Source organism: Pleurodeles waltl, chromosome 4_2, assembly GCF_031143425.1.
Source record: "Pleurodeles waltl isolate 20211129_DDA chromosome 4_2, aPleWal1.hap1.20221129, whole genome shotgun sequence".
Classification (NCBI taxonomy): domain Eukaryota; kingdom Metazoa; phylum Chordata; class Amphibia; order Caudata; family Salamandridae; genus Pleurodeles; species Pleurodeles waltl.
The window spans coordinates 737,403,680-738,557,112 of record NC_090443.1 but is presented as its reverse complement, the minus strand read 5'-3'; the positions used below and the strand labels follow the sequence as shown (position 1 = coordinate 738,557,112).

The following is a 1,153,433-nucleotide window of genomic DNA, read 5'->3' as shown; positions in this document are numbered from 1 at the left end:
TCCAGGAACGCATTATTCTGTTGGACTTGAGTTGCCATTCCCTGGATGGCATTCACAATGGTCGACTAACCCGTAGAGATCAATCTCAGGGGGTTAATAGCCTCCTCACTGAGGGCAGCAGGGCTGACAATGGGCAGGGGCAGAGGTGCCTGCGGCAAAGGAAATGCCCACCTCCTTGGGTAAGCAGGCAATGTCCAACTGGGTGGGGAGCTATAGGGAGGGCGGGGGTAGTAAGGGGGTCGCGGACTTAGACAGTGCTTGAGTGGTCCCAGATGTGTCTTGGACCACCAGGGAGTGTCCACTGGAGGATGATTCCAAAGATGAAGAACTGGATCCTGTTTTCCCCGTGGCACTCCCCTCACCCTTTGGGCCACTGGGTCCCTGAGTGTCGGTGGTATCATGACTTCGGGCCCCATGGCCAGCAGCTTCCCAACTCGGCTGTGCCTCTGCGGCCTTCCGGACACAGCGTCTCAGGTCCTCCCACCACTTCCTACAGTGGGTGCTCTGCTGGGTCTGCACTTGCTTGGCGATGGCATGCTACAGTCCTGAATTTTGATTGCCTTTGACCTGCATGGATGATACAGACAAAATGAGAAAGTCATGTCCGCATGCACCATACCAACACAAGTGGTCCTATCGCCCGACACATCTTGTTTGGGGTCAAGGGCAACAAGTTTTTATGTTTACTTTGTCCTTGGGACAAGTAGGCCCAACCCCCTGCAGCACAAACCCTTTGGCTGCATGTTTACAGAGAGTTGAACTCTCTGCAGTTGAGGTAATGTGTTTCCAAAAGATAATGCTATTCGAACTTGTATTTATGGTTCATTATTTGAAAGCCTTCATTATTAGGGTGCGTGCTGTAAATAAATGTTTTAAGGTCACACTTCACTACTGACGTTGGTTCCAGTACAAAAAAAAAAAAACGTGTACACACATGTTTGAAAAGTTTAGGCTAAGAGGCTAAGTATAATGCTCCCAGAATGCTCTCTGATTATATGCAAATGAAGTGTCATTTAGTAAAATGTGTTGATGCATGCTAGTATTTCCCAAAAATATTTCTAATGGAAAATCAGTGTAACCATTTTCAACATGATTATGGGAAGCATGAAAATAAACAAACACTGACAAAGCCAACTAATCTGACATATTTTTATAAGTCTTTTAGTTTCATCAATGCGTGTCTTGTTTTGACATGGCTTTTGTAACACTTTATTGTTGTGGGAGCTACCAGGCCCTCAACATTGTAACAAACATTGGCAAAACCCCCCCAAAAAGTTTTTGAACTCTTAAAGCACACGTTGCCACCAGCGGCATAACAAAGGCCCCGCAGCCGCCCTCCAGGGGGCCCCGTCAGCACAGCACCTGCCCTGAGTGACTCTGGAGAGGGGGCTCCTCCATGTTCTTTGCAAAGGGGCACCCTCCAGTTTCGTTACGTCACTGATTGCCACTGTAGTTCCTGACACTGAACAAAACTACTTTGTGTGGCAATATGCTCCTTGTGGAATGCGATCACTCACAGTAAAGCCAGCCGAAAGAGAGAGAAATAGAAGTTTAATAAAAACAAAATGTCTTTGTTAACACCAGACCTAATTAGGGACCAAGACCCACATGTAGGTAGCTTTTTGCATGTCGCAAACAGTGACTTTCGCTGTTTGCGACGTGCAAAAAGCACACTGCGATGCACAAACCTAGTTTTGCGATTCAGTAACCTGGTTACCGAATCACAAAACGGGTTTGCGACTCGCAATTAGTAAGGGGTGTTCCCTTCCTAATTGCAACTCGCAGTGCAATGTAGGATTGTTTTGTGACCGCGAACGCGGGCGCAAACCAATCGCAGTTTGCACCCATTTCAAATGGGTGCTAACACTTTCGCAAAAGGGAAGGGATCCCCATGGGACCCCTTTCCCATTGTGAATGTCACTGTAAACATTTTTTCAGAGCAAGCAGTGGTCCTGTGGACCACTGCCTGCTCTGAAAAAATGAAACGAAAACGTTTCATTTTTCGTTCTTGTTATGCATCTCGTTTTCCTTTAAGGAAAAGGGGCTGCATTACAAAAAAAACTGCTTTATTGAAAAGCAGTCACAGACATGGTGGTCTGCTGTCTCCAGCAGGCCACCATTCGTGAGGGGGTCGCAAATTGCGACCCACCTCATGATTATTCATGATGTGGGCATTTGCGAAGCCCTTGCGAATCACAGATGGTGTCAAGGACACCATCCTACATTCGGATTTGCGACTCGCAATTTGCAGGTCACACATCTGAACCTACCTACTTGTGGCCCCAAATTCTTAAAGAAAGTCACAAAAGTGCACCCATGGTATATGTCGTACCCCTATAAAATATTTGTGAACTGTATTTTAGCGTGGGTAAATACGATGTGTAGATTTGCTCATTTGAAAATCTATTGAGCATTTGCAAGTTCATTTTCCCTCCAGCCACTTTCTTCCCAACCCTGGAAGAAGTTCTAATTCTGCCATTGTCAGGAGTAAATGTCCAACCTTTCTTATTATGGGAAAATATTAGAGAGAAGCTGGTAAAAATCTTTAAAACATGCAGGTTAGTAGGTTTGCAGACTCAAAGGCATTCCAGCCCTGGAACTATTGCTTACTGCTTCCTCCAGCCCCAGTATGCAGATCTGCAGAAAGGTGGCAAAATAAGGAAATTGCTACAGTAGGGATTGAAACTCCAAGTATTCAAGCCCTACTATGGTAGTAGCCCTGGCATAATCAGAGAGGCTATTAATTGCTGCCATAATTTGTCGCCACACTACATGGTACCAAAGGGACAAGTAGATCTTTTTACAGGACAAGTAGATTTGAGAAGCAACCTGTCCCCTGGACAAGTAGATATTTTAATAAATTCCACACCCCTGAACATTCTCTTCCTCTCAGTTCAAACTCCTTCCCAATTTTCCATCTGTAGCCAGCCCATGTGTGAAGTGGAGCCGCCCATACAACATGCATGATCAGTACCAGGTATTGACTAGACACATATGACCAGGCCACATAATTGTCCATAACATGGCATGTCTCCATTAACATTTCTCACACCATTATTGTTGAACATACTGCAATCTATGATGTGTATAGAAGAAATTAGATTGCACACTACCTACCATGTACCACTACTGTATGTCTGGCTATGCACATGTACACGTCCATACACCCACACATGATTGCCCAAACCTTCACTGCTGCATATTTCATGTACACCATCATACACTCCACCTTTCACACATTGGCATACATTGGACTCACTGGCTCCTCTGGTACACCATATAGCTGTTCATACAGGGGTAGGACCTCATCCACAAGCTGCCCAGCTCTTCTGGAGTGGGGGCTGGGGCCCTATCACATGCATGACGTGGCATGATAGCTCCCAGAGGCAGTACACAGCAGCAGTGGAGATCTTGCTGGCAGCAATGTCAGGAGTCAAGTGAGGGGTTCTGCAGAAGATGGCTGTCACGTCCACCTTGAACATGACCGTCATCGCCGGCGGGCGTCACCATTGGCCCAAGTCCGCCAAAGGCAGCAATGTGTTCCAATGGAAATGTTCACCGTGGTTGTAACCGCCTACCGCCATGACGACATCTGCCAGCAGAGTTAGGTCACTTCCTCATGTCCAGTACAGTAGGTCAGGCAGCTGCCATTTTGAGGCAATTATATGTATTGGAGAGTAATGTAAGGTGCATCATTTACTATAAACTATATAATGCAAACCCATATTATGTGCTGCTTTCATGTTTAGTAGTCTCAATGTGCATGTGTTTAGTAAAAGCTGTCTAAAAGAGGTATGGCTGGTAATGGAAATGAAAATCTATTATCAACATCCTATTTGCGACGTAAATGCAGTATAAGTGCAACAAAGATGTTTCACATGTAAACTAGGTTGTACTATCAAACACTGCCAGTCACATATACATGCATGTAAAGTACTTTTGAGGGTTCAGGGAATCTGCATCAAAGGGAACTGACATAGAATGCATCGCAATATGCTGTACATCAAAAGTCATATGTTTCATCTGACATAATATGGAGTATGTGTGACTTGTATATGAACATATTCATTATGTGGACATTTTAGAATACACTGACAATCTGTTTCTATCCCACATAGTTACCCTGGCATGAGGAGAGGAAGACAACCTCCAGTGTACCGGCCATAGTAGACCTGCAGATCATGGAGGAGAGACACATAATACATATATATCGCCTGGATAGGCATACAATCATGGACCTATGTCATCAGTTGGAGCCAGATCGGATGCCTGCCATTCGCAATCCCAATAGCATACCTCCCATCGTTCAATTAATGTCAGTGCTACACTTCCTGGCCACTGGGTCCTTTCAGAATACAGTGCCACTAACTGCAGGGATGTCTCAGCCCATGTTTAGTCTGGTTTTGAAGGCTGTACTGTCTGCATGTTTGAAACACCTAGACAGCTACATCAGATTTTCCCAACATGCAGATTTGGCCTATGCGAAGGCAGCGTATTATGCTTTCGGACACGTTCCACATGTGGTTGGAGCTATAGATGGCACCCATGTAGCCTTGGCCCCCCCAGTGCCAATGAACAAATATATAGGAACAGGAAAAACTACCACTCCATCAACGTCCAAGTGATGTTTTTGGCAGACAGTACATTTCACAAGTAAGTTCAAAATATCCAGGATCAGTCCATGATTCCTTCATCATGCAGAACAGCGATATCCCGCTGCTGATGACACAACTCTACCTAAAGAGGGCCTGACTGGTTGGTAAGTCACATATGACGTGTGTCATGCTTTCACAAATGTGCATGTCCAAAATATATGTTTGTGTTGTTATACCTATTCCTTACAGATGACTCTGGCTATCCAAACTGTCCTTGGTTATTGACAGCAGTGAGGTACCCAACCACGCCAGGGGAGATCTGCTTCAATGAGGCCCACGGAAGGACAAGGCTTGTCATGGAGTGGACCTTTGGGGTCCTAAAGGCAAGATTTTGCAGGCCAGACAAATCTGGAGGAGCCCTTCTCTACTCACCCAACAAGGTATGTCAAATTATGCATGTCTGGTGCATGCTCCACAACCTTGCCCTGAGACATTATATACCATTCATACCAGATGAGCGGGAACCAGCAGAACCTGTGGGTGGAAATGCAGATTTGCCAGGTGAGGATGAGCCTGATGAAGATGAAGCTGGAGGCATCAGAGCAGATCTCATCAATCAGTACTTAAACTGACTAAAAGTATGTGATGTGTTCTTAAAAGTGAGATTCCATTTAGTAGTCTTTAATTGATGTCTGGCATATCACCTCCTATTTACCATCATTTGTGAGGTCTTATTTTGCTCCAATGCCAATGACTCAGGTATGCATGCAGATTGTTAGTTGGCATTCTGTACTGAACAGTGTGGGAGACAGTGTCATGATTTCTTACTGCACATGCAAAGTGACACTTGTACAACTGACTTGTCAGAATAGATGTATGTTTCCAATGATGTCATATCCCTTATCTTTGACAACCACAGAATTGCTGAGTTTCTATTTGGCTCATCCTCAATGGTAAATTACAGACTGTGTCAGAGGCAGATGGGATTTGCAGGCAGACATGAGAGGTGGACATAGATGAAACCAGATACTGAATCGGATGAGTATATGGAGTGTCACTTATATGGCCAGACTGTCATGTCACTGGGATGGAAGTGTGTTTTTCCTACAAGAATACCAGTATGTTACTGGAGGTGGTCAAATGGTCCCATGTGTGTGTCCATGTGTGTCTGATACATGTGAAAATGTTGAACCAGAGCTTCTACCATCATAATGGTGTCTGTTGTATGTGACCTACCTTGTAGCTGTCATTGTGTTGATACTTTGCAGACCAATGTGCATGTCTCTGAGGACTAGGTGAGTGGTAAGCCTACAGGTACCTGACCATGGTAAGTGAAAGGGTTCCAGGACTGGGGACATCAGTACGGAGCTCTGTCTGTATCATGGGGTATGATTATTAGGAAGCTAAAGTGTAGGCATGTGATAAGGCTTTACCTGGTGATACAAAGGACCAATCTGTTTGCCTCCTGGCTAGTAGAAAGACTGACATGTCCCTAACGTCTGTATCCTGTGGGTTATTAGTGTATGACACCTAAACTGACATTCTGAAGTCACCAGCAGGACTACTCTATCTATTGATTGCAAATCTACTAAAACGTGTGGAGATGTACAATACTGCTGAGTTGGGTCATATCTATGTTACAATCCCAATGAAATGAGTCTCCTGGTAATATAGTACACATGTGTTGCCCATAACAAATGTTGTACAATACAGTGGGACATATTGGGACAAAATGTCATACATGACAGATGTACATGGTTGATACATGACACTTACACAGTACCTGTGTTTAAGTAGTATTTAGTGGGGAGTGCAAAACTAAATGTGTGAATGGTTCAGTCACGGTAAATGAAATCATCAGGGTAGCTGCTACACCATTTGGAAACACAAGTAAAATGGAGTTAGGTATCAGAACAGTCAACAGCGTGTATCTGTGGCACACAAGGGGCAACAATCAGGAGAGGTTCACTTCCTGGCAGTGGATTTGATAGTGCTGATGTCCCTCAGCGCCCCAGCAATGGAAGTCAGGAGGGCATTTTGTGTTTGCCACTGCTGCATGGCCTCCTGGTGGTTGTCCCTCTGCAGCTGTTGGATTTCCCCCATCATGGTGAGTACCTGGCCCATCATGCCTTGGGAATTTTGGTAGGCACCCAAGACCCAAGTATTGTCCCTTTGACTCCTCTTCCTCTAGCCCACTCCATCCTTCCCACACACCTTAGCCCCATGTTCCTGTGCCCCCTCCCAGTGGTGGCAGGTCTATCACTGTCAGGGGTGACAAGAGGAGAGTCAGGTACCTGTACTGAGGGGCACACAATGGAAGAAACAGTCCTTGGGACACAGGTTTGGAGGCAAATGGTTGCCTGTAATGTAGATGCAACGGGGCTGAGAGGAGTCAATGTTGGCAGGGTGAGACTGACAGGTATTGACTTACCAGGTGTCCCTGATGGACCAGCTTCATTGTCAGTGTCCAAACATCCATGGGTGTTGTCCTCACTGGGGCCTTCATCCAGAGGGGTTGTGACAGTTTCTGGTATCCTCTCCATGGTGACAGTGGCAAGGTTAACTGTGGGAGAAGTGGAACACATATTTGCTGTAAGTGATACAACAAGTTATGTTTATGTTTGAGTAGTAGAAATGTTGTGTGAAATGCGCACACTGCTTTAACATGATTTCCAGAAGTGACAATGACAGCTGCTAACAATTCTCAGTTAGGACTAAACGTGACTCTGGTATTTCAATACCATACACCATGCTCATGGATGTTAAACTATGTTGGTAGTTATATGACTGCTGATACCCTCTTATGTTGTCTGACTAATGACATGGGTGATAACCTTTTTTGCAAGTGTATGGCATGATACATGGCACTAAAAGCTGAACAATGCACAATAGTATCAGGGTAGGGACACAGTATAGGAGTATGCAATTGACATTGAACTGTACTGTATGTGCATCCACTTTGCCATCTAGATTTCCTCCCCTGGTGAGTAAATTTCAATCTTCTGAATCTTTTTTCTAAGGGCAGTTTGATTGGGCACTCAGCTGTAGCTGTGTTTTGCTTGTAATGGTAGGGGGAGTGGGCCATTGCATTACTGTCATTGCCATAAACTGTTCACAGTGGAACATTCATGATGGGTTACATTGGTTGTTAGTTTCACATGCAGGACATCTCAAATTTAGTGCACTATTCTGGTTTTCTTTATGGTGGAATATTGCCTTCTGGGAGTTGTAGTTCTATCAGTTCCCAGGACTTAACATGCCATCCCCAACGGCTGTGGACCCAGGTGAGTCTAGTGGACATGTGGCATGGCAGGGAGGGGTATTTGTACATTTGGCACAGAGGGGTGGTGGGTTGTTTGGGAATTGAGGTGGGGAAAGGTGGTGAGGAAGCATGCAAGACAAATCATTTGGGTGACATGAATGTTGTAGTGACTTACCTAACTCCACTCCCCCAGGTATTCCTGTCAGGCCCTCAGGATGTAGAATGTTGAAGACCTTCTTCCAAGATGTGAAAATAAGGGGGGAGGAGGTAGGAGTCCACCACCAGTCTTGAGTACCGACAGCTGGTGCCTAGATGCCATGGAACGTACCTTCCCCCTGAGGTCGTTCCACCTATTCCTGATGTTCTCCCCTGTGTGTGGATAGTTGCCTACAGAATTGACCCTGTCGACTATTCTTTGCCACAACACTATTTTCCTGGCTATTGATGTTTTCTTGACCAGTTTTCTGAAAAGGTGTGGCACTACCCTGACAATTTCGTCCACCATCACCCTCAACTCATCATCTGTGAAACGTAGGTGTTTTTGTGGGGACATGGTAGTAGTGGTTAAGAAGGGGCAGTAGTATAAAAAAAGGTGGAAGGAAACAGTGATGAGGTGTAGGTGCTTTGATTTGAGTGGGTGACAGTTGTGTATTGTGTGTGATAGTGACTTGTGTGTTGTGTATGTTGTGCTGGTGTGGGGTGTATGCGTGGTGAAATGTCTAACGGTGGCAATTTTTTTTTTTGCTAAATCTAGAATAGTTATTCCTTCTCTGTGGCTGTGAGTGGCGTTCTGTTTGCAAAGGATTGTGGGTTGTGTAGGGGTGTGTTTTATAGTGCAGTGTGTTGAGTGTGTGGATGTGTGTCAGGTGTGGGGTATTCAAACTATCCAATGTGGTGTGGTGTTCTGTGTGGTGTGAGTTGAGACCGCCAAGGTTCATTCCGCCAATGGTTTTCCGCCATGGTAGAACCACTGTTGTGATTTGTGGATCGTAATCGGCTGGTGGTGGCACCGCCTCTTTTCCGTCCTCCAGTGTCCTGACAGTTTTGTCTTTTTTGTAGTTTTTTGGCGGACTTCACAGTGTGACTCTTAATACGCAGTCAGATTAATGCCAACATGGTGGTCTTTTGGCCACTGCAGCGGTCTTCACAAAAGACCTCCAAACTCGTAATGACCCCCAAGTAGGTTTATGATAAATCTCAGTGAAACTAGGGAATTCAATTCCACTTTTGAACTGCTATTAACATTAGATATAGAATACCTGTACACCAACATACCCCAGAAAGAGAATATTGAGATTATTGAAAGGATTCCTAACACAGGCTTTACTCTGCTACAAAGTCCTGAATGAATTCTTAATAGTGATTATAACTATTGCACTGACATCAAATTACTTAGTTTACAACAATAAATATTGTCAACAATGCCAACAAACATAAATGGATGCCAGTTTTGCTCCCAAACTGGCAAATTTATATGTGGATGCTTTTGATAAAAAATGTGTGCTCAATGACAACAATCCATATTAAGCATCCATAAAATGCTGAAAGAGATACATAGACGATATTTTCACAGTCTGGACTGATTCAAAAGTGAAACTGGAAATGTTTGTTGAATATTTGAACCAGGCTGTTCGGACAAAATATTGAGTTAAAAATATCGAGGTATTTAATATCATGACACAGGAATATTGTGTACAAAAATATTGTTGCTAAAAATATAGATTTTTAAAGGTAAAACATTTTGTTTTTTTCTTTATCTGATTAAATAATATTTGAATTGGATATGTTTTATATTGTTTGTGTAATTGTTGTTAATGTTTTTAAATATAGTTTGTAAGTTTAAGTTATTTATATTTTTAATGTAACTGTAAAATAGTAATTTATATTGTCATAGCGGGTTGTGAAATTGGTAGAGGTTAAGGGTTGGAAGTTAATTAAGTATAATTCATTTATATATTTTTATAATTAATATTAATTATTTATTCAATTATTAGGTATGTAAATTGGATTTGTAGAGCTATAGGGTGGGAAGTTAATTGAATCCTACTTGATTATTAATTATTGATAAATTATTAATGAATTGTTAACTAATTATGTACATTGTGTGATTCATATAATGTTTTAATTTATATTTTAGGTGCATGTTGTTGGGCTTGTAGGGGTTTAAGGTGGAAAGTTAATTAAATAATTAAATATTGATACATAATTAATTATTTACTTGTTAAATAATTATGTACATTGTGTAATAACCTTTCAATGTACATTTTATGAGTGGGTTATGGGGTTTGTAGGGGCATAGGGTGGGAAGTTAATTAGATAATTGTTTAATTATACATTATTTATTATTAATTCATTGTTAATTAATTATGCAAATTGTGTAATTATTATAAACATTTTTCAAGGTAAATCAGCTTTGTTAAAATCAAAATATATATGGGTCTCATAATAACAATACAAGATATCTGTCACAACGATAATTATATAAATTTAAAAGGAATTGTAAAAGCTGTTTAACCTTTTAAAGTATAAAATGAAGGAAAACAATAAAAACGGAACAAGACCAATGAAAATAAGAAAGATACAATGGGTATTAAAAAGCTAGAAGCAGTGATATTCAGTAAAGCATAAAGTTGAGCTAAAATTAAATTCAATTAAAATCAAACAGAGAAAACAAACAATTCATGGTGGCTTAAAATTCTCTGATAATGTACAATTAGTAGAATTGTAAGCAACAGCATTAAGATAATCAGTCAAAGGTAGCCAATACAGATCTCTATTGATGGAGGGGCAGCATAAAGAGGTAAAAGCAATATCTAGTCTATGGTAGTGGCAAGCATTATGCCACCAAGCCTAATAGCAAATGTTGGATGAATTTTTCCAATTAAGAGTAATTTGCTGAAAGGCTAAAGCTAGCATGAGATCCAACAACTTTAAATTATCATAATTTGAAACAATGTCAGCAGAGAGGCTACCTAGAAAAAGCACTGAGGGAGTTATTTGGGATCGCAAATGAAAAATGGAAGTAAGCTGACATCAGACTTTTCTCCAGAAAGTGACAGTGGGAGGACATTCAAAGAGGATATGCATATGGTCTCCCTTTGGGCTATCGCAGGACCAACAATTTGAAGTTGAGGATACAGAAAATGTAACTATAGTAGAGGGAGTAAAATAAAGTATGTGGTAAAGAAAGAAAAGTGACTGTGTGATAGAAGCTGATCTAGATATTCTATAAGATCTATGCCATATCTTATTCCAGAAGGGAATAGTCCAGGTACATCCTAAATCCAATTCCCATTGACTTCAATTTTAGATTTAGGCCGTGTCAAAACAGGAGAATGAAAAAGTTTATAAATATTTGATGCCTTAGGAAATGAGGTAAGAAAGGAGGACAAAGAAAAGGGTAATTCCGAAGAAGAAGGAAGGGAAGGCAAGAAAAAAAGTATATCAAGAATAATATTAAAAAGAAGAAGATATTTAGGCATAAATGAATTAGGACAATGAAATAGAAGTTGGAATTGGGAAAATGAAAGTGGAGTTTCTTTGGAAAATAAATCTTTGACCCACGCTATATTTCTTTGTCTCCAGGATTTCCAAAATAAAGGTTTTTTATTGATAGTGATGAGACGATTATGCCAAATAGGGCAGTTCAGAAAAGAGGAATACGTGATGGTTGGAGATAAATAGTGAGAATGCAGAAGAGCACAAGTATGTTTAAGAAGTGGGGAGGAGATAAGCGAGATATTATAAGAAAAGGATACCACCTCACGAGGAGAAAAAGGTAGAAGAAAAGCACATTCACTATCCAACCATAAGGGAGTCACAAAGCTTGACAAAGATATCCACCTAGAAGCTTGACGCAAACAAAAGGATTTGTGATACAGTCTGAAATCAGGAAAATTGTCTCCCCCCTCCTGTTTAGAATGACGAAGGTGACTAAGAGAAATTAGAACATTGGAATCGTGGCAGCTCCATTGAAAACAATGGAGTGCTCCGGGCTTTTACTGGCCGGTAAAAGCCCGGAGCGCCAACATTCCAATCTTCTTTGTTCACAGCAACAGCTGTGAACAAAGCCTCACGGAGCCTGAGGGGATTTTAATCCCCTCAGGTTCTGTGAAGCCTTTGTTTTATTTATGAGAACATTCTGCCCTCTAATGGCAGAATGTTCTACTAGCCTTAGAACCCGCCGTAGCGGGCTCTACTGGCTATTAAAGGCCCTCTCCCTTGTTAAAGGCCCGAGCCGCTTTAACGTGGGAGCGGGCCTTTAATAGCCTTTAGAGCCCGCTACGGCGGGTTCTAAGGCTATATTCTAGATTTCTTATTGCTTTAAAGGAATTTAGACAATCTGGAGTCCAGTTGTTTAAAAAAAGTAACAGGCAGAGGAATTGGAGTCATGGATAGGATATACCAAATGTTAGGAGAAATCATCATTTTGATAGAGTCAAGGCGACCCCACCAAGATAAAAATAAGGGATTCCATAACAAAAGGGATCTATCAACCTTTTCTAAAGCATCAGAGATATTTGTGTCAATGGACTTTTTAATGGAAAAGGGGAACCAAATACCTAAATATTTAATCTTGGAAGAATTCCAATGAAAGCTAGTAATATCGAACGATGATCTAAAACAAAATTTTGTTAGAGGAAGAATTTCAGTTTTATCCGAATTTATCTTATAACCTGAAATCAAAGAAAAGTCTTCTATCTCCCGAAGTAGAGATGGAATCGAAAGTTCAAGGTTTGAAATATATAAAAGTATGTCATCTGCATATTCTCACCATATTAGAAACCCTCAATTTTAATGTTATTTCTAATACAGGATAGAAAAGGCTCTAGAGTTAGAATAAATAGGAGTGGAGAGAGCTGACACCCTTGACGAACGCCTCAACTTAATACAAAGTATGTGGACAATTTCCCATTCGTCAATATCAATGCCATTGGGGATTGATAAGGCAAAGAGATAAATGAAATGAAATGAGGCCCTAAACCATGCCAGGCTAAAGTTTTTAATAGAAAAGACCAGTCTAACCGATCAATCGCTTTCTCAGCATCTATGGAAATTGCTGCTAAGTAGTACAAAGAGAGGGAGCTTTGCTGAGTACATTGAAGAATGTTCTAGAGTTGTCAGAAGCAAGTCTACCTTTGACAAAACCAGTTTGTTCCTTACTTATCAGCACAGGTAAAAGGGGATCAAGACGTAAGGATAACATGGGTGTTGTCCTCACTGGGGCCTTCATCCAGAGGGGTTGTGACAGTTTCTGGTATCCTCTCCATGGTGACAGTGGCAAGGTTAACTGTGGGAGAAGTGGAACACATATTTGCTGTAAGTGATACAACAAGTTATGTTTATGTTTGAGTAGTAGAAATGTTGTGTGAAATGCGCACACTGCTTTAACATGATTTCCAGAAGTGACAATGACAGCTGCTAACAATTCTCAGTTAGGACTAAACGTGACTCTGGTATTTCAATACCATACACCATGCTCATGGATGTTAAACTATGTTGGTAGTTATATGACTGCTGATACCCTCTTATGTTGTCTGACTAATGACATGGGTGATAACCTTTTTTGCAAGTGTATGGCATGATACATGGCACTAAAAGCTGAACAATGCACAATAGTATCAGGGTAGGAAACAGTATAGGAGTATGCAATTGACATTGAACTGTACTGTATGTGCATCCACTTTGCCATCTAGATTTCCTCCCCTGGTGAGTAAATTTCAATCTTCTGAATCTTTTTTCTAAGGGCAGTTTGATTGGGCACTCAGCTGTAGCTGTGTTTTGCTTGTAATGGTAGGGGGAGTGGGCCATTGCATTACTGTCATTGCCATAAACTGTTCACAGTGGAACATTCATGATGGGTTACATTGGTTGTTAGTTTCACATGCAGGACATCTCAAATTTAGTGCACTATTCTGGTTTTCTTTATGGTGGAATATTGCCTTCTGGGAGTTGTAGTTCTATCAGTTCCCAGGACTTAACATGCCATCCCCAACGTCTGTGGACCCAGGTGAGTCTAATGGACATGTGGCATGGCAGGGAGGGGTATTTGTACATTTGGCACAGAGGGGTGGTGGGTTGTTTGGGAATTGAGGTGGGGAAAGGTGGTGAGGAAGCATGCAAGACAAATCATTTGGGTGACATGAATGTTGTAGTGACTTACCTAACTCCACTCCCCCAGGTATTCCTGTCAGGCCCTCAGGATGTAGAATGTTGAAGACCTTCTTCCAAGATGTGAAAATAAGGGGGGAGGAGGTAGGAGTCCACCACCAGTCTTGAGTACCGACAGCTGGTGCCTAGATGCCATGGAACGTACCTTCCCCCTGAGGTCGTTCCACCTGTTCCTGATGTTCTCCCCTGTGTGTGGATAGCTGCCTACAGAATTGACCCTGTCGACTATTCTTTGCCACAACACTATTTTCCTGGCTATTGATGTTTTCTTGACCAGTTTTCTGAAAAGGTGTGGCACTACCCTGACAATTTCGTCCACCATCACCCTCAACTCATCATCTGTGAAACGTAGGTGTTTTTGTGGGGACATGGTAGTAGTGGTTAAGAAGGGGCAGTAGTATAAAAAAAGGTGGAAGGAAACAGTGATGAGGTGTAGGTGCTGTGATTTGAGTGGGTGACAGTTGTGTATTGTGTGTGATAGTGACTTGTGTGTTGTGTATGTTGTGCTGGTGTGGGGTGTATGCGTGGTGAAATGTCTAACGGTGGCAATTTTTTTTTTTGCTAAATCTAGAATAGTTATTCCTTCTCTGTGGCTGTGAGTGGCGTTCTGTTTGCAAAGGATTGTGGGTTGTGTAGGGGTGTGTTTTATAGTGCAGTGTGTTGAGTGTGTGGATGTGTGTCAGGTGTGGGGTATTCAAACTATCCAATGTGGTGTGGTGTTCTGTGTGGTGTGAGTTGAGACCGCCAAGGTTCATTCCGCCAATGGTTTTCCGCCATGGTAGAACCACTGTTGTGATTTGTGGATCGTAATCGGCTGGTGGTGGCACCGCCTCTTTTCCGTCCTCCAGTGTCCTGACAGTTTTGTCTTTTTTGTAGTCTTTTGGCGGACTTCACAGTGTGACTCTTAATACGCAGTCAGATTAATGCCAACATGGTGGTCTTTTGGCCACTGCAGCGGTCTTCACAAAAGACCTCCAAACTCGTAATGACCCCCAAGTAGGTTTATGATAAATCTCAGTGAAACTAGGGAATTCAATTCCACTTTTGAACTGCTATTAACATTAGATATAGAATACCTGTACACCAACATACCCCAGAAAGAGAATATTGAGATTATTGAAAGGATTCCTAACACAGGCTTTACTCTGCTACAAAGTCCTGAATGAATTCTTAATAGTGATTATAACTATTGCACTGACATCAAATTACTTAGTTTACAACAATAAATATTGTCAACAATGCCAACAAACATAAATGGATGCCAGTTTTGCTCCCAAACTGGCAAATTTATATGTGGATGCTTTTGATAAAAAATGTGTGCTCAATGACAACAATCCATATTAAGCATCCATAAAATGCTGAAAGAGATACATAGACGATATTTTCACAGTCTGGACTGATTCAAAAGTGAAACTGGAAATGTTTGTTGAATATTTGAACCAGGCTGTTCGGACAAAATATTGAGTTAAAAATATCGAGGTATTTAATATCATGACACAGGAATATTGTGTACAAAAATATTGTTGCTAAAAATATAGATTTTTAAAGGTAAAACATTTTGTTTTTTTCTTTATCTGATTAAATAATACTTGAATTGGATATGTTTTATATTGTTTGTGTAATTGTTGTTAATGTTTTTAAATATAGTTTGTAAGTTTAAGTTATTTATATTTTTAATGTAACTGTAAAATAGTAATTTATATTGTCATAGCGGGTTGTGAAATTGGTAGAGGTTAAGGGTTGGAAGTTAATTAAGTATAATTCATTTATATATTTTTATAATTAATATTAATTATTTATTCAATTATTAGGTATGTAAATTGGATTTGTAGAGCTATAGGGTGGGAAGTTAATTGAATCCTACTTGATTATTAATTATTGATAAATTATTAATGAATTGTTAACTAATTATGTACATTGTGTGATTCATATAATGTTTTAATTTATATTTTAGGTGCATGTTGTTGGGCTTGTAGGGGTTTAAGGTGGAAAGTTAATTAAATAATTAAATATTGATACATAATTAATTATTTACTTGTTAAATAATTATGTACATTGTGTAATAACCTTTCAATGTACATTTTATGAGTGGGTTATGGGGTTTGTAGGGGCATAGGGTGGGAAGTTAATTAGATAATTGTTTAATTATACATTATTTATTATTAATTCATTGTTAATTAATTATGCAAATTGTGTAATTATTATAAACATTTTTCAAGGTAAATCAGCTTTGTTAAAATCAAATATATATGGGTCTCATAATAACAATACAAGATATCTGTCACAACGATAATTATATAAATTTAAAAGGAATTGTAAAAGCTGTTTAACCTTTTAAAGTATAAAATGAAGGAAAACAATAAAAACGGAACAAGACCAATGAAAATAAGAAAGATACAATGGGTATTAAAAAGCTAGAAGCAGTGATATTCAGTAAAGCATAAAGTTGAGCTAAAATTAAATTCAATTAAAATCAAACAGAGAAAACAAACAATTCATGGTGGCTTAAAATTCTCTGATAATGTACAATTAGTAGAATTGTAAGCAACAGCATTAAGATAATCAGTCAAAGGTAGCCAATACAGATCTCTATTGATGGAGGGGCAGCATAAAGAGGTAAAAGCAATATCTAGTCTATGGTAGTGGCAAGCATTATGCCACCAAGCCTAATAGCAAATGTTGGATGAATTTTTCCAATTAAGAGTAATTTGCTGAAAGGCTAAAGCTAGCATGAGATCCAACAACTTTAAATTATCATAATTTGAAACAATGTCAGCAGAGAGGCTACCTAGAAAAAGCACTGAGGGAGTTATTTGGGATCGCAAATGAAAAATGGAAGTAAGCTGACATCAGACTTTTCTCCAGAAAGTGACAGTGGGAGGACATTCAAAGAGGATATGCATATGGTCTCCCTTTGGGCTATCGCAGGACCAACAATTTGAAGTTGAGGATACAGAAAATGTAACTATAGTAGAGGGAGTAAAATAAAGTATGTGGTAAAGAAAGAAAAGTGACTGTGTGATAGAAGCTGATCTAGATATTCTATAAGATCTATGCCATATCTTATTCCAGAAGGGAATAGTCCAGGTACATCCTAAATCCAATTCCCATTGACTTCAATTTTAGATTTAGGCCGTGTCAAAACAGGAGAATGAAAAAGTTTATAAATATTTGATGCCTTAGGAAATGAGGTAAGAAAGGAGGACAAAGAAAAGGGTAATTCCGAAGAAGAAGGAAGGGAAGGCAAGAAAAAAAGTATATCAAGAATAATATTAAAAAGAAGAAGATATTTAGGCATAAATGAATTAGGACAATGAAATAGAAGTTGGAATTGGGAAAATGAAAGTGGAGTTTCTTTGGAAAATAAATCTTTGACCCACGCTATATTTCTTTGTCTCCAGGATTTCCAAAATAAAGGTTTTTTATTGATAGTGATGAGACGATTATGCCAAATAGGGCAGTTCAGAAAAGAGGAATACGTGATGGTTGGAGATAAATAGTGAGAATGCAGAAGAGCACAAGTATGTTTAAGAAGTGGGGAGGAGATAAGCGAGATATTATAAGAAAAGGATACCACCTCACGAGGAGAAAAAGGTAGAAGAAAAGCACATTCACTATCCAACCATAAGGGAGTCACAAAGCTCGACAAAGATATCCACCTAGAAGCTTGACGCAAACAAAAGGATTTGTGATACAGTCTGAAATCAGGAAAATTGTCTCCCCCCTCCTGTTTAGAATGACGAAGGTGACTAAGAGAAATTAGAACATTGGAATCGTGGCAGCTCCATTGAAAACAATGGAGTGCTCCGGGCTTTTACTGGCCGGTAAAAGCCCGGAGCGCCAACATTCCAATCTTCTTTGTTCACAGCAACAGCTGTGAACAAAGCCTCACGGAGCCTGAGGGGATTTTAATCCCCTCAGGTTCTGTGAAGCCTTTGTTTTATTTATGAGAACATTCTGCCCTCTAATGGCAGAATGTTCTACTAGCCTTAGAACCCGCCGTAGCGGGCTCTACTGGCTATTAAAGGCCCTCTCCCTTGTTAAAGGCCCGAGCCGCTTTAACGTGGGAGCGGGCCTTTAATAGCCTTTAGAGCCCGCTACGGCGGGTTCTAAGGCTATATTCTAGATTTCTTATTGCTTTAAAGGAATTTAGACAATCTGGAGTCCAGTTGTTTAAAAAAAGTAACAGGCAGAGGAATTGGAGTCATGGATAGGATATACCAAATGTTAGGAGAAATCATCATTTTGATAGAGTCAAGGCGACCCCACCAAGATAAAAATAAGGGATTCCATAACAAAAGGGATCTATCAACCTTTTCTAAAGCATCAGAGATATTTGTGTCAATGGACTTTTTAATGGAAAAGGGGAACCAAATACCTAAATATTTAATCTTGGAAGAATTCCAATGAAAGCTAGTAATATCGAACGATGATCTAAAACAAAATTTTGTTAGAGGAAGAATTTCAGTTTTATCCGAATTTATCTTATAACCTGAAATCAAAGAAAAGTCTTCTATCTCCCGAAGTAGAGATGGAATCGAAAGTTCAAGGTTTGAAATATATAAAAGTATGTCATCTGCATATTCTCACCATATTAGAAACCCTCAATTTTAATGTTATTTCTAATACAGGATAGAAAAGGCTCTAGAGTTAGAATAAATAGGAGTGGAGAGAGCTGACACCCTTGACGAACGCCTCAACTTAATACAAAGTATGTGGACAATTTCCCATTCGTCAATATCAATGCCATTGGGGATTGATAAGGCAAAGAGATAAATGAAATGAAATGAGGCCCTAAACCATGCCAGGCTAAAGTTTTTAATAGAAAAGACCAGTCTAACCGATCAATCGCTTTCTCAGCATCTATGGAAATTGCTGCTAAGTAGTACAAAGAGAGGGAGCTTTGCTGAGTACATTGAAGAATGTTCTAGAGTTGTCAGAAGCAAGTCTACCTTTGACAAAACCAGTTTGTTCCTTACTTATCAGCACAGGTAAAAGGGGATCAAGACGTAAGGATAACAATTTAGCAAATATTTTATAATCTGTATTGAGCAGAGAAATTGGCCTATAATTTTTACAGAAAGTATGATCCTTACCTTCCTTTGGAATTAAACAAATTGAAGCTTCTTGAAATGTTCCCCCTGTACAGCCAGATCCCGTGAAGAATTGAAAAAGCTGTAAAAGTTTGGGAAGTAAAATGTCAGAAAAATGTAGAAAAAAATCCACTGTGAGTCCATCCAGACCAGGAGTTTTACCTTTTTTAAGAGACTGAAAGGCTTTAAAAATTTCTGACGAAGAAATATCTACTTCAAGTGAAGAAACATCAATTAGAGTCTTATTAGGGTTTGACATTTTCTTTAAATAATCATCAATCTGTAAGGAGGTCGGGACTGACTCAGGAGTATAAAGTGTCTGGTAATAATTGACATATTCAGCTAAGATATCATCATCTTTAAAAAGGGACTCACCAGTATCTGTAATTATAGACTTCACTGTGTGGTGTTGCTTTCGTACTTTTAAATAATTAGCCAGTAGTTTCCCCGATCTATTTTAACCTTTATAATAGCGGGCGCTACTATGTAGAAGAAAAGAGGAGGCATTATCCATCGAGATTTTGTTAAATTGCAATTTTGCTTGAATAAATTCTTGTAGATTAAAATTAGAAGAGGAAGAAAAATATTGATGTTCTAAATGTTTAATTTTGAGAAGTAGAGTTTGATGATGTGCATTAAAAGTTTTCTTTTTATTAGAGACAACATTTATTATATGTCCACGAGCCGCAGCCTTAAACGAATCCCATAACTATTGTGGGGAATCATGAGAGTCATCGTTTAAATCGGAAAGAATCCTCTGCAAAGGCAACAAAGGATGTGGAAAATTTAGAATCAAGCAACAATGAATTATGAAATCTCCACCTATTGGATTTGGGATGCACCGGGAGCAAATCAAAATCTATGATGACTGGAGCATGATCAGATATTACCATAGGTTCAATGGAGGAATTAATAAGATTTTGGGAAAGTGATTTTGAAACAAAAATATGGTCAAGTCTAGAAAAGGAGCCATGTGGTGGAGAATAAAACGAGAAATCCTTACTATCAGGATTACAGGTTCTCCATGAATCAATTAAATGACATTGTGAGAGAATTGCCTTAAATTGTTTATGCATTTTATGAGGAGAACATTTAATTACAGATTGCCTATCTATAAAAGGATCAATAATTCGATTGCAATCCCCTCCAAGAAGAAAAAATTCATCATTATAATGCAAATATTGTTTAGTAACATTAGGCCAGAAAAGATAATCTGAGTGATTAGGACCATAAATATTACCAATAATCATTATAACCCCATTAATACTTAGCTTCACAAAGAGCCATCTACCATCGGAATCTTGCGAAATAACATTAACTGATAATTTTTTATGGCAGAGCACAATTACACTATTTTTCTTTGTAGATGTAGGAGAAGTAAAAACATTGCCCACCCAACATCTTTTAAGTTTCAGTGTTTCAGAATCCGTCAAATGGGTCTCTTGTAAAAGAACCAAGTCTGGATTATATTTAGTTAAATGGATAGAATTCTCTACCTTTTTATTGGGTTAAAAAATCCTTTGACATTCCAAGCAATAACTCTGAATTTTACGTCACATAACCATATATATATATATATATATATATACACGAAAGGTCTTGTGCCATAAATAACTGAAAATACATATACGGGAAACAAGAAAAGCAGAGAGAGAGAGAAGAGTAAAGGGGAAACAACAAGAAAAAAGATGGAAAATATTCAAGAAAAAAGAAGAGACAGTACATGTCAAATAAAGACAACTGCAAAAACATACCTGAGATGAATGGACAATGGGACAGGGGTGGTGAAAGCACAGACTGAAGATGGCACAGCAAGGAAACGGAACACCTCAACGGACAAATGATACGAGCTAGAATAATGATTTATAGAACACCAGGAACCTGTGGAAAGAAAATAGTACATTAACAAAAAGGACCTATAGTCACATCAATATAATATATAATATAATGTATAAACTGCATATGAAGGGCAAAACAAGCTCCCAAGTCACAAAGCTGTGGATGGAGTTCCAAAAATTCTTTCCTTCTGTTTGCTGTAGCTTTGGACATGTCCTGTGAGATTAAGATTTTACTTCCTTGCCAAGCAATTTGTTTTTTGGCTTTCGCAGCATTAAGAACTCTCAATAGATCGGTAAATTCAAGAAAGAAAATAATCACGCCTCTTGGTTTAGATATGGAGGAATGCGGAGGACGATGACCAATGGGGTGTGCCCTTTGGATGTTAAAATTCTGTAGAAGATGGTCGGTCCACTAACTTTGGAAAGAATGAAGCAAAAAGGGAAGTTGGGTAACTCCCTTCAAGACCCTCTGGTAATCCATAAAGACGAAGATTATTGCGTCTGTTTCTGTTTTCCAAATCCTCCGCAAGTGTCTTCAAAGTTGCCGCTTCCTACTCCAAACTAGTAATTTTATGTGTTTCATCTTGCACTTCGCTGACTCTTTCCTCCAAAACAGAGACTCTCACTTCCATTTGAGACCACTTAGTATCAAGATTTTGCATCTGAGAATTAGTTTCTTCAATAAAAGGACGCAATGCACGTATTTCGTCAAGCACAAGTTCAAGAGAGATCAGTGAGGGAGATTTTACTGGTGAAGGTGGATCTTATTTGACCCGCTGTTTAAATAAGCATATGTTTATATGTATTTTTATTTTATTTAAGTATATTTAATTTGCATTACATTGCTGTTACATGTTAATATTACTATTTTAAACTATATATATCTTAAAAAACAATATTTTTGAATACATATTTAGATATCGGTGTAAAACAATATGTTTTTTTCACTATTTTTGTACTTATCATTATGTAAGTAGGAAAACAATATTTTTGACACAATATTTTTGTATCAAAATATTTAGGGTTTCAATATTTTGTCAGTGAACCCTGAACCACACCCAGGATAACCTCAAGTTCGCTTACAATTGCAACTATGGTGGCATGCTATTTCTAAATCTGTAGATCAATCATAATGACATCCAACTGGTCATGTTTCTTTATCACAAGCCAAAGAGAGTAGCATACTTTTATAATATCAAAGCTTTCATCCGTGATATAAGAAAGTACCCCATTTAGACATGTACACTCCCATTTTTTGCTCTCTGATACTGAGGTTTTTCGACTGAGGTGCACTGGGTTCCTGCTAAACAGGACCCTAGTGCCAGTGCTCTTTCCCTAAAAGAATGTAAAGTCCCTTGTAAATGGTACCCCTAGCACCTAGTGCCTGATTAATATGGAGGGACCCTAAGGACTACAGCATGTATTATGCCTGTGATATCTTGTTTGATTACTAGATGTTGCAAGTGAACAGGGAAGCCATCTTAAGGTATGTACTGGACACTCGTCATTATGAGTTCCCCAGCTACTTAAACACTTCACTGAAACCTATGGTGTTGGAATCAAACACCTCGTCTTAATAAATCCAGACTGATGCCAGTCTTGGACTTATAATGATGTGCACCCAGAGGGTACCTTAGAGGTGCCCCCTGAAACCTACTAGTCCTGTAGTGTGCTAGCTGACCGATATTGACCGGCCTGCCACCACCGACTTGTTTCTGCCCCCCTGGAGGTGAGAGCCTGCACTTTCAGGGGTCAGAAACAATGCCTACTCCAGAGGAAGGTGTTATCACTTCAACCAGCAGGATGGCTAGTGAATCTGTATACCAAGGCCAGGGACTTCAAAGTCCCTACCACCTTTGGTATGTGACCCCGGCTTCCCCCAGACCTAGAAGTTGCCACCCCCTACCCTTAGGCTCATATGGCACCAGGACAGGTAGGAAATTAGTTATTCAGTAGGCGTGTCCCCTCTCTGGGCTTGTCACACCCTTAAGGTGGGCTACCCGAAGTGGACACTCGAGGGAAGGTTCCACCATTTTGTTTTTGGTGGACCTAGGAATTCTTAGACAGGGTTATACCCACTTCCCACAGGAAGTGGTCATATAGGAGGTGTAAACACTCCAGGGGTAAGTAGCCCATTGGCTACTATCCTACGTTCCCTAAAGTCCCCTAAATTAAGTATTAAGGTGGCTCACTGACACCAGGAACTAAGATTTGTCTGATCCAAGAAGAAGAGGATAAAAAAGAGCCAAGAAAGCGAGAACTGTGAACTGTTGGTAGACATTTGGCATGAAACCCTGCCTTCTTCCCTGCTCTTGTCCCGACAATTGTGACTTCCTGACTAATCCTGCAGCTGTCTATCCTACAAAAGCCTTGTATGGCCTCCAGCACTTCACCAAGTCATCAGCATCTCCCTTGGAGTGGAGGAGCCACTTCTCTGCATCTTGCAGACACCAACTGCATTGAACAGTTCTTTGTTCTGCTGACCATCAGGTCCACCGACACAGCAACCACCCAGGAAGAGGTCACCAAGCTCTAGCAGGGCCAACCCATCTCCCCACCAAGTGAGAAGCCTCCAGGACCTACCGGAGCTGAACTGCACTACTGCCCTGGGTACCAGACCACTTGCAACTGCCAACGCTTGTTTCAGTCCAGACCGGACTCCAACCCTGCAACCAGCCATCGAGGATGTCAGCATTGTGGTAAACTGGCACTCTGTTGCAGTAAACCCCCCCCACTTCTTGTAGGGAAGTGACCTCTGCCCAGTGGAAGTTGTCAATTATTGGGTGTAGCCACCCTAACGTAGATGACCTATTGGCCACAACCAGTTTCCCCCTAAATGGCCCACTAAATACAGTACTTAGTGGACATCCTTTGACCAAGAAATCAGATTTGATGGACAGAAGAAGACCAGCAACAAGAAGATCCCAAGGCACAAGAACTGTGGACCTGCTGCACAAAATAAAGGTGCCAAACCCTCCCTTCTGCACCTTGGACCTGACACTCGTCGCTGAGGAGCTGCTGGACAACTGGAAAAACTCTAAAGAACCCAAGAGGAACTCCAGGCTTCGCAATTCACCAGAGAGAGAACTCCCTCCAGAGTGGAGGTACCACTCTAAATCCACAAGGAACCAACAAGCTAGTGAGGTCCACTTCACTGACCGGTTGCTAACTTGGGAACCAGATGCCACAGCCAGACCAAACTTCACATCAAAGACCACGAGGACAAACTCTGTCAGTGTGGCAAGTTTGGTGGCACTTCACACCCCAGACCCTGAACCACACCAATACCCTGGGTATTGGTCATCTGACTGCGGACCTCCTGAACAACAGCCCACCTGGGACTGTAAAAGGACCTGGAGAAAGCCCCAGTTGAGGGACTTCAGAAACAACCTGTACCTCCCACCAGAGAGCTCCTGTTGTCCTGCAATCAACCCCTGAACTGACCTACCTCCTGATTCTAAGGGCATCTTTACGCACAGCTCTTGGATCACAAACTTTCTCTGCACCCGGTCGCCCTGTGGCTTGCATCGAAGAACCAGCTGTGTGCTAAGGATCCCCCACCCTTTGCAATCTCAACACTCCAAGGGGACCCCCAGGATCCATTCTTAAAATCAACTGTGCAGACCTTTTCCCAGTGGTCCCCCGCAGTGGCCAAAGACTAGCTCCAGAGACCTTTTCCTGCTGCTCCCGTCGAAACCGGGACCCAACTGAACTTCTGCAGATGACCCAAAGTGGCCATTGACGACCTTTACCAACCTGCAAAAGGAGAACTTGGTAACTGCTCTGCTTGATTTTATATGTATTTTTAAAGGTGCTCCACCATTGATTACTATGGTGCATAATTACACACAAAAAGACAATTTTTATTAAACTTCAAAATTTCATATCTCACAAAGTACTTAACTAAATTTGATGATATTGGTCTTAAAATGTTAATAGAAATCTGAAGTATTTTTTATAAATTTGTCTTGAGTTATTCCTTTGAGTTTGTGAGTTGCAATATTGATACTGTGAGTACAACAAATGTTTTGCACTTCTCCAAGATTGGCCTAACTGCTTTACCAAGCTACTATAAAAATCAGAGCATTAGGTGGTCTAGTTTGTACCTCTGTATACCAATAGTGGTTGCCTGGACCACCAGCACAGTGTGCCTAGCTTTGCACACTACAAAGAGGGCCAGCCTCCAACAAGCATCGCAGAGGGCATCCCTCAGAGTGACACCTCTGCCCTGTTCTGCCCCTCCTTGGCATGTCTCCCAAAGAACTGTGGGCACCTTGATGCAGGAGCACCAATGACAAAGACCCACTGCACCCGAGCTCCCCATCCTGGGTTCACGACAACCAACGGTGTCCCCTTTCCCCCACTGGCCGTACCCCCTGTTGGAAGCTCCTGGACTTGTCACCAAGTCCCCCCCTTACAGTCTTTTTCTAGGTGGCCCCCTCGTTGCCAACTGTGCAAGGTACCCAAATCTACCAGCATCACTGCACCCAAATGACCCAGGGCAGGTAAAACTATACTGCTGGTGTTCCTAGTGACCTTGCCCCCCTAGAATTCTTTGACCTTTAGGGGATCCCTGAGAACTGACTATGAGGATTCCCTTGCAGTAAAAGGACTTCTAAGCCACTACCACGTAAACGTGCATTTGAGTAAAAGTGTTACTTACTTGCCAAATCAATACAACTGCAACAGTACTTATCTTCTTTGAGGTTTTCTGGTGTTGAAACATTATATGAACAAAGTATCTATTTTCTAAAGATTGGTCTTGAGTTTTTTCTTGAGTGTGTGTTGCATTTAATGACTGTGTATTCAACAAATGCTTAGCACTACCCTCCAGTAGGCCTAACTGCTCGCTCACACTACCACTTGGGATTATTATGTTTACCCCTGTAAACCAATAAGGGCTGTCTGTACTATCTGCATAGTGTACCCCTACATTTGGTACACTGCATAGATAGCCAGCTTCCTACAATGGTAGTTCAGTAATGGGATGGAAGACTTTGCATTTGCTGATACCACCCTGTCAATAGATGTTTCCATGAAATCTGAACTGTTAGGGCCTTTTGCTTAGTCCACCATTAGAACTGTACTGGAGATTTAAAAAGTCTGTTAGAAACATTTTCAATCTTGTTTTTATAGACTTCTAAAAAGGTCCCACATACTTTAAAACATGTCTGGCAGAGAAGAGAGTACACAAACTCAAACTGTCCACTTACCTACAACGTACCATGCAGCACTTAAGGAAGCCCTGTAAGGCCAACACAATTAAAAGTGGCTCAAACCCTACAAGGACACAGCTCCAAGAGCTACTTGCAGGCTTCGAAGCCACCCACATAACTGAGGATCATGACACCACCCCAGAGGGTGAGGTGGACAGTGACCACGAAATTTCTCTACAACATGATAGGGAATGTGATGAGGTACCCCCTCACGTCTGCCCTAAGACTGTACCTGGAGTGCTTCCTCCAACTGGGGGTAGGTCAGGTCACTCAAGGCACAGAGAAGAGCTAGAGGATGAAGTTGTAATTCTTGAGAGACTAGCCAGAAGTTCTGCCCTTGAAGCCAAAATATTGGATATAGGAAAGGAAAAAGCGGAGATGGGTCTAGAACCCCTAAGTGGGAGCAGCAAAACAACTAGGTAGGGAGAAAAAATGTTTGATCCCAAAATCTTCAAAGGCATTGTCCAAAAATATGTTGAGGATGATGAGATCACAAAATGGTTTACAGTCTTTGAGAGGACTTGTAAAATGAGAAAGGTTCACCAGAGGCACGGGGCTCTCTACTTTGGGAGTTCTCAGGCAAATGCAGGTGTAGCTTCCTGACACTGAATGAGGAAGAAGCTGAGTCCTATGACCTTATGAAGGATACTCTGATTGAGGGCTTTGGACTCAGTACTAATGAGTACAGAATTAAGTTCAGGGACACTTACAAAACCTCAAGTCAGTCCTGGGTAGATTTTGTAGACTTTTCAGTTAAAAAACTAGGAGGCTGGTGAAAGGTAGTAAGGTGCATGATTATGAAAGGCTTTGTTAGGCCAATGGACACCAAACTGGGGATTCTTCCTTTCACTGAAAACACCCCCTCTAGTGCACCTCCAGCTACTGCTGGGGTGGTGAGTCTCCAGATTTGATCCTTGCTATACTCTGAACAGGTCAGAGAACACACTGAAGTCACTTAAATCTCAGAGGGTGGGATGAATGTAGCTTCCTGGCTGTCTGGCCCAGAACCCTGGAGAAGTACAGCCAAACGCCACATATCATTGGGGTTGAAGTGAAAGCACTGAGTGATATAGGTGCAAGTGTCGCTATGGTGACTGAAAAAAACGATATCCCCAAACCAGTACATAACTGGACAAATTATCCAGTTATCAACACTAATAACATTGTCAAGGTTCATCCCATGGCTATGGTGATCTTGGAATGGGGAGGGGTTACTCTGGCCAAAAGAAGGTGGTCATGTCCTTTGCATTTCCAGCAGAATGCCTACTAGAGAATGATCTGGAGACCTCAGCATGGGCTGAAGTAGGGATGAAAACTCATGCAGCGATGCTGGGAATACCTGAATGGGTGTGCGTAAAAACCAGAGCACAGAGCAAAGCCTAGGATGAAAAAGAGGTGTTGGAGCCTGGAATATTAGCCCAGTCCTCCAAGAGAAAAAGGCAAGAACTCTGAGAAACCAAGGGTCTGATTTATACTTTTTTAGCATCGCATTTGCAATTATATTTTGTGCTTGCGCCACTTTTGCGTAATCAAATTACGCATATGCGGTGCTACAAAAGTATAAATCAGGTCCCAACTTCTTTGGCGACATAAGCTCGGCCCCCTCTCCTCAGGAAGAAGACCTGTCAGGCCTTGAGGGAACAGAGCCCCAGGAACTTGGGCCCTACGTTATAGAGCTCCTAGGCCCAGGAGAACCCTCTATGGAAGATCTTTGCCAGGGACAGTGAACCTGTTGCACTCTTGAAAGCCTGAGACAGTAAGCTGCTGCCCAGGAAAAGAGAGATGTCAGTGGCTCCCACAGGACCTATTGGAAGGATTGTTAGAGGCAGCTCATTCGGTTGGCTTAAGCGTGAGCCCAGCCAGGCGTAGTGAGCTACTCTTGTACAGAGTGGTCAGACATACCTACTAAACACCCTGTGGTCACCCTCTGGTAGCTTGGCACAGAGCAGCCAGGCTTATCTCAGAGGCAATGTGTGAAGCAACAGCAAAGCACTTTCCCACAACACCCCGCCGGAACAAGCCCAAAAAGAGACTTCACACGGGTTCTATGTATGGAAAACTTGTATTCAACACACACATGATCAACACAGTTTGACTACAATGTGATCTCAGTCTAAAGGTCAATGAGCTCACAACGCACAATAATAGACAATGTAAACCTGGGCGTGAATCTCAATGAAGCAAACACATAATAATAGGCACCACTGTGTTGGACATCAATTACTGTATGTATATTGGAGAAAATGCTCATTCTGTCCCTACATCGACATAAGATGCCCACCCACTGTCAGCACTAGGCCCACCCTCATGTTCCCCCACAATAACTGTAAAACGTGTAATTCAGGGTGTGCCCCGGGGCTGGCAGTAGCAGCAAAAATGTATATCACAGTACTCACACTCTCCTACCCAGACCCACGGCCTCAGCCGCACTAATAAAATGTTACGTCAACCTTAGGACCTCCCTTGCAGAACCCAAGTACCCAGCAACACCATGGTGGTGACCCAGCATTCACTCGTTCTCACTTGAACTCACTCTCTCACATCCTCTCCATGCCTAGGCACGGGACTGGGAATCAGTTGGCACAGGTGTGCATGCACGCACTCTCACATGAACTCACTTCCGGCACCCTAATGCGGTGCCCTGATAACGAGAAAGTGGATGCCATCTGCTTCCAAACACCCTGGGTCCTAATCTACCTTCCACCTACCGCCCAATACTCTAGTCAACCTCACCCCACCGCAACCCACAGAGTATGGTACTTTCTCGAGCACTTAATCGCTGCCGACTACGTCATAACCCCCCAGGTGTCAGGGTTAAGGTGGGGGACAGGAAAAACATCAGCCAGCAGACAAACAAGGTGGAGACATTCAGCCTTCAAATAGGAGGTTCACTCAGAGGCCTGCAAAACACAGGGGGATGGCCACCGGGAACAGCCGACAGACCCGGAGGCACCCAGCTCCGCCAGACAGTCAGATGTTGCAAAACTGTAACCAAGTTCCGCACCTCCAGTATGGAGAGGTGCTGTTAGATTGGGTGTCTCAATCAGCCCTAGACAGCTCAGATTGTACACAACAAGTTACCAGGTCTGTGCCTCCGGACTGGGGATACCCTGTCTGGTGCCTGGGAAATTCCAAGGACCCTGCCAAACAGGTTCGATCCGAGGTAGAAAGTGCTCAGTGCTGTGTCCCGCAAAAAAAGGACACTAGTCAGGGATGCAATGACTTGGGATTCCCTGATGGCACAAGGTTGCTCCGACCAACTCCTGGTTTTTGTACCCCTCTGGATTGAGGTACTCTGCTTAGTATATTATGACCTTAGCCGTACTGGACCCTCACTCTGGACATACACACTAGATGCAAGTTCTGTTTTGTAGTACTTGGCCAAGTACTGCATTCCTCAGGTTATACCCACACCTCTGAGGGTTCCAACCTATGAATGGATGCAGCACACTATGAGCATGCAGCCGAGGGTCACACAAAAGAAATGCTTCCCACTCGACCTCTGCAAAGCCACAGCAGGGTCTCGCAATAGTGATCTGTTCACTTCACAAGCCGTCTTGGGATGCAGTGGTCCTCAATTTGGATGGCCACACACCAGTCATGCACGTGGTACTGTGCTACCCCGCACCTGATGTGACTGGCCTTCTAAACTTTTTCCTTAGGCCACATTAACACTTTTCCTTCCAGGTGGAATCCGGCAGAGTATACGCGCAACAGAGGGCACCTCTCTCTGGATATTACCCATTACATTGTAAGTCCCTCTCTGGAAATCTTTGATGTCCCTGAGACCTCTTCCAAGAACAGGAGGCAAGCCAACCTCCCCTTGGAGAGTCACTTTCCGGGTGCCACACAGCAGCAGGCAATCAGCCATAGGCCAGTCTCTAATGTGGTGCGCGGATCTCCTCCTCGGACAGATATTCTCTGGGGCACCTAAATTCCTCTGACAGCGCGGCGACATGGTCCAGCCACACTGGTCCTGCGTATCCGTAGGTGGTACTCTAAGTTGCATGCTAGATAAATGCTTTGAAGTTAGGGGTGGTTCAAAGGGTATACCTTTGAACCACAGATGTCACCCCTAAATTTCCTCTCTGTCTGCCCTGGGATCCTGGAGTGCAGATCTGTATCGTTTTTGGTGCAAGATTCTGACTCCCGGACCACTGGATAGAACACCATCTATCTGACCAGGTCCCAAATGGCAGAGATCTGTCATGCTGGATGCACAAGTTTTATAGCGCCAGAACCAGTTCCGACCTAGAAATGGCCACTTCCCTGAAATGGCACTTCTCAGGCAGTGATGACAAAACTACTGTGAACAATGGTGCAGGTTTGTCATCCTGAGTTCAACAAAACCAAACAGTATGAGGTCGCTCCCTTGCATTCTAATATTGCAACTGGACTTAACAAGCCTCGGCTTCCCATATCACCGTATGGATAGAGCAACTCTCACGGCTAGTGTGAACACACATGGGTGTTCAGCACTTTCCAGGCACGCATGCCCCGGGTTCACGCACCCCCCTGCTAAAGCAGGTGACACTTAGGTTCAACCATCAACATGGTGCTTGTGTGCCCTGGGTTAGCCTGAGCCCACAGGCTCTGTTCCTTTTAGGAAATACACAGGCGTATATATATATATATATATATGCGCACTATGGTCACTACAGCCATGCCTGTCCCCTTATAGGAACCACTCCACCCAGCTGTGACCATATATGCCCGAGGTTAGAGAGGCTAACCCCCATCCATACCTGGCGCTGGCAGGGTACTCTAATTCCACACCCTGTTATCAGTGCCAGTCTCTATTCGTATGGATGGCGTGTGCGCTTTCATTCTGCATTGCCAGAGAGTCATATGGTTCCCCGACACAGTTTAGGCATCTGCCAGGCCACTGCCCCGGCCCTCCTTGTATAGGGAGTCCCCATGTGTACTGAGGCATGGGTGAATGCCTCACTGGGGTCAACCCCGGGCCAGCAGAGCCTGGTGCACCATACGTAGTCTAGCACAGTCTACGCATTCGGGGGCCACCCGCACTTGCCCCTCCCTCCTGCCCATATAGGGGGTCAAGGCCCATGGCCTAAAACCATGTATCAGGGAACCAACTCCCCACCTGGGGTCCCAGCTGGCTTCCCTCTGGCAGGGGGTCCCAACTTCTAGGTGACCTTCCCTACCCAAGCACATTCTTTGGGATGCACTAGTCTAGCTCTATATCCTCCTCGGACCACTCTATATGGGTCCTCTGGGGACAGGGTAGGGCCCACTCAGGGTGAGCCCCCTTCAAAGGGTCCCCACCCTGGGAGCAGGTGTCTGCTGACAACACAGGCCTACTCAATCAGGCCTTGGACGTGGCTAAGTGGGTTGCCAATCGGGGCAACATAGGTGCCCGTACTTATCCTGGCAGCCAGGGTGACCCACCCCCCCCCCCAGGTATCTAATACACCTTTCCTACGGGGCTAACCAGGGTACTGGGGTGTGGTGCCCTCCATGTCCTTCCCCCACCTCTTTCTACTACAGGTAGAGTGGGAAATTCACTTCCCCTCGTCAGACAGCAGGGAAGTATGCAGACTTGTAAGGCCCATCACAGGGGTACAGCATAGACAGAGAAAAAAAAGTGAAAAGTTTCAGGATTTTTTCCTAAGGAGAGCCATGTCCAACAAGGATGATCTCTTTCACACTGAGGCTAGAGACCCTAAACCTGGTGACACTAGGAGAGAGGTAGTGTATCAGCAGTAAATGGAGTTCTTACTCACATTGGCCCATGACATTCCCTTAGCTAGGCATCTTGGCCAGACTAAGACTTGGAGTAGATTAGTTAACCACATCTACTGGACAGATACGTCCCAGAAAGTGAAGGGGTTTTGCAACTCCGGTGTCACCTGTCACACCAGTGGCAAGACAGGTGGCAAGCCAAAGGCTACTTCCATTGGTTGGGGTTCCCTCTGAAAAGGTAGGGGTTGACATTGTTGGCCCCCTTGACCTTCAAACAGCACCAGGGAATATATTTATACTGGTGGTAGTGGGTCATGCCACCAGGTATCCTGAGGCAATTCCTCTAAGGACTTCCAATGCACCTGCAGTTGCCAGAGCCCTTACCCTTATCTTTACTTGGGTGGGCTTCCCTAAGGAGGTGGTTTCAGACAGAGGTACAAACTTCATGTCTGCTTACCTAAAAACAATGTGGAAGGAATGTGGTGTGACCCCTATAAGTTTCACAACCCCATTCCACCCACAAACAAATGGTTTAGTTGAAAGATTAAAAAAAAGCATGAAAGGTATGATCATTGGGATCCCTGAAAAACTCAGAAGGAAATGGGATTTCCTTTTGCAATGCCTGCTTTTTGCCTACAGAGAGGTGCCACAAAAGGGAGTGGGCTTTAGTCCCTTTGACCTTTTGTTTGGCTATCCTGTGAGGAGACCACTAATTCTAATGAGGGAATGCTGGGGGATGCCTCTTAAAGAGCCAAGACAGGACATAGTGGAGTATGTGCTTGGCCTAGTGTCCAGGATGGCTGAGTACATGGAAAAAGCCAACAAAAACCTTGAGGCAAGGCGAGAGGTCCAGAAGAAATGTTTTGACCAAAAGGTTGCACTGGTGGAGTACCAACCAAGGCAGAAGGTATGGGAGTTGGAGCCTGTGGCTCCCAGTGCCCTCCAGGACAAGTGGAGTGGACCCTAACCCAATACTTGTAAGAAATGGAGAGGTCACCTATCTGGTGGACCTTGGTAATCCCAGGAGCCCTCACAGCCCTCTATATGAACTGCCTTAAATCCTATTATGACAGCGTTGATGTGACCATACTGATGGTCACTGATGAAGGCCAGCAAGAAGAGAATGAACTTCTCTCTGACCTCTCCTACAACCCTGTAAATGGGTCTGTCGAGGGAGTTGTCTTCTTAGACACCCTCACTGCCCAACAGCAAGCTGACTGCAGGCAAGTCCTGAGGCAGTATGCTGAGTTCTTTTCTTTGACCCCCAGTCAGGCTACCTGGTGTACCCATGATGTGCACTGGACACTGGAGACGGCACGCCTGTCAAGAACAAAATCCACAGAGTGTCTGATCAAATCAGAAAAAGCATCAGATCTGAAGTAAGTAAGATGCTGGAACTTGGGATGAGTGATCTTAGGGCCTGATATAGAGCTTAGTGGTAATGGTCCCACTGTTGGTGTTCTGAATGAAAAAACGTCTGCTGCCTTGGCTGTCCGCCCATCCGATTTGGATGCTGTCGGTCTAATGTGTGAAAGCCTGCCCGAGTCCGGCTGACTCGGCCAAGGATAGTGGCTGACAGCGGGACTCCACCCACCTTTACCACTGTGCAGATGTGGATGTGCCTCACTGCTAAGCCATCTGTGGCAGTCCAACCTGTCCACCTGATGTTTGGGGCTACTTACCCTTTAAAGCCTCCAAATTGACTGTTTAGATGGCTCCTTAACACCAGCAACTGAGATTTGTTTGACTCAAGAAGAAAAGAATAAAGAAGAGCCAAGTAAGCGAAAACTGTGGACTGCTGGTAGACTTTTGGAGTGAAACCCTGTCTGCTTACCTGCTCTTGTCATGATAATCATGTCATCCCACCTCATCCAGCAGCTGTGCATCCTCCAAAAGCCTCAGAGGCCCTCCAGCACTTCACAAAGTCATCAGCATCTCCCTTGGAGTGGAGGACCCACTTCTCTGCATTCTGCAGCTACCAACTGCAATGACCCATTCTTTGTTCTGCTGACCACTGGGTCCACTGATGCAGCAGCTGCCTAGGAAGAGGTCACCAAGCTCCAGCAGGGCCAGCCCATCTCCCCACCAAGTGGGACCTACCGGAGCTGAACTGCACCACTGCCTGGGATACTAGACCTCTTGCAGCTACCAACACTTGTTTCAGTCCAGACTAGACTCCAACACCGTAACCAGTGACCAGCCATCGAGGGACATCAGCACCGCAGAGGCTATCCCTGAGAGAGACACCCCTGCCGTGTTCTGCCCCTTTTTTCCAGGTCTCCTAAAGAACAGTGGGCACCTTGTCGCAGGAGCACCAATGACAAAGACCCACTGCATATGAGCTCCTCGGCCTGGGTTCACAACAACTAATGGTGTCCCCTTGCTTCCAGGACCCGATCCAACCGAGTCCCCTGTTGGGGCCTCCCAGACTTGTCCCCAAGACCCCCTTTGTAGTCTTTTTCTAGGTGGCCCCCCTTGTTGCCAACTGTGCAGTGTGCAAGGCACTCAACGCAACCAGCACCACTGCACCTGGTCACGCAACCAGCACCACTGCACTTGGTCACCCAGGGCAGGTAAAACTGTACTGCTGGTGTTCCTAGTGACCTCACCCCCCTAGCACTCTTCAACCTACAGGAGGCCCCTGAAAAAACTGACTATAAGGACCCCCTTGCAATAAAAGTACTTCTAAGTACCACATGAAAGCACATTTGAGTAAAAGTACTATTTACTTGCTAAATCGATACAACTGCAACAGTACTTATTTTCTTTGAATTTTTCTGGTATTGAAACATTATATAAAAAAAGTAACTATTTTTTCTAAATATGGGTCTCAAGTTCCTTCTTGAGTGTGTGTCCCGTTTATTGACTCTGTGTTCAACAAATGCTTAGCACTAACCGCTGATAAGCCTAACTGCTTGCCCACGCTACCACAAAAAAGAGCTTTTAGGATTATTACTTTTACCCCTGTAAACCAATAAGGGTCACCTGTACTATCTGCATAGTGTACCCGTACAGTTGGTACACTGCATAGGTAGCCAGCTTCCAACACGTGTGCACTGAGGGATGTCCCACTATATGGCCCATTCATCAGATTACACCGCAACTGCATTCACAAAGAAGACTATTTTAGGGAAGCCAATATACTACTCACCCTATTGATAGAAACAGGGTACAGATAATGTGTATGCAAAGTAGTGATGAAGAAAGCTTGGTTCTGCCCCAGAAAAGAGCTCTTACAATCTAGGGATACGCAATCTTCATACAAACTAGTATGTGTCACCACATTTTGTCCCCATACTAACAATTTTTTCAAATAGTTGAAGAAGCATGAGCACATCCTTATGGCTCTTTTGACTAGCATCTTGATGCTCATTGGTTATATCAAACATTCCTAAGGTGATGTTGGAAATTCCAGCTTAAGATACAGTATGAAAGGACTGCCACTTGACCACTTTTCAGAAGCGGTCCTTCGCCCCAGATTATCGCAAGCAAGACACTGCCAGAACATCCTGCCTGCCAGAGATGCTGCTGCATTTCACTTACTACTGAAAGCTGATGATGAACCTGGCACGAGCTGATGTTGAGTGCATGTTTGCTGCAGGGAACATGGCTTCCCTGACTCCTGATATTTATAGTGTTCTGCTATAATAAGGTATGCAGTGCATGCATTCTCCGTAAGAAAATCTAGGTGCAAGTTATTCTACTCCACGCTCTCATTGAATATAGCATAGAAGGGGTTTTTAGATGCAATTTAAACCATGGTAGAAATGTTCATTTTATTCTTGTTGTTCACAGCATGCATTTGTGCTGTTTTAATCGTATTCTGTGTGTGGTTATTTTAGATGTGCTGAGCAATAGAGTGAGCTTGTTGAAATAAACATGCTTTTTAGTTAACGTGTCATTTTCTTTGCACAGTTTGTATGTGTGGTATTGAGGAGAAAGGAAAAGGTTTGTTCCTAATCACCACGGTGTCCCTGGATCCCTGTTGAGGGAGTGCTAGTAACTCAAAATAATTGATGCCACTTCACCCATGTATTGGGGGGGTTCTGCGGGGTTACAAAAATTTGTCTTTCACATTCAAGCATTGGTAGATTGAACTAAGTTCACTTGTGTCAATCATGGATGGGAAACCAAACCCTGCAGAATTGAGCCAGAGACTCAGTTTATGCAACATTGGTGTCTGACGCACTTGGCCTTGATGTTTTGGGAACCCTTGAGTAGTTTATTTTTTATATTCCCAAATGCATGAACCTTTATTACGTCATTACAGAGATGTCCATAGTAATCATGGTAACCTCCTCCAGAGAATAAGGGAGCATCTATTGCCGTAGGTTTGTCAAGCTTGACTTTAAAAAAAGTTATTACTCATTCTCTGACCTCTGACCAATAAAGGTATTATGTGGGCAGTCATCATCCCAACTCCTTGGTACTCGCTGAGTTGGTAAAGGTTTGAAATTACACAGTCACCTTATATAGGAGAGTTGCACAGTTTGTACTAAGTACTATGAACTCTAGACCTACTTTCACAGACTATTAACACTATCATGGGGAAAGTGTCCGCATCTGGGTTGCATGCAAGACCAACCAGTTAGAAGTGATTTATCCATTCACAACACCTCAAGCGAAACATAAAATACTGACTATGGGGGTCATTCTGACTCCCGCCGGCGGCGGTAACCGCACGCCCGGCGGGAGCCGGCGAATGACCGCACCGCGGTCAAATGACCGCGGCGGTCATTCTGAGTTTCCCGCTGGGCTGGCGGGTGACCGCCAGAAGGCCGCCCGCCCGCCCAGCGAGAAACCCCCTTCCACGAGGATGCCGGCTCCGAATGGAGCCGGCGGAGTGGAAGGGGTGCGACGGGTGCAGTTGCACCCGTCGCGATTTTCAGTGTCTGCGTGGCAGACACTGAAAATCTATGTGGGGCCCTGTTAGGGGGCCCCTGCAGTGCCCATGCCAATGGCATGGGCACTGCAGGGGCCCCCAGGGGCCCCACGACACCCGTTCCCTCCCGCCAGCCAGGTTCTGGCGGTGAACACCGCCAGAACCAGGCTGGCGGGAAGGGGGTCGGAATCCCTGGGGCAGCGGGAAACCGGCGGGACACCGCCGGTTTCCCGTTTCTGACCGCGGCGGTGCCCATGGAAGCACCGCCAGCCTGTTGGCGGTGCGTCCGCGGTCGATGGCCCTGGCGGTCCATGACCGCCAGGGTCAGAATGACCCCCTATGTGTCTCCGGCTAGAGATGGTGCAATCGGAAGAGGAATGTAACACTTGGGGAAGGATATTTGCATGCATTTACACCAGCATGCACGGCGTGTCTTCCTTTGAAGTTCTCCATGAGGTACTGAAACAAGTATAGAACAAGCACCGAGCTGTGCCAGCTCTGGACTTAGGAATGAAATTAATGGAAAACATTTCTTCAGTTTCTTCCATCATCCTGAGTAATATTTTTTTTTTAAACCTTTATTCTTCATTTTTATATGAAATAACATTGCAGCAGTAAGAACAATAGTCACAGTATACAGACAAGGTAACAGTTCTCCTCATTGCAATAGACAGCCTCATACAATGTCCACGGGGAGAGCAACAAGCTTATGTCACAGTGGGATAGAGACACACCCACGCACCACCTGGGAGTCCCATCCACGAAGGGCTAGTGTTTGGAGCCATCACTATCACCACTAGTCTGATCAGATTCTGGGGCCAAGAACCTGTCACCCAGATCTCACCATACGAGGATATTGTACTCCATTTTATCATCTTGTCTCCTAAGATTCATATGAATCTCTTCTGCTAACGACCATTGAGTCACGTCCCTATACTAGTGGTCTGTCTCCAGGGCGTGCTTTCCCATCAAGGTGATGGCCTACCTGTGCGTAGCAAGGACCAGTGCCTACTGCAAAAATTTAATATGCCATCTTGCTAATTTTCGGCCTCCTGATACCCCCGAATAAACAGCACTGTGGTGTTACCATTGTCCATAATGATGTAACTCCTGTGAGTTCATCTACCACCCAGATCCAAAAGCCCTGCACTGCTCAACAGCCAAATGAAGGAAGTCGGCGCCCTGAGTTCCACAATGAGGGCAGTTGTCAAATCTAGCATGTGATATCCACTGAACAGTCATGGGAGTCAGGTAAGTGCATTGCAATAAATATTATAATGCACCAGCTTAAAGTGGGTATTGCATGATAATGACTGTGTGAGTGCCCAAATGTAAGCCAAATCCTCAACTTCTATGGGTGCCCCCAGGTCTACCTCCTACAGGACCCACAATTGGCCGCCCTCCACATACGCTCTTAAAGCTTTATATAACAATTATATCAAATGCCTACTCAACCCGTAGGACAGTAGGGTCCCCAAAGTGTCAGTGTTGGCCATGTCTGCCAAGGCAGCATAGTGCAGAAAGTGTCCCGACCCCGGCGCAAACTCCGACCATGCATCCGCAAATGATCAAAGGACATAAATTTGTCATTGGGGTACAAGTCCCCAACAGCTCTAAGCCCCCCTTCCTCTATGCCTGAAAGTACAAATTTTCAGCCATCTGTCAGACTGGTCCCAGTATCCTTACCGGCAACTCCCAGTGAAAACTGGTGTGTTTCAACACTGCTGTAACTAGCTTTTGCCAAATTTGCTCCATCTACTGTACCACGTGTAGCACCCTCTGTCTCTATCACCTGTAGCAGAGTCTCGATCCTCAGCAGTGGTTTCCTCAAGTCTAGGAAATCCCAGACCTTCCAGGAAAATCTTGTAATGGTCTGGTGCAATCCGAGGGTCCACTCCGTACACTCGCTCCAGATGACCCCAAAATGCGGACACAATGCCCACCTTGGTCATCACACTGGTGCTATCAGGGATCACCAGACGTGTCATTGGGGACTGCGCATGCTCTCTGCACAGGATCCAAGCCAGCAGCCTGAATAACTTGTCTCCCTCCCTATGCACCCGCTACCTGTATTGCTTCAAAGTGTATTAATCTAGATGGTCCCATATATCGCTTATGGACCTATGCACCTCAGTTATCTCCCTACATGAGTCGGGGCTAGTCTGGTCACTTACCTGCAACACACCCAGGTCCACCTCTCTCGTCCTAAGCTCTGTCTGAAGTTCACACCGTACCCTGCAAGTCAGACCCATACATGTTCCCCGTAGCACAGCCTTAAGTGCCTCCCATTTCATGGCAGTATGAGCCGTGGTTCCCCAATTGATATCCAGATAGTCCTTCAGATATCGCTTCCCTCCCTACCTTAAGAATGTCCGCTGTCAGTCTCCATGCTGCCCCTCTCTGCACAGCCCCTCCCCCCACATTTCAATGTACAGCAGACCAAGGAGTGATCTGAGAGGAACTTAGCTCGGTGCCTCAACGCCATTCCCTCTGCCACCAGAACCCAACCCACCTAGATCTCATCCAGTTTGCTGTATGTGTTGCTAATGGCATGTATATGCCCACTGCATGGTATGAAGTGTACGCCACATAGCCACTAGACCCAGGTTATCCATAACCCCTTTAAGCGCTGCAGTCATGTGGGATTTGGTGTCCTGCCTTGGAGGCTCCCTATCAAGAAACCTGTCAAGTACACAATTAAAGTCTGATAACCATGCAGGGGCGTGGCCAAGATGGCGGCGTGCTAGGACGCGTCTCGTCCGAGCTCTGCCGCCCTGGCTCTTGGGAATGCCGCTTGGTCTGCCAGGGGTGTCGCATTGAGGCCCCCCAGGAACTCCGACGGCCGCTGTGACCTGCGCGCTGCCGCCTGAGGGCTTCGGCGCGGAACGAGCGGCCTCCAGCCGGAGGGCGTCAGCTGCGAGCAGAGGTGCGGCCCGAGGCGCGGCGCGGCCGGGGCCGCTGCGTGGGCCAGTGAGCAGATTCTCCTCCCCAGAGCTCGTCTGCCCTCGCGCTCGTGGGTGGGGCCCCGAGGAGCCCGGCGCTCTACTTTTTTTTTTTGTGGGCATTTTGGTGCCCTTCACATCCTGGAGGGCGCGGTGGACCCCTGGCCCAGGACTTGATGGGCTGGGGGTGTGGAGGAGTTCTCCCCCGTGCTGGCGCCGCCTGGGGCTGGAGGCGGGCTCCCTCTTCTTGAAGTGCTTCGCAGCGGGAAGCGGAGAGGCCTGAGATCCTGAGTGAGGACGGGGGAGGCCATTATATCGCCATGGAGACATCCTGCGCCCCTTGTGACAGCAGGTGAGCGTGGGCCCGGGTGGACGCCGTGGCTTGGAACGTGTCCACAGGGGGCTGCATACGAGTAGAGGCCTCGACTAGGAGACGCCCGAGCTCGCCAGGGGAGCGGGCTTGGCATACGAGGGCAGAGGATCTGAGAGCTACGTGAAGCAGGAAGCGCTTTCTGGGCGCAAACCCCAAGTATAGGGGTTGGCGTGCATTCCTGAGCCCGTCGCTGCTGGTGGAGGTGCTGTGGTCACGTGGAGGGCTGATCTGGCGACCCGCGTCTGGGCCCGCGTAATATGGCGGCGGCTAAGACTAAGCGAGAACGGTCAGTGAAAGACATGTTGGCGAGTGCTCGTTTGCCTACGAGTGGCATGGCTGAAGACCCACCGGCGACAAGACCTTCTGACACTCGTCTGGAGATAGACTCGGATGGTAATTCGCCGGTCACGAAGGGTTTTTTGACATCCCTTTTTGATTCACTTCGTAGCGATATACAGGATCTGCGACGGGACATATCCCAGGAGGTGAAGGAGTTGAGATGAGAGGTGTCCTCCCTGGGAGAGCGTGTCTCGCAGTTGGAGGAGGGAGAGATTCCTTGTGGTGAGGAACTAGCGGGCCTTCAGCAGGAGGTGGTCCGCCTCCGAGAGCAGCAAGACCATCTCCAACTAACAGTCGAGGATCTGGAAAATCGCTCGAGAAGACAAAACATCCGCATCAGGGGGGCCCTGGTGGGGGTGGAGAAGGAGGACATTGGGGACTATGTGAGGGGTTTAGTTTGTTCTCTGCTGGGCCCGGATGAGACGCAGGAGATTGCCCTGGATAGGGTGCATCGGGTCGGCCGAGCCGGCGGCCCTGGGGACCGTCCCCCGGACATTCTGGCCTGTCTCCATGACTTTGTCCTCAAGGAGCGGATCTTGCAGCGAGCCCGCACTCTTCAAAAGGTCCTCTTTAGAGGACATGAACTTCAACTATTCCATGACCTCTCTGTGCGCACGTTGCAGAGGAGAAGAGAATTTAAACCGATCACAGAACACCTACGCGCGCACAACGTCGCTTATTTTTGGGGTCCCCATTCCGCATGGTCTTTCGCTGGGAGGAGCAGTTTCGGCAGGTGACATCCATCGTGGAGGCGGCCCGGATCCTGGGCTTGGAGGATGAATCCCAAGGGTCGAGTGAGAGGCCGGCCTTGTCGGGGTGGCCAGCCCCGGTGGCGACGAAAGGAGAAGAGGCGGAGGCCGTGGCGTCCATCCCCCTCTGAGCTGAGATCGGAGAGGGAGTCCGCTCTGAGTAGTGTGGCAGCTGGAACTTCGGCGTAGAGAAGAGTGCCCGGAAGTGTCCTGCTTGGTGACTGACCTTGCTGTGAACGGCATGTCGGCCGTTGGAAGGGGTCGGGGCGGCGGGGGTGATAGGCGTGGATTATCACATATGACTGATTCTACTGCCCTTTGGAAACCTTGCCTCAGGAAGAAAGAAGCGCGAGGACTCATATATTTTGTGCACCTGTTGTGCGTGTTGGTTACTTGTTGTTGGGTTTCCTGGCGGGATTGGCATCTACATGGAGTTTATCCCAGGGCTTGTGGACACAGGTAGGGTGGATATGGCACCAGGGCCTCCCTCTGCCACTTTATCCTCTTCTTTGTTTCCAACTCTTAATTTAGTCCATGCTTTTAAATGTATGAGCTTGAACGTCCGCGGGCTCAATTACCCTACTAAGAGGTTGGCCGTCCTGTCCGCCCTAGAGAGGTAAGTCTGTCATATATGTTTGCTTCAGGAGACACATCTTGTTCCGAAAGATATCTACCGTATGCGCTCTAGGTGGTTCCCTAGGCAGTTCTGGTCCTCGGTTACAACAAAGCATGCGGGGGTGGCGATTCTTCTGGCACGCTCATTCCCGGGCGAGGTGGTGTCCAAGCTCCATGAGATACCGGGGAGGCTTCTGGCCATGCGACTGAGGTTGGGGGGCTTTTCTTTCACCATTGCCTCTTTGTATGCACCTAACTCTCAGCAGGAAGCTTTTCTAAAACAAGCCTTGACCCTGCTGCTGCAATCTCCAGATGGTGCTATTCTGGTTGGGGGAGATTTCAACCTAGTGATGGATGGGGGGCTGGATCGTTCGGGCCATAGGTGGGGGCAGACGGGGTCCATAACTGAGGCTGGCAGTCATTGGCTGAATGAATGTGGCTTGGTGGACGTGTGGCGTAGGGTTCATCCCACGTTAAGAGATTATTCCTTTTACTCGGCAGCGACTAAGACATACGCTCGCCTAGACCTCTTCTTGGCTTCGCAGGAACTTCTTCCCCGGATTAGGGACCCACTGATCGAGCCTCGGTCTCTTTCGGACCACGCCCCGGTTACTGTGGTCGTTCACACGAACACCGAAAGAGTGAGTGCGGCGGGCTGGCGGTTTAGGGACTCAATGCTCCAGAATGATGCAACAGTGCAAGAGATCCGGAAGGTTATAATAGACTATCTCGATCGGAATGACGATGGGTCCACTAGCGAGGCAACGCTGTGGGAGGCACTGAAGGCGGTCGTTAGGGGGAAGGTGATGTCGCTCTCGGCTAGAGATAATAGGGCAAGGAGACTCCTCAGAGCGGAACTGGAGCGGCGGGTGATTGAGCTGGAGCGCTCACATAAACGCACTGGAGCCCCGAGGGTCTGGCGCGAGTTGGAGAAAGAAAGGAAACAGCTGAGAGCGCTGGATTGGGACAGGGCAGAATATGCGGTGGTGCGCCTCAAACACAACTACTATGTGGGTAGTAATAAATGTGGGAAACTTCTGGCGCATAGGCTGCGAGCACAGCGAATGGCGTCATTGATACAAATGGTCCGCTCCCCCTCGGGGGCTGAGGCACGCACAAGTGACCAAATAGCGGACGCCTTTGCAATGTTCTCTAAGGCTTTATATCAGGCGGAGGAGTCTGATTCTTCTTCTCCAGAGAGCTTTCTGGAGGGTGTCACAATTGCGCCTATGCCGGAGGGAGATTCGGTCTCCCTGGAGCAACCTATAAGGGCGGAAGAGGTTATATCAGCAATTTTGCGCTTGCAGTCCGAGAGGTCGCCTGGGCCGGACGGCTTCTCTGCACTTTTTTATAAGACCTTCTGCACGGAACTCGTTCCACTCTTGGTGCGACTTTTTAACTCCTTTCGACGCACGGGGACCATTACACCTAGCATGCTTGATGCCACCATTGTAGTGATCCCGAAGCCGGGGAAGGACCCCGTAGATTTTGCTTCATACAGGCCGATCTCGCTCCTAAATATTGACGCTAAGCTGTTCACTGGCGTACTGGCGCACCGTCTAAACTACTATATGCCTGGCTTGGTTGATCCGGATCAAGCGGGTTTTATACCGCGTAGACAGTGTAGCGATAATACCAAACGACTGCTCCATCTATTAGACAAAACGGAACGCTCTAGAAGGGAGGCACTTTTCCTGTCTGTCGATGCTGAAAAGGCGTTTGACAGGGTTCACTGGCCGTATCTGTTTAAGGTGCTAGAGCATTTCGGGTTGGGCCCTGGATTCATGGCCTGGATTCGATGCATCTACCAAGCACCTTGTGCGGCGGTACGGGTTAACGGGACGCTTTCTTTGCCTTTTTCGGTTCAAAGAGGAACACGGCAGGGGTGCCCCCTCTCACCCCTTTTGTTTGCTTTATATATGGAACCGTTGGCTCAGCGGCTCCGTGATGACCCTCGGATTGAGGGCCTCCGATTCGGGGGAGATAAAAATCTCATGTTACTGTACGCGGATGATGTGATCCTTACCATGGCCAACCCCGCGACCTCGCTCCCTGCGCTAATGCATGTGCTTGAGGATTTTGGACGGGTCTCGGGTTTTCGAATCAACATGCTAAAGTCGCAAGCGATGAACAGGTTTATTAGCGCTGAACACGAAAGGGATCTGAGGGACCGCTTCCCCTTTATCTGGTCTTCCTCAAAGCTCCCATATTTGGGAGTGGAGTTGGGCCCGACAGTTGCCCGTACGGCGTCGTTGAATTATGAGGAGCTGACACAGGAGGTTCAGCGCGATCTGGAGAGTTGGGGAGGCTTAAACTGTCCTGGTTGGGCCGGGTGGCGGCCGTCAAGATGACTATCCTGCCAAGAGTGTTGTATGTTTTTCAGGCACTCCCAGTGGAACCCCCGCCGCGAACAATTGCAGTCCTTCAGACGGCGGTTCTAAGATTTATATGGGAGGGGAAGGCGGCGAGGCTACCGCGACGACTGATGTATTGCCCTAAGCGGGAGGGGGGACTGGCTGTTCCTTGTCTCCTGCGATACTTTCATGCCGCACAACTGCGTTTCCGACTGGAATGGAACCGCCCGTCCTCCGAGAAGCACTGGTGTTTCATGGACCAGGCGGTGGCGGGCTCACATATTTGGAAAGAGCCCTGGTTGAGGCGCCGTCATATAGCCTGCGCGTTATATGTGTCCCCGGTCACGGAAGTGTCGATGCGAATATGGGACCGTTTGGCCGGACGCGTGGGCCTGATGACCTTTCCATCTCCAATGACCACTCTGGGGGCGAATCCTGACTTCGGGCCGGGTCTTCAGGTTGAGGCGCTTCGTCATTGGTACGCGGGGGTTGTAAAAGGGTTGGCTGTTTCTTTGATGAACAGGGTGTGATTCCCTTTGACCAGATGAGGGAGACATACGGCCTGGCAGAGGCGGACAGGATGATGTATTATCAGATCCGACACTGGGCCCTGTCGCCTGCCAATAGACCATCAATAGATAGGCCCTTAACACCATTCGAAAAATGGATTATAATAAAAAAAAGATGACAAGCGATTGATCTCCGAGCTTTATGCTCTCCTGCGAGGAGGGGCCCGACCGCCCAAAACTAAGGGTCAGCCGAGATGGGAGAGGGAGCTGGAGAGAGAGCTCTCGGAGGAGGAGTGGGAGAGTATCTTTTACAGAACACATCACACTGCCTAAAACACAGCAGGAACAGAGTCATCTTATAAGGTGGCGTCCTACTGGTACTATACCCCAGCAAGGATTCATATCTGGGATCCTGTTAAGTCAGACTTGTGCTGGAGAGGGTGCGGAATTTCCGGTTTGCTTGCACATCTCCTATGGCATTGCCCTAAGCTCCATCGGTATTGGGAAAGTATTTTGGACACTCTTGACTCAGCCTTTTACACTCAGGTACCTAGATTTCCTGCATTGTTGGGTTTACCCAATGAGCTTACCTTCCCTTTGAGGTCAATGAAAGGTAGACAGATGGCCTTAGCATTAAATGCAGCTACTCAGTTGTTGCTGAGTATGTGGGGGTCTGACTAGATTCCGTCGCTAACACTATGGCATCATAAGCTATGGTTCATTCTCGCCATGGAAAAGCTTACTCTGTCCTTTTTGCAGAATGGGGATGAGTTTAAGGAATTGTGGCGACCATTCTTGCAGATATTGTCGATGGAGTTCACGGCTCTGATGTGTCCAACTTATTTGAGGGTTCTCAAGTTGATTTATAGTGGGAAGGGGTGGGCTGCATTTATTTGTGTCCGGAGCCATGACTATGCAGACCCAAGTCCTGGGGATGTAAAATACTGCTGCGACCATGTAGGCCTACAGAGGGGAAACTGTGTTTGATGTTCTTTTCTTTTTACTTTTTTCTTACTACTTAGGTTTTCTTTGCCTTACTGCTTTACATAGAACACATTGTATGCTGTGGCATTGGTCTCATTTTGTAGTGTTATATATACAATGTTTACATTGAAATATATTAATAAACACATTTGATCCATAAAGTCTGATAACCAGAAAATGGGAGTGTCTACCTCCTGTACCACCAAGTCCTGCATTGCTAGAAAAAACATATATACTTGAGGCATATGTGTACAGACACCTGCCTCCCGTCTAGAGCACCCTGCAGCAGCACATACCTGCCCTCTACATCGGCCTTGGCATACGTTAAACAGAACGGTGTATCTGAACCCCCCAAATCAGTACCCACCTGATGTACGTGGAGTAGGAGAAGTGAAAAACCTGACTCCGCCATTTCCAGGCCAGGCGTGTGGCCCCAGCATCGTCCAGATGGGCCTCTTGCAAAAAATCAATGCTAATCCCATGATGCTTCAGAAAGGTGAGTACCCTGTATCTTTTTGTGTAGGAGGCTAACCCTCTGACATTCAAAGTTAGCAGCCTGTAGTCACCCACCATCATCAGAACATAAAGGCCCTCATTATGACATTGGCGGTAAAGCCTATTTACCGCCTCGGTGACGGCCGCCAACATACCATCGCCATATAATGACACACACACACTAAACCGACAGAATACTGCCACAAACACATATACGCCAGACCAAAGTTTAGTGGTAAAGTGTTGGTATGAACACCCATACCGTTACACCAACAAAACACTGCCCACAACATTCTGACCCACAAATCACCACATTCTGACCCACGGACATTCAATGGCGGTAAACCATTGGCTGTACACACCGGCAAGGTCAGAAGGGCCACTCAAATACAAAACAACACAACATTGGTCAAAACTAAAATCACACACCTGACACTGATGCACACACCACACCCACCCACCCACAGCACCATAAAACCCACACCCACATTACCCATAACCCTTTCCGAACACGAAAAATAGCCAAGAGATGCCACGCAAATCACAGCAACAACTACACACACCACAAATACCCATCCATCCCCTCATGCACCCCACACCCCACCACATTATTCAACACCCATTGCACAACACACACCACACAACACCCATGTCCCCACAAAGGCATCCCCTTTCACAGGTGAGGAGTTGCAAGTCATGGTGCAGCAAATATTAAGGGTAGAGCCACAGCTGTTTGGAGCATAATACAGCAAATCTCCATTGCCAGGAAGATAGAGCTATTGCGGAGAATCGTGGACAGGGTGAACGCCATGGTACAGCATCCAAGAACAAGGGACGACCTCAGGAAGAGGTGGAACAACCTACGGGGAAGGTACATTCCATGGCAGCAAGGCACCAGCTCGCCATCCAGAGTACCGGCGGTGGGCACCCACTTCCTCTCCCACAGCTGACAGCATGCGAGGAGCAAGTCTTGGCCATACTGCATCCAGAGGGACTCACTGGAGTAGCCAGAGGACTGGACACTGGTGAGTCAATATTTATCTACTATCCCCCCACATACCTGCATGCCCTCACACTGAAACTCATCATTCCACTCCATCCCACACAGTGCACCACCACAATTGATTAACCTTAATGCTAAGCCCTGCATTCCATACCCAATGCATGAACATCCCTCAGTATCCAACACCACAGCAGCCACCCAACGTCCCCACACCTCTGTCCCCAGGACATGTCAATCAGCAGTGTGCCCACCTGAAGAGGGACCCCAGTCCACACCTCACAGCCAAGACAATCAGGGTCCTGTGGTCAGTGGCAGTGGGCACACCGTTCAGGAGACACAGGCACAGGGGGACAGGGACAACAGAGGACAGCTGTGCGCCAGGGTGAGGAAAGGCCCAGGGAACCAACTGTCCAGGAGGCACTCACCAATATCCTGGGGGCTTACCAACAATCCCAGGACAAGATGGGTCAGATGTTAAACATCATGCAGGAGAACCAGCGGCTGCAGGAGGTACACCACTAGGAGATCAGGAACGATTTGCAGGCCCTCAACACCACCATGGTCTCCATAGCAGGGGTGCTGGCTGATATGGCCAACATCATGAGGGACTACACAGCACACCAGTGAGTCCCTTCCACTAGCCAGTCAACTGAACAGCCCTCCACATCTGCTGCAGCTAGTGGACAGGAGGCTCTGCCACAGGACCCACAGGCCACCAGCACCCCTCCCCCGCAGAAGGTGAACCACCCCGCAAACGGTCCCTGCAACACAGACAGATGCCAGAGACACTTGCCAAGACCAAGACCACCGCCAGGAAATGAGACCCTTCTGAATGTCTCCCTTGTGTTCCACTCTGTCACCTTGTCCACGTTGAACTGCCATTGCTCCCCTTCCTATGGCCCCTTGGACACTGGACCTGTGCTACAAACAAGCTGGACCTATACCCTGGACTTACCTCTATCATCACCCCTGTTCCATTGCACCATTACTTCTATATATTTCACTACAATTAACACCCTTGAACACAACTTGAGTGATAGTGCTTAATGTGATGAAAATGTGCAATATTATTAACAATTTCATCTTGTGCAACTGTCCTGAACTTTGTGATTGCATACAAATAATGGCCTGTAGCTGTCTGTAGTCATCACATCAGTACACAGTTGTAACCACATCAACATCTACAAAATGAGAAGGCATAGGTGACAGTCAGTTGAGATGCAAGGAAAGTGACTTCCATCATGCTACAGCCACACTGAAAAGATAAATATTCAGAGTAATGGTCCGTTCCATTGTCTTACCTGTGTGTCATTGGAAGTACTGCCATATGACTGATATCCTGTTGTCCACATCCTCATCCTCTGCCTCCTCATCCTCACTGTCCTGAGTGTCCACTGCTGCCACAGGAGCATTTTCACCCTCCTCCTCCTGCAGATAGGGCACATGTCATCTGATGGCCAGGTTGTGCAAAATGCAGCATACAACAACTCTAGCAGACCTTCTCAGGGGAGTAGCAGAAGGATCCACCTCTCAGATGAACCTAGCCTTCAGGGGACCGAAGTTTCACTCAATTATCCTCTTGGGTTTCCCCTAAGCATCATTATACCTATTCTCAGCCTCTGTCCTGGCATTCCTCACAGGGGTCAAGAGCCACAAAAGGTTTGGGGAGCCAGAGCCACCTGCAAGAATTGAGGTACAAACATTAGCCTTGCACAATGGTATGGGGATGACTCCTGAAGGCATACACAGACATGCATTGGATGGGGACTCAGGCTCACCTATTAGCCACACCCTGTGCCTCTGTAGTTGTGCCATCACATTTGGAATGCTGCTATTCCTCAAAACGAAGGAGTCATGCACCGACCCAGGATACTTGGCAGTGACGTGGGAGATGTACTGGTCAGCCAGGCACACCATTTGCACATTGAGTGACTGGAAACTCTTCCGATTTCTGAACACCTGTTCATTGTGACGGGGGTACAAATGCAATATGTGTTCCGTCAATGGCCCCAATAATATTTGGAATATGTCCCATTGCATAGAATCCAGCCTTCACAGTGGCCAAATCTTCCACTTGGGGGAAAGCAATGTAGCTGCACATGGGTTTTAGCAAGGCAGACAAAACCGTTGCCAGCACTATTGAGAGCATTGGCTGTGACATTCCTGCTGCCAAGCCCACTGTCACTTGAAAAGTTGCCAGGAAATGGAGCACAGATAGAACTTGCACAAGAGGGCGGATCTCAGTGGGATGACGGATAGCTGATATCAGATCAGGCCGCAATTGAGCATACCGCTCTCTGACTGTCGCCCTGTCCAGTCTATAGGTGAGTATTATGTGCCTGTCCTCCAGTGTAGCCAAGTCCACAAGGGGTCTGTACACAGGGTCTTGCCTCCTCCTCCTCCTATTCCTCCGCAGTGGTAGGTACCTAAGGGACACAGGAGTGAGAAGGGAGTAGCAAACTGAACAATTGAACCACCACCTCAGTGTAACTAAGCTTGTATGTAATTGGACAATGTAAATTATAATGTATGTCCAATTGACAGCAATGATGCAGTTTTCGATTTCAGAATGTTGACCACCACCATAAAATGGTGACCACCTGTCCTGTATGTATGGATAGGTGGAAGTGATGTAACTCCGCCGGCGTTGGGCGTCATGGCGGAAGGCGGTCTTGCACCACTGTGCTACTCCTCATTTACTTACATGGGGCTCTATGGAGTACAGTGTCCAATGAGGATCACTGGCGACGGTGACAGTGTACACCACCGCAGATGTGACTGCCATTTTCTGTCTATAACCTCACTTGATTCCTGACTTTTCACAGGACAACACCTCCACTTCATGTGTTGCTGTGACCTGAGTCTGGAACCTACAGTGGCCTGTGTGACAGGGGAAATGGCCCCTGCCTTCACTTCAGAGGAGTTGTAGCACCTGGTGGATGGGGTCCCACCCCTGTATGGACAGCTGTATGGGCCTCCAGACCAACAGGTGAGTACACCATGGGGACGATGCATGAGACAAGGTTGAATGGAGATGTGTGTGCTGGCAGTGTGTATTTTGGGCGGGGGGTATGTCTGGTGGTAGTTTATATGCAGGGCTCCGGGTGATGTGTGTGCCATTTGAGGGGAAATGGTATTTGTGGGCCATATGTGTGACAGGCTGGATTGTATGGTTATTGGTGTCCTCCTGTCTGTATTTCCTCTGCTGGTCAGCGCCCATCAGAAGAAGGGATTGTGGCGTGCAATCGCCAAAGAGGTGCGGACCCTGAGGGTCTATAGCAGGTGGTGCACTCACTGCAGGAAAAGGTGGGAGGACCTGAGACGCTGTACTTGGAAGACCGCAGAGGCCCAGCTGGGGATGGCCTCCCAATGAGGGAGGGGTGCCCGGCGGAACCTGACCCACTTGATGGCCCCCATACTGGCGGTGGCCTACCCAGAGCTGGATGGGTGCTTGAGGGCAGCACAGCAGCCACAAGGGGGTGAGTACAGTGTGTGTAACAACCATCTTTGTTGCCTGGCATGTGATCCTGGTGGTGGGTTTCAGTTAGTGGGTGCCCCTTGTCTTATCCAGGTGATTAGTTGACACCTGTTCGGTATAAGTCAATAAAGACACTCAATGAAGGACAACACTCCAATTATGAATACAATTTAGCTTTACTAGAATTTCAGGGAAATGCATGAATTTAGCACTTCAACAATGACAGAATAAAAATAGCAATAAAGAGCATCCATATATATATATGAGTACACTACAAAGAGCATCTATGTATATATATGAGCAAAGAGTTCATTGACAGATATAAGCTTGGAATAACTGTATACCAAAATGTGTTACACTACGATGTTCAGGAAGTAAAATATAAACGAGTTGAATACTTCAGATAAGCTTTGATTTGCTGCACACCAAAATGCATGTTTCAATTACTGCAGCAGGCTCACACTACGATGTTCAGAAAGCAAAATATAAACGAGCTGAATTCTTCAGATTAGCTTTGCTTAACTGCATACCAAAATGTATGTTTCAATTACTGCAGCAGGCTCACACTACGATGTTAAGAACGCAAAATATAAACAAGCTGAATACTTCAGATTATAAACACAGTGCAAGCATAATAATCAATCATAATAATAGAGCAGAGAAACAAAGGCCTTTCATCCCTGGGTAGAACCTAACTTAGTCCACAAAATGCTGGGAAGCCCTCTACCGCCCGCTTGGACCTCTCTCTCCCTCGAGCGTCACGGTCTCTGAACAGCACAACAGGGAGGCAGTGCTGGGTCTGAAGATGACAGTTTTCACAACTCCATCTGCGAGCTTCAATTCCCTCACCCGCCTTTCAGTGCTTATGTAACCTGAAGCTTGGATTCTATCCCCTTCCAGCATTTTCTAGCTATGTTATCAGCACATGTCTCTTGGCTGCTCTGCCATTCCCTGGCCATTGTTTTCATTCCATCTTTTACTGTGGTCTCGTTCTCAAGGTTGAGACTGAATCTCCTTCACAACCTGTTTCTTACACATGCAGCTGTGAATAAGTTTATCAACGGAATGTCATATAAAAAAAACAAGCTTGAAAGCGAACATCGTGAACTTTTCCACGTTGCTCTGGCTTCAGCAGGCATCACGCTCATCTACACTGTTCTAGCTAATTAACCCTTTGCGTCACAATGTCTTCCGCACATTTCCCTATACTGATCACCCCTTAATGACAGCTCAGACATTGCTGGTGGTCCAGCTCAGGGTTAATGGGTGTATGGCAAAATCTTGTTAACCAGCTAGGTGGCATTCCATGTCAGACAGGGCTTAGTAGGTCCTAGGAGGGGTGCAGATAGCAGTGGTTGGCTCTCATCTTGCTGTGGTACCTAGCCAATTGAATGCCAGTGTGGTGCACAGTGCTCAATCCTGACCCCTGTGTCTGATGGTAAGGTGTATGCCATCTGTGGTGTTGGTGCTGTAATTGACCCAATGCTCCCTATCTCTCCCCCCCCTATTTTCTTCTGTCATCCTGTCCATGTGTGCATTAGCATGATCTGGCAGAGGAGCAGGGGCACGGACGACTCAGGGAGCTGCATCTCACGGGACCCAGAAGGCAGAGTCTACCGACGCAGAGGGGACAAGTGGGACGGAGGGCGAGGGGAGCACCCCGGCAGAGACAGAAGGTGACAACACTGACTGATTCCTCCTCAGATGGAAGCTTCCTGGTGGTGGCGGACACCTCTGGAACCACCCCAGCTACAGCTACAGCCACCACCCCGAGTTGCCTGTGCTCATTCACCCTGGAGGGTGGGCATCTCCTTCGCCCCAGGCACCTCAAGCCCTGCCCCAGTGAGCCCTGCTGCCCTCAGTGAGGAGGCTATTGACCTCCTGAGATCCATCTCTGTAGGGCAGTCAACCATTGTGAATGCCAACCAGGGGCTGGCATCCCAGATGCAGCAATGCAATGCCTACCTGAAGGGTTGGTGGCCCTACTGAGATCTTTTCAGGCTCTGGCCTCTCTGATGGCAGCCAATGTCTCTGTTCCTACCGTCCCCCCTCCAACTAGCACTTCCCAGTCTCCTCAGCCCCAACCCATCCCATGCACACATACAGACAAGCATGCACACAAAACATCACATAAGAGTGGCACAGACAAACCCAGGCAGCACACTTCAGGCCACAAGCACTTACACAAACAACAGACAATTGCACATACAACAACTGCACTGTCTCCTCCTCCTCCTCTCTCACAGTCACATCCGCACTCATACCTGCATGCACTGCATCAACAGCCACCACTACCATCACCACATCATGCAGCACACACACCTCACTTGCAGACACCACATTCTCTTTGTCCCCTCCCACCCTGTCTGCCCCATTCTAAGAGCCACAAATGCTCCCACTCAGACTCCCAGCAGCCGTCCACCTTACATACACACACTGTCCAGTAGACGTACACCTCCTACAACCACTCCCTCTACCTCCGCTCCCATCCCTCCTCCCACATCCCGCCCTAATGTCCCTAAAAAGCTTTTCTTTGCCCAACTTGACCTCTTCCCTCCCACTCCAACTCCCCATCCTGCCCATAAGAGCAGGGTCCCAACGACACAGCCCAGCACCTCAGCCAAACAGCCTGCCACTGCTCCCACCAATAAATCAGCTGCTGGTACAAGGAGCCCTCTCCTCCAACAGGGGCAGCCAAGGAGCCCCCCTCCACCAGCAGAGGGCAGGGATCCCTCTCCTCCAGCAGAGGCAGCCAAGGAGCCCTCTCCACCAGCAGGGGGCATGTAGGCCACCCTCCAGGGACTATTGGGCAAGGAGCCCCCTCCAGAACCAGTGGGCATGTTATTCACTTCAGAGACTGTGGCCTTTCCACTCCCCTCCAGAGACAATTGGGCAAGAAGTCCCCTCCAGAACCAGTAGGCATGTTACCCACTTCAGAGACTGTGGCCTTACACTCCCCAACAGAGACAATTGGGCAAGGAGCCCCCTCCAGAACCAGTTGGCATGTTACCCACTTCAGCTGAGGTGCCCCCCCACCATCCCTTACCCCTGAGGTGCATACCCATTCCCAACATGATGCCCATGAACTGTGGAGTGCGGATAATGTCAGGAGTCAAGTTGGGCATTGGGCTTTGCCCTGTGGCCGTGTGGCCCTTTTGTACTTTGGACTGGCCATTGACCCAATCTGGACATTGACACCTGCATTTACATTTAATTTTACATTATGGTGGCTGTTGGCAGCAAATTTCAGTGTTCGTACATTCTAATTGTTGTCCTTGCATTATTTTAACGTGACATTCGTTTTACTCTGCAGCTGGTTCTGTGTATGGTGTTTATGTGAATGGTGTGTGTTGTGCATGCGTGTGTCACTATCCTTTTCCTCCCTCCCTTGTGTGCTAGGCGGCTGTACTCACCGTCGTTGTCTTCATAGGCGTTGGTGTTCCAGGATGGCCATGGAGTGGTAGAGCTTCAGGAAGACTTGGGGCCTGATTACAACTTTGGAGGAGGGTGTTAATCCGTCCCAAATGTGACGGATATACCACCCGCCGTATTACGAGTCCATTATATCCTATGGAACTCTTAATACGGTGGGCAGGATATCCGTCACATTTGGGACGGATTAACACCCTCCTCCAAAGTTGTAATCAGGCCCTTGGAGTTCCAGTTCCATGGCAGCGGTGGAATCCTCTGTGTCCCTGATGGTGAGTCTTTCGTCTTCTGTGAAGTGTTTTCGCAAGGCTTTTGATGGAATTGGTACTTGCCCAGAAATCCTAGCGGTTTGCTATGTCATAATATGGTGGGCAGGACCTTGATTTCCGCCTGGCTGGTCAGTGGTGTTTACGCCCTGGCGGTTGGTGTGGTACATTGGCTGTCTATGGGAGGTATCACCGCCATGGGCATAATTTGGCAGTAATTACCGCCAGCCTGTTGGTGGTATTACCGCCACTTTAACAGTCACTGCCAATGTCATAATGAGCACCAAAGTCTTTAGGTGCCCCACCGTCCCCCACCGCACTGTGTTCAAACCCAACCACTGCACAAACATTAGCAAAAACAAACAAATATGAACAAATAACCTCCCTCCCAAAACAAAGTGCAACATAATGACTATAGATGCCCACCAATTGCATGTGCCAGACCTGCACAGCATCCCAACTCATCCAAAAGGGAGAAGCCAATACAACCGGCTCTCCATCCAGCTACTCAACTCTGTTTGAATCCCCTGGGCCCCAGCAGGGGGATCCAGACCCCGTCCCAATGGCCGTAGCCCAGTATTATCTCACCTCAGGTAGTGTTCCAGCCCATGCCCCCCTTTACACCAACATAGTAGGCCAGCCCAACCCTCAGTGAGCCCCAACTGTTAGTCTTCATGCAGCACTATCAATCATTCACCCAGGGACATTGGCAACATATAGCTCATAAGTACCGTCCACATGAACAAGGAACAGTCAAAAGCAGTCAGTTCAACTCCCCATCTCTGAAGCATTCAGAATATTAGGTACAAAGTCTGAAACAGGGTCCAGCCCTCCAGTCTCAGTTCCTGTCTCAGGGGGAGGAGTTCTGTCTCCCAGGCATACCCCATGGCCTCCTCGATATCCACCTGCATGTCGCCATCCTCCTGAATTGTCCCTCACTGAGAGTCTAAGGGACCAACATCCCAGTGTTGTGTAGCCATTTTAGTTATAGCTCCATGCACGTTATTTTAACACACTAGGCTGCTGTGCACTTTAACCTAGATATATTTTATTCGGCTTCGCATTGTTATTTTTACAATAACCATTTTTACGGTCTTGTTTTATTTTCATCTTTCTAACTGTGTTTGCTTAGCCCAGCACTGTGTTCTCAAACATGACATTCTTGATCACTCTGTGCTTCATTCAAGGCTACAGTTTGGTACATTGCCGGTGAACGTGGTAGAAGTTTAGTCTCCAACATTCGTATAAAATACACATCGTTACGTAGGGACATTTTCTCAGAACATCAGCTGTGTTATTATAAAAACACTTCCTAGTCCCATGACACATTAGAGGGAGATTCCAGCCAGGGAACCACAACTGTATGCTGATTGCTGAATGTTTTGCTACAGTTGTTAACGCAGACTACAGGCTTTTGCTCAGGTATGAGGGTTGATGTCTTCCCGGGGGAACCTGAAAGGCAGAATTAGAGCTTAACATGCTGTGCTCCGATTATGACTTAGATAGGAAATAATCCATCGATCATAGTGATAATATGATGGCGTTATTTTTATGCTTCACTCTTTTCATCACCATTTTAATACTGTCATGTTGTGTCATCCTGGTTATTGCAGCTCACGCTTTGCTATCTAAGATGCAGTTGTTTTATTAAACCCATTATTAAAACACATACTGCCTCTGTTTGTCGTTTATATATGAGACTGAAGTATAAATGAGAGAACCGGATACGACCTGAGTGACCACGACTTCCCTGAGAAGCCTAATATGTCATGCTCTCGGCTGCCTAATCATCACTATCACCTGGTAGAGATGAGGCACTGCTAGTTAGCTGGAGCAAAACCTGGATGTACAGCGACAGGTGTCACCCGCAGTGGGTTAGACTTAGTCTCCCACGACGTGGACGATCCTGCTGCTCAAAATCCAGTAGTCTCACTGAGAGCCTACGCAACACCAGAGGTCCCCTCTGGAGCGTTGTGTCTGGGGCCTCGGTGAGGCTGAGACACAGTGTTCCCTGTGTGCCCCCACTGGGACAGAGAACCACAGTCTTGTCCCAGAACTACAGTCACTCCCATACATCTTAGAGGTGGTCAAAGTAGTATGCCATCACCTGTGAGATGACCTTCAGTTTACAGTAATACAGGAGCATGTGCCTGAGTTGTAGTGCACACAGCTTTTGCTTTACACTCACGAATTATTTTCGTTGCTCCTGCACCTTTTTGGTATAGTCCAGTTAGATGGCGATTGTATAGTTATCAAAGAGGGGCACTGTCTGTTCACAGGTATCATGGAGGATATAGCCTCTATTGCGATAATTCAGGATTCTGGCAATGATCGACCTCATCCTCGATGGGGCCCCCAGTGGCGGGGGAGCATCAGAGGCCTGCAGCCAGAGTTCCCTCCACATCTAATTCTCAAGGACTACCTCCAATGATGTCCCCTCCGATCTGTACGGGAACCCCAGCACAGGAATGTTACTCTGTCGGCAGCAACCCTCAGCATCCTCCACCCAGTGTTTAAGCTCACTAGAGACGATGGACATTTGAGCTATCTGACACTTGAGGGCTGCAACTTCTCCATGCAACACCTCAATGTTACCTTCAGCTGTTGTGACTTTATCCTCTACTTTCCTCAGATCAGCTCGAAGATGATTAACTTCTATGGAAACACTCTCTATCTTGTGCTCAAGTGCTGTCCGAGAGCCAAGTATGGCTGTCAGTAGCTTGGCTCACGTCAGCTCTTGACTCCTTTCTGGGAATCCCTCTGAGTTGTTGGCCCCTCCCTGGTGTGTGATACTCTGGGGTTGTTGGTGCTGTGTTAAGCACTGAGTCATAGTGTTCACAGGGGGCAAATGCACCGGCCTGTTTTTGCCCATAGTCTCTTTACGGGAATGCAAAAGCAAGCTCATTCCAGTGTGAGTAGAAGCAGCTGGGGCCTATTTCACCTCAGGGCACATCTACAGCCCCCCGTCACGTACCTGCTAGTTGCCAACTAAATGCACACCACCCAGGGTGTGCAGTTTGGCCCCCTTGCAGCCTCCAATCGTGGGTCACAGCAAGCGATCCACTCCGAGTCTTCTACCAGCAATCTGGGTGCCTCTGCTCCTGCCACTCAACAGCAACAACCACACTATGCCACCTACCAGCTGCGTAAGCGCTGTCCTGTTGCCCAGGGATGTGCAACCAGTTGAGGTGCTCAGTGGCAGCACTGTGTCTCTTCCTAGGACCGATGTTGCTAGCCCAGGTCCTTTGTTGGCATCCCCTCTGGCTGATGCAGCTCCTGGCTAGGCCTCAGAATCTCTCCCCAGCTCACCTAGATGGTAGTCCCAGGATAGCTCCCCTCAGGTGTCAGCAACTGTCCCCTGCATATAGCTCACACGTGTCAAGAGGGGGCTCCCTCTCCCAGAGTGTCTTCCGGCCAGCAGCCTCCCTCTGCGGCCGACCAATCATTCATCCTATGAGAGCACAGTGGGTCGTTTAATGTGGCGATGCACCCTGTATGCAGCACAGCCTTTGCCACTCACCCTCCTCAACGGGCAAACAAAGGAATGATTTGGGGCCTCCAGCCGCGATCACAGGCCAGACAGTTGCTCCTGTGACGATGCACACTGGTGGCAGCTCAGTCTCCACAGCTCACCACTCTCAGCAGGTACCTCAACTTCTGACGCCTTAGTGTCCCTCATGGGGCCCCTCCAATACTGACAGGAGGGCTGGTCAGCAGGTCCACTCAGTCGCGTGCATGGCCCCCGCAACTCGGCACTCCACCCGGGAAGCCCAACTCCAGTCGTCGCCAGACATCTCAGGGCTCCGGAGGCCCCGCTCCTCCACCCACCAGCTGCACCTCATAGTATGGCTGTTTCTCTGGGGGTCCTTTAGGCTGGCTAGTTGTGGTTTAGGTGAAAGATTTTCAAAGGAATAACATAGGCCAACCGGGAGATTGGAGGCTCATGTCCTGTTGACCATGTTGGTTGGCCACACCCCCCATCCTGAGCAACATTAAAGGAACAGCTTTGGTTCTGGTCATACACCACAGATTGTGAACTGGAACTACCAAAAATATTTGCAGATGTTTACCCCTCTTTGGGTCGTGATACCCTAGGTTCCCAAGCAGTGGTCCCACGGCCATTCATAAAAAAATGAAAAAAAGTTTCAAAAAACTTTATTCAAAAGCAATCATAGACATGGTGGTCTGCTGACCTCAGCAGAGCACAATCCCTGTGATGGCAGGCATTCCTAATAGGTCATAAACTGCGACCTACCTCACTAATATTCATGAGATAGGTCATTTGTAACTCACTAGGAATCACAAGTATGAAACAAAGGGTTTCATACATAAGGGATACCGATTTCCAAATAGTGTTTCAGAAAAAAATACTATTTGGAAATTGCTATTTGTATTCTTTGTACATATGGCCCTTAATTTTACATTGGTCCTATGTTTGGACCACTCTAGAAGTGTTTTTACTCATCACATGGCTAGCAACAATGATCACTGTGGTACTGCAACTAAATGAACATTACATTCCTGAAAGAACAATTGCACAAACTGTGTTTCATGAACTACAGCCACATTGTTCATCTCACTGAGCTCAAAGAAATCTCTCTGTTGCAAATATCACAGCTTACCCTGTGCCTGAGGGCATAGCTTGTGAAGAGGTTACATTATGGGACTTACTGAGACATTGCAATTGTACCTCATGTTTTAAATGTTTCCATGAATGGTATTGTCATTTCTGGTTCTATTTCAGATGAATGGGATACAGAGACTGTAAATCACATGATGTCTGATTTACAGACGCGTGCTACTTTGAACAATGAAGATCCTAATTTGAATTTGGTCAATTATAATGAAATGTATTGATGTCATCTCTATGCACACTACTACATACATAGAATTAGTTATCCTAGGGAAGTATACACCTACACACAATTGGAGCATCCACCTCCTAGTAGTGACCCTAATTTCCTAAAGACATTTCCTTACTTCCAGAGTGATGACAGGTCACATCCCTCAGTTTATATTTTTACAAAAACCACACCGACACCAGAATATTCTAATCACCACTAAAAAGCTGATCTATTCAAATTAATTCAGTCAGAACCTGTCCATCCAAGGTTTTGAGTATTAGAAAGAAAATGTTGATGAGAAAAGTATTTGGGGGAACAAAATGTTGGCAGATTTAATACAAAGAGGCTTTATTTTGGACATGCTTTACACCTAAAGAAGGGATTTCTTGAATAAAACCACCCAGCAGATTACCTGCCTGGGATTTGGTAAAATGAAAAAACTAAAAAAATAAACTTCTATACCAAAAGTTAATTTAATAATTGACAATTTCAAAGTAACATTTCTGAGTCAGATATGAATGAAATGATCCAAAATGGAACATATTTTTCTACCAATGTGCAAGCTGAAGGTTTAGACCAATGGACCTATGATCCTTATACCTGCATGTATTGTTATCTCTCCAACACCACTGGCCTTAAAGCTAATCAACTTACTCCACAATACAGCACAAAAACACCTGTAATAATCACCCATATAGTGTGGGCAAACTGTGCTAACTCTTGTTAGCATATTCTAGTCTTTCAGCTGTGAAAGAAGTCTTGAGGTTATTTGAGCATTTACACAGGCACATTATTTAGCCTTGTGTCTCAGGCCTGTGCCCTCCTATCTAGTTACATGTAATTTTTATTCCTTTCATTATTTTAGCAAAGCATTTTTGTTTTTTATAACCAATTTTATTTCGTTTGAAAGTAAAACATGACAGTGAGTACATAACAACATGATTGGTTGAAGCAGATCGGTACAATTCTTGCAGTTTATAACACTCTCCTCTTCCCAAACCAAAACAAAATTACACTGCTCAACAATTCAACCCATGGTGGGCCTGCCATTTCCTCCAGATTTTCTCGTGTTTACAAGGGCAGACACGTGCCTCATAGATCGGCTTTTCTAGTTGAGAGCACCAGTCAACTCCGGCTCGCCATTTCAAAATCGACGGCACCACCAGGCTTCTCCATGGTTGTGCAATGTCTCTTTTGGCCACTAGGCACGCGACCCCCACAAATATTCGATCAGCTCTTCACCCACCCCCAAGCACTCCCAGGCTACGTGCAATAGATGTGCCTCTAGAGGACCACATCTCAAGCAGCCAGGAGAGGTTGCTGGGCATATGCGTTGTAGTCACAGTGGAAACAGGTATGTCATGTGGAAGTAATTTATCTGCACCATCCTCAAACTTGAGGATATAGCCAGTACCCTAGATGCGAGATACACCTCCCTCCAATCGTTTTCATCCAGTTATCCCTCCTAGGTTGTCCACGTGTCCCACAGCTTGGCAAAGCCATCTGGTATGTTAGTAAGCAATGAGTGATACATTTGGGTAATGGCACCCTTCCCCACTTGTCCCATTAGAAGTTTCACCTCAAGAGGGCTATGATCAGGGAGGGACAAGTCGGGCAGGAGGTGAGCCCGGAGGGCGTGGCACATCTGGAGAAAGCGGAAAAATTGGGTGTTGGCCAAGGCATAGTGATCTTTCAGCTGCTGGAAAGACATCAAACAGTCGCCAATACATACATCCCCCAGGTAGGTAATCCCAGTGTTATCCCATTGCCTAAAGCCCTCCAAAGGTGACACCTGCTGCAACCACGTGCCCTGCCACAGTGGCGTCAGCCTAGTAAAGCGCCTATCCCAGCCCGTAGCAAAGCTTCATTTTAATGGAGATGTTTTTCATTCTTTTATCAGCTGCCCTTCCACACAGAATTTATTATTCATTTGTTTTGCACAACATTCTCATCCTGTGCTCAACCCAAAGCTGTACACAATATTTAGCAGGTATTGCTGGGCCAAAGAGTACATTGTCTACCCTACACAAAAAAATAAGTTTTGTCACATCAGGGCAGTTCTTAGAATAACAGATATGTTATTATAAAACATAACACTGCCCCCAGCAGGGTAGAGTGGACATTCTAGTCAGCTTGCCATCTCATGCTGCACATCGTTGCAGTTTCTGCAGAAACCTTTTAGTTCCTGTTCGTCTACAAGGGAGGACTCACAGCAGACTAACAGACCTCTTCTTCACCTCCGAAAGCAGGTATGGAGGTTGGGCATCCTTCCCGGGACCAGAAGGGGGGATTAGGGCTACAATTTCTATTTGCTCTCATGTAGAAACTTATTAGTGTAGGTAGGGATATTCGGGATACTATTCTGACAATATGGTAGGACACGTCTTATGTTTCATTTTCCTGGTCACTGCTGTGATAACACTGTGTTTCTTTATCCTCATAATTGCAATTCATGCCTTTTTACATAGAACGCAGTTGCTTCAATAAAACATATTTTGAACCAAGATCCAGCTTCTGTCACTCTTTGCATGTTTGAGACTTGTATAACTGAGAGAAAGGGGTTCCCGGAGGAGTCTGAGTGTCATGCGATAGGCTACCACAAATCATTCTTACCTTTGGTATTGGTGAGATGCTGCTAGCTACCAGGAAGGGTTAGGCCTACAGCTGTCATGCTGTGTGGGATCAGACTCAGTTCCCTATACTCTGTGGTGCTGCTGCTCAAGATCCAGCAGTCTCATTACTATAATGGGATTCTATGACATGGCGCATCCAATGTTGGTTAGTCACCCATTTCACGGATCTCTCAAGTATCTCTGTCTCATTTCATGCAATGGCACCCTAACTACCTTATATAGAGATGTCTGTGGTATTAGGGAATATCCTCTTCAGCTAGATAGGTAGTACTTATTTGATGCTGTAGGTTGGTCAAGCTTGAACTATTAAAAGGAATCCCCAGTTGGTGTTTTCTATCTCTGAACAAGTAAATTCCACTTCAAAAAATGGCGGACCAAAACAGGGTCGTAATTGCAGTAAACATGAAACTCCCTCTCACAACACATCTATTAAATAATGGCCTCACAGATGATGGAGGAGGGGTTACATTTGTCGTTGGGCTCACGATGCATACAGAACATAAATTTTTCATTCTTGGGTCACTTTTCCAGCAGCAGAAGGGCATACACAAACATTTCATCACTACATTCCAGCAAATGCACCCGCACCATACAGACCATATGCATACTTAGAAATACCACTATCTTATCAAGAACAACATAATTGGCTTGATGGTGCCCTACCCCACGTTACACAAAATGTTAGACTAGGTTCTTTAAGTTTTGACAGACCTACATGGCTAGAATTGGCTGCCTATACACCACATCCCAATATAGGTACAATGGCAGTAGCAGATGTACGCGGCCTATACACTAATTTAGTAGAGATATATAGACGATTAATATAATTTGTGATGTGGATTTTGAATACTGCCCTAGCAAGGGCTGCTCCAGTGCAACTACATGTATACCCACATTGGGTAAAGTACCCACAAAACATGAAGAGATTCAGTTTTGGTTAGCACAACAAATTAGTGCATTTGAAGCAGTATTTCCTCACACGAGAGTGAAAGATAAACAGAATTCTCACAATGTGCTTGCGATTTGGAATGGTTCCCTCAGTGGACAACTGTTCCACTTGGGGTGCAGTACTGGCTGCACTCTACACTACTGAACACGGTGCAGTGACACTTGCAAATCTTCCAGAAGTGTTAAAACATATTCAATATGAATATGGGGCTGCCCCGGTCCTAGATCTGGGGATGCAATTAATGGGCAATTTTGCAACAGTATCCTTGATCATATCAAGTAATATTAAAGGGGAAGCAGTAGTGTTGGCAGTATGCCAGAGGCTCTGGGCTGTTCCTGTACAGGATCAGGAGCACGAGCTGGCAAAGGTTACCGCTGAAACCTATTCAAGTATAGTTCAGGATAATCTGGGGACGAGCCACGTAAACCAAAACTACAAAGTAAGGCCCATATTTATACTTTTTGACGCAAACCAGCACCGGCGCTGGTTTGCGTCAAAAGATTTACCGCCGGCTAGCGCCATTCCTACACGTGATGCGGGCACCATCGGGCTGGTCAGAGTAAAAAACAAATGACTCAAACCAAGCAGCGCTGGCGTAGGGGAAAATGGGTGTTGTGCTTCAAAAAATGGTGCATGTCAGGTTTGAGTAAAAAATCATGGCTCAAACATGGTGCCATTTTTTGACGCACAACCCCCATTGAAATGACTCCTGTCATAGCAAAGACAGGAGTCATGCCCCCTTGCCCAATGGCCATGCCCAGGGGACATATGTCCCCTGGGCATGGCCATTGCGCACAGTGGCATGTAGGGGGGCCCGAAGTAGCCCCACCTATGCCACTTTAAAAAATAAAAAAATAATACTTACCTCAACTTACCTGTACTTACCTGGGATGGGCCCCCCATCCATGGGTGTCCTCCTGGGGTGGGCGAGGGTGTCCCTGTGGGCAGGGAAGGGCACCTCTGGACTGCTTCCATGGTCTGAGCCCATGGAAGTGAGCCCACAGGTCCCTTAACGCCTGCCCCCCCAGGCGTTAAAAAACAGCACACATCAGGCTGTGCGCCGTTTTTTAAGGCCCGCACCCTCCTGTGCGTCACAGGCCTTAAAGTCATTTTTTGCACGGGAACGCCTACTTTGCATGTCATTAACGTAAGGCGGTTTCCCGCATCCAAACAATTATGCACCCAGAGGTTTTTTGACGTCCGCGGGGTCGGGCGTCATAGTTTAAATATGTGCCAAGGTTTGCGTCGAATGTGCGTCAAAATGTTTTACGCACATTCGGCGCAAACAGAGTATAAATATGCCCCTAAATCCAATAAGGATTCTACCAAGCAAGCAACAGAGGATTCTAAAAAACGCAGGGATAAACAAAAACAAAATAAAGATGATACAAAACACAGAGGAGAATCTCCGCGCTCGGAGACCTCAGAGAAACGCTACAATTTGAGAAATAGAGATAGTTGAAAAACTCCTGATAGATACCATTATATTGATACACGCCAATCTTGTTCCTTTCAGGACTCACTGGATAAACACAGTGAGAGAGCCAGGTGTTTCAAACAACAAAACAAGTATGTGAAACGAAGAAAAGATTCACAATGCTCATCTGAACTTTCCATAAAAAAGGAAGAGAAACCTTCAGAACAGAAAATATAATTGAAAAAGAAAAAAGTGGCAGCAAATTCAGCTAGAAATGCCACACACATAATAAGAGTACTGAAGAACAGGACGTGGGCACTGAATCTGCTAGACAGTGCTGCAGAGGTCACAATAGGTCGCTGGAATCTTCAAGAGCTTCTGGAGGTTACAGCAACTAATGACTTTTTGGAAGTCGAAACAGCGGACATGCAAGTCTCCTCTCCAGAGAGTGCTTACAAAATGAAAATACAAATTGAGGGAAACATAAAGCGCTTAATTAAAGTTATATTCAGGAAAAAAACTGACGTTATTTTATAAAATCCTATTGGCAGAAAAAGATTGGCCATAGAAGTTGTCCATAAGCTCCCACTAGGGGAAAATGTCATTATGCCATCTTTCTTGGTCCTAGTTCCTGAAGAACTAAGACAGGCCTTCACAGTAGATTGAGCATTGGCACAAGCCATAGCAGTGTATCGCAACCATGTAGGATGGGACAAAGACTCTCCCTACCACATAATACCGGTAAGATCAACACCATTTCCACAACCACAATACCCAATCAAACATGAGGTTAAAGCACCAGTGATGGAAATACTCACACAACTTGAGTACCAGGGTGTGATAGAACCCTGTATATCACTAATGAACAACCATTTCTTCCCCATAGCTAAGCCAGACCATTCATATATAATAGTCTTAGACTACAGACATTTAAACAGTCACACACGCACATTTGCGATACAAAATGCACACAGCACTCTTCAACGATTTAGTGCACAAAAAATACAAAAAAACTTTGATATTTCCAATTTTTTTTCCAGCCAAAATATAGTGCCTGAAAGCAGGGATTTGACTGCCTTCAGTGCAAAAGGCTTGTAAAGGATTTTTTTTTGACTCCCACAAGGGTATAACAACAGTCCTGGATTGTTCTCAGCACATGTAACATCCATATTACATGACATTGACCCTGAGGCGTTGTCCTATGTAGATGACATCTACCTAACAGATGATGACCTGGTCAACACCTATGACAGGTGGACAACACTGTGGTGGGTTTCACTGAAAGACTATGTTAGAAATGGGGTCTCTGGTTGGCAGCCAGTTTGCACTCTGTCCAAGCGGACCCCCACTCCAGTCAGGGCAATGGTGACACAAACTCAAAATAACCCCTGCTCACCCCCTTGGTAGCTTAGCACAAGCAGTCAAGCTTATCTCAGAAGCAATGTGCAAAGTATTTGTACCAACACACACAGTAATACAGTCAAAATACTACAAAATGGACACCACACCAGTTTAGAAAAATAGGTAATATTTATCTAAATCAAACAAGACCAAAACGACAAAAATCCAACACACACAAGTCAAAATATTAATTTTCAAAAGAATAAGAGTCTTACTCCATAGGAAACAATGGAAATGTTGATTTTCCACAAAGTACTTGTTTGCTTAAAAAATAAAGCTGCACAGGCGAGCGTGCTTTGGAAAAGTCGGCGATGCATCGATTCCTTACTCGCAAGTGAGGCAGAGGGTCGTTTCTTCTCCGGTCGGGTCAGCAATGCATCTTTTTTCTCCCTCGCAAGAGAGTGCTGCGTCAATTTCCTTACAGGGCACCTCAGATCCATTCAGGTTCACGATGACTTTGACGCCCAGGGACGATGCCTGAGAAATCCAGTCGCACAGTGTTAGAAAACCATACTGCTTGGGGTTTGCGTGGTTATCAGCAGCCGCAAGTGGATGTTGCGTCATTTCTCAAGCCTTGATGCGTCGATTTCAGTCACAAAGCAGGTGTTGCATTGTTTATCAGCCGTGTTGCAGATGATGTGTCCAAAATTGCACCGCAGGGCGTTCTGTGCGTGGATTTCAGCTCTTGTTCTGCCAACTTCACCTTTCAAGGGCCCAGGGAGTGGATAGGGCACCACTTGGCAGGGCAGGAGTCTCAGCAGAGAGTCCAGGTGCTGGCAGAGAAAGTCTTTGATGGCCATGAGACTTCAAAACAGGAGGCAAGCTCAGTTCAAGCCCTTGTAGATTCTTCTTCAAGTAGGAATGCACAACAAAGTGCAGTCATCCCCTTTCACAGGGAGAAGCAGCAACTGCAGGATAGCCCAACAAAACACAGTCATGCGGTGTGGTCCGGCTACGGGAATGGTGGCTGCCTGAAAGCCGAGCTCCGCAGCCTGGTGTGTCCCTTGGGGTGGTGGCGGAGCTGGTGTGACTTCGGGGGAGCCCCCCTTCTCTCCTCACCCCCCTGACCAATGGGGGCCAGATCAGCCGACCGGGGAGCCCCTTCGAAGGGCCTATAATGAGACGTCGGAGCCTGTGGCCTGCAGAGTAGGTGGCAGCCGCGGGTTCAATTTGCTTAGAAATGGGATGGAGCCTCAGCAGCGCGCAGCGAGGACCCACTGGGGCAGACCCGCGTTCGACTGCCACGCCACTCAGGTTGAGGGCGGCATCAGTGGCCCAACACGAGGGCAGCAACAGGGGACAGAATTTAGAGGAGCAGGTAGCCAGCAGTGACCAGAGAGAGAGGTCCCGCACTTGGCTGGCGCACCATATCAGGCAAAGGCAGAGCCTGCGGCACGCCACGTGGACAGCAACCGTGGGCTCGGTCAAGAAGAGCATAGAACCGCGGCAGTGTGCAGCGGTGACTTGAAGGCGGGGTCTCGTATGCGGCTGCCGCACCATGCAGGATGACGCTGGAAGCCGACGTCTGCAACGAGGGCAGCTACCACGGGCTCAATTAAGAAGAGTGCAGAGCCTCAGTGCCACGCAGCGGCGACCTGGGGGAGAGGTCTCTCGTGCAGCTGCCGCACCGTTCAGGACGAGGGTGGAGTCTGCGACCGACAATAAGGGGAACAGACGCAGGCCTGCTTTGATTTGATTTCATTCCACTTGCACCTCAGATCCAGGGGCACCTTGGCAGGACGCACCACCGGAGACATGGAGAGGAGGTCTTAAGCCGGGCTGTTGCAATTTCCGAATCTTAAGCCGGAGGCAGAACCCGCAACTTCCACGGTAAGGTACAGCCACGGGCCTGATTTCTTCCACTCATCGCTGCGAGGACTGAGGGCTGCGCTCCCATAGTTTAGAGCAACATGCAGGCGTTCTGAGTCAGTTACGGTTTCTGCCCCTCTCAAAACCTTGCCGCGACCAGTGTCAGTTGGGATCCTCCAGGGCCCTGAGCGCTGACAGCGACAGCGAATGCGGGGTGAGTTGCCCTGGAGGGATCTAGATAGTGGCTTTAGGGACCCTTTGGAGAGCTTGGCGGATCACCTATGTCAAGATACCTACCCCAGAGTAGTGTATCCCTGCGCCCTGTTCCTACCCTGCACTGTGGTCTGCCACGCTGACCTTTGTTGGTCTCTGGGAGAACCAAGAGTGACTGTTCACGCCCCATGAATATATCTCCATTACTGTCCTTTGGATCAATAGCCTCTTTATCCAGATTCTGGGTCCAGTGCATACAGTCTCCCCGCTGTACAGGTGACCCTCTGCTCCGTTGGGACACGCTATCCAACCCTCTAAAGGTGGGACATGCATGACTGGGTGGCACGGCTGGGCACAGCAACAGAGGACAAGCTGAGACGCTTACTCAGCACTCGGACTCTGCCACAGTAATTGCTGCCCCTATGATATTGGGCCTCTGGTTTTGTGCTCTACCTGCTCTTTTCGCAATCTTTCTTCTCCCCACTTTGAGGAGATGTCCCCTGGCAAACCGTCTGGCAAATCGTCTTGCAAAGCTACACGCCAGATCCTCTTCTTAGAAGCTGTTTCGCAACTGCGACCAATGTCCTCATCCACCGTCCCTCCCGATCCCAATTCCATGGACGCCCTGGTGAACCCCTGCCCACACACTGCCATGGAGCATATCCTGCAGGAAATCTCTGCAGTAGGCCGCCACAAGGAAGCAATGGACTCGAAGATCATGGACCTATCAGCAGACTCCAAGTCAATTCAGGCAGACATTGCAAGCTTTCAGGCCAAAATCACATATCTGGTTCATCGCCTGCACACTGTCGAAAGCACGGTAGCAACCCTCCTGGATAACGAACCAGAACTGCAATTCCCAGACACAAAATCACGGATCTAGAGGATCAGAGCACTAGAGACAATGTACGCTTTTTTGGTTTTCCCAAAAAAAACAGAGGGCACAGACCTGAGGGTCTTCCTTCAAGACTTCATCCCTGCCCTCACGGGCCTTACTTTTTCCCCCATTCTGGAATTCCAATGAGCCCATAGGATTGGTCCCCTCCATAAGCATGCTGCCGAGAGACCCCACCCCATAATTGCCTGTTTTCTACGCCATGAACAGCTGTTGACTGCGAGGGCACACAGCCCATACCGACACGACGGCCAGGAGATCGGTATTGCTGCGCGCTTCTCCAGAGTGACAAATGAGAAAAGGAAGGCATTCCTTGCACTCAGACCTCAATTGTGACATCTGAACATCAAATTTGGACTCTTCGGGCCGGCCAAAATGTGTGTAACGATGGATGGTAAATCCAGGGACTTCTTCGAACCTACGTATTTGCGCTCTTTTTGGGATAGCCTCTCCGCCCAACCTATGGATCAGGAATCTTTGGTCCTTACGACAAACCTACCCTTGCCACGTGACTCTGTTCTACACACGGAAGCTGATCCTAGCAACATCCACATTCATTCTGCAACGCAAAAAAGGGACAGATTCCTAGACAGCCCTCTGAGATCTCAGGATGGGAGAGATATGGACCTCCAGGCAGTGGCAGACATTACCCAGGGGCCGCTCAGAGACAAATCACAGTCCCCTTTGAAGCCCTCGCCCCCTGTTGACTGATTCGCTAGCATGTCTCTTGGGGATGCCTGCCGGACCTTCTACTACCCACCACCAAGTACCCAGAATGACCATCGGTTAAGCGCTAAGTACCACTCATGTTTATCTATGCTACTGTTATAGTATATCATTGTTACCTTTGTTCTTCTTATTGTTGTTGTTATTGATGCTGTAGCCATAACACTAGTTCGGTTGGGGTCGTTCCCCCATTATTCCACCTTTGGGCACTCTCATACCCAGTACATATTAGTAATAGTGGGTCCACCAATTTATCTCACACACCCCACTGTTTATTATTGCATCATAGCACTGCCCCATATCCGTATTATGCAATTTTATGATTCAGGCCCTGCTCTACTTAGCAAGAGGGAGGAAAAAAAAAAAGAAAAAATGCCAAAAAACAAAAACTAAAATAAAAGTAAAAACACAAACCAAACAAAAAACAAGAAACAGTATCAGGAACTGAACATATCAAAGCAAAACAAGACGGTATTCCTCACCCCGCCTCCTCTGCTGGGCTATATAACTCGTTGTTATACCAGGCTGGCGGCCACTTGGCGCTCCTCCTTCCCCCCCACCCCATCCCTCCTACATTCCCGGTAATCTATTTAGAGGCCTCTGCTGCTCACCTTGTCCACCATCACTGTGAATTTCTAAGTGCACCTCCGCTTCCTAGGGTGCACCCTACGATACCCTTCCTTTTTCACTTTTGTCCGGGTATGCTATATGCTACATTATTATCACCAAGACCAATGGGCCCGCCTGTGCATGACTCAGGATCCCTCCCTTTAGCCCCTCCCCTTCACTCTGGTTATGATGAGTCCTAGTTTTCTTCCCTTCGGCTCTCTGCTCCTTCCCTCCCTCCTCGGACGCGACCGGCTGCAGGTCTCACAGGATTAGACCCACGATTTTACAGAGCTAAGGGCCAGATGTAGCAATTTCCGATTTTGCGAATTGGAAATTGCGAGTCGGTGCGACTCGCAATTTCCGATTCGCTAAATCGGATGCAGTACGGTGTCTCAGACACCGACAGTGAGTCGCTATGGCGTCGCAAAGACCCACCTCATTAATATTAATGAGGTGGGTCGCATTTTGCGACCCCATAGCGAGTCCCTGCACTCACAGTGATGGTGGCCAGCTGAAGTCAGCAGACCTCCATGCCTGTGACTGCTTTTTAAATAAAGCAGTTTTTTTATTTATTTTGCAGCCCGTTTTCCTTAAAGGAAAACGAGTTGCAAAATAAAAAAAATAACAAAACCTTTGGGTTTCGGTTTTTCAGAGCAGGCAGTGGTCCATTGGACCACTGCCTGCTCTGAAAAACCCTTATTGGCAACATTCACAAAGGTGAAGGGGTCCCATGGAGACCCCTTCCCTTTTGCGAATGGGTTACCACCAGTGTGACACTGGTGGTAACTGCGAATTGCTTTGCGACCGCATTCGCGGTCACAAAGCAATTTAGCATAGCGATGCGAGTCGCAAATAGGAAGGGAACACCCCTTCCTATTTGCGAGTTGCATTCACAATTTGCGAGTCGGTACCGACTCGCAAATTGTGAATGTGCATCGCAAAAGGCTTTTTGCATGGCGCAAACTGCGATTTTCGCAGTTTGCACCTTGCAAAAAGCTTTCTACATCTGGCCCTAAGCTCCCACGAGATATCCCACTCAATCCTGCTACGAACCTGGACTACTTTCTCATCTCTCTCTCTGAGCCTCGTATCTCTCTTCCGTTCGTTTCTCTCTCTCTCTCCTTTTCTTTGCCTCCTTCTTCCCTCCCTTCCCCACCTTCCCCCTCTTTTCTTACTCTTCTCTTCTTCTCTGCTTGGTTCTATGCTCCTGAGTGTGACCATGGCTCCCCCCCTCCTGCCCTCCCTTCCCCTCACGCTCTTTCTATCTTATACCCCACCTAGACATAGATAGCTCAAATAGTCACACCGCACTCCATAGACCTGAAAGTACCAGTCATGTCCCTACAGACCCATGTGGCAGTTCCGGGCATGGGGACTGCCCTCCCATTGACGACAGTATCATGGAACGTTCATGGCCTCACGCATTATATCAAAAGAAAGAAGGTCCTATCTTACTTACAATTCAAGCATACAGATATTGCCCTCTTGCAAGAAACACACGGCGAGACTGGGTGGGTCGGGTGTTCTATATTGGCAGTCCACATCGAGAGGCTCCGGCTTCACGCATAAATGCAAGGTCGCAATTTTAATCCACTGCTCCTTACAATGCAAGGTGGTCAAATCATGGTCCAACCCGGAGGGTCAATACATCCTTACCAAACTCAAACTCAGGGGCCATACAATCTCAACAGGGAAAAGGGCCGTAACATTGACAGCGGCTCCAAATGGAGTCGCCACCAATGTTGGTGTTCGGCGGGTGCAACAGCACCCGTCGCGCAGATCACTGCCCGACCTGCACGATGGGGCACTGCACGGGGGCCCCTGCACTGCCCATGCCAAGCGCCAGCTGGACTACTTTCTTATCTCTCATAAACTGGTTCCCATGGTTAGGGACTCCCAGATCCAGGAAGCACCACTATCCGATCATACCACGGTGCTCTTAGAACTTGCAGTAAAAGTTAGTTTCTTCCCCTCAGGTTTTCTGGGCTGCGGCAAAGGCAACAAACAGAGGGCAACTTATGAAAGATGCTGTTCTCGCAACGCCCGGAGTCACTCCCGTCGAAGCGACCTGGAGGAAATAATAGTAACATGCACTCTTGTGAATGCATTGCGACCCCCTCCCCAGCCGGGAGCCTTGAAATGGCGAAAATGGAACTTAATGCCCTGTATACCTTCCAGGTGGAATACGCACTACAAAGGATGAAGGGCAGACATTATGAGCAGGGGAAAAGGCAGGATGATTGTTAGCAGCCCAACTACGCCAGCAAGAGCCAGCGCTTGCCATTCCTGCCGTACGAAATACTGATGGTATGCTCCTCTCGCACCCGCAGGACACAGCCGGAACATTTGGGCGCTTCTACCAGACTCTTTACACCCCTAAAACTGCAACGGATCACGATCTTCTAGCTGCATTCTTTGAGTAGGCCCGAATACCCAGTCTCACGGCAGAGGGAAGGGGGCTACTAGAAGGGGAGATCAGCAAAGAAGAGAATATGCAGGCCAATTCCAACTTACCCTACCATAAGGCCCCTGAGGAGGATGGTTTTCCCGCTGAATTTTACAAATGGAAAACGGTGGACTCCCTGTATGAAGGTACTTCCGGGGCACAGAAGGGACAGGCTCTTTGAACCCTCTCTCTAATAGGGCATCCTTAGCGGCCCTCCCAAAGCCCAGGAAAGATCCTTTACTATGTGGCAGCTACTGTCGCATTTCCCTCCTCAATGGAGATGTCAAGATATTGGCTGGTGTCTTGGCGGCCTGTCTCAAAAAAGTTATTCTGTCCCTTATTCATCACATGCAAGTAGGATTCGTACACGGGCAATCATCTAGGAATCACCTCCGTACTCTAGCACATACGCTTTGGACTATTAGAGTCTCCAGAGAAAAGGCAGTGGCTATCTCCCTTTATGCTGAGAAAGCCTTTGATAGAATAGAATGGTGCAATCTCTTCGAAACCTTAAAACGTTTCGCCTAGGGGATAGCTTTATTAAAAAAAGTCAGCTGGCTGTATGACTCACACACAGCGCAGGTCAATTGCAGGGGTTTCCTCTCCGATGCGCTCTCCATTAACCAAGGGACGTGACAAGGTTGTCCATTATCGCTGCTGCTATTCCTTCTACTTGTCGAACCCTTGGCAGCGTTCATACGTAGATCCCCATCCATAGCCAGCGTTGCCATTCTGGGTGGCCGCTCCATGATCTACTTATATGCCGATGACATACTACTTACGCTCACAGACCTCACTCACTCCCTCCCAGCACTACGAGCTATCCTGACGGAATTTGAAGCACTATCGGAATATAAAATCAACTGGGACAAAAGTGAAGCCCTACCTCTAACCCAGGTGGCTATGAATGCAGCTATAACGGCCTTCCCCGTTTCATGGAAACAATCGTGCCTCAAATATCTGGAAATTCTCATCAACAGTGGCTTGGACCAGATGGTACAGGATAACCTAGAACCCCTGTTCACCCAACGGGATTTTACAAAATGGTCCCAACTGAGACTCTCCGTTTGGGGGAGGGTACAGGTCGCCCGGATGATAACTTTGCCACAATACACATACGTCCTTGGGATGTTACCACTGCTGGTACCTTAACCAATGCTCAGGAAAGTAGATGCATGCATACATAAATTTGTATGGGGCTCTATGCTGCCACGGCTTTCCAAAGCCACACTCATCGCTCAGAGGGAATGCCGAGGCCTGGGAGTGACTTTTGTGGAACAACATGCACTGTCGCTACATCTGTCTCAGTTGACCTCACTGCTCCCGGGCACGCCAGATCCACCCCTGTGGGTACAGATGGAACCCACAATCTCGGGTATGTCAAGAGGCCTAGATGTGCTTTACGGTGTCAAAGCTTCCACATCCCAACCCACCCACCCAGTGATGCAGGCCATGCTACATTCATGGCGTTGGGCTCACCGTCTTCTAGGAGTGGACCCTCAGATTCACACTCATGCGCCACTCATGGGCAATGCCGGCTTATTGATAGGTGGAAAGGTGGTTGACAGGGAGGGCTGGCGGACTCAGGGCATTCTAACTATTGACCAAATCCTTGATAACAGGCTACTAAAGACGTTTCCAGCGCTGGTCAAATTCGGGCTCCCTAGTCACTATTTTTGGCAATATCAACAGCTCTTACACTGTCTTTGTAGCCGCATGGGGACTCGCCTGTGGACTCTGCACCTCTCAGCGGTGCTTGACTATCTACGAACCTAGGGCTCTTTTTGTGGAGTGATGTCGGGCCTGCACAAGCTACTGAACCAACACTTAGGCCCTGATTTAGAACATGGCGAGATGCCCCGCCTACAACTGTGCTGACGGTCGACGGAAGACTGCCAGTGGTGGCGGCAGGCATCCCGCCATATTCTGCCGCCTGGAACCTCACCGATATTGATGGCGGGTAGGGCCGCCATGCTGGCGGTCAGTGGCAGGGGTGGATGCTGCTCCACCCTCACCGCCACGTCATCCAGACACCAACACGCCTATAATGATGCAGTCATAGGCGTGGTGGTGTATGGAGAGGGGGCGATGCCGGAGGAGCAGCATCCTAGAAGCCCGTTCCCTCCCAGAGCAGCACTACGGAACAGGTAAGTGCTGCCCGAAAGGGAAGGGGGGGTAGGGGGTTGTGTGTTGAGTGTGTGAGTGCATGTATGGGGGTGTGCCTGTGTATGTGAAGGGGGGATGTGTGTCTGCGTGTATGACTGCGTGTGTGTATGTCTATGTATGTGTGCATGTGTATGTGGGGGTTGGGAAAGGGGAGGCCTAAACGGAGGTGGTGCGGTGGGGGATGGTGACGGGGGTTGTGAAGGGCCTACAGGGTTGTCGGGTGGGAGGAGAAGTGAGGGGAGGATTTTGGGGTTCGATGTGGGGAGGCATCTAGGGGCTTGGGGGGCATATGGGGGTTGTGGTAGGGGGGGGCCTACCGGTCACATACTGGTGAAAGGAATGAGTATTCCTGTCATCAGCATGCTTTCCGCCAGGGATTACCTGGCGTGGTATCTCACCACGAAATCCCTGGTGGAAATGGGATCATTATCCCACCGGCAGTCTGGGCTCCACCGCCGGGTCGAAAGTGGCTACCGTCTGCCCGGCAGTTGATTCTGGCCTGGCGATGGGTAGTAGTGAAATGGCTGCTTTGCAGCCAGTTCACTACTGTTATCTTTATGTGGCGGTCTGCACCGCCATGCCGTTGTCGGTAATTACTGCCACCGCCGGCGAAGAGGTCATTACCGCCAGCATCAAAATGACCACCTTAATCTCTCTTTCCCTTCTGGTTTCCCTCAAGACTAAATGGCAAACACATTTACGGGTAGAATATGATATGGAAGAGTGGACTGCTCTGTTGGAGACCCGGGAACGAGGCGTCCGAGAAGCACAAATCTCTTTAAAACCTTGCACGACTCCTACTGGATGCCCCACAAGCTTAGGTAAGTCAGACTATTGCCCCATGCACAATGCTGGCACTGCCCCCACCCACGCTGTGACTTATTACATATACTATGTGAATGTCCAAATATTCAACCGTACTGGGAGGCAGTTGGGGTCACACTGAGGGAAGTATTGCCATTACCGCCTTCTCTCCCAACATCCTTGCTTCTCCTGCATGATACTGACGATGCTGGGGGTATGTCCCGCACACAACTCCGCTTCCTATATACGGTGCTGACCACGGCTAAGCTTTGAATTCTACGACATTGGCGGGCAGCGACACCCCCCTCCCATAATGAATAGCTGTCGTCAATGTTCCAAACTGCTGTCCCATGAACGCATTATTTATGCCATAGAGGACCGGACGGAGGTGTTTCTACAAACATGGGCCCCCTTCCTCCGGCTTACGGATCACTGAACCTCCCGTCCACTATCCCTCTCCTTCTCTCCCTCTCTCCCTCCACCCCCATTTCATGCCTCCCACGGTCGAGCTCTCTCCCTCGCTTTCCCTCCCTTTCCTACTCCCTCCCTTTCTCTCTCCCTCTTTCCCTCCTTCCCCTCCTGCTCTCTCACTCCTCCCTTTTCATCCTTCCTCTCTTCCTCACTCCATTCTTTCCCTTCTCTCTTATCCCTCGCTTTCTGATTCTTCAGCTCACTTCCCTTCCTTTCCTCTCTACTTCTCCATATATACCCCCTTCTTCTCTCTCCTTTATACATCTCTTTCTTCCTCAAACCTTCCCCTCTCCTACTTTTTCTCTCCCATTCTTTCCTCTCCAAAACGAATTATAATCCTCACCTTAATCCACTTTACATCTGTTGCATGACCTTTTATTTACCCGCCACAACAGGGTGTGAGTTCTCACAGGTAACTACTGTCCTTTTGACGCATCTGCCCCCTTCTCCATACTGTCGCAGCTCGCCGCTATCCTCACTCACTATAGGTTCTAGACCTATCAGGGTCGCCCCATTATAATGGAATAACAGACCCGTACCCTTGAGACCGCTATAGATATGAGCCCTGGCGCTGAGCCCCACCTTATACCCCTGATTATGTCCGGTATTGACATTATATAGATCCCTGCCCTTTCTTTCTCTAGATGATAGTGCATAGAGACTGGAACCACAGTCATATGCTCTAAGGCTCCCGTTAGTCAAATTTGTTATACGTAAGGCATGGTATTATGCTGCTGTGGTTCAGGCGATTACGATTGTTGAAATGCTGGGTATACTGTACTGAAGGAGAAAGCTCATTGTGTTCCTTTGCATTGTCAATGCCATGCATGATGTTCTTTCCCTGTTTATAATCCCCAATAAAGAATTATGAAACAAAGCACAGTCCCAGGCAGGGGCAATACTTCTCCTCAGCTCTTCAGCTCTTCTCCTTGGCAGAGGTTCCTCTTGGTTGACGAAGTGATTCAAAAATCTGTGGTTTTGAGTCCACTGCTTATATTCCTTTCTGCTTTTGAAGATGGTAAACTTCAAAGAAAGGCTCAGTTGTTCACAAGATCCTGCCTTGCTCAGGTCTGGCTCCAGACTCACACCTCAGGAGTTGGAGACTGCATTGTGCGAGGGCAGGCACAGCCCATTCAGGTGTAAGTGGCCCCTCCTCGCTCCACTCTAGCTCAGATCGCCCATCAGGATAAGCAGGCTACACCCCAGCTCCCTTTGTGTCACTGACTAGAGGGGATTCACAAACAGCTCAACTGTCAGTCTGACCCAGACAGGGAATCCACAAACAGGCAGAGTCACAGAATGGTTAAAGCAAGAAAATGCCTTCCTAAAAGTGGCACTTTCAAACTAACAACCTAAAAAGCAGCTTCACTAACAGATGTATTTTTAAATTGTGAGTTCAGAGACACCAAACTCAAAATTACTAGCTGCTCTCAAAGGGAATCTACTCTTTAAGAATACTTAAAGGCAGTCCCCATGTTAACCCAAAAGAGAGATAGGCCTTGCAACAGTGAAAAACAAATTTGGCAGTATTTCACTGATAGGACATGTAAAAGACATCAGTACATGTCCCACCTTTAACATACACTGCACCCTCCCCATGGGGCTACCTATGGCCTACCTTAGGGGTGGCTTACATGTATAAAAAGTGAAGGTTTGGGTCTGGCAAGTGGGTACACATGCCAGGTCGAATTGGCAGTGCCAGTCTGCACACGCAGACACTGCAGGCGCAGGTCTGAGACATGTTTACCGGGCTACTCATGTGGGTGGCACAACCAGTGCTGCAGGCCCACAGTCCGTGGGTACCTCTAGTGTACTTTACTAGGGACTTACTAGTAAATCAAATATGCCAATCAGGGAAAAGCCAATTACATATACACTTTACACAGGAGCACTTGCACTTTAGCACTGGTCAGCAGTGGTAAAGTGCCCAGAGTACCAAAAATAGATTCCAGCACACAGTCAAAAGATGGGAAGCAGAGGCAAAAAAGACAGGGGAGACCATGCCAAGGATGCCAGGTCTAACAGGCTACAAATTCAACCTCAAGAAAACAAAAATTGCCTTTCCCAGTGTCCTGTTTTTGGGATACAAGCTATCAGATGAAGGAAGGAGTCTGGCACCCCACTTTCCAGAAACGTGTGTGCAATTACAACCACCAAACACTATCAAAAAGCTGCAATCATTATTGGGCTTTTTCAATTTTGGCAGAACATACATTCCAGATTATGCACAACGCATAAAACCACTTTCACTTGATATGTCCAGATTTTTCAAGTAAATACTGAACAGTTGGACACACATGAATTCTTAGAGCATTACAACAGGACATGCTTGAAGCAAAACACTTACACACATGTGCTAAAACAAACTTGTTCATCAGTGTAATCATTAGTGCCACTGGGTTCACTGATGTAACATTAAATAAAGGTAATACTCTTCCTATAGCATACAAATCACATTTCTATTCAACAGCTGAACAACACTTTGCTCCCACTGAGACAATTCTGACTGCTGTTCAGTTTGCTGTCATAAAAGACGGCCCTCTAGCCCAGAGGAAACAAATTGTTGTTGCTGTGATCCCAATACCGCCCTTACAGACTGTGACAAAAGCCAGCGTTCCAAACACAAGAGCATTACATCCATGTTGGATTCAATGGGCCACCTCTCTGACTGCCAATGATGTTGATTATATTTTTAATCCAAAACTCCAGATCCAAGAGTTCCTTCAATATGAACTTTAATACCCAACACCTACAAATATGTTGCCTCTTGATCAATATAAAATGATAATATACCCTGATGGTTCAGCATAACCAGCAGTAGGCACAAAACAACAATACTACGCCGCTTGTGAGGCTGTGAATGAATTCATGAGGAATGGCAAGTTCCACCCCCCTAAACCGCATACTCGCAGACCTAAGTGCACTGCACTGCACAACTGGCAGAGCTTAAGGCTCTATTATTGGCATGGGGACACACAGATTCTGGTCTCCTAACACTGATTGTTTGTGATTCTAATTATTGCGTCTAGTCCTTTTATGAATTTCTATATTACTGGTGCCATAATGGGTTCAGAGATTTAAAAGGAAAACATGAACTTCTGTGGGGAAGGTAGCAGATCTAAAAGAAACACTACCAAATACACATGGAGTACATACAATGGGCTATCAATGTGTAGGAATACATGTTGCAGGAAACACTTTGGCTGATGAAGCAGCTAAGTCAATAGTAGCCACGGTTTCTGTTGCTGTGATTACTCGTTCCAAGAAGAGGTTAAATGATCAAATACTGGCTGCTGTGAAAGCTTTCACTTACAACAAACCCTCGCCAAAGGCATATCCCGCCCAAAATGTTGCATTCATAACAATACCAGGGGTGGGTGATCATGTGATTCCCAACCAAGATCAAAGATTAGATTTAATAAATGCAGCACATGAAGGGGTTGCTTCTGCCCATGCAGGTATGAAGGCTACAATAAAATTATTGCAGAAATGTTAATGGTGGCCAAGTCTATACAAATAGCCCAAACATTATGGCCCTCATTCTAAGTCTGGCGGGCGGCGGTAGCCGCCCGCCATGCGGGAACCGCCATTTGGCCGCTACGCGGCCAAAATAGCACTTCTGGCATTCCAACCTTCCCGCTGGGCCGGCGGGCGCTAACCATGTTAGCGCCCGCCGGCCCAGCGGGAAGGAGGCCTGCAACACAGAAGCCGGCTCCGAATGGAGCCGGCGGTGTTGCGGGCGTGCGACGGGTGCAGTTGCACCCGTCGCGCTTTTCACTGTCTGCTAAGCAGACAGTGAAAAGCTTCATGGGGCCCTGTTAGGGGGCCCCAGGACACCCGTTACCGCCAGCCTCTTCCTGGCGGTGAAAACCGCCAGAAACAGGCTGGCGGTAAGGGGGTCAGAATCCAAGCAGCGCTACCATGGCGGATTCGCCCAGCCGGGGGAAAAACGGCGGGAAACCGCCGGCCCCGGTTTTCTGACCGCGGCTTTACCGCTGCAGTCAGAATTGGCTTGGAAGCACCGCCAGCCTGTTGGCGGTGCTTCCGTCATTCGCGACCCTGGCGGTCATAGACCGCCAGGGTCAGAATGACCGCCTATGTCCTTTGTTGTGACATCTATCAACAATTAAGCAAGTCCACCGTTAAACACCCACCGCAGACATCCCTCTTATTTACCATCAAATCACTACAATGTGTGTACCTGGACCATTGTGGTCCCCTAACGCCTGTTGGTGCACACAAATACATCTTCTGCTGTTGATTGTTGCTCCAGATTTCTATGGGGCTGACGCTCAAACTGTTATTTAAGATTTGCACGTCTTTATCGGGACATATGCAGTTGCGGCTTTCCATTCAGACCAGGGCCCTGCCTTTGTCTCCAGGGCATTCAGGGACACCATGGCAACAATGGGGGTCCAACTGTATTTCTTGTCTCTTTATCATCCCAAGGGAAATGCTATTGTGGAGTCGAAGAACCGATACTTAAAGCAATCCTTAACTAGAGTATTAGGTTCAACTCGTAGATTGCTTAACCACCTGTATAGAGTCCCGGAAGCACTTAATAATCTGCACAGAAGGTCCTTGGCAGGGTGCACCCTATATAAGGTTATTTTTGGCATTCATATGTATGTCCCAGATCTTGATGGCTCTGGCGCAGGGGTGGTAGACACAACTTTTGGCATAAATGAACATGTCACTGTCTCACAGGAATTATAACAGTTCAGTGATTAAAACTCATATGCATGTGCTGCCACCTTGGGAATGAGGGATTCACCAACATCATCTATTGGCTGGATTCCAAAAGTTGAGGATCTAGTTTGTGAAAAGGTTGCTGTGAAGAATAAATTTGGCCAATCATATTGAGCACCTGTTCCAGTCCTGAGAATGCACTGTACCAGACTGTCAATCTACCACCTCTGTCTGGTTCCAAAGAAAAACATTCTTTGTTTCAATTGAAAATGTCAAGTTACACCATGTGGCCAGTCAATGAGGACCCCTGAGCAGTTCCTGAACCCCCCTCACTGCTAATCAGGATTTACCTCTCCAAAATGTAACCTATAGTGTTGAGACTTTCTGAGCTTGGGGGCGTAAAATGAACTTTCATTAGTACCTGTCTTTACATCTATGACAAAAAATGTCCGAAGTTCTGAACAATATTACTCAAATTCAACACAAACGGATGGATTCATTTATTACGAACCACCAAGGGATACATCTGCTAGTTCTCCTTCTCCAACACCGGCTCCAGTGTTTGCACAAACTGCTTCTGGATATTTTGCCGACATCAACGATTCCTTTTCATACTCTTCAGGATCTTCAGCTACGCCTATATCAAGAGCACGTAAGCTATTCAGTTGGCTTAAAACTAACTATCTGATTCATCCATGGAATTATCTTTGGGTACTGTTAACTGTCCTTGCTTCTTTGGATTGGTTTTGTCATTGTTTTGTTTCTGCTGATACATGGTCATTATCTTCCTGAATGCTCTGAATGAGCTTTTGAAGCCTCACCTGTCCTCACATAAGAGCCACAGAGTCTTGTCTCTAGTAAGCATTTCAGCTATACAGATTCCTGATGCGATTGTTTGGGATAAAGTATCATTTGATATATTTGGGCCGACGGAAATGATTCAAATTATATATGTATTCAAAGTTACACCTGGGGTGGTTTCTGATGATTGGGATTTGAAAACAGTTGAGTCTATGCTTTCTTAGCTTGAATATTATACTGTATTTGAAAGTGAAGATGTTTACCAAGCAACAGCAAATTATGGGGAAATGTTCTGTTACCATCATTACAGACACCATTGTATACATAAAGGCAGCACCCTGAAAAATGTCTACAATTACACACAATGGGAACATTGTCCAGCTCAACCAGTGGGGAGTTCTAGAACTTATGTAGAAAAGTTTGCATATTTTTCTGTGTATGATGTCACAAATGGTGTGTCTTATAAATTTAAATTGCCCCCTATGAATTTTCAGGATGTCCTATTCTGATTCCTTTGTTTCCTAGTTAGCTATTAAAGGTTATAAATATTGGTTGAATGTCAATTGACTTAAAGAGTGTGTGGGGAACTAGAAATTGGCAAATACAGGGGTGGGAAGCTTTGTTTAAAGCATGCCTTATTCCATTGCAAATTAAATTCTTAAATGAAACTGTGCAACAAACAAGTTATTTAGGCTTAGCAAAAATTAAGGAATTGAATGTGCCCATTATTCTGTCACCAGCTAAATTTGACAACTGGTGAAAGATTTTAAATATTAGTGAAGAGTAGCTCAACGGGTGGGTCCGAAATTGAACATTTAACTCACAACTTTCAGGTCCAAACGGATGGTTATTGTGGCCAGTGGACACAAATGATTGTCATGTGCAGTTTGTAAATTCCACAGAGGGTTTTAGAGCGAGCCGACCAGATGTTACATATCATCACAACACTTCAATACTGTCACTACATATATTGTGGGCAAATTATGTCAACAATGGTTTAAATCTACAACATTAACAGGCGTTAAAGAACGCCTTACCGTCCTGTCAGAAAACACAGACTTACAAGATTTCTAGTTAGGTCCAAGAAAACCTCTCACAAAGTGTTTCTTATACGCAATATATAACTAAATAGGGAAACTTTCACAAAAAGAAGCCGCCACCCGGTTAAGGCAAATAGATCTGGAAAACCTACAGAAAGTTCTAGCTGTTGTAGATAATGGTAGGAACACTTTATTCAACTGCATTTGCACCCTAAATAACATTGTTTCATCTGCAATTACCATCATACAAAATTCATGTAAATTTTACAACATAGACAAAGTCAGCTTAGGTCCATTATGCAGTGTTGGATGTTACAAGTTCTGAAAACTTGCTGCCCTGGCAACATGTCAGCTCCAGGGAATTGTTTGCCGAGTTTAACCTGATGCGACAGCAACAAATAGTGGCTAAGAAAGAAGCAACATATATTTTGTTAAACATCAAAAAGTTATATAAGTTGACTTTCACTGTGGTGGAGATACCATTTGCAGTTTGGTTAATACACGGGGTTATTAATCTGCCCATTTCAACACTTCAATTCACTTCGTGTTTCAAGCACATTCCTGTTGGAAGATTATTTTTTTGAGTTGCAGTTGATTATTGAAGACAAACCAAGTACATTAGCTCCAACACAAACTGCAATATAGGACAATAATCAGAACAAGTGGTAAGCAAAGTACCTTGAGTGAGAAGGAAAGTAACGGGAAGGGGACGGGCAGTAAATGACTAATGTGTGGAGAAATGTGGCGAGGAAAAAAGAAATCGTAAAGGATTAAGGCACAATGATGGGAAAGAGGAGCACCTTGCAAGGTTCATCCTTGGAGGTGGTGGGGGGGGAGTCATAGGGAACCTAAATGGCGTGGCTGGATAGGCTTTGCATACATGATTATTGGGGAGGGTGAGACCGGAGAGAACCAGTGGGGGTGGGAGTCATGGTAAGGGGGAAATAAACAACAGTGGCCCAGTTAACTGATAGCAGGAAGTTTGATGAGATGAAGGCAGGATGAGGAAGGAGGATCTGTGGGCTCTGTGATTGCATGGGGGTAGAACGTAGATGAGAAAGATGCGGGCAGGGTCTCCAGGTGTGGGTCCAGTGGGGGGGAGGAGAGGCGAAGGGCCCGGGGGGAGGTGGCAGGGAAGGGAGAGGGAGAGAAGAGGGGAAAAGGAGGGGAGGAAGGAGTGGTGCAGTGGGGGGGGAACCAAGGAATAGGTGGGGGCTTGTGTAGGGGGAGGGAGTCAGGATAGGAGTGAGTAAGGTGAAATGTCAGCCATGATGTTCATTTGTGGAGGGGTACAGGCCATCAAGTGTCCGTAGGGCCATCCCGGCTAAAGGGTGCCCATGTCTATTGGAACAACACTAATTGATCCTGTAGATGGTAAATGATGCGTTCATGGGCTTCCGTCTGGACCATTGCTGCTGTCCATTCTTCTGGCAATAGCAACATGGGAGAGCGCCAATGTCGGAGTATGCAAATCTTGGCAGTCACGAGGGCCGTGTGTAAGAGGCAAACCTGGGGTACCTTTTGTATTGTGTAGGAGGATCAGAGAGTGAGAGAAAGGTTCCTTAAGCGTCACAGAGGCACCCAGGCTGTCGCCAATTGACATCCAAAAGGGCCAGACCGAGGGGCATTCGCATAGGATATGGGTGAGGTCACAACGCTTAGCTGGGCATCGCCAACAATTCTCATGTGGCAACATGCCTACCCTATGGAGTTTCACTGATGTCAGTGCCACTCATGAAGGGTTTTGAAAAAGCAGAACTTCAGGCAGGCTTCCTGTGTGCCCCTGTCCAGAGCTTCCATAATATCCGACCAGTCTTTTTCCTCAATTTCTATCCGCAGTTGGGATTGCCATTTAGTGCAGAGGGCGTCAGTGAGAGGTTGCAAGACATAGAGGCCTGACATTACTCTCCCCCACCCTGGAAACGGACCCAGGTCCTCAGCTAGGACAACACGGGCGAGACCGGGTGGGTCCAAGGGCAGGGTCCCATACCGCGTCATAGGCAGTGCGACAGTCGAAGGTGTCATCACGCCTGGTGTGGAGGGAGGCCAAATTCTTCTTAAAGGCTTCTGAATTGTTTCAGATCACCATCAGCGAGGATCTGGTCCAGTCTATGGATGCCCGCCATGGGCCATTTTGTCCAGTTTAGGGTCTTTCCATCTATGCGTTGGCGGTTGTTGCCCCGGAAGGAGGTCGGCAAGTAAAGATAGGGGTATATGCAGAGAAGGCGATAGGCCTATTGAAAGATTTGAAGCTAGGAGATAGTTACATCCATGAGGTGTGAGAGCTACCGTTTACGTACAAATGTTTTAATGGCACGAAGGAGGTCATTCTTAGCAGAAGTGAATGAATGTGAGACATCTGTAAGTCATTCAATGATTTGTAAACAGCTGTCCTTGCACAGAGCATGTAATGCTTCAGCTGTGAATTTTGCCTGTTATCTGAAGAGGGTCCCTGTTCCTTTGATTTGTCCGGTATTCCAGGTGCTCTCGAATGGGAGTTATGTGATGCTGAACAAAATCAGCTGTTGTGGTATGCAAGCCAGAACTGCCTATGTAGTTTTGGTCTCCCAAATTGTTACATGTCGTGGAAATGTACTCCCCCCCTACAAGCAAGAGATAAAAGTAGCAGAAATCTGGCCTCATATTGCTACTTCAAATGTGAATTTTGAAAAGCTGAGCAGACTAAAGGCTCTTTTGTTTCAAAAGCACTTGGTGCTTACATCTGTCCGCAAGACCTATGCTCTCCAAGTGGTGAGGTCATCTGCAGAGATGCAGTCCCTTTTAAATACAAACTTTCCAAGACATTTCAGTGTACTCATATGTCAAATTTGTAATGCGTCTAATACCGCTGAGATTGTATACTTCTTTAAGGCTGTTGGCTCTGGTTTTGTCAGCACCTTCTCTCCTATATTTGGAATAATACCTTCAGCCATATACTCTATTTTTTCGAGTGTCTTTGGGGGATTCCCTGTTACCTTGACGTTAATTGGCAGCATTTTGCTGTTGCTACTTTTCATTTTCAATGGCTACCATAACTCAGCAAGGAGGACTGATGGCACTCCAACCAGCCCAACTGTGTTGTTACCGCATGGTGCAGTATTTTGGAGCATCACTCCTGGAAGAACTGGAGTCCAACTGGTTTTTGTCATTCAGACCAGTTCTGAACTGCGTGCAGCCCTTCTTGTGTTGCTTGTGGCGCCCATTCGAACATGCACCAGACACACTGTCTCACCATGCAGCTCATACCTCTCTTTGGATGCTCGTCTGTTGATGTTCTCGATGAGAGTTCATTACCAGACATGCACATTGAGATTGTGATTACTACGGGAAGATACCTATGAGTTAGGTAGACAGAAAGGTTAGGCCGACAGCTGTTACATGGTGTGTGAAAATACTCAGTCCCCCCATACACTGTGCTGCTGCCGTCCAAAATCCAGCAGTCTCATTTCTATAATGGGAGTCTACAACAGAACACTGATACTTAATTAAAGAAAACATTAGGTTTTCTGACTTCCTTCTGGGACCACATCCCACTAGAAATAAAAGATACATAGCAACGCAAATATATGCCAATTATAATGAATAAATCCTTTAAAAAAGAAGCAAGCTGTAGGGAGAAATAGGCAAATAAATCAAGAACACCTGCAAACAGTTTTTAAAGTTATTGACAATAGTGCACAGGCTCTCCAGGAAAATGTATTCATTAATTCACATTCTATACTCAAATGAGATTTAGGTCTGTTATAGTACGGCCAGAGATTTTACACAAATAAATTGGGCTTTACAAACATTCAGATTAGGCTTTGTGCCTTGGCAACTTCTAAACAAAACAGCCATTTCCAAACTTTATAACTTGCCCCAAATACAGACAAAAATGTCTAAAAAGAATCCACATATATGCTGATGAGTATTGATCAAGTGAAAGAAGCACCATTTTCAGTTAGCTACCATCCACAATTACCTGGCTAATATATGGCATTATTTCCCTACCATCACAACTTTTCGTTTTCATGACTGCCAGAAATACAAATCGTTAGGCTGGTACGCAACAATGAACAATTCACATCTCTTCCATTTGTGGAAATTTCCATTTCCTTACATGTGCTTCATGACATCCCTGTGTTTATTACTACACCCAGATGTAGAAACATGTTAGGACACTCCCTTCTGTGTGATACCATTTCCTTGCATGGATTGTGTAGTTCTTTGATGCCAGGGTTAAGTCACTCCCACTACAGCCATCCCCATACACCATGGACTACTGTACAATGGCTCCTATTTAGTACTGAGTAATATAACTTGCTGTGGCTTGAAACCAGGATAACCCAATCTGGTTTCTAAAATAATGTAGTGCTATGGAAGGACCTAGTACCCACCACCTCAATATGTAATCAAAAATGTCCATTGGCCTCGTACAGATATGAGAGGCATGCGTTTTGAGAAAATTAGCAAATTAGTTGCAATATTATTACAAAAATAAATCCCTCTACTTCTGCGGCAGAAACGTATAAGCTGCAGACAGCCAGAACTGCTTTGATGCGTCTATTACACACCAAAACCAGACTCACTTTGCCGACATCCTGCATATGATTTTTAATTAATCAACAACAACTGGCACTCTGTCTCTTTTTAAGAACATTAGATCTGGGGCCTGATTTAGAACTCAGCGGATGGGTTACTCTGCCACAACTGTGATGGATATCTCATCCGCCAAAATCTAAATCCTTCAGGACATAATGGGATTTAGATTTCAGCGTACAGGATATCCATCACTGTTTTGATGGCGTACCCTGTCCACAAAGTTCTAAATCAAGCCCCTGGTCTGGTGGCTGGATCTAAGCAGTATGTGGACCAATACCATAATTTTTTCCTTGTTCTCCAGTCGCTTTAGAGAATTTCCAACCAGTCTATTGCTCATCGGCTGTGGTATTGTCCATCTTTCTAAGGAAATCAGTAACATGGAATACAACTATCCAGCTGAACAAAGATGCAAAGAGACCCTAGCACATTATCTGGGACATGCTTGGCTTTCTGAACTTAGCGACAGCGGATGCTAGCCTCTCGCAAAATACACACTGTACAAGTGAAACCCCTGTTCTGGTGCAAAAACTGTCCAGCGGAAATGATCTTGAATCTACATCTAGAGCAACCTCCAGTGGCTTTCCTAGATGTGGAAATGTTGCTGCAACTGTTGCAGTCACAGCAGAGACAATGCCAAGCAATGCATTTGTCCCTACCACAAAATGCAATGATAGATTAACCACACCAGTGACACTCTTTGACAAGTTGCTCAATGACTGGCTTGAATCGCTGTTAAAGGACAAGCCTCCAAATGCAATACTCCCACCATCACTGAATGATTTGGAAATGCAACTGATGGCTGGTCGATCCCTTGTGTGAGCTAATGGCAAAAAGCACATATTAACTGATTTTCACAACAACCACACATATGCTGTTTGTGCACCTGATGAAGCTGACGTCCTCAGAAGAGGAATGAAACAACAGTTTGTCCACAGAAACTGTGTCGAAAACCTGAAACTTTCTCAATCAACTATTTTTATTTCTACGTTTCCTTTTTAAAGCCACATGATATTTAATTGGCTTATTCAGTATCATCTCTGATCAGTTTCATAGCCAACATGCACCCCTCTTAAGCTAACCTACTGCTTTTATAATTAATGTGTTTCATGCTTTTTTATTTATTCTAAACATTTAAGGTTTTATTGCTTGAAACATGCAAGGTTTGAAGGTATAAATTCATGCATAGCTTATTGCATTTATTATGTAATTATTCTTTCATGAAGGTATATTTATTTATACTGATTTTATGCTTTAAATATATTCACTGAAAATAAATAGAGGTTAAAGTAACATTATAGTAAGGTGATATGTTCAGCAACTTTGTAACGTTTTGAACTCTAAAAAACGCAGAAATTTACCAGTTATAGTTATCTCAAGTAACTATGATTCATGCCTTTTGGTAACTATAACTCACGTCCTCACCATGCACTGCTAATTACCCCATATATTGCATCACTCATTACATCTTCTATGACATCATTGATAGTATCACTGCAACATTTGCAAAGAAATTATTGATGAGAAAACTGTACATGGTGGGGCGCGAGTAACTATGACTCGTGCCCTAAGGTAACTATGACTTCCATGACTTCCACCCTTGTCATGCACAGTTTTCACATCAATAATTTCATTGTAAATGTTGCAGTGATATTACCAATGATTCCATAGGAAATGTAACGAGTGATGTAAAATGTGGGGTGATTAGCAGTGCATGGCGAGGGCGTGAGTTATAGTTACCTTATGGCATGAATCATAGTTATTTGGGAGAGCTACAAATGGTGAATTTCTGTGGTTTTTAGAGTTTAAAACATTACGTTGTTACCTAACGTTTCACCTAACTATAACGTTACTTTAACTTTTTGTTTTTTTTTCAGTGAATTTCTAAGTCTTTTTTAACAAAACGTTATAATGTATTATCATACATAAATCCAACTCCTGCCACTCAGGGTCTTTGGCTCTGTGTAGCAGGGGGTTGGCTGTAGGGCCTGGCCTGTGACTAGGCCCTCTGACCAACCCATAAATGTTCCCTCCGGGTGGGAGCAAACACAGATTTCCTGGCCTGCATGCTCCCTTCCGTTAAAAATAACATCAGGCCCTGGGGAATGTGGAACTTGGGGGCCAAAAACAGCCTTGTGGGGGGGGGGTCACACACCCCCCTCCCTTATTTTCTTGCCTCAGCCCTGGGGACTGGGGTCTCCGGGGCCTTTCTGAGGCAAATAAAACCATTATTTCGTCCACCCCAGGGGTCTTCAGTTAACAAACCCAGGCTTGTTTTTTTTTTTGCTGGGAAGTCACAGATCCTCTGCGAATTCATGGCAAATTTTTTAAAAACACATTTGGCCCTAAGTGCGATCTCTCCTGGATCCATCCCCCATGTGTAGAGAGTCAGGGTATCCCTACCCTGCCCTCTTATGTCTTTTTTTGCCTTTTTAGGACTCCGTCTGAGTTCTGAGTACTAAGATGGTCGCCACCACTTTCTGGTTGAAGTGGTGGGAGCCAATCAGATCTCAGTAGGAGATCTGTTGGATCAGCAGAGGCTTCATGTACTTAGATATACAAATTGTTTCTTAGCATTCACACCATCCGCACCCACCATCACCACCACCGACACCACCAACAACACCACAACCCCCCACACCAACCAAAATCACACATGGACCCCTTCCGACGACAAAGAAACCGAAAAAAACATGAACTCAATCCACTCAGGCTCCCTCAGAGACCACTGCCCCCACCACATTTTAATTCGTAATCAACAGCTCCTTCGATGCCGCAACCTTCCCAGACACCTGGAAGCACGCCGAAGTCACCGCACTCCTCAAAAAACCCAAAGCAGACCCAGAAGACCTCACGAACTACCACCCCATTTCTCTTCTCCCCTTCCCCGCCAAGGTCGCTGAGAAGATAGTGAACGCCCGTCTGTCTCACTTCCTAGAGGAAAACAACGCACACAACGCCTTCCAGTCTGGATTTCACAAGAACCACAGCACTGAGACCACGCTCATTGCCTGTACTGACGACATCAGAAACAGAGTTGACAAGGGCGAGACCATCGCACTCATCCTCCTGGACCTTTCCACAGCCTTCGACACTGTTTGCCACCAAATCCTCTGCGCATGCCTTTTCGACGCAGGAATCCGATACAAGGCCCTGGACTGGCTCACCTCCTTCCTCGCCGAAAGAACCCAGAAAGTCTGCCTCCCTCCCTTCCAGTCCCCAGCAACCAAGATCATCTGCTGGGTCCCCCAAGGGACCTACCTCAGCCCTACCCTCTTCAACATTTACATGGCCCGCTCGCCCACATCCTCCGCCCCCACAGAATCACCATCATCTCGTACACAGACGACACCCAGCTCGTCATCTCCCTCACCAGGAACCCTTCCACCGCCAAGACAAACCTCCACGACGGACTCCTCGACACCACCAAATGGATGAGAGCAAGCCGCCTCAAACTCAACTCCAACAAAACAGAAATCACCATCTTCGGACCCAACAAGACAGTATGGGACGACTCCTGGTGGCCCACCGCCCTAGGACCACCCCCAACACCCTCCACCCACACACGCAACCTTGGCATCATCTTAAACTCATCTCTCGCCATGGCCCAGCAAATCAACACCATATCTTCCTCCTGTTTCAACACCCTTCGCATGCTATGGAAGACCTTCAAATGGATTCCCATAGAAACCAGAAAAACCGTCACCCATGCACTCATCAGCAGCAGATTAGACTACGGAAACACCCTCTATGCAGGTACCACAGCCAAGCTTCAGCAGAAACTCCAACGAATCCAGAATGCAGCTGCACGTCTCATCCTCAACCTCCCACGCCACGAACATATCTCCGCTCACCTCAGATCCCTTCACTGGCTACCCATCAGCAAAAGGATCATCTGCAAAGTCCTCATCCATGCCCACAAATCCCTCCACAACACTGGACTAGCCTACCTCAACGAACAAGTGAACTTCCACGCACCCACTCGACTCCTCCGCTCTGCTGACCTCGTCCTCGCCACAGTCCCCTGCATCCAACGCACCACCTCCGAATGCAGATCCTTCTCCTACCTCGCCTCCAAGACCTGGAACTTCCACCCCACCAACCTACGCAAGACCCAGGACCTCCTGACATTCAGAAAGCACCTCAAGACATGGCTTTTTGAGCAGTAATCGGCAACCCCCCTCTTTCCTCCCCCCCACAGCGCCTTGAGATCCTACCGTGTGAGTAGCGCGCTTAATACATTTTTTGATTGATTGATTGATTAGTGAATCAAAAACTACTGAACAAAACTCAAAAAGCACTCTTTCTGGACCAGGATCTAGCTTTCTGCCAAATTTGGTGTAAATCCGTTTAGCAGTTTGGGCTGTAGCTGTGTCTAAAGTTCCTATGGAAAAATGAATGGGGAAAACATGTTTTGGGACCCCCCATTTTTCTCGTTCCCCGCTGGAAGGATCACCGCTGCTAAGCAGCTCCCTCTCTGTGACAGCAATGCTGGCTCCCGCAGGAGGCGGGGAGTCAGCTGGGACTGTTGGGGCCTTCAGGCTCCACCACGGTCCCCAACATTGAGACTAGCTGCCCAAGATCACATAGCTGGGGCCTGTGGGATTAGGTCCATGGGGCCGAGATAGGTCTGGGGGGAGGCTTTGGGTCTCCTCCCTATCAAAAAAATAAATTAGTTCAGGCCTCATGGGAGGGGGTCCTTGGGGCCGAGATCGACTGGAAAGTGGGACCTGCGCGGCCCTCTCCCACTAAAAAAAAATAAGGTTTAGGCCAGGGGATGGGGTCCCGGGAGAGAGATCGGCCTGGGGAAGTTTTCCCTGCATGTTTTCTATACAGCCCCAGGGTGGGCCAGGTACTGGGTGCATTGATTTATATATGAGTGGGGGCCTCCTGCCCCCGCCACAGCCCCTGGGACCGCCACCTGCCTGGGCACAAACGCTAACGTAATACGGGGGGCGCTAGGCAACCACTTCCCTGGGGCAATTTCGTAATTGGGTGCCAATGCAGCCTCCCTCCCCCCAAAAAATAATAAATAATTAGGCCGTGCCCGGGGGATGGGGTCCCCGGGGCCAAGAATGGCCTGGTGAGGGAGGCCACACGACCCTGTCCCCTGAAATAAAATATATATAATTAGGCCAAGCCTCAGGGCATGGGGTTCCCGGGGATGAGATCGGCCCGAGGGGGGAGCTGTGCGGGGTTGGGTTGTTTAAGGAGTTGGCCACAGGGACTGGCCTCATTAAGGTCATGCGCAGCGCAGTGATGCCATGTGGCCAACCCCCCTGAGCATGGCCAGAGGCTGTGCACAGTACAGGGTTGGTTTGTTACAGGGCCTGGCTATAGGCCATGCTCTGTGGCCAACTGCCGCTGCTCACTGCTGAAGGCTGTGCACATTGGTGGTTGGATTAAAGTATATAAAAAATGTAGAAATACAGTGAAATAGAATTAAATATACCTTAGAAATTTACTGAAAAAAACAAAAGTTACAGGGAAGGTATAGTTAGGTTCTGAATTTACTCATGCAAAACCATAGAACCATAAAAAAATCAGTAGTTATAGTTAGAGTTTTTGTAAGTAACTATAAATCGCTCCCTAGGGTAACTATCACTCGCAGCCTCACCAAGCACTGCTAATTACCAAAGATATTACAGCAATTATGACAACTTCGATAATGTCCTTAAAACTATAAATGAAACATCAGCAGTCCAATTTTTGAAGATAAAGTTGTGCATGGCGGGGCGTGAGATATTGCTACCTTAAGGCACGAGTTATTGTTATTTGAAATAACTATAACTATAACTGCTGAATTTCTATGGTTTTCTACGAGTAAATTCTGAACCTAACTATAATGTCCCTTTAACATTTGCTTTTTTCACTGATTATTATATATATATATATATATATATAAACAAAAGCATTGCCTACTCGCGATCAATACCGGCGCCACATAGACAACGTACCACGGCTCAACTCAAATCCAGACAGTGTATTTATTTTAATGCATGTATCAGCAAAATTGCCTGATGTGTTTTGGAGCCTTCGCTCCTTGCTCACAGGTTCAAGTAAATCCAAATCGTTTCCTCCTCAATAACATTATAAAATAAACTTGAATTAAACAACTGACATCAATGACAGACAAACAAATGCTCTCATAGTGTTGAAAAACATGTCGGCCATATTGGAACATTGCAAATTCTATTGTAGATTCAACAAAACAAATATATATGCACTGTAGGTTCACTTGCTCATGCTCACTAAATCCTTAACACAATACAATTCTTTATGGAATGGATAAAGATAATCAATATTAATGAGGAAAATTATTCTTATCATCAGAAAAACAATTATTGATGTGCTTCATATTAACCTACGTTACACCAACCCTAATCAATCCAATGTGGCTAAATAGCCTACAATATTTTTAAACACAGATACGAATATATTATTCATAAATTGATCATCTTGATACAATTTCATTGCTCAATTCCAAAGTTGTAATTCTCTTTCACAATATGCTGAGAAAAAACAGTTTCCTACTTCAAAATTACTCTTTGAATCCAATGTGTTGAAACTCCCACAGGCCAAACTAGGGTTCAGTTATAATAGCTCTCCTGTATTCAAATGCTTCAATCCCAGCTTCATCTTCACCCTATTGTGAATAAAACATGTAATCAAAAAAATCATATTCAAACTCAAAAATGAAAAATAAAAAAGTCACATTTCTTATCTTCTATTACTACTTGATACCTAAACTATGAAAATAAATATTTCTTAGCACCTGAAATCCTGATTGCCATTAAAATTCAACCTAAGTGCACTGATAATTCTTCATCTAGATTCAACCCTCCTGGGTGAAGAGTTCTATATTTAATAATGAGTTTAGATTCCAATCTCCTTAATTCCTGCTCCCTATTACCTAATCTTATAGTAATGGAGATACTATCCAAAACACAGAACTTCAACAAATTGGTATTTTTTTGATAGTACAAAGCAAAATGTCTAGCAATTGGATACTGTTTATCTTTATTTATTATAGCTCTCATGTGTTCAAGCACTCGTTTTGTAGCTTTATGAATTGTGATGCCAATGTAGTATTTCTCACATGGACAGCCTAATGCATAAATGCTAAACTCCGAATTAATAGTCAGTTGTTTTTTAATCATATATGGTCTTATTTGTTTTGATAGCCGTATTTCAGTACAACTACTGCTATATTTACAAGCTTTGCATGCACCACATGTGAAAAAACCTTGTATAGATGTTTGTCTATCAATTTGTATAGATTGTACGAAACTATCACAAAGTTTATCCTTCAATGAGGTGCATCTTCTAAAGGTCATCTGCGGTTTCTCTCCAATAAATTTGCCTAGGTGTTCTTAATATATCCCAATACTTATTTAAACTAAGTCTCACTTCCCAAGCTTGATGATGGAAAGTTTAATAAATGTTACAGATTGAATCTCATTGCTTGTTTCTGCTACTTATGGAATCAGCAGTTTTTCATGAGCAATTGTCATGACCTTATTACATGCACTCTCATTGACTTTATGTGAGTAACCTCTCAAGGAATCTATTCCTCATGATCTCTATTTCATGTAAAAAAACAGTTTCCGCAGTACAGTTCCTTTTTGCTCTGAGCAATTCACCATATGGAATACTTTGTATGAGGTCCTTAGGATGACAGCTCTTCGCATGAAGTAAACTGTTTCCTGCTATTTTTTTGTGAAACAGAGAGCTTACTAGCTTAGAACCTTGGACTTCCACCCTCAAATCAAGAAACTCAATATTAGATGAATGTATATGAGCTGTAAATTTCAAATTCAATTGACTATCGTCAGTTGCTTAACAAAGTCGGAAGCCTGAATCTCACTACCTTTCCAAATGCAGAAAATATTGTCTATTGTCTATATAGTGAACCCAGAGGACGGCGTGTTCGTCAAACTGATGGATGTTGTACACTATATGCTCCTCCCACCAGCCCAAGTAAAGACCTGCATAGCCCATCGCCGTCCCCTGTGTCTGCCTGTCAAAAATGAAAAAATTGTTGGTCAAACAGGTATGCATCATTTGTAAAAGCATCTCAGTATGCTGTAAAAAAGATATTGACCTAGCTCTCAAAAAATGTTTACTCGCTTTGATACCTAAATCATGTGGTATACAAGTGTATATGCTCTCAACATCTAAACAAAGTAATAAATACTGTTTCTCCCATACAATACCATTGATTCTTTTCAAGAAATCACTTGTATCCTTAATATAGGATGACAGGGATTGTACAAATGGTCAAAGAAAAAAAATCCACTTACTTTGAAGTGTTTTCTAACATACTGCCTTTAGATTAGACAATAGGTCTCCCAGGTGGATTTATTAGATCTTTGTGAAATTTTCGCCTCAAATATAGTACAGGTAATTTGGAAAAATCCCACCTCAGAAAGAGATATTTATCTTTCTCAATTAACCCCTTATACTTCCAGGCACTCAACTTATCTAAATATTTCTTATTTGCTATTAAAGATTTATGTTTTGTTGTTACCTCATATTGGTTAGTATCATTAAGTTGTCTTAGCCCCTCATGTAGATATTTTACTAAGGGCCAAATCGCTACATTACCTCGTTTGTCCGATTGTTTTATAACAATGTTCTTATTACTTTTCAACTCATTAATAGCTTCTAGTTGTTTCCTCTTTAGATTCATGTGCCCATCTTTCATTTTATTCTCAATTCTGTGAAATTCCTTTACCATGCACTTTTCAAATGTATCAATAGGTCCATGCATTATTTGGGGGCAAAAGGTAGATTTAGGCCTAAAAATCATTGAACCCAATCCAAAATGGGCAAACAAGCCTAAACATGATATTTCATAAAGCAATAATATGCAAATATAGCAGCAGAATACCAGATGGATGATACCTAGTTCAGATATGGGAGCCCACACAAGGAACAACATAAGATCAGACCAGAATGGTCTCAGCCCATTTGAGATGAGAGGATCTTGCCCTTAAAAAATGTCTGCACGCTTCGAGCCCATTAGCATGTCTGATGCTGGTATACAAACTGTTGACATCAAGAGTAATGAGTAAGTAGTCATCCTCCCAGGAAATGTCATAGATCCTGCAGAGAAAGTCCTTACTGTCCTGAATATATGAAGGAAGGTAAACAAAATATGGTAATAAATAGAAATCAATATATTTGGGAGTATTTTCTAACAAAGACTCCCTGGATGACACAATAGGTCTACCACGAGGATTGTTGGGGTTTTAATGAATTTTGGGTAAGCGGTAGAGGACAGAGACTGTGGGAAACAATTTGTTTAAGAACTGGAGCCCCTGATCTCTCCAATCAATCAGAAATTCATGAAAATTTCATCTTCGATACCTCAACTTCACTTTTAGAAACTGATCCATAGCAATCCTTATCACTCAGTTGCTTTAAACCCTCCTTGACATAAAGTTCTGTGGAGAGCACCACAACATTGGCCCCTTGTCAGGTGGCCGGACAACAATGCTGCAGTCTTCTCCAAGATTCCTAATAGCTAGCCTCTCACCTTTGTTCAAATTATCATATTTCCAACTGCTCTGCATAGCAAATTTCTTATAGTCACAAATTACCAAGGATTCAAAAGTGTCAATAGCATCATGAGCTAAAACAGGATTGAAGATTGACTTGGGCTTGAAATCGCTCGGTTCACTGCAGCCCAGGTCAATCCCCATGCCATCTAGATTCAAGAATTTATCTCCAGTGTTATCACTCTATGGGTCCAGATCAACAAAAGTGAACAATAAATCGACATCGTCAATGTTTAAATTACTCTTTCACTAACTCAGTCGGAGTGTTGTTTTTTCTTTGCAGGCAAACCACTTATGTAATTTGAGTTTTCTGATAAAATGGACAAATCTATCCTGATATGAGGATAATTAGATTAATTCACTGGGTAAAATGACACACCTAATTTCAAAACCTTTGTTTCAATCTCTAATAATGTATGCTTAGGCTGATTTACTACATTGATAAGTGTAACATTCATCGTCCAGACTTCTGGCCCCTTGTAGTTATTCCCATGGGGGCTCCTGCTGTTGCTCTGACCTCCTGGTTTGTTTGTTGTGCACCCTCTGCTTCCTCCTCCTCTTCCTCTTCATTGTTCCCTTCCCCTGCACAGGTCCTTTTCCCAATTCTGGTATGTCCTTTCTTGTTGTAGCATGCAAAGTTTCTCCCTTAAATTTCCCAGTTTTGATGAGCTAAATTCCGGCTGTTCTTTCTGAAACATCACTCTCGCTGTACTCATTTAGAGACCTGGCAGCTTACAACTGATTTTCACTCACAAAGTTAATATATATATATATATGACAAGCACACACACGTGATGCCGAAGCTCCAAGTTCTATAACGATGGTCCAAGCACAGATCCCGCCCAAATAATCCACAGTATATTGCGAGTATTGATACGGCTGAACACCGCAGAGGTTGCAACAATAATTTATTGCTAAATTATTGTCGCAACCTCTGCTGTGTTCAGGTGTGTCTATACACACAAGATACTATGGAAAAGGACTGTCAATGAAACAAGAATATATATAAATATATATATATTGATATATATATATATTCCCATTTCATTGACAGTCCTCTTACATTGATACAGCCGCATCATTTGTCCCAAAGTAATGGCTCCACGGCATTGGACACCAGACACAGGAAGCAGCGGGTTATCAGTGATCAAAACGCTTTTAATATAAATAACTCACACCTAGCCACATGAGAATGCCAACACGTTTTGGAAAATGCCTTCATCTGTACAAACACTTCTACCATTTCTATGACCTTAAAAGGCAGTCCCTCCTTTACGTCACTAGCCCTTTGTCACAGATGTTTAACTGTTACACTGCACATTCACTTCCCTGAATGAGCACCATCTTGAGAGAGTACACATTTCACATTTCAACAATGATGTTGCCATATTCCTCCTTCATTTATACTCCAAGCTACATGTAAATGTTCAAAATACTTATTCAATTCACATATCATAATAATCTTTAACATTAAATTCATCTTTGTGCAAAGTGCACAATGCTTAGGTATACAATGTTGTTCAATGGATTAACAGAGACAGTGTTCCTAACATATAAATAGCCCTAAAACATATAAAAATTCTCTGAACTGCTTATTCAAATCTCATGCCGTCGTGTCAAGCATCTGATTTATAATAAAGTACTCTACTCGGTGCTCTAATGTCCAATATATTCACTGTAGGCTCAGCTCCCTGAATGCGTGCCATCCTGGAAGAGCAATTAATAGGGTATTCAACAACAGATAGATATGTCAGAGCTCATCATATGCCTGTATATATGCCGCTTTTTAACAATCAGAAATTATAGAGATCCTTATCCAAATCTTGTATCATTCTAATAGACATTACATTCAAATTTGAATATGGTGCACAGTGCTAACAGATATATTAACTTTCACAGATGATAGATAATGAAATCAGTTTCAATCTAAATGTAGTAATAGCTGTAAAATCACCTACTTCAAGACTTGGTCAGTTCTCCAATTTTTAAAAGTTGTTTTAAACAAAATTTATCAAGGATATAGGTGGTCATTACAACCCTGCCGGTCGGTGTTAAAGCGGCGGTAAGACCGCCAACAGGCCGGCGGTAAAAAAAATGGAATTACGACCGTGGCGGAAACCGCCAACATAGACAGCCACTTTAACACTCCGACCGCCACGGCGGTACAAACAAACAGCGCGGCGGTCACCGCCAAGAGACAGGCGGAGGACAATGTACTGCCCACAGAATTACAACCTACCAATCCGCCACCTTTTCCGGGGCGGATTCACCGTGAACAAAAACACGGCGGAAACAGGACTTCGAAGGGAAAACGCTCACCTCTGCACACCCCACGAGGAACCAGGACGCCATGGAACCAGAGCTCCACATTTTTCTAGCCTTTATCTTCTTGCTCCTCTACCAGGAGCACGAACGCCGGCGCCGAAGACCACGGTGAGTACTGCACCTACGCACAGGGGAGGGGGGAGGGAAAAAACAGTGACACACACACGCAGCACGCAACACCCCCACCCCCACTCTCACCCGCAACAACACACACACTAATACAGCATGATACATTACAGTTACACCCCCCAAACTCCCTGGAAGAATGCAAAGACAAAAGGAAATGAGGTGACCGATTGTAATATAATCAAATTCAGTATTCAAAAAATATACATATACTATTTACAAATATATTCACTAATAATATTAGTCCAAGGTATTCCACCATTAAAGTCCGTGGACCACTGGGCCCAAAATGCATGGGCGAGGCCCACACAAGATACCCGAACAAGACGGAGAGAACACTGCAGGGGCATCAGATAGAAATAAAACAGGCACTTCAGGGGGAAGGGAAAGGAGGGGCACCTCAGCCGGTTGAGTGCACAATACCAAATCCACGAGGGGGCCCCATGCCCACTGTTCAATCCTGGGGAGTGCAAAGCCACAGTCTCTCAAGTCTCTACAGTGGGTGGTTTGCCCACTGTTCAATCCTGGGGAGTGCAAAGCCACAATCTCTCAAGTCTCTACAGTGGGTGGTTTGCCCACTGTTCAATCCTGGGGAGTGCAAAGTCACAGTCTCTCAAGTCTCTACAGTGGGTCGGTTGCCCACTGTTCAATCCTGGGGAGTGCAAAGCCACAGTCTCTCAAGTCTCAACAGTGGGTGGGTTGCCCACCGCTTCATCCTGGGGAGTGCAATGCCACAGTCTGTCAAGTGGATAACATTCTCCACTGACTCTGGAGGGGGCCTTGTGCCCAGAGTGCTTCATCCTGCCAAGGACTGAGGTAGTGGATGTCTTTCTCCACGGGTTCTGGAGGGGGCCTTGTGCCCAGAGTGCTTCATCCTGCCAAGGACTGAGGTAGTGGATGTAACTCTCCACTGGTTCTGGAGGGGGCCTTGTGCCCAGAGTGCTTCATCCTGCCAAGGACTGAGGTAGTGGATGTCTTCCTCAACGGGTTCTGGAGGGGGCCTTGTGCCCAGAGTGCTTCATCCTGCCAAGGACTGAGGTAATGGATGTAACTCACCACGGGTTCTCGAGGGGGCCTTGTGTCCAGAGTGCTTCATCCTGCCAAGGACTGAGGTAGTGGATGTAACTCTCCACTGGTCCTGGAGGGGGTCTTGTGCCCAGAGTGCTTCATCCTGCCAAGGACTGAGGTAGTGGGTGTAACTCTCCACTGGTTCTGGAGGGGGCCTTGTGCCCAGAGTGCTTCATCCTGCCAAGGACTGAGGTAGTGGATGTCTTTCTCCACGGGTTCTGGAGGGGGTCTTGTGCCCAGAGTGCTTCATCCTGCCAAGGACTAAGGTAGTGGATGTAACTCTCCACTGGTTCTGGAGGGGGCCTTGTGCCCAGAGTGCTTCATCCTGCTCGTGGCGGCCTCAGTAGCGTCAGAGCTTTTGGCGCTCATGGGCCTGCGGTGCTTGTTGCAGCGGTGTCCTTGGCAGCGGTGCTTGTTGCGGCAGTGTCCTTGGCAGCGGTGCTTGTGGCGGCGGTGCCTCTGGCGGCGGTGTCCTTGGCAGCGGTGCTTGTGTCGGCAGTGTCCTTGGCAGCGGTGCTTGTTGCGGCAGTATCCTTTGCAGCAGTGCTTGTGGCGGCGGTGTCCTTCGCAGCGGTGCTTGTGGTGGCGGTGTCCTTGGCAGCAGTGCTTGTGGCGGCAGTGTCTTTGGCAGCAGTTCAGCTGCTGGCGGTCCTGTCTGGGCCAGCGGGGTTGCTGCTGGCCGGCTCCTTGGAAGCGGGGCTGCTGCTGGCGGTCCTGTCTTGGGCAGTGGGACTGCTGGCGGTCGGCTCCTTGGCAGCGGGGCTGCTGCTGGCGGTCAGCTCCTGGGCAGCGGGGCTGATGGCGCTCTTCTCCGCCGTACTGATCTTCCCAGACTTGCCGGTTTTCTTGTGCCCCTTCCCCACCTTGGAAGGTGTTGCAGCTGACTCCAGACACCCACCTGTACCCCTGGGAGCGACTTTGGTGGCTGGTGTCTTCCCCCTCTCCCGCCGGGCACTGGCCAACTTTTGATGCTTGACAGGTGGGGGGCTGTCCGTGCTGTGGCTCCTTGCCACACTGCCTGCCCTGCTGCCTGGTGCACTCCATAATCCGGTGACTACTGGCACCACTGGTCCCGCCGATGTTGTGGCCGAGGTGCTAGGTTGGGACCTGGAGAGTCGGGCCCTAGGAGACTGACAGGGTGGGGGAGGTGAGGGAAAGAGGTCAAGGCTGGCCAGGAAAAGTTTCTTAGGAACACTGGGACGGGTAGATGGAGGGGGTTTGGGAGTGGAGGAAGAGGTAGTGGTCGTAGGAGGTGTACGTTTGGTGACTTTGGGTGAAGGTGCATGGGCTGGAGGCTGTCGTGAGGTGGATGGCTGTTGGGTGCGTGTGTGGCTGCGTTTGTGTACCTTGGGAGGTGGGTTCACAGACACACTGGGAGAGGACACAGGGGATGTGTGAATGGTAGTGGGGGTGGTGACTGCACGTGAGCAGGGTGTGGTGGTGGGTGTGCTGGTGATGGTCGTAGTTGCTGAAGATGTAGTGCATGCAGGTGTGAGTAGTGACGAGACTGGGAGGGATGATGGAGACAAGGAGGAGGGGGACACAGTGGAGGCAATGGATGTTGGTATGTCTGCATGTGTGTGATGCTTGCGTGAGTACCTGTGGGATGTGTGGTGCTTATGTTTGCCTGAGCTTCCTTTGTGTGTTGAGGTGTGTGCATGCTGGTCTGATGGTGTGCTTGGGATAGGCTGAGGTACAGGGGTGTGGGTCTGGGTGGAGGAAGTTGGAGGGGGGAGGCTAGAGACAGGGACAATGGCTGCCATCAGTGGTGAGGCCAGAGTCTGAAAAGCTCGCTGAAGTGCTGCCTGACCAGAATGAATGCCCTCCAGGAATGCATTGGTTTGTTGCAACTGCCTCTCTACATCCTGGATCGCATTTAAAATGGTAGACTGCCCAACAGTGAGGGACGTGAGGAAGTCAATGGCCTTCTCACTGAGGGCAGCAGGGGTGACTGGGGCAGGGCCTGAGGAGCCTGGGGCGAAGGTGATGCCCACCCTCCTGGGTGAGCGGGCACGGGGCAAAGGCTGAGGGGCTGCTGGGAGGGCGGTTCTGGAGGGGGTGGTGGCGGTGGTACCTGTAGATGCGGGGGCACAGATGGGCCCGCCACCGCAGGGGAGCTCCCATCAGAGGACAAGTCCGTATCACTGGTGTCAGCTCCTGTCCCCGCCGTGGAGCTCCCCTCGCCCTCCGTCCCACTGGTGAAATCGGAGTCCATAGTCTCGCCCTCCAGGGCCATGTGGGATGCAGCTCCCTCCTGCTCCGGTGCAACTGCTCCTCCGCCTGATGATGCTAATGCACAAAAGTACAGGAAGACCACAAAAATGGGGGGGGGAGAAGACAGAATAAAGATATGTTGAGTGCATGCATTACCGCTACCGTTGGTGGACAGAACAGCCACAGAAGCCCCCTGCACTACGCCGTGCACTTGGGGTCCACTAGTCAATCCCTGGGACATAGCCTACAAGGCTATGGCTGATATCTGCACACATGGATGTCATAGGAGCCTGACTAGGTGTAGTTGGCACTGTACCCAGGTGGGGCGGAGTGCCACAGGGTCTGCCTGAAAAAGGGGACTTAACTAGCCCACTCGCCCTGGCCTAGGGGAACCCACAGCCCACATCCCCCACCCAGACACCTCCACTGCGCGCTAAATCAGCAGAATGAGAGTGTACTCACCCCCTTGTTGCTGCTGTGATGCCCTCAAGCGCCCATCCAACTCCGGATACGCCACCGCCAGGATCATGAACATCAGGGGGGTCATGGTGCGACGGGCACCCCTCCACCGTCTTCTTGCTCCAGCGGTGAATGTCCTCCCATCTTTTCCGGCAGTGGGTGCTCCGTCTGTGGTAGAGCCCCAGGGTCCGGACGTCCTTGGCGATGGCACGCCAAACATCCTTCTTCTGGTGGGCGCTGACCTACAGGAATTGTACTGGGGAAAAAGAAAAGTTATTACCAACTGCACCGTCACAGTCATTGGCCCGCATCCCTACCCTTGCCATGTGGCACATGCACTCACCGTCGTTTCATGCACGCCTCATTCCCCCCCACCTATCTTTCATCCACCCCACTCCACACAGGCATTGCCCATACAGCATGCTCCCAGTGTACTTACCTGTTTGTCTGGAGGACCTGGAGACCCCATCCACGAGTTTCTCCAACTCCTCCGTGCTGAAGGCAGGGGCCCTTTCCCCAGACGCACAAGCCATTGTCTCTTCCAGACTGAGGTCACAGCAGCACTTGCAGTGTAGGTCCTCTCCTGTCGAAGATCAGCTATTGAGTGATTGAACAGATAGAAAATGGCGGTCACGTCCGCGGCGGTGCGTACCGTCACCACCAGCGTATATCGTCATTGGCTCCATGAACCCATAGTGTCCAATGTTAACCAATGCAGAATTGCGCCGCGGTCTTCGACTGCCTACTGCGATGGTGTACAACGCCAGCGCAGTTACCTCATATCCCATTATCCCACTTTACAGGTCAGGCAGCCGCCATTTCAGGGGCCCACATGGCTTTATTTTTAACTGCGTCACACATACCTAGGCCTTGGCTCAACACTCATACAGACAAATTTCGGGTTATGAATATTTTTTTGAGTAAGCTGTGTTTACGTACCTCTGAGTTGGTTGACTCTGTGCTCGCTGTTGTCCTCCATAGGCACCATCCACTGGGACATGTGAGGAGATGGCGGCATCCTCCGGTGTACAGACCGCTGGTGGACCTGTCGACAATGGAGGAAAGACATGTAATCATCACCTACAGGCTTGATCGTGCCACAATCCTGGAACTGTGTGCCCAGTTGGAGCCAGACCTGATGTCATCTATCCGCCATCCCTCAGGGTTCCCCCTCAAGTGCAGGTGCTGTCAGTACTCCATTTCCTTGCAAGTGGCTCATTTCAAACTACAGTGACCATAGCATCAGGGATATCCCAGCCTATGTTTTCCAATGTGTTGTCCAGAGTGTTGTCTGCCCTGCTGAAACACATGCGGAGCTACATCGGTTTCCCTCAGGTGGAGGATTTGCCTACAGTGAAAGGTGACTTCTTTGCCCTGGGACATATCCCCAACATCATAGGTGCCATTGATGGGACACATGTGGCCTTGGCCCCCTCCGCAGGAGTGAACAGGTGTACAGAAACAGGAAGAGTTACCATTCGATGAATGTGCAGATAGTGTGTTTGGCAGACCAGTACATCTCCCATGTTAATGCCAAATTCCCTGGCTCAGTGCATGACGATTACATCCTGCGGAATAGCAGCATCCCTTATGTGATGGGTCAACTCCAGAGGCACCGTGTGTGGCTACTAGTTGAGCACCTGGAACCAATTCAGTGGGAATAGTTGTCTGGGTCTGAGATATCCCTAAGAGTTAGTGTGTGTCTAACAGTTGTCCCTCGCCATTTGCAGGTGACTCTGGTTACGCCAACCTGTCATGGCTACTGACCCCAGTGAGGAATCCCAGGACAAGGGCAGAGGAATGCTACAATGAGGCCCATGGGCGAACTAGGAGGATTATAGAGCGGACCTTCGGCCTCCTGAAGGCCAGGTTCCGGTGCCTCCATATGACAGGTGGTTCCCTTTTCTACTCACCAAAGAAGGTGTGCCAGATCATCGTGGCCTGCTGTATGCTTCACAACTTGGCTTTGCGACGACAGGTGCCTTTTCTGCAGGAGGATAGTCCAGATGGAGGTGTTGTGGCAGCTGTGGAGCCTGTGGACAGTGAAGACGAGGAAGCAGAAGAAGAGGACATCGACAACAGGAACTCTGTGGTCCTGCAATACTTCCAGTGAGACACAGGTAAGAAGACAAACCTGCCTACTACATGTACTTTAACACTACTACCTCTCTACTGTCTTTACTTTTCACCCAGTGTATGGTACATGAGTTGTCACTTTCTCTTACGATTTCACAGATGTGGGTCCCACTGTATGACATCTGCTTTGTTTCCTCATGGACTAGAGCTGTGTGACATAGGTATGTTGACATTACCATTGAAAGAGCATTTTGTCACTGTAATCGCTAATACACTAATTCGAAATCACAGACAGACTCCAGATTGTTTTGTGCTTTAAGGGTGTTTATTTAAGTGCTCAATATTGGAGGGGGTTATTAAATGGTGAGGGGTGATGGTGGAGGAATATCCATGGTAGAGTGCAAGCTATTAGTGTAAGGAAATGGCTCCCTGTTGCAGTTACCCCCCACTTTTTGCCTGATACTGATGCTGACTTGACTGAGAAGTGTGCTGGGAACCTGCTAACCAGGCCCCAGCACCAGTGTTCTTTCACCTAAAATGTACCATTGTCTCCACAATTGGCCCAACCCTGGCACCCAGGTAAGTCCCTTGTAACTGGTACCCCTGGTACCAAGGGCCCTGATGCCAGGGAAGGTCTCTAAGGGCTGCAGCATGTCTTATGCCACCCTAGGGACCCCTCACTCAGCACATACACACTGCTTGCCAGCTTGTGTGCTGGTGGGGAGAAAATGACTAATTCGACATGGCACTCCCCTCAGGGTGCCATGCCAACCTTGCACTGCCTATGGCATAGGTAAGTCACCCCTCGAGCAGGCCTTACAGCCCTAAGGCAGGGTGCACTATACCACAGGTGAGGGCATAGGCGCATGAGCACTATGCCCCTACAGTGTCTAAGCAAAACCTTAGACATTGTAAGTGCAGGGTAGCCATAAGAGTATATGGTCTGGGAGTCTGCCAAAAACGAACTCCACAGCTCCATAATGGCTACACTGAATACTGGGAAGTTTGGTATCAAACTTCTCAGAATAATAAACCCACACTGATGCCAGTGTTGGATTTATAAAAAAAAATGCACACAGAGGGCATCTTAGAGATGCCCCCTGTATTTTACCCAATTGTTCAGTGCAGGACTGACTGGTCTGTGCCAGCCTGCTGCTGAGAGACGAGTTTCTGACCCCATGTGGTGAGAGCCTTTGTGCTCTCTGAGGACAGAAACAAAGCCTGCTCTGGGTGGAGGTGCTTCACACCTCCCCCCTGCTGAACTGTAACACCTAGCAGTGAGCCTCAAAGGCTCAGGCTTCGTGTTACAATGCCCCAGGGCACTCCAGCTAGTGGAGATGCCCGCCCCCTGGACACAGCCCCCACTTTTGGCGGCAAGTCCAGGGGAGATAATGAGAAAAACAAGGAGGAGTCACCCACCAGTCAGGACAGCCCCTAAGGTGTCCTGAGCTGAGGTGACCCCTGCCTTTAGAAATCCTCCATCTTGATTTTGGAGGATTCTCCCAATAGGAATAGAGATGTGCCCCCCTCCCCTCAGGGAGGAGGCACAAAGAGGGTGTAGCCCCCCTCAAGGACAGTAGCCATTGGCTACTGCCCTCCCAGACCTAAACACACCCCTAAATTCAGTATTTAGGGGCTCCCCAGAACCTAGGAAACTAGATTCCTGCAACCTAAGACGAAGAAGGACTGCTGAGCTGAAAAACCTGCAGAGAAGACGGAGACACCAACTGCTTTGGCCCCAGCACTACCGGCCTGTCTCCCCACTTCAAGAGAACTGCTACAGTGACGCGTTCCACAGGGTCCAGCGACCTCTGAAGCCTCAGAGGACTACCCTGCATCTAAAAGGACCAAGAACTCCAGAGGACAGAGGCTCTGTTCCACAAAGACTGCAACTTTGCAACAAAGAAGCAACTTTGGAAAACAACACGTTTCCCGACGGAAGCGTGAGACTTGGCACTCTGCACCCGACGCCCCTGGCTCGACTTGTGGAGAACCAACACTACAGGGAGGACTCCCCGGCGACTGCGAGCCCGTGAGTAGCCAGAGTTGACCCCCCTGAGACCCACAGCGACGCCTGCAGAGGGAATCCAGAGGCTCCCCCTGACCGTGACTGCCTGCTTCTAAGAACCCGACGCCTGGTAAGGACACTGCACCCGCAGCCCCCAGGACCTGAAGGATCTGACCTCCAGTGCAGGAGCGACCCCCAGGTGGCCCTCTCCCTTGCCCAGGTGGTGGCTACCCCGAGTAGCCCCCCCCCCCTTGCCTGCCTGCATCGCTGAAGAGACCCCTAGGTCTCCCATTGAACTGCATTGCAAACCCGACGCCTGTTTGCACATGGCACCCGGCCGCCCCCGTGCCACTGAGGGTGTACATATTGTGCTGACTTGTGTCCCCCCGTGCCCTACAAAACCCCCCTGGTCTGCCCTCCGAAGCCGCGGGTACTTACCTGCTGGCAGACTGGAACCGGGGAACCCCCTTCTCCATTGAAGCCTATGCGTTTTGGGCACCACTTTGACCTCTGCACCTGACCGGCCCTGAGCTGCTGGTGTGGTAACTTTGGGGTTGCCCTGAACCTCCAACGGTGGGCTACCTTGGACCCAACTTTGAACCCTGTAGGTGGTTTACTTACCTGCAAATCTAACAAACACTTACCTCCCCCAGGAACTGTTGAAAATTGCACTGTGTCTAGTTTTAAAATAGCTTATTGCCATTTGTGTGAAAACTGTATATGCTATTTTGCTAATTCAAAGTTCCTAAAGTTCCTAAGTGAAATACCTTTCATTTAAAGTATTGTTTGTAAATCTTGAACCTGTGGTTCTTAAAATAAACTAAGAAAATATATTTTTCTATATAAAAACCTACTGGCCTGGAATTGTCTTTGAGTGTGTGTTCCCCATTTATTGCCTGTGTGTATAAAACAAATGCTTAACACTACCCTCTGATAAGCCTACTGCTCGACCACACTACCACAAAATAGAGCATTAGAATTATCTCTTTTTGCCACTATCTTACCTCTAAGGGGAACCCTTGGACTCTGTGCATGCTATTTCTTACTTTGAAATAGAGCATACAGAGCCAACTTCCTACATTGGTGGATCAGCGGTGGGGTACAAGACTTTGCATTTGCTGGACTACTCAGCCAATACCTGATCACATGACTAAATTCCCAAAATTGTCATTAGAAACTGATTTTTGAAATTTGAGCTATTTTTCAAAATTTTTAAAAGTCCTGCTAGGGCCTTGTGTTAGTCCCTGCTAGCATCTCTTTTAGAATTTAAAAGTTTTTGTAAAAGTTTGAATTAAGTTCTAGAGATAGTTTTAGATTCTTAAAAATTATTCCAACTTTTAGAAACATAGGTGGTCATTACAACCCTGGCGGACGGTGTTAAAGCTGCGGTAATACCGCAAACAGGCCGGCGGAAAAAAGAAGGGAATTATGACTGTGGCGGAAACCGCCAACATAGACAGCCACTTTAACACTCCGACCGCCACGGCAGTACAGACAAGCAGCGCGGCGGTCACTGCCAACAGACAGGCGGAAGACAAAGTACCGCCCACACTATTACAACCCACCAATCTGCCACCTTTTTCCGGGGCGGATTCACCGTGGATAAAAACACGGCGGAAACAGCTTTTGCAATGAGAAAACGCTCACTTTAACACACTCCACGAGGAAGGAGGGCAGCATGGAGCCGGAACTCCAAATACTCCCTGCGCTTGTCTACCTGCTCCTCTACGAACACCAGCAACGGCGGCGCCGAAGACAACGGTGAATACTGCACCTACGACATAGGGGAGGGGGGAGGCAAAAGTCACGGACATACACATGCAACACCCCCACTCTCAACCCAACCCTCACACACTACAACACACACACCAATGCATTTCCAAACATCACAGTAACAACCCCCAACCCCCCGGAAGAATGCAAAGACAAAACCAAATTACTTGAACCATTGTAATGTATCCAAATACAGTAAGCTCATATATACAGAAATATATACACATTCCAAATATATACATCACGATTAGTAGTGCAGGTATGCACAATTCAATGTTCGTGGCCCACAATGCATGGGCGAGGCCCACACTAGATACCTGTCCACAAAAGGAGAGAACACTGCAGGGGCATCAGATAGAAATACAACAGGCACCTCAGGGGGAAGGGAAGGGGGGGCACCTCAGCCGGATTACAGCACCACGCCAGATCCACGACGGGGCTCCATGCCCATTGATGTATCCTGGGGAGTGCAAAGCCACAGTCTCTCAAGTCTCTACAGTGGGTGGGTTGCCCACTGTACCATCCTGGGGAGTGCAAAGCCACAGTCTCTCAAGTCTCTACAGTGGGTGGATTGCCCACTGTACCATCCTGGGAAGTGCAAAGCCACTGTCTCTCAAGTGGATAACAGTCTCCACTGGTTCTGGAGGGTGACTGGTGCCCAGAGTGCTTCATCCTGTGAAGGATTCAGGTAGTGGATGCAGTTCTCCACTGGTTCTGGAGGGGGACTGGTGCCCAGAGTGCTTCGTCCTGTGAAGAATTCAGGTAGTGGATGCAGTTCTCCACTGGTTCTGGAGGGGGACTGGTGCCCAGAGTGCATCACGCTCCCCGTAACGGTCCCAGTTCCGTCACTGTCCCAGCTGCACATGGGCTAACGATGCTTGCCATGGCGGTCTTTGCGCTGTTCAGCGGTGCTTGCCATGGCGGTCTTTGCCCTGTTCAGCGGTGCTTTGCCATGGCGGTCTTTGCCCTGTTCAGCGGTGCTTGACTTTGCAGTTTCTGACCTGTTCAGCGGTGCTTGCCATGGCGGTCTTTGCCCTGTTCAGCGGTGCTTGCCACGGCGGTCTTTGCCCTGTTCAGCGGTGCTTGACTTTGCAGTTTCTGACCTGTGCAGCGGTGCTTGCCATGGCGGTCTTTGCCCTGTTCAACGGTGCTTGACTTTGCAGTTTCTGACCTGTGCAGCGGTGCTTGCCATGGCGGTCTTTGCCCTGTTCAGCGGTGCTTGACTTTGCAGTTTCTGACCTGTGCAGCGGTGTGTGGCATGACGGTCCCTCAGTGCCCAGCGGGGCTGTGGCTGCTGGGGCCCTCCAGGGCACTGACGCTGGCGGTGGTCTCCGGACCGGTGACGATAGTGCTGCCCTCCTGGGCACTGACTCTGGCGGTGGTCTCCGGACCAGTGACGATAGTGCTGCCCTCCAGGGCACTGACTCTGGCGGTGGTCTCCGGACCAGTGACGATAGTGCTGCCCTCCTGGGCACTGACTCTGGCGGTGGTCTCCGGACCAGTGACGATAGTGCTGCCCTCCTGGGCACTGACTCTGGCGGTGGTCTCCGGACCAGTGACGATGGGGCTGGCGGTGGCATCCTGGCCAGCGGGGTGGATGGCGGCCTTCTCCGCCGTGCTGCTCTTACCAGACTTTGGAGACTTCTTCTGCCCCTTCACCACCTTGGGAGGAGTCACAGCTGACTCGGCACTCCCCCCGGGACCCTTGTGAGCGGCTTTGCCCTCTCCCGTCGGGCACTGTCTAACTTCTGGTGCTTTACAGGGGGTGGACTGGCAGTGCTTTGGCTCCGTGTCACACTGGCTGCCCTGGTGCCCGGTGCACTCCACATACCTCTAACACGCACTACTGGAACCAGATTTTTTTTGGCTGAGGTGCTAGTACGGGACATATGAATTGGAGGGGGGGGGAAAGAGGTCAACGTTGCTCAGGAAAAGTTTCTGACGAACACTGGGATGGGTAGCTGGAGGGGGTCTGGGAGTGGAGGAAGAGGAGGTGGTTGTAGGAGGTGTAACTTTAGATGATTTGCATGCAGGTGCATGTTCTGGAGGCTGTCATGAGGTGGATGGGTGTTGGGTGTGTGGGTGCCCGTGTTTGTGTACTTTGGGAGGGGGCGTCACAGACACACTGGGAGAGGACACAGAGGACGTGTAAATGGTAGTGGGGGTGGTGAGTGCAGGTGAGCGGGGTGTGGTGCTGGGTGTTCTGGTGCGAGGCCTAGTGGATGTAGATGTAGTGCATGCAGGTGAGAGTGTAGACGACACTGGGAGGGAGGAGGGAGACGACGAGGAGTGGGACACAGTGGAGGCAGTGGATGTTGCTGTGTCTGTATGTGGGTGATGCTTGTGTGAGTGCCTGTGGGATGTGTGGTGCCTATGTTTGCCAGAGCCACTTTTGTGTGTTGAGGTGTGTGCATGCTGGTCTGATGGTGTGCTTGGGATAGGCTGGGGTACAGGGGATTGGGTCTGGGTGGAGGAAGTTGGAGGGGGGAGGCTAGAGACAGGGACAATGGCTGCCATCAGTGCTGAGGCCAGAGATTGCAGGGTTCGATGAAGGGCAGCCTGACCAGAATGAATGCCCTCCAGGAATGCATTACTGTGTTGCAACTCCCTTTCAACACCCTGGATGGCATTCACAATGGTAGACTGCCCAACAGTGAGTGACCTGAGGAGGTCAATGGCCTTCTCAATGAGGGCAGCAGGGGTGACAGGGGCAGGGGCTGAGGTGCCTGGGGCGAAGGTGATGCCCACCCTCCTGGGTGAGCGGGCACGGAGCAAAGGCTGAGGGGCTGCTATGAGGGCGGTGCTGGTAGGGGGGTGGCGGCTGTACCTGTAGAAGTGGGGGTCACAGATGGTGCCGCCACCACAAGGGAGCTCCCGTCGGAGGACGAGTCTGAGTCGCTGTGTGCTGATCCGGTGACCTGTACTTGGCACTCTACAGAGGTGGGGTGGAGTGGCGCATGGCCTGCATTCTGGAGGGGCCTAGCCTACGGAACTCGCCCTGGCCTAGGGAAACCCACAGCCCTCCTCCCCCACCCAGACCCCTCCACTGCACGCAAAGTCATCAGAATGTGAGTGTACTCACCCCCTTGTGTCTGCTGTGATGCCCTCAAGTGCCCATCCAACTCAGGGTAGGCCACCGCCAGGATCCGGAACATCAGGGGGGTCATGGTGCGACGGGCACCCCTCCCACGTTGGGAGGCCATCCCCAGCTGAGCCTCCGCCGTCTTCTTGCTCCAGCGGCGAATGTCCTCCCATCTTTTACGGCAGTGGGTGCTCCGTCTCTGGTGGACCCCCAGGGTCCGGACTTCCTTGGCGATGGCACGCCAAATATCCTTCTTCTGGTGGGCGCTGACCTACATGACATGTACAGGGGAAGAAGAGAAGTCATTAGCAACAGCACCGTCGAAGTGAGTAGCCCCCATCCCTGCCCATGCCATGTGGCGCATGCATTCACACTCCTTCATGCTCGCATAACTCTGCCCCCTTCCTACTTACATCCAGCCCTCTCCACCCAGGCATAGCCCATACAACTTGCACCCTATGTACTCACCTGTTGGTCTGGAGGACCGTAGAGTAGCATGTACTGGGGGAGGACCCAGTCCACGAACTTCTCCAACTCCTGTGCAGTGAAGGCAGGGGTCCTTTCCCCCGACGCACGTGCCATTGTCTCTTCCAGACCGAGGTCACAGCAGCACTTGCAGTGTAGGTCCTCTCCTGTCGAAGATATCGAGTGATTGAACAGATAGAAAATGAAGGTCACATCCGCGGCGGTGACGTCCGCGGCGGTGCGTATCATCACCACCGGCGCACTTCGTCATTGGCTCCTGGGACCCATAGGGTCCAATGTTAACCTATGCAGCATTGCGCCGCGGTCTTCGACCGCCTACCGCGACGGTGTACAACGCCAGCGCAGTTACCTCACATCCAATTGTCCCACTTTAGAGGTCAGGCAGCCGCCACTTCACGGGCCCACATGGCTTCATTTACAACTGCGTCACACATACCTAGGCCTGGACTCAACACACTTACAGACAACTTTTTGGATTATGTTTCGTGTACTGTGTAGCTGTGGGTACATACCTCTGAGTTGCTTGACTCTGTGGTCGCTGTTGTCCTTCCTAGGTACCGTCAGCTGGGACATGTGAGGAGGTGGCGGAATCCTCCGGTGTACCGACCGCTGGTGGACCTGTTGACAATGGAGGAGCGACATTTAATCATCACCTACAGGTTTGACCGTGCCACAATCCAGGAACTGTGTACCCAGTTGGAGCCAGATCTGATATCACCAATCCGCCATCCCACAGGAATCCCCCCTCAAGTGCAGGTGCTGTCAGTACTCCATTTCCTTGCAAGTGGGTCATTTCAAACAACAGTGGCCATGGCATCAGGGATGTCCCAGCCTATGTTTTCCAACGTGTTGTCCAGAGTGTTGTCTGCCCTGCTGAAACACGTGAGGAGCTACATCGTTTTCCCTCAGGTGGAGGATTTGGCTACAGTTAAAGGTGACTTCTATGCCCTGGGACATATCCCTAACATCATAGGTGCCATTGATGGGACCCATGTGGCTTTGGTCCCCCCCCCACAGGAGTGAACAGGTGTACAGGAACCAGAAGAGTTATCATTCGATGAATGTACAGATGGTATGTTTGGCAGACCAGTACATCTCGCAGGTAAATGCTATGTTCCCTAGCTCAGTGCATGACGCCTACATCCTGTGGAATAGCAGCATTCCTTATGTGATGGGTCAACTCCAGAGGCACCGTGTGTGGCTATTAGGGGACTCTGGTTACCCCAACCTGTCATGGCTATTGACCCCAGTGAGGAATCCCAGGACCAGGGCAGAGGAACGCTACAATGAGGCCCATGGGTGGACTAGGAGGGTGATCGAACGCACCTTCGGCCTCCTGAAGGCCAGGTTCAGGTGCCTCCATATGACAGGTGGTTCCCTATTCTACTCACCAAAGAAGGTGTGCCACATCATCATCGCCTGCTCTATGCTTCACAATCTTGCTTTGCGACGCCAGGTGCCTTTTCTGCAGGAGGATGGTCCAGATGACGGTGTTGTGCCAGCTGTGGAGCCTGTGGACAGTGATGAGGAGGAAGCAGAGGAAGAAGACATTGATAACAGGGACTCTGTCATACAGCAATATTTCCAGTGACACACAGGTGAGAACAATTTTTTTACTATTACATTTACTTTCACACTTCTACCTCTATCCTGTCTGTCAATTTGAAGTAGTATATGCTAACTGAGTTGTACATTTCTCTTAAGGTTTCACAGGTGTGGTTACCAACGTGTGTCATCTGCTTGCATCCTTCACGGGCTTGTGATGTGTGACATAGGTATGTTGACATTACATTTTCGAACGGATTTTGTCATTGTCATAGATAATACACATTTTCATAATCACAGACTGACTCCAGATTGTTTTGTGGTTCAAGGGTGTTTATTGAAGTGCTATTTATTGGAGGTGATGGCAAAATGGTGATGGGTGATGGTGGAGGAATGTCCACGGCAGAGTCCAGTCTATTAGTCTCACAGGTGCACTGCCCACATGGGCATAGGAAGTGGAGCTGGAACAGTTCCAATCTGGACAGGGTAACAAAGTGGGACAGTGGGATGACAATCAGGGTGGTCTAATTTCCTGGCTGGGGTCTTGCCATCTTGCTCTGTCCTGTTCCTGGATCTCAGGGACCGCTTGCGGGGTGGTTCTCCGTCTGCAGGGGGTGGGGTGCTGGTGTGCTGGTCCCGTGGCGGGGCGTCCTGTCCACTAGCGCCGGCGGAGGTGGTGGGCAGTTCATCGTCCAGGCTAGTGTCAGGGGCCCCTTGGAGTGCCACGATGTCCCTCATGGTCTTCTGTATGTCCTTCAGCACCCCTACGATGGTGCCCAGGGCGGAGCTGATGGTTCTGAGCTCCTCCCTGAACCCCAAATACAGTTCCTCCTGCATGCGCTGGGTCTCCTGAAACTTTGCCAGGACCATCGCCTTCGTCTCCTGGGAGTGGTGGTATGCTCCCATGATGGAGGAGAGGGCCTCGTGGAGAGTGGGTTCCCTAGGCCTGTCTGCCCCCTGTCGCACAGCAGCCTTCCCAGTTCCCCTGTGTTTCTGTGCCTCCGTCCCCAGGACCGTGTGCCCACTGCCACTGCCCCCAGGTCTCTGTTGTTGTTGGGGTGGTGGGTTATCCTGGGTTCCCTGTAGTGGTGGACACACAGCTGATTGACGTGTCCTGGGAACGGATGTATGGGCCCGCTGGGTGGGTGCTGTGCTGGTGTTACCAGAGGGTGGAAGGTCAGTGTTGGGCTGTGCCTGTGCGAGGGGAACCGACTGTCTCGAGGCCCACGATGGTCCGGGCTAGTCATCTAGATCCAGTTGGCCAGAGCTGCTGTCATCACTGTGGGCCTCTTCTGTGGGTGGGGTAGAGATGTCTGGACCCTCCTGTCTGGTGACGTTAGGTAGTGGTCCTGCAGGGGTATAAAAGCATGATTATTGCATCTGTGTGTGTCATGGTGTGCAATGGGTGGGTGAGCGTGTACCCCAGTGCTAGCATTCCTGTGTGGGGGCTTGTGTGATGATGGTTGGGGGGGTGTTATGGGTATGTGCCGTGGGATTGCTTTAGTGATGGGTGTCCATGCTTTGTTGTGTCATGCAGGGCTTGGTGTTGGGATGGGTGGTTTGTGTTATTAGTACATTAGTGAGGAGTTGGAGTGATAGGGGAGGGGGTGAGGGTGGGGGTGTGTGATAGCATGCAGGTAGGGTGGGGATATGATAGTTAAGATTTGACTTACCAGTGTCCATTCCTCCACCGACTCCTCCAAGGCCCTCTGGATGCATAATGGTCAAGACCTGCTCCTCCCATGTTGTTAGTTGTGGGGGAGGAGGTGGGGGTCTGCCGCCAGTTCGCTGAATCGCAATGTTGTGCTTGGAGACCACGGAACGCACCTTCCCCCGTAGGTCGTTCCACTTCTTCCTGATGTCCTCCCGATTTCTTGGGTGCTGTCCCACTGCGTTGACCCTGTCGACGATTCTTCGCCATAGCTCCATCTTCCTAGCTATAGAGGTGTGCTGCATCTGTGATCCAAAAAGCTGTGTCTCTACCCGTACGATTTCCTCCACCATAACCCTGAGCTCCTCCTCCGAAAACCTGGGGTGTCTTTGGCGTGCCATGTGGTGGTGTAGGTGATGTGTGGGGTGGTGTATGTGGTGATAAGTGTGGTGATGTGTAGTGGTGTGTGGTGTTTTGTGCGTGGATGTTGTGTGGGTGATGGTGTTGTGTGCCTCTTTATGGTGGGGTTGTCTATTGCTGTGCTCTCCCTGTCGCCTTTGTCTCTATTTTTTGGTCGTAGGGGTTTATGGGTGATGTGGGTGTGTGTTTTATATTGTGTTGGGTGTGTGGGAGTGGTGTGTGTATGTGAATCAGGTGTGTGTATTTTGAATTGTCCAATGTGGCGGTGTTTTGTAGAAGTGTGTGTATTTTGAGCGCGGCGGTGTGTACCGCGAATGGAATACCGCGGTTGAAAGACCGCCACGTGGATTCGTGTGTCGTAATAGCATGGGCGTGTTTCTGTTGGCGTGACGGTGGAGGATTTGTTTTCGCCAGTTAATCACTGACCTTTGGTGTGGCGGAGTTGTGTGGGTGTCTGAATTTCGGCGGATTCCGAGATGTGGGTCATAATAGCTGTGGCGGAATTCCGCAGCCGCGGCGGTGTATTGGCGGTCTTCTGCACGGCGGCAAGCGGCTTTTACTGCCGATGTTGTAATGACCCCCATAATGTCTAATGCAGAAGAGATAGTGATGGAACTCAACCTCACCCCTTACCTGCATCTTAGGATGTCAGAGTTAAGGTCTCTTTGCAAAATCAAAAAGATTAAAACTGGTTGAAACCCTACCAAAGTACAGCTCCAGGAGCTTTTGGCAGAGTTTGCTAAAAACAATCCCTCTGAGGATACCTTCCCAGAGGGGGAAGCTAGTGATGTGGAGGATTTCCCACCTGCAGTCCTAGTTAGGGAGACCAGGGTCCCTCAAACCCTGTCTCCACAAGTGATAGTCAGAGATGCTGCTTCTCTCACAGGAGAGTCCTGCAACTCTGGAAGCATTGAGGGCAGCCTCAATGAAGAGGACCTCCTGCTAGCCAGGATGGCCAAAAGATTGGCTTTAGAGAGACAGCTCCTACCCATAGAAAGGGAAAGACAAGAGATGGGTTTTGGTCCCATCAATTGTGGCAGCAATTCAAATAGGGTCAGAGATACTCCTGACATGCTAAAAATACCCAAAGGGATTGTAACTAAATATGAAGATGGTGATGACATCACCAAATGGTTCGCAGCTTTTGAGAGGGCTTGTGCAACCAGAAAAGTAAACAGATCTCACTGGGGTGCTCTCCTTTGGGAAATGTTCACTGGAAAGTGTAGGGATAGACTCCTCACACTCTCTGGAAAAGATGCAGAATCCTATGACCTCATGAAGGCTACCCTCATTGAGGGCTTTGGATTCTCCACTGAAGAGTGCAGGATTAGGTTCAGGGGGGCTCAAAAATCCTCAAGCCAGACCTGGGTTGATTTTGTTGACTACTCAGTGAAAACACTGGATGGTTGGGTAACTGGAAATGAAGTGCATGACTATGTTGGGCTTTATAATTTGTTTATGAAAGAACACATTTTAAGTAACAGCTTCAATGAAAAGTTGCATCAGTATCTGGTAGACCTAGGTCCAATTTCTCCCCAAGAATTGGGAAAGAAGGCAGACCACTGGGTCAAGACTAGGGTAACCAAAACTTCCACTGGGGGTGACCAAAAGAAAGGGGTTGCAAAGCCTCTCCAGGAGAAAGTGGGTGACACTAGAAATAAAGAAAAAGAGTCCTCTGTAGGCCCCCAAAAACCAGACCAGGTGGGCGGGCCCCAAGACACAACCCAAAACAAAGGTGGGTACCAGGGTAAGAACTGGGATGCCACTAAGGCATGGTGCCAAAACTGTAGACAGACAGGGCACCACACCACTTCTTGTCCCAAAAACAAACCCCCTAGCAAAATCCCAGGGGTGATCAGTGTAGCCATTGGGGATGACTCCTCAGATGAGGAGGTCTTCATAGCATTCAACTGGAAAAAGGGCCCAACAGGTGAGTTAGAGATTCCAGAGGGAAGTAGACACTTCCACCACCTACTGGTGCATGGAATCCCAGCCACTGCCCTGAGAGACACTTGTGCCAGCCACATTGTTCATGACAGGCTGGTGTTCTCAAACCAGTATATCCCAGGTGAAAACTGCCAGAGTAAGAGTTAGCCCAGACAGGGTCCCTGATAGGCCTGTGGCTTTTGTGCCCATAGAAGTGGGTGGGACTTTTAGCTGGAGAAGGGTGGTAGTCAGTACAGACCTCCCCCTTGATTGTCTCCTTGGAAATTACTACCCAGAGGTTAGTCAGAGCCCAAGAGAGGAACTGGTTCAGTGCCAGTCCTCTCCCAAGGATTCTGGAGGTCCTGCCCCTGCAGTAACTGCAAGCAGGCCCCAGAAGAAAAAGAAAAGAAAACAGTGTAGGAAGGGTGGACAACCTTTAGCCAAGGTTCCAGCAAGCCAAGGAGATTCTGCTCCAGTAGGGGTGAACTCCAAAAGTGGCACTGGTAAAGTCCAACCTGGCCCACAAGAGGTCCTGGCTAGTCAGGCAACTGTTAAGCCTGAGTGGGTGGCTCCTCAGCTAACATAAGAAAGAGTGGAAGAAGGGTATTTACTACAAGATGTAGTAACCCCCCACTCTAATACAGCAGACAGGCACCCTGAACCCAAAGAAGCCTGTAACTTAGCCCCATCCCTTGTAGGTGAAGAGCTAAAGGTGTGGTTCTGGGCACTGACAGCTGTCAGTGGCCTCTGCTGGGTGTTAGCCTTTATGGCTGCACTATCCTTGGCATGGTGGTCGGACCCCATGCCACATAGCAAGTTAGACCCCCTGACTCTGTTGGTCATGGTGGGGTTACTCCAACTCTGGTTAACCTCTTTGGGTAAGCTAGGGGTGACCCTGTCTAAGATAAGATTAGCACAGGTGGATACCTCTAACCCCAAAATAGAGAGAATGGGTGAAGACATTAAAGGCACAGACAAGAGACAATTCAGACTAGGTCCCATCACTGTGGAAGTGAGGGAATGACCTGAACAGGAGGATGTAAGGCAGAGTAGGCCCTGCAACAAACCAGCCTATTTCCTCTACTCTTCCTAGTCTGACAGACTAGGAAGACTCTCCCAGCTTTGGCTGAGTCTCCTGGCCTGTGGGCTGGGGGGGGGGGGGGGGGGTTGTGTAAGGAAATGGCTCCCTGTTGCAGTTACCCTCCACTTTTTGCCTGATACTGATGCTGACTTGACTGAGAAGTGTGCTGGGACCCTGCTAACCAGGCCCCAGCACCAGTCTTCTTTCACCTAAAATGTACCATTGTCTCCACAATTGGCACAACCCTGGCACCCAGGTAAGTCCCTTGTAACTGGTACCCCTGGTACCAAGGGCCCTGATGCCAGGGAAGGTCTCTAAGGGCTGCAGCATGTCTTATGCCACCCTAGGGACCCCTCACTCACCACATACACACTGCTTGCCAGCTTGTGTGTGCTGATGGGGAGAAAATGACTAAGTCGACATGGCACTCCCCTCAGGGTGCCATGCCAACCTCGCACTGCCTATGGCATAGGTAAGTCACCCTTCTAGCAGGCCTTACAGCCCTAAGGCAGGGTGCACTATACCACAGGTGAGGGCATAGGTGCATGAGCACTATGCCCCTACAGTTTCTAAGCAAAACCTTAGACATTGTAAGTGCAGGGTAGCCATAAGAGTATATGGTCTGGGAGTCTGTCAAAAACGAACTCCACAGCTCCATAATGGCTACACTGAATACTGGGAAGTTTGGTATCAAACTTCTCAGAATAATAAACCCAAACTGATGCCAGTGTTGGATTTATAAAAAACATGCACACAGAGGGCATCTTAGAGATGCCCCCTGTATTTTACCCAATTGTTCAGTGCAGGACTGACTGCTCTGTGCCAGCCTGCTGCTGAGAGACGAGTTTCTGACCCCATGTGGCGAGAGCCTTTGTGCTCTCTGAGGACAGAAACAAAGCCTGCTCTGGGTGGAGGTGCTTCACACCTCCCCCCTGCAGGAACTGTAACACCTAGCAGTGAGCCTCAAAGGCTCAGGCTTCGTGTTACAATGCCCCAGGGCACTCCAGCTAGTGGAGATGCCCGCCCCCTGGACACAGCCCCCACTTTTGGCGGCAAGTCCAGGGGAGATAATGAGAAAAACAAGGAGGAGTCACCCACCAGTCAGGACAGCCCCTAAGGTGTCCTGAGCTGAGGTGACCCCTGCCTTTAGAAATCCTCCATCTTGATTTTGGAGAATTCCCCCAATAGGAATAGGGATGTGCCCCCCTCCCCTCAGGGAGGAGGCACAAAGAGGGTGTAGCCCCCCTCAAAGACAGTAGCCATTGGCTACTGCCCTCCCAGACCTAAACACACCCCTAAATTCAGTATTTAGGGGCTCCCCAGACCCTAGGAAACTAGATTCCTGCAACCTAAGACGAAGAAGGACTGCTGAGCTGAAAAACCTGCAGAGAAGACGGAGACACCAACTGCTTTGGCCCCAGCACTACCGGCCTGTCTCCCCACTTCAAGAGAACTGCTACAGTGACGCGTTCCACAGGGTCCAGCGACCTCTGAAGCCTCAGAGGACTACCCTGCATCTAAAAGGACCAAGAACTCCCGAGGACAGCGGCTCTGTTCCACAAAGACTGCAACTTTGTAACAAAGAAGCAACTTTGGAAAACAACACGTTTCCCGCCGGAAGCGTGAGACTTGGCACTCTGCACCCGACGCCCCTGGCTCGACTTGTGGAGAACCAACACTACAGGGAGGACTCCCCGGCGACTGCGAGCCCATGAGTAGCCAGAGTTGACCCCCCTGAGCCCCCACAGCGACGCCTGCAGAGGGAATCCAGAGGCTCCCCCTGTCCGCGACTACCTGCTTCTAAGAACCCGACGCCTGGTAAGGACACTGCACCCGCAGCCCCCAGGACCTGAAGGATCCGACCTCCAGTGCAGGAGCGACCCCCAGGTGGCCCTCTCCCTTGCCCAAGTGGTGGCTACCCCGAGGAGCCCCCCCCCTTGCCTGCCTGCATCACTGAAGAGACCCCTAGGTCTCCCATTGAACTACATTGCAAACCCGACGCCTGTTTGCATACTGCACCCGGCCGCCCCTGTGCCGCTGAGGGTGTACTTTTTGTGCTGACTTTTAAAGTAAAAACACAAGTTTATTAGTTAATTAAAACCATAAAACTTTCCTTCCACATAAACATTTAACAGAACAATTTTAGTGCAAAAAGGCAATTACAGTTCTTTAGCTTAAGGTGAAGTGGTTAGTGAGTTTTTCTTCTATATAAAGATTTTAAGAAAGGAACGTACTAGTGCTTTAGGTATTAATAATGGGACAACAGAACAATCTTATTGTGGGTAAAATAAATACAACGGCAGATAAAATCCTGTGTTTAAAATGAAAAGCTATATGAAATATCCTTCCCCCGAGATATTTAAGGAGAACAGTAGCAGACAAATGAGGCATTGGTAAAAATAGGACAAAGTGGGAAGAGGCCTTCTATCAGTTTTATCTACCCCTACTTACGTCTGATTGTTGAAACCGGACTTTATTACGACACGAGCTAAGCAACCCTGTGGACTACATAGGGGCCTTCCCCTCTTTAGCATGTTCAAAAGCGGGTTATAGGAATTTCGCTATTGTTTCCGCCCTCCCTCTATCTGGTCATTTCGAGAGGTTGTGGTTTTATGAGTGAAAATTTCCATAAATTTAACCAGCCTAATGTTCAATATTGTATTTTGAGGGTTAAAAGCTGCAATTAGTGCTTGTCTGCAGGATCTAATTCTTAAGCTGTTAAATTCTTTTTTCAGCAAGAGTCTCCTTTCGGCCGCCAGGGCTGGACAAATGAAGACCACGTGCATCAAGTTTTCATCTGCTAGATGGCAGAGACGGCACTCCTGTGAGTCTACTTGCCGCTCCTTCTTCCATTTTGACAAGAGGTCTAAAGTAGGGACTTCACCCAGCCTAAGTCTGAGAAAGGATTGCTTGATTTTCCGTGAGTACGAGCCCGCCATAAGTGGTGATTCTTTAAATGTTTTGTAGGAATTAAGGATCAACCAACTATGCTCCCTTTTGGTCAGTGAGATCTTATCTTCTAGCCAGCTCTGTAATTTACTCACTTTATTCACTGCTTTGTTGAAAATGGGGATGGGTAGGGACCTGTTCCATACCTCATCTAATTTCAAAAGACTCTTACTTTCTTCTAGATATTTTATGTAGTTTGTTTGTGCTGACTTGTGTCCCTCCCAGTGCCTTACAAAACCCCCCTGGTCTGCCCTCCGAAGACGCGGGTACTTACCTGCTGGCAGACTGGAACCGGGGCACCCCCTTCTCCATTGAAGCCTATGCGTTTTGGGCACCACTTTGACCTCTGCACCTGACCGGCCCTGAGCTGCTGGTGTGGTAACTTTGGGGTTGCTCTGAACCCCCAGCGGTGGGCTACCTTGGACCCAACTTTGAACCCTATAGGTGGTTTACTTACCTGCAAATCTAACAAACACTTACCTCCCCCAGGAACTGTTGAAAATTGCAGTGTCTAGTTTTAAAATAGCTTATTGCCATTTTTGTGAAAACTGTATATGCTATTTTGCTAATTCAAAGTTCCTAAAGTTCCTAAGTGAAATACCTTTCATTTAAAGTATTGTTTGTAAATCTTGAACCTGTGGTTTTTAAAATAAACTAAGAAAAGATATTTTTCTAGGACCCCTACCCAACGTCACCGGACAGGAGGGTCCAAACATATCCACACCACCAACAGAAGAGGCCCACAGTGATGACAGCAGCTCTGTCCAACTGGATCTAGATGACCAGCCCGGCCCATCGGGGACCTCGGACAGTCGGTTCCCCTCACACAGTCACAGGCCACTACAGAGCTTCCCCCCTCTGGAATCACCAGCACAGCACCCTCCCAGCGGGCCCATACGTCTGTCCCCAGGACACGTCAATCAGCAGTGCGTCCACCACTACAGGGAACCCAGGCTAACCCACCACCCCAACAACAACAGGGACCTGGGGGCAGTGGTAGTGGGCACACGGTCCAGGGGACGGAGGCCCAGGAACACAGGGGAACTGGGAGGGCTGCTGTGCGACAGGGGGAGGACAGGCCAAGGGAACCCACTCTCCACGAGGCCCTCTCCAAAATCATGGGAGCCTACCACCACTCCCTGGTGACGATGGCAATGGTACTGGCCAAGTTTCAGGAGACCCAGCACCTGCAGGAGGAACAGTATTTGGGCTTCAGGGAGGAACTCAGAGCCATCAATTCCACCCTGGGCACCATCGTAGGGGTGCTGAAGGAAGTACTCAACACCAGGAGGGACACTGTGGCACAACAAGGGGCCCCCGACAGTAGCCTGGACGATGAACTGCCCACCACCTCCGCCAGCGCTAGTGGACAGGAGGCACCGCCACTGGACCACCACACCAGCACCCCACCCCCGCAGAGGGAGAACCACCCCGCAAATGGTCCCTGAAATCCAGGACAAAGACAGAGAACGATGCCAAGACCCCTGCCAAGAAATGAGACCACCCTGAATGTCATCTTTCTGTCCCACTTTGTCACCATGTCCATCCTCAAACTGCCTCAGCTCCACTTCCTATGCCCATTTGGGCAATGCACCTGTGAGACTAATAGACTGGACTCTGCCATGGACATTCCTCCACCATCACCCCTCACCATTTTACAACCCCATCCAATATTGAGAACTTAAATAAACACCCTTGAGGCACAAAACAATCTGGAGTCAGTCTGTGATTTCGAAATAGTGTATTAGCAATTACAGTGTCAAAATGCTCTTTCAAATGTAATGTCAACATACCTATGTCACACAGCTCTAGTCCACGAGGAAACAAAGCAGATGTCACACAGTGGGACCCAGATCTGTGAAATCGTAAGGGAAAGTGACAACTCAGTGACCATAGACTGGCTGAAAACGACAGACAGTAGAGAGGTAGTCGTGTTAAAGTACATGAAGTAGGCAGGTTTGTATTTTTACCTGTGTCTCACTGGAAATATTGCAGGATCACAGAGTTCCTGTTGTCGATGTCCTCTTCTTCTGCTTCCTCGTCTTCACTGTTTACAGGCTCCACAGCTGCAACAACACCGCCATCTGGACCATCCTCCTGCAGAAAAGGCACCTGTCGTCGCAAAGCTAAGTTGTGAAGCATACAGCGGGCCACGATGATCTGGCACACCTTTGGTGAGTAGAATAGGGATCCACCTGTCATATGGAGGCACCTGAACCTGGCCTTCAGGAGGCCGAAGGTCCGCTCTATTATCCGCCGCGTTCACCCATGGGCCTCATTGTAGAGTTCCTCTGCCCTTGTCCTGGGATTCCTCACTGGGGTCAGTAGCCATGACAGGTTGAGGTAACCAGAGTCACCTGCAAATGGCGAGGGACAACTGTTAGACACGCACTAACCTGTAGGGACATCCCCAGACCCAGACAACCATTCCCACTGACTTGCTTCCAGGTACTCACCTAATAGCCACACACAGTGCCTCTGGAGTTCACCCATCAAATAAGGGTTGCTGCTATTCCGCAGGATGTAAGCGTCATGCACTGAGCCTGGGAACTTGGCATTAACCTGGGAGATGTACTGGTCTGCCAAACACACCATCTGCACATTCATGGAATGATAACTCTTCCGGTTTCTGTACACCTGTTTACTCCTGCGGAGGGTACCAAAGCCACATGGGTGCCATCAATGGCACCTATGACGTTGGGGATATGTCCCAGGGCATAGAAGTCTCCTTTCACTGTAGGCAAATCCTCCACCTGAGGGAAAACGATGTAGCTCTGCATGTGTTTCAGCATGGCAGACAACACTCTGGACAAAACGTTGGAAAACATAGGCTGGGACATCCCTGATGCTATGGCCACTGTTGTTTGAAATGACCCACTTGCAAGGAAAAGGAGTACTGACAGCACCTGCACTTGAGGGGGGATTCCTGTGGGATGGCGGATAGCTGACATCAGGTCTGGCTCCAGCTGGGCACACAGTTCCAGGATTGTGGCACGGTCAAGCCTGTAGGTGATGATCACATGTCTTTCCTCCATTGTCGACAGGTCCACCAGCGGTCTGTACACCGGAGGATGCCGCCATCTCCTCACATGTCCCAGCGGACGGTGCCTATGATGGACAACAGCGAGCACAGAGTCAACCAACTCAGAGGTACGTACCCACAGCTTCCACAGAACACGAATCATAATCCGATATTTGGCCTGTATGAGTGTTGAGGCAAGGCCCAGGTATGTGTGAGGCAGTTACAAATTAAGCCATGGGGGCCCCTGAAATGGCGACTGCCTGACCTGTAAAGTGGGACAATGGGATGTGAGGTAACTGCGCTGGCATTGTACACCGTCGCAGTAGGCGGTCGTAGACCGCGGCGCAATGCTGCATTGGTTAACATTGGACCCTATGGGTCCCAGGAGCCAATGACGATGTACGCTGGCGGTTTTCTATCTGTTCAATCACTCGATACCTGATCTTCGACAGGAGAGGGCCTACACTGCAAGTGCTGCTGTGACCTCAGTCTGAAAGAGACAATGGCTCGTGCGTCTGGGGAAAGGGCCCCTGCCTTCACTTCTGAGGAGTTGGAGAAACTCGTGGATAGGGTCCTCCCCCAGTGCACGCTACTCTACCGTCCTCCAGACAAACAGGTAAATACACTGGGAGCATGCTGTATGGGCTATGCCTGTGTGGAGTGGGGTGGATGAACGATGGGTGGGGGAGACTGAGGCGTGCATGAGACGACGGTGAGTTCATGTGCATCATGGCAAGGGTAGGGATGGGGGCCAATGACTGTGACGGTGCATTTGGTAATAACTTTTCTTTTCCCCCTGTACAATTCATGTAGGTCAGCGCCCACCAGAAAAAAGATATTTGGCGTGCCATCACCAAGGACGTCCGGACCCTGGGGCTCTACCACAGACGGAGCACCCACTGCCGTAAGAGATGGGAGGACATTCGCCGCTGAAGCAAGAAGACGTCGGAGGCCCAGCTGGGGATGGCCTCCCAACGTGGGAGGGGTGCCCGTCGCACCATGACCCCCCTGATGTTCAGGATCCTGGGGGTGGCGTATCCAGAGTTGGATGGGCGCTTGAGGGCATCACAGCAGCCACAAGGGGGTGAGTACACTCTCATTCTGCTGATTTTGCGCGCAGTGGAGGTGTCTGGGTGGGGGAGGTGGGCTGTGGGTTTCCCTAGGCCAGGGCGAGTGTGCTACTTAGGTCCCCTTGTTCTGGCAGACCCTGTGGCACCCCAAACCCACCTGTGTACAGTGCCAAGTACACCTAGTCAGGCTCCTGTGTCATCCATGTGTGCAGATGTCGTCCATAGCCTCATAGGCCATGTCCCAGGGATTGAACAGTGGAGCCCAAGTCCGCGGCGTAGTGCAGGGGGCTTCTGTGTCTGTCGTGTGCACCAACGGTAGTGGTAATGCATGCACTCAACATGTCTTTCTTCTGTCGTCCCCCCTCTTTTTGTGGTCTCCCTGTTCTTGTGTGCATTAGCATCATCAGGCGGAGGAGCAGTGGCACCGGAGCAGGAGGGCGCTGCATCCCACATGGCCCTGGAGGGCGACACTACAGACTCGGAGTTCACCAGTGGGACGGAGGGCGAGGGGAGCTCCACGGCGGGGACAGGAGCTGACACCAGTGACACAGACTCGTCCTCTGATGGGAGCTCCCTTGTGGTGGCGGCAACATCTGTGCCCCCCGCATCTACAGTTACAGCCGCCACCCCCCTACCAGCACCACCCTCCCAGCAGCCCCTCAGCATTTGCCCCGTGCCCGCTCACCCAGGAGGGTGGGCATCACCTTTGCCCCAGGCACCTTAGCCCCTGCCCCAGTCACCCCTGCTGCCCTCAGTGAGGAGGCCATTGACCTCCTCAGGTCCCTCACTGTTGGGCAGTCTACCATTTTGAATGCCATCCAGGGTGTAGAAAGGCAGTTGCAACAAACAAATGCATTCCTGGAGGGCATTCATTCTGCTCAGGCGGCCCTTCAGTGAGCTTTTCAGACTCTGGCCTCAGCACTGATGGCAGCTATTGTCCCTGTCTCTAGCCTCCCCCCTCCAACTTACTCCACCCAAACCCAATCTCCTCTACCTCAGCCTATCCCAAGCACACCTTCAGACCAGCATGCACACACGTCAACACACAAGGGAAGCTCTGGCAAACATAAGCACCACATATCCCACAGGCACTCACGCAAGCATCACACACATGCAGACACACCAACATCCACTGCCTCCACTGTGTCCCCCTCCTCCTCATCTCCCTCCTCTCTCCCTATCTCGTCTACACTCACACCTGCATGCACTATGTCTACAGCCACTACTTCCATCACCAGCACACCCACCACCACACCGCGCTCACGTGCAGCCACCACCCCCACTGCCATTCACACTTCCCGTGTGTCCTCTCCCAGTGTGTCTGTGATGCCCCCTCCCAAGATACACAAACGCAGGCACACACCCACCCAACAGCCATCCACCTCACGACAGCCTCCAGCGCATGCACCTTCACCCAAAGTCACCAAACGAACACCTCCTACAACCACAACCTCTTCCTCCACTCCCAACCCCCCTCCAGCTACACATCCCAGTGTTCCCCAAAAACTTTTCCTGTCCAACCTTGACCTCTTTCCCACACCTCCCCCACCCCGTCTGTCTCCTAGGGCCCGACTCTCCAGGTCCCAACCTAGCACCTCAGCCACAACATCTCCGGGACAAGTGGTGCCTGTAGTCACCGGAATCTGGAGTGCACCGGCCACCAGGGCAGCCAGTGTGGCACGGAGCCACAGCATGGACAGTCCCCCACCTGTCAAGCATCAAAAGTTGGCCAGTGCCCGGCGGGAGAGGGGGAAGACTCCAGCCACCAAAGCCGCTCCCAGGGGTACAGGTGGGAGTGTGGATTCAGCTGCGACACCTTCCAAGGTGGGGAAGGGCAACAAGAAAGTCAGCAAGTCTGGGAAGAGCAGCACGGCGGAGAAGACCGCCATCATCCCCGCTGCCCAGGAGGCGACCGCCACCAGCCCTGCTGCCCAGGAGGTGACCGCCATCATCCCCGCTGCCCAGAGGGCCACCGCCAGCACCAGCCCTGCTGCCTAGGAGGCGACAGCCATCATCCCTGCTGCCCACCGGGCCACCGCCAGCACCAGCCCTGCTGCCCAGGAGGGGACCGCCACCAGCCCTGCTGCCCAGGAGGCCACCGCCACCAGCCCTGCTGCCCAGGAGACGACCGCCATAATCCCCGCTGCCCAGGAGGCCACCGCCAGCAGCAGTCCTGCTGCCCACGAGGCGACTGCCACCAGCCCTGCTGCCCAGGAGGCCACCGCCATCATCTCCGCTGCCCAGGAGGCCACCGCCAGCACCAGCCCTGCTGCCCAGGAGGCGACTGCCACCAGCACTGCTACCCAGGAGGCCAATGCCACCAGCACAGCTGCCCAGGAGGCCTCCGCCAGCACCAGCCCCGCTGGTCCAGACAGGACCGCCAGCACCAGCCCCGCTAGGCCAGACAGGAGCGCCAGCACCTGCCCCGCTGGGCCAGACAGGACCACCAGCACCAGCCCCGCTGGGCCAGACAGGACCGCCAGCACCAGCCCCTCTGGGCCAGACAGGACCGCCAGCACCAGCCCCGCTGGGCCATGAAGGACCGCCAGCACCAGTTCCACTGGGCCAGACAGGACCGCCAGCACCAGCCCCGCCAGCAGCTGAGTCACTGCAAAAGACCCAGCCGCAACAAGCACCGCTGAACAGGGCACGCCACCACAAGCACAGCTAAACAGGGCACCGCCGTCACAAGCACCGCTGAACAGGGCACCGCTGCAACAAACACCGCTGAACAGGGCACCGCCGGCACAAGCACCGCTGAACAGGGCACCGCCACAACAAACACCGCTGAACAAGGCACCACCTCCACAAGCACTGCTGAACAGGGCACCGCCGCCACTAGCACCGCTGGCCCATGAGTGCCAAGGACACTGACGCTACTGAGTCCATGACGAGCAGGATGAAGCACTCTGGGCACAAAGCCCCCTCCAGAACCAGTGGAGATTTACATCCACTATCTGTGTCCTTGGCAGGATGAAGCACTCTGGGCACAAAGCCCCCTCCAGAACCAGTGGAGTATCACATCCACTACCTCTGTCCTTGGCAGGATGAAGCACTCTGGGCACAAAGCCCCCTCCAGAACCAGTGGATATTCACATCCACTACCTCTGTCCTTGGCAGCATGAAGCACTCTGGGCACAAAGCCCCCTCCAGAACTAGTGGAGATTTACATACACTATCTCTGTCCTTGGCAGGATGAAGCACTCTGGGCACAAAGCCCCCTCCAGAACCAGTGGAGATTCACATCCACTTGAGAGACTGTGGCTTTTCACTCCCCAGGATGGAACAGTGGGCAAACCACCCACTGTAGAGACTTGAGAGACTGTGGCTTTGCACTCCCCAGGATGGAACAGTGGGCATGTGGCCCCCTCGTGGATTTGGTGTCGTGCACTCAACTGGCTGAGGTGCCCCCACTTTTCCTTCCCCCTGAGGTGCCCGTTTTATTGCTATCTGATGTCCCTGCAGTGTTCTCTCCGTCATGTTTGGGGATTGAGTGTGGGCCTCACCCATATCGTGTGGGCCCAGTGTTCCACGGACTTCAATGGAGCACTACCTGGACTACTATTCTTGGTGTATTTTTTGTTTATAGTGTATATATATATTTTTGCGTACTGGATTTTAATATATTACAATGGTTACACTAATTTCCTTTTGTCTTTGCATTCTTCCGGGGGTGTTGGGGGGTGTAACTGTAATGTATCATGCTGTATTAGTGTGTGTGTTGTCGTGGGTGAGGGTGGGGGTGGGGATGATGCGTGTTGCGTGTGTGTGTCCCTGTTTTTTGCCTCCCCTGTGTCGTAGGTGCTGTACTCACCGTGGTCTTCGCCGCCGGCGTTCGTGCTCCTAGTAGAGGAGCAAGAAGATAAGGGCTGGCAGGATCTGGAGCTCGGGTTCCATGGCGTCCTGATTCCTCGTGGGGTGTGTAGAGGTGAGCGTTTTCCCTTCAAAGTCCTGTTTCTGCCGTGTTTTTGTTCACGGGGAATCCGCCCCGGAAAAGGTGGTGGATTGGTAGGTTGTGATACTGTGGGCAGTACATTGTCCTCTGCCTGTCTGTTGGCGGTGACCGCCGAGCTGTTTGTTTGTACCGCCGTGGCGGTCAGAGTGTTAAAGTGGCTGTCTTTGTTGGCAGTTTCCGCCACGGTCGTGATTCCATTTTCTTTTTCGCCGGCCTGTTTGCGGTTTTACCGCCGCTTTAAAACCAACCGCCAGGGTTGTAATGACCACCATCATAAGATGTCATCCTCTACATACATTACGGCATCTTATATTACCAATGGTCTCTTAATAGGTCAACTAATCAAGTACCTCCCTCAACAGATGCCACCAAATCTGATTGTTGACAAATCATTGGAGAATACAAAGCAGTATATGCAGTTCCTAATACCCACTTAAGATGTTGGGGGGAAGGTGATCTATCTATTTGGACTCTTAAACACACCAATTTCTGAAATAAACCATAAAAAAACATTGAACCCAATCCAAAATGGGCAAACAAGCCTAAACATGATATTTCATAAAGCGATAATATGCAAATATAGCAGCGGAATACCAGATGGATAATACCTAGTTCAGATATGGGATAGACACAAAGAAACAACATAAGATCAGACCAGAATGGTCTCAGCCCATTTGAGCACATACGATCTCACTGGCATAATAGTGTCTATATAGGAACATGCAGTTTTGCATCCAAATTGTGTCCCCACGGTCTTTCTGTCCCCAACAAAGAAATCATGTTTGATTCAACTTTCCGTAACTCCAATACACGATTCCCTCTTCAAGGGTCTAGTTTTATATGTTCGATGCCAAAGAAAGTTAAACTGCTGGGGTTCACTTCATGAACATCCCAAAAATGTTTGACAATCAGATAAGCTCTATCATGATTTTTGATGGCCCACAAGTGTTGTAGGAAGCAAAACATAAGCTTAAAAATAGTGCTCCCTACATATCTCCTTTGACTCCTCACTGGAGTACTTATATGACCAAGTCAGTTTCACATGTGATTCTGTCACGAATGGCACACAATCTCCCCTCTAAGGTTTCATATGTCTGTGTATTAATCCCATACTGGCAGACCTTGCAATGTCCACACCACCAAAAACCCAAGCTTTTTTTGGCCAACCAAGTAGATTTGTCATCCTCTACAAACATACTGTTTGGTAAGATTGATTTAGCCTTACAAAAAGTAATCTGAGGGTGCGGGCCAATTTTCTGATTAATATGTTCATCATGTGATAAAATGTGCCAGTTATGGGTAAGGATAGTTCTAAGCTGTTGGTGTTCTTGATTGTAGTCCATAAAAAAATCTGACTGGGACAGTTCAGTGGATTGTTCACTTGCACTCTTTTTGTCACCATCCAGAAGGCTGTCCTTTTCCTTGGTTATGACCATTATATAAGCATCACTAAGAACTTTAAGGGGGTACCCTCATTCCTGGAACCTTTTCATCATCATGGTGTCTTCTTTTTCAAACAACTTTTCACTGGAGCAGATCTTGTGCACTCTCAGCAGTTGGCTACAAGGTATTCTGCATTTGAGCAACTTAGGGTGTCCACTATTTCCATGTCGGTTGGAGTTACAGGCTATAGGTTTACGAAAAAATTGGGTGTCAAGTTTATCTTTGCTCACTGTTAGGTGAACATCATGAAAATTGTTATGAGTTTTGCTCCAACTTGCCGACCATTGTATGTTTAAATGCTTATCATTTAGCAGCTGAACAAATTCTTGTAATAAACTCTCCTCTCCATCCCAAATTATGAACAAGTCATCAATAAAGCACACACATAGCACTACTTTTTCCATGTAGTGTATGTGTCTGTCAGCCCATGCCACCTCTTTTCCCACAAGCCTATGCATAGGATGGCGCAAAGGAAGCCCCCATAGCAGTTCCTTGCTTCTGGAGAAAATATTTATTGTTAAGCAGAAATACATTGTGGGTTAAGCAGAACCATAGCATAGATATAAGCATCTCCGTATGTTACATGTGTTCAGTGGGTTGGATTCTCAGGAAATAATGGCACGCCTGCAAGCCATAATCATGTTTAATGGAAGTATAAAGAGAGGTTACATCTAGAATGACCATAATATATTTATTCTACCAACAGATGCCATTGATCTTACATAGAAAATCATTGATTTATGGTAGATATGAAGATAATTCAGTTACATATGGGAAAAATAAATCAAGGAACCTAGATGTGTTTTCTAAGAGTGAATCCGTTATGCTCACCATAGGTCTCCTAGGAGGATTCCACTTATCTTTGTGTATCTTAGGAAGAAAATATTTAATGGGAATCTTAGGATGATCAATCTTGAGGTACGAGTATTCCTCAAATTCCAGTAGCCCCTGATTAGGCCACTCTCCAAAAATAGTGTGATATTGTTTGAGATTGTCACCAATTGGATTTCTTTCTAATCTTTCATAATGGTTCCAGTTATGTAACTGTTTATGGGCTTCTCTAATGTATTGTGCAGTGTCCATAATAACAATATTGCTGCCCTTATCTCAGGGCTTGATAATAATAGATTTATTGTTCCTCAATGCATTTATCTCACACTAGTCCTTCGAAGTGAAGTTGCCCTTCCTGTTCCTCCTGGAGAACACTCATAATCTATTGATGTCTTCTACCACCAATTCATGGAAAACATCTATCAGGTTTCCACTGGGTAGTTCAGGATTGAATCCACTAATGGGTCTTAATTTGCTGTCACCTCATATATCAGTAGAGAAGTCAACTGATTCCAAATGAGAGGTAGCCGTACCATCCCGCTCTGTTGATAGTTCCTTTCCTTCTGTATTCAAGGCATCCAACTCATGCATGGCCAATAGTTTGGGGATATCTCCACTCGTGAACCCTGACTATATCATTTAATTCGTCCTCTGCTTCTCCCCCACATGGGGAGTTTTGGTGACATAATATTTACAGAGCTTGAGTTTCCTCACCAACCTATATGTTTCAATGCGAAGGTTCACAAAAATGGATTGTTGGTGGGGCAGAAACTAGGGCCAAGGTTCAGGATTCCTTCTTGGTCATGGGTCAGTTTATTTTAGAAATATTCACCCCTTGTGTTGGAGTCTACCACCTTCATCTTAGAATGTCCTAAGCCTTGGCACCTTTCTCTTTTTCTTTTCCCTTGACCCCTCCTTGTCTTGTGCCACCTCGTCCCCAACCTGTTCCTCGAGTTTGTTGCGGAGTGGCCATTCTCATTATTCCCATTTCCCCTTGAAAATCCAGCTTTTCTCTTGTAGCTTCATCGACTGAAGATAATGGATCCAAGCTCACCTCAGTGTCACTAGGTGCAATATTTACTTGTCCTGTGGCATTCATGATCTATTTCACTCTTAGGGCATCATCATTTTTTCCAAATGTATGGATCCTTCCATACTCATAATCTAACTTTTCCTTATTAAAATTATGTGCCTTGCATGTTCTTGTCTCCTCTTCTTGTTTCAATACAAGTTCTTCCATCTTTGCTAACATCCCCTTTACCTCCTCTTGATGTTGCACTGGTTCCAATGCCTTCATAAGCTCCTCAATAACCTTAGTCTGTTTTCCTGTTTTCCTATGTGACGCTGTGCATGTATAATCAGGGTTCCCATTAAGTTCACTGAACACTATATATATATATATATATATATATATATATATATATATATATATATATTCTCCACAAGCAGTCCACTCAAGGCGCACTCCTCTCGTCGGTGCTCACATCAGAGAAGGACCATTTCCCTATAATTAATCACCACACAAATTTGACACTGTGAGTGTTGCGTCATTGACTTTGTGTCAAATTTGTGTGGTGATATATATATATATATATATATATAACCTGCTTTATAGTTAGGACCTACTTTCCATAGGAAGAGTGTTTTTTTTTGCCAATAACTTAGGCGCAGCTTGACGAATCTTCACAACATTTTCAAAACTGATACGACAGTCGGTTCAGTTGCTGTCTTTGAAGTTTCTGGTGATCCATCAAGCGGGGGCGAGAAAATGGGGGGGTTCCAAAACACATTTTCCACATGCATTTTCCTAAAGGGTCTTTAGACATGCCTACATCCTGAACTGCTGAACAGAATTACACTGAATTTGGCAGAAAAGTTAGATCTTGGTGCACATATTGTGCTTTTTGTGATTTGGTGTAAATCTGTCCAGTAGTTTTTGGGATATTAAAGGTAAAAAATATAGATATCTAGGGATGCAGATCCTTCATGGGTCCAACTGTCCCCGTGCTGATACCTGATTGGCTGGCAACACTTCAACAAGGAAGTGTTGCCAGGCATTTTGGAACTCGTGCCCGTCCTCGAGCGGTAGCTGTTTGCTTTTGCTTGGTGGGAATTGTGACAGCTCCCACCAAACAAAAGCAAACACTCCACTTGCAGCACACAGGAACTGCTAAAATGCTGCCACTTGCTGAAAGTGCAGATTTCATCTCTTTCCTTGCCCACTGTCATGCGGGCAAGGAAAAAGATTAAATAATTACTTTCACAATCATGTAACTGCTATTGAAAGCAGTTCTCTGTGTGCTGGAGTAAAGCTGGCTCCCGCAGGAGGTGAGGAGCCAGCTGGGACTGCGGGGCCTTGAGACTCCGCCCCCCAGTTCCATCCATGAAAAACAAAACAGAAGCACATGCTTCTGAAAAGTACAAAACATTCATGTGTGTTTGATATGCTGTTCCACCCAGTAAAATTATCTAATGAAGACGCTCTCGGAACAAAAACAATGACAAAGTTACAGACACACAACTTCACTGGAGACATTACCTCAATGTCCTTTAGACAGCTGCTGTGTAGGAGATACCCTATACATATAGCCAATGAAGTTGCACTTTCTAATTAGCCATTAAAAAAGTACTCCAGTTGAATAGCCATTCTGCAGAAAACAGTGGCCTCTTCTTGCATAAATACGCAGGGCAGAATTCATTCTGGCACAATGTTGTTTTCACAGAAATAAAACATCAATGGAGAACATTTACAGATATAAACGAAGTAGGTACTCAAATTGAAGCTCTACTTCTCTAAAGTACTAATCATCCAAATTTCTTGCACATGGTAAAGGCAAAGCAAGTGTTTTTTTCTCTGCACTTTGACCTTTAAACATTATCTGTAAACCTTGATGGACGTGTTTGCATCCCTGCAGTGCATGGCCAAAGGCTGTGTGTGGCACTGGGGTTGGGTGGTTACAGGGGGTTGGCCGCAGGGCCTGACCACAGTCCAGACCCTGCAGCCAACCCCTCGTGCACATGGCTGAAGGCCATACATGGCGCAAGGTTGGATGGTTATAGGGGTTGGCCGCGCATGGCCTTCAGCCATGTGTGGCAGTGTTTGGATTATCATATAGTAATTACAATTACTTTGGATTAAAAAATAACATAGAAATTCATTTTAAAAAGCAAAGGTTACAGGGACGTTATCACTAGGCTCACATTTTAAACATACAAAACCATAGAAATTCAGCTGTTATAGTTAGTTATTTCGAGTAATTATAACTTGTGCCCTAAGGTAACTATGACTCGTGCCCTCGTCATGCACTGCTAATCTCTCCACATATTACAACACTCATAACATCTTTGATAATATCATTGATAAGATCAATGTAATATTTGCAGTAAAGTTATTGAAGAGAATACTGTGCATGGCAGGGGCACAAGTTATAGTCATCTTAGGGCACAAGTTATAGTTACTTGAAATTACTCTAACTCTGAGAGCATGGATTTCCCTATAAATCCCCATATAGCTCTCCGCCCATATGATGTCACATTTCAGACGTACATGCCAGGTATGACATAAATACCTAAGGCCAAACTCCATTTTCTGTATTTTTGAAACATCATCAACGTGTCTGCCTTTGATGCAGATGTCATCTGTTCTTATCCTTCCAAGAACTGGGAAAGTGTTAAGTCATTTAGATATAGACATCAAAAAGACACATGATTTGACATCAGACTGTAACTTGTGCACTGTTATCTCAATTTCAAGGTCACACTAAGAGCAGTAGCCAAAACTGTGTAGTCTGAATTATCATATTTGTATCTTATTTGTTTGAAATAATTAATCTTAGCTAGCATCTTGATGCTCACTGGTTATATCGAACATTCTTAAGGCCATGATGTAAGCTCCATCTTAGATAAAATACAGTATAAAAGGACTGCCACTTGACCACTTGTCAGGAAAGGTACTTTGCCCAGATTATTGCGAGCAAGATACTAATAAAAGAGCCACACTGAGAGAGATGCTGCTGTATCACATTTTCTACTGAAAGCTGATATCGGGCCTGAGTCGGGGAGGAGCTGATGCTGAATGCATGTATGCCTTTCACCCATCAGTGGGAAGGCAAACCTTGTAGAGCTGAGACAGAGACTCAGTTTCACACATATATGTGGGAAAACATAAAAAAAAAAAAGGCAAAAATTGGACAACATTGCAGATGTATCAGAGATAAAGTATTTAATGCCTCACACTTCATGGATGGAAATCACTGTGTGTGATATAAGATTGCAGGTAATTGATGTTGCAATACCTCTCACATATTCTACAAAGACATGAGTGCAAATCGAGTGACAGATGTAACTCCACCACAGAAAAACTAAACATCTCAGAAGAATGGCAGAGTTACATATCCTTGACTGATGGATAAATGTTGGAGCCGTGGTTCTCAACGTTTATGCTGTCTAAAGTTTATGAACACCATAAATATAATAGTCTTACTTGATCAGTGGCGCTGAGCTGAAAAGGACCACCCAGTAAAATAAGCTGTATATTCTCATTATTATATAAAAATGCATGATGTTAAGCCACGCAACGCGTTTTTGAAATTGTTTATTCTTGCTTGAACTTATTGTTCTACTGTTTGCTCTGTTTTGGATAACTCACTATTAGGAACCTATGAGTATTTTCTTGGGAACTGTCATTTTTTACTTACATTGAACATTAATATGAACCTATTCAATCACATTTTTGGGAGTTTATAGTTGAGTATAGAGTGGGCAGTAGATTTAATTTACCCCAGGTATGTAAATTATAATTGCCAAAACTAACCTTTGTTGCCAGTGTTTCTGTAGGAGCAGATGAACGTACGCAGTGCCCACCTATGTTCACATGCGAGGAATAATCATTCACATTGCGGTGTTTCCACAGGCGGACAAGGGGTTAGGGGTAGAAGAGAGATTGCCTCTGTCTTTTTTTAATCTGTTTTTATTTTAATCATTACAGCATTCCAACTGATGCTATCTGTTCTTTCCCTGGTACAATTTTATAACGAAAACAATATTTTACATTTTAGGTCATGTGTTCCATCCAAAATATTGGTCAGCCAATCATAGAGACCAAAAATGTAAGGTAAGAAGCAGTTGCTGTGGAGATAGCAACTTCTAACACAGACAGTTCTAACAATAGGATACCTTTGTCAACATTTCTACATTTGTTGTCACTCCAAGTTATGTTGTTCTAGTGTCTTACTTTCTGAAGGAAAAGATATTCATGTAAATGTTATGCACAAATAGTTTATATCATACTTATTCTCACAAATCTCCATACTAAAGCCTATTCACAAAGAAGCAAGTTTCAGATTAGTTTAGCAGTTTTGAGATGCCAATGCAGGTCAAGCAGTTAAAAATGAATAACATAATATAGCTTTCTTTGTTAGCACAGGAAGTTTGAGTCATGCAAATGCCATGCAAAATTATGATAGAAACACTTCTTCTGAGTTGAAGCTATTTTGGAATTTGTTAACATTAGCAAGCAAGCAAGTCAAGCAAATACGGGTCATGCAACGTTTAGAAAGGAAAGTGCATGCTTAAAATGCAGCTTTTGGTTAGGCGTAGATTTCACTCATATGGGTTGTTATAAATGGGGTCTTTGGTTGGCAGTCAGGTTACCCCCTGTCCAAGCAAGGACCCTCACTCTAGTCAGGGTAAGTCACACACAATCTAAATTACCCTGTGCCCACCCTCTGGTAGCTTGGCACTGAGCAGTCAGACTTAACTTAGAAGGCAATGTGTAAAGTATTTGTGCAACAAATCATACGATAACACCATATAGCACCACACAAATACACCACACAGTGTTTAGAAAAATATATAATATTTATCTGGATATTTTCAGGTCAAAACGATCAAAGATGCAATAAGTAAATGTAGAGATATCACTGAAAAACTGAAAAGTGATATAAAGTGTCTTAAGTCTCTTTAAAGCAAACAAAGTCTCTTTCAAGCACAGGGTACCTGGTTCGCGTGAAAAATCGCCGCAAAGGGCCGCAGAAGAGGAGAAGCGTGGAAACAAAGGGGTGGGCGTCGATTTCTCGGGCCGCACACAGCGATGCGTCATTTAGTTTCCACGCAGGGACAGCTGCGCATCGATTTTCGTTGCTCGGTCGTGGATCCTCTTCGGGTTGCAGGGTTTTCAGATGCCCCGGGGTCTGTGCGTGGAATCCTCAGCTTCGGGAGCGAAGTCACAAGTGCTGTGTCGGGCTGCGTTGTCCCAGGTCGGCTGTGGGTCGATCCGGTGGGCCATGCGTCGAAGTTCCGGTTGCAACGCAGGCGCCACGTCGATCTTCTCCTTGCGAAGTCATGCTGCGTGGTTCCGGTTCGGCATGCAGTGAATTTCTCACCACGGGGCAGGCTGTGCGTCGGTCTTAGCAGACTGTGTGTCGAATTTTCACCACGCAAGGAGTCCAGTTGCAAGAGTGAAGTATTTTTGGTCTTAAGACTTCAGGGAACAGGAGGCAAGCTCTATCCAAGCCCTTGGAGAGCACTTCTTCACCACAGCCTTAGAGCACCAAGGCAGCAGGGCAACAGCAAGGCAGCAGTCCTTCACAGAAAGCAGTCAGGTGAGTCCTTTGTGCAGCCAGGCAGTTCTTTTTGGCAGGATGCAAGTTCTGGTTACAAGTTTCTTCTCCAGGAAGTGTCTGAGTTGTAAGGGGCAGAGGCCCTGTTTATATACCCAAATGTGCCTTTGAAGTGGGGGAGACTTCAAAGAGTGGCTTAGAAGTGCACCAGGTCCCCTTTCAGTTCAATCCTGTCTGCCAGGGTCCCAGGAGAGCAGGCCCTCCACCCTCCCAGCCCAGGAAGACCCATTTAAAATGCAGATGTATGCAAGTGAGACTGAGTATCCTGTGTTTGGAGTGAATGCACAAGGAGCTGTCAACTAAACCCAGCCAGACGTGGATAGGAAGGCACAGAAAGATTTAAGTGCAGAGAAATGCTCACTTTCTAAAAGTGGCATTTCTAAAATAGTAATATTAAATCCAACTTCACCAGTCAGCAGGATTTTATATCACCATTCTGGCCATACTAAATATGACCTTCCTACTCCTTTCAGATCCGCAGCTACCACTCAAACAATGTATGAGGTCAGCCTCAATGTTAGCCTATGAAGGGAGCAGGCCTCACAGTTGTGTAAAAACGAATTTAGAAGTTTTACACTACCAGGACATGTAAACTACATAGGAACAAGTCCTGCCTTTTGCCTACGGAGCACACTGCCCTAAGGGTTACCTAGGGCATACCTTAGGGGTGTCTTATATGTAGAGAAAGGGGAGTTTTAGGCTTGGTTAGCACTTTTAAATGCTAAGTCGAATTGGCAGTGAACCTGCACACACAGCCTTGCAATGCAGGCCTGAGACAAGGTAAAGGGGCTACTTAAGTGGGTGGCACAATCAGTGCTGCAGGCCTACTAGTAGCATTTAATTTACCGGCCCTGGGGACACATAGTGCACTGTACTAGGGACTTATAAGTAAATTAAATAGTCCAATTGGGTAAGATCCAATGTTACCATGTTTAAAGGGAGAGAGCATATGCACTTTAGCACTGGTTAGCAGTGGTAAAGTGCACAGAGTCTAAAAACCAGCAAAAACAGCATCCAAAAAGTGGAGGGAGGCAGGCAAAAAGTTAGGGGTGACCACCCTAAGGCTGTCAGGTCTAACATGTGCCCCCCCCAGCTGAAAGTGGGGAGAGCTACCCAACCTCCTGGGAGCTCTCATCACTAAGGCGGAAGTATCTGGAGAGACCATCAGCGTTGTCAATCCCCGGGCGATGCTCCACCGTAAAGTCCATCCCCTGGAGGGAAATGGACCACCTCAAGAGTTTAGGATTCTCACCCATCATCTGCATGAGCCATCTGTCTGAACCCGGAAATGAGTTTTCAAACAGGTATGGTCTCAGCTTCTTCAGTGCCCAAACAACAGCAAATGCTTCTCTCTCGATAGCACTCCACCTCTGTTCCCGTGGCAATAGCCTTCTGCTAATAAAGGCTACTGGTTGGTCTGAGCCCTCCTCATTTAGCTGTGCTGGAATAGCCCCTATGCCATGCTCTGAAGCATCTGTCTGCACAATAAATTCCTGGGAGTAGTCAGGGGCCTTGAGGATGGGGGCTATAGACATGGCTTCCTTCAGAGAATCAAAGGCTTTCTGACAAGCCTCTGTCCAATTCACCAACCTAGGTTGCTCTTTGGAAGTGAGTTCTGTCAAGGGTGACACACTGATACTATAGCCCTTGACAAATCTACGGTAGTATCCAGTGAGGCCTAAAAAGGCTCTTACTTCAGTCTGTGTTCTAGGTGGTTGCCAGGCCTTAATGGTTTCAATATTGGCCTGGAGTGGCTGCACCTTGCCACCACCTATAGGTGTCCCAAGTACACCACGGAACCCTGCCCAATCTGGCACTTACTAGCCTTGATGGTCAGACCTGCCTGTTGCAGAGCCTGAAGCACCTCCTTGAGGTAGAGCAGGTGTTCCTCCCAGCTGGAACTGTAGACAGCTATGTCGTCTAGGTAGGTTGCGTAGTAGGCATCCTTGCCAGCTAGGACCCCGTTAACCAACCGTTGGAAGGTAGCGGGGGCATTTTTCAACCCGAAGGTTTTCACCCGGAACTGGTAATGGCCATCAGGTGTGGAAAATGCAGATCTCTCTTTAGCCCCCCCAGTCAGGGCGATCTGCTAGTACCCTGATGTAAGATCAAACGTACTTAGGAACTTGGCAGCACCTAGCTTGTCAACGAGCTCATCAGCTCGGGGATGGGGTGAGCGTCAGTCCGTGTGACTGAGTTGAGACCCCAGTAGTCCACGCAGAACTGGAGTTCTGGCTTTGCACCGGGGGCAGCAGCCTTAGGAACCAGCACCACATGGCTGGCCCAGGGACTTCTGGATTTCTCAATAACCCCTAAAGTAAAATCTTGGAGACCTCCTCCTTGATGCAGGCCTGCACCTTATCAGACAACCTGTACATTTTGTTCTTCACAGGGGGACTGTCACCTGTGTCAATGTCATGGACACATAAGTGGGTCAGTCCAGTAGTAAGGGAGAACAGGGAAGAGAACGGATCTAACAGCTCATAGCAGTCTCCTCTCTGGTTTAGAGTCAGAGAGAATGACACCCTCCACTGACCCATCACCTTCTTTGGCAGAGAGGAGGTCGGGGAGAGGTTCACTCTCCTCTTCCATGCCCTCACCTGTGACCAGGAGCATACTGATCTCAGACCTCTCAAAGTGAAGTTTGAGCCTGTTGTGATGGAGGACTGTCGTAGGGTGGCTTAGTAAGTACAGCAGGCTTCACGTTTTCTGTGGATACCTATATTTTATTGTTCAATTACAGAGTGGTTTTTGTGGACTTTGTTTCTTGGCAGGTAGGAATATAGGCCCTCATTCTGACCCTGGCAGTCGGTGATAAAGCGGCGGCCAAGCCGCCAACAGGCCGGCGGTCTAAAATATGCAATTCTGACCCTGGCGGGAACCGCCAACACAGCCCGCCAACTTAACACTCCGCCCGCCACAGCGGTACAAACAAACAGCGCGGCGGTTCCCGCCAACAGCCAGGCGGCAGACAATGTACCGCCCACCCTATTACGACCCACCAATCTGCCACCTTTTCCGGGGCGGGAGCACCGCCGATAAGAACACGGCGGAAACAGACTACGAACGGGAAAACGCTCACCTCTACGCACTCCACGCGAGATTCCGGCAGTATGGAACCAGAGTTGCAGGTCATCCCCGCACTCCTATTCCTGCTCATATACCAGGAGCACGCCCGGCGGCGCGGAAGACATCGGTGAGTACTGCACCTACGACACAGGGGAGGGAAAAGATTACCGGCACACACCCACCCACCCACACCCACTACAACACACACATCAATGCATTCCCACAGATCACTGTCACAACCCACAAACCACCCCCCTCCGAAATAATGCAAAGACCAAAAGAAGAGATCATAAACGGGCAGATATATTGAAATATGTACACCAGTAATCCCAATAAATAAATAAACTATGTACAAAATATATACAGCTACTAAATGTAGTCCAACCACTGTCCGTGGATCACAGGGGTCCTGTGCAAAGGGGCAAGGCCCAGTCCCACGACAAGAACTCCACGGAGAGAACACTGCAGGGGCATCAGAAAGAAAATAGGACAGGCACCTCAGGGGGAAGGGAAGGGGGGGCACCTCAGCCACTTGAGTACACGACGCCAGATCCACGAGGGGACTCCATGACCACTGGGCCATCCTGGGGAGAGCAAAGCCACAGTCCAAACAGTCCATACAGTGGGTGGCCTGCCCACTGGGCCATCCTGGGGAGAGCAAAGCCACAGTCCATACAGTCCATACAGTGGGTGGCCTGCCCACTGGGCCATCCTGGGGAGAGCAAAGCCACAGTCCAAACAGTCCATACAGTGGGTGGCCTGCCCACTGGGCCATCCTGGGGAGAGCAAAGCCACAGTCCATACAGTCCATACAGTGGGTGGCCTGCCCACTGGGCCATCCTGGGGAGAGCAAAGCCACAGTCCAAACAGTCCATACAGTGGGTGGCCTGCCCACTGGGCCATCCTGGGGAGAGCAAAGCCACAGTCCAAACAGTCCATACAGTGGGTGGCCTGCCCACTGGGCCATCCTGGGGAGAGCAAAGCCACAGTCCATACAGTCCATACAGTGGGTGGCCTGCCCACTGGGCCATCCTGGGGAGAGCAAAGCCACAGTCCAAACAGTCCATACAGTGGGTGGCCTGCCCACTGGGCCATCCTGGGGAGAGCAAAGCCACAGTCCAAACAGTCCATACAGTGGGTGGCCTGCCCACTGGGCCATCCTGGGGAGAGCAATGCCACAGTCCATACAGTCCATACAGTAGGTGGCCTGCCCACTGGGCCATCCTGGGGAGAGCAAAGCCACAGTCCAAACAGTCCATACAGTGGGTGGCCTGCCCACTGGGCCATCCTGGGGAGAGCAAAGCCACAGTCCATACAGTCCATAACAGACCCCACTGCCACTGGAGGAGGCAAGTTGGCCAGAGGACATCCTGCAGCCCTGCCCGAGATAGATCCTGCCCTGCCACGTCTTCCAAAGGGCCAGCGGTTCTTGCCTTGAAGGGCCCAGTTCAGCGGTTCCTGAGACGGCGGGGCCCAGTTCAGCGGTTCTTGAGACGGCGGGGCCCAGCGGAGCGGTGCGTGAGACGGCGGGGCCCAGCGGAGCGGTTCTTGAGACGGCGGGGCCCAGCGGAGCGGTTCTTGAGACGGCGGGGCCCAGTTCAGCGCTCCTTGCCTTGAAGGGCCCAGTTCAGCGGTTCTTGAGACGGCGGGGCCCAGTTCAGCGGTCCTTGCCCTGAAGGGCCCAGTTCAGCGGTTCTTGAGACGGCGGGGCCCAGTTCAGCGGTCCTTGCCCTGAAGGGCCCAGTTCAGCGGTTCTTGAGACGGCGGGGCCCAGTTCAGCGCTCCTTGCCTTGAAGGGCCCAGTTCAGCGGTTCTTGAGACGGCGGGCCCAGTTCAGCGGTCCTTGCCTTGAAGGGCCCAGTTCAGCGGTTCTTGAGACGGCGGCCGGTCTATGGCCAACTGCTAATTGCCTGGTGGTGCCCTCCTGGGCAGCGGGGATGGTGCTCCTTCACTGCCCACCTGGGCTGTGGGTGGTGGGGCCCTCCTGGCCAGCTGGGCTGGGTCCTCCCTGGGCAGCGGCTATGGGGGTGGTGGGCTCTCCCGGGGCAGCTGTGCCGGTTCCTCCCGGGGCAGCGGCTATGGGGGTTGTGGGCTCCTCCTGGGCAGCAGGCCTGCTGCCTGACCTCTCCGACTTGCTGCCCTTGCCCTCCTTAGTCGTGGGCCTGTGTCCCTTTCCTCCCTTTGGAGCTGTGGCTGGTGACTGTCTCTGGGTGGTGTCCGGGGGGGATGTAGAAGGCGGGCTCCTGCGGAGCCCCTTCCGCCTTCTGCTCCTCTTCCCAGGGGGTGGGCTGGCTGTCCCCTTGCTGCTGGGCGAAGATCCAGACATGCGGGCTGGCGGGCTCCAATACCCCTGCACCCTTGTCAAGGGGGCTGCAGGGCTGGTGGGGTAACAGGGGCAGGGCCTGAGGTGCCTGGGCGAAGGAGATGCCCGGCTTCCTGGCAGAGCGGGCACGGGGCGAACGCTTAGGGGCTGCTGGGAGGGTGGAGATGGTGCGCTGGGTGGCGGCTGTACCTGTAATGGCGGGGGGCACGGATGGTGCCACCCCCGCAAGGGAGCCCCCTTCCGAGGACGTGTCCGTGTCGCTGCAGGGTCCAGTCGTCCCCGTCGTGGAGCTCCCCTCGCCCTCCGTCTCACTGGTCCAGTCTGACTCTGTGGCATGGCCCTCCTGGGCCATGTGAGATGCAGCTCCCTCCTGCCCCGATGCCACTTCTCCTCCGCCTGATGATGCTGATGCACACAAGCACAGAAAGACAAACAAAAAGGGGGGGGGGAGAGAGAAATAAAGGGATATTGAGTACATGGATCTCCGGTACAGTTAGCGGACATGACAGACACAGATGCCCCCTGCACTAAGTTGCGCACTTGGGGTCCGCTACGCATTCCGTGGAACATGCCCTACACGCCTAGAGTTGACAACTGCACCCATGGATGACACGGCCCAGGGATGGCTGTACTGACAAACTACTGAGGGTGGTGGCTGGGGACACAGGGGCTTACGGGGGTGCCCAGCCTACAGATATCGCCCTGGCCTAGGGGGACCCCCAGCCCTCCTCCCCCAACCAGACACCTCCACTGCGCGACAACAGAGTAGATAATGCTTGTACTCACCCCCTTGTGTCTGCTGTGCTGCCCTCACGCGCCCATCCAATTCAGGGTAGGCCACCGCCAGGATCCGGAACATCAGGGGGCTCAATTGACGGCAGGCACCCCGCCTACGTTGGGAGGCCATCCCCAGCAGAGACTCGGCGGTCTTCTTGGTCCCGCGGAGGATGTCCTCCCACCTCTTGCGGCAGTGGGTGCCCCGTCGATGGTTGACCCCCAGGGTCCGGACTTCCTTGGCGATGGCACGCCAAATCCCGATCTTCTCATGGGCGCGGACCTATGTGACACGTACAGGGAGGGAGAAATACCACGTTCAAGTTTGTCAGCATTTTCCTTTCCAGTGGCCCAACGCCCCCCATCCCCGCCAGGCCCCCCGCCATGCCCCCGCCAGGCCCAACATGCCCCCCATCCCCGCCAGGCCCCCCGCGAGGACCCCCGCCAGGCCCAACATGCCCCCCATCCCCGCCAGGCCCCCCGCCATGCCCCCCGCCAGACCCAACATGCCCCCCATCCCCGCCAGGCCCCCCGCCATGCCCCCGCCAGACCCAACATGCCCCCCATCCCCGCCAGGCCCCCCGCCATGCCCCCGCCAGGCCCAACATGCCCCCCATCCCCGCCAGGCCCCCCGCCAGGCCCAACATGCCCCCCATCCCCGCCAGGCCCCCCGCCATGCCCCCGGCCAGACCCAACATGCCCCCCATCCCCGCCAGGCCCCCCGCCATGCCCCCCGCCAGACCCAACATGCCCCCCATCCCCGCCAGGCCCCCCGCCATGCCCCCCGCCAGGCCCAACATGCCCCCCATCCCCGCCAGGCCCCCCGCCAGGCCCCCAAGCCAGCCCGTGGCCCCAAATCCAGATTGAATTAAACTCACTTGTTGGTCTGGAGGACCGTAGAGTAGCGCATACTGTGGGAGGACCCCATCCACAAGTTTCTCCAACTCCTCTCCAGTGAAGGCAGGGGCCCTTTCCCCAGGCGTAGCAGCCATTGTCCCTTCCAGACCGAGGTCACAGCAACACTTGCAGTATAGGTCCTCTCCTGTGAAAGTTCAAGTCGCAAGTGGATAAGTAGATAGAAAATGGCGGTCACGTCCGCGGCGGTGCGTACCGCGGCGGTGCGTCCCGCCACCGCTGGCGCCCTTCGCCATTGGCTCCTGAAACCCATAGGCTTCAATGTTAACCAATGCGGCTTGGCGCCGCGGTCTTGGCCCGCCGCCCGCCGCGGTGTGCCACGCCAGCGCATTGACCTCACATCCCATTGTCACACTTCACAGGTCAGGCAGCCGCCATTTCCAGGGCCCACATGGCTCAATTTCAACTGCGTCACACAGGCCTAGGCCTTGCATAGCCACTCAGACACGCCATTCACTGCATAGAGAATCGTTTACTGTGCTAGCTGTGAGTACGTACCTGTGGGTTGCTTGACTGTGTGCTCCATGTTGTCCTTCCTAGGCACCGCCCGCTGGGTTGGGTGAGGAGACGGATGAATCCTCCCGTGTACCGACCGCTGGTGGACCTGTCGACAATGGAAGAACGCCACATTATCCTGACCTACCGTCTTAACCGTGCCACTATCCATGAACTGTGTGCCCAGCTGGAGCCCGACTTGATGTCCCCCATCCGCCAACCCACAGGGATTCCCCCTCTGGTGCAGGTCATGTCAGTACTCCATTTCTTGGCAAGTGGGTCATTTCAGACAACCGTGGGAATTGCTTCTGGGATGTCTCAGCCCATGTTTTCGAAGGTGTTATCCAGAGTGTTGTCTGCCCTGATGAAATCCGTGAGGAGCTACATCATTTTCCCTGAGGTGGGCGAATTGGCTACAGTGAAGGGTGATTTCTACGCCCTTGGACATATTCCCAACGTAATTGGTGCCATTGATGGGACCCATGTGGCTTTGGTTCCCCCAAGAGACAGGGAGCAGGTGTACAGGAACAGAAAAAATTACCATTCAATGAACATCCAGGTGGTGTGTTTGGCTGACCAGTACATCTCGCATGTAAATGCCAAATTCCCAGGGTCAGTGCATGACGCCTACATCCTCAGGAATAGCAGCATCCCTTACGTGATGGAACAGCTACAGAGACACCGTGTATGGCTAGTGGGGGACTCTGGGTACCCCAACCTGTCGTGGCTACTGACCCCAGTAAGGAATCCCCGGACCAGGGCAGAGGAACGGTACAATGAGGCCCATGGGCGTACTAGGAGGGTGATCGAACGCACCTTTGGCCTCCTAAAGGCCAAAGGTTTAGGTGCCTGCATATGACAGGTGGATCCCTAATGTACTCACCTAAGAAGGTGTGTCACATCATCGTGGCCTGCTGCATGCTTCACAACCTGGCTTTGCGCCGCCAGGTGCCTTTCCTGCAGGAGGATGGTCGAGACGGTGGTGTTGTGGCAGCGGTGGAACCTGAGGAGAGTGACGAGGAGGAAGACGACGGGGCTGAAACAGACAACAGGGACAGAATCATTGAACAGTACTTCCAATAGGACACAGGTAACATTTCTAAGATAATTTAGTAAATGTTAACTACTCTCCTGCATCTCTGCTGCCTGTCTATTTGCCCCAGTGTATGATGACTGAGTTTTGGCTTTTCCCTCCCTATTTCAGATCTGGGGTCCCCACTATGAGTCCTGTGCTTCGTTTCCCCATGGACTACAGCTTTGTGGCAGCTGTTTGTTGACTTCACCATGTACAAGGACATATTTGCACTGTCATATCAATTACAATATATTGAAATCACAGCCAGACTCCAGATATTTTGGTGCAAAATAGGTGTTTATTGAAGTGCTCAAAATGGGATGGGTGGTTTCAAGTGGGTGGGGGCTATGGTGAAGGAATGTCCATGGCAGAGTCCAGAGTAACAGTCACACAGGTGCATTGTCCAGAGGCCTGTGGAGAGATGGAGCATGGGCAGTTCAAGGATGGACAGGGTGACAATGTGGGACAGTGGGATGACATCAGGTGGTATCCATTGCTGGCGGGGGTCTTGACATCCTACTCTGTCTTCTTGCGAGATCTCAGGGCCCTCTTGCGGGGTGGTTCTTCTCCTGCAGGAGGTGGGGGTCTGGTGGGCTGCTGCTGTGCGGGGGCCTCCTGTCCACTAGCGCCGGCAGAGGTGGTTGGCTGTTCTTGGTCCAGGCTAGTGGCAGGGGCCCTTGGGTGTTGTTGAGTGTCCGCCCTGGTGTTTACGAGGTCCTGCAGCAGCCCTACCATGGTAACCAGGGTGGTGTTGATGGCTCTGATGTCCTCCCTGTACCCCCGATAGTGTTCCTCCTGCAGTGCCTGGATCTCCTGGAACCGGGCCAGTACCGTCGCCATCGTCTCCTGGGAGCGGTTGTATGCTCCCATGATGGTGGTGAGGACCTCGTGGAGAGTGGGTTCCCTGGGCCTCTCCTCCCCCCCCTGTCGCACAGCTGCCCTCCGAGTTCCCCTGTTTCCCTGGGCCTCTGCCCCCTGGCCGGTGTGCCCACTACCACTGCCCCCAGGTCCCTGTTGTTGTTGGGGTGGTGGGTTATCCTGGGTGCCCTGTAGTGGTAGACACACCGCAGATTGACGCGCCCTGGAGACAGAGGCATGGGCCCGCTGGGTGGGAGCTGTGCTGGTGTTCCCAGAGGGGTTAGGGTCTGTAGTGGCCTGGGCCTGTGTGAGGGGAACCGACTGTCCAGAGGTCCCCGATGGTCCGGGCTGGTCATCGGTGTCCAGGTCGACAGAGCTGCTGTCATCGCTGACGGCCTCTTGGGTGGGGGGTGTGGAGAATTCTGGCCCCTCCGCCGCGGTGTGTTGACGGTCGGGTCCTGCAGGGGTATAGAGGTATGGTTATAGTTTCAATGAGTGGCATATGGGTGTATCTGTGGGTTCTCGTGTCCCCAAGTGCTGGCATTCGTGTGTGGGGGCTTTGGTGAGGGTGGCTTGTGGGGGGGATGTGTATATGCATTGGGCATGCTTTGGTGATGGGTGTCCATGCTTAGTGGACGCATGCAGGCCTAGGTTTTGGGATGTGTGGGTTGTGATGGTGAGACATTGGCGGGGAATAGGTGTGCTGGGGGTGGGGGTGAGGATGGTGGTGGGGGTGAGGATGGTGGTGGGGTGAGGGTGGGGGTGAGGATGGGGGTGGGGGTGAGGGTGGGGTTCGAGGATGGGGGTGAGGGTTGGGGTCTGATTTGGCATGCAGGTGGGGGGGAAGCAGTATTGAAGCTTCAACTTACCAGTATCCATTCCTCCGCCGACTCCTGCGAGGCCGTCAGGATGCAGGATGTTCAAGACTTCCTCCTCCCATGATGTGAATTGTGGGGGTTGAGGTGGGGGTCCTCCGCCAGTCTTCTGCACGGCAATGTTGTGCCTGGATACCATGGAACGCACCTTCCCCCGTAGGTCGTTCCATCGCTTCCTGATGTCTTCCCGATTTCTGGGGTGCTGTCCCACTGCGTTCACCCTGTCGACAATCCTCTGCCATAGCTCCGTCCTCCGGGCAATGCTGGTGTATTGTATCTGTGTGCCGAACAGCTGGGGCTCTACCCGAACGATTTCCTCCACCATGACCCTGAGTTCTTCGTCTGTGAAGCGGGGTTGTCTTTGGGGTGCCATGGGCTGGTGTGTATGATGTGTGGGGTGGAGTATGTGTATTTAAGTGAGTTGAGTGTGGTGGTGTGTGTTGTTTTGTGTGTGGATAGTGTGTGGGTGATGGTGTTGAGTGGCTGTGGCTGTTATTTTTTGGATGCTGGTGTCTCGCTCTTGCCTTCTTTACGAATTTTTTAGCGTAGGGGTTTGTGGGTGATGTGGGTGTGTGTTTTATATTGTATTGTGTGTGTGGGAGTGGTGTGTGTATGTGTATCAGGTGTGTGGGATTCAAATCGTCCAATGTGGCTGAGTTTTGTTCGTTTGTGTGTATTCTGACCGCGCCGGTGTGTCCCGCCAATGGAATACCGCGTTTGAATGACCGCCGCGTGGATTCGTGGGTCGTAATGGCATGGGTGTATTTCTGTTGGCGTGACGGTGGAGGTTTTGTCACCTCCACCTTTCCGCCGACCGCTGGTCTGGCGGTCTGTTGTGGCGGTCGGATTTTCTGAGGTTTGCCTTCTGCAGGTCAGAATGACCGTGGCGGGTTTCCGCGACCGCGGCGGGATTATGGAGGATTTCTGACCGGCGGTAGGCGCCTTTTACCGCCGAGGTCAGAATGACCACCATAGTTGTTTGCTCGTAGTATTGTTCTCTCATATGAATGTTAATTTTGTCTTCTTCTTTCTCTTCCTCTTCAATAGGCCTCTCGGGAAGCATGTGGGGACAGAAGAAGAGGTACGGTAAGTGACTGGTTCACGTCTTTTCTCTCTCTCTCTCCATTCTCTGCCTATACTTCTTTTCTTCAGTCTAATGTCTCACTTATTTTCTTCAGTTTAATGTCTCACTTATTTTCTTTTTCCTCTCTGTTGTTCTTTGGCTCTTATCTCTTCCTTTTCTCCTGGGCGTTCCTATGTTTTTGCTATCCCTGTCCTGCTCTTCTTCTCTGACCTGGTTTCTGTTAGGCACTTGCTATCTCCTTCGCTTTCTGCCCTTGTATGCTTGTGTGGCCTATTATTTCATCACCTTCTGTCTTTTGTTCCTTTTCTCATATATCTCGCTGTCTCCTTCTTTCTTTCTTATGTTCTCGACTGTGCTGGTTTTACCTCCCCCCTTTACCCTTTCCTATCACTAGCCCCACCCCGCTCGTGCCCGTGTTTTCCGTGCCCCAAACCCCCTTTTCTCCCACCCACCCCTTCCCCGTTACCCAGTGTTGCGTTTCGTACCTGACTTTGCCACGCTTCTCCTGAAGCGTGGCAGGTCCTAGGCGAGTGCTCCCCGGGGCCAGCAGTCTTTATCCAGGGGTCGGGATCGCAAGGTTAATGGCTCCTCCAAACCGTCTTCTTCTCTGTAACGCCGGAAACCTCCCGCTGTGGCTTCTTTGTGTTCTCCTCCCTTTCCTGTCGTCCCTTCGTCAGTCGGCTCCTCTGTTCTCCTCCTCTGGAACGGCTTCCTCGGCATTACTCCTACAGTCCTTATAACGGCCCCTCCTTCCTGCAGACACTGCAGGAAACCAATAGGGAGGCCGGCTCTGCGGGGTGCGTCCGGGACGCCATGGGCAGAGTCAGCACAAGTTGTAGACATGTGCAGGTAGGCACAGTCCGGCCCGTCACAGACACTCCCCCTAGAGAGCGGCTGTCGGTGACGCTCGGGAGCCGGGTGGCGGGACAGGTAATCTGCATTCAGCATGAGGCGACCTGAGGAGTGGAGGACCTGGAATGAAAAGGGTTGCAAAGAGAGAAACCATCTTAGAACCCTAACGTTTGTATCCTTGTTTCGAGCGAGCCAAGTGAGAGGTGCATGATCCGTAAGTAGAGTGAAAGTTCACCCACTGAGATAATAGTGCAAAGACTCAATAGACCACTTAATGGCCAAGCATTCCTTCTCAATGGTGGGGTAGTGTGTTTCCCGTGGGAGTAATTTCCTACTGATGTACAATACAGGGTGGATAGAGCCATCTGCTTGGTTTTGCGAGAGCACCGCCCCTAGTCCCACATCAGATGCATCAGTCTGTGAGAAGAAAGGGTTATGGAAGTTTGGACAGCATAATACCGGGTCGGTGGTTAAGGCCTTTTTGAGAAGAAAAAAACTATGAAGGGCCGGTCCGGAAAAAGAGGAGAATGTTTTAGGAGAAGTGTTTTTAAGTAGATTGGTTAGAGGTTCAGCTACTGTAGAGAATTGTGGGATGAACCTTCTGTAGTATCCCACAAGACCGAGAAAGGCACGTACTTCTTTTTTTGATTTAGGAACTGGGATTTGTTGAATGGCTTCTACCTTCTCTATTTGTGGACGGACTAACCCCTGTCCCAAGACATACCCTAAATATCGGATGGATGTAAATCCTAGTCTACATTTCTCGGGGTTAGCTGTTAACTGGGCTTCCCTCAACGCTTGTAGAATAGCCCTTAAGTGATGGAGATGATCAGTCCATGTCTTGCTATACATCACTATGTCATCGAGATAGGCGGCAGCGTATGACTGGTGTGGACGTAGGACCGTATCCATCAGTCTTTGGAAGGTGGCGGGGGCTCCGTGTAAGCCAAAGGGTAGAACAGTAAATTGGTACAACCCGGAGGGGGCCGTGAAGGCGGTCCTTTCCTTGTCTTCTTGTTTTACCGGTATCTGCCAATATCCCTTCGTTACGTCTAAGGTTGACATTTACCTGGCTTGCCCTAACCTTCCTAACAGTTCGTCAATCCGAGGCATTGGGTATGCGTCAAAATAGGTTAGTTCATTTACTCTTCGATAGTCCACACAAAACCGAGTACTCCCATCTGGTTTTGGGACTAAAACAACAGGAGAACACCATGGGCTGATGGATGGTTCTATGATTCCCGCTTTCAACATATTTTGGACTTCTTGTTCTATTAGGGCTTTCTTAGCCTCAGGGATACGGTAGGGTCTTTGTCGTGATATAGACTCGTTCTTGGTGCGTATGATGTGTTCAGCTAATGGGGTATGTCCGGGTTGCTTGGAGAACACATTTTTATAAGTATTTCAGACCTGTAAGAGGGTTATTGTTTGTGTCTCTGGGAGGGTGGTATCGATCTGAGGTCTGGACTCTTCTTGGTTAGTTGGGAGGGAGTGGTACGGGATATCCTCGCTGTTATCAGTAGTGATATGTTGGATTGCTTGGGCCCTAACGGGTTCTTGCCATTTTTTAAGTAAGTTTATGTGATATATCTGCTCCCTACCGTGACCATGAGGGAGAGCTAATTTATAAGTCGTGGGGTTGATTTGTTCTATCACTTCGTACGGTTCCTGCCACTGTGCTAACAATTTATTCTCACTGTTGGGAAGGAGAACCAGTGCTTTATCTCCAACGTTTAGAGTACGAAGTACGCTTCTAGTGTCGTACCCCTTCTTCTGTTTTTCTTGGGCTTCTCGAAGACAGGAGTGGGCCTTTTCCCAGACCTGATGTAGGTTCTCCCTTAAATCTTTGGTATATGTAAAGAGATCTTTTGTCTCATCATCCGTCTCTTCCCAATGCTCGGCTATCATTTCGAGCAGAGTTCGGGGTGGCCGACCGAATAGGAGTTCGAACGGACTATGTCCTAGGGACGATTGAATATGGGTACGTATCGCGTACAATACCAGGGGTAATTTTTTTCCCAATCTGTGCCATCATCTGCAATGCTCTTCCGGAGTAAGGATTTAATAGTCCTATTATATCGTTCCACAAGACCATTGGTTTGTGGATAATACACTGATGTTCTGATTTGTTTTATCCCCAAAGTCTTACTTACTTCCCCCATAAGGCGGGACATAAAAGGGGTGCCTTGGTCGGTTAAGATCTCTTTAGGAAAACCTACTCTTGAAAAGAACTCTATCATTGCTTGAGCTATTACTTTCGTGTGCATGCTGGGGAGGGGAATAGCCTCGGGATAACGGGTCGCGTAATCAACTAGTACGAGAACGTACTATTTACCTCGACTGGATGGGTTGAGAGGGCCGATGATATCCATGCCTACCCGGGAAAAAGGGGTCTCTATAATCGGGAGCGGCTGTAACGGAGCCGGGGGTTGTGAAGTGGGATTATACAATTGGCATTTCGGGCAGTTTGAACAATACCTGCGTATATCCCCGAAAACCCTGGGCCAGTAGAATCTCCGGAGTATTGCCTCCTCGGTCTTCTCTCTACCTAGATGCCCTTCCCCTTGGACCCCATGAGCCAACTGTAGGACTTGTTGTCGGTGACTACTAGGAACTAGTAATTGTTTCTATCTACCATCAGTAGAGTGAGGAAGTCTATACAAGGGTTGGTTCTGAATGAGAAATTTCGGTCCCACCGCATGATCCTCGTCCTGTAAGGCCTGTTGCCATGCATTCTTTAAGGAAGGATCGTCCCTCTGGTTATGTCGGAGATCTCCGGCTATAGTGTATACCTTGCCTATGGCTTCTGGAGTCGTCTTGCTCTTTTCCCCGTCTTTTATCCGGTACTGTTGTCGTTGTAACCTTTTCTGTCTTTTGCTTAGGTGCATTCTAGGTTGCTGACTACCCTTCTCCCCTGCGTCATAGGGTACTTCTTTCCACCACATTTTCATAACATGTTCATGTCCTGCTTTAGTCAGTAAGAGGGAAAAGGCTGCATAGTCAGTCCCTATGATGATATCCTCTTCTAGGTGGGGTAGCACCCCCACCTTAAGTGTTTCTTGTTCTCCCATCCATTGAAAGGAGATGACCGCCACCGGATAGTATTTCTGGTCCCCATGAACACAGGCAATCAATACTTGGGCCTGGGGTATTTCTTGACCAGATTCCACCAATTCCTGACGTATAACACTCTGACTGCAACCTGAGTCCACCAAGGCACCTTTTCACTTCCATTGAGAAGAATAGGGAGGGTATATGTAGGTTTGGCTTCCCCAGCCCAAAATACCCTTCCTTTTGTGATTCCTATTTCCATTGGTTCTTCCATTTCCTTTCTCTGTGGGCAATACCGTGCTACGTGCCCCCACTCTGAGCAGTGATAATACTGAGGCCCTGTTGTACGGAAAGGTGATTGCAGAGGATCATGTCAGGATCGTGGGTCCCTGAGGGTCTTAGGGTGGCTCCCTTTCCTACACTGGGACATACAGGAGAGGGGATTGGGATCCTGCTGGGAATTGCTCTAAAATCGGGACTCCGATGAAAAGCGCAAGCTAGCTCTATGGCTGTCTTGTTGCTCAGTCCGGGGTGTTGGCGAACCCAATTACGGGTAGTGTTAGGTAGGGCATCTAAAAATTGTTCTAATACAACCACATCAAACGTCTCTTCTCGGGTCTTCTCGGTGGGATGCAACCATCGGCCTGCAGCATGTTGTACCCTGTAATATAACATATGCGGATTCTCCTGTGGTATCCACTTCATGTGGCGGAATTTGGACTGATAACTTTCGCAATCAAGTCCCACTCTCTCTAGGATGGTCTTCTTTATTTCTCGATATGGAAGCGTACCTGAAGGATTGATGGCTTAGTAAGTTGCTTGCAGTTGTCCCGTCAGTAGTGGGGCAATATACTGACCCCACTTATCCTCTGGCCAATTAGCCGAGCTCGCCACTCTTTCAAAGTTAAGGAAAAACGAATCTGGATCTTCCTGTTCCTGATATGTTTGTAAGACACTACTTGGTACATTAGGATGTACCTTCGTGTGAGCTATTGTTTCCGTTAACTTTCCGAGGGCTGTTTCATGGACTAGTTGGTTGTTAGCGATGATTGTGGCTTGGCTCTTAAGGGCTGTTTGTAGGGCCTCGCGTTCTTCTCGAGGGTCTTTCATCTGTTGTATCCACATTAATTGGAGGTGTCATTGTCCTTCCGCTAATGGCGCTATAACATCTGCCATTGTGGGTTTTTCTTCCATACTGGTGATGTTTGGGGTTCAAATCCCACTTCTGACACCACTTTGTCGTAGGGTGGCTAAGTAAGTACACCAGGCTTCACGTTTTCTGTGGATACATATATTTTATTGTTCAATTATAGAGTGGTTTTTGTGGACTTTGTTTCTTGGCAGGTAGGAATATAGTTGTTTGCTCGTAGTATTGTTCTATCGTCTGAATGTTAATTTTGTCTTCTTCTTTCTCTTCCTCTTCAATAGGCCTCTCGGGAAGCATGTGGGGACAGAAGAAGAGGTACCGAAGTGACTGGTTCACGTGTTTTCTCTCTCTCTCCCCCTTCTCTGCCTATACTTCTTTTCTTCAGTCTAATGTCTCACTTCTTTTCTTCAGTTTAATGTCTCACTTCTTTTCTTCCGTTTAATGTCTCACTTCTTTTCTTTTTCCTCTCTATTGTTCTTTGGCTCTTATCTCTTCCTTTTCTCCTGGGCGTTCCTATGTTTTTGCTATCCCTGTCCTGCTCTTCTTCTCTGACCTGGTTTCTGTTAGGCACTTGCTATCTCCTTCGCTTTCTGCCCTTGTATGCTTGTGTGGCCTATTATTTCATCACCTTCTGTCTTTTGTTCCTTTTCTCATATCTCTCGCTGTCTCCTTCTTTCTTTCTTATGTTCTCGACTGTGCTGGTTTTACCTCCCCCCTTTACCCTTTCCTATCACTAGCCCCACCCCGCTCGTGCCCGTGTTTTCCGTGCACTAAATCCCCTTTTCTCCCGCCCCCCTCCCCTTCCCCTTTACCCAGTGTTGCGTTTCGTACCTGACTTTGCCACGCTTCTCCTGAAGCGTGGCAGGTCCTAGGCAAGTGCTCCCCGGGGCCAGCAGTCTTTATCCAGGGGTCGGGATCGCGAGGGTATCGGCTCCTCCGAACCGTCTTTTTCTCTGTAACGCCGGAAACCTCCCGCTGTGGCTTCTTCGTGTTCTCCTCCCGTTACTGTCGTCCCTTCATCGGTCGGCTCTGTTCTCCTCTGGAACGGCTTCCTCGGCATTACTCCTACAGTCCTTATAACGGCCCCCCCTTCCCGCGGACACTGCAGGGAACCAATAGGGAGGCCGGCTCTGCGGGGTGCGTCCGGGACGCCATGGGCAGAGTCAGCACAAGTTGTAGACATGTGCACGTCGGCACAGTCCGGCCCGTCACAAGGACCCTTAGGGGTTGCCTAGGGGTCTTGAGGTCCACTAGGTAAGTGGCCTCTCCTTTATGCTCCTTGATCTCAAATGGGCCAGCTCTACTGGCTCCATCACCCAAATCTTGTCTCCAGGTGAGAACTCAACCAGAGTGGTCTTCCGGTCATACCACTCCTTCATCACCTCTTGACTGGCCTCGAGGTTACTTTAGGCGTGCTTTCAGAAGCTTTCGGTTTGGTTGCGGAGGGCCAGCATGTAGCTGACCACATCCTGGGGAGGTGTCTTGGGAGCTCTCTCCCAGCCCTCTTTAACTATGCTCAGTGGTCCCCTGATGGGGTGACCATAGAGAAGATCAAAGGGGCTGAACCCCAACCCTTTCTGGGGCACCCTCCTCTAGGCAAACAACAGGCATGGTAAGAGGACGTCCCACTTACGCCTCATGGGTTCAGTCAAGCCATTAATCATGACCTTCAGGGGTTTGTTGAATCTCTTAACAAGCCCATTGGATTGAGGATGATAAGGTGTGGTAAACCGGTAGGTCACTCCACACTCATCCCACATGGACTTCGTGTATGCAGACATGAAGTTTGTGCCCCTGTCAGACACAACTTCCTTAGGGAATCCCACATGGGTAAATATTCCCAACCGGGCTCTGGTCACCACCAGTGCAGTCACTGTTCTCAGTGGGATTGCCTGTGGATAGCGGGTGGCATGGTCCACCAAAACCAGGATACACCTGTTGCCCAATGCAGTTTTGGGGTCCAAGGGACCAACAATGTCAATGCCCACCCTTTCAAAGTGGGTTCCAATGACGGGGAGTGGGAGCAGGGGAGCTTTAAGCTTTTTTCCTGTCTTCCCACTAGCCTGGCAGGTGGGGCAAGCTCTGCAGAAATTATCTGAGGCTAACCTCATTCTAGGCCAATGGAAGTGGGTGACAAGCCTGTCAAAGGTCTTTTCTTGGCCCAGATATGCTTCCAGGGGAATGTCGTGAGCCAGACACAGTAGGAAGGCCCGGTAACACTGGGGGAACCACCAGCACACGTGCTGCCCCAGGACCTGAAACCTTAGGCTCACTGTAAAGGAGATCATTCTCCCAGTAAATATGTTGATTGCCAGAGGCGTCACCTGCTGCTTGGGCTGTTGCCTCAGACCCTCAAGGGTGGGGCATTCCTTTTGCACCTTGCAGAATTCTACCCTGGTTGGTCCACCCTCGACTTGCCAGCCAGCAAGTTCAGGCAGGTTACCCAGGTCAGCTATGTCCTCCCCAGTTGGCTCAGGGGCCTCCTCCTCCTCAGGGGCCCCATCCACCACCGTGGGAACATCTGAGGTGGGTTTCCCGTGCCTCTTGCCCTTCCTCTTTGAAGCTGTCTGGGCCATTGTTTCAGGCTCCACACGCTCTTAACTCCCTTCCCGGGCGGCCATGGACCGTGTGGTCATGCAGACCCACTCAGGCAAACCTAACATCTCCAGGTGGGATCTGAGCTCTACCTCCTTCCAGGCAGTATGCTCAAGATCCTTGCCTAACAGACAATCTACAGGCATGGCAGGACCCACAGCTACTTTCAGAGAACCAGAGACCCCCCCACTCAAAGGGAACCAGAGCCACCGGTAGGTGACTCTCGCGATTGTCAGCGACTATGATCTGGTGGAATGTATTAGGGACCATCTGCTCTGATGTCACCAGCTGACTCTTGACTGTAATCATACTGGCTCCTGTGTCACACAGAGCCTCCACACTTTGCCCACCTCCTACCCCACAACTAACAACATGGGAGGAGCAGGTCTTGGCGATTCTGCATCCTGAGGGCCTCGCAGGAGTAGGTGGAGGAATGGGCTCTGGTAAGTCAAATCTTAATTATTACATCCCCCACCCTACCTGCATGCCAGCACATACCCCCACCCTCACCCCAGCACCCCAACTCCTCACATATGTCCCAACATCACAAACGAACACCCATCACTAAAGCATGCCCACTGCACATACCCATACAACCCCCTAAACCATCATCACACAAGGTCCCACACAGGAATGCAAGCACTGGGGTACACAGTCACCCACCCATTGCCCACCATGCCACACACAGATTTAATAACCATCCTTTTATACCCCTGCAGGACCCCTACCCAATGTCACCGGACAGGAGGGTCCACACATGTCCACACCACCAACAGAAGAGGCCCACAGTGATGACAGCAGCTCTGTCCAACTGGATCTACATGACCAGCCTGGCCCATCGGGGACCTCGGGACAGTCGGTTCCCCTCACCCAGTCACAGGCCACCACAGACCTTCCCCCCTCTGGAAACACCAGCACAGCACCCACCCAGCGGGCCCATACCTCCATCCCCAGGACACGTTAATCAGCTGTGTGTCCACCACTACAGGGAACCCAGGCTAACCCACCACCCCAACAACAACAGGGACCTGGGGGCAGTGGCAGTGGACACACGGTCCAGGGAACGGAGGCCCAGGAACACAGGGGAATTGGGAGGGCTGCTGTGCGACAGGGGGCGGACAGGCCAAGGGAACCCACTCTCCACGAGGCCCTCTCCTCCATCATGGGAGCCTACCACCACTCCCAGGAGACGATGGCAACAGTACTGGCCAAGTTTCAGGAGACCCAGTGCCTGCAGGAGGAACAGTATATGGGCTTCAGGGAGGAACTCAGAACCATCAGATCCACCCTGGGCACCATCGTAGGGGTGCTGAAGGAAGTACTCAACACCAGGAGGGACACTGTGGCACTAAAGGGGCCCCTGACACTAGCATGGACGATGAACTGACCACCACCTCCACCGGCGCTAGTGGACAGGACGCCCCGCCACAGGACCATCCCACCAGCACCCCACCCCCTGCAGAGGGAGAACCACCCCGCAAACGGTCCCTGAGATCCAGGAACAAGACAGAGCACGGTGCCAAGACCCCCGCCAAGAAATGAGACCACCCTGATTGTCATCCTACTGTCCCACTTTGCCACCCTGCCCATACTTAAACTGCCCCAGCTCCACTTCCTATGCCCATATGGGCAATGCACCTGTGAGACTAATAGACTGGACTCTGCCATGGACATTCCTCCGCCATCACCCCTCACCATTTCACTACCCCCTCCAATATTGAGCACTTAAATAAACACACCTAAAGCACAAAACAATCTGGAGTCTGTCTGTGATTTCGAAATAGTGTATTAACAATTACAGTGACAAAATGCTCTTTCAATTGTAATGTCAACATACCTATGTCACACAGCTCTAGTCCACGAGGAATCTAAGCAGATGTCACACAGCGGGACCCACATCTGTGAAAACGTAAGGGAAAGTGACAACTCAGTGACCATACACTGGGTGAAAACGACAGACAGTAGAGAGGTAGTAGTGTTAAAGTACATGTAGTAGGCAGGTCTGTACTCTTACCTGTGTCTCACTGAAAATATTGCTGGATCACTGAGTCCCTGTTGTTCATGTCTTCTTCCTCTGCTTCCTCGTCTTCACTGTCCACAGGCTACACAGCTGCCACAACACCACCATCTGGACCATCCTCCTGCAGAAAAGGCACCTGTCGTCGAAAAGCCAAGTTGTGAAGCATACAGCAGGCCACGATGATCTGGCACACCTTCTTTGGTGAGTAGAATAGGGATCCACCTGTCATATGGAGGCACCTGAACCTGGCCTTCAGGAGGCCGAAGGTCCGCTCGATCACCCTCCTAGTTCGCCCATGGGCCTCATTGTAGCGTTCCTCTGCCCTTGTCCTGGGATTCCTCACTGGGGTCAGTAGCCATGACAGGTTGGGGGTAACCAGAGTCACCTGCAAATGGCGAGGGACAACTGTTAGACACGCACTAACCTGGAGGGATATCCCCAGACCCAGACAACCATTCCCACTGACTTGCTTCCAGGTGCTCACCTAATAGCCACACACGGTGCCTCTGGAGGTGACCCATCACATAAGGGATGCTGCTATTCCGCAGGATGTAGGCGTCATGCACTGAGCCAGGGAACATGGCATTCACATGGGAGATGTACTGGTCTGCCAAACATACCATTTGTACATTCATCGAATGATAACTCTTCCTGTTTCTGTACACCTGTTCACTCCTGTGGGTGGGGACCAAAGCCACATGGTTCCCATCAATGGCACCTATGATGTTGGGGATGTGTCCCAGGGCATAGAAATCACCTTTCACTGTAGGCAAATCCGCCACCTGAGGAAAAACGATGTAGCTCCGCATGTGTTTCAGAAGGGCAGACAACACTCCGGGCAATACGTTGGAAAACATAGGCTGGGACATCCCTGATGCTATGGCCACTGTTGTTTGAAAAGACCCACTTGCAAGGAAATGGAGCACTGACAGCACCTGCACTTGAGGGGAGATTCCTGTGGAATGGCAGATTGCTGACATCAGGTCTGGCTCCAACTGTGTACACAGTTCCTGGATTGTGGCACGGTCAAGCCTGTATGTGATAATCACATGTCGCTCCTCCATTGTCAACAGGTCCACCAACGGTCGGTACACCAGAGGATGCCGCCATCTCCTCACATGTCCCAGCAGATGGTGCCTATGAAGGACAACAGCGAGCACAGAGTCAAACAACTCAGAGGTACGTACCCACAGTTTACACAGAACACCATTCATACACAAAAGATGTCCTGTATGTGTGTAGAGTGTAGGCCTAGGTATGTGTGACGCAGTTGCAAATGAAGCCATGTGGTCCCCTGAAATGGCGGCTGCCTGACCTGTAAAGTGGGACAATGGGATGTGAGGTAACTGCGCTGGCGTTGTACACCGTCGCTGTAGGCGGTCGAAGACAGCGGCGCAATGCTGCATTGGTTAACATTGGCCCCTATGGGTCCCAGGAGCCAATGACGATGTACGCCGGCGGTGACGGTACGCACCGCCGCAGACGTGACCGCCATTTTCTATCTGTTCAACCACTTGATATGTGATCTTCGACAGGAGAGGACCTACACTGCAAGTGCTGCTGTGACCTCGGTCTCCCCAGTCACCCCTGCTGCCCTCAGTGAAGAGGCCATTGACCTCCTCAGGTCCCTCACTGTTGGGCAGTCTACCATTTTGAATGCCATCCAGGGTGTAGAGAGGCAGTTGCAACAAACTAATGCATTCCTGGAGGGCATTCATTCTGTTCAGGCGGCCCTTCAGCAAGCTTTTCAGACTCTGGCCTCAGCTGATGGCAGCCATTGTCCCCATCTCTAGCCTCCCCCTCCAACTTCCTCCACCCAGACCCAATCCCCTCTACCTCAGCCTATCCCAAGCACACCTACAGACCAGCATGCACACACCTCAAAACACAAGGGAAGCTCTGGAAAACATAAGCACCACACTTCCCACAGGCACTCACGCAAGCATCACACACATGCAGACACACCAACATCCACTGCCTCCACTGTGTCCCCCTCCTCCTCGTCTCCCTCCTCCCTCCCAGTCTCGTCTACACTCACACCTGCATGCACTACCTCTACAGCCACTACGTCCCTCTCCAGCACACCCACCACCACACCCCGCTCACGTGCAGTCACCACCCCCACTACAATTCACACGTCCCCTGTGTCCTCTCCCAGTGTGTCTGTGACGCCCCCTCCCAAGATACACAAACGCAGGCACACACCCACCCAACAGCCATCCACCTCACGACAGCCTCCAGTGCATGCACCTTCACCCAAAGTCACCAAACGTACACCTCCTACAACCACCACCTCTTCCTCCACTCTCAAACCCCCTCCAGCTACCCGTCCCAGTGTGTCCCAAAAACTTTTCCTGTCCACCCTTGACCTCTTTCCCACACCTCCCCCACCCCGTCCATCTCTTAGGTCCCGAACTAGCACCTCAGCCACAACATCTCCGGGACAAGTGGTGCCTGTAGTCACCGGAATCTGGAGTGCACCGGCCACCAGGGCAGCCAGTGTGGCACGGAGCCACAGCACAGACAGTCCCCCACCTGTGAAGCATCAGAAGTTGGCCAGTGCCAGGCGGGAGAGGGGGAAGACTCCAGCCACCAAAGCCGCTCCCAGGGCTCCCGGTGGGAGTGTGGAGTCAGCTGTGACACCTTTCAAGGTGGGAAAGGGCCACAAGAAACCCGGCAAGTCTCGGAAGAGCAGCACGGCGGAGAAGACCGCCATCATCCCTGCTGCCCAGGAGGCCACCTCCAGCACAAGCCCAGCTGCCCAGGACAGGACTGCCAGCACTAGCCCACCTGCCCAGGAGGGGCCCGCCAGCACCAGCCCAGCTGCCTAGGAGGCCACTGGCACCACCAGCCCAGCTGCCCAGGAGGCCACCGCCACCACCAGCCCAGCTGCCCAGGAGGCCACCGCCACCACGAGCCCAGCTGCCCAGGAGGCCACCGCCAACACCAGTCCACCTGCCCAGGAGGCCACCGCCAGCACCAGCCCAGCTGCCCATGAGGCCACCGCCAGCACCAGCCCAGCTGCCCAGGAGGCCACCGCCAGCACCAGCCCACCTGCCCAGGAGGCCACCACCAGCACCAGCCCACCTGCCCAGGAGGCCATCGCCAGCACTAGCCCCGCTGGGCCATGAAGGACCGCCAGCAAAAGCCCCGCTGGGCCATGAAGGACCGCCAGCAAAAGCCCTGCTGGGCCATGAAGGACCGCCAGCAAATGCCCCGCTGGGCCATGAAGGACCGCCAGGAAAAGCCCTGCTGGGCCATGAAGAACCGCCAGCAAATGCCCCGCTGGGCCATGAAGGACCGCCAGCAGCTGAGACCCTGCAATGGAGACCGCCATCTCAAGTACTGCTGAACAGGGCACCGCATCTCAAGCACCGCTGAACAGGGCACCGTCATCTCAAGCACCGATGAACAGGGCACTGCCATCTCAAGTACCGCTGAACAGGGCACCGCCATCTCAAGCACTGCTGGCCCATGAGCGGTAAGGCCACAGACGCAACTGAGTCCGTCACGGGGTGAATGATGCACTCTGGGCACCATGCCCCCTCCAGAACCAGTGGAGACTGTCATTCACTACCTCTGTCCTTAGCAGGATGAAGCACTCTGGGCACCATGCCCCCTCCAGAACCAGTGGAGACTGTCATCCACTACCTCTGTCCTTAGCAGGATGAAGCACTCTGGGCACCATGCCCCCTCCAGAACCAGTGGAGACTGTTATCCACTTGTGAGACTGTGGCTTTGCACTCCCCAGGATTGAACAGTGGGCAAATCACCCACTGTAGAGACTTGAGAGACTGTGGCTTTGCACTCCCCAGGATTGAACAGTGGGCAAACCACCCACTGTAGAGACTTGAGAGACTGTGGCTTTGCACTTCCCAGGATTGAACAGTGGGCAACCCACCCACTGTAGAGACTTGAGAGACTGTGGCTTTGCACTCCCCAGGATTGAACAGTGGGCAACCCACCCACTGTAGAGGCTTGAGAGACTGTGGCTTTGCACTCCCCAGGATTGAACAGTGGGCAAACCACCCACTGTAGAGACTTGAGAGACTGTGACTTAGCACTCCCCAGGATTGAACAGTGGGCAACCCACCCACTGTAGAGACTTGAGAGACTGTGGCTTAGCACCCCCCAGGATGGAACAATGGGCATGTGGCCCCCCTCGTGGATTTGGCGTCATGCACTGAAGCGGCTGAGGTGCCCCCCTCTTTCCCTCCCCCTGAGGTGCCTGTTTAGTTGCTCTATAATGCCCTTGCAGTGTTCTCTCAGTCATGGTCGGGGATCTAGTGTGGTCCTCGCCCATACCGTGTGGTCCCAGTGTTCCACGGACTTTCTTAGAGCACTACCTGGACTACTATGCTTGGTATATATTATGTACATGGTGTATATATATATTTCTACTTGCTTTTAATATATTACAATGGTTACACTTGTTTTCTATTGTCTTTGCATTCTTCCGGGGGCTTTGGGGGGTGTAACTGTGATGTATTGATATGCATTAGTGTGTGTGTTGTAGTGGGTGAGGGTGGGGGTGTTGCGTGTGTGTCTCCCTGCTTTTTGCCTCCCCCCTCCCCTGTGTCGTAGGTGCAGTACTCACCGTGGTCTTCGCCGCCAGCGTTCGTGCTCCTGGTAGAGGAGCAGGAAGACTATTGCAGGAAGAATTTGGAGTTCCGGGTCCATGGTGTCCTCGTTCCTCGTGGGGTGTGTAGAGGTGAGCTCCTGTTTCCGCCGTGTTTTTATCTGCGGTGAATCCGCCCAGGAAAAGGTGGCGGATTGGCCTGTCATAATAGTGTGGGCGGGACATTGTCTCCGGCCTGTCTGTTGGCGGTGACCGCCGCGCTGTTTGTTTGTACCGCCGTGACGGTCGGAGTGTTAAAGTGGCTGTCTTTGTTGGCGGTTTCCGCCATGGTCGTAATTGCAATTTTTTTACCGCCGGCCTGTTGGCGGTCTTACCGCCGCTTTAACACCGGCCGCCAGGGTTGTAATGACCACCTAGGTGTAGGAAAGTACCATCTTGCCTGGCATGTTACCCCCTTTTTCACTGTATGTATGTTTGTTTTTGCCCATGTGTCACTGGGATACTGCCAGGCAGGACCCCAGTGCTCATAATGTATGCCCTGTATGTGTTCCCTGTGTGGTGTCTAACTGTATCACTGAGGCTCTGCTAACCAGAACCTCAGTTTTTATGCTCTCCCTGCTTTCTAAAATTGTCACTATAGGCTAGTGACTAATTTTACCAATTCTCATTGGCACACTGGTACACCCATATAATTCCCTTGTATAGGTACTTAGGTACCCAGGGTATTGGGGTTCCAGGAGATCCCTATGGGCTGCAGCATTTCTTTTGCCACCCATAGGGAGCTCAGACAATTCTTACACAGGACTGCCACTGCAGCCTGAGTAAAATAACGTCCACGTTATTTCACAGCCATTATTCACTGCACATAAGTAACTTATAAGTCACCTATATGTCTAGCCCTCACTTAGTGAAGGTTAGGTGCCAAGTTACTTAGTGTGTGGGCACCCTGGCACTAGCCAAGGTGCCCCCACATTGTTCAGGGCAAATTCCCCGAACTTTGTGAGTGCGGTGACACCATTAAATGCTTACACTGCACATAGGTCACTACTTATGTGTAGCGTCACAATGGTAACTCCGAACATGGCCATGTAACATATCTAAGATCATGGAATTGTCACCCCAATACCATTGTGGTACTGGGGGGACAATTCCATGATCCCCCGGGTCTCTAGCACAGAACCCGGGTACTGCCAAACTGCCTTTCCGGGGTCTCCAGTGCAGCTGCTGCCAAACCCGCAGACAGGTTTCTGCCCTCCTGGGGTCTGGGCAACCCAGTCCCAGGAAGGCAGAACAAAGGATTTCCTCTGAGAGAGGGTGTTACACCCTGTCCCTTTGGAAATAGGTGTGAAGGGCTGGGGAGGAGTAGCCTCTGGAAATGCTTTGATGGGCACAGATGGTGCCCATCTCTGCATTAGCCAGTCTACACCGGTTCAGGGATCCCCCAGCCCTGCTCTGGTGCGAAACTGGACAAAGGAAAGGGGAGTGACCACTCCCCTGACCTGCACCTCCCAGGGGAGGTGCCCAGAGCTCCTCCAGTGTGTCCCAGACCTCTGCCATCTTGGATTCAGAGGTGTTGGGGCACAATGGACTGCTCTGAGTGGCCAGTGCCAGCAGGTGACACCAGAGACCCCTCCTGATAGGTGCTTACCTCTCTTGGTAGCCAAACCTCCTTTCTTGGTAGCCAAACCTCCTTTTCTGGCTATTTAGGGTCTCTCCTCTGGGCTATTCCTCAGATAACGAATGCAAGAGCTCTCCAGAGTTCCTCTGCACTTTCCTCTTTGACTTCTGCCAAGGATCGACCGCTGACTGCTCCAGGACGCCTGCAAAACCGCAACAAAGTAGCAAGATGACTACCAGCAACATTGTAGCGCCTCATCGTGCCAGCTTTCTCAACTGTTTCCTGGTGGTGCATGCTCTGAGGGCTGTCTGCCTACACCCTGCACTGGAAGCCAAGAAGAAATCTCCTGTGGGTCGACGGAATCTTCCCCCTGCCAACGCAGGCACCAAACTTCTGCATCACCGGTCCTCTGGATCACCTCTCATCCTGACAAGCATGGTCCCGTGTCTCCCACAGTCCAGTGGCCCTTCTGTCCAAATTTGGTGGAGGTAAGTCCTTGCCTTCCCACGCCAGACAGCAAACCTGTGTACTGCGTGATTTGCAGCTGCTCCGGCTTCTGTGCACTTCTCCAAGGATTCCTTTGTGCACAGCCTAGCCTGGGTCCCCAGCACTCCGTCCTGCAGTGCCTAACCTGCTGAGTTGGACTCCGACGTCGTGGGACCCTCCTTTTGTGACTCTGAGTTCACAGATCTTCTAAGTGCCTGCTCCAGTACTTCTGTGGGTGCTGCCTACTTCTGCAGGGGGCTCCCTGAGTTGCTGAGCGCCCCCCGTCTCCTCCTCCAAGGGGCGACATCCTGGTCCTTCCTGGTCCCCAGCAGCACACAAAAACCTCCACTGCGACTCTTGCAGCTAGCAAGGCTTGTTTGCGGTATTTCTGCCTGGAAACACTCCTGCAACATCCAGCATGCCGTGGGACATCTTCCATCCAAAGGAGAAGTTCCTAGCCCTTTTCGTTGTTGCATAATCTTTGACTTCTTCCACCCAGAGGCAGCCCTTTTGCACCTTCATCTGGGGTTTCCTGGGCTACTGCCCCCCTGGACACTATCCCGACTCTTGGACTTGGTCCCCTTCCTTTACAGGTCCTCAAGTCCAGGAATCCGTCTTCAGTGTTTTGCTGGTGCTTGTGGTTCTTGCAGAATCCCCTATCACGACTATTGTGTCTTTCTGGGGTAGTAGGGTAACTTTACTCCTACTTTTCAGGGTCTTGGGGTGGGGTATTTTGGACACCCTTACTGTTTTCTCACAGTCCCAGCGACCCTCTACAATCTCCCATAGGTCTGGGGTCCATTCGTGATTCGCATTCCACTTTTGGAGTATATGGTTTGTGTTGCCCCTAGACCTATGTTTGCCTATTGAATCCTATTGTGATTCTACATTGTTTGCACTACTTTTCTTACTGTTACATACCTGTTTTGGGTTTGTGTACATGTAACTTGTGTATATTACTTACCTCCTAAGTGAGGGTATTCTCTGAGATACTTTTGGCATATTGTCACTAAAATAAAGTACCTTTATTTTTAGTAACTCTTAGTATTGTGTTTTCTTATGATATTGTGCTATATGATATAAGTGGTATAGTAGGAGCTTTGCATGTCTCCTAGTTCAGCCTAAGCTGCTTTGCCATAGCTACCTCTAACAGCCTAAGCTGCTAGAAACACCTCTATTCTGCTAATAAGGGATAACTGGACCTGGCACAAGGTGAAGGTACCACAAGGTACCCACTATAAGCCAGGCCAGCCTCCTACACTAGGGAAACCTCTGCCTGCCCCCCAAAGCTAACTGGGACTGTCCCCGCCCCACGAGCGCTACACTAGCCAACCCAGGTATCTGTCCAGTAGTGGACTGTGCCCTCTTGGGGCACTGGGAGTTGCCCTTAGAGTGTCCATGCTGGTAGCACTCTAAGCATTTGGGGATGATGTTCTGTCAAAATACCCTGGCTTCTTCCCAAATCTAGAAGAGGAATGGTTATCACCCCCCCTTGGGAATTCTTTTGAGGGCCTTTTGAGAACTCCTTATCTTTAAGTTTTTCTCCCCCCTCTTTCTTCTGTTGGGAACCCTGACCACCTTTATGGGTGTCCCCCACAGATGCCTTCTTGGACACTCTGGTGCTAACACAGAGGTCTGCCTTCTCAGCAAGCTTCCTGGGATCAGTCAGCTTACTATCTACCAAGTGCTGGTGCAACTCTGTAAAAGAAATACTGAGCATATGCTCTCTCAGAATCAAGTCGTATAACCCTTTGTAATCATCTACTTTGCTGCCCTGCACCCATCCATCCAGTGCCTTGTTGGAGAAATCATAACAATACACCCAAGTTTGTTTTGAAAGTTTGGTGCTGTCCCTGAACCTCTAATGGTATTTCTCAGGGGTCAGCCCAAGCTTAGCCAGTAAAGCGGCTTTCATGTGTGGGTAGTCATTTCTATTCTGTGGAGCAAGTGTAAGAAGTGTATCCCTCCCCACTGCTGGTACATAAAACCACATGGCCACCCCCCAGTGTTCCTCAGAGGTCAAATGGGCCCTTAGTGCAACTTCATAGGCAGCTAGCCACTTGTCAAAGTCATCTCCCACCACAAAACTTGGCACCACATTCTTGGGTATACGAATATTTTTCTCTCCAACAGGTCCTGAATGTATGCTGCCACTATCACTGCTGGACTCAGACTGTCCCGCCTTGATCTCCAGCTCCTTGAGACTCAGTTTATGAGCCAACAAAAGTTTTTTCTCAGCCAAGGCTCTCTCAGCTGCAGCTTCAGCTCTCTCAACCTCGATCTGTTTGGCTGCTCTTGCAGCCTCAGCTTGCTTGGCTTCTCTCTCTGCTCTCCTTGCCTCCTGTTGAGTCTCAATTTTTAGCCTTGCCATTTGCAAATGAAACTCTCTCTTCTCTCTCCTTTCCTCTGTGGTCAGGCCTTGATCATAGACACTGCTCCCTGGTTTGGCAGGGGGCACAGTTGCAGTGGTAACATCCACTGATGGCAAAAAATCCTCTGGGGAGCCATCTTCTGGTTCCTCCTCCTCAGCACCCTCCTCTGAATGGGCTTCTGCCCAGGCCCTCAGCGCCATTTGAAATTCCTCCTTTCTGGAGGCGCCTTGGGTGGGTACTCCCATATCCCTGCAGAACCCCTTCAGCTGTTTGACAGTATATGTCGTCCACAGGGCCAGGTCAAAATCTCCTGCTTGTGACCCAGCCTGAGGCATGTTGAGTGAGGATTTTGGTCAAATAATTGACAGGAAAAACGAAATTGCAAAAAAGAGATAAAAATCAAGTTGACCCTCAACTGTGAGTAGGTAGTGAAGTACTTAGCTACTGTATGTCACTGCACAAATACAAGTCCTATCCTCACTGCTGATCACCAATGTTAGAAATGGGGTCTTTGGTTGGCAGTCAGGTTACCTCCTGTCCAAGCAATCCAAATTATCCTGTGCCCACCCTCTGGTGGCTTGGCACTGAGCAGTCAGGCTTAACTTAGAAGGTAATGCGTAAAGCATTTGTGCAATAAATCACACAATAACACCATATAGCACCACAAAAATACACCACACAGTGTTTAGAAAAATATATAATATTTATCTGGATATTTGCAGGTCAAAACGATCAAAGATGCAATAGGTAAATGTAGAGATATCACTGAAAAGTGATATAAAGTGTCTTAAGTCTTTTTAAAGCAAACAAAGTCTCTTTTAAGCACAAAGTACCTGGTTCGTGTGAAAAATCTCTGCAAAGGGCCGCAGAGGAGGAGAAGAGAGAAAACAAAGGGGTGTGCGTCGATTTCTCGGCCCGCACACGGTGATGCGTTGTTTAGTTTCCACGCAGGGACGGCTGTGCATCGATTTCCGGTGCTAGGTCGTGGATCCTCTTCGGGTTGCGGGGTTTTCAGACGCCCCGGGGTCTGTGCGTGGAATCCTGGGCTTGCGGAGCGAAGTCACAAGCGCTGCATCTATCTGGTGGGCATTGCATGGAATTTTCTCCCGCACGGCAGGCGCTGCTTCGATTCCCCTTTGGAAGTCAGGCTGCGTCGTCCCAGGTCGGCTGTGCGTCGATCCGGTGGGCTGTGCATCGAAGTTCTGGTCGCAACGCAGGCGCTGCATTGATCTTCTCCTTGCGAAGTCGCGCTGCATCATTTCGGTTCGGCGTGCAGAGAATTTCTCACCGCAGGGCAGGCTGTGCGTCGGTTTTAGCAGGCTGTGCGACGAATATTCGCCACACTGGGAGTCCAGTTGCAAGTGTGAAATCTTTTTGGTCCTGAGACTTCAAGGAACAGGAGGCAAGCTCTATTCAAGCCCTTGGAGAGCACTTCTTCACCACAGCCAGAGAGCAGCAAGGCAGCAGGGCAACAGCAAGGCAGCAGTCCTTCACAGAAAGCAGTCAGGTGAGTCCTTTGTGCAGCCAGGCAGTTCTTCTTGGCAGAATGCAGGTTCTGGTTACAAGTTTCTTCTGCAGGAAGTGTCTTGAGTTGTAAGGGGCAGAGGCCCTGTTTATATACCCAAATTTGCCTTTGAAGTGAGGGAGACTTCAAAGAGTGGCTTAGAAGTGCACCAGGTCCCCTTTCAGTTCAATCCTGTCAGCCAGGGTCCCAGTATGGGGTCTGGCAGTCCTTTGTGTGAGAGCAGGCCCTCCACCCTCCCAGCCCAGGAACACCCATTCAAAATGCAGATGTATGCAAGTGAGGCTGAGTATCCTGTGTTTGGGGTGTGCCTGAGTGAATGCACAAAGAGCTGTCAACTAAATCCAGCCAGACGTGAATTGTAAGGCACAGAAAGATTTAAGTGCAGAGAAATGCTCACTTTCTAAAAGTGGCATTTCTAAAATAGTAATATTAAATCCAACTTCACCAGTCAGCAGGATTTTATATCACCATTCTGGCCATACTAAATATGACCTTCCTACTCCTTTCAGATCAGCAGCTACCATTCAAACAATGTATGAGGGCAGCCCCAATGTTAGCCTATGAAGGGAGCAGGACTCACAGCAGTGTAAAAACAGATTTAGGAGTTTTACACTACCAGGACATGTAAACTACATAGGTACAAACAAGTCCTGCCTTTTGCCTACATGCCCTATGGGTTATCTAGGGCATAACTTAGGGGTGTCTTATATGTAGAGAAAGGGGAGTTTTAGGCTTGGCAAGTACTTTTAAATGCCAGGTCGAATTGGCAGTGAAACTGCACACACAGGCCTTGTAATGGCAGGCCTGAAACACAATCAGTGCTGCAGGTCCACTAGTTGCATTTAATCTACCGGCCCTGGGCACACATAGTGCACTCTACTAGGGACTTATAAGTAAATTAAATAGTCCAATTGGGTAAGATCCAATGTTACCATGTTTAAAGGGAGAGAGCATATGCACTTTAGCACTGGTTAGCAGTGGTAAAGTGCGCAGTCTAAAACCCAGCAAAAACAGTGTCCAAAAGTGGAGGGAGGCAGGCAAAATGTTAGGGGTGACCACCCTAAGGCTTTCAGGTCTAACACAGGTCATTCATTAAATGGATTTTATTTTTAATGAAATCTCTAGCATTGCCAAGCATACAAAACTATAAACCATTTCTACTCATCACACTTTCTCTTCAAAACTGAACATGTACTTCACTTAGTAAACAGTTTCTGAATACAGGACAGAAGTTCAGAAATGTCATGGTAAACTCATACAAGAGCAATGTAGTGTCTAACCTTTGCCTTTTCCCAATCCAATTAGCAACGTATATTGAGGTCCAAAATGTAGGACAACTGGTTAATCCAATTATGTCATCATGATGTCACTTCGACTTGGGGTGACTACCTCACTCCATGTCATCATGGGCAGCGTTACCAAGGCTGGACTTTTAAGCTACAAATCATTGCTATTGGGTGTGTTGGCATAATTAGTTTAATGGACGAAAATCCAAGATTACAATCCCCACCTGCATTAGATTGAAATCAAATTAAAGACAGAACTGGAAACCACATCAGTGATCATGTACGATAGGTGGAAACCCTACTTCTACTACTCTAGGTATTTTGATAAAGTGCATACATCCCAACACTCCTGCTTTATGTGGGAGACTCCAAATTTAAAGAACCAAATATATTTTTATATTAGCATTTTCCTGCTTGCATTTTTTCCAAGTAGAAGTAAGTCTATAGTGACATCGAGTTCCTGCGATTTTTTCCTAACTATACCTCTCATTATTCCCAACGCATACTTGTCAACTCACCTTCATTTGGAGGATAACAGTGACACCCTCTTTTCACTTACATTCATCTACTTGGCAAAAAAATATCATCAGGTTACCCTGTTTTTCAAATGATATCACCCTCCAAATGCTTCTCATTCTCTCTTCGTGTTAATAGGATTGCCTCGCTCCCATTAACTACTGACCTCACCAGTGCTGGGGAGTCAACTGGTTGATAAATATGCAAATCTTGACATGTATGCAATCAATATTGTTGGAATTGGAGCTTGACCTCTTTCTAACCTTAAATACATATCTCAAATTTTACATTTATTTTGTATTTATTATTTTATACATAACAACAAATACATTTCACACTAGTCACAACATCCCTTTAACACCCCCAGTCACCCCGTAATCGGGTACAGTATGATCAGAATAATCACAGGACTGATGTTCACCTCATCACCTCCTACCCTTCACCACCCTTCCACGTTTCCCTAGGTTCATATCCTTTGTGTGTATGGGCTATTGGACCAATCAATCCGATGCTTCTTACTTGTATCAATAATGTGTGTATCTGTTCTCACCCCCCCAACCCGCTCCTGCATCCCATCCTTCCCAGATCCTTTCAAATTTCCACTAGCACCCTCTTCTTTTGTATTCTTCCTTTTCCATAATTTTACAATACTCCATCCCTGGCTTCCATGTCTGGTGGCTAGGTGGAATCCCAGAACCCCGTTTCTGAGTGATGTCCCACTTTGCCACCTACAGCTTAAATTCATCAACAGCTTCTGATAACATGAGTAGTCTGCCGGGTCCCAGATACTCAGCAACATCGGTCTTGGGTGTAGTTCCAGGAGTAACCCTGTAGCCTCCTCCAAAGAGCCCCTAACTGCCTCCCAGTAGTCTCATACGTGGGGGCAGCTCCGGAGTGTGTGCATAAGTGTGCTTCTGACCACATCCTTTGAGGAAAATTGCATTGCCTGCCCTGCCTATCCTGTAGAACTGGGTGTGTGTATACTAAGCTTGGTGTATGATCTTAAATTGGAGTAGGCAGAAACTTGCTTTTGTTGCCACCACCACCAGAAACTCTAGAGGCTCTGTCCAGCCATCCTCATCTATTTCTCCCAGGTCTTGGGCCAGATGTATCAAAGGGCTTCACCCATTCTGTGTCAATGGGAAAATGCTTTGGTACATATGGCCCTTTGTTCCCAGTTGTCTCACAGTCTCAACAGAAGGGGTTCTGTATGTGTTATCACAGTGATAAACCCCCCACCTCTAGTAGTCTTCCTCCCAGTGGGGAGTCCTCCTGTGTCTCCTCTTCCAGAGATAGACATTCTCTGAGGGCATGTCTTAATTGGCCATATATGTAAGAAGCACTGTTGTCACACAGGAACAGCGTCCTCTCTGAGGCACTATTACACCTCCTCGAACTGAGGTTCATATTGATCCAATTGTATAAATCATTTTCATAAACTTTCACCAAAGATGATGGTCTCATTACTTTTATTTAAATTCTGAACCACATTTAATGTCATGTATCTATCTCCCTTCTTAGTGGACAAAAATATTTACAATGAGCACATTAACACTTGAGATCCCGGTGCATTTTGGGCCTTTGCCCTTCTTCAGGGGGAGCTTTTGTCTAAAGAAAATAAAAAAATCTAATCTTCAATGAAGGGAGAGTTCCTAGGATATCATGAGGAAAATTATACACAAACAATGTCTCTGTTATTTATTAGTGATAAATACCAACGGTGAAAAGGTAATCAAAAGATATCCAGCGCCAGACTTCTGCAAGCAGACGTGATGCGCAACGTGTCAAAGCATGCTGGATTGTGATAAACCATGGTACCCCAACGGTGCGTAACACGGCACACAATTCATCATCATATAGCCATCATGCGTTATAAACATGCTCGTTTGTAGTAAATTATGGTACACTAGTGGTGAGTGTTGCGGCAAGCACCTCATCGTGTTCAGTGAACATGCATACGAATCATAAAGCAAGTATTGCATGTGCTTTTATGGTTAAGCAACCCCACAGGGGTACTCGAGGTCACAATGGTTAAAAGTGCTGAAGCGTGCTCAGTAGCGCCCTTGATCAGAGGGAGATACCCTTCACGCACATTTAAAGGATATCAAGTGATTACTATTTGACAATAATTTAAGGTGTGCTCTGCCACTATTTCTTAAATATTGTTAACTGGCCATATCCCTGCCACTGTGTCTATGACATCTGATATTCCTTCCTTTAGAAGGCGAAGGGAACAACCCTGTTTTCATCACATAAGTTAGCCAGTGTGGACAGGCCAATAGTGTCCTGTCCCTGAAAGCCCGGCAGTGCCCCACTGGGCGCAACCTGGAGCTCTCCCTCAATGGCGTCCCCGGGGTCAGCCTGCCGTCCTATCCCATCTCTCTGGTCAATGTTTTCGATATTTCTACCACCATCCCTATTACCAGGCTAGCCTCGGGCAGCAGCCTGCCCCCGTATGGACCATGCAGTTAGTTAGCTCATATCCTCCATTCCTATCCTGTCCTGACGGAATGCCAGGCCCTCCCATTCCGTGTATGCCCAGTCATTAACTACGCTCACTTGTCCTGCTTCAAAATATTTCCTGACATTAGGGAGGGCTATGCCTCCTTCTTTCTTTGATCTCTGCAAGCCCCTCAGTGCAATACAGGGCTGTCTCTCCGCCGACAGCAGAGTCCGCACAAGTGCATCCACCCTAATAAAAAAACTGTCCAGAATCCTATATGGGCTGTTTTGGAGGACGTACAATAACCTGGGGAGTGCCACCATTTTACACATTGCTGCCATCCCTAGTAGCAAGAGCAGCAATGCCTGCCAGTGTTTCATGTCCTGCTCCAGTCTCTTCATCTGAGATCCTAGGTCCAGAGTCTTGGTGTAGGAAGCTGGCTCTCTATATGGTGCACTAACAAGAAGTACACCTTGCAGAGAGTCCAGTGGATCTCCAATTGAATTGAGCAGTTAGGCTTATCAGAGGGTAGTGCTAAGCATTTGTTGTACTAACAGATTCAATAAATGAGGCACACACTCAAAGAGTAAATCCAAGACCAATTTAGAAAAAAAACACTTATTTTTATATATACTTCAAACCCAAGAACTTTGTTATAAGGTAAGTATATTTTCAAGCATAAATACCTTTTAGTTTAAAAAATCGACACAGTACAATTTCAGAGTTCTTCACGCTGTGACGCTGTAATGTCGACGAGCCAATCGTGCTGATTGCGGTGCGGACGCTGATCGGGCTGCTCTCTTCCCCCGCCCGCCTGCTGCTTGTCTGCTTGCTGCTACGCTTGATCCCTTTGTCCCCCTGTCTTTGCTCCTATTTCTGTGCCCCCACCTACAGCCTGCCATGAGGGTTGCTGGTGACCCGGCGGCCCGGAGTGGCTCGGCTTTGGTGGGTTGGCAGCAGCTACCAGGCACGACGGCACAAAGAGGTGCTGCATGATTGTCCTGCGGCTCAGTTTTGGGACCACACAGCAGAGCGCTATACAAGGCGCCACGCAAGGTGGGCACCGCGCCACTGAGGCCCATTGAAGCCCTTCGAGGATCACATTCAAGGAGGCAGTACGTGAGAGCCAGGAGGTGGAACTGGGGGAACTAGTGGAAACGGGATCTGGAGCTGGGAGCGGAGTGGGGCTCTGAGGTGAGGCGCATTGATAAAAGTTGCTGATAAACATGCTCCTCTGGCTGCTGGCCTCTCCTTTCCCGTGCTTCTGTATTATCTTGGTCGAATGGAGTGAACACCAAAGACGGACCTCTTGTCATTCCTGTATTTATATCTACTCTCGCCCTTACTTCGCTCCTTCCACTCTTATTGGTAGTGCTGGCAAATTCCTTGCAACACATAACCATTATAGGGCAAAGGACAAAGGACGGAGGACGAGGAGACAATGGCTGTAGCTGGGGCTAAGGTTGGTTGGTTTAAGGCAGGCTCAGAGCCCCAGATTGTAGGGCACGGTGGAAGCAGGCGGCTCAAGTCTGGTGCGGCTTGCTTTGCTCTGCTATCTTGTTCGCCTACCACCACCTTGTCTCTCCTGTCTCCTGGCTTTTCAGACTCTCAGCGAGATATAAAGGCCAAGGACTAAGGAGTAAGAGCTGCAAGAGCTGCAAGAGCTATAGGAATTACAAAAAGAAATCAAACAAGGAAACAAGGAGAGTAAAATAAGTAAAGCAAAGAAGTTAGCATAAGAGACAATGGAGCGACAGATCTCAAAAACTAACAAATTAATAAAATAAAACAAAAAGTTCTGAGAATCCCCAAAGGATCCCCAAAAGTCATGATCTTCCAACATGTATGGAACAAGAGGAATATTAAAGAGGGACAAGGAAGCCCTAGCACACAAAAGAAACTCTTTACGTATTAAACGGGAATCTGGGCAGGAACTAGAGCAGGAGCCTGGAATTGTGCCCCTAACTCCAGTAAAGCCTGCAAAACATATAGAGGCAATTGTAAGGGGGTCCATATCAAGAAGCCTGGGTGATGGGATGAGGATGTGGAGGCGGTTGCCGGGGTGTCCAGTCTGAAACTCTTCCTGCCAACACGTGCTGATACTGATGATACTAATGGCGTCGTGGCCATTGGAAAAAATGGACAGGGTGAAATTGATGATACTGAAAGCGTAATAAAGCCCGGGAGAAAAACTGAGGGAAAAAATACAAGTCCAGGGAACCTCACAAATGTATCCAATAGACAACAACAGGCTATAAAGGTGCCCCTGGAGCTGGATGGAAATAAGGATATCAGACAATTCACCAAGCACTGCATAGTCAGCAACTAAATGCTCACCTGCTCCCAAAAGATAAGCACACTTGCCGGGCAAACACCATAACAAACTATAATAACTATCTTAACTCGAGTGCTGATCGGTTGCAGGTGCAGCATACCATGTCCTCTGTTGCCCCCAAGCAGTTGCAGGGTTAAAATGGTGAGGTTAAGTCAGAGGGGTCGAACTAGAGCAATTAGGGGCCCGACAGCTAGAAATACCCTCACCGCCACCATTTCAATCAATGCATAACTTTTCAATCAAGGGGCGCTTCCCAGAAGTAAAAGCACTATCTCCACAGGAAGTGGCAGCCTTAGGAGATCTATTACCAGGAGAACAAACCAAGAGCCAGGGACATCACAGGAATTATCCCCGGGCTCAACCAGGATCACAAGAACTCGAGAATATTATTCAATTAACTCAATCAGAAAGTACCCAAATTGACACAGCAGCAGCTCAAAATATAAATGCGAAAGGGCTCAAACTAGACCAGTCATTAAATGTGCAGTATTTAAAGCCTCCAAAGTCACAGTCCTCTCCCACAGTCCTAGTGGGCAAAGGACCTTGGATCATTCAGTTTGGAGCTTTCCTCATTTGACAACTTTGCCATTGGTAAAGTAGATCCCCAATTGGATAGTATAACATCGGGACAAACTACTTGGATGGTAAAACTTTAAAGGAGAATAGGGATGAGGAGGAGAAGCAATCAGAAGGTTACACAAATAATGATCAAAATGGGCAAAGTCAAAAGAAGAACGAAAAAGACCTTCCTCTAGACCAACCTATACTCAGCATCATGAAGATCATGGGCCAGATGTAGGAAATTCCAGCTTTGCGACTCGCAAATTGCGAGTCGCAAAGCCGGATGCAGGATGGTGTCCCTGACACAATCTGCGAGTCGCAAGGGGGTCGCAAAGGCCCACCTCATTAATATTAATGAGGTGGGTCGCAATTTGCGACCCCCTTGCGAGTCGCAGCACTTACAGGGATGGTGGCCTGCTGGAGACAGCAGACCACCATGTCTGTGACTGCTTTTAAATAAATCAGTTTTTTGTTTTTTGTAATGCAGCCCGTTTTCCTTAAAGGAAAATGAAATGCATTACAAACGAAAAAATGAAACGTGTCAGTTTCATTTTTTCAGAGCAGGCAGTGGTCCATAGAACCACCGCCTGCTCTGAAAAAATGTTTTCACGGTCATTCACAAAGGGGAAGGGGTCTCATGGGGACCCCTTCCCTTTTGCGAATGGGTTACCACCAGTGTGACACTGGTGGTAACTGCGAATCGTGATGTGGCTTTTGCGCCTCGCAAACAGCGATTTTCGCTGTTTGCGAGGCGCAAAAGCCTTGCTACATCTGGGCCCTGTGTGTAAAATTGGACTCAATTGCAAACGCGCTCAAGGCCCAGTCTCTCAAACTTGATAGCCAACTTGAGCTGACCAGGCAATTCACAGCATCGATAATGACCGTGGATCATAGAATGGCTCTGGTGGAGGGCGCCGTAAGGGAAAACTTAAGACTAGAGTCCATTGCTGAATCTGAAGATAGGCAAACGTGGCCCACTGATGGAGAAATTATTGGAAGTCCAGAAGGTCATTAAAGATATAATCGAGGAGTGTAGACTTAGGCTCTCATTACAACCCTGGCGATAAATGCGCTTACCGCCGTGCAGAAGACCGGCAACATACCGCTGCGCCCGCGGAATTCCATACAGCTATTACGACCCACAGCTCGGAATCAGCCATAATACAGACACCCACACAAGTCCGCCACATCAAAGGTCAGTGATAAACTGGTGATAACAAAACCGACACCATCACACCAACAGGAATACGCCCACACTATCACGATCCACGAATCCATGCGGCGGTCTTTCAACGCGGTATTCCATTGGCGGTACACACCTCCGCGCTCAAAATACACACACATTTACAAAACACAACCACATTGGACAATTCGAAATACACACACCTGATACACATACACACACCACACCCACACACCCAATCCAATAGAAAACACACACCCACATCACCCACAAACCCTTATTACCAGAATTCTGATACCACGCCAGAGAGAGACACCACCATAAACAATACCAGCATCCACAGACACACAACACCATCACTTACACAACATCCACGCACCTCAAACAACACACAACAACACATTCCCTCAAACATCACAACACACATTACCTCACACATCACCCACACCACATCATGGCACCTCAACGACACCCCAGGTTCTCTGAGGAGGAGCTCAGGGTCATGGTGGAGGAAATCATCCGGGGAGAGCCACAGCTATTCGGATCACAGGTGCAGCACACCTCCATTGCAAGGAAGATGGAGCTATGGCGCAGAATTGTCGACAGGGTCAACGCAGTGGGACAACACCCCAGAACACGGGATGACATCAGGAAGAGGTAGAAGGTGCGTTCCGTGGTCTCCAGACACCAGATTGCTGTACAGAGGACTGGAGGTGGACCCCCACCTCCTCACCCACAACTAATAACATGGGAGGAGCAGGTCTTGGCAATACTGCATCCTTAGGGCCTCGCAGGAGTAGCAGGAGGACTCGACTCTGGTAAGTCAAATCTTTACTATAATATCCCCCACCCTACCTGCATGCCATCACATACTCCCACCCTCACCCTCATCCCCATCACACCAACAACTCACACATGCCCCACTATCACAACCTACCCATCCCAACACCAAGCCCTCCATGCAACACCAAAGCTTGGACACCCATCACCAAAGCATGTCCACTACAGATACCCACACAGACCCCAACCCAAATATCACACAAGGACCAAGACAAGAATGCAAGCACTGGAGTACAGGGTCACTTACCCATTGCACACAATGGCACACACAGAAGCAATAATCATGCCTTTACACCCCTGCAGGACCCCAATCCAACGTCACTGGACAGGAGGTACCAGACATGTCCAGTTCACCCACAGAAGAGACCCACAGTGATGACAGCAGCTCTGCACAACTGGATCAAGATGACCAGCCCGGCCCATCAGGGACCTCGGGCAGTCGGTTCCCCTGACACTGGCACAAGCCACCACAGAGCCTCCCCCTCAGGAAACACCAGCACAGCACCCACCCAGCGGGCCCATCCCTCTGTCCCCAGGACACGTCAATCAGCAGTGTGTCCACCACTACAGGGAACCCAGGTAAACCCATCAACCCAAGAAAATCAGGGACCTGGGCGCAGTGGGCACATGGTTCAGGGGACAGAGGCTCAGGAAAACAGGGAAACTGGGAGGACTGCTGTGCGACAGGGGGAGGACAGGCCCAGGGAACCCACTCTCCACGAGGCCCTCTCCAACATCATGGGAGCTTACCATCATTCCCAGGAGACAATGGCAACGGTACTGGCCAAGTTTCAGGACACCCAGCGGCTGCAGGAGGAACACTATCTGGGGATCAGGGAGGACCTGAAGTCCATTAACAACACTCTGGTCACCATTGTAGGGGTGCTGCAAGACCTTGTCAACACCAGGAGGGACACTGTGGCACAACAAGGGGCCCCTGACACTAGCCTGGACGATGAACAGCCCTCCACCTCCGCCGGCGCTAGTGGACAGGAGGCACCGCCACAGGAACACGACACCAGCACCCCACCCCCTGCAGATGGAGAACCACCCCGCAAACGTCCCTGAGATCCAGGAACAAGACAGAGAACATTGCCAAGACCTCTGCCAGGAAATGAGATGCCCCTGAATGTCACCCTTCTGTCCCACTTTGTCACCCTGTCCATCCTTCAACTGCCATTGCTCCACTTCCTATGCCCCTTTGGGCAATGCACCTGTGAAACGAATAGACTGGACTCTGCCATGGACATTCCTCCACCATCACCCCTGGCCATTTTACAACCCCCACCACCTATTTGCACAGAAAAAACACACTTCAATCATAAAACAATCTGGAGTCAGTCTGTGCTTTCACAAACGTGTAATTCCAATAACTATGGAATATAGCAATGTCAATTTAATTGTTCACATACTGATGTAACACAGCTGTAGGGCCGGAGGAAATATAGCAGAGTGCACAAAATGGGACCCACATCTATGAAATGGAAAGGCAAAGTGACAAGTCAGGGTCCATACACTGAGTGAAAATGACAGACTTATGCTAGCTTCAACTATAGTATGAGATGTGGGAGGCAGTGACATCTTCTTACCCGTGTCTCACTGGAAGTATTGCATGATTATGTTGTTCTGTTGTCGATATCCTCTTCTTCTGCCTCCTCTTCTTCACTGTCCACAGGCTCCACAGCTGCCACAAGACCACCAGCTGGACCATCCTCCTGCAGAAAAGGCACCTGCCGACGCAAAGCCAGCTTGTGCAGCATACAGCAGACCACGATGATCTGGCACACCTTCTTTGGTGAGTAGTAGAGAGAACCACCTGTCATATGGAGGCACCGGAACCTGGCCTTCAGGAGGCCGAAGGTGCGTTCAATCACTCTCCTAGTTCGCCCATGTGCCTCATTGTAGCGTTCCTCTGCCCTTGTCCTGGGATTTCTCACTGGGGTCAGTATCCATGACAGGTTGGGGTAACCAGAGTCACCTGCAAATATCAAGGGACAACTGTTAGACACACACTGACCCGTAGGGACAACCCCTTATCCAGACAACTATTCACACTGTATAGGGTCCTTGTCCTCAACTATTAGCCACACGCGGTGCCTCACATAAGGGATGCTGCTATTCCTCAGAATGTAAGTGTCATGCACAGTACCAGGAAATTTGGCATTCACATGGGCGATGTACTGGTCGGCCAAACACACCATCTGCACATTCATAGAATGGTAGCTCTTCCGGTTTCTGTACACCTGTTCACTCCTGCGGGGGGTACCTAGGCCACATGTGTCCCATCAATGGCACCTATGATGTTGGGGATATGTCCCAGGGCACAGAAGTCACCTTTCACTGTGGGCAAATCCTCCACCTGAGGGAACACGATGTAGCTGCGCATGTGTTTCAGCAGGGCAGACAAAACTCTGGACAACACGTTAGAGAACATTGGCTGGGACATCCCTGATGCAATGGCCACTGTAGTTTGAAAGGAACCACTTGCCAGGGAATGGAGTACTGACAGGACCTGCACTAGAGGGGGGATTCCTGTGGGATGGCGGATAGCTAACATCAGGTCTGGCTCCAACTGAGCACACAGTTCATGGATTGTTGCACGATCAAGTCTGTAGGTGACTATTACGTGTCGCTCTTCCATTGTCGACTGGTCCACCAGCGGTCTGTACACCGGAGGATGCCGCCATCTCATCACCTGCCCCAGCAGACGTGCCCTATGGAGGGGAACAGCGAGCAGAGAGTCATCCAACACCGAGGTATCACAACATGTCATTTGCACACATTTATTAATCCGCAATGTGCCTGTTACTGTGTATATTCAAGGCTTACATTGGTGTGACGCAGTTAATATTAATGCCATGTGGCCCCGTGAAATGGCGGCTGCCTGACCTCTAAGGTGGGACAAGGGGATATGAGGTAACTGCGCTGGCGTTGTACACCGTCGCAGTAGGCGGTCAAAGACCGTGGCGCAATCCTGCATTGGTTAACATTGGGCCCTATGGGTCCGAGGAGCCAATGACGATATACGCCGGTGGCGACGGTACGCACCGCCGCGGACGTGACCACCATTTTCTGTCTGTTCAATCACTTGATACCTGACCTTCAACAGGAGAGGACCTACACTGCAAGTGCTGCTGTGACCTCAGTCTGGAAGCAACGATGGCTCATAAGTCTGGGGAAAGAGCCCCTGCCTTCACTTTGGAGGAGTTGGAGAAACTAGTGAATGGGGTCCTCCCCCAGTACACACAACTGTACGGTCCGCCAGACAAACAGGTGAGTACACTGTGAGCATGCTGCATGGGCAATGCCTGTTTGGAGTGGTGTGGATGGAAGATAAATGGGGGGTCGGACTGAGGCCTGCATGGGCAAGGGTGGGAATGTGGGCCATTGAGTATGATGGTCCGGACGGGTAAAGATTTTCCTTTTCCCCTGTACTATTCCTCTAGGTCAGCGCCCACCAGAAGAAGGCTATTTGGTGTGCCATCGCCAAGGACGTCCGGACCCTGGGGGTCCACCACAGATGGAGCACCCACTGTCGGAAAAGATGGGAGGACCTTCGCCGCTGGAGCAAGAAGACGGTGGAGGCCCAGCTGGGGATGGCCTCTCAACGTGGGAGGGGTGCCCGTCGCACCATGATCCCCCTGTTGTTCCGGATCCTGGCGGTGGCGGATCTGGAGTTGTATGGGCGCTTGAGGGCATCACAGCAGCCACAAGGGGTGAGTACACTCTCATTCACCTGACTCTGCGCGCATTACGAGGTATCTGGGTGGGGGAGGTGGGCAGTGGGTTCCCCTAGGCCAGGGCGATCTTGGTAGGCAAGGTCCCTTGTGAGGCAGGGTCAGTGGCCCCCCAACCCCACTAGTGGTTAGTGCCTTCTACACCTAGTCAGGCTCCTGTGACTTCCATGTGTGCAGCAATCGGGCGTAGGCCTTGTACCCCATGGGCATGTGATTAATCTAGGAACTATAAGTGCATGGCGTAGTGCAGAGGGCTGCTGTGTCTGTAGTGTCCGCCAACTGTAGTGGGGTTGCAAGCACTGAACATGTCTTTCTTCTGTCCCCCCCCTTTTTGTGGTCTCCCTGTTCTTGTGTGCAATAGCATCATCAGGAGGAGGAGCATTGGCACCTGAGCAGGAGGGAGCTGCATCCCACTTGGCCCTGGAGGGCAAACAACGGAATCTGAAGCCACCAGTGGGACGGAGGGCGAGGGTAGCTCCACGCCGGGGACAGGAGCAGACAGCAGTGACAGCGACTCCTCCTCTGATGGGAGCTCCCTTGTGGTGGCGGGCCCCTCTGTGCCCGCCACATCAACAGGTACAGCTGCCACCCCCCCTACCAGCACTGCCCTCCCAGAAGCCCCTCAGTGTGTGTCCCGTACCCGCTCACCCAGGAAGGTGGGCATCTCCTTCGCCCCAGGCACCTCAGGCCCTGCCCCAGTCAGCCCTGCTGCCCTCAGTGAGGAGGCTATTGACCTCCTGAGATCCCTCACAGTTGGGCAGTCTACCATTCTGAATGCCATCCAGGGTGTTGAGAGGCATTTGCAACAAACAAATGCATACATGGAAGGCATTCATTCTGGCCAGGCAGCCCAACAGAAAGCATTTCAGGCTCTGGCCTCAGCACTAATAGCAGCCATTGTCCCTGTGTCCAGCCTCCCCCTCCAACTTCCTCCACCCAGACCCAATCCCCTGTACTTCAGCCTATCCCAAGCACACCATCAGACCAGCATGCACACACCTCAACACACAAGGGTGGCTCAGGCAAACATAAGCACCACACATTCCACAGGCACTCACACAAGCATCATACCCATGCATACATACCAACATCCACTGCCTCCACTGTGTCCCCCTCCTCCACGTCTCCCTCCTCCCTCCCAGTCTCGTCTCCACTCACACCTGTATGCACTACATCCTCAGCCACTACCTCCATCATCAGCACGCCCATCACCACACACCGCTAACGTGCACTCACCACCCCCACTACCATTCACACATCTCCTGTGTCCTCTCCCAGTGTGTCTGTGAGCCCTCCTCCCAAAGTACACAAACGCAGGCACACACCCACCCAACAGCCATCCACCTCACAACAGCCTCCAGCCCATGCACCTTCACCCAAATTCAGCAGACGTACACCTCCTACAACCACTACCTCTACCTCCACTCCCAAACCCCCTCCATCTACCTGTCCCAGTGTGTCTAAAAAACGTTTCCTGGCTAATATTGACCTCTTCCCTACACCTCCCCCCCGTCCTTCCCCTAGGGCCAGTTTTTCCAGGTCCCAGCCCAGCACCTCAGCCACCACATCCCCAGGCACAGTGGTGCCAGAAACTGCAGGGTCATGGAGTGCGCCAACCATCAGGGCTGCCAGTGTGCCACGGAGCGAGGGCAAGGACATTCCGCCACCTGCCAAGGTGAAAAAGGTGCCCACATCCCAGAGGGAGAAGCCGAAAACACCTGCCATCAAGGGGTCAGGGAAAACAAAAGGGGATAGTGGCAAGACAGCTGCGCCACCATCAAAGGTGGGGAAGGGCCAAAAACTGAAGGGCAGGTCAGGAAAGGGCATGGTAGCACCGACTGAGGGTCCAGTGTCACACCTTCTGTCCACGTCGACACCAACCTGTACGGCGGCGAACACCACCACCTGCACCGCCACCTGCACCGCCACAGACCCTGCCGCCAGCACTGCCGCCACAGACCCCGCAGCCAGCACCGCCGCCACAGACCCCGCAGCCAGCACTGCCGCCACAGACTCCGCAGCCAGGACAGCACCGCTGCGACTGCCACCGCCGCAAGCACCACCAGCGGCCCCCTGACATCCTCAGCCAGTGGCACCACCGCAGACATGGCTACCATCCCCAGTGGTCAGTCGTCCGAGGCTGGTGGTGAGTTCCAGGACCCTGGGCAGCTTCCATGAAGCATCACTGTCATCACAGTTGTCACCTGGAATGTGAAGCCGCAGAAGTGTGGGGTATGTCGCGCCCTCCATGGCGTGTCATGCTACCTGTACCTCGGCAATCTCGTGGCGCACACACCTAGGTGAGGGAATTGTACTGGCCACACTGCACATGGAGCACTCTGGGCACCAGACCCCCTCCGAAACCAGTGGAGAAAGGCATCCACTACCTCAGTCCTTGGCAGGATGAAGAACTCTGGGCACAAAGCCCCCTCCAGAACCAGTGGAGTATCTCATCCACTACCTCAGTCCTTGGCAGGATGAAGCACTCTGGGCACAAAGCCCCCTCCAGAACCAGTGGAGACTATTATCCACTTTAGAGACTGTGGCTTTGCACTCCCCAGGATAAAGCAGTGGGCAAACCACCCACTGAAAAGACTTGAGAGACTGTGGCATTGCACTCCCCAGGATAAAGCAGTGGGCAAACCACCCACTGGACAGATTTGAGAGACTGTGGCTTTGCACTCCCCAGGATAAAGCAGTGGGCAAACCACCCACTGAAAAGACTTGAGAGACTGAGGCATTGCACTCCCCAGGATACATCAATGGGCATGGAACCCCCTTGTGGAGCAGTGGCGTTGTGCGTTCATCAGGCTGAGGTGCCCCCCCTCCCCATGAGGAGCCTGTATATTTTCTATATGATGCCCCTCCAGTGTTCTCTCTGTTTGGAGTCAGGTATCATGTGTGGGCCTCACCCATGCATTTTGGGCCTAGTGGTCCACGGACAATGATTGGTGCACTATCCGGACTTGTGTAGTTGGTGTACATATTTGTATATACTGGATTTTGACTTTTGACTAATGGATTTTTATTGATTACAATCGTTACAATCATTTCCTTTTGTCCTTGCGTTCTTCCAGGGGAGGTGGGTGTATATGTAATGTTGCAGCATGTATTTGTGTGTATGGTGTTGTGGGTGAGGGTGGGGGTGTGGGTGTTGCGTGTGTGTGTCACTCTCTTTTCCCTCCTTCCTCCCATGTGTTGTAGGTGCAGTACTCACCGTGGTCGTCGCCGCCGTCGTTCGAGCCCCTGATAGAGGAGCAGGAAGACCATCACCGGCAGGATCTGCAATTCGGGCTCCATGGGGTCCTGGTTCCTCGTGGGGTGTGGAGAGGTGAGTGTTTTCCCTTCTGTGTACTGTTTCCGACATGTTTTTATTCGCGTTGGTTCTGCCCAGGAAAAGGTGGCGGATAGCCGTGCTGTGATAGGGTGGGCGGTACATTGTCTCCCGCCAGTCTATTGGCGGTGTCCACCGTGCTGTTTGTTTGTACCGCCGTGGCGGTTGGAGTGTTAAAGTGGCTGTCTATGTTGGCGGTTTCCGCCATAGTCGTAATCCCAATTTTTTCCCCTCCGGCCTGTTGGCGGTATTACCGCCGCTTTAACACTGACCGTCAGGGTTGTAATGAGGGCCTTAATCTTAAAAACCTGCCCACGCCTGGCCCTGAGTTTAAAGAAAAAGCACCAAGAAAGCCAATGAACAGCCCAGCTTTATTACCCTTAGGACATGTAGATGAAATGATGAAGGGTGACACCATTTATACTGAAATCCGTTGTCATTTATTCCAGTTAAGGATCAAATAAAACACCCCATCCAACACAAGCCTTCTCTCTCTCAGCTTCCTCACCAACTGCCAGATCCCTTGGTTACCATCACCAGGATCTCCTAGTGACAGTTGGCAGGTTCCGTAAGCAAGTTCTATATACAGAATGCCACATATCTCCCTCCTTTCATTAACAAAAGAAGACATGAAATATAACAACAATGAAGAGTATCTGACTACAAATGAGAACTTTTTTTACATGAAAACACCTACAATAAGGAAACATAAGCACTAAACAAAGTCATATAAAATTTTAGGTCGCTTGATAATTCTTAAAGACTTCCTTGGTGAAAAATGATCGTCAACAAAACCATGTTTTCCCTCTATTTCATCACTTACAGATTTACCTTCCCCACAAGCAGACTTCACTTTGACCACTCTTCCAACATTCCATACTTTGTGATCCTCAGTTCTTACAGCATTACCCAGAACTTTCTTAACTACAAGTGATCTAGAGAATTTTGAATGTTCTTTTGAAAGACCAAAACGGGGATTCTTTACCTTGACAAGATCACCTACTTGAATCACCACTTTCTTGACTGCTCTGCGCTTATCAAATCTAAACTTTCAGTCAGAATTTTTTTTTGATTCTCTTAAACATTTCAACCTATCATTACATACAGTTTCAGATTTCGATCCCACCTTGTCATTAACCCATGAAGGACACACCAATGTGTTTGGTTTTCTCCTTCTGAACAACTCAAAAGGTGAAATGCCTGTAACAGAATGAGGGGTCAACCGATAAATCCTGATTTTACATGACACTTCCTCTTTCCAACATTTATTATTAGCCAAAGCCAATTGAATAGTTTCTTTTAACACTCTATTTAACCTCTCTACCATTCCATTGGTTTCAGGATGATAAAGAGAAGTTTTCTTATGTTTAATGGCTCTTTCACTCAAGAAGCGTTCTATGTCTTGTGAGACCAATTGTACACCATTGTCAGTCAGAATAGATGAAGGAAACCCTTCTCTATCGAAAATATCATTAAGAAAACTTACTACATCGCGTGTCTCAACAGAGGTAGTGATTTTGAATTCGGGCCACCTTGAATACATATTCATTAATACAATAATATATTTATCAGAGCCCGAATATCTAATCGGACCCAAAATGTCCAACGAAATTTCTTGCCATGGTTCTTTTGGTAGCTCCCTCACTTTCATGGGTTGAGTTCTACAAGTTAAAGTCTTGTCCGCATTGGAACACTCCACACACTCCCTAACACATCTTTCAATTGACAAGTCCATACCTGGCCACCAATACATGAGTCTTAACCTCTCTTTTGTTTTGGAAATACCAGGATGACTCTCATGAGCCATGGAAATTAATTCATCTCTCAACTTCTCTGGAGGAATAAGCCCCGTTCCTCTTAATAAGAAATCACCATGAGTTGATAATTCATCTCTGACTCTCCAAAAGCCGCATAACTGTTGATCATTCTTCTCAGTACCATCCCAACCACCTCTGACTTTGTTAATAACTTTCTGTACAACTTCATCTCCTGATAACTCCAATATCCAGTCATTTTCCTTAATTATACCATCCCTGATCATGCACACATCAAAGTCGTCTCCATAATCCATGGAGATATCTTCAGACTCCACATTGTCATTTACCAACCTCGAACAACAGTCTGCAAGGTTGTTTTCAATCCCAGGTATGTACTGAACACCAAACGTAAATTCCTGCAAGGCTACTACCCATTTTCTGATTCTACCAGAAACAGCATCTAACCCTTTTTTTTCAAAGATTTGTTTTAATGGTTTATGGTCCGTTCTTACCATGAAATTGCTACCCCAAACAAATTTCCTTAGTTTGTTCACCGCCCAAAATACAGCCAACGCCTCCTTTTCGATAACAGAATAGTTTAACTCTGCCCCTTTCAAGGACCTTGATAAAAAAAGTATTGTCCTTTCAACACCACCATGTATTTGTATCAAGACAGCCCCAAGACCTTTGATGCTAGCATCCAACATTATTACTGTATGCTGTCCCGGTTCAAAACTATTTAAGCTAGCAGCAGATTTCAAACTATGCTTTAATGAGACAAACTCCTTTTCACACTCATCACTCCAGTCAAAAGTGATACCTTTCTTCACTAACTCTCTCATACAAGCAGTCTTATCAGCAAAATGATCCACAAATTTACTGTAGAATTCAGCCATGCCAAGAAATCTCACTACCTCATCTTTTGAGGAAGGGCTGGAAAAATTAATAATGGTATCAACCAAATCTTTTTTGGGTTCAATACCCTTGGAAGAAATTTTATGACCAAGATAATCAATTTCATGAAGATTAAATTTGCATTTTCCCGCCTTTAAGGTCAAACCTCTCTTTTCAAGTCTCTGGAGGACTCGGCGTACTCTTTCATTGTGTTCTTTCTCATCCCTACCATATACAAGAATGTCATCTTGGTATACTTTGATACCTTGCAGTCCTCCTAGCAGTCTTTCCATGGCACGTTGAAAAACAGCTGCAGCCGAAGCCAGGCCGAACCGCGTGGGTTCGTATCCCATACTCGTCGCCAATGAAATGATGAAGGGTGACACCATTTATACTGAAATCCGTTGTCATTTATTCCAGTTAAGGATCAAATAAAACACCCCATCCAACACAAGCCTTCTCTCTCTCAGCTTCCTCACCAACTGCCAGATCCCTTGGTTACCATCACCAGGATCTCCTAGTGACAGTTGCCAGGTTCCGTAAGCAAGTTCTATATACAGAATGCCACACAAGACTGCCCAGAAACCGGCGGTTGTACTGGTGATACAATAGATGAGCTGAGTGGAATCTTCACACCAGCAACTGAAGCTTCAAGTGCCGACGGAAAGAAGGCCCAGAGAATAATGTTTCAATTAAAGGGGAAAGCCAAAACCAAGGGGAAAAAAGCAAAGGGGAGTTAAAAAGGCACAGCAAAAAAGCTAAAAAAAATGTGACATGGCAATCAAGGGCAGCAGGGCAACATAAAAAAATAGTGCAATCTCAAAAGGAACATGTCGCTCGTCAACAGAATGTAGATCAAACATCTTGGTAGATAGCCCAGGAAAAATATCTGAAAAAGACAACAACTTTCTGAATTAAAAATCCAGGTTTGCTGTGCGATAAAAGCTGCTCCCTTCACTCTCATATAAATTGTGTACCCATGGGATACAGGGGAAGTCTAGCATCCAAATTAGAAAATACAAACAGGAAGAGGATGGAAACGGATCTGGCAACTGACCAGGTGATAACCTGGGTAAGTGAGGAATCACCAAATGGAAAGCTTAAACAGAGCTCAGAGATATTAAATCCAACGCAATACCGTACTAGAGATACACACTCCAAATGCGGGCTGTCACTAAAATAGAACACCCAGCCCAAGTACACTATTCTAGCATAGGAGGAAATCGTAACGATACCCAACAACAAAAACCCTGCCCCATTACTGAGTGTAACAAATGCTAAGATAAAAACTAGGATGTCCAAGTGTATTGAATCTGAGGACATAGAGCAGAGTTTAAAAACAGCCATCCATGAGAAAATTGATGATGATCTTATATCCCCTGCTCCCTCTCTTTCCCTCAAAAAAAATATCATCACCAGGCCTGACCAGATGAACATTGCAGCCAGATGAGGCCTTTTCAACAGCTGAATGATAGTGGTCGGCCTGCACCCCAATGGCCTGCACTTGATATGAAAAGTAAAGTACAAGATAAACTCTGGCACTAAAGAAGCCAGATACAAGAAGGCTGTAAGCATACTGAGATGCACCCCGGAAGAAATAAAGACCAGGAAGTTATGATCATATTTACCCCTGAGTACTCTTCAAGAGGGAGTCAAGACATATTAAATAGGAGTAACATCTTATGCCTTGTCAACTTCTTGCCTGGCTTGCATAATGTAACAACTAATGACTTGCTTTTGGTTAGATTTATACAAAGGAAAGGGTTGAATAGCGGAGAATCTTCAGAAACAATCTGGGCTTCCCCACGGATAGCTAATGATATCTCAAATCAGTCCAGTTTGATGAAGACTTGGGGCATAACAACCAATACCCCGCAAAAGGAATTGTATCCATCTATATTTCTTGAAAATGCACAAACAAAAAATCTGCAAAGTAAGAACGATCCTAATGATAACTTCGGCTTGGTATTGCAGGGAGCAATTAGTTCCAATCGACAACTCCCCAGATGGTCAAATCTGTGTAACATGAGCTACTGTCTATCAGTCAACATTCCAAGGAACAACTCCTGTTCACTACCTCAGCTGCAAGTACAAAAGTCACTGACAGAACAGCAGCAGAGAAGCTTGTAGTAGAAATTTACTTTTCCAAAAAAAAGGATGAAATAAGATCATGATTAAAAATCTTAAATTGGAATATCACAGGCCTATAGGTCAAGACTGAGGATAAGGATTGGATAGAACTTATCAAACAACAAGATGTTCGTTGCTTCCAGGAAACGTGGGGGTCATTCTGACCCCGGCGGTCTCAGACCGCCGGGGCCAGGGTCGGCGGGAGCACCGCCGACAGACAGGCGGTGCCCCGCAGGGCATTCTGACCGTGGCGCTTTGGCCGCGGTCAGTGCAGGAAAACCGGCGGTCTCCCGCCGGTTTTCCGCTGCCCGTCAGAATCCTCCAAGGCGGCGCAGCATGCTGCGCCGCCTTGGGGATTCTGACACCCTCTACCGCCATCCTGTTCCTGGCGGTTCGCCCGCCAGGAACAGGATGGCGGTAGGGGGTGTCGCGGGGCCCCTGGGGGCCCCTGCAGTGCCCATGCCAATGGCATGGGCACTGCAGGGGCCCCCGTAAGAGGGCCCCGCTTGTATTTCACTGTCTGCATAGCAGACAGTGAAATACGCGACGGGTGCAGTAGCACCCGTCGCACCTTCCCACTCCGCCGGCTCGATTACGAGCCGGCTTCATGGTGGGAAGGTCGTTTTCCCCTGGGCTGGCGGGCGGCCTTTTGAAGGCCGCCCGCCAGACCAGGGGAAAACTCAAAATACCCGCCGCGGTCTTCCGACCGCGGTACGGTATTTTGACGGCTCCCGCCGGGCGCGCGGTGACCGCGCCCGGCGGGAGTCAGAATGACCCCCATGGTCTGTTAACGCCATCGACTTTGATGGCTACTCTATCTTTCATTTACCAGCAATTAAACAACACAAAGGCAGGCCTACAGGGGGTTTGACTATTTGGGTTAGAACATCATTACTCAAAAATTCAGTAGCAACCCACACTGTATTAAGTAACAACATTCATAAAATAACAGTGAAACATGAGGCGTGGACACTTGAAATTGTGAATATGTATTTTGCACCTATTAGCTGGGTCCAAGTTAAGCCAGGAGTCCGGTTGCTCAAACAGTATATCCTAACGAGAAGAACTGGAGATCAGTTGAAATTATCGACTGGATCCATGGCCGGACACCCTTTCTAGTCTTGTAACAATTTCCTATTAATATGTGGCGACTTTAACACAAAACTGCATCCTGTACTAGGGGATGAGCTAAAAGCAGAAGAAGATAGTGTTTGGAATATCCCAAACCACCCCATGGAATGATGCTGAGGTTCAAAGAAAGGAGAACACATTTTTGAAGCTTTAATTGAAGGTGGAATTTTCACTCTAAATGGAAGAACTAAATCAGATAAATTGTGGAAACCTACCTTTTGAGCTGGAAATAGGCAAAGTATCATCGATTAAATGGCGATAAACATCAAAGCTTGGCATTATATCATAGACAGTAAAGTTATGGATAGGATTGAAAGCGATCATGATCTGCTCCTAATGGAGATGGTCCATCCTGATACAGGCTCTTGAAAACCTAAAGGAAATCGGCCAACAATCACCTTGAGGCCAAATAGGAAAAACATTGTAGTGGCCGCTGAGTGTGATCCTTACATCTATACCTGTAGTGAAACCTGGTCTGCATCATTCTCCACGATTTTAGAACTATCTGGCAATGAGGTTTCCCTTTTGTTGCAAAAATGTATTGATCTCCTAGTACAAACATCAATGGAAAGAGATAAGAATGTCAAAAACATTCCACCTGACAATCAAGGGTGGTTTGATGAAGAATGGTTAAAATTAAAAAAGCTACTATCACAAGCCCCAAAGCATCAGCACTTAAGCAATATCAACGAGCAACAATTCTTAGACTGTACGCAACAATACAAGAAACTATTAAAATATGAAAATAAGATATTTCCACACAACATCTGGAGAGTCCTTCTAGATGCAATCTCTGCGGGAAATTAAAAATAATTTTTTGGAAATAATCAGGTGGGGAGTGGAGGCCCTCCCAAAAATTTGGAATTTAACATTAATCCACAACTCTGTGTTGATCAGTGTACAACTCTGTGCCAAGGAGAAGACAAGATTACATCAGAAGACACTACTGATTTAATAGGTCATAAGCAAGTGTTAGAAGGGAGCAATTATAACTCAAGCGAGATAATTTAGTTATCAAAGAACTGTGCGATAATGACTCAGCAGCCCAAGGTGCCTGAACATGAAACAACTGATCAGATAGTTTCCACCAATACACTTTCGATCAAACCCAGATATATAGTTCATGTTACGCCTGTGTTATAGTGTTGGTGCATGAATTTAGCGAGAAAGAAGTTGTGCAAGCCATCCTTTCACCAATACCGCATAAGGCAGCAGAACCAGATAGAATTATAGAATTCCATCAGACGTCCATTTCAACTACCTAGCTTTATGGCTACCAGTTCTCATTCCCTTATACTACAGTATTTGGTTTCTTGAAGAAATTCCGCCATCATGGAGAAAATCAATAATTGTCCTAATACATAAAAAAGGACCACAGAACATGGTGTGTAATTACAGGGCAATTTCACTGCTTGACAGTGTCGGAACAATTTTTGCCAAATTGATACAATCTCACCCAGACCTGTGGATAGAAGAAGGAGATCTACTATCATCATACCAAGCTGGTTAGAAGGGGCCAAAGTACAATAGATCAACTCTTTAAGATGAACTTAATCTGTTCCATATATGTCTCCTTAAAAGATTCCTCGCTGTACTTGGTATTTGTTAATCTTCAAACAGCATTCGATATTGTGGATCACTGTAGGAAAATGCCACTGTTGGCATGGTTACCCCCTAACTTTTTGGCTTTTGTTGATGCTAGTTATGATTGAAAGTGTGCTGGGACCCTGCTAACCAGACCACAGTACTAGTATTCTTTCCCTAAAACTGTACCTTTGTCCCCACAATGGACACAGCCCTGGCACACAGATAAGTCCCTTGTAAATGCTACCCCTGGTACCAACGGCCCTGTAGACAGGGAAGGTCTCTAAGGGCTGTAGCATGTATAATGCCACTCAGCAAATGCACACTGCCTCACAGCTTGTGCGTGCTGGTGGGGAGAAAAATGCTAAGTCGACATGGCACTCCTCTGAGGGTGCCATGCCCACAACCCACTGCCTGTGGCATAGATAAGTCACCCCTCTAGCAGGCCTTACAGCCCTAAGGCAGGGTGCACTATACCTCAGGAGAGGGCCTAGCTGCATGAGCACTATGCCCCTACAGTGTCAAAGCCAATTCTTAGACATAGTAAGTACAGGGTAGCCATAAGAGTACATGGTCTGGGAGTCTGTCAAACACAAACTCCACATTTCCATAATGGCTACACTGAATACTGGGAATTTTGTATCAAACTTCTCAGCACAATAAATCCACACTGATGCCAGTGTGATATTTATTGAGACAAGCACTTAGAGGGCATCTTAGAGATGCCCCCTGCATGCTAGCCCAACTGCTAATGCTAGGCTGACCAGTCTCTGCCAGCCTGCCACTTCCAGACTAGTTTCTGGCCACATGGGGTGAGTGCTTTTGTGCGCTCTGTGACCAGGAACAAAGCCTGTCCTGGGTGGAGGTGCTTCACACCTCCCCCAGCAGGAACAGTAACACCTGGCGGTGAGCCTCAAAGGCTCAAGCCTGGTGTTACAGCACCCCAGGGCACTCCAGCTACTGGAGATGCTCGCCCTGGACACAGCCCCCACTTTTGGTGTCAAGTCTGGAGGTGATAATGAGGAAAACAAGGAGGAGTCACCCTCTAGCCAGAACAGCCCCTAAGGTGTCCTGAGCTGAGATGACCCCTTCCTTAGAAAATCCTCCATCTTGCTTTGGAGGATTTCCCACAGTAGGTTTAGGGATGTGCCCCCGTTTCCAAAGGGAGGAGGCACAAGGAGGGTGTAGCCACCATCAGGGACAGTAGCCATTGGCTACTGCCCTCAAGCCCTAAACACACCCCTAAATTTAGTATTTAGGGGTGACCCTGAACCCAGGAAAACAGATTTCCTGACGACCTAAACAAGGAGAAGGACTGCTGACCTGAAAGCCCTGCAGAGAAGACGGAGACGACAACTGACTTGGCCCCATCCCTGCTGGTCTGTCTCCAGATGCAATGAACCTACCACAGAGAAGCATCCAGCGGGACCAGCGACTTCTGCCGACTCAGAGGACTGCCCTGCAACTCAAAGTACCAAGAAACTCCCGTGGACATCGGCTCTGTCCAAACAAACAAGAAGAAACCATCTTTAAAGGGACTCCCACCTCACTCCTGAAGCGTGAGTCCCCAACACTCTGCACCCAATGCCCCTGGCTCGTGTCCAGGGAAACCAACACTGCAGCGAGGACCCCCAGGCGACTCCCACGACGTGGACACCCTGAGACAACCTCCCTGCACCCATAGCACCGACGCCTGTAGAGAGAATCCAGAGAATCCCCATGACCGCGACTGCCTGGTAACAAAGAACCCGAAGCCTGGAAGAAGCACTGCACCCGCAGCCCCCAGGCCCGAGAAGAACCAACTACTGGTGCAGGAGTGACCAGCAGGCGGCCCTCATCTTTGTCCAGTCAGTGGCTGGCCCGAGAAGCCCCCTGTGTCCTGCCTGCATCGCCAGAGTGACCCCCGGGTCCCTCAATTGAAACCAATACAAAACCCATCACCTACTTTGCACACTGCACCCGGCCGCCCCTGTGCTGCTGAGGGTGTATTTTGTGTGCCTGTTTGGGACCCCCCTAGTGCTCTACAAAACCCCCCTGGTCTGCTCCCCGAGGACGCAGATACTAACCTGCTAGCAGACCTCAACCAGAGCACCCCTAGTCTCCATAGGCGCCTATGCTATTTGGGCCCCTCTTTGACCTCTGCACCTGACCAGACCTGTGTTGCTGGTGTAGGAAGTTGGCTCTGTATGTACTATTTCAAAGTAAGAAATAGCATGCACAGAGTCCAAGAGTTCCCCTTAGAGGTAAGATAGTGGCAAAAAGAGATAATTCTAATGCTCTATTTTGTGGTAGTGTGGTCGAGCAGTAGGCTTATCAGAGGGTAGTGTTAAGCATTTGTTGTACACACACAGGCAATAAATGAGGAACACACACTCAAAGACAGTTCCAGGCCAATAGGTTTTTATATAGAAAAATATATTTTCTTAGTTTATTTTAAGAACCACCGGTTCAAGATTTACAAACAATACTTTAAATGAAAGGTATTTCACTTAGGAACTTTAGGAACTTTGAATTAGCAAAATAGCATATACAGTTTTCACACAAATGGCAATAAGCTATTTTAAAACTGGACACTGCAATTTTCAACAGTTCCTGGGGGAGGTAAGTGTTTGTTAGTTTTGCAGGTAAGTAAACCACCTACAGGGTTCAAAGTTGGGTCCAAGGTAGCCCACCGTTGGGGGTTCAGGGCAACCCCAACGTTACCCCACCAGCAGCTCAGGGCCGGTCAGGTGCAGAGGTCAAAGTGGTGCCCAAAACGCATAGGCTTCAATGGAGAAGGGGGTGCCCCGGTTCCAGTCTGCCAGCAGGTAAGTACCCGCGTCTTCGGAGGGCAGACCAGGGGGGTTTTGTAGGGCACCGGGGGGGACACAAGTCAGCACAAAAAGTACACCCTCAGCGGCACGGGGGCGGCCGGGTGCAGTGTGCAAACAGGCGTCGGGTTTGCAATGTAATCCAATAGGAGACCTAGGGGTCTCTTCAGTGATGCAGGCAGGCAAGAGGGGGGCTCCTCGGGGTAGCCACCACCTGGGCAAGGGAGAGGGCCACCTGGGGGTCGCTCCTGCACTGGAGGTCGGATCCTTCAGGTCCTGGGGGCTGTGGGTTCAGTGTCCTTACCAGGCGTCGGGTCTTTGAAGCAGGCAGTCGCGGTAAGGGGGAGCCTCTGGATTGCCTCTGCAGGCGTCGCTGTGGGGGTCAGGGGGGTCAACTCTGGCTACTCATGGGCTCGCAGTCGCCAGGGAGTCCTCCCTGTAGTGTTTGTTCTCCACAAGTTGAGCCGGGGGCGTCGGGTGCAGAGTGCAAAGTCTCACGCTTCCGGCGGGAAACGTGTGTTCTTTCAAAGTTGCTTCTTTGTTGCAAAGATGCTTCTTTCTTGGAGCAGAGCCGCTGTCCTCAGGAATTCTTGGTCCTTTTAGATGCAGGTTAGTCCTCTGAGGCTTCAGAGGTCGCTGGACCCTGTTGTGCGCGTCGCTGGGGCAGTTCTTTTGAAGTGGGGAGACAGGCCGGTAGAGCTGGGGCCAAAGCAGTTGGTGTCTCTGTCTTCTCTGCAGGTTTTTCAGCTCAGCAGTCCTTCTTTGTCTTAGTTTGCAGGAATCTAGTTTCCTAGGTTCTGGGGGCCCCTAAATACTCAATTTAGGGGGGTGTTTAGGTCTGGGAGGGCAGTAGCAAATGGCTACTGTCCTTGAGGGTGGCTACACCCTCTTTGTGCCTCCTCCCTGAGGGGAGGGGGGCACATCCCTATTCCTATTGGGGGAATCCTCCACAATCAAGATGGAGGATTTCTAAAGGCAGGGGTCACCTCAGCTCAGGACACCTTAGGGGCTGTCCTGACTGGTGGGTGACTCCTCCTTGTTTTTCTCATTATCTCCTCTGCACTTGCCGCCAAAAGTGGGGGATGTGTCCAGGGGGCGGGCATCTCCACTATCTGGAGTGCCCTGGGGCATTGTAACACAAAGCCTGAGCCTTTGAGGCTCACTGTTAGGTGTTACAGTTCCTGCAGGGGAGGAGGTATAAAGCACCTCCACCCAGAGCAGGCTTTTGTTTCTGTCCTCGGAGAGCACAAAGGCCCTCACCACATGGGGTCAGAAAATCGTCTCTCAGCAGCAGGCTGGCACAGACCAGTCAGTCCTGCACTGAACAATTGGGTAAAATACAGGGGGCTCTCTAAGATGCCCTCTGTGTGCATTTTTTAATAAATCCAACACTGGCATCAGTGTGGGTTTATGATTCTGAGAAGTTTGATACCAAACTTCCCAGTATTCAGTGTAGCCATTATGGAGCTGTAGAGTTTGTCTTTGACAGACTCCCAGACCATATACTCTTATGGCTACCCTGCACTTACAATGTCTAAGGTTTTGCTTAGACACTGTAGGGGCATAGTGCTCATGCACCTATGCCCTCACCTGTGGTATAGTGCACCCTGCCTTAGGGCTGTAAGGCCTGTTAGTGGGGTGACTTACCTATGCCATAGGCAGTGTGAGGTTGGCATGGCACCCTGAGGGGAGTGCCATGTCGACTTAGTCATTTTCTCCCCACCAGCACACACAAGCTGGCAAGCAGTGTTTCTGTGCTGAGTGAGGGGTTCCTAGGGTGGCATAAGACATGCTGCAGCCCTTAGAGACCTTCCCTGGCATCAGGGCCCTTGGTACCAGGGGTACCAGTTACAAGGGACTTACCTGGGTGCCAGAGTTGTGCCAATTGTGGAGACAATGGTACATTTTAGGTGAAAGAACACTGGTGCTGGGGCCTGGTTAGCAGGGTCCCAGCACACTTCTCAGTCAAGTCAGCATCAGTATCAGGCAAAAAGTGGGGGGTAATTGCAACAGGGAGCCATTTCCTTACAGCTGGTGATGGGTGTTTGGGGTTGACTTGAACCTCCAATGGTGGGCTGCCTGTGCCCCGGAGACTGAACTTGTAAGTGCTTTACTTACCTGCTAAACTAACTTGTACTTAACCTCCCCCAGGCACTGTTGAATTTTACACTGTCCGCTTTTAAAATAGCTTATTGCCAGTTCTATATTTACCTATGCCAAGTACCATACAATTTATGTATTTACTTGAATTCTGAATTTTGTGGTTCTAAAATAAATTAAGAAAATAATATTTTTCTAAATGAAAACCTGGAGTTAAGTCTTTGAGTGTGTGTTCCCATTTATTGCCTGTGTGTGCACAACAAATGCTTAACACTACCCTTTGATAAGCTACTTCTCGACCACACTACCAGAAATAGAGCATTAGTATTATCTATAATTGCCACTATCCGACTCTAAGGGGAACCCTTGGACTCTGTGCACCACATCTCTCACTTTGAGATAGTATATACAGAGCCAACTTCCTACATTGGTGGATCAGCGGTGGGGTCTAAGACTTTGCATTTGCTGGACTACTCATCCAACACCTGATCACACAACACAATTCCAAAAGTTGTCATTAGAAACTGATTTTATAATTTTTTACTATTTTTCTAAAATTTTAAAAGTCCTGCTAGGGCCTTGGGTAAGTCCCTGTTAGCATTTCCTTTTTACGTTTAAAAGTTTGTAAAAGTTAGGATTTAAGTACTAGAAGTAGTTTTTAGTTTCTTAAAAAGTAATCCTAACTTTTAGAGTCATAATTAGTATTACAGATGAGATGGTGATGGAACTCAACCTCACCCCTTACCTGCATCTAAGGATGTCAGAGTTAAGGTCTCTCTATAAGATAAAAACTGGGTCCAACCCTCCGAAGGCCAAGCTCCACGAGCTCTTGGCAGAGTTTACAAGGGACCACCCGTCTGAGATTGAGGATTCTCCCTCAGATGGGGCAATTAGTGAACGGGAGGATGAACTCACCTCTCCTGTCCTAGCTAGGGAAAACAGGACTCCTATAACCCTGTCTCCACAAATCATAGTCAGAGAGCCTGGTTATTCCACAGGGGCCTCCAGTACCTCTGTAAGCATTGAGGGCAGCCTCAGTGAAGAGGACACCCTCCTGGCAAGGTTCACCAAGAGATTAGCTTTGGAGAAGCAGCTCCTAGCTATAGAAATGGAAAGAAAAGAAATGGTTTTAACACCCATAAATGGTGGCAGCAATTTATGGATCAAATCTGTTTATTGTTTTGAACGTATAAACATACAAAATACAGCACATCGCAGGACAGTAGATGAAATGTATCACCGCAGCATAGCTCCAGATCTACAGATAGGAGTCCCCCCAATAAATCCCTAAACCCTGCCCAAAGGGACACCGCCGCCAGCCTCCTCCTTGCGATCCAGTGAGCAGGCGGGGAACGCCCAATAGTCTTTCCCCTCCAGAGTCCGAGTCGTCCTCCTATCTCTCCACACCTCTACCCCTCCCCCCCACCCAGTCTCAGCCCTCCGAAATATCTCTCCACCCAGCACTCCGACCAAAGCTCAAGTCAGCCTCAAAACCCTCAAATAAGCCGGACATGTCAACTCTGTATATTCTGCAGATAGGATCCGAAGGAATGGCTTCCATAATACACCCAAGTCTCCCATCCGCTGCTGAGAGGCCAGGGTGAGTTTCTCCATGGCGATAATAAACCACAGCTTCTGCAGCCACGCGACACGCGTTGGAACCCTATCTGTACCCCACCCAGCTAGAATCAGCTGCAACTCTGCGTTGAGTGCCAGGCCATCTGTCTCCCTTTTAGCGATCTCAAGGGAAAAGCAAGGGGATTGGGCAGCCCCAGCAAGATGTACGATGGGAATCTAGGGATCTTAGTCTGGAACGCTGCATCAATATCATCTATAATGCTCTCCCAGTAACGATGGAGCTTGGGACAATGCCAGAGTAAGTGCACAAGTGTGCCTCCACACCCCCTCCAGCAGAGGCCAGACTTAACAGGGTCCCATGCGTGTATCCGTGCTGGAGTGTAATACGAGTAAGTGGCCACTTTATATGATGTCTCCGTCCCTGCTGCATCATGTGTGGTGCACTCTATAGAATATACTATCCCACTCCTCATCCGAAAATTCCCTCTCCAGCTCCCTCTCCCACCTCAACTGTCCCCTAGACTTAGGCGGGCGCTTCTCCCCCTGCAAAGGCTGATAAAGTTCTGAAATGACTCTTTTATCATCCTTCTTTAGCATCAGCCATTTTTTCGAATGGCGTAAGAGGTCTATCTATTAATGCTCTGTTAGCCGGCAGCAGAGCCCAGTGCCGTATATGATAATACATCAGCCTATCCGCCTCTGACAAGCCATACGCCTCCCTCATCTGGTCAAAGGACAACACCCCTTGTTCATCAAAGAGGCTTCCTACCCTCCTGCATCCCCCCTCGTACCAGCGTCTCAGGCCTTCCAGGTTGAGCCCAGACTCGAAGTCAGGATTCGCGCCTATGCGGGTCATCGGAGACGGAAAAGACATCAGTCCCGATCGGCAGGCCATCGCGTCACATATGCATAAAGTTGCTCCCGTGATCGGGGAAGAATAAAAGTCCTCCTGCCCTGTGCCGACATCGAAGCCAAGGCTCCTTCCATATATGAGAGCCCGCCACCGCCTGATCCATAAAGCACCAGTGTTTCTCGGTGAGTGGGAGACTCCACTCTAAGAGAAAGCGCAGCTGCGTCGCCTGAAAATATCGCAGAAGACAGGGAATCGCCAGCCCCCCCACTCTTAGGGCGGTATAAAACCTGTCGCGGGAGACCCGCCGGTCGACCCTCCCATACAAACCTCAGAACCGCTGATTGAAGAGTGACTATCGTCCGAGGAGGTGGAGTCAGCAGGAGCGCCTGAAACACATAAAGAATACGCGGCAAGATTTTCATCTTCACCGCCGCCACCCTGCCCAGCCAGGACAGCTTGTGACTCCCCCACGACTCCAGGTCCCGCTGCACTTCATGAACCAACTTCGTATAATTCAAGCTCGCCGTCTTTGCAGCAGATGTCGCCAACTCAACCCCTAGATAGGGAAGGCGCGAAGACGACCAAAGAAAGGGGTATCTAGCTCTCAAGTCTTCCTCATGATCCGAGCTTACCGACAAACTAAGGACCTGAGACTTCTGCATGTTCACCCGAAATCCCAAAGCCTGGCCAAAGTCAGCTATTATCTCCGTAAGCGCAGGCAGCGAAGTCGCGGGCTCTGCCAGGGTGAGGATCACATCATCTGCATACAGGGTAATGAGATGGTGGTCTCCGCCGAATTTCACACCGGAAACCAAGGGGCAATCCCGCAAACGCTGCGCCAGGGGCTCCATGTATAGCGCAAACAAAAGGGGAGAGAGCGGGCATCCCTGCCTAGTCCCGCACCTGACCGGGAACGGCAGGGAAAGCACACAATTAACTTGAACCGCCGCCCTGGGTGACCGATAGGCACATCGGATCCAGGACCAAAAACCGGGGCCTAGTCCGAAACGCTCCAGTATCTGAAAAAGATATGGCTAATGAACCCTATCGAACGCCTTTTCGACATCAATAGAGAGGAAAAGCGCCTCCCTACGGGATCGAACTATTTTATCTAACAAATGCAGAAGCCGCTTTGTGTTATCGCTACACTGTCGGTTTGGTATAAAACCTGACTGATCCAGATCAATAAGACCCGGCATATAAAGATTAAGGCGGTAAGCAAGAATTCCAGTGAATAGCTTGGCATCTATATTCAGGAGCGAAATCGGCCCATATGAAGCGCACTCCTCTGGGTCTTTGCCCGGCTTATGTATAACTGCAATGGTAGCATCCAACATACTAGGCGCCAGGGCTCCCAACGTCCGAAAAGAATAGAAAAGCTGCACCAAAAGCAGAGCGAGTTCCGCACAGAAAGTCTTATAGAATAGAGCCGTAAACCCATCAGGGCCAGGAGACTTCCCAGCTTTTAGGCGAGAAATCGCCGATATAACCTCTTCCAACCTTATCGGCTGGTCCAGCAGGAACGCCTCCCTCTCCCCAAGAGGAGTGATTGCTATGCCTTCCAAAAAAGAATCCAGGGCCGCATTGTCCCGCTCATCCGCCGCGTATAGCCCCCAGTAGAACTCTGCAAATGCCTCTGCAATCTGGTCACTCGTACACGCCTCCTTTCCGGAAGGGGAACGGATCAATTTTATCACCGATGCCACGTGTTGAGCTCGCAACCGATGCGCCAAGATCTTTCCGCACCTATTGCTCCCAATGTAGTATTTATGCTTAAGTCGCACTACTGCATACTCCGCCCAATCCCAGCCTAGCCGTTTCAGCTGTTGCCTCACCTTCTCTAACTCCTGCCTGATTCTAGGCGCACCAGTAGATTTATGGGAACGCTCCAGTACAGCCACCCTCTGCTCCAACTCCTCCCTTATCTCTCTCCTTGCCTTATTATCTCTCGCGGAGAGTGCCATCACCTCGCCCCGCACTACTGCCTTCAGAGCCTCCCACACAGTCTCCAAAGAAGTGCTGCCATCGTCATTAAAGCTAAGGTAGTCCGTGATCGCGCACCGGAGCGACTCCACCACTTTCTCACTCTGGAGCAAAGAATCCCTAAAGCGCCAGCTCGGAGTACCCACCCGGCCCACCCCCACGGTAACCTCTACAGTAATCGGAGCATGATTAGTCAGGGCTCTAGGTTCAATCGTGGCCTCCCTGACCCGGGACATGAATTCTTGTGAGGCCAGAAATAGATCGAGCCGTGCATAAGTCTTGGTCGCCGCTGAGTAGAAGGAGTAATCCCAGAGCATGGGATGCGACTTCCTCCACACATCTTCCAGCCCACATTCAACCAGCCACTGACGCCCCGCCTCCAATAGTGCCCCCGCCTGCCCAAAGCATTGACCCGAGCGGTCGAGTTCGTTATCCATCACCAAATTAAAATCTCCTCCTACCAAAATGGCGCTATCTGGCGAGCTAAGTATCGGGGAAACCGCCTGTCTCAGAAAGGCCTCCTGCTGGGCATTCGGAGCATAAAGGGAAGCAATAGTGAAGGAGAAGGCCCCAAGTCTTATTCTAATAGCCAGAAACCTGCCTTGCACTTCGTGTACTTTCCCCACTATCTCCCCAGCAAAGGTCCTCGAAAGCAATATTGCCACCCCCGCGTGCTTCGTAGCTGCTGAAGACCAAAATTGCCTAGGGAACCACCTTGAGCGTATGCGAAATGTGTCTTTATGCAATAAGTGTGTCTCTTGCAATGAACAGATATGACTCCCGGATTTCTCTAGACCCGGCAGAATCGCTAACCGCTTGGTGGGACTGTTAAGCCCACGGACATTCAAACTTAGACATTTAACTGTCATACCACGCAGAGAGAAGATTGCTCAGGGTGGGAGGAGTTCCACGGAGGGACCAAGACCCAGAACAGCATCTCAGCCGCTCCAAATCACATGGCCAAACCGCTATGACCCCTAATGACCAGACTCGCAGGGAAGCATACCAACATATAACCATAACGCACAACAGGTGTTCATAACAAAAAAGTCCTCTCATACACATCCCAAAGAGGAAAAAGTCTCAGCAGGGTCGTAGAACCACACAAGTGCGTCCACTAAGTCCATTGACCCCGCCGCCCAGGCCCCTCTCAAATGGCCATATGCCTGCGATAAGCGATCCATAGTCATCCAACGGCTCCCCACCGCTCCTCACTTAGGCACTTGTCCCAGCTGCCACGCTGCTCACTGCCGATTGACGTTCCAAGATCTGCTCTGACGCAGTAGGGCGCTGCTGTTTCCTCCTTCTCTCCTTCCTCTGCCAGCACGTGCGATCCCCGCCGACCAGGCCCAGTTTCGATCCCGAATCCTGGATATCCCCCTCCAATCCCAGGATCCGGCTTGCCTCCGATATTGACTTCACCTGGCGCAGCTGATCCTCCCAACGGAAAACGAGACGGAATGGGTGACCCCACGAGTAGGACACAGCATGTGCATGCAAATGCTCTGTAATAGGTTTAAACTCACGTTGCCGTTTCAAAGTCCGAACTGAAAGGTCCTGGTATAATTGGAGCTGATGTCCTTTAAAGTGGACCTGCGGGAGATTGTGTGCCCGTTGCAATATGCTTTCTTTCAGCCCAAAATTGTTGACACATGCCAGAATATCCGGCAGGCGATCCCCGGTTCCATCAGAGCGGCCCACGCGATGGACTCTATCCAGGGTGATCTCCCGGGACTCCTCTAGGTCAAGGACCGAGCGGAACAGCGCCACCACAAAGTCTCCAATGTCCTCCTTCTCAGCCCCGATCGGCACCCCTCTAATGCGGATATTATGTCTGCGCAACCGGTTCTCCAGGTCCTCCACCGTCATCTGAAGGAGATCCTGCTGCTCCCGCAAGCGTATAACCTCCTGTTGCAGATCCGCCACCTCCTCGCCGCGGGCAGTTTCCCCTTCCTCTACCTGTGCCATCCGCTCACCCAAGGATGTAAGCTCCACCTGCAACTCCTTCACTTCTTGAGATATGTCTTTGCGGAGTTCCTGCAGGTCGCTCCGGAGCGATTCGAACAAGGAGGTAAGGAAGCCCTTCGTGACTGGGGCTGCTTTGTCCTCTACCATCTACCTCCTTGTCTCAGGGGACCTCGCGGTCGGCGGCTCCTCGGGGGCCCCTCCCGGCACCGGGCGCCCCCTGGTCAGCATATCTCTTACCGTCCGGTCCCGCTTGGGCTTGGAGGCCGCCATCACTTCTGCCCACTTACTGCAAATGCTCAAGTTACTCAACCGGGCCTCTTCGCGTCGTCACCGGGGGCGTGTCCTCCTGGCCTCACACCCCCACCAGCAGCCGCCGGCCTTTCCGCCGCAGGGCAATCCGTGGGCCTCCTCCGCAACACCGCTCACTTGTGCTGAATTAAGGCCACCGTGGGCCGCCCGCACCGCCGACCAGCGGCCCAGACCCACTGTGTCGCCGCAGGTTCATCTGCCTTAGTGCCAGGCGGCACAAGAGCGCCCCAGCCCGCTCACCGTTTCCTCCAGCGTTCCTCTGTAAAGGACCAAGCAAGGCGGGAACAGCCATCTCCCAGGCCCCGGCTCCTAACCGGGCCCCCGCCGTGGGCCCCGTCTCACTGTAAGGGCATAGCCCCCTCCAAGGGCGCCGCCGTGCCTCCGTGCCCAGCCAGCAGGCCGCCGGGCCCCAGGCCCACCACGCGGCACCAACCGTGGCTCTCCACACCTGCCGGCCGCAGGCGCTGGCCCAGGACGCGTGGCTCCGTGCCCACGGCGGTCCCAACCGCAGATGCCCCTGGCTCTCTCGGAGCCCCCGATGCCCCACCACACCAGACGTCCCTGCAGAGCACCGCGGGTCAGCAAATTCCTTGATCGCAGACGATTTCCAAGGCCCGGGCGGTGGAGCTCGGACCAACGTGTCCGCTCACGCCGCCATCTTGGCAGGCAGCAATTTAAATACGGTCATAAAGAATACTGACATCCTAAAAATCCCCAAAGGGATTGCAATTAAATATGAAGAAGGTGATGACATCACCAAATGGTTCACAGCTTTTGAGAGGGCTTGTGCAACCAGAAAACTAAGCAGATCTCACTGGGGAGCTCTCCTTTGGGAAATGTTCACTGGAGAGTGTAGGGATAGACTCCTCACACTCTCTGGTAAGGATGCAGAATCCTATGACCTCATGAAGGCCATGACCCTGATTGAGGGCATTGGATTCTCAACTGAGGAGTATAGGATTAGATTCAGGGGGGCTCACAAAACCTCCAGCCAGACCAGGGTTGATTTTGTTGTCTTCTTAGTCAAAACACTAGATGGTTGGATAACTGTCAGTAGAGTAAGTGATTATGATGGGCTGTATAATTTATTTATGAAAGAACATCTGTTAAGTAATTGCTTCAATGACAAACTGCATCAACATCTGGTAGACCTAGGTCCAATTTCTCCCCAAGAATTGGGAAAGAAGGCAGACCACTGCGTCAAGACAAGGGTGACCAAGACTTCCACAGGGGGTGACCAAAAGAAAGTGGTCACAAAGCCTCCCCAGGGGAAGGGTGGTGAGACATCCAAGGACAAAAACAAACAGTCTTCACAAGGGTCCCAAAAACCTGCTCAGGAGGGTGGGCCCGAGCCTCTTCACAGTCCACAAATGGGTATAAGGGTAAAACCTTGATCCCAAGAAGGCCTGGTGTCACAACTGTTGACAGCATGGACACCAAACTGGAGATAAGGCCTGTCCCAAGAAAGTCCCACAACTTATCCTCCAGTTAGCACTGGAATAGCCAGTCTGCAGGTGGGATCGACAGTGTGCCCAGAGCAAATCAGGGTTCACACTGAAGCCACTTTAGTCTCACAGGGTGGTGTGGATTTAGCCACACTAGTTGCCTGGCCGCCTAACATGCAAAAATATGCAGCTCTTGATAAATGGGAATAAGGTAGAAGTCCTGAGGGATACAGGTGCCAGTGTCACCATGGTGACAGACAAACTGGTTTCCCCAGGACAGTACCTTGCTGGACTGACATATCCAGTCACCAATGCTGACAATTAAACTAAAGTCTATCCCATGGCAATGGTTACTTTAGAATGGTGAGGGGTTACTGGCCTGAAACAGGTGGTAGCCTCCTCTGCAATTCAGGTAGTGTGTTTGCTAGGCAATGATCTGGAGTCCCCAGCATGGACTGAGGTAGAGCTCAAGACCCATGCAGCCATGCTGAGTATCCCTGAACTGGTGTGTGTTAAGGCAAGAGCACAAAGCAGAGCACAGGGTGAAAAAGAAGTCTGGAATAATGGTCCAACCTTCCAAGAGAAAAGGAAAGAAGACTGGGGGGGCCAGCTTCTACATAGCAAAATAAACAGGTCCTCTCTTCTCAGGAAGATGTCCTATCCCCTGAGGACACTGAGTCCATGGAGCTAGAGCCTTATCAGATAGACCTCTTAGGCCCGGGGGACCCTCAAGGGAACAGCTGTACCAGGGACAAAAGACTTGTCCCACTCTTGAAGGTCTAAGACAGCAAGCAGCAGAGCAAGAAAATGGAAGTGTCAGTGGATCCCACAGGGTCTATTGGGAGGATGGACTCCTTTACACTGAGGCAAGAGATCCCAAACCTGGTGCCACTAGGAGAGTCGTAGTGCCTCAGGAGTTTAGAGAGTTCATCCTCACCTTAGCCCATGACACTCCCCTTGCTGTGTATTTGGGACAAACCAAGACTTAGGAGAGATTAGTCAACCATTCCTATTAGCCCAATATGTCCCAGAAGGTAAGGTAGTTTTGCTGCTCCTGTGTCACCTGTCAAGCAAGTGGCAAGATAGGTGGCCATCCAAAAGGCCCCCCTCATTCAACTTCCAGTGGTGGGGTTCTCCTTTGAGAGGTTTGGTGTGGACCTAGTGGGTCCAATTGAAACTCCCACAGCAGCAGGGAACTAATATATACTGGTAGTAGTGGATCAGGCTACCGGGTACCCTGAGGCAATTCCCCTTAGGTCGACTACTGCCCCTGCAGTAGCCTAAGCACTCTTAGGTATCTTTACCAGAGTGGGTTTTCCTAAGGAGGTGGTTTCTGACAGAGGTACCAACTTCATGTCAGCTTACCTAAAACATATGTGGAATGAGTGTGGGGTGACAAATTCACCACACCACACCATCCACAAACCAATGGTCTTGTAGAGAGATTTAACAAGACATTGAAGGACATGATCATGGGGCTCCCTGAAAAACTCAAAAGGAGATGGGATGTCCTCCTGCCATGTCTGCTTTTCGCCTACAGAGAGGTGCCACAGAAGGGATTAGGGTTTTCCCCCTTTGAGCTTCTGTTTGGCCATCCTGTAAGGGGACCACTGGCACTTGTAAAAGAAGGCTGGAAGAGACCTCTCCATGAGCCTAAACAATATGTAGTGGACTATGTGCTAGGCTTCCGCTCCAGGATGGCAGAGTACATAGAAAAGGCAAGCAAAAACCTTGAGGCCAGCCAACAACTCCAGAAGTTGTGGTATGACCAAAAGGCTGCAATTGTTGAATTTCAGCCAGGGCAGAAAGTCTGGGTTTTGGAGCCTGTGGCTCCTAGGGCACTCCAGGACAGATGGAGTGGTCCTTACCCAGTGCTAGAAAAGAAGAGTCAGGTCACTTACTTAGTGGATCTCGGCACTAGGAGGACACCAAAGAGGGTGATCCATGTTAACCGCCTTAAACTCTACAATGACAGGGCAGACATAACCATGTTGATGGTTACTGATGAGGATCAGGAAGCAGAGAGTGAACCTCTCCCTGACCTCCTCTCAACTGACCCTAACGATGGCTCAGTGGATGGAGTTGTCTACTCAGACACCCTTGCTGTCCAACAGTTTGCTGAGCTCTTTTCTTTGACCCCTGGTCAGACACACTTTTGTACCCATGATGTGGACACAGGAGACAGTTTACCTGTCAAGAATACAATATTCAGATAGTCTGACCACGTCAAGGAAAGCATTAAAGTGGAAGTCGATAAAATGCTGGAATTGGGAGTGATAGAGCACTCTGACAGTCCTTGGGCTAGCCCAGTGGTCTTGGTCCCCAAACCTCACACCAAGGATGGAAAGAGAGAGATGAGGTTTTGTGTGGACTACAGATGGCTCAACTCTGTCATCAAGACAGATGCTCCACCCCATACCAAGGGCAGATGAATTAATTGACAAATTAGGTGTAGCCAAATTCTTAAGTACCTTTGACTTGACAGCAGGATACTGTCAAATCAAAATGGCACCTGGAGCAAAAGAAAAGGCAGCATTCTCAACACCTGATGGGCATTATCAGTTTATTGTTATGCCCTTTGGCTCAAAGAATGCTCCTACCACCTTTCAAAGGTTGGTGAATCAAGTCCTTGCTGGCTTGGAGTCCTTTAGTGCAACATATCTTGGTGATATTGCTGTCTTTAGCTCCAACTGGCAGGATCACCTGGTCGACCTGAAAAAGGGTTTGCAGGCCCTGCAAGCAGCAGGCCTCTCTATGAAGGCATCCAAATGTCAGACAGGGCAGGGTACAGTGGTTTACTTGGGACACCTTGTAGGTGGAGGCCAAGTGCAGCCATTACAACCCAAGATCCAGACAATTATGGACTGGGAATTCCTTCGCTTGACTGGTTACTATAGGAGTTTTGTGAAGGGATATGGATCCATAGTGACTCCCCTCACAGAACTTATCTCCAGGAAAATGCCCAAAAAGGTTAACTGGACCTTGGACTGTCAAAAGGCCTTTGACACCCTGAAAGAAGCTATGTTCTCAGCACCAGTTTTGAAAGCTCCGGATTATTCTAAGCAATTCATTGTGCAGACTGATGCCTTTGAACATGGGATAGGAGCAGTCCTATCCCAAACCAATGATGATGGCCTTCACCAGCCTGTTGCTTTTATCAGCAGGAGGTTACTCCCCAGGGAGCAGCACTGGAGTGCCATTTTGAGGGAGGCCTTTGCTGTGGTTTGGTCATTGAAGAAGTCGAGACCATACCTGTTTGGTACTCACTTCATAGTTCAAACTGACCACAGACCTCTCAGATGGCTCATGCAGATGAAAGGAGAGAACCCTAAACTGTTGAGGTGGCCCATATCCCTACAGGGAATGCACTTTGTAATAGAACACAGACCTGGGACTGCCCATCTCAATGCAGATGGCCTTTCCAGGTTCTTCCACTTAGAAAATAAAGACTCTCTTGGGAAAGGTTAGTTTCATCCTCTTTCGTTTTGGGGAGGGGGGATTGTGTAGGAAAATGCCACTGTGGGCATGGTTACCCCCTAACATTTTGCCTTTTGTTGATGCTAGTTGTAGGAAGTTGGCTCTGTATGTACTATTTCAAAGTAAGAAATAGCATGCACAGAGTCCAAGGGTTACCCTTAGAGGTAAGATAGTGGCAAAAAGAGATAATTCTATTGCTCTATTTTGTGGTAGTGTGGTCGAGCAGTAGGCTTATCAGAGGGTAGTCTTAAGCATTTGTTGTACACACACAGGCAATAAATGAGGAACACACACTCAAAGACAATTGCAGGCCAATAGGTTTTTATATAGAAAAATATATTTTCTTAGTTTATTTTAAGAACCACAGATTCAAGATTTACAAGTAATACTTTAAATGAAAGGTATTTCACTCAGGTATCTTAGGAACTTTGAATCAACACAATATCATGTACAGTTTTAGCAAAAATGGCAATAAGCTATTTTAAAACTAGACACTGCAATTTTCAACAGTTCCTGGGGGAAGGTTAGTTTTGCAGGTAAGTAAAACACCTACAGGGGTCAAAGTTGGGTCCAAGGTAGCCCACCGTTGGGGGTTCAGGGCAACCCCAAAGTTACCACACCAGCAGCTCAGGGCCGGCCAGGTGCAGAGGTCAAAGTGGTGCCCAAAACGCATAGGCTTCAATGGAGAAGGGGGTGCCCTGGTTCCAGTCTGCCAGCAGGTAAGTACCCGCGACTTCGGAGGGCAGACCAGGGGGGTTTTGTAGGGCACCAAGTCAGCACAAAAAGTACACCCTCAGTGGCACGGGGGCGGACGGGTGCAGAGTGCAAACAGGCGTCGGGTTTGCAATAGGTTTCAATGGGAGACCCAGGGATCTTTTCAGTGAAGAAGGCAGGCAAGTGGGGGGCTTCTCAGGGTAGCCACCACCTGGGCAAGGGAGAGGGCCACCTGGGGGTCGCTCCTGCACTGGAAGTCGGATCCTTCAGGTCCTGGGGGCTGCGGGTGCAGTGTCTTTACCAGGCGTCAGGTTCTTGGAAGCAGGCAGTCGCGGTCAGGGGGAGGCTCTGGATTCCCTCTGCAGGTGTCACTGGGGGGGCTCAGTGGGCTCAACTCTGGCTACTCACATGGTCGCAGTCGCCGGGGAATCCTCCCTGTAGTGTTGTTTCTCCGCAGGTCGAGCCGGGGGCGTCGGTGCAGAGTGGAAAGTCTCATGCTTCCAGCGGGAAACGTGGAGTCCTTTTAAAGTTGTTTCTTTGTTGCAAGTTTTGGTTTCTTTGGAACACGGCTGCTGTCCTCAGGAGTTCTTGGTCCTTTTAGATGCAGGGTAGTCCTCTGATGCTTCAGAGGTCGCTGGACCCTGGGGAGCGTGTTGCTGTTGCAGTTTCTCTCGAAGTGGGGAGACAGACCAGTAGGGCTGGGGCCAAAGCAGTTGGTGTCTCCGTCTTCTCTGCAGGGCTTCAGGTCAGCAGTCCTTCTTCATCTTAGGTTGCAGGAATCTAGTTTCCTAGGTTCTGGGGAGCCCCTAAATACTGAATTTAGGGGTGTGTTTAGGTCTGGGAAGGCAGTAGCCAATGGCTACTATCCTTGAGGGTGGCTACACCCTCCTTGTGCCTCCTCCCTGAGGGGAGGGGGGCACATCCCTATTCCTATTGGGGGAATCCTCCAAAATCAAGATGGAGGATTTCTAAAGGCAGGGGTCACCTCAGCTCAGGACACCTTAGTGGCTGTCCTGACTGGTGGGTGACTCCTCCTTGTTTTTCTCATTATCTCCTCTGGACTTGCCGCCAAAAGTGGGGGCTGTGTCCAGGGGGCAGGCATCTCCACTAGCTGGAGTGCCTTGGGGCATTGTAACACGAAGCCTGACCCTTTGAGGCTCACTGCTAGGTGTTACAGTCCCTGCAGGGGGAAGGTGTGAAGCACCTCCACCCAGAGCAGGCTTTTGTTTCTGTCCTCAGAGAGCACAAAGGCCCTCACCACATGGGGTCAGAAACTCGTCTCTCAGCAGCAGGTTGGCACAGACCGGTCAGTCCTGCACTGAACAATTGGGTAAAATACAGGGGGCATCTCTAAGATGCCCTCTGTGTGCATTTTTTAATAAATCCAACACTGGAATCAGTGTGGGTTTATTATTCTGAGAAGTTTGATACCAAACTTCCCAGTATTCAGTGTAGCCATTATGGAGCTGTGGAGTTTGTTTTTGACAAACTCTCAGACCATATACTTAATATGGCCACAACTGTACTTACAATGTCTAAGAATAGACTTAGACACTGTAGGGGCATATTGCTCATGCAGCTATGCCCTCACCTGTGGTATAGTGCACCCTGCCTTAGGGCTGTAAGGCCTGCTAGAGGGGTGACTTACCTATGCCACAGGCAGTATTTTGTGTGCATGGCATCCTGAGGGGGATGCCATGTCAACTTTGCCTTTTTCTCCCCACCAACACACACAATCTGCAAGGGCAGTGTGCATGTGTTAGGTGAGTGGTCCCTTAGGGTGGCACAACATATGCTGCAGCCCTTAGGGACCTTCCCTGGCACAGGGCCCTTGGTACCACTGGTACCTTTTATAACGGACTTATCTGTGTGCCAGGGGTGTGCCAATTGTGGAAACAATGGTACATTTTAGGTGAAAGAACACTGGTGCTGGGGCCTGGTTAGCAGGGTCCCAGCACACTTCTCAGTCAAGTCAGCATCAGTATCAAGCAAAAAGTGGGGGGTAATTGCAACAGGGAGCCATTTCCTTACAGTAATTATGATTGGAAGTATGCTGGGAACCTGCTAACCAGGCCCCAGCACCAGTGTTCTTTCCCTAAAAACTGTACCTTTGTCTCACAATTGGCTCTGCCCTGGCACACAGATAAGTCCCTTGTAAATGGTACCCCTGGTACCCTGGGCCCTGTGGCCAGGGAAGGTCTCTAAGGGCTGCAGCATGTATTATGCCACCCTGGGGACCCCTCACTGAGCACATGCACACTGCCTCACAGCTTGTGTGTGCTGGTGGGGAGAAAAAGACTACGTAGACATGGCACTCCCCTCAGGGTGCCATGCCCATAACCCACTGCCTGTGGCATAGATAAGTCACCCCTCTAGCAGGCCTTACAGCCCTAAGGAAGGGTCCACTATACCACAGGGTATAACTTTGTGAGCACTATGCCCCTACAGTGTCTAAGCCAATTCTTAGAGATTGCAAGTGCAGGGTAGCCACAAGAGTATATGGTCTGGGAGTTTGTCAAACACGAACTCCACAGTTCCATAATGGCTACCCTGAATACTGGGACGTTTGGTATCAAACGTCTTAGCACAATAAATCCACACTGATGCCAGTGTGAGATTTATTGAGAAATGCACTCAGACGGCATTGTAGAGATGCCCCCTGCATGCCAGCCTAACTGCTAGTGCTAGGCTGACTGGTCTCTCCCAGCCTGCCACTTCCAGACTAGTTTCTGGCCACATGGGGTGAGTGCCTTTGTGCACTCTGTGACCAGGAACAAAGCCTGTCTTGGGTGGAGGTGGTTCACACCTTCCCCTGCAGGAGCTGTAACACCTGGCGGTGAGCCTCAAAGGCTCAAGCCTGGTGTTACAGCGCCCCAGGGCACTCCAGCTAGTGGAGATGCCCGCCCCCAGGACACAGTCCCCACTTTTGGTGGCAAGTCCGGAGGCGATAATGAGAAAAACAGGGAGGAGTCACCCTCCAGCCAGGACAGCCCCTAAGGTGTCCTGAGCTGAGGTGACCCCCTTCCTTAGAAAATCCTCCATCTTGCTTTGGAGGATTTCCCCCAATAGGATTAGGGATGTGTCCCCTCCCCAAAAGGAGGAGGCACATGGAGGGTGTAGCCACCCTCAGGGACAGTAGACATTGGCTACTACCCTCCAGCCCTAAGCACACCCCTATATTTAGTATTTAGGGGCGACCCTGAACTCAGAAAAACAGATTTCCTGATGACCTAAACAAGAAGAAGGACTGCTGACCTGAAAGCCCCGCAGAGAAAACAGAGACGACAATTGACTTGGCCCCAGACCTACCGGCCTGTCTCCAGACTCAAAGAACCTGCCACAGCGAGGCATCCAGCGGGACCAGCGACCTCTGCCAACTCAGAGGACTGCCCTGCAACTCAAAGGACCAAGAAACTCCAGTGGACAGCGGTTATATCCAAACAACCATGAAGAACCCATCTTTAAAGGGACTCCCACCTCACTCCTAAATCGTGAGTCCTAACACTCTCCACCCGACGCCCCCAGCTCGTGTCCAGAGAAACCAACACCTGCAGCGAGGACCCCAAGGTGACTCCCACGATGTGGACACCCTGAGACGACCTCCCTGTACCCCCACGGCGATGCGTGCAGAGAGAATCCAGAGGTTCCCCCTGACCACGACTGCCTGGTAACAAAGAACCCGACGCCTGGAAGAAGCACTGCACCCACAGTCCCCAGGCCCGAGAAGAACCAACTACTGGTGCAGGAGTGACCAGCAGGCGGCCCTAATCTATGCCCAGTCTGTGGCTGGCCCGAGAAGCCCCCCTGTGCCCTGCCTCCATCGCCAAAGTGACCCTCGGGTCCCTCCATTGAAACCAATACAAAACCTGACACCCACTTTGCACACTGCACCCAGCCGCCCCTGTGCCACTGAGGGTGTATTTTGTGTGCCTGTTTGAGACTCCCCCAGTGCTCTACAAACCCCCCCCCTGGTCTGCTCCCCGAGGACGCAGGTACTTACCTGCTAGCAGACTGGAACCGGAGCACCCCTAGTCTCCATAGGCACCTATGTTATTTGGGCCCATCTTTGACCGCTGCACCTGACCGGCCCTGTGTTGCTGGTGATGGGTGTTTAGGGTTGACTTGAACCCCCAACGGTGGGCTGCCTATGCCCCAAAGACTGAACTTGTAAGTGCTTTACTTACCTGCTGAACTAACTTGTACTTACCTCCCCCAGGAACTGTTGAATTTTGCAGTGTCCACTTTTAAAATAGCTTAATGCCATTTTCTGCTAAACTGTGCACATTACTGTTTTGATTCAAAGTTTTATATTTACCTATGCCAAGTACCTTACAATTTATGTATTTACTTGAATTCTGAATCTTGTGGTTCTAAAATAAACGAACAAAATAATATTTTTCTTTATAAAAAACTATTGGCCTGGAGTTAAGTCTTTGAACGTGTGTTCCCATTTATTGCCTGTGTGTGCACAACAAATGCTTAACACTACCCTCTGATAAGCTACTTCTCGACCACACTACCAGAAATAGAGCATTAGTATTATCTATAATTGCCACTATCCGACTCTAAGGGGAACCCTTGGACTCTGTGCACCATATCTCTCACTTTGAGATAGTATATACAGAGCCAACTTCCTACATTGGTGGATCAGAGGTGGGGTCTAAGACTTTGCATTTGCTGGACTACTCATCCAACACCTGATCACACGACACAATTCCAAAAGTTGTCATTAGAAACTGATTTTAGAATTTTTTACTATTTTTCTAAAATTTTAAAAGTCCTGCTAGGGCCTTGGGTAAGTCCCTGTTAGCATTTCCTTTTTACGTTTAAAAGTTTGTAAAAGTTAGGATTTAAGTACTAGAAGTAGTTTTTAGTTTCTTAAAAAGTAATCCCAACTTTTAGAGTCATAATTAGTATTACAGATGGGATGGTGATGGAACTCAACCTCACCCCTTACCTGCATCTAAGGATGTCAGAGCTAAGGTCTCTCTGTAAGATAAAAACTGGGTCCAACCCTCCGAAGGCCAAGCTCCACGAGCTCTTGGCAGAGTTTACAAGGGACCACCCGTCTGAGATTGAGGATTCTCCCTCAGATGGGGCAATTAGTGAACGGGAGGATGAACTCACCTCTCCTGTCCTAGCTAGGGAAAACAGGACTCCTAGAACCCTGTCTCCACAAATCATAGTCAGAGAGCCTGGTTATTCCACAGGGGCCTCCAGTACCTCTGTAAGCATTGAGGGCAGCCTCAGTGAAGAGGACACCCTTCTAGCAAGGATCACCAAGAGATTAGCTTTGGAGAAGCAGCTCCTAGCTATAGAAATGGAAAGAAGAGAAATGGGTTTAACACCCATAAATGGTGGCAGCAATTTATGGATCAAATCTGTTTATTGTTTTGAACGTATAAACATACAAAATACAGCACATCGCAGGACAGTAGATGAAATGTATCACCGCAGCATAGCTCCAGATCTACAGATAGGAGTCCCCCCAATAAATCCCTAAACCCTGCCCAAAGGGACCCCGCCGCCAGCCTCCTCCTTGCGATCCAGTGAGCAGGCGGGGAACGCCCAATAGTCTTTCAGGCTGCGAGTCCCGCATATGAGAAACCAAACAAACATAGAAATAACAACACACCAACAATGCTTCCCCTCCAGAGTCCGAGTCGTCCTCCTATCTCTCCACACCTCTACCCCTCCCCCCCACCCAGTCTCAGCCCTCCGAAATATCTCTCCACCCAGCACTCCGACCAAAGCTCAAGTCAGCCTCAAAACCCTCAAATAAGCCGGACATGTCAACTCTGTATATTCTGCAGATAGGATCCGAAGGAATGGCTTCCATAATACACCCAAGTCTCCCATCCGCTGCTGAGAGGCCAGGGTGAGTTTCTCCATGGCGATAATAAACCACAGCTTCTACAGCCACGCGACACGCGTCGGAACCCTATTGTACCCCACCCAGCTAGAATCAGCTGCAACGCCGCGTTGAGTGCCAGGCCATCTGTCTCCCTTTTAGCGATCTCAAGGGAAAAGCAAGGGGATTGGGCAGCCCCAGCAAGATGTACGATGGGAATCTAGGGATCTTAGTCTGGAACGCTCTAATGCTCTCCCAGTAACGATGGAGCTTGGGACAATGCCAGAGTAAGTGCACAAGTGTGCCTCCACACCCCCTCCAGCAGAGGCCAGACTTAACAGGGTCCCATGCGTGTATCCGTGCTGGAGTGTAATACGAGTAAGAGGCCACTTTATATGATGTCTCCGTCCCTGCTGCATCATAGGCTGTGTGGTGCACTCTATACAATATACTATCCCACTCCTCATCCGAAAATTCCCTCTCCAGCTCCCTCTCCCACCTCAACTGTCCCCTAGACTTAGGCGGGCGCTTCTCCCCCTGCAGAAGCTGATAAAGTTCTGAAATGACTCTTTTATCATCCTTCTTTAGCAACAGCCATTTTTTTGAATGGCGTAAGAGGTCTATCTATTAATGCTCTGTTAGCCGGCAGCAGAGCCCAGTGCCGTATATGATAATGCATCAGCCTATCCGCCTCCGACAAGCCATACGCCTCCCTCATCTGGTCAAAGGACAACACCCCTTGTTCATCAAAGAGGCTTCCTACCCTCCTGCATCCCCCCTCGTACCAGCGTCTCAGGCCTTCCAGGTTGAGCCCAGGCTCGAAGTCAGGATTCGCGCCTATGCGGGTCATCGGAGACGGAAAAGACATCAGTCCCGATCGGCAGGCCACCGCGTCACATATGCATAAAGTTGCTCCCGTGATCGGGGAAGAATAAAAGTCCTCCTGCCCTGTGCCGACGTCGAAGCCAAGGCTCCTTCCATATATGAGAGCTTGCCACCGCCTGATCCATAAAGCACCAGTGTTTCTCGGTGAGTGGGCGACTCCACTCTAAGAGAAAGCGCAGCTGCATCGCCTGAAAATATCACAGAAGACAGGGAATCGCCAGTCCCCCCACTCTTAGGGCGGTATAAAACCCGTCGCGGGAGACCCGCCGGTCGACCCTCCCATACAAATCTCAGAACCACTGATTGAAGAGTGACTATCGTCCGAGGAGGTGGAGTCAGCAGGAGCGCCTGAAACACATAAAGAATACGCGGCAAGATTGTCATCTTCACCGCCGCCACCCTGCCCAGCCAGGACAGCTTGTGACTCCCCCACGACTCCAGGTCGCGCTGCACTTCACGAACCAACTTCGTATAATTCAAGCTTGCCGTCTTTGCAGCAGATGTCGCCAACTCAACCCCTAGATAGGGAAGGCGCGAAGACGACCAAAGAAAGGGGTATCTAGCTCTCAAGTCTTCCTCATGATCCGAGCTTACCGACAAACTAAGGACCTGAGACTTCTGCATGTTCACCCGAAATCCCGAAGCCTGGCCAAACTCAGCTATTATTTCCATAAGCGCAGGCAGCGCAGTCGCTGGCTCTTCCAGGGTGAGGATCACATCATCTGCATACAGGGTAATGAGATGGTGGTCTCCGCCGAATTTCACACCGGAAACCAAGGGGCAATCCAGCAAACGCTGCGCCGGGGGCTCCATGTATAGCGCAAACAAAAGGGGAGAGACCGGGCATCCCTGCCTAGTCCCGCACCTGACCGGGAACGGCAGGGAAAGCACACAATTAACTCGAACGGCCGCCCTGGGTGACCGATAGGCACATCGGATCCAGGACCAAAAACCGGGGCCTAGTCCGAAACGCTCCAGTACCTGAAAAAGATATGGCTAATGAACCCCATCGTACGCCTTTTCGACATCAGTAGAGAGGAAAAGCGCCTCCCTACGGGATCGATCTATTTTATCTAACAAATGCAGAAGCCGCTTTGTGTTATCACTACACTGTCGGTTTGGTATAAAACCTGACTGATCCGGATCAATAAGACCCGGCATACAAAGATTAAGGCGGTAAGCAAGAATTCCAGTGAATAGCTTGGCATCTATATTCAGGAGCGAAATCGGCCTATATGAAGCGCACTCCTCTGGGTCTTTGCCCGGCTTATGTATAACTGCAATGGTAGCATCCAACATACTAGGCGCCAGGGCTCCCAACGTCCGAAAAGAATAGAAAAGCTGCACCAAAAGCAGAGCGAGTTCCGCACAGAAAGTCTTATAGAATAGAGCCGTAAACCCATCAGGGCCAGGAGACTTCCCAGCTTTTAGGCGAGAAATCGCCGATATAACCTCTTCCAACCTTATCGGCTGGTCCAGCAGGAACGCCTCCCTCTCCCCAAGAGGAGTGATTGCTATGCCTTCCAAAAAAGAATCCAGGGCCGCATTGTCCCGCTCATCCGCCGCGTATAGCCCCCAGTAGAACTCTGCAAATGCCTCTGCAATCTGGTCACTCGTACACGCCTCCTTTCCGGAAGGGGAACGGATCAATTTTATCACCGATGCCACGTGTTGAGCTCGCAACCGATGCGCCAAGATCTTTCCGCACCTATTGCTCCCAATGTAGTATTTATGCTTAAGTCGCACTACTGCATACTCCGCCCAATCCCAGCCTAGCCGTTTCAGCTGTTGCCTCACCTTCTCTAACTCCTGCCTGATTCTAGGCGCACCAGTAGATTTATGGGAACGCTCCAGTACAGCCACCCTCTGCTCCAACTCCTCCCTTATCTCTCTCCTTGCCTTATTATCTCTCGCGGAGAGTGCCATCACCTCGCCCCGCACTACTGCCTTCAGAGCCTCCAACACAGTCTCCAAAGAAGTGCTGCCATCGTCATTAAAGCTAAGGTAGTCCGTGATCGCGCACCGGAGCGACTCCACCACTTTCTCACTCTGGAGCAAAGAATCCCTAAAGCGCCAGCTCGGAGTACCCACCCGGCCCACCCCCACGGTAACCTCTACAGTAATCGGAGCATGATCAGTCAGGGCTCTAGGTTCAATCGTGGCCTCCCTGACCCGGGACATGAATTCTTGTGAGGCCAGAAATATATTGATCCGTGCATAAGTCTTGGTCGCCGCCGAGTAGAAGGAGTAATCCCAGAGCATGGGATGCGACTTCCTCCACACATCTTCCAGCCCACATTCAACCAGCCACTGACGCCCCGCCTCCGATAGTGCCCCCGCCTGCCCAAAGCGTTGACCCGAGCGGTCGAGCTCGTTATCCATCACCAAATTAAAATCTCCTCCTACCAAAATGGCGCTATCTGGTGAGCTAAGTATCGGGGAAACCGCCTGTCTCAGAAAGGCCTCCTGCTGGGCATTCGGAGCATAAAGGGAAGCAATAGTGAAGGAGAAGGCCCCAAGTCTTATTCTAATAGCCAGAAACCTGCCTTGCACTTCGTGTACTTCCCCACTATCTCCCCAGCAAAGGTCCTCGAAAGCAATATTGCCACCCCTGCGTGCTTCGTAGCTGCTGAAGACCAAAATTGCCTAGGGAACCACCTTGAGCGTATGCGAAATGTGTCTTTATGCAATAAGTGTGTCTCTTGCAATGAACAGATATGACTCCCGGATTTCTCTAGACCCAACAGAATCACTAACCGCTTAGTGGGACTGTTAAGCCCACGGACATTCAAACTTAGACATTTAACTGTCATACCACGCAGAGAGAAGATTGCTCAGGGTGGGAGGAGTTCCACGGAGGGACCAAGACCCAGAACAGCATCTCAGCCGCTCCAAATCACATGGCCAAACCGCTATGACCCCTAATGACCAGACTCGCAGGGAAGCATACCAACATATAACCATAACGCACAACAGGTGTTCATAACAAAAAAGTCCTCTCATACACATCCCAAAGAGGAAAAAGTCTCAGCAGGGTCGTAGAACCACACAAGTGCGTCCACTAAGTCCATTGACCCCGCCACCCAGGCCCCTCTCAAATGGCCATATGCCTGCGATAAGCGATCCATAGTCATCCAGCGGCTCCCCACCGCCCCTCACTTAGGCACTTGTCCCAGCTGCCACGCTGCTCACTGCCGATTGACGTTCCAAGATCTGCTCTGACGCAGTAGGGCGCTGCTGTTTCCTCCTTCTCTCCTTCCTCCGCCAGCGCGTGCGATCCCCGCCGACCGGGCCCAGTTTCGAACCCGAATCCTGGATATCCCCCTCCAAGCCCAGGATCCGGCTTGCCTCCGATATTGACTTCACCTGGCGCAGCTGATCCTCCCAACGGAAAACTAGGCGGAATGGGTGACCCCACGAGTAGGACACAGCATGTGCACGCAAATGCTCTGTAATAGGTTTAAACTCACTTTGCCGTTGCAAAGTCCAAACTGAAAGGTCCTGGTATAATTGGAGCTGATGTCCTTTAAAGTGGACCTGCGGGAGATTGTGTGCCCGTTGCAATATGCTTTCTTTCAGCCCAAAATTGTGTACACATGGCAGAATATCCGACGGGCGATCCCCGGTTCCGTCAGAGCGGCCCACGCGATGGACTCTATCCAGGGTGATCTCCCGGGACTCCTCTAGGTCAAGGACCGAGCGGAACAGCGCCACCACAAAGTCTCCAATGTCCTCCTTCTCAGCCCCGATCAGCACCCCTCTAATGCGGATATTATGTCTGCGCAACCGGTTCTCCAGGTCCTCCACCGTCATCTGAAGGAGATCCTGCTGCTCCCGCAAGCGTATAACCTCCTGTTGCAGATCCGCCACCTCCTCGCCGCAGGCAGTTTCCCCTTCCTCTACCTGTGCCATCCGCTCACCCAAGGATGTAAGCTCCACCTGCAACTCCTTCACTTCTTGAGATATGTCTTTGCGGAGTTCCTGCAGGTCACTCCGGAGCGATTCGAACAAGGAGGTAAGGAAGCCCTTCGTGACTGGGGCTGCTTCGTCCTCTACCATCTCCCTCCTTGTCTCAGGGGACCTCGCAGTCGGCGGCTCCTCGGGGGCCCCTCCCGGCACCGGGCACCCCCTGGTCAGCATATCTCTTACCGTCCGGTCCCGCTTGGGCTTGGAGGCCGCCATCACTTCTACCCACTTACTGCAAATGCTCAAGTTACTCAACCGGGCCTCTTTGCGTCGTCACCGGGGGCGTGTCCTCCTGGCCTCACACCCCCACCAGCAGCCGCCGACCTTTCCGCCGCAGGGCAATCCATGGGCCTCCTCCGCAACACCGCTCACTTGTGCTGAATTAAGGCCACCGTGGGCCACCCGCACCGCCGACCAGCGGCCCAGACCCACTGTGTCGCCACAGGTTCCTCTGCCTTAGCGCCAGGCAGCACAAGAGCGCCCCAGCCCGCTCACCGTTTCCTCCAGCGTTCCTCTGTAAAGGACCAAGCAAGGCAGGCACAGCCATCTCCCAGGCCCCGGCTCCTCACCGGGGCCCCATCGTGGGCCCCATCTCACTGTAAGGGCGTAGCCCCCTCCAAGGGCGCCGCCGTGCCTCCGTGCCCAGCCAGCAGGCTGCCGAGCCCCAGGCCCACCACGCGGCACCAACCGCGGCTCTCCACGCCTGCCAGCCGCAGGCGCTGGCCCAGGACGCGTGGCTCCGTGCCCACGGCGGTCCCAACCGCAGATGCCCCCGGCTCTCTCGGAGCCCCCGATGCCCCACCACACCAGGCGTCCATCTTGGCCGGCAACAATTTAAATACGGTCTTAAAGAATACTGACATCCTAAAAATCCCCAAAGGGATTGCAATTAAATATGAAGAAGGTGATGACATCACCAAATGGTTCACAGCTTTTGAGAGGGCTTGTGCAACCAGAAAACTAAGCAGATCTCACTGGGGAGCTCTCCTTTGGGAAATGTTCACTGGAGAGTGTAGGGATAGACTCCTCACACTCTCTGGTAAGGATGCAGAATCCTATGACCTCATGAAGGCCATGACCCTGATTGAGGGCATTGGATTCTCAACTGAGGAGTATAGGATTAGATTCAGGGGGGCTCACAAAACCTCGAGCCAGACCTGGGTTGATTTTGTTGACTTCTCAGTCAAAACACTAGATGGTTGGATAACTGTCAGTAGAGTAAGTGATTATGATGGGCTGTATAATTTATTTATGAAAGAACATCTGTTAAGTAATTGCTTCAATGACAAACTGCATCAACATCTGGTAGACCTAGGTCCAATTTCTCCCCAAGAATTGGGAAAGAAGGCAGACCACTGCGTCAAGACAAGGGTGACCAAGACTTCCACAGGGGGTGACCAAAAGAAAGTGGTCACAAAGCCTCCCCAGGGGAAGGGTGGTGAGACATCCAAGGACAAAAACAAACAGTCTTCACAAGGGTCCCAAAAACCTGCTCAGGAGGGTGGGCCCGAGCCTCTTCACAGTCCACAAATGGGTATAAGGGTAAAACCTTGATCCCAAGAAGGCCTGGTGTCACAACTGTTGACAGCATGGACACCAAAATGGAGATAAGGCCTGTCCCAAGAAAGTCCCACAACTTATCCTCCAGTTAGCACTGGAATAGCCAGTCTGCAGGTTGGATCGACAGTGTGCCCAGAGCAAATCAGGGTTCACACTGAAGCTACTTTAGTCTCACAGGGTGGTGTGGATTTAGCCACACTAGTTGCCTGGCCGCCTAACATGCAAAAATACAGGCAGCAGCTCTTGATAAATGGGAATAAGGTAGAAGTCCTGAGGGATACAGGTGCCAGTGTCACCATGGTGACAGACAAACTGGTTTCCCCAGGACAGTACCTTGCTGGACTGACATATCCAGTCACCAATGCTGACAATTAAACTAAAGTCTATCCCATGGCAATGGTGACTTTAGAATGGTGAGGGGTTACTGGCCTGAAACAGGTGGTAGCCTCCTCTGCAATTCAGGTAGTGTGTTTGCTATGCAATGATCTGGAGTCCCCAGCATGGGCTGAGGTAGAGCTCAAGACCCATGCAGCCATGCTGGGTATCCCTGAACTGGTGTGTGTTAAGACAAGAGCACAAAGCAGAGCACAGGGTGAAAAAGAAGTCTGGAATAATGGTCCAACCTTCCAAGAGAAAAGGAAAGAAGACTGGGGGGCCAGCTTCTACACAGCAAAAGAAACGGGTCCTCTCTTCTCAGGAAGATGTCCTATCCCCTGAGGACACTGAGTCCATGGAGCTAGAGCCTTATCAGATAGACCTCTTAGGCCCGGGGGACCCTCAAGGGAACAGCTGTACCAGGGACAAAAGACTTGTCCCACTCTTGAAGGTCTAAGACAGCAAGCAGCAGAGCAAGAAAATGGAAGTGTCAGTGGATCCCACAGGGTCTATTGGGAGGATGGACTCCTTTACACTGAGGCAAGAGATCCCAAACCTGGTGCCACTAGGAGAGTCATAGTGCCTCTGGAGTTTAGAGAGTTCATCCTCACCTTAGCCCATGACACTCCCCTTGCTGTGCATTTGGGACAAACCAAGACTTAGGAGAGATTAGTCAACCATTCCTATTAGCCCAATATGTCCCAGAAGGTAAGGGAGTTTTACAGCTCCTGTGTCACCTGTCAAGCAAGTGGCAAGATAGGTGGCCATCCAAAAGGCCCCCCTCATTCAACTTCCAGTGGTGGGGGTCTCCTTTGAGAGGGTTGGTGTGGACCTAGTGGGTCCAATTGAAACTCCCACAGCAGCAGGGAACTAATATATACTGGTAGTAGTGGATCAGGCTACCGGCTGCCCTGAGGCAATTCCCCTTAGGTCGACTACTGCCCCTGCAGTAGCCTAAGCACTCTTAGGTATCTTTACCAGAGTGGGTGTTCCTAAAGAGGTGGTTTCTGACAGAGGTACCAACTTCATGTCAGCTTACCTAAAACATATGTGGAATGAGTGTGGGGTGACAAATTCACCACACCACACCATCCACAAACCAATGGTCTTGTAGAGAGATTTAACAAGACATTGAAGGACATGATCATGGGGCTCCCTGAAAAACTCAAAAGGAGATGGGATGTCCTCCTGCCATGTCTGCTTTTCGCCTACAGAGAGGTGCCACAGAAGGGAATAGGGTTTTCCCCCTTTGAGCTTCTGTTTGGCCATCCTGTAAGGGGAGCACTGGCACTTGTAAAAGAAGGCTGGAAGAGACCTCTCCATGAGCCTAAACAATATGTAGTGGACTATGTGCTAGGCTTCCTCTCCAGGATGGCAGAGTACATAGAAAAGGCAAGCAAAAACCTTGAGGCCAGCCAACAACTCCAGAAGTTGTGGTATGACCAAAAGGCTGCAATTGTTGAAATTCAGCCAGGGCAGAAAGTCTGGGTTTTGGAGCCTGTGGCTCCTAGGGCACTCCAGGACAGATGGAGTGGTCCTTACCCAGTGCTAGAAAAGAAGAGTCAGGTCACTTACTTAGTGGATCTCGGCACTAGGAGGACACCAAAGGGGGTGATCCATGTTAACCGCCTTAAACTCTACAATGACAGGGCAGACATAACCATGTTGATGGTTACAGATGAGGATCAGGAAGCAGAGAGTGAACCTCTCCCTGACCTCCTCTCAACTGACCCTAACGATGGCTCAGTGGATGGAGTTGTCTACTCAGACACCCTTGCTGTCCAACAGTTTGCTGAGCTCTTTTCTTTGACCCCTGGTCAGACACACTTTTGTACCCATGATGTGGACACAGGAGACAGTTTACCTGTCAAAAATACAATATTCAGATAGTCTGACCAAGTCAAGGAAAGCATTAAAGTGGAAGTCGATAAAATGCTGGAATTGGGAGTGATAGAGCACTCTGACAGTCCTTGGGCTAGCCCAGTGGTCTTGGTCCCCAAACCTCACACCAAGGATGGAAAGAGAGAGATGAGGTTTTGTGTGGACTACAGATGGCTCAACTCTGTCATCAAGACAGATGCTCCACCCCATACCAAGGGCAGATGAATTAATTGACAAATTAGGTGTAGCCAAATTCTTAAGTACCTTTGACTTGACAGCAGGATACTGTCAAATCAAAATGGCACCTGGAGCAAAAGAAAAGGCAGCATTCTCAACACCTGATGGGCATTATCAGTTTACTGTTATGCCCTTTGGCTCAAAGAATGCTCCTACCACCTTTCAAAGGTTGGTGAATCAAGTCCTTGCTGGCTTGGAGTCCTTTAGTGCAACATATCTTGGTGATATTGCTGTCTTTAGCTCCAACTGGCAGGATCACCTGGTCGACCTGAAAAAGGGTTTGCAGGCCCTGCAAGCAGCAGGCCTCTCTATGAAGGCATCCAAATGTCAGACAGGGCAGGGTACAGTGGTTTACTTGGGACACCTTGTAGGTGGAGGCCAAGTGCAGCCATTACAGCCCAAGATCCAGACAATTCTGGACTGGGAAGCTTCAAAAACCTGACTCAAGTCAGGGCATTCCTTCGCTTGACTGGTTACTATAGGAGTTTTGTGAAGGGATATGGATCCATAGTGACTCCCCTCACAGAACTTATCTCCATAAAAATGCCCAAAAAGGTTAACTGGACCTTGGACTGTCAAAAGGCCTTTGACACCCTGAAAGAAGCTATGTTCTCAGCACCAGTTTTGAAAGCTCCGGATTATTCTAAGCAATTCATTGTGTAGACTGATGCCTTTGAACATGGGATAGGAGCAGTCCTATCCCAAACCAATGATGATGGCCTTGACCAGCCTGTTCCTTTTATCAGCAGGAGGTTACTCCCCAGGGAGCAGCACTGGAGTGCCATTGAGAGGGAGTCCTTTGCTGTGGTTTGGTCATTGAAGAAGTTGAGACCATACCTGTTTGGTACTCACTTCATAGTTCAAACTGACCACAGACCTCTCAGATGGCTCATGCAGATGAAAGGAGAGAACCCTAAACTGTTGAGGTTGCCCATATCCCTACATGGAATGCACTTTGTAATAGAACACAGACCTGGGACTGCCCATCTCAATGCAGATGGCCTTTCCAGGTTCTTCCACTTAGAAAATAAAGACTCTCTTGGGAAAGGTTAGTTTCATCCTCTTTCGTTTTGGGGGAGGGGGGATTGTGTAGGAAAATGCCACTGTGGGCATGGTTACCCCCTAACATTTTGCCTTTTGTTGATGCTAGTTGTAGGAAGTTGGCTCTGTATGTACTATTTCAAAGTAAGAAATAGCATGCAAAGAGTCCAAGGGTTACCCTTAGAGGTAAGATAGTGGCAAAAAGAGATAATTCTATTGCTCTATTTTGTGGTAGTGTGGTCGAGCAGTAGGCTTATCAGAGGGTAGTCTTAAGCATTTGTTGTACACACACAGGCAATAAATGAGGAACACACACTCAAAGACAATTGCAGGCCAAAGGTTTTTATATAGAAAAATATATTTTCTTAGTTTATTTTAAGAACCACAGATTCAAGATTTACAAGTAATACTTTAAATGAAAGGTATTTCACTCAGGTATCTTAGGAACTTTGAATCAACACAATATCATGTACAGTTTTAGCAAAAATGGCAATAAGCTATTTTAAAACTAGACACTGCAATTTTCAACAGTTCCTGGGGGAAGTAAGTATTGGTTAGTTTTACAGGTAAGTAAAACACCTACAGGGGTCAAAGTTGGGTCCAAGGTAGCCCACCGTTGGGGGTTCAGGGCAACCCCAAAGTTACCACACCAGCAGCTCAGGGCCGGCCAGGTGCAGAGGTCAAAGTGGTGCCCAAAACACATAGGCTTCAATGGAGAAGGGGGTGCCCTGGTTCCAGTCTGCCAGCAGGTAAGTACCCGCGACTTCGGAGGGCAGACCAGGAGGGTTTTGTAGGGCACCAAGTCAGCACAAAAAGTACACCCTCAGCGGCACGGGGGCGGACGGGTGCAGAGTGCAAACAGGCGTCGGGTTTGCATTCGGTTTCAATGGGAGACCCAGGGATCTTTTCAGCGAAGCAGGCAGGCAAGGGGGGGGCTTCTCGGGGTAGCCACCACCTGGGCAAGGGAGAGGGCCACCTGGGGGTCGCTCCTGCACTGGAGGTCGGATCCTTCAGGTCCTGGGGGCTGGGGGTTCAGTGTCTTTACCAGGCATCAGGTTCTTGGAAGCAGGCAGTCGCGGTCAGGGGGAGGCTCTGGATTCCCTCTGCAGGTGTCACTGGGGGGGCTCAGGGGGCTCAATTCTGGTTACTCACATGGTCGCAGTCACCGGGAAGTCCTCCCTGTAGTGTTGTTTCTCCGCAGGTCGAGCCGGGGGCGTCGGTGCAGAGTGGAAAGTGTCATGCTTCCAGCAGGAAACGTGGAGTCCTTTTAAAGTTGTTTCTTTGTTGCAAGTTTTGGTTTCTTTGGAACAGGGCTGCTGTCCTCGGGAGTTCTTGGTCCTTTTAGATGCAGGGTAGTCCTCTGATGCTTCAGAGGTCGCTGGACCCTGGGGACCGTGTTGCTGTTGCAGTTTCTCTCGAAGTGGGGAGACAGACCAGTAGGGCTGGGGCCAAAGCAGTTGGTGTCTCCGTCTTCTCTGCAGGGCTTCAGGTCAGCAGTCCTTCTTCGTCTTAGGTTGCAGGAATCTAGTTTCCTAGGTTCTGGGGAGCCCCTAAATACTGAATTTAGGGGTGTGTTTAGGTCTGGGAAGGCAGTAGCCAATGGCTACTGTCCTTGAGGGTGGCTACACCCTCCTTATGCCTCCTCCCTGAGGGGAGGGGGGCACATCCCTATTCCTATTGGGGGAATCCTCCAAAATAAAGATGGAGGATTTCTAAAGGCAGGGGTCACCTCAGCTCAGGACACCTTAGTGGCTGTCCTGACTGGTGGGTGACTCCTCCTTGTTTTTCTCATTATCTCCTCTGGACTTGCCGCCAAAAGTGGGGGCTGTGTCCAGGGGGCGGGCATCTCCACTAGCTGGAGTGCCCTGGGGCATTGTAACACGAAGCCTGACCCTTTGAGGCTCACTGCTAGGTGTTACAGTCCCTGCAGGGGGGAGGTGTGAAGCATCTCCACCCAGAGCAGGCTTTTGTTTCTGTCCTCAGAGAGCACAAAGGCACTCACCACATGGGGTCAGAAACTCGTCTCTCAGCAGCAGGCTGGCACAGACCAGTCAGTCCTGCACTGAACAATTGGGTAAAATACAGGGGGCATCTCTAAGATGCCCTCTGTGTGCATTTTTTAATAAATCCAACACTGGAATCAGTGTGGGTTTATTATTCTGAGAAGTTTGATACCAAACTTCCCAGTATTCAGTGTAGCCATTATGGAGCTGTGGAGCTCGTTTTTGACAAACTCTCAGACCATATACTTAATATGGCCACAACTGTACTTACAATGTCTAAGAATAGACTTAGACACTGTAGGGGCATATTGCTCATGCAGCTATGCCCTCACCTGTGGTATAGTGCACCCTGCCTTAGGGCTGTATGGCCTGCTAGAGGGGTGACTTACCTATGCCACAGGCAGTATTTTGTGTGCATGGCATCCTGAGGGGGATGCCATGTCAACTTTGCCTTTTTCTCCCCACCAACACACACAATCTGCAAGGGCAGTGTGCATGTGTTAGGTGAGTGGTCCCTTAGGGTGGCACAACATATGCTGCAGCCCTTAGGGACCTTCCCTGGTCACAGGGCCCTTGGTACCACTGGTACCTTTTATAAGGGACTTATCTGTGTGCCAGGGGTGTGCCAATTGTGGAAACAATGGTACATTTTAGGTGAAAGAACACTGGTGCTGGGGCCTGGTTAGCAGGGTCCCAGCACACTTCTCAGTCAAGTCAGCATGCTAACCAGGCCCCAGCACCAGTGTTCTTTCCCTAAAAACTGTACCTTTGTCTCACAATTGGCTCGGCCCTGGCACACAGATAAGTCCCTTGTAAATGGTACCCAGGGCCCTGTGGCCAGGGAAGGTCTCTAAGGGCTGCAGCATGTATTATGCCACCCTGGGGACCCCTCACTGAGCACATGCACACTGCCTCACAGCTTGTGTGTGCTGGTGGGGAGAAAAAGACTACGTAGACATGGCACTCCCCTCAGGGTGCCATGCCCACAACCCACTGCCTGTGGCATAGATAAGTCACCCCTCTAGCAGGCCTTACAGCCCTAAGGAAGGGTCCACTATACCACAGGGTATAACTTTGTGAGCACTATGCCCCTACAGTGTCTAAGCCAATTCTTAGAGATTGCAAGTGCAGGGTAGCCACAAGAGTATATGGTCTGGGAGTTTGTCAAACACGAACTCCACAGTTCCATAATGGCTACCCTGAATACTGGGACGTTTGGTATCAAACGTCTTAGCACAATAAATCCACACTGATGCCAGTGTGAGATTTATTGAGAAATGCACTCAGAGGGCATTGTAGAGATGCCTCCTGCATGCCAGCCTAACTGCTAGTGCTAGGCTGACTGGTCTCTCCCAGCCTGCCACTTCCAGACTAGTTTCTGGCCACATGGGGTGAGTGCCTTTGTGCACTCTGTGACCAGGAACAAAGCCTGTCTTGGGTGGAGGTGGTTCACACCTTCCCCTGCAGGAGCTGTAACACCTGGTGGTGAGCCTCAAAGGCTCAAGCCTGGTGTTACAGAGCCCCAGGGCACTTCAGCTAGTGGAGATGCCCGCCCCCAGGACACAGCCCCCACTTTTGGTGGCAAGTCCGGAGGCGATAATGAGAAAAACAGGGAGGAGTCACCCTCCAGCCAGGACAGCCCCTAAGGTGTCCTGAGCTGAGGTGACCCCTTCCTTAGAAAATCCTCCATCTTGCTTTGGAGGATTTCCCCCAATAGGATTAGGGATGTGTCCCCTCCCCAAAAGGAGGAGGCACATGGAGGGTGTAGCCACCCTCAGGGACAGTAGACATTGGCTACTACCCTCCAGCCCTAAGCACACTCCTATATTTAGTATTTAGGGGCGACCCTGAACTCAGGAAAACAGATTTCCTGATGACCTAAACAAGAAGAAGGACTGCTGACCTGAAAGCCCCGCAGAGAAACAGAGACGACAATTGACTTGGCCCCAGACCTACCGGCCTGTCTCCAGACTCAAAGAACCTGCCACAGCGAGGCATCCAGCGGGACCAGCGACCTCTGCCAACTCAGAGGACTGCCCTGCAACTCAAAGGACCAAGAAACTCCAGTGGACAGCGGTTATATCCAAACAACCATGAAGAACCCATCTTTAAAGGGACTCCTACCTCACTCCTCAATCGTGAGTCCTAACACTCTGCACCAGACGCCCCCAGCTCGTGTCCAGAGAAACCAACACCTGCAGCGAGGACCCCAAGGTGACTCCCACGATGTGGACACCCTGAGACGACCTCCCTGCACCCCCACGCCGATGCGTGCAGAGAGAATCCAGAGGATCCCCCTGACCACGACTGCCTGGTAACAAAGAACCCGACACCTGGAAGAAGCACTGCACCCACAGTCCCCAGGCCCGAGAAGAACCAACTACCAGTGCAGGCGTGACCAGCAGGCGGCCCTAATCTATGCCCAGTCTGTGGCTGGCCCGAGAAGCCCCCCTGTGCCCTGCCTCCATCGCCAAAGTGACCCCCGGGTCCCTCCATTGAAACCAATACAAAACCTGACACCCACTTTGCACACTGCACCCAGCCGCCCCTGTGCCACTGAGGGTGTATTTTGTGTGCCTGTTTGAGACTCCCCCAGTGCTCTACAAACCCCCCCCCTGGTCTGCTCCCCGAGGACGCAGGTACTTACCTGCTAGCAGACTGGAACCGGAGCACCCCTAGTCTCCATAGGCACCTATGTTATTTGGGCCCATCTTTGACCTCTGCACCTGACCGGCCCTGTGTTTCTGGTGATGGGTGTTTAGGGTTGACTTGAACCCCCAACAGTGGGCTGCCTATGCCCCAAAGACTGAACTTGTAAGTGCTTTACTTACCTGCTGAACTAACTTGTACTTACCTCCCCCAGGAACTGTTGAATTTTGCAGTGTCCACTTTTAAAATAGCTTAATGCATTTTCTGCTAAACTGTGCACATTACTGTTATGATTCAAAGTTTTATATTTACCTATGCCGAGTACCTTACAATTCATTAATTTACTTGAATTCTGAATCTTGTGGTTCTAAAATAAACAAAGAAAATAATATTTTTCTTTATAAAAAACTATTGGCCTGGAGTTAAGTCTTTGAATGTGTGTTTCGATTTATTCTCTGTGTGTGTACAACAAATGCTTAACACTACCCTCTGATAAGCCTACCAGAAAAGGGTGCACAAGAAGAGTCCCTGCTTAGTCGAAGACTGCAGGTGTGCACCCTAGGAAGATGCTAGCAGGTTCCTGCATGATGCAAAAGATGTCCCACGGCATCAAGATTGGTGCAGACAAGATTTCCTGTCGGAAGTCGCCAACAAGCCTTGGCTACGACAAAAATGTGTTTTTCATCAATATGGCACTGGATGGACCCAGGAGGGACATGGGGGCCTCAACTCTGTGTGAGGAAGAAGAGGGGGCTCTCAGCACTTTAGAGAACCCTCAGGATGCCAGCCAGCACCCCCAGGAGTCGCAGGATCCGGGTTCAAAGAAGGTGCAAAATGCGGTTGATGCAGCACAACAAAAGAAGGTCCCACGCCGCCAGAGAACAATTCAGTGAGTTGAGCATCACAGGATGGAGTGCTGGGTACCTGGGCCAGGCTGTGCATGAAGGAATTTTGCAAAGAGTGCACAGAGGCCTCAGGAGGCGAAGAAGACACCTTACACAGTGGTACTGTCGTTCTCGGGGAAGGGAAGGTCTTACCTCCTCCAAATTGCATCAGCATGACCTCATGACAGTCTATGTCAATGATGTCCACTCTCTGTGTCCTTAGGAGCATGCTCGTCGTTGTGAGAGGAGTCCCAGGGTACCGGTCGTCGTCTTGGAAGGTGCCTGCTTGAGCAGGGGAGTGACTCCGTCACTCCACAGGAGATTTCTTTGGTTCTTCTGGTGCAGGAAGAAGACAGGGAGTCCCCAGCACGTGCACACTGTGGAAACTGTTGCAGTGCCTGACTTGGAGCTGAGGTTGCTGAAGAATAGTGTCTCTTGTAGACTCTTTGTTGCAGTTACAGCGTTTCTTGGAGCAGGCTGCGGTTGATCCGAGGTCAGAGGAGTCTGAAGTTGTTGCAGAGGATTCTTGAAGGAAACTAGCAAGCAGAATCTGAAGAGAGCCCACAGGAGAGACCCTAAATAGCAGTGAGAGGGGGATTGGCTACCTTATCAGGTATGGACCTATCAGGAGGGGTCTCTGACTTCACCTGCTGGCACTGGTCGCTCAGAGCCCTCCAGCGTGCCCCCACACCTTGCAAAGCAAGATAGCTGAAGTCTGGGACACACTGGAGGAGCTCTGGGCACCACCCCTGGGGTGGTGATGGACAGGGGAGTGGTCACTCCCCTTTCCTTTGTCCAGTTTCCCACCAGAGCAGGGGAGAAGGGGTCCCTGAACCGGTGTAGACTGGTTTATGGAAGGAGGGCACCATCTGTGCCCTTCAAAGCATTTCCAGATGGTGGGGGAGGCTACCCCTCCCCAGCCTGTAACACCTATTTCCAAAGGGAGAGGGGGTAACACCTTGCTCTCACAGGAAATGCTTTGTTCTGCCTTCCTGGGACTGGGCTGCCCAGACCCCAGGAGGGCAGAACCCTGTCTGTGAGGCGGCAGCAGTTGTAGCTGCACTGCAAGCCTGAGAGAGCTGGTTTGGCAGTACTGGGGGTCCATGGTGGAGCCCCCAGGATGCATGGAATTGCCTCCCCAATACCAGATTTGGAATGGGGGGACAATTTCATGATCTTAGACATGTTACATGGCCTTATTCAGAGTTACCATTGTGAAGCTACATATAGGTATTGACCTATATGTAGTGCACATGTGTAATGGCGTCCGCGCACTCACAAATTCCGGGGAAATGGCCCTGGACTATGTGGGGGCACCTTTGCTAGTGCAAGGATGCCCTCACACTTAGTAACTTTGCACCTAACCTTCAGCAAGTGAAGGTTAGACATATAGGTGACTTATAAGTTACTTAAGTGCAGTGAAAATGGCTGTGAAATAGTGTGTGAACTTTTTCACGCAGGCTGCAGTGGCAGTCCTGTGTAAGGGTTTGTCTGAGCTCCCTATGGGTGGCAAAAGAAATGCTGCAGCCCATATGGATCTCCTGGAACCCCAATGCACTGGGTACCTAGGTACCATATACTAGGGACTTATAAGGGGGGTCCAGTGTGCTAATTGAAATTGGTAAATGTAGTCACTGGCCTACAGTGACAAATGTAAAAGCAGAGAGAGCATAAGCACTGAGGTTCTGATTAGCAGAGCCTCAGTGACACAGTTAGGCACTACACAGGCATAGACATTAGGCCACAAACTATGAGCACTGGGGTCCTGGCTAGCAGGATCCCAGTGAGGCAGGCAAAACACACTGACATATAGATTTTTATCTATGAGCACTGGGGTCCTGGCTAGCAGGATCCCAGTGACACAGCAAAAACACACTGACACACACTCACAGGCCAAACGTGGGGGTAACCATGCTAGAAAGAGGCTACTTTCTCACAAGTATTATCTATTATTGCCACTATCAACCTCTAAGGTGAACTTTTGGACTCTGTGCACACTATCTCTCACTTTGAGATAGTGTATACAGAGGCAACTTCCTCCAATACTATGAAACCTTCTGACAGAAATGGGTATCCAAGAAAAGATCCTAAGGCTGCTAATTTTACTACACACAGGAAACACCACAAGGGTCAGATGTAGTATGAGAAATAATTATACGCGGAGATTCCAATCCAACGAGGTGTTAAACAAGGGTGTGTCTTCCTCCCAATTCTATTCAAATGCTACATAAATGAAGTGGGTGAAAACTGAAGAATTTAAAACTAGCTAATGAAAGCATACCTATATTGCTTTTTGCAGATGATGTTGTGTTGGCAAGAACCGACATATCATTGCATTGTCTATTAAAGGGTTTTGAGTCCTTTCGTGCCTCAAGGAATTTGACGATAAATGCAGGTAAAACAAAATTTATGATTCTTAATCTAAAACAGAAGCTGCGAGGAACCTTCAAGGCTAGTAACAGGCCTCTGGCCCGAGTAACGTCCTATGATTACTTGGGGTGTCGGGTGGATGACAAATTGGCCTGGAACCTGCAGGCATATAAAAGCATTATCTCCTTGGCCCAACAAGCTGGTGCTGTACTACGATTTGCAAAATCCACGGGGAACCACTATGTGAGATCTGCATTGCTGGGCTTATAAAATGAAAGCAAGGGCTGCTGCATTGTATGATGCGGAGATCTAGGGCCAGATGTATCAAGGTTTTTTGCATTTGCAAACAATGCGAATGCAAAAAGCCAGTTCAGAATGTATGAAAGACATTCTGAACGCAATTTTAAGGAATCGCTAAAATAGCGATTCCTTAAAATTGCGACCCTGTTTAGAGAGTCGCAAATTGCGACTCTCTAAATAAGAAATCGCAAATAAGGATTCCTTATTTGCGATTTCTTAGCATATGTATGAAGCCATTCCTAAATGTGATTTGGGCATTTAAGAATCGCTATTTACCACAAGGTCGAACCTGGTGGTAACCATGTGCAAAATGTAAAAATGCATTTAAAATGCATTTTTAAATTGTACATGTAAAGCACACATGCCCTTTTGGCATGTGTGCACCTTACATGTCCCAAATATTTTTTTGGGGTGCAGCAGAGGGGGCCTTAGGCCCCAGCACCCTGGGGTTCTGCATTTCCAAAATTATGATTTTGGGTTAAGAAATCGCAATTTTGGAAACGCAAATAATTCGCAGATATGGGCCAACAGACCCATAGGTGCAAATGGGTCCGGTATCGCCATTTACGATTTTTAAGAAATCGCTATTTCCAAATCGCAAAAGGCCTTGATGATACATCTAGCCCCTAGTGATTTAAATAGATCCCAGCAATACAAATAAACAAAATTAAATTGATATGACGCTTGCTCTGCATGGGCCGTGGTACACCAATGGACGTAATAAGAATGGACTTGCAAATAGGAAAAATCAAAGACTATAGAGCATTGGCACCAATAAGATACTGGTTCCGTATCTGGTCCAAGGAGGAACTAAAATCATACAAAGGTGCAATGACTGACATCATGAATCTACAAAATTATTTAAAGTTGCCTTGGTTCAATCATGTTTCAACTACTCTGGCCACCATAGGCTTAGGAGAACTTTGGTCCCACGTGGAAACAATTACGAAAGTCAGTCTTGCTGCAGTCATAAAGGCATATTGGGAACATAAGATTCTGAGGAATTTTTATTTATCTGGTTCTCTGTTTAAGTGCTCCCTTTTATTTAACCAAGAACTTAAACCAACCACTTTTATTGACAGTATTTACCCTGAGGCAAAAAGATCGCTCTACTTTAAATTTCGTATGGGCATGCTACCGGTGATCTCAGTGACCAAAAAATGGTACCCTTCTCTGGCAGGGAGGCTTGCCTGCTGTCCTTGCCCCTTTGGTGGCCTAGAAACATTAGTTCATTTTCTTCTATAATGCCACTTTACAATCCAATTTCGTAAACTGTATTTGCGGCCACTTTTTAAAAAGTATGGTGTCAGGAAATGCAAGGAAGCTGGAACCTTGTGCATGCATTCTGACAATAAAGACATTGTGATGACTGTTTCAGCATACATCTCAGAGGCATGAGATTAAGATCATTAATTCATCTACAGCTCTCAGCATCTTTATAATTGTTACGTTAACATACTGCTAGTATTATCATGCTAATATATTTCTAGCATAGCTGTACACCACAGGTGCTTATCTTTTTGTGGAAGTGGTGCAGGATGAGGCATATTTTAATAGTACTATCTCGATCTTGACCTAATAGGTGATTTTGTTGCCCTTCATTCACGGAGCAATTACTGGAGGCAAGGTTGAAGTAGATCTGATAGGGGAAGTATTTTAGGATGCTAGTACTTTTGGGGTTTCCTTACATAGTTTTGCCTGATCAGTTTTAGGACAATTACATCCAACTGAAGCCTTATCAAATTTGTATTGAGCTGATTAGTGCTCTTCATGATAAAGTAATGGTGTGGTTAGTATTAGCTATATTCTGTAAAGTTTATACATGACTATTTTAGGTGTTTTAGCGCTGTGTGATGGCGCATACGAATGAACTGATTGTTAATGATAGTATTTTTATTGATAAAATACTATTTTATCATGTGACCTTTAATGTATTATGAAGTGATGTTTTTAACTTGTAAATTGTGAATTTGTTGTGGCCAAATAAGCTGACAACAATAAAGAAAGATACAGAGTTCTTTAATGTTAAGCTTTGGGAGGAAAACACAGTCAGCAAACAAGCACTTATTGATGACTCACTGGACCAATCTTGTAGACTTAAGGTGAGTACTAGGCAAGGGTCAGGACCACACAAACAGGTCACTCTGGGCAGCACTGGGCGGCTGCATGCAGAGATGCAGTACGCGTCAGGTGCCCAGTGTATTTCATTAGGGATTGGTCTCCGTAGATTTAGGATGCACGCTCCAGCTGGGGGGCCAGTCGGGGACAACCAACAGGTAAGTTGCAAATGTGGGGTGCTTGGGGACCTAGGTGCCCCTTTGGTTATCTTCTCCAATGCGTAAGGACCATGAAGGCAGGGGTGTCCTTTGGCATCGTTTTTCCTTGTCCTGGAGCACTCGCTGTTGGGGGGGTCCTTTTGTCTGAGGCTGCACGCGTTGTCGTGGAGTCCAGGAAGGGTGAAACCACAGTGGACTTGAGCTCATGACGGCTGGGATACATCGTTGACACCAGGGGTCTTCTTCAACTCAAGCCAGCGGCGGCGGGTGCAGTGGTTGCTTTAAGTGTAGGGTCCTCCCACTGTAGCAGCTGCAGAAGAGTGGGGGCTGTGTGCAGAGGCTGCAGGCGACTTCAGGGAGTCCAGAAAGGGTGAAACACGAAGGACTCGGACTCTGGATAGCTGGAGGATCTTACTGGCACCAGGGGTCCACTCCCACTCGGGCCAGTGACAGTGGGTGCAGTGGTGTCTTCAAGTGTCAGGTCTTTGCAGTTCTGGTGGCTGCAGAGTCCTTTCTTTGGAGTTGGTTAGAGTACAGGTCTGCTGATCATGGGAGACCTGAGTCTTTTTCAAAGGCAGGCAGTCCTCTCAGTTTTCTGGAGGTTCAGCTGCAGGATGAGGCATCTTTTGCTGCAGAGTCCGTTGAGGAGTGCAGACATGTCAGCGGGGTTGGTACCAGGTCAGATGCTCCTTCTTCTCCTCTTCCATTGGTGCGTCTCTTCTTTGCCCTTTTCTTCTTAGGTCATCAGGATCTGAATTCTAGGGTTCAGGGGTGCCACCTAAATATTCAACTTAGGGGTGTTATAGGTAGTGCCAGGTGGTAACTAATGGGCTGACCACCTTTAGGGTGACTACACCCTTTCTTTGACCAAATCTGCTGGGAAGTGGGCATAACCCTAACCCTAGTGGCTTAATTCCTTCCAAACAAAGATGGAGGAATTTAAAAAGTGGTGCCCACTTCAGCTCATCCACTTTAAGGGTGGGACTGGCATGAAGTGGGCAACTTCCTAATCTGCCTAATTTTCCCCCACAAGTAGGGTCAGGACAGGGGGTCAGTCATCTCTGCCATCTGGAGAGACCCGAGTAGCATTACAAAGGCAGCTAGGCCTTTGAAGCTTCCTGCCCTGGAAAGTCCATCCTGCCTTGAAGAGGTGCTAGTACCCCCACGTAGTGCAGACTTTTGTCTCTGGCCCTCGAGAGCACTGGCTCGCACCTTGGGGGCCTTAAACGTGTCTAAAGTGGCTGAACTGGTCAGGACCAGCCAGTCAACACACCAGTAGCTGGCGGGTTTTCAGGGGGAACCTGTAAAGTGCCCTCTTGGTGCCTTTATTAATAAGCCCCTCACTCGAATCAGTGAGGGTTGATTAATCTGAGATGTTTGATACCAAACATCCCTGGGTTCAGAGAAGCCATCATGTAGCTGAGAAATTTGTAGTGACCAGTGTCCAGCACATGTATTTAAAATGGCTTTCCTTTTCACTTACTATGTCTAAGGATTGACAGAGACATAGCATGGGTATATCTGCTCATGCACATATGCCCTCACATGTCTCCTGATGCACCCTGCCATAGGAGTGACTTACACCTGGCACATGCAGTGGTAGGAGACCTGGCACAGAGGTGTGCGACAGGTCGTGTTTTCAATCTTACCTGCACCAACATATGCATTCTGCAGTGGCAGCACTGTCTGGGTTTGGTGAGGGGTCCCTGGGGGTGGCACAACTGATGCTGCAGCCCTAAGGGACCTTCCTTAGTACCCCAGGCCTTAGGTACCATGGGTCCCATTTACTAGGGACTTACAGAGGGAGCTAAAGATTTTGCCAATTGGGAAAATGACCTGTGCAGTTTTAGGGGAATGAGATCTGGCACAGGGGACCTGGTTAGCAGCAACCCAGCGCACTTTCAGTCGAAATTACATCAGATACCAGGCAAAACGTGGGGGCTAACCATGCTAAAGATGGTGCTCTCCTACCCTTGGTGATCCATATTCCCATATATATGAACAGTGCTGTCTCAACCTGCAACAACAAATGGAGCACCTCTCCTTGATTCCAGTCTCCCATTGAGCACAGTAATGACTTATCCCAATTTATGGCATTCCAGAATGATCCCCAAAACATGTGGAAAATATCCCATAACCTTTCTAGTGTCTTGCCCATGTTTGTCAGATATAATAAGATGTCATCAGCATATAAAGATATTCATTCATCACTTCCATCGCTCCCCTGCCAGCTCCAAACCTGCACATCTATCCAGACCCATTCTGCCAATACTTCTATTGTCAGTGCAAACAACATTGGTGAAAGTGGTCACCCTTGGCGCATGCCCCTCTGCACTCTGAATTCCCGAGATGTGTGCATATTGACCCGCACACTGACCTTCAGCCTGTAGTCTTGTATGTGGACGACACCCAGCTGGTATTTTCATTATCGACCAACTCCAGCACCAATTGCGAGTTACTTTGTCCCTGCCTGCAGGCAGTGTTAGGATGGAAGTCTGAATTTAAGCTTAAACTTAATGAAGGCAAGACTGAAGTAATAATACTAGGATACAACCCTCTACTAGGGCCTACCCCGCTATCCTAGATTCCTTGGAGGATCTGCCCTCTCCTAAGGAATATATTAAGAGCCTAGGAGTCTGGCTGGATCCTCGACTCACTCCGAACTATCATTTCAATAAGATCTCCTCTATTTGTTTTGGTCTATTTAGGCTCCTGAGGAAGGTCTTTAAAATTCTTCCTTTCATTGCAAAGAGATGTATTATTCAGGCTTTTATTATCTCTCGGCTGGATTATGGCAATGCATTGTATCTTGGTTCCCCTAAATATGTGATAAAAAAGCTTCAGGTGGTGAAGAGTGCCTGTGCCCGTCTTCCTTTAGACATACCGAGACCTAAATCAACCAAATCGTCTATCTCCTCTCTCCACTGGCTTCCGGTGGAACAGCGCATAAAGTTTAAAACCTTGTGTTGCGTCCACAGGTGATTATACAATACAGGTCCTCCTCTTTTAAGGACTGTAGCCTCTTCCCATGAGCCCGTTAGACAGCTCAAGTCTTCGTCGGCAGCCCTAGCCTCAATCCCCAGAGTAAGAAAGTCTAAATAAGGTGGAACGTCCTTGGCTTACCTTGGAGCCAAATTGTGGAATTCTCTTCTTCTTGGTCTTTGCCTTACCAGTCATAAACTTACTTTTCGGCGAGTGCTAAAAACCTGGCTATTCAGAGCATAACCCTCAGACTTTGTCCTTCACGTCTGTGATTAGCACTGGGAGGCCTCCCGGTAGCTATGTACTCTACAAGAACCTATAAAATAACATAACATCTTGGCCTGCACTCCTAAGAGGTATGTTCATTCCACTGAGTCAAAGGCCTTATTCGCATCCAGTGCGGCAATATTTGTCCTGCTGGCAAAGCCCCTATAGCCGCAAGGTTGTTGTGCAGCTGGCTTAGGTTCAGCTTTATGAGTGGCCTGGTATAAGTCTGTTCTGATCTGGGTGTAGCAGCTCTCATACCACCACAATTCGCTAGGAGTTTGGCCAGGATCTTAACATCTGCATTCAGCAGCAATATGGGCATGCATGATTCACATTTATCTCTGGGCTTCCCCGCTTTCAAGATAAACACCGCTGTCGCTGAGCGAATATCTTCTGGCAGTTTGCCTTCCTGGAACACCCTCACGAAGGCCGCGAGCAGAGGGGCTGCCATTCATCTGTTCAGTTTTCAGAACAATTCAGCCGGGAATCCATTTGGTCCCGGTGCCTTGCCCGATTTAATTTGACTCATGGCTGCGAATACCTCCTCCGCAGTGATGTCCACATCCAGTTCTCCGGAACACTGCCTACCCAACCATTACATGGAGCAATTACTTATAAAGGCTAGTACCTCCCGATCAGGGGCTTGGAAGTTTGTGTTATAAAAGATTTCCAGGTGTCTGTCAAATTCCTCTGCTATTTCCCTACTCCCTCTCACCATGGCCCCCTGAGTCTACCCTTACTTCTTTTATTGACATTCTGTCACTTTCTCTTCTTGTGACCCATGCCAGCAATGTATCAGTCTTATCCCCTCTTTCATAGATCCTTTTCTGTTTTGGCAGGTAGGATGTTTTAGCCTCATGATTACCTAATGCTTGTTTTTTGGCCCTTTTTAGGTCCCAAACCATTTTTCAGTGAGGGGTGGGGTCCCTGCATGATTCCTGCTCTAGCTGGGACAGTTCCCTTTCTAATGTATCCAGCCTATCGTAACTTTCCCTCTTGTCCCCAATTTCACCACTTATGATGACACCTCTGATAGTGGCCTTGTCTGCCTCCCATTTTACAACAGGGCTCTGCACTGAGGTTTTATTTTCCTTAAAATAATGTTTGGAGGCTTCACCTAAACATTTAACCTCCTGCTGATTGGATGGTCTTCATGTTTCTATCTTCCCCATCCATATGGTTTCCATTTATTAGTGGACAGTGTCCCTCGCAATGGCACGTGGTCACTTATTCCTTGTGCTAGTTATTCAGCCTTGCAAAATCTACAGAGTGAGTTACTCATAGTAAAATAATAGTAGAGTCTCGAGTGCATGTTGTGTGCCCCAGAGTAAAATAAGTACTCCTTTTTGGCTTTGTGTAGGGCCCTCCAGATGTCGCACAGCCCCAATGCTTTTACGAATCCCTCTAACATCCGTTTAGTTGCCTCCTCTTCTACCCTCAAGCTCATTCTATCCAAATGTGTAACAATTGCCGCGTTAAAGTCTTCACACACCACTATCAGTGCTGAGGAGGCTTCCAATAGTACAGTCCCTGCTTTTTGCAGTGTGGTGGAATGGAGCGAGAGGGGCATAAATACTAATCAGCAGTATAGTCTTTTCCTTGTGTTCCCCTGGGATCGCTGTGTACCACCCAAATATGTCTGTCTTTGTGCGAAGTATGTGGAACGGGAGGGTCTTCCTAATAAGGATCACCATCCCTCTCGAGCCAGAGGTGTATTGTGGGTGTTTTCCCAGCCTGTCTCAGCCCCTCGGTAAAACTGCCATGCTGCCCATCAACAAGATGTGCCTCTTTCAGATAACATTACCACAGAGGCCCAGCTAAAAGAACTACCACAGGATGGATAGGAAAAAGGATTTTCCGGTTAGAAAAGCCCTCACCCACCGGGTTACCCCTTGGTGGCATGCTTCATCATTGGGCTTCTTCCAGTTCACCTAACTAATGTGGTGTCATAAGATGATACCTATTGTATCGGGTCAGACCCAAGGGAGGGGATCATTAGGTACAGAGCGGGAGTTTTGCTTTGAGAAAAGTGTGACTACAAGCACACACGCCCTCCCGAAGGAGCTATAATATGAGAGTCCAAATACGACTGAGTATTAATGATGGACACCATAAATGATAGGTATCATCTTATGACACCACATTAGTTAGGTGAATTGCACTATATCACTGAGCATGTGTTATTTATGCTTTCATTAGAGGTAGTCAAACTAGGAGTGGCACCAGGGAGTCCACCTTAGTCCTGAAGAGGAGCCTAGGGGTATGGCTCCGAAACATGTAGACTAGGAAGTTAGGTACATTACATCCCTCACTTTCGCAGCCCCTTTTTAATCATACCGCCTACAAGAGATCTATTAAATCATTGGACTTACTAGGAAACAGGTATTTTTAACTCGCCCAAGACCCCACCACTCCTCTCCTTCCTGTGATTCACATTGACAAGACTACATCAGTGCTCCCTTGTATCCCGTAGGTCGTACCACGCCCGCTAGCGGAACAGGAAGAAACACAATAATGAAGCATGCCCTCTTCCTCTGAAATTAGGGATCTTCATCTGTTGTTACTAAGGATATAGCTGCATTGTTTGATCTCTGCAACCACCTTCTCTTGTGCTGCCTTTATCTGTTCTTTGGTTGGGGAAGTCACAACATTCTTCCTGTTGCTGCGTCGCAGCGGCTTCCAGCTTTCATAATTTCTTTCACCTGATGGTGGGCCCAACCACAATCTGCATTGTTTAAGCTCCAACCCTGCTTCCTGTGCCATCGCCAAGGACTGGGTCTTTTCCTCCAGCCCTACCCATAGGTTTCCTGGGTATAGGAGTGCAAACTTGAGGTCAAGCTGTTGCAGCACCCTCTTGACTGGCACAAACATTCCTCTTTGTCAGGTTTCTATCATCCAGGTATAGATTTTCTTCCTGTCCATCAATCATCTAGGGGCCATGTTTCCTTGCTGCTTGGAGACTGACAACCCTGTCCCTAAAGTTCATTAGTCGTGCTATGATCAGGCATGGGCCTACTCCAGGTGTTGGCATGTATGCTGGAATTCTATGTGCCCGTTCTACTGAGAAGAACTTGGAGTGTTTCCCCTGCAGAACTACCTTGTCCAACCACTCTTCCACAAATAGTTCCATGTTCAGGCCCTCTGATTTTTACGGCACTCCCACCAGCCTTCCATTATGGCAGCGAGATCTACCCTCTGCTTCGTCCAGCCCATTCACCAGTGACTCCTTGACTCAGTCTGTTAGCTTTCTGTGGTCGTCTACCAGCAGACCCACTTCTCCCACAGTCGCGACAACAGTTGCACAATGGTTGATATAAATGTTGTCAATGAGGAGCTATTGTTCCCATTTTCAGGGAGATTAGCCCCTGCAACAACTGCCCTGGCATCTGGGGGGGTCTCTTTCACGTTGTGTGGTCAAACCATTGTCACATTGGTGTTCTGTTCAGTGTCACCTTTCTGCTTGAGTGTGTCAGCTCCGTTATCAGGGTAAGTTGATTGATCTACACCAGCCCAGCTCTCTGTGCACATCACTGTTGTACCTCAGTGAGAATTCTGCTAGTCTTCCTGGTTCTCGCACCATTCAGGCCCCAGCTTTCTCACTCTTTGCTGTGGTGACCTGTGAGTGCCTCTTCTGAGAAACTTTCTCTATTGGATGGGCACTCAGTGCACCTCTTTCAGTACTGCGACAGTGCAGTCATGCCTACCGTCCCCAGGTATCTCTCATTGAGGGTGGTGAGGTGTGTCCATAGCCTGTTTCCTGGGCTCTCAGCACGTGCACCCAGCTGATAGTGTTCACTGATCCAAGTAATCTGTTGCTTCCACTCCCTGCTAGGGTTTACACCTTCGACAGCAGCTCTGTGGGTCCCTGGCCACCTGCTATCACAGTTTTACTTCCTTAGTCCGTTCCCTCCTAGGTGGATGTTGTCCACTCATACACTGCCTCCCCGTCCCTCCACAGCAGGGATGTCAGATAAAGGTAGCTCCAGGCAATCTTTCTACCCATCATCTGGTTCTCTACTGCCTTCGGGCCTTTGGCAACCCCAGTGGGCCCTGACGATTCTGTGTTATGCCCAGGGCCCTGAGGCAGTCCCAATTACCTCTACTGTCTTTACGCTCCCCTCAGGAAGGAGCAGACAGCGTCTCTTAACTTGCGGTCACAGATGCAAGTTCATTTTTATTAAAGACACGGAGGCGAGTATTATGTTTTTCTTTCTTTGCTTAAATTTCATAGCAGCAGTCAAGATAAACAAAAACTACAACTCAAAAGTGGCGAAGGAAATAAGCCAATGGGAAGAAAACGTAGTACAAGAGCATTAACCAATCAGTATGACATACACTCTATTATGACGTCACTTGACTGCGAACAGCCCTCTTTTCTTGCTTGAGAAGTCAAACAGAATGAAATAGATGGCAAGTATCTCTACACAATTGATATGTAACCTGGACTCCTCTAAAGACTATGTACCTCCAGTCGATATTGGACCACAACGGGCCCCCCAACCTGTGTGGCTTGCATCTGATTCTAATACAAGTTCTGGGGCTGATGCGAAGATAGTTCTGCCTTTCCAGGCATCTAAATGGTCTATTCACCACTGGAGTTCCGTGCGAGAATCGAGATCTAGAGGAATAGTGGCTGAATACGATTGGCCCTTTCTTAAAAGTTGGATTTTTAGCCTTTGTAACACCCAATAATGAAGAGAGCCTGGAAATATAGCATGGATAGAGGAAGAGAGGAGACCTACTACTCGAGCTAGAGATCTGAGAGAAATCACAGAGCTGCGTAGGATCTGAAGAATTTCTGATTTTATGGATTTTACTTTTGCTGAAGGAAGATGAAAGGTGGCAGAAACCAATTTTATTTAGAAACCCAAGAATTTTATTAGTTGACTTGGAGACAGTGAGGATAAGAGAGAGCATGACAGCGTCACATGAGAAAGAAGGGATCGAGGAGACTGGCTGATTTTAAGACTGTCATCTAGATCAGTTATGAGCCTTACTCTTTGAGCTCTGAGGAAAGCTACCGCTGTTTTTATTAACTTGGTGAAGCACCATGGAACTGACGAGAGACCGATGGGCAGAGAGGTAAAGTGAAAGTGTTGGTCTAGCCACTGAAATTGTAGTAATTTCCTGAAATCTGGATGAATCAAAACGACAAGGTATGCATCTTATAGGTCCAAACGAACCATCCAATCGTGTTGAAGCAGTGTCTCTGAGATGAAGAATCGATTCCATTTTGAAATGTCGATAGACTACAAAATGGTTGAAACAGTTGAGATTGATTACTGGATGCTTTTGTTCTTCTTTTGAACTAAGAAAATGGAGCTGGTGAAGCCTGATAGGTCGGGCTGAGTAATAGCAATTGCTTGTTTCTGTACCTCCAAAGAAATGTGATCGGACATTTCTGTTGAAAATCGTGGAAGCAGAGGTAGACATGACTGGACAGGATTTGAATAAAGCTCAATAGCATAACCCTGTACTATATTTAATACCCAAGGGTCTGAGGTGATGGACTACCATTTTGGGAGAAAAAAACCAAGACAGCACCCTACAGGAGGAAGGCCAGAAGTTAGACTTACCTGTTTGATTGGAGAACCTGGAGCTCTTAAAACCTCTGTTATGGAAGCCTCTCAGTCTTTGCGGGTAAAACTGCGGCTTGCCTTCCTGATAGGGTGCGTGGTAGGATCCTCAGGAACCTTGGTTGGAATAACCATGGCCGGCAAAGCGGTTCCTGCCTCTGCCAGCCCTGGCAAAAACCCGTTGGGAGAACATTTTCTTCAAGGACAGTTAAGCCTTGTCCAAAGAAGCAAAACTGGAAACATATTTGCTTAGCTCTTTAAAGAACGAGTCCCCAAAGAGCAAACCCTCTATTTTGAGAGCCAGATCCACTGTTGCAAGGTTCACCAATTTGTGATCCAATTTGAGTAAAAGACCTTTTCTCCATTCATGCGTTAACGCAGAGTTAGCATTGCCAAGAAGGCAAACTGGCTGCTTAACCCAAGCGAAAGTTCTTCTGGGTCAATAATACTGTCATCTAATCTGGCAGACTCTGCAAGATCAAAAATGCGCGTAAGGGTGCCAACCACACCTAAATGTTTGTCCTGATGAGAGGACCATGCTTTATCCACCCCTTTGTGAGGATCCTTACCAAATTTGTTAAAAAAAGGTTAGGAGAGCTGGATCAATAGAGGGGGTAATCGAGACCTTTTGGGAAAGAGCGGGCTAAGGGCATTCCGATCTTAACTTGGCCCTAGTCTGTTTGTCAAGGAGACAACTTAGTCTGGAAGTTACATACTCCTCCACATGATCTGCAGCTACCCACTCTGTGGAATTTGGGTGGAGAATATGGGTTGGATTGAACATCGGTACCCGTTCAGAATCCATGACGGGTTAGGTCTAGAAGCCTCTAGTGGGGATAATTTGGGTTTCTTGATAGGAGAAAGAGATACTGAATATCCATTATCCTTGTCAGATAGATCATTATCTGAATCCATATCAGCCAAGTCGTCATCTGTATCAGGGATGGAAGATATGATAATAGAGGATATGATATGTTTCGATTATGTCCTGCATTTTAAAGACAATTTTTGTTTCTTCTGAGCTTTATCCTCCTTTGCAGGAGCCCTGTGAGGAGCCACGTCCTCTGCCTCATGTGAGGAAACCCCACTAACCACTAGCGCCACCTTGTACTGTTTTTTGGGCTGATTAATTGCTGAAGGGCGCTTTCTACTTTCCCTCGCAGACTGGGCTGAAATCGTCTTAGTCATCATATAAAAAAAAGAAACTTCTACATTTTTTGACAATTTTTGCTTGGATGTGGAAATCGCCTGCTGTACAGAGGCTTGAATTAAAGCACTCAACTGCTCCTTAATTGTATTCACCTCCTTAGGGCCATCCTGTAGCAAGGGAGAGCTGTCAATCTCCATAATTATGTGAGAAAATGAAACCAGCAATTGATTGTGATGGAAAGGGTTAAATTGAATGGGAAGGCTTTTCAGATACAAAACCCGAGAAATAAGCAGCGAGGCTCAGAGAAGACGGAAGCAATGCCCCTCCGTCTGAAAGAATCTTATAGACACAACAAACGGCAGTTTGGGCAGCGAAAAAACAGTACCGATGCTCCTCAGATGCGGGCCAAAATGGCAACAGCAACTTGAGGAGAGTTGAAACTGTGTCAAAGCGAGCACGAGGAAAAGCGCTCACGAAGCATGCAGCGACGTGTCGTCTATGAATGAAAACGCTAACAACTCGTCGTGCCACCAAACCAAGATAAGGAAATACAGTAAATAATATCAGAAAACATTAAGATATTGAAGAGCAACAATGAGAAAAGTACTTAACTTGACTGCCAGCAGCAAGAAAAGAGGGCTGTTCTGTCATACATACTAGGAAAATCTACATTGTCTTCCGGTCCCTTTGCGTGCTTTCTTTCAACCTTCCAGGTACTGCACTTCTGCTTTGTATGGCTCTGCCTGTCTGTCCTTGCTGCTCCATACCCCACTTGTGTAAGGCCACAGGCCATGGCATTGGGCGGTCCATGCCTGCTACTTTATTTTCCCCCACTGTGTCCCTTTGAGTACCAGCTGGCCCGCACAGTCCAGGCACAATCCTGCCTCCTCTGAGGGCTCTTTGTGGTCCAAAAGGGGGCCTGGGTGGGTTGCCCCATAGCTCTGCAGTTGTTACCCTTCGTCCGGAGGCTTTGGGCACTTAATGGCAGAACTCCATCACGTGGGTTCCCGTAGTAGTTGTTGGGCAGATGCCATTTTGTCCTACTGTCTCCAGCCAGTGTTGTGATCAGTATCGCTGGTTCTGTGCTGTCTACGGGGGCCCCAATGTTGCAGGGGGCAATGTTACAGGATGTGTGTTCCCTGTTACGGTGTCCAAAAGCTGTATAGGTCAAAATATCTGGCTCTAGGGCCTTCAGTGGGCGCGGGAACTCTGATCCGTACATCCTACTGCATTGCCAGTTGGGCCACACACCCACATACCTCACAATTTTAATTACATCTTTTTCTCTCCTAGCGCTCTTTTTCGTGCAAATTTGGGGACCACAAAGCATTATTGAATGGATAGAGTTTCACAACTGACCTTGGTCAACAAAACAAAACTTTCAATGATATGTGAACCACTATAGGCTTCACAAGAAAGATTAATAGTAAAGTTTTTAAACAAATGTTTATTAAAGGTTAATGGTTTATAGAAATCAAAATCACGTTAGCATCAATTAATAATCAAAATGTGTATGCTTCGATTAGTATTCAATTAAAAATAGATCAAATCTTAAATTCAGATAAACCAGCATGGGGTCGCCTCAAAAGGGAAAGACAATGAATATCAGTTCTCTTTCAGAGGGAGCACTCTAAATCCCCTATTCTGTTCTGCTCTAAACTGCATTGAATAACTAAACTATCTGTAACAGGAAAAGATACACATACCAAGCTGTACTCTGCAGCTGTCTTCTGAAGGTTTTCATTAAAACATTCCATGAATATCACAATGAAAAAAAGGCATTTCTTCACACGGAAAAGAATCAAAACAACATTGCATTCGATAATTAGTAGTCCAGCTTCATCTAGGAATAAAATGTTCACCTCACAAAACAAAGATGGCAAGAATGTAGATTTTCCTAGTAAATTTATGAAGGAAAGTCTTAATTTTATTAAAGACACGGAGGCGAGTATTATGGTTTTCTTTTCTTGTTTATTTTAACAGCAGCTGCAGTCAAGAACTACAATTTCCATGAGGGAACGAAAAATTGGCCAATGGGAACAAACAAGTAGTCACAGTAATACACCAATCACCAACAGGGTGACCCTATAATACGTATCTTGACTGAGAGCAGCCCTGTTTTCTTATGCGAGCTTAAAAGGTAATAAACAGTGGAATAATAGAACAACATATACATAATGCCATGAACACTGACAAAAGTTCTTGAATAACAGTCAAAAGTCCAGAGATAGAACGTGGAAGATCTTGAACCCTGGGATCCTGAAACTTGGAATCGAACGCTGCAAGTAAGGCGGGTACCAGAAACGTGGCGGTAAACGTGGAAATCCTTAATAGGAAGTTTGTGGAGTCATTGAAGATGCTGCTAGGAGGGAACAAAAATAATAAGCATTAGAATTTGTAGAGGTGGGATAATACTTGCCTCTGTATCTATAATAAAATTAAGACTTTCCTTCATAAATTTACTAGGGAAATCTACATTTTATGACAAGACCGGAGGCTCCTATTATGCTATTTTAAAGCAAATCAATAACATCTAGAACAGGTTTGCAATAAAACACTCTGAACACATTATCATTAGACCAGTCAGCCGATCTGAGAATGTCCTCCAGACAGGAGCCAGCCCAAAAAGCTTTGGAAGCCATAGCTCCCCTAGCGGAATGGGCCCCAAAAGCGAATGTATCAATACCTGCCAAATTCATAATCCATCTGACCCAACGAGCTAGAGTAGGAGAGGATACAGGATTGAAAGGTTTCCTGAAAGATATCAGGAGTTGGGACGCGGAAGAAGTTCTCAAATCGGCTGTCTGATGCTCATAGACCTTTAAACACTGGCCAGCGCATAATTTACGGTGGTCTGGGAAATAAGGATAAAAGACTGAGGAAAGACCAGTTTTTGTACGTCTGTGAACATTGAATAGAACACCTGTTGGGGTAAAATAATGTGCTGTAATGTCTAGTGCTCTAACATTAGAAAGACGTTTAAAAGAAACAAGGCATAACAACATGGTCAGCTTGGCCGATAATTTTTTGAGAGGTAGCAACTCATTGTCTGGCCAAGATGAAAACAAATTAAAGACAACATTTACATCCCATATTGAACTGTATTTAGGCTTAGGAGGATTAGAAAACGTTACTCCCTTTAATAGGCGACACACTAAAGGATTCTCTCCAATTGATTTTCCGTGGCTGTAAATGTGTGAAGAAGATATAGCAGACCTATATGAATTAATAGTACGATAAGTCTTACCTTTGCCAGCTTCTGCTGCAAGAAAATTGACTATGAAAGTTACATCTGCTGTAACAGGATAAATGTGTTTTCCCAAACACCAGCTATGCCAGAGAGACCAAGCTGATCTATACACCTTTTTTGTTCCTGGAGTCCAGGAAAGGTCGATGAGGTTTAAAGCCTCTGTCGAAATAGAAGGGAAAGAGTGTGATTCCCCGATATTTTCCATACAGAAAGGGTTAGGAGATTGTCTAGGATGAGGGGGTGAGGAAGACCGAGGGGACTGGAGAGTAGATCCGGAAAGGAGGGGATAAGAAACAGGGGTTCGATTGATAGTTCCAGAAGAGTGGGAAACCACACTTGAGACTGCCAAAAGGGAGCAAGGAGGACCAATGTAGCTTGTTGACGATGAACCTGCGCTAACAGACGTGCAATCATTATGAAAGGAGGGAAGGCATAGTTGAGGGAGGTTGACCAATCCTGAGAAACAGCATCGAAGGCTAATGCCGAGGGATCCAGGCGCCAGCTGAAAAACTGTGGAAGTTGCGCGTTGAGGCGGGAAGCGAAAAGATCTACACGAAAAGGCCCCCATCTGCGGAAGATGGATTGGAAGATGTTGTGATGAAGTTTCCAGTCGCTTGAGTCTCGAAAATGACAAGATTGCCAATCTGCTGCCGTATTGAGATCGCCTGGTAAGTATTCTGCTTGGACTGAAATTTTGTTTTGAAGACAAAAATCCCCAAACCCTTTTGCTAATTCCGCTAAAGGTTTGGACTTTGTTCCTCCTAAATGGTTTATGTAACGAACCGCTGAAATATTGTCCTTTCTGAGCAGAACTGAACAACAAACTCTGTCTCTTGCAAGACTTTTGATTGCAAAGGACCCGGCAAGCATCTCTAAACAATTTAGGTGCAACTTGGACTCCTCTAGAGACCATGTGCCTCCAGTCGAGATTGGACCACACCGGGCTCCCCAACCCAGCAGACTTGCATCTGATTCTAATACAAGATCTGGGGCTGATGCGAAGGTAGTCCTGCCGTTCCAAGCGTCTAAATGGTCTTTCCACCATTGCAGCTCTGTACGTGAGTCCTTATCTAGGGTAACGGGATCCAAATAAACCAACCCTCTTTGAAGATGACGAATCTTTAGTCTTTAGAGAGCTCGATAATGTAATGGGCCTGGAAAGATGGCCTGACTTGAAGAGGATAGAAGGCCTACTATTCTTGCTACGGATCTGATGGAAAGGCGAGAACTGCGTAAAGTCTGAAGAATTTCTGACTTGATAGACTTTATTTTTGCTGATGGAAGAAGAAGTATGGCAGACACGGAATCCACTAGGAAACCTAAGAACTCAGTTCTTTGGACTGGAATCAGGGAAGATTTCTCGTCGTTGATAATGAAGCCTGGATCTGAGAGAAGCGAAGAGGTTAAATGAACGTGATAGAGAAGAGTAGAGTGATTTTGGTTCATAAGGAGGATGTCATCTAGGTAGATAATTAGTCTGACTCCCTGAGCTCTGAGGGAGGCTACCACTGGTTTCATAAGTTTTGTGAAACACCAAGGGGTGGAAGATAGGCCGAAAGGAAGGGACAAAAAATTATATATTTGACCGTGCCATTGGAACTGCAAAAACTTTCTTGAAGTTGGATGCATAGGCACAGTGAGATAAGCATCCTGGAGATGTAAACGAACCATCCAATCGCCTTGAAGAAGAGAGTCTCTGAGATGTAAGATGGTTTCCATCTTGAAGTGACGGTAAACTACAAATTGGTTGAAGAATTTGAGATTGATCACAGGACGCATCTTCTTGTTTTTCTTTTGGACTAGAAAAACTGAACTGACAAATCCCGAAGGATCGAGAGAACAAGGGACGATAGCTTGCTTTTGGAGAAGTGATTGAATTTCCATGGAAATCATGTTTTCCATTTAAGACGAGAACTGGGGCGGATGAGGGAAGTTTGCCTGAAAAGGCTCTGAGTAAAGCTCTATAGTGTAACCCTGAACTGTGTTCAAAACCCAAGGGTCTGCTGTGAGGGACTGTCATTTTGGAAGGAACAAAGCAAGGAGCCCTCCCACCGGAATAGTAATGGAATGACTTACCGGATTGGGAAGAGAAACTTGAGCATCTGTTGCCCCTGCTCCTGAATCCTCGGTTCTTCTGGGGGTAAAACTGAGGTTTGTGTTCCTGGTAAGAGCTGGCGTAGGCACCACGGGAACCTTGGTTACTGTACGATCTGCCGGCAAAGCGGTTCCTGCTTCTGCCGGCCCCGGAGAAAACCCGACTGGAATACACCTTTTTTAAAGATTGTTGGGCTTTGCCCAGAGAAGCGAATGTGGCCACGTATTTACTGAGTTCTTTAATGAACGAGTCTCCAAATAGGCAACCTTCCGCTTTGACCCCCGGGTCTGAGGTTGCCAAACTGACGAGCTTAGGATCCAGCTTAAGAAACAATCCTTTCCTACGTTCGTGGTTTATAGCGCAATTAGTGTTTCCTAATAAGCAAACGGCCTGTTGCACCCACAAAGATAATTCAACAGGATCAAGGACGGCATTATCCAAACGGGCTGCTTCTGCCATATCAAAAATACAGGCCAAGGGGCCCACCACATCCAAAACCTTATCCTGGCAGGTAGACCAGGCCTTGTCCACTCCTTTTCGAGGGTCCTTTCCGAATTTGGAAAAAAAGGTAATGAGGGAAGTGTCTATAATAGGAGTAGTTGTAATCTTTGAAGGAAGGGAAGGACGGGGACACTCTGACCTGAGCTTTGACCTGACCTGTTTGTCAAGGGGGGAATGTAATCTGGAGGTCAGATATTCTGCCACATGATCCGCAGGTAACCACTCGGTAGAGAGTGGGTGCTGAATGTCGTTGTGATCAAACATGGGTTCACCCTCAGTGTCAAAAACTCTGCTTGCTTTAGAACCCAAAAGGGCTTGCTTTTTCGCTTTTTTAGGAGGAGGAGAAGACGAGACAGAGTCTCTGTTATCTTTGTCGGAAAAATCTGAATCCGGGTAATTATCATGCGCATCATCAGTGTCCAAAATCTTTGAAATGACTATGGGCGTAATGTGTTTTGTTTTGGATGCGCATTTTTTTTAAAGATTGTTTTGACAGTATCCCCTCCCTTAAGGGATGCTTTTGAGGAACCGCGTCCTCTGCCTTGTGTGAGGAATCCTCACCACTCAAAAGCGTTGTTTTATTATTCTTTAAAATTCCCCAACACTTTCTGCTTTCCCCCGCAGAGTGGGCCAACATCGTCTTGGACATTAATTGTACAACTGAATTTTCTAATGTCTTAGATAATTTATCAATAGAAGTAGAGACTGCTTGTTCCACTGAAGATTGAATAAAATCATTAAGATTTTCTTTAATCATTTCTTCCTTCTCCGTGGCAGCATGAGAAAATGAGGAACTATCCATAATCAAGGAGTATTTATAGCTAAAAAACTGAATAAAGCAGAGAGTGGTAATGATAGCGTTAAATTTGCCTCGGGCAGCCGGAGAGGGACTAAACTCCGCATATGGGAGGGGAAAAGGCACCAGGAAATGAATGGAGAGCGATAGGCAGCACAGCAGAAGCCAATGGAAGGTCCGGCTGATGAAAACCAGAGCCGGCAGCCAGAAGAAGCAGGAAACTTCTTTGTTGAGGTGAGGAGCTCAAAAGCAAACACAGACTCTTCACCGCGATCGCCGAAGTAAAATGGCGGTAGCGCTGAAGAGCAAGCAGAAAACAAACGTTTAACGGAGCGCGCGCGCGGTGGGAAAAAATGCGGCTACAAGCTGACTCAGAAGGGGAAACGAAGTGTGATGATATAACGCGCGTAGACACACGGAAACAAGCGAGTAACTGCCAATAAACTATAAACAATGGAAATAATTTACAATATAGTGAATGAAAAAAATACGTATCTTGACTGCGAGCAGCAACAAAAGAGGGCTGTTCTCAGTCAAGATAGGTAGGGTCACCCTGTTGGTGATTGGTGTATTATTGTGACTACTTTGTTTCCATTGGCCAATTTTTCGTTGCCTAATGGGAATTGTAGTTCTTGACTGCAGCTGCTGTTACAATAAACAAGAAAAGAAAAGCATAATAGGAGCCTCCGTCTTGTCATAAAATTTGCCATTTTAAAATGCAGGCCAACATAACCATAGCCGATGTAAACGTAAATGAACATAGGTTTTCTCTACAAATATCATTTGCAGGTCTATACGTTAATAATGAACTGTTAAGGCAAAGCATTTAATAAAAAACTTTCCAATCTTTGAATCTCTTTTTGTCATATTTAGCCTGCAGAGTTTGTCAAAGCATAAATTTAAACCTTTCAACCAATGCCTTTTAAAAGAAAGGTCATCATCACAACACGAGTTTGAGACATATGAAAACGGCCCGGTTTTCGTCGAGATATTTGTCCAATAAGGAATAAATCTGTAATTAAATGAGAGCAGTGTGTGGAACAGAAACAGGGGAGAACAATCAGAAACACCAAACATGGCTGCCAAGTGTTCCCACGGCGGTGCCCTTTAAGGTCTGTGCTCATGCGCACCATGCTTTCTCGTCTGACGTCGCCAATCTGACTGTAGCAGCAGCTGGATCCAGTACCAGTTTTGAGGCCGAGCGGAGAAGGGTTGTGTACCTCTGCTCCTTACCGGGACAAGCGAGGACAGCGTCGGTCGCTGGAGCTCGCAGTCACACGTCTTCCACTCGCCTGTTAGGCGGCCTCGCCGAGAGCCGGATGGGATTTTAGGTTTGATCCCCTAGCATCTGCCTGACACATCTCCAAGGTAGGCGCTCCCTGCTTTTTACCCAGGGTAAACATTGCTGGGGGAATCTGGTGCTGTCTACCACCCATGGGGAGGGAGGTCAAGATGGACCCTGAACCCTGAGATGCTGCAGGCTTGTGAGGGGCCCCTGGCTTTTCCCTGGGAGAATGGCAAAGAAGGTTGTATCGGAATTACCCTCCTGCTCTCAGCTTCCCTCGCTAGCAAGCAAACTTCCTGCTGAGAGGCTGAGCTGTGCAAACCCAGCCTGGGAAGTGAATAGTGGGTGTGCTGAGGAAGGACCAGACTGTGACTGCTCAAGCCCTCTCCAGTTGATAAACAGCACGAACCTGCCAATTCAGTGCGACTAGATGGACCTGCCTCTCTAATTAATTCTTCTACTTTTATTTTCTCTTTTCGTTCATTATTAATTGTGGTTTTGTCGTTCTCGAAACCTATGCATCTTTTCTTCTTCGCAATGACTATAAGAGTTATCTTCCCCGCGTCAAGTCTCAGAGGTCTGACAGGACTTTAGCAGGAATCCCGATCCTAGGGAAATGATTTCCCTATTGCTGATTGTGACCACCCCGATAGCAACATTACATTATCCTGCAACATAACATTAATATTTACTTCAGTAGACCCACCTAAAACTGCACGCCAGCCCCTAAATATTATATCCTAATTTGATGCAATGGGAGATCATTTATGACTTGGACAAATTGTGTAATGGATGACCGTAACCTTTTTTGTTTGTGAAACAACCTGAACAATCCGACAGTTACAGTGATTGTTAGGCAAATAAGAGAAGCTTGTTGGTGCGGAGAATGGTGCGTTTGCTTAAGACACTGATGAGCTTTGTTTGACACACAGCAATCTTAATAAGGTTTCTTTTTTTCTCTCAAAATATTGCACAGGTCTCTTTCATTTTTTGTGTATAGAGATGTGTAGAATACATACCTTCCATTTTGCGGTGTAATTGCCTTCTGTAGAAATATCCATAAGCTTATCAGTGCGATCAGTTATGTTATACCAAATGTGGCTAGTCCGTCGGTTGCGAAATGTAATTGCGGGTGTGGGCAAATTACAGTTTTCATAGAAAATAAAATGTGTAGAAAGATGGTGCTTGATGTAGGTAGGCAACATGCGTTCTCTTACCTTCTTCCTGTGGTTTGGGATAGCATTTCTGCAATCGGTTTACATTGTATGTAATCACATATTGATTCCTTTTCAGTTTGATATTTGTGGACACTGAAAAAAGTGTGATGTGGAGGTGAGCTTTTCCTCCCCACTAACTTTGTTCACTGAACAAGTGCCACATCCCTGTGCGATTTAATGCTGTGCTTTAAACTTTGTATTATAATAACGCACGCCATGCAAAAATTACTAGAGTGGCTAAATCGTAACCAGAATTTCTTTTGGCTCTAAACACTTTGTATCGAATGGTTAAAATAAAGGGCAAGAACAGGATTTCCTCTAAGGTGAATTGGATGTCGTGTAGTATATCACAGTACTTGATGTATTCATCACAAAAATAATTACATTTGCTGAAGCCGAAGAGTGAAATATTTTAATGTCTCTGAAATGTAGGTAATACGCTGTAACGCTCAATAAGTACTCCATATAGCCTTAGGGTAGTTAAAATTAAATCGGGGCCAAGGTTTGAGGCAGGGCATCTGATAAAGAATGCTTGGTCTTCCAGTTTGAGTATCGGTCACTGGGGATTTCAGGAAGACGACCGTGTTAGCTGTGATTTAAGTGCTGGGGGAGGGGTGCCCCTTAGGCTTGAACCATTGTCCCAGCTCGAAGGCCTCTCTTGAAACATTAGTTAAAACAAAGCTTGGGGGAACCCCGTTTAATTGGTTGAAAATATAGGCAGAACGTGTTGCTGAAAGCATGTACCACGTTTTTTAATTGAAAATTGATTTGCTAGGTGCAACACATGCTACACAGTTACACTCATATTTACTTTACTTAATTTGTCAATTTATGTTCTCTTACGTATATAAACAACTGGAGTTACAACATGTACGTTTCATGGTATGGTATGAATTGGGACTCCATGGGCTCGAAAATAATGTACCCTAACGTGGCTCTGTTAGCTTCGGTAATTTAATTTAGCACCTTATAGGAACGTGCAGTGTGGATGGTATTTAAACTGATTGATTTAGGGAGGTCCTGCCCCTCCTACTGAACTGAAGAGTGATTGTATATGTAAATGTAGCCTTGTGTGTGTTTACATGGATTGGGGACACGGTTTTGAGACTTCTAGCAGACAGCCGATGGCGACTTTATTTATCTATTGATGTCACTTACGTGTACCATAGCCAAAGTTTATCGAAATGTGGAAAAGATGAATTCTGAAACGGAACAAAGTGCCCAAGTTTTATATAGTACCTTTAGCAAATGCCGTTCATTTTCGTTTCGTGTATCCATATTTGGAATACTAATTTATAGACCTATCTGGGGCATTTTGTGGTAATGGCTGGTCCAGTATTACAGTATTCTGTTAAAAGAAAAAAGGGCTCAACCCAGTCACCCTAGTATTAGGGCAGTACAATTGATAAAGAGAACAATGGTCCCTAAGTGGAAAGTGTCACCCTCAACTTCCTTGGTAAACATATATAACCATCGGAGTGTTTGGTTTTGGCAAAGAAGATCACTTTTATAAATTAATTAAAAAAAAATATATATTTATTTGTTTATTTATATTTTATAAGAAGGAAAAAACAAAGTAAAACTTATTTTTTTAGACATTATACGGTAATGAGGTCCTCTCAACAATACAAAGGTGCAGTGAAAGTGAGATGGGTGAGTTTCAATTGCGCAAGTACTAAACAAGAAAACATATTTACAAAGATTGTGACTGGAGTGGATACACTTGTTAAATTACACTCTGAAACAGAGTAACATGTTCCAAATCCAATTAAAACTATTCCACTGGTATTATGTCAAAGTTTCAATCCCATAAAAATTACTTATAAAGGTTCCTCATCAGGATGAAGAGAGACAATTGGAAGCACCCAAGAGTAGAGGTACTCCTGTGTCTGAGTGGTGTTGAGGGGCAGAGTGTCATGGAGTGTTGTGGAGCGGAGTGTCATAGGGTAGACTGTCATAGAGTGGAGTAAAGTGTCATAGAGTGGAGTAGCATGGAGTGTCATGGAATGGAGTGGCCTAGAGTGGAGTGTCGTGGGGTAGCGTAGGTTGCAGTATAATGTGGGGAAGTGGAGTGGCATAGAATGGGGTGGTGGAGGGGGCTGGAGTATGTGTGGTGTGGTAGCGCACTGCCATTACAGACAACACATTTCCAATTGAAATCGCCATTAAATTTGCACAGACCTACAGCTTTACCTAGTGGATTTATTAGTTTTGATCGTATTAAAGTATTTTTCAACCACAGTTCAGAATTAGAACAAAATGTACTTAATTTGTGCCTACCTTTTTTCCACAGTTCATTTACAGACATTTAAATTGTGTTGTGGGCTAGAAAAAAGCCTTTCCTTTCACTCCCCCACACTGAGAGATCAACCCTCCCAATTCTAAGTCAGAGAAAGAACAGTAAACACCAAATTCCTTCAGAAGACAAAGCCTAGCATTTTACCTCTGTCTTTAAATGCTCAGCAAATGTGAAAAGAGAGGAACACAATTTAAAGGACTGTTTACAGAAGATAGTAGTGTAAGGAAATGTGGGTTACAAACCACAGATCCAATGGTAAGAAGTGGGCAGAATGCATTTCTAGGTCAGCTTTCAAAATGCCCCCAAGAAGTCTCTGCAAAATAGACCTGTGCAAGATGAGACTTCCCCCTACCACATATGTCATTTGAATAGGAATTTGCCTGGCTCCTTCCAACCTCAATTTGAGGAAAGAGCTGAAGATAACTTTCTTCAAATATCATTCCATATCTGTGTAATTCCAGATCATCACAATACCATTTCATCTGCCACTAGATATATACCCTACTCCCCTTCCCTTCCTTTGCCTAATAGCCCGCTCCCCTCACGACTCCAAATGCTCCACATCTCTGTATATGTATGCCTGAAAGGATGTTTGGATCCGAATAGGGAAAATTAACCCACAAAGTGTTTGGAGCACTGTACAAAGCAGGGAAACATTTGAGAAGTGGTTGAAAGGGTTTGCCTTCAAAGGACAGCTCCAAAATGCTCCCCTGTTTTGTACAGTGCTATGATGCTTTGTTGCTTGACTTGTGCTATTCAGATTCACACACATACTTACAGACATACATATCAAGAGACATGAGGGGTGTTTTGGCTACCCATTTCACAATTCTGATAATTTACAGAAGGTGTTTGGTTTTACAAGGACACCTTAGCAGGCAGCCCATAGTAATTATGGGAAATGTTAGTTGTATTCTAGAGGTATTGAAAATCCCTTGTTTACTGCGTGAGATGTCAAATCACTGACTCCAATCTCCTTTTCATTATAGATCTACAATTTTTGGAAGGGATTTCAGTCTTGTGGTATTTTTTGTTTTCATACCTGTATGTCTGCTGAGCTGTATTTTTAGAAGACCTGGGGCTGCATTACAGCTATAGCACACTGTCCCACACACCAGTCTGCCTTCAGTAGATGTGGTGACCTAGCCTCCATTTCAGAGGAGAGCAGAGATCTACCTACAGTAGAGTACAGTGACAGACTGCATCAGCCTTTAGGGGATGCCTTGCAGGTTCATGGGATCCCCTCAAAAAAGGCACCCTGTGGGTGCAGTGACTGTGCGCCACCTCTTTGTTGCACAGTCATTGCAGTGCTTGATGTCCTTTTAGCCTCAGTGTCCACGATATGGAACAATCAGAAAGGCAAATGATTCCTTAGTTTGCATAGAGCCTTGCCCCATAAAATCTAAATGTGCTGTGGCGTGATGCCTGTAACAGGAGGGGCTGCACCAGCATCTGTTGTCCTTCACTACTGTACCGCAGGGCACAAAAAGCAGCTGGGACTGTCTCTTGTGCCCCTGTGGCACTGTGTGTAGTATGGCCTCTGGCGTTCAATTTGAAGTTGTTTGCTCAATAATGTAAATGGCAAGATACTGCTTCACAGATCCTTTACGACAGCAGCGTGTTCACAGTAATAAGATTGTTAGTGAACAAAAAAACTTCTACTAAGAGCACATTGAAAATTGTTCGAATCTTTTGAGAGCAGTGGGTGCTGATGCTCAGTCATCATTCATACTTTCTCAAGAAGTGAAGCAACTGGACACCTATTTTGTACCTGAAAGTAACCTGGACCTTAACTATCAATAATTCCGTTCTGTATTCCATTTTAGATTTTATTAATAGTATGTATACCATATACTTAATTATTAGGCTTTCACCGTTATCCCTTTTAATACAAGGGTTTGCTGTGTCATCACTTGTGTGTTTTTTTTTTTTTTTTTTTTTTAACGTTCAGTACAGCATCAAAAATGGTGTCAGCCCACTTCGTCCACTGGGACTGATGGCTTTTTGCTCTTTCACAAGGATTGCTTTGACACTTAAAATTATTTTGTCAGTGCTAGGGACAACTATGGCAATATGTGTTTTTGAGACTAAAAAATTGTTTGGCTTTAGGCCAGTGTTTTTTTTTTTTTGTATTTTTATTTTTAAATATTGTTGATGGCCTGACAGCTCATTCAACAATAACAGTTGACAAAACAAACATTGAAAAAGCTAAAAGGCTTTCAGCCAACGCCAGACCAACTGTTTTTACCAGTGCTCGTTATTTTAAAGTTGTTTGTGCTAGGAGTGACGTCCCTCTGATTTGAAGTGCTTATCAAGTGTTTGGCGTCTGCAGTTTCTACTCATTAGCCAGAATAGCTGATAGATTTCCCAGGGACGTATGGGAGAATGCTGGTTTAAGAGTTAGATCAAGATCATGTGTCCCAGCATTGGTGTCCATCCCAAACATTTCAAAAGCCAGGGATTCGAATTTACTGACTCTATATATATAATCCAAGCGTGTCCTGTTATTCTTCCTGTGCTTGCCTGACGAGGTGGGTGCTCAAACAGTGGGCACAGGACCTATTCTAATTATGCTTCACATAAGATTCAAACGATGGCACTCCATGCAGTTTGCTGTCCTTTATTTATGTCAGGAATTCCATATCAATTCAAAACCTCAAGGAATCGCAGGTTTAGGGCGACGCATTTCAACCATCACGGTCTTCCTCCTGGCCCTCCAAGTGTTCAAGTTATGTGACCCATCTTACTCTTTAAATAACCACTAGTCTAATTAATAGACATAGAAGAAATCTCTCTTTTTTTTTTTTTTTTTCTTTCCTTTTTCTTTGTGTCCCATATGCATTGCTCCTCTATATGAATTATACATTTCTAATTACCTAATTCATCTATTCATCTCTGATGGGCATCATTGCCCCTCCCAACCTCAAAATTAACCTATAGAACAATACGTCATTATTTATACCGTTCCTTGTCTCCCTTTTAGGAGGAGTCACCACATGACTTCACTAACTGAATTAAAACTATAAAACTAAAAAACTACCAATTTGTATAACACTAATCCAATTCTCCCTTTACTGGATATTGTGCACTCATCCAATATGGACATGAAGTTCTTCATCCTTGTTCAATCCCCACGGGAAACGACAATTCAATCGAATAATGTATTCTGATTCCATCTTCCTCAATTGTTTCTCTCTGTCGCCCCCCCCCCGATGGTACCCACTACCCTATCAATCCCAAAGAATCTCATCTCATCTAATTTCCCATCATGTACTAAGTTACAATGGCGCGCCACTGGATATGTAGTATCCTTATTCACTGTCGCTCTCCAATGTTATAAGATACGTTTTTTTAAGAGGGAAAATTGTACTGCCAACATACTGCAACCCACAAGGGCATTCAATGACATAAATGGCAAAATCTGAGGTACAGGTGATAAATTTCTTAATATTCTCCTTCTTTCCCGTCGGTAAAATATACTGTTTCCGATTACTACTATGTCTGCATGCTTTGCATTTGGAACATTTGTAGAACCCCAATTGTGTGTCTAGAAAGGTTCCCTTCTTTTTCTGTACAAAACTGTGTACCAGAATATCTCGCATGGAACTACTTTTTCTGTATGTTATCAGTGGTAGGGGACTGACTAACTGGCCAATCACTTTATCAGCTTTAATTAAATGCCAATATTTGGTCATAATCTTCTTAACCTCCAATGAATATGCATTAAAAGTTGTCACAAATCTCGGGGGACCAGGGTCAGTCTCTTTCTTTTTCGGGACTAAAAGTTTCTCTCTATGAACCTTCCCTGCCTTACGGCATGCCTGCCTCACAATATTGCATGAGTATCCCCTGGATTTGAACCTCTGTATCATTATACCTCGTTCCCTGTCATAACTTTGCCGTGTACTACAATTTCTCTTTGCTTTAAGCAATTCTCCATAGGGAATGCTCCATTTAACACAGGGTGGGTGGTGACTTGCGGCACGTAGGATACTGTTACCGGCTGTGGTTTTCCTGAATAGCCTAGTATGTAGGGTGCCATCTTCTACACTGACCTCTACATCTAAGAATTCCATATTCTGGCTGTGTATTTTATATGAAAACTGTAAATTCAAATCATTATTTGGGAAGGCACTCAAAAAATCATGTAACAGTAATTCTGGACCGTCCCAAATCATAAAAATATCATTGATGTATCGTGTCCAAAAAATGATATGTTGGAACCATTTCAAGTTCCCATCTGCCATTACCCATTGTGTTTCCCACCACCCCATAAACAAACAGGCATAACTTGGAGCAAAGCAGCTCCCCATTGCAGTCCCGGTAGTTTGTTTATACCACTGATCCTCAAATATAAAAAAATTGTTCTCCAAACAAAACCTCAACATATTCTAAAGACTCTCAGAATGTTCCAAAAGTCTAATAGGTTTGTTTCCGAAAAAATGTCTGCATGCTCGAATTCCCTTCTCATGTGGGATGCATGTATACAGTGATACCACATCCATGGTCACCATGATATAATTCGTTTGCCATGGTATGTCCTGTATTTTGGTCAAAAAATCCATAGTATCCCTACAATACGAACTTAGATTCAAAACATACGGACTTAGGAAGTGATCTAAATAGATTGAAGCATTCTCTAAGAGACTGCCTCTTGCTGACACAATAGGTCGCCTAGGAGGGTTATCAAGATCCTTATGTATCTTTGGTAACAGATAAAAGCAAGGTGCCACTGGTTTCCGTACCAATAAAAATCTATGCTCATCCTCAGAAAGCAGGCTTCTGCTGACACTGTCAGACAAAAAATAATGAAACCTATTTATAGATTGTCGGTATGCTGAATCAGTAGATATCTCATAACAAGTAAATTCTAGCAGTTGTCTCTTGACTTCTTTCTGGTATTTACAAAGGTCCAATAAGACAACATTACCCCCCTTGTCTGCTGGTTTGATGACAAAGGATGATGCTTTCTTGAGGGACAGTAATGATGTCCTTTGACCTGGGGTTAAATTCTGCGCAAAAACATTGTTTGTTCTCTTCCACCGTCTAAATAAATCCTATGTTACCGCTTCATGAAAAGCATCAAGGTTGTCATGTGGTAAGATTGGGTTAAATTTGGATTTAGCTTTGAACCCACTGCCACTGGTACTATCTGTATGTAAACCCAGGTCACCTAATAACTCAAAATCAGTTGTCCATGTTTTTGACCTATTTCTAATTCTCTTAAAGCAGCTAGCCCTGCTATATCTCCAACCATTAAACATGAGGTACCATCTGTATTGCCCACTTTCTCTGTCTGTATAGTGCCTGCATCTTTCATTTGAGCAACAATTTTCATCAACTTCAATTTCCTGATTAACAGAAACATGTCAATTCGTGAGTAAGATGGGTCACATGACTTGAACACTTGGAGGGCCAGGAGGAAGACCGTGATGGTTGAAACGCGTCACCCTAAACCTGTGATTCCTTGAGGTTTTGAATTGATATGGAATTCATGACATAAATAAAGGACAGCAAACTGCATGGAGTGCCGTCGTTTGAATCTTATGTGAAGCGCATATATATATATATATATATATATATATATATATATATATGTATGTATTTTTTTTTAATGTAATAAAATGTTCTAAAATGTTCCTGATGAGGGATTCCCTAATCGTGCGAATTTCTGGTGAAGTAGTTGCTGGACTTCTACTAAAATTATACAACCTCCTAAAATGTGTGTCCCCTTGCCTTCGGTAGATTATGATAGCTTTGCTTGCTTGCTTTTAATTCTGTTTGTGAATATCATTGTTGATAGTTAAGGAGCCTTCAGTCTCTGCTTCTTCAGGCTGAAGAAACAAATGAGTAGAGTCTCTTTGGTATTCTATCATTGGTTACCTCAACATGTCTGTATTTGCTCAAATCTTATGTCAATTTGTATCTCCACAATTCCCTTCCCCTCTCCAGTACATCTTGGACTCCCCTTGCTATACAGATCGAAAATCTCACTATGTGACTGAAGCTGCCAGGCTAGCTCTGTGGGTGTAGATGGAAGCAGAACTAAGCAAAACTGAGGCCCTGTCCTGCTGTTCCATTCCTACACCAAGTCTCTGTTCTTCGCATCTTATAGCTAGTGGACATTCTTTCAGATGGCAAGATGCTGATTAGGGTTCCTTTATTGTGGATCGATGCAAATGGAGCCTAGCTGCCTTTCTCAAATCCTTTACTCCTGTACTGTTCTCCACATCACACTGTAGATGTTTGATGAGTTGATTGTAGTTTTACGCCCTAGGAAGGTTGTTGGATTCAGTCTTTACAAATGTATTTCACTATTCTTTCATTATGCAACTCCTTATGGAACAAATTTCTTTTTTCTGCTGTACAATCTTCTATATTTTAAGAGTTGATCACTGAGAAGTTTGCTTACTCAAACTCCAAGGTTTGACCACTGTCAGGAAAACTGAAGTTGATAGCTGAAAGTCAAAGAGCTTGTGGGTGTCAGGCAGTCACAACTCAGTGTACTTACTATTCAGGCTCTTGCTTACCTATTGCTGTACTTAATTTATATATTGGATTCTAACCTTGCCAATACATACCTCTGCAGCAAACCATGATTTAACCCATCTCCTCCCTCTCGTACAGACTGTGTGTGATCTTGGGCATTTCCAGTACTAAGAACTGCCATGATTAAGCCTCCTCATGTTAAACTCCTCTGTGCATGCTATTCATTTTTTTTAGTTAGGGTGGAATAAGGCACATAAGCTGTGCTGATATTATAACAGGAGCTGGCTGCCTTGGACCAATGACAGACAAGGGACTGATGGAATTTGATGTTGATAACAGTAATTTCAAGTTCATTGCAGAGTGTGCTTACAGAGCGCAGTACGTGTGCACTATTTCTAAGATTGCTCATAGACAGTAATTTCAATTTGATTGCAGAGTGTGGTTAGAGCGCAGTACGTGTGCACTATTTCTAAGCTACACAACTCCTCGCTAGTACTCAGTGGCAGTCTAGCTCATACCATTGAATCATGAGGCTGATCCTTCTGTGGATCCTTGCTTGAGCATCCTTTGCAGTGCTTCAAAAGCTCTAGGCCTAGAAACAAATGCTTGCTGTACTTATTTGAAATATATTTTTACTTCTGTGATGTCCTTTCTCTACCTGTTCCCTCTGCATGAAGGCCATCATTGTTTAAATATTAGGAGGAGGAGAGCAAGCATGTGTGACTTGAAGAGTAGACATTAGTTGTTGTCAAAGAGGTTAGTTTTGTTCCAGTTTGACCTTAGTGGCTTAAAGTAGAGCCCTAATCTATTTTTTTTTTTAACTGCCAGATTTCTAAGGCTGAACGTGTGAAGTCAATAATGGAGGTCTTCAAGACAGAGTAACATTAAATACCTTTTATCAGTTTGTTCTCTAGTACAGCTAAAACCAACATGTTTCATGACTTTAAAATTTTAAGGACTCTTCATCAGGGCGTGAAGAATATTTTTTTGGTTACATAAAGAAATATATAATTACGAAAATGGACCATTAACAAATTGATTACTAATGGTTAAGGAAGGAGAAGACCTATGCAAAAAATATAAAGAAAACTTATTTAAATTAAAACACTTCTATAAATGACTCATAAAAACAATTCCAAGTGTAACAAATACACATGTGGAAATACAAGTATTACAATTTATGTGTAAACCAATGTAATATGAGTTTGATACTGTCAACAAAGATTACAATATGTGGCCAGTAAATTGTGTCACCCGTTGTTGCAATAGTCTGAAAATGTGGCCTGTAGTTATGTTCTTTTGGTATGTCACATAATTAACTGTATCATTAACACACATCTTATGTGGACACAAAATTGGTTTATCATAGTTGTGAATTAAATCTAATTTTAAATGAACAGGTTTTTAAGTAATGGGCCAGCAGTGCCTTGAGATATTTCAGCAGTGATCTACAGGTTTGTTATAGGAATTACTGGACGTGTTACGAGTAAATAGATGAAAGGATGGTTAGTACACAATGAGACTGCTAACTAAATTGTGAATTAGTGGACAACATAATGAACCCTAACAACTTGTAAGAAACAGTCTTTTGCATAGTGCAGCTTAACTGGGTCATCCAAAGACCAGGCATGAGTAGTAGTTTTGTTAAACAAAAGTTGGAGTAGAGAAAATATAATGATCCCCATGCAATTAAGTGATAATTATAAATGCATATAAAGAAATAAGACATAATGGATACATTCTGATTGTCGACAGTGGCAATGAGTTAGGTGAGAAATGGTGAGATTTAGTGTACAGGAGAACGTTTCAATGGGCTTTAGATAAAGTGACAATTTAACTGTTTAAATGCAATAGGAATCCAGGAAGACAATTTAAAACCCATTTGTTAGATTCTGTTGAATTATGGGGGGAATGTAATAGATAAGAGTGGTAATCTGAATGTGGTGCTAAATGACACCAGTAGGTGGAGATGGAGGTCCCCTACTACTGTAGGTGTCACTTGAACCACTGCATGATTTTCTGAAGTAATCAAGGAACAGTTTGGCACAATGCGGAGGAGTTACAAATAGTGTCTTGGAGGATACCTGAAAAGTACACAAATAGTAGACAAGGCAAAACATTTTTTAGAAATGATGGACTGGAATGGAGCAAAGATTCAAGAGATGGCAGTGTTAAGTTGGGGAAGAGGTTTGATGGACTTATTTGAGATTCAAGGCTTGCACAGCATAACTGGCAGTAATTTAGTAGTCTCTGCCAAATGGCAATATTGCAGATCGATTTTGCCAAGGCTCCATCTTGCCTCTCATATGCACGTTGCGTATGTATGTGGTGATCTGGAATAAGTAAGAGTTCTATGTTAGATATAGTGTTCCAAAATTCTTGCTGTAGGTTAGTGTCTCTCAAACAGCGGCAAAACTGTATAAAATGATTTGAAAATTAATTTAGAGGAGAACAGGTTAAAAGAGAAAAAAAGAAAAATATTGGGGTTATAATTTCGTTTCTCATCCAAAGGGGAAAATGTATTGTGAAAGAGAGAAGAAAATAAACAAGCATTTTCAATGCAACGGGTCTCGCATTAGGTAGAGCTGTTAGCATTGTAAAGCAAAAAAAAAAAACACTATGTAAAATGCAGCGCCATCGTGCTGCGTGGAAAATAAACAGATAAAGCAGCCCAGACTCCAGGCTGAAAAAAATCGAGCCTTGTATGTTTTTGGTACTTCACCGGTGCTGTGTAAGTGGGCTAAACACTGGAAATGGCATGACGTATGTATGCCTTTCACAAATGAAAGCAAGCGGATTTTAAAAGGCAAGCCCACGAACCAATGTAAGTGACTGACGTGGCATGGGTATGGTTTGAAGCCCAAACAGAGATTGCAGAATGGACGGAGCACTTTGTGCTCGCCCATAAAAATCAAAGGTCTGATGTTTCAAACTACGGATAAATGGATTAGAGCCTTGTTGTTCAGCGATGAGCCACTATGGAATGTGATCTTGACCAAGAAACAAAGCTATATCATGGACAAAGTGTCCTAAACATACTAGTGTTTTTTAATAGTGTCTCAATATTGAGCATGTATTTTTCAGTTAATACAGTGTTATCCAAATTAATGGAACAACAGCAAAAGAGGTGGAGCCTAACTAATGACATTCAGCAGAAAACAATAAAACTAAGGAATGTAGTGAAAGATTGGGTGTATGCACCCAAATAGAATTAATGTGATAGATGAATAATAAAAATGACTAGGTGTTCATTTGTGGGTGTTGAACCCTAGAAGATCGAATAATTGCCTTACGGTCACGTGCCTGGTGCTACTAGGCAAAGGTGATAGAGTCTAAATAATGTGGGCTGAATAGGCTATGGACTACAAGTGATATTACTGTTGTAGTGATGTGATTCTGTAACACAGTTGCAATCTCCATAAAGTTATTAAATTTAGGATCCTATACAGTTATTATAAGAGTACATAAGGTAAATGTAACTGGTGGTGGATCAGTTGCAGTTCTGTTCTAAGATAAAGGAGCTATCTGAGAAATAGGACATTAAGAATGTTAAGATTGTTATTAGGAACAGCAAGGATATATCACTGTTATTATATTTGTGGACTCAGATTGATGAAATGATATAAATAATTATTAAGGATCTAGAAAATTAGATAGAATATGGAGTTCATCATCTATGCTAAACCCATAGATAGATAGATGATTTTTAAACTTGTAAATCCAAAAGTCTTCTGTATTTCTCCACCGTTGCGCTCTGTCACCACCACATCCGTGTTTTTTTATGGTGTACATGGCTATCAATTTAATATGATCGATTTCATATTTAGAGTCTGAAATGTGTATACACATGGGTATTGTCCATCAAACTTCCTAAATTCTCTGAGGCGTTCCTTCAAACGTTCTTTAAAAACTCTTTTGCTGAATCCACATGGATATAAACATAAGTGATAATAATTTAAATTCAGTATGTGGTGTTGCAATTTGAAGCAAAGTGATGATGTAAATACAGCATGTGATTTTTGCAATTTGAAAAGCCACTGATGGGCTACTTATGTTGTTTCAGTACATCCCTAAAAGGAGTGTTGCTTATCTAGTGTCAGGGCAGCAGTGACGGTTACAATAGTTATGCTCCTGATTGGAGATTTAGAATATTTAAAAGTATCACTCGGGCACAAAGAAGTATTTAGAGGCGTTACCTTTCTGAAATTTATAGCTGGTTTGTCAGTAATATGTTTGGATTCATCTTTGTCTAAGCTACAGGTAGCTGACGAAGAGTCTGAATGATTTTGGATACTTAGGATCGCCAACCTCGGGTGCACATATCATGTAGCGGCTCTTTGTAGAGTTTGTAGACCTCAGTAGCCCAATAGAGTACAGTTAAGAATCTGCCTGGTTCAACTCTGCTAAAGAATTTGCGCTCACAAGGCATCCAAAGCATTTCATTCTAATTAGAAGGAGAAAATAATCGTTTTCCTGTCCTGCATTTATGTTATTGATAACCTTCTTTTTTTATTTGTATTGCAGTTCATCATATGGCATATGCTTTGTTTCATATGCATATTTATTCTAAAACCAATATCTAGGACTCCACCACTTTGTTTTTACTTTTTGATTTTTTTCCTCCTCTAAAGATAGGAGAAGGGCATTTTTGGAGTAGTTTTGCTTTATTTCCACATTATAAGTTGTTTGTCACATAGTCTTCTAAATAACATTAGAGGTCAGACCATGTAATGCATTTTTAGTGTCCCTTAGATGGTTTGTGTCTTTTTTAAACCGGACATTAGCCAAATTATTTTGATTTTCTAAAACTATTTATATAATAATATATGTACTACCATCAGCCAAATGTCTGTTATTATGACATTCATGTTTCACTTCAACCCACTGCATCAGACAGCATATAGCATGCAGCAGTGGGTCAGCCCACTTCAGATTTTGGCTAATGTCACTGTGAGTAACAGAATTATGCCATTTCCCAAGGAAAGTCTGTTTTTCTTTCTTGGATTGCTGATGGTTTCACATCTTTGCCATCAATACTTTTCTGCAAAAGCCATGATTTAAAAAGAAAAAAAAAGTAATAAGCATTGTCAAAGGCTGGCAGCCAATGCAGACCTGTTGGCTTTGCCAATGCAAGTGCCATTTCGAATAAAGTGACTAAAGTACCAGGAAGTTAGTTCCCCACTGCTAACTCAAAAAGACTAAGGTGGTCATTACAACCCTGGCGGTCGGTGTTAAAGAGGCAGTAAAACCGGCAACAGGGCAGTGGTTAAAAAAAAAAAAATGGAATCACGACTGTGGCGGAAACCGCCAACATAGACAGCCACCTTAACACTCCGACCGCCACGGCGGTACAAACAAACACCGTGGCGGTAACCGGCAACAGACAGGCGGAACACAATGTACCCCCCACAGTATAACAACAGGCGAATCCGCCACCTTTTCCGGGGCGGATTCACCGCGAAGAAAAACACGGCGGAAACAGGAATTGGAAGAGAAAACGCACACCTCTACACACCCCACGAGGAACCAGGACGCCATGGAACCGGAACTCCAGATTCTCCCTGCCTTTGTCTTCCTGCTCCTCCACCAGGAGCACGAACGCCAGCGGCGATGACCACAGTGAGTACTGCACCTACGACACAGGGGAGGGGGAAGGGAAAAAGAGTGGCACACACACGCAACACCCCCACCCACACCCCCACCTTCACCCACTACAACACACACACTAATACATATTGATACATTACAGTTACACCCCCCCCAACCCCCCGGAAGAATGCAAATACAAAAGGAAACGATTTGAACATTTGTAATCTATTATAATCCAGCACTCAAAAATATATATACACTACAAACAAATATATACACAAAGAATACAAGTCCAGGTATTACACCATTAAAGTCCGTGGACCACTGGGCCCAAAATACATGGGCTAGGCCCACACTCAATACCCAATCAAAATGGAGAGAACACTGCAGGAGCATCAGATAGAAATAAAACAGGCACCTCAGGGGGAAGGGAAGGGAGGGCACCTCAGCTGGATGAGTGCACAACGCCAGATCCACGAGGGGGCTCAATGCCCACTGCTGTATCCTGGGGAGTGCAAAGCCACAGTCTCACAAGTCTCTCCAGTGGGTGGGTTGGCCACTGCTTTATCCTGGGGAGTGCAAGGCCACAGTCTCTCAAGTCTTTCCAGTGGGTGGGTTGCCCACTGCTTTATCCTGGGGAGTGCAAAGCCACAGTCTCACAAGCCTCTTCAGTGCGTGGTTTACCCACTGCTTTATCCTGGGGAGTGCAAAGCCACAGTCTCTCAAGTGGATAACAGTCTCCACTGGTTCTGGAGGGGGCTTTGTGCCCAGAGTGCTTCGTCCTGCCAAGGACAGAGGTAGTGGATGTCTTTCTCCACTGGTTCTGGAGGGGGCTTTGTGTCCAGAGTGCTTCATCCTGCCAAGGACTGAGGTAGTGGATGTCTTTCTCCACTGGTTCTGGAGGGGGCTTTGTGCCCAGAGTGCTTCATCCTGCCAAGGACAGAGGTAGTATGTCTTTCTCCACTGGTTCTGGAGGGGGCTTTGTGCCCAGAGTGCTTCATCATGCCAAGGACAGAGGTAGTGGATGTCTTTCTCCACTGGTTCTGGAGGGGGCTTTGTGCCCAGAGTGCTACAACCTGCTCGAGGCGGGCTCAGTAGCGTCTGAGCTTTCTGTGCTCATTGGCCTGCGGTGCTGGTGGCGGCGGTGTCCTTGGCAGCGGTGCTGGTGGCGGCGGTGTCCTTGGCAGCGGTGCTGGTGGCGGCGGTGTCCTGTGAAGTGGTGCTAGTGGCGGCGGTGTCCTTGGCAGCGGTGCTGGTGGCGGTCTTGTCCGCCGTGCAGGTTTGCGGCGACTTGACTTTCTTTCTGTGCCCCTTCACCACCTTGGATGGTGGTGCAGCTGTCTTCCCACTCCCAATTATACTCCTGGGAGAGCCTTTAGTGCCAGATGTGTTGCCTTTCTCCCGCTGGGCAGTGGCCATCTTTTTATGCTTCTGAGGTGGGGGAGTGTCCGTGGTCTGGCTCCTTGGCACACTGGCTGTCCTGCTGCTTGGCGCACTCCTGAAGCCGGTTACTGCTGGCACCACTGTTCCTGGTGATGTGGTGGCTGAGGTGCTGGGTTGGGACCTGGAAATGCGGGCCCTAGGGGACTGAAGGGGTGGGGGACACACTGGGACGGATAGATGGAGGGGGTTCGGGAGTGGAGGAAGAGGTAGTGGGTGTAGGAGGTGTTGGTTTGCTGACTTTGGGTGAAGGTGCATGGGCTGGAGGCTGTCGTGAGGTGGATGTCTGTTGGGTGGGTGTGTGGCTGCGTTTGTGTACCTTGGGAGGTGGACTCACAGACACACTGGGAGAGGACACGGGATGTGTGAATGGTAGTGGGGTGGTGAGTGCACATGAACGGGGTGTGGTGATGGGTGTGCTGGTGATGGACGTAGTGGCTGAAGATGTAGTGCATGCAGGTGTGAGTGGAGACGAGACAGGGAGGGAGGAGGGAGACGAGGAGGAGGGGGACACAGTAGAGGCAGTGGATGTTTGTATGTGTACATGGGTATGATGCTTGCGTGAGTGCCTGTGGGATGTGTGGTGCTTATGTTTGCCAGAGCTTCCCTTGTGTGTTGAGGTGTGTGCATGCTGGTCTGATGATGTGCTTGGGATAGGCTGAGGTACAGGGGATTGGGGCTGGGTGGAGGAAGTTGGAGGGGGGAGGCTGGACACAAGGACAATGGCTGCCATCAGTGCTGAGGCCAGAGTCTGAAAAGCTCGCTGTTGGGCTGCCTGACCAGAATGAATGCCCTCCAGGTACGCATTGGTCTGTTGCAACTGCCTCTCTACACCCCTGATGGCATTCAAAATGGTAGACTGCCCAACAGTGAGGGATCTGACGAGGTCAATGGCCTCCTCACTGAGGGCAGCAGGGCTGACTGGGGCAGGGGCTGAGGTGCCTGGGGCGAAGGAGATGCCCACCGTCCTGGGTGAGCTGCCACAGGGCACACGCTGAGGGGCTGCTGGGAGGGCGGTGCTGGTAGGGGGGTGGCAGCTGTACCTGTAGATGCGGGGGGCACAGAGGGGCCCGCCACAGCAAGGGAGCTCCCATCAGAGGAGGAGTCTGTGTCGCTGGTCTCAGCCCCCGTCCCCGCTGTGGGGCTCCCCTCGCCCTCTGTCCCACTGGTGGCTTCAAGACTCCATTGTGTCGCCCCCCCAGGGACATGTGGGATGCAGCTCCCTCCTGCTCCGGTGGCACAGCTCATCCGCCAGATGATGCTAATGCACACAAGAACAGGGAGACCACAAAAAGGGGGGGGGACACAGAAGAAAGATGTTCAGTGCATGCAATACCGCTACCGTTGACACTACAAACACAGAAGCCCCCTGCACTACGCCGTGCACTTTGAGTACCCTAATTAATCACAGGGACATGGGTTACAAGGCCTATGCCCGATTGCTGCACACATGGAAGTCACAGGAGCCTGACTAGGTGTAGTTGCCTCTGAACACAGTTGGTGGGGGGGGGGGGTGCCACATGGCTTGCCTTACGAAGGGACCTTGCCTACTAAACACGCCCTGGCCTAGGGGAACCCACAGCCCACCTCCCCCACCCAGACACCTCCAATGCGCGCTGAATCAGCTGAATGAGAGTGTACTCACCCCCTTGTGGCTGCTGTGATGCCCTCCAGCGCCCATCCAACTCCGGCTACGCCACCACCAGGATCCGGAACATCAGGGGGGTCATGGTGCGACAGGCACCCCTCCCACATTGGGAGGCCATCCCCAGCTGGGCCTCCGCCATCTTCTTGCTCCAGCGGCGAATGTCCTCCCATCTTTTCCGGCAGTGGGTGCTCAGTCTGTGGTGGACCCCCAGGGTCCGGACTTCCTTGGCGATGGCACGCCAAACATCCTTCTTCTGGTGGGCGCTGACCTACAGGAATAGTACAGGGGAAAAGGAGAAGATATAACCGTCCGCACCGTCAGTCATTGGCCCGCATCCCTACCCTTGCCATGACGCACATCCACTTACTGTCGTTTCATGCACGCCTCATTCTCCCCCCCCCCCCCCCTCCATCTTCCCTCCACACCACTCCACACAGGCATTGCCCATACAGCATGCTCACCGTGTACTTACCTGTTTGTCTGGAGGACCGTAGAGTAGCGTGTACTGGGGTAGGACCCCATCCACTAGTTTCTCCAACTCCTCCATGCTGAAGGCAGGGGCCCTTTCCCCAGACACATGAGCCATTGTCTCTTCCAGACTGAGGTTACAGCAGCACTTGCAGTGTAGGTCCTCTCCTGTCGAAGATCAGGTATCAAGTGAGGGAACAGAGAGAAAATGGCAGTCACGTCCGCAGCGGTGCGTACCGTCACTGCCGGCGTACATCGTCATTGGCTCCTGGGACCCATAGGGTCCACTGTTAACCAATGCAGGATTGCGCCGCAGTCTTTGACTGCCTACAGTGACGGTGTACAACGCCGGTGCAGTTACCTCATATCCCCTTGTCCCACATTACAGGTCAGGCAGCCGCCATTTCAGGGAGCCACCTGGCATTAATTTTAAATGCGTCACACATATCTAAGCCTTGCATACACAATAAGACAGGTGTATATAGCGGATTTAAAAATTTGTGGAATAAAGTTGTGTTTTCGTACCTCAGTGACTCTCTGCTCGCTGTTCTCCTCCATAGAGCACGTCCGCTGGGGCAGGTGAGGAGATGGCGGCATCCTCCGGTGTACAGACCGCTGGTGGACCTGTTGACAATGGAACAGCGACATGTAATTGTCACCTACAGACTGGACCGTGCCACAGTCCATGAACTTTGTGCCCAGTTGGAGCCAGACTTGATGTCAGCTATCCGCCATCCCACAGGAATCCCCCCCCCCCCCTCTAGTGCAGGTCCTGTCAGTACTCCATTTCCTGGCAAGTGGGTCTTTTCAGAAGACAGTGGCCATAGCATCAGGGATGTCCCAGCCTATGTTCTCCAACGTGTTGTCCAGAGTGTTGTCTACCCTGCTGAAACGCATGCGCAGCTACATCGTTTTTTCCTCCGGTGGAGGATTTTCCTACAGTTAAAGGTGACTTCTATGCCCTGGGACATATCCCCAACATCATTGGTGCCATTGATGGGACATGTGTCCTTGGCCACCCCCTGCCCCCCCGGCAGGAGTGAACAGGTGTACAGAAACCCGGAAGAGTTACCATTCGATGAATGTGCAGATGGTGTGTTTGGCCGACCAGTACATCTCTCATGTGAATGCCAAGTTTCCTGGCTCAGTGCATGATGCTAACATTCTGAGGAATAGTAGGATCCCTTATGTGATGGGGCAACTCCAGAGGCACCGTGTGTGGCTATTAGGTGAGGACATGGACCCTATACAGTGTGACTAGGTGTCTGGGCCTGGGGATATCCCTAAGAGTTAGTGTGTCTCTAACAGATTTCCCTCGACATTTGCAGGTGACTCTGGTTACCCCAACCTGTCATGGCTACTGACCCCAGTGAGGAATCCCAGGACAAGGGCAGAGGAACGCTACAATGAGGCCCATGGGCGAACTAGGAGGGTATATAGAGAGATAGAGAGGCCCTTTGGCCTCCTGAAGGCCTGGTTCAGGTACCTCCATCGGACAGGTGTTTCCCTATTCTACTCACCAAAGAAGGTGTGCCAGATCATCGTGGCGTGCTGTATGCTTCACAACTTGGCTTTGCGACGACAGGTGCCTTTTCTGCAGGAGGATGGTCCAGATGGAAGTCTTGTGGCAGCTGTGGAGCCTGTGGACCGTGAAGACGAGGAAGCAGAAGAAGAGGATATCGACAACAGAAACATGGTGATTCATCAATACTTCCAGTGAGACACAGGTAAGAAGACATCACTGCCTGCTACATCTGATACCCTTGTTCTACCTCTCATCTGTCTGTCACTTTCACCCAGTGTATGGACCCTGAGTTGTCACTTTCCCTTTCAATTTCACAGATGTGGGTCCCACTGTGTGACATCTGCTTTGTTTCCTCATGGACTAGTGCTGTGTCACATAGGTATGTTGACAATACAATGGATATAGCAGTTTTCCACAGTTATTGCAAATACACATTTTCGAAAGCACAGACTGACTGCAGATAGTTTTGTGATTTAAGGGTGTTTACTTAAGTGCTAAATAGTGGAGGGGGTTGTAAAATGGTCAGGGGTGATGGTGGAGGAATGTTCATGGCAGAGTCCAGTCTATTAGTCTCACAGGTGCATTGTCCAAAGGGGCATAGGAAGTGGAGCTGGGGCAGTTTAAGGATAGACAGGGTGACAAAGTGGGACAGAAGGATGACAATCAGGGTGGTCTCATTTCTTTGGCGGGGGTCTTGGCATTGTTCTCTGACTTTGTCCTGGATCTCAGGGACCGCTTGCGGGGTGGTTCTCCCTCTGCAGGGGGTGGGGTGCTGGTGTGGTGGTCCTGTGGCAGTGCCTTCTGTCCACTAGCGCCGGCGGAGGTGGTGGGCAGTTCATCATCCAGGCTAGTGTCCGGGGCCCCTTGTTGTGCCACAGTGTCCCTCCTGGTGTTGACGAGTTCCTTCAGCACCCCTACAATGGCGCCCAGGGTGGTATTGATGGATTTGAGTTCCTCCCTGAACCCCAAATACTGTTCCTCCTCCAGCCGCTAGGTCTCCTGATACTTGGCCAGTACCGTTGCCATCGTCTCCTGGGAATGGTGGTAGGCTCCCATGATGTTGGAGAGGGCCTCGTGGAGAGTGGATTCCCTGGGCCTGTCCTCCCCCCCCCCGTCGCACAGCAGCCCTCCCAGTTCCCCTGTGTTCCTATGCCTCTGTCCCCTGAACTGTGTGCCCACTGCCACTGCCCCCAGGTCCCTGGTGTTGTTGGGGTGGTGGGTTAGCCTGGGTTCCCTGTAGTGGTGGACACACTGCTGATTGACTTGTCCTGGGGACAGAGGTATGGGCCCGCTGGGAGGGTGCTGTGCTGGTGTTTCCAGAGGGGGGAGGCTCTGTTGTGGCTTGTGCCAGTGTGCGGGGAACCAACTGTCCTGAGGTGCCGGGCTGGTCATCTAGATCCAGTTGGACAGAGCTGCTGTCATCACTGTGGGCCTCTTCTGCGGGTGGAGTGGACATGTCTGGAACCTCCTGTCCGGTGACGTTGGGTAGGGGTCCTGCTGGGGTGTAAAGGCATGATTATTGCATCTGTGTGTGCCATGGTGTGCAATAGGTGAGTGACCCTGTACCCAGTGCTTGCATTCTTGTGTAGGACCGTGAGCGAAATGTTTAGGGGTGTGTGTGGGTATGTGCAGTGGCCATGCATTGGTGATGGGTGTCCATGCTTTGTTTTTGCATGCAGGGCTTGGTGTTGGGATGTGTGGTTTGTGATAGTGGGACATGTGTGAGGAGTTGGAGTGATGGGGGTGAGGACGAGGGTGGGGGTATGTGATAGCATGCAGGTAGGGTGGGGGATGAAGTATTTAAAGATTTGCCTTACCAGAGTCCATTCCTCCAGCTACTCTTGCAAGGCCCTCAGGATGCAGTATAGCCAAGACCTCCTCCTCCCATGTTGTTAGTTCTGGGGGAGGAGGTGGGGGTCCGCCGCCAGTCCTCTGAACTGCAATCTGTTTTCTTGAGACCATGGAACGTACCTTCCCCCTCAGGTCGTTCCTCCTCTTCCTGATGTCCTCCTGTGTTCTTGGGTGCTGTCCCACTGCGTTGACACTGTCCACGATTCTGCGCCATAGCTCCATCTTCCTAGCTATGGTGGTGTGCTGCACCTGTGATCCGAATAGCTGTGGCTCTACCCGGATGATTTCCTCCACCATGACCCTGAGCTCCTCCTCAGAAAACCTGGGGTGTCTTTGCGGTGCCATGGGGTGCCATGGGGTGGTGTGGGTGATGTGTGGGGTGGGGTGGGATGTGTTGTGATGTGTGGGGTGATGTTTAGGGGTGTGTGGTGTTTTGTGTGAGTGATGGTGTTGAGTGCCTGTGGATACTAGTTTGTAGATGGTGGTGTCTCTCTCTGGCCTTCAGTTGCACTTGTGGTTGTAAGGGTTTGTGGGTAATGTGGGTTTGTGTTTTATATTGTATTGGGTGTGTGGGACTGGTGTGCGTATGTGTATCAGGTGTGTGTATTTGTAATTGTCCAATGTGGTTGTGTTTTGTAAGTGTGTGTGTATTTTGAGCGCGGTGGTGTGTACCGCCAATGGAATACCGCGGTTGAAAGACCGCCTCGTGGGTCGTGATAGTGTGGGCGTATTCCTGTTGGCGTGACGGTGGAGGTTTTGTTTTTGCCAGTTTATCACTGACCTTTGGTGTGGCGGACTTGTGTGGGTGTCTGGATTTTGGTGGATTCCGGCAGAATTCCGCAGCGGTGTGTTGGCGGTCTTCTGCATGGCGGTAAGCGGCATTTACCGCCAATGTTGTAATGACCCCCTAAATCTTGCTCATCTGCCAGGGTCACAGTTTCTCATTTGTAACTATGTTCCTATTAATTTTAACCCTGCAAAACCTACAGTTACCAGGACCTTTCTACTGGGTGTACATTTGTACTTTTAATGTTTTAAATCATGTCTGCGACCGCGCATGCTCTCTTGTTTGAGAGAGCTATTTGTATACAACAAGTAGCCCACATTGTCACTCTTATTTGCTTCCTTCTAATTGGCCAGTGTGTGTTAGTTTGACTTCCTCTTCTTTTGACTGGAGCGTGGACCAAGTACTGAGTACTTCAGCTTGAAAGATGTCCCTCTGTTGAACTCTCTGTGGTTGGCATACTACTTTTAGATTTTCATCCACAATGTCATCCTTGTTGGAACTGTTGCCACTTGTAGCTATGTTTACTATGCCACATGCACTTCAAAGCTGTCCTTTTCTCCTCTGCAATGAACGTTTATTGTGACAACAGATTGAATCTGCTTTTATGGTGAAAATAAATGTTATTTCCTCCCAAATGTATTTTCACTAAGACATGAGTGCAATTGCTTTCCTTATGCGTTAGGATTGTTTTACCAAATGCCATATTTTTATTTCTTTTTCACACATGGGGAGATTCATTGGTTTGCTCAAAATCGCAGGTATGTTGTACCAAGACCTCACAAGCATTGGCAAAGCCAATAGGTCTTGCTTGTGAGTCTTTTGGCTCTGGCATGCCTTTCGTTCAAGCTCTACATCATGGGCAGGACAGATTTTAGCAATGCTTTTTAGCCGTGCTGTACAGCAAAACTGCTGGAACAAATAATAAAAAATAACTATACTGCATTAAGCTCTAATGCACTTAACAAAAGCGCATGAGTCATAGCAGCATCATAGCACTTTTTAAAATTAGTTTTAGCTGCACTTCAAAGCATCCATGCTGTTGTACAGTATAACACACTGCCAAAGCTAATATCTTATATAGGTGAGACCGATTGGCTTTGCAGGGCTTCTTCTTGCTACAGTGCTCCCCACACAGTACTCTATGAAATTGTTGTATTTCGCTTCACAGGAGAACTCATGATCAGTGGTAAACTGTTTTTAGAACACCATTCCAATCACAGACCTCATGAGTTAAGGTGTTTGAGTGGCAATAATATTTGAGGACTTGTTTAGGTGCATCATGCTCCTATAATGTTTGTCAAATGGTGTTGAAATAACCTGTCATTTTCACCTAGGCTTCCTCTAAGCTGATATTACTTTATTGTTTCATATAAATCTCCGCTTGTTGTCATAGTTAACTTCCAGAAGGAATAGGGTTGTTTAATATGGTTGTTCTGTGGCAGGGAATACTTTACATGGAGCCCCCTGCTGGAGGTTTGTGTTCAAGTTGGTCTCCTGCATGCATGCAGTTCCTGGGATGAACCTCAAGCTTGACTCTGTGCATGTTGAGCTAGATGTTTACATTACAAAGCTCTGAAATTTACATATTACCCTGTTAGTGATCAGCTTTATACCAAAGGCCGTTTTGTTTCCAGTTTGTATAGCCTTTATTTGGAACACCACGTCCAAGTGTAGCCTGGATATATTTTTTTTTAAGAAACCAGTTGTGTCCAACACCATAAGTTCAATTTCATGTTTTCAGATTTCACATTATAAAGTCCCTGTAAACTTATTAAAATTCACTCTCAATCCCACAAATATTTGCCACCTTAAAGATAAGTGATGAATAGCCTTGACTTTAACTCTACAACCAGCTCTTTTTTGCAGATAAAGGGAGCACCACTTTAATCTTTAGAGCTATTTATTGTGTTAATTTTAGAATAGATTTACAGGAAATATGACGATGTTACTACCAAATAAGCCACAGAAGTTCAAATGCTTGTATACATTTGACTTGAGTTAGTGTGTTCTTAAACTAAAGATTGTCTAACTTCATGTCCTCTTCACCTTAAAAAGGTACAGGGATATTTACTGGGGGGTGTTCTGAGAGAAAGACATAAAGAATGACGTGTTTTGAGTTTAAAGGTGATAGAGGGAAGTTAAAGTTTACCATGGTAGATTTCTTCCACCAAAAGGTTCTCACTTAGGTTGCACCATGAAGGTCCACATTGTACTGAGAGAGGACTGGGCCCAGTTAGTGCTAACTTGAGAAACACTGGTATTGGAGAATGGCTTGTTTGAGACACTATACAGAGGAAAGAGTTCTTCTTCGAAGGCGAGAAAATCTCGTAGTTCTCATCTTTCAAAGAGGAGATAGGAATTGCTAGAAATGTAAAAAAAAGAGCTGGCCTCTTTATCTTCTCTGTATCAGTGAGTGAGCAGCACAACTTAAAAAGGAGTTTGCTAGGAAACCACACATCTTTGTTTAAGCTGCGGATGCACAATTGTTGTTCTTGTTGGAATAGGTTAAAATAGATAAAATTTTAGGGTGATCGATCCTTAATATTGAACTGCGATGCTAACTTGTTTGGGGCTCTGTTTTGTCTCATTGGTGATGATGTGATAGAATGTGATGATAATGGGTTCTTCTCACAAGAAGTAATTTCAGATAAATTTTTATTTTCATCCAGCTTTAAAGGTATTTGAGTATTTCTATTTCACGAGGATTATTCTGATTTTCACTACCTATGGTAGTGAAGTTTTTTCCAATCTTTGGTGCTTTTCTTTGCTGTTGGGGAACCATATGGTGTGCAGTTTTCTACTTTGAAAACTGCAAGTTAGGAAAACTTAACTGAATTATTTTGAGGGGCATTTGAATAGAGATGTGACTGGCAGGTGTTTATCACTGTACAAGAGTCATAGGTTTGACCCCCTTACCAAGTGTCAAAGTTTGACTTGTCTACTCTGCAAACTTGGTTGGCTTCAAGTGTCCCATTTTTCTTCATTCAGCAAAGAAAAGAAAACTACTATTTAGATGCATCTCCAGTTGACCATATTATGTCACTTAAAGTTTTTCTGATTCTTTGCTTGGTGCAGGATGTAACTTTGTATTTTTTCTCAGTGTAATGTAAGACCTACTTATTTCCCCAATAATGTAATCGGCTCAGCAGGTTTGCAATCGATTTCTGGTTTAAATTTCCATCGCAAGCCATGCATGTCCTTTCCAAGTCGTCTGGTCTTTCTCGGAGCTGCGGTTGAGTGCCCCATTGCTGTTTGAATCATCTCTTCTTGTTGAACTATCTTATAATGAGTTTAAATGTGTTTCTTTTAAAAATCTGAATTCCATCTTGGTTTCTTAGCACAGCAGAAGAGGAGCATGATATCAATGTGTGACGTGCATGTCAGCCACAGGCAATATTTTTGAAGCTCTAAGGGAATGCATCCCATTTTGTGTTAGTTAAGAGACAAACCGGATGCAAAGACACAAAGTCCTAACTCTCATGGTTGGGAATGGGGATGAGGGGCTCCTTTGTGTTTCTTCTGCTGTTTATTGCATTTGAAGTGGAAAATCAATTTCCTGCAGCTTTTATCCTATGATGTTAGATTATGTTTATGCTTTTGTTATGTCGGCTAGACACAATGTATTTTTCAGGCCTATTTCTATTTCTGAGCCTTTGCTTTAAAACAAGTCTTTTCTTTGTTCCAAGGCAAAAGCAAGCTTTGATCAGGCACTATCCCTTTTCTCTTGGGGCTGCCTTTTCTGTACTCTACTGTTAGATATTGTTCTTCCAGTAGGTTTTGATTCAAATAGGGACGGCCTGTCGTGGTGGTCATTCTGATTGGGTTATTTTCAGATGTTTGTCTTCACTGCTCTGTTAGGTCCTTGATTATCATTTCAAATGGTGCTCACTGGTGGCAACCTTATAGGTTATCCCGCTGGAAATTATTTAAAGAAATCCTATATATTAATTTAAAAAAACGGTGTGCTTGAAATTAAGCCACATACACTGTCCCCTTAATGATCACATGCCTTATACCACATAGAAATAGAAATGTAGTTTGTCCAAAGGGGACCTTGATGCTGTATCAACAAAGGATGATCTCTTTATGAGTGGGAGGACTATAATTTGTCAACGTTTTTCATGGATACTCTTGTCTAATGCAGCAGTTTGTTTTGCTAGGTATGGGAATACAGGCTGATGCCATTGTTTTTGCAATGTTTATCATTTTATCACATGCCTGCCACCATTATTCTATGCCACGTCTCTACATACTTTTATATTGTTATGTTAAAAGTGTTTGTGCAACAGTTTTAATCAGCATCTGCAACCAAAGACTTAACATGTATGTTAAGTCACAGGTATGTTAAGTCTTGGTTATTGACTACTGAAACCATGCCAAATGTTTATGATATCCACATAAGTTAAAACAAATTATATCCAGGTGATATAAAAACACTCATTGTTTCAGTTTTTCCAGAAAGCCTGGTGTTACAGCCCCTTTGATGACCAATTGTGGGCAGAGTTGTGTATAATGTTGTACAGTTCTTCAAATCTACAAAACAAATCATGCAATCTCTACAGAGGACCTAATTATTTATCAGCACTAGCTAAAGATTCTGAACAGACAGAGATCATTTTGAATGAGCACAACTTTTTAATACAATCAAGAAGGCAGGATGTCACATCCTTTTCACTTGCAGCTGAGTAAGTCATGATACTGCCTCTCAATAGCCAATGCAAATACATCTGGGGGGTGGGACTGGCATAACTAGGTTGAAGCTATTCTGCAGTTCTGTAAGTATTGGCATCCTTCCTATGGCCTTGGTTATTGTGATTGGTCCATGGTAGTGGTTTTGTTGCTTCTGCTGGGTCAAGATCTGGATTGCAGCAAAGATCAAGTCAAAAGCTCTTAAAACCATTTTATAGAACAATATGCTTGCAATGTGGTGCAAATACATGAGAAGCAAAACTTGATACAAACTATGCTGAGGCTGTGTTAACATTCTTGAATCTGGCAAGACATCAAAAGATATTGAATAAATTATGAAGCAATCATGCCAAATAATACTCAGTGGATCTGATGTTATTTATAAGGAAGGTCTTTGTTTTGAAGAGTTGTTAAATATATATTGATCTGTATGTTACTCTACAAAAACAATGACATTTAATTACAAATGTCTATATCCTTCTGTGGTTGGTAAACAGCAGCTGTCCAAGATCTTTTTTCTGTTATCTGAGCTGATTTTGTTACATTTTTTGACTACTTTGCAGAAAAAGTGTTTGTTCAAATACTGTTGACAGAGGCCGCAACAAAAAACCTCGACCTTCTGTGCTTTGCTAATGTATCCAGATAGGATGAAATGTGCCTTTTTTGTGAAATGTGCTTCTGATAGTTTGGTTTGATAGGTTGAATGTGTTATAATCACACACCTGGCTTTTTGAAGATTTCTGTTGAAAATTTAAAGGAAGACTTTGTATTGCAGAGACCCCTTTACTGCGTATCTGTGTACTTACCATGTGCTGTCTCTTTTATCAGAACCATTGTTGTAGCACAAACAGGCAGGAGTACATTTCAGTAATTTTACATAATGACGTGTACAGATATTTTTTTTTGTGAGTGATTATGTCTATATGTAAAGACAGGCTAAAGCAATACAAGGGCATTGGGGTTACTAGTCACAACTGTGGTGGTTGAGGCCATTTATTACTGATATCTGAGGCCCTATCTATTATGGATCCTGAGCAGCTGAGCCAAGTACCCCTTCTGCACTTGACTCCCATTGGTTACTGTGGTCGAGGGGAGAGATTTAGATTTGGGTCAGTAAGCAGGAATCTTAGTGCAAACAGTACGCACAATAAAACAGTGTCCAGTCAAATACTTGCTTTTGTTAAAAAAAAGTATTTTATTTCTAACTCTACACTTGCAAAAGTGTATGACATTCATAAGCAACAACACAGACCCCCTTGAGATCTCCGATTTAGTAGCTCACAGGCAAATCCCTGGCCAACCCTCCTTCGTGTAATATGTTTGAGGTTATTCCCCATTCACTGGTGGTGGCAGTCAGATTATTCTCAGTACTGGGCCATACGCAAGAGTTCTCCTTTGACTCTTAAGGATTTCAGTCGGGTGCCACAGCATCTGTAAGCAGCAAATCCCCCAGGGTCCACTTGCCCATAACCCCTTTCACAGCATGGAGCATGGAGCTCATGCTCACTATTGAGCAGCACTGCTGGGGAGTCCTTACTTGCCGAAATACTCACAGAGAAGGGGTAATTTGGCTTTACATGCTGAGAAGAGGGGGAGACTCCTTTCTTCTATCCCAATTGAAGCCCAGAGAGGGTTCAACGTTGAGCGTCTTCAGCAGTCCTTCGGTCACTTAAGTGAAGTCCCCTCTCAGTATGGGTCCAGCCTGTATAACCTAGATTAGCCACTCCTCTGAGTAAAAACCTGAATCCTTTGGCATGTTGGTACTGGCAGTCCCTCCTGGCATACGGGGTTGCCACTGTACATGGAAAACACGGGTGCTGACATTCTTGTTGCAGACACCCATGCCAAGGCGGTCCTGGGTCCCAGCGATTCAGCAGTAGTATTGCCACCGGTGGCCCCCTGTGGCATACAGGGTAACCACAGTGTGACTATATGGGTTGCTTCTTTTGAAGTGAACATGTCTCCTTTTCTTCTTTAACTCATGAAAGATTGTCTGTCACAGCAGGCAAGACCCCAGAGTTGCTTGTCCCACAACACAATTCATGGGAGTGACCAAAGTTTGCACCTGGATGTCAAGCACAGTTATATGTGCATCATAATGTTAATTCAAGACCACCAGCCGTACTTTTTATGGTTTCTGTCTGTTCAAATGAAATGGCCATTTGAATTGAAGATGTGTTATCTATAATGGCAGTGTGCTACCACATCATGCATACTCCACTTTACCCCACTCCATGCCACTGAACTTTACTCTGTACCACTCCTCTTTATTCCAATCCACACTGCGTCACTGCACTCTACACCACGTTACTCTGTGCCTCTCTGCCCTACTCTAGCGCAGTGCACTCTACTATGCCCCTTTGCACACTTGCTACTGCACTCTACACCAATTCACTCTATTCTTTATCACTCCACTGTATGCCAGCCGCATCACTGGTTATATGACATTACAACGCGGCCCAAAACCACGTAAGCCTTTATCACTTATTTCCTACCAAGCATTGTTTTGCCACACACCTCTTTACCATGCATGCCTTTACCTCGCATGGAAAGTTTATTTAAGGTAAGAATTATTAAGTGGTGGGTCTGTGTGTGTGTGTGTGTGTGTGTATATGTGTATGTATGTGTGTGTATATATATATATATATATATATATATATATATATATATATAATGTTATATAGCGTGAACATGACCAGACTGGGTATCAGAATGCTGTACAAAAAGCAGTCTTGCCATACATAGAAAGGTAATAAGCGATAACAAATTAAGAAGGAATAGCAATGAACAACACAAATAAAATATATCAATCGGCAAGGAGAGCCATGATCAGGAAAGTCCACAGTCAAGAATGTATAAGCAAGGACCAAACAAATCTAATACGTCAGTCAACAAGGCAACTCCAGGGTCTGAGATAATCCACCAGAAGATAGACACGTTGAGAGACCTCAAGACTCCTGATAAAGGGATTTGTGCATCAGAAGCTTTTTTACTTCTTTTTTGAAGGAGGTAGTCAAGGGGTTTGTTCTGATTTCAGGATGTAGTGCTTTCCATAATCTTGGGGCAAGGCCAGAAAAGGAGCATTTGTTAGATTTTTCTTTTTGTTGAATTTCTGAGGTTTTAACAATGGGGAGTTTGTGCTTCCTAATGAGCAACTACCCTGGTGAGTTTGAGTGTTTTGGCCAGGTAGACAGGAGTGTAATGGTGAAGGGCCTTGTGGGTCACGCAGACAATCTTCAGTTGGATTCTTGCTTCAAACAGGAGCCACTTTAGATGTTTTAAGACTGGAGTAATGTGGTCAATTGTTCTGGAGCCTGTTATACGTCTGTCAGCTGAGTTCAAAGTAGCTATTGGCTAGGCCAGCTTTACTTTGGGTAAGCTTGCAAGAGTAGCACTCCTGTAATCTAATAGTGAGATGACTAGGAATTTTACTGCTAGCTTAAAGTCATCAGGGGGCGAGAAGGGTTTAATTTTCCTTAGAGTGATCAGTTGTTGATTGGCTCCCCTGGTGGTTGCACTGATATGATTTTGCATAGTCATGTATTTTTCCAAAGATATACGTAAAGATTGAGTAAAGTCAGTAATATGGGAGGAGCAATTTGAACCATTCTTCAGGTGGGGCAAATTTGATTGTGGGGATCGATCAGAAGGAATTCCGTTTTCAGGGTGTTGAGCATGAGGGGATTACGGGTCAGCCATGGGTTTTCAGTGGGGTGCAGTTAAGCTTTTTGATATCCTCAGGTGAAAAGATTTTCAGGTCAAGTTGTGTATCATCTGCATACATATGGTAATTTATGTTTGAGAGCCTCAAACTTTCGGTAAGATGTTACATGTGCAGATTGAATAACATGGGTGAGAGCGTGGAACCTTGAGGAACTCCAGTTACTGGTGTGATGTCCTATAGGGTTTGGTTAACTTTGATTCTCTGAGCTCTGTTTTGGAGAAATGAAGCACACAAATTTAAAACTGAACCAGAGAGCCCTATCCTGTATTCACGGAGGTTAATCAAGCTGTCATGTTTAACCGTATCAAACGCTGAAGAGAGATCAAGAAGTATAAGTAGACAAGGTTTGTTCTGATCTAGCAGCCTTAGTGCATTATCAACAATGTGTGGCAGAGCTGTTTCATTTCTATGCAGAGATCTGATACCAGATTGGAAAATAGTCAAGGAGTTGAAATTGTTCAATATGGTTGCGATGTACACATTTCTCAAGAAGCTTTGCCAGAGTCAGGATGTTGGAAATTGGATGGAAATTGTTGGGGTCTGACTGGTCTACACTTGTTTTTGTTCAAAATTGGGGTGACCTGTTCAATCTTAGGCAATCTGGGATCGTGCTCTGAGAGGGAGATGCACTGACAATCTTTGTTCATAGGGGGAGTAAAGAAGAACGGAGGTCTTTGGTGAGCTTGGCAGGCACAGGATCATCAAAGTGGTTGTAGGGTTTTATTGATGTGATCGTTGTGAGTAAGTTGGCTTCGGTAGGGATTTTGAAGGAAAACCAGGAAGCCTTATTTTTTTATACAATAGTGTGCAGGAGGGGATCTATCAGGGAGCTGCACTGTGAGAAGTTTGGGCTGGTCATGACTGAGCAGAGGGTTAGAGACAAGTTGCAGTTTGTGTTTAATCTTCCTTGCCTTATTGATGAAGTGGGCGGAAAACTCATCTCTGTGTGGCAACATCCCAATATCTAGAGAGAGGTGGGTAGCATGTGAAGTTGCTTGTTGTTTGATTTCACATAATTTTCTGGGTCTGTTTTTGGCATTGTGCAGTTGCTCACTAAAGTATTCAGCTTTTGACCTATGATTGAGTTTGTTGTAGGAGCATCTAATCGATCTCAGTTGCTTGAGATGGAAGCTGGATGGAGAGATTCTCCATAGTCTTTCTGTAAGTCTGAGATTGCTCAATACATCATTTAGGTTGCCCTTGAACTAGGGTTTGGACTTTCTGCTGTTTTTATTCTTTTAAGGTGTTTTGGAGCAATCAGATCTGGTATGTCTGCCATTGATTTTGGCAACATTCATGTTCAGTAAGATTATTCACATTAGTCATGTTTGAAGGGTGGTAGGATGTTCATGGTCAAAGAAGCTAGTTTGTCAGTATTAATATTTTTTGGTCTCTTGACCATTGTCTTGGTCTAAGAGGTTTGCCCTCTCTAGACAGTAACTTTTCCAGAATGAGAAAGGAGATAAGGTAGTGTTCTGACCAGTCACAGGGGGTGATGGGTTCAAGTTGTATGATGTTTTCCTTAGCGATGATCAGATCTAGTGTCGAACCCCTATAGTGTGTTGGGCCATTGCATGACTGAGTAAGGTTGAGGTCCGTAAGAAAGGCCTTAAAGGTATTCAGAATGGAGTTATTAGAATTGTTCCAGTAATTCGGGGTGGGGGTTGATACAACGTATGAAGTTTGCATTCAAGCTCATCATTGCTCCATATTTCAATACCTAGGTATTCAAAGGAGGTCAGTGGTATAGTTTGTGAATGTTTTAAGGTGAGCTTTGAACAGTAGGTGCATGCTATCCCACCTCCAGTTCTATCTGATCTTTCTAGTCTGATGATGTCATAGTTGGATGGTACTAGAATGTCTAAAATGGGCATACAGGAGTCATTGAGCCAGGTTTCAGTTAGGATAAGGAGATCAAATTCTTGTGTAAGAATGAGATCTGGGATGTCGTCTGCAAATGAGAAGAATAGATCTGAGATGGGATTTAGTAACTAATGTTTCTTGGTGCGGAATGGGGACTCGTAGTAGATTATGCTTGTTCATGGTTCTATAATTGAGATTGAGTTCACTGAATGGGTTGATGGGATTAGTCTGGATGGTTACTGGCATAAGTGACGTGTCCATTTGCAAAGTGTTATATGATAGCAAAATGGAGTGAATGTCATCATCAGAAAGGTGATCTGTGACTCTCTGGGGTCTGGAGGCAGGATTGCAGTAGGGTCGGGATCTCACAAGCAAGTTTGATTACTTCTCAGTGATCGATGTGTCATGACAGGTGGAGTTAGATTGTCTTCTTAAGGTTGGAGAGCCTGCATGTTGTGGATGCCAGCACGGGAAGTGGTCAGTGACCAGCAGAGGCACAAGATAGTCCTCTCCCCCGTCCTTCCTGCCTCAGCATCGCACCAAGGTGCCGTACGGGACAACAAAAGGGGAGGGAGCACTCCCTGGAGGAATAAATCGAGTGGAGGACCGGCAGAACAAACAGCCAGAAGGAGCAACCAGCAACATCAAGCAGGGTTCATCCTTGGTCATCCGGTAGCATGCCAGTCTGCAGTCCAAAACAGAAGGGAAAGGAACTGCCCCTTGAGTTACCAGTCGAGTGGAGGGAGGTCAGAACACACAGCCAGAAGGGATGCACCATACACCGGCAGCCAGCAGTATCAAGCCAGGTTCATCTTTGGGCGGCCAAGGCAGCAAAAGTTATCGAGGTACCCTAAATAGGTGTGCATGTATGTAGATCAGGCAGCTGGTGTCCGAGGCAGCAAGATTGCATCAGTCTTCCTTCATGGGTGCAGTTCGAGTCGCTTCAGTCCAGAGAAGTACCCTCCAGAATCAATGCTGAGAGCATTGATCAAAATTCACCAAAATAGAACTAAATAGCATTTGTTTCTTGTTGCAATGCTAACCAGCAGATGGGTGGATGGGGGTGGTGTAGTGTGGTGACTGATTAATGGAGGGAGATCATCCTGAGAAATTAGGTTTTGGTTTTGCAATAGTATTGTGTCCTAATCCGGGGATATGGAGCGTGTGCAAATGTGGTGTGCTTCCTCATAGCAGAGGGCAGTCCCTTTTGCTGTCTTCCATTTACGTATTGCACCTTGCCATGCTGCTAGTGGTGGAGAGGAGCAGGCCCTCCATTGAAGCGTAAGCGTTCTCTTGGTCAGTAAAAGGCCAGACCAGCAAACTGTGTGCATACAGTGTGTTTATTTTTGTATTTAAAAGTACAGAAGGCACAAGCTTACCATGTAAAGATCTTCATGAGTTTGGTGACCACGCAAAGTGTTGTATGTATGCCTTGCCAATAGGTAATGCAGGAGTTGCAGGATCACAACATGTAGCGGCGGTCCGCATCTCCCGTATTACAGCGGGGACCTTGTAAGTCCGCCGTAGGAAAGTATCAGTTGAGTTATACAGGGGTAAAAAATGTGTGGTGAAGGATATGGAATTGGATGATTTTGAACCTGGCATTTCCTGAGACAGTGTGGAGTAAAAGACAGTGTCTGGATCTATTCCATATCGTTTAGTGTCCTCCCCATGTTATCTTCCCACTTAATGAGGAAGTGTCCTTAGGAGATTTGGGTGGTGCTCTGCATCGCCCCATAGAGTCACGTGATCAGATGGCCACCATCTGCCATAGTGTGAGGAGTGCTTGAAGAACAGCGAGTTGTTTTATAGTGGTTCTCCCCCCCATACAGATGGGGCTCCTTGAATGTACCGGTCTGGACGGCAGGCTCTTGTTGTTTAGGTCTCAGAGAGACAATCCATGGCTATGCCTCTAATGACCATAGAACTGTGCCTCTGGATCAGTGAGTTCTCCCCTGACTTGGCTCAGGGCTCAAACCCTCTAAGAAGGAATTGACCTGATTGGGGTTGCACATTATGCATCCACAGCGATCAAGGCCGAAAGGAGGAGTCTGCACCGGTTACAACCCTCAGCAGTCCCTCTGTATGTGCAGGTCTCTCCTCCCAGTGGAAGGGTGGTCAATTAAGAGCAGTTCCACTAGTTCTCTGTTATTACGCTGTAGGGTACCCGGGATGGTGGTCTTTAATGGGGTGTCTGCCCTGCCTCCCCCTCTCTATATATGGAATTGTGGGCACTAGGATGGGGTCCGCACTGCTCCCTTAGGTGGTGTTGCAGGGGGTTTCTGTAGGCCTTGTGCCTACACTCCTGGGGATGCTGGCTGTCCCTGCCTTTTTCCTACTTGCGTCAGGTGTATGTCCATCATCTAGATCTCCAAACAGGGTCTCAGAGAGATGTTCCTTCCCTTTGCGCTGTTGTTGGTGCTTCCCATTTGAAAATCAACTCTAGATGTCCCTCTGTCCTTGTGTCTGCTTCCTGTTAATTGAGGTGGGCCCTTGAGCTGCTCGGGTGGCTCGAAGCAGGCCAAGAAGAAGTGGTGTTGGGAGTTTGGGAGGGGGGGATCCAAGGCTTCCCTTCTTTTGGAATCGGAATCCTTGTGAGCACATCCCTTCCCTTCCACCCCCGCTTCCTATGTGCCCCACATGGCCTGCTGCAAGAGGGGGACCATGCTCACAGGGGGTGGTGGGGTTGCGCACCTCTACCCCTCTCCTTGGGCACTGCCCATGGTCCGATGTCCGCTGGGCCTATGAGGCGGGCCTGGCCTCAGGGATGTTCAGGGGAGGTCCTTTCACACACTGCGTGGCTCACTGTCTCTCACCAAGTCAGGGCCAGCAGGTTCACAGTTTTCCCCTGGGGAGAGACAGAAATGTGGGCTTTGCGGCGGAGCTCCAGCCACAGTTCTCACTTTGTCTTTTCTCCTTGTGAACACTGCGACAGATGGGAATCATATAAGGGCCGCGATCAGAGGACTGGTGCTCTTACCTAGTGGCAGGCCACCCTCATGCCAGTCGCTCCTCCCTCCTAGCAGGGACTCTGCCAGATCAGGGCTTTTCCACACCAAATGATGTCTTGCTGTGTGCAGCACCATGTGGGGGAAGGGGGGCGTATGGCGCCACTCACTGACTGCTGTTAATTGTGCAGTGCGGCCCTTGGCTCGGGGGAGATGAGGGACAGGCCTGGCCACACACTGTGTGGCTCACCGTCTCTTACTGCCTTCTGGTGACTCAAGGCCCGCCGGTTCACAGTTTGCCCTGAGTGGGGGGGAGGGCAACAGGGGGGAGACCGAAAGTTGGCCAATGTAGCAGTGCTCCGGTACCAGATCCCACAATGGCTGCAATCTGAGGGCTGCCACTCTCACCTTGCAGCAGTCCACCCTTGCGTTGCCCTCTCCTCCCTCCAAGCAGGGTTTGTGTCAGATCAGGGCTTTACTGCACAAAGAATTCTCTTGCCATTTGTTTCACTGTGCCTTATCTCAGCAGGCACATCTCCCCCCACCATCAGAATGTAGGATTCATTTGGGGTGCGCAGCGGAGCTCTTCACAGAGCATAGACCTCGCTGCCATCTTGGCCACGCCCCCTGCTGTAACATTCTTAAGTTCAAATTGGACTTGTTCTGTGTTCCTTGATGGTTGAGTTAGTTTGCTGTATGAATGGGTTACTGTCTGCCTCCACTTTTGAAGATGAAGAGGCGTTGTATTGATGGCTAAGTCCTACACATGTCTTCTTTTTTGAAGGCTGCCCTCTTAAAAGCTTAACATAGCATTTTTTATTTTATTTTTAAACTCTTTTTATTGGATTATCAACAGGGGCATACCAAATCCAGCGAAAGTATACAGAACTACACTTTACATCAGCACCAGTGTTGAGGAAAAATAACAGTAGGCCCCCAAACCCCCCCAGACACTTAAACATATTCTTAAGCATATCTATAATAATTGGTCCCTTTCCCCCATCATATGGGTTCCAGTCCCACTGCCCTGCAATGGTCCATATTTTACAGTCCACATCTAACTCCAGTGGATCCATAGTCCATACATCCCTATACATGTAATGAATGATAAGCTATGCAGGAGCCCGAGAACCTCCCAAACGTCTTTGGGCAGCCTCTGTTTGCATAGGTTACCTTTTCTGTCACCATAAGTCCATCCATCCCTCTTCTCCATGTGTCCACCATGGGGGCCTAACTCTGATTCCCCCTCAGACTGGCGACATCCCTCTTAGCCACCACTAACTCAAGGTTACAGAATATGAGCTTGGTGCGGATCAAGTCAACATTGTTGGGGATTCCTAGTAGAAAGAAAAAAAAGTACCAATTTGCCCCTGACATCGGAGACAGTTCGGGTGTTGCGCCCTCCTCATAGAATGCAGACGCTGCCTGTCATAGTAAACCCTATGAAGGCTCTTGAACTGGATTAGTGGCAACCTTGACCTAATGGCTACTTCTTGTGGAAACATCAGTGCTGCTTCCCAGTCTATGTCCTCTAGTTCACCTGTGTCATCCACCCACTACTATGTAGTCTGCAAAGTGTATCCGGCATATTATTGTTAATGGTCCTGTACACCATAGAGACGGCTTAAATATTTAACTGTTCCGTCAACAACCTGCCTTCCGGTGGAGCATATTCCGGTATTCCCTCCCTCTGTCAGCCCTCCAGGCATATCTCAATCGAGCATAGTAAAAGAACTGCAACTTATTGAGGCCATATGCGCCCCGTAATGACTCAAAGGGCATGAGAGCTCCCCATTTCTAACACATCTCCTAGTTTGGAAATTCCAATGCGATCCCACACCTCAAAGCCGGTCAATTTACAGATCTTCAGCAGCCAGCATCCTGCCCACAGGTGGGCCTGTGCATCCATCCCAGCACCCTGGTGACCCTGGCGCACACCCTCCCCAAGAGCCACTCCGGGCAGCGGGTAGGAGCTGCCTCACTCCCCCACCTCCATTTAAATACTGGCGCTTGATTTTTCCCTTCCCACTGTATTCTTTCCAACCGAAAACTAGGGTGGTCTCCAGGGGCATACATCCACTTATTGACATTAATCAGGTGCGCCGCCCAATAGTATGCCTCTACATCTGGCATGGACTGGCTCCCACTATATTGATTACGCTGCTGCGATTTAAGTGCAATTCGCGGGGTTTCTTCTCCCACAGAAAATGCTGTACGTCTTGTGCCAGGGGCCCAGAATGAATTCTAGTAGGATCCGGTAATATGTATTTTGTAAGACATACAGCAACTTTGGTAGAGGGATCATCTTAAACATAGCCATCTGACTGTTAAAGTAAGTAGGAGCCTCCCTTCCATCCCCCCCATGCTCCATATCAGCCTGGCAGATCCCAGTCACCCTCCTCAAGTTTCGAGCATAGCAAAGGTCCGTCTTATGTGTCATGAATATATCAAGATATTTAAATCCCTCACTCGAATATTTTAATTGACTTGGGAAGGAGTGGACAACTGTTTCCTCCTGTGGGGCTACAACACCAATTTATCCCAGTTAATCTGGTACCCAGAATAACTCCCATACTCTGCAAATACCTGAAAGAGTCTTGGTAGGGAATCTAGGGGTTTTTGCCACATATAGAAGTATATCATCAGTGTATAGGAAAATCCGGTCCTCCTCCACCTCCTCCTCTTTCAGCCTGAATCCACGTAACTCGGGGTGGACACGGATCCTACACACCAGGGATTCTGTTGTGAGTGTAAATAACAAGGAGGACAAGGGACAACCCTGTCTAGTGCTCCTTTCAATAGAAAACTCTGATGAAAGGGTCCCATTGACCCTAACCACTGCCACCGGATTACAATAGAGCAGCCTTACCCACTCCCGATATCTAGGGCCCTCCCCCAAATCTCTCCAAGGTACCCTCTAAGAAGTGCCAAAGCACCACATCAAATGCTTTTTCAGCATCCAGAGCCAAAAATGTGTAGAACTGGTAGTTGCAGGGCGGCATGTATTCAATTATGTGTGCGCCTCAAATTATATCACGTGGATCGTCCTGGCATGAAGCCGGATTTGGTCCCTATGAACTAGAGGAGTGATAACACCCTGGAGGCGCGTCACTAAAACTGTGGCCAACACTTTCACCTCTACATTAAGGAGGGAGGGAAATCGGTTTATATGATGCACAAGACGCTTTAGGCCGTCCTTCTTTATGGATTACCACTATTTCCGCTTTCTACAGGTACGGAGGGATTGCGTCTTGGCTTCTCGCCTCCAGGAATATACTAAGGAGATGGGGGGGGGGGGGGGTAAGATCTCCAAGCCTCTTGAAATGCTCCTCTGGGAACCCATTAGGGCCCAGGGCTTTGCCTTATCGCAGCCCTGTCATGGCTGTTGTAATCTCCTCCGAGTTGATGTCCCCATCTAAAGCCGCCTGGGCCTCTGCATCTAAGACTGGGACCACTATATCTTGTAGGTATTCCCTAATCCAGTGTGGATCCTGTAACTGGAGGGCCTGGTATAAAGCCTGATAGTAGCCAGCGAAGGCCTCTGCGATTTCTTTATTCAAGGAAACCCTAACTCCCTCTGGGGTAACAACCTCATCTACCCACCTCGCTTTATTTTCCCTCCTACCCACCCAAGCCTTGAGTTTCCCTACTTTATCAACTGTTTCATATAGCCTGTGTTGGACGTTGCGCAGCTGAGTTCTTCTCTCCCTCTCTGCCGTTTCCTTATACCCAGCCCTGACTAGCTCCAATTGGCGAAGGGCAGGAGGGGCTCTAACAAGTCCCAAGGTCTCCTCTAACTCCAGGATTTGCCGCTCATAGTTTTCCAGCGTTTCCGACGCCTTATTTCTCTTCCGTGCCACTAAGTTCTGAGCACTATCCTGGATCACTGTCTTGTATGCCTCCCAGAGCACCACAGGGGATTCAACCGACTCTACGTTTTCCGGAAATATAGTTCAGTGTTCAGCTTGGAGCCCATGTGCCACCTCGTGGTGCTGCAGGGCCCAGGCCCTAGCTTCCATCTCCGGGATCCCCCGCCTTGGCTCCCAACCCGCACCATTAGAGGAGAATGGTCTGACAAACCCTGGGCCCGGTAATCTGCCTTATGGACAGTCCCCACTTCCCCCAGTAGGGGTGATAATATAGTCTAATCTAGAAAAGACCATATGGGCCCCAGAAAAGTAGGAGCATTTCCTGTCGGGATGGGCATGTCGCCACAGGTCAGACAGTCCAAGTGATGCTGCAAAGCGATACAATAGAGTATGTGTGCCAGCTCCCCCCTACACCCCAGAGCGATCCTGCTCCGTCTCCATTACATCATTAAAATCACCCCCAACCACATGGATCGGGGAGTCTGCCTCCAATAGAATCTTTGCAAGCTTCTCCAGCAAGGGAGCCTGGAGTCTGGGTGGGGCAATAGCGCTTACAAACAATACTTCCTGTCTGCCTCAAAGTCCACGTACGCCAGGGTATCTACCCGCTGGGTCTGTCCACTGTCTTGTGAGATGAAATGCAGAGGGGGGACTTGCGGATCAATATCGCCACTCCCCTGGAACCAGAAGTATAGCGTGTGTGTGCCAGCGTAACATATGCTCCTCTACTCAGGAATTTACACCTTGTGCCCTTATGGTGTGTCTGCTGCAAAAAAACCTCTGGGTGTAGTCTCTTTATTTAGTGAGACACCAAACCACTTTTGACCCTATCCCCAAGTCCATTTACATTCCATGATAGGATAGAAAAGGGCAGAGGGTCTACCTGGGGAGGCCCCAAATCACTTGCGGGGTCATTATAGTCAAAGAAGAAGTATTCTAAGTGAGGAGAGGACCTCCCATGTAGGACTCCTGAGCACATGGTCGGGACACCTAGATACCAGTAGTTCGTGAGGAGAGACCTATGAGGCACGTGTCTGCTTGTTTTTGTTGACTATGGATAAGCCACAAAGAACAACCCCCCCTCAAAACAAACTTCCACCCCACCTCCCACAACCCCCTGCGAGTACTAACCCCCATACACCAACTTGGCAGGAGTCTAGAGGTTTGTAGCCCCCCTTCCCACACCTTTAATTCAGAACTGCAACTCACGGGTCGCCTCAGAGAAGAACAAGGCTCCCTGACTCGGCCCTGTTATGTATGGAGAACACTCCAACACCACCCCTTTTTTGTGTGTGTGTGTATGTAAAAGCAGCCAATCCACTCTCCTCCGGCCCCTTATCACAGTGCTGCCTCCACAGTCCTGTCGCCCCCCCTCAGCCCTGAGGACACCTGCCTTGGTTTCTAGTTGATTGATTACCGCCACCAACGGATGAGGAGACCCAGACATCATCCCAGTGTCTGCACCCGGGCCTGTACCCTCTATGCCCGGGGCTGAGGTCTCTCTTCTGGATGACCGTGGCCTGACTTTCCTCAGAGTCGGATGAAGCCGTTCCACCATTTGTCGATCGCCTCATTCTCCACGCTGTGTCTCCATCTCCTCTTTGTCTTCTCCGGCCCCTTCTCTTGGGACGAGACCAGTCCCTTGATCCTGTGTCCTGCTATCCTTGAGCCTGCAGCCCGCCCCCTGACTACTCCTCCCAGACAGTTGAGGGCGCTCCTCCAGCCACCCCCGGTTTTCTTCTGGGGACTGGAAGAATATTTTCCCCTGGAACATGACTTAGTTTGGCTGGGAAGAGGAGCATGTATTATAATTGGAGGCAGCTGAGCTTAGCCTAAACTAAGTCAAATGTGCAATGTTGTCTCTGGACCTCTCTGGTGTAGTCAGGAAAGATGAGAATTTTTTAATTTTCATGACAAACTTCTCACAGTTTACGAACTTCTGTTAAAATCATATCCTAGTTTTGGAAGTTTAAGAAATGGGCAATCATTGGCCTGGGAGGCGTTCCAAGGAGGGTGCACCTCCTAAAGCCCGATGGGCACGTTCAATCACAAAACAGGTCAAGAACTTCTCTGGCGGAAAGACTTGTCGTAGCCAGGTATCCAGAAACCGCCCCGCATTTGCATCTTCGGTTCTTTCCGTGAAAGCCATAAATCTCAAATTGTTCCTGAGGGCCCGATTTTCTGCATCTCCCAGCTGCCACATGATATCCTTGTTAAGGACCATAGTCTCTGCCATTTCCTTACGGAGGTCCTGGACTGTAGCTTCATGATCTGATATCCGCGTCTCTACTGAGGTGACCCGTTCTGCCACATTCCGGTGGTCTTGGCGCAAGAGGGAGACCTCTGAGCGTACCTCTCCCACACGTCCCTCCAGGGTCTCGCTGGAGGACTGAATTGCTGACAGAAGGGCATCATTGTCGGGCACCACCGGAGGCTCCAGGGCCGGCAACAGTGGAATCACCACCCTCGTATAGCAGTCCATACGTCCCTGTCTAGGCGGCTTGGGTTCCTGGTCTCTTGCCATATTTAAATTTACAGCTCACCACCTCCTTTCAAAACACTGGGGTTCGTCCACTCAGACCTGTCCCAAGGCCCTCTCCTTCACTCCAGCCACACTCTGCCTCCTCTGGTCCTGCCCCTCCTTGTCGGACCAGTCCAGAGTCTCAGACCTCAGAGCCACTGCGGTGCCTGGCCTGTCTGCGCCATGCCGCACCCCACTGCCCCACCACTCCAGTAAGGTTGGGTGGGGCGGGTCCACAGCCTCGCCGGAGCAGCATAGAGAAGAAGGGTGGGGGGGCCTTACACCTCACCTCGCCGCCACCACCAACCCCGCAGGCCCTCACCGGGAGCGTCCGTCTCCCTCCTCACACTTCTCCCAGGGGGGGGTGGGGGGGGTGCCTCAGCAAGCAGCCCGACCAGAGGCCTCCCCCTCCCTCCCTCTGGCACAATTTCACCGGCGAACCCGGGGCGGCGTCTGTCTCACCTACTGCGATTTTTCTCGCAGTGTGTCCTACACCGGGAACATCTGTCTCTCCCGCCCTCCTCCAGCCCTGCCCCTCCTCGTCTGATGATCCCGGGGTGGGGGGAGAAGGGGAGGGTGCTAGCAGGCTTTCACCACCTGGGAGACCCTTCCGATTATCTACCGGGCCTCAACATGTGTCTTCCACTCTGTGCAGCAACAGGGGTGCCTCAGGCTGCCCGGACGGCTGACCCTGTCTGGCCCGACGGGACCGGCCCGGCTGTCACCACCTGCACTGTTTCTGCGGTGGTTCATCAGCATCTCACCGCTGTCCCGGGGCCCAGACTGGGAGGCATGTGGATGTTACAACAGGATTTCTCTGAGGCCGGGACCGAGCCCGTTCAAGGAATGCCCGTCTTTGGTGCCATCTTGGCTCTGCAACCCCCCCCCCCCCACCCCACACCCCCCCAGCCCCCAAGGGAGAACGTTCTTAAAAGTAAATATGCACTTATTTGACCTACATGCTGTGTGTTACTTTTTTATTATTTTATTAAATTCAGGAGAGCAAAGCAGAAGGTGATTTAGTAGATGTTTCTCCTGACCAGGAGGCAAATGTGGCTTTTAATGGAGGCAGGATTGAGGGATCTTTGGGAGTCTTGTCCCAAGATGCCATCAAAAAAGGAGCTGAAAAAGCTTTATTGGGCTTGGACATCACAAACTGACACCCACACAGCTGCAAGATCCACTCTGTCAAGGGAGTTCCTCGACTTTAAATGTACTAGTGTCTGTGGATCCATATTGGGATATTATATTTGTCCTGACGGACAGGAAATTTATATTTCCTATTTGGGATTGGCATGTTCCCTCTGAGGATTTTTACTTGTAAATGGACACCTAATGATCCTATACAGTGCCCAGCTTGTAATAATGCTGAAGAAACTACTGTTTATGTTCTTTTTGGTTGCCTGGCATATGATTGTGCCCGAAAGGTATGGTGTAGGAAGCTGGCCTGGTGTGTGGTGGGTACCCTAAGGTTCTTTCACCTTATACCAGGTCCAGGTATCCCCTTTTCGTGTAGTGTGGGCAATGTCTAGAAGACAGGATCTCAAGAGGTAGCTGTGGATGAGCAGCCAAGGCTTTTCTAGGAGATATGCAAAGCAATACCACTGTAGTCACACACACCAAAAAGTACTAGAGAGGCAATCCTCCAATAGGAGGAAGGTAACACACTAACTATATACACTAGTTATCAGCAATAGGCATAGAAAGTGATAGAAAGCAGTGCAAATGCAGTTAGACAATAGTGACCCTAGGGGGAGCCAAAACCATATACTTTAAAAAAATGGAATGCGAACACAGGACCCCCACCTAGGTAAGTGGAATGTGTAGAGGGGAACTGGGGCCACATGGAAACCCCAAAGGTAAGTATCACAGTGCCTCATAGTGACCAGGAAGAAAGGCGCAAGTTACTGGATTTTCCCCAAACCACCCAAAAGGAAGGAAAAGAAGAAAATGCAACACCCAGACAAGACTGCGAGAAACCAGCTGTGGATTCCTGGAGAGGAAGATGTGTGGAAGAAGGGGACCAAGTCCAGAAGTCAAACAAGAGTCCAGGAGGAGTAGGAGCTACCACCCACCCAGCTGTGGATACAGGAGTTGGTCGATGGTGAGACAAAGACGGTCAGGAATGCAGCCCTGGAGCACTTGAAGAGTTCCTGGAGGATGCAGTCGATATCCCACCCCAGATTGAAGATTGCAGTCAGTCAGTGGCGTGGAAAAGCCACCAACAAGCCTTGGCAAAGGAAGAAGTCGCGGTAAAGCAAATGTGGAGCTGCTGGGGACCAGCAAGGTCCAGGAGGACGCTACCCGCGAGGGGAGTCCTGGGGGGGACCCACATCAAGGCAGACTCTCCAAAGAAGAAGAGAGACACCCCACAGGAGACCCACTGGACGAGGAACCAGGAGTCCGAGGAGCCCACACAGCACAACTGGAGAAGGATCCCACGCAGCAGGAGAAGCATGCAGAGGGCTGTTCATTGGAGGAAGTAGTGCTGGGGGCTGGGGCTACACGGAGCGTGAAGATCCCTTGGAGAAGATGCAAACAAGCCTTGGTAGCTGCAAGAGATGCAGTACACAGGGGTACTGCCCTTTGTGGGAAGGCATGGGCTTACTTCTAACAAAGTTGGACAGCTGGCAGAGAGGACCAAGAGGACTATTCCGGACCACCACCACCCGTGATACAGGATGCATGCAGCTCAAGATGAGAGAAGATCCATGCAGCCGGTCGTTGTTGTAATTGGGCCTGCGGATGCAGGGGAGTGACCCCTTCACTCCAAGGTAGATTCCTTCTTCCTTCTTGTGCAGGCTGGAGACTTGCTGCCTCAGAGATGGCAGAACCCAGGGACCCTCTGGAGGAGCTCTGGGCACCACCCCTGGGTGGTGATGGACAAGGGACTGGTCACTCCCCCTTCTATTGTCCAGTTTCACCCCAGAGCAGGGACTGAAGGTCCTTGAACCAATGTAGACTGGTTTGTGCACTGAGGACACCAAATGTGCCCTTCAGAGCATACCAGTGGCTTGGGGAGGCTACCCCTCCCAAGCCATGTAACACCTATTTCCAAGGGTGACCTCGGGAATGTGTGATGCGGAGCAACATGAAGACACTGGTTTTTGCACCTGTTTTGTGCGTGTTCTTAAGCCTTGTATCAGTGTCACGTTACCATTTTGGCATAGGGAGTTACAATAAGCTGACGGGTGTAGTTTGCATTTATTAGCGGCGGAAGCAAGTTCTATAACCGGTGCAATTAGCACTTATTCTCTGGCCTAAAGAGTCCGTAAGTGTTTACTACCTCCCACTTGCTTCTTTGTACCTTGGACACTGTCAGCAATGTTTGGTGTTTTATGGAGGTACAGTTTCCTCGCCAGCGTTATGGCTTCCTCCGTAGCTGTGCCGTTGATACTTTCCTCACCTGTCTACAAATACGCAGATAAAACAATAAATTCGTCAAAGGATGAGCGTTGGTGAGTAAAAGGAAGACACCAATAAAAGGCAAACCTAAAACAATGCCACCTACTGTTTCCTGTAGTGCAGAGTATTTATATTCTCCGTTTAAACACTTGAAAAGACGTGCTGTCTGTCTCTGAGGTGAAAACTAGGGGTGGGTGAAATTGGGATTTTTTTTTTTCCCCCCATGAAAATGCACAATTGTTTTAATGAAAATGATTAATATTACAAGAAAACCCATGGGTAATCGATTGAAAGTTGTTTGTCGCAGGAAATACCTGCACATTATTTTTTGATAGAGATTCTAAAATCATAAAGTGGCATTTAGCACAGCCCATAAGAGACATTAACAAACTTCGCAAAAAAACATAAACTGAAGAAAACAAATTAACGCCGAATACGTGACACTCAGTACCCTAGATGTACTCAAGTTAAAATGCCTAGATTCAGTGAAAGCAACTTGACTGAGCAAGCCTTCCTCATTCAGAAGAAAATGGTCCCGCGATGGTATCTTAAAAAACAAAAAAAACTGGCGTGGAAATCCCAGGCCTCGTAGAATGTTCTAGGCTCTTTGACTAGAGTTGATCGGCGAGTAATCCTTCCTTGGCGTCTGGTGCAGTTTACTGGGGTGCGTCGGGTGGGTGAAGCCGAACGGCGAGCCAGCAGTAGCCTTTGAGCATCAGTGACCTGCTCTAGCTAAAGTTTAATTTCTCACGTTCGTGGAAGCCCTGCGTCGACGGCATTCCTCAAATGCGAGCATGTAGTAACAGAGCGAGCGAATGCCCCGAGGCCCGTAGCAGACGGAAGTACAGTTCTCGGCCTTTACTTGTAATAAAACCCTTCTCTTTCCACAACTGCTTCCCGCACCTACCCGTTCAGGTTACATTTGAGTGACTTCATGCTTAATACTGCAAACATAATCGCTTCCGGGTACTGTGATGCTGGTGCTCTCCGTACACTCTAGCGGCCAAAGTGGAATGGCAACAAAAGCCACGAACTTTGGGTTACTATGTATTGGTTGACAATAGTGTAGCTCTGTAAATAATTTGTGAAACCCTTGATCAGATAGTGTCCTAGACTTATTTCTGTGGGAGAGCGTTTTTTCCGTGTTTGTTTTTAACCACATATCTTATTGTTTAATTAATGTCTTCATCACTCGCCCACGGGGGGGGTCTCACGTTTGTTTCTTCTTACTATGTGTAGTATACCTGCTAAAAAAATGCTTTCAGTTTGTTGACAGCAAGCATTAAACACTCCCCTTGGAATATAGCCCCATCAATTTAAAGGACAACAATTGTTATGAGATGTATTTGGTAATGTGGAGCAGTCTTAAAAAAAAAACACCCAAATCGCTTTAGAAGTATCCTCCTTAATTCAATTAAAATAGTTTGAGCTCTAACTGATGAGTGGCTGCAGGCTCCATCCACGTTGATAGACAACGATGCTTCGCTAAGGATCTTAAAAGCTGTTCTTGAATACATCCGAGAGCTTGAAATAAGCACATAAAAGAAGATATTCTGAAAATGTAGTCTAATTGGTGAGCAGTCCGCCTGAATGATGACTGGCAGGCATACTTACGGCTGACCTACTGTTTAGCCACAACGGTTTCAGCTCTATTCCCGAATAACGTGATGTCTGATTATTAGTTGCCTTCTGTTAATTATACGTCCTCTCCCCACAGAAACTCATATACAGTTGGTCAAAATAGCTTATGGAGGAATGAGATTTGACAGCCAAAAGAACATACACTCTTGCCTGCTCCTAGCCCAGGGATGTTGCCAGCCTTGAATGTGTGACCAAACCTAAAGTTGACAAAGAGAGATTCAGAATTTCGGAAAGTTTATTGTGATTTCCGCCCTACTCCCAATTAAGTCTAACGGCAGAGGGGATAGCCACTAGGAATAGTAACTTGACAGACGGGCTGTTGTCTGGTACATCTTCCAGAGAGTATTCAAAAAGGGAGATGGTAGAACCTTGCATACCATTGTCAGAAGGTAATATGTGGGGACAGAAATACCGGGCCATAGACCTAGCTAGCTCAAAGGATATTGGAACTTGGGCAGCATAGATCTGACTCACCTATCCCTGACTAGGACTTTGTTTATTTAAAAAAAAAAAACCCACAAAGGCAATTGTTGCAAAATGGATCTTTAAAGTTCCTACATAAGGTCTCCTGTATGAATTCTAGAGCAATAGTGTTTCAAAATTGAAAAGTTCTAGATCATCAAGATAAAAATAACTTCCAGTGACTTGAATAGTATTTTTTATTAAGGCCGTAGCCGGAGGGCCATGGATACCTCCCTTGGTAATTAGCTATTCATAAGTTGCAATGGGAGAACCAGCCACTAGATAAGGGAGGGAAATATACCACAAGTTTAACATCTGGAGCAGAAATCAACATTTGTAGCAGAAGTCGAATCTATAGCTTCTGCTCCACTAGGAAGTTCAAGGCACTATTGCTTCCACGTTTCAATATAATTGAGGCCTGCAGAGTAAAGGAAGGGAACAGAAAGAAAGCATTCTTAGCTACTATAAAGACGGTTCTACAGGAGAGGAGGCCAATACTTTTCTTATAATTATCATGAGGTACATTTTCAGCAATGGGTGACACACTTGAGGTGATCCATCTGGACATTCTGTATCACTAGGTTAGATGCCTGCACAAAGCTGTGATATAATTCCCACTGAAAAAAGGTTATTTGCTTCCAAATATCTGGATCACGTATATCCTACTCTACAGGTTGTCCGTCACGAACAGGACTGTGAGCGCTCTGTAAGACAGTCTGAGAACACTGGACTACCATTGAAAATTGTTGATTATATTCAGTTCCTTGAGTGTGCTGCCTCCGCTACTGACCACAGGGTCCCAAAAGGCCCCAGGTGCAATCTGTATCCTTTCACATTGATGTTCATATTCACTAGCAGTCATGGGAGTGGTCCATGTTCGTAATTTTTTGCAGGTTAGTAGATGTTAGAGTACCTCTCTCTGGATCATCAATGGTGACTATTATTGAAACACAATAGTCCAGATCTAAGTCCTTGAAAATACTGCACCTGGTGCTGCAGGTCCACTCTGTTCGTAGAATGACGGTTGCATAGTAATTCATGTTTCCGTGCACCTCCAGCCATTGATGATCAGGTATCAGAGTAAAAGCAAGTGATTTCAAAGATAATACCAGAGTTTCTTGATCTGAGGTTGGCACTAAACGAGGCTCCACTTTCTGTTGAGCTGATGATTATCAAAACAATCCTACAATGAATATTTTTTTCCTAAACGCATGATAAACATACCCTTATTGCATGGAAGTGGTATTGGTTTTGCTCTTGTTTGTCGAATTGTAGTGTGAGCATTGGGGAACCAGATGGCAGTGGTTGTGGCAGCGGCCATCTTGGAATTTCTCTTTGCTTACTTTTGCACACTGGGTCTAAATGAATTTGACAGCCATCTTTGAATAGTATAGCAATCATTTTACAAAATTAAATGGTTGTACCATTCCAAAATATCCATCCCTTTGAATGTAAACCTAACATAATGTCCATCTTGGAAGTATCCTGAATAAGATTCCAAGATGTCAGCTGTCTGCTATTGATTTTGCAGTACTTGTGCGGCAGTTGTACAAGCATTGGCAAAACCAGAAGCAGGCAGGCAGAGTAACTAGGGTCAAGGAAGGCAGAGGGAGACAGATGTGGAAGAAGGGGGAGACTATGACTTAAAGCTGCAGCAGTGCTTGGGTGGTTCAGTTAATAGGCGGTAGGTTTTTTTTTTAATGATTCAGAGCTAATGCAGGGGGCAGGAGATCATGAGTAAGTTTGGGGAATTAGGGGTGCAGAGAGAGAGATGGAGAGAGAGAGAGAGAGGCACACCAACACACGAGGAGAAAGAGGAAGGAGAAAAGAGGGAATGCACACCCTTCAAGAGCTAAAGCTTAAATGCCACAGAAATATGCAGAAAGAGAAATAGTTTCCTGACATCAGTTCTAGAAAGATACAATTAACCAATCAGAACAAATACAAAAATGCTCCGGATGATGAAACCGAAGGATAGTAATGAAAATTATTGCTTGATGAGATGGGAATTAAAAAGGGCAAGAAATCCGTTTAATCAGCCATGAGCAGGAGACCGGTTTAAATCACACTAGGTGTGTATTCAAATATTTGTTACAATGCTGTCCTCATTAGTTCGATGAAACTGTGTGTAATGAGACTGCAAAAATTACTTATTCTTGGTTATTCCTGAATCTTGCACTGTTGTCATAACCACTGAAACCAATTGATGATATGCCTAGTACTCTTTTGCTGCAACTGCTCTTGCTATGTTCTACACCTTCTTGTATGCCTTTAGCGCATGATTCTGTTTACATCTGTAATTGTTCTTACTCAACAAGTCTGGTATTGCTATTATGGTCCGAACACAGCTGATTTTCACAGTAGCCGAAAAATAAAAATTGCCCCACTCTTTTTTTTTTTTTTGTTCTTTTCATAAACTTTTCTTGTGCCCTAAAAAGAGGAGTACGTCCTAGAGCAAGCTTTTAAGTGAAACAAGTTGCCCAGATTATTTTCTGTTTTGTTGGTCTTTTTCCTATTTTCTCTAAATTAATGATACTAATTGGACTTTTGTGTAATATTGACGCTCTATATGTGTTGCACTATGTATCCAGACTATTATGGTTAATTGGCCTCGATGGTGACGACAATTTGTTTTTACGATAGTGTCACCAAACCTGAAAGTATTTTTTTTTAAATTAATTTATTTTGTTAGAACTTGTAAAGCTTTAGGTATTTGGTCCCTACATTACCAAGTATTTAACCTAGAATATCACTGGGCAGACAGTATTTATTTGGTTACAATGTATCGTCAGTGACCTCTCAATGCCATCAAGTCAAATTTATTTTGTGATGCGTTTATGAATGGTCCAGAAACATTTTTAGGAGTAGGCAGCAGTCTTAATATACTTTTCTCTTTTTGTACTTTTGGGTAAACCTATCCCATCTCCCTTTACGGAAAGATGGACTGCATTAAAACAAGTTGCTTAATTTAATAGCTGTCATAGACGTGTTGGCCCTTGCTCATCCGAGCAGGCCACCAAACCATAGCGGGTCGCCATTTTTGTAAAATCTTGAAGCTAACATATAGTTTTTATTAATTTATGAGTATTTGTAGAGCAGACCATGCTTTCTCTGAGTCTTGGCGCTTATTTGACATTAGATGCAGATAGACAGATATTTACATATGATGCCTGTGGGTCACTGATGGGGATGGCATTTTCTACAAAAGGCTTTTCATTTTTTTTTAATGAAATCTGATTAAGGTAAGTGGGAGTTGATTCCCCAATTCTACGGCTGCTGCTTGAAACTATTTTCTCCTACCCTTTTTACATTTATTTTCGGGGCTATTGAACAAAGTCTGAAATTGTGGCAGAAGTGTTTGAGAATTGGTATATTTCATGACCTTCCTGGTTAGGGAGAAAAATTCCATGTAGTTTTAATTCTTACATATGAAACATTCTGCATTAAATTGGATGCACTTCGCGCTCTGAAGCAAGTATAACTGTTTGAGGGCAGTGAAAACACTATCCATCTTATGTGGAAAAAAAAATTACTTAACTGTGACGCTCTGGAACTTCTGTTGTAATACAGTATTTCTTGAGGAGCCCCAGATTGATTGAATTACAAAGGTCAATCAATCAATCAATCAATCAGTCATTGGATTTATAAAGCGCACTACGTACCCGTGAGGGTTTTAAGGCGCGCGCGGGGGGGGGGGGAACGGCGCGGCTGGTGTTACGGGTCGAAGAGCCAGGTCTTGAGGAGTCTTCTGAAGGTGAGTAGGTCTTGAGTCTGTCGCAGGTTGGTGGGGAGGGTGTTCCAGGTTTTGGCGGCGAGGTATGAAAAGGATCTGCCGCCGGAGGTCTTTCTTCGGATGCAGGGGACGACGGCGAGGTTAGAGGAGCGGAGCTGACGGGTGGGGGTGTAGAAGGTCTAATCAGTATTGGAAAAAAAAATTCAGTGAGTAGTTTAAGAAAGTAAAAATGGAGACTGAAATGACGTGCTTTTGTCACTTACTTGTACATCAAAACCTAGGTTTGCATCAATCAAAATACCCAGGTTCCTGACCACTTTCACTGGAATGGGACCGCTAGTTATTGAAGATGGCTGTAGGGAAACTTCTTAAAACTTCTCTAAAATGTATTTTGCAGTAAACTTTGAAAATTTCTGAGTTAGATGTAGAAAGTTGCAGCCCATCTAACTTTATATGGAGTTAAGTGCGCCTGATAGACCCCCTAGTGCTAACTTTTAGATTTACTGTCAGATTGATCACCTGCTTTGTATTGTCTGCTTACATTTTCTTTTGGCTGTAAAATGTCTTCTCTTTATTGAACTGTAACAGATAACTGTAAATTAGATAGGTCACAAACTGTGCTAGACCAAACAATATTTACATCTCTTTCAATTGACACAACTCGCATATTAGTTTGGGCTGACACCTCAGTTTTGTTTAGCTATTAGAAATCTGCATAAAACTTTTATTGAGTAAAGCCTCTAAACTGTAACACCTTCAAAGACTTGTGCACACACACACACACTCTCTCCCTCTCCCCCCTCTCTCTCCTCCTCTCTCTCCCTCTCCTCCTCTCTCTCCTCCTCTCTCTCCTCCTCTCTCTCCCCCTATCTCTCCCTCTCCCCCCCTATCTCTCCCTCTCCCTCCATGTTTTGGCGAACCAGTACTTCTTGATGTTGAATGAAAATGATCCCTGCCACGACTTTGCAGCTCATTTGCTATTGTCTCCATACATATAAATGGTAACTTCAAGCTCATGGAGCATAATGGCCAGTGGCTTTAGAAAATATTAAATAGAATGTAGAACAAGTCTTGTGGTACTCCTCATTTAAGATTTGAGGTATTTAGATTATGATTTGAAAGGGCCAAATTGCATTACTTAGCTGTGGGCATTTAAGAAAGAAGAAATCCAGACCAACAACCAACCTTCAGTTCTCTCTTCATCCAGCTGCCATATCAGGACAAGGCCACCAATTGCATCAAAGGTGGGCATCATTACTCAACAGCACCTTGTTCACTCTTGTCAAACATAGTTTTCTCCAATCACAGACCACCAAGTACACCACACGCTCCAGAGTAAGTCCTAGATGTAACTCTGCATGGGATTGATCTACAGTGCCATTCGACTCCTCAATATTCTACAGTTGGCAGACAGTCACTTTCTCTAACAATTTTGATAGTTAGGATAACGAGATTGCTGCATCATTTACTTCAAAGTCTGTCTTTTTTTAATCAGGCGCAAACTATGGCTTTCTTGAGTTCTTTCTGTACGCTGCCTGAGCTCAAAGAGGAATTTATGATCTTTGAAATTAATAGGGCTACCTATCTTCATATCGCTTTTGGATTTTCAGCTGGGCAGAAGTCTGTGCGAGAGCACAGTGGCTTGCTATAATCCATCAACTTTTCAGTTTCCTCATTAGAGAATTTTTAAATCCAAAAGGTTATTCTTAATTGTTAGAAATGTCTTTGACATCTCACTTGGCTCACTAGCTGAATCCTCGATTTTGGTCACTATTAGTTTATCTGATTCGTGCCACTTTCAGGTAAAAGTGACCTGCAAGTTTTAGATCTTGAGTGGGAATCAGTTTAGCAACTTGAGCACTAGGACTTGTCAGCTATTAGGTCACAGAGAATAGCTCTCATGGGGTATTTTTAGTGATAACATTGTTCATGCATAATAGTTTTTCATTGCAGCTTTGATTCCATAGTTATTTTTGCATAGCACATGCATATATTTTACTATATTATCCTTTCACCTGATGGCCTCACGATTCTGCACAGTTAGTTTTTACCAATTAGGTTCGACCATGAGCCACTGGCTTTGGTTACAATTAGAGATTGATTATTTCACTGTTCCTATCACATTTAGTCGTGTGGTTAAAACTGAATTGTAAAGCGGCAATGATTCCCCAGTAGTATCTGTCTGGTTGGTGGATAACACAGAGGATATTGCTCCATCATATGCTCCCTGAAGGGGAGGAAAAGGAACTAACTTCAGGCATCAGTCTATTATAGTTTCTTTGTGTTTATCTCTTATGGTCACTGAGGAGTACTTTCATCAAAATTGATAAAACAGTGATCGGTCCCACCATTTCTCTGGCTTGTATAATATGCTGTTGAAGATATACATATCTGTACGACTTTCTTGTAGGATAATGCGATCACTCTTAATTCTTTGAACCAGCCATTGTGCTTAAGAAAGACGTTCAACCTCCATCTCCTACATCTTTGCCAGTGCCATTTTAATCCATAATTTCCATTAATTTCTTATTCACACCACCTCCGCAGTGTCAGGTTAGATAACAAGTGAGTTGACTGAATTTCCTTTCCTTATTTGAAAATACGTGGCTGTTATGCACAAGATAGATGCAGACTTTGTTCACAGCGGGTCCCACAATATCCATATTCTTTGGGCCTAAAGCATGATAAGTCCTAAACTTTCCTTTCTGATTCTGTGGTGTTTCATTGACAAGTCACAGGAAGTCTCTCAAACAACTATTTAAAATCCACAGGTGGCAAAGACCAGCACAGATTGGAACTCAATCCAGTGTACTTGAAAGCCTTGTTTGGCTATCCGTGTTCTGCTGTCACTAAAAACGTAAATGTTTAATTTATCTTGGATTCTTTTTGGCTCAGTAAGTACTTTGTCTAGCCACTGTGGCTGGAGACCCTACCATAGATTACCACACTTGTTCAGAAAGGAAATAGTCAATGTTGAATGTACCATTGTGACTGCTTCTCTGCAGTTGTAGGTGTCTGCTGGAGTTCTTCAGGTTTTTATAGTGATTAAATATTACATGTACAATTTTCTAATTGCCTGATCACTGCTCTAATGTCTCAGCGGGTCTTTGTTTGTTCTAAACCCTTTTCTTGATTAGACATTCCATGTCAATCAGTTGCATTGCATTATTTAGCATTTTTGTAGCTCCAGATGTCTCCTCCTTTGGTGGGGTGAGATTATCAGGGAGATTTCTTCCTGTAAGGAAGCTTGCACAGCAAGTTCGCATTAACCGTTCTGGTGCAGAGCACTCTAGCATTTTCTGTTATAAGAGCTACTTATTTTCAATTAAAATTATCTTAAGCTACTAACTTTATTAGTGTTTTAATGATGAAAAAATTAGAAACAATTACATTAGTGGTCACTCTATGCAGGATTACCAGCAGTGATGATTTTAGTGCATCAGGCAAGGTTGCGCACAGTAACGTGAAACAGCTTTGTCAGTTTTGAACCTTTTTTCATGGTTACTACATAACAGCCATGGCTGAAATGCTCTTGACATCAAGACAATAATAGTAATAAGTCTCCCCAGCACCACATGATTTATCCATCAAATTTCAGCTTTAAAAATATATTGGAAACTCAACCATTTTTTCTCCAAACAGTTTGAGTTCTAAAATACACATATTTTCTTCTCGAATACATATGTATATTCCTCACCTTAGAATGTCTGTGAGTTGCCACACTTAAGCCTGTAGAGTTTGTGTAGCTGTGCGTCTGCTCCAAGCCTTGAGGCCGTTCTTATGATGCTTCACTTACCGCTCAAAATCGTCAGGTAAGTCAAAGTTCAAGCATAAGAAATTGAAGTGCGATTGAAGCTAGTCCTTTAACTCTAACTCCAAAGAGAAGGCACAAGGGTGTCAAGATGAAGTTGTACTCCGGGAAGTTCACAATTCATGGATCAATCCCTCAGTTGGTCCTGACGTTCCAGAGTTCCCTGTATCACCATGTCCCTGAAATAGATTCAAATAGGTCATGCTGCAGATCTTCAGTGTGCTTCCGGCTCCATCTGGCTCACCCTCGGGCTTCACGGAATCTCATGGACCTCCAGTAGGGTTTCTGTAGGTGGGTCCTTTTGTGTGTTCAACAAACAAGGACAAACCCATATGCCCACAGAGACGGGGTGTGAGAAATTAGGGTGTTGGTTGGGGGGATTGGGGGGTGAGCCCTTCTCAAGCAACAGTCACAATCCTTTTGTGAACTAGAAAGGTCACATCACTAAATTAATCTATTCCTAACCCTCTGGTGAACTTGGCACAAAAGCTTTCAGGCTTATATTTGAGTGCTGCTTAAATACTTTATACATTGCCTCTAACAGTGATAAAGTGAAAAGGCAACACAAGAAAAATCCCACACTAACTTAGAAAACTAGAGTAAAATTTTATAAATTATTGGACACAACTGCAAAATTGCAATCAGTAGAACCAGAGTTATGAAATTTTAAAGCTTTTTGGCAATCTAGAGCCTAAAATATCAAAGCGCCAACTGCGATCATCTAGTCTCCCAAGACCTGGACAAAGTCAAAAGTTATGGCTGGCTGCAATGGAGCTCAGGTCGGATACAAGAAGTGGATTGGGCCCAGTGATGGCTTAGCTTCGGACATAGAAGAAATTTCAGAGAAAAATGCCTGAGAAGGTAAAGTTTAGAGGGAAAATGCAGGTGGCAATGTTTGGGAGGGGAGGCGTCATTAACGCAGAGTTGTGTTGAAGGTTTTTTTGTTTGGACTTGGAGCCTGATTTAGATGTTGGCAGTAATAGTCCTACTGTCGACTTTTTTGACTGAAAACCCGTCAGCTGCCACGAAGGGCCAGCAGCTGTATTTAATTGTTGCCAGTCCATTAGATGGAAGCCCGCATATATACCACTGTCTCTGCCAAGAAAGAACACCGCGTCGGCGCAATAGGGAAAAGTGGCTGATGGCAAAACCCCAGACATCCTTCATGCAATGCAGATTTCGATGTGCCTTACCGCCACAAAAAATGACAGTCCGACCTCCATGTTTGAGTTGGCGGAAAGCAGGAGAAAACTCCTCTCTTTTTCACATTCCACTCCTGTCTTCGACTGGGCAGCACTTGGCATCGCTGCTGCCACCGACCCACAGAGAAAACTGTGTGTGTATGTTGTGTCATGGATGTATGCCAATGTGTGTTTGCTGCATGTACGGGTTGTGTTGTGTTGGAATGGCAATGTGTTATTGTGTGAATGTGGTGTGTTGTGTAGTCCAGGGGTACACAAATGGCTAAGGAATAGTGTGTGTGTGTGTCACTTATGTCTCTTCCATTGCCCCTGCCATTGTACGAAGTCCATTGGGATCTGCTGCCGTCTCCCTCCATCAGTAATCCGTTGTCATTCAGCCTGCCTGCAGAACTGTGACATTGAAATATGGCAGATGGAACACAGTTAGCTTGATGGTCTGTTCGGGTCCGCCATCGACACAGCTTGGCAGTGCGCCTGCCAAGATCTAAATCAGGCCCTTAGTCTCTTTTTTGGAAGTTGAAGATCTCCAGTGGGGTGAAGCTGCAGGCTGTTTCCAACAAGGGCTCCAGGATGCTAGATACCCTTCCAGAGATAAGCCAGACAATAGGAGTTGCTGCTGTGGAGAAGAACATAGCAGAAGCTACCACAAAGTCAGGCAGACAGGCAGTGCCCCTTGGGCGGTTTGGCTACCAGATAAGTCCTGGTCCCCTCTCAGAGCCCTTTTTGGTAGAAAATCTCCAAAGTCCCAAGTTTTGTATCTTGGCTGGCAGGCACCTTTAACACCACTATAAACAAAAGTGGGGACTGGGAGATTACTGGTCCAGTGCACAGTCTCCCAAAATGAACCTATAATCTCAATATAAGTGCACTGTTCCACAAGAGAGAGAGAGAGAGACAAGAAAACTAATTGAGTTTAGAAGTGGCGAATCTGTACTGAGTATTTTAGGAGGACCCTCAAGCACCCACTTGGGTGACAGGTATCATCATCTGGCTTACTCCTCGCCAGACTGGTGCTGCAATGCCTGGCGGGCCACCCAGCATTCTGGGTGGCACTCAACCATTGTTAAATTGCTAACAACAAGGGTCTGGGAAAAAGACTGAATAAGAAACGGAGAGTATAGAAAAAGAGACAGAACTCTTAAAATTAGCTCTGAACCTGAGCCATTATTTTAATGTGATAGAAATTAGGTTCAGGCCAAGATTAAAAACGAGAATATAAGAGCGTTACTGGCAATAATGTACCGTTACACTCTATAATTAGGGAAGGTAGTTCACCTAATCCTACATGGTCAACATGTTTCGCGTCTATGGTTGGTCACTAAGTGATCCGGTGACGCTTATTCAGGACCCACGAAAAAAAAACTTTGATTATTAAACTACTTCTCCTATGTGTCAATAATTAATCAAGTGCACGCAAAGTCACTTACAGAGTAGAAGACAGAGTATGTCTAAGTCAGTTGGTCAGAACAGTCGCCCTGCATATAATCAAAAAGACACAAAACAGTTAGTGCCAGTGATCAACACAGAAAAAACACAATGGTGAACAATTATAGTGACAACCACCCTTAGTCAGTGTATAATGAATAGAGATGAAAAAGGTTTTTCGATGCTTACCATCCCATATTAGAGATTGGGCTCCCTAGGTCTGCGCTAGCATCAACCAAGGAGAACGAACTAGATAAAAATAATGATGATATGTAATGATATAGCACCGCAAAGTAGTACATGGTGATGTGGCGTCGGAAAAATCTGAGTATTTCCGTCTGGATTGTATCACTGAATTTGATGTTAGACACACTTGTGCACAAAGATGTATATATACATTTATAGTGTTTGTTAAAAAACTGTTATATGGAAAGGAGTGTGTTATCATGAACTTAATGGCAATGTCTCTGACATTAAAGGTGTTACTGCCATTTGACTACACAGTCATCTCAGAAGTAGATTACCTTGTAAGTATTTGAAGGTCATATTGCAAAAAAACACACAACAAACACAGTCCTATTTCATCTTGGCCCGTAATGACCTGTTATAAAAACGGTGTATGCTAATATGCCCTGGGGGGACTGATACGTATTGCCACATATCCATTCATTATTCTAAATGGAAAACATGGTATATAACAAAGTATATCTGGATCTTAATGTGTCATGGCGATCGCCCGGTTAAAGTAGAGGCTCCATGGAAGTAATAAAACACATAATTGGAGAATTAAAGGGTCTCCACACACGGAGGACTCAGCAAATACCCTCTGTAATCCCTCGCTTACTTTGCTTTTTCCTCGGTTCGTCAGGAAAACCTGCCCCGTGCCGCGCGCCTGTAGACGGCGTGCCGGTGCGGCAGGGGGTTATTTAAGCAAGCGCTGTATAGCGCGAACAACCCGGAACAAACCAGATGGTTGTTCCGGGTACTGGAAATAAAGAAAGGACTGAAATCTCAGCGGCCATCTTGAGATGTCAAGGAACATCGAGTAGTTGTCAGATGTTACTGTTCCTGTCCAGTCACGAAAAAAAGGGGGGGGTCACTATGGAGGCCATATTATCTTAAAAATTTGTGGTAGAAACCATTTAATGGTGCTAAAGTAGCAAAGTGACCGGAGGCACCCTTTCTTTTTGTTGAAAAACAATTTAGCAATAAAAGTGTTTCCTTATCATAATAAAAAGAAGTGAATCATCAATGCTGAAGAAAAATATTGCCCGATCTGTTAGAATCTCTTAACTGATTGTTTTAAAGATGCATATCAATTCAGTTTAGAAAAAGGGGGGCAAATAACTGGTAACTGTCAATCTGTCAAAGTTGTACATAATGTAACTGGGATATAATAACCCTAACTCTTGCAAAAATTTAAGGTGTTAAAAGATTCCAAGGTATGTCATCATTCAGTCCTTCTTTGTGGGTTTTCAATCGAAAAACCCATCTCTGTTCGGTCTTAAATAAATAGTTTGGGTTGTTACTGTCATATCTGGGTACTTGTAGTACTATCCACCACATATCATCAGGGCCGTGTTTTGCATCTAGAAAATGTGAACTGAGCTTCGTGGTGATGCGGGAGCATCTAATATTGCTCCGATGTTCGTTAATACATAATTTTACTGGACGGGTAGTCATTCCGATGTATTTTAAGTTGCAAGGACAGGAAATTAGGTAGATACACTGTCGTGTATTACAATTCGTATGCTTGTTCAGGTGCCAAGTCCCGAAATGGTTAAGGTCAATGCTATCTAAGCGTTTGGTGAGGGGACAGACACTACATGAGCCACATGGATGGTGACCCATAACTGGAGGCAAATTCCACAAAGTAGTTTGTTTCTGTGTATCGTTGGGCATACGAGGGCGAGTGTGAACAAGTAGGTCTCGTATATTAGTTGATCTTTTGAAAGAAAAAAGAGGTTTAGGAATTACCGTTCCACCACTCTGTAGTATGTTCCATCGTTTATTAATGAATTTTTTGATGGTATTGGACAATGGAGTGAAAGTAGAGACACACGTCAGACGTGTTTCTGGATCTTTAGGTGTTGAAGTTAACAGATCATCCCTATGATTGTTGCGAGCTCTCTTGTAAGCTGGGTTAATGATCTTGTTCGGATAATGTCGGTCCTGTAATTTTTGTTTCAAATCACGGGATTGAATATCAAAGGTTTGGGTAGTGCTACAATTCCGTCGTAACCTCAAGAATTGCCCAAATGGAAGATTGTCCTGCAATGCTCTTGGGTGATGACTATCATACACAAGTAAACTGTTGCGATCAGTACTCTTATGGAAGGTGGTGGTGGTAAGTATGCCATTATCAATTTTGATCACCAGGTCCAGGAATGATACTTGTGTGAGGGACGAGTGGGCAGTAAATCTCAGGAATGGATCCAGAGAATTGATCCAAATCGTAAATTCGTCAATTTCATCATAAGGCCCATTCCAGATAATGAGAATGTCGTTGATGTACCTCTTCCATAAAGAAATCTTATTATGGAATGGATTGGATGTTTGTAGTATAAAGAGTTTCTCAAAATTATACATATACAAACATGCCAGACTGGGGGCAAACGTGCTTCCCATTGATGTCCCTTGAATCTGGTGAAATAGGGAATCTTCAAATTGGAAGAAATTATTTTTCATTGCTAGAGTAGCGCACTGCATAATAAAGTGGACTGGGGTAGAGGATGCCCATGTACTAGCAAGTAGGGCGGATTCCACTACTTGTAAGGTAGAGTCCTGTGGAATGTTCGTATATAAAGCTTCCACATCAAGTGTGATGAGGGCTTTCGCTTCATTAGATAAGTTGATGTTCTCAATCAAGTTAAGAACATGTGTCGTGTCCTTCAAGAAAGTGCTTGATTCTTTTACCAGTGGTTGAAGGAAGAAGTCACAAAATACAGAGAGGGGCTCTAAAACAGACCCAATGCCTGATACAATGGGTCGCCCAGGAGGTGGGAGAGTCCCTTTGTGTATCTTTGGCAGACAATAAAAGTATTGAGTCCTGGGGTGTGTAGTGTCTAGGAACTCAGCTTCCTTGGGGGAGATCCATGTGTTGTTCCTAGCCTCTTCTATCATACTTCTGATTGTTTTCTGCAGATCTGTAGTAGGGTCATGAGTCAAGGGGGCATAGTGAATTCTGTTACTTAAGTCGTAGGCACTCCTGTCTATAATCTGCAGTGTTCATAATCACAATCGCTCCCCCCTTGTCAGCTGGTTTGATAATGATTGATTGATCAGAGGCTAGGTCTTTCAGAGCCTTCTTCTCAATGGAAGGTAAATTCATGAATGGTCTGCTGGGACAGATGGTGTCCAAATCTGCCATGACAGCTTTTTCGAAAGTCAACACCTCAACAGGGAGGGAATGTGTGGGGGGAATGAAAGTTGATGGTTTTCTAAGGCCCGTATCATTGTTTCCAGAAAAAAACGACCTATCTAAGAAGAAAAAACGAAGGCGTATTGTCCTGAAAAATTGTGCAAGTTCACAGTTAAGGCGAAAGGGGTCTTCAGATGGAGTAGGGACAAAACCCAAGCCTTTGTTCAGGGCTGAAGATTCATGAATAGAAAGATTTCTATTAGAAAGATTAACCACTAAGCTCTCGGTGGAGGAGGGGTTTTGCCCTGACTTCGGGTAACCATTTGAGGTTCTTCTCTGTTCCAATGGACCCGTCTGCCTCTGCCTCTCCTTCTTCCTCTTCCCCTCCTTCTTCCTCTTCCTCTGCCCTGGCCGCGGCCTAAAAAAGGTACATAGGGTAGCATAGCTTCCTCCTTTTAACATTAATTGAACATTACTATGCTGCTCTGGGTTGCAATGCTGTTAGTAATTAGTGTGTTTGAACCTGGTCTTAAACCTCTGCCATCTCACCACTCAGAAATGTATTGCATAGTTAATAAAATCAATACAGTTAACTCTATCCAGAATATGGGGATGTACTTTCAAAGTAATTTTATTTTATTTCTGATTACCATTTTATCCTTTTTAGCTTATACATGCAACCTTCAAGACGAATTATTTTCAGTTGGGCTTTAGTAGACCTCACAGTGTGAATAAAAATGTTTGTGGATAGTAGTCACTCTTGCCTTTTCTGGATGCTGATAAAAGCATTTTTTATAAATTATTCTAAAAAAGCTAAAGTTTAATCAAGCTGTGCAGTGCTCCAGAGTGATAAATCTGATGAAATCATAACATTTATTGATCTAGTTTCAGAGCCATGCAAAGTGTCCAACAGACCCACCTACAGATGGTCATTCCTTTAAGGCATGATGTTGCTGTCCATACTGTACCATACTAAATTTTGCTTCAACACCAGCTCCTTGTCAGTTCCCACCACTCAATTGATTTACATAATCCAATATGCCACAGGTTACAAGATGTTACATTTGTTAGTAAGAGCAATGAATTTATTTGCGAGAGATTATCTCCCTTTTGGGGCTGGATTTAGTTGTATGGTAATCAGCAAATTATTTAGGGAAAGATTTATTTGACCCCCTTCTGTTATCAATTCTTGGACATATAATATATTGTGGCAAAATATGTGACCATAGAGTGCGAATATATGTAGCTTCCTTTACCTCCACCCAAGACCCTATCCCCGGCTATGGTAGCTTTTATAGCTTTTTAGTGCTTACAAATGAAACTTTGAATTATCTTTAGGTAGGAAGGAGCAGGCCAGCCAGGTTTCTTGTAACATCAAGATATGGAACTAATGTAAAAAGATTCTATGGCATCAGCCATTCTAAAAAAAGAACTGCCATCTCCACAACACCACAGTATGATCTGCTCACTAAGGACATCTGACCACTTGGGAGGATGATTGCGTGATAAAATGTTACTTTTAAAGGTAATCCTCCATTTTCTGTCCCTGAGCTTGCTTCAGTTACCAATGTCCCCTTCGACTGCTGCTCTGCACAAACTGTTAATCTAGGACTTCTAGCTCTGTGAATAAGTGTTGCTGGCTGGAAGTGGGGAAGGTGCAGACATATTAGGAATCTGAAAGTACTGTTTTGGATTCGCCACTCCCAGTTAAATTAAATGACACTGAGGATTAGTCATGGGTCCAGATAGAAATGTATTTTACTTCCCACAATTTAGTGTTTAGAGGCAGACTCAAAAGCGGCCATGATTTTACAGGAGGCAAAGTCTCTAGTTGGTCAAGATGTCCCTCAACTTTCTCAATAATAGTAATAAAAACTTATAACAATAGGCATATCTGCATAGCTGGTTTTATGCCCTGGATTTTGTAATGTGTGTTTTTAATGGGTGATTAACCAAATGGAGGATGCGAGGGGTTACATTTCTGCAGCACAGTGAAGTCCCATTGAAGAGGCCTGGTGACTATTTGGACAGTTATTTCCTTGTGTAAAGTCATTATAGCATTCAATATATGAGGTAGTGTAGACAGAATTTTCATGTCAAGTTTGCAATGCTGCTGTAGGAAACTGAAATTTTGCCTTTTCTCTTTGGAAATAAACGTATAAATATGCATTTATTGGCCCAGTTTTTCTAAGTAGTCTGTCATTCGGCATCATTTGTTTTCGCTGTCGTGACACACACTTGCATTCTGTGATGCTTTTATTGCAGTGGTATGAAAACCCACGTTTCACTGGAAATTGAGAAATATGGGAACTATTTCAAGGTTGTCTTTGAAACATGGACTTTATGCTCATAACGACAGCCCCCCAAATCGCTGCAAAACTTTAACATTGTCAGTCTAATAGGAGTATGCTGCATGCAGGACCAAATTATGCAGCAGTGATATCCAAGTTGTGCTGCAAAAAATGCAAAGAAGGCAGCAATTTCTATGCTACTATTTTTTTTTTTTTATCCATTTCGGCCAACCACTGTTGCGCACAGTGATGGTTGTATTAACATACGGTATTTATATATTATTTTAAATTTTTTAAAAACATAGACATTTCTCTGAAAAAACAAAGGCTACAGTGACGTTATAGTTAGGTGCACATTTTACCCACACAAACCATAAAAATTCAGAGGTTATAGATATACTTCTGGTTATGCTGATCTGAAGAAACCATAACCCGTGAGGTAAAGTAACTTTAGACTACGGGTTTTAGTTTCTTAACATAACTATAAGCATAACTGCTGAATTTTTATGCTTTTGTGTGGGTAAAATGTGCATCTAACTATAACGTCCCTGTAACCTTTGTTTTTTTTCCGGTGTGTATATACTTTATTAATCTGTTAATATTCAATTTCCTTTCCTAAGCAGTTGTGGCCCCCTTGAATAGGTGTTGCAGAAAACTCGGGGGTCTGCAGACCACAGATTGATAATCATTACCATAGAGCACTCTGCCCACAGATATAGCTTAGCCTCCGGTAGCAGCCTGCCACTGCACGAGGAATATGCTTACTATTCTTGATTCCCTCCCATCCTATACTGTACATCCATCCACCCTGAAAATAGAGGTTAAGATGCATTTCATATATTGCATCAAAATATTTTTTCAGTATTTGGATTGTCTGCAGTCTGTGTGAATAACGTACCTGTATACTCCTTATTCTGCTTATTCTCTGAGATGGCTAGACAAGGACCGTGAGGATCACCACACAAACACTACGATTATTTCTGTTGAAGGAATGTCTCCAAACGTTTATGCTCCCTGTGCCCTGTGCTATATTGTAAGAAATGTTACAGGTCAAGAACAATGCAAACAACCTGAACTGAGCAATGGAGCTAATGTTGCCCATCATTAATAAGTTTCTTCTCATTAATTTGTTTGAAATATGAAAGTTCCCAAAAGTGTTTTTTCTTGCAAAAATTCAGACTGGGTGACTAATCTTACTGGGGAGTAATGTCGTCATCAGAGAATGCTTTTCCAGGTTCATTAAATATGAATCCCTGCTTACAGCTCTGTAGATCTGAACGGATATCAGTTCTCTTATGTAGCACTGATTATTCCTCATTAATGGCTATGTAATTTACCTCTAATCTTAGTTATTCTGGGTTCATTTTGCTTATCTGAGTTAGACTCTTTACATCATGTGATAAACGACTTACCTCCATGTCAGACAACTTTTATGTTATCACAGTGGAAGCCAGTCTCTTTATATGGAACTCGTCCTTCCAAAACTAGAGGGTGCTGCAGCAACATCTCTGCCCTCCAATGGTAAGTAATAGACTAGCTTCTCCGGTCAGATGCACCATCAGACAGGCAGCAACTAAGGCATTTTCTGTGTGTTGGGTGAAGAAAAAGGAGTTAAAGATTTTCATCAGATAATAAGTTTCTTTTCTTTTCTTTCCTTTCTTTTCTTCTTTCCTTTCCTTTCTTTTCTTTCCTTTCTTTTCTTTACTTTATTTTACTTTTCTTTCCTTTCATTACTTTACTTATCTTTACTTTACTTATCTTTACTTTCTTTTCTTTACTTTCTTTCCACTTTCTTTCCTCCTTTTTTCTTTTCTTTCTTTCCTTTCTTTCTTTTTCTTTTTCTTTCCTTTCTTTCTTTTTTCTTTTCTTTCTTTCCTTTCTTTCTTTTTTCTTTTCTTTCTTTCCTTTCTTTCTTTTTTCTTTTTCTTTTTCTTTCTCTTTCCTTTCTTTCTTTTTTCTTTCCTTCCTTTCTCTCTTTTCTTGCTTTCTTTCCTCTTTCCTTTCTTTCTCTTTTCTTGCTTTCCTTTCTTTTTCTTTCCTTTCTTTCTCTTTTTCTTTCTTTCTTTCCTTTCTTTCTCTTTTTCTTTCTTTCTTTCCTTTCTTTCTCTTTTTCTTTTCTTTCTCTTTTCTTTCTCTTTTCTTTCTTTCTCTTTTCTTTCTTTTCTTTCTCTTTTCTTTCTCTTTTCTTTCTCTTTTCTTTCTCTTTTCTTTCTTTCTCTTTCTTTCTCTCTCTCTCTCTTTCTTTCTCTCTCTCTCTCTTTCTTTCTTTCTTTCTTTCTTTCTTTCTTTCTTTCTCTCTCTCTTTCTTTCTCTCTTTCTTTCTCTCTTTCTCTCTTTCTTTCTCTCTTTCTCTCTCTCTTTCTTTCTCTCTTTCTCTTTCTCTCTCTTTCTCTCTTTCTCTTTCTCTCTTTCTCTCTTTCTCTTTCTCTCTCTTTCTCTCTTTCTCTTTCTCTCTCTTTCTCTTTCTCTCTCTTTCTCTCTCTTTCTCTTTCTCTCTCTTTCTCTCTCTTTCTCTCTCTTTCTCTCTCTTTCTCTCTCTTTCTCTCTCTTTCTCTTTCTCTCTCTTTTTCTCTCTTTCTCTCTTTCTCTCTTTCTCTCTTTTTCTCTTTTTCTCTTTTTCTCTTTTTCTCTTTCTCTCTTTCTCTCTTTCTCTCTTTCTCTCTTTCTCTCTTTCTCTCTTTCTCTCTTTCTCTTTTTCTCTTTTTCTCTTTCTCTCTCTTTTTTCTTTTCTTTCTTTCTTTCTCTCTCTTTTTTTCTTTTCTTTCTTTCTTTCTCTCTTTTTTTCTTTTCTTTCTTTTCTTTCTCTCTTTTTTTCTTTTCTTTCTTTCTCTCTTTCTTTTCTTTTCTTTCTTTCTCTCTTTCTTTTCTTTTCTTTCTCTCTTTTCTTTCGCCAGTGCATCTGGCCCTGGATTCTTTTATGGTGAACCTCTCTAAAGCAGTAAATAGTGCCTTAGATTATATGTGATGGATGTCCGCCTTGGGGTTGACAGCCCTAAGAATTCCCAGTCTAGTGTTTGAGGTACCGCGCGTTAAATATGTCCTATGGATATAATTAACTTGAATGAGTTTTAGGCAGGCGTTTAGTGAGATGTGGCACACTTACAGTAGGGCACTGACCCATTGTGAATCTCTGAGCTCTTCACCTAAATCCTCCTCCCACTTTGCTCGTAGACGAGGCAGGGTTTTTGGATCTGTCGGCCCTGATAGCTCTGTATGCAATTATGATAACACAAGAGCCGTTCCCGTGATACCCACCGAGTGTGCATTAGTATGTCTACCATAGACTCTACAAAAAAATAAATACACTGTTCCAAAATAGGAAGAAAGAGAAGGGACAAAGAGAAGTCCTATGCTTCAGAGCAAGAGCCCACACTTTGCCGGAGATCTTTTCCCGATGATGCCAACACCACTAGGGTAGGCTTAGAAAAAGAAACAAGGAGAGAAAACTTAAAAGGAGATTAAAATTGGACCAAGACCCAAGACCGTCTCAGCCTTAATACTTCTAGAGTTTAACCTGTAATACAATGAACAAAGGTTACACAGTTATAACCCAAAGTAAACACACTATTTCTCTATTTGAATCATGAATTTCTGAAAGGAAGAGATGAGGCATTCTGTGGGACACATGGTGCTCGCATGCTCAGTGAAAACGTGCATTCAGGACATACATGCGCTTATCGTCCCCAATATGGAACAGGCTTCATGGGAAACCACAGGCCTGGAGATGGGCGCAAACATTCTGATAATAGTAAAAACAGAAAACAAATATGGCTGTTATTATATACAGAAAAAGGCTGACAAATTCCATATCATAATGTTATGACTAAAAGTATCAAGCCTGAGACGTACTTGACTATTGTAAGTGGCTGGACACATTGAGACTGATAATGTCAGACTATAGGTGTCTATGTGTTATATAATAGCAGAAGTATTTATTTGCTTGGTCCTGAAGAAGCGTCACTGGATCCGGATGGACCACTGAGACGCGAAACATGTTGACCTTTTTATAAGGAATAGCCTGGCAGTTCCTTGCTTCCCAGCTTTCTTTAAGTACAGTTTAGAGTGATTGATCATTACTTCATTCTCACTCCCTTTGACATTTTTAATCTTGGCCAAAACCCTCTTTTGATTAATAAAATTGTTGCCCTGAGGTCTGGGTCTTGAGACAATTTTAATCTCCTTTTCAGTTTTATTTCCTGGTTTCTTTTTCTAAGCCTACCCTAGGGGTGTTGGCATCATTGAGAAAAGATCTCCTGCAAAGAGCCCCCCCCTCGGGGGGTGCCGTCAGACATTGCAGCGCCGGTCTGACGAGGAGCAGAGACCCCATGATGAAGCACGACATCCAGTTGGGTGTGTGAGGGCTCTTGCTCCGAAGCATAGGACTTCTTTGCCCCTTCTCGTTCTTCCTGTTTTGGAACAGTGTATTTATATTTTTGTCAGATTGTATTAGTATTCGGAGGCTATACACTAGACCAGTAATTCTCCCTGTCCCTCTTTTATAACATACCATAGACTCTATCCTGCCTTACTCAGAAGCAAGTCAAACTTCCTTACTTATTGCTGCATACGTTAAGAATTGTCAGAGAGAGGTCATAGGCAAGCATCACCTCTTCTAAGGACAAGAGAGCATCTGAGTCATATAGATCATCCAGTGAGGCTTTCTTGCCCTGGACCACCGCGTCCTGTCTGCCCTTAGTGTCACCTGTGAAAACTTCTAGAGCACCCATATTGGATTTTCCAGGGCATTGTTAAGGTTGGGTGGGAGAATTACCCCAGTCACTTGTTAATGCACAGGCTAAATCTTCCCCCATCACTGAACATTCCTGCACCTGGTAGGACTCCATCTGAAGAAGGTATTGCCTGAACAAAAATGTTGACTCCTGCTGGAAGAAGAGAACTCTCACAAGAACTCAAGATCTCCTAAATCCTGCTGGCACCCAGGGACTGGAAATGCCTTCCAAGTTTCAGTTGGTTGGCCTCCTGTTTACCTGCTCTGGGGATACGAAAAGCAGAAGGATTCCTGAGGGGTGTAGATCCTGCAGGAGACCTGGCTGGAAAGAGACACTGTGTACTGAGGAGCAGGGGGCTGAAGTACTGATAGAATAAGCTTTTCCAGCAGGTGAAGTCTGAAGGTAAAATGGGACAGTCTGCTTGATGTACCTGACTTCTGTTTCATCATGGTTGGACTGAAATTATGTCTGTCCTGGTCCAACAGATGTTTTCCCATAGTGCTGGACTTCTTTCTATGTGCTTTTTTACTTAAAAATCCATATCTCTAATGTAATCTATTTTGATAGTCTTAGTGTCTTTTTGCTCATTAAGTTCTCCATTTTTCTAAATTGGTTTGGGAATTTTATTGTGTTTTGATTTTTTCTTTTTTTAAATTTATTTATTTATTTATTTATTTGTACTACTTGAAATTAGCATGCACTTCTCTGGAGATTGCCTGCTGCTTGTTCCATAGCTATCCGGGGCTGAGCAGACATTCTCTTGAAACTGTGCTTTAAGGTAACCAGAGTGACTTTATAGAGTTGGAAGGAGTACCCAGTCTTGAAAATTAACAACCCCATTTCAGACAAGCCACATTTTGACATATTTCACAAGACATTCTTGGTATTCTAGCAATTCCATGACCTATATGAACACAAAAAGAGTTGTATTTTTTTTTTTTATCAATGGATAAATTTGAATTGATGGTGGCAGAACATCCTTGCACGTATAACACAAATGATAATTGTTAGAAATGGGGTCTTTGGTTGACAGTCAGATTATCCCCTGTTTAAGCAAGGACCCTCACTCTAGTCAGGGTAAAAGAGAATCACCCTCAGCTAACCCCTGCTTACCCCCTTGGTATCTTGGCAGAGCAGTCGGCTTAACTTCAGAGTGCTAGGTGTAAAGTATTTGCACCAACACATACAGTAACTTAATGAAAACACTACAAAATGACACAACACAAGTTTAGAAAAATAGAAAATATTGATCAAAACGACAAAAATCCGACATACACAAGTCAAGTTATGAATTTTTAAATATTAAACTCAAAAATAGCGCTTAGAAACACAAAATGCTTCAATGAGGTGTTAACACGGCGTCGTGACGGAGTCGTTCCCAATAAGCCGACACCAGCAGCGCTGGACACGGAGTCGCGTAGACCCCCAACTACAGTACCTTTTGAAGAGTGAAGACAAGTCGATGCGCGAAGTTGGGGATCGCGCCGTCTGTGCGAAACGTTAAATCTGTGCACTTTGAGCGGCGTTGGTCACGACGTGGTGCGGCATCTTCCACGGAGTTGCGGACCTCAGCGGGGCTGCAGCGGCGTCGGGCCTGTGAAGGTCGTTGCGTTCCAGCGAAGATCACGGAGTCGGTTGCAGGTGGCGTCACCGGATTCAGCAGCGGCGTTGGTCCGAAGTCGATTTCCACCAGCTTTCCTTTCAAGGGCGCAGGGACTGGATAGGGCACCACTTGTCAGAGGAGGAGTCTCTCCAGAGACTCCAGGTGCTGGCAGAGAGAAGCCTTTGCTGTCCCTGAGACTTCAAACAACAGGAGGCAAGTTCTAAATCAAGCCCTTAGAGATATCTTCACAAGATGGAAGGCACACAAAGTCCAGTCTTTGCCCTCTTACTCTGGCAAAAGCAGCAACTGCAGGATAGCTCCACAAAGCACAGGCAGGGCAGCACTTCTCCTCAGCTCTTTTCCAGGTAGACGTTCCTCTTGATGTCCAGAAGTGATCTAAAGTCTGGTTTTGTGTGCCCTTCTTATACCCAATTTCTCCTTTGAAGTAGGCCTACTTCAAAGTAAAGTCTCTTTTGAATGTGAAATCCTGCCTTGCCCAGGCCCGCCCCCAGACACTCACCAGGGGGTCGGAGACTGCATTGTGTGAGGACAGGCACAGCCCTTCCTGGTGTAAGTGACCACTCCTCTCTTCCCCTCCCTCCTAGCACAGATGGCTCATCAGGAAATGCAGATTACACCCCAGCTCCCTTTGTGTCACTGTCTAGTGTGAGGTGCAACCACCCCAACTGTCAAACTGACCCAGACAGGGAATCCACAAACAGGCAGAGTCACAGAAATGGTATAAGCAAGAAAATGCTCACTTTCTAAAAGTGGCATTTTCAAAGACGCAATCTTAAAATCAACTTTACTAAAAAAAGGAATTTTAAATTGTGAGCTCAGAGACCCCAAACTCCACATGTCCAACCGCTCCCAAAGGGAATCTACACTTTAATCAGATTTAAATGTAGCCCCCTTGTTAACCTATGAGAGGGACGGGCCTTGCAACAGTGAAAAACGAATTTAGCAATATTTCACTGTCAGGACCTATAAAACACATTACTATATGTCCTACCTTAACCATACACTGCACCCTGTCCTTGGGGCTACCTAGGGCCTACCTTGGGGGTGCCTTACATGTAAGAAAAGGGAAGGTTTAGGCCTGGCAAGTGGGTACACTTACCACGTCGCATTTACAGTTAAAACTGCACACACTGACACTGCAGTGGCAGGTCTCAGACATGATTACAGAGCTACTTATGTGGGTGGCACAACCAGTGCTGCAGGCCCACTAGTAGCATTTGATTTACAGGCCCTGGCACCTCTAGTGCACTTTACTAGGGACTTACTAGTAAATCAAATATGCCAATCATGGATAAACCAATTACATACAATTTTACACAGAGAGCATATGCACTTTAGCACTGGTTAGCAGTGGTAAAGTGCTCAGAGTTCGAAAGCCAACAGCAACAGGTCAGAAACAAATAGGAGGCAGGAGGCAAAAAGATTTGGGATGACCCTGCATAAGCGAAAGAGTCCAACAATAATATGCTGCAGCTGGTTGGTAAACTTGTATATTACCCAGCAGTTACTACTGAAAGTTATATAGCGCAGTTTGGTGTTCATAGAGTCACTTCACCAATGGGGAAAGCCAGCCAGTGAAGTGGAGAACGCTACCAGTTTTTTTTTTTTCCACCTATGCGGAGCGCATTTGTTTGAAGACTTGCACCAGGTAAATGAGATCATCCAGTGTTACAGACCTAGACTAAACAGTAATTTTGCCTGCATTAGGTTTCATATGGATTGGATGCAAGTGCTTCTTTCGGATAAGTTCCAGAATTTAAGGTTTCAATAAGATGCTGCCTCGGCATAGGAGGTGACAAAGAGAAACTCTCCATTGATAGGGAGCACACTCCCCTCCACCTGCTTGTGACTGCCCACTCAATGTTAATGGTACTAGGCACTCTACTGGCACACCCAACAAACCACAACATGTAAGTGGGGATGCTTGTTGTCCCCCTCCCTTTGTCAGAGTGAATACATTTTACAATCCCTTGTGATCCACATCTCACAGCTTGATGATGTTGATGAATATCATCCTTCTAGGAATGCAGTGTACATTCAGTAGTGTCACCTTCTCATTAAGAGGAATTTTAAGAGTACTTCAAGGGAGTACTTGCAGCATTTTGGCTTGGAAAAACTCAACAAACGCACTTCCAAACTTCTTTAGAGGACCGTATCGTGGCTTGATTTTTAGGTCTTGCCTTTTGAATGCTTTAAACTCAGTTTCCATTGTGATTCAGCCCATTGCCCACTGTTTGGCTTTCGTGTTAGTCTCGTTTGCTTGCTTCTTACTCTGTGCCTTTCCTTGAGTTTTTTGTGTTTCTCTTGCCCTTGGAGCACACTATCCTTTTGATTGGATGACTTGTATCTTTCCACGTCTCTACCAGGGAACTACTTTTTTCTTTTTCTTTCATAACTCTCTTGATGTGTTTTTCTTGCTTTTTCCTCTGTGAGCTACTTGCTCTCCTGTGTTCTTAATGCCATGCCCTGTATTCTCCCCTCTCCCCCCCAAACTCGTCCATTGCTTCCCTTGCCCAAACTCGCCCCTCCCTCTGCTTTTTCTGTGGTTTGTTTTCCCAACTTGTCACTTTTTTTTCTCTTTCTAAAGGGACCCAGCAGCTAGAAATTAACGAGGCACTCCTTTCAGTGTATTGTTAGAAGATGAGTGATCCCTATCTGAGAATGATAAATTGAGAAAATGGCTGCTGCAGCATCCTGATTTATACGTGCACGCTTACGTCATCACGCTGTGTCAGCTTTGTAATTTTCCTTTTTTGAAGCTGAGCAACATTGACAATAGAACATGTAGTTTTCTCTCTGCCCATGCTGTTCAGCAACACACAATTGCAAAGCCAAAAGGTCAACTTTTGACTTCCGAAGGCAAGACTGGCCTTTTGACAGTGCTTGTTCTTGTTTGTACACTGGCATCATGCTCCTGCATTTCTAAGGGAAACAGTAAAATAAATAGCTCAGCGCAAAGTTTAAAAAATAATTATAAGCATAAAAAAAAAAAGTCAAACTAAGCATGGATTAGCAATAGCGCTCTGAATTTATTTCCGATTTTCATCATTACTGGAACTCTCCTTTTTGTTGTCCTAATTCATCATCAGGATGGAAGTTGCTGAACATGAACCTGCTATTCGCCCACAAAGCCTGGGTTCCTGACTAATTGCGGGGCTTGAGATGCCCACAGCCATATCCTTAGGTGTAGGCAAGCTCTTAACGGCTCATACTTCACGCAGATCCTTCCCCCGTGCCCCAGGCACCTTGTTCTCCTAGATGTGCAATACCGCCGATTTTCCACTATTCACCTTATAATTTATTTTTATTTTTTTCACGTTCTGCTTCAGAAAGCGGGCTGGGAGGCAAAGCCCGACAGTAGAAGGCCCTTCAGGAGCACCTCTCGGTGGTGGAAACCCAGAGACGGGGCTAAGGAGCCAACGAGAAAGCCCGTGAACGGCTTAGCGGGTTTCAAACCCACCAGTGAAAGGCCAGTGCAGACTGGAACCCCAAAGGTTAAGAGGGGTCCAGCCTGGATCAAAGAAGTAGAGGATCCGGTGAATCGCTTTGCGTGCAACACGGAGGATGCGACGGTTTGTGACCACTGTGAGCAAAGAGACGAGGGTGCTGTCCCAGGGCATCGGTGGAAGTGCCCGACTTCAATTCCTCTGCCAGCCCCTACCTTGAGGATGAAGTTAGTGAGGCCGAGTGGCATTGGGAGAAGGCCCCGATGTATGTGGGGGCGCGGGTCGTTCCAGATGCGGACTAAGGCACATATCGAAGGGGCAGCACGCCAGCTGGAGTTGGAGCTCCCACGGGAGCAGTCGGACAGAGAAGCAGGGAGCGCGGAGACCGCACCTCGTTTAAAGGAAACGCAGGGAGGTAGGGGTGGTGGAATGCGGTGGAAGCAGTTAACTGGTGAAAAAAGAGGCACTAAGCTCTGGGTGAGCGAGATTAAGGCTGCAATTGAGCAGAAGAGCATAGGGGCAAGGAACTAAATGTTTGTCCCCACCCTCAAACAGGATCATTAAGCTGGAGCGATGTGTACCGGCGGAAGTTCCCGCTTTAAAGCCAGAAAAAGTACAGGTCGGAGAAATGCACGACGTGTTTTTTTTTCTCCCAACCATAACCAAGACTTTGTGAAAGATTTGTGAAAGGAAGCAAAAGGTGTGCCCACAGCAGCAAGCACGGTAATGGCAAAACAGGAGAGGAAGCGCTCAGCCAGGCTGGTGGACGGTGACAGTGTGCTGTCGGCCAAGAGGAGATCACAAGTAAAGACAAGGGTGACTGTCGCCAGAATTACATGATGACCTGCAAGTAATACTAATGGCAGCAAGACAACTCGTGGCGCAAAAAGGGAAAGCATGGGAGAAGGCGCAAGTGTTGCACTCAAGGGACCAGGAGCAGTGCCTGAGGAGAGCAAGACAGAAGACAGAAGCCGGGGCAGGGGGGCGTCCGGCCGTGGCGCAGAGGGGGCTAGCAGCCAAAACAGCAGCCCCTGCAACAAGCCAGGACACTCGCAGGAGGCAAAGGAAGGACTGAGGCACAAACGTTTGTGGAAGAATGCAGAAGCGAGGCCGGAGGAGTTTGCAGCTCTAAGGGGGGGCTGACAGCAGCAGAGAGCGCAGTGGCGCCAGCGAGGACGAGGAGGGGCATCCACGGTGCCTGCAGTCAGCGCGGCAGCAGTGCAAAGGACACAGCAAGACGAAGGACACGGTGAGACAACCGATCCGCGAAAAGAGGGCAAGCAAGCCCGGGGGATGCTGGGGAGGCTAATGGCACAATGTTAAACCTGGGTGCTCAGGTGGGGGCAGTAAAAAAACAGTCCAGCAAGGGCCCCAAGGTGGTAGCAAGACGCAATACCGGAACACACATCAGCAGGCAGGCCCCTGGGCAGGGGGAGGGGCCCCTTGGCCGGGTTCAACACAAGGGAGCCAGGGACTTAAGGCACCTACTTGGTGGGCATGGATGGGGTCAGGGGGCAATTTTCCTGTGGGTTTTAACCCTTTCTTTTGGAGTGGCATGGCAACAGGGCCTGGGCGTTCTCAAGGGCTCGCAGGGGATAGTGGGACAGGGACTGCTGGGGGTAGTAGGCCAACAGACGAGGCTGAAGGGAGGGTGTCTGGAGCCTGGCAGGGGGAAAGAGGGTGACAGGAAATGGGGCAGGAACAGAAAAAGTGAAGGATGATACCACCAAGGTCTGTACAAAAGGACCTGGCCAGTGCGGGTAACAGGGTAAACCTGCAAGAGCATGTGTTAGTCCCTTACCGGGGGATCTGCCAGTGATGGCGAGGGAGACTGGCCTGACTAGCTTTATCCCGCTACCAATCAAAGACAGGATGTCAAGAAAGGAATTTATTATTTCACTACTAGAGGTGCGCAAGGCAGGGCTGAAGTTGACACTACTGGACAAAAACGATGAATAGAAGAAAGAGTGTCGCAGACCCAGGGTGGAGAAAAGCATTGAAAATTGGCTTAGGGCATTTAGGACGCTAGCGAGTGTTTGCTTTGAAAAAGTCCTGGAAAGTGCAGCAGCACTATTTTTGCATGAACAGAGGGCGCATGCAGCCCAGCAACAGTATTAAGGCGAAACATGGCTGCGCTGGGATGAGGGATTTAGAGAGAAGATGCATGATGTGGCCCTCGAAGGGTACACTAATCACATGGTAACTGCCAGGAAAGGGGGAAGCACATTGGGATTTTACTTTTCATGTGCAAGGGGGAGATTGTGATCTGAAGCTCAGAAGGCCACAAGGGACAGATTTGCAGCACACAACAAGGGGTTTGGAAGGAGGCCAATTAACTAACTGTTGGAAATCTGACTAAGGTGAGTGTAAGTGGGGTCAGGCCTGTACATTTAAGCATTGCTGCAGGAGTTGCGGGGTGCATCCCCCATCAGAATGCAGGAAACAAAGAGGGGGAGGTGACAGCAAGGAAGCAAGCTAACACCCGGCAGTGAAGAAGGCAGGAGGTCAGAAGCCACCCGTACCCTCATTTCAATCAGCAGGCTGCTGAAATTATTAGCTGAATACCCAAAAGCAAAAGATAAGCAATTGTTGGGAGAGGGTTTTAAATCTGGCTTTATCATACCTTCACAAGTCAATCATGAGTTGCGCATACGTAACAATTTGAAGTCGGTCTGGGATAATGGGGCGGCAGTGCAAGGGAAAATAGATAAGGAAGTCGCACTGAGTAAATGGCTGGCCCATTCTAGAATCCCCAGCTGGAGAACCTTATAGTTTCCCCACTAGGAATAGTTCCTAAGAAAGAGCAAGGAAAATTTAGGCTGATACACCACCTATCTTATCAGCAGGGGGAATCCGTAAACAATGGCTTAGATCAGGCCAGGTGCTCAGTAGCTTACGCAATGGTGTATGACACAGTTGACTTAATCATGGCAAGAGGCAAAGGTGTGCTCTTAGCTAAGGCAGATATTGAGGCAGCGTTCCGTCTGTTACCAGTGCATCCTGAGAGCTATCATTTGCTGGGGCTTAAATTGAATGACCAATTCTACTTTGAGAAATGTCTACCCATTGGTTGCGCTATCTCATGCTCTTACTTTGAGGCCTTCAGCAGTTTCCTAGAATGGGTTCTAAGGTCCCACAACCCCATAGGGGGTATACACATTATTTGGGCAATTTCCTGCTCATAGGGGCGAGAGATGCAATAGACTGTGAATCCTTGCTGCGTTCATCCAGGGAGGTGGCAAGGGAGTTGGGGGGAGCCTTTAGCTGAAGAGAAGACTGAAGTCCCGGTGACATCATTGGTGTTCTTGGGCATAGAGCTGGACACAGTGAAGGGTCTGTGCTGGCTCCTGTGAGCAAAAGTAGGGGATCTGAGAAATTGCATTGTGTTGCTCAGCGGAAAGAGAAAAGCAATGCTGAGGGAAATTTAACAGCTGCTGGGTAGGCTGAACTTCGCCACAAGGGTAATCCCAGCAGGCAGACCATTCGACCGGTGTTTAGCATGGCTGACAAAGGGCGGGGGGGGGGTAACAAAGAAGCATCATAGGGAAAGATTGACCAAAGGGTTGAAGTAGGATGTGGCGCAGTGACTAGAATTCCTTGCTAGCTTCAAGGGGAGCTTGTTTTGGAGAGAGCATTTGGGTGCTGGTCAGCCAATGAAAGTTGTTCACAGATGCTGACAGGGGAGGCGGGCAGGTTTTGGCGCAATGCTTGGGTCAGCCTGGACCATGGCATGGTGGCCAGGAAAGTGGGATTTGTGACCTGGGGTTTGTGTTTGGCTAACAAACAAGTCACGTTGTGGTCAGACAATCACGCAGTGATGCAAGCTATAAATTCAGGAACACCAAAACCCGCCAGTAACGTGCTCTTTACGGCACCTGGTAGGGGAGGCATTTGAAATGGGAACATAGGCATTAGGGTGAGGTATAAACCAGGCTGTGAAAACAATATTGCTGATGTTTTATCTCGTTTCCAACGGGAAAGGTTCTCAGTTCTCAGAGAAATGCCGAGGATACCTGACCACCTGTGGGATTAGGTGGGCGTGAGTTGTCAAGGGTAGTGGCACATGCACTGGCCTTGAAAGCCAAGGCAAGATATCATAAGTTCTGGGAGACGTTCAGCAAAGTAACGGGGGCAAAGGGGCCAGGTGAGGTAAACCACAGGAGGTAAAGGGGTTAATTGCAGAAACGTATGCGAAGGGCAAGAGCAGGAGGTGGACGCAGTCCCATTTGAGCATAGTAGCATTTTACGCCAAGCTAGTGGGGAAGGAAGAACCCACTAATACATTTGTGTGCAGAGCAGCCATTAAGGAGTGGAGCAGGTTGCAACCCAAGCAACAGGAAAAGAGGCGCCCAATAGATTTTGTTGTTGGAAACACTGGAGTAGGTGTGTAAGGCTGAAAATGAGCAGCTGTTATTTAAGGCAGCTATAAGTTTGGCCTTTTTTGAAGCATTTAGAGTAGGGGAGTTAATAGCTCTGTCGCAAGAGGCAGCTGGGACAGCGTGCCTGCTGGGAAGGGATGTTACGTTTGGTCAAGATTGGTTGGTGATACACTTTGAGGCAGTCCAAGACGGATCAGTTGGGCAAAGGGAAGAGTTCTCGGCTAAACTGCCTGGAGCATAGCAGGTTTTGCCCAGTATGTTTGTTGAAGGTCTGTGCAGGCAAAGACCCCACCGCCAAATGAGCTGATGTTTCAGCAAAGGATGGCTTCTACCTAAGCAGGTTTCAGTTTGTGGCGGTCATGAGAATGGCACTGGGGCAGATCGGCAGCCCATAAGCTAGGTGAGAGGCGCATCAAGCGTATAGAGGGTTGGGAATCAAAGCCTTTTAAGGTGTATGTGAGGCCTTCCAGCTCCTAATATTACCTCTCTTTCAACAGACCCAGGTGGGGACTGCGGTACAGCGTGGATCGTAGATCAATAATTTGTGGGCAGAAGCAAACAATGCTTATAAGGGCTTATTGTTGCATAACACAAGAGTAGTTTGGTTAGGGCAGCTAGGTATGAGGTGGGTGCAAGTGTTGCCAGCTGTAACAAGGGCTGTCAACAAGGAGGGGAAACCAGACGCAGTGGTGATACATATGGGTGGAAATGACCTCGTAGACATGGGTTGAAGGGAGCTACTGGGGGCCATAACGGCAGGGTTAACAGCGGTAGCATATCTGGTGCGCCCGGGCGAGGTAATATGGTTAGAGATTATAGCTGGGGAGGCATGGCAACAGACTTGGGATGATGGGGATGTGGAGCGGTCAAGAAGGAAGCTCAACATTACTGTGTCCAAGCTGTGGAGGGCTAATGCGTGGGGATTTATGAGACATGGCTTGATCAACCTGCGGTCGCCAGGGTATCGAGCTGAGGATGGGGTACACCTGCCAGGCATGGGAACTGACATGTTCTTACGTAAAATAAAAGGGGAGCTGAAGCATCTGGGGTTTTCCTAAGGAAAAGAGGGGAGCTGCCTGCGGTCGGTAAACCACAGACAGCGTGGCAGAAGGGTGCAGTCAGCAGGGAGATAAGTGTTCAAAAGTAGTGAAAATACCCTGTAGAAACAAGCATCCTGGGCCCGGTAGCATCCAGGACTGGTTTTGGGGTATCACCCCTCTTCATCCAGGCTAGCTTAAATCGGGTGGCATAGTGAGCATGGGACCCACGCCTGGGCATACCCTTCCCACTTGCGACGACAAATGCAAAAAGAACAGTTGGTGGACGGAATGTAGGCCAAATCAAACATTCACCCCCAGTCACAGATCTGGGTTTAATCCATCAGTTTTTTGCTCCTGTTTAATATTGTTGCAGATTTTTCTGATCGTAAAAAATTCTGTATCTTGTATTCTTTAAAGAGATCAAGCTTCAGCAAGGTTTCTGAACGTTGGCTGCTGTTGTCCTCCATGTTGTCTCACCTGATGCTTCTCTATTGTTTGTGTGTCTTCAGGCAACTCAGCCACCCACTTTGGGTAGGTGCACAGACATGCAGCGCTTCCTCTGCTCAAACATGTGTACCAGAAAACAAGGACAAAATTGTTTCATCACTTTAAGTTACGGATCCCGGTGCGAAAACCTCTTCCCCTTGCCCTTCTCCTTACCATCTGCATCAGTGGCTGGCGCTCTTTCAATCTGGCTGAATCGATTGCTACATGGCCAAAACTGGGCAGAGGTTATTGGCTGTTCAGGTGTACTGATTAGGGAACCTAAAACTCAAGGACACTGTAGTCAAGTGAAGTTCAAGAGATGGAAGGCTAGTTTGAGGTGTGAGAATGCACAGGTGCATTAGAGGAAGGCACCGTTGCTTGGTTTCAATGTCACCCATTAGCAGACAGGAAAATAAAGTGTAGAAAACAAATATCTGCTTACAGACCCTGAGGTTTCCAATGATTGAATCCATGGCTTGTGAAACGGAGACTGCTTAACAAATGATCCTCACATTACCAGATGTGTTATACTGATATACAAAGAAAGTTAACGTAACCCCCTTTTTAGCATTGCTAATGGTCAACACAGTGACATTCTGTCCTTATTTCTTGTTTTACTGTTTGCTGTGTGCAGAGAAATGTTAGGGTCTCCCGTTCTTTGGAACAGTATCTTATGGCACAAGCTGCGTGGGGATAAATAAACATTTTGTTAATTGTTCTTTAGAGAGGACACCCAACTTCAGATGTAAGAACAGCACCCAAAAGTTGTGCCCACCTGTACTTCGAGGAAAATACTCTGTTTTATTCAGTACTTGTAGCTTTGTTACTCTGTAAATAAAAGGTATTACCTTTACCCAGATGCAACTGTCCTGCTGGGATTTAAGGCAGTGATCTGTGGCCTGTGCACAAATCTCTTTGGCCATTCTTGACTGGCAGAGCTTAATTACCAACTGAGCCAGAGGTGAGACCAAACCAGCATTGCTGAGTTTCCACATACATGCCTCACAATTTCTTTGTCCAGTGACATTCCTGTCATTAAATGTTTTTTTGTTTTTCTCCATTGTGTTCCAACAACCAGCTGCGCTGAATGGGCATTCTCATGTCCTTTGACAGTTTCAAGCGACAGTGGGACATTTTGGCCAAGTCACTTAAAGAATCACACACCTTCATATTGTGAAGATATGATGCAGAAAGCCATTTAGGTGCACCAGCAGTTGCATGTATGGAGCTTTAAGAGGGGGAACGAACTGTGTAACTGAGGAGGGAGTAGGAAGGGCAGAAAAGGCAGCAGAACAAAGGAGTGTGGAGGGAGGGATATGGAGCGTATGCATGCATGGATGGTGAAGAGGGTAAAAGTACTCAGATGGAGGGCAGAAAGTGGTGAAAAGGAAGGGACTCCGTGACAGAGGGGAAGCAGTGTTAGTGGTCACCAGAGGGGCATAGAACATGTCTTCCTTCCTGTCTTTCTTTTAGACAGCAGTGTTGACAGGTTTTCAACATGGTGAGCTCTACTACTATATGACTGATTCAGCCTTCTAGGTACATCACAGGAGAGCCCTTCACCCCCATGCCTTTACTCTGCCTTCTTCCCCCCCATTCGCACCAAAAGGCAGTTCTGGGAAAAGGGAACAAGTATTTATTTTTTCTGAAACACTCATTGTAATATTCTGCACTCACCTACTTATTCGTGCCTTGACTGTCAGGCAGTCCTCAACAATTCTTCCTTGGCGTTAGTTGGAGTTGTGATGCCGAGATTAAGCTGGGGCAGATAAACACCGAACATTAATAAATCTGTCTTAAAAGATAGAGGTACTTATAACCTCAGTTGTGGAAATGTGAAATTAGAGTTGCTAGTGCATTTTTAGGGTTGAGTGCGCGCAACCGCTCTGGACCATGTTGTAATCTCTATGTGGGCTTCTAACCATGCCCATGTCGCTCCCGTCACTTTCATTAGTTCGTGGGCTTGCCCGTTTAAAAATCGATTGATTCCATTTGTGAAAGGCATGAATACGTCATGCCACTGCCGGTGTTTAGCCCTCCTCCCGTGCACTGGCCAACTACTGAAAACATACAAGGCTCCATGTTTTCAGCTAGTTTCTGGACTATTTTATCTTTTCATTTCTTGTGCAGCGCGATCACGCTGGGCAGAAGTCGAGCGCTTTGCATGTCATGACAACCATCGGTTCGCATATGTGAAACTGTTTTACTTTTCATTAGTAGTTTGTGGCAAGAAAAGTCCGGTTAGGACAAACAAAATTGTGAAGTTGTATTTTCTCTAGCTAACCTTTTTTTTTTTTTTGCTAAGTCGTCTTTTCTCAATTTGCACTCTGTGTTTCGTTTTTACTTGTGGGCGCTGTTCTCAAAAGATTACTATTATTTTGTTCTAAATATTGCAAAGCAACATTGTTTCTTTTATATTGTTAATTTTCAAAATAGTTTTAACACATAATCGTGCAGCACGCCCCAATCCACTGCACAACAATCCAGTCCGCCCCACTCAAATTCAAACCACTCACCTCATTTCACTCCAAACCACCACATTCCTTTTTTCCAAACCCACCCCACGCCAATCTGCCCACTCCAAACCAAAGACATCTGTCCCACTTGAATACAGCAATCCAAAAAAATCTACCCCACTTCAATCCACAACAGTCTGCCCCATTCCAATCCAAAAGAGTGTAACCCACTCCAGTCCAAAACAATCTGCCCCACTCCAGTCCAAAACAATCTGCTCCACTCCAGTCCAAAACAGTCTGACCTACTCCACGCCAAACAATCTGCCCCAATCCAAAACAATATGCCCACTCCAGTCTTTCCCACAACAATCCCAAAAACCTGCCTCATTACAATCCATAAATCTTCCCCACTCCAATCCAAAACAATCTGCCCCACTCCATTCCAAAACATTCTGCCCATCTCCATTCCAAAACATTCTGCCCACTCCAAACCAAAACAATCTGCCACATTACAATCCAAAACAATCTGCCCCACTTCACTCCAGCATAATATGTCCCACTCCAATCCAAAACCGTCTGTCCCAAACAAATACAAAAAAATCTGCCCCAGTCTAAAACAATCTACCCCACACCGATCCAAAACAACCTGCCCCATTCCAATCTGAGCCACAACAGTCCAAAACAACCTGTCCCACTTCAATCAAAAATAATCTGCCCCACTGCAATCCAAAAACAATTCACCCACTTCATTCTGTCCCACTCCAGGCAGCCCCGCTCCAGTCTAGTCCACTTCACCCCACTCCATCCCAGATTGCCCACTGCAGCCCACCACAATCTACCCCACTCCAGTCCAACCTACCCCACTCCAGTCCAACCCATTCCACTCGACTCCAGTCCACTGCACTCCGCACCATTCTAATCACCCACTCCACGCCAATCCAGTCCACCGCCCTCCACACCAATCTAATCCACCCCACTGTAATCCAGTTCATCCCACTCCACTCCACCCCACTGCAGTCCAATCTACCCATCCCACTCCAATACACCCCACTCAATCCAATCCACCAAACTCCATTCCTCTCCACCCTACTCAAGTCCACTCCACTCCAAATCACACCACCTCAATGCATTCTACCCCACTCTAATACAGTCCACCTCACCTCATTTCAGTCTACCTCTTTCCAATTCAGTCCACCCCATCCATCTCATTCCACCCTGCCCAACTCCATTCCAACCCGCTCTACTCCATTCCAACCCGCTCTACTCCAATCCACCCCAATCCAATCCACACCACCCTTGTTCAGTCCACACCACTACACTTCACTCAAATTCACCCTAACCCACTCCACTCAATCTAATACAGTCCACCTTAATCCACCCCACTCATGCCCAGTCCACCTTAATCCACCCACTCCAAACCACCTTAACTCACCTACACCAATCCAGTCCACCTCACACCAATCCAATCCACCCCACTTCAATCCAATCCCCCACTCCAGTCCAATCCACCACAACCCACCCTACTCGAATCTAGTCCACTCCAATCCACCCTACTCCAAAAAAATCATTCCACTCCAATCTGCCTCAAACCCTTCCAATCCAGTCCACCCCACTCCAGTCCAGTCCACCACACTCCACCCCACCCAAATTCAATCCAGTGAACCCCACTCCAATCTGCTTCAATCTAATCCACCAATTTCACTTTGAACAGCCCCACTCCACTCCAGTCTACTCTTTCCACTGTATTCAAATCCACCCTGCTGTAGTCCAGTCCACCCCACTCAGTCCACCCACCCCTCTGCAATCCATCCTACCCCAGTCCATCCACTCCACTCCACTCCAAGTCCGGTCCACCACACTCCAATCCAGTGAGTACAATCCATCCCACTCCAGTCCACTCCAATCCTCCCTACTCCAGTCCAGTCTACTCCACCCCACTCAAAACCACCCCAGTCCACCATCCCAATCCACCCCATCCCAGTCCTATCACTTCAATCCGGTCAACCAACCCCAGTCTAATCACCCCACTCCAGTTCACCTCATCTTATTTCAATCCACTCCAGTCAGTCCACCCACTCTACTCCAATCCACCATATTCCAACTCACCCCACTCCACACTCTTTGGCACGAAACCGTTGAACTCTGCTCTTGTCCACGTAACTCTACGACACAACTCTCCTCTATTACACTGTACTCCTCCACGTAACTCTACAACACTCCACACCCCTAACTTTTAGCAATACTGAACAGCACCCAAACTGAAACATGGCATGGCAGAAACACGTTGCCAAAGCCAATAGCTAGGTGAGATCTACTGGCTTAGACAATGCTTGTTTACTTTGTGTACATTTTCAAGTTTTCTTTAGGTTTCAGTTTTCAGTTAGGCATGCCACCCACTATCCAGTCTAACCTTAACTGTTCCGTAGAGTGGTGCTTACAGAGGGATATAATGATTGCATGTATTATGAAGGTGATACCCCGAAACTGGTCCAGGATGCTTGTTTCTGGTTCAAGGAGGACCTGGCCTGGCAGTTCGGGCTGGACTGTTTCCATGGGGAACAGGGTAAAGACTGATTTGCATATGGCTTGGTCCAAACTGGGGTGGCATGGTGAGCAAAAGAACAATGGATTGAACCCAGATCTGTGACTGGGGTGTGGGTTTTGCATTGTTCAGCACTCCATCCATCATCCTTTTGTGTTACTAAAGTTGCCCTAAGTGGGAAGGGTATGCCCAGACATGGGTCCCGTGCTCACTGTGCCACTGGATTCAAGCTAGCCTGGCTGATGAAGGGTGATACTCTGAAACCGGTCCCAGGATGCTTGTTTCCGGTCCAGGGAGGACCTATTCAGGCAGTTCGGGCTGAACTGTTCCCATGAGGAACAGGGTCAAGACTGATTTAGATATGGCTGGGTCCAAACTGTGGTGGCATGGTGAGCAAAAGAACAATTTATTAAACCCAAATCTGTGACTGGGGGTGAGTGTTTACATTGTTCAGCACTCCATCCATCGTCCTTTTGTGTTAAATTCTATCCATGCACTTTGGTAGTCTAAAAGATTAAAGTGTTACCTCAGATGAGAAATATAAGAGCTGAAATCTCCTGACTCTTCTGCTGATGATTCCTTAAGTGCAGTATGGTAGGTTGCATGCCTAACTTACTGTCTCCTTTAATGCAGAACCCTTTGGTTTGGGTGACCTGGGAAATAATGTAATTTTGTGTTTGCTGTTGTTCAGACTTAGCTGGAGCACTCTCTTTGCATTTTAGCATTGAGCGAGTTCAGCAAGCCCTTTACTTCCCATGCAAGGTGATATCACCTGGTGACCATAGCAATATTATCTGTAATGTGAGGAGTTGCTGACGATTTTAGAATCACCCTACAAACCATGCAACCTAAGATTACTTTTTGAGACCAGAGGTAAAAAAAAAAAAAGTGCTCACGGTGCCCCTTTGCAGTCGTCTTTGTGAAGCTTAGTTACAGCCTACAGCGAAGGACAACCTCGAACTTCATTTCGAAGACATTGTGTTCCGAGTTTAGAGGAGAAATACAGGTCTTGTAGTCTGTCTTAACTTTATTAGAGGCTCTTTCTCCATTTGGTTATTGACTCTGCTGCAGGAACACCACAAGGTAACCATGCATTTTTCACGTTTTAGGTAGCCAGAGAGTCGAGAAATAGTACTATACATGCCATTTCACATTAATGACTTGGCTTTATGCACTGGTCAAAATCTGACGAAGTTAGTTGTGGGAATGTAGGTAATATCTGTTGAATTCAAATGTTAATCTGCAAGAAGATAAAGATCTTATTTGAAGGAGTGGCCTTCATTCATTGTAGCCAGCAAACATTTAGATTTCTTTGAAGCCAAGGGCATAGCTACACGCATCACATTCCGATATCAAATGGCTTCATATTCCAAAACAAAGCCTGATATGAAAAGTAAATGAATTGACATGGTCATCGGCTGTACTTTTTGGACCGTTTTCATGTTGCTGAAGGTTAACCAACAAAATGGAGGAAACAGGAAGGGCCGGCATTTCATAATATTATTTTTAAAAACATATTTTGCAATACTTGTTTTCCCATTATCTTATGAATCTTATGTATGACACAAAACCAACTGCCGTTGTTTAATATATAGTTTATGCTTAGGGTTGTAACATTAGTTTAAGAAATATTTAAAAAAAAGAAATACAAGAGAGCTTAAAGGTTACACGTGCACAAGTATACAAAAGGTGGTTGTAGTGCTTCCTCCTGTAACATCTTGTTTGGTGGACCGCAGGACAGCCAATGCCATTTTGGGCCACAACTGTGGGGATTGATATAGCTTGACTTCGATATCCTGGAGTCTGACCTACTATGACTCTGCAAACTGGGCCAGGTACACCTTTTCCACACTCGAGTCTCAGGGTGGTTCATGTTATATTGAACATGCTGGGAACACTGTTTTTATGGGCATGTTGGTCTTTGGGATTCAAGATACAGACTAGAGTCCTCATTACGAGTTTGGCGGTCATGAGACAGCCAAACTCTTGTTGGCGGTCTTATCGCCGCATTACGAGTTGTGTGGTTTGGCTGAAGGCAGACTGCCACAGTGCCACCAGTCCTGCCGGTCCGGTTGGACTGCAGCGGCTGGCGGTGAGCTCCTCCGGGCTGGCAGCAGGCCTAAGCCCGCTGGACGAATTAGGAGGCAGCAAACTGCCAGGCTTTTCGCGGCGTTCACCCGGCCCTTCCGGTAACGCATCCCAGTGACAGGAATCCCCATCCCTGTTGCTGGCACACTCGCTCCCACAGGCCCACACACATACAGACATCCCGTCTGTCCACACACTTGCAAATACCCCCTCACCCAATCTCAAACATCCATACAAACACCCCCACCTGCTCTCGCACTGACATGCACAAACCCCCACTCACCCATATTCAGCCCCGTCCGCATTCATGCACACCCTCACCCCCTCTGTATTCATGCACACCCCCTCCACCCTCCACGCATGCATACATTCACACACTCCCACCTCCGCATATGCATACATACACACACTCCCCTCTCAACCGCACACTTGCGCACACACCCTTTATCTGCACACTTGTACACCCCCCTCATCCGCACGCATCCACACAGACACCCCTACTCACTTGCACACATGCACCCCTTTCTCGCATGCATCCTAATACACACACCTACTCACACGCACCCCGGCACCCCCTTCCCTCTGCATACATGCACACACCCTCACGCACACATACAACTCACGCACACCCATACCGCTACACATACACACAACTCTCCCTCCCCCCCCAATGCCCACCCCATGACCCTTTCAGGCGGTCCACCTACTCCCCTCCCCCCCGACCCTTTCGGACTGTCCACCTGCCTGTCTTGGCGAGGCGGTAGTCTGGGAGGGGATGGGTCTCAGCATTTGCCACCCCATCGTAATACAGTGGACGGAGTGCTGTTGCTGTGGCGGTGCTGGCAATGGAAACACTTCTGTTCTGCTGTAGGCCAGGCTGCAAATGGGTGAATTAACTCCTAATATGGCAGTCTTCGGAGTGCCAAGACTGGTGGTCTTCTGGCGCCCACGAGTTTGGTGGTCTTGTGAAAAGACCACCTAAGTTGTAATGAGGGCCTTGGTCTTTTGTTTTTAGACCCCATGTTATCGATTTCCAGCTAATGCAGCTGTAGCATTTTTTTTTACTTGGTCCGGTGTGCCCCAGCTGTTTCCTCAGAAATGACTCACGACTGCGGGTGGTGGCCTCACTCCTCGTTGAAGCTATTTGGATTAACATTGCAACATGCTTGTTTGACTGGCACTTTGTCCTTAGCAGCGGCTGCCTCTGGGTCATCAAGGCAGGCTCTCTGCTATTGATGGCTATGATCTTAGCATTTCGTGAGAAACGGTGGCAGCACCAGTCCCGTCGGATACCCTTCAGGGATGCCAGACAGCACTCTGCTGGGTTGATTAGCAAATTTTCTTCATGATATGTGCCACCTGTACCTCTTAGGGAGACCAGTTGGCCTTTCATGCTTTGGCCTGTATTGATTGCTCTCTTGTGGTAGTCTGCTTCTTCTTGGCGCTGTACATAGTGGGAAGAAGGCTGGGGTTCACCTCCTTCATATTGGGCCACATCTGCTCCTTTCCTTTCTGAGCTGACGGGCAGGGGCGTATGCGCTAGGCAGAGCCTCGGCTTCACCAGCAAGTTGCACACACTTCAGGTAGTGTCCCTTCACCTTTGGAAATCTGGCTGTCATGCAAACACCAGTCCTGGTCTCAATGCAGCTCTACAAGTAGTCTGAAAAGCACATGATTCCTTGGTCAGTGTGAGGCAGGCTGGAACTGAAATCAAATGGGATGATTAAGGTCCCACTTTTATACTCCTTAACCAGACTGTGGATGTTGATCCACTGTCTAAAGTCCTACAGCCGGTTTGAAATTGTTCCCTTTCAACATCTAGGAAAGCTTAACCTTCTTTTGGTTCAATAATGATGATGATCTCATAGCCTAACATTGGTTTCTACACTTCTTCCAAATAAACTGCAGATGACTGCATTTTCTTTCCTTAGATAACATCAAGAAGAGCCTCACCAGTATGTGCATTTTATAGTGATCCTTTTAATGAGTTTTTTTTACTGATTCAAAGGCCCCCATTCGTATATTAGCTTTCTTGTTTGTAGGAGCAGTTTTTCTGCAAAATATTTTGCGTTTGACTTAAATTCAGACGTATTCAGATAAGAAAATAGGCGTCTAGATACCGAAATAGCTAACTCCCTGCATGAAAAGCTTCACACAAATATCCTATTAAGGCTACTTTAGTAAGGACTTATTGTATAGGCAATGGCATACGTGAAGGACACTTGAATTGGTCCTGTTAACTCCCAGTCACAGGACCCAAATTCTGTGCCACAGGGTATTCCTTAGACTGTTTGAAATACCCCTCTCTACTAGGATGAAGGAAGGAGGCTCTTCAATCCCTGATGCCCTTAGAAGCAAAAGGGCAGAATTGCAGATACCATGTGGTCTGTGTTACGTCCTATTCCCCCTTCAGTCTCTGTCTATAATGTCCTGTCTGATCTCTGCAGCCATACAGTGTTTCCATCTCAGTCTGATTTAATTTTCCCTTAGTGTGTCCACTTCCCTTACTCATTCTTGTGCAATCTTATAAAGCTCTAGACCCATTCATGTTCAGTGTCCAATTAGTTGCATCTCCTCTTCCCCTGCGGTGTCTGATTTCCTGCAGTTGTTTGATATCCTGCCATCATGTATGGATCTCGTGCCTACCCCTGCACGTCATGATTTCCCACACTGTGTCTGCTTCAGCACCTGCCCAGCTGACTTTATTTCCTGTCGAATCTTTCATTCATTGGCCTTGGCTGCTTCACTGCCCTGCCCTTGCTTCAGCCAAAAGTATGTTGTGCCCTCTGCCCAGACTCTATTTGCTCTTTCTCCCGATAATTATTTTCTATTCTGTCCTCACCCTAAATGTTGTCCTTTTCTGTTCAGCCTGAAAGTGTAGTATGCCCCAGTTCATCACTGTTCTGTTTCCGCTGCTCCTCAATATTGTTTTTCCATTGTTCTCTCGAGGCCGGTGCTTTACACACATTCAAAAAGGTTAATACATCATTTGCATACTCAAATAGAAAGATACTACTTCTTATGTTGTTGTTTTATGATCCAGAATGCACTCCAGGTTATCTCAAACAATGAAAGTAAGTTTATTTGCACATGTATCCGTAAGGGGCTCAGATGCCTACACATTGCCAGTAAAAACAGTCATTAGACTAAAACTGAAGAAAATCGAGAATCTATCAGATGCCAATTATTTATTTATTTGGATAGGCGGTATCTAGTTTCTTCTTGTCTTATGTAGGTCACAGTTATGTATATTTTTGTTTACCTGGTTGCGTCACTCAATCTGCAGATGCATTTCATATTGTGCTCATGGTAATTGAGAACTTCTGCCCCTTATTGTGCACTTGAAAAAAGCAGGTATTTGGTTCTGTTTTCTGTATCTTGACAAAAAATGTTCCTTTTGTGTTCTTATATTTAGAAACTAAATAATTGTATTGGAAAATGTGTTTTGAAACATTTATACAGTCACTGTTCTCTAACCTATTTTTATTTAGTTGTGTGAAGAACTTTAACACATACACCTTAAATCCTATAAAGTATTGCTGTAGCATGAAGATATCCTCCCGAATAAATTATACGTACACAATTTATACTAAGAAATGTTTTTAGCGAAACTTTATTTCTATTTAGTCATAGTTCTTGGCTGGGCAGCATACTATTTTAGTATTTCATCTCCACTATACTCAACCACCGTGCGTCTCTCTGTAGTCTTGAGCAGGGATGTTTGCATCTTTTATGTCCCGGATCAGTACTGATCTCGCCGTAGTTGGTATTTGCGTACAGACTGTGTGCACTCAGTGGGCTTTCACATGTGCTGGTAAACCTTGCAGACTTTATACGTGCCATCAGACACAGTGTGTGCACACATTCATGTAGAAGGCAGGGAGTGTTGCACCATACTGTAGGAAATTAAACTTGTTATGGAAGAGGAAAATAAAGGTGTACTTTAGCTTTAGCGTCATTGTGACAGTTTCTGTTGGTGCTGCTCGTGACTGTGACTTTCCTTACTTCGTCATCTTCAGGACACTGTATCGTAAACTGCAAACGAAGCACTTGTGGTGTGAGTGCTTAGACTGTTAGGAGTTTTATTCAATGCGGATTTACCAATATGTTTGATGCTGATTTTGGGCATCTTATGATTGTGTTTGTTTTGATCTGTATGGTGGGTTTGGTGATGTACGTTGCTGAGTAGAGACTTTTTTGTGTGTAATTGCAATGGGCTTACAGCACTCACTTTGCTTAGCATTGGTTAGATTTGTTGACTCCCTCACTTGCTTCTTATTCAAAGGCTTGCCTTCTACTTCCTATGTTTGTCCCATCCTGGAGCATATTCTTTTTACCATCGTTTTGACTGACTGGCTTATATTTTTCCACTGCACATATTCAGGGGATTTTTTTGTTTGTTTTTCATTTAGCACTCCATGGCAGTGCATGAATTTTCCAGTTCCTTCACCCTTCAAATATGCCTCCTCGTGCTGTGTTGCACCGCACTCCTTCCAGCTTGTCTGTGAAAACACAGCAACAAGGATACATTTGACGGAACGTGGCTGAAGAGCAGAACTACACGTTATTAGATCAAGGGCACAAGCGCTCTGACATGTTGTACTCTATCTGTGGGCTTTTAACCACGCCCACCACACGCACATCACTATCACTCGTTCATGGACTTGCGGTAAATGCTTTACGTTTGTCCCTTCTTGGGGTATTTCTGTTACCAACGTGGCCATCGACCCTGTTACATTGATACTTGCACGATTGCCGATACGTTTGACTGCAAGCAAATTTCTTTTTCTTTTTGTGCCTCTCCTTTGTGATTACGCTCATGGCTGTTGTGGCGCTTTGAATTGGCTTGCTTGTGTCAACTGTTTTACTTTTCATTTTCAATTTATGTGGCACGAAAAGTCCAGTTAAGAATTTATAACGCTAATAGCTCTACCTTAAGCAAACGTAACTCCCTTTGTATTGCAAATGCTTGCTTTTTATTTTATCTCTTGCAATTCCACATTTTGCATGAAATCACAGGCGTGGGCACACGCAGACTTTTATGGCGGTAGGGGAAGGGCTATCTGCTGCAGTCATTCAATTTGGTGTCTGAGGCAGAAAGTATACTTACTGTGACACTTTTCCTCGAGGCCCATAAATCTGCTTCCTGGGCCACTGTAGAAGACAGAATGGTTTTATGCTGTAAAAACTAAATTAGACCTTAGCAAGCATTACCCTTTTACATTCTGACACTTTCTCTTCTTTTTATATTCTGTATCGTTTCCCTTGCAATCAATATTTGAACCATGGAATTAATAAAGATTGAAAACACTGACTTCAGTTTACAGTTCTGAGATACCATTATGTTGGTTAGATTTTCCTCCAGTATGTTGAAATATTTTTTTCTTTTACATATTTAATCATTAGTTTACAAACATTATTTTCCAAAGAGAACAGCTCAGCTTGGCACTCGGATTATAACAGCAAAGACTTATTGCCTTTGCCAATTCTTTTTTCCTATTTGAGCTGTCACCTTCTTTGACAAACTGATCTACGTTGTATCTAGTGTCATAGCATATGTGCTCTATTTAATATTTCTTAGATGCACAAGGAGTGGTTCATTTTCTACAGTTTAAGCAGAAAGAAAAGTGTAATACCTATCTGGAGGCAATGATTTGGTATAGGCTTACAAGACGGAGAAAAAGAGGAGCTGTATTTTGTACATAGGCCTCCTGCAACTCATCGGGTGGTAGAGGTTTACAAAAATACTGTAGGGCTTAGCAAAAATAGTTTAGAAAAAAGGGAGAGGCACACATTGTGTACTAGCAACTAGGATGAAAGGTATATGACAGCCCTGCACACCATTTTCAAACAATGTTGTTGTGATGTGTGATTAATGGTTCATACAATTATAATGTCATACAGTGTTGTAGATGGCAAGAAATAAAACTTTTGGGAAAGCTGGTAGTTGCACAAGAGGTCCCGAGAGAGACCCTTGCATCACATCTGTAGTAACCATAGCCAAATCAGTTGTGCATTTTTTTGGGGGGGATAGTCAAAGACATGGTTTATGAAAAAGAGTCTGAATGTATTGACAAAACAGACCAAAGCAGACCTGTGATTAACAAAGGTGTAAAAAGGATTCAGCGTATGACGCATGCATACTCAAATGTCTGAGTACGTTCATCTACAAAGGCTGAAAGTGTTTTAGGTGCGGTAGTTGGGTGGGGAAATATAGCTGAAAGGAGTGCAGTAGGGTGGAGTACTTTGCCAAGATATTTTGCAGGAGCATGGGAGTGGAAAGGATGAAAGGATAAAAAGAAGTAAGCGAGAGGAGTTGACTGTCTGCAGAATAGAGAAGGTAAAGCAGAAGATTAGAAGGCAAAGCATGGTTTATGTAACATGATCTTGTAGAGTAAATAATTGGGGGGGGGGGCAGAGGTAAGGTTTATTGTGGAGTCATGATAGTCATTTACTGTGATCCTATAGCTTGCTGGTCTTGTTAAAAGGAGTTGGTAATTGTGGCTCCTGACAGTGATTTAATGGAGAGGTTAATAAATTGACGTTTCAAGATTAGAAATGAAAATACAAGGAAGGATAATTTTCATGAAGAAAAGAGAACTTGGGTGAGAAAGGCATCAACGTGCAGGTTTTGATCTATACATTGCTCCTGATGCTATAGTAATAGAGGGGAGCAGCGAAAAGGTGGTGTCTCGGTGAGATTGCAGGAATGCTAGACACTCCCTAAGAAGTAAATGCGCAAATAAGTTGTGCCGAAATGGAATGGTCTCAACTTTAGACATGGTTATTGAGGTGCCCCATATTCCAAAAGGAGTACTCTGATGGTGATGAAGAAAGTAGTAAAGGGATGTCTGGATGGGAAATGGGTAAAATTACGTTCCTAGGCATGTTGCAAGGAGGGGGGTCCCTGTTAAGTCTAACAGCCTTTAACATGAAGTCCCTTTACCACGCAGTTGCCTTTACAGTGCATAAAAAACAAAGGTTGCAGGGATGTTATAGTTAGGCTCATATTTTAAGCAGATAAAACCATAGAAATTCACCCGTTATATTTAGTAGCTATAACTCGTGCCATAAGGTAACTATAACTTGTGCCCCTGCCATGCACAGTTTTTTCGTCAAAACATTAACTGCAAATCTTGCATTAAAATGATCAATGATGTTATCAAAGATGTCATGAGTGCCGTAATTTGTGGGGTAATTAGCAGTGCATGGCGAGGGCATGAGTTCTAGTTAGATGTGGTGGTCTGCAAGGGTGGGTGGGTGTTATCCACAGGACCCCACCTCCTTCAAATGCTACAGTTTGCCCTGGGGAGGTGGTGGTCCCCTGGGGGTGGGGGAGGGGCCTGGGCCCCCTCCCCCACTACATTTTACAAATCATAAGCCCCAGTGCGGTGGTGGTCCCTGGGGCAGTAATAGGCCCAGGAGTGTAAAAGTGTTTTTTTGCTCTGGCGTGGTCCCCAGCAACAGATCTATGGGGTCAGGGTGACCCTAATCTGGGCACTTTTAAAAAAAATTTTTTTTTTACCCCCACTCTATTTGTGGCCCAAGATGGCTGCTTCCTGGTTGAAGTATTGGCATCCAATCAGAGCTGTGAACTTCCCTGCACAAGCTCGTCATTATTCGCAAAGAGTTCACGACCTGAGATATACACATTTATCTCAAAAAACTACTAAACGGATTTACACCAAATAACCAAAAGCCTAATTCCGTCTAGCAGTTTGGGCAAACTCCTATAGGAATTAACATGGGAAACACTTTTTTTTACCCTCTTTTTCTTGGCCCCCACTTGACGGATCACCCCTAAACTTTCTGTGCGCAACAAGACTCACCGGGGCACTTTTTTGGGAAAATGTTGTGAAGATTCGTCAAACGGTGCCAAAGATATAGCAAGTTAAAAAACGCTTTTTCTATGGAAACACGGCCCTAACTATAACTAACCACTGGCGACGCCAGTAGTTAATATATATTACCTAGTGACGGTCTCCATTAGGTAGTTATAGTTCGAACCTAGTTTCTCTAGAAAAAGCGTTTTTTTAAATAATTTGTTTGTTTATTTTTTTATTTTTTTACTTGCCTATATCTTTGACACTGTTTGCTGAAGCTTCACAAAATTTTTCCCAAAAATACGACGCTCACGTCGTCCACTGTTTGGAACGTTTCGGAGTGTTCTGTCAAGCGGGGGCTGAGAAAAGTGTGTGTGGCGGGGGGGGGCTGGGGTGGGGGAACATGTTTTCTCCATGTTCATTACCATAGAGATTTTGAACAGGAGTAGAGGTAGAACCACTGGGCGGATTTACACCAAATTTCGCAGAAAGCTTGCTGTCATTCCAGAAAGCAACCTCTTGGTGATTTGGTTTAAATCTCTTCAGTAGTATTCTAGTTATCAAATGAAAACCACATTCTTATACGGAGTCAGATTCTCCTTTGATCCTCTGTGGATTCGGAGGAAAAGCAAGGCCCTAATTCGAAGAGAGGTATGGAGGAGGAGGAGGAGGAAGGGAGGAATGGAGGAGGAGGAGAAGGAGGAGGAGGAGAAGGAAGGAAGGAAAGAAAGGAGGAGGAGTAGGAAGCGATGAAGGTAAGAGGAGGAGGAGGAAGGGAGGTAGGGGGAGAGGGAGGAGGAAAGGAGGAGGAAGGGAGAAGGGAGGGAGGAGGAAGAGAGAGGGAGGAAGGGAGAGGGAGGAAGAGAGGAGGAGATGGAAGGGAGGAGGAGGAAATTGAAGGGAGGAAAGGAGGATGGAAGGGAGGAAGAGGAAGGGGAGGAGGAATGTGGGGAGGAAAGGAGGAGGATAGGAAGGAAGGAAAGGAGGAGGAGTAGGAAGGGATGAAGGTAAGAGGAGAAGGAGGAGGAGGAGGAGGAAGGGAGGTAGGGGGAGAGGGAGGAAGAGAGGAGGAGATGGAAGGGAGGAGGAGATGGAAGGGAGGAAAGGAGGATGGAAGGGAGGAAGAGGAAGGGGAGGAGGAGGAGAAGGACTTGGAGGAAGGACTTGGAGGGAGGGAGGGAGAAGGAGAGGGAGGAAGGGAGGATGGAAGGATGGAAGGGAGGAGGAGGAAAGAGGAATGGGCAGGAAGGAGGAGGAGGAGGGAGGGAGAAGGGGGAGAAGGAGGAAAGGGAGGATCAATTTCTGTTGGGCTGCCAAATCACCATGAATACCCTCCAGGAATGCATTGCTGCATCTGGGATGCCAGCCCCTGGATAGCTTTCACAATGGTTGACTGTGCTAAAGAGATGGATCTCAGGAGGTCAATAGCCTCCTCACTCAGGACAGCAGGGCTCACTGGGGCAGGGCCTGAGGTGCCTGGGGCAAAGGAGATGCTCACCCTCCTGGGTGAACGGGCACGGGCAACTTGCTGAGGGGCTACTGGGAGGGCGGTGCTGGTACGGGGGGTGGCGGCTGTACCTGCAGCTGGGGTGGTCAGAGGTGCCTGCCACCACCAGGGAGCTCCCATCGAAGGAGGTATCCGAGTCTGTGTAGTCTTCTCCAGTCTCCGCCATGGTGCTCCCCTCACCCTCTGTCCCACTTGTTCCCTCAGCGTTGGTGGACTCTGCCTCCTGGGTCCTGTGGGATGCAGCTCCCTCTGTCGCCAGTGCCCCTGCTCCTCTGCCAGATGATACTAATGCACACAAGGACAGGATGACAAAACAAGAAAGAGGGGGAGAGACAAAGGATGCACTGGGTCAATGACTGCACCAACACCACTGTTGGCGTACACAGCACCCTCACACACGGGGAACAGGCCTACACACTATGGATTGCACTACCAGTGAAATGGCTAGTCACCAAGGCATGAGGAGGGGCACACACCACCAACTGATGCTAACCTGGGACCCACACAGCCCTAGAAGTGAATACTTACAAGCTAGGTTACCAGTATTTGCCATGCAACCATTACCCTTCTGAGGACCTACGCTGCTATATCTGGCCTGGCCTTAGGGGCACCCACTAACACACAACTACCACATGGACACCACCCCACCAGCCATAAATTGTAATGATACCCACTGTACTCACCCCCTTGTGGCTGCTGTGATTCCCTCAAGTGCCCATCCAGCTCATGGTAGGCCACCGCCAGCATGCGGGCCGTCCGGGGTCAGGGTCTGATGGGCACCCCTTCCTCGTTCGGAGGCCATCCCCAGCTGGGCCTCTGCAGTCTTCCATGCCCAGCGTCTCCGGTCCTCCCACCGTTTCCTACAGTGGGTGCTCTACCTGCCATAGACCCCCAGGGTCTGCACGTCCTTGGCGATGGCACGCCATAATCCCTTTGTTTGGTGGGCTCTGACCTGCAGAGGTGATGCATACAGGAGAACTCCATGAAACACAGTCCAGCCTGTCACACACATGGCCCACCATACCCAGTCCCATCACCATTGCAACACATATAGGCCAGCTCACATGTACACCACCAAGAGAAAATCCCCCCCGCCCCAACACGATGCCTTCGCACACATCTCTATGCATTCATGCAACATGCATCGTGCCCACAGTGTACTCACCTGTTGGTCTGGAGGCCCATACAGCAGTCTGTAATGGGGTAAGACCCCATCCACCAGTCGCTCCAACTCCTCCGGAGTGAAGGCTGGTGCCCTTTCCCCGGTCACACGGGCCATGGTAGGTTCCAGACCCAGGTCACAGCAGCACATGCAGTGTAGGTCACCTCCTGTTGAAGGTCAGGAAACAAGTGAGGGATCAGATAGAAAATGGTGGACACGTCCACGCCGGTGCATACTGTCACCGCCGGCGTGGATCCTCATTGGCCACTGTACCCCATAGGGCCCAATATAATCCAATGAGGAATTGCACGGCAGTTCACGACCGCCTACCGCCACGGCGCACAAAGTCGGCTGAATTACATCACTTCCACCTGTCCCCCCCACACAGGACAGGCGGGCGCCATTTCAGGGAGGGTGAACAGGCCTATTGATAACTTGTGTGTCATAGGATAAGTAGGCACATACCTTTACATTACACTGTCCCAAAACATGTTTGCACGATGTGGACTACTGTTGTGGAATAGTTGCACAACATGTGACAGCCTACTCACTCTTGTGTCCCTTAGATTTCTTCTGCTGCTGATGAATAGGAGAAGGAGACATACACCCGTGTACAGACCCCTGGTGGACTTAGCTACACTGGATGACAGGCACGTTATGCTCACCTATAGACTCGACAGGGCCACAATCACAGAGCTGTGTGCCCAGTTGAAGCCTGATCTCAGTTATCCGTCATCCGAGTGGGATCCTCCCTCTTGTGCAGGTTCTGTTCTTTCCAAGTAACAGTGGGCTTGGCAGCAGGAATGTCACAGCCAGTGTTCTCAGTCGTGCTGGCAAAAGTCTTGTCCGCCCTGGTAAAACACATGCGCAGCTACATTTCTTTCCCCCAGGTGGAAGATTTGGCCACTGTGAAGGCCGGATTTTATGCAATGGGACATATCCCAAATACTATTGGGACGATTGACTATACACATATTGCGTCCCCCTCCCCGAATGAAGAGGTATACAGGAATCGTAAGAGTTTCCACTCCATGAATGTGCAGATGGTGTGCATGGTGGACCAGTACATCTCCCACGTCAATGCTAAATATCCAGGGTCTGTGCATGATGCCTTTGTCCTCAGGAAGAGGAGCATCCCAAATGTGATGGGCCGACTACAGAGGCACAGGGTGTGGCTTATAGGTGAGGCTTGGTCCCCACCCAGTGTATGTTGGTGTATGCTTCTGCTGTTAGCCAAATAGGATAGTGTGTGGCTAAATGTTGTCCCTGAATACTTGCAGGTGACTCTGGCTACCCAAACCTATCGTGGCTGCTGACTCCTGTGAGGAATGCCAGGACAAGGGCTGAAAGAACGTTATGAGGCACATGGGCGAACTAGAAGGATAATTGAGAGGACCTTCGGCCTCCTGAAGGCCAGGTTCAGGTGCCTCCATCTGACAGGTGGATCCCTGTGCTACTCACCCAAGAAGGTCTGCCAGATAGTAGTGGCATGCTGCATGTGGCACAACCTGGCCCTTTGCTGCAGGAGGATGATACTGGAGATGTGCTTGTGGCAGCAGTGGACCCTGAGGACAGTGATGTTGAGGAGGCAGAGGATGAGGATGTAGACAACAGAACATTAGTGCTCCGTCAGTACTTCCAATGACACACAGGTGAGACAGTGAAACTTCACATTTCTATGACTATTGTTGTATTCTGTGTGGCATTGGCATACTGGCATTACCCACTTGTTTCCTCTACTTACTGTCACCTATGGATTGTCATTTTACAGATGTTGGTGAAATGACAACAATGTTCTGATGTGATTACAACAGTCAGCAACAGGTCATTCATTCTGTGCCCTCAGTATGTACAGTAATTTGTAATGGATGTAGCAGTTTCCAATAACACAAATTCACAATACATGAAATACTAGTAGTCTAGTTTTATCCATGGGTGTTTATTGTAGTGCTAAGAAATTGAGGGGAAAGTGCAATGGAATAGGGTGATGATGGAGGAAATTCCAGGGTATTGTTCTAGTCTGCTTGTAGCACAGGTGCAGTGTCCAAGGGGACATGGGAAGGGGAGCAATGGCAGTTCAAGGTGATAGTGGGACAATCAGGAGAGTGTTATTTCCTGGTGGTGGTCTTGGCAAGTGTCTCTGGCTTCTGTCTGGGTCGCAGGGAACGTTTGCGGGGTGGTTCACCTTCTGCAGGGGGAGGGGTGCTGGTGGCCTGTGGGTCCTGTGACCGGGCCTCCTGGCCACTAGCGGAAGTGGAGGGCTGTTCCTTTGGCTGACTAGTGGTAGGGGCCCGCTGGTGTGCTGTTGCCTCCCTCATGATGTTGGCCATGTCTGCCAGCACCCTTGCAGTGGAGATCAGGATGTTGTTAATGGCCTGCAAGTCCTCTCTGATCCCCTGATACTGTCCCTCCTGCAGCCGCCTGTTCTCCTGCATGTTGTCAAGGATCTGTCCCATCGTGTCCTGGGAATGTTGGTAGGCTCCCAGGATCTCGGAGAGTGCCTCCTTGAGAGTCTGTTCCCTGCTGCTGTCCTCCCCCTGGCGCACAGCAGTCCTCCCAGTGTCCCTGTTGGCCTGTCCCCCTGTCCTCTGGACGGTGTGCCCATTGCCACTGACCACAGGTCCCTGATTGTCTTGGGTATGAGGTGTGGCCTGGGGTCCCTGTATAGCTGGGCACACTGCTGATTGACGTGTCCTGGGGACAGAGGTGTGGGTCCTGTGGTGTTTGTTCCTGATGGGGGAGGCTCTGTGGTGGTCTGTAAGTGGGCTTGGGTGACCGGCTGTTCAGGTAGGTCCGCCAGATCCAGAAGTCCAGAGTTACTGTCATCACTGGGTGGGCTCTTCTGTTGGGGGACTGGTTAGTGGTGGCACCTCCTCTCCACTGACATTGGCTAGGTTACCTGTGGGGATGCAAGTGATGTATTATGCTTCAAGTGTATGACATTTGTACTTCTGTAGCTTTCCTGTGTTGCCCTGCCAGCGTTTGCTTGTGTATGGTGATGTATTGAGGGATTGTTGGTTTCCCTGTGATGTACTTGCTTTAGTGAAGGGTGTCCATGCAGGGCTGGGAGGGCTGTCTATGCAAGTCTGGACATTGTGGTTAGTGAGATGTGTAGGTGCAGTGTGTGGGATTTAGTCGAGGGATGGGAATGAGGTGAGGGGGTGTGATGGCATGCAGGTATTTGGGGTATTAAGTGTTAAATGTTGACTGACCAGTGTCCAGTCCCCTGGCTACTCCTGTGAGTCCCACAGGATGCAGTATTGCCAGTGCCTGCTCCTTCCATTCTGTGGGGGAGGAGGTGGGGGTCCACCGCCAGTCCTCTGTATGGCGAGCTGGTGCCTTGCTGCAGTGGAACGTACCTTCCCCCGTAGGTCGTTCCACCTCTTCCTGATGTCGTCCCTTGTTCTTGGATACTGTCACATGGCAAAGACCCTGTCCATGATTCTCCGCCACAGCTCCATCTTCCTTGCTATAGATATCTGCTGTACCTGTGCTCCAAACAGCTGTGGCTCTACCCTGACAGTTTCCTCCACCATGACCCTTAACTCCTCCTCAGTGAAACGGGGTGCCTTTGTGGTGCCATGGGTGTTGTGTGATGTGTGTTGGTGAGGATGTGTTGGGTAATGTGGTGGGGTGTGTGATGTGGAGTGCGTGAGGGGTATATGGGTATATGTGGCGTGTGTCTAGTTGTCTCTGTCCCCTTCTTCTCATTCTCCTGCCAGTAATTGTTGTTTGTAAAGGGTTTGTGGGTAATGTGGGTGAGTGTGTGTTTTATAGTGCTGTGGGTGTGGTGTGTATGGGTATCAGGTGTGTGTTTTTGATATTGGCCAATGTGGTGGTCTTTTGTATGTGGGTGTCCATTCTGAGCGCGGCAGTATGTACCGCCAATAGTTTACCGCCATTGAATGTCTGCCGTGGTGATTCGTGGGTCATAATGTGATGGGTGTTGTTTTGTTGGCGTAGCGGTATGGGTTTTGGGACCGCCACTTTATCACTGACCTTTGGTCTGGTGGATTTGTGTGTGTGTGTGTTTGATAATATGGTCAACGGAAATCCGCCACTGTGTCGGTACGTTGGCGGCAGTCAGTGTGGCGGTAAGCAGGATTTACCGCCAGGGTTGTAATGAGGGCCTTTATTTTTATATGCTTGTCTTAAAAATTAATGTGATCCAAAAGTTAAATGGTGCCGGACACCCTATTTGCTTCAGTTTTTTTATTTCAGTTAATGTAAATAAAAGCTTGCCCATTTAATTAACACTTTCACTGCTAGGCCTTTTTCCTTCCCAGTGCTGAGCACTTTACTTTCATTTTCCCCTGTAATGACTGCGCGCATAGCACACTGATCGTCATTACATGGAGAGGATATTTTTAGCCTTGGTTGCACGGGGAAATTGTGTGCCTGTGTGGCAGAACAGACCTTAGTGGTGTGTGTTACACGTCCTCTGCCTCAACCGCCAGGTGAGGCGTGTAGGCATGAGGTGGTATCAATAGTGCTTAAACTGCACCTGGGCACAGAGGTAAGCTAAGTGTAAATCGGGTGTGCATATACAGCAGTGTTCTAATGTCCCAGCCATTAGGGATTGCTTATCCGTCCATGCCAGCATCATCACGTGTGACTGAGCGAGTACTGTAGAAGTGTTATTAAAAAGGTAAAGAAATTGTGGGGTTATGGTCCTCTTCATTATATCTACTCTGCCAGCAAGGAACAGTGGCATTCTGGACCATATAGCCACCTTCTGGTGGCTGTTTGATACTGTCCTGTCGTCATTTTCGCTGACTACCAGGTCTGGGTCTCTGGGTATCTATACGCCTCAGTACTTGACAGGGTCTTAGCTCCATTCTGATGGGTATTCTAACTCATGCGTTTTCGTGCTGGGTGTCAGGGAGTGTCACTGGTTTCGCCCAGTTTATTCCCAGACTGGCGTGCCTTTCAAAAGAAATATATGCTCTGGGAGAAGTGGCGCCAAGTGCATTATGTGATTGTGGACATAGAAAGCCATGTTGTCTGAGTAAGGAGATTTTCCAATCGGTCCCAGTTGAAATCTCAATGCAGGCTTGGCGTGTCTTTGGCGGATCACACTCGCTTGTGTCTCAAGGACTAGTGTGGAAAGAATTGGGTAGAGGGGGCATCCCTTACTCGCACCTCAGTGTATAGGCAGCAATTCTGAAATGTGGCCTTTAATACGTGCTCTAGCCACCAGCTCCATGTTCAAGAGCCGCACCCACTTGAAATACGTTTCTGTTATCACCATCCGGCACAGGATAGTGAACATGTATCTCCATTTGATGGAATCAAAGGCTTTAGTGACCCCTAACAATAGCGCTGCCTCCTCCAGGTTGGGATCAGTTGATGTAATAGTGCAGATATCGTTCACATGTGCGTTGTAGAACAAGTCGGGATAAAACCGGATTGTATGGGAGAACCAGGTTTGTCAGTAGTGGCTGCAGTGAGCTGGCTGAAATGTTTGCTTCTAGATTAATGAGCGAGAGAGGGCGATAATCACAATATTCAGTCTTTTTGTCCCGTTTTAGAAGCGCAATTTTAATGGCCTTGTGAAGGGTTGGGAGAAGGAACCTGCTTAGTGCAGGCCTCGTCATGTGACGCCTGCAGGTGGGGTGCAATCAGGTTCTCAAACTCTGTATAGAATTCACTTGTTAGGCCATCTAGACCTGGTTCTTTGCCATTAGAGAGTGCCCAAATAGCCTCTCACACCTCCACCGCTATGGGTCGAGTATTCTCGTTGTCCTGGTGACAGCCTGCTAGGGCAATGTCGTCGAGGTACGTGCTCATCTCTACTTCCGTGGCCGATCTCCGAGCCGCATATAGACCTATGTAAAAATCTGAGAAGACAGACTGAACTGCTGGTGTACCATATTTATCTTCCCCATCCCGACCAGTGATGTTAACCACGTGCCTCTGCGCCCAGGTGGTTTTCAACCTGTGAGCCAGATTTCGACTGGGGCTCCTCCCTCCCCTTAAGCTCTGGCCACATGCCGTCGAGATATGTTACGCAGTTACCTCTCTGCCATTTGTTTATAGTTTGTAATTTGTTCTCTAATATGGGCTAGAGTGTCCGAAAGGGGAGCGTTTTCATAATCTCGTTCTAATGTGTGCAGCATTTTCTCTATATTGTGTAATGTTGTGCATATATCTTTAAGTATCCCAGTCTGTGTACCTATGCAGACCCCTCGTATTGTAGCTTTAAAGGTTTCCCAGAGGATATATTTACCCTACTTACCGGCCCCTTATTTGTGTCAAAGTATTCAATTAATGGCTGATCGCAAATTCTCTCTTTAATCCCCATCTAACAGTGCAGTCGCGTTGAATGTCTATGTGAAATATATAGGGACATGTGTGGGGATGGATATATCCAGCTTAACTGGTTTGTGATCACATAGGGTTCTGACAAAGTCGTGTATGTCCAACGTCCAGGCGCTCACCTCTTTGGTCGTCAGTGATATAAATGCTACAAGTTAGTTTAAGACGTATTTAGTAGTCAACGCGGTCATTGCTCGGGAAGGCTTTGGGTCTGCCACCACTACGCTTCACACCCCCACTTTTGGGGAAAGATTCTTGAGCAGATGACACTGACTTTGTCAGTTGTGTGTGCATTTGGTCAATCCCAGCTTCGTCTTCATGAGCAGGGTGCTCACTCCTGCTTGGGGATAGTTTGGTGATAAATTCTAGCGCTTACATGGGCTTTGCAAAAATCTTCATTTTGCCCTGGTGGTCTATTCGCAGCCGGGCTGTTTACAGCATCGCTTATGGAATTTCTGCTTTTTGCAGCTTTTTTATTGATAGGCAGGAATTCTTTCCGGGCAACTTAGGTTTGCTGTGAAATCCAGGTAAAACGCCACATTATTTCCTTGGTAGTTAAAGTATTTTTTTCCCGGGCCAATCTAAGCACTGCGTCGCAGTAATTTAGGAGTTTGAAGATGATCGGCCATGGAGGAGCCCATGGGGGTGGTTTTGCTGCCTCGAAGGTAAGGTGTGGGAGTGTCTTATCTGTTTTCTCCATTTGGCCAGTTAGGCATGGTGTTGACTCTGCGGTAGGGGGCTACCAGTGTGCCAAGCTCCCCAGAGACGACTGTGAAGGTGGGTTTGATATCCCTACGGGCGTAGGCCACTCGTTTTTTATGTTTATTTTAAAACGGAAAACAAATTTCTCTGCTGCACAGGTGCTTTTTCTATGCACACCTTCATGTCAGGCTTTCAAGTTTATTTGGCGAAGAGTGCACTGGGCAGCAGCCTTATGGCAGAGTCAGCACCCGGTGGGCACTGGCACAGAATTAATGTTCGCCGAGGCCACAGTGCCTCACAGGTCCAGTGGTGATTTCCTTTGTTATGCTCCTTTTTTTGCTGCCCATTGAGCGTCATATCCCAGTGCTATCCCACGTGTGTAGGGCCTGCAGGAGACTCACTTTGGCCTCAGCAGTTAGATCGGTGTATTGTGGGCCCTCGTGGGGGTATCCGAATAGGCCCTGGACTCTATGTAGCCACAGCCAGGCAGCCGTGCACAGCGAATTGCTTCCCATACTCGCTGAGTTCCCAGCAGTCGGTTGTCACCTCCAGTGTTGCGGGGCCTCTCTCCTCGCCGCACACACACACACTCGGGGCTCCCTAGCAGCCCAGATGCAGCTGACCCGTCCTACAGCTTGCCCCTCTCGCCTCATATTTCTTGTTGCTGGGGGCCTCACGATCATCACGTTCCACATCTATTCCGTGGCAAGTGGGCCGTCACCGCAGTGGCTCCTGGGCAGCCTCCCCGCGTGGCCGCTCTGGACGACCACACCACAGGAAGCCCACAGTCTTCTCATCAGCGCTCCTTCGCAATCCTTTTTTCAAAAGGCCTTCTGTGTTTGTGGGCAGTGGACACAGTGTATGGCAGCAATCTCGCTGACAGCGCTACTACCACCTCCACGCATGACCTCGCCGCCTGGCGCCCACAGATGGATCCTTCAGTTAATGTAATATGAGGTTACAATGCGGGCTAGTATCTGGCGTTGTCCGACCAGGTGCTCTGCCACAGCGCGCCCACCGCACTTTACACTCTCTGGGCTTGGGCAGCCACCTCTCCACCTCAGACGCTCGCCGTCTTTTGTATTTTGGCCCAGCGCGCGGTTCCTCAGCAGTGCAGGTTTACTTCCGCCTCCGCTTCAATAATCCACACAATTTTGCCAGCTAAATGTAGGCTCTCATTTCACCACGCCAGTTGTTGTGTTTTGAGGGTAGATTTTAACCATATTGCGGGATTTTGAAGAGATTATGGCTCTCGGCCGGCGGAGCTGCACTAAGGAACAGCCATCTTGCTGTGGGCTCTCTAGCACCCCCGCTATTTATATATTTTAAAATTGATAATTATAGAATTGTTTATTATGTAAAATGTATACTTTTTAATATAATCATGTAATGTTTACATCAAGAATTTTATATTCTTATGAATTAATAGGGTTATTCAAATCTGTAATGTATTTAAAGTTAAGTGTTTTATCTACTGTTTCATAGACTCAAGTGGTATTAGTAAATCTTAACCCTCCGAAGCCCAACACTTTCCCTACTATAACGCTTTTTGGATTGGGAATAGTAAGTGTAACTCCTCCGAAGACCTACAATTTCCCTACTGTTACATAAACTGGACTGGGAATAGTATACCTATTATTTCCGGGCTATAATACTTTTCCTAAGATTAGTTAAAAATATATTTCATTATTATTTGCTTATTTTTTAAAATTTTACATTAATAGTTTGTATGTTCATTTTTTTTTGTTAATTTTTAGAATATTTTTTGCAAATGTATTTTTTTTAGTTTTAAAGTTTTTATATATTATTGATTTGGTAATGAAATGCTTTGTGAATACATTTGACATTTTATTTGTGTGTGTGTGTATATGTGTATATATATATATATATATATATATATATATATACATATATATACACACATGTACACACGTGTTTTGTAAGCATATATTTATATATAAGTTTTAGTGAAATATATTTCATGGACATTATAAAATATGTATTAAAATAGTTAAGATTTACTTATAAACAATGAGCGTGTGTGTATATATATATATATATATATATATATATACATACACACACTTCTATATTAAAACGATATTTTTAACGATATTAGTGTGAAATGACATTATTTCCGATATCTTTGTACATACCATTATAAGTTTATGGACAAAATATTTTTGTAAACGATATTTTTGACAAGATATTTGTGTCAAACGATATTGTTTATATCGATATTGTGTCAGTGAGCCATGGACACCGGGGACATTTCTCGGTTTTGTTTGCCATTTGCTAAAGCAATTAATTTTAATACGTTTTTAACCTGAAATTCTTTACATCTCTCACGTCTTGGTCACGCGCACAGATGGCTCAAATGGCAAAATGGAAAAACCCTTGTGGTGTAAAAACAAAATGATAAAAAAAAGTATTATTTGGGCACACTAAATTTGTCACACGATCTAAGCGATTACTTTGGAAGGCATTAGCCTGAGGCAGAGCGAGTGATTTTGTATCAATCACAAGACCACTGTTTTCTTTTAGAATGTTGCTGCCATGCAGTGCGCAATATATATTTTTTTTACTTCTATAATTTGTATTTCGTTGTGCATTTGTGCAACTCTCCTTCTTCCCGTCCCTTGAACTTCCTCCCGTAGCGTTTATCAGATAAATCTCGCTGCTTCTTCCTGGCTCTTTCCTCACTGCTTTCCTAAGCAGTATTTTAGTATAATGTGCAAATTCAGCAGTGCCGTCTGGCAGTCAGGAGAATCAGCATATTGGCAGTTCACACAACACACACCAGGCACTGCTCAGTAACAGACGGCGGAACCACAGACACGAAGATGTACTGTGCATGGTAATGCTTTCTTTTTTTTTCCTGAGTGGAAATGTCCGGTTTTTATGAGATGTTTGAATTTCTCATAATTTAAAAATGTCGAATGTTGGTTATGTGTTTTAACACTTTTTTTTGTTTACCTGTATTCGTTAGCATCGTGTTTAAAGTTCTTAACGCACTGTTTACATTCATGTTTTCGTACATTGCAGTATTCGCTGTGCCTGGCGCAAATGCATTTAATTAACGAGTTTTACAAAGCGTTAACGTCACCCAAAGGTATCGGAGAGAGCTGTACGTAGATGCCTTTGTATGGAGCCAATATTTTAGTTACAGCAGGCAGGGACGCGTGGTCTAAGCTTCTAGAGTAGCAGATCTGCGGCCAGTGCTTCATTTGTAAATAAAAACGTGCGAGCATTGAATACTGAGGCAGCGTAATCCTGAAGCCATCTCTGGCCTCTTTAATCCATTTACAGCCAATCCCTGCTCCTTCAGCTCACTCTTGCATCTTTCGGATTTCTCCCTTTGTGACGCTTTTTCGTTTTTCTTTCTCCGTCTTTTCCACATGTCTTTTGCTCGCAGTAGATGTCTGATGAGGAATAATAGGTGCCGGCCCTCAAAAACAAGTGCCTGTGCCCTGCAACGTAAACCACCGGCTCAAATCAAGCACTGCCTGTGGTGAAAATAATTTGAAGATGAACTTAGACAAAAACAGTCCATTTCCTCCCATCATACCATTTCTGGTACCCTGTTTACATTTATTAAGATCCTCTAGCGAAGAAAGCTACTGCAGATGTCTACAGTGCATGACATTTGCCAGATGCCGTGTTTGTCACATCGTGCTGCAGTTGTTCCTCGAGTCCATGAAGCTGTAGTTGTTTGTAGCGCCCATCTTAACGTCTTCAAGGGCATGCTCCTGCGACACACGTGGACATTAGTGCCTTCACATTAAAATCATAGCGGTTAAAGCGAGAATTGCGTTACTTGGTAGTGCACATTGTTCAAATTGACTTTCTGTCACAGATCATGTGAAACGATTCTTTCACTTAACTTGTCCAGCTGAGTCAAGTGAATACATTTAGGTTCTTCTCCTACTGAATTACAGACAAGATTTTCTGTGACACTGTGTATCGGGACACAGGGTGAGTACTAGCACCCAACCCACGAGGCGTAGTTTACATTTTTTTACTAAGCAAAACACATTGGAGAACCCTGGGTAGTAAGCTTCTAGTGGTTAGCTGGAAAGCTGCTCTTTTAAGTGAAGTGTTCCTAAAACAACCCCAACACTTTAAATGCATTCACCGCTGATGTCTAATTTTCTAGCAGAAATTTTAAGCATAGGATAAGCCGAACGCCACCATAGTGTGCTTCTATTTATGTCGAGGTAAAAAATAAATAAAAATATAAAGGCATTTTATTGTTAGAGGTACAATATTACAGATACGGATGGCTAAAAGTACCGTCCAGGCCAACCTGGAATAAATAAAAGCAGCCCCAGGCACACGTTTCACTCTTGATAGAGCTCATCAGAGAAGGATAACTTTGACCAGGTACAAGTCAGTGCCACAGTAGTAATACAGTAACTGACTCAACCATATACTAAGTAAGTGGAATGAAAAATAGTAAACCCAACCAAGGTGAGTATGGTAGTTAGCTATGAGCTGGGGAATGATGAAAACACCAGAGGTAAGTCAGCAAGTGTTCCCAGCGACCAGGTGCAGAGGTGTTACTTACCCAGTCGTCCCATAGGTTAACATAGGGAAGTAGTGGTTAGAGCTTGTGTGTTTCAGGACCCTTCCCAGCAGACCCTGAGGAAACCAGCAGACAAGTGGAACATTGGAGAGTGCCCCTACCCCTAGGGTACCCAGAAGACGGGAGTACCTACACCAGAGACCCTGATGCAGAGGGGAGAAGGGACTATCACTGAAGTCAATGAAAGCCTCAGATTGTTGAGCTGCTGTTGCTACCTATGGACCAGCCTGAAACGGAAGGGGACAGAGTCTAGCACCCTTGGAGGTGCCCAGGTGGTCCAGGTAGCAGTGCCCAGGTGGTGTAGGTAGCAATGCCCACCATCCTAAAGGTGAAGGTCCTGCAAGTTGGTGGAGGCAGAAGTCCAGCTACGGGGTCCAGGAGCTGCAGAAGATTCCAGGAGTCGTCTACAAGATGTCCCTCGACGGTTGCTTGATTGCAGGAGGGTTAATGACCAGCGAGGCCACCAACAAACATTGGCAACAGCAAGGAGGAGCTGAGGATGTATCTGAAAAGTTTTGGGGACCACCAAGGCCCAGGAGATGCTAGGGTAGATTCAGGGCTGGCCCTCAGCACATGGGAAGGTCAGCAAAAGTCGTTAGAGCCCCCACAAATTACCCACTGGCAATGGACACAGCGAGTCGCAAGGAGGCCTCAGCAGCACAACAAAACAGAATTTCCATGTTACTGGAGTAGTAGGACAGGGGTTGATCTTCACTTAGCAGAGTGCTGGAGTCCAGGACTTCTTGGCACCTTAAGATCTCCTGGAGGAAGAGACAACAAGCCTTGGCAAGAGCTACAGTTGTGGTGCACAGGCTTCCAGTAGAAGGAGCAGGGGTTCAGTCTCCCAGGTTGGTCCCAGAGGCGGCCACAGACCCACCAAATGTGATGCAGAGCCTTTTGATGTCTGTGAGGCACAGCATACCCCACCAGATGTGGACGTTGTCTTGACGTGCCTGCGGATGCAGGGGAGTAACTCCTTCACTCCAAGAGAGATTGCTTTGTGCTTCCAGATGCAAAAAAAAGTCCTTGTGTCCCTGGAGGATGCACAGCCTTTGATGTTGCAGAATTCTTGCAGGATCTGGAGAAACAATGTTGTAATGGGAGCCTTCCCATCAGAAGCAGACTTGTTTCGATTCCAAAGCAGGCCAGCAGTGGTTACAGAGGCCAGGAGCAAAACATGTTGTGCAGATAGTTCCTTGTAGAGTCTTGCTTGACAAGTCTGGGGACCAACCCTCAGGGGAGCCCTTAAGTAACCCTAAAAAAGGGGTGACTTACTCTCTGAAGTGACCCACCTATCAGAGGGGATTCAGGGAAGTTGTCTACCTAGCCTAACCCGTCAGATGCTCCCAGGGGCCTCTGCACATCTTATTTTCAAGATGGCAGAATCAAGTGGCCACCTGGCAGAGCTCTGTGCTCCTCCCTAGGAGAGGAGCTGGATATTGGGTTGGACACTCCCCCTGTCTTTTGTGCAGTTTTGCACCGGAGCGGGAACGGGGGTTCCTGAAATGGCGCAAACCAGATTGCTTTGAAGGGCACATTTGGTGCCCTCCTTGCATAGTCTGGTGGCACTCTGCGTCCACCCCAGCCCTTAGACCCCTAATACACAAGGGAAGGTGGTCAAACCTCTCCCTTGCAGGAAATCCTTTGTTCTGCCTTCCTCTACCTAAGCCAGGCTCACCAGCAGGAGGGTAGAATAGTGTCTGGGGGTCGGCAGCAGTGTGGGCTGGCAGCCAGACCCCATAAGACTGCACAGGCAGAAGTGGGGGATCCTCCAAGGACTCACCAGAGTACAGGGGATCATGCCACTAACACTGGAATCTGTGCAGTGCATGATTCAAACATATTTGATACCAAAAATGCCTAGGTTTGGAAAAGCCATTATGTAGTTGGACCACTCGTGTTGACCAGTGTCCACTACATACCTTAAGATGGCTTCCCCATACTTACAGGACCCAGGGAATGGAGTCTGGGGCTTGTTGGGGTACCCTGCTCATGCATGGGTACCCTCACACTTGGGGACATGCATCCTGACCTTGAGCTGAAGGGCCTACCTATGGGCAGTGACCAAGATATAAGGCACACCGTAGATCTCAAGTGAAAGGTGCATGCACCTTTTCATCGAGGCTGCAATGGCAGGCTTGCAGACACCGTTGGCATGGGCTCCCATGGGTGGCATAATACATGCTGCAGCACATGGGAGACCCCTGGTGTGCCAATTCCCTGGGTACCTAAGTACCATATACTAGGGACTTACATGGGTGCACCAGTATTTCAATTGTGGATGTAAAAGTTTACCAGCAACCAAACTTAGGGAAAATAGTACTGGCACTGCAGGATCCCAGTACACTACAGTCCAAAACATATTTACACCAGGCAAAAAAAGTGTGTGGGAGGGTGGGGGGGAGGGTGTAATACACCAGAACCCAGCTTACTATACCAATCATTTCAGACCTTATCAATTAATTCGGGCGGAAGTGACAGGTCATGCACTTAAGTCTTAGCTATTACATGATTTCATAGGTATTAGTCTATATCATAGGGAAAGGTTCTTATTATTTTCTTATCGCATGACCTCACTTATAACACGTTAAGAGGATGAGCAATATGTATTGGGAGATGTTTGACAACCACTATTCACATTATTGAAGAAACATTTTGTGGATTTTCCTGCAAGATTTCTTGAAACGTGCCGGAATTTGCCATTGTCCCTATAAAATATTTGCAGTAGAGCTGAAGTCCTTGAAGCTGGTGGGCATTAGCTGCTGGCTACTTCAGTTATATCTAAACAAGTTGGTTCAGCCTCTCTGGGCCTGTGTTGGTGACTCTGTATAAAAGCATGCACCTTTCTCCATTTGGTATGGAGCTGACCAATGTTTACAGTGTTTGTGTATACATGTAGATAACTGTAACTGGTGAGTGCTGCAGAGTAATTTTCCCATAGAAACCCAAGTGATGTTGGAAAGTGGTTTATTATTTTGGATGAACCAGACCCATGTCTCACTAATCCTTGAGGGGCTGTAGGTCCACCCCTGTGTACTCAAACAGGGCTTTTTATACCCATGTTATCATGCGGCGACCTGATCCTATTGTGTAAAGTATTTGCACTAAGGCATATGTGGGAGGTTCAATGGGTCTCCATTGCCAGTGATATTGCAGTATTTTTTAATTCTGTTGTAGAGCAAAAATCGGTCATGTGGGAGGTCCCTTGCTCCCCTAATGTGGGAAAGGGTATCTGGGCATTTGCAGAGTAAAGATCCCCCACTGTGTCTATACCTGTAGTTTCCCCTGGATTGTAGCACACAGTGAGACAAGGCTCATACCCAGTGCCCTGAGTAGAATATCTGTGGCATAAGGAACATCGCCTTGTGTACATGATAAAGCGTGCTTCCAACAGCATAATGCAGTAGCAGAGAGCAGTGGAAGAGCAGGACGACGCTGGCCCGGGAAGAGCGATGTCTATAAGCCCTCTTCATCTCGCTGTAGTTGAGAAAGGCCCGTTTGGCAATGGGGTTTACCTGCCAACCAAAACGCTAGGTATTAGTTTTGGAAATCTGGTGCTTCAAGTCTCTCCTCCTGGGTGATATCAGGGAGGTTTGGCAGTCTTGGCCGATTCTAATAGTGTGAGCAATTTAGGGGCCAGTAATGCTTGGGAAGGGGCATAAAAGTCTGTAGGCAGCTCATCTGAACCTGGTGTCTTACCCGTGGTTAACTGCTGTATGGTTTGTTTTATTTCTTCTTTTGAGAGTATCTCTAAAAAGTCGCTTCTGGTCACGAGATATGTGATGGAAGGGAGGGTCTGCTAACAATTTCTCCATTCTCAGCTAGTCAACAGAGGGAAGGAGCGCATAATCTTTTGAAATGTTATTTAAAAGCTAAGTTGATGTCTCTTTGTGTTTGAACCCATTGCCCTCTGTTAATTATGTTCATGATTGGGAGATCTGATAGTGGTGGTTTGATGAGCCAGGCTAATAGTCTCCCTGCTCTGTTGCGTTCTCTGTTGTAATTCCACAAACTTCATGTAATCAGTGGACGGAAGACGTTCTAGCAGGTCTGCATGATTGTTCCGCATCCCAATCAGTTCACTTTCCTTAGCAGGGTCAGTGCTCTATTCCTTTTCCAGCGTGTGTAACTGCCGCTCTACTATTTGGACCTCTGAGTCAAGCGTCCTCCGCACCCCTGCAGTGGAACAGATACAAGCGCCTCTTACAACGACTTAAAGGCCTCCTTTTAAGTGAAGTTTGAAGTAGTGAACTATTTTCAGAACAATGAGGCTCCATTATTTCCTGCTGCATGTCATCACAGTATACTGGATCCTCCAGTCATGATGGCTGCAGTCTCCAGGTAGGAATTGGTGGAGGTATAGTGCCCAGTGAAGTTCTATCCCCAGTGGGCAATGATCCAAGACCAGTTTTTCCCAGTATATTCAGCCATGTAAACATCCCTCTGTAGGTGTGAGGAGTTTAATATGTGATCTAGGCAAACATGTAGGTTGTGCATTGGGGGAAAAGTATGAGTTCTCAAGAGCTTCAGGGTTCTGAGTGCACCAGGCATCTATCAAGAGCCAATGGGTAAGCCAGTCTTTCAGGGTCTTCGCATTGCGAAAAGTAGGGGCTTCTGGTAGGAGCGGATGTGAATGGTCTAATTTTATATTGCAGACACAATTGTAGTAGTCCCCAAATATCCACGGGGCACCTGCCCAGTCAGCTAGTGCTCTTGACAGGCTATAAAGTGGGATTGGCCAGTATTAGGGAGTTATACGCTACTTAAGACTTGTAGGTGGCCGTCTAAGTTATCCCTTTGGAAGGGGAACCTAATGCACCCCTGGAATCACTCCGTATGTCAGTAATCGCAAAGGGCATACTAGGGCTCATCCAGATCGGTACACCACAATCATAAGTGAAATAAGACTTGTTGTAAAATTGGTCTTTCCATTTATTTGTAACTCTAGTTCCCTCAGCGTCAAGTGGGTCTTTTGAGGAAATGTCATAGTAACATATCTCCGCTTCAGTTGCATGTGCATTTTGTCGCATGTGCTTGGATTATGCCCACTGGCCCCATCAACTACAGTGGTGTTCCTCAGGGCAATGGGGATATCCCTGCTCAGTGAGGGGAAAACTAGCACTGTGTGTGTCCATAAGAAGCTTTTGATAATGCAGGGTTGTGGTACTTTCATCAAACTTAGCACCTCCTTTCAAAAACTCATGGTTGAGCACAAAAACGCATGCTGACCTAACAATTTAACCCTAAAATCAGACCATTATAGAATAGGTGTTCTGGGCAAAACAGTGAGTCAACAGGCACTTGCTTTGGGGGTATTGGGGTGGGGGGGAATCACAACAAGCTTGCCTTATAGATGTTGTAGCCAAAGGGACCCAAGTCCGAGCCTTTGTATTACAGAGCCTTGCGACCAATAGGCAAACCCCATGGTTATTCCCGGCAGTGGCAGTGATAGCAGTATCCCACTGACTTATGTTGTGAATCTTATGGCCAGAAGGCAGTGGGTGCAGCCTCAGGCCAATCGAAGGAACATAACTTTATAAACGTGGGGAGGGGTGGGACCGCAGTCCTCTCAGTGCAGACCGTTCTCATTGGAGGAGTTTGTCTGCAGTTTGTGGCGATAGGCTAGTAAAGCGCACAACCTGTCCACAGTGCCCAGGGCACAGCCGCCTAGGCTTACTCTATGTTCAGTCATTAAAGGGAACTTTGGATATGAATTTTTAAGATTAAATCAATTTTATTGATTTCATTTAGAGGATGAGCAAAACCAAGTAACATATTAACTCACCTACAACATATCAACTCCCCTACAACCAGTGGTCGCCGAGGAAAAGAACCAGAAAGAACAACATTTGGTAGGGGGCTGGTGGCTCAAATGTCCATGGGGGTGTAGGAAAGTACCATCTTGCCTGGCATGTTACCCCCATTTTTCACTGTATATATGTTGTTTTAGTTGTATGTGTCACTGGGACCCTGGTAACCCAGGGCCCCAGTGCTCATAAGTGTGCCTGAATGTGTTACCTGTGTAGTGACTAACTGTCTCACTGAGGCTCTGCTAACCAGAACCTCAGTGGTTATGCTCTCTCATTTCTTTCCAAATTGTCACTAACAGGCTAGTGACCAATTTTACCAATTCACATTGGCTTACTGGAACACCCTTATAATTCCCTAGTATATGGTACTAAGGTACCCAGGGTATTGGGGTTCCAGGAGATCCCTATGGGCTGCAGCATTTCTTGTGCCACCCATAGGGAGCTCTGACAAATCTTACACAGGCCTGCCACTGCAGCCTGAGTGAAATAACGTCCACGTTATTTCACAGCCATTTTACACTGCACTTAAGTAACTTATAAGTCACCTATATGTCTAACCTTTACCTGGTAAAGGTTGGGTGCAAAGTTACTTAGTGTGAGGGCACCCTGGCACTAGCCAAGGTGCCCCCACATTGTTCAGAGCCAATTCCCTGAACTTTGTGAGTGCGGGGACACTATTACACGCGTGCACTACATATAGGTCACTACCTATATGTAGCTTCACAATGGTAACTCCGAATATGGCCATGTAACATGTCTATGATCATGGAATTGCCCCCTCTATGCCATCCTGGCATAGTTGGCACAATCCCATGATCCCAGTGGTCTGTAGCACAGACCCTGGTACTGCCAGACTGCCCTTCCTGGGGTTTCACTGCAGCTGCTGCTGCTGCCAACCCCTCAGACAGGCAGCTGCCCTCCTGGGGTCCAGCCAGGCCTGGCCCAGGATGGCAGAACAAAGAACTTCCTCTGAGAGAGGGTGTGACACCCTCTCCCTTTGGAAAATGGTGTGAAGGCAGGGGAGGAGTAGCCTCCCCCAGCCTCTGGAAATGCTTTGTTGGGCACAGAGGTGCCCAATTCTGCATAAGCCAGTCTACACCGGTTCAGGGACCCCTTAGCCCCTGCTCTGGCGCGAAACTGGACAAAGGAATGGGGAGTGACCACTCCCCTGACCTGCACCTCCCCTGGGAGGTGTCCAGAGCTCCTCCAGTGTGCTCCAGACCTCTGCCATCTTGGAAACAGAGGTGCTGCTGGCACACTGGACTGCTCTGAGTGGCCAGTGCCACCAGGTGACGTCAGAGACTCCTGCTGATAGGCTCCTTCAGGTGTTAGTAGCCTATCCTCTCTCCTAGGTAGCCAAACCCTCTTTTCTGGCTATTTAGGGTCTCTGTCTCTGGGGAAACTTCAGATAACGAATGCATGAGCTCAGCCGAGTTCCTCTGCATCTCTCTCTTCACCTTCTGATAAGGAAACGACCGCTGACCGCGCTGGAAGCCTGCAAACCTGCAACATAGTAGCAAAGACGACTACTGCAACTCTGTAACGCTGATCCTGCCGCCTTCTCGACTGTTTTCCTGCTTGTGCATGCTGTGGGGGTAGCCTGCCTCCTCTCTGCACCAGAAGCTCCGAAGAAATCTCCCGTGGGTCGACGGAATCTTCCCCCTGCAACCGCAGGCACCAAAAAGCTGCATTACCGGTCCCTTGGGTATCCTCTCAGCACGACGAGCGAGGTCCCTCGAATCCAGCGACGCTGTCCAAGTGACCCCCACAGTCCAGTGACTCTTCAGCCCAAGTTTGGTGGAGGTAAGTCCTTGCCTCACCTCGCTGGGCTGCATTGCTGGGAACCGCGACTTTGCAGCTACTCCGGCCCCTGTGCACTTCCGGCGGAAATCCTTCGTGCACAGCCAAGCCTGGGTCCACGGCACTCTAACCTGCATTGCACGACTTTCGAAGTTGGTCTCCGGCGACGTGGGACTCCTTTGTGCAACTTCGGCGAGCACCGTTTCACGCATCCTTGTAGTGCCTGTTTCTGGCACTTCTCCGGGTGCTACCTGCTTCAGTGAGGGCTCTTTGTCTTGCTCGACGTCCCCTCTCTCTGCAGGTCCAATTTGCGACCTCCTGGTCCCTCCTGGGCCCCAGCAGCGTCCAAAAACGCCAAACGCACGATTTGCGTGTAGCAAGGCTTGTTGGCGTCCTTCCGGCGGGAAAACACTTCTGCACGACTCTCCAAGGCGAGAGGGATCCGTCCACCAAAGGGGAAGTCTCTAGCCCTTTTCGTTCCTGCAGAAACCTCAGCTTCTTCTGTCCAGTCGAAGCTTCTTTGCACCCGCAGCTGGCATTTCCTGGGCATCTGCCCATCTCCGACTTGCTTGTGACTTTTGGACTTGGTCCCCTTGTTCCACAGGTACCCTAGATTGGAAATCCACAGTTGTTGCATTGCTGGTTTGTGTCTTTCCTGCATTATTCCTCTAACACGACTCTTTTGTCCTTAGGGGAACTTTAGTGCACTTTGCACTCACTTTTCAGGGTCTTGGGGAGGGTTATTTTTCTAACTCTCACTATTTTCTAATAGTCCCAGCGACCCTCTACAAGGTCACATAGGTTTGGGGTCCATTCGTGGTTCGCATTCCACTTTTGGAGTATATGGTTTGTGTTGCCCCTATCCCTATGTTTCCCCATTGCATCCTATTGTAACTATACATTGTTTGCACTGTTTTCTAAGACTATACTGCATATTTTTGCTATTGTGTATATATATCTTGTGTATATTTCCTATCCTCTCACTGAGGGTACACTCTAAGATACTTTGGCATATTGTCATAAAAATAAAGTACCTTTATTTTTAGTATAACTGTGTATTGTGTTTTCTTATGATATTGTGCATATGACACTAAGTGGTACTGTAGTAGCTTCACACGTCTCCTAGTTCAGCCTAAGCTGCTCTGCTAAGCTACCATTATCTATCAGCCTAAGCTGCTAGACACCCTATACACTAATAAGGGATAACTGGGCCTGGTGCAAGGTGCAAGTACCCCTTGGTACTCACTACAAGCCAGTCCAGCCTCCTACAGGGGGTCATAGTGGAAGTGGGAAACGAGGAAGGAGGCTGGGATGCTTGCTAGGATGAACATCTCTAAACGCAGTCAAGGCAGAGGGCTACAACAGGGGGCTGACTAAGTCCTACTAGGGATCTCTGCTGTGAAGCATAGCACACAAATGTATGTGTGGCAGGTTAACTCTCAAAAGGTCTGTGCAAGGAGTCTGAGGCAAAGAACCCAAGTTTTCTCGAATTGAAGGAACCTATGCTGTAAGACGGTCATCAGTTTCTCCGTACCCGGGATGTCCCAAAACTTGTATAGGCAGTCTGTATGTATTGACACTGCCTCCGTGCCCCACCTTGACAAGAGAACTTGTTTGGCCTGCACACAGAGCTAAGGTGATGGCCTTTCCCCCGGACGACCGGGGATAGGTCAGCACATTAGGAAATCTTAGTAAGATGTATCTGGGACCCCTGGACAGCTCGGTGTCGAACATTTTGTAGATCTCTGCTAGGACATTAGACCAGTAATGGTGTCATTTGGGGCAGTTCAGTAAGAGTTGTCAGTGTGCCTGTGTAGTTCCGTTGGCACCAGCAGCTGTCATCAGTATAATTCCAGTAATGTGCCATTTTGAGGAGGGTTTCTTTCACAGAGGCACTGCAGGAGGAGGTTCGGGGCCCGTTATAGGATGTCCGACCATTCCTTATCGGTGAATTGATGTTCACACTCCCCTTCCTAGTGTAAACGGGCATGTAGGGGGGGGGGGTACTAGTGTTGGGGAGTGTGTTAAGGAGATTGTAGATGTCAGAAAGGAGGCACTTGTCATCATGGTGGTAAAGGAGACACTTCTCAATGATTTCAGGGGTGTGCCTGCATGAGAGCGTACTAGAGGACGTGTTACCCAGTGCTTAGGGGTAGTATAATGCCAAAATTCTTTGTCAGTTAAGCCTTAGTCTGCTTTGAGCTGGGAGAAGTCCAGCAAGTCATTGTGGTCAAATAGGTCCCAATCCTCTTACAGTTTGCTTCCTGCCAAAGGGTAATTGATGGAGCATGTAGTTCCTGGTGGTAGTCTGGGTTCACTATTACTGTTGTGAATGGTGAAATGGGCATGGGACTCTGCTTAGCTGACCAGATTTTGTATCATGTCCCCATCATTGTTCTCACCACTAGGGAGATGTAGACTTCTGGCGGTCGGTGTTTCTTGAGGCGTCGAAGAATTTTCCATATGTGTATACCCGCAATAGCCTGGTCTATAAAGCAGCAGTGTTTTATCCAGGCTCAGCTGCTGCCATTCCACCAGGTACCTCTGCTGGGCTGCCTGGTAGTAGCACAATGAGTGGGAAATGCCTAGTCCTCCTACCGCCATCAGCAGGTAGGACTGGCTCCTAGCCATATATGGCCGCTTACCGTCCCAGATAAAGGTCTTCATAAGCTGCTGTAGCATTTGTAAGATGTGGTGGTGGCTGAAGGGGAAGTGTCTGCATTAAGTAGAGGATCTTATGAAGAAGAGATATTTTAATGACCGCAATCCTCCCGAGCCATGATAAGGGGCTTCCTCGCCAAGATTAGACTGTAGAGCGGGTGCTGCATAGTTGTGGTCCACTTCCTTGTCTAGCGTGGACCACAGTTGAATACCTAGGTATTGAACCCCTTGGGTCACCCAGGGGAAAGCGAAGAGGGTTTCAAGTTGAGTCTTCTTTCCCTGCGGGATGGTGAGATTAAGGGCCTGAGATTTTGACACGTTAATCTTAAAGCCTGATACTCTGTCAAAAATCTCAAGCTCTTGAAACAGCTAGGGCAACGATCAGCAAAGCTGAATGACAGCCAGCTGGGGGACTTCTGCGCAGAGGGCTATTTTATGGGCACTTAAAGCTGCTGCCCCTGAAAATGCATTGCCAAGGGGATAGCCACGCCTGCCTTCTTCCCGGGTCTGGAGGAAAAGTACTGTCAATCGAACCATTTGGATTTCATGTGACCCTAGTCAGTCGGAGGAGGTGAGTCTCTTGGAAGAAGCATACGTCACATTGAGAGTCTTTCAGCATCACGAGTAATGCCATACCTTTCGCTGGGGCACGGAGGCCCCGGATGTTGAGGCTCAGTACTTTAACCATTACTGTGATGTCAGATGTGGGCCAACAACTGCCTCACTGAGTCCTTTGATCTAGCATAGCTTTGAGGAGTGTGCGCTGTAAGTGGCAGTTTTGAAGGAGATGCGAACATTGGGTAAACAAGGGAACAACCAAACTGGAGAAACCAATTGCTCTACTACTTGGAGTCGAAAGTGTGGTATATCTGTCGCTGGCAGGGATCCGGTGTGGAGAAGGAATGATGGGTCCGAGCTCCGCTGCATCCCAAAGTAAGGCTAGTAGGAGCAGGCAGCCTACCTGGGAGTGTCATCCATCAGTCAGCTGAGGGGAAGCTCAGTGCAGAGGTGGGGGGAATCCACCCGTTTACCAGGCTGGGCCATCGTCTATCCCACCTTGGCCAGCCCAGGGTTCTTGTGGCTGGCCAGAGTTAGTCTGTGGTGGGGTCCAAGGAAAGGTCTCTCCGATGAAGGTGTTGCTGGAGGAAGTCTTAGTAAGATGTAGCTGGGAATACTGGACAGCTCTGTGTTGAACCTTTTGTTGATGTCTGCTAGGACATTGGACCAGTAACGGCTCTCTGCAGCTGAGGGCTTGCTCTCCTTTTTCTTGCTGGGGGTTGAGGCTGTCCCATGACACTAGTATGTGTTGAGCACGGCCACAGCTGTGAAAATAGTGAGGAGGCTGTACTCCCCTTGCTCCAGCCCCAGGATCGGGTGAGCTTCATCCAGGCTGCGCACAGCATGTGTCTCACCCTTCTAGGCAAAGATGAGACCGAGCGGGTGCCCCACTTGTATTTGACTCCTTTCTCCCTGAGCAGAATGGTAGCTGGTTTCAGGGCTCTGTGCCTTTGGAGTGTATATAGGAGAAATCATGATAGATCCAGACCTTCGATCCCTCAAGTGACCAATCCTTGGTCCCTCACTGCGGACATGATCAATTCTTTCTTAAGATAATTATGAAGATAGGTCGGGATATCTTGTGGGATCTAAGATGAAGTCTTTATCAGCAAGTTCTTCTACTGTATGGCAGAAGAGGCGTATAAAGTAGGTTTTCAATTTGACAGATTCTGTCTCCAGAGGGACCCCTTTTATTTGAATATTGGATCTGCAGGACCTGTTCTACAAAACCTCCAGGTGGTATCATAGGTTGGCATTCTGGTCCTGGAGTTCAATCAGCTGGTGTCAGTGCGCCTCCAGCTCCCCCTTGTGTCGCTACCTTGTTCTAAAGCGTCAACGGTTTGACCCATTTAGCCCAACTTGCGTTGAACCTCCTTAAGGCCCCAGGCTACTTCGTATTGTAAGGCTGATACGTTGTTGCACAGCGTAAGGAAAAGGGTTTCCATGAAACCATGGGTGACTGGGGTGTCATCGTCTGCATGTCTATCTTGTGAGATGGCGGAGAGGGACTATGGAGGGGTTGAAGGGGGTTCCCAGCTGGAATCTGTATGTTTTGATGCAGATTTGGAGAGCATGTCTTTGATGTTGTTGTCCCTCTTGCCTTGATGGGTCGCCATAGCTGCATGCAGGCCCCACACAGTGCAGGGGTGCATGGTGGTCCCCAGAGCAATGGGCAGTCTCACCACCTCGAATCAGAGCAAAGAGCCTCTACTGCATTGCCCCTCACAGGCTGGTTGCCGAACATGGTGCAGGGCAGAAGAGGAGGGCCGGGTGGGTTACAACTCTGCCGGAAGAGCCCCCCCCCATGCCTCCCTGCCGCGCCCCCTCCTCCCCCTATCCCCCACTCACTCCACCGAGAGTGTCCAAAGTGTTGCAGTCCCGGGGTGAGCAGGGTGCAGCCTCCCACGGCCAGGGCGTTAGAAGCTCTATTATGAGGCATCACTCGCATAGTGATTTCCTCAATGGGAAGCAATGGTGCCCCTTCCCACCCCACCTAGTTCATGCTAGTACCAGTCAGCTCCCTGCAAACAGCGGCCACTTGTCTGGTTCTTGCGCTGTCTATATTGGGAGCAGTAAGATTGTGGTAGGCCCAGGCACCGTTTCACACTCACTTTGTGGGCCGAAGGTAAGGGTTACACACTTGTCCAAGCACACAGTGGCACCCCAGAGATTGAGATGGGTGAAGGTCTTCAGTTGCCCACAATGTACAGCGCTTTCACCGAGCGTAATATGAAGTTACCGGGAGGAGTCCCCCTCTAGCTGCGCGGGCACAGACTCCCCTATGGTAGCTGGCCTCCAAGGTCCCTGGGCCCTCCATATCGCTACGGTCTGCTGTGGTCATTATTCAGGGTCAGATGCACACCCCTCCCCCTGCTTGTGATCAACTGCTGTAGATCGATCGCTGGCTGGCTGCTGCTGATTTAAGTGGGCGATCTGGAGCTCAGCCTCTGCTCTGATCACCCAGCGGAGACTTCTCTTGCACCCTTGCACCACAACAGTCCCAGGCGCCCGGGCAGCAATTGAGGGGCTGCTGTGAGCCCATGCATGGTGGCTTCCATCTTGCAGGCTGGTATCTGCGGGCCGAAACTTGCGGTGCAAAATCAGGTGTCTCCTTTCAAATGCTGCTTGGCCCTGGTTACAGGCCTCTCTCAGCTGCTGTTTTCTCCTCCCCAGGTTGCAATGTCGAGTGCCAGAGTTCCCCGGGCTGCTCTCAGCTTAACGGGTGTAGCGAAGCTCTGGGAATCAGCTCTTACATGGGCATCGTGTTGGACACCTGGATTATAATTTTAAAAGAGTTAATTGAAAATAGCGCTGAAAAGTAAAAGGCACCAATGATAGTCTATAGAAGTAGTCTACTGGGACCTAGGTACGAGTTGATGATTGTGATGGAGCCCTGCTCAGATACTAGTGGACTGGTCCTGATGAAAGTCTAAAAATCTGAAAAATTCAGAAGTTTTTCTTTGAGTCCAAACACTAAAAAGGGACTTTGTCATGTTTTGAGAAGAAAAAATCCTCTTAACATGCAGCTGCTGAACCTGTAGCCACCACTGTGGAACTGAAGGCCAGATACTTGAAGCAGGTTGGTCTTGCTGGAATGGTGGAGCATTGAAGATTTCTTTATGAAACTTTTCCCAATGCAGAATGAGACTTAGCTGCTTTAGCCTTGACTGAGATGAAGCTCAAATTCAATCCAATGCTGTGGAACTGCTGATCAGATACATTTTCCGACTGGTCCCCCTGAAGCAATGGAGGAAAAGTTTTTTTCAAAGTTTCCAAACTTTCATATGGTATCCAAATACCCACAGGAGTACGCTTTTCAGCCCCGCAGGCCTCAGGGGAGGACACATACAGACACTCAGAGTATTGGACAGGGTAGTCTACTACTGTTAGAGGTGAAGAGACCAAAATACATAGGGAACTACTTATTGAAAAAGGAAAAATTTAAGATGCTCACTTTGGCTCAAGATCTGTCTGCCGTCCCTGGAGACTGAGTAGTAGAGCTGGACCTGCAGGACCCTTACTTCCATATCCTTGTGCTGCCCAAAAGCGTTAACCTCAGTTTGTGGTAGGCCAAGAGCATTATCAGTTAGCTGTTCTCTCCTTTGGTCTTATCAGCACCCCTCTGGTGTCAAAATTACTCTGCAGTGGGATCCGAATTCCCAGTGGGCACAGCATCGGGGGACTCTCTCTGACCTTGTCCAGATATCTGAGGGATCTGCAAAAGATCTGCAGTGGTGGCTGATGGCACTCAGTTGAGTCAGCGGCAGACCACTCTCCCTTCCCTGCCCAGAGCTCACAGTAATGACAGATGCATCACTTTTGAGTTGGGTCAGCCATCTCCGAGAGGTGGCGATCGGAAGACTGATGTGGAGCTGAGACTCCAGATGAGACTGACCTGTTGGAACTGAGAGCGATTCGCCTGACATTGAAAGACTTTCTTCCTTCCATCAAGGGAAGTCTGGTACAGGTGTTCATGGAGAACAGAACCGCCATGTGGTATTGCAGCAAGCCACATGGCGGGTGAGGTAGTGAATCCTGTGTCAAGCGGTCCTTTGTCTCTGGATCTGCCTGGAATGTCGGGTCATTTTCCTGATGGTTCAGCATCTTGCAGGCTCTCTGAGCGCCAGAGCACATGAACTCCGCTGTCAATGCCTTAGATTACAGATGGCATTTTCTTCCAGAGGTGTGGTGCAAGGTCTCTTCAGAGATTAGGTAGAACCTTGGTTAGACTTATTCACCACTGCTGAGAATGTGCAATATCAGAGCTTCAGCAAGCTGGGTTTCTAAGGCAGCTCTCGCTTGGAGGTGCATTTTGTCTTGAATGGGGCTAAAGACTCCTGTGTGCCTTTCTGCCAACACCACTCCTGCCCAGAGTTCTCAAGATGTTCAGGAATGATCATCTTGATGGTTCCAGAGTGGGTAAGGAAAGTCTAGTATGCTGAACTCCTGAGCATAAGCAACTGTTCAGGCCTGCCTTTCGGGAGGATCTTGTGTCACAGCTGCAGGGCAGGGTCCTGCACCCCATCTACATACGCGGAGATGGAGCAGTGACAGTTGAGAGTATTTGACTTCCATCTCTGAAGCTTGTGATGTCATTCTGGCAGCCAGGCATCCCTCCACGAAAGCAGTTAATGCCTGCTGATGGAACAGTTTTGTGGCTTGTTGTGCTGCCAAATATGTTGATTTCTATGTCTGCACCCTTGTCTGAAGTCCTTTTCTTTACCTTACTTCCTGATCTGCAAGGTCTTGCTTCGGCCTAGATAAGGGGTCCCTTTCTGCCATTTCGGCTTTCTTAAAGTTGTCAGATCAACTCTTCCTGTTTAAGTCACCACTTGTGACTCACTTCTTGAAAGGTTTGCAGCACGTTTCCCCCTGCACCTTTCGTTATGCTCCAGTGGGATCTTAATTTAGTTCTCACTTGCTTCATGTTTTCAGCATTTGAGCCTGGGCCCAGCTGCTTTCTGAGGCTGCCTACCATGAAAACAGTGTTCCTTGTGACTATAATATCTGCCATGAGGGTTAGTGAAATTTACGTGCAACCACTGTGCTAGCTCAAAGAGTCTCACACCTGGACATCTGTCAGACCCCTATGTGGGCACCACTGCACACATTTGCCAAGCATTACTGCCTGGACAATCTGGTTCGAAGAGCTGGGCATTTTGCCTGTTCGGTCCTTCTGGACATTTTGGTCTGGAGAGGTACCTTTTGGTACCTATTCTAATGTAAGGAATCTGCGGCTAGAAGTCTGTCAGATTAACAAATTGCTTATCTTTGGTAATGCTTTATCTGGTAGACTCTATTTAGCCTCCTGTCCTCCCCGTTCTGTGAACTGTACATCTCACATCAATTAGATCCATCAGGATCTTACTTTGGCCTGCTAGTCATTCCACCACAGTATGGGTCCGTACATCTGACACAGAAGAATAGTCCAAAGTGAGGGCAGCGCGCTGTGGTGGCGCCTGTATAGGCACCATACACATCACTTCCTGCACTGACGATGCTGACAGTGCCACATGAAGCCAAACAGTGCCACCTATTGGCGTGCAAGGGGACTGCAGAAAAATTTCCAGATCCAGTCTGAGGCCTAGGTAATATTCTTGGGTAAGGAATCTCTTTCTAGGTAGTCTACCAGATAAAGCGTTACTGAATGTAAGTAGCTTGTTCAACACTAAACTGCTCAAGAGTATGACACCTACCATCTGTCAGTGGCTCAGGCTTCTCTAATAGATCTTGCATCAGTGGGTCTGTAGTCTGCAAACTGCATCACGGACTTTGAGTCTCAAATAAATTATCCTTTTGAAAGAATAGTCATTTTGCCCTGTCGGATAGAATGAATGAGATAAAACAGTTTTTTCTCATCACCTTCACCAGGAATGCAGTTATGCCACTCTCTGAGACAAAACTATTTCTTCATGTTCAAGTTGAGGAATGCACTTGAAAACACTTTACCAAAAGATAACCAAGCATTTTTGTAATTATTGCAAATCTGCAGTCATGGTGGTTGTATTTGGTATGTTTTTGACTTGTGAATAAGGAGTTCAAGGCTTGGAATTTGCAAGACAGGTACATTTTTGCAGGTGCACTAACTATTATGCGGTACATTGCCTTTGTGTCTGGTATTGTTTTGAGTGGGCCTCTTCAATACAACAATTCATCTTCCATTCTTTTCCCTGTTGTAGTTCTTGAAGTTCTTGAATGAAAGATGATAATCATTTATTATTATTAAGAGAGTGCGTGGCAGAATTAATACATTTAATATACTCTTGTTTATTTCGGCTGCTGCTTCTCTCTCACCAGTGTACCTATAAGGAGCTAAAATAAGTTGGTGATCCCGGCAGGGACTCTCACCACAAACCTACTTTTGTACATTGTGTTGGGTGAATTCTAAGTCTTTGATTGCCTTCAGTACCACGTGTGGCCGAATCATGTTTATTTATTCCAAGACCTCCAATTAATTCTTGAGCAGTTTTTGTCAACTTATTACACTTACTCACATTCAGCACCTGCTTTTTTTTTTTCTTTTTCTTCAGCATCCCTTTCCAAATCCCTAATAGTAGGGTGTGAAAGGGGCTTTCCTTTCCTATTTGCAAAAAGGAAAGAGATGTAGCAATGGTTTGCAACGCAATTCTGGTTGTAAGCCGTTAATCAGTTACTGACAGCAAGTTGGGGTGGTAACTGAGTAGCAAATAAGAAACTTGCCCGGTGGCAGATTTTCCTCTTTGGGAATCGACATTGGTCTTGGAAGTGAAAGGGATTGGGCAGTGGTCCTGCCTGCTCCTGCAAGTGTGTTCCCTAACGGGAAAGATTTTTTTTTTCTTCTTCAAAGCACTAAAAGTCCCTTTTAATGGACACATTTTTAAGGTGTTTTAAATATTGTCATGTACCTTCCTCTTGATTATTTTTTTGCAGCCAGGTTCAGATAGTGAGCGGCCAGATAGCTACCTACTAAGTGTCTAAAGTTAGGCTGCTAGAAAGCATTTTTCCAGATTTGGTTTGCAGAGCCATTCCGCCTATATGGGTAGCTCTAATGTTAAAAAGAATAAGTGGTGCTGTCCCACCAGCCCACACCAGATCTGTTAGAATATGGTCTAGGCCAGGGTTCTGCAAAGTCGGTCCTGGAGAGCTGTGTCCATGCCAAATTTTTAGCATATCCGCATTTAGAAAACTGTAGATTTCTGATTTTTTTTTTCTTCTAAATGCGGATATGTTAAAAATCTGTCAGGAACCCAGCTCTCCAGGACCGCTTGTCACAGACAAGAGGTAAGGTTTGTCCAGAATGCTATTGCAATTTTATACCATGGAGCGCTCTTCAAATATTGCCCTCTAACATCTCATCAGAGTATAGTATACATAAATATTGGGTTGTTGGTTCCTCCCATTTCTGTCAGTTGCCTAGTATTTTGTTTAAGGGCGAGTAGGCCGTATCAAGAGGGAAAATTCAGGACTTTGCCCATTTGACTCGGAGTCCCAATAGACTCTCAAAGTCAATTAAGATCTAATGAATGGTGGTGATGTCTGAAATGTATCCTCATTGTATATAAGAATATTGTCAGCATAGAGGGATTCCCCTCCAGTATGGTCTCCTTGCTGAATTACCCAGTATGTGCTCGTCTGACGGAGGCGAGCTGCTAAGGGCTCCATCGCCATTGCAAAAATCAAAGGGGACAGCATACAAACGTGTCATGTGCCTCTGCAGATAGTGTAGGGGCTTGAGATACATGCTCTAGTTTTCACTCTAGCATTGAAGTCGGTGTACAGGATGTGTATCCATTTATGTACACGTTTGCCTACTATTAATAACTGTAGAGTTCCAGGCATGTAACTCCAACTCAAGGAATCTGATGTTATCCTTATAAATTCTAGTGATGTTAAAAAATTCCAGAGTAATGTTTATCTAGTCACTTTTAAAATGTTGTGCTGGTGAGGATGGTTTGTTAAAAACAGCTTATTGCACTTGGATTATTGCAGTCTACATAACCCTCTCCCTATCTTTGCAATAATAATATGCTGTTATAAAAAATCCTCTCCAACTTCACTTTTAAATATATGAATGCTTGGGAATTTTGAGCCCAACAATTTGCAAGCCAAATGTAAGATTTATTTTCTAGTGACTGACTGTCTGAGTCACTGGACTCGCCGGCCATTATAAATTCTCTCTGATCCCAATAGTCTGGTGATTTGTGAATCTTGGAGGTGTAGGGGGCGCAGGGGACCTCCGTTTTCTAAAATACCATTTAAAATGTTGATTCTTGGTAAAATCATTTCAATGATTAGGTAAATGGTTTTGATTAACAGATGTTTATGTAGAACATATATTCTTGTCACTTGCTATTGTAGAAATATGATCTAGTTTGTGAATTCAATTTTCCTGCGTTCATTAAGGCTTTACATGTGGTTTCTTATATTTGTGGAAAATTTAAAACTAGCAGACTTTGTCACACTTTGTAGACACTAACATGGTAGGGCTGTATATAGCATGGACATTTGAGTAATATGAGAACTTTTTACTTTTTTTGTTTTTTTTGTTTTTTAAGGATCGTACTCTTCTCACATTAACTGTGTGGATATATCGGTTTGTGTTTGTACGTTAAAGTGCATTCCTTTGCTTACAGGTGGCGACAGACAAGGTCACAGAAAAGTTGAGTTCTACTCTCTCATGGGTGAAGAACACAGTATCGCATACTGTCAGTCAAATGGCCAGTCAGGTGGCAAGTCCATCTGCCTCATTACACACTACATCCTCGTCTACCACTCAGTCGACACCAGCTGTTTCTCCATCTTCCCCATCACAGCTGAGTCCAGATGAAGTTGAGCTTTTAGCGAAGTTAGAGGAACAAAATAGGTAAGTTAAATTAATGTTGTTTATTTACTGTGTTGTGAATTCTAAAAAACACTTATTTTGTGAAGTACATGTGTTAAAAGTAATTAATGGTGGATTGTGCACAGATGCTCAACTTTGAGTATATTTTAAGTTTAATTTTTAAAGCTTGTTTTATCACTGCCCATTCATTGTCTAGTTAAACAAGTGTATGACATGGCCCCAAGGACCAGTTTCACGTGCTCTTCAAAAAGCAGATTTAGCACGTGTGAAATGTTAATTGATATCATGCATCTGCTCCAATTTAGACACACACGGCTCCCAACATCGATGTTTTGAATATTTCTTCTCCACAGTGCAGATGGCCATCCCATATCTAGTAGATTTTCTGGGGCACGTCCCACATGGGGCATAGTGCTTCCCTTTACGACCTCCATATGAGATTCTTTTAATTTATTACACATGATGCAAAGTATTATTGTCACTGCCAGTTTAACCGTTTTCTCCAATTTGATTGTATGGTTATTGCCATTGGCTTTGTTAGATAGGCCAGCATTTATGTTGAGGACTTGCTAACATTTTTTTTATATGCACGGTGTGGGGTTTTATTGGTGTGCCAGAGAGTGTTCCTGGTCAGGAATAATGCATATGTCTTTTTTATTTTGTTTGATTTGTGATCTCCTACTTCTCTGTAAAGATACAGGCCAGCTTCTATAGAGACATTTAGTACTTGATGACATAAAACCAGAGTACTATCACAGGCGAGAAGTTGAGTGGTGAACTACCCTTGTTTAAAGACAACGTCACAGGAAGGGTACTGACAGAAGCAGTAACGGTAGGATTTTAGGGAGATCCTGAAATGTTCCAAAAGAGACCCTAGTAATAGTTGATCAGAAAGATCTGGGTGAGGGATAGTGAGGCACATTAGTAACTGAAACAAAGGACAAACTCGTAATCAAAACCCGTGTAAGACGGCATATTGGGGCCCACCCTAGACAGGGACATGTAGACCAGTTAACACTACTTATGAGGGGAGACAGATAGGAAGAATTATAGAGGACACCCTTCACTAGTACTATGTGTGGGAGAGAGTTGTGAATAATTATCTGAATGTGAGAGCAGTGACTGACATCTAAAACATGATGAGAAAAGGCTGCCTAACCAAGCCAATCAATGATGGTCAATAAGATGAGATGTTTTATAGTAATTTAGTATGAACAAACAAAATCAAATAAGAGATGTAACCTCATACAAAGTTGTAATGTAGCCATGATGAAATGTGACCTGTGACAGCAGGGGAAGAATTTTGAGGGCATGCAGAAGACACTGCAAAAATCTGCCAGCAAGGGAGGGAGAAAGGGACTGGGGCCTTCACAGCTCTAACAACAAATAGCACACCTGCAGAAAAAAATATGGCATACATGAACATCACTCCACTCATTATCATTTAACTGTCACATATATGAAAAGTTAGAGCATGTTAATACTGGAACACATATTTAAGATCTGTTCATAAATATAATAGGTAATAGTCAGTCTTTTGAAACTGCAAAAATATATCAAGTTTCTCCCAACATAAGACCAGAATCATTTGCCCTCTGACATTATGACAAAAATGTTCTTGGTCCCACTCAAAGAAATATATAAGATGACATAAGACAAGCTCCACTGTGACATGGATTGAAAAATGTCCCATAGTTTAACACCATTCACCTTGCAGTAGGGAAAAACACTGACATTGATTACTAAAGTGCTGACTATAAAGAGAATGTGCTATAGATTGATATTCTTTCTGACACAGCCTTGCAGATAATAAAAAAAAGAATCTCACATCTCCTCACTAGAAGGAGGACACTCTATTCTTGGACTTCCCCAGAGGGACAAAAGCAGAAGACTGTGGCAGGTACATGTAGCAAAGACGATACATTGTTGTTGAAAGGTACAATATCAACAGGGCGAAAAGGGATGGTTTTAGTGGGAAAACACTTAAAATGTGTACTGACCTAGGTATTATGAGATGGCATCACAGAAGACATTTACCAGGCCAGCCATTATTTCACCATCTACCCTGTTTTCCTGGAACATGGAGTACTGACGTCGGTGCTTAAGAGTGCATGTTAGTTGCCACTTCCTTGGGTGAAGTGTAGAGTGGCTATGTATCAGATGGACAAATATTTCTGAAAGATAATAGCACAGGTTTCAATAATTGGAGATATAAAGAGGATGGGAGGTGTTATCAAGAAGATGTTCATGATCAGTCTTCTTGAAGGTGTTGTAATAATGAACCCAAATAAGAGAGTCAGCTGATTTCCAGAACTGAGTCGTCTCTGGCTTAGGAAAAGGTAGGGGGCAAGTAAGGCCATTTTGAGGTGAGACAATGGTGGGGCGAATAGGTAGGTTGAAGGATTCGGGGGTTTGAATGGCTATTTTCCATTCTAAGAAGTTAGAGCAATCCAGATGCTTAAAACATGCATGATAGATTTCAAAGAATACAATTATCATTCTAAAATGTAGAATAAAGAATGTTTTGAGAGATGATAGAGGAGTCTTTGTGTGGAGAAGAAAATGTACATGCTTGTACTTGAAGAACTGAATCGATCCAGCTATAGAACCTCACACAGAGGCATGATCGCCACATGGTTGCTCTCCACGTTGCAGGACAAATTCCTCCAAGGTAACCTCATAGAATGAAGAACATTACTCCTTCACCTGATCCCAAAAGGCACAGAGCATACACATGCATCAACTCACATCCTCTTTTGTAGTGCTGTCAGCTAAATAGCTTGTAGAACCTCTTACAACTTGTAATTCTATCAACAATGTTTGGATAGTTTTGACAAAGTACTTCCCCTGAAAACCTTACAAAACCTACATCAGAAGGTGGGCAGTTCCAACAACGATGTGAAATCAGAAAGAACTTTAAGTTGAGTAGTGCCTTGAATGTGTGTGTGAGGAATTCAAAATTGTGTCTACTTTTCAGAAAAGCTTAGCTGTTTGGGATCCAGCATTGGTTTCACACCCATTTCTGTCACTAACTGGAAGGAGGCTGAAAGCACGAAAAATAATGAAAATGGGGTATGCCCCAATAAAATGCAAAAATTGTGTTGGATTTTCTGATTCAAGTTTGCCTGTTCCTGAAAGCTGGGAAGATGGTGATTTTAGCACTGCAAACCCTTTGTTGATGCCATTTCCAGGGGAAAAACCACAAGCTTTCTTCTGCAGCCCTTTTCCCCCATTTGTTTAAAAAAAACGAAATTGTAGCTGTATTTTGGTTAATTTATTGGTCTCCTCCAGGGCAACCTACAAACTCTGGGTATCTCTAGAATCTCTAGGATGTTGGGGAAAAAAAAGATGCAAATTTGGCTTAGATAGCTTATGTGGACAAAGTTATGAGAGCCTATGCGCGAACTACCCCAAATAGCCCAAAAAAGGCCTGGCATCTGTGGGGGAAAAGGCCTGCCAGCAAAGGGGTTCATAAACACTTTTGTTTCTGATCAAAGTTTATGTCTTATATTTCACCATCATGAGCATTCTTCTATTAAGCAGAATGACTCATTTGTATATAAGGAGAATTTAGTCATCCAAGCGAGATTTTTACTGCTTTGGCTTTTGATCGGAATCTGTCATGCAACTTTACCTAGATGCGTACGTACCAACAAGGTGTGTTTTATTCAAATTGCCCTTGTCTGTACCCCTCCTTCTCATCTACCCCTCCCTACCACCTAAAAAAGCAGTATGGTCAAGAAAGAAATTTGTGGTCAGTTTCCCTCTCCCATTCCCCTCTCTCCTCTCCCCTGTCTCTTCTCTTCTCTTCTCTCTCACATTCTTTCTTAGAAATATGTTATCTTCTTCCCTCAAGCACTTACTGTCAAACAAGGTCAGTAGAACCTTTTTGAAAGTGCTCAAGCACTGGCTTGCACAGTCCTCCTGGTAAAAAAGGGGTTAATCTTTGTTGGTCATTTTATTCAAATGCCTCAAGATCCTAGTAGACGTATATTGGATGTATAATTTGGTCTTAAGGCCCTTGTTCTCTCAATCAAGTAAACCAACTTATAGGTGGATAGGGCACAAATTCTCAACCATCTAAACCTGTACTGTTTCCTCACTGTGGTTCACCTAGTCTCTTACCAACTCTTTTCTACTAATTTGATCCAGCTTGTCTTTTATGCCCGTTTCAATTCACATAGAGAGACCAATAATTATTCTCTGTCCTGTAGTGTTAGGTCTCTGTAATATTCGCTGTTTTGTTTCATTGTAGTGGAATTTACTTCTGGCCTTGTATTAAATCTGCATTGTAATGTAGCCTGTGCAGTGTTGTGGAACAACTGCATCTAGTGAAGATGGTGAAGTTCACTTTTACGAGAGATTCTCATGTTTTCTAGATTTTGTTGTTTAAATGAACAAATTTCAGTAATGCATTCTTTGCTTAATTGCCTTGATCGCCCCTTCACCTCTTTCCGCAGTTGACTCTTTCGGTCAGATCATTTCTCAATTTATTATGTACAAAGACTCTTGAACAGTGTTTATTTCTGGTGTGCTGCAACATGTCACTAGCATGAAGCTTTACAGTTCCTTAGACCATAGAAGACAAAGGACAACAAAATAATCCTAGATAGTCAATAACACAGTTGACTGAAGTATGTTTACAGGCTACTGTAATTAAGTGTAGCTCCTAACAAATGTTCCACTGGGTTATATGAAAAGTCATGATCATTCTCATTTTGATGTTTCCAGAATGTCACCCCAGGTTGCCCGTTTCACATTTACCAACACCCCAAATGGTAGCTCATGCCTCTGAAGTTGCTATATGTCTGTATTGGTTTTGTGCTCATTTGAAAATGGTTTTAAGTACACACAGTGAGGAAAGAATTGAGGTATGCTTTTACTTTTCAATCTTTGCCTTACCAGGGCTGGCTCTATATTACACAGCCGTGCTGTTTTGGCAGTCCAGATTTTTTTTATTTAAAAAAAAATAAAAAATAAAAAAAAGGCAGAGAGTTTAATCTAATCATTAGAGATCAAATTGAAAGTGAGTCATTCTGTTGCAGCAGCCGGATTGAATTATCTGCCTTCAAACATAATTTCAAATGAGAAATTGAAATCTGTATAACTTATAAAACATCTATCCATTTTATGAAACCATAGGCGGGCCCTAAGCTAGAGTTTCTCCATCCATTATTGCATAGGTCTCAGATGTTATCTGTTCTGCTTGAGTAGGCATGCATGATAGACCTCAGTGTTTTACTGTTTACATGCAAACCGAGCAAGAATATTTATTTTGTACGGCCCTGGAAAGTAAGCACAAGATGAACATAAGAGGTTCTGTTGGAATGATCTCATTTTATTCCGTGGAATAAAATGGAAAGGTACTGGTAAGGGGGATTTTAATATATAAGAGTTACTACTGTGAGAAGACCAGTCAATGATTTGTGGGCTAAACTCAATGTAGCTTCAACCTTCAATTTACATATTGATAAATAAAACCAGAAGGTGACTTTTCAGAAATCGACAGGAAATAGTGAGAAAGAAGTCAGTGAACTAATTGAAAGAAAAACTTCAAGGGCATTAGTGTGTGGACACATGACAAAGGGGGACTGTTAGAAATTGGGTCTCTAGTTGGCAGTTGGTTTGCACCCTGTCCAAGAAGGGACCCTCACTCTAGTCAGGATAAGGGAGATACCTGCACAGATAACCGCTTCTCACCCCTTTGGTAGCTTGGCACGAGCAGTCGGGCTTATCTCAGAAGCAATGTGTAAAGCCTTTGCACATAACACACAGTAATAAGTTAAAACACTACAAAACGACACCACACTAGTTTTAGAAAATTAGCCAATACTTATCTTTGTAAAACAAGACCAAAATGAAAAAAATCCAACATACAGTGTTACAGATATGAATTTTGCAAGATTTACTCAAAAATACAGTTACTTGAAGTTGATAGCTCCACCTAGGGCTATCACAGCGTTGTGATCAACAGAACGAACAGTTCAGGCCGGCCGTGGAGTTACGGGTCAGCTACGGTGAAAACCGTACCTTTGGAATTGCAGAGCGTCGTGATCCTCACGGTGAGCTCCGGAGAGTGGCATCGCATTGTTGTTCTGGAGTCGGTGCAGGGGTCGTCAGGCTGATGAAGTCAGGAGCGCTGGCGTGGATGGCGTTGGGGCTGTGGTGCGAAGTGGGACGATGCGATGTGCTGTGCCCACAGGTCACTGTGCAGGCTTCGGGACGGTGATGGCGTCCTGCGGCATTGGTGAGACCAGGGCTAGGGTGTGAAGTGGGGCGGTGCAATGTGAGGTGTCACCAGGTCACAGTGCAGGAAGCGTCTTCGTCGTTGCTGAAGCGCTGTCGGTAGGCCCAAGCCAGCAGTGCGGGACGGGACGGTGCTTCGTGACCCTCACTAGTGGTTTCCACAGGCCACGTTGCAGACAGGGGTGCTTGTTGCCGACACTGAAGTCAATGGTGTTTGCATCGGTGGACCGGGGCTGCGGTGTGGGATGAGACGGTGCTTCGTGTACCTCACGAGCGGTGTTCACAGGCCACGGTGCAGGCAGTGGCGCTGGTGTCAGCAGGAGTGGCGTCGTTGGGGATGCCCAGGCTGTGGTGTGAGCAGGCGATGCCGGAGTGCGGGCCCACAGGTCGCGGTGCGAGCAGAGGCTCGGTGAAGTCATCCGATGATGGGGTCTGTGAGACCAGGGTCGCGATGCGAAGTGGGGCAGTGCCACTCTGTGCTACGTCAGCAGGTCATGGTGCAGACCAACGGCGTCGCAGTGGTTTTTCTCCCTGAACAGCACAAAACACACAGTTCCCAGTGCTGTAGGCAGAGGAAACTAAAGTCTTTGATATCCCTGAGACTCCCAACAGGAGGCAAGCTCTAGTCCAAGCCCTTGGAGAACTTTCTCAAGCAGGACACACAGCAAAGTTCACCCTTTGCACTGTTTTCAGGCAGAAGCAGCAACTGCAGGCCAGTCCAGCAAAGCAACTCCGCAAAGTGACAGTACTCGCTCTTCAGCTCTTCTCCTGGGTAGAGGTTCCTCTTGATTATTGAAAGATTCTAAAAGTCTGGGGTTTTGGGTCTACTAATTATACCCCTTTCTGCCTTTGAAGTTGGCAAACTTTAAAGCAAAGTCACTTGTGTTTGCAAGATCCTTCCTTGTCCAGGCCAGGCCCCAGACACACACCATGGGGTTGGAGACTGCATTGTGTGAGCGCAGGCACAGTCCTTTCAGGTGTAAGTGACCACTCCTCCCTCCACTCTAGCTCAGATGGCTCATCAGGATATGCAGGCTACACCCCAGCTCCCTTTGGGTCACTATCTAGAGGAGAGGTGTAAACAGCCCATCTGTCAAACTGACCCAGACAGGGAATCCACAAACCGGTAGAGTCATAGAATGGTTTAAGCAAGGAAATGCCTACTTTCTAAAAGTGGCATTTTCAAACTCACAATTTAAAAACCAACTTCAATAAAAGATGTATTTTTAAATTGTGATTTTAGAGACCCCAAACCCCAAATTTCTATCTGCCCTCAAAGGGAATCTGCGCTTTAAAGTTATTTAAAGGCAGCCCCCATGTCCTCCTTAGAGGGAGATAGGCCTTGCAACAGTAAAACCCAAATTCTACAGTATTTCACTGTTAGGCCATGTACTGGTGTGTTACATGTTCTGCCTTTTAAATACACTGCACCTTGACCACGGGGCTACCTCAGGCCTACCGTAGGGGTGCCTTACATGTACCAAAAGGGAAGGTTTCAGCCTGGCAACTGAGTATACTTGCCAGGTCGAATTGGCAGTTTAAAACTGCACACACAGACACTGCAGTGGCAGGTCTGAGCCATGTTTACAGGGATACTAATGTGGGTGACACAACCAGTGCTGCAACCCACTAGTAGCATTTGATTTACAGGCCCTAGGCACCTCTAGTGCACTTTACTAGGGACGTACTAGTATATTAAATATGCCAATCAGGAATAAACCAATCAACAATACAATTTACACAGACAGTATATGCACTTTAGCACTGATTCGCAGTGGTAAAGTGCCCAGAGTCCTAAAGCCAACAAAAGCTGGTCAGAAGAATTAGGAGGAAGGAGGCAAAAAGACTCGGGATGACTCTGCAAAAAGGGCCAGGTGCAACAGGGACCATCTGCTTATTGCCCATTTTCACTGGGAAGTCATTGATGTCATGTATGTGGTGCTGTGTATTAGGAGATGGAAGATGCCAATTTAGTGAACCTGCACTCCCCTAGATTACTGAAAGACTCCTTCTTTAAAGCACTGACTGCGCTTATGTTCAAGACCACCACCATGGACACTTTGTGTATTCATTTTCGCTGTCTTTTATGGTCGATACTTGTCAGTGAGGTTTGACTTTCTTTCATTTTTGTAGATTTCGCTGACTTTTCTAGATCAATTCTCTAAAGAATGAATCTAGGTATGTACTTTCCCTAATTCTCTGCATTCTTGTGTTGATCTGTGTTGAGCTACTGTGAAAGGTTCAGCAGGCGATCCAAGGTTGTGCCTCCCTCATTAGACTTAATATCTAACCTGCTGGAGTGAATTTTGTTCCTGAAGGGATGTCCATCTGAAAAGTGACTAGGACTAATTCAAAGCATAGATATCTAAAAATCTGAGACTGCTGGTCTGAAAAGGTTCTAAGCAAAGTACATTTGTGAAAATGGATAAAAAGTAAGCAGAAAGCTAAAGGCCGCAGTCAGTAAGAATACAGTATTCCTAACATGAATGACCAAAACAGTATTTTGGATCAAGTTACAATTCATGGAGGAACCTCTCAGGATCTACTCATTGTGTTTGGTTTTGGACGGAGTGAGAATTGGGGGTAGAATGTGCTAAAAAATCGAAAGTGCTGAAATCGTTTTGCAGATCACTTCCCCATTTATATTTTCAACTCAGCTAGAAACTGTTAAGAGTCCTTAATATGGATTCTGTCAGGCAGTGGACAGAAGCAGTACCAGGTAGCTCAATGATCTGTTTCCAGAAAACTAGCACAGGGCAAGATGTGTTTAGTTGGCTATATCTGCAGCAGTCAAAATCACAAGATAAAGTACAAACATATGGTGGTACTCCTGGGACCTTTCTGACTGCATAAACAGTGTACAAGGCCTAGTCAAAGAAAGTGCACTGCGAGAGGCATTCTCTTACTGTCACATCCTCAGCCTTACCTAATGTCTGACCTAGGGGCAACCAGTCCTTTACAAGACCTACAATGGTAGTGGTTTGATTCACGTTTGCACCAGTCACTTCAATGAGCTCAAATGCAGCATCATACATTTTTACCCTACCATAGCACTATGCGTTGATCACTTAGCATAGACTTTCTGTAGGATCTCTCTTTGGCACACATACTTAGTAGATAATTATCCTGCCTGGGGTAAGTTACTGTCCAGCTTCACATACAGTTCTGTTGTGCTGGAAGACCTTCCTACTATGTTGCATAGACATCCCATTTTGCCTTTAGGTGTCATGCTCTAATCCGCACCAACTAGGTAGGATATTTTTCGAATTCCAGGCATGAAGTTGTGAATTGGAGCTGGATCATCTGCTTCTTTCACAGTTTTTTCTTCTTAGTTACTTTACAAACTTCATCTTCTCAGGAGATGGTACTTTGCATCTCCCACCTTTACTCAATAGGTTTCCTGGAAACAAAAGACCCCTATTTCAAAGTAACTTCTGCTCTTTCAAGGAGGGTAAGACAGGACGAACATGAACTCTAAACCAGAAATGGTATGATCCTCTGAGGAGGAATATTCTAAAAAAAAGGTTGCCAAACACCAAACAAATGAGAGCTGATTCTCTGTTAAACAGGTCATCGAGCTGGAGACACACATCTTAAAAATGTTTAAGAAAGACTCCTGAGTATCCTTTTTTTCAATCACAGCTTTTTATCATAAATGCTGGGTTCCAGCGATCTTTGACAGAGAATCTCTAGAGTTGGTGATTAGTGGTTATGTCGTCCCTCACAGAGGTAAGGAATCCTCCTCCACATGCTTCATTAACAAATTTCGCAGAGCACAAAATTTTATCAGGTGGGTTGCTAAATCATTCAAAAGAGGAAAACCTATTCCATTGTAGAAGTTGTGATAACCACCACTGAGCTCCATACTTTGTCTGCAGAGTCAACAAAAACATTGTTTTATACAGTTGCCAGCAAAGATTCAGTCAATATCCAAAGATTGCACAGGCACCTTGGGTCTCATGTCAGTATATCTCATGCTCCACCATCATTAGCTGCTCACTTCTGCAAGAGGTCACAAGCTTTTGTCTTCATAACAAGAACCCATTAACCTCTTGCAAAGGCATTTAGCAACAAAAAATGATCTGTAACAGTGAAGCCATAAGTGATCTTCATATTCATTCTTCTAAACCACAGGTGCTTTTCCAAGTGGCATAGGCCTTTGGAGGCTGCCAAACGTTTAAGCCAAAGCCTTCTACTTGACTGCCACTTTAATAATTTAATTAAGAGAAGGTGTGGATCTGTTTGAAGTTCCAAAACTGAGCTTCTCCCTCTCTGAGTTCTCCACTAGGAGGACAATTTTCTCTTACCATAGCTAGTATTTTCAATGACCAGTCTATACTAGATTTAAAAACGGTAACATACATTGCCCTTGATAGCTAGCAATGAAGGTGTGGGATTGGATGATCTCTTATAGTTTTCTCTCATTCTTTATCTGCTAGGCATGATCAGTTGAAATCCTGATTGGGACATATTAGGGACAAACAAAACCAAGTAACAACTTAACCTTTTTATGTGGCAAAATGAGACTTATTGTTCAGACAGATCTTAATGTCTGCTTGGTTAGCGAGTGCCACAAAAAGTTGAACACCCAAGTGTTTACCTGATGCCTTTTTTTACCTTCTTTTTGTTAAAGGTCACAGCAGTTTGGTATGAAAGGGACAAAACCACAATAACAATACTAACTCAAAAAGCGCTAACTAAATATTATGTGGGTCACACCCGACTAGACAATCCACTTATAATAAAGAAACATTTTTGAATTTAGCTCTGAAACAAACTTATCCAGGTCCCTCTGGGAAGCCATAGGATTTAAAGGCAAGGGGAGTTAATGGAGGAAAAAGGATAGCAAATTGCGGCGTGAGTTGTGGATTAGGGAGGCTCAAAGATAAAATCAATACCTATCTGTTTTTTTTTTTTTTTTACACTCTGCAGACTTTTATTATCCAGACCACTCAGGTCCCAGGTATGATCCATTGTGTTATCCAGAGGCATTAGGGTAGCAAATAAACCTCTGAAGGTCTAGCTGCATCATACAAATAGAGAAAAAGATGAGCTGCCCTGGTCACCTACAAGTTGTTTGCTACACAATCTAAATAGGTTATGACAGTTTCTGTTTAGTGGAGATACATGTTAAGCCTCAATAGGTCACCTTGGGCTTGTCAGGGATACACAAGGTCAAGGACAAGGAAGCTGATCCCCTGCACTGAGAAATTCTTTTTGAAGTTCTTATAGTCTCCTTTTTTTGCTTTGTTTCCAAACAGTTGAGCATGCCTACATATTGGATGCAAGGTTTCCTTCTTGGAAGCTACCTTACTGAGAGAAGGGTTACCGCGGTTGTGGTAATGTAGTACAACAATAACAGTAAATCCTCCTGTCTAGGAACTGAGCTTGCCTCCTTCATAGGAAAAGTTGTAGGTTCTCTTCAGTATCTCAGCTGAGGCGATCTAGCACAGACAGTTGAGTCACAAACCACTTCTGAAACAGGGGGAAGAAACTCAACCATCCACATGGTTGTGAGACTCCTTTCATTGTCCAGGACTTGAGTTTGATGGTCCAGTTTGAACATTGCACATGTTGAGTAGTCAGTTGCACCTTAATTTTGTAGTTGCACCTCATATTACATTAGAGAGCCCATACCGACTATCAAACATGTGAATATGAGAAAGCGTACATACTAAAGGGAAGGAAATTCTGCACCGTTAAGAGTGTAACCGTTATCAGAAATTCTACACTCAAGAGAAATTACATGAATGTACTGAATGTGATCAAGTGTTGGTACAAACCAAGTGCTAGAATGGCAGCAGAAAGTCAACATGAAGGGGAAACCATACGAGTGTACTGAATGTAATAAAGCCTTCATTTCTAAAGGATATCTAAAGTACATTCAGAAAGTCCATAGAGAGGGGCAAAGCAAAAATATACTGAATGTGATAATACGTTCATAACAGAGGAAAGCTATTCAACATCCGAAAATCCACAAAGAAGAGAACCCATATGAATGTGCAATGAAATGCTTGCCATGTTCATGAAAGGAAAGGTTTTCTTTAGAGCCTTATGTTATTTGAAATTTTATTAAGGTTTATTTATAAAAAAATTTTAAAAAAGGAAGGAATCTGCATAAATGTTCTGAACGTAATTAGGTTTTCATTGCAAAATGTGAGCTAATGGAGCACCTCTGATTTCACAGCAGAGAGAAACTCACAATAATGTCATTTTTTGTATTAAATATTTGGGAGTGTTGATGTTTAAAGCTTTGTAATGGAGGCGGGCAGTGTTTTTGAACAGTGTATTAATGGGTAGCCCATTTAGGGATGCAAGATTAAGAGTGCTATAATCACTGTTAGGTCTGTTTGTGTTTTTTCTTTGTATTTTAGTCCACCTCAGAATCATGTGACTGTATCCTGTCTCCCCATCCCCAACAGAACTAGAAGCGTACCTCTATGTGACCCTGATTTTTTTTTAGAGTGGAGGAGAATCAAAAATTTGGCATCTCACATGAAGTGAGTGAGTCCCTTGGCATGCATTTGCCAAGTGATAATCTCTGGAAGCATGTTACCTACCACTCTTCTCCCTGCCCACCTGTTGGCCATCTCTTTTAGAACCCAACGTTCAAGAATTCATGATCTTTCCTAGAGGATACATTTTTTGAATGCAGCCAACTCTGTTCTTTATTTATGACAAATGTTTGTGCTTCCCCTTTACTCCGAAACATATAGTTTCTCTCTTCTGTAATATCATTTTATAGCCTGGGAACAAGATTCTTGCTTGTGGCCCAGTCTCTACTAATTGTTTTTTAACGTTTTCCTGGACTATCAAACACACACAAAAAGGGCTCACAGGATATCTCCTATATCTATGCAGGTTCTAATTACCACCACACTTCCCATCAAGCGAGTTTTTCTTGGTTAAGTGTGAAGTGTTAAAGATGGCCATCATAGATATTAACAGACTTGCCATCTCCCCTGCAGGCTCGATTATTCATCCATCCCTCTAAGCCATCTTCCTTTCTAGAGGTCAGCCCTCCTTTTCTTGGCCTTCAAAAGCAAAGCAGTCCTCTTTGGTATATGGACAGTGAACTCCGACGCGCTTGTTTGGCTCCTCTCTTGAGTGCCTTTTATTGAATTTCTGCTTCTAGGTTTGTTCATCCAACTGTCTGGTCATAAACTACATTGAGTGGGAGTCGCAGCTTCGCTCTAACTGTAGCCTGAGATCTGCATGGCACTCTTCTCACACCTGTCTGGGAAGGAGCTTTGTTGTGGGGACCACTCTGTCTCTGTACCTTCCTTGCTGAAGAACACTAGTGGCCACCTCCTAGCTTGTTAGCCTCTCTCCCAATAATTGTATTATCCAAGGGCAGGTCCGGCATTTCAAAGACCAGGTGCGCCATGGGGTGCTTGGAACTCGGCTATCAGGTGGCCTGCACTTCATTCTGTCTTCTAATAATATGTGTCTTCTAAGAATCTCCACTCTTAAAGTGTGTTTGCAGTGATTGTCTGGTGTGGAGAATGACTCCAGGCCCAGGTATTAGTTTGGAACTCTGAAGTGTTGCGTCTTAGCTTGCCATCATTTTGACCACGGTCCTGTGCTTGTGAGCGCTTAAGTTTTACTAATAAATATTTATGTATATGTATTTTGAATATACATAGAAAATGACTTTACCTAGAAATTATCATGTAACTCGAAATTGTGCCCACTTGAATGGCTGCTATCTAATATGTTTTTTGTTGTTGTTTTTTTAAAGATGTATTGATGCGTATTCAGAGTTTGTATTAATAATAAAATGCAGTAATATGGTATAGTAATATTTAAATGCTATGTATTTGCTTAAATTAACTGTAGGCCTCAAAATGACATGGCCTGGATTTTAACAAAATTGCACAGCCGTTTATATGAAAAATGCAATGTCAGAATAAAATATGAACTCACGCTTGCTGAATAATAAAGAATGTAACTGAAGGTTGACCAAATCGTGTGGACGAGCAAATGTTTTTCCTGTCTTCATAAGAAACTAGGTAATAGGTAATGTGTGTAGAAACTTAGATGTTCCAAAACTGTTACAAATGTTAACTTGAAATGTGTGTGAAGGCTATGTTCCCAGGAGCTAACAGTGGATGTAAAGGATGGAACGGATGGTAGGAGCTAAATGTTGCTTCTTGACACGTAGAACAACGTGCGTAAAGGGAGAAGAACCAATCATCAACATGTGAAAGACTGTTAAGTTATATCTCTGATTTTGAATGTTAATTTTATTGAATCAATGGCTTTCGCATGATTCTCTGACCAGTGACAACGTGGGACAACTTTGCTTAACCGCACTGCACTAAGAATTTTGGGGTTATTCTTTGTCACTTCTCTGTAGAGACACTACTCAGCTGTTTATATTCTTGTGCTCCATGCGTAAAAGCTGGTGCTCACTTTTGCGCTCAATGCTTGGAGCTCGCTGCGCCTTTGCCACCTACCCTAGATACTTCTCCTAAATAGTTCGGAGAGCTTAGAGTCCCCGATTCTGAACCATTACCCTTTTCCATGTCCTGTTGCTGATGCTGACCGAACTGATGCCCGCCTGACGAAGACTAATCACCGCTTGCTGATTCTTAAAAGGACAGGTTTATTAATCTGTAAATGTCTTTGCTATTGATTTGTCATTTGTTTCTAGGAACCAACTGCCGCTTTTGATAGAGCCATAGTTCGATGTTTTTCCAAATTTATGTTGACTAAATCTTTTGCATGAATCCCAAACGTGCTGATGCTAATCTGATGATAGAGAGTTTTGTTCCATTCAACTAAATAGCGGCTTGATGTTGCTCAGTTGCTGAATATCGAATGTATGTTATTTCTATTGCACAATTACTTGTATTGTTGATTTGTACTTTGGCTTTAGAAGGACTAATTGTTAGCGCCTTAGTTAAGTTGAGATTAGAAGATACAGGGAGTGCAGAATTATTAGGCAAGTTGTATTTTTGAGGATTAATTTTATTATTGAACAACAACCATGTTCTCAATGAACCCAAAAAACTCATTAATATCAAAACTGAATATTTTTGGAAGTAGTTTTTAGTTTGTTTTTAGTTTTAGCTATGTTAGGGGGATATCTGTGTGTGCAGGTGACTATCACTGTGCATAATTATTAGGCAACTTAACAAAAGAAAATATATACCCATTTCAATTATTTTTCATTACCAGTGAAACCAATATAACATCTCAACATTCACAAATATACATTTCTGACATTCAAAAACAAAACAAAAACAAATCAGTGACCAATATAGCCACCTTTCTTTGCAAGGACACTCAAAAGCCTGCCATCCATGGATTCTGTCAGTGTTTTGATCTGTTCACCATCAACATTGCGTGCAGCAGCAACCACAGCCTCCCAGACACTGTTCAGAGAGGTGTACTGTTTTCCCTCCTTGTAAATCTCACATTTGATGATGGACCACAGGTTCTCAATGGGGTTCAGATCAGGTGAACAAGGAGGCCATGTCATTAGATTTCCTTCTTTTATACCCGTTCTTGCCAGCCACGCTGTGGAGTACTTGGACGCGTGTGATGGAGCATTGTCCTGCATGAAAATCATGTTTTTCTTGAAGGATGCAGACTTCTTCCTGTACCACTGCTTGAAGAAGGTGTCTTCCAGGAACTGGCAGTAGGACTGGGAGTTGAGCTTGACTCCATCCTCAACCCGAAAAGGCCCCACAAGCTCATCTTTGATGATACCAGCCCAAACCAGTACTCCACCTCCACCTTGCTGGCGTCTGAGTCGGACTGGAGCTCTCTGCCCTTTACCAATCCAGCCACGGGCCCATCCATCTGGCCCATCAAGACTCACTCTCATTTCATCAGTCCATAAAACCTTAGAAAAATCAGTCTTGAGATATTTCTTGGCCCAGTCTTGACGTTTCAGCTTGTGTGTCTTGTTCAGTGGTGGTCGTCTTTCAGCCTTTCTTACCTTGGCCATGTCTCTGAGTATTGCACACCTTGTGCTTTTGGGCACTCCAGTGATGTTGCAGCTCTGAAATATGGCCAAACTGGTGTCAAGTGGCATCGTGGCAGCTGCACGCTTGACTTTTCTCAGTTCATGGGCAGTTATTTTGCGCCTTGGTTTTTCCACACGCTTCTTGCGACCCTGTTGACTATTTTGAATGAAACGCTTGATTGTTCGATGATCACGATTCAGAAGCTTTGCAATTTTAAGAGTGCTGCATCCCTCTGCAAGATATCTCACTATTTTTGACTTTTCTGAGCCTGTCAAGTCCTTCTTTTGACCCATTTTGCCAAAGGAAAGGAAGTTGCCTAATAATTATGCACACCTGATATAGGGTGTTGATGTCATTAGACCACACCCCTTCTCATTACAGAGATGCACATCACCTAATATGCTTAATTGGTAGTAGGCTTTCGAGCCTATACAGCTTGGAGTAAGACAACATGCATAAAGAGGATGATGTGGTCAAAATACTCATTTGCCTAATAATTCTGCACTCCCTGTATGGTCAACCAATGTTATTTATGTACTTTTTTAGACTAATTTACATGATATTAGCATTGTTAATATAGGGAAATACATTTTCTAACTGATACTAAAGGTGTGGTTATTCGTGGCCAAATGGGTCATGGTGTGTAAAACTTACTGACTGCAAGGAATTTAATTGATTGTTTTGATGATTCACATATGTGCAGACTGAGGGGTGCGAACATCGTTTTTTTACATTTTTTTTTTTAAATATATTTTTCATAACCAATTGCTGCCTTACAGATACAAAACAAGTTATGACATAGTTTAGTTCTCACTTTGTACACATTTATCAATGTTAGCTGCATACCTAATTTTCCTCAGTTTTAATGTTTTACTTCTCGTTATTCATTTAGTCTTTGATTCTAGATAGAACTACTTCAAAGTAAGTATTCTGACTCTATTTGTCTGTTTCTGATGGATACAACTACCTGTGGATTCCTCACCTCATGAATACTCCCATGGCGCCAGCATTCGACGGAAATCTTCTTACTAGTCTCTGCACGTCGACGAGGACGTCACTGTCTCGCACGCGACGCCGTCTGACGTCACACAGGCAATAAGAGGTCCTCGACGACGTGCAGACGTCAGTTCCCTTTTTTCCGTGCATTCGAAACGGTTATCTTCGAGGGAGCAACTGTTACTCTTGCGGTTACAGTGTATATCTTGCTGCGTACTCTTTCTCTGTGGAAATAATGTCGCAGAGAAAGTCTGGATTTAAGCCTTGTCGTGAGTGTGGAGGCAAGATGTCGGTGACGGATCCTCATTCCGATTGCCTTTGGTGTTTGAGCTCCGACCACGACGTCTCGACTTGTGATTCATGTCAGCACATGAATCCGAAGGCCCTTAAAGAACGCGAGGCGAAGCTGTTTATGGCCAAGTCAAAGGAGAAGCATCACAAGAAAAAGTCTTCTCCAAGACATCGGCGTCATCGAGACTCCCGGCGCCGTAGAGAATCTCGGCGTCATTCAAGGGAGGCTCGTTCCAGGTCTCCGGATCGGCGCCGAAGGACATGGGAGGTCAGCCCCACGGTGACGCCGTTGCCCTCTCCGGCGTCTCCAACTTCGCCTGGACAGGCGTCGGTGATTGAGGTATTGGAGCCTCAAGTGTTTTCTCCGGCGCAGACGCCGAGGCCGGCGTCGGGGTCGCCTCCGAGTCAGGCACCCCAGTATCCGGCTTTTCCCACCCCTGGAGCCGATAGTTCCGCATTCTTGAATGCGATGTATGCCATCTTCCAACAGATGGCTCCAGGGGGTGCTCCGGCTGGGCCTTTGGCCTTTTCTTTGGGTGATCCTGCGCCTCTTCGTCCGGCACCCTTTATGCCCTTTCTCCCGTTTGGGAACGTGGGCTCGGCGCCAGTGTCGGCGCCGGTGGCCGCTCCGGTGGCTTCGGAGGGATTGGCCCCAGGGATTTCCATCCCGTCGACGTCGAGATTTCGGCCTGTGACTCCGGTGGGTCCATCCGTTTCAACTGCTCTTCAGTCGGCGCCGAAGTTACCTGTGGCGCCGGATGCGGCGTCGGTGGCTTCGGAAGATCGGCGCCGATCTCCGACTTCGGCGGAGGTATTGTCGACTCCGCGGATTGAGCAACGACTGCATTCAAGGAGGCGTGCTCTCCGGGTACTAGAAGAGCAGGAGTACCAACGAGCCCTAGAGGAAGGAGAGCTAGAGGACTCGGGTGATGGGCTGCGTGGACTGGAGTCGGCCAGTGGGCTGGACACTTCCCCTGAGTGGGACCTTTCGTCCCCGGGGGAATATACAGAGGAAGCTGCTTCCTTTCATACAGTGGTACGGAAGGCAGCTAGTTTTTTGGACCTGCCTTTGCCGGTGGTGGAGGCGAAACAAAACCTTTTGACAGAGGTGTTGCATCCGGCCTCAGCCGCGGCGGAGCCTCTATTACCTTTTAATGACGCTCTGCTGGATCCGGTTTTAGAGGTGTGGAAGAAGCCGGCATCTTCCCCAGCAGTTCACAGAGCCGTGGCCAGGAGGTATCGGACGGCTCCAACTGATCCTGGTTTCCTATCTAGGCACCCTACGCCGGAGAGCTTGGTTGTGCAGGCCTCCTGTTCGTCCAAGTCAGCGCCTGGTTCTTTTCCGACGGTGCCTGGGGACAGAGATTCAAAAAAGCTGGAGGCGCAGTCGAAGAAGATTTTTTCGTCCTGCAGTCTGGCATTAAAAGCCACCAATGCAACCTGTATCCTGGGGAGGTATATTCATGCTCTGATGGATGACATCTCCTCTTCGTTTACAGAGCTTCCTCAGGGTCTTTTGGATCTTGTCTCTGATGCCCAGGCTGCTGCAACCCAAATTATCCAGACGGGACTGGATACCACCGACTCGGTAGCCAGAGCAATGGGCACAACTGTGGTGGAAAGGAGACAGGCCTGGCTCCGTAACTCGGGCTTTTCGGCAGATGTACAGTCCACATTGTTGGATCTCCCGTTTGATGGGGACAAACTGTTTGGGGCTAAGGCTGATTCGGCCTTGGAACGGTTTAAGGAGAGCAGGGCCACGGCTAAGTCGTTGGGACTCCAAGCTCCTTCTTCCACGGCCTCTTCCAGATTCTTCAGGAGGTTTCGTGGATTTGGGCATGGCTCTTCCTCCTCTTCCTTTCGGGGAAGATATCAGCAACCTGCCTCTTCCCATCCCTATAGATCTTTTAGGGGGAGGGGTAGGGTCCGCACCAGGGGAGCTTCTCAGCAGCACTCTGCCTCTTCCTCATCCTCTGGCGGGGTGCAGCAGGGGAAGCAGCCTTAGGCTTCCACCATTTCCCACTCACTCCTCTCCTGTAGGGGGAAGATTACAGCATTTTCTCACCAAATGGGAGACTGTTACGTCGGACACTTGGGTTCTCAGTGTTGTGGGAAAAGGCTACACCCTTCCCTTTCGGGAGTTTCCGCCCCTCATCCCGCCCCGCCCTTCGTATTGTTCACAAGAACACCTCCTGTTGCTAGAACAGGAGGTAGAAGTCCTCCTTTTAAAGGGCGCGGTGGAGTTGGTCCCGGAGCAGGAAAGGGGTCAAGGAGTTTACTCAAGGTATTTCCTGATTCCCAAGAAGGATGGTCGTTTGAGACCAATTCTGGACCTGAGGATCTTGAATTGGTTCCTCAAGCAGGAAAAGTTCAAGATGCTGACCCTAGCACAGGTGCTTTTGGCGTTGAACATGGAAGACTGGATGGTGTCTGTCGACTTGCAGGATGCTTACTTTCATATCCCGATACTCAAGTCACACAGGAAGTATCTCCGGTTTGTGGTGGGATCGCAACACTACCAGTTTGCGGTCCTTCCGTTTGGTCTTACTTCAGCACCTCGAGTCTTCACGAAGGTGATGTCGGTGGTTGCGGCAGAGCTCAGAAGGAAGGGGATAGCAGTATTCCCTTACTTGGACGATTGGTTGATCAAAGCCAAGTCCCCGGAGCTTGTGTTGCGTCATCTGCAGTCAACAACCCAGTTGTTGTTCGACCTGGGCTTTTCGGTGAACGAGCCCAAATCTCACCTAGAGCCCTCTCAGCGCCTCCTGTTCATAGGGGCAGTACTGGATACAACATTGGGTCGGGCCTTTCCTCCGCCTCAGCGGATTCAAGATATTCAGGATTTGGTTCCAATGTTTCGAAATGGAGCGGTAGTTCCAGTCCTCAAGGTCCTTCGTCTGCTCGGTCTTTTTGCCTCCTGCATTCTGTTGGTCACGCATGCTCGCTGGCACATGAGGGCTCTTCAGTGGTGCCTCCGAAGGCAGTGGTCTCAACACAGAGGGGATCTAGAGGGTACTGTCAAGATCTCCAGAGATGCTGCTGTGGATTTGAAGTGGTGGATTGCAAGCAACAATCTTTCACAAGGAAAGCCGTTCCAGCAGTCGCCACCAGTGGCCACAGTCATAACGGATGCTTCCACTCTAGGGTGGGGAGCTCATCTGGGGGATCTGGAGATCAAAGGTCTTTGGTCTCCAGAGGAACAGATTTTTCACATCAATCTGTTAGAGTTACGGGCTGTACGTCTGGCTCTCAAGGCCTTCCTCCCTTCCCTTCGTGGTCAGTCGGTACAGGTCCTAACGGACAATACTACCACGATGTGGTACATAAACAAGCAGGGAGGAGTGGGGTCGTACCTTCTCTGCAGAGAAGCTCTTCGACTATGGTCCTGGGCAAAGGACCATCGGATTTGCTTGATAGCAAACCATCTGGCCGGAGTTTTGAACGTGCGTGCGGACAGTCTGTCGCCACTTCTCGGCAGACCACGAGTGGCGTCTCCATCCAGATCAAGTCCGTTTAATCTTCCAGAAGTGGGGGTTTCCTCGGGTAGATCTGTTCGCCACTCGAGAGAACGCGCATTGTCCGTTGTTCTGCAGCCTTCAGTATCCGATGCAGGAAGCGTTGGGGGACGCGTTTCAAATGACCTGGTGCGGCCAGTTGCTTTACGCGTTTCCTCCCATACCCTTGATTCCTCGAGTATTGCGGAAGATTCGCCAAGACCGGGCTCTAGTAATCTTAATAGCTCCGGATTGGCCAAGGAGGGTGTGGTACTCCGACCTTCTCCAACTCTCAACGTGCCCGCCGCTCCGTCTCCCTTTCAGGGCAGACCTCCTCTCACAGTCGCAGGGGCAGGTTCTACACCCCAACCTCCAGAGTCTGCACCTACATGCCTGGAGATTGAACGGGGCAACCTGAGTTCCTTCTCTCTCCCGCCTGAGGTAGTGGATGTTATATTAGCGGCCAGGCGACACTCCACTAAATCTATCTACGCTAATAGGTGGTCTAAATTTGTTGCGTGGTGTGGAGAGAGGCAGATTGATCCTTTACATGCTCATCTATCGGACGTTTTGTCTTTTGCTCTATCTCTGGCGCAGAAAGGTTGTGCAGTGGCTACCATTAAAGGTTATTTATCGGCCTTGTCAGCCTTCATATGTCTTCCAGACCAACCATCTTTATTTAAATCCCCTATTGTTATCAGATTCTTGAAAGGTCTTCTAAATCAATATCCTCCAAAGCCATTCGTTATGCCGCAATGGGATTTGTCCTTAGTCCTGACTTTCCTTATGGGGTCCCCTTTTGAACCTATGCATTCTTGCCCCTTGAGGTATTTGGTTTTAAAAACAGTCTTCCTGATAGCTATAACATCAGCAAGGAGAGTGAGTGAGTTGCAGGCCTTATCAGTAAAACCCCCTTATACAACTTTTTATGGGGATAAGGTGGTGTTGAGGACCAAGGCTGCTTTCCTCCCGAAGGTTGTTTCACCCTTCCATTTGGCTCAGGCAATTACTTTGTCCACGTTCTATCCTCCGCCTCATCCTTCCAAAGAGGAAGAAAGACTGCACCGTCTGGACCCAAAGAGAGCGTTGAGCTTCTTTATCGATAGAACAAAGGATTTCAGGCTGGAGGATCAGCTGTTTATTGGATACGTGGGCAAGAGGAGAGGAAAGGCAGTCCACAAGAGAACACTATCCAGGTGGGTTGTTCTTTGCATTAAAATATGTTACTCTTTGGCAAAGAAGGATCCTCCTGAGGGCATTAGAGCTCATTCCACCAGAGCTAAGTCGGCCACTTCGGCCTTAGCCAGAGGTGTTCCTGTGGTCGACATCTGCAAGGCCGCAACTTGGTCGTCCCTTCACACTTTTGCAAAACATTACTGTTTAGATTCTGAGGTTAGAAGGGACGGCCATTTTGCACGGTCAGTGCTGCAGGATTTCTTGGTTTGACCATTTAGGCACCCACCGCCGGGCGTGGTACTGCTTTGGGACTCTATTCATGAGGTGAGGAATCCACAGGTAGTTGTATCCATCAGAAGAACGAGTTACTTACCTTCGGTAACGACTTTTCTGGTGGATACATTAGCTACCTGTGGATTCCTCACGGTCCCACCCGCCTCCCCGTTGCCTTTATGGTCTTGCCAAGTAATCCTTGAGTGCGCTCCTCTTGGTCTTTGAGGGTGCAATAGATGTATATATAATATATTTATATATATATATATATGTATATGTGTATATATCTTTATGTATATACTTGGTGTGTGTATATATTTTAAGAGAGAGAGTTTTATATATATATATGTACATAAAAAGATTTACAGTTATGTCATACAATGTGGTGTATTTTTACAATATAATGGATGTTGCCTTGCTCTTTCATTGCATTGCCTGGTTGTTCTCATGCACGTAAAAAATGATTGGTACTGACGTCTGCACGTCGTCGAGGACCTCTTATTGCCTGTGTGACGTCAGACGGCGTCGCGTGCGAGACAGTGACGTCCTCGTCGACGTGCAGAGACTAGTAAGAAGATTTCCGTCGAATGCTGGCGCCATGGGAGTATTCATGAGGTGAGGAATCCACAGGTAGCTAATGTATCCACCAGAAAAGTCGTTACCGAAGGTAAGTAACTCGTTCTTTACCCCCATATGTGAGTGTTGTACAACTATTTTGCTTTATGACTACATAACAGACTAAACGTGCTGTACAAGAATTAAACACTAAACTTTAACTTTGTTGGCACTGTGTAGGGTAAGTAATTACATTTGCTGAGGTACATCGTACTTGGGTTTCTCCTGGTGAGTAGGACCACGCTGTACTCTTACTACCTTCATTCCACATTTAAAGGGCATCCTTCCACATCCAGATTGTCTGACCCCCAGGGCACACGAATAAGTCCGGCTGTCGTTACTATACTAGTTTCGCCCTCAGTCCTGCAGACTCTCTAGCAGAACACTCTCTAGCAGGTATGATATCTTTCCTCCCTTCCTTTTGTCTACTTAGACCTCTATTCTAGCTGATTCCTCTGTAGAGGTTCCCAACCCCCTCATCACGTCTTCCGAATTCGTCACTATGTCCTCCTACTCTGGTGCCATTGGGTTTTGGCGCAGACCTTTCGCCTCTTCACTCCTGAGAACCTGCAGTTCAGCTCTGGACCATTTCGACACGTCTCGTCTCCACTCAGACAAGGGGGGGGGTGGTGTCCAGGGGCCTTCCACCTTTTTGAGATCAGTCTCCTGTAAAGGACTAGGGCCAGGTCCAGAACATCCTCCCACTTTCCCCTGTAGTGGTCCCCTCCCGATGCCTAGTAGACATACAGCAGGAGTCGGGGCAGGGTAAGCTCAAACAATCTTGATAGGTCAGCACCCCCAGCTCGATTGTATCTCCGATCAGTCCCATACCATATGGTCATAGTCAGCGACCTCACATCTTGGGCATGTCCTCGGAGTTCCGCCATACATTAGCGTCAGTCGGTGTGGCGTGAGGTACATCCTATGGAAGTAATTATATTGGATGTATCGCAGTCGTGTGTTGCGGGAGACACTCCGAGGGTAGGCCAGTGCGCTGTTCCACTCTACGTCCAAGAGTTCCCTACCTAACGTCTTTCCCCATCTCTCTTTCAATAGCCGCAGCGTGTCCAAACCATCCTCAATTTGGATCCGATATAATTTAGTAATTAAGTGTGCCTCCTCGCCAGCTGTTAGTAGAAGATGTAGCACCTTATGGGTAGTGGGATCTGCGTTAATCGTGTCCCAGTGTTTTTTTCAGGGTATGTTCCAGTTTACTGAATAGTAGGAACTGTCCCCGGGGAACCCAGTCTATTAGGTCAGGAAAGGATCTCAGCACCCCTTCTCGGAACAGTTCCCCGATTGTCTCCACCCCCGCCCTCCTCCATGCACCCAGTCCCGAGCTCCACGGGTTACTCCCCCCCCCAATTCGTGCACAAGGACCGATAATGGTAATGCCGGGGAGCACGGCGAACCAACCCCGACCTTTTTTGCACATCTCTTCCAGCACAACATCGCTACCCTTGTCATCAAGCTGTCCGACTGAGGGACGAGTTTCCTGTTTATCATACGTGCAATAATCCAGCTTGTGTCAATTGCTTCGTGGGTGGTGCACCTGTCCAACTGCCCCCTACCGGTGAACCAAGCGGCTGCCCACTGTAACACAGGTGGGTTGGTCTGCAGAGCGTTGAGACCGAAGTGCGTCTCCGACCATCGTCCCATATCAGTTCCCTAAGCAGGGCGTTCAGCTCCCGGAACCACACCGCGGGGATCTGCAGGGGTAAATTAGCGAAGAAGTAAAGGAGGCTGGGGAGCATGATCATTTTAGACAACGCTATTCTGGCCATAATCGTTAGTTTCAGGGATCGCCAGAACCCCACGGAAACCTGCAATGAGCAGAGTGCTCCACCGAGGTTGCCCTCCCGAAGGTCCGCCACGTCGTGGAACACTTGAACACCCAGATACTTGAAGGTGCGTGGGGCCCAGTTCACATCCTCCGGGCAAGCGGCCCGGGCGTTCGCATTCCAGGTGTTATGGGGAAACATATATGTTTTGCCTCGATTGAGACGGAGACCAGACAGCACCCCAAAGTCTTCCAGGATCCTGAGAGCCCACGGGACGCCAATTTCCCCGTCTCTAAGGTAAATGAGTACATCATCTGCGTATTGCGATATGATATTCTCAGTGTTTTCCCAGTCCACTCCCATACCCACGCCATCCCTTCGCATCCGTGACGCCAGGGGCTCAATGGCCAGTGCAAATCATAGTGGGGACAGGGGGCATCCCTGTCTGGTTCCCCTATATATTGGGTAGGTATCAGATATTGTCCTACCTGTCTTTACCCTCGCCAGTGGAGATGCCTACAATAGATCCACCCATTTTACCCAACTCAAACCCATTCCCATTCGCAGCATCACTGCCCTCAAATAGTCCCACCTGATTGCGTCTAAAGCCTTTTCAAAGTCTACAGCTAGCAACACCCCAGCTGGGGGGGCCTCATTTCCTTGGTCATGTGTAGAATAGTGAAGAGTTGTCTCAAGTTTAGGGAGGTACTACGATTCGGGACAAAACCGTTTTGGTCCTTGTGTACGAGTTGTGGGTATGTGGGCGATCAAGCGGTTGGCCATAATCTTACTGAGTATTTTAAAATCGCTATTTAGCATTGACGGGACGGAAGTCAGTCACTGATGCCTCTTTAGATTTTGTGTTGGGGAGTGGAATCACCAAGGCTTCTCTTAGGGAGCCCGGGAGCATCCTATGCTGTAGTGCTTCCGCATACGTGTCCACCAACGGGGGGGGGGGCAATCTGTGTCTCATATTTTTTGTAGAAATCCATAGGGAAGCCGTCTGTCCCTGGAGTTTTCCCAGGGGCCAGTTGCGATATAGCCTCCCTGACCTCTTCTAAGGTCACTGGTCCCCCCAGGTTTTCCATCTCTTCGATCGTCAGGGTCTTCAGTGGTATCGTCTGTAGATAACCATCAAATGCCTCCGCACTAATTTCTACGGGCTTCCCATATAGTTGGGAGTAATATGCCTTAAATGCGTCATTTATAGGGCCCGGCCTAATTCTACGTTCTCTTTCCCTGTCCAGTACCTTCGTTATGGGCTCTCCGCCCCCCACCCCAGGCCTCACCAACCAGGCTAGCATTTTCCCTGATCTGCCCTCCTCTGACTGCAATGAGGCAAGATATTTTTGCAGGTTATGGCATCGGAGTCGTTCTTCGACCTGGAAGTGATCTCTCTTTGCCTGAATATATTCCTCGCCCTCTTTTGTATCTCGTCTCTGTCTCAGTTCCCCTCATGTATTTTCTTTTCTAGGTTAATCAGTTCCCTTTCGAGTGAACGTCTCACCCTGATCAATTGACCCAAACAGTAGCCCCTCGTCACCACCTTAAGTATTTCCCATTCCATAGACCGAGAGGAGGCAGATCCACTGTTGGATCTAATATGGTCCGCTAGGTATTGTCTCAGGGCTTCTCTGTACGCCTTGTCCTCGAGTGCTGCAGGGGCCTGTCTCCATGATGGGATAGGGGGCCTATCTTCAGTCGCCCTCCATGTTAACAATAAGGGGTTATGATCGGACAGAGTGCGTCATAGATATTCCGAGTGTATCATTCCATGTGCTAGTGCTGCAGTGCATACCACTCTGTCAATTCTGGTGTGGACCCGGTGTAGGCCAGAGTAAAACGAGTATTCTTTGTCATTTCTATGTTGTTCTCACCATACATCTACCAGTCCCCAAGAATCCAACCACTCTCTAAGTTACCTGGCTATCTTCCTTGTCACTGCCCCCTGTAATGGAGGTGTGGATCTGTCTAAGTCTACGTCCAATATGCTTTTGAAATCTCCTCCAACCAGAAGCTCCCCCCTCTGCTGATGGGTAAGATGACTCAATAACCGTGTCATAAATGGGACCTGATCCTGATTGGGGGCGTATATACAGCTCAGAATTATCGGGGTACCATGTAACTTCCCTTCCAGGATCACAAACCTTCCCTCACGGTCTATATTGGATGAATCTACCTCAAGGGGGACCCTAGCTCGTACCCATATCATTGCTCCCCTTGCGTATGCAGAATATTCAGTAGCAAACACCTGCCCCCTCCATCTAAGTCTTAGTTTTTCCGCTTCACCAGCTGCTAAGTGGGTTTCTTGTAGCATTGCAACTTGTATGCCTCTCCTCTTTAGGTATGATAATATTCTATGCCTTTTGGCCGGTGTGCCCATCCCCCTGATGTTCCACGTCAGTAAGTTGTATTCTGTCATATTGGTGTATCAGTCCAGTGGTAGCTTTCCCAAATTACCCCAGTTGACGACCCCCTCTTGCATTCTATCAAACCTCTGATATGTTTTAACCCCGTTCCCCACAGTGCCAACCTAACCAAAAATTGCTTTCCCCAACTCCCCCTCCCCAGGGCGCCTCTCAAACAGTAGGTAGCCCATAAAATTGAGCAACAGTGCATCTTATTCAAACTTTTAACAGCAATTCTCGCCATTCTGACTGAACAAGCGAGAGATTTCAGTTGGGGGGTAGGCCATGTTCAGGGGGTCCTCATGTTCGTCCGTTTCACCTTGCCTCTGGGCTCTTTCATAATTATAGTTATTATAGGTCGTCTGCTGTCCGCGGGGTCACCCTCGGAGCCACTTCCGAGCAGGTCGAGCCCCCGGCCGAGGACATCACTGTGTCTTCCGATTCACCTCCAGAGCACTCCAGGGGAGGACACCTCCCCATCCACGCGGGCCGCCGCTTCCAGCGCTGCCTTCCTACCCTTCACCTTTTGTTTCTGGGATGGTGCTAGGCGGGAGCGCCCCCACACTCGCCGCCCGCCAGGGCCCCGGTGCGACCCGTTTTCAGTTGATCCTCCGTTCGCCCTCCGCTCCGGTCGAGTCCCAAGGGCCTCTAGCCACTCCCATGCTTCTTCAGGAGATTGGAAGCATGTGGTTTTGCCGTCAAGTATCACTTTCAGTCTGGCTGGGTAAAGCAGGGAGTACTGAATCCCTTCCCCTCTTAGGGCCCTCTTGACTGCCATATATGAGGCACGTTTGTTCTGACCCTCCAACGTGAAATCCGGGAACAGTGTCACCTCACCATTCGCTACCTTGAACGGGCCCGCCTGTTTTGCTCTTTGCAGAAGTATGTCTCTGTCTTTATAAAGTAGTAATCTAGCAATCACCACTCTAGGAGGTCGGCCCGGAGCAAGAGGCCTCGATGGCACTCGGTGGGCTCGTTCCAATATATAGAAAGGGGTTAGGCGACCTGGCGCCACTACCGTGCTCAGCCAGTTCTCAAGGAAGTCCACCATATTTGTTCCTTCTGCTCCCCCTGGGAGGCCCACCACTCGCACATTGTTTAGCCGGTTTCTCCCTTCTGCAGCCTCTGCTCTTTGTTCTAGGCGTGCTACTCTGCCCATGAGGCATGCCACCTCGGCCTGTAGGTCTTTTTGTTTTGGCGCTATTTCCGCTAGCGTGGTCTCAGTCTCTTTAACTCTGCCCGCCGGTTTGTGGTGGTCCACTCTCAAGAGCCCAACTTCGAGCGCAACCTGATTGATGTTATGCTGTAGCGTTGTCTTAGTGTCCTCGATGGGCCCTAATATTTTGCCCAGGGTGTCCTGTACATTAGATTGCGGGAAGTCCCGTAAGTCCCCCTCTCTGTGCCCGGAGGATGTTGAGCTGTCCATAGTTCTGGCCTTGTGCCGGTTCTTGGGAGACATTGGGTGCGCAAAGAGCCCCACCCCTGGACCCAATGCAGGGCTCAGATTGTTGTTACGGAGGCACTGCCCCTCGTTTCCTTCACTATTAGTCCTGTTCTGACCAAAGTTATGCTCTTATTCAGCCTCACCACAATCACCCGGCGATCTTTTCCTTGTACACTGGACCCCGGCAGGCCTGCTGTGAGTTCCGCAGGGGCGGGAGGCTCTTCGTTATTAAAACACAGGCGTCCTTTGTCTTCAGGCGCTGACTGGCCCCCCTACTCGTCCATGCTGTGTGCGCCTATGGATATCCTCCTCCAGGCCCTCAGGTGGGGCTCCTGGATCATCGCTCTGCCGCTTTCCGCTGGGTGATTTCACTCCCCCCCCCCCCCTATGGGCGGACCTTCCGTTCCCCTCAATGCGCCATGAACCACGTGATGGGTGCCCCCACCCAACAGACCAGCTACTCTGAGTCTTCGCACCACTCACCGGGAGGGGGACGCCACCCCTTTGTTGCCTTGGGCTGCCAGGGTTGCACGTTTCTCTACACTCCTCTGTTCCAGCTTCGCCTCGTTGCTTGATACTGGCAGCCCTTGTGTTTTTTTTCAGCGCTCTGGTGTCCTTTCCGTGCCCACCGTATTGTTCTATAAGTTGAGGGTTCCAACCCGAGCGCCAAGGTCCCCGGCGGGGCCCCGGTCAATACTTCACGACCCCGAGGGGCACTTACTTCTCCAACCAATCTGTTGCGGCAGGCACCTGGTCCTCTTCACCCCACATGGGGGGGGGGGGGGGGGGTGCACGTTCGCGCCCGCCGCGGCCTTCTAGTTTTCAGCCCTGCTCTCTAGGATGTAGCCAGCAGTCCCAGAGGACGAGTCTCGCGTGCCCACGGCACGCCCGGGCGCCCTCAGCTCGGGTCCGGGTGCTCCCGGGGAATGCCACCTCTCGCGGGGTCTCCGTCCCCGTCAGGGGCTCGCCTCTTTGCCCCGATCGCGGCGCTACCGCCTCGGGAGCAGCTCCCGCTCCTTCTCCGCCCGAGCCGCCGACCACTCCGGGCCCGCGGCGGACCGCTCTGCCACTCCAGCCCCCGGCTCCAGCCGAGGGAGCAGGCCGCAAACTCGGGGGCCTGCCGGAATGGCCCAGGACTGCGCAGCAAGGTACGGGCAGGGCCCTCAGATCCCCAGAGGATCCCCTTAGGCCCCCAGTGCCTCAGCAGTTTCGAGTGTCCCCGAGGCCGGCACGCTTTATCCGGATGATTTTAGGCCCCTCCGGAGCGAGGGGATTAAGCGTGCGCCATCTTCGGCTTCCTGGCCACGCCCCCTTAGGGGTGCGAACATCTTCAACAAGTCCAAAGGTCCATCGACCCTTTAAGTGCGTCCCCTTATCAATTTATGACAATAACCCAATAAGGTCAGATGCGCTCACATGCTCTTGTTTAAGTGCTGTTCTATGCTCGAAGAAAAATAAAAACTGTAAATGTCTAAAAATTACACATAATAAATGAAACAAATAATTTTAAATCGGTTTCGCCCATAACACTGTTCTTGTATCTAACAGGAAATGCAGAACAAGAAACTAGCTTTCATAATGGTCCGAAGAAAGACCGAAAAGTGTTGCCAGCACTGTGATCATGTTAATTTGGCAATGATGAGAAGATGAATTAATAATACTCAAGTACTGTTGCAATTAGTACTGGCATTTGTTTGACTCTTTCTGTGACCCGCCACTGTGCTGCATTTAATTTACTGCACGCCTGCAGTATCTGCCAATTACTGGCTCGCTTGGGAGCATTGGACATTTTGTGACATATCCGGGGATGTAACTTCAGGGGGAGTGTTTGGGATGTGACACCACCTAGGTAAATGGATTCTTGGCTTTGTAGTTGTGACTGTGGGCCCTGAGTCGGGTGTGCTGTGTCTTTGTTGGTTTTTCTCATCATCTGGATTTCACTAAGCAGTTTTAACTTGTTAATTTTTTTACATCAGGAACTTATATATATGTAAGTGACCTGTGTATGTGGTAAATGCTGCTGTCATAGAATTAAATAAATCAGTTTCTCCTTAACACTGTCTATTGTTTTTTAAACAGTTTTTTTTACAAAAGGTAAAACTAAACATTCCAATTCCAATCAGTGGATATTGTCAGCTGCATGTTGAAGAAAAGAGCACTTTCATGCTAAACACGCCAAAACATATAACATAAAATACATAACATAACATAACGTGACGTGTAATAAACTGTTGGAGTTCTGATGACATTTACAAACAAGTCGACCTTTGACCTTGTGTTTTATGATGTTTCTAGGACCTTTTATATAAATATTGGACCATATTATAGAGATGCTTGTTATGTATTATTTGTGTTTGTTTACGTGTATGCAATGTTTTAGAGGTAGTGACTTATTGCAAGGTACAGGTAGTATAGTATCAAAAGAAGAGCCTAGCCACTCTGTGGGTTGAGAACCCCTTTTTTCACTTGAGTCAGTTTTGACATAACTTATAAATTTACCATTTGCTGGTTGTGATTCAGCTAACGTGGTTTATGGCAGTGTTGCTTAACCTTTTGACTTCTTTAGACTCTTACGTAATCATTACTGGTGCTCAGGAACCCCCACTAAGTCATTAGTGGAAACCTTGAATCCCAGGCTAAGCGTTTTACAGAAACAGGCATTCATCAAACAAAGAAACACACAGTGAAATATTTCATTTAATTCACAAGCAAATATTTAAAAAAATCACTTAATTTTAATGGGAAGATTGGAGATTTTCTAAATCCAACTTGGGCCACTCATTGTCCATTCTGTACTCTGTTTATGCACTTGCCCAGCTTCCACAAATCAATCTGAGTATACTAACTTAGTATGTAGCTGCCAATTTTAAATTCCATAACATCTGTAGAACCTTTTCAGAACGTGTCCAATTTTACATTTTGCTTCTTTATTTATATACACTTTATTAATCTGTTAATATTATTTAGTTTTCTAAGCAATCTACTGACTCCCACGAGTAGGCAGTGAAGACCCCAGGGGTCCCCAGACCACAGATTAAGAACTACTGGTCTTTGGAATTAAAACATTTGCGAGGAACTTCTTTAAAAACTCTCTGCCCAGGATACCAAATATTACCATATTTTGTTCCCAGTTTCAGTTTTAGAATGTCTTGTAATCGTGGATTCCTGCCAACTAAATTGGAGTGGGTGACAAACCCTGACACCATTGCAACGTTATTTGGTTCAAACGCCTATTTTGCAGATTTGGTTGTAATTGAAAGATCAAATATTTTATTAACTGTTCAGGTTCCTACTGTAAGAAATGGGCCTATAAGGATGGATCTTCTTTTCACATGTGCTTTGAGCTGTCCCCACGCCAACAGTGTTGAAGAATGATAATTTTGGGATGTAGAAAACTAATTTTTGGAGTTGGACCAATTAACTTCACACAAGGTGGTATCATATTAGAATTACATTCAAACCTTTGTTTGAATGAACAGCTTTAGGTTAAAGAAAGCTCAAAATTAATGATCTTGACTACACACTGGTTCCCATACCCTTTGGGCATCTATCCCATGTATTAGCTATTCTACCCTCCAAGCCACTGAGATAACCGAATAAAGCATACATGACGATTGTAAAGCCAACTACCAACTTCCCTGCATGGCCTATCAAATCATACTAAATAACACCTGTGAAGACAAGGCAAATATGTTTAGAATTATGTTTAATACAACTTTGCTCTTAAGTTTAGTTTTATATGAGAAGTTGAAACTATTGTAACGGTATATGCCATACTTGTAATCCTTTAATCTGTCAATTACTTTTCAGATGTGAAATGATCCTCCCTCTTTCGCAGAATTGTCATTTTATTGGGTTGTTTCTCAACCTAATTCAGTGTTTACTGCACCATAGACCATAATTAGTAAATGGGATTAGGAAATACATTAATTAAATCAAAAAGTTAATTACACAAACTGAATTTCCCTTCTGGGATGCAACAGAGATTAATAATATACTTTTATTCATTCCATCCATGTCCATCCTGTCCATTCCATCAAGAGTCTTATAGAATGATGTTTAGAAAGTTCTAATGATTGTTTCACTTGCAGACTTTTAGCAACATTACCTAGTGGCCCACAAAATGGGTCATCCCATCCAAACCAATGTTTCGACGTCAGTGTGCTTTATTTTTTCTTTTTCTCCTTTATATTGGTTCATTTGTTTGTTATTGAACACATGGAATATATTTTAAGTACTTTACTATGTATTATTATGATGGTTTAAGGTTATTCCTTCTTGAATACAAATCTTTGGAAGGTACCAAGTGCCATCATTCTATTGAAAAAGGTGTGAGATAACCGTAAGTCCATTAATTCTTTATTGCATCCCGAGTGACTTGGCTTCAGAGGGTACATAAATATTTTACATACATGAAATCAAGCTCTATAAAAGGGGCTAAGAGGGAAACACTGACTGCTGAGTAATTAAGACCAATAGCAAAGTTAGTAGGTCGAGGTAGTGCCCTCCTGTAGTTGAAAATGCAGTTTTGGGTTTAGCATCTTCTGCCAATTTGATCTGCCAATACCCTGCAGTCAAATCAAAGGTGCCAGTGTATCAATGAGCTCATGTGTATCAATGAACTTGTGAGATCATTAAGAGGGGCTGCTGTGGAGCCATAGTTTTTAATGAATCTCCTGTAATACCCTGTGAGGCCTAAGAAGGCTCTCACCTGGGTCTGAGTTGAAGGGGGAACCCAACCATGATTGTCTGGATTTTCCCCTGAAGTGGTGCAATCTGTTCTCCACCTACCAGGTGTCCCAGATAAACTACCTTACCCTGCCCTATCTGGCACTTTGAAGCCTTGATAGTGAGGCCTGCCTTTTGCAGGGCATCCAAAACTTTCCAAAGGTGGACCAGGTGCTCATCCCAGGTGGAGCTAAAGACAGCAATATCATCTAGAAATGCTGCACTAAAAGCCTCCAACCCTTGCAGGACTGTCTTCACCAACCTCTGAAAAGTGGCAGGTGCATTTTTCAAACCAAAGGGCATCACTGTAGCTCAGAGGAAAGGGTGCTAGAAAAAGAGACCACTAGAGCTAAGGACAAGATAAACAATTTGAGTAGCACGAAGTCTGAATGGAGGAAGTGGCTCTTGGAAGAGGGAGATGTCAGGATATTCCTGGAGTTAATATATTGTGAGACTATGCTGGACAAGGAATGAAAGGGCATGTTCACAATAAAGAGAATGAAGTGATGTATGTGTGCAAATTAAAGTTTACATCTCTGCGTAATTCTTCATCACGTACGATCACAAAATTTCAAGAATTTCTTTGCTTTCTGCCTGAATAGGTCTGTACATGTACAGCTAATGCATCATCATATATATTGATACCGAGACATCTTCGCATGATGGTGTGAGCTTGTCGAGCAGGTTCTAACGGGCTATGTGCAACTCTATCTCAACAAGTAAACAGTAACGTGCCTTGGAATTCCTTCAGTTCACTATTTTGACAAAGAAGACATGTCACATTCTGCGCAAGTCATATGAGCATAAACAATTATTGATTTTCACAATTGATCAGTTAAAGATAATTGAGTATTTCACAGTTACCCGGGGTGCTGAAGAGCATTGCCTCTCCTGTATCTGCAAAGGTCATCAACGTGAAAGTAGGGCTGTGCATTAAACAGTATGAAAAGAGGACTATCCTTTTACAAGAAAACAAAAAATGGACAAACAATTGTAGACAGGACCAACAAACTGCAATTAGACAACGATGACTACTTCATTTATGTTCGTTTTTTTAAATTTAATCTATTGACAACGGTGACCACTTTATTTTTATTCGTTTTGTTTTTAATTGTTGTAATAGATATAGACTAAGGAATCTGTGATTGCTCCACCTATGTTTTTACATCGTCCTGGCCAGTCGTAATGCCATAGGAAAATTGTAAGGATGTTTTCGAGGCATATTTGGAAGCAATTGGGGGAGATGTTTTTCCTCACATAGAAAATTGGCTTCTCGTAAGCACAATTTGGGTATAGAAGGCAGGAAAATTTAGCGAAGTTTACCATCTTCTGATGTGCAGGATGAGGATGAAGATCGGGAAGTGTATGAAAGGGCCATTATTGCTTTGAGTGAGCACCACCACAAATAAGGCAATGTTGTGATAGAGAGAGACATAAAACATTTTCAAGGTGTCAATTAACAAGTGAAAATGTAGAAGACTGTGTGGGATGTTTGTGTGTTCTAGCAGCTCAATGCAAATTTAAAGGTTCACACAGTGAAATATTAGAGATCAGTTGATCAACAGAATGAGTAATCTCAAGAATCAAGACAAATTAAGTGTGAATGAACCTACTTCAGAGAAAGCTATTGCTAAAAGGAATGTAAGATGCATCCTCATATTTGTCAATCTAGAAGTCAGAAAATCGAAGTCCAAGTCAAACAACAATCAAACTGGCAGAAACAAAACAAGGTTTCAGATCTGTGAGTTTCAAACATTTTGCCACGCATGATAATTGTCAAGCTATGAAGGCAAAATGTTATCATTGTGCTTGTGTTAGGCATTTCTCCAGGGTGTGTAAGACCAGTGTGAATGAATGAAAGAAGGATGGATAAAAAAAAGAACTGCAGGTAATAATATCCAAATGATTGATGAAAGTTCGTCGGATGTCTATGAAGTATTAGTTGTATGTGAACCAGATGAGCATGATGGAGAATCGCAGAACATGCATTTTACCGCTTTAGTATAAAATAACAATGGCAGGAGTATTTACACTATTATTGACAAAAGTACATATGATCTTTTACCTGGAGTGCAATTGAAACAAACCAAAGTAACTCCAGTTGGTTATTGTAGAACAAAATTACCAATCCTAGCGTGTTTTGAGTCTGTTTTAAATTTTAAAGATAAAGATGTTACTTGTGTTTATGTTGTGGAAAAAGGTAGATTACTTTTGGGTTGGAAAGACCTTTGAAAATTGGGGATTACATTGGATCCCAATATAAGTGAACAGGTGATGGCAATTAATGATTTGGAGGTAGATAAGTGGAAACAGGTGTTTCTGGAAATCTTTAAAAAAAAAAATGGGTAAGCGGAAGGTTTTTTTCTCATCGTATCATCTTAAAGACAGGCTTGGTGCCAAAAATGTCATAAAGTAAGGGGTGTTTCTCTAGCGATGCAGGAGGCATTGACTGTGGAACTGCAGGCTGAGGGGATGTCATTGAACATAAAGAAGCATCAGAGTGGTTGAGTCCCATTGTGCTGGCGCGGAAGTCCTTTGGAAAAATTTTAATGTGTGTGAATTTAGGCAGTCTTAATGATCATATGTACTGCCATCCCTTACCTAATATTAACATTATGTTAAGCACACTGGAAGAGGGCAAATGTTTCACCACGCTAGACTTATCGAAGGCGAATTACCAAATTGTCTTGCATCATGATAGACATTTGACATCTTTTGTGACTCCACAAGGGGCATTTAGATATTAGAGAATTCCATTTGGTTTGGCATCTGCTTCAGCAGGTTTCTAACAGGCCATGCAAAAGACTTTAGCAGGAATAAACCGTGTTTTTTTTTCCAAGATGACATACTAGTGTATGGAAGGGGTCTGCAAGAACATGATTGTATATTGACAGAAGTACTGAAGAGGTTACAAGAATCAAGACTGACTGCAGGCATAGAGAAGTATGTTTGCTTTGCCAGAAGCTAAAAATCTCGGCCATGTTGTTGGAGCAGAGGGTTTTAAAACGAAGCAAACTCTTGCAAGCCATCCGGTGTGCCCCCAGTCCAACAAAGAACAATTAGTCATTTCTTGGACTGGCGTAATATTACACTCAACCTGTTAACCACTGCTACTTTGACTAGGCCTATGTGAATGCTTCTTATGAAAACTAAAAGATTTGTGTGATATAATGAATGTGAGAAGTCATTTTTAGCAGTAAAAGAAGGAATCACCAGAGCTCCCAATTTGAACCCATTTAATTTGGAGTAAAAAAAAATATTCTCAGCACTGACACGAGTGCGTATGGCTTGGGTGCCATACTCATTCAGTTGTATCAAGGAAGAGAGAGGATTATCACTTTTGCTTCAAGGACGCTGAGGGGAGCTGAGGAAAGTTACTTAGTTATTGAGAAAGAGGCCCTAACCTGGTGATGAGAATCCAACACTTTAGATCGTATCTGTGGGGTGTACAGTTCAAGTTAGGAACAGTTCACCAGCCATTGGTGAATGCCTTTCCAAACCAACGGGGTAGAGAGCTGCACCCCGCATAGCAAAATGGTTGTTTAATCTCTAATAATTCTCATTCATGAGGAAATGTGTACCAGGTGCTTGGAATACCAAAGTTGATTGTCTCTCATGGCTACCAGTCGAGCTTTCAGAGCAGGAGTATGAGAAGGATCTTCACTCTAAGGATTGGATGGTAGCTGAGATAGGACTGTCAGATAAACAGTCCATTTCTAAGGAGGAATGGAGAAATGCAGGATGGGCAATTGAGCTAGGCCAAACTAAATATCACTGGTGAGAAGAAAGAGTAGGCAAATTATGGTTTGCTGGGAAAACGCACGTTGGTGTGGACAGAACTATCGGTGGTTAGCGATGTTGTTTACAGAGGCGAAAGATAGATAGTGCCGGTTTCTGTCCTTGAGAGATTAGTTGCACTGCTACATGAAGGGCATGGAGGGAATTCAGCCTTGAAGCACAAGGTGCAAATGGATTTTTGGTTGCCTGGAATGGATAAAGACATACAGAGATTTGTAAGAAACTGTGAAGAACAGTGGCAAGTCCCAAATGGTTAAAAAATCACCCATAGCACCTATTAAATGTCCTAAGGGTGCTTGGAGGAACATTGTGATGGACATCTGTGGTCCGTTTAGCCATCAAGGTTTGAAAGGGAAACTTGCTTTAGGAATGGTAGATTATTTCTCTAAATGGCGTGAGGTTTGGATTATCAATGATGTCAAATCAGAGGAAGTGATTGCTTTTTGCAGAGATGTATTTGCGACAGAGGGCATTCCTGAGGAGGTTGTCACTGATAATGGTCCTCAGTTCATTTCAGGGAAAATTGTGGTGTTTTTCAAATCCCTTAACATACAACATCGTAGGACAGCCATATATCATCCCAGGGAGAACTGATTTGTTGAGAGGTTTAATAGGGAAATGGGAGAAAGTTTTCAGCTGACTGCGAAGAATGGATTGAAATGGAAGGATGAGTTAAAAAAACATGCTGTGGAACTACAGAAGAATCACCTTTTTATTGTTAAGGTGGAGGAAACCAACAACAATGGCCTGTCCGGTATGGATGGCAGGTGAGATGGGTGCAAGTTGTGATCTGGGTGGGGTGTCGTGAAAAATAAAGGAAAAACAGCAAAGATAATGTATGAGGCACGATAGCAGAATTAAGAGGTTTATAAATGTGTATTTCCTTAAGAGTTTATGCTTTCATACATGTGGGATTCCAGCCTTAATGTAGAATCTTAAGTGAGTCAGTTGAAGGATCCCACTTCGGGATCTAGATGCTTTATCACCGGCTTCTTCACTTTTTCTTTTGAGGAGAGGCTCATTAATGAAATCCTCAACAAGTCCAACTGTAAATGGGTCAGTCCAACTGGTGAAGCTTTTATGAAACTTGTAAACAGACCATCCACTGCAGAGAAAAGACAGTTCCCTTTACCCAATTCTGCATCTCTAAACATCACCAACAGTCAAGGTTTCTAAAATGTTGATTAGTTCAATGAGGCTTTGACACGTATTGTGACATCATTCACCGGATGACTCCTTCAAGGGCTGAACGGCTTACAAAAGCAGCAGACATGATAGACTTGGGTCCATCTTTTACAGCTATTGTCCAAACAAATAGCTGATCACTAGATAATATCATGGCCCAGGAACAACTACTTCCACTCTCAATATTATAGCCCATATAAATAAAGTTGGGAGGACTGATGCCTCCTCCTACAGGCCTATAACACTGTTTGCTAATTCGGGAAAAAAAGCTTTATTCTAAATGGATCATGGGCAAGGTCAGCAATAACATCACTTCAAACTAGCAGAATCAGAGGAGGGTGTACCCCCCTCTGATGACACGCAAGGTGTTAACATCAATAGAGAAATAGATGAGTGTTTAGAATAGCTGGCTACATTTGCTTTTCTTGTGCTTGCTTAAGTCATTCACTCAGGCTAGATTGGACCATTCTAGAATAAACAGAGGCGTGTCAAGGATGATAACTTTCTTCCTAAACTGTCCTAAAGCAAGGGTGTATGTAGCCTTTTCAACTATGAAATGTACTGTAAGAAAACAAAGTAAAATGATTCAACAGTATCCATATTTTGAGGTTGTACTCCTGCACTACTGAAAGTTAAGTAAACGTGCATCGCCCTGCCAAAGAGTAATTTGTTTTTTCTACCATACCTATTGACTGTTATATCCCATAGATTTGTGTTCAGGTACCCATGTGCAAGATATCCTTGACAGTATTATATGATATTATGGTGTGGGGTACTTTATTTGCTCTTCCTGTTGTAAAACCTAGAACAAATATATGCCCATTTTTGGGGTACTGATGTATAAAGCAAGTTAGAACATGGCATGGCACTGATGTGTTTAGGGACCCAGGCTGCAATATACATTTAAAGAAAGTAAATGTTTAATATACAGAATTTTACGTTTAAAGTGTCTATCCAGTGCCCACTATCTTATTTTTGGATTCTCATGTTGGCAGTTGTCTACATGGCTATGAAATCAGGAGGCCTCAACTGCAGGATTCTGCATAACATCTTCATCATCCTACATTAAAGAAATAAAAGAATCGAGAGTTGACTCACCTATACGACTAAATCCTGGAGACTTCTCACATTATTTCTAGAGCACCCTTAAACATGTGGTTAAATAAGATCTTTTGGTAAACTTATCTGACCTGAGATTTGGTGTAGTTTGTATAGTTTGTATAGATTGTTTGAATGTGCTCCACATATGTTTTTTAACACTTTATTTACAGTTTTGCAACTAGTGTCAATACATAACAAAAGAATAGAGTCATTACCAGAGTCGTTACAGGACATAATACATAGTTATTGCAAAGGTATAGTTAGTTAACAACATATTTTTTATCTATGGGTAAAAAGTTGGGCTTACTTGTAATGGGCCATTATCATTGTCGGAATCACTTTCAGATGTTAAGAGTTCCCGCGCAAATTCCCCCCCCACCCAACCACCACCTTCACTCACTTCCCAGCCCTCTGTGAGTCCTCCAGAGGTTCACGTAACTCATGCAGCCAAATCATTCTCTAATTTGTCATCTCTCCTCACAGATTTCATTCTCACATCTTTGGCCACAGCCCATTCTGTCATGTCTCTAAGCCAGTCGTCATATCTGGGTGGTCCACCATCCAACTACTTAATAGCAATGTGTCTTTTCACGAGTCGGAGCCCTAGCATCACAAATTTATGCTTAAGTTTCTTTTTTTTTCTGTGTTGGGATAAGGTCTAGTAGTGGGGCCTTGGGCATTTACGGTGTTTCCCATCCTGTTAGTCTATTAAGGGCTTTCATTATATCTCCCCAGAAAATTGCCAGTATTGGGCAGAGCCACACCACATGCAAGAAGTCTGCTGCCGGAGTGCCATACTGGTGGCAGCTTTCCGATTGACTTTTTGGGGTGGCGGTGGTGGGGTAGGGGAGGCATTAGGGGGTAGGATAAAATTGATTTGTATATTTATATTGCACTAGTTTCTAACGAGTGTTAGAGCTTACCTCTTTTGCCCCTGTATGTATTCTTTCCCATTCAAGTACCATGCAGTCCTATCTCTTCTCCCATCTCTTCTCATCTTTAGGAATCATTCTGGGGAGGTCTTCTCTGAGCGCCCTGTATATATGGGAAATTAGTCTGCAGTCCTCTGCCTTATTGATGAGTGTAGTCAGTGTATGGCAGACAGGCGGGTCTTTCGGGAAGCATGACCATACCTCCCAGGCCGTTGCTGCAATTTTTGCATATTGTAAATATTCACCTGGCCCCAACCCAAAGGAGTCTATTGTGTCTGCCTGCGTAGTAAATGCATTCCCTGGATAAAGGTCTCCCAGATAGTCACTGCTGCCATCCCTCCTTTTTTGTACGGAAATGATGCTGGCAATTCATTCAAAAGGTTGCAGGTCCCAGATTGGCATGTCCATTCATAAGGGGGCATGACGAATCACATGTGTAAACTACCCACGCCACACCCTACACATCTGGCAGATAATGTATGGTAAGTCTTCCCTTATTCATGCACTGCTCATAAGTAAAGCCGGTATTGTCTTATCCCAGTGCTTGCCATGCAAGAGATTCTTTTCCCAGTTGCGGCCATTGTCCAGCCAATGGAACGCGTGTTGTAGGTGAGCAGCCTTGTAGTACAGTTTTGTATTTGTGATCTCCTTACCGCCACGTTCCTAGGTCTGTTTAAGCATCAATAAGCCTATTCTTTTCTGTTTGTTAGGCGTAATAGGTCTATCAGTAGAGTATCCAGCTTGGTGAAATACCTCTGTGGGAGGTGTCTGTGTGTAGACCACACAGACATCTGGGAAGTGCCACCATCTTCACAAAGGCTGCCCTACCCATCAAAGACAGGGGCAATTCTTTCCAGAAGTGAACAGACACCCTCACGTTTTCTATCCCTTTTCCCATATTGACGTCTAGGAACTTCTGTTCCGTATGAGCCAGCCTTACGCCCAGATCTCTAAGTCCCTTCCCTCCCCATCGGAGAATAACCTGTAGGAGCGATGTCATCTGCATCTATGCCGATGTACGCAGTGGAAATAAATGTCACTTGTGTACATTCACATAGAGGCCGGAAACCTTACCAAAGATCTGCAGGGAACTCAGAACAATAGGTACTGAGTACTCAGGGTGACATAGGTACACCCAGGGCATGATCAGCACCCTGTGGTCTCAATATCCGACAAAAGAGCTATCATAGACTTCCTTTTATTATGTTTGTCCCATGATTTTGTTGGCATGCAGTTTAAGACAGTTGTGCAGAAATGTAGTTAGAAACCAACAGGCAGCATTAGTTTTTAGTAATATATATGTAGTGGCCTTATGACAGCTTGGAGTAACAGGCCACCGGTTGTGGGTATTTATTGTATTTCCTTAATATTTTTCCTTTTGTACTTTAATCCTAATGAAGAAATGTGATTACTTGCTGGTTTATGTAACATTGTCCGATCCAGGGAGGACCTGGCCTAGCAGTTTTGGCTGGACTGTTCCCATGGGGAACAGGGTCAAGACTGATTTGCATATGACTGGATCCAAACTGGGGTGGCATGGTGAGCAAAAGAACAATGGATTAAACCCAGACCTGTGACTTGGGGTGAGTGTTTGAAAAATGTCAACACTCAGTCCATCATCCTTTTGTGTAGGGCTAATATTATAGCAGGGCTTGAATACTTGCAATTTTCTTATTTTGCCACCTTTCGGCATATCTACGTACTGGTGATGGAGGTAGCATTAAGCAATTGTTGCAGGATTGGAATGCCTTTTTGAGTCCGTGCAAACCTTCTAACTTGCATATTTCAAGGGTTTTCATCAGCTCTTCTCTCATTTTTTTCCATACTGAGAAGGGCTGGAAATTTACTCCTGACAACAGCAGAAAAACTTGTGGTTAGAGGGAAAGTGAACTTGTAAAGGCTCAACAGATTTACATATAAGCAAATCTACACACGCATATTTGCTCATGGTTCACAAATATTTTCTAGGAACATGATTTCCTGGTCTGCTTCTGTACACTCCTATGAATTTATGAAATGTGTAAATCTGCACTAAAGCTAAGATAAATAAATCATGGGTGCATTTGTGACTTTCATTAGGAATTTAGCCCCTTATTAGGTCTGGCGTTAACCAACTTTTGTTTTTATCAAAATGATCTCTCTCTCCCTCTCCCTCTCCCTCTCCCTCTCCCTCTCCCTCTCCCTCTCCCTCTCCCTCTCCCTCTCCCTCTCCCTCTCCCTCTCCCTCTCCCTCTCCCTCTCCCTCTCCCTCTCCCTCTCCCTTCTCCCTTCTCCCTTCTCCCTTCTCCCTTCTCCCTTCTCCCTTCTCCCTTCTCCCTTCTCCCTTCTCCCTCTCCCTCTCCCTCTCCCTCTCCCTCTCCCTCTCTCTCTCTCTCTCTCTCTCTCTCTCTCCCTCTCTCTCTCCCTCTCTCTCTCCCTCTCTCTCTTCCTCTCTCTCTTCCTCTCTCTCTTCCTCTCTCTTCCTCTCTCCTCTCTTCCCCCCCCCCCCGCACACAAAGTAGTTTTGTTCAGTGCCAGGAACTACTGTGGCAATGTGTGCTTTTCGAGACCAAAAACTATGTTTGCTTTTTACCAATGTTTGTTACAATGGTGAGGTCCTGGCAGATCCCACAACCATAAAACTTCAGGTAGCTAAACATTTTGTTTCCTAGTTGCATATTTTTGAGAACATTTTATTTTGCAAGCAAAGAGTCATCAATATTGCTTTAAAGTTTCTGCAAATATTTGCATCTAATCAGAAAGCATTCTGTGGCATTATATGTAGTTTCATTGTTAAACTTTGCAAACTTGTGCACACTGCCAGTAGTGCAGTCCCAGCTTATAACATTTATTTAGAGCGCTCACCTTAATAGTAAAGGCATTAGCATATGGACATGAAACATTACCTCAGCTGCAAAACAATTCACTTCCCTGCTCTATAATGTGGTACTGTAAACTGGCAGCCAAAGGGTTTGTGCTGCATGGGGTTGAGCCTAGTTGTCCCAAGGACAAAATGAACATGAACACTGGTTATTATGACAGGAAACAATATGTCCTGGGCGTCTAACTATAGGATTTCCACACCCCCTGGATCTAATAAAATATGTTGTACTATTTTGCCAAATGCTTTCTAGTTTCTTCTTTCGTAGTGTGACTACATCTTGCTTTTGTACATCTGCAGACTATAGATCTCTCCAAGGTATAACATTGCAATAATTTGTTATGATACAGACGCCAACCTTTCCCTCAATAGCAGATCTGTCCATATAGTGCCATAATGCTATATATCATCTATGTTCCAGTAGCCACTCCTGCTGCCATAAATACAGTGATTGCCCCCTTTTTATTTTTGCTTCTCTTACTCATCTGTGAACATTTACCCTCAGTTCCTAATATAAATATTTTGGGAAACATCCCTAACAACGCGGTCAATGCAATGCTATGCGTTGACCACGGATGTCTTTACCATGCAGCAGTCAGGGCGGAATAGGAAGGAACAGGGGTAGTTTTTAGGATAGGGTGTGGTAGTTTTTAGGGCAGTTTAGGCCAGGGCAAAGGCGGGGGGCAAGGTAATTATAGGGCATGGCTGGGTAGGTTTTAGGTTTCAGGGTGGGGACGGGGGTCAGGGTAGTTTTTAGGACAGGGCTTAGGGTTTAGGGCAGGGGGTCGGGGTAGTTTTTAGGACTGGGTGGGGTCGGTTGTTTTTATGACAGGGTGGGGTAGTTTTTAGGGCCGGGTAGGTTTTAGGGTTGGGGTAGTTTTTAGGATACATCGGTGAAGGTTTTAGGACAGGGTGGGTAGGTTTTAGGTTTCAGGGCGCGGGTCAGGGTAGTTTTAAGGACAGGCTAGGTTTTACGGTTTAGGGCGGGGGTCGGGGTAGTTTATAGGAAGGGCAGGGTAGCTTTTACGACAGGGTAGGGTAGCTTTTAGGGCAAAGGGGGTGTCTAGTTTTTAGGACAGGGTAGGGTTTAGGGTTCACGGGGTCGGGTAGTTTTTAGAACAGGGTGGGGTAGTTCTTAGGACAGAGTAGGTTTTAGGGCTTGGGGCGGGTGTTGAGGTAGTTTTTAGGACAGGGTGGGGTTGGTTTTAGGATAGGGCAGGGTAGCTTTTAGGGTGGGGCAGGAAGGTCGGGGTAGGCTTTAGGAGAGGGCAAGGTAGGTTTTAGGGTTTAGGGCGGGGGGAGGTTGGGGTAGTTTTTAGGATAGGGTGTGGTAGTTTTTAGGACAGGGTGGGTTAGTTAGGACAGAGTAGGTTTTAGGGTTTGTGGCGGTTGTTGGGGTAGTTTTTAGGACAGGGTGGGGTTGGTTTTAGGATAGGGCAGGGTAGCTTTTAGGGTGGGGCAGGAAGGTTGGGGTAGGCTTTAGGAGAGGGCAAGGTAGGTTTTAGGGTTTAGGGCGGGATTTCGGTCGGGGTAGCTTTAGAATAGGGTGTGGTAGTTTTTAGGACATGGTAGGGAAGGTTTAGGGTGGTGTAGGGTGGGTGGAATGTGGTGGCAAGTGTAGGGGGTAGGGTCGTTTTTAGGACAGGGTAGGTTTTAGGACGGGGCAGGATAGCTTTTAGGGTTTATAGTGGGGCGGGAGGGTCTGAGTAGCTTTTAGGACATGGCAGGGTAAGTTTAAGTGTTTGTGTGGGGGGGGTCAGGGTAGGTTTTAGGACAGGTTTGGGTACGTTTTAGGGTTTAGGGTGAAGGCGGGGTTGAGTTCGTTTTTAGGATAGTGTGGGGTAGGTTTTAGGGTTAAGGGTAGAGGTGGGGGGCCGGGGTAACTTTTAGGACAGGGTGGGGTAGTTTTAGGACAGGGCAGGATTGAGGGTTTGGGGTGGGGTAGGTTTTAGGGCAGGGCAGGGTAACTTTTAGGGTTTATGGTGGGGGGAGGGGATAGTTAGGGCAGGTTTTAAGGTTTAGAGTGGGGGTAGGGTAGTTTTTGGTACAGGGTAGGTTTTAGGACAGGGTAGATTTAAAGGTTTAGGACGGATAGTTTTTAGGACAAGGTGGGGTAGATTTTAGGGCAGGATAGATTTTAGGGTTGGGGCGGAGGTCGGGTAGTCTTCAGTATACGGCGGGGAGGTTTCAGGGCGGGGGTCGGAGTAGTTTATACAAAGGGCAGGGTAGGTTTTAGGACATGGTAGGGTTTAGGGGTGGGGTGGGGGGGTCGGGGTAGTTTTTAGGGCTGGGTAGGTTTTAGGGTGGGATGGGGAGTTGGGGTTGTTTTTAGGACCGGGTGGGGTAGTTTTTAGGGTTTAGAGCAGCGTGGGGCATCTGGGTAGTTTTTAGGACAGGCGAGTTGGTTTTAGGACAGGGCAAGGTATGACAGGAGAAGTTAGAGATCAGGGCAGGGGGTTGAAGGGGCAGTTTTAAGGGCTTGGGCATGTGGAGGTTGGTGTCATTTGTAGGGGGCAGGTCGGGGAGAATTTACCATGGATATTTCTTTACTAAACCTGCTTTTACATGCATTGTAGAGGCATGAGTGGTAAAGATGAGGTCGTTGTAGAGACCGCATTGTAAAGGCATGCCTGATCTATGCATGTTGTTTCGTCATCACTAACAATGCAGTCAGTGCAAAGCTGTGCATTGAGCACTCTGCCATTACCACGTATATGCATTTACTACGCATGCATTGAGCACGCATGCCTTTACCACGCAAATGTGTGGTAATGGCAGAGAGAGCAGCCAGGGCAGAATAGGAAGGAGCAGCGACCAGAGGGGAGAAAGGTAAGTGGAGCTGGGCTTGGGGGTGTGTGTGTTGGGGGGAGGGGTTGGGGGTAGTTTCTAGGATAGGATGGGGTCGTTTTTAGGACAAGTTAGGTTTTAGGGTTGGGGTCTGTAGTTTTTAGGTCAGGGTAGGTTTTAGGACAGGGCGAGGGAAGTTAGGTCTCAGGGCAGGGGGTGGAAGGGGCAGTTTTAAGGGCTTGGGCAAGTGGATTATGGTGTCGGGTGTAGGGGGCAGGGCGGGGGAGAATTTATCATGGATGTTCCTTTACCACCAAACATGCTTTTACATCAGAATTCGTTGTAAAGGCATGCGTGGCAAAGACGTTGTCGTTGTAGAGTCTGCATTGTAAAGGCATGCATGATATACACATTCATTGTTCCATCATGCATCCAAATATTTTCTACACATACATGGTCAGTATTCCAGCTTCTTCTAGAGACTTCTCTATGCACAATTTTCTTTTTAAAAATCTTATGATTCTGCTTGTTGACATTAACTTGGAAATCACAATAGCTGAGGGCGTGATCTGAGTGCTGAGCAAATGCCATTGGATCCTCAACACCTCAGAAATAAATTGGATATTAAGCCAATTTCAGAAGGATATATAATGCACTCACGTTTCTGAAAGCTAGTTAAACCACAAATGGGAGATTGACATGGAAGATCAGGAAGATTTAGTCAGTAGGGAAGCAGGGATATCGCCATGTGAGGCATCAAAGACCAAATTGAGGTTGATGCAAATAAATTACCTTCATTGAGTGATACACCACAGTTCAGACACTGCTGCGGAGAAGCGGGAAATGTGTTCTATATTTTCGAAGCTGCTCTGTAGTGCACAATCTTTGTAAGAACGTGAAGAGGATACCGTAAGGTTAATGTCTACCTCTCAACTTGGCTTTTAAATGTCACTATTTGAAATAATGGAGCAGGTGAAAAGTATTGCGACTAGATACATTATTTTTATTTTGTAGAGCGCACTCCCACCCGGTGTGTCACTTGACAGTAGCAGCAAGTAAATAATAGTTGCTTTACAGATCTCATTGGGAAGTAATTTCTCCAACAGGAAGCATTTCAACTCTTCTCTAGAAGGTAGATGGACCTTGTCAGATCTTGATGCAAAGCAGCACAGAATTCCAAAGAGTATGGTTTTTGTTTTGGTAGGGAGAAAAATAATAAATGAAATGTTTTGTACTTGTTCTTGATTGCCAACCAACTTCTAGCTACTTGTTTTATGCTATATGTGGCTAAATCTTGCGTTTATGCCACCTGCAGACTACAGCTGCCCCCAAGGAATAATCTGCAAAAGACATTGGTGCCAACCCTGTCACACTTGCAGAATTAGAAGATCAGTAGGAGAAGATGCATAGCTACTTGAAGAGTGCTGCTGGTTGTATATTTGTACAGACAGTCCTCGATGAAGTGGGGGGGGGGGGGGGGGGGAAGTGCCATGAAAGGACTGATTCACAATGCAAAGAACTTTAAAGGAGATTTAGACTTGTACCTGCAGCCAATGTAAAGATTTCAAGTTGGGCAACAAGTGACTGAAGGAGGCGCTGTTGTTACCAGGCCAGTCACTTGATTTTGTGGACATCATGAGTTGAACTAGGGTGGATTTTATTTCTTCACTAAATACGAGCAGTAACTATAGCACATCAGCCAATTTTGGAGTGGTATGGAAGAAGAGGATGAATTTTCCTCAACAGAGTTCGATCTAGAAGCTAAGTTGTACACCAGATGCAGTATTTTATTTAGTTTCTGTCATTCTGAGTTACAGAAAGGGAGCTGGCAATTCACCAATTGACCATTGCCAAAGAGTTTGTTAAAATGAATGGTCCACCTGGCTCAGAGTCTGAAAATGTCTTTACTAAGATGAATGTAATCTGCATAATAAAAGTAGAGTGATCCATTCTACTGTAGTTACTTGGACAATGGTTGCATATGTATGTTAAATAGCAGAGATAACAAGATGGAGCCTTGCGAGACACCCTGATTTATTTTCTCAAAGTTAGAGATGAAGGGATAAGTGAGACTGACTTTTGTTACTAATTAATGATTCTGTCCAGTCCAGGTGACTCCTGGAGTGTCATTATCTATGAGCCTGATGAGAAGGATTGCCTGGTCAATAGTATGGAATCCTGTCAAAAGGTGTGGAAGAACCAGCACTCTGATTCTGCCATTGACTTCTTCCTTCTGAGGCTGTCAGTGATAGAAGTGGCTATTGGCTCCATGCTCGTCCTGGGAAGAAATCTGCTTGAGAGAAATTTAAATGACTTTTTCCCTTGAATGAAAAAGTGTTTCTGTGTGAAAACAAGCTTTGCAAGTAGTTTACCCTTGTATGGTAGCAGTTCCAATAGGGGTTTCAGTGCAGCAGCGTTCCAGGTCTAGAGTAAAGGACCTGTTGGTAGAGAGTAGTTAGATAATTAATCTAACCCTTGAGCTAGAAAGGTGCCTTGCTGATTAATCACTCTAGCAAGGCAAAGACCAACAGACAAACCAGGAGACAGCTGCTCAAGAGTCCCTTGGTCCACTTATAGAATTAAAAATACTAAGTGGCTTAATCTAATGTTCAATTTTGTTTTCTTTTGGTTGACACTTCATGATGGGAGTCTTTGGGTTTCTTTGGTGACATGTGTTCTGTTTTTTATTTAATTTTACTTTTTTTTAATTTTGATTATGAAAAATAAGATTTGTTAAACAAGTCAGGTGTAGCTTGAGAAACTGCTGAGATGTGTAGTTATGAAATTACTCTATATATAAATCTTTGGTTAAGGTGGGTGTGTTATTTATCTTGTTGGAAAAGTAGGCAAATTAGTCTTTCATGATTTTTTTATCCTTTTTAAAAGAAATCAAATTGACTAGTGAATCAAGTATGTGTGTTTTTTTTTTTTTTTTTTTTTGTGGAGGCAATGCAGTTCATTAGTATTTTCAATTAAAGGTATACAGTTGTTATGACCCACCTTCGTGGTTTGTGTGGGCTCAATAGGTCAACACTGAAATATGGTAGCAGGTTTCTTAAATGCCTTATCTTTCACCAACAGCCCTCCTCCCCCCAAAGCTGTTGTGTCAAAATTTAAGAGAGGAAGAAAACCATCAACCAAATTGATGGTCAGTGGTCAACATGTTTCTGCCTAATTGTTACCCTTTAAGAAGGTATGAGGCAGTCTTCAGGACCATATGTTGTTGTCAATTTGCCAATAACTGAGAGAAGGTGTCTAGTGTAGCAAAAGTACAAAATCAAAGTAAAGAATAAATCTAATAAGAGAACAACCAGTGTTTCTAGAACTGGAAGGGTGTCCACTGTGGTCTCCACTGCAATAATCTGGTGTAAGTCTCAACCTGATCCACTCAGGCAGTGGTGTGAAGGGCTACAATTTTGTGGTCTGGTGTAAAAATAGGATCCTACCCAGTTGAGATGGTGCCTGTATTCTAGACTCCTGTAAAGTCTATCTTTCCTTCAGTGCTGTAAAGGTTTGTTTCGGTGTGCAGAGTGCTATCACTCGGTCTGCCTCTCAAGTAGTACACTGGGAATGTTTGTCAATTGGACAGCCCCAAGACAAACGTAGGTTGAGATCCCACAGAAGGTAGTATCAACCATGGTATTTATCACATCTAGCACCTGCTAATAGTGCCTCAGCATAGGACAATCTAAAAGTATTTGTGGTAGGGTGCCTTTGTGATCATCACCCCCTCCAGCATCGATCCAAACAACTGTTGTCCCACTTGTGCACCTTAGTCTGGGTCAAATACCACCAAAGCTCCACTTTGGACAACGCTGACCTTAGTGGATCTATCCGAGTTATGCTGCCTTATATAGGTATCTTCCAACTTCCTCAAAGATTGATTGCACTGCAGCTGTTCCTGCCAACTCCACTAACCACTGATCTTACATTTTTATCATTTGTTTCTAAGAATTTATAAAGTTCTGAGTTTGTTTTCTCATGGCCTCTTTGCATGTGGAACCTGCATAAGGAGCAGTCTTTCAATTTGGTTAAGTGTCTCCTCTTCAAAAGCTTTATCTTCTGAGATACATCCCAGTGATGAATCTGACACTAGTGGTTGCTCTGCTTTTCAGACACCAAATTCCATTTTGATAACCTTAATTATTTAATCCCGACCATATCAAACAGATCTCAAAGACCGGTGCACTTCTTTTCCCTCCATTTTGTACATGCCTTTTTTGTAATGGTTGAGGTTTTCAGAATGGCCATCAGTGCTGACAGAAAAATGTCATAAGTGACATCCTCACTGTCACCTTATTCTACACCTTCATCATTGCTTTTGTGATTGAGGGCGAGTAGATGCCCATCACCCATGCATTTTCTACATGCACCGTATTGTCTATACATTACTAGCAGTTACCTGATCAGTGAAATACTACTGTTCTCCATCTATTGCTTTCCCTCATTCCAGCACATACCATAATTGGATGACGTAGTAATGTCTCACTGTGTCAGAAGTAGAGGGTTTGCTTCTAGCAGGATCATTTTTTCATATGGAGTCTTTCCAGGTCCAGTAATATTATGAGGTAGTTGTAGAGGTGCCAGATGTTTCCTGAATACATTTTTACAAATTGACTTTTCTGCTTAAATTATTGAAAATCTGATTTTACAAAACTATTGCCCAGGAAGTCCTTAGTGTAGATATTCTTCATAAAATACTCATGACTGACCTGGTTGTCATAGTTAACAAACTGATGGGGTTTGCCCAAATAACCCCACATTCCTAGGCATTCATATAAAGGACAAAAAAGAAAATGGGCATAATTTGGGAACACATTTTGCGGCAGATTGAATCCATGGTGAGAACTCCATTTAAACACTGTGTACTTGAAAATATTTATCACCATGAGAAATTAGCAAAATTTTATTTGTGCAAGCTCAATACCCTGTGGTCATGCTGCTCCTCGGAACGAGGGAAACCTTATAATGTCACAAAAACAAATAACATAAAAACTATAAACACATTATCATATCTATCCACATAGCTCTATAGAATTCCCCTTGGATAAAAATGAAATGTTAACAAAAAACTCCACGCCATTTCTAAGAACTACAAAGACAAAAAAAGTCTATTTTAAAGGGATATGCTCCAGTCCTCCAATCAATTATTGCAGCTTATAAGCAATATATAAGCATAAAATCGACAAACAGAATTGGTCTTTTAAACAGTACAGGCTTTGGAGACTTTTACTATTTGTTATTTATTGGCCTGTATGTCACATCATTTATATAAATGACTTTCAATTTTTCCGGCCTCTCCAAATGAAATGTCTTGGTTATCATATGCACACTTGTATCCTTATCGCAATGCTATTCTGTATTACCCTGATTGTTTGCAGTATTTCCTATTGCGCCGGTGACGCCTGTATGAGATTCCTCATTTTCGACTCGTATTGTTTTATTACTGTAATAATTAATAACCAGATTCATTAAAAGAATCTAATTTCGCTAAAAAGTCATATTTTAAATGAACTAAGCAGAAAGTGACCTTGAAGCATTTTTCTAGCTTTTTCCTAAACAGAGGTGGAAACTAAACATTTGAATCCACCTATGACTATTGGTTAAAAATCTAACCAGACTTACACAGTAAGATAGCGTTTGGGTTTAACTTGTCATAATTGATAATTGCTTTACGTTTGCCCCACCTTGAGGCTGTTTTTGGCATTCCTTGCTGACTGCCCGGACTGTTACATGGACTATTGCACAATTGCTGATATACTTCAGTGTGGACAAACTATTTTTTTTTGTCTCGCCCCTTCATGCTGCATGGTGGCCATGGTGCGAACAGGCACAACAGCATGAACTCGATCTGCGGTATTGGAGCGCTGGTCATCTTGTTCACAGTTACCTAATCAAAGCCATTTCTTGTGGCTCTCCCCTTCAAAACACTTGGATTGGTAAATTCTTTACATAAAACAGAAATCCTCAAAGCGAAAGCAGGCGGCATAGTGGGAGAGCCAATACATTATTCATTGCACTTGGGAAAATTCAACCACTAAGCATTCTTTTTCACAACATTTTTGCACATAACTCAGCCTGTGGTGGTCCAAGAACAATGGGACCACCACCAAACCGTTCAGCACAAAACAATCTTTCTGTCTGTCATTTTTGAGTCCCACATTAGGTTAGTGGTGACCCCAAAATAATAACTCCTTCCACCATTCTGTGTCTTTTTAAGCATTCTCATGACTGGGATTTTAGTTTTGTTTTCCAGTTGGGAATAGCTTGTGTTTTAAGGACCTTTTTTGTAATATCATTGCTATAGGTCTGCTACCCCTGACAATATGTAAGGCCCTATGCCCTTTAGGGGCTAAATATATGGTTACTCTGCATTATTTATTGACATTTTCTTTTTGTAGTATTTATTGCCATTTTCTTTTTGTGCGGTTTTGCCCTCTAGGGGTTAACTATATTTACATGACCATGTTTCTTACAAATGCTATTTTCATTATGATGTCCTTTAGAGGATGTTCTTTGCATTACAGTCATATCAACATGTTAAAATGTTTGTGGCACTGAAACTTGCCCCTTAATGCTTTGCAGGGCATTACTTTTACAAAATACTTTTTGCTCATAACTCAGCTGTGGTGGTCCTAGAACAAAGGGACCACCTTCTAAACCTGGACCACAGTGGGCTTTTTCTGTCTACATCATCTCTGGGTCCCCACACTATGTTGGTGGGGACTCCAAAATAATAACCCTGCCTCATAATCATCCTTTCCTGCCATATAATTCCATTGGCTTTGCATATAACCAAAGAAATTCAATTTCTCGAGTGTGTCTCCAGATCTTCATTTTTTTCTTTATTTACCGCTAACACCTTTTCCATATTCAGCAGTTTTTCCTCTGACTTTCCAGCTACAACTTCTGCATTGGATACTCTTTGCTTGACGTCTGTGATGCGAGAGCCATGTTGTTCCAGCTTAGTGGAGAGGTGATCCATGCGAAGGTCTAGTCTGTCTATTTTGCTATCAATTGTTTGTAAACTTTGCTGCATGGCGAGTAATGTATTTTCAATGGTATTTTCAGGTGGGCTGGGCGCCTCCGTATCTGGTGACTCGCAGGGGGTATTTGGCTTCAAGTGTCAATCTGGTTTGCGATTATTCTGATTTGCCCATTTTCACCACAGTCTGTCGATGTGTAGCTCGTATGTTGTTTCTGTCACTCCTCGTTGAGAGCTATTGAGAGGGTCACCAACTCTAGGCCCTGTCCTTCATAGTCTCCAGCATGATGTCTAGTGTCTGATGGAGCCTGTACGCTCTGTCCTGTGGGCAGGGCCCATGTGCTGCCCATGCTGCCCACGCTGCCCACTGTGCTCGGTGTACTGATGCAGTGCTTGCTTTCGTGTCTCTGAGCTGAATATGTGCAGGCTGTAACTCTTATTGCTCTCACTCTTCGCTCACAAATTGTAGCGCTTAAGATTGTGCAGCAGCTGGTAATCGGGGGGGCAACCACCCTCTTGAACTCTACCCCTTCCCCTGTGGGTGTTGCTCTAGTCCTACTCCTCATGCCTGTGAGCCATCAGCCAGTGTCTCCTTGTCTGCCTCAGCTGCTCGGTCATACCTGCCTCAGCCTCCCGGGTGTGCCGCACCCTATGTCGCTGTCTCTCCGGCCCCGCAGCAGTGCCGCCCACCTTACCGCCTATGGGGTCAACTCTTTGGGCCTCACAGTCCTGTCGACATGGTCCTCACCGCCGTGGCTCTCCGCCACCCACAGCGCGACTGCCCGACTCCGTCAGTCATCCGCGCGGGCCGCTCCACCAAGATGCACTCGCCACACGTGCCCCGAGGCCGAGTGCGCGTCCTCTCTCAGCACGCTGGTGTTGCAGGTGCCATTTTAAGGACCGTCCCCTCGCCCGCAAATACCTTCAATAGTACTCTAAAGCCCCACTTGTGACTCTTGCTCCGTCAAGGCATCTGTAGTTTATGTCTGAGTCGGGATTTTGCCAGATTATGTGCTCATGGCCGGTGGAGCCATCTTGCTGTGGGCTCTCTGGCCCACCCTCTTGTTACAGTTTCATGTGTGAACAGGTTCTTCATGCTGGTCCACTCCACGACTGAGTGCAGGATATTGGTGGGAAAATGGGGTTGGCACAGCATTTCACTATCAAATACTGCTTTCATTTGCTTTTTGCTTTTGTTTCATTCCTCTGAGAGAATCTTGGTGTAGCATCTCAATTTGCTTGGCTTGTAATGAGTGTGTTTGCTGAGTGAACTATTTTCCCAGCGAGGAAATCTTTATCAGATTCAAATATGCTCCAGATCTTTTCATAGCTTCATGATTGGTTGAAGATAATTCAAATTTTCTGGTTTAAAAAATTGGAGGTAGGAAAAGGTGTGGTGGAGGTATTTAGTCTTATTTTCACATGCCTGTGCTGCAAAGTGTTTAGTGAGTATATGCTTTATTCTATGCAAATCAGTAAACCCCAAAATAAAATGATTAAATATTATTTTTCTTCTGTTTGGTTTTTCATCATTAGTAAAACACAACTTGATCTGTTCTTGATGATTGCGAAACTGGAGCTAGCAGTGTTTTAGTATAGGATATTATGTAGTGTGTGGCTTTTCTCTCCATATCTCCGCTTAGCCCTCACTTTGGCTACTGTGTATTTGAGTAAATTCCTAAAAGTTGCTTCAGTAGCTTCAGATGATCGGCCTTTCTTCACTCTGTACATTGCTGTTAGATGTATCCATGTCATAAGAGTGACTTTTATCCAGTGCTATTTTATTAGCAAACACTTCCCCTTTTTATTTATGACCTTTGAAGAAGCTTTAGCTGTCTTTCTAGACTGTTTTATAAAAAAATCAAAATAATACATATTACACATACATGGAGGAGCTTTTCGTCCTCGGGATTCATTCACTGATCTGTTTGAGCGATTCACTTAATTCTTCTATACACTACAGAATAAGGCAATGTCTACCCACTTTACCCATTGGCCCCCCTTCACTTTGAGCGACTGCACAAAACCTGTGCACATTGTTAAATCCCCCTACGTTGTCCAATTCTCTATAGAGACAAACCTTGTTCAAAGTTGGCTTTTAATTATATTTATCTGCATTATTACATTAATTTTAAATACTGGCTATTTAGTTTGTCTGCACTTCGGCTGATGATGCATTTTCAAATTCTTTTTTAAAAGTCAGTGGTATAAACTTGGAGTTGTTTGTGATTTGAGGGCTTGTTAAGGTGGTGATCTACTCTTGTGACCTCATTGTGTAATAATGATAAAATTCAAAGCAACGGAAATGATTGTCGTGTGAAACAGCCACATCACTGAATGTTTTGTTAAATGTTACGTTTTATTGTAAGCAAGTGGCAGCCATACTGAACGTGGGGGCACGTTCTCCTTTTTAGCCTTTCCTTTTTGTGCCATATGCATGCAATAAAACTTTTAAAAAATAAAAAAAACTAACGATTGCATTGGCTTACCTTTTGGCAGGGCCAGAACTATTGGATTTTCCAGTTCTTGTTTCTTTAAAGACATAGGCCCAGAAGTCTTCATATTTTGTTGACTGAAACTACCCCAGTGACATAGGGGCCAGTTGGTATATCCGTCTGAGTGATGTTTTGAGTCTCTCGTATCCCAAGAAGGACACTGCTGTGTATCTAAAGTGAACTACATCACGCATATGATACTGAAAGGAAAACTAGTTCGGAGGTTTTTACGACTGAGCAGCCGTTCTGCACGATTGATTTTTTTGTACTCCTCTTTTGCTGGGCTTTCTTGCTCATATATTAGTTATTCTAAAACAAAATGAAGGACCGTGAGTTAAAGGTACCATTGCAAGATGCCATTGCACAAGTCTTGCTCAAAGCATCAGAAAAACACTGTAAAGTTCAACAGCCTTTTCCTTCGCTGTGGATGGTTCAGGCCAGATTACGCTATCTCGATATCTGTTTAGCTAGAGTAAATCATTGTCAGTGTAACGGGAGACAGAAGGTAAACTTTACGTGGTCTTTCCTTGGGCTCACAACTACTTGGTTAGAAGACTGAGCGTTATGAGCCACACAAGGTAAGTTGCATTGCAGCTCTTCAGCCTGGGTTACTTATGAAATGGACATTTCTTTGTCATAGTTCCATATTTTAATGCCAGTTGTGCTCTTAACGACGTGGTTTGGCCAAAACGTGTGAACTCCTGGGTCCAAAAAATGTTTACTCATTAGTTTTCTTAGAATGTGGATTGCGTAGCTTTCTTATAGTGAGTAGCCCACCGCCACCCTTCCTCTTCCAGAAGCAGTGGGCTCACGACCAGCGTAGATTTCAGTCTGGAAGTTAACCTGGAAATGCAGCCACAGAAGGGGATCTTTTCGAAGCTTAAATAACCTTTACTTTAATCAATTTATAAACGTAGGACTTGTGTTAGCTGGAATAAATTAACCGTTTTCCTGATTTATTTTGACCAGATTACGTTCCTCTTTTAACTCTGTAAATGTAAGTGTGTTCATCGACCCCTGAAGCACTCCCAACTAACATTAGGCCAGGATCACGCCAACATTTAAAACCAGCGCGTGTATTATGCAGAATTGAGAGACTGACTGCTAGAGCAATAATTCAGTTGGTGCAAATGTCTGTGCAAAAGACACTGTAAAATGAAAAATACATTCCAGAATGCTTCATGAGATTGCAAATAGAAACTTTGATGTTTCAAATTTTGCCAAGAACATTGTGATTTTAGACTGCATTCAATCTTCAGAGATATCTGAAACTGTGTAGTGCTGTTAAACATGGCCACTACGTTTGTTGCTGAAATATACAAAACCCCTCCCACTAGAGGAAATGGTTTTGTCATTTCTGCTGCTGGAGTTAGTTCCTAAAAGCAGAAATGTAAAAGTCTCGAATGCTGTTTCGTTTAAAAAATGGGTGACCTGCCACTTACCTCCCTAATAATTTAGGCTTTTAGCTCAAATTTGAAGTGTCATTAAAAAAAAACCTTTCCTGACTGGTACTCGATATTCATATAACCTCTCCTGCAGTTATGGAGGTGCTCCCGATTTTCTGCTCCGCCAAGCACAAGTTTGCTTAGCAACCCCTGTGCAGCATTTTTGCTCAAAACAAAATGCAGCCATCTTTGTCCGTAGCTTATAGTGTTTTACAAGCTTAATTTCTTTACAATTCTGTTGACTGGCAGCGGTGCAGGTTATGAGCTCATGTATTCTTGTGGCAGTCTGCTTTACTTTCCTCAAAGCAACTGAAGCATTTGATAATAGAAGTTGAAACAGTGAACACCAAATACTTTTTTTCTTACATTCATCAAGCCCCCACGAAAGCCAAGTGACTCAAATTCAAAATGTGGTAAAATCACACATTTCTTTATTGCTCGATCGCCAGTCAGGATGCCACTAAGCCCAAGGAATAAGACACCGCACCCAGCAACATCAAACAGGATCTTCTCTCCACCCTGGATGCAAACTACTAGAGCTTTATCCCTCCCTGAAACCACTGTCTCTTTTCACTAGAATATTCTAACTACCTGACGGTGGGAGTGGAAACGAACAGTCGTCCCTGCCCTAAAATGAGTTCACTCGCTGCTCTGAGTTGTATTATTGAAATTCTAAAAGAAGATGGTACGCATACGGTGCTATGCCATCACCCTTGGTTTTCAACTTGTAATCACTCCCACCTTCACATCACTTGCAGTTCGAAATGTACGTGGATACCACAAATATATTCTCTGATTGGATAGCAAGCCAAGCATAATTACCTAAATTCCTGTACCATATGCTGTTGAATGAATGGTGATCACCTTTATCTCACCCAATCCTTCACTAGGAGCATTCCTATCTTTGGAGCAAAGCCAAGGGCCTTATTTTTATTAAACGATGGTTGAATTTTTATCCCCAAATAAATACAGTTGTCAAAAGTTTGTCAATGAACATCATGGTCCAGAATCTTAACACTCTTATAGACCACTCACAGGCTGAACTCCTTTTGTCTTTAGTCCTGATAGTCCTAGTACATTGCACTAATATCTATTCCAGATCTACCCCAAACTTGATTGGCAGGGTGCGAGCAGGACATTTGGTGGTGAGGGTTAACCTGAGTAAAATGATATAAGATTTATGCTGGCTTTCAGTGATGCACAAGATTGGAAACAAAATAATTTGCATCATGCCTAGGATGTTATGGTACAAGGTCTTAGGCTTCCTTCAGAAGCATTGTACGCATAATGTATGCATCTGTAGAAACATCAGGGCATATTACAGTAAGTGCCTAGAGGGTGCAATGGGTGTGTGCGCTCCTGTGGCACTTTGTAATAACAGAAGGGGCCGTAGATGCCTGTGTGTCCCTTCTGTAACATTGATAGTGCTGGCACACATGTTGCGCTAGCGCTATTGTGAGAGGGCGTTCCTCATTTGCATGGGGTTGTGGCCCCACGCAAATCAAGGAATCATTTTAACCCTACACCATATTAACTATCCGGGCTTGGATGAAAATATGCACTCAGGAGGTGCACTGACAGTGCTCCACAAAAGGGTGACGCACTTCCAGTCTGCCTTCTGATGACAGCCCCCTTGAGAAGTGAAAGGGGGGCCCATGGATGCCTGTTCCCATATATCCCCCTGCAGGCAGGTGCAGTCACTCACTGCACCTACCTGCAGGGAAATCTTTGACCCCTCTTGAGAGAGCAGACAGGTTACCACCTGCACTGTGAAAGAGAGCATCTTCACCTTATTTCACTTGAATGCGCTGCCTCCAGGGCAAGCCGAGTTCACAGCTACCTTAAGGGTAGCTCATTCATCACAGTAAGGGTCACATTCCCTGTTTGGACCCGGCACATCTGTTTTAAGGTGCTCTATGGTGCAGACTGGGAAAGTGCGCCCTATTTGTAAAACTGGCCCGGGTGTAGTAACAGCTTGTCAGTCCACCACTATTGTTATTGCAAGCGGCAAAGCAAAGTGATGAGGTGCGTGTTGTGTGTGTAAGCACATTCCTTGATGGAATGTATGTGCTAGTGACGCGAGTGAGTTCCAATGTCCACGGCGTTGGTATTCTCTTGGAGTCAGTTGAGCCAGGACGCACAGCTGTACAGACCTGTTCCCTTTACTGTACTGGCATTCTTAATAAAAGGAGGAATAGTACTTACTTCGGCTCTTTGGCTCCGTATCTCATTCAACGATCTCACCACTACAATTTGCGACGAGAGTGGCTGAAGCGCGACTTGACCAGCGTCCAGGCAAAGATCTCAGTGTATGCGTGTGTCTCCTCTTCATTACCTTGGCCTTCGCCAACACCATCTTCAAACAGGTTTTTATTTTAATCATTTTTATTGAAATTGGACATTTCCTGACTTGTAAGTGACGAGACGCGCGAGCGGAAATCATTGAGGCCCACGAGCCGTTCAATGCGCACGCGTCATCACCAGGGAAACGGAGATGCATTCCTCTTGCGTCTCCTAAAGCTTTAGCGTGTCGTTCAACGTGCACACGTCGTTACCAGGGAAACGGAGACGCGTTCCTCTCACGTCTCCTAAGGCATTAGCGCGTTTCTGTAGGAACGGAAACAACGCATGCGCTGCGGCACGGCCTACTAGCAGAGCGTCTCCTAGGCAACCAGAGATGCTCTGCACATTGTTCGGCACGCTGCTGTTCGGCATTTCGTGTATTTAAAAAAAAAAAAAAAAAAGAAGGAAGGAAAAAAAAAAAGGGAGAAGAAGCAACAAGTTTTTAAATAAAAAAAAAAAGGAACAGGTCTTAGAATTATTATTATTTTTTTTTTTCTCTTTGTGCCAATTACTAAACGGTGCATTAAGGTGTGGGTGTCATGGCACAGCCTGCACAGCCTAATTTTACTATTATTCCACCACAAGCATTTTGGGCTGCAGGGAATGCTCCACCAGTTAAATGGACTGAATGGAAGGACTATTTTTTTTAACTATATAGGAGCCATTGATCTTGAGAACAAAATGCCTGCAGAACAGAAGAAGAGACTCTTGCTACATTCGTTGGGGCCCATTGGTTTGAAAACGTACAACAAGATGCAGAAGGGCTCTAAGTGGTGACACTTGTGTTTTTAATGTTGCAATGCAAGATCTTGATAAATATTTTGCACCAAAAGTTTGTGTTGGAATTACTCGTTATAAGTTTTTCCAAAAGAAACAAGAGAAAGGGGAGTCTGTGGATGACTATGTGACAGACTTAAAAAAAATTGCCCCTTGATTGTAAGTTTGGTCCTATACATGATGATCTGATACGGGATCAAGTAGTTATGCATGGCAACAATCAATCTATTCAAGAAAGGTTATGGATCAATGGTGATTCCCCGCTGGAGGAGATATTGGCCATTGCAAGGAAGGCAGAAATTTCTGAAAGGTGTGTTTCAGAATTAAAATCAACAGAGAGGAGTGTTGACAACATTTTCAAAATTACTAATCTTAGAACACTGAAGGAACAGAAAACATCACAGAGTAATGACAATGAGAAGAGGTGTTATAGGTGTGACAGTAAAAAGCACCTGGCATACGCTAAGTCGTGCCCGGCTTTGAAATTGAAATGCAGCAAATGTGGTATTGTGGGCCACTTTGCGAAGGTCTGCAGGAGTAAAAAGAAAATAGTTAAGTGTATATTGGAAGGTGATGCTCACATGGGAACTGAGAACGAAGAATATTCCTCGGAATCTGGAGACGTTACTGAGGATGGGAACTTTATCCTGAATATAACTGATGCAGAGACCAAAGGGAAACCAATGTGTGATATGCAAATTGGTGGAATTCCAATGACTGTGTATGCCGATTCTGGCTCACCCTTCACCATTGTGAATGAAGAGGTGTGGAATACAACATTCGTGAATAAATTAGGAAAACAATTGTCACAACCAGATGTCCGGCCAGAGAGCTATACTGGGGACAAAATAGATCTGCTAGGTTTCAGATGGCTCTCATTCTCTTTTAAAAATAGGTGTACCAGAGGAAAATTGTATGTATCAAAAAGGGGGCCATCAGTCCTTGGATGGAAAGATCAAGGAAAACTTCAGATGATCCTGGATCCTAACAGCAGAGAAAAAGTGTTAATAGTTGGTGATGGGTTTTCTTTAGCTATGGAAATGGAAAGAAGATTCCCTAAAGTCTTTGATACGCTGTTAGGAAAATTGGTAGGTTTTGAATATGAAATAGTATTGAAGAAGAATGCCATACCAAAAATTCATAAAGTGAGATCGGTACCCTTGATGATAAGGGATGAAGTTTCGAAAGAGTTGGAGAAGTTGGTACGAATGGACGTTATTGAACCAATAGAAAATGCAGAATGGATTTCTCCAGTGGTTATCGCTCGACGCAGCAATAGGAGGATCCGCTTATGCGTCGATTTGAGATATTTGAATGAAAATATTGTGATCGATCGCTTTCCTTTACCAAAGATCACCGAAATGGTTTCCAATCTAAAAGGTGCTAGTTGGTTCTCTACAATTGACTTATCTGCTGCTTATCATCAGATTCCTTTGAGAACTGAATCAAGAAAACTGACAGCTTTCATCACGCCTTTTGGATGTTTCCAGTACAAAAGGATGCCTTTTGGACTAGCGTCTGCAGCTGCAGTTTTTCAAAGACTAATGTATAAGCTATTCGGAAAATCTTTAGGAGTGATGTGTTTCCAAGATGATATTTTGGTATTTGGATGTGATCGGAAGGTGCTTGATGAGAGATTGAAACATGTTTTGGGGGTGTTGGAGTGTAAGGGTTTGACGCTGTAGAATTGAGCAAGTGCAAGTTTGCCAGGAGAAGCGTGGAGTATTTGGGGCATGAAATCAGTGGTGATGAAGTGAAACCAAAGGCGTCGTTGGTTAGCGCCATTGTTAGTGCAGCGACCCCCACTACGAAGGAGGAAGTAAGATCATTTTTGGGGATGGCAGAATTTTGTGCAAAATTCGTCCCGAATTTTGCTGAAAGGGTTTATAATTTGAGACTTCTTCTTAAAAAGAATGCTCATTTTATTTGGAGTGATGTATGTGAGCAGGAATTTGAAAATATTAAAGAATTTTTGAGCAAAGTTGCGAATTTAGAAAGTTTTGACCCTGAACTGGATACCGTGATAACTACTGATGCTAGAAGTAAGGGGTTAGGTGCAGTTTTATCTCAGAAAGATATAGATGGAAGGGAGAGGATAATATTGTTTGCTTCCAGATCATTATCACCTTCTGAGGAGAAGTACTCGGTTATCGAAAAGGAGGCTTTAGCATGTGCTTGGGCTTTGGAACACTTTCGTACATTTATTTGAGTGTAAGAACATCACTATTCAATGTGATCACAAACCTTTGATTAAGCTACTTACATCAGAAGGTAGTGTATTGGCTTCTGCGAGAATTTTGAGATTGTCCATGTGTATGAAAGATTTCATATACCGCATTGTGTACGTTCCTGGGAGAAACAATTTGATGGCAGATTGCTTATCAAGGTTGCCAGGCCCGTTGGAAAGTTGTGTGGATGATCCTTGGGAGGATTATAGCATTGCTCTAATACATGATGCTGGTAGTTCTTCTCTTGATAAGGAATCTTGGGGTAATGAGATGGATAAGGATCCTGATTTGAAAATGGTATGGAAGTTCATTTTGGAAGGTTGGCCTAGGAAGGACCAACTTACAGAGCAGAGTAAGCACTTTTGGGAGGTTAGACATGAACTATCCATAGAAGGAAGTGTCATCTTGGGGGGGAATAAAATTATTCCACTGTGTGGTATGAGGGATGTTGTTTTGAATTTGTGCCATGAAGGCCATTTTGGCATTGTTCGTACCAAATCAGTTGTTAAGGATTTATTTTGGTGGCCGGGAATGGACAAAGCAGTGGAAAGGTTTGTAAGATCCTGTAAAGTGTGTTCATCAGCGGACAAAAGCTTGTGTACCTTGAGACCACCCATGGAACAAGTTCTCTTGCCTAAACAACCTTGGGAGTGTGTCGCTGTAGATTTGTTTGGTCCTGTAGGGGATGAACAAGAATATGTGATTGTTCTTATCGATCTATTTTCTAAATGGCCTGAAATCGGTATAATAGAAAGAGCGGACACTGCAAATGTGCTAGAGTTTATGGACAAGATATTTTTATCTGAAGGTATTCCAGCGAAGTTGTTAAATGATAACGGTGTGCAATTTTTTTCAGATGCTGCTAGAATGTATTTTGAAAGAGTGGGAATTAAACACAAAACTACGTCTTTGTACAATCCCAGTGGCAATGGTACTGTGGAGAGATTCAATAGGGTCATCAAAAATGTTATTCAAAGCTCTGAGTAAATGCGATTGGCACACGGCTGTATTCAAAGCGTTGTGGGCGTACAGAATTACTGAAAATCTAACTACTGGATTGAGTCCTTTTGTCATTATGAGAGGTAGGAATCCCAGGGGTAAGCATAATCCTGCGTGGTTGTGTGATGTGGGTGTGGAGCATTGGTCTGTGGAATCGGTGAGGGATAACTTGGACAAATCGCAAAAAAAAAAAAAAAGTCGTACTATGACCAATCTCATCATGTGAAACCTGTAAAGATTGCTGTGGGTGATTGGGTACGGGTTAAGTAACCTTATAGAGTTAAGAAGAATGAAAGCCAATATTTTGAACCAGAACAAGTGATAGAAGTGTTGCATAATGTTGTTAGATTGAGTGATGGAAAGGTTTGGAATCTCAAACGCATTGCCTTGATTAACAATAAGGAGCATATTGTGCGGGAAGCTGTTGGTTTTAAGATTGAGAAAGGAAGATCTGATTGGTTAGAAGATGCGTTACAACATGTTAGGATTTCTGGAGAGGGTGATTGCTTTTTGCCCGCGTCCCAACATGGTTCCGACTATGATGAAGGTGGAAGTAGTGTAACGTGTGAAAGTAGCGATTCTGAGTTTGATGAGGAAGATGCTATGCGTGTGGAGATCCAATGTCCACGACGTTGGTATTCTCTTGGAGTCAGTTGAGCCAGGACGCACAGCTGTACAGACCTGTTCCCTTTACTGTACTGGCGTTCTTAATAAAAGGAGGAATAGTACTTACTTCGGCTCTTTGGCTCCGTATCTCATTCAACAATCTCACCACTACAGTGCGTCATCCTATAAGGCTTCAGTCCCAGAAATGCTTTTAGTGAACTACTGAGAGCACCATCTGACGGCATGTTCCTCAGAATATAATTGAACTATTCACGCAATCTGTAAAGTGGTAATTGAAAATGGGGCATATGGACACCTGGGCACATTGGAGAGGGTAGCCCAGCCCTGCTTCGCCTGGCCTTAGAGGGATTTGGTCAATTGCAAATGGGTACTTTTGTCCCTTCCCTGCTCCAACCCAGTGGAACGTATTCCTACTTTCTTCTCACCCCTTCAGCTAACCCCTTTTCATTGTTTGACCTCTGGTACTGGGTATGAAAAAATAAAAATAGTTTGCTTTAGTGAACTCATAGCAGATGTATATTACTTGTATTGATAATTCACCCTGCCCATGTCCTCAGGTTAGAGGCATGCACAGACATATTCGGCCTGAAGTAAGCCTATTAAGAAGTAGCACTAGTCGAACTTGCTGTACCAGCACATCACACACATTTTGGGAGAGCATTTAGAATTATGGCACTGCAGCAAGCGCAAGCATGGCTTTCTTGCTTATTCTTCATAGAGGATAAAAGGAGCTGCATTCTGATTGCCAGGTGACATAGGAAAGACTGCCTGGGCTGCTCCTTAGCGAGGGGAAAGGAAATCTGAGCCATGGTTAATCTGCATCAACACTGGGGGCAAGGTAGTCAGGGCTCGAACTAAGTGTAATGTTTTCCATCTAGTAACACTATTGAGTGTGTAACAACTTTCTGTTCCCTATTAAAATGTATTTCGTTTTAGCACAAATGTGCTGTACAAGACAAATGCATTACTAAAATTATTGGTAGGGCTGTGGAATTTAACAAAATATCAACTTGTGCTAGGGGCAGACCGAGTGGCTCTGTTCTATCCCTGTATCTGGCGGAGAATAGGGGGGTGTCTCTGATGTCTTTCAGTTAGGAGAGTTAATGGGGGAATCGTCCTTTGTGTGTTGGGCAGGATCCCGCAAGGTCTCCAGCAGGACTCCCCAGGCTTGGGCCACTTCTCTCCGACCGATTCCCATCCTGGCCTCCCACCATAGTAGTGTGCCTTTGCAGCTCGCCCACTTGTCCATCTTTCTTCGCCAGGTTAACAAATTCGGCCTCCTGGGGGGCCTTCCAATGTCGTGCAATCTCGCGCTTTGCCTGTATCAAGCCCAAGTCCTGAAATGTACTTGTCGCTCTGAATTTGGATGTATGTGGGAACCAGTGTAGTAGGCAATGGGCCGGCACTACAGGGACAGATTTGTCTATAACCACTGCCAGCTGGCAGGGGACCTCAGTCCAGTAGGGTACCAGGCTAGGGCATGATCACATTGTATGAAGAAAGGAGGCCCGCCTCTTTACACCTGGGGCAGGCATTATCTGCTGTGCTGAAGTATTTATTTTTTTCCGGGGTGAGGTAAGCCCTGTGTATAATATAAAAACGTATACGTTTGAACCTAGCATTTCGGGAGACCCTCAAAATGCCTGTTAATATCATATCTCAAGCCCACTCTAGAATTGGTAGACCTAAATCTGCCTCACACTTGGCCCGTAGGAAATCAAGGGCCAGTAGTGTTTTTGCCTCAATTAAGCAATATAACCTTCCATGATACATAATGTGATACTGTAAACTGCCAGCCAAAGGCTTTGTGCTTCTGGGGATTGGGCCTACTTGTCCTGGGGTCAAAATAAACATGAACATTTGTTGTTCTTGACCCCAAATATGTCCTGGGCACCGGGCTATAGGACTTCCTCACTCCTAAATCTAATTTAGTCATTACTGATCATGGAGATTGCTGTACCCTATTTATTTTATTTGTCCTCTGCCTTACTCGACATTTGAGATCGTGGAATTTTGCTAACACAATTTGCCATGGTAGATTGCGTGTCATAAGCCTTAAAGAACAAATTGTTATTTTTAGTGTAACTGCTCTACTTTATGTTTGTACAAGATTTTTCATCTCCCGTATGTTATCTCTGGCTAATGATGGTCAGCGGATCTTAGGTCGGTTAAGAATTCTCTACTCGTGTAGTTTTTTTTTTTTTTAAAGGTTTATTCCAGCACGTACAGCCCCAACACACAGAGTAATGTACTCTCCTGTTACTCAATGATCTCCTCCCAATGCTCCCTCAACAGTCCATGATCTTGACATCCCTACATTGGAAACTCCCCTGGCCTACGGTATTGTGAACAGGACAACCTACAATCATACATTTTATACTCTACATTCCATCACAACAAGGTCATGTTGTTTGTGCTCGGGTCTATATTTGTATGGATGTTTCAGTTTTATGTCAGCGATTGTCATGCCATTATATTAAGTCTTCTGCCCTATTTCTAAATGATTACGCACAATGATTTAAACTTCCTTTTATTATGTTAAATTTTTCTGAACATTTGACTGGACCACAGTATTGAGCCTCTGCACTCAGAACATACTCAGAACATTGGATATTGGTGCGCCTAGTTTCAGCTTCTTAATAGATACCTCTTCATGTATTATGTGAACTTTTTTCAGATGCTCAACTTGTTCCAGAACATCTTTCGCTGCAATTGCACTTCACTGGTTAAATATGGCTCAGAATCCATGGAGAATTCATGCAGTGGGTCCATAAGACACTACTGGAGCTAGTGATGTCAGTCTGTTTTTCTGTACCTGACAGTTGTTTCCTCTACCGTTTTGTGGGATTTAGGACATCAAATGTCCTCATAGACCTGAGTGCCAACTCTACCCCTTCAAGCACAAAAAAGCTATTTGGGAGCTAGGGGCAAAACTACTCCTGACCTCTTTCAGTTAGTCTGCCTAACGATTCCACTCAAAGACCTAGTGTAGGAGTCGTACTTCACAAGCCACAGATAATATAGAAGATCGTTCTTGCCCTTTCTTCTTGAGAGGAGAGACAGGATGGAGGGAAAGGGATGGATGTTTGTCAGTCACAAAAGTGACTCATGAAACTGCTGTGTCTGTTCAAACCATTTCTCTGTGTATTGAGTTGCATACGTCTTCCTTTCATTTTCTGTCTTGATGTTACCTTAGAGTATGAAGATCTATAGATCTTGGATGAAAAAGAATGGACTATATATTGCTTTATTATTTGTTCCCGCAAGCTCCATGGGTGTATGAATAAAGCTGATAAGCATATCTTCATGTTTCTTTTAAACTTTAAATCCTTTTTATTAGAGGAGTCAATGAGAAAGAAACACCAATACACATAATGATATACCCCTCAAATATCATGTTACCAAGCACAGCCAGAATCTGGTTTTCTTAAAACGCCCACAAACAACTTGTTACTCTAATCCTGGGCTTATCGCCTCCCATCTATGAGCCTAAGGTTGGAAGCAGAGAAAAGTGTAAAAAGAAAAATGCACCATCAATCTGTTAACATGACCTTAGTAAGATATCTCAAGAAAAACCCTGCTTTCTTGACATCCAGGGCCCAAAGACACCTGGCCCATTCGCCCCAGGGCAACTACATATCTCTTGATCCCAAAATCCAGTCTGATGAACCCTTCATTTAGGAAAACCAGGTTCATCCTTTCTTCGTGTTCAGACTGTGCAAAAAAGAGTTTGCAGCATCATCTTAAGTAAACACAAATTTGCTTGCTCTGTGAGCCACCTTAAGTTTAATGGGGAAACCCAGGGAGGCAAAAAGATCTCTCATGACCATCTTTCACCTCTAGCAAAGCATTTTTTCAGGACATAGTTTTGGGTAGGGGTCAGGAAACAGTAATGATTACAAAAACTATCCCCCTGTGTCTTCTTCAAACTGTTGGCTGCAGCTTAGGGGCACCTTCAGCCCTTTCCTTATCCATTTGTGTTTCCTGTCATCTGCCTCACCTTTAGTACTTCCCAGGCTCCCTCTTGGCTTTCACCTGGGTTGCCAGACCTGTAATGGATCACACCCACTCCCAGTGTCCAACACACATGCCAACTCTAATGTCAGGGAGAAGGAAAGGATCTTGAACATGTGGTTTGATTGTTATTGAATAGTCAAGTTTTGCCTCTCCTCCAGTCTGCTCCATTGGGCTATCAGCATCTCAAAAGCTGGCAGATGAGCAAGGATATGGGACTTCGGACATGAGCTCTTTGATAGTATTGAACTGTCTCTTACCCTGTCCCTTTACAAACCTTTTAAGTTGTGTTTAAAGCTCAGAAATACTTATTTGCATGTCTGCTTGATGAAGTAACATTGTCATGAAAGCTTGCAAATAAATCATTTTGCTTCCTAATTAAGGGTTTAATCGGTTGCTTTCTTTACATTATTGTTTTGGCTAGAAGAGTGCACAGAACCCTAATACTTACTTATTAATGTTCTATTTTCGTTTCTTTGGCCAACTGAAAGTTAGTAAACATATTTCAGATATTTTTTTCTTCTATTCCCTTTGAGCCGTGTAAGGATAAATTAATTTTAGCATCAAGTATTTTTGGGGTAAACCAATATTAGTATCAAGTAGTTTAGGGATAAACTAGTATTAGTGTTCAAGTTTATGCGGTTGTTTTATAAGAGTGAATCGCTGAATTAGAACTGAAAAACCTTACCAGAATGAAACTGATTTTGGAGTTGAATATTATTCGTGCAGAATCGAGGTAGTATAATGCATTCCAGTGTTCACCCACGTTGTATTTGTAGAATTCCGGTAAATCACTCACAATATTTTTATTGTTTTTGTAAAGATAAAAGTAGCATTGTTTGCAAACCATGTCCTCCGTTTTTTGTTTTTGTTTTTTTTTGTTATACAGATCCGACTAGTTCCCTGCAAGTTTGCTCCTTGAATTAGTGTTCAGGTGGTAATGGACTTTACAATTAACTATCATAAATCTATGGGGATAGGAGTCGGAATGAACCTAGAAAACTGGAAGACAGCAACCCTCAACCATTAGAGTGGTCTGCTCAAAGCATAACTTATCTAGAAGTGACTCTTCCCACACCCACCCTTCAGTAAATAAACTCTGATATTAATGTCCGCCAATGCCTGATAAGCATTTTAAAGACTTGTATTGGTAGAAGAGGGTTGAGCTCTCCTAGACTGAGATAATTGTTTCAAAATTACCATTCTTAAAACGATTAAGAACAGAATCTGCAAATTCACTTGGAACGACAAGTCTCTGAGAATTTTTAAGACCTTTTTTTTTTCTAGATTCCTAGTGGAGGGGTGCGTGACTGCCCCAGCTATTGATAGGTACATTTTGATGACGCACATAGACCCATCCTTAGCTGGTGCTCCAGAGACAGAGAGAGGTTCTGGTGTCTTCTGGAACAGGAGGTTTGCAGAATCCCATTGTAGTACCTTTGGTGACTCTCTCCACAAACTCGCATCCAATTGAGAACACTGATGATATCCACTAAAACGACCCTGCTTCAATCTCAACTTTACACTGGGAATTGTTGGTTGAGATTATCTGAGGTAGTCAGAGGGGAGTGATATTCCTTATTGGAGAGAGGGAATTTCAAAATTAGGTAACACTTTAATCTGGTAATTTTATTAAATTTCTTGATGAGATGTTGGCCCGTCTTACTTTGCAGTGGCTCCTCACCTTTGAGGTAGCCCTGTTACTAAGGGCGGTATCAACCACACATTGTGGAGAACAGGGAGCTCTTCTAATGATTTGGCTGAGTCTGATTTAGATTTGTATAGCCATACAAATTTTCTGCTATTATCCAGGCACAATTAAATCAAATCTAGGGCTAAGCCCCCACCCCCTAGATCTGCAAGGCACTGCAATCGTATTGCATGAGACACAATATTGAAAGCCTGCAGAAAAGTCAAGTAGCACAGCGCTGCTGTCCCTTGGACATGTGAAGAAAGACACATCTTATAGTCATGTGGCCTTCAGCCATGCTCCCATTCTGGCCGTTATCTGACATATTCATCTGAGTTCCTGATACGTCTTGCTAAGCCATGCTTATAACTTACTTGCCTTGTACCTAACGCCTTAAAGACAATACTGTATGCTTGGGAAGTGCACCCTGTCATCAATTTCCACCATCACTCAATATTCTAGTTTTTTTCTTTTTGCTCTTGGGCAATACCTGACATCTGTACTTAGGTGGAAGGTATGTTATTTTTGAAATGCCATAAGTTACACTCTATGCCTGACACCTTTTGTTAACTCGTTTTTTTTCTTACCAGACACTTTACATCTTCAACACTTCACACCATCTTGTACCCTTCCCGCAGTTTCGCCACTAAAACTTCTGATCCTACATTCTCCTCCAAGAAGCAGTGCGTAGTTTTTGTTGAGTATGTCAGTCTTCCAGTCACACAGTTTCCATGTATCAAGCTTGCATTCAGCTGCCCTGCAGACATTTCTGCATGTTAGAACTGACAAAAGAGTTTGGTGTTCTGCTATTTGTCTGACCACCTAGGGTTGCGTCCCTAATTCTGCTGTAGTGCCTGTGGCACTAGCAGATAACCCGATCTTGAGAATAAATCATATGCATTTGAATTAAATGACTATTGTCTCTCCATTCTGTGAATCTCCCACCAAATGTCCTTCAGCCCCACAGTGCAAAGGAACTCCCCAACTTCAAAGCCTACCCACTGTTGTGATCTTGTGTTCTGCCTGTCTAGCTGTTAATCCATGATGAGACTGATATCACTCCAGTAAGTCTTCACAGGCAGCTGAAGGCGTATTACACTCAAACACTCAAGGGTACATTCCTCGAATCTAGGTGGCAATAAAATGCAAACCATATCCGTGGCCTTGCTGCTTCATGTGCCCATAGCTGCAAAAAAGCCCTGTAAGTCAATTCAGATCTTGTCTAGTACAAAGAGAGACTGATTTTTCTAAGGAGAGTCCCGAATCTTAGCAGCCTGAAGTGAATGAAGCCTGTGTGGTCCAACTGTGTAAATCACCCTCTGCAAATGAAGTAGCACTACAAACAAACAGGTACCTTTTTCAGCTACAGTTTTGGGTCTATTCCTGCCAGCAAAAAAAAAAAAAAAACGGTCAGTACCTGTGTAGCATTTTGACCAAAGTGCTGCCTTTAATCTTAACATTTCATGTGAGTACTGTACAGTTTCTTGACATACAAAGTTTACAATAATATATTGGGTATATACCTCTTCAATGAGCGGGTTGCTAACTCCATGGGCCCCATCCATCGTAGTCCTATCTGATCATGACATTAGCCAGATACACAAATGCAAGGTTCGAAGAAAAGAAGTTCTAGGTGCTCTGCTCCACAGTTATCTTCAGGTTGGCTGTGGAACAATGGGCTGTGAGTCATGGTGGCTTAAAGGATGACATCCTGTCTTCGAAGTTGAATATGCATAAGTTTATTACCCTTTGTAGGTTGGGACTCCAGGTTTGGGGAGGGATAGGAACGTCATGAATGAGGTGTCTTTATGTAGGAGCTTCGGTTTGAACAAGTATTTAACAGATAACTCCATTCTTTCTCTGAGATGCCTCTATGGGCACATTGGAACACATAGAGCGACCTGCATTTGCACCATAGGTGGACAACTGTAGTGAGAGAATATAGTTTGGAAAAGGTGCCCTTGAGGGCCGTCACTTCGTTGCTGTTTCTATTGGAGATTCACCTAGCTGCATTCACTCATTTCAATATCTTATTGAAGTCCTCCAAAAGCAGGTTAATATCTGCTCTCTTGCCAATCACCTGGTAGAGGGCAGTCCTGGAATCTCTCACTGCCAACATGTCTCTCATTGTGAGTTTAGAGCCCTCATCCAGACTAGTTAATCAGATAGGCGTACCCGCTGGTGTTCGTGCAGAAGAAGAAAGGCATATTTGACACGTTTGTTTTTGTTGCTGTGACTGGATGCTGCAATTGTGATTGGCTTCTTAACATCCCTTTAAGAGTGACCTGGATACTTTCAAGTAAGCAGCTACTGCTGTGTTGCATTCCCAATACCTGGCTCCCCTCTGTGGGCCCATAAAACAAGATATCTGATGGGTTTCAAAGTCATGTCACTAGGTTTAATGAGAGATGGTTTCAAGCCTTAGCGACAAAGAGCTGCCCAAGTGTGACCGGTGCACCAGGATCCAGCATAGCTCTTTGTGACCTTGCAGAGATAGACAAAGGGAGGTTGATGATTTGAGAAGTGGACACTGTTTGTGTGAATCTTTCTTTATGGGAACCATTCCCAGGGGGACCCCTTCTTGAAGGGGGAGATTCATACGCTACACCGAAGATAGGATGTCCATGGTTGAAGGGAAGTGAAGAGCGCCGTGAAGAGAAGGAAAACTGCAGTCTGCCAAGGGCTTTCATACCTCCATCCAGTATCCACACTATGTGCAAGGGGAGTTACACTCTAGACCAGGTCCCCAGTGCAACACTGTGTCCTGTCAGACCCCCTCCTCCTCCTCCCCGCTGTAATCTATCCTATACTCTGTGGGACTCCTCATCTTCACCTTCGTGCTGGCTCTCAATGAAGAATATAGTCTTAATTAATCAGCTTCCCTCTGTCCATGCCTCAGTACACTGACTCTGACCTGTTTTCTCAGGTGCATCAAGCGGCCTCCTGCCCTACTGTGAGGATGTGCACATCCCCTCTCCGGTGACAGGCTGCAGCCACTAGGTTCAGCAGTCGTTGAAACTTTTAATGTCCATGTTCTCAAAGTTTGCTCTGGCCGAGGTAAATGTCAGCAAATTTGTGTGACCAGCACCCAAGGCTTTCCTCTACTGGATCAATCTGTTTGTCGATAAAACAAAGATTTTTTGCACTAAAGTATCAAGTACTTTAGAATGGAGCACACAGCTACAGATTGACTGGAATTCCGCAAAAGCTTTGCTTTCCTTCACAGCATGAGACAGTTTTGCGACTGGGGTGGTGAATGCTTTCATGCAAGTCAGTGATTGGCTGAAGCCCAGTAAGTCACTTCTGGTTGATATTTATTGCCCATTTCTGTAAATATTTCTGCTGATATCTCCTGCCTGAGAATTACAACAAAGCTCAAATTCTATGGCCCTATCCATAGTATTGACCCCCATTTTAAGTTTTATTGGTCTATAGCTCATAAGAAAACTTAGGTCCAAAAGTGCTGATCCAGATGCTTGTTTTTATAACAGGAGGAAATTAGCTAAAATTTTAACTTCAGAGTTTGGTGGCAGTCTTTACTGGACTGTCATGCAGTTACATTCTAACTTTGCGGTCAATGGAGATAATTCATAACAGTGATGACTTTTGTTAATGGCTGCCAAAACATCAAAGATCACACCTCAATGAGTTGACTACTTTTGTCCAAAATCTTGGTTGCTTGAATTCTTCTAGGTATCGTGATTGCCTTTTGAAAACTCACCATGAGAAAACCAATAAAAGACTGCCTTTGCATCATAAATTCCATAATAGTATCCTCAAATCTGATTCTCTCTCCTGAGAATACCTACAGTGATGTTGTTGTGCTTAATCACTTTGCTTACTTTGCACACATACCGAAATCACTTTGTATTGTTCCAATAGTAGTGATCCGGCCATCTCTATATATCCATTACCCATATCTGGCAGGATATGCCCCAGTGAATACATCATACTTTCATGCAGTCCTTTATTTATTAGAGTTATTTAACTCCTTGCTTCTCCCAGAAATACCTCGCCTCACAGACCAATTGTGTTATCCATAGAGCCACCATTTTGTTTAGCATGTGTTAGCGTAACCTGTGGGGAATGTAATTTTAGCAGGCAGTCAGCTGCCATGGGCTTGGCTGTGAGAGTGTTTTATTTCAGTTACTAGCCTGTGCTCTGGAGTCTGTGTGTGTGTGTGTGCGCGCGTGTCTCTGCATGCGCACATACATTTCTATGTTTATCTGTGTGGTGTCTGCTTGTGCCGCAGTGCTGTGTAGATGTGGTTGCCAATACAATACAATTCTCCTTATTTATTTGGCAACATTTTGTCACAGTTTGTGTATGAGCTTTCATTGTACTAGAAATTACTCACTGCAGTGTCTCTGCTATTTTCAGTGTTCACTGGTAAAAATGGGTGACATGTATGTTTTAGTTGATAACACATACCATAGAACAGTGTAAGGGCGAGTTATGGAGAAGTAGTAGTGTGATTGATAATTAAAGATTTGTTGGAACAAATGAGGGTTGTGTGGGCTGAATCTATGCAGTGTAACCGGCCAATCTGTCACTATGGATTGATAAAGAGGAAAGTGTATGCTTGTCCTAACCCTCACATAGATTTAATTATAAACAAGCTTTTGCAATGCAATGGGTCTAGCGTTTGCTCGAGTTAGAGCTATTAGCGTTGTAAATACCTAACTGGACTTTTCTTGCCATGTAAATTGAAAATGAAAAGTAAAACGGTTGACATAAGCAAGCCAATTCAAAGCGACATGGCCGCCATGAGCATGAGCGCAGAGGAGAGACACAAAAGAAAAAAGAAATGCGCTCATAGTCAGACATATAGGCACACGTGCAATTATCCATGGGTCGATGGCCAAGGAGGTAACAAAACTGCCCCAAGGAGGGACAAACGTAAAGCATTTTCCAATGATGTTAAAGGATTTTTGAAAGGCAAGCCCATGAACGAGTGATAGTGATGGGTGTGCAGTGGGCGTGGTTAAAAGCCCACAGATAGATTACAACAGACGAGGCCTCCTGCTCCTGCTCTCGACCTAAAAAGGAAAAGATACTGGGTGGAAGTTTCCTTGCTTCTGCCAAGATGTGCACCTTTCTTTTGGGCTGACAAATGAATTGACATTTTCAAAAACACTCGGAGGTGCAGCATGATTGTTTGTGTTTGGTACCTGTCATGTCTTTTCCAAAAAATCATCTTTTATTTTACACAACCAAATTTTCCTGTTACTCGGAGTGCCGCTAAATCACCTTTAAAAAGATGATTTGGTGCACGCGTCTGATAAACCATTGACCAGCCATTGGTAACTAGTCCATCTAAGATTTTTAGTTAAGCCTACCAGTTTGTAAATTTTTTTCATTGAATTATTAAAAAATGTATTTAAAAAAATGCATAATTACAATCTATAAAATAAGAAACTATTTTGTGAAAAGTTTGATAAACTGTAGAACAAACTCTTTAAATTTATGCATAAAAACTTCATGTTTTAAGCATCGATTTCAAGTGTTTTTTTGCTAGAAACTGAACAGTTTGGAAAGTAAGCAATACATTAGTATTATTATGAGACACATTCTCATGTTTTTATATCCGTTGCAGGTTACTCGAAACAGATAGCAAGTCTTTAAAGTCAGTTAATGGCTCAAGAAGAAACAGCGGTTCCTCGCTCGTATCCAGTTCTTCAGCGTCCAGCAATCTGAGTCATCATTTAGAAGAAGATTCCTGGATACTGTGGGGGAGGATAGTAAATGAATGGGAGGATGCACGCAAGAAGAAAGAAAAGCAGATTAAGGTATTGAAAAGTCAGTGTGCATGTTGTTTCTTCATTCAAGCCTTATTACTTGATATGTACTGGCCTCAGCAAAAAAAATCATCAGCTTCTTTGTCTTTCATGCCATTACTCCATAATCCTATAAGTCCAGTGAAACACTCCAATTCTTCCACGTATGTCTGTCCTATGTAGACTCTTGCTGAAAAAGTAATTGTGACATATGGGTTGGGGCAAGCTAATGAGGGGGATGACTTTATGGGTAGGTAGATGTATGAAGGAGATAAACTAACAGAAGCGTATCAGTGAGTGAGACCTAGTTAACCAGTTGTGTTAAGCGTATGACATGATGAATGGTAGGATAACTTTACTTGCACAGGAGCAGTTCGTTTAGTTTGTTATTGTATTGCTTTGACTACGCTACTCCAGAAACCATTTACGGGTATTTGGATATTCTCAGACAGATGTGTGCTTCAAGGTAGTGGTTGGATCTTGATATTTTTGGGAGGGAGTATTCTGTAGATTGCATGATGGTGTCGGTATTCCTCTAATACTTTCCCCAAAGGTGACTGTCCTGTAAATATGGTTAGACATTTCTAGACACCACAAATGATTTGCTGATCTGGTAGTGGCAGAAGAGAATGTAGCACAACGTTGGGGCAGTCAACCAGACCTCTAGTTGATTTATGGTGCAATAACTTGAACTGGTGCATATTAGCACAAAAGGTGCACTACACGAGCAGTGAAGACCAAAAAAGTTGTTAGAAAAAGATTTTGGGTTAGCATCTCTTTACAGGAATGATTTGCCACTCTGTCCTCACCACTGTTGAGGTGGGATTTTGTTTTCTTGTTGCACAGAGACTTCCTATCTTTCTTTTCTTTCATCAGACTGCAGAACGGATGACAGACTAATGGCTATTTTGTTTTATGAGGTGTTACAGAATAAAACTCATCTTTAAAAGAAGCAATTTTGGACACTATTTGATATTCCCTTTGACATGGACAAAAGAAAATCCCTTATTTGAGCATTTCAGTTGGAGCAAATTTAAACTGCTACACCATCCTGTCCCAGAACAAATAAATTAAATTCCATAACAATATAGCGTCTGATGAAAACCTCTCACAGCTTTGATGATACAATTGGCCTGGAATGTATGCTGATCTATCTCTTCTGGGTTAAGCTAGCCAGAATTCACCATAGCACAACACCTTTAGGAACCATGCAAAACACTGCATATTCCCCAAACACAGTGCCTAATTAAGTCCCCATACTATTTTCCACTAAAACTAAATGCCTAATGCACTCATTAAATACATTAATTTAGCATGGGATTTAGGACTTGTTGACCTACGCTGTGATGTTACCAAACAAAAGAGCAGAAGAGATTAATTTTCTTGATGAAAACACCAGAAAATCTAAAGCCTTAAAACACTCACCATGTGGTAGTCAAGCAATATCTCTTGCAGAGAAAGATCACACTAAACTTCTCTTAGCTATTAATTAAATCTCTAAATCTCTCAGGTGAACTATTAAAAATATCACCCTGCAGTAAACCTGTAACAAACGAGCATGCAGTGCAATGGATAACAATCATGAACTGCACAACTTATACATTGCCAAAATTAACAAAACTCATAATGACATAAAACAAAATCTGATAGCCCCTGCTGCTCATCTTTTATACTTGCCCCTAAGAAAACACAGTTCTGACTGATAACTCCCAAATTCCTTCTGACTTCTCACAAATACCATTCTTTTTAGAAACAACTAAAATCATACTCTTAAATGTATGAAATGGGACTTAGCCTGCCAGGTTCAGAAAGGAATGCTGCTCTCTGAAGCGCTTGTCCACCTCTGGCTCTTCACTGTGAATCCTGGATGTTGCAGTTCAATGCATAGTACGTACGAGGGTGATGAGGTTTCTCAGCCGATGTAAGCATTCTAGTTTTGTGGGTGATGATGCAGACTTGGAGGGTAATCCCTTCATTGGGGTCAACGTAGCATCATGTTGGCTGTGGTGGTTATGATACTTCTGCTGCCCAGGTAGTAAAGCATCAGGGATTGTACAGTGGTGATAAGGTCTGAATCAGTGAGAAGACCTTTAAACTTCACAGTCGTGGGAGGTGAAATAAGACTGTGAAGGTTTGACTTGTTTTTTTAAGAAGAGTTTATATTTGACAGTGAGCACAACTGATCTAGCCGCTAAAGAGTTATGGTGTGAATTTGTTCATCTTCATTTGGAAAAAGTAGCTCCTAGATTAGAGCTTCTCTGGTGATAGGAGAATAAAATCTGTTGTAGTCATATTCAACTTGAGGTAGGTCCCTGTTATCCAAGCCCAAATCAGGGTGAGAGACATATAGAGTTCATTGAGGTCCTTGAATAATAATAATGTCTGATAGAACTTTGTGACGTTGGCACAGTGAGGAATTTTGTAACGGTGGTTGATCAACCGCAAAATAGTGCTCTGTTGAAACCTACGGATTGAAGATGATGGATGAAGAAATGGACATGGTGACTCCCACATGAGTAAGTGCTGGCTGGAGATATAGGAGAAACAAAATATAATGTCATGAATTACTTTTGTAAAGAATGTAAAAGGCATGATTAACTTCGTCATCAAAGCTGCTCAGAGTTCAAGCAACACCAGGAGGAAAATAGGTTCAACCGCCAAGATGAATAAAGAAGTTTGTGCTTGCTGCAGGCAACAGTTGTGATTTGGTGTTCGCAACTTGAATCCCTGAAATCCAAACAAAACGATTGATCCTTCTGGGGTCAATAAGTCGAGCATCATAAAATTGGTAATAACTGTAAACGCTGTATAAAACAGATTATTATTATATCTTTGAAGATAATAACATTGTGCAGCACTTGGATATTTGCCATCTCACAGTACAGCATAATCTGAAGTGAGTTTAGTAGTCATGTTGAGGGTGAATGTTGTTGATTTGGAGTTACTTGTGATGGTCAATTGCTTTCTCAGTAATTGAGGAATAGCAGATGTAGGTTGGTAGATCTCTAAATAGTTGAAATTCAGTGCTGCTTTGTTATAGAATGGGAGGAATTGTTTTGTTTTAAGTGCATCAGGGAAGCATATTGTGCAAAACAGGTGATGCATTGAGAAGGGGCGCAAGTGCTTCTCAGTAAAAGCATTTTACAATGATAGAGTGTACTAAGACACATTAAATTTGGGTTGACTGTGCTTGGACCTTCTTGGAAAAATAAGTTCTGTGCCCCACCTAAATTGCATCTTGGTTAGCTTAACAAGTTCTTTCTTGCCACGGCAGTTGCAAAACAGCTCCTAAGATTTAACTAACTCTGTTCTATCACATAACCCTCCAACTCTGTCCTGGGGCCTGATTAAATGAGTTCCTGGTATATCACTTCTAAGCAGACCCTATTGGAATGTATTCTTAAGCAATTTTACCACTGTGTTCCAAGACATGAATATTTCTCTAATATTCTTTTATGTCATACTTTAGCTTGACCTCGTATTTGTTTTTTTTTATTTCAGTTTTCAAAATAATTTTTTACATGAATAAACTTTGCTGCCAGGTCTTTTATGGGCTTCTATTCATCCTGACATTAGGGAACATTGGAGTTTACTGATCATCTGTGATGACTGGTAAACTCTGTGGATAATAAAGCACTTAACTGCAGCATCCCTCATCCATTTGTATTGTGGAGTTTGGTAAGCATAGACAGAATTGTTTCTTCTCATTTATTTTGCCTTTTTTACGTTTTGCCTATAGCGCGTGTGCTGTTCTTTAAAAAAAAAAAAAAATATATCTTAAGTTGCTTAAAGCCAATCCATTACTTACCTTTACTTACTATTTTTTGGCTGGCTTCCAGGTCACCCTTGTTTTTTTGCTTCCTATTGGTTGGAGCCTCTGGCTTCTGTCTTCATCCCTGCTGTGGAGCATGGACCAAGTACTGATTCCTGTGGCCTGTGTCCTCCGACATCCATCCACCCTCACCCTGGGTTCTCTTTAACCCACTCACACTCTCTCCCTTGAGAAAAACAAATTGCACTGGTTGAAAAGGTTTATTTGCCCTTGTGTGCTTCTAAAGACAACTGGCTTGTATTCTAGGGTAGCATTCAGAGATGGACCTTTTAGTCCTTGCTCACATCTCTACTAGTACTCATTTAGCCTTCTCCCTGGTGGCAAGTTCTCTCTGGTATTAGTAAGGCAATTGTAGAGAAATTGTCAGGCGAAGAGCGACATATAAATAAAAATATATGTGTAGATATAGCAAAATTAAAATCGAGAGACCTGTGTTGATTATGTGAATGGACCGAAACCCGGTATCTATATTTGGGTATTCAGTATGACAGTGAAAGAATATTATAATAACCTCTGAACATAAGACGATATGGCCAGCCATTGCCACATATAGACAACTTCTCCTTTTTCGTTAATAGTAAGACTTAAAAAAACAGTGCATCTTAAGGTGTTGCATTATTAATTTGTATTGTCAGGAAAACTGGGTGAGCTGTTGACAATTAAAAATGATAGTTTACAGTGCAAAAAGAATACAAATACATTTGCAACCGTTGCCCAAACCTCTTTGAAATGTGTTGCTTTTGTTCGACAGCTTGTCATTACATAATAAACTACAGTATGTTGACCAATGTATTTTGCAAGATCTTGTTCCCATTAAATTAAAATGTATTTTCCTTACAATTAAGGAACTTGTCCGGAAAGGAATTCCACATCACTTCAGAGCAATAGTTTGGCAACTTCTATGCAATGCTCAAAATATGCCCATAAAGGAGCAGTATTCTGAACTTTTGAAAATGACCTCACCATGTGAAAAACTTATCAGAAGGGACATTGCAAGAACATATCCAGAGCATGATTTTTTCAAAGAAAAAGACAGTCTTGGACAAGAAGTTTTATTTAATGTTATGAAGGTAAGTCAACATATACTGTTCTGTTTGTGAGAAGTGCAATGTTAACTGTGTAGGTTTGCCTTTGGTAATTAGTGGTTTATTTCAATGTACATATTATTGCGTGAAGTTTTGAAAACTATCAGGTTTTCCAGGCATTTAGCAAATACGATATATAAGTGCTGTGTATGCTGAAGTGCATTTGTGTTTTAAATCGTTGTCAGATGCAGATAAATATATAATATAAATTCTACGGTAATAACCCTGTTATTTTTTTTTAGATCACTGTTCTCAATAAAAGCACATTTTTGATCACTAGTAACTCTGTCCCTGTTTGAAGAGTCCAAATGAAATTTGGCATAAAAAAGTTAGCAAGAATGGAAGGTTGATTATGATTAGCCACATGACTGAGCCCGATAACCTTGCTATATTAAACCAGCTGTGGCATTGTTTTTTTTTTATTGTATTAGTTTGCTTTCATTGTTTCATTTCCTCTTTTCAAGATGGCACAACTAATAAACATTTGGGGAAAAAAGAATGCACGGTTGAGCCAATGTTGCATAGGCAGGGGTTCCAAATGTGTTTACTGTAAAAGTCCAGTAGGAGCATTGCTTTAGCAAGGTTGCATGGGCTCCAACACAGGCAATGAAAGTGGATCCATGCCTCAAAAAAGCTACAGATTGTATAGGCAGTTTTGAAGTGGTGTTTGCAGAATATTTCAGTACATTCAGCATGACCTGTATCGGGGGTGTTCAGGTGGTGTTCAGGTGGTGTTCTTGTTCCATCTGTGAAGCAAATTATGTAAAAAAAGGTTATTTAAATCAGTGTACTATTAGCCTAAGGAAATCGCTTAAAATGTGTGTGCTTCACAGGCAGCTTAAATGATCCACTGTGTAATTTGGCATCGTCTTCTGTTCATTGAGATGTGTAAAGTTCCTTCTTTCACTTCTGCCTTTTGATATACCCACCCTGCTCCTCTTTAGATTGAGATTCATAAAAAGTGGACACAGTGGGGAACATACCACATAATCTCAGAATGTATACAACACTGTCATCCATCAAATTAAGAAGAACCTATAGGGCCCTAATTGCTGAAAGTAGATACTTTACAGACTGCATCAGTTTATAATGATGATAATGTTATAAACACCAATAATATAGATTATTAAGTAGCTCCCAGAGAAGTGATTCAGGGCCCTCTAGCAGCAAGGAAATGATGTCCTAACGTCACCAGTAAGAAGCCCAAACTCCGTATGAATTGCCACTTAAATTCTGTCCACTGTGTGCTGCTTTGAGCTTTCTATAACCACAGATACAAATGTCACCTTTTAATGTAATATAAAACATTTCTTCCCAAACAAAGCTTGACTTTTATGACATTACACCCATCTGTCCTAAGATGCCTCCTCTTAATTTTAAGTTTGTGCTATGTCCTGCCCCACAAGTGGGGTACTGTTTGTATTGGGAGAAGTGGTTTGTTTTAGGAATTTTGTGGATTCCCACAAATTCTGAGACATACCTTCACAGAAATGTGAAGAAATTTCATTATTTGGCCAAAGTTTGACGTTTTTAGGTTATTCTTGAAAAAACGAAAATAAAGTGGGTTCATGGGAGTTACACCACTCTGGATCTGTCCTGGGTTTCTAGTTTTCAAAAATGTCTGGGTTGAGTAGGTTTGCGGGTGGCAGCTGAGCCCAGGCCAAAGTCCTCTCATTAGACCTAACATACAATCTCTATAGAGTGCATTTGGAAAGAAATGAAGAAAGGTCCTCACACCCTCAGATGGCATGTTTCATCAATGAACCATCTCAGCAAGCACTAGGGATCGTCCTTTTGTGTCATCTAGCATTTGTAAAAGCGTGCAAGTGCCACAAGCTTGCAGAGTTTACTGGTTGTCCTGCATGGACTAGCATGCATGCTAAGAGAGGTTTGTGTTTGTAGTATGAATGCTTGAGTATTAATGAGTGCAGTGATATGTATAGTACTGCTACCTTGACTACCTGCCTTCTACCTGCATGAGATCCCTGTGAAAATGAGCCCAGGCTTTGATTATGTTTTTGTCTCACTAGAAGTCCTGAGTAATACTACACAGACACACACAGACACACACACACACACACACACCACCCCCTCCTCCTCTCTCTCAGAAGCCCCTTTGCTTGGTTACCATCATCAGGTTCTTCATCCCACTGCCCTACTACTCGCTTTATTTCAGATGGCTTTTCCCTATCCTTTTCTTTTGTCCTGCATCTTACTGTATCCCTATCTTCCTTGTTTCGCCTAATTTCCTGGGGAGGTAGGTGGGTTGCATATGAATGCAGAAAGTTTTTCAAGCTGTATGTGATCATCTTCAGATTCTTTTTTTCTGACGTTGGCTCTGGGAAGCTACTGTTGAAGACTCTCTGAACACCAAAAGAAGAAAGGTGATTAAAAAGACTACTGAAAAGTATTGGCCTACAGTAACCACTGTAGCACAAAGAGGATGATAACCAGTATTCACGGAGGTTTCCACCAAGAAACACAGAAGAAGTAGGTGTGGAGCATGTGGATGACTGTAAAGAAGGTCAGAGAATACGTTGCCAGAAGGCACCTTGCACTGTTGGATTTGGAAAATATGCCCTTCAGGTTCTGCCCGGAGTGCCACCACAAGTATGCACAGAAGGGCACTAACCAGGTGTGAAACATCTGTCTGGGGTTTGTAAAGTGTGTAAGCATGTGCAGAATTCCAGCCAAAGACACTGAGAGCCCATGAGAAACAGAGCCCGGCAAACTTCGCCATGCAAGCGCAGAAGGGCAGCTTGTTGCTAAGAGCCCTCAGTCTGTTGAGCAAGTAAGAGGATAACATCACTGAGGAAGCCCAACTAGAGAGCTCAGCTCCCAAAAAAGAGGTTATTGATTTCCACTGAGAACACAAAAAACACAAAAAACACAAAAAGAAGTGCAGAGAGGTAAAGCATAAAAACTAAGGCTAAGCGATCCGAGCCCCTGAGGGTCAAAAACTCTAAAAGATTATCTTGGTGCCAAAACATTTACTGACCACAGACAGGTCGAAATCGAAAGAGCCCCTCTGGTCCCACACCAAGAGCACTGCACATGCTTTGTACTTTAAACCTTCCTTCCCTTATAAAGTAAATGCCAGTATCTTGCAATGCTTCCCAGCATTTTGGAACAGGTGAGAGAGGCTTTCAAGTAACCGGCAACCTGCAAGTCGGTATAGCCTAGTGTTGTAACAATATATTATCACTCTTCAAAGGACCCAGCTTATATATTTAAAGCAGTGGGAAAACACACTCCATTTTTGTTGCTACTGCAAGAAAGAGAGCCAAAGTGCCAGCATCCTCATGGTCATCCCCTGATAAAAAAAAAAAGCAAAGGAATCAACATGATGGGGTGAAAGTTGGAAAGGGGAGCCTCGACTCAACAACAGATCGCGAACTTCAACACACTAATCAACAAGTATACTCACCAGCACTGGAAAGGAGTGGGAAAGCTGCTAAAGAACCTGCGAGAACAGTACCAGAAAAGAACAAGCTCCCTCACAGATGAGGGCAAGAACATAGCCAGAATGTGCTTAAAATCCGCACTAGACATCGCAGAACAACATTGAGGAGGCATGTCTGGCTGCAAGTTTCAGGCTTTAAAAATGAAGTCCATGCAAACATTATCAGTACACCATTCAACAACAAGCAACTCTTTGGGAGGGCAGTGGATGGCACACTACAGCAGCTGCAAAAAGATGATACAGCAAAATCCATTGGAGCCTTAGGGTTCAGAGGCCACCAGAGGAGGGGAATTGCCCCAACAAGACATCAGACATGAAGGGTGAACATTCAGCCCACCACTCCACACCAACCTTTCCAACAGGCAACCCATCCACAGTGGACATCAAACAGTGACAGTATCAGACGCCACAAAGACAGTCCTTTTGTGGCTGTGCCAGTGGTAGGGGACAACCATCCAGAGGAACGGACCCTGCAAATAGGTGACTCGCAAAAGCAGAACTGCCTCCACACAACACCTGTCAGGAAAAGAATAGGGACTTTTCTCCATTCGAGCAAGGTTATATGGCCAAATGCCTCCACAACATCATCCAATTTAGATATTGCATAGAACTATTAAACACTCCACAAGATGGGACCTAAAAACAGACCACATACAAAATTGCCAAAATTGTATCTTCAGCGGGAGGTGAAAGATCCATTACAGAAAAAGGCAGTAGAAAGAGTACCTCCAAATTAGATCATTCACTGAAACTACTCAACATATTTTTTTGTTCCAAAACTGGACACGCTCCTAAGACAAATACTAGATCTCTACTTAAACAAATTCATAAAGGCACAAAAATTCAAGAAGACAGTGTTGGAAGAATTCATCTCACAACTCCAGGAAAAAGATTACAGGGGAACTATAGACCTAAAAGACACTTAAATACACATTCAAATGAACTGCAGACAAAAGACATTGTGCTTCGTAGTAGACAATACAATACAGAGGTTTACCTTTTGCAATAAAATCAGCACCCAGTATTCACGAAATGCTTAGCTGTGTACCTGAAAAAAGGGAATACACTTGTAACCATCCTAGAAGACTGGTTGATAGAAGCAAGTTCCTTTTCCAGTGGATCCAGAGCTAATGTTCGCAGGCAACAGGGATTTGGGAGGATGTAGTGGTTGTCACGCAAAAAGTGCAACAGGAAATGGAATGATGGAACATAATTGGGGAGACCCTTCATAGTACCAACTCTGATGGTGCAGTCACCACAGATGCCTCTCAATGGGATGAGGAGCACACATGTGGAGGCTCAATATCAGAGGAGACTTTAAATCAGAGGATATGATACAGCACATAAACAAAATAAAGAGGGTGTTCCTAGCCCTAAAAGCGTTTCAGAACCAGTTAAGGGGAAAATCAATATTAATTCAGACTGAAAACACAATTTTCTACCTCAACAAACTGCTGCAGTAAACATGGAAGTGGCCCATTCAAAGAAGGTTAACTTTAACAGCAGTTCACATACCAGGGGTGAACATCATGAAAGTGACACACTCAGCTGACAAACAAGTGTCTCCCATAAGTGGGAACTAAATCAGACAATTGAAAGGCTGGTCCAGAGGTGCGAGACACCAGAGGTAGACCTGTTCGCAACGCCACAGAACGTAAAATGTTGAAGCATCTCGTACTGGCACCCACACCACCAGGGAAATAGACTGGTCAGGGAAATTTGCATACATTTTCCCCAAATCCTGCTACTTAAACTAGTGATCAACAAATTCAGTTAGTTGTGAATGATACTAATCCTGGTCTCCCTTCAATAGGCAAGACAAACCTTGTTTTCCGATCTAGTAGAGATGGTACAGAATAACGTTTGAGACTCCCAGCGGTAGACAACCCACTGATCCTTCAGGGAAAGGGGGAAGATGCTCTACCCAGAACACATTCTGTGTTGACAGCATTGCTCCTGAGGGCATAGAATTTGGACAATTGGGCCTTTTGGAGAGAGCAGTGGAAGTCCTAAGGGAAGAGATATGCCAGCTACAAAAATGTTACTAGGCCAAATGGGTGAAGTACACAAGGAGTTGCTAAACATCTGGCCTTTTACAAAACAGGAAACAAGACGCCACAATCAATAGATTACTTACCCACCTACTGGACAATAAGCTGACCTACACCTCACTAAAGGTGGATTTGTCAGCAATAGTGGCCTACACAAGGAGCCACATAGGCAGAGGTTTCTTCACTACACTGCTGGTCAAACAGCTCCTAGACAGGTCCAAGAGAAAAGTTCCACCAGGGTGCACATTGACACCCATGTGGAACTTAAAAATGTTTTAACACAACTGTTAAAAGACCTCTTTGAACCACTCCACAGAACATCCCTAAAATTTGGTAAACTTAAAGCAGCTTTTTTAATTGCCATATCATCACTAAGCGGGGTGCGTGAGCTGCATTTACTTACCACCCAGGAGCCATATCTGCAAATACACAAGGGAGGGGTAGTCATGAGGAACAACCCACGCTTCCTACCAAAGGTTATATAACGGTTCCAGATAAACCAAGCCATCCACATACCAAGTTTCTTCCAGGAACCAAAGACTTGAGCCGGTAGAGCCCCAGCATACGAGTAGTCTGGAATTTTGCAGATTTTGTTCCACCATTTGAGTTGGGCAGTTGATGCGTTGAGTGAGGCCCATGATCATGCAGTCGTCTAGGAGGTTGGAGGAGTTGGTATTAGTTTGGCCATCTAGATGGAGTTTGAGATTTCTGAGCAGGATGAAAGCATTGGATGCTAGCATCCATTGGATGACGACGTTGGTGAGGGTTGGCCTGACGATAGATCTGGTTCTAGTGGGTCGACGGAGGAGGGCACTGCCTATGGCAGTGGTGTTGGGAATCTTAATTTTAAAGGTTATGTGTTCCAGCCAACTGTAGGTGTCTCACAGATCGCAATGCAGTTGATGTTTTTGTGGTGTATGGTGGCTATGCCGCCTCTGGGTTTGTTGACTGTCATGTTTAATAATTATGTGGCCGAGAGGAGAGGCAGTGGCCCGGGGCATTTGTTGGGATGAGCCAGGTTTCCTTGAGAGGGAGCAGGTCAGGGCAGAGGTCATCGAGGAGGTCCCAGTCTTTGATGTCTTGCTTGACCACAGAGCAAGTGTTGAAAAGGGGACATTTGAGGGGTTTGGGGCAGAAGGCTCCACCGTCCAAGTGTGGATGGCCCTGCTGCATTGTGGGGAAGGGCATCCGGGACTGAGGGAGAGAGGAGATTGTGGGCTGACTAGGAGCGCCTAAGGCTGGAGTTGGTGGCCGGAAGACCAGGGTTTCAGGCACCGGGTGCAGATGGGTGTGCCTGCTGTGCATCCATCATTTTGAAGGCCCGAGAAGGAGATCCTGAGGGCAGTGGGCAGGGCAGGTGCTCAAGAGGAGCACAGGGAGTAGGTAGAATGGTGACAGAGCAGGTAAGACAAGAGGTCTAAAAAGAGGACCAGAAATAAAGGCAGCAAAGACAGACGTAAAAAGAGTGAAAAGGCGGCAAAAGGCAAAAACTAGCCAAAAATATGAGTAAAAAAGAGAGAGAGGGATAGTCAAAGTGTGGGAAAGAAAACACAAGTTGCGAAACGAAACCAGAGAAATGAGTCAAAACAAGAGTGAAAGCGTCAGTGTATAAGAGTGAAGGAAAAATGGGCAAAATGTCTCAAAAACGGGCAGGAGGCTGATGGGGCCACAGAGGTGCAGAGTCTGGGCCTGGTCAGAGGACCAGGAAATCAGTAGTGAGAGGAGAAGGTCCGGCAGTCAGATGGTGCCAGGCAGTAACTTCTATTGGCACATCCACATTGCAACTGCCATATTGAAGAGGAAGGTGGAGAAGAGCCACAGGTCAGTCGGTGAGGCAAGCGCTCAAGTGGAGCACAGGGAGAAGTTAGAAGGAAGGCAGCAAAGTGCATGTAAGAAAAAAGTGTGAAAAAAAGGCACAGAGACAAAGGCAGCAAAGACTGAGAAAAAGAGTGAAAAGGTGACTAAACAAGTGAAAAAATAGGGTAAAATATGAGTGTCAAAGCGTGCAAACTCCGTTGGCAAAGGGTGATTCTACTCCCTTGCAATGGTTGCCACAACAAATGAAGTAGAGGCTACTGCCTCTGCAGCAGTAAGACTTTTCAACCACGGCCAACTGAAAGTCAGGAAGGGACACCAGTTTTCCCCTGTTTGTCAGATAGACAACATCCATATTGAACTAAACTAGGAGAGGAGCCCACTTCTTATACCATGCATGAAGATTTGAATTACGTGGTTGACTACCTAGTCATTTTTATTCAACTTGACCACCCCACACACACCCACTCCCTAACTAGTTGTCATAATCAGGTATACAGTCTGGCTTGTGTACACCCTACTGACCCCAAACTGTGACAAGAGAAGTCCTCTCATTGTGAGTTATAGTAAATACATATACTTGGCGTAATTCTTCACAGTGAGTACTTTGTTGCAACTTAACACACTGGTGTGGCCTTTTTGGTCCTTTTTACAAATAAGCTTCTGAGGGAATCATTTATGGTGGCTTTGAATTATACCGCAAGCCACAGTGCCAGGTTTGTAGATCTCCCCGAAGAGCTGCACCCCTGTGTAGAATGTGTCTGTATAAAGGATAGAACCTTTAGTAAGGAGTAATTATTCAAAATCCCGTTCAGTTTTTTCACTAATTCCTATCGTGAAAAGGCAACCTGCATCATTAATAGTGGAATCCTTTCCAGTACATATCGCAGGCTGTATACCTAACTAGAGGAACTCTTACACATGTGCAAATTTTGCTTGCGGAAAGACATTATGGCTACTATGGGCATGTTCTTCTGAATTGCTAGAAAACAAGTCCTCATCATATTGAACACCACCTAGTGAAAATTTACTTCCAAATTGTGATTTATTATTCTCCCCTCAGATGCAGTTTCAGTATCAAAACCTGCCCCTGAGCTGTTCCCAATTATTTGAGTTGGGTACGGGCAGTAGTCACCTAACCACACACCAGCTCCCTTGACTACAACTTTTTTCCACAAGTGCTGTGTGCTAGGTAGAATGCAGAGGTACTCATAGAAATGTTAATACACTAAGAATGCTGGTTTGATTCCTCAGGAAGGGGGAATGCCCAAAGTATTATTACCCATTTTGGACCTCCCCTTTCCAATGGTGCCTAATCTGTTACAGTTCCGTGCCATTCTCTGACCATTTTGGCTGAAAAATCACACTGCCCCAAGAAGGTAAAGTCAAGGCATCACGTCCTCCCACTCTGCTTACCCGGTGCTCGCAGTCCACCTTGTGACAGGCTGGTCTTCGTGCTCCTGCAGTTACGTTGTCACTTTCTGGCCTGGTGGGGATCAGTAAAAGAAGGAATTCTGAACTCTGTCAACTTCCATGTCAAAGTGTAACATTGCCTTTTTGGCCAAATGATTCAGGGTATTATGGGTTATAGCACTCTGCTGAATGTGCCACTAAGAGACTGGCCAGTAAGTAACCAGGCCTAAGGAGGTTAATTTTGAATCTTACATGTACATGTTCCTCTTGTCTGCCATTTTTCAGTTCTTGAGCCAATTCTTGCAGTTTATTTTGGTCATTGCAAAATAAATAAATTTATAAAGTGAAGGTTGCTCAATCTGTGTGGAGACAAGTTGATCACACCACAGTCCCTTGGTGGAGTGGGACATCCCCAAGAAGGGTGGGAAATGCTTCAACTGCCTGCCCACTCAAAACGTCAAATTTAAGACCTCAGCTTTGTGAACCACTTTAAGGTTGGTCACCCTCTATGGATGTCTTAGGAATTCAAATCCCATTTAGAGTGCCAAAAACATTTAAATTGTCCCTGAAGAATGGGACCAAAAAGACAAAACGAAGGGAAGGAGGAACGAGTGCAGTGGCAGGTCGTGTCCAGTGAGTAATATGGGTAGGTGCCAAAATAGTTGATTACGAAAAAAAGATGTCGGCTTAAAATACTTTGCTGAAGGAAGTTAGGGCTGACTACTAAGATCATAAAATACATTTTATACTAAACCATAAAAGCCCTCAAACCTCACTTGAGAGGAGGGGGCATTTTGTGTAACATACAAAAACTAAACACAACTCAAATTCTCCTGTTAGGGTTAGTTATCTGTCCCTTACCACAAACCATTGCTCATGACCTTACGGATGGCATCTTGAATGATGTTTATGATCTTGTGGTTGCAGGTCAAACTCGAAATTTCCTATAGCAGTGCAACCTTAAAATCTGTGTCTTCACAACATTGCACATATCATATAACACATAATATAATTGTTTTTCTTTTCTAAATAACCGGATCTCTCCCTATACCTAAACTCATGCTGCAGTTCCTGCTGGGGATTGAAGAATTGGCTGCCTTCGATACATATTAGTGAAAATGAGGGTGGCTATGGGAGAGAGGGAGAGGGGGACGAGGAAGGGGAGACTGACTCCCAAACCCACTTCTGATGTGTCATACTTCCAGCTGCTTCCCTGTGAAAGAGTTGCTCTGCTGGAACCCAGTTACCCTAGGCAAAATGATCACCCAATTTTGTTTCCATCCCAGAATGAGGAGACTTTCTCCTTATTAGCCTTACACAGGTGGACACAAAAAAATGAATTGCTCTGTTGACTGATACACTGCTGATGGTGATAAGTTTTTTTTTAGAGTTTGGAACCACTTATCTGATGGGGTGATTTATGGTTGGAGCTGTTGAAGAAAGTGGTAACCATACAGTGCATTTGAATATTCTTACCCTTTGCTTCTTTGCACAAACTATCATTTCAGCTTCAGCTATAGAAAGCCAAAGAAGAACCTTGTGCTTCTACTCTGCGCATTTATTGCTGTATGTGAATCCAGAGTAGAATATGCATAAGGAAACCTGTTGGAGAAACTTTGTTACACAACCTAGATAGTGAATGTGTCAAAAAAGAATGACTTTACCAGGCAGTTGAATCCATCTTTTTGAATGCCTATCATTTTGCAGAAAAAAAAAACCTGCAGTGTTTTCCGTATTACTTAAATCACTTGTTCCTCTTTTATGGGAGGTAAACCCCCATGCATTTTTGTTCCCTATCTGCATTTGCCATTTCTTGATCTTATTTGTGTGAAAAGCTGACTGCGAATCCTATACCCGCTTTTTCCTCTAGTTAGTTCTTGTTCTATACCCAGACTGGTTCTTTGACACTTTTCCTTGAACTTTGATCTCCCCTTCACCCTTGCCCTGTGCCTCTAACTTTACCTTAGTGGTTATCACTGTAACATTACCCTACTTCCTTTAACCTTACCTGTAACCTGTTAGTTCCCCCTCTAACCCACTACCTTTAATGCTAATTGTATAATTATTATGCCTTAGTATTTCTAGTCCCTCTTCCCTCTGCCTACACCCTTCCATGGTTTTCCCAGTGTATACATTTATAGCTCTATCTTTGCTCACATAGTTCCACTGCCTTTAGCCTTGTTATACTACACTGCCTACCCACAGTGTTATTATTTGGAACATGTAGCACACAATCCGCCTTTAGCATCCTTTTATTTGTACTTCTTCCTGTATCCTAGGTCCATGCTACATACCCTAGTGTTTCTACCCAACTCTAGACTATTACATCCACATCCACCTCTATCTATGTAATAGTACCATAATGATTTACTCATGCCCATTTTTATCCTTTTCTGTTTTGTTACATGTTTTCATCAGGAAAGCACTTTTCTTATGGTGTTTAATTTTGTTGAACTTCCTCAAATCTTTTCAGGAAAACAATTTTCCTAATTTTGGAAAGTCACTTGAATAGAGTTTCATCAAACAGAAGCCACCTGGTTGTTTTTCTCAATTTTTTATTTTCTCCAACATTATGTAGAATTCTAATTAGTATATGTTATATTTGCAGTTTTTTTCAAGCGCTCAGATTACTCCAGCTGTAGTGTCCTAGCTCTAGGATTGCTACCCTATTCAGAAGTGGTCATGGTATATAGCTAGTTGACACCTGCAGTGGTTGACTCAATTAAAGTCTTCCATTGGCCAGTGGCAGATCTCTTCAGGTATTCCATGCCTGATCAATTGGTGATGGGTGATTATTGCTGTGGACTTGTAGAGTAGTGGGTGATGGACATGACCGACATGACCCACAGCAGTTTTGTCTTATGTGATTGTGTTAAGCAGTATAAGGAAATGTATTGTGCAGTCTGTATGAACTACAGTTGACTGACCAACTGCTGAGCATTACGGAACTACTAACTACTCATATATATAAACCATGAACCGACGGTGTTGGACATTGATTTTTATCTCAGACAAACAAGCATGTTTTCACATTTGAACTAGTATTGGTATGAGGCAGGAGAGTTACATATTTTTCTGTATTGTAATTGCATTTATAGAGCACTTACTACCCATTATGAGGTATTATAGCACTCTGTGCTGAGCAGCATGCTCATCTGGAATCTAGAGTTAGCATTTTTTGGGAGAGGTATATGGTTGGTTTTCAGGATTAGTGTTGTGCTCTTAACGAAACCATACCATACATTTACTTCAGTTTCTATGTGGTAGAATAAATTAATAGGTGTTAGCTGCTTTGAGCCTTAGTGGGGAGTCGGATATGTTACGTATTGCATTGACTGACTGCAATAATACATTAGCTGCAGGGGATTAGGTATTGTGGGGGTGCAGGGGTATGATGTTAAAGGAGATGTTATCTTTGAAATGAGGTGTGAGCACTTTGCAGTTATACAATGATAGGGATTAAGACAAGCATGCTTGTGACTTGGAGTACGCTGTGCTCCGGGAGAGGAGGCATGCAGAAGATTGATAGGAAGGAGACAGTCATTCGAAGGAATAAGGAGAGTCGAGCATTCGAAGTTTCAAGTCAGTCAGTTTTCATGCAGGGTTTTTGGTAATATTGTGGAGGCTTTTTGAGACTGTTGCAAACCTGTAGAAGGAAATAACATTACGTGCATGTGTAGTAATATGATTGTAGACCAGAACACCAGTGCACGCACACATGACCATCAAATAGAATTAACGGTTTAATGTCTCTATAAAATCCAATAGAAGGACAATACAACATGAGTGTTGTATTTTATGTATGTTAGAAATACGCCTCCTCTTTCCCTCAGGGTGTAATGACAGAGAACAGAGTCTGTTTTAGTAAACTTGTTTAAAGTACTGCTTCTCAAGGCAGGTAGCACTGGACTGTCTAATCTGGAAAACCGACAACATAGGCACAATGAAGTGTGAGATTTTCTATCTGGTTTTCATTCAACCTTCCTGTAGCAGTAATTAGACACACCACAGGAAAGGCCCTGCCTAGAAAATTCTTCACATAAATAATAGGAACTGCAGTCCTTCCGCTCGTACCAAACCTGCAGTGCTCAGGTAATCGGCAGACCCTTCCTAACAAGGCCCTCATTCAATTTCTAAGGGGAGCACTGACTCCATTTTATTACACTTCAGTGGCTGGTCTTGTGCTCCATCTCAGCTATCAATGGATGGCACTGTGTTCTTCTTTTCGTCCCCTCCACGCAGTGTGCTTTCTGTTTATGTCCAGCTCAGAGCATACTCATTAATTTACAGATATGTATATCAGGTAGATGGAAATACCTTTGGCTACATCCTCATATCACATTACATCCCCGGTAGGTCCTGAACGCTATAATCAAAATAGCTCACAGCAATGCCAGATGCAACATCACATTATAAGGAGGTATCTTTTTAAATAAGACAGACCGGCTGGCTTTGTCATGGTATCACCACATTAGTAAAAGGTCAGAGGCTGTGTTTGAACTTTGCACCACCACTTAAACCGATAAGCACAGTAATAATCATTAATAAACTTCAATATAATGGTAATTATTGCATCATCAGTGTCAATAACACAGTTTCAATTTGAAAACGTGTTTTAGTCTTTCTTTTGAAACCATTAGACCACTGATTGTCATACGACCAACCACAAGGGGTTCCCGCAATTTGAAAACGTTAGTCTTTCTTTCACAACCATCAGACAGCTAATGCAGTTATAGGACCAACCACAAGGGGGCACTGCATTCCTGGTTCCTAGAGCAAAAGCTCCAGCACTGGCAGTGTATTCAAACAAAAGAAACTTCTCCTGGGGTCAGTTTAAGGGCACCAGGAGACTTAGGGTCTGTTTTCGTTGGGACGTAGCTTTAAACTGCTGGAGTCTCTGCAGCCAATTAATCATTAAAAGGGTTGGTTGTGCCCCCTGCCCTTCATAGGGCACCTCATGAAGACAGTATGACAATTAAGCCTACCTTTGGGACATTATGGGTTGCTCCAGACACAGTGTTTGCATATTTCATTATGTATCTTGGAATAAATTATTAGTCGAAAAATTCCAAACTCTTGAATCCAAACAAGAATTGTCAAGGTGCTAGCTTAATTCCTAGAGGTATTAACAAGATTGCATCATGATGCCATAGTGATGATTTCTTTCCACCTTCATGGTGTAGTGGTGTGATCATGCTACTGTTCCTGATGCACAACAAGCCATCAAGAAAAGAAATGTTTGTGATGTGCGTGGCTGTAGATGCACATAATCTGCATACTCTAGCCATTTAGTGTTGGGCTTTGATATTACAACTTGCATTAATTCAAAGAAGATTCAAGTCACTGGATGTGCTTAGACTCCTCCTATAATCAACGTACAGGACCACTTATTCCAACCTAAATTGTTTCTTTTTGCCATTCGGGGTTGTATGTGTTAAGCAACTTATCTGAGACCGACGCAATCTTTGTGGACTTTTCTGGCCTAATTACTCCACTCTTCAAGATTGTTGACACTGATAAGAATCACTGGGTAATCTGTGGCTGACAGTAGTCCCAACTGAAACACCACTCTACTTCCATCTGACCAAGACTGCTTTTCTCAAAGTTCCGGTGTCTCGGATGCTTTCTTCAATGTAGTCAAATCTTCTTCAATCTCTGCAGTGCTCGACATGGAAAATGCAGATAGGAAGGGGGTGATGGAATACATTCCATTTCAATTTTGTCGAAAGTGCAACCTGAAATATTTCTGGATGGACCAGCATAGCATTTGCAACCTTGGTCTCTTCCCCAGACACAATGAAACTTCCTGTGAGTTCTGCCCCTCCTTTTGGTACAAGAAGACCTTAAGGTACTGACAGGAATAGCATTTGGCACATTCCAAAATGCAGCAGCAATCATCCTCCAAGACCCACGACCTTTTCTGCTAACAAGACCCTTTCAGATTTGAGGAGGAGGGTCCCTTTGAGTTCCTAGCAGCCCAGCTGACACCTAGCCCGTACCGTTGTCCTCCGAGTGCTTCTGAGGAAGAAGACTGGGTGTCCATGGTTAAACCAGCAGGGCACGGAGCCAAGAAGTGACGCGAGTATTACTCCAGTGTAACAAAGCCAGGGGGCAAAACCGCATTCTATTAGGCATCCCATGCCAAGGTACAGCACTGTTCTCACAGAAGTTTGACATCGAGATCTAAGCAGGGCAGAAAATAAATCCCAACCTCTGGCCTACTGCTGCCTTTGGGGTGCAGTCGGCACACAAGAGAAGGCTTTGGAACCGAGCAAGCTCTCAGTGAAGGGTGTCAACCTTCAATAGGCATCACCCCCTTCTTGGCTGAAGGGCTTCAAACTTCCCCCTTTGGAGTGAAATCAATACCGGGAGCACTTCTGAGACCGAACGCCAAGCCAAATCAAAGGATCCCTTCAACAAAAGATCTAAGGAATCTGAGGCACCCATCCTGGAATGAATGGCAAAGGAGCTTGTCGCCAAGCAAAAGTGCTGTTCATCCACGCAGAGACTGTCAAGATTACTGCTAGGTAAGACACTGTCAAAGAAAAGAAATTCTTCTTCTCTCAATGACCCACTTTACATCTGCGGCCGTGCCCCCTCAGACTCCTTGGTGGTACATACAGCAAGAAAGCAGGCCTCAGCTTGAGCTATGGGGTTGGGGGGGTGTCCCCCACATGCCTGTAAGGAGAATAAGCTCCTCAACAACTATGCTGGCAAGCATGAAGCAATTGGAGTGACCACCCAACAGTGTATTGCCAATTCGGCTGGCTTGCTGTTGAGTTGCTACAGTTTCACTGGAGGGAAATGGAGGTGTTAGTTCATCACAATCCCTGACACCTACAGAAAGAGGAAGAAGAGCTATTCAATGAAGGAAAGATGATCTGTAATGCGTATGTCGTCTGTGCACTCGATTCTGTGGATATTATACCCTGCTTCCTGCTCAGTTGTCACTCATGGCTTTGCATCTCTGGGTTCAAGCTGGAGGTCCACCTACACCTCAACATTGTGTTTGATGGAGAACATATCTTTGGGCCCCAAGTCGATGAGATGTTGGAAAAGATGGAAAAGGATACTGAGATTGTGCAGTCCATGGGCACCCTCAGTCTGCCACTTCGAGGGGTACATTCGTAGGGTCCAATTCAGGAGTGGGACCAAGACCATCCCCTCCCCCACACTCCCAGCCAGATGGAAACCTACCAGCATCAACAGCAGGCCTTTCTTAAATCACAGGTCCGCAGAGAGAACACAGGGGGTGGCTATGTTGATTAGCTCCATGCCTTCCCTTACCATAGAGGTGGCCGTGACAGCTGAGCCCCTGCTCCCAAACAGTGACTCACCCACTCTCCCCAAGCTGTCCCTCCTTATCCCTCTGCCCCCAGTCACACAACACCTTTTGAGGGGGGACATTAAAGGATTTCCGCCTGCGGTTGAGGAAATTTCCTCAAACCATTGGGTGCTAACAAGAGTTCAGCAGGACTACCGATTAGAATTCCTCACCACCCTCCAGCTCACTGCCACGCCACCACATGCCAGTATGATCTTACTCTCCTCGAGGAAGAGGTTCAAGCCCTTCCCAAAAAGAGAACAATCTACTTTTTCCCCCACACCAACAGGGCAAAGGCGTCTAATCACTTTTCTTGTCAAAGAAGTACTGCTCCTCCCGGCCCACCTTAGGGTTAAGGCCAATGAATCAATCATTTTTGTTGGAGCACTTTTGAAAGACATTCTTGCAGGACATTATTTTGCTGCTCACGCAAGAGGACTTCATGAGGGCACCGGATCTGAAGGATGCCTACATTCCATATCCCTTTCAACAGTATCTTTGGTTTTGGTAAGTGGACAACATTTCCAATTCAAAGTACTTCCTTTGCAGTCCATACATCTCCCAGGTTCTTTACCAAGTGGCTGGCAGGGTTAGCCACTCATCTTTGCAGATGGGGTGACAAAGTGTTCCTGTGCCTCAGTAACTGCTGATCAAGAGCAGCTGCAGGCAGCAATTTCTAGCACACACTCAGGCAGCCATATCCTTGCTTCACAGTTGAGGGTTCAATATAAACTCAAAAAGTCCCAGCCCCAGCAGACCTAGACGTTTATGGTCTCAATGTTGAACCGTTGAACCTGTTTTAATCCACTTGTCCGCTAACACATCCTGCATAGCAAGTGTTGCATGCCAGATTCAACCACTCCAAGCCAGATTCAACCACTCCACCAGTGTTGCACGAGGCAGGGGTCACAAGCAGAGAGTCATTGATAAGATCTAGTTCTGATAAGTCAGCACTCTGTAATGGTATAACAGCAATAACCTGTTTCTTGGTAGGCCATTCTTGGAGCTTTTTCTTCAGATGATCACTGCCACCAACTCATGCCCCCCTGGGTGGGGCGAGCATCTCTATAGCATGACTGCATGGTAAATTGACCCTTTGCCTCCATGGTCCACATAGCCTTCTACAGACCTGTACAGGGGAAAGTGGTCCTCACATAGATGGACAACATGACACCATGTACTACATACAGAAAGGGTGGCACATATTCACCCCAGCTGTCTGCGTTCGCTCAGGTGACCTGGCACTGGGTAACCCACCTTTTAGTGGAACACCTAGCAGGTGTGTGCATTGCCTTTGCCAAACTGTTAAGCAGCACAAATCAAGCCCACATGTGAATACTCTACCCACAAGTCCTTAACTAGTACGTCCGGTAGTAGGGAGCCCCAGTCATTGACCTCTTCATCACCCCAGAAAATGCATAATGCCTAAGCTTCACCTCCAGGCACTCACACCAATGAGAAATGCACTATGTATGAACTGGTTAGGGATATTTGTTTATGCTTTACCTCCTTTTCAACTCCAACTGATCCTGTATGTGGGGAGGAAGATGATTTTGATGTCTGTGACCCTCACCCTAGTGGCCCCAGCTTGGACCAGCTAGCCCTGGTACTCCGTGCTCCTCAAGATGTCCATCTGTATCTATGAAAAGTTCCTGATCAGGCTCAACACAGCCAGATCAGGCACCCTGATCCCAAGCAGTGCAACCTATCAACCTGGCATACAAAGTCTGTTTGGCTCCCTAAATTCTATAGGGAGTGTATGAACATATTGGGTGAGGCATTTAGGCCCACTATATGTGCATGTTTTGCAACTGAGTTGGAAACATTTTCCCGGGAACTAGACCCCTTCAAAGTCAGGTTCCAAACCATTATGTTTAAACCTGTTTATACCTTCAGAAGGGAGTTCTTATATATAACTCCTTTGCCTCTGTTTTCCATTGCCCATCATTGAAGCATACTTGCAGAACATGTAACACTGATATTTTTTCAAGATTCCTGTAGTTAAGGTGCTCATGGAGTGACTTAAAAGTGTAAAACCACAGAGAATATGCCCTAGCCCAGATGTGGAACCTTAACATAGTTCTCATAAGGCTTAGGGATCCGGCTTCTGAACCTCTCCACTCTTGCAACCTACTGTTTCTTTCTTGGAAATTGGTCTTTCAAGTTGCCATAACCTTACCCAGGTGCTTTAGTGAGTTACAAGCATTCACCATTCAGGAACTATTTATTCAGGACCACAACCACAGGGTAGTCCTTAGACCTAATCCAGAGTTCTTGCCCTAGGTAGCCTCACCCTTCCACATCAACAATACTTTTGGGCTGTTCATATTCTTTCCACAACTTGATTCAGTAACGGTGGATTGGCAAATACATCCAAAGTATGCTGCCAGAGCTAAACGCATACTCTCTGTACCTACTATGGTGCACACTTCACTCAAGAAAGGGAGCGACCATGGCTGTCTTAGGTAACACTCCATTAGCAGATATCTGCAAGGTGGCTATTTGGTCAGCATAACACGTGTTTACAAAGCTTTACTGCATGAAAATACTAGGCTGTCAGAAGGCTATGATGAACCAAACTATGTTGCAAACATTGTTCCAAGCATCTGTATCGTGTGCCCGTTAGCCACCACTTAGCAGAAAACTTCTTTAGTGTTGATGCAGAGTATATGTATCTGCACCTACGAATGGAAATGTTACTTGCCCTGTAAGCATCTGTTAATAGCATTAAGTGCTGTAGATTCACATGCGCCCACCCTCCCTGGAAGTTGTCACTGATGGTATGTTTTATTCTGTCACACTTAACTTACAATATGCATGGCAAATCACAGTAGTCTTACTCTACACTCCAATTTCAACCTAACCTTCTGAATGGAAATAATCTATGGTGGAGTCCGTGTCGATGTACCTTGTGGACCAAGGGGTGAGGTAGTTTATTATACAACTCAAATTGTCTTAGAAAAACAGGTTGTAATGTTTGAGCCTAACACAAGATGGCAGGAGTATGCCAAGAATGTACATCTACAGCACTACACGGCACAAACCGATAGTTACAGGGTAAGTAATGTATTATTTCTGGTTTATAGAGTCAATTTAAGTGCAGTGTCTCTACAAAAGTGAGACTTTTCTCAGTAGTCCCTTTTGTTAGACATGCATCATCTTTAATGCATTTTGCAACAAGGAGAGTCAAACTGTCTGGATTATTAATTACTTTTTTTCGAAATCTGACTTTGTTAGTTTGGTGTAGTAGGAAGACCTTGGAGCCCATAGCCCATGGTTGTGGTTTGAGTTTGCAAATAGTAATCATTGTCAAACCTAAAATAGTTCTCAGGAAATATCAACTTGCACCCCCCCCCCCCCCAGCAATTTTTATATTTTAGTCTATCTACCCCTCTCGGGGAGCGTATGGGGGCAATTGCAGTCAGTCTGCGCCCGAGGGGGCAGAGAGCCATTATACATGAGGGATTTTTTCAGTGGTATACATTTTTTTTAGGACGGCAGAAAGATCTAAACACCAGGGAAAGGTTTTTCTTTTTTAAATACATATAGGGGTTGGCTTGCCTCCATGGGCATGGCTGTGCTCTCACCCCAACTGAATTTGGCAACAGTCTTTCAGCCCCACCCCCCGGGGGAGCAGATTGGGGAGGGGGGACAGAAAGCCCACTGTATGTCAGTAATATGTATTTTTAATAAAATAATCATGCGAGTCTTGCCCATTCTAGAACCAGGCCCCACCCTACTCCCCTGTGGACTAAACCATCCCATCCCAATGGCAAGTGAGAGGACATTCGATTCTTTTGGGTGTTGTTTTTACATACGGACCTGTAGGGTTTGGCTAACTCCCAGTATGGTCCCACTTACAGTGGTGAAAAGCTGCATTGTTTGGGGTTAGTAGGCTGCCACCTGGAAAAACCAGACAGTTCTGAAAACTAGACATCCACGGGTGTCCAGGATGGTGTGCTTCGCATGCATCCCATACCATTTTATTACACACAGTGCCCGGCACTCCACAAACATTGACTGAAAAACACAGTGTTCCTTACATTTCTGTGAGGAAAACCCTGGGGCTCCTGATAAAAATTGTACCTCACTTGTGTAGGTGGTCCAAGAGACTTTGACACACAAGTCCCTAAAGTGCTATGTGGTGAGATCAGTAGTAGGGGTAGCTGGGGAATTTGGGGCTCTGCTCGACCTCCACCCATGGATACCTACCAACCACTGACATTTTTGTAAAGCAGACAACCAGGGGTTTCCCTGGTGGTGTGCCTTGTGTGAATCCCATGAGGTTTTCTTACCCACAATGCCCTATAAACCTCAAACTTTGCTGAAATCACTAATTTTCCTTACATTCCTTTACGCAAATGGCACCACTTTTTTATTGGCAGAAGTGTAGCAATGCTAGATGGTAAGAATATTGTGGTATCATGTGGATTCAGAAGGAAACATGCATGATTTCAGGCAAAGTTTGAGGTTTGCATGGCAATATGGGTAAAAAAAAAAGCCCTTGGGACCCATACAAGGGACACTACCCTGGAGTCCCCTAGTTGTAGGTTTGCTAGGTTTCCCGAAGTACCACCTGAGTTTGGGCCCAAAATCCACAGCTACCCACTTTGTAAAAACAAAAACAAAAAAACAAAAAAAACAGGTCAGTTTGGAGTGGAAAAATGTGATGTATCCATGTTGCCTTTTGGGACGTTTCTGGTCAGGGGTGCTAGGCCTACCCTCACAAATGAACAATTTTTATCATAAGACATGTGGGATCTCAGAATAGTAGAATATGTGTTAATACTAATTGGATTTCGTTTAATTTGCTCCTTCAACGAGTAAGCCAGTGTGTAAGAAAGAAGAAATTTTGAAAAATACCCTCTAAATCATATGCTTATACAGGTGTGCACAAATTCAGAGATGTACAAATAACTACTGCTCCTAAACTCCATATCTTGTGCCCATTTTAAAAATACATAGGTTACCTTGATACCTATTTCATCATATGAATTGGTCTATACTCAGTATTCAATGAAAAACCCTTGTATGATGCAGATCAGCTGTGGCTCTGGGTATCTTGGGGATTCTTAGAGAACCTACAAACCCTATATATAGCCCCACACCCAAAAGGGTCTAGTGAATGACGTGGTACATTGCTTTCGTAAATCGGCCATTGTGACAAAAAGTTACAGATTAAAACATTGTCACAAATGACTGTTTTTGTACTCGTGTTCAATATTTCTTTATTTCAACAGTTAGTTTGTGTGGTATTAAAAACCTTGAAGGATCTACACATATGACCCCTTTCTGAATTCAGACTTTTTCTACTTTTCAGAAATAAATAGCTTTCTTGGATCATTCGTGTTTCACACTCGTTTCCACCACAAACTGAAAGTGGGTTGAAAGCACAAAAAAATAGGAAAAATTAGCCACCTCTTTAAAAAACAAAATGCCAAAACTGTGGTAATAGTTTTTTGATTCAGCTCTGCATGTTCGTGAAAGCTGGGAGGATGGTGACTTTAGCACAGCAAACCATTTGTTGATGCCATTTTCTGAAGAAAAGAAAAAAAAAAAACAGCCATTTTATCCAAAGAACTGTGGACAAAAGTTTATGGTGGCCTAAACACGAACTACTCCAAACGCCCCAAAAAGGGCTCAGCACTTGGGTGGCGGGTAAGGTGATTTCCTATCTGCCTTTTTAGGCACTGCCTGCTTGCAAACTCTTTTGTTACTAAAAAAAAAAAAAAAAAAACATCTTTAAAGGAGCTAAGAACCAAACCCGCCCCTACATCAGCCCTTACTAACCTGAACTTCTTGTTTGTTCATTCAAACGTCGCTCCAGAATCCCTTGAATTCACTTGCTTTTTTATTGGCTAGCTGATCACTTCCTGCTCTTCTGGTCTGCAATCTGTTCTGCTTTTGCTGTCGCATGGAGTGTGGCCGCATTGTACACCTTGTGGATTTTGGAGATTGGTTACCCGTTAGTGTTTATACGTGTAAACTTGTAGGCCATCTTGTAATAGAGTATCGAGTGCAGATGTAAAGCAAGCAGCAAGTGGGCTCAGGATGTTGTGTTTTTCATTACTTAATAATTACATTTCTGATTAATAACAGTTTTAAATATTAAAATTATTAATGTTTGTTTCTTAAATTACCACTCAATCATTTTAATTATAGAAAAGTCATTTGTATAATTGAGCAACATTTTATTTCGAATTGTTATTCTAAGTGACTTATTAACAGGCAGTGAAAGTGCAATTATCTTGCAGCCACTACGGGGTCATGATTTGAATGGGGCAGCAGGTGCAGTGACATCAGGGCCAAAAGTTGTCAGAACTCCTCTAAAAACCAGACATTATTATATTTTACTACTAAACAGGCAGTCACAAGTGCAGTTACCTTGCATGCATTAGGGTCATGATTTGAATGGTGCAGCAGGTGCAGTGGCACCGGGGCCACATGGTGTCAGAACCCCTCTAAACACTACTAAACAGGCTGTCACAAGTGTAGTTATCTAGTTGGCACTAGTCATGATTTCAGTGGTGCAGCAGGTGCAGTGGCACCGGGAACAACAGTTGTCAGAACTTCTCTGAACACCAAATATTGCTTTATTGTACTACTACACAGGCAGTCACAATTGCAGTTACCTTGCAGACATTAGTCATGATTTGAATGATGCAGCAGGTGCAGTGGCACCGAGCCCCAAAGCTCTTGGAACCCCACTAGACACAAATGGTTACAAACATTTTAGTTCTAAACAGGCTGTCACAATTGTGGTTACCGAGCAGTTAAAAGGGGCATGGCTTGATTGGTGCAGCAGGTGCAGTGCACATTACTAACTGCACATTATTATACACTAATACAATGCCATATTACATAAGGTACAAATTACAACTTTGGAACCTTGGGATATTAATTCAACATACATCACAACATGAACAACTATTAACATTTCATCTAATTTAAAACACGTATTGTTATAACCTTTTTCTAATATTTATAATCCAGTTAGTAAGATAGAATGCAAATCAAAAAACAAAGGTAAAACCTATTCGCTTTGCCAGTGCTTGTTGGTGTAATGATGTGATTTCAAAGATATCCTTGGGGCACGTTCTGTGTGGCTTTTTTTGTGTACTCTACAAATATGTTCAATAAAATAGAATGCTGGTCAATCTGCAATTTCTTTGAGAACTGTCCAAGAGAGTTTGAAACTATAGTTGCAGTATAGTTTTCCCTTTTTAAGCTATTTGCATTGGCAGCTGTATAACAGTTTGTGGTTTCGTTTATCGTTGCTAGACAACACTGTTAATATCTAGATGTGGAGTGCTTTTTCAGGTGTTACATTTAATTGGCATAGTTCACTGTGAATTATTGTATGTAATTCATGTGTATGAATTCAGTCGGAGTTCCTTCTCACCAGCTAATTCAGCATGCCACTGACTTTTAAGAACCACATCTCAGTGTCCAGTGTATCCATTGTCCTTTGCTGGATGCTCATTCTCCACAGAAATGGTATGCTTTGCTTTGAGTCAGCGCTCCACCGTTTCTTAACCGAGTATTGCAAAGAGTAGCTACAAACTGCCCGTCCCTCGAGACAATATACTTGTAAAATGACAATAATGTATTTACTTAACCCCCACCTACTGGTTACAATAAATGAGCGTCTTTGTTATTCAGCGTAATGCTGCCAGTACACATGTTTCGCTTTGAAAAAGCACGTTTTATGCCAGTTGACCCACACTAAACATATATTTATAACCTATTCGACAATCTTTCTCATGATAAATTGCTGTGTCGCTCCGAACACTGATGAAATATTTGATGCAAAACAAGATTCAGGAATTGTTGCAGGTCGAGACTTGGCAGATGAGTGTAGATCTCGTGCACGGTTATCTATATCAGTTGCGATTTGTACTATTATTTTGCCTTCCCTTTTAGGTCTGACTTGACAGTGCATTTGTCTTTACCTATTGTTACATTTAAAAAAAAAAATGTACATACATTGGACGTCGGGTGTGCCCAATGCAGTATTTTCCCTCTCATCACGTATTGCTGGATATTTGATGCATTCTTCCATCTAATATGGAGTACTTGAATGGCATTTCATGATGGGCTATTTTACATTTAAGACGTACTGAATCATAACTCATAAAAATGTTTGTCTGGTAGATACATTGCATAGCAAAAAAATGCTTTTTGCTTTATTTTTTTCTGTGGCACATTTATTTTAATGTTCTAGTCGGGTCTCAAAATGCAAACCTGACCTGTTGGTTTTAGCCAATGTTTGTTACATTTGTAGATTATAGAAAATACACTTTACCTTATAATTAATAATTAAAATGTATGGTTTAACTGCTGATTGCATGTTAGCTGGGGAACATGTCAAAAGTGATTTTCTGTCTCGCAGTTTAATTGTTCATACTTTTGTTTAGATGCTTCTTTTAATGCATGTTTCCCTTACCATTTTAAGTCACTTACGTGTATAATAGGTTACTACTGTTAGTCTGCTAATTAGTTGGAAATCGAATAAACAGTCCACAAAAGACTAGGTTTGTCTCCCTGATTGCAGTATTTAGTACAGATTAAACCCAAATGAAGTTTCCAATTCCAGAGCTAAAAAAAAGTAAGTAAAGGGTTAAAACGAGCGTTGGCAAAGCCAATGGACATAGATTTAATCTACTTAAACAAACGAACACAGGGTTTCACAGATGCTGCGTACATATGTTGCTCGCACAAAGGTTGTTTATCATTTAAAAGCCATCCTGATTGGTTTTGTCAATGCCGAAGAAATACGTGCATGTCGTGCTCCATCATCAAAATGCTATTTTGCCCGGAGTTATTAAAATCTTTGGACTAATCATGTGTGCTTCCCTTGTACATGAGTGTCCTTCTTAGCGAGTTCATCTCAATGAAGAGTTGTGTGTAGAACTCAGTTTTGCAAAATAAAGACTCTCCTGCTACCTCCTTAAGTAACGAATGGTCACACAGAGCTTTATTTAATGAAATCCCCGGTCCTGGCGAAGGTGCTGTTAGTGCTTGGTGGAGCGAGGGCACCTGAGAGTAGTAGTGAAAAGTCGTACTAAAGTGCACGGGCTTCGACTGTCTCCTGTGATCCTCCAGGGATGCGCTGGTCCACAGGTATGGACTGGGAGATTGCAACGCTGTGCTCTGCAGGTTACCTAGGAGGGTGGACTGGTGGTGTCCAGGGTAATTCAGTGTTGGCCTTTCCTGAGGCCAATGACACAAGGGTCAGCAGCGGTCCCATATGCGCCACAATCCTGGTCTGTATGTCTGCCCTCTCTATAACAGCTGATCAAGAACAACGCGGGAAAGCCTTCTTACTTTTTTGAATAACTTATTCAGTTTCAGGGAGCCCCGGAAAAACTGGAGAGTGGGAAAGCGTTTCTTAATTTTTTTGTTTATGGAGAACCTTAAGGTGGGGGGTGTTCGTGTGCTGCAAATGCCACGAATCACATCCCTTTGTTATATTCTACACTTAAGGTATGAGCTGCTCGTAAACTAGATTGGGGGGAGTGAGCCGAGGTAAGAGGTGTTGCATGAGTTAACATGGGGACGCTGTGGGGCGACCACGCAGCTGGGCCCAGAGTGGTGCGGACCTTTTAAAATGGCCGTCTTCAGAAAAAAGTGGGTCTAGCGGCTCTCACCAGCCGCTGGGCATAACGAGTGGGCTGCCTTTAAACCCCCACGCACGGTTTAGAAAGTGCCCTGTATCCCAGCTGGTCTGAGTCTGCACTGCACGCCACACTGCGTTGTGTACATAGTCGGACATGTGTTGTGTTTATACAAACCCCTAAAATAACGAAGCTGATTTAATTCGGCCGCTTTGGCAGGAATAAACCTAGATGCCGTTTACTGAACAAATAACCGAAAACCACCATCCGAGCAAACAGCACAGTAGCGTGCAGCATCCTGATGACAAGAGAAGAAGGCACTGCGGAATAAGTTAATGGCCTTGAATCACACTTTGACCAGGTGGGGAAGCTGGAATTCATCCCAGGTTTCCATGTTGCACAGTTCAACCACTAAGTGGCTATCTCTTTATCATATTTTACATCAAAGATTGATGTTGTCTTTAATTTCTAGAGAAGCTACATATATACACTGTATTTATCTTAATTGCATGAAAAGGTGTTGAAACACTTGTCAAAAGCTACTGACTACAGCGGCATGGCGTAACTAAACTAAAGTGCGGGGCATGCAAGGTCAATGGAGGCCTCTCCCCCTTGCCCCACACACTGTCAGGATTTCTAAGGCCAGACCCCCCCTCCAGTGCACAGTGGCCGCCATTTCTCAGGTTCCTGACTGTCAGCTGCTGACGGGACCCCCTGGAGCTCGGAGCCGCCCCTTCCCTCCCCCCAGTCACCCCTCTGGCTATTGTTAAGCCATTGGCTGCCTGCACTACAGAGCGGCCATCCCCAATTAGCGTACCTTCACCTGCAGAGAGTTCAGTATCAAATGTGTGCAACACAGAACGCCTCAAGCTCCCTTAACATGACGAGCTCTCGTTGCCAAACACCAGTGTCTTCCGTGTGCCCCTTCTGCAGCTGTTCAAGCAGCACGTGTAGGGTCCTTTCTTCACTGCCGTGCCGGCTTTGATCTACAGTTGTAATACAGATTAGCATGGGAATGTGCGTTTTACCTCCGTCTCACACAAATTCCCACGAAATGGCAGTGTTTTAACAGTTATCATGTCTGTGAGCACCTATCCGAGTCGATTTTCCTTTAAACAGAACATAACTCTTGCAGTAAAAAAAAAATACACTTCGGTTGTGTGAACAGGTTTGCTCCTCAGCCCGCTGGAGCATACCATGCATGAAGTGTGCCTGAAATGTAAATGAAACAAAAAGGATTTTGTGATTGCATATCTGATAGAGACTTCTAGTTGCAGATTCCTTACCTTAGAATTTCCCCCGGTGTCAGACTCGATCTGGAGATTTTTCTTCGAGCAGTACCCTTGCACGTCGGCAGGTGGCGTCGGTCGACTCTGTTGGCGTCGTGGTCGCCATGATGTCATCGGGAGTAGTATATAGACGCCGCCCTCACGCAGTGACGTCAGTTCTTTTCATTCCGCGTCACGCGCTGGTCCGGAGAAGAGCTACCATGGCTATTTTTTGGCCGAATTCAACTGTTTTTTCGACCTTTTTTATGTGAAACTTTGGTGCGTCGAGGATGTCCCCGAAGACCGGGTTCAAACCATGCAAGGACTGTCCTAGGACGATGTCGGTGACTGATCCTCATCGGGTTTGTCTATGGTGTCTCAAGCACGACCACGACCCGAAGTCATACTCAGAGTGCCGGACCATGCACCCAAAGGCTTTGAGGGAGGGGTCTCTAAAGCTAATGGCGGCCCGGCAGTTGACTCCGCGTAGGTCCCGGTCTCGCTCGAGAGGAAGGTCTCGAGATCGGTTGCAGAGTCATCACCACTCGTCATCGTCTAAATCTTCGGGTCAAGGTAAGAAGAATAAGTCGAAGAAGTCCCTTCGCCCTCCGACTTTGCTCCGTCGCTCGGCAGATGCAACGCGTGAAGAGCATCCACGCACAAGGCCTCTGTCCTCGGAGCCTGTGTCTGGGTCGTCTCTGCGCTTCCCCGAGTTTCCCAGAGCCAGAGTGACCCCTGCCCAGCTTAAAGAGTTTTAAGAGGTCATGCGCCTCATATTTGGGCAGTCTGACCCCGATACGGCGCCTTTGGGCCCAAGGGGTTCGGCTAAGAAGCCTTCGGGTTCCGCGCCGGCAGCTTCGGCTCCAGCCACTGAGGTCACCTCCGGATCCGTGCGCGGATCCGCACCGGTTCTGGTTGCATCCTTGAGACCTTCCCTGGTGGCGGGTCGATTATCGACGCTCCCGACGACGGTGGTGCCCCCTATCGACGTCGACCCAATTCTTATCCCGACGACTCGGAGTCAGAGACGCGTTGGCCGACGCTGCCTTCTGCTTTGATGGGGCTTATTCGCCCCAGGTCGGATTCGGACCCTTTTTCTTATGGGTACGAATATGGAGAGGAATAGGAGGGGTCAATGGACCCTTATGAATACCAGGATGACCCTGAATTGGGGGAAGCCAGTGGTCTGGATACTTCTCCTGACGCTGGCATACTGTCTCCTCCTACCGTGGCTATGGCGGAGGGAACTTATGGTATGGTGGTCAGTAGGGCAGCTGAGGTCCTTGGTCTCGAGCTTCCCACTGTTGAGGTCAGGTCTAATCTCCTGACGGAGGTGCTTCAGCCTGGGGCTTCTACTTCAGAACCCCTTTTGCCGTTTAATGAGGCCCCCACTGATGTCCTTTTGGGTACATAATCCAAACCCAACACGGGGGCTCCTGTGAATAGGACTATCGGACACCGCCATCGGCCCACTCCGAACGACCCTAAATTCCTGTCCCAACACCCCATGCCTGAGAGTCTTGTTATCCAGGCTTTCTCTTCTTCAGGCGCATTCCCTTCCACACACCCGGATAGGGAATCCAAAAGGCCGGAACCGTTTGGCAAGTAAGTTGTTTTCTTCCTCCAGTCTTGCGCTGCAGTCTGTGAACACTGCATGCCTTTTGGGCCGCTATACCCACTCTTTGTGGGATACGGTTGCGCAAGTCCTGCCGCAGATACCGGAGGAGGCCCGTGCTATCGTCTCCCAAGCTGTGACCGATGGGAGAGATGCAGCAAAGTTCACAATCCGTTGTAGGCTGGACACGACAGACTCTCTGGGCAAATCGGTTGCTATGACGGTGGCCTTACGAAGCCACGCCTGGTTACGCACTTCTGGTTTTTCGGGGGATGTCGAACAGTCACTCATGGACATGCACTTTGATGGCTCCTGTCTCTTCGGAGACAAAGAGGACTCGGACTTGGAGAGATTCAAGGATTCCCGGGCTACGGCTCAGTCCCTCGGTCTTTTCTCTGCCCTTCACCCATCACAGTCCGCTTTTTGCCCCTTTCATGGCCATGGAAGGGACTCCCTGTCGCGTCTTCCACCGAGCCACTGTGCCTCGCATGCTGTTCAGCCTGTGCGTGGCCGGGGGACGCGGAATCCCACGTGGCCGTGGGACAGGGAACCAGAGTTCTGCCCAGTCCACCTCTGCCCCCGCAGCAGCCTCCAAACACTCCTAGTCTGTCCCCTCATTCCTGTCCAGTTGGTGGCAGGATTCGCCATCACCTGCCCCACTGGGAAAACATCACCACGGTCAGGTGGGTTTTGCAAATCGTTCAAAAGAGCTACTCCCTCCCTTTCGAATCTGCTCCACGACCCATGCCACCATCCTTCAATCACCTTCCAGAGGATCATTTGACACTTCTCCTCCAGGAAGTCACAGCTCTCTTGGCCAAGGGAGCTATAGAAAAGGTCCCTGTGCCAGAAGTAGGTAGTGGTTGTTATTCCCGCTACTTTCTGATACCAAAAAAGGACAAGGGCTTACGTCCTATCCTAGACCTTTGGGACCTGAACTACTTCCTCAAGAAAGAGAAATTCAAAATGCTCACCCTGGCTCAGGTGCTGTCTGCCTTGGATCCAGGAGACTGGATGGTAGCATTGGACTTGCAAGACGCTTATTTCCACATCCCCATCCTGCCTGCCTACAGATGTTACCTACGATTCGTGGTAGGTCACGAGCACTTTCAGTTTACCGTGCTCCCCTTAGGCCTTACCAGCGCCCCATGGGTGTTCACGAAAGTGATAGCAGTGGTTGCAGCTCATCTGCGTAGATTAGGGGTCTCAGTCTTCCCCTACCTCGACGACTGGCTGTTGAAGGCGGATTCACCCCTGAAAGTCGTCTCCCACCTTCAGACTACAGCGAGCCTTCTGCACACGCTGGGGTTCACTATAAACATGCCAAAGTCACACCTGGCTCCCTCTCTGTCGCTCCCTTTCATCTGAGCGGTTCTGGACACAGTGCAGTTTTGGGCTTTCCTCCTGAAAAACGAGTCCAAGACATTCAGGCTATGATTCCGATATTCAGCCTCAGTCTTGGGTTTCGGTCAGACTGACTCTGATGCTGCTGGGCCTCATGGCCTCCTGCATCCTGCTAGTGACACATGTCAGATGGCATATGCGGGCTCTGCAGTGGGACCTGAAGTTAAGTGAGCGCAGCATCAGGGGAATCTCTCTGACCTGGGCCAGATCTCGGAGGGGACTGTCAAACACCTGTAGTGGTGGCTTTCGAATCCGCATTGGGTCCACAGCAGATCCCTCTCCCTTTTCCAACCATATCTATCTATAGTGACAGATGTGTCACTTCTGGGTTGGGGCGGCCACATGGGAGAGGCGGAGATCAGAGGACTCTGGTCTCCGGCGGAGTCTGGGCTCCATATCAATCTGCTGTAGCTCTGGGTGATCAGGCTTGCGTTGAAAGCATTCCTTCCCTCTCTCAAAGGGAAAGTGGTGTAGGTGTTCATTGACAATACTACCGCCATGCGGTACTCCATCAAACAGGGCAGACTAGGGTCCTTGACCCTTTGTCAGGAGGCACTACGCCTCTGGACATGGCTGGAACATCCGGGCATTACCCTGGTGGTTCCACATTTGGCGTGCTCCCTCAATGCTAGAATGAATGAACTCAGCTGTCGATGCACAGCCGATCACGAATGGCATCTCCATCCGGAGGTGGTGCAGATTCTCTTTCAGCAGTGGGAAGAGCCTTGGTTAGATCTGTTCACCTCCTCAGCGAACGAGCAATGTCAGCTGTTTTGCACGTTGGAGTTTCCAAGGCGGCGCTCGCTCGGAGACACTTTTAATCTCAAGTGGAACTCTGGCCTCCTTTCCGCCTATACCTCTTTTGCCCAGAGTTCTCAAGAAAATCAGGAATGACCGGGACCAAGTCATCTTGGTGGCTCTGCACTGGGCTCAGAGAGTATGGAATCCAGAGCTATTGGACATGCCCATCGATCCTCCACTCAGACTGCCTCTTCAGGTGGATCTTCTGTCGCAGCAACAAGGGGCGGTTCTTCACCCGAACCTGTCCAACCTCTGCCTTCATGCATGGAGATTGAGCGGGGCCAGTTGACGGCTTTTGCCCTTCCCCCCGAAGTCTGCAATGTTATCTTGGCAGCCAGGCGTACATCAACCAAAACTGTGTACGCCTGTCGGAATACATTTGTGGCATAGTGTACCAACAAATCTGTTGATCCCCTTTCCGCCTCTCTATCCGAGGTTCTTCTGTTCATTCTTTCTTTGGCCCACAGGGCTCTGCTTTGGGCACCCTTAAAGGGTATTTATCTGCCATTTCAGCCTCTTAGGCTACCTGATCAGCCCTCACTCTTTAAATCTCCTATTGTGAGTAGATTCCCAAAAGGGCTCACCCATTTATTTCCTCCCACTCGATTTATCATGCCTCAGTGGGACCTTAATCTTGTACTTACTTACTTGATGTGTACCCTCTTTGAGCCAATGCATAATTGTCCCTTGCGGATCCTCACCTTCAAAACTGTTTTTCTGGTCACTATCACCTCTGTTCGCAGGGTGAATGAGCTTCGGGCCCTTTCCTCAAAACCTCCATACTTGTCTGTGCACCCGGACAAAGTCGTGTTGCGCACTAGGGCTTCCTTCCTTCCTAAGGTGATTACACCCTTTCATGTAGGCTAGTCCATCACTCTGCCTATTTTCTATGCACCCCCACATCCTTCCCATGAGGAGGAGAGACTCCACGGTCTGGACCCAAAAAGAGCGTTGGCGTTCTACCTGAATCATACTAAAGATTTCCAGGTGGTTGATCAACTCTTCGTTGGGTATGTGGGTGAAAAAAAAGGGAAGGCGGTGCAAAAGCGTACCATCTTTCGATGGGTGCTTCTTTGCATGAAAATGTGCTACACTTTGGCCAAAAAGCAACCTTCTGAAGCCTTGCGTGCTCACTGTTGCAGAGCAACTGCTGGTTCCACTCCGTTAGCACACGGAGTTCCTGTCCTGGTTAACTGCCAGGCAGCTACATAGGCGTCCCTGCACACATTTGCTAAGCACTGCTGCCTGGACAGTCAGGTCCGTCGGGATGGCTATTTTGGTTGTTTGGTCCTACAGGTTTTCCTAGTATGATCTTGCTTCGCAGCCCACCACCGAGGATGGCATTGCTTAGGTATCTATTCCTAAGGTAAGGAATCTGTAACTAGAAGTCTCTATCAGATGTACAAGTTACTTAACTTCGGTAACAAAATATCTGGTAGAGACATATTCTAGTTGCAGATTCCTTACCGCCCACCCATCCTCCCTGCTTGTGAACTGATTTCTAGGGACAGGGATTCCCCCTTTCAGGTCCTTAGCTCTGGCACACCAATCTGTGTTCTTGGCGCTCTGCGCTTTGACGTGTAAAGTCGTTAAAAGAAACTGACTTCACTGTGCAAGTCTATATACTCCCGACGTCATCACGGCGACCACGATGCCTGCGGAGTCAACCGACGCCACCTGCCGATGCGCCAGGGTATTGCTCGAAGAAAAATCTCCGGATCCAGTCTGACGCCTGGGGAAATTCCAAGGTAAGGAATCTGCAACTAGAATATGTGTCTACCAGATATTTTGTTACCGAAGGTAAGTAACTTGTACTTCAGGGATATCTGGTTTGTGTAGACCCTTATAAACAATAATATTAAGTCTAGTTGATGATGTACTTTATCTAGAAACTTCTTCGATTAAAGACCTACATTGACTTCTTTCTATCTATATAGATAGATGCTGAATACTTCTCAGTAGTTCCCACTATAGTGTTTCTCCTTTTCATCTAAAACTTTCTAAAATGCTACTATTGCTTTAGGTTTGATATCTTAAAAACGAAATAAATTATTACAAAGATTGTCTGCTGAATGTGGTGCAGGTGTAACACACAGTTGGGCATCTTGTACTTGAGCACTGTGAAACCATCTGAACACCCTCTTACCCTGCCCCATTTATTGGACAACCAGTTAAGATAATTAAAGATAACTTAGTTATAGGTTAATACAATTAGGTGTCTGTCACGCATTTGATAAGTGTTAAGTGATAAGTAGCTTCTTGTTCCAGACTGATCCAATGACGCCACAGCTGGCTGGACTTCCCCACTGGGGTGTTCCTGACCAGGTTTCTCCACTCATCACTCCTCCCAACAAAAGAAAGCCCCACCAACCCCAGGACCTACTTAATGCAGGCTGCAGCGTGACTGCACAGTGGATACACACAGCAGGTGCGCCGCTGGTGAGCCAAAGGCAAGTCCATCTGCGCCCACCTGCATCTGGACAGTACCCAGCTCCACGACTCCTGGCTCTCCCTCCTCCCTAAGATACACCATCACTGAGCTCTACATCCTCCACCCCGGACACTGTAACAAACACTTCCACTGTTCCTACCCATGCTTCATGCTTTCACCTGCACCCACACCCACTGCCACTTCACCTGCCACAGCACATATACCAGCCCACCGTCCAGCGCACCCTGAACACGCCACAGACTCCACCTGAACAAAAACATAAGCTCACATGTGCCCTTCTAAACAGAGACACTGTGCAAGCATTCCACCAAGTTATGGTCCCTTATTGTCACTCTCTCACCTAACATCGTCTTCCTCACCGAGGAAAATTAAACCAATGAGGCTAATGGATTTGGGTGGCAGCATCACCTGAATTGTGGGGAACTGAGTCCAATCCTACAATATGTGACAACTATCAGCCTAATCCATTTCCAGCCAGCTAGCAGCGCCTCCCCTCTGCCCAAGAGAAGGGATGATTTTTGGCAGCCGGGCACACAACATTGTGCCTTCTCAGGGAGATCGTGGTGGATTAGGTGTCATCCTTTTCCCTCAGTTACATTTGTGTTACACATGGAAAGACAAACAGAAGCAGGGAATGGTTTGAGAAGATTTATTGAATCAGCTGCGTCTTAGATAAAATAAGATGAAGTGCAATAATTAGGATGATGAAACACACTAGAAGCAAAATGGTGACAAAAGTGAAACACAAGGAAAGTCCCACTGTACTGTCACTATGGGAGGTGTGATTCCTACCTATGCTACTAATGTTATGTGTTAGAGCACGGCAGGACAAGCCCTAATCTGCCCTTCAGGATCTCCTTGGGAAGACATCAGCCACCATACCAGAGTATGACAGTAGTGAAGGAGCCTATCGTGTATTGAGACTCCATCCCCCTATAGGCCAGGGAACAAGCAGTCTCCGCAAGCAGCTGTAACAAAGTCGGACAGCATGTGGTAGTGGTCATTTGACTGGAACCTCCCTCTAACATGCAGGGGACATAGAGGTGTTTTTATAATAAAACAGCTAGCGTTCTAAGAAAAGCTACCCTATGACCTGGCTCAACCCCACATCTGCCCTAGACATTGCCACAGCGATCCCCGACGGATATAAAATCATTCACCAGGACCGCACCAACAAGCCGGGAGGAGGAACAACCATCATCCACAAATAGCCTATGCAGTGCACCACCACCACCAACAACACGACCATCCCCATGGAGCATCTCAACTTCAAACTCCACATGGATGACAAAACCACCGTACAATACTGCTCCCAGGCCCGCACTGCATATTCTGCAACACCATCGCAAACTTCGTTGCTCCTCTAGCCATAGACTCCAAGGACCACATCATCCTTGGCGATCGAAATTTCCACATTGATGACTCCAACGATAACAACACTGCACACCTCCTTGACAGTATGAGCAGCCGCAGAGTGACCCCGATCGTCCATGACCCTACACACACTCCATGACACATGCTGGGCCTCATTTTCACCTCCAGCAACTGAGTCAAATACAGCCAAGTCCCAGAACGCACATGAACCATTCACTCCATCGTCCACTTCAGCATCTCCATCTCCTCCACCCCCAAGATGACCAGTACCCCCCACTGGAGGTGGAACAAAAACTGGGGGACGCCCTCAACACTTCCAACGCCGGTACCACAACCAGCCTTGAACAGGGAGTGAAAACCTTCAACAGCTGGATCACCAGTTGTGCCAAAAATGTTTTCCCCATCAAGCCCAACATCTAGAAAAAATCCTCAAAAAAGGCCACCTACTTCAAGCAAGAACTCAGCACAGCGAAACGAGACAACAAAGAGCTGGAGAGGAGATTGCGCACCACCAAGTACACCTCCGTCAAAGCAACCTTCAAGACCTCCCTCAACCTCTATCACTGCCTGCTAAGGGCAGCAAAGAAGGCAGCCCTTGCCGCACGCATCGAAACCAGCACCAACAACACCAAGGAACTATTCAACATTGTTGCCAGCTAAAACATCACCACACCCTTACAGGAGCTGTGCGACAACCTCACCCACTTCTTCCACAACAAGATCTCAACCATATACAGAAACTTCAAACCACAGCTATGGACTTCCTCAACACATACCCCACCACTTTAACTGATACTAACCACACACTGACCACCTGGAACATCTTCTCCACCCAGGACATCACCTCCAACATGAAATCCATCCACTAGGGAGTTCCCACAGACCCATGCCTGCACCACATCTTCAACCTTGGTGCTTAACACCTCTATCATCACCGCAACATATCCTGATTCTTGGAAACACACCGAAGTCAGACCGTTACTCAAAAACATCCTGCTGACCCCAGCAAGCCTAAAAACTACAGGCTGATTCCCCCTGCTCCCATTCCCATCAAATGTACTGTAAAAGATCATCAACAAGCAACTCATAACATACCTCAACACCTCCCAGTCTAGATTCCGCAGCAATCACAGCACCATAGCTGCCACCAATGACATTCAAACCCTTCTCAACCAAGGAGAAACGGCAGCTTTGATCCTCCTCTTCGCAGCCTTCGACAGCGTATCCCACTACATGCTGATCAAAAGACTCCACCACATGGGTATCCAAGAAGGCTCGCTCAGATGGATCACCTCCTTCCTCACAGGAAGAACCCAGAGGATCCACCTCCCATCTTTCACCTCTGACCCAAGGAGATCACCTGCAGTGTGTCCCCCAGGGCTCATCCCCCAGCTCTTCAACGCATATATGACCCCGCAGGCCAACATCATCATATCCCACGGTCTCAACATAATTTTTTCTCACCAACAACCCCTCCACCACTAGAACTAACTTCCACACATACATGACAAGCAGCGCTGACTGAAGAAAAACTGCCTGCAGCTGAACACAGACAAGACTGAAGTACTGAACTTTGGCTGCAGCAGCAACACATGGAACAACTCCTGGTGGCCGTCAGACCTAGGACTCACAGCCACTCCCCCCAGCTACACCAGAAGCCTCGGAATCATCATAAACAACAAGCTCACCGTGAAATAACAGCTCAGCACCGTCTCCTCCACTTGCTTTCTCACTTTGAACATGCTACATAGGATCTTTAAGTGGCTACCCCTGCACACGAGATGCACCATTACACAGGCCCTAATCACCAACCAACTGGACTACAGCAAAACCCTCTATGTAGGAATTGCGGCACACCTCCTACAGAGACTTCAGACCATACAGAACACCACAGCCAGACTCATCCTCTGCTTTACCCGACAAAACCACATTGAACCCCACCTCAGGCAACTCCACTGGCTCCCCGTACAGAAGAAATTCCAGTTGAAGCTGCTGACCTGCGCACACAAGGCTCTACACAACTGAGGACCCGCGTACATTAGCCACCGCCTGTACTTTCACCAACCGTTGAGAAGACTATTCTCTGTCTCCCTTTCACTTGCCCATACTCCCTGCATCTACTGAAGCAAAGGTGGAGGGCACTCGTTCTCTCACATCGCAGCAAAAGCCTGCAACAGCCTCTGCACACAACTTAGGACCATCACCTCACTTCTGGAATTCCAAATGGCGCACAAGTCCTGGCTGTTTGAATAAGCCTCCGGGACCTGCAAGTGCCTGTATATCCTATTGGGTGATTAGCCGCGCTTTATAAATCCTGATTGATTGATATATATCTCGCTCTTATTGCAGCACAAAGACCTATATTCAACTCCACCAGTGCACCTCTGTCCTGTACAACATGAATACAGAAACAACTCAGCTCATGACCTCAAACCTGCAGCAACACTTGATTTCACAGCGCTTAAACCCATCTGTGTCTCTGCCACTGCTCCTTAGTCCTGTTCAGTATTACCCCTTGACTTTTTCTGTGTGCCCATTCTTCAACTGTATCTGTTATCACAATGCTTGGACTCAAGCATAGCACTTCTGGTGTGCCTTAAACCTGCAGTAGCATCTGCTATTTCAGTGATCGCACCCATACCCTGCTAGCTAGCTTGCTGCTCATCACACAGACTGCCAGTACCCATACAAGAGTGTATTGCAATATTTATTGTTTGATATTTACTGGGGTGCCTGACATATAACATCTTCACACCTATCCAGCACCGTGACACTCCAAATAATATCCAATTTCTGCTACTGGCTCTGCTGTAGACTGCAAAGAAAAACTTACTTCTCTTGCTGTCTTCACATCAGCTCATGTTGTAGTCCATTTATCTGGCATCTGGAAACAGAAAGGTGCATATTTTTTTTCTGCAGTTTATCCACCTATTAGTTCAATGGGAAATGTTGAACATAATGCTGAACTAAGCGATGTAGACGGCCCCTGTGATGTGTTTTTATCTCATGGTAATTGTAATTGTAATCGTATTTATATAGCGCTTACTACCCCTGACGAGGCGTCGAAGCGCTTTTGGATGAGTAGCACGCTACTCCGGTACCCAACAAGAATTAGTGATGGATTAGTATAATTTAATAAGGAGTACAGTTTTAGTATTATTATGAGTTAATTTGAGTTGCGGATATGAGAGTTTGTTAGTTAGATTGACTGGAGTAATGGAGGGGTGGAGGAGGAAAGAAATCCAGAAGTGTTAATTGGGAGTTTATCCTTCATTTACTCAATCCAAAGGCTTGAGATGAATAAAAGGGGAGCGGAGGGGAAAGAGGATGTGGAAGGGTTAGGGAGAGCATAGTAGCAGGGTGAGATGAATGCAGGAAAATTTAGTAGGGTTGTGTGGGAGGTCACAGAGGTAGAGTGAGGTTTGGTGAGTTAGATGTGGAGGTGGAGGGAAGAGCTTAGGCAGAGATATTTAGGAGATGAAAGTGGTCGAAGGGATTTGGGATGAGTCCGAGTGAGAATGGAGGATAGTTTGATAGAGACATGACATAAGAGTGATGAGTAGATAAGTGTGATAAAAAGAGAGCAGAAATTCATAGATATCTAGTATAACAACCCAAAAAAACAAAAAAACAGGAGCCATGCAATGATCCACAAACATGCCAGGCACAGAAACAACATATACACATACATACACATATATATATATATTTATACACACACACACACACATGAATACACACACATATGCACATACAATACATAATTAGAATCATGGGTAAAAAAATACTTAGTCAGACAGGTTTAAAAGAGTGTGTGTGTATTTTATTGTTATTGGTTTAGTTTCTGTAAAAATGAGCATCGTGGCCTTCCCAACCGGAGTATTTTCTACGAGTATGTCAGTAAGCGTTACCTAGCATGTTTTATACGCCCCGTTTATATTGTACACTAAGGGTACGTGATGGGCCATGGGGTAAACGTCTCCAGCAACCTTGTGTGCCTTTGGCAATGTGATTGTTACTAGTGCGTCTTTGTGGAGATGTCCTTGTGCTTCTGAGCATCAACAATGCACCACCGGAATCGGCGGTAAACGCATTGGGGTCGTTTTGGAAAGCTGTCCATCATTCTGGTAAAAGGCGGGAATTCCTTTACCTACTTCGAGGGTGGACGGGGCGTGGCTCAGCGGGCGGAGCTTACAGGTGCTTTATAAAGGGAGAACCTTCTACTCTGTGTCTCCAGCAGAGGAAGATAGAACCCGCGCGTCTCAGTCAGATACAGATTACGCTCCAGTACATCATCAGTTCACCTCCAGGATGGATTCTAGATCTTTTTCTGCTATGGGATCTCTGAGCGCACAGCCTTGCTTTATCTTTGCCAAGCCCAAGAGTTAGGGTGGCTTGTCCTTTCCAGAAGCTGAGCTTCAACTGCGGCACCGGCTACGATTATATTTGTAAGTGCTTCCTTTGAGGTTTAGTTTCTGTAAAATGAGTATCGTGGCCTACCCAACCGGAGTATTTTCTACGAGTATGTCAGTAAGCGTAACCTAGCATGTTTTATACGCCCCGTTTATATTGTACACTAAGGGTACGTGATGGGCCACGGGGTAAACGTCTCCAGCAACCTTGTGTTCCTTTGGCAATATGATTGTTATTAGTGCGTCTTTGTGGAGATGTCCTCGTGCTTCTGAGCATCAACAACGCACCACCGGAATCGGCGGTAAACACATTGGGGTCGTTTTGGAAAGCTGTCCATCATCCTGGTAAGAGGCGGGAATTCCTTTACCTACTTCGAGGGTGGACGGGGCGTGGCTCAGCGGGCGGAGCTTACAGGGGCTTTATAAAGGGAGAACCTTCTACTCTGTGTCTCCAGCAGAGGAAGATAGAACCCGCGCGTCACAGTCAGATACAGATTACGCTCCAGTACATCATCAGTTCACCTCCAGGAAGGATTCTAGATCTTTTTCTGCTATGGGATCTCTGAGCGCACAGCCTTGCTTTATCTTTGCCAAGCCCAAGAGTTAGGGTGGCTTGTCCTTTCCAGAAGCTGAGATTCAACTGAGGCACCTGCTACGTTTATATTTGTAAGTGCTTTCTGTTGAGGTTTAGTTTCTGTAAAATGAGCATCGTGGTCTACCCAACCGGAGTATTTTCTACGAGTATGTCAGTAAGCGTTACCTATCATGTTACCTAAATGCCACACCGTCTGAACTAGTAGAACTGCTCTTCCAGGATTGTCCTTCTCAAGCTACAACCTCATTAGGCGATAAAGCATTTAAAGCCTCTGGCGCCACCGAAATGAAAAACAAATGAAACACTGATGCCACCTGCTGGTGAATGTCAGACAGGGCACTTCCTAATGAAAGTGCTTTGAGAGGGAAAAAAGAGGGAGCGAACAGACGCCAAACAACTTAAAGCAGAACTAGGTAAAAAGCTGCAGTTTGTTAAGCAACTTACATAGAAGTTATTCTTCGCAAGCAGCGAGACCTACTAGGAATTCAAGTGTAACGAGTTCAAGGCTCCAGCAACAGCCTAGTAATAACTTCCTACACCTACGTTTACTGAAACATTCAATGACTCATGCTTTTATAGATATATTTTAAAATGTGTCAACGTAAATTAAACTTTGTTAAGGTTTGCTAAAGTTCTCTATGACTATTCTCTTTGAGTTCGAAAAGCACGTTTTTGTATGGAAACATGTAGCAAAGTCAAGTGCATTGGCAAACTCCCAGTTTTCAGTGACTAGAATTACAAACTGGAGTTGCAGTGCTGCCTTGCGACAGACTGGCAGAGAACATATTAAAAAGAGAACCAAGCGAGTCTTGTAGCAGTGTCCGGAAAATGTGCGCAGCTGCCTTAACCTGAATGCCATGCTGACAAGAAAGCTTAATTTGCTTTTTTTGCATTTAATAAAACCCTGCAGCATAACTCCAGTGGCCCTGCCTAAGAGGGTCTTCAGCACGTGCTCTTGTACCCACCGGACCCAGCAAACGTACCACCCTGGCTTAAAAGTACGTACACAAGGACAGCGCTGGGTTTTACACTAAAATGAACGTATTGAACCTTAAGGAAATCACTTAAAATATGCACTGTGTTAGGCTGCCTAGATTTTAGGGTAAACAATCTTTAAGTAGAGCTTCCGTTACTTCATTCCATTGGAAACTGGTTAAACCGTCATTATCTGTATGTCAGAACGCATATATGCGCACCAGAGCCCAGTTATCTAGTGCCTTAAGGAACGCCCCTCAGAAGCCCATATCAGACAGGTGGTACATCTTTCCAAGTATGCAATTTTCACATTTATTTTATGAAGCTCGAATTCCTTGACACGCCCGCATCCTTTTAAAGACCGTTTTTTTTTATTCTTGCATTGTCGACTATTGTAGTACGGTAGCCTTTTTGGGCAGAACGCTCCAAGAGCGCGGTAAGATAAACCAAAATAAGTGTTATTTTGTCTTACTGGAGGATTCTATTGAACTTGGCGCAGCAATAGCACTTTTTCGTAGAAAGCTCAAAGAACTCCATTTGTAAGATTGCACCTTTTCTTCTGATGATACATGCAATGTTTATGGTTAATACAAAAATGCTTAATCTAGTACAGTAACAATAATTAATTTACAAGCGATAACATTCTTTGAATGTACACAGAAACAAATTGCTTGGTATATAGGTTTAATACTTAAAAAAAAAATAATTATGCATGGGCGGTTACTGCGGCATTTCCACCTTAAGATAATTCAACCTTGTCGCAAGGTGTCACATAAAACTAGATACTCTGAACACAGCTAAACTTTTCATCGTCCAATAATACTTGAATAATTTTTCCTATATTAACAGCACCATCCTTACATTTTGTAAGGATCAGCACGTCAGTGGCCTCTACCCGAAGAAAACACCAAACTTGTTTTTAAAAGAATCAAACCATTCAGCTGCTTTAGTAACAGACCCTTCACCAATTTTTCATCATTCGGATTTTTTACTTTCCAAAAATAGGATATTTTTGTCGTGAAGTAACTTATCTTTATTCCATTCTGCTCACTCAAACCAACCTGCGCTCTAAAACCTCTGGCTATCTCTCCCAACAGACGTAGAACACGGCTTTTGGTTGAAGACAGATATATTGGAGAGATTGAGAGTGATGAGACTTTACATTTGAATGACTTCTAGTCGCTCATCTACAATTTTAAATTGCAGCGCAAATACCTGAACTTTATCCAGTTTTATGAATTTTAACTGAATGTTCTGGTATTTGATCCGTAAAGAAAGCATCACAAGCAGATCCTTAGCGGTCATGTGTTTTCCTTATTTCTGTTACATTAGTGTGTGCGCCGTAATCCATGGATTAATGAAGTAGGTTACTATAAATCAAGCAGGATTTATAAAGCGTGGCAAATAATCTGTGAGGGTCCCAAGGTGCTGGAGTTGCTAGCTCCTATGGGGTGCTTTGTTCATTCAAACAGTCAAGTCTTATGTCCTTCACTAAATTCCTGGAGTGATGCAGCATTCCTGAGGTGCAGGGGAAGATCTTTCCAGGCTTTGGCCACCAGCTGACAGAAAGAGTGTCCTCCAATGTTGGATCGGCGGATCCGGGCGGTGTTTGCGAGGAAGAGGAAGGCGGATCGCAAGTGTCTGGTCGGTTGGTAGAAGGTAGTTCGCTTGTTGATGTATGCTGGTCCTCTGTTGTGCAGGGCTTTGTATGAGTGGGTCGGCATCTTGAACTAGCATCTATTCAAGATCGGGAGCCTGTGGAGCTCCTTAAGGTGCGGGGTGATGCAAGTCTGTCTGGGGAGGTCAAGGACGAGTCTTGCACTGCCTTTAATCTTTTTAGGGGCGTGCAGTGATTCCTTCGTAAGGAGTATAACCATAATCCAGCCTGCTGGTGACGAGGTCTCCCAATCAACACCAGAAGGACAGTCTACAATCTTACAGAGCAGGCATAGGGTGTGGAAGCAGGCAGACAAGCCTGCATGTATCAGTTTCTCCATAGATAACTTGCTGTCCAGGATGATGCCGAGGTTGCCGGCGTGGTCTGTTGGGGTGGGGAGGAAGGGCAGAGTTCGGCAGGCTACCAAGTGGTGTTCTTAAGAATCACGCTAAAGTGCTCAATGTGGTTGCATGCACTTCTTCAAAAGAACTGTCAGGGAAGCCAATTTCATTTGACCTACTATCAAATGCAGATGTTATGTCAATAAAAGAAAAACAATTTCACTCTCTATATTTACTAAACTGTTTCAAAGAGATTTGATATTATGCACACATTTTATAAACATTGACACTTCTCACATCATCTACATTTCTGAATACTGGGGCCAGGCAAGTTGCAATGTTCTTGTCTTCGAAATAAAATACAGGCGTTGTAGGAATTAAAAAGGAAAAAAAAAACAAGTCTTTCAAGGAGTGCCATGTTAAAGTATGTAGATTAGTATTGTCCTGTGCACCCTTTATTATTCTCAAACACACAACCGCACTCTAAAGTTTTCTAAAACTAATGATAGAAGGGAAGAGGGAGGGTGCTGGGACTGGAAAACATCAGTACACTCATCGTGACTGCCCTCCTCCTATTTGTGCTACTGGCAGAGAAAAACTATGTAAATTATCATCTTATCTAAGAGTTTTTACCATCATTACAGTGCCACATATTTAACCCTGAATGATCCAGCTCCGTCCCATTGTAAACATAGTACTTGATTGTTAGTGAGCCTTCTCTAGGCAGCCATATTTATTCTGGCTCAGGCAGCTCAATAAACAAAATCACAGCTGTGTGGAGGGGGGTAACACCATTTCTGTGGAGTCACACAACTTCTGTCCAGTCAAAACGTATTCTCCTGTCTTCCAACGTGGCCAGAGCTAAAATCTCTTCTGTAGTTTTCCTGAAAGATCATGTTTAGGTTTATCACATAAGGTCTGGTGACGGCTGCAGTATCAAGCCAGGCTTAAAAAGCAGGCTCCTGTTAAACATAAACTACTTGGTCTGCTAGAAACCCCTGAGTCAATTGAGATTTTTTGAAACTTCTACTGAAACATTACTTTTATTGTCTGCTAAAGAAGACCTCTTTTTAACTCAGTAAAAAGATGTCCCATGGGACTTGTTTGCCCAGAATGCCAATATTTTGATGTATAGGTCCAGAGGGGACAATGGAACCATTGAAAACGTGTATCTAAAGGTTCTTTCCGAGTAGCACTTCCAGTTGTTTCCTTTTAGCTTCAACAATGACACTTAAGCAGATATTCTAGTGATAATTTGTCATTTAAGCTAATTTCCATTTCCTCATTTCAAGGTCCAGTCTGCCTTCAGACGTTCTGCTCCTTCTCTCGAATGAGAACAGAATGGTAAAGCATAAGTGTCCAGTTCAGAGGTCCATACTACCTCTGGCCTGACAGTGCCAGGAATCTTCACCTTAGGAAATATCCAATAAGCCCATACATGTCTATGTTGCGCTAATGAAAATAATCTGTTAGTGGCAACAGGAGAACCATTGAGAATTGTTAAGGTAAGTTCAGTGACATGTGCACTCTGCAATATTTGCTTACTTTCTCACTCAGTGCAGCTGTGTTCATTGCCGAACACCCCTTTTATATTTATGTCCAAAAAACCAAAATCTTTCAATGTCAGTGTTGAGTTACGCTTCTTCATCTTGTTAAATTCATACTGAAGTTTTCAATCAAATGTTGGCAGATCATGTTAATTTAGTAAATGCATGTTATTTGTCTTTATTATTATTTTTATTTTTTTATCTATCCAGGCTTATTCTTTAGTGGACCGAGAGGTTGGATACTGTCAGGGAAGCGCTTTTATCGTTGGTCTTCTTCTGATGCAGGTAATGCATTCATAGTGAACATTAATTAATGGTGTGATTGCTTGCGTATGTGAGGATTTGTGGAGATATTAACTTGTAACAGTTATTCCTTGGTAGTTAGATTCATGTCTTGTTTCTAGGAGTAACTATTAATAACATAAAGGTAAATCCCAACTAATTCATAAACTATTTTCTTGTTAGAAAATTTTCTATGTTGAGCAAAGAAAAGTTTGGAAGGCTAAGCAAAACATTGCGAACCATATTTTTTATTTAAAGTCAAAGGAATTTCAATCCATGTTCCTACAAAACACTGTTCTAGATCATCCTTTAAAAGTGGAGAGTTGGTGTTTTGGCCTCCGTACTCCACTGAAAGAGAGAACTTGCTGCTTTCTACGTTAGTATTTGCCACAATCACCTGTGGCCTCTTCTTTTGTACATCCAAGAGCTAATGTCTTTGGTGATGATTTGCCCCTAACTAATGAGAATTAAACAACTGACATTTGAGCAGTGGGTGTACAGCGACAAATTTGTTCTTTGATGTGCTTTTGATCAAATTCTCTGTATGTATTATTGATACACAAACCTCCCTTAATGGCCCCATTGTCATCTTGCTTAGCTGGCACACTAGTTGTTAATGGCTTTGTTAAGTAAATTATTTACTTTGTGTAGTATCTCTTACTCGACTAACTAAACCGAAAGGCAGCATTGTGATTCAGTATTGAAAATTTTTCTGTCAGATGAAAGCACTCGGACGTGTGGGTGCGGATTCCACAGCACACTTTTTGTTGCTATCAGTCAGACATCATGCTTGTGATCGTCAGTAGTTGTTCTTTGTGGATTTGTAGTTCAATCTAATGCTATACATTTATTTTAATATATGTCATTGGAAAAAACAAACTAAAAAAAATCGACCACTGTTAGAGTGTCTGAGCACACATCCACAAAGCGCACACAGTGGAAATGCACAGCCCTTACACGATCCAGCTGAGAAATGTAAATACATGAGCTCATGGCAACAATGTAGATTTTCCACAGCCAGGTGGGCAGAAAATCTGGATTTTATTAAGGACCCCAAAATATCTTCGCCACCTCTGTTAAATCCTTTGATTTTGGGCCGCCCAATTTGTTTACATACCGAACCACCGAAACATTGTCCATCCTCAGAAGGACTGAACATTTCACTTTGTCCTTTGTGAAACATTTTATTGCAAAGGATCCTGCTAGCAACTCCAAATAATTTATGTGAAGAATTTTTTCTTCTTCCGTCCACTGACCTCCAGCTAATTGTGAACCACATCGAGTATCCCATCCATCTAAACTCGCATGTGATTATTGCCAGCTCTGGGCTTTTGCCAAAAATTGCTCTTCCGTTCCATGCTTCCATACTTTTCAACCACTAATTGAGTTACTCTTTCACTTCCAAAGATAGGACAAGGTCCTCCAAATATTTCATACCATTTCTTAAATGAACCACTTTCAACCTTTATAAAGCACGGTAATTCAAAGGACCAGGAAAAATAGCCTGAATGTAGAAGATAAAAAGCGTATCACACGAGCCAACATTCTCAAGGGAATTTGATCTGGCTTCAAAAATTTCCGAATTTTCCTCCTCATTAGTCTCGGTTTGTCACCTGGTAACTTCAATACCCCTTCTATCATATTTACCTAGAAACCTAAAAATTGGGTCTCTTGTTTGGCACCAAACAAGACTTTTTCATGTTGATCGCAAATCCGAAAGACTCAAACTCTGACTGCCAGCTGGGTATGTTCCATCACCTTCAATCTGCTCTGATCCATGATCAAAATATCATCCAGATAGATGATTAAACAAATCCCTCTCTCTCTCAGAAAAGACGCCACAGGTCATAAGACTTTTGTAAAACACCAAGGATCTGATAATAGACCAAATGGGAGACAGACAAACTTCCAAGTTTTACCGAACCATCTTAACATGAGGTACTTCTGATGTGGCTCCCATACAGGAACCGTTAAATACGCGTCTTACAAATCTAATCAAGTCTTCCAATATCCTGTCTGTAGAATGTCTCTCAACAAATGCATCCCTTCCATTTTGAAATGGTGATATACCACCCAGTCATTTAAGTTCCTTAGATTTATAACTGGTCTCATACCCTTGTCCTTCTTTTTTACTAGGAAAATATTGCTCACAAAACCTCCTAGTAACTTACCTGACTCTACAATGGCATTCTTTTCTTTGAGATCCCGAGCTGCCTTGTCCACCAATTCTGCCTGTTGTGTATTGAACCGTACCCCACTTGGAATCCAACTCTGACATGGCATTTTAAAACATTCTATTCGATAACCTTGAACCGTCTGCAGTATGCAAGGATCTTTGGTTATACAAACCCAATTGTGATAAAACTGGGCAAGTCTGCCGGCCAGTTTTACAGGTCTAACAGTATGGTCTAATCTTACCTGATCCTCGATTCCGTTAATCACTGCATCCTCCAAGTCCCCTCTAACGTTGACGTTGAGGGTAGAAGGACGACTTCCAGCTATAATTTGAGGGGCCGTGTTCTCTGGAAAACGAAGCTCTTGTAATTCCTAATCCTTGGCAGGAAAAACGACCACTTGTTCTTCCAGCCCCACCAAAAACACAATCTTGAAACACTCTCTTTATATTCCTTGAGATTTCTGGATGTAAGAATAGGCCCCTACAAGCTTTGACATGAACTTAATAAATTCACCTCCAAAAAGCAATCCATTTGCAGAAGGCCCAGCTTCATAATTAGCCAAATCAATAAGCTTTGGATCAATTTTGAGTAAAATGCTTTTCCTTCGCTCCACTGAAAGAGCAGTGGTAGCATTACCTATCATACATACTGCCCTTTGGACCCATTGATGAAGAGCTCTGACATCCACAATTTAATCATTCAAATGTGCCTCTTCAATTAAATAAAAAATCTTGGTCAGTAGTCCTACTACATCCAAAAGTCGATCCTGGCACATTTTCAATCCCTAACTTAGCCTTTCTGTGGATCTCAACCCTCTTTACTGACAAAAGGTAAAATCTTAGGGTCCAACTCAGGTGTCATCAACACCTTATACTCCACAAAGGGTTAGGACACTCTGATATCAATCTTACTCTCACCTCTTTTGAAATTTGCTTTCTCATCCAAGCATGCACATAATTACCAACATGTTCTAAAGGCGACCATTCTGGTGAAAGTAGATGTCTTATTAGTAAAGGATCAAACATAAAATCTCCCTTAGGATCCAAAACCTATTTTCAGAGGTATCATTTCCTCTATCTTTGGACTCCTTTACAAGGATCACGTCCTCTCTCCCTGAGTCCCCAGACTCAAAATCAGAAGAACAGCACAATTCAACCTCTGCACTACCTGTGGAGTCATCACAATGGACCTACTTATGTTTATGGCCCCTCATTTTGATCTTTAATCCTTTATCTGGGTCTTTATATTGCCCACCATGTGTGTCCTCGACACTGTCCTGTGTTGTTTAAACACAACTATCCTGATCTGTTTTTTTTTTCTTAAACCAAAACTTCTTCAGATAGGTGTTTCCTTTTTCTAGACACCTTCCCATGTTTAGTACAGTGGCCAGACTCCTCTGCCGCCAAACATTTTCCTCCTCAGAGGAAATTTTGTAACCTGACATCATTGCCTCAAATTATTTTCTCCATTTGTTTGTTCAAATCTGGAGAAATTGTCTCTAATGCAATTTTAAATTTGTCATCCAATAAAATCCCCTCCTCAGAATGAGACACATTCTCACTCATCATTCCAACACAAATATTCCAAAACCAAAATATTCAAGCAAATTTACTAAACTAAAATTCAAATAAGACCAACTACTAAACCTGTCAGAAATAAGCTCTGTTGTTCCTACCAACAACTGCCAGTTTCATCAACAGGAAACCAACTTCTCTTTCCCTCACAAATAACTGACAACAAAACTGTCGACATCCATTTGAAAAACATAATACTCAAACATCCAAAAACCACAAAATGGCTGCCACTATTGATCGTCAACAGATAAGAATAATCCTAAACCCTTCTTTATGGTTATTACCCACAAAAAACCCTGCTGAGGAAGAACCTTCGTCGCAAGTAAGAATATTATTTTATTCTTAAATACAATGCTGAATAAATGGTGTGCTTCGCATCTACCAACTCACATTGTGTTGTTAATTACCACCGTCATGTTACTGAGCCTCGTATGAGCCTCGCACGCCAAAGAAACACAGCCTTAAGATCTCCATGCGCCTGATGCTGTGCAAGCTCTTTTGATCTTAAACGATCAGAAACTGATTCAATGAGCCTTGCGATTCTGAAAACAGTGCGTGCTCAATAACCGTCTCCCCGGTAATGGAAATAGTTTATTATGCCGTTGATAGACACACGTGAGCGAATTTTTTATTCAAATTAAACAAGTTAAAAGAAAGTATTTACATTACAAATATAAATGAAAAAACTAACTAAGTTGAAATAGAGGAAAGCATAGATTATACGTTCTAAATAGATACAATTCAGACTATAAACTAATAGTAATGTATATAAACCATCCAATTTAAAATATAACAGTTTAAACATAACACATTTTAAAATTTCTACCGGACAGACAAAAAAGTGGACTCACCCCATGCATTATGTTTACTCCTTGTCACTCTCCACACCTGCTAGCCCACTGTCTAATGACTCCACTTTCTGCAGAATTTGGAGGGGCTGGGAATGCTCCAGTGACTGGTTTGAATCTCCCTTTTGTGATCTACTTGCCTTATTCTTGGTGTAGCCTGGTCCATGATTTGAAGGACTTCTGAATGTTGTCAGGTGGTATCTTCTTTTTATATCTTCATTTGGATTTTTGACATCATTATGTAACTTTAATGTCATGCTGTTATTCTATTTTTCACTTTTTCTCTACCGCTCTGCACCTTAATCCAATTTCGTTTTCCCTTTTTAAGGGTGGCCCTGACACTTATTTTAGAGTTGTGACTGAGGCATTCATTACCTGTTTGGCGGGTGGAAAATGGCGTCTGCCAAATTCCCTCGTTCAGAAGACCTCCAGTGTGGTCTCCTTTCTGCTGCCTCTATTACGAGTTTCCCGCTTGGTCAGCCGGCTGTTTCCGCCCATTGGTCCAGCTGGAAGCAGCCCACAACCGGCTCATAATCAAGCAGACTGGCAATGTTGCTGTGCGTCGGTGCAGCAACACCCATCACACTTCTTACTGTCTGCTAAGCAGACAGTGAAAAGCACGACAAGGCTGTCCATGGGGGTCCCTGCACTGACCATGCCAAGTGCATGGGCAGTGCAGGGGCCCCGTGTGGCCCCTGGCACCTAGTCTCTGCCAGCTTTTACATGGCGGTATAACCGCCATGTAAAAGCATGGTATAACCGCCATGTAAAAGCATGGTATAACCGCCATGTAAAAGCTGGCAGAGAGGGGACTCGTATTCCCCAGGACAGCGATGCTTGCAGCGCTGCCCTGGTGGATTAAGACCGCTGGCACCACCAGGCCGTCGGTTGGCGGAAAAAGTGTCATTGCTGGCAGTCCGACTGTGGTGGGTTTGCCGCGGTGAGACTGCCAGACTCGTAATGAGGGCCGGAGTCTGTGTTTGTGTATGTTGTGCTTCACAATCCTGGGGCTGATCATCACTGATGGTGGTATAATATTTAATGTTACTCCTTTTTGTACTTCAGTCACATGGCAGATTTAATTTCTGCTTGTTCTTTCAGGCAATATCAGGTGTGTCCCTCTGCTTTGGTTTCCACTGTTTCTTCCACGTTTGCTTAGACAATCAGCAACTCTATTAGCTGTTGCGTGAAATAATTTTCGGATTACCCAACATTTATGCTGGAAATGTTTTGTTTGTTTTGCTGCCTTGAAAAAGTCCTGTGTACGAAACATATGTTGGCTGCTTCTAGGAGGAAGTTTTGTATGTAATGCACAGACAATTTGGATGGATAAACCGATTCAGTTGAACAACTTGATCCTGTGATTGATGTATACTTAACAAGAAATGCACCGAAACTCGTTTCAGTGTGTTCTTCCATACCGCCCTCACAAGCTGTCTGGACTGTTTTTACAGAAATGAATATTGCACCTTAGGTGATTAGGTGCTGTGACCATGTGAGCACCACTCTAGGGACTTCCTCTGCTGCTCATAGGACTCATTTACTTAACATTCAGATCACTGTTACCCCCATCTCTTATGAGTGTTGGGGTGTGCAAAGCCTTAGCATGACCACCAATGTTTATTAAGTTCTGGTGCACAAGTTGCGGATTGTAGCAACGTCTTGTGTGCCCGGGTAACAAGGAGGCAAGGAACTGTTTATCAGGTTTTACCCTAGCCAAACAGATGAACACCTTTCTGGTGGGAGAGTGTGACAAATATGTGACCTTGTGAGCATGTTGTTGGTGTGCGGAGGGATTCCCCACAGCCCCCAAAAAGATGATCCTTGGCCCTATCCTGCTCCCCCTTCCTATTCCCCAGCCGTAGTTGTCGTTTGTGCTTTGATATTTACTGGTATTGTCATATATTGCCTGGTCAGTTGCAGTTTTATAGATTTTATATAAGAGTGGTTTTTTTCTGTAGCATTACAGTGCAGATGCAGTGAGCAAGTTTTGAGCACTGCACCTTACATTCTACTAGTTATTTGTGAACCAAATGGTTGCATCAAGGTTAACATTTGTATTTATTTTTTAGGTGTTATTATATAGTTATTGGTTGCAGTGTTGTATCCATTACTGCTGCACTTAATTGCTATCTCCAGAAAGGGCGTATTGCTGGATTATAGCATTATTTTAGCCTACCAGTGTGGTATGATCATGTTTTTGCAGTTTCCATTGAATGGAGAAGCCTGTCAGGTGCAGTGGTTACTAGTGGCACGGCTAGCCACAGATCAGGATCTCATCTAAAAATCTAGAGAGCCGGGGAAACAGATGTTTCTGATTTGCCTCTAAAAACTCATTAAACTTGTGTCTTGTATTCTAACATAACTGACTTTCCTTTATCCCTTGTGTTTTACATACTGAAATTTGAACGTATACAATCTGCCCATTTAAATTAAATAAATTAATATCCTGGATGGCTCTCCCATTTTAAAATCACAAAGCTGAGCAAAGAACTCTTGGCCTGAATAACTTCATCAAGTTAGACGACCACTAATTCTGCTGGCAGTTTGTTGGTATCCTGCACTCATAACTAACTCAATAGTGTTGAGACCTTAGAACAGTACTTATGTCGGGTATTGGATTCATTAGTACTCAATTGGTCATGTTCTACACAATTTAGATGTGATTCTGAACTGCCAGGATTTCTACCTATGGCATATACGTCTTTGATTTAGCACTCAGGCTAACCTAGCTACTGATCCACCTGAGAGATTCATAAAAACCTTCTTCTGTGTGGTGCTATGAGCCTTTGGGTTGCACTTTTGTCATCTTGTTGGGTAGCACCCTCTGTGCAGAGGCTATTGAAGTCACTGCCAATGCTTAACTCACCTTCTATTTATATGTGTATGTTCGGGTCTCTCTTGTATAACTGATATGGTTCTGGCTCTGCATTGGATTTAAAAAATAATGGAATGAAGCCTGGTTAGACACTGGTCTCTAATGCCTATGTAACGTGCACACCCTCTGCTCTCCGATATGCTTCCAAGTTCTGTCCTCTCAACGGTCAGTTGTATGCTTAGTGCCTTCTTTCAATAATTTTTGCTGAACATTCCCACTGCCTGTAGATTTCCTGGCTTCTTGTAATCCTTGTAGGTCTTATTGAAATTTCCCAAATAGTTTGACTTTCAGCCTCTAATATGTTTTACATTTTGTACACATTGTGCTTTTGATTTCCTATGTATATTATCTGAGTTTTTTTTAGTCAGTCCTGACACAATGCTTGAAAGGCCTCCTTAGCTTTAAACTCTGGATGGTTCACTTACTTATTCCCAGTCTGACCTTTAGCAGAGCTGGTAGGGTTTAGTTTCTTAACCATTTGCATAATCATACCTTCCTAGCTTCACTTGAGTGTTGCATAAAAACATTAGGCTTCTCAAATTAATCTCTGATAGGTTTGTTTGTATAGGCATTGGTGTGTATTGAAAGTCTAAACTGAAAAATCCAAATACAGGTTAATGTATAATAGCTTATTTTTTTAGGTCGAGCCTAGGCAGCACTGTCTCTTTGAAACATGTTGTATATACTTTGTGGGCTTAAAGCCCGTCCATTGCTTTTCATTTGTTCCTTTCAGTGCCATTTAAAAATCCTTGCTTCCAAGTGTCTAAGCTTTCCTGTTTGTCCCTCCTTTTCGTTGGTTATTCACTCCCAGAGAGCACTGCCACAGGACTTGTAGTGTTCCACTTCTTCCCTTGTAGCAGCGGTTTAGGGACTACTTTGCTCTTTCTCTAAGAGTAAATCACTTAATCTCCTTGTGCTGATTCCCTACCCCCACCCTGCTTTTTCCATTTTCTTAGTAAGCGCTTGTGTTTCCACTCGTCACTGTGATAAACACTCCTTCATCCAAGAGATTGGCAGAATCTTTACAAACTGATGCCCTCTTAACTTTATCCTAGTGATTGCTCTGAGCGCTGCCTTTTTAAAAAAAAAAAAACAACACTTCAATATTGGCTAGGGACCCACCTGCTGTTCACCATTCCTTTGACTCCCCCTGGTGTCCTCACGGCCCTCTCCTCCGATTGGCCAGTGCCTTTAAATCCTGGCTTCCGCGCTACGCTCGCTTTTCATGCAGCCCCATTAATTTACAGCCAAGTGATCCGACAGAAGCTGTGCTGAGCGGAGATGATTCTTTGCTGAGTGCATGCTTGTTTGCATGCTGCTCCTGCTCACGGGCCTGCTTGCAAGTGACATGTTTGGTGCCTTCCCATAATTGCGCTTCCTGACCTCGCTCTGGGTAAGCCTCACCATTTCTGCTGCTTCCACTGGCTCTATTAGCTTGTGAAGAACAGGTTTATGGCTGAGCTTCTTTCAATTCCTTATTGTACATATTTAAGTACATAATCTAAAGAAAATACATTCTCTATTTAAGCAGCAGGTACAGTGCATGGATTAAGGCCAGTTACCTAGCACATCGGCATACACAAGGAAACAAAGACAGTCTCATGTCAACCAGAAAAGCATAATGCCGCAAATACCACAGAGGTATCTAAGACATCAACAATACAGTCTGGAGGGAGCCTGAAGTGCCCCTCAGTAGGCACCACACAGCCTCGCCTTCTGTCAGTCTATGCATCACAGAAAGTCTTGCAAAGCTGTGGCATAGTTTTCACTGTATGTTTTAACAGCACGTGCTGCCCAGCAGTAGAGACAAACACTGAAGACCAACACATACTCACAGTCAGCCAAATTGCAGCAGCGCATTTCACATGGCATCCGCAGCACAGACCATATCTCCCATCCCACAAAAGAATCTCTGCTCCGCCATGACTCTCAGTACACCAGATACCAGCACTGCCTTGTCATGTCTGCTAGAACACCAGGCAGCAGCACTGTCTCAACATGTCTCCCGGCACATCACACAGCAGCACTGCCTCCCCATTATACCAAGTACCCTAGACACAACACATGTCTCGCAGAGCAATACATGTCAGAAATGAGTAGTGTCTTTTTCGTGACTGCTAACTCATGAAACAGCAACACAACCTTGCTGTGTCTCCCAGCGCATCAGCCTCCAGCATTACCTCACCATGCCTCACAGTGCACCAGACAGCAGCACTGCCTCACCCTGTCTCCTAGTGCACTGGACAGGAGCACTGTCTCACTGTGTCTCTTAGGTTGCAAACTTGCCCTGTCTGAGCATGAATTGCAGTTCCAGTGTTCATTAAATAGCACGAAAGCCCCACATTTGGTGTGTGTGGCCATTCACTAGTGGCATATGAATTAACAATAGATTATGTAGCACCCAAGATAATGTGCTGCATGGCTAAAAACGTATAACGTCCCAAAGGAGAGACGTATTGGCTATGCCAGTGTTTCCTTTACAATGTGGTCCAGACTGTCCTTTGAGCCAGATAGAAAGGTATTGATGGTCCAGTGACACAAACTATCAGGAAGAATGCCCAGCACATTTTGTTTATGGGTCAAGGAGTCTGAGAGCTCTGTACCAAAAGTATATAATAGCCATGTTTTGTATGACATAATGTGTATAACCTTGAGTGACTTTGATTAATCAATCTTAGCCTTATAACTCAATTCTTTTGGTGGTCAGCATGGGCAGTGCCTCCAGTTGGGCGCCCTGTACTGCAGTCTGTAAAGTATCCCTCTCAATACCTCAGTCCTCTCCATTTGCTCTATCAGGGTAGAGGGCGAGTTAAGATGTGGGCCGATTTAGGTTTCCAAAAAGCATACATTACAATGGTGATTTCCTCCCCTCTCTGATTCAGACATTGATGTCATTTCCACACCAGATTAGCTCTTGCTACTAATCATGTTCTGGCCCCTTCAGGTGGGGAGTCAAAGGAATACCATTATGGTGTGACAACAATTTCATGCAATGTGACATAAAGACATGTAAGTCAGATTGGAAAACGCTGTTCTAACTATTGAACTAGTGAGGCCAGAGATCAGGGTATCTCACCAAGACCCTGATTAATATTGTGTGCAAAATTAAATAGAAATGGAAGAAAAAGAAAACCTCCAGGCTGATATTAGTAACTATGTAAAATGCAGAAAAAGAAAGAGTTCTCAGTGCAGTAGCATCTATTTAAATTGCATTTACAGTGTAAACTCTACATTAAAATTCATTTGAAATCCATAAAAATATAATCTATAGTACCAGTGGTTCCCAACCTTTTGACTTCTGTGGACCCCCACTTTATCATTACTAGAACCCGGGGACCTCCCATAGAATCATTATTGGAATCTGGGACCCTCCCCCCCCCCCCATTGAGTCGATACCGAAAGCTGGGGACCTAATCTGGTAATAATATTTAATTTTCTAAGCAGTTGTGGACCCCCTGAGGAGGCTTCTCGGACCCCAAGGTGTCCCCGGACCACAGGTTGGGAACCACTGATCTATACTGTTCTTGTTTAAAACAAAAAAAAATCCCATGTAATGCTATTTCATCTCAACTATTAAACATCATTTATAGTTCCTATTTGGGTGTTTCACCTTTCTTAAGGCGTCCCAATCAAAGACACTGTCTCAGCTGTTTTAATTTCACATTATTTTACTCCAAAGGCAGCATGTGTTACATCCTCAACATTTATCTCAGTAACCTCTGCATTCTTTTTATGGCCTGGCTAGGCAGTGCAGCTGTCACCAGACAATTTTTGTGAGCATCACTTGAGAAGGGCTTAGGCTCTTCCCACATTTTGAGTGCCAGTAGTGCATATTTTGATTGCGTAGGAAATCTGTGCTTCCACAAAATTAGTGCTTGCCATCCACACAGCTGTAATCATTTTGTTTATCAGGCTGCATGCGCTTGACATTTAAGGGCCACACACATTACATTGTAATGCTATTACAGTGGCTTAGATAACTAAATCATTTATGGTGTTTTTCTCTGGTAGGAGCACAGATGGCATAAGGCAGGCATTAACCTACTTAGATGGTTAGGACTGGCTTGACATTGCAGCTGTCATCTGGTCTTTTAACCAACATCAATACTTTTGTACAGACCTTTGCATCCACACAAATACATATACATTTCTGTGTGATTCACACTACTATACAACATTCCTTTAAAGTCAGACATGTTGGCATTTTCAGTGCTTGTTTTTTATTTTGGAGACCACACCAGGCTTCCTTGCTCCAAGCACTGACAATTACACTACGCATAGTGTCATGAAGATGTTGTTATAAGATGAGGTAAGTATGTCAGAAAGACATCTAAAGCTGTTAATACCTAGTTGATTGGTTAGAGGCGATATACTCAATTTACTCTTGCTGTCTGAAATAAAAAATGTTTAAACTTTGAATTAGCCAAATACAACCAAGTACTCTATGAAATGTAAGATATGCAAAGCTTTTCCACCAGTCAGGGTGCTGCAGTAGATACAGATATTGCCTCTTTTACTCAGCACAACAAGCATTGGCAAAGCCAATAGGTCTGGTGATGGCTGCCAGCCTTTTGCTTTGTCTGTGCTTATTTTGTCATCGTTTTTTGGAAATTTTTGTTTTGGAGGATGCTGCCAGGGTCTCATCAAAATGGCCAAAAGCAAGAACTTTTTGCTTTTTTGGTCTTAAAAATGACATAATAGCTTAGTAGTCCCTTGTGAAAGGGCAGAATGACTCACTCAGAATCAAGTTAGCTAATGGCTGAAGTGGGCTGACCCACTTCTCCTTTCTGCAGTGGGTGGAAGAAAAATGTGAATAACACAGTAACTGACCGGTGAATGAAGAGGGCTCAATGAAACCCCCCCTCCAAGTATGATAAGTAAAATATGTGTATATATATGTATATATAATATAGTAAAATCAAAAGATCTTGGTTAATGCTAGACAAAACATCAAGCCAGTTTCTGCCTAAGCAATTATAAACAACATTGTCAAGTAAGCCTACCATGCCAGTCCATCATTGACTTTGGGAAAAGCCTATGGAAACACACAGAGGGTTGCAGGAGGATTCCTTGGAGTAAGTGTCACCACTGGTGATTTTTCGGTGTAGCATTCCAACCCATTATTCTTTTGCCCTCCATGCCTTCTCAATTTGGACCCAGCCATATCCAAATCGGTCCTGAACCTGCTTCAATAGGAACAGTTAAGCTCGAACTGCCAGGCCAGGGCCTTCCTGAACCAGAACACAAGCAGCCTAAGCAGAGTTTCACCGTTTTTGGGGCTCATCAGTCAGGTGCAGCTTGGTTCCAGTGGTACAGTGAGTACAGTACCCAGATCTGGGCATACCCATTCAAGTTATGGTGGTACATCACACACACAAAATGTGGTAGGAGGATTGTTTGCAGTAAGTCTAAACATGAGCAGTTGTTCGGATAGCTTTCCAACCCATCATTCTCTGCCCACCATGCCACCTCATTTTGGACCTAGCCATATACAAATCAGTCTTGACCCTACTCCAATAGGAAGAAGTCCAGCCTGAACTGCCAGTCCCGGTGCTCCCTGAACTGGAACACAAGCAATTCAAGACTGGTTTCCCCCTTAATAGGGCTTGTTAGTCAGATGTATCTTGGTTCCGGTTGCACAGTGAGCATGGGATCCACATCTGAACTTAGCCTTGCCACTTAGGGCGGTTTCCCTAAACCTGTACTACTCATTCATTGTTACTCCTATTTATATTTTAGTGCATCGTTGTTTTAGAATGGAATAATTGCCACAGCTCGGCGTACTACTTCACAGTAGGATGGACTTTGCCCCATGTTATGTGAACTTGAGCACCCCAGTGATCCTCAAATTTCTTGTAAAAATAACTGTTAAATTATTTTAGTTTATATGGCTATAGTGCATGTTTTATGCTGTAAATTAGATATTATATAGGCCATAAACTAGAAGAATAAACACACCCGAAAGTTGACAGCTGTTTTGTTGACAAAGCTTTAATCATTGTTGTGAGAAAAAGTGGCAAAAGGAGAGTACATGGAAAATACACAGTAAATAAAATATATAAAAGGAACAAGCTGCAGGGATCCAACATTTTTTGTACATATTTGTATTGTATTATATATACACGTACAGTAACAAATATGACCCAGCATCTCTTGTGCACCTCATTTGCCCTAAAAACCATGCACAGAATCAAAGTTCACCTCTTCATCATACATCCTTGCTGCCTCATCAGGCCACCCATGGCTTCAGCACCTGTGTGTATTGTGCTGCTTGGTGACTGGCCCCTTGTTTACTTTGCCTGGATCAAGACGTGTGCATCCATTTCCATCCCCTTCTCAAGCCACATCTGTATCCCAGCCCCCCACCCCCCACACATTTTATCAAATTTCCTTAGGCATCCTTGTTCTGTGTAGTTTTCTTTATCCATGATCTTACAATATTCCATTCCAATCTCCCAATGTCAGTGACGGAGAGGGCCCCCAGCACGTCATTTCTGAGCAATGTCTCGCTTTGCCACCATACAGCCCAGGATCACCAATGTCGTTTGATATCGGGAGAGGTCTGTCGAGCCCCATAGGCCTAGAAGTTCCAGTCAGGGCCGTAGCTCCAGGGGCAGTCCTGTCAACTCCTCCAGAGAGCCCCCAACCGTCTCCCAAAAGTCTCCGGAACAACTCCAGAGTTTGTAGAAAAGAGTGCCTTTCATCCCATAACCCCTGAGGCAGTTTGCTTCCTCCACCCTACCTATCCTACGCAGCATGGTACATGTGTAATAGGCTTGAGGTAGGATTTTATATTGGATCAGGCAAAAACCTGCCTTTATGGCCACCTCCGCTGGAAACAACATGGCTTCCCGCCAGTCATCCTCTTGTAAGCCCCCCCCCAAATCATGTTCCCATGTATCCTGTAATCTTGTCAGTGGGGGTTGTGTATTTCTCATAATCATGCCATGTGTCATTGAAATCAATTTCTCCTCAACCCACCCATCAAGCAGTCTACGTTCCCGTGGATGAGTCTTTTCATGGAATGTGCATTCTCCTCCTTCAGAGACACATTCCATGTGGGCATGCCACAGCTGACCATAGTGTAGCCAATGTGTTTCTGGCATCCAATATTACTTCATCAGGAAGGCAAAAGGAACCACCCCATTTGTGCCCCCACTTCATCTGCTCATGGAGAAGCCTACGTCAGTTCTTCTCCGAAAACCCTGCAATGCCACCACGGGGTGCAATTTGGAGCCCTCCCATAAACGGGAGTCAGTCAGTCAGTTTCGGCCTCTCCCCATCTCTCTGGTCAGTCTTCTTCAGGCCGCTACCATCATCTTCGTTTCTGGACATGCTTCGGGCAGCATGCCCCTTGTAGCGCATGCAGGTAGCTCTTACCCCTCATTCTAAGCCCGTCCTGACAAAGTGCTGGGTCCTCCTAGTCTGCGTATGCCCATACATCAGCTACACTCACCTGTGCCACTGCATAATATTTCCAGTTGTTCTGTAGGGCTATACCCTCCTCATATTTAGATCTCTGGAGGACCCCCATAGCAATAAGGGGATTGTCCAAAGCAATGTCAGCACTTCTCCGTCAACCTTAGCAAAAAAAAAAACTGTCTGGGATCCTGTAAGGGCTGTTTTGGCGGACATATTGAACACTCTTAGGTGGGATACCATTGATCCGCTTTAGGAGTGCCATAATGGAGTTACTTGATGGATGCCTCATATAACCACTTGGAAGCAGCATTTCCATTAGAAAACCTAGGCGCCGGAGAGGAGTTTCATTTCAGATCGGTCAAAATGATGTGTGTCTCCCAGATCTATGTTATGTTAAAGGTATTAGTGCACGAACACCAACTTTGTTTTGGGAAAAGAAGAAAAAGCTCAGTGCAGTGGTTGAATTCGATAATGGCAGGAGAATATGGTAGCTAAAAATAGGGTATCTTACTGAAAGACTGCCTTGTGTAGGATTGTCATAGATTTATGGGCAATTATATATTTTTTCTCAATAAAGCTAAACAGCAACTGTCTATCTTATTGATTAGATAGTCCATAGAGAGGGATGCCTCCAGAAGTATTCCCAGATTCCTTACAATATTTACTGATTGAGGGCTCAAGCCAATTGCCGCTAGCCATGAAATAGTATTCCAGTGGTAAGTGCCTGAAGGAGTAATTAAAACCTCTGTTTTAGCAGCATTCCATTTGAAAGCAAATATTAGACATTCACCATCAAGTGATAGGCATTATTATCATGATTAAACTGGGTGTAGTTGATGTTTTTGATAACAGGAAATTGTAAAGATGAACTGCATGTCGTCTTCTGCACATCTGTAAAAGCAGGTCCAGTGCAGATGATGTGAATGGACAAGTGTGCTCCTGTACAGGTTGAATAATAAAAGCTAGAGTGTTAAGACTTGCAGAAGTCCACAATATATTGCTCTGAGATTATGTGCGAAAGGAGAAGTTACAACTTTAGTTCTGCGTGTCAACAAAGAGTGAATCCATTTAGGAATGTGCCCAGTGAAACTTAATTCTTTTAGTGCTTTAATAAGAATACAATGATCGGTGGTCTTGAAGGCCACCAGTAGATCTAGTGGGACTACACTAATCTGTATTCATCGTGAAGTCAGAACACACAGCTACCTCAGTACCATGTCCTGGATAGGAACCTGATTTAAAAGAATAATGCGCTGTCATCCTTATCTGCAGAGTTCCTCACTCAGCTCAATGCCTACATGACCCCACTCACCAGGCTTATTAATCATACAGTTTGTAATCTTCATCAAATTTCTGGAGGTTTTGAAAACTTCATTTTTAGCACTTTACATTGAAAAGTAATTTTTAGATATGCCTAGAACTTTTGACCTTGTTGTTGGTTTTGCACAGAGTGTAACAAACTCTTGGCATAGCCAGCACAGGTGCAGCATGCCACTTTTTGGGCAGATCTGCTGGGAGGAAAAGAAGTTAAGTGGGGGGGTGAAAAAGACATTCCCTCTTATTAGTTTCCATATGAAATTTGCCAAGATATGGTAGTAATCAAATGGGATGCCAGTTACTGGAGTCCTGTGTTCTTATGGAGGTTTTTTTTAATCAAAGGTGTAACTTATTGATTTTTCCCGGCACTGGAAGCTACACCTTCAGTAAGAGAATAACAGAAAATGTCTAAAAGGTTATTTTGTTTTGTATTGTAATGTTATGTTAATTTATATTGTGCACATCCTTATCCAACAACTGTGCAAAGCTTTCATCCAAGGCCGCACACTTTGCTGGATTTGCTCCTTCCTAACAGGCTGCACCCAGTTGGTTAGCTGGGCCCCCTTCACCTCAGGACACAGTCAGCCTCATCTGTGAAGTCCACGCAGTTCAACACCTACATGACGCCACTCACCAGTGTCATACATGCCCACAGAATCAACATTGCTCACACCCACTGCTGTGTCCAAACCTGTGTAAATCTAGACCAAATATTAGAGGATACCTGTTTCACCCTTGAAAAGGCCTACAGGGTCCCATCTCTCGGGCCCCTCACCTGGGCATTGCTGACGAATAACACGGTGAAGCTACTGAATCCTCACCACAGGGGGCCATAAAAACAGGCCACTCCTTATCGGTGAATAGTAAAATAATGCTGTTTCAGGACTTTGGCTGCTCGGCACAAGTGTGTCTCATTTATTGGAGGGAAGCATAAATAAATAAAGTTTGGTCTAACAGACACACTGCTGTTTCAAGCATAATTGAAAATCATTGCCAAGCAACAACCACACTTCACTGAACCTGAAGATGTCTGGGACTGGGGGGATATCTTTGAACAGTAACAGGCAGAAGGAGAACTCTCCTAATGACCTCAGCACTGACGACATGGGAGACCACGATGGTAAGAGGTTCGAAATGCCAGGCCTCAAAGAGTTGCATCAGCATCTGGACTCATGAATGTCAAAGTGAGGGGCTTGCAACAGCTACAGTGCTTAAACAACATGAAGTTTCATCAACAAGTAGTAAATATGACTCAAGCAAAACAAATGGGTAAACAGCATCGCCTGCTGGAAGCTGCAGCGTGGATCATCTGCCACTGGTGACCACACACAGAGTGGGTGAAAGGATAATGTAATAGTCATTTGTTGTAACTAAAAGCTGTGTCCTGGCAGTTGCACCCCTCCCGCCCATTAGCTTTCTAATATGTCTGAAGGAAACTGTGTTATTTACAATTATAATCACATGTTTACGTTTTTGGAAGTTTCATCTTTGGCCCTGGGTTGAGAGTTGAGATATTGTTTGAGTCAGGATTGAAGATTGTTTTAGGTGCTGCAGTTTGCTCACTTTACAAGGCTTACACACTAGTTTGCCTGTTTAGTAAAGGGAGTGTGGGTCATTTCACGGTTTTACAGTGGAGATTTGCAGTCGAAATTTCTATGACACCCTCCAACAAATTGGTCATAGTTACCTTGAATATTCATAGTATGCATACAATGGTAAAACAACGTCTTTCTTACTCCTTCCTTTAAAGTAGAGGTTGTAATATTGCTTATATTGCTTTTACTCAAGAATACCCCTCACTGGCAATTAGAGGATGGTCAATGGCATACTAATATTTCTGCATTGGAAAGGGGAGTCCTTACCTGCCTAGGATCTGGTGTACCAATTTGAACCAACATTGAAGTTGACGGGGAAAGTTAATATGTGAAGATGGAGGAAAAGCTTGATGGGTCCCCTGTGCTACTAGTTAATATCTTGCTCCTCAGCTCAAAACAGCTGCTTTTTTATCTGAACTGACCCCAATTATAGGAAAATGTCCATCGCTGCCATGGATAATTGGAGGTGATTTCACTTGTGTTATGGATGTTACTTTGGATAGATCTCGCCCTCCTCTGACACATTTTCTCACTTTCCGTAATGCAAAAGCACTTATAGAGCATACAGCGCATTGGAGATTATCTGATGATTGGTTGGGCCTAAACTCTAACAAACTGGAATATTCCTTTTGCTCATCTCCAAATAACCTGCATGTTAGGTTAGACCACATTCTCAAGTCATATTCCCTAGGATTCATTGTTTCAAATCTTGAATTCATGGCTAAAAAACTCTCAGATTATAATCTGTTGCTGGTCTGAGTGTTGTCGGGTAAACTATTCTTCCCATTCCATCACAGGAACTGCAGTCTGACATCTTGGAAGACCCAGCATTCGAGAGCTTCTAGGGAAAGACCTAGCTAAGTATTTTGATGCTGGCTCTACTCTTTCCTGATTGGTTGAGTGGGCAGCATTTAAAGTCATTGCACAAGCTACAGGTCTTGGAAGCCTTTTCTTAATGGGAGCATTAGTGCTTCTTTGTCGGCAACACTGGCACACTGTTTTGGTGGACTAATTGAGGTGTATACACTACAGTACATTTGGGGTAAAGACACATGCTGTGGGTGAAAGTCGATGAGATTACTAATGTGGCTTACAAAACACTTACAAAGCAAGAACACTCGCTGGCTCACATCTTTGCCATTCACTTCAGTGCTGACACTACAGTACATATGCAGAGGTAAACCCCATTTTCTGAGTATTACTGCACTTTTTGTTACATAGTCAGACAGTTTCATGGAGTCCATTACTGGCTTCATATGGCTCTGCCCAAGAAAAGGGCCTATTAATAAACAAAAGGTTAATGAAATGAAAGGCAGCTTTGTTATTGACAAAACTTCTGCATTAGATGTCTTGCCCATAGAATTTAATAATGCCTCTATTAACCACCTCATGCCCAAACTGGCTGAACTATGGTATATGATATGGCTGTTGACAGGGGAAAAAGTGCCTTCCACCACTCTCCTTGCCTAAGCCAGGGAGGGATCCCCTTTCTCTATCTTCCTGTAGACCACTAGCCATTCTAAACACTGACTTTAAAATTCTCATTAAGACAATCACTAAAAGAATTCTCCTGGCTTTACCCAATTTGGTCCATCATAATCAGAATGGGTTCTTACTGTGGGTTCAGACCAGTGCCTCATTTTTAGCCTGTGGTTTCCATAGCTCGGCACCAGCACTTAATTATCAACACTGGATAGTCTGCCAGATGGTGGTGAGGTTTGTCTCATTTAGAGAAGAGCACAACAGCTGTTTGTTAATCCAATATATCTCGAAATGATTAGTACCTCACTCCCAAGCCATTCTTAAAGATGTTGGGCCTGGAATAGTCAGAATTGTCACACTTAAAGGAGTGTAATAGTAATTGTGTGGGACTGTAGGTGGCAGCACAAGCAGGAGCTGTGGATGCTGGAAGCTGTAGTTTCCTCCTGTCAAGGGGCCCAGCATTCTCCCCCCTCCCCCTCCCCCTCACACACACACACAAATTCAGCACTGGTTCAGACACACTCTGATCTCCCAACTGTTAATTAACTTTAAGATGGCTTTGATCTCCCACCTGTTAACTTTAAGATGGCTGCAGATTTGGGAGTTCATTTATCTAAATCATTGAGTTCCAGTAAGCAGGAATTCAGAATGTCAGAGGGTATGATTAAATGAGGACCCCAATTTGTGCTTCCTCTGCATCGAAATCTGTCATTCCAAATAAGATGTTTTAGATTACTCTCATTAAAGCCATTTCTGCTCTTAGGTCCCAGATAACATTGTGGAAAACTCTGTCAAAATAGTCATGCTTCCCTTTCTAGCATATTACTTTTCCGGTCATCTCCCTCCTTTTGAAAATTATGTTCCTCTTACTAAATTGCTGAGCAGCATTATTTGGCTGCCCAGTGGATAGCTGGATACTCATTAGTTGAGGCCATACTGAGAGATTGTAATAGGTTGATGAGAGAAGCATTACAGTGTTAAAGAAGGAGCCTAAAAATCACAAATCAGTTAACCCCATATGCTCCTGTTGTGCCTCTTCAGTGCAAACCTAGCTTCAGACAAGTCCTTTCAAAAAGACCGCTGGAAATTTGGTAAGATTCAGGGTTGTTCACACTGGGTGATCTTGTTTTAGGAGGGTTACCTACTTCCATTCGAAAACCTAGTGGAGAATTATGGTGCTGCAAGAGGGATTTTTTTTTTATTTTTTTTTTAACAGCAAAAGGGTAGGAGCTCATCCGTTGCTTACTGTTTTTTTGGCATTGTCACTCTTTGTTGCCTCCTAATTTGCCTACATGTGCCTGGTGTCATTTTGAGTTTCTTCTGTGGAGCATGGATGAAGCACAGATTCATTCATCATGTCTAGAGTCCATCCTCTGCTTGCGTTATGATTTAGGTACTATTTCTTCTTCCCCTCCCGCCCTCCTTGTCCAAGGTTCTTTCATCCCGCTCTCATCCCTTGTCTTCTCATTCAGTTTACAGAATTCAACTACCATTCTTAAAATGATCTAGTGAAATCGCCCGTCTTGCCTTTTCACATACTTACTGCTTCCTCTTGCTTTATCCTGAACCCGCTATAGCGCTTCATTAATCTGAAGGTGCTGCTATTTCCTTAACATCTGCAGTGCAAAACTTGTCTGTCCGTCACATCCTTGAATTTTATTGCCAGAATTTGATCTATGTGCAAGCATCCTATGTCCTTGATTCCGTGTTCTGTTTAACACCTGAAAAAAACACAGCTCTGTTCATTTTAATTTCCAGTGCTACAGGCATAATCTGAACCTTTTTTAATCAGAAACGTGTTTTATCGCAAAGTCAAAAAACGCATTGATAAAAATGAAGTTATCTGCCTATATGGTGCTTCGCAACAAGCTTAATACAGCCAAATGAGCAGCTCTGGTGAAATGTGACAGCAGTAGTACATTTAGACAAGAGAAAGAGATTAACAGATCTGTGTGCTCCCCAGGCCACATCTTTCCTCTCAACACAATGCCATGTAATTCCACTCCAAACAGTGCCGTACAATTCAACTCCATTCCATGCCATGCCACACTATTTCACTTCACTCTACACAATTCAACTCCATTCCACATAATCCCACACAATTCCCCTCCCCTCCACATAATTCCACACAATTCCACTCCCCACTATGCCACCACTCCCCTCCACAGAATGCCACTGCTTTGTGTAATTGTTGCCCTGTTGTTGTCACAGACCCTCAAGGGCATGCCTTAGTTCAGATACTTTTTACTATGGGAACTCACAGAAAACATATCATGTCGCTTTGAAACGCTATCCAATGACATGCACTGCTTTCCTTTGTAAACTTGAGAGATGAATGGATAAAGGTGCAGCCAGAGCCTTCTCAGGTAAAGAAGAGAAGATTCTAGCAAAACCTCATACAAACCAAAGTTTAAATGCATACAGTTTAATATTGTGCATAGTGGCTACCTCGCTCCCAAATTACTTAAAATGATCTATTCCAATGCTTGTCCTGAAGGTCATAGATGTCATGTGCCAGACTCTGTAATTCAACATATGTTCTGAGATAATCTTTGATTAGAACTATATTGGAGGAAGGTCTTGCTCACACTTTTAAATGTTACAGGGTGTAGTGACGTGAAGGGCCTTGAGAGATGTTGTCTACATATTTATTAAAAGCTTCAAAACCCAAAGAGCTGAGTTCACATTTTAAGATTCATTGCTAGTAGCCAAAAGAGCTACTACCATGAGTTGGAAGCGTCACCAGAGTGAAACATTGGCTAACTACTTAGCTGAAATGGGAAAAAGCGGAAAGTCCAGCTCTTTGCATAGAGGAGCTGTGAGGCCTTGGAAAGATTAACAGTGCGAATCACTAGAATAAGCCCCACTAAAATGTTTAAACACCTCGAATGTGGGGGAAAAAATCCTCTCACTATTCTGCCCCTCATTTTCTTTACAAAACAAGCATTTGCAATGCAATGGGTCTCACATTTTCTTGAGTTAAAGCTTGTAGCATTGTAAACTCTTGACCGGACTTTTCGTGCCACATAAATTGAACGAAAAAACAGAGAACTATGTAAAACCCAGCGCAATCACGCTGCGTGGAAAATAAAAAGATAAAGTAGTGCAGAAACCAGGCTGAAAACATGGAGCCTCGTATGTTTCCAGTAGTTGGCCGGTGTGCTCAAGGAGGGCTAAACACCGGAAAAGGCATGACGTATGCATGCCTTTCACTAATGAAATCAAGCAGATTTTAGAACGCAAGCCCACGAACCAATGAAAGTGACGTGGCATGGGTGTGGTTAAAAGCCTAAAGAGAGATTACAACAGGGACGAGCGCTTGACCCTAAACATGGAGGTGCTCTTGCAAGTTTGTCAGTCACATTATCCACTGTGACAATATTTTATAACTGTTCTGTGGATATGTATGTCCCATAATGTATACGTTGTAATTCGTTCTACACTGTAATTTTCCATTGAATTGTAGTAAACATTTCTGATATCCTTATTAACCAGAGAATTATAATCCACTGACTAAACCTGGCTATGTTTTGTTCCAGATTCTGGGTTATTTTCTCCACTGAGCTCATATTGCATGCATTATGTGTAAGAATCTTACAATAACATACATTACGTTAATCTAACAATTTTCCCTTTTGTAACTGCAGTATCTGTAGGAGGGCAAATTATAGTGCAGCTTCTTGCTCTTCCCATGAGAGGGCTAGAAATAATGAAACAGGTATGTTAGTGTTAAAATGCTAAGCCAATATTTAATAGGAATTTATAAGGATGACAATGGGTTGTTTCAGAAAAGGTCAAAGCATGCAACTGATTTTGGATTTGTTCTTTAGATCTGTTTAGAGCAGAGGTCATATGTTAAGAGAAATGTTTATTTGTTTCCCCCAGTTTGCTTTTGTATTTAGCCATTGATTTAGTCCTTCTTTATGGATTCGTGCAAACAATGTAGACTGCATTTCCTTTCTGTTAACAGATGTTTAATTTCATATATTTTAGTTCAACAGTAAGACCCCTGTTTTGAGTAGATTGACTTCAAAGCTGTTTTCTTTTGATTAAAAAGGTAGCCTGTCATTTAACGCACAGTTCATGCCATTGCGAAGCTAGTCAGGTAATTTGTCAGGATTCTTAACATGATCAGACTCTTACTAGAGCAGGATTATATATATATTTTTTCAATTACACGGTGGTAATGTAATTTTGATTGTGAAGTGTTTTTGTAGATGCTCCTCTAATGGAATACCAATGTGTATCTTATGTATTGGATAGGCTTATTGAAATAAATTTTTTGTAGAAATGACTAAATATGGTCAAGAAGGTTACCTGCCTGATTTGTAGATTTTATGCTAAATTAATTTACACCAAAAATGTAAGGTCTCTTAGAAGTTTGTTTGATAGTGGTGTTTTAAGTCTTCTATTGCAGTTGAATTTTAATTTGCCATGAACAACTAGCCATTTTTTTCCCCCCAACTTTAGAGATCGAAGCATTCAGTAGCTGATAAATTAACATAAATTGCAATTTGGTATTATTGACCTGAGATGAAGTCTCACAGTCTGGATTTGATTGGATTTGTTGTATTGTAGCCTTTAATGAGTAATCAAATATGTCTACCCCCGCCTCTAGTACGATTTTGTCTTCGTGAAATATTCTATTGTGAAGAGGGACAAGTTCATCTAGCTTTGGATCAAGTCTATTGATAGCCATTTTTCTGTCCTGAATAAACAACATCATAGGTGGAAAATAAATCGGAGATGTGGTATCTTTGATTTGATGCTAGTCTGACACTGTAGAACATGCTCTTTAGATTGGAGTTATGGGCCAAGATTTCTAACTTTCCTGTCTGGTAGTGTTGATTATCCTAGCCACTGGGGGGGGGGGCAGGCAAATAGCATTCTGATTCTTTGTGTTTTGTTTTCACCTATTAGCAAGATGGTTAATGTGCCTGAGATTATTTGAACATGTTGTAATAATTGTATTATGCCGTTCACAAATCCTAGAGTATTAATGCTGCTCACCAGTTTTATGTTAAGCAGTAAGAAGCTAGTTTATATTTTTTCCATCTGTCCAGTTTAATCTGACCTTTGATTGTTGGTCTTGATGAGAGTTATTTTCCATGATGTAGGCCTGTAGTTGTTTTTTTCTTCCCTTCCCATGATCTTCTTTATGAATTGGGTGCTTGCTACTGGTCTGTGATTAGCTAAATCAGAAGGGGATGATATTTTTCTGAAGTCTAGAAGCTGCCACCGTTCTGGGATACCACTCTTCCGCTACCTTCTTTCCAGTCATCTTGGTGGCCCAGGCCTCTCCTGCAGTTTGTCCTCTACACTTATGTGATGACTATGCCTCATGTCCCTCCACTAGCAATCGTGTGACCTTCCTACACTAAGTGCCTCAAGTGGTCCTTCATTAACTGTATGGTTTCTAGTATTTTAAGACTGTTTTCTTCTGTGTATCATCTTCCTTCTATGAACAGTGACGTCCTATCTTTAGCTTCAGTTATGTCCACAGTCATTCTCTGAATCAAGTACCCCTGTCTTTTGACAAAAAGTCTGGTTAGTGCTGTCTGATCAGTCCAGTAGCACCTATGCGTAATTACAATTCATTGTTCCACAACCTACCTCTTTTTTTACTTACTACACAGTTCTGAAGCACACCTTAGAACTACAATGAGAAGAAAATCCTTATCGATCAGAGTAATGTTTGAACTATAAAACAAAGGTTTGCTAAATGGATGTCTATAGCTACATCTCATCCTAAAACGGTAATAATCTTACATATTTTGCTTCCCCTATCATGTTCACACTAAATTTAACTGAAAATAATCACTGACGTTGAAAAATAATAAATGATGACGTCCATATGTCCCGAGTTTGCCATTTGATCCCTTCCTGCTTAAAATAAATGTTAGTGGATCAATTTCTGACATTGAGAAACATCTAAGTGTGACAGTGTGGGGCCAATATGCGATGCAGGTTCAAGCGATTACTAAAATAACTTTTTTTACCCTCCTTACCTTTGGTTAATAATCACTTTTTTACCGTAGATGCCGGAAGAGGAAGCATTTTGCGTATTTGTTAAATTAATGCAAGATTATAGACTGCGGGAACTTTTTAAACCAAGCATGGCAGAGCTGGGCCTTTGTATGTATCAGTTTGAATGTATGATACAGGTACGTATTTGCCTTGTCTGTGTTGTATAAGAAATGTGAGATTTTCGATTCCACTCTTTTTTTCTCTAAAGCTTATTTATAGATAATCAATAGTTGTAACATACTATTAAGTGATTTAAAAAAACACCATATGCCTATACTGCCTAAGATCTAAAAATACGTATTACTTATTGCCACTCTTGTTACAATTATGGTGTTAGGACTGGACAAAAAAAATCCTGAAGTTCATACTCATATCGCACAATTAGCTTGTTTCCCTGAACAGTTTCTGCCCCATATTCAAAGGTTTTTCACTGGTATCGGACAGTATTCTTGAAATGTTCTTGGGGACCAGTTTTCCTTCCTGATATAACCATTTTGCACTGCTCTCCTTGTAAAAAAAAAAAAAAAAAAATCCTCCAGGTGTTATTAGGCGAGAATTGTGTTAGAAAAAAATCCAGATGTGTGCGCTGCTTGTAAAGCAGCATACGATTTCAATTCGAGTGCAACACCGTTTGAAAGTTAACACAACTCTCATAATGAGTCCGGTCCTTTCACCCATGTTAGAACAGATTTCTGATGAGCAAAGTATTGATTTTAATTTCAATGCAAAGTGACCCACAGTATCATTAGAGACGACTAGATGAAGTATGAATAAACATTTTAAGAAAAATCTAACGTTTGTTTCTTGTTCACTTTTTAGGAACAGCTTCCCGAGCTTTTTGTGCACTTTCAAGCTCAGAGTTTTCATACCTCAATGTACGCTTCGTCGTGGTTTTTAACTATCTTTCTTACAAATTTCCCACTACCAGTTGCTACAAGATTATTTGATATATTTATGTCAGAGGTGAGTCCCCCTGAAATATGATTAATTTTAACATGTTTATTTGTATCTGTTATGCCCATGGAGAAAATGTTTTTAGGTCTCGCATGAGGCAATCCACATGTGCTGCCTATTAGAAATGTGTTGTATCTCAAAGAAGCCAGAAAAGGGTGCGGAGCCCTTTCATTTCTTAGAATTGGTTGGCGTCTTCCTCACTTTTACTTCTTTTGTGTTCATTGGTCAGTGGAATCTCTCCTGACAACTTTTTGAGGATCTCTCTCTCACACAAATATTCCTATACACATACTTTGGTTTAATCTTTTCAGAATACACACACATATGCGTACACACACACACCCACACCCACACCCACCCAAACCCCCCCCCCCCCACACACACAAACACACTTTCTCCTTCTCTCTCTCTCATTTCATCTTAGTGCAATCCACACACAATGGTTTCATCTTTTTAGAGTCTCCACGCATACACTTTGGTTTAAACTTTTTAGAACTGGCAAACGGATTTTGGTTTCATCTTTTTAGAATCAACAAACACACAGCAGCTTTGAGACGGCACATGTCACATAAAGCACTCCATTAAATGTCACTCTGCCATTTTTTGCCCCTCCACTTTATGGTACTCTACTCCGCTCTTCGTCAGGCGAAATAACTCCACTCTGCTACTCTACTCCCCGCCACTCCACTTTACGCCACTCTCTGACACTTAACTCTGTCACTCCACTATGCCCCACTTTACTCCACTCTACATTACTCCACTCTATGCCACTCCACTGTACGGCAGTAATTAATTTAATTTAATTGTTTCAGCTATAAGCCTTACAGTAATATAAAAACAATACACACTAACAATAAAAGACTTAGTTACATATAAAATCATTAGTCATAATTGGAAACATAATAGAAGCAAACATCTCTGCCCAGGCAGTTCATTACTCGTAGGAAAAACATGTGCATCTATACAAATATGCCCCCCCATTCATAACTATGAAAGAGAGCAAACCGCCATTAATGCCAGGGCCTTTGCAAGGGGGGCCCAGAGAGAAAGTGCTTGTGCTCATAGCAATTAATATTGACAGCGATAATTTTGTTGCTGCAAAGCTTTAAATGAGGGTAAAGAGAGCCTCATTTATACAGGAGAGAGCAGTAATTCCATCTCACAAAGTGCCTTACAGGATCTTATAGATCATTCAACCCTAATTTAGCTGATAGCGCCCTCAGTTGGGGCTGGGTGGCCCACATATATGAGGCTATCAAGTTGTGCACACTGGTATTACCTGGCCTTGCACAGAGTGCTAATACTTAGCACAGTTTGCTCCGCTAGAATAAAAAAGGGGTTGAGCCATCAATGCCTCGCCACATCAGATTTCTTGCAGAACCGGGTGAAATGGGCAACATTGTCTTCCTCCCCAGGACTGCAGTCACAATACTCCAGTCTTCAGGTATGCACCAGATAGCCTCTTAGAGGTAGCACACCCAGTCTATATTTTATGTACACAGAGCGCTTCAATTCGGGCTGCAACAGATCCAGATAATCTGGAAGGGCAAGGTCGAGGACGTTATTAAAATAATAACTTGTAATCGAATCGGGCCTAAGTTCCTGGTGCACCCTCATCTCAATAAATTCTCAATACCGATCTTTTACCTGACCCGCAGTGTCCTGATTGACTATGCCCGGATCCACCCAAAGAGCCTCTAACCAAAGGTTCCCTAGGGTCTCTTTGACGAAGGCCCCACAGGAACGCTCCCCAGGTCCACCACTCGCTATGACCTCTACAAGAGTTTCTTACCAGTACAATATTGACATTAAGGTTGCCAATTCTGATATCTGCACCAGGGTAAACTCTACAAAGAGAGTCTTCAAAGGATTCGCGTCCCTAATAGCCCTAATAAGGTTCTCAGAACGATGTTCTCAGCTACTTGCAGCACACTAGTATTTGCATCTCCCCAGAGCTCTGCCCCGTAGAGTGCTGCAGCCACTGCTTTTCAGGCATATGTTTCCAGAATGGTACTGATACTTCTAGCTCCAGCCTTATACTTGAACTTCAGTATTGCCCCCATTGCTTGCTTGAGGTCAATAGCAGCCTTCTGGACTTGGCAGTCCCAGTTTAATTTATCTGAAAACTGTACACCTAAATAATCGAATTGCTTGGTGACCTCAATTGGTACATGATTAATCGTTAGTTTTTGTCGAAGGCTGGGAGAGGGCAGCAAGGTCATCCCCATGGTCTTCATACAGTTGATGGTCAGTGATTTTTCCTCGCAGTACTTAAAGTAGGTAAGCAGCCTATTGGCTGCATTTTCCGTGAGTGCCATAAGTACTGCGTCATCTGCGAATAGTAATATTGGGACCCTCCAGCCAGCTACAACAAAGGCATCTAGCTGTTTTGCAAGGAGGTAGTCTACCACATCGTTCAGGAAGAGGCTAAAGAGTAGACGTGCCAGGACACAACCTTGCCAGATGCCCTTTTGTGCCTGGAAGAGATCTGTGCACTCCCGCCCATCCGGTATCTCACTTTGGCCATGGTATGAGTGCAGTTCCGCTATAGCGTTTACTAGGGAAACATCAACCCCTAAGTCTAACAATGACCTCCATAATTTGGCTCTGTCCACTGAATCAAAGGCAGCTTTCAAATTGATAAAAACCAAATATAGTGAGGATCTCCTGGTTACTGTGAATTTATATGGAATCATGTAAAGTCGGATGATCTAATCAATAGTTCTCACCCGACACTGAAAGACAGCTTGCATTTCTGTTAGCACACCTTTGACGTGGGCCCACCCCTGGAGGCGATTGAGCAAAACTTTTCCTAGAACCTTCCTGGCTCCATGAAGAAGGGAGATCGGCTGAGAATTAGCGGGTCAGTCTCGATCGTCCTTCTTATAGATGGGACAATGATGGCAGAGCATCAGGTCTGTGGTACTGCGTCCCCCCCCACCCCAAGGGCTGCATTACACACCTTAGTTAAGGAGTCTAGCCTAGTAGTAAGGTGCCTCGCAATAAAGGTCCACCATCACCAAATCAGGGCCAGGAGCCTTGTGCCTCTTCATTGCTCCCAGCGTTCTAAGTGCTTCCGGGATTAGAGTTCCTATTGCACTAGGAGTGGCGGAAAGGGCATCTTGCGTCTGCTTGGAAACCAGGGAATCTGCTGCAGAGATGCTATATAGGGTGCTAAAATGGTGGACTCAGACAATTGGGCCTATGCCGTTTTCCACAGCATTCGCTGTCCCCTTCCCCACTCTAGCTACCAATTCCCAGAATTTTTTAGAATTGTCAGCTGCGGCCTCTGAGTTCTTCCCATAGTGAGTTTTGGTACAGCCGTTTCTTAATTGCCTGAAGGCACTTATAATCTCTTGTACTCTCTATATTTCTCCTCGCTGATCGAGCTGTCCTGTATTAGGGCAAGTGAAACATCTCTTTGCCCTTGCACACTCCTTGTCAAACCAGCCTTTACACCCAGACTGCCTCTTCTGCTATTACCAGCTAATTTAGGTGCTACAGGTTTGGATCACAGGGCCCTCAACTCCCCTATCATCGTGTCATAAGCAGCTAATATCAAGAGGCTATCGTTGGTCAAAGCATCTATAATAGGTTGTCCGTAGTTAACTATTATAAATTCAAGTTGCAGGAGTCCCTGCTGCTACTTCTCACCATCCCAACTTATTCTCCTTCTACATTTGGATGGGACGATCTCCCTCTCATAGATCCCCGGGGCCCACCCTTTCACTTTTCCTAGCCCCAAAGCGTTCGTCCTCATATTGAGGACAAGTGGATTGTGATCACTCTCCACTCTACTGGCCACAGCCATATTGAGGATGGACTTCCATGCGTCCACATTGACAATTAATTAATCAATGACCGAGGAAGATCTACCATTATCGAAGGTTGCCTTAGCAGCACCATCCGACTTGGAACGCCCATTGACAAAGCGGAGACTGTTATTCAACACAAGATTAGTAAAGACCTCAGTTTTCTTTTGTGGACTTAAAGCAACTCGTAGCTGTCTCAGGGATTCCCAAACTGCGATCTTCCATCAAGGTTTCGCTATTATTGATGGCGTTGCAGGCTAGTGTGTTAAAATCTCCACAGATCAGCATCACATTCCTGCCTCTTTCATTCCCCCTTGTTGTTTTACCATCTGCCATGCCCCTTCTAACTCTTCCAGTATATATGGAGCACTCTTTCCAGAGTGGCGGAACTCCGGGGACCACTCTGGCGGAATACATACATTCAAAACGTCAACCACCCACCTTTATCTTCCCCCGACCTGAGTCTCACATGCTGGATATTGGAAGAAGCCATCAAGGGTGGCACATCTACTTGCTCTACTTTGCAGTTTAACCTACACAACACCCATGTTGAAATACCACCGATGGCTGTCCCTGCCTAGAACAAGTGGCTAGGGTAACAAACCCCAAGAACCCATTCACGCATATTTCTTCAACAGCCCATATTTCTTGGAAGCAGCAAATATCATGTAAGCTAACAAACTGTAACCAATCATCAGCAGCCACCCCCCCTTTGAATTATTACAAGGGGAAGGAAGGGTGGGGGGTGTATACAGGGAGAGTGGGAGAATAGAGGGGGAGTTTCTTCTTTGCTCAGTTAATTCTTACTCTAGAAGGGGCTCCTGAGTCTCCTGCCAATACAGCTGCTACCCTTGACCAGTCCTCATTGTTCCCCTTTTTGCTTCTCATCATGGCTGGGGATCCTAATTTGCCTTCTGTTCTTGTGGGTGGTGATGGTGAGGGATTCTTGCACTCTGTTACCATCGGCTATAGTCCTCTTCCTTTTTTCCCCATGATGCACATCTGTGCCTGTACAGACTACCAGCCCTTGACATATCTGAGCTGCTCCCCCACCGCTCATCTAAGCAGCACATCGACCCCCATTATGTGGAAACAGCCAGCGTGATTGAGGATAAGCCTGGCTATACCCAGTAGGGCAAATTCAACCAAAGCTGAAGGACAGGAGATGACAGGGTCATCTTGAAGGGTGGCAGGATGGATACTACCACGATTGAACCACTGTTGCTTGCTCCCCAGCTTTACTAGTTTCACATCACTAGAAGAAAAAAACCTCTCAGCTCTGGTACAGCATAGAAGAGAGTTAATAACAATCTATTTAAGGGTTGATGTAGACCAACGTAAGGGAAGAGTTCAGCAAACTCCAGGCATTGCATTGCCCACTGTATCTTCTCCTGGGCGTAACACTGGGGGGATGTGGGGGGCAGCAGTGCTATCATAATGCAAATCACAATCATCTAGACTAACTCTACGTCTAGGGCACAGTAAATGGCAAGACATCCAGGTTCAAACTGGGGTGCACTCTGAATTCATGAATCTTCCTGCTCAATTTGGGCTGCCGCCATCTCATGGGTGTGAGGCAAAGGGCTACCAGTCTTAGCTGCTCTCCTTGGGCCCTTCCTCGCTGCCATTCTTTTTCTCTTTGCGGCCTTTCTTCTTACTCCTAGGCATCCTTGCCCTTGACGGATATTCTTTTCAAACTGCTCCTTCCACTGCTAAATTCCATCCCCCCACTTCGACTAACCTCGCAGTGCTGAATTTGAGTAGGTCGAGAGGGTCTTGCTCCACCCCAGCACCTATCAACCTGCTGAGATGCATAATCAGGCGAGGGGGCAGTTGAGTTTCTGATGTCTGTGTTCTCCCTGCCTGGCACATCCTTAGAGCTTATGACTGAAGTTGCCCCACTGTCTGCACGATTATTAGGGTTAGAGAACAACCATTTTAAAGAGTAGACTGGGAATGGTATAGCCCGATCCCCAAACCCCCCTCCCCACTTTTGTTTTCGTAATACCCCTCCCCGAGTTTACATCTGTTTCACCTGAGGCTTCTCTCTGCAACCCCAAGGTTCTTGCTTTAGATTCCGCAGTACCAACTGATGGCTCCTTAGATTCAGTAGTTGCAGCTTTATTGTCTCTGCAGGGAGGCTACCCCTCCCTGCAGCAATAAGCTCAACACCTTCTCCAAGGCCACAGACGCCATCGCCACAGGAGTTGGCCATAATTACATCAGTTTGTAGTTGGTTGGCTCTCAGTTTGAACAGGGCTGAAATCTAAAGTTTGCATCTGAGAAATACTCCCTTTGAGATGTGAGAGATTAATCTGGCTGTGGCTAGCACACCAGGGAGACTTTTTTTGGGGGGGGGGGGGGGGGTGAATCCTGGTTCCTTCCATCCGTTCTTCCACCTGGAACTAGGGCCTGCAATATCATAGTTAGTAATGACTCTGTGCCCCCAAGGAATTTCTCTAGTAATGCAAGGGTTGATGATAGAACATTGTTGTTGGACTTTTGCTTATGCAGGGTCATCCCCAGTCTTTTTGCCTCCTGCCTCCTATTTTTTTCTGACCTGTCGCTGTTGGCTTTTGAACTCTGAGCACTTTCCCACTGCTAACCAGTGCTAAAGTGCATATGCTCTCTGTGTGAAATTGTATGTGATTGGTTTATCCGTGATTGGCATATTTGATTTACTAGTAAGTCCCTAGTAAAGTGCACTAGAGGTGCCCAGGGCCTGTAAATCAAATGCTACTAGTGGGCCTGCAGCACTGGTTGTGCCACCCACATAAGTAGCTCTGTAATCATGTCTCAGACCTGCCACTGCAGTGTCTGTGTGTGTATTTTTACACTGTAAATTCGACTTGGCAAGTGTACCCACTTGCCAGGCCTAAACCTTCCCTTTTCTTACATGTAAGGCACCCCTAAGGTAGGCCCTAGGTAGCCCCAAGGGCAGGGTGCAGTGTATGGATAAGGTAGGACATATAGTAATGTGGTTTATATGTCCTGACAGTGAAATACTGCTAAATTTGTTTTTCACTGTTGCAAGAACTGTCTCTCTCATAGGATAATATGGGGGCTACCTTTAAATATGATTAAAGCGTAGATTCCCCTAGAGAGTAGATGGACATGTGGAGTTTGGGGTCCCTGAGCTCACAATTTAAAAATACATCTTTTAGTAAAGTTGATTTTAAGATTGTGCGTTTGAAAATGCCACTTTTAGAAAGTGAGCATTTTCTTGCTTAAACCATTCTGTGACTCTGCCTTGTTTGTGGATTCCCTGTCTGGGTCAGTTTGACAGTTGGGTTGTTTTTCACCTCACACCAGACAGTGACACAAAGGGAGCTGGGGTGTAACCTGCATTTCCTGATTAGCCATCTCTGCTAGGAGGGAGGGGTGGAGTGGTCACTCTCATCTGAAAGGACTGTGCCTGCCTCTAACGATGCCGGCTCCAACCCCCTGGTGTGTGTCTGAGGCCTTGCCTGGGCAAGGCAGGATTTCACAAGTAGGTGTGAGTCCCCTTTGAAGAAAGGTGACTTCAAAGACTAAAATGGGTATAAGAAGGGCACCCAAATCTACAGACTTTAGAAACACTTCTGGAATCAAGAGGAACCTCTGCCTGGAGAAGAGCTGTTAGCTGAGGAGGAAGTGCTGCCCTGCCTGTGACTGTGCTTTGTGGAGCTTTCCTGCAGTGCTGCTTCTGCCAGAGTAAGAGGGCAAAGACTGGACTTTGTGTGCCTTCCATCTTGAGAAGAAATCTCCAAGGGCTTGATCTAGAGCTTGCCTCCTGTTGTTTGAAGTCTCAGGGACAGCAAAGACTTCTCTCTGCCAGCACCTGGAGTCTCTGGAGAGACTCCTACTCTGCCCTGTGGTGCCCATCCAGTTCCTGGGACCCTGAAAGGAGAAGCTGGCAGCCTAAGGACAAGAAAATCCACGCACAGAGCGCCGTGCGGGAAAAAGATCGACGCGAATCCGATCTGCGGCTGAAAAACGACGCGCCCCCAGCTCCGCAGCCGAGAAACGACGCTCGCAGGAAACTCGACCGAAGAATCGACGCACGGAGCAGGAGAAACGACACGCAGCATCGCTGACGGAGGCTGGGAGATCGCAACCTGCGCGGCTGGATCGTCAACTCATCGTGCGGCTGGATTTTTGACTCGAGTACCGCCGTGCGGAGTTATTTTCGACGCACGCCCGCCCGTGCGGGGTTATTTTTGACGCACACCAGGTACATTTTCACTCTAGCAGCGCTAGTGTGTTTTTAAAACTACTTAAAGACTCTTTTTGATTTTTAATTAATAACTTGACTTGTGTATGGTGGATTTTTGTCGTTTTGGTCTTGTTTTGTTTAGATAAATATTTCCTATTTTTCTAAACCTGTGTTGTGTCATTTTGTAGTGTTTTCATTGAGTTACTGTGTGTGTTGGTACAAATACTTTACGCCTAGCACTCTGAGGTTAAGCCTACTGCTCTGCCAAGCTACCAAGGGGGTAAGCAGGGGTTAGCTGAGGGTGATTCTCTTTTACCCTGACAAGAGTGAGGGTCTTTGCTTGAACAGGGGGTAACCTGACTGTCAACCAAGGACCCCATTTCTAACATTGGTGATTAGCGGTCGGGATTTGGACTTGTATTTGTACTTGACATACAGTGATTAAGTGTACACTACTGTTTTGATCTCAGACCACTACGTGACCACATACTACTTGTTTGGTGATCTTTTGCTTTTTCTCTTAAGGACTCCTTTTTGTTCTACTTCCATGATTTTGCTGATCCCTTGACCGATTCTTTTTACTTCATTGGGAACTTATTTTCTGCCTTTGGAACTTTGCACTTGTGACCATCATGTCTCAATCTGGAGATGCAACAGCTGGAGCTGTGTTTGAAATGGAGAAACTGAAGGAGTACTCAGTTGCTCAATTGAAACAGTTCCTTAAAGATCTTGACTGTCCCACTAAGAGCTCCACCAGGGAGGGGGAGCTGCAAAAGGCACAGAGGGCCGGGGTGACAATCAAGAAGGCTGGAGGGCACACAGAGGAGGAGAATGTGGGTGGGGAAGTGCAGAGGATACACAGTGGTGTAGTGGAGGTACCTGTTACGCCTGGGGGGAGGGTCCCCAGGAGGGGTAGCAGGGTGTCGTCTAAGGGTCTGACTCCTAAAGATGTGCAGGACAGACAGGCAGAAAGGGTTCGCCGGTTGGAGGCAGAAAAGTTGAGGATGCAAAGGGAGTATGACAAGTGGGAAAGGGACTTCGAGATACAAAGGATGATTTATGCTTACAAGCTTAAATTGAAACCGCTGGAAGTCATGAGGGCTGAATCCAGCTGGAATGGTGGCAGCAACAATTTTATATCTAGTGCTGCTGAAGAAATGCACATGCCCAGAGATGTGGTGCCCTACTTGAAGGAGGGAGTTAACACACACCAGGAGGTTCAGGGGTATGAGGTAGCTCCAGTGATGCACAGGGTCCCTGAGGTGGATTGGGGAACTGGCATGGGGAGTCATATTCCTACTGGTGGGAAGGACACTCTACTGACTCTAGGTGAGAGTGACAGGGAGAGGGGTTCCCCCCAGGTAGAAGTCCTGGTTATGGAGTGTGAAGACATCCCAGAAGAGTGTGGGTTGAGTGTCAGGGACAGTCAGGTACTGTCTCACCAGTCTCAGGAGGGTGATGTGGGGTGCTTTTTCAAAGCAGAGTCACTGGATGGTTGGGTGAAGGGTACTTTGGTTAATTCATGTGAGGGGCTGAGTGATGTAATTGCTGGAGAGCATATGTCTAGTCCTTATTTTCCAGAGCTATGCCAACACCAGGTGGAGTGTGAGTTCTCTGACCCCAGGGAGCTTACAATGGAGGCAGACCTCTTGGTGAGTACCAGAGAGTCTGAAGAGGCATTTGGGGGTGCTCCTGAGAGGAGTGGTCTAGGTATTTCCCAACCAGGTGAGTTAGGGAAGGATTGTAGTGTCCCAGGTAGGTCCCAGTGTAGTGGGATGGGTGAGGGACCCCATGTCCAGTCTCTGAGGAGAGGGAATGGGGATGGGCTGAGGTCCAAGGTGCCCGAGATCCGGTCCCAGGTCCTGGAGGGTTCCATGAGGGAACACCAGGAGGGGAGCCTAGCCTGTACCATAGGGCCATCTGTTGAGGGAGACCCCACAGTGTCAGGAGAACTTGGGGGGGCGGCTGTAGCCAGCGTCCCACCAGTTCTGGTGTCTGGCAGTACCACTCCTAGTGAGGGGGTGCAGAAGTCCAGACAGAGGGTTGAGAGGGGGTTGCGGACCCCAGTGGAGAACCTGGAGGGTCAGGGGTCAGCTCTGAGAGCAGAGCCCCCCAGGAATGACCTTGGTAAGACCATTTCTGGGTTGGGGGGAATCCAGACTCTGTCAGATGGGCAGAGGTCAGGAGACCTGCGCCAGCCAGACTCTTGTGTGGCCCTTGGGGACAGTGTGTCCCTTGAGGGGGGTAAGTGTGCCCCCCTGGAAGTCCTGGTGTGCCAGGCAGTGGTTCAACTGCAGGGTGGTGACTCTGGGTTGAATGATCAGGTTCAGGGGGTAAACTCTGACCTGATGGGGGGTAAGCGTGCTCCCAAGGAAGTCCTGGTGCGCCAGGCAGTGGTTCAACCGCAGGGTGGTGACCCTGGGTTGGATGACCAAGTTCAGAGGGTAAACTCTGACCTGGTGGGGGGTAGGTATGCCCCCCAGGAAGTCCTGGGTTGCCAGGCAGTGGTCCAGTCTGTGGGTAGAGACCCTGGACTGGAGGATCAGGTGCAGGGGGTAAACCCTGACCTGAAGGGGTGGGCGGTTTGCCCAATCACCCCCCCTGGTGTGACTTCAAGGGGTACTCTCCCTGAGGGGGGGGTGCAGAACCCTGAGAGTAGGGACAGGGGAGAAAGAGCCTCACCCCTGGCCCCAGTGCAATCTAAGGGTACAGACCCAGGAATGGAAGGCCAGGTTCATGGTGTCATCCCTGACCTGGTGGAAGAGAGAGTGGTCAAAGGGTGCCAGGCACCTGGGGCTACCGCCCCCCACTCTCCACAGTCACAGTGGTTAGAGAGGCCTGAGGTCGGGCTCTCATCCCTGACAGTTGTCAGGGGTCACCGTGGCTTGCTGTCCTGGTGGACAGAGTTGCCCCTGGGGGGGGGGGGGACGAGAGTCACACCCCGGGGGTGGAGTGGGCAACACCACTGTGTTGGCCCTGGTGGTACTATCTGCCCATTGCAATTCATCTGTGAGCAAAGTAAAGTTAGGTGCTGCACAGATGGTGTCTGTAGATGTGGAGAAGGGTTCCCCATGGGTTAGCTTAGTGTGCCCTGAGAGTATGGACAGAGGGATCCAACTGGAGTCAGGAAGGCGTAGAACTGGAACATGCCCCTGCTGTTGTGGGCCTGGGTCCTTGTTCTATCGCCCCAATCAGGGAAGTACATCAAGGTATTGATTGTTCTCCCCTGGCTTTAGGCTGGTAGGGGGTCGTGTTGGACTTTTGCTTATGCAGGGTCATCCCCAGTCTTTTTGCCTCCTGCCTCCTATTTTTTTCTGACCTGTCGCTGTTGGCTTTTGAACTCTGAGCACTTTCCCACTGCTAACCAGTGCTAAAGTGCATATGCTCTCTGTGTGAAATTGTATGTGATTGGTTTATCCGTGATTGGCATATTTGATTTACTAGTAAGTCCCTAGTAAAGTGCACTAGAGGTGCCCAGGGCCTGTAAATCAAATGCTACTAGTGGGCCTGCAGCACTGGTTGTGCCACCCACATAAGTAGCTCTGTAATCATGTCTCAGACCTGCCACTGCAGTGTCTGTGTGTGTATTTTTACACTGTAAATTCGACTTGGCAAGTGTACCCACTTGCCAGGCCTAAACCTTCCCTTTTCTTACATGTAAGGCACCCCTAAGGTAGGCCCTAGGTAGCCCCAAGGGCAGGGTGCAGTGTATGGATAAGGTAGGACATATAGTAATGTGGTTTATATGTCCTGACAGTGAAATACTGCTAAATTTGTTTTTCACTGTTGCAAGAACTGTCTCTCTCATAGGATAATATGGGGGCTACCTTTAAATATGATTAAAGCGTAGATTCCCCTAGAGAGTAGATGGACATGTGGAGTTTGGGGTCCCTGAGCTCACAATTTAAAAATACATCTTTTAGTAAAGTTGATTTTAAGATTGTGCGTTTGAAAATGCCACTTTTAGAAAGTGAGCATTTTCTTGCTTAAACCATTCTGTGACTCTGCCTTGTTTGTGGATTCCCTGTCTGGGTCAGTTTGACAGTTGGGTTGTTTTTCACCTCACACCAGACAGTGACACAAAGGGAGCTGGGGTGTAACCTGCATTTCCTGATTAGCCATCTCTGCTAGGAGGGAGGGGTGGAGTGGTCACTCTCATCTGAAAGGACTGTGCCTGCCTCTAACGATGCCGGCTCCAACCCCCTGGTGTGTGTCTGAGGCCTTGCCTGGGCAAGGCAGGATTTCACAAGTAGGTGTGAGTCCCCTTTGAAGAAAGGTGACTTCAAAGACTAAAATGGGTATAAGAAGGGCACCCAAATCTACAGACTTTAGAAACACTTCTGGAATCAAGAGGAACCTCTGCCTGGAGAAGAGCTGTTAGCTGAGGAGGAAGTGCTGCCCTGCCTGTGACTGTGCTTTGTGGAGCTTTCCTGCAGTGCTGCTTCTGCCAGAGTAAGAGGGCAAAGACTGGACTTTGTGTGCCTTCCATCTTGAGAAGAAATCTCCAAGGGCTTGATCTAGAGCTTGCCTCCTGTTGTTTGAAGTCTCAGGGACAGCAAAGACTTCTCTCTGCCAGCACCTGGAGTCTCTGGAGAGACTCCTACTCTGCCCTGTGGTGCCCATCCAGTTCCTGGGACCCTGAAAGGAGAAGCTGGCAGCCTAAGGACAAGAAAATCCACGCACAGAGCGCCGTGCGGGAAAAAGATCGACGCGAATCCGATCTGCGGCTGAAAAACGACGCGCCCCCAGCTCTGCAGCCGAGAAACGACGCTCGCAGGAAACGCGACCGAAGAATCGACGCACGGAGCAGGAGAAACGACACGCAGCATCGCTGACGGAGGCTGGGAGATCGCAACCTGCGCGGCTGGATCGTCAACTCATCGTGCGGCTGGATTTTTGACTCGAGTACCGCCGTGCGGAGTTATTTTCGACGCACGCCCGCCCGTGCGGGGTTATTTTTGACGCACACCAGGTACATTTTCACTCTAGCAGCGCTAGTGTGTTTTTAAAACTACTTAAAGACTCTTTTTGATTTTTAATTAATAACTTGACTTGTGTATGGTGGATTTTTGTCGTTTTGGTCTTGTTTTGTTTAGATAAATATTTCCTATTTTTCTAAACCTGTGTTGTGTCATTTTGTAGTGTTTTCATTGAGTTACTGTGTGTGTTGGTACAAATACTTTACGCCTAGCACTCTGAGGTTAAGCCTACTGCTCTGCCAAGCTACCAAGGGGGTAAGCAGGGGTTAGCTGAGGGTGATTCTCTTTTACCCTGACTAGAGTGAGGGTCTTTGCTTGAACAGGGGGTAACCTGACTGTCAACCAAGGACCCCATTTCTAACAATTGTTTAATGCAGTCATAGCCTTAGGGATTACAAAGCCTTGTGAGGACTCTGCAGGTGCAGGATTAGCTCTTGGATACTGGCAAGCAGGGTTGTGCTGGTTTATGGAATCAGTCAAGCAGAGCCCCTCACTCGGGAAAGAGGTGTTGTTTGCAAATTTAAAGTCAAGTACAGCCTCCGGCGAGGCCGCAGAGCTATCGCCTGATGTCAGCAAGGCTTCAGGTGGCTGGCAGGATCCAGCCTTATTCCTGATGATCCCCCCCTGATGCCATCACACAAATCATTACTTGGTGTGTTTAGTTCACCATTTAGGCAGCTACAGAACAGGGCCTCATACAGGACCTCATGCTCCTTCCTTCTCTGGGGCACCTTGGGTTCACTCTCCACCCTGGAGCTCACCATTGGACGTTGTTGTCTCTTTAACGTGGGACATGGCTTCCTGTGGGTTTGCTCGCACGCATGTGCTGGTATTGAAGGTCCAGCCAAAGCAGTTTTAACACCCTCATCAGCTCTTGTCTCACTGATTCTATCTAAGCATCTGGCACAGGGTTCACTACCATCCTCCTCCTCCTAGTCCTCTGCATCCCTAATTGCTCCTCCAGTTATGTTTGCTCAGCAGTCTGCTGTATGGGAGGCACTTTATCCACTTTCTGCTAGAAACTAGTTATTAACCTCTTCGGAATTCTGGGATCAGACTCGCTACGGGCGCCATCCAATAAAGGTGCAGAAATGGAGAAATCAGGCCCTGTGGACACAGGACCCTGGGGGACATCAACAATCCCTGTTGTATTCTTGAACTCCTTCCACCCAAATCCTTGTGTTGATAGAGAGCTGAAGTGTAAGAATGCTGCCAGTTGCTGGCAAGCACTGGGGCCAAGGGCTGAAAGCTGGGGCTGAGATGGAGTACTAAGCATGTTCAGACAGTAGCAGACTGCAGCAGTGCGGGTAGCTTTTACCTTCACCTCCCCTCGCCTCCTCCTTTAAAATCGTCTAGCGTCTTCATCTGTCGACCACTGTCTCACCCCTTCTGCAGCTTACTAGCCGCTCGCTACCTCTGAGACTGCAGCGGGTGCATGATGTCAGGGACCTCGAGACCCTCAGCTCCGCAGCGTCTCCCCTTACTCTTGGGGAACATCTCCTTCGGCGTCTCCCCACACTCGGAACTTTGGGCCATCCCGGCCATTTCTGCTACTCCTCCCTTCAGCTGTCAGCTATGCAGCGTCAAGCGTCTCCTCGTCTCAGCGTCCTTTCGCCTCCTCTCAGCATCCTTCACCGCACGATTTGGATTGTTCCACACAATTCGGAGTGTGCCACACATTTTGGAGTGTCCTGTATGCCAGTGTGCTCTACTCTGACACCCTACTCTAAGATACTCTGCTCCTCTCCACGACATTCTGTACACTCACTCTCTTTCAACTCCACCCCGCTCCACAGCCCTCTACGCCATGCCACTCTGCCCCACGCCTCTCTACTCGGCTCACCGCCAATCTATGCCTCCTCACTCTATGCCTCTTCACTCTATGCCTCTCCACACTACACTACACCACTCCACTCCTCTCCACTCTACAGCACTCCACACATCTCTACTCTACTACATTCTGGTCTGCAGCACTGTACTTCTCTCTGCAACACTCAACTCTACAACAGTCTACTCCATTCTTTGACTCACTATACTGAGATTTTACTCCACTCTATTTCACTCTATTTTACTGCACTCTATGCTACTCTGCTCCATGACGTTCTGCTTTTGTTTCAAATTGACAATGACTTTCGGATGTTGTAGCTACATATGTGGTTTTTGTTAGGGGGTTATAGTATATTATGTATTTTGTTGAAGGCTGTGTTTAACTACTGTTGCTGACACTGGACTACCCATCTAATTCATGACTCTTTGCAAGCTATAAGAACGCTCTAATCAACAAAAATAGTAATAACAAGCTGCAAATCTGATGCATGTGTCCTTTTATGTTTCCATTGGATCCTCTTCATATCCTTTTATATCTTCTTTTTACTTCTGCCTGCTGCTCTTCATTTGGTGACAGACTGCAGTGCAGTTCCTTCCAGTACCACCAGCCCATTGATTACTTTCTCTGCTCTCTGAAGAATAGCCTTGTATAGTATATTGACTTGCACTGTATTCTGGTGCAGGGACTCTTACAACATTCACGCTTTCTTCTTTGTCACTTGCTGCTCCAGTGTGTACTATGCTTTTTTGATGGATACTTATAATGGCAGGCTCCTCATTTTGATAATAACCTCAATTGCCAGACTGGATCTGGAAGCATTCTCAGCAGTGCTTCTGTATGCTTATAGGTGACAGTATGCGATTCCTTGTTGCCTTTATTGCACTCCGTAAGTGATGGTGTGGAGCTGCATATCAGTGCCACGGCTGTGTGCCAATATTAGTTCCTTTCTTTCTGTACCGGTGACTGCAGACCTAGAACTCTTCTCCCTCTTTTTGTTACATTGATGAAAGTTTCTGCAAATATTTGAAATCTGATGTCCAAGGGAACCATGTCCCCTTCTAAATATACCAGGCCCTGTCTGACAGATGTTGGTGACAGACCTGCATGTTCTGTGCCTTTCGTATTTCGGCCCGGGACATGGCTACAAATTGTTTGAGGAATGTGCTCTCACATTGCAAAAAGGTATGCAGGCCTGCCCCTGCTCAAAGTAGAGGGCGCAGACCTGTTCTCGCTCTTGAGACTGTTCCAGTGGCATGTCAAAAATCGAAGCGAAAACGCAAGAAGGTCAAGTGCGACTCTTCTCCATCCCACCACTCTCAGAAAAGTTGCAAGGGCATAACAATAGCATCCAGACTTTCTCCATATCTCTGGTTGAGGAGCAGGTTCCACAATTGTTCCCTGGGTCATTGGCAAAACCCAAGCAGATCGAGGCCTTTCGTTCAGTGTCTGGTGGTCTATCACTAAAGTAAACCCCAATTAAGTTTGTACGACTCCCCCTTCCCCCAATACCCACAGACCAGAACTACCACAGACAGGGAGCCGGTGCAAATGGGGGCATTAGGGAACCAAATATTTTCTTTCACCAGCCTGGCTTTAAGGTTGGTTAACACAAGTTACCTACTAAAATGATATACTCGCGCCCTCTGGGACATGGTTGGTGAGATCTTAGTGGCAGTTCTAGAAGAGTTTGGTTTCTTTCTGGCTCAGACTATTCAAGACGGCCAGGATGCAGCAAAATACATGATTCAGACTACCTTAGACTCTGCAGATTGTTTGGGGGGAGAAATTGGCACCACCGTGGTGCACCATTGGCAGGGGCTTTTCTTGTGAAGTGCATGTATCCCTTATGGATATGCCATTTAATTGATCCCGCCTTTTCAATTAAAAATCCGATTCTGTCTTGGGGCACCTCAAGGAATGCTGAGCCACAGCTTGCTTTTTGGGACGTTCGACACCAGATAGTTCCCTCATCAGCTTTGGGTACTCCGGGGGGTTGGAATAGAGGCAACACCATGCCTCCCACTTCCGCTGCATTACTCTCATCCCTTTTTGTGGCTAGGGATCAGCCAGACAACATAAAGATCACTAGGGTCAGAGATCTTCCCATTCTCCTGCCACAGCAGCCTCGAGGCTGCTTTGCTGTGCCCTTAGTGGAGCACGTCCACCTTGGGGGAGACATAATCAAGGATTTTCTCCAAGGCTTTCAAACTTTCACATTCAACAGATGGGTCATGTAGGGCTATGCCCCTTCATTCTTGTTAATCAGCCATATATTCCACCCACATCCGAGAGGCTTTCAGTGGAGCACTTATTCATCTTGTAGCAAGAAGTGCAAGCTCTACTCTTCAAATGAGCCATAAAGAGGATACAAGATTTGGTTTAGGTACAGGTTGTTACAGACACTGTTTACTCTCGCCAAAGGATAGGAGCTTATCTTTGTTTTCTGAATGCCTTCCTATAGAAGGACAAATTCATAAAGCTCACGCTGGCCCAGATCCTGTATGCCTTGGGCCGCAATGACTAGATGGTGTCCTTGGACCTGCAAAACAAATATTTTCTTGTACCAGTCCTGCAGTGACAAAGACGTTATCTGTGGTTCAAGGTAGGCCAGGTGCATTTTCAGGGTACTCTGCTCTCCTTCTGCCTCACCAGTGCCCCTCGAATGTTCACAAAAGTGATGATGGTTGTCCCTTCATCTTTGGAGGTATAGGATACCAGTTTTCCCCTACACTGACTGGCTGTTGAAGGTGTATTTTCCAGAGTCTATTGTAGACAACTTCAGATGACTGACCCTCCTAACATTTGTGGGATTCACTATCAATAAACTGAAGTTGCACCAGGCTCCTTTGCATAGCCTTCTGTTCTTTGGGGCTGTCTTTGACACAATGCAGTCTTGGGCCTAATTTCTGCTGCAACGAGTCCAGAACATCTGGAATACGATCCAGATGTTTCAGCCTTGATCTAGATGAGAGCAGTTTTGTGACTTCCTGGCCTGTTCGCTTCCTGCAGCTTCTTTGTCCGCTATGCTAGGTGGCATATGCAGGTTCTACACTGGAATCTGAACTCCCCGTGGGCCTAGCCTCAAGGAAGTCTGATGGATGTTATCCAGATTTCGAAGGAGACTGCTGACTGGCTGCTATTTAAAAAAATGGGTCCTTTGGCAGGCCCCTCCCCATTAACCAGAGCGGACTTTGCTCTCCAGTAGAAGCTTTGTTCCACATAAATCTGTTGCTGTTATAGGCCATTCTTCTGGATCTGAAGGTCTTCCAGCAATAAATCAATGAGAGGATGATGCAGTTTCTCACTACAACACCACCACCATGTGATATTGCATAAAACAAGGTGGTGTGGGGGCCTGTGCCAGGGTGTTCTGTCCCACTAGATGTGTTGGAGCACCAGGGAGTTTCCCTGATTCAGAAACACCTGACAGGATTTCTGAATACCAGTGCCAACAAGTTGAGCAGGCGACATCTGGCAGACCACAGGTGGTGTTCATATCCCATGGGGGCACAGAGCCTATTCCAGCAGTGGAGAAGATCTCAGAAAGATCGTTTCACCACTGTTTAGAACTTGCAGTGTTGAGGGTTTTGCCTGTTGGTGTTTTCACAAGATCACTTATTAGGAGATTCATTTTAGGTACAATGAAACATGGGGCCCCTGTATGCCTTCCTGCCAATGCCTCACCTGTCTAGAGTTCTGAAAAAGATCAAGAATGGCTGGGACCTAATCATCGTAGTGGCTCCAGATTGGGCCAGAAGAGATCAGTACACTGAATATCTGGGCAGAAGCATCTGTCCTCTGATCAGGCTACCACCTCAAGAGGATCTTCTGTCTAATCAATGTGATAGGGTCCTCCACCTGCATATACAGTCTGCACCTTCATGCGTGGAGATTGAACAGCAGCAATGGACTGCATTTTACCTGCTGTCTGAGGTGGTGAATGGCATCTTCGCCACCAGTTAGCCTTCCGCAGAATACATATATGACAGGCACTGGGACAAATATATTGTATTGTGTGGCACTTGTAAAATTTAGCCTTTGCAAGCAAAGCTGTTGGAAGCCCTTCTGTTTATTTTATAATTGACCCAGGAAAGTCTTGCAATAGATACTATAAAAGTTTGTTTTTTGGTCCTTTCTACTGTTATACATTTAACGGACCAACTGTCCTTTTTTTAAGCCACTGGTTGTGATAAGATTTATTAAAGGTTGATGCACATGTTCCCTCCAAAGGCATTTTTTATGCTACAGTAGGACTTTAAATTGGTTTCGACTTTTTTTTTTTTTATGTGAGCATCCTTCGATTCAATGCATAGTTGCTTGTGGCATCTCATGTCTTTGAAGACTTGTGTTCCTCATTGCGGTTATGTCTGCTTGTTGTGAGAGTTAACTCCAGGCACGTTCAGTGCAACTGCCAAGCACAACCTGGACAAGTTGGTGTTGTGGATTTCCAGTGGCATTCTTGCCAAAAGTCGTGGCTCCTTTCAGTTAGACAAATCAATCACCATGCCTGTTTTCTATGCTCCCACCCCCCCACCCCCCACCTTGAAAGAGGAGAAGAGATTGCATTGTCTAAACCACAAAAGAGCTTTAAGCTTTTACCTGGGTCATACTAAAGAACACCATGTGGGTGGTCAACGTTTTTTGGGGTTCTCTGGGGTGAATAAAGGGAAGACTGTGCAGAAGACTACGCATGTAGGTGGTTAGTCCTCTGCTTCAAGATCTATGTAATGGATCAGAAGCAGCCCCTGGAAAGTTTAAGAGTCCAGTCCATTAGGGCTAAGGCAGCTATGGCTGCATGGCAGAGTGCCTACCCTTAACATCTGTCAGGCTGTGATATGGGCTTCGGTGCATACGCTCGCAAAGCACACCTACAGTGGCTTCCTTGTCTGCCAGGAAGGACAGTTTGCCTGGTAGGTTCTGCAGGACTTTGTCTGAGTCTACTCCACGGATCGTCTGCCTGGGTAGGTACTGTATTCACATTTATTCTAAGGTGTGGAATCTACTGTTGGAAGTAACCATCAGAAGAATAAGTTACTTACCTTTGGTAACAGTACTACTGGTGCATACACAATCTATCTATTCTCAGATTCCTCACTGCCCTCTCACCTCCCGTCTCTGAGGAGTGGTCTGTCTTTAACATCTAAAAAGATCCCAAATTAGAGGTCATCTTACTGGTACCTACAATTGTTCATGCTCCATGTCCAAGGGTGGGGAAAGGGAAATAAGATGTGTGATATTATTGAGTTTGGTCCCGCTTACATGCAACCTTGCTGCATCATTGTGGGGTGGTGCTGAGCCAGAGTGCAGCCACATGGCACCATCTAGCTACACATAGGAGCACTGCAGAAGTAAAGATTCTGGATCTAGTCTGACTCCTAGGGAGTATTCTAATATGAGGAATCTGTGATTCTTCTAGATCAATACAAGCCAGCAGTGGGTAGGGAGGAGCAGAGTTACAAGGATTCCAGAGCATAGTTCAGGTTTTTTTTTCTGCACAGATACTAAATGCATGTTAACAGTGTTCCGCAAGAAATGTGGCTCCTCATTGGCCCAGATTTTGCACAAGAGCTCCAAAGAAGCAACGCTAATTCTATCCTCTAAATATTCTAGACCCAACTCCGGGTGAATAGAAATGTGCGGTGTAGATGGCAGGACACCCAACAACCGGTTGCAGAATTGATTTTCTTCCACCTCAGTGCTCTCAGCTTCTTTATAACCCCACAGCCCCAGACCATAATTCACAGCAGGTAGGCACTTCCTCTTATAGACTTCCAATATAGGGGCAACCGGCTTCCTTCCTCAATCAGCAGCTAGGGAATAGGTTACTCCCACTGTACGAAAGAAACGGAAGACCCTGCCTTTCAAACAGGTAAGCCAACTACAGGCCTCATCAAACTCTAGTCCCAAATATTAAAAAGAGCTTACTTTAGCCAGTGCATGCCCTCCTATATTCACTGGATGAGTCTTAGTATTCTGAGGACCATAGACCATTACAAAGGTTTTCATACAATTAGTTTCAGGGTCCAAATCTTCTATAAAGTCAACAAAGCTGTTTACCAGGTGCTTAAGCCCATTGGCTGTCCTCGCCAGAAGAACTGTGTTGCAAATACGCAGGACATCACCTCCTATACAGCCCAAGGCTTTCTCTAGGCCATTAATATACAAAAGGAATAAAATAGGGGCAAGTACACACCCTTGGCGCACACCACAATTAACTCTGAACGATGAAGTGGTCTCACCATTTGGCCCATGCCTAACATATGTCCTCTGCTCCTGATGTAAAAGTCTCAAAAGGGTTACCAGCTTACCATCGAGGCCCATTGACAATAAAATTCCCGACAACTTCTGTCTAATGACACAATTGAATGCACTCAATAGGTCCGTGAATGCCAAGTGGATAGAAGCTCCCTTCATAAATTTATACTTAGCCATAGGAAGGTAAAGATTAAGGCACTGTTCTATTGCTCAAACCCTTCCTAAAGCCAAATTGGACCTGAGAGAGAATTTTATTCTCTTGCTTCCAAGAAATCAGGTGCTCCAACACGACCCGCCCTCATAATTTAGAAGAGGCATCTAACAGAGAAATTGGGCGATAGCACCTGGGGTACAAGGTGATGCCCTTTTTAAAGATTGGTACTACTACGGATGTCCGCTAAGACATTGGGGGCCCTACTCTACACACCACGTTAAAAATATTGGTTAAAAGTGGAGGCCAAAACTCTGGATTCATTAAAAATAAATCCATTGGAGTCCCATCCGGCCTGGGGGCTTTGTAGGGGAGGCTATCACAAATGGCCTTTGATACCTCTATCACTGAAAAAGGGGGAGTAAAATTCAAAGGCAAGTTCACCTGAGGATCATCCGTCCCTTACCTCATCTGACCCATAAATGCAGACAAATTATCAACCCATGCTTCAGGGGTGACATGTGACATAATAACATCAGAGTTACCATTAGCTAAGCCTGCCGAACCACCCGCCAAAAGCCCAGAGTAGCCTTTTTTTGGCAAGCAACCACAATAGCTTCCTGTTGTTCTTCTTTAATTTTGGCCCTCTGCTTCTTCAAGGCCTAGACCTTTCTACAGGCAGATACAGCAGCCCAATCCTTAGGAGTTTGCATAAGGGCCTGACGCAAGGAGGCATTTGCCATCCTATACACTTTGCCAAAACATGAACAATCAGCTAATTGACCTTTCTTTGCGGGTCTACTCATATCCCAAATATGAGACAAAAGCTCAACAAAGCCTGATAATGAGTTACAGGCGTCACCAGAATCTGCTAGGCACAATGTTATCAGGTTGGAACAGCCATTTTGCACCTGGACCATAATAAGCGCTAAATTGGCAGAATGCCAGACCACCCTCTTGCCATTATCCTTAATCCCTAGTGTCTGTTTAGAGCCGACCACCCTCGTTCCAGCCTGCGAAGGAACGTTGACAAATACGGCCAGGGAGATGTGGTCACTATAAATAGATGGTATCACTTCAGTCCCGTGGATCAATGCTAGGAGGTTCCGAGCAGTGAGCACAGTCCATGGTTGAGCTACACCCCCACCCAATAGAAGATGGCTTACTGCTAAAGTTCGGCCTCATCCTACAAGAAATGTGGCAGTCTCTACTTTCCTGTTTGCTGCAGTATCATTGCCTGATGTATACTAGGCTGCCACATGGAAAAATAAGCGACATTCACTAGATACTACTTTCTAAATGCTTCCATGAATCAAGATGCAATGGTGGGTCAAGCAGTTCTTCGGCACTTACTTCAATGAGATGAGCTCCCTTTGCTGTTTTTTCTTCTATATATGGAAAGCTTATGCTTTGTGCATCTTATGTTTCCCACCTCCACATTTTTGTTGTTGTTATTTTTTCAAGTTTGTTACTGCCTACTATTCGGATTTAAGCATGTGTATTTATGAAAGGTGCAATACTGGAGAAAAAACAAATTCCTTACCTGTATGCTGTCATTCTCCAGTGTTGATATCTTTAATAGATCCACATGTAACCCTATCACCTCGCCATTAAGTGGCTCACCAGTTTTGGATATCTTATTTACATATTCTTTAAATTTGTGCTTAGAAATCTCTGGTTAGGTGACCCTGGGTTTGGTGATTATCCTGAAATTGTTATTTGGCTGCAATTTGGTTCTTTCTAAAATGATGCCAGTCAGTCAAAATGTAGTAATTTAAAACCAGAAACCTTGTGCTGTTAATAAAATCAATTTATAAACATGCATTTGACAGTTTAAAAACATGACATTTAATAAATGACCAACGCTCCTTACCCGTTTTACATCCATTAGTGTGAGCTCAGGCAATTATCATTATTGGAGGACTAAAATACCTCATTATGATGTGCTTAACTGGTGGGTGCCCCAGAATGCCAATTAGTCCTAGACTTTGCCTAACATACCCAAATACCCTTCTTCTAAAATGGTGGTCAACAAACCAGAAAGAAAGTTATCCCACTACGTTGGATAGTGTGTGGGATTTCATTTGGCCCGGGAGTGCAGTCTGAATGGGATTTCCTGCTGATTTTAGTTCATGCGGTAGCCGTATACTCTAGCGGTTTAATTGAAGTAATTTCCTTAGAGATCTCTTAAGGCTGCACTAAGTCAGACAGATTTACCGTATTTCCTGAGAAGTGCAACATTATGTGTTTGACCCAATCGTCCTTGGTTATATTTGCATTGCAAGCTGCGCTTGGACCTTTCTCTTTATCTATATCATTGATCAACTTAAAAAATGTCTTTGAATCTTTTAGTTTAGCAGCATGCAGAAGTATTGCCCATAACATTTCTTGCCTATCTCGTTTAAAAGTCCATATATCTTTTTTCAGCATCCTTCGCTGTTTTCACAGAGATTGCAGCAGCTCTGGGTCCTCTGCACTACGCTGTAACTGCCTGAGTATTCTGTTGATTTTAGTTTTCATCAAGCTGATATGTCTCGGCAATACTGGAGGTTTGCGGGGCCCTATAAATGCCCGGTTACTAGAGTCTTTGACTAGGTATTTAGATACCAGGTAGTCTGTCAGAGTTTCCCATCCCATTGCCATTGTCAAGTTAGTATCAACCACAGGCAAGTTGCTTGAGGGTTTCCACAGCGTCTTCCGACAGATTTTTTGCAGAGCTGGAACTCCACTTCAACGCTTTACATTTTCTGTCCTGGTGTCTTGTAGCATGGCCCTTGCTGGCTCTTGTGCACACTTGTTGACCCCAACCAAAATAACTTGCGGGTTATGGTCACTCTCCTGTCTGTGAGTGATTTTGAGGTCCACCATCTGCTGATATAATGGAAGCTTTACCAACATAGTCTAAATATGAGACGGACCTTTCTGTTAACCTTGTCCATGTTGGCAGTGTATCACCTGGCAGACTGCTGTTCAGAGTAATAAGGCCGGCCAGTTTGCATGCTCTCACTAATTTTTTTCCAATTCGGTCTCATCGCTTATAACATGGCAAGCATTGGTCCGGGATGGGCCCTATTGCCTCAACGTGCTCCTTTCTTGGGGGATGAAGCAATTTAAGTTGAAGTCTCCGGGGAGTAACAAATATGATGGATGATATATGTTTTTTATTTGATTGATGTTTGCCATAAGCTTATCTACTAATTCGCCCTTCCTCTTTGGGTTAATATAAACATTTAGAAGGACCAGTTATTCTCCTGGATTCTGAGCCCAGTTGTCCAGACATAGAGCCAAAGTCCACAGTTCCACTGTGGTCATTTCTGCAATTTTTACAGATAAACTGGAATTAACATAAGTTGACAAGCTTCCTTTTGCCCTTCCATGGGCACTACTTTCTGTGCCAATTTGTTGAACTCTATAAACTCCATAAGGGGAACAAAGGCTTAGGCCCATGTTTTCTGCAACATTATAATGTCAAAGGTACTGTAAAATTCCACTGCGGAGGAGCCTGTGGTTTTTGCCTGCAGTTCGCCAATGTTCCATGAGCAGGTGATTAAGCCACACCATTACTTGGTGTTAGCTTGGGGTACTATTCAATTCTTCGATGTTGTCTTTGATAAGTAAGTAAAAATTTATTGTTTTTAATTATTTAAAACCATAGCAATATGCCTTAAAACACCATATACACAAAAAACCAAGATAAAATCAGGTAAAATCAATTCATCATAATGTGCGGGAAGTGTCAAAAAAGAGTTGCCAGTCATGTCTGGGCCTTGCAGACCCTGTCCTGGGTGTAAAACCGCAGCTGCACGGTGAGGGCTGACAGTACCTATGGTTCAAAGTCATGTCTGCAACTGTGTTATTTTACATAGAGCTTGAATTCAATTGCCTCAGTGCTTCCCTGAGAAATCTTTTTATACATCTAGCTGACAGCTGAACATTGCTGCATTGAATGATGCCCGGGCGCCTGAATACAGGTTTTAGCCAATAGCACTTTAGGCTCTTAAGGGCAGGGCAGAGGCATATGATGTGCAGCAGAGATTCTGTTCTGAATTTGCACAGGCAACAGTTATGCTCCAATGAGGTGTTTAAAATTAAGCCAAACCTCATGAGATCTTTTTTTAAGTGTCAGTTTCATCGAGCTCGCTAAATATGAAGGTTTCCCCCGGTCGCTATAAAATGATGTGCTAAGGTCGGCCTTTGTTTTTATGAGCGAGCTCTTGTACATACTCTTCTTTTGATTTTATATTTGGATAGCATTTTCTCTTTGATAAGGCTGGGGGCAGTCGGCTGCAGCTGCCCTTGGCTTCCTGCATTCTTATGGCCCTTTGTTGTTCCATGGATGCCCCCTCTTTTCTTATTTGGATGGTAAGACTGGGATGGATTGCCTAGTTTAAAAAAAAAAAAAAAAAAAAAATTGTATTTATTCAGAGGAACAAAACGCAAGTAACAAGAACCCCATAAACAGAATTACAGAGTGAATATAAAGCCGGTTCGTACAGCATGCAAATCCTAGGCATCACCGTTCGTGATCCCAGAGGGAGTGTCCCTTCACAATTAAGACATATCGGTGTGTATCCTCAACGTTGGGAGCATGGAACATGGATAAACACAAGGCTGGAAACCAGCTCAAGAATAATTCACTATTCCGGCTCCAAGAGAATGAGTGACCAACAGAGTAAGAACAGAGAAAGGCGGGCAAGTGAGAGACGCGGTGGGCGCGGTGCAACCATCCAGTTAGACATATCAACCGTGGCGTGCGGGGAAAACCAAAATCAGAACTACCAATCGTGTGGGTGAGGGGAATCGTAGCCGCATCCTCATGAGAGGGACTCCAAAAAGTAGCGCAGTGGAGCCCAGATGTCTCGGGCCGGGAGTCCTCTGGGACCAGTTCCCAGAAAATCATGAATTGTTCTTGACAAAAAGACGCGTCTCACAGCCAGTCAGGTCCACGCGGGGCCCTGCCATGTCCCCAGGACATCACAACTCTGCACTTCGCAAGCAGCAGCAGCAGGCCCACTAGTCTTCTATGAGCCGACGGAACGGCATCGACCAATCCAAGGAGCGCCAATTTTGGGGAAAAAGGCAGGACTAGACCTGTCATTTCCTCGATCATGTGCATTACCTCTGCCCAAAAGGAGTTGACCTCGCCACAATACCACGCAAGGTGCAAAAAGTCTGCACCAGGAGCTTGACTCCTTTCGCAGTGCGAATTCACACGCAGACCTATGGCATGTAAACCTCGAGGGGTGTAATGTAACCAATGCAGAAATTTGAAATGAGTAATCCTCAACCTGTAATCCAGGGACAAAGCACGCGCATATGCGCACAGCATTTCGTCCACGCCTCTTCAGAAATAGTCTCACCAATGTCAGCTTCCCATTTAGTTTTTGCAGATACCGCGACACCTCCCCGCTGACCCTGCAAGCAGTTATACAGCTTGGTAATAAGTTTGCACTGCGACTGCGCGCTACATATCAACTCCAGGACCTGACAGGTCGAGGGAATCGCAGGGAGACTGGAGAAATGCGCATGGAGCATTGCACAGACACGCAACACATATAGCAGGCACAACGGGTCATCACGGCTATCACCCAAAGCCGCCTCCGGGGAGATCAACCTTCCCTCCACAAACCAATCACCCAGTATAGTCAAATTCGAGTTACGCAAGAAATCGTGCAGCCAAGTATCACGATGCATCCTCTCATCCGTGACAGCCAACACCGGCATCGAGGGGGCAAAGGGCTCACCCGCAGTATCCCAGCGCAATAGAACAGTCCAGGCTCTAGCAGTGCAAGCCACAGTATTCACACCCCATGGCTTGGGCCAACGAGGCCCCCCGAGAACACATGACAGACCGTCCGGCCACACCGCATCACTCTCAGGCGCCAGATGTGGTAAATAATGAACCGGGTGAAGCCAATAGTACGCAAAGTGGGCCTGCGCACAATAGTAATAAAGCTCCAAGTTAGGAACAGCAAGGCCACCCAGCTCAAAGGGTAATCTTAACTTCTCCCAGGCTATTCTAGGTTGCCGCACGCCCAGACCAATCTTATTAAGGCAGAGCACAGGCGCTGCAGAAAGCTCGCAGTTAGCACAAGAGGAATGTTCACAAACAGGTACAGGAATTTGGGCAGCACTACCATCTTAGCAATAGCAATGCGTCCCACAAGAGATAGCGGCAACGAACGCCATACTTCGACCCTGTATTCCAGCCACGAAATACCTCTACCATAGTTAGCCCTCCAGAGGGTTTCCACGTCTTGACTCAGCCACACACCTAAATAACGTACCGGACCGTCTGCCCACCCAAATCGGGTACAGAGAGAGGAACCTCCCCGAGCCATCAGCGAAAGGCATCACAACTGACTTGGACCAGTTAATAACAATGCCAGAAAAAGCGCCGAAGCGCACAACTTCATCAAGTAAGACATCAAGATTTTGGCGCAGCTCGTGTAAATACAGCGTGATGTCATCTGCATACATGGAAATCAAAATGGGCCGCTGTCGGAACGGCAGTCCCCGTGGGCAATGGTGTTGTCTCAGGTACGCCGCCAGCAGCTCCATCGCAATTGCAAAAAGCAGCGGAGATAAAGGACATCCCTGATGAGTCCCACGTGTCACTTGAAAAGGGCTTGAAATGCTACCATTGAGTCTCAGTCTAGCTGTGGGTTCGGTATATAACATATATGGCTCAAGCCAACCGTCGCGAGTAGCGCAAACATATATTTCCATGCCAGCGAATCAAAAGCTTTAGTAGCATGAAGGAACACCGCAACCGCATCCTCCTCAGGTTCAAGCGAGCCTGCTACCGCGAAGTATGTACGCAGATTGAGACGTAGACCGGCCCGGTACAAACCCAGACTGATCCGGGAGCACCAACTTCAGCAACAAAGGCTGCAATCGCAAGGCGATCATCTTGGCCAATATTTTGTTGTCTATATTAATCATTGAGAGAGGGCGATACGAATCACAGCAATGGGGGTCCTTACCAGACTTGAGAACCGTAACAATATGGATTGCCTAGTTTGAAGGTTGAACTCCGGGTGGATAATCCCCATCACACTTCTCAAAACAGGTGCTGAGGCATCTGTCTTCTTACTGCGGTGCGTCTGCTGCGTCAGCAAGCGGGGATAAAGGGCCCCCTGAAATGGCATTGCTTCGATTCCCCAAGACTTCAGCAACTTCTTGCTCACTTGAACCTGTGCTGAGAGGCCTGATGTAGTAAATGTTAAGTCTGTGTTCCGAGATCTGTCTTTCTCTGGCTGGTAGGAACTTGATGGAGAAGCATATACTCTGACTCTACATGATTCAGACCGGGTAGTGCTCCTACCAATTTTAAAATGTTTGCATAACTTAAAACGTCCTGTGTGCCTTTCGATATATACTCTGGAAACCATAGGAGCTGACTCCCCTGGGTTTTGTGCGTCCCTGCTGCTTGGCTTGTGTCTGTTGTTTGTGATGTACCTCTGGGCCTGCCCGCTTGCCTAATGAGGCTGGAGCAGTTTTCAATGAAATCCTTTTTAGATGTTTGCCCTAGGATTGCTATCTCGGTTAACCATCCAGGCACCCCTTCACATTTACAGAGAGCTGTTTCTCTGCACTGTAGCAGCCAACCTGCCATGGGGTTATTGATGTCTTCATTATTCATGATTTGGTTTATCTCTTCCCTAGGCCTTGTTGATGGACTGTCACTCTAAATACACTCTTGGCTTGTGGGATTATCTCAGGTACAGATACTGACCCTTCACCGATCTCTGGAGCATCTGCGGGGAGGGGAGTATGCTCCTCATTGGCCACATTTGCCTCTTCCTCTTTAGTAGGGCAGATGGATATTGGAATTACAGTGCCATAGGCTCCAAGGTGGGCCTTTTTCCCTGCCATTTGTCACTCGCTTATGTTCTGTTTGTCTGGCGCATGGGCAAAGGGGTTGTGTCCGGACGCTGAGTGAAAGTACAATCAGCATCCCCTTGTAGGATAAGTGTTTGCAGCTGCTCCACTTCCCCGCCCACTGAGTTGACGCTTTGAAAGGCCTCTTTTCCCACTAGTTTGTTCGATTCCGCCTGACTACGCAATGGCACTAAAAAACAATGTGAATTGTTTAACAGTGTCACTTGTTTAGGTTCTGCAGTATCATGATTTGCCTTGTACTCCTTAATTTTAATTACTGTGGGGCTCCCACCTCGACGATGGGGAAGATTCAAGCATGTGAATCTATGAAAGAGATCAATACTTGGGAACCATTGTGTACAGGTAAGTAACTCACTTTTCTTCCTAACTTTTTTCTCATGGAGATAGCTTTTGCATTATGCCCCTATGCAATAGTGGGCTGTTTTCTTACCTTTTCTACACTGTGGGTACTTTAAAAAAAAAAATTCAGCAGTAACTGTGTGTGTTATGTTTTTATAGGAGTAAATTTGTGTGCATTTCCCAGGTGTCAAATGACTTGCGGAATGTTTGCAGATAGTGACAGTCTTACTAGTTTGTGGTTGTTCTCCACATTTACCATGACTTGGAACATACACTGTTCAACCTATTCTCCACAGTTACTAATGCAGACCGTCTTACTTGTTGTCACACCTGCACTGAAAGTGTTACCTGATTTTGATGTTGCGAATCAGGATCAGAACATGCACACTCGCAAATCAGTTATAGAGCATATATTCTACTTGTGTGTGTGTGTATATAAAAAGAATTTGGCTTTAAGTTTTTTCACGGTACTTACAAGAACAGGGCAGTAGATTTAGTCATTTTGTAGTAGTTTCTTACAGGCCTTTATTTAATGGGCACAATTTTACAATTTTTAGTTGGAAAGAAATATGATACTTCTGTCATTTAATATCTTTGAATGTAAAGTACAACCATTTGGAATAACATTTATTTGGGAACTGTGGTGATTGACCAAAGTAGATTATTGTTTCGAAAGAATCAATTATTGTCTTGTTTCTCCTGTGTGGACCTAATATACCGTTGGAGGTGGGTAACTATTGAGAGCCCCTTGTTCTTGATGATGTTAACAGATGATGATCATTTTTCTGATCCAGTTTGCTTATTTCCAATTTGCTAATGTCCATTCCATTTTTTTATCCCATTATATTCTAGGGGTTGGAGATCGTATTTCGAGCCGGATTAGCAGTGCTTCAGATGAATCAAGCTGAACTCATGCAGCTTGACATGGAAGGCATGTTACAGGTATGGCAGCAAGAAGTATGTTTTAGGTGGATCACCATTGTCAATTGACCTGCCCTTTAATGTTGTAAATGTTGTCTTTGTAGCACTTTCAAAAGGTCGTTCCACATCAGTTTGACGGTGGACCTGAAAAATTAATCCAAGCTGCTTATCAAGTCACCTACAATTCCAAGAAGATGAAAAAGTAGGTGTGATCACCCCTTAAAAACATGGATATTTGTATTTTTTATACTTTTTTCTCCGAAGTGTTTTGTCCACTTTTTAAAAGCTCAACAGTTGGCACTGTTTTTTTTTTTATGGTAAAAATGTTGCTTGTTGAAGTTGATTCATAGCTGTATTTTAGATATTTCAGTTGTCTAGAATGAATGTTAATCTTATATTGTATAATGTGTTTATTTATTTTTTTATTAGTAATAGGGCTAGCAACAGAGCTGGCTTCACCATGGTCAAATACCTATTGTGTGCTAGTATAGTTTTTTAAGAGCCCAGATTATGATATTTTCCTGAAGTATGCAAGGGATGTAACATGTCTTAAATTGACCGGTGCAAATGCCCACCTTTGGTCACTCTGTGGAAACTGCTTATTGCATCCAGTTTTACTCTTAATATAACCTGACTTGTTCAGTTGATTAAGGACATCAGTCTGAGAGCACTAGCCAAATAAGGTCAATAAGTCCACTTCCAACCTTGCATGCTAGGTAATGGTGTAGCTGTTGCATGGGAAACATTGGATTTCATATTTAAGACGACGAGTTAGGCAGAAATCATAAGATCCCCGAACCAAGTAGTTTACTGAGCATGCTTCTTGCCACCTCCCCCTTTTAAGAAACCAGTCCCCTCCAACTTGGGGGCTTCCTCACTGGTCCTTTGCAAATGGTTCAAGTAATGACAGAGAAGCTTCAAGTACCTTGTTTCTACACCATTTTTCATTTAGTACCTCATTTCTTGTCTTAGGCTGATCCAGCTGATATGATCCAGTAAAGGCAATCAAGAGCCCGAGAGATGAGCTCCTTATGGTAGACAAACTCTCTTCCTTCAAAGACTATTGCATCATTGAATCAATTCTAGCTCTGCATCTGCAAAACGAGGCCCCAAACCACTATTGCATTGCAAGGTAGATACAGCCTCTCCTTTTGTATGTGGTACTGCAGGCCCATTGCAACACAAAATCAAACAGTTCTCCTTCCACAGGTTTGGGTTAAGGGTTAAGACTCTTTGCTCAGGTAGTGTCAGAGAATTTGACTAGTGAGTCTAGCCCAGCTGCTCAAGTGTTCTGAAAGGGCCATCTTCTTACTACTGTTGGCAGTTAAGAAGAGAAGAAGTTACGTTCAGGTCAACAAATCCAGTGCCTCACTTCAGTAAATAGTGTCTAGGTAACCCAGGAGTTCAGGCGCAGCAACACTCTCCCTTCAAGCTGGCCCCTTTTTTGAAATAATGGATTTTATTGACAACTATTCTGGCTCATCTGGCCCAATACACCACTGCAGGTAGACTGTGGTTTGGCGAGTCTCTACAAGTTCCTTTTGGATCTGAGTGTAGGCTTTGCCACAATACTGTCCTTACTGTGGGCTCCTCCTTGGATGATATGAAATCTGAAAGCCAGCACTATCTCTTGAACGCACGCACGCCGACATCGGATTTTAACTCTCAGTGCCCATGAGAGTACGGTTCGAGGGGCTTATCAGGGACCTCCACTATACAGACTGACTCAATTTCAACGTCTGCTGCCTCCGAGGCTTCAATGTTCATAATTTTCAGGAACCGCTTTATTATGAAACATTACTAGCTGCCACAGGAATACACGCTCATCTAGTGGCTTCACACGGATACTTCCCTTTTTTTTACAGTTCTGCCTTGAAAAAGTCCCATTGGACGAAACACGTGTTGGCTGTATTCTGGATTAATATTTAATATGTTGTACATAAGGAATTAAAGTTCATCACTATATGACAATGATCTTCTGGAACTTTGGACTCTCATTTATTTTTAATTTGATTCTCTTCGGACTACTTTCAGGAGTGCCCTGGTGTCTTTGTTTTGAAATTCACTTTCCAGCACGGCTCAAAGGAAGCTCCTTTCTCTGATCTAGTGCAGTTTAATACCCTTGGTGATTGGGTATTCTTACCAGGCTTAGCACCCATTCAAGGTCTCATTGGATCGACTATTGTGACATTTATTCGTTTGTGTTCAGATGTGCAAATGTTTTAGCACCAACTACCACTTTTTCTAGATCTCTTGGATGGCTGATCCACCCCCAGTTCTCATGCAGCTTCTGGCACAGCCTTTGTAGTTCGAAGTGTCCTTGGTGTAGCTCCCAACTCCAGAGAACGCCTTGATCCCACTACTGATGGAGCTCAGGGTGTCCCTTGTGTAGGTCCTCTAGACCCTGGTGTACCACCTAGTTTTAGAGAACCAGCTATGGGTACTAGTTTCTCCTTCTTACCTGCAATGCCATTCCACTTAAGCTGCCTTACCCTGACCGTGACTGATGCTACCATGCTTTCATGACTCAGCTGTTGGAAGTGGTGTCCACCTAGGACCCAATACCCTTATGGGTGAATTAGGGCATCTATGTGTTGTCAGTAATAACTTCTCCACTAAAGCCCTTGAGGAAAACCATGTTCTGAGCCTGTAAGCTGAAGATTGTAAAGACCTCAAAATTCTTAGACATAAAGTACTGGACTTGATCAAGGGCTGTTTTCTGACTTGAAGGTATTTGATGAATGCCACTTCCCTGAAAAGACAAGGCCTTCGCTCTCATGGACAAGGAGGACATATTTCTCAAGACAAATCAACAATACCAGTCCAGACTGCATCTTAGTCAAAATATTGACAGATACAGCTCTTTATTCACAGGCAAGTCTTATAAAACCTATATGTTTGTACTTAACTTAGTTACATAGGTTGAAGGTTAAAGGCTGTTGATGTCCTGTGACCTCACCAGTACAGCTGCCAGACTATGATGACCGATTTTTCAGTTCCTCAGCAACCAAACCATAAGCTGAAGGTTTCAAAACGTAGTCAGTCTCCCTGTTTATAGGAAGTACTTTCCGTCCCATGATAGATTGGACCCTTCAGCAATACTAGCTGATCATGGTCAGGGCCTAATTTTTTTAGTGCCATCCAAGATATACTGCTGCGAACAACTCTTGTTTTCCCACTGGCAAAGATATTTCAGTCTTGCAAGACTGGGAGATATTTGTGTCCTCTTGCTTAGGGACCAAGCAATCCAAGAAGACATTTTAGAGGGGAAAGGCTCCCAGAACTTCAGATGACACGGCAAGTTCCATGACTTCCAAGAGGACCTGATTTTCTCATCTACAGCTTATCAAGAGATTTATTCAGCTCCAGTAAAAGGAATATTTTCCCTCTCGTGTGATTATTGTACCATTATAATCACTCATGGGTCAGACTTTTTTTCAGCGGGGTAGATCGGCCATGCTCTACGGTTCCTAAAGCAGCCTCCATTCATGCTACCTCTGCTCCTGTTAGCAGCCCGAGAATATGTGCAAGAAGTAGAGGCTCTTCTTTTTGACAACAGAAGAGCCAGTCCCACCTCAAATTGTTGCTGCAATGCTACTCATTTTCGAGATGCTGGCTTTGGCTCTGATTTTGTCAGTGACCAAATTAGCTAGCGCTGTACACTGAATATAACAAACACCTGCATTCATGTGTTCATCCTTCAGGATCATAGGAAGTACCCTGGTGTAAGAGGGAAAACAATGCTACCAATAGAGGACTGTCTCACTCGATCTCAGTGCTGGGCAGTGTCTTTACTAAGTTCCTGGCCTTTTTGAGGCAGCAAACGTTTATTCCTATCAATACCTAGAAGTTTGTCTTACCCAAGTGATGGCAAGAAGGAGGGAGGGCCCTTCTTGGCCATGACTCATGATGCTGCACAATCTTGGGTTATTGTTCAATTACTCAAACACTCATTGGTGCTGTTCAAAAATATAAAGTTCATAAGGGCAGAACCTCAATACAGAGCACGTAACGGCTAACAAATGGGAAATGCATCACTCCACAATCAACAGGATCATAATGGCCAGAGGCTTTTGGGTCTAAAATATTCTTCCTAAGGGTGCACCCCATGCCTGTCTCCACATACTTTCCCTGTATCTACTGCTGGCTGAGCACTTAGACCAACCGTTAGACAACCTATCCATGCCCACCCGAATCCACCTGAAGAAGCATTGTTTGATATTTGCTCTCAACCTCTTGGTGGGATGCAACTTTTGCCAGCCCTGTCTTTAGGTTGTAATCCCCACCTACTCCTGAGGGGGTATATGGTAGGGGGTGCGTTTCTGGGTAAGCTGTATCAGTTTCTTTTTGAACATTTCAAATTCATTCTTTCTCATAAATGTGTTGGAGCTTAAGGAAATATTTCTGATATTGAAAGCCTCTGATCACATCTATGGTAGTGATGATTCAAAAGTAAAGTATTGCATTAGTCTCCTATGCAAGGAAGTAAGCTACCAGTCACCCCCAGATCGTTGATGACTGGCAGCCACTGTGGATGAATGGCCTTAAAAACACCGCTTGTTCTTCCTGGTTTCCAAATTTGTGGGAATAAACAGTACCAAACAGACAACTTGACCAAGCGTCTTTACTGAAGACACGTATGGGATATCCTTCAGGAAGTCCTCTACCCATCTTCCAGGCCTAGAGTCACCCATTCAAGAATCTTTGCCACTCAGCTGAACACCAGATATGAACAGTTTGTCTCAGATAGTAGAGTGAGCCTGCTCCCTAGACCCTGGCTTATGTCAGCTTCCAGTGGGGCGATCTAGTATGCTTTTCCTCCAATTGCTTTGAGTCCATTGGGTTTTCTGCATATTAGAACAAGCCCAGGGCTCTTGGTTTAATGTGGCTTTGTCATGTCTAGGTTTCAGAAGGGCACAAATTTGCCTCCCCAAGATGAAAGGCCTCGCGTCCATGGAGGAGGAGAGAGCTGCACTCCTCGTGATCATGTTTTAGCTTCAGTGCATAGTTTCTGAGGCGCTGAACTTTGCACATCTAGGTCTTTCCTTTTAATGTGGATATACTGTCAGTCGCCAGGAAGCCTTCCGCAAGTTCCTCTTGCAGGGAAGTGGCTGAGATTGTATCACTATGCACGGAAGATGAACATTTGCTATTCACCAGCTCAGTGGATGCCCTTACGTTCCTCTCACGCCACAGAGAAAAGCGTGCAACTAGACAGCTGCAAAATTTTACTCATTGCCATATACCTCTACTGGAACCGTCGTGGGGATCTATACATTGCCATGGAAGCCGTTAAACTATCTAACGGGCCTAGGGAATCAGTTCTTCTGGTCAGGTTCCTTAACCTGGCTAGTTTGGCCATAAATTCAATGAGCCAATGTGCTTCGGAAAGTGCCAAAGGTGCTGTCAGTGTTCTGTCTGAGCAAGGAGACTGTTCATCAACTATTTTTCCTCATCCTAGTACCTCCTCATTACAGAAATGTTTTGTCAGGTGCACCTGGTACTATGATCTCGACAGAAACATTGACCTGTAACCTTCTGAGTTGTTTTTGACTTTCGAAAGAAATTATGCTGGATAATGTCACATATCACCCCTTGCTGCATTCTGTTTGGGACCAAACCTCCATTGTGTTTTCTGTCATTCTATAAAGGATAAGACCGATTCAGAAACATCCTCTGGGAATTCACCTGCCAGGAATAAAAGCTGCATTATGTAGTACATACCAACCAACTCATTAAACAAGCCTCAGATGCATAACGTACAATAGAACTTATCAAAGAATCCAATAAAAGAGCAGCCTTAGTTGAAAAATGTGAGTTATTAAAGGAGAACACAATTACTAAAATTAAATTTGAAAGCAATATTAAAACATAGGCATAAATTGAAAATTATGAAGTTACATTGTACATTGATTCCGTTATTTGAGAACATAACATCAACTAAACACCAGCAGATACTGGTCATAGAAACTCTGTATACACTTTTGTGAGTAAATCAAAAATGGCCTGTCATTGTCTAAACTGTACACATTGGCTGTATGAATAGGTGTAACATAATCTATCACCCCTATTTGTGAACTTAATATAGGATCACATTTTATTTTACTTGTGATAAGAAGAACTGTATTTAAAATTAACTTTTGGGTTTTCATAGATATCAAAAGCATTACAGAAAGCGAAGACAAGGTGCAGTGAAGATGAAAGAAATATATGGAAGACGCAGAGTTTCTAGGCACAGACAGTGGGAAGTTCTCTGAGTGGGAAATTTGAGCTGTGTTCAAGGAGATGGCTAGAGGCTAAGTGCCTGGCTCAGATGGCCTGCTTATTGACTGTTCTCCAGCTTACCTCATGCTGCAACACGTCTCATCCAGGGCCTTTAGAAATATGATCACATCACCTCGTTCCTTATTGAACTCTATTGGTTCCTCGTGCCAGACCACACCACCTTCAAATCTAGCTGCCTTATTTAGAATGCCACCACACCCAGCATCACCACTTACCTTGCAGACTAGCTCACTATCTCTGGTTATTGGCATACACAAGGCCAGGACACCATCGGACTGCAGACTAAGAACTGTAAAAAAGAAAATAAGACAACAGTTTTTTTTTCATCTAAGCAACTAGGATCTGTGAAAGCGTCCCTATATTCATTAGACCAGCCCAGATACTACCCCGGTTTCTGAAAGAGTTTAAGACACATCTCTTTAAAGAACACTACATCCCAATGCATTATTCGCCCTCTCTTATTACTTGCTGACTTTTTGCTTGATTTTGACCTTGTACAGTAATCTGCTGTCTTTTGGCTAGGTTCTCTTTAAAAAATAACATATACATACGTACATACCATACCTTGACAAGACATACCGTTAAATTGTGGCAAACACTTTCTATTTCAGTCATTGAAAGTATAGATCTGTGAAAAATGGTCCTACTCCCCAGGCCTTAAAACATTTTTTTTACCACTCTACACATATAAATTCCTGGAGGAAAATTCTGCAGACTATAAATGTGGCGGACTCCGCATTACAGTGCTTCAAAGATAGTGGAGCTATTGCTTGTTCATTGGGGCTGCTCACCCCTTCAAAGCAATTTCCCCACAGCTCAGCAAATGTAGAGCTATACTTGGGTGAGGGTGGGGGGGAGCTTTAGGGGTGAGAGCTTATAAGCATCAATGGCTTTCCCAGCAAGTGACGCAGCAAGCAGCTTAATCCTTAAAGTAGTGTGGATGCTGATGTCACGCCTGATTCCATCACAGAGGCTTCCAAGCTTTAGGGCCATCCTTGGTTCAGTGGAGCTCAAGGCCTTTTTTGCCACCAATGAATCTGGGAAACTCATGCCATGATTTTGATATTTCAGACTTTTTACTGGATCCTGTTAAGAGTAGCTCTAAGACTTCTTGGCCTTTTATCCTTGTGCATTCTTCTTGTCAACTGCACCAGGTGGCATACGTGACCCCTACAGTGGAACCTAAAGTCCTAGTGGGCACAGCGTCAAGGCTGCCTTTCTGACACCATCTAAGTCTCGGAAGAAACAGCCTAAGATCTGCAGTGGTGGCTTATTGATCACAATTTGTCGTGTGACAGGCCACTCTCCCACCCCACCCTGAGCAGACGGTGGTAACGGACGCTTCGCTGCTGGGTTGGGAGGGCTGCCTGTGGGTTTTGGAGATCAAAGGCATCTAGTCTTCTGTTGAGAGACAACTCCAAATCATCCTGTTGGACCTTCTGGCCATCCGTTTGGCCATTAAGACTTTCTTGTTGTCAATTTGGGGGGGTGCTCATGCAGGCGCTTATGGAGGACACTACCTCCATGTAGGACTGCAAAAAGCAGTGGCATCCTGGGCCCTACATCAAAAGGCTCTGGAAGTGGCTGGAAAACCAGAACATTGTCTTGGTCGCACTCACCACCTAACAGGGACCTTCAGTGCGTGAGTGGAAAAAAGTAAGCAAACACCGTCTAGCAAATCACAAGTGATGTCAAACCCTGAGGTGGCACAGGGTGTATTTCGCAAGTTGGGAGAGTCCTGGCTAGATCTTTTCGTCAGCGGTTAAGAATATGCAGTGTTCCAGAAACAGTTTTGCATGTTAAACTTACAGCAAGAACACTTGTTACAAGATGCATTCCATCTGGAGTGAAATAGGAAACTCCTGTACACCTTCTCACCACTACCTCCGATTCCCACATTCTGAAGACAATCAAGAATGATAGGAACCAAGTCATCCTAATTGCTCCAGAGTGATGCATGAGTGCTTTTTGCATTGAACTACTGACCATGAGCATCTGTCTCCCCAACAGGCTACTGTTTTGGGAGGACATTATGCCTCCGCAACAGGGCAGGGATCTCCACCTGCACTTCTGCAGCTTACACCTCCATGCCTGGTGATTGAGCAGCGACAATTAATTACATTCAATTTACTGTCTGAAATCATGAATGTCATCCGTGCTGTCAGAGGCCCTTCCATGAAATTTATTTATGCTGGGCGTAGGGACAATTATTTAACCTGTTGTGGTGCTGTGACACTGACCCCTCAAGTGAAGCTGTCGACTGTCCTTTTGTTGGCTTTGTCTTAAGCCCAGTAAGGCCTTGCTGTATGCACTGTAAAAGTTATTTGTCAGCCCTTTCAACCTCTTTACGTTTGCTGGACTAACAGCCTTGTTTTAAATCACCTGCTGTGATGAAGGTTAATAAAAGTTAGGCATATGTTTCCACTCAGACAGTTTGTGATGCCATTTTGGGACCTTAATATGTATTCCCTTTGAGCCTATGCATAATTACTGGCTGAGTCCCCTGACTCTTAAAAATATATTCCTCATTGCGATTACATCAACTTATGTTTTTCCAGAAAAATGTATGCTGAAGGCTTGAGCTGTCTTCTGACTAAAAGCAGTAACTCCCTTCCCCTTTGTGTAATCAATCACTCTACTAGCATTCTTTTCTACCCATCGGCCCTCAAGAGAGGAGGAGAGGCTCCATTTGGTTGTATCTCAAAAGGGCTTTAAGATTTTACATTGATTGTACCAGTAGCAATCTAGATCTGCTTTTTGCAGAGTTTTCTGGAGGAAGAAAGGGAAGGCTGCACAGGAAAGGAACATGTTGGAATGGATAGTTCTCTGCATCATGATCTGCTACACACTGGCCAAGAAGTAAACCCTGGAACATCTGAGAGCCTAATCCACCAGGGACAAGGCCAATATCACTAAATTGGTGTGAGGGGTTATGTTCTTGATATCTGCCAAATTGTGAAGTGGGCTTCTGTGCATATATTCACTGAAAATATATTGCCTTCACAGGTAGGTGGACATGAAGGACCCTTCAACTGCTCTGGTTTACAATACGTTTTGGTTTGAATCTGCTGCACATACCACCCTAGAAGTATCTACCAGGAAAACAAGTTACTTAACTTCAGCAGCACTGTTTGAGATGTGTGGCTGTAGTTACACATGCTGTGCATACTTCTGCCATCCAGTGTTGGGCCCGAATGTGTGCAAGTTGTTGTTCTTCAAAGAAGTCTTTTGAGTCATGAGTTAGTGACGACGACTCCTGGTGATAATGCACATATGCATGGACTCCTTTATTAGAGTGTTTTATTTTCTGCCATCTGGTTCAGACGTGTGTTTTAATGCTCCGGTTCAACATGGCCGTGCTCGCTTTGAATCACACGCTACCGTCCCTCAGTTGGTATTGTACATCAATTGCATTCCTCTTCTTTCTGTTACGGGTTGACGTTCGAATACTTCAATCGAGCCAGGTAAGTATTGATCGTAGCCCCTTTTGGTCCTCAAAAGTCGGGGCCTACTCCCATCTTTCTCACGTCTCTCCACCATGCCTCGACAGTAATGGAATAGAAGCCTTTTCGCCTTTGTCCTTGTTGCCATACGAAATACCTTTGGACTGATCTACCTCAGGTCTATAATTTGTGTCTGTCACCGGAAGACAATGAGGCTGACTGTGACAACTGCTACTCCTTCCGCTCCAAGAAGACTCCACCGTCTCGACCATCGACATGCGATGCGGCAGATGAGCATAGAAGATACTCCAGATCATTTTGGTCCCCATTACTTTGAGGAAAGAGGAACAACACCCACAGCCATCGGCTGTAGATCAAGAGGCTTTCTCCCTAGAGGGCAACTCCGGCTCTGACCTGGAGATCGACCTAGAGATTGAGGACTTCCCACCTGCTTATCAGTCCGTGAGTACGGCACCCCCTCCCATCCCCCTAGACCCCCAGGGCTTCTACCCCGACACCATCCCGAGCAACCTTCTGCCAAAAAGCATGCAGCCCCTCTGGAACATCAGAGACCGGTTTCAGACCATCTCTTCCTCCGGGCCTTGGTCAGCACTGAGCAGCTGCCTCAGATGAATTTCCCAGCTTCAGCATGGTGCTGTAGTAGCCTTTCAGATAGTGCTTCAGCTCCTACTACCCTGGCACCGAGCCAGCCCTTGGCATCACTGTTGGCCGCCTTGGCAGCAAGCAGAATATTGGCGCTGAAACAAAAGACAAGTTCAGAACCAAAGACTTAAGGGTTGGACTCCAAGTCAGACACCAGCACAGCAGTCAAGCCCATTCTCCAAGAGCTCCAGGAACAGATTGATTCAAGGCAAAAGCAACTGGTCATCCACCCTCACACAGGCTGCATCCTTGCCAGCTCTTCGGACCCCTCTACTCCATCCTCCAAATGGTAGCTTTCTTTCCAGGAAGAATTGGAAGCCCCAGTTCCTGTAAAACTGTGGAAGACGGTGGATAAGGCTGCCAGCCCCTTACTTCTGGCACCACCATCATCTCCTCCCATTACCTCACCTTTACCTTCGCTCTCCCCACTTCCTTCTCCAGGGTATCCCCTGATATTACACCTCAGGGGCCTTCACATTGATATGGTTGGTTGTGGTGGTGGGGGGGGGACATATTTGAAATTCTTCCACAGGGTGACCCTTGGGACTCCTATGATATAGATCCTTCAAGGGACACAGACCCAGACCTTTACCCTGCCCCCCACTTCCCTCCTGATGACTACATCCTTCTGAGAACTGATTAGTAGAGTTGCTCCCTTTCATAAGGTGGAACTTCACAGGGAGCCCTTAGAAGAGGACTTTCTTTTCTAAACTGTTTCCTCCACTCACTGCTCCACCCAGTATCACCCAGTGCTCATGGGCATGCTTTGTCATATCCCAACATTTTTAAAGATCCTATTAGAGCTAGGGTTATAACACCTAGGGTGGATAGAAAATAGAAGGCCTCCCCATCTGACCCTATATATATTAGCGGTCAGCTCCCTACCCGACTTAGTAGTCATCACCACTGCCCGTAAACAAGCTAATTCCCATGCCAGTGCAGATTCCCCCACCACCAAATAAAGAAAGCAAATGCCTCGATGTGGCAGGGAAAAGAGTAGCAGTGCAATTAGCAGACCACTGTTGTATTTCAAATTCTGTGTGTCTCCTTGCAAGATATGATGGTGCGCACTGGGACAAAACAGAGGAGCTTTTCCAATACCTCCCTGAGGATCATAGGAAACGTGGCCAAGTTATGGTAGAAGAGGCAAGCTCTTTTTTAATAATTCCATTCGCTGCACCTTCACCTCAGCAGACACGGCTGCTAAGGGTGTGATTACTAGTATAGTTCCCTGCAGACATGCATGGCTCCGTATCTCTGGCTTTATGCTGGAAGTTCATTCCTTTTGTTGGGAACCACCATTTTGGGCCACAGGTGGACCAAACTTTAGAAAAAATAAAAAGGATGCAGAGACGACAAAAGCAATGGAGGCCCTTCAAACACCAGCACCCCGTAGCTCCTTTTGCAGTTTCTTCCCCATGGAGTCTCAAAGACCACCTTCTCTAAAGCCTCCAACTCTTACCAGCTCACCCAGGACCAGCAATCTTCCCCCAGGGATTATGTTAGAGGGTCATATGGGGCAACAACTCCAGAAGCAAGGGTAGTTCTCCAAAAGGAGCTACACCCGCCACCAAACCCTGACGTGCCGCTTTCTCCGCCCGACCACGCAACACCTGTGGGGGATGCGTACAAGGTTTCTTCCCCACATGGCAACCCATCACCTCAGACCAGTGGGTGTTGGATTTTATCCAACATGGTTATTGTCTGGAGCTCACTTCCAGGCCTCCCACCATTCCACCTTCCAAACACAAACTATCAATGGAACATCAAACACTACTCTATGAGAAAGTCAAAGCCCCCTTTCTCAAAGGGGCTGTAGAACCTGTCCCCAACTATCAGCAAGGTACAAGAGTGTACTCGCTATGCTTCCCAGTACCCAAAAAAGACTGGTCCCTCAAACCTGTACTGGACCTGAGGTTCCTAAACGAATAAATTATATCTGAGCACTTTCACATGTTAACCCTTCAGGATGTCATCCCACTTCTCCAACAAGGTGGTGTTATGAGCTAAAAGATTCCTAATTCCACATCTCAATTCATCCGACTCATCGCTGATATCTTAGGTTTGTGGTCGGCAGAATGCACTAACACTTCCAAGTTCTCCCCTTCAGATCACTACTGCACCTCAGGTATTCACCAAGTGCTTCGCGGTTGTAGCAGCTCATCTTGGAAGACAGGGCGTCCACATTTTCACGTATCTGAATGATTGGTTCATCAAACCTGGCATCCTTCAGCAGTGCCAAAAACACATGAAAGTCACAATAGACCTACTTTTTCGATTAGGATTTGCCATCAAGACCACCAATTCCCTAGTCTTCTACCTGAGTGCATGAGCATTCTCAAGGAACCCTGCAGACCTACCACCTGTGCCTGCTGTTTTGCCAAATGGAAGAGATTTGTCTACTACTGTTACTCAAAACAAACTGAACCTCTTAAAACTACAGTACAAAACATTGTTTGTTGCTTACTTCACTTACAAGTTTGTGGCCTAGTGTTCACTTCCATACACTTACATCTAGCCACAGTAGCTGCCTAACTATAGAATTGACAACACACCTCTCTTCTAGATTCCAGTTAATTAAGCCTTCATGGTAGTTCTCAAAAGGGTAATTCCTCCCCAGGTTCCACCAGCGCCCTCATGGAATCTTTAATGTTATACTCGCACAACTCATGGGCCCTCCATTTGAGCTCCTTCACACTTGCCCCCTTCAGTTCCTCTCTTGGGAGGTGTAATTTCTGTTACCTCACTTGGGTGTGTCAGTGAGCTTCAGACATTAACCCTGGAAGAACCTTTCTTCCAAATGTATAGGAACATGGTTATCCTCCATACCAACCCCAAATTCCCCCTTAAGGTAGTGTCTCAATTCCATCTTTGTCAATCAATCAACCTGCCTGTTTTTTCCCACAAACAGACTCTGTTGCGGAATGGGATCTTTATACTTTGAATGTAAAGCGAGCCTTCATGTGCTACATTGATATGACTAAAACTTTTAAAAAGACTCAACAACGCTTTGTTGCTCTCTCTCACCCTCATGAAGGGAAGGCTGTATTCAAGTATGGCATTGCCACATGAATAGTTAAATACATTCAGACATGTTATGCTAAAGCCAAAAGGATTCTACCCACTCCTCCTAGAGCACACTACTCAAAAGAAAGGAGCCTGTATGGCCTTCCTGGGGAACCCAGGCAAATACCTGGTCTACACTACACACCAAACACTACTGTGTGGATGTTTTAGCTTGCCAACAAGCTAATGTTGATCAAGCCATTCTCTGTACATTTTCCCAAACCACCACAACACTCACAGGCTAGCCACCTCTTTTTGGGAAGGACTGCTATGCAGTCTATGCACAGCATGGTATTTACAGCCACACATGCCACAAACGGAAAATGTTACCCTGTAAGCATCTGTTTGTTGCATGTACTGCTGTAGATTCACATGTATCCACCCTTCTCTTAATAGCTCTTTTTCCTCTTATGCACGGACATCTCTTTACTTGTCACTTTGTTGCGCACTTCATCCTTACCCACTCTGCTGGAAAACAATCTAACAATGGAGTCGATGCCAATGCGGATTATCACCAGGATGAGGAGTCACTCTACCTCCTGACTCAAAAGACTTCTTTGAAGAAAAACAACGTGCACATATCCGGACCAGGAGTATGCACAGTATATGAATCTACAGCTGTACATGCCACGAATAGATTCTTACAGGATTTTCCTTCTGGTGGATACTCTAGCTTTACCCAGATTTTCACTGCCTTCCCACCTTCCCCCTTCTGTGGAGTGGCCTATTTTTTAAGCATCTAAAAGATTGCAAGTTAGTAATCAGCACAGTGTTCCCATTAATTGTTCCCACTCAGTGTCTGGCTACTCTGAAAGATAAGAAACTGACAACATGTGTCCAGGAGTTGTACTTACAAGGGGCAGTGTAGTGTCAACACAGTCGTGTGATGCCACTTATCTTCATGCCGGGTGGCACTGATAAAACATTCTTCAGATCCAGTCTAGAGGATATTCTCAAGTGACAAACTTGCAGTTACATAGGGTATCCATTAGAAAGAGCATTTCAGAATGTAAATCTTTTACAGTGTTCTTTTTTGAGTTTTTCTTTTCAAATATTGGGCAGGGTGACCTTCTTGTTAATCACTTTTTGTATGATTCAGGAATGAACTGGCCAAGTATACTTTCCAACACTCTGCTTACCTAATAATCTTCAGCAGTGTGAGACCTCTGACCTCTATACTTCCATCAGCTAATGACGTAGAAAGCCTTTTGATGGATGTGTGGAATCATAATTTTATTTATGCATTTAGATCTGCACTTCTTTACAGTATTTTATGTTAATGACATGCATCTAGTATACATTATTTTTGTAGATTAGAAAAAGAATACACTACGATAAAGTCTAAGGAGATGGAAGAGCAAGTAGAAATTAAGGTAAGCTATGTAATGTAATCAAATGCCCGTCTGCAGTTGTTTATGGTATTTCTTTGGTGCATGCACTCTTTTAGACTCAGGAGTTTATATCACTGTGGTTTCAAATGGTGACAACTGAGCAAATGGAATACTTTTATTTCTATAGTAGTCTAATTATGATATGCATATGTGTTCGATATGTTGATTGTATAGTTGAATCTAAAATGACAGATAATACTGCATATTCTTGACATTTTTGTGTCTGTGGGAATCTCTTGTGTGGCAGTGCTTTTTTTAAAATAAAAATAAATAAATAAATAATTGCTGGTGCCCATATTTGTTTCTTAAGAGGCCACCACCACTGGCATGGCCCCAGTACTCTTAGCTCTTCAGTAGGAGACCTTGTGTCCTGCTTGGATTTAGAATAGGGCTCAGGACCCTAGCTGAGACAGCAACTTCCCAGGCTGCGCACTTTTGGGAGAGTAGTGTGCAGCACCAAAGATGTATAAAAGTTAGCCTTTTTAGGTAGGCCTTTTTGATGCCCCTGGTGCACAGTCTTGCCTGTGCCAACCTAGAGAGGCTAGGTACACAAAACAAATGAGTGATCGGAACAGCTGCAGTTAGGACACAAAAGTGTGCAGGCCCCACCAAATATTTGTTGGTAAATGTAAGTCTTGGTGATGCCCACTGTTCGACCTGGCACCTTTTTGGCGTGTCTCCCCTGTCTTTTTGCCTTCTTACCTACTGGACTCTGATTTTGCTGGTTTATTGTCTCTGCACACTTTACTACTGCTAATCAGTGCTAAAGTGCAAGTGCTCCCAATTGAAATTGTACTGTTGATTGGTTTAGCCTTGATTGCCATTTTTGATTTACTGGTAAGTCCCTAGTAAAGTGCACTAGAGGTGCCCAAGGCCTGTAAATCAAATGCTACAAGTGGTTCTGCAGCACTGGTTTTGCCACCCACATTAGTAGCCCTGTAACAATGGCTCAGACCTGCCACTGCAGTGTCTGTGTGTGCAGTTTTAAACTGCCAATTAGACTTGGCAAGTGTACCCACTTGCCAGGCCTAAACCTTCCCTTTTACTACATGTCAGGCACCCCTATGGTAGGCCCTAGGCAGCCCCCAGGGGCAGGGTGCAGTGTATGTTTAAGTTAGGACATATACTAGTGTGTCTTATATGTTCTAACAGTGAAATACTTCCAAATTCGCTTTTCACTGTGCAAGGCCTATCCCTCTCATAGGTTAACATGGCGGATGCCTTTAAATATCCTTAAAGCGCAGATTCCCTTTGAGAGCAGATACAAATGTGGAGTTTAGGGTCTCTAAACTCACAATTTAAAAATATATTTTTTAGTGAAGTTGTTTTTTTAATTGTCTGTTTGAAAATGCCACTTTTAGAAAGTAGGCATTTTCTTGCTTAAACCATTCAGTTACTCTGCCTGTTTGTGGATTCCCTGTCTGGGTCAGTTTGACAGTTGGGCTGTTTTGCACCTCTCTAGACAGTGACACAAAAGGGGGCAGGGGTGTAGCTTGCATAGCCTGATAAGCCATCTGAGCTAGAGAGGAGGGAAGAGTGGTCATTCACACCTGAAAGGACTGTGCCTGCCTTCACACAATGCAGTCTCCGACCCCCTGGTGTGTGTCTGGGACCTGGCCTGGACAAGGAAGGATCATGCAAACATTTGAGACTTTGCTTTGAAATTAGCCAACTTCAAAGGCAGAAAGGGGTATGAGAAGAAGACACAAAACCCCAGACTTTTAGAATCTTTCTGGAATCAAGAGGAACCTCTGACAAGGAGAAGAGCTGGAGGAGGAGTGCTGTTGCTTTGCTGGACTAGCCTGCAGTTGCTGCTTCTGCCTGAAAAGAGTGCATACTTGCTTGAGAAAGTTCTCCAAGGGCTTGGAGTAGAGCTTGCCTCCTGTTGGAAGTCTGAGGGACACCAAAGGCTTCAATTTCCTTGCCCTGCAGCACTGGGAACTGTGTGTTTTGTGCTGTTCAAGAGGAGAAACCACTGCGAATCTGCCAACGATGCCGCTGACCTGCACCATGACCTGCCCCTCTTTGCTTTGCAACCCTGGTCTCACCGACACAGTCATCAGATGACTTCACCGAGCCGCTGTTCGCACCGCAACCTGTGGGCCCCACACTCTGGCATCGTCTGCTCACACCGCAGCCTGGGTCTCCCCGACGAAGCTGCTCCTGCTTACACCGGCGCCGTTGGCTGCACCGTGGCCTGTGGACACCGCTTGTGAGGAGCACAAAGCACCGTGCCGTCCAAAAGCCCCGGTCGACTAACACCAGCACCATCATCGACTCCAGTGTCGTCACCAGGCATCCCTGCCTGCACCGTGGCCTGTGGAACACCGTTCGTGAGAGTCATGAAGGACTGTCCCGCACCGCTGGCTTGGGCCTACTGACGACAACGCTTCTACAACGACGCCGCTGCTGCCGGCACCATGACCTGTGGACACTGCACGTTGCACCGCCCTGTTTCACACCACAGCCCTGGTCTCACCGCCGCCGCCGCCGGACGGCGACACTGACCCGCTGCCTGCACCGTGACCTGTGGGCACTGCACGTCGCATCGTCCCGCTTCGCACCACAACCCTGACGCCATCCACGCCAGCACTCCTGACTTCATCAGCCCGGAGTTTGATCTGCAACGCGTGTGACTTCAAGGGCCCGACGACTCCTGCACTGACTCTGGAACCGACACCGCAACGTCAGCGACGCCACTCTCCAGAGCTCACCGCAAGGATCACAACACTCTACAGATCCAAGGTACTGTTTGCGGTTCTTCTGACACCACAGCTGGACTGCGACACCGCGGCCGGCCTGAACTGTTGGTTTGGTTGATCACGATGCCGTGATAGCCCCAGGTGGAACTGTTGACTTCAAGGAACTGTATTTTTTAGTAAATCTTGCAGAATTCATATTTTTATTACTGTATGTTGAATTTTTATCCTATTTGGTGTTTTTTTAAATAGATAAATATTGCCTATTTTTCTACAACTGGTGTGGTGTCCTTTTGTAGTGTTTTTACTGTATTACTGTGTGTTATGCTTTACACATTGCTTCTGAGATAAGCCTGACTGCTCATGCCCAACTACCAAGGGGGGTGAGCAGGGCTTATATGAGCGGGTATCTCCCTTATCCTGACTAGACTGAGGGTCCCTACTTGGACAGGGTGCAAACCAACTGCCAACTAGAGACCCCATTTCTAACACCCACGTTCAGCAGAAGCTAAACTCTGGTAACAGGGGTTCAAGATAAAAAGCTGTATTTCAAACATATCTCAACTGAGGATTAGAAGTACGAGAAACGCTGAGCCTGAACCCAATGCTTTGTTTAAAAGAGATAGAAAGGATTGAGCAATGCATGACATTTTCTGCTTCTTCCTACTTTTCTTTCTCAATACTTGTTTTGGAGTTGGCCATACTGGAGTGATGGGAGACATAAAAATAAAGGGAGCCTTTCTCCGTACTTTGTGCTAGACCTCCTACAGGTAGAAAAAGCACAAGGCTTTTTTGTATGACCCTCACCCACCAGGGTTACCCCTCGGTGGCATGCTTCATCATAGGGTTCTTCCTGTTCTGCTGCAGAATGGGTCATGCTGCTACCAGTTGAAAACACTGGTTCACTAAATGGTAAGTACCAAATGATGGGTAGATAGGAGTTGGAGTTTTTTTTTTTTTAAGTGAGTTGAAATACCTGCCTGGTAGGAGAGCTATGCTTTATTCCATCTTCGAGATGGTGTGATTAAAAACTGAAGAAAAGTAGAATGTAGCATCAGATGAAGTTTGCAAGATTATCAATAAACACTGACAGATCCTGACAAGAGGCCCCCTGATCATACCCAAACCTATGTTTTCTCATAGACTAGGTAGAATCTGAGGGATTCCCTTTTGTGCACATGCCCTACGGAAATTATTAATTGACACCAGAAAAACTCTAAGGATACTCCTACAAGTGGTAGGGGACTATCCATTTTGTGGATGCAGTGTGTGCCACCTAACCAAGGTCACACAACAATCACCTTTAACAACAGCACTCAATGGGAACTGAGGAACATCAGCAATTGCAATACACCGAGTAATGTACATCATCACCTGCCTGTGTAAATTACACTTCATTGGTATGACCACTGGTAAGGTGAAAACCAGAATAGGGTTACGCCGTAGTAACCGCAGATGTGATCAAGCAACAACCAAGATGTCTACCCACTACATCAAAAAATAAACCCACATCTTAGGTTACCAATGGGTGATCCTTGAGCATATACATGAGATAATCAACTGTGAAAAAACTTTTTGAAAATTAAATTTGTTAACACAAAAAAGTGTGGGGTTCACCAATAATGTGGAGCTGTATTCACAAGAGATTATCCGCGGGCTCCTAGACCTCGTTGGGTGTAGAAAACGGGTGGTGTGTGTGCTGTGTAGGGTGAGTGGGGGAAGGGGGTATTTCCTTTACGGACTAGGTGGTCTCACACAATATATAGTGTCATGCTTCATCATTTGACCACCTAGCCCCACCCAGGTAGGACAGTGCCACCTGGGCGGACTCAACTTCACTGTTAAAAGAACGGGAGGGAGTGCGTAAATAAATTTTATCTGGAGATAATGGGATCCAGCTAAGCTAAGTGAATATAAAAACACCTAGGCAGTTACCTGTGTGTGTGTGATCTACACTTTTAATAGTGGTGTCTGCTTTTGTATTTAAAAACAAGGACGGGACACCACGGTGAGAACAAGGACTCACTGGGTTGCCTATCTAAAAAATGGACGACATGTTTCTGCCCTCTACTATGAGCTATGGAAGGTCTGGGGGCATTCTTCAGGGCCTAGGATCCCTAAACATCATGCAGAGTGCAGATAGATAAACCGCCCCTAATACGGGGGGGAAAGAAATAATTAGAACAAATTAGATGGCCTACCTGTGGCAAGGAACTACCTAGCGGAGGCCCTAATATCTAAGGCTACTGGCCTCAGATTCCAGGAGGGGAAGTGTCCCCTTATAGTCACACTTACATCAAAGGAGGCGCTTGCTGTGCGCCTAGACCGAACCCTCGCTGGACCGCTTGAAAATTAAATTCACCACCCACAACACAGGCCTGAGAAACAACATCCCATGGGGCCAATTCACTACATAAGACACCCTACTAGCCCACCTTGTAGTAGGGTCTCTACCTCTTGAGAATAATGTTTTACCAAACTTAACACAGTGGGGTTTCTATTCCCCAATTCACCGAGGGTCGTTACATCAGCACAGTGGAGAGTAGCTCTGAGGACTGTCCTCTTTCTTGTCTATAGAACTACAGCATTTGAATACAGTTGTATTTATTTGCCAGATTTCCTCTGCACTTCAACGCCCCCTTTTAATGTTAGCATCTCCTAATGTTGGGGAGATTTTTATTATCTTGGGCAGTGAAAACCCATAGTCAAGGTTGCAACGACTAAATGATTTCATGGCAATCACTGTCAAAAGCACCTCAGTACAGGCAGGCATCTTTGTTAACAAGAGCATGCACTGCTTTTGATTGACATCAGACAGCCCTGATGGGAACCAGGAAATAGTTAATTGGGTGCTGCCACCTTGCAAGGGTTGCAGACTAATTTTTCTGGCACACTGCGGGCAATGCGATTCATGTGCAGCACACTTGCTCTTTTTTTCTTGCGGATCACATAAAACCAGACTGACGGGGTAAATGGGTAACATTCACATCCCAGTGATGTGACCTCCATTTCATTAGCAGACAAGACCTTGGAGTAGTAAGTACAGAGTAGCCGATGCACAATCACATAGTGGGACAATACCTTTCCCACTTTTATTGATTGCAATACCTCATTTTATACACACAGACTGTAACTACAGGCTCACCTTGTCATCAGAGGATCTGTGGAGCACAATACCTGCTTTTTATATATATGTAACCATCCCTTGCAGTGTGTAATGTCTTCCATACACGTGTTGTTATGTTGAAATGTGTTTGTTGCCACAGAGTGACTGGTCACAGGGATCCACACTGCTATACATAGATGTGCTCACTTAAAACTCTTTATGAAGTATCTTCATTAGCCTGCACAAGCTTTAATCTCTTCAAAGTGTTTTTCAAAAGCAAATACGCCTAGCGATTCATATCTGTCCTACTGTATGAAGCAGTCCGTGTCCTGATATCGCGCTGTGGTTCATAGCAGGCTTTCTTTTTATATAATACAGGCATGACAGAATACAGCATCAGGTAGCTGTAATGTGCATTTGAGCATACAGAGTGTATGAAGTCAGGACACTCTGCTGTCACTGTATTACTTACACTAGTTGTAGAATCAGGGAGTTAGATCCTTGGTCCTGGAGGAAGCCACGGGTCAAGGTGACTTGGAACATGTAGACCTGGTAGAAGGAAGGATCATTAAAGCCATGCATACCTTCTACTTTTTTTCAGTCATCCTCCCAGGCAAGTATTTTTTAACTCCAACTCTTCCAACTCCTATCTACCCATCATTTGGTATTTACCATTCAGTACTCCCGTCTTTTCCACTGATAGCAGTACACCCCATTCCGCAGCTGAGGGGGAAGAACCCTATGATGAAGCATGCCTCCATGAGATAATCCTGGTGGGTGAAGGTTATACAGAAAAGCTTTGCACTTTTTCCACTTGTAGGAGGTCTGGCAGTAAGTACAGAGGAGGGCTCCCTTTTTTCGGTTTATAGGTAACAAGGAGGACTTGTCCCCTTTGGGGCATTTCCTCTTATCTTGCCCACTCTTTTTTGTTATAGTGATGAGAGATATGCAGACCAATGGGTGTAATTAAAAAATGTAGTGGTTATTTGGAGTTAGATCAAGTTGCTTTAGCAAAATGTCCCTATACCTACTTACTTCAGCTCTGCATCTGTATGTGTGTGCCTACACACAGACTATATGACCGACAAATACAGCATTCATAACCGTGCACAATCCAACGTTTGTTAATTTGAATAGAGCATAGTGAATATCTGCATAAATGTATTTATATCAGGTACATAACCCAGCTTCTCTTCCTTTTGTTCAATTTTACCTTCAGATTGCACTTAAAATTCTTTGCTTTTAACTATAGTTCCTTGCTTTCGTTATGCATTTTATTGTGTGCTTGTTTGGTTAAAAGATAGTCCTCTTCTAGGTTTTGGACATACTTTATATCAAGACTTAAGATAGTACACCCTTCTTTCGCGTAGTTCGTTTAACAGACTGTTCTCTTATCCTGTTAGAGGATATTTCTACAAGAACGCATCATAATCCAAATCCCCAACCCCAGAAGCAGCATTTATATGAGGATCTTTCTTCAAAATGGCAGTTGTTTCTTCCTACAGATCTCTGCCTGTTTTAGTTGTAGAGAGCATGATATCCCAACTTATCCTATTTCATAGGATGTACTTTTTTCATGTGAATGTTTTTTTCACACTTTGAATTTCGATTGTGCATTTTTATATATACCTTAAGACTTTTGCAGTTGTATGGATTTTATCTTCTTTTATTCCACATGTATTTAATTCCTTATTAATTCCTTATTTAATTCCTTATTTAGACCATTGAGGTTCCACTGATGATCTAGGCTTTAGAGCAGGATCTACAGCTTGTCAAGGTTGTCTTGTTCAGATTCATCAGATATCCTATGGAAAATTGTAGAGTTAATGTTTATGCATTAAAAAACATTTGACAAGTACACCGATTGTGAGATCATACTAATGGGGCACCTATCATATATTGACAAATGCTTGTGCATATCTTTGACTTAAATTTATGACCACGACTTGCTCATTCTGCCTACTAGCTAAACTTCCATTGCTAACTCTAGGTTTAACCGGATCAGTGAAAAGTTTTACACTGCAGCATTTGTCATTTTATTTCAGTCAGTGGGTATGGTATGCAGTTGGATGGATCATTGTTACGTTTGTCTCTGATGTTACATTGTTTTAAAGTGTAGTTTGTTTTTCAATTTACAACTAAAATTATATCCTGTATGAGCTTGTGTGGTGTGTGTAGGTTTATGTGTAGTTTAAATAAGTTATTAAAATAAAGGAGTTTTCACATGTAGTTAAGTTCTATTGCTGCCTTAAAAGCATTCATCATCTCATTCTGCTTGGGGTCATTGGTTTTTCTCCTTCTGGATTGGTTGAAAATATGATCCTAGCACAATTCAATTCCCCTTCTGTAATAACATTTGACAGCATTGAGGTATATATTTGTCTGTGAAATCCTTGGCAACGTGTTTGAATTGTTGCTAGGGGCTTATATGTTGACAATGATTTTCACAGCCACATGTTGAAAGCCCATGCATTACACATATGCCTTCTGCTTCTTTGATTGTATTCTTTTTCTAGTGCTGGTGAGGAGGCGGATCATAATACAACAGCAATGTTTAGATCGCTGACACATGTAGCACTGGACATTTGCTAGTACTAGGGGAGCTTGGGACAACTGTGCCCTCGGTACAGCTTCAGGAGGAGGCAGACCACAAGAGACTATCCCTATATAGAGCACCAACAATACCTGCAATGTAATGTGTGTGCTGCGCAGGCAAAGCCTGGGCCTAGAGCGGGTCCATCTGAGCCTGGAAGAGGCAGGGCTTGGCTACCTCTCTTGGCGTCTAGACTTTTTAGCCTTGACACTGATGTGCTCTGTTTATAACGGATAAGAGGAAAGCTGCTAGTGCACTGCCTCATATAACATGTTAGAAAAAACATACTCCATTCACTTTTATTGGCTCTTTCTTTGCGCAACCAGTTGGGGCCGTGGATGTTTCAAATCACAGAGGCAGAGAGATTCCTTAGTAGTCCAACTATGAGTACTTGTCTCTCAAAAGATATGTTAACCATTGGTAAAAATTGGAGGGAAAACTGTGCACTCTGTACAGGTTGTTGCAAGAATCCATTAGGTTTGAATCCTTATGGTTCCAGCATACCACTATCTATTAACACTTGGGAGTTGGCGTGGTTCCTAGCATGGGACATGGTGGTAACTCACTCTTTAAGGTCTCCTCAGTTCTACCCAATGTTTATAATCCTGCCCCAGCCCATACCATGGAATCTGCTCATTGTTTGCCATTAAATGAAGTGCTGTCTGATAATTTGAAACCTAGAATATTTGCTGGTTTTGTACCGCTGTTTTGACAACTGGACTTTTTAGCAACTAATGATGACAGCTTGAACAAACTATGTAATGACTTAAGGACTTGCAGGGATCTACCTGTTTCCCAGGGTCAATCTTTTACCTCAGCTGGGATTGCTCCTTCAACGCTGGTGCCCATATTTACTACAAACAATGCAACCAACTGTGGAGGTGTATCTGCAGCTCCTATGTGTGGTCCCTGTATGCCAGGTGATGCACATATGCAAGTAACTGTGATCACCAAAAGTCATATTTCTTCTGTGGTTAAGAAGGGTGTCAATCAAACGCTTATTATTGGGAATCTACCTACAGAAGCAAACTCATTATGTTATGTGCCCCGCTTAGGGAAAAAAGAACGATTTGATAAACTAATATTACATTTTATACTGGCTACTTAAACAAGTGGCTGAGTTTCACTGCTTGGGAGATAATACTATTTTTGCTAGTAGAGTCTGATGAGGAGATTAATCTGTTCATAGCTACAATGGTGATTGTAATTATATTTATATAGCGCTTACTATCTATGACAAGGCGTCGAAGCAATTTTCAGCGAGTAGCACACTACTCCGGAACCCAAGATGAATTAGTGGTTGATTAGTATAGGGAAATATGAGTACAGTATTAGTAATATGAGTTAATTTGAGCAGAGGATATGTGAGTTTGTTAGTTGGATTAACTAGAGTAATGGAGGGATAGAGGAGGGAAGAATCCAGATGTGTTAATTGGGAGTTTATAGTAGAGGATGAGGCTTTAGATGAGTGTAAAGGAGAGAAGGAGGAGGGAAGAGTCCATGGAAAGGGTTAGGGAGATCATAGTAGAAGGAGGGATTTTGGATGAGTCAAAGGTGAGATAAATGAAGAAGAATTAAGCAGAGTTGTTTGGAGATTGTGGTAGTAAACCAAGGTTTGGGTTGAGCTAGATGCGGTAGAGGAGGGAAGAGCTTAGGCAGGGTTATGTTGGAGATGAAAGTAGTAGAATGGGCTTGGGATGAGTCAGCAGAAATGGAGGATAGATTGCTAGAGACCTAGAGTGATGGGAGAGACAGAGTAAAGCTTACAAGAGAGTAGATTTATATTACTTTTTTGTTTATTATTTTAATTATATACATTTATTATTTTTGTAATTTAATTATTTATCGATTTTATTTAATTTATTTTTATTTAATTTTTCTCTGCTACAGTAGGACTAGAGTAATAGATATGTAAATACATAGTAAGGAAATGTATATGTGCAAGAAATATAATAATGGGTATAATCTGAGAAGAAAAGTAGTATTGTGTAAACAACACTTTCAAGATTTGTAGTATTTGAAGATAATTAATAAGTGTACTTTTCTGACATTCATTTATCTTATCAATTGTGAATAGTGAAATGCTTGCTGTTAAATAGATAATAAAACATTTGATCATTGTCATATAAAAACGAAAGCAGGGATTCATAAGTATCTAATATCACAGCTGATCTCGGCTATGCAATGACCTATGAACATGTTAAGCATAGAAAATATACACACATGTATATTTACACACATAAATGCATACACACATGAACACATGCACACACTCACACAGATATATACATATATATATGTTCGATGGCATGTGTAGCTGCAGATACACATGCTGTGCATTATCCTGCCATCTAGTGTTGGGCTCGGAGTGTTACAAGTTGTTTTTCTTCGAAGAGGTCTTTTCAAGTCACGAGACCGAGGGACTCCTCCCTTTCGGCTCCATTGCGCATGGGCGTCGACTCCATCTTAGATTGTTTTCTTTCCGCCATCGGGTTCGGACGTGTTCCTCTATTCGACGGTATTGTTTGCGCTCGGTACAGGTTTAGTGTTAGTTCATCAATACCGAGAGAAAAAGCGCTCCGGCGGGCTTCCACTCTTCAGCGGGGCCTGTTCGGCCCGACCGCGTCCATCGTCGAACCTCATGGACCGGACCCCCTTCCGCTTCTGCCCGAATTGCCATGCAAAGTATCCTTATACAGACCAACACTTGGTCTGTAATCTGTGTCTATCACCGGAACACAGGGAGGATACTTGCGAGGCCTGTCGGGCATTTCGATCGAAGAAGACCCTACGCGATCGAAGAGCCAGAAGACTCCAGATGACGTCGACACCGGCCGAACAGATCGACGTCGAGGAAGAGGAGAGATTCTCCATTCAAGATTCGGACTCGGACGACTCCGAAAGTGAGCAGCCGAAGGCACAGCAACAAACTGTGAGTAAATCAGCCCCGGCCAAAACTCACTCGAAGATTATAAAGGCCAAGGGGATGCCACCGCCAACAGGCCATGGCTTAACCCGAAAACACAGTGACCAAACATCTGCACCGAAAAAGGCCTCCCAGCAGCCGAAGACATCCGACTCCGGTAGAGATACCGGCTCCGAACCATCTCGGCACCGAGAGTTCGACACCCCCAAAATAAAAAAGGTTTCCTCAGAGCCCAAAAAGAGGGTACTGAAACCTTCGGTGTCAAAACATGCAGCCTCGGAGCCGAAAGCAGGCTCCTGTGCAGAAGAGCATGGCCTTTCCAGCCAAATGCAAGGGCACAGATTTGAGCAAGAACTAGGCATGGGAGAGCCAGACCACACTCAAAGGAGGCTGCACATACCGAAAGACACAGGGAAAATTCGAACTCTTCCTCCAATAAGAATGAAACGAAAGCTAGCATTCCAGGAGTGGGAAATGCAGCCAAAGGCAAAGGTGGCAAGAGACAAGACACCACCAAGGGTTTCGCCACAGCCTTCACCATTGCATTCGCCACACCTGCCCCCGGTAGCAACACCCCCAATGCAGTCACCAACACACACTGGGATGACAAAAGACGACCCGGATGCTTGGGATTTATATGATGCACCGGTCTCAGACAATAGTCCCGATTGCTACCCGGCAAGTCCGTCACCACCAGAGGACAGCACTGCATATATGCAGGTGGTATCAAGGGCAGCTACTTTCCATAATGTAGCAATGCATGCGGAGCCCATAGAAGACGACTTCTTGTTTAACACCCTGGCAACTACTCACAGCTGTTACCAAAGTTTGCCAATGCTCCCAGGCATGCTAAAACACGCCAAACAGGTGTTCCAGGACCCAGTGAAAGGCAGAGCCATCACGCCTAGGGTGGAGAAGAAATATAAACCTCCCCCAACAGGCCCTGTGTTTATAACACAGTACCTAACGCCAGATTCGGTGGTCGTGGGAGCAGCCAGGAAGAGGGCAAACTCCCAATCGTCAGGAGACGCACCACCGCCTAACAAGGAAAGTCGGAAATTCGATGCAGCAGGCAAACGGGTGGCAGCACAGGCAGCCAATCAATGTCGGATTGCCAATTCTCAGGCTCTACTGGCTCGCTACGACAGGGCACACTGGGATGAGATGCAACATATAATTCAGCACTTGCCCAAGGAACACCAAAAACGTGCCCAACAGGTTGTTGAGGAAGGTCAAACAATTTCAAACAACCAAATAAGGTCTGCGATGGACTCTGAAGACACAGCAGCACGGACAGTGAACCCTGCGGTAACCATTCGTAGGCACGCATGGTTACGGAGCTCCGGTTTTAAACCAGAAATCCAGCAGGCTGTGCTAAATATGCCGTTCAACCAAGAACAATTGTTTGGGCCGGAGGTGGATACGGCAATCGAAAAACTCAAAAAGGACACGGACACAGCCAAAGCCATGGGCGTGCTCTACTCCCCACAGAACAGAGGCACTTTTAGAAAGCCGCAATTTAGAGGGAGGGTTTCGTTCCCAAACCACAGAGCCTTCCACCTCACAAGTAAGACCCACATATCAGGGCCAGTACCAAAGAGGAGGTTTTCGAGGAACATACAGGGGTGGACAATTACCAAAGGCAAGGGGAAAATTCCAGAGCCCAAAAACTCCTCAAGCCAAACAGTGACTTCAATGTCACAAACCCCCACCACTCAACACCAGTGGGGGGGAGACTTACCACGTACTACCACAACTGGGAAAACATAACTACGGACGCATGGGTCCTAGCCATTATCCAACATGGTTATTGCATAGAATTCCTACAATTGCCACCAGAAGTGCCCCCAAGAGCACACAACATGTCCAAACAACACTTAGACATGGTACAATTAGAAGTCCAAGCATTGTTACAAAAACAAGCAATAGAACTAGTACCCAACCATCAAAAAGGAACAGGTGTCTACTCCCTGTATTTCCTAATTCCAAAGAAGGACAAAACGCTGAGACCCATATTAGACCTCAGAACACTGAATCTTTACATCAAATCAGATCACTTTCACATGGTAACACTTCAAGACGTGATTCCCTTGCTCAAAAAACAGGACTACATGTCAACATTAGATCTCAAGGATGCATATTTCCACATACCCATACATCCTTCCCACAGGAAATACTTAAGGTTTGTAATCCAGGGCATGCATTACCAATTCAAGGTGTTAACATTTGGGATAACAGCCCCAAGGGTATTCACAAAATGCCTTGCAGTAGTAGCCGCTCACATCAGGAGACAGCACATGCACGTATTCCCTTACTTAGACGATTGGTTAATAAAAACCAGCACTCAGCAACAGTGTCTTCTTCGCACACAATACGTGATAGAAACTATACACAAACTAGGGTTCTCTATAAATTACCAAAAATCACATCTACAACCATACCAAATACAACAATACTTGGGATCAACACTCAATACACAAAAGGCGATTGCCACTCCAAGTCCACAAAGGGTAGAAGCGTTCCGCAATACAATACTAAACGTACAGGCAAACCAACACTACCAAGTGAGGTTTGTGATGAAACTTCTAGGCATAATGTCTTCATGCATAGCCATTGTCCCAAACGCAAGACTACACATGCGGCCCTTACTACAGTGCCTAGCAACACAATGGACACAAGCACAGGGTCAACTCCAAGATCTAGTGTTGATAGACCGCCAAACACACCTCTAGCTTCAATGGTGGAACCCTATACATTTAAACCAAGGGCGGCCATTCCAAGACCCAGTGCCTCAATACGTGATCACAACAGATGCTTCCATGATAGGGTGGGGAGCACACCTCAACCAGCACAGTATACAGGGACAATGGAACATTCAACAAAAACAACTGCACATAAATCACTTAGAACTGTTGGCAGTGTTTCTAGCATTGAAAGCATTTCAACCCCTGATAGCCCACAAACACATTCTTGTCAAAACAGACAACATGACGACAATGTATTACCTCAAAAAACAGGGAGGGACACCCTCCTCACAACTGTCTCTCTTAGCACAAAAGATTTGGCATTGGGCAATTCACAGTCACATTTGCCATATAGCGCAATACATCCCAGGTATTCAAAACCAGTTAGCCGACAATCTCAGTCGAGCTCACCAACAAACACACGAATGGGAAATTCATCCCCAGATCCTACAAACTTACTTTCTACGCTGGGGAACACCAGAAATAGACATATTTGCAACAAAAGAAAACGCAAAATGCCAAGACTTCACGTCCAGCTATCCACACCCTCTGTCCAAGGGCAATGTGTTATGGATGAGTTGGTCAGGGATATTTGCTTACGCTTATCCCCCTCTCCCACTCCTTCCTTATCTGGTAAACAAATTGAGTCAAAACAAACTCAAACTAATACTCATAGCACCAACCTGGGCTCGCCAACCGTGGTACACAACACTGCTGGACCTGTCAGTAGTACCGCATATCAAACTACCAACCAGACCAGATCTGTTAACTCAACACAATCAACAGATCAGACACCCGAATCCAGCATCGCTCAATCTAGCAATCTGGCTCCTGAAGTCTTAGAATTTGGACATTTAGACCTTACACAAGAATGTATGGAGGTCATTAAACAAGCTAGGAAACCTACTACAAGACATTGTTATGCAAACAAATGGAAAAGATTTGTTTATTACTGCCATAATAATCAAATTCAACCACTACATGCTTCTGCAAAAAACATTGCAAGCTGCTTATTACACTTACAAAAATCTAAACTAGCATTCTCTTCTATTAAAATACATCTCACAGCAATATCTGCCTATCTGCAGATTAAACATTCAACATAATTTTTTAGAATCCCAGCAATCAAAGCATTTATGGAGGGATTAAAAATAATCATACCCCCGAGAACACCACCAGTCCCCTCGTGGAACCTCAATATTGTGTTAACACGGCTCATGGGACAACCATTTGAACCCATGCACTCTTGTGAAATGCAACACTTAACTTGGAAAGTAGCCTTCCTGATAGCTATCACATCTCTTAGAAGAGTAAGTGAAATACAAGCTTTTACTATACAAGAACCCTTTATACAAATACATAAACATAAAGTGGTTCTCCGTACAAATCCCAAATTCTTACCAAAAGTTATATCACCGTTCCACCTAAACCAAACAGTGGAACTCCCAGTCTTTTTTCCACAACCAGACTCAGTAGCCGAACGAGCCTTACATACGTTAGATATTAAAAGAGCACTAATGTAATGTAATTAGAGATTTATAAAGCGCGTTCCTACTCAAAGAGCATCAAAGCGCTGGGAAGAAAGCACGTAGTAAAAAATAGACAGAGGATAAGAAAAATGACAGAAATAATGAAAATAGAAAAACATCCAATAGAAAAAACTGAAACGAACTAAATCAAAAACCCTGATCTTGATGTACCAAAAAATTTACGAGGAAAGAGACAAGTTTTCACCATTTTCCTAAATTTCATATAACCTGATTCTTGCCTAATGAATTACATTGATAGAACAAAACAGTTTTGCAAAACAAAACAATGGTTTGTAGCCTTCCAAAAACCTCATGCAGGAAATCCAATATCCAAACAAGGCATTGCCAGATGGATAGTGAAATGTATTCAAACCTGCTATATCAAAGCAAAAAGAGATCTACCTATTACACCAAAGGCGCACTCCACTAAGAAAAAAGGCGCCACAATGGCTTTTCTAGGGAATATACCTATGACAGAAATCTGTAAGGCAGCCACATGGTCTACGCCTCATACATTCACAAAACATTACTCTGTAGATGTGTTAACAACACAACAAGCCACAGTAGGACAGGCTGTATTACGAACATTATTTCAGACAACTTCAACTCCTACAGGCTAAGCCACCGCTTTTGGGGAGATTACTGCTTACTAGTCTATGCACAGCATGTGTATCTGCAGCTACACATGCCATAGAACGGAAAATTTCACTTACCCAGTGTACATCTGTTCGTGGCATGAGACGCTGCAGATTCACATGCGCCCTCCCACCTCCCCGGGAGCCTGTAGCCGTTATAAGTTGAATGAAAACTATTTTAAAAAAAATACTTTTTAAAAACACAATATGTACATACATACTTAATCCATTGCATGGGCACAATTACTATATTCACAATTCCTACATCACCCTCTGCGGGGAAAACAATCTAAGATGGAGTCGACGCCCATGTGCAATGGAGCCGAAAGGGAGGAGTCCCTCGGTCTTGTGACTCGAAAAGACTTCTTCGAAGAAAAACAACTTGTAACACTCCGAGCCCAACACTAGATGGCAGGATAATGCACAGCATGTGAATCTGCAGCGTCTCATGCCACGAACAGATGTACACTGGGTAAGTGACATTTTCCATATATTCCATCAAATTCTCCACCAAAGAAATACGCCATGCTCCGGTAAAACAATAATGTGCAGCATTTTATTTTCAAAAATAAATATATTAGCATTCCTGACGCGTTTCAGAAAATAAAATGCTACACATTATTGTTTTACCGGAGCATGGCGTATCTCTTTGGTGGAGAATTTGATGGAATAAATTTGCGAGGGTGCTCCGTACCTGCTGATGCCGCCCTGTGAGGCTGAAGCTCCTAAACACAGAAAAACTTGCGGGAATATATATATTTATGTGTGTGTATATATATGTATATTATATAGCTTTAACCGTGAGTCAATATAAATTTGTTAAACAGGCTTAAAGACTATGGCCCTCGTTACAACCCTGGCGGTCGGTGATAAAGCGGCAGTAATACCGCCAACAGGCCGGCTGTAACAAAAATGGAATTATGACCACGGTGGAAACCGCTCAGACACACAGCCACTTTAACACACTGACCGCCACGGCGGTAGCAACAAGCACCACGGCTGTAACCGCCAACAGCCAGGCGGAAGAAAATGTTCTGCCCACTGTATTATGACCAGCCTATCCGCCACCTTTTCCCGGGCGGTACCAACAACATCAAAAGCACAGCGGAAACAGAACACAGAAGTCAAAGGACTCACCTCTGGAGACTCCGGGAACAACCACAGCGCGATGGAGCCTGAGCTGCACATATTTCCCATGCTCGACTACCTTTTCCTACATTACGAACACCAACTGCGACGAAGACATTCACGTGAGTACTGCGTCTAGCACACAAGGAAGGGGGGAGGAAAAAGAGAGTGACACACACACGCACCCACACGCAACACCCCAACCCCCAAAACCATACACACAACCAGATGCAGTAATATTACATATCCCCCTCAGTAATAATGAGTGTAATACTATTAAAGAACATGAATAAGTGCATTAAATTACAAACGTATTTACATAATTACAAATGGAGGGACACTGCCCAGTCCTCAATGTCCGTGGGCCACAGGGCCACAACACATAGGCCAAGGCTCCACCTCACTCCTGCAACAACACCGAGAGAACACTGGCGGGGCATCAGGTCGAAAATGTTACAACACTATTGGTCCTGGAGGGGGCTACATGCCCTGTGCGCTGTCCTGGGGAGTGCAAGGCCACAGCCTCTCAAGTGGGTGGTTTGCCCACTGTTTGGACCTAGGGAGTGTAAGTCCACAGTCTCCAGTAGGTGGTTTGCCCACTGCTTGATCCTGGGGAGTGCAAAGTCAGAGTCCCTCTAGTGGATGGCTTCTTCCACTGGTTCTGGAGGGGGCCTTGTGCCTAGTGTGCTCAGTGGTGGCAGTGGCGTGGCTGGTGTCTGGGCTGGCAGTGGTGGAGGGAGGCTCCAGCCCATCCCCGGCAGCCTCGGATGGCTGCCCACTGGGGCTGCTGCTGCTGGCGGCGGTGCTGGTGGCGGTGCTAGCAGTGGTGGGGGGAGGATCCAGCCCATCCCCTGCAACCTTGGACGGCTGAACCACCAAGGTTGTTGGTGGGGGCTCAGAATGAATCCCAGCACTAGGCCTCCTGTCCTTCTTGCCTGCTGGTGCAGGCCCCTTGCATTTCCTGTCATCAGCTGGGGATTGCCCCTTGCCCTTCACTCCTGCAGTTGGTGGTGACTCCTTGCCCTTCCCAGTCGCAGCTGGTGGTGCCTCCTTGCCCTTCCTTGATGCGCCTGATGCAGGCACTGTGTCAGTGTTGCTGCCTGGTGCCCGGGATCCTCTCTCACCTGCAGTAGCTGTCGACACTACTGTGGCCGTGGACTGGGTGGCTGAGGTGCTCACCTGAGTTCTGACCACCATGGCCCGACGTGAAGGACAGGGGGTGAGGGAGGAGTGGTAGGAAGAGGTCAACGGTGGAGAGGAAAAGCTTCTTAGGGACATTGGGGTGGGAAGAGGGTGAAGGTTTGGGAGTAGAGGAAGTGGTAGTAGGTGTCTGCTGTGTTTGGGTGTAGGTGCATGGGCTGGATGCTGTTGTGAGGTGGATGGCTGTTGGGTGTCTGAGTGCTTGCGTTGGAGTACTTTGGGAGGATGGGGCACAGACACAGTGGGAGAGGACACAGGGGACGTGTGCATGGATGTGGGGGTGGTGACTGCCAGTGAGGGGCGTGTAGTGATAGGTGTGATGGTGGTAGTGGATGAGGATATAGTGCATGCAGGTGTGAGTGTAAACGCTACTGGGAGGGAGGTGGACGAGGAGGAGGGGGACACAGTGGAGGCAGTGGATGTTGATATGTCTGCATCTGGGATGATGTGTGGTGCTTGTGTTTGCCTGAACTACTCTTGGGTGTTATCTTGTGTGCATGCTGGTCTGTCTGTGTGCTTGATATAGGTTGGTGCTGTGGGGAATGGGATTGGGTAGAGGAAGTTGGAGGGGGGAGGCTGGAAACACGGACAATGGCTGCCATGAGGGAGGAGACCAGAGTCTGGATTGATCTCTGTTGGGCCGCCATGCCAGAGTGAATGCCCTCCAGGAATGCATTTGTCTGTTGCAAATGGGCTGCCAGCCCCTGGATGGCATTCACAATGGTTGACTGCCCAACAAAGATGGATCGCAGGAGGTCAGTAGCCTCCTCACTCATGGCAGCAGGGCTAACTGGGGCAGGGCCTGAGGTGCCTGGGGCGCGAAGTAGATGCTCACCCTCCTGGGTGAGCGGGCTCGGGCAACACGCTGAGGGGCTGCTGGGAGGGCGGTGCTGGTACAGGGTGGCGGCAGTACCTGTAGTTGGGGTGGACACAGAAGTGTCCGCCACCCCTAGGGAGCTTCCATTGGAGGAGGTATCACTATCAGAACTGTCCTCTCCAGTCTCCGCCGTGGTGCTACCCTCGCCCTCCGTCCGACTAGTGCCCTCACCTTCGGTGGATTTGGCCTCTTGGGCCCTGTGGGATGCAGCTCTCCCCGTCGCCGGTTCTCTGCTCCTCCTCCAGATGATGCTAATGCATCTAAGGAAAGGGTGACAAAACAAAAAGGGGGGGGGGGAGAAGAGATAAAGGATACCCTTGGTCAATGGCAGCAACAACACCGCCGTTGGCGTACACCACACACACACCCACCCACCCACACCCCCCCCCCCCCCCCCACACCCCTCCCCCCCCCCACACACACACACACACACACCGCACTAGGCAATGCACTACCAGTCACAATGCTAGTCACCAGGCCATGAACAGGCATACCTAATGCCAATTACAGCATACCTGAGACCCACAGACCCCTGCCCAGTAGTGGAGGTCTACTAGCTTGTTTGGGGGAGGTTGACATCAGACCCTGCCCAACATGGGGCCTACCCTGCACTGTCCACTGTAGCCTCGGGGCACCCACAGGCCCACATCCCCAACCCGGATGCCACCCCACCACGTGCAAGTAGTATATTGGGGCACTGTACTCACCCCCTGGTGGCTGCTGTGATTCCCCCAAGTGCCCATCCAGCTCCAGATAGGCCACTGCCAGAATGCGGGCCATCAGTGGGGAGGGGGGGGTGTCAGGGCTCGACGGGCACCCCTTCCTCGTTTGGAGGCCATCCCCAGCTGGGCCTCTGCCGTCTTCCGTGCCCAGCCTCTCAGGTCCTCCCACCACTTGCGACAGTGGGTGCTCTGTCTGCCGTAGACCCCCAGGTCCACACGTCCTTGGCGATGGCACGCCATATACCCTTTTTTTTTAAATGGGTGCTGACCTGCAGAGAAATACACATAGGAAAAGGTATCAGTCAGACCGTCCTGCCTGTTACACTCGTGGCCCACCATAGCCCTCACATCCCCTTCCGCATAGACATTGCCCACCATACATGCAGCACGCTGCCCAGGGCTCTTACCCCAAACCCCCCCCCCCCACACACATACACACACACACAAGGCCCTCACACACAGCACTCCATGCATTCATGCCCCATTCATCGTGCTCACAGTGTACACACCTGTTGGTCTGGAGGCCCATACAGCATTCAGTACTGGGGTAGGACCCCATCCACCAGTCTCTCCAACTCTGCAGCGGTGAAGGCAGGGGCCCTTTCCCCAGTGACACGAGCCATGATCGGTTCCAGACACAGTTCACAGCAGCACTTGCAGTGGAGGTCCTCTCCTGTTGAAGGTCAGGTAGCAAGTGGGTGAACAGATAGAAAATGGCAGTCACGTCCACGGTGGTGCATACAGTCACTGCGGGCGTACATCACCATTGGCCACTGTAACCCATAGGGCCCAATGGTATCCAATGAGGAGTTGCACAGCGGTTCTCGACCGCCTCCCGCAACAGCACACAACGTCAGCGGAATGACCTCATTTCCACCTGTCCCTCCATACAGGACAGGCGGACTCCATTTCAGGGGGGGAGCAGGCCATGGCACCTAACTACGTCACAGTACACATAGGCACCATTTGGGCCTATCCAACAATATTGTGTTACAATCACAACATGCAATGAAGTGTAGTGTTTGGAAATATGGAATACTGACCAGCTACTCACCGTTTGTCCCCTAGATTGCAACCGCTACGGATGAATAGGAGATGGAGACATCCCCCCGTGTACAGGCCCCTGGTGGACTTGGCAACAATGGAGGACAGGCACGTCATCCTCACCTACAGACTTGACAGGGCCACAATCACAGAGCTGTGTGCCCAATTGGAACCTGACCGGACCTGATATCTGCTATCCGTCAGCCCACTGCGCCCCCCCCCCCCCCTCTTGTGCAAGTCCTGTCTGTGCTCCATTTCCTGGCAAGTGGCTCCTTTCAAGTGACAGTGGGTTTGGCAGCAGGAATTTCTCAGCCAGTGTTCTCAAAAGTGCTGACCAGAGTATTGTCTGCCCTGATTAAACCGATGCGCAGCTACATCATTTTCCCCCAGGTGGAGGATTTGGCCACAGTGAAAGCTGATTTCTATGCAATGGGACATATCCCCTACATAATTGTGGCTATTGATAGTACACATATTGCATTTGTCGTTTCCCCCCCAGGGAAATGAACAGGTGTTCAGAAATCTAAAGAGTTTCACTCTGTGAATGTGCAGATACCATGCCTGGCGGACCAGTACATCTCTCATGTCAATGCAAAGTATCCTGGGTCTGTGCATGATGCCTTTATCCTGAGGAATAGTAGCATCCCATATGTGATGGCTCAACTCCAGAGGCACCGGGTGTGGCTAATAGATGAGCCCTGGTTCCCACCCAGGAGATGTTGGTGTATGGGTATGGTGTGGGCCCTAAGGGTGAGTGTGTGGCTAGCAGTTGTCCCTCAATATTTACAGGTGACTCTGGTTACCCCAACCTCTCATGGCTACTGACCCCTGTGAGGACTCCCAGGAAAAAGGCAGAGGAACATTACAACGAGGCACATGGGCGAACAAGAATAATAATAGAAAGGACATTCAGCCTCCAGAAGGCCAGGGTTTGTTGCCTCCATCTAACAGGTGGATTCCTGTACTACTTACCCAAGAAGGTGTGCCAGATCATCATGGCATGCTGTATGTTGCACAACCTTGCCTTACGTCGCAAGGTGCCTTTTCTGCAGGAGTATGAGGCTGGAGATGGGCGTGTGGCAGCAGTGGACCCTTTGGACAGTGACGATGAGGAGGCAAAGGATGAGGATGAGGACAACAGAAGTGCCATAATACGATAGTACTTCCAATGACACACAGGTAAGACACTGTAATTACACTTTACATTGACAGTTTTGTGTTTGACATTGTCACTGGCACGCTGATTTTCCCACTTCTATGTCCACTTACTGTACCCTTTTCTCATCTGTATTTTCAGATATTTGTGCCCCACTATTGCTCCTGGTGTGTTGACTGCAGCCAACTACAGGTCATTCCCATGTATACATTACTGTACAGTTATATTGCAGTGTTTAAAGCTTTTTAAACAAATACATGGTTAAATGATTTGACAGACTCCATACTTGTATTTATTCAAATGGTGTTTATTTAAGTGCTAATGATTAGAGGGGGATGTGCAATTGGGTGGGGTGATGATGGAGGAATGTCCAGGATAGAGTCCAGTCTGTTTGTATCACAGGTGCATTGTCCAAGGGGGCATAGGAATTGGAGCAATGGCAGTTGAAGGTGAACAAGGTGACAAAGTGGGACACGAGGGTGACAATCAGGAGTCTTATTTTGTGGTGGGGGTCTTGGCAGTAGTCTCTGGCTTCTACCTGGATCGCAGGGACTGTTTGCAGGGTGGTTCTCCTTCTGCAGAGGGAGGGGTGCTGGTGGCCTGTTGTTCCTGTGGCGGGGTCTCCTGTCCACTAGCGGCAGCGGAGGTGGAAGTCTGTTCATCGGTTTGGCTAACTGCCACTGACTCCCTCATGGTGTTGGGCATGTCTGCCAGCACCCCTGCAATGAACACCAGGGTGGTGTTGATGTCCTTCAAGTCCTCCCTGATCCCCAGGTATTGTCCCTCCTGCAGCCACTGGGTCTCCTGCAACTTGTCCAGGATCTGGCCTATCCTCTCTTGGGAATGGTCATATGCTCCCAGCATGTTGGTGAGTGCGTCTTGGAGAGTCGCTTTTCTTGGCCTGTCCACCCCCTGTCGCACAGAAGCCCTCCCAGCTTCCCTAGTGTCCTGTGCCTCTGTCCTCTGAACTGTGTGCCCACTGCCACTGGCCTCAGGTCTCTGACCTTCCTGTGTTTGTGGGGGTGGCCTGGGGTCCCTGTAATGGTGGACACACTGCTGATTGACATGTCCTGGGGACAGAGGTATGGGCCCGCTGGGTGGGTACTGTGCTGGTGTTTCCTGAGGGGGGAGGCTCTGTGGTGGTATGGGACTGTGCCTGGGTTACCGACTGTCCGGAGATCCCTGATGGGCCAGGTTGTTCATCCAGATCCAGGTGTCCACAGCTGCTGTCATCACTGTGGGCCTCTTCTGGGGGTGGACTGGAAGTTGCTGGCACCTCCTCTCCAGTGACATTGGGTGGGGAACCTGTGGGGATGTAGATCCAGTGTTATTGTTTCTGTGTGTGCCATCTTGTGCATGGGTGTGTTGCCCTCTATGGCTGTTATTGCCCTGGCAGCTTTGCCTTGTGTAATTAGTGATTTTGTGGGCTAGGTGATTCTCTCTAATGTACATGCTTTAGTAATGGGTGTCCATGCAGGTCTGTGATGGGGGTCCATGCATTGGTGTTACATGCAGGGCTTGGTATTGGGATGAGTGGGTTGTGATGGTGGGGTAGGTGGGCGGTGTAAAGTGATGGAAGTGAGGCTAAGGGTGGGGGTATGTTTTGGCATGCAGGTGGGGGAGTGATAGTAGTAAAGAGTTGACTTACCAGAGACCAGTCCTTCTTCTACTCCTGCCAGACCCTCAGGATGCATGATTGCCAAGACTTGCTCCTCTGCCAGTCCTCTGTACAGCTATTTGGTGTCTTGCTGCTGTGGAAAGGACCTTCCCCCGTAGGTCGTTCTTCCCCCTTCCTGGTGTCATCACTTGTTCTCGGTTGCTGTCCCACGGCGTTGACACTGTCCATGATTCCCCGCCATTGCTCCATCTTCCCAGCAATGGACGTCTGCTGCACCTGTGATCCGAATAGCTGTGGCTCTACCCAAATGATTTCCTCCACCATGACCCTTCGCTCCTCCTCAGAGAACCTGGGGTGTTGTTGCAGTGCCATGGGTGTATTGAGAGTGGTGGGGGTGTGGGGTGCTGTGTTGGGGTGTGTGATGTCGGGTGCGTGGATGGTGTATAGGTGATGGTGGTGTTTGTCTGTGGTCTTGCTATCTCTCTTGTGGCACTTGTTTGAATTGGTAAAGGGTTGTGGGTAATGTTGGGTGGGTGTTTTATAGTGGTGTGGTGTGTGTGTGTATGTGTGTCAGGCGCGTGTAGTTTGAATTGTCCAATGTGGTGTAGTTTTGTTTGAGTGTGGGTATTTTGAGCGCAGCGGTATGTACCGCCAATGGTTTACCGCGGTTGAATATCTGCTGCGGTGATTCGTGGGTCATAATGCTGTGGGCGTAGTTCTGTTGCCGTAACGCTGTGGGTTTTGCTACTCCCAGTTTATCACTGACCTTTGGGCTGGCGGACTTGTGTGTGTGGCTGTATAGTGACGGATTGCTATGTGTGGGTCATAACATGAATGGTGGTAATCTGCTGCGGTGGCTGTATGATGGCGGCAGTCAGCATGGCGGTAAGCGGTACTTGCCGCCAATGTCATAATGAGGGCCTATGTGTTTACTTTATTATGATATAGTAGCAATACATATTTCCTAAAGAACTATACATATCTAAAATATACACTAAATATTTATCAACACAGGCATATGCAGTCACTTGCTGTTTGAATATGGTGGTTATGAAGGAAAGAGCCAACTGTAGAGTAGTCTTCTGAATGCAAGATAGTTATCCATTGATATTGTATTTGGGGGTAATGAATTCCATAGTTTGGCTGCTTGAACGGAGAAGGATGTACCACCTATTGTCTTTTTCTTGTATGGTGGTGTTCTAAGGCGTGATACCAATCGTGAGCGGAGGTTTCTTTGTTGAATGTATTTGGTTATTTTTTTCCTGATGAAAAGCGGTCCTGCTCCATGTATAGCTTTGTGGGTTATACAGAGCAGCTTGAAGGTGGATCTTCTGGCAATGAGTAACCAGTGTAGTGCTTTCAAGGCAGGGGAGATGTGGTCTTGTGGCTTTATATGTAATAGTAGCCTGGCAGCTGAGTTCTGAATGTGTTGTAGTTTCATAATAGATAGAGATGATCTATGGTAGAGGCCATTGGCATATTCCAGTTTGGATAGTACAAGAGAGATAGTAGCCTGCTCCTTGTGTGGAAATCTGAGGTGGGGGAGGATGCGTTGCAGAGTCTTCAAGGTGATGAAGCTTGATTGTGCTAATTTGTCCACTTGGGCATTCATTGTTAACTTGGAGTCCATGGTAATTCCAAGGTTTTTAACTTGCTTGGATACTTGAGGAGGTGGTCCAAGATTTTCAGGCCAGGCGCACAGTGGGTTAATTTTCCAGTCGCCACATGAGAGATTCTGTTTTGGAAGCGTTCAGTTTGAGATGGCTCTAAATCATCCACTGCTCTGAGGCAACTGAACATTTGTGAGTTTTCAATGTCTTTGGGGCATTCCGATTTAAGTAGTATTTGTGTGTCATCTGCCTAGTTGTAGCACGTGAGTTGAAAATCATTGATCATTTCTGGTAATGACATCATGTAGATGTTGAAAAGCATAGGTGAGATGATTGATCCTTGGGGGGCCCCCTGCTTTTGTGAAGTAGGGGTTGGATGAGAAGGGAGGCTATAGATAAGATTAGTTATGTTTTGAAGGTAGGATGTAATCCAGTCGAGAGCAGTCCCTTCTATGCCGGCTTCGTGGAGTCTTTGAATTAGGGTGTCATGGTCAGCAGTATCAAAGGCATCTGAAAGGTCCAAGAGAAGTAGTGCAGCAACTCCATTGTGGTCGGCTGTGTTTTTAAGATCATCCCAGATTGCTATGAGTGCAATTATCAGTTTCCGTTACCCTGCCATATGAGTTATTTAAGATGTTGGAGTTTTCTGATTACTCCAGCAGTGACTTCTGGGTCACATCTATAGACCTAATCATTTTGGTAGGCCCCACTGCCCAGGGAAGTTCACCAGGGGAGAAATCATATGTCAGTCTCTACTTCCAATCGTTTTCCCTTCCTGGAGGATCTGGAGTCTGTTAATTGGCTTGGTAGCCACTGAAGCTGTGAACCCTCTGGAACTTGTGCAGCTTCACGTACCACTCACTCAAACTGCATGGTAGCTACTGGTGGCAAAATCCTCCCTGTAGAGATGGAGTCTAATTTTAGTTCTGTTGAGACCACTACCAGTAATGATCCAGTTGATCCGTATATTCCATTTTATGCATTGGAGATCTTGATTTATAACAATGTTCTTTCTCTGTCCTTAGCAGTCTACGTATTCTATCCTGGAATGTTTCTGGGTTATCACCAAAACTTAAAGAACATGGGTGGATGGATCTTATCAAGTTGTTTCACATAGTTTCAGGAGACTTGGTCTACTGCTCCACTTCGTTTAGATAGATGCGCCACATTTTTTACAGCAGCAGATTCTTCTAAATTTGGTCAGGCGAAAGATGGTTTAATAACTTGTATTGTAACATAATTGAATTGTGTCCTCAGACCTCTTTTAATTAACTCCAACTTAAACGGGGAATCCATTTACGTATAGGATGTAGTTTTAACATCACCATTCTTAACTTTTAAATCAACAGCTTTGGTAAAGGCAAAATAGACAATCTATCAACCTTATTTAAATAGGTTGATACCTATATTAATTATGATTCAGATAGGCTGTGCAATAATAGCTAGGTGGTTATTGCCAAGGGCTTTAATGCTAGGGTGAGTAAGGAGCTGGCACCTGAGGATCTCTATTTAGACATAGACCACGTAAAGTGCTTCCCAGTTGTTGCCAGAAAATTTGATACAGTGTGCTTTCCTTTCTAAAAGTGTTTCAGAGAACAATTTTGTTGACGTCCATGGTTTTGCAAATCAAGCAGCCAAGTGTAAACCCACTTTTTCTGGTTTGGGTTTTATAAGTATTATTGTCTACATCTTAGTCTAATAACTTGTTGAACATGTATGCTAATTCTTGTGTAAACATAATGCCCTTTAGCGATCATAATCCACCTCTTTTGTTTTTTAAGTTATCTAGTAGTTTCACTGGACTCCAAATTGGTACATGGGGCTTTTTAAACCATGAAAGGTAGATACAGACTAAAATGGGATCGGATTAACCCAGATTAAATTTTAAAAAGTTTAGTTATGAACAATCTTTGTCACTTTTTTAACTGTTTACATCTCTCCAAGGGAACAGATGTTTCAGTGCTTGACTCATTCCAACAGATAGCTAGTTATGTTAATACCTTATCAGGGCTCGAAAATTCTACTTCTCACTATGGTGAGTCGAGCTATTTTTAGGACTTACTGGCCCCGTCTGAGTTGACAAAGAACAGGTTTTGGGTTTAGTTGAAAAGTGGAAGGGCAATAAAAGATGCCTTTAAATCTTGTTCTTATGTCACATTTGTTCTTTGTTCACAGACAAAGGTCAAAAGTCAATTTGTCTAACAATTAATTTTCCTTTTGACTGCAGAGTTCCAGGACTGTGTAAGGTGAACTGTGTGACCTGTTGTTTAGAGTATAAAATAAACGATATAGGGTGGCATGTTTTTCCTAACACAGAACATTTAAATGACTATGTCAGCTGTGCAAACATTCCAAAAGGTAGTTGTGAAAGCCCATTTTTTATATTTCTGTGTGATGAAAAAAATATTTTAATGGGATGTGTAAGGAAATGCCTCCTTGGCATGGTTGCCCCCTGACTTTTTGCCTTTGCTGATGCTATGTTTACAATTGAAAGTGTGCTGAGGCCTGCTAACCAGGCCCCAGCACCAGTGTTCTTTCCCTAACCTGTACTTTTGTATCCACAATTGGCAGACCCTGGCATCCAGATAAGTCCCTTGTAACTGGTACTTCTAGTACCAAGGGCCCTGATGCCAAGGAAGGTCTCTAAGGGCTGCAGCATGTCTTATGCCACCCTGGAGACCTCTCACTCAGCACAGACACACTGCTTGCCAGCTTGTGTGTGCTAGTGAGAACAAAACGAGTAAGTCGACATGGCACTCCCCTCAGGGTGCCATGCCAGCCTCTCACTGCCTATGCAAGTATAGGTCAGTCACCCCTCTAGCAGGCCTTACAGCCCTAAGGCAGGGTGCACTATACCATAGGTGAGGGTACCAGTGCATGAGCATGGTACCCCTACAGTGTCTAAACAAAACCTTAGACATTGTAAGTGCAGGGTAGCCATAAGAGTATATGGTCTGGGAGTTTGTCAAACACGAACTCCACAGCACCATAATGGCTACACTGAAAACTGGGAAGTTTGGTATCAAACTTCCCAGCACAATAAATGCACATTGATGCCAGTGTACATTTTATTGCAAAATACACCCCAGAGGGCACCTTAGAGGTGCCCCCTGAAACTTAACCGACTGTCTGTGTAGGCTGACTAGTTCCAGCAGCCTGCCACACTAGAGACATGTTGCTGGCCCCATGGGGAGAGTGCCTTTGTCACTCTGAGGCCAGTAACAAAGCCTGCACTGGGTAGAGATGCTAACACCTCCCCCAGGCAGGAGCTGTAACACCTGGCGGTGAGCCTCAAAGGCTCACCCCTTTGTCACAGCACCGCAGGACACTCCAGCTAGTGGAGTTGCCCGCCCCCTCCGGCCCCGGCCCCCACTTTTGGCGGCAAGGCCGGAGAAAATAATGAGAATAACAAGGAGGAGTCACTGGCCAGTCAGGACAGCCCCTAAGGTGTCCTGAGCTGAGGTGACTCTAACTTTTAGAAATCCTCCATCTTGCAGATGGAGGATTCGCCCAATAGGGTTAGGATTGTGACCCCCTCCCCTTGGGAGGAGGCACAAAGAGGGTGTACCCACCCTCAGGGCTAGTAGCCATTGGCTACTAACCCCCCAGACCTAAACACGCCCTTAAATTTAGTATTTAAGGGCTACCCTGAACCCTAGAAAATTAGATTCCTGCAACAACAAGAAGAAGGACTGCCTAGCTGAAAACCCCTGCAGAGGAAGACCAGAAGACAACAACTGCCTTGGCTCCAGAAACTCACCGGCCTGTCTCCTGCCTTCCAAAGAACTCTGCTCCAGCGACGCCTTCCAAAGGGACCAGCGACCTCTGAATCCTCTGAGGACTGCCCTGCTTCGACGACGACAAACTCCTGAGGACAGCGGACCTGCTCCAAAAAGACTGTAACTTTATTCAAAGGAGCAGCTTTAAAGACCCCTGCAATCTCCCCGCAAGAAGCGTGAGACTTGCAACACTGCACCCGGCGACCCCGACTCGGCTGGTGGAGAACCAACACCTCAGGGAGGACCCCCGGACTACTCTACGACTGTGAGTACCAAAACCTGTCCCCCCTGAGTCCCCACAGCGCCGCCTGCAGAGGGAATCCCGAGGCTTCCCCTGACCGCGACTCTCTGAAACCTAAGTCCCGACGCCTGGAAAAGACCCTGCACCCGCAGCCCCCAGGACCTGAAGGACCGGACTTTCACTGCAGAAGTGACCCCCAGGAGTCCCTCTCCCTTGCCCAAGTGGAGGTTTCCCAGAGGAAGCCCCCCCTTGCCTGCCTGCAGCGCTAAAGAGATCCCTTGATCTCTCATTGACTTCCATTGCGAACCCGACGCTTGTTCTAACACTGCACCCGGCCGCCCCCGCGCCGCTGAGGGTGAAATTTCTGTGTGGGCTTGTGTCCCCCCCGGTGCCCTACAAAACCCCCCTGGTCTGCCCTCCGAAGACGCGGGTACTTACCTGCTGGCAGACTGGAACCGGGGCACCCCCTTCTCTCCATTGAAGCCTATGCGTTTTGGGCACCACTTTGAACTCTGCACCTGACCGGCCCTGAGCTGCTGGTGTGGTAACTTTGGGGTTGCTCTGAACCCCCAACGGTGGGCTACCTTGGACCAAGAACTGAACCCTGTAAGTGTCTTACTTACCTGGTAAAACTAACAAAAACTTACCTCCCCCAGGAACTGTGAAAATTGCACTGTGTCCACTTTTAAAATAGCTATTTGTGAATAACTTGAAAAGTATACATGCAATTGAAATGATTCAAAGTTCCTAATGTACTTACCTGCAATACCTTTCAAACAAGATATTACATGTTAAATTTGAACCTGTGGTTCTTAAAATAAACTAAGAAAAGATATTTTTCTATAACAAAACCTATTGGCTGGATTTGTCTCCGAGTGTGTGTACCTCATTTATTGTCTATGTGTATGTACAACAAATGCTTAACACTACTCCTTGGATAAGCCTACTGCTCGACCACACTACCACAAAATAGAGCATTAGTATTATCTCTTTTTACCACTATTTTACCTCTAAGGGGAACCCTTGGACTCTGTGCATGCTATTCCTTACTTTGAAATAGCACATACAGAGCCAACTTCCTACAGGATGGAAGCAAATCAGAATACATTAAGTGTTGATGTGCAAGTGACGTCTTCTGAAACCCAATTTTAACACATTGTTAATACACTATGTAATTTTATCAGTAAAGTTGCAAGTTAGTTGAAAGGTTTTTGGGCACTTCCTGGAACGTTAGTGTATGTAGATAACAATGTGCTACCAAATCATGGTTAAGTGATATATTTATTAAAAGTGAGGGTCTAAACAAACTGTGAAACACTCCTGCCCTGATGACAATGCTGTTAGTAAAGTAAAAGAAGTCAGGAGTCATGTGCCCCCCTATATGTGGGCTAGATTCTTGTGATACATGCAGAAAGCTTTAGTCTACTTAATCAAACAAAAGAGGATTTTTGACCCCGAAGAAATGCTGAGCTCACATATTTGAAGATGCAATCATATGTGAGAATGAAGAAAAAGGTGACTGCAAACTATTTGCCTAGGATCACACAATTTGAAGTTTACGGGTCAAGTACATTACAGTTAGGTCGAGTAGATTATTTAAGTTACTCGACCTGCAGGTCTAATAAAAATTTTATGATTTTTCGGGGGAGGGGGGTTGCTTATTTACTACAGATTCTGTTTGCACTGTTGAGACAAATGTTAATAGATGGTTTAACAGTAGATTTTCAAAGTCCAATAGAAACCTGAAAACGCCCTTGAATGGTTACCAAGAGGGGTGGTGGTGGTCTGTTGTCATCAATATAAAGAAGTAGTCAGAGCAAAAAAAAGTACGTTGAAAGAAATGGTGTAGGAGGACGTCCTCTTGGCCAATAAATTAGGCAGAACCATTTTTTTCTCGCAGTTTAACTCTAACTCTAATTTTGGAACCCAAACAAGAATGCTAAATTGGAACTGACAATCATGCCAGAAGACTGAGTTAAGCACTTTCCCAACATATAAATGACAAGATTCTTAAAAATACAGCTGAGGATATATTAGCACAGAGTTGTGCCCAACCGAGCAAGAATAGAACTGTTAGTTGCTTTGAAGTCAGAGATGCAATTATTAACAGTCCTTCCAAGAAGACCCCTTGGCCAGATGGGGTCCCTGTGAGCTCCATTTCTCACCAGAGTGTTGAACGCAGCTAGTGAGTCAAGGATCTCTAAAGCTTGGTCACAATTGATCATAGTGTCACTTTATGAAAAAAGTAATAGAGAAGACCCATATTTCAGTTGTCCTATTTCATTGATAGACTCTTTAGAAAAATAGCTGAAAGGGTTATCATGGATCATATGCTAAGCTGGGCAGAAGATAAAGGATTTTTTTCAGATGCCTAGTATGGTTTTAAACAGGTTTGGGTACCCCAGAGCAGTGTCTGTTTACACCTTTTGATAGAGGCGTACACTGTGGTGAAAAGAGATTTTCTTAATTTGGCTTTTAAGGACCTCAGCTCAGCGTTTGACTGTGTCAACAGGCCCGAGCTGTGGCCCACACATGCCCTTATGGGCATAGACTCAGGCATCTTATTCTTTATAAAAAATCTGTGTTGTGACCTTAAATCTAAGGTCCATTATAACACAAAGGGGAATTGCATTGGCTCTTTTAAATTGTCCAGTGGTGTCAGACAGGGCTGTGTCTTAGCTCTAATTTGTTTTTTTTTTATTCATTAATGATTTAGATCCGGTATCTCCAACCAGTTGACCACAAGCTGTCAATAGTTCGTAGACACCTTCAGTGTAGCTTCCAGTTTTGAGTTAAGGGAGGACTGTGCTTATTCTACAATATTATCATCAGGCTGCAAATAACAGAGCCTGCTAATGAGCAGTGCTCAGTCAGATTTGTGACCCAGGCTGGGAGGTATTTAACTCTTAAATAAAAGTCTTTTGTCAACTCAGTATTAGAATGTGGAAATGAAATGATGTTTCCAAATGCTTTCAAATGGGAGAAAATGAAAATGAAGTGCTACCTAAATCGTAAGGTTTAATGTTCATTTTAATGTTCTCCCATTTCCAAGTATCACATTTACAAACAGCAGGCCTCTTGCTCCCAGTACACACCGCACCATATTTATAACTGAAAAATACATTCATTTTATTTTTAAATGGGAGAGATTTGATGTGAAGAAAATTATTTCTATGAAATATTAAGGCTTAATGTCTTTCTCCACTTTCTGTTAAGCCAGTTACGACTTAATGGTTTATGAAGCATGGTTCATCACTTTAAATCCCTCCCATTTAAACCAATGGCTATGTGTCTACAGGCCTCTGGGTGCAAGATGTCTTCTGTTTGCAATAATAGCACTTGGAAATGGGAGAAAATTGAAGTTAGGTTTTTGGAATCCATACATACATAAAGTTAACTCTTGAGTTTTATTTTTCCTCATTTCAAAGTGCCACCTTTACACACAGTAAGCATCTTGCTCCCAGAAGCTGGCAGACACTTTCATATTCTTAATTGAAAAATTTAGACATTATTTTAATGGGAGAAATTTAAAGTGCAGTAAAATGTTTCATATTATGAAATATGTTCTGCATTTTAAATTTCTCCTATTTAAAAAGTGGTTGTAAGTTTGTGTTATACATGTAATGGTGCCACACATCGGGAAAGGTATGTCCTCTGCCACAAGTACATACAACACAGGTTCTCAGTCACCCATACACCTATATCTCATTTACATGAACACATGTTCATACATCCAGAAAGACCTCACTCTCATTGACACACATAGCAACCCTGTCATAATGCCCTTAGTCAAAATACTTTGTTCAAACCATAGTATCTGGATCTGCGGACTTTACGCTTAGTCAGTGAAACGGTGCATGGGGGTGGCTATTAACAGTATATGAGTTGCTAAACCTTCAGTGGCTCATGATAATTTTCACTGATCAGAAGTAGCTATCACTGCAGAAAAGGTTGAAGACCCCTTATTTATACAGCATTCTTGCTGCTGAATATTAAATGTCCTGTGTGTTGGTGGGCGCTTTTTACCAATTTTATTATATGCAGATGATGCTGTTTTACTGGCTAGGACCGCTAATGTATTAAAAGAGCTTTTGGAGGGTTTTGTTTCTTATTTGGATGCCTGAGACCTTAGCCCAAATTTCAGTAAGACTTCTGTTATGGTCATAAGCAATAAATTAGCCAAATGAAGAGATTTGATTGTGAAGGGTCACTGTTTAGAAAAGATTAAGGGTTTTTCCTAATTGGATTTGGCCTTTGATAACCAATCCTCATGGACTGAGCTGTTAAGACTTAAGCAAATGTAATTTGTACTGTCATTTACATTTGTTTTTAACTTTGCACCGAAACTGAGAAAGAGACATATTCTGCATCTGCTAACTTTGTAGTAATCTAAATGCATTTCTGTTACTTTCTGTGCTGAGGGTGTATGGGGGCACATTAATACTGGCCCTTAACAGATGAAAGAAAATAAATTCTGTAGACTGATATTGTCCGGCCCACAATTTGACAGCATTAATTTTTCATCTATTTTATAATGGGTTTCCATCTGGAGTAATTCATGTGCCACTTTACATAGGAAAATCCTCAAAGGCATATCAAAGTGGGCTATGGTAAATTAAGTTGACCCAGTTATGTTAAATACCTCTGCTTTAAGTTAGGCACAGACAATTTGTTTGATTTCCCAGCGTCTACCACTAAGTGGGACAAAATGGGCAAAGACTACCTTTTACCTGCTTAGAAATCACAAGAGAGAAACTATTTAGTGGACAAGATCGACAGTTAAATCATATATTATCGCTAAAACAACTCCTAAAATAGAACCATATCTCCTGAACATCTTTGATTCTTGGTATCTGCATTTGCTAACCCAGTTTAGATTCGAACTTGTGCAATTTTATCTCAGTTTTCCTCGGAGTAGAAGCCCATCTGACTGTGTCTGTTGCCCTTGTGAGAACATATTTCCACAAAGCACCATGCACTTTGTTTTTCTGCAAACTCTGTTTGGTTCCATGTAAGACGTTTCACATGCCTAGGGCCTCATTACGACTTTGGCGGTCTTTTGGCAAAACTGCCGCGGTGGTGGCTGCCATAAGACCGCCATGTTGGCGGTAATCCGACCGCTGTATTAAGAGTCGTACTGTGCAGACCAGCAAAAAACAGCCAAATTCCTGAAACCACCAGGACAGTGGAGGACTAAAAAGTCAGTCCCAGCACCAGCAAAGCCAGCCCAACAAAAATCCTCCCATCAAAACTACCTATGATCCACAAATCAAGACAGCAGTTGTCCATGACGTAAAGCCATTTGCGGTGTGAACAACAGCGGCGGTCTCAACTCATTTCTGTCAGAACACTACACCACATCGGATAGTTTGAATACCCCACACCTGATACACATCCACACGCCCAACACACCTACTCACTTCACTATATAACACACCCCTACAAAACCAACAATCCTTTGCAATCCAAACGCCACACACAGCCAAAGAAAACCAACATCCCAGAGAGTCAAAATTAGCAAGGATGGGCACCCTATAACACTTCACGACACACACATCACACACTTGCACAACATACAAAACACACGTTAGTACTATGCACAATTTGCAACACCCGTCACCCACTCACATCACAGTACCTACCTACACCTCACCATTCCCCAAAAAAACATGTTTCCCTGATGAGTAGCTGGGTCATGGTGGATGAAATTGTCAGGGTAGAGCAACACCTGTTCGTAGCACAGGTACAACAAACATCTATTGCCAGGAAAATGGAGTTGTGGCAAAGGATAGTCAACAGAATCAATTCGGTGGGCAGTTATCCAGGCACAAGGGAGGAAACCAGGGAAGAGGTGGAATGACCTCAGGGGGAAGGCACGCTCCATGGCATCAAGGCACCAGCTCACGGCACAGAAGACTGGCCATGGGCCCCCACCTCCTTCTCCTATTTTCACATCTTGGGAGGAGAAGGTCTTGGACATTCTGTATCCTGAGGGCCTGACCGGAATACCTAGAGGAGTGGAGTCTGGTAAGTACCATCAACATTCTTGTCCTGCATGCTCCATCATCACCTATACCACCCCAAATTACATTCCACCCACTACAACTCTCACCTAATCACCTACTACCCCTCCCTGGCATGCTACGTGTCCACTAAACACATCGGGCCCCACAGCCCTTGAAAATGGCACATTAAGCACTGGCTAATCATAGCACTACAGCTCCCAGAATGCTAAATCCCACCATTGCCAACACCAGTACACTGCACCAAATATAACTTGTCATGCATGTCAAAGCAATATCCCATCTAACCCATCTTGAGTGTACTAGTGTATAACAGCACATGGCAATGACAGCAATGCAGATGGCTCACTCCCACTAACATCCCAATCAAAACACAGATATAGCTGAATGCCCATATATAATGGCCACTGATCAAAGATCCCGAGCTAGAAAGAGACTAACCTGTTTTGGAAAGTCAGATGGCGGAGTGGATGCACATGCGGTACGTCCAGCTACAGGTCAATGTCCATTGTAAACTCATATACTGTGTTCCAACAAGGACACCAATGTGCATTCCACAGCTCTCATTTGTGCCTGCTGTCATGCTAGACAGTTCAGTAGATAACAGAGATGAACAGCCATGTCAATTATTTGACAATACCAAATGCCATCAGCTGAACAATCACTACCAACATGGTTTACCAGCATAAAACATGGTGTATGGTACTGAAGTTAGAGTTTTGTGTTGTATCCAAGTTACACAGTGCATCAGTTGTCAATGTCATTGCTGGGGTTCATGTCAAGGCACTGTCTGCAACTCACACAACTGCTACAATACCCCATTGTAACCTGAACTGTGTGTTCCAATCCCTCCACAGGTAACCTTGCCATTGTCAGCATGGAGAGGATACCAGAGACTGCCACTACCCATCTGGATGAAAGCCCCAGTGAGGACAACATCCCTGGATGTCTGGACACTGATGAAGAACCTGGCTCAACTGGAACACCTGGTCAGTCAACAATTGTCGGCTTCACCCTGCCCACAACAACTCCACCCAGCCCTGTTGCATCTACATCACAGTCAACCATTCACCCCCTAGCCTCTGTCCCAAGGACTGTGCCATCAATTGTGTGCCCCACAGTACAGGTACCCGAGTCTCACCTTGCCACCCCCGACAATGATGGACTTGCCACCACTGGGAGTGGGTACACCATGCCAGGGACACAGGCAGGTGAGGGCAGGGTGTGTGGGAGGGATGCTGTGGGCCAGAGGATGGGGTCTCAGAGGGACACTACTGACCAGGATACCATCTCCCAAGTCTTGGTAGCCTGCCAAAGTTCCCACAGCATGAAGGGCCAGTTAATCACCATGTTGGTGGAAATCAAAAAGCTGCAGAGGGACAACAACCAGGATGTCATGCAGCAGTGGCAGGCACAAAATACCCACTTGGCTTCCATTGCAGGGGTGCTGAATAACTTGAATAACACACTGAGTAGGTCTTGTACCCAACATCTGGCCAATTTCACTAGCAATGATACATCAGGCCCTTCTACATCTGCGGCTGCTAGTGGAATGGAGGCTCTGCCTGGGGTCGGACATGCCTTAGTCACTCCACCCTCTGTAGCTGAAGAACCCCCCATCAAACGTGGACTTCCACCCAGGAATCCTGCAGGAGCAGATGCCAAGACAAAGCCCACTGCCAGGAAGTAAACCTCTCCTGAACTGATCCCCTTGTGTGCCACAGATACACCCTGTTGACTGTCTATGACCACTCTCAATTTTTCTATGGTCCAAGGACACTGGATCTGTGTTCCCAAATGGTGTAGCGCTACCCTGATGATGTAATCCACCATGACTAAACCTATCACCTTTTTTTGTGTCAGTTTAACGTACATGGGTGCCATCCATGGCTCCAGCCACATGTGGAATGTGTCCCATAGCATAAAACTCTGCCTTCACAAAGGTCAAATCCGCATGTTGGGGGAACCTGATATAGCGGTCCAGGTGTTTCAACAATCCCTCAATACCAGACTGAACATGAGCTGAGATATTCCTGCAGTTAGGGCCACTGCATTCTGAAAGGACCCAGTGGCCAGGAAGTGTAGCACTGACGAGACTTAACCGATGGGAGGTATTCTATAGAGATTGCGAATGTCAGCCATCAGGTCTATCTGGCTCCAGTTGATCACAAAGATCCATGATATTAGGATGATTCAGCCGATAGGTCTGAATACAGTGTCTCTCCTACATGGTGTGCAGATCTACTAGAACACTGGTGGTTGCCGTCCTTTCCTCATGGCAGGAAAACTATGTGAAGAAGTTAAAATATAGTATGTGACATGAAGCATGCAGACATCTTGTAAAGTCATTAACATAACTAACACATCTGCTGTCAAGGTCGTTTACAAACTCTGATATCTACATTAGAACATAAAGATAATAACCCAATGACACTCTCATTGGGGCACGTCCTCTCCCCCACCCCCAAATTGACTATTGAACTACACATACAGATTAATTAGTTACTGTACATGGTTGTCACTCCAACCGATATGACATGACTTACACTGATTGTTGCGCATCATCTACGTTTTCTAGAAACCATGTGAAGATGTGAGTTGGTGTACATTGCTAACACCACATGTCCTCCTGTAACACAGTATTTCCTGCACAGATGCACATATTGACAAACTAAACAAAGGCAGTACTTACAGCTGTACTGCCCAATATGGGGTATAGTGAATGACGCAGATGATAAAATTCTTCCATACATGTAATGTGCTTAAAATGACAGTCGCCTTACCTACTGTACTGGACACATGGAAGTGACCTAAGTCCACGGGCTGAAGTCGTCATGGCGATAGGCGTCAACAGCGACGGTGAAAGTTGCCATTGGAAGACATTGCTGCCTTTCAGCGGACTTGGGCCAATGGCAATGTTCCCCGACGGATAAGGTCCTGTATGTGGCGGACGTAACCGCCATCTTCTGCAGTATTGCTCACTTGACACCTGACACTGCTGCCTGCAATACCTCCACTAACTGAGCTGCTGTTACTTCCTCTGGGAGCTATCACGCCACGTCCTGCAGGTGCTCAGGCCCCAGCCTTCACCCCCTGAGAAGCTGGGGAAGCACGTGGAGGAAGTCCTACACCTGTATGGAAAGCCAAATGGTGCAGCAGAGGATTAGGTGAGTCCGAAGCAATACCTATGTGTGATAGGTGCGGTGAATGATGGTGTTACTAAACATTTTATGTAGTGAAGGTGTTGATGCATGCATATGAAATCTGTAAAAGAGTGTGAGTTGAGAGGAGGTGCATGTTTGCCTACTTGCTGTCACTGATGTGTACTGTCCACTTCTATTGGTATGGTGCATGTAGACATGACTTTTTCCTTATGTTTGTGTTATCCATGCAGGTCAGTGCCCATCAGAAGAAAGTAAGTTGGCATGCCATCATCAAGCAAGTGCGGACCCTGGGGGTCCACAGCCTGCGGAGCACCCACTATAGGAAGCGGTGGGAGGACCTGAGACGCTGGGCCCAGAAGACCGCAGAGGCCCAGCTGGGGATGTTCTTCCTACGAGGGAGGGATGCCAGTCGGACCTTCAACCCCTAATGGCCCGCATTTTGGCGGTAGCCTACCCTGAGGTGGTTGGGCATTTGAAGGTAGCACAGCAGCCACAAGGGAGTAAGTACTGACAGAACCCAAAACTTGCCTCTGATAGTTTAGTGTATGATGTCCGAGTATTGCACCTGGGACGATGTGGTACGTGCTACAGGTATCGTGACTACTAGGAAGACATGGTACAACAGTTGCCAACATACAAACACAGATGTGCCCATTGTATTGTGGAAGAGAATATGTTAATCTGCTTTGTCTACCAAATAGTATGACTGCATCTGGAGATGCACATGTGACTGAGTCCTCTGTGTGACTCTACTCAGCCATGCATTTCTATAACCTGCTCTGTCGTCCTTCCCACCTAATGTTCCCAAGTCCATTAACCCAAATAGTAAGTTGAACAGCTCTTTGGTGTCTGACCACTCCTATTCCACTGGATCTGCTCTATGTGCAACATTGGGTCTGACAGATGAACATCAGGGCCAAGTAATCCTGTGTCCTGAAATAGTTGGACGCTTCATGTGAGGCTGTCATCCAAATCAGGCCTTTGGTATGTCCAACTTAGAACGCTCCCCATGAGGTCTGAGGAGGTGTCCTCAATGTCATGTCAGATTCATACATTGGGAAATGTGAAGTTTGATAAAAGTGGACATCCTACAATGGGAAACCTATGGTGACAATAAGACATTGACACTTCATGGTATGACATTGACATGTTTACAAATACCTTTTTTTCTAATTAATTTGGTGTAGAGAAGGTGAGTGGCTAGGTTGCTGAACCCTTAGCCTGTGTGTATTGTTCATGCTACATAGGCCAATCCCATACCTACATGAGTGCAACATATGGTATTTGCTGCCTACATCATGTCTCAATTGATAATTCAGGCCTTATTTGATATTGTAGTCTTTTTTCCAAGATGTACTTTTGCAAATCTGTCTGTTTCGACAGTGTTGGTTATGGCTATGCTCATTGTCGCCTGACTTAATGGTGTAGCAGGTGTTCTATTTCACATACACCTGTTGGTGTTGTGGGATGTGTTGTCATTCAATTAGGTTGACTCTGGGTGTATGTGTCTTTAATAGGTACAACAGTAAACAGTTGTATAAGTGTTAGTTCTGGAATTAGGTAGTGTGCATCACGTCTGGACAGTTGTTAGTGATATAGGTGTGCATATGTTGTCATGTAGAGGTTCCTATTCAGCATGTATTATGGAATGGTATGAGTCCTTCATGGACATTGTTTGGTGTCCATTGTTATGTTGGTGTAACCATAATCCCTGTGGTTGTCTGTGGATTTATTCTTTGTGCTAGGTAGACCCTAATTGCAGTTTGTAGGAGTGTCTTTGTGACAATGTATCTGATTAGTGGCAGCAGAAATTCCTTATGAATCTTTTCCTAGTATTTAGATAGATGTTTCAATTATATGCTATGTCATTTTGTGATGAACAATGTATGGGAATGCCACATGTAGTGTACTCATCTGAGGTTTTTGTCATTGTGTAAGTTATGTACAGAATGGCATGTGATTGGAAAGCAGCATGCTGTGTCGTATTTGAAGTGAGATGAGTTTTCATGGAACATGGGTTTTGGTGATGGACTGGGCAGGTGTTTGGTACGAGTAGGCATAATATTGTGTTATCAGTCAACTGCATTTCCTTAGACTGATTTGATGATGGACAGTGATGATCTTTATGGGGATCCATTTTTGATGTAGTAAATCCATCTTGTGCATGATTCTTTTGAGTTACAGCTGCTTTGCTGGGATGGTGAAATAGTGGTCAAATGGTTGGCTTATGTTGTGGTGAGACTGAGGTCATATCGGAAAGTTGGAAGTATCTAGTTGTGATATGATGTAGATTCTGAATGGTTTCTGACTGCAGCTTTATTAGCAAGAGATGTTTTGGAACAGTTGAGCATGTTGTAATGTATGTATGTGTGAAGAATGTGATCTTTCTTTCTTTTCAACCACCATCCCAAATGCGCCCCCCCCCCCCCCCAAAAAAAAAAAAATAATCTCTGAGGTGCCTGCCTGCCCCCTTGGTGGCAAATTACATGGCAGTGAGGAGTCGAGTAATGGGCACCAACATGTGCATAACGTTCATGTTGCACATATTGTATTTGGACTGGCCTATGGCATTGAACTTTTTTATATTTATACTATTTATATTACATATTTGGACCAACCAGTTGTTGGTTTTGATGTTAGACTTTTGTCCTCGATTTCTTTTCTTGAGGCATTCTAGAAAATGGCTGTGTGTGTGTGTATATTTGTGTGTAAGTGGTGCTTGTGTTACCTGTTTTGTCTGGGCAGAATGTGAGGTTGTGTGCAGTGCATTTGTCCCCCAGTGATGGGTGTGTGTTGTGTGATGGACATGTGTATGTTAGGGACATGTTGTTGTCATAGTATTGAGTGGTGATAGTGTTGACATGTGTTTGTTGCAGTATTGTGTGCCTTTGTGTGGTTTGATTATGTGCATGTGTGGCGAATGGTATGTCAGATAAGTTGTGATGTGTGTTTGCTGACTATGTGGACTGTTGCATTGTATAGTTGTGTGATAGTTTGTGTTTGTTGCCGGATGGTGTTACGTTGTGTTGTATGTGTGATTTGTCGATGGCTAGTGTGTATTGTGGGTGCTTGCCAATGGTTTGATGGGTTTGCGGTTGTGGTGTTGTAGTGTCATTTGGTGGTGTTTTGTGCTGTTGTGTGTGACTGTGGTGGCGCTGTGTTTCTGGGAGTAGGTGTGTTTTTTGACGTATGTGTGATGGCCGTAGTTTGTGTATTGTGTATGTGCAGGTGTCTCTGTGGGTGTGAGTCAGTGCCATCGCCACCCATTCCCAAGTGGTGTGTTGTGTGTGCGTACGTACTTTGACAATTTACAACAGTGACAGGTATGTATGTGTGTGTGTACTTACGGGTGCGGTCATCGTCTTCGGCATTGATTCTGGTGTCTCTGGGTGAGCAGGAGCAGCGGAAAGGTGTGTAGCTCTGGTTCCATGGCAGCTCCAGATGAGTGTGGTTTCCTGAAGGTGAGTGTCTCCTTTTATATGGTTGGTTTCCGCCTGGGTTTCCATGGTGGTGCGACCGCAGTGGAAAGCTTGGCGGTGTGCAACCTCACAATCTGTCCAGTGGAAGCATGGTCTCTATCGGCCTGCAGATTTCTACCGTTGTCCCTAGCAGCTAGACCACACTGGCTGTGCCGGTGGTGCTTTGGCTGTGTTCTGTTGGGAAAAGCACCATGGTCATAATATGACGGTCTTCTCTGCCAGCCTGTTAGCGGTGTGACCACCAACATGGCAGTCCTGGGACCGCCAAAGTCGTAATGAGTCCCCTAGTCTTGGAAATGTCAATTTAGCACAACGTAGAGTTGCATTTGTATATTTACAGATGCTTGCCTGCCCCTAGTATATTTTGTTGTCATTTATCTGCTGCTATTGAAATTCTAAAAAAATCCTAATATCTAATTGCGATGGACTATTCTTTCTGTATGCTGGCTCTATGTGTGTGATTTTAAGGTAGAAGTATTGTCTATTGTGCTTTTAAAAATAATTTTACACAGGTTTGTAATTTAACTTACTTAAAGATATTTATCTCATTTTAGCATGGTTTGCTGTCAGTTGAATTCTGTAACTACTGTTATCTTAATGTGGCACCTCTTGATGTCTTAGAAGATTAGGAAGCTATCCAACATAAATATTAGCCCTCTTCTATAGAATGTCTTGCCTTCTAACCTCACATCTGTGGAGGATTATTATCGGCTCTAGAGGCAAAGCAAATACTTCCTGTTCCATTAAGTATTTGTGGAAACATAAATGTTCATTTGCTCCTATCAAAATATTCTTTAATGTTTGGCAATTTTGTACTAGTCATACCTTGCTTTCTCTTCATTTAAGGTTCATCTTCAATCATTGATCACATGGTATAAGTGATCTGTTGGTATTCCATTTATTTTGTTCAGCAGTTAGTCAAAAAGGTCTGGAGAATTTGAAGTGCCAACTCCCTCTGGTCATATACCTGTTTCAGTATGGAAGCCTAATGTTGTGCAGTCAGAGATGATAGGTGTACATGTTTAAAGTGCTTCTTACCTGAATAGTCCTAGTTCATGTTGCTACTATATTGGGCCTGAGAATAGCTGACAAGTGTTCAGTTATTAGTTCATGGTTTTTCATAATAAGTTTGTAGTTGTTAGGCCTCATTCAGACTTTTGGCATATGGTAGTTTGAGAACTCCATATTAGTTCCTTTTTTTGATTGCCAGTCATCTTTTCAGCTCGCTGACCATGGATTTGCAAACTTCTTGTTTGTTACATTAACTAGATGTTCTGGTCCACTCAGTATGTGTTTTGCTTTTTGTCTCTTCTGCTTGCTAGCATTCTCCCTCAAAAAGAGGCTTCTCAAGAAGGATTGTGGTCTGTATTGAATGGTGCTTTACTGTGGCCATTTATGCTCACTGTTAAAATAAGGACATATCCAAACAGAGGTGAAGCTTTTACAGAAGCACTCTAGATATATTCATATATTAAGTCTGTCACTAAAATCCCTCTGTCTTGCTGCACCTTTGCCAAATCCTACTGCCTTTACAATGATGCAGGCAGTAAATCAAAGCTTGCTTAGAGAAATATGTTGGTGTGTGATTTACACTTAAGCTCCTCCTTACTCACCTATGTACTGCTTGTTCCTATGTCTGTGGTCCATGTACTTGTCAACTTTTCAAGAAATAGTTACTTAGCCTGCATCACTATTTCTTTATTCTGACCATGTCCTTCAGCTTTACTGGTGATCCTGCTGTCCTCTCCCTCCAAGATGGAAAAGGAGACTAAGATGTGCTTGCTGGCTCATGAAATGATGGCACTAAATCCAGGGTTATTATGACTTTTTATTTCACACTATCCCATCTATTTTAGGTGGCACTTGCTGCTAAATAGGTTGAGAATTTAACATTATTAATCAGATATTTTACAGTCCTTCTGCTAAGTGTCTGTGCAGCTAGACAGCAATGCTCTGTGTCCATTGTTAAAGGTGATTAATTCTTTCCTCATACCTGCTTAGACTGGAGGTGATTTGTATACAATTACATTAAGGATGTTGATGATAGCTGTTTTAAAATAATATAAATGCATAAGTGAGAAACCAATGGCTAGGGTAAGAGTGAGGAAGGATGAGCATCAGATGGGGTCTAATGTGACTGGATATACAGGTATTCGAAAAATCTTTGCTCTGGAGTTTATAAGAATGAAAGCTGGCCAACACCTGATTTAGAATATGGATGTAAACGTAACACCATGTTTGATAGAGTGAGATCATAACATATTACGTCAGTAGACACAAGGATAATAGGGTTTAAACAAGTGCACTGGCCACAGGTATATCAAATTATGCTCATTATTATGTGGCAATAAGATACAAAAATGTTAATTGTTAAGATGTTGCAGGCTGCAATCTAACATTTTACTAAGGCAAAAACTAATGCAAACCATGCTTTAAAATCTGGATTTAAATGTTGGCAATGTACATACATTAACACAAAAGTAAAACAATCATTTGAATTTTATATTGAGTTATTTGATTCAAATTAATTAAAACATGTATTATTCTTTTTCCTTTCTTCTGATAGAGGTTAAGGACAGAAAACAGACTTTTGAAACAACGTATTGAAACCCTTGAAAAAGTGAGTATTACAGGATCTTTTTACTTTGAAGAGAATTATCTTTGATTTTACAAATAACTCTTCATCCTGCATGGTAATCCACCTATAACTTTGAAAATTGATACCTGTTGTCAAATTAATATGTGAAAGCTGCTCCCTTATTTATATTAAATCAGTATTGTTGATTCAAGGTAATTCTCTAAATGGGGTTATTTGGTAGTCGACATGTAAAAGATTTATGTTGCTCTTACTGCTTCAAGTTGAAAGTTCATATGTAAAGGTATAATTGAGATAACTTTGAATGCCACCTTCAATTCTTTAATAGATTTAACTAAAGTAGATTACTAAAGGGGATTTTTTTTCCATGAACGTAAAAGGTTGATGTAGCCATATGGAACTGGGAACTGTGACTTCCTGGTTAGTGAAATGCAACGGCACCCTTCTTTTAGAAAGCACTTATAGTGAAACACTTGTTTAAGAAAGCAGAGACTTGAACACTTTTAATGGAAACTAATAGCTAGCTGGTGACTGAGCAACCCACTCTCAGTCTCAGAATCAATTCCAACACAACAGAAATTTAGACATAAAAAATAGTTTATTTGCGCACCGTTCTGCCCAAGATGTGATATCACTGGAAATCCAGTATTATTGCAGTGCGAAAATGTAGTCTTTAGCATTCTTTGGCTGCCTGATCTTCAGCACATGGAACCCTAGGTGAGACCAACAATCATATGCATGATTTAGACAATCTGCTTACCTGGTCCTTCTAAGTAATAGAGGTTGGGTTGGGTTTGAGGACATTCTAAAGCTATTGCCACTTTTGTCAGATTGATCTCCGATTTTTTTGCATTGACATGACACTGTGTTCGATCCCAGATAGTTCTGTACCAACCTCCTCTACCAGCCTTTTGTGAATCTGTGAGTTAGTGTATCCTACAAGTGGTTAACGTTTTTTTGTAGTGTTTGACTGTGTTTGTTTGACCCCAAATTTTACTGTAGCTTGCAAAAGGTTTCCGCAGACCCTCAACCATAATGGCCTTAAAATAGAACAAATCTAAAATATGTTCATATGAGTGACTTTGCACAATGCTGCCAATGAAAGTAATGCTGACCCCTGCAGCTTTTTCAAGCTCTAGGTCAATGTACTTGGTATTCTATAGCAATTTGCCAGTCCATTTCTCCGTCAACAGTAGATCACCATATGCCAGAATTCAAGGACACCTGTACCAAGGTTGTTAAGCTACAAAGGATGTGTCTTGCTTCATAGCCCCTCTGCCACCATGGACTTTCTTAATAAGTGTGATATTAAACCCTGACAGCCAGGGACATTTAATAAAACCATGTTTGGATCTTGTGTAATGTGTTGTGCTGTCCAAGTTTTCTTCTGAGGGCTGTCAGTGGAGTATATATCATCTCCACCACTTGTGTGTTCTGATTGTCAGTTTTATCAATTTCCTCCTAATGATTGATAATGCCTGCCATGTGGAGTTTTCACTTTGATGGACCTGGAAACCGAAGCTTCTGTGATTTGGTGGAACTAGTGATGGCAGTAAAATTTTACTTGAGGATATCAGTCACCATAGTGCATATTTGGAAAGTTGGCTACGAGTAATATTATCTTTGAGAACTTTAATTATGCAGAATATTAGATTCCAACAGACAAAGCCAGTTTCATATGTAGAGCTTTTGTGAAAGCATGATTTTGGCTGGGGAGTCTCTAAAATAATTTTTTAAGCAACTTCTTGTAAAACAAGATGGATAATAGTTAAGCTATAGTAAATGAAGGTGTCCCTCCCGGCCTCCCTCCCACCCTCCCCCCCCCCCCCCCTTGTTGCTTAGGCCTCCCTCCCACCCTCCCCCCCCTTGTTGCTTAGGCCTCCCTCCCACCCTCCCCCCCCCCCTTGTTGCTTAGGCCTCCCTCCCACCCTCCCCCCCCCCTTGTTGCTTAGGCCTCCCTCCCACCCTCCCCCCCCCTTGTTGCTTAGGCCTCCCTCCCACCCTCCCCCACCCCTTGTTGCTTAGGCCTCCCTCCCACCCTCCCCCACCCCTTGTTGCTTAGGCCTCCCTCCCACCCTCCCCCACCCCTTGTTGCTTAGGCCTCCCTCCCACCCTCCCCCACCCCTTGTTGCTTAGGCCTCCCTCCCACCCTCCCCCACCCCTTGTTGCTTAGGCCTCCCTCCCACCCTCCCCCACCCCTTGTTGCTTAGGCCTCCATCCCCCCCTCCAACCCCCCCTTGTTGCTTAGGCCTCCCTCCCCCCCCTCCCCCCCCCCCTTGTTGCTTAGGCCTCCCTCCCCCCCTCCCCCCCCCCCTTGTTGCTTAGGCCTCCCTCCCTCCTCCCCCCCCCTTGTTGCTTAGGCCTCCCTCCCACCCTCCCCCCCCTTGTTGCTTAGGCCTCCCTCCCACCCTCCCCCCCCCCTTGTTGCTTAGGCCTCCCTCCCACCCTCCCCCCCCCCTTGTTGCTTAGGCCTCCCTCCCACCCTCCCCCCCCCCCCCTTGTTGCTTAGGCCTCCCTCCCCCCCCCCCCCCTTGTTGCTTAGGCCTCCCTCCCCCGCTCCCCCCCCCCCTTGTTGCTTAGGCCTCCCTCCCCCCCTCCCCCCCCCTTGTTGCTTAGGCCTCCCTCCCCCCCTCCCCCCCCCCTTGTTGCTTAGGCCTCCCTCCCCCCCTCCCCCCCCCCTTGTTGCTTAGGCCTCCCTCCCCCCCTCCCCCCCCCCTTGTTGCTTAGGCCTCCCTCCCACCCTCCCCCCCCCTTGTTGCTTAGGCCTCCCTCCCACCCTCCCCCCCCCCTTGTTGCTTAGGCCTCCCTCCCACCCTCCCCCCCCCTTGTTGCTTAGGCCTCCCTCCCACCCTCCCCTTGATGCTTAGGCATCCCTCCCCCCCTCCCCCCTTTGCATTCGCCTCCCTCCCACCCTCCCCCCTTTGCATACGCTTCCCTCCCACCCTCCCCCTTTGCATACGCTTCCCTCCCACCCTCCCCCCTTTGCATACGCCTCCCTCCCACCCTCCCCCCTTTGAATACGCCTCCCTCCCACCCTCCCCCCTTGCCATACTCCTCCCTCCCACCCTCCTCCCTTGCCATACTCCTCCCTCCCACCCTCCCCCCTTGCCATACGCCTCCCAGCCACCCTCCCCCCTTGACATACGCCTCCCACCCACCCTCCCCCCTTTGCATACGCCTCCCTCCCACCCTCCCCCCTTTGCATACGCCTCCCTCCCACCCTCCCCCCTTTGCATAAGCCTCCCTCCCACCCTCCCCCCTTTGCTTACGCCTCCCTCCCTCCCCCCTTTGCTTACGCCTCCCTCCCTCCCCCCTTTGCTTAGGCCTCCCTCCCTCCCTCCCCCCTTTGCTTAGGCCTCCCTACCTCCTACCCTCCCCCCTTGTTGCTTATACCTCCCTCTCTCCTACCTTCCCCCTTGTTGCTTAGTCCTCCCCCCCCCTTGTTGCTTAGGCCTCCCTCCCCCCCTTGTTGCTTAGGCCTCCCTCCCCCTTGTTGCTTAGGCCTCCCTCCCCCCCTCCCCCCTTGTTGCTTAGGCCTCCCTCCCCTCCTCCCCCCCTTGTTGCTTAGGCCTCCCTCCCCTCCTCCCCCCTTGTTGCTTAGGCCTCCCTCCCCCCTTGTTGCTTATACCTTCCTCTCTCCTACCTTCCCCCTTGTTGCTTAGTCCTCCCCCCCTTGTTGCTTAGGCCTCCCTCCCCCCCTTGTTGCTTAGGCCTCCCTCCCCCTTGTTGCTTAGGCCTCCCTCCCCTCCTCCCCCCCCTTGTTGGTTAGGCCTCCCTCCCCTCCTCCCCCCCCCCTTGTTGGTTAGGCCTCCCTCCCCTCCTCCCCCCCCCCTTGTTGGTTAGGCCTCCCTCCCCTCCTCCCCCCCCCTTGTTGCTTAGGCCTCCCTCCCCTCCTCCCCCCCCTTGTTGCTTAGGCCTCCCTCCCCTCCTCCCCCCCTTGTTGCTTAGGCCTCCCTCCCCTCCTCCCCCCTTGTTGCTTACACCTCCCTCCTACCCTCCCCCCTTGTTGCTTATACCTCCCTCTCTCCTACCTTCCCCCTTGTTGCTTAGTCCTCCCCCCCCCCTTGTTCCTTAGGCCTCCCTCCCCCCCTCCCCCACTTGTTGCTTAGGCCTCCCTCCCCCTTGTTGCTTAGGCCTCCCTCCCCCCCCCCCTTGTTGCTTAGGCCTCCCTCCCCTCCTCCCCCCCCTTGTTGCTTAGGCCTCCCTCCCCTCCTCCCCCCCCTTGTTGCTTAGGCCTCCCTCCCCTCCTCCCCCCTTGTTGCTTAGGCCTCCCTCCCCCCTTGTTGCTTATACTTCCCTCTCTCCTACCTTCCCCCTTGTTGCTTAGTCCTCCCCCCCCCTTGTTGCTTAGGCCTCCCTCCCCCCCTCCCCCCCTTGTTGCTTAGGCCTCCCTCCCCCTTGTTGCTTAGGCCTCCCTCCCCCCCTTGTTGCTTAGGCCTCCCTCCCCTCCTCCCCCCCCTTGTTGCTTAGGCCTCCCTCCCCTCCTCCCCCCCTTGTTGCTTAGGCCTCCCTCCCCTCCTCCCCCCTTGTTGCTTAGGCCTCCCTCCCCCCCTTGTTGCTTAGGCCTCCCTCCCTCCCCCTTGTTGCTTAGGCCTCCCTCCCTCCCCCTTGTTGCTTAGGCCTCCCTCCCTCCCCCTTGTTGGTTAGGCCTCCCTCCCTCCCCCTTGTTGCTTAGGCCTCCCTCCCCCCCCCTTGTTGCTTAGGCCTCCATCCCCCCCCCTTGTTGCTTAGGCCTCCCTCCCACCCTCCCCCCTTTGCATACGCCTCCCTCCCACCCTCCCCCCTTTGCATACACCTCCCTCCCATCCTCCCTCCCCCTTGTTGCTTAGGCCTCCCTCCCACCCTCCCCCCCCCTTGTTGCTTAGGCCTCCCACCCTCCCCCCCCTTGTTGCTTAGGCCTCCCTCCCCCCCTCCCCCCCCCCTTGTTGCTTAGGCCTCCCTCCCACCCCCCCCCCCCCTTGTTGCTTAGGCCTCCCTCCCACCCCCCCCCCCCCTTGTTGCTTAGGCCTCCCTCCCATCCTCCCCCCCCCCTTGTTGCTTAGGCCTCCCTCCCCCCCCTTGTTGCTTAGGCCTCCCTCCCCCCCCTTGTTGCTTAGGCCTCCCTCCCACCCTCCCCCCTTTGCATTCGCCTCCCTCCCACCCTCCCCCCTTTGCATACGCTTCCCTCCCACCCTCCCCCCTTTGCATACGCCTCCCTCCCACCCTCCCCCCTTTGCATACGCCTCCCTCCCACCCTCCCCCCTTTGCATACGCCTCCCTCCCACCCTCCCCCCTTGCCATACTCCTCCCTCCCACCCTCCCCCCTTGCCATACTCCTCCCTCCCACCCTCCCCCCTTGCCATACGCCTCCCAGCCACCCTCCCCCCTTGACATACGCCTCCCACCCACCCTCCCCCCTTTGCATACGCCTCCCTCCCACCCTCCCCCTTTGCATACGCCTCCCTCCCACCCTCCCCCCTTTGCATAAGCCTCCCTCCCACCCTCCCCCCTTTGCTTACGCCTCCCTCCCTCCCCCCTTTGCTTAGGCCTCCCTCCCTCCCCCCTTTGCTTAGGCCTCCCTACCTCCTACCCTCACCCCTTGTTGCTTATACCTCCCTCTCTCCTATCTTCCCCCTTGTTGCTTAGTCCTCCCCCCCCCTTGTTGCTTAGGCCTCCCTCCCCCCCTTGTTGCTTAGGCCTCCCTCCCCCCCCTCCCCCCTTGTTGCTTAGGCCTCCCTCCCCTCCTCCCCCCCTTGTTGCTTAGGCCTCCCTCCCCTCCTCCCCCCTTGTTGCTTAGGCCTCCCTCCCCCCTTGTTGCTTATACCTCCCTCTCTCCTACCTTCCCCCTTGTTGCTTAGTCCTCCCCCCCCTTGTTGCTTAGGCCTCCCTCCCCCCCTTGTTGCTTAGGCCTCCCTCCCCCTTGTTGCTTAGGCCTCCCTCCCCTCCTCCCCCCCCCTTGTTGGTTAGGCCTCCCTCCCCTCCTCCCCCCCCCCCCTTGTTGGTTAGGCCTCCCTCCCCTCCTCCCCCCCCCCCTTGTTGGTTAGGCCTCCCTCCCCTCCTCCCCCCCCCTTGTTGCTTAGGCCTCCCTCCCCTCCTCCCCCCCCTTGTTGCTTAGGCCTCCCTCCCCTCCTCCCCCCCTTGTTGCTTAGGCCTCCCTCCCCTCCTCCCCCCTTGTTGCTTACACCTCCCTCCTACCCTCCCCCCTTGTTGCTTATACCTCCCTCTCTCCTACCTTCCCCCTTGTTGCTTAGTCCTCCCCCCCCCCCCCTTGTTCCTTAGGCCTCCCTCCCCCCCTCCCCCACTTGTTGCTTAGGCCTCCCGCCCCCTTGTTGCTTAGGCCTCCCTCCCCCCCCCCCCTTGTTGCTTAGGCCTCCCTCCCCTCCTCCCCCCCCTTGTTGCTTAGGCCTCCCTCCCCTCCTCCCCCCTTGTTGCTTAGGCCTCCCTCCCCCCTTGTTGCTTATACTTCCCTCTCTCCTACCTTCCCCCTTGTTGCTTAGTCCTCCCCCCCCTTGTTGCTTAGGCCTCCCTCCCCCCTCCCCCCCTTGTTGCTTAGGCCTCCCTCCCCCTTGTTGCTTAGGCCTCCCTCCCCCCCTTGTTGCTTAGGCCTCCCTCCCCTCCTCCCCCCCCTTGTTGCTTAGGCCTCCCTCCCCTCCTCCCCCCCTTGTTGCTTAGGCCTCCCTCCCCTCCTCCCCCCTTGTTGCTTAGGCCTCCCTCCCCCCCTTGTTGCTTAGGCCTCCCTCCCTCCCCCTTGTTGCTTAGGCCTCCCTCCCTCCCCCTTGTTGCTTAGGCCTCCCTCCCTCCCCCTTGTTGGTTAGGCCTCCCTCCCTCCCCCTTGTTGCTTAGGCCTCCCTCCCCCCCCCTTGTTGCTTAGGCCTCCATCCCCCCCCCTTGTTGCTTAGGCCTCCCTCCCACCCTCCCCCCTTTGCATACGCCTCCCTCCCACCCTCCCCCCTTTGCATACACCTCCCTCCCACCCTCCCCCCTTTGCATACGTCTCCCTCCCCCCCTTTGCATACGCCTTCCTCCCCCCACCCTCCCCCCTTTGCATACGCCTCCCACCCTTCCCCCTTTGCATACGCCTCCCACCCTTCCCCCTTTGCTTATGCCTCCCTCACACCCTCCCCCATTGTTGCTTACGCCTCCCTACCTCCTACCCTCCCCCCTTGTTGCTTACTCCTCCCTACCTCCTACCCTCCCCCCTTGTTGCTTACGCCTCCCTACCTCCTACCCTCCCCCGTTGTTGCTTATGCCTCCCTCCTACCCTCCCCCCTTGTTGCTTATGCCTCCCTCTCTCCTACCTTCCCCCTTGTTTGCTTACGCCTCCGTCTCTCCTACCTTCCCCCTTGTTGCTTAGGCCTACCCCCCCTTGTTACTAACGTGACCCTCCCACCCTTCCCCTTGCTGCTTAGGCCTCCCCCCCTTGTTACTAACGTGACCCTCCCACCCTCCCCCTTGCTGCTAATACCTCCCTCCCACCCTCCCCCTTGCTGCTAATACCTCCCTCCCACCCTCCCCCTTGCTGCTAATACCTCCCTCCCTCCCACCCTCCCCCCTTGTTGCTTATGCCTCCCACTCTCCTACCTTCCCCCATGTTTGCTTACGCCTCCCTCTCTCCTACCTTCCCCCTTGTTGCTTAGGCCTCCCTCCCCCCTTGTTGCTTAGGCCTCCCTCCCCCCTTGTTGCTTTGGCCTCCCTCCCCCTTGTTGCTTAGGCCTCCCGCCCCCCTTGTTACTAATGTGACCTTCCCACCCTCCCCCTTGTTGCTTATATCTCCCTCCCACCCTCCCCCCTTGTTGCTTATACCACCCTCCCCCCTTGCTGCTTATACCTCCCTCCCACCCTTGCTGCTAATACCTCCCTCCCACCCTCCCCCTTGCTGCTAATACCTCCCTCCCACCCTCCCTCCCCCTTGCTGCTAATACCTCCCTCCCACCCTCCCTCCCCCTTGCTGCTAATACCTCCCTCCCACCCTCCCTCCCCCTTGCTGCTAATACCTCCCTCCCACCCTCCCTCCCCCTTGCTGCTAATACCTCCCTCCCTCCCTCCTTGCTTCTAATACCTCCCTCCCCCCCTTTTTGCTTATGCCTCCCTCTCTCCTACCTTCCCCCTGGTTTGCTTACGCCTCCCTCTCTCCTACCTTCCCCCTTGTTGCTTAGGCCTACCCCCCCTTGTTACTAACGTGACCCTCCCACCCTTCCCCTTGCTGCTTAGGCCTCCCCCCCCTTGTTACTAACGTGACCCTCCCACCCTCCCCCTTGCTGCTTACACCTCCCTCCCCCCTTGCTGCATATACCTCCCTCCCACCCTCCCCCTTGCTGCTAATACCTCCCTCCCACCCTCCCCCTTGCTGCTAATACCTCCCTCCCACCCTCCCCCTTGCTGCTAATACCTCCCTCCCACCCTCCCCCTTGCTGCTAATACCTCCCTCCCACCCTCCCCCTTGCTGCTAATACCTCCCTCCCTCCCTCCCACCCTCCCCCCTTGTTGCTTATGCCTCCCACTCTCCTACCTTCCCCCATGTTTGCTTACGCCTCCCTCTCTCCTACCTTCCCCCTTGTTGCTTAGGCCTCCCTCCCCCCTTGTTGCTTTGGCCTCCCTCCCCCCTTGTTGCTTTGGCCTCCCTCCCCCTTGTTGCTTAGGCCTCCCGCCCCCCTTGTTACTAATGTGACCTTCCCACCCTCCCCCTTGTTGCTTATATCTCCCTCCCACCCTCCCCCCTTGTTGCCTAAATCTTCCTCCCACCCTCCCCCCTTGTTGCTTATACCACCCTCCCCCCTTGCTGCTTATACCTCCCTCCCACCCTTGCTGCTATTACCTCCCTCCCACCCTCCCCCTTGCTGCTAATACCTCCCTCCCACCCTCCCTCCCCCTTGCTGCTAATACCTCCCTCCCACCCTCCCTCCCCCTTGCTGCTAATACCTCCCTCCCACCCTCCCTCCCCCTTGCTGCTAATACCTCCCTCCCACCCTCCCTCCCCCTTGCTGCTAATACCTCCCTCCCTCCCTCCTTGCTTCTAATACCTCCCTCCCCCCCTTTTTGCTTATGCCTCCCTCTCTCCTACCTTCCCCCTGGTTTGCTTACGCCTCTCCTACCTTCCCCCTTGTTGCTTAGGCCTCCCGCCCCCCTTGTTACTAACGTGACCCTCCCCCTTGTTGCTTATATCTCCCTCCCACCCTCCCCCCTTCTTGCTTAAATCTCCTTCCCACCCTCCCCCCTTCTTGCTTATACCACCGTCCCCCCTTGCTGCTTATTCCTCCCTCCCACCCTTGCTGCTTATACCTCCCTCCCACCCTCCCCCCTTGCTGCTTACACCTCCCTCCCACCCTCCCCCCTTGCTGCTTACACCTCCCTCCCCCTTGCTGCTTATACCTCCCTCCTACCCTCCCCCTTGCTGCTTATACCTCCCTTTCACCCTCCCCCCTTGCTGTTTATACCTCCCTCTCACCCTGCCCCCCTTGATGCTTATACCACTCCCCCCCCGTTGTAGCTTATACCTCCCTCCCTCCTCCCCCCTTTGTTGCTTACGCCTCCCTTCTCCTTGTTGCTTATGCCTCCCTCACTCCCCCTTGTTGCTTACAGCGTTCTAACTCCTCCCTCCCATCCTCCATCTTGTTGCTTACACTTCCCTCCCACTCTCCCTCCTTGTTGCTTGCGCTTCCCTTGTCCTTGGTGCTTGCACCTCCCTTGTCCTTGTTGCTTATGCCTCGTCACTCCCCCTTGTTGCTTACAATTCCCTCCACCCTCTGCTTTGTTGCTTAAAACCTCCTCCCACCCTCTCCCTTGTTGCATATGACTCCCTCGCACCCTCCTTGTTGCTTACGACTCCCTCCCACCCACCTCCCTGTTTCTTACACCTCCCTTCCTCCCCTTTGTTGCCGACTCGGATTGGTAATTAAAAATTAAAGAAATAGCTCTGCCATTTTGTAGGTGCCTGCGTGCTTTGTTGATTTTTTGTTTTTGTTAAACTTAACCCAATAAGTCACAAAGACGAGACCTATTGTCTTTGCCGCTTGCTTGTTATTCAAGGAGATGCGGATAGCCAACCCTTATTATGAATGACAAATTGACAATAATCAAATGTTCCTAGATGTCTATTCTAATGGATTAGAATTTCGGAGTAGCAGCTCATGAGGTGTTTATGTTAAAGGCAAACATTCATACATTTAGTTATTCAGGATCTTTACTATGGACTACATTTACACATTGAACGGTTCTCATTAGACGAATGACGACAGCATTCGTTTAAACCATTCTGAATAGCAATATAATTGTGCATTTGCTAAGTTCTCTGTTAATTGTTTAAATATCCCCAGTATCCAGAGAGTTAGACTTTTCAGATGCCATAAGTCAAATATTTTTAAATATAGTTTAAATTAATTGGACGGAGACGGTATCTCTAAGCGAAAGAATGAAATTGGGCTTCTAGCTCTGCGAGAGTGAGCTGAAGGGGCGGGGAGGGGCTGTTAAGGGTTTAAGGAGGCTTGAGGTGGCTTTAGGGTTACGCTGCCTCAATATTACTTGCTCGCACATTTAATTGCAGCAGCCGTGTGTTTCAGCGGAGAGCTTTGGGCATCTGCACGTTTTTATTGAAAAAAAGCACTGATTTAACTTGTTATTTAGGGAGTAGACTTGTGCCCGCTTTCCGGCTGTCGGAAAAATCTATGCACATCTCAGTCCGTTCCCCAGCGGTCAGGTATCTTGAGGCCACTGTTTCTTGAGGAACAGTCCATCATTTGAATTTTTTGTTTGTGTTTTACATATGTTGGGTGGAAGCAAGTTATCAGCCCGTGAGCTGATTCATCCCAGAACGGAACAGGGATTTTCTAAATAGCCATTGATTCGTCCCTAAACCACTTCACACACTATCGTTCAGTATGTTTTATTGAAATGCCTTACTAACTAGCAATTAATAAATCGATGATAAACAAATACCCATCCTCTCTTTTTCCCGCCACATATTTGCCTCCCACGCTCTTATAACTCCACCATAAAAAACGATTTTTAATAGAACGAATCGTAAATCAACAGTGCCCTCTTTTGGCCATTGAAGGGCGGGCGCTGCATTATTATGTAGTACTTTAATAAACAAGTATTTGCAATGCAGTGGGTCTCGCGTTTTCTCGAATAAGAGCTATTAGCGTTGTAAATGCCTAACTGTCTTTTCTTGCCAATTAAACTGAAAGTGAAACAGTTTATATAAGTGAGCTGGTTCAAAGTGCAAAGGAGAGACACAAAAAGATAAATAAGTTCGCTCGCAGTCCAGCTGTCGGCAATCATGCAGTTAATCCATGTAACCGGCCGTCTGCAGGTCGGTAACTAAACCACCCCAAGGAGGGACAAACGTAATGCATTTACCAATGATGATAAAGGATTTTTGAAAGGCAAGCCCAGGAACCAGTGAAAGTGATGGGCGTGCAGTGGGCATGGTTAAAATCCCACAGTACTTACAACAGGTCAAAGCGCTCGCATGCTCAACCTAATAATTGGTTAGAAAAAGGAGCAAAACGTAGACTGGTCTTTGCCGCCTTTGTTTAGGCATCGTCTTAGTCCCAGAGGCGTAGACCGTAAGGAAATAATGACGCAGCTCTCACAAGCATACATAGGAACCTGTTTTTTGTAGGCAGATTAAGCTTGCATGAAATAGATTTTGAACTGGGCATATTTTTCTTCCTCCTTTTGAAAGTGGGGAATAAAGTTATCCTTATGGAGTGAAAATGTAATTCACATTACTGATGATCGTAATTAAGCGTGCATGAAACGAAAATTGCACGTTTACTTTTTAAACAATATATTTATTTGACGTAATCTTTAATTATTTTGTAGATTGCTGGGTAATGAAGGACAGTGCTTTGTTTGTGAAGGGTTAGGTCAATCTTTTTTTAAAATAGTTTTCTAAAGCACAAACCATGCTCAAAAAGGCCTTGTGGCGCTCAACTGAGATTTGTATGTGTTGATATTTGTAATGTGCAAATCAAGCGCGAGAGCAATGTAATAATGTACGTAGGGTGGATTTGTAGAGCGCTGCTTGTCACTGTGAGGCTATAGGAATCCACCAGAAGTGGGTCCTAACCTGTCTTTGGCCAGGGAGACCATCAATGCTTTGCACAAGGTAGGGAGAGAGATGCCCCACTGCTACGCTGCGTTGAATACAGCTAGCAGCCAAGCTGCGTCATCACAGCAGAGTAATATTCCGCTGGCGGGCCACCTGACCTCGGAACCTTGCCTCTGACCATATCTTTAATAACTCCCCGTACTTCCTGTGTAGTGACCTTCACCTCCAACTGTTCGGCCAGTGCTGGGACCAGAGTTAGCGGGGTGGAGTCTACTATGTAGTTCAAGATCTCTTCCTCCTCGTTCTCCAGGGACACTACACTGATGCCCTCCTGCGGAAACCAAATTTAATTTGAAGAATCCCGAACATGAAGGATGGTATGACCCTCCCCATCTCCTCCTGATGGAGTTAGGCCAGCATGCTCCCTGATTTATCCCTCTCTGCGTGGGCCCTCAACAATGTATGGCCTGTAATCATATTGGCGGAGGCGTTCTACCGATGTCAACAATCTCACACAGTCTTCAAGCAGCTGCTCTCTCTACCCGTAGGTGTTTCACCCAGTTAAGCGGTAGCCTCTCGAGAACTGACTCCTGTCAACATATATCACACTCCCGCTTTGTTGGCGATACAGTAGCCGCGCACCACCAATTTAAAGGCCTCCCACTATACCCCTTCAAGGATGCCGAACCCTTGTTGTCAAGCCAAAAATTCTTGACCTTGTCATGAAGGAGGGACCAGAACGCCTTGTCCTCCAGCAGGACTGGATTCAGCCGTAAGGTCGGGATGCGGGGCCTGCGGGGAGACCACTGAAACATGCACATCAGGGTATGTCAGCGGAAAATATTCAGCATCCACCACACTTTCGCGCACTGCGGCACATCCGTGCACCCTGTCCATGCTGACCTCTAGGTCATGCAAGCGCGAATGGTATGAATATGCCCGAACACCGGTGTTCCTCATCCTTCAGCAATCCGCAAGGCCCCGGTGCCGCACCTAAGCACAAAAGGCCTCTGCCAGTGTAGTCGCAGGTACCCAGCGTAATGGGGTTGGGGATGGAATCTGTCAATATAGACGTGCACAACACAGTCTCCGCCCACAATGCAGATCTATGGCCGCTTATATTGAAGGAGGAGGGTCAAACTATCTAGGACTGAATCTTGGTCCATATTGGGAGCATACACATTGTGCAATGCAACGTTTTTTACCGTCAGCCAACCCAACAATAGGACAAATCTACCTTTCTGGTCTACAACTGTCTTATATAATTGGAATGGCACCCCAGTCTAATCCACACAAGCCCCCCCACCCCCCCCCCCCCCCCCCACCCCCCCCCCCCCCCCCCCCCGCAGATGCAAAGTACGTGATGTAATTTAGTTGTGCTCTCCATTTCCTATGCAGTGCCCACGCTTAGCCATGGTCAGGTGAGTTTCCTGTAGAAATGCAACCCGTGCTCCTCTCCTTTTTAAGTAGGACAGCACATTATAACGTTTAATTGGAGTGGACAGGCTACGTACATTCCAGGTTATCAGCTGGAGTCTATCAGCCATTCCACCAAGCATCCTGTGTGCACCAGGGGTATGCCACCCCTGCCCCAGAGGAGTCCCATTTGCAAGCCACCCAGATCTTTCACACCTGCCAGACACACACTACACATTAACACTAGGCCAACAAAAAAGGAACAAGTACACAAAACCCTTAAACTCCCTCTTCCCCCCCAATAGCCCTTCCCCCGTCTGAGACATAAGTACATCCTGTCCAAACATAAGCAGCCAGGGCCCAACAACAGTGGCCAACCATCTCCACGTTGGAACTCTCGATAAAGGCATGAAGCCAGCCACACCAGCAACCTCATAGCATAAAGCTCGGTAGTACAGGGTGCACAAAACTCAAGCCCTTTGGCCACGTGCCATTCCCCTTGTCTCCTGAAAAAGAAGGGGAAATGTAGTAAGTCAGTTGGACTTCAAAGGAAGGCTATAATGTGGTCACCACTCCAAAGTTTGAAGCAAAAAACAGTCATTCCCCTTTGGGAGGTCAAATGATGTTGCCCACTGTACCTGGGGTAACTCCCGTGAGAGTGTTCTCAATCCAGAGCACCGTGGAACCCCCAGGCCTCGAAACGGACCCCTTACAAGAACATGGGGCAGGATGTGGAGAACTCCCACTGGAGTGTGGAGTGGCCGCTACTTTGACAGCTCTTGTCTGCTGTTCAGCCTCCTGCTGCACTGTTCACTTTTCAACGCCAAGAACGCCCATGCCTCTGATGCTTCGGTCGCTGAGGGTTTGTAGGCTCGGGACACACGTCTCTTTATCGTAGCTTTCCAGCAAGTAACTTGCTGAAGCAGGGTCCAGAAAGAAATGAGTCTTGTCCTCAGCCTGCACTGTCAAGTGGGTGGGAAAAGCAGGGCGTATGGCAGCACCAATTTACAGAGCTGTTTCTTGATGGAGAGAAACAGCTCTGCGAGAAACGCTGGGTTTGTACCTGAAAGGTAAAGTCACAGTACAGTGAGACATATGCACTCTTCTTCACGAAGGGGCCTTAGATGCAGGCCTCCTGCAGTGAAAGTCCCTGTCCTTGAAATGGAGGAGGTTAGCTACCACCGGGCGGGTAGGGGCCCCTGTCAAGCACAAAGAATGTGGACAGTCCTTCAGGGCCCACAACCTCCTGAAGACAAACCCCTAAGAAATCGAGCATGGTATCACCCTTCTGCAGGCCAGCGACCCTTATATTTTTCACAGACCCTTCATTCCTGCTCGTTGAGCCAGGAAGACAGTTGCTTTGTGTGTGCGCCTCTAAGTCAGTGAGGTGGTGTTCCATGACCTGGGCCCCTGGTACCAGTGCTTGAACCGTTGTCTGCAAGGTCCACACTCTCCCAGCCAACTTCTTAGAGTCCTCTGGAGCAGACCAGTTTTGACCGCAGTGGATTCTATCTTGCCTCCAACCATTCTCCTGTAGTGTTGATCACAACCAGCAGTTTGTACAGTTTGGAGTTCATAGAGGGGGTGTTACTAACTCTAGCGTCACGCTTGATTCCCCTCTTAGGGGGTTCTAGTTGTGTCACCATCCCTGGACCTCTGTGTGACCTATATCTGATGCCGGTTGGTAAACCGGGAAGAGTCACACCCCAAGAGCAGTACATGCATCATGGAACCTCTGTCCCTGCAGGTCCCTAAGGTCAGTGCCAGTGGGGACATACAGCTGCCAAAAACCCTCTAGGGGTAGCAATAGCGTCTTCAGAGGGGTGAAAAGTTTTAAAGAAGAGTGGTAAGGAGTATGTAATCACCTGTACAGCACTCAAAATGTCTCTGGAAGGCATGGCTTCGTCTCCCGTAGGCCACCAACGACACTGTTAAGGCATGGGGTCCACAGCATGTGCTTGGGGCCCTCTACGTCAGAGGGGGTCCCCCTCCTCCAAATCGGATGTCACCCAGTTCCAAGTCCCTCATAACACCAGACTGAGGCCAGGCACACCCAACAAACTGCGGCCCGCTCCACCGTGTTAGTGAGAGGGGAGGGCCTCCTGCAGCGTCACGGGCCTCACGTGGCATTCGGGATCCCAAAGTGCATGGGGAGGTCTCACCTTCGTTGTCTCTACCGCAGCCGAAGTTCTAGTTGGGAGCACCGGGCTGAGGAGGAGAATGGGATGTCCGATCAGTGCCAGGCCCCTCTGTGGATTCCCATCTCAGTGGATGGAGAGAGCCTTGTAAAGAGGTTCCTTGGTGCTGGCTTCAGTTTCCAGCTGGGGTGCCGCAGTCAGGAGCACTGCGGGGTCCCCGGCTCTTACCCAGAGAGTTATCTTGACAAGCTCCTCAGCCCAGACTTGCCTATGGAGCTGCCATCTGTCCTGCAGTTGGGACAACCGTCACCTTTCAGGTCTGGGGCTAGCGGCCTCAAGCCTGCTAGCACTACCCGTGTCTGTAGTCCCTTGGGGGTGCCTTGAGTTGTCGCAGTGGGAGGGAGTGGGGGCGGAGGGAGGTCACTATCGCTTGGGCTGGTGAGGAACTCAAGCTCCGCGCTGCCTATGACATGGCACCCCTGCTGTTCCTATGAGATACATCTTAATACTCTGGTGTATTTCTCATGCGTTTCACTGTCTGCAAACAATGCGGTACAGAGTAAACTCTTGTAATAGAATAAACACTATTTACAGTTTCCACTTTTCTACTTATATCAACTTTGTTTCTTAATGTAGGTTTGGTGACTGTGCGGGCTTTGTTACACTGAAAAGCTGCCCGTTGTAGGGTATTAATTTGGAAACAGATGTTGACTAGATTGCGGGACTTGGCTTTGTCTGAACAGTTGTATACATATTGAATACCGCACGCAATGAGGATTTCCTTATATCTGTGGCTGAGTGTTAATGTGAACTAGTAACCAGTGAATTGTAGGGCATAGGGTCAATGTTGCACGTAACACATGCTTGCTATATCTAAGAGAGTTGTATCTGTGGTGGTGTTAATGATGCTTCATAATATTCTGAGCTATTTTGTTCTTATTTTCGGATTTTCATATGCTGTACTGGTTTATAGAGTAATGAGTAAAGCTTGGATGAAATCATCAGTAATGTCATTTGAGATGTCATAAATAATGTCATAGATCATGTCATGAGTGATAAAATATGTGAAGGTCATAAGCAGTGTGTGGCGAGGATGCAAAGTATAGTTAGTTAGCTCTGCTGTCTGGTGAATTTCTGTGTTTTTTTTTTGTCCAAAAGGCCCATGTTGTCACGTTCATATTCCCCTAACTATAATGTTACTGTAACATTAGTTTTTTATCCAGTGGTTTTCTAGGGTCCAACCCATTCGCAGACAGCCAGCACCACCACAACCCCACTGCAGGCAGCCAGCACCACGCTGTACACAGCCTTTGGTTGTGTGCAGTGTTTGGTTGGCCGCAGGCAGCCACCCAAAAGCAGCCTACCCTGCATCACCCCCAGGCTACGTGGCCTTTGCCTGTGCATGGTGTTGGGTTAGGGGCAGGGCCTTTGTTGCAGCCAGACCTTGCTTCCAACTCCCTCCAGGCAGCAACCCCATGCTGCGCACAACATTTGGCCATGCACAGTAGAGGATTGTTCATAGGGCTTGGCCTGCTGCAAGACCCTGTGGCCAAACCCTCAACAGGCTGCCAACCCCACACCACACACAGCCTTTGGAGTGCATCGTAGGGTTAGTCTTTGGGCCCTGGGGACTCCCACCAACTGGGACCAAAATATGCAGGCAGCCCTCCTCCCTGAGCATTATCAGACCCCGGGACCACATCCTACTGGGGCCAGATAAAATGGTAAGAAGGGAGGCGGGGGTTCACATTGCCCCCCTTTCCCAAGCAGCAGTGCGGGCAGGGAAACGGAATGCAAGTCTGCTCCTAGTTGAGGGAGCATTTTTAAAGCTCCTTCCCCTTGGAGCAGACTTTGTGTTTGCTCCTGTTTAACTGGAGATTAAAAAACACTCCCACCAGGTGGGAGCAAATGCACGTTTTCTACCCACACCGGTGCGGGCAGGGAAGCTACTGTGCCGCAGGAGTTCGCTCCCCGGGATATAGTAAGTGACCGTCCCGGGGGATGTAGGTCCATGGGGCCTTAAAGGATCAAGGAGGGGGGGGGCCATGTGTCCCCACCCCCGTCCCTTTAAAGTTTACTTATGCCATGTCGGATGGGGGTCACAGGGCCTTTCAAAGGCTCTGGGAGGACTGCTCAACCCCTCCCCTTCCAAAAATACTATCTGCCCTTAAGGATGGGATCATCTGAGCCGAATACGGCTTGGGGGTGGGAGAGGAACCCTACCCCTTATTAAAAGCATTGAACCACAGGAGTTGGGGGTCCCTGGAGCTAAAGAGGGCTTGGGAAGGGTAGACACACATCCCCCCCCCCCCCTTTAAAAAAAAAAAAAAAAAAAAAAGCTGTAAATGGCTCTGGGAGGGGGCCGCCCACCCCCACCCTTTAATTAAACTTTTTTTCTTGCAGTCTTACAGGAGGCAATTTTTTTTTCTTCCAATTTTAGCACCAGGAAAGTGGGGGTTCCTCGGGGTCCCTCCCATGGGCCCTAGGGCAGCACAGTATCCCTACCCAGGCCCCTTATATAATTTTGTTTCCTGCAAGCAAGTTTATGGCAGGGGATGGAGTCCTTGAATCCTCTAAGGGCTGCCAGCAGTATTTTTCTCAGGTTGCTGGTAGCCTATGAGAGAGCTTGCTCTGGTGAGAGTCTGACTCCCATGGGAGCGAATTGGCCGAAGGGATAAAGCTCCCTAGGCCAATCAGAATACTGTTTTTAAATTGGCACTCCTGTGAGAGCCTCGCAAGACTCTTGTGGACCAAACCGTCCAGATATACAAATATTTAGTAAGTTAATTTCTCTAAAACTACTTAACGGTTTTACACCAAATCACAAAAAGCACAATCTGCAGACCATGATCTAGCCTTCTGCCAAATTTGATGTAATTCCATTCAGCAGTTTTTGCAGTACTGCTTTTTAACAAAGTCTATGGAAAATGACAGATCACCACAAAACCTTCCATGCACAAACTAGGAAAAAGAGCACTTTTTTTTTTTTTTTAGATTTCGTGGAAATTCTTCAAACAGCACTAAAGTTGTTAGCAAAACAAAAACGCATTTCCTATGGAAACGTAGACTTAACTTTAACTACCCAGTGGCGACCTCCACTGGGATATACATAGTAACAGTCTGCACACTAGGCAATATCCAAAGCAGGCTCCAACATTCGGGGGCTTCAATTCCCTGACTTTACTTTACATGAGGCTGTGATAACGCGTTTCCGACGATCACCTCAGCCTTTCCTAAACACATAGAATGCCATTGCTGCACAGCTTAAGAACAGGGTCAGATTATACACCATGTGATATGAACATAAACACTGAAGAGTTATTTCCTTAATTGGCTACGAACCTCACTTAGTTCATTAACAAGGAAATAAGCAATCTAAAAATGAAGTGCTTAGTGCAATAATACTATTAGCAATGTGCTGCATTCAAATTAATTCAAATCAATGTAACATAACATTTACAGACTTACGCCTAAAAAGGTAGAAACAATTGATTAAAAATTAAAATCAAATTCATAGAGTGTACCTCACCAGTGTTGCATAAGCTAGACAGATGACTGCTTTGCATGCATTTACTTCACAGGACACAGAGTCGAATACAGCTGTGATCAGTAACCCACCATTTATCATAACAAACAGATTCAAACAAATTCATATTCTGCCCCAAGTGGGTATTCATACAAATCACTTGGATGTAACACCAAGCTGTATGACAGCACCAAATCCATCAAATATCTATCCTTCTTGCTCCCAATGTGGAATGTAACTCTCCTCTACTCCCCAATAAAGTGTACAATCCAACCATTTCTCCCACATATCCATGGGGTCTGGCCTACTATCCCATCATATGTTCACAAGTGTTGTGCACTCAGTTCTTCTTTCATGTTTAGTTCCATAGGAACTTTTCTATTCAGTCTCAGAATCTACCTTGACTCTAATCGTCTGAGTTGTTCCTCCCTGTTGCCTCCCCTGATGTTAATTGACAGAGCATCAATGGCAAAATTGCTGAGGGCTGCCACGTCACTGTTGTGGGCCTCCTCAAAATGATGGGCCACTGGGTAGCCTCTGTCCTTTTGTGTGCCTGTAAGGTCGTGCTTCCTACAAGTACCTCGGGGCAAGTACAAGGTAACACATGTACCACACGATCACTTTTGCAATGGAGTGCTCCTCGTGCTCAAAGACATTCTCCAGTTGACTCAACTTGAACCTCAGAGTGATTGACCCCATACCTACAGGTCTTATACTTATGGCATTTTTTAACCTATTAATGCCCTGTAACCAATTCTTGGAGACCATCTCGGGGCTGTTAACCACAAGGTGATGTTGCATGGACCTTGCCTTCCTGATTGTAACCAAATAAATACCTGTAATGCACAACTTGCCCCAGTCCGGGATCAATCACAATTAGGTGCCAATGTTGTGTCAGAATATTTCTCAATTCCCAATGTTCACTGCAGAACCCTGTGATCAACCTCAATTCCTGCAAAGGGTTCAAGTTTGTATTTTCCCTTCTAAATAGGATGGTCTCCCTGCTGATTTATCCTACTTTATTATTAGTGGAACTCAGTACCTGGTCACTATACCTTCTCTGCAGAAAGTGGTTCCTAAGCTCCTACTGTGCGTCCCTCAGGTGGATGTCTTTACTGCAATTGTGTTTCATCCTCAAATGTTATGCTTAGGGCATACTGTGCTATAGTTTAGTATGATGGGAACTACCAGCATGCAATATGGTGTTGCCTTCCTGTATGTTTTTGTGTGAATTTGATCTTGGTCTACATAGACTACTAGGTCAAGAAAATGGACCTCTTCACAACTGATGACGGAAATTAAATGCAAGTTAAGTTTGTTGTTATTAAACCTTTCCCTAAAGCTCTTGGCCTCATTTGGTGTGCCCTTCAATAAAATGAATAGGTCTGTGTAACAGGTCCACATACCATTGTTCATCCACTCACCGGCAAATTCAGATGTGAGTACCTGGTCCTTCCACCAGCCCGTATGCAAATTGGCATAGCTGTGGGCGAAGCAGATGCCCATCGCCGTACCTCTCCTCTGCCTGTACACAGTTATTTCAAAAAGAAAAAAAAGTTTTGTAAACACCAATACAACAATTGTAGGAGCATTTAGGTATGTTTGCACAGAGCAATGGATCTTCTGCCCAAAAAGTGTTCTACTGCTCTTAGGCCATCCTCATGGGAAATGCTAGTGTATAAAGCAGTCACATCCAAAGTAATCATCACAAAGTCTTTCTCCCATGCCACATCATACATTCACCTCAAAAAGTCTGCAGTGTCCTGGATATAAGAATGTAGACTCTGAACAAATTCCTGTAAGAAAAAAATCAATGTATCTCGATGTGTTCTCAAATAGGCTCCCGAAAGCAGAGATTATTGGCCTACCGGGGGCACCGTCACATCTTTGTGGACTTTAAGAATAAGATAAAGAATGGGTATGACGCGATGGTCACTTTTTAAAAAAACATACTTTTCTTGGCTAAGGAAATCCAGTCCATCCCAAAGTCCTGTGGTATGCTGCTTGAACTCTTGTTACCACTGATTTGTCTGACCTGATGTAACAGTTCTCATCACACAACTGGTGCATTGCCTCTTCTTTATACATGGCGAGTGGCCACAACACCAAGTTGCCCCCTTTATCTGCTTGGCGTACCACGACACCCATCTGGCCTGTAGCTTGTCAATCATTGTGTTGTAAGGTCCCCTGCTACAAGAATCTATCCAAAGTCTCCTCTCTGATTGCGATTTTACTTGAAGTTTCTTCAGATCCTGTATTACCAGCTCTGAAAAGATATCAATTGAATTTCGCTGCAGAGCTGGGTAAAAAGACGACTTGGGTTTGAATGGAGTAGCAATTCTACCATATACATCTAACCTTGCACCACAAACAATTCTTGTTCACTGCTCGGCCTTGCATCACCCTCAATCTCTCTCCAGTTGATCCAACTCTACCAATATTTTAATATCAAGGACTAAGAGATTTCTGGTATTGCGCCCCTGTTCATCACTTCTCTCCACTCCAGAAGTTGGTCTGTCCTAAAAATACCTGCACAATTAAAGTTTTCTAAGGAACTTATATAGATCTATTCTCATTGGTGCATAATTGAAACAAGACTGGTTGCAGAATGTCAAACTACACATCAAAATCTGCTTGCCTGCTCAGGGAGTTCAATAAATATATTTATTTATACATATATATATATATTTATATATATATCTATCTCTTCCGGTTTTATATATATCTATCTTCCGGTTTTATGGTATTTGTGTTTTTGACATTCCAGTCTGTATTAATCCATATAATCCATATTTATTTGTTACTAATTTAATCTGTAATTATCCATTTTTTGCGTTTTTTGAAGCTAGAATATTTCCACATTTATTTAACCAATAAATGGTGCTTATGCTCCAAAGCCTGACAGGTTTCAACATTATGAACACCTACAATGACAAATCAATGCACTTATATTATGCATAAAAATGTTAGTATACACCTCATGCATATCTACTGCTCTTGAAGTCTCTTTACTAAACAGGGATGTGGAATTCCTATAGCCCGACGCCCAGGAGACATATTGTTTTGAGTCAAGGACAACAAGTTTTCAAGTTTATTTTGTCCTTGGGACAAGTAGGCCCAACCCACTGCAGCACGTACCCTTTGGCTGCCAATTTACAGTACCACATTAGAGAGCAGGGAAAGGAATTGTCTGCAGTTGAAATAATGTTTTCATATGTTAATGCTATTCAAAATTGTATTTAAGGTTCATGAATGCAAAACCTTTATTATTAGGGTGAGTGTTGTAAGCTTGAATTGCACTACTGACAGTGGTTCCAGTAAAAAAACAAAACGTGTACACACACTTGCAAAGTAAAAAAAAAAAAAAAAATACGAGGCTACCTATAATACTCCCAGAATGTTCTCTGAATAAATGCAAACTTTTGCAGAAGCTTGAATGCAAGACTGATGATTTTTTGCTTTCAGAATTAAATGTTTGCAAAAAATGCAACTAGCGGTAAAACGTTTTGCTAAACTACTGTGAAATGTAGGTACCATTTCTTTGAAGCATCATATTGTAAAATGTTGTTATGCATGCAAAAAATATTCATAATGGTATGTCATTGTAACCAGTTTCACCAAGATTATGGGAAACATGAATATAAACAAGCATTGGAAAAGCCAATAGGTCCAACATTGGTGGTCAGTCTTTTGGTTTTGTCAAAGCGTGTCTGTTTTGACATGGCTTTTGTAAAACTTTATTGTTGTGGGAGCTGCTGGGCCCTCACCATTGTAACAAATATTAGCAAAATGCAAAAATATTTATTGTTCGCAATAAGCACACATTGCCATTGTAGTTCCTGGCACTGAACAAAACTACTTGTGTGCCGGTATGCTCCTTATGAAAGTGTAGATTGCAATCATTGTAATGTACCATGAATTTATAGGTCATGTAACTTGTCACATGAATGTATCCCGGCGCTGAGTAGGAGTGGGTTCTGCAAGTAGGATCAGTCACAGTGAAGCCAGCCAATAGATGGGTAGAGTGAGAGATAATTTTAATAAAACAGAAGGTTGCGGTTAGCACCCGACCTAAATAGGGGCCCAATTCTTAGTCATAAAAGTGCACCCATGGTATATGTTTTTCATTAGTGCAGCTTTGTATATTTCATAAATTCACAAAGTATTGCAGAAATAGACCAGGAAATGGTAGTCCTAAAAATATTTGTAAACTGTGTTTTAGCACAGACAAATATGCAGATGTAGATTTACTCATATGAAAATTTGTTGAGTGTTTACAAGTTCACTTTCTTTCCAACCATTGTTTTCCCAGTCCTGGAAGAAGGGTTTCCTTTACCTCTGCCCAACCTTTCTCTGTATGGGAAGAGCTTAAAGAAGAGCTGGTGAAAACCCCATAAACATACAAGTTAGTAGGTTTGCACAAACACGTAAGGGCATTTCAGCCCTGGAACTATTGATTACCAATACCTCCCGTCCCAGTATGTAGATCTGCAGAAAGGTGGCAAAATAAAGAAATTACTAGCATTCAAGCCCTACTATACTATGAGCCCTGGCATAATCAGAGAGGCTATTATCAGAGTAATATGAGAATGCTACCATAATTTGTCGCCAAAATACATGGCACCAAAGGGACAAGTACATTTATTTTTACAGGACAAGTAGAGTTATTAAGCAACCTGTCCAATGGACAAGTATATATTTTATTAAATTCCACACCCCTGCTAAAATTCCTTTATTTTTGTAACCCCCTTACCTGATGATCTGCACAGCTCTTGGCCTGGCAGTCATAACTGACAGTATATATAGTCACTCAAACAACAACCCAATTTCTGTTTTTATGCACATTTAAATATAAATACAGACTGGAAACTAAATGGTTTTCTGTCTGTATTTTTCTGTAAAAATCAGTAATAAAGGAAAACAGAGAGCCTTACTCATACATCATATCTGAGTTAATGAATGCATACCCAATTACAAGAAGTAACATTTTGTAGAAGAAATTGAAAAATGAATGTGCTAAGTAAAAAAACTGATTAAAAAAGAAATTATGAAAATGTGTAGCCTCCAGTTTTACTCTACACACATGCAGCTGCATCCTATAAACCTTTCTATTTCTGGAATTCCACTTACGATTTAGGGACTTTGTAGTTTTGTTTATACAACTGTATATCTAAACTGCTTACCACACTACAGTGTCTTCTTTCATCATAGGCTGTAGAGTGAGGGAATGCATTTTTGCTTGGTTCTCAGTTATGTCACTTTTATCACTTGTGTTTTTTCACATTTCTTGCTCATACTCCTGTTTGAATTGTTTCCTTTTTGTAGGAAAGTGCTTCCTTGGCAGATAGATTGATTCAGGTATAGTTTCAACATATGTTTATCATGTAAAAAGTTAAATAAAAAAAGAATCTCCTACCCCCAAAAACAGGCGTCCTGTTTTTGATACATGCATGTATACATGCATTTGTTTAAACATTTAACCCTGATTTGTGGTTAAGTGAGACATTAAACATTTCACTTTTTAATTTTTCGAAACTGCCCCCTTGACATGTTGAAGGGTAACTTAAAAAGACCTGCACGTTGTCTAATTGCTAACCTTACTGAAAACCTCTACAACAAATTCAACAATGAATTATGTTGTGAAATCACATTAACATACCCCTTAAATCATAATTGTAATAGCCTAACAGAACGGTGCATGTACAACTCTTTTTGCATGAACTAAATCTTTGACTGCAAAACTGAAAATACAGTTGTGCCTGCTTAAGTTTACATTTGAAATGTAACTATTGTGATCTACTAGTTAAATTATTAAGCTACTAAAATGCTGTAAATATGTTTCAGCATTATTTTTGGCATTCGTGGCCTTTCTCTCAATGCTTTCACACTAAGCAAAGTCAATTAAACTTATTTGAAAGACAGTACTCATGCATCTGTCTGAATTGCTTTATACGAAAAATTATGTCCAAAGGGACAAGTGACAAGAGCCCAGGAGGCTGAGGAAAACTACCTCATAAAGCGTGAGCTGGCCACCATCAAACAACAGAATGATGAGGCCAGTACTAAGTTGGAACAAGCTCAACAAACGATCAAGGAGTTCCAGCAGCATCAACAAAGGGTAAGGAGCTCAGGCAGATTTTTCTTACTTTCTAATCTCTTGTATATTAATGCACTTGGTGGCATTTACTGTGTTTAATTTTGATCACTAAGTCTTCCACACTACTTGCAATTGTGAAAACAGATGAAAAATGTGTGCACGCTATTTGACAATATGGTATGAATCGCTTTTTGTCATTGGTTATCTTCTATAGAAAATGGAAAACAAACACAGAAACATTAAATGGGCTGCCCGTTAGCCGGATCGCATGCCAATGTAAAAGAATTTGTCCAAGAGGTAGAGGTACGAAGTCCACATGCCACAATGCCTAAATTTCAACATCCATGTAATCCCACAAAAATGCACCTGCTCCCATATGTGACCAAATATAATTTGTGTAATATACTCAAAGTCTAGATTGGAGTTAAGGTAGTAAATAAAATCCTGTCTCATCATAGGTAGAAGTGTGTAGGAATTTAAAACCATCGAATATTCCTGTAGAAGTATTTTTATAGAGAGATGTAATTTTGAAAATCTTTATATTTGGTGTCTGTTTATGCATCTTTGACTTCACCTGAAAGAGCCAAGATCTTCCTTTTACCTGGGTCTGTGCTTTTCTTAATTTCATTCCCTCTCATTGGCTTGTTGAGACGCAAGCTTGATCTCTAGTCACATCTGTTTATCACCGTCCACACAGCTACATACTGATTGATACTATTTGTGGTCATCTAGTAACCCAATGCTCAGTCCGCTTTTTCTTTGCCCAACCATTATTTACATATGTGTCTTTATCAAACAAAAGATTGTGCATGATGAACTTTTAAAACTTTTAGCCCCTTTCCAAAGATGAGATTTTCATTACAAGTTTGAATATTTGTGAAAGGTCAATTAAGGTTGATGACTCTAGGTCAGACCTTTTTAAATTGTAGCCTATACTATAGTATTGAGTACTTTGCTAAAAAATCATTATAGATACTTTAAAAAAAAATACTTTTATTAAGATTTTGTGCCTACGGAGATTGTCCCTGAGGGACCTCTTTGGCCTGAAGCAGGATTGGTCATTATGAGCTAAAGTGGTAATTATTGTCAGTCGTCTCATGACGAGTATCGAGGCCAGAATTTGGTCTTGATGTTCAGAATGGAGATCAGGTGATGGGAACTACATTTTGTCTTGGGCTTCCCTATCTTATCGATCACAACTATTGTTGTAGAAACAGGAGGAGAAAGCCTTCTTCCTTCGCTACTGTGAATAATTTAAGTAGGTATGAGCTCAGTAGTCCGGCATGTCGCTTAAAGAGTTCTGCTGGTGTGCCATAGTGACCTGGGGTTTTCCCTGTTTTTTGACTGCCAATGGCCATTAACACCCTCGAAAGGGTGATACCGTCCTCTAGGAATAGGTGGTTCTCTGCTGTCAGGATTGCGGCCTTCACCTTGTCGAGGTAGTCTTTTATTTTTGGAGTGTCAGCTAATGGGCGGGCTTTATACAATTCTGTATTTTATCAAGAAAACTCATTTGCGGTCTCTCTTGCAGTGGTGTACGGTTTGCCATCCTATCCCAATGTTGTATGTACCCATGTCACCTCTGTCTCCCTTCTGCTCAAACATGCCAATAGTCATCCTGCTTTATCGCCTTTATCAAATAAGGGGCGTTGTGTGGCTAGGATCATTGTTTTTGCCTGTTGGTGTGCTAGTGCTTGATTTTCCCTGTTGAGTATCGCGATGGTGCATAACATGGAGGGGTCCGTTGTTGCTTCGGGTTGTTCCTCTAGCTCTGTCAGTTTTGCCCCAGTCACTTCTTATTTCTCGTACCGCTCTTCTTTTTGTGGGCTGTACTATTTTGTGCTCTTTCTCTCAGAACTAGCTTGTAAGCCTCCCACAGTGTGATGGCCAATGACACTGAATCTCCATTCTCATTGAAATAGTTCTATGTCTACTTCAATTTTGTGGGCCATAGTCTCCTCCCTTAACTCCCAGGCATTAAGTTTCCAACCTGGTCGCGAGCCATTGGCTCATGTTCTGATTGTAGTCCACAGCGGCAAGTGGTCTGACAGACCTCTAGCAAGGTATTCCGCCTTCTCTATCTCTTGCACCTCCCCCACTGGGGCAAAAATATAGTCTATTCTGGAGAAGACTTTGTGGGCACCTGAGAAGGAGGAGTAGGGATGGTCAGTGGGATGGGAGCGGCGCCACAAGTCTGACAGCCTCAGGGTTGTGGCAGATCCTGTAAGTGTTGTTTCTCCCCTTGTCCCCCGAGTCAAACTGGTGCGATCTAAATGGGGGCTCATTAAATCATTAAAATTGCTTCATATTATATGTCAATGGGAATCGGATTCCAATGGTATCCCTACCACTTTGTCCAGAGTTTGTCCCTGTAGACGTGGGGGAGCGTGTACGCTAATCAGTGTTGTATCCCTTCTAACCCACATTCCCGTGACTGCCACATATGGTCCCGTTGGGATCTACCCATGTTTTTTCAACCCTCATTGGGGGAGTTTTCCTGACGAGGATCGCGACCCCTCAGTAACCTGTTGTGAATTCGGCATGTACGAGTGTCTTACAGGTCCCTTTACCCAAAAACTCGCAGTGGAGCCCCCCAAATGCTTCTCCTGGAGGAGGACTACGCTAGGTTTCAATCTCTTTATGTATGACACCACTAGCCCTCTTTTGATCCTATTCCCTATATTCCATGATATTATATAACATCTCCTGTCATCAGACCTACCTATCCCACTCATTTGTGTCACCGGATGGTGTGATTGCTGTGCGTATTGAACACTGTGACTGCTTGTGTGTGTGTATTCCTCTTCCATTCCACATGTGCAAACAACTTACTTTTCTCTCCCCAACAACTGAACCCAGCTATTCCCTCCCTCCCTCCCCCCACACTCCCTTACCCTCCCAAACACTTACACTTTTTCTTCAACATGACAACTGTGTCACAGGTAGGTTTGAGAGGCCTGTTTCCCTCCTCCCCTTTTCCCCCTCACAAATCAAAATCCCACCCTGTAACTCTTGAAACCTCTCAACTTTGTTACCAACTATTTAATCTTATTTACTAAAAAGAGGGGAGAAAAAGACACATAGGGATGGCGCTCACAGCAACTACACCATTAATTAATCATTAAACTAATGTTGACACGGTGCTCCTGGAAGGAGGGTCCTCCCAACTCCTCTAAAATTCTCCTGGGAGAATATCAAGGGTCAACACAGGAATTCCAAGGCACTACGTGTAGATAACAAGAATTAATGTCTATGTCTCGAGTGTCCATACATCTTCTCCATGTTATCAAGGGCTAAATGAACAAAATACAGCAGCTTGAGTCCAATTGCTTATTTATTCACAAGTTCCAAATTAACCGTCTTCAGAACACAGCCAACACGTGTTTCGTCAAGCGAAAATACTCGCATCGACTTCCTCAGGGCTTATAATTTAGTTCTTTGTAAATCCCTATTGATAAAAAAAGAGTTGAAACATTAAGTAACAAACTTAATAAAAAACTTGCTGAATCCATCACCCAAAGTGCCAATATATAATAGGGGTGAACATTGAGTACAAAGAGATACCAAACCTCATGCCAAAATAGAAAAATTAGTAATATATCAGTTAAATATTGCTAAAAACTGAGGTACTGTCACCAGAGAAATCCCAATCCCAAAATGAAAACAACGTATAAAAATGTAATAAGGAAATATAACCTATAAGGTGGAAAGAGAGAGAATCCTAGAGCGACACCCGTAACCAAATGTGTGTTAGGAAAATAATCAAGACCCTAAAACACGTAGCCAAATAAAGTCCCAGTTGCACATATACCGATAATATCACCTAAGCGCCAGTGTAATAAACAACCTTAGCACTCAATAGTACACTTGAGTACAACATACCTTTTAATAAAATCCAAAGTGAAAATATCGACGCAAACATACAAAACGTTGCTTCGAGCTTACTGTTGTAAAACGCACGAAGTGCCAATTCTCACTACGTGAAACAAACAATGAATTACCCACCCGCTCAGGAACAATAATCCTTAACAAAAACATTAATACATCTACAATTAATGCACCTACCTGCAAACATCGATCTCCGTCCGATATCAGGGTTTAATAGTAGATTTACAGTTCTATAGCACGGCGTGTACGCATCAATTAACTAACTCTCTCGCCTGTGAGAAAACCCCATTTAAGCACAAAAAATAAACAAGGAAAACTCACTAAGGACCATAACTATGAGCGCCATATTGGAAGTGGTCAAGTATCCCTGCTTAGAACTGCCGCTTCGTATATGCCAAACTCAACAAACAACCACTAAACCTTATGCCAATATTTAATACACCTATTTCCTTCCAAAAAATCCTGATCCTTGTATAAAAGTCTTCCCACAAGCATTTCTCAAAAACTCTAAATGAAAAAACATGCATCATCCATATTGAACAAAAAGAGAAAAAGGACAAAACATATAAACAAGTGTGGGCACCATCTTGGTAGTCACCAACTAACATTTGGTAGCTGCGAAGCCCTAACTCTAAGAAAAACTATTTGACCATGTAAATACAAATCAACCTAAATTAATAATGAGGAACCTAAAATACGGCATCATATTCAGAAATGTATATGTACCTAAGCATATGATCGATGTGCAGAAACCATTATAACCCCTCACCAGTGACTTCTTCTAAATAAATTATGAAGGTGTAATGGCAGTCGCTCCAGGATAATCCCCCTTCCACCCAATTTCGACCCATAAAGACCTCATTATATATTTCAAAAATACGTTTCAAAAATACGGGGGCCTGACAAACAAAAATTCGATATTGTAATTCAAAATAATACAAACATCAAACTATCACAAAAAGAACAGATACAGTCTTGTAATACATATTCAATTCAACAGTATAGCTTCATCTTGTATATAGATACAAAATCCCCATAACCCATGTGACAAAAATATAAAAAAATATACAATAATGTTCTAGATCACATAGTATCATTGTGTAATACTAATGCAAAACCACTTATCAGAAAGTTATTAATTCTGTCTGGAAAATTCTATTATCAGAAGAAAAAAAGAGAATACGCAAAAAGTTCAAAAACATTGATCATGGTTACAAAGTAAATCATCATGTTCATTCTCCCAAAAAGTATTCAATTTCATGATTCGTATTCAAACCTTCCTCTACTGCTCTTAATTTTAAAATCCAAATGCATTCTTTCCTTCTAAGGGACAATTCTTGATTCCACAACCCCCCGCCCCCCCCGTCCCCCGTTCCCTGGGGGTCTTGATGTACATGATCAAAGCCAAAAAATTCAAAGTTCTTAGCTACACCTTCCTCAGGACAGTGTATCAGATGAGCTACTATTGGATAGCGAACATCCACCTGTCTTAGGGCTCGGTAATGTTCACTGATTCTAATTTTTAATGGTCTAATAGTACTACCTACATAGAATAATCCTCATTTACTAGCCCTCTTTTGATCCTATTCCCTATATTCCATGATATTATAGAACATCTCCTGTCATCAGACCTATCTATCCCACTCATTTGTGTCACCTGATGGTGTGTGATTGCTGTTCGTATTGAACACTGTGACTGCTTGTGTGTGTGTACTCCTCTTCCATTCCACATGTGCAAACAACTTACTTTCCCCTCCCCCCAACAACTGAACCCAGCTACGCCCCCCCCCCCCCACACTCCCTTAGCCCCCCAAACACTTACACTTTTTCTTCAACATGACAACTGTGTCACAGGTAGGTTTGAGAGGCCTGTTGCCCTCCTCCCCTTTTCCCCCCTCACAAATCAAAATCCCACCCTGTAACTCTTGAAACCTCTCAACTTTGTTACCAACTATTTAATCTTATTTACTAAAAAGAGGGGAGAAAAAGACACATAGGGATGGCGCTCACAGCAACTACACCATTAATTAATCATTAAACTAATGTTGACACAGTGCTCCTGGAAGGAGGGTCCTCCCAACTCCTCTAAAATTCTCCTGGGAGAATATCAAGGGTCAACACAGGAATTCCAAGGCACTACGTGTAGATAACAAGAATTAATGTCTATGTCTCGAGTGTCCATACATCTTCTCCATGTTATCAAGGGCTAAATGAACAAAATACAGCAGCTTGAGTCCAATTGCTTATTTATTCACAAGTTCCAAATTAACCGTCTTCAGAACACAGCCAACACGTGTTTCGTCAAGCGAAAATACTCGCATCGACTTCCTCAGGGCTTATAATTTAGTTCTTTGTAAATCCCTATTGATAAAAAAAGAGTTGAAACATTAAGTAACAAACTTAATAAAAAACTTTCTGAATCCATCACCCAAAGTGCCAATATATAATAGGGGTGAACATTGAGTACAAAGAGATACCAAACCTCATGCCAAAATAGAAAAATTAGTAATATATCAGTTAAATATTGCTAAAAACTGAGGTACTGTCACCAGAGAAATCCCAATCCCAAAATGAAAACAACGTATAAAAATGTAATAAGGAAATATAACCTATAAGGTGGAAAGAGAGAGAATCCTAGAGCGACACCCGTAACCAAATGTGTGTTAGGAAAATAATCAAGACCCTAAAACACGTAGCCAAATAAAGTCCCAGTTGCACATATACCGATAATATCACCTAAGCGCCAGTGTAATAAACAACCTTAGCACTCAATAGTACACTTGAGTACAACATACCTTTTAATAAAATCCAAAGTGAAAATATCGACGCAAACATACAAAACGTTGCTTCGAGCTTACTGTTGTAAAACGCACGAAGTGCCAATTCTCACTACGTGAAACAAACAATGAATTACCCACCCGCTCAGGAACAATAATCCTTAACAAAAACATTAATACATCTACAATTAATGCACCTACCTGCAAACATCGATCTCCGTCCGATATCAGGGTTTAATAGTAGATTTACAGTTCTATAGCACGGCGTGTACGCATCAATTAACTAACTCTCTCGCCTGTGAGAAAACCCCATTTAAGCACAAAAAATAAACAAGGAAAACTCACTAAGGACCATAACTATGAGCGCCATATTGGAAGTGGTCAAGTATCCCTGCTTAGAACTGCCGCTTCGTATATGCCAAACTCAACAAACAACCACTAAACCTTATGCCAATATTTAATACACCTATTTCCTTCCAAAAAATCCTGATCCTTGTATAAAAGTCTTCCCACAAGCATTTCTCAAAAACTCTAAATGAAAAAACATGCATCATCCATATTGAACAAAAAGAGAAAAAGGACAAAACATATAAACAAGTGTGGGCACCATCTTGGTAGTCACCAACTAACATTTGGTAGCTGCGAAGCCCTAACTCTAAGAAAAACTATTTGACCATGTAAATACAAATCAACCTAAATTAATAATGAGGAACCTAAAATACGGCATCATATTCAGAAATGTATATGTACCTAAGCATATGATCGATGTGCAGAAACCATTATAACCCCTCACCAGTGACTTCTTCTAAATAAATTATGAAGGTGTAATGGCAGTCGCTCCAGGATAATCCCCCTTCCACCCAATTTCGACCCATAAAGACCTCATTATATATTTCAAAAATACGTTTCAAAAATACGGGGGCCTGACAAACAAAAATTCAATATTGTAATTCAAAATAATACAAACATCAAACTATCACAAAAAGAACAGATACAGTCTTGTAATACATATTCAATTCAACAGTATAGCTTCATCTTGTATATAGATACAAAATCCCCATAACCCATGTGACAAAAATATAAAAAAAATATACAATAATGTTCTAGATCACATAGTATCATTGTGTAATACTAATGCAAAACCACTTATCAGAAAGTTATTAATTCTGTCTGGAAAATTCTATTATCAGAAGAAAAAAAGAGAATACGCAAAAAGTTCAAAAACATTGATCATGGTTACAAAGTAAATCATCATGTTCATTCTCCCAAAAAGTATTCAATTTCATGATTCGTATTCAAACCTTCCTCTACTGCTCTTAATTTTAAAATCCAAATGCATTCTTTCCTTCTAAGGGACAATTCTTGATTCCACAACCCCCCGCCCCCCCCCGTCCGTCTTGATGTACATGATCAAAGCCAAAAAATTCAAAGTTCTTAGCTACACCTTCCTCAGGACAGTGTATCAGATGAGCTACTATTGGATAGCGAACATCCACCTGTCTTAGGGCTCGGTAATGTTCACTGATTCTAATTTTTAATGGTCTAATAGTACTACCTACATAGAATAATCCTCATTTACTAGCCCTCTTTTGATCCTATTCCCTATATTCCATGATATTATAGAACATCTCCTGTCATCAGACCTATCTATCCCACTCATTTGTGTCACCTGATGGTGTGTGATTGCTGTTCGTATTGAACACTGTGACTGCTTGTGTGTGTGTACTCCTCTTCCATTCCACTTGTGCAAACAACTTACTTTCCCCTCCCCCCAACAACTGAACCCAGCTACGCCCCCCCCCCCACACTCCCTTAGCCCCCCAAACACTTACACTTTTTCTTCAACATGACAACTGTGTCACAGGTAGGTTTGAGAGGCCTGTTGCCCTCCTCCCCTTTTCCCCCTCACAAATCAAAATCCCACCCTGTAACTCTTGAAACCTCTCAACTTTGTTACCAACTATTTAATCTTATACCTGTGGGGTATAAAGACAATATGTTAGAGGAAGAGAATTCCTCTGAGTTTCACCACAGGTTCCTCATGGAGGCGTGTCTGGGACTGACTTCTTATCTCCCATTGCTCTGCCCGACTCTTCAATTCGGTCAGTCATCTCATCCGTCATGTAGTGGGTCTAGACCCGTTTCCAGGGTTGTGTGGGTGAAGGAGTCCGCTTGTAGATTGGCTACTTCCACCATTGAGGGTGAGCAGTTTCAGAGTCTGTAGAGTGTTTATGGTCAGAGAGGTTGGCAGTAGCATCTCTCCAATTCGTGTCCTGTGTTTCCTTCTCATTTTGGATTGTTGCTCCTTCCATGTCTGATGAGAGACCAGGCTTCGAGGTGTCACATCTTTTTGGAAAGGGAGTCCCCGGCTTGTGCTTGTTTGCCATACTATTGGCTCTATGCTGTCTTTCTTTCTCAGAGTTGTCCCATTGTGGGGGTGAGCTTTCCTCTGTCCAGGCCTCTTCTGGCATTTTAAAGAAGATGGACGTACCCCTGAATATGACTTTGAGCTTTGCGGGAAAAAGCAACATGTATGGACTTTCATTGGCCGCAGTTTTGCCTTAACTAATGCAAAAGTTCCCCTTTGCACCTCTCATGAGTAATTGGGTAATATCATAATCTGAATTTGGTCATATCAGATTTCTCCTAGTTGCCGTACTTCCAGCAGTATAAGGTTTCGGTCTTGGTAATTTAGAAATCGGCAATGAGAGGATGCTGGTGTCCACCCATCATTGGTTTGGCGCTCAGGGCTCTGTGGGCACGCTCTGTCAAAAAGCATGAGGAAAACTGTGCAGATAGGAGAGAGTCTCTTAGCCATTTTTCCAGAAAGGATATTGCATTGGGGTTTTCAATTCCCTCTGATAAACCAATGAAGCGCAGGTTGTTCGTTCTCGTGTGGTTTTCAGCACCGTCAGCACTCCAGGCCACATCTTTCAGGGTTGCTCGCAGTTAGGCGACTTCTCTTCTACTTCCAATATTCTACTTTCCGCTTTAGTTGCTCTTTCAGAGGCATGCTGCAGATCCAGGTTAAGTAGGATAACCTCAGAGCAGACTGCCTCTTTGTTTGTTTTATGGCCACCATGTTCATTGCGCCCCCAATCTCAGTCACTGCCAGACACTACAGTGGGGCATCGTCCCTGTTTATGGTCAGGTGTTTGTGGATTCTGTAATGCACCCTTGCCCCCAGGTGTTGCTTCTCTCACTTCACAGGAAGGACTTTAGTGTCTCTAGGCACATTTCCATAGCACGTCTCACTTGCTGGTGGGCCTCTTGATGTGTCCTGCAGGATCTCCAGGCTAGTGATGGACCTCTCTTCTCTTGGTCCCTCTGCTGGCAATCGCTAATTGCAAACTGGGGGAAGGGAATGAGGGGCAGGGAGAAAAAAATCGCTCCCCCCCCGCTCAGGGTTTGTTTTGTGTTTCAGACCAGTCCGTTCCCCCATGATGCAGCTCTCTCCTTAGGGAGCCAGTGCCTCTGTCCCACTCCTTTGCATGCTTAGTGAAATCTTCCCTCAGCTCCTGGGCTATGCACCTGCTATCATCTCAGCCACACAGAGGTATGGGGGGTCCGCCTCACCCACCCCACTGCAAGAGGCCTCCACATCGCTCCCCTTGTCAGTCCTCTTTAGGGCTGCCCCCTGGAAACTGTTCGTTTGCTTCCAGCCCAAGTGCTCCACCTCGGGTCCTTGCGTCTGGGGAGACGTGGCTTGCTGGGCCTTGTTGCTGTCTCTTGCCTCTTCTAGTCTCATATCCACTGTTTCAGGATGCCACTTCTGGGGACTCGGGTTGCATCTATTCTCTCCCAGTGAGGGGACTCTGTTGTCTGGGGGAGGGAAGGACTCCAAAGCACTTGTTTGTGTATTGTATTGTAATCGTATTTATATAGCGCTTACTACCCCTGACGAGGCGTCAAAGCGCTTTTCGATGAGTAGCACGCTACTCCGGAACCCAACAAGAATTAGTGATGGATTAGTATCATTTAATAATGAGTACAGTTTTAGTATTATTATGAGTTAATTTGAGCCGCGGATATGAGAGTTTGTTAGTTAGATTGACTGGAGTAATGGGGGGTATGAAGAAAAGAAAAATATATTTTTCTAAGAAAAGATATTTTTCTATATAAAAACGTATTGGCCTGGAATTTGTCTTTGAGTGTGTGTTCCTCATTTATTGCCTGTGTGTGTACAACAAATGCTTAACACTACACTCTGATAAGCCTACTGCTCGACCACACTATCACAAAATAGAGCATTAGAATCTCTCTTTGCCAGTATCTTACCTCTTAGGGGAACCCTTGCACACTATTTCTTACTTTGAAATAGTATATACAGAGCCAACTTCCTACACCAGGTTTACAAAGCCAAGCGGAAGGACAGTTCATTATCAAGTTGTAGCTCTAAAGGGAAAGTATTCTGGAGTTTAGGTGCGAAGTAGACCAGAGAACGGCCTCCCCACCAAGACATACATTTTAGGAACATTCAGCAAGTGGGCCATAGCAGATCTAAGAGGCCTCCAGGGTATGCAGAGAGAAGCCAACAAAAAAAAAAATCTTAAAGGGAGGCCCCTACTGTGAAATACCCTGTGCAAAACGCAAAGGGCCTCAAAATGCATGCGTTGTGCCATCGGAAGCCGATGTAAAGCTGCCGAGGCTTTTTTGACAGACTGGTGTCTCAGAATGTTCATGACAAGTCAGACGGCAGCGTTCTGTACCACCTGCAGCCTCTTTACCACGTATGAAGGGGTGCCAAGATATAGGATATTACCACAGTCAAGACATGACAAAGAAGGGCCTGGACAATCTTCCTTTTGGCTAGAAAATGAAGCTAGGAGACTTTCCTCAGCCGTCTTAGGGCTCCGAAGCAGATGGTGGCCAACTTCTTTACTTGATGGTTCATAGTAAGGCTGGACTCCAACCATATCCCAAGGCTATTTAGTCAAGCTTCTGGGGCTTGGGATGTTCACCGGACAGTCTGGTAGGAGCCCTGTTACACAAGTTATTGCCTGGTAAAAGGACCTCAGTTTTGTCTTCATTAAGTTTGTCTACAATTGGCCATCTCTTGAAGACAAGGCATCAGCTGTAGGCCACCTGAGCTTGAGTTGGGTGAGACTGACATGACGACTGAGTGTCATAGGCATAGGAGACTATTAACAGCCCATAGGAGCGAACTACCTCTGCCAGAGGGTACACAGAGATTGCAAAGTGTGAGGCTTAAGGAGGACACCCTGAGGTACTCCCCACCTCAAGGGAAGGCTTTCAGAGAAACAGGCCTGCTCTAATACCAGAGAGGTACGATGCTCCAAAAGAGTTGACACTAGTGCCAGTCCTTTGACACCAGCATTCAAAATTCTCCGAATGAGTAGCATGGTCCAAGTTATCTGAAATTATTGGTAACATTTCACGAAGATTACATTACATTACATTTAATCAAGCTTACTTGATGTGCTATCAAAACATCGCCCGCTGAAACAGACATAAGGTAATATCAACAGTGTCTGCACAAAATACTAGTGTTGGGCACATACCCATGCCACCACAACCCTAGTGAAACTAGTGTGAAACCTGCCAGAAATAAGCCACCTTCGAACTTGACATTAATCAGATGCAGGATGCTTGTCACTTGGCAATATCCACTTTTGAAGCCTTCTTGCCCTAGCCTAGCAAGAGTACTTCCATCAAATCACTTATTGGAGGGACTTGCTGAAGCAGTTCACATGGGACATTCTGTGCCACAGTCTTTGACATTTAAAACCACTCATAAAAATAAAAAAGAAACCCATTTTATTTATTTATAAACAAAAAAACAAATAAAGTCTATCTACTCAATATGATCACACTGTTGAACATTTATTCAGACCATAACTGGCTTTCAAAGGTGTTCGAAAGTTTCTGGCTGCAATGTTCAACTGCTGTTAACACCAAATTAGCAAAAAACTCTTATGAAACCTATTGCTATGAATTTGTGTTTTCGTGTACCTTACTACCCTTGGTTCCTACTTGGTGTACTGTGAATAATAACAAGGTATTTGGAAATGACCCTCCCTGCGAACTTGAGAATCAGTACAGTGGTACTTGTTAAAAGTGCAGACTAATGCCCATGTGGCAGACTGCCAGATGTCCAATACGGATCACCCAAAGCTAGGGCTATACTAGCAGCTTTTGCCCTGGTGGAATGAGCCCAACGTGCTCAAGAGGACCCTTGTTCGTCAAGGCTTATCAGTTTGATGCAGACCATAACTGAATGTGATAAGTTCTTATTAAGGACTGCCTTTCCTGACTTTGCACCACCGAACCCCGCAAACATTTGATCTTGAACATGATACTCCTTAGTCCCATCAGTAGAGTGACTAAGGGCAACCTCTCTTCTTTAGATTGACACAGTGGAGAAAAGTACAGAATAAGAGTGATGGACAGCTCCATGTGGAAACGTGATGCGACCTTCAGAAGAAATTATGTGTGAGCCCTTAGTACCAGCTTGTCAGGGGCAAGGGTATAGTTCTTATTACTTGTAGACTGATCCACCAAGTATGTCCTTGAGTGACATGGGGCCCAGCACTTCATGCCCTTATGCCTGCTCTGTGCCTCCTTTTTAAGAATTTATTCTTAAGAGCTGCTTGTGGAATTTTGTAGAGATTTTATGATGTTCCGTGGTTTTCTCAAACTGAAGAGGAAGCTAAGTTGACATCTTTTGAATTATGTTCTGGCTCGTGCATGGGGATAAAATCCCCATTGCTTTGGTCGGAGCCCTTACCCTATAATTTTCTGTATTTGATGCAAGGCTACAGACGTGAGGTAGAGAGTAGTTAATCTTACATCAGTTTTTTGTGAGTCCAGAACATGCAGGCTTTCACTGTAAATTGTTCAGTTTTGCACATGCAGTCTTACACTGCAGCTTGTTAGAGGTACTGACCCATCACACTTACTCTGATGCTTGTTCTGAGGTACAACACAGTGTGTTACATTAGTAACAGGAAATGTCTGCAGTAGTATGTTCTCCTACCCCTAGTAAGCCTAATGCACTCAATAAAAGAGTTTTATTTTATTATTTTTCAGCAAAAGAAAGACATTACAACTTTTACCACCGTCCTACTACTTGGGTGCCACTAATAGGATGCATTTCACTTTTAAATTTGCATGACAAAGATACTAAGATTACTATAACAATCAACATTATCTTCACGAACGTTATCATGAATTACATTGCACTGTACTCCCGTTGGTTTCCAGTCTATTGTTAAATCATCATACCCACGTGGCAGTTCAGTTCTGGGAATTCTGAGCACTTGGCTCGCCTTCATCAGTCATTGATTTTCCGGAAGAAGATTTTGTTGTACTGGGGACCATATATCCTTGGGCTGAGATTTAGGGTGCATAAGTTCCAAGTACTCCAATAGTTGTTCATTACAATATGCCACTTCTCAGAATCAATCAAGGAGCTTGGTGCCGGCCCTTGCCCCCATCTCATGACTGCCATATATATAGACAGTACGAGAGAGATAGTAGTCTGCACCTTGTGTTGAAATCCCAGGTGGGGGAGATGCATCGCAGAGTTTCCATGTTTATCTGGCTTGAACGTGCTAATTTGTCTACTTAGGCATTCATTGTCAACTTAAAATCCATGGTAATTCCAAGGTTGCCTACTTCTTTAGATACTTTAGGAGGTGATCCCAGATCATCAGGCCAGGCGCAGAGTGGGTCAAAAGTTTTCCAATTGCCACATGTGAGCATTTCTGTTTTGGAAGCATTTAATTTGAGATGACTCCATTTCATCCACTGATCAGCGGCTCTGAGGCAGCTGAAGATTTTTGAGTTTCTAATGTCTTTGGGGCTTTCCAATTTAAGGACTATTTGTGTCCCATCTGCTTAGTTGTAGCATGTGAGCTGAATTTCATTGATCTTTGCCGTTAATGACTTTATGTAGATGTTGAAAAGCATGAGTGATATGATAACGCGTTGAGGAATCCAAGCTTTTGTGAAGTATGGTTTGAATGAGAAAGGGGGAGTATGGATGACATTTGTTCTGTTCTGAAGGTAGGATGTGATCCAGTTGAGAGCAGTACCCTTTATGCCAGCTTTGTAGAGTCTTTGTAATAGGGTGTCATGTTCAACTGTGGTCAAAGGAGGCTGAGAGGTCCAAGAAAAGTAGTGCAGCAATCCTGTTGCAGTCTGTCTGTTTTTAAGGTCATCCCAGATGGTGATAAGGACAAACTCTTCCTGGGAGGAATCCAGTTTGGTAATCTGAAAGTATGGAATTATCTTCAACAAATTGTGACAGCTTGGTGAATGCTGCTCTTTCTACTAGATTGCCCAGGAAAGGTCCATTTGTAATTGTTCTGTAGTTGTTGGCGTCATACAGGTCCAGGTTTGTTTTCCTTAGTATTTGGTGTATTTATGCAATTTATGGTCTTCTGGAAAGATTCATGTAGTTAAAGAATTATTGATGATTCTTCTTACTGATGTGGCAGCAGATGCAGATAAAAGAATGTTCTTGAAAACGTGTGGTGGACAAGGGTCAGAAGGGCAGCCGGAAGGCCTGCTTGCTTTGACCAGATCCATAAATTTGCTTTGTGATATTTGTTTGAAGGAATGCAGAGGCTGGGTTAGCCTGGAGGGGATTTTTCGGAAATGGGTTGGTACTGATGGTTTTCCTTTGTTTCAAGTAGGAGTCCAAAGTGTCTACTTTAGTTGTGTACCGATTTGCCAGTTTGTCAGTGAATTCTTGAGTAAAGTAATGAGTTCCTTCTGTGCATTTAGGTTTACCAGATTCTGTGAGAATTTTATACAATTCTTTATTTGCACATTTAGCATTTAGAATTTTGTTCTGAATAGTACCTTTTTTTTTTTATTTTTTTTTTAACTTTTTTGGTGGTTGATTTGTGTATTCTGTTAAGTTTGCGTAGGTAAAGTTTGTCTTGATTGCTGTTTGGTTTGAGCCACGTTTGTTGCAGCCTTCTAAATTTGTTGTTTTATCTTTTTAGTTCTGTATTTCTCTATGGTGCTTGTTTTCTTTTGTCCTGTTTTGTTGTTCTTAGTGGTATTCATATATCAAAAGCTTCCTGTAGCCACTCAAAGTTTTGAACAGAATTTATTGTGTATAGATCTGTATTGTATGTTAGTTGTGTTTCTAAGTATTCAAAATTGAGTTTGTTCCATGGTCAATAGGTGGATTTGTGGTATTTTAGGTTGGAAAGTTAGCAAATGGTGGTCTGACCATGTGACTGGAGTAAACCTTTGATTAGTTCTAGATTGTGTGCGATCTGATGAAGGTTCAGTGTGACGTCACTAGGCCAGTGATAGTTTTTGGATAGGGCATGTTGGGTTTGTCAAACCAAATGTATAGGTCACCAAGAATGCATAGGTTGGAGCGTAGTGTTATGAGGCTTAATACTATGGGCCTGATTTAGATCTTGGTGGTAATGGTTGTGCCGTTGACTTTTCAACTGAAAGCCCGTAAGCTGCCATAACGGTCCACCAGCCATATTTCGATGTTGCCAGTCCCATAAACGAAAGCCTGCATTCAAACCTCCGTCTCCGCCAAGAAACACTGCCTGCGTTGACAGCAGGAGAGGGAAAAGTGGATGCCGGAAGGGCCCCAGCCACCCTTCCCGCCGTGCAGATTTAGATGTGCCTTACCATCAAGAAAAAAGTGGCAGTCTGACATCCATGTCTGAGTTGGCGGATAGGGGTGGATAGGGGGTAAAAACTCACCTTTTTTCCCCCATTCCATCCCCTGTCTTCTACTGGACACAACTGGACAACACCAGCTGTCACTGCTGCCACTGACCAAGGGAGGAAGGATACCTTGGGTGGACACTGCACAGAAGGTCAGGTCCACTGCAGGCATATACATGTCACAGTAATTTTTTTAAATTACTGTGACTCGCATATGTGAGGTACCCGATGGTATCAAACATGGCTGTGGACACACTGGCACAACATGCATATCGCACACATACACATCTGTCATTGTGGTGTTATCATTCATTGCAAAATGAATGCTGGCATCACAATGATGGTACACTCATACTGGACAATGGTGTCTGTGTGCGCATTGCAAGGGGACCTGTACGGGTAGCTTTGTGCTGTCTGTTGTGTATGTGAGTCAGTACTTGTATGTGTGTGTGGATTTGCTGGTTGAGGTGGTGGGAGCTGAAGTGGGTGATGTGATTGAGTCTGTATGTGTCACTAGCATGCGAGACTGATGTTTTGTATGTTGTGTTGCTGGGTGGCACATTCTGGTGAGTGTTGTGTGGCAGACCTTGTCATGATGTGTGTAGTTGTGGGAGTGTGTTTGTGTAGCTGAGTAAGTAATTGTGGTGTTTTGTTTGTCATGTGTGAGTGCAGTGTCAGTGGTGTGTCTGTGTTGTGTCAAGGATGTAAATCACTGTGTTTTTGGTATGTATGGGTTGTGTTGTATTAGAATTGTAATGGATGATAGTGTGTATGTGGTTTGTTTTATAGTGTTGACCCATGTCATCTCCAAACCATTGTCGTAGTTTGACTTTTGCTCTAGGCAAGACTGATGGTTTAAGGATGACAGTACTTCAGTAGGCGACTATGCCAGTCCTGTAACAAGTCACAACTGCCGTCTCAACCCTCCCGGCTCACAAGCAGCACATCACCAAAACACATTAACTCAAGAGTGTGACATCTCAGGGAGTGTCGTAGTTAAACGTAGATTACCATTTTCTCACAGGGACAACATGTCTCAATCAAACACAGGCAATGAAGAAGATGCAGTAAAGTTTCAATAGTTTTTATTTAGCAAAACTGCAATCTGCGAAAAGTTGCAAGGGCTGCAATGATTAGGATAATCAATAATGCAAGAAACAGAATGGTAAAGACTAGTCATTAATACAAAGACCCCCACCATCTTGCGATATGTAGTGACATGAGATGTGAAATATGGCCTATTATCCTAGCATAATGAGCCTAACCTCTAACCTAAAAGAGAGCTAGGTATGATAAACCTAATCTTCTAATGCCATGTCCATGAGAAGAGCCCCACATTGTAGATGTGTTGCTTGTTTTTCGAGAGTGATCAAGCATTTATTACTAAGCAGTTTAGAGATTGTTTTTGGAGTGATGTGATTTTTGTTTCTAGAAGAGTGAGCAGTATATTTTTAACTTGTAGCTGGTGTGTTTAGTGCTGGTGGTAACTATATGAGGGTCACAATAGTGTTGTTTTCCTATATCGTATTACTCATCTGGCACACTTCGAAGGCCTTTTGTTGTGTCTGCATGTGTTGGTGGTGGAGATGGTGGTGGGGAGTGTGATGGTGGGCTGTGTTGTTTTTATAGAGTAACCTTGTTGTGCAGTAGACATGGGGATGCAAAATTGTGAAGAGTGGCATGTTTGTTTTGTTTGTGTCTGTTTAGGGAGGAAGGTGCATGGGTTAGGGGTGATGGTGAAGCATATGGGTCACATTTTAAGGCTCTAAATTGTACAGTGGATAAGAGGTAGGTGAGTGAGAGTTGTTGTGTTTGTGTATTTGTGGTAGGTGTGGTTGAAGACTGAACATTTGGGAGTAAATATAATTTGCGATCTGTATAATTTGTGTAGTCATGAGGGTGGAAGTGGATGTATGCTTCTAATTTGTGACAAAGTATTGAAAAGGTGTGTGTGTGATTAAGATGTGTTGGTGTGTGTGTTATGTTTTGTTTTTGTGGAGTAGTGAGAAGGGATATTGATGTAGTGGTTTTCTCAAAAGGATTTGTATGTAAAGTACTGTTGGCGAGTGGAAATTGAATGGCAAAGGGACTGATAATGTGTTTTGGAAAGTGTATGTGGTGCGTGGGAGGGAATGTACAAGAGTTATTAGTGGTTGTGTTAGATGTGATAGCTGTAAGAGATATGTGGTGGTGTGGAACGATTGTTTGGTTGTGAGTTTTTGGTAAAAAGAGGAGAAGGGTGTTGGTGGTTGATATGATGGAAGGCTGAGTATGGGTTTGGTGGTGAGAAAAAGGTGTCTTTTAGGAGCAAGTAGAAGATAGAGATGGTGTTTTGTATAAATAGGGAGTGTCAGGATGGATTCAAGTTATGTATAATGCGGCTTTGTGTTGGTGATGTGTGGATTTGTTAGTGGTATAGGACAGAGTGTTGTTTTGTGTGAAAATAAAAGTGCCATTGTGTGGTAGTTGAGGTAGAAGGGTGTGTAGGTGTGGTTTGTGAGTTTTTGTAGTGGTTTGTGAGACATTAAATCATATTTAGGCAGCATTTCTGGCCCTAGGCCCGACCCAAGCAGGCAACAGCCCTTGTCCTTTCTATCCGGGCTGAGACCCCCCTGAGTCCTAGGGTAAATATCTCTAACTAATCAGAATTCTAGCCCTAGGACCAATGGGACATTATCATTCACTAGGAGGGGGGAGTCTCCCCTATTGTTAAACATACGTTAATTATTCTTTTTATTGATACTGGTGCCCTACCAACCAATAGATACTTTATTCTGATCGCCCTATCCCAAAAGGAGCTGGTTCTCCTTTGGGGCTACGGTTGAGACCGCCGGGTTAGTACTATCTAAACTCAGTGGGATGGACTAGCCTATGATAAAGCATGCCACTACTAATTGGGTGAGGCCTTTCCACCAATAAAAGGGATATACCTTCCTGGAGGACCAGGTACTTGTTATACAGCAAGAATTGGAAAAGTGTCAGAAGTGGAATAGAATCCCGCCCCACATTTTGTGTGTTTATGTCTAACAATGAGCCTGGGTGCATAGAGCCTTTTTGTAAGCCTTAGATCCTAGGTCTTCCTGCAACCACAGTCACACTTATAAAAGTTTAATTTGAGTCATGGTCATCCCCAGGTGAATGACATGTGCCGCCACTTATGTATGAAATCTTCATTCAAGGAGGTAAGCTAGGAGGTCACAGATAGATTGCAGGCTAACCTCTCACCTCCCCTTTATCCTCCCCCTTCAGCCTTGATACGACTGTCCAAAGCTTGAGTTGTGCCTCCAACACCAATGGCCCCAGTCTGCATTACCCATATTGATGATCTTGCCTGTGGAAAACCTGGCCCAGCAAGCAGTCACCCTGCCTCACTCAGACTCCTCTTAGTCCTTGAATAGAGAAAGTCCATCTGTCTATTGGCATGCAGGCAGCAAATCTCAAGTGATTCATATTAGCGGGAATGGAGCTAAATATATAAGATCATGCTCTTCCGTGTACTCCCAAGTGATGTCATTGTTTCCACTAACCTCAGAGAAATTAACCATCCCTAATAAGCAGGCAATTCTGGTCCTTTCATGTCTCAAATTGAAGGGGTGATGTTCACTATTGTCTTAGAGGAATCTGAGTAAGGTTGCTATATCTTTAGGGAAGGAGCTTCACTTTGCCCAGTGACTTAAAAAAAAAGATTAACACCAAGTACAAGGCTATAAATTTGGAGACATTATTGTCTCTTCTGCCCTTCTGCCCCATTTGTTAAATTAATAGTTATAAGGAAAGGCTCCCAGCTAGCTACTCAAAACGGAGTTTCCTGGTGCTAAGTCCCATAAGGTAGCTGATTTAGTTTAAAAAGAAAATCGAGCATAAAAAGACAGGTTTTACTAGAATGTTGATAGTAGGCTCTGAGGTGAGAGTGGATGCGTGGTGAAAGAGTATTCCAGAGCTTGACTGTCCTGTATTAGCAGGACCAGCCTCCAACTTGAGCCCTGCGTAATGTAGGGACAACAAGTAGTCTTTTTCCCATGGACTTCAGAGCCCTGGTCAGAACGTACCAGGTTAACAATTTTTGATGTTCTTTGAAGCCTTTGCCTATGACTGTACTGTGAATAAGAGTAAAAGTCTTACACTGGATTATCTTGGCTACTGGGAGCCAATATAAGGCTTCCAGAGCTGGGGCAGCTGATTGGCATAGCTGCGAAAACCTGGAGGCAGAAGGTTAGGAATTTGGGGGTGGCTGGGGGTTCCTTCGGCAATGTAGTCTGGAAGGTAGTCCAGTCTGAAATTATAAGAGAGCGGCCCATAATTTTACTTGTGTCTGTAGGAATATCCTGAAAGACTGTCCTGAGAGGTTTTAGAAGCGAAAGAGAGGGAGAGATCCTCAGCTAGTGCCAAGTTGCAGTCAAGCGGTTCTCCGTCTCAAGCACAACATGCCCATATTTCAAAATGTCATCTAGATTTTGTGATTTTCGAAAGTAGTGGGCCATGTTATGACTAACTCTCTACCTACGTAGTGTGAAGCCCAAGGAGCCACCACATAATACTTGGTAACTCTTGGGATTATAGACAGGATTTTTTTTTTTTTTCCCAAAACAATTTTATTGAGCTTAATATCCGGTTCATGTATATACATTTCGAGGATAAGAAGGGGCACTCTGGATTACCGTTTATCGCAGCACTTCCATCTTTCTTTACGTTGTCCACATAGGGATTGTAAAAGGAAAAACAGTTTTTGCATAAACTACATCCAGTTGCCCATATACTCTGCACCTTACCTTCAGTTCATTCCCAAATGTGTTCTCTTATGTCTGCTTATCTGCATCTAGGTTTAGAGGATTCCCATTGCCTTAAACTCTGTTCACCTTCTTCCTTTCAGTCAGTCGTTTTCAGAGCTCTCAGTCTGGGTGCAATTTGTTTCCCTGTCCTCTCCTTCTACATACTGCCTGCAAAGCAGGCAGCAATACAGGTGGAAGGTGTCTCTTTGTGATAGGTGCCATCAGTCTCCTGAGCACCTTTATCTCCGATATTTTCCAGTTCTATGCTATGTTGTATTACTGGGTTGCTTCCACTGCCTTCCGATGCACATTTAATAGTTAACTGTAGCTGCAAAGGTAATTTCCATATTGTTGGAGTGACTACTTCTTAACCAGCTGGGTATAGAAACAGCATAGTTGTGATTGAACCAGTCTCAATTTGACCTTGATGAAGGACTTAATGGCGCCGACCACCTCTTTCAGATGTAATTATAGGTGGGCAGGTCCACTTTGTATGAAAGGGAAACCACTCTTTTCCAAAATCTCTCTGACAACCCTGGGAAAATATTGTGTAATTTGTTTTGAGTTAGGTCCTAACCCATCATTATTTTGGCTCGGGATTCTCTGTTGAACTGAGTGGAGGATATACTTGAATATGTCAGTCAATTTATTTTGTGACATGCCCTTGCCTAAATATTTTTCCCATCTACTTTGATGGTCTACTTATTCCTTTTCAGTGGTGATGTTAACATTTGGTACAAGCCTGAAAACCAAGATTCTTTGCCCTGGTCTGATGTAGGTAACCTTTTCTCCGTTCCCAGTGATCTTGTTGCTTCAGTTTTTGCCTGCATCATCCAGTGTCTTATTTGCTGGTATCTAAACTGGTCATTCTCCATTAGACAGAGCATGCATTTGCATTCTTTGAATTTTCTGATTTGTCTATTATTGAGCATATGCTGGCATGATGTACGGGTTAGCACAAGTGAGTGTCAGTGGAGATGGGAACATTGTACGCTTATATTTAAATGCTATTCTAACCCACACATCTGACAGGGTGCAAATTATTTGGCAACAGTATGCTTTTTGTTTCCTCTGTAGCCAAATTGGGTCCCAAATGGAGCACCCTGCTACTGCTCTGTCCATATGAATGGCTATCTGACGCCCTCCTAGACCATTCTCTGGCGATGCAGAGCTGCTATAATATTCCATACAGTTGGGGGAAACCCCGTTTTCTTCCACCCCTTGGTGCTATCTTAATTAATACTTTTTGAAGTTTTCCCTGCTGCACAAAGTCCAAGAGGCTTTCTTGAAGATCTTTCAGTATCTTTTTCCATCTCCTGATTTGAGGTACCTGGAACACATGCAGCAACCTGATTATAATTGAAATCTATAATTGCCACTGTATGGCCTAAGCAGTAAATGTATAAGTATTTCCACATCCTGAAGTCACCTTTTGATGTTATTAAGGATAAGATTTTCATGGAGTTTAGTTCCATTAAGGAAGAGGTCATCTTTATGACCAAGTACCCGATTTGCTGAGGCAACACATGCTTGCTCCAAGTCTCTAATGTCGCTAGCTCTGTAGTTAATTGGGTGAATCTTTGGCTTATTGTCATTATTTTAGTATCCCAACACTGAACCATATACCACAGTTTCCTCCAGTAGAGGCAGGGGGATGTCTCTGGTTCTCAACCCGAATTTGTGACATCCTCCGCTAAATATTGTTAGTTTATTAGTTCGAAGCCCATCAAGCAGCGTAGCTATCTGATTTGCTAATGACATCTTGGGGACATTCTGAATGCTTCCCTGGGAATGCATTCCATTCATTGTTAACCATTGACCTGCTTTGCTGCTCACATCGCATCATCCTCACCTCAGTGGCCTCTGTCTTTCTTTTCCGCTCGCATTGCAACAACTTCCCCAAACGGCTTCTCCCTGATTTGCTGCTTGCATCGCAAGAACCTCCCCCAGGCGGCCTTTGCCTTTCTTTGCCGCTTGCATCGCAACAACTTTACTTGAGCGACTTCTGGCCTGCTTTGCTGCTTGCATCGCAGCAACTTCACCCGAGCGGCTTCTGGCATGCTTTGTTGCTCGCATCACATCAACCTCACCCAAGTGGCTTCTGACCTGCTTTGCCGCTCACATCGCATTAACCTCACCGAGCTGCTTCGGCCCTGCTTTGCTGCTGTCATTACATCAACCTCACTCAAGCGGCCCCAGCCCTGTTGCGCCTCTCAGTGCATCGACTTTTCACCCAAGCAGCCTCTGCCCCTCTTCACCGCTCTCATCGCAACAACCTCACCCGAGTGGCTTCAGCCTTCAAAGCTGAATATTTTTGTATTGTTTTGAACCTAAAAGTGTCTAGATAAGCAAGCTTTATTTTTCTATATACATGTGTGAAGTCTTTTTCTGTGGTGGTACCTGTGCCTGATGAACTGAGATGATCCCTGCTGGTAATCATGCATATGGTAGCCACCTTATCTGATGTGTTCACTATTGCAAAACTAACAATATTAGTAGCATGCAGTGGTTTTCTTTGAATATAAAGTGCCCCATTTACAGAAAAAGTTGGTGACCCCTATTTTAGAGGGACCATTTTCGCTTCCACGGACATGTTTTTTTTTATTTTTTTTAATTAAGGTCACTACACAGTCGTCCTCTCCCTTGGTTTTATAGTTTAAGATAGTGTGAATTTCAATCAGTAGACTGTCAGTTATTTGTGAGGAGTGGGATCCTAAACCACAAATAACACTAAAACAATGAAACCCTATTCAGGGTAATTTAGTGTGAACGTCCTACAAATCGCTGTTTCTTTACCGAGTGCCCTTTGTAACCATGGGCCAGTGAATATCATAGCATGGATATCCCATAGCCCGGCGCACATCTGAGTGTGTGTACAATAGTTTAATCCAACCACAGAATTATGGTTTGAAGCTCAGCACCCTCAATACCTAAAGGATATAGCCTCAGTACACAGTATCAAATGTTTTTTCCACATATGTGGAGGCCAGAACCATTTCCTTGTCTTTACCCTCCACCTATTGTCGCACATGGGCTAAATGCCAGAGGTTCATAGCTGTGATCCTGCCAGGAATGAACCAGCATTTGTCCTTGTTTATCAGTTTGTATATGTGGGAGAGCAATCTGTTAGCCAATGGTTTACAGAGTATTTTCATGCCTGTATTGATCATGGTAATAGGTCTATAAGCAACGGGGTCTGCCATGTCACCTCCTGTTTTTAAAAAACAGGCATATCTCCCCATCTCTCCTGGTCTGTTGAAGTTCCCCTGCTTCCCAGGGCTCCTGTAGCACCTCAAGGAGGCGCTGGGTAATCCATGCCGGGAATGTCTGATAAAATGTGAGTGGGAAATCATCATCCCCCCCCACCCCCCTGTCACCTTAACCCTCGGCTGCATGCATTTTATCTAGCTCTAAGGATGCATCAGGCTCCTCTGCCACTGCCCTATCAAGTCCTGTTAACGCCTGGTCTCTTAACAAGGGCACACTGTGGTCCGGGGTGACGCTAGGGTCTGCCGTGTAAACTTGCTGGAGGTGTGTCCAAAATACCTCGACTATGCCCACTCTTGTATTAACAGTATGTCCGTCCGATGTCCTTAAATGTGTCTTGAGTGGGAACATGTCAGGGCAAGTAATCTCCCTGATTTGTCACCCTCTCTATGCAGTCTTTGTATTACGTTATGATAAATTTAACTAGGCGATCCCAGGTATCAGCTATTCGCCTGCGGTTCCGCTGTTCCCTCCTAACTTCATTCTTTGGCGCTTTGTCTACAGCTTGATTAGTGGCCAGTTCCATTTCTTCCTTTGCTAATTTTTTCTATAGCTGTTGCCTCACTTCACACACCAGTCCCATGCAGGTTCCCCTTATTACTGGCTTTAAAGCCTCCCACTCCGTGGCTCTGCATGTTGCAGTTCTCCAGTTCTTCAATATATAGTCTCCCTGCCTGCAAGAATGTCTCTTTGCAACTACATTCGTCAACATACCCACCGGCATTCTCCAGGCACGGGCATTGCTCCCCAGGTCATCCCAGTTAACAGTGCGGCAAACTGGGGAATGACCTGACAAGAAGCGCACCACGTGTGTCACCTCCATACCTACTGTCCTCTGGATGCCTGTCACTAGTATCCTATCCAGTTTACAATGTTATATGTAGGGGAATGACAGGTATAGACGGGATTGGCAGGGTGCTTCACTCGCCATATATCCATCAAACCTAGGTTCTGCATGGGCCGACCCAGTGCTGCTGTCTTTTGGGGTTTTGTACCCATCTTGGGCGGTGAGCTATCCAGGTTACCATTCACCACACAATTAAAATTGTTGAGCCATAAAAGAGGAGAACCCACATCTTGTAACACAAAGTTTTGTAGGCCTGTGAACAAGGTGGCATCCTCTGTGTTGGGGACATAAGAGTTTAGTATAATCAGCTGCTACCTGTTAAGTGTCCCCTGCAGAAAGACATATCTCCCTCCCATATCCGCCTTCCAATTTGTAAGTGAAAATGGCAGGCTGGGGTGAGGGGGCCATCCATAGCAGCGTTAACCCTAGCATAGGTAGAGTACGAAGAGGGGAAGGTCCGTCCCCTCCACTTTTCAGCCAGTCGCCCCTGCATTATCTAAATGTGTTTCCTGAAGACACGCTATACTAATCTTATGTCTCTTCAAAAAGGAAAGCACACAATAGCGCTTGATATAAGTGCCTAGGCCTCTGATGTTCCAGGTCAGTATCCTATATTTACCCCCGTAACTTCTGCATAGAATTTGCCTATTCCCTCTCACCAGTATATGTAATGAGCCCCTCTTCAACTGCTGAGCGATAACGGTTAACAAACAGTAACAGCAATTAACCACCCTTTCCCCTCCCACAGGCAAACATAGCACCACAAGTTGTCGAGTGATGCCCACCCATTGTTTGTGCCAGGACTAGCACAGCATCCCCGTCCATCCAACTGAGGCTAGTACTGTAACAATCTCCCCCTCTCCCCAACATCCAGCCAGCCTCCGAGTCTTCCTCTCTGCCCCCCTCTCCACGAGGCATATTATGTAGGTGAAGATCTCCACATCACACCGCTGCTCCTACCTTGTACACTTCGTTTTGCCTAGTTCATTCTAAGCACCCATCCCTTCCCAACACTCACCATCAGTCCACTGATTTTCGCCCCTGAGGAGGGGGGGGGGGTGGCACATCAAACCGTGCCAGGGACACCCCGAGTGGGCACCAGTGTATCTGAGACAACGTCCGGTAGCGGGCCAGTAATCCTAGTTCCCATTTCCTATGTGTGGTGCTGACTCCCGCCATCAGTTATCATAGTCTGCGCCTGCGATCTTCTTCATCAATTCATTCTCACTGATTGTGACCCTTGGGGGTGCTTGGGCCAAGGAGGATGATCCCTCTTCTGGCGGGTGAGCTTAATGGACGCCCACCCCTGGGATGGGGTCCTCGATTCTGTTGGTGGCTATTTCCCTGCCGGAGCATTGGTGTTTTGTCCCACTGTTCCAGCCGCTCCCAGACCCCCACAGGGTGTTTGAAGAAGTGTGCTTTTCCTCAATAGATGACTTTCAGGCAGGCTGCATAGAGTAACATGTACTTAATCTGTAGGGGGTCTCAGTTTTTGTTTAACATCTACAAAGGATTACTCTGTTCCTGTACTTTTCTTGTGTAGGTCAGGAAAATAGCTATCTGTGCATTCCCAAATTGTGGCACAGTCTGTTCCCTGGCCACTTGTAGAATGGCATCTGTATATTGTTAGTTAAAGAATTTAGCAAATAAAGCCTGTGGGGGACCCCCAGCAGGGGATGGGGTACCAATGCCATGTGTGCCTTTTAACTACAAAGAACTACAAAAGGCCCTCGGTTTTAGTTCAGCATTTGCCTAGTTCTCCAATAATTTTTCTGTTGCATTTCCTTCTACTCTTTCCAGGAACCCCAGGACTCTAATGTTGCTCCTGAGGCCCTCTGCACCTTCAGCGCAGTGCCCTGGCTTCCCCAAGCCCCACCATTGGCAACACCTGGGACATCTGGTGTTTAAGTGTAGCCACTTCTCCCTGCGGGTCCTCTGTTATGTTCAGCATTTGGGACTTTTGTCAACCACCTTCTGCTGGTCCACCCGCAGAAGATTAGCATCTATTGAGACAGTCCCGATTTTATGGGCAAGTGCTGTTCTTGCACCTTGAATTGCTGATAACAGTTCTGTCCTGGTCGGCTCTTGAGACTCCTCCGGTACTCTTTCAGTATCTTCAGCGCCACTTTGTCATGTGATTCGTTGCGTCTGTCGACGGGGGTAGTGTATTGCATGATGGTATGTGTCAAACGCAGCATCCTGTCCTTGCCCATATTTGTTATGCTGGTTGAATCTCAGTTTCTACACCTCCTTTGCAGTGGGCTTGCGTCTACCCACCTGCTGCGTCTACATGCAAAGTTGGTGAGTTCCAAACTCATGCTGTGATAATCTATTTACGATGTCAAACAGGAGTAAGGTTGTTAAAAGTTCACTCAGTCTTTTCCCCCTAGTGATTTCACATTTAATTGTTAATCCAGCATATTGCATCTACTGTTTTCCAAATCTTTATCTCTGGCAGAAAGTTCCCATTGTACCGTAGAGTTGAAAAAGGCAGTCTGGTACTATCCAAACAAAACAAGAGTTACACAGTCTAATCAGCTGTTTATCATCTATGATCCCATTTGTTCATGGATATTTCCATTGAAACCGTGCAGGGGTTGTCTCCTGTTTTATAAGCTGCCACCAGAAGGCAAAACATCCATTTCAGGAAGACTCGGGTATCACAGCATTGGGAGAAATGCGTTTTACCACAGGTCGCTCGAGATTTGCAAATTAGCTACCCGGAGATCAGCTCACACATATGTGAAACACTACTGCTTTAAGTATTACAAAAAAACATATTTGGGATATCTGATGTCAAAAGCAATAAATTAAAATCGGAGCTCACCTGAGATGGGATGCATGATATCTTAAATGTCATTTTGTTTGCACAATGACTAGCTTTTTAGGTTCTGATTCTTTCAAATAATTTTACCCAATCAACCACAAGCAAAGAAGACCTGAATATAATTACTTGTTTATATACCGACATATCACATTTAAACCTATTGCAAGGTATTGTCAATAACATTTGTTACTATTAGACATTTGAATTATAGTTAAGTTGCAGACCTTGGGAAGATGGAAGTTTGAGCTCATCTTGCGAGATTAAAAATGTAGACTCTGTTCAGTCAAGTGTCAGTGTTTGACTCACCCATGTTTGTCATGCATCCATGAATGGCCAAGTTGTGTCTTGTTTTAAATCATTGACCTGTTTGGCTTATTTTCACATGTTGTGTTGAATGTCATCTTGAAGGGGCAGTGGTCTGACTGCAGTGATTTATAATGCATTCTGTAACAGTGTGACTTACATATTCATTCACGCTCAATGAGTATTACTTTTTTCCTGTGTTTTGCCATCAACATATAACCACAGATTCTCATATTTCACATGTTGAACAATCCTCGTCTCAGAGCATGCAGTTCAAACTCCGACAATGTCACTGTGGCTTCTGTATATATTGTTTTGAGCAAAAAATTTGCAACTACATGACAAATCTATTTTACGATTATGAGCTGTCCTTTAATTGGTGATTTTATTCGGCTCATTAATAGACTGACTGTTGTTAACTGGTACATGCTCAGGCTGTGGTCCTCCTATTGTACGAAGACCAAGTGAATTTGTAGGTACCAATATTTCTTTCACACAGCCATTGCTGTAGCTCAGGGAGCTGATAATTCAACATCATAAAAGACACTTTTCGTACCCATTTTATGTGCTGTGCCAAAGAGAAAATTTGAGCCAGGGATTTAAAAAAATAAACAAATGATCAACTACAAACATTAAATATAAATATATATATGTATGCTGAGTAATGCGGCCACACACCGCGACGCGTTCTACAGTTGGTGCGTTATGCGAGAGCTGGCCGTGCTCTCTGTCAATATGAAATCCAAAAATTTGATGGCAGCGCACACTGTTAAGGTTAATTAACTTGACTTCATTTATTTGTTAAGTGCAAAAGACAAAGGAAACAACGCGCTTCGACTAACCAGTCTTCTTCATAGTTACAAAGTCCTTTCTTTTTGTCCTTATTTATACTTTCGTGCTCAGGTATCTTTTACAATGCATTGTGGTTGTTGTAGTCCGCCACTATTTAAACCAATGAGTTAGTATTTGAGTGTCAAGTTTCAACAACGCAATCTTCCAAAATGCATTAAAATATATACCCTAATTCACATAAACAAACATTTACAATACCAACAAAGAAAAGAACCACTCAAAATATATAATACATTTCTGTACTCTAATTACATGTCCTCAATTCACTTGAAAAATGGTAGGAAAATGTTTTCACCATTATTTTAGATTTCCATTGTTGTTTACTTTGTATTCCCTTGAAGTGTCTCCAATTATTTAATACATTTAATGTCCTATTCAATTAAGATTATACTTATGTCTACTACAACAACAATCTCATTCTTAATGCTCCACTTATTCTGTATAACTGTACAAAAAGTTCCTCATCATTATTCATCCCAAACGGTATCTTAGTCCTCATTTTAATAATATATCTGGATTCTAATTGTCTAAGTTTCCTGACTCTATCACCACCTCTTTCATGTTCCGGAATATGTAAAGCAAATTACGTGAAGTAACTATAATTTGTGCTCTCATCCTACGCTGCTTATAATATTGCATATTACATCACTCATGACATTAAACACCATGATGGAATCTCAGATGACATCATAAGCAGCAGGGCTTGGCAGCCCTCCAGGTCCTTCACCCTGCCATCTGCCGGCACCCAACCCTGTCCCCACTGTACATGGACTTTGATCAGTCCCTCCATCTAAGTCTCAAAAGAAATCCAACTCTGCTAGAAAATGGAAGCATACCCTTTCTTTTTTTATTTTTGATCCATGGTTCTTGATTATCTACCATGATGCCAGGCATGTTTCCTTCTGTGGTGCCTGATGAGCCGTACAATAACTGGTACCATAGATCCAGTGCCAAGGTATGGAAGCGTGCAAGAGTTTGCATCATCATGGCAGAGAAGCTTGCTCTGGTGGGACCACAGTATTTTCGCAGAGCCATATAGGGAAGGCCTCATGTATCCTGCAAAAGTACATATTTTAAAAAACTGTTTAACATGGAGGGGATCTTTGGGTCACACCAGCATGTGCCAAGAGGGTGCTGGTGTGCTTACCCTGCACCCTCCCCTCCCTCCCCCCCCCTTACACACACACACACACACACATACACACATTATAGCCCTGTAATGGTAGCCAGTACATTTTCTCCTGATGTTGTAGCTAGTCAATCAAATCATTCCAGTAGAATTAATCTGTCACGATCTGTGGTAATGAAATGGCTGATGGGAGAAAAAGCTCCGGAGGTTAATCAGAATAGAGTGTTTATTGAATTTTGGATTCCTGAGGATCATAGTATCTGTACCGAGGATCCTCCAAGAATTAACGGTTCAGATATTTCTTACTTTTTCCCCCAGAGTTAACACCTTCATGATCACCCTGGACAACTTTTTAAATGCTAATTTCTTGAAAACTAAGAAAGATTTACCCTCCAAAAAAGTAGGCTTTTTGAATGAAGTTATAACATCTGCCAAATTTGGGTTAATTGTGTTCAGCTCTTTTTCCTGTATTGGTGTGCAAACTTTTGTATGGGGACTACAGTTGCAAATCAGACTTTTAGAACCAGCCCTCACCCTTTTTCATGGTTCCTGCTTGATGGCTCTGTGTGAAATTTACAATGAAGTACTCAAACTAGATGAATTTCGTTTGTGAAACGTTGTCAAGCGATGCCAAAGTTAATGAAATAAAAAATGCTTTGTGCAAAGCTGTGCATAATGAGGGGTTGGGCACAGGGCCTGGCCCCCCATGCGCAGGGCCAAAGGCCATGAGGAGTTGCGGTTGACTGCTTTCCACAGTGCTGGACACAGAATGCCCGAGGGGGTTGGGTGTATACTCAACATAGAATATGTTCAAAAGGCAATAGAAATTCACTGAAAAAAAAATTGAAGTTTAAAGCTGCGTTATAGTTAGGTTGGTAGTAAGAGTTTAACTTATGTTAGGAAAAAAAAATCATATAAAAAACAAAGGTTAAAACAATATTATATGATAGAGACTTCTGGTTGCAGATTCCTTACCTTAGAATTTTCTCCTAGGCTTCAGACTGGATCCAGAGATTTTTCTTTGAGCAATACCCTTGCGCGTCAGTAGGTGGCGTCGGTCGACTCCGTAGGTGTCGTGGTCGCCATGATGTCGTCGGGAGTAGTACATAGACTCCGCCCTCGCGCAGTGACGTCAGTTCTTTTCTTTCCGCGCCACGCGCTGATCTGGAGAGAGGTACCCTGGCTATTTTTTGGCCAAATTCGACCGTTTTGTCGAGGTTTTTGGTGTACGACTTTGGTGCGTCGAGATGTCCCCAAAGACTGGGTTCAAGCCTTGTGAGGACTGCCATCGGACGATGTCAGTGACGGATCCTCATCGCGTTTGCCTGTGGTGCCTCGAGCGCGACCACGACCTGAAGTCTTGCTCCGAGTGTCGGTCCATGCACCCGAAAGCTTTAAGGGAGCGGTCCCTAAAGCTAATGGCGGCCTGGCGCTCAACTCTGCATAGGTCCCATTCTCGCTCGAGAGGAAGCTCTCGATCGGTCACGGAGTCATCACCACTTGTCTTCTTCGAAGTCCTCGGGTCAAGGTAAGAAGAAGAAGTCGAAGTCCCATCGCTCTCCGACTTCACCCCGTCGCTCGGCCGATGCGACGCGGGACCTCCGTCCTCGGAGCCTGCGTCTGAGTCGACTCCGCGCTTCCCCGAGTTTCCTGGAGCCGAAGTAATCCCGCCCAACTTAAGGAGTTTTATGAGGCCATGTGCCTCATCTTTGGGCGGCCGACCCCCGATACGGCGCCTTCGGGCCCAAGGGGTTTGGCTGAGGGGCCTGCAGGTTCCGCGCCAGCGGCTTTGGCTCTGGCCACCCAGATTGCCTCCAGATCCGTGCGCGGATCCGCACCAACTCCGATCACACCTTCGAGACCTTCCCCGGCATCGGGTCGATTGTCGACTCTCTCGACGTTGGTAGTGCCCACTATCGATGTTGACCCAATTCTTATCCCCGGCGACTCTGAATCGGAGCGGCGTCGTCCGACTTCGGCTTCGGTGGGCCCTATTCGCCCGAGGTTGGATTCAGACCCTTTTTCCTATGGGTACGAATACGGGGAGTAATTGGAGGGGTCCCTGGACCCTTATGAATACCAGGATGACCCTGCTATGGACTGGGCACAGGATTTGGGCGAAGCCAGTGGTCTGGATACTTCTCCTGACATTGACATGCTGTCTCCTCCTACCAAGGCTATGGCGGAGGGAGCTACTTACAGTATGGTGGTCAGTAGGGCAGCTGAGGTCCTTGGCCTTGAGCTCCCTACTGTGGATGTCAGGTCTAATCGCCTGACAGAGGTGCTTCAGCCTGGGGCTTCTACTTCGGAACCCCTTCTCCCATTCACCCTACGCCTGAGAGTCTTGTAATCCAGGCTTCCACCTCTTCTGGCGCGTCCTTTTCCGCACCCCCTGGATAGGGAATCCAAAAAGGCTGGAACAATTTGGCTAGTTGTCTTCTTCCTCCAGCCTCTCACTGCGGTCTGTGAACACCACATGTCTTCTGGGCTGTTATACCCACTGTTATACCCACTGTTATACCCACTCCCTGTGGGATACGGTTGCGCAAGTCCTGCCGCTGATACTGGAGGAGGCCCGTGCTATCGTCTCCTAAGCAGTAAAAGATGGGAGAGATGGGGCAAAGTTCACTATCCGTTGTGGGTTGGATACGACTGACTCTCCAGGCAGATCGGTTGCGACGACGGTGGCCTTACGGCGCCACGCCTGGTTACGCACTTCTGGCTTCTCAGGGGATGTCCAACAGTCACTCATGGACATGCCCTTTGATGGCACCAGTCTCTTCGGAGACAAAGCGGACTCGGCCTTGGAGCTACGGCTGAGTCCCTTGGTCTTTCCTCTGCCACACACCGACCACAGTCCGCTTTTCGTGGACATGGAAGGGGCGCCCTGTTGTGTCCTCTACCCAGCCACCGTGCCACGCACGCTGGACAGCCTTTGCGTGGCTGGGGACGCAGAATCCCACGTGGCCGTGGGACAGGGAGCCAGAGGTCTGTCCAGTCCACCTCTGCCCCCACTGCAGCCTCCAAACCCTCCAAGTCCGTCCCTTCACTCCCACCCAGTTGGTGGCAGGATCCGCCATCACCTGCCCCACTGGGAACATATCACCACGATCGGGTGGGTTTTGCAGATCATTCGGAAGGGCTACTCCCTCCCTTTCGAATCTGCACCACCACACATGCCACCATTCTTCCATCATCTTCCGGAGGATCATTTGGTGCTTCTCCGCCAGGAAGTTGCGGCTCTCTTGGCCACACATCGGATAGAGACTTCTAGCTGCAGAACTGTTAGCCTAGAATATTCCCTAGGCGTCAGGCTGGGTCCAGAAACGTTTTGAGGCGTACCTCTGCTCACTGTTAGGTGATGTCAATCAGTTCTGCGATGGAAGTGATGTTTGCAATGCCTATTTAGGCACCGCCCAGTGTGCTGACATCAGTTTTCTTTTTTTCTTTTTGCACCAGACAGAGAAGAGAGATATCTCCACTCATTTTTGGATTGACTTCTTTCAATGTTTTGTTTTTTCTGTCTAACTGATGTGATAGAGATGTTCCCTATAAAGCTAGCGGGATTTAAACCCTGTGGTTTATGTCACGGGCAGATGTCTATGCCAGACCTATACCTTATTTGTCTTGGGAGCAGGCTGAGGACTCCAAGGCCTGTTAGGACTGCCACGCCAAGCACCCAAAGTTGTTGCAGAAGTGCTCTTTAAAGCGCCTCGTTGCCCAATCTACGACCCTGTGACAATCAAGATTCCGGTCACGTGAAAGGTCCTGGGACCGCTCGTAGAACCACTCTTGATATTTGTCATCTCAGTTGAAGTCATCAGGTACGTCCCACTGAAAGAAAATGTCCAAGAAGTGGAAGCATTCTTCTACTTCACCATGCCGGTCCACGTCTTCAGACAAGGCGTGGGAACAACACAAATATATGCCTTGCTTCCACTTGTCCACTGTGGAGCCTGTTCTTGGATCTGCTCCACTCCTCCCAGAGTTTCGTGGAGCCGGAGTGACTCTTGCCCAACTCAAGGAGTTCTGAGGGCATGCACCCTGGTGTCCCAACCCCTCGCACTCAGAGGGGTCCCCACTGAAGTCCTGCCGGAGGGTTCACCCTCAGCCCCATGGATCAGGTGCTGGCTCTGGAATGGCTTCCCCATGAGACCATAACCTTCCTCAGAGCCCGCTCCATGCTTTGGCTTCTGTGCTGCCGACCTCGTGGCGCCGCTGGCCCGATCATCATTCATGACACCGATATGGCACCCGATGGATGTTGCTAAACTCCGGCTGGAACCATACCCTCTGAGTCAGAGCTAGTGCCTTTTTACTTTGACATGTCTGGAAAGGGACACGGTTTAGAGGGGTCTCAGGACCCTTAAGGTTACTCTCACCCACTTGATGAACCAGATGAGGTACGAGGAACTGGCGGATGCCAGTGGATTGGATACCTCACCAGACACTGACTTGGTCTTTTCTACAATGGCTTCAGAGGAAGGAGCTTCCTCTGCGGTGTTGGTGCGCAGAATGGCTGAGGTCCTGGACCTTCAGCTGCCCTCCATTGCAGTCAAGACGAACATTGGTCAGAGAACACCATTTGCCTTTTGGGCTTGGACGCCATACAGTCTTGGGATTCAGTTGCACAAGTGCTGCCCATGGTCTCGGAGGAGACCTGAGCCTGCCACAGGTGATTGCAGATGGCAGAGACACATCAAAGTTTATTTTTCACTGTGGAGTGGACACAACTGAGGTAGAGCAACTGCATTCTCATTGGCACTCAGATGCAATGCCTGTTTGAGAGCCACTGGCTTTTTGGGGAATATCCAAGTTTTGCTTAAAAACATGCTCTTTGATGGCTTCCACCTCTTTCGCATAATGGCAGACTCAACGCTGGGGCACTTTAAGGACTCCCAGGCTACTACCAAGACCTTTGACCTCTCTGCGGCCCCCATCTGCTTTTCGCTCCTTCCGTGGCTATTGTAGAGCTACCAAGCATGTCCTTTCCTGCCCGGCGACCAAGGTCAGCTAGCTTCCCAGCCCTTTCTTGGCTGCGATTCCCAGCCCTTTCTTGGCTGCGATTCCCACAGACCACGTAGAACCGCCAGCCAGGGGTAGACCCAGCCTATCACTCCCTCCCCCAGCATCCACAGCCTCCAAACCCCTTTAGGTTGCCCTCATACCATCACAGGCACCCAGTGAGGGGCAGGATCCGCCATCACCCACCACACTGGACATCAGACAAGTTGGGTACTCCAGATCATTCACTGTGGGTTACTCCATTCCCTTCTTGGAAAGCCCACCACCCACGCTGCTTTCTTACTACTGGCTAATGGAGGACCACCTCTCCCTGCTCCATCAGGAAGTACAGGCTCTTTTGGCCAAAGGAGCTGTCAAGAGGGTGCCAGCATCAGAAGTAAGTCGTGGTTGTTATTCCCACTACTTTCTGGTGCCAAGTAAGGATGAAGGCTGACACCCTATTCTAGACCTGTACTCTCTCAACTTCTTCCTGAAAAAGTGCTCACACTGGCCCAGGTTCTGTCTGTTCTCAAACCTGAAGACTGGATAGTAGTGCTGGATTTGCGGGATACCTACTTCCATATCTGCATCCTGCTTACCCACAGGTGTTAACTGTGGTTCATTGTAGGACATGAGTATCATCAGTTCACTATGCTCTCCTTTAGCCTTACAACTGTCTTCAGGTGTTCACTAAGGTGATGGCAGTGCACGCAGCACCCCTGCGGAGGTCAAGGGTTCCAGTCTTCCCCCTTACTGTTGAAGGTGGGCTTGTCCCAGGCACTAGTTGTAGGAGGCTGGACTGGCTTGTAGTGAGTACCAAGGGGTACTTACACCTTGCACCAGGCCCAGTTATCCCTTATTAGTGTATAGGGTGTCTAGCAGCATAGGCTGATAGATATTGGTAGCTTAGCAGAGCAGCTTAGGCTGAACTAGGCGACGAGTGAAGCTCCTACAGTACCACTAGTGTCATATGCACAATATCATAAGAAAACACAATACACAGGTATACTAAAAATAAAGGTACTTTATTTTTATGACAATATGCCAAAAGTATCTCAGTGAGTACCCTCAGTATGAGGATAGCAAATATACACAAGATATATGTACACAATACCAAAAATATGCAGTATAGTATTAGAAAACAGTGCAAACAATGTATAGTTACAATAGGATGCAATGGGGGCACATAGGGATAGGGGCAACACAAACCATATACTCCAAAAGTGGAATGCGAACCACGAATGGACCCCAAACCTATGTGACCTTTTAGAGGGTTGCTGGGACTGTAAAAAAACAGTTAGGGTTAGAAAAATAGCCCACCCCAAGACCCTGAAAAGTGAGTGCAAAGTGCACTAAAGTTCCCCAAAGAGCACAGAAGTCGTGATAGGGGAATTCTGCAGGAAAAACACAAATCAGCAATGCAACAACGATGGATTTCCAAACGAGGGTACCTGTGGAACAAGGGGACCAAGTCCAAAAGTCACAAGCAAGTCGGAGATGGGCAGATGCCCAGGAAATGCCAGCTGTGGGTGCAAAGAAGCTGCTACTGGACAGAAGAAGCTGAAGATTCTGCGGGAACGACAAGGGCTAGAGACTTCCCCTTTGGAGGATGGATGCCCCACGCCGTGGAGAGTCGTGCAGAAGTGTTTTCCTGAAGAAAGACCGCAAACAAGCCTTGCTAGCTGCAAGTCGTGCGGTTAGGGTTTTTGGATGCTGCTGTGGCCCAGGAGGGACCAGGATGTCGCCAATTGCGTCAGGGGACAGAGGGGGCGCCCAGCAAGACAAGGAGCCCTCTCAGAAGCAGGCAGCACCCGCAGAAGTGCCGTAACAGGCACTACGAAGAGGAGTGAAACGGTGCTCACCCGAAGTCGCACAAAGGAGTCCCACGTCGCCGGAGGACAACTTAGAAAGTCGTGCAATGCAGGTTAGAGTGCCGTGGACCCAAGCTTGGCTGTGCACGAAGGATTTCTGCCGGAAGTGCACAGAGGCCAGAGTAGCTGAAAAAGTTGCAGTTCCCAGCAATGCAGTCTGGCGTGGGGAGGCAAGGACTTACCTCCACCAAACTTGGACTGAAGAGTCACTGGACTGTGGGAGTCACTTGGACAGAGTTGCTGGATTCAAGGGACCTCGCTCGTTGTGCTGAGAGGAGACCCAGGGGACCGGTGATGCAGTTCTTTGGTGCCTGCGGTTGCAGGGGGACGATTCTGTCGGCCCACGGGAGATTTCTTCGGAGCTTCTAGTGCAGAGAGGAGGCAGACTACCCCCACAGCATGCACCACCAGGAAAGCAGTCGAGAAGGCGGCAGGATCAGCGTTACAGAGTTGCAATAGTCGTCTTCGCTACTTTTTTGCAGTTTTGCAGGCTTCCAGCGCGGTCAGCAGTCGATTCCTTGGCAGAAGGTGAAGAGAGAGATGCAGAGGAACTCTGATGAGCTCTTGCATTCGTTATCTAAGGAATTCCCAAAGACAGAGACCCTAAATAGCCAGAAAAGAGGGTTTGGCTACTTAGGAGAGAGGATAGGCTTGCAACACCTGAAAGAGCCTATCAGAAGGAGTCTGACGTCACCTGCTGGCACTGGCCACTCAGAGCAGTCCAGTGTGCCAGCAGCACCTCTGTTTCCAAGATGGCAGAGGTCTGGAGCACACTGGAGGAGCTCTGGGCACCTCCCAGGGGAGGTGCAGGTCAGGGGAGTGGTCACTCCCCTTTCCTTTGTCCAGTTTCGCGCCAGAGCAGGGCTGAGGGGTCCCTGAACCGGTGTAGACTGGCTTATGCAGAAATGGGCACCATCTGTGCCCATGAAAGCATTTCCAGAGGCTGGGGGAGGCTACTCCTCCCCAGCCCTAACACCATTTTCCAAAGGGAGAGGGTGTGACACCCTCTCTCTGAGGAAGTCCTTTGTTCTGCCTTCCTGGGCCAAGCCTGGCTAGACCCCAGGAGGGCAGAAACCTGTCTGAGGGGTTGGCAGCAGCAGCAGCTGCAGCTGCAGTGAAACCCCGGGAAAGGCAGTTTGGCAGTACCAGGGTCTGTGATAGAGACCCGTGGGATCATGGGATTGTGCCAACTATGCCAGGATGGCATAGGGGGGGCAATTCCATGATCTTAGACATGTTACATGGCCATATTCGGAGTTACCATTGTGAAGCTACATATAGGTAGTGACCTATATGTAGTGCACACGTGTAATGGTGTCCCCGCACTCACAAAGTCCCGGGAATTGGCCCTGAACAATGTGGGGGCACCTTGGCTAGTGCCAGGGTGCCCACACACTAAGTAACTTAGCACCCAACCTTTACCAGGTAAAGGTTAGACATATAGGTGACTTATAAGTTACTTAAGTGCAGTGTAAAATGGCTGTGAAATAACGTGGACGTTATTTCACTCAGGCTGCAGTGGCAGGCCTGTGTAAGAATTGTCAGAGCTCCCTATGGGTGGCAAAAGAAATGCTGCAGCCCAAAGGGATCTCCTGGAACCCCAATACCCTGGGTACCTCAGTACCATATACTAGGGAATTATAAGGGTGTTCCAGTATGCCAATGTAAATTGGTAAAATTGGTCACTAGGCTGTTAGTGACAATTTTGGAAAGAATGAGAGAGCATAACCACTGAGGTTCTGATTAGCAGAGCCTCAGTGAGACAGTTAGTCATAACACAGGTAACACATACAGGGCACACTTATGAGCACTGGGGCCCTGGCTGGCAGGGTCCCAGTGACACATACAACTAAAACAACATACATACAGTGAAATATGGGGGTAACATGCCAGGCAAGATGGTACTTTCCTACACTAGTCACCCACCTTCAGACTACAGCGGACTGCCTGCACTCGCTGTGGTTCACTACCAACGTGCCAAAGTCGCATCACACCTGACTTTCTCCCAGATGCTTCCTTCATCAAAGCTGTTCTGGATACAGTGCAGGTTTAGGCCTATCCTCTGGAATAACGAGTCCAGGATATTCAGACTAGGATTCAGATGTTTCAGCCTCTATCCTGGATTATGGTGAGATGGACTCTGAGGCTGTTTGGTCTCATTGCCTCCTGCATCTTATTGGCGATTGATGCATGCCCGTTGACAAAATGGGACCTGAGATCACTGTGGGTGCAGCATCATAGGAATCTCTCCGACATGGTCCAAATCTCAGTGGGAACGGCCAAAGACCTGCAGTGGTGGCTGCATAACCATGATTGGGTCAGCAGCAGACCCAGCTCCCTTCCCCAACCAGAGCTGACTGTAGTGACAGATGCATTACTCCTGGCTTACGGTGGTCATCTGGGAGAGTTGGAGAAAAGAGGATTCTGGTCTCCGGAGGAGTCCCAGCTCCACATCAAATTGTTGGAACTGAGGGCTTTCCGGCCGACATTGAAAACCTCTCTTCCTTCAATCAAAGGAAGACTAGTGAAGGTATTCATGGACAACACCACCACCATGTGGTACTGCAGCAAACAGTGTAGAATGGAGTTGTGGATCATGTATCAAGAGGCCCTGCATCTCAGAACATGGCTGGAACATCAGGATATTTCCCTGGTGGTTCAACATCTGGTTGCCTCTCTGAATGCCACAGCAGACAAACGCAACTGTCAGTGCCTAATGAATCACAAATGGTGTCTCCATCTGGAGGTGGTGTAAGGTCTCTTTTGAGATTGGTGAGAACCTTGGTGAGATCCTATTTGTCACAGTTGAGAATGTGCAACATCAGTACTTATGCCCTATGGAGTTTCCAAGGTGTCTCTTGCTCTGAGATGATTTTCATCTTAAGTGCTGCTCGGGCCTCCTGTACATCTTTCCGCTGATACCACTCTTTCCCAGAGCCCTCAAGAAGATTAGGAACAACAGACAGTACCAGAACCTGATATGCTCTACATTCATGCTTGGAGATTGAGTGGCAGCAGTTGACCATTTTCGACCTCCCTCCCAAAGTTTGTGATGTCATTCTAGCATCCAGGTATCGCTCAGCCAAGACTGTATGTAGCTGCCATTGGGAGAAATGTGTGGCTTGATGTGCTTCCAAAGATGTTGCTCCCTTTTCTGCACCCTTGTCACGTTTTTTTTTTTTGTTTGTTCTTACCCTGGCCCGCAAGACTTTGATTTGGGCATTGTGAAAAGTTATCTTTCAGCCATTTCGGCTTTCTTGCAGTTGCCGGATCAACCTTCTCTTTTCAAGTCACCTGTTTTGACTCGTTTTTTAGAGGGACTTCAGTACCTGTTCCCTCCACGACCATTCATCAGGAACCAGTGGTACCTCAGTCTAGTCCTTTGAGCCACTAAACAACTGGTCTCTTTGTTTACTCACCATCAACAGAGATTTTCTGGTGCCCATAACATCGACCACAAGGATCAGTGAGCTGCAAGCACTTTCTGTGCACCTTCGACACATGACAGTTTACCCAGACATACTGGTACTGAGAACCTGTGCCTCCTTTTATCCCGAAGTAGCAGCACTTTTTCATGAGGGCTAGAATATCACCTTGCCTGCCGCCTTTGCTCCGCCTCTCCTTTGCAAAGAAGAGGAGATACTCCACTGCCTCAACCCAAAAAGAGCGTTGTTCTACAGTGATCATACCAGAGAGTTATGGGTGGACGATCAGCTCTTCATTTGCTACATCAGGGCTCAAAAAGGAAAGGCCGTACAGTGTGACCATCTCATGGTTGTTTGTGCTCTGCATTAAAATCTGCTACATATTGGCTTGAAAAGCAACCCCTCCTTAAGGTTTGTGTATTCATTCCACCAGAGCCAAGGCTGTGACCACTGCGTTCGCTTGTGTCGTTCCGGTCCTGAATATCTGCCAGGCTGCAGCGTGGGTGTCTCTCACATGTTTACTATGCACTATTGCCTGGACAATCAGTACCCGCTCGGTACTGCAGGACTTCATGATCTAGTCTATTCACAGACCCAACTTCTGGGAGGTATTGCTTGGGTATCTCTTCTAAGGTAGGGAATCTGTGGCTAGAAGTCTCTATCAGATGAACAAGTTATTTACCTTCGTTAACGTCTTACCTGGTAGAGATTCTATATAGCTGAAGATTCCTTATCGACCCTGTCGTATTCTCAGCTGTTCTAAATGTTTTTTCTGTGTAGTGTAACCCTTCTGAGTCCCTTAGTGCCTGCATACCAGTACATCAACATACTTTGTAGCTTAGTACTTCTGGCGCCGAAAGGTCCAAGAAAGAAACTGATGTAGTTGCGCTGGGGTAGCGCCTATAAAAGCACCACTCTTGTTATTTCTGGCACTGCCAACGCGGAGCTGAATTACACCACCTACCAGCACACAGAGGTACTGGTAAAAAAGTTACCAAATGCAGACTGACACCTGGGGAATAATCTAAGGTAAGGAACTGGCAGCCAGGCTCTCTACCGGATAAGGCATTACCGAAGGTAAGTAACATGTTCATTAGGTCACTCAAGACATGTTAGATTACGCCATTGATTACATCACTGATGATGTTTCCAGTGACATCATTGATAACATTACTGATAATATCATGCAATCAATCTGAAAGTGTCCTACAGGCTTTCTGGTCTTCAAGTACTTCAACAAGCTACACGTGTGCCCAATTTTATATCATCAGTCAAATGAAAATTAACATAATATTTTACCACCTGCTGGACACACAATATATATGCCAGCTCACCCACTTTTGGTGGATGATGATCTTTTTTTCCGACAGACTTCTAGCCTCAGATTCCTTGCCTTAAAATGATCGCCCAGGCATCAGACAGGATCGGGATTTTTTTTGTACGCCTGTTGGTAGGTGGTGTTGGTCGGCTTTGCATGGCATCATCTGCGCCAGAAGTGACTTTTGCGGTGCCTATATAGGTGCCACTGAAGAGTCACTTTCTGACTAACTTTTTTCGATGTTTTTTCAAAGATTTTGGAGGTTCTATTCTCCAGGTGTCTCAGAGTTGTTGTCTAGGAATGCCAGCTTCAAGTCCTTCGGCAGCTGTCATTGATCAGTGGTGATTGACCCACATCTTGTATGCATGTGGTGCCTCACTCACGATCTGAAGGCCTACGCCGATTCCAGCGCCAAGCACCTGAAGGCCTTGAGGAAGCAATCCCTCAAGCTCCTGGCAGCTCAACTTCCGGCCGTGCGACAATCCAGATCCTGGTCGAAAGAAAGGTCTTAGGAGCGGTCTTGGAGCCTGAGATATTCATCGTACTCGAAGTTGTGGGGTCACTTGGATAAGTCCTACCATGACAAAAAAGTTGTCAAAGAGGTCTCACGTTGTGCATCAGCCAGAGAGACAAGAAAACATCAGACATTTGGGGCCTGGCTCTGTGATAGAGCCAGCACTAGGCCGTCTCTGTGCCTCCCTGAGTTTCCGGGAGCCAGAGCAACCCCCAGCCAACTTAGAGTTCTATGAGGCCATGCGCCTCATATTTTGGCAGCCCCTTCCCTCCGGCGCACCTTTGAGCCCTGAGGGTTTTATAAAGGGCCCCTTCTGGTTCTGCGCCAATGGCTCCTGCCTCAATGCCAGTTGGACCCCTAGGATCCAGTCTCAGATCCGGACCAAAGCCGGTCGTGCCATTTCGACCTTACCCAGCCCTATGTCGATGCTCCCGGCACCACCGCACCAATCCTCATCCCCAACACGAAGCCAGAAGAACGTCAGCCGACTAGCTCATTCTGCCAGAGCTAAAGCTGCAGCCACTGTGTTAGCACACAGCATTCCAGTCCTAGATATCTGGCACCCAGCAATGTGGACCTCATTGCACACATTTATCAAAAACTACTGCCTGGATGGTCAGGTCTGTCTGGATGGGAATTTTGCCTGTTCGGTCCTGCAGGAGTTCCACATCTGAAACTGGTCCACAGACCCACCTCTGGGGATGGTATTGCTTGGGTATCCACTCTAGGGTAAGAAATCAGCAGCTAGAAGCCTTTATCAGATGAACAACTTGCTTGCCTTCGCTAACGCCTTATCTGGTAGAGACTATATCAAGCCACAAATTCCTTACTGACCCACCCATCCTCCCTGCAAAAGGATTTCTAGTAACAGGGCTTCCTCCCTTTCAGGGCTCTAGTTTTCCATGGTCAGTATTCTTTGTGGCTCTGTGCTCCGGGCGTGGGGAGTCGTGAAAAGACGGACGTCAGCATGCTTGGGTTACAACTAATTAGGCACAGCGAACGTCACTTCTGCCGCGGCCAACGATGCCACACAGAGCCGGACGATGCCACACAGAGCCGGACGATGCCACACGGAGCCGGACGACGCCACACGGAGCCAGATGACGCCACACGGAGCCAGATGACGCCGCCTACCGCTGCCCAGGGCTACTGCTCACAAAGAAAATTCTGGATCCAGTTTGATGGTTGAGGATAAATCTAAGGTATGGAAGTTACAACTAGATATAGTCTGTACCAGGTGAGGTATTACTGAAGGTAAGTAACTTGTTCTACTAGTATTCACCCACCTAACAAACCAAATACTTCCATAGAATTAATGGGATAAACCACTTTTAAAAACTTACACTGCGAAAAAAGTGTGTTCTCTATTCACCATAATAAGATCCCTCTGTTAAAGACTTCACATCACCCACAATTTTAAGTCAGGAGGCTGACAGGTGTGTATTAGCCACCGTTTTAAGGGTCATCTGTCAAAATTTGACTATATCATGTTGGGTTAATTCAAAGAATGCTTTGATGAGCTTATAAAACTCCACCTGATTGGATCAGTTAATATTCTCTGAGCAGCAGAGCATCCACTAAAGCCTCCCTACCTTAATTTCCAACATAATATGCAGGCAAGGAGAACATGATTGATAGATGATTTGTCCATTTTCAAATTGTTTATTGATTTTCCTATGATTCCACAGTTCAGGACTTTGGTTGTGGTTGGCCTTGTTTTGTCTCCAAGTGCAGGTCTGAGTGCCAGTGATTGATGTGCCTGTTCCACTATAAGTCTTTCTGTAAGACATTTCTTTAGCTAGGCCATCTATGTGAATTTCTCACCAAATTATTCCACCACCATCATATACTTCAGGAACATCAAGTTCGAATCGAAGATAATTTCTGTTATTCAGCATCAAGAATACACTCTAGTGAAATGTGATTTACAAATGCATATGCTATGCTATTTTATGTTATCAGACTCTCCTCTTAGCCATAGTAATTTGAGCTACTAGTGAATCGTTTATTTTCTACATAATGTCTAATGTAACATAGACTACACAAGCCATAACAGTTAACAGATGGAAAATAACTTGAACTTCCTTCAACATCATAGACGGGTCTGAGTCACCATAGCAGCCTCATGCACTTAATCCTGGATCAGTGCTCTGCTATGATCTGTTTCCTGCAAGTATGAATTCCTGTAGGGCCAACTTGACCTCCCAGGTTCTTAAGATTACAAAATGTAATATCATAAAACTGGGCGGTAGTAATATCTGATATTAAAAGTTCTTTCAAATGGCAGAAGTGTGATATAAATCACTGTAGAAAATGTATTATTCCTCTTGTTGCTGCTTTGTTTTTTTAATTATTTTCCATGTTCTGTTCCTCCTGGTTTCTGTTCCAACAAATGTTATTTTGTTTCTGTGTTTAGATACTATTTATTACTGAGGTACAAGAGCCAAACAAGAACACAGTCTGAGAGAAGCATAGGAAATCCCAAACCCCCCTAGCCGAAAATGTTATCTGAAAGTTCCCAGTTTTTTAATTTTACTTGTAATGTATTAGGGATGGATATGCTAATCCAGCGGATCCTAGTTAATACCCAGGTTTAAGTGTGACATACTTTTCGGTTTCAGATATTGTCATGCTTTTTCTGTGCAGCCTGGACCATAACCAAGCACGATCAAGCGTGAGTGCTCCTTTCCCCCTCAAGGGAACTTGGCCTGTAATGGCAAATCAACATCCTAGAACTTCTTCTTTCTTCAGGTAAACATGGATTGCCATTCAAGCCCTAGGCCAAGGGAGGTGGTGTCGATCGAGTATAGACACAGTGTTATAGTTATCATAATCAAAGATTAAAGGCGAAGGTACACCACATATTATCAAAATATACAAATATATTGACAGAAGAAAAGTATACAAGCGCAAAAGATACAGAAAACAGACCTTTAGCACAATAAATTGGTAAAACCAGGGACTCTTTCTATCAGCATTACATACTGTTCATCGTTGGTAAATGAGAGTGACCACTAATACAATAATCACTGAAGTTGAGAGAGAGTTTAAATTGTTTCATTAGTCTCAAACACAATCTGATCTTGATTGCCACACATACAATGGAGGCTTGCAGTCCTTCTGTTAGAAGTGCACCTTTGCTACAAATCATTAACCCTTATTGGTTGTAAAGTTAGTGTACACAGATACCTAAAAACCAAGCAGAACACAGCAAATTTGATGGCAAACTATTTAGCATTGTTCCTGGTAACATTCATAGTGATATCGTCCTGGGGGCTAATACGGTGAATTTAATGTGTCCTGGTAAGTATGCCTACTGCCTTAGGTTTAGAGTTAGTTCCATTTTAGGTGACTAACATGATTATCTTGCAACCAAGGGGGGTTTTATACACTCTGGACCAGCTGCTTATCACTCAGTGGTGTACCAACCGCCTTCAAAAAAGGATGGTATGGCAAACTGCAGCCTGTAAAGCAGTCAGAAGGGCATACTCGTGAGAGCTACGAAATCAAGGTTTGTCTTCCTAGAAGCTTTTAGCAAAAGTTGTATGCTTCCACTTGGAACTCATCAACAGCAGAACAGACTTTCAGGTCCCTTGCCAGTGTCAGCTCTCTTGTCTTGCTCAAAGAAACTGAGAACCAAAAAAGTACAAATAATTATCAAAGTCCCAATGTGCAAAACAAATGATCAGGGAGACCCTTTTCTGTCCCTCGTTCCATCGTGGTTAGTCTAAAATCGCACTTCAGTACTGGTCCATTAATGTTAACTTTGAGTGGCACTTTATTTGTTGCCAATTTTTGCCATAAATCTGTAAAAACACATTTCTCTAGTTCTCTTAATCTGGTTGTGACAATTTGGCTAAATTTTGCTAATTATTGTGTGAGTTTTCTAATTTGGTTAGCAAACTGTGTTGTTTGGTACTACTTGAACTTATTTGCTATTAATCACACATTATCATACATCATTTGGAAATCTGCCCCATTTAAACTTTTTTAAATGAAGCTGCACGTATTGTCATGGCCTCTCCTTGGTTTAGCAATAATACTTCTATTCAGAGATCTCTCCTCTGAATCCATTTAAGGCTGCTTTATATTTAAAGTGATTTTTATGGTCTGGGTTGACAGTGCAGCTGTCGCCAGACAATTATGTGATCATCACTAAAGATGGAGTTTGGCTCTGCCTACATGTTGGGAGCCAGAAGTACATGTTTTGATTGGGCAGAAATTGTGTGCATCCACAAAAATAGTGCTGGTCCTACACGCAGATGTGATAATATTGTTTATTTATCCAGCTGCCTAAGCTTGAACTTTACGACACTGGAATGCTAATAGTGTCCTATATAGAGAATGTGTGTTGTTTTTCTTTTGAAGCAGGACAGCTGGGAGGAGGGCAGTCGTTAACCTACCTGCATGCTATTAGTGTCCTAGATAATTAGAGATGTGTGTTTTTCTGTTGAAGCAGTACAGCTGAGAGGAGAGCAGTCATTAACCTATCTGGAGTTTTAGGTCTGGCTTGATAGTGCCACTTTCACCAGACCTTTTAACTTGCATGAGTATTATTCCATAGTTCTTTGCTTCCACACAAATACATATATATTCCCATTCCCTATTTACTTGTAATGCTTCACATTACCATACAGCATTCCTTCAAAGCTACTACTTTTGACATTGCAGACCAAAAGATAAAAAGGTCAGCACAAAGTTCACTGACCTTGCCCTTCTGCTGGCCAAACTAGCATTCTTGATGCGCTGGAGGTCCCCTTTCCTGCCATCCCTAACGAATTGGAGAACAAAGGTCCTTAAATGGGCCCGAGCTAAGGGGACTGCCCTTTACAGTGAAGAAAAGATAGGTCTGCAAAAAAGGCCCATAGCGATATACTGGGGCACCCTACTTGGGGATTTCACAATAAATATCAAAGATGATACCATACTCCTTTAAAAACAGACAAGTAAAAGCCCATAAATATGGTTAGACTTTCTTACAATTCCTGATGCTATAGTTCAGACCAGTACCCAGCCAAAGTCACAAGTGCTTATTCCATCCTCATGAACCTACAGCCCTCCTATTTGCCCAGCTTCCCTAGTTTTCTTGGACAGTTTGGCTCCTTAACAATAAAAACGTGGGGACCCCTACGTACAATCTGTGTACCTTCAACCCCTACAAAAAGACTGTTCCTTATCAGATGTACCCTGGCGGCAGAGCCCCGTAGGATAGGATGATGGGTCACTAGTTTTGCCTTCTGTTTAAGTATACTCCTTACATATGCTTAGATACCTGATGTTGCAGTTACTCTTTTGAATAACGCAAGACTCAGCTTTGTGTAATACTTGTACACCCACCACGAATCATAAACTTGTTTTAAATCACTTGTTGATATTTCAGTGCTGTATGTTATATGATTCTAAGTCTGAAGTCGTTGCTACTGCAATGCAAAACAAAACTTTTTAAACATTTATATACATTCAACATTAAAATAAAACACTGCAGAACAAGTAAAAAAAAGCTTGTTCATCTATGATTGTTTAGAAAGGTTCCAAGATTTATTTCCAACTTTCTGATTATATATTGCCCTATAAGATCTCCTCATTTAACTAGCTGCTTTCTTCTACAGATTCAAAGGTTTCAGAGGGCTTACCTTGGTGTTTGTGCCTTTTCTGTAATGGTACCTTTCTTGTGTAATGCACTGCTAATTATATCAAGAGCTACCTCATCTTACCTGCATTTTAGGAAAGCTTTAAAACATTGCTCTTCTCTCAATATGTGGCATGTTCTTGGTTTAAATTCTGCTTCATGATCAAGTTTAGTGCCCAGATGACCCCCAGGTGGTAGTGCTCTTTATTTAAATCCTGTTAGAATACCATAACATTTCTCTGGGGAGTAGCCTGCTGCTTTGTCATAGCTATCAGCAGTTGCACAGAGTTTTCTCAGTGAACTGTTTTACCTAAGAAAATTGTGTCTTATTAAATAAACAAAGTAAATGAAAGTGGAGGAAACTCTTGCTTATGAAGCACCTTTTATATTCTGAACGTGGGGCACCACAAAAATAAAAATGCTTCACCTGAAAACAACTATATGTCAAATGTTAACATGATGAATAGGAAAAATATGTTTTGCTCTTGGTCCTCATTTTATGTGCCTTTGTGTTTATGCACTGTTCAAAAGCCAAACTGTATAAAAATCACTCTACTGGAGTTGAAGTTTGTATGGCGCAGGCAACAAAACAAGTAATGGCATAGCATCCCATAGCCACTGCCAGCCACCCATTTCACATAAAATCATCCCATGGCCACTAAATAGGAGTCCTGAGCTAAAGATCTGCTATACAGAAAAAAGGGAAGGATAGAGCAAAAAAGGAGGTATGTGAGTTATAATAATTCGAAGAGAGACATGGAGATGAGTGACGTACAAAGAAATATCTTATAGAAGAGTGGCATACACTGGAATGAGGTAGAGTTGAGTAGCATAGAGTTGAGTTACGTAGAGTGGAATAGGGTAGAGTGGATTGGTGTAGAGTGCAGTGACATACAGTAGAGATACATAAACTGGAGTGTCGAGTGGCATACAGTGGAATAGCATGGAATGGAGTAGACTGGAGTGAGGTACATTAGTGTGGCATACATTCGAATAGCATGGAGTAGCGTACAATGGAATGGGCTAGAAGAAAGTAGCTTGGAGTGGCATACAGTGGAGTGCAGTGAAGTAGTGTAGTGTAATGGTGTACAGTAGAACAGTGTACAGTGGAGTGGCATTGAGTGGAGTGGCGTAGAGTAGTGTTGCCAAATGGAATACTGTAGAGTGGAGTGTTCTAGAGTGAAAGGGAGTAGAGTGCAATGGGGTAGACCGTAGCGGCGTACATTGCAGTCACATTGAGTGTAGTGTCATACGGTGGATTGTTGTAGAGTGAAGTTGCGTACAGTGGAGAGCATATGATGGAGTGTCATAGAATTTAGTGGCATAAAGTGGAGTGTTGTAATTGAAACATATGTAGCTGAAAGTGTGTGAACAGATGTAGATTTAATGTGTCGGGAATATACAGTTTGGTGGCATGTGTAGCTGCAGATTCACATGCTGTGCACAGTCCGCCGTCTGGTGTTGGGTTGGAGTGTTACAAGTTGTTTTTCTTCGAAGAAGTCTTTTCGAGTCACGAGACCGAGGGACTCCTCCTCTTTGTTTCCATTGCGCATGGGCGTCGACTCCATCTTCGATTGTTTTTTTTCCGCCATCGGGTTCGGACGTGTTCCTTTTCGCTCTGTGTTTCGGGACGGAAAAAATAGTCAGAACTTTGGAAAACTACATCGGTATTGTTTCGCTCGGTATCGGGCTAGATAGAATCGACACCGAATCGTGAAGAGCTCCGGAAGCCCTTCGGGGTAATTTCGATCCCCCGTCGGGGCCTGGTCGGGCCGACCGCGTGTAACATCGAGGCTGATGGAACGGACCCCGTTCCGATTCTGTCCTAAATGCCACAATAAATATCCATATACAGACCAACATTTGGTCTGTAACTTGTGCCTGTCGCCCGAGCACAAGGAAGAGATGTGTGAGGCCTGTCGAGCGTTTCGGTCGAGGAAAACGCTCCGTGACCGAAGAGCCAGAAGATTGCAGATGGCGTCCACGCCGACAGAACGACGAGGGTTCGAGGAACAGGGAGAAGAAGAAGAAGCCTTCTCCATCCATGAATCGGACTCGGAAGAATTCGACGTTGAGGAAACCGTGAGTAAGACGTCGAAGCAAGCACCACACGGAAAAACAGACAAGGCCCAGGGGACGCCACTGCCGGCAGGCCATGGCACAACCCATAAAGTAGGTGACCGTCCATCGGCACCGAAAAAGGCCGAACTGGTGCCGAGGTCGTCCGACTCGAGTCGAGACACAGGCACGCAGCACTCTCGGGACCGAGAAAGTGCTGCTGAAAAAAGTCGGCACCGAGACAGCGGAACCCAGGCTGCTCGGCCCAGAGACAGCGGCACCGAGGATGGTCGACGCCGAGAAAGTTCGACACAGAAAAAGAGAAAATTCTCCTCGGAGCCGAAAACAACCAAAGAGACAGTTTCGGTGCCAAAACGCCCAGCAACCGAACCAACAGCCAGTTCGTACTCAGAGGAACAATCACTGTCCTCCCAAATGCGCAAACATAGGTTTGAAGACGAGTTACAAACCACAGATGTAGACCATACCCAAAAACGTATCTTCATACAAAGTGGTACAGGGAAGATCAGCACTCTTCCCCCAATCAGGAGAAAAAGGAAACTTGATTTCCAAACTCATGAAAAGACACCACAAGCAAAAGTGGTAAAGAAGGTAACTCCACCACCCTCTCCACCACAAATAACTCATACATCACCGGCACAGACTCCGTCACATTCACCGGCTCATACCACCATGAGCCAAGATGACCAAGATGCGTGGGATCTCTATGACGCCCCAGTATCAGACAATAGCCCTGAGGCGTACCCTACCAAGCCCTCACCACCTGAGGACAGTACAGCGTATGCACAGGTGGTAGCTAGGGCCGCAGAGTTCCATAACGTGTCGTTACACTCAGAGCCTGTCGAGGATGACTTCCTTTTCAATACCCTCTCCTCCACCCATAGCAATTATCAAAGCCTTCCTATGCTCCCAGGAATGCTAAGGCACGCCAAACAGATCTTTAAAGAACCTGTCAAAAGCAGAGCGATAACTCCAAGGGTGGAGAAGAAATATAAAGCACCACCCACGGACCCTGCTTTTATCACATCACAACTGCCACCAGATTCAGTTGTAGTAGGAGCAGCTCGTAAAAGGGCCAACTCGCACACATCAGGCGACGCACCACCACCGGACAAAGAGAGCCGCAAGTTCGACGCAGCTGGCAAAAGGGTTGCAGTACAAGCTGCAAACCAGTGGCGCATCGCTAACTCGCAGGCGCTCCTAGCGCGTTATGACAGAGCCCATTGGGACGAGATGCAGCATCTCATCGAGCATCTACCCAAAGAACTCCAGAAACGGGCAAAACAAGTGGTTGAGGAGGGACAAAATATCTCCAACAACCAAATACGTTCCTCTATGGATGCAGCGGATACAGCTGCAAGAACAATCAATACCGCGGTAACCATAAGGAGGCATGCATGGTTGCGCACATCCGGCTTCAAGCCTGAGATACAACAGGCAGTGCTCAATATGCCGTTCAATGAAAAACAATTGTTTGGACCCGAAGTTGACACGGCAATTGAGAAATTGAAAAAAGACACGGACACAGCCAAAGCCATGGGCGCACTCTATTCCCCGCTGGGCAGAGGCACTCTCGGGACCTTTCGTAAAACGACCTTCAGAGGGGGGTTTCGAGGTCAAGCCACACAAGCCAGTACCTCACAAACAACACAGTCTACCTATCAGGGACAATATCAAAGGGGAGGCTTTCAGGGCCAATACAGAGGGGGACAATTCCCTAGAAACCGGGGAAAATTTCAAAGTTCAAAGACCCCTCAGACAAAACAGTGACTTACAAGTCACTCAACCCCTTCACACAACACCAGTGGGGGGAAGACTAAGCCAGTTCTACAAATCTTGGGAGGAGATAACAACAGACACTTGGGTCTTAGCAATTATCCGACATGGTTATTGCATAGAATTTCTCCAACTCCCTCCAAATGTCCCACCAAAAACACAGAATATGTCAAAACAGCATTTAGACCTTCTAGAACTGGAAGTTCAAGCATTACTGCAAAAGGACGCAATAGAATTCGTACCAGCTACACAAAGGAACACAGGAGTTTACTCACTGTACTTTCTAATACCAAAAAAAGACAAGACACTGAGACCAATCTTAGATCTCGGAACACTAAACACCTACATCAAATCGGAACACTTTCACATGGTCACGCTACAAGACGTATTACCACTGATGAAACAACAAGACTACATGACAACCTTAGATCTAAAAGACACGTATTTCCACATACCGGTACATCCCTCACACAGGAAATACCTAAGGTTTGTATTCAAGGGAATACATTACCAATTCAAAGTGTTGCCATTCGCTATAACAACCGCACCAAGAGTCTTTACAAAATGCCTAGCAGTAGTAGCTGCACATACCAGAAGACAGCAAATACACGTGTTCCCCTACTTAGACGATTGGCTAATCAAGACCACCTCCCTAACAAGGTGTTCTCAACACACAGATTATGTCATACAAACCCTCTACAAACTGGGTTTCTCCATCAACTATACAAAATCACACATTCTGCCGTGCCAAACACAGCAATACTTAGGAGCGACAATCAACACAACAAAAGGGATAGCCACTCCAAGTCCACAAAGGGTTAAAAATTTGTACAAAGTTTTACAGGCCATGTATCCGACACAAAAGATACATGCAAAGATGGTGTTAAAACTCCTAGGCATGATGTCCTCATGCATAGCCATTGTCCCATAGGCAAGACTGCACATGAGGCCCTTACAACAGTGCCTAGCATCACAATGGTCACATGCACAGGGTCACCTTCTAGATCTGGTGTTGATAGACCGCCAAACATACATCTCGCTTCTATGGTGGAACAGTATAAATTTAAACAAAGGGCGGCCTTTCCAAGACCCAGTGCCACAATACGTGATAACAACAGATGCTTCCATGACAGGGTGGGGAGCACACCTCAATCAACACAGCATCTAAGGACAATGGGACGTACATCAAAGAAAGCTTCATATAAATCACCTCGAATTGTTAGCAGTATTCCTAGCGTTGAAAACATTTCAACCCATCATAATCCACAAATACATTCTTGTCAAAACAGACAACATGACAACAATGTATTATCTAAACAAACAGGGGGGAACACACTCAACACAGCTGTGTCTCCTAGCACAAAAGATATGGCAGTGGGCGATTCACAACCACATTCGCCTAATAGCACAGTTTATTCCAGGGATCCAGAATCAACTAGCAGACAATCTCTCTCGAGATCATCAACAGGTACACGAATGGGAGATTCACCCCCAAATTCTAAACACTTATTTCCAAATTTGGGGAACACCTCAAATAGACCTATTTGCAACAAAAGAGAACGCGAAATGCCAAAACTTCGCATCCAGGTTCCCACACCGGCAGTCTCAAGGCAATGCTCTATGGATGAATTGGTCAGGGATATTTGCGTACGCTTTTCCCCCTCTCCCTCTCCTTCCATATCTAGTAAACAGATTGAGTCAAAACAAACTCAAACTCATACTAATAGCACCTACATGGGCAAGACAACCTTGGTATACAACACTACTAGACCTGTCAGTAGTGCCTCATATCAAACTACCCAACAGACCAGATCTGTTAACACAGCACAAACAACAGATCAGGCATCCAAACCCAGCATCGCTGAATCTAGCAATCTGGCTCCTGAAATCCTAGAGTTTGGACACTTAAACCTCACACAAGAATGTATGGAGGTCATAAAACAAGCTAGAAGGCCATCCACTAGACACTGCTCTGCAAGTAAATGGAAAAGATTTGTTTGCTACTGCCATAATAATCAAGTTCAACCATTACATGCATCTCCAAAGGACGTAGTAGGATACTTACTACATTTGCAGAAATCAAATCTGGCCTTCTCTTCCATAAAGATACATCTCGCAGCAATATCTGCATACCTACAGATTACCCATTCAACCTCACTGTTTAGAATTCCTGTCATTAAAGCGTTTATGGAAGGCCTAAAGAGAATTATACCACCAAGAACACCACCTGTTCCTTCATGGAACCTCAACATTGTCTTAACAAGACTCATGGGTCCACCTTTCGAACCCATGCATTCTTGCGAAATACAATACCTAACGTGGAAGGTTGCATTTCTCATTGCCATTACATATCTAAGAAGAGTAAGTGAAATTCAGGCGTTTACTATACAAGAACCATTTATTCAAATACACAAAAATAAGGTAGTTCTAAGAACCAATCCAAAATTTTTACTAAAAGTAATCTCACCGTTCCACTTAAATCAAACAGTAGAACTACCAGTGTTCTTTCCACAGCCAGACTCAATAGCTGAAAGGGCGCTACATACATTAGACATTAAAAGAGCACTAATGTACTACATTGACAGAACAAAACTAATTAGGAAAACAAAACAACTATTTATTGCATTCCAAAAACCTCATACAGGAAACCCAATATCGAAACAAGGTATAGCCAGATGGATAGTTAAGTGCATCCAAACCTGCTACCTTAAAGCAAAAAGAGAGCTGCCCATTACACCAAAGGCACACTCAACCAGAAAGAAAGGTGCTACCATGGCCTTCTTAGGAAATATTCCAATGAACAAAATATGTAAGGCAGCAACATGGTCTACGCCTCACACATTTACTAAGCACTACTGTGTAGACGTGCTATCTGCACAACAAGCCACAGTAGGTCAAGCTGTACTAAGAACTTTATTTCAAACTACTTCCACTCCTACAGGCTGAACCACCGCTTTTGGGGAGATAACTGCTTACTAGTCTATGCACAGCATGTGTATCTGCAGCTACACATGCCACCGAACGGAAAATGTCACTTACCCAGTGTACATCTGTTCGTGGCATTAGTCGCTGCAGATTCACATGCGCCCACCCGCCTCCCCGGGAGCCTGTAGCCGTTTGGAAGTAGTATTCAACATTTGTACATTTGTAAATATATTACCTTAACCTTTATTCTGTACATACTTATTCATTCCATTGCATGGGCACTATTACTAACATACACAACTCCTACCTCACCCTCTGCGGGGAAAACAATCGAAGATGGAGTCGACGCCCATGCGCAATGGAAACAAAGAGGAGGAGTCCCTCGGTCTCGTGACTCGAAAAGACTTCTTCGAAGAAAAACAACTTGTAACACTCCGACCCAACACCAGACGGCGGACTATGCACAGCATGTGAATCTGCAGCGACTAATGCCACGAACAGATGTACACTGGGTAAGTGACATTTTCCTTATGAGGTGTAAATGGTAATTTTCAGTATTGTGTGAATAGTGTAAGTAGTGTTACGGTTAAACATTTAAAAATACTTTGTTATATATTGTACCACGGTATATTGCAGTACATGAGGATGGCTGTGTTTACCAAAGGTAAAAGGCAACCATGTAGTTTCTAGCACAGTTTGGCTGAGTTCTGGGTTAGGGTCTTAGATATTGGTAAGTATTAGGTTTTAGTTTTCCTACTTTGCTCAAGTGGTAGTAGGTGGAGAAAATGTATTTATAATTTTCTTTATATTATTGCAGCAGTTTAGGGAGAACTGCACATTTTTTAAAACATTTTAAGCAGCCCAGTAATTTTGTATGTATTACTGCAGTACTCTGTGGACTTTTTTCTGCAAATGTCAATATTTTAAAATAGATACAACTTTGTAGTAAACTATAGTTGTCAAATATAGCGTAGTACAGTGTAGTTTAAATTTTTTCCGCATATTTTTTTTTTTTATTAGTTTTATATACCACGGTATTCCTGAGGAAGTACTGCGGAACTCCGTAAATATTTTTGAAATATATAGAAACTTAGAAATATCTTTCCCTGACTATTACAACTTTTATAAAGTGGTAATAGGTAGGGGAAAATATCAAATCTAATACCTATATCTAGAAGGCGTAATGCGGAATACAGCCAAAGTGTACTTAAAAACAACATGGTTGACTTTTGTAAAGGCAGTCATTATCCAATCACCTAATAACATGTCATCGCTATGTAACACAATATGTTCATGAAATGCAGCAAAATTACTCAAAAAGGACTGCAACAACAGGTATCACTAAGTTAAAATGCCCTATAAGTTAAAAAATACTTACCTGTAGTACCCAAAAGAATCATTGGCACACCCTAGTGTGTAATCCTGCAAATTTGATGGAAATCCGTTCAGCCATTTCCGTGCTACACGAGATACAAAAGTATATGGAAAATGCATTGGTGGAAAAACGTGTTTTGGGACCCCCTCACCTCCTTTTATCTTTGTACCCTTTGGCCAGTCACTGCAAACTTTCCATCCTTCACCAATGTAGAAAAAGCTATGGGTCTGGAAAGTTTGGTGATGGGTGCAAAGTTATTAATGGTGAAAAATCTGAGGTATTCATCTCTCTTGTACCCCTGAGTATATCTACAGATATATAAGGCAAAGAACTGCGTTGTAAGTGTACTATGCAAATATGCTGTGTGGTACATTCACGATAAATGTGACGTACAGAACATGTGGTATGACATGAGGGTTCCCCTGTGGATTTATGCGAATGCTTACTTTCCGAAAAGGTTTTGTTTTACTAAACTTTCTTAAAATGGGGCTTTCGTAAGCCATAAGGTGCAGCAAACACCTCGCCCATAAATGTTCCAAAAGTATTCTAAATATTTGCCGTATGTCAACAGAATTTGAGCACCAAATGCCTTTTTGGCATTTTGCGTAATTATGAATAGTTTTTGTAATCTCTATGAAATGTTCCCTGATTACACAAATTAAAATTAAATGAATTTCACACACTATTAAAGATGTTGATCCTAGGGAGCCAAAACTGTATTTATAGTTAAAAAAAATGTTTTGAATGTATTAGCCACTTTGATGCATCGGACGGCTAAGAGCCATCTGGCGCAACAGTGCTTGTGTGTGTCGGACGGCCCCCGTCCTTCTGCGCACATGGCACTGAAATTCCCTTTGGTGCAGGCACCAGAGGGATTTCCTTTCGTCCAAAACAGCCTCTGGAGCTGGGGAATAGCTTGCCTAGTTCTTGAGACTGTTCTGGGTTTTCAGTGAAATAACGATCAGCGCGCATGGCGTGCTGATGTGATTCCACTGAAAATTAAAGTGAAATGAGCCTATAGTCTTATTTCACTTTCGCTGCCTCGATGCTCAGGGGGGCTATATTAGCCCCCGAGCACTGATGCAGATAGGAAGAGGTATCATTGGAAAGGGGAGGATCTCCTCTTTCCAATGGTACCCCTCCCTAGTGGATCCCTGCTTGGGGATTGCTACAGGAGGGTGTTTCCCAAGCAGGGATCCACCCACTAGGTACCAGGGAGAGTGGAGCGGCCCCTTGTGCAAATGCTTTTACTCCCTCTTTATATTTTGGGCTTATTCAGTCTTTCTGCCCCCAACAGCGGCAGAAGGGCCACTAGTAACCAGAGATTCATTGATATATATATATATATATATATATGTCCTGAATGGGCATGGTAATGCCCTCCACCCCTCCCACAAGTTGGCACAGTCTTTCTGCAGTATCCCCTGATCTGCTCCCGGGTAGTGGGAAGCCCACTAGGCACCAGGGATTTAAAAAAAAAAAACAATCATCTAAGGATAGGGGCTGCCCACATTGCAGTGCCCCACCCCTCCCCCAAAAAATCAGTGCTGTCTTTCTGCCCCCCCTCCCCCCCAGAGGGCAGATAGGGCAATAGTTCCCAATCTGACAATAACCCCAAGCCCCCGGGTAGCAGAAAGCCCACTAGGCACCATGGATTTTATTTTTGGTAGTGTAGGAGTAGGGGGCAGCCCAGAGTGGGCATGGCAATACGAATATCACCCCAATCTGCTCCCAGGGTGGGCCGAAAGCCAAATAGACTACACACAAGGGAGTTTTTTTTAATAAAATAGAGGGGTGGGGGATGTGAATGGTTATGCCCCCCACCCCAACTGAAGGGGCATCAGTCTTTCTTAAAGCATCTCAAACCGAAGGCAATCAAAGAGACCTTTGAGTACTTTGGGATTTGGTTTTACATACGGGCCAAGAGGGCTTGGCTACCACCCAATATCGTCCCATTTGCAATGGTTTATGGCAGCACTTTTTGAACTTGGGTACGCTGCCACCTGGAAAAACCTACTAGACCCAGACACTTCTGGGGTAGTCCAGGGAGGTGTGCTTCACATGCACCCCACACCATTTTAGTACTCACAACTAAACCTCAAACTTTACCTAAATCAGGCATTTTCCCTACATTTCTGTGATGGAAACTTCTGGAATCCAAAGTAGTCCACACAATTCCTACCACCCAGCCTTGCCCTATCTTTACTAATAAAAATTCTGCCCCACTTGTGTGGGTGCGCAAAGCAGAGTTAGTCTAAAACATATGACAGAAACTGACCTTTTAGACGCACTTTGGTCCCCCCTTAATTTGTTTTTGGCTCTTCCCTGTCGCAGGCACTTGGTCATCCTACACAAATGAGGTATCATTTTTATCAGGAGACCGAGGGGAACGCTGGCTGGTAGGATATTTGTGCTGGAGGGGTGATCTCACACAAATGTCAGGAAAATATGATTTTTGTTTAGCAAAATTTGAAGTTTGCCGGGGATTCCGGGTAAGAAAACATTGGGGTATCCATGTCAGCCACACCTCCTTGGACTCCACCAGGTGTCTAGTTTTCAGAAATGCCTAGGTTTGGTAGGTTTTCCTAGATGGCCGCCGAGCTCTGGACCAAAAAGGCAGGTGCTCCCCTCGCAAAAATAGGTAGTTTTGTGATAGTTTTGATGTGTCCAAAATATGTTTTGGCTCTTCCCTTTTGCAGGCACTTGGCCCACCCACACAAGTGAGGTAGTATTTTTATCGGGAGACCTGGGGGGGACAAAGCTTTAATGCTAGAAAATTTGTATCTCCACTCAGATCCCAGAACTTTCCTTCACAGAAATGTGAGGTGGATGTGTTTTTTAGACAAATCTTTAAGTTTGCACAGGATTCTGTTCACAGAACCTGGTGAGAGCCACAGAAGTGGATTCCCCTAGATGTATAGTTTTCAGAAATGTGCAGGTGTGCTCGATTTCCCTAGGTGCCAGCTGAGGTAGGACCCTAAAACTGAAAGGTTTTGCATGGAAAAATTTGATGTATCCATGTTGCGTTTTGGGTCATTTCCTGTCACGGGACTAAGACTACCCACACATATGAGGTACCATTTTTAACGGGAAACTTAGAGGAACACAGAATAGTAGAACAAGTGTTATTGCCAATTGTCTTTCTCTGCATTCGTGCCTTCCAAATGTAAGACACTGTGTAAGAAAGAAGTAATTTTGAGAAACGCCCTATAATTCACATTAGTATGGGTAACCCCAAATTCAGAAATGTGAAGCAACCACTGCTTCTAAACTCCATATCTTGTTCCTATTTCAGAAATACATAGGTTTCCTTAATACCTATTTTTTACTCTTTATATTTTACCAAATGAATTGCTGTATACCCAGTACACAATGTAAAACCATCGCAAGGTGCAGTTCAGTTATTGGCTTTGGGTACCTGGGGTTTGTGGTGAACCTACAATCCCTATATTCTTGCAACCAGAAGAGTCCAGCGGATCTAAAGGTATAGTATAGTTCTTTTAAAAATCTGCTATAGGTAGAAGAAGTTACAGATGAAAACGTAAACACAAATGGCTGTTCTTTTCAACTCGGTTTCAATATGTTTTTTTATTTCAACTCTTGGTTTCTTTGGGAAAACCTTGAAGGATCTACACAAATGACCCCTTTAGAATTCAGAATTTTGTCTACCTTTCAGAAATGTATAGCTTTCTGGGATCCACCATTGGTTTCACACCCATTTCTACCACCAACCGGAAGAATGTTAAAAGCACATAAAATTGGAAAAATGGGCTATGTCCAAGTAAAATGCCAAAACTGTGTGGAAATATTTGGTTTTCTGATTCTAGTCTGCCAATTCCTGAAAGCTGGAGAGTGGTGATTTTAGCAGTGTAAATCCTTTGTTGATGCGGTTTGCAGGCAACAAACAGATACTTTCTTCTGCAGGACTTTTTTCCCATTTTTCCCCCCAAAAAACAAATTTATCTTCTTTTGGCTAATTTCTCGGACCCCTCCAGGGGAAGCCACAAACCCCTTCAGAATCCCTGAGATGTTGGAAAAAAAAAGTACACATTCGGCATGGATACCTTATGTGGACAAAAATTATGGGGGCCTAAGAGCAAACTTCCCCAAATATCCAAAAAATGGCTCAGCACTAGTTGGCATGGGGGAAAGGCCTAGCAGCGAAAGGGTTAAAAGATGATGTCCCTGAGCATCAATAACATGATTTGCAATCATGTTTATTTACTTTAATCTTACATTTATGGCACAATATTGACAATAAGTGTTCTGTAGTAGCACTGCAATTAATAACACATTTTATAGTTACCCCGCCCCTTCACCTTCCTTCTTTTTCTCTCTCCTGACTTTTCCTTTTTGCCTTTTTCATTTAATATTATCAATTGACCATAAAGCAATTGAAATATAAGCTTGTTGTAAGTTTACTTATAGTTGAAGTTACTTTATTTGGTAATATTTCTTAATTAAATTGTATTTAGAATACATTTCCTTCTTGTTCTTAAGTCATAATTTTAATTATTTGTTCTGAGTATTGCAGCAATGCTCTTTTTTAACGTGGAGATAATGATTTCTAGCTGAGCCAAGAAAGTTTTTACAAGAAATCCTTTATTCCCATGCAGTATTAAAAAACAAGAGAGAAGACTGTAACTGTTTGGATATAAATAACACATATATTATCTTTTTTAGCACAAGTGTAGTCCTCGGTATTCAGAAGATTTCGTACTGCAGCTAGAAACCGAATTGGTGCACTCACGACTGAAAGAGGCTGAGTCTCAATGTGCAATGAAAGAAATTCAGGATAAAATTTTGGACATGGAAAAGGTACACCTGCATAAAATGCTATCAAAATTCAGTGAGCTAAAAAAAATATTGTGTATTTTGAAAAAAAAAATCATTGCCTTTTCCTGTACTTTGTACATTATTAACAAATAGCTGAAACAATATCATTCATTGTATAATTTTATCATCTCCGGTCTGATCTCAGTTCCCACATAACGTAGTATTCTGTACACACGGTCTGGCTTACATACTTAATTACAAACCCACCTCTTGTACTGCTTCAATCTAAACAACTCACATCCCCGTATCCAAGCCCAATTTCAACTTTTATTGCATCCTCCTAGAAAACAAATGTTGCGGCACAATCAATATCACCTACAAAAGAAAAGAGGGGGTATTTTTATCTCCAGTACAAAAGAATGGTCATGTAGCCCCTCCCAGACGTTGTACGATCACTTGCGAAACTTGTTGTCCCAGAGAGTTACACCTACAGGGCTGAGACTCTGTATCATGTCCACTGGTTCTCGAAGCAGTGGGAAGACCAGTCTCCTCTGCTCCATCTCCAAGACCTTTGTCCAGAAAGGCACAATCTTAGGACATTCTCAGCATATATGTAAAGTCGTACCCTGGGCATCACACCCCTGCAGCAGTGAGGGCTCAAACCCGGGTTATATCTTAATAAGGCTCACTGGGGTACAATTCCACCCATATATCAATTTATAATGCACAACTTAATTCTTAACACTTATTGGGCTTTTATGTAAATCATTCCTCAATAGTCTCCCTTGCTGTTGTTGTTTTCTTTTTTTTTTTTTTTTTTTAAATCTAAAGCTGTTTCCTATTCCCGCCCACGGGACCATATTACCTTCTCTGGCAGTGTATAGTGTTGTATGCATGCTAGAGATAGTCCCCCAGATCCTTTCAATTTGTTAGCACCCTTTCAATCACCACTTTCCCCTAGTTGCTGCTTCCTTATCTTCTTGATGCAGTGACCTGTGGGGAATCTGTGCATATTGCAGATGGTCCCACTCAGTTATGTTAAAATACATCTTGCATTGACTGAAGCTGCAGATGTTCCCTTTAAAATTCTGTTTTGTTAATGAAATGATTTCAGTACATACCCAATGTTCTTTCATGAAAAGATTCTTGAGTGATACTTGACTTACCTGGAAAGTAGATTGTTAAGAAATTGAGCTATTTCACTTATGTTTTTGTCCATTATTAGTCATTATAGAACTGTTCTCAACATGTTTTTTAAACAGTTTTAATTTTATTTTTTAAATAATCACTTTGCCTTTTTGGTTTTATATAAGCACCTGTATTCAGAGCTCTAATCTTTATCAGATTCTATTGAGTTAAGAGCCGTGCAGGTTATTCTGGGTTTCCTTTCTTGTGATATTTCAACTCATGGCTGGTGAACTTGATTTTTAATTCTAAAACTCAACTAACTTTATACATAAATGTGAACCATGTAGTCCCTTTCTCAAGGTATTTTCAGTACCTCGCGTTTTCAAATTAAACCATAGCCCTTTGATACAGTCTTTTTTCAAGGGAGAATTCCTTTCACTAGTGCAAGATTTTATTAATGTTTCCCCTTTCATATCAACAGTAATTTATTGGTTTAATCCAAGAGCCCTGTATGTTTTCATATAAAATATCGGGCCAAAGTTTTCCGCCATTAAAATGGGAAAAGATTTAGCCTAATCAACCTTCAACATAAAATGCAAGAAAGCATTAGCCCATTTCTGATGGATACTTTTAACTGCATATGCCTCACCTTTAGAATTCCTTCTAGTGCCAGGCTGTATCCAGATACTTTTTCTGCAATTGCTCTTGCATGTCATAAGGTGGTACCCTCAAACCCTTTAACAACCTCACCTTTCCTCCGAAGGTGACGGCACAGAGCTGTTTATAGGTGTTGCACCTTAGGTCTAACGTAGGTTGTTTTTTTAGCTGCCCTTTGATGTGGATCTAGAGCTCCGCTCCTGAATGTTTTTCAGTGTCAGGTATTGACTTCCGAATTGATTTTGCTGACAGTTTGCTAGGAATGGCTTCAATAACAATTGTAGGCTTCAAGATGTGCCTTGCCTGCAGGAAGAACGTGTCACTCATAGTCCCACATGACGTCTGTCTTTGATGTCTTGGATCCAAGCATGAGTCAGAGACAAATGATCACTGATGCATTCGAAAGCCACCAGGGACCTGAAGGTGAAGCTTTACGTTTTAAAGCATAAGAAGCAGGCTGGTCATGTTTCAAATCATGGGCACTGCTCCAGACAAATCCAGGTCCCTTCCCATGCTAATTCCAAAGACAAATTTCAACGTGAAGGTAAGAAGTCCAAGTGGGAGTACATCGCACATTGTTCACAATCCAGGGAGCTTTTACAAAGTTGGCATTTTAAGACCTCAACTACTCATCAGGCATCTCATTCTGACCCCACTCTGCAGTTTGAGATGGCTCTGCAACAGCTAGATTCCTTAATGAAAGCAATGCTGTAGATCATCCAGATGATCAACTGGGGTCCCCAGTCAGACTTCTGCCAGCCAAGTCGTCTCTGGTGCCAACTGACAACATTAAGCCTCAGCTGCCAACATCAGACCATGCCTCCACTTATTTGTTGGAAGTTCATTCAGTCCCGATTGGACTAGCTTCAGACTTACTGGACCCAGATTCAACCTTGGTGTCACTTTTGATCTGGACTCCAGCTTGAATAGATTTCAGTTGATGTCTCTCTATGGGATTACTAACACAGCCTCTGGTAGGGAAAGTTTCTCTAGCAGTTAATCTGTGTGCACTGGTGCCTTCAGCATCTGGAGGCTTAGTTTGACTGAGACTCAGATGTACAAAAAATTAATGGTGACTCGTATGGTGGGGATGATGAGGAAGGTGTTCACTACTTGCACCCTCACTATACTGAAGATGGACTTTTTCTGGCCCTCCAGAGTGCAAGTGGTTTTAATATCTCGCTGAAAATGGAATTGGACTTCCTATTTGGGCTCTCGCCTCAGAAAGTGCCTTTTTTTCTGTGCTCATTCTTATAACTTTGGGGGCTTTGGAACTACAGTTACCAACTGTGGAAATCAGACCTAATTTTCCAACTAGAATTTTGCAGTCTGTCCCTTTTATTTTTTAGAAACTTTACTGCCCTTTGGTGAAGTCTTGATAGACACTTTGGGTGTGATGTTGGCAAAGTCCTGCTCGGCAGCACAGGTAAGTCGTCATGTAGCTAGGTGCAACAGACTTCTCTGGGATGACCCTACTTTTTTGACTCAACAGCCTTCATCAGAAAATCTTTTATTACAGGTGTTGCACAACAAAATGAATCCCAATGCTTTTTCTGCGGCTCCCCTGGATGGAGAATCTAAACTCTTTCACCTTGACTTCAGGCTTTTTGAATGCTGTTTGTCTGCTAGACAGATATTCTCTGTCCCACTTGGACATGATGAGCAAAATCTTGTCAGCCTTCGCAGAGTAGTTTTGAAATACTTTTGCCTTGATGATCGAAGATCGACAGAAAGTAAAGTACATGTTGTGGTCTGGATTGGACATCACCGACTGTAAGCTGTGCTATGGACACTGATGAGGTTATTCATTGTCACACTGCAATACATACCATGGGTTTCCCATGTACAGGCATCTCTCATGGACATGCCTGTGATGGCTCATGGCTGTTTGGAAACGAGCAGATTCAAACATAGTTATTTTCTGCCTCTCTTCTTGTAGCTTTGACCTTCTAGTTCCACCAACAAAATTGGAAGTTCAAGGATTACTCCCCGGAACCTCCCTTTTCGTAAGAGGCAGCCATCATAGCTTGTGCAGTAGCCTGCTCAGACATTTTGAGGCTCCTTGGGATGTGGTGCTGGCGGAACATGGGCCAACAACAGCATTGTCAGTCCTGGTCTTCATCCTATCCTGCTGCTGTTGCTGGCAGACCACTCTGATTCCCCTTTAGGTCACTTGCAGCCAGGAAGTTGGCAGAATATACTTTTTCTTGCCAGCTGGTGCATGATTAACTCAGACATGTGGACTCTAAATGTGGGTGTACTAAAGGTACACCTTTTCCTTTTTGGCAGACCTCTCACCTTAGTTCGTCCTGTTTTCAACCAGACTTCTGGAGCGCTTTCCTCCATTCTTGCCAGGGAGGTTCAGTCATTACTGGCCTAAGGGGCAATAGAGAGGTTGCCTGAGAAGGAGAACGGCAGTAACCCAGAAAGATGGTGTGTGCAGGCCAGTTTTGAATCTTTGTTTCCAAAACACTTAATAAATTGAAGACATTATACACTGTACCTCTCTTCTCTAGACCTCAGAGACTGGATGTGTCCTTAAACTTGACAGGCACTTGTGTTTCCAATCTGCAGTCCCACAAGTGTTATCTACGTTTGTGATGGGGGAAGAAACACTATCTGATAGACTTCTAGCTGCAGATTCCTTATCTTTGAATTTTCCCCCTTTGTCAGATTGGATCCTGAAATGTTTCTTGAGCAGTACCTCTGCACACCAGTAGGTGGTGTCGCTCGGCTCCACGTGGCAACATCAGGAGTGATTTGTGCAGTGCTTATATAGGCACCAACCCAGCTTGCTGACATCGGTTCTTTTCTTTATACCCCACAGATTCGAGGAGCGCTACACCTAGTCACTTTTTGACCAACCTTTTTTCTGTTTTTACTTTCTCCAAAGTCTTTTTTGAGCTATTTTCTCCTGGTGTAACAGAAATGTCATCTAGGAAGGCCGGCTTCAAGCCTCCAGCCACTGACAGATGTCAGTGATGGACTAGCACCTTGTTTGCCTCTGGTGCCTAGAGTGCGACCTCAACATGAAGACCTGCGTTGATTGCTGCACCATGCATCTGAACACAAGAAGAAGAGTAAGAAGTCGAAGCGGTCTTCGACGTCATCTCATGCATCAGCCGATGAGATGAGGGAGTACTTCTATTCGAGGCCTGGCTCTGCAGTTGAGCCAGCGCCTGGTTTTAATGTTGAGCCAGTGCCTGGGCCGGCTCAGCACCTCCCCGAGTTTCTGGTACCTGGAGCAACCTTTGCCCAACTTGTGAGATTTATGAGGCCATACATCTCATATTTGGGTGGCCCCTAACCTCTGGTGCCTTTGGGAGAAAGCCGCTAGGAAGAAGGACATAGGTAACGGGCGCTCACAGTAAGTCCATATAGTCGAGTTCACAGAATATTTTTTTTTTTTTTTTTTTTTTTTTGTCATGGTGCTCATGACAGGAGGATCTTCCTGACTCCTCCAATGTTTCAAAGGAAACTGACAGTAACAACAAACAGCTGTCAGAGCACTCACAAAAGTAAAATGTAAGAGTATGGTGATGTAATAAATCCTCTGTGTGAAAGGCAGTCACGCCAGGCTCTGGTTCAGGATATATTTATTTCTTGAAGTAGTTCAATCATGATAGGAAAATGTCCTTGATATCATATATAATTAGCCTCCACAGCCAACACGTGTTTCGTCCAATGAGAGATCCCTCTCACGGACTTCATCAGGGCTTAAAATCAGGTACTGACTGTGTTCAACGGTACTCTTATCGTGGTCTAAGAAATCTCGTGTGATGAACGCAGTTAATTATCACATCCCAGTATAGTACTGCAGGAATCCTGATATGTAAACTTAATCAAATATGCTAGTATCTTTATGGGAACATCGTAGCCGTGGTCAGATCATTGCACGGCGTTCCCTGTGACCGAGATCTATCTTCGTAGATAGATCTCGGTCACAGGGAACGCCGTGCAATGTGGAGGCTAATTGTATATTACTTTTGTGAGTGCTCTGACAGCTGTTTGTTGTTCTGGTGCCTTTGGGCCCTGTGTGATAGGGAGGGGCCTCTATTGGTTCCCCACCGGTGGCTCCAGCCATGGCGTAGTCAGGCCCCTTTGATCCTACCATGCATCCGGACCTGTGCCGGTAGTGCCAACATGACCTTCCCTGGCGCCGGTCCCAATGTTGAGACTGCTGGCGCCACCATCCCCATTCTCATCCCTGACACAGAGCCGGAGAGGAGTTGGACGACACTGCCTCCAGTGCCGACTGGAGTCATGCATTCCAGGTCAGATCCGAGCCCTTGTCCTATGGGATGGGACTCAGGGAAAATTGGGAGGGATCGCTGGATCCTGAAGAATACCGTCCCCTAGATCCCATTAAGGGTTGGTGTGGGGACTAGGCAGGTGCCAGCGGACGGGATACTTCTGGAGATAACAGCATTGTCTCTCCCTCTTCTGTGGCTACGGAGGCGGGAACCTCATTTGCAATGGTCAGCTGCCTTCAGTATCAGTCAAGACTAATTCTTGACAGAGGTGCTTCACCTGGAAGCGTCCCCCCTCAGAACCGCTCTTCTAATTCAGTGAAGGACTGATGGCTGTGCAGCTAGGGTTTTGGTCCAAACCCTTCACAGGGGCTTCTGTGAACAGGGCTATTGCCTTTCGCCCCCACCCCGCCTCCGGGGACCCGACGTTTCTCACTCAAACCCCTACCCGGTGGTGGTCCAAGCCTCAACTTCCTTTGTAAATCCTGGCACATTCCGTACCAGTCCACCAGACAGATAATCCTTTTGGGCCGATATTCCTGTGCACAGTGGGATACAGTTGCACAGGTGCTGCCAATGATCCCAGAGTACTCTCCCAAGCTGTTACTGACAAGAGAGATGCAGCCAAGTACACAATTCGAAGTGGACTGGACACCAATGACTTGCTAGGCATAGCTGTTTCATCGTCTGTGGTCTTCCAATGCCATGCCTGGTTGAGGATGACTGGCTTTTCAGAGGATGTCCAAGCATCGCTTCCGGACGTGCCCTTTGAAAGCACCTGTCACTTTGGAGACGAGGCAGACTTGGTGCTGGAGTACTTTAAGGTTAGGAGGGGCTACAGGCAAATCCTTGACCCTATCCATTGTCCCCCTCTAAATCTAGTCTGCCTTTCACTCCCTTTTGTGGCCATAGAAGGGGCTTCCAGCCACATCTTTACCCACCCAGCCACCACACCATGCAAGCTTCTCAGCCTCTGTGTGGCTGAGGATGTAGGGCCCACAGACCCCGTGGGTCAGGCAGCCAGGGCTGGGCCAGTCCACCACTCCTCCAGTAGCAGCAATCTCCAAACCTCTTTAGTTTGCCCTTAATCTATCACAGGCACCCATTGGGAGGTAGTATAGGGCATCACTTGCCCTCTGACGATCTATAACGGGCCAGTGGGTTCTTTAAATTGTCTGAAGAAGTTACTCCCTCACCTTTGTGACTTTCCCTCCACCAGTGACACTCATTTGCTGCAGACTGACGAGGACCACCTCTCCTTTCCCCTCCAGGAAGTGTTGGCTTTTTTGGCCAAGGGAGCCATAGAGCGGGGTGCCCATGCCAGAAGTAGGTTGTGGTTGTTACTCCCTCTACTTTCTGGTGCACAAAAAGGATGGAGGCCTTCATCCTATCTCAATCCTGCGCCCTCTCAACTTCTTCCTCAAGAAGGGGAATTTCATAACGCTCACTCAACTCGTCCTTTTGGCCCTGGACCCAGGAGACTGGATGGTTGTGTGGTGCAGGATGCTTATTTCCATATTCCCGTCGTTCCTGTCTACAGGCATTACCTGTGGTTCATGGTCTGCCACAAGCACTTTCAGTTCAGCGTCCTTCCCTTTGGCCTTACTAGCGCCCCTCAGGTGTTCACCAAGTTGATGGCAGTGGTTGGAGCTCATCTTCGGAGTTCAAGGGTGCAAGTCTTTCCCTATCTCGACAGCTGGCTTTTGAAGGTGGGCTCACCCCAAGCTGTCGAATCCCACCTCCAGACTACAGTGGATCTCCTGTACTCGCTGGGGTTCACTATAAATGTGGCGGAGTCACACCAGACTCCCTCTCAGACGCTTCCTTTCATCTGAGCTGTTATGGATACAGGGCAGTTTCGGGCTTATCCTTCTGAACAGCGAGTCCAGGATATTCAGGCTATGATACCAATGTTTCAGTCTCTATCCTGGGTCTTGGTGAAACTTATTCTGAGGCTGCTGGGCTTCATAGTCTTTTGCATTCTGCTTGTGACATATGCCTGCTGGCTTATGTGTGCTCTGTAGTGGGACCTGAAGTTCCAGTGGGCACAGCTTCAGGACAATCTCTCCGGCATTGTCCAGATCTTGAATGGAACTGCAAAAGATCTGCAGTGTTGGTTAACAAACCGCAAATGGGTCAGTGGCAGACCCCTCTCCCTTCCCCAACCAGATCTGACGGTGATGACAGATGCGTCACTCATAGACGGTACTGCAATAAATAGGGCAGGGTGGGATCGTAGACTCTGTCAAGCACCCCTGCACCTCTGGACATGGCTGGAACATCAGAGTATATCCCTGGTTGTTCAACACCTAGTGGGCTCTCTGAATGCCAGAGCAGACAAACTCAACTGAAGGTGCCCAGCAGATCACAAATGGCATTTCCATCCGGAGGTCTCTTTCAGCAATGGGGATAGCCTTGCTTAGATCTGTTCACCACCACCACCAAGAAAACACAAAGTCAGCAGTTCTGAATGCTGTGGTTTCCAAGGTGGTTTTCGCTCAGATGTATTTTGTATTATGTGGAGCTCAGGCCTCCTATATGCCTTTCTGCCCCTGCCACTCCTGCCAAATCAGGAAGGACCTAAGACATTCTTGTTTCTTCGGACTGAGCTCAGAGTTTGATATCCTGAGCTGTTCAGCATGGCCATCACTCCTTCAATCAGACTGCCTTTTAAGGAGGATCTTATGTCACAGCAGCAGGGCAGGGTTATCCACCCAAACATGCCAATGCTCAGTCATCATGCATGGAAATTGAGCGACGACAGTTATCAGCTTTCAACCTTCCACCTGAAGTCTGCAATTTTATCTTGGCAGCCAGGTGACTCTCTATCAAGACAGTATATGCCTGGCGAGGGAGCAGGTTTGTGGCATGGTGTGCAGACAAACAGAATGACCCTATCTCTGCCACCTTCTCTCATGTCCTTGTGTTTATTCTTTCTCTTGCCCAGCAAGGCTCTGTTCTGTGCACTCTTAAGAGTTATCTTTCTGCTATTTCAGCCTTTCTGCGGGTCACTGGTCAGCCTTCCTCCTTCAAATGACAGATTCTTGAAAGGGTTACAACACGTTTCCATCTTCACTCTGCATCATGCCTCAATGGGACCTTAATCTTGTGCTCACTTTTCTCATATGTACACCTTTTCAGCCTCCTACAAAATTTTCACCTCAGGCTTCATACCATTAAGACAGTCTTCCTTATGGCAGTAACATCAGCCCAAAGGGTCAGTGAGCTGCAGGCCTTATCAATTCCTTCATATCTGAACATCAATCCAGACAAGCTGGTCCTCGTACTAGGGCCTCTTTTCTACAGAATCATCATTCTAGTTCATGTAGGCCAATCCATCACCTTGCCTACTTTTTTTTGCTTCACCACATCCCTCCAAAGAAGAGGAGCAACTCCACCATCTGGACCCAAAAAAGAGCGTTGTTCTACCTTGACCACACAAAAGAGTTCTCGGTGGCCGAGCAACTCTTCGTGGAATATGTCGGAGCAGAAAGGGAAAGGCCATGCAGAAATGGATCATCTCACGTTGTATCGTGCTCTGCTTTAAGATCTGCTGCGCGTTGGCCACAAAGCAAACCCCTGAGGGTTTCCGAGCTCATTCAACCAGAGCTAAAGCTGTGACCACTGCATTAGCATGCAGAGTTCCAGTCCTGGACATTTGCCAGGCAGCAACTTGGGCATCTCTGAACATCTTTGCTAAGCTTTATTGCCTGGACTGTCAGGCCCGTCGCATTGGGCACTTTCCCCGTTTGATTCTGCAGGACTCCCTCAGATGAAATTGGTTCACAGATCTACCTCTGGGAGTTATTACGTGGATATCTATTCAAAGATAAAGAATTCTGTGGTTGGAAGTCTCTATCGTATAAACAAGTTACTTACGTCTGATCTGGTAGAGACTCTGATTCTTTACAGACCCACACACCCTCCCCGCTCTATGAGCAGATTTTAGGGTCAAGGCTGTTCCCCTTTCAGGGCCCTAGATTTCTGTACCAATGGTCGGAGTTCTTCGTGGCTTTGTCCTCCTGGCTTGGAAAGTTGCAAAAAAGTAACTCATTTCAGCTTGCTATGGTGGTGCCTATGTAGGCACTGCGCACCTCACTTCCAGTGCGGCTGAAGATGCCATGCTGTGCCAAATTACGCCACCTACTGGCATGCAGGTATACTGTTCAGATTTCTGGGTCCAGTCTGACGCATAGGGGAAAATTCAAAGGTAAGGAATCTGTCGCCAGATAGTCTCTTCCAGATAGGGTGTTACCTGTTATTCCTTTTAAGCTCACTTTGGACTTTGAATGGTGGATGAAGGACACCATCCTGACATGCAGCAGGCTTTTCTCTGTACTGCACCCTGAGCTTAGGGTGGTTAGGGATGCATCTGCTCTGGGCTGGTGGACCACCTTGAAGAGGTTAAGTTCAGAGGCCTCCCATCTCTGTTTAATTAGAGGCACCATATCAACCTTTTGAAGTGTCCTTGGCAGGCTCATAAAGGCTTTTATCTTCCATCAAGGGCAGCCCCATGCAGGTTCTGATGGTTGGGGTCGCTGGAGATGTTCCTGGAAGCGCTAAGGATGTGATGCTGACTTAACCTTCAAAGGATTTTGCTGTCCGACGTATGACCATCAGATTGGACAAGCTCAGCAGAAGCCTTGTAACTGGTTATGGATTAAGTCAGCGCCCAGATGTAGCTTAAGGCATAGTCGTCCAGTAGGGCATTCCTTAGATATTTTCATTGTGGCTGAAAATGCAGACTTTCAAGATTTTTGTGCTGTAGAGTTTCTGTCTCAAGGCTTCATGGGAGACATTTTCTGCCTTCATGGGGTTTTGTTCCCCTCTACCTGTTCTGACCTCTGCCACTACTTCCCTGAGTTCTGAAGAAGGTTTGGAGAGATCATCCTGATAGGCCAGACTTGGCTCAGAGAGTGTGGTACTCTCAGCTGCTAAACCGGAGTGTTTGCCCTATGCTCGATTTACCTCTGTTGGTGGGCTTCCTGTTCCAGCAAGAGAGCAGGATTCTTCATCTGAATCTCCACAAACTACACCCGCATGAGTGAATTTAGTGGAAACAGTTTAGTGGTTTAGACTTGCCCTTAGTGGTGGTGGATGTCACCTTGGCAGTATCTCTTCTGTCTACAAATTCAATGTATTCTTGGTATTGGGCAAAGTTTATAGCCTGGTGTAAGATCCTTTTAGTTGATTTGTTGCAGTTCAGAATTTATACAATGCTTCTGTTTGTTCTGTCTTTGGGTCAGCAAGGCCTTGCTGGTGGGCCTGTTAAACGTTATTTGTTGTCCCTTTCAGCTCTTTGGTGTTTGCCAGATCAGCACCCCCTTTTTAAGTCACATATGATGTGTTTTTTAGAAAAAAGTTGTATATACTTATTTCTTTCTGCACCTCTTCTTAAGCTTGCTGCAGCAGGACCATAAATTGGTTCGAAATGTATTTATGTACACCCTTTTCAAGTATGTGCACACTTGTTCATTTAGACTTTTTGCACTTAAGACAGTCTTTCTCATTTCATGTATGTCCACTTACCATGCTGTGTACTCTCAGTACCACCACCCTATATGACCTACTTTCTGGACACATTGGTGCTTTAAACCAGGGCATTCTTTCTGGCAAGGATGCTGTCACCCTTCCATGTGGAGCAGTCTATCATGATACCCACTTTCTTTCTCTTTGCCACATGGATAAAGCCTCTGTAAAGTGATATGATACTGGGTTGCCCTGGTTTGTGCTATACAAAACTGAAAACTAATAACGTCTGCATTGTTATGTGCTGATTGCAAACTTGGCTTCAGATGTACATAAAGGCCATACTTTTATTTTCTCCTCAAACCACATAACTGTTTTTTTTCTCTGAGGAAAGGGTTCTATCCGGTTCACTGACTACTATTTGAAAGATGACATTGTTTAATGGATTAAATAAACCTGGATGCTGAAAAGGCAGAAAAACTGTGGAATGACTTTCAGGCCTGATGACTGTGCTATTTAGTTAAGAAAAAAGCAAAAACTACTAAGAGGATTCGGAGATAGTCTTGAATTAGATCTATTCAGATTGAGACTTCTGGCCACAGGTTCCTCACTTTTTAAGTATTCCTCAGGCATTAGAATGGATGCAGAAACTTTTCAGTAGTTCCTCTGCACACACCATGCATTCCCTGTTCTGGAGGGATTCTGAAAAGGATTACGATGTGGGTGATAAGATTGGCCAACCATATCACAAGAAGCATTGACATCAAGACCTGCAGGAGGCTATTGCCTTCATGCCTCCGCTGTCTCAGGACTCCTCTCACCCGCTTGTCCTGTCACTGAGGACAGTGCTTCTTGCTCCGTGTGTTTTTATCTCAGCACTGCTCTCCTGAAAGCTTTGCGGTGCAGGTGTCTACAAGTAATACAAACCCCAACAAATTCTCTAATACTCACTCTGATCAGGATTCAGAATGTGTACAAACATTCTGGAAAATAATCTTCTTGTTTTCCAGCTTGGTGCTTCGATCAGTGAATGCCTGCTGTGGTGCTATTTTCATGTCTTTTGGGATTCAGTGGCTCAAGCCCTCCCAGGTGTCCCTGAAAAACTTCAACCTGTTCTCACCCAGTCCATTCAGGATGGTTGTGACATGGCCTGGTTCACATTTCATTGTGGCTTGGACATCACAGATTCCATTGGGTGGCCATTGGCACTAGTGAAGCCATTCGCTGACTTGCTTCACTGAGGTCCACTGTTTTTTTTCAGGTGATGTCCAGTTGTCCCTAAAGGACATGGCATTCGTTGGGATTCGCCTCTTTGAGGACAGGGCAGACTCCACTCTCGAATGGTTCAAGGAAAGGAGGGCCACGGCCCTGGCACTCATCTTTTCTGCCCCACCTCACCAGCTACATCAGCCCTACGACTCCTATTGTGGCTTCGCCTTAGGTGCCCCCTACTGCCAGCCAATCCATCCTCCACAAGATGCCCAGCATTTTTACAGTTGAGGTGGTGGTGCCCACTTCCTCTGCAGTCAAGGCTAATGGACTGCCCAGTCCACTACTTCTGCTGCAGCCTCACCTGCCAAACCCCTTTAGTGTGCCCTTAGTAGAATACAGCCATTGGATGGGAGGCAGGATCCGACGATTCTTCCAAGGCTGACCGATCATACCATCAGACAGGTGGGCCCTCTACAACTTCCACAGCCCATCCCCTCAGCACAGTGTCTAACAGAGGATGATTTCTCTGTTTTTCAGCAGGAATTGCAAGTCCTTTATGCTTCTTCTTGGAAAAGCTGGATTTGTGAACACACGCATCCTCCTTGTCTAAAGTTGTGATGCCATTCTACGTCAGCCAAAATATTACCCTGCCACTGTTCTGTGCTCCATCTCACTCCTCTAAGGAGAAAGAGAGACTCCACCATTTGGACCCAAAGAGAGCTTTCTGCTTTTCTGTTGATGGTATCAAAGATTACCAGGTGAACAATCAGCTCTTTGTGGGGTTTTCTGAAGCAAAGAAAGGCATGGCTGCACAGAATAGTACCATTTCTCTCTGGATCATGCTCTGCCAAAAAAACAGCCTCAAGAAGGATGCATGCTCGTTTGACTAGGATCAAGCTGCTGCCACTGCATAAGGTTGCTACCTGGGTGTCCTTCCACACAAAGCACTATTGTCGCGACAGTCTGGTTCGCTGAGAAGGGCAGTTTGCCAGCTTAGTCCTGCAGGACTTTCTGGTTTGAATCCATTCACAGAGCCTCCTCCAAATAGATACTGCTTTGGTATCTATTCAAAAGGTGAGAAATCTCAGGATCTTTCAGAAGAACAAGTTACTTACCTCTGGTAATGCTATTTCTGTTAAAGACTCGGTCTGGCCACAGATCCTCCCCGTTCTGTGGTTCGACTCTATCGATTAATGAGATACCAGATCTAGCGATCTGTACGCTAGTCATATCAATTCAGTTTTCTGGCTCTGCTTCTGGGGTGCGGACATGCTTAAAAGCAACTGACGTCAGGTCAGGGAGTTTCGCCTATATAAGCTCCAACCTGCATTTCCTGGGGAGAACCACAGAGGTACTAATATAAAGTTTCCAAATCCAGTCTGACTCCAGGGGAGTATTCAAAAGATGAGAAGTCTGCACCTAGATAGTCTCGACCAGAAAGAGTGATACTGAATGTAAGTATCTTATTGCATGGCAATGGCAATGCAGTTAAGCGATTGGAATGGGAACAACTGAAATTTCTAATTATAGAGGTTTGGTTTAGTGTACAAGAGGGATGAACCCCTATCTATCGCCTGTTTAATATGCACATGCATCCATTACTCCAATTAACCTTCTTCAGCTAGTGTTAAATATTTGTACAGGTGATGTGCCAATCGATCATCATCAAAGGAGGAAGCAGGTAATTAGACCAAATTCACTAAATGCATAAAAGTTTTAATTGGTTGCCCTGGAGCATTCTGTGACTCAGCGCACAAAACTGAGATCCCTAGTTATGATTGTGATATAACTCTGTGAGCTCTTGCCACTCCCCATTGGCCCTCAGATACCCTTCTTCCACTCCCTGGTTACATCTCAAAGTCAACCCTGTAGCTTCAATTTACAGTTTACCATGATTTGCAACATGCTGGAAGCAGCACACATAATTGTTATTAGTGCTGTGATGGGAGCTTCTCCAATGTGATATACACATGGCGCTCAACCAAATATGGCAGGAAGGCTGCTGAAAAGGCTATACAAAATAGGAAGCATGACTTGTCCCAAACCTGCATCAAGCGCACACAAAAAATCATTCCTTTGTCTCCCCGCGAAGTTGAGGAAGCCATCTGTGCCATGGACATGGTATTCTGCAACAATGCTCTATCTATGTGATGAAACTGGCTCCATGCGTTGATCAGGCCAGAACTCCAAACTGAACCAAGTTGTAAGCTAACAAACGTTTGAAGGACGAAAACAATATTGGGAGTACAAATCTCATGATATCAAATCCCATCTTCAGAGGATTACTAAACACCTCACTTTTTTCATTGCAATAATTTGTTAGATAAAGCAAAGCATTTCACTAAACATTGTACATATGTACAAAAAGGTTAATATCTGCTAAACTTTAATAGCCCCTGCTATCTCATAGACTGATCACAGTCCTGTCTATTTTATACAAGGCCTGTACTCATCCCTTTCTGGTTCCTGTATGTCTTGTATGGGTGTAAGGAAAGTTAGTTCAGGTGCCTAGCTTCTTTCATTTAAACATCTGCAGTGTTACATTGATTTTTCTTCATAAGTCCTCGGTGCTACTAGCCGTATATATTTCTGGTGGCACTCTGTATTGAGCCAAATTTTCCCAAGTTCTCGCTTAGAGTATATATAGTGTGCTCCATCAACATAATATTCCACATATTCACATCCCACCAGGTCTCAGAAGCTGCATAATTTTTTACAGTGATGTAACCGCCACCGTATTTTTCAGAGGGTGCACTTGCCCTGTTTTGCACCAAGGCACACTTGACAAGATGCGCAAGGCACAAACAGGGAAATTGCACCTTATTATGGTAGGGCCACAAACTCGAGCTGCCCTGGATGCAGTGTGTTCAAGTAAAATACGGAGTGGCTGTATACAGCCTGCTCTGTGGTTCACCTTGCAGGCTGTTGCAGTGAGTGACTTCACCAGCCGGCATGGGAGTTTCTGGGAGATCCATGGGACCCCCTCCTGAGGGCTGCTCTCTAGGGGCGCACTGACAGTGAGGCACAATTTTGTGGTGCACTCTGCATGCCTCCAGATAGCTTCTTTGCCTTTGCACCCGCCTTCATAATAGGGCGCAGAGGCAAAAAAATTCCTTCATTTGAACTGGGCCACGCCCCAAGCAAATGAATTAACACCCTCTCACCATTTCACTGGCCCAAGACGCAAATACCTAAGTCCCCTGGGGACGCACACGTCTGTGGCATTCCTAGGGCACTTTGTGTAATCTGATCCCGAGATTGGCTGCTGTTTTCATCTGGGCATCCAAATCTTTCCCTCCACCTCAGTATGCTGAAAGATATTGCCTCCTCTGATCCCCCAAAGTTAAGTGTAGTATGCAAGCCTAGAATGTTCTTGATAGTGTTTCATACCTTTAGCTAAAAAAGTTTTATTTTCAGGTTCCTCCACCAATGTGAATTAGGTCTCTTCCCTCCACATAGTTCCTGCAACATCTCTTTGATGAAGTACCATTCATCATACCAATTCACTAGCTGTATCATGTACAGTAACATCACCACTGGCACCCTGCCTAACTGCTGACAAGCTCATCATCTCAACTGGCTGCTGGCACACCATTAAGGATAGCACCATGCTGGAGAGGAAGAAGTAAACAGAAATAAATGAAAACAAGACTACAGGCCTTCCCCATCTAGCCACCCAGGATCTTGGCACATCACTATCCATCATGACTGCCCCAACCTGATTTCAGTTTATACAAAAATGAAGACACCCCTCTTTAAAGAACACTACATCACAGTGCAATATCAGTCCACTTCCACTCTCAGAACCCAGCTACCTCTCCAATCATGTGTTTACTGTAGCCTTACCTTTGATCCTGTACAGCACTCCACCTGTTTTCAACTAGTTTTGTGCTGTGTAAATACCATATCCATGCATATTTCTGATGCAGTAGGGAATGCCAGTCAAAACGAATGTCTGAATTTTTTTAGAGTATGTCCCACCTGAGTAGTGATTGTAAACTGGTGTACTTACTAGCACATGGTCAACAAAATAATTTAAAAAACATTACTATAGTTGCCCCTCTGTAGGATTTTTGCTCTGGTCTGTTCCTCTGGCCCAGCTGGGAATCTGATTTCCAATTGTCCTTGCCCTTGGCTGTCCCCTATGTGGTGTATATATCACTTCCCAGTCATCATTAGTCGATTACCACAGCCCTAAGTATCATTGGGCCCAATACCGCCTTGATAAATCAAAATAGTATACACACGGTTCCAAAGCAATGAAAGGGTTCTCTTGAGACAAAGGTTTACAAGGAAAAGCAATATGTTTGAAGCAAGAGCCCTCACTCACCTACCGTTGACATGCTTCATCATAGGGCCATGCTCCTCGTCAGGCCGGCACTGCAATGCCTGACGGGCCCCTCAGGAGGGCTCTTTGCCGGATATCTTTTGAAGAAATGGTATTAAGCCGGTCAAAATATGAAAAAGGATTGGTATAGAAAAATGTATAAAAATGTCTACAGGTAAAAACTGATAATTTATTCAGATGTTAATACCTCTGACATGATTAAAAAAACTGTGTAGGGATATGGCAAATTGATGTTTACAATCCCTAGACAAAGAAATATACAGTTTGATAAATCTCGTGGTGAAAATGGTACGAAAGGAGGCAACACAGAGTCCCTGTGTCACTCAGTCAAAAAAGAGGTCAACATGTTTCTCGCTACTCATAGTCAATAATGATCTTGTGCGATTCTTCAGGACCTAGTACGTACCTAATCCTTATGAAAAAATGTTTTATGATAAGATTATTTTGAGTTCCCTACTTGGGAAGTCAGAAACCTGGAATATAGAAAGAGAACCATTATCAAAAAGAATTTATTCTTGATCATTGACAGTAATGTATCATGTAGAAAACTATCCTCAACCAGTTATACCCTACCCTTGTGGTGAATCCCAAAAAGGTGCCAGGTGACAAGAAAACCATAGTGATGGATTGGAAATGGAATAGCTGGTGCGAATCGACCTATGCTTACCCTCCAAAGTCTAATGGTAGGGCCTCATCGGGACAACATCAGGCTTCACAAACCACTATGGCCTATAACATAGAAAAAGAAGAAAAGGAGCAACTTAAACTGACATTAAGACTATTGTATAATCAGGAACCGTGACAGGTATGGTATAGAGCGAACAACTAAATTCTTAAAAAGGGAGGTAAATAATACCCCTATCAAGATGAGGAGTACAGTAATGCCATAGTCAGGTGTTACTAGCGAATTTATTCTAAAACAAAACAAAGCCCAAGTTCTGGTGTTGTTTCGTAAGCAAACAAATGTAGGGACAATCATATATTCTGTGATTTGTTTAAATATATCAATGCCTTGATGAATACAAAAAAATTCTTTGAATACAATAATTTTTTTTTCGAATACAAAAAAACTATTTGTCAGCCCAGTGCGCAACCCTTCTAGGAGTAATAGATAAACCATAGCGGTAGCGCGTGCAAAGAACCGTCAGGTTCTATGTTTCGGCAACCACATGTATCCGTGCTACCTCTAGGAATAGAAAATAAACAGACCCGTAAATACGAGTAATGACTATCATATTGAAATCAAATATGCGTAGGGTAACAACGCGCAGATACTGTAGCGCGTCTCTCCTTGTTATAACCACGCGTCTTTCAAGTCGGGAGAGGCATTAGAAAAATCTAAAGAATGCGGAAGATGGAGACACGTGCCAGTTGTAGCGCGTCTCTCTGATCAACGCGTGTCCATGCGAGCGAACACTGATCGCGATGGAAGCGTTTTCAAGCAAAACGTTTTGGATTCCCAAATTAACATCAAAGAAATCGGGAAAAGAAAAAGGAAAGGAAAACGGGAACGGGAGTGAAGGCACCGTTGGCGTCAAAGAAAAAGGGGGGGGGGGGCGTTCTCCCAAAAAACACTTACTTGGCGTTTCACCGCAAATCTCGGTTCACCTACGAGCGCTGTCTGTCCCCGGAACACAAAGTGATGTTCAAAGGGGTCTGTTCAAAGGTTATAGAAAAAGAAGAGGGACTTCTTATTGCAAGATTATGTCGAAATAAAGAAAGGACAACAGCTATATCGGCCATTTGTAAAGAGGTTCTCTCTGGGAATCTACAAAAAATATCTTTCAAGAAAAAGGAAAATTTTAACCTGATATTTAAACAGAAGGGGGTTTATTTTAAATGGAATATCTGTACTACAAAAAGGAAGACCACATCCAAAGTGAGGGAAGCCCAATTGAACACTCAGGGCAAAAAAATAATTAAAAAATTAAAAGTTACACGGACATCCCCGGATTTGATTATCAATGTATAAAACTAATCCACGGAATCTCATCATTCAATCCGGATAGATGGGTTTTTAACCTAAAGACCCATCGTTGTTCTTTTTCAAAAAGTCTATTTGTGCAATCTTTGTTATCTCTTTGGTTTCCAAAATGACCCACTTAATGTCGTCTGGAGTGTGTTGTTTTTCAATGTAGTGGTTAGTCAGTTTTGTAGCGGATCTTTTACATCTAATGGTGCTGCGGTGTTCGTTAATTCGTATTTTCACCATTCTGGTCGTCATTCCTATGTATTTCAAGTTGCAAGGACAGGTGATCATGTAGATGCAGTTCTTAGTGCGACAATTGGTGTGTGATCTCAATTGCCAGTTCTTGGCTTCACCGATGTCAACCTCGTAGGTACTATTAGTCAAGGGGCAGGTGTTACAGCCCCACATGGGTGATGACCTTTAACTCTCAACCACTGACTCCGGTTAGAGTCGTCAGTACATTGGTGAAGTATAGGTCTAGTATGGACTACCAGATCTTTAATGTTATGTGTTCTCTTAAAGGCAAACAAAGGACTCTTCAATGTCTCGCCTGCACTATTGAGAATGGGCCATAGTCTCTTGACAATGCCCTTGATACGGTTGCTCAGAGGGGTGTATGTAGTTACACATGTAAGTCTACCGCCTTACCCATTCAAGGACCTAGCCCCACCAGTAAATGTTCTTGACTAGCCATGCGAGGACCGCATCCCGCGTCACCCTGTCCTTGTCAGTGATGTATAAGAGAAGTGGCAATTTACATTTCTCTTGGTGGGTGAAACCTGAATTTCAAGCACCTCAATTCTATTAGCATTACCTCCTCTGTTCCTGCACTCCGACTCTGACTTCACCTTTAAATTGTTGATGTGCTGGCATCCAGCTTCTCTGATTGATGTGTCCCTGCATCTCTTGGCTTCGGTCTCCAGTGCGCTATCCTACTTTGTTTTGGACCTCCTACCCAGAGAAGAGGCTTCTCTGTCCCAACAACACCACGCTCCTGAATACACTGTGAAATTACTACACTTCTGAATAAGTGTCTTGTGCAGAAGTTAGTCCCTTACATAATGGCCCTCCTGCAATCCTTCCCTTTGTGCTGTGCTAGGTTCCCTTCTCTGGGTCTCATACTATATGGCCTCTGGTGTCCTAACCACTATGCAGGCATTTCAAGGTGCACACGTACCCCCAGGGTTAGACTCTGTGGCCCCGCACCTTAGCCTAGCCTTTTGCTCCTCCCTGCACAACTCTGATTTGCGTCAGTTAAGCCTCAGGCAGGTAAATGGCTACTGCTGCTGGTCTGATCAAGAGGTCCCTTTTAGATTCAGGCCCTAACCCACAATCCTCATGTTTCCCTTTTTTCATTGAGATCGCCTCCAGATAAGCTCTATAGGGCACCAGGTGCTGAACTCTTACGGGGTCAGTAGACAGACAATATCAGTTAGAGTTCTTGGCTACCTGCGCTACCACTTGAAAATGTCTACTGTTCCCCCTCTTCGTAATTCTGCACTCCTCATCTTTCTGTGGCTGCTTAGCTCTTTCAGGGATCCATAGAAATTTGATACAGACTGTTCTTCAGGTATGCGCACTGTATTTTACCCTTTTATGTTTGGGTAGGAGCTGAGTGGCAAAGACTCGCTGGTACTTTATTCTCAGCCAGCCTATGCACCCTTTTTCTTGTTTGTACACTCACTGGCCATTGACATTGCTAGCAACCTTAACTAAATAAAAATATGGCCAGACACAGTGGGTGGGAGCGCAGATAGAAAGTTTATTAAGGATAAGTCTTAAAGCAGAGCATTTTTTTAAATCATGAATCCTAGAAAAATTGTTCACTTTGGGTCTTATGATTTTCATCTGATTTACTTGTACAGTCTGCATTTGCATATATTGTAAGTGAAGTGCCTCATGTTATGTACTTCAATTCTAGCTTCTGAACAGTGCTTTGTGTATGGCTAGTGAGCACTTTCTATTAGAAATAAAGTTTTATTCACCTTTTCCTTGTAAGGTACTGATTTGAAAACCTTTCCACTTTTACACCAATCAGTAATTAGTAAGTACTAAGCTATGTTTCTTATTTCAGAGGAACAACTCTTTGCCTGATGATAATAATGTAGCTAGACTTCAAGAGGAGTTAATTGCAGTAAAGCTAAGGGAAGCAGAAGCCCTAATGTCACTGAAGGAGCTCCGACAACAAATCAAGGACTTGGAGGAACACTGGCAGGTAAGAACTCCTAATGGGCTGCACTTTAATTCACATTGTTATGATTAGGATTGCTTTGCTATCACATGCCCTTGTATCACAAATATTCTTAAAAGTTATTTTTTAATAAGATCATGAATTACCTCTTAGTACACTAAAGTTTGAATATTTATTGCTTATTGTTTGGTTATAGCAGTTATCTGAGGCGTTAGACCAAATTAAAGCAACTCAGTTAATGCATTTGCAAAGAATAAATAAGCAAGGAGGTGTATGTGTTTTTTCCTTTGGACAAGGCGAATGAAGGGAATCAACAAAAGCTACTTCATTTTTGAGTAGCAGTGGCAAAAATATTCCAGAACCCATAGGGTAGACAAGGATTAGCGAGTTAACAAAAGTTGTATGTATGTACGTTTTGGCATTTGTAGAGTGCAAACCTAGCTCAAGGGCCATGGAGCACTGAACAGGGGACGTATCCCAGAGAGAGAGAAAATCAATGGGGGAACGTCAAGGGTAGACTGTCCAAGGGTACTGCACCTTGAAGAGGTGTGCCTTAAGCTTTTTTCTGAAGTGTAGGAGAGTCTATGCTGGCATTAAATTGATAGTAATTCTATTCCGGATACTGGGATCACAAACGGAGAAGGCTTGCCTTGTGATGTTTAGGTCTCTCCCACCAGAGAATGCAAGCTGTATGACTGGAAAAGACCTATTGTGAGCTTACCAAAAACTTATAGTGGGCTTACAGCCCACCCATTGCTTTACATAAACTGGATTTATTTTCACTCATTTGCTTGCGTCTTATTCAAAGCCTCTCTTGTCCATCTTGTGCTTATCCCTCCTCTGGAGCATAGCCTCTTTACTGTCCTTTGGCTTTGCTGAGCTTTATCTTTCACTGCTCTTGTTTTAGGAACTACTTTTTCCTTTTTGCTTAAGCACTCTAGACAGTACATGATTTTTTACCATTCTCCCTTATGTGCTCACTGCTAAATAGCCACCTATGCACTCTGTGCTACTATCTCCTTGGTGTTACACACTCTAACTTGTGTGCTTCTCTTCCTCTTCTTGCAATACTGTACAGCAGCACCAATAGGCTTCAGTAACGCCAGTAGGAAACAAGCAATGGCTTTGCCCATGCTTGTTTCCATCTTGCAATATTTTGTCTCCAGTTTGGCATTATCCAGGCTCCTCATCGGGCCCTGTCTGCCAGGTGTGGTTCGTTTGCTTGTTAAGTAAACTGGGGTCTTGTTCTTGAGAGCTTTGTGATACCACAGATCTTGTAGATGATCTGGGCTGGAGGGGGTAACCAGGACTTCTAACATGGGGAGGTTGGGGGGGGGGGATGTGGTTGAATTTCTTCAAGCCCTTACTTCACTAGGCCACTGTGCATTGCATGTCCATCAGCTGAAGGGTGAATCCTTGCTGGTTGAATTTGGAGACCAATTTTGAATCTGCATTTATTTGCTTGTGGCAAAGAGGAGGAATTCAATCATTGTGGGTTCTAGCTCGACATCAGATTGGATAAGTTTCTTCTAGGATTTCATTCTATGTATGTTATCAGTTGAAGATAATTATATTTTTAGGTAGGATTGGATATTGCTGGATCATGATCCTGCTGTCTGCAGGAATGGATCTGAGGGGTTCCAGACAGAGGTCAAAGATGATGGGACAAAGGATGAAACCCTGGGGAGTGTGCATGGTGCTGTAGAACCCCTTTACACTAGTTGGCAATGATTGGTGATGTAGAATGTGAGCCATTTTAAGATAGTGCCTTAAAATCCCATTCTTGTTTACGGTGTTGGACATGGCTGGATGGTCAAATATCTCGAAAGCTGCATTGATGTCAAGCATGACCATGAAATGGAGGCTGTTCCTGTCATTGATGAGGAGGGCATCCTTAACTACTTGGAGTGTGGCTGCCTCAATGCTGCAGCGTGGTGTGAAGTAAATTAGACATATGTGTTTGTAAGAGTATTTTCAAAACAGGAAAATAAGTAAACATCTTATTCTTCCAAGGAGTAAAAATGCTGTAAGTTGTTCCTTGAGGAAATTTATTTGGGAACAAATGTGGAAGATTTCAAAATCAAACCTAGATCGAAAGCAAATAAAATGCACTAAGGGGAAAGGGTGATAGAAATGGGAATGGAGAGAACGAGGAAAGATGAGAACTGTATTTTTAAATTGATCAAGTTGGAGTACATAATTTCCCATCCAGAAGTCAAAAGAAAGAAGTGAGGAGAGTCTGGAATGAGAAACATTGCATTATCAGTTTGAAAGTGTAAGTGTAATAGTTGTGTTTGGTTTGAGCTCTTGTGTGTTTAGTAGAGTTTAAAGTAAGGGCAGCATGATAGGATTGATTTTGGAGGGGGAAGTAGTAGGTGTTTTTTTTGTAAATATAATATGATGAAAGGAAGGGAGAGTTTGGGAAGGATTTTTGGGGTTTATAGTAGATTGAAAGTTTTGGGATAAATCGGAGAGAGAAGGGATGGGGTAAAGGTTGAAAGGAGGAAATGTATGTTTTTTTTTTTTTTACCAAAAACTGAGTAACTTAGACATACATGTATGCACATGACACTTGGTAAAGTTATATTGGTTGGAGAAACGGCTAAGTAACCCATATATACACAGAAGCAGTAGAATTTAATGTGATCTGATGTGCACAGTTATCTTGTGGATATATATATAAATTCTTTCATGACGTGCATGAAAAACACACAAAGAAAACAAATATCAGTTGAACAGTATACAGAGAGAATGTAGACCGAGTGGGCCTGTGTGGTAGAGGAGAAAATTAAAGTAAAACTCTCTTCCACAACATTAATATAGTAAAAGAAGCTATGCGACTACTCCGAAGCAGATTCAGAAATGGTGAGAGAGAAGGCTCTGCTAGTAGGTTAGGCTGGTTCACCACGTCAGCAGCACCTGATCCAACATCTCCGGGTATGTCTTTGACAAAATTGGAAGCCCCAATGGAAATGACTGCACAGGTGCCTGAATGTTGAGGCTGCGGAGGAGGAGCTCTTTTGAAGATTTTGGACAGTAACAGTAGTATGTGATGTATGAGATAGGAGAACACAATGAAGGTTCTATTCTGGTAGAGAAAAACATTTTACCACAATGAGCTGCTGAATAAAACTAGTATGACAGTGAAAATTGACGGATTTTTGATATAAGGGTGAGTATATGCGGTTTCTTTTTTTTAACGGGTAAGCAATATTTTTTTTACTTCATGCCTTCCCTACTTTTGACAGTCTCAGTATAATGTTTAATCTCTAATTTTCATTCCCTTGGCTCATCTGGAAAGAAATAAGTCCAAAGTGGAAACCGCACAAATTTTCATAGCATTTTTCTTTGTTGAAGGGGAGGGGTAGCAATGTGGATTTTGATACTGAAAAACTTAATCGAGCAGGTCCATTTTATAAGCTTCTCATTTTGAAACGTAAATTGACAAGTATGCCAGAATGAAAAGAAAATTAAACTGAAATTTCAATAATATATCTTAATATTTTTTTTTTTATTGCAAAATTTCTTCAGGTTTCTGTTGTTGCACTTAGTGCCACTGATAGTACCTATTAAGCAAATATGAATTATGAAATGTATTTCAGCGACATCTGGCCCGCACTACAGGAAGATGGAAAGATCCTCCCAGGAAAAATACTATCAATGAATTGCAAGATGAATTAATGACAATCCGTTTGAGAGAGGCTGAAACACAGGCCGGGATGAAAGAGATGAAGCAGAGGATGATGGAAATGGAAACACAGGTGAGACATAGTTTTGGCTGCCTTATGGGCAAGAGTGGTTTTTTTGTTTTGTTTGTTTTTTATAAGCATATCCTCAATATTTTAGGAATGCAGACCCCAAGCTTAGGACCACTTTAACGTGGTCCCTGGAACAGTTATGCTAGTGAAAATGCAGTATATATTTAGGGACTTCACAGTAAGTTTTAGCTCTGTAGTGCCAGCCAGTGCTTTCAGTGAACCTGTTTGGTTGTAGCTTAGCTAAATCAAGAAGTGGCAGAATGGCATTAGCTGACCACATATTTGTTAAAGGGGTAACATTGAACATTTACTTTGATGCAATTCCATGTTTAGGTCTAGGTTTTGACAATACAGCTGTCAAGTGAACCTACTGCTTACTGTGTGTGTGTGAGTGGGCTTGAGAACCATTGATTTTCTTCACCCACTCTTTCTGCCTTTGGTTTGAGACCTTGTCATTCATGTCTTGGCTCAGTGCAGTGAAGTATTCATTTCTAACCTAATGCTTTTGGCTGTATAGGTACATGCTTCCACCTCAACTCATGTGCTTGCATTGAACTGATTGAGGAACACCTTCATAACTAGAACCTTCTCTGTCCGCTCCTCCTGGCCCCTTCCCATGCGACTTGTTCTAATTTGCCTATACCACATGTGTTAGGAGAGAGGTCTTAAAACTTTCGATTGAGCTCCCCCTGGGGGGGCCTGAATTGACCTGGGGAAGGGAAATGGGGTGATGCTAGGCCCTTTCCAAGAGGAGCTTCATGAGGAAAATAGTGCTTTGGTTTTAGTGAAAGAGGCAGTGAGTCACTGTGTAATGGGCTGTAGGAAGCTGACTCCGTATATACTATATCAAAGTGAGATATTGTGTGTACAGAGTCCATGGGATCCCCAGAGGCTAAAGTGGATAATACTAATGCTCTTTTTTGTGGTAGTGTGGTCGAGCAGTTAGGTTTATCAGAGGGTAGTGCAAAGGATTTGTTGTACACACACAGGCAATAAATGAAGCACACACTCAATGACTAACTCCATGCCAATTGTTGTTATAGCAAAAATATATTTTGTTACTTTATTTCTAGAACCACAAGATTCAGTTTGCAGGTAAGTACATTTGTAAGTAAGTAGCAAGCATATGTATCAACACCACTTTGTTTTAATATCGCAAGTTAAACAGTTTTCAATAAAATAGTAAACATCTTCTGTTTTAAAAGTTGACACTTTTCAAAGACAGAAAGAAAAGTTAGTCCAGTTTTTGAGGTAAGTACCAAACTTACAGTTCCAGTCTCTGGGGGATAGGATGTCCACACGTTGGGGTTCAAATTAACCCCAAACACCCACCACCAGCAACACGTGGCCGGTCGGGTTTAGAGGTCAAAGTTGCTGTTGGATTTAAAATAGGAGCCTATGGAGTAAGTACCAGAGTCTTCGCGGGCAGACCTGAGGGGTTTAGGAGAGCTCCTGAGGTGCGGGGGGGGGGGGGGGGCACAGGTCGGCACCAAACCCACACCCTCAGCAGCACACGGTGCAGACTTAGTGTCCGGCTCCTGTTGCTTTTTCAATAGGGGGACCCTGGAGGGGGGGGGGGTCACAAAGATGCTGCAGGCTAGGTCCAGGGGGTCAGTTCTGGAAAAACACAGCCTGGACAAGGAGGAGGGTCTCCTGCTGTACGTTACTGGACCGGTGGTCTGGTTCCCCAAGGCCAGGGGAACGCATGTTGCAGGGGTACCTTCAAGCATCAGGAATCTTCGTCCAGTTCTCTCGCTGTCAGGTGGGTCCTCCGGATTTAGGCTGCAGGCGTCATTGTGTTGGCAGGAGGGGTCAACCCAGGGTGGACCCTAGGTCTGATTCTCCTGGGACCCAGCTTTAGTCGGTTGGGCCACCTGGACATGAGCTGTGGGTGGTGGGTGCAGAGTAGGCAGGACACGTGGAGCTGGGGCGGTTCTGGAGTCCTTTGTTGGAGTTTCTTTCTGGATAGGGCTGCTGTCCACAGGAGATCTTGGTCTTCTGGGGTGCATACAGTCCTCCTGAAGCTTTTAAGAGGTCGCTGGTCCTGTATGATGCGTCACCTTTTTGTAGCAGGGCTTCAGAAACTGGAGACAGGCCTGGGTCCAAATCAGTTGGTGTCTTAGGTTTTCTCTGCTGGGGGCCAGCGTAGCAGTCCTCCTTTCTTCTTGTCATCTTCTTGAAGTCGCCAGGAATCTGACAAGCTTTACAGGATCTGACAATCCTGTAACACCCCTAAATCACTGATTTAGGGGTGTTACCAAACTTCCCAGACTTCAGTGAACCCATTATGGAGCTGTGGAGTTCTTAATTACAAACTCCCAGCCTGTATACGAAGTATGGCCACACTGCACTTAGTGTCTAAGAATGGACTTAGACACTGTAGGGGCATATTGCTCATGGAGCTATGCCATCACCTGTGCTGTGGTATAGTGCACCCTGCTGTAAGGCCTGCCAGAGGTGGTGACTTACCTATGCCACAGGCAGTGGTTTGTGGGCATGGCACCCTGAGAAGGATGCCATGTCGACTTAATATTTTTCTCCCCACCAACACACACAAGCTGCGATGGTAGGTAGTGTGCATGTGTTTAAGGGGTCCCCCAGGGTGGCATAATACATGCTGCAGCCCTTGGGGACCTTCCCTGGCCACAGGGCCCCTGGTACCATGGGTACATTTTACCAGGGACTTAACTGTGTGCCAGGGGTGTGCCAATTGTGGAAACAATGGTAAAGTTTTTGGAAAGAACACTTGTGCTGGGGCCTGGTTAGCAGGATCCCGGCACACTCAGAGAGATATATATATATATATAAATATATATATATATGTGTGTGTATATATATGTGTATATATATATATGTGTGTGTATATATATGTGTATATATATATATGTGTGTGTATATATATGTGTGTGTGTGTATATATATATATATATATATATATATATATATATGTTCGATGGCATGTGTAGCTGCAGATACACATGCTGTGCACATCCCGCCATCTAGTGTTGGGCTCGGAGTGTTACAGGTTGTTTTTCTTCGAAGAAGTCTTTTCGAGTCACGAGATCGAGGGACTCCTCCCCTTTCGGCTCCATTGTGCATGGGCGTCGACTCCATCTTAGATTGTTTTCTTTCTGCCATCGGGTTCGGACGTGTTCCTCTTCGCTCCGTGTTTCGGTTCGGAAAGTTAGTTAAATCTCGGAAAACTCAATGGTATTGTTTGCGTTCGGGATCGGGTTAGTTAAAACAGATCGACACCGAATTTTGAAGAGCTCCGGTGGCCCTTCGGGGTTTCGATTCCCCGGCGGGGCCTGGTCGGCCTGACCTCGTGCATCTTCAAGGCTAATGGAACGGACCCCATTCCGCTTCTGCCCCGAATGCCACAACAAGTATCCTTACACAGATCAGCATCTGGTCTGTAATTTGTGTTTGTCTCCCGAACACAAAGAGGATACCTGCGAGGCCTGTCGAGCGTTTCGGTCGAGGAAAACGCTAAGAGACCGGAGAGCAAGAAGGCTTCAAATGGCGTCGGCAGGACACCAACACTTGGAAGAAGAGGAAACCTTCTCCATCGCGGATTCAGACTCGGACGAGGCCGAAACCGAACAGACGCCGAAAACCGTGAGTAGAACACCCCTGGCCAAAACTCACGGAAAATACATAAAAGCCCAGGGGACGCCACCGCCAGCAGGCCATGGCTTAACCCGAAAATTAGGTGACCGGCCATCGGCACCGAAAAAGGGCACGCACGTGTCGAAGTCTTCCGACTCCGGTCGAGATACCGGCACAGAACAGACTCGACCCCGGGTCAGAGCAATCTCGACATCGAGAAACTGGCACCGAAAAAGATCGGCACCGAGAAATCGGAACACCGAAAGCCAAAAAAGTGTCTTCGGAACCGAAAAAAACGGTTGAAAAAGTTTTGATACCGAAAAATCCGGCTTCGGATCCGAAACCAAGTTCCTACACTGAGGAGCAGGGACTGTCCTCACAATTGCAAGGACACAAATTTGGCCAAGAGTTAGAAGCTGGGGAGCCAGATTACACGCAAAGAAGGCTCCACATTCAAAAAGAAACAGGGAGAATAAGAACTCTCCCTCCAATCCGAATGAAAAGGAAACTTGCTTTCCAAGAGAAAGACAAACAGCCACAAGCAAAGGTGGAAAGACAAGTAACTCCGCCACCATCACCACATCGCTCACCACAACCATCACCAATGGCCACTCCACCAATGATGCAGTCCCCAACGCATACAGGGATGAGCCAAGATGACCCTGATGCATGGGATCTTTATGATGCGTCCGTATCAGATAACAGTCCCGACTGCTACCCAGCGAGGCCATCACCACCTGAGGACAGTACTGCTTACACACAGGTGGTGTCCAGAGCAGCCGCATTTCACAATGTCACCCTGCACGCAGAACCAATTGAAGATGACTTTTTGTTTAATACTCTGTCGTCCACACATAGTCAGTACCAGAGTCTCCCTATGTTACCGGGAATGTTGAAACACTCCGAACAAGTTTTTCAAGAGCCTGTGAAAGGCAGGGCCATCACTCCGAGGGTGGAAAAAAAGTACAAACCACCACCGACAGACCCTGTGTACATCATGCAGCAATTAACACCGGACTCAGTGGTAGTAGGTACAGCTTGCAAAAGGGCAAACTCACACACATCGGAGGATGCACCACCACCCGACAAAGAAAGTCGCAAGTTCGACGCAGCGGGGAAAAGAGTTGCGGCACAGGCAGACAACCAATGGCGCATTGGCAATTCACAGGCCTTGCTATCAAGATACGATAGAGCTCATTAGGACGAAATGCAACACTTCATCGAGCATTTACCCAAAGAGTTCCAAAAGCGTGCGCAACAAGTGGTAGAAGAAGGCCAGAGTATCTCTAATAACCAGATACGGTCGGCAATGGACGCAGCAGACACAGCGGCAAGAACTGTAAATACAGCGGTCACCATACGGAGACACGCATGGCTACGCACCTCAGGATTCAAGCCAGAAATTCAACAGGCGGTGCTGAATATGCCTTTTAACGGACAGCAGTTGTTTGGGCCGGAAGTGGACACTGCTATTGAGAAACTTAAAAAGGACACAGATACGGCCAAGGCCATGGGCGCACTCTACTCCCCACAGAGCAGAGGCACATTTCGCAAAACACAGTTTAGAGGGGGGTTTCGAGGACAGAGCACAGAACCCTCAACCTCACAAACAAGGCCCACATACCAGAGCCAGTATCAGAGGGGAAGTTTTCGGGGACAATACAGAGGGGGACAGTTCCCTAAAACTAGAGGGAAGTTCCAAAGTCCCAAGACACCGCAAAATAAACAGTGACTCCAGTGTCACAAATCCCCAACACATAACACCAGTGGGGGGGAGAATAACAAATTTTTACCAAAACTGGGAGGAAATAACAACAGACACGTGGATCCTAGCCATTATCCAACATGGTTATTGCATAGAATTCCTACAATTCCCTCCAAATGTCCCACCGAAAACACACAACATGTCCAAACAACACATGGATCTATTACAACTGGAGGTCCAAGCGTTGTTGCAAAAAGACGCAATAGAACTAGTACCAATTCATCAGAAAGGAACGGGTGTTTACTCCCTGTACTTTCTCATACCCAAAAAAGACGAAACTCTAATACCCATCCTGGATCTCAGAACATTAAACATTTACATCAAATCAGATCACTTTCATATGGTGACACTGCAAGACGTGATCCCATTGCTCAAATAACAAGACTACATGACAACACTAGACCTCAAGGATGCGTATTTCCATATACCCATACATCCTTCCCACAGAAAGTACTTAAGGTTTGTAATCCAAGGAGTACATTACCAGTTCAAAGTGTTGCCGTTCGGAATAACAACAGCGCCAAGAGTTTTTACAAAATGCCTTGCCGTAGTGGCAGCCCATATCAGAAGACAGCAAATACATGTGTTCCCGTATCTAGAAGATTGGTTAATCAAAACCAATACGCAAGAACGGTGTTCACAACACACAAAGTACGTTATAGAAACCCTTCACAAGCTAGGGTTCTCACTCAACTACAACAAATCACACCTACAGCCGTGTCAAATACAACAGTACTTAGGAGCAACAATCAACACAAAAAAAGGGATTGCCACTCCAAGTCCACAAAGGGTACAAGCATTCCAAAACGTAATACAGACCATGCACCCAAACCAAAGGTTCCAGGTAAAATTTGTAATGAAACTACTAGGCATGATGTCCTCATGCATAGCCATTGTCCCAAACGCAAGATTACACATGCGGCCCTTACAACAGAGCCTAGCATCACAATGGTCACAAGCACAGGGTCAACTTCAAGATCTAGTGTTGATAGACCGCCTAACATACACCTCGCTTCAGTGGTGGAATACTATAAATTTAAACAAAGGGCGGCCTTTCCAAAACCCAGTGCCTCAATACGTAATCACAACGGATGCTTCCATGGTAGGGTGGAGAGCACACCTCAACCAACACAGCATACAAGGACAATGGAACACTCGGCAGAAACAGCTTCATATAAATCACTTAGAACTACTAGCAGTATTTCTAGCGTTGAAAGCATTTCAACCTCTAATAACCCACAAACACATTCTTGTCGAAACAGACAACATGACAACAATGTATTATCTGAACAAACAGGTAGGGACACACTCGACACAATTGTGTCTCTTAACTCAAAAGATATGGCATTGGGCGATTCACAACCACATTCGCCTAATAGCGCAGTTCATACCAGGAATTCAAAATCAGTTAGCCGACAATCTCTCCCGGGATCACCAACAGATCCACGAATGGGAAATTCATCCCCAAATACTAAAAACTTACTTCCAAACATGGGGAACACCGCAAATAGACCTATTTGCAACAAAAGAAAACGCAAAATGCCAAAACTTCGCATTCAGGTACCCACAGGCTCACTCTCAAGGCAATGCGTTATGGATGAGTTGGTCAGGGATATTTGCATACGCTTTCCCCCCTCTCCCACTCCTTCCGTATCTAGTAAACAAATTGAGTCAAAACAAACTCAAACTCATACTGATAGCACCAACTTGGGCACGACAGCCTTGGTACACAACAATACTAGACCAGTCAGTAGTGCCTCATATCAAACTGCCAAACAGACCAGATCTGTTAACTCAACACAAACAGCAGATCAGACACCCGAATACAGCATTGCTCAATCTAGCAATTTGGCTCCTGAAATCTTAGAATTCGGACACCTCGACCTTACACGAGAATGCATGGAGGTCATAAAACAAGCTAGGAAACCAACCACAAGACATTGCTACGCAAATAAGTGGAAAAGATTTGTTTATTACTGCCATAATAATCAAATTCAACCATTACACGCATCTGCTAAAAACATCGTAAGCTACCTACTACACTTACAAAAGTCCAAGTTAGCTTTTTCATCCATTAAAATACATCTGACTGCAATTTCGGCTTATCTGAAATTACGCAGTCAACTTCATTATTCAGAATCCCAGTCATAAAAGCATTTATGGAGGGTCTGAAAAGGATTATCCCACCAAAAACACCACCAGTTTCTTCGTGGAACCTCAACATCGTATTAACACGACTCATGGGTCCACCATTTGAACCCATGCACTCATGTGAAATACAGTACTTAACATGGAAAGTAGTCTTTCTAATAGCTATCACATCTCTCAGAAGAGTAAGTGAAATACAGGCATTTACCATACAAGAACCCTTTATACAAATACACAAACATAAAGTTGTTCTACGCACAAATCCAAAATTCTTACCTAAAGTCATTTAGCCGTTCCACTTAAATCAAACAATGGAACTCCCAGTGTTCTTTCCAGAACCAGATTCTGTAGCTGAAAGAGCATTACATACATTAGACATCAAAAGGTCACTAATGTACTACATTGATAGAACCAAACAAATTCGCAAAACAATTGTTTGTTGCTTTCCAAAAACCTCATACAGGGAATCCAATATCCAAACAAGGCATTGCCAGATGGATAGTTAAATGTATTCAAACCTGTTATATAAAAGCAAAAAGAGAACTGCCTATTACACCAAAGGCACACTCCACTAGAAAGAAAGGTGCCACCATGGCTTTTCTAGGAAACATACCAATGACTGAAATCTGTAAGGCAGCCACATGGTCTACGCCTCATACATTTACCAAGCATTACTGCGTGGATGTGTTAACAACACAACAAGCCACAGTAGGACAAGCAGTATTAAGAACATTATTTCAAACAACTTCATCCCCTACAGGCTAATCCACCGCTTTTGGGGAGATAACTGCTTACTAGTCTATGCACAGCATGTGTATCTGCAGCTAAACATGCCATCGAACGGAAAATGTCACTTACCCAGTGTACATCTGTTCGTGGCATGAGACGCTGCAGATTCACAAGCGCCCTCCCACCTCCCCGGGAGCCCGTAGCCGTTAGAAGTTGACAAAAAATTAAACTTGTACATTTGTAAATCTGTAAATATATCACTTTTAGTCACATTATGTACATACATACTTACTCCATTGCATGGGCACTATTACTATATACACAACTCCTACCTCACCCTCTGCGGGGAAAACAATCTAAGATGGAGTCGACGCCCATGCGCAATGGAGCCGAAAGGGGAGGAGTCCCTCGATCTCGTGACTCGAAAAGACTTCTTTGAAGAAAAACAACTTGTAACACTCCGAGCCCAACACTAGATGGCGGGATGTGCACAGCATGTGAATCTGCAGCGTCTCATGCCACGAACAGATGTACACTGGGTAAGTGACATTTTCCATATATATATATATATATATATATATATATATATATATATATATATATATAATGGTTTTGCTGGGTTATATTAAAATTATGCATTATAAGGGAAGGTATGGTTAACAATGATGGATTTTAAGGGGTTGAATAGTGGGGCAGTGCAGTGGTACAGAATGGCAAGTCATGAATTACTTGCTCTTTACGAGAGTTCGGACAAAAGGTAAAGATGTTAGGACAATAAGGTGCATGAGAAATTCATGAATTACCTTATAAATCTTTATTTGATCTTGTCCTCCGAGCCCCCCCCCCCAACCAAAAGAAAAATCAAGCCTAACAGATTCTTCTAACCGTTTTAGTGATTGATATGTAATGCTTCTAACTGACATTTCTAATGGATGAGTACACAAAGCATCACCTACCTATTGTGGGAAAAAATGCTGCATTAATGGCCTCAGTACTAGTCTACCCCTGTTAGCGTTGTTTTTGCAGTCTAGTGTTATCCCGCATCTCTAGTGTGCACAAAACTGCTAATGAAGCATGCAGTTCATCCTGAAGAATAGGTAATTAAAGAAACAAAAGTGTAACTAATAGTATTTTAGACAATATGCTTGCCCCCCACCCCCCAAAACACCCTCCTGAAAGGCCAGTTTAATCTGCTGCTGCTTCTGTTCTGTAGATAACAGGGGTTAAGAATTATTAGCCTGTATCTTTAGGCCAAACTATGCAGCTGTGTTTACAATTTATTGCAGCAAATATGGTCAATTTGTGTCTGTCATGGATTTGTGTAACCACTACATATGATGTACGAAAACGCATATACAGTCATAAAGGCGACAGTTGTGATGACTTGTAAATGTGACATCCTAGGCCAGCTTGCTAGATAGATAAGTGTTCATACCTTTTTACAAATTGATGCATTTTAATTTGATTGAACCAAGTAGACTAACACACCTAAGAACCCAGATTTGTAAAAGGAAAGCGCAGAAGTGGCTCCATGGTGCCCTAACAAGAAGCAAAATAAGCATTTGATTCCTTCTGAGTTGGAGTAGACATGTTGCCTTCATTCGTAAGTCAAATGCTACCAGTGGAGGTCTTCAGTGCCACAAGTCTACTAAGGATATTGAAAGTGCTTTTGTCCTCATGGAATCAGTATCATTTAAATATAACCCATGTGCCAGCCAGAGGGACAGCCCCAGTCTGCTTCACTACCATGATTAGCTTTGTTTGCTCTAGTCCATTTTTCGTTCAACTATATATGTTGGCTTTCTGCATAGGACCAAGATAATCAATAGCATTTGTGAAGGGTAACGTGTCAGTTTAAAAAAAAACAAAAAAAAAACAGACAACCCCCTGTATGTCATGCATCATCACCGGCCATCCTTAATCCTCTAATGGCATGCAGGGTTCCTATATTTTGCAGAAAGCACTTATGGATGTGGGTTCCAGGTGATATGAAGTTAAACCAAACATACAAATCACATAAACCTCCTAATAGAACTGCCTTTTAAAAGGCATGCATTCATATATTGCAGATCATATATTGCAACACAAATCCTAAACTTTACTTAGGCAGACTTCATGGAGGAGTACAATGGGGGTAGCTTTGTAGTCATACTCTGGATGAGCCCAGTAAAAATATCTATTAACAATTCAATTCACAGAAATAGTGGATGAGGCCAAATGGTAAAGAACAATACCGAAGTACCAAGCACTTACTCCCTCAAAGGTTTTCTGCTTTAAAAGATTTTGGCAAAAGCAGTACTTTTCAGGTCAATAATTCGGGCATCAACACATGTTCGATTGCTCTGTTCAGAAGAGTGCAGGACCACGTAAAGATCAAATACAGAGGAACAAAGGTAGTGTTTACATGCTCCAAATTTGGGAAAATAGCTACAAACATGCTAAAAATCAGTCTTATCCCACAGGAGAATTACATGGATCCCTCCGTTGGGCAGCGGGCAGCAGTAGGTGCAACTGTCATTATTCACTATCCTGATGCTATACAGGAGTATTTGGCAAAACATCTATCTCACAACTTGTACTTTGTAAAGAGGTGGCAGAGGAGACTATTTGGATTACCACCCTACCTGTTAACAGAGCTCTGGCCATACTTCCTGTGACAAAAATACCACAACAGATATTTAAGGACAGTAACTGCACTTTCATAGCTCATTTCATTAACTGCAAAGGGCCTTGTCATTGTTAAATGCATGTGTGGAAGATTAATTTACTGCACTGCACAACAAGATGATATTTCAGCTAATGGCTTACTACATCTAACAGTGTGATGGTGACAACTGTGCCAGTTTGTAAAATAATACTGAAATATAATAATAGATTTAATAGAAAGCAAGCACCTCATGCTTTGTAATGCATTATAATGTTTTAAGGTTACATGGACCAATAGTGTTGAATACTTGCCTACCTGTTTGACCTCCCATGGGAAACCCAGTGTTAAAATCTGTAATGTTTATTGTGATGCTGCTCGTTATCCCCCTCTTCACTGGTGTCACTAGGAGGAAATGCCGGGGAATTGTTCTTAGAACGTGAAAAGCACTCCTTGGACCTGCAGACTTCAAATGGGTACAGCCTTACTTTCAAGAGTTTACACTCAGATCGCTGGCTTGTAATTTCAGTGCCCTGTGTTCACACAACCAGTGTGATTGAAATTGTGGGAAAGGCATCCAGGCTAATAAACATGGAGCATTTTCGCATAATGATTGACCATATTGCCAGTTCTGCATTGTCAGTTAAAAGTTGTGTGTGAGGTACTGACTGACTGACCTTTGTGGGGGCTTGGCTTCAGCACTGCTGTGGATTCAGATGCAGTTTACAGACCTCCATGAAAGGAATTCCCAGAAGCTATGCATATGTAATGGGTTGCTCATGCCATAATCTTTGCTCACTTTCAGCAAGGCTTTTATTGCTGCTCAGGGCAGAAAAAATGTGTTCAATGTCTATAAGAGAGAGGTTTAGATCATCTCATCCACAGACAAAAATCTGGGAATCAGTCCAAATGGGAAAACTGCGTACTGCACCTCCAGCCTCTTTTTCGCACAGAAAACATAGGTCCTGCATCTTGTGTTTTTTTTATCCTCACCTGCATTTCCAGGAAATGTTGGTATGAAGTCTGAGTTGAAAAGAGAACCTGTGAATCTTTGGTGCTTTGAACTCTTCAAAAACAGCCTCCAGACACATTGAACAGTTGAGTAATGGAACTTGATTCTGCCATTATGTTGGATAGATCCACTAGATAACCTGCTTGTCTAAATTTTTTTTGCTCAATCCTTTAGTAGTTTTGCTGTGGGGTGGGGTGGGGAATGTGAATGGATGTATGTGTGTGTGTGTGTGTGTGTGTGTGTATGCGTGTCATGAATGGGGGGAGGGAGGGGGAGTGTTTGTGCATGTCTCTGTGTGTAAATGTGGTGATGGCAATGCATGTGTGGGTGAATGTGAATGCTGAGTCGGGGTGCTTGTGTGCATGCATGTAGACTGTTGGGGGGTTGTGTGTGTGTGTATGTTGAGGAAAGGAGGAGGTGGGGGATGGAGTGTGTATACTTGTCAGTGGGGTGAATGTAGTGAGTGTGAGTGGGGGTGTCGTGAGTGAGTGTCAGGGTGCGTGTGTGCGCATGCGTGTATGCAGGGGTAAGTACGGGGATCAGTGGTGGGGAGTAAGTACGTGTATGCGGGGGTGGGGTGTCACCACTGGGAGCAGGGGGGTTCGTGGAAGTGGGGTGGGAATGTTGTAAGGGAAGGGGGGTGGGAGTCTCTTTGGTAGTTTGGGGGGGGGTCATCTACCAGCGACAGGAATGTAAATTCCTATCACCAGTATCTTTCGTTGCGGTAGTAGCAGAAAGGGAATTCATGATACTGCGTGCGGTATTGGGTGGACCACTGGGTCGGAGATGCTTATCTCATAATGTGGCTGTCTACACCGCCAGCCCGTCGGCGGTGAGACCCCCACCACGGCCCTGGCAGTCTTCAGACCGCCAGGGTCGGAATGACCACCTGAGTGTCTCATGGGCCGCCGCAATGTGAGTAACCCAAATGTCTAAATACCGAAAGCTCTCTAATTCCCAACGAAGACTAACCTCAGGTAAGTCATCCAGGGGTCTACCACAAAGTTCACACAGAGGGGACAGAAGTGACTTATGTGTGTTCACTCGCAAACCCGAGATGACCTCGAACTCCAACAGCTGCAATAACAGGGGAACCGACTCATCTGGTGCCCTAAGGTACACCAGCGTGTCATCTGCATAGAGCGAAATAATGTAGGTAGAAAGACCCACCTGAATTCCCCAGGTAGCCAGCTCCCCACGCAGCAACAAGGCCAACGGCTCTAATGCTATGGCAAAAAGGAGTGGTGAAGAGGATATCCTTGTCTAGTTCCCCTGCCAGCCACCCAGAAATCTGAGAGTTCACCAACTACCCGAACTCGTGCTATGGGCTCAGTATAAAGTAAACAGACCCAGGCACAGAACTTGGGTCCAACCCCCATTATCTGCAGCACAGCCATTGAGGCATCTCCATTCAACGGTATCAAAAGCCTTTTCTAGGTACAGTGATACTAATGGCGATTCCTGCTGCACATCCATGGTTTCGTGTAGGACATGAGTCAAATGACATGAGTTGAAAGTCTTACTTCGGGAACGGTATAAAACTGCATTGGTATTCATGGACCAACCCCTGAACAACCCCATGCAGTCTGGTAGCTAATAACTTTCAGAGAATTTTGACATCACTACTCCACATCGTAAGTGACCTTTAAGAAGAGAGGTCACTTGGGCGACCCCATGCTTGAGTATATGGCAGACAATACCCTGCCACATCAACTTCGGCAAGATGCCCCTATTGCCCGCCTCCCCAAATACTGCCAGCAATTTCTCTCGGAGGAGGGAAGAGTACGCCTTAAAGAGCTCAACAAGGAATCCATCCCCACTGGAGCTTTGGATTTAGGTAAGGCCACTATAGTTGCACCCACCTCCTCCAAAGTTATACAGCTATCCATCTCCTTCCGGCACCCGGGGTCCAACTGTGGAAGCTCCAACCGCAGCAAGAACCTCTATATAGCCTCGTCAGATGCCTGAGTGCCAGCCCGAGACACCATTTGCAGATGCTCTGCACCACATTTAAGATGTCCCTACGGTTGGTGACCAACACACCCACCGAGTTTCTAATTTGTAAAATGGGTGGTGAATCTGCTTCTCGTTTTAGGATCCATGCCAACAGCCTACTGGACTTATCCCATTCACTATGCAGTCTCTAACAATAAGATCTAAGTGGCAATTTATCCAGTGTCTCCCAACTCCTGCCTACTTCCCTACTCAGGCAAAGGTGTTCTCTTTGCACCTCTGTAGTGAAGGATTCACAGCATTGTAAATCTGCCAATTGCCCCTCCCATTGCTCAAGATCATGTTCCAATTCTCTGTGAACTCCACATGTGGTCCTTATACATGGTTCTGGCACAACTGCCTTCATTGCCTCCCATTCCGTTCCCCTGGTTGTTGTGGTACCCCAATTTGTGTCCAAATAAATAGTTATCATTGTGGCCAGTGTCTCACGACATGCAGTGTCTGTCAGGAATTCAGGGAGCGTGCACCAGCTTGATTTAGAGACCAAGTTTAGTTGGTTACACTACTGTAGCTTATAAAACCATCCATGCAAGCCTATGGTTGCAGTTGCATCGCACAAAAATAAGAATAGTAAGCTTTTATGTGGCCTGCTTCTAAATAGAGGCAAATGAGCACATACCTTTGTAGAATGCACCATTTTTTTCAGTCTGTTAGGCGAGAACATTTGAGAAGATAACCTTTTGTTAGTTATAAGCTTCATCCTACCCCAGGTTTCTGAGTGCTCCTATGTTTGTAACTTAATTCCGAGTTGCCTTGAACCATACAATTAGATGTGACACTATAATCAAAAAGTTGCTTACTCCTTTGTGGTTACTGCTTAGAGCATTCTTGTTGAAATGCCTTTTGAGTGAAGTTTAACAAATTCTTCTCATTTTACCCAGCTTTTAGTTTTTTTCAGTAATAACCTACTAAAGATCTTACCGTAGATGTCAAGCAACATGATCTGTCTGTAGATTTTAGGGTCACTAGTAACAACTTGTTTGTGTGTAAGGTGAATCATAGATCCTTTTCTGAACTTGAGAAATAATCCTGTAATTGAAGATTATACAATAGGAATAACACTTTAGCCCACATTATGGAATCTTTCCTTAGGGACATGCATGGTTATTTAATTGGCACCAGAAGCCCAGGAGGATTTATTGGATTTTATGATTTGAAACAGTTGTCAGTACTTGATCGCATAGCAACTTCACTAGCTGGCAAATAGAGGTTGTGTCCTTTGGTAAATTGTACAGGATGACTATTTACCTTCTCCAGTATTCTTCCTAATTTGGAAAAACAGCAGACCCCTTGCCATCCTCAATTCCATGGCAGATCAGTGATCGAAATCTTCCCTCATCTTTGTTTTTAATTAATTTAGGTAACTCCTACTAAGCACCTGATTGTTACTGACCAGTTCCTTCTTTCTCAATCTTTTCAAAGTTGCAAATGAAGCATTCCTATTGCTTCATCTTTGCAGTGTTTAAGTAGATGTCAACGTTACTTTGTACTTGAATGCTTATCCTCCTAATTCAGATATTCTAGTAGGTATGCCCTAAATTAGGGGAGAATTAGCTCTAAATATTTTAAGGATGTTGTAAATTGTTTGCTGCTCAGGGTTTTAGATGCCAGTAGTGCAAGTAGTTCCCAAAATAGGCCAGCTACATTGACACAGGCCTAATTTATTTCTAGACTGTATATCAAAGAAGTTAATGTAGGGTTGAACCTGAATGATATTAATGGAGATTAATATCTAATTTAATTTGTCTTCCTGTATGAATTTCATGTTTTTTACCAGCAGCTGCAGTTGACTTCTTGCAGATATCAAAATCCAGTCTAAAATATGTGATTGGAAATGGGATCATTTTATGCTCTAGAATTATTTTTGTTTTTTTAATTGTAGCAATAATTAAACAAAGATATACTAGAACCGCAATTTTGCTGAAGTATGCATGTGTAATAAGAGCCAGCTGGTTGATTCCAAACCTACCCATAAGAGTCCTAAAGCCCAAAAAATCTAGACATGATTTTTTTTTTCTTATTTGGGACACCCTTCCTTCGAATTTTAATAACTGCAGTTGAATAATAACAAACCAGCTCTCGTTATAAAATTCTCATTTGGTGCATTATCTAAATATACATTTTAATTAATTTCTGTGAGAATCAACAATATGAGCATGCTTATGAAGTACTCCACTTAGTTCCTCCACTAAAGTATCTGCTTTATGAGTTGATAATTTTGTGATGGAGGCAAATAGGTATCTGCTATCAGTTTCCTCCTCCCCTACTGTATCAAGTTTGAGCCTATCATTTTAGTGATGGATGTCAATAGGCATTGATTAACAATAACCTTTTTCTTACCAATGTACGTGTGCTAAAACAAAAGGTGGTTTCAGCAACTAAACATGAATGTGAGACTTAAAAAATGTAAGTGTGCCACTACCCTAATAGCTAGTTCTTTCTTTGGTCAAAATGTAGGCCCTGATTAAATGGATGCAGACTCTGCATGCGGAATTTTGTGGAATTTACCTTCCCACACAGTAACACCGTACCAGTAATATGCAACCATGAGGTGAACCCCGTGACATGGGGGAATAACTGAGAGAGTGTCCCTATTCCGTGTGGCTTAACACATAAATTTACCGCCTACTACAAGCAGGTGGTAAATGTATGCTACAATCACTATGTACAGGGAGTGCAGAATTATTAGGCAAGTTGTATTTTTGAGGATTAATTTTATTATTGAACAACAACCATGTTCTCAATGAACCCAAAAAACTCATTAATATCAAAGCTGAATATTTTTGGAAGTAGTTTTTAGTTTGTTTTTAGTTTTAGCTATGTTAGGGGAATATCTGTGTGTGCAGGTGACTATTACTGTGCATAATTATTAGGCAACTTAACAAAAAAAAATATATACCCATTTCAATTATTTATTATTACCAGTGAAACCAATATAACATCTCAACATTCACAAATATACATTTCTGACATTCAAAAACAAAACAAAATCAAATCCGTGACCAATATAGCCACCTTTCTTTGCAAGGACACTCAAAAGCCTGCCATGCATGGATTCTGTCAGTGTTTTGATCTGTTCACCATCAACATTGCGTGCAGCAGCAACCACAGCCTCCCAGACACTGTTCAGAGAGGTGTACTGTTTTCCCTCCTTGTAAATCTCACATTTGATGATGGACCACAGGTTCTCAATGGGGTTCAGATCAGGTGAACAAGGAGGCCATGTCATTAGATTTCCTTCTTTTATACCCTTTCTTGCCAGCCACGCTGTGGAGTACTTGGACGCGTGTGATGGAGCATTGTCCTGCATGAAAATCATGTTTTTCTTGAAGGATGCAGACTTCTTCCTGTACCACTGCTTGAAGAAGGTGTCTTCCAGGAACTGGCAGTAGGACTGGGAGTTGAGCTTGACTCCATCCTCAACCCGAAAAGGCCCCACAAGCTCATCTTTGATGATACCAGCCCAAACCAGTACTCCACCTCCACCTTGCTGGCGTCTGACTCGGACTGGAGCTCTCTGCCCTTTACCAATCCAGCCACGGGCCCATCCATCTGGCCCATCAAGACTCACTCTCATTTCATCAGTCCATAAAACCTTAGAAAAATCAGTCTTGAGATATTTCTTGGCCCAGTCTTGACGTTTCAGCTTGTGTGTCTTGTTCAGTGGTGGTCGTCTTTCAGCCTTTCTTACCTTGGCCATGTTTCTGAGTATTGCACACCTTGTGCTTTTGGGCACTCCAGTGATGTTGCAGCTCTGAAATATGGCCAAACTGGTGGCAAGTGGCATCGTGGCAGCTGCACGCTTGACTTTTCTCAGTTCATGGGCAGTTATTTTGCGCCTTGGTTTTTCCACACGCTTCTTGCGACCCTGTTGACTATTTTGAATGAAACGCTTGATTGTTCGATGATCACGCTTCAGAAGCTTTGCAATTTTAAGAGTGCTGCATCCCTCTGCAAGATATCTCACTATTTTTGACTTTTCTGAGCCTGTCAAGTCCTTCTTTTGACCCATTTTGCCAAAGGAAAGGAAGTTGCCTAATAATTATGCACACCTGATATAGGGTGTTGATGTCATTAGACCACACCCCTTCTCATTACAGAGATGCACATCACCTAATATGCTTAATTGGTAGTAGGCTTTCGAGCCTATACAGCTTGGAGTCAGACAACATGCATAAAGAGGATGATGTGGTCAAAATACTCATTTGCCTAATAATTCTGCACTCCCTGTAGGGTTGTGGTGTGGGGAGCAAGGATTTGAAGGGAAGGAGGAGCTATTTTCTGTCAGGGGAGCATTGTATGTTTCCCCTGCCAGAACAAAAGTGTAAAGAAACTTGGCTGATACTGCAACCAAAGCCTTATGCAATTTTACAGGGTGGAATTACTGCCCGGTAAAATTAGGTCCAATGTTCAGACTCCTGGGAAAACCAAGTGCAGGAACACCAGCCCACTCAGAATCTGTCAGATCAGAATTCCATGTGATAACTCCGCTATTCCTAAATAACAGTTTGGGCCTTAAAGTTTTGTTCAACTGGATTTGTTTAAATGCTATGAAATCATTAATCAAAAATGCACTGAAATTTCATTATTTCTTGTAAACATAATACGTCCAAAATAGTCGTGTAGATCTGTCCCTCTAACTTCATGTTTTACAACAACAAAGTAAATCAGTTTTCTGATAGTGCTGACACATGTAGATAAAAAAAATAAGAGGTCATTGCATCGAAGAGGCTTACACCACCAGCGACGAGGAGGAGATCGGATCTGTGGGACCCACGTCACCTGTGGCCTGTATGGTAATGGACTCAGATCGGGACATCACTCACTAGAGGACCCATAATGGTGAGTCATGTGCGTATCGAGATGGGTGCTTGCGACAAGGCGCAGGGACGGCCAGCAGGGCAATAGCAAATGTTGGGACACAAGTAGGGGTGGTTAATGCAACCAAACATGTGTCTCAAGCCCACATTGATGAACAAAACCCCGAGGTGCCTAGTCAGGCGAGTCCCTTGCCGGGGGAATGGGCCTCCTGGCCTGCTCAGGTGCAACCTACAACTCCTTTGCCGAACGCTTCCTTGTGGGCCCGCCTGTGGACGGGGGAGCAGTCTTTCTATGGAGTTTTCACCTCTTTTCTGGCCTGGCATGCCCTCCTGGTTCAACCAGGCAGGGGGTAGGTCACTCCCCTGCCGCTGCAAGCTCCACCTGCCCTGCCACCTGTGTGTAGGTCCTGCCTGCACCTGCTTCCAGTCTGCCGTTCTCTCTCCTATCGCTGCTCTCCATCTAACTGCCCTTCTCCTCCTGCTGCCTTTTTCTCCTGACTCCTTCTTCACCTTGCTGCCTTTACTCTCGTGATTCTTCCTTCCAGATCGTTTCTCTGACTCCTTCTTCACCTTGCTGCCTTTACTCTCGTGATTCTTCCTTCCAGATCGTTTCTCTGACTCCTTCTTCACCTTGCTGCCTTTACTCTCGTGATTCTTCCTTCCAGATCGTTTCTCTGACCCCTTCTTCACCTTGCTGCCTTTACTCTCGTGATTCTTCCTTCCAGATCGTTTTTCTCTCTTATCTCTCTTTTCTCTCTTACTGCCCTGCTCCATCTCCATCCTCTCCGCCCCTCTTGCCTCTCTTCTTAATTTCTTTTAGCCGTTTTTTTCCCTCTAGGTGCCCTCCCGCTCTCCCGCCTCCTGCTCCCCCATTTTCCCGCCGCTACCCCCGTGCCACCCCGCCCCCGTGCCCATTCGCTGCCCTCCCTCCTGACTCCCGCCCCCCAGCTGACCCCTCCCCCCCTTCCCTCTTATGGAGGCGCGCAGCAGGCTCGCCGAAGGCAAGCCCGTCTGCGCCCGTCCGCGCCTGGACCACGCTCAGCGCCAGAACCCCTGGCCCCCACCGCACCCAAACCCCCATCTCAGATACGACGCCGCCTCCCTCCACGCACTCAACCCCGGGGAAACCGCCAACTGCTACCAGGCCAGCCCCAAACGCACTCATGGACCCTTCGCCTGTCAAACCTGCAAGTATACCTTCCACCGAGCCTGCAATCCCTCCACCAGCCCGCGCACCAACAACCACCACAAGTGCATCCTCCTCAACACACGCTCCATCCACAGGCACCCCATCGAGCTATGGGACCTCCTGGACACTACAGCTCCTGACGTTGCCTTCGTCACAGAAACCTGGATGAACGCCTCCTCAGCTCCCGACATCGCCATTGCCATCTCCGACGGCTACAAGATCGCCCGGAAAGACCGCGCCAACCAAATCGGGGGAGGAATCGCCATCATCTACAAAAACTCCATCAACATCACAACCACCACCGAAACACCCCCCTTGCCGCCGAACATATGCACTTCCAGATCCACACCGACCCCAGGACCACCCTCTGAGGTACTCTACTCTACAGGCCCCCTGGCCCACACGCCCTTTTCAGCGAATCTATCACCGACTTCATCACCCCACACGCCCTAGCCTCACCAGACTACATCCTCCTCGGGGACCTAAACTTCCACCTGGAGAAGAACGACGACACCAACACTGCCACCCTGCTCGACAACCTTGCCAACATCGGACTCGAGCAACTGGTGAACACCCCCACCCACTCTGCTGGCCACACACTCGACCCCATCTTCTCTGCCAGTAACCACATATCCTTCAGCCACTCCTCTGAACTACTCTGGACCGACCACATATGCGTCCACTTCACCTTCAAACATGAGACCCACCTCCTCTGCACACAACAAATCCCCCGCAGACCCTGCAACAAAATCTCCACAGAACAGCTACTCGCAACTCTAACCCACAACCAACCAGCCATCCCCACCGACGCCAACATCGCAGCCCTCAGCCTCACTCAGTGGATCACCAAATGTGCGACAACCTCGCCCCTCTCAGGAACCACCCAAGAGAGACCAACATCAGGAAACCCCCGTGGTTCACTGAAGCCCTCAAGGAATCCAAGAAATCCTGCCGTTCCCTCGAAAAAACCTGGCGCAAAGAACACACCGCAGAAAACATGTCAGCCCTCAAGGCCGCCACCCGCGAACACCACCAGCTGATCCGCTCCACCAAAAGGGCATCTTTCAAAGAGAGACTTGACAACAACACCCACAACAGCAAGGAACTCTTCAACATTGTCAAGGAGTTCTCCAACCCCAACTCCAGCTCCAACACCATCACGCCCTCACAAGAACTCTGCAACTCCCTCGCCACTTTCTTCTATCGAAAGATCACTGACCTACATGACAGCTTTGGACCCCAAACCCCGCCACCCACCACTGAACCAACAGCTCCAGCCACTACCCTCAACGCCTGGACCCCCGTCAGCACAGAAGAGACCAGAATCACCATGAACACTATCCACTCCGGCTCCCCATCGGACCCATGCCCCCACCACATCTTCAACAAAGCCGACGCCATCATGGTCCCCTATCTCCAAAACATCATCAACAGCTCGTTCGCATCTGCCACCGTCCCTGAGAGCTGGAAACACGCGGAAGTCAACGCTCTCCTGAAAAACCCCACGGCTGACCCCAACGACCTGAAGAACTTCCGCCCCATCTCTCTTCTCCCCTTCCCGGCCAACGTCATCGAGAAGGCCGTCAACAAGCAACTGACCAACTTCCTTGAAGACAACAACCTGCTCGACCCCTCCCAATCGGGTTTTCGCACCAACCACAGCACGGAAACCGCCCTCATCACAGTCACCGATGACATCAGAACCCTGATGAACAACGGAGAAACTACCGCCCTTATCCTACTGGACCTCTCGGCCGCATTCGACACGGTATGCCATCGCACCCTAATAACCCGCCTCCGCTCTACTGGAATCCAATGTCAGGCCCTAAATTGGATCATCTCGTTCCTTTCTGACCGAACCCAAAGAGTCTACCTCCCGCCCTTCCGCTCAGAGCCCACCGAGATCATCTGCGGCGTTTCTCATGGCTCTTCGCTCAGCCCTACACTCTTCAATATCTACATGAGCCCCCTCGCGAACATCGCTCGCAAACACAACATCAACATCATCTCCTACGCCGACGACACACAGCTGATACTCTCCCTCACCAAAGACCCAGCCACCGCTAAAGCCAACCTCCATGATGGAATGAAAGACGTTGCAGAATGGATGAAGCTCAGCCGCCTGAAGCTGGACTCTGACAAAACGGAGGTCCTTATCCTCGGACACTCCCCGTCCGCCTGGAACGACTCATGGTGGCCCACGTCTCTGGGCACCGCACCAACCCCCTCTGACCACGCTCGCAACCTCGGATTCATCCTGGACCCCCTCCTCACTATGACCAAGCAAGTCAACGCCGTCTCATCCGCCTGCTTCTACACCCTCCGCATGCGCCGAAAGATTCACGCTGGATACCCACTGACACTAGGAAAACTGTTACCCACGCCCTCGTCACAAGCCGACTGGACTACGGAAACACCCTATACGCAGGAACCACCACCAAGCTACAGAATCGTCTCCAGCGAATACAGAATGCCTCCGCACGCCTCATCCTTGACATACCGCACCACAGCCACATATCCGCCCACCTGAAGCACCTGCACTGGCTGCCCGTCAACAAGAGGATCACCTTCAGGCTCCTCACCCACACACACAAAGCCCTCCACAATAAGGGCCCCGAATACCTCATCAGACGCATCTCGTTCTACACGCCCACCCGCCAGCTCCGCTCCGCCAGCCTCGCTCTCGCCACCGTCCCTCGCATCCGCAGAACCACCGCTGGAGGCAAATCCTTCTCCTACCTGGCAGCCAAGACATGGAACTCCCTCCCCGTTCACCTTAGAACCACCCAGGACCACCTCGCCTTCAGGAGACGCCTAAAGACTTGGCTCTTTGAGCTGCAGTAAACCCCCCCACACACCCCCAGCGCCTTGAGACCCTCATGGGTGAGTAGCGCGCTCTATAAATGCCTTGATTGATTGTAGTATGGGAGGTGATCTAGTGACACCACTGCCCCTCCCCACAAGGGGATTTGGGTAATACAACTACAACGGATAAAAGGAAGGGCAGTGACACTGACTCCACGCAGGAGAACCCACCCAAAGGAGTGGAGCAGAGCAAGGACAAGGAGGGCAGCAAAGAAGATCACCCAGGGTCAGCTAAAGGAAATGAGGACGACCCCACATAGGTGTAGTCTGTGGGGGCAACACAGGTGTCTGACCAAAAGAAGTCAGCCAGCTCATACATACAACCATCCCCAGGCGATCCACCAATAATGACAAAAGAAACTGGCCCAGCAATCCTCACCCCCTTAGCAGTGAAGGAGAGGATATGACAAAAGGAATTTTAGATATGTTTTTCACTTCTGTGCATGTGGCACAACAAAAATACCTGGGAGATGCATGGCTCTGCTACTACGAGGGGTTTGGAGAGAAAATGCAAACCTAGCCAGTCATACAATGGGACCAGCAGGATGTGGAAAGGTTCACCAACCACATAGTAGCCACCAAGGCAGGAGTGTGAACACTCAGGAGCTTGGCTTTCACCGACCTGGGGGGTAAAGGGAAATATGACTTCTCACGATGTGCAAAAGTTAGGCCGTCAGCAGGGAGTAAGCTGCATAGCACCGGACCAGTAACCTACTTGAAGTACAACAGGGATAAGTGTAAGTGGGGACAGACCTGTAAATTCAGGCAGTGCTGCAGCAGTTGTGGGGGATCACACCCTGCAGTGAATTGTGAAAAACAAAGTCCAGGAGACCACAAATTCAACAAGAAATAGCAACCCCCTCTGGGACGACGGATGTGGGAAGGGTCAGCAATGTGCATTCCCTCTCCAAACCCGCATCAGGACCAACGTGCTGCTGAGGACACTTTTAACTATTCTAAAAAAAGAGACAAACGGCTGTTAGCAGAAGGTGTAACTGTAGACTTTACCATACCAAGGCCCAGTCAAACGCAGTCTATGCCAGAATTTGAAATCAGTAACGGACAATCCAGGGGTGGTCAGAAAGAAGAGGAACAAAGAGGTGTCACTCGGAAGGGCAATGGGCTCCTTTGCAGACCCACTCTTGGACAACTTCATAGTCTCCCCCTTAGAATAGTCCCCAAGAAAGATCAAGGAAAATTCAGACTCATCCATCATCTGTCATACCCACCGGGAGAGTCTGTGAATGAAGGGCTGGAACAAAATAGCTTCTCTGAATCCTACACAGCAGTGGATGATGCAATTGACCTGATAAAGGCAGCAGGGAAGGGAGCCCTTCTGGCAAAGGCAGACATAGAATCCACCTTACACCTCCTACCGGTACATCCTGACAGTTAACACCTCCTCGGCTTCAGGCTGGAGGAAAGGTCCTACTATGACAAATGTCTACCAATGGGCTGTGCAATATCTTACACATACTTTGAGGCTTTCAGTCAATTCCTAGAATGGTTGCTCGGGACACAGAACACAAGAGTGCGGTGCTCACATTACCTAGATGACTTCTTATTTGTGTGCAAGGAGGGCACTTCTGAGTGCAGGACATTGCTTCATACTTTAATTTAACTGGAGTTTGGAGTGCCACTGGCCAGTGAAATAACAGAAGGGCCGGCTACAAAATTGGTGATCTTGGGTGTTGAGCTGGACACAATGGAGGGAGTCAGCCGGCTCCCTCAGGCAAAGGTGGTGAAGCTCAAGCAATGCGTGGGGGCACTAACTGCAAAGAAAAAGGCCACCCTGGGTGAACTACAGCAGCTTCTAGGTAGAGTCAACTTCACAAACGGGGTAATCCCGGCAGGTAAGCCCCTTGCCAGGAGCTTAGCATGGTTAACGAGGGGCCTGACTCAGAAACGTTACAGAGTCAGACTTACAAGGGATGTGAGGCAGGACTTGGAGCAATGACTAGATCTCCTCAACATTTTTAATGGGAACCTTGATCTGGTGGGAGCCATAGGTATCTTCCGGGCAATTAGAGCTATTCACAGATGCAGCCAGGGGCGAAGGTTTCTGCGCAATACTAGACCCCTCATGGACAGCTGCGTGCTGGCCCCCTAGCTGGCATGACAAAGGAATAACATGCAACACACTACTGTAGCTCTTTCCTATTGTAGTGACCTTCAAAGTATGGGGATCCCAACAAACCAACAAACAGATCAAGCTATCGTCACACAGTCACGTGGTGGTGCAAGCAATCAACTTGGGAACAGCACAGTGCCCGGCATTGATACGCTTATTGTGGCACCTAGTGGGCTGCCATTTGCAGGGAAACATAGCAATCAGAGCTAGGCACATTCCTGGCTGTGATAATAGCATGGCCAACACATTCTTGTTTCCAGTGACAGAGATTCAGGGAGCTAGCACCACCGGCAGAGACGCAAATGAAACCAATACCAGAGCAGCTCTGGAAACTGGTGGACCAATCTGATAATGTTAGTGGGCAATGCACTCACCCCCAAGACAAACATGAAGTACCGTAAGTGCTGGGAAACCTTCCAGGGGGCAATGGGAGTGTGGGCTCATGGTGCAGTTTCGGATCAGGAAGTGCAGGGCTCATAGCACAGGCATGCTCCACGGGAAAAAACAGAGGCGGGGATTAAGCACACCTCAGCGCGGTGGCATACTATGTTAAGTTAGCTGGAGGTAAGGACCCTACCAACTCTTTCATATGCAGGACAGCCATGGAGACCTAGAGCAGATTGCGACCCAAACAGCAGGGCCAAAGATGCCCCATTGACTTTCTTGTTCTAAAAAACAAAAACAAAAAACTGCCTAAAAAAAACTGTTGGAAGCACTCCTTGCTGTCAGGGTTATGAGGGATTACTGTTCAAGGCAGCATTCACCTTGGGTGTATTTGGAACCTACAGAGTGAGCAAACTCATAGCTTGCCCAGAACAAAACCAGGCACAGCCTTCCTCCCAGACGAGTACGTGACATTTGGCCAAGGGTACATGGTTATCCACCTGCAGAGGTCCAAAACTGATTAAGAGGGAAAGGGCAAACTCTCATGGTTGAACTGCCTAGGGAGAGGTGACATTTACCCCGTTTGCATGTTGCACAAATACAGAGAAGGGAATTCTAACCTGGCAGACACTGTTAAGGTTTGAAAACGGCTCAAACTTTAGCTGCTTTCAATTCATCATGGTCATGAGATTGGCCATAACCAAAGCAGGCCTTCTCCTAGCTCCTTTGGGTCCCACTCATTCCGGATAGGAGCAGCAACCACAGCATCAGCATGCTAGCTGAGGGAGTATCCCATAGAGCGGATAGGGTGCTGGGTGCCAGGGGCTTTCAAGAGTTACAGGTGACCTACGAACTTCTAAGTGTCATTTCTTTCCTTGACAGACCCAAGCAATAGATGCCGCACAGTTTGGATCCTAGGCCACTTATTTATATCCAGAGCAAAAGCTGTGGGAAGAGGAGAAATAGCTACAAGGGATTGTGGTTACGTAACACAAAAGTGATATGGTTGGGCCGCCCAGGCATGAGATGGTCCCAGCTGATACCTACCATCTAGGACACACTTGGCAGGGACGGTAAACCCGATGCGGTGGTCATACTCCCCGGTAGGAACGACCTCACTTGTTTGGGTGGGAAAGACTTGTTGGGGGCCGTGGCTTCAGAGTTTACAGCAGTGACACGGCGTGTGCACCCAATGGACGTAATATGGCCCGAGATCATAACCAGGGCAAAGAACCATGGGGCAGTAAAACGGTTGAGGAGAAAACTGAATATTTCCATGTCCAAGCTTTGCAGGGTAAACTTGTGGGGCTTCGTTAATCATGGGCTCATTATTTTGAGGCTACCTTAGTATTATGCGGCCGATGGGGTGCATTTATCTGGTGTTTGGACTAACATGTACTTACTGAACATAGCGGGGGAAGCTAGTATTACTCAGTTTTTCCTAGAAAGGTGCAGGAAGGGAAGCTGCCTGCAGTCATGAAACCACGAGCAGTGTGCCGGGATAGACACTCATAGACGCGCACTAGCCTGAGAGGAAGAGTCACTCTCACAATGCCCTCGGGATACCTAATGGCAGGGGCACTAGGGTTGCATGCAATGATCGGTGAATGGGGCAGCAACGGGCAGACATGGCACTTGCAGCCCGGGCAAGGCCAGGAGGCGTCCACAGGGATTTGGCAGCAAGGGAACCCTAGTTCCTGGCATACGATAAAAAGTCCAGTGGATCAAACACATAAGAGGTTGTGCAAATTGGCTGACTTCAAGCAGATTTAGAAAAGGACTCAAGAATTTGGACTCAAAGGGAGTGTTTTACCATGGTGCATATGTATGACCACTTGTTGGGATGTTTTATAAACCATGTGAATATGATGCAGTAATAAACTGTGGCAGTTTGTAACTTCCAGTAATGTCTCCAGTGTGTATTTTCAAGGGAGAAGGGAAGGTATTAGGCGGCCGGGAGCAGAGCCGCTTCTCGCACATCTGGAATGGATTCGATTTTGTTAGCTTGGTGTAGTACCTGATGGAGCAATGCCTGATATCTCAACAAACATTTCCATTTAAGGCAAACCAGCGCTTGTTCCTCATCTTTGCAAAGTTGTGCTTTTTTTTTTTATGCATTCATTTATTGTTTTTTTTTGTTGTTGTTTTTTTGTTTTTGTTTTTGTTTTTTTAAACCATAAAACGCATCAGTACTAAACATTAGTACTGGGCAGATGAGTATGCAATCACATCTGTACACACATATTTTAACATCAAAAAGATACCCAAAATTACGTCTTGGGAAATGTTCTTCAGCATTTTCTTTTCTACTACATGGAGTGCCAACTTCCAAAAACATTTGTAGGAAGTTGGCTCTGTCTACACAGTCTCAAAGTAAGAGATAGTGTGCACAGAGTCCAAGGGTTCCCCTTAGAGGTAAGATAGTGGCCAAAAGAGATCATTCTAATGCTCTATTTTGTGGTAGTATGGTTGAGCAGTAGGCTTATCAGAGGGTAGTGTTAAGCATTTGTTGTACACACACAGGCAATAAATGAGGAACACACACTCAAAGACTTACTCCAGGCCAATAGGTTTTATATAGAAAAATATATTTTCTTAATTTATTTTTAGAACCACAAGTTCAAGATTTTAAGTAAATACATAAAATGCAAGGTACTCCACATAGGTAAGTTAGGAACTTTGAATTAGAGCAATATCATATACAGTTTTGTTAAAATGGCAATAAGCTATTTCAAAAGTGGACACAGTCCAAAAATCAACAGTTCCTGGGGGAGGTAAGTAATGGTTAGATTGTGAGGTAAGTAAGACACTTACAAGTCTGCATTCCTGGGCATAGGCAGCCCACTGTTGGGGGTTCAAGGCAACCCCAAAGTTGCCACACTAGCAGCTCAGGGCCGGTCAGGTGCACAGATCAAAGAGGTGCCCAAAACACATAGGCGCCTACGGAGAACAGGGGTGCTCCGGTTCCAGTCTACCAGCAGGTATGTACCCGCGTCCTCGGGGGGCACAGCAGGGGGGGGGGTTTGTAGAGCACTTGGGGGGACACAAGTAGGCACACAAAACACACCCTCAGCGGCATACGGGCGGCCGGGTGCAGTGTGCAAAGCAGGTGTCGGGTTTTGTATTGGTTTTAAATTGAGGGACCTGGGGGTCACTCTAGCGGTGCAGGCAGGGCACAGGGGGGCTTCTCGGGCCAGCCACCACCTGGGCTAGGCAGAGAGTCGCCTGGGAGTCACTCTTGCACTGAAGTTCGGTTCCTTCTAGTCCTGGGGGCTGCGGGTGCAGTGCTTAGTCCAGGCGTCGGGTCCCTTGTTACAGGAAGTCGCAGTCAGGGGAGCCTCTGGATTCTCTCTGCAGGCGTCACTGTGGGGATCGAGGGAGGGTCGTTTCGGGCTACTCACAGGGTCGCAGTCGCTGGGGAGTCCTCCCTGTGATGTTGGTTCTCTGGATCTCGAGCCGGGGGCGTCTGGTCCAAAGTGTGAAGTCTCACGCTTCCGGCAGAAAGAGTGAGGTCTTTAAAGTTGTAGAAAAGTTGCAAGTTTGTTGCAGGTTGTTGAGCAGAGCCGCTGCTCACGGGAGTTTCTTGGACCTGAGGGTCAGGGCAGTCCTCTGAGGCTTCAGAGGTCGCTGGTCACTGTTGGATGCGTTGCTGGTTGCAGGTTTTTGAGCTAGGAAACAGGCCCGTAGGGCTGGGCCCAAAGCAATTGTCATCTTCAGTCATCTCTGCAGGCTTGTAGGTCAGCAGTCCTTCTTCTTTAGTTCAGGTTGCAGGAATCTGCTTTCCTGGGTTCTTGGGTGCCTCTAAACACTAAATTTAGGGGTGTGTGTAGGTCTGGGAGGGCAGTAGCCAATGGCTACTGTCCTGGAGGGTGGCTACACCCTCTTTGTGCCTCCTCCCTGAGGGGAGGGGGAACATCCCTAATCCTATTGGGGGAATCCTCCAAAACTAAGTTGGAGGATTTCTAAAGGCAGGGGTCACCTCAGCTCAGGGCACCTTAGGGGCTGTCCTGACTGGTGGGTGACTCCTCCTTGTTTTCCTAATTATCTCCTCCAGCCTTGCCGCCAAAAGTGGGGGCAGTGGCCGGAGGGGTGGGCATCTCCACTAGCTAGGATGCCCTGTGGTGCTGTAATAAAGGGGGTGAACCTTTGAGGCTCACCGCCAGGTGTTACAGTTCCTGCAGGGGGAGGTGAGAAGCACCTCCACCCAGTGCAGGCTTTGTTCCTGGCAACAGAGTGACAAAGGCACTCTCCCCATGTGGCCAGCAACATGTCTGGTGTGTGGTAGGCTAGCAGAAACTGGTCAGCCTACACTAGAAGTCGGATTGGTATTCAGGGGGCATCTCTAAGATGCCCTCTGGGTGTATGTCACAATAAATTGCACACTGGCATCAGTGTGCATTTATTCTGCTGAGAAGTTTGATACCAAACTTCCCAAATTTCAGTGTAGCCATTATGATGCTGTGGAGTTCGTGTTTGACAAACTCCCAGACTGTATACTCTTTATTGCTACCCTGCACTTACAATGTCTAAGGCTTCGCTTAGACACTGTAGGAGCATAGTGCTCATGCACATATGCCCTCACCTGTGGTATAGTGCCTTAGGGCTGAAAGGCCTGCTTGAGGGGTGACTTACCTATGCCACAGACAGCGTGAGGTTGGCAAGGCACTCTGAGGGGAGTGCCATGTCGACTTAGTCTTTATCTCCCCACCAGCACACACACGCTGTGAGGCAGTGTGCATGTGCTGAGTGAGGGTTCCCAGGGGTGCCATAAGACATGCTGCAGCCCTTAGAGACCTTCCCTGGCATCAGAGCCCTTGGTACCAGGGGTACCAGTTACAAGGGACTTATCTGAGTGCCGGGGCTGTGCCAATTGTAGAAGCAAAGGTACATTTTAGGGAAAGAACACTGGTGCTGGGGCCTGGTTAGCAGGGTCCCAGCACACTTTCAATCATAACTCAGCATCAGCAAAACTAAAAGTCAGGGGGTAACCATGCCAAGGAGGCATTTCCTTACAACATTTCACTGTGGTCTTCTGGCATCATTGTATTTGTTTGAGATGGCTTGTGCATTCTCCCATCTACCAATATACATTTCTCCCAGCTCAGACTCCACGATCTCTTAAAAAAAGCATATGCAGAAGGGTCCCCGAATATCTCTTGGATGATTTGATGAGGTCAGTAGTGTGGCATGTGTTGCTGCGTTAAGTCTCTGAGCTAGTCAGTTACCCTCAGTGTTGGTTCTCACAAACTTGTCATGCTGATGCTCTTATTCATCATAGGAAGCAATAAAGTAACACGTTTTCTTGTTGTCTACATAACAAAGTAGGGATATGGTGGGAGAAAGCAGATCTCATATTCTAATAACTGCTCTAATGTGCCCAGCATGCATGTCCTATATTCTTGTATTTCTGGGCTTCCCCATGCTAAGTCGAAAAATAACTGCTGTTGGATGCTGATGTGTTGGACAGCTGATAAAAAACATCTGGGTGCGTAATAGTGTTGGTATATAAATGTAAACTGCAGGAACCTATGTTTACTATTTACTGATACCTGCTCTAGTTGCTTCATGAATGTCCAGCGGTAATCTGCATTGCATACCAAGCTCTGTTGCTGATACTGGGCTAGTATTTATCAGCGATGGTTGAGGTTTCAGCGCTTTGGCTGTCTTGTCCCAGAATCTGATAACACTTTCTGCTATTAGGTGAGGTGTATGTGATGTGAGGATGGTACCAATATATCGCAATGTGCCTGTGCAACCAGAGAGTACAGCTCAGGATCCGGGACAGTCGCTCCTGCTTTCTGGTATGGTGCCAACAGTTCCCATCTGATTCGGACTTGCCCATCAGCCTAAAGCAACTAGAAGCTGAGAGATTTAAAGAGGTGATTAGTGAGCCGAATTGTAATGTTACTAGGTAAGTACAGCCGGTTTGGCATTATCACAGTTTCAATCATCACAATGCGTCCCACCGTTGAAATTGCTAGCCTAACACATCTTTCAGAGCTCACAGCCAGAAGTTGTCAAGTGGACACTGGGGAGAGAACGGTGTTCTCGGCTACTGCTGACGAAGCAGGAGAAAATGTTCTGGAGGAGAGTGTAGGAAAATGCCACTGTTGGCATGGTCACCCTCCACTTTTTGCTTAGTGTTGATGCCAGCTTTGATTGGAAGTGTGCTGGGACCCTGCTAACCAGGACCTAGCACCAGTGTTCTTTCCCTAAAACTGTACCTTTGTTTCCACAATTGGCACACAGATAAGTCCCTTGTAAATGGTACCCCTGGTGCCAAGGGCCCTGATGCCAGGGAAGGTCTCTAAGGGCTGCAGCATGTCTTATGCCACCCTGGGGACCCCTCACTCAGCACATGCACACTGCATCACAGCTTGTGTGTGCTGGTAGGGAGAAAATGACTAAGTCTACATGGCACTCCCCTCAGAGTGCCATGCCCTCAACCCACTGCCTGTGGCATAGGTAAGTCACCCCCTAGCAGGCCTTACAGCCCTAAGGGAGGGTGCACTATACCACAGGTGAGGGCATAGCTGCATGAGCACTATGCCCCTACAGTGTCTACGTCAAATCTTAGACATTGTAAGTGCAGGGTAGCCATACTAAGTATATGGTCCGGGAGTTTGTCATTATGACGCAGTGGAGTTCGTAATGGCTACACTGAATACTGGGAAGTTTGGTATCAAGCTTCTCAGCACATTAAACCCACACTGATGCCAGTGTGGGATTTATTGAAAAATGCTCACAGAGGGCACCTTGGAGATGCCCCCTGTATGTTAGCCCAATTGCTAGTGCAAGGCTGACTAGTCTGTGCCAGCCTGCCACTTCCAGATGAGTTTCTAACCACATGGAGTGAGTACCTGTGTACACTCGGTGGTCAGAAACAAAGCCTGTTCTGGGTAGAGGTGCTTCACGACTCCCCCCTGCAGGAACTGTAACACCTGGTAGTGAGCCTCAAAGGCTCAAGCCTGGTGTTAAAATGCCCCAGGGCACTCCAGCTAGTGGAGATGCCCGCCCCCCGGATGAGCCCCCACTTTTGGCGGCAAGTCCAGAGGGATAATGAGAAATACAAGGAGTCGCCCCCTCAGCCAGGTCCACCCCTAAGGTGACCAGAGCTGAAGTGATCCCCTCCTAGAGAAATTCTCCATCTTGCTTTGGAGGATTAGGACCAATAGGGATAGAAATGTGCCCCTCTCCCCCCGAGGGAGTGGGCACAGAGAGGGTGTAGCCACCCTCAGGGAAAGTAGCCATTGGCTACTGCCCTCTGACCTTAACACACCCCTAAATTTAGCATTTAGGGTCACCCCTGAACCCAGCTCTTCAGATTCCTGACGACCTCAAGAAAGAAGGACTGCTGAGCTGAAAATCCCACAGAGCAGAGGACACCACCTGACTCTGCCCCAGCCCTACTGGCCCGTCTCCTGCTTCGAGAAGCTGCAAGAAAAGATGCAACGCATTCTGCAGGACCAGCAAACCCTGAAAAGCCTCCAGGGGACTGCCTGCATCCCTGAGGACCAAGAAACTTCCGTGGACAGCGGACCTGCCCAAAGAAAAGAAAGAAAAGACCAAGAAACCAACTTTAAAGGGACTCAGGCCTCACTCCAGAAGCATGAGTCCAACTACTCTGCACCCGACGCCCCCGCACGTGTCCAGAGAAACTATCTATCTAGAGAGGGACCCCTAGGCGTCCGACGTGTCCAGCCTGGGATGACCTCTCTACACCCCCACGACGATGCCTGCAGAGGGAATCCTGAAGACCGCCCTGACTGCAGCTGTCCGGGACAAAGATATCCGACACTTGGAGAAGCACTGTACCCGCTGCCTCCAGGCCCGTGTGAAACTAACCACCGGTACAGCAACGACCAGCAGGTGGCCCTCACCCTTTCCCAGTCGGTGGCTTGCCCGAGAGGCCGCCCTGTGCCCTGCCTGCAACACCGAAGTGACCCCCAGGTCCCTCCACAGAGATCTATTAAGAACCCAACGCCCTGTTTGCACACTGCAACTGGCTGTCCCCGTGCCGCTGAGGGTGTCTTTATTTTTTTTTTTTTTTTTGTGCCTGCTTGGGGCCCCTCCAGTACTCCTCCAAACCCCCTTGGTCTGCCCTTCGACAACGCGGGTACTTACCTGCAAGCAGACAGGAACCAGAGTACCCCCTGTCTCCATAGGCCTCACGTTATTTTGCCTCCTGTTTGACCTCTGCACCTGACCGGCCCTGGATGGCTGGTGCTGGGTGCTCTGGGTTGCCTTGAACCCCCAATGGTGGGCTAACTATGCCCCGGAGACTTCTCTTCTGTGGTACTTACCTCAGAAACCGTACTTTACTTACCTCCCCCAGGAACTATTGAAAATTGCAGTGTCCACTTTTAAAATAGCTTTTTGCCATTTTAAAGAAAACTGTGTACAATATTGAATCTATTCAAAGTCCTAAGTATTATTATGCAAAGTACCTTTCATTTAATGTACTTACCTGCTAAATGAATCTTGTGGTTCTAAAAATAAATTGACAAAATAATATTTTTCATTATTAAAGCCTATGGAGTTAAGTCATTGAGTGTGTGTTTTCACTTATTGCTTGTGTGTGTACAACAAATGCTTAACACTACCCTCTGATAAGCCTAACTGCTCGACCACACTACTACAAATAGAGCATTAGTATTATCTATTATCGCCTCTGTCAAGCCTCTTGGGAAACCCCTGGACTCTGTTGAATCAATAAATCAATCAGGGGATTTGTTAAGCGCACTACTCACCCGTGAGGGTTTCAAGGCTCTGAGCAAAGGATGGGGAGTAGGAGTAGGAGAAGGAGGAGGGGAGAAGTGCTGCTACTGCTCGAACAGCCAGGTTTTGCGAATTTTCCTGAAGGTAAGGTAAGGAAGTCTTTGGTCTGGCACAGGTGGGTGGGAAGAGTGTTCCACGTTTTGGCGGCCAGGTGTGAAAATGATCTACCACCAGTTGTAGTTCTGCGGATGTGTGGGACGGTTGCGAGGGCGAGGTCCGGGGAGCATGAGCGCCTGGCCTGGTCATGTGTGGCTCTGTTGTCGGCCTACCAAGTTACTGAATGTTGGTGGTGGTGGGGGGGGTGGAGTATGGCCCTGGGAGTGGTATACTAGGTGGGGCGGATCTGAACGAAAATATATATATATATATATATATATATATATATATATATATATATTACTTTGCAGCTGAATGTATGCAGTAAAGGAACTGAAAGGTGTTAGAAGCCATTGCTCTTGTAATCAAATTGGACCAAATTTTATATTATAGCATTATGCGACTGAATTTTGGGCTACATAAGCACTTGTAATCGTACTACGAGGTTACATCGTGCTTTTGTTTGGGTGGGGTTGGAGTCAGTGTTCCCTCTAAGCTGCGTGCCTGGGCCGGCAGCCCACGGTGTGATTTTTCACTGCGCAGGGGGCTTTAAGGAGCGCACAAAACAGAGGGATCTCCTGCTGCCAGGAGAAAAGCTCTCAGTGAGCTGTTAATGAAGGCAAGGAGAGGATCCTGATATTTTCCCTCCTCCTTTCTGACTTTTATTGTTTAAGGTGTGACTCGTTCACCCCACCACAATTCTTTGAGGAGCTGTTTTTAAAAATGCATCAGCAGCCCATAAGATTTACACACCACAAATGGAAAAACTGAGAACATTTGGGTGGGTACTACAAATTGTATAATAAAAGCAATGAATAAGCTGTTTTGGTAAAACCATGTTTATATTTGAAATACGATGAATATAAAAGCCCAAGATGTTCCAAGAAAACAGCGTTCTAGAGAAGCTAACTTATTTAGGGAGGTGGAGAAATGCAGAGATGAAAAAGAAAAGTGAGCCCAGCTGAATGCAAAGGTGATAAAAAAAAATCATCAGCATCTCTGACACGCTGTCCCTAGCTAGGAGGAACATTTCCCTACTTACATTCTTAATGTGAATTGAATGGGTCAACTTATTGTTCTTTATATGCAATTTGAAAGCAGCACTCCTGTTCTTTTAAGCACATAGTGATTTCTCCACAAAATTATTCTTAATAATTACAGGAACTGTCAGGGCTGCTGCAGGGGTTACTACAAGCACTTTGTGAAAACAAATCCCATAAAACTAGAGATGGGTGAGCCTACAATTAAGAGGGAGAGCTGAGCTAGAGCCCAGCTAAGTGTCTGGCTCGGATCTTAGAGCCCATGAACCAGCCGAGCCCTGAAAATGTTTGGTATGTAAATCATACAACAAACATCAAATAAAGTAAAATTAAGCCTCTTCAATATTTAAAAGTGTGTACTTCTTAAACATGTTGAACCTTTGACATTAATGATTACATAATAACACTGCATTGAGAAGTGCTTATCAAAAGTGATGGTTTTTAAACTTCGAACATTAGTGAACTATGAGGCAAGAACTGTTGTCATGTAAGTGGGTAAAATTATTGTAGAGAAACATTGTAGTCTTTTAAATCAAACAGAATAGATTTGTGTGCAACTGGTAGACTGAACTTACATATTTCAAAGTGTTTGCAGACAGAATAATGAAGAAAGGTTTGATAAAATAAAATATTTGCCTAAGATCACACAATTTAGGAGAGGATGCCGTGATTTATCCAGGTTTTCTGGTCACCTTGTACAAATCATCCAATAAATGGGTATCTATTTGTCTTTCCTTATGTTAAGGATTTATTTTGATCTCTTTGTGCATTTTTCTGCACTTCTTATATAGCGGGCCTCGACCCAAATGCATAGGAGCTTTACACTTACATTGTTTATAAACTCAGGCAAATTAAGTGATTTACCCAGAATCATAGGCTGTTGAGCCAGTATTGAGACTCAAACCTGCTTCCCTAGTTCCAAAGTCAGCAGCTCTGGCCGTTATGCAACATCCTGGGAAGAGGGGGGCAGGCAGAAGTCACATGAAGGGTCTAAAGCTCAGCCAGGCTTCAGACTCAAGCCTGACTTGAGCTTCCAATGGCTTGCTCACCCCTACATAAAACAAATACTCGAAAGACCGTTATCAAGACCAAGATTACTGATGGGAGCAGAAGTGAAGCTGAGTAGTAGTAGTTAAAAATAAGGCCCCTAAGCAAAATAAATAAAGTGAGGAGAATAGGGTACAATTAAGTTTGGAAACAAGCATCTGTAATATAGCGCCAGCAAACACTTGGATGAACGTGTGTTTCAGAAATACATGCATAATTCTCTGTCTGTTACACATTTTCTTAAGTGAGTGGCCCCAAACACTGGCGTTGTTGTCTGATGTGCTTTGAATCTGCATTCTGCCCATGCCTTCTTCCCACTATCCTCTTGGTTTCCCCCACTTTATAGAGGAGCATGCTTGCTGCAGACAGCAGTGTTATATTTTATGATGCCTGGGTTGCAGAGTGATGTTGGTCTAGGAATGGTGGCTCCCGACTGCACAAGTCATGATTCAAGGAAGGAAGGATTCCAGCTATACCAGAAGCCAAAAAAGGAGAATAGGAAGTAGCTCGATCTTAGCAAAAACAGGCATCTGCTCCACAGCACTGCACTGCATATTTATTCAGTATTGTGCCATGTACTGCAAATCAGGTGGGTAGTTCTTAAATTGCTGGGTTAGGAAAGCACGTTTTTCTTCCACACAGCACTCTCTCACACCCAGTGCTGTCTCAGTCCCATTCCTTTGCTGTCAGCTGCTGTCTTTCCTGGTCGCTTCACTGAGCAGTGTTTTCTTCTTTGCACAGCTGTGTTTCATAGTTACACTTGTCTCAGCTCTAATTCTCTCTCTGTCACTGCTACTTCGCTGGCATGCTTTCTTCCTTTGCGGTCTCATTTTCTTTCTTCAACAGCCTCCCACAGTTATACACCCAGGACTGTCTCTGTTCTCGTGCAGCTCTCAACCCCGATTCCTTCAGTCACCGGTCTCCCACCAGGCAGTCTCCCTCTAAGCACAGTCTCTTCTTTTGTGTAATGTTTTCTTCCCATAGTTTGGTAGGTTTGCTTCAGCCTTCCTGCTTGCCTCAATAACATTGTACCTCCTTATGCCTGTTTTTATCAAAGCTGCCCCATATTTTCATTTCAAGGGATGATATTGCCTTCTCCTTGGCAGTACTTCGACTCCTACAGGTTGGGCTTTTCAGGTCCTATTCTGTATCTAGTTCTTACCAAAAACTTTGCCTGAGTGTTAGGTGAGGTCTGTGCCTCTAAGTACAGAGGGGAGGGGTATGTCCGCATTAGTGTAGAGAAGGAGTTGTTTCATGGTGAGTGTACATGAGCAGTAGTGTGCATGTTTGAGAGCAGGGTGAGCAATATACCTGTTTGAGTATAGTGTGAGGGGATGCAACTGGTTGGGTGGAGGGTGAGGGGTGTGCCTTTGTCTATTTAAAGTGAGCGCAGGGCTAGTGATGTGTATAGTGCATGTTGGAGAATGTGCGAGGCAGTAGCACTACATGATGAAGGGTTTGTATACCTGCAGGGTAAGCTGTGTGAGTTTAGGGTCAGCAGTCTGAATGAAAAGTGGTCAGTCTGTAAGCGAAGTGTATTTTGAGTGCAGGTTGAATGTTGTGTAATTTGAGTGTAGGGTTGACGTGTACCTTTGTGAGTATAAAATGAGTGGTTTATGAATGTAATGTGAGTGCAGGGGGAGTGGTTGTATTGGGAGTTCAGGGTGAAGGGATTGCTTGTGCAGTATAGAATGAGTGGTGTGTGTGTGTATGGTGAGACGGGTCTGTGTGAGAGAAGAATGAGCGGTGTGTCTCTGTGTACAGTGAACAATGTGCCTGAATGCAGAGTTTCAGTGTGTTTATGAGCACATCTATGCGAGGTAAGCCAAGTGCCTAAATATGGTAAACAATGTTTCTGTGTGAGTGTAGGGTAAGTGGTGTGCCTTTCTTAGTGTAGGGTGAGTGATGTGCTGTGAGTGCCCGGTGAGTATTGTGCCTGGGGCCAAGTTCTCGGAGTGTCTTGCCAGTGCAGGATAAGTGGTGTGCCTGTATAAGTGCAGGTTGCAACACATTAAAGCCAGACCTAATTCAATTCACTACTTCATTTTTAAATGTTTGGGCACGTGTCCTTTCTAGTCTCAATAGAAAATAGTATAATTTTTTATAGTTTCACTCAGCTGCGCACCCAAACTCAAAATGTGCGCACAAAAACAAGTCACTGCCGCACAAACACTAAAATAATTAGCGGCAACACTGGTTGGGTGGATGGGCTGTGCTTCCACAGCTGCTCCTCGGTTGTATGTGTTGTACTAGATTCCATAAATTAAACAAAAAAGGTTTGTATTTAAGAAAAAGCTGTACTTCATGAACATTTTCAAAACCTGATGCGCTTTTAAATCGATGTGTGTTTCTGCAGCGTTGTGAAATCATAGTTGGTTTGGAAGTAGCGTTGTCTCATGGACGTGTATGGTGCTAAGAGCTATATGACGTGCATTTTGAAGCCTAATACGTTGGGGCATCGGTTTTTATTCCCAGGATAAAATATATTTATTGATATTTGAATGATTTGAAGATATGCACGTCTACGAGTGGTTATGGAATAGGATAGCTTACCATGGCACTGGACATTGCAGCTGCACTGATGTAGAAATGGTAGAAACCATTAAACGATGTGGAGTACACTTACTGTGACTTGAACCAACAGGGTTACTCTGGCGTCCGTGACCTGCCTCAGACAGCCCCAGGCCCGGCTGCGTGATGTTAAACATTGCTGTGCTTTGTTAATAGTTTGTATGTCAGTTACATTGCTGCACAATAACTGCGATGGCCACATTTCCGAGAAGAAGCCGATTAGTCATGTTGTTGCCCGAATACTGTAGGCGCGATAAGCATCTCCGAGACCCTTTGACACCTCTGTTATCTCTTCCTCTTTGTAACTTATGTTTTTTAAAACATTGCAGAACCAGATCAACAGTAACCATCTCCGAAGGGCGGAGCAGGAGGTCAACAGTTTACAAGCTAAGGTGCAACATCTGACTGCACAGAACAAAGGACTTCAGGCCCAGATGACTGAAGCCAAGCGCAAGCAAGCCGAGATTGAATGCAAGGTAACCCCCAAAGTGCAGCGTCTGGGGCGTATGCTGCCATCGTGTACAGGTTTAACAGTTCTCGTTGGATCAGCTGCAGTATTTCGTGGAAACAAGTTAGAATTTTCTAGAAGTTGCACTCAAAACCAGTGCTTCATTAGTTAAAAAAATAAAAAAGTGTCTGGGCCCAAGCACTTCACAGGAGTCCACTGCAGCTTGTGCTACCAGTAGCTCCTGCCACAGCTGTCGAATGGCAGTGACAGAGTTACCTATGTGGTAGATTTGTCAATTTTAAATAAATGCTGCACTGATGATTTCTGCTGAAAGATGGACACAGCGCCATCATGTGGTGTATTCCTAGAAATATCTGCAGGTGTTTGGAAATAAGTGCCAATGCAGAGCCAGGGCAACACCGGCACAAATTAAGGACCGCTTAAGACTAGGTCAGTCAAAGTGAATAAAGTATTTTACTGTTGCTACATTTCCACGCTTACCCACTGTAGTACCTATTTACCTCACACAGACATGAATACTTTAATGGACACTTTCTGTCTTCTATCAAGAATATGTTCTATTTCACTTTCATATCAACACGTTACACTACTCTTAGTAACTCTTACAATCCTCTCTTGGCCTTTCATATCCACAAAATTCCTTCTCCATCCTCTGTTTCGTTCTACGTTTGATTGTAAAGAAGACTTGGGACACCTTACACGTAAGGTGTGCAGATACCGCTAAGGGTGCAATTAATTCTTTATCAAAACAAACATCACTTCTTGTTTTTTTAAATCTATGTTTGACAAGCGTTCCTAGTATAGAGGACACAGGATTGTTTGGATGTTTTTTTCTAATGTTATCCAGAGAGTCGAATCCCTACAGGTAATGGTATTTGAGGGTGCACTTTGCAGTATAAAGGCCTTTCATTGCAGACAACACACCAGCATCCTTCAAGCTGTGAAATGTCCTTCTAACTTTCTTTTCACCATTTACTAAGTGGTTTCTACCCTCACGACGTCCTGCATACCCTTTTTTGTGTCACCCATTCCTGGATCTCTTCTGTGTTTTTGAAGATTGTGAAATTACAGAATGAGAGTGAATTGTGGCCAATAAATAAAGCTGTGCGTGATCTGCTCCAGTGACTTGATGTCATTTTGCAGGCCCCACTTTTGTTCATTTTGGAGAGGGAAGGAGGAGGGGGCAGGACGCTCTGGCGTTAGCTAAATTGTTTTGATTTTTCAAAACATATGTATAATATACTTATGTGTAGACTATTCATCCATTGATTTGTTATTGTCATTCACATTTTGCTCGGTGTACTACAGCATACAGCATGAGGCAGAGAGTCAACTCCCTTCAGCTTACTGGCTGACATCACTTGGAGTACTCATTCTGCTCTTTCTCAAGAAGTACACCCACCCACAAAGAAATACTAGTCAGTGCTATTGGGCTAATATGGCAATGTGTGCTTTTTGAAACCAAAAAACATATTTACTTTTAGCCAATGTTTTATGTTTTTTTTGGTTTTCTTTGTAACGACGAGGGCCCAGCAGCTTCTCCAACAATAGTTTTAGAAAGAAAAAAAAACAAGCGTCGATAAACACAAAAGGCTGCACCCAACGTCAGACTTATTAGTTTTGCCAATGCTTGTTTTTTTTTTTTTTTTATGAGGTGCTTTCCTGCATCTGTACTCTGTACTTGTCCCACCTCCCAAATACCGATTTTTTTTTTTAATGAGTGCGATATTAGAGCTTTTCTTGTTATCAATTACGGTACAGTTAAAAAACAATACTGATTATTCAGTATTTGGTTAGGAGCCAAGTTGTTTTAATGAAATTTAATCAGTGTGAATGAATGGAGTGTAGAATGTTCTGGACTGTCTCAGCAGTGTTTTTGTTAATGATTTGCTTGATCCTAGGTCACTGTCGTTCCAAGCAGGGGGAAGATTCTTAAGTCTTGATCCGCCTGCTCCATGTGATGTCCATATGCCTGTCGGTGGCCCCAGTTTGTTTGTGGTCTCTGCTGCATTATGAAAGCAGCAGGGCACCCCAGGCCTTAGTCTAATAATGCTGCACGGCATGCTCCCTCTGTTAATCTGGGGATGTGCCACCATTCTTGCATGTCCGTCACATGGTCCTGAAATAGGATCGCCCGCAATAAGGAGGAAACACAGTTAACACTGTCCTTACAGACCCTCCTCTGCAGCAAATGAACCGTTCAGCACCTTTTTGGTTCTGCTTTTTTTGCTCGTCTCCCCTGGGCCACTTGGGTGACAAACTGAGACATCAGCAGGAGCTCTAAGAGAATCCAGCAGTCTTGGCCCTAGGTAGAGCCCTAAACCCCTATGATGATGTTTTTATTGATCTTGGAGGTGCGTTCAAGATGAAATATTGATTCATACCTATGAGGCATAGAAATAAAATGGCACATTCTGTGGCTAAATAAACAAAGGCCAGCTTTATTCCTATGCACTTCTTAATAAACTCTGAAAGGTTGTCATTCCACAATCAAAGAACACGCATCCTTGCTAGTTTGGGCGTAATCGTGATAGGTGCAATAATGAGTTCTCTTGGTGTACATTTCAAATCGGAAATAGCATAAAGCACAGAAAGCTAAGATATCTGGAGTCAACGTATTTTAGAAAGTCAGGCAAAAATGTACAGCATATTACTTAATTTCTGCCCGATGTGAAAAAATGTGTATACTATTTAAATAGACTTACATGTCTAAAAGGTGCAGAGCCCCATTTTAGATGTAAAGTAACGTTTTTTTTTTTTTTTTAAAGGAACACATAAAGCATTCAGTCTAATAGAGATAACACCCGTCTGAAGCCCTCTCCTGTTTGAGGCGGGTTGAGTTGCTGAGGAGCTGTGCGAATGCTTGCAACGTAAAATATGAGTGAGCCTGATTAAAAAATGTTTTCTCTGCAAGATGGCATGATTTTTCTTTTTGGAAAAAAAATGCTTCGAAGGAGATTACATGTGCTTCGCTGTCTAAGAGCACAAGCGAGTCTGTATATATGCAAATATTGGACTCTTGGGAGTGGCCAGCCTCTCCGCCGCAGACACCGGTTTCTGAGTTCCGGGACTGTTGGGAACAGAGACGGAGCCCAGTGAATCCGAATGAACGCACCCTGACAAATGTGGGGGGCATTCGTGAAGGAGCAAGCGAGGTGGCCAGGTGGCAAAGCGCAGGAAACCTGTGGAACTGCCCAACATGGTGATGGGAAGCAAGTGCTGGCACGGGGGAAGGGAGAGAGGGGTTTGCGGCAGAGTAAACAAGGAAGAAGTCGATGCTGGGCTTGCCTCTCTCCCAACCCCCCCCCCGTCATCCCTCTCATATTCAAATCTTGCATTACACTGGGACCGCAAATAGGGGGAATGAGTACATCTAGTCCAGATGTAGGAAAATTGCAAATTGCGACTTGCAATTTGCGAGTCCTTCCGACTCGCAAATTGCAAGTCGCAATTTGCAATGTAGAACGGTGTCTCAGACACCGTCTGCGAGTCGGTATGGGGTCGCAGAGACCCACCTCATTAATATTAATGAGGTGGGTCGCAAATTGCGGCCCCATACCGACTATAGACACTCGCAAACATGGAGGCCTGCTGTAGTCAGCAGACCTCCATGTTCGTGACTGCTTTTAAATAAAGCAGTTTTTTTTTTTTTTTTTTAAGTGTAGCCCGTTTTCCTTAAAGGAAAACGAGCTGCACTTAAAAAAAAAAAACGAAACCTTTAGTTTCGGTATTTTTTCAGGGCAGGTAGTGGTCCCTTGGACCACTACCTGCCCTGAAAAAATAGTTTTGGGTCCATTCACAAAGGGGAAGGGGTCCCATGGGGACCCCTTCCAATTTGCGAGTGGGTTACCATCCACTTCAAGTGGATGGTAACTGTGACACCATTTGCGACCGCATATGCGGTCGCAAATGGTATTGCATACCACTACGAATCGCAAATAGGAAGGGAACACCCCTTCCTATTTGCGATTCTGAAATGCATTTTGCGAGTCGGTCCCGACTCGCAAAATGCATTTCTGCATTGGAAACACGCATTTGCGAGTCGCAAACGGCAGATTTTGCCGTTTGCGACTCGCAAAGTGTTTCCTGCATCTGGCCCTTAGTACCAAAAATAAGGCTGGGAGAAGAATAGACGATTGTAACAAGACAGATGCAAACCTAGGAGAAGAACGTTTGAAAATAGGTTGCGGTCTTCCAGCAGATTTGGAGGAGAATCACTGAAGGAGATTAAATTTGCACAAAAGCAACAGAGGCAGCAGTGCCAGAGACTGCCTTTAGGATTAAGGGAGGACTACAGTGACCACCGACCAGATTAGATATGTGACACGGTTGATAAGTGAAAACAAGTGTGATGAGATAGAGGAGGAACCTGGACAGAGTGGTCAGGGAACTATATTTCATTGGTGCTACATTGCAAAGCGCTGCACAACAGGTCAATGGTCAAACCGCTCTGAAACTGGCAGTATTATCACTGACACATGCAGATATTGTGCTGGGTACTTCCAACTGCAGATTCTTCATATTTAGAATATCCCCAGGTGCCAGACTGGATCTGGAAACCTTTACACATCAGTACTTCAGCACGCCAGTTGGTGATACTGTGCGGCTTTGTGTTTGTTTTGTTCTGTCTGGACGTGACAAACTGAGCCACAAATAAGCGCTATGCTGTGCACTGATGTTGGTTGCTTTACTTACGCACCTTTGAATGCTGATCAAAAGCTCTGCTCCCCTTTTTCATTATCGGTTCTACATTTTATTTTCTTTAAAATCGCATCTCGTATGCAAGGATGCTGGGACTGTTGTAAACTAATGTCTGTGAAAGATCCTCACGAGGTATGCCTCTAGTGTTTGGGCTTGTCAGGAATGTGCCCTTATGAAACCAAAGGTGGTCCAGGAACATGAAGCGACGCTGAACGTTGTCAACCACTGGAAGAAACCACATAAGTCTCATTATACGTTGAGTGTGCAGACCCGTTCCTGTGACACATCCTTGTTGCAGTCAGTCTTCAGGTAGGTCTGAATTAAAGGCGAAGAGGAAACAAGCAGGACTTGTCTCTATCCTGCCAATCTCTATCTCCAGAGAAGTTGCAAGGGCATCAGCGTGACACTCGATTTCGATCCTGATGAACCTATTCCAAAATTGGTCCCGATGCATCCAGAGTCTTTGGCGATGTCACAACAAATCAAGACCTTTAGGGATGCTATGTTGCACATCTTTTGTACACTCCCAATTCCTTCTGGTGTGCTTTTGGGACTCATAAATTTGTATGGGCTTCTATTTGGGTTACTGCCGGCAGATCCGTCCTTGGCGCCGTTTGTGCCTCTAGAACCTGCTTTGGATTCCACAGCGGCTTTCCTGCTGACTTCCACTCTGACAGCAAAATCTACACCTGTCCCTTCAACTTCTGTTCTGGAGCAGCTAGTGCTGGCACCAGAGGAGAACTCTCTTTCACTACTGATGTCCGATTCTTATCTGAACTCGTCTCTGCTTCAACTGAAGTTGCACCCCAAATCCACTTTGATGCACCTGTTCCCCATTCAGTTCAGATTCAGTTAGAACACTGCCTCTGCCCCATAGCCTCTCTTGGCTGCTTCACCAATGTTTTGGCTCTGACTCTGATCAGAGTCAATCAGACTCAGCGAGCCTTTAGAGATGACAGTGGAGATGATGGTGGATGACTTGCTCCTCCTTATGATGGTGACAGTCTGTACATGGACTTGCAGGAGGTCAGTGGGCTTGATTCTTCCCATAATACTGGGTTGATTATCTCTGACCCGACCTCTCGCCCCCCCGCCCCTCCCCCTCCCTCAAAACCACCCGCGAACGAAAGTGTTTACTTTGTTCTGATGATTAGACATGCAGCTAAGATTTTGGACTTCTGAGAAAGTACAGACTAATGTGCTCATAGAAGTGTTAGAACCTGAGCAGGCTTCCTCTGAGTAATTGCGACCATTCACTGAAACCCTTACTGACACATTGATGGGTACTTGGGTGAAGCCTTGTTCTTGCTCTCAAGTGAACTGTCCAATTGCCTGATGCCAAAGACTGGCGCCAGGTGACCCTGATTTTCTGATTCAGCATCCGACCCCAGGGAAGTGGTTCAAGTTTCCATGAGCAAGGTAAACCCCAAACCCCCTAGACAGTCAAAGAGAAGTGAGTCATTCAATAAACAAAGGGTCTTATGGGCCAACCTAGCCTCAATGTCTGTCAACAGCATTTACCTACTTGGTCATGATCTCTGGGACATGGCTGGTAAGATCTTGCGGGCCTTCCTGGCTCATACTGTTCAAGATGATCAAGATATGTCCAGATGCATCATTAATTCTGCCTAGATACTACCCATTCCTTGAGATAGGCTGTCGGCACCAGTATGGTGCTCAGTCACAATGTGTTTGAGATCTATGGGCTTCTGTGGTGATGTCTAGGTGTCCCTTAAGAATATGCCTTTTGATGAGTCTTGCCTTTTTGACGAGAAGGCAGATTCGGCCCGGGGCTGCTTTTTGAAGAGCTGAGCCACAGTGTGTTTCTTGGGCCTTTTGGCATCTGCTAGGCAGTTTTCACATCAATTTTGCCCCTTATGAGGATATTCAAGAGGATTGGTGCACTGGCAGCACCATAACTCCCTGTCCCTGCAGTAGGCACCCTAGGTCTTTTGGAGTTTGGGACAGGGTTTGGGCTAACACCATGCAGGTTACCAGAAAGAGCAATCGTCCCAGTCCCCAAGGCTGCAGCATCAGCCTCCAAGCTACTTATAGCTTGTTCTTAGTGGCACGCAACCACACTTTTGGGATCCGCATCCAACAGTTTCTCCAAGGGTGGCTAAGGATCATGTTCGACCAATTGGTCCTCCAGGTCATTCATTGGTGCTGTACCTTTTTATTCCTTTTCGACCGACTGCATTTCCCACCCACATCAGAGAAGCTTTCAGAGGAGTACCTGACCAGTTTGTTGTGGAAGGAGCAGGCTCTCTTGTTCAAAGTGTTTTTACTACTGCTATTTCCTTGTGCCAAAGAAGGACCAAGGCCTTCTTCCAATTTTAGATCACCTCCCTCTGAACGCCTTCCTGCAGAAGGACTACTAAATGGTAGCCTTGGACCTGCAGTATGCTTATTTTTATATATCTGTCCTGCATTCACACAGTCGTTACCTGTGGTTCCAGGTAGGTCAGGAGCATTTTCAATTTGCCATGCTCCTCTTCGTTCTCACCAGTGCCCCTTGGAGGTTCATGAGTGGAGGGCAGTGGAGAAGATTCAGAGATTGGGGATACCAGTCTTCCCCTAAAGTGATGACTGACTGTTGAAGCTGGGCTCGCTACAGTCAGTCAAAGACTACTTCCAGACCATAGTGAACATCCTGACATCGTTTAGGTTCACTTTCAACCTGCCAAAATCACACCTGACTCCTTTTCAGAGGTTCCCTTTCCCTGGAGGTAACTTGGATATGGTGCACTTCTGGGCCCTCCCTCTGTCAATGCGTCCAGGACATTTGGGCAATGATCCAGATGTTTCAGCCTTCATCCTAGGTCTCTGTGACAGTGGATGAATCTTCTTTGTCTCATGCATTCTTATTGTCAGATTTGCCAGGTGGCATATGAAAGTTCTGCAGTGGAACCTGAAGTCTCAGTGGGTCCATCACAAAGGGAGCCTGTATGTTTCGGTTAAGGTGTTGGAGGAGACTGCAAAAGATATGCCGTGGTGACTGCTTGGCCTCAGTTGGACTTGTGGCATACCCCTTTCCCCTAGACACCCAGAGCTGACAGATGTGTCACTGGAGGTTATTTGGTAGAATTGGAGATTGAAGGACTCTGGTCTGGTGGAAGCCCGACTCCACATTAATCTCTTGGAGTTATGGGCCATTCGCCTGACACTGAAGGCATTCCTGCCATCTGTCAAAGAGAGGGTGGTAAGATCTTCGCGGACAACACACCTCCATTTGGTACTGCAACAGCCAGCACCAGCATCGGGTGCGGTCCTGGGTTGAGATGTTTTTTGCCTCTGGAGTTGGCTCAGACATTAGGGCAGTGACCTGCTCATGAACCTTCTGGTGATATCATTACCAGAGTGCACAATCCCAGCTGCCAATGCCTAGCAGACCACCAACGGCAACTACATCAGGAAGTGGTGCAGGGCGTCTTCTCAAAATTGGGAAAGCCCTGTCTTGTTCTGTTCTCCACCACTGAGACCTCAGAGTGTCAGTACTTTTGTAATCTGATGTTTGCTTTTTACATAGAGTGGAGCCTGGTATTCCTGGATGCCTTCTACCACTTCCTCTCCTGTCCTGTGTTTTTAAGATCAAGAATGACCAGGCCCAAGACATCCTAGTGGCACCACATTTGGTGAGTAGAGTGTGGTACCAAGAACTCCTGGGCATGAACATCTGTCCTCTGAACAAGCTCCTGCTTTGAGCGAATCGTCTGTCACAGGAGCAGGGCAGGTTCCTGCACTCTGGCCTTCACACACTACATCTCCATGTTTGGTGATTGAGTAGTGGCAGTTGACTGCATTCAACTTCTTCCTGAAGTTATTGATGTCATCTTGTTGGGGATGCGTCCCTCTGCAAAATCAATGTACACTGGCCATTTTCATACATTTTTGGATTGGTGTAGTACCAGTGATATTGATCCACTACAAGCCAAGCTGTCCGAAGTATTGCCGTTTGTGTTATGCCTGACCTAGCAAGGACTAGCTTTAGGCACTTTTAGAGGTTATTTGTCCGCTCTTCTGGCTTTTTTGTAATTGCTGCCTTTATTTGAATCACCTGTTGTGATGCAGTTATTAAAAGGTTTACAGCATTAGTTTCCACCAAAAGACTTTTGTGATGTCACAGTCTGACATGAATAAAATCTTCACCTTTTTGTGGTGTTCTTCCTTTGAGCCAGTGCACAGCTGCCAATTGTTGCTTCTAACTTTGTAAACTGTCCAGATATATGGATGAGGTCCAGGGCCCGCATAGACGCTTGGTGGGCCTTCTCATGCTGCTGGCTTAGGGTAGAGTTGCTATGTGTTGGGGTCGGGGGAGAGCTCCCCGTAGGTCCGACTGGTTACGAGATGCTGCTTTTTGCCATGATCAGCTGTTAGTATTTTGGGAACTTATGCCAGAGGGATCCCGCCCCAAAGATATCTGGGCCCCTCTAAATGAATATCTGGCGACACAGACAGGGGGTGCTGTGTGACTGATGACTCCCATCTGCGCGATTCATTCCCCCTCGGATCATGCGAGTTACCATGTTGTATGATAATCCTGCGCGACGTGACTGTGTGCTCCACCTGCCTTTTTAGTGGTTTTTGCAACTGTTATTTTCTGCAGTTCTTCATGCTCGACGATGTCAGATTAGTACCATTGGTGTGTATGCCCTAGCCCTACGTTGGGGCAGCGGACTTCTACGCTCCTCCGGTGTGGAGGCTCCTGTTTGGAACGGATCCCTTGATATTAGCATATAGAGAGAGACTCTGTCAGAGAGCCGCTTGCGACTTGGGATACTACAGTAGCTGTATGGTTTGTAATGGTTCTCATTTACCTTATCCTCTTGTCGAGAGATCTGCTGTATTAATGTATGTTTCTTTGGTTTGTGTTCAAATGAATAAACAATAAAAAAATTTTTAAAAAAATAAAAAAAATTGTAGACTGTCTTCCTCATTGCCATAACATTGGCCCGCCCTGTGAGTGAGCTCCAAGCTCTATCAATTCGATGCACACAACATTCTTCCCAGACAAGCTGGTGTTGAAGTCACAAGCGCCTTTTCTACTGAAAATGGTCTCTCTGTTTCATGTCAGGCAGGCTATTACCCAACTTCTTCCACTAAAAAATCAAATACTGCAGCTTTGGAACCCAAGAACCTCTGAGCCCTCCAATAACTCCCCACCTCAGACCCTCTAAACTTTCACAGATTCTGCACCACCATCACCACCGTTCAGCTGCCTTCGACACAGTTTCGCACCACACCCTCTGTCCTGACTCCACGCAGCTGGCATCCCGGGAAAGACCCTGCAATGAATATCCTTGTTCCTGTCTGGCAGAACACAGAGTCAGATTCCTGCCTCACCTGTCAGAACCTACAGAGATTAGCTGCGGAGTTCGACAGGGTTCCTCCCTGAGCCCCACACTCTTCAACGTCTACACGGCCCACTCTCACATCCATCGCCAGGAACCACGGGCTGAACATCGCCTCCAAAGCCGACGACACCCAGATGATCATCTTACTGACCGAAAACCCCACAACTGCCATGAAGAATTTCCACAACAGGATGGAAGCTGTCGCCCCTCGGATGAAGGATAGCTGCCTCAAGCTCAACTCTGACAAGACCGAAATCCTCATCCTGGGACCCTTCATGTCAGCCTGGGAGAGCTCCTGGTGGCCAGTCACCCTCGGCACCTCCCTCCATCCCAACAAACCATGCATGCAACCTCTGTTTCATCCTGGATTCATCCCTCACCATGACCCACCAAGTCAACTTAGTCATACCCTCCTGTTTTCTCACATTCCTACTTCTCAGAGAGATCTACAAATGGATCCCGAGGGACTGCCGCCGAACCGTAACCCATGTCCTGGTTACCAGCAAACTCGCCGGCACCACCCAGAAGAACTTGAAGCAACTACAGCACATCCAAAACACCTCTGCCAGATTCATCCTTGACGTTCCCCGCCAAGAACACTTCACCAATCACCTAAGAGACCTTCATTGGTTTCCTGTCGAGAAAAGAATCAACTTCAAACTCTTCGTCCACGCATGCAAGGCCCTCCACGACCTAGGACCCATCTACCTTAACCGCTGCATCACCTTCTACTCCCCTCCCCACTAGCACTTACTGTACAATCATTTGAGGTTTGCTATTGTGTGCCAGGAGACTGAGATAACTAGCCTACACCACCTTCCCTGAGTAGGCATTGGACTCCTCTGCTTTGCTACACAGGGAGTTCAAAGCTACAATGGGGTACTTGGTTCCCAGTAACAAGTCAATTGTGGACCTATTACGTGTGAAGTACCCCCATCAATCACAACTAATAACCCAACTTCTTACAGTTCTTTTCTTAGGTATGTCGGATAAAGGATAAACTGAATAAATACTAATCACTAGATATTCTCTGAAACTGCTCAGTGGTAATCACTCTTATTTTTTTACTTGTAACTAGTTTCACTTTTAGACTGTGGATTCGATTCTGTTTTATTAGATGCATACTTTGTACGTCATGGGAATACCAGAAATTCCCTCAACATCGAGCAGTTGGAGACATTCTCCTGTGTAGTCCATAAGGTCCCCTTTTTGTCAGTGGGTGTGGACGCACCTTAGGTTAATCCTTATGCTAATCAGTGTGTCAGTGGCCCTCTAGGCATTCCCCAGGCCCTTGCTGATATTCCACTTAAAAGAAAGCCTTGTAAGGGATTTCCCAACCCTGTGATGCCTCCATTCATTCCAGGCAGTGGCTGCAGGAGAAACAGTATTCAAAGCGCCCTGCCATCCTCCAGGTTTGGCTTGACCACCCTTGTAATAAAGGGAAAATACTGTCGGTGAACATGGCGGGCTGGAGGTGGTACCTTTGTCTAGTCTTAAATTAATGTAAAGTAGATTATTTTAAGATAGACTATCTAGAAATATCCCATCAATCTTAAAGATGGTTTTCGATGTTCTTTAATCAGACCTGTTTAAAATACTGTGGATGTGGAAATATGAAGCCTGTATCGCTTTTATCGAAAGGAAAAAATGGTTTGAGTCCTCTTGTCAGCTAATGTGGCAATAAACAAACATCATTTTCGCAGTTTTGTTCCTTACTTTACCAGTTTCAAAACGTCTAACAGTTTTTCCTAATTCTGGTTGGAAATGAAACACAAATCATGTACAAACATTAAGTTGCATTGTAACACAGTCAGAATAAAGCTGATGTTTTGGATACCCGTATTGGGCTTTGGTTGTAGAGTTTGGCCTTATGGTGTTACACTACATCCACTCCATGTAGCCCTAGAGGCCACTGCAGACAATCACGTTTTGGTTCTTGAACCTGAAGTGTTGCTTTCAACTTTTTCTTGAGAATGATAGGTATGTTCTGCTTTTCTGGTCTTATCCCTCAAGGACTGGGATACACCCACCTTTCCCCTCGGACAGTGGTGTAACAAAGGCCCCCGCGGTGCAGGGGGCCCCAAGCTCCAGGGTGCTCCCTCAGTACAGTACACTGTGCACAGTTGTCAGGCACCTGACTGGCTCCAGGAGTAAAGGGGCCCCCTAGAGGTACTTTGCAGGCCTGCTGAAGCCAGCCCTCCCTCCCTCCCCTTAAGTTTCATTACGCCACTACTCTTGGATGCTTTCTAGTGTGTGGTTTGAAGAACCAAATTCAGATGCCTGATACCACCTGATGTTTCATTTCGAGCTCTGTAATTGAACTGAATGGTCCTCAAGCTGTTCTCTAACCTGAAGAGAATATACATTAAAGATTCTCTTTTATGTTCGCCTTCTGCACCCTATTTCAGTATGGAAATGACTCAAATATTTCACATCAAACCACAAAAACAAGAGCCTGTTTGAAGTAAGTACTACCCACTTCTACCTGCGTGCCAGATTCCATTCAGTAGTTCTGGCTGTAATGGAGAGCTAAAATGCCCACTGGACCTAAAAAAGCAAATGCTAATTTTCCATTGTCCCATGCACAGTCTGCCAACATTTTAAATGTAGAATGGAGGCCAAGTGTCTGCCAAATTTCATATAATTAAAATGATGTTAGTTATATGTAAATCAAAGAACTGATTTCCTGTGGAAATCCCAGGTATAACTACATCTATTTTAGGAATACCTGTTATAATAGGGATATTTTCACAGGCCTAAAGACTAGTATTATTCAGATGAAGAAGCAAAGATAACATAGGATTTCTCAATATTCTGTTGGGGTATGATAGGAGGAAAACTTCAATACAGATTTCTGCAGACTCTTTTTGAATTGTCTTTATTGTGCAACCTGTGCGTGGATTACCCATGCGATCAAGTCTGATTTTAAAGTCCCACAATTTACTTAGATGGCATATCTGATAGAGACTTCTAGTTCCAGATTCCTTACCTTTGAATTTTACCCTAGGCATCAGACTGGATCCGGAGATTTTTTCTTCGAGTAATACACTTGTGCGTCAGTAGGTGGCATCAATCGAATCCGTTGGCGTCATAGTCGCCATAATGATGTCAGGAGTAGTACGTAGACACCACCTCAGCGCAGTGACGTCAGTTCTTTTCGAGCCACGCGCTGACCTGGAGAGAGCTACCCTTGTTCACTTTTTGACCGACTTCGACTCATATGGCGAGTTTTTGTGATATTTATTGCATCGAGGGATGTCCCCAAAGACCACCTTCAAACCGTGCGAGGACTGTCACCACATGATGTCGGTGACTGATCCTCATCGGGTCTCTTGGTGGTGCCTGGAGTGCGACCATGACCCGAAGTTGTGCTCCGACCCTTATGAATACCAGGATGACCCTAACTTAGACTGGGCACAGGAGTTGGGCGAGGCCAGTGGTCTGGATAGCTCTCCAGACGCTGGCATGCTGTCTCCTCCTACCATGGCTAGGGCGGAGGGAGCAACTTATTCCATGGTTTTCAGTAGGGCAGCTGAGGTCCTTGGCCTTGAGCTGCCTACTGTTCAGGTCAGGTCTAATCTCCTGACGGAGGTGCTTCAACCAGGAGCGTCCACATCTGAGCCTCTTCTTCCATTTAGTGAAGGCCTCAGCGATGTCCTTTTGGGTACTTGGTCCAGACCCAACACAGGGGCTCCTATGAACAGGACAATCACACGCCGTCATCGGGCCATCCCTAAAGACCCTAAATTCCTGTCCCAATACCCTGCGCTTGAGAGCCTTGTTATCCAGGCATCCTCATACTCGGGCGCATTTCCTTCCGCACCTCCTTATAGGGAATCAAATAGGCTAGAATAATTGGGGAAGAATGTTTTTCCTTCCTCCAGTCTTGCACTGCGGTCAGTGAACACCACATGCCTTTTGGGCCATTATACTCACTCTCTGTGGGATACGGCCGCACAAATTCTGCCGCAAATACCAGAGAAGGCCCGTGCTATCTTCTCCCAAGCTGTCACCGATGGGAGAGACGCAGCAAAGTTCACTATACGATGTGGGCTGGACATGACCGACTCTCTGGGTAGATTGGTTGCGACGACGGTGGCCTTGAGGCACCACGCCTGGTTACGTACATCTGGTTACTCATGGGATGTCCAACAGACTCTTATGATCATGCTCTTTGATAGCACCCGTCTCTTTGCAGACAAGGTTAGACACGGCGCTGGAGAGGTTCAAGGACTCCCGGGCTACGGCTCTGTCCCTCGGCCCTTCCCCTCGTCCCCAAAAGTCCACCTTTCGCCCCTTTCGTGGCCGCGGAAGAGGCTCCCTGTCGCGTTCCTTTCCCAGCCACCGTTCCACCCATGCTGTTCAGCCACTGCGTGGCCGGGGACACGGAATCCCATGTGGTCATGGGACAAGGTACCAGAGGTCTGCCCAGTCCACCCCTGCCCCTACTGCAGCCTCTAAAACCTCCTAGTCCGTCCTCTCACTCTGGTCCAGTTGCCGGCAGGGTTCGCCATAACCTGCCCCACTGGGAATCCATCAGTGCGGACAGGTGAGTTTTGCAGATCATTCTTCTCCCTCCCCTTCGAATCTTTCCCACCAGCCATGCCTCCATCGTTCAGCCGGATACCGGAGGATCGTTGGGCACTTCTCTGCCAGGAAGTCATGGCTCTCTTGGCCAAGGGAGCCATAGAGAGGATCCCTGCGCCAGAAGTAGGTCCAGGTTGTTATTCCCGCTACTTTCTGGTGGCCAAAAAAGACAAGGGCTTACGTCCTATCCCAGACCTTCAGGCCCTCAATCTTCCTCAAGAAGGAGAAATTCCAAATGTTCACCCTGGCTCAGGTCCTGTCTGCCATCGACCCAGAAGACTGGATGTGGTAGCGTTGGACTTGCAGGACGCTTATTTTCATATTCCGATCCTGCCTGCTCAGACGTTTCCTATGATTCATGGTAGGTCACAAGCACTTTCGATTTACTGTACTCCCCTTCGGCCTTACCAGCGCCCCTTGGGTGTTCATGAAAGTGTTGGCGGTGGGTGCAGCTCATCTGCGCAGGTTGAGGGTTTCAGTCTTCCTCGACGACTGGCTATTTAAGTCAGTTCACCCCAGAAAGTCATCTCCCACCTTCAGGCTACAGCGAACCTCCTGCACATGCTGGGGTTCACTATAAATGTGCCAAAGTCACACCTGACCCCCCTCTCAGATGCTACCTTTCATCGGAGCTGTTCTGGACCCAGCGCAGTTTCTGGCCTATCCTCCCAAAAGCGAGTCCAGGATATTGAGGCTATGATGCCAATCTTTCAGCCTCTGTCTTGGGTTTCGGCGAGACTGACAGGCATATACAGGCTCTGCAGTGGGACTTGAAGTTCCAGTGGGCGCAGCACCAGAAAAATCTCTCCAACATGGTCCAGTTCTTGGAGGAGACTGCGAAAGACCTGCAGTGGTGGCTTTCGAATCAGCATTGGGTCAACGGCAGATCCCTCTCCCTTCCCCAACCAGATCTATCCATAGTGACGGACGTGTCACTTCTGGGATGGGGCGGCCAGGGGGGGAGATCAGAGGCCTCTGGTCTCCAGTGGAGCCTGGGCCCCATATCAATCTTCTGGAGCTCAGGCGATCAGTCTTGCGTTGAAAGCATTTCTTCCCTCTCTCAGAGGGAAAGTAGTGCAAGTGTTCACAGACAACACTACCGCCATATGGTACTGCAACAAACAGTGTGGAGTAGGTTCCTGGACCCCTTGTCAGGAGGCACTACGCCTCTGGACATGGCTGGCACATCAGTACATCACCCTTATGGTTCAACATCTGGTGGGCTCTCTGAACGCCAGAGCAGACGAACTCAGCCATTACTGCATAGCCGATCACGAATGGCGTCTCCATCTGGAGGTCGTGCAAGGTCTCTTTCAGCAGTGGGGAGAGCCTTGGTTAGATCTGTTCGCCTCCGCAGAGAACAGGCAATGTCAGCTGTTTTGCGCGTTGAAGTTTCCAAGGCAGCACTCGCTCGGAGATGCTTTTCGTCTCAAGTGGAACTCCAGCCTCCTTTCCGCCTATACCACTTCTGTCCAGAGTTCTCAAGAAGATCAAGAATGACCCAGCCCAAGTAATCTTGGTGGCTCCGGACTGGGCACAGAGAGTATGGTATCCAGAATTATGGAGAATGGCCACCGATCCTCCACTCAGACTGCCCCTTCAGGAAGGTCTTCTGTCTCAGCAGCAGAGGACAGTTCTCCACTTGAACCTGTCCAATCTCTTCCTTCATGCGTGGAGATTGAGCGGCGGCACTTGACGGCTTTTGACCTTCCACCTGAAGTCTGTGATGTAATCTTGGCAGCCAGGCGTCCCTCCCCCAAAAGGGTACGCCTGTCGCTGGTATAAATTTGTGGCATGAGTATCAAAAAATCTGTTGATACCCTCTCTGCTCCTCTTTTTGAGGTTCTTTTGTTCATTCTTTCTTTGGCCCAGCAGAGCTCTGATTGGGCATCCTTAATGTTTTTTTTATCGGCTATCTCAGACTTTCTTAGGTTGCCTGATCAGCCTGCACTCTTTGTCTCCTATTGTTAGTAGATTCCTTAAGGGCATCACACATTTGTTTCCTCCCACTCTGTTTATCATGCCTAAGTCGGACCTCAATCCATACTTAATGTGTACTCCTTTTGAGCAGATGCATAATTGTCCCTTACGGCTCCTTACTTTCAAAACAGTTTTTCTTGTTGCCATCACTTCTGCTCACAGAGTGAGCGAGCTTTAGGCTCTATCTTCAAAGCCCCCGTTTTTGCCTGTGCACCCTGGGGACAAGGTGGTGTTACGCACTAAGGTTTCCTTTCTTACCAAAGTTGTTACACCTTTTAATGTAGGCCAGACCATCACTTTGTCTACTTATTATGCAGCTCCACGTCCTTCTCATGAGGAGGAGAGACTCTGCCGCCTGGATCTCAAAAGAGTGTTGACGTTCTATCTCAATCGCACTAAAGATTTCCAGGTGGATGATCAACTCTTTGTTGGATATGTAGGTGCGAAGAAAGGGAAGGCGTGCAAAAACATACCATCTCGCGATGGGTACTTCTTTGCATCAAAATCTGCTATGCTTTGGCAAAGAAGCATCCCACCAGAGCAACTGCTACTTCCACGGTGTCAGCACTCAGAGTTCCTGCCCTGGATATCTGTCAGGTAGCTATGCGGGCATCCTTGCACACGCTTACTAAACATTACTGCCTGGACAGTCAGGTCCGTTGGGACGGCTAAATTGCTTGTTCGGTCCTGCAGGACTTTCTAGTATGTTCGTCGTTCGCAGCCCACCTCCGAGGATGGCATTGCTTGGGTATCTATTCTAAGGAAAGGAATCTGCAACTAGAAGTCTCTATCAGATGTACAAGTTAATTAGCTTCGGTAACGATATAGCTGGTAGAGACATATTCTAGTTGCAGATTCCTTACCGACCCACCCATCCTTCCCGCTTGTGAACTGATTTCTAGGGACAGGAATTCCCCATTCAGGGCCTTAGCTCTGGTGCATCAATTTTAATGTTCTTCGTGGCTATGCGCTTTGGCGTGGAAAGTTGTGAAAAGAAACTAACGTCACTGCGCTGAGGCGGCATCTATTGTACTACTTCCGATGTCATCACGGCAACCACGACACCAATGACGTCCGCGGAGTCGACCGACGTCAGCTACCGACGCTCAAGGGTATTGCTCGAATAAAAAATATCCGGCTCCAGTCTGACGCCTGGGGGAAAATTCTGATGTAAGGAATCTGCAACTATAATATATCTCTATCAGCTGTATCATTACCAATGGTAAGTAACTTGTACTTCAGTGCAAAACCGAAAGGGAACCAGGGGCCATATGTACGAAAACATTTTCCCATAGACACAGAATGGGCAAAAGTGTTTGGTACATCTGGCCCCTAGTGCCTGATAGCCGTTCTGCCACACACTCTCAGCAGAGGCTCTTTCCAAATAAACAAGCTTTTACTGCTAAATATAAACTGATTGCTACTTACAATTCTTATATATGTATTGCTTGAATTTAGCCTTGATTGGTAGTTATACATACACAGCAGCTTTATTTCGCTAAGCATATATTTTTCAAAAGGATATCAGACGTTTCAGCTGAAACATTCACATAGCGGTAGATTACAACAGATCAATTACGATTACATTTGCATCGCATTGTGATGTACCAGGCCATCCTAAAGATGATGGGTATCTGCTTGCACCACTGTGTCTACTTTACACTCTTCATAACACTTAGTATTTAGCTCAGCAGTGTACTCTTAACCATATTTGTAGCATGTTTCGGAACCTACTACACCACACCCAACTTCTGTTGTGTAGGACTTGCTACTTCTTGCCAACCATACCCTCAGAACTGACACCAATTATCCCTATGCAAATCCGAGCTCTTCGTGGATCAATCAGGAGTATGAAGCGGAATACAAATGCAGCAATACACACAATGAATTGTGATACAATAAATTAGTTCAGTTTCTAGTAAATGTGTTGAAATGGACTTACAAAGTGTTTTCAACCTTTCAAGGTTCCTCAGTGCAGTGGACAAGTTTAGCAGCAGGATGTTATGTTATCTTATAAGATTTCTTAAGTGGAACAAATACTCTGGAGGTGTCCTGACACCCTCAGAGTATCTAATAACTGCCAAAAGGTGTAAAAAGTCCTAGCTCCTGAAAAGCCAGGTTTTCAAGGCTTTCCAAAAATGTAGCATTAGGGGGGTCTTATGCGGCGTGCAAGGGAGTTCATTCTAGAGTTTTACTGCCCTAACTGAGAATTCTTTACCACCTGTGCAAAGATCACAAACACATTGTCAGTAAATGTTTGCGATACAAAGTCTGGACAAAATGGTACACTGCATTGAAAATATGGTAAAAATACGTAAAACTATTTTTTCCCCACCATCTTTAAGGCAGCAGAGAAAGATGGAAATGGTCGTTTAAGGGCCTCCTGCCAGCTGCATTCTGGACCCTCTGCAGCTTTCTCATTAAGCCTATTTGAGAGTAATCCATGTGACTCCATATGGTAGCCTGCATCACCACAAGGTGGACACTATTTGGGAGGAAGGGCAGAATTTTCCTGAGAACCTTCAAGAGGAAGAATCAGGTCAATGCAACACGCAAGATATGACCTTCAGTCAGTAGGAGTTGGTTGACCTACGTCTCCAATATCTTAACAAATAGAAGAGGTATTGGTCGAAAGTTAGAAAAGATGGAGGGGTCAGCACTCATTTTTATCAGCACAGGCACTATCAAGGCTTTTTTCCATGCTTCAGGTACATTGCCACTTATAAAGGCGCTATTACAAACCTTAAGTAGTGGAGGTCCTGGATCCTCAATTGCCTCTTTCCACTGAGCTGTAGGCAAAGGATCTGGTGGTGATCCGGACATTAACGAGCTAGCAGCAGAGATGAACTGTTGAAAAAAACGAGGCTCCCAATGGGCCCTATTAGGTGCCTTGCTTGGAGTTACTGGTTGTTGTAAGCGGACAGAGACTGCCAGGTTAATCAAGACTAATACATCAGCAAGTGGTAAAGAGTTATCAGAATTTGTTTTAAAAGAAGACAGGAAACAGATTTCCATTTGCCTGGGTCACAGTTGATGTTGAGCATAACGTTAACATGATGATGTAGGGTATTCTAAACTATGGTAGTGCAATACGGAAAAAACAAACCTGCACACCCAGTCTTTAAGGGCCGGAGGTAGGGAATACCAGACTGTGGGAAAACTGTTGCTAAACTCACTATGACGCCCACTGGTAACTCTGCAGGATGCAGTCAGGCTTTTGCAATTTTCTTGCTATTTTCTTTCAACAACCCTATTTGCCTTATGAGTAATGCCACTGTACCTGTGATCCCAGGAAAAAGTACATTTGGAAAATGAAATCACCTCACAGTAGAACAGGTAAATCTGACTATTAAATCTGGATCCCCTTTGGACTTGTGTCCACCAGCATCGGTCCAATTAGCACCTGACATTGTGGCTTCTCAACTGACTAAGATATTTAATGTAATGCTTAGCTCAGGAGACGTTTCTAAATGGTGGAAATCAGCCTTGGTACTCCCATTAATTGGCGCGGGGGGGGAGACAAATCTAAACCTGTTAGACCCTATCAGTTATCGTCCACCTCCAGGCTTCTTCTTCCAGCCAAATTGGTGGGGGAAGGCCATGAATCTGCAATTTGCTTCTTTCATAGAGAGCACCCATCTGTTAGATGACACTCAGTTAGGATTCAGATATGGCCACAGCACTGATCGTGGCCACTGAGGAAATCAGTCAACATGTTTTGTTGATCGACCATTTACAGAGCATCCGGATCAAAGATAATGCTTTGGCCTTGCTCTGTTCCTTCCTCTCTGATTGCGTTCATTCGGTTATGCTTAAGGAGTTTACATCTGAGCCCTTTCTCCCTCTGTGTGGGGTCCCCCAGGGCCCAACCCTTTTTATCCTTTGTTACACCACTGGCCAGCTTGATTAAATCTTCTGGGTTCTCATTGCTGTTTTACGATGGCGGCACCCAGCTTGTGGTCTCGCTCTCTAACAGTAACCAGAATACAGATGTGTCATTCCAGAACTGCATCAGTTCAGTCACCAACTGGGGGAACTATAATTGTCCTAAACTGAATTCTTCTAAGACCAAAGTCATCCTATTCAGCAACAATGTCTCCTTCTGGTCCCCTTCTTAGTGGCCGCAAGAGTTAGGCACCCTTCCTATGCCTGTTAACAAGGTAAAAAATCTACACGTCACAGTTGACAAAGCTTATCTTTAAAGATCAAGTCAGTACAATTATTTCTGTTCATTCTTTACTCTTAGATTCATAATGAAAATTGCCCAATTCATTCCCTTTGATCTCTTGAAGACAGTTGTCACTGCATTAGTTCTGTCTAAGATAGACTACTCCAACGCTCTTTACCAAAACCTGCAGGTGAGATCTCTGAACAAACATCAGATTTTGCAAAACTCTGCAGCGCGGATGCTCCAGAATGTTCCCAGATTTCAATCCGCGTCCCAGGTCAAAAGCAGGTTTTATTGGTTTTCTGTAAAGCAGTGCATTACTTTCAAGGCCCTTTGTATCTCATTCAAAGCGATTCATGGACAAGGACCTAATTATTTGAAGAATAGCTTCAAATGGTACCTGCCCAGCAGAGCACTGTGGTCTAGCTCTGCAAATGAGCTGGTTGTTCCTTCCTTTAAACATTCCTCATGGGGAGGCAGGAGTTTTACCTGCACTGCTTTGAACTGAAACAGTCTCCCTTTGGATCTGAAATCTGCCACAAATCCTTAAACGCTTGGTTATCCAGAAAACAGTAAAGCTTCTGATTCTTGTCCCTCACAGCCCCAAAATGCCTCTGGGGATTTGTGTGCTTTACAAGTTCTTTCATTCATTTATTCATTCATTGATCAAATGGTTTATATCCTAGGATTGAGGCAATATTTCTTATAATGAAACTAAAGAAACCTAAAGAAATAAAAGTCCTGTTCCTCTTTCTGCCTAATCATTGTTTAGTTAAAAGATAGAATAACAGAATACAAATAGAATGACAATTCTATATGCACAGTAAATGACATAGTATAAAACAGTATTCAGATAATATTAGAATAATAGTAAAATAAGAAAAAGGAGAGAAAAATATAAGAATAAAAAAAGAAAGAGAAATACAATGGAAAACATTTTAAACTGAATCTTTAGAAAGATTACGTCGAGTTTCAGGATAGAAAGTTTGTAAAAGGTAACCACAGTAGATGAGATTAAATTTTTGGTTTGAGACTTAAAGAAGAACCTGTATCAGTTCTAAGATTATTGCAAATCAGATTCCACCAAGGATAAAATTATAATTTGGAGAAATCTTTCTAGCAAGATATCACTTTTAAGTGAACTGGAATGAAAGAGTTAGTTGTAAGATTATCAGAATTAAGTGATAATGAGACTCAAAATGCGTTTTCAATATCAAGTAATAGATTACAATTTAGAATCTCAAAATATGTAGCCCATACTAAGAACCAAAACGATTTAATAGAAATCGGGGAATCCCACACCCCTTCAGCCTTTGGTCTTTTTAATTTACATAATGCAGTACAAGGATTTTTAAAAAGAACCTTGTGGAGAATGTGAGAAACAGTTGTCATTTTAATAGTGGCAGGCCTCCCGACCATGACACAAATAAGGGAGACGATACACTGAACAAATTCATAATTTTATATTTCAGTGCCAAAGCGTTATAATGAGTAATCCTTTTGACATTTAATTTTCAAAGGGCATCATGGAAAACTCAAACTGTCAAACGTACTGATACGGGGAATTCAACAGGACTCATAGAGTAGGTGGGATTTTCATGTATAATAAGGCGTTATCTACATGGGCAGATATTTTAACTTCCTTCTTAGAGTATAGAAACCCAGAAATCTATGGGTTGTCCCCAAAAAGGTTCTAAAAATAAAAATAAGTAAAGATAAAGACGGACAAGGACACCCCTGTCCGGTGAATTTGCCTCATCTAAAATAGGGGAAAAACATTTTTAACAAAAACATTTGCTCTAAGATTGGACTACAATAGTTTCACAAAAAAAGTAATTATAGGGTCAAGGCCAAACCATTCAGGAGCCTTAAACATACTGTAGGAAAGTGCCCTCTTTTTGGCATGGTTACCCCGACTTTTGCCTGCTGTCAGTGTGTTTTGACTGTGTTCACTGGGATCCTGCTAACCAGGACCCCAGTGACTGTGCTCTCTCCCTCTAAATTTGGCTGCTTGAGACTTTACTCACCCCATAATTGGCATACTGGGGCCCCCCAGATAAGTCCCTAGTATATGGTACATAGGTACCCAGGGCACTGGGGCACCAGGGGTTCCCATGGGCTGCAGCACTTATTGTGCCACCCATAGGAGCCCATGCAAAATGTGTCTGCAGGCCTAACATTGCAGCCTGCGTGAAAAGGCGCATGCACCTTTCACTACAGGTCACTGCAAGTCATCCCTATAGTAGGCCCTGCTAGCCCAGAGGGCAGGGTGCAGGTACCTATGTGTGTGGGCACCCCTGCAGGAGCAGAGGTGCCCGAACGAACTCCATTACCCTGGACTTCGTAAGTGCGGGGAAGCCATTTTACACGTGTACTGGACACAGATCACTACCTGTGTCCATCTGCATAATGGTAACTCCGAACCTGGGCATGTTTGGTATCAAACATGTTGGAATCATACCCCAGTACTGTTGCCAGTATTGGTTGTATATTAATGCACTCTGGGGGCTCCTTAGAGGACCCCCAGCATTCCTCCTACTAGTCTTCTGGGGTTTTCCAGGCAGCCTACGCTGCTGCCACCCCTCAGATGGGTTTCTGCCGTCCTGCTGCTTGACAAGCTCAGGCAGAGGAAATAGGTGTTACATGGCTTGGGAGGGGTAGCCTCCCCAAGCCAGCGGTATGCTTTGAAGGACACATTGTAGGAGGCTGGCCTGGCTTGTAATGGGTACCAGAGGTACTTACACCTTGTGCCAGGTCCAGTTATCCCTTATTAGTGTAGAAAAGGTGTTTCTAGCAGCTTAGGCTGATAGAAGGTAGCTATGGTAAAGCAGCTTAGGCTGAACTAGGAGACATGCAAAGCTCCTACTATACCACTTATATCATAAGAAAACACAATACACAGAGTTACTAAAAATAAAGGTACTTTATTTTTATGACAATATACCAAAAGTATCTCAGTGAGTACCCTCAGTAAGAAGGTAAGTAATATACACAAGTTATATGTACACAAACCAAAATTAGTTAAGTAAGAGCAAGAAAAGTAATGCAAACAGTGTAGAATTACAATAAATTGCAATAGGCAGGTATAGGGGCAACACAAATCATATACTCCAAAAGTGGAATGTGAATCACAATTGGACCCCAGACCTATGTGAGCTTGTAGAGGGTCGCTGGGACTGTAAGAAAATAGTGAGGGTTACCAAAATACCCCACCCCAAGACCCTGAAAAGTAGGAGTAAAGTGCACCTACTACCCCCAGAGAGCACAATAGTCGTGATAGTGGGATTCTGCAGGAATAACAAACACCTGCAGTGCACTGACAATGGATTTTCAGACCTGAGGACCTGCAAGGCAAGGGGACCAAGTCCAATAGTCGCAACAGTGTCCAGGGGGGGCAGAAGCCCAGGAAACCCCGGATGAAGGTGCAAGTTAGCTGCCTTCGGATGGAAGAAGCTTGGAGTTCTGCAAGAAAGAAGAGGACTAGGAACTTCTCCTTTGGAAGACAGATGTCCCACGTCGCGATGAAGCTTGCAGAGGTGTTCCCATGCAGAAATACTGCAAACAAGCCTTGCTAGCTGCAAGGGTTGCGGTAGAGGTTTTTGGGTGCTGCTGAGGACCAGGAAGGACCAGGATGTTGCCTTTTGGAGGAGGAGACAGAGGGGGCGCTCAGCAACTCAGAGAGAGCCCTCACAGAAGCAGGCAGCACCCACAGAAGTACCCCAACAGGCACTTAAAAGAATAGTGAACCAGAGTCCATGCGAAGTTACAAAAGGGGGTCCCACGACGTCGGAGGCCAACTCAGAGGGTTGTGCACTGCAGGACGGAGTGCTGGGGACCCAGGCTAGGCTGTGCATGAAGGAAATCCTGGAAGAGTGCACAGGAGCCGGAGCAGCTGCAAATCACACGTTACACAGCTTTGCAGTCTAGCGTGGGGAAGCAAGGACTTACCTCCACTAAACTTGGACTGAAGAGTCACTGGACTGTGGGAGTCACTTGGACAGAGTTGCTGTCTTCCAGGGACCACACTCGTCAGGATGAGAGGGGACCCAGAGGACCAGTGATGCAGACTTGGTGCCTGCGTTAGCAGGGGGGAAGATTCCGTCGCCCCACGGGAGATTTCTTCTGAGCTTCTGGTGCAGGGTGAAGGCAGGCTACCCCCAGAGCATGCACCACCTGGAAACAGTTGAGAAAGCCGGCAGGATTAGGCGCTACAATGTTGCTGGTAGTCGTCTTGCTACTTTGTTGCGGTTTTGCAGGCGTCCTGGAGCAGTCAGCGGTCAATCCTTTGGTAGAAGGTGAAGAGGGAGATGCAGAGGAACTCTGATGAGCTCTTGCTTTCGTTATCTGAAAAATTCTCCAAAGCAGAGAGCCTAAATAGCCAGAAAAGGAGGTTTGGCTACCAAGTTAGGAGGATTGGTTACCAAGAGAGGTAAGAGCCTATCAGAAGGAGCCTCTGACGTCACCTGCTGGCACTGGCCACTCAGAGCAGTCCAGTGTAAACTGTAAACTTTGTACTTGTATAGCACACTACTCACCCGTTAGGGTCTCAAGGCGCTGTACGCATACCGCTGTGGAACCCCTCCTGGCTTTTCCCTGTGAGGTGCCCACTCCTGGGCAACCTCCAAGGTGAAGCCAGGCATCCCAGCGCTGTTGGGGCCGTTGTGGAGATTAAGCAAGCTATTGCCCAGAGTTACAGAGTGGGACCCATGAATTAGATTAGGCACCGATGCGAGAATTATCAGGTCCGAGGAAATTGAGCCCAAGACCTGCCGAGGCGGGAATTGAACCCTGGTCCCGGGCCAGATTTCTGCATCAGGGTCTGCCGCTCTAACCATTGAGCTACACTTCTCCACTCCACAGTGTGCCCCCAACACCTCTGTTTCCAAGATGGCAGAGGTCTGGGACACACTGGAGGAGCTCTGGGCACCTCCCCTGGGAGGTACTGGTCAGGGGAGTGGTCACTCCCCTTTCCTTTGTCCAGTTTTGCACCAGAGCAGGGCTGGGGGATCCCTGAACCGATGTAGACTGGCTTATGCAGAGATGGGCACCATCTGTGCCCATCAAAGCATTTCCAGAGGCTGGGGGAGGCTACTCCTCCCCAGCCCTTCACACCTATTTCCAAAGGGAGAGGGTGTAACACCCTCTGTCAGAGGAAATCCTTTGTTCTGCTTTCCTGGGCCAGGGCTGCCTGGACCCCAGGAGGGCAGAAACCTGTCTGAGGGGTTGGCAGCAGCAGCAGCTGCAGTGGAGACCCCGGAAAGGCAGTTTGGCAGTACCCGGGTTCTGTGCTAGAGACCCGGGGTATCATGGAATTGTGCCCACAATACCATAATGGTATTGGGGTCACAATTCCATGATCTTAGACATGTTAAATGGCCATGTTCGGAGTTACCATTGTGACGCTATACATAGGTAGTGACCTATGTATAGTGCACGCGTATAATGGTGTCCCCGCACTCACAAAGTCTGGGGAATTTGCCCTGAATGATGTGGGGGCACCTTGGCTAGTGCCAGGGTGCCCACACACTAAGTAACTTTGCACCCAACCTTCACCAGGTGAAGGTTAGACATATAGGTGACTTAGAAGTACTTATGTGCAGTGGTAAATGGCTGTGAAATAACGTGGACGTTATTTCACGCAGGCTGCAGTGGCAGGCCTGTGTAAAAATTGTCAGAGCTCCCTATGGGTGGCAAAAGAAATGCTGCAGCCCTTAGGGATCTCCTGGAACCCCAATACCCTGGGTACCTCAGTACCATATACAAGGGAATTATATGGGTGTACCAGTATGCCAATGTGAATTGATAAATTTAGTCACTAGCCTTATAGTGACAAATTTGGAAAGCAGAGAGAGGATAACCACTGAGGTTCTGTTTAGCAGAGCCTCCGTGAGACAGTTAGTCACCACACAGGGAACACATACTATTAGCACTGGGGCCCTGCCTGGCAGGGTCCCAGTGACACAAGGACTAAAACAACATACATACAGTGAAATATGGTGGTAACATGCCAGGCAAGATGGTACTTTCCTACACACATTAATTGCCCTCCTTGCATAAATCGGTTTACACCAGTCCAGGGACCCCAGGTCCCTGTTCTGGCGAGAAACTGGACAATGGAAAGGGGAGTAACAACGCCCCTGTCCATCAGCAACCCAGGGGTGGTGTCCAGAACTCCTCCAGGTGGCCACTTGATTCTGCCATCTTGAATCCAAGGTGGGCAAAGGCCCCTGGGAGCATCTGAGTGGCCAGGTCAGGCAAGTGATGTCACAGCCCCATCCTGAAAGGTGGTCACCCTGCTAAGCGACCAGTCCCCCTTCCTGGGGTATTCAGGGTCTCCCACTTGGGTGGGTCCTCAGATGCGACATGCAAGATTCCAGCAGGACTGCTCTGCATTGTTTACTTCACCTTCTTGCCACTGGAAATGCAACTGGACCCTCCAGGAACCGACAATCTGCGAATACAGCAACTACTCTGCTCTGCCACATTGTTTCTCCGGCTCCTTCCAGCAACTGCAACATTTCCCCGGCTGTGCATCATCTGAGGGCGACAAGTCTTCAGGCTGCACAAGAAGGAATCTCCCTTGGAGTGAAGGAGTCACTCCCCTGCATCCGCAGGTACCAACTGCAAAGACGACCGACTACGTGGATCTTCCCTCCTCCGGAGCTGCGTGGCTCCTGCATCACAGGTGGTGGTCTGGAATGGTCCCCTAGGTCCTCTCTACCAGCTGTCTAACTTGGGAGACGGTAAGCCCTTGCGTTTCCACCCAGGACAGTACCCCTCTGCAGCTGCCAAGCCTTGTTTGCTCCCCCCCCCTCTCCCAAGGGGACCTTCAGGCTCCATGTAGCCCCAGCACCCAGCACTCGTCCCTGCTCGCACAGCCTCCTGCTTGCTGCTCCAACAACTTCTTTGCAGGTGTGCTGCTTGGGCCTCATTGAGACTCCTGTGCCTGCTGCCTGTGGGGGCTGCCTCCTCTTCCTGTGACTCTCACAGCTTCGAGCGTCACCTCGGACTCTCCTCCTTGGGTCGAGTCCCATAGGCCTTGCAGGTCCTCTTCAACCGTGTAAAATAGTCTTCATCGTTTCTTGCATTTTCCAAGGCTTGTTGGTGGTATTCCAGCACCACTGACAGACTGCTGATGTGGAACATCAACTGCATCACTTCTGGAACTCTTCTCCTGCTCTGGTGCTGCACTGCTGACCACCTTCGTCTACTGTCGACCTGGTCCTGCATCCACAGAAGGGTGGGTAGTGGCTCCTGCTATGACTGGTCACTGTAGTCAAACTGGACTTGGTCCCCTTCTTTTGCAGGTCTTCTTCTATCGGGATCCACCTTTGGTTTCTCTCAGTCTTGTCTGGGTCTTGCATAGTCCTTTTCTAAAGTCCTCATGCTGGGTTTTGGGAAAACCAGGTACTTACCTCTTTCCTCCTGGGCGGGGGGGGAGGGCACCCTGCTACTTTCCCTTTGTGGTTCCTAGTTCCTCCAGCTCCTCTCTACAAATTCCACTTCCTTGGGTGGGGGACCGCCTTTCACATTCCACTTACTTAGTATATGGTTTGGTCTCCCCCAGGGCCCTCACTATTTATTATTGTGTTTACTGTTGCATTCTATGCTAATCACTGACTTCTAATGTGTTTATAATAGCCTGTTTACTCACCTCTAAGTGGAGTATTGCCTATGCAGTATTTTAGTATTTTTGTTACATAATGAAGTACCTTTATTTTTTGTAACACTGTGTGGTTCTTTCATGTGTGTAAGTGCTGTGTGACTGTAGTGGTGGTGCATGAGCTTTGCATGCCTCCTAGATACGTCTGGCTGCTCATCCACTGCTGCCTCTTGAGAGCCCTGACTTCCTAGACACTGCCTACACCTCACTAATAGGGGATACCTGGACCTGGTATAAGGTGATAACACCATAGGCGCTCACCACACACCAGGCTAGCTTCCTACACAGACATTTATAGCTAATGCTGTCAAAATCTTTCTCTGCATCAAGTGATAATGCAAACATTGGATTTTTCAGTCTATTTACTTGACTAATATTTGAAAAAAATCCTCACATTATCTGACGCCAGTCTACCTTGATAATACATGATTGACCAGTCTTACTAAGGAATGGGTTAACCAATTACAAACTTCCAAGATCTTTGCATATATTTTTACAATTATAATTAATAAAAGGTAACAGGCCTTTAATTTTTACAAAAGCTATAGTTATCTGGTTTAGGTATGACAGTTAAAAAGCCTTAACAGAAGTGACAATCACACAGAAATTACAAATAAAAATATTGTATGACTTTGAAAATTTTGGTGCAAAAAAGATCTGGAGTAAATAAGTTCAACAGGGAGACCATCAGACCCAAGGCTTTATCCGCTTCAAAAAGATTGAATGGCGTCCAAACATCCTTTAATGTAATACCTGCTTCATGATCTTTTAACTTGACATTTTGAGTAGAAAATTTAGGAATACTGCTAAAGTTATCAAAAACATGGTCATTTGGCTTAGTATCATCAGAATATAGGTACTTATAAAAATGTTGGAAAACTTTTTTAAATATCTGGGTTTGCCATTGCAACAGAGTTATCCCTCCCATTAACAGTAGATCAGGTGCTTTATTCTCAGTTGTTATTTTTGAATACTTCATAAGTGTCTTATCTGCTTTATTGTGGTCACTATCAAACATGGACTTTACATACAATAAGACATTACACACATTTATGGTGGCAATCTTATTTAAATCTGATTTGGCTTTCATAAGATAATTTTTTTCATTAGATGGCATGGAAGTAAAATTATTATGTTCCAGTGTTTCAATAATTTTCAAAACTGATTCGTATTGGCTATTAATTTTCTTTTTCTTCCTACCTGTGAATGCCATTGCTCAAAGAGGCCTTGAAGGCATCCTAGTTTCTCATAGTAGATGTTTCAGAAGGCTTATCTAATTGAAAGTATTCTTCTGTAAAATTATTAAATTCAGAGAGCAAATTACTATCCAATAAAAGATGGAATTAAATCTCCATTGACCATATTTTAAGCATATAGCAATTATATCCTTGTATGCTAAAACCGAGGCATCATCCGGGAGGAAAATAGAACCCATCCCTGTAGATTGCAAACAAGGCAAACATTGATTTAGTAATCTAAAAGAATTCAACCCTTGAAAGTGTTCAATGGACATTTGTGTTAAAAAAATAAATCGGAACTTTCTATAACACATGTTTTCGCATCAAATAATGGTCTAGAGCAAGGGTTCTTAACCTTTTGACTTCTGTGGACCCCCCTGCTGGGTCATTAGTGGGTCCGGGGACCCCCACCATGTCATTATTGAAAGTTGGAGAACCCCGGTCTAAGCAATTTCTGTGATTTGACCTCAAAGCAAGACACAAAAATATAAAAACAAGCATACACAAAACAAATGCTCAAATATTGAGTTTAATTCCCAATAAAATATAGAAAATGTTTTAACATTTTCAATTTTGCTTCTTCATTTGTGTATACTTTAATAATTTGAATGTACTAATTTTACTATTATTTCATTTTGTAACATAGCTGTGGACCCCTTGAGTAGGCCTCGCCGACCCTAGGGGTCCTCGGACCACAGGTTAAGAACCACTGGTCTAAAGGAAATCACTGAGTTTAAAAGCGTCATGAGATACTTCAGGGTTAAGTTCATACTTGAAAGTCCTATTTAAAAAAAAGATCTAAAATCTTTTTAAAACTCCTTGCCATTATTATATTGGAATTGCTAGATAATTTTGTTTTAATAATGTTCCAAATTTCAGGATACGATTTAATAGGACCATAAAATTTAATAAAGTCAAGTCTTTATTCTCAAGTACCATGTTAACTAGCACCCATCTACCTACATCATCACAATCTAAGAATCTTAAATATTTGTGGCACAAAATAGCCACCCCACCCTTGCAATTACGAGTCACAGAAAAGAAACATGACCCACCCAATGTGTTTTTAATTTGGTAGACTCTGCTTTACTAGAATGTGTTTCTTGTGCAAAAGACATTTTTGCATTTAGTCTAGATAGATAGATGCAAAAGGTACCTTTTGTTGTTCCGCAAGATTTCCACAAATGTTATGTATTATTTATTACCTGTACTAAAGTTTTATAGGTTCTTCAACAAAGATTTGTGTAAAGTTTAATACAATATAAATTAATTATGCAAGCCTCAAACCCATAACTGATCTACAAATTAAAATAACTTAAAATGTACCATGTGTATTTTGCATTAGTTTTGCTGCTTTGTAAACTAGTTCTTAAGAAAAAAATAATTTCATGAATGAAGCAAAACATTTGTTAAACTTGTAAAAACTATTTTTTTAAACTAGATTCGAAAAAACGTTTTAAGCATTACTGATTTACCAGGTGTAAAACATTACACATCCAATTGCTTTCTTTTTAAATATTTCAAAATGTTATAACAAATGTTCCGCTTATAACATATCACAAAAGCTTGCTTAAAGAAGTTATGTTATGTTATTTTGAGAGTGCACATTTACCAATCATTTCTTGGAGTTTAGCAGATAACAAGAAAGAAGGTACAATGATAAAAAATAAAAAAGTAGGGATATTTCCTAACACAGATAAACCTGTTTAAAAAGCCATGTCTTGATGTATTTGAAATAGTTTAAGATCAGGTTCATGGCAGAGGTGGTCGGCAAGAGAGTTCCGTACTGATGACCTGGTACCAAAAATCTGCATCCACTTGATCTACTCTTCCAAAATCTGTGAATAATAAGAAAGCTGTAGTGTGCACATCTTACGTTTCCCCAAAGAATTTACTTTGCCACTTTCCTGGCTTAAAGGTAAGACGCAGTGCCCCTTAAGTTCTTAAACAGGAGGAAGAACGTTTTAAAATGGATACATTGTTTTGCTGGTAGACAGTGAAGTTGCTGCAGCAGTTGAGTTGTATGAATGCTCTTTGAGAGTTGGTATCTTAAACAAGCAGCCTCATTCTTGGTAACTTGTCTGTGAAGAGTAATATTGAGTAGTCCCAGATAGATTGAAGTAGCATAGTCCAACATGGAGATGATAGCTGCCATTAAAATAACTTTTTGTGCCCCTAGAGAAAGATGCAGAACTACATTCCTAAGAATTTTTAACAAAAGTATGAAATTGAACACCACTGGTCCATGCTATGGCTTAAAGGTTAGATTACTATCCATGAGAACCCCCAACAGTATGGTAGAGATGTTTGGCTTGGGCACCAGTCCCATTTACAGAGATTCATCTTGTTATTTAAAATGACAGTGCCTGTTTTATGTGTATTTAATATCAAGTGACCATAACTTATCCAGTCACCAATAAAGCGCTTCGTGTTTTGGTATTCAAGTTGAGAAGCCAATGTTCTATCTAAATGGAGCAATATATTTTTTTAATCTTTGTATTAAAGCTTCAAACAGGTATATATATTCATCAGAAATTGCACTGGTGCTAATAGTACTAGCATCACATTTCTTGGGCCATACATCTGTGGTCCGAGTCTCATGTAGTTCAGTGTTGAGCATATGTACAAATATTGCCCTGTGAGCATTCCAAAACTCCCAGGTTTGGTCTCATATACCACCTATTCTGCCACCATACACCAGTCTAAAAGCTGTTTCCATGCCTTAATATCCAGCGGTTGAGCAAAGCCTTAAGCTTTAAATGGACCAATAATTGAAACTCGTTGGCCTAAATATATAATCAACAACCCTTTGATGTAAGTTCTTGGATCAATGGCTTGGCATATAAGTTGAATAAATAGGGGGATAGTGAGGTGGCTTGAGGGGCCCCACACAAAACAAAGAGAGAGCTTTTGCTGAGAAATTTGTCAGATGGACTGCCCAAGTAATTTCAATTCAAGGAGGATCCTTGAAGGCCAGGCTCCTCCAACCAGTTGATCAGGATTTTGTGGCAGGCCGTGTACACATCAGTGAACTACTTGAATAGCACCATAGCTGCTTCTAATCCCTGGTCATCATCCTATCTCAAGTCATCAACTACAGACAGTATAATAGATCACTATGGACAGGATACTATGCATAATATGGAATTCTGCTTGGAGAAGATGGAGGATGTCTGACAATGGTAGATATTTGCAAATTAGTTGTGCTATGTAGGCTTTTATCTGGTAAGGGGCAGAGATATAGGCTTGTAATGTTTTTAGCACAAAGAGATTGTCCCCTTGCTTCAGTGGGGGAATCACCACTGTGCTCTTTTATGGACCAAGTACTGTAACTTGAACTAGGGACTTATTTAGGAGTCTGCTTGCTCATAAGGATGGGAACAAAAGAAGACAAACAAAGATTTGCAATAGTAGAAAAGGAGATCTGAAAATCAACATTTTAACACAAAAGGCACAGACTAACAGACATAGGAATGTAATTGGTCATCTGTGTAAGTTCACACATACTATACCAACACCTATTAGTTAAAAAGAAAGCTTTCTGGAGCAACCAAAAATTATTTTGTGGGCTCCTTAATACAACTCTGAGCATCATAAAATGCAGAGTGGAGAAATTCTATAGCGTATATTTTGAAACCTGTAAACCATTTGTCTGAAACGTACATACAGCTGAACACTGAAAAATATATTGATGAGATAAGTTACTAAACTAGTTATTTACATTGAAATAGGTAACTAGAGATTAGGAAAAATGCTTTTGCAGTGATTTGCCTGTTTACTTCGAATGCCTGAAATTCTGAAAGAAGGAAGTAGAGATGTGACTGCTGTTTTGTGGCATACCTTTCTTAAAGTGATGATGTGAAAGCAAAACTCAAATGTGGAAGAAGGTAATGAATCATGTTTGGTAGGCCATAAAGCAGTCTGTTTGACCTTAAGAACTTGTGATTCATGTGGCCTGTTTTATGGTAATGGTTTTAGTAATTTTAAATAGAATCGGAGGTGGGTGAAAAAGATGAAGTGTAGTCAGTAGGTGTTCTTTCACTGAAGTGTTTTGCAGAAATGTCTTTTGTCCCTATGCAATTGTCAAATGTTCAGTGATTTTAGTTTTTTACATTGCATTTAGCCAGCCATTTGTACTCTTCGTGGACTCTATTGCTAAGTTCTTATTATTGCATTGCATACAACGGTTTGGAAATTAGCATAAATGATTAAAGGATCTTTTTAACCTGGCAGAATAGAGCAAATCTTCCATATGCTGGTAATATTGAGGCAGAGTGGCACCTACTGTCCTTGAGAAGAATGACTGGGTGCTTCTCTGCTTTAGGTTCCAGTTGTGTCAGTGCTGGGGCGGGGAGGTCATCAGTGAGAGGTGGAGATCAGAGGATTCTAGTCTCCAACAGAGGCCCATCCTCACATCGGTCTGTTGAAGTTGAGGGCCAGCCACCTGGCCCTGAAAACCTTCCTACCGTCCATCAAAGAGAGGCTGGTTCAGGTTCTCTCAGACAACACCACTGCAATTTGGTAGTGCAATTAGCAAGACAGGGCAGGATCCTGAGTTCTCTACCAGGGGGCACTTCATCTCTGGATCTGTTTTTAGTACCAGGGCATCTCCCTGGTCATCAACCACTTGGCAGGATATTTGACGGCTGCAGTGTGTAATCTTAGCTGGTGGTGCCTAGCAGATCAAGAATGGCAGTTGCACCTTGACGTGCCACAAGGAAACTTGCAGCAATGAGGAGAACCCTAACTAGATCTTTTAGCCATCATTGAGAATGAAGAATGTCAAAACATTTGCACACTGGAGTTTCCAAGAAGGCTGTCTCTTGGAGACACATTCCAGGTAGAGTGGAGTTCTGGACTCTTGTACTCCTTTCCGGCACTACTGCTCCTACTCAGAGTTCTAAAGAAGATCATGAATGACCGGACCCAAGTCATCCTAATTACTCCGAATCGAGCAAGGAGTTTGAGGTAGCCAGATCTTTTGGGCATGAGCATCTGACCTCTGATCAGGCTACTTCTACGGGGGGACCTCCTGTCGCAGCAGCTGTCGCGAATTTCACAATCTTCACCTCCATGTATGGCGATTGAGTAATGGCAGTTAATCATTCGATCTTCCTCCCAAAGTCGTGGATGTCATCAGATGTTCAGCTACTAAGTCGGTCCACAACCGGCGCTGCAACAAGTTTGTAGCATGGTCTGGCACCTCTTCAGTAAGGATTCTTTGCAGGTAAAATTGTTGGAGGTCCTTTTTGTTGATCTTTTGCCCAAAAGGACTTACATTGTGCACTGTTAAAGGTTATGTGTCTATCCTTTTAACATTTACCAAACAGAGTGTCCTTGTTCAAATCACCCATTGTGATGATATTTAAATAATATATTTCTTTCAAAACCCTTTATCATGCTACTCTGGAACCTTAATTTGGTCCTCACCTTCTTCATGTGCACTCCTTTTCAACCAATTCACAGCTGTCCACTGCGTCTCTTGACTCCTACAGCTGTGTTTTTGGTTGCTATGACTTCAGCCCACCATGTGAGTGAATGCCAAATTCTCTGTTTTCCTGCCTTATGCCATTCTTTTCCCAGCTAAATTGGCGTTGAGGACCAGGACGACCTTTTCATCAAAAGTAGTGACTGCATTTCACATTAAGCAATTTGTCACATCAGGTGAATGCTCAGCTCTTTCTGCATTTCTCCTTTGGCAAAGAAATGCAAGGTGTTGCAGAAAAGGATGCTCGTCAGGTGGATAGGCCTTTACATTATGATCTGCTGCACACTGGCTAAGAGGAAGCCCCCAGAAGGGTTAGGAGCCCACTCTACCAAGGCTGTTACCACTGGAGTGCTACATGGAGCACCTCTTCTTGCCATCTGTCAGGCACAACGCGGGCATCAGTGCACACGTTCACAAAGGAGTACTGATTTGTAGGAGGCAGGATCGAGGGGGAAGGGCTTTTCGGCTGTTCGGTCCTGCAGACCAAGTCACCCTTATCCTTAAGCAACTACACCCTCAAACCCCTAAAAGCGTGTCTTAACTTCAAAATCACCTCCGGTACTCAAATAGTCATCCAAGCAAGCCTTCCATCTTACCTCGGAGGCAAACTCCACATAGCTGATGGTGAAAGCTCTTTCATGAAATTTCTAAATAAAAAAAAAAGTATATCTGCCAGTCAAGTCCTCCTGCCTGACCCCCAGGCTTTGGAACTTCTTCCCTATTCCCCTCAGAATGAACTAAAATTTCCTTTTGTGTAAGCAATACCTCAAGGGCCATGCCCTCAACGGCATTTTCCAGTGTAATCTGCTGTGTTGTTGGATCAACAGACCTCCACCCCTGCTCTGTTTTATCCTATATTCCAATGCCCTTACATAACCCGTCTTTAGGGTTCAGGGAAGGGTGGAGTTGGAGGGTGGTAAGAGGCTTTTAGGATTTTAGGGATGGGATGGTGTTAGACCTGGCATCTTTTGGTGTGTTTCCCCCTGTCTTTTTGCCTTCTGAGCTCCTCTTTTTATGGTATGCTGGACTCTGTTTTTGCTGGTTTATTGACTGCTCACTTTACCACTGCTGAACAGTGCTAAAGTGCAAGTGCTCCCCATGTAAATTGTATTGGTGTTTGGTTTACCCATGATTGGCATATTTGATTTACTAATACGTCCCTAGTAAAGTGCACTATGTGTGCTCAGGGCCTGTAAATCAAATGCTATTAGTGGGTCTGCAGCACTGATTGTGCCACCCACATGAGTAGCCCTGTAAACATGTCTCAGACCTTTTACTGCAGTGTCTGTGTGTGCAGTCTTGCACTGACAATTCAACCTGACAAGTGTACCCACTTGCCAGGCCCAAACCTTCCCATTTACTACATGTAAGGCACCCCTCAGGTAGGCCCTACGTAGCCCTGTGGGCAAGGTGCAGTGTATGTTAAAGGTTGGACATGTAGTGATGTGTTTTACATGTCTTGACATTTAAATACTGCCAAATTGGGTTTTCACTTTTGCAAGGCCTATCTCTCTTATAGGTTAAGATGGGGACTGCCTTTAAATATTTTGTAAGTACCGTTTCCCATTGGGAGCAGATCGAGATGTGGAGTTTAGGGTCTCTGAACTCTCAATTTAAAAATGCACCTCTTGGTAAAGTTGGTTTTTAGATTGTCAGTATTCTTAAACCATTCTGTGCCTCTGCCTGCTTGTGTATTCCATGTCTGGGTCAGACTGACAGTTGGGCTGTTGTGAATTCTCTCTAAACAGTGACACAAAGGGAGCTGGGGTGTAGCCTGCATATCCTGATGAGCCTCCTGGGCTAGAGTGGGGAGAAGCTGACAAACCTGAAAGGGCTGTGTCTGTCCTCACACAATGCAGTCCCCAACCACCTGGTGTGTGTCTGGGTCCAGGCCTAGACAAGGCAGGATCTTGTGAACAACAGAGACTTTCCTTTGAAGTTTGCCTACTTTAAAGGCAGAAAGGGGCATAGTGAGCCCAAAACCCCAGACTTTCAGAACACTTCTGGATCAAGAGGAACCTCTGCCAAGGAAAAAACCTGAAGAGCTGGAGGAGGAATACCACCCTTTTGCTGTGTGTGCTTTGCTGGGTTGGCTACAGTTGCTGCTTCTGCCTTAAAGAAGAGAAAGACTGGACTTCGCTGTGTATCCTGCTTGTGAAGTTTCTCTAAGGTCTTCGAATAGAGCTTGCCTTCGGTTGGAAGTCTCAGTGATATCAAAGACTTCAGTTTCATCTGCCTACAAGACTGGAAACTGTGTGTTTTGTGCTGCAACAGAAAAAAAAAAACACTGTGACGTCGTCAATGCTGCTGCTGGCTGCACCGTGATCTGATGACGCCACATGGAGCCGTGCCCCACGTCGCACCGCATCCCTGGTCTCACCGACGTCGCCACCTGATGCCGTCACCGAGCAGCCGCTTGCACTTTGACGTGTGGGCCCTGCACTCCGCATCACCTTGCTCACACCGCAGCCTTGGCATCCCCAACGCCGCCGCTCCACGCTGACACTGATGCTGCTGCCTGCACCGTGGCCTGTGGACACCACTTGTGAGGTACATGAAGCACCACCCTGCACCGCAGCCCCGGTCCACCGACACCAGCGACATCGACTTCAGCGTCGTCAACAGACGCCCTTGTCTGCACTGCGACCCGTGGGTGCTGCACGGAGCCCGCTCCATGTTGTACTACTGCCTTGGGCCTCCCTACGACAGCGCTTCCGCAATGATGAGGACGCTGCCTGCACCGTGACCTGGAGACACCGCACGTCGCACCGTCCCACTTCACACCGCAGCCCTGGTCTCACTGACGCTGCAGGACGCTGTCTCCGTGACCTGTGGGCACCGCATGTTGCATTGTCTTGTTTCGCACCACATCCCGACACCATCAACGGTGGGGCTCCCGACTTCCTTATGAGTCCGGAGTTCGATCTGTAACACGTATGAATTAAAGGGCCCGACGACCCCCGCACAGACCTCTGGAACTGACGCCTGGGACGCCGCACTCGGGATCTCATCGCGAGGATCACAACGCCCTGTATTTCCAAGGTACTGTTTGAGGGTCTTCCTAACACCGTAGCTAGCCCGCAATGCCATCGTTGGCCTGAACTGTTGGATTTGATGTTCATGACGCCATGATAGCCCCAGATGGAGCTATTGACTTAAAAGAACTGTATTTTTAATTTAATTCTTGTGAAATTCATATCTTTATTACTGTATGTTGGATTTTTCTATTTTTTTGTCTTGGTTTACATAGATATAAAGGCTATTTTTCTAAAACTGGAGTTGTGTCCATTTGTAGTTTTCAGTGTATTACTGTGTGTTATGTGAAAATGCTTTACACACTGCTTCTGAGATCAGCCTTACTGCCCGTGCCAAGCTACCAAGGGGGTGAGCAGGGGTTATCTGAGCTGGGTATCTACCTTATCCTGACTAGAGTGAGGTCCATATTTGGACAGGGTGCAAACCGACTGCCAACTAGACACCCCATTTCTAACTGATGAGTTTAGGCATAGAAAGAGTTTTTTAGGTTTCAGGAATGGGTGGAGTTACTGGGTAGTGGGGGGTGCTATGGATCAGAAGTAATAGCAGTGAAGGGAGAGAAAGGGCTTTTAGTGTTCAGGGATGGGTGTAGTGTATGGATCAGAGATTGGTGTAGTTTAGATGCAGTGAGAGGTTTTTAGGTTTCTGTGATGGATGGAATTTAGGGGTAGAAAGAGCTTTTAGGCTTCATGGGTGGGTGCAGTGTAGGTTTTGTAAGGGTTTTGTAATTGGGGTAGCGATTGATGGCGTTTAGTGGTTGTGAGGGGTCAAGGATGGATGGTGTTTAGGGGTTGTGAGAGGTCAGCGAATTTAAAGCATCTGAAGTTGTTGTTTGACAGTTTAGAAGATATACATCGGAAACAATGTCCGCTGAAAAGACACCTCTGCCTAATACCGCTGATAAAACTCTTTCTGAAACTAAGATCTGCAACCATTGTATTTAAACCTTAAAAAATGGCATTCAAAAGCAGATTGGTTTCTGTGAAATAGTAAATGCCAATCACTGTGAAAATTTCCATTAAGAAGTTTAGGTGAAATGGGGTTCTCAGTAATTGTATTCCATGAAATCATTTTTCAGTGAAACCACACACAACCCGTTGTTTGTTTCCCAACATATGTTCTGTATACAGCTTTGCTGCTTATGTGCCTTGATCTGCACAATATAAATCCCTAAAATAACCAACCTCTTTTAAAAGATGTTCTGTATGGGTTTCTGCGCATGGTTGGATTTCACCATGTTTCTTGGTGATATTTTAACAACTATTGTAAAAGCATTTTTAATTCTTTGCAGGAATCAAATGCACAACAAGGTCGACGAACCTTTGGACCCAGAAAGATGTGTGGTGAACCATCAGCAATTTATTCAACACAGCCCCAGTTATCTAGACACCATGACCATTGTGGCCACGGAATGAATATTTCAATCAGGGATAAATCAAAAAATGTTTATTACGGACACAAGCTCAATGTCATGTAGACAATGCACAAAACTAAGTTGTAGAGATACATAATCACCAAGCGTTTTCCAAGGTGATTAAAAAAATTCAGGCATACTAACATCAGTAAAACTAAGCATTCAAGAAGAATGATACAGAAAGTCAATAGAAATATCTGTGACACAGAAATTACATGGTGCTCAGATTGCACGATCATTTAGTTAATTCAAATTCAACAGAGTCAATAATGTTTGGATGAGCATAAGACAACCCTACATCTAACCAAATTAGGGAAATACATGTGTGGGAAGGGACACATGCGGGCAAAATACAAAAAGGACAAAAATAATTTGGAAAAAGAAGAACTCAGGCTGCAAGTCACTAGCTAAAAATAAAAGAAAATAAGCGTCAGCATAATGGAGAATCTAGTCTAAAAGGGCATTTAAAGGGGCAATGGCAATTAGCAGAGAGGAAGATATCTCTCAAAGTGATATAGAAGTTAGGGAATCTTCATCAGCAAAACATCTGGTCAGCAAGGCATCTCCAAGCATCATGAAAGTGTCTGTCTCAGACCAAGACAGGACTGCTCTGCTTCTGCTTTGAGCAAAGTTCACATATTCACTGCAATATTAATTCACATGCAATGTTCTGATTTTTAAAAGGTGTTAGTTCATATTACATTGAAGGGGCATCATCCAATTAAAATCAGTCACCAGACTCCACGTTGCAACAGGTTGAAAAAATGATTCAATACTTTTACAAAATGCAAGCTCTGTACGCCACATTTCAGCTAATATAAAAATATAATTGCATTACGTTAACGTGTTTCAATAAAATACAAAATATTAACTAATAAATGCAGCGTACAATCAATAAAAGAATACATTTCATTTTGAACTGAAATCTCTAACAGCATTTCATTAAATACAACAGAGAAGTGCATTTTTCTCATTTCTGCGTGTATCTTCAAACTCATAACTCACCCATTAATCATTAGAAATTCAATATCGTTTTGACATGCACACTTAGTCTAAAATCTAAATTACATTTTAACATCAACTTCATGCTATTTAATCAAAAAGGCACCTTTGTCGAACTTTGAAATACAGGTGAACTGCACATTTAAAATGTGTCAGTGCAGCTTTCTACATTTGGTTTTCTCTCCTTTACGTTCATAAACTGAAACTTTTCACAGTCTAATGACTTTAGTGACACGAGGGGCAGAGCTAAAATTTATGCCCATTCACTATATAAAAGAGCAGCATGCAGCTCCGAGGCAAGATCAGATCTTTGGGACCTGGGTGACTTATGGGGAGCTAGGCAATACTTATAACAAGTAGTGCTGCAGTCCTTGGAAACAGAGTAGCCAGGTACTAATGTGACCTCACTGATTTTTCAAGTACCTCTTTTTAGGCTTTGACTTTCAACCGTGGCAAGGGTAAATAGTTAAGGCATACTCTGAGGGCAGTGTGGGGTAAAATGTCCAAACCTGAATCACTTGCAGTAACTAGAATGCTGAGTGTTCATCCTTTTGCAAAAATATCTGTTGTTATAATTAAAGTAGTATGCATAACACTTTAATATGCTTCATGGTATCAACAGTTTGTGTATATCTTAAGTTGCTCTGCACCCAAACTATGTTCCAGACTTAGTGCAAGAAACAGGGAGATAATCTGCAAATAATAGTCGAGCACAATGCCTGCTTGAAAGTGTTTGGCCTATGCACAGTTCAATACCTGACATTCTTTGTAGTTATTGTTGCAGTGGCCGCACACAAGGTCTCTGCTGACTGGCAGTGGTAACAGTTCCTGTGGCACCACTAGTCATGGGGGTGGCGGAAGCTGAAGTCCAGGCCACGTGTGAAGTGAGGGGACTGTTGTGCAGACTTGTTCATTCGGCCGCTTTCCAATACTTTGATGGGGTAAAACAGCAGTTGCAGGAGGAATTGCATGGGCGTTGACATGTCAGTTTTAGAAAGCAGACTATGCACAAAAGTCAGGGTACATTGGCTTACAGGACGTCAGTTGCTTGAAGGAAAAAGTGCAGTGTTCAGGCACCCACGCCTCTCATGATCATGGCTTTGATCGAGGTGCAGGATACAGGTAGCTGGGTCTTTCATGATGACAGGATGCTGGTAACAATGTTGCAACGCAGGTCAGTGATATAGGATCTTCTTATGATTATTGGCCACGGGTATAGGTGTGTGGTGCAGGTTATAGTCACAGGGTTGTTCTACCGATCATCGGTTGCTTTTAAAGATGATCTTGTTCAGGTCACAGGGTGAAGCAACATTGAATTTGTGGTTCACGTACCAAGAAGGTTACTGGTTGTTTTGAGCAGCTGGTTATAGTGCAGGTCTCAGCTTGCTCTGCATCATCAAGTTTCTCATGACAAGATGCTAAGTAAGAAGTTTAAATCTGAGTGAACAGAGGCATCATAACTCCTTGTTCCTTCCGCAGTAGCAGAGTTTCTTCTCGGTTCTCATGATATAGCCCCTAGCCTTAGAAGAAATGTCACTAAAGTTCTGTCCCTGGTTCACATCTTTCTCTACGGTGGTCTATAGAATACCTAGAAGTAAAAAATGAACGCCAGATATCCTGCAGAGGCTAGCTTATAATCAGTTCTTGGAGTAGTTGGTTAAGGCTGGTTTTTCATTTAAGTTGAAAGTTTGTCCCAAACCATTGGGAGAACAAATAACAGTGAAGTGCATATTCCTTTGGTTAGCCTTAGCTCTCTGACAACCATCAAAAGATGAAACTGTCACTTCACTTTTGTCAATTCCATGTAGATAGGTCCTGCTATCAGCACAAAGCACAGCATGCAGAGAATAGACAAACAACCCAAGTTTTTTTAAAACAAGGGGTGTGTCTCAGGCTATGATTTTGAGCCACAGTAATAATTTACGTGTTGCTTTCTAGCTAGGTGACACTGGTTGTATTTCAGTCCATTTGGCTTCACTGTAAATTCCAGAGAAAGAGGGGGAGCTTAAGAAGCAGCATAGATGCACATTTAGCAGCTATGTACGTAAGGGGAGATGCTGACATAGACACCCCAACTCATGTTTTATCCAGAAACATGTTAGCTCATTTCACAAACTGAAGGAATAAAAGGGCCCGAACATGATTTACTATACATGTTATAGCAAACAAAAGTCTGATTGATAGAATGGTTGAATTAATTTCAGCCACTGGCAGCCGCTCGGCCAGGCTTTCACTTTTCACCCACCATGCCACTCCAGACAGAGGCATGCTTTATCCAACTCAATGTTTGAACCTATTGCTCATGGGAACAGTCATGGGATCAGTCCATTCCCGAGCTTGCAGACGAGGCCTCATTCTAGAATGGATATCAAGCAACACCAATCGGTAGTCGCCTTTTAGACTGCCAACACCAGACAGATATTTATGCACAGGTATGAACTATTGCACCCGAGCATTTCAAAATGACATATTTAGTAACTGAATGAGGTATCTGTTGGAGATCTAGTTACTAGTTCCTTTACTTTTGACCTTATTATTATATGTCAATGTGTTATGTGATCTTGATATAGGTGTTCCTTTTTGGCTACCCGACAGGTTTGAGATTTGTGTGCTCCCCCATTTGATCCTTTAATTAGAAGATTACATACACACATGAGCACTGAGTACTTCACTCGTAGATCAATCTTGCCGGCCCACGGTCGTATTTGCTGTGTGATCTGACACTTGTATTTTTATGCCAGTGTTCAGGGTCCTAGCTGTGGTTGCCTGCTTTGTCCATTCTTACACTTTGATGCCTTGAATAATAAAAAAGGAGACAAAAGCGCTAAGTTACTCTCCCTCACCCATACTTCTGTGAAGTTTGGAAGGTGGTTTGTGATTATCCAGTAGGATTAGCAAGTGTGATCTGCTGATCTCAAGTTCAAATCCTTGCTAAGCCAACTCTGCGCTCTTTCCTTCCAGGGGTTGGTGAAATAGTATCAGTAAATTGCATAATAGTAACACATGTTACGTAACGTGCTTAGAAACAAAAAATCATAGTGCTATATAAAAAAATATGTTTTGTATGTTGGTAACATCAGGCACACAGGCACAGATGGGACACGTGTGTCAAAACACTAAACAGAACATTATGCTACACTTTGAGTGAAAGAGCAACATTTACTAACATATATTTTAACAGTACAAAAGTATGGTTTCTAAGACTCTCTTACAGCACCAGCCAGTATTTTGGTTGATTTGCACGAGTCTTTGATGAGGTTAACACTGTTATTAATGGCTTTTTAAAACTATTGTGAATGTGATACTTGGGAAATGGGGAGAACTGCTTGTCTCCCTTCAATGAAACAAGAATGATTAATTCTTTCAGAAAGAGTTTTCCCCTCCTATATATCATTACCAGAAAAACATCAAGGTACTAATTGCTGGAATGTTGTTCTTACTAATATAATGTATCATCTGCATAAATTAATGCACAGATCAGTTGTCTACCCACTGTTGTGAGGCCTTCCTGGGCCCACTCTTAGGCTGACATTGCATTTTAGCGATTACATTGTACACACTTTATGCTTGCACGATATTATTCTGAGAAGATGCTGTACATGTTGCTTGTTTTCAGAAAGCCTTTCTCGCTATGTAATCTGTACACTCTATTAGAGGTAGGGAACGTAGGACAAGATATTCTGGTGCTTGCGTTGCCCGTTCAGAGACAACTTCTAACATCTAAGTATATCATTTCATCAGAGCTGTGCCTCTGACACAGTATGGTTTTTATTATATTAACAGTGCACTGCCCTTCAGGGGTCAGAGGAGCACTCCAGCCACTACTGTCCTGGAACAAATTCTGTGTTTGACATGCAGCTTCCATCTTGTAGAGAAGGATTGTCAACTCCACTCTAGACCAGCTCCCTGGCTCACCTCTCAAGGTATTGGGGTCACAGGCTGTCCACCAAGATCATCCAGAGGATATGCCTGCTATACTCTTGAGTGTAGGTAGTGATAGGTAGGAAGATATAGATCTAAGATAACCATGGTTGCACTCTTAATTCTTTTCACCATGTTAGTGATGCTGGTTACAAAACATTATTTTAACTGCCTAATAATCGCAGCTTATTCTCACCATTATTTCAATAAATGTTTGAAAGCCTTTATTCGTATCTTTCTTGTGTTTGCTCTGGGCATGCCTGAGTGAAACCACGAAAGGGTGAGATCTGTTTCCACAACTTCCTTGGGAGTTGGAAGGACATGTTCGAGCTTGCTGAAATCATCTGTTACTCTCGGAAGATTGAGGGTTCAGGTGATGCACTTTAAGCTAGCTAGGCTTTGGGTCGACAGTTCATCATGGTGTAGATGGACTAAGTCCTCTTGTCTGAAGTTCTGTCGCCCTAATACACAGTCCTACCTTTTAGTGGGAACTGTATAACACCACCTAGGGCACATCATGCCCACCCCCAATCAAAACATTTTCTAGCTAATTAATACAGCTGTTAATAAAGGAGCAAGGATACACCCCTGTTGAAGCCCTCCTTTCACTTGAATGATGCTGAGCATTCCCCCTCAAGGCCCATGTTTTGCTTTACTGCTGACCGAGCAAAAATACACACACTGAAAAGAGTCAAGAAGGGTCTCTGGAATGTGCTTCTTAGTCTAAAGAAGACATTTATTAAATCACTTTGCAAGGCTTGTGAAGGAAGGCCAGTACAACTGAAAGCGCGCCTTTTAAAATGTGCGCAACAATAAACTGAGAACATATACAAAGAATCTTCAATCTATAAACAGCAAATATATACATGCAAGGATACAAACACCTATATTTAGATATATACATTCATACACAATCCAAAGCAAATAATTAGTAAAAAAATACATCTCCCTGGGGCCTATCTGGTGCTTCCTCTTTCTCCCAGTAGCTGCTAGCCGTGGACTCCGAGATCGGCTACGAGAGAGATAGAGGTCTCTACCCTATGGTGTCAGGCATTCAACGTCAAACTCCTGATTGAAGTCTCTGAATCTCCCACTGTCAGTCCTGGGTCTCTAATATACCTTAAACAAGCCAGAGGGGAGAGTTCTAGAAAACCTCCCCCAGTTCCCTGTTATTCAAAGCTACTTCAGGTCAGCTTTGAAAGAAACATGTTGGAAATGACCATATTCCCAAGGTGTCTCTCCCAAAACTAAACAGTTCCCTGCCGTACCATAAACATCATCCTAGTACATCCTTATCTTGCTGACTGACTCCTCCACATTATGGCCTAGCCCTTGTGAGAAAGAACACGCAGAATAAAAACATGTATGAGAAAACATGTTGCATAACATATTTTGAACAGAAAAATACTTGCACCTTTAACGTGGCGGTGAAGCTAAGGCTAAGCTGAATACAAAATGAAGTCTGTAACTTGTGACCGCTAATGTGACGGTGGAAAGCTCAGCCAAGTGCGAAGTGGTGCGACACGGAGTCAGTGGTCAAAACACAAATATCACAACAGCCCATATCTCAGTGAGTTCTGGAAGAGGTCTTGTAAGAAATGCAGTCTTCTGCTTAACACCTATAGAGATCATAATATGCCACAATTTCTCCCTATTAATTTGGTCAAAATCCAAACTAAGGTCCCTAAAACCGAAATGTAATGATCCTTTTAAGCTCTTTTATATTTGTGTATGATTAGGTAGAAATTTAAGCATTGATTAGTTGTTTCTAGGCCTGATTTAAAGCCATAGTGAAAGTCAGGGGGAACCTTATTTTCCGAGGCCCATGTTGTCAGCCTGTTAAGAACTACACCCCCATGATCGTAACCACTAATTCTGTCAGAGAGATTGGTCTGTAACAGGGATCATCCTTGTATCCCTTTTTAGGTTTTGCTTGCACAGCGCTTGTGCTGTGCTTGTGAAATCTGTTGGTAATATATATCCTAAAAGGGGCTTACATCCCTCCTCTCTGCTTTTCATTGGTTCCTGTGCTTTTCACTTACTTTTCCTCAGTTTCTATTGGCTGTAGCATAATATTTCATGTTCTTCCTTGTGTGTTTGCTTTTATCAATGTCCTGAGGCCGAAGTATTGTTTACATCCGCTTTTGGGAAACTTTTTTAAAAACGGTACTTTCACAGACTTGGACTATGATTCGGGGAGGCCGTGAATCACAGCATTGGTAATAGCGATTGTAAGAAGAGGAGCCCTAAGAGAAACTTTCAACTGAAATAGATCAGTAGGAACACCATCTGGGCCTGGGGCTTTATTGTTGGAAGATGAATTAATGGCCTGTATAACCTCCTCTAGTGAGACCTGCAGATGAGTCCTTAGACACTTTCTGGAAAGACAGGACTAGGAGGCAAAAAAGAAGGTAAATCATACATCCCCTCAAAATGGCCAACTGACATATGAGCTCACACACATTTTTCCTGGGTGTATGAGAGAAAAAGACAATTAACAGTTTCCCAAAAAAGGATGACTTGTTTAAACCACAAGCATACCTCAGCTGTTCCCAGGACTCATGTTGCAGTGTCCTTCACCTCCCTTTGATTGCTTGTTTATATGTCGTTCTACAAGATGACACTTCAATCCGTGACCAAGGATACTTCTTTAAAGCACTGATGAATTCCCGATGAGCTTTAGAGCAAGAATGGTCAAACCACCAACATGGAATGTGTTGGGTAGATATTGAGCGTCAACTTAGGATTTTCTTCACACACTCACAAATGGAATTATATGTGTTCAGAATTAACTGAGTTTGGAGTCATTATTGAAACAACCTTCCAAATCCTTTAAACAGTGGGTCATTAGGTTCCCGTTAAAGACACTCTGGATAACTGTGTCCCATTTTAGCCTTAATCCCTGGTCAGTGGCTCTCACGTAATGCCCAGTTAATAGCCGGGCTAGAAAGAGAACTCCAAAGCAGAATGACTCTCCAAGGATTATGATCTTTTTGTGGGTCCCACATTACTGTATGCTGTTTAACCAAAGAAAGAAAAGGAGCTGAAACCCAAAAAATCTATAATTGAAAAACAGCCTCTCCTCTATAAAAGTTGGTATCTTAGAAGATGTTTCAGAATTCTTCCCATAATATTTACAAAGGGAAAAATTACTCACCCATAGTGCTGTTCATGTTATCACCCTGATCTCTGTGCTTAATATACATCCTAGAAAATAAATCACTATACTTAGACTTTTTGGGAACAAGGAAGAGAAACAAAAGAACAAGTTACTTACCTTCAATATCGCTTTTTCTGGTGGATATAGTATCTACCTGTGGATTCCTCACCTTATATCTGCCGGGATTTTGACCAGAGACAGCGCCGGTGACATCTCTGTCGACTTCAGTTGCTGAGATGAAAGGATAGGGCTCACCTCCCAGGCCAAACTGTGCCGTGACTTGGATGCCAGTGACAAAGAGTTTGGGCTTACATCTCAAGACTAGCGACCCCGATAACTGTGGCTACGCCGCTTCTTATGTGAACGAGAAGGCTGATGGGATGAAGACTCCTCTCAAGGCCTGGTTCTGCAACGCTTCGATTCCCTATCTGCAGGAGTTGTAGGGAAGGAGCTGTTTTAGCAGAACAAGAAGCCTGGACCACCAGACTTTCAGGTGTAGAATGTTGGCTGTGGAATTGCCGGTCACCTGGCGCAGCCCTACATCTCCAAGCGATTACTTTGGATACAGCAGGAGTAGACATAGGCTTCCACCACAAATCCAGAACCGGCTCCAACCTGCCTCATTAAAGTCTAGCAAAGGTTCTGATGTAGAAGAGGAGGAGTGGAGAACCTCAGTCAGTATGTTGGATTTTATCTCGATTTTAATGTAGACTCAAGTCTTGGCGTCAATAATGAATGAACCGACGCAGAGGATGTATGTTGCAGCGCTGGGACCTTTCCCCTGGTAGGCGTTGAATGACTTGATGCCGAATTAGTATTAACTGACATCGGTGTCGGTGCTTGCAGCACAGTCATCCTCGAAGGTGATGGATCCGTGGGCAAAAAGGCCATAAAAGGAGCCTGTCTGTACAGTGCTGGGACACTTAGATTGAAGGCTAATGGACCCATGGGGCCTGTAGGCCCAAAAATAGGGGTCATGGCCCTGTTATAAATTCTGAACATAACATTAAAAAGGCAGAAGGATCAGCACCAGAAGCCAGAAAGGCCGAATATTCTGGTTGAGGCTGGACTCCTCAGTCTTCTGTTGTGGTGGAGTAACAGGAGAGAACAGTGCCGTAGAACACTGCTCTGATGTTGGCAATGGCAACTCTGAAAGGTCCGCAGCATTCCAGATCACACTGTGATATGAAGTAACCTCCGGAGGTGGAATACCTCCAGGAGATATCAATTCCCACTCAGAAGAAGTGTCCAGACCGCTTGCCACCTCAATCCCTTCAAATTTTCCAAGCTCGCCAGCATTTGACAGAAATCTTTTCTTTCTAGCTCTCCATGTCGACAAGGACATCACAATGGATTGGCTTTGGTCTGGCGCATTGGGAGAATTTAAAAGGTGAGGAATCCACAGGTAGATGTATCCATCAGAAATATCAATTAAAATCTCTAGTCAGAACCGTGGGTATGTAATGATCATACCTTCCTCTAAAAATACCCATGAAAAGATTTTAGGGAGTATACATGCTTGGAGATCCATTGAGTATGTTTTGAGTTATAAAAATGAATGACCAACAAACTGATGGAATTGCTAAAGGTGAACAGCTCACAGATTGGAAGAGTTAGTACAGATTTCCTCAATTTTACAGTTCAAACAAAGACCAATCAAAATAAGTAACCCCCTTTTTCTCTTCCAGAGACTTTTGTGATGATGGGGTTAAAAATTGAACTATAGCCGTTAGGATGAAGAGTTTGAAACATTCCAAGTTACTTGAAGACAAATAATCTTGTAGCTGGCTCAAATAACCTTTTAGAGATTCGTAGCCCGTGATATTCCAACTAAGGGTATCTAGAACATCTAAAGATATTTTCTCTGTTAGGTGGTACGATTCTCAGAGTAAACATGCGCACAATCATTGGCGACATCTAAATAAGTCACCAGATGAACAGTATGAATTAGTCAATCCACATTCTCCAGGTTACCCCGGGGGTCCAATTGATTAGATGTTGGTATAGCAAATGTATTCTGTTTTCTAGAACCACTGACTAAAGATTGTCTAAATAGTGGACATTAATCTACAATGTGGACCTATAAAAGAAACCCAAAGAACCCGAATCAAGGTGTCAACACCAGAAGAAGGGGTAAAAATAAAAAAAAGACACAATTTACTACTATACAGCTTCCTCTAGTGTTTCTAGCCCCCTCCTTACTTTTGGAACCCTTCTGAGCATGTTTATATGGTAATTTAAAGGGAAATTCCTATTTGTTCTACAATGAAGCCAAAGTACAACTTTGTTTGCAACTGGGAATAGTTTTCTATACATCCAGTTCTAAGCTGGGGAACATTGGCCAAAACCAGGACAAACAGGATGGCATCAGGAGGTAAATCCAACTCCCCAATAGGAGAGTTACTGCAGGCTGAAGACTGAGACCCTTCTCCATGCCCAGTCCCTCTCCGTAGGTTTTACCGGATGGTAAAAGCTAATCAGATGCCCCTTTTGATGGAGGTATTATAGCAGAGTTGGAAACGGGAACAGCCACAAGATTAACTGTTATCCTCTCCTTGGGCTTGAGTATATTTTCTTTCTCAGGCTTGGCAATGGGAGGGCGTGCAGAAGCTATAAGGGCCCATCTGTGACCTTGCTATGTTTGGGAGGAAATTGACTCCTGCACATCCAAGATAGCCCCTTCCATCTTAGTCAGACTTTGGGAACAACTATCCAGGGAGTTAAAAACTTCAGTTTCAGTTTTCTAACGCATCCAGCCTAGAATCCAGTAAATTGGACTACCCTTAGCTGATATTATACTGCAAAATGTCACCCTTTAATTGAGGGTGATGAACTTCAGTAGTTACAGGCAATACACTCCATCTGTCTCCGGGCAAGAGTCAGTGTCAGAAGTTGTAATCCCTGCAGGTGAGGCAGAAATAGAATAACCCTCAGCACCCTCAACAAGTACTGCACCCTGGGTATTTAACCCCAATTCCTCCTCCACAGTTGAAACTTGGTGATTGATTGCTCACACTGCAGCTGTAAGAAGGGTTAAAAATGGAGGATTTTTCACAGGATTGTTTTTCTCCATTTATGGAACCAGAGCTTGGATGGTAAATTTTGCGGCGTCCCATCTCCTAGTTGACCAGATATCCGGACCAAGAGGAGTGGACCAGTCTAGACTCTTCTGGGCTCTGATGGGTGCAGACAGGCTCACTGTTTACCCAGGCTTTGCCCGGCGAAACGCTTTTGATGTGCAGTACAGGCCCACCACCAGAGCTGTCCAAGTGGGATTGTGGGCCTTGAGGTTCTCACTCTGCCCACAGAGTCAAGCAACCAACCCCCACTAAGGGATAGGTAAAGCTCTTTTGAGGCACAGTATGGCCCCACCTCCAGAGCTGTCCCAGTGGGATTGTCCACCTTAAAGTTCTCTTTCTGCTCAGAGTCCAGCTATCACCCCGTCAAAATGAAACCACAATTATCTTTATTTTTTGTTTGTTTTCACACCCTATACCTCATACACTACAACATAAATGGTGAGGACAGTGTTAGGGACCCCAAGGAAATAGTGAAGGCCACGGCTCCTTTTTTTAACTTGATTGCTGGCTGAAAAATGTTGTCCGAGTAATGTGTGAATGACAGAACTGCCCTAGCATCTAAAGCTTGCTTTTCAATCTTATTTGAGGATTCCATAATAAAGGTATTGATAATTGTCACCACCAGTTAATTTTAGCTGTACATAAACTTTAGATCCTGGACTTTAGCAATAGCCTCATCTTTAAAAAGAAAACATCTTCATAATAGCTTCTTGGGCCCTATGATGAAGCATGCCACCACTGGTGGGTGAGTGTCCTGCTACCTAACAAAAGACACCTTATTGCACAGGCTAGGCTTCTATGACCAACTGCTAATCCGAGATCTGCCATACCTTGTTTTGTTGATAATGTAATCTACCTTAACATCCCTGATTAGCCTTCTCATAAACGTCAGGTCTCTGGTAGAACCAGAACCTTATCAAGCCGAACTCTGAAGATTGACAAACCCAAATTTAACAAGTCATACACATTGAAATGCTCCTTCTCAGTCAGTAGTCTCAAGATTTTCAAAGCTGTACTTTCTCGTAGCTGAAGGGACCCCTTAATATATTCTTTCAAGAAACTCTTAAATCAGCATGCGCCTTTCTCATTTCACCTATATCTTTCCCTCATACCCAGCTGTTATTAGTGTACTCCCTTGTGCTCAGGCTTAAGTTAAGCATATCTATTGACCTGGATTTCTTGTCCTATGGCATGCCATTTTTTAAAACTTTGATTTCTAATTTTTATTTTCTCATATACTCTCTCATTTTGGAATGTAGATAAGCCCTCTCCCGAAGTGCAGTACGAGGTGCGATCTATGTAAATATATCAGACGTGTTCAGCCACCACATTCCAGGGTTTTGATGCACTATATTCAAATCTAAATATAGAAATAAAGTGGCGCAAATCCAGAATTTTAGGGGTGCAGCAGAAGAGGCTGAGTGGATCACATTAGTGGAGTTTTTTCTTTTGTGGCAGCCAAAGCTAAACTAACTTCCATTATATGCCTCCAGCATTTCCTCTTGATATCAGAAATAGTTTTGCTTTTTGGCATAGTCATTCTTTTCTCTTAAGAGGATTTGCTTCTGGTAGCATGTTCATATTTTTTAAGATTTGTCTGTGTTTTTTCTGTTATCACGGCCCAGATGGATAAGGCAGGGGCACTTAAGATGTGCAAAAGCATATCTGTTTTGGATTATCTTTTTTTTTTTTTTAAGAACCTCCATTTCTGTGAACGTAGTATTAATTGGTCTGTTGTCATTTTAGGTTACCTTTTTGACGCAATTGGTATATTAATGCAAAATAATTTTGTGCGTGACGTGACTGAATACACATTCAGTCGTTGATTTGATTGATTTTCATTACTTCTCCATCACTATTGTGCTCCTTTCCTTCTCTGGAAGTCTTTGACATAAGGGGTTAGTTTATTTCTTAAGAATTCAGCCTAAAGGATGGTTGATGTAAGTAACTCCAAACACAGGAGATGTGCATTGACCTTGACAAATAGAGAGAATGCTGCGGTGTTTGTAGTGAAGAAGAGAAGGTCTTAGACTTGTATGCAGAAGAATGATTTGTTCTTACTGGATCTTACTTTGAAGTGCTCTTCTGAATTTTGAGTTTTGTAGTGGTTAGTGTTTCAGGAGGAATATATGAAATCCTCTGAAACATTTTACCATTTTAAAATCAGGTTGCTTTAAATTCCTGTTTGCCGCGACTGGAAAAAAGCCATTCTTTTTTTAAAGTCTCCTGCGATACTGGAAACCTTTTCAGAAAGTTCTATTGAATAACATCATTCACTGGAAATATATATATTGATTTAAAATATTGAGTACTTGTACAATCTGTGCATCTTAAAACGTTAAAAAGAACATGCCTTTTGCCTTTTTCTGTACAGAATAAAGAAGAGGTGATGGCAGTAAGATTACGAGAGGCTGACAGCATTGCAGCTGTGGCTGAACTCCAGCAGCACATTGCAGAGCTAGAAATCCAGGTACATAACCCACAGAGTTTTTTCAATCACTTTGATTATAAATGTGTATGTTTACTTTTTTTTACCTAGATCTAAACTGTTGATCCTTTATGAAATAACTGTTATATTTTTCAGTGTGTGTCCTATCAATATACTTTCTTGTTTTGCCATTTACTTATTTGGACCTCTTTAAACCAGGTGTTAGTCAAGGCCTTTTGATTTTTAAAGAAAATTATATCTATAATTCACTCAAAAAAAAAAAAAAAAAAAGGTTACAGGGACGTTATAGTTAGGTTCTGAATTTACTTGTACAAAACCATAGAAATTCAGCAGTTGTAGTTCTTTCAAGTAACCATAACTCGTGCCCTAAGGTAACTATAAATCGTGCCTTACCAATAATCTTATCAATAATTTTCTTATCAATAATTTTATTGCATATTTTGCAGTGATAATATCAAAGATGCCATACAAGATCTCATCAGTGATATAATATCTGGAGTAATTAGCTGTGCACGGCGAAGGCAGGAGTTATAGTTACCTTAGGGCACTAGTTATAGTTACTTGAAAGAACTCTAACTGCTGAATTTCTGTGGTTGTGTATGAGTAAAATCAGAACCTAACTATAATGTTCCTGTAACCTTTGTTATTATCAGTGAATTGTTATGGTTTTTTAACATAAATTAATTTTATTTACTTATACGTTACTCCAACCTCCACACACAGCCTTTATGCACAGCGTGGGTTGGTCGCAAGGCCTGGCCTGAAGCCAGGTCTTGTAGCCAAGCCCTTATAACCATCCAACCCCGTGCCACGCATGGCCTTTGGCCGTATGCAGCAAGGAATGGCCAAGGAGCCTGACTGATGCAGTGGATCTGTGAGTGGGTGTGTCATAGTTTTGACTCTTGCTCCAGGCAAGACTGCTGGTTAAAGGATGACAGTACTTTTGTTTGTAGGCGACTATGCCTGTCCTACAACAAGTCGCAACCGTTGTCCCAACCTTACCGGCTCACTAGCAGCACCTCACCAGAAACACAATAGTAAAAGGTGATTTGTGGCAGCCTTTACGCATGGACTCAAGAATAAGACATCTCAGGGAGTGTTGTGGTTAAACGGAAATTACCCTTTTCTCACAGATATTTTATATCTCATACAAACACTGGCAGTGACAAAGATGCAGTAAAGTTTCAATAGTTTCTATTTAACATAACTGCATTTTGCGGTAAGTTGCATTGGCTGCAATGATTAGGATAATGAATAATGCAAAGAACAGAATTGTAAAGACGAGAGTCTTTATTACAAAGGCCCCCACCATCTTGCAATGCATAAGAAAGACATACGAGATGTAATATGCCCTAATACCCTAATGTGAGAGGCCTAACCTCCTACCTAAAGGAGAGCTGGGTTTGCTAAACCTAATCTGCCAATGCCATGTCCATTAGAGGAGCCCCCAACCCTCGTTACCTTGGAATGAGGTCTCTGACTCAGACTCCGTAGGGACACAAAGACTGGGTCAGGGTCAAGACGACGTGCAGCATCGATATCAGCGATGGTGGCGATGCCCTTCGGTTGGAATCCCTCTGATTATCTGTCTAAAGTGCGATGTATTTATACAGATCTACAAGGACCCCTGACGTAGGTGTGTTCCTAAACAATAGATAACAGACCTGCTTGGGACGGCAATTAATAGAAACAATCCCTCTAAAGTATAGAGAGGGAAAATCCCTAAGTGTGAACACCTTCTGTTTGTTTGTCCTTGTTGCTTGATCTTGACACCTTAGCGCGGTGACACTGATAATGCAAAGCATAACAAGTGGCCTAACTATAAACAAGGCAGCCATCTTAGAAGAATTAAATAATTAAATGGACTACGATAGAGCAAGCTAAGTAGGTTAAAAGTCACTAGGTGACGGGGGCACGAGTCTGCAAGCCAGAGGCTAAGCTAACTCCTGTCTAGTGTCTGAGTGGGTCTGAAAGCGGGTGTGTGAGTCTGAGTGGCCTGAAAAGCAGGATGTCTGCAGGGGCGATGGTATGCCCTGACCTCCTGGAACACCTCTTGGCACTTCCTGGTGGACACAGAAACCCCGGCAGGTGTCCCAAAAGGAAAGTGGGAGTGGAAGGAAAGAGACAAAACACTGCTAGGTCTTGCCGGTCCCGCCAGGCACTCTGTATCTTCGGGGGCAGGTTGTTGTTGACAGAGTGATAGTAGAGTTAGTGCACTCAACTTCCTTGAAACTGAATCCCTCTTTCTGATACGGGAACGGTAGAAGAACACCGGGATGCTCCAGCACTTTTCTTGATTAATAACTGTTGGCACAATTACTAACACTGCATTACCAAAAACCCAAACGGAGTACCATAACAATAAGTACTGCAACACTAGGGCTGGCTTCACACAGATTCACTGTTGCATACTACAATTAGAACTGTGGTTGCACTTACCATGCACAAGAAAGACAAACTAGGGCATTAATTATATCACGTATAACTTTCCTGCATGCATAGGGTTAAACTAAAAGGAACAAAAACAATCCAAGAAATACAATGAATGACACAATTTAAATCCAAGAGTTATGCTATTAGAGAAAGAAAAGTCACGTAAATGCTCTTTTAAAATTGCACTGTCACTTTTTGTAGTACTTGAGCTCAAGCAGAGTTCCTGAAGCACATTTAGGCAAGTAACTACAATAATAATGTAGAACAGTGGTTCCCAGCCTGTGGTCCGAGGACCCCTGGAGGTCTGCGAAGCCTCCTCAGGGGGTCCGCGACTACTTAGAAAATTAAATGATATTAACAGCTTAGGTCCCCAGCTTTTAGTATTGACTTAGTAGGGGGGTCCTCAGATTCCAATAATTGTTCAGTGGGGGTCCCCGGGCCTCAGTAATGATAAAGTGGGAGTCCACAGATGTCAAAAGGTTGGGAACTACTGATCTAGAATGTTCAGAAATGCATTTGTCTCTTCAAGATAAGCACTCTGCCAAAATACGAGGTCTGAAATACACCAGCTGTTCTAGGAAAGCGCGGCACTCAAAGAACAAACTCTCTGGAGAATACTAGTCACTTACCTGCAGTCTTTTCCAGAGTGCTGGAGGAATGCCTGGTGTCAGTTTGTACAGGAACGAAGAAAAGAATTGCCTCAAAAGTCCTGAATACGAGGATGACAGCAGGGATTGGACTGCCAAATCAGATGCTGAGATCAGGAAGCAAATCAAAGCCAAGCAGGGAGGCATGCTTCATTCTGCTATTTATAGCCAATCAGGAAAGCAGTTGTGTTTCCACATGTGGATGATTCACCACACCCAATTAGAAGCACATGTCTACACCTGCTCACATTAGCAAACAAACATTGGTAAAACAAGCATTGATAAAACCAGTTGTGTAACACAGCACATTATGTTTACTTAGAAACATGAAGGTTTAACCAAGAACAGAGATATGATTTAACCGTAGTCCCTGGGGATGCTGACAGATAACGCAGGAGGCACATTGGGGATTCCGAACATATGAGTGTGTGGGTGAAGTGAGCGCATGTGTCTGAGTGCATGTATGAAAGAATGAATTAGTGTATGAATGTGTCTGTTTTTTTTTTTCCACATTTGTTGACATTTGCGGAAAAAAATTGAAAATTCTTCAATTTTCACAAATACTGCGCATAGTGGTGAAAATCATTTTAAACCCATAATTTGCCCCTAAAACACACCTATATCACATCCCTGGGGTCTGGGAACCGTCACCCTTACCCTTATGTCACTTTCAATGAGGATTTTCACCACAGGGGACCGTGCCCGGTGAAATAAAATGGCGGGCGCAACTTTCTAGTCAGGTTGCAGTCGGCCAATTACATTGCTTCTTTTTGCACGCACGCTCGCGACATATTAGCTAATTTTCGCGATTTGTTCACAAAATAATCACGAAGTCACCGCGGCCAGAAATGTGCAAATTTGTTTTCCCTTTAATTTCTCAATAACTACTGAAAGGTTTTACATCAAATAAGCAAAATTTCATGAAGATTTGTCAAACGGTGCCAAAGATATAGGTGAGTCAAAAAATGCTTTTTCTGTGGAAACATGGTCCTAACTATAACTACCTACTGGTGACCGCCAGTCGGTAATATACTCACTTGTAGGCGCTTTCAGCTAGGCCTTTTCATCCATTAGTCTGTTATTCTGTCATTCACACTTTGTGTCTGTCCACTAAAGCATAAAGCAAAGTTAGCTATTGACTACCTTCACTGTGAGTAATGCACCATGCCCTTTCCCAAGGAGCACATCCGCAAACAAATTAGTTCCCCTCAATTCCAGTGACTACTATGGTAACGTGTGCTTTTTTGTTCTTGTTTAAAGATGAAAAAATATTTTTGCATTTACTCAGTGTGTTTGTTTTTTTTTTTTTTTTTAATTGACAGGCGCCCCGGGGGTCCGGCAGCTTCCAATAAATTTTTGTCAAAAAAATATGACAAGAAAACGTTGACCAAGCCAAAAGGCTGTCAGCCAATAGCACAGCACTTAGCTTTGCCAGGGCGTGTCTAGTATTCTGATTATTTGGCACAATTAGCTGTCTAGAAAGCTACGTTTAATTAATTCATGGCCACCCAAATGGTGTTGGTGGAGTAACATGTATTTGAGTCATTTGGCATCTAAAGGGAGAAATATCTGAATAGAAACGGTGTATATTTCATATGAGGTTTGTTTTGAGAAAATAACCCTTTGAATGTTCCTCCCCTTTATGGCACGTGTGCAAATATAGAGTGCGGTCTAATGAATTCTTGTCTGATATGTCACCTGAGTAATTTCAATTTACACATCAGGACCAAATGTAAATAACAATGTTATGCTTTGCTTTTGACATTTGTATTGTGTCATTCGTAGGGCTTTATCTGGTGTCTGAGGCCATAACACAGGATGGCAGAGTTTCCATGACAGACTGGAGTCTGTCTTGCTACAATTATATTTTCCTAATATTGCCCATCTTTGGTTGGGTGATGGGGACTTGTACAATGAGCTGTCAGTGTGTTATTTTAGTAGTGCTTTATGGCCTTCCTTTACATAGCTCCCCGAGTACCCTGCATATGGGGATATTTGTGTTTTTGGGACGGTATCATCAAATATTTAGAATATTTCAATAATCTGCAGGAAGTGATTGGTATCTTAAACAAAATGTGGAAGTTCTTTGTAAACGGGCTGGAGTTTCATGTCAGCATGTAAAGATATTCCATTAATGGAGTGTGGAGATGATGAGAGAAGGTGCTGCAGCAAAGGCCGCAAAAAACACATCTGATATGTTTCGACGAGGAAACGTATAAAGAATATTTACAGAACCTTGTGAAACTTTTCCAAATGTGTGGCTGTCCTTTGTGTATCATACAGCACAAAATGACAAATCTTTACAGCTACCCAGAGAAGCACTCCAAGATAATGTCAACTAAAGAAGCAAAGTGAGTGAATCCCATTTGTGGTAAATTATCAATCAGCAGCTAAGCACAAACATGTGAATCTAAAAACAGTTTTCTTAATAGCTGCCTAAGAAAAACTACACAAGATGATTACAAGTCAAACAATTGCAGTGGTTCTGTGGTGTGATTCTTAAAGGTGCATTATGTGTAGGCCTGGGCAAAATTTATATTACACAAGTGTAACTAATGTAATTTGGGCAATTTTAAGTTACACTTGTGGCATGAAATTTCTTATGCCATTACATCACATCAGTATATTATGCGTTAGTTTGTGGCAACATTATAGTGCAGGAGTGTGAGAAAAGCTTTAACAACTAGAGCACTAGTGGCTGTTGTTTGCAGCAGTTGGGTTTTTGTGCTATTTTCGTAGCTCAACATGTGTCCTCATGTCAAATTACATGAAAGCAAATTACGCAAACTTTGCATACCACTAATCATATGATTCCCTGTACAAACATCATCCCTCACAAGATCTGTATAGGAAGAACTTGTGGCATACGATGTCGTCTTAAATGCCATTCAACTACTGTCACTTATGTGATCTGGTGCCAAGGGCAAGACTCTAAGAAACAATATTTAGATCAAACAGTAACTGAGAACTGTTCATTCTCCAAGAGTCAGAAATCAGCTACACTAGATCAGAAACCAGCCCAGCCTGTAACCAATTCTCAAGCAATGCTGATCATTTGTTGCCAAACAGGATGTTTTAGCCTGTGGAACATGATTTCAAGGCAGAGCTGGGGCTCAACAGAGAAATGCCTGGATTTACTGTTTAAGTAATTGAACCAGATGGGCTGAACATTAATGACAGTATCACCTGACAACAGCATAGCTCAGGAATGCATTAATTATACATTTCAGTTTGAATAATCACTGATGATTATTTTTGAAAAGCCAACAGTGTCAGCTGAGCAGTCACTGAGAATGCAATCTGTGGTGTAAAAGTCAGTCTTTCAACTTTCACTATGGACTGTGAAATATATTCCATGTTTTGCAAAAGTAATATAATGGAAAATGATGGCCTCTGGGGAAATACACCATTGTACATTCTTTAAATGTGAGGAAACGGTCCAAACATCTGAGGTTTGCTATAATGAGCAGTCAGTTTGTGAAAGTTAAGCAAAACATTAACACAGTAAATGCAGTCATGCACTGTGTTAACTCTGCTGTGCTGGACTTGGCTTCAACAATCAAACTGTAAACTCTGTCATTTTTAATCAAATGCAGAGTTTATAGCTCTATCTTGCCAGTCGAAATTTTAAATCAATAGCCAGAAAATGTTTAAGAAAACGAAGCCTGTTTTATCCTTAACTACATAACTAAATAATTTTCTATTGTTGTTTTTACCAGGCAGTCAAGCACTACAAGTGCATTTCAGTTCGTTTTTAGTAAGATGTTTCCCTCCTAAATAAAGCATGGTTTTCATGCGAGTAAACTAAACAAATGTGTAGCATTATGTATTTTTTTTATATTAAAGTGTGTAGTATGAAATGGAGACCTTTCGCGTAATGCAAATACAATTGGAAGACGTTTGTATCATGGCAACATTGTTTCAGCGGCAGCGCCATCCACAGATATTTTCTTTTTTCATGCAACAGCATCTGAGATTTTTCTCCATTTACTGCGATGCCAGGAAACATGTTGTGAGTTGTCCTTGTTATTTGCGGATGGGGCTCCCCTGCATACTTTTGATGTAACCCAGGTCAGTTATAAAGTACATAGTCTCCACAGATTCTTCCATGACCATGTTGATAGCTCAGCTGCAAACATAAGGCATGAGATGCTGCCCAAAACACTCACATGAGAAAGGTGGGAACCCTTGTCGGGCACAGGAGCCAAAGAAAGCCTAGAGTGGACATGAGCAGTAGACTGAACTGTGGTAGGTACTTGAGACAGAAGTGTAGCAATCCGGGATTTTGAGGGGTTAGGTTAGGAGGTGTACCACAATGCAAGGGGGTATTCTTTAAAGTAACATTTAAAGTGCCTAGCAACAGAACATCCTTAGCCCCACAACCACCATACTCTTATGCCAGGCGTGAAGTCTGGGGCTATATGCCTCAACCTAAGACTCCAACTAGCAGCATCACACATGAGCACCTATTCGGGCTGCCTTGGGGTCCTATTGCCTCCCGGGTAAGGTCTTTGAGCTAAGCTCATTACTGCAGAAAGTAGTGCAGCCCCTGGCAACAACTAGGTCCCCCTCCAATCCTGCTTCAGACACAGCCATTTCTTTGTCATGTGAGAAAGTCATTCAGTTGAGGAAAGGTGTTTCTTCTCAGTGCGACAGAGATGAAAGCTTATGCTTGTAGTGAGAAAGGAAGCTTGTGCCGCTACTGTATCTGTCCTGTAACTTTTGATTTTGAAGAAAGCTTTTACTGGTGCTGCCTCGACTCGGTATATATGTGAATTGTGCCCTCCTGCTGCCTTTGCTGTCCAGTTGAAGCTTGCCTGTGCTTCTCTATGTGTGTGTGTGTTTGACTTGTGGTTACTGTAAGTGTGAAAAAAGAAAAGTTCATAACAACCACCGACAATAGATATAAAATGTAATTTGCAAATATACAAATTACAAAACACGACCCCAGCAAATCAAATGACTATGTATTTCTCATGACAGTCTGTAAAGATAAACGTGGCCCAAAAACTCTTGTTACTTGGAGCAATTGTACTAATGTAAGCATGTTTGCAAATTTTTTTTACAGAACAAAGGTCAGATTCCAGTTTAATACCACAGTACAGAGAGACTGAAATGAGAAAAACAGTGATTACTTCCTCACAGATTGCAAGTAAAAATTAAATGACATAGGGAACCAACACTCCTTATAGTCACAAAGACTCTTCAGTGTGGTTTTACCTCACTGCACAAATGCAATCCCTTGTATTCTATTTTTGTCTAAATACACTTCGGTAAAATAAATGCTGATGAAAAAGCCTCTGGCAAAAACCATGAAGGCATATGTGCAGAGCATAATCTGTTATTTTAATGGATACTTCTAACTGCAGATTCATCACATTTTGAATATTCCCCAGGCGTTAGACTGTATACAGAAACTTCAAAACAGCAATGAACTAATTGATGTTGTGTACTTACCTGTTTCTGAAAACAATAAAAATAAATAAACTTCAAAGCAGTACTTCTGCATGCCAGTAGGTGGCATTTTGCAGCTCCGTGCCAAAAGAGTAACGATCTGTAAGTGATGAGCAGAGCTGCATAGAAGTGCCGCGTATGCATGGTGATGTCAGTTCCTCTCTTTCCACGCCTTGTAGACGCAGATCCTTATTTTGGCTAGTCTTTCCCACGTTTTTCACAATTTGAAGAGCATCTGGGACAGTGAGGTGAAACTTTACTTCACCATACCCCGAAAGTCTCCACCCCCTAATCAGTCAAATTTGAAAGGAAGGAAGGTCCTCCTGAAGTTGCTTCTGCAGCAGATTTCAGTCGCAGTCTAAGAAGAAATTAACAAAAGTCTAAGTAGAACTCTGCCCCTTCCTACCACTCTTGAACTCCAGAGAAAGTGCCAGGACATCAACGTGCCTATCAGTGTCAATCTAGATCCTCATCTGAGCAGATTCTGATTTTGGTCCTGATGCACCCTGTATTTCTGGGTGTATCAACAAAGTTGCAGCAGGTTGAGGATTTTCATGAGGCCATGCTGAGGATCTTGTGCACTTTACTGCTTCTCGCTGGCACACCTTTGAGCCCCGAGGATCGATGAGGACCTCCTGTTGAACATGTGCCGATGAGCCACCCTCAGAGTTGTCTGTGCCCTCAGAAACCCGCAGAGGTTTTGATGCCAATTTCAGTACTGACTCCATTCCCCTGTGCCAGTTTATTTGCCATCAGTGCTGGTGCCAATGTTGCTGGTGTTGGAGGAGGTGGCTCAACCCATCCTGCTCGATGACTGCAAACTCAACTCATCCCGACCTCAACCGAGGCTACATCCCAATCCTCTTGAGGTGCAGTCATCTGGCAAAGCTCTGTTTCCAATACCTGGCCCTTACCTCAGAGCAAAACCCAGATGTTAAACAATATCTTTGGCACAGACTCAGATAATGACTATTTTGATGACGGGATGACTTTATCCCCAAATATATTTAAAACGATTGGTGTGCCCCTGGGTTGTTGATGTAAGTAATGGCGTTGATCGCAGTGCACTTTCAGAGGTTGGGGTACCAGTTGTCCTCTACTTCGATGACTGGTTGTTAAAGGGCTGGCAGTTGACAACCATCTCCAGATGACAGCTAACTTCTAACATCATTAGGGCTCACTATCAGTGTGCCAAAGTCACACCTGACTCCACAGATGCTTCCATTTATCAAAGGCATTCTGGATACGATATGGTTTTGCACCTTTTCTCTGGATCAGAGAGTGCAGGACATTCTGGATATGGTCCCACTGTTTCAGCCTCCGTTGTGAAGCTCAGTCTGGGAGACGGAGGTTGCTGGAATTACTAGCCTTCTGCATACTGCTGGTAAAACATGCCAGAGGGCATATTCAGGCTTTGCAGTTGGACTTCACATCGGCGTAGGCCCTCACCAGGGGAATCTGTCCGATTGTACCCAGATTTTGGAAGAGACTGCAAAAGATCTGCTTTGGTTACTGCGGACAAAGATTGGGTCAGTGGCAGACATCTGTACTTACCCCACCTAGATTTTAAAGTGGTAACTGATGCATTGCTTCTGGGTAGGAGAGACCATCTGGGAGAGGTGATCAGAGGCCTCATGTCCCTGGCAGAAGCTCAACTCCACATCTACTTGTTATAGTTCTAGGCGTCGAAGGCCTTCTCATCTCACTAGCAGAGAACTGCTGGTGCAGGTGCTCACGGACAACAGCACGGCTATGTGGTATTGCAACAAACCAGGGCAAGCTAGGGTCTTGTGTCCTATTCCAGGAGGCCTCTGGAAGTGCCTGGATCATTGGGGAATTTCTCTGGTGCTGAACCACCTGGTGGGATCTCTAAATGCCACGGTGGACAAACGCAGCCACTGATACTTAGCAGACCACGAATGACAGTTACACCCAGAGGTGGCACACAGTGTCTTTCATCAATGGGGAAGAACTCTGGCTTGATATTTTTGCCTCTGACAAGAATGTGCAAGGTCATCCCCTCTGCGCATTGGAGTTTCTAGTAAGGCTGTCTCTTTTGGACATGCCTTCTGCTTAGAGTGGATCTCAGGACTCCTGTACCTTCCCACCGTTGCCTCTTATGCTCGAGTTCTGAAGATCAGGAAGAATGGGCTCAAGTCGTCACATTGGCACTCGATTGGGCCAGGAGATTGTTGTACCATTTCCGGAATTCCTGGGCTTGAGCATCTGTCTTCCAAACAAGTTACTCCTTCAGGGGGATCTTCGGATGCAGCAGCGCAAGGTGCTGCACCCAGGCCAGTTCAGTCTGCTTCTCTATGCTCGTTGATTGAGTGTTGACAGTTGACCTCATTTGACCTTCCTGCTGAGGTGGTGGTTGTCCTCTTGGCAGCAAAGCGTCCATCTGTATATGGAGTCCTTGTGGCAAATTTGTAGGTTGCTGCAGCTCCTGCCAAAATGATCCACTGCAAGCCAAGTTGTTTGATGTTTTGTTGTTGGTTTTGCCCCTAGCCCAGCAAGGACCTTCTTTAGGCAGCACTGTTATTTGTCAGTTATTTACTCTTTTTTTTGTAGTTTCCAGTTCAGTGTTCTTTATTTAAATCACCTGCTGTACAACCTTCTAACTCCAATATGTTGGAGTTGAGGACCTGAGAAAGCAGTCACTCCATTTCATGCCAGGCAGATTATCATCCTCAAGACATTTTTTGATCTATCTTATTCCTTTTAAGAAGAAAGAGAGACTCCCATCATTTGGACAATAAGAGGGCACTAAATGTACATATAGCTAAGGAACATAGGGTGGATGTTTAGTGCTTTGTGGGGTTCTCTGAGACAAAACAGGGTAACGTCCAGATTGTTCTCTGTATAAAGGTCTGCCGCTGACTGGTTAAGAAGAAGCTTCCAGAAGGCTTACAGGTTCATTACACTAGAGATAAGACTTCTATCACCATGCTGGTGCACAAAGCGTCTGTCCTGGATATATATATAATGCTGCTACATGGGAATTGCTACATATGTTCATGAAGCACTACTGCCTTGACAGTCAGTTCTGTCAAGAGGGGCATTTTGCTCTCTCGATCCTGCAAGACTTTTTGGTCTGAGGTGTTCAGACCCACTGCCTGAGGAGGTAATCCTTTGTCTGCTTTTCAGAAGGGGAGGAATTAGTGCCTATAAGTACCCACATGAAGACCAAGTTACCTACCTTTGGTAACAATCTTTCTGGTGGATATTTGGAACTAAAGGTTCCTCACTGAACCCCCAATGACCACAGCTAGTCGCCAAGGTGAATGGCAGGTTACCAAGTAAATCAGCTGCATAAATAAACAGTAATCACTAGAAAGGAGATATTTATGCCAAAATGTTTATATTTTTGTAAGCTATAGGTCAATATGCATGTTTCTACACATTCTGAGCTATAGTAATTTTAATGCGACTCAAGTTAAACTATTTTCAGTATGTTTTTTGGACAAATTGTCAACTGTTTTTGTTGTATTTTAATTTTGCGCTAAATATTTCACTTTTACTCTTCTCTGCAACCATGCTCTCTCAAATGTAAGAGCGAAACACCAAGGATTTAAGCAGTTTGTGGTAGGGATGGTGGTATGCTTCCCTTTAATGAAGCCCTTACGGTTGTCCTACTGGGTATCTGGTCCAAACCTAGCACAGGGGCTCCTGTGAACAGGACAATTGCCCGATGCCATCGCCCGGCAGCGGGTGACCCATATTTCCTGACGCAACATTGCACCCCTGAGAGCTTGATTATCCAAGCCTCCACCTCCCAGGGCGTGTTCCCTTCCACACACCCATATCGGGATTTCGAGAGGCTGGACACACTTAGGAAGAAGAAGTTTTATTCTACCAGTCTGGCATTGCGGTCCGTGAACATCGTATGCCTTGTTAGCCGTTATTCCCACACTCTGTGGGATACGGTTGAGCAAGTGCTGCCACAGGTCCCGGAGTAGGCTCGGACTGTACTTTCCCAAGCAGTTGCTGATGGGAGGAACGCAACTAGGTTCACAATACAATGTGGACTGGGCACGACCGCCTCACTGGGCAGAGCAGTTGCTTTGACAGTGGCTTTGAGGCACCACTGCTGGTTGAGAACGTCTGACTTTTCGGGGGATGTCCTAGCTAATCTTATGGGCAAACCCTTTGATGGTACTTGTCTCTTCTGAGACAAAGCAGACTCATGCTGCGGCCAAGTCCTTGGGCCTCACAGCGGCCCCTCGTGGCTGCAGAAGGGATGCCCAGCCAAATCTGTTTCCTTCCAGCCACCGTGCTGCACATGCTGTCCAGCCTCTGCATGGCCAGGGACATGGGATCCACCGTTCTCGTGGATCGGGGAACCAGAAGCCTGGCCAGTCTCCCCCAACCCCCCACTGCCCCCACCACATCTAAACCTTCTTATTCTGACGATTCCACACCGGAAACCAGTGGGAGGCAGGATTTGCCGTCATGGGCTCTGCTGGCAATCGATCATGTAAGACAGGTGGGTTTTGCAGATAGTGCAAAGGGGTGACTCCTCCCCTTCGAGACCACCCCTCCATCCATGGCACCATCCTATGACTGGATGATGGAGGATCACTTGGCACTTCTCCGAGAAGAAGTTAGGTCTCTCTTGACCAAGGGAGCCGTAGAGAGGCTTCCTGTGCCAGAAGTAGGTTGTGGTTGTAATTCCTGCTCGTTTCTGCTGTCTAAAAAGGACAAGGACCTTTGCCCTATCGCATACCTTTGGTCCCTTAATCTCTTTTTCAAGAAGGAAAAGTTCAAAGGGCTCAGGTTCTATCTGACCTGGATCCAGGAGACTGGATGGTAGCGTTGGACTTACAGGATGCGTATTTCCATACCCAGTCCTGCCTGCCCACAGACATCATTTGCAGTTCACAGGAGGCCACAAGCACTTTCATTTGACCATGTTCCCTTTTGGCCTTACCAGTGCCCCTCGGGTGTTCACTAAGGTGATGGTGGTGGTTGTAGCTCATCTGCGCAGATCAGGGGTTTCATTCTTCCCCATCTCAACAACTGGCTGTTAAAAGCAGGCTATCCCCAGGCTGATGTCTCTTACCTCCAGACTATGGCATACCTCCTGCATTCTCTGGGGTTCACTATAAACGTGCCAAAGTCCCACGTGACTCCCTCTTAGACGCACCTTTTCACTGGAGCTGTTCTGGACACAGTGCAGTTTCGAGCTTATCCTCCCCAGTTGCGAGTCACGGATATTCAGGCTATGATACTGATGTTTCAGCCTCTGTTCTAGATTTTGGTGAGAATTACTCTTAGGCTGCTGGGACTCATGGCTGGTGACACATGCCAGGTGGCGTGTATGGGCTCTGCAGTGTGGGACCCGACGTTCCAGTGGGCGCCGCATCAGGAAAATCTCTCTGACATGGTCCAGATCTTGGAGGGAACTGCACGAGATCTACAGTGGTGACTAACGTGATTGGGTCAGAGGCAGATCTATCCCTCTTCCCCATCCAGGTCTGACAATAGTGACAGATGTCACTTCTGGGATGGAACGGCCATCTGGAAGAGGCCGCGATCAGAGGCATCTGTTCTCTGGTGAAGTCCGGACTCCACATCAACCTGTTGGAGCCCTGGGCGATCAGACTAGCATTGAAAACATTTGTTCCCTCTCTCAAAGGTAAGGTAGTGCAGGTGTTCATGGACAGCATCAATGCCATCTGGTAATGCAACAAGCAGGGTAGGGTGGGGTTGTTGATCCTTTGTCAAGAAGCTCTGCACTTCTGGATGTGGCTGGAACACCAGGGCATTTCCCTGGTTGTTCAGCATCTGGCTGGCTGGCTGTCTGAAGTCCAGAGCGGATGAACTCAACAGACAATGCTTAGTCGATCATGAATGGCGTCCCCATCTGGAGGTGGCACAAGGTCTTTTTCAGCAATGGGGAGAGCATTGGTTAGATCTGTTCCACAGAGAACGTGCAATGGTAGCAGTATTGTGCGTTCGAGTTTCCAAGGAGGCAATCGCCCTGGGACGCATTTCGTCTCAATTGGGACTCAGGCCTCCTGTACGCCTTTCCACCCATACCACTTCTGCCCAGAGTTCTCAAGAACAACCATGCCCAAGTAATCTTTGTGACTCCGGACTGAGCACGAAGAGTCTGGTATCCTGAGCTATTGAGCATTGCCATCGATCTTCCAATCAGACTGTACCTTTGGGAGAATAGTCTATCGCAGGAGCAGGGGAGGGTTCTCCACCTGAACCTGTCTAGTCTCCACCTTCTTGCATGGAGAATGACGGCTTTTGACCTTCCACCTGAAGTCTGTCCTGCCACCAAAAGGGTATACACCTGCTGGAACAAATTTGTGGTATGGTGCACAGACAAGTTTGTTGACCACTTTCTGCCCCTCTTTTTGAGCTCTGCTATGGGCACTTTCAAAAGTTAGCGGTCTGCCATTTCTACTTTTTTGCAGTTGCCTGATCAACCTTCATTCGCCAATTGTAAATAGGTTCCTTAAAGGCCTTACTCATGTCCTCCATCTCCATTTATTATGCCCCAATACGATTCAAATTTAGTTTTGAGATTCCTTAAGTTTGCTCATTTTGAGCCTCTCCACAATTGTCCTCTCAGGCTTCTCATTTTGAAAACAGCCTTCCTTAGATGGCCATTACATCTGCCCGCAGGGTGAGTGAACTGCAGGCATTGTCATCCAAGCCGCCCTACCTTTCCATCTATTCTGACAACATGGTGCTTTGCACTAGGACCTCCTTTCTACCAAAAGGGATTTTGCACTTACGTTTAGGCCTATCCATTACCTTGCCCACTTTTTACGCACCCCCACATCCTTCTAAGGAAGAGAAGAAACTCCATCATCTAGACCCAAAAAGAGCGTTAATGTTCTGCCTTGATCGTAGCAAAGAGTTTTGAGTGGATGATCAATTCTTTGTTGGTTATGTGGGTGCGTAGAAAGGTTGGGAAGTGCAGGAGAAAACATCTCCAGATGGGTTGTGCTCTGCATTAAAATGTGCTTCGAATTGGCTACAAAGCGACCCCCTGAGGACTTGCATGCTCATTCTACCAGAGCTAAGGCTGTGACCACTGTGTTAACACACGGAGTTCCAGTCCTTGACATCTGTCAGGCGACATCGTGGGCATCTTTGCACACATTTACCAAACACTACTGCCTAGACGGGTCTGTAGGGACGGGCACTTTGCCCGTTCGGTCATGCAGGACTTTCTAGTGTGATCTTAGTTTGCAGATGCACCTCTGGGGATGGCATTACTTGGATATCTATTCTAAGGTAAAGAATCTGCAGCTAGATGTCTCTGTCAGACGGACAAGTTACTTACCTTCTGTAACATCTTATCGGTTAGAGACAATGTCTAGTTGCAGATTCCTTACAGACCCACCCATCCTCCCAGCTCTGCCAACTGATTTCTAGGGACAGGGACTCCCTTTCAGTGCCCTAGTTTTGACGCACCATTGGTCAGTGTTCTTCATGGTTTTGCATTTCTGGTGTGGGAAGTCTAGAAAAGTAAGTTACATCAACACTCCAGGTTAGCACCTATAGAGGACACGCAGCACCATATCCAGCGCCGATGACAGACTCTGAGTCGATCAGCGCCACTTAATGGTATGCAGAGGTACTGCTCAAGAAAAATCTCTGGATCCAGACTGATGCCTGGGGAAATTCTAAGGTGAGTAATCTACAACTAGGTATTGTCTCTACCAGATAAGGCATTACAGAAGGTAAGTAACTTGTCCATAAGGAACCTTAATAGCTCTGATCATATCTGTAAACATAGAGAATGAGTGAGGGACATTGAATCGTCAGTGTGATAAGAAAGGAAAGTGGTTTTATTATACTCCCTTAAACCTCCACCTAGGGTAATGCTGATGAGGGAAGTGGACAAAGCCACCAGCTTGTTTGTCTCAGTAAGCCAGCAGTTTGATATTTATGAAAATTATGTAAATTTAAACACCCTTTATATTTATCCAGTGTGATTTTTCTTTTTAGGAACAATTCTGGCGTTTCTGTTTTTCCAGAGATAATTTGAAACTAACTTGTCAGTTATTTTGAAAACGTTTATAGTTAGAAAAAGAGGTAACATGCTTGTAACAAAGTTAACTTGATGTGAGATCATCATTTGTGTTCACACTATTGTGCCCCACAATGTAATTAACTTCTAGGACCATGATTCTAATTGGTTTTTCACTTTAGAGATCAGACAGGCTGTTTTTTTTATCTTTATGATCTTTAGTTTCATTCTGGTTTCTTTAAAATATTTTAGCGTGTTTGACTGCCATTTAAGAACTGATGTCATAATGATTATAGGGTGACAATTTTGCTAATTAATGGGGATTCCTCTGTTTTGTCATGATTACGGGAGTACCCTGAGACTGCTGCATATTTATTAATTGGCTTTAATGTTTCCAGAAATGCTTGATCAGCTTCTTCAGTGAAGATCAAAGTGTCATCTGCTTAAGCCACAATTTGTTGTGGCCCTGTGTCAAAAGGGATACCGTTGATCTTGATATTTTCTCATGTGTCAGGTAGCAGGGACATGATAGCAAGTAGGAATAACAAAGGTAATAGAGGATATCCTTGCCCTTGAGCTAAGTTAAAGTTGTTTGATTTGTTGGCATTTACACACAGATGAGCTTGAAGGGTTTGCAAATAAGGCCTTTACCGTACGCTCAAAATCCAAACCTAATTTGAATTGCCTTAACACTACACAAAGCCTTGGAAAAGGTGTTCTCTGCATCCAGGGCTATGACCATTGTTGAGGTTGTGAGTAGTTTTGCCTTCTCTAGAGCGTGGGCATATAACCTGGTATTATCCAAAGCATACTTTCCCTAAACAAAAACCTGCTAAGTATTATGAATCAGTTGATGGAGGATTTTTTAAATCTCATTGCTAGAATTTTAACATATATTTTTCAGTCTGTGTTTATTAGTGATATTTGAATATAGCCTATGGGTTACAAAGTGGTGTTCCCTTCCTTATGAATCACTACTGTCGTGGCTTCCAGTGCTGTACATTTAATTTATCCTGTGTGGTTGAAATGGGTAAAACAACTTCTACTGTTGAAAGTAATTTGTTATAATTGTTTTTTAAAGAAGTGGGAAACCCATCTGGACCAAGGGCTTTCCCATTTTTAATAATATAATACTCTTAATTATTTCAGATTTATCAATTTGTTGAGGTCAAAGGTTTCTTCCCTGCTAAATTTATGAAGGTTCAGGCTATTATGATATTACTGATGTTTCTCTATTTTTCCAAGTTTGTATTATAAAGGTGAGAATAGAAGGCATGAAAAGTTTCCAAGATACTTTTTCTGTCACAATGAACGCTGTTTTTATATTAAGGGTAGTTGGCTATTATATTCCGTGCTGCTACGTTCTGAAATACTCTTTGCTTTAGATATATTTACCCATTCGTGTGCTTTTTTGCTGAGAATCTTATTGCAGTCGAGAGACTTGGGCTTTAGAATGTTCTCTCTATTTTTAATGTTTGTGTGTTCTTGTTCTAGTTTATCCCTTCTTCTAAGGACTTGAGTTTACAGTTCAACGTTTTGTTCAGTTCAGTCAGAAGCCCTCATAATAATCCCACGTGCCAAAGAGAGGTGGGAAACCAAGCTTCAGGTTGCCATTTCAGATGAAAAATGGCTTTACTTGTGTGCCCATACAGGTGCCATTTCACCCAGCAGCAGGTTGGGGCTCATACATGTCAAGTTCCTAAATCAGGTGTACAGCACTCCTTTGATATTGCTAAAGCACAGGGCCCAATTGAAGAGTCAATTTGTCTGCACTGACATGCCCGGAATGCAGACTTCATCTGTCTAGCAGGGTTCTACCTCTCAGTGTATGGATAATGGATTGAAATATCTAATAATCTTTTCCAGATGGTTGAGATGGATATATTTCCTTCACCAGTTGTGGCATTATTGGGCTGCACATTAAATCTCCTGAACAATGTCAACGTCTGACCTCAGTGGTGCTTCTTTGTTTGCTTAAAGACATGTGGCATGTGTGTGGGACAGAAGCTGCTCGCCTGTGGTTACTGCCTGATTGACTGATCCAATATACTTTAATGAACAGCTGGAAGCATACCACGGAACTCTACCCCCGCCACCCAGCCAAAAGATATATGGAACCCGCTGCACTCCTTTCTCAACATCATCACCCTATTTAACTACAGCGGCTTTAAGCGATTCATGTTAAAATTAAACACTAAATGGATGGAATGTCCATCTTATTATGTCACCTTATTGGTTGTTCTCAACAAGAAGCTTGTATTGTGTACAGGATGGAATTTTTACTCTTTAAAATACTAACGGATTGGAGAAGGCCAACATGGCATTTATATATTCACGTATAATGTTCTCCATGTCAAATTAATTAATTTTGATTCCATATGCACACCTTATATTTGATGGTTATGTGCAAACGATAATAAATAAGAGTTCAGCATTTTGTTTTTCTTTGATGTTAAGCCAATCCTTATTTCCTATAGTGTTCCATAAAATGACTGGCAAGAATGAATCCAAACTTTTTTCCTCATGAATTCTAGAGACGATAGACACTTATGCTTCATTATCTTTAAGTATTTCTCTTTTTTCATGCTCCACACGTTGTCAAGGAGCATAGGTGAACTGAAGTTCGATTCAATGGGTATACAGATGTGATCAAATATTACAATTGGTTATATTTTTGGGTTGGGTTTGAGATTCTAGGCTTTATACATTGGTTAGTTAATAGTCTATCCTTGATAGGGAGTTGTGCGTATGAGAGTAGAAAGTAAACTCACTATCAGTGGGGTTATGTAAACACCATTGGTCAATAAGGTTGTGCGTCTTAAACTGTTTCATCAGTTTATGTGACATATTTGGGCAATAGTTACAGTGGGATAGTCTAAAATCATCTCCTAATAATAATCCAGTAACATCTAGTAACTGTGTAATTGTTTTGTCTAGGTCCACCTAACAAAGTGGGTCAGCTGCATGCAATCAGAGCATTTAAATTAACAATATAGAAATCAGTTCCTTCCGGATTTAGTTTATTTACAAACCATCTGCCATTTTTGTCATCTAAAACATCAATGCATATGAACCCAGCTTTTTCACAGTGTTATTACTCTCTTTTTCTTTTTATTTGCATGCTTGATAGTCGATCCATGAGTTGTGCATGTGTTGACCTAATTTAATCAGATTTGTGTTTCTTGTTGTTGGATTATATCTCCTTTAAGTTTAGGACAGTAGTCTAGAATTGTCCTTCTTTTAACCAGGTAGATGAGGCCTTTTGTATTTAGCGATAGGATTTAAATTGTTTTATTAGGTATAATACGTTACAAACCAGTATATGATTGGATGATGTTAGCCTAACCTTGATGTATTACATTACTATACATTGGAGCCTTAAATCCAGTACCTGAACAACAGTATATTTTTGTTCTCTCATCCTTTCTCCAAGGAGTACGGTATGGAAAGTAAAGGGTGGGGGTGTGTAAAGGACAGTTATCGCAGTAACAGGCAAAAAGAGGTAAGAGAAAGAATAGCAGAGAGAAAGAGAAAGAAACCTTAATCCAAACCTCCTGTACCACCAGTCCTCAACCTCCTTTCCCCTTATGAACCCAGGAAGGCAGTGGAGGCCAGGGTCAGCCATCATTAGGAACTTATGTCCAAAAGGAACCCATCATGAATTGGGATTAAGAAGACGGGTACATGAAAAACAGATATTACGCTTATTAACAGCTACAGTAACCAAAAAATACTTCATAGGTATTTGTAACGCAGACGTCAAAATATAGATCGTTGCTACATGTTCAAATATGAGTGGCATAAATGAAATTAAAGTGAATAACATTGAAAGCAAGTGGGAGGAACTTTATATTGAGGCAGACAGTAGTAATCAAACTCCTGTTTTGAAACATTTAAAGGATAAAAAACAGAATTATAGTTCTTACCAAAACAACCAACCTCAATGATAACTTACTCCTTATACTTAATAGAGAACCCTGTGCCGATTATATAAATGGTAACCAAAATATAGGAAATTGAAGCACATGATTCATATGAAGAAGTAATGTATGCAGTTAGAGAAGGAAATTTTCAATGTGATCAAAGAGGAGTTATTTGTTAGGTGTTGTGCACTTTTATGTGCCTTATTATGTGTTTCTTCTTATTATTGCAGTAATTTTATTTAAATCAAACATATTAGATAGTTCCATCCAGTAGAAAAGTGTATGTATTGTGGCTATGAATTGCATAGTGGCAAATTGAGACATGCAATTATCATTTGACTTAATTGCTTTATCTATAAAAGATAAAAAGTAATACAACCCTAACTGTATATAGTAAAATGTGTATTCTACTATGCTTTGGATATGTTATATTTATCTCATCTATTTGTTGATAAAAACCTGATATTATTTCATTCTTATTTTGTGTACAGTTAGATTTATCATTTTATACACAAATATGATTAGTGAGGTAATCTTAGAACAATCAAGGTTATTTAAAATAAAGATGTGTATTGCCAAATGTGCCCATTTTGCTACATGAAAGAAAACGGCTTCCCTGTATAATGAAAGTTAAATCAAACCATAGACAAAACCTTCACACGTTTTTTCAAGCTTGCTGAATGTTTTTGATATAATGGACTAAGTCTATAGAGTCAATAAATATCATGTTTTTACCATCATGGAATATTCTCATACTTGATGGGCCAACAAAAGGAAAAGTTATAATGTGTGACTTTAGTGCCTCATGCAATGGTAGCAAGCCTTTCTTCATGTAATGGTAGCTTTTGCACAGTTTTGGGATATCTCTACTTATGCATCATTCCATTCAGTCTTTCTGATTTTTCTTTATGCGATCCAGGATTAGCTCTGAGTGTTAATATCTGAGTAATCAGATAATCATCAGTCTGAGATTGAAGTCTCTGGTAAAGGAGATTCCTATTACACACAGGATTCTTATTTGTACGAACAATACACATTTTTTGTCATCTTTGTCTGACTTTTTCAGGACGCCAAAGAGTCTCTCTCGTATTTCTGTCCTGTAGCTCTGTTAGTTCTCTTTCTTGAGTCAGTCCTTTTTAGAGAGGAAGTCCGATTTCTTCTTTATTTCTATTTAAGAATCTTCAGTTTTACTTATCCTGGAATCTTTTTCTTTGAGGTGGTTGGATAAGCTTTAGCATTCCCCTCAAACCGACACAACTCGTTCTGCAGCACTTCAATGTTCATTTTTGTGCTTTGTGTTCCTTGATTGCCATGGAACTCTGTGGGCTGTGCTGGCCGTTCGTAGGCCGTGCCAAGGGGTCGCTGCGAGACTCCCAACAGGGCCACGTCCAAGCCTCTTGCAACCCCAAGGGTGGATGGTCTAAATGGTCGAGTATGCTCTCTTTGGCAGGTCTCAGGTTCACGGGGGCTCACAGCAGGTTTTTGCTGGGTGGTCAGCCTCCCACAGTGCCAGGGATACCTTTTCAACATCTAGTCTTTTTTGCTGACTTTGGCTCCACTCTGGTGGTGCAGTGCTCCTTGGGTGGTTAGGGTGATGCACCTGATAATGTTGATGATCTTACCATCTATTTGTTCAGATCAACAGGTGGCAGTGTCTTTCTTGGAGAAGGGATGGCTTGGGAGACTTCATGGCCATGTGTGGCTCTTGCGTGGTGTGCTCAGTTGGCAGCAGGGATGCCATTGATGTCAAGCAGCCGGTGACGGGTGTCAGGATGGTCTCACTGAGAAGCATGGGGCCTGGACGTGGTTCGCACATGCTGGCAGCTTACAGTTGGTCTACCCGCTGAGCTGTCTTCAGTGACATCTGTACAACCCGTTGGCTGGCTTGTGGGGGATCGATGCCCTCTTGTATGCTGGCACGAGTCCTCAGTCCTGTCTCTCTTCTCCCTTTCTTTTGCACACCTGTGGTGTTCCTGATCTTCTGTGTGACAAGTCTGCCACACCCTTTCTTCAAACCATCACAGCGTGTTGTTGTGCCACATTCCTCTCTGTTTTCCTTCTTGATGTGGCATTGCGCCACAGGTCGCATGTTGCCTCACATGGACCTCTGTCTGGCTTAGTCCTGTCTGTAGGACTTGAGTTATTCTCCTCGCAGATCACTTACAGGTCCGGTCCATTCTGGGATCTTCTTGGTGGTCCCGCTCCCAACTAGAAGGTCATCTTTTCTTAATCCTGTCTTCACTCGAGGGCGCAGGGCTTGTGCCTCGAGACTGTGTTGTTGGAGCGCTTTGCTCTTGCTTGCTTGGTGGGCTGGTCACTTCTCGTGACAAACTCGACGATGGGCCCGTGATGGCCATCTGGTGCTGCGATGTGTCTGGCTGGCGCGGCCTCTTCTCCCTGGCGTTCCATCTTACTCTGAGGGCTCTGTCTTTCTCTCGGGCTGCTGCCCGTGCTGTCAGGTTTGCCGGTGTGGCCCTCTGTGCACCTCTGACATTGTGCTATGTCCTTCCTGGGCGCCCTTTTTTTTTTGGTGCTAGTCATGCCCGTTCTCTGGGGCTGCAGTGGTGGCCATTTACCACTGGATGCATGCAGCACTATCTTCTCGGTGGCAGCAGGCAGCTGCTAGGGGCTGTGCATTTAGCACACGTTATCCTTGTGCCCCATGAGGGGCTTGTGGCCTTCATAGGCTTTGCTGGGGCCGCTTTGGGTAACAGCAGCCTCTCTTTGCAGGGATTCACAGTCTCGCCTCTCTGTCCCCTAGTGCTCCTGGTCAGGGCGAAGTGTCTTGGGCAACAGACAGGTGGCACTACAGCCACTGCTCTCTATGTTGCTGCCAGCTTCCTGAGACTGGGGGCTTTTTCGTCCATGCGGCCTCTGGTACTTCAGAAAACTGGGGTGAGTCAATCACTAGAGGTGCAGCTTCCCTTATTGCTGCACACGGATCATGGTTGCAGGATTGCTGCAGGGCACCTCTTCTTACTCTTGAGACAGCCGGCAGGCGGTTGCAAGGGGTGCGTGGTGCTCTCTCTGTGGGCCTGCATCTTCCTTTTCCGCACCGCCAAGAGCTACGGCTGGCAGCCTCCTTTTCTTCATTTACAGTGGCAGCAGACTGTCATCTGTGGGCAAAAAGTGTTCTATGCACTCATTGTTAGTGCCAGGCAGCGGAGAGGGTTGTCGCTGGTATAACGTTCTGGCCCAGTCAGGGCCGATGTGCAATGCAGCAAGGGTCCTCCAGGTGGCACTGTAGCCACCATCCTTGCTCTGCGGGTGAGCCGCAGCACTCGCCTAAGTAGGCTGCCATGGGGTTTCATCTCCACTCAGCAGTGGCAGTCACTCGGCAACCATTGGCCACGTAGGGGTGGAGACTGCAACCGGAAGAGTGAGGTTCACAGTGCAGGTGCCTCTGGGAGGCACATCTCCCCATGCCGTTAAATCCCGCCAATGCCGCCGTCCACACGGCACTCAAGAGAGCTGACTTTTCAGCTGTGGCCACAATGCTGCAGACCGTGCTTTATCTCACGGGCTTTAGTCTGTTTACTGTTGGGGGAGGGTGGCATGCACTTTTGCAGGGCTTGTTTTTCATGGGCTGGGCCTTCTTTGGTTGGATCTGCGGACCCCTGCCACTGGCCCCAGGTCTTTGCGGCAGGACGCTTCCCGTGCTGGCCGCATCACTCCCTCTTTCATAGCGCCGTGCTCAGCAGGCAAGTGGGGGTGGGGGAGCGGCAAGATTATTATTATTTTTTTCAGTAGCCGCAGCTGTGAGAGGCATGCAAATGGCCTTGCTGGGTGTATGAGTGTCCTTTAACGTCACCACGGGCGACACATAATCACTTTCCTTCCCCGCGGTGGCAGCAACTTTTAATTTGGGAGCGCACAGCATCCAGCGCCCGCCCTTCCTTTTCTTTTGCTCTTGGTTCCCGCATGGAGGATTGAACAGGGGCTTCTCTACATTGGTGCTGCGCACTTCAAAGATTGTCGGGGCTGTATGCTGGCGGCAGCGCTTCATCCCAGTTTCTCATGGACATGTTGTTGTGCAGGCTCACGGCAGGCAGGACTACAGGGGCAGTAACATGCGAATCGCCAGTGCAGGGGTGCCTTGGGCAGTGCCCCTGGAGGAGCGACGGAGCTGCAGCCAGCTCACACGTGGGGCAGACCCACTCGTCGCCATTGTAGTGTTGGGGGTCCTAGGCCCTCATCCTACTAAATGCATGACACAGACATATAGGGTTATGCGCGCTGGCCCAAGGCACGTGCGCCCGACCTCTTTAATTAGCAGGTTCACCAGACTGGTGACGCCTGTGATGGATGGATGGATGGATGGATGAGTGTGGGGTGAGTGTAGAAGCCAGGTCTCATCAGAGTGGCTAATGGAAACACTAGAATGTGTCCAGCAGGGCACTACACACAGTATAAAGGCAATAGAATCTTACATTCTGGTAATTCACCTACAATCTACCTACCCACTACAGAGGGGCTTTGAAGGGCTGCAACTGATTACACTACTCCATGCTCGCATTGAGATATGTCTTGTCTGTTTCTTTTCGTTTCTGTTCGAATGTTATTTAATGTATACTTAAAGACTGTTTTTATGTTGAGTCTGTAATTGCTCCTTATGGTAAATACAGCGGTTCACAGATTGAGGACGTCGAATACACACTGTATATTTTGCCCCAAAAAATAAATTTTGTATTTTAAAAACATCCAGCATTATTTTAGAACATTTAGATGCAAGACAACTTCACTTTGAATGGCAAATCCACACTTTTACTAATTTTCTTTCAACGTACCGAAAGAAGTGTAAATACTCGCTATTCTCGAAATGTTTATTCTTAGTACAGTGCAAACTTCATTGTAGATTCCTTCATGTCTTGTACGGAGATAATTGAAATTTGGACTTGAGCTGCCCAGTAAACACACAACTTGTCAACCATACATGTCATCAGGATGCATTTAGGTGGGAAGAATGAAAACGCGCGCAGTCCACGTTCTGCCAAGACGTCTTGATAGGGCTTTGAGTTTATGCACATGTTCTAGTACTTTACACTAGGTGGCAGTGTTCCGCATTCTGTGAACTCAGTTTGGCTGCTGCTAAGAGCGTTGAAGTTATTAAACAAGTAACATATTCTGTTTGAGATAAAAATACGGGTATAAATTGTCCTACAGTGCAACGAGTTGTTCAGGCCCAGGTGGAATTATTATACGTGTGTGCGTGCGTGCGTGCCTGCGTGCGTGCGTGCGGGGCAGTAGTAGCATAGGTATGTATGTTTGTGTGTGTGTGTATATATATATATGTGTGTGTGTATCTGCGTATACACACACACATTAAAAATATTGGATTTATTAAATAGGAGCCATATGTAGGAAAAAGAGGTTTAGTTTAAAAAAAAATGGGTCTTATCCCTCATTGTTCAATATATATATCTATATATGTAATATATATATTATAGTTTTTAAAAGGGGGCTGAAGTCGATTAACGCCCATTCAAATAAAATACAAAAATACCTATATATATATATATATATGTGTGTGTGTGTATGTATTAATAATATGCATTTATTAAGCGCATGTTCACCTCACAGATATGTTGGCACTGCAAACCACTCAAAAAAGCAATACAGAAGCTAGAGTTTTCCCACTTACGATCTTAACTCTGCCATTATTTAGGAAAAAGCCTGTTTTTTGGCATTCGTCTAAAACTGAGCAGATTTTCTTCCTTTCTCGGAGCAAGCGGTAATTTATTCCAAAATTGAGCAGCTTTCGCCAGAAAGGTTCTGTGCTTCAGCTTCTTAAATCGGCGAACATAGATCAGATTTGCTGAAGCCAAGCGTAGCTGTCTCTGCGGTCTATAATAGCACACCTTCATAAGTGCAGGACCACTTCCTTTCAGAGCTCTAAAAACAATGCATAGAGCTTTAAACACAATTCTTTCCTACATTGGCAACCAGTGCGGCTCTCTCAGGGCTCCTGACACTGAGTCAAACCTAGAATCGGAACCTAACTATAATGTCTCTGTAACCCTTCTTTTTTTTTTTGTGAATTTCAAAGGTTTTTAAAAGTCTATTTCCTAAATATAACATCCCTGTAACATTTATTTTTTCAGTGAATTTATAGCGTTTTTTTAATGTTAAGTAAGCTGCCCATCGCAGTGCTTGTTGGGGGATGTTGGACACAGGGCCTTGCGTAGCATTGTGCTGCCCCCACCCAAGCTTGCTGCTCCTGCCCCCCCCCTTGCAATCCATTGTCCAAGTCCAGACCCCTGCTCCCTCATTAACAGCTCTTTGTGGCTGTTGTTCTGCCACTGCCCTTCCCACCTGCCCTAAACAGTTAACTTGCTGCCAAATCCACCTCCTCCCTACCCTTTATTGTTCGAGCCCATGCACCAGCCCCCTTCCTCCTACCCTACATGGTCTGATGTGCTGCCACTGCCCCCTTCTTCCTGCCTTTCATGGACCAGTATGCTGCAACTTTCCCTCTTGTCTGGCCAATATGGTCAGCTTGTTGCCCTCACATCTTTCACCTCTGCTCTCTGTTGTCCATGTGTATGGGCCTGTCCCTTTCCTATTGCTTTCCATGGTCTGTTGTGCTGCACTGCCATCCCGCTTGCCGTGTGTGGAGTATTGTGCTGCTGCAATCCCTGGTCCGTGCCCTGTAAGGTCAGTTTAGTGTCCCTGCCCATCTCCCTCCTGCCCTCTGTTATCTGACTCCATGTTCCTACCCCATTCCCCCTGCCCTCAGTGATCCAATGTACCATACTTGCCAACATTTTGAACTTGGCAAGACAGAGATTAAAAAAAAAAAAAAACTAGGGATTTTTTTTCCCCCCATTGACTTACATTGAAAAAGAGGATATTTTATTGTTTATTGTTGGTTTGTTGCCCCTATCCCCTTTTTGCATGCCCTCCATGGTCCATTGTTCTGCCATTGTCTCTCCCGCCTGCCCAGCGTAGTGAGCTTGTTGCCTCTGCACTCTCCTCCCTACCCTAAATTATCTGAGTCTGTGCCCCTGAACTTTGCCTCCCCACAGTAGTCTACTGAACAACTAGATTGCTATCATTCTGTATTTATTACAGAAGTGTGGCACGCCTGACATCATCTTGATGTAACAAAAAACTGTAATACCTAAAGCATTTCCATTATAAATTATAAAAATGAGAGGGTCTTATTCCCAGAGAAAGTATGGTTAGTGTTGTAAAAAACTAAAATGAGGCAATATTGTCTGAGTTCTTACATAGCAACAACGCACTTTTAAATTGTTTGCTATCTTTGTTTTTTATCCAGTTGTTCATGTGATTATTTGTTACAATTAGGGGAGAGGATGTAATTTTACAGCCAGAGCTGCAGACTTTGCACATGGGGAACCAGGTTTGAGTTTCTGGGTGAGCTTGACATCCTGTGATTTTGGGCAAATCATTTAATCTCCCCATGCCTAAAACCAAAATGAATGTGTCCTTGTGTAATGTAACCGATGATCATGTAAAGCACTCCAATATCTTCGAGTCAAGTCTGCTCTATATAAAACTGCAAGAAAAACAACAAATTAAGTGTTTCGCACGCTTCTATTATTGGGCTATATTTGGGCTACATTTTTTGTGATATTAGTGCTACATTTAGGCTCTTTTTTCCTCTGGTGGCCATCTTGGGAGTCTTATTTGTGATGAGGCTCCCCAAGTTCCTCATTTAATAAAATATCAATAGTAAAAAATGCTTTCTATTTTCCACTTCGATTCCATCAGTTGGTGTTCAGACGTGCCACATTTTTGGTATAAATTCTAAATGTAAGCACTCTAGTTGCACATTAGACCTCTGTAGAGAAGCTGCTGATCACTAGGGCATTAACTGGCAGTCTGCTGCTGATGTTGAAAGTGCATGTTTCAGTATGCATATCAGAATGTTTCAATGAAATAGAAGAGGAAGATATTCGAGAACTCACTTAAAACATGTCATAATTTTTCTTTCTACAGCACTAACCATCATTTTTTATGACAAAATGAACTCCTCATTTTGTTCCTTTCTAAATTACATGTTTTAAGTTTTAGAAGTTTGATTCAATCAAGATGGCTTCAGATATGCCTCGGTTTTGTCATAAGTAAGACTGTTAGCGCTCTAGTTGTTCTTTAGAACACTGTGGGAGGCTGCAGTAGAACACAATGGAATCAACCAACAGGCTGCTTCTGTTGGAAGTACATGTTTTACTGAGAATGTCAGACTTTGTTCTCATATGGCTGAGAAAGATAGTGTGAATTTACAGAAAATATGCTCTCATTTTAGCTTCTGGAGCACTTTCCATAACCTCTATCGCAAAATCATGAGAAGACAGTTTTCTATCAAACATAATTCATAAAATCCCAGCAGAAGGCTTTTTGACAGGGTAAATTCACCTAAGAGCATACCACAATTCCTACAATTAATATGGTACCATCAACGAATGATTTCTATTGTTCTTAAAATCTGTTGTCACCCTTTATACGTTCTCCTTCTTGTGACCCTCAAAACCTGGCATTCACTACAATGCATTTCAAAAGGTTGCTATCATGTGTATTGGTCCCAAGATGTCTGACAGCACTTCTGGTTCAAGTGCTGACAGCCAATCAGGTCTTATCATGAGATCTGTGCTAAGACTCCGCCCAGATAGCTATATTTATTTTTCCTTTAATAACTCCAAAACTTCTGAATGGATTTTACACCAAATAACAAAAATCACAATCTGCGCACCAAGATCTAGCTTCCTGTCAAATGTGGTGTAATTCTGTCAGCAGTTCAGACTGTAGTCGTCTCTAAAGATCCCATGGGAAAATGAATGGAGGATATGCTGTTTGGGGACACCCCGCCTCCCCCCTGGTTTTCTCGGCCCCCGCATGACGGATCATCCCAAAACTTTCAACACCGCAGTTGAAATGACTGTCGTACTAGTTTTGACATTTTCGGGAAGATTCGTCAAACTGCATCAAAGTTATTGGCAAAACAAAAAATGCTTTTCCTATGGAAACTAGCTCCTAACTATACCTACCTACTAGTGACTGCCAGTAGGTTATTTTTATATACATTTCACTGAAAAAAACAAAGGTTACAGGGACGCTATAGTTAGGCTCACGTTTTAAACGTACAAAACCATAGGAATATACCTGTTATAGTTAGTTATCTCAAGTAACTATAACTCGTGCTTTCAGGTAACTATATGTTTGCTATGCACAGTTTTTCCTCAAAGATTTTACTGCAAATGTTACATTGATATTAGCAGTCATGTTACCAAAGATGTTATGAGTGCTGTAATTTGTGGGGTAATTAGCAGTGCATGGCGAGGGCGCGAGTTATAGTTACCTTAGGGCATGAGTTTTATAGTTACTTCAGATAACTCTAACTTTAACACATGATTTACTGTGGTTTTGTAACTTTAAAATGTGAGCCTATCTATAATGTCCCTGTAACCTTTTGGTCTTTTCAGTGAATTTCTGGTGTTTTTTTAAAGTAAAGTAATTTTAATTACTATACGTTAATTCAACCACTGCCGCCCACAGTTTGGCCACAGGACCCCCTATAACCACACCAACCCTGCGCCATGCACATGCGCAGCGGGGTTGGTTGCAGGGCCTGGCCTGTGGCCAAGCCCTGCAGTCAACCACAATTAAGCTCCAAGCCCCGAGGCACGCTTGGCCAAAGCTTAAAATGAAAATATTAAATATACATATTTATGGTGGCTGCATGGCACTCCACGGGCCCCAAGGACCACCACCTTCCGGGGCTACTTAATAAAGAAAAACTTTGGGGTGGTGTGGCAGAGACCACCTCCAGTCCTGGTGACCACCACCTCCCAAGGACAACAGTAAAAAAAAAAATATATTGGGGGGTGCATGCCCAGGCGCCACAGGGAACACCACCTACCTGGGCCTTCACATTAAAATAAATTAGGGGGTCCCCCACAGAATCCCTGTGTGTCCCAGGGACCACCACCTCCCTGGGGCTACATTTTGGGGGGAGCATTCCAGACCTCCAAGGTGGCCCCCACCACCCCAGGGCTACTATTAGTAATATTTATAAGGGGGGGCCACAAGGATTCCCCAGGGACCACCACCACCTCAGGGATAAATGTTTTTTCCAAAGGGGAGGGAGGCAACGTTGCCCCCATTCCTAGGCAGATTTTGGCCCGGGGGCCCCCATCCCCCGGCCATATCTTCAAGGGTACCCATAACAGTCTATGGTGACAGCAGGCGGAGCCTCAGGGCCTTTACGGTCCCAGGCGGCTTCTGACTCATGCAGGAGCCAGCATTGCTTGTGCAACCAGAGAGCTCCTTTATATAGCACCTCCCTGCTTGCTGTAGCAATGTTTTCATCAGTTTAGGGAAACCGATGAAAACTCTTTCTGCAAGGGGGATGTGTTTGACAGCTCCCACTGGCAGAAAGTTGTTATGTTTGCTTTGGCTTGGTGGGAGCTATCAAATCAAACCAAGCAAAGGCAAACAGCTACCTCCTGAGGGTGGGCACCTCAGAAGGTAGCAGGTGCTGGCCCTGGGATTGGCAGTCCCCAGGGCCATCTAGGGCCTCACGTGGGGGGCGCAGTCCCCCCTCCATCTTTGAAATGTAGCCTGGGGGGGTCCTCAGGGCTCGGGGTCCATGACAGACCCCATGCTTTACTTTCATTAAAGCCCTGGGGAGGGGGTGGGGTCTTGGGGCACCGCTGGACTCTCCTACTATTTTAAAGACATTTTGCCTGGGGAGGTGGTGGTCCCTGGGGTGTGGGTGGCTGTGTGGCCCCTACATATTTTTGTATCATCACCCCGGGGATGTGGTGGTCCCCAGGGTTAGTATAGGCCCTAGGAGGGAGGCCCAGTGTGCCCCCCCTCCTTTGTGAAGCCCTCAATGCCCCCGGGCCCTGTCCCACCCCAGAGCAAAATAAAAGAAAAGATCAGGTGACCCTATCCTGGCCCCTTTTCTTTTTTTAAATCTTTCTTTTGTGGGACTCTGCTTCAAAATGGCTGCCAACACTTCCTTGTTGAAGTGTTGGCAGCTAATCAGATATCAGCCTGGGGACACTTGGATCCGCGGAGGATCCATGTCCCTAGATATCTATATTTTTTACCTTTAATATCTCCAACCCTACTGAACAGATTTACACCAAATCACAAAAAGCACAGTCTATGGTACAAGAGCTATCTTCCTGCCTAATTTAGTTTGATTCCATTAAGCGGTTTGGGCTGTAGTCGTGTTTAAAGACCCTATGGAAAAATAAATGGTGAAAATGAATTTTGGGACCCCCCTTCTTCTCGCTCCCCCGCTTGACGGATCACCCGAAACTTTCAAGACAGCAGTGGAACCGACTGAAGTGTAAGTTTTTCTTTGAGGGTCAAATTATGGCCTTACATTTTTTTTTTTTTTCACGCCACGCGATATTCGAAAATATGTCACGCTGCTCAGCGCGGCCCGTCCGTGTAACATCGCGATGACTTCGCAAATACCGGCGAAATTGTTTTAGAAAAAACATTCACAGACTCATTCATACACTAAATCATTCAATCATAAAAGCAGTCAGACACTTGCGCAGCCACTCACAGATCCACTCACTGTCACACATCCACTCATAGATGTCATCCACTCACAGACCCACTCAGGTCCTCATGCACCCATTATCACACCCAAACAGACCTTCACACACGCACTCACAGACCCACTCACACCCACTCAGATCCTCACGCACCCACTCACAGACCCAGTCAGACACTCACAGACCCACTCATACAGTCATAGATCCACCCACAGACCCACTCAGACCCTCACGTTCCCACTCTCACACCCAGAGACAGACACTCACACCTAGTCTCTCACCCAGAGAGACAGACCCTGTGGCCAACTCCGACCGCACATGGCTAAGCCCGGCTGTGGTGCAGGGTTGGGCGGTTATGGTGGGGTTGGCTGCAGGGCCTGGCGACAGGCCAGGCCCTGCAGCAAACCCCTCTGCACACAGCCAAAGGCTGTGCGCAACAGTGGTTGGATAAACGTATAGTAATTCAAATTACTTGACATTAGAAAAACATAGAAATTCACTGAAAAAAACTAATGTTACAGGGACATTATAATTGGGCTCTGAATTAACTTGTACAAAACCATAGAAATTCAGCAGTTCTAGTTAGAGCTTTTTCAAGTAACTATAACTCACCCCCTAAGGTAACTTTATTCGTGCTCTCACCATCCACTGCTAATTACCCCAGATATTACAGCACTCATGACAACTTCTCTAACATTATTAAAAATATAAATTAACAATTAGCAGTCAAATTAATGAAGAAAAAATGTGCATGACGGGGAGCGAGTTACTTGCGTTTCACTCAAAATGGAACCTGCGGCAGCACTATGTGTTTTCTCCCATTTCCAGGATTCCTCGCTTGTTGAGGAAGATGCGCCTAGACCAGGTCCAAGTAATTTTGATTGTCCTGTACTAGACACACAGGGTGGGAAATGAGGCCCCATTGACTTCTCACTGTCCCTCCTCACAGGGGCAGGTTCTGCACCCCAGCGTCTAGAGCCACCACCTACAAATGTGTAGATTGAATGGGACAATCTGAGTACTTTTTCCTTACCTCTTGAAGTGGTGGATGTCATTTTGTGTTCAAGAAAACCCTCCACCAAAACTAATTATTGTGGCACATGGTCTAAATTTGTTAAATTGTGTGCAGACAAATTCCATAGATCCTCTTTGGTCTCACTTATCAGATGTTCTCATTTTGCATTTTCACTAGCCCGCTAGGGTTGTGCAGTTGCTACTGTTAAATGTTATTTGTCAGACCTATCTGCTTTTTTAATGCCTACCCGATCAACCATCTGTTTTTTAAAATCCCCCATTGTTCTAAGATTCCTACCAATTGTGTTACCCGTTTGAACCTTTACATAGTTTTCCTTTATGATTGTTAACTCTAAATTGCTATCACGTTGGCTATACGGGTAAGCAAACTTCAGGTATTGAGTGTTTCCTTGACTAATTGGTATTGAGAACCAGGGCTGCCTCCCTACCAAAAGTGTTATCCCCTTCCACTAAGCCCAATTAATCACACTTGCCACTTTCTATCCTCTACATCCAACTAAAGAGGAAGAAAGACTTTGTCAACTTGATCCCAAATGAGCTGGCAGCTTCTACATAGACAGAACACGTGAATTCAGATTGGATGATCAGCTGTTTGTGAGATACACGGGGAAAATGACAGGCAAGGCCGTACACAAACACACCCTCTCAAGGTGGATTATACAGTGTATCAAGAAGGTATTCTTGCTCATTCTACTAGAGCCAAGTCTTTTACCTCAGTGCTAACAAGAGGAGTACCTGTAGCAGATATTTGCAAGGCAGTGACTTAGTCTTTTTTTTCACACTTTTGCGAAACAGTTACTTGTATTCTGTAATGAGGTATAATCACTTTGCTTGTTATATACTTCACAATTGTTTGGTATAGACAGGCATGCACCCACCTCCAGATGGGGAACTGCTTGGGGAATATAGTCAGAAGGTGAAGAATCTGCAGATAGAGGTACCCATCAGAGGAGCAAGTAACTTACCTTCGGTCATGCTTTTTCTGGTAGATACTTTATCTACCTGCAGATTCCTCATTAGCCTGCCTTCTGCCCTATTGCATGGCTGTGTAAACCAATGATGCTGGTAATATGTAAACTGCATTTCAGTGAAAACTGCACATGTATCTTTGTTAGTTTCATCTGTTCGCCTCAAAGACTTGCTGAAAATGGCTAGAAACTGACATCAGCACACAGACGGGGTGCTTTATGGCTACAGTGACATGTGGTGCTGTATGGAAACTCGAAATGCAGACTGCACCCCCTACTGACATGGGAAAGCTATAAAAAAAAATGTCCGCATCCAGTCTGCTGCCTAGGATAGTCAAAAGGTAAGTAATCTGCTTGTTCAGGTTTTTCCATTGGGTAGCTTGTGAGCTACCTGTAGCTCTCCAACTACCTGTAAGTATTTCTCCAGTGTGTATCCCAGCATACTAAAGTAGATGCATTTGCTTGGTTGAATTAATATACGTATATCAAAATTAGGAGTGTATATTCAAGATGATGTGTATATTTTGAGAACTAATGTGACATTGAGGAGACTTTTTTATAAATGGTATTACCTTCGGGCATAAGGCATTGCAGCTATGGTTGTTACATATTATTCATGTAGCGGCATTTCATAGTGACAGATACTTTTTAAATTACTAATGCCAAACATGTCATATGCACTGAAGTGATCAGTGGCAATAATCTTGCATATGGTGGCCACTAATGTAATCTCGTCTGATGTGGCCACTATTACGACTCGTGAGTCTCATTGAACATAAGTAGCTCTTATTACAGAAAGGTTGGAGACTCCTGCAATGGTACCTACCTATCTACCAAAAACAGCATTACCGAAGATGGATAACTTGTTCTTTTGCCTTCTGCCTTCATTCTGTACCACTTTTTGCCCCCTTCTTTCTCTTTGTGCCTTTTCTCTTTTTTTCTGCTGCTTTTTGTGCCTCTTTTATCCTCATTCTCTTCCACCTCTTACTGTGCCTCTTTTGCTCTTCTGCCCTTTGCTCTCTTTGCTTTTTTCTCATCTTTTGCTTTTTTTTGCTCCTTGTGTGCCCGCTCTGCATTTTCTCACCCTCTCCACCCTACTGTGTTCCTGATATCCCCACCCACTGCCCTCTACTCATCTCCCCCTTCTCCCTCTCATTCCCCCTCCTTGAGGCCTTCATAATGGAAGCCGCTGCATAGATGCATGCAGTAAACTGGACACTAGTGTGCCTAAACCACACCCAGTTCCATGACCCCTCCACCCCCAACCACCCATAAAGGCCTCTGGGATTACTGCACCGATTTTCTCCCTGGTCTCAACTGTGGGCTCCCCTCCCCACTCTGTGCTTAGGCTTAGCCCACCCTGATCCCTTGCCTCACCAGCCCCTCTTCCCCCCCCCACTACCACATCCTACTCCAACCACTGTGCACACAACTGCACTTACCCTGCACCAACCTGTAGACCTCACCCTCAGTTGCATGCTTCTCAACATCAGCTCCTTCACCAAAAGAGCCACCTGCACAACCTCTCTCCTGACCTCCAAATCCTCAGAGAAACTTAGCTAAACCCTGCATCTCACCTAGACATAGCACTGGCCAGCCCACCCAAGTACAAAATCAAGAGAAAAGACAGAATCAACAAACCTGGAGCCGGACTGACCATCATCTGCTGCCAGGAAATAAATTACTTAATCACCTCAGCTAACACAAGCCGCTGGCTTTAATACATGGCCTTCAAAATCAGCTCCTTGCACTCCCCAAACCTAGGAGAAGCATTACTGTATCACCTCTGCCTCCGATCCCAGATCCAATTTTAGTTCCATGCTTGCCCCCCTCTTTGTCCCTTTGCCACTTGCATTTAACTCCTTCATCCTCCTTAGCGACCTCTATTTCCACCTAGAGGACTTTGTTGCCCGAACTTCACCAGCTTCTTGAAAGACTTCAGCATCTTGGGATTCACCCACCAGGTGCACAACCCCACTCACGTTGTTGGACACCTCCTCGACCCCATCTTCAACATTTTCTTCAACATCACAGTAGACAAACCCACACCCTCACCTGCATGGACCTCTTTGATCAGTTTGCACCTTTCAAACCAGCACAAAACTGCCAGCATCATGACTATCACCCACTTCCCAAGAACTGTGCACTCCAGTATCCAACTACTCTTTGTAGAAAGAAAAAAAAAAAAATTTAAACCATCTACAACATCTTATCCTTTTATCAAGCCTCTCCGCTTTCAACGACTTCCTCTCCATAGACAGCAACACCCTTAAGGCTAAACTGCTGGCCAGCCATCACCTCCATGGAAACTGTCAGCACCATGTTCTCCATCTACTCAGGAGTCCCTTTAGTCCCATACCCATACTGCAACTTTCCCAAGGGCTTCTACCCTATCTGTTAATTTCTCACTCCGATATTCATTCTTTCTCTATTGCTGCCTACGCAGACCCTTGAGAATACCCCCACCATCCTAACACTTCTCAAAAAGCTCTTATTTACCCTCTGTCTATGCCCACCTACAGGCCCATCATCCTCCTCCCTTACCCAGCCAATGTCTTTGAAAAGCTCATCAACACCTGCCTAGCCAACCACCTCAACACAAATCAGTGCCTAGACCTCTCACAATCTGACTTTGGGCCCAACAGCACCAAGACAACCTTCATCACAGCCACCAACGACATTCGCCTCATCGTGGACAAAGGTCACATACCCTCATTCTATTTGGGGATCGGCGCTACAATGAGTGAGCAACTTCCTTTAATGACGCACCTAGTCAGTCAGCGTAGCCCCTTACTGATCCAACAGTACCAATCTGATGCGCAGAGTCTACCTGAGCCCTACCCTATTCAGTCTCTACATGGCCTCCCCTCACCAGCACCATCTGCTCCTATGAATTCATGATAATCTCCTACACCGACACACAGCTTATCTTCTCCTTTTCAGAAAACTCCCACCCCACCCAAGCCAACTTTTCCAGCTGCAGGTCCTCAGTAGCCGATGGCCATCCAAACTTGGACTGACTCCTTGCTGTTCCAAAACCTCCAGGAACCTAGGCATTGTGATTGACAGATAAATCTCCATGTCCAACCAGGTCAACGTAGTCACATCTACTTACTTTTACACCATTAAACTGCTCAGAAGGTTTTTTCAAATGGCTCCCTCTGGACACTTGCAGAACCATCACTCAAGCCTTCATCATCAGCAGGCTCGATTCCAACACCCTCTGCACAGTCATCAGGGACCAACTCACCAGAAGTGACTCCAAGTAGTTGAGAACGCAGCCACCAGACTGATACTGAATTTTCCCCATACCACTCAAATCTCCAAACATCTCAAAGATCTCCACTGACTCCCTATCCAGAAGTGGTTCCTATTCAAACTCCTCACACACACCTACAAAGTTGTATATAACCAAGGCCCAGCCTACCTCAACAACTGCATCCTGTTTTACACCCCATCCAGACGCGTCTACTTGACTAGTCTAAATCCTGGCCCACATCCTCCGAATAGAGCAAGCTAAAGTATTACGTCATACCTTCACCTGTCGCTTCCAAAGCCTAGATCCAACTCCCCTGCCTCATCAGAGCTGCCAGCTAGATCCTTGAATTCCATACAAAAATGAAAACCTGGATTTTCAAATATGCCCTCTTCAGATTGGTCCAGTGCTACTTCCTTTCCTTGCACCAGGATTAAGTTCCCCCAAAACGGTCTTTTTCGGGGTCTGGGATGGGGTTCAGGCAGACACCATGCAGGTCCCCTAGTTCAGCCATCATTTGAGTCCCTCACCCATGTGGCATCAGCCTCCAAGCCACTTCAGCTTGCCCTTAGAGACATAAGACCACTCAGTAAGAGGCCGGATCCCACTCTTTCAAAAAGGGTGATTGCACCCAACAGATGACTCCTCCAGATTGTTCAGTGGGTCTGTGCCCGTCCTTTCCTTCCTACATTTTCCACCCACATCAGAACGCCTTTCAGAGGAGCACCTGGCCATTCTGTTGCAGGAGGTGGAGGCTCTCCTGTCTAAAGGGGCACTCGAGAGGGTACTGGCTTAGGAAACGGTTATTCCACCCATTATTTCCTTGTGCCAAAGAAGGACAGAGGCTTTCACCCACTGTAGGCATTCCTGCAGAAGGACAGATACTAGATGCTCACCCTGGCCCAGGTTCTGTCTGCCATGGATCCAGGCAACAGGATTATAGTCTTGGACCTCTGCAGGGCCTGTATTTTCATTTACCTGTCCTGTAGTCCCACAGACATTACCTGCAGTTCACGGTAGGCCAGGTGCATTTTCAATTTGCTGTGCTCCCCTTCTATCTCACGGTGCCCCTGGGGTGTTCACAGAATTGATGGCATTAGTCGCAGCACAACTTTGGAGGTTGGGGATACCAGTTCTCACCTACCTTGGCATCCCTGTTGAAGGTGGGCTCTCCATAGTCAGTCACAGTCAACCTACAGACCATAAAGAACCTCCTGACATTGCTTGGATTCACAGCCATTGTGCCAAAATCACAGCTGACTTCTTTTCAGGGGCTTCCTTTAATTGGAGCCATTTTGGATATGGTGCTGCAGGTCCATGCCATCCCTCCTTTACGATGTGTCCAGGACGTTTAGGCTATGATACAAATGTTTCCCCCTCTGTCCTAGGTCTCAGTGAAAGTGGATCTGATCTTCTGGACCTCTTGGCAACATGCATCCATCCAGTTGGCACTGCATGGAACTTGACGCCTCTGTGGTCTCAGCACCAAGGGAACCTGTCGCATTCCATCCAGGTTTTGGAGGAGTATGCAAAAGATCAGCAGTGGTGGCTGCTTGACCCCAATTGATCTAGGAGCAACCCCCACCCCTTCCCCACCATATGTGGATGGTAATGATGGATGAGTCGTTACAGGTTTGCAGAGATCATTGGTGAGAGGTGGAGATCAGACATTTGGGCCCTCATTATGACCTTGGAGGTCTTTTCAGAAGACCTCCGAAGCCACGGGCGCCAGAAGACCACCATATTATGAGTACTGAAGAATTTCCACCACAATTTGGGGGGGGGGGGTTGGGATGGTGTTGTGGGTGTTGTCTGCGTGTGTTGAATTTAAGTGTGTATGCATGTGTGAGTGGGTGTTTGAATAAGTGTTTGAATGCGTGTGTGTGTTTGCATGTATGTGTATGCGTGTATGTATGGGTGTTTGAATGCGTGCATGATTGTTGAAGTGAGTGCATGTTGGAATGTTTGTGTGAATGCGAGTATGGATGCTTGTGAGTGAATGCATGTATGGATGCTTGTGAGTGAATGCATGTATGGATGTGTGTATGGATGTGTGAGTGAATGCCTATATGGATGCGTGTGAGTTTATGCGTGTATGGATGTGTGTGAGTGTATGGATGCGTATGTGGGAAGGGGAGGTGGGTGGGGGGGTGCTGGTATGAAAGGGGGGTGGGAGTGCTGTTCTGGAACGGGGGTGGGGGAATATTGGCGTTGCAGGGGACTTGGGGGAGTCATCTGCCTGTGACAGGAAAGGAATTTCCTGTCACGGGTAGCCTTTCCACCAGGGCTTTCGTGGTGGTGCTACTGCAGTGGAAAGCCGACTCATTATACCGTCCAACCTCCCTGGCAGTACAAGCAGGGATGTGACGGGTTGGCAGAGGCCAACCCACCACACTCCTAAGGTGGTGGTCTTCACTGCCGGCCCGTCGGTGGTGAGACCGCCACCACTGCCCTGGGGGCCTTCAGACCACCAGGGTCAAAATGAGGGCCTTGGTCTCCAGCTCCACATCAACCTGTTGGAATTGCAGGCTACTTTCCCTTGCACTGAAGGGCCTCTTACCGTTCATCAAAGGGAGGCTGGTACCTGTCCTCACAGACACAGACGTCCTGTGTCGAGAGGCCTTTCTCCTCTGGAGTTGGGATGCGTGAATGCCAGGGCCAGCAAGCTCAGGCTGACAGTGCATGGCAGATCATGTGTGGCGGTTGCAACCCAAGGTGGTGCAGGGCATCTTCCAACAGTGTGGAGGACCCTGTCTGGATCTTTTTGCCATCGTCAAGAACATGCACTGTGTTTACATTTCTGCGATTTGGAGTTCCCAAGAACACTCTCTGAGCAACACATTCAGGCATGAGAGGTGCGTCTGTCTCTCCTGGCCAGAGTTCTGAAGACGATCAGGAATCACTGGGCTGAAGTCATCCCAAGGACTCCAGATTGGGTCAGGAGAGTGTAGTGCCCGGAACTTATGGGCATGAGCATCTGTTCCCCAATTAGGCTTCTGCTTTGGGGCGACAGCAGCTATGCACTGTTCTGCACCTTGACCTGTTCAATCTGCACCTCCATGCGTGAAGATTGAGTGATAGTGGTTGATTGCATTCGGTCTTCCTCCTGAGGTCATGTATTTATTCTTGCTCTGCATTGTGACTCTTTACTCACTTTATGCTGGGAGCTCGGACAGACTTGAGGCTTGGTGTGATGTTGTAACACAGACCCATTAAAAGCCAAGCAATCTGATGTCTTAGTGTTTCTTTTATCTTTGGTCCAGCAAGGACATGCATTGGCACCATTAAAGTTGAGCCCTTTTGGTTTGTTTACGTTTGTCGTGTCATCCGTCCTTGTTTAATTCACCTGTTGTGATGAGGTTTCTATAACGTTTAACACGTATGTCTCCCCCTAAATCCTTTGTGATGCTTCAGTGGGATCTGTTTTGTTCTGATTTCCTCATGTGTACTCCCTTTGAACCAATGTACAGCTGCTCATTGCATCTTTTGACTCTGCAGACTATGCTCGTAGTCATGGCTGCTTCAGCTCACCGCACGAGTGAGCTTCAGAGTCTACTACCTTTACTACCTATTTTCTAGACAAACTGGTGTTGAGGACCAAGATGGCCTTTTTTGCCAGAAGTCTTAACTTCTTTTTACTTTTGGCAATCCATCACCCTGCCAATGTTCTTTGCTCCACCTCACCCCTCGATGTGGGTGCGGAGTCTCAATTGGCTGAACCCCAAGAGAGCTCTAAGCTTTACATGAATTTTACTATATACCATTGGGAGGATGATCATCTTTTCCTGGAGTATTCTGGATGAAAGAAAGGCAAGGCTGTGCAGAAAAGTAGTTTGCCAAGGTGAATAGTCTCTGAATCAATCTCTACTATTCATTGGCCAGGAAACAGCCTCCAAAAGATCTGAGTGCTCATTCCACCTCTGGCCGAAGCTGCTACCACTGTCTTAGCACACAGTGTGCCTATTATCGAATTTTTTGAGACTGCAGCGTGGGCAACAAAGCACACGTTCACAGAGCGCCACTGCCTTAACATCTAGGTTTGACAGGAAAGATGTTTTGCCCCATTTGGTCCTGCAGAATGTTTTGGTCTGAGCCTATTTTACAGACCCTCCATTGCGAGGAACTATTTTGGTCTCTAGTCTAAAGGTGAGGAATCTGTGGTTGGAAGTATTCAGAAGACGTTCCTTACCTTTGATAAGATTCTTACTGTGGATACTCTAAGCGCAGGTTCCTTACTGCCCACCTGTCTCCCCGTTCTGATGAATGGTCTCTTTTTCTATCTAAAAAGGTCCCAAATTAGAGATGTGTACACTGGTAGCTCTGTTTGGTGTTGCGGTATGCATCAAAGGGCACAGATTGTGTCAAGAAAGAAACTAATGTCAGTACACAGGGGTGGTGCTTATATGCAGCTCCGCTCAGTCACTTCTTCTGCAGAATGGGAGTCACTACGCAGCCGCACAGTTCCACCTGCTGTCTCACAGTAACACTGTTTTGAAAGCTTTTCAGATCCAGTCCAGTGCCTGAAGATATTTTAAAGGTGAGGAATCTGAGGTACTCATTTGGCCATCCTGTAGCAAGGTCGGTAATTGCTCCTGAAGTGTCTCATTTTAGGGTGTATTTTGGTTCCTAAAGTAGCTTGACGTCTACTGATTGAGTCACAGCGCTCTGGGTGCAGTCCTGCAGCACCTCACTCAAACATGCCCCAGTGGGGCCTGCATGCTCTTTGGGCCCCATCAACTTTGCCTCATAATGACCATGTTTTCTAAAGCCAATTGAATGGATTGCTCACACACAAGATATGATCGGTTATATTTTCCTTATTACCTTGTGTTATAACTCCTGGGGTCATTAGTATCCCAGAAGTACATTGGGTCTAAGGGTCGGGTAATGGGCAGGTGTGCTTCTTCCATTCACATCTGGTGGGACCTGCTGCTCTGGATTGTGGTGCAGTACTTGTGGCGCTGATCTTTTTGAGAGACAGTTTATTACTGTTGAAGACACTACATTGTTTTCAGGGCAACATACCTACTTGTTATTAGAGCAGTGTGCCTGTGACTAGACCAGTCTTCTCCCTCCATAGAAAAGATTTGCTTTATCTTACCCAGCCAGCATGAAATGGTGTTAGAAAGTCACTTAAAATGTACTAAGGAATCCAGACTTATGACGTTGCAGTCAGAGCTTTTGGGATTATTTGGATGGCAGTGCATGGTTTGTACATTGCCGGCAATGCATTTCGGCCCAAATATACCAGCTTAGATCAGATAGTGATGGAACCTCTGACCTACCTTTTCAGCGAGGCACTATTTTAGGAAAACATAATACAAGAAGTAAACCCCAAAATGTGTTGTTTTCCTAGGATGTCCTAGTCTATATAACTGATCATGGCAAAGCTTCTTCCATTTGTTTAAGGGATAATCTTTGGCCTCTCGACTTCGACAAATCTTGCTTGTTTTCGATTGCACACCATTGATGGTTTTAGGCTGAACATTATTCACCATTTCAAGTGGGAGCTTAGTGTTTTGCTTTCAGGGTGTCCACCTCTCACTTGATAAGGGCATACTCTACTTAAAACTAGAGATGGCATTAGAATCCTCTACTACTTTCATCTTCTTGCTCCCATTGTCACCAGTTGTTCACATTGAAATAAATAATATCCTATCGAAGTTTCATTTTCTTTTGTCTATCTTTTTCAAGAAATCCCATGTTTTATTAACATGCTTGGTAAGTGGGCAGAACTAGGCCTACAGAGGCCTACTGAGCTGGTACCACTGCTCCTTATTGCTGCTGCATTAGCTAGAGAGCTGGATGACTTTACAAACGCAACCGCTTTGGCACCCTGTTGGCGCAATCAAATCTGTGGGATTTAATTGTAGGGTTTTAAGGGAGACAGGTTTCACACTTTTGCACCGATCCAGTTTCAATATGACATTAATACACCTGGGTGATATCGTATGTTACCAGTTGAGCGACCTCTGACCCTGGTTCTCAGGCAGGTCGCTCCCCTCACCGCCTCACAGCCTCCAGCGTGACCGCTCTCGCTCCTGTGCCCTGTGCTCCTGTGCCCTGACTGCCTTTTCCCGCCTCCAGTGACCTAGCGCCAGCGCCCTCTTCGTTGTGCCCGAGTGCCTGTGTCCGCTCTTTCTTCTGTACCCCGAGTGCCTGTGCCCCTGGTATTGTTCCACTGTATTGTATTGTTTTTACCTTGTTTGCCCTTACCGTGTTCTTCTCTCTTCCAGCCTCGTCGCGTCACCCCATCGCCGCCCGTTCGTTTCCCACCGCTACACTCCGGTAGCTCCGCCCCCTTGCTCCCCATTGGCAGCCCCGCTCCCACCTCCCAGCTGCTCCTCCCTCCCTCTTCCCCTCATATGGAGGCCGCGCAGCAGGCGCGCAGCAGCCGCGCAGCAGCCGCGCGCAGCGGGCGCGCCAAAGGCAAGCCTGTCTGCGCCCGTCCGCGCCCAGCGCCAGACCCCCTGGCCCCCACCGCTGCGAGCCTACACGCCGGACCTACGAAGCCGCCACCCTCATCGCACTCAACACCGGCCGGATCCCCGGGTGCTGCCGTGCCGCCCCAAGACGCTCCCACTGTACCCTTCACCTGCCAATCCTGCAAGTTCTCCTGCATCCAGACCCGCACCGCGCCCGCCAAACCAAGCACCAACTGCAACCACCTGAAGTGCATCCTGCTTAACACCCGCTCCATCCACAGACACGCCGTGGAACTCTGGAACCTGCTCGACACCACATCTCCAGACGTCGCCTTCCTCACAGAAACCTGGATGAACGCCTCCTCAGCGCCCGCCATCGCCATCCCGGACGGATACAAGATCACCCGGAGGGACCGCATCAACCAGACAGGAGGAGGCATCGCCATTGTCCACAAGAACACCATCCGCATCACGACCAACTCCGACGACACCCTCACAGCTGCCGAACATCTCCACTTCCAGATTCACACCGACCCCAAGACCACACTCAGAGGCACCCTCATCTATAGACCCCCAGGACCCCGCACACAATTCAGTGAAGACATCGCAGACTTCATCAGCCCTCACGCCCTCTCCTCCGCCGACTACATCCTCCTAGGGGACCTCAACTTCCACCTGGAGAACAACAACGACAACAACACCACCACCCTGCTGGACAACCTCGCCAACCTCGGACTCAAGCAACTGGTGAACACCCCCACCCACTACGCCGGACACACGCTTGACCCAGTCTTCTCCTCCAGCAAGTACATCTCCTTCAGCCACTCCACCGGACTCCACTGGACAGACCACAGCTGCGTCCACTTCAGCTTCAGAAAAACCACGACTCACCACCACCCACAACAGGCTCCCCGCAGGAGCTGGAACAAGATCACCACCGACCAGCTCTCCACATCACTGAGCCAGAACCCTCCCGCCAGCTCAGCGGACCCCAACCAAGCAGCCAACAACCTTACACAGTGGATCACCAACTGCGCTGACAACCTCGCACCTCTGAAAACCCATCCCATCAGGCCCAACAGCAAGAAAGCCTCCTGGTTCAACAACGACCTCAAGAACTCCAAGAAGAACTGCCGCACCCTCGAGAGAGCCTGGCGAAAAAACCCGACTACAGACAACATGACCGCCCTCAAGTACGCGTCCCGTAAACACCACCAGCTGATCCACACCACCAAGAAGACAGCATTAAAAGAACGACTAGACAACAACGCACACAACAGCAAGGAACTCTTCAGCATCGTCAAAGAGCTCTCCAACCCCAGCGCCGGAAACAACGACATCACCCCCTCACAAGACCTCTACGACTCACTCGCCTCGTTCTTTCACCGCAAGATCGCCGACATACACAACAGCTTCGGCGCACAGACCACGCACCCAACCACCAAACAGACGCCCCCCAACACCACCCTCCGCGCCTGGACCCCGGTCAGCACCGAAGACACCATCCATACGATGAACACTATTCATTCCGGGTCACCAACCGACCCATGCCCCCACCACGTCTTCAACAAGGCCGACTCCGTCATCGCACCCCATCTCCGGGACATCATCAATTGCTCCTTCAACACCGCCACCTACCCGGAGAGCTGGAAGCATGCCGAACTCGGCGCCCTCCTGAAGAAACCATCAGCAGACCCCACCGACCTCAAGAACTACCGCCCCATCTCGCTCCTCCCGTTTCCTGCCAAAGTCATCGAGAAGACCGTCAACAGATAGCTGGCCGCCTTCCTCAAGACTAATGGATCCCTCGACCACTCACAGTCCGGCTTCCGAGCCAACTACAGCACCGAGACCGCCCTCATCGCAGCCACTGACGACATCCGAGCCCTGCTCGACAATGGGGAAACAGCGGCCCTCATCCTCCTGGACCTCTCCGCAGCGTTCGACACGGTCTGCCACCGCACCCTAGTGCAGCGCCTTAGCAACATCGGAATTCAAGAGAAGGCTCTAGAGTGGATCATCTCGCTCCTCACCGGAAGAACCCAGAGAGTCCGCCTCCCCCCGTTCAGATCCGAGGCCACCGAAGTCATCTGCGGCGTACCACAAGGATCTTCACTCAGCCCCACCCTCTTCAACGTCTTCATGAGCCCCCTCGCAGCCATCGCACGCCATCACAACCTCAACATCATCTCCTACGCCGACGACACCCAGCTGATCCTCTCCCTCACCAACGACCCAGCCACCGCCAGAACCAACCTGCACGAAGGGATGAAAGACGTAGCCGAGTGGATGATGAACAGCCGCCTGAAACTAAACTCAGACAAGACGGAAGTCCTCATCCTTGGATCATCACCCTCTGCCTGGGACGACTCCTGGTGGCCCCCTGCCCTGGGCAGCGCACCCAAACCAACGGACCACGCACGCAACCTGGGCTTCATCCTGGACTCCTCCCTCTCGATGACCAGACAAGTCAACGCCGTCTCTTCATCATGCTTCAACATCTTACGCATGCTCCGAAAGATCTTCCGATGGATCCCCACCGAAACCAGGAAGACGGTCACCCAGGCACTCGTCACCAGCCGACTGGACTACGGTAACACCCTCTACACCGGAACCACGGTCAAACTACAGAAAAGACTCCAACGCATCCAGAACGCCTCCGCACGCCTCATCCTTGACATCCCCCGACACAGCCACATCTCCGGACACCTGAGAGACTTGCACTGGCTCCCCGTCAGCAAGAGAATCACGTTCCGCCTCCTCACCCACGCACACAAGGCCCTCCACGACCTGGGCCCCAGGTACCTCAACAACCGCCTGACCTTCTACACTCCCACCCGCCAGCTACTATCGACCAGCCACGCCCTCGCCGCCGTGCCACGCATTAGAAAAGCCACCACGGGAGGAAGATCCTTCTCCTACCTGGCAGCCAAGACTTGGAACTCCCTCCCCATCCACCTCCGTCTGACCCACGACCACCTCTCCTTCAGGAAGCAACTCAAGACCTGGCTGTTTGAGCAGTAGCGGTCCCCCCTCCCCCCCAGCGCCTTGAGACCCTCCGGGTGAGTAGCGCGCTATACACATTTTTTGATTGATTGATTGATTGATCAGATGCTGGTAAATTGTGGTGCGTATCTGGGAGTCCTATTAACTTTGTACAACATTCTTCTGTAAAGGCACAAATGTGCCTTGTTGAAGAGAAGGTTAAGGTGAACCTCTGATTTCATACTCCTCTTTTTGAATAAACAATGGTTAAAGGCCTGTCACCAAAAAAAGGGCTCTAAGGGAGCCCTCCTGAAATTGATTTAATTTAACTTTCTTGATAGAACTTCTGTCTTTTGATTAACCATGCATTTCATACATCTGGCTAAGCCTGAGATGCACCCATTGTCGCTATGTCAGGGCTTCTTTCATAGAAATGATGAGTGCAGTTATATAGGAATTATAAGGGCAAGTAGTTTGAATTACTATAAGCTGTATCTGCGTGGCTGGGTATTAGAACACCCCTTGTTCACTTGCTGGGACATCTCTTGTCTATTGCGAAGAAGTTCTTAGTCTTGTAAGCCAGTATAGATTTTTTTTCTCCGACTCTTTCCAGGAGAAAAACTATCATTTCATGAAAGTCTAGTTCAAGTCTGTCTATTCAGGTTTGCGCCAAAAACAAAGTCTTATTGAACATTTGTGTTATTGGAAGACTAGACTCGCAGATGGCCTATTTCAAACTTACATCTGTTACGTGCTAAGATATTAACCTCATCCAGAGCAATGTGAAGAAATTTCCGTAACAGTTTTCGAAATGGTATAACAAGACACTAAAATATGTAAAGAGGGACTAAAATATGAAAATGGCAAAGCTGTCAATTGCACCCAAAGATCAAGATTTAAAGAAGATCGCAAAGCAATCTGGGAATCAAAACTCTGTTATTGTGATGTAGAATTGTGTAAGATCTTTAACATGTGATTTGAAAGAATAGGGAGAGATTATGGAGTTATTTAAATGGGCTGCAAACATGCATGCAGTAACCGAGTAATTCCCTTCATTGAACCTGTAAGACTGGTTTGACAAATATTAAAATATTATTTTGCCAAAGACAGTATTCCGCTTTTAAATGTTGTAAGCACAAGCAGGACTTTTGTGATGATCTGGGATTGTTAGGCTCACACAAATTAGAGCATCCTTTATAGAACAGCATGGAAGGCTACAACACGCAGGCCTAATGGGATTCGAGATAGGGCGCTCCCAGCCAATACTGTGCTGCTTCAAGCAGCATCCGGATTGGTGCAGGGCAGGCTGGGAGCCTGTGTCTGCAGCCGGCTGCAGCAGAGACAGAGGAGCGGCACGGCCTGCATTTTTTTTTTTTTTTTTAAATGAATGTATTTCTCCGTCCCCCCTTTTCCTCTCCCAGGGCACCGCACCTGCCCCTCCCCACCCCCTTTAAGAGCTGCGAGCCACGACTGCTTTTAGCGCAATGCAATCTTTTCCTCTCGCTATTTGAGCTGCCTCAGACTGATAGCTCAGTCACCTTCTGGTGATATTTCGCACAGTCTGGCATATTCTGGCTACGGAATCACAGTTTTTAAAGTTTTATCACTTGTGAGTGGCAGCAGACAGTGTTCTGAAAGGACTCATATGGAAGAAAATCTGTCCAACATGTAGAAAAGTAGTGTTGGGAAATGAATTTAGAGTTGATGGCTAGCTCAACTTGAAGTTACATTGGTCTGGGAATAAAGATGTCAATATTGTACATTGAAGGAGTGCAGTGAAGGAAAATTAAGACATTCAAACAATTGTTTTGATCAAATTTATATTTCATAAAATGTAATGAATACAGAACTGCTTCATATGAGCACAAGGGTATATCTTTTTACCTGTACATCATAAAATATAGCATACTTTTATTAGGCTCTGCTTCTTTTTGCCCCCTTTAGAGGGATCTGGGACCATGAAATGGGTGGCAGGCGGTGTATCTATGCCAGGGAGTCTCTGGCAAATATCTTTTGTTTCCGCCCGGCTTTACAGTCTTGTATGGAAGAGATACTTAAGGAAGTTTTATCAAGAGAGTACCAACCTGCAGTGATGCCATAATACAGGCCTTGAGTGATGACAACATCTGCATTTCGAAAGAGAAAAAGCCCAGGACCTTCACTGATGGCAATCAGAAACTGACCTGACTTGGCATGCCACTCCACCTACCCCACCCAAAAGACGCAGTAGTGACAGATGTTTTGTTTCGGGGTTGGGAAGGCCTGCTAGGAGAGCGGAAATGAGAGGCCTGTGGTCTCCAGCAGCTCTCAGACTCATCATCAACCTATTGAAGCTTGTGGCAATCCGGCTGGCTCTCAAAGCCTTCCTAACAACCATTAAAGGAAGACTGATACAGGTTCTGATGGGCAACACAAGTCATGTGGCACTGCACTAAGCGGGGTGGTGAGTGGGTCTTAGATCACGTGCCAGGAAGCAGTGCACCTTTGCAGATGATTGGATCAGCAGGGAATGTTTCCAGTGACCAATCACCTGCCATGATCTTTCAACAACAAAGTGGACGAGTTGAGCAGAAGGCAACAGGTGGACTAGGAATGGCATCTCAGACATGGGCTGGCCCAAACAGTCTTTGACCAGTGGGGTGTGGCCTGGCTGGATCTTCCGGCCACCCCCGCGAACACTCTGTCTCGAGGCTCATGCCTGCTGGCCTTTCCATCAGGAAGGGTATTATAAGATGCATTCCATCTATGCTTAATCAAAGGTGTCCTGTACATATTCCTGCCTTGAGTAGTAAAGAAATTCTTGACAGGCTGGGCTCAAGTTATCTTGATAGCCCCAGATTGAGCCAGGAGGATGCGCTGTTCCAATGATTTGAGATCCATAATTTGCCTCCCTGTCTGCTTGCCTGTCACAGCCACACTGGAAGGTCCTAACAATGGGTCTTCCTAACAAACTTTCCTGCATTAAGTTTGAGCAGCGAAAACTGGCCTAAAATAGTGGATTCAGTCCACACTTCCAAATGTCCTTGATCCAATTCAGTGTGTTATGGACACTGGGGAAAATGAGTGGCCTAGTAGGGGGACCATCATCTTGATCCTCTTCAAGGCCAAACTTTCTGATGTGGTGTTCTCATTATCATTAACCCAGCAAGGCCTTTTCTGTGGCACAGTTAAATGTTATATGGCGCCCCTGTGGTGTTTTGTGCTTACCAAACCAGCCTTCACTCTTAAAATTGCCTTTTGTGATGTGGTTCCTGAAAGGTCTAACTTGGATTTAACGTTTCTCATGTCATTCCATTTGAGCCTATGCACAACTGTTCTTTGCAACTCTGACCAACTAACACACTATTTCTCATCACAATCACTTCTGCTTACCATGTGAGTGACCTGCAGGTGCTCTTAGTTCAACCTCTGGACACCACCATGTTCCTAATTAGATGCTGAGACCCGGGCTACCTTTCTGCCTACAGTACTATTTTCTTTGTGTAGGGGAATTCATGGCCCTTCCACCATTTTTCTTGCCACTACATCCCTCAAAAGAGTTGGAGAGACTTCATCGGCTGGACCCTAAATGAGCCTTAAGTTTCTATGTTGTATTGGAGCATTATGTTGTTGATCTCCTCTTCGTTGGATTCGCTGGTGATGAGAAGGGAAAGGCAGTACAGAAGCATACTCTGTTGTAGCGGCTTGTCCTTTGTATAAAGATCAGTTATGCTTTATCCAAGAAGGAGCCCCTTGAAGGTCTAAGGGCCCCACTCCACCAGAGCTAAGGCTTCTACAATGGCACCAGCTAGGGGAGTTCCCATCTTGTACATATTTCAACCTGCGACATGGGCGTCTGTGCATAAGTTCACCAGACACTACTATCTTGATAGTATAGACTGCTTGGGTATCTGTTCTAAAGGTGAAGAATCTGTGGTTAGAATTATCCATCAGAAGAAAAGTTACTTACCTTCGGTAACTCTCATTCTAGTGGATAATTTATCTAATCTCACCATCTCCCCACCCTCTCGTCTACGTCTGTTTTGTTTCATTAATAACTTTGATACAGTTTGACAGGTCTGCATGAAACTTAAAAAAAAAAAAAAAAAGTTTGTCCATTTTGGCTGCTTCATGGAATGTTTTGTGCCAGACTGTCAAGCATGGGCGTCCACAGGTGGAGGTGCTAGTGGGGGTCATGTCTTGCCCCCCAGTCCATTTCCCTCCTCCCCCGGCCCCTCCCCCCGGATTTAAGTACAGCATGGTATGCAGGCTCGTAGTGCAGCGTAACACTATGGCTGCTATAGTGTTAAGCTGCTTCAGGATGGATGACGTTAAAATTATGCACCCCCCCCCCCCCCAAAAACAATTTCTGCGGACGCTCATGCTGTCAAACTGAGGCCAAGAAAAAGGGGCTTCGGGGGAGGGAGGGGGGCTCAAGTGAATTTTCCCCTATTAATTCCCATAGGAATGGTGGGAATTTGAGCAACCCTGGAACTGCGGTATCAGCACCTAGTATTGTGGTATCGCGAGACCCACTAGTGAGCTTACTGCAGCACTGAAAAACCATTAAAAACCTGCTCTCAACCACCATTGTGCAAGCCATGTGCCTGGTGGCTTCTGCCTCCAGTAGGATGGGGGCCAGGCCAAAACAGTGCTGCATACAGCTGAAAGCTATGTGCGGTTTGACATTTGTTGGGAGTTAGGCGCTGTGCCAGGTCCAAAGCCAGACCCTGTGGCTAACCCTGGAACTGTGGTCCCTGCACCCGGTACCACGGTACCCAGCCAGGCATCCAATAAGGTACCATGGTACAGAAAAACTATTAAAAAAATTATTAGGGTCTGGTTATAGTCCATACCCTGTGGCCAACTGCCACTGTGCAGGCCTTAGACTGTTGCACTGGGCATTTCTGCCTGCAGTGGGTTGGGTGCCAGACCAGTGCTTTTGTGTGGCTGATGGCCATGCACATTGGGTTGTTAGGTGCAGGACCTGGCTAAAGGCCAGGCCATTGTGGCCAATTCCCAGCCCTCATGACCTCCTGTGTGTCATAGCCTCTCTCCAGACTAAATATTACACTCTGCAGCTGCAAATGCACTTTCAGTGTATTTTTATCTGAATAACCTAACATACTTATTTGGTCCTTTGTATAAGCACAATATCTGTGAGAGCTTTCTTCTGAAAAGCACTTTCCTAAAGCTGTTGCTGTAGTTGAATACTCCGCAGTGGCTGCCCAGTGTGATACCTTCGATTACATGAGTGCTAATACTTCTGACAACAAAGCTAACATGGTTGCTTGTGTAACGGTTTCTGCCAGTGAACATGGGTCAATGTGTGTGTGTGTGTGTGTGTGTGTGTGTGTGTTGAGGAATGTTTCGCTCTATTTTTGATCCAAGTTGTCAGCCTTTTCTTTTACATTGCTGATGCATTGTGTTTTTCTTATTTGTATCATGCATACTTCCGTTATTTTTAATACGTTCTTTGTTTTGTCTGGTCTGTTCATAGAAGGGTTCAGACTAGCTTCCAGCTATCTGGACTTAGATTAACCATGGAATTGTCCCCTAATTTTTTATTTCATTTTTTTCTCTCAAATTTGGTGGTACTTTTAACTTGCTGCCCTAGGAGAGTGCCCAGTGTTTTTTCTGTGTTCATAAACAACTCATACATCTGTTCTTTCTTTACTTTGGTAGCTGTTTACGAGCCATTTTTAGGTCAAATCCTACCAGATAGTGCAGTTTCCTGGTTGCTAAAGGCTTTATGTGCACATTCTAAAAGCTAACCTAGGAATGCATTCTGCCCATTACTTACTATTGGCTTTGTAACTCACATTTACTTGCTTTCTATTTGCTGGTTTTATTTGGTATCGGTTGTCTAGCATGTCTTTGTCCCACCCTTGGAGCATAACCTGTTTACTGTTCTCTTCCACCAGTGCTTGCTTTCTGTAAAAAGGCCTTTATATTTTGTTTTTATTTTGCTAATATTTGAGAATGTATCATAATTAGGAAAGCATATATGAAGCACATGTTTTTGTACTTATGAAGTGTGGTGGAAACAAATATTTCAATACAATCAAAACAAATGAATACTTTGGGTGATGCAGTTTCTACACATTGTCATATGTGTGCTGGATAGTTTTATCTGTAAAACTGTGTCTGTGCAATTGTAATGGTCATTTCAATAGAAAATGTGTTCTCTGCAATGGCCTTGCACTGCCACACCATGCACATTATGCTCTTCCACTGTACAGCACTCCATGCCACAACACACTGCTCTATTCCACTCTGTGCTACTCTTTTCCACTCTATGCCACTATTCTACTTTATTGTACTCCACCCTATGCCACTCCAATCTATAAACCTCTACGGCACTTCACTCTCTACACACTACACCACTCTGTACCACTTCACTGTACGATACTCTACTCCACTCTATCCCACTCTGTTCCGCTACACTTTACAACACTCTACTCAACTCCCTATATGCCCCCCTCTCCATTTTACTCCACTATATGCTGCTCCATTCTACTCCACTCCACTCCACTCTATATATAACACACTACTCCACTGTATAGCACATTACTTCACTCTATGCCCGCCACTCTACACTCAACTCTGCTTACTTCACTCTACTCCATAACACTCCACTCTACAACACTCCACTCTACTCCACTCTGAACTCCATTCTACTCCACGATACTCCACTCTACCAGACTCAACAACATTCCACTATACTCCATTCTTCACCACTCCACTCTGACACACCACTCACTACACACACTCTCCTCTACAACACTAACTTTTAGACATGCTGAATAGCAGCCATGCTGGTGTACAACATGGCTAAGAGACATTGGCAAAACCAGTAGCTGTTACGTAAGCGAGACCAATTGCCTGTGCCAGTGCTCCTTCTCTGAGGCGGCTGTATACTTGTCTTAACATTATTTAAAAATTTTACTATACTCCTTCTGCACATGGATACTTAATGTGAACCTTGCAAATTTGCAGAATATGGGTTATCAGTTTACTTTGTGGAGGGTTAAATATGACATCGTAGTTGGACAAAAGAACATAGATAAGAGAACGTGATTTGTCTTTTGAAAATGAGTTCAGTTCTGATTTTTGTAATTCACATTTTAAGACGTCATTGGCTTTGGCTCTGAAATCTAGGATCTGTTTTCCGCTTCCCATAGTCCTGTCATATCAAATGCTGAACTGTAAAAACAAGTTTAAATATTTAGTAGTTTCCATGTGCTGAGTTACAGGAAATATATTTTTCTTTCGCCTTTTGCTTGCAGTGTGTGGTATGTGTATGATGTACCTTTTAAGTCAGAAATGAGTCACCACAAAGTCACAGAAAGGACATAGCCACCACATTTGATATCCTTCTGAATACACTCAATTGAAAAAATCACCTCATGTTGTTTCAGTAAAGAACATTCAAGGTTTCTGGTATGGCAAATGTTACTGGTTACAACAGACAGACAGTGAACGTTTACCAGTGATCTGATAAATCAGTGACTGGCGCTCTAAAAATGTCTTGCTTGACTGTTAAGGCTGGCTAAGACACGGGGAAAAACAAATGCCATCTTACAAAAAGCCATCCCAAATACAGGGAGTGCAGAATTATTAGGCAAGTTGTATTTTTGAGGATTAATTTTATTATTGAACAACAACCATGTTCTCAATGAACCCAAAAAACTCATTAATATCAAAGCTGAATATTTTTGGAAGTAGTTTTTAGTTTGTTTTTAGTTTTAGCTATGTTAGGGGGATATCTGTGTGTGCAGGTGACTATTACTGTGCATAATTATTAGGCAACTTAACAAAAAAAATATATATACCCATTTCAATTATTTATTATTACCAGTGAAACCAATATAACATCTCAACATTCACAAATATACATTTCTGACATTCAAAAACAAAACAAAAACAAATCAGTGACCAATATAGCCACCTTTCTTTGCAAGGACACTCAAAAGCCTGCCATCCATGGATTCTGTCAGTGTTTTGATCTGTTCACCATCAACATTGCGTGCAGCAGCAACCACAGCCTCCCAGACACTGTTCAGAGAGGTGTACTGTTTTCCCTCCTTGTAAATCTCACATTTGATGATGGACCACAGGTTCTCAATGGGGTTCAGATCAGGTGAACAAAGAGGCCATGTCATTAGATTTCCTTCTTTTATACCCTTTCTTGCCAGCCACGCTGTGGAGTACTTGGACGCGTGTGATGGAGCATTGTCCTGCATGAAAATCATGTTTTTCTTGAAGGATGCAGACTTCTTCCTGTACAACTGCTTGAAGAAGGTGTCTTCCAGGAACTGGCAGTAGGACTGGGAGTTGAGCTTGACTCCATCCTCAACCCGAAAAGGCCCCACAAGCTCATCTTTGATGATACCAGCCCAAACCAGTACTCCACCTCCACCTTGCTGGCGTCTGAGTCGGACTGGAGCTCTCTGCCCTTTACCAATCCAGCCACGGGCCCATCCATCTGGCCCATCAAGACTCACTCTCATTTCATCAGTCCATAAAACCTTAGAAAAATCAGTCTTGAGATATTTCTTGGCCCAGTCTTGACGTTTCAGCTTGTGTGTCTTGTTCAGTGGTGGTCGTCTTTCCGCCTTTCTTACCTTGGCCATGTCTCTGAGTATTGCACACCTTGTGCTTTTGGGCACTCCAGTGATGTTGCAGCTCTGAAATATGGCCAAACTGGTGGCAAGTGGCATCGTGGCAGCTGCACGCTTGACTTTTCTCAGTTCATGGGCAGTTATTTTGCGCCTTGGTATTTCCACACGCTTCTTGCGACCCTGTTGACTATTTTGAATGAAACGCTTGATTGTTCGATGATCACGCTTCAGAAGCTTTGCAATTTTAAGAGTGCTGCATCCCTCCGCAAGATATCTCACTATTTTTGACTTTTCGGCGCCTGTCAAGTCCTTCTTTTGACCCATTTTGCCAAAGGAAAGGAAGTTGCCTAATAATTATGCACACCTGATATAGGGTGTTGATGTCATTAGACACACCCCTTCTCATTACAGAGATGCGCATCACCTAATATGCTTAATTGGTAGTAGGCTTTCGAGCCTATACAGCTTGGAGTAAGACAACATGCATAAAGAGGATGATGTGGTCAAAATACTAATTTGCCTAATAATTCTGCACTCCCTGTAGTCTTAACCACATTACCAATACAATCCTAATGTATGGCTACACAACTAATGTCAAACTTACAAACGAATGCTTACAATTGTGTTAAAAATATATTTGTTTTTATTGGAATATATGTTGTATTACAGAAAATGTAGTGGTTATTGTTAAGGAAATCTGAGCATCTCTACATTTGGCAGTTTGCCAGGCCATCATAGAGCTGCACTTGTTTGTGTTGTTCTCTGGAGAAATTGATGCACTTTCACAGTGGTTTTTCATTACTAGTGGCATTGTCATATAGTGAACTGATGTTTGCATGCTTTGTTTTAAGTGGAGTAATGTATTATGTATATTTGTCTACAGCAGCCTCTTCAGCCATTTGATGAAAAGAATCGATGGGACCTTCAGAGTGAAAGGTCTAGCTAGGGGCTGGTCAGATAGTTTATCATTTATATCTAACTTGTATGTTTCATGTACATATTATGAGGGACCTGCTAAGAAGCTCTAGCAGAATCTTACAAAGTGGTTTGGGATCTTGAGCTCAATGATAAAATCTGCTAGTAAAATACCTATCTGATAGAGACTTCTAGCTGCTGATTCCTTACCTTAGAATTTCCCCAGGCGTCAGTGTATACAGAAGATTTTTTGTGCACAGTATCCCTGTGCGCCAGTAGGTGGCGTCCACTTGCTCCATGTTTGGCATCCTCTGCGCCAGAAATTATGTGTACGGTACCTCTATAGGCACCACCCAGGCCGGCTGACATCAGTTCTTTTCTCTCCGTGCAACCCAGCGCTGATCCGAAGAAGAGCCGCCCCTAGTTATTTTTTTACTAACTTTTTTTTAATGGTTTGTCGAGTACCTTTTGAGGTTTACCTTCTGGTGTGGCAGGAATCCCATCTAAGAAGGCTGGTTTCAAACCCTGTGGCGCCTGTCACCGACTGATGTCAGTCATGGACCCGCATCTTGTATGCCTTTGGTACCATGTTCAGACTACTGGGTCATGAACCCAAAGGCCTTGTGGGAGCAATTCCTCAAGCTCCTGGCGGCGCGGCGTGTGACGCTGCGATGTTTGAGGTCCCAGTTGAGAGGAATGTCCACGGAAACCGAGATCCTCGTTGCACTCAGTCGTCCGGTCATTCAGGCAAGTCCCACCATAGCAAGAAGTCATCAAAGAGGTCTTCGACTTGTCCACGTCCGTTGGCCAACGAGACTCGGGAGCATCTGCATTCGAGGCCTGACTCTGCGATAGAGCCTGCATCTGGACTGGCTCCAAGTCTCCCCGAATTTCCAGGAGCCAGAGCGAACCCCACCCAAATTAAGAAGTTCTATGAGGTCATGCACCGAGTACCTTTGGGCCTGAGGAGTCGACACGGGCCCCTTCTGGTTCCATGCGGGCAGCTCTGTCTCAGACTTCATTTGGGCCCTGAGGATCATTTCCTAGATCTGAAGCAGAGCCTGTCGTGCGCCGATCCCGATGCGATGGTCCCGACACCAGCTGCGCTGCGCCCATTCTGTTTCCTGACACTGATACGGAGACAGAGGGTCATCGATCAATGCCGTTTCCGGCACCATCTGAAGCCGTACCTTTCAAGTCAGACCCTGAACCCTATTCCTATGGGCTAGGATTTGGGGACACTGGACCATGAAGAATGGCAGCCCTATGGAGATCCCATTATAGACTGGTGTGAGGAGCTGAGTGAAGCCAGTGGACTGGATATTTCTCCAGATACTGGTATGCTTTCTCCCTCCACCGTGACTATGGAGGAGGGAGCTTTATTTGCAGTGGTGATACGGAGGACTGCTGAGGTCCTTGACCTTCAAATGCTTTCGGTGGCAGTCAAGACTAGTGTCAGATCTCGAAAGGGAACTGCAAAAAGCTTGCAGTGGTGGCTAACTGACTGCAAATGGGTCAGCGGCAGACCCTTCTCTCTTCCCCAACCAGATCTCACAGTAGTGACATATGCGTCAGTCCTGGGATGGGGCAGCCATCTGGGAGAGGTGGAGATTAGAGGACTCTTGTCTCCAGCGGAATTCAGACTCCATATTAGCCTGTTAGAGCTCTATGCGATCTGACTGCCTTTCCACCCTCCATCAAGGGGAGGCTAGTGGAGGTATTCATGGACAACACCACCACTATGTGACACTGCAACAAACAGGACAGGGTGGGGTCATTGATCCTTTTTCAAGAGCCTCCGTCTCTGGACGTGGCTGGAACTTCAGAGCATATCCCTGGTGGTTCAACACATGGCAGGTTCTCTGAATACTAGGGCAGCTCAACTCAGCCAAAGATGCGTATGGAAACACGAGTGAAGTCCCCATACAGAGGTGGTACAGGCTTTCTTTCTTCAGCGGGAAGAGCCTTGGTTAGATCAGTTTGCTGCCACCAAAAACATGCAGTTAGCAGTTTTGTGCACTGGAGTTTCCAAGGCGGCTCTCACTCGAAGACGCTTTTCATCTCCAGTGGAGCTCAGGCCTTGGGTACGCCTTTGCCCTATACCGCTCCTGCCCAGAATTCTGAAGAAGATCAAAAACGACCGGGCCCAAGTCATCCTTGTGTTTCCAGACTGGGCACAGAGAGTCTGGTATCCCGAGCTACTGAGGTTGGCCCTCTATCCTCCAATCAGGCTGGCCCTTTGAGAGGACCTTCTGTTGCAGCAGCAGGGCAGGGTTCTCCACCTGAGCCTTTACAGTCTCTGCCTTCTTGCGTGGAGATTAAAAGGCAGCAGTTGACAGCTTTTGACCTTCCTCCTGTAGTCTGTGATGTCATCTTGGCAGACAGGCTGCCCTCCACTAAGATGGTATAAGACTGCCAAAGGAAAACATTTGTGGCATGGGATGCAGAAAAACAAGTTGAGCCCCTTTCTGCTCCTCTTTCTCAGGTTCTTCTTTTCATACTTTACCTTACCAGCAGGGCTCTGACCTAGGCACTCTTAAGGGCTACCTTTCTGCTGTCTTCTTTTTTTTTTTTTTCTTTTTTTTGTGCAGTTGCCTGACTTAGCCATCCCTCTTTAAGTGCCCTATTGTCAATAGTACTGTAAACTGTCTTATACATCTCTTTCCTCCTTCCCCATTTATCATGCCTCAGTAGGACTTTAATCTTGTGCTAATATTTGTGATGTGTGCTCCTTTCGAGTCTCTCCATAATTGTCCCTTAAGGCTCCTCACAATAAAAATAGCTTTCCTCATGGTGATTACATCTGCCCAAGGAGTGAGTGAGCCTCAGTCTTGTCATCCTCGCCTCCTTACCTCACCATTTATCTTAAAGAACTACTGCTTCGCACATAAGCCTCCTTTCTTCCGAAAGTGATCATTCTATTTCACATAGGCCAATCCATCACCCTGTCTACTTTTTACACTCCTGTCTACTTTTTACACTCCTCTCGATCCCTCTAAAAAAAGAGGAGCGACTCTACCGTCTGGGCCCAAAAAAGTAAGTTGCTGTTCTACCTTGATCGAGCAAAAGAGTTGTGGGTGAACGACCAACTCTTCGTGGGGTATGTTGGAACAAAGAAAGGTCGGGCCATACAGAAGCTGACCATCTCCGGATGGGTCGTACTCTTAATTAAGTTCTGCTGCGTGCTGGCCAAAAAGCAACCTTCTGAGGCCTTGCAAGCTCATTCTACCGGAGCTAAGGCTGCGACCACTGCATTAGCATACAGAGTTCCGGTCCTAGATATCTGCCAGGCAGCAACATGGTACTCTTTGTCCAGGCAACAATGCTTTGTGAATATGTGCAGTCAGGTCTGTGGGGGTGGGCTCTTTGCCTGTTCGGTCCTGTGGGACCTCCTTGTTTGAAATTGGTCTACAGACCCACCTCCAGGGTTGTTATTGCTCGGTAATATTAAGACAAGGAATCTGCAGCTAGAAGTCTCTATCCGATGAACAAGTTACTTACCTTCGGTTACAGCTTATCTGGTAGAAACTATATCTAGTTGCAGATACCTTGCTGACCCACCCATTCTCCCCGCTCTACAAACTTATTTCTAGAGACAGGGCTGTTCCTCTTCAGGACCCTAGTTTTACACACCAGTAGTCAGTGTTCTTCATAGCTCTGGGTTTCTGGCGTGCAAGGTTGTGAAAAGAAACTGACATCAGCGGGCCTGGGTGGCAGCTACATAGATGCAACAGATGTCATTTCCGGTGCAGACAACGCCGAAGATGCATGCAGAGCCGATCAATGCCACCTACCGGCGCACAGGGGTACTACTTACGAAAAATCTTCTGGATCCAGTCTGACACCTGGGGAAATTTTAGGGTAAGGAATCTGCAGCTTGATATAGTCTCTACCAGATAAAGTGTTACCAAAGATAAGTAACTTGTTTTTTATAACAGGATCAGAGTGATGTGACTTCCACTGAAAGTAGACTTATTTGTGTCTCGCTTATACTCATTCAGTGGCATAACAAGATAGCCATGGGCCCTAAAGCGAAAATGGGTCCTGTGCACCCTAGTTGGATAGTAAAACTGACATAATTGTGGTGTTGTGTCCTAGCACCATGGGTCCTGTGCCACTGGACTTGCTGACTTAATGATGATTACCACTCTGACCATGTAGCTTGTTAAGTTATGAAGCTGGATGCTTCACCGAATGCATGGCCACCAGATGCTTTTCTGCTTTACTCTTCCCGATGAGGAGGTTATAGCTGCTAGCATTCATTCTGAGATTACTAGTGGTGTAGTGACCTGAAATGTCTCGTCTAATCGTGTTTTCTGGACCTGCTCAAGGTGGAGACGCCATTTTGCTTACATCTGTCCAAGCATCACTGCAATCCCCTTCTTCTTCCACCCCTCCCCCCCACGATGAGTCTCACCGGTCTATCAGGGTTCATTCAGAACAACGTCTTATGGAACAGTATGCTTTCCCCCATTACCAGCGGCTGTCAGTAAATTCTGGAAGTCACGACCTACTTCTATTGGGAGACTAGCAGTAACATTTGGTTCTAATACGTAAGCTACTTGCCTGGATCATATTCAGAACTGAAACAAGTTTTTCTTTTTTCCAGGAGATGCTGGCTATTCTCCGATGATAGTGTAACAGCCAGAAAGACGTTATAAGTACAGGTTACGGACTGGAAAGGAATGTTTGGTGCGTACCCGACAGCTGTTTTAAAAGCTGTTGATTGAAACACTATACCGAGCTAAAAAAAAAAAACAAAGTCACTCAAACATATAATAGCACTCTTAACTGAACAAACTGTTGTATTGTACCAGGCATCAAAAACCTGCTTCATTGCAAAAGGTGACTATACTGGAGTCAAGTGAACAAGCACTGGAAAGTAAGTCGCACCACAAAACGGAGTGCTTCATCCTGAAGCTGAGGTTAAAGCAAAGGAAGACTAAAACAGGAAATGATGACAAGGTCCTCGAATGAAATGGGCCTGTACTATGAAAATCTTGAAGTAAGCCAGATGCATTCTGATATAGCAGCTTATTAGTTTTAGCCAAATAAATGCAACGTCTGCCGTCCGTTGACAAATCCAGGGGAAGCAGGTACCTGCTCAGTACACTCTCGGCCGATAGTGCAGTAGGTCACTAGCACAAGCAAAACCACAGCTCATGGTTGGTGACTGTGCTGTCTGAGCAACATGCAGGACTGAAAAACCGAAAGCCATTGCTGTCTCTTGTGGAAATGTAAATACCTAGGAACTGGCAGCTCGCATGCAGACAAGCAATCCACCAAAAAACGCCATTCAAGGTGCCCTATTACGAAGGGAACGCATGTTCTTTCTTCCCGCCATGGCGCACTTTCAAATTGGGGCACCGGGTGCAAACACAGACAATGCGTTCTATTATTACTGATACACATAAACCTAAACATCTAAAATAAAAAGTATTGAGTAAATATTTGAATACTTCCCCAAATAAATCCTATTTAATAGGACCCTGCTCCACTTTATGGAAGAGCTGAAAACACATCTCTTTTAAGAACACCTCATTACAATGTTATAAAAGTTCTCCTGCTCTTAGAAACCAGTTAGCACTTGAAAACGCAGACTAAAAGTATGTTTGCCTTTGTCCCTCTTCAGCAGTCCCCTTGATCTTGGCTAAGACTTACGATTGACCAGCTCATTTTAAAACCTCATGGTGCATTTCTTGGGAAAGTGGAATTAAGTAATGATCAACTTTTCAAAATGGTATTCTGTTTATCACATGACAGCAGCAAAAGGTTGGCAAAATCAGAGAACACTAGCCTTCCCATCGGGGCCCTTGCAAGCTCTGGAAGTGTGGAATTCATGTGACCTGGGGTTCGGGGTAGTATGAATCATGACAAGGCCGATTGTAAGGCGCTAGTGGTATTGTGTGAGTTTTCCCAGTTTGGCTGAAATGTCTTTCGGTTGAGCAACACACCATTTGGCTGAACAAATGCATGAAACATTTTAGTGATGCAGGCCCCAGAAATCCTTTGACATAAGAGTAAACACTTTGGTGTGCTCTTCCCGAAACTGAATTTAAGAGGCTACAAAAAAGGCAACATTGTGGCCTTCTCCAGGCATAGGAGGTACACCATGTGCATGTCACATGGAGAAACCTGTGGCTGGCTTGGCCCTCTTGAAGCCTACCGAGTGAAGTATAATACGTATTCAAGAAGGTAGAAAGAGAAAGGAAATTTGTCCTGCAGGTCATAAGCACATCTGAAACGGAAACAGAAACCGCATGAATACGGTCAATCCACAATTTTCAAAGCAAGGCACATCCGGTGTATTTTGTCATGAGAAAGTAAATGGGGAAGGGGTGGGCAGTGAAGGTCACAAGGTGCTTGGGACCGCTTGTGGTCAGGCTTCCATTTGTGCAACTAGTTTGGTAGGTCGTCAGTTCAGTTGCAATGCAGGAAGAAGTTTCCACAAACTGAATGAAACTTGATTTATTAACTAAGAGATAGACATTTGCTAGCACACTTCACATATTGATTGCACTTGTTGGTAAGGATACGTTTAAATTTGCAGTTTTATTAACATAAGTAACATTAACTAGATCAGTTTAACATTTGGCATGAGGACAATATGGTTTTTCTGGCGTTTCTGCAAAGTGTACATACATTTTTAGGTCTTTTCGACAGACATCTCTAGCTGTTATTGTTCAGAGACTTGAGTACTGTACCAGTGCTTAGTGGGCTGCGAGTATGGGTCAGCCTCTTGCTTATCATAGGTTTGCTCTCTTGTCTATGTTATTTGCTTGCCTGTTATTAAATGGCTTGCCTTCATTGTTATGATTGCCCACCCCTGGAGCATAACTTCTTTACAGTTCTTTTGATTTGATGACTTGTATCCTTCCATGGCTAAAATTCCGAGATTTTATTTTTTTCTTCTGAACTGCAATGATTTTGAGGGTCCAGCAGCTGTGATGTGCTACTGGGTCTATCTTTTCTTGATAATGCACACCTTTTGTTTTTTTACTTTACCACCTTTCAAAGAAAGGCCTTGCATGTAGGCTTTGCCAAGGCTTGTCTTTGTTACTTCTTATAGTTCGATTCCTTGGCCAACGAAACAACACATGCTGGCTGTCAAGTGACTTTAGTACTTCCTCAGGTGTGAAAGTAGTTGCTAGTTAACTATTTAACACATGATAAACAGGACCGAGCGCCTGTATTAGTTTCCTGTGTTAGGTTCGGTTATGAACTGGCCTGCAAACCTTATCTAAAATGTGTTAAATCTCACCCTGCCAGTGGTAAATCTTCCATCCCTTTGATCACATTTTGGAGGCATAACTTATACGTGTACGGATTTCGGTTCAAAAGTTGCTTAAATGTCAGTTGATAGAATTGACAGTGCTCTTTTTTTGTCCCTCCTGGCTAGTTTACGGTTTAGAACTATTGACTGTGAGAGCAAGTTATGCGTTTAAATCTGCACAATTCAACACGTTTTGTACTCCTTGTTTGGACACACAAAACAAGTGCAAAATTTAAAACAAAAGAATTTCGCTCAATAAATATATTCGAACCTGGAAAATGTGTCATTATTATTAACATTCCGAATATTCTACATGCTCAATGTGCACTCCCACCGCTTTCTGTACAGTCTTTACTGTCCTCATCTAAGATATGTTTGTTGTAAAGATGATCATATTGGTTATTGTATTTTGAGCTCAGTTAATTTTGGGATTAGATTTCTTTTTACCTGATCGTTGATAGACTGTATACACTGTATAAGAGGCAGCTGCACAGCCATAGAGAGGCAGGCTTCCTTTCACACCGACAGCACCCACCGGATGAAACTGATTTCCTCCATGCACTCGACCGCCAAAAAGAAATGGCTGATGCTAGAGATTGATTTCTCACCCGTCATCGTCAGTGCCTGCACGGTCCTTCTGTTGTAAGCTACTCTGGAGTTATGACCTAGTATTCCATATGTACCTTATCACACCCAGCTGCGTCTCAAGAGAATGCTAATGCTTGTAAAAGGGATGCGGGTTGGTTTCTGCATTTCCAGAACTGTACGACTTGCAGTCACCTATGTTTGAATGCTTTTATAATGACGAGATTGCATTCGGGGGCTGTGAGTTTATGCTTTCTACATAGCCATCGTTCATTGGCGTGTCCCCAGTCCCGAAACTGCACGTGTTTTACTTTTTTTTTTACTTAACTTTGATTGTCAACCCATCAGTCATCCAACAAGTGAGAGAGCTGCCATGGCGCCCTTCCATCCTCGCAGGCTCCTGCAAGGCGTTCTCTGTATGTGCTGATGCCACAATCATTGTACTGTTTCCTGGTTTTAGTTTTGATCCCGCACAGGAGCCCTCGTGCAACGTTTAAGTTCAGGAGGGTGTTGGAGTTTGTTTTTGCTTCGAATACTTGACTTAAGCTGCTGTAGTTTGTAGCCTAGTTCACTGCATCCTCCCGTCTCACCCCCTCTTCATTTCTCGACAATCTGAAAATTTCTGCTGGCCGAGCCCTTAACTGCAGAATAAATATTTTATAAACCGAATTGAATAGACAAAACAGCGCTTGGTAAACGGTCTTTGTTTAACTGCTTTCACTTCCATAAAATATTCCCATAAATGGCGTTTCAGTAGTTGGGTCTGACCATTGTAAATTTACAGAAGAATATTTAGTAAATGGATTGAATAAAAAAAAAATGTTATCCCAGATCCACTTTTTCATGAGAATAACTTCTCTAAGCTGCACCAGTGGTCGTAGTTTATTATAATAATCCAACAGTAAACAGAGTTTCTCTACGCTCGTCTTGGGTACACAGAGGAATACCCCTGACTTTCAATATTGCTTATTGAGATACATTTGAAGAGGTGACTGGGAGGATTTTCTTTCCATTTTAACTACCACCCTATAAAAATAAAGTCCAGCAATGTACCCACGTGACAGTTGAGTTTTAATGTTATTTTCTTGATTAAAGAAAACATTTTTGCCATTCAATGTCGAGCTTTACAGTATTCGAACAGCGATTATATTAGATTTAGTTTGGGTACCATTAAGGAAATAGAATAGGCTTCTAGAATAAGAAAAGATGGGAAGGCATACTGGATGCCTCCATTAATTTGACATGAAGACCTTCCCTAAAGCCCCAGGTGCTTGCTCGTCCTGAGGCCATACCTCAGGTATTAGGGTGTTTTTACTGATTTCATAGAGACTTCTGTGACAACTTCATAGGGTACCAAAATAGTTTAATTTTATTTTAGAAATAAAAGGTAAATGCCACACAGATAGATGGTGTACTGGTAAACTGAAGGTCTCGGCCAAATGAATGGCTATCAAGCAGAATAAGTGAAGCTCAGCCACTTACTTTAAATACAGCTCAGAAGAGATGGCTGTAATGGAGTTGACTCATATTAGAATGAAATAGATTGCATCGGAAACATTTGTGTGTATTAAGACTTATTTTGTCTCCTTATGTCTGGCCCATGCTACAACACACATTTAGAGTATTAGATGTCCAGGGAACCACCAAACACATGTCCTTAATATGGACTGCCTTTCCACAGGTGTAAAGGCTGGCCCCGTCATGCCCCATATAAATTTGCTTGAAAGGTTGTTGGACGGGGCATAAGGAATTTTACTGCACTGGTGAGTATGGTATCCATCATTAAAAGGAGGCTCTCTATGATAGACCTTTGAGGGATCCGTCCTCTGGATAGGGAAAAAAGAGCCTATGGTTGCTAAGAAAACATTTGTGGGGCTCTTATGGCACTACATTTTAGGCTGACTAACAGGTGTACAATGATAATGAATTTATCCTACGATCACCCTCACAAGCGGTGTGATAATGTACCATGAATATGACCTGAGTCTGGTGACAACTAGAATCTTGAACTGCTTAAAAGGCAGAAGTTGTGAACATAAGTTTCTAAACATGGGATTTTCCAGGATAGATGATAGTGCTTCTAAAGTAAAAAAAAAAGGTCTTGGTACCGCCATGAACATTTCTAAGGTTATATGTGATGGGCCACAGGTATAGTAGAAACTAGGGACACACCTAGAGGAAGATGTGCATCATTTGTGAGCACATAATCTCTTCATTGAGTCACTGTGCCAGCATTTGTCATGGTTGTACAGTGAGATGTTTAGGAACTGATGTATGTTCGTACCCTGATATCCTTGGTTCTGGAGTCCCTAAATGTACTAGGAAGTTTAGGTAGAATATTTCCTTACCGTAGAGCCAATGATATGCCATCTGACTACAATGATGAATTTCCAATCTCAGTTATGGACCTTTCTGCCATGTTATGCCATTACCGCTGAACTTTGACCTGAAGGACTCTGATGACTTCAACTTTTAACTCTAAAGATCATTCTGTAGTACCATCAATCAATAATTTGTTAAGCGCAGCAGCTGTCACCCCTAAGGGTGTCTTGGCGCTGATGGTGCTGTGCCTCCATCGAAGAGCCATGTCTTGAGCCTTTCGTTGAACACTGCTAAGGAGGGAGCTGTTCAGAGGTGCAGTGGTAGATTGTTCCAGGACTTGGCTGTGATATAGGAGAAGGAGCGGCTGCTGCTTCGGGTGCGATGGATGCGGGGGTGTACAAGGTTGAGGGTGGCTGAGCATAGTTGTGGGGGTGTGGAAATGTAGACTGTGGTTGATGTATTTCGGTCCTTGATTGTGTAGGGCTTTGAAAGCCAGAGTAAGAATTTTGAATTGGCATCTCTTCTGGACCGGGAGCCAGTGAAGTTCTCCGAGGTGGGGACTGCTGCCGGATTGTCTAGGAAGGTTCAGGATGAGCCTGGTCCCTGTGTTCTATAGGGTCTGTAGTCTTTTGAGTAGCTGGATGGGGATACCGGAATAGAGAGCGTTGCGGTCATAGGCGGCTGGTGACCAGTCCGTACGTGACTTTTCCTTGCGTTGATGGGGATCCATTTGAAGATTTGACGGAGCATCCAGAGTATGCGGAAGCTGGGGGAGGCTACAGAGTTCACTTGTTGTCTCAGTGGCAGTTGCTTGTCTAGGATGATACTGAGGTTTCTGGCGTGGTCCGATGAGGTGGGTGTTGGCCAGAGTTCAGCTGGCCACTACTTGTGGTCCCATACGTTGGTGGTGTTCCCTTGAGGCAGCTGTCTTTCATCCACATTGTCACGGCGTTCATGGCATTGCGAAAGTTGGTTTTGTTGTTGTGTGGGCCCTTGGTGAGCGAGAGGATCAGTTGGGTGTTGTCAGCGTAGAAGAGTATGGTGACACCGCGGGATCTGATAATGTCTGAGGGGTGTCATGTAGATGTTGAATAGGGTGGGGCTGAGAGAGGATCCTTTAGTAACGCTGCAGGTGATGGTCTTCGATGTGGAGGTGAAAGGTGGAAGTGGGATGCTTTGCATGCGGTCTGAGAGAAAAGAAGTGATCCAGTTGAGGGCATCTTGTTGAATACCGAGTCTGTTGAGGAGCGTGTGGTGGGAGACTGTGTCAAGTGCCGTGGAGAGATCTAGTAGGATTAATGCTGATGTTTCTCCTTGGTCGAGGTGGGCTCTGATGTAGTCTGTGTTTGCGATCAGGGCGGTCTCCGTGCTGTAGTTTGCTCAGAATCCTGATCTCCAGTAGTCAAGCAGGGGGTTTCATTCTAGGTCTTCGGTGAGCTGCTGATTGATTACTTTTTCTATGACTTTGGCGGGTTAAGGTAGCATGGAGATGGGTCTGTAGTTTTTGAGGATGTTGAGGTCAGCAGAGGGCTTCTTGAGGAGGGGTCTGACATCTGCATTTTTCCATCTGCTCTGGAAGGTTGCCGTGGAGATGGAGGTGTTGAGGATGCTGGTTAGTGCTGAGCAGATTGTTCTGCATCCTAGGTTGAAGAGACGGTGGGGGCAGAGACCGTGGGTGCCTCTGAGGGTCTATTTGCCATGACGGTGGCTGTGGTCTGCGTGGTGACTCTAGTGCAGGTAATCAGTGCGTGGCCTGTGGATGCTGATTAAGGGAGGTTGTCATGGTTGGAGGTAGCAGTTTGGGGGTCAAAATTGTTGTGGATGGTGGTGATTTTGCTGTAGAAGTAGTTTGAGAGAGAGTTGCAGAGTTCCTGGGATGGGTGAATGGTGGTTTCTGTGGCTCAAGGATTGGGAAATTCGTTGATGATTTTGAAGAGTTCCTTGGAGTGGTTGGCTGTAGTGTCGATGCGGGTGGTGATGGCTGCTCTCTTGATTGCCTTGATGTGGTTATGGTAGTTCCTTGAAGACCGCTCAGTCAGATAGCTCTTTAGTTGTGTGCCATTTTTTCTTGAGTCGGTAGCAACTGCGTTTGGTGTTTCTCAGCTCTGGAGTGTACCAGCTGGCTTGCTTGGTAGTGTTGTTGAATTCGGCCAGTCACAGCAGGGCAAATTTGTCAGTGCATCTGGTGATCCAGGTGGTGACTTTTTTTTACAGCCTGGTTGAGGTTCTGTCAAAGGTGCGATATATAAGATGTCAAGGGACTGTGGCAATAGGTCTTTGGTTACCTTGACCCTGCTGTGGTGGGGAGCACTGTGGAGCTTGGAGACAGAGTGATGGGAGTCAGAGATGGAGAAATGGACAATGTTGTGGTCGGTCCACATGAGATCTGTCACGTGGGTGAATTTGATTCTATCGCTGGACGTGAAGATTGCATCTAGTATGTGCCAGGCATTTTGTGTTGGATTGATGACCAGTTGGGTGAGAACGATGTTGCTGAGGTTCTCCAGGAGGGTGTTGGTTTTGTCATCGTTGGGGTCTTCGAGGTGGAAGTTGAGACTGCCGGGTAGGAGGTACTGTGGGAAGTTGCGAGGTCCAGTGTTCAGGGTCTGGAGTTCCTTGAAGGTGTATTGTTGGAAGATGTGAGGTCCAGGGGTCCTGACGCTGGGCGTGGTCCAAGCGCAGAAGGGCTTGCCTTTGGTCTGCACGCACCCCCTGCACAGCCACACCGCAACTGGCATTAAATGTCCTGGCGGGTGGGCCTGCCTGCGTGCGAGGCGGGAGGCTGGGCAGCCGAGGTGGGAAAGTGAGCTGGAACTCGCTGCCTGGAGTCACGCTGAGTAATGCGGGCCGCGTCCGAGCCTTGTATCCCTGGCAGCAGGAAAGCCAGACACTATCTAAAGTGCGCTGGATAAAGCTAAAACTTGCGCTATTCACATCATATGCCTGACGCAGGAGACGAGATCTAAATGGGCACTGTATGTAGCTTGTAATTTGGACACACAGTCACATGACATACTGCCTGTTTTTGTATTGTGCTTATCATAGGCACACACAGGACGTGTCGCACTGTTTGTGCTATGTTGTTATTGTATGCACAGTTATGGCGAACAGTGGTTTTTCTTTTATATATTAGGCACAGACATTGTATGTACAGAAATATTTGTGTCAAGTTTCTGGCAACTCACACACCAATAGTCAGAATAGTATCTTGTACTTGGTGCAAAGACTTTTCTGATCGTGTCTACTAAACACTATTGGTACTTATACAGCTCTTTTCTACCTGTAGTGTGGTCCAAGCACTTTCTCGATTATCAAGTAAGCAGCTACACCGTATGATTCATTTAAGTGCGAAGGCACAGTGTTCGCACAAAACTATTGGTTTTGTGCTTTATGTAGACAGACGTCAACTAAACATTTACACTGCTTGTACGAGTACCCAGAACGTAATATTGTGAATGTAATATGACACAATTTGACACTGTGTACACAGACCATACACGTTACTGGTTTATGTATATGCATGCGCTGTACACATGACACTATATTTTGAACTCTGTATATACACACGTACTGTACACATAGGGTTATGTTACTATGTGCATCGTATTTTCACATACATTGTTAACCTAGGACCGTTCTCACATACTCCGGATAGGCACACTAGGAAAGTAAACATTGTAGTGGTTATTAAGTTCTTCATAGTGGCACGCAGCCTGTAAACATTGCGCTGTCAGTGATACGTGCTATGTGTAGATGCACACATACCACAAACACTGAACTATTTATTATGTGCAAAACTCAGAATGTGCAAGAAAATATGCGATTGTCTGAACAAAACAAAAAAAGAGATTGTACCTCAAATTATAAAGTGGAAGAACCGAAAGGCGCAATCTAATGCCTGACAACTCCCTGCCAGCAAACAGCAAAGGAGCAACAGACCAAGCTTTACTGACCCTACACTCGCCATTACTCACTTTAGTTAGACTCATGAAACGAACAACACAAACAGACAAGCGACAATCCATCTCTCTTCCGCCTCTGGGCTACGCTGTGGCGGTATTGCGAGGGGAAATGTAATAAAAAGAATTTTGATTGCACTAAAGCCTCTCTGCAGTATGGTGATATTTTACAGTACTGTTTTTTAATTACTACTGAGTGTAGTACTGGAAGCCGTACTTATATCTGTTGTTGTTCTTTAGTATGCACAGTGTGAACATTTCTTTCATTTTCATGTCTTGAAAGATATTGAAAACACTTTATCTACATTGATGACAAGAAGTCACCAAAGCCGTTTTTCACCTACTGGAGAGGCCTCTTGTGATTAGATTACCAAGTACCGCCAAATGTGTTTTTTTTTCTATTTGAAGCGGGATAAATGTGATGGCCCTATCTAGCTGGCTTTCAGAGTCGCTTCTATCAGATTTGTCCTTTCTTTATTTGACAGTATTTGCCGGTTTGATGGGCTGTGATCCCAGAGCTGGCATGGTGGCATTTGGAGTGCATCGTGTGCATGTGTAGCGGCATATAATAAAGTAGGGCGTGTGAATCGGAATTCACTGTGTGCATGTATATATTGCCGCCAGCATCTCAGCTTTTTGGCTCCCACTCCACCATCTGAGCTTAAGGGCTGTGGCCGACGCATCACAATGTCTTTAAAGATTATTATAACTTGGTTACAGGATCTATGTTTCCAGACCTTTGAGGGACTTTGAGGAGGCAAAAACATTGAGTCTTTTTTCACTATCCAAACCAATTTAAAAAACAGACCGAAATCTCAGCTTTGCAAAATGTATATTAAAAAAGGCATATATAGATCAGCAGGTTAACTACATTGCAGCACCTTATGCAAACTGCAGAAGACAGGCTTGGAAAACTCCCCCGGCCTGCCGTGGGGCCAGTTCGTATTTTCCTTTTCCAAGGTCAATACTAAATATTTACCTTCATGTTACTCCATTTATTTATTGCGTTTCGGTATCGCTTTAAGTAGCGCTGTACATGTCAGCCGGACTGCCCTAAAGAACAGTGTGTTGTTTTTCTCCCCTGCTCCCTGATATAAGTGCTGTGCAATATGTAAAAAAAAAAATGCAAAAAAAAAATTGGACAAAGCAATAGATTTAGCATAGGCAAAACCTATTGGCTTTGCCAGTGACTATTAAATTAGCTGTTTGGATGTTTATGTCTTCCTTCGCCGGAATGCAAAAGGCACTATTTTACAAGTGCACATACTCTCCGTCATTAATTTTTCACCTCATCCGTGCATTATATACCTAAAGCAGTACTATATAGCAGGTTTTTTTATTTATTTTGGCCAGCACTTTAGTGAGAGTATTAAACCTATTGGCTTTACCAGTGGTTGCTTAATTTACGTTACTCTTACCCTTTCCATGCCGGATGCTCGTGCCACGTTCCCACCTGGAGTTTGCTGCCTCCTCTGTTGCTGTCAGCCCAGTACTGTGTGAGTTAGTCACCGCAAACCTGCTAGTGTTTGCCTCTGGACGGCATTGCCCCCCATTTTGAACATCTGCACCCAGGGTGAGGGCCGTGAGGCCCCAGGCTGGAGCTGCTCCTTCCTTCCTTCCCCTTGCCAGTGTCTGCGCACGTGCACGTCAGGAATGTTCGCTCTGCTCTAGGACTATCATTATTTGATTTTTACATCGGTTTGTAAGAAACACGTGACCATGTTACAAATGTCGATGCTGCGGAGCGTCATCCGTGAATATGGACAGTTTAATTGACGATCATCTCTGTGTTTGGTGCCTTGGAAGCAGGCCTTATATTTTGCATTATTTCTGGACTCTTTAATGGAGTGGTCAGAAACATAGGTTTTCTTTTTTTTCCCCCTCAGAATCTGTTTTAGGTTTTCAACAAACAGTACAATTCTAGAATAACAAAATAAAAGGTTTGATCTCGGTGTCAGCACATAAACAAGCGTAAAGCGTAGTTGTGCAGCATAATAGCATCATTCTCCTCCCAGGGCGACAAGCCACAGGCCAAGCAAAGGACAGCCAGGGAGGCGGCTATGTGCAATGAGGCTTAGCCAGGAAGGGGCCAGGGGACACCGGGCAGATCCCCATACGTTTTCTTTATTGTTGCAACATACAGTGACCCCGGCTGTAAGCACTCGAGGAGTTATTCCTTTGTTGTTCAGCATTTGAATTAGTTTGACACCTGTTTTCTCTGGCATGTCTTTGAGAAGGAAGTGTGCTTAACTGATTGTTTTTTATCGCCAAGGTTTGAAGAAAACCTCAAATGCATGGTTTTGCAGAGTTTGCAAGTTTAGTTGCAAGTGCCATTTTCGTTATAGCTTATCAGGGATTACCATATGGAAGGTAGGAAAGCGTAAAGCGATAATGTAGTGTTGCCTTATTTAATGATTGAGCGCGTACGTGCATGGAACTTACACATTCACACTCAGCTCGTATATGCAAAACACCTCTCATTAAACGCAAGCACTTTTAATGTATGTATAGGCTCTTGTGTAATGTTAAAGCATCGCAAAGTATCGCGGGCCGTGGCCCAATCCCTGTGAATATGGATGTACAGTAACCCCCTCGTATGTTTAAGTCCTTCTTTTAAAAACCTTGTTTATTTTTCTTGTTTGAAATGTGATTACAAAACCAAATTGTTATTGTGCATGTAAAATATTACGTACCTTTAAAAATGTTAAAAATGGACCTTAACTCTATCTCAGTAACCAACATGTTTTAATGTGTGATGAAACATCATTTCCTTTCAAATGCTGAAATATGTGTAGAATTGCGCAGCACATGGCAAGAACACCCTTGCTTTCCAGAAATACCCTGGGTCAGACTGAGCACCAAATTAAGAGGCCCGAGTGGGCCAAACAGATAGCTAGAAAAAGTGGCCCACATTTGCAAACCAGAGCAGTTTAAAACTTGTAGAGTCAATCTGTATAGGTTTTTTGCCGGGAATAGGAGACTGTATGCGTTTATGCTTGCTGAAGGCAATGTGTGTGGTTATATCAGAGAAATAAACAGTTGAAGTCGACCCACCAGTCCATAAAACCAGGCTTCAGACAGCCAAAAACAGTCTATACACTGATGTGTCAGACCAGTCTTTTGGACACTACCAGGTTACCTTATATGCCAGTCCAAGCCTGGAAATACCACCTTAGCACTACCTTACAGCTTTTCTTTTTATCATGGAAGCAAGAAACTCTAAGCTGTCTGGGTAATAACATTTAATTTACTTTTACTGTCCTTTTTTCCTATACCATTACTAGATATTTTTTCAGTGTACTACTCCTTTGAGTGGATAATTGCAGCTTGTTTTCATTGCCTGCACGTCACTCACATCGTTGCTGTCCTAATTTCATGAGTGTGTGCTCATGCCTAGAGGAAAGATTTTAATCCCTCAACTTCAACTGGCTTGAATATAACTCCTCCCTCACACAGTAGTTTACTATTATTTATCCCCAGGTATTCCCTTCTTCCCAAAAGTTCCTGCATGACGAGCAGTGTGTTTTAGACCATGGTGAGTTGGTCACAAGCCCGCTGCGGCAAGAGAGGGTTCTGTTGGCACAGTGTCGATCCGCCTACCCTAGTTAGAGTGCTCCACCATGGTGATACACCATTTTTTAAGTCTCGCCTGCCGGCCGCACATTTGCTTTTGCTGCAAATGGTGTTGTTTACTTTTAGGGGGTTTGGAGACTAACCATTGCTTACCATTAATTGACTTAATTGTCACTCTTCATGCTGCCTCCTAATTGGTCAGTGCTTCCCGGCTTCACTTCCTCTTCTTGTGTTGAGCATGGCTGACTGACTGATTTAGCTTATCAGATAGAGACTTCTAGCTGCAGATCCTTACCTGTGAATTCTCCCCAGGTGTCAGACTGGGTCAGGAAAACTTTTCTTGAGCAGTATCCCTGTGCGCAGGTAGGTGGCATTGATTGGCTCCTCATCCAACTTTGGCATAGTGCACGCCAGAAATTATGTTGCATTTCCAATATAAAGGTGCCACCCAGGTGCGCCAATGTCAGTTCTTTTCTTTCCACGCCAGCCAGGGCTGATCCGAGAGAAGAGCTGTCCCTCAATCATTTTTTTGACTGGCCTTTTTAGAATTTTGTCGAATATTTTGGAGGTTTACCTCCTGGTGTGTTGAGGATGTCGTCACCCAACACAGGTTTTAAACCCTGCAGAGCTTGTCACCAGCTGATGTCAGTCACGGATCTGCACCTCATCTGCTTGTGCTGTTTGGATCGCAGCCATGACCCAAAGTCGTGCTTGAAGTGCTGGGCCATGCATCCAAAGGCTTTGAGGGATCCATCCCTAAAGCTGATGGCGGCCCAGCACACGGCTCTGTGCAGGTAGAGGTCCCGGTCAAGAGGAAGGGACTGGCAGCAGAGTCTGAATTCTTCTTCGTCCCACTCCAAGTTCACTGTGCGATCGGGTAAGTCGAGGCACAGGAAGAAAAGTAAGAAGTCGAAGTGGTTTTCAACGACTTCTCATCTGTCGGCCAATATGATGAAGGACCAGCATCATTCTCTGCCTCGTTCTTTGGAACCTGCACCTGAGCCGACTCTACGCCTCCCTGACTTTCTGGGAGCTGGAGCAAGCTCTGCCCAATTAAAAGAATTTTATGAGGCAGTGGGCCTCATTTTCTAGCAGTCTAACCCTGTCTGTGCGCCCACGGGCCCTATGGGGTTGGCGTGGGCCCTATCGGGTTCTGTGGCTGCACCATTAGCTCCGATGGGCCCTCGAGGATCCAGTCCTGGATCCGGACTGATGACAGTCCTACTACCTCAATCTTCCCCAGCACAAATCCCAATGCTGACACTCCCAGTGCTACTAGCGAAACCATCGTCATCCCGACTCCGACATAGAGCCGCATGGGCTTTGCCCGACACCTGCTCCTACGCTGGCAGGAACGTTTCCTCCTAGATCAGATCCTGAGCTCTATTCTGTTGTCTGGGCCTCGGGAAGGACTGGGAGAAATCGCTGGACCGTTTAGAATACCAGCCTTATGAGGAAGAGATGGACTGACGTGAGGATTTGGATGGAGCCAGTGGTTTAGACACTTCTGCAGATACTGATATGGTCTCTACTCCTACCGTGGCAACCTTAAGCAATGATGGTGAGGAGAAGGGTTGAGGTCCTGGACCTCCATCTACCCACAGTGGCAGTCAAGACTTATGTCTTGACAGGACTAATGCCTTGCAGGGCTGCTGCAGCCGGGCGCTTCCACATCCGAACCTCTGCTCCCGTTCAATGATGCCCTCGCTGACATCCTTTTCGTTACCTGGTCCAAACCTAGCACGGGGCACCTGTGAATAGGACGATTGCATAGCGCCATCACCCCACACCTGGGGACCCAACCTTCCACACGCAACACCGCACCCCTGAGAGCTTGGTGGCTCAGGCCTCAACTTTCCACGGTGTTTTCCAAGAGGCTGGACTCATTTGGAAGGATGATTTTTTCCACCAGCCTGGCATTGCGGTCCGTGAACACCACACGCCTTTAGGGCTGTTAATCCCACACTTAGTGGGACACGGTTGCGCAAGTGCTGCCACAGGTCCCGGAGGAGGCCCGGACTGTACTCGGTCGGCTATTGCTGACAGGAGAGACGCAGCAGAGTTCACAATTCGTTGCCGACTGGACATGACCGACTTGCTAGGCAGAGCGGTTTCAACGACAGCGGCCCTGAGGCACCACGCTTGGCTGAGGACATCTTGCTTTTTGGGGTATGTCTAAACTTCTCTTATGGACATGCCCTTCAATGGCACCCATCTCTTCAGAGAAGGCAGTTAAGGTGCTCAAGTGCTTCAAGGATTCTTGGGCTACAGCCAGATCCTTGGGCCTTGCGGCACTCACCCATCCCAGACACTATCTGACTTTCGCTCCTTTCCTGGCTACGTAAGGGGCTTCCAGCTGCGCCAGTTCCCACCCAGCCCCCTTGCTGCGCATGCTGCCCAACCTCTGCGTGAACGAGGTTATGCACCGACCTCGTGGGACAGATGGCCAGCGGTGTGGTCAGTCCGCCACACCCCCACTGCAGCAACCTCTAAACCCTCCTGGTCTGTCTCTTTACAACAATGGGCATCCAGATGGTGACAGGATGTGCCATCATGTGCCCCACGGCAGTCCATTAACTTGGGTGGGTTTTTCAGATCATCCAAAAGGGCTACTCCCTCCTCTTCGAGACTACCCCTCCATCAATGCCACATTCTAACTACTGAATGACGGAAAATAATCTTCACCTTCTCCACGGGGAAGTTGTGGCTCTCTTGGCCAATGGAACCATGGAAAGGGTTCCATTGACAGAAGTAGGCTGTGATTGTTATTCCTGCTGCTTTCTGGTTCTCAAAAAGGACAAGAGCCTTTACCTAATTTAGATCTCCAAACCTTCAACCTCTTTGTCAAGGAGGAGAAATTCAAAATGCTCACATTGGTTAAGGTCTTGTCTGCCCTAGACCGAGTAGACTGGATGATAGCGTTGGACTTCAACATTCCCACATTCCCACATTCCCGTCCTGCCTGCCCACAGATTTTACCTGTGGTTTGCGGTAGGCCATGGGCACTTTAAGTTCACTGTGCTTCACTTTGGCTTACCAGCGCTGCTTTGGTGTTTACTAAGGTGATGGCTATGGTTGCAGCTCATCTGTGGAGATCAGGGGTTCCAGTCCTGTATTGACGACTGGCTGTTGTAAACTGGCTCTCCCAAGGCTGTCGTCTCCCACCTCCAGACAATCACGGACCGCCTGCATTCGCTGGGGTTCACTATAAATGTGCCAAAGTCACACCTGACTTCCTCTCAATTGCTCCCTTTCATCTGAGCTGTTCTGGACACGGTGTGCTTTTGGGCATATCCTCCCAAGTGGTGAGTCCAGAATATTCAGGCTATTATATCAATGTTTCAGCCTCTATCCTGGATTTCGGTGACACCACCGGAACCCATGGCCTCCTGTATCTTGCTGGTGACACATGCCAGGTGACATATGTAGGCTGTGCAGTGGGACCTAAAGTTTCAGTGGGCAACATCAGGGAAATTTCACTGACATGGTCCAGATCTTGGAGGGAACTGCAAAAGATTTGCAGTGGTTGTTAACGAACTATGATTGGGTCAGAGGCAGATCCCTCTACCTTCCCCAACCAGATCTCACAGTAGTGATAGATGCATCTCTCCTGGGGTGGTTTGGCCATCTAGGAGAGGTGGAGATCAGAGGAATCTGTGCTTTAGCAGAAGCAGGACTCCACATCAACATGCTGGAACTCCGACCTATCCGACTTTCAATAAAAACCTTTCCACCCTCCATAAAGGGAAGGCTTATGCAGGTGTTCATGCACAACACCACCACCATGTGGTACTGCAACAAGCAGGGCGGGGTGGGGTCATGCACCCTTTGTCAAGAGGCTCTGCGCCTGTGGACATGGCTAGAACATCAGGGCATGTCCCCGGTGGTTCAACTTCTGGTGGGTCTCTGAACACCAGAGTGGACAAACTCAGCTGTCCTTGCCTAGTCGATCACGAATGGCATCTTGACCCAGAGGTGGCACAAGGTCTCTTTCAGCAGTGGGAGAGCTTTGGTTAAATCTGTTCACTTCTGCAGAGAACGCTCAATGTCAGCTATTTTGTGCGTTGGTGTTTCCAATACAGCTTTCGCTCAGCGACACTTTAAATCTCAGGTGGAACTCGGGCCTCCTTTACACCCATATCACTTTGCCCAGAATTCTCAAGAATATCAAGAACAAACAGGCCCAAGTAATTCTTGTGGATCTGGACTGAGCACAGAGTCTGGTATCCTGAGCTCTTGAGCATGGCCATCGATCCTCCGATCAGACTGCCCCTTCAGGAGGATCTTCTGTCACAGCAGCAAGGAATGGTTCTCCACCCAAACCTGTCTAGTCTCCGCCTTCTTTTGTGAAGATTGAGCAGCAGCATAAGACAGCTTTTGACCTTCTTCCAGAAGTCTGTAATGTGATCTTGGCAGCTAGATGTTCCTCCTCCTAAATGGTATACTCCCATCATTGGAACAAATTTGTTAGATGATGCACAGATAAGTCTGTTGACCCCCTCTCTGCCCCTCCGCTAGATGTCCTCTTGTTTGTTCTTTCTCTAGCCCTAGTTTTACAATTAAGAAGGCCTTGCGCGGTGGGGTTGGAAGAACGTATAGTAATTAAAATGCTTTATGTTAAAAAACATAAAAATTCACTGAAAAAAAAAAAACAAAGGTTACAGGGACGTTATAGTTAGGTTCTGAATTTACTCATACAAAACCATAGAAATTTAGCAGTTATATGAGAGTTATTTTAAGTAACTAACTCATGCCCTAAGGTAACTATAACTTGCGCCTTCGCCATGCACAGCTAATTACTCTACATTTTATATCATTGATGAGATCTTGTATGGCATCTTTGATATTATCACTGCAACATTTGCAAAAAGACTATTGATAAGAAACCTGTGCATGGCAAAGGTGCGAGTTATAGTTACTTAAAAAAACTCCAACTATAACTGCTGAACTTCCATGGTTTTGTACAAGTAAATTCAGTACCTTATTATAACGTCCCTGTAACATTGTTTTTTTTTTCAGTGGAATATATATATATATTTATTTATATATGGCCATTCTTTTCTGCTCACTGTTTTGTCGGGATGAAATAAAATATATGATGGTATTTAAGTGATTGCCATGCCGTTTTTCCATATTGGAGTGAAAGGTTGGAATCCAGTTTGAATATATATATATCATTTATTTATTTGTAAACAAATATTCTGACGAGACAGCTAGTACAGAGGTCTCAGTGACCAGACCTAAAAATGGTTACATTAGTATTGCTATGCCAATTATTTCGGTAAATTTGTTAGGGGAAAAGGGCTTTAATGCTCAGTTTATGTAAAAAGTGGAAAAGAAGAGCATCTTTAGCTTCCCCTTTGGCCTCCACCCTACACCTTTAGACTAGGTTTTACAATGCATAGTATGTATTCATCATTTAAGCAAACAAATTGTTAACCTGTCTAAGTTGTGTGTAGTTCATGACCTATCAGAGCAATGTGCAAATTGTCAGAGGGCTACTAAAAAGTAATTTTACGTTGGCGCAAAAGTATTTATTTTTCCTTTCACACATTCTACGTTCGTTTCAGCACCAGCGGTGTGACTCATCACTTACTTGGCCATAAGTAGGGCAGTTCACATCTGCAGGTCGGATTTTTCTGCAGAATGTAGATTTCCTAATTCCCCACAGATTTTGAACATTTTCTGCATTTTTTGAAATTTTGGAAACTACCCACTTATTTTGTCTCTTCCTGGATTTACTGGCTAGAGGTATAAATGTACAGATATCAAAAAGGAAGGAGGAATTGCTGGGACCAAGGAGCCTGAGCTGGAGTGATACTAACTCTGTAGACACTGACCCCAGTTATTAATTCAGTCTAATAGCAGCTTACCTGAGTTGCAGAAAAGAGTGATCAGTAGGCGCCTGCAAAGCGAGTCTGGACTGGAGACTCCAGTCTCCTATACTAGAATGCAGCAATCTCTTGCAAGAAGGCAGGGGCAAGGAAAGTGTCAGGGTGTGGATAGCCTGGTATCAAGGCACAGAAAGCTGCTGAGAGATGTGTGTACTTGGGAAGAGCGAAGGAAAAGTAGACCTAGACATCAGGACTTACAAACCGGCTGATGAAAGGTGGGCCAATGAGGTCCGAGATCCTTTAATTTAAATTAGCTTGTTTTCCAACTATTGAGAAACATTGAACATACAGCAAGTGCAGTTTTAAGTGCTTTTTTTATTGCTTCTGGCAGTAGGTACTAAATATTTAAGTGATTTTCACTCTTAGTGCAGATTTTACGTTTTTTTCCAGCACCTACATTTAAAAATGTTTCCCTAGCTATTCAGATATTTTTCTACGGATGTGGACTGTCGCTAGCCAGAAGATAGGCCCTCCTTAAAATACATTTAGGGCAACTTTTGCTTTTCATCTTTTATGCCTGTAAGACAAGTGGTCTAGGAAAAATAACATACCTGCCAACTCACCCGCTTGCACCATATGTCACACGATATTGCCTCAGTTTACACGGCATCCCTCTGAACAGCCGATATCACACAATAAATTCATGCCTGGGTTCAGTGTTGCCAGACTGGACGATTTCCCCTCACAAATAAGCAACATTTTTCCTATTTGTGTTGGAAACCATTTGCAGATGAATGATTGGACTGGATTTAGTCCTGGTTGTGTGTAAGCTTTTCAAAATTCGCACTGCCTACCTTATGAGGCACATACTAGAAACTGCTTCGGTCGGGCCTGTATAACAGCTCCTTCAATAATAGATAGTGCTACCAATGACTTGTTCACAAATAGGTTAGGCCCCAGCATACTCAATGTGCAGTGCTAGTCATTCAGTTGGTGGAGGCAAGCAGCTCCAGTTTTTCTGGCCGTCAGTGACACCATTGATTTATGCGTGTCGTGCAGCAGCAGGCCTCAAATGAATTAAAAGATAGTAAGTCTTGACTTCGTAACATAATAGTGTGTGAAGTAATGTAAAATCAAAAGTACTCTAGATTACCATGAATATTTTCTGTGCGATACCTTTATATTGACATGACATGCCCCACAATCCCCACCCAGCGTTTCCCAACATGCTCATTAGTACTAATAATAATGCTTATCTTTGCCTTATACAAGGAGGCCGCAAGAGGAGATATCGCTGCTTTTCCTTGTGGTATTGAGGAGCATGGAAGGTGCCGGGGATGCATGTGAGTTGAGCTCCTTTACACCATTTGAGCACGTCATGTGTGATGTGACAGCAGGCTGCAATAAAATGAGGAACTAATGGTGGTATTCCTGTAGAGCTAGCAGGATGACTCACGAGCCACTGACTCGAAACATATTTAATAATGTGCAGGCCAAGAGTTCAGCCCCACACTTGATTATGAAGCGTGTCTCCTTAATTTTAATTTCATTCAGGCCAGCCATAAAGTGCGCAAAGCTGTCTTGATGAGTACTGACTCGGTGTACCACCTGTAATTCCTGCTGATTTGCTTCCCCTCCCAAGCAACACAACTATCCCTGTTTTGACTCCTTCTTCTACTGCTTACTTCAAACCCCCTTTGCCCCCCTTTCTGGACAGATCCCATCTACCTACTCAGGACCAATTGGTCAATTGCGAAAACAGCGCTCCTGAGGGGAAGATAAGGATAGCATTCTGGAACATGGCAGGTTTACTGTCTAAGGTGGTAATAGCAGACTGGGTGTGATTTTGTTAACAGCTTTACTGTAGCATGCATACAAGAAACATGGACAGTAAGCCCAATCCACCTAAATAGTTTTAGAACCTATCATGCCCTGGCGGAACCATCCAACTCAGGGAGAGCAAAGGGGGGTGGGGGATCTGTACCTACGAATCAAATACCCTGAGGGCATCTAATATAACTATGCTGGCATCGCAGCCATACCATCAGATTGTTGTTGTTGAAACATCAGCTACATGCTTGCTGGCATTAATCAACTTTTATAATAACATCCCCAAAGCTGAGATAAAAAAATGCCTTGACTCTACTAAAAAGGGATGTCCAAGCTCTGAGGAATAGGAAATTCCAGGATTTGGTATTTCTCTGGGGGTAGATTTTAATACTGAAGTTTGTACTTGGGGTTCAGAAAAGATCTGCGGTCTAAGTGAAAGGGGGAATGATGGGCACTCACACTTTACACACTCCACTTGTGGGAAACAATTGAATGAACTTATACAGGGAGTGCAGAATTATTAGGCAAATGAGTATTTTGACCACATCATCCTCTTTATGCATGTTGTCTTACTCCAAGCTGTATAGGCTCGAAAGCCTACTACCAATTAAGCATATTAGGTGATGTGCATCTCTGTAATGAGAAGGGGTGTGGTCTAATGACATCAACACCCCATATCAGGTGTGCATAATTATTAGGCAACTTCCTTTCCTTTGGCAAAATGGGCCAAAAGAAGGACTTGACAGGCTCAGAAAAGTCCAAAATAGTGAGATATCTTGCAGAGGGATGCAGCACTCTTAAAATTGCAAAGCTTCTGAAGCGTGATCATCGAACAATCAAGCGTTTCATTCAAAATAGTCAACAGGGTCGCAAGAAGCGTGTGGAAAAACCAAGGCGCAAAATAACTGCCCATGAACTGAGAAAAGTCCAGCGTGCAGCTGCCACGATGCCACTTGCCACCAGTTTGGCCATATTTCAGAGCTGCAACATCACTGGAGTGCCCAAAAGCACAAGGTGTGCAATACTCAGAGACATGGCCAAGGTAAGAAAGGCTGAAAGACGACCACCACTGAACAAGACACACAAGCTGAAACGTCAAGACTGGGCCAAGAAATATCTCAAGACTGATTTTTCTAAGGTTTTGTGGACTGATGAAATGAGAGTGAGTCTTGATGGGCCAGATGGATGGGCCCGTGGCTGGATTGGTAAAGGGCAGAGAGCTCCAGTCTGACTCAGACGCCAGCAAGGTGGAGGTGGAGTACTGGTTTGGGCTGGTATCATCAAAGATGAGCTTGTGGGGCCTTTTCGGGTTGAGGATGGAGTCAAGCTCAACTCCCAGTCCTACTGCCAGTTCCTGGAAGACACCTTCTTCAAGCAGTGGTACAGGAAGAAGTCTGCATCCTTCAAGAAAAACATGATTTTCATGCAGGACAATGCTCCATCACACGCGTCCAAGTACTCCACAGCGTGGCTGGCAAGAACGGGTATAAAAGAAGGAAATCTAATGACATGGCCTCCTTGTTCACCTGATCTGAACCCCATTGAGAACCTGTGGTCCATCATCAAATGTGAGATTTACAAGGAGGGAAAATAGTACACCTCTCTGAACAGTGTCTGGGAGGCTGTGGTTGCTGCTGCACGCAATGTTGATGGTGAACAGATCAAAACACTGACAGAATCCATGGATGGCAGGCTTTTGAGTGTCCTTGCAAAGAAAGGTGGCTATATTGGTCACTGATTTGTTTTTGTTTTGTTTTTGAATGTCAGAAATGTATATTTGTGAATGTTGAGATGTTATATTGGTTTCACTGGTAATAATAAATAATTGAAATGGGTATATATTTTTTTTTGTTAAGTTGCCTAATAATTATGCACAGTAATAGTCACCTGCACACACAGATATCCCCCTAACATAGCTAAAACTAAAAACAAACTGAAAACTACTTCCAAAAATATTCAGCTTTGATATTGATGAGTTTTTTGGGTTCATTGAGAACATGGTTGTTGTTCAATAATAAAATTAATCCTCAAAAATACAACTTGCCTAATAATTCTGCACTCCCTGTATTTAGCACTGACCTTGCGTTTCGCAATGAGATTTGCTGCCCTCCTATCCCGTTTGCAACTACATTCAATGGCCAGGGGAAAAACTCAGTGATTGATTATATATTGGTCACAAACAGACATGCCCGCAAGGGTTGGTACTTTTAACACCCATACAATTGCATGCAGTGACCACTGCCCTCTGAGCATAGATTTGGACATGGCAACAAGGGATTTTTTTTATCACTAGCGCTGCTCCCCAACTACTGCACAGTAGGTGTCATGGACATTAACTGGCTTAACGGGTATACCCTGCGCTGGTCAAAGATTGATCGCCAAGAGCTTCTAAAAAAGCTGATTTGTGGATGCACAGAGGCTTTCAAAAGTTGTTTAGACCTGGGTTCTGACCTGAGGATGATATTGAGAGTTTTCAAAAGATTGCTGTGGATGTAAAGGCGGGACTTGTGACTACAGGTAGGCACAGCAGCAACAGGATGAGAGGGTGGTTTGAGAAACCTTGTACCAAGGCCCACAGCACGTTGAAATTAGCCCTACACAAACGACCACTCTGCATAAATGAAGTCCGGGCTGCTAGGAAAAACTAGAAATATGTTTTAATACAGAGGAAAGCAGTATTAAAACAAGAACTATGGGACAAATTGCATGAAACAATCACTAGTAAGGACCCTGCAGCTTTTTGGTGGGTAATTAATTCACCCTGTCTCCAGTCTGACACTGGACTACGCCTTGAAATGGCTATTAGCGAGGGAGACTGGATTACTCAATTCTCTACTATCTATTTCAATCCTATTTACAGGTTAAGGCTGACAGTAGACGATGCGACTGACAGATACTCTTTTACCCCTGTTACCTTCCCCATCAAGCTTGCATTTTCCTTGGATGAGATCATTGTTGCCCTAAACGCAAACAAAACCGGCAAGGCGCTGGGTCCAGACTTCATCCCTGTAGATCTGTTTAAAGTCAACACAACCCTCTGTGGCCATTGATTACTACTGAAGTCAAGGAGGGAATCAATTATTGTCCCACTTTTTAAAAAGGGTGATAGACACAGTCCCACTTGTTATTGTCCTATCTCTCTCCTATATTCAATGTTGTCAGGCCGTGTTGTCTTGAACAGACTGCAAGAATGGGCCTAGGAGAAGAATGTCTTATCAGACTTACAGTATGGGTTCCAGGAAGGAGTAGTAACCGTGGAAGAGAATCTGAACCTAAGCATGCTGATCGAGAAATACACCACTATCAAACAAGGGAGATTGTACTTGGTTTTTGTTGATTTAACTGCTGCCTTTGACTGCGTAATTCATAGTAAATTGTGGCCAATCATGGGGAGGTAGACTTACCTATCATACAATTTCTCAGGGAAACATATCATGGGTGCAGCGCCAGATTCCGATATGGTCTTAGGGGCAAATGTACCCAGCCCTTTAGTGTAGCGAGGGGTGTAAGGCATGGTTGTGTTTTGGCCCCCTTCCTCTTTTCCTTATACCTTAATAGTCTGGGTAACGTACTATCTGCTAATTGTAACAACCTGCCCCACATACGGTCCCGGCTCGTTCCCGCCCTTCTGTATGCCGATGACGCTGTTCTTATGGCACGCACCCCCTTACCCTGCAACAGCTACTAACATGGTTTGTGTCCTATATGGAGGAACTGTGGCTATTAGCAAATGTCTTACTTTTATTAATTATGAGGTGTGGAAAAGTGTTACCAAAAACCCCCCAGCCTCATGATAAGATACTAGAATTGATTACGTTACGTCTTTCTCCTACCTGAGGATCATGTTCGATGTAAAAGGGACATGACGGATGGCAATTATAGCCAGGGGTCTACACTTTCAGAAAACTGTTACAGCCTTGCGTAACTTTGCTTGCAAGGTTGGGAAGAAACCCCCCCCACGGAGATACTAACAGTCTATAAGGCCAAATGTATGGTATGCAAGCCTTTGGGGGCATGTAATCAGGACTCCCTGCAGCCGATAGAGAATGCTTTCTTGAAGTATCTTCTATCTCTCCCACAGAGTAGTCCATCACATGTATGCCACTTGGAATTAGGGGTCCGCTCATTTCAAACCTAGCTAAAACTCAACGGATTTTGGTATGGCTCAAGATAGGAACTTCTGAATACACCAAGCTGAACCAAGAGATTATTGGGGATTGTTTTAGGTCCTCATGTAGGAAGAGTACAATGGTTGGGATACGTAAAAAAAACTTTAGGAATAATCTACAACCTCCAGATTATTACTATAAACCAGAAACACTACGAGCTGTAGCAAGAAGAAATTTGAAAAACAGACTGCTTGTTACATTTAGAAGAACTGAATCTATCTTCTGAACTGCTTAACCCCTTCTGTGCCCAGGACGTAATGGTTACATCCTGAGGCACAGTGCTCGTGTGCCCAGGACATAACCATTACGTCCTGGGCACAGAGCCCAGAGGGAGCGCTAGCGCTCCCTTTGTGGGGTTCCCCTCCACCCCCCCAAGGCAGGGATGAGAGGGAAGACCATCCCCTTCCACCCCCGACCCCCCCACCCCCGTGACATCAGCACGCAATCGCACGCTGATTGTCATAGAAGGCCTCCTCCATCGCGCTGGAAGCTCAGCTTTCAGCGCGATCGAAAGAGAAATGCAAAGCATTTCTCTTCCGATCACGTGGAGGAGGCCCGGAGAGGCTTCAAAGGCTTTGAAGTCTCTTTGAGCATTTCAAAAGCCGGTTTGCCAAGCAATCCGGCTTTTGAAATGCCCACTAGACACCAGGGATGTTTTTTTTTAAAAAGGAAATTGGCATAAGGGAGCGACCCCTTGGGCGAGGGTCGCTCCCGGGGGGCATTTTTTTAAAACGCCTTTTCTGGCCTATTTTTATCAGGCCAATCTGCCCCCAAGGGGGACAGAAACCACTAGATCACTGAATTTCACACAAGGGGAGCGACCGCTTAGGCAAGGGTCGTTCCCCCGGGGGGCAAATTTATTTTAGGCCATTTCTGCCCCCTTGGGGGGCAGATCAGCCTGTTTTAATTAGGCCAATCTGCCCCCAAGTGGGGCAGAAACCACTAGGCACTGGGATTTTTTGTTGTTGTTGTTTTACAGATGGGGAGCGACCCCTTAGGCAAGGGTCGCTCCCCTGGAGGGGCAAGTTGTATTTAGGCCATTTCTGCCCGCTTTAGGGGCAGATCGGCCCGATTTTAGGTCAATCTGCCCCCAAGGGGGGCAGAAACCACTAGGCACCAGGGGTCCTTTTTTTAGTGCCGTCACGCAAGGGGAGCGACCCCGTAGGCAAGGGTCGCTCCCCTGGGGGACAAATTGTATTTAGACCATTTCTGCCCTTCTTGGGGGCAGATCGGTGGATTTTAGGTCAATCTGCCCCTATGGGGGGGCAGAAACAACTAGGTACCGGGGATTTTTTTTTTTTGCGCCAATGTCACGCAGGGGGAGCGACCCCGTAGGCAAGGGTCGCTCCCCGGGGGAGGGGGAGGGAATTTATCTTAGGCCTTTTCTGCCCCCCCTGGGGCCGGCTGAGCTAGAGGCCAAAATCCACAGGTAGGCACTTTGCAAAAAACACCTCTGTTTTCTGTGAAAAAATGTGATGTGTCCACGTTGTGTTTTGAGCCATTTCCTTTCGTGGGCGCTAGGCCTACCCACACAAGTGAGGTACCATTTTTATTGGGAGACTTGGGGGAACACAGAATAGCAAAACAAGTGTTATTGCCCCTTGTCTTTCTCTACATTTTTTCCTTCCAAATGTAAGGCAGTCTGTAAAAAAGACGTCTATTTGAGAAATGCCCTGTAATTCACATGCTAGTATGGGCACCCCGGAATTCATAGATGTGCAAATAACCACTGCTTCTCAACACCTTATCTTGTGGCCATTTTGGAAATACAAAGGTTTTCTTGATACCTATTTTTCACTTTTTATATTTCAGCAAATGAATTGCTGTATACCCGGTATAGAATAAAAACCCATTGCAAGGTGCAGCTCATTTATTGTCTCTGGGTACCTAGAGTTCTTGATGAACCAACAAGCCCTATATAACCCCGCAACCAGAAGAGTCCAGCTGACGTAACGTTATATTGCTTTAAAAAATCTGACATTGCAGGAAAAAGTTAGAGTAAAACGTGGGGAAAATGGCAGTTTTTTTCACCTCAATTTCAATATATTTTTATTTCAGCTGTTATTTTCTGTAGGAAACACTTGTAGGATCTACACAAATGACCACTTGCTGAATTCAGAATTTTGTCTACGTTTCAGAAATGTTTAGCTTTCTGGGATCCAGCATTGGTTTCTCACCCATTTTGGTCACTAACTGGAAGGAGGCTGAAAGCACAAAAAATAGTAAAAATGGGGTATGTACCAGTAAAATGTCAAAATTGTATTGAAGAATTGGGTTTTCCAATTCAAGTCTGCCTGTTCCTGAAAGCTGGGAAGATGGTGATCTTGCCACCAGAAACCCTTTGTTGGTGCCATTTTCAGGGAAAAAACCACGAGCTGCCTTCTGCAGTCCTTTTTTCCAATTCTTTTGGAAAAAAACAACATTTTCACAGTATTTTGGCTAATTTCTTGGTCTCCTTCAGAGGAACCCAGAAAGTCTTGGTACCTCTAGAATCCCTAGGATTTTGGAAAAAAAGGACGCAAATTTGACGTGGGTAGCTTATGTGAACAAAAAGTTATGAGGGCCTAAGCGCAAACTGCCCCAAATAGCCAAAAAAAGGCTCGGCACAGGAGGGGGAAAAGGCCTGGCAGAGAAGGGGTTAAGCCAAGTGTTCTTAAAAAACTGTTGATCTTAACCTCACCTGGCATGCTATTATACCTAAAGGAGGTGAACAATGAACAGCACATGTTTGTGTTATCCAGGGTTAGGCTAGATTTTTTCCATCACTTGGTGAGTTTTCCTACCACAAATCACTGGTCGAGGCCTAGGGCCAAATGCCCGTGTGACATGGCTACTGAGCAAAGTACTTTCCCACGGTTCTATTTTGTTCATTGTATAATTCACCAAGAAAGACATTTCTGCTGCCACTATTGAGATCTATGGACCTGATACAGTGTCGACCAGCTTATATGTTCTTACAGTTTCTGCCAACCATATATATTTGTAACACCATGTCTAAATTTTTATGGGCTATTCTTAGACATAGGAAGTTAATCAATTTATTAATGACAGAGAAGTAAATTCTATATCTACAACTGTATGAGTCCTGTTGGGTGATTTAAAATATGTATATATTTTTTTACTCTTTTATTTTTGTGTGGTTTTCTCATCAGTATTTACCTTTTTTATATATTTTTAGAAGAGCTTTTAAATACAAAACCGTCTATTTTACAGTTTTATGTGGTCCTATCTTAATGTTTTCTACCTGAGTCTTAAATGCTTTTTTCAACATTTGGTCTGTGGTTAATGTATCTTTGTTTTATGTACGTATGCTTTTATGACACCATCTGTCGAATAAAGCTTATTTGAATTTGAGTGCAGCATTATGCTGAAAGACATCAATGGCCTGCTCAGCCTCTCTCTTTCACGTATACTGCGCAGCGCAAGTCAGTCAGTCGACAGACAGGAAGCAAGCAGCTCCAGGGCTTCTACCCTGCGGCCGTCAATGACACCAAGCATTGATTTATGCATGTCGTAGAGGCCTCGGATTAATTAAAAGACAGTAAGTCATTTAGTAGCACACTGTGAATGGACTAAATGATGCTGCAAGATGGCAAAAGAGTTCAGTCTCTCTCTTTCATTAAACAGTTGGATGTCCATCAAAAAGGAACTGAAATTCTGCATGTTACCTAAGATATAATCTCGTTTTTCAGAACAAAACGTTACCCTTTGATGTAGAAAAAAATAAAACAATAAAAAAAATGCCCAGTTGGTGGTTGAATTGCAGTGAAAATTGAAAACCTGGGATAAATCCCAGCTTCCCTGCTAATCCAATCTGTGTGATCCTAGGCTGATATTTTCTTACATTGCCTATCCTTTTTAGGGTCGAGCACGCAAGCGCTCTAGCCTGCTGTTATCTCTCTGTGAGCTTTTAACCACCCCACTGCATGCCCATCAGTTTTGTTGGTTCGTGGGCTTGCCTTTTAAAAATGCTTTGTTTTATTTGTGAACGGCATGCCTTTTCTGGTGTTTAGCCCTCCTTGGGCGCACTGGCCAACTTCTGAAAACATACAAGGCTCCATGTTTTCAGCATGGTTTCTGGGCTACTTTTTATTTTTATTTCCTATGCAGCGCTATCTCACTGCATATTTGCCGATACGTTTTTCTGCGAGCGAACTTCTGTTAGATTTTGTGTGGTCTTTCACGCTCATGGCGTGGCACTTCAAATCTGGTCACTTATGTAAAACTGTATTACTTTTCATTTTCATATTATGTGGCAATAAAAGTCCAGTTAGGACTTTACAACGCTAATAGCTCCAAGTCAAGCAAATGCGAGACCCATTGCATTGCAAATGCTTGTTATCCATTGGTGTAAGCAAGTATAGCTAAAGCTGACAGTCTCATATTTGTGTCCATTCATACCTCTTCACACCTCTCCCAAGCAACCCAAAGGTGTGGCAGGAATTTATTGTTTCTTCTTCAGCTACAAGGAGTCCATCCAGAGTAGCAGATTACAGGTTTTGCTTTTCTTGCTTTGCTCTATTTTAATAGCTTGCAAAGAGAATCTGTTTATTTTTTGCACTCCTTAGAGAGGGAAAATGTTAAATCTTGCTGCATGTTTCTACACTTTCCAAGCTACTGCAGCTTCTTTTTTTTCTCTCTGAGTTGTATTGAAGTGTTTCTGATATCAGTTTGCAACAAATAAACCAAAGGTTTTTGATGTGTTTGATTTTGCACTAGAGTTTTTATTTTTATTCTTCATGTTTGCAAACATGCCTTCTATTTCATATGAAGAGCTACTAACCAAGATTTTAAGTGGCTTGTGGTAAAGGTGATATTGTGATAGTGGTGGTATTATATGGGCTAAAGTACCCCGTAGCATGCATGTTGTGGAAAAGTTGTGGAACTCCTCAGTAACTTGCAGTATCCCTCTAACCTACAGTAGGGGGTACTCTATCCCTTATATAATAAGAAGTTTGAGTAACTTGGTCATGTTTCGGGTTTTAACTCTTGCAGCACTGCCCACACGATGTGCCCACTCTGCTGAATCAGTAGAAAGATCACACTGTGGAAAACTTTCCAAGGTTGGCAGGTCTGAAAACAATAACCAATCACATGCCTATTGAAGCAAGGCAATTACTTGGTTTCAGCTTATTGATAGATACCCATCTACCTCGTATTTTAGACCTTCTGCTATGTTTTTTAAACCAGAGTGTTTTTGGACGGTATCCTTAATGGTGATCATCAGACTAGTGACTTGACATACTATTTGTAGGCTCCATAAGCACCTTGGTGGAGCTGTCCTCACCTTTGTTGCTTGCACTGGACCTGCACTCCCCATCCTCCTTGCTGACCATGTTAAAGCACTTTTTTTCTTGATTTTGATCTATGCTGCCCAACAGCCGCACAGCTGTACACCATGGCTAAAATGCAATGACAAAGGCCAGTAGCTCTCGCATTGGCAAGACCTAATGGCTTGGCCATTGCTTGTTGTATTTTATGCAGCTAGGAGTTGCGCCTGAAGTTACTTTTTGTGGGTGGGGAGGTTTAACTGTATACTGCAGTTTTGAACATTCAGATGTGTAAAATTAAGATTTTATTCTAAGCCTGATATAACAGATACTACAGAAGGTTATTTATTAGTGTTAATCAAGAGCATATCATTGGACCTTTCAAACAGCGACACATTTTCTTCGGTGCTACTCAGTGAAATGACAACGCTTTGTGAAAAATTGTGTGCTATTTATGACAGATTTATATAATTGCATGGCAATACTTGAGAATGTGAACCACTCACAAAATAAAACTTTATCCAAAAACATTGTAAAACCTCATTTTGACTCTCTAATATGGCATTTTCCTCTATACAGAAGGAAGAGGGGAAATTTCAAGGGCAGCTAAATAACTCTGACTCCAGCCAGTACATAAGAGAATTGAAGGATCAGATAGAAGAGCTAAAACATGAGGTGAGTGGTGAACCTCTTCAACTATATGTGGTTTCATTGCTTCCAATACCTTGTAAAACGAATATATTGATTTAACACAAGAAGTAAGACAGTTTAATTGATGTCTTACAGTTATGCATTTTGAAACATAAACTTGGTACTTTTGCAAATGTGTGAATATTTACGTAGGTGTACATACCTAGAAAGCTGTGAAAGTCGCAGCTTCCCAGGAGTTCTCTTGAAATTCTTTGTAAAGTCCAAGAAAGTTGGAAATGTCCTCCAAGCATAGGAGTAACACCAAGGTAACATATTTATGTCTTTCTTTTTTCACTGACTTGTTTAATTGTAAATACTGTAATCCATCCTACAACTGAAGTTACGATCCTCAGTCAGTCATTTTTCTTATGAATAAAGCAGCACGATCGTGTTAAACATTCAGTGTTTGTTTTTTAATTGCTGCAGTAACACCTTAATGAGGTGCAAACATACCCCCACTCAAGCACATTCTGGGCATAGGTTGGAATTCACCTGCTAAAAGAAGTGAAACTGTTGGACAGCTAGGGAGGTGTGGGGAGTTAAGTAATGAAATGTTGTTGGTAAGAACAAATTCAAGGAAAAGGTAAAGCAAAGGCAATTAGGAGCCACAAAGAAGGAAGGAACAGGAACGAAGGGAAGATAGGAAATAAAAGCAATATTCTTTATAGCAGTGGAAAAATACCATCTCCATTTTTGGAACGGGGGAAAAAAGTAAAGACTGTTAGCCACTGTTTTTAGTTTTTTAAAACAATTGAAAATTCTGAAGTCTTCCCCTTCGAAGTTGACAACAAATAGAAACTGAAAATAAGAAAGCCTGCCTATGACCAGTCTCACAACTTTGAATTCCATACTTCAGTGGACTCTATCCCAGGTTTAGATCGTGGATCTTTTGTATTTTATTAGCATTTATTTTGTAAAGTGATACATTGATCCATTATAGCACCTTCAAAGTTGTGCTAAAGTTTTTTTAAGCAAAGCCCCCCTAAACATCTCACAACAAAATGTAAACAACAGATGATTATCATTTGGGAGGCATTTTTTTTGTTTGTGTTGGGTCGGAGATTTAGATGGAATCTAACTCTTGTTGCATCCGGGTCCCTTCATAAAAAGGCCATCTGATGAGCAAGATCACAATGCATCTCAAACTTAAGTAGACATAGCCAAATAAAGCAACATTCTAGTTTTCCTATTGTTGGTGATTGTCAATGATGGAGGCGTGGGTAAGAGAACTATATTTTTTTCCTCTACACTGGTTGGCCCCTTTCGAGGGTGTCAGGACCACGGTGAGATCAAGGTATGTGGTCTATCTAACCTGGTCCCAGGCCCAGCTCTGCTTCCTCCCTGTTTTCTGAGTGCTTTCTCCTGCTTTTACTGTTTTCTCCTTCCCTTCCCTCGTTTCCTGAGTACTTTCTCCTGCTTTCTTCTAATTTTTTACTGCTTTCTCCTTCCTTCCCCCCCGTTTCTTGAGTATTTTCTCCTGCTTTTCTCTCATTTATTTTATTACTTTTACCTTGGGTTTTTTTAGTTTTTTTTAGTGCTTTCTCCTTCCTTTCCCTTGTTTTCTGAGTGCTGTCTCCTGCTTTCCCTCGTTTTTCACTGCTCGCTCCTTGCTTTTCCCTCGCTTTCATTGCTTCGCCTTGTTTTTTCATCATTTGCTGCTCTGGCCTGCCACCTGTTTCCCGCCTTGCACCACTCACCACCTCACAGCGCTCCTCCATCCTCCCAGGACCTACATAATGGAGGCCACAGCATGGCAACTCAGCGGGCTTGCCCAAGGTCCATTAAGGGCAAGCCCATCTGCACTCGTTTGCACTTGGACCAGCGCCAGGAACTCTGTTTCTTTCACCCTGCGCAGGTACAACCCCTCAGACCTCGGAGCCCTGGGCGCATCAACAACAACTTCTGCCGCACATCTCCACTCACCACCAGAGGACCATTCTCCTGCCAGCACTGCCACTTCACCTGCAACTCTGAAGCAACCAACAATGCCTGAGACACCACAAACTGCACCCACCATGCTGACGAGACTGTCGCGGAACAACTCCAGTGCATTCCGCTCCGGGCACGATCGCTCTGCAGATACACCACAGAGGTCTGGGACACAATCTCTTCCCTCACCCGTACGTCATCTTCCTCACAGAGGAACCCCACCTCCGTGCCAGACATCGCCATCGCCACACCCAAAGGCTACAAGATAACACACCGGGACTGAAGGTGGTGGAATTGCATCGTCTACAAGGACACCATGTGTTACACAGCTTCCTCAGACGACCCAACCCCAGTAGCGAAGCATCTCGATTTTCAACTTCACAAAGACGGAAAAAGCATCATCAGAGGCACAATTGCATACAGACCACTGGGTCACGACCCAGCTTCTACAACGCCATCTCTGACCTCACTGCCCCAATAGCCATCAACTCGAAGCACTATATCTTCCTAGGAGACCTTAACTTCCACCTCAGTGACCCCGCCGATACCAACACACTGACCTCCTAGAAAGCATGAGCAACATCGGCCTCCAACAACTTGTCACCGACCCCACCCACATTGCAGGACACACCCTAGACCCCATTCTTATGTCCAGCAACAGTCATGTAAAAGTACGTCTCACAGCTCACCTGAACTAAACACTACAGCGTCCACTTCACCACCTGAGGATCTACCAACACTGGCACCATGTCCTCGAGCCCCCAGACACATCATGTGACCCAGAACAGGCTGCGAAGAACTTCTCCTGATTGATCATAGAATGCACCAACACAATCGCCCCGCCAAGCTAGCCAAACCCAAAGTATTGACCACAAGAGCCAGCTGGTTCAAAGCAGAGCTGAAATCTTCCTAATCAAACTGCTGGAAACTAAAAAGAAAGTGTTATAGTATCGAAAGACACAAGATCATGCCACCTTCAAAAAAGCACTCCACCAGTACCACCACCTCCTGAGAGAAACAAAGAATGCTTTAGAAGACCGCATAGAAGCTAGCAAAAACCACAGAAAGGAGCTCTTCACCAACCTGAAGGAGTTCTCCAGCCCTGCAGCCACTGGGAAATACGTCTCCCACTCTCAAGAACTGTGTGACACTTTGACAGACTTCTGTCATGACAAGATCTTAGCCATTTACAAGAACTTCACACCCCAACCCCTTGCCGCCGACAGCATCAGCCTACCCACACAATGAACAAGCACAAACCCGAACTCCTGCTCACCCGTTGGGACCCTCTCACAACTCAAGCCACAATCTGTTATGTAGTCTGCACACTAGGGAGCATCCATGTACCCATGCCCCACCACATCTTCAACCTCGGTAGCAAGGCGATTGGCATCTGATAGAGACTTCTAGCGGCAGATTACTTACCTTTAGAATTTCCTGGTGTCTGCTTGGAATACGTTTTTTTTACTGAGCAGTACCCTGCACACACATCGAATGGCGTCGTTCGGATCCACGTGCCGTCGTTTGAGCCGTCTGTGACATCACGTTTGCCAATGAAGGCACCACCCCGGCGTGCGTACATCAGTTCTTTTCCTTCCGCCCCAGTTAAGCGCAGTCTGGAATCGAGCTACCGTCTGTCTTTTTTTGACAGGCCTCTTTCGACCTTTTTGTCAAGTCTTTTTAAGGTCTGCACAGGATGACATTTGGGAAGACTGGGTTCAAGCCGTGTGGTGCCTGCCATTGCGCCATGTCTGTGATGGACCCCCACCAGGTATGTCTCTGGTTCCAAGACCAAGACATGACTCGAAGTCGTGTTCCGACTGCCTGGTTATGGCATCAAAAGCTTTGAGAGAGCAGTCTCTGAAGCTCATGGCAGCCGGGCAGTCGACTTTGGTTGGCACAACTCCTAGGAGGTCACGGTCCTGATCGAGTAGGAGGTCGCGGGACCACTCCAGGAGCCCCAAGTCCTCTTCTTCGCACTTGAGGTCCTCCGGGCACTAAGGGAAGAGGCACCAGAAGAAGTCCAAGTGGACTTCGCCCCACCCGTCGACCGACGAAGTGACTCGGGAAGGCTGACATTCCAGGCGTGGTTCTGCGGGACCGATGCCAGGGCCGACATCAAGCCTCCCTCCCCACCCCATCCTGGAGCCAGATCGACCCCCGCTCAACTTAAGGAGTTTTACGAGGCCATGCGTCTCGTATTTGAGCGGGCTGCCCTTTCCCGGCGTGGCTTTGGGCCTTGTGGGGTCAACAGGGGCCCCATCAAATTCCACGCAGACGGCTTTGGCCTCGGCGCCAATGGGTTGTCTTGGATCCTGATCCGGAACTACGCAGAGTGCACATAGTCGGCCTCCTCCAGTGTAATTCCCAATGTTGGCACTCCTCGCGCCGGTGGTGCGAGCCCCATTTCGATACCTGAGCTGATTCCGATACTCTTTACATAGACGTCACTGCATGCCTCCTGAATAGAAAGCAGAAAAAACTCAGTGGCAAGAGTCATCATTGACCTCCCTAGATGGACTCATCACCTGCACCACAAGCACCTACTCTGCCTCCCGATCTAGAAGAGATGCCGGTTCAACATGCTGACCCATGCATACAAAGCCCTGCACAGCGAAGGACAACATACATCAACAAACAAATTACCTTCCACTGACCAAACAGACACTTGCGATCCGCCTCCCTTTTCTACGCAGACAACTCTAGGATCCACTGGTCCAACAGCAGAGGATGTTTCTTCTCGTACCTGATGGCCAAAGCCTGGAACGACCTTCCCTTGCACCTCAGGAATGCCACACTGCACCAGGAATCCAGAAACTGATGCAAGACATGGCTGTTCAAATTAACAGAGCACAGCAAAACTGCTAGCAACTCCAGCGCCTTGAGACCCTTGTGGGTGATTTGCTGCGCTTTATAAATCCTGATTGATTGAATGATGGTCATAGAGGGAAGAGATGAGAGAGATAGAACATGTGCTTTCCAGGTGGGAAGTGGATGCAGCTGCCCCTTCTTGAGTAATTCAGAGTGGCAGAGGTGTAACCCACAGGAATTGAATGCTAACAGGCAACTAAGCTGAATTCTAACCTTTGAACAAATTATGTATACAAATGGGTTGTTAAGCTGCCTTGATTATCGGCACAGTTGCTATGTCATTCCTGTTACTTGCAGACTATTTACAGCATGATTTTACGTGAATGTAAACATTGGCTTAACGAAAACCCAGGATTTTTTTTTGGTATAAATTTGATAGACTCATGAATTCACATAAACACTTCTATGCAGTTAATAATCTCCTCTCACCATGATTGCTTTGTGTGAGGCAAACCGTGTTTAGTTGTCACCGGTCAAGGAATGGAATAATGAGTTAGAAGGTAGCCTTTGTCCAAACCTATTTTTAATCTGCAATTTTATAATTGTAAACTGCCGTCCAACATTATTATAGAGAGTATCTAAGTTGTTCATATTTTTTATTTAAATATTTGCTAATTGTATTACGCTTCATAATATATTATCACTGGATAATGTTAAGTAGATCTAGGTTCTTGAATAAACTTTAATTTATATCAGACAAGACTCTTATACAAAAGGAGCGCTATGGGAGCTCATGTCGAAACCAAAATACCACAGTTGCTACGAAACGAAATAAACATGTATTTGTGTTTTTATTTATTTGTAGTCAAATATGCAGGGCGGTAAGGGTACAGCTCACTATCTTTTTTTCATCTGTGATTATTTTTTTTTCGTTTCATAAAGATAAGATGACAGACTCCTTGCAGGGAGAAAATAATCTTGAAGGGTGCCGTTGAAACTACATTTTAATCATCCTGGGTTTTTCAGAACAAACAAATAATGGTTCGGGCTCTTGGTTAGCACACCAGTTATTCGTACTTGTAATCCCCTAGTTCTTCGAACGTTTCATTACGTAATTTGAAGGCTTATGTACATTTTTTTATCTCCCGCCTTTTCTAACAGAATATGTGACTTAAAACTAGTGTGCAACTCTGCCAGTAGTGCATGTGCTGATTTGTGGTAATCAACGTTGTGGGGAAAGTCGTCTTTTTTTTCTTCGTGGTATGACTGAGATTGCAAAAAAAGGATACTTGCTTAATGGCAGTTTAACAGATTTTATTGCGCCTGAAATTAGCTTGGAGTGGGCAAAACAAGAGAACTGTGAAATACCTTCCTTCCAAGTTCTCAGAAATGCGAACTGAAAACCTACTTATCTAAAGATCACATGCCATGCTGTTGATATGAATTAAAGGTTTTTATGTTCTTCCACTTTTTGTGTAATCCTGTGCTTCTTGTTTTAGAACTGATAACATCTTTTTTTCTGCTTTGCGATTTGAAAAGCATTAAGCAGAACTAGTGTGTTAAGTATTTTTTTTTAATGAATCCAGAGTGTGAAAACTGAAAATATGTGTTTAAATCTCTGATTTAGCCCTTGACAAAAAACTGTAAGATCATTCTGGTTTAGGTATTCAAGCCGGTAAACTTCCCTCACCCACACACGCACCACACTGTTCTTAGTATAGGACCTCATGTTTGAGATTCTCTGACTGCAATACAAATGATTCTGTAAAGCTCTTTAGTGCTTTCTGAAGCTAGATTAACACCACATTAAGTACTGAAAAAATACCTAATGAGAATTTGATAAAACTGGTATTGTGAATCCATTAGGCTAAGTGTTGAGAACTCATGCTTTCATTTAGACCTAACTAATGCAACACTGTTGTAGTGTTTTGTATTGTGCTATTTGTATAAAACTTTCCTACCCTCAAGGTGCAAAAGAACTTCGTAGGAGAACTTGCATGTTTAATTTCAATGAGTTCTGCTTGTTGTGTCTTTAACACTGTAAGTCATACCAGTGGGACTCGCTGCATCGCAGCCACATCATCAGACATCTTTACAGCAGGCGCGAGAGGTGGCGTGTTGAACCTCAACCACCTTTTTCCGTGAATTTCTTTTTTTAAATGTAAAATTTTTTCTACCATATAACCTTGTAATTATTAATATATATATATATATATATTACACATTGGTAGTTATTGCTGTGTTGTTATAGTTGAGTTTCCAAAGGAAGTGTTTTGCTTATAACTTTGGCAGAGTTTGACGCATCCTGAAAAACTTTCCAAAAAAGAATCTTTCATCCACCTCTGCTCCGTCTTGGAAAGTATCAATGTGGTCCATAAAGCAGGGGCCAAAACAAAAGGGGTGAGAGGGGGGTCCCAAATTGCATTTTCCCCATGCAATTTCAATAGGGAACTTTGGACAGTGTAACAGCCAAAACAGCTGAACCAAATTTGGCAGAAAGCTAGATCTTTACCCAGAATAAGTGTTTTTTGTGCTCAGTGATGCCATTTGAGATGTAATATGTGAGATAAGCTGTGCATGGTGAGGATACTAGTTATAGTTAGCTCAGTAAAGTATGACTGGTGAATGTCAGTTTTTTTTTTAGGTTTCACCTGCACAGCACTGTACTTGCGAAATCTCTTGCACTTAAAAAAACTTTAAAAGGGGCTTGAAGCGTGCTTATTGCTTACCTTTACTTGCCATTTGCATGCTCCCAAGTGGCTCTCATGTCACTTTACTTACCATTGGCTGACTCCCACATGACTCATTTGCTCCCACACCTCTTACTGTTGGCTGGTTCCCACATGGCTTCCACTTCACTCTTGTTTCCTTGCTTCATATTGGCTTGCGCCTCCTCGCCTCCATCTTCTTCCTCCTGGGCTTTGAGTTTTTGTTATGTCGTGGAGCATGGACCAAGTACTGCTTCCGGTGGCCAATAGGGGTAAAAATGAGCAAAAAATAAATTTGTCACTGCTCAGTCATGATCACGCTATTCTCACTGTGTTTACCATTTTCAGAAAAATTGTGCATCAAAAATGAGACTTCCATTAAAATCTCTATTTGTTGTTTTGTATAACCTTTTTTATTGAATTTCCATCAAAAGGTTTACTGGTCTTCTTGATAGCAACTATGGGCCTGATTTAGATGTTGCCGGTAACAAGTTTATCTGATAGAGACTTCTAGTTGCAGATTCCTTACCTTTAGAATTTCCCCCAGGTGTCAGACTGGATCTGGAGATTTTTCTTCAAGCAATACCCTTGCGCGTTGGTAGGTGGCGTCGGTCGACTCTGCGTGCGTTGTAGGCATCATAGTTGCCGTGATGACGTCGGGAGTAGTATATAGACGCCGCCCTCGTGCAGTGACGTCTGTTCTTTTCTTTCCGTGCCACTCGAGGATCCGGAGCAGAGCTACCCTGGCTATTTTTTGGACGAATTTGACCATTTTGTTGGGTTTTTTCTGTGCTACTTTTTTGCATCGAGGATGTCCCCGAAGACCGGGTTCAAGCCATGTGAGGACTGTCATTGGACGATTTCGGTGATGGATCCTCATCGGGTTTGTCTGTGGTGTCTCGAGCGCGACCCAAAGTCGTGCTCCGAGTGCCGGACCATGCACCTTAAGGCTTTGAGGGAGCGGTCCCTATAGCTAATGGCGGTCTGGCACTCAACTCCGCGTAGGTCCCGGTCTCGTTCGAGAGGGAGGTCTTGAGATTGGTCGCAGAGTCATCACCACTCGTCTTCTTCTAAATCCTCGGGTCAAGGTAAGAAGTAGTCAAAGAAGTCCCATCACTCTCTTACTTCGCTCCGATTTCGGCCGACACGATGCGAGAAGAGCATCCACACAGTAGGCCTCAGTCCTCGGAGCCTGCGTCTGGGTCGGCTCCGCGCTTCCCCGAGTTTCCCGGAGCCGGAGAGACCCCCGCCCAGCTTAGAGTTTTATGAGGCCATGTGCTTCATATGTGGGCGGTCTGACCCCAATACGGCACCTTCGGGCCCAAGGGGTTTGGCTGAGGGGCCTTCGGGTTCCACACCGCCAGCTTTGGCTCCGGTTACCGAGGTCACCTCCGGATCCGTGCGCGTATCCGCACCAGCGCTGGTCGCACCCTTGAGACCTTCCCTGGCACTGGGTCGATTATCGACACTCCCGATGTCCATGGTGCCCACTATCTATGTCGACCCGATTCTTATCCCCTACGACTCTGAGTCGGAGCGGCGTCAGCCAACGCCGCCTTCAGCTGCGATGGGGCTTATTCGCCCCAGATCGGATTCTGACCCTTTTTCTCATGGGTACGAATATGGGGAGGAATTGGAGGGGTCCCTGGACCCTTATGAATACCAGGATGACTCTGCTATGGACTGGGCTCCAGAATTGGGCAAAGCCAGTGGTCTGGATACTTCTCCTGACACTGGCATGCTGTCTCCTCCTAACGTGGCTACGGCGGAGGGAGCAACTTATGGTATGGTGGTCAGTAGGGCAGCTGAGGTCTTGAGCTTCCCACTGTTGAGGTCAGGTCTAATCTCCTGACGGAGGTGCTTCAGCCTTGGGCTTCTACTTCAGAACCCGTTTTGCCTTTTAATGAAGCCCTCACTGATGTCCTTTTGGGTACATGGTCCAAAGCCAACACAGGGACTCCTTTGAATAGGACTATCGCAGGCCGCCGTCGGCCTGCTCCGAACGACCCTAAATTCCTGTCCCAACACCCCACGCCTCAGAGTCTTGTTATCCAGGCTTCCTCTTCTTCAGGCGCATTCCCTTCCACACCCCCGGATAGGGAATCCAAAAGGCTAGAACAGTTTGGCAAGAAGTTGTTTTCTTCCTCCAGTCTCGCACTGCGGTCTGTGAACACCGCATGCCTTTTGGGCCGCTATACCCACTCTTTGTGGGATATGGTTGCGCAAGTCCTGCTGCAGATACCGGAGGAGGCCCATGCTATCGTCTCCCAAGCTGTGAATGATGGGAGAGATGCATCAAAGTTCACAATCCGTTGTGGGCTGGACACGACCGACTCTGGGAAGATCGGTTGCTACGACGGTGGCCTTACGACGCCACGCCTGGTTACGTACTTATGGTTTTTCGGGGGATGTCCAACAGTCACTCAAGGACATTCCCTTTGATGGCTCCCGTCTCTTTGGAGACAAAGCAGACTCGGCTTTGGAGAGATTCAAGGATTCCCGGGCTACGGCTCGGTTCCTCGGTCCCTCGTCCCCACAGTCCGCTTGTCGCCCCTTTCATGGCCACGGAGGGGGCTCCGTGTCGTGTCCTCCACACAGCCATTGTGCCTCGCATGCTGGTCAGCCTATGCGTGGCCGAAGACGCGGAATCCCACGTGGCCGTGGGACAGCGAACCAGAGGTCTGTCCAGTCCACCTTTGCCCCCGCTGCAGCCTCCAAACCCTCCTAGTCCGTCCCCTCACTCCTGTCCAGTTGGTGGCAGGATTCACCATCACCTGCCCCACTGGGAACATATCACCACAGACAGGTGCGTTCGGCAGATCGCTTGAAAGGGCTACTCCCTCCCTTTCGAATCTGCTCCACCACCCATGCCACCATCCTTCAATCACCTTCCAGAGGATCATTTGGCGCTTCTCCGCCAGGAAGTCGCAGCTCTCTTGGCCAAGGGAGCCATAGAAAAGGTCCCTGTGCCAGAAGTAGGTTGTGGTTGTTATTCCCGCTACTTTCTGATACCAAATAAGGACAAGGGCTTACATCCTATCCAAACCTTCGGGAGCTAAGCTACTTCCTCACAAAGTAGAAATTCAAAATGTTCACCCTGGCTTAGGTTCTGTCTGCCTTGGACTCAGGAAACTGGATGGTAGCGTTGGACTTGCTGGACGCTTATTTCCACATCCCCATCCTGCCTGCCCACAGACGTTACTTACGATTCGTGGTAGGTTAAGAGCACTTTCAGTTTACCGTGCTCCCCTTCGGCCTTACCAGCGCCCCTCAGGTATTCACGAAAGTGATGGCGGTGGTTGCAACTCATCTGGGCAGGTAAAGGGGTCTCTGTCTACCCCCTACCTGGACGACTGGCTGTTGAAGGCAGACTCACCCCAGAAAGGTGTCTCCCACCTTCAGACTACTGCGGACCTCGTGCACATGCTGGGGTTCACTATAAACGTGCTGAAGTCATACCTGACGCCCTCCCAGTCGCTCCCTTTCATCAGAGCATTTCTGGACACAGTGCACTTTCGGGCTTATACTCCCGAAAAACGAGTCCAAGACATTCAGGCTATGATTCCGATCTTTCGGCCTCGGTCTTGGGTTTCGGTCAGACTGACTCTGAGGCTGCTGGGCCTCATGGCCTCCTGCATCCTGCTAGTAACACATGCCAGATGGCATATGCGGGCTCTGCAGTGGGACCTGAAGTTCCATTGGGCGCAGCATCAGGTGAAGCTCTCCGACCTGGCCCCGATCTCGGAGGGGACTGCGAAAGACCTGCAGTGGTGGCTTTCGAATCAGCATTGGGTCCACAGCAGATCCCTCTCCCTTCCCCAACCAGATCTCTCTATAGTGACAGATGTGTCACTTCTGGGATGAGGTGGCCACATGGGAGGGGCAGAGATCAGAGGACTCTGGTCTCCAGGAGAGTCTGGGCTCCATATCAATCTGCTGGAGCTCCGGGCGATCAGGCTTGTCTGGAAAGTATTCCTTCCCTCTCTCAAAGGGAAAGTGGTGCAGGTGTTCACGGACAATACTACCGCCATGTGGTATTGCAACAAACATGGCAGAGTAGGGTCCTGGACCCTTTGTCAGGAGGCACTACGCCTCTGGACATGGCTGGAACATCAGGGCATTACCCTGATGGTTCAACATCTGGTGGGTTCCGTTAACGCCAGAGCCGTCGATGTACAGCCGATCACGAATGGCGTCTCTATCCGGAGGTTGCGTACGATCTCTTTCAACAGTGGGAGAGCCTTGGTTAGATCTGTTCACCTCCGCAGAGAACGCGCAATGTCAGCTGTTTTGCGCGTTGGAGTTTCCGAGGCGGCACTCGCTTGGACACGCTTTTCGTCTCGAGTGGAACTCCGGCCTCCTTTTCGCCTTTCTGCCTATACCTCTTCTGCCCAGAGTTCTCAAGAAAATCAGAAATGACCAGGCCCAAGTCATCTTGGTGGCTCCAGACTGTGCACGGAGAGTATAGTATCCAGAGCTATTGAGCATGTACATTGATCCTCCACTCAGACTGCCTCTTCGGGCGGATCTTCTGTCGCAGCAACACGGGACGGTTCTTCACCCGAACCTGTCCAACCTCAATCAATCAATCATTGGCATTTATAAAGCGCGCTACTCACCCGAAAGGGTCTCAAGGCGCTGGGGGGGAGGGGGTTATTGCTCGAACAACCAGGTCTTGAGCTGCCTTCTGAAGGAGAGGTGGTCCTGTGTTGAGCGGAGATGGCTGGGGAGAGAGTTCCAGGTCTTCGCTGCGAGGTAAGAAAAAGATTTGCCTCCGGCGGTGGCTTTGCGGATGCGGGGGACGGCTGCCAGGGCTTGTCCGGTCGATCGCAGGGTGCGGGTGGGTACGTAGAAGGAGACGCAGTGGTTGATGAGTTTGGGTCCTTGGTTGTGTTGCAGGGCTTTGTGTGCGTGGGTGAGGAGTCTGAACGTGATCCTCTTGCTGACTGGGAGCCAGTGAAGCTTTTTCAGGTGTCCGGAGATGTGGTGGTGGCTCGGGACGTCCAGGATGAGGTGTGCAGCGGCGTTCTGGATTCGTTGGAGTTTCTTCTGTAGTTTGATCGTGGTGCCGGCGTAGAGGGTGTTGCAGTAGTCCAGGCGGCTGGTGACGAGGGCGTGGGTGACGTTCTTCCTTGTGTCGGTGGGGATCCAGCGGAAGATCTTGCGGAGCATGCGAAGGGTGTTGAAGCATGCCGATGTGACCGCGTTGACTTGTCTGGTCATGGAGAGGGAGGAGTCCAGGATGAAGCCCAGGTTGCGGGCGTGGTCGGTGGGTTGGGGAGTGCTGCCTAGGGCGGGGGGCCACCAGGAGTCGTCCCATGCGGTGGGAGTAGGGCCTAGGATGAGGACTTCTGTCTTGTCGGTGTTGAGTTTAAGCCGGCTGTCCGTCATCCAGTCCGCTACTTCCTTCATTCCTTCGTGTAGTCTGGTTCTAGCAGAGGAAGGGTCGTTGGTGAGGGAGAGGATGAGTTGAGTGTCGTCTGCGTAGGAGATGAGGTTGAGTCCGTGTTTGCGTGCGATGTTTGCCAGGGGCGTCATGTAGATGTTGAAGAGGGTGGGGCTGAGGGAGGATCCTTGTGGGACTTGCCTTGCGTTTGAGCGGCAACAGTTGACGGCTTCCACCCGAAGTCTGCAATATTATCTTGGCAGCCAGGCATCTATAAACTAAAACTGTATACGCCTGTCGTTGGAATAAATTTGTGGCATGGTATACCAACAAATCTGTTGATCCCCTCTCTGCCCCTCTACCCGAGGTTCTTCTGTTCATTCTTTCTTTAGCCCAGCATGGCTCTGCTTTGGGTACCCTTAAAGGGTATTTCTCTGCTTTTTCGGCCTTTCTTAGGCTACCTGATCAGCCCTCACTCTTCAAATCTCCTATTGTGAGTAGATTCCTAAAGGGACTCACCCATTTATTTCATCCCACTCCATTTATCATGCCTCAGTGGGACCTTAATCTTGTACTTACTTATTTGATGTGTACCCCCTTTGAACCAATGCATAATTGTTCCTTGTGGCTCCTCACCTTCAAAACTGTCTTTCTGGTCGTTATCACCTCTGCTTGCAGGGTGAGTGAGCTACAGGCCCTTTCCTCAAAGCCTCATACTTGTCTGTGCAGGCTGACAAAGTCGTGTTGCGCACTAGGGCTTCCTTCCTTCCTAAGGTGGTTACATCCTTTCATGTAGGCCAGTCCATCACTTTGCCAACTTTCTACGCACCCCCTCATCCTTCCCATGAGGAGGAGAGACTCCACAGTCTGCACTCTAAAAAGAGTGTTGGCATTCTACCTCAATTGTACTAAAGATTTCCGGGTGGACGATCAACTCTTCGTTGGCTATGTGGGTGCGAAAAAAGGGAAGGCGGTGCAAAAGCGTACCATCTCTCGATGGGTGCTTCTTTGCATCAAAATGTGCTACGCTTTGGCCAAGAAGCAACCTCCTGAAGGCTTGCGTGCTCATTCCTCCAGAGCAACTGCTGCTTCCACTGCATTAGCATGCGGAGTTCCTGTCCTGGATATCTGCCAGGTGGCTACGTGGGCGTCCCTGCACACATTTGTTAAGCACTACTGCCTGGACAGTCAGGTCCGTCGAGACGGCTAATTTGGCCGTTCGGTCCTACAGGACTTCCTAGTATGATCTTGGTTCGCAGCCCACCATCGAGGATGGCATTGCTTGGGTATCTATTCTAAGGTAAGGAATCTGCAACTAGAAGTCTCTATCAGATGTACAAGTTACTTACCTTCGGTAACTAAATATCTGGTAGAGACATATTCTAGTTGCAGATACCTTACCGCCCAGCCATCCTCCCCGCTTACGAACTGATTTCTAGGGATAGGGATTACCCCTTTCAGGTCCTTAGCTCTGGCGCACCAATCTCAGTGTTCTTAACGGCTCTGCGCTTTCGCGTGGAAAGTAGTTAAAAGAAACTGACATCACTGCGCGAGGGCGGCGTCTATATACTACTCCCGATTCATCACGGCGACCACGATGCCTATGATGCCCGCTGAGTCCACCGATTCCCAAGGGTATTGCTCGAAGAAAAATCTCTGGATCCAGTCTGACGCCTGGGGGAAATTCTAAGGTAAGGAATCTTCAACTAGAATATGTCTCTACCAGATATTTCATCACCGAAGGTAAGTAACTTGTACATTACCACTTTTTTTAATGAAAACCCTGGTTGCCGGCTTGGTGGCCCACCCCCTATTTAGATGTTGGTGGTCCCCCAGACTTTAACCTGCCCGAGTGCTGACGACTCCGGCAAGGATTCCCATCTGCCGCGACGGTGCCTAAGGAAATTGTGGCTGATGGTGGGACCTAACCAAACTTACCGCCATGCAGATTTGGATGTCTCTGACCACCAAGCAAAATTTGGTGGTTCGACCTCCACTTCTGAATTGGCGGACTTAGGAGGAAAAGGGGTGAAAACTCACCTTTTTTCCAGATTCCATTTCTTTTTCCGGCTGCACAACACCCTCCGCCGCTGCGGACCACAGAGAAAACACAAACCTGTTCCCCCATCCCCTCCCCCGTCGCTGGACACGAAGGTAGGGAACCCGCATTAGCTGTGTATGCTGGGTGGTCGCTGCACATGAGCTCTGGACCACTGCAGACATATACATGTCACAGTAATTGTAAAAACAAATTGTGACGTGCATATGTCGAGAACACGAGTGGGTCAGACACGGGTAAGGACACACTGGTACACGACACTTATCACACACATACACAACTGTCATTTTGGTGTCAATATTCATTGCCAAATGAATGCTGGCACCACAGTGATGGTGCAGTCATACTTGTCAACTATGTCCATGTGTGCACATTGTAAGGGTACCTGTACCTGTCATGCTGTGCTTCGAGTTGTGTGTGTGACTCAATACATGTATGTGCATGTGATGCGATTGGCTGGATGAGGTGGAGGGAGCTGGGGTGGTTGATGTGGCTGTCTCAGTATGTGTGCCACTTGCATATGGCATTGATGTTGTGTGTGGTGTTATGTTGCTGCGTGCAACATTTAGGTGAGTGTTATGTGGCAGTCATTGTCATGATGTGTGTATTTGTGATGTGTCGGTGTATTTGTGTGGATGAGTGTGTAGTTGTGTTGGTTGTTGTGTTGTGGGTGTTGTAATCAATAGTGTGTGTATTTTGTGTCAAGGATGTACGTCAGTGTGTGTTTGCGGTAAGTATGTGTTGTGGTGGAATGACAATGGTGTGAATGTGGTGTGTTGTGTCGTGTGTGATGCAGGGGGACACATATGGCAACTGTGTTTGTGACGTACCTCTATTCCAGAGCCACTGACATTGTCTGATGTCCATTGGGTCCCTCTGTCAGAAAACCGCCACCAGTACACCGCCTGCAGGACTGTAACATCTAATTACGGCAGGCTGATCACCACCAACTTGATGATCTTCTTGGGTCTGCTGCTGCTGCAGTTTGATCTAAATCAGCCCTTGTATTTCTTACAACATTAATACAGATTTGTAGGAGTGTAATCCTCTATGTTGCTTGTTGATATCTCATTGTTTTTGTTTATTAGTTCACCTTTTGACTTGGCAAAGTAAAAATGATACAAGCAGAAAGCATACATTTAAAAAGAAAAAGAAAAAACAACAAGTAACAACTTCCTAAATTCTTTACCTCCTGCTCCATACCTTACATAGAGCCTTGACGGTACCCGCTCTCCTTTTCAGTCTGTATGAAGATTCTCAATGCCTTCATCCTTCAAAGCGTGAAACAGCTGTACAGTGCAGTTTTGTTGCCATTTTTCTCTCACGAGGTATGGGTGTCAAATATTATACCAACAGTGACCAAATATTTTCAAATTTGGTATTAGACCATTAAATGTTGTGAGGTATCTGTTCCAGGGTCTACCTGGTATTTCTTCCAATAAGTAGTGATAAGTTGCTTAGCAGCCCCTAGCAGGAGATACTTGAGAGCACTTGTCGTTTATGCCTTTTCCTCTCCCTCTCATTTAGTAAAAGTAACAAAATCTTAGCCTTTTGTTGATATGACTAAGAATTTATTTCTAGAAGGTTTTAATATTTCCAAAGTTGGACGAAATATGGATAAATAAGACCCTATCCCTCCCACATCTCCAGCATATATCGGATGTTGGGCGGTAGATTTGGTTTAAATTGCTTGACATCAAGTGTCCTATCGTTAATAGCTTGTATTCGACTTCCCGGTGCTGAAGCTTCTAAAGCGTTTGCATATAATGTGCCATTCCTTTTCCCAAACTACATTATTATGTTTACATCCAACTTCAGTTCCCACTGTTTCTCGGAGGCCCATCTTTTCGAATTTATGCTGTCATTTAAAAATATATATTTTTTTTAATCAGATCTTTTGTTTTATCTTATGTTATAAATAATTTCTCAGACTGGGTTAGAGGCCTATTAATCGCCTCTGTGATTTGTAAGTGCAGGACCCACTGTATGATCTGAGAGCACAGCATTCTGTCCAATTCGGTTAGATTGAAGGACTTCTTGCATCCTTGAGAGTACTTCACCTGTTTGTTTTCTAGAACATCTCTAATCACTAGGCATTAACCTTTCATAATTTACCAAATCTCAGTCGTCCGTCGCTGTAGAGAATGCGGGGTTGAAGTGATATATGGAGCCAATCAAGTGAATAGGTCTCCTTTAACTTCCACTTTATCCCATATCAGGAGGGGAGTTTTGGTGATTTCTGAGGTACATATAGTTCCTTTGCATTGCCTCCTTCCCAAGCCATGGGGTATCCCACAGGGAACAACTCGTGAGGGCCACCTCTATAAAGAGCCACCTTTTTTAGTCTCTCTAGAAGACCACTCCACAGTTATTGCAAGCTGTGTGGCATGGTAATACTGGAGCATATCTGGGCAAGCCAAACCTATCTCTTTTAAACAAGGCTGTGAGTATTTTTTTTCAGTCTGGCGCAATCTCCCACGCATCCAGATTTTATCAGTAGCTTTTGTAGGGGATTCTAATTCTGTCAGTGGGATCAATGTTGGTAATGCTTGAAATAGACAAAGTAGGCAAAATGTTGATCTTCACGATGTTAATCCTGCCCAGCCAAGAAACGCATTGCACTTTGTTTTAGCTAAATCGGCTGTAATTTGATTTTTTCAGATTCGGCTAATTGACTTAGGACCACTTAGTCACCACATCAGTAAGTTTTAGCAAAAAGTATTTACCACCTGTTGTTGCCCATGTCATGGGGCATATCCCGGAGTGTATTATTTAACATTTCTGATTTATCTGCATTGATTTTGAATCCTAAAACTCTTTCAACGTTCTCCAGAATCTTGTGAGCTTGTGCAGTGAGGTTTCAGTCTGCGAGAGAAGCACATTATCACCATATAATCCAATTTTGCTTCCATGCTTTAAAGCACACCTCTACAGTGGTATTTTTGGCTCTTATCTGTGCTGCTAATGGTCCAGAAATAAGAGGTGACAGGAGGCTTGTCTTGTCTCTGAAAATAGTTTGTCAGAGCTCATTTCTTTTACCTTTATCCTAGCTTCTGGGCGTTTTTAGTTAGCAGCAATCCAGCTTTTCACCATTAGCCCTAATCCTATTTTATTTAGCAGTGCTCAACTTATAAAATTCTTTTTCTGCATGATGGAATACTAGGAGATCTATGACCCATTTTCTCTTGTCTTTCATCTATTAAATAGCCTAAATTCCTGATGTTATCTGTGCAGAGGACTTTGCCAAACCTTGTGTGGATTTCAGTGAACATCATCTATCAGCATTACGGAGGGCAATAAGGCAATACAATTTGCATTCCTGTGGAATCAGAAGGCGGTTGGGTGCTGAAGTCCCTTTAAAATGGCAGTTGGTAGGCCATCTGGACAGGGGCCATATTCATCTGCTTCGATTTCATAGCCTGTAAAAACTCCTGAACTCTATAGGTTTTTCTGATTCCTTTCTCCACTCCACATTGTAACAGTTGGGAGCTGGTTCCTCTGCCGAGAAAGGCTACTATTTCATCCCTATCTTCCCATCCTGTTGTGTATAGTTTTTAGTAAAACCCTAAAAAATAAGTCCCTGTTTCTTCACTCCGTTTTTACATTGCACACTTTCAGGATATTTTAGGTGTCATCTGATCACTCACTCTTTGGCATCCCTCAATCTGTTGGCTAATATTTTATCTGCTTTGTTTGCGCTTCTCAGAACGCTTGGTTAAATCGTAATAGTTTCATTTAGGCCTCGTTGGTTCTCCATATCCTTAGTTGGCATTACAAGGATGCCAGCGCTCCCTATTAGGTTCTGGCAGGTTCTTACTTGCTGTATTCTCTAACTCCTGCATGAGCCTAGATTTTAGTAAGTATTCCTCTTTCAGTAGAAGAAAGGTGGCAAGTCGTCCTAAATGCATCTCAGTTACTATTGAGAAAGGTGTTTTACAGCTGTCATATACCTTTTGTTACTATCACTTTATTTGCTGACACTCTTGTTAGGATCAATTGGCATTGCCAACTTCTCATTGTTTTGGTCAGAGGCCTCCACATGGGTGGGGTCCAATTTCGTAACCCCTTTCTTTGGGCATTGTGGAGTAGGCTGGCAGAGACATAATTCTGATCAATTTTAGTGTATGATTTGTGAACATGGAAATAGGAGTATCCCCTCTCCTCCTCTGGGTAATGGTATCATCAGATGTCCAGTAGTCTCTGAAATTTAATTGAAAATCTTGATATTTTTTCTTTTTTTTCTTTATTTTTTTTTAAATCAAGGCTATGCCACTATGACCAACCACCACCCCCATCCTTCCCCACCAGACATGTGAAATGTGGCAGCCAGAAGGGGTTATTGTCTGTGTGGAGCACATAATAGGTACCTGGAGTGCACTGCACAACACACATTATAACTGAAGGCCCCACCCATGCTTGGTAATCATACTTGCCGATGACACCTTGAAAGAAAAACATTTCTACCAGCAAAACATGGCAGAGACATCAGTTTTGGTGTGCGTTGAGCATTGCATACTAGCTATTTCTCTGCTTTAAAAAATCTATTACCAATCCTGCAGATTAAATCAAGATACCGACCTAGCTCCCTTGTTCCCTTTGTGGCAAACGTCTTAGAAGAACATGTAACAACACACCTTTAGTCCCTTTATGAGGTCTGACACAATATTTGCATCCTCACAAGCAGAGTTTTGCCCAGATCATAGCACAGAATTAGTACTTCGTATTTGCATGACTGCAGAAGAGATTTGGTCTTAGGGCATCTTAATGCATTTATAGTACTGGAGCTATCTGCCACATTTAATACACTTGACCATGCCATTTTTCTCAATCATGTTAAGGGGATAGACAGGTGTTGGTGGTGTTGAAGCCAAGTGGATTGAATATTTTTGTCTGAAGGGGTTCAAGCAATAAAACTAGGTAAACTTAAATCCAAGAATCGCTCAACTACCTGTAGGGTACCCCAGGACTATGCCTTGCCTGCCCACTTGTTTAACATCTATGTCCTACCTTTAGCCATAAATCTGTTAGAACAAGGTGAATGCATATTTGTATGTTGATGACACACAGATATTGACCGTCTTCACAGCAACCCCACAGCACATAGTGCCTTCCAACAAAACATGCAGTGTGTATTACAATGGATGGGCAGTAAGTAGTAAAGTGAAATTAAATGCAGAGACGACAAAAGTCCTTATTGTCAATAGTCTTAATGACCTATGGCTAGACTCCTACTCCCCCTTTAAAAACTTGCCATTCTTTCTTCTCCATCTTACTGTGGCAAACGCCTAGGAGTCAAATTGATACCCAGCTTTCCTTAGCCCCACAAATTTCATCCGTTTCCACCTGCACCTGCCACTTCATGATTTAAAAAAAAAAAAAATTGTTGTTGTTACTGTTTTTGTCTCAAGAAGGGAAATTCATAATGAGCACAGCAGGGCAATATGGAACAATATATGAAGATAGTCATCTTGCCATCAGAACCAAATGATCTCGCTGCCAGTGGTTCCAGCGGGGCAGATCTACTATAAGCTATCCAGTCTTCCAAAGGAAGACTTGAAAACAAAATCGGGGAAGTGCGCTCTGAGGGGTCTCTCCTACGCCAAGACCTCAATCATGTCTCTGAAAGAGTGACAGTGATGAAGACAAGACTTTCCGACATGGAGAAAACGGTCCAAACCCTAAAGTCAGGAACAAAGAAACAGCAACACAGAGGTCCTGTGGTGGATTGAAGATGTGGAAAATCACACCATGCGAAATAACCTCCGCTTCATTGGCTTCCCGGAGGGAGTTGTGGGCACAGCCATCGCCGGATTTCTCTCTGCCTTGTTCAAGGTCACTGCTGCACAATTCTCCTCATGTTTTGTGATAGAAAGGGCACACTGAGCCCTACGAGGAAACCCCCCCACCCTTTGGTAAAAGAAATTATATATATGACTATAGATATGGAGTGTCAGACACAAGAAGTGGCAACCGAATAGCCAAGGAGCATCGCAATACCTTGGTAGTCAATTGATGATACAACCTCCAAAAGAGTTTGATTTGGCAAAAACACAAATATCGATTTGTTAGAGTAAAATGCTGTTGTTTCCAACCCCCTTCTTCATTCTCTTTATTCTCCTCCTGACCCCCCCCCCCCTCCTTTCTTGAACTTTTCTTTTTTTTCCCCAGATCCTGTTCCTTTCCCCTTCTATCAATCAATCAGTGAATTTATAAAGTGCTCTACGTACCCGTGAGGGTTTCAAGGCGCTGGGGGGGGGGAGGGGGGAGCTGCTGTTACTGATCGAAGAGCCAGGACTTGAGGAGTCTTCTGAAGGTGAGTAGGTCTTAGGTCTGTCGGAGGTTGGTAGGGAGGGTGTTCCAGGTCTTGGCAGCGAGGTATGAGAAGGATCTGCCGCCGGAGGTCTTTCGTTGGATGCGGGGAACGACGGTGAGGGCGAGGTTTGCGGAGCGGACGGGTGGGGGGTGTAGAAGCTGAGTCTGTTGTTCAGGTAGGCTGGTCCGGTGTCGTGGAGTGCTTTGTGAGCGTGGGTTAGAAGCTTGAAAGTGATCCTCTTGTCCATGGGGAGCCAGTGAAGGTTTCTCAGGTGGTGGGAGATGTGGCTGCGGCAGGGTACGTCGAGGATCAGCCGGGCGGAGGCGTTTTTGATGCATTGGAGGCGTCGTAGGTCTTTTGCTGGGATGCCTGTGTAGAGTGCGTTGCCGTAGTCTAGCCTGCTGCATCCATTCTTCCTCAGTAATTTGAATTCCGTTTAAATAGTTGGGATGGGCAGAGCGACAGATCCGTGTATTTGGGCCTGTACTGTGTACCCCTCATGCAAAGAAGGGACTTGCACAGGATAGCGATGGGGAGGTGTAGTTCTATGGTTATGATGGTTTTGTTGAAATTGTCCTTGTAGTTCGGTAACCGTCGAGATGGACGCAGTGTTTGCCTGGATCACATACACTGTAATGAGAGTTGGAGACAGATATCAATGATTAGACTTGATACAAACTACTGATAGGGGCCCTCTGCAGCATTCTGTCCTTACCTGCAACGTAAACGGGATGGGTAGCTAGAATAAAAGAGGGCTTGTCGCACACTACCTCAAACACCTCAAGCCGGATGTGGTCTTCTCACAAGAGACCCGTCTCAAGCGAACACACTGTAATTTTCTAGGTAGAGGGACACATACTGTATTAGCATACACCGGCTTCACATCCGGATCCAGGGGAGTAGCTTTCCTGATCTGGAAATCTCCTTTTCAGGTGCAGCACCTATGGCTGGATCCACTAGGAACTTATGCAGCAGTGCCCCCCCTCAACCCCCACCTTCAATCAAACACCTTAACAATATTCACTAATATGTTACTTGAGGCCAAATCATCCCTACAAATCCAGGGGGTGTGGTTACTTTAATGATGTGATATCCCTCAACCTAGATACATCAGGAGATTCACCAAACTCGACTAGAACTACACCCCTGGCTCGCTTTGTTTACACACTGGGCCTTACTGACCTGTGGAGACGTCTTCACCCCCACAGTCGCACCTACTCCTATTACTCGGGGGCCCACAAACTCTATTTAAGACTTGACTACTTCTTTGTCCCGGCAGGAGAAATAGCTACTGTACATAGGGCTGAAATACCTAGCTAGGGGAGTCTCTGACCACTCCCCTTTACGGGTGACCATGGACAACAACCCTGCGACAACTCCTGCGTCTAGAGACTAATTGCTTAAGAGCTTACAAATGGATCTACGATGCATGAGATCCGCAAAGAAACTGAGGTCTATTTTTCCTAAGACTCAGTGGCATCGCCTGTCACATTATGGGATGTATTGAAGTCAGTTACGAGAGACGGGCTTCAAAATATAATCGCCTTTAAGAGGAAAAAGGCATCCAGGACTGTGAAAACAATAAAAAAAAAAAAAATCTCCTAGAGGCACAACAATGTACTTCCTCCTGACCTATGAAGGGCCACGATAGTAGTCATACATAAACCTGGCAAACACCCGACTTCTTGCAGCTCTTATCGATCGATCTCATTGATTAATGTAGAGACCAAAGTCCTAGTTAATATTTTAGCCACCAGATTTCTAAGAGTGATTACTTCACTGATACACAAGGACCAATCTGGTTTCATGCCACAGCGATCCACGAGGGTGAACTTACGCAGACTCCACAACTGGATGGTGACAGTCACTAATAGGCAAGATACCCACCTATTTATTTCCCTTGATGCTGAGAAAACCTTTGATGCAATTCATTGGCCCTTCATGACCCAGACCCTGATAAAAATGGGATTCGGACTGTGTTTCAGAGACTGGATAACCTCGCTCTACAAGGATCCCATAGCTGCAGTAAGGGTGAATGGCCTACTGTCCCCCAATTTCCCCATTACAAGAGGAATCCGACAGGGCTGCCTCATTTCCCCGCTCCTCTTTGCTCGGACGCTGGAACCCTTAGCTTGCTTGATTCATGCCCACCTAGGAATAAAAAGTTTCTATATCAAAGGCTCCCCAAGCCGAGAAGAAACATTTTCCTTATATGCACATGACATCATGCTTTATTTATCCTACCCCCACGACTCACTCCTGGTGATCTTCCACACCTTTGAGTGCTGTAGAGCCCACTCCAGATATACAGTAAACTGGGAAAAAACTATAGTTTTCCAAGTTGGGAAAAGGTTTGACCCGACTGACCTTCCCCACACACTTAAAATGACCAGAGAGGGATTCCACTATTTGGGGATCGTTGTCACAACAGATCCCGCGAACATAATGTCCAGAGCGTCTTGGCTGACTTTCAGGCAGACGTGAGCCGCTGGAAACGTCTTCCCCTTACACTTCTGGGTAGGACGGCCTTATTCAAAATAAGTCATCCGAAATTCTTGTGCGCCCTGCAGAACATGTATTATAAACTTCCAGAAGACATTTTCACTAAAATTGAGAGTGAACTGAGGGCACTGCTGTGGAATGATGGTCACCCCCCGGATAGCCCTCCGTAAACTGCAGCCAAATTCATACAACAGAGGTATTGCTCTTCGTGACCTTAAGGCCTAATAGTAGGGTATCTTACCTAATAGTCCCTAATGACTGGGGTTATGTTGACAGTGAACACCTCACTTGTGACTTGGAAAAGACTCCATTTCACATACGCCCAGATCAACACTGCATCTACGGGGGCACGGGACGGAGTAGCCTATTACCAGCTACCCAAGTGACTCTAGAGGGCTAGGACAGGGCAAACTTCTACATGGGCTTGAGATGCAAAATCATCCGCAAAACCCTGTTATGGTTGGGTAACACTCTTAAAGAAGTCACCAAATTAAATGACTTTACATCCTGGAATGGGAGGCAGCGTTGATACTTTCCTGACAAGTGCCCATTAGAGCTCGACTATGACTTATCCAATTTAAAATCCTACATAGGATTTACTATGACAGAACCCGCCTTCACAAAATGGGGACAGCACCTCACCAAGCTGCTTACGTTGTGGGTACGATCAGGGTGACTTCATTCACACAATATGGACATGCCCAGTCTTACAAACTGTAGGAAAATGGCTCCCTGTTGCAGTTATCCCCCACTTTTTGCCTGATATTGATGCTTGACTGAGAAGTGTGCTGGGACCCTGCTAACCAGACCCCAGCACCAGTGTTCTTTCACTTAAAAATGTACCATTGTTCCACAATTGGCACATCCCTGGGACACAAATAAGTCCCTTGTAAAAGGTACCAGTGGTACCAGGGGCCTTGTGACCAAGGAAGGTCCCTAAGGGCTGCAGCAAATGTTGTGCCTCCCGAAGGGACCCCTCACCTAACGCATGCACACTGCCATTGTAGATTGTGTGTGTTGGTGGGGAGAAAAAGGCAAAGTCAACATGGCATCCCCCTCAGGATGCCATGCACACAAAATGCTGCCTGTGGCATAGGTAAGTCACCCCCTCTTGCAGGCCTTACAGCCCTAAGGTAGGGTGCACTATACCACAGGTGAGGGCATAGCTACATGAGCAATATGCCCCTACAGTGTCTAAGTCCATTCTTAGACATTGTAAGTACAGTGTGGCCATATTAAGTATATGGTCTGGGAGTTTGTCAAAACGAACTCCACAGCTCCATAATGGCTTCACTGAATACTGGGAAGTTTGGTATCAAACTTCTCAGAATAATAAACCCACACTGATGCCAGTGTTGGATTTATTACAAAATGCACACAGAGGGCATCTTAGAAGATGCCACTTGTATTTTGCCCAATCTTTCAGTGCAGGACTGACTGCTCTGTGCCAGCCTGCCACTGAGACAAGTTTCTGCCCCCCCTGGGGTGAGAGCCTTTGTGCTCTCTGAGGACAGAAACAAAGCCTGCACTGGGTGGAGGTGCTTCTCACGTTCCCCCAGCAGGAACTGTAACACCTGGCGGTGAGCCTCAAAGGCTCATGCCTTTTGTTATAGCACCCCAGGGCATCCCAGCTAGTGGAGATACCCGCCCCTCCAGCCTCTGCCCCCACTTTTGGCAGCAAGGCAGGAGAGGATAATGAGAAAAACAAGGAGGAGTCACCCACCAGTCAGGACAGCCCCTAAGGTGCCCTGAGCTGAGGTAACCCCTGCCTTTAGAAATCCTCCAGCTTGGTTTTGGAGGATTCCCCTAATAGGATTAGGGATGTGCCCCCCTCCCCTCAGGGAGGAGGCACAAAGGGGGTGTAACCACCCTCCAGGACAGTAGCCATTGGCTAAGGCCCTCCTGACCTAAACACACCCCTAAATTCAGTTTTTAGGGGTGACCCAGAACCCAGGAAATCAGATTCCTGCAACCTACACAAAGAAGGACTGCTGACCTGAAAGCCCTGCAGAGACGACGGAGACGACAACTGACTTGGCCCCAGCCCTACCGGCCTGTCTCCAGACTCAAAGAACCTGCATAGCGACGCATCTAACAGGGACCAGCGACCTCTGAAGCCTCAGAAGACTGCCCTGAACCGAAGGACCAAGAAACTCCCGAGAACAACGGCACTGTTCAAAAACAGCAACAACTTTGCAACTTTTTAGCAACTTCTAAAGAACTCACTCTTCCCGCCGGAAGCGTGAGACTTCACACTCTGCACCCGACGCCCCCGGCTCGAGCTCCAGAGAATTAACACCGCAGAGAGGACTCACAGGTGACTGCAACTACGTGAGTAACCTGAGACGACCCTCCTGCACCCTCACAGCGACGCATGCAGAGAGAATCCAGAGGCTCCCCCTGACCGCAACTGCCTGGAACAAAGAACCCGACGCCTGGACCAAGAGGAACCGAACTCCAGTGCAGGAGTGACCATCAGTCGACCCTCTGCCTAGCCCAGTCGGTGCCTGGCCCGAGAAGCCCCCCTGTGCCCTGCCTGCACCGCTAGAGTGACCCCCGGGTCCCTCCATTGACTTCTATTGAAAACCCAATGCCGGCTAAGCACACTGCACCCGGCCGCCCCTGTGCCGCTGAGGGTGTGTTTTGTGTGCCTGTTTGTCCTCCCCGTGCTCTACAAAACCCCCCTGGCCAGCCCTCCGAAGACGCAGGTACTTACCGTTTGGCAGACTGGAACCGGAGCACCCCTATTCTCCATAGGTGCCTATGTGTTTTGGGCCCTCCTTTGACCTCTGCACCTGACAGGCCCTGTGTTGCTGGTGCGGTGACTTTGGGGTTGTCTTGAACCACCAACAGTGGGCTGCCTATGCCCAGGAAACTGAACTTGTAAGTGTCTTACTTACCTCAGAAACTAACCAATACTTACCTCCCCCCAGGAACTGTTGATGTTTGCACTGTGTCCACTTTTAAAATGGCTTATTGCCATTTTAACCTATACTGTGTATGTTACTACTCTAATTCAAAGTTCCTTACTGATTTGGAGTACCTTGCATTTTATGTATTTATTTCAAATCTTGAATCTTGTGGTTCTAAAATAAATTAAGAAAATATATTTTTCTATATAAAAACTATTGGCCTGGAGTTAAGTCTTTGAGTGTGTGTTCCTCATTTATTGCCTATGTGTATAACAAATGCTTAACACTACCCTCTGATAAGCCTACTGCTCGACCACACTACCACAAAATAGAGCATTAGAATGATCTAATTTTGCCACTTTCAACCTCTAAGGGGAACCCTTGGACTCTGTGCACACTATCTCTCACTTTGAGATAGTATATACAGAGCCAGCTTCCTATACAAACTTACTTGCACTGAGTGCTATCTGAGCTCCATTCTATTCTGGGGGTGCAATTGCCAAACTACTCCAAATATGTTCTGCTGGGAATAACCAATGATGTAGACATACCACAAATGAAACTGCTGTAGTTTAATATGGGTCTGGTGGTGGCCAAGTGGAACCTGGCTAGGCGCTCGGGCGCACCCAAGGCACTTAATATAGGGGAATGGTGGAAGAGAAAGAATTTATTTATGGCAGCTGAGAGAGTGACCTATAAAAGCAGAGGTTTGGGGGAGCTGGATCAACTGCTATAGGTTGTCATGGAGAATGATGGAGTTTCTGAACCCCCCCCTAATAAGCACATTACGGAACTTACTATTCTGTATTGTCACCATACGTCTAATTGTACTACTGCTCTTACTCTTGTTGTTTAACAACGTAATTGTTCTAGAAACTGTGGTCTCCACGACATGTTCCAATGCTTTACAGAAGCGTTTATGGTGCCCCTTAAGTTCATTCATCTTTGTAAAAACCCAATATTTTTATTTTTTTATTTTTTTAAAAGACGGTAAATTCATGGCAACTTTGCTCTAGTTGGCTCACAGCTTGACTATACATACCTTATATTCACAGCTGCATCAGCACCTTGTTCAGAAGCTCCAAGTAATTCAAAACACGGGTGCTATATTGGTTATAGGAGCTCTGTGATTTGCTCCTTCTAATCCTATGTTGTGTAAACTCCACCGGCTGCCAGAGAAACAACAAATTCTGCACAAAACGCTATATATTGTACACAGTTTAAAAGCAGGACAAATTCCAGCCTTCCTAAAACAAGAAACTGCAAGATTATCCTCCTATGAGAAGTCCTCCTGATCATCGGATACCAATCGTTTTAAAGTGCCTAAAATCTCCAAATCCAAAATACGTAGACTGACTTTTCGACATGTGCCCCTATACATTTAAATGCCTTGCCAGTTTATCTATGGGAATTTTTTTCTCTCTGTTAAGACGTCTTTGGAGACTTGGCTTTTTAAACAAGCTTTCAAATTGTCATCCTAATTCTACCTAAACATAAAGGTTTTGTTTTCCTGCTCCATAGCGTGCCCTAATAATAATCTTTTAAAATAACTTGTGAAATTCACGGGATTTTCGGTCATGTTTGCTGAACCATAGCAAACCTTTACCTGTGTTATTTTCATTACCTAGCTATATACATATATATATATATATATATATATATATATATATATATATATATATATATGTTCGATGGCATGTGTAGCTGCAGATACACATGCTTTGCACATCCCGCCATCTAGTGTTGGGCTCGGTGTGTTACAAGTTGTTTTTCTTCGAAGAAGTCTTTTCGAGTCACGAGATCGAGGGACTCCTCCCCTTTCGGCTCCATTGCGCATGGGCGTCGACTCCATCTTAGATTGTTTTCTTTCCGCCATCGGGTTCGGACGTGTTCCTTTTCGCTCCACGTTTCGGTTCGGAAGGTTAGTGAAAATCTCAGAAATTTCGACGGTATTGTTTACGTTCGGTATCGGGTTAGTTGCAACAGATCGAGACCGAATTTTGAAGAGCTCCGGCGGCCCTTCGGGCCTTTCAATTTCCCTGGCGGGGCCTGGTCGGCCCGAGCACGTGCGTCTTCAAGGCTAATGGAACGGACCCCATTCCGCTTCTGCCCCGAATGTCACAACAAGTATCCTTATACAGATCAGCATCTGGTTTGTAATTTGTATTTGTCTCCAGAACACAAGGAGGATACTTGTGAGGCCTGTTGAGCATTTCGGTCCAGAAAGACCTTAAGGGACCGAAGAGCAAGAAGCCTACAGATGGCGTCGGTGCCGACAGGACAAAAACACATGGAGGAAGAAGAGAAAGCCTTCTCCATCGAGGATTCGGACTCTGAAGAGGTCGATCCTGAACAGACACCGAAAACCGTGAGTAAGACGTCGATACACAAAACTCACGCAAAGACCACAAAGGCCCAGGGGACGCCACCACCGGCAGGCCATGGCTTAACCCGAATAATAGGTGACCGAGCATCGGTTCCGAAAAAGGGCATGGATGTGTCGAAGTCATCCGACTCCAGTCGAGATTCCGGCACAGAGCAGACTCAACCCCGAGACACCGGGTCAGAGCAATCTCGGCACCGAGAGAGCGGCACCGAAGCAAGTCGCCGAAGAGCAAAAAAGTGTTGTAAGAACCGAAAAAGGCAGCCGAAAAGGTTTCGGTACCGAAACATCCGGCCTTGGAACCGAAAACAAGTTCCTACACAGAGGAACAAGGCCTGTCCTCACAAATGCAAACACATAGATTTGGACAGGAGCTAGAGACAATGGAGCCAGATTACACACAAAGAAGGCTCCACATTCAAAAGGAGACCGGGAAGATCAGTACTCTCCCTCCAATAAGAATGAAACGGAAACTTGCATTCCAAGAAAAAGACAAGCAGCCACAGGCAAAAGTGGCAAGACAAGTAACCCCACCACCATCTCCACAAAGCTCACCACAACCATCACCGGTAGCCACTCCACCAATGATGCAGTCCCCAACTCATACAGGGATGAGTCAGGATGATCCAGACGCGTGGGATCTTTATGATGCACCAGTGTCAGATAACAGTCCCGACTGTTATCCAGCTAGACCGTCACCACCGGAGGACTCTATCGCATACACACAGGTGGTGTCAAGAGCAGCGGCGTTTCATGATGTCAGCCTGCATGCAGAGCCAGTTGAAGACGACTTTCTATTTAACACACTGTCGTCCACACATAGCCAGTACCAGAGCCTCCCCATGCTACCTGGCATGCTAAAACACTCCAAACAAGTGTTTGAAGAGCCTGTCAAAGGAAGGGCCATAACTCCAAGGGTGGAGAAAAAATATAAACCGCCACCAACAGACCCTGTGTACATCACACAACAGTTAACACCAAACTCAGTGGTAGTAGGTGCAGCACGCAAGAGGGCAAACTCACACACCTCTGGAGATGCACCACCTCCAGACAAAGAGAGTCGTAAGTTTGACGCAGCTGGGAAAAGAGTGGCTGCACAAGCAGCCAACCAATGGCGCATTGCCAACTCACAGGCATTGTTGGCAAGATATGACAGGGCTCATTGGGACGAAATGCAACATTTTATAGAACATTTGCCCAAGGAGTTCCAAAAACGAGTGCAACAAGTGGTGGAGGAAGGACAGAGTATCTCGAACAATCAAATACGGTCAGCAATGGATGCAGCAGACACAGCTGCTAGGACTGTCAATACAGCAGTAACAATACGGAGACCTGCATGGCTGCGTACATCTGGATTCAAGCCGGAAATACAACAAGCCGTGCTGAATATGCCATTTAACGGACAGCAGTTGTTTGGGCCAGAGGTGGACACTGCTATCGAAAAACATAAAAAAGACACTGATACGGCCAAAGCCATGGGCGCACTCTACTCCCCACAGAGCAAAGGCACATTTCGAAAATCACAGTTTCGAGGTGGGTTTCGAGGGCAAAGCACTGAACCCACAACCTCACAAACAAGGCCCACTTATCAGAGCCAATACCAGCAGGGAACTTTTCGGGGACAGTATAGAGGGGGACAGTTCCCAAAGAGTAGAGGGAAGTTCCAAAGTCCCAAAACTCCACAAAATAAACAGTGACTTCCATGTCACAAATCCCCAACACATAACACCAGTGGGGGGGAGACTAACCAAGTTCTACAAAAACTGGGAGGAAATAAGACACGTGGGTCCTAGCCATTATCCAGCATGGTTATTGCATAGAATTTCTAGAATTCCCTCCAAATGTCCCACCGAAAACACACAACATGTCAAAACCCCACATAGATCTTCTACAACTAGAAGTTCAAGCATTGTTGCAAAAAGATGCAATAGAGTTGGTACCAATTCATCAAAGAGGAAGAGGAGTTTACTCACTGTACTTTCTCATTCCCAAAAAAGACAAAACTCTAAGACCTATATTAGATCTCAGAACATTAAATATCTACATCAAATCAGATCACTTTCACATGGTGACACTGCAGGACGTAATCCCATTGCTCAAACAACAAGACTACATGACAACACTAGACCTAAAGGATGCGTACTTCCATATACCGATACATCCTTCACACAGAAAGTACTTAAGGTTTGTATTCCAAGGGGTACATTACCAATTTAAAGTGTTGCCATTTGGGATAACAACTGCGCCAAGAGTTTTTACAAAATGCCTGGCAGTAGTGGCTGCTCATATCAGAAGACAGCAAATACATGTGTTCCCGTACCTAGACGATTGGTTAATAAAACCCAACACGCAGGAACGGTGCTCACAACACACAAAGTATGTCATAGAAACCCTTCACAAACTAGGTTTCTCACTCAACTACAACAAGTCACACCTTCAGCCGTGTCAAATACAACAATACTTAGGAGCGACAATCAACACAACAAAAGGGATTGCCACTCCAAGTCCACAAAGGGTACAGGCATTTCACAATGTAATACAGGCCATGCACCCAAAACAAAAGATACAAGTCAAAATAGTGATGAAACTACTAGGCATGATGTCCTCATGCATAGCCATTGTCCCAAACGCAAGATTGCACATGCGGCCCTTACAACAGTGCCTAGCATCACAATGGTCATAGGCACAGGGTCAACTTCAAGATCTAGTGTTGATAGACCGCCAAACATACACCTCGCTTCAATGGTTGAACACTATAAATTTAAACAAAGGGCGGCCTTTCCAAGACCCAGTGCCTCAATACGTAATAACAACGGATGCCTCCATGATAGGGTGGGGAGCACACCTCAACCAACACAGCATCCAAGGACAATGGGACACTCAACAGAGACAGTTTCACATAAATCACTTAGAATTACTGGCAGTATTTCTAGCGTTGAAAGCTTTTCAACCTATAATAATCCTCAAACACATTCTTGTCAAAACAGACACGATGACAACGATGTATTATCTGAACAAACAGGGAGGAACACACTCAACACAGTTGTGTCTCCTGGCACAAAAAAATTGGCATTGGGCGATTCACAACCACATTCGCCTAATAGCGCAGTTCATTCCAGGAATTCAGAACCAGTTAGCAGACAATCTCTCTCGGGATCACCAACAGATCCACGAATGGGAGATTCAACCCCAAATACTAAACACTTACTTCCAAAGATGGGGAACACCACAAAGAGATCTATTTGCAACAAAAGAAAATGCAAAATGCCAAAACTTCGCATCCAGGTACCCACAGGATCAGTCTCAGGGCAATGCATTATGGATGAGTTGGTCAGGGATATTTGCATACGCTTTTCCCCCTCTCCCACTCCTTCCATATCTAGTAAACAAATTGAGTCAAAACAAACTCAAACTCATACTAATAGCACCAACTTGGGCAAGACAACCTTGGTACACAACACTACTAGACTTTTCAGTAGTGCCTCATGTCAAACTACCGAACAGACCAGATCTGTTAACTCAACACAAACAACAGATCAGACACCCAAATCCAGCATCGCTGAATCTAGCAATTTGGCTCCTGAAGTCTTAGAATTCGGACATCTAGACCTTACACAGGAATGTATGGAGGTCATAAAACAAGCTAGAAAACCAACCACAAGACATTGCTATGCAAATAAGTGGAAAAGATTTGTTTATTACTGCCATAATACACAAATTCAACCCTTACACGCATCTGCTAAAGAAATCGTCAGCTACCTACTGCACTTACAAAAGTCAAAGCTAGCTTTCTCATCCATTAAAATACATCTCACAGCAATTTCAGCTTATCTGCAAATTACGCATTCAACTTCACTATTTAGGATACCAATCATAAAGGCTTTTATGGAGGGACTGAAAAGAATTATCCCACCAAGAACACCACCAGTTCCTTCGTGGAACCTCAACATTGTCTTAACACGGCTCATGGGTCCACCGTTTGAACCCATGCACTCATGTGCAATACAATATTTAACATGGAAAGTAGCATTTCTAATTGCCATCACATCTCTAAGAAGAGTAAGTGAAATACAGGCATTTACCATACAAGAACCCTTTATTCAGATACACAAGAATAAAGTAGTCTTACAAACAAATCCAAAGTTCTTACCAAAAGTCATATCACCGTTCCATTTAAATCAAACAGTAGAACTACCAGTGTTCTTTCCTGAACCAGATTCTGTAGCTGAAAGAGCACTACATACATTAGACATCAAGAGAGCATTAATGTACTACATTGACAGAACAAAACATATTCGAAAAACAAAACAACTATTTGTTGCTTTCCAAAAACCTCATACAGGAAATCCAATATCCAAACAAGGCATTGCCAGATGGATAGTTAAATGCATTCAAACCTGTTATCTCAAAGCAAAAAGAGAACTGCCTATCACACCAAAGGCACACTCAACTAGGAAGAAAGGTGCTACCATGGCCTTTCTAGGAAATATTCCAATGAATGAAATATGTAAGGCTGCCACATGGTCTACACCTCATACGTTCACCAAGCATTACTGTGTGGATGTGTTAACAACACAACAAGCCACAGTAGGACAAGCAGTGCTACGAACTTTATTTCAAACAACTCCTACAGGCTGAGCCACCGCTTTTGGGGAGATAACTGCTTACTAGTCTATGCAAAGCATGTGTATCTGCAGCTGCACATGCCATTGAACGGAAAATGTCACTTACCCAGTGTACATCTGTTCATGGCATGATACGCTGCAGATTCACATGCGCCCACCCGCCTCCCCGGGAGCCTGTAGCCGTTTGAAGTTGATCTTGAACATTTGTACATTTGTAAATATATCGCTTTAAACCACATTATGTACATACATTTTTACTCCATTGCATGGGCACTATTACTATAATACACAACTCCTACCTCACCCTCTGCGGGGAAAACAATCTAAGATGGAGTCGACGCCCATGTGCAATGGAGCCGAAAGGGGAGGAGTCCCTCGATCTCGTGACTCGAAAAGACTTCTTCGAAGAAAAACAACTTGTAACACTCCGAGCCCAACACTAGATGGCGGGATGTGCAAAGCATGTGAATCTGCAGCGTATCATGCCACGAACAGATGTACACTGGGTAAGTGACATTTTCCATATATATCTGTGTGTGTGTGTGTGTGTATATATATATATATATATATATATATATATATCTGTATATCTACATGTAGTAGAACAGTGATACACCACTGCAAAACACTATTTTAAACAATAGATCGGGGAGGGCCAAGGATAAATCTCACAAAAGCAAATGACAAACTCCAGCCAAGAATCAACTCTACCACTACCTGCTCCTTCCCAAACCATCTCAAACAGGATATGTTTAAAAACAAGCATTTGCAATGCAATAGGTCTCGCACATTTTGAACAAGTTGTCATCTTTTGACAACGACGTCCACGAGCAAAAAAAAAAAAAAAACTAGTGGGACCTTAGAAAAGATGACTTAACAAAATACAATAAAGTTAACTTTAAAAAAAAAAAACTTTGCAATTTTGCTTGTCCTGCTCGGCACGTTTTTGCCAGTCACAAGCCTTTTGTTTGTGGGGCACTGGAAGTTAGAACAAAATAGTACCTCAGTCACGTCAAGAGCAGCGGATGGGCACTAATTTAGTTGAACTAATTAGTGCTTGGTCCCTGCTCCACACAGAGGAATGGAAATGATGCAATGAGTGCCTTAACGAATTACAAGGCTGTAAAGAAGAGTGCCACGCAAACAAAAAAACAGTGAGCGCAGGCGGGCTCCAAGCCATTTACTGAACACAACAGTGTCTCGCAAGCGCATGCACTCACAGGCTCAACCCTAAACAAGCATTTTCAATGCAACGGGTCTCGCATTTGTTCGAGTTAGAGCTATTAGTGTTGTAAAGCAAAAATAACACACAGCGCGATCGCACTATGTAAAATGCAGCGCGATTGCGCTGCGTGGAAAATAAACAGATAAAATAGTCAGGACCCCAGGCTGAAAACATCGAGCCTCGTATGTTTTTAGTACTTTACTGGTGCTGTGTAGGTGGGCTAAACACCAGAAAAGGCATGACATATGCACAAATGAAAGCAAGCGGATTTTAAAAGGCAAACCCACGTACAAATGTAAGTGACTGACGTGCCATGGGCGTGGTTTCAAGCCCAAAGAGAGATAAAAGAATGGATGGAGCCCTTTGCGCTCGCCCATAAAAACAGCATCTGTAACTTTAGTGGACAAGAGCTGCATTAAAAGAAAGTTTTCCATTTTGGAAAGTCAAATACAGAGACTGAGGTTTCATGTGGCTTGAGAAAACTCCAAACTGATCATTACACGAAAACCTGTGACTTCAAGGCAGCCTGTTATACTGCCAGAACTGCTGGCATTGTTGGAAACTTTGGAAAGGGCCCTGCAGTGTTAATTACCAACAGGTTTTGTGATGTGACAGCATTTTAAATCTCCTGAGCATCTCTCTCGCCCACTGACCTTCATGAAAATAAGAGAAATGTAAGCAGCCTTAAGCAGAAAATTGTTAACCTTTGTGACAAAAAAGGACTCTCATTTACATGATGAGTTAAGTGTTACAACCTCCTATTTCTTCGCAAGAAGATTATATTTATGGCATTTCTTCTAAGAATTCCACAGCATGTTGCCATGTGTTGTAGACACGTGATCCGCTGCCGGCCAGTGTCCTACAATGTTTGCTATCAATGGCTTATCTTAAATGGTACTTCTCCAAATGTTCATGGAAACTTTGAAAACAAGCTCGCGCGCTCATCTTCCTGAAGATAAGACTGTGCTAAACATGACGCGCTGACCACAACCACCCAATATTTCTCCATGGCATAATAGAATGCGTGACTCAATTTAGCCCTGAGGGCGAGCTCTTGCAGCCCAGTGATTATGCTCCATTATACCCGAGTGTTACATTGAACTGTAGATTGAAATTATGAAGAGGAGCATTATAAGTCTTCAGATTTGTTTCAAAACCAAAGCTGAAAGCGCAGGAGGAGCCCCTGGTCTTGAAAGATATGTTATAAAGGTCACTTCAGCATACCATTCGCTGCCTCACAGTGGTGAACAGTGCCCAGCTAACGGTCATGTCATGAAATCAGAAATATATTTGCCTGACCTTTACAGTTTAATACACATAGCATTTGACCCATGCAAAACAGTATTAAGTTAACCTCTTCAAAAGTGAGAGCAAGCATTTACTGTTTCCAACCTTTGTATGTCCATTCCACAGTCCCTGGCCCTGGAGCTCTTGTGACAATGGGCTGGGTTTGTGTAACAGCTATCAATAAACTATTACATGGGCTTACAAAGTACTACCTGTATAACCGGGATGTTATTAAATTGGTCAGCATCAGCAGAGTTACCATCATCAGATATCGTACCTGTGGTTAAAATCTTTGGTGGACACTTTTTTTTAATGCGGTTTATGGTACAAGTTTCTTTTGTATCTGAGATTAGGTGGATAGGTAAAATACTACTACGTACAGGATAGCCATTCAGATTCAAGAGTGGAGGTATATCTCCTCGTTCAAGATCATCGTTCTAATACTCTGGTTGTTACTCACCTGCTTTTGGTGAATGCGGTATTCAAATCCAAAATTGTTTTATATTATCCACTCTCCCATGACTTCAGCTCTGGCTCTTCAAGTAACTGTGGTGTTTATTGGGTCTGAGGGTTCGGCATGCATGGTTGTTACTAAAATCAGCAGCCATCATGTGTCAAAAAATCTGATAGAGACGTCTAGTTGCAGATTCCTTATCGTAGAATTTCCCCAGGCATCACTCTGGATCTGGAGATTTTTGCTTGAGCAGTACCCCTCTAAGCCGTTAGATGGCATCAGTCAACTCCACGTCCATCGTGGTCGCCTGATATGACATTGGCGGTCATATATAAGTGTCACCCCGGCACACTAACATCAATTATTTCTTTCTGCGCCAGCCTACGCGCAGATCCGAAGATGAGCTACCCCACAGTCACGTTTTGACTGGCTTTTTCGACCTTTGTCAAAGATTTTTTGATTTTCTGGTGTGTCAATGTCATCACAGAAGACCAGGTTTAAGACTCCTGTCATTGGATGATGTCCGTGACAGACCCGCACCTCATGTGTCTCTGGTGTTTGGAGTGTGACCACAATCTGAAGTCAAGCTCTGAGTGCCAGGCCATGAACCCAAAGGCTTTGAGGGAGCGGTCCCTAAAGCGTCTTGCGGCCTGACGCCCGGCTCCGCGTCCATCCTGGTCTCGGTCGAGAGGAAGGTCTGAGACCACTGGCAGAGCCCACACCCTTCATCATCCCATTCAAAATCTTCAGGACGCTCGGGTAAGCATAGGAAAAAGTCAAAGAAGAGCAAACGTTCTTCAGCTTCTCCCCACCAGTCGGATGACACGACGCGGGAAAGAGAGCATCGTCGCTCTAGGCCTCCGTCCTTGGAGCCTATTTCTGGGTCGGCTCGGCGTCTCGCCGAGTTTCCAGAAGACGGAGCCACCCCTGCCGAACTCCACGAGTTCTGTGAGGCCCTCCACCTCATCTTTGAGCAAACAGACCCCACTGGAGTGCCTTCGAGCCCCGTGGGGTTGGAAGGGGCCCCCTTGGGTTCCACGGCTTTGGTCTCAGCTCTCGAGGGCACCCAGGGATCCACTTTGGATCTGCACCAGAATTGGTCGTGCCACCACGACCTTCCCCGACGACCGTGCAGACGTCGTTGCTCCTGATGCAGCCCGGGCCAGCAGTCGGCATCAATCCCATACTTATTGCCGACTCCCACACGGAGCCGAACCGGCATCGCTTGATGCCGATTCCGAATTTGACAGGGACCTTTCTCCTTGAGTCAGATCCTGACCCTTATTCTTATGGGTACAGGTACAGTGAAAGTACAGAGAGGTCGCTGTACCCTTTAAAATACCAGCTTGATAGCCCCATGGACTGGGTTCAGGACCTGGGTGAAGCCAGTGGTCTAGAAACTTCCTTCCCCTAACACTGGCATGCTTTCTCCCCCCACCATGGCTACAGAGGAGGGAGTGTTGTATTCAATGGTGGTGAGGAGAACGGCCGAGGTCCTGAGCCTTGAGCTGCCTTCTGTGGCCATCCGGGCCAACCCCCCTGAGTGAGGTGCTTCATCCTGGGGCTTCGTCTTCAGAACCCCTTTCTGCCCTTCAGTGAGGCCCTCACCTAGCACGGGAGCTCCTGTTAATAGGACAATCGCCCGCCGCCATAGACCTGTGCCTAATGACCCAGTTTTCGTAACCCAACACCCCACCCCTGAGAGTTTGATTATCCAGGCCTCGATCTCCCCAGACACATTCCCTTCCACACCCCCAGATAAGGTAATCAGAAAGACTGGACCAACTTTTTGGGAAGAAAATGTGCTCTTCCTCCAGTCTGGCATTGTGGTCTGGGAACACTGCAGGCTTTTTGGGCCATTACTCCCATACTTTATGGGACACGGTTGCGCAGGTGCTGCCACAGATCCCAGAGGAGGCCTGGGCTGTTTTCTCTCAAGCTGTTGCTGATGGGAGAGAAGCACCTAAGTTGATGATATGCTGTAGACTGGATATAACTGACTCAATGGGTAGATCGGTTGCATTGACGGTGGCCTTGAGGTGCAATGCTTGGTTGAAGACGTTTGGCTTTTTAGGGGGTGTCCAAACTGCGCTTATGGACATGCCCTTCGATGGCACCCATCTTTTCGGAGACAAAACAGACTTGGTGCTCGAGCGCTTTAAGGAGTCCCGGGCTAAGGCTTGGTCCTTGGGCCTCACAGTTGCCCCTCTCACCCCTCAGTCAGTGGCCACGGAAGGGACACCCAACCACATCTCTTTCCCTCCAGCCACAGTGCTGCATTTGCTGGCCAGTCTCTGTGTGGCTGGAGACGTGGGATCCAACGTCCTAGTGGATCAGGGGGCCAACAGCCGGCCCAGTCCACCACCACTCCCGCTGCAGCCTCCAAACTTTCCTAGTCTGACACGTCCCCATCAGAGGATAGTCGGAGTCAGGATTCGCCATCACCCTCCCCACTGGAAATCCATCACGTCAGACAGGTGGGTCTTGCAATTAGTCCGAAGGGGCTACTCCCTCCCCTTCAACACTACCCCTCCAGCCTTTCCACCTTCCTATGATAGGATGACAGAGGATCATCTGGCACATCTCAGCAAGGACGTTACAGCTCTCTTGGCCAAAGGAGCCATAAAGAGGGTCCCTGTGCCAGAAGTAGGTCGTGGTTGTTATTCCGGCTACTTTCTGGTGCCCAAAAAGGACAAGGGCCTCCGCCCTATCCTAGACCTCTGGTCCCTCAATATCTCCCTCAAAAAGGAGAAGTTCAAAATGCTCACTCCAGCTCAGGTCCTCTCTGCCCTGGACCGAGGAGTCTGGATGGTAGCGTTGGTCTTGCAGGACTCATATTTCCCTATTCCCGTCCTGCCTGCCCACGACGTTACTTGCGGTTTGCATTAGGCCACAAGCATTTCCAGTTCACTGTGCTTCCCTTTGGCCTTACCAGTGCCCCTCAGGTGTTTACCAAAATGATGGCAGTGGTCGCAGCTCATCTACGCAGGTCAGGGGTTTCAGACTTCCCCTACCTCAATGACTGGCTGTTGAAGGCAAGTTCGCCCCCGGTTGTCATCTCCCACCTCTAGACTACGGCGGACCTCCCACATTCGCTGGTTTTCACTGTGAACGTGCCAAAGTCACACCTGACTCCCTCTCTCAGACACTGCTTTTCATGGGAGCAGTACTGGATACTGTGCAGTTTCAGGCTTATCCACCCGAGGCTAAGACTCCGATGTTTCTGCCTCTGTTCTGGATTTCGGTGAGAATGACCCTAAGGCTGCTGGGCCTCATGGCCTCCTGCATCCTACTGGTGACACATGTCAGATGGCACATCCGGGCTCTGCAGTGGGACCATAAGTTCCAGTGAGCGCAGAATCAGTGGAATCTCTCAGACAAGGTCCAGATCTTGGAGGGAACTGCGCAAGATCTGCAGTGGTGGCATTTGGACTGTGATTGGGTTGTAGGCAGAGCCCTCTTCCTTCCCCAACCAGATCTAACAGTAGTGACAGATGCATCACTCCTGGGATGGGGCGGCCACATTGGAGATGTGGAGATCAGAGGTGCCTGGTCTCTGGCAGAGTCCGGGCTCCATATCAGTCTTTTGGAGCTCAGGGCTATCAGGCAAGCATTGAAAGCATTCATTCCCTCTCTCAAAGGGAATGTTGTGCAGGTGTTCATGGGCAAACACAACAGCCAGGTGGTAATGCAACAAGCAAGGTGGGTGGGGTTGCGGACCCTTTATCAGGAGGCTCTGCACCTCTCGACATGGCCTGAACATCAGGGCAGATCCCTGGTGGTTCAACATCTGGGGGCTCTCTGAACGCCAGAGCAGACAAACTCAGCCGTCAATGTTCAGTCGATCACGAATGGTCGTCTCCATCCGGAGGTGGCGCAGGGTCTCTTTCAGAGCCTTGGTTAGATCTGTTCACCTACACAGAGAACTCCCAATGTTAGCTGTTTTGCACGTTGGAGTTTCCAAGGCGGCACTCACTCGATGACTCCTTTCGTCTCTAGTGGAACTCAGGCTTCCTTTATATCTTTCCTGCTAACCAGGACCCCAGTGTCGGAGCGCTCTCTCCCCTAAATTTAGTTGTATTGCAACTTTTACGCCTCAACATTGGCATATAGGTGCACCCATGTAAGTCCCTAGTATACAGTACTTAGATTCCTAGGGTATTGGTACACCAGGGATCCCTCATGGGCTGCAGCATGTATTGTGCCACCCAGGAGGGCCCATGTAAACTGTGACTACAGGCCTGCCATTGCAGCCTGTATGAAATAGTGCATGCACCTTTCACTACAGATATAAGCATTACCTGATATCATGGTCACTGCACTCAGACCCTGTAAGTCACCCCCAAGGTAGGCCCTTCAGCCCTGGGGCAGGGTGCATAGTTCCAAGTGTGAGGGCACCCCTGCATGAGCAGAGGTGCCCCTACAAACCCCAGACTCAATTTTCTAGGCTTTGTAGGTGTGGGGAAGACATCTTTAGGTAGTTGACACTAGCCAACATAATGGCGTTACCGAACATAGGCATGTTTGGTATCGAACATGTTGGAATCATGCAACTATGCTGATTCCAGTACTAGTTGCATGATGTAATGTACTCTGGGGGTTGCCTAGGGGATCCCCGAAGGTCTACCTGCACAGCCTTGCAGGGTCTGCATGCCAGCTCATACTACTGCCGACCCCAGACACTGTTCTGCCCGCCTGCTGCTGAGCCTAACTCGGGCAGGGGAAGGCAGAACAAAGGATTTCCTGTAAGCTAGAGGTGTGACCACCTCTTTAGAATTGGGTGTCTGGGCTGGAGTGGGGGTGCCTCTGAGCGCCACCATACTGCTTTAAAGGGAATATTTGATGTCCTCCTTGCATAAACCAGTTTGTACCAGTGTATGAACCCCCACAAAGGACAGGGGAGTGACCACTCATCTGTCCAGCTCCTCCCCTAGGGAGGTGCAAAGAGCTTTGCCAGGTGGCCACTTGATTCTGCCATCTTGGAAATAGGATGAGCAGAGGCCTCTGGGAGCATCTGACTGGTTAGACCAGCTGGGTGACGTTCCCTCTTTGCTGTGCTGTTGAGGCCTCCCTGTGTCTGTTGCCAGAGGGTCCTTCTGGTGGCTCCACCGATTCCTGCTGGCCCTTCTGCATGCTGAGGGCTGGTCCTAACCTATCTTCCAAGTTTGGGTCACCTGGACCTTGCTAGTCCCCACAAATCCTGAAACTCTTTGCAGCTCTTCCCTGGATTTGACAAGGCTTGTTGGTGGTCCCGCAGACCCCCGTGCAGTTCGATGACTGTGTGGGACAGCTTGTGGGCTACTCCTGGGGTCTCCCTGCATCACCTGGACAACACAGCTGCACTTCTTCGTCCGCTGTCCGACCTGGAAGCATCTCCAAGAAGGGTGGGCCTTGCCCTCCTGCACAGTCTGGACACCTCCAGGTGGTCTGGACTGGACTATGTCCCCTCTTTCCCTAGGTCCTCTTCTTCTGGAATCAATGCCTGGGTTCCACCGAACTGGTCCACGGGTCATGACAGTAGCTGGACAACCGAGATTCCCCATCGACTTCAGCAGGAAGTTCTGACACAAATTCTCTCCAATGGACTTGGGCTCCCTTATTGTAGGTACTCCACTGTTCTGAGTGCTCACAGTGAGGGAGGGAGGGGAAACACTATCCAACCTCCTTTGTCCCAGCGTGTTTCCTCTGGGTCCTCTGAGAAGGGTCTTAAAACGGGAAAACTCCAACTGTGACTTCCCCATGTTAGCCTATGGACACTGACCTGAGCTTTCTACTCTGCACAAGGGCGCCTGGGGAATCCTATCTACTTAAATGTGGGTTTTAGTACTTCCCTATTCCTAAGGGTCCTTGGGTGCTGCTGCGGGTTGGAAGTGATTTTTGCATCCCATATTTTTTAGCATATAGTTTGACCGCCCCTTAGGGGCCCTCTCTGCCCCTCTTTCTGAGGTCATTTTGTTTGTTGTTTCACTAGCACAGCCAGGGCTCTGCTCTAGGCTTCCTTAATGGTTATTTTTCTGCCAGCTCGGCTTCCCTGAGATTACCGGACCAACCCTCTTTGTTTAAATCTCCTATTGTTGGTAGATTCCTGAAGGGTCTTACCCACGTTTCCTCCTTCTCCATTCATAATACCCCAATGGGATTTGAACTTGGTTCTTACTTTCTTGATGCATGCTCCTTTGAGCCACTTCAGAGTAAGAAGTTGAAGTGGATGGTAATGAAGACAGCCTTCCTGGTCGCCATCACTTCTGCTCACAGAGTGAGTGAATTGAAGGCCCTTTCCTCAAAGCCACCTTTCATATCCATCCATCCAGCCTGACCAAATGGTGCTTCGTACCAGGGCTTCCTTTTTACCTAAAGTGGTCTTGCCCTTTCATGTAGGCCAATCCATCACATTGCCTACTTTTTACACCCACTCACATCCTTCTAAGGACGAGGAGAGACTCCACCACCTGGACACAAAAAGAGCTTTGCCATTCTATCTTGATCATACTGAAGAGTTCCGGATGGAAGATCAACTCTTTGTGTGTTATGTGGGTGCAAAGAAAGGTCTGGCAATGCAGAAGAGAACCATCTCTAGATGGATTGCTCTCTGCATTAAAATGTGCTACACATTGGCTAAGCAGCATTTGCGAGCTCACTCCACCAGAACAACAGCTACAACTACTGCGTTAGCATGCGGAGTTCCTGTCATGAACATCTGGCATGCAGCAACGTGGGCATCTTTCACACTTTCATCAAACACTACTGCCTGGCCAGTCAGGTTCAAATGGACGGTACTTTGCCCATTCAGCCCTGCAGGGCTTCCTAGTATGTTCTTGGTTCGCAGACCACCTCTGGGGATGGTATTGCTTGGGTATCTATTCTAAGGTAAGGAATTTTCAACTAGAAGTCTCTATTAGATAAACAGGTTACTTACATTTAGTAACAATTCATCTGGTAGAGAAATATTCTAGTTGCAGATTCCTTACCAACCCACCCATCTGCCCCACAAACTGATTTTAGGGACAGGGACTTCCCTTTCAGGGCCCTAGTTCTGGCACATCAGGGTCAGTGTTCTTCATGGCTCCTCAGTTCTCGCATGGAAAGTTGTGAAAAGAAACTGATGTCAGCGCTCTGGGGTAGTGCCTATGTCATCCTGTGACGTAATATCCGGCGACCGCAATGCCAACAACGGCTTTGGAATCGACCGATGCCACCTAACTGCGCACTTGGGTACTGCTCGAGGAAAAATCTCCAGATCTGGACTGACGCCTGGGGGAAAAGGGTATCTGCTTCTAGAATGTCTCTACCAGATAATTTGTTACTAAAGGTAAGTAACTTGTTCTTCATCCCAACTACAAAAGTTAACCATTTAGTGTAGATTTACCCCATATTTTATTACACTTAAAATAGTCACAACTGCTAAAATTAGAATTAACATTACTGGGAATATGAGAACAACATGGGAACATCTTAAAGCTTTAGTGAGAGGGATGTAAGCATATCTGTGTCAGACATTGATAGACCTCAGCGGGGACTAGAACACCACTCACTTAAACTACTAAGCAGTGATCACCTACCGCAAGCAATCTTGTATGTCTAATGATTTGCTGTATAACACACCATTTATGTAATATGTGTAACATATAATTTAGTGACTGTTGAATTTGGTAATTGGAGGGGTCTGAAAGTCAGTTCACTAGTCTGTTGAAGGTCCTAGTCTATTCAGAGTCAGAGCCGTCAAGTGCTTTAAAACTTATGAAGTTATGAATTTCTTTATCTTTTTGTTACTTTTATGTAATTGAGGAACGGGATGTTACAATTCTTTTAAAGAAAAGCTCATGTGCTCCTAAGCAGGTTTCTGCAACCCAGTGTTATTTTGATGAAACCTGACTGGAGCTGCCCCCTGCAAGGAGGTCAGATACATTGGTTCACACTGCTTGCTTCACAGCTGCTGGTGTTTCCTGTTGGATGTTGCAAGGCTCACATGTGTTCCCTAGATTACACGGTGGTTGGGAGATTGGAGGAGGCAGCAGTGCCCACAGCTATGCTTGCAGACCACAGGATACACTTGGAGATACAAACTCATTTTTTAAAACAGTGGGAACTATTCTTATTGTGTGCATGATTTAGAGCGTGGTACAGGGTTTCATTCTTGCACTTCCTTTTGTGATGCTATCTAGTGAATGTCTGTGTGATTGTACACTTGTTTTTCTTAAACCAGTGCACTTATAAATCATACTTTACGATTACTGCAGCCCTTTCAATTTAAGTTTGAATCTCTCCGTTGCCGCTGGTCACCAGGTCAAACACAGTTAACCTTTCTGAAATTGCAATGAAATTGAAAACTACTTTAACCATTTGTAAATTTGCCTAATGGCAAATGCTCTTTTCCGCTACATTCGCTTTTCTCCACACACATAAATAGCCAGACTGTTCGGTTTTAAGGCAGCAGTGAAGCAGTAAGTATTGGTAAAAGCAGGACGTTTACCAAGTACAGTACAGACTGTTATGTTGATTTTATAACATTTAGGTGGTGTGATAATTAAGGATAGCTCTACTACTCGTTGGTCTAAATTACAGGACTACTACCCAGAAGCGTTTGATTTGGTGGAGCTTCATAAAGATGACATGTCTTGACCAGGATCATGTGGAAAGTTCATCAGGAACCCTACATGTTTACAGTCACCTCCATTTTCCTGATCTAATAAGTTCATGTGTTGTGTGGTCAGCTTACTCTAACAATATTTTAAACGATGGTAACTATATCCAGAAAAATGGTTGTCTGGTTGGCATATTTACATATAAAGTGTTCTTACTGTAGTAAATTAGCTGCTGTGTGTCTGAGTTTCATTTAAAATTAGGCTTGTAAGTTTGCTCCTATTTTATGGTACACTTTACTGCACTTTACGTTAATTTGGCATTTTATGAAAAATGCCTGTATTTTAAGTGGTTAGTTACAACAATACATACGTATTTTTTTGTGGCTGGAGGTCTAGTCTTTTTAGAGGTTCGGGAAGAAAAACACAGCTTATCATACACTCTCGAAAAACCCTTTGTTGAATAAATGACAAAGCGTGTTTCAAAGCACTGTGCCTCTTCCATAAGACTCTTCACAGTAGGGCCCCCCTCGACGACTTCTCCAAGTCATTCTTAACACGCAATCTCTCCAGAAGTTTAGAAACATCAAACCAGAAACTACTTGTTTGCTGCTCATTCCGAATCGAGTTTTGATACTAGATCCCTTCTTTCACCAGGATTATCCCTGTGGGGCTCCTTCCATCACAACTAAGACTGGGAAATGATTTTTTGAGATTTAGGAAGCTTTTAAAAAGCTATGTTGTCTGCTAGACCTTTGACAAGCCCCTAAACTGCTGGCCTCTAATCATGCACCTGCTGGTTATACGCCTAAAACCAGCCACTCCATCACAGGCCTCTACTCGGACTCAACCTAAATCTGTTACATTTGCACCTCAGATCTTTTGGTGTATTTGTTGCTTTTGACAACTATACATTCTTATTTGATCACTAAACTAATAGTATCTGACACATGGTGCTCAGAGGCTACTCACAGTAGCTTGCAGAACCATAATAAACGCTAAATAAATAGAAAGCTCTTTTGGTTGTCTTTCTAGCTCGTTTTGTCATGACGTTGTAGAGACAGATATCTTACCTGACTTATTCCAGCTTATTCTTGATCAGTTGGCTTGCTTCCCTTCCTTTTTTGTGTGAAAATATTCAAACTTGGCGTCCCTCACCTCTTCCTTGAGATTTCCTCAAGTGCCCTTTGACAGTTGCCTTTTTTATAGTGGCTTTGAAGTCCTACCAGGATATTACTTTATCATTATTCTTCGGTTAGAGGATTTTCCTCTTTTTTGCCTCGCTTTCTGTCCAGATGACAAATGTTGACAACCTCCATGTGGTCTGTTGCCACAACCTTTCAATGATGGGCACACAATATCAGTCTTCTTCTTCCTGTTATAACTCTCCCCATCCTTCTGTCATGTTCTGAAAGGCTATACTGACTACCAAGTCCTGGCGTTTTTTTACTGTTTTACTATTCTCTCTGCATTTTTGGCACAAAAACTCCTCTTAAAGGTAAAATTGTAGTTTCCGTAATCAGGATGCTACACATGCATGAGGATCGAAGTAAATCTTGACTTTGCAACTGGAAAAGTTGCCACTTATGAGATCTCCATCCACGTCTAGATAGCCTCTAAACCCTTGTTTATGCTCTCTAACACTCAAGTCAATACCACGTAGAACCGTAAAAACAAATACTAGTGCTAATATCTCCTCACTCTGCAACTGTACTGTAAAGCAGTACAACTGGTGTACCCAAAGCCATGAAATATAGAAACGTATGCAATAAACAATTAATTTTTACCATGAAAAGCACGTTTTGCGTTACATTTTAACAGCGAATATGTAAGGAAAGTGGTGTAATGCCATACTTCTGGGAATATTATTAAGAAACATAATGCGAAATTCACAAAATTACATGATTTACACCACTGTAAGTTACATTTCGTTCAAGTCTGTTCCTGGGTTTACATGCCATCGGTGTTTTCCAGAAAGGTAAGCTTCGTGAGGAGTTCTGGAGGCTACAGCTGTGACACAGGTGAAAAACCGAAGCAAAGAGGTATTAAACTCTTTAAAAAAAAAAAAAAAAAAAAATCCTTGTCAACCCAGTATCGGAGGGTGAGAACAAAACAATATTCCTGAATCCTGTTAAATGGGATAAAATGTAAATGAAAAGTTACCTTATTGATTAACTTAGCGCTTCATTTTAATTTTCTGCCATTTTAAAGTGTCACATTTACAAACAGCATGCCTCTTGCTCCCAGTGGCCAGTAGACACTGCGCCATATGTATAACTGAAAAATACAGTATTATGTTTTTAATGGGAGATATTTAAAATGCAATAAAATGTTTTATATTTTTAACTTTTTTACGGAACATTTTTTTACATTTTAATTTTCTCCCATTTAAAAAAAATGGATGCGTTTGTGTTTTACATGTAAAGGTGCCTTAAGTGTTGAAAGGTATGTCCTGTGCCACATACAACACAGGCTCTGTCACCCAAACACATGTCCCATTCATATGCACACATGTTCATATATCCCCCCCAAAGACCACGCTTTCACTGACACACATGGTAGCCCTGTCATAGAGCCCCTAGTGAAAGTATTTTGGTCTAACCATAGTTTCTGGTTCTATGGACATTAGGCTTAAAGTCAATGAAGGTAGCTGTGAGGTTATCTGGTAACCTTCAGTAACTCACTATGATTTTGATTGATCCAGAAGTAGCTCTTTCTACAGAAAAGGTTGGAGACCCCTGCTCTAGTAGCTCTGGTACACCTTAGAAATAACTTGTAAGATTCCTTGGGGCAGGTGTTAAATGACTCAGATTGATTGAAAGCCCTAGAACGCTATTTTAAGGTCTCCATAAATGCATATTTTAAGTGCATTCAGTTCCATGTTTTACTTAGAGCATTATTAGTCCCTACAGACTTATGTATACACCTGTAGCCGATAAATGTGCTCGCTGTCCTATTCCACAGGCTGATATGCTCTAAATGTATGCATGGATTTACGCACGTTCTGGGATGCAATATTGTCTGACATCACTCAAACCATTGAATGAACAGATGTTTCCATTGAACTGCTTCCCGGTTTTATTTCTCCTGTCCTAAAAACAAGAATCACGAGATTTATAGATTTGTTGTTGCTTTTTACCAAAAGAACAATTGTGATGAGATAAAAATCCTTCATGCCCTCTTTGTTTATACAGTGGACGTCCGAAGTTAAGTGCACAGGCGGAGAGCACGGCACTTTTAGACAGAAAATGACCTCTGGTGACTTATTGGGACGTGAGCCTTTATGATTTCATAAAGCATGTAAAAAATGATGCTCCTCCGTCCTAGTCTCCCGGTTAGTTTGGCAAATGCGATCCAAACTTAGGGCCAGATGTACGAAGGTCAGATTTTGTGACTCGCAAATTGCGAGATTTAGCGACTCGCAATTTGCGAGTCGTAAAACCTGATGTAAAACAGTGTCTCAGACACTGTTGGCGATTCCCAAATGGGCCGCAAGGGACCTGCAAAATTAATATTAATGAAGCAGTTCGTAATTTGCGACCCATTTGGGAATAGCTGCGCTCACAGGAATGGTGGCCTGCTGTGGTCAGCAGAACCATCATGTCTGTGACTGCTTTTTAAATAAAGCAGTTTTTTTTTTTAATGCAGCCCATTTCCCTTAAAGGAAAACGGAATGCATTACCAAAAAAAAAAAAAAAAAAGTTTATTTTTCATTATTTCAGAGTAGGCAGTGGTCCGTTGGACACTGCCTGCTCTGGAAAAAATGTTGGTGCCCCCATTCACAAAGTCGAATGGGTCCTTTGGGGACCCGTTCCCCTTTGGGAATGGTCTTACCACCAGTTTGAAATTGGTGGTAACTGCAATTGTTTTGCAACTGTCAATGCGGTCACAAATAATCGTACATACCACTGCGATTCGCTATTAGGAAGGGATGCCCTTCGTACGCCTATTCCTAAAAGCGACTCGCAAACCCACTTTGCGATTCAGTCAGTGGATTACTGAATCGCAAAATTGGGTTTGTACTTTGGTAAATGCCTTTTTTTGGATGGCAAACAGTCCGATTCTGCGAATCGGGCAGTTTGTGACAAAGAAAAAGCTACATACATCTGGCCCTTATTTCTTGAGAACCTGGTATCCTCAAGGTAAAACTTATGGAATAGTTCCAGCCCACTGCGCTTGGTAGGCACACCCTGCGTTAGCCCTAAATAACCATAATATGGTAATGCCCTTTGCATCCGAATACCTCTTTGTAGAGCTCAACATACAGTATATATGACGGGACACAAAGTCCGTTTGGATGAACTCTAGTAACAAACAACGTTGACCATCTCAATGATAAGCTCTGAAATTGGATGTTTTTTTAATCTGTTGTTTACTGTGAAAAAATGTATCTAATAAAGTAATAGATTGGGAGTTTGGCAGAATCAGAGAAGAAGGTAATGCAAGGTAATAACTGATAATTCTACACAAAAGAAGTTGGTTGAACAGCATAATGTCCTGTTGCTGGGCACATTCTGCCAAGGGCCTTACGTTATCACTCTTTTATGTAAAACTGTGTACATCCTCAATAGCCTTTATGGACCATTGTTTTTTAAATCGATCATTAAATGTGATCCATTCATTAACTCTAAGTTAATATGGGCAGTGACTGCAAATACACAACAAAGAAATGTCATACCTGAACCCAGTGTAAACGAGCACATTCACTGTAAAGCATGTCTTCCAAAACATGCCTCTAGAAGACCACAAAAATGATTCCACGTGCCCCCAATACTTTCATCTAAATAATTAGTGGATTTAAACTTAATTGAGGGGGGTCAATAGGAGCACTTGTTGCAGATATTTGTACGGACTGACGTGTTTTTCCGATCGAAAAACTTTAATTAATGGGCTTAATGTGACCTACATATAACAAAACATACTGACCGAAATTTAAACAGAAATCAGGCTGAAGGGAGGGCATAGTTAAGCTCAAAAACCCACAAACCATCTTAATTCCTGGTTATTTACACAGTACCACCCTACTTATGCACTCTTTGTGACCCCACTTGCGGTCCAAAATTACATCACTGATGAGATCACTTGCTATCCCCCTGCAACCATACCATGTATTTAGCACACGCCATGTCCTGCAAGCATAACAATCTGGGGTACAGGTGCACCAGTGTGTGATCACATTGAGTATCTCCTTAAATCAAGCCTGATGTGCATTACATACATCACATTTGCATTTAACTCCAATAACTCGGACTTAGCTAATCATTGACGTCATCGACAATGTTGTTCTGCACGTCATCATGGTTGTGATTAGTGCTTGGAGAGGCATTTTAATTCCATAATTCCCTTTTTTGGTTTTAAATTGTAGCCACAACTACTTTATTTTTTTTATGGTCATATAAGATTATGTATGCTAGTATATTGCCTTAGAACCTTAGTAGCCTGTAAAGTTAATTTTCTAGCTTTTGTAATTAAATATTTAGGCATCCTTGACTATAGTACTCAAATGCACGACTGCTAACCCGAGCTGTGGTCAGCAGACCTCCTGAAGATTTTGTTTTGGTTTGTTGCTTTTATTTTTTACCACAAAAAGTGCAAGTGTGTGTCCATAGATGTGCATGTTTAGGTCTAAGACTGGTTCGTGAATTCTGTATTCAGAGACTGAGTTTTGGGGAGGGGGAAATGGTATGGCATGTTCTCCACACCTTTCAGGTGTGTAATGCCCTTTCTCCTATGTGGTTACCCGCCCATGGCCCCTAAAAAAAATTCTGCGTTAAGATCTGTAGATCTCAAATGTGGCTACCAGAGCAATCTGGGTGGATTTACATTAAATCAGCACTGCCTCGGGTTACGCGCCTTCTCCATACCTAAGTTGGCTCTGATGCATTCAGGCTTTTGATACCATGGCTTGCCAGATGTCTGCTATAGGATTTTGAATGGGAAATGCAGCTTATAGGACTGTACTCCTTTATTACTCTGTCCCCCTTGTGCCGATTCATCCAGCGTTATAAGCAACAACAAGGGCATGCCCAGTTATGCTATAACAGGAACCTGGGGCAATAACATTCATCAAGTCGGTCAAGTGTTAATAGACAATCCCAAAAATGTTTCCTACGGGCTAGTAGATTGTAACAGGATTGTGCATTTGCTTTTTTCGACACTAATTTAGAACTATAAAAATGTAGATTAATGTGGTATATGCTTGAATTAAAGAAAATGATGCAGTTGAGGTTGGGAGATCATTCCAACAGATTGAGAAAATGTAATAATTGTAAACCCTGCCTTTCTCTCACAACTCTTACCTTTACTTTGGAGAAAGTAAACTAAGCTGCCGAGCTATTTCTATATTTTTCTGGGTAGCTGCTCATTTATCTCATTGCTAGTACGTGTCAAAGGTCCCGGTTGTCTGCAGGCAGAGCCTGATTTAAGTGGTTGTGGTCAGTCTAAGGAACCTGTGATATGATAAGATAACAGTCGCAGGGTCATGTGGTTTTTGCTATGTAGTTATCCAGTTTGTACATCTTACGAACCCTTGCTTGCAAGACAAGTGTCAGAAGCATGTTGTTCGGGTGTCCTGGTCAGTGAGTGCAATTACTCCTGCACCTACTGAAGCGAGAGTTGGTGTTACTGTGCAGTCGTCTTCAATCCAGCAGAAGAAGCCAGTACATAAATACTGGCAAAACTGTCTGCTGGATGAACACTTGTAGAAATTGATTTGTTGTGAGTCTTAGCCCAAAACTATTATTTGCATCTGCAGCCATTCCTTAATTGTTTCAGCCGAGGTTTGAAAATTAGAATGTTATTAATGCTACACATTTTGACCATTCCACACAAGTTTAAGTCCATTATATGATAGCATCACATACGCCTTTACGTGATCTGAGCCCCAGTAGGTAGTTTGTCATTACAATCACAGAGTATCGGAGCATAAAACATTTTAAGACTTTAAAAGTAAAGTAAAAAAAGGGGGGGCGTGGCTTCGGGCGTCAAGATGGCGGTCGCACTCTGAGAGTGCTCTGGACCCCTCCGTCATCCGCCCATAGTTAGCGCGGTCCGAGGGAGCTGAAAGACGCCGTTTCGGACACCCCTGTGACCCTGGGTCTCGTGGGGGTCGCGCACGGCAAAAAAAAACCGAGATCCTGCATTTTATGCCCACGTGGAGACCAGGCCGATCCCGGGAAGGGAAAACAAGATGGCGACCGCGACGCGCCCGGCTGGACCGAGGCCAGGCCGATAGCTGAGCTGATGGCGTGTGCGGCAGGCTGAAAGAACGGAGAGAGTCCCTGGGGGGGGCCTGGACCGGGCCCCGGCGGCGGATCCCTGTGGCCGGGCGGCCGGAGAAGAAGGCACCAGGTGAGCGGCCCGCCTTGTGCACTGCCCTGCGGGTGCAGGCCGGGAGGCCTGGACCCCCCATCCATCCTGCCTGGCCCGCGAGACGAAAGTGGAGCGGCCGGGCGAGGACAGGAAGACCCCAGCCACTGCTTGTTCCCCCCGCGGCCCCCTCCTGGTACGTAATAGGGGCTGGGGCCGCGCGGGGGTCGGGACTCGACTGGGGGTCGGGCGGGTCCGCCCGGGAGGACGAAGACACTATCCGGGGCCCAGGAGAGGAGGAGAAGGAAGGAGAGGGGGTCGACGAGTTGTGAACCTCCCCCCCCCCCCCTCTCCTGTCATTGCTACAGTGAAGGGGACAGGCAGTGGCCCACTTCCGGCTCCCATTCAGATCCCCATCCAGAGGGGGTTTGCCAAGGCCCACACCAAGAGCTGGTAGCAGACCAGGATCCGAGAAGTGGAGACACACACCCCAAAACAGTCTGAAATTTAAGGCCTCGAACTATAGACAATTGATCCTTGTCGAGACAGATCTGAGAAGTAGAGGCCAGCGTGTGGCGAAATGGGGCCCTTTACGGAAACACCAGATCCTGGGTGTGGGGAGACCTGAGCCCGGATCTGTAGTGAGTCCCTTTCGCCTAAGCAGAGGGTGAGAGGAGGGGAGCTACCGGATGGGAGCCAACGACCAGGTCTTTCAACGGTACCGGCAAAAGATGCTTCCACAGGGCCCAAGAGAGAGCAAATTAGTCCAGAAGACGCCCCTGAGACAGTGACACCCCACCGTCCCTGCGCGGAGCAGCACAGCGATACCTTCCCTGGTCCAAGACACCGGAAAACAAATTGAAAACCTGGGCTTGAAAACATAAATACGGAGAGTGTGACACACCCGGCCCCCACCCCGGGCACCACGATGGGAAAGGACAAGGCGAACAAACAGCCTCCACCCTCCCAACAAAAAATCGATCAGTTCACGACGACGACGGGCCGGCGGGGAGGGGGAGACACAGCCAGCGGGGGTCCGACCCTGGACGGAGTGAGCGCCATTCTCCAAGCTATTCAATCATCGCAGGTAGCCGTAGAATCCAAGATCGGAGAAGTACGAGTGGATATGGGCCTCATCAGACAAGACCTTAGAAATGCAGTAAACCGAATCACTGAGGTGGAATCCCGAGTTTCTCAGAATGATACTGATTTGTCTGACCTCAAAATCAAAGTGGTCCAACTGCAGACCCGAACCAACGAGCTTCACCGCCGTGCAGAGGATGCTGAAAACCGGGCAAGACGCAACAACTTACGCTTTATCGGCTTCCCCCAGGGTATAGAGGATGACAAGGCCTCCGAGTTCCTAGAGAGATGGATCAAAACGTGGATGCCGGACCAATCCCTCTCGCCCCTGTTCGCTGTTGAACGAGCCCACAGGGCACTCGCACCTCGGCCCCCTCCGGGCGGCCCGAAGCGCCCAATGATCGCACAATTTCTTAATTTTAAAGATAGAGACAACATCCTTAAAGAAGCGAGGAGGTTGGAAGATCTTCAATGGGAAAATCACAAAATCCTAATTTTTCCGGACTACACCAGAGAGGTCCAAACCCGCCGCAGGTCGTAGGAGCAGGTTAAGCAAAAACTCAGGGCAATGCAACTTTCGTACATGCTCCTCTTCCCTGCTCGCCTCAAAGTTCTCATGGCTGGGAAAGCATACTTCTTCGAATCACCTGAGGAGGCGTGGGACTGGCTGACGGAGGAGGGCATCGGGGCCCGGAGGGGTCCCCCGGGGGCTGCCGGGAAAACCCCTTGTATCGTACCCCCCTCTTCAGAGGGGCCCCGCAGGAGCCGGCGGCGCACCAGATCTCGGAGAGGTAGGCGGAAAGATCTGAACATTCTTGCGGACGGTGAGACGGCCCAAGACTCAGGCTCACAGACTGAGATCACAACAGACGCTCTTCCGGGGCCTCAGACACCGGCCCTAGTGACAGAAGACGGTCGCCTAAGTCAATCTCCGGTGCTCGGCTGACGAGTCGTGTGCGGCCCCCTCGTTGGACGTGGGGAGAGACTGGCCGCGCCTGATGTGCTCGGGCAGGCCCCGGTGGGACTGCCATTGACGACACCGGAGACTTTCTAAAGTATGGTGTTGAATGCTCGTTTTGCGACCGCTAATTGCAATTGATTCGAAAGAAAGGAGGGGTTCACCACTCCACCCCAACGACAGCAATGCTGGCTGGCTGGTTTTGGTTGGGTTTTTGGGCGACAGATGCTTCCGGGGTGGGAGTATGGGGAGGGGGGAAGTTTCAGGGGGGGGGGGGGGAGTTTGAGTTGGGTTTAAAGGGCTACAAGTTAGTCAGCCTGGTTTGTAACTTTAAGATTTCGCCAAATTGTTTGAAATGGTCGTCCCTAGGTTTACACCCGCACACTAAATCTTGCGTAACACCTGCACACCTCACGCTTGGCCCTTGATGACCCAAGTCCTTTCCTGGAATGTAAATGGCCTATTAGACAAGATCAAGAGATCAGCAGTATTCCACACTCTCCTTAGATATTCCCCCTCCGTGGTCCTCCTCCAGGAGACCCACCTCCTTGGATCCAGATGCCCTATGCTCGCGCGAGGAGGATATGATAGAGTATGCCACGCAGGATTCTCCAGAGGCTCTAGAGGGGGTGGCTATCCTACTACACCGATCTTTACCCATGGTGATCACAGCCACGCAGTCCGACCCACAGGGTAGATTCGTAGTAGTCACAGGGACTCTTCAGGGGCACCCGTTAAACCTTGTATGTGCCTACGCTCCTCCAGCGGGGCTTGACACCTTCTTACTTTCGCTCCACCGAGTGACCTCAGGACTCCCCCAAGGGACCACCCTACTGGGAGGCGACTTCAATGCGGTTCTTGACCCAACTCTGGACATATCTGGGGAAATCACCACCAATAGATCTAAGAGGGCTTCAGCCCTAAGCAATTGGGCGGAAAGCCTCGGCCTGTGCGAGGTGTGGCGCACCTGGCACCCCAGAGAGCGCCAGTACACGCACACGTCCGCGGCCCACCAGACGCAATCCAGAATAGACCTTGTGTTTATGCCCGCCCCGGACTTCTTAAACATCACGGGGGCAGAGATTCTCCCCCGAGGGGTCTCGGATCATGCACCAATACGTATCCGACTAGGCGGAGTAGACCCCACCAAGCGGCCTATGTGGCGCCTGAACGCTTGGCACCTGCAGGATAAAGATTACACGCAGGAGCTCAGGAATCACCTCAGTCAATATTTTGAACTTAACGTAGGTTCGGTTCAATCCCCGGGAATAATATGGGCCGCTTGTAAGGCTACTCTTAGAGGGCACGCCAAACACATTCTTCGGTCCTGTGAGCGAGACCAGAACTCCCAGATCTCTGTAATGGAAACCGAGGCCCTACGACTGGAACGCCAGCATGTAAACTCTGCTTCGGCCTCTACCATGAGGCGACTGACTAGGGTGAGAGAGGATATCAAACATATGATGCTGGAGTCGGCCAAACACATGTGGAGAGCCTCAGCAGCCCGAATATATGGATGGGGGGATAAAAACGGGAAACTGCTGCACTGGCTAGCCACCCGCCCCATGGCCGACAGAATTATACCCGAGATCCTAGAGGACTCGGGCTCCCTTGTTAAAACATCTGCAGAAATTGCACATAGTTTCGCCTCCTACTATACGCGTCTATATGCCAAGCACCCACGCCCCCCCATTGAGAGAGAGACCTCACTACTAAACGACATTACCCTTCCGAGGGTGCCCCCAGAGGCGAGAAATAGATTGGAGGAGGCCATTACCCTTGCAGAGATTAGCAGTGCAATATCCAGCCTTGCAACGGGCAAAACCCCAGGCCCGGACGGCTTCCCAGCAGAACTATATAGTAAATGCAGTGACATCCTGGGTCCCCACCTACTTAACATGTACCACAAAGCTGAAAACCAAGGCCGCTTCCCCACTGAGATTGACCAAGCGACAATTGTGGTGATCCCCAAAACCCAGCCCCCTTCATGACACTGCTCAGCGTACCGGCCCATCTCGCTCCTAAATGTCGAAATTAAGGTACTCTCCTCGATCCTTGCCTCCAGACTAAAGGAGGTAATGCCCACTCTGGTTCACCCTGACCAATGTGGCTTCATGCCTACCCGTAGTACCAGGCACTGCATCAGGCGGTTACATCTGGCTTTGGCGCACCGCAAAACTCTGTCACACAAATACTTGGCACTACTTCTACTTGATTTTGAAAAGGCCTTTGATACGGTGGATTGGTCTTACCTCGAACAGGTCCTGCATAAAAATGGGCTCGGACCGAAATTCAGAGGATTGGTGAAACTCCTATACTCTAATCCGACTGCCCGAGTCTGGGTGAACGGAGTAGTCTCCGACCCGTTCCCCATTGGCCGTGGAACGCGACAGGGATGCCCGCTATCCCCTCTACTTTTTGCGCTAGTAATAGAACCCTTGGCGATACTACTGAGAAGCGACCCACTGATTGAGGGCTGGCACTGTCCCATCGGTTCGGAAGACCGAGTGGCATTATACGCAGACGATGTTCTCCTGTATATCTCCAACCCACCCAAAAGCGGCCCGCGCGTCCTAGAAATCCTGAGACTTTTCGCAGAAGCCTCGGGACTGATCCTGAACCCAGCCAAGTCCCTGCTAGTCCCCCTGCACCGCTCTCGCGACTGTATAGACTGGCAACGAAACATCCCAGTTCGGAGAAACAGCTTCAAATACCTAGGAATACATGTTTCACTTCTTCCCGAGTTAGCGTGGGAACTTAATATCGCGCCACTAACAAAGAAAATCAAGCTCGACCTCCTGCGCTGGAAGGTGCTTCCCCTGAATCTACTTGGCAGAATAGCGGTGTACAAGATGATGATCCTCCCCAGGCTCCTATACCTCCTACAGAACTTCCCACTTCCCGTCCCCACGAAATGGTTCAGGGAGATGGATTCCTTAGCGCGCCAATTCATATGGGGCGGAACTCGCGCACGATTGTCGCTTAAAACATGTCAGAGGGACATATACGAGGGGGGCTTAGGCATGTCTAATGTCCAATACTACTATCTAGCGATGCATACAGTTGTAATTAATGACTGGGTGGGAGGTGGTTGGTCAGACCCCGCATACAAACTAGAACTACAAACAATGGGCTACCCACAGATCTTCGGCGCCCTTTATGGGAATCCGATCCCTCGAGATACCCCAGATGTAACCAAAGTGGTTCTACAGGGATGGCGGACGGCTCAGAAAGTGACGGGGTGGTGGGGACGCCTTACCCAACAGACCCCGCTATGGCACGGGAGGCAGCTGGAACATGTGGCAGGTCTGGAGGGCCTTCAGACCTGGGACAACATAGGTATCTCCACTCTGGGTGATATCTGGGAAGGGTCACATATGCGGTCCTTTCAGGAACTCCAGAAACAATACGCCTTGAACAAGACACAGTTCTACCGATATCTTCAGTTGCGTCATGCCCTACTAGTCCACGTACAGACTGGGGACACCATCCCCGAGCATAGCCCCATGGAAGCCAAGGCTCTGATGGGAAACCTGGGCAGAGGAGGGATTTCCCAGATATATCGCACCCTAACTACCGTCGCGGCGGGCCCCCTGGGAGGTCTTCGCAAGAGGTGGGAGGATTGGGTGGGTCCCATGGAGGACATGGATTGGACAGAAGCACTGATGGCCCCGCGCTCTCTTACAATGGCCACTCGCCTCCGATTAATACAAACCTACTTTCTGCATGCCGCATATCTCACGCCCGACAAACTACACAGAGCGGGCCTCTGCTCCTCGGCGGAATGCACACGTTGTGGGGGCCCCACAGCTGACTTCTTCCACATGGTATGGGCATGCCCGATAATAGCGGCCTACTGGGGTGCGGTTGTGCAGGAGATTTCTGGGGTCTTACAAGAGGAGGTGGAGAGGTTGCCAGTGCCCCTCCTCCTGGGGGTCATGGGTGACATTGGGCTGCGAAGATCAGACCGGACCTTTTTAGGGGTGGCATGCCTGGTGGCCAAGAGGGATATAATGACAGAATGGAAGGCAAAGAATGCACCGACACTGACTAAGTGGAGACGGGGGGTGGATTGGTGTGCGCAGTGTGAGGAACTTATATATGAGGCCAGAGGTTGCTTAAATAAACATAACAAGATATGGGGGAAGTGGGAGGGCATGGCAGGCTTTTAGGTTTAAAGATTGTATAATATATGTATCAACCTAGGATTCGACCACCATTGTTTAAATGCCCGTTGGCATCATGTTGATTTGTATTTATTATTGTTTTCATGCAAAATCAATAAAAATTTCTTTATCCAAAAAAAAAAGTAAAAAAAAAAAATACAATGTAGAGATGACTTGTAGCAACATGGGCTGCCTGTCTTTCATAAACTGCATGCTCTTAACGGGGGCAATGGCTTAAAACTTCAGCCCAGATTTCGGGGTGGGTAGGTGTGGATGGAGTCATGTGCTCTCTCACTGTTGACTAATGCTTTTGTTTATTACATTAGCCTGCACAGTTCTCTTGCGTTCCATCACAGACATTGACACGCCGCCTTTTTTCCAGTACTGAAAATTGCTAAGATTCATTATGTCTCATGACGATCTGGGTGATGTGAGAAAAAGCGGGAATGCCAAAAGATTCTATCAGTAGCACCAGTGGGTTAATAAAACTACCATTGATGTTCAGTCTTGAAAATAATTGGCGGCCGGTAACAGTAGTGTGACTTAATCATTCAGGCATAACTAGACCCAGTGCAAAAGGATCATAAAACATTTCATTACATTGCTATAAACATTTTCAACCACTCACGTTCTCATAAGACAGCCTGCTGCAGTAGATGACAAAGGACAGAACAACCTGATACGCCAAATTATGCTGACAAACAAAAGGTAGCATTTTTTAATTAGGTTTTGTGATAGTATTACAGTTTCTGATAATTCTGTGTATTCCTCACCTCAGGCACGGAACTGGAAGATTTTAAAAACATTACTCCTGCGCACCGGTAGGTGGCACCATTCTGCTCTGGGTCAATTTCATTCCACCCTTGAAGTGATGATAGAGATTTATATAAGCTCCATCTGTGCACGTCGATGGCAATTCCTTTCTTTCTACACCTTTGTATGCAGAACCGAAGTGCACTCCCAAGTTGTTTCTTCTCTATTGCTGAGTTTTTCCTTACAAATTTTTTTCCCCAATGTGCAAGGAAACTATGTCCCCTTCTAAAACTACAGGATTTAAGCCTTTTAGGGACCGTTACAAACGAATGCCTGTGACAGATCCCTACCGGATGTGCCTTTCGTGTTTGGGTTTGGTGCACAACTACAAATCCTGCAGGGAGTGTGCCCTCATGGACCCAGAGACGATCTGGGACCGCAAAGCAAAGCTGAACATCACGGAACACTAAAGCTGTACACCCCCAAACACAAAAAGAAGTCTTGTAAGTCCCGCTGTCACGCGAAGGCTCAGATCGATACCAACTCTCAAGGCTCTTTCCGCGGCAGTTCCTCGTCGCAGTCCAAATCTGTATTTGTCCCATTCCTGCCACTCTCAATCTGGAAAGTCACAAGGAGCTCAGAGTGCCTCATGATCACACTCCAAGTCCCCTGCTGTGGAGCCAATCCCACAAATGATCCAGATGCTCCCAGACTTTCTGGGTCCATCAGTGAAGATGCAACAGATTGAAGCCTTTAAAAAGACTGTTGCAAAACTTTCCAGCTCCCTCTGGTGACCCTAAGGGCCCCAAGGATCTGTGGAAGTCTCCAGTTGGGTTACTGCGGGCAGGTCCGCCCTTGGCACTATCTGTGCTTCTTGAACTGATTTCAGGTTTCGCTAGATGACAGAGCTAATTTCCAGTCTGGCAGCAAAATCCATGCTGGTCCTTTTGGCATCAAAGTTAGCCTCAACGCCGCCCGAAACGGAGGAAGACCCATTTCTTAAAGTCCTCTTTGACTCCAAGCCAAATTCATCTCATCCCTGATCAACCTCTTGTCCCTACGTAGTACTGACACAATTGCCCCCTGTCTAGTCCAACACAGGGAACTGTGCCCTTGCCTTGGAGCCGCCAACAGAGTTCCAGCTACTTTTCAGTTCAGACTCTGATCAAAGTCAACCAGCTTTTGCAAATGACAGTGGAGATGAGGGATATTGTTTCCCCCAACACTGTAATGATGATACTTTATTCCTGAACTTGCAGGAGGCCAGTGGGACACTTCCTCAAGCACTGGGCTTTGTTCTTCACAGACTTTTCGATTTAAAAATGCCAGCTGTCAAAGTTAAAACTAACATAGTGACAGAGGTTTGCAACCTGGAAAAACTTCATCCGAACTTTTATTGCCATTTAGGGAAACCCTGACTATCACCCTTATGGGCACCTGATCAAAGTCATGGTCCTTTCCACCAGTGAATAGGTTGGTGGCTAGATGCCACAGGCTGGCACCCGGCGATTCTGATTTCTTGACACTGCACAATATGCCAGAAAGTTTGGTGGTTCAGGCTTTCATGACTCCTTCATACAGGGAGTCAAAAGTAATCAAAGCTTTTGAGAAGAGGATTTTTTCTGTGGCCAGTCTAGACCTCTGGTCAGTTAAAATCAGCTGTTTGCTAGAGAGATATACCCATACTTTAGGGACATGGTTATCGAGATCATGCTGGCAGTCAGTGAGGGGTTTTGGCCTAATCTGACACAAAATACCTAATCTACTGTGGACTGGACTCTACGGACTGCTTGGGCAGAGCAATCAGCACTAACCTGGTGCTTTGACAGCACACTTAGATGGGATCCAATGGCTTCTTTGAGGTCGTGTAAGTCTCTTTAATGGACATGACGTTTGATGGCTCTCATTTTGCTCTGTTCGGCAAGAAGGCCAATTCGAAATGAGAACAATTTAAAGAAATCTGGGCCAATATATGTTCCCTTAGACTTCCACTCCTATGCAACAATATCCTCAACAGTTTCATCCCTTTCGAGGCAACTCCAGAGAAGTGGCGTACCACCTACCAGAGGGCCCACAGCTCCCACAAGAGGCTTCCCAGTCCTTTCAGGGTCTAGGATGGGAAACAAGCAGAAGACACGAAGGCCACCAGGGTAATGTGCTTCACAACGGTCTCCTGCCCCTGCAGCAACAGCCCCTAAACCACTTTAATTTGCCTTAAGTGGCACACAACCACTGTATGGGAGACAGGGTCAGATATTTCCTCCATGGTAAAAAAAAATAACATCCGACTGGTGGGTTCTTTAGATAGTTCAGTATAGCTACTTCCTACTAAGGAGCACTTATTTTGCTTCAAGAGGTGCAGTTATTTTGGTTAAAGAAGCCATAGAGAGTGTCCCTGCCCTGGAGATAGGGACTGTCAGTTACTCCCGCTATTTCCTTGTGCCAAAGAACAGAGGTGTACATCCTAAGTTAGATATTCTTCCTCTGAATGCCTAATTGTGGAAGGACAAATTCAAGATGCTGACATGTACTTGGATTCTGTCTGCCCTGGATCCAGGCGATTTGATGGTGGCTTTGGACCTTCTGGACGCCTACTTTTTATGTTCCTGTCCTGCAGTCCCACATATACTACTTGCTGTTCAAGGTGAACTAGGAGCATATTCATTTTGTCGTGCTCCCCTTCGGCCTCACCAGCCCCCCTTGGGTGTTCATGAAAATGATGGCACAGGTCACAGCACATCTTCAGAAGCTGGATATTCCAGTTCTAACCTACCTCGATGACTGGCTGTGGAAGGTGGGCTTACCACAGACAGTCATAACCCACCTCAAGACTGCAGCAAAACCTTCTGACATTGTTGAGTTTCTCTGTTAACATGCCGAAGTCACACCTGATCCCTTTGGAGATGCTCCCTATCATTTGAGCCATCCTGGATATGGTGCTGTATTGCGCCTTCCTCAAACCACAGTGAGTCCAGGGTATCTGGATTATGATTCTTATGTTTCAGCCTTGGTTCTGGGTGTTGGTTAGAGTGGTTCTGAGTCTTTGGGTTGTCACTCAGCTTGTCAACTATGCCAGGTGGCATATGCAGCCTCTGCAGTGGAACTTGAAGTCTCATGGACCCAGTCATAGGGGAACTTGTCAGATTCCATCCAGGTTTCGAGGAGACTGCAAAAGACCTCCACTGGTGGCTCAGTCACAACTGAATAATCGGCAGACCCCTCTCCCTGCCCGCCCCATCCAGAGCAGATGGTGATGACAGATGCATCACTGCTGGAATGGGAAGGTCATATGGGAAAGGTGGGAATCAAAGGAATCTGGTCTCCAGGAGGAGCCTGTCTCCTCATTAGTCTTTTGAAGTTGCAGGCCATTTCCTATCACTGAAAGCATTCCTACTTTCCATCAAGGAAAGGCTGGGTCATGTTCTCACAGCTAACACCACTGCTGAGTGGTACTACAACAAGCAGGGTGGGGTGGGGGGTCCTGCACGATTAGGCACTCGGTTGGCAGAGCATTTCCAAAGTCGTGAACCACATGATGGAGTCTTTGAACACCAGGGTGGGCAAACTCAGCCATTGGTGTCTGGTGGACCACAAATGGCAGTTACACCCCAAGGTGGCAGAGGGTATCTTCTAGAATTGAGAGAACCCTGGCTAGATCTATCTTTTGGTAACCATTGAGAATGTGCAATATCAAAATTTCTGCAAACTGTAGCTTCCAAGAAGGCTTTCCCTTAGAGACACATGGGTAGAGTGGAGCCTCTCAGCTGCTGCCACTCCTGCCCAGAATTCTGAAAAAGATCATAAACGACCTGGCCTAAGTCATCCTAGTGCTTCCAGATTGGACAAGGAGTGTGTGGAGCCTGGAATGTCTGGGCATGAGAATCTGTTCTTCATTCTGGCTGCTGCTTTAAGAGGACCTCCTGGCGGAACAGTAGTGCAGGGTCCTGCACACTCTACACCTCCATGCGTGGAGATTGAGCAGCAGCAGTTGACTTTATTCCATATTCCTCACAAAGTTGTGGATGTCATCCTGGCTGCCAGGCATACTTCTACAAAGTCTGTCAATTCCAGGTGCTGATACAAGTATTTAGCCTTGTGTTACACCCGCAATACCAACAGGTTCATCTATTGAATATCTGATTGTTTGTGTTATCCTTTTACCAACAAGGAATTTCATTAGGCACTGTTAAAGGTTATCTGTTTGCCCTTTGAGCTTTTTATGTTTACCTGACCAACTGTCCTTGTTCAAATCATCCACTGTGATGAGATTTTTAAAGGTTTGACTCATTTCTTCCTTCCAAAACCCCTTTGCCATTCTGCAGTGGGATCTTCATTTGATCCTCATTGTCCTCACATACACACCATTCAGACCAGTGCTCACCTGTTTACTAAGCCTCCTGATGCTGAAGAATGTGTTCCTGGTTGCTGTAACCAGCTCCCCGCATGAGTGAATTCCAAGCTCTCTTCATACAGCTGCCTTACACCACTGTTTCCCTAGATAAGGTGGTGTTGAGGGGCCAGGGTAACCTTTTGCAAAACGTCGGGACTGCTTTTCATGATTGGCAAATCATCACTCTTTCACCATCTTTGCACTGCCTCATCCCTTCGAAGAGGAGAAGAGAAATCATCACCTGGATCCCAAAAGAGCTTCAAGTCCACCATCGGGTTTGATCCACTCTTTGTCCGATTCTCTGAGGCAAAAAAAGGCAAGGAGGTGAATGAAAGGCCTATGTCACATTGGATAGTCATCTGCATTAAGATCTGCATCACAGTGGCGAAGGAGCCACCTCTGGAGTGATTGCAGGCCTACTACACCAGAGCTAAAGCTGCTACCACTGTGCTGACATGCAGTGTGCCTCTGCTTGATATCTGTCAGACTGTGATGTGGGTGTCTGTGCACTATTGTCTTGACAGCCAGGTCTGATGGAATGGCATTTTGCCCATTCAGTGCCTCTGTTTTTTTGGTAGGAGCATTCCACAGACCCTCCCACCTTGGGGAGGTACTGTTTTGGTACCTCTTCTAAAGGTGAAGAATCTGCGGATATAAGGGTCCATCACAAGAGCAAGTTACTTACCTTCGGTCACATTCTTTCTAGTGGATAGTGGATACTTTGTTTTACTTCAGATAGATTCCTCACCACCCTCTCTTTTCTACTTGTTCTGTGGAATGGTCTCCTTTTTCATTTAACAAAGGTCCCAATTTAGAGACCTACACACTGGTACTTCTGATTGTTTGGCTCATCGTTCGAGGACACAGACAGAATCAAGAAAGAAACTGACTAAGGTAAGCAGAGGTGGCACTTATATGCAGCTCCATCATCACTTCTAGGTTATAACAAAGCTGACACAGAATTGAACGGCAAAACCAACTGGCATGCAGGAGCAATGGTGTTAAAATCCTGTCTGGTGCCTGGGAATATTCTAAAGGTGAGGAATCTGCAGTAAGATAGAGTATCCATCAGAAAGAGTGTTACTGAAGGTGAGTAACTTGTTCTTGAGGATGCTTGTGACCAGTCAAGGCAGTACAGATATAACTCTGAGAAACATTGATGGCAGAAGTAAAAGTACAGCATAAAATGGGAGGGCATGAAGACACTCAGGAAACAGAATAAGCAAAAGCATATTTTAGGTATAAATCTTCTATTTTTCATTAAATATATGCTCATCTGCTGTGCTAATATGATTGAAAGGAATTGCATTCTATAATGTGGGTCCTGTACATTTGCACTCCTCCCTCCACTTTTGAATTTCTTTAAACTGGGTACTGCGAGAGTGAACTTGTTCAATGATTTTGAAGGTTGTTGCAGGAGTACATATATACAAGTAAACTGTTTATTTCATTTATTTAGGATATTTCTTATTTAGGACGCATCTAACCCTGGTGGCAGTGGAATGCACAGAATATGCATATGTTTACATAACAAAGCATGTGATTGGTAGAGAAAGCAGTATTCTTAGGTGTCACACAAAGCGACAAAAGGACAGTTAAGAAATAAGTGCTTGTAGATGTGGGGAAAAGGTAGGGCATAGATATTGAGACTTGATGAGGAACCTGGATGTACATACTGAGACTGCTTCCTTGTTTCTTGCTGTTCGTCTAATCTGTTAGGTGGATGGTCCTAAATTCACTTTCAGATTTGTTCAGTTACCTGTGATGTGTGTTAATAGTTTGAAGCATCCAGTTATACATCTGTGTTTTGACTCAGTTGTAGTCTTGGTGTCAGTCACGGAGTCTAATGATTTGCAGCCTGTTGTAGTAAGCTACGCATAGTACAGTGATCACTTTAACATGCCCATTATGTTATGTGGGTCATGTCTCAGCCATCACAAGACTTGTTGTTTGGACTTCTAGGAGACAAAGATGGATTCTGTCCTTCACAAATGGAAATTATAACCTTTGGGGGCCACTAGATTAGCCAGAACATCAATGACCTTCATTGTGAGATCTTCATGAAGGATAAATTAAAATTTTGTTTAAAGTAAGCCAGTGTCCACAACTCACTAAGCTCCGTTGCTTGAAATGGATGGGGTGGTAGTAAGAACATCATTGTTGTCTTGAAGGTATTGAATCCTTCCATTTACAAGATTAATATTACAGTAATCGACAGTTTGATTTTATTTGCCAGATCCGGCTAACTAATAACCATTTTCATACAGACTATCTCTGGGTAATGGCTTATAGTGCTGCAAGCTTCAAAGGAGTGGACTAGATTCTAACCTCCTTCCATTGTGGCTACAGCATATTCTACCAGAGGAGGATCAACTTTGCCTTCAGCATTGAACATTATATTTAAGAACTGCACAAGCCAGTTACTTGGTCCACACTGCGTACTTTCTGCAAATAATATTGTTTTTACTCTGATGCCTGAGTGGAGGGATAGTTGGTCAAATTGGTGTCTTGACGTATTTAGAGAGAGCATATTCTGTTTTTGTGAGGTATAGCACATCTTTTTATCATTATTGCAAAAAGGTTTCACAGATAAGGGATCTGCATAGGAATAATACTCATTAGACAAAATGTGATGATTTACTTAGATATCGTTCTGAATCAAGGTTAATTATCAACTGTAGATTCTTTGCATATGATCTCCTCTGCTGTTTCAAAAGTTTTAGTTCCCTATGTAAAATGAAGCATCACGGGACCTCAAGAAAAGGGTAAGCTAGTGGTATATGACTTATAGCAGTTTTATTGGTGATCATTACCTTGTGCTGTCTGAGTTGTAACATACCCTTCCTAGTCATGGCTGGACAAGCCTCCTCAATCCAAACCTGGTTGCTGGGGTTATTTTAAATGTAAACAAACATGAACATGAAAATAGTTATCAATCAATGCTTAAGATATAGAATGCAAGTGCAGAATGTAAGTAAACTAAGTTTTACAATCCCTATAACTCTACAGGTTTCTTTGAAATAGTTTATGAAACTTTGAAGTTTCTATCTTTCTGCTGATTTGACTGTTTAGTAAAAAATTAGCTTTCTTGAAGAACATATTCCAAAGTAAGCATTTGATGTCTTGATAGAGCTCCTTTTGGCAGAGGCCTAAGAGACCTGTCTTCAGAAAACAACCACAAAACCAATGAAATATTTCACAACATGGATGGTTATAAATCAATTGGGGTAGAAGTCATATGATTCCTAATTATCATACTATGAAGGCTATGTAAGGCACTGCCCTAGAAACACTGTTATGGAAATAAATGTTGTTGGTCTCAAGCCTTGCTACAACAGTTGCCACTCTGTGGTACATAGGCATTAAGGGTACATGCAGTCTAGGAGGTGTAGTCAGCAGCAATGGCTGATGATCATACTCTCCTGACAGACCAAACCGTCCCACAGAATTCTGCACGGATCTTGTGATCCCAAGATACATGGAAGAAGTGGCTCTTTCTGCGAAGACCCATGGATGTCTTGGTGGGGAAAGTTGGAACGGGATGAGGATGCAAAGCAGGAATTGCAGTTAGGAGAGTGTAGCAGCACCTAAGATGGCACCCCTCTTTATAAAAGAGACTGCATTGGTATGAGACTGAATGAAGGCTACAGTCCTCTAAGAGCCCTGCTGTGGACCTTAGACCTCAGAGGGGAGTTGGGGAAGAAATAAGAAGACAGCTATGTGGAAACAAAGGAAGTCACAGCAGTGGTAAAGGGAGGAAACCAAAGATGCATATTGGGTGTGCAATGGAATAGCTTGGTCTCCTTAGTCACAAGATTTGATCTGGCACTCACTGTGGGTTACTAGAAGGTACAAAACGGCTGATGCAGATGGAAGGGCGGTGAATCCAGGAAAATTAATAAACAGATATTCACCATTACTGTTAGTGTTAATGTAGGCTCAAACCGAAATGGTGAACTAGGAACTGTTAACCCTTAATTAAAGACAAAAGATAGGCAGAAAGATACCAACCTTGACATCACTATGAAAATCCGAAATGAAAATGGCAATGCCATAAGAACTTTGCCTTTAGGAAACTAGAACCCATGGTTCATTTGCCAGATATAAAGTGAATCCATGAATGCTAATCAGCTGGGCCACCATGTGCACAGTGGTCAAGTTTATCACTGAAGTGGGAATGGACACAGTCTTACAAGTAAAGTTTCTCCATGGGATTTATTACACCAATCAAATCATCAGCATATAATCAGTCCATACTGAAAAATAAGATGGACAAGGTAAAAGACACCACAATCCCAGTGCTATGGAGAAGCCCACTGCAGGATTCAGCTGACACCACACTACTAGCAAAGATGCTAAAATGCCTTTCAGTGGAGAGCATGGCTGTGGATTTGGGCCTTCTCAAGGCCCATGAACAGAAACTAACAGGAAGACTGAATGAGGTGGAGTCCAATCTTGCCTCTATAAGAACTGTTGTATGAGAACTACCTGACCAAATGGGATAATTGAAGGAGCTCATCAGATATGTGGAATACTGAGCAGAAGACTCTGAAGGAATATCTCCCTTAGTTCTGAAAAAGGGCAGAAGGGAATGGGGTCTGGTATTCAACCTGCTGAGTGTTCGCACCTAAAAAAGTCTTCGCTGGTTGCACCCCAAAAAACCTTGGCTTTTATGTCGGATGGACTAAAGAGCACATACCATAAGTAACACTCTTTCTGGCAGATAATGTATCTAACTGAAGATTCCTCACAGCCCTCACGCTTGCTCTGTGGAGTGGCCTCTTTTTAACATCTAAAAATGTCTCAAGTTAGGAATCTTCACAGTGGTATGACCATTTGTTCAGAGTTCTCCTTTGAGGGCACGGAAACAGACAAGGAAGAAACTGACGTCAGCAAGCAGGTGCACTGTTAATATGCTGCTCTGCTCAGTCACTTCCAGGGCTGTATGTAGTCAACGCAGACCAGTACAGCACAACCTTGTAGTGTGCAAGAGTGTTGCTGGTGAAAGTTTTCCAGTTCCAACCTGGCACATGGGGAGTATTCTAAGATGAGGAGCCTGTTGTTAGAATACCCACCATAAAGTGCGTTACAGAGGTGAAGTAACCTAATCTTTCTGTTAGGCACCCTCCCTAGCAGAATTAAGGACAGCAATTCTCATAAACATTTCCAAGTCACCAGACATCTTGATTGATGACTTCATAAGGCAAATGCTCCTTTGGGGATGCAGTCCAGTTAACCCCTGGACTCAGCAGGCTATTCCTCTTTCTTAAATGCATTCTTCGGCTCTCCTTGCGGGCTCTTGGTTCCGGTTTGTCACATAGAGGTTTTTGCTTTATACTTCTGCTTGAGGCCTGCCACTGCTGAATATGAACAGATGGCAAGCAGAGCAAATGACCAGTATTTATTATCAGCATGCCTAATCTGTTTTCTGGTATGTCCAGATGTGGGAAGACTCTTCCAATCAGATCCTGCATGCACGCTTAGGGATTAGTGCATCCCAGGGGTGTCTTCCACAGGAGTTCTCCTGAATTAGTTTCATGCTTTTCTTGCATCTTTGTATTTTGTATTTTTGTACAGCAATGTCATTTTACACCCAGATACTCCAGAAAAGGGGTGAAGCTATGAGTTCATTGATAGGAGACAAGAGACTTAATTATGAAGTCAAGGAAAAGGCACCGCTACTCTAGTTTCTGTAACCTTACTTCATTGATTCATGGAGTACAGGTTGGAATCCTACAAGTCTCAAGCCCAAGTGAGTCAAAAGAAAGGTTATTCGTCCCCCTCCCATCAGCTTTTACGGGGAAGATTCTGTAAACTTCAATGCCTGCCCCTAGGTTCAAGTAAAGGGAACTGGGCAGCCATGGCTAAGCCAGACAGACACAGACAGAGACAGACAGACACAGACAGAGACAGACAGACACAGACAGAGACAGACAGACACAGACAGACACAGACAGAGACAGACAGAGACAGACAGAGACAGACAGACACAGACAGAGACGGACAGACACAGACAGAGACAGACACAGACAGAGACAGACACAGACAGAGACAGACACAGACAGACACAGACAGAGACAGACACAGACAGACACAGACAGAGACAGACACAGACAGAGACAGACACAGACAGACACAGACAGAGACAGACACAGACAGAGACAGACACAGACAGAGACAGACAGACAGAGACAGACAGACAGACAGAGACAGACAGACAGACAGAGACAGACACAGACAGAGACAGACAGAGACAGACACAGACAGAGACAGACACAGACAGAGACAGACACAGACAGAGACAGACACAGACAGAGACAGACACAGACAGAGACAGACACAGACAGAGACAGACACAGACAGAGACAGACACAGACAGAGACAGACAGACACACACAGACAGACACACACAGACAGACACACACAGACAGACACACACAGACAGACACAGACAGACAGACACACACAGACAGACAGACACACACAGACAGACAGACACACACAGACAGACAGACACACACAGACAGACAGACACACACAGACAGACAGACACACACAGACAGACACACACAGACAGACACACACAGACAGACACACACAGACAGACAGACACAGACACCTATCCCCATATTCAAATGTGCCCATGCAATAAAGCACACCTCACACTTCACCCTCACAGTTCCTCCTACATGTGCAATGAACACGCACTCTACACCTATGTCCCACAAGGATGGACATGAGTTGCATGAGGGAGACTAGCTGACCTTTAAACTCTAGTAGCATCTGCCCCCAGAATGAGTATGAGCATTAAAGTCTATTCATTCTTTGTTAAATGAATTCTGCCACCGCTGTAAGTCCCTCCTAGCCCAATAAAGGGACAGTAGTCTATTCTAAAAGTAGGTGATTTGAGTACCCCACCTAAGCCACACTGGGGGCCCTCAAGTCATTCCATAGGAGCCCTCATGGAACACTTGTGATTATTATGTTAACTGAGATGAAAAATCAATAGCCCTCAGAGATGAACTAGCTTTTCTAGATGTGTAGCGCCGAGTTGAGGGGGGGTCACGCTCTCCAAAAACATGCAGGAGAGATTTCTGTCCCAGCAACTACCAAGAACTACAGAAGGGATGAGATAAAATGCACGGTGTGTAAAATATTTTCCACTGTCTCATACTCTAGGGCAAAGTCTAAAGGTTTGTTAACAGGTTTCAGGAATTGGGTATTGTATCAAATGTGAGAAAACATGTCACTGGAAGGGGAATCAGAGGCGCGCTGGTTGTCGATAAGGAAATCCTCAAGTTAAAACCCTAAGCAGTGAACCACCAACATGTTGAGGCGACCCTAGGCAAGACAGCACAGTATTAAATTTAGAAGGAAATTGCATGCAATGTATAGCTGAAGCCCATCACTTGCCTGGAAGCAGCAGGTACAAAAGATACAACTAGAAGCAGAAAGGGGGCAAACTCGCAGTCTCGAATCAACATGTGAACCCCTTAGAACACTGGAAGCAGGACTCAATGTAAGAACATGGAGATAAACATTCTGAGCCCCCTGTACTGGAAACACCTGCTGTGAAGCCACTGACAAAGCTAATGGTTTCTTTTTATGTAGAAGGTACATTTGTCTGCATGCTGTGATTTGTTGTGGAATTCTGAGATATGCAATCTGTTGGAATGAATTGCACTTAGCAGATGAGTACCACTTAAAGGCCACCAACGATTGAGACTTGGAATATGTGTTGAAAAAGAAGCTGTTCTCCTTTCAAATTATGTGGACTCTTGTAACTTGGGGTCAGCATTGGACTGTCAATCCACTGTAACCTTGCACGCCCCAAAGGTCACAGGTGAGGAGTCAGAAAGGACCTTGCAAGGAGAATGCTATCTACCCTCCTTGGAGTTACGGACCATCTCAGAAAGCTCCTGGATGAGGGTGGAAATGCAGCTCTTGTTCTACTTGATTTGAGCACTGCATTTGATACAGCGTCCCATTCCAGCCTGATTTGAGAGACTGTCATCTCTGGGACTTGAGGGTACCGCACTGGCTTGGCTAACCTCATTCCTTCATAACTGACTTTTCAGGTGTTCTCAGCCAGTGCATTGTCTGGTAGGCAGTGCTTAACATATGGCCTCCCTCAGGGTTCAGTGCTTAAACTGCTGATGTTTAACAACTAAGTCCAACTGCTTGTAGAAGTAGTGGAGAGTTGTGGTCTGGCCCTTTTCTCGCATGCAGATGATACACAAATCGTCTTTTCATTAACTTCTATACAAGATCAGGGTCTTTCCGATCTTAACCATGGCTTGAGGTTGAATGACACTTGGATGAGGAACAACTCACTCTAGCTGAACGGCGATAAGAGTGAGGTGATGATGTTGAGCAAGAATCCCCATCTCTGGGGCCTGCCACACTGGCCTTCCTCGCTGGGGCCCCCTCCCACTCCATCTCCTGAGTTGAAGAACCTGGGTTTTCTACTCCGTGACAATCTCTCGATAAGTCCTCACGTGGTGAAGTCCTCCTGCTTTGCTATACTTAAATGGCTGAAGAAAATGATGTGGATTCTCCCACCTTCTGTCCAGAAGACTGTAGTCAAAGCCTTAATCTTGTTGAGACTGGATTATGGTAACATTCTATACCTGGGCATTGGGCAAACTTTCATTCATTACCTCCTGATGGTTCAAAATACAACGGGTAGTCTTCTGTTTTCAAAATTTACCTCGACCAATCATCTCTTGCAAGAGCCTCATGGGCTTACAATCTCGAAGCTTATTCAATTCAAGGCAGTATGCTATGTATTTAAAGCTATAATGCGAGTTGGTCCGCCCTATATTCAGAAGTTAATACAGTCTTATCTGCTGGACCACTCTTTGAGATCTCTGCACCTGGCATTTAGTACAGTCCTCAGGTTTCGCTTGATCCTAAATGGTTGGTCGGTCTTTTTGAAGTTTTGGTCCCCAACTCTGGAACGCTCTTGCAACTTCTCTTAGAAATTGTTCCACATTCTCTGTCTTCTGCAAGAACTTGAAGACGAGGCTCTTTTAACCTGGGATCGATCTTCCACTGTCTCTGTGATTTAGCGCACATAGGCTCTAATTGTGTAGCTGTGCGCGTAAAATTAAATCAAACGCAAGTTTGACAGTGTTATCACTGTTTTTGCCCTGCATTTGCACTTTTTGTGTGTTTTTTAAGGAGTCTTCATACAGCATGCTAAAATGTCTGCCCTATATCTAGAGTCCTGCTGTACTAGTACAAAATTCTAATCATATGTGAGCCTGGGCACAGCACCAGAGTAGGTGAAACAACCGCCAGAAGGAGTTGCACTGTGCAAGGTCTAATATGGAGGGAAAACGGTGTGGTAAGTCCTGTAGGCCAGTTAACATAGAAATAATTCATTTTTGCTCTTGCAACATGCAGGGTTGCAGATGCTGAAGAAATTTGGAGTTTGACATGGAGCCTGCAAAGAGCATATGGCACGAGGTTCCTTTATGCTTCAATATCGCCAGATGGTATCTTGGTGAACCTTTCTGCATAAGCCATATGCCCAGATATTTATAGCACGAGGGAGCACCTTAACTGGCATTGGCCAGAAAACCATATTTTCTCAGTTTTCTTCTGGACGTTTCTGAATATCATTATACTGGACTTGGAGTAATTCACTTTTAGCTTATTTTCACAGGTATAAACATGCAGTACAATTAGGGCCCTTTGTAGCCCAATGTATGTTTTATCAAGAAGGGCGATTTCATCTGCATACTGTAGAATGTGTACATGATCTGTGGGAGAAATGATCTTCCCTTCCCAAGGAGTGCCCCGATTTCTGCAATATAGAGGCTACAAATTTAAAGAGGCAGGGACACACAGTCCTCTTTCAAACCCCTGTTTGTATAGATCTTTTTTGTAAACGTAGGCCCTTTTCCAACCTTGACCCAAACCCAGGTGTAAGAGTAAAGGGAGATTATAGTTTAAAGGAGAGTGGATGAAATGCCCCAAGCTGCCAACTTCCTCCATAATATATGACGATCGACCTTGCTGAAGCGGCTGTGTAATCAATTAAAAAGCATGTGGTGGAGGGCCTTGATAACCTGTGCCTCGTGGGCCAAGTAGGAAATTATTCCGATGTTTGCGATGGTGCTGCAAAATGCACTTAATCTAGTTTGGAACAAAGATGTGATGTTCCTGCTAGCTGCCCAGGTTTCGAGTTCTTGTAATAAAATCTTTATGTACGCTATGCCTGCGATGTCTAGTAATGCAATTTGGCTATAAGATTTGATCTGCTACCCTTATTCTTGTAGAGTGGGTGTAGGATTGACCCCTGTCAGGAGTCCACAGCTGAATGTTCTAGGAAAGAGGCCCTGAATAAGGGGGTCAGCTATGATTCCCAATATTCTTTATTGGATATAAATACTAAAGATGGCATGCCATTTACCCCCAGGGCTTCACTCAACCTTTAAGAATTTAGAACATGAATTACTCTTTTTGGCTTAATGGTGTTATCACTGGATTCTTGGATATTCTTTCCATTACTTTGAGGTGGAACATCCCCCTCAAGCAGGAGTTGATCGTCATTGTAAAGTTGCAAGATGAATTTCTCCCAGGTATCCATAGTAATTTTGTTTTCTCGTGATGGATAATACTCCTTAAGTTATTGACAGATCTCTGAAAACTGGCCTATGCAAAGAGCAATGAGGGAGCTCTTTACTAAGTTGCCCTAATAAATCAATTGCAGTCGTCTACCAGGACTGGAGGACAATAGTCAGAATGGACATAGTCTCTGCAGATTTCTGTACATATGTCAGTATATTGGCTTTCAATGCCTTCCAGGTTTCTGCAGGTATTCCATCAGACCTTTCCATTATTGGTGGCCTCGCTAACCTCTTCTGCTAAAATCTTCATTACTAGTTGCTTCTGCTCAGTATTTAAAATTGCAAGTAGCTCTAGTCCTGTGCACAACTTAAATTCCCTTTGTGGTTCTTCCTTGCCTAAAGGTGAATACATGTTTTAAAAAAATTAAAAGGAACACTTATGAAATTACTTTCTTAGATCCCTTATCTTATCTTCCCACTTTCTTTATCATGTTCCTGTTGCTTTTCAGGTCGAGCATGCAAGCACTCTGACCTGTTGTAATATATCTGGGGGCTTTCCGTCACGGCCACCCCTCGCCCATCACTATCACTCGTTCGTGGGCTTGCCTTTCAAAAATCCTTTGTTATTTTTGGTAATTGCTTTAGGTTTGTCCCTCCTTGAGGAGGTTTTTTACTGCCTTGGACACAGACCCTGTTACATGGATAATTGCACAATTGGCGATACATTTGTCTGCGAGCGAACGTATTTTTCCTTTTCTGTCTTTCCTTCGCGCTCATGGCAGCCGTGGCGCTTTAAATTGGCTTGTTTGTTTTATATCACTCTTAAAGTTTGCCACATTTCTCACTCTGTTGATATATATTTTTCTTGATGACTGGCATTTTAGCCTTAAAGCAATTTACTTGTCCACTTGGACAACGAGTGTGTCCCCGAACTTAATCTGTGCTAACTCTCGATAGAACAAACTTCTTTACTAAATTAATGTGCCCTCTGTATGCAAGCCTGTGTCGGCTGAGCTTTGTAAAACCCAATAAAGCTTGTTGGAAAAAAAAGAAAATTACTTATCAGTTTCTAGCAATCAGACAATGTCTTTTGCTTGTTTGGTCTCCCCTCTTATTGATGATTCTCGTGATTTGAAATAGGGCAGTGTGTGGCCCAATTTCCTATTCTAAACCCATCATCTTGTCCAGGCCTGCATTGCCTTGATGCTAAATGTGTGCTACATGTATCACTTAGATAGATACAGAGAAAATTTGGGTACACAGGCAGACTTGTGAAGTTTGTTCGTATCGCTGGTGAAGGAATACAAATCCGCGATCCGAAATTTCAAAGCACTTCAAATTTTCTTTTATTTTACTTTAGTATATCTAATTGGTAAACCAACAAAAAAGATATACAAAAAGCGTGAACAAATGAGTTAAAGTATGATATCCCAGCACTTGGGGAAAAATTTTAAAATGACTTCTTATTTTCTATTTTGAATAAAGGCCAAATGGGATTTAGTGGTTGCAATGTGATGATCATTGAAACTTTATCAGAATTATTTAAACCTAAGATATTAGAACTGTTTCGCCATTATCTGATAAGAGGCTATTCAACGTCACTTAACCATGCTGTTTCTTTACACACTTTTTTCCAGGTGTCATAAAATATAGACGTTATCTTCATCTCCTGTATATACAGGGAGTGCAGAATTATTAGGCAAATGAGTATTTTGACCACATCATCCTCTTTATGCATGTTGTCTTACTCCAAGCTGTATAGGCTCGAAAGCCTACTACCAATTAAGCATATTAGGTGATGTGCATCTCTGTAATGAGAAGGGGTGTGGTCTAATGACATCAACACCCTATATCAGGTGTGCATAATTATTAGGCAACTTCCTTTCCTTTGGCAAAATGGGTCAAAAGAAGGACTTGACAGGCTCAGAAAAGTCAAAAATAGTGAGATATCTTGCAGAGGGATGCAGCACTCTTAAAATTGCAAAGCTTCTGAAGCGTGATCATCGAACAATCAAGCGTTTCATTCAAAATAGTCAACAGGGTCGCAAGAAGCGTGTGGAAAAAACAAGGCGCAAAATAACTGCCCATGAACTGAGAAAAGTCAAGCGTGCAGCTGCCACGATGCCACTTGCCACCAGTTTGGCCATATTTCAGAGCTGCAACATCACTGGAGTGCCCAAAAGCACAAGGTGTGCAATACTCAGAGACATGGCCAAGGTAAGAAAGGCTGAAAGACGACCACCACTGAACAAGACACACAAGCTGAAACGTCAAGACTGGGCCAAGAAATATCTCAAGACTGATTTTTCTAAGGTTTTATGGACTGATGAAATGAGAGTGAGTCTTGATGGGCCAGATGGATGGGCCCGTGGCTGGATTGGTAAAGGGCAGAGAGCTCCAGTCCGACTCAGACGCCAGCAAGGTGGAGGTGGAGTACTGGTTTGGGCTGGTATCATCAAAGATGAGCTTGTGGGGCCTTTTCGGGTTGAGGATGGAGTCAAGCTCAGCTCCCAGTCCTACTGCCAGTTCCTGGAAGACACCTTCTTCAAGCAGTGGTACAGGAAGAAGTCTGCATCCTTCAAGAAAAACATGATTTTCATGCAAGACAATGCTCCATCACACGCGTCCAAGTACTCCACAGCGTGGCTGGCAAGAAAGGGTATAAAAGAAGGAAATCTAATGACATGGCCTCCTTGTTCACCTGATCTGAACCCCATTGAGAACCTGTGGTCCATCATCAAATGTGAGATTTACAAGGAGGGAAAACAGTACACCTCTCTGAACATTGTCTGGGAGGCTGTGGTTGCTGCTGCACGCAATGTTGATGGTGAACAGATCAAAACACTGACAGAATCCATGGATGGCAGGCTTTTGAGTGTCCTTGCAAAGAAAGGTGGCTATATTGGTCACTGATTTGTTTTTGTTTTGTTTTTGAATGTCAGAAATGTATATTTGTGAATGTTGAGATGTTATATTGGTTTCACTGGTAATAATAAATAATTGAAATGGGTATATATATTTTTTTGTTAAGTTGCCTAATAATTATGCACAGTAATAGTCACCTGCACACACAGATATCCCCCTAACATAGCTAAAACTAAAAACAAACTAAAAACTACTTCCAAAAATATTCAGCTTTGATATTAATGAGTTTTTTGGGTTCATTGAGAACATGGTTGTTGTTCAATAATAAAATTAATCCTCAAAAATACAACTTGCCTAATAATTCTGCACTCCCTGTACTGATGTCTTTAATAGCATCCTAGTGGTGCAAGAGTTGTGTGGTAACCTAGCGCCCGGTATTGATGATACCAAGCTGCCTGATTGACTCAGTGGTGTTTCACTCTACAAGTAGTGAAGGTTTTTTTGATCCCATGAAAGCAGTGCTTTATTTGTAAATAAAAACGTGCCGGTGTCCATTGCTCTCCTCAGAAACACGCGCCTTCTGTGTTTAAATGTGCGAGCACGGAATACTGAGGCAGTGTAATCCCGAAGCCATCTCGGTCCTCTTTAATACATTTACAGCCACGCCCCCCGCTCAGCTCACTCTTAAAGCCTTTTGCTTTCTCCTTTTGTGGCGCTTTTTCATTTTTTCCCTTACTTCGAGTTTCCCGTATGTGTCTTTTGCTCGCAGTAAATGCTGAGACAGAAAAATAAGTGCGGTTTCCCCGCACCGGAAATCACCGGCTCAAATTAGGCACTGCATGAAAGGCATTCATACCAAATGTGGGTAAAGCTGCATCATGCTCCGTCTTGGACTCAGTGCTTGTAACCTCTACATCGGCAAGAGTTTGAAAGCTCTCTACTGACAACTCATACACAAATATCTACCACAATCCTGTGATTTAGCGTGCGCATCTATAAAGTATTTAACCTGGTCATTTTGTAGTACCCTATGAAAAACCTCTGGAAATCATTCAGTGTATGAGATTGTTTTTAATGCTCAACTTGGCCTTCAAAAAGAGGTGTGCTATCAGTAGCCCAATTTTGAAGTGCCAGCCACTGCGAGAGACGCTAGTCTCATCATTTGTACCGTCTGCCTTTTAGTTACCAGGATTCGCTGCATAGGTCACAATTCTTACTTATCGAGACACGCCAGTTGTGATTGACACGCTGATCTGTCACTAGAATTAAAGGAAAACGTAGTCTTTAGATAATGTCCCGAATGAGTTTCTTTTGTTTTACTGAACTCTTCTGGAGAACAGCATTTCCAGATAATTATGCCTACGTATTCGCTGTAGATACCCTCTTTTAAGGCTGCACAGCTGTGCCGAGAATTGTTACGCCATCACGCCCTCACAAGACCTGTGCAACTCCCTCGCCACCTTCTTCCATCGTAAGATTACCGACCTACACGACAGCTTCGGACACCAGACCCAGCCGACCAACACTGAACCCACACCCCCAGCCATCACCCTCAACGCCTGGACCCACATCAACACAGAAGAAACCAAAACCACCATGAACTCAATCCACTTTGGTGCCCCCTCGGACCCCTGCCCACACTTCTTCTTCAATAAAGCCGACGACATCATCGCCCCGCACCTCCAGACCATCATCAACTCCTCATTTTCGTCTGCTACCTTCCCCGAAAGCTGGAAACAAGCTGAAGTCAACGCCCTACTGAAGAAACCTACGGCTGACCCAAGCAACCTGAAGAACTTCCGCCCCATCTCGCTCCTCCCCTTCCCTGCCAAAGTCATAGAGAAGACCGTCAACAAGCAGCTTACCAACTTCCTTGAAGACAACAACCTTCTCGACCCCTGTCAATCCGGATTCCGAGCCAACCACAGCACTGAAACCGCCCTCAACTCAGTCACAGATGACATCAGAACCCTGATGGACAACGGTGAAACAGTCGCCCTCATCCTCCTCGACCTCTCGGCTGCCTTCGACACAGTCTGTCACCGCACCCTAATAACCCGCCTCCGCTCCACCGGGATCCAAGGCCAGGCCCTGGACTGGATCGCCTCCTTCCTCTCCAACCGCTCTCAAAGAGTCTACCTCCCACCTTTTCGCTCCGACCCCGCCGAGATCATCTGCGGCGTCCCACAAGGCTCCTCGCTCAGCCCGACACTCTTCAATGTCTACATGAGCCCCCTCGCCGACATCGTACGCAAGCACAGCATCATCATCACCTCATACGCCGACAACACTCAACTTATACCCTCCCTCACCAAGGACCCCACCGGCGCAAAGACCAACCTGCAAGATGGTATGAAGGACGTCGCAGATTGGATGAGACTCAGCCGTCTGAAACTGAACTCAGACAAAACGGAAGTCCTCATCCTCGGTAACACCCCGACCGCCTGGGACGACTCCTGGTGGCCCACGGCCCTTGGCACCACACCGACCCCCTCAGACCACGCTCGAAACCTCGGCTTCATCTTGGACCCACTTCTCACCATGACCAAACAAGTCAACGCCGTGTCCTCCTCCTGCTTCCTCACCCTCCGCATGCTCCGGAAGATCTTCCGCTGGATCCCTGCCGACACCAGAAAGACCGTGACCCACGCCCTCGTCACTAGCCGCCTGGACTACGGCAACACCCTTTACGCTGGGACCACCGCAAAACTCCAGAAACGTCTGCAACGAATTCAAAACGCCTCCGCCCGCCTCATCCTCGACATACCCCGCAACAGCCACATCTCCGCCCACCTTAGACACCTGCATTGGCTTCCCGTCAGCAAAAGGATCACCTTCCGACTCCTCACCCACGCACACAAAGCCCTCCACAACAAGGGACCAGAATACCTCAACCGCCGCCTCAGCTTCTACGCCCCCACCCGTCTTCTCCGCTCCACCAGCCTCGCTCTCGCCGCCGTCCCTCGCATCCGCCGCTCCACAGCGGGTGGGAGGTCCTTCTCCTACCTGGCGGCCAAGACTTGGAACACCCTCCCCACCATCTTCAGGACCACCCAGGACCACTCCGTATTCCGGAGACTCCTCAAGACCTGGCTCTCCGAGCAGCAGTAGCCCCTTCCCCCTAGCGCCTTGAGACCCGCACGGGTGAGTAGCGCGCTTTATAAATGTTAATGATTTGATTTGATTTGATTTGATACCTTTGTTACTGGAGCTCTTCTCCCAAAGAGAATACATAGTGCAGTCATGTAGACAGAAACCCCGGAACCATGCATTTGGTCGCACGAGAAGGTGGCCTGTGCCTGCCACAGCATGTTTGACTTCACTTTAGGTATATGTTTTTAAAGCCTCCTAAGGTCCTGCTGCAGGGAGTTCCTGGTATGGATCCAGGGAGACCATCTTGTGGTGGGTTTCTTCATTACTGAGTAGGCAGCGCGCCAGCTTCTTCTCCGGGGCAGCAACAAGCCGTGCTGGTACTATATACCACTCCCCTGTAAACCTTCGTCAGAGGGGGACTTCGAATTTGGTCTTTTGTTTAATATGCAACATTTATTTTGACTGGAACAGGTCTGGCTTCATTCGAAGTATAATTTTTTTTTTTTCACCCCAGCCGGAGAGAAGGTGCGATTTCAAGAATCGCAAAATGGTTCTCACTAGATAGCGGGGTTCTACTCGAAGCTTCGTGGCGAATATTTGTTGTTCCTAAACCGCTTAACACTGTCGTCTAGTCACACTTACAATGGAAAGATTGTTACAGACATCACTCACGTTCGCCGATTTTCACACATTTAAAAATGGAAGCGTTATGGTATACAACTGCGGACTGAAAGCGTGTGAAATAAAAACGTTGGTTGTGACCAGAAAGGTCAGATGTGTGCTGTGTAGCACAATGCGTTTTATTCATAGAGTCTGGGGTTGCTGTTAAAAAAAAACCCAAAAAAACGGATAATCTATTGCTGTAACTGTTTCATGTACCTCGGCTTTTCTCAGACACGTTTCTATTTCCATATACTTGAGGTCACACCATAGTGAGTCAAAGGTACAGCCGTGACTGAGTATTTCGAATCGTAATTTATATTTGCGACCACAAGTCCTTACCATAAACTCGCATGGGGCTGTGATACAGAAGTCATGACCAAACCTTGATCACTTTATGTTGGTTTCCTGTTCAGATTACCAGGAAACCTTCTGCTGCACCGGTTTTACTACCCACTGGTTTCCTTTTGGCTAGACTGTTTCAAATGTTTTTTCTATAATTTCTGTGTCCGTAAATCAGATCGTTAAATTATAATTTTCTCTACATAATGTACTTGTTACTACCACCTTTTACATTCTTCTTTTAACATCATTCTGCCAACTACCATTGATTTCACCCTCTGCTGACTCCACACAGGGCTATCCTGCAGCTGTATAGTGGTTTCAGTGCACGGCAGAGCTTTCAGTCTCAGAGGGTTGAGGAGTGGAAGTACTGATTGTCTGCTTGCAATTGTTGATCTTAAAAGACTTGAGCGAATGGGTATCCTGTATTCAGTTTTCTCTTTCAAATAGTTTTTGAATAAGTGTTGCGATTTTATTTTTATTTGATCTCCCTCTTGATTGGAGTTTATTGGTAACAAATGTGTGCAGGCACTTTCCCACCTGCTTTAATGTGAAGCAGCAAATGTAGAAATATTACACGCTCAGAATCACAGTTTTTTTGATCGAGGTACACTTGGATAACCATGTCAGTAAAACTACTAAAGGTGTCAAATATGTTTTCCCATAGTAGGCCAACATTGTTTAAAGCAGAAGACACAGTGCATCAGTTTGTAAATAATTCAGGGTGGGAAAATGTATTTAGGTACCTACATTACAGGAGACCTTCACTTAGTGATGGTACCACAGTCATTCGCAGCACTATATAATGTCCAACTTTTGCATGAGAATCTGATAACTTTCACAGTTTACACAAATACTCATGAGAGTCCTTTTTGGAAGGCATTGAGATTTATGGGCCGGTGTTAATTCTTGGTCTTTGCTATATTTTAATAAGCTGAAGCTGCTCATGGTATGGCTCTGCATTTGTAACATGGAGATTAATTTTAAAGTTGGCTATAGTGTATCTTTACAATTATAGGGATTAGTTTGGGTTAAACACTAAAACAATATTTCATTACATAACTGCATACTCTGGAAATCATAAGCAACAGAGCCACAGTTATTCTGAGAGTGCTTGTTTGTGGCAGGGAGTTTTAATACATGTAACTGGAACACATCTTGTCCCCAGGCCCCAAAAACAAGGTCCAGGTTGGTCTGAACCCTCATTCCTCATACTTGGTCAGGATGGTTCATATCAACCCCATGGTCTGTGGGTGACTCCTTCGTGTCTGTTCAAGCATTTGGATCCTTCAGTGTGGATGGCATTAATAAAAGCCATGAAACATTCTATAAGGAGATCCTATTGCTACATGTGATCAGAGAAAACCACTATTTCCCTCTCTTGGCAGAATAACTTGTATTTTAAAGAAGAGCCGGCACCTGGCTGGAACAGGCCTGCAGTCCATTTTAATATCTATCTATTTGCCATTTCATTTAAACGAAGCTTGGAAATCAATTAATTTACTTATTTGATGTGACCGAGGGATTGTATGAATTTGTAGATCATCCCCTTTCCTCTCATTACAGGCCAGTCCCTGCTTGACAGTAATACGAGTTTGAATGCATCGTTTTAAAGAATGTTTGTTTAAAGATATTAACTTGAATGATATAGTTGCTGTTGCATTTGACAGCATGAGATAGATACTCGCCCATTCTGAAGGCTTTGCGTATACTGTCCTTAGGTGCATGCTAATGCTCAGTAGTACACTTTTCATGATTTGAGAATGTGTTCCTTCTAAATGAGTTCATCAGTCTAACAGTTTTGTTCTCCAGATGTCAAGAAATGATGTCATTATAACAATTGGAATAAACAAGGTGAAGGATGGAATGCTTGAATTAATCTCAGCTACTGGCAGTCCTTCAGGCCGTATTATAGACCATCGTTTATAACCCACCATGAAACTATACAATGTCCTGCCTCATGCTAATGAGTACCAACCGTGCCCCCCATGCTACCAGTCTATCCTGAGCTGCCAGGGAAGGTCCCCTCCAGGAAGGACCACAAGTAACCCCAGACCAGTTTTGCCCTGCTGGTGGCTTGTCAGTCAGATGTATCTTGAGCCCTATAGAACAGTGAGCACGGACCCACGCACCAATACCCCTAACATTTAAATCGTCAACTGCAATACACAACAAGAGATGGAAGGGGCCAGACATGGGACCTGTGTTCACTGTGCCACTGGAATCAAGCTGCACCCCACTGAAGAGCCCCCAACTCAGATGAAACTGACATGGGATGCTTGTGTCCTTGTTCAGAGAGGATCAGGCTTGGCAGTTCGGGCTGGTCTGTTCTTATTGGAGCAGGACCAAGGCTGATGTGCATATGGCTGGGGCTCATCCGAGGTGGCATGGTGCCAAAAACACAGTGGACTGGGATGCAGCCTTAATAATATAATTGGCTGAAATCAATTAAAGCATTCTACCCTTCATTTTTTGTGTACTTCATTATTATAATGATTACACAGAGAATGTTGCAGTTGTGTTGGACCCTGAGTGTGACGTTTGGATCATATAGTCCGGTATTTACATTTGGTGCTAAATTGCATTTTGAGTTGTTACTATGCTATCCTATGGCCCGATGGAGAACGATGTTAACACTTCAATGAAGGCTAGCCACATCACTGCCACTAGCAGTCTGAAAACCCTGTTACAGAAAGAATTGTGTTTTATTCCACCAGCAGAAATGCACCCAAAACAGTTTCCCTCATTATAAGCTGGACTGCCAAATGAGCCTCCATGCACAATCGTATGCACCTCTTGCTGGGATTCTTCCATTTGCAGCAAGACCAGTCCCGGTGCGCGACTTCGGTTGGAAAGCTCTGCAGTGGTCTGTTTCACACTTGAGCACTGCTGTGAGAGTGAATGCTCTGTACTTTCTACCAGAGAATACACAGAGCACATAAAAATGTCCTTAACTGAAACATATTTTTACAGGTGAGTAATGGTTTCTACTATTGGTTTCTCTTGCACTTGTGTGGGCTGGCTTTTTGCAAAAAGTACTATTGAAATCCTAATGTGGTTTGATTGTTATGCCGAAAGATACATATTTCGTATTTTGGGGTAGTATTCATGATTCCTTTTTGCATATCTTACTGAATTATACAGGCTTTCGCTCCAGTTAACGCTTTTGAGAACATAAAGCCATCTTACCCCTGTATTTACAGAGAAGGCCAACATTTTCCCTTCAGGTTACCACAGCTAATCTAGGCCGGGCCAGCTATTGCCGCCTGCGGCATTAGTACTTTTTTGGGGCCTTTATTTTTTAAGTTTTGTGCATAATGCCAGTCTAACCATAGCGGCAGGTGAGTGCTGAACCTAAGAACAAAAGAAATTGACGTTGGGACAGGGTTTGGAGAAATACATAATTAGCAGGGCAGTAGACAGTCTATTTAGAAGCATGGGAGAGGAAGGAAAAAGTTCCTGGCACATTGAATGAAACCTAGCACAGGACTGGCTGAGGAAGAGAAGAACCTAATACGTTTGGGGTGTGGTGGAGCTAGTCCCATGGAAAAGACAGCATGTCAGTGAGTAGTTCTGCCAGCCATAAAATAGGATGTAAATTGATCCGCAAAAAGACAAAAACGCAGTAGTCCGAATGCAAATGATCCACAAAAGCCCAAACGAAGCTTCTTACTCCGTAACGGTGAATTATGTACCAGATGGAACTTTGGAAGTCGCAGACAATTCAGTATTTTGTCTCAATAAAATATGAAGGATAAAAATGGAAATGGTAAACATGCAGTGATGTGGAACACTGAATAACCTAAAGATTGGCTTTCTGGCATTTTGCGATTTTATTCTGGGATTCTGAAGTCGGTAAACCGACAGTAAAGTTCTCTCTGTAAATACAGTCATACTGTAGGGTGACCGCCTACAACGCATGGTCGGTAGGGACAGCATCAACATTGTGGTAAAGGTTAAAGGTTTACACAGGGACAATGGTAATCTCTGTATTTTTGCTATTTGTTTGAATCTGTGCCACTGAAGCTAGCACTGTTAAAGACTAAGGGCATTAATATAGTAAAAAATGCTTCAAGAATAGGCTAATACAAAATATTGGAGCACAAAAGCAGAGCAGCTCCAATGAATAGCTTCACATTTCCTGGAGCTATATTGCTCAGTAGACATCAGTACCATGATGAGCTGGATCCAAGGAGAAGAAATGAAGTCCTGACTGAAATAGAATACACAGCCGGCATAATCTGCAGCACTTGTACTGACTGATGCATAAAGCAATGATGCATAGGGGACAGATCAGTCCTAGTACTGATCAGGCAGTGGCTTTAGCAACTAATAGGGATCATGGGGATGACTAGAGATCTCAAGGACTGGTAATGAGCATCATTTCAGTGAAAAAGGCCATCCGGGAAGTGATGAGATGAAAATAATCTGGTCACAGGATTCAAATATGGAGAATGTGTCAGACCAGCGGTCTCCAACATTTTGAGTCGTACGAGCTGGTTATTTTCACTGAAAATCATTGAAAGCCGCTATTATTAGGGTTGTAATAGTGACCACATCAGACAAGATTACAATTTGTGTACATACGTTTTGTCAGTTTGGAATGCCTCTGTGTAGGTAATGTATGCCATATTCCCTTTGTTAACCATGCAAAAGGTTCTGATTCAGTAGGGTAGGAGAGCTACCTGCATGTAGTTGGAGAGCGACAAGTAGTTCACGAGGTACTCGTTCGAGAAGCCTGTGCTAGACATGCTAAAAAATACCTGGACTGCTCATTCTGTATGTATTTCATATCAGTGTAGAAGGCTTCAGCATGTAGATGTTTTTGAGTAACATATTTGGTGTTTGGTGACATGCTTCTTCACTGGCATTAAATGATGTTTAGGATGAGATAGGGCACATTTGGGGGCTGCAGTCTGGAGGTTCTCCAGAGCACCCTCTCTCCCCAAACACAAACACCCTGCTGGCTTACATGTATTATCTAAAGTACACATAATTGAATCTGATCAGGGCTCGATCCTGTAGCTTTGGTAAGTATTAACCCCTATTATTATTATTAGGAGATATATTTCAGCATGTAAATGATCTGTTATTATTGCTACGAGGAGTGTTGTCATCTTTAGCTATCTCATCTGCCAAGGGCAACCTTGCTGACTTTGAAGTCTGAGTTATGCCGCAATTATGATACTAAGTAACAGTGCACACAGCAAAACATGTTTGTGTAGTATATTTGAAAAATGTCTAAAAGATGATACCTATCAAAGTGTAATATAAGCTGGATGGTGAACACAAAAATTAGAAACATTTTGTAAAACCTCTTTACCAAAGCCTTCTTGACTTTGCAACACCTAAGTATTTCTTTTTGCTATTTTCCCCATGCACAACTTGATGAATCAGTTGGCTTCAGGTAAGAATATACATTGGTCATGCCCATAGAGCCTGTAATGCTTGTCTTTTGGATAAAAAATCAAACTCTTACTAATTGGATTCTGGCCCTTAATCTTAATAAAATAAAGTAACTTTGTGAATGAACAATGTAATCCTGATGCATTTGTAAAAGTTGAATATGATGTCTTAAACTCAAAGGGCTTTCCATTTGGCTATTCATTAATCATTATCTAATGCAGGAAATAGTGACCTCTTCAGCCACCATCCAGAATAGTGCAAATTAAAAGGAACATTTAGCAAGTGTGTTAATGGTTGTCAAAGACATTATTTTACTCCACAGAGTCTTCATGTATCAGCAGTTCTCCTGATACATGAAGAACCACATTAATTGACTGTAAGGTGCGTTCTACAACTACAGCGGTTGCTTTGAGGAACAGCAAAGCTGATTTTTGTTTAACAACTGGATCAGCTTATGCTACTAGAATTACAGAAGTATAATCTTTCAGAAAGTAATGCTACTCATAATATTTCATTTAATTCTTCGCTTTGCACTTTAATAATTTATTATCACAGCTGTGTCTTGCTGTGATCATTATTAGGACATTGAAAGAGGAACCTTTCCTAAAAAAGGTGCTGCACTTACCTAATGGTGCATCAAGACAATGATAAGGAGGAGATTTTCTTTATTTTGTTTCTGGCTTTTTTGAGGGCCCTTGTTTCATAGAAATTCACACCATTGCAAACAGAAAGATCCAGATCAACTCTGGTGTAAAGCATTTTACGTAAGAAAAGACACTACTTCAGTGACCTTAGTAAGACTGTCTCTCCTATGACTTTTAAAATGTTGTGTGAAAACCTGCTGATGCATTACCAATCGGATTCAGTCTAGTAGTTGCATGTCTCTCAAGCAAACTATCCATTTTTAATTGTCTATTTAGAAATAAACTTTGTTTCATGTTTCCAGATTGATGGGGTTATCTTGGTTCTTCGATTGGAGAAGAATCATTTTGTTAGAAGTCAAAACATTTTCAGTAAAAATGATGTATACTAATCAACAGGAAGTGAGTCAGGACCCATTTTTTTTTGTTTTGCAAAAGCAACCTTTGTTTCCCCAGTAGGAGCATTCAGAGCTTCAGACGTGTTCATGGTTGATGTTAGATAGAAGTGAATCTTAAGAATGATGTCATTTCTGCCTGGTTAGTAATACGATTGGTTTTACCGTGTTGGGAAAAAGAACTATAGCTCACACAAGTAGAATCCTTTGTGCAAAGCTGGCTTTATTTGGGTTCTCATAGATAATATTCATAAGATTTTCTGGATAACTTGGATTTGTTCATTCAGTGAAGAAAAAAATAAATAATGATGATATGCAGTCTGCATTATTCAAAGTTGAAGGGAGATCTTCTCAGGCACAGCTTGTTATAATGTGTTCTAGCATATGCAGAATCCTGTATCGGAGATCCTGGGCTTAAATGTCTTTACCATATCTCAATCTATAGCACTTTTTTGCACTATGCTGATTGAATACTATGTATTGTGCTAGGTGAGGATATGTTAGAAGATAAGTGTTTTAACCTTTATTCAATAAAGGTAAAGTGACTTACAGAGAGTTCAATATTGAATGACAAGTATTCTTACTTTAACTGTAAAATGACCAAGATAGTCACTTAAACTCCCAAGGACGATGGTCTCCTTCAAGAGACCCACCTGTTGGGTACCGAGACAAAACATAGGATACTTAAATATTTTACCACCTAAACGCCCACCTCTTCTTTTAGTAAGGCCTGGGGTTTAAAATGCTATTACACACACAACTACAGTTTAAGCAAATGGACCCTAGAAAGCACAGACAGGGCAGTGATGTGACAGCAGTGGGGATGCCAGAGATTTTTTTGTGACCTTGGATCCACAGGCAAAGCAAATAGATACTAACAAATTACCTAAATGAATGAAGTTCAGGACAGTAGAACATTAAAGGTAACCACAGCCTTTCTAGGTTTTAGGGAAGTGGCTCTTGTTTTTGAAGGTGGACCGATATATGTGGGAGATTTATGTCTTGGAACTATGATACAAAATTTTGAGTTATGTAAGGGAGGACTTTGGATGGGGCATTAGTCAGTTTATGACCTATAAAGCACCAAAACAGCCAGCATAATCGACATGGAGAGAGCAAGACGTGGCCTTATTTTTGAGGCAGAAACATGTTGACAAACTTTATAGGGTAATAGGATCACCATATCCCATGCTTTACCCCTACCATTTGGTGTTTTAATCATACCTGAGCAACCGCGAATACAAGGGATATAGTGGTTGTTCTAGGTATGTTTAATCAGAAAATACCTTATTTGCAATTTATATAAAAAATGCTCCATGGAATATGGTTGAACCCATCCTGAATATTGGGGACCAGGATGAGACCTGATGATGAATCCTGCCACTACTAAAGTGGGTGAGGGTCTAACAAATTGTTTTTTTTCTTCATTGCATAGGGTGACACTGGTTTTCAAAACCAACATGAGTTCTAAATAGGGTGCGATACCTTTAGGTGATTGTGCATTTTAACAGCCTACATTAGTGAATTTGGAAAAAAATTAATTTGTACATGGCAGTCTGTTTCCAGTAGACTGCGAAGGACTGCAGACGTTTTATAACTTGGTGTTAAGGAATGCTCCATATCGTTTACTTGCATATATGAAATACAAATCAAGTAATCACTGTTGCTGAAGAGTTCTATACATCAAAAGTGATGAGGTCATGTTTGGGAAGGGGCAAAAATTATACAAGGGCATTCTAAGTGTCTACCATTGTGTGTGTAATCATCTATGATGACCTATCACATGTAAGCAGAGGTCTGCTAATAGATTTCTTAAGGCATTGGTTGAATCACGAGAACATAGTCAAATTCAATTATAAATACAAATTTAAAGAAGGACGAGAGAGATATAGCATTACAAAATGTACTGAACAGAACCCAGCGCACCATACAGAGGTATGGTAGGAGTACCAAACCTCTTCTCTCTTCCTATTGCCCCCAGATCACTTCCAATCTCTTATTCAACCGTTCCCTAGCTTGTGCTTCCTACCCCTCTTCTCTCATCCAAATTTCCCTCTTCTCACCCTTGGGTTCTTCTGTCCTCCCCTTTGTCACCTCCATAGCCCACTCCCAGTTTTCTTATCTGCATCCATCTCCTCCCTTCTCTTCCTACCATGCTCAATCACTCCTCCTTCCTACCTCTCCTCCCCACCTCCCTCCCTTTCACCTTTTCCCCTCCCACTACCCACAACCTCTTCTGGACCTCCCTTTTCTCATTTATGACCCCCTTTCTTAGCTGCCTCCCTCTCCTCTCTTCACCGCCTCTCCCCATCTCTCGCTGCCTTCGTTATCTACTCTCCTTCTCTACCCACCTTCTCCCCACCCCAACTTTAGAGTGTGCCCCCTATTTCAACAGTTGTGTTTCCCTCAAATTTTTCAGTGTAACCTTTTTAGCCTGGATCTTTGCTCTTGCGCTCTGTAAAGCGTTCCAACACCCTCCGGTAATTTAGTGCTACAGAAAAATATACAATAAATAAATACCTCCTACAAAGCATGGGACTTTCCAGTGCACTGAATGATGAAAAATGCCATCATCTGTGATAGTGTGACTCAAGTAATCAATGGTGTATGTACCAAATTTGCTTTTATCCCTTCTTGTTTAGATTGTGATCAGTACTTTCACGAGCCTTTCATTGTGTTCATAGCTGTCTTTCCCACAAACTAATATATCATTTTGATACACACACACTCAGTCAACCCCATGCAGAACCTTATCCATCACATGCTGAAAAACTGAGGCTGGCGATACCAGCCCAAATGGCAGTCTAACAAACCTAAATGTACTAAAAAGGCATGATGAATGCAGTTCAACTTCTACACAATTCCTCAAGCTCTATTTGATGATATGCAGATGTTAGATCAGTTGTTGAAAAAAACCTTAGCTTCTCCTAGCATTGTTAACAACTCAGAGATGTTTGTCAGCGGATATTTGTCTACCACAATGGACTTGTTAAGTTTGCGAAGGTCCATGCATAATCACACTCTACTGTTGGACTTCCTAGCAGTCATCACTGGAACCAGCCATGCAGTACACTCAACTTCTTCTATTACACCTTGGTCTTATAACTTTTTAAGCTCACGTAGCAACTCATCCCTCATTGCAAAGGGTACATTACGAACTTTACTGCAAAAAGGTACTGCTTCTGGGATTAGTTGAATTTTATATGAGTAAGCTTTCAAGCATCCTAAGCCATCTCTAAAAACTCTAGGGAATTTGTTTGTTGCCTTAAACTGTAGCTTAGAAATAGACTCACTATTTACCACCTTGTTAACATTGTGATCTCTCTTAACAATTATGGGTGGAGAACTGTTAAGATCTAGCATAACACCCAGCTCTTTTTGATGCCACCAGCTCAATATGCTGTCTCCTTTCTTAGACACATACATTTTCCCTGAGGCGTAATGCTGATCATATTCAATTAGGCCCACAAAATAGCCATGCAGCTCAATTTGTTCTCCCCCATCTGCACAAGGAGTGATATCAGGCTTCATCAGCTTGACTTCACCCTTAAGTTCATTGTTGTAAAACATATTCGAAATATAGTGATTTTGGCTCCAGAATCAAAAAGTACTTTGGTCTTTTTCCCTTCAACTTGAATAAAATCCAACGGGCAGTTAGATTATTGTCCACGAACTGTAAAACTATTTGTCCACAACCAAAATCAGAACTTGCATCATTTGCAGTATCATACTCAAATACTACATAACACCTGGTTTGGACTTTTTCTGTTTACAAACAGAAGCAAAATGTCCCCTCTTTTTGCAAAATAAACAAGTACTATTCAGTGCAGGACATGCTTTGTCATTGGCAGTGTCCTTCTTTTCCACACCTATAACATTTCTTTTTTGAACCATTTTGCATACTGTAACTACGAAATGTTTGTTTTTTCTACACTTTTTCCTCCTTGATCACATTTACCTCTTTACTGCTATCCCTTTTCATTATCTCTACACACTTCAAGGAATGTTCTATTTTCTTAGCTACAGCTATAACCTCATCTAACTTGGGATCATCAAGTAACCAGGGTTCATCCGGAACCTCCTCGATACAACATCCCAACATAAACTGATCTTGAATTCTCTCGTCCAGTAAGGCACCAAATTTAGAAGATGCTAAATGCCTGAGATCCGTTGTATAATTTTCAGTACTCTCCCCTTCATTTTATAATCTCTTGCCAAAATATGTCTCCGGAATGTTACTGACCTTTGGCAGATAATTTGAGTAAAGTTTTCTAATGCAAGTTTCATATTCGTTTTACTCCAGTGCTTCACTGTCTGGTAAATCATGTAAGTGATCAAATACTTCCTGGCCTTTAGACCCAAGACAGTAGAGTAACAATGCAGTTCTTCTCCCAGCACTTAATGATGTGGCACAAACCCAGGAATATCTTTCAAAATCTTCTTTCCACTGTCCCTATTTAATAGGAGGATCACAAGGTGTTGATAAGAAAAATGGGGGAGTTGTAACATTCTGCATATTGATCTCAGAATTTAGCTGCTTCCCGGTTAATCACAAATGGGCGAGAGAAGCCTATAACAAACAAACACCTTACTTAAACACGTTGACAGGGATCTTTGAAGAATGCAGTTGTGGCTATAATGGATCAGAAACTAAAACGGCTTGAGAATAACAGAGAAAGCAAATGTTATTCTATATGGAATCATAGTTTCAAAAGGGCATATGCATAAATTGGTGTGCGTATCACTGAAGAGACCACAGTTTTTTTTTTTTTTTAATTTCTTCCTTTGTCAAACCTGATCCAAAATGGCACTCTCCTCAAATTCAAATGCGTGCACAAGCGAAGGTGTTGGGCTTCCTGATCCAAAATGGAAGCTGTGAAGAATCTGTGACGCTCTGTAACGAGAGCTGGGACGCTCAGCACTGCACAGGCTCAGGCGCAACATGGGCTTTCCTCAAATGTATGGCTTCATCCAAAACAGCTTGCAAGTCCAGGATCCCCGCGAAATCAGCTCACGTAACGGCTTAAAGAAAATCAGCAAAGCAAACAGAGTTAGCTTTGTAGAGCAATATTGATATGTTCTTTTGGCCGGTATACAGCTACGCTGGGATGTTGAGATGTCCAGTGTGTATGTCGTGGAGTCCGCACACTGGTCATCAGTGTTAAATCCACTACTTTCCAGTAGACTGAGTCAAGGTGAGCTCTTAAACTATTTATTAGTTTCCAAGTCGCATAGCTGAAACATCTCATCCATCCGCCACGTCCCGATCAACCCCTCGCCTCCTTTCAAATCATCACATGCCTCGTAGAATACTCACACCGTGTATTCTCTGGCAGGAGCTAGTATTCCACCATGACCTAGCTACTACATGTATATATATAACAGTATCTAAACTGGTTGAACAGGTGGTAAAGCCTAGATTTGTAGCCTAAAAGAAACTTTGGTCTCTAAGGCTTCTTTTTGCTCTGGCCAACTCCAAAGTATGATGAGCCCCATTAAAGCTCAGAGTAATGAAGGGGAGCCATTAGGCGAGCCAACAGACCACAAAACTGCCAATACCTTTCTGTGCCCCTCCCCCATCCCCAACAATAAATATCTTAACAAGGCCAATAGAACCACCAATGGTGACCCTCAATAGTCCAGTGATAGTGGCTACTTATCAGGAGGGCAAACGCTGTACATATTATAACATCGATGCCAAACTTACCACCTAGAGATGACAGGCATAAACGAGGCCCCTACTGTGAGGAACAGTGTGTGGTTTTATAGCCTGCTTTTAGTGATTCTCCATCAATAGCAGGATGTCGGTTGCCTTGGAAGGCTGAAGCAGAGTCTTCATCTAGACGGTGGGCTACTCTGGATGTAAAGCTGACATCTATAGCACATGCAATGCAGATGTGTTTAGACCCAAATTGAGGCTCTGCAAACCTTGGTAACTTACACTGTTGTAATTAAATCAAAACTGAGTAATTTAATTAATCTGATATACAAAGCGCAAAATGAAAATAAAAGGTTGGAGGAGGTCTGTTACTGTGCCACAATAATTGATAATTCAGCTACGCTACCTGAAATAATGCAATCAGTTATTCATGACATGATAACAGAGTGAGCATCAACAAAAGGTATCAACTCCCACACTTCAAGTAGCCTATCAACCTGCTCTGTGGTAATAGAAGCCATGAGTCAAGCTGGAAAAAAAGGTTAAAAAGCTGTGGTGACTTGAATGGAGTGTTTGATACAAACCAATGAAGTAAAGAGGGAGCAGGAAGGAATTAAGTTATCAAAGAAGAATAGGAAGCGGTTGAAAAACAGAAAAAGGTAGACTCTAAGCTAATCTAATTGTCCTTTGTCTAATGGCCAAAGATTATTTAAGATCTTTGATAAAAGGACTTGCTGCCAAAGACATAAAATGAGCACAATGCGTTGCCCACAATAGAGTCTGGTGACTGTTGTTTCAACGACCCACAGACCCGCACAATGGGATGGGCATAGAACAGGGCACTCATAAATGTAAACAAGACTACACTATAGAAAATTCACCATCCAATGTCTTCACAAACATGGAAGAAACCAGGGATGTGCTTAGTTACAAAAATAGCTCTAAGCATTCTATGGTTAAGCTTCCTAGCAACTTCTCTGACAGCTGCCCAAGGGATACAGTTAATACCCTTGTAGATAATTCAGACAGTATCAACTCACTGATCCAGATTTTAATATCAGTAAACCATCAAGAGATGGTTGATAATACTGTTCTGTTAAACAAGTTGCCCCAAAAACCCGAGCAGTTACAGATATGGACCAACAAAAGACAACAAATATAAGCCAGCCAATGAGCTCCACATTGTGCAGCCTAATGGACCACTTACAACAGCAGGTGCTGGATCATTAAAAAGAGTAATAAGAGTAAACCATGTTAAGACTTAAAAAAAAAAAAAGTCTATGTAGTTATGTATCCAGAGTATCAATCTAGAGGGCGAGAGGATATCTTAAATAGAATTAACATCTTAAAACTCTGCAGAGCCCGGGCGGATCGAATATTCATGGGGGTCGGCTGCCTGGTGGCTAAGAGAGACATGGCACAGCTCTGGAGAGGTCTGATGGCTCGCCACTTTCAAAGTGGCGATCCGGAATGGACTGGTGCTCTCAACTAGAAAAGCCGATCTACAAGGCACGGGCTGTCCCCACAAATAAGAGAAAATTTGGGGGAAGTGGCAGGCTTACAGGGGGCTGCCTGTGTGAAGCAAGTTTATCATGCTCTTTTGGAGAAGGGAGGCAGGTCGACGTTTACGGACGAGATTGCCTCGATTCATTTAGCAGGACTGTCATGTACTCACTGATATACATGTGCTTTCTTTCGTATCTCTGTGTTAACACACATTTTAAAATTAATAAAAATGGTTATAAAAAAAACTGCAGAACCCTCCCTTGACCTGTCTCGTCAGTTCTAGCAACATAGAAATGATCTCCTTCAATGCCCCACAAGAAGGGGAAATTAGTGTACGCATGGTTGTTACATTCCACTGGCCTGGAAGAAAACCATAAGCAGTTTGCAGAATGGGACACCAAGTTAATATCATATTAACCCTGGAGCATTCCTCCAAGTGCCTGACACAAATGGCTGGCAAAACAGGCCACAAGGAGGGTGGAGGGGGGAGAGAGAACACCCTCTCTCAAATATTTCACCTCCACCCCTCCTAGATATTGTGTCTTGCAAGGGGCTAAAGGCCACGATGTGAATTAATTCCTGAACGTGAATATCACTGCTTTGCTGTCTGAAAGAGAGAGACTATCAATGATTATCCTATAGAAAACTGGTGTTGTCTGCCCTAAGCACTGCAAAGCAGACCCTAGCCCAGCCTCTAATTACAAGCTGTCGACGACAGCTAAGAATATCTCCATGTGCTTTTGGAATATTAGGCGACTTAACGGAACGCTGCAAACCAGGTACGTTAATAACTTTTAACAAAAGTTATTTTGCTCTACAATTCCACCAGTCTGTGGTGGCCACCTCTCTGGTATAGTTGCTATCTATATACATAACTTCATCAACCACTGTTAGACAATATCTTCATTTTACAACAAATGTGTGAAGACATATTGGATGCAAAATGAATTCAAACTCAAAAGCCATAATAATATGCAATATTTACATACATCTAACAAAAATAACAAGAAAGCAATCTTAGAAAATCTGGTGATGACCATGAAATTATGAGGAATGATCCAAATGGGATGCGAGTCTACACAGGGGAATTTAATTTAGCCCTACTAAAATGCGATCAAGACACAGAATGGCATGCTATAGATGACCCATGGTGGAACATTCCTCCGACTACAGTCGCAAATATAAAGGCCGACAAAGGTAAAACTTTAGTTAATGAGTTGCCCAATCTGGGTCTTCAAGCTTTGAATGGTTTTTCAAATCGGTTCGACCGGCAGCCTACAGCCATGTCGGCCTTCAGTGGTTAGCCACATTAGTTTGTACGTAGGTAACGATTAAGGACTTTAAGAACATTTATGTTTTTCAGATCTTACCATCTTTATTAAGTGACCATTCCTATCAAAAGGTTACTATATTTTTTTGTCACTAGTTTAATCTTTCTCAAATTCTGCTTGGTGCTCTAAGAGAGGTGGAAAGAACATGAAAGCTTAATTGGCATGTAATGGAGATGGAAAAGCTGACTGAGATAATGCAGGAATGCATTAAGAACCAACAAAGTGGAGCCTGTGGACCTTCTTTACTCATCAATAGATAGCCTCAGTTTACTGCAGGGCTACTAGAATTGGCTTCATAAACATACCAAAGCTCTTTCATTCCTGAGCAGAGACACTCAACCAGCTCAAGATTGCTTAATGCTTAAAATTCAGACCTTAAGAAGTTCAAAACGACTCTTAGTACAACCATGAGATAATGGAAGCATAGTTATAGCGATCCAGCCCGAGGAACAGAAATAAAAAAGCTAAGAGATTCTTACTGAAAAAAGTGTTGGGTCATTAAAAAAAGTTAAAGGAGAAAATAAACAAGTCATGTTACATGAGGCTGCAAAACACAAAGATTCACAAACAATTTGGCCCTCTGTAAACCTTTCTTTAGCAAATCTAGCCAATACAATTTAAAAAAAAAATGTATTTATTCATTTTATAAAGATGAACATATGACACAGAAGGTTCAGTGAACAAGAAAATCAGATCAGTATTCCCCGTGGTCCCGTGCTATGCATAATAACCGTTATATAGCTCAAAACAACCAAAAAAATGTCATAAGGGTTATCTACCTCAGATCCAGCTATACATCACAAGTTAAAGTATCATCAGTATTAGTATAGTATCAATAATTAACACACAATCAGTGACAATTCTAGGTCAAACAGGCGTTCATGGGCAGAAAGTCATATCAGTGTCCATCGGGAAGAAAGGGGGTGAAGAGCGGGTAGAGAGGAGACGCAGGAAAGCGATGCAGCCATTCTTTTATACATATCTATCTTGCCCCTAGTGAATAGTTATGACAGATAGAGTGACAGTAGACGTAGGCCAATGGAGTTGTATCCTCAGTCTCTCACATCAGACTCCAGAAAGGAACGCACCGGAGCCCATATATCCCTTGGCCTAGAACCCTCAGGGGGCAGCTCCCAAAATATCATTAAGTGTTCCTGGCAAAATGAGGCATCTCGGAGCCAGTCCGATCTGCGGGGAGCAAGGCCGCGGCCCCGGCCCCAGCCCCTGCGCTTAGCTAGTAGCAACAGCAGGCCTACCAGTCTTCTATAAGCCGAAGTCACCCCCCCCCCCCCCCCCCCCCCCCCCCAACGCATCCAAGGAGTGCTAATTTGGGGGTAAAAGGTAAATCCAAGCCAGTCATCTCCTCAATCATATGCATTACCTCCACCCAATTAGTATGAACATCCTGACAGTTCCATGAAAGGTGCAAAAAGTCAGCGTCAGGGGCGCGACATCTCTCACAGCATGCATCTGAGCGCAGACCCATGGTGTATAGCCTTCGTGGGGTATAATATATGCGGTGCAGGAATTTGAAATGGATAAGACGCTGCCTATAGTTAGGCGACAAAGCTCTCATGTGCGCACAGCATTTCCTCCACTCCTCCTCGGAGATGTCCTCACCGATATCATCTCCCATCTATTCTTAACAGACAGAACGGTTTCTCCATGTTGACTCTGAGCACAGTTGTACAACTTAGTAATTAACTTATGCGGGGACTGCGCACAGCATAGCATCTCCAGAGCCTGGCATACCAATGGTGTCTTGGGCAGGTGAGGGAAAAGGGCGTGAAGCATCGCACCTACTCGTAACACATACAACCTATGCAGCGCACTATCACGGCCATCTCCAAGCACCCTTTGGGGAGACCAACCACCCTTCCACAAACCAGTCTCCCAGTTTAGTCAAATTCGAATCGCTAAGAAAGCTGCGCAGTCTCACATCCCGGAACATCCGCTCTTCGGCGACATCCAGTACAGACATCGATGGAGCGAAGGGTTCAGGCACACCACTACGGCGCAACAAAACAGTCCATGCCCTTGCCGTGCATGTCACTGTGTCTACTCTACGAGGTCTGGGCTGAGAAGGGTTCCCAAGGACTCTGGACAGGCCACACCGCATCACTTTCAGGCACGAGGTGCAGCAGATATCGAACGAGGCATATCCAGTAATAAATGTGCCATTGCGCAATGATAGTAGAGTTCCAAATTTGGAGCAGGGAGGCCCCCCAGTTCGAAGGGCAGCGTCAACGTCTCCCAGGAAATCCTGGGTTGCCTGCCCGCCCATGCCAGCCGTATCAGAGCGGAACGGAGTGGCCGCAGAAAGCTCGCAGTAAGATGGAGAGGAATATTCACAAATAGATATAGGAACTTAGGCAGCACTACCATTTTGGCAATAGCTATACTTCCCGTGAGCGAAAGAGGTAGTGAACGCCAGGTCTCCACCTTTTCTTCCAACCACGCGATGGCGCTTCCAAAGTTAGCCAACCAAAGTGTCTCCACGTCTCGACTCGGCCAAACTCCTATGTAGCGTACTGGCTCATCCGTACAACAGATCGGATATCGGGAAGGGGAGCGTATCATATTATTAGTAAGGGGCATCACCACCGACTTTGACCAGTTGATCGCCGAAACGCACTCTCTCATCTAGCAGTACATCAAGATTTGTCTGCGGCTCGCGCACATACAGCGCAATGTCATCTGCGTACATAGAGATTAGTAGAGGGCGTTGGCGGAACGCCAGTCCTCTATCATTGTGATGGTGTCTTAAACGCGCCGCAAGAGGCTCCATCGCCACCGTGAAGAGCAGCGGCGACAACGGATATCCCTGGCGGGTCCCCCGAGCCACCCAGAAGGGGCCAGATATATTTCCATTTAGCCGCAGTCCTGCAGTTGGTTCAGAATACAACAAGCGGATCAATTGCACAAATCGCGCACTTATTCCCACTCTGGCGAGCAACCTGAACATGTACTCCCATGCCAGCGAATCGAAAGCTTTAGTAGCATCCAGGTATACTGCAGTTGCAACCACCTTGGCGTCCACCGTACCAGCGACCGCAAAGTACGTACGCAAGTTATGGGACGTAGACCAACCCGGCACAAACCCCGATTGGTCTGGAAGCACCAACATTGGCAGCAGCGACTGCAACCTCACCGCTATCACTTTCGCCAAGATTTTGTTATCTATGTTTATCATAGAGAGCAGACGGTACAAGTCGCAGCAGTATGGATCCTTGCCTGGCTTGAGGATCGTTATAATTAAGGCCTCGCGGAGGGAAGTGGGGAGGACCCCAGTCTCCATTGCCCCTGCATATACCTCCAGAAGTTGAGGAGCAAGTATATCAGCAAATTCCTTATAAAAGGCAGGAGTCAGTCCTTCCAATCCGGGGGACTTCTCTCCAGGCAGACCCCAGATTGCCGATTTTATTTCGTCAACCGAGAAGGGGGCATCAAGGTATGACCTGTGAGCATCGTCAAACCAAAGAAGGCTAATCTCCGAGAAATAATTCTGAGTTGCCTCGGCATCTAGCTCTAAAGGCTCTGCATACAGATCTGTGAAAAAAACAGTAAAGACCTGCAGGACTCCCTCCGTTCCCATCACTCGCTCGCCAGCTACATTGTCTATTTCTGTAATGTAATGCCCAGGGCTTACGCAACATATTTGCCAGCCTGCGTCCCGCCCGCTCTCCCTCACCATATCTCCTAGCTCTAGGGAACTTACCCAGAAAACAAATCTCCCGTAGGGAGGCCTCTTCGTATAGAGACACAGCACTTCGCAGAGCCGCAAGAGTGACCCCAGACCAATCCACCACCAAACGCTGCTCCAAATCTGCTATCTGAGCCTCCAAAGCAGCCAACTCCCGCTGCAGTGATCTAAGTACTCCATGCTGTTTCGAGTGACATACCCTACGAATGACCACCTTAAAGATCTCCCATAGTGTACCAGCGGAGCGCACTGACCCAGCATTGTCAGCAAAATAATGAGTAATTGCCTCACGGATTTCCTCTTGAAATGCACCATCTCTAAGCGCCCCATGAGGCAAGCGCCACATAAATGCGCGCGTCCAGGTCCCCCAGGAACCTCCAGTACTAGCTTAACCGGGAGTGATCCGATAGGGTGCGTGCCATGTGTTCCACCGACTGTGTCCAGAGCTCCACATCTCTTGTTCCCAACCAACGATCTATACAGGACCAGCTATTATGAGCATAGTTAACACACGTACCCTCTTTAGTAGCCCCATGTTTCACCTGCCATAAGTCCACCAAGGAACCTTCAGTCATTACAGACGTCAGTGCTTTAGCAGCAGCTATGTGCTGCACTCTGGCCATACTTTCTCAATCCATCTCTGGATCCAAGGTCACATTGACATTCCCCCCAGATCACAGCGCCGCTACCGAGCGAGTCTATTAAGCACCACACCTCACGGAAGAACTCAGGGTCGTCTACATTGGGGCCGTACACCGAGACGAGCCTGCAAGCTTTGTCCAGCAGCGTGCCTCTCAGCATAACATATCTACAATTGGGATCTGCTATTACTTTCTGAGTACGCCAGGGCAATCCCTTACGCAGCAGGATCGCCACTCCTCTCGCGTAGCGCAAGAACACCACAAAATGGTATTCGTCAATCCAGCCAACCTTCAGCCGGTCCTGTGTAGCCACAACTAAATGAGTCTCCTGCAACATACATATATCGATTTCCTGGTGCTTTACATAAGCGGACATTAGTCGCACCTTACGCCTGTCATTCAAGCCACGCACATTCCATGTTAGACATCTAACCAATGTCATATTCCCTACATTTTGGCTTTGTCCTGACAATTACATCGCAAATCCACAGTACTCCCTCAAGCCCGACAAACATACACAGAAGGAAGAAAAGAGGGAAAAGGAACAGAAAAAGGAAGAACCAAAACATATACCTGCCCATCCCCCACCCATGCAGACCCCCCAAACAGGTCAAGGCTAAGAACCCACCCCCCTGAACATCATATACCCCAACCATAACAAAGATCATTGTGAGAGGACTCATCCAAGGGGCGAGTGCTAAACCATCCTACCCACTGCCCCAAACCAGGCAGAGGGAGGTAGGGCATAGGGCCCATATGTAAAACAAACAGCAGAGCGGCAAATTTTAGGAGATCCCTCAATAACAGGATGCCCCAACAGCAACGGGGGGCGGTCCCGGTCTCTACCACACAGTCCGGATTAATCATTGTCACTGAGATCTGCACGCTCAGCTCCCAAAGCAGCCGGGTCAGCATCCGCAGACCTCTTAGGAACCGTTTTTGCAAATTTCACTGCTAGCTTAGGGTTTGTGAAGAAGTGCAGTTTACCTCCATGTTGTACCCTCAGTTTTGCAGGGTAGATAAGGGAGAATCTAGCGTCTGTTTGGCTCAAAGTATGTTTAACCGGCATAAAGGCTCTACGTGCAGCCTGTACACTGTGGGTATAGTCCAGGAAGATACTTAATTCAGAGTTCTTGTAGATTACTGGTCGCCTGTCTCTGGCCAGTCTAAGGACAGTATCCCTGTCCCGATAGTTCAGCAAACCGGCAATAATAGGGCGTTGCAGAGTACCCGTCGTAGGCCGAGGCCCCAGAGATCTATGCGCCCTCTCCACCGCTAGCAGACGGGGTAATTCTCCAGGGAAAAGGTCAGCAAGCATTCCTTCCACAAAGTCCTCCATCCTGCCCATGTCCGTTGTCTCCAGGAGACCAACTATACGGATGTTGTGGCGCGACTGGGCTTCCAAATCTTCATTTGTATTTCGTGTAACTTCCAGCACGCGCTCCATCCACATCAACTGTTCCCGTTCACCATGATGCTGATCCTCCAACTCGGATGTGCGCGCCTTCAACCGGTCGAACCGGGAGCCATTATCGTCCACCCTGGCCTTGATTCGGTCTATCTGTTCAGTCAGATGGTCAAGCTTGGCGTCAATGCCAGCGAGGCTGTTTTTTAGATCTAAAAACATAGCCTTGACCGAAGTGTCCGGATTTCCTTCTACTACAGGTGTCGCCTCTAGCTGAGAGGCAGATGTGCAGCCTCTCTTCTTTCCACCGTCGAAGGTGAGCTTTGCCTGTCTCTGTTCCGCTTTTCCCATAGTCAGTAAAAGCTATGGTTCAGCAAGCGAGAGATTTCTTGTTGCAAATCTTAAAGGCAGCAGTCCCCACTAGACCTCACAGACAGGAGCGGCATCAATCCCTCAGGGGAGCGTAGTTGCCCATTCTCATCGCATCACAAACGCACCTCCATGCCACCCACCTCTGTCACTCCGCCAGCTCTGACTGAGCTGAACTCCGATCCACAGGCAGCAGCCAACAGTCCCTCGGGCGCCTCTGCAACCAGGTCTTCCACCGGGAGCAGCCTGGGGTCCAAATCTCAGGGGCTCCACACCTCCCACTGCCACCTCCAGCCGTGTTGCGTGTCTCACCTGCAAGCAGCCTGAGGCGGGGTGGGGGGGGGAACCAGACCTCCAGGACAACCCCGGATGCTCCTGCAGCACCGCAAGAGTCTTCACGGTCCGATCCGACCGGCGGCAGGATCCACCAGGTGCTAAGCCAGGGAAGCACCACGTCCAGCTGCAATCCGTTGGGTCTACCAACTGACCAGTAGGCCTAAGCTCGAGACCCCCAGTTCCCCTCCTCCACACAGGTAGCAACAGCCGGTCGGCAGTCCAGCACCATAGATCCAGGCTGGAATGTGCCACAAAATTCCCAGTGTCTGTCAGCGCCCCCCTCTCCTCCCCCCCGGGGGGGGGGGGAAATAAGGGCGAAAAACTCTGGGCCGGCCGGCCCAGGAGCTCTCTCAACGGTCCGCCCCAGACAGGACCGCCAGAGTAGGGCAGAGCACAGGGCCGCGCCCAGGGAACAGCAGCATCCAGAGGCCGCGGTCCGATCTGACCGCTGAGCCGACCTCAATCGGAAGAGCAGGCAGCTCTCCCGTCTTTACAGGTGCTGCACCACGAAGCACCACAACCCTCAGAGGGACCCAAGTCGGGAGGAAAAAGCACCAGGATAGGCTTCATGGGCCCCGCCCAGGCCGCAAGGCCCTCTCCTCCAGCGCCAGGGGAAGACCAGACCAACCGGCACCTCGTAAGCTCCGCCGCGGGTGCCCGCCACAGCACTCGCGTCTCCAAGGGACCTCCCCGGTGAGGTAAGTCAATTATAGCCACTACTGATAGGATAATTTTGATGGATAGGCGCTCAGCTCAGCAGAGCCTCACAGTGTGACGGCCATCTTGCTGGCTGGCCTAGCCACGCCCCCTAGCCAATACAAATTAATATTAAACCAACTTGTATTTTAACAACTCCTCTTTATTAAATAACTGGTCATAAATGCCAACTACAGCACTTTGAGAGTACTAACTCTAGAGAGACTGTGATATAGCTGAAGAACACAGACTTAGGGGGTTATTCCAATTTTGGAGGAGGTGTTAATCCGTCCCAAAAAAGACGGAAAAGTGACGGATTTACCACCAGACGTATTACGAGTCCATTATATCCTATGGAACTCGTAATACGGCTGGTGGTATATCCGTCACTTTACCGTCGCTTTTGGGACGGATTAACACTCCTCCAAAGTTGGAATAACCCCCTTAGTCATTAAATAGAAGTTTGTAGAAGTGCAACCCCGGGCACCAATGATATACCGGCATCCCCTTTTAAATAAATGGCAATCCAATGGGAAACACTGTGTATCCCTGGTGTAATGCTTGTATCACAACCAGCAGTACTTCGGATAGCTGGCAAGGTTACCTGTTGGTTCCAATCCAAAAAAATGGTTAAATAGAGTCTCACAAATATTTTGCCTTTTATTATAACTAGCTGCTGAAGGAAAGATCAATGGGAAGCACCCTTTAAAAGAGCTTGAAGGAATGGCCGCAGAGAAGAACCTCGTCCCGTTTCACCAAACAGGTTTTGCAAAAGGGTGCAGTATCAATGATAACTTATTATCTTTGGCCATTTTAGTCCGAAACAGCTTAAAAATTATGGAAAACTGCTCTATGCTGTTTTAATAGGCTTTACTACAACCTTTGACATCAACAGAGGTTAGCTCTGGGCAAAACCTTTAATTTGTGGTATCCCTCCAAAGCTGCTGAATGCAGTTATCAGCTTCTGCTCCTGTACGTGGGTAAGGATCCGGCTACATTCTCAGAGGATTACCACTGGGAAAATTGCCATGAACAAAGGATAAACGCAGGGATGCATAATAGCTTCCTTACTCTCTAATCTATATTTGGCCAACACAAGAGGTGCTTTTCAATCAACAAGAGCTTGTCTGCCGAAGATTTCAGATAAAAAAATCAGTATCCTCCAGTACACCAAAGACACTATCTTATTAGATCAAACCGGAATAGGACTCCAAAGACAACTGGACGAATTAGCTGCATATTGCATGGATAGCATTAAAATCAGTGCATCAAAAACTAAGGTGACTGTTTCTAGGAGAAGGGCAAATAAGAAGGGGTGGTAGTCCGTTAATAACAAGCACATTGAGAGAGTGACAAATTATAAGTAACTGAGGGTATGGTTTGACAAGGGAATTTGCACAGCCCCATAAGACAACAATTAGGACCTCTGCTATTTTCTTGTGCTCCACTTTTTTGTGGTTATTAAAGAATGTCACATGTCCAGATACATGTAAACTCTGCAAAACCATTGCCAGTAAACTCTTGCCAACTCTGCCTTATGGCATGGTTGTTTTTAAGGACACTCTGTGTGTGTATGGCTAGAGAAAATACAATGTAATACCTTTCACTTGGCATTTCAACTGCCAAATGCCCCTTTTCAATTAAATCTATGATTAGAGTTCAACCTGGTACATTGTAAATCACTGCTCCAAGCCAGATTTCTCTTGTATTACAATAAACTCAAAAAGACCGAATCCAGCACTCTAAGAAACCTTCTGTTGGTGACTAACGAAAGGAAGCTCCAGGTGGACGGCATACTTGGAAAATATTTACTAAACATTGATGCCGCGGGGCTCTGGAGTAAGGGTCTCCCAGGCAAATCTTTTACCAAGATTTCGAACAAACAGGGAAAACTGATATCTGCTACGTTGAGCTTGAGGATTTGAGGAGAAAATCTAATGCTAAGTATGCACTTAGACTTTGATTCTTCAACTGCTTCACACTACTTGAAACAGCCCTGGCCATTAGAGCTGAAAACAGAACTGATGAGATATCGCTTTGGCCTCATACAACTAAGACTTCTGGTATGGCAGAATTGGAAATGGCCTTGAACACTTGTGCAGGTCAACAGCACAATAATTGATTCACATTTATCTATATTGTCTCCGATTTAGCTGAACCACGAAAATATTGTCTGTACCGGCTCTTAGCTGTCTGAATATTCTATTTTGTAAAATGGCAGTGGATGTATGCTTAAAGAGTGACTCTGGACAGCTAATGGCTTGCTTCTTAAAATGTATGAAGTCTGTCATCAAGAAAATGAGTTGTCCTAAGCTACAGTCACTGACTTGGTGAGGCCAATCAAGTTGTGTAGTGATGATAGCTCAGATACCTCTTCTTTCATGACTAATTTTTTTTTTAAACTGGCCTCACAATGTCTGGCACAATTTTAAACTCTTTTTTTGCAGGCTGATCTGTAGAATGTATTTTACATACTATCTGAGTTAAATGGCACTCATGCACTTTATGATAGGTTTGACTTTCTTTGATCCTGATTGTTTTAAAGATCGGTTTTAAAATGTCTGCAATGCTTTTTGATTAATCCTGCAATAGTTTTTTTCATTCATTAATTTCACTTCTAGACCATGCAGCAATCTGAAATTATGTTTATAACCTGTTTTAGCTGCTTATCTAATTTGACTTACTCAACGTCGTGAGCCATTGTGTTTCTCCTACCTATTGTTTCACCAGGTTTAGCAGTCAAATAAATATATTTATGTTGCCAATTAAAATAAAAACTTCTTGGAGCGTGAGATCTCTTACCTTCACCTGAAGCAATCCTGAAGGGGTGATTGATGTTAATATTTCAAATGAAAGGGCCTCTACATGAGTCTTCTTCTGGCCTGCAACTCTCTTCAATGCCTCCATTAAAGAAGGGTTTATGCTTGAGTGTTGTGTGCATCATAGTATCAAGGCAGAATGTTGCTGCTCCCATCTCAGAGGCTGTTGCCATTTCAAAATATTACAAAACATTTTTTCCACCATCATATTTCCTGGTTTGGATCCCCTGTCAGCGTGGAAACAGCTGTTTTTATTAGGTACTTGTTTCCTCATCTTCAGGGATTTCAAAATTCTCCAGTGTGTAGGTCATGGAAAATGTGGACTTCTCCCTTCACCAACCCCTTGAAGTTTGATAATACTGTTTTCTATTTATTTATTGGCAGCTTTCCTTTCCACTGATGAGACTAAATTGGTTTCAAAGCCCTGCATAGGAATAGTTTTTGCACATGCAGTAAAAACAGAATAAAATATATATTATGATAAATAGTATAGTAGAAAGTGATAGGATATATAGTACGAATGGCAAAACTTGATGGAAAGATCTAGAAACAGTTCCATAAGTTGTGCTTAATATTCAGATTTAGAAGCATAAGGGTGAAGGTTACAGCATTTTCATCAGTACTAATTTCCTTCAATTACAGCAAAGCGAGACTAAGATCTTTCAAGACTGGAACTTAAAATTGGAAATTACATTAAAATAACAAGCTTTTCAACTTTTTTTTTATATCTTATGAAGATTGATTTGTCCTCATGTCCAATGGGATAGAGTTTTAAGCTCTAAAGCTGCTTGTTGGGGATTGTTTTAGGATATTTCCTTTATTAAAGCCTAATGTTTCAAGGAAGAGTTGTCGTTGCTCTGAAGGAGGTGGTGTTCTTCAGCAGTTGAACAGTTTTGTGAACTGGTTGGGGGGGATTTCAAAAGCACAACAGTATGTAGTATATTTATAGGTACTTCTTGCTTCTATGGGGAGCCACTTCAAAAAGACCATAATACTGGACATTTTGCTCAGCATTCTTGTTGACATATCAGGCTGGCAGCTGTATGGAGGGCTTCACTGAGGGGAGCTGAATGTAGTTTAAGAATACCCGAGAGTACAGCGTTTAGATAGCCAAGGGAGAATGAGGGATTGATTCTGAATCTGGAACAGGGATAAAAGTTTTGACTTCACAGAGGAGCCTAAACTGAAACTGTGCTCCCCTTGCCACTGCATTCATATGCGCTTGCAGGTGAAGGCATTTGTCCAAGGGGTTAAGCTGACTCCACAACTGAAGGGTTACAGTTTAACACTGAGTTAAGCCACATTCAAATCGGGATTGGGAGATGGTTTGTGACAGTAGGTGGAACTCTGTTATTAAGTAGGTTATGTTTTAGGGGGTGGTGAAACATCAAGTCTAAAATAGCTGCAAGACCTTGGTACAAGAACTCCGTCTTTGGGGGAGAATATTTTCACACATAGCTGGTGCATAGAACTTATATGTTAGTGTGGGTGAGTCTGGAGGCTGAAGGCTCCAGGTAAAGGTTGAAGGAGTTGGGAAGAGAATAAAACCTTGGTGAATCCTTGTTGTATCGTCGCAGGCTTAGAAAGCCAGAAGTCAATTTTTAGGTTGAGTGCACAAGCACCCTGACCTGTTGTAATATATCTGTGGGCTTTTAACCATTCCCACCGTATGCTCATCACTATCACTCGTTCATGGGCTTGCCTTTCAAAAATTCTTTGTTATCATTGGTAAATGCTTTACGTTTGTCCCTCCTCAGGGCAGTTTGGTTACTGCCTTCGACATCGACCCTGTAATATGGATAATTGCATATTTGCACGATTGCCGATACGATTGACTGCTCGCAAACTTATTTTTCCTTTTGTGTCTCTACTTTGTGCTCATGCTCATGACGGCCATGGCGCTTTTGTCAACTCACTTATGTCAACTGTCTTACTTTTCATTTTCAATTTAAGTGGCAAGATAAGTCCAGTTAGGAATTTACAGTGTCACCAGCTCTAACTCAAGCAAATGCAACACCCATTGCATTGCAATTGCTTGTTACTCTATGTATTGACACCAGTTACCCAACTGTTGACTGTGCCAGAAATCTCTCTTCTGTCTTTAAAGATTTTCAGATATCTTGTCAACCACTGCCTGCTCCTCATAGGCCACTGACAGATTCCCATTTGTGAAGAGATTCCTCTCCCCTTTGAGCTGTTGTATCCCTTTTCGAATCACAGATAGGTGGTGGGTGCCCATTTCATGCCCCCTCATATTTGTGATTCAGACCGCTTTGTAAAACCTTGTCCTCCATCATGAAAGGGCTGTTGTAAATGGTAAATAGTTTTTTTGAAGTCACAACCTCTGTGGCTTTTGTGAATCGCAGGGTTTGCAACTGCAGTATACCTTTCTACGTCAGGCCCTTAGTCCCTCCAGTGGGTCCTAAACATTATAATATCCCTGCATGCTCCTGATGACGATCTGTGGTGTGGAACTTCCTGATTCAACTTCCATGGCTATGAGATGCCATTGCCTTTCAATGGAGGGTGAGCTATTACACCTCGGAGGGCAAACTTTTTCATGGGGCTCGCTTTTGCCATTTAATAGATAAGTATACTGGCAAATCTTGTGATCTGTGTCAAGCACTGGAATCTTTGAGCTAGGTGGGCAGCTTATAAGGATGTCCATCATAGGTCCTCTCACTTTTCTAGTCGTTAGAGATCATGATGAGGTTTTGATGGGTCAAGCCAACTGTAATCTTTGACTCATTGGGCAGCCAGTAGAATTTGTTGCCAAGCCAGGGAAGATAGTTTCTTTCTTCCTCATTTGCTCTCTGATGCACAGATTTGAGGTCCCACATTCCTTGAATGCTTCACCACTGCCCTTTGGAAGCAAGTTTTTGTTTTACTAGAATTGTGAAAAGGGGAACTGTTTAAAGATGTATGTTCTATTTTTCTGACAGTAAAATAGTTCCTCTTGTTTTATGTAATGTGTGCTAACAACTGGTGGCACTTGGACCTTACCAGAATACTGTTTTTTTTAACATAAGCGAGTGTTTGTACCAAAAGCCATGTTACGTTTCTAAAATAACCAATATTTTGTCATTTTTAGGGTCGAGCGCAAAGCGCTCTGTACTGGGCGTAATCACTGTGGGCTTTTAACCACGCCCATGTCAAGCCCATCAGTTTGGTTGGTTCGTGGGCTTGCCTTTTAAAATTAGCTTGATTTAATTAGTGAAAGCATGCATACATCATGCCTTTTCCGGTGTTTAGCCTGCCTAGAGCGCACCAGCCAACTACTGAAAACATACGAGGCTCCATGTTTTCCGTATGGTTTTGGCACTATTTTTCTCTTTATTTCGTAGGCAGCACAATCTCACTGGGCAGTAGTAGATGACATCGACCCTGTTACATGGATAATTGCTCTTTTGCCGGTTACATGGATAATTGCACTTTTGCCGTTACATTTTACTACGAGCGAACTTCTGTTTCCTTTAATGTGTTTGCTTTGCGCTCAGGGCGGCCGTCGGCTCACTTATGTGAAGCTGTTTTACTTTTCAGTTTGTGTTTACAACCCTAATAGTTTTAACTCGAGTAAACGCGAGACCCACGCATTGCAACTGCTTGTTTTTATTGTACGGTCTACGGATTTAGCTTCTCCCAAGCATGCTCTATCACACACATTATGGATGTGTAAATCAGTATCCATAATAATAAACAGGTTGCTGCTCTCAGAGCTTCTGAACTGCTATTTTTCAACTTCACTTATTTAATTAAGGGTTTGAGTTTCTTAATTCTAACAAGTTATTAGATTATTGAATTAATTTGATGATTTTGTTGGTTTACGAGCTAAAGCATGATCACCAATTTGGGATTTAAGGACTACCCATAACTAGGAGTGCTCTAGGTGACATACTGCAGCTCGTGGGCTGAACGCTGCGTGGCATTTGCAGTTCTGCCATGTGGACTTTATTCTCATCTATATAAAACATATACCATCTATCAGTGGGTAGTGCTGATGAGCTTGGGTGAAGAATGGTCAATTCTGCAATAGTTTAATTTAAAATAAGTACTCCGCAATAGGTAAGGTGGGTCAGATTTCTGTGCTGGATGTTTTTTTTCGTTAGGAATTACTCAGCTTGGAGTGCGTCGGTATAGCCTTATTGATGAAAGGACAGACGTGAGGAAGATAGATAAGGTGGTAATGGTCCAATTACATAATGTTAAACTCCATTGTTCTAATCCTGGATAACCCTCATCAAAATCCACAGTGGTTTCTCGATCAATTTTCAACTTGTGCATTAGAGAAGAGAAGTGAGGGTGAGGTTTTATACTTCCTAATTGGTTATTTGATTAGACAGTTATTTGTTTATAAGTAATTATAGAGCTAAGCAGGTTTCCTGATTGATGTTAGGACTGTTACCATAAAAAGAGCTCTGTGTAATAAAGAGTAGAGGGTAAGTATTCACAGTGTTACTGATAATTCATGTAGATCGGTTGCATAAAATCCCTTACATTATATGCTTATTATGGGTCTCCTATTAACAAATATATTGGAGTACTGATTGTTTTCTTCATACTGTGGATGTAAATTAAAAAATGCAGCATTTAACGAATATTGTTTAACTGTGCTTTTACGGTTTGATTTAGTCAGTATTGACTTTTTATTATTTTTAAAACAGCTAAGGTGCCTAAAAGGCCGAAGGGGCCTCCCAGACCAACCCACTTTTGATGGAATCCACATTGTGAACCATTTGATAGGAGATGAGGAGCCTGATGACTATTTCATGGGCGGCACCTTGCAGGATTCTGGGCTCCATTTCCACCTACACAGAAGAACGTTGGGCCAGCCTGTGGTGGACAGTAGTGATAGCGATCCTGATGAAGACACTTTGGACATGGGCGAGTCTAATGGAATCGTTCCCAATCAAAAGAACCAGAAAAGAACCGAGTCCTACTCCACCGCAGTGTGACCACCACTGTGACCAAAAAATGGGCCTTCACAACCTTTTTTTGGAGTTCTGCTTGTGTCAATTAAGAGATTGTTAACACAGGATCCTGCCCGTCCCACCATGTACATAAATATTTTTTTCTGTTACATGCCTTGTCATTTGCCAAATTTCCACAATTCATATGCCATTTCCACTGGGCTGGGAAGTGGTCATTGGATGCAAATATTGAACTACGTCAGTATTATATAGTTTTCTAAATTATTCATTTAGCACACAACAGAAAACTCGCTGCAGCTGATAACCATCGGAAGGATCGCTGACTAGTTAATCCGTTTTCAATGCAAACCGCATTGTGCAATATTTTATGGTTACTGAACAAAAGAGTATATTTGTTAGTTTTACTTATTACGCAAGAGTTTGTCATCCGGATGAATGTTTCTGTGAAGTCTGATGATCAAGATTAACTTCTGATCATCTTGTGTGTGTGTGTTGTGTTTTTAAATGAAAATATATGTTGTGTTGGAAGCATAGAAATGATATGTATAAATTAACATTTATGAACAGAAGTGGAATTAATACACTGATCTTGAGGCTTTTAAGAATCACTTTTTCGTTGTTCGTTTTAATGCACTTTTTGTTCTTCTAGTGTCTCACGTGTATGTTTATTTTGTACATACCTTTTTTCATTGACTGTAAAATGTAAATACCCCATTTTATATAAAACTTGTAAATGTTGCAAGATTACTGTTTTTCGGCATTTGAAAGAGGCTCTCTTTGTAAATACAGTCGTTGGTAGGACTGTTTCACAGGCTGCGAGGCAAAAAACTAAGGATAACTCTTTAACACATCTGTTGGTTTGACAGCTTTGCTTCACAACTGAAATGGTTAGACTCATGCCTTTAACAGTATGCTTGTTCGATAACACTATTAATACAACTCTTTTAACTTCGATATATAAATATATATATATATTATAAATATAATAAATTTTTCATGCTTTAAAATGATGCATGTCATGTTTTTGCTCACCTTCTTAGTTTACAGCTTTTATGCGTTATGTGACAACAAGAACATGTGGGTAGAGTGGTAGGCCAATGTCTGCTTCTTGAAAACTTGTGATCCACTCCTCATCCCCCGCACTAAGACTACCTACTCCTGACAAAAGAGTGATCTGGAACTGGCACCTACTGAAGTGCTGGTTTCTGTTCTCGAGTAGCAGAAGCGTCTTAATTTGCAGATGTTGCTGTCCGTGTAGAAGGGATATGCAGTAGAACGCAAAGTACCCTTACTGCCTTCGCAGGACGTCCTGCAGTACATGCAGTGCTGTCCTCCTCGTAGAGTGACGGAGTGGATAAGTGGAGCAAGGTACAACTTGGGTGAAAGTGGGGTAAAGAAAGGCAATTTAGCGGTCAGAGATTGAATGATTCTATTTTTAATTCCTACTGAATTTTGGCATGTTGCTTTGAGGGTATTTCACAGACATGGTTGTCTGGCGTTTGCATAGTCCTAGATGCAGCAACCAGTTATGGTAAAACCCTGTTCAGGTCAGGTCTACAGCTTGGGTCTCAACAGATGATGGTCTTGTCAGAACCAGGGAAAACGTGGCTTTCTTGAATGATGCCAGAGTCTTGGCTGTTTCAGCAGCGTGAGTCATGCATACTTAAGAATGTGCTTTAAAGTTTTATGTACTTGAATCTGGAGGATTTTGTGATTAGTTTCCATAGCCAGATACAAGGTTGCAGCTGGGAATGTAATGAGGAGCCAATTGAAGCAGTCAGTTAACAACATATGTTGTAGAAGACATGGTTCGCACTAGCTTCCCATCTACTGTTGGATTTAGAGTATTATAACTTCAGTGTTTAATAATGACTCGTGATCACGTAGCTGAAACCCAAAATGCATCAGCATGTAGATTCTTTCTTAAAATATTCTTTTTTTCCTGCCACTGGGTTCAGAACTAACCTTTGGTTCACTGTCTTCGAGATTACATCACATTCGAAAACTTTGGGCTTTATGCACCACAATCATTAAAGGGCGGTACCAAAAAAATATCCATGACTTTCACTATGTGCCCAATACAAAGAGCTTTCAAATGGATGATGGCTGTATGTTGAAGGTGGGCTCCCCACAGTCTGGCGTAGACCACCTCCAAGTGATGGAACACCTCCTGGAATCGCTGGGGTTCTCAACAAAGTCACACCTACCTTCTTCACACAGGCTTCCTTTTGCTCTTCTGGGCTGCGGGCCTTTCTTCCATGGCATTGAGTCCAGGACATATGGGCTATTATCCTGATTTTTCAGCCTGGGTCCTGGATTTCGTGAGAGCAGCTTTGAGACTTCCGGGACAGTTGGCCAACTGCATTCTACTTGTACACTTCGCCAGATGCATATACTGGCTCTGCAGTGAGATTTGAAGTTTTAATGGGCTGAGCACCAAGGATATCATCTGTGTGAAGGTTTCAGAGGACAATGTACGAGATATGCAATGCCGGCTGCTCGACTGCAATTTGACCAATAGCAGACCCCTCTCTCTTTCCCACTCAGTGCTGACTGATATGCCCCTGCCAAACTGGTATGGTCATATGGTAGAGGAGGATATCAGAAGACTCGGATCTCTGCCGAAAACCCAGGTCCACATAAATCTGTTGGAGCTGCAGGTTATTTTAGAAGTGTACTCTTCGGGTGGATTGGGACCTAAAGAACAAAACTTAAAATATTTGATCAGGAAGAATCTTGGTGGGTGTCTGACCCACGTTCCATTGCAGTCAGTGTCCAATAGTGCCTAGGTCCTGGTCTACTGCGACCATTGACTATCATTGGCTTCTTGGCGCTATTGCTAATTAAAACTTTTTATTTCATATCTCGGGTTCCCCTTGTTAGATTTTTGTCAGTTTGGTGTCTAGTTTTCTTTTTTTATATTACATTTTTACTCCATTTTTCTAATTCCGTTTGTGATTTTTACTATGTTGCATCTCTAGTTTATTAGTATTTTAGTACTGCATAAATACTTTACACATTGCCCCACATAAAGCCTTTATGCTCTGTTCCATAGTTATGAGGGGGTTGCGCGCAGATTAATTTAATGGTTTTGGTGTTTCACCCTGACAAGGGTTGTGATTGTTCCTTGAGGTAGATAGTCACCGAGCCCAAATAATTACATTTCTTACAGATCTCAACTTGGTCCTGACCTTTCTTATGTGTGTCTGTCCCCTTCTTATCCAGGCATAGTTGTCTACTGCAACTTCTCACTCTAAAAAAAGTCCTTCTGATTGGAATCACTTAAGCATGTAGCATGATTAAACTCCAGGCTCTTATCTATGCAGCCGCCCTACACCACCTTTTTCTCAAAGAAGCTGGTGTTGAGGACCAGGGTGGGCTTCTTGCTGAAAGTTGTGATATCTGTTCCATGTTGGGAAGCCCATCACCCTCTCAATATTCTTTGCTACACCTCGCCCCTCGAAAGAGGAGGAGAGACTACATCAACTGAATCCCAGAGAACATTGTGCTTTTAAATTGACCACATTAAAGACTTTTAGGTGGATGATCAGCTCCTTGAGAGTTTCTCTGAAGGAGGGAAAGAAAGACATGGCAGTGCAGAAAAAGACTGTCACATTTAAATAGTCCTCTGTATTAAGACGTGCTACGCACTGGCCAAGAAGCAGCCTCCAGACAGGCGGAGGGCTCCCTCTATCAGGGCCAGGGATGTTACTATTGCGCTGGCATGTGGAGTGCCTGTTTTTGTCATGTCAGACTGTGATGTGGGCATCAGTGCACATGTTTACTAGGCACTACTGCCTTGGCAGCCTGGTCCAATAGGCATTTCGTCCATTTAATCCTGCAGCACTTTTTGGATGGAGCCCACCCTACAGATAACCCACCGTTAGGAGGTACTGGTTTGGTATCTATTCTAAAGGCATGGAATCAGATGCTAGAAGTTTCCATGAGAAGAACAAGCTGCTCACCTTTGGTAACTCTCTTTTTGGTGGATACCCTAACCGCAGGTTCCTCACTGCCAACTCGCCTGTCAGTCTGTTTTTTGTCATCTAAAAAGGTCCCAATTTAGAGATCCGGACACTGGTGCCCCGGATTAATTTGTGCTCTACATCTAAGTTTGCAGAAAGAGTCAAGCCAGAGTGACCTTGGTGTTCAGGGTTTATATGTAGCTCCACTTTGTCTCTTCTGGTGCAAAACGAGGTCAACGTTCAGTCACAGAAATCCACCAAGCAGCATGTGTGAGCACTGCTGATAAAGCTTTAGCATCCTGCCTGGTGCCTGGGCAATATTCTAAAGGTGTGGAATCTGCAGTTAGATTAAGTATCCATAAGAAGAGGTTTTACTGAAGTTAAGTATTTACAAAACCATTGACTTCCGAACAGAGGCACTCAAAACATGGCAGGTTTAAGAGTGTCCAAGGAGCCTCACTCCAAATTAGACTTCTGACACCTGAGGTTCCCTGAAAGCCTACTGTTACAGGGAGATTTGGACCTGCAAGATATTTTTGACATTTAAGGAAGCCCACCCTCAAAAGGTTGCCTCTGAAAGTGCACCTTTCGGTGCTGATTCAGCTTGGACAGAGCCTTGACATCAAAGATGTGAAAAAAGCATCCCTCATTCCCAAACAGGTCCATGCAGAAGATGGGAAAGAAAAATTCTTTCTTCCTCCAGTTTTATCAGAAACTATTTCAATGGGTTCCCCGACCCATACATATCACAATATAGCAGCTGAACTAGATTTGTAACAAAACTAAACTTACACTGATCCTGGCACGGACCATTCGGTTACAAGGCCTCTTAATCCTGAATCGGTGTAATTACAGATCATGAAGTAGGTCCGTGTAATTACTTTAAATGGAATACAAGCCTGTGTTCCATTTAAAAGATGTGTAATTTATATTTGGCAGCACGCATGCATGCCTAAGTGTAAGAAGCGGACCTTTAGCGGACAGGACGAATCTACTTGCCCACTCGCTAATGCAAGTCAGATTTTATCAGGGCAAGCAATTTTTAGGGCATACTTGCCCATTCTGGAGAGCAGACATAGTACAGGTTTATAAGGAATGAAGATGTCTTTTAATCTTGTTTTTACCCTCACAATTGCTCTGTGTTCAGAGATGGGTCAAATGTCAGCTTATTGCATCTCACAATTTGCTGCTTATTTATCCTGGAGGGTTGTGTTTGCTTTTCATTGTCTGACTGCAAAGTTGGAAGGTTTTGTAAAGCAAACTGTATTGTATGAAGAGTGTGAAAGGAAAGGCTGTAGAATGTCGGGCAAGAGATTGTTAAAGAAGGACTGATCATATCCAGTGTCGGCATCTACTGTGCATTAGGTGCAGTTCATACTGATTGCTGAGAAATGAGTAACACCATAATTTTGCGTCATCAAATATGGTTTTGTACTGTTGGATTCTGCCTGAAGTTCAGTAGTAGATAGAGGATCTGACTTGCGTCCTGGGTGTGGTGCTCCGCTGCCACTATTAGGGCCCACTCAAGGTGAATGGACTAACGGAGGACAGTGTTAATTGATGGGCCCCTGGATTGTACCCACCCCTACCCTCCCTGTGCGGACCTCAGGGCCCTTCCTTGTCTTCATCCCACTCTCCAGCCACCCATGGACACCTGGGGGGCACCACAACTGAGGGAGGAGCCCTGGGTGTCTGGGAAGCCTTCCGAATGGTGGTAGTGGCCCGGATGCTGTCCCTGGAGGGCCTGTGAAGTACCATTGAGCCCACCTGATGACGAGACACAGCATCTTTTGAGTTCTGGTGGCTCAGGAGCCCCACTACTCACCAGATCCCAGGGAAACCCTGGCAGATCCCAAGACTACAGGCTGAATCAATTATTCACCTACCACAACGGTTGACTGCTCATGCTGCAAGTGAGATACAGTGCAAGCGGGTCAAAAGTGTGGCCTCAGTCTGATACTGTGATCCAAGGAGTGGTGATGCAGAGAGGACTTATTGTTGTGGAGCAAGGCTGCCCACCCTCCTCGCAAACAGACTAAGATGAAGCAATTCATGTAGTCTTTCTCTGAGACTTCCAAGTCTACAAGGCAGTAGTCTGTAACCCCATTGGCCGCTGACTGGCATGGCATCCATCCTACAGGCGATTCAGGAGTCACGTACTACCCTTGAGACCAATATTGAGGAGGTTGGTGTGAACATAGCCCTCCTTTGCCAAGACCTATGCAACGTCTCTGCCAGGGTAACCAAGGCTGAGGGGCTAGTGTGTCTTTAAAGATTCCTCCTGCTAGCTCTGAGCAATGGTTTTTCATCTCTCCACCTCCTTTAAGTTCCTTGAGGATCTCGTGGAAGACACCAAAAATATGGTGCTGCATAACAGCCTGTGATTCGAGGGCTTCCCTGAGGAAGTCATGGGCTTTTCCCTGGAGAAATTCCTTGAGTTCTGGATCTCATCTTGGCTCCCAGCTGTTCTAGTGTTTTATCCTCAAGAATCCACTAGGCGCTGCTGCAAAAGACGCTGTGCCCCCGGGTCCCATCTAGAATCCTTATCACCAAAAACAATCCTAAACCACAAAGACGGATGCCATGTCATCCTCAGGGGGGCCAGAGAGAGAGGGCCTCTTCTTTTCCTTTTCTTCAACACCCCTGAGCAGGCCTAGGAGTTGGCGATTGAAGCGATGGCCTTGCGGGGACCCACCATGAATGTCCCATCGCGGGCTCCTGCCTGCCAACAAAAGGACCAAAATGTTATACCCAGGGGCAGGGCACCCCAGAGATGCCGCTCCTGGAGGGGTGGGCACCAGCTTGCTGGCTCACCAGGGTCCTTGGGGCCACGGGGTGGTGACACCCAGGGGTGGGGTTGGGCTTCACGGATCCACTGGTCCCTCTGGCAGTCGCACAGATGGCCAGGCCCCCCGATGATGACAGAGGCCGGGACTCCAGCTGAGAGCCTCTAACAACCACTAAAACTACACTTTAACTTCAACTAACATGGCACTAATACTGAAGTGGGCCTGTTGCTCTACAATCTCTAGCGAGCAGCACTGAATCCTCCTGCATATACAGAGACCTGCAATATGTGGAACTTGTACTGTTTGTTGTCATAGATAAATTGAGGAGATTTGTTTGGGTGACAGATACATCTAGGGTGGAAGTATGTGTGGGGGTACGTCAGCTGGGGCATAGGGGATGGTCTTGGTTTTCAGAGTTTTGTTTTTCTTTTTTTGAAGTTACTGTTCACATCATGCACACAATGCATTTGTGATGCCACACACACGAGCTCCCAAACACATGAGCTCCCAGGGGCCAGAGGCCCTGCAGGGCCACTGCCATGAACAATCAGAGGAAGTCGTCTCACCCTGATCTATTACTTAAACACCACTCCCATGGAGCATATGACTGACTTTGGAGTCCTGACCTGGACAATACACAGCCTGAACGATCATATCAAGGGAGGTGCTGTCTTCTAATTCCTGAAATGCCACATGCCATTGGTTGTTATCCTAAAAAATAAATAAAAAAAACTTCTTGCCAAGTTCTGGCCCACGCGGGCTATGATAACGGTTTTCCATGCAGGCCCCATCAGCTGTACCAGCGGGTCCGTGATTCTACTTTGTATGAGTTTTCTCCTGTCAGACACCCACTCTGCCACGAACAACTCTGGTGGATTCATGGTCCTGTGGGGGCCCTCATAGAGGATGTCCATTACAATATGCTCTCAGGCTGTGTCCCACCACATGTAATGAGCACAACCCTAATTGAACTTTAAACAGTGATCCTTAACCTTTCTCTGGGCCGCAACCTTGTAGGAGGGGATTTTAATGCAGTGTTGTTTCCCCAGATGGATTCCACATTTCCAGTGTCATGGCCCAACATAGACCCTCACTTTTTGCAGACTGGGCTACCGCCATCAGCCTGTGCAACATATTGCGAACATGGGACCCCATGTAGCCGGTTAAACACACATATCGGCAGCCCACAACTGCTTTTCCAGCCTGGATCAGGAGCATCCATTCTCTGGAGGGGGATCTCAGACTTGCCCTGGTCATCATGCACCTGGGAGCGATGGAGTGAGGCCTCAAGCCCATTTGGCAACTAAGCATCTGATACCTAGCTGACCCACAATGCTCAACACCTACAGCTCAATCAAGACTCTGTGGTGACCCAGGGGACCCTCTCAGAAGCTGGAAAAGCACTCATGAGAGGCAGAGTGAAGGCCTACATATGCAAATGATCTAAAGCCAGACAGCAGACCTAGAAGCGGCCCTGCCCATCCTAGAGGGCAAATAGCAGAGGCAGCAGGATGAAAGTACAAGATGCTGCCTCACAGTGCACAAAATCTCACAGCGCCAACTTTGTCTAGACTAGGCCAAGTGCTGGATTGTCTCACAGGCCCGAGTCTGAGTGGGAAGCTATTAGACTGACTGGCACCTTGAGATACAGCCTCTAGATTGATCTAAATAATCTGTGACCCAGGAAGTGGCACACTTAAGTCCAAGATAGCGGCCAGCTTTGCCTCCTGCTACAATAACCTATGTTCACAGCGGCAACGCACACAACACAAATTTCCCCAACCACTTATTACAGATTTCCCTCTTACTACTCTCCCAGCAACCAATAGAGCGCTCCTCGACTAGCTGATCCTCCTCAGTGAAGTTGAGGTGGCAACTGCAGATATGACACCTAGGCCCGATGGCTTCCCGGCTGAACACTATGCTAGATTCAAAACCCTACTTGCTCCTCACCCCCTTAATCTCTACCTCTAAGCAACTGAATTGGGCTAGTCCAACCCTCCCTCCCAGAACAGGATTTAGCCACCATCGGGGTCATGCACAAGGCAGGGAAACTCCTGGAGGGTTGTGCGTCATACTGCCCAAACTCATTAACAACGATGAGCTAAAGGTTTTCACCAAATTACTGGCCAACAGACTATTCCCAGTGATCTCCACACTCATCCACCCGAATCAGTGCGGTATCATACGTCACCGCAATACCACATTGTGTCCATGGATACCGCACACTTCGTGATCCTGGCATCCTCATCCTTCTGATCTAATTTATAGAGCGCAGCTAATCACCCACGAGGGTATCCAGGTGCTGAGAACATGCTGCTAAGGGTCTTGGTTGAACAGCCAGGTCTTGAGTTTTTTCCTGAATTCCAGAAGAAGGGATGAGGTCCTTAGGTGAAGGGAGAGCGTTGTTCCAGGATTTTGCTCCGAGGTAGGAGAAGGAGCTTGAGGGACAGTGGGTCTGGTGTTGGTGAGGAGCCATTTGAAGATCTTCCAGACAATAAGAAGAGTGAGGAAGCAGGAGGAGGAGACTGTGTTGATCTGGTTTTTCATGGTGAGCTTGCTGTCTAGAATGATGCCAAGGTTGCATGCATGGTCTGTTGGAGTAAGCGAAGGTCCTATTTCAGAGGGCCAGTAGTAGTCGTTCCACAGGGAGGTTTTGTTCCTGTAGATCAGCATTTCTGTTTTATCTGCATTGAGTTTTAGGCGGTTGTTCTTCCTCCATTCAGCAATGCTCATCATGCACCTGTGGAAGTTGGCCTTCATGGTGGAGGGGGTCTTCTGATAGTGAGAGGATGAGCTGGGTGTCGTCTGCATAGAATAGGATAGGATGTTTATTCCATGGGTTCTCACAATGTTGCAACATCACAAAATAAAATGATGGATTGAGTGTTGAAACTTTTCACACACTCACCCCAGTCACAGATCTGGGTTTAATCCATAGTTATTTTGCTCACCACGTCACCCCAGTTTGGACCCAACCATATGCAAATCAGTCTTGACCCTGTTCCCCATAGGGAACAGTCCATCCCGAACTGCTAGGCCAGGTCCTTTGATGATGTTGGGCAAAGGTGTCATTAAGTTGTAGAACAGTGGAGGGCTGAGAGACGATCCTTGAGGGATGCCGTAAAAGATGATCTTGGGCTCCGAGGTGAAAGGTGGTAAGCGGGGTCTCTAGGTTCTTCCTGTGAGGAAAGTGTTAATCCATTTGAGGGATTGTGTCCTTGGATTCCCTTGTGATGAAGGTATTTCTTAGGTTTGTTGGGTCTGCGGAGGGTTTCTTGAGAAGGGGTTTGACGAGGAAGGGGGCCATGGGTATGGATGAGTTGAAAATGGTGGTGAACTTGCTGCTAATCGTCTTGCTCTTGAGGTTGAAAATATGATGGGGGCAGGGGTCCATGGGAGGTTTTGAGCAGACAGAGTTCATTATGTCTGTGGTGCTTTGTGTGGTAAGCAGGGCCCAGGCAGTCAGCAGTGTTTGAATGTTGCATCAAGGTCATCGTCTGTGAGAATGTGGAGAATGAGGGTGAGTTAAGGTTCGAAGTTTTTGTAGATGAAGATCTTGTCATCGAAGAAGGCCGCCTGGGAGTTGCAGAGTTCCTGAGAATAGGTTATGATGTTTTCAGTGGCTGAGGGATAGGTGAACTCCCTAATAATGTTGAAGAGTTCTGTGCTGTAGTTAGAGCTAGTTTCGATGCAGTCGGCTTGGGCACTCCTTTACATCTTTTTCAGTAGAAGGTGATATTAGTTGAGAGAGGCCTTGAAGGTTGCTCAGTCTGTGGGCTCTTTGCTGGTGCACCATTTCCTTTCTAGTCACTTGCAGTTGCGTTTTGCAGGTCTTCGTTCCCTGGTGTGCCAAATGGCTTGTTTAGTGGGTCTCTTGAGTTTGTTGGGCTTGACTGGGGCGATTGGCACACTCTGTGGTCCAGGCGAAGTTCTTGACATCCTGTTCTAGGCTGGATGCAGTGTCTGGCTGGGAGGTGCTGGTCAACTGGCTCTGCTACCTTGTTCCAGCTGCAGTGCCAGGTAGCAGACGTCTTGGAGGTGGTGCTGTGGGATCCTGAGATGGTGAAGTGAACAATGGCATGGTCTGTCCAGGTGAGCTCGGTGACATGGCTGCACTTGGCTCTGTCACTGGCCGTGAAGAGGGAGTCGAGCGTGTGTCCTGTCTGGTGTGTGGGGTCAGTGACTAGTTGGGTGAGGCAGATACTGTTCATGCTTTTGAGGAGGTTGGCAGTGTTGGTGTGGTTGAGTTTGTCAAGGTGAAAATTGAGGCCTCCGAGGAAGATGTACTGCTTGGAGTCAATGATGAAAAGGGCTGTTAATTCAAGAATGGTGTTGCAGAAGCTGGGGCGTGGTCCTGGCGGTCTGCTCAGATGGTAGATTTGCTGTTGATATGGAGTTGGAAGTTGAGGTGTTCCATGGTCGGGTGGTGTAGTCTACGGTGTTGGTGCAGTGGATGCTTTCTTTGTGGATGATGGTATTTTCACTTCAGTGTTTGTTGGTGTGGTCCTGGGGTGGAAACTTGTAGCTGTCTGGATCTGGACTAGGTTTCGGGGGTGAGGGAGGTGGTGGGATCCCAGATCTCAGAGACGTGCTTGCAGAGTGATCTTACGTTGAGCAGGAGGCAGTGGAGTTGTTCCATAGCAGTCGTGTTGCTGGTCGCTGTGCGAGCAACTACTCCTGTGTTGCAGAAGAAGAGGCAATACCAGTAGGTGAAAGGGCCTGCCTATGAATGTGAAGTGCAGCAGCACTTTTTGTTGCAAGGTCCAGGGTTCAGAGTTTTGCTGGGGAGTATCTGCAGGTTTGGAAAAACCAGGGTTCCTGGCGCTGGGCACAGTCCAGGTGTGGACAGAGGAAGACTGGTTTGCCTTTGGCATTGACACTTTGGATTGGTTGTTCCTCTTCCAAATGTCTGACAGGTTGGTGTTCAGACCATGATACCTCTTCTTTATGAAGCTACCTTATGGCCACTCTAAAGCCTAGGTGAGAATTAATGGCAGTCTTTCCTCAACATTCCCAATCAGACGTGGTACCAGACGGCTGCCCCCTCTGACCACTATTATACCACATTAGTGGTAGTGTCGCATAGGCTATCCTTATTCTAATGAGACTACTGGATTTTGAGCCTCAGAATCGCCTGCGGTGTGGGAGACTGAGTCCAGCCCACTGCGGGTGACACATGTCGCTCCAATCGGGGTTTTGCTACGGCTAACTAGCAGTGCCTCATCTCTACCAAAGGATAGTGATGATTGGGCAGCCGAGCGAATGACATACCAGGCTTCTCAGGGAAGTCGTGGTCACTCAGGTCGCATCCGGTTCTCTCATTTACTACTTGGTCTCATATATGAATGACAAACAGAAGCAGTAAATGTTTCAATAAGGAGGTTAATAAAATGACTGCATCTTAGATAGCAAAGCCTGAGCTGCAATAACCAGGACGACACAACATGACAGTATTAAACGAGAAGAGTGAAGCCCAAAAACAACGCTATCATATTGTCACTATGATCAATGGACTATTTCCTATCTAGGTTGTAATTTGAGCACAGCATGTTAAGCTCTAATTCTGCCTTTCAGGTTCCCTAGGGAAGACATCAACCTTCATACCTGAGCAAAAGCCTGTGGTCTGCATTAGCAGCTGTAGCCAAGCATTCAGCAATCAGCATAGTCGTGGTTCCCTGGCTGGAATCTCCCTCTAACGTGTAAGGGACAAGGACGTGTTTATATAATAACACAGCTGATGTTCGGAGAAAATGTCACTACGTAAGGATGTGTATTTTCTACGAATGTCGGAGACTAAACTTTTACCACATTCACCGGCAATGTACCGAGCTGCAGCCTTGAATGAAGCACAGAGTGATCAAGAATGTCTTGTTTCAGAACAGAGTGCTGGTTTAGGCAAAAACAGTTAGATAGATGAAAATAAAACAAGACCGTAAATGGTTATTGTAATAATAATAAAGTGAAGCTTAATAAAATATATTTAGGTTAAAGTGCACAGCGGCCTAGTGTGTTAAAACAATGTGCATGGAGCTATAACGAAAATGGCTACACAACAGTAGAACTGCTTGCAGTGTGGATCTGATGCAATGCGCAACTCTTGGGCTTCCGCTAGCACCCTGGCTTTGAGGACCACATAGTGCTATATTGATGTAGCATTCACATGTATGTGTCACTTTACATTCATGCTCTTTGTATTATTATTTAATCGGCATGGAAGCATAATGACATCGACCACTGGGCTTGTTCTGGAATGCACAGGCTTGTGTCAGTTGCCTGGTCATCTCAGGACAGGTCCAGTGCATTTTGGGGCCTTTTCTAATAAAGGAATATTCTCCGTTTGGCAATGTACTTCGTCTCCTGATCCTATTTTGGATCCTGATCTGGCTAGCTGTCTCAGCAATCATGGATCCCACAATGTGGTTGACGTGCTGCTTTTCCTGTGCCAGTCCCAAAGCTCAGGTCCACGACAACCTTCTACGGCGAGGCTTCTGGGCTCAAGGTTAACTGGAGCAAATCGCTGGTGCCCCTTCAGGGCAATGTCTCCACAACTGACTGGCAGTCCAGACTCCAGATACGCTGTCTGAATTTTCTGTACCTTTGTGTTCATATGGCCCTAGTACCAGAACTATTTTGGAGCCTGAACTTCCACCCTTTACAGGCACGAGCAATGAAAGACATGGTCATATGGGTAAGCCTGCCCCTCACGGTCCTGGGCCAAGTTGCGCTTCTTAAACTTAAAATTATGATCCTATCTAGGCTTCATTATGCCTTGCAAATTCTTTGTTTAGTCCTCTTACAGCCAAAATATCAGGATTCCTCCAGTGCAACAAGAGCCCTAAGATCGCCTTACAAAAGTGTATTCAATCCACATATGATAGAGGGATGGGCATGGCAGACCTATGCCTATCCTACTGGGCATCCTGGTTACTTGGGGGCCAGGAGGATTCCGCCTTTCATCTTGAAGTGCCCCCTACTTGATTGTCTAAAAACTTGGAAGACTATTATTTGGTGACTCCATTCCAAACTCGCTCCTAGAAGTGATGTGAGTACCACTTCTATTCTGGCATGACACCCTGCTATAGATCCAATGGGATCACAGACCCATGCAGGGAACTCAACGTCGGCAAACAGCACAACTTGAAAGCTTTATACGCTGGACCCTCTTAGGTATATCTAAATTGGAGGACGTGTAGTCCGGTTCTTGTAGCAGAGCTACAAGAGAATTTTACGCTTCACAGAAACCAATTTTATAAATGCTTCCAGCTGTGCCGTGCTCTGGCTGCATACTGACAAACTCTCACTAAACTTCCAGAAAACACGCCTCTAGAACCTAGAATCACCTTTAGCACACACAGTTGATATGCGGTCTCGTCAATCTATAAATCCCTTGTACTAAACACCCAGGATCTCCAGAGGTCCCTCCAAGAGGAATGGGTGGAATAAATGGTTCCTCTAGATGAAAGAGACTGGGGAGACTCAAAGATGGCCCCGAGAGAGCTGGTTATATCCTCTCTCCTTCAACTCAACCTAAAATAGTTACATATGGCCTATACCAGCCCTTGGAGACTTGGGAGAATGAGGGGGACACATAGAGTGTAACTATTCCAGATGTTCCAATGATGACTGCAGATTTTTTCACATGGTAACGTACTTCCCCATTATTGCAGATTCCAGGCACTATCTAACATACTTGTACGGCCAGTTGACTGTTCTCCGCACATAGCCCAGCTGGAAACCGAAATAGGCCCCATCGCGAGCTGCTTGGAGAGCAGCAACGGACTGGTGCACCAAGATAAAGGAGCTGGTATACCAAGCACGAGGCAAGCCGCACAAACACGAGACGCTCTTCAGGAGGTGGTGGGCCTACAACAACATATTTGTTCCCCTAGGAGCACAGACATGGATCTTATTCTCTTCCTATTTGTTGCTCCCTACGTACAACCGCCTGAGCAAGTGCAATGTATGTATGTGATGCAATGTATGTCTGCTTCACATACATAATAGTACAGAGCATGAATGTTACAATATGTTTGACATTCATGCTCTTTGTATTGTTATTTAATCTGCTTGGAATCTTGTGGAACCATGATGACACCGAGCACTGGGCTTGTTCTGGAATGCATAGGCTGTCACTTGCCTGGTTATCTCAGGGCCGGTCTGGGGTTTAGTGCATTTGTGGTTCCTTATCTGTTGTTAGCTGTACTGTTTTCGACAACAAAAATCAATAAAATTTGATTATAAAAAAAATAATATATATATATATAAAGAAACATGTTGCAATACAGCTAGGGCCTGCTATTCAGGTAAATGGAAGTGCTTTGTACATTACTGTCAACACTTTTAATACTTCTACTCATGGCAGACCCATCAGCCATTTTAGTATCTATTCCTTTAGACAGGTGGACTTAACATGCAATTCATTTTATTTATCAATGTTGGAAATGGGGTCTGGGGTCTCTATTTTTAAGTTGTTTGCACCCTTTCCAAGTAGGGGCCCTTACTCTAGGCAGGCTAAGGGTAACACACACCTAAGATCACAAATGAGTGCGGGCCAGTCACAGAGTCGCACGGACCCCAGGTATAGCACCTTTGGAAAACGAGGAAACAAAAACGTTGCACAGTCTCGGAGGTGAAGCATTGCTGGAGCTGGTGCAGGGTCAGTTCCTTTCTGCTACCAAGGAGGTGAGGCATCAGTTCCTTACTGCAAGGCAGGGTAGGCGATGCAACGGTTCCTTACGGTTGCAGGTAAGGTGATGCAGCGTCTGTGGCATGGTGTTAGTTCCTTACGATCCAGCGGAGTCGATGAATACAGCAGGTCTAGACACGACTCACGGGGTCACAGGTGCTGTGGTGGAGTCAGGGTCGGGTGTCTCAGACACCAGTGACACAGCACTATGGATGCACACTGTGCCGGGACTTCATAGGCGCTGTGGTGGCATTGGGCCTGCAGCATCAGTCGTGGGTATTTCACTTGGTGGGGACCATGGCTCCAGTGCAAGCAGTGGTGCGGATTAGGACAGCGGCGCCAGTTCTGCAATCGCTCTGGAGTCTATGTACTTGGTTTCTTCTGTAATACACCAGAACTCACACCCGAGGGCCCAGGAACTGGATTTGGCACCACTTGGTGAGCCAGGACCCTCAGCAAGAGAGCCCAGGTGCTGGCAGATGAAGTCTTTGATGTCCCCGGTACTTCTAACAGGAGGCAAACTTGGTCCAAGCAACCTTTGGAAGCAGGATATAGAAATTAAGATCCAGTCCTTTCTCTCCCAGGACAGAAGCAGGAAGCAGAAGACCATGGCAGCAAAGCAACAGACAGAGTGGCAGTCCCTCCTGCAGTATCCAGCTCTTCTTCCTAGCAGAGTCCTCAGACCAGAAGTGTTCTAAAGCTGTGGTCTGAGAGATACCAATACTTATACTCATTTCTGCCTTTGAAGTAGACAAACTTCAAAGGAAAGTCTTTGTAGTGCACAAGACCCTGCCTTTCCTGCCCTGGCCCCAGACACACTCCAGCGGGTTAGAGACTGCTTTGTGTAAAGACAGGCACAGCCCTATTAAGGTGCAAGTGTCAGCTTCTCCCACCACTCTAGCCCAGGAAGACCCATCAGGATATCCAGGGCATAACTCCGCTCCCTTTGTGTGACTGTCTAGCGTGAATTCACAAACAGCCTAACTGTCATCCTGACCCAGGCGTGTATTCCACAGACAGGCAGATGCACAGAATTGGTTCAGCAAGAAAATGCCCACTTTCTAAAAGTGTCATTTTCAAACTTACAATTAAAAAATTCACTTCACCAAAAGATGTATTTTTAAGTTGTGAGTTCAGAGCCGCCCCCCCCCCCAAAAAAAAAACTCCATATCTATCTGCTCCCAAGTAGTAAAGATAGGCATTGCAATAGTGAAAACTGAATTTCACAGTATTTCACTACCTGGGCATGTACAACACACTAGTACATGTCCTACCTTTTAAATACATTGCACCCTGCCCATGCTCTTCGGCAGGGAGCCGTTCCATGGGAGGAGCGTGGGTATTCCCACCTACCCAGCCATTAATTCTGACACATTCACATATTTACCAACACTCGGAGACCTGGGAATGCGTCAAAATTGCACGCCTTCCTGTGAGAAAGTGTATCTTTTGACATGGTTATCCCCCCACTTTTTGCCTGGTATATGATGTGGTTTCAAAGTTGTAAGTGCCGTGGGCCCTTGCTAAACAAGTTCCTAGGGCCAGATCTCTTTCCCAAAACTGTTGTGATGCTTTGGCACAATTGGCAACACCTTTAACTGCCACTGTGAGTCCCTAGTAAATGATACTTGGGTACCTAGGGCAAGGGGAACTAATGGTAGGCCCCTGAGAGGGAACCACAGATTGTGCCACCCTCAGGAACCCTGCATCCAAATGTACCCAGCACTGCCATTGCAGCCCAATGCTAGAATGGGCTACACCCCACTTTTTTTTATTTTTTATTAAATAAAATCTATTCCTGGTGTAGCCTGGTGGTCATGCCCTGGATGGGGTGTTATTCCCTGAGAAAATAATTCCTTGATGCTCTAGTGGTGGATCTAGGAGAGGTATCACTGAAACTGTGACTGTTTCCTCTTTCCAGGAGTGAATCCTCTGACCCTATGTGCTTGGACGTGCTTGTCTCATACTCAGCACAATCTGGGCAGCGCAAACAGTACTATAAGCTTGTTGCGTCACACACTGTTTTAAAAGGTGTTGTTTTCCCTTTTCTTTTTGTGTGCATTTTTACTGTAACCATCTTTGTCTGTTCAGGCATAACTTGACTTGGGTGTAGGACAATTTTTCACCTCACCAGTCAGAGTCCCCCAAAATAAAGTGGCAAAAACAACATAATTGCTTATAGTTCCAAGGCTTTTGATGTTCTATGTTTACTTTGATTTTATTTATTGTTGTTTGTACGTCCGTACTGTTTGCATGGATCATTAAGAAGTCAATGTAAATGTATATAACTTAAAATGCACTAGAAGCCATTATTCATGGGATGCTCTCCCTTCAGAAACAACCAAGCTGAAACAGGCACCTTTATGTTAAGCACCATAACTTTGTTTTTGGGGAAAATGGGACTGAATATGTGGATCCGTTTTTATTTTACTTCGGAGTTTTGTAAAACACTTCTGTCTATCCTCTGATGGCCTCAGAGAACTTTGGGGAAACTGGCACTTACAAGCAGTAGCATTACAGTACAATAGCTGGGGCTGGTTATTGGGAATCAGTCAATCATTTGGCAGTGATGGACAGTCTGAAGATACTTTGCCACTAAATATCACCCTGAGCTAGATGACTAAGTGTCACAAGGGGAAACGTCCTGGATGACAGGGTGGAGAGGTACGTCTGCATTAGGAGTCTGACTTGATAGGGTCAAATTTACATTGAAGGAGGGCCCTTGTGGAGAGAGTATGGTTACCAAAATGCATGAGGAAGACATGACTAAGGATATTCAGAATATAAGATAGCCATTTTCCAGGTTTGGTAGAAGAGACCGGGAATTCCACAGAAAGTAAGTAGTCTTGGATGTGGAGTGATCAGCAACTATATCGCCTGTACCTGAACGGTTGTGTTAATAGTATGCATCAGATGGCAGTCCTCAGACTTGTAGTCTGTTGGTAAGGACAAACACTTATTTAGGATAGTATGGTAGAAGTCCCACAAGTGAGCCAATGGAGATATTTGAGGATTGGTGTGAAGTGGTTGTGTCATTACAAGCCCACACAGTCGTATTGTGCGGTTTTGCACTCCACAGTTTTGAGAGAGTTGCAATGTTAACAGGTGTACATGCTGTTAATTGTAAAACAGAATTACATTTTCACAGCAACGGTTAAGGTGTCTTTCCGAAAGCAAAGTAGCAGAAGTATGGCCCTTTTCAGCAGACTTAATTGTGTAATTCAGTTTTGCAGGCAACATTTATATGACGATAAATTAAATGTTGCCAGAGAAGATCACTCCAAACCTGCAAGCTTTATCAACTGGTATTTAGGATCTACCCAGTTCTGCTAACCATGGTAGAGGGACAAGTGCTCCATTAACAGGGCGTAATAGCAAAATAAAATTTTTCCTATTTAGGCAAAGGTGATTAATTTTATTTTAACTATCAATGAACCTGGCGTAGGCCATAGGAAAGATTGGGAAGGTTGCCAGGATCATCATCAAGTGAGATGTAACTGTGTACCACCCACATAGTTGTGATAATCTATTTTCTAGGTGTCTGACATGTCAGCAAAGAGGGCCATGAAAGTATTGAATAATATTGGTCAATGGACACAACATTAAGATAAGCCACATTTAACACTGGCTGATCTAGAGGAATGAGACCAATGTGACTGGGTGAGTAGTTTTGCAAGAAGGAAGCAACCCATGACAACAGACAATTAAAACTAAAAAAAATAATATTTCTGATCAGTACTTCTAACAGCAGATACCTCATCTTCAGAATATTCATCAGGCACCAAACTGGTTCCAGAAAGTTTCATAACAGTTTTTCAACATGTTGCTAGGTGATGCAGTGCAGGTCCACATTGACTTTGAAGTGAGGAAGTAAAGCTGCATGTAAGTGCCACTGCTGTGCAGTGAAGTCCGTTCCTTTCTTCTCATGCCTTCATACGTGGATGCTGAGTTCCCCTCCCTTTAATGAACTTACGAGTCCTTTCATCAATTGTTACTCGTGTGCAAGGGAACAATGTACTTACTGAAGGCTACAGGGTTCAAACCATGTTGTGATTGTCGAAAATAGATGTCGGTAATGAACCAGCACAAGATCTCTCTTTGGTGCTTGGGCTTGGGGCATGACTCCAAGATGTCCCAAGACAAGTCTTCTTCACGGTTGAGATCATCAATGTCAATGTGCATAGTAATCTTGCTCCAAATCCCTGGTGCCAATTCCTCAACTGGTCCTGCTGCGCACCAACTCCTATGGGTTTTCAGTGACAATGCTGCAAGTCGTGGCCTTCAAGAAGTACTTGCTCTCTTCTAGCCCCCTCTTGCAAGCTTTCAGAACCCAAGAATCTGCATGAACCTCCAGTTGGGTTACTGCTGGCAGGTCTACCCAAGTGCCATCTGAGTCCTTTGATCCCACCTTGGGTTCCATACTGACTCCAGTGCCAGTTTCCACTCTAATTCCAAGATCCTCGCCAATTCCCTTTCCATTGATGCCAGTCCAATGATTGCTGGCACTGGAGGTTGAGCCCCTGCTAACTCTGGTCCCTTACCTCGACCTGAATCCTCTTCAACCCTGCCTGAGGCCATGCATTGACTCTACTCCAGCGAAACAAGTCCCAGTATGCACTGATTCAGACATGACTTTCCCCTCTTCCAAAAAGTCTTCTTCAGAGGATTCATCGCCTTTTTTGGTCAGATTCTGATCAGCATGACAATGATGATAGGGATAATTTACCCCCAAACTATGATGATGATAATATTTAAACTTCCCCTGATACAGGGTTTGTGTTGTACGTTGGAATCCCATAGAAGAGAGCACATTTGCGGCTGAGGTGTTTAGACATGCAGCTGAGGTCCTGGACCTACAGCTACCCTCAGTGAAAGTCAAAAGCAATGTACTGACTGAACATTTGTATTCGGGCTGGCTTCATCTGAACCTCTGCTGCCATTTAATGAAGCCCTGAATGACACCTTTGAGGTACCTTGAAAAACGCATGCTTTTACCCACCAATAAACAAACAGATGGCCACACACTATAGGTTAATACCAGGCAATCCAGACTTTCTTACTTAGCACCTAACTCATGAGAGTTTAGTGATCCAAACTTCGATCTCTAAGGTTTAACCTAATGCATTTTGTACGATCTCTCTGGACAGCTGAGAAAGATTGCAGTGTTCAGAAAACAGATGTTCTCCTCTGCTGGCTTGGCGCTGCACTCCGTCAATGAGGGCTACCTGTTAGACTGCTACATGAATGCCCTTTGGGACTTGGCAAGTGAGATCTTGTGGCGGCTCCAGAGAAGTTCCAGACATCTTCAACTCAAACCATTCAGGACGCAGCCGAATATATAATCCTGACTGACCTGGACACTAAGCGTGGATAGGATCCTAGGGGGATGTTTGGGTTTCCCTAATGGACATACCTTTTGATGAGTCATGCCTTTTTTTCTCGATAAGGATGATTCGTCCCTCAAACGCTTTAAGGAAAGCAAAGACATAGCTAGTTCCTTGGACCTTTCTCCCCTTGCCCAGAAGTTTCCTTAGAAAGTCTAAGCCTCTCAAAGCTACTCGAGGCTGCACCACTTCAAAAGCAGTCATCCCTGCTCTTTCGTGGCCAGAGATCCAGCAGACATTGCGCAGGTCATCAAAGACAATGCTCCATTTAGACCATCACATTTGACAGATGGTTCCTCCAGGTAGTTCAACAGGTCTGTTTCCTACCATTCCTTTCCGACTCACCTCAAATTCCTCCTACATCAGAGCAGCTTTCAGAGTAGAATCTTTCCACCTTACTGCAAGATGTGCAGCTTTTATTGGCCAAAAGGTCAATCGAGAGGGTGCCGGCCTAGGAAGTATGAACGGGTTAATTACATTTCGCGGGTACTCCAGGAGATCTGAGTAAAGACACCAGCCTCTCCAACCCCCATTGCAGTCATCCCAGTCCTTTCATAGACAGGGGCGTGGATCTGGCAGTCACCAGGGGCATTAGTCCTCCCAGCCCACCCTCCTCTACAGCTGACCTAGGAAGTACAAACAGGTTGCTACCCCCGCTACTTCCTCATGCCAAAGACGGATGGAGGCCTTCGTCTGACTTCAGATCTTCACCATTTAAATGCCTTCCTCCAGAACGACAAATTTGAAATGCTCACTTTGGCCCAGGTTTTGTACGCCCTGGATCCAGGGGCATGGATGGTTTCCTTGGACCTGCAGGATGCATGTTTTCATGTCCTTGTCCAGCACCCTCCACGTACTCAACCCTGGACGGTCCACCACCTGCCACCTCACATCACCAAAGAACACCCAGGACCTGTTCACCTGCTACAACTGCACCTTCTCCCCTCTCTGCACACCAGACCTACTGACTGCACGGCCCTCAGGAACCAGACCCACCCACCTCAGATGCATCCTATTCAACACCTGCTCCATCGAAAGACAGAGCGTGGAGATCTGGGACCTGCTCAATTCCATTTCCCCGACGGCGCCTTCTTTATAGAAACCTGGATGAACTATACCTTTGACGCAGACATTGGAACCGCCATCCCTGACGGCCACAAAACCCTCCACAAGGACCATATCAACCGACTAGGAGGAGGCATCGCCACTGTACACAAAAACATCCTCAGACTCACAACCAGCTCCGACAACCTCTCACCCGACATGAAGCACCTCCACTTTCAGATCCAGACCAACCCAAACTCCACCCTCTGCAGCACCCTAGAGACATCACGTACCCCACCCCCCTCTTCAAAAAAGCCATAGTGAACTGCATTGCTCTCTCCTCAATGTACTACATCCTCCTCTGCAACCTCAACTTCCACCTGAAAAACTTTGACAACCACAGTACCTCATCCCTACTGGAGAATCTTGCCACAATCAGACTCAAACAACTGGTCACAACTCCAACCCACTCAGCAGGACACACACTTGACCCCATCTTCTCTGCAAGTGACAACATCTCTGTCAGCCACACCTCTGAGCCACACTTGATCAACCACTACTGCGTCCACTTCGCCAAACCCACCGTACACCACCAGGCCCACCGTGATCCTTGCAGAAGCTGGAACAAGGTCACCGAATACCAGCTCACCACCTCCCTCAGCAAAACCCCACCACCTACATCCACGGATGCCAACACCTCAGCACGCCAACCTCCATCGCTGGATCTCAGACTGCGCCAATATTCGGACTCTCCTCAGGAAACCCTCAGATAAGCAGCCCTTCAAGAAAGTCAGCTTGTTCTCCCTCGCCCTCCAAGAGTCCACACGCACCTTCAGACAGCTAGAGAAAAGATGGAGGAGCGCCAAGATCGTGGCAGACCACGCAGGCTTCAAAACCACCGTCACCGCACATCACCACCTCATCAGAACAACAAAGAAAGCAGCCATACAGGTACGCATCAATGCCAACGTACACAACAGCAAAGAACTCCATGAAACACCAAAAATGCACCTTGATTCAGCAAGTCTGTTCTAGAACAGATGAAAATAATTGTTAGTTATATTCTTAGATACAAATGAATAAAAAAGTAATCTAAGCAACAATATGACCAGAACATTACAACAGTAACGTATCATAAGCCAAAACTATTAAAATCTGGGAATCATGCGGAAAACCACTTATACTTTGGAAAATGCTACATGGCCAAACCAGTGATAAGATTTGCTCTATACCAGTGTTTCTGAAACTGACAGTCGTGACCCACTGGTGGGTCGCCAGCTGGTGGGTCACAAAAGAGCAATTATTGTGTCACATTTCCTGTTTTTAAAAGACAGAGGTCAAATGTCAAACTATAGGCCTGATTTAGATCTTGGCGGTAACGGTCCCACTGTCGAATTTGCTTTGAATTTCCCAACCGCTTACCACGTGGTCCACCTACTCTATTTAGATGCTGGCAGGGATATAGATGAAAGACTACTGACAAACCTCCGTCACCTCCATAAATTTCCACCCACGTCGATGGCGCCATAGGCAAAAGCAGCTACCAGCAGGTCACCAGCCAACACAACTGTGATGGGTAAACCTCCACACCTGAGTTGGCAGATTGGGAGGGATAAAAGGATGAAACTTACCTTTTTTTGTTTTTTTTTCCCCCATTTTCTGCCACCATGAATCTTGTCATACAAGTCCTGCTGTTGCTGCTGCTCCTAGACCAAGACAAAAATCAACCCCGTTGTCGCTGGAACACAAGGTAAGTCACTGTGTTACCTGTCGGGGTACATCAGCACTGGACTTATGCATGTTTAAAAACTACTTCAAAGCAATAGTACAATGATGTGCAATGCATTTGTGTGTAATGTAAAAGTCAGAAAAATGTTTTAAAAAACACCTCAAGATATTAGTAACACCCTCTAATCTGGTATTATATGCCTTCATGGCAATGGACACCTACACAATATGCCACAGCAATACCAAATAGAAATGTATTGATACAGGTGTGTGCAATAATTTTCCCTAAACTACCATATTGTATACATAACCGTTATACCCAATTGGACCTACTCAGATCCATGATAATGTTGCAATTGTACTACAAAATGCTACAAGTGGGTGTACACAAAATGTACAACCAATCTTGCCTCTAAACTGAAAACATGTCAGAGATGTATGGAGGTCATATGTCCCCTTGATTTTGTGCAATGTATGACAAACATTAGTTGCTATTTGATATGTAAAGTGTTATGTTTCCTGTGTAATGCATATACGCATATTAGTGAAATCATGTCAAAATAAACACACATGCATTCTCCAATCACAATATCAGAAACACATAATTTTGGTGTAAGTGTCCAGTAACATGATGAATGCTTGCACCAAAATTAACATGTCCATCACACATTTGCAGCCCTAATGTATGCATTTAAAAAAACAACTAAAATATACCACCAGTGTTTGTCACTGTCACAAATGAGAGTAAGTGTATGGTACACAGAGTAGCAGAAATAACATCATCAGCAAACAATTAGTAACAATCGAAAAATAAGGCCAGGCCAAAGGTATTCTAAAATCAAATACTCTTTATATAAGTGAGATAAGTCTCTCATCGCACTCCTTTAAATTAGGAACCAATAACAAAGTGCAGAGGCTCTAGGCCAAGTCCAAAATATGCGTTGCATGCCCACAACTTGCCTCCTAATGTCACTGCCAAAATAAACCTCCTCTGGAAGTGTCAGCTATGGGGCAGAGAGCAGGGACCTCAATGATCTTACGGAGGGGGAGCTCATTAGGTTTGGGAGTGGGCTTGGATTTGGAGGGGTGGTTTTGAGTTCGGAAGGAGTGGGTTTGGATTTGGAAGGGGAATGTCGACATTTGGACAGGATGGTCTGGGATGAGGAAGGGGTCAGGGCAGGGCAAACATTAGGCCCTCCCTGGGGAAACAGGTAGGGTGTTTGGGAGATATGTGGTCTTTGGAGGAAAGGGGAGTGGCAGTGTATGTTATGCATGTGTCTGTTGATGGTGGGGGTGCCGGGGGGTCGGGTGTATGTGGTGTATGTTTTGATTTGTGTTTTTTACTGGGTGTCGGTTGTGTGGGTGAGTATGGGTGCTTGTGTACAGTATATGTGTGTGGATTTGTCTGCTGTGGAGGTGCTGTGTGCCGGTGGATGTGCTTGAGCATACATATGTCGTGGTGGATGTTAGTGTTGTGGTGGGCGTGGTGCCGGTGGATGTGCTGGTGGTGAGTGTGGTTGTCTGTGTTGTGGTGGGTGTGGTGTTTGTGGTTGTGCTGGTGGTGAGTCTGGATATGTGCGTTTGCGGTTGTTGTGGTGTCTGTGGTTATGCCTTTGGTTGTGGTGGGGTGTGTGGTGTCTACATGTGGGTATCCTATGTCTGTGTTTGTATTATGTGAGGATGTGCTGCTTGTGTGTGTTTATGTGATTGGGCTGGGAAGAAGGATTTGGGATGGAGAAGGGGTGGGAGTTTGGGGCACAAGGTTGGGATGGGTGGGAGGCTGTGGTCAATGAGGAGGCCATACCCTGGCATGACCACTGTCGGCCAGACATGGCACCATGAAAGCCATTGAGGTACGCTAACATCTGGGTCATCTGACCACTAAGCTTGGATGGAATTCAGTAGTGCGCTCTGGCCTACAGTGATAGTCCGCAATAGATCAATAGCCTCATCATTGAGTGCAGCCTGGGAGACGGGTGGGGGAAGGTGCCTGCAGCACAGGTGACGCCACCCCTTTAAGGGGAGTGGCTATGGCCAACTGGGGTGGGTAGTAAGAGGAAGGGTGGAGATGAGAATGCAGGTGGTGGGCCATGATGCAGGTGGAACTGTAGCAGTAGGGTCTGCCACCACTACGGACTAGTCATCTGTGGAGGCCTCCAAAGATGATGCTGATTCGCTCATGGTCTCCATGCCTGTCCCCTCACCCTCTGTGGCACTGGGTCCCTCTGTGGCAGTGCTGCCTACACCAGGACCACAGTGCCTAGCTTCTTCCCCGCCAACGTGGCTGCTGTCACCTTTGCCTTCCCAGATGATGCTATATAGATGGATACAACAGTATGAGGGTATCTGGGCAAATAATTAGGACATACACTTTGCTCACAAAGCATTTGCAAAGTCTATGTATTGAACCAGCTTCAGGGTACTCAGACTTGGCTTCCTAATCATCAGTATCTCATACCTGTAGGGAAGAATTCCACTAAATATTTACTCACAGTTTAGAAATTCCCCATGCTAGCACCCATACCATATATGACTTTTGTCTCTTATTCACTTTTATTTCTCTGCATGACAAATGGCGTAGACAGCATTAATAAATACATAGGCCTGGATACATTCCTAAGCCACTTCAGTACAGAGCAAACAAACCTTTTTTTACATATCCAAAATAGACATGTTTTGGGCCTGATATTGAATCTTCAGGATGGAATACTCCACCATTTATGTGATGGAACGTAGCATCTGCAATTCGACATATCAAGTATCATTTTGGTGACCATTGTTTTCTCGTCTGGACATAACTAAGGACATTTAAATGGCATTTTGTGGTAGGTGTAACACAGCCACCAACGTGGACATATTTCTGTCTGTTTCAATCAATACATTCTGGAATGAAAATTCATATTAGTTAACAGACCTGCTTACATGCACACTTGAGAAGGACTGAGGCTAAATGACAACCTGCTACTGTCTACATGAAAATAAATTAATTTTGCTATTAAAATGTTTTTATACGTATATCAGATATGGAATGATGCCATTGTGCATATTTCTAGTCCTTTTGGTGCAGATGCTCATGATCATATTTTTATTGTACCAACTTACCAATGCAACATCTGAAACCTGAACTGTCTAATAAGTGTGTTCTATGCCATGCCAACAGGAATGGGGTGTACATTACCTACGCGCATTTGTGATGGGGCATCATATCTAACCCAATCCTCAAATGGTGCATGTTTGGTATAAATGTCCCTTATAACATGGAGAAAATGCAGGTACCCCTTTCTGCGCATGCAGCCGTGTCTGCTCCAAACAGTACTTGACTTGTGACAAGGAATATACTGATAATTTTTAGCATAAAACAGTACACCAAACACAGCATCAGACACTGTCTGAAAAACGTACACCTCCAGGAATCCTCGTCTGCATTGGATGTGTGTCAACCATCATGCTGATGACAAACATCATTGCTGTGAATAAAAAAGGTTAAACAACAAGATTAGCTACATACAATAACTCACCTTCTTGATTAGCTGTTGGACCCTCAACTGTCCATTAAGCTCCTGGTACACCACTGCAAGGATGCAGATGTGGGCCATTAGAAATGTCAGGCTGCAGCGTACGCACTTGCCTCGTTGGGAGGCCTGGCCGACCTTTACTTCAGCTGACTTCCTGGTCCAGTGTCAGAGGTTCTCCCAACTCTTCCTCAAATGCAGGCTGCATGGCTTAAAGACCCCAGTGGGCCGCACCTTCTTCGAATTGGCCTTCTGTAGTTCCCACTTCTGATGGGCTTTGACCTGTATGGATGAGAACAAAATGTTTTGAGTGATTTTGTTGGTCTGTAGTGCAGTAATACAATGGTTTTGCATCTCTCACATGCATTCCCAGAACAGTCAGTACAAATAATTTTGCAAACATTTCAAAGTTCCTAAGACAAACTGATTTACAGTGATCTAAAGAGTAGCATCAACACTTTTTCTCCTCATGTTAACAATCCAAGACACAGACATCCTCTAGGCCAGGAAAAGGAAACTTTGTATGTGGTGAGGCCCAATCCAGATTAGTCCAACTCATTATAAGCTACTAAAGGCTAAACCACCTGTACATTATTTGCACATAAAAACATGCACAGCTAAATTTTCTTCATGCCTAATCTTCTTAGAGTTAGATACTATGGGTTGCACCACATACAGTGAGAGTGCGGGTTGGGTGAAGTATCAACAAGTGTTTGTTGTAATGGGACATACCTGTATGGCTGAACGAGAGCCTGGGTCATTTAGATTGGCAGCACAGGAAATACCTTTCCCCATTTGTGGCACCATAACATGTTTAAAACATGAAGATACTCCTAATCCAAAATAAAGGCTGTACATTCACGTGACAGACAGCATCAGACAACTCCATAACTTCAGAGATAATACTTAGACTTCAAATTTTTCTCTATTCAACCTGGTTTGTATTTTTCCACTTAAATTAGTGGTACAAAGCCTACTAGCCACTGGAAGTAAGGTGCATGCAGTTTGGCTAATTACACCTGGAATTGTGAGTAACATGGGCTGACAACTCAGCTAATTCTTTCAGGTGAATTTTCATTTCAATGCACAAACATTTCTTCCATCCTCAAACAACACCCTGTACCCAGCTAAATCATTCAGTTCACTACACTCCAAAAACAACACTTCACTCATGAACAAAAAGGGACCAAATAGCCTGTGGACAAATAGGGAACAGGTTACTTTAGCAAACATTTCCTATTCAAACATGTACCTGTTCATCCAGTGTCCAATACAGCTGGCTGTGCAGGGATGGGTCCTCCCTGGTGCGGAGCTCCAACCCCTCAGGGGAGAAGGCAGGGGTCCTGTCACCTGCTTTGCCTGGCATCCTAGCTCCCAGAGGTCAGTAAGAATAGCAAATAAACAAGGAGGTCCAGTTGGCTGCAGTGTTAGGAGGCAAGTGAGCTTTTTTTTAATACGCCACGTACATGTACACAGCGTACCCCGTCCACGACTGTGCGCAGCCGTCACACGTTAGCCTATGGCAGTGTCCAATGTGGAGTGTTCCACCCACTACACGGTCAATTTCTGCCGATGGCTGTCAGATAGACAATGTCCTGATGGCAAGGTCAGACAGCTGTCATTTTAAGACGTGTAGCTGTGTATTTTTAAAATGTGCATCACCAGAACTTAAAATGATGACTACTTTGTATACATATCTCAGATATGTACAACACTGTTTTTTGCAAGGTATGACACATAAAACAGTGAACTGTTACTGTGTTTTATATCAATAGTGCTGCAGTGTATGTAATACTTCCATTGACGGTAATTTAAAAATAAAATAAAAAAATATAGTGTACAAATAATACATTTCAAATGTATTAATCACAAATTATTTGTATAAAATGTCAGGCATGAAAAAATATTGTTTTGCAGTGGCAAAGATGTTTTAAAAGTATTGCAACATATATGACCCAATAAGATCACTATTCTAACCTAGACATGAGATGTGAATTAATTGTGAAAGTCTTGTGTGACAATTTGTATTGATAATTTGTTTTCCTTACATGCAGACTTATGAACCTAGGGATGTGTAGAGGAAGGCATCCTCAAGTCTTCAGACCATTTCCAGACTTTGCCACCATGGAGAAAGGGATATCCTTAAAAAGTGTAGATTAAATAGGCAAACCATACTAGATTTGTGTCGGCAGCTGGACCCTGATCTCATGCCTCAAAATAGGAACACAACAGCAATAACACCAATAGTGAAACCCTTGGTAGTACTTCATTGTGTGGCCATTGGCTCTTTTCAATATTCTGTGGCAGTGTCTGGAGGCATGCCACAGCCACCTTTCAGTGGTGTGCTACAAGAAGTCCTTGCTTCAATGATGACACATCAGCCCTTCATCCAGTTTCCAAGAGGTCAAGATTTGGCCAATGTGAAGGGAGAATGTTGTCATTTGTGTGCCTACCATATGTAGTTGGAGCAATTGATGGCACACATATTGCCTTTGTGCCACCACACGAAAGGAAATAGGTCTACCGCAATCGGAAGAACTTCCATTCCATCAATGTGCAAGTTGCCTGCTTACTGGAATTTCATGTGTGTGTGCCCCCTTTCTTGGGTCCACACATGATTCCTCTGTACTACAGAACAGCACCATAGCCCTGCAAATGTCACATCTTGGACCTGAGAGGAGATGGATTGTTAGTAAGTACAATATGACTTGAGGATCATTTGCTTAAATCCTAGTTTAGGATAGTACGACCTGATATGATTTTAATTTGTCAATGCTTTCCTTCCATGTCGAAGACTGAGCGTATCCTAGCCGATTATGGTTGTTGGCACCACTGAGAAATCCAATAACACCAGGGAAGTCCCAAAGGAAGAGCACAGGGGCCTGTGGAGCGACCTTTTGGGCTCCTGAAGGCCAGATTCAGGTGTCTGGACAAGACCAGTGGAGCCCTCCTCTACTCACCCGATAAGGTGTGACAAATCACAGTTGCCTGGTGCATGCTGCACAGCGTTGCCCTGCGATGGAACATCCCAATCATCACATGGGATGGAGTCCATGAAGAGCCACCGGGTGAGGACACTGAAATGCCCAATGAAGATTACAGTGGTGAAGAGGAAGGAATTGACCTACATCAAGATGTCATTGACAACTTTTTCACCTGAGTGTAAGTGCACCCTTATATACTGTGACATCCAAAGTCAGAACAACTTGTGACATTGGGGACATATCAGTCTGTGATGATAATGTGGTAGGAATGGTCAGTTCAGGAAAGTACAAGGCAAAGATGTTTGTGGATCATAGTTTCCCTAAATTGACTACTGTGTTTCTTGACATGGATAAACCTTGCTTGTGCTTAGTATGTGTCCTAACGTATCATTTGAGCCAAATTGTAAATGTGAAATTATTAATTTTCACTTGTTATTCTGTTTCAGGGTCTTTCACCATGTCATCTTCATTTGGACATATCACTGTTGTGACATCTGCAGTGATATGTTGCAGTTGGAAAGTACAAAGTGGATGGGTTGATTCTGGGGCAGACATCCACTTGGGATGGATAAATCTTGAACAGTGACTGAATGGAAGTTCTTGAGATTGTAACAGACCTGTTTACTGTGGAATGGTGCTATCAAGGCAATGTGTGCTGCTTAATTTGCTCTAACCGCATGTGTATGTCAAGCCATAGCATACTGGTCTTCCTTCACATTGGCAAAATCTTCAATTTTTGTTAATTGTAGGAAGCTGTTGGTGTGTCTCATAATAGTTAACTTTTTATTTAACACACCACTGAATGGTGGTTGTGACATTTCACCAGATAATGCTGCAGTGTCCTCTAATGGTCATGTGGCCACACATTTAGTTACTGCCATGATGTAGACTATTGGTGTTACTGATGCAGGATTCCTATCATGAGGGCTAGATGCCTGGCTCCAGCTGAGGTCATGCATCGATAATGGTTTGCCTATTGAATTTGATCTAATGTATTATTCCATTTCTTCCATGGAGTCAAGGTTTTGGAATGTCAAATTCTAAATGGCACAGAATGTTCAGCTTCTGCATGGTTTGTGAATAGCATATCTGATTGTATCATAAACTAGTTACCTAGAAATATATAACACCATAACATTCAAATTTCATTGTTTCTTTTTCCATCTTTTTTGACATGTGAAACACATTACCAAGTTGGTATCTCTTATTTGCTTCAGTATCCTATTGTTTGACAGATTTAAAAAGTCATGGTGTACAGAAGACATAGACAAGGAACCACCACAATAAATACAGCACCAGTCTTTCACTTTGTTTTATGTGCATTTATTTGGAAAAATCAATCATGGTGGATGAAACTATATTTGTTGAGCGCAAATTGTTTGGAGTCCAATGTCCAAAATGCATCTCTCCTCACAAAAGGTAAATGTGTCCATGTAGTAGCCCACAGAGTGAATGGTAGACACCCACTTGAGAAAATTAGGTTTGTCATCTCTTGGAGGTGGTGGTGGCGATCTTGACATCCTCTCCTGGTGGTCCAAATAAGCCTCCCCTCCTGGGGAGGGGGTGGGGGACAGGCAGGTGCAGTGCTGGGATGGGTGGATCACTTTCGTCCTATGGCAAGGCATCCTTGTTTGTGGCTTGTCCTCTATCTGGAGAAACTCCCAAATGTACAAAAGCGTCAAACTCTCCTGAAATTTAGGTGTGGGATAAACCAAGAACTGATGTCTGAGATGCACAAAACTCTGCGAAATAAATATAGAATTTGTAAATGTGGTCTCAGGGTTAAGGGAGATCTATTACACCCCTCGTGGATGGCCTGTGGTTTCTAGACCAACGAGAGGCCTTATTAAAACCTGTTTTTATAAAATATGATATTAAGGAGAGGGGGTAAGCAACCAAATCACTCATAGAAATGAGATTCTTGGATGTAACGTGTCCTATGGGGTGATTTGTATTGCGTGTAGATAACTTTTTAAGGTTGAAATGATATTTTACAGAATTATGAGGGCTAATTTTTAATCTTCGGGTGGTTCTAAGAACAGTAGATGTACATATGGCTGGATGAATTGTGGTTTTATTGGTATATTATTGGAAGTATTGCTTATTTCAATCTTCGATTTTATTGTTTTTTTAATGAAATTTTGTTTTAAAGACTAAGGTCTAAATAAACATGTATTTTTGACTGACTTGTTTGTGGCTGCAGGAGGTGTATTGTGTCCTGATGTTGAAGGACCACATATAGGGGTAGATTGTACAGGAAAAGTCCTGCATGTGTGATGGCAAATGTCAAACATCAACCCAGCCAAGGAGCACAAATTTGAGTTGTGATTCTGTAGCTCTTAATTGTGCTCCCTCTGCACCTGTTTAAGGTCCCTGATCGTTATCAGGACCTGGCCCATCATGTCTTGGAACTGTTGTATTGCTCACAAGGCTCGGTCAGTGGTGGTCTGGGTGACAAAGATGCCAGTGGTCTCACTTTCCTGGCCCATTGATTCCCTCCCACAATGCCTACCCCCACTGCCATGTGTCCATGAAGCAGTGTGGCCCATCCCACTGGGTTCTGCCACAACTGGAGTTGGTGGTGGTTGCTCAGTAGTAGCCAGGTCTGAGGGGCACAAAATGGGAGTTGTGAACCTCTGGACATAGGAAGTAGAGGTAGCCAAATGCACAGTTCTTAGAGCAGCTGGGGTGGAGGTGTAAGTGTGGGTTGAGTGAGACTCACCGGGGATGTCTGCCCAGATAGACCAGATGGACGAGGCGTCCCCTCATCATCTGGACTTGCAGGAGTGGTGTCCTCACTAAAGGTATGATACTGGCTGGAGTGGAGGTGTTTTCAGTTGCAGAAGGTGGTCCACTGGCCCTGGCTATTGGTCCTAATATAAATGATAAAATAAAAAGATCGAGGTCGGTATTGTACCTCAAATGTGTCTTGAGCTCCAGATGATGCAACCCGAAGAAAAGAAAAATAATAATTAGTGGGATGTTGAGGCCTTTGTGTGATTTTTCACTTTTTACTCACACAAGTTATTGTACACAGAGGCACACTTCAGTAAAAATGATGGGGAGATGTTCTGTAATTTAAAAAAATACAGTGTACATTCCAAGTACCAGACATGAAACTCAACACAGTAGAGAGGAGATTTGAAATCTGTGCCATTTCAAGGCCCAGTAGCCTAAAAAACAAACCATAGTTTAACTTATTATATTTAATGTCATTGCTCATCATATGAACATTGCAAAGTTATTTGTGCATCAATACTACTTATAATCAGCATGCCAAAGAACATGGTTGGAAACCTTTGAATCCACACACTATGAAATCTGCACACAAGTAGATAAATTCAGTGTAGTTAGATGCAATTTCAATACATACCATGAAGTGGTGAATGTCAACTAGCTAAAGCTTTGACTTTTGGCCATGTGTGGAAGAAAAAGGAGGTTGAGCTACATCACATTGCACAATTGTTTTGCAGAGACAAAAGCAGGGCATCATGATAGTTGAAATCATTTGTAAACAAAATTGCAAATCCTTCTGAAAACAGTGGGTAACACATATCTACATTAATTAATTAATACAGTGAAAATTAAATCCACATTTGCAATATGTACACACATATGTGTATCCAGTGATTAGGTTAAGATACTGCTTACAAGTATTATACTTTCATGTGCATATGGATGGAGTTTGGACCCTGTTATTTGAAATAAAACAGCCTACAGTGAGATACAGCAAAGGACAAGGAATATGCAAGGGGTGATCCATGAAGGACAACACACAATCTGACTATACATATTGATTATTGTTAAATAGCTGATGCTACTAATTTAAATAACACAAGATATTTTTGAAACTGAAGTTTAAAAATATATGTTTTGATAGGTGTCTGGAAACATTCTGAACTGCTAAGTTATGGGCAAGGACTTCACTTGTGATTAGTGAGACATACATAGGTGTAACTTATCAGTCTCCTCTCCACCAAGGATTCCTTTCAAGCCTTCAGAACGTAGGATCTGCAAGACCTTCTCCTCTCAGGGAAAGAGTTGTAATGGGGGGCTGGGAGAACCACCACCAGTCCTATAGGCCTTCAGATGATGCTTGGAGGCCAGGGAATGGACTATTCCATGCAGGTCATTCCACTTCACTCTGTTGACTATTTCGTCCCTCATTTGCCTTTTCTGAGAAATTGTAGTATTTTGTACCTGTGCTCCAAACAATTGTGGGTTTACTCTGATCATTTCATCCACCATGACTGTCAATTCTCTCCCTGTGAAACGTGGATTTCTCCTCCCTGCCATAGTGAATGAGTGAAAAATATGCTACTCCACTCAAAGTTAAAGGGAAATCCAAAACAGTAGTCGTAACAAAAAGCACAGAGGGAAATAAAAACAGAAATAAAACCTGGCTGTGTGGTAATTTCTGCTGCAAAATGGTGTTCTGCAGTGGAACGGCAAAGGATCATAGTCTGAAATGGAGTGTGTTTAATAGTGTGCTTTGCAGGTGTCACAATACAATATATATTAGGTGTGGTCTGCTATTATCCATCCAATAGCCGCATCCATGATACAATGCTTAATGGACTCTGCGACGGACTCCTGCCTTGTTGGGCCTGCAGTTGATATGCCACCAGCAAGACTTTATCTAAATGTGGTTGGTGGAATCCCGCGGTCATGACAACAACAGAGTGCTAATAGGCAGCACTGGAGTCTGCAGTGTTGGCTGCGGGATACAGGGCCGATGCTATTTTTTCAGCTGCACAACCATAGATATAAGTACAGCGGACGGAACACCATCAACTTGACGGACTACTTGGGACTGCCACAGCGGCAGATTGGTGGTAACACCATTAAGATCGAAATCAGGCCCTATGTCTTCTAAAAAATTGCTGCTTATTCTTTAACAGGCGATTGATGTTTACTTTTCTTTCTCTGACTGCAAAGTGAGAGGAGTTCTTAAAGAGAACTATTTGACATTCTTGCTGAGCTACATAAAGTGTGAAAAGATTTTTGTAGCACACAACAAAATTTTAATACCTACAAAAATTAACTGTACATATATTTCAGAATATATCAACAGTTAAACAAGCAAAAATGAAACACATTTTCTTTGTAATTCAGAAGAGTGATGGAAACAAAAACTTTCAAAGGATGAAAACAAATCATGACACTTTTACTTGATCCACACATTATCTTGTGTGTGCTATGTGGGTTTATCAGTAAAACTGTGTGTCTCTGCTAACATAATGGCCATTACAAAGGGAAATGCGCTGTCTGTAAATGACAGTGTCCCACCCTACAATGCTTTATTTTTTTAATTTTGTTTAATATTTTTATTAACATTTTGTTGTTTTACAGACAGTATCTTGGTTACGGCATAATCATGTATTCATCTTGTTTATACTTAACAGTGTTAATATCACAGCTGCCTGCTCTTGTTTTGGTGGTTTCACCTCATTGAGCATTCAGGGCCATATTTATACTTTTTGACGCAAAACTGCGCTAACGCAGCTTTGCGTCAAAAAAATTAGCGCCGGCTAACGCCATTCTGAAGCGCTATGCGGGTGCCGTATTTAATCAATGACGTTAGCCGCCGGCGCTGCCTGTTGTGCGTGAAAAAAAAACAACGTACACCAGGCAGCGCCGGCGTAGGGGGATATGGAGCTTGGGCGCCAAAAAATGGGGCAAGTCAGGCTGAGGCAAATTTTTCGCCTCAACCCGATTTACACCATTTTTTTCGACTCCCAACCCCCATAGAAATGACTCCTGTCTTAGCAAAGACAGGAGTCATGCCCCCTTGCCCAATGGCCATGCCCAGGGGACTTATGTCCCCTGGGCATGGTCATTGGGCATAGTGGCATGTAGGGGGGCACAAATCAGGCCCCCCTATGCCACAAAATGTTTTTAAAAAAATACTTACCGGAACTTACCTTAATGTCCCTGGGATGGGTCCCTCCAGCCTTGGGTGTCCTCCTGGGGTGGGCAAGGGTGACAGGGGGTGTCCCTGGGGGCATGGGAGGGCACCTCTGGCCTCCTTCCGAGCCCACAGGTCCCTTAACGCCTGCCTTGTCCAGGCGCTAAAAAACAGCACAAAAGCGGCCGTACGTCATTTTTTTTTTGACCCGCCCACTCCCGGGCGTGAATTTTGCCCGGGAGTGTAAATACGGCGCACATGCCTCGGAGTCAATTTTTTAGACGGGAACGCCTACCTTGCATATCATTAACGCAAAGTTAGGTGTCCACGCTAAAAAGTGACGAAAACTCCATGGACTTTGGCGCTAGACGCGTCTAACGCCAAAGTATAAATATGGAGTTAGTTTTGCGTTGGAATTGCGTCAAAAAAACGACGCAATTCGGCGCAAACAGAGTATAAATATGCCCCTCAGTCTTATACTGGAGCAGAATGATTGTGTTAGCTTTTCTTGTTCGGGCTGTTCACCCTAATGGGCGTTATATCACCGTATTATTCTTGGAACTATACAACAGGTTTAACTTGTATTAATCAATAATTAAACAGAACTTTAAACATGATGGCACTGTGTGGGACGATAATTACTTATGCAGGGGTAGGCCACACTCTGACTTTCCCAATGTATAGGGTGACGATATTTATCGACTTCGTTTAATTTTCGCTGGATGGGTTGCCTCCCGGGTCCAGCCTGACCACTCCCCAGTGCCCATGGCAACATCCACTATTGTCCCTGTCCCATGTTCACTCTCAGCCTCGTTAACGTTCAATTTAGTCTCGTTTTAGTAGGTGTGGTAACATCCCTCCCTTCCTACTGTCTACTTAGATTCCCACTTCTGTTGGTGCGCCCATACCTGCCCCCACTCCCCTCGCCATATTGTCCCAGCTCGTCACTGCTACCTCCCATTCTGGGGCAATGGGGTGATGGCCTAGTCCTTTCACCTCCTCGCTCTTCAGGACCTGCAACTCGGCTCTGGTCCATGTCGTCACGTCTCGTCTCCACTCAATCCGAGGGGGACGACCTGGGGCCTTCCAGCCCCTCGTGATCTGTCTCCTGTACAGAACCAGGGCCAGGTCCAGGAAGCGTCCCCCCACCCTCCACGTGGTAGGACCGCACCGAGGCCCAGTAAACATACATCAGGGGTCGGAGTCAGGTTCATATCAAATAATCTCGATAGGTCAGTCATCACCTCAACCCACCCCAGCTGGATCTCCGGACAACTCCATACCATGTGGTCGTAGTCTGCGTCTACATCCTTGCATCTAGGGCACGTCCTGGGAGCTCCCCCATAAATTAATGATAGCCAGTGTGGGGTGAGGTACGTTCTGTGAAGATAATTGTATTGTATGTATCGCAGCCGTATGTTGCAAGTGACCGTCCGGGGGTAAGCCAGAACTCTATTCCACTCCGTGTCAGTCAGTTCCCTACCGACTGTCCTTCCCCATCTCTCTCTCAGAGGCCGCAGGGAGTCTAGTGCATCCTCAATCTGGGCCCGATATAGTTTATTGGTTAGATGGGTCTCCTCTCCTGATGTCAATAGGAGATGCAACACCCTTTGGGTGGCCGGCTCTGCATTGACCGTTACCCAGTGCATTTTCAGTGTATGCACCAGTTTACGAAACAGAAGGAACTGTCCATGTGTCTCCACCATTAACAAGGTCAGTGAAGGATCTCAGCACTCCCTCATGGAACAGGTCTCCAACTGTTTCTATTCCCGCTCTCTTCCATGGCCCGAGGCTCGTGCCCCCCTGGTTCTTCCCTCCCGCTTCAGTCGCAAGAACCGCTAATGGTAGTGCCGGGGAGTGTGGAGCGCCCACTCCAACCCTTTTCACACATCTCCTCCAACACGACACCGCCACTCTTGTCATCAGGCTGTCCGTGTGGGGGGTGAGCTTCCTATTTGTCATTCGCGCGATGATCCGATTTATATCTTCATCTTCGTGGATGGTGCACCTGTCTAGCTGACCCTTACTGGTAAACCAACCGGTCACCCACTGTAATTGGGATGCTAAGTAGTAGGCTTTGAAATCTGGGGCACCCAGGCCCCCCTAGCAAGTTGGCCTGCATAGTATCGAGAGCGAGGTGCGTCTCCGCCCATCATCCCATATGAGTTCCCTGAGCAGTGTGTTTAGTTCACGAAACCACGCTGCTGGTATCAGGAGGGGCAAATAGCAAAGTAATATAGGAGACGAGGAAGCATGATCATTTTAGATAATGCTATTCTGTCAACACCAGGACAGTGCGCGCTCTACGGGTTATCTAGAATGCAAAAACCCAACACTCGCAAGATAATGTAATTTATGCATTGTGATGATATGTTATTGTTTAACCTTTTGCATTGCAGAATTCCATCCAAAAGATTCATTTTTAAGGTGCTTATAAATACTGTACATTTGCAATGTATTGCTGCAGACATTCAGAGTGTGTTAGGGTGTGGTCCCTTTCCAGGGCCTTCTAGAGACTTTCCCTGCAACATGCCTGGGCGTGGTTCTAGGCTGGGCCAAGACTCTATAAAAGAGAGTCAGCCCAACTTCCAGTGCTCACTATTCAGAGGTCCCGGTGAAGAGCAGCAGCTTCTTCCTGAGCTCCTGTCCCGGCGGCCTATTTGGATTTTTCAGTCTTCTGCGCTCATCTCTCATTGGTGATCACTGTTTCCAGGCGGTAAGACGGTGTTTGGACATTTCCCAACACCGTAATTGAGAATTTTCATATTCTTGATTTTAATTCTTAAATGAATAACAGATTACTTGTGTGCTGCCATTTTTTGACATTTGTATGGTGGTTTGCAAATAGGGAGGACGCGCAATTTATTCCATAAAGATTTGACTTCGTTATTACATTGTTGTTCATTGCGCGCTGATATTTCTTGACATTTACATGATGTTTTACGAGTTGGCAAGACGTGCAACTCGTTTCATGAGCATTTAACTTTGTTGTTCATTGCTTGCTACCATTTTCTGGCATTTACATGGTGGCATTCGAATCGGCAACACGCGCGATTCTTTCCTTGAGTGTTTTTTCATGTTATTCATTGTGCGCTACCATTTCTTGGCATTTGCATGGTGGCATTTGAATCGGCAAGACGCGCAATTCTTTCCCTGAGTGCTTTTCATGTTGTTCATTGTGCGCTACCATTTCTTGGCATTTGTATTGTGGCATTTGAATCGACAAGATGCGCAATTCTTTCCTTGTGTATAAATAATGTAAATTACTGCGCGCTACTATTCTAAGACATTTTCTTGGTAGCATTTCAAGTTGACACGTTGCGTGATTTATTCCTTGAATCTATGTTGTGTGATTTCATGGTGCACAATCCTTTATGGTGTTTAATACTCATATAAAAATCTGCAATGTGCGCAATTCACTTCCCAATGTTTTTTCTGAGATGAACACAACAATACCAGAGTTCTAAATGTAATGCTGTGTGTTCCTGATATATATTCTTAAAAGGAGATTCATATGGTTGTTTAGAAATTGCTCAGAGTGTTTCCTGATTCTCATGCTAAAGAAAGTACTCGAATCTGAAAGTCCTATTTAACTTTTCCTGTTTCCTCCTCAGGCATTCGGTCATCTAAAGCCTAGTCAGTTTTAGGACTATTCTAGGGTTGTTCATGTTTTTCGGAAAAGACGAAGCTTAGAGTTGTAGCATGGTACTGATTTCATGAGATGTAATTTTGATGTTGTGTTTTAACCTTTTGCTTCCTACAGGTCTCCTTCCCAGCTGTTCCCGTCCTAATCCCCTTTTCCCCACTTGGACTCTCTTAGACTCTGTGATAAATCTAATCAGAGTATTGGAGCTGTCTTGTGGTGGAAGTGTTGGGAACGTGCACAGATCCCGAGGATCTGGTGACTCTGACAGAATAGTGAGCCCACTAATTATTATCCTCCTGGTTTGTGTATGTTCTCAGCATGGCCACACTGGACGAGCTAGTCAAGGCTATCCCCCAGCTCCAGTCAGAAGTGGTATCATCAAAGGATTTGACAAATGGTCTAGCTGAGAGGGTGAGTCAGTTACAGAATAAGGTTGAGAAGAAAGAACAAAGTCCCACAGGTGTGTCTTGGCCAGGTACTTCTTCTCAGACTTCTGGAGGTAATCCGACTAACATTTCCCTCAATGTTCCTTCAGCCATTCCTTTAGCTCCCCCAGAACGCTTCTCAGGTGATCCCTTGAAAGCGCAATCTTTTCTGGTTCAAGTGGAACTTCACTTCACCTGCAGACCACATACTTTCCCCGATGCCCAGTCTAAAGTAGCTTTCTTGTTGTCATATCTGTCTGGAGATGCAGCTACCTGGGCTATTCCTCTTGTGCGTAAAAATAGTCCCCTGTTGTACAACTGGAAAAATGTTGTTTGTGACTTTGAGAGAGTTTTCGATCGTAGAACTGTAACACAGTCAGCAGATCGTGAATTATTAGACTTACGCCAAGGGAATCAGGACTTCGTGTCATATTTGGCCAACTTTAATCGGCTAGTCACTGAGACATCCTGGCCTGAAGAAAAACAAGCGGCCTTGTTTTACAGGGGACTCAAAGAGGAGCTAAAAGACATCTTAGCGCAAATCGACCCACAACCTGCAAACTGTCAAGATGTAATAAACCTTGTCTTGAGGCTTGATTATCGTTTAAACTAACGAAAAGGAACGTGTAAAAAGACTGAAAAACATTCTAGGCATGCTCATGATAAAAAAGACTCAAGAACTCAGAGAGAAAGAACGCCGGAACCGATGGAAATTGGAACCATCAGGAGACCTTTGACCAAAGATGAAAAGGACCTACGCAGAAAAAATGGTCAATGTCTCTATTGTGGGCGGAAAGGTAATTTCGCCAAAGATTGTCCAATCAAAACAAAGAGCAAGCGAGGCCCAGTTCAGAAAGTTGCAACCAATGCATCAGTCGAGTCGGAAAATCTAAAGCACCCGAGTTGCAGAGAAGGGTTGCTCTTGGGTGTCACTGTGGATCCTTCACAATCCAAACATCTAAAATTGGGAATAAGAGTTCAGGTAAAAAAAAAGACCTATTTCAAGAAGGCTCTAGTCGACTCTGGGGCTACCGGAAACTTTGTTGACGCCCAATTGGTTCATGCATGGGGGATCCCATGTATTGAAAAGAAGACCCCAGAAACCATCCAGGCAGTTGATGGAAAACTCTTGGCTGGAGGTCCGATAACTCTTCAGACTGTCCCCTTGACAATAATTTGTGAAGGTAAAAATCAAAGAAAGAAACATAAAGAGGAACTCATCCTTGACGTGATCCATGCTCCCCAGTATGGGATCATCCATGGCTTGCCATGGTTAACTCATCCCAATCCAGAGATTAATTGGGCAGAAGGAAAGATCGTGTTTTCATCAGTGCTATGTAAAGAACATTGTCTCCAAAGGACTCAAGAATCGGAAGTTCGCCATTCTTACATAGCTACCGCAGCAGAGAAAGAAGTTCAGTTGCCCAAACAGTATTCGTCTTATGAAGATGTATTTGATGAGAAGCAAGCAGAGAACTTACCTCCTCATAGATCTTATGACTGTCAAATTGATCTAGTCCCAAGGGGGATACTTCCCAACTGTCGTGTGGATGCCCTGTCAGAACATGAAAATCAACATTTACGAAAATACTTGGATCAATTCTTCGAGAATGGTTTCATCCGCCCCTCTAAGTCTCCCACAGCTTCTCCTTTGTTTTTTGTTCCAAAAGTGAACGGAGAGCTTCGAACTTGTATCGACTATAGGGGCTTGAATAAAATCACCATCAAAAACAAATATCCTTTGCCTCTAATTCCGGTCTTACTGGAACAAGTAAAGAAAGCAAAAATCTACACGAAGCTTGATCTTCAAGGTGCTTACCATTTTGTCAGAATGAGAGAGGGTGACGAATGGAAAACGGCATTCAAAACAAGATATGGCCTTTTTTAATACACCGTCATGCCTTTTGGTCTGTGCAATGCTCCAGCAGCATTTCAATTTTTCTTAAATGACGTTCTTAGAGAGTACCTCAATATCTTTGCCATAGTTTACATTGATGACATTTTGATCTACTCAGACAATGAGAATGAACATGTTCAACATGTCAAGAAAATTTTGTCAGCCCTTCGTAAACACCATTTATATTGCAAGCTAACCAAGTGTGAGTTTCATGTTACCACAGTTGAGTTTTTAGGGGTTATCCTTACCCCTCAAGGTATGGTGATGGCAGAAAGGAAAGTAAAAGCCGTATCTGAATGGCCCATCCCAAAGACTGTTCGTGATGTACAATGTTTCCTGGGCTTTGCAAATTTTTACCGGAGGTTCATCAATCATTTCTCCCAGACAGTGGCTCCAATTACTAAGTTATTAAGAAAGAAAGAAAAATGTGTATGGTCCCCAGAAGCAGACCAAGCCTTTTCAACTTTGAAAGAAGCTTTCTCCACTGCCCCAGTCTTGACTCATCCAGATGCGGATCGACCTTTCATAGTGGAAGCTGATGCTTCAGATGTGGCGATAGGAGCAGTCTTGTCACAACGAAACAAAGACACTGGTCAGCTTCATCCTGTAGCTTACATGTCTCGGAAGTTGAACGAAGCCGAACAGAACTATGTCATTGCTGAAAAAGAGCTTCTGGCGATTTGTGACGCCTTTAAAGAATGGAGACATCATTTGTTGGGAGCTAAATATACTGTCACAGTATATACTGATCATCGCAATCTTCAGTTCATGAGTTCTGCCAGACTTTTGACTCCTCAGCAATTACGCTGGATGCTGTTTTTTGCCGAGTTTGATTTTGTGGTAACCTTCCGGCCTGGTAAAGATAATCGCAAAGCTGACGCCTTGTCCCGCCAAGAGTCTACCACATTGCCTGCAGTTCAAACCTCCAGAGCTATCATTGCTCCTGACAAGGTCCTATGTATCATAAAAACAGAAGATTTCTTTGAAGACATCCGCAATTCATTCACTGTTGAAAAATGGCAGGTGTGGGCCCAATCAGATCCGAAAAGATCAATCAAGCAAGGATTACCCTTTCACGATGCTCGTTTGTTCGTGCCCACTACCCAAACTTCGCAAGATAGTGTTTCATTGGTTGCATGTTATACCTACAGCAGGTCACCCTGGTACTCCTAAAACTCTTGAATTAATCCAACGCTATTTTTGGTGGCCTACCTTAACAAAGGATGTAAAAACAATGGTAAACAACTGTGAAGTCTGTGCTCGCACTAAAACAAGTCATTCAAAACCGAAAGGGTTGTTACACCCACTCCCAACCCCAAGTCGTCCGTGGGACCACATCTCTTTAGACTTTATTACAGGTCTGCCAGTGGTTCAACAGCATTCAGTAATTCTGGTGGTAGTAGATAGTCTCACGAAATATGGACATTTCATTGCCTGTAAGAAATTACCCACCTCTAGTGAACTGGCAACTATCTTACTGAATAGAGTGGTTCGTTATCATGGACTGCCAAAAGTGATCCTCTCCGATCGGGGATCGCAATTTGCCTCCAACTTCTGGAAGACATGGTGTAAAACACTCCAAGTGACATCTACCCTATCTACTAGCCACCATCCTCAAACAGATGGTCAAACGGAGAGACTAAATCAGACTTTGAAGCAATACCTACGTGCTTACGCTGAAAAAGCGCTTAATTCATGGACATCAATGCTCTGGTTAGCTGAGTTAGCCTACAACAACTCCTTCCACACGTCTACTGGCGTTACACCCTTCTTTGGTTTGTTTGGCTATCATCCTGACACCTTGCCCATCACAATTCCTCAAGAAAGTTCTCTCACTCCAGCTGTGTCAGAAATCATTCAACATTTGCATCAAACTCAGAAATCGATTCAACAACATTTAGAAAAAGCCACAAAAAAAATACAAAAAGCATTATGACAAGAAACATTGTGAGGGACCGCAGTATCAACCTGGTTACAAAGTATGGCTTTCCACAAAACATATAGACTTCAAGAAGAAGCACATGTTCAACCCCAGATTTATAGGTCCTTACACTGTTCTTCAGCAAATCAATTCTGTGACCTATAAACTACAATTGCCAAAATCATTACGGATTCATACAGTGCTCCATACTTCCCTCTTAAAAAAGGCAGTCCAAAAGGTCCACCCTCATCCAGCTCCTGTTCTAGTACAGGGGGAAGAAGAATATGATGTCAAGAAAGTGTTGGACTCTAAACTGAGAGGGCGTAACCTATGGTACTTAATCTCATGGAAAGGTTATGGCCCTGAAAGTAATTCATGGGTTTCCGCATCTGATGTTCATGCTCCAGTACTTGTGAGATGCTTTCATTGTCTCAATCCAGATAAACCAGGCCCTAGAGCGCGCCTCGGAGAGGGGAGTACTGTCAACACCAGGACAGTGCGCGCTCTACGTGCATCTAGAATGCAAAAACCCAACACTCGCAAGATAATGTAATTTATGCATTGTGATGATATGTTATTGTTTAACCTTTTGCATTGCAGAATTCCATCCAAAAGATTAATTTTTAAGGTGCTTATAAATACTGTACATTTGCAATGTATTGCTGCAGACATTGAGTGTGTTAGGGTGTGGTCCCTTTCCAGGGCCTTCTAAAGACTTTCCCTGCAACATGCCTGGGCGTTGTTCTAGGCTGGGCCAAGACTCTATAAAAGAGAGTCAGCCCAACTTCCAGTGCTCACTATTCAGAGGTCCCGGTGCAGAGCAGCAGGTTCTTCCTGAGCTCCTGTCCCGGTGGCCTATTTGGATTTTCCAGTCTTCTGCGCTCATCTCTCATTGGTGATCCCTGTTTCCAGGCGGTAAGACGGTGTTTGGACATTTCCCAACACCGTAATTGAGAATTTTCATATTCTTGATTTTAATTCTTAAATGAATAACTGATTACTTGTGTGCTGCCATTTTTTGACATTTGTATGGTGGTTTGCAAATAGGGAGGACGCGCAATTTATTCCATAAAGATTTGACTTTGTTATTACATTGTTGTTCATTGCGCGCTGATATTTCTTGACATTTACATGATGTTTTACGAGTTGGCAAGACGTGCAACTCGTTTCATGAGCATTTAATTTTGTTGTTCATTGCGCGCTACCATTTTCTGGCATTTACATGGTGGCATTCGAATCGGCAACACGCGCGATTCTTTCCTTGAGTGTTTTTTAATGTTATTCATTGTGCGCTACCATTTCTTGGCATTTGCATGGTGGCATTTGAATCGGCAAGACGCGCAATTCTTTCCCTGAGTGCTTTTCATGTTGTTCATTGTGCGCTACCATTTCTTGGCATTTGTATGGTGGCATTTGAATCGGCAAGATGCGCAATTCTTTCCTTGTGTATAAATAATGTAAATTACTGCGCGCTACTATTCTAAGACATTTTCTTGGTAGCATTTCAAGTTGACACGTTGCGTGATTTATTCCTTGAATCTACGTTGTGTGATTTCATGGTGCACAATCCTTTATGGTGTTTAATACTCATATAAAAATCTGCAATGTGCGCAATTCACTTCCCAATGTTTTTTTCTGAGATGAACACAACAATACCAGAGTTCTAAATGTAATGCTGTGTGTTCCTGATATATATTCTTAAAAGGAGATTCATATGGTTGTTTAGAAATTGCTCAGAGTGTTTCCTGATTCTCATGCTAAAGAAAGTACTCGAATCTGAAAGTCCTATTTAACTTTTCCTGTTTCCTCCTCAGGCATTCGGTCATCTAAAGCCTAGTCAGTTTTAGGACTATTCTAGGGTTGTTCATGTTTTTCGGAAAAGACGAAGCTTAGAGTTGTAGCATGGTACTGATTTCATGAGATGTAATTTTGATGTTGTGTTTTAACCTTTTGCTTCCTACAGGTCTCCTTCCCAGCTGTTCCCGTCCTAATCCCCTTTTCCCCACTTGGACTCTCTTAGACTCTGTGATAAATCTAATCAGAGTATTGGAGCTGTCTTGTGGTGGAAGTATTGGGAACGTACACAGACCCTGAGGATCTGGTGACTCTGACATATTCTGGCCATTATCATTAATTTCAAAGAACGCCAGAACCCAACAGAGGACCTCAGGGAACGTAGAGCTCTACCCAGGTTACCCTCGCACAGGTCTGTCCTGTCATGAAATACTTATATGCCCAAGTACTTGAAGGTTCATGGGGCCCAAACCATATCCCCAGGGCACGCTGTTGAGCGCTCATAACACGGCGATATGGGGAACACAAATGTTTTACCACGGTTGAGGCGTGGTCCCGACAGAGTCCCGAAATCTTCCAGTTTCCCTAGTGCCCATGGGAGACCCCTCTCCCCGTCCCTAAGGTAAATTAGTATATCGTCAGCGTATAGTGAGATGATATGTTCGTGGTGTCCTCATTACACACCTCTGCCTGCGCCATCTTGTCGCATCTGGGATGCTAGGGGCTCAATGGCCAGAGCGAATAATAGTGGGGATAAGGGGCAACCTTGTCTGGTTCCCCTATGAATTAGGTAGGTGTCAGACACCGTCCTAACTGTCTTTACTCTTGCTTGTGGTGACGCATATAGTAAGTCCACCCATTTTACCCAACCCTCACCCATTCCCATACGAAGCATCACTGCCCTCAAGTAGTCCCAACTGATCGAGTCGAACGCCTTCTCAAAGCCCACCGCGAGCAACACCCCCGATGCAGGCTTCACACCATTGGGCATATGTAGGACCGCAAAGAGACGCCTCAGATTCAAGGAGGTGGTACGATTCGGGACAAAACCGTTCTGGTCCTCGTGTACAAGAGTAAGTATGTGGCTTAGCAAACGGTTGGCCATGATCTTACTGAGTATTTTAAAATCACTATTCAACATTGACAAGGGGCGGTCACCGAGGGCTCCCTGGATTTTGTCTTAGGGAGCGGGACCACCAATGCCTCCCTCATGGTGCCCGGCATCATCCCATTTTGTAGTGCTTCCGTATACATTTCTACTAACTGGGGGGCCAACTGTTTCTCAATTTTTTTATAAAAGTCCATAGGGAGGCCATCCGTTCCCGGGGGTCCTCCCAGGGGCTAATTGTGCTATAGCTTCGCTGACCTCTACCAACGTCACTGGACCCCGTAGTCCGTCCCTGTCTTCAGTCGCCAAGCTCGTCAGAGGTATCTGTTGTAGATAATTATTAAAGACCTCCGCACTGATATCGGCAGGCCTCCCATACAGATTGGTGTAATATTCCTTGAATGCGTAATTTATAGGGCCCGGCCTACTTCTACGCACCCCTTCCTTATCCATCACGTTCGTGATAGGCTCGGCCTCCCCCCCTGGCCTCACTAACCAGGCTAGCATTTTCCCGGACCTACCCTCCTCAGACTGCAAGGAGGAGAAATATTTTTGCGTATTGTGGCATCTGAGTTGTTCCTCGACCTGGGAGTGGTCTCTCCTTGCCTGGTTGTATTCCTCGTTCTCTTGTGCGTCCGCCCCCTGTCTCAGTTCCCCCTCATGTATTTTCCTCTCTAGGTTAGTCAGTGTAAGTCGTACCCCAGCCGATTGTCCCAGACAGAAACCTCTTGTCACCACTTTGAGGGTTTCCCATTCCGTTGATCTAGAGGTGGTGGGTCCTCTATTGGACTGAATATTGTCTGTCAGGTGCTGTCTCAGGGCGTCTCTATATAATGGGTCCTCAAGTGCCGCAGGGGTTAGCCTCCAAGTCGGAATGGGGGCCCTATCTTCTGTCGCCCTCCATGTTAATAGTAGGGGGTTATGGTCGGACATTGTACGTCCCAGATATTCTGAGTGGACCATTCCCCGTGCGAGATCTGCTGTGCACACCACCCTGTCAATTCTAGTGTGAAGCCGGTGAAGGCCCGAGTAGTACGAGTAGTCCTTGTTGTGTAAGTGTTGTTCTCACCAGATATCCACCAGCCCCCAAGAGTTCAACCATTCACCAAGCTTCCTGGCTATCTTGCTTGTCACTGCACCCTGTAGCGGTGGTGTGGATCTATCCAAGTCTACGTCTAATATACTGTTGAAATCACCCCCAACCAAGAGCTCCCCTCTCCTCTGGCGGGTGAGGTGGCTCGACAGTCGCGTCATAAAGGGGATCTGGTCCTGATTGGGGGAGTACATACAGCATAGGACAATCGGTGTGCAGTGCAACCTCCCCTCCAGAATCACAAACCTACCCTCACGGTCTATGTCGGAAGATTCTATCTCGAGGGGGACCCCTGCTCGGACCCAGATCATTGCTCCCCTTGCGTATGCAGAATACTCCGTTGCAAACACCCGCCCCCTCCATCTGCGTCTCAGTCTCTCAGCTTCACCAGCTGCTAAGTGGGTCTCCTGTAGCATTGCCACTTGTATATTCCTCCTATTTAGGTAAGTCAGTATTCTGTGCCGTTTGGACGGTGAACCCATCCCCCTAACGTTCCATGTTAGGAAATTGTATTCTGTCATGTTGGTGTTTCAGGTTTATAATAGCTACCCCTTGCTTTCCTTGCTATCGGCTTCCCCCTGCGTACTAGCGGGCCTCTGCTGTATTCCAAACATTCTTCCCCCATTGCCATCTTAACTTGTAAATGCCTATCCCAACTCCCCCTCCCCAGGGCGCCTCTCGAACAGTAGGCTGCCCAAAAAACTGTGCAACAGTGCAACTTATACCAACTTTTAATTGCAGTTCTCGCCAGTCTGCCTGTACGGGCGAGATTCCAGTAGGGGAGTGGCCTCTCGTTCAATAGTTTCACCTTGCCCTGGGATTTTCCAGCCAGCTTCTAGCTGTTAAAGGTCGTCCGCGGTCTGCGGGGTTACCCTCGGGGCCTGCGCCGAGCAGCCCGAGCCCCCAGCCGATGACATCACGGTCTCGTCCGACTCTCCTCCAGAGTACTCCGGGGGGGACCCCGCTCCACTCATACGGGCCGCTGCTTCCAGTGCCGCCTTCCTGCCCTTCTCTTTTTGATTCTGGGATGGCGCCAAGCGGGGGCGGCTCCGGGTACATCGCCCTCTTGGGAGCCGGCGCGGACCGCCTCCAGCCGGACCCTCTCTTGCGTGCCGCCCCGTCTGGATCCCGCGGGCTTCCAGCCACTCCCATGCCTCTTCGGGGGATTGAAGAAATGTTGTTTTGCCGTCTAGTATTACTTTTAGTCTAGCCCGATACAGTAATGAGTATTGAATACCTTCTTCCCTTAGGGTCCTCTTGACTGCCATGTATGAGGCACGATTACTCTGCACCTCCAGTGTAAAATCCGGGAATCCGGGAACACCATTCGCAACCTTAAACGGGCCCTGCTCTCGTGCCCTTTTTAACAGGATGTCCCTGTCTCTATAGTGTAGTAATCTTGCAATCACCACTCGGGGAGACCTGCCCGGCGCAAGGGGCCTCGAGGGCACACGATGTGCTCTTTCCAGAGTGTAGAAGGGCGTCAGGCGACCTGGCACCACTACTGTGCCCAGCCATTTTTCGAGGAATTCCACCATATTCGATCCCTCTGCCCCCTCCGGGAGACCCACCACCCGTACGTTATTCCGCCGGCTTCTCCCCTCTGCGTCCTCTGCTCTTTGCTCTAGGCGCGCCACTCTGTCCCTGAGGTGCATCATTTCGGCCTGTAGATCTTTTTGTTTTGGTGTAATTTCGGCCAGCGTGGTTTCTGTCTCTTTGACTCTGTCTGATCATTTGTGGTGGTCAGCCCTCAGGAGGCCCAGTTCGACCGCAACCTGATTGATGTTGTGCTGCAGCGTTAACTTAGTGTCTTCGATCACCCCTAATATTTTGTCCAGGGTATCCTGTACTTTGATCTGCGGTGGATCCTGCATGTCCCCCCTTTATGCCCAGAGGGTGCTGCACTATCCATGACTCTGGTCTTGTGCCGGTTCTTGGGGGACATTGAGCACACGAGTGATCGCCCCCTCAGGGGACGAAGCAGAGTCCAGGCTGTTAGTTCGGGGACTCCTCCACCCTAGGCTTCCATCCCCAGCCCAATTCAGGGCCCACAGGGGCTCCCAGGCAGACTCCCAATAGTTCTGGGGACTTGTGCCCGTTTTCGCTGATTTCCAATGGGCTCAGGGTGTGCTCCACTGCGGCGGGAGGAACAGCACTGTACCGTCAAGGGCGATCTCTGCTTCAGGGGCCAGTCCGGTCCAAACATACAACGTGCCCGCAACAGGTTACCACTTTACAGGCCACCGCGTGGGGACCCCCGGGCCGCTCCCATCCGATTTCATCGGGCGGGCCGCTCACCCCCAGCGAGGTACCGTGAAGCGCGGCGCCACTGCTCCTCACTTTCGGCCCAGTAACCATTCACTGGTGCTCAACTCCCTGAAGAACGCGCCCCAGTCAGGGTCAGTCCGGGGCCCCCACCTCTTCAGAGGCAGCCGGGTGTCCCCCGGTTCGGAGCCCGCCGGGCAAGACACCGGGCCCAAGGCTGCCGCACCGCCTGTGCGGAATATCACTGCAGGTTTCGCCGCTCACCAGGGGGTCTCCTTTGTTAGTCTTGTGCCTTGGGTAGCTGGGGTCTCCCGACCTTTTCCCCCCGCCGGGGGGGCCTCTGCAAGGACCAGGCCCCGCACCACGAATCATTGGTGCCGCCCAGGGTGTGTGCCCATCATGCCAAGAATCACCCGGGCTCCGCCGGTCACTGCGTCCCGCTCACCGGACTGTTGCCCCTACAGGACTCCACGGCGGCGGGGCCTCCAACCTCGCCCGCGGCTCGGGCAGCGCACGTCTGCGCTCCAGCAGCTCCCAGCCGCTAGCCCCCTCCTCGGATCTCAGAGGGCCCTTCCGCAGCCCGACCTGGGGCTGCCTCCAATTATCCCAGTCCGCGGGGAACCAATGCCGCGCGGCTCCCCGTGGCTCACTCTGCCACGTCAGCGCCTTCTCGGGGGCCCCATTCAGGGCTCCGCGGGCGCCCAGCACATCCACGCAGGTCTCTGCTCCAGCATCAGCTCTGATTGCCCCGGGGGTGGCTCAGGATGAACGGAGAATTTCCGGCCCCTCCGGAGTGAGGGGATTAGGCGTGCGCCATCTTCGGCTTCTTGGCCACGCCCCCGTCCCACCCTACAATGCTTAAATCATATATTTGTCACAGTGTGATCCAAAATGTATCACATGCTGTAAACATCTGCTACACCTTGTGTAAAGCCAGGAGTTTTCCCAATCCCTATGACTTAAGTGATTAATATTGAGGCCAGCACCCTCTTGCAAGTATTCCCAAGCAACTCCCAGGGTGAACCTTCCAGTGTTTTTGCCTCTGTTCTTTTACTTCACAAGGCATTTTACCAGAAAATGTGCTCACTATACACAATCATACACAGTCATACCACAGATTATCCTAATGGCCAGAGCTCCTGACTTTGGATCTGGGGAACCAGCCTCGAGTCATGGCATTGGCTCCAGGCAAATCATTTAATCTATTATGCTGAAAATAAAATGAATCTGGCCTAGTGTAATCGGGTGCTCATGTAAGGTGCTCCAGTGCCCATGAGCAGTGTTTTCCTTATGTGTAGCACGAATATATATATATATATATATATATATATATATATATATATATAGACACACACACATCTCAAGTCTAAAATACATTAATGGGCCTTATTGTATTACAGAAATGGATTTGAGGCCTCACATTAATCTCTGATACAGAAGAGTTTTTTCAAATTTGTTAAAATCAATGGTATCAGCACCAAGATTTTGCCATTTTAGTGAACAGATGGCACAGGCCAACACCCCACTAGGAAATGTGTCCCAGCTCCAGTGCAGTTCATCATCTCTCACCTTTATGGGTCTATCAATATCCTGCCCACATTCTGCTTAAGATGTGATGGTTTAGGATGTGATATCTACACACAATTGCTGTTCGAGAGGAACACAAAACATGTAAAGGGCATGTTACTTTGGTAATTTACAGCACTTTGAAAGCATGTTTACTATTACATTAAAAAATCATCACTAAAGTCTGTTGTTCTAAAAATTGTTTCATGATTCTTAAACGTTTAGAAGCATTGTTCTATACAAATAACAATAACATGACACTGGGAAGTTTCTATGGAATCCAGGCTGGACTGTATTTCGCCCTTCTTTTTATGTTTTCCTGCCATGGCATGCTTAACAGACTACAGCCAAATAAGGTGTGCTAAAATAGTTTGAGTTTGCTTTATCAGTGGATCCCCTGCTGTTGCGAGACTGACCTGACGACTGTGTGATGCTAGCATTTAATAGCAAAATAAAATACTTAACGCAATTTGGCCTTAGACAATGAGATCTAGAATCCAGTTGAGTTACCCATATCAATTTTGGCAGTTATTAAATAAGGTGTGCTTATGCTAACTTAAATCAGTGTGGTATTCACACTTATGGCTGGAGGTCCCACCAGGCCACTACTGTTAAGGATCTAGTCTGAGCCAACTGCCAATACAGACTTAATTAGAAATCACCTCACATGTTGGTTCTCGTTTTAAAACCCATAGCATGTCAGAACGAGACTGGAAGAAGGAAGAGCAGTTTCCTGCCTTCCAGCGGATTCCATAAGAGATGTCCTCCAAGGCAGTTACATTGCAAAAGTAACACCTAAACTACTGCTCCCTTTTTTCAATTGCTTATATTCATGTATAGCGTACATGGGCATCAGTTCAGATCTTAAAGAGACGCAGCATATATTCACTTGCTTAGACAAGTAATTTGTAATTGCCTTCTAATAACAGACACTCAGATCAGATATTCTGAAACAGCTTCACAACCTTCTTGAAAACTGTAGACAATGGTTGGTTTCCTCATGATCCAGTAGATTTTCCTTCTGATTTGAGTTTCTGGTGGACACATTGTTCCGCAGGTTCCTCACTTTATAAATATCCTTCTAGGTGCCAGATGGGCTGAGAATACTTTTACCCAGCAATACTCCAGGGCTGTCAGGTGGTGCCACACAATTTCAATTGTGATACTGGCTACTGAATATGACAACATCTGAGTATATTAGGCACTAACCAGCGCTTATGATTAAAACACTGTTGCAAATGCTGCAAGAAAATGTCCTTGCTAGACCCACATTGCATCTGCATTTAGTGGTTATGCTCAGAACACAACACTGTGGACTGAGCCCTGTAATTCACTGCACCTGAAAGCCATCATTCAGTGGGAGGCCAAGATATTTTTGACCATGGTCCAAAGGGATATCCCAAAGCGATCCCCTTCATCTTTAGGTTAAATCGCCTGAAAGGGAACAATCTCTGAAAAGATCTTCCCATAACAAAAACACAAACACACTTTACAAGGGAGAAATCCTCTTCTTCCTCAAGTAAACCGTCTTGCATCTCATGGCCTTAGGAGTCGTGTTGCTGTTCCTAAATGGCAGCACGGTTTTCACCACTGAGCAGGGCTGAAAGTTCTACATCAAAATCTTAGATTTGTCTCTGCACTGCACAGAGTCAATTCTATAGTTTGGTACTTCCTCTGAAGTAAGGCTAGGCTCTTATGACACAACTGAAAGGTTGAAAAGGAAAGGAACCAGAAGAAAACCATTGTACTCTCACACTGTGAAAAAGACACTTGCCTTTTATAAAAATTTCTAGTTTACACTTTATGTTCCTGCAGATTCCTCACCTCATGAATATCCCCAGGGGTCTGACCAGACCCGAAACCTTTTACCTCCAGCGCCAACATCTGGTGCCATGAGACTTCAGTGCAGTTCCTCGCGCCTTCAGAAGTGACATCAGCCCATATACTATGCTGCCGGGTAAACTGGCGTCAGTTCCTTACTGTTTTCTGTGACCAACGGACGCGTGCGGAGAAGAACTGTGTTCAATGGCAGCAGGCAATAAAGCAACAAAATTAACAGTTGAATACATTGTATCCTTATTAGTAGAGACACTATCTAATAATGGGAGGAGACAGGGTGGTCAGGAATAGGTAGAAATATATAGGGGCATATTTATACTCTGTTTGCGCTGGATTTGTGTAGTTTTTTTTTACGCAAATCCGACGCAAAACTAACTCCATATTTATACTTTGCCGTTAGACGCGTCGAGCGCCAAAGATCTTGGAGTTTGCGTCATTTTTTAGCGTAGACAGCTTCCTTGCGTTAATGATATGCAAGGTAGGCGTTCCCTACTAAAAAATGACTCCGAGGCATGTGCGTCGTATTTATACTCCCGGGCAAAAATGACGCCCGGGAGTGGGCGGGTAAAAAAAAATGACACCTACCCTCGTTAGCGTCATTTTTTAATGCCTGCTCAGGGCAGGCGTTAAGGGACCTGTGGGCTCGGAAGGAGCCCAGAGGTGCCCTCCCATGCCCCCAGGGACACCCCCTGCCACCCTTGCCCACCCCAGGAGAACGCCCAAGGATGGAGGGGCCCATCCCAGGGAAGTTAAGGTAAGTTCAGGTAAGTATTTTTATTTTTATTTTATGTGGCATAGGGGGGCCTGATTTGTGCCCCCTTACATGCCACTATGCCCAATGACCATGCCCAGGGGACACAAGTCCCCTGGGCATGGCCATTGGGCAAGGGGGCATGACTCCTGTCTTTGCTATGACAAGAGTCATTTCAATGGGGGTTGGGAGTAAAAAAAAACGGCGCAATTCGGGTTGAGGCGAAAATTTTGCCTCAGCCTGAGTTGCCCCATTTTTTGACGCCCAAGCTCCATATTCCCCTACGCCGGCGCTGCCTGGTGTAAGTCATTTTTTTTTTACGCACACCAGGCAGCTCTGCCGGCTAACGCCGGCTAACGTCATTGAATAAATACGGCGCCTGCATGGCGCTTCAGAATGGCGTTAGCCGGCGTTAAATTTTTTGACGCACAACTGCATTGGCGCAGTTGTGCGTCGAAAAGTATAAATATGGCCCATAGTATCCCCGACATATCATTACTGAAGGCAAGTTTCGATGCTGATGGCAGCTAATTCTTGCATATTCCTTGCCTTGTGCATAGATGTCAAAACGGAAATGAGTAGTGCTGGTCACTCAAGGAAATCATTCAGCCCTGCTTTGACAAAGTATACATAACTTAGCACCTGAAATGGCAGGCAGTTAAGTAGAGCTCCCGGTTTTATGGTATTTATTTTTTCAACATTTCTGTCTGTACTTATCTATATTTATTTTTTGCTATTTTTTTCTGTATTTATCCGGTTTTGTTTTGTGTTCATAGTATAAATGAAGCTGCAATAGGTATTGTTCCACATTTATTCAATTGATAAATGTATACTCGCGTATGAATGTCCAAAAGTGCAACAGCGTTATCTGAAAACACTTGAACTGTAGAATAGTATAAATAACTGTAGATCTGCACTTAAGCTGAATTAGGAAATCTGTTGTTTTTTTCATCTCCCCTACTCTCAATCTGTACACCTACAGACCTGGAAACATGACTGACAGTAGAAACAAATCATCAAAAGAAGGCCTATTTTCCATATTTGTCTGTATTTAAAAATAAATACAGACAGGAAAATAAATAGTTTTCTGTCTGTATTTATCTGTAAAAATAAGTCAAAACGGAAAATTGGGAGCCCTATTAATAATAACCAGCACTGATTATCCAAGGAAATCATGCAGCTTTAGTGAAGTATCTATCTCTAGGCGCCTGAAATTGCAGGCAGTTCATTCTTGGCAGATGTATTAAACGAAGGCGAAGTGCCCACCCTATGAATATCAAAAGCCATGGCCCTTCTAGCCTGCACACTAATGGAAAACTGAGGTTTCTTTCTTGGGCCAAAGTGTAGACGATCTAAATACAAAGAGTAACTGGATGTGAAATAGTATGTGTCTTCACCTCTGTCCCTTTCTCAATCCCAGTGAAACACAGGAAATGCTGATCATCCACCCACTCTTATCTTGCCAATCAATTTTGGGATACAGATGACAGTTTCCATGCAGCCTGTGCAGCAGCTCCAACTTCTAACAATGATGATGAGGGTTAAAGATGGAAGAGTGATAGGGAGGTAGACACTGCCAACGGGGGGGCAAGTACTTAATACTAGCTTATCTGAGTAGAAAAGAGGAGATGATGGCCAAACCACAATAGTCTCTAGCCCTTCAACCCTGCTAATTGAAGCAGTCACCACCAGCAAAGCAGTCTTGAGGCTCAGTTTATGAATAAAACAACTGTATATCAGGTCTAATGGTGATGCCATAAGGAAAGTCAGTACCAGATTTAAGTTGGATTGGGAGGAAGAAAGTAGATGGTTGGAAACATATGGCAAGCCTTTCAGGAAATGAGCCAACAAGGCTTAAATAAACAAGGAAGGATAGTCAGAAAGGAATATGAAAGTCAGAAACTGCAAAGTACCTGAATACCAGATAGATGAGCCTCAAAAAGTGCAAAATCCTTTTGAACGTTAGAAAGTGCAAAGAACGTAACACCAGAGAGATGACCCTCAAAAGGGTTTAATCCTATAGCATGACAAACTTTTCGTAGTGAGCAGTATGGACAGACTTGCCAAGATGACATCCACCACCTTTTGGGATAGGTTAAAAGCCTCTAAATGGCACTAAATCTCCAAGCAAGCAGATGAAGCGACTGAGGATTAAGAGGGAGGACCAAACAACCTTTTTTCTGCTAAAGAGGAGGAGTGAGCGGTTGAAGGCAGGTATAAGAAAGGAGAAATTTGAACAGAGGTGGATTGCCTTTAGAGAAGTTGCTGTATCAAAAAACACTTGTAAATTTTGGGCGATTGTTTCTGATTGCGGCGAGTCACGTAAATCCTCTTGCGCCTCTTCTATAGCTGAGGCAAAGTGGAGAGATCATATACTTTCCCTATATGCAGAAAATCTGGATAGTGAACCTAGTGAAATGTACATACGGCTTGATTGCAATCCTGATACCGATAGTTATGGCCCACCTACAGTGGCAAAGATTGGAGTGTTTATAGGGACCCTGTGGGTTTCTGGAGCAATGGGCCCCTATGGGGTTCTTAGCTCAGTGATTAAACAGGAATCTGTGCCTTAGGCAAATATGCTACATCCTGTATTTCAGTTTTGTTACCTAAAAGGTGTAGTACCGACATCATGGGTTGGGAGTGTTTTAGTCCCTCTATATAAAAAGGGATCTAGATCTTCCCCAGCAAACAATGGGCAAATTGCCCTACTGGACGCTGTCTGTTAGGTTATTGCAAAAAGTTTATTAGAGCATTTAAAGGCTTGGGTTGAGAGAATTTCAATCCTTCCTTTGGAACAAGTTAGCTTCAGGAAGCGTCATAATACTTTAGATAATATTTCAGTGATGCAGCTGCTAAATTAAAAATATGTAACCACTAGGGTGGTGTTGTCTATGCTTCGTTTATAGACTTTTCAACAGCCTTCGACAGAGTTGATCGTTTGATCCTGTGGAGGAAGCTAAGTACCTTTGTCATTCCAGCTAATTGGTTACATTTGATTACAGACTTGCATTCCTCCACATGGTGCAAAGTATTGTTAGATGGTGACCATGGTTTGTCAACTGAATTTTCAATAAAAAATGGATTAAAGCAGGGGTGTCTATTGACCTTGTTGCTATTCTCATTGTATATCGATGATTTGTCCGCTGCCTTAATGAAAAGTTATGCTTTTGCACCCAGTATTGGAGGGCATCTGGTGTCTTGTTTATTATTCGCAGGTGACATTGTAATTATTGACCTAACCCGGAAGGATTGAATAATCGCCCGACATCCCTTAGTCATTATGTTGACCAGTATCATTTGAAAATAAGTGCCACGACACCACAAGTAGTATGCTTTTTAGGAAAAAAATCTTTACAAAAAATAAACTTCTCATGGTATGTGGGCTACCAGAAGCTTGAGCAAGTAAAGCCTTACTGCTTTTTGGGAAAAAGTATGACTAGTTTCCTAGTGACTCTGAACAAATATCTAGTCATGTGAGAAAGGCCTGTTCACAAGCACAGGGGATAGGTTCATTCTATAAGTCAGTTGGCAGGCAACACTTTGCTCATCTACTATCAGTTTATCAAGCAAAGATCCCTGCTACTTTGTTGTATGCAATACAATTTACAAACGTAGCAGACTGTGGATTCTTAGATAGAATGAAAGGTCACATTTTAAGACGCTTGGTTCCCTGCGACACCCTGTCATCTACTGCAGCCCTAAAGCTGGAGTTAGGTATCAAACTCTTTTTTGTTCAGGGTTTAGCAGAGGCGGTTAGGAGGGCTTTTTGCCTATTTCACAGTGATGAATCTTCATTAACACATTTTATTTACAAAGAAGTCTTTGGAACACTGAAAGAGAAATCTCAGTTTTTTAGAAATTAAAACATGCTTTAGAATTATTAGAGTTAGATTCTGATTCAGCTCTTGTTCTATAGCCTCTTCAGCTTAAAATGAGTTTAAAGGTCACAATGCGCAAAGGTTATCAGATAGATATGGAGCTTTGTCACAAAAAGAGAAGATTCGTCATCCTGATTAATTCGGTGATTCCGAAAAAAACACAGCTCTACTTATCTTGGAATCTCCCGCAGGAGGTGAGGCATCTTTGAGACTAAATATCCTTCCACTAAAGGGCTTAACCCACAAATGGTACGGCACTTCGAACGTGTGCGATTTGTGTCAAATGGATGTTCAAGATCTCAAGCACATTTTAATTGCTTATCCCTCTTTGTTGCCACTGAGGAAAAAATGGCTGAAATCCCTCTTTTTAAAATGCAGGGTATGTTTAGCAAGTGAACTATTGTTTAAGCTCCCAAATGAAATATTCTGTGTTCTGATTATTTTTTTAGGGCATTTATAAATCTATATTGATTGTTTTGTAGAGAATGTGGGTTTTATAAAAGAAAGTACTTTTTATACAAATCATTTTATAGAGTCTGTCTGATCTTATATTGATGCAATTAATAGGAAATGTATTGCAACACAGCATTGAGAGTTGGCATTGCGATGCACATTATACATAATTTATTTCTTAGAATTAGATGGATCGTACATTGTTGCATTTTATTCGTAAGGTAATGTACATTTTTTCTATTGAGTATGTAGTTATGTTGTTTTGTCATTTATTGAAATGCTTTATGAGGATCTCTTAGGAGTTCCAAATCATAAATAAATAAACTTGAAGAAGGGGGGCCTCGAGTGCTGAGTTCCAACAGATTGGCATAGCAATTCCTCCCCAACAAATCTGGGGCTCTATGAATCAGCTATGCAACATTCTCTCTCATCCTCTCCGGTCCCTAAAGATTAGTAGAATTATAGGGAATGCATAAAGCAGACCCTGAGACCACTTCAGCCAGAAGGCATCCCCCAGACAACCATGTAGTTTAAAGTCCAGGATGAAGAACAGAGGGCATTTCCTGTTTAGAGTCATGGTAAATATGTCTTACTGGGAAGCAACAAGTTGGATGAAGATCATGCGAGTCACACTGGGCTAGGACCTCCCTTTGTGAAGTAGGCAATTGAAGGGAACCAATGTCACACTGAAAGTGTCTACCAATTGTGCGCCCACTGGGAGGAAGGCCTCCATGCACAGGATCCATATAAGCTGTGTCGGTTGAGTTTGTGTATGGTAGCATTGTTTTATGAAAAGCCTCCACAACAGAGCCATAGATGGTGGGAAGAAATACCTTTAGCAGTAGGCAAATGAACCTCCCTCCAGCACAAATATGTGCATATGTTGTTCTGACTAGGACCAAATGCCTCACATTCTCAACTTCTCAAGGTGAGTGTCCATCCTAACCAGGAGATATCTAACAATGATGGCCTGACACTGCAGAGGACTGAAGGGATATAGCTTTGAGACTGGAGTGCATATTTACCTATCCAGATTGCCAAGGAGTGAGTGCAAGATCTCCATGCTTGCGGACAGGCTCCCTTGTTGTCACTTCTTCCTGATGCATCACTAGAGTGATCTCATCAACCTTTAGGCACATGACAGCAAAAGAATACACAAGGTCATCATGCCCAAAAACAAAACTTCAGAATCAGAGCAGTAGTATGAAACATCACAATTATATCCATGTTGGGAAAGGAATTTTAATGGATTGGAGAATGGGCACATATCCCTGTGACCAGCTGCATGTGAAACTGGTATTCTTACTTTGTAATCATCAATTAGCATCATGCTAATCTAACAAGTGCACAGAGGCCTAAGCCTGCCCCAGGTAATGTGAGGTCCTGAACCTGCTCTGTGACATAGAGGGGTGCACCAAGCAAGCTCCGATAATGGGCACTGGGCTACTGCCCATGCCCCGTGTAAGTCACATAAAGCACGGGTGGGAGTGTATCACGTTTTTGTCAATCATTAGTGTGAATGACATATTTCTCTGTGTCAAGGAGAGTGTGGTCTTCTATACCCTCTTCTATAAAGTTTGCTGTTATGTTGACCACGGACCCTCGCACTGACATGCAGAGTGCATCAAGTGCATGTATGTAGAGTGAGTGTGTGATACATGTATGGTAGTAGGACTCTGGTGAGAGTTTGATTACTGGGATCATTAGGAACCATTTTAGATGCCCTCTGTTTCAACATGGCTCAATATGGAGAGTGGATACAGCTTCCACAGGTAGTGGAAATATATTTATTGGATTCATGTGGCTGGATAGTGGAGACCCCTGACACTGAAGTGAAGGAGGATGGAGACATGGCTACTGTCCTTGTTAGCAAAAGGCTTCTGATTAGTTATTCCAGAGTACTGCCATTTGGTAGATGGTAACGGTGAGGAGTGGGACTTCAGTTTCTGTAGTTCAAGGTGAGGAAGTTTGTCGGTAGGACCTGTCCTTTTGTCTACTTTTGTCATGTGCAGAAATCTCACACTTCAATTTTTTGGGATATTTCTTCCTGACACCACAGCCATTACTACACTCAGCGGGAGTCATCCCCTTACTCAAAGGTTGTGTCTGAGGAACAGACAGAAAATGGTTTTTTAAAGGGAACCAACCAAAATCAGTTTTTAAATCTTAGAGGTTCCACATCCCCAGTCTGGAAAATGCGTGCAAAAGAGGAATCCAAATCACTCCACTTTGTTCCTTTTCCAAGTTCTTCATGACTAAGGTAGGAAGTGTGCTGCAGAGTACTCAAAGGCCTGCTTTGCAACTAGGTGTACTTTCTGCATGACAGCCCATCTCCCATAGATAAGTGGATCTTAACTGAAGACTTCTTTTTCTGCTGGAGGATATGAGGGTCTGCTTAAGTACCTGCTAGACTGCTGAGGGACAGCACTTCCCTCACCTCCATAGATTACACCATGTACTATATCTCCAAGACATGCGCCTATGTCTGAATGCTGCTATAATGTTGGTGGACCTTGAGAAGGCCTTTGACTAGGTGCAGTGGGACTTCCTTTTCAAAGTCATGCTTAGAATGAGGCTTTGCAAGAATTGGGTGAAATAGGTCCGGTAATTATACACGAATTCCACAGCCAGAGTGGGGATGGGATGAACAATCTTCACCCAATATGGGATCCTTCGAGGCACCAGACAGGGATGCCCTCTATCCTCCATCCTATTTGCTTTGGCCATTGAACCCCTGGTGGTCCGTTTCTGCATGAGAGGGGTAGGAAATTGGGTGGAGATAGAGGGCAGGGAATATATTATATTTCTATAGGCAGATGACCTCTTGCTTCACCTCGAGAATGGCCCCCAGGGGGCTACAACAGCATTGTCCCTATTGTAAATATTTCCGGACTCCATGTTAAAACAACCAAAACTTATGTTCCCCATGACAGCTGGAGTCCCACGACCACGGGCTGTCCCCTAGGGCTTACCCTAGTCGCCGGTGTCTGTTGATTATTTAGGGATTAAATATTTCACTCCCTAGACCATCTCCAGGAAATTAATTTAGGTAATGCGATCCGGTCCCCTAGGTCCTGTGTGCAGTTCTGGCAATCTTTGAAACTGCCAGTTATGACACAAGTGTCGTTGTCCAAGATGATTATGTTACTGAGACTTATATTTCTTTGTCAATCTCGTGGTTACAATAACATGCTGTTGGTTCAGACAGTTGGACGTAATCTGGAATTGCGGTCACAGTAGAGTTTCCCTGAGGGTCCTGCAGAGGCTCCCAGATGAGGGGGGACTGGGCGCTGCAGTTTTTTAATTATATTATCTTGCGGCATAATTACAGTGGGTCGCCCAATGGCTGGATGCTACTCTACTGGAAGAACTGGGTCTCACGGGTACAGTGGATAATCAGAGGGTCATGCTGGGAAAGGTCCTACACCGGGCAGTGGTGCTTTCCCAGTTGGGTGTGCTACTGAAAGTGGCCCTGAAATGTTGACAGAGATGTCTTTGGAGGACCACTGGGACAGCTCTCTATGCACTGGCTTTACCTCTAGTGGGACTTCCACGTGGAGAACTACTGTCCTTTTTCACAAGACAGCAGTTGTCCTCTTGGACAATCACAGGTTTGATAACAGGGAGAGATTGCGACTTCCTGGGAACACGTATTCCATTGGACAACCTGATTGCCCAATATGATTTAGCCCGGGGCCAATTTCTGACTTATAGGGCACTATTACAGACATTTGGAAACTTGTGGTCAATTGGCCGCCAGCAATCTGAGATACATGCGGTTCTCCACCTTTTGATGACCTTGGGTGCTGTATGTCATTAGATGAAGTGACTACTAGGCGTTATCGGGGATTGGCAGGAAACCATTACTGGTGATTACAGAGAGATGGGAAACACTGTTTGGGCGGGAACTTTCTGACCCTGAATGGATTAAGGTACTGGTCTACCTCAAACGCATCTCAAGAAATATGAAGTTGTTGGAGTATGTCTTTTCAAAAGCAATATTAACATGAAAAGCTTGCATTATATTGTGTGATTAAGCTGCATAGAATATGTGTTAACATAGAAAATAATGCATGCGTTTGAAATGTGCCCACGGGGAGTGGCTACCAATGTATACGAAGACTAATGAAAGTTGTTAATTCTGACTGAATTCTGTACTAATGTTTTGAATTTGTATTAGCATATCATAATTAGAGTTATGTATTATGAGTTGCTTATTAATTAAAGGGCCTTAGCTTAGCAAGGGTCTGGGCCTAGCTGCCTGGTCTCATATTAAACTGTATTTTTCTAACACGTGATGTGCTGTTTTCCTGAAGGACACAAAGCTGTACTTTTCCAGAAGTTATGTGTGTGTGTAGCCGTAGTAAATTCTTTCTCATGAGAACCGACTTGTTCAAGGAGACGTTTTTGCTGAATGCAACAGTGTAATTCGTAACAGGTGCAAGGTTAGCTGGAGTAGGAGAGAACAATGGAGACACTGACTGGAGCGCAAAGTGTAACTTTTCTTACCTGACATTCCAACTGATGAAGACGTCAATAACATGGACCAATCCACGACATGAGAACTGTGGGTTGTGGAAAATTCTGGCAAGATGCGTGAAGGATTATTGGACAGAGATATCGATGCACCAATTATTATCCAATGAGGAGTTAAGGGCAAATTAGGCAGTTTTGATTTAACGGAATGACCCAAGGAGCTTGGGGCGCAGAAACTTTGAGACTCCACTTACTTTACAGAGAGTTTAACTCTTTTGCTTTGTCCTGATACTTTAAACCATCCTCTACCCGTTCTTACCTGATACTTACTTCTCCTCCATATGAGGGAAGATCCTATTCCTTAGCTATGCTATATCGAGACTTTGCCCCGTCCAATCTCTGCTGATGGTGAACCGACTGATGTCCTGAGGACGAAGACTGACGCTGTTTGCTGATCTGTTGGATTGGTAACTATCTGATGCAAAATTGTAATTGTCTGTTTGCCTTTTCTTTCTAGGTACCAACTGCTCTTTTGATAGAGGCCATAGTTTAGATGTTTTCCAAATTCGTGTTTGCAAAACTGTTTTTCATGAAGCCCAACATGCTAATGCTAATTAGAGGTTAGTTAAGGTGTTCACAAATATCCTAAACAAATAGACAAATGACTGAGTTCTTGCTTTGTTGAATCTTGTACTACTGAGACTTTGCTAAGTTGCTTCATATTAATGACGTGTTTAATACTGAATGAATATTCTCTATGCATTGATTAATTGCGTTCTAATTACAAATCTGAAGAGTTACTAACGAGATGAATTGCTAATGAGATTAGCAGAAATTACATTAGATTGTAACTAATAGGGAAATAAATATCCTAACACTTAACTAAATTGGTGTGGTTATTCATGACTGAAAGGTCATGGTGTGTTCAACTTATTGATTCTTACTAAATGTTATTAATTGGGTTACTGTTTAGTTATTGAAATTATTGATTGGTTTATTGATCTATTGATTTGTGATGCCAAAAAGCCATCTTGTACCGGGAAGTCCCCGAACGTGGTCCAAAGGTTCGTCGACCTAAACGCGTCTCCTTGCAAGTTTACTTATTAAGGTTCCGACGCGCTAACAGTTTTTGGTAGCAGAGGTGATCGTTTGGCCCTTTGGAGCCCTAGTACGAAGGATCGCGGGTGTGATAATGAAGAGTTTTTGGCAGCAGTGCGGATGGTTTGGCCCTTTGGGGCCCCAGTACAAGGGACTACGGTTTGACAGAGTGTTGCTAGGAAAGTGTTAGGACCCCAGCGGTGCACGAGCGCACCCGCTCATATGTTACAGCTACCATGTCTGTGAAGTCGCAACCCCTTTGTGGCAAAAGTCACCTGCCCAGACGATTGGGCCATTGGTGGCTTCATTGCTCCCACCATTACCCATGGACACCAATGTGAAACAACCAGGAAGACAGGGAGGATTTCATTTCCCAGCTTCCCTGATGACAGCCATTTTGGGTGTGGTCAGGTTATAAATACCTGCTACACCCATTTAACGGCCGCTTCCTATTCTGAGCACCTGCAAGGAGCTGGTGTCTTCCCGCGCTGCTGCCTGGACCCGATTTGACTTGTTTTTACTTTGCGAGCGACCGGCTCGCTGCGGTGAGAGATTTCCTTTAAGGGCATTCCTGCCCTCGCTGTGAACTACGTATTCGGAGTTTTTGGATAATGTAACAGTCAGAGTATGTCGCTTAGCAACAATGTTTCTCTCGGCTGTTTTTTTTCCTTCTTGATTCAAAGTAACCATTTTCTCCATTACATTTCTGTTGAATTCGGATACATAATTGTTTATGTATATTTTGCTCAGTAAACTGTGTTATTTTCTCGCGCTGTGAATGCGCTAATTCAAGCCACAGTGTCAATTGAGTTTGCATGTTATTTTTTGGCAAAAAGGAAACAACATTGTACCTTTGTTTCATATCCTCTTGTTGGGACTTGTGTTGAGTGATCTCATTCAGAAATAAGAATTACATAATAATTTTGCGCTATATGCGTGGCATTGAAGAACACTAGCGTCATTTTATGTTTGATGATTTATAAGACAAGCCGGATCACTCTAGAGAGATTCTTAATTCGTATTGAGTTCTTATTCTGTGGGATACATTGTCCTGCAGCTTTTCTTGGATCTCTGGTGTAAGAGTGGTGCAGAACTTCATTCCACAATTTCTTGATGGGAATTTTGCTTCTTCTGTTGGCAATTGAAATTAGTGAGATCATTGTGAGGAAGTGATTCATTGTTGCATCATCATTTACTGTATTCCTGTATATTTTGCATTAACCTTTTCCTTTTCAGATCTCCCTCCTGGCTTATCCTTCCCGATCACCCCTTCCCCCGGCCGGGCCCATCCAAAGTTCAGCGACATAACGGCATCTGACTTGGTGTTGCCTGGAAGTGGGCCCATTATCAGCATCGTGCAGATCCCGAGAACTTGGACCTCCTGAAAGAATAGGAAGCCCACGAGTTTTCTCTTCTCTTGATCTGCACGATAGCTAGAGAGATGACTACCCTAGAAACAGTGATGCAGGCATTAACGCAATTACAAAAGGAGTTACAGGATTCAAGGAACGACACTGCAGCTCTAGTCACAAAAGTCATTCAATTACAAGCCAAGGTGGAGGGTCCTGGAGGCACACCTTTGCCACGTCTGCCTCCATCTCCCACCAATGTATCTGTCACTGTCCCTACGCAGATACCTTTAGCCGCTCCTAAAAGGTTTTCTGGAGATGCCAACAAAGACCAGATATTCCTTACCCAAGTGGAGCTACATTTCACTTGTCGTCCGGCTGCTTTCCCGGACCCACAGTCTTGAATTGCCTTTTTGATTTCCTATTGTAGGAAGTTGGCTCTGTATGTACTATTTCAAAGTAAGAAATAGCATGCACAGAGTCCAAGGGTTCCCCTTAGAGGTAAGATAGTGGCAAAAAGAGATAATTCTAATGCTCTATTTTGTGGTAGTGTGCTCGAGCAGTAGGCTTATCAGAGGGTAGTGTTAAGCATTTGTTGTACACACACAGGCAATAAATGAGGAACACACACTCAGACAATTCCAGGCCAATAGGTTTTTATATAGGAAAATATATTTTCTTAGTTTATTTTAAGAACCACAGGTTCAAGATTTACAAACAATACTTCAAATGAAAGGTACTTCACTTAGGTATCATAGGAACTTTGAGCAAAATAGCATGTATAGATTTGGCAAAAATGGCAATAAGCTATTTTAAAACTAGACAGTGCAAATTTCAACAGTTCCTGGGGGAGGTAAGTATTTGTTAGTTTTGCAGGTAAGTAAACCACCTGCAGGGTTCAAAGTTGGGTCCAAGGTAGCCCACCGTTGGGGGTTTAGGGCAACCCCAAAGTTATCACACCAGCAGCTCAGGGCCGGTCAGGTGCAGAGGTCAAAGTGGTGCCCAAAACGCATTGGCTTCAATGGAGAAGGGGGTGCCCCGGTTCCAGTCTGCCAGAAGGTAAGTACCCACGACTTCGGAGGGCAGGCCAGGGGGGTTTTGTAGGGCACCGGGGGGGACACAAGTCAGCACAAAAAGTATACCCTCAGCGGCACGGGGGCGGCCGGGTGCAGAGTGCAAACAGGTGTCGGGTTTGCAATAGTTTTTAATGGGAGACCCATGGGGCTCCTCGGGGTAGCCATCACCTGGGCAAGGGAGGGGGCCACCTGGCGGTCGCTTCTGCACTGGAGGTCAGATCCTTCAGGTCCTGTGGGCTGCAGGTGCAGTGTCTTTGCCAGGCGTCGGGTTCTTGGAAGCAGGCAGTTGTGGTCAGGGGGAGCCTCTGGATTCCCTCTGCAGGCGTCGCTGGGGGGCTCAGGGGGATCAACTCTGGCTACTCACAGGGTCGCAGTCGCCGGGGAGTCCTCCCTGTAGTGTTGTTTCTCCGAAGTCGCCGGGGAGTCCTCCCTGTAGTGTTGTTTCTCCGCAGGGGGCGTCGGGTGCAGAGTGGAAAGTCTCACGCTTCTGGCAGGAAACGTGCAGTCCTTTAAAAGTTGTTTCTTTGTTGCAAGTTGTAGTTTCTTTGGAACAGGGCCGCTGTCCTCGGGAGTTCTTGGTCCTTTTAGATGCAGGGTAGTCCTCTGAGGCTTCAGAGGTCACTGGACCCTGGGGGACGCGTCGCTGTTGCAGTTTTTCTCGAAGTGTGGAGACAGGCCGGTAGGGCTGGGGCCAAAGCAGTTGGTGTCTCCGTCTTCTCTGCAGGGCTTCAGGTCAGCAGTCCTTCTTCGTCTTCAGGTTGCAGGAATCTGGTTTCCTAGGTTCTGGGGGGCCCTAAATACTCAATTTAGGGGTGTGTTTAGGTCTGGGGTGAGTAGCCAATGGTTACTAGCCCTGAGGGTGGCTACACCCTCTTTGTGCCTCCTCCTTGAGGGGAGGGGGGCACATCCCTAATCCTATTGGGGGAATCCTCCATCTGCAAGATGGAGGATTTCTAAAAGTCAGAGTCACCTCAGCTCAGGACACCTTAGGGGTTGTCCTGACTGGCCTGACTCCTTGTTTTTCTCATTATCTCCTCCGGCCTTGCCGCCAAAAGTGGGGCCGTGGCCAGAGGGGGCAGGCATCTCCACTAGCTGGAATGCCCTGTGGCGCTGTAACAAAGGGGGTGAGCCTTTGAGGCTCACCGCCAGGTGTTACAGTTCCTGCAGGGGGAGGTGAGAACACCCAGTACAGGCTTTGTTCCTGGCCACAGAGTGACAAAGGCACTCTCCCCATGTGGCCAGCAACATGTCTGGTGTGTGGCAGGCTGGCAAAACTAGTCAGTCCACACTGGAAGTCGGGTATGTTTTCAGGGGGCATCTCTAAGATGCCCTCTGGGGTGTATTTCACAATAAAGTGTACACTGGCATCATTGTGCATTTATTGTGCTGAGAAGTTTGATACCAAACGTTCCCAACACGTCCACCACTGAACAGCTCCAAGACTCTGATAGATAAATCACAGAGACTGAGAGAGTTCAAGAGGGGAAGCGGGGATTAGGAAGGGAACAGCTGGGAAGGAGACCTTTAGTAAGAAAAAGGTTAGAACACACAATATGAAAATTATATCTCCTGAAATCAATACTAGACTATGATTCTAAGCCTAGTCACTCTGAAAACATGAACAATCTAAGAGTTAAGTTTAAAATGACTAAGTTTCAAGATGGCCGGATACCTGTAGGGGAATCATGATGAATTAAATTAAAACTTTCTTATTCAAGTACTTTCCTTGACATGAGAATCAGAAAAAACATTCTGACTAAATTTTAAACCAGTCATATAAATCCTGTTTTGAGAATGTATACTAGGACCATACAATATTGCATCTAGAAACTCTGGCCTTCTGTGTACTCTTAAAATGTTTCAACACAAATTGCGCATATTGCAGATATATATATATATATGTATTTATATATATATATATATATATAGTAAACACCATAAAAGGATTGCGCACCATGAATAACACAATATGGATTCAGGAAACAAATCACATAACTTGTCAACTCGAATATTACATAATAAGTATCTTAGAATAGTAGCATACAATAAACAACATGAATTAAACTCGAGGAGAGAATCGTGCGTCTTGCCAATTCGAGTGTTACCATGTAAAATACCAAGAAATGGTAGCACACAATGAATATCAAAGTCAAATCATCATTAATCGAATCGAGCGTCTTGACGATTCGTAAAACACGATGTAAATGTCAAGGAATAACAGCTCACAATAAATAACAAGATCAAAGTACAATGAAACGAATCGCGCTTCTTTTGCCGATTCTTAAGCCACCATGTAAAATGTCAAGAAATGGTAGCACGCAATGAACAACAAAGTTAAATGCTCATGAAACGAGTTGTGCGTCTTGCCAATTTGTAAAACATCATGTAAATGTCAAGAAATAGTAGTGCGCAATGGACAACAATGTTTAAACACCATAAAACGAATCGCGCGTCTTGACGATTCTTAAGCCACCATGTGAATGTCAAGAAATGGTAGCGTGCAATGAATAACAAAGCCAAACCTTTATGAAATAAATCGCACGTCTTGCCTATTTGTAAACTACCATATAAATGTCAAGAAATGGTAGCGCGCAAGTAATCTGTTACTCATTTAAGAATTTAAACCAAGAATATGAAAATTTTAAATAACGGTGTCGGGACAGTCCAACCACCGTCTGACCGCCTGGAACAATGATCACCAATGAAGGATTAGGGCAGAAGACTGGAAGATCCAAATTGGCCGCCGGGACAGGAGCTCAGGAAGAAGCTGCTGCCCTGCACCGGGACCTCTGAATAGTGAGCACTGGGAGTTGGGCTGGCTCTCTTTTATAGAGTCTTGGCCCAGCCCAGAACCACGCCCAGGCATGTTGCAGGGAAAGTCTCTGGAAGGCCCTGGAAAGGGGCCACACCCTAACACACTCTGAAAACCTGCAGCAATACATTGCAAAGGAACAGTATTTGTAAGCATATTAAAAATAAGTTTTCAGGATTGAACTCTGCAATGCAAAAGGTTAAATCACAACATATCAGCACAATGCATAAATTACTTTGTTTTGAGAGTGCTGGGTTTTTGCATTTTTGTCGCCAATAGAGCACGTATTGCTCTGGTGTTGACAGATAGCACTAGCCATCTGCGCCACCAAACAAGCAATTACTGCTATCTATATGGTAAACAAATTCAGCACCAGAATATGATGGCTGGTTGCATGGACTGTGGCAGCTCTTAGACATGGAAAAGCTCACAGCCACCCAACAATGCAAAGCAACTTAGGGCCTGATTTCCATCTTGACGGATCTGTTCCCACCGTCACTTTTCCGGCAGGTAATCCTTCTGCCTAGTGCCTAGTAGGCGGTCTGTCCACTCAATTTAGATGCTGACGGGTCTATGGACGATAGTCCGTCCGAGTTCCACCGTCTCTGCCAGAATTTTCCACCCGCATCAACAGCGTCATAGGCAAAGCATCTGTCGGAGGGAGCACTACCAATATTTCCACCGAGCCAAACACGATGTGCCTTTCTGTTGACATAACTGTGGCGGGCAAACCTCCACACCTGAATTGGCCGTTTCAAAGGGATATAAGGTCAAGACTTACTTTTTTTCCCTTTTGCCCTTCCGTTTCCGTCATGAATCCGATCGTCCAAGTCCTTTCTTTGCTGCTGCTACTTGACCACAAAGCAAATCAACCCTGTTGTCACCAGAATCAAAGGTATGTTTTTTATTATACTTATTTTCCTTTGAATTCTCTGTTTACATTTGCTCTGGACCCCTGCATTTCCAAAAATCTCATACAAGCTATTTTTTACCGGATGTGTAATGCATATGTGTTTAATGTTGTCATTTAAGAAATTTAAAGAAAAACACCTGCATTACAGTTTATTTAATGTTTTGCAAAATTTGCGCAAGCTTCCATTATGATAATGGACACTTCCACAAAATAAGACACAAATCAAAATACATGATGTGTTTATACAGGTGTGTTTAATTAATTAGCGTAAAGTAAAAAATTATAAGCATATGCCTTACACATTTTTTCAATAATTTAAATTTAAGATAATTCAGTGATATCGCTAAGCAAGGTAAATGTTTATCCATGTTAGTTCTAAACCTACATCATATTTTTAATTATTTGTGTTACATTTCCCCTTGTCTAGTGAATTTCCTGCATTATATTAAATTTAATTGAATTTTATTTTAAGTTGTAATGAAAATGTATGTTTTTTCACTTATTAAGTTGAAATAAATACCCCTGTATTAACACTTAAAAATACAAATATCAATTGTATTTGTTTGGTCTAAATGTCCATTATCAAGATGAATGCTTGCACCAAATGTTTAATGTCCACAGCATTTACAGTTTGTCTATTGTTTGGACATTACAAATAGGCCATTTCAAAAATATATTTTGTATTACCCGTTGTCAATGTAAGTAAGAATATGAGTCTCACATTTTCATCAATAGCATTTTTCAAAAACAATGAATTGTACATCAATACGCCCATTGCCACTGCAGGCAGTGGTAGATACCATCATGAGAGCGACATACCAGGACCGGGTCTGTACGGGTGATAGGATCCACGCAGCTAGGGCCCGCTGTGATCTGTTTGACAAAAGGGCCAGGAGCGGGCCCTTCAGGCCAGAGGTGAGGCACCAGAGGACCTGTGGGCGGTGGAGGTGCGTGGCTGAAACAGCAACAGAGCCCCACATGCAGCCTCTTTGGGCCCCCTCTACCTGCAGAGGTACACCAAATGAAGCAACGAACTAGTGAGGTGGCTTGTGAGAAAAATCTGGCCTCAAGGCACTGGAACTGCCTCTCTCCCCTGGTAAGGATTTGTGAGGTGAAAGGGGATGCGTGGGTGGCAGGGGCCACAAAGCGACAAATGGTGAGGCAGTGCTGAGTGTAGAAACGGGTACCCACTGGAGAGGAACCCCAGGCCTGACCATTGCCTATTGCCCTAATGCACGGCAGTGGATACCCCTGGGACACCGGCTTACCAGGGCTGTCCTTGCAGCTTGCCTAGCCCAGAAGTGTTGAGCCTGTTCCTGAGTGACACACATGCAGGGAAATGAAGCATCTGGGGTCCAGACAGAGGAGTCCTGAGGAGAGGCCTGTTGATAATACAAATTCCAGGGGGGAAATAAAACAGAGTTAAAATGCCCAGGCACTATATTGATACCCTTTCTTCTCCTGCACAGATCTACTAGAAGAGCACAAAGGGCACACATTTGTTTACCTGCCCACAGAGACTGCGAGACCCGGTGACTGCCGGGTACTGCCGGGTACTAGATAGTTACAGACAGATGGGCTGCCGGGTGGACAAGGGGTTGAGAGGTAAGCTTCTGGCCCCGACTGACAGACACAGGCCATGGCCAGACACGCAGAAATTAACATTAGACTATGTGAGCTTGAACTCGAATGTCGGACAGGTGGCTCTTGATGTCCAGAGGCCAAGGGAGAACCCTAATCATTGCGTGCTATTAACATGCAAGGCACCAAAAGTGAAACATCTCTGACTCTGCTTGGGGCCCGTGCTAAGCTACATGGGTGACGTGTAGTGCCAGCTACTGAGGCACAAGGGGAGAGGCCTTGCTGACAGCTCTGCCTGGGTCCTGCTCTGCTGTGGTGTGAATCACAGTGCTGCTGGCACATGGTGCCTGCTGAGTGTTCCTATACCTGGCGCGGATCGAAGGAGTTGGCGGGCGCCACCTGGTGCCTCCTGTATGTTCACGGTGATGACAGTGCTTGGGGGCAAACTTAAAACACGACACAGCTCTGGCAACAGTTTGTGAGGACACTGGGGGGTCCTGCTCCCTATTGAACAGAGATAACTTTTGGGATCTCAAGGGGGTGCCACCAACTAGAAGAGTGGAGAGGAGAAGCAGGACAGGGAACAAGCCAACACTGAGCTTTCACACCCATTGTGCCATGGAGTGAGATTGGCAAAGTGAGATTGGCAAAACAGGATTTTGCCCATTGCACATCGTCCATTGCCGTCCTCTTCACCTTGCATCCCCCTCCTGTGGGCACTGTATGGCATTTGCCCCACCTTGAAACCGTCTATAAAACACCTGGTACCAAGGCAAAAAACAGGAAAGCCAAACAATCGAGACAAGGCAAAATGGATAGGTATACGAAGGCCGTGGGCCCTTCACCAAAGCAGGAAGTTGATACATCCTCCATACCTAAAAATACGACTCTCCTCCAGTAGATTCAGTCTTCTAGGTAGGCCCTTGAGGGCAAGATAGGTGAGGTATGCTCCGAAGTATCCCTCTTCCACCAAGACCTATGTAACGTATCTGAGAGGGTGGCAACGGCGGAGACCAGACTCTCGGAAATGGAAAAGGTGGTGCATCAATCAATCAATTTTTGTTGATTGATTGACAACGGCGGAGACTAGACTCTCGAAAATGGAAAAGGTGGTGCATAACCTTAAGAAAGGAATGGAGGAGACCCGCAAGACCAATGTGGACATTATATGGTGGCTAGAGGACACTGATAATCGAGCACGTAAAAATAATCTCTGCTTTGTTGGCTTCCCAGAAGGAATAGAGAGCACCAACATCAACAAGTTCCTGATCAACTGTCTGCTGACCACTTTCCCTTCTGACAAATTTTCCACATGCTTTGTAGTAGAAAGGGGGCATAAGGCCCTTAGCGTAAGGCCTTCCCCTGGGGCCTCGCATTACTCCATCATAGCAAACTTTCTTAATTTTCTATACAGAGACATGATCCTACATGAGGCCCGCACAAGGGGGACCTATGCCATGATAACTCCAAAATGATGGTGATTCCTGACTGCAGAAAGTGATGCGAGACGAAGCGGAACTGTCCTCAGATATGGAGGGGGTATTAGACTTGTCCCAAAGAAACCCAGGGGGCACACACTGTCTTAAACCCCCTGTCAGGATCAGGTGGAGGCGAACTATCCTCAGAGGTGGAAAGTTTAAATTCCCTGGCTGCTGAAATTTGGGTCCTAGAGACAGAAATGGCAGACCAAGGATGGCAGTCCCAGGTCCATGGTGTGTATCTGGAACATCCCAATCTCTGAAGTGACATCCAGATTGCCGAAGGTCTGGACAGCAACTGGATAGCAGTGGCCCTTGTTAATCCCCCCGCTGTGGGAGAGCAAAGCTGAACTTTACTTTTAGACCCTTGTCTACATATATATAGTTCTCTTGTTTCCTTTTTTTCCTTCTTCTTTTCTCTTCCCTCTCCCATTGCCTTTTCTCCTTTTCCTGTTTCTTTATGTGATTTAGAACTCTATAATCATCTTAGGGTTCAGGCGACTGACTTCTCCGTATCTTCTTGTACACAGCTGTTATATAATGATGTGGTTCGATGTGCAAGGGAGATTGTGGAGGGTGAGGACGAGGGTTGATTATAGGGGGGCATGTGGGTCTCCATGTTTTTTTTCTTAGAGTGGTGGTTTTTAGAGAGCATGTGCAGGAATAGTAATACATAGGTTGAAGGGAGGCAGTGGACAATGGTCAGGAATACACTGCAATTATACAATAGTTGTGAAATACACTTACACCACCCAGCGGCTCATGGTACTAACATGGAATGTAATCGGACTGGGAAATAAAATGAAATGTCAGTTGGTAATGACCTATATCAAATGCTTACACCCTGACTAGTCATGATGCAGGAGACACACCTTCCCAGTGTTGCTTTTTGGGACGGGACGTTTATGTGGCCCTGGCCCATTTAGGATACCTTCAGGCTCAAGGGGAGTGGCAATATTGATAAAAAATGTCCCCCCGTTACAGTGACTTCGAGAAGGACCGACCTGCAGGGTAGATTCATTTGTGTTAGGGGCTAGTAGGCCAGGCAGGAACTTACCTCGGTTTGTGTCGATGCACCTCCCCATTTTCAGGCCCCCACGTCGGCCAAAGTGGTAGATTTCATGCTAGGCTTGCCCAACTCCTTCCATATTCTAAGAGAGGATTTTAAAAATGTGATGCAAATCTTGATGGACCGCTCCATAGCCCAAGTAGGAACTTTCGAGAGTGCGCCAATGGCTGGCTTTGTAGAGACACTGGGACTGTTCAAGGACTGTGGAGATTTTGACATCCCCATACCCGACAATACTCTTACTTCTCCGGGCCTCATGGAATCTACTCTCGTTTATATCATGTCTTTGTGCCGGAAGGAGAGGTGGGGGAGATGGTCAGTGTAGAGTACCTCGTGAGGGGTTTGTCCGATCACTCAACGCTTATTACAACTATGGGTGAAATCCAGAGCCTCGAGTACAGGGTGGGAACTGAATGCTTGGGAACTCCGAAACAGGGAAGTGGACAAATGCCTTAGGGCTGATACTGAACTCTTTTTTGAGGAAAATAAGGACTCTGTCAAATCAAAAGTTATGTTAAGGGAAGCCTACAAAAACGCCCTAAGAGACAGGGCACAGAATCTGAACTCCCAAAGAAAAAAGCGAGAGGTGGCAGAGCTGGATCGAATGGAGCGACAGATCCTTCAGCTAGAGGAGAAGTTGGTTTACTCTCCAGACCCCCTAATATTGAGACAACTAACAGCCCTGCACACAGCATACTGTGATCTGGTGCAAGATAATGCTAGGCAACATAGACTGGAGGCTTTTCACTGTTTATATGTAGTCAGGTATAAGGGTGGGAAACTTCTGGCCAGGATTAGTAAAAAAGAAATGGAGGCCAGATGGGTCAGTGAGATCAAGACGATGGCGGGACCTCCCACACCACGGATGCCCAGATTTTCCAGGCATTTGCCACTTATTGTAATTCATTTTATGAGGACCACCCGTTAAGTGATCACATAACCATCACTCGTCGAGATAGAGGCCGCGGCATCCAAGCGGAGGACAGGTAAAATTCCTGGGCCCAACGGCATTCCCAACAAGTTTTTCAGAAGACATCTCAATATTTTGGCCCCCATCTAATGAATCTCTTTGTGGAAATAAAAGAGATATGCACACTACCCCCAGACCTCCAGATTGCTATCACAGTTATCCATGAAGAAAGCGAACCACGCAACTGCTGTGCTTCTTACCACCCAATCTCGCTCTCAAACATTGAGACTAAAATCCTGGCAACTGTATTGGCAACACGACTGGTCCAAGTCAAAACACCCCTCATCCCGAGGGATCAGTCAGGGTTCATGCCAGGGCGCTCTACCTGCCTGAACTTACGCCGCACTCATAACTGAATGTCAAAGGTTCAAAACTGACCATCACCCCATGTCTTTTTGTCCCTAGACACAGAGAAACCATTTGATGCAATCCGTTGACTATTTTTAGAATGCACACTGGTCAAATTTGGATTTGGGCCTAAATGTAGACACTGGATATTGATTCTCTACTGAGTCCAGACGGCAGAAGTATGTGTCAATGGGTTGGTGTCATCAGAGTTTCAGATTGGATGGGGGACCTGACAGTGATGCCCCCTCCTGTCTGCTCTTACAGCAGAATTGCTGGTGTGCCAGGTTCAGATGCAACCTGAGATCCGTGGCTTTGGATTCAAAAACACAGAAGACGTTGAGGAGAAAATATCCCTCCACGTGGATGATATCCTTTTGTACATTACTGAGCCCTTGACTACCATTCTCACCCTATTCCATACTCTAGAAGAACATGGCCAGCATTTAGGATACAAAATAAATTGGGACAAGTCCACTATATTCTTCCCATGGCATATACAAGAATCCCGCCCCCCCACCAGGTAACCAAGAGGTGGCCCTCAAAGGCTTTAAATACCTTGGTATCTTCAGCACACCCCAGAGAGAAACCTGCCACAGACATTATGTTGGGAGCGTGGGGTCTAATTTCTAGAATGATGCAGAAAGGTGGAAAGATCCGCCCCTGACATTGCTAGGACGGGCCGCCGTCTTTAAAATGGTCATCTTGCCACAATTACTGTATGCCCTTCAAACTACATATTTTCCACTCCTGAGGAACATGTTCACAAACAAAAATGGAAATGTGTGATCCCTTCTGTGGCAGGATGCACATCCGAGGATAGGACTAAAGATTTTGCAGTGAAACCCCAATGGTTGGATATCTCACCCTGATATAGAGGCCAACTATTGGGCAGCCCACATGATCCCAATCAATGACATACACTGCAGGACCACCCCATAAACAGATTTGAAAGGCCTGCCCTGGCAGACCATTCCCACCTACACTACCTTTATGGTGGTAAAGGCGCACAAACCCTACTCCCGGTGACCTTGGTGGCTTGGAAAAAAGTGATAAGAACGGTCAGCTGGGCCTGGAAAATTACAAAGGCTACACACTTTGGAAGGGTTCAGGGTTCGTGAAGTTAACAAACTACAACGTTTTGGAGCATGTCATCTAATCGGAATCTTCACTATAGGGGATATTCTGGAAAATGGGGATCTTACACTCTGGACAACTTTTTGTTCCGAATATAAATTGCACAAGTCCCAGTTTTTGAACTATTCACAACTAAAACATGTCTGGATCTCCGAGGGCTTAACTGGCGCTGAGATCCTGGAATACGCCCTGCTGGAAGGGAGAGAATTGCGGGAAAAACTAGTCAAAGGGCTATCTCTCTCACTTATCAAACACTGAATAACAATATGCCCAATAGTCTACTCGCCGTTAGGGACCGTTGGATAAGGGATGTGGGTGACCTGAAGATATTGACTGGGAGGCTGTGCTCATCCATCCCAGGGAGGTTGCTATCAAGTTTAAGTTGGGCCTAGTTCAATACAAAATCCTACACAGGGTGTACTATGGCAGGTCCAAACTGCACACAATGGGTAGGGCGACATCGCTGGCATGTCCGCGGTACAACACCGACAGAGGGGATTTCGTACACACATCATGGCAGTGCCCTCTTATCCAGGGATACTGGCATATGATCTTGGCTGAAGTAGTTAGAGTCCTAGAGGTAGTGCTTCCAGCTGAACCCACATATGCATACTGGGTATCTCAGACGATAAAGATATTCCACAACCACACCTTCTTTTCAGTGCTCTGGGGCTTGTAGTTGCAAAACGTATTATAGCGCGGAGATGGTGGGTTGTGGAAATTCCGACTATTCAGGAATGGGCATCCACATGGCAGCAGAGAAGCTAACATATGTAAGTAGGGGCTGCTCACGAACATTTCATAGAGTACGGGCTCAGTGGATGAGCTACTACGGGCTTGGTCTGGTAGATGAGAGCCAGAACAACACATCAGACCTTTGAATATATGAACATTATAAAGGGCCCAGGAGCTAAGTGGTTAACTAGTATAACTGATATACTGGGAAGGCATGTGGGAGGACATGTCGGACTACACTGTGAAGTCATGATTCCTATGTATAGCCTATTGCAAATGAATATCCTAGGCTACGATTTAATGCACTCTATGCATGCGTCCTTCATACCACTATTGTTACTGGTTGTTCTTCAATGTGGTTACACTGAATATTGCAACAAAAAAAAGGACTGGGAAGGAGGATTAAAAGGGGTGGGAGAGGGTTGGCTGGTAGAGGGAGCTGGAGTTGGTGATCTGGTTGTGTCTGTCTGTTTAGCAGATGCATTTGAGTCTGGTGTTTGTTGTGTATGTTTGGATGTGTGTTGTTTTGCAGGTGTGTGATATTCAGGTGAGTGTGAGCATTTGGTTCTGGTTGGTGGTGTTTTGTGTGTAGGTGTGCTTTTGTGTGTGTTGGTTTAGATGAGTGTATTGTTGTGGTGGGTGGTATGATTGTGGTGCTTGTAGGTGTGGTGGTAGTTATGGTGCTTGTGGGTGTGGTGGTGGGTTCGGTGCTTGTGGTGGTGGTGGTTGTGGGTGTGGTGTTGGTGCTTGTGGGTGTTGTCCTTGTAGTGCTTGTGGGTGTAGTGTCAATAGTGTGTGTATGTTGTTTGTGTGCTTGTATGTGTTCCTTTGTGTGTTTGTGTTTATATGTGCGTGTATGATTGTGCTGCTTGTGTCTGTTGGAGAAGGTGCCTTCAAAGACATGTGCTTGGGATTGAGTTTGGGGTGGGAGTTGGGATATGCGTTGAGGAAGTGACCTGAGTTTGGGCAGAAGGTTGGGCAAGTTGGGAGGCTGCGGTAATTGAGAAGGCTGCTATTTTTGCAAATAATCGCCGCATGCCAGCCAGTCAACTGTGAATGGCATCCAGGAATGCAACCATTTGTTGCATTTGGCAGCTGAGCCCCTGGATGCCATTCACTATCAGAAATGCTGCTTAAGAGGTCAGTAGCCTCCTCAATCACCGCAGCCGGAGTGACAGGAGCTGGGGTAACGTTCCTATGCCAAAGGAGACCCCTGTCCTTTCAGGGGTTGGATGTGGCCAACTGGTGGGGGAAGCAAGAGGGAGGGTGGAGATGTGTCTCTGGGTGATGGACAAGAATGAGGTGTCAACAGTTCTAGTAGAGTCCACCACCACTAGGGACTGTTCACTTGTGGAGGCCTCTGATGATGATGAATATGTCCTGCCTTCCATTCCAGTCCCCTTACCTTCCATGGCACTATGTTCATCAGTGTCCGATGTTTCTCCATCCGAAACACAGTGGTCAGCTGCTTCCCTGCCTTCTTAGCCAATGTCTCCTTCGCCTTCCTTTGAAGATACTTAGAAGACATGTACAATAGTGTTATTGTGTCTGTGTAAATATAACTGATCATGAATTTTGTTTATCACCTGCTTCAGGGCTTTTAAACTTATCTTTATGTACGTCTTTATCTCCTGCATGTAGGGAACATATTCAGGAACCATTTGGCCACAGTTTTGTACACTTCTGAATGTTTCAGATTTGTTGATTTGATTAGTGAACTTGTGGTTACCAAACTTTGTGAGCAAACAAAAAATACTTTTTAAATTGTGTGTACATGGCTACAGAAGGCTGATTAGACATCTAATTGAAAAATAAAAATATGACTCTATGTGTGTCAATATTTACTGTAATGTTGACACCACTATCTGGATAAACTGAAAGGCTGTCTTCTTTTTTGGACATTTCACAATGCTATTACTTACTGTAATTGACGTAAGTATTTTTTTACAAATTCAAAATCTTTTTTCTATTGTGTACTGAAGTTGCTTACTAATGTATCATGCACCATGTATTTACTTCTGCTGTTGAAGAAATCCAAAAAAAAGTATCACTTTATAAAATTCTTCTACAGCATAAGTAAATACATAGGGCTTGATACATTTTCAATCCACTTTAGTACAGATGGATACATTTAGAAGATGTTCTCTAAAATATCTTCATTCTATTACAATTGTTTTACACAATGTGAAAAAAACTCTGGCTTTTAGGTTAGTCAAATATTGGTGCAACATTACAGTTAAATTTAACACACATTGATTCTTATGAAATGTTTAAAAAATGACATTCAAAGTGCAATTTACCATTTTTTAAATTTTTACTTTGATGCATGTCAAATATTTCAAGATGAGTCATTTTCTATGCCTGACTTTGATTTTTGCAGATGAGATAATCCAACATATACATGACGGAATATCCCTCCATCATCTTCCAGGTACATTATAAAATATTGCTCTTGGAACAGATATGACAAAATATCTGTTTTGTTTGTGTCAGAACGATTAATCTTCAAAAGTCCCTTTAAGGAATCTATTTTTCGTCATTATTGATATTTCATCTGGATATAACAAAGCACATTAAATTTATGTGTTACTCTGTCCCCAATGTATTCACATTCCTGTCTGTTTTTTAGAAACAATTATGCCCGTAAACAACATTTTTCTAAAAACAGACTGGCTAACATGAATGTGAATGAGTAAGACATCATGCAAAATTGTCACATTTAACATAAATTGAAATGTTTTTATAAATCAAAACATATTTTTAATATGTTAACAACCAATTTTTAATCCGTTTATTATGTTGTTTTTAGTCATTTTGGCCCACATGTTTCATACTGATTGTTCAAAATACTAACTCCCATTTGTGAATTTTGAAACATACACTGTATCAAAAGTGCATTTGATGCTATGTCACTTGTAATAGGGAGAATGTAACAACCTTCACAATTGTGAAGGCGTATCCCACCTGACACAAAAATATTTTTGCCCTGTTTGGTTCAACTGTCCCTTATAAAATGTCACTGAATAATGTTGGATTTATTTTAAGCAGACATGTGTCAGCTCAAAAGAGTCATTTGTAAGTGAAAAAAACTATAATGGTATCATTTTAAACAAATCATTGCAAAAAAAACACACCATGATACACCTTGTACAAAACTTACACCTTCAAGAACAATTCTTGTGCATTGGTCATGTGTCACCTTTAAATGTTGAAGCCATATTTTGTTGCTGTAACAAAAATTAGTTATTTGAAACTAAAACTAAAAAGTAAATGTAACCCCTTCATTCTGCTGTCTGGCCTTCAACTGCCCTTCAAGGTGGGGATATACCACCAAAGTATGCAGGCCAATATGGGGGACAGAGTACTGTGCACATGCTACACATGTTGGGAGGACTGGCTGAGCTGGACTTCAGCTGACTTTTTTTTCCAGCATCGTAGGTCCTCCCATCATTTCTGACAGCATTTTTTTTAATATTACCAAAAGAAACACAAATTTGTAGTAACCTGTTGAATAGCTTTATCCCTTGTTATTTCCTTATTTTACTAATCCAGGTCAGTGACATCATTTGTCAAATTTTCTAAACTTTCAGATTATTTTTTGGTATGTAAAAATGTATATGTTAAATCTAATAATAAATGTATGTTCATGTTTGAATTAACATATTTTAATTTTTTGAAAAAATATAAAAATTATTTTAAAAAAATATATATTTATATATATACAAATACATACTGAAAACTATTTTGTACCATCAGACACACAATGCATACTAATGTTGTGGTTTAGTATATTTAAAGTGTGTTTAAAAATACACAGCATAATTTCCTATCTAATTAAAAATCAACTGAAACCATTACAATCACTGCACTTCACTCAGGAACTAAACGGGACATTCTAGCCTGTGTTTTAAAAAAAAAAATTAAGATACTCATAATTAAATTGCCATTCTAAACATGCACCTGTTCTTCTGGTGAGTCATACAGCTTGCCGTACAGGGACAGGACCTCATCTGCTAGCATCTCCAGCTCGTCTGGCAAAAAGGTTGGGGCCCTGCCTCCTGCTTTACCAGGCATTGTAGCTCTCAGAGTCAGTAAACAGCAGCAAAAATTGAGGAGATGTTGGCACTGTTAGGAGGCATGTGAGATTTTTTTTGGATGCCATGTACATATACACAATACGCAAGACCGTCAACAGAAACAGACACTTCCACTGACTTTTGTATGCTTTTACACATGTTAGTCTATGGCTGTGTCTGTCGCGGAGTTGCACACCCAGTACCTGGTGAACTTCTGCCAACTTCCATCTACTTGCAAATGTCCTGACGGTGAGGTCAGACATCTGACATTTTAGATTGTCAAGTATTATGTTTTTTAATGTTAAGTGTATCACCACCACTCAAAATAGTGCCTTGTTTTGATACATAAACAAAAAGTTAGCGTTATTTCCTTGTTTTGGAAAAAAGTATTATTTTGTGTGTTATTGTGTTACAATGTGCTATCTGCGCGGTTTTCTTTACACTTCTGTTGACAAAATTAAAAACATGAGGTAAAATGTGTAATTAATTAATTTAAAATGTCCTATTGACACAATTTTCTTTTAAATAAAGAGACATGGGAAACATTTAATATAAAATAATATAATCACAAATAAATGTTGTGTAAAATTGTATTCTAAAAACACTTTTCCAACATGAATTCATATTGTGTTTTACTAATAAAATATGTTTTCTAAAATTAAAACAATTTTTAAATGCAGACATAGGAACCCAAGGGGAGTGAGAAGATGATGGCCTCAAGTAATGAGACCATTTCGAGACCTTGCCACCATGGAAGGACAAGATATAATCAAAACATTCTGATTAAATAGGCAGACAATTGTTGATTTATGTCATCAGCGGGAGACAAGTACTCTGCCTAACAAAGGGACTCCTGCATCAATATCACCAGTCATGAAAATAATGGCAGTAGTCCATTTTGTGGCCACAGGATCATTCTAATAAATGGTTGCAGTATCTGTTGGAATGTCACAACCACCTTTCAGTGGTGTGCTACAAGAAGTACTTTCTTCAATGATGAGACACATCAACAGTTTCCTACAGTTTCCTACAAATTATGTTTTTGCCAATTTGAAGGGAGATTTTTATGTTTTGGGTGGGCTACCACATGGGATTGGAGCAATTGATTGCACACATATTGCCTTAGTGCCACAACACAATGGAGAACAAGTTTACTGTAATCGAAAAAACTTCCATTCAATCAATGTGAAAGTTGTGTGCTTACCAGATTTGTACATCACTAGCATGTGTGCATGTTTCCCAGGATCAACACATGATTCCTTTGTATTACCGAACAGCAGCATAGCCCTGCAAATGTCACAAACTGGACCTGACAGGGCATGGCTTGTTGGTAAGTACAATCTGTTAATATCATTTTTTCTTAGTATTAAGTTTAATGATCAAAATTAGTATTTAATTTTTTTGCCTCATATTTAATTTCTCAGACTCAGGTTATCCTAACCGACCATGGTTGTTAGTACTGCTGAGGAATCTAACAATGCCAGGGGAAGTGTGCTTCAGTGAGGCCCATGGAAAAAAACGGAGGCCAGTGGAGCGGGCTTTTGGCTCCAAAAGGTCAGATTTCAATGTCTGGATAAGACTGGTGAAACACTCACCTATTCACCCGATAAGATGTGCAAAATCACCATGGGATGCTGCATGTTAGATAACATAACCCTGCAACGGAACATCACAAACATTGCAGAAGAAGAAACCAATGATGAGCCACCGGGCTGAGGATGCTGAAATGCCAATTAAAGATGATAGTGGTGAGGAGGAAGGAACAGACTTATGCCAAGATCTAATTGACAACTTCTTCAATGGTGGAAGTATATATTAACATATTATTACTTTAAAATGTAAAGCAACTTTTAGTATGATGAGTCTAAAAGTCTGTGCTAGACATTTTGTTGAAAGGGCAAGTTAAGGAAAATCCATGGGGAAGATGTTTGTTGACGCATGTTTTGACACATTAACTACTGTGTTTATTTACATTGTTTATCTTTGTGTTTAGAAAATGTGTCCTCAGAATTTGTCATTTTTAATGTGTCTATTTGGTAATGTAATTAATATGAAACTATGTTTCATTAAACTTTGTTTGATTCCTTCACCATGTCATCTTCATTTGGAAATTTCAAAGTTGTGACATTTGCAATTATATGCTGCTGTTACAAAGTACTAAGGGAACATGGTTTGATTGTGAAAAAGACACAGACACACTTTGGATGTGCATATCTTGTGTGAACAGACCTGGCTCAATGATTGAATTTAAGTTTTTAAGATTGCATTAGACTTGTTTTCTATTGAATGTTGCCACCAAGGCAATATGTGCTGCTTAAATTGCTCTGACCACTTGTGTTAGGCGAGCCAATGCATATAAATCTCCCTTCACTCATTTTGTGGATACTGTATAAAGCTGATGATGTGTTTCATCATTAAAAAACGTTCCTCTTGTAGGACACACCAGAAAGTTGGTTGTGACATTCCACCAGATACTGCAACAGTGTATTGTAATGATCATGTGTCCACAAGGAGTACTGGCATTGTTTATGCTATTGGTGTTATTGATGAGGGATTCCTATTGTGAGGCAGAAGATCTGGCTTTAGCTGATGACATAACTAAATAACAGTTTGCCTATTTGATATGGTTTTTAGGTCATATCATATTTTTCCATGGTGGCATGGTATGGAACTGTATATGTAAATATAGCCTGAAGTAGTGGGATCTTGCATAGGTACTTTGAAAAACCTGAAAAACAATTCTTTATTCCAATTTAATAAACTAATGTATCTTGATGTGTAATTTGTTGTATTTTTAACATTTATTAACAATGAGTAAAACATTACCTACATGTAATGTATTGATGCATAAACAATCTTTTTATTAGTAACTTTTTAAAATGTATGCCTGAACAGTCTTTCAATGTGTAATGTTTTGTTTTTATTCAACAAAACAATAAGCAATAAGAAAATTATAAAAACCAACAGTAAATGAGAGCCAAAATTGTTTGAAGTCCAATGTACAAAATAAAACTGGCATCAAAAAGGTAAATGTGTCCATAGATAGACCACAGAGTGCATAATAGTCACACACTGGAGGAAATTAGGTTCTGCATCTCTGGCTGGTGGTGGAGGTCTTGCCATCTTCTTCTGCTGGTTCAGATGAACATCCCCTCTTGAGGGTGAATGGTGGATCCACAGTTGCAGGGACTGAGGTGGGTGCACGTCTTTCCTCTTGTGGCAGAGCCTCCTTTTCTGTGGCTGAGGCAGATGTAGTTGACCCAGATGCTGGTGGGGGCCACAGACAGGAGAAGATGGTACTGAACAAGCCCTCCACATATGGTTAAAACAGTCCTGCAGTACCCCAGACATGGAGCCCAAATTTGAGTTTAAGTTTTCCATCTCGAAATTCTGCTCCCTCTGCAACTGCTTCATCACCCAGGGCTCTGTGAGGACCTGACCCATCATGTCTTGGGGCTGATTGACAGCTCCCAAGACTTGGTTGATGGTGGCCTGGGTGACAGTGAACCTAGTGGCCTCACTATGCTGGACCACACATTCCCTTGCACGGACCCTACTCATACTACCCTGTGCCCTTGACCCATTGTGCCCATCCCACTGGGTTCTGGCTGAACTGGAGGTGGTGGTGTTGGATCAACAGTAGCCGGGACTGATGGGCACAAGATTGGTGTGATGTTCCCTTGGAACAGGAAGTGCAGGTATTCATGGATTGAGGTGTTGCAATAGTTGGTGTGGAAGGTGTGGGTGTGGCCGAGTGAGACCCATTGGAGCTATCTGCCCAAGCAGACCAGATGGACCAGGCTGCTCCTCATCATCCGAGCTTGGAGGAGTAGAATCCTCACTGATGGCTTGTTCCCGGTCTGGATTGGAGGCATCCTCAGGTGTTGTGGCAGATGGTGGTCCATGTACTCTTGGTGTTGGACCTATGATTAATTTTAAAAAAACAATTTTAGGATTCTGGATTGTTCATCAAATGGGTGTAGGGGAAAAACAAAGCAATCCAAAAGGAAAAAGACAATTAATATCATTATTGTACTTTTCAGTTGTTTGTTAACAAGTTACATAACAATTTATATTACACACAAAACCACTTCAAAAAAGTATAAAATGATGTTCTGAAATGTGAAATAAATTATAAAGTATACATGAAATATACCAAACTTTCGAGACAACACAATAGAGAGGAGAAATGTGAGAACAACATTCAAAGGCCTGGCAGGGTAATGATCATAGAATTAAACAACATTGTAAGATAAATAGCATTAGTCATCATATGAACATTGCAAAATACATGCATTTGAAAAGATCTTATAAAATAGCACACAGTAAACATTTAAAGATAGCAAACTTTGATTAGTGAGACAGGTACCATAAAATCAATGGAATATCATGAAAATGAGAAAAGACAAAATTAAACAACATCACATTTCACAACATAGCATAAAATAGAGATTAGTAAATACATTATGCTTTAACATGTGTAAAAATATGTCAGATAAGAGAGATGGTGGTTGTAGTCATTTCAAATAAACTTTAACAACACTTGCAAAATTGTAAGTGAAGCATACCTAAAAAATTATGCAGTAGAAATAAACTGGCATTTCCTAAAGGGGACACATATAAGAAATGTGTTATTAGGTGTACAAACACTTACTTGCACCATAACATATTGGTTGATTTGATGGAGATTGAAACCTGTAATCTTAACTTAAACAGAATACATTCATACAAACAAACAACGGAAAAAGAAATGTGAGACATTGAGAAAAAATCTAATTTTGACAAAACATTTTAAATATTAGTTAACCCCTTCGCTGCCAGGCCTTTTCCGCCTCAGGTGCTAAGCCTTTTTTTTTGCCTATTTAGGCAATTTGCGCCCAGGCTCTCATAACTTTTTGTTCACATAAACAACGCACGCCAAATTTGCGTCCTTTTTTTTTTCCAACAGCCTAGAGCTACCCGGAGTTTGTGGGTTCGCTTGGAGGAGACCAAGAAATCAGCCAAAATACAGCTAAAATTTTGCTTTAAAAAAAAAAATGGTATAAAGGGCTGCAGAAGAAAGCTTGTGTTTTTTTCCCCCTGAAAATTGCATCATTAAAGGGTATGCGGTGCTAAAATCACCACCTTCCCAGCTTTCAGGAACAGGCAGACTGGAATCAGAAAAAAACACATTTTTCAACACATTTTTGGACTTTACTGGGACATACCCCATTTTTACTATTTTTTGTGCTTTTAGTCTCCTTCCAGTTAGTGGCAGAAATGGGTGTGAAACCAATGCTGGATCCCGGACAGCTAAACATTTCTGAAAAGTAGACAAAATTCTGAATTTGGCAAGGGGTCAATTGTGTAGATCCTTCTTCTATATCTTTTCCCAGCTATAGCAGACTTTTGAAAGCAATATACCATTACACCCGCTGGACTCTTCTGGTTGCAGGGATATATAGGGCTTGTAGGTTCATCAAGAACCCTACGTACACAGAGCCAATAAAGGAGCTACACCTTGCAATAGGTTTTCATTGTATACTGGGTATACAGCGATTCATTTGGTGAAATATAAAGAGTAAAAAATAGTTATCAAGGAAACATTTGTATTTTCAAATACGGTGTTGAAAAGCAGTGGTTATTTGCACATCTCTGAATTCCGGGGTCCCCATACTATCATGTGAATTACAGGGCATTTCTCAAATAGATGTCTTTTTACACACTGTCTTACATTTGGATATAAAAAATGTAGAGAAAAACAAGGGGCAATAGCACTTGTTCTTCTAATCTGTGTTCCCCTAAGTCTCCCGATTAAAACGGTACCTCACTTGTGTGGGTAGGCCTAATGCCCGCGACAGGAAACGCAACATAGACACATCACATTTTTACATTGAAATCTGACATGTTTTTGCAAAGTGTCCAGCTGTGGATTTTGGCCTCAAGCTCAGCTGGCGCCTAGGGAAACCTACCAAACATGTGCATTTTTGAAAACTAGACACCTAGGGGAATCCAGGATAGGGTGACCTGTGGGGCTCTCACCAGGTTCTGTTACCCAGAATCCTTTGCAAACCTTACAATTTGACAAAAAAACACGTTTTCCTCACATTTCAGTGATAGAAAGTTTGTGAATCTGAGAGGAGCCACAAATTTCTTTCCACCCAGCATTCCCCAAAGTCTCCCGATAAAAATGGTACCTCACTTGTTTGGGTAGGCCTAGTGCCCGCAACAGTAAATTCCCCAAAACACTACGTGGACACATGAAAATTATCAAATACAAAACTACCTGGTTTTGCTCCTGGGCTCAGCAGCCATCTAGGGAAACCTACCAAACCCAGACATTTCTGAAAACTAGACATCCAAGGTAGTCCAGGGAGGTGTCACCTGCTTGGATCCCCCTAGTGTCAAAGTTCCTACCACCCAAAATTCCCCTCACTCTTCCGATAAAAATGATACCTCACTTGTTTAGGTGGGCCAAGTGCCTGTGACAGGGAAGAGCCAAAAACATGTCAAAACTGAGGGGCAACCAAAGCGGGTCCAAAAGGGCAGTTTGAAAAAAAACATTTTTAGGCTGACAATTGGGACAGAATTGTTATCGGTATAGATGCAACAAAGCTTGGTGGTAGGAATTTTGTGGATTCCTGCAGATTCCGGAAGGTTCCCTCACAAAAATGTGGAGAAAATGTGTGATTTCAAGCAAAGTTGGAGGTTTGCATGGCATTTTGGGTAAGAAAATGGTGCGGGGTGCATGTGAAGCACAACACCCTGGAGTCACCCAGTTGTTTAGTGTAGGAAGTTGGCTCTGTATGTGCTATTTCAAAGTAAGGAATAGCATGCACAGAGTCCAAGGGTTCCCCTTAGAGGTAAAATAGTGGTAAAAATAGATAATACTAATGCTCTATTTTGTGGTAGTGTGGTCGAGCAGTAGGCTTATCCAAGGAGTAGTGTTAAGCATTTGTTGTACATACACATAGACAATAAATGAGGTACACACACTCAGAGACAAATCCAGCCAATAGGTTTTTATATAGAAAAATATCTTTTCTTAGTTTATTTTAAGAACCACAGGTTCAAATTCTACATGTAATATCTCATTCGAAAGGTATTGCAGGTAAGTACTTTAGGAACTTCAAATCATCAAAATTGCATGTATACTTTTCAAGTTATTCACAAATAGCTGTTTTAAAAATGGACACTTAGTGCAATTTTCACAGTTCCTAGGGGAGGTAAGTATTTGTTAGGTTAACCAGGTAAGTAGGACACTTACAGGGCTTAGTTCTTGGTCCAAAGTAGCCCACCGTTGGGGGTTCAGAGCAACCCCAAAGTCACCACACCAGCAGCTCAGGGCCGGTCAGGTGCAGAGTTCAAAGTGGTGCCCAAAACACATAGGCTAGAATGGAGAGAAGGGGGTGCCCCGGTTCCGGTCTGCTGGCAGGTAAGTACCCGCGTCTTCGGAGGGCAGACCAGGGGGGTTTTGTAGGGCACCGGGGGGGACACAAGTCCACACAGAAATTTCACCCTCAGCAGCGCGGGGGCGGCCGGGTGCAGTGTAGAAACAAGCGTCGGGTTTTCAATGTTAGTCTATGAGAGATCTCGGGATCTCGTCAGCGCTGCAGGCAGGCAGGCAAGGGGGGGATTCCTCGGGGAAACCTCCACTTGGGCAAGGGAGAGGGACTCCTGGGGGTCACTTCTCCAGTGAAAGTCCGGTCCTTCAGGTCCTGGGGGCTGCGGGTGCAGGGTCTCTCCCAGGCGTCGGGACTTTAGGTTCAAAGAGTCGCGGTCAGGGGAAGCCTCGGGATTCCCTCTGCAGGCGGCGCTGTGGGGGCTCAGGGGGGACAGGTTTTGGTACTCACAGTATCAGAGTAGTCCTGGGGTCCCTCCTGAGGTGTTGGATCGCCACCAGCCGAGTCGGGGTCGCCGGGTGCAGTGTTGCAAGTCTCACGCTTCTTGCGGGGAGCTTGCAGGGTTCTTTAAAGCTGCTGGAAACAAAGTTGCAGCTTTTCTTGGAGCAGGTCCGCTGTCCTCGGGAGTTTCTTGTCTTTTCGAAGCAGGGGCAGTCCTCAGAGGATGTCGAGGTCGCTGGTCCCTTTGGAAGGCGTCGCTGGAGCAGGATCTTTGGAAGGCAGGAGACAGGCCGGTGAGTTTCTGGAGCCAAGGCAGTTGTCGTCTTCTGGTCTTCCGCTGCAGGGGTTTTCAGCTAGGCAGTCCTTCTTCTTGTAGTTGCAGGAATCTACTTTTCTAGGGTTCAGGGTAGCCCTTAAATACTAAATTTAAGGGCGTGTTTTAGGTCTGGGGGGTTAGTAGCCAATGGCTACTAGCCCTGAGGGTGGGTACACCCTCTTTGTGCCTCCTCCCAAGGGGAGGGGGTCACAATCCTAACCCTATTGGGGGAATCCTCCATCTGCAAGATGGAGGATTTCTAAAAGTTAGAGTCACCTCAGCTCAGGACACCTTAGGGGCTGTCCTGACTGGCCAGTGACTCCTCCTTGTTTTTCTCATTATTTTCTCCGGCCTTGCCGCCAAAAGTGGGGCCTGGCCGGAGGGGGCGGGCAACTCCACTAGCTGGAGTGTCCTGCTGGGTTGGCACAAAGGAGGTGAGCCTTTGAGGCTCACCGCCAGGTGTGACAATTCCTGCCTGGGAGAGGTGTTAGCATCTCCACCCAGTGCAGGCTTTGTTACTGGCCTCAGAGTGACAAAGGCACTCTCCCCATGGGGCCAGCAACATGTCTCGGTTTGTGGCAGGCTGCTAAAACTAGTCAGCCTACACAGATAGTCGGTTAAGTTTCAGGGGGCACCTCTAAGGTGCCCTCTGGGGTGTATTTTACAATAAAATGTACACTGGCATCAGTGTGCATTTATTGTGCTGAGAAGTTTGATACCAAACTTCCCAGTTTTCAGTGTAGCCATTATGGTGCTGTGGAGTTCGTGTTTGACAAACTCCCAGACCATATACTCTTATGGCTACCCTGCACTTACAATGTCTAAGGTTTTGTTTAGACACTGTAGGGGTACCATGCTCATGCACTGGTACCCTCACCTATGGTATAGTGCACCCTGCCTTAGGGCTGTAAGGCCTGCTAGAGGGGTGTCTTACCTATACTGCATAGGCAGTGAGAGGCTGGCATGGCACCCTGAGGGGAGTGCCATGTCGACTTACTCGTTTTGTCCTCACTAGCACACACAAGCTGGCAAGCAGTGTGTCTGTGCTGAGTGAGAGGTCTCCAGGGTGGCATAAGACATGCTGCAGCCCTTAGAGACCTTCCTTGGCATCAGGGCCCTTGGTACTAGAAGTACCAGTTACAAGGGACTTATCTGGATGCCAGGGTCTGCCAATTGTGGATACAAAAGTACAGGTTTAGGGAAAGAACACTGGTGCTGGGGCCTGGTTAGCAGGCCTCAGCACACTTTCAATTGTAAACATAGCATCAGCAAAGGCAAAAGTCAGGGGGCAACCATGCCAAGGAGGCATTTCCTTACACAACCCCCCCCCAAACGAAAGAGGATGAGACTAACCTTTCCCAAGAGAGTCTTCATTTTCTAAGTGGAAGAACCTGGAAAGGCCATCTGCATTGGCATGGGCAGTCCCAGGTCTGTGTTCCACTATAAAGTCCATTCCCTGTAGGGAGATGGACCACCTCAACAGTTTAGGATTTTCACCTTTCATTTGCATCAGCCATTTGAGAGGTCTGTGGTCAGTTTGAACTAGGAAGTGAGTCCCAAAGAGGTATGGTCTCAGCTTCTTCAGGGACCAAACCACAGCAAAGGCCTCCCTCTCAATGGCACTCCAACGCTGCTCCCTGGGGAGTAACCTCCTGCTAATGAAAGCAACAGGCTGGTCAAGGCCATCATCATTTGTTTGGGACAAAACTGCCCCTATCCCATGTTCAGAGGCATCAGTCTGCACAATGAACTGCTTAGAATAATCTGGAGCTTTGAGAACTGGTGCTGAGCACATTGCCTGTTTCAGGGTGTCAAAGGCCTGTTGGCATTCCACAGTCCAGTTTACTTTCTTGGGCATTTTCTTGGAGGTGAGTTCAGTGAGGGCTGTCACAATGGATCCATATCCCTTCACAAACCTCCTGTAATACCCAGTCAAGCCAAGGAATGCCCTGACTTGAGTCTGGGTTTTTGGAGCTACCCAGTCCAGAATAGTCTGGATCTTGGGTTGGAGGGGCTGAACTTGGCCTCCACCTACAAGGTGTCCCAAGTAAACCACAGTTCCCTGCCCTATCTGGCATTTGGATGCCTTGATAGAGAGGCCTGCAGATTGCAGAGCCTTCAAAACCTTCCTCAGGTGGACCAGGTGATCCTGCCAGGTGGAGCTAAAGACAGCAATATCATCCAGATAAGCTGTGCTAAAGGACTCCAAGCCAGCAAGGACTTGATTCACCAACCTTTGGAAGGTGGCGGGGGCATTCTTTAAACCAAAGGGCATAACAGTAAACTGATAATGCCCATCAGGTGTGGAGAATGCTGTCTTTTCTTTTGCTCCAGGTGCCATTTTTATTTGCCAGTACCCTGCTGTCAAGTCAAAGGTACTTAGAAATTTGGCAGCACCTAATTTATCAATGAGCTCATCAGCTCTTGGAATTGGATGAGCATCTGTCTTGGTGACAGAATTGAGCCCTCTGTAGTCCACACAAAACCTCATCTCTTTCTTTCCATCTTTGGTGTGAGGTTTGGGGACTAAGACCACTGGGCTAGCCCAGGGACTGTCAGAGCGCTCAATAACTCCCAATTCCAGCATCTTGTGGACTTCCACCTTGATGCTTTCCTTAACATGGTCAGACTGTCTAAAGATTTTGTTCTTGACAGGCATGCTGTCTCCTGTGTCCACATCATGGGTACACAGGTGTGTCTGACCAGGGGTTAAGGAGAAGAGTTCAGGAAACTGTTGTAGGACTCTCCTACAATCAGCTTGCTGTTGGCCAGAGAGGGTGTCTGAGTAGATCACTCCATCTACTGTGCCATCTTTTGGGTCTGATGACAGAAGATCAGGGAGAGGTTCACTCTCTGCCTCCTGATCCTCATCTGTTACCATCAACAGATTGACATCAGCCCTGTCGTGGAAGAGCTTAAGGCGGTTTACATGGATCACCCTCTTGGGGCTCCTGCTTGTGCCCAGGTCCACCAAGTAGGTGACCTGACTCTTCCTCTCTAGTACTGGGTAAGGGCCACTCCATTTGTCCTGGAGTGCCCTGGGAGCCACAGGCTCCAGAACCCAGACTCTCTGCCCTGGTTGGAACTCAACCAGTGCAGCCTTTTGGTCATACCAAAACTTCTGGAGCTGTTGGCTGGCCTCAAGGTTTTTGGTTGCCTTTTCCATGTACTCTGCCATTCTAGAGCGAAGGCCAAGTACATAGTCCACTATGTCCTGTTTAGGCTCATGGAGAGGTCTCTCCCAGCCTTCTTTAACAAGGGCAAGTGGTCCCCTTACAGGATGACCAAACAGAAGTTCAAAGGGTGAGAATCCTACTCCCTTCTGTGGCACCTCTCTGTAAGCGAAAAGCAGACATGGCAAGAGGACATCCCATCTCCTTTTGAGCTTTTCTGGGAGCCCCATGATCATGCCTTTTAATGTCTTGTTGAATCTCTCAACCAAGCCATTAGTTTGTGGATGGTATGGTGTAGTGAATTTATAAGTCACTCCACACTCATTCCACATGTGCTTTAGGTATGCTGACATGAAGTTGGTACCTCTGTCAGACACCACCTCCTTAGGGAAACCCACTCTGGTAAAGATACCAATGAGGGCCTTGGCTACTGCAGGGGCAGTAGTCGACCTAAGGGGAATAGCTTCAGGATACCTGGTAGCATGATCCACTACTACCAGGATATACATATTTCCTGAGGCTGTGGGAGGTTCCAGTGGACCAACTATGTCCACACCCACTCTTTCAAAGGGAACCCCCACCACTGGAAGTGGAATGAGGGGGGCCTTTGGATGTCCACCTGTCTTACCACTGGCTTGACAGGTGGGGCAGGAGAGGCAAAACTCCTTAACCATGTTGGACATATTGGGCCAGTAGAAGTGGTTGACTAACCTCTCCCACGTCTTGGTTTGTCCCAAATGTCCAGCAAGGGGAATGTCATGGGCCAATGTTAGGATGAACTTCCTGAACAGCTGAGGCACTACCACTCTCCTAGTGGCACCAGGTTTGGGGTCTCTGGCCTCAGTGTACAGGAGCCCATCTTCCCAATAGACCCTATGTGTTCCATTTTTCTTGCCTTTGGACTCTTCAGCAGCTTGCTGCCTAAGGCCTTCAAGAGAGGGACAGGTTTCTTGTCCCTTACACAGCTCCTCCCTTGAGGGTCCCCCTGGGCCTAAGAGCTCAACCTGATAAGGTTCAAGCTCCAAAGGCTCAGTTCCCTCAGAGGGCAGAACTTCTTCCTGAGAAGAGAGGTTCCCTTTCTTTTGCTGTGTTGCAGTTGGTTTCCCAACTGACTTTCCTGTTCTCTTGGTAGGCTGGGCCATTCTTCCAGACTCCAGCTCTACTTGTTCACCCTGTGCCTTGCACTGTGCTCTTGTTTTCACACACACCAGTTCAGGGATACCCAGCATTGCTGCATGGGTTTTTAGTTCTACCTCAGCCCATGCTGAGGACTCCAGGTCATTTCCAAGCAGACAGTCCACTGGGATATTTGAGGAGACCACCACCTGTTTCAGGCCATTGACCCCTCCCCATTCTAAAGTAACCATTGCCATGGGATGTACTTTTCTCTGATTGTCAGCGTTGGTGACTGTGTAAGTTTTTCCAGTCAGGTATTGGCCAGGGGAAACCAGTTTCTCTGTCACCATGGTGACACTGGCACCTGTATCCCTCAGGCCCTCTATTCTAGTCCCATTAATTAAGAGTTGCTGTCTGTATTTTTGCATGTTAGGCGGCCAGACAGCTAGTGTGGCTAAATCCACCCCACCCTCAGAAACTAGAGTAGCTTCAGTGTGGACCCTGATTTGCTCTGGGCACACTGTTGATCCCACTTGGAGACTAGCCATACCAGTGTTACCTGGATGGGAGTTTGGAGTGGAACCTTTCTTGGGACAGGCCTTGTCTCCAGTTTGGTGTCCATGCTGTTTACAGCTATGACACCAGGCCTTTTTGGGATCAAAGTTTTTACCCTTGTACCCATTGTTTTGTGACGAGGCTCTGGGCCCACCCTCCTGTGCAGGTTTTTGGGGGCCTGTAGAAGACTCTTTACTATTTTTAGTTTTGGTTGTCTCATCACCCTTCCCCTGGGGAGTCTTTGTGACCCCTTTCTTTTGGTCACCCCCTGTTGAAGTCTTGGACACCCTTGTCTTGACCCAATGGTCCGCCTTCTTTCCCAATTCTTGGGGAGAAATTGGTCCTAGGTCTACCAGATGCTGATGCAGTTTATCATTGAAACAATTACTTAACAGGTGTTCTTTCACAAATAAATTGTACAGCCCATCATAATTACTTACACCACTGCCTTGAATCCAACCATCTAGTGTTTTCACTGAGTAGTCAACAAAGTCAACCCAGGTCTGGCTCGAGGATTTTTGAGCCCCCCTGAACCTAATCCTGTACTCCTCAGTGGAGAATCCAAAGCCCTCAATCAGGGTACCCTTCATGAGGTCATAAGATTCTGCATCTTGTCCAGAGAGTGTGAGGAGTCTATCCCTACACTTTCCTGTGAACATTTCCCAAAGGAGAGCACCCCAGTGAGATCTGTTCACTTTTCTGGTTACACAAGCCCTCTCAAAAGCTGTGAACCATTTGGTGATGTCATCACCATCTTCATATTTAGTTACAATCCCTTTAGGGATTTTCAACATGTCAGGAGAATCTCTGACCCTATTTATGTTGCTGCCACCATTGATGGGTCCTAGGCCCATCTCTTGTCTTTCCCTCTCTATGGCTAGGATCTGTCTTTCCAAAGCCAATCTTTTGGCCATCCTGGCTAACTGGATGTCCTCTTCACTGGGGTTATCCTCAGTGATTTCAGAGGTGTTGGTCTCTCCTGTGAGGGAACCAGCATCTCTGACTATTATTTTTGGAGTCAGGGTTTGAGGGACCCTGTTCTCCCTAGATAGGACTGGTAGGGGGGAATTGTCCTCCAAGTCACTATCCTCTTCCTCTGAGTTGCCACCCTCAGAGGGGTTGGCCTTTTCAAACTCTGCCAAAAGCTCCTGGAGCTGTATTTTGGTAGGTTTGGGGCCCATTGTTATTTTCTTTATTTTACAGAGTGACCTTAGCTCCCTCATCTTAAGATGGAGGTAAGGTGTGGTGTCGAGTTCCACCACAGTCACATCTGTGCTAGACATTTTGCTTCTAAAAGTTGGAATACTTTTTAAGAATCTACAACTGGTTCTAGAATCTAATTCAAACTTTTACAAACTTTTAAACTCTAAAAGAAATGCTAAACAGGGACTTAACACACAAGGCCCTAGCAGGACTTTTAAGAATTTAGAAAACTTTTCAAATTGCAAAAATCAATTTCTAATGACAATTTTGGAATTTGTCGTGTGATCAGGTATTGGCTGAGTAGTCCAGCAAATGCAAAGTCTTGTACCCCACCGCTGATCCACCAATGTAGGAAGTTGGCTCTGTATGTGCTATTTCAAAGTAAGGAATAGCATGCACAGAGTCCAAGGGTTCCCCTTAGAGGTAAAATAGTGGTAAAAATAGATAATACTAATGCTCTATTTTGTGGTAGTGTGGTCGAGCAGTAGGCTTATCCAAGGAGTAGTGTTAAGCATTTGTTGTACATACACATAGACAATAAATGAGGTACACACACTCAGAGACAAATCCAGCCAATAGGTTTTTATATAGAAAAATATCTTTTCTTAGTTTATTTTAAGAACCACAGGTTCAAATTCTACATGTAATATCTCATTCGAAAGGTATTGCAGGTAAGTACTTTAGGAACTTCAAATCATCAAAATTGCATGTATACTTTTCAAGTTATTCACAAATAGCTGTTTTAAAAATGGACACTTAGTGCAATTTTCACAGTTCCTAGGGGAGGTAAGTATTTGTTAGGTTAACCAGGTAAGTAGGACACTTACAGGGCTTAGTTCTTGGTCCAAAGTAGCCCACCGTTGGGGGTTCAGAGCAACCCCAAAGTCACCACACCAGCAGCTCAGGGCCGGTCAGGTGCAGAGTTCAAAGTGGTGCCCAAAACACATAGGCTAGAATGGAGAGAAGGGGGTGCCCCGGTTCCGGTCTGCTGGCAGGTAAGTACCCGCGTCTTCGGGGGGCAGACCAGGGGGGTTTTGTAGGGCACCGGGGGGGACACAAGTCCACACAGAAATTTCACCCTCAGCAGCGCGGGGGCGGCCGGGTGCAGTGTAGAAACAAGCGTCGGGTTTTCAATGTTAGTCTATGAGAGATCTCGGGATCTCGTCAGCGCTGCAGGCAGGCAAGGGGGGGATTCCTCGGGGAAACCTCCACTTGGGCAAGGGAGAGGGACTCCTGGGGGTCACTTCTCCAGTGAAAGTCCGGTCCTTCAGGTCCTGGGGGCTGCGGGTGCAGGGTCTCTCCCAGGCGTCGGGACTTTAGGTTCAAAGAGTCGCGGTCAGGGGAAGCCTCGGGATTCCCTCTGCAGGCGGCGCTGTGGGGGCTCAGGGGGGACAGGTTTTGGTACTCACAGTATCAGAGTAGTCCTGGGGTCCCTCCTGAGGTGTTGGATCGCCACCAGCCGAGTCGGGGTCGCCGGGTGCAGTGTTGCAAGTCTCACGCTTCTTGCGGGGAGCTTGCAGGGTTCTTTAAAGCTGCTGGAAACAAAGTTGCAGCTTTTCTTGGAGCAGGTCCGCTGTCCTCGGGAGTTTCTTGTCTTTTCGAAGCAGGGGCAGTCCTCAGAGGATGTCGAGGTCGCTGGTCCCTTTGGAAGGCGTCGCTGGAGCAGGATCTTTGGAAGGCAGGAGACAGGCCGGTGAGTTTCTGGAGCCAAGGCAGTTGTCGTCTTCTGGTCTTCCGCTGCAGGGGTTTTCAGCTAGGCAGTCCTTCTTGTAGTTGCAGGAATCTACTTTTCTAGGGTTCAGGGTAGCCCTTAAATACTAAATTTAAGGGCGTGTTTTAGGTCTGGGGGGTTAGTAGCCAATGGCTACTAGCCCTGAGGGTGGGTACACCCTCTTTGTGCCTCCTCCCAAGGGGAGGGGGTCACAATCCTAACCCTATTGGGGGAATCCTCCATCTGCAAGATGGAGGATTTCTAAAAGTTAGAGTCACCTCAGCTCAGGACACCTTAGGGGCTGTCCTGACTGGCCAGTGACTCCTCCTTGTTTTTCTCATTATTTTCTCCGGCCTTGCCGCCAAAAGTGGGGCCTGGCCGGAGGGGGCGGGCAACTCCACTAGCTGGAGTGTCCTGCTGGGTTGGCACAAAGGAGGTGAGCCTTTGAGGCTCACCGCCAGGTGTGACAATTCCTGCCTGGGAGAGGTGTTAGCATCTCCACCCAGTGCAGGCTTTGTTACTGGCCTCAGAGTGACAAAGGCACTCTCCCCATGGGGCCAGCAACATGTCTCGGTTTGTGGCAGGCTGCTAAAACTAGTCAGCCTACACAGATAGTCGGTTAAGTTTCAGGGGGCACCTCTAAGGTGCCCTCTGGGGTGTATTTTACAATAAAATGTACACTGGCATCAGTGTGCATTTATTGTGCTGAGAAGTTTGATACCAAACTTCCCAGTTTTCAGTGTAGCCATTATGGTGCTGTGGAGTTCGTGTTTGACAAACTCCCAGACCATATACTCTTATGGCTACCCTGCACTTACAATGTCTAAGGTTTTGTTTAGACACTGTAGGGGTACCATGCTCATGCACTGGTACCCTCACCTATGGTATAGTGCACCCTGCCTTAGGGCTGTAAGGCCTGCTAGAGGGGTGTCTTACCTATACTGCATAGGCAGTGAGAGGCTGGCATGGCACCCTGAGGGGAGTGCCATGTCGACTTACTCGTTTTGTCCTCACTAGCACACACAAGCTGGCAAGCAGTGTGTCTGTGCTGAGTGAGAGATCTCCAGGGTGGCATAAGACATGCTGCAGCCCTTAGAGACCTTCCTTGGCATCAGGGCCCTTGGTACTAGAAGTACCAGTTACAAGGGACTTATCTGGATGCCAGGGTCTGCCAATTGTGGATACAAAAGTACAGGTTTAGGGAAAGAACACTGGTGCTGGGGCCTGGTTAGCAGGCCTCAGCACACTTTCAATTGTAAACATAGCATCAGCAAAGGCAAAAAGTCAGGGGGCAACCATGCCAAGGAGGCATTTCCTTACATTTAGCTTTCAGATGTGTCTAGGTCGCATAGATTCTTCTACATGGCAGGGTCCCAAAGTCCAAAATGTGCAGCCCTCACCATTCCAAGTGGGACGATTTTGAGAGTTAGACAAGCTCTCATGGCCCAAATGTAAAACCAAAACCATCAAATGTCCTCTTCCTTGGCGTTGGGATAAGATCTTTTAGTGTGCGGGGGAGAGCTGAAAGACTGTTACACCCTTCAGTTGGGGTGGGGTTATAACCATGCCCATACTGGTTGGTAGCCACCACCCAACTATTATTTTTGATTCCCTGGCATCTAGTAGGCTTTCTGCCCCCCCGGGGAATGGATCGGCGTAATTGTCCCATCTGGCCACCGGTGGGCAGAACAGCGTTGTCCCCATTTATTTTGGGTGGGGGTATAGCCATACCTCCACCCCCTTTTTGTGCAAGAAATTATTCTCTGGTGCCTATGTTTTTTCTGAACCCCCTGGTGGCAGATCGGCCTAATAGAAATAGACCAGTCTGCCCCCAAGGGGAACAGAGATGGTCTAAAATATATTCTCCCCTCCCCCCCCCCCCCCAGGGGAGTGACACTTGCCTAAGGAGTCGCTCCCCATCTGTAAAAAATAAAAAATAAAAAATCCCTGGTGCCTAATTAAAATAGTCCGATTTGCCCCAAATGGCCTAAAATACATTTGCCGCCCAGTGGAGCTCCCCTTGCCTAAGGGGTAGCTCCCCTTGCATGAAATTGGCTCAAAACAATCCCTGGTGTCTAATGGTTTCTGCCCCCCTTGGGGAAAATGGCCTAAAAGAAAATTGCCCCCCGGGGGGGGCTGAAATGGCCTAAAATAAATTTGCCCCCAGGGGAGTGACCCTTGCCTAAGGGATTTTTCCCCTTGCGTGAAACTGACATAAAAAAAACTCCCTGATGTCTAGTGGTTTCAGCCCTCCCGGGGGCAGATTGGCCTAATAAAAATAGGCTGATCTGTCCAGATGGCCTAAAAACAGTCCCCCCCCCCACCCCCTGGGGAGCGACCCTTGCCTAAGGGGTCTCTCCCCACCTCTAAAAAATAAAAAATAAAAGATCCCTGGTGTGTAGTGGCTTCTGCCCCCCTTGGAGGCAGATCAGCCTAATTAAAATAGGCTGATCTGCCCCATAAAAAAATGCCCCCCAGTGGAGCGACCCTTGTTGGTTTATATTTTAAAAAAAAATCCCTGGTGTCTAGTGGTCATTTCTGCAGCCCAATCACTTCATGATCGGGCTGCAGAAATGCTCAGAAAGACATGAAAGGAAAGGATAGACCTTTCATGTCTCTCTGCCCACCCCACCACCCGATCAGAAGAGAAATTAAAGCCTTTCTCTTCTGATGGGGGCTGCCTTTGATGAGGTCAGCGCGCATTTGTGTGCTGATGTCATCAGACGTCACTGGGGGTGGGGGGTGGATCAGGGTGGAAAGGGAAGCAATTCCCTTTCCATCCTTTCCCATGGAGGGGGGTGGGAGGCCCAAGGGGGAGCGCTAGCACTCCCCCCCGTGGGCCAGGTGCAGGACAAGCTGGTCTCGTCCTCAGCGCACAGTAACCATGGCCCAGGGTGAGACCAGCTCATCCAGGGAACCCAACCTGTTAAACAAGAGAAACAACAATAGTGCTACAAATTTACACATTAGTACCAGCAAAATTAAAAGCAAAAATTACATTTAGGTTTAGTGACACATTCAAAATTATAACTTACCATTCTCTACGCTACCAGGGATTTCTGTCAAGCCTTCAGGATGTAGGATCTGCAAGACCTTTTTCTCCCAGGGATATAGTTATAATGAGGACCAGGAGAATCTCCACCAGTTCTTTGGGCCTCCAGGTGATGCTTGGAGGCCAATGAATGCACGCTCCCCCACAGGTCGTTCTACCTCTTCCTCCTGTGTGTGCAGTATGTTTGCTATAGTATTCACTCTTTCAACTATTCTGGGCCACATTTACCTTTCCTGTGCTATGGTTGTATTATGTACTTGGGCTCCAAACAATTGTGGCTCTACTCTAAAAATGTCATCCACCATGATGATTGATGATTCTCCCTCTGTGAAATGGGGATGTCTGCAGCCATTATAAGGTAATTAAATTAGATGATTTTGTGAACCCTCAAGTTAAAGCAAAAAAGATAAGACACAAGAACAAGAAACAGAGTGAGCAGAAACAAACATGAATTCTGTGTGATGCTAGCATTTATCCAAAAGCCATAGGCATAGTACACTGTTGAATGCATCCTGCAACAGAATCCTGCCATCAGGACTCTGCTGCTAGGAGAATGCCAACACAACTGTGAAATCTAAATATGTTTGGCACAGTCCCACCATCACCCCAACCTGACACTGATGGTGTAATGTTAGCCAGCAGAGGACTGAGGCTGTGTCATTAGCGGTGTGCCGATTACGCAACAGAAAACATTCTGTCAACGCGGACGGAGGATCAGCCGGCAGACATCTAAATACCGTGGGTGAGAATCCGTTAGCCCAACACAGTACTTGTAAATGCTGCCATGTAGAGAATATCTAAACAAGGCCTTTAATTTGAAAGGCATGGGGTCCATGTATCACTTTTCTAGCCAGGAAATGCAATGATTTTCCCTGCTCCAAATACGTGAAAATGATACATCTCATACAATACCTCCCCAACAAACAGGAGTCCTGAGGTAATCCTTACTTACCTATGCACTTCACAGCCTTAATACTTACAGCCAACATACCAAGCTGATTTGAAAGACAATATAGTTGAAAGTGCACTATATTTAAACACCTTATAATGCTCTGGGGAAAGGGAAGAGGGAAGAAGTCTCTGTAAGTTGACAGCACGGTTATGATGTTGGTTGTTTTAGTATTTACTAATCATCTCCTACTTTTCTGGGCAGGACCTCACCAGTCAGTCGGTGTAGGTTGGGTGTATGTACAAAAAACAATACAAAAAGATTTAAATGTAAAGCTTGCTCCCAACCTTTGCTGCCATATCCTCCGCCTCCTTGAAGTCAAAAAGTTTAAAGAGTGAGTCAGAAGACTATGTCGCTGTCTTCATAATATCCTCCAGGTGAGCCCCCAGAGTAAACGCTTTTGAGGCCATTGCCTACTTCCTAAATGAGCTCTGAGTCTAGAGTATTGTAGTGTTGTAAACTAGTCTATTCCTGCCTCTTGCATGACCCATTTCAGGACTAAATGGCTTCCTGATAACAATTAGCAGTTCAGACAACCCCGGATGTCTGAATTCCTCCACCATAGTCTTGTAGGCTTTAGTACAATGCATCACAAGTAACACCGGACTACTCTCAAACACAGGGAAGGATACCACTCTGATGTTACATTTAGTGGACTTACATATGAGAAATGTAACCACATGTGGGTTAAACATTCTTCAACACAATCCAGATCCCTAACAAGAGAGACTCTCTTACATGACACCAAAGAAGCATAACTAACTTACCCTCTAACTTCTTTCAGGAGAGGAACTTTCTCTATTGTCAAGACAAAAACAGATACAAATATCAGATTTATATCCACAGGTCAAAATATTTGGGCTCTGGGGTGAACAGTCAGTCTGACACCCCTCAGTGACCTACACACCAAAGGGTATTCTCCGAATGAGACTCCACCCCCCATGGCATGGCCTGCTGAAAAGGCAGATCTAATTGCATTTACTGAACTATATGCTGGCCCTCAGCTACCAAAGCTGTTAGAAAATTCAGGACATGCACAATATCAGATCCCAAGGGATCTAGGTTCAGCTCCACAAACCAAGATGCCCATCTTCCCAAAGAGCCGACAAGTATCTCTTTTATTTTTCAAACTCTTTGGGGTGGCTTAACTAGATAGCAGCACAAGTGTGATTCAAGAGAAGGTTGCAGGAGAGTCTTTCCTAGGTGGGTGTTGTATGGGTATGGCAGTGTCTGTCGCGGTTGCCTGCGGCATTGTATCTGCTACTGTGAAAGTGGAAATGAGGAGCTGTGTGGGGCTTTGTTGTGCTAATGATCAGCAGGAAATGCTCGGATTGGGAATTGAAAAGGTAAATAAGCGGGCTGCGAGTCCTGGACAAGGGTGTCCTCTCCGTGCACCAGCTCTCTGAACTGACTTAGCATTGTGTCCCAGGCTGATGCTATGGGTCGTTTGGAAATCCAATGGGCTTCTTCATAAAGGAGAACTTCACTCTCAGCTTCTTATCATCGAAGGAGCGCCCACTGCCAGTGAGAGACAGCTGAATGGCTCGCTCTCCAATGTAACATGAGTGTTTTATTTGGCCATTAGGAGGGCCAGGTTTGTGAACCACGCTCATACATTGTGATGTTTACTGTATTTGTAAATTCTCAGGGTAGTTGCCTCCCATGTGCCAAAAGTAGGGAGCTCGGTAATTGTGGCCGTGGTGTCATGGATGGTGTGGCAGTAGAGAGTGAAGGAGGGTCTGGACCATAGCATGTGCGTAGGTCTGCTACAGTGGATTGACATCTGGGGCAAATGAGATGTGCTTCGGGAAAGATGCACTTCAGCTGGGTGGGTGTGAGTTAAGCCCTGTGAAGAATCATGTATTTTATGTTTTTGCATATTGCATTGTGTGAGATTGTTTGCGGAGACTCCAGGGCCTTGTTCCACTCTGTGTCATGGATGAGGCATGCATGTTCCTCTTTCCATGACTGGTAGAGGGGTGCTAATGAGACACCTATGTTCTCTCTGGTGGCTTTATAGAGCCACATGATTAAATGTCGCCTAATGCTCATGATATGATATGTGTGTGTAATGGCATGAGGGGTTCCTCATCTTCTGTGTGCCACAGAAGTCGGCATGTGGCTTGTAACTGCCCGTGCCAGAGGAAATGACCTGGGGGAGATCATAATCTTGACAGATCTGGTCAAACGTTAGCCATTGGCGGTCTTGAAAGAGGTAGCTCACTGTATCTACCGATCTGTCATGCCAGATTGTGAGCTTGTCTGCTGTAAAGGATACCGAAAATTGCAGCTACCCCTATAAAGGAATGCTAGGGCATAAGGTTTTGTCAGACGTGTTAGTTAAAATATCCAGGCCAGGCTCTTCCAGGCCACACAAACATGTAGAGACCAGTGGTGGTGGTGGTGTTTGATAAAAGGCAGTAGGAACTGCCAAATAATGTCAAGGGGATGGGGGCCCTTTTCTGTGCTGGCCTCATTGAGGTTCTTGCCTGTCAGCCAATGAGACACCCATTGGAGTTGGATAGCGAAATGGTAGGATTTGAGGGAGGAAACACCTAATCCACTGCACCCCAATGGCAACTGTAGTTTGAGCAGGGATACACAGTGTTGTTTGTCATCCCAGAACAGTTCCCCAAGCATTGAGTTCTGTTTCCATAAGAAGGAACGGGTTGGGTAGACCAGGACACTGACAAAGTAATACAACAGCCAGGGAGAACTAAAAAATTTCAATAAAGGGATATTGCCTGTTAGGGCTAAGGGCCAGCACTTCCAAAACTGGGTTTGAGATTTTAGGGCAGTGAGTGCTCGCTTCAGGTTGCCCTCGGATAATTTGAGTTGTGAATGATAGAGATGGATTCCCAAGTATCGGACAGTCGTTCCTGCCCATGTCGGGGTGGCCTCACCAAACTGCCACGCACAGGACTGCACCTTTGCATGGGGGAAAGACTGATGATTTGGTCCAATTGACTCTTAAGCCCGCCGCTATTTCAAAGTCTTGTTGTGTCACGTATATCATTCTGGTATCCGCAGTGGCGTATATTGTTCTGGTATCCGCGGTGGTGTCTCAGATATAAAAAAAAAAGTAGTTCATCTGCATACTATGATACCACATGGATGGTGTTAGCCAGTAGAATGCCCCATTGTGCACCCTCCATACGGAGGTGGAGGGCCGGAGGTTACATAGCAAGGGCAAATTATATGGGGCAGAGGGTAGCCCTAGCAGGTGCCATGGCCAACAGGGGTAGAGGCTGATATGGAGCTTCTTATCATTACAAGGGAGGACGGACTGGCGCATAATAATTTGGGGTATGCCATTAGAGATGCCCATTGATACCCAGTTTTGAAAGCACTTTGAAAAGGTAGGTCCAGGGCAACAACTCAAACACCTTTTCAAAATCTAATATGAGAAACGCTGCATATGGGAATCGCAGCAACACTTGGTCCATTACATAGAATATCGTCCAGAGAGTGTGACATGCTATGATCTGGTACAAATCCATTCTGATCTGGAGGTACAACTTTGGGTAGGATATGGAGGTAATGGTCTGCAAGTATGTTCCACAAATATTTTATAATCAGTGCCTAGGACATATATGGGCAGTTAAGAAGAGAGCACAGCAGGATCCCTATCTGGTTTGAGGATGGAAACAAAAAGGGATTCCCGGACGATACTGGGAGCGTTCCTGTGGTAAGTGCCTCATTGTAAACATCACCCAGCTTGGAGGTCAGATGGAGTGAAAAGCGATCATAATATTCTAGAGGAAGGGCGTCTAGCCACAGTGTTTTATTACCAGTCAAGCTGTGAATGGCCTTCTTGACCTCACCAACCGTGATTAGGGTGTCTAGCTCTTCACGTTCCACAGCAGTGATGGTAGGTATGGGCAGATGTTCTTGGAAGGCATCTGCTGTTTCTGGGTGTTTGGTCAGTGGTGCCATGTGGAGTGCAGAGTAGTAGTCAGAGAATGCTTCTAGTAAAGCATGTTGAGAGCCATTGGGTGGAGTTATTTCAGTGATGGGGGTACTCTATATTCCTACTGCACTAGCCACAACAGGAGATAGCCAGGCATGTGAGTAGAGTGTACTAGGGTCGTGTAGGACGCAAAGTTATAGCAGCCTGGGCACTGTAGTAGCACCACATATGTGGCTCTGGCTGCTTTCAGCAACTCATGCACTATAGTGTTGTGTGGGGCCTGCCGCTTTAAGTCCGCCAGTGTTGCCTCTGCGGTTTTAAGATTCTGTCCAGCTCTCTGCAGACTTCCACCATGTTCTGTATGCACATACCCATGGTGAACACCTTGAAAGCATCCTACTCTATGGCCCGTGTTGTGGCTGTCTGCAAATAAGCATTCTGGGTGAGCTGGGAGTGGATCATCCAGGGCATCCCAGAGGAGGTGCCATGCGGGGACCGGGGGGAGGGGGAGGTGAAGGGGGTGGGATCCTCCAGCCTATGCCGAGTATGTGTGCTGCAAGGTCAGATATGACACAGCCTAAATAGGCTGCATGTTGTAGCTGCGGGAGTTAGGATGTAAAGCATAGAAAATGGTCTATACAGGAATATAGGTTGTGGGGTGCTGAGTTGTGCAAGTATTGTTTGGCATGTGGTTTTCTAGTTCCCCAGGCATCTGAGTGGGACCATTGACAAATCTACTGGGCAAATTGGGATAAGAGGAGCGGCATAGGCACCTGGGGGAGTCGTGGGTGTGATCTGTCGAAGTGTATGTCAAGAATATTGTTGTAATCTCCACCCAGTACTTAGGGTTTATATACCCAACAGGCCAGTACCCGTCACAGGGAAGCCCAAAAAGTAGATTGATTTGAGCTTGGAGCATGCAAACATCCCAGCAACACATGGACGGCATTCAATCAGCCCTCTGCAAATGCAAATCCGTCATCGCTGTCTGTTACTGTGCTGAGCCTTTGTAAGGGTATGCCCTGGCAGACCCAGATCAGAGCGTCAGTGCATATGCTGAGTAAGTTGTGCTATGGATACTGCCCCTCCACTGCTGCTGCAGCCTTTGAAGATGTGTCTCTTGGAGCAGACTAATGTGTGCATTTTGCTGCTTGATATAAGATAAGAGTAAACGGAATAGCAGTGACATGGTGAATCCATGCCATGGATGTTAACGGTTAGAAGTCTGATACATTGGTTGTGTGACATGAGTCAGAACAGTAAAAAAGTGTGCAGTGGGTGCGGGCCTACGGTTAATGACCCACCATCTAACCCCCCACCCATAAGAAATGATCAAGTACTTAGTATGAAGGGGATTTTATCATACTAGGACATGGGGTGCATCAAATTAGCTTGCTAGCTGTCTGTGGTGTGACTTTGGGGCAGGAAACAGTCTCAGAGTAATGGGAAGGAACTGAGGTGCCTTTTGTCGGAGATGCTGATGGAGTTTGCGTCGATATTCATTGAGGGGGGAAACTGGCGGGATGCCAGAGCCACTGTGACTTCTCACTGCCGCTCTCTCCGCAGCGTGCCCTGAGCTCATGGGTGGCGTGTCTCCAAGATGGACACCCAGGATCTGCCGTCGTTTGGCATGTGGTAGTCTGTGCGCGTCAGTGGGGGGACGCATGTTGCAATCAGTATAGTTCTCGATCCTATACCACACCTGGGAGGGCTCAGTAAAGAAGTGCATACCCTGGTTGTGGATTATCTTCACCTTCACTGGGTAAAGCTGTGAATAGTGAATGTGCAGATCGCAGAGATGTCGCTTTACGTGGACGAAGGGGGAGCGCTGTCATGCTGTAATCATGAAAACTGAGAGTTTCAAACTCAAGTGGGGATTTCTGTCTGGCAGCCTGCAGGATGCAGTCCTTGTTGGTAAGAAGTTGTGCAACTAAAGTGCAGGGCTGCGAGCCTGGTGGCAGGTGTCGGGCAGGTACACGGTGTACCCTCTCAAAAGAGAAAAAATGAGATAGGGCTGATGTGATGTGATGTGATGTGATTTCACCCAGTCCCCATGGAAAACAATCATTGAGCTGGAGCTCTCCACCCCCTCAGGGAGACCTATTTCTTGTATGTTGTAGCGCCAAGCACATCTTTCAGCATTGTCAGCATGGCTTTCTAACTGGACTTTTCCAACTAAGCTACAGGCGGTTTGCTCTGGATCACTTACTTGTGGTGCAAGGTCTCTCAGGGAATGTTTCCATCACTCTAGAGGCCAATTTCCTTTGGCCATCTCACAGGAGGCCAATTCCACTCAGAGTTCCTCAATCTTGGTTTCTACGGAATCAGGAGAAGTCTCAACCTCGTGCAGGATGGTGTCCAGTTTATGGCCAGGGTACAGGAGGTGAGACTGCTGCTCATGCCCTGGTCTGCCATGATCTTGAGGTGCAGGGGTGGGGGATCGCAGACTGGATTGGCCCCTTGTTGGCTTGGATCAGCCCATGATAGGGCCCAGGTAGTGACAACAGCACCTGCCGCAGGAGAAATCCTCTTGGCCAACCACAGATGGGGGCCAGTAGGCTCCTTCTGGGACAACGGGCATCTGGGAGGTCACTCCACACTTCTTGTGGGACACCAAGTGGGGCTCTCTGGCTGAGCCCCGCCCCAGCAGCAATGGTGTGTCTCTTAGGGCAGTCACAGAAGTGTGTCCTGTAGTTTGCTGTCACCTTCTCTGGGAACTTTGGTGCCTCTCCCTTGAGCAATTGACACACCCAGGGTTGCAGCTCAGCATTTTACCTGGAGAGCCCAGGTCTGGTGGTTTATGTCCTGGCTGGCAAGGTGTGATCTGTTCACTCTCCACGCATCCCTAGACGCCCTCCACCGGACCATCTGCAGGGGACTGGAGCAATCTCCTCTCTTGCAGAGTGACTGTTATGGACTAGGGGGCCCTACCTCCCCTTTCTATGCTCATTGCAGCTCAACCTGTTCATCCTCCACGTGCCCTCCAGGGGTCCCCTCATTCAGCTGTCAGTAGGGGGCCGGATCAGTCTCCTCACGTACAGGGTTGTTGCTATGGTTTGGGGCCTCTGTTTCCTTCCTCCATGTCCACCGGAGTCCCCATAGTTAAAAGCTAAAGTTCAGAGGCTGGGGGGGATCAGGTTCCCACCCCTGGGGATTGTCTCTTTCTGCTGTGGCAGTTCACACAGGAGGGGGAGCACCTGTATTCGGCCCAGTTCTTGTCCCACGTCGTGGGGGTGCCAGTGCTGTGACCAGGTCCGTGGTAGGCCACGCGCACTGGAAGAAAGGCAGTGGGTTCCCGGCTGTGCAGATCAGCCTGAGCTCACTTTGGGGCCTACATGCAGCCTTGCCACCAGTGAAGCCTGCGGGGCCACCCCGGTCCATAAGAGCATTTCTGCATTATGTGTCCAGTCCTCGATGACCGCAGTAGTGGTCAGAATCACCTCTAATTACAAACAATGGCATCCTCTAAGGCTCAGGCAAAGCACTCGTTCTGGGTGTGTCTTCACCTCTCTTGTTTCTTGCTGGCATGAGGGGCCTGGGCTGTGCCCCGCAGGCATCATGGTTAGGCTTGCTCTCTTGGGGTGCGGAACAGTCGGCCAGTCTGAGTGCTCAGGGATCTCTGGAGGTAGAGTTGGGTCTCTTGCTTCAAATTCCCATCTGTCGTTGACCCCTGCAAGACCACTGGGGCTCGCCCAGGCCAAGGGGGCAGCACTGCTGTACTGTGTGCCCGGTCACTAGCAGGCACAATACGAGTCGCGTAGGTCCTCGGACACATTGCAGAGGGGCCAAGGGGGCTCAGGTGAGTCACCACCGTGGATGATCGATGCCTTGATAGGCTCTTGTCTTACCTTCTGTCACTCAGGGGGCTCTCAGGCCTGTGCCACGTGGGTGCCTCGGCTGGGCCAGTGATCTCAAACCTAGGTGGGGCACCAGGTTTCCTCAGCGTCTGATCTACCATCACTTTCGGCATCCTCCGTCTTGTTTTTGCTACAACCAGTCTTTGGCCCACTGTCTAGCTGGAGCACTGGCCCTGGTTAGCAGGATGTTTGCGGATTTCCCTGCACATCAGCCTGGAGCTTAGCCCCGCCCCCCACGACCAGTACCTCATAACTGTACTGGCAGTTCTGGCTTTTCTAATGAGTTCCTCAGCTTGGTCCAAAAGGATTGGGATTGCCAAGCATGCCCTCTAATGCTTCAAGCCATTAGCTTGAGTGACATCTCGATCACCGGGCTATGACTTGCACCCTTAGGATCCATCATGATGTTCTGGTGGGAGGGGGTGAGGGTGGGTTGATGGATCAGTAAATCCCAAGAAAGTTCCATCAGAACTGGGAAACATACTTGGGACTAGTATTTGGTTCACCTCCTGGCTCCTGACCTGGGTTGCCACCCTTGCAATCATGGCAAATGCTGGAAAGGCATAATTGTCCTCCTCCAACCAACACTGCAGGAAAGCACTGGCTGTAACTGCCTCTGGATCGGCCTCCAACTAAAATACCTTGGGAGCTGATGGCCTAGGTGTGATGCAAACAGATCTATTCAGCAAGGACTCAATTCACCATGAGTGCCTGGAAAACCCCTGGGTGCAATTTTCAAGGCTTGCGGTCCTAGAAGTGTCCTGAGTGCTGGTCTGCTTTGGCATTTTGATGACCTGGGAGATATTGTGCTGTCACTGTTACCTTATTCAACAAGCAGAAGTACCAGAAATCCTTGGTTAACTCTTTGAGCATCTTCGACCAGTGCTGTGTCAGATGGCCAAGTCAGTGCCCTGCTGAGATGTTGTGCATCAAAATACAACATTTTACTCCGTTTATTGTCGAGAACTTCACAGAAAATGATCACGCCAGGTGTTCCTAACAGTTAATATGAAGTGCCAATTTCTCTTTTGACAACTTTCCTGCAGTAGACAAATCTCCTCATCTGATTCCCTCGCCCGGCCTGCTGGCATCCACCTATCACCAGATTTGAGGTCAATCTAAGATGGCCTTGTGATTCTAGCAGGAGCGTCTCCTTTGCAATGGCGGAGGAGCGACACCCCTGTGGCTAAGAGCTAGCAGCAGAAAAATAAAACAATATTTGAGTATAATTTTATTTTTCTGCTGCTGGCTCAGCCAGCAAGTGCAGGGAGGGGCGGGGCTGGGCCACGGAAGGTGGGAGGGGGATGAGGAATTGTGTGCACTAAGTGTGCATGCGTGTTTGGATGCCCTAAAATGGTCGTTCAAACACACATACGCACTTGGGTTTCACCAGCCCGGCTGTATTCACAGCTGGACTGGAGAAACTGCACAAGCCCCAGGAGTGTGTCTGAGTGGCAGTCACTAATCCTGTTGCTGCTTTCATGCTAGCTTTAACATGAAAGCAGAGCCAGTATTGCTGAGGAGCCTCTTTTGGTGTCCCAGCGAATGCTGGGACACCCGAACAAAAAAGGAGGACGAATGAGGTGGCAGGAGAGGACAGTGGCAGCGACGAACAGTAAGTTTTAAAATGTTTTTATTTTTACATTTATTCCTGTTTCCCCGTCATCTCTGTCGTTCCTCACCTCCCTTCGCCATGATATTTGCGGCAGCCGCCGCTGGATTCTAGGCCAACATGTGCAGTATCACCCATTGTATCTTCTACTTGACCTCGCTTGTGAGGGCTACCAGTTCCAAGTAAGTGAGTAATCTCCTGAGGTCGAAGCCTTTCATACTCTGCAGGCCCCGATAATGGAGTGTCCTGGAAGGATCACTTGCATGGAGGACGCCAATAACCCCACTACCCAAGAGATCTGCCAAAGTGAAACTGTTGACTTTAGCAGTGTTTGACCCAGCTCCCTCTTGATCCTAACAATCTTCATTTGGGGATGCCACAAGGTTGCCTGTGCAGCGACTATGAGGAAGCCTAAGAGCACAATGTTCTGAGTGTAGACCAAAACTGATTCATCTGTGTTAATTACAAATCTAGGCTATGGAGTAGGTTGACAGCTAGACCCGATGCCGGGACTGATCTGTAATCGGGATATCAATACAGTAAACAATGAGCCATGGCCCCCTCACCCAATTTCAAACCCTAAATTAGCACTTTTGTGTGGCACCAAGTGGCCGATGACAGGCCTAAGGGTAGAGCACTGAACATGTAACACTTCCCTTGGAACTGTAACATCATGTAGGCATCCTTGAGATTCAATCGGACAATTCCGTCACCCGACCTGAGGCTATTCTGGAGTAAATGGATACCTTCCATCTTGAAGTACTGGAAAAGCAACCACTTATTGAACTCCTTTAGGCTGATAATAGTGCTGGTGCCCTTTGTCCTTCTTTTGCACCAAGAAAATGTTGCCCATAAAGCCCCGGGGTGGGACACTGAAGGAGTGATGACACCCTTATTCTCCAAGGACAACATCTCCTGGTCTGTTAAGAACAAACCTTTGTACAAGAATGAAATCTGTTTCAGTCTCTGGCATTGCCTCAGTGACCTGCAAAACACTCTGGAAGTCCTGAACTGTGTGGAAAATCCAGGCACTGATGGTCAGTTCCTGCCAATTGCATACAATTTAAGCCAGCCTCCCCCCTCCTCTATGTGGGAATCATACTTATTGGTGTACCCATTTGTAGGGCTGAAGTTTCCTCTGCCGGACCCTGTGTTTCCATTGTTCCTGTCAGCTCTTAGGAGATCCTACTAAGGGCCTCTGTGGCACACCTGCCCTCTCAGAGGACCTTGGTTGGAAAAATGGCTGAAGAGCATGCTCTTCGTATTCCGGTCCCTCAGAAAACCTTTTTGCCATAGGCCTTCTTTATTAAAGTTTGCAGCTTTTTGAAGGGGATGAAGGTAGACATGCACTTGCCTATATCCTTGAGAAAAGGCATCACCCAAAGAGGCCCTGCTGGGAAACCATAACGGCCTCTGAAGTGGCTAAGTCTCCAAGCTTCACATCCATCTTTATCAGCAACAAGCTCCATCTCTAGGTGGAAATGGCATAGTTAGCATTCCCAAAGAAGATCACCACCCTCTTAGCCTACCCACATAGGACCTCTGGGGATAGTGCACCCAAATCCTTAGCCTCCTCCACCAAATATAGGATCTTGGTGAGAGGATCTGCTATCCCCAACAATTTGCCCTGGCAAGCATGAGCAAGAACTGTTGATGTCCAACAATTTATCCTGAGTAGCACACCAAGGCTTGCTGATGCTCTTCTAACTGTCCTTGACAAACTTAGCTAAGAACTTCGCCATGTGGTCATTGATCTAAGGTTCTGCCGCCACCTTGCCTTCCGATGTAGGGCAGGGGCCTTTTGTCTTTTAGCAGCCCTGAACGTCCTTATCTAAAGGTTTCCTCCACCAACCACAACCACGTACTGAGCTACTTTTTTGGCCAGAGGCAATAGCGAAGATCTAGGATGGAATGTGTCTTCTGGGTCTATCTTGTCTGAAGGGATCTTGAAAAGATGCCCCCTTCATTCGGCTTTAGGCACTGGGGCCCTGGACCAGATGCCAGGGTCTACCAGTGTCAAAGCTGTCATTTAAGTCTGTATGGGATTCCTCATCCTCAAGGTTATTCACAATGACAGGACCACTGGATGAACTTAGTCCAGGATTTTTTGCAACCGTGTTGCAGGAAGTGTTTGTAGTGAAGCCGTCATCACCTGTTCTACCCCAGTGTGTCCTTGGAAAAGCCAAGAATACCTCTTGATCCTGTCAAATTAATTGTCTTCCTTAAGGATCTCCCTTTTATGTCTCGCCTTTGAGGGGCTCGAGCGTCCATGCCTATATGGTTCACTAACTCCACCAGGTGTTGTGAAACCAAACCTCTAGGTGAGATGTTGGGGTAGGGCCTTAGCTAAAGCAAGGAGTTTCATTCCAAAAAGCTCCAAGGCTTTGGACACTGCATTACTGATTGAGGCATTCACCACCTCTGAACAACCATCACCGCAGTGTATGAATTCTTCCTCCTCGAAGAAGACCTGTTCCCTCCTCTGCATGGCATCCCAACACCAAAGCAGGTGTAATGTCAGGCAGTCTGGGTCCCTGAAAGCTACCCTTGTATCTCTGGGAAAATTGCAGCCCTCCAACAAGGGCTACTAATCTGTACTGTGTCCCTACTCAGAGTCCAATGAAAGACCATTATTGACCTCTTCGTAGGTATCACGCTGTAGAGCTCCACAGAGTGGAACATAGACAGGCACAAGCGCACCTCTCCCCGTGGGATAACACCAAAGGTATGCTCTCAAATACCTTAAAAAATAGGAATAGGCCCTGCCTCTCCTGCTAGTTCAAAGATCCTGCTTGCAACGCAGGTCTCGCTGATACTGATCATGTTAGCAGCACAGCTACCCTGGTTGTTGGTGGACCACAGTGCACCACCGATCACCTCCAGCGCTTGAACAAAGATAGGTTATCCATAGGGAAGTTAAACATGCGTCACACCAACCAATAATCTCTTATCTAAATCATACAAATAGCATCAAGATGGTAACATTGAATTACCACACAGAAATAGAGACCTTGAAGAGAAGGACTACTTTTTAGTGAATAGCAAAGAAAAAGGGAGAAGTGTTAGAGAAACTTCACTACTTACAGCATTATCAACTGTGATTGCTTCTTTAGTGTATTACAATGTTCTAGGAAATGTATTGTGCTATTGGCTGCTGAGTTCAATAAAGTGAAGAAAGAAAGCATTATCCTCTCCTCTGGTCCTGACATACAATCCAGCACATATGGTTACACATAATGGTCATGTTTTAAGTCTTTCACTGTAATGTAACAGTTATTACCCTCGCGGGGACGAGGCAGTCAAAATACCCCCCTGGCAATTTTAATATGTTTTAATATCGTGTTTATGAAAATCATTTAGGTAAATAATTGCAACCCAAGAAAGAAAGTGTTGCCGATACATCTGCCTGTGTCTTTTCTGTGTTACTAAAAACAGAGAATGAGCTGAATGGCTTTTTATCAGGATTAATTTTAAATCACTGAATCTAAAGTTACAAGCTAATACAATCGGTTAGACCTTTTCAGTGATTTTTAAACATAACGTTCCTTCCCACATAAGCAACTTATTTTCTTTTACGCTATAAGGTTTTGATCCCAAATGATTCCTTAATATCTCACCTGTCTTCTTAACTATAGAACCAGTAGTTTCTCACGAATGTGTCTGTTTCGACTCACTGTCCACTTCTAGACACTGTAGTTGTATTACCTGTCAGCAGGATCACTGGAATCATGCAACTCTGCAGCTGTGGCGATTTTCTCTCATAATTATGGATTCACCCATTTGCCACATAGTCCATCATCTGCTGCATAATCTACTCAGTTAAACAAAAAAATATTTATAGCGCAAACAAATCAAAAGTTAGCAGTGGAAAGCCCTCCGCAAAGGTTGACTGGTCATCTTTCAATTTTCTATTGCTGTTTTGGGGTGTTAAACTGGTACTAATAAGGTGAAATCTTTGCCCAGACAGCGTTACCATGTGTAGAAATGCCAAAATAATAAAGTAAATCTATCATAAAATCTGCTGCATTACACCCCATTATTTGTATTTTACTTGCCACATACTTAAGTCAATCCTGCTACATAACATGGTCCTTACGAGCCGCAGAATTCCAGTGTCCCTGCGTTTCAGTCAAGATTCTACGCTTTAATTGCGTGCGTTTCTCATACCCTGCAGCTTTGTTTTCACAGCAATAGTTCGTGAACACCCATGGAACCCTTACATATCCTGCCCTCAAATAAAACTCACAAAAATACATACTGTTTTACATATACATATAAAGTAAGAAGTTACATAACAGAAAAATGATTGTGCTCCATTTTTTTTTATAGGTTCATGGACAAAAGATGCATTTTTAGAAACCATTTTACAGATGTGAAATGTTTATAAACCATGGATGTTCACATATTTTTTGCAGGGATTTCAAAATTAGCTTCCTCTTTGTTGGCCCTTCTGTTAAAAAAGGGTAAGCCAGAGACGTTTCAAGGCATGGGCAAAGTGGGCTCTGGCCCAGGGCCTCAGCCTTTCAGGAGGGCCGCTGATAGAGCTGGCTCTGTTGTGCAGGTGTCTTGCACCGATGACCTTGAATTATTCTTAAACAGATTATTTTAAATACAATTTTCCTTTCATTTCTTTTAACACAGGTGGCAGGTGATGTGTGACAGTCTATTGCAGACATTTTGCAGAGAAATGCTGTGTTCATGTTTTATGCAGCATCCATTTAAAAAAGTTTCTTTTGGAACAAAACAAGACCTCACATATGAGAAATGGAGGGTGTCACAGAAATTATTTGCAGTAATATTAGTGAGCTGCTTTTGTGTGACAGTATATTGAAAACAAAGTCACTATACCTGAACATTAGGAGTAAACACATTTATAATTTGGACGGGTTTGCCTGTGCACTGTCAGGGTTGACCTGTCCAAACACGCATCAAAGAGCTAAAACTGGATCATAAATTCAAAGCTGTTCCGAAGAGGGTCCCACAAAATACATTTGGCCCAGGGCCCCTAAAATCCTTAAGATGTCCCTTGGTTAAGCTATCTTGAGTTTCACTCCGTTGCGTTAATGCCCTCATTACAAACGGCCTATTTTCTCCAGACCTGCTCAACAAATGCTTGTGCAGAAGTCTCTCCTCTTTGATCATTGTTTTGATCGATAACAGCGTGGTGGCGGCTGGAGCCATGCCCTGGTTTGCTTAGAGGCTCCTTGACTGTGGCTTGCGCTGCGGTTCCGTTATCTCCTGGTAGGTAGCGGGTATTTCTGCTTTCTATTTTTCTTTGGGTGGCGGTCCCCCTGACGGGCTATTATTCCCCTCCCCCAAAACACTAATGGGAACAGACTTAAGCCTTGGGGAACATGGCAGACAGCAGCACGGGTAATGTGCGACCATCTTGATCAACCTCTTGGTTAAACTTAAGAATACAAAAGTCGATGGGTGGCATCTGGGTAATTAATGCAACTAGGACCAATTGTATGACAAGGCACGGAGGCCACTTGTTATGCAGTATCGCTTTATTGCCCTCATATACAGCAGCGACAAATTAATACAGAATCCTTTGGAACTTTAAGCATTCTGGAACTTTTGAACATGCAAAAACCCTCATATCCTGCAGCCATCTTCCTTCTTTGTTGCTGTTCATACACAAGATAAGTATCCTTTGAAAATGTTTTATTGATGGTATGAGCGGGGATTTTATTAAGAGTTAATTTAGTTGTTGTACGGATAAAATAAAAGCGTAAGAGATGCTATTTTTCCAAAATGGAGTGGGCACTGAAAGAAGAGTACATGCGAAACTATTTTTAAATTATGTTAGTATTTACTTACTTATATGTAGGTAGTTTTTGAATAAGTAAATGTATTAATAAGGTAGCACAATGTTAATGAGGAATTGGTATTAGGGTTGTGTTGGGTCGGAGCGTGTGCAGATTAGTGACAAATCGTGTTAGTTTGGACGGGGGCAAGTCTATTAAGAAACCTTTCTAGAAGAAAGTGTTTTTCAGAATTAAAAGGGATTGTATTACAAAGTACAATTGTAGAAACAAGCGATTCGCTTAAACTTGACAAAATATCCGAGACACAAGTGTAGCGCATAAATAGGGACCGTCAAGGTGTTTGTTGGGTTTAGTCGTGGACCTGCCCATGACGTCCACACTTGCAGGGAGATGACCCCAATCTCCCCTGCAATGGAATGGAGTAATGGTTGAGTCGGTGACGTAACCGACTTTAATAAAAAGGACTCAGGAGGGTTCCCGCCAGTCCAGTGACAGGCAAACTGTGTGCAGGTGTTATTTCAAGTGAGGCAAGCTTACAATGTGTGGCCTAGTCATACCACACTACAAATTGGCGACGAGGCAAGTGATCCTGCTGATCGGACCCCCTCGTGCACTCACTGGTTCGCACATGCTGCGAAGAGCGTCCTCCGTGCCATCTCGGCGGCCCCCGTAGGATAGTTGGAGCTCTCCGGCATTGACCTCCGAGAGTCGCTCCCGTTCCGCTCGGCGGCCTCTGCCCTTCCTGCTGTGTGCCTCTGCCCTTGGTGTTGGGGTGCGTGTCTGTGCGTGTCTGTGACCCGGCGTTGGGCCGTGTGAGGAGGCCAAGTTCAGCAGCGCCCATCGACGCGCACCCGCCGACGCGCGCCCGCAGCCAATGCCCCTGCTACTCTGAGTGTCGTGGGCGTGGCTCCTTGAGGACTCGACTGCACATGGTGTGCCCGGAGCACTGTGAGGATTAAAGGCTCACCTATTCACGCCCAAGGAAAGCGTCCTGGTGGTTGCTGGAGCAACCAGCCTCTTCCACTGAACTGTTCTTTCCTGCACGAGGTGAGCGGCAATCAGGAGGGGCATCTGAGGCCCCCTGTGCTTCGTTGGTGCACGCATTTTGGAGTGCACAATGGCAGGACAGTACTGAGGATCCTGTTTGGGGCTCTAAGCCTATGCTCATTTTTCTTCTTCCTTACATTTTTCTTCACCCAAAAGTACCTGTGACCCCCAGAAATTCACAGGACAAGCGAATCTTGCGCATGGTAGGTTGATAAATTCAGGCACTTCACATTAACACTCCATGTGTTCGTGTACATGACTCTGGTTTCCGCACTCCTGGCCCGCTGTGACGTTGGCTGTGAGGCAGTGGTGTCGGGGTGACTTCAAAACCCCTAAAGCACGGGGTGACCCCTGAGTGTTTCGATTGCGTGCACATAAAAGGCGAAGGTGTGATCACCCGTCGCAAGTTTTGAGGTGCAATCATGGCTTCAGTCCTGGCATTGGAACCTTTTGTTGTGGAAGGTCCTTCCTCTGCTCAAGCAGCTCGATGGGAGGAGTGGGTGGACAGGTTAGAAACCTACTTTGCGGCAACAGCACTGGACAATGACAGACGCCGTCCCATGCTCTTACATTTGGGAGGTGCAGCCATTCATAAACTGGGACAGTCTGTGGCTGAAGAGGGCCCGCCCTTCACCTACCAGTCATTGAAACAGGCACTCACAGCTCATTTCGAACCTCTGGCGAATCCTGACTACAAACGTTTCCTCCTCAGACAGGCCAGACAACTTACAAACAAATCAGTTGATACTTTCTATGCGAGGCTAAAAGACCTAGCTCGCACCTGCATTTTACTAGATGTGGAAGATGAAGTCTGTGCGCAATTCATACAGGGATGCGCATCCGTGAAGCTAAGAGAACATACTGCAGTTACCTTGTATGTCGATGGTAAACATCCTCACATTGGGTAGGCCCAAGGAGATGTCAAAAGTACATGCAGCTCACATGGAAGCAGCGCTGCAAACCCAGGTCAAAGTGGAGCCAGTGAACGCCATCACCCCAGCTGCTGCGGATAGAAAGAAATCCGGGCAAAAGGCCACCACGTCATCGCGATCCTGCTATTCTTGTGGGGGACCATTCCCTCATCAAGGTGTGTGTCCTGCGCCAGGCAAGAGTTGCAATACGTTGAACCATTTCGCCAAAGTATGCAGGTCAACGGTCCGTCCTAAGTCACAAAAACCCAAAGCTGTCAACTCAGTGCAACCACCCATGATGACAGAAGAAGATGATGATCTAGACGATGATGAGGAAGGTGAGGGAACTGTCCACGTGATACACGCGTTGCAACCTAGTGGGTATCCTCGGAAGTGAGTACCAAGTTGCCCAGTTCTTCTGGCAGGCCATAAGGTTGACATGTTGATTGACACTGGCGCTTCCATTAATATAATGGCCCACTCAGTATTAAAAAGTCTTCCCATTCAGCCCAACTTACGACCTACAATGACTCAAGTATATGTGTTTGGGTCGTCACGGCCACTGCCGATGGCAGGTGTGTTTACCACGACACTGTCTCACAAGGAGAATGCGATACAAACCAAGGTATTTGTCACCAAAACTGGACCGGATATGCTACTAAGCAGCCGAACGGCAGAGCAACTCAACCTCATTTCTTTTGCATTCAGTGTTCACTTTGAGACTCTGGAGAGCTTCGTAACTGAATTTGAGCCATTATTTGAAGGTATAGGTTGCCTGAAGGACCGCATGTTACGGCTACACATTGACAAGTCCAAACATCCAGTGGTTTGAAACATTGCAGAGTTGCTTTCCATCTGAGGCCCAAAGTGGAGGAGGAGCTCAGGAAGCTGGAGCAAGCAGATGTTATAGAGAAGGTCGATGGTCCCACTCCGTGGGTGTCGCCCATTGTGAACGCCAGGAAACCTAAGCAACCGGGAGAGGTGAGAATTTGTGTGGATATGTGCCTGCCAAATGTCGCCATTAAGCAGGAACAGCATCTAACATCTACTGTATATGACATTGTTGCAGAGATTGCAGGGTCAAGGTGGTTCTCGAAAATGGATGTGCGGGCTGGATACCACCAGCTCCTGTTACATCCCGATTCCAGACGCATAACCACCTTCTCCACTCATGTGGGTCTCAGGCGGTATAAAAGTCTGAGTTTCAGGATTTCCAGCGCCGCAGAGGTTTTTCAAGACACCATTCGTGGGGTACTTGCTGGCCTACCAGGGGTCATCAATGTCAGCGATGACATACCCGTGCATGCTCCCAGTGTGGAGTCACATCTTTCTCACCTCCGAGCAACATTCCAGAGGCTTCAAGAGAATGGCCTGATGCTTCACAGAGACAAGTGTTCCTTTTTACAGACTGAAGTGGCCTTCTTTGGGTATCGTTTCTCTGGAGAAGGAGTCTTGCCGGATCCGGCCAAGGTAAAAGACATTCAATTTGCCCTGGCTCCCATTAATGTATCTGGTGTCCACAGCTATTTGGGCATGCTGAATTACTGTGGGCGGTTTATCAAGAACCTGACAGCTCTGACGGCTCCTCTCAGAGACCTCATCAAGACCAATGCCATTTGGGAGTGGGGACCCGAACATGATGCTGATTTCCATGCCACCAAGTCAGTGTTATCTGAACACACCACCCTGGTCTACTTTGACCCTTGAAAGGAGTCTGAACTGTTGGTGGATGCTAGTCCCACAGGGCTTGGGGCAGTGTTGGCACAAAGGCAATTGGACGGAGAGTGGGCTCCTGTGGCATATGCCAGTCGTGCCTTAACAGAGACTGAGCAACGCTATTCCCAAATCGAAAAAGAAGCCATTGCGGGGCTTGGGGGCTGCAGACACTTTCATCTGTACCGGTATGGTCAGCCGTTTGATCACAAGCCCCTGACTCCTTTGTTTAATGGGTCCTCGTCCAAGCCCCCGCCACGGATAGAAAAGTGGGTTTTGCAACTGCAAGATTATCGATTTCAGGTGGTGTATCGACCCGGAGCTTTGAACCCTGCCGACTACCTCTCACTGCATGCCAGGCCTGCTACTTCTCGAGAAGTCGCGGATGCAGAAGAAGTAAAAGAATATGTAAGGTTGATTGTGGAAAGGTCCCGGCCACTGCCTCTGTCTCTGGCCGAAATCAGGTCAGCCACAGATGGTGATGAGTGTCTGCAGTTGGTAATGTCAGCTGTGGTATCCGGAAAATGGCATCCTATTCTTTGAAATGTGCCTTCCAGACGGCGGAAGCTCGTACCATGTTGTCCTCGCTGCACAAGGTCAGACAAGAGCTGGCTGTATCTCCTGAAGGATGTCTGCTGAGAGGACACAGACTGGTCATTCCCATGTCCGTACAGCACTCTGTAGTGGAGCTTGCCTGTGCATCTCATCAAGGAATGGTGAAGACCAAGTCCATATTGAGGAGTAAGGTGTGGTTTCCGGGACTTGATGACCACGTTGAAAGAGTTGTACGTCAATGTATGATGTGTCAATCTGTTGGTCTGGCTGAACATCCCCCACCAATCCTTACGGAAACCATTCATCCTGGCCCATGGTTTCGAGCGAGCGCTGATTTTGGGAGTCAGATGGACGTCACACTCTTGTTGAGATAGATGATTCCGCAAAATATCCTGAGGTTGAAATCGTGGAGTCTACCACCGTACCCCAACTCATACCACGTCTAGAG

General features: G+C 45.7%; 1 protein-coding gene across 3 annotated transcripts; it reads left to right on the top strand.

Annotated features, from left to right (window-relative positions):
- The first annotated feature begins 255,204 nt into the window (after nt 1–255,204).
- EVI5 (ecotropic viral integration site 5) lies at nt 255,205–1,032,114 on the top strand. Of its 3 annotated transcripts, XM_069232359.1 has the most exons (20): nt 255,205–255,424; nt 383,929–384,158; nt 459,429–459,621; nt 464,287–464,511; nt 508,861–508,935; nt 534,264–534,389; nt 535,072–535,215; nt 565,523–565,612; nt 565,696–565,793; nt 580,361–580,421; nt 625,279–625,332; nt 649,745–649,777; nt 650,391–650,537; nt 711,444–711,578; nt 732,644–732,784; nt 736,363–736,521; nt 775,689–775,835; nt 828,995–829,090; nt 920,641–920,736; nt 1,031,688–1,032,114. In XM_069232359.1, the coding sequence occupies exons 2-20, from the start codon at nt 384,010–384,012 to the stop codon at nt 1,031,976–1,031,978; spliced, it is 2,460 nt and encodes an 819-aa protein (XP_069088460.1). In that variant the 5' UTR covers nt 255,205–255,424; nt 383,929–384,009; the 3' UTR covers nt 1,031,979–1,032,114. The 3 variants fall into 3 exon arrangements, with proteins under 3 accessions (XP_069088460.1, XP_069088461.1, XP_069088462.1); XM_069232360.1 differs by lacking the exon at nt 650,391–650,537; XM_069232361.1 differs by lacking the exons at nt 649,745–649,777; nt 650,391–650,537.
- Nucleotides 1,032,115–1,153,433: the final 121,319 nt, after the last annotated feature.

Excerpts from the sequence above, each read along its gene's own strand:
- EVI5 (XM_069232359.1), top strand. The coding sequence starts at position 384,010 with ATGGCCAGTCAGGTGGCAAGTCCATCTGCCTCATTACACACTACATCC. Across the intron at positions 508,936-534,263 it reads TTGGTCTTCTTCTGATGCAG|ATGCCGGAAGAGGAAGCATT; the intron begins GTAATGCATTCA and ends TTTTTACCGTAG. Across the intron at positions 534,390-535,071 it reads AGTTTGAATGTATGATACAG|GAACAGCTTCCCGAGCTTTT; the intron begins GTACGTATTTGC and ends TTCACTTTTTAG.